At 41.4% G+C, this 1,124,928-nt stretch overlaps 1 protein-coding gene and 2 long non-coding RNA genes across 24 annotated transcripts; 1 reads left to right on the top strand and 2 right to left on the bottom strand.

Moving 5' to 3' along the window:
• Nucleotides 1-302,228: 302,228 nt before the first annotated feature.
• LOC143693824 (uncharacterized) lies at nt 302,229-308,878 on the bottom strand. Its single transcript, XR_013181804.1, has 3 exons — nt 308,758-308,878; nt 304,371-304,483; nt 302,229-302,378 (listed from the first exon to the last, which is right to left on the bottom strand). It is a non-coding gene; the product is annotated as an uncharacterized LOC143693824 (long non-coding RNA).
• Nucleotides 308,879-390,477: 81,599 nt separating this feature from the next.
• ADGRL3 (adhesion G protein-coupled receptor L3) lies at nt 390,478-884,470 on the bottom strand. 22 transcript variants are annotated; one of them, XM_077177033.1, is made up of 30 exons: nt 883,687-884,469; nt 883,298-883,481; nt 794,727-794,793; nt 720,435-720,489; nt 708,593-708,839; nt 656,233-656,253; nt 655,291-655,504; nt 601,712-601,821; nt 567,830-567,844; nt 565,256-566,056; nt 533,659-533,739; nt 495,326-495,631; nt 493,604-493,707; nt 483,617-483,802; nt 480,881-480,919; nt 468,251-468,434; nt 467,306-467,428; nt 464,955-465,163; nt 464,100-464,276; nt 454,540-454,749; nt 453,818-454,038; nt 446,965-447,031; nt 445,455-445,546; nt 432,570-432,596; nt 429,063-429,231; nt 426,182-426,307; nt 423,496-423,592; nt 407,867-407,995; nt 404,425-404,442; nt 399,478-402,364 (listed from the first exon to the last, which is right to left on the bottom strand). In XM_077177033.1, the coding sequence occupies exons 5-30, from the start codon at nt 708,645-708,647 to the stop codon at nt 401,559-401,561; spliced, it is 4,587 nt and encodes a 1,528-aa protein (XP_077033148.1). In that variant the 5' UTR covers nt 708,648-708,839; nt 720,435-720,489; nt 794,727-794,793; nt 883,298-883,481; nt 883,687-884,469; the 3' UTR covers nt 399,478-401,558. The 22 variants fall into 22 exon arrangements, with proteins under 22 accessions (XP_077033165.1, XP_077033168.1, XP_077033148.1 ...); XM_077177036.1 differs by lacking the exon at nt 720,435-720,489 and having other exon boundaries at nt 464,100-464,273; nt 883,687-884,470; XM_077177032.1 differs by lacking the exon at nt 720,435-720,489.
• Nucleotides 884,471-1,035,716: 151,246 nt separating this feature from the next.
• Nucleotides 1,035,717-1,039,056, top strand: LOC143693823 (uncharacterized). The gene is made up of 3 exons (XR_013181803.1): nt 1,035,717-1,035,937; nt 1,036,616-1,036,758; nt 1,038,951-1,039,056. It is a non-coding gene; the product is annotated as an uncharacterized LOC143693823 (long non-coding RNA).
• Nucleotides 1,039,057-1,124,928: the final 85,872 nt, after the last annotated feature.

Raw genomic sequence — 1,124,928 nt, 5'->3', positions numbered from 1 at the left:
CAGTGGTTTTTCTGAATGTATAATGGTTGAATTCTAAAGAGTGAAAAAAAGTGATAATCTTCATCTGGGAGCCTGATCCAAAACTATCAAAAGGAATGGCAGGACGTTTCTGTGTTAAAATCCAGGGCACAGAATCCATTCCAATCTAAACATTGGCCTCAAGAGAAAACAAAGTGAAATACTTTCTTTGGGAGACATAGTGATTTTTGGGGGGCTTTTGGAGATTTTTGGCTTGGGATGCTTACTTTGTTGTGTTTTTTCAGATTTATTTTCCTTGAAGAAGGGCGTTAGAAACCAGATTACAATTGCACGCTTCAAATAAAAATATAAAACAGCAAGGAAGAAAATATTTGAGTTACAGCATGAAAATATCATAAGGGATTGCTTTTCTTCTTTTTCTTTTTTTAATTATATGAGCCTGGAATCCCATTTAATGGTCCCTGAGACTCACACACTCAAAGGCCACTGGCAATCTGCTTACAAGGCATGATGCTGGAGTTCTTTTTCTGCTTGGGAGTGTTGCTTGCTCCTTTGTTCCCACCCAAGTCATGTCTTACTAGCCTTGACTAACCTTCAGCTCTGTAACTCTGATACATCACATTTGCTCTCTGGTGTGCTTTGTAAACCTTGAGACCCAACTATAAATGGGAAAACATGACTCCACTGTAATTTCTTCCATTTGTAGGAAGATGAATGTGTATGGCATCAATGTTTCTTGGCTCTCTGACAGCAGAGCTGTCACCTCCTGATCTGAGGCAAGTTTTAATGGCAAAAATCAGTAGTGCTTTCTGACTTGGTACTCAGAGAGAGGCATTAGTGAGACAGAGCTGCAAGTACTTTTTGATTAGTGCATTTCTCCAGGCAAGAGTCTGATTGAGTAGTAATTTCCAGGCTGGACCACAGGGGCATCCTTTACCCGTCAGAGTAAAGTCAGTGGCAACTAATTTCTTGAATTCACTGGGCTGAGACCTTTCAAAACTCTGCTTCATAGAACAGACACCTACAACAAAGTCAGGTACAACAAACCAAAACCAAGAGCCTAATTTTGACCCCATTTCTTATTAGACCAATACTTTTGCATCTTTACATTTGGCAATACCTGTACTTTGTGGGAAAACAGCATTAGAGAGCCTATTTGTAGAATAATGTTTAACAATATAAATGTTGTTCACAGTGGAGGTAAAGAAGTTCCACTTTTCAGAACATACAATACAGAGACAAATCTACCACTTGAGGTCAATCTTACCAATTTTAAGAGAAAGATAGTGCAGCTCACTTCAGCCTACATTTCTCTCATTTCAGCAGCCATGGTACACAGCTTATGCAGACACGAGCATAGCAAATTATTGCTCTATGTGTCTTACAAAGGTAAAATCCCTATGGACTTCCCTGGGAAAATAACAATCTTTTAAAGAATAGTATACTGGTCCTTTTTAAAAATTAAGTCATTGGAAATTGTAATGTCTGATAAACACATGAGTTTTTCTGATAAAGGACCGTGGTAACAGAGCAGACAAGATGTAAAATCTTTATTCTTCCTAGAGTTTTTTATTGTATTTTTATTTATGCATTTTCTAAGCTCAAATATATACTGTGCAAAATCCTTTACAAGCCTATTTAGCATCTGTTCCATACAGTCTGTAAGAGCCTGTATAATTTTCTTGCTTTGATGTATGTAACAATGCTTCATAGTGTTTACTGGACACATTTCTGAAAACAAAAATCTATGATTCTACTACAAACATTTGTTTCACTTTTCTGTAAATAACAGCAGCTTTATACTTTCCTGTAACTGAATAAATCACTGCTGAAACCCAGAAAAAAAAATGAAACAGAAACAAACCACAAAACTAGATCACACTAAATACTTACTGCTTTCTGTAGAAAATAGAGACCAGGGCCAGGTTTCTTAGTGAGTGGGGTTCTTTTCTTTACATTAAAATAGATAACTTAGAAAAAAAAAAATGCTTTTTGGCTTTGTATTTTTAAAATTCTGACATGAAAATGTAGCCATAAAACCTTCTCTCACAAAGCAATTTGATTTCACTTAAAATTTCATCTTTGAGAGCAGTTGTCAGTATATTGTGAGAGACTGTGTAAGCTAAAACCTGCTGAAAAAAATATTAGGAGAATAAAGCAAAATTTCTTGCTTTTGTGTCCTCCCAGCTTGACTGTATTACAGCCTGGAGGTGCAGGAGCTGTCACATGAGCCTGTGTGTGCTGTGATGTGCTGTACAGATTCCTCCACTAATGAGAAGCCATGAGCACACTCCCATGTCCTGCTGCATTTTACTCAGCCTCATCTCTTTGCAAGCATCTCTTCTCATCATTTCTCAGCAGCAATTTCTTTCTTTCTCAGAGGAGGATGGAGACAGCTTGGTGGGTGTTTGTGGGCGTATGGCTTCTGAAAGCTGTATATTGTAGAGAGTAATACTCAGCTGCTTTTCTTCCCTGTCTCAGTCACCTTTTAAACAATATGAACTATAACTTGGGGAGGTACAAAGATAATTGCATAGAAAAAAACAAAGAAAGCTGCAGCACTGGAAAAAAGAAGATAAATATCACAGACACTGAACATACAATACCTGAAGAAATAACATGCATGCCTGACAACATGGACAAGTTGTGTAAGCCTCCTCGTCTGTCTGAACAGTAACTAAACCCCAGTAACTTCAATCCCAATCTTCTCCTCTCATCACTAAATTTCAGATTTTCTTTAATATCTGATTGCACTAAATGACTTCAAATGACACAGTAATCCCTGTGTGTTTGGGTTTTCTAGAGTGAGAAAGTACTGAGGAAAAGTACAGAAAGGATCCCTTCTGCTTTTCACAGACCTTCAGCTCAAGCACAGGCTACAGGCATAAAACAAGTAAGCCCTCCTCAAACAATTATACAAGACAGGACTTTGAGTTCTTGCAGAGAGAAATGCCTGTTATAGGTCAGTCCTGCTACCACCCCTCTTCTAGGGAGCAGCAAAATCCAGTTTTTCTTCTACAGCCAAGAAGCCACCTGCTAGCACTGCCTTGCCTGTCACCCTCTGCTGCTCCCTGAAGTTTGCAGTTTCAAATGAGAGATGAACAGATCCAAGAAGCTCAGCCTCCCCACACTGCTCTGACCTGAAGAAGGGAGTACCAGCCTAGACCAAGCTCTAGGCTGCTTTGCTGCTAGTTCTGAAAGCAAAAACCTTCCAGGACAGCTCTGGCACCTCATGGCTGGACCGCGACCCCAGCACTCTCCCTTTGAAGAGTGGGAGCTCTGAACTCAGCTCTGAACTTCCATGGTTTTTGGGATGCATTTAGAGCCATTGGTGAATTTCAGGGTTGTGGTTTGTCAGCACCCCTTCTTTGAGCTACTACACAGGATGGCATTTCTCAAATGCTTGCCACACTGCTAGGCAGCTCCCCGACTGTTTCGCCCCAGAGCCTGCTTCCAAACAGGAGGTAGGACAAATATGAATTTTCCCATAGATGGAGCATAAGCAGGTTCAAAAAGACTTAGCAAGAGGCTCCCACAAAGGCTGTCACTGGAGATATGTGGCTGAGTGTATAGTGTTAAAGCTGTGAAAGCTGAAGTCTGTTCCAGCATCAGCTGAGAGGTCTGCCCTACAACTAACTGATGGCACAGGTATATGGGAAAAATGGCTGTGACAATGTTCTCTGGCAGACCTCATCATGCAGTGTAAGATCTCACCTTGAGATCTCTAACACATCACAGCTGAGGTACCTGGTGGCTCATGCAAACACTCCCCATTTGTTTTAGTTCAGAGTAACGCAGATTCATTTAAATCATCCTCAGCACTGAAGCAGATCAGAAATCTTACACAGGTTTGGGAGACATCACGGCTGTGAGGACAGGCATCCCTCCTGAAAGGATGAGAAAGGAAAGGTAAGGAGCAGATAGTGGTACAACTTCTTCAGAACTCCCAGAGGACCCACAGGAGTATCTTGTCTGGACTCTAAAACATCAGGGGCCAATAGTGTTTCAGGGAGCTGGAGTTTGCCCAAAGAAGAGCAAGAAAGCTGGTGAAGGGTTTTGAGCACAAGTGTTATGAGAAGCAGCTGAGGGAACTGGGGTTGTTTAGCCTGAAAGAATCCTGTTTATACCACATTTCAACTAGGAAGTACCTAGCAAAACTCATCTGAGAGAGAAGAGGGAGTAAAGCAATAATCTATTTGGTGGAGACTGGCCACTACTGCCAATGAGTGATCTGTAATTCCCTCAGTCCCAAAGAGGCTCCATTTGGTGCCAAGTTCCATAAGATGGGCTGGGTTTATTTAGCTTGGAAAGAGTCCTTGAGCAGTTTTAACTTCCAACTTCACAGTTCACCTTTTAAGCTTATAATGAAATCATTAAACAAGCAAGCAATTCCAGCCTCCCTGAAAGACAGGAGGCTTCTTTTCTGCCTCCTCAGCCCCTTCTCCAGAGATTGCTCCTTTACTTTCATTTCTTGCCTTGCTGTTTCCTGATGAACCACACAGTGAGAAATAAGTGGTTTGTGATCCCTTGTATTTTTCTTCTCAACTTTTCTTTCAAAGATGCAAGAACCACAGGGAAAAAAACCCCACAACAGCTCCTTCAGAGAAATCAGTTTCACATGTTATGAACTATAGGACGAGGTTTCAAGAGAGAAGGTTCTTCACTAAGCAAAGAAGTTGCTGTCTACCCTGCAAAAAGGAGCTCATGGTCTTTGTCTATGAGACAGCCCTCACACAGATCTTCACAGAGAGAAAAGACCAGTTTAACCATCTCTCCATGATATTGAAAGAGAGAAGAAAAAGTTGTTTTACAGATCTGAGTAAGGATAAAATAAAGGGTTTGCCTGAAATTCAGCTAGCAGATAACAGACTGGAATAACACTCCCTCCCTGCACAAAGCACCTGAAACTCAGGAGACCTCAGATCAAGAAATGTTGACTCTGAACAGTGAACTCTAGTGTTAACTTTTCCAGTAGATTGTTTCGGGGTTTGGTGAGGGTTTTTTTGAATGTTTGTGAACTTCCAGTAGTTAAAACATTCTACATCAAGAGTTTCCATGGCTGAACTATATGTTTGTAAAAAAATACCTCCTGGAATTTCTTCAAGCCTTTGTGTGATAGATTTTCCTCATTCTACTCTAACACTTGAAGTTCTGGAAGAATCATCCAACAGTTTTTCTCTGCCAGAAACTCATTTCACAGTCGTCTAGCCATTGCTTTTCCAACTTGAAGAATCCTCAACTGCTTGATCACTCCCTTTGCTGAGGGTCTTCCATATTTTGATTGTCCTTGATATGTGTAAATATCCCTCTCCTAAAGGGTGGGTCATCAAAAAATGTCCTTTGGAATTTTTTTCCAGTGATGTTACTCAAATGTAATGCTGCCAGAAATACAGTGTTCAAGAGGTGGGAATCATGAATTTATAGTGCAGTAACAATGACTTCCACCTTGTTGTCTATTCCTTCATAATAATTCCTAACCTTATGTCTGCTTTCAGTACTGCTACTGATCATTAAGCCAATGTTGAGGTACCACTGTCTGTTTTAACTCAAATATCTTCCTTTTGAAGGGCTAGAAGAAAGCTGGTGAACCATTGCTGAGTGAGCTGTTAGGATGTGTTTTTTTCCCCAATATCCTCCACTTTGTCTTGTTTTTTCGTTTACACTGGATTTGATTTTTTTACTATCCAGCTACCCAGAATTGTGATGTTAATGACATTGCCCCCCCAGTCACAGGTAAGACACAAAGAATGAAGATTATACAGGGATTTCAACAGAACAGAAGGCAGAAGATGAGTCTGTCACATCCTCAATTTTTCTCAATGTGAGAAAGCCCTATTCTTCTCAAGCTGCCTTCATGTTCCTGTATACCCTCAGTGTTTGAGGGGGGGGGCCACACAATGCAGCCATTTTTCTTTGCTTCCAGCAGTGGGAAGCATATGTACAAAAGGGCAAAAAATCCCCCAAGTAAACACAGGGATGGAAGATGAGATCCAAGAGATTTTAAGGAAGGAGGGACAGCCAAACAAGTCCTTAAAGTGCCAGAAATTGGTTACAAGGAGAGGGGTTTATGTCCTTAATGCCAAGATGTTCAAAAGCATCCATCAAAGCAGTTAGTCAAGCTAAATCTAAAGAACCACTTAAAACCTTGGCATCTTGTAAGCAGCTGGCTGATGAGAATGGAGTAGGGAGTATGGAGTCACTTGAGCCACAGGAAGGAGACATAACTGGAATGGGGAGACCAGGAGAAGGCTCTGAAGGTGAGCATTCGATGTTTCTTCTTTCACCAGGAGAGCAGGTGTGTGTGCACTGCCAGTGTCCCTGGCAAGGCTGCTGTGGGCTGGATGAGATCCCCAGCTATGGAAGGACAGGAAACCTGCTCCTGCTGCCTGGCCATGGAGAGAGCAGCAGCTGTGCTGGTCTGGTGCTGCTGCACACCTTTGTGAAAAATCATCAGCTTTTAATATTGAAATTAATCTTACTGCTGGCCCAGCTTCATGTTCAAAACCCCCTTCAGATACAGCACTAGAAAAGATGTGACGGTATTTGGGGAAGTAATTGAAAACACTGTGGTCTGGACACAGGTTTGGGAAGCATATGGGCAATATCCTGTGAATAATTTCCATTTATAGCTGTTATTTCAGACCAGATCTTGTATATGGAGCTGCAGCTTCTATTATCTCCTTTTCTCTCCTACCTTCTCAAAACTTCCCATCTGTTTGGCTCTCAGATTAACTGGGCATTTTACTACAATGGGCAAGCTACTCCAATCTATTATCTTGAAGGGAAATTTAGTTAGTAATTTTGATTTGCTGGCCAGCATGCCAGAAAACTCTTAGTTTTCTGCTTTGTACTACATTTCCCTAGAAAACAACCCAGACAAGCCACACATGGAGACTGCCATGAGATTTCAGGATGTGCAGGTGCCCGTCTGATACAGATGCCAAGGAGCAATGACCCAGACATCTGCTGGGAGAACAACACAGCTGGTTGTGAGCAGTCCAGGAGACTTCTAGAGGGTGTTGAGGACCTTGTCCAGGTATTGGACAAACCAACCAGAGGAGAAGCATTACTGGACCTGGTGGTCATCAGTGCAGATGAGCTCATTAGCAGGATTAAGACTCTGATGTCATCTACCCAGATTTATAAGGCCTTTTACATGGTCCCACATGATACCCTTATCTCCAAATCGGAGAGTCACAGGTTTGAAGGGTGGGCTGTTCAGTGGATATGGAATTGGCCAGATGGACAAAACCAGAGAGCCGGGGTCAACAGCTTGATGTCCAGGTGGAGGCTGGTGACAACACGTGTGCCAAAGTGCTCTATTGTTGTAGGTGCTGTCTATACCTTTATCAGTGACACAGACAGGGAGATTGAGTGCCACCTTAGCAAATTTGCAGCAGACACAAACACAAAGCTGAGAGGTACAGTTTACACAAGAGAAGGAAGGAGCGCCAGCCAGAGGGACTTGGACAGTCTTGAGAAGTGGACACACGAGAACCCAATGAAGTTCAATACATGTGAGTGCAGAGTGCTGCAGCTGGGTCAGGACAATCCCAGACAGTACAGACTGGGAGAACTCATTGAGAGCAGCTCTGCAGAGAAGGACTTGGGGGGTTTAGTGGATGAAAACCAACATGAGCCAGCAGTGCATGTGTCTGGCCCAGAAAGCAACTGCATCCTGGGTTGCATCAGAAGAGGCAATGCCAGCAGGTTGAGGGAGGTCATTCTGTCCTTCTGCTCCATCATTTTAAGACCCAACCTGAAGTATTGCATCATGTCTGGGAGTCCCCAGCACAAGAGAGACAGGAATATGCTGAAGCAAGCCCAGAGCAGGCCACGGAGAAAATCAGTGAGCTGGAGAGCCTCTCCTATGAAACAAGATGACAGAAAGGGTATTGTTCACCTTGGAGAAGATAAAGCTCTGGAGAAACCTTACAGCAGCCTTCCAGTATCTAAAGGGGTCTTACAGTAAGAGGGAGAGCAACTTTTTATATGGACAGAGAGTGATAAGAAAATGGGAATGTTTTTAAATTAAAGGAGGAGATATTCCACTTAGGTGTTAGAAAGAAATTCTTGCAGTGTGGTGAGGCACTGGAACAGGTTGTCCAGAGAAGCTGTGGATGCCCCATCCCTGGAAGTGTTCAAAGCCAGAATGGATGGGGCCCTGAGGAACCTGATCTGGAGGGTGATATCCATGCCCATGGCAGGGGGGTTGGAACTGTATGATCTTTAAGGTCCCTTCCAACCCAAATCATTATATGATTCAATAAGCTCTGGTACTGTATGGCAGCTGCAGTCCAGAGTAAAACTGAAACTAACATGACGCTGATTCTTATCACAACCATTTTTCAGAGCTGAACTAAGGGGTCTCTTCAGCAGAGAAATTTCTTTCTTGCTTATAGGCATATTTATAAAAATGTTCCTTAGACAAAACCAAGGATGTTGAATATTTTCTAAAGAATATAAGCAAAAACCCAATATAAGCAAAAACCCAATATAAGCAAAAAAATCTCTCATCCATATTGGAAATTCCTATCAAGGACACAATCTAGCCCAGGACAGAAACAAGATTAGTAGCAGATTCTCATATCTAGAGGCAGACAAACACTTGGTTGGAGAAGAGCCCAGGGGCTTAACTAAACTGACTGAAATAAAATAAAAGAGTCTTGGGAGATTCTGTAAGTTGGGCGAGACTCCATTTTGAGCTTCCTGCTCTGATTTTTGTCATGGTGTAAAATTTATGTTGCTCTCATACTCATCATCCTGGGAAAAAAGACTTTCATAACCAGAAGTGCCTTCTGCTACATCTGCCTCCTCTGGTACCACACAGTTGCCCCAAGCCTACAAAATATATTGAAGCCTGTCTTTTTCAGCTTGTGCTGTGGATTTTCTGACTAGGGAATGAGTTTGACAGAGTAAGACTTTGAGATGCTTTCAGCACAAGCTCAAGTGGAGGCTACACCCCAAGACAGGGGCTGCAGCACAGTCCCTTCCAGCCTGTGCACTGGCTGATTTGATTTTCTATGTTACACAGCCTAGAGAAGCCACCTATGGGCTGGAGCTCCAGACAATAATTAAGCTGTTAGTGGGTTGCCCCAGCATTGCAGTAATTGATGATTAAAGTATGTACAGCACACCACTGAGGCCTGGCACGTGGTGAGGCCCATCAGTTGCTCTCTTCCAAAGCCACACCAATTTTGTTACATGCATCATTCCAGGATGTTAACAGCTGCCCTGTTTCCTAATCAGCTGGGGCAATTTACACAGTCTCTGGCTGTGTTTTACATCAAAACTCATTTGGTTTTCTGGTATGTTGCAATACTGCTTGAGACAACCATCCTTCAAATGCGCTTTCTACACACATCATGTTCCTTCTTTACCAGTTTTAGATGAAAAGGGCAACACACAGCTGTGTGGGCTAAATAAGAAAGTCTTTATGTATTACACTCAGCTTTGTTTCCCAACAACTCTCTTATCTAAGCCCAGAGATGATCTAGTAAAAGGTTGATAATGTCAACGGTATCACTGAGCATGGGTTTTGAGATGGAAATGATGAGATTTTGTCCTGTCTAATGCAAGCAGACACACAGGGATCTGAACACCAGCTTAACCCAGCACTAGCTGATCTTTTTACACACACAGAACAGAGGAGGAACTTGTGACATTGCTGTGGGTAAACTTGTATTGCTATTTTATAGCTCACCAGCTCCGAAGGGATGTCTGATAACAATGACCTCGGATGAGAGGGGGAGCTCTCCTTCATTCTGAAATACTGCCTAATTGGGGCTGAAGTGCCTCATGACAGAGCCCAAGCAAATACATTTGTATCAATAAATGCTCACCCATAGGCAGATGGCTGGAATTGCACAGTGGGGTTCCTTCTTGTAATCTGCTGCCACTGAGCCATTTGAGTCAGATCCAAAATCTCTTCAAGGCAATGGGAGTTTTTTCAATTAACTTCAATAGCAGTTGGGTAGGATCCAGGGAATTAAGTGACCCTGGAGATGTATTCTGGGTGCCTGCTGATGCTCTCCAGGGGGGAATTTTCAACTCCTTTGGGTTTTTTTAGGCAGTTCTGAAACAAGAGAAGTTTAGTTTACATTTTCAGAAATTTATACTGCATGAACGTCCTATTCCTGTTGAAATGAGAGGAAATTTTGCCATTTATAGGAATTTATACTTATGACTGCCATTTACTTTGCCCCAGGAATTTTACCAGCTTAGGAAACTGCTCAGATTGTCAAACAGATTCTTTCAGTACCAAACAAGCAAGGCTAAAAATAAGTACTTAATCATTGCTCTTGAAATGCCCCCTAAAACTTCTCTAGTATCTGGAAACGTTCCACCACTCCATTTCTTGGGGGTTTATAGCAACCCTACCTATGAGATCTATTAACAACAGCCTTTCCATTCCTCTCACGCTTGAACTATTTTAAGACATTCTGCAGTTAAGCTCAAGTCTCCATAAGTTTTGTGTTAACCTGGTCTACACTTCTCGGATGTGGAGTGTGGCTATTTCCTGGCTCAGTTTTACTTCTGACAGAACAGAAAGACTTACTAAGTACTGCTAAGAGCTATGTCATGGCCCACTGACAGTAATGCAGCTTTGACAAATTTATGTGAAAAAAAAGCTGGGGAGAAAGCTTGGTCAGTGGTGAGCAGAATTAAAATGGTACTTTAAAGTGACAGCTACAAAAAGAAAAGTAAAGCCTATGCTGAAGCCCAATTCCAAATTTTCCCTTTTTTAAAGTAGAATACTCAGAACACTCAAATTGAGATATTTGGATTTTCAAAGAGAAAATCCTTTAAAAATTCTCTTTCAGAAAGTAAGAATTTGAGGAGGTTTTTTTTTGTTGTTGTTGTCATTGAACCTGAATGCATATACTGTCCATTTTAAATTTATAAACCTCTGGAAAGCCTGCACAGTCCTCTGGCTCTGGCTGGAAATGGTAGGTCATGCACATTTCTTCCTCAAGTCCACCTTTGTTCTGTGCCCTTGAGAGAGGGAGGAGCACTGCCTTGGAAAGAGATATGGGAGATTCTGTGGCCACAGACCTCTGGTAACAAGACCCCTACAGACCTCTACCAATTTGAGATTCTCCATCAGTTCAAGTCCCTTCTGCTTATTCAAGGCTAAAGTATTAGCAGAATGGTACAGAAGTTAATCTTCTGTTTGCTGACATCATCAGCGATCTCATAGTCCTGGCACACAAATATCTCTGCACTGCATAATGCTCCACAGAATCTGAATCTGAACATTTCTAGATGTGTGGTGATAGACAAAGAGGCCCAACTTTGTGAAGAGTACAGCACTAAAAGGAGATCCTTCTGGAAGGCAATTTTGTCTTTCGCTAGCTTGTCCAATCAATCTCACCCAATCTTCCAAACCGCATCTGAGCTATTGAATATATTTCTCTGCTGTAAACACAGGATAAAGTCAGCGTAAAAATCGAGCCATCAAGTTAGCTAGTTCAAAATATTTTTCTGCATTTTGTGTTGCTGGAATGAGAAAAAAATTATTTTTGGAGTACCAGATCACAGAAATAAATTTCTAAAACAAAACTCCTGCAAAACACAATTATTATTCAACTCATTTTAACAATTCGATAAATGCAGTGCAATGACTTCCGTTAGCTATTCCCCAGCCAAGGTCTACTACATCATTAAATATTATTGAGTTGGGTCTGCCATTTTACTTGAAATTATGCGCCTGGCATTTTAGTCTATGGCCATAAATGCTGGAAATGTCAGTTATATAAGCATCCATCTTTTTCACTACTGTCTCCCATCAAACATTAATGGTAGGAGCTTTAATCCATTCTACACAGTCCCAGATATCTACATTTGCTAGGAAAGGAACTGTAACAGAGTGCACTGACAACTCACAGTAAGTAATTACTCTCAGAAATATCTCAGTAAACTCAATTTGCTCCCAGAAGTCTTTTAAATTATATCTCGTTAGAGTGCAATGTTTTTTCAAATGACAAGGTCACACAGAAAAGCAAAACTCTATTTTATCTTTATCAGAGCTTTACTCCCCCCACCATAAAACTGTTATAACACATAATTCCAACCAGATAGAGATATTGTGTTTTACTGTTGGAGCTCAGGAAAGTCATAAAGCAAGCAGAATTGTTGTTTACAGTCACAATAAATTTGGAATATCGTATAGCATTCTAGGTGAGGCAAACACATCTACTGATGTCAGCTGAGTGGGAAGAAGTAATTTTTTATTATTATTTTTTGAGCCTTGCTGATAAAATAAATTTATTTTGGAGTTACACTAAAAAAATTTCATGAATCAGAAAAGATTTATCTGAAGCTATATTAATATAGCAGAACATACACTTTATCTCATCACCCTACTTATCTGCCTTGGTGACTTTACAGCAAGAGGTTATAGAAAAGCAACATGGATTATGCAGTTGACCAACACTTCTAATTTTATTACAAGTCTTGATAGTTAGCATTCTTTCTTATAATCCCAGTATGAAGCCATGTAATTAGGAAAGTAAAAAAAAATTACACCACAAAAGCGGCAATATGATCGCATTTTTTGTGGGTACTAAAGTTGCATCTTGTATTAATAGAGATTTCAATTTAACCAAAGTAGAAGCAGCCAAGCAGACTCTTCATTAAGTACCTCCTTAATTTTGTTCCCATTTGAAAAACTACACCCTTAAGTGAATATGCACTTTTATTCTTAAATCCAAGTTATCTGGAACATTCAAAGAGTGCACCAAATTGAAATCGAGCAGCACTGGTATATCTTAGCAAGCAACTACCTCCAAAGAAATTCTCCAAGGAGAATATCAGAGAATAAGAGTCTGACAACACAGAAAATGCACAGCCTAGTTTGATAGCCACTACACAGGGGATGGGATACACCATTATTCTGCAAGTCTTTCCAGAAATGCACCTAAATGAACACACTTACAGCACAAGTCATAAAAACAGAAATAATTTTGGAAGAATAGATATCCGCATAGTAGGGGATTTTTTAGTCCTTTTTGTTCATGAGTGTATTTTACAGGAGTCATTTGGGAGAGGCTCGCAGGACATTTAATGGGCATAGCAGAAAGACTGTCATAACAGTCAAGAAATATTCTAAGCAGCAGCTCCAATTCTATAAACTTCACCATATTGCATTTTCATTATTTCCATTTTTTTAATATGACAATCACAAGCTGAGAATTGCAAAAGGATACCTTCAATAGACAAGCCCATCCTTCCCAGAAAGTTTACCTTCTCTGAGCTCTGACAATGAAAAGAGGAGCCAGTTTCTGACAAGGAATCTTCTAATGTTATATTTCCTTGCATTGCTAAGTCAGGACAACATGTAAGGGAAATACCTAAATTAATGCCTAAAAGTACGGACCACAAAGCTATAAGTTTAGCTTGATACTGGATTAGAAGGGCTGAAAACTTTCTTCAAAGGTTTTTGAGAGTGATAAAATTAATTATTCAATTAATTTGCACTGATTTGATGGAAAGTGAAATGTGAGCTTTCTAAACACACCACAACTCCACTGTACGGTCAGTAACACAAGCTCAGGCAAAAAAAAAGCACCCAGCATCAGTCCTTCAGGCTCTCAGTGGGTTTTCTGAACCTGGGTTTTGCTGCTCAGTTTCTGACAGCTATAAACCCATACCTACCCAATGGGGGAGGGTGCAAGGACTCAAAATCTTGCTGACATGCCATGGCTGCCTCTTGCTGCTAAGATGGCATCTGTTGATACTTGCTACAGGTAGTAAGATATAAATTATCCTGTTTCCTCAGAGCCAGTAGTGGCTGAAATACAAAGGGAGATGCAGGGGAGGGTGGAAGTAGTCAGCAGAGAATAAAAACTCCATCTTAAGTGTATCCTTTTAGAGGTCTTAAGTAAATATAAGGGTGCCCACTTGGATGACACAGCGCTCTCTGTTGAGATATCTTTTCAGAGGGGTTCCCTGGATATGTTATGCCAGTGAGAATTATGAAATCCTCTTTGAACGGGACAATGAGGGAGTCAGGAGCTGGGGTGAGAAAACAACTTCTCCTCTCCCAATATTTCTTTGATCTTCACTAAGGATTTGTGTCTATGAAGAAACTTGGGGATGCAAAGCCTCAGACGAGTTTTTAAGGGATGTATATCCACACTCTGAAAATATCCTGTGAGGCACCAGAAGGCAGCTGCTTGGGCACAAAGCAGAAATCAGAGTGGAACAAAACATCTTTCCCTTTCTGAGCTATCTCTGTACATCAGGGCACAGAGTCAGACTTGAGACTTTCTGTTCTTCAGTCCCTCACACATGACAGTGTCTATGGATCACTTGGTGCAACAGTTAAAGTCATCCAAGAGAAAAAAATTAGACAGAATAGAAAATTAAAAATTGCCAGCAGAGAACGTATGGATATAAGGTAATTTCCTATATCCTTATATTATTTAGTCTATAATTTGCATTATCAGCAAATACTATTCCAATCTCACCTCTTTTCAGCTCTTCTATGTAGAACTGCATTAACAGAGTAAACACTTCCAAGGATTAATTTTAACAATGTCTGACCAAGCTACCCTGCTCATAGCTTCTCACTTGCTGAACTCTGTGCTGACAACTCAGCAATGATTCAGACTGTTCAATAAAACCTGAAATAGGTCAAATCTGCCATTGATCTGCATCAGGTAACTTCATGAATTGAAGTTTACACCCCTGCAGATGTGGTCCACCTGACTTCATGAAGAGAGCTGTGTCTTTTTATTCCAGACATAAATTTGGCCATCAGCAATAGGGGTGTTTTGATCCATATCAGCTAGGAGTTTGATCCCATGACTGCAAAAGACCTGAGCTAATTTATGTCACTGGAGAAAACTGGGGCAAACACCTATACCTGTAAAACCATAGTCTGAGCTCCCTCTTTCTCTATCATCAAACATTTCAAAACCAACTTATAGTCTGAATTATCTTTTTTTTTATTATTTGGCCTAGTTCTTTAGATAATACACACAAAATGCTGATATATTTTAAGAAGGTTAGAACTAACTGATAAAAAAGTTAAACATAATTGGAAGCCAGATTTATCTCTTTCTCTAGAAATATGTCTTGTGCTTGTGTTTGTTCAAGTTTTTTGCTGAGTTTTGACATTTAGCTCAGACCTTCATTTTTTTCTTGCCCCAAACAAAATCAGAATTTTTCAAAGCCAAATCGAAAACAACACGTTCAAGCTCTGCACAATGACTTTGGCTTGAGGAGAACAAAGGCTTTCATAAAACCCACAGTTTTCAGTGGAAAAGCACTAGGATGGAAAATTTTCAGCCAGCCCTGCCTGGCTGAAAATAATAATTTTATTATAATAAAATATAATAATGATAACTAATAACTGCATCCTTTCCTTCTGACACTTTTACCTGGCTGGTAACACTTCACTCCACAGTGAATCCCATTGATTTTCTGCGAGCAAAGCGATGTCTGTGCAGTCAGCACTGCCAGACAGTGATGCCTGAGCCATGCCACCCTGGGAGCACAGTCAGGTGATGCCAGGCTCTACAGACTCATCAGGTAGGATTTCCTCTTGCTTTCTTCACTGCTTTCTAAAATTGAAGATGAAGGGTTAGTAGCTCACTGCTGCCTTAATTTATCTGAGCACAAAGAGCATTGCTAGTGCTTCTAAGATTCTTCAGCTTATCAGACACATCATTCCTACCTCTGCAGGCTGTAATTTGAACTCAGAATAATGAGAGTAATAATGAAAAAGAGATATATGTGCTTCCATTTGCTTTTTCTTTATACTCTATTAATAATCAGCAGATTATCCAGAGGTCTTGGAGGATCTTCTCTGAGACTATCCAGAGAGTGGTGGTCTCTGTCTCCTTAAATTTTAAAGATTTCTAGATCTTTGTAAATCCTTAAGTGTTCAAAATCAAGACTGAATTCATACTCCAAGAACTTTGAGTTAGCTCAGGCCCAGGTTGTTAGACTTGGAGCAGGACTCAATAGGGTAAAATGTTATGCATTCTGTTCAGTTTAAGAGATCATCCTTGTCCCTTCTGCTTTAACAATATACAAATCTGTGCAGTGAGCAGCAGAATGCTTTGGCTTTGGCTACCCTTCCTCATTCTCCTAGTTGGATATTTTATTGCAATCCTACAGTGATATTAAAAAAAACCCCAAAAACTATCAGAACAGCAAGCCTGAAATCAATATGATTAGATGAAATACAAATGAAACAAACCAAATGACCAAAGCTGCTGCTTTTCCCCCCATTTTTTACCTTTTCATTACTCCTGCTCTTTTTATTGTTTGGATTCCAATTCAGAGCTTTTCAGAACTATCAGAAAACTGAAACTATCCTACTATACAAAAACCTCTGCCACAAAAGTCTAGGTTCTGCTGACTTTGCTATATCCCACTCTCAGACATCCCTGCACAAATAAGTCTTTCAACAGAGCATTTTGTCACCCTTTTGCCATTCTCACTGTGAAAATTCCCTCTAGGCTTTCACCAAACTGAAGGATGATCAGAATTTTTGTGGGGCACTGATAACAACCAAACACAGTGAGTATTTCATGATGCAGTTTGGACTGGGGCTTGTATTTCACAAGTGCATGGAGAAAGATCACAGCCAGCTTGTTGTCCCTTTTCGGCTCTCTGCATTAGTCAGACAAGTCACTATCTTCATGACCATGTGGTGGAGGAAATCTGCCACAGCCTGCAACAGGTTTAGCTGCTGTGAATCAAACTGGTACAGGGAAAAGCTGTAATGGGATTATTTTTCCCCTGATTTTCCACTAACCACCAGTGTCAGAGTCAGAGCAGTGGTCAGGTAAGCGCCCATGTAACCACTTTCAAACAAATCACATAGACTTTTATTAAACTCAGAGAAAAATCTGTTGATTCCTACAAAACTTAATCCAGATAATCCCACCACTGTAACGTGATGCTGACCCATAAACCACTACAAATGAAGCTGAACTTGTGCTACTTTGTGTTGCTCTAGCTAAGAATGGGTTATCATGACTTTAATGACCAATAGGACACACAAACCACCAAAAATTTTAAAGAGAATGATAAAGCCAGTCTTTACCCTTTTAAATAATCTCCATCTTGACTAGCTGTCTGGTCTATTTTCTCCTTGCCAGTAATATTGAGGGGCCATAAACAGAAGGGAATGAGAATAGCCAGTAAATTAAAGTGCAGGCAACTGAAAAGGTCAAAGTAGTATGCTTTATTATTGTCTGCCTCTGAGTTTATGGCATGGCAAAATTCATACAGCAGTCTTTCAAGAAAATAGAAACAATGAGAAATCAATCAACACACATTTGCTGTACTGAAAATTATGGGATTATAACCAGTCTTATCTCAAAATATCTGCAGATATCAAGAAAAAATTGTCTTTTCTCTCTACTGCCTTAACAGATGGGAACTCAGAGGCAAACAATGGAAGCTTGCATCTGTTTCAGCAGTGCTGCTGAAAAAAGTGGGATTGCACCCTCAGCTGCAGGTTGCTCACTTTTCTCATGTATGTCCTGCCATGCATCGGCATCAAGGCACAGATCCACAGCTCTGAGGGAGTCTGCTGTTGGTAATGGCTTTGTTGCATTCAGTTTTAACCAGTGGAGGGAAATACTACATCTCAAGTGGGATCTCTTGGCTTTCTGGCCTGTGCATCTCAGGAGTACCTGGCACAGCCAGCACTGGTCTTTGAAAGCTGCTTCAAGCCAGCTGTCATAACACACAGCACACAGGACACTTTGGTACCATTAACTGGGTAAAAAAATCACTGCTCCCTTAGTGAGAACAGCCTTTCTGCTTTTAGTCCCTCAAAATGCAGCTGCAGAAGGACACTTTCCTTTAATTACACAAGCACATAATTAGAAAAAGGGCTGGCCAGATGAAGTGTATTTCCAGGAATGTGCTAATTTTGAATGTGTCTGTGAGTGTAAGTATAGAAAAAGAATTAGAGGGAGTTGGCAGTTTTGAAACATGTTATTTGTGATCAAGTCCACCAAACACTAATGAGACACAATGTCTTGCCTGCAGCACAGGCTGATTTATTTTTTGTCAGGTAATTATATATTACTGTGGCAGAATATATTTTCTACAATGATTTTCTTTCCACCTATCTATCTACCTATCATGGGGGAGTGGACAAGCAATTTGCAAAAAAACCTGTCTTTAAACAATGATAAAAAATAAGTAGTGTCTGGTCTTACCATTTCTCTTAAAAACCTGACTAAATTTCAAGCTCACTAGTTTTTCCTAAAGTACGATATGGAAGCTGCTTTCACGGCTGCTGGATTCATCACCACCATAATTTTGTTATCTTACAGAATCAAAAACTACTGTATTTTCATGCTGCAACCACAGTGTTGTGGTCACAAAATGGCACCACTATTGTGAGCATTCAAGGGTGTGAAATGGCCAGACACATGGGTGTGTCTGGTGAAGCAAGTAAGTAGTGCTTACATCTCACCAGATTTCAAAGAGGAGGGGAGTGTAAGTCCTCAGACACACCACAGTGTCTCTTCCTTCACTTGGAGGAAAAAAGGCATGTGCAACTTTTATTATGTTGTTAAACACACGGTCTTTTGTCATACTTTGGTCAGATGCAGAGATAATGTCACCAAATTCTAGTCCCTATACAATGTTTCCCCTCAGTTATTGCTGTAACAGATAATGAAAGATCATTCAACAGCACAGTTCTGCACTAAGCCTTGCTGAAAATGAACTAGCAATCTTGTCTCAAGATTAAATACTTTGGGGGTTTAGCTCAGGAGAAAAGCTGTCTGTGGAACACACAATCCAAACCTGAGGGAGACATATCAGAAAGATAAAGCAGCACATAGATTTCTAGGGCTAGGAATATAAATCCTATAAGTATTATGTCAGAGGTCAAACAGACTTTCCTGTAGTGCCATTGCAAAAAGCCTTGACACCAGTCTTCTCCAGCATGGGTCAACTCCCTCTTGGCTCTATTATCCTCAAAAGTACATCCAACAGGGAATACATCTATGAAGTTGCAGTATATTTTCTGGAGACTTTCCTTTGTCCTCAGCTGTTATCTCCACATTACAGGGAATATGACAGTTCCCAGAAAGGAGGCATCCCTTTACATCCAGCACTTGATGTACAGCAGAGATACAAAAACATACCGACAAGCACAGGAGGGATAAGGTGAATAGCAAGCACTGTGTCATTTTTGGGGAAAGGTACCAAAAGGCATTTTTGTACTCTCTTTTATATCTGAACAAAGCTTCTGCACACATTCCATAATAATAAATAAGGATCGTAGAAAAAAATATGAACTCTGGGTAATACATGCTATCTCTTTCTATAACTTATTAGCACATACACTGTGATTATGCTAAAAACACACATATGTAACTTTTGGTGATGAGGAATAACTATTCCTTCATAAAATTCTAGCTAAATTAAGTCCTTGCAACGTCTTATCGGAATCACACCTGAACATAAAACTGTGGTTTTCATCCTATTAGACAAAAGAAAGTCTGGACTGATCATTACTCTAGAATCTGCCACTGGCTCTCCCCAGGTAACAACACTGGCCTTGCCACTCACCCTTGTGAAAGCCAGACCTTTGCCTCTTTGCTCAAAAAGATGCTCTTTCTCAAACATCCCTTCTTATGCCTTCTTCCACCTGAAATTTCAATGCCTTGAAGAGCCAGCCGGGCTTTGCTGGGGCTGCTGGTTACCTGTCCAAACAAATGAAAAGAATTATCATAGCATGGTTTGGATTGGAAAGGACCTTAAAGACCACGCAGTTCCAATCCCCTGCCATGGGCAGGGACACCTTCCACTAGACCAGGGGGTTCAGAGTCCCACTCAACTTGGCCTTGAGCACTTCCATGCACGGGGCATCCACAGCTTCTCTGGGCAACCTGTTCCATTGTCTCAGCACCCTTACCATAAAGAATTTATTCCTCACATCCAATTCAAAACTCCCTTCTTTGAGTCTAGAAATATCCACTGTGTTCTGAATAAGTGGCCATCTCCAGCTTTCCTGTAGACCTCCTTAAATACTATAACACTGCTATAGGGTCTTCCCAGAGCCTTCTCCAGGCTAAATAACCCCAACTCTCAACCTTTCCTCACAGAGTTGTTGCTCCAGCCCCCTGATCATTTTTGTGGCCCTCCTCTGCACCTCTTCTAACAGGTCCCCATGTCACTCTTAGGCTTGGGAACCCCAGAGCTGGATGCAGCACTGCAGGTGGGGTCTCACCAGAGTGAAGCAGAAGGGCAGAACCAGGTCCCTCAACCTGCTGGCCACGCTGCTTTTAATACAGCTCAGAATGCAGATGGCTTTTTAGGCCCTGAGTACACATTGCCAGTTAATATTCAGTCTTTCATCTATAGATTATCATTGTTAATAATTAATCATACATTAATAATTATTGTTATCAATATTTCATGATGCTGCTGAGGAAGGACATAGAGAGTAATATAAAGTCAGGGCCTGTCAGGACTGTTGCATACATTTTCTTTAGTTTGAATTCTAGCAAGGTAATAAGGTGATAGGAGTAAGTGGTATTCCTAAATAAGTGATGAATCAACAGCTTTCCTTGGGTAAACTGTGCCTGGCTCTTTCCCTACCTATATGACCTATAAAATTTGCTTTATTCCCCTGTATGAAAAGGATCAGCTCACAACCTCTCTTCTTTTTGGTTCAGGATTGACAGGAGATCATTGAAGGCTGTGAACCAATAGGTCACAGAAAGAGAAAATCTGATGGGAAATTCTCCCAGCTTTAACAGGGTGGAATACAAATTCAATTCTATCCCAGCAATTAAAGCTTTAATTTTATCCCTTTGAAATCCCTCACTTGGTATTTGTCAGAGATTTGCAGAAAAGTTACCTTCTTTGGCCTGAGCAGATTATCAGAGGCTGCTAGAAAGAGACAGAACTTAGAGCATGGCTTCCAACAGAACTTCCTACTCTTTTCCAATTGAGTTTCTTGTCAGTCTGTGACTTGTATTTATCTTCTTTTCCTGCTCATTAAAGCTGCCATACTTATGACTGAAAATACTAGGAAAGGCTTTGGTCTAATCAAAGTAAATCCCCTTTTCAATCTCCTTTGCATAGGCGGTTGTTCATCAGCAGAGAGCAGAGCTAGGGGAACGCAGCTGGGAAAGAAGCAAAGAAAATGTGTTTCCACTGGCTCCCAGGAAGCTGATTTTTACCAATATATTATATCCCACTACAAGAGGCTGCCCCACTGCTCAAAAGTAGCTTGTCCTCGCTGGTTGTAATCTAAATACCCAGACCTTACTGAAGAGCCATTGCTGCTTATACGTTTTCCATCTGGGGCACCCATGGGGTTCTCTACAAGACAACAGGTGGGAAACAAACATGCTGCAGAATACTTCTGTGGCTGACCAGGGAGGTGCCACTGCTCCCAGTACCAGCTGAATAATGAGGATTGCACGGACACAAAGCAGGCAGGCACCTCCCAGAGCCTGTAAGCTGATGCATTTACAGACACATCCTGAAAAGATATGTCCCTTCATGAATAAAAATTGGGTAAAATAGCCGTAGTTACTCAAAAGAAATGAAAACTACTAATCTTGCTTTTATATTTTTAAGATATTTTTTTTCCGAGAGGTTCTGGTGTTGGTAAGAATCAAGGCTTTCCTACTGTGACTGGTGGCAGGCATTCAGGGGTCTCTTCTGTAGCCCTGAGAAAAGAAGAACCAGTCTCACAAAGGTTTCTGCTTAATTGGAACCAGGTCAAAACTTTCCCTTTCTGGGTCAAACACTACTTTCTAATTCCAGATGTGAAATGCAAACAGTGCAATACCTCTGACAGCCTCAGAAACAGGAGTCTTTGATGTCATGACTTGGCGTCATCTGAATCATTCAGCACAGACTAGTTCAAGTAAAGGACAAAGCAGAGACTTGATCCCATACCCCTACACACACTGTCACTACAGAAGGCACAATGACTCATTGCACAACTATGCAGCAAAAAATTAGCAGTAAAAAACTTTAGCAAATCCAAAACCTGTCCACAAAGCATTTCAGTTTTAATGACAAGAATCTGTTTTGACAAATTCTCTATCACAAAAAAAACCTGTCTGATAGAGCCAAGGCAGCAAAGCTGCTGTGTTTTTCATCATCTGAGATGTTCCCCTTCTGGAAAGCACATCTGCTGAGATAAAGGGATAATTCTGTCCTGTTGGTATCTTACAATAAAGACCTATGTGAAAATTTTCCATCAAAACCGATAAGGCAAACTGGGATTTTGATTAAATAAGAAAAAAGCACAATTTTCCACTTTTTCTAGAAGAAAAATCACCCAAACCAAACACCCCAAACAGAAAACTTCTCAGGGGCTTTGCTACTGCAGTCCTTCAAGATAAAATAAGTTCCTTCTCCTCCCTGGAGTCCCACTCTACCCTGTTGGCCAAGCATCCCAGTTGATCTGTCCATCTCACAGATTAGGTTTATCCCTTGGACCTCTCTCCAAGGGATAATCACTGAAAAAGTACCTCAGAGAAGGTTGACAGCATGGAAGAAGAGGGATGTACAACTTCAGGAAGACAAAAACCAAACATGGGGGTTCATCAGCTTATGTTTACTAGCATCATTCTAGCTCGTTGTTCTGAGCTCATTGGAAAACTAATTCCTCTCTTATCACTTCTCTAGTTTTTTGAAAGTTGTGAGTGGACTAGGTAGCGGAAAAAGTATGTCAAGCATCAGAAAAATGGACTGATAAAGATGCAAAGGGCTAGTGTTAGATTTTTATATGTTCCTGCCTTGAAGCTGGATTCATTTGCTCCTGCCTGACTTGCAAGCAGTTTACTGCACTTTTCTATGCTTGGCCATCTATTCAGGCTGAGCTGAGTGCCAGTTCTCCTCAGTCCTGCATTCCTGCATCACCTACTTCTTGTGTGAGCCAATATCCCCCAAGAAACACTCCCTTGTGAAAAGCAGCTTCATGCTAGCATGCTCCACCTAAATCAGGGATTAACAGGGAATATTATTCCTCACCAGGACCTCACAAAATATTGTAGAAAGACATGGGTTCATCTAAGCTTGTACACAAGGAGCCTGTCTCTGGTGCTGCTGCAAAGAATTATGTCTGTCAGCACTTTCAAGGGGATGAAAATCCACCTGATGATCAATCCAGCATACCAGGCAGGGGACAAGGCACAAACCTGAGGGGAAAAGGTAATGACCCCTCTGCTTCTGCCCCCTGTGCAGGTGATGTTTGTAGTCAGCACCATTCTCTTGCACTCTGCCTTTAGCTCATCGCTTCCCCAAACCAGGAACTGCAGACACTGCATAAAAAAGCTCAGTGAATTATAGTTTTTGCCTTTTTTTATATTTAAATGAGATTCATGTTTAAATCAGACTTTGGAGAGAGGTTCAAGGTTAATTTTTTTTTTTAATCCAAATGTGGCTCTCTCATCCTTCATTTTGACCTGCAAAGATACCTCTGCATTTTCTGGCAGTTCTGGCTTTATCTTCACCAGCTGCTGAGTTGCTTTGGACATACTTAGCCTGTTCTCAGCTAAGAAAGTCAGCCTTAAAAAAAAAAAAAAAAAACAAAACAAAAAAACCATAAAACACCAAACCAAAAACCTCCCAAAAAACAAAAACAAAACAGCAACAAAAAAACTGACAAAAAACAACAAAAAAGGGAAACAGGTGAAACCATGCTGATCTCAGGCCTTTTTCTACCCCAGCCACTGATGCAAGGTCAGCCCATTCTGAGAGAACAGCTGTCCAATACCATGCTGGGGGCAGCTCTGCCATTAACTATTTCCTGAGTGGTTAATTTATCTAAAGTCACCCTGCCCACTGGACCTGCTCTGCTGCATTAACCAAGCCCTCTGCTGCCATCAGCCTCTTGCCCACAGCCACCAGTCCCACACTAGTCTGGGGTGTGACATCACTGCATCCATGTGCCACCAGCAAGGATAGGGAGGTAAAGTCACACAACCCAGCTGTACTTTCCTGCTTGCTGGAAACCCTTTTAATTTGCCCTAATTTCCCTAGCAAGCCTAATGAGAGTATTTTGTTAGAAAAAGACAAAAAGCCAACCATCTATCTCTGAAATGAAGAGGCCAGAAATGGTGAACACAGGATTCCCTCCATGCCCATGGAAACCACCAAGACAAGCTGCACATACAGGAATGCTCTGGCCACAGATTCCCTAACTCCAGGCCCTTACAGCCACCGCTGTGATGAAGGCATGGCACAGCAGGGAAAGTGTGCTCTGAGGTGCTGCATGCACCAAATCCTTTGGATTTGCTACAGCAAGGAATAGACTTGCTTTTGACTGCAAATCAGGATAAATTAGGTTATCTCCTTCATCCTCAGTTTCTCTCCTGTATGAAAAAACCTAATATTCTCAAAAATCAAAGGAGAATTACTTCACAGTCTTGAAAACTCCAACTGCATGGCACTGTCACAGGTCCAGATGGTTGCTGCTATGGCACATGGAGGACAGTGAGGCAGTTCAAGACAGCCAGCACAGCTTCAGCAGGGGCAAGTCCTGCCTGACCAAAGCAGTGGCCTTCTGTGATGGAGTGACTCCATTGGGGCAGGGTAAGAGCTACTGATGTCATCTCTGTGGACTTCTGTGAGGCCTTTGACATGGCTGCCCCACCACATTCTTCTCTGTGAACTGGAGAGAAAGGGATTTGGTGGGTGGACTGTTAGATGGATAAGGAATCGATCGGATGGTGGCATCGAGAGGGCAGAAGTCAACCATCCAATGCGCATCCATGACAAGTTGTGTCCCTCAGGAGTCTGTACTGGGACTGGTGCTTTTCAGGATCTTCATCAGTGACACAGTGAGGTCAAGTGCACCCTCACCAAGTTTGCAGACAACACTGAGCTGAGTGGATGAACAGCTGAAGGATGGAATGCTGTTATAGACAGGAAAAGATATTATAAAAGAAAGGCCTTATAAAATCAGGCCTTGCTCCGCTGAATTACCTACAGGCTTATAAGTTCCCTGGACCTTATAAGGAAAAATTACTGGAATGAAAACCAGTTAACATAAAACTATTCTTGTAGAAACAAGACCAGCAAAAACAAGAACAAAACACCTGCACAAACAAGAAATCTGTCCCATAAGAACCAGCAAAGAAAATATGTAAACGTATCCAGAGAGAGAAAATTTGATAGATGGACATATTCAATAGCCCTTACCCGTCAATGAACTGAGTTTCACTATATTGCTGACCAATGAGGTTTAACACAGAGCCTCTGGATATTTCCTATAAATTTGAATTATGTGAATAAAGAATTAGCTTTTTCTGCATGAAATAATAATAATAATAATAATAATAATAATAATAATAATAATAATAATATTAATAATAATAATAATAATAATAATAATAATAATAATAATAATAGTAAAGAATTAGCTTTAGCTAAAAAAATAATAAAGAATTAGTTTTTTCTGCATGAAAAAAACTATGTCCCAACTGCTTATTAATGAAACAGAATGCCATCCAAAGGGACCTGGACAGGCCTAGGAAGTGGGTCCATGAGAATGTCATGAGGTTTAACAAAGCCAGAATCAAGGTCCTGCAGCTGGGTTAGGGAAATCACAAACATCAACACAGGATGGGGGATGTGCAGATCTAGAGCAGCTCTGCTGAGGAGGACTCTGTGCTGGGGGATGAGAGGCTGGACATGACCCAGCAATGGGCACTCACAGCCCAGAAAGCCAAATGTGTCCTGGGCTTATCCAGAGTAGTGTGGGCAGCAGGGAGGGGAGGGGATTCTGCCCCTCTGATCTGCTCTGGTGGGACCCTACTTGCAGGGCTGCATCAGCTCTGGGGTCCCAGCACAGGAAGGACGTGGACCATGGAAATAGTCCAGAAGAGAGACACCAAGATGATTGGAGTGATGGAGCACCTCTCCTCTGAAGACACTGAGACAATTGGTATTGTTCAGCCTGGAGAAGAGAAGGCCTTGGGATGACCTAATTATGGTCTTCCAGTACCTGATGGGAGCCTACAAGAAAGATGGAGAGGGACTTTTTGTGAGGGCATGCAGTGACAGGACAAGGGGGAACGGATTCCAGCTGAGGAAGGGTAAGTTCAGATGAGATATGAGATTTTTTACAGTGAGGGGGGTGAAACACTGACACAGGTTGCCCAGAGAGACAGTGGACGTCCCATTGCTGGGAACATTCAGGTCAGGTAGGATGGGACTCTGAGCAAAAAGAACCTGTTGAAGATGTCCCTGCTCATTTCAGGGAGGCTGGAACTAGATGACCTTTAAGTGTCCCTTCCAACCCAAACCATTCTGTGGCTCTTCTACAGAGACAGTCCTGGCTCAGCCAGGGGGAGAGGAGGGGAGCTGGTGACCATATGAGTTTGGTGGGTTATGGCAGCAAAAACAATGAGCACCTATGAATTAAACTGCTGTAATAATGGATTCCTTCTTAGGTAGGGCTGAGCTTAGTCCAGCAAAATGAAGTTGCATAAGACTTAAGTATTTAGACTGAAAAATGTGAATATCTGTGCTATAGTAAAGAAGCAATTTGTGTGAAGGGAAATTGCATTATGCTTATTCAAAGTCAAATTTATTTCTTCCCCTTCTTATTAAGGATCTAATTTTAAAAATCCCAGCCTCAGGTCAGGGTTATACTTATAGGGCTGACTTCATATGTGGCAGTGCAGAATTCAAAATTCCTACAAAATTCCTTCCTTCAGTCAATCAACAGCCTAAGCCCCCTACTTGGGCCAACATATTTTTTTTTTTTTTCTTTTAATTAAAAAATAGCCAGAGGGCACGGAAGGCTTAAATTACTTGCATAGAGAAAAATACTTCTCTAAGAAACCTATTAGGAGATATGGCTTGAGAGCAACAGAAGCCCTTCAGACTAAACAGAAGTTTAATTTTTTTAAGGTAATGGAGAGGAGGAGATATAATCTGGAGAGTTTTCTTCAGCTCATTTTGGACTGTCATTTTCTGCCCTGAAGCCATAGTTGAGTTACCTCTCAGGAGATCAAGAGAGAGTGGGTTGGGGGAAGAGTCAGTCACTTAGCAGAACGGAGGGAGGACTTGTCTGTGTGGATCTAGGCCAGGGTGGGTTTGTCCAAAATATGCAAACCTTGGATTCAAGTCAGTTCCAAAAATACAACCCAGTGATAGCTACGGCACTTTGGTTAGCACATCAGCTGGCATTTTTATGGCACACGTATTTTTAGCTGGCATAAAGCACCTGCAAGTTCTAATGCAAACAAGAGTGGCAAACAACTTCTTCTGCCCCCTAAAAGAATAAAAAGGAAAAAAGCAAAATCCCAGAATCACACATGCCTTTTGGATTCCTGGAGCTGCACAGCCCTGAGGACGTGGAGTCCCTGTTGCCTGCAAGCACAGTGACCTCTTCAGCATCCTCTCTGCCTGCCCTAGAGGAAGGTGCAAAAGCCCTGTGCCATCTGAACACAGACAGATTAGAGCCAAAGAGGACTATGATGATAATTTTTAGCTGGTAAAACTGGGAGTCAGCAGCACCAGATTGTGTTGGGTCAGCTGAAGCCAAGGGCACTTCAATCACAGTCTACATTTACAAGGGAGTTGGGTAGTGCATAACTTACCCTGGCTAAGCTGGCATGCATTTCCAGCAAGACAGGCTCTGACAGACAGGCTGTTCTGCAAATTCTGCAATTTCTCTTAGGAAAGCATCAGAATATGGCATACTCTACTCCACCCCTCCCTCTCCTAATTTCCTCCTGATATCCCTCATTTTCATGTAAATGACACAGAATCCTCCTGCACTTCACACAGTAGTAGCAAGTCAGGAAAAAAAGTGCCCAGGAATGGTAGATTAGGCTCAGAATTATCCCTCCTTTGAGAGGCAATGACCACATAATAGTGTTACACTCTAGTTAGGCTTAAAAGCAAAGCAGGAATTAGAGAGCAGATCATTTCAGTGACCAGACACGAGGCTTAAATGACTGTGAATTTCATGCAAAAATATGGATATGCTCATTTAAATACTAACAAGCTGTTGTCTTGGCCTATCTGCAGAATAGCAAAGGGATGGATGAAGTCTCAAACAGCAGCTGTGACTTTTGAACTACTCTTCTGCAAATGAATGAGGGAGACAGTGAGTGGGACAGACCGGCCTGATATGGGTAATACTGAAGGAAAACATAATGTCACACGGAAGGAAGTATTTCTCCCTCATCACCAGGACAGTAATTTCTGTCTTCCCGATTTTCTAAATGAGGACTTCCCTAGCTTTGTGGCAAGAGCCCTCTGCAGCTCTCTGGGCATAGATGAAGACTAAGGAGCACCAAGTCCTGACCCTTGTTTTGCTAAGGAGTATGAAGTAATTCAGCTAAGCTGAACAGAGAGCAGAACAAAGGGAATTAAAATTTTGTGTTGAAACTGTCGCTTATGCCTTACACCTTGTGACACTAATAGATTAGAGCAGACTCTATCTTTGTCAATGTTTGGATCAGCTTTTGGCTTATCTGCTCACATGCGATCGATCCTGAGTCAGCAGCAGGTAAGTTCCCCCAGGCCAGGAGCACAGGCTGCAGTCCCAGACTGGGAACATTTCCTTCCCACTCCAGCATGCTGGAACTGAGCAGTGAGCAAGGATTGAAGACAGCAATGAGCTCACAAGCCAGGGTAAGTACTTACAGGTTGTGACTTTACCAGGATCTCACAGCCCTGCCCTGGACCAGGAACCCGTGTTGCCAGCTCAGAGAAGATGGAGTTGATCCAGACTGCTGTTGACACTTCTATTCCATTCCTTTTGGACTTTTCCAGTTACAGGCAGCAGAATCATGTGGACAGCAGTGATGGATGAAATAATAAAAGAGGCTTGACTTCACTAGGTGTAACATACCTTGGCACAACAAACAAGAGAAAGAAGCCTTCGCTGAGACCCTACCAGGACTTGTGTCCTCTGGCCAGCCTTGCCAGAATGGATACTTTACACTGGAGATAAGCACAAGTAAAGTAGCCCATTAGGAGAAGATGAAAGCTACTACATTCCTTAACTGAGTTCATGTTTTGTGCCACTTGCACACCAGTTGTCTGGGAGATGGCAGCAGAAAGTTGGGTGATGGCAAACTTTAAATCTCTCTTTCAGGTGAAACTGCCACCACAGCAGCAATGGTTTATGCTGGAACATTGAACTTCACACGGAGAGAGAGGAGCTGCACCACAAGCCCTATTCAAAGGCAGTTGTAAGAAGCTGTCACCTCTTTATTGTTAGTTACCAGCTCTGATCTTGCCCAGTTGACCTTAACATTCACCAATGTATCAAAAATAATATAGATCTGACCTGGCAAGTTTGATCCCATGACTGCCAAAGCTGGATTCTCCCTCCACACCTCCTACTGCTAACAACCTCTGGGATATAAAGAGCATTTTCAATGGCTCAAAGAAGCTTTTTCAATACAGAAAAAAAGAAAAAGGATTTCTCAAGCTGCACGCAGAAATCTTGCAATAGGCTGAAATGTCTTTCATTTATATGTATTTTTTAACTATGGCCTTTAGCCATCTAAGAGACCCTGTACAGGTGAGGTGAGTGTTACCCTTTCCAGACAGATACCTTGCCATCTCTCAAGCTCTCTGTGCAGTCTGCAGATCGTGCCTTTTTAAGGCCTTGAACCTGTTATATAGTGGAAATGAAACCAAGCTCATCTCCAAAAGCACAGGGCAGCCCCTTGTACAAGATGAGGCAGAAAATGTGCTGGCAGCAGCCAGTTTAGAGACCCATGGCACATACCTTATCAGTTAGAGAAAAAAATTATATATTCTGCTGGGTTAATTAGGAGATTAAGAGAAGGCAATGCAGTCGTGTTTCCCTGCTTGTTTAAGGGAGTGGAAGCTGGAGAGAGAATTTAATGTGGGGTTTTACTACAAGAGATAAAAAGTGACAGGGACATAATAAATATAACACCTTCTGCCTGAGTTGCCAGGGATACAGCATCTAGGAAAGAGAGACAGAGTGGGTGAAGTACAAACCAGTCCCAATTCTCACAGCAATCATCGCCACCAGAATGCATTCATGTTGTGCCATTTTCCATCTTGTTATAATCTTTGTCACAAGAATGAGGTTATTGGACAAGAAGGGCTTTTCCATATTGGGTTTAGCAGTATTGCTGCCATTTCCTTGATCTTTTCAATATTCTGTAATTGATTGGTTTGCCATCTCAATTTTCCCTTGTTTACAGCCTCTGTACCTTGTAGCTGACCAGACAATTCAAGTAGATAAAGGACCACTGATAAATCCCTGCCTTGTAGCACTCTCTTCTGCCAGAGTAATCAAAGATCAGGGGTCACATACTTCAGCTGGTGTAAATAGGTGTAGCTTTAATTATGCCAGTTGGGTTTATCCCCTGCTGCAGGCCTTGAGCAAGCAAAGTCCATTCTGCAGTCTTTTGAGTAGTGTACAGAAATGCCAAAAAAAAAAAAATCTAAGTTTACATAAAAAAATGCAGAGCTACAATATCTTGTTCTTTGTGTATGGCACTTTTGGTGAAATAAAAAATTCTAAGTAGATTCTACCTAAAAATTTTACAAATAATGAAGAAGAAAATCTTTAAGAGTTAAATTCTTTACAACAGTTCCTGAATTCAGCTTTGTCTATAGTGAAAGCAGAGTTCTGAACCTCTTCTTGGCAGGGCTGAGTGCTTTGCAAAGGCACAGAATCCTAAGCTACTTGTTAAAACCTGCCGCATCTTAATGCTGCCATTCCGTGTACTTCCCCAGGCCTTTAAAGTACTCCTTTGGTCTGCAACTCCACTTTCCTCCTGCAAAAAGGAAATTATGGTATTTTTTCCATCTCGTTTACCTACATGAGGAATTTTTCAGGCAGCGTCTCCAAACTCTAGAATGCCCAACATAGAAGGCAAGTCATTTCAGATTTGCCCCATTGCAGCCTGAAATCACTACCCACTACCAGTGGCAGGAGTTGCTAAAAAAGGCTTCTCCTTTCAGGAGCCAACACTGACAGAGCCCCTCTGGCAGCACAAACTGCATCCTCCCTGCTGTGTGTGCAGCACCACAGGGATATTAGTGTCCTGTGGAAGCACCTCTGCCCAACAAATTTGCACAGGGAAAGCTCTTGGATGTCACATCCTCACCAAAATTGCCACCACAAGCCCCGTGCACCTTTGAGGCAATGAGAATGTCATTTGTGCCCAGAGAGCAAGGGATCCAGAAGCTGCCCTGGAGCTCAAACCTGCCAGCTGATGTTGCAATTATCAGGCAGCTTGCAAAGACTGTATGGAAATTTATAGCAAAATAAGCAGCTGGGGAGAGCAAAGCACTCCCCAAGTGGGTGAGACACTCCTGCATCGATTGCATCCTTCAAGGACCCAGAACAGCAAAGGTCAGCACAGAGCTGCTCTACAGAGGCCTCTTATTTTGTCACTCTGCAGAAATGTGTTTTCTCTTTCTAGTCCTACAACAAAGTATTAAAAGGGTTACACTGTGTAGATGTACAACATCCTTTCCACCACACAGGATAAAGCATAAATGCTCAAAAAATTACAATATCTTTGAACCTTCCAGATCAATCTGATTGAACTACATACATCACTTAAAGTTTACAATACGCTTCCTGACATCAAAGGAGGGGGGGAAAAAAGCATAGCCTGTTATTTTAGTCAGGCTGATCAGAAGTACTGCTATGACATCTCCTCTATGGAGTTTCAATAATTCAGTGATTTTCTTTTAAACTGCAGTATTTTGTATATTTTAATCTCGTTTTATTTGGCTGCCTTTGAATTTGTTTCCAGGGAGCTCTTCTGTTAGATTCCTGCTGCTATTTTTTGGTAGTGGTGGTTTGGCATTTTAGGTTTTTAATGTCTATAACAAACCTGAACTAGGAATGATTTGGTGTCATATTAGTAAAATCAATTGCTTGAAGGAGATTCAAAAACCGAAGAATTACCCCCAAAAATCACCTCGTATCACTTGATCTGAGTTATTATGGACAATTTCTCTCCCTCTAGAGTGAACTTTTAGATAATTTTCTTTATGCCTAACCAGCTCATATCCATTGAATAGAGGCATATAATTTAGGATCAGTGCAAAGACTTGCCAGAAAAAAGCTGCTTTGCTTTCTTCATCTACAATGACCTAGTAAGAGGGGAAGCCCTTGATTTAGAGGGCTTATTTATTACACATATTTACCTCTTGTAGATCAATTTATCTGCCTTGATATCAGCTGGGCTATGCCACTTTTCATAAAATCCTGGAATGGTTGGGTTGGAAGGGACCTTGATGATCATCTGGTACCAACCCCCTGCCATCAGCAGGGACAACTTCCCCTAGACCAGGCTGCTCAGAGTTGTCCTACCCAGCCTTGGACACCTCTAGGGATGGGGCATCCACAACTTCCCTGGCCAACCTGTTCCAGTGCCTGACCATTCTCACAGCAAATAATTTCTTTCCCCTATCCAATGTGAACCTGCTCTCTTTCAGTTTGAATCCATTCCCCTTTGTCCAGTTACTACATACTCCTGTAAAAAGTCCCTCCCTGTCTTTCCTGTAGGCTACTTTCATCAGTTAAAACTCAGTCCCTGGGTTTTCCTTTAATTTCCTAACAATTTCAGTAATGTGCAAATTATGCTAGAATACTAAAGTAGCACAGCTTCTTTTCTAACCCTGTGCAGCAAGCAGAGGTCACTAGGTAAGCTTTTTCTTCTTTGCTCTCTGAATTTTAATTGTGGTTATTTCACAGCCTGGGTCTAATTTCTAACACTAATTTATAATGAAATCTCTGTATTTTGCTTAGCTCCTGGCTTTATATTTCTTGCTTGCTGGGTTGCACTGGATATTGTTAGTGGACTCCCTGCTGAGAAACTCCACATAATTGCAAAAAAAATTTTTCAGCGCCCTTCCCCAAGGGGTTTCCAGGTAGAGTTAGCTAGCATCAGACTTCTACCCCAAAATTCAATGCAATTTCTTCTTTTTGCCTCTTTGTTAAACACAGAGAACAAGCCAAATGCACAGACCTTAAAGAATACCTAAAACTTGAAATAATCAAGAACCTCATTATAAAAAGAGAGTTGGCCAAGTTTGGCATCAGAGCAGCTTGCTGGAATAGTCACTAAAGGCAACAGTGACATTCAGAGGCAATGGTGACATTCAAAAGGACCATAAGCCATTAGAGACAGTCAACAGTCAAGCAAGCTGACTGCATGAGGCACCCAGATACTTCCATGCAATCCCCCACCAACAGTTCCCTGTGTTTTGGTTCATTTGCTAGCACAGAGGCTGGAGCCAAGCCCCTTCCCCAGCTCAGTTCCCTGTGGGTGCTAGGAGCAGCCAAAATGCAGGCAGCAGGGTCCTTTCTGCAAGCTGGGAGCTATTTGCTGCAAGAAGCAGTGACACAAGCTGGCTCCAAACCAAGGACATTTTCAACATCAGCCCTGCAAGATTCACTTAAACACAGCAAGTGCAAGCCCAGCCATCACCAAAAAATGTTTACAACAGAAGCCAGATAGGAGTTGTGGTCACCAATTGTTGCAGTGCTGCTGTGAGGGTCCCCAGGATGAGGTGAGAGATGAGAATTGACTCCAAGTTCTCAGAAGGTTGATTGATTATATTATATTAAAAGAAAATTATATACTAAAACTATACTAAAGAAAGCAAGAAAGGAGACATCAGAAGGCTAGAAGGGAATGATAATAAAAACCTGTGACAGATTCAGAGAGTCTGACACAGCTGGACTGGGATTGGTCATTAATTAAAAACAATTCACATGGAACCAATCAAAGATGTACCTGTTGGTAAGCAACCTCCAAACCACATTCCAAGCAATCAGATAATTTTTGTTTACATTTCTTTTCTGATGCTTCTCAGGAGAAAAATCATGGCTAAGGGATTTTTCATAAAACATGACAGTGACAAGGAGTAGCAATGTCACTGCCTAAGCAGGGATGAGATATCCCCTTCACCAGCCTCTGCAGTGTGACAGGGCTGCAAGGCAACCAGGAACACTCGGCAGAGCACACAGCCACCTCACACGTCACTTTTTCCATCTCCATCATTCTTTCATGGCTTTAAGTTAAATGGATGATTGCTGGAGCTCCAGCCTAGCCATCCTTGCATCTGCTAGCCAATGGAATTATTCCCACAAGCAAGGCTGAGCAGCCTGGCTGCAGGATCCTGCCTTTTGCTCTAGCCCAGCACCACCATTGTGCCGTGTTTGATTTATGGTTAATATTCCTGTCAGCACCACGGGCCTTTGACACTCCAACCACATTACTCAATTCCACCTACCGCTGCCAATAACAAGCACTGAAGTTTCAGTTCCAGCAGTTTGATATGTGAAGCTGAAGAACAGTTAGATTATCACCAGTTATGCAGGCAGCACGTTTGACAGACTTGCAATGATGTTTTCAGCTGTCAGTTATTGCAGCTACAGCGTGGAAACTACAAAAGGGGCATACACTGAACATGCACCGCGAAGACATCGACTTTGGAAGAGGCAGGCTTCTGGATAAATACTTTTTATAACATAATTGTGGCAACTCAAATTCATCACCTCTTTTGTCTTGGCAGAGAGGTGGTTTTCCACATGCAAATTAATTATGGTAAGCTTGTCTCAAATCAACACTAAGAGAACGTTTTCAGCAGTGATTCTGTGCTGGAGCAAACTCTCACATGACAAATGTCTGTAGTACTACAGCTCACCTCTGCAGGCAACACTTGTAACTGAACTGCAATATCTGGTTGATAAAAAGAAATAAATCTTTTCCCATTTAAAAGATTTGCCGATATAAAGGGAAATCAAAGCTATAGAAGTCAACATTTCAACTAATATGGACACATCTGCAATTTCTCAAGACATGCAATCCATATCACTGATCTCTCAAAAATGACGGTTTAAGCTGGTTATTGTTGGGGTGGGGGCAGAGGAGGGGCTCATGCTGCACATAGATTTACTCTGATTATTTTAATGTAATACAGAAGCTTTAAAAGACACACATTGTCCTGATTAAGAAATTCTTCGAAAATAGCATCATTTCTTTGAATACTACCTTAAGATGACACAATCCACAGTTTGTTTGCCCATACTATAAAATAAATAACATTCATTTTCTATTGCTAGCCACTGTCTTTGCATAACACGTTGGTAGGTTTCTATTTCACTGAATTATCAAATGTACCCAACTACTACTTTCATGTAATTTTTCCCACTTGTCTGATAAAACTTGGAACAAACATGCAAACAACAGTAGTTCAGCGGAGTTACCAGCAAGCTTCCCCTGGGTGCTCTGCTCCCATAAAACTATTTTGCAGGTATTTAAAAAACTGGAGTATATTTTATTTGAATACCTACCAGGCTGAGTACGGGAATCTGCGTTTAACTTCTGAGCTTGTTGAAGGCATAAACACAGATATTTGTCTTTGGTCCTGAAGAAACTTGGACCATTTCAGCACAGACAGTAGAAGAGCCAGAGTACTGCAATATCTGATAAGTATTTTTTTCCCCTCTGCTACTAATCCTGCAGCACAGAAGAGTTATCCTGAGTTAGGCATAACCAAACATTAGCACAAGCATCCGCAGTGGCTGTGGGATTTTATTTCTTGGTTTCTAAAGAAACCTGCATTTTATGACCTATTTTGAACGAAGGGTCAGACCAGAGATCTCCAGAGACTACTTTCAAATTATATTATGCCCAAATTTTAGGAAGATTTTGAACTCAAGAGGGCTCTCTGCTACCACTTCCATAAATGCTGGAGAATCACAAATCATCCCCATCCCACAGTGAGCATTCCAAGACAGGTAGATAAACAGCCTGTGCATTACTCTTCCTGAGACATGTTTTCCCCTGTGAGGAAGTGCTCTGATTTGCTTCAGATACTCAGGAACAGAACCTTAGAGAAAAGGCCCACAACCAGCATTATCTCACTTGTGCTATTTGCTCACCACAGTGCGGCTTTTAGATTAGGACACTCCATAAAGGTGAAGTTTCCCATTCTTAGTTTCATCCAAAACTAATAAAGAACAGGTATTTTTAATTTGGGAATGATTGCATGCATTTCTTTAGCTGCTGCAATGAAGATTTTTGCAAGCAAGAAAAAAGAGGCAGGCTGCTTTTTCAGGCAGCATTTCAGGTTTTTTTCCAAGTTTTTTTTTTTTTTTTTTTTTGTGGTCATCAGAAAAAAGACTACTAATTTTATCACAAAAGAAAAAAGGAGCTTGGGGCACAGTAATATAAACCAATGTTTAGGATTTTAGGTTTTGTACTAATGGCTCTGCCACCCACAGCAGTTTGACCAGCAGGCCCGGGCTTGTGGCACTGCTCATGTGACTCCATCCGTAGCATACACAGTTGGAGATTTGCACAGTGGGGACTTACCTCTTAAAAAATAAAACCAAAAACCAAACAGGAGCAGCTGATGCTCCTATTGATATTGAAAACAACATGAAGAGCAAACATGCTAATAGCACAGGCAGACAGGTGTACAGCACAAAGAATAAAATAGTGCAGCCCTCTGTTGAGCAACGTGTATTCAAGATTTATTGATTCTATCTTCCACCAAATGAGAAATAAGTGAAGCAAATCAAAGCATAAGCTAAACGGAGCAGAGCAATGTGAAACCTGTGCGGGATGAGCAGCTCTGTGCCCACTGCCTGAGGCAATCTGCTGCTGAAGGATAACGTGCCAATGCTAATCAGATGATGGGTTCCCCTTCCCATTAGGCATTCTGCTAACTCAACAGATAAGCATTCACTCTCCCATGGTTCCTTTAGGAATGCCAGCTCCACTTGGGAGGCAGCCCTGCTTCCCTTCTACATTTCAATATATTTGTTATTCCTGGGTCTCAAGTGCAGTCCTGGAGATGCTGACACCACCACCACTCCCCAAGCCATGGTACTGAGCAGCAGCCAGCCTGCAGCAATGCACTGCCAGCCTTCCAAATGCTGCCAAATGTCTTGCCCTTTCGAGAAAAAATATGGGATATCTTGCAGAGCATGGGCTGCCAAAAAAAGTGTGTGCTGATCCCTGAATAGGTATTAAGACTAAGGTACAGCAGGGACAGTAGAGTATGCAGTGGTCAGAAAGGTACAATTACTTCTTTAACAGGCTGAGAACCTTTCCTGTGCTCAGAGCCCAAAAAGTCTTCAGGCAGCTTTTGCTGGTCACATGCATTTTTGTTTTATCCAGCACTAAGGCATTAAAAAAACCAAAACCAAACAGCACCAAAAAGACAAAACAACACCACAACAGACGGTGGAAGAAACACAATTGTAGACTGTATCAGTTTCAAGGCCATGAATTTCCCAGCTCATCTTATTCAAAAGTAAATACAGCACGGTTTTCTGGCAAGGAAAAGAGAGGAATGCTCTCTTTGGGACATCTCATGGGACCACAGAGCAGGAAGACACAAAACAGATTTTACCCATGTTTTATGTTGCCTGCTGAATGGCTGGGTTGGCTTAAAGATCCAAAGCTCTTGGAAGTCAGTGGTTTCCCTAAGGCTTTGAATACATCCCAGTAACTGATATGTAAAATAATGGTCCTGAGAGGGGAATAATGTACAGAGTAAAAAAAAAACCCTTCTGCATACTGAATAGGATTGATTCATTCTGGTATGTGCTCGATCATCTGCTAAGAAAAAATATAAATGTGTGCTTGTGTTTATATTCTCTATTGAAGAAGATATATTCCAGAATGAGTAATGTTATTCAACTGCCGAGTCAGACATGCCACTCACCATGTCAGATATATCACATACAAGCTCTGACACATTGCCTGCTAAATGAGACAGATTAGCTCTTCCTCTGAAGACATCAGCCTTTAACTGGCTATATTAACAACTGGGTCAGGCAGGCAGCACGCTCAAAGATTACCACCTGCAGATTCACAGAGATAATTTAGTAAGCTGCATCTTCACAGAGTGCCTTTTCCACCAAAATCTAAAATGAGGTAAGCTGATATAATTTGCCCACCTGGAATCAAGCTCATTGCTGTGCAACAGCCTTTAATGGACAATATACCAGTTTTGAAAATTTGGCTTTCTGGGGACATGCTAAGTGTATGACTGGGTGAAGTCACTGTCAGAAAATGTTATGGTCTACAGTAGTTGCACAGGAATAGTATTTTTAATTTTTTCAGCATTGCTGATTATTACTGTTCAAACAAAGGAGACACCAGCCAAACTGCTCAGGTAACTGGAACCAGGGATTCAGCACTGTAAGAGCAGAAGTGCTCTCTCTAGCATAAGAGACCCAGCATCAGCTTTTTGTATCCAAGACATCTCTGATAATTTATCAAGCAAGCAAACAAAGATTCCCCCCAGGCCAAGCAGAGCTCAGGTAGTTGGTCACTGCTGATGCCTATACTACAGGGTATGGTACTTATTTATCTATGTGTTTAAATACCTATTTCCTTAGAGCTCAGCCTCAGACTTAGATGCTGCTTTAGTTCTTTAGGGAGCACAAAATTACCCACTACATGAGATGACCTCGGGTTGATTTATTGCTGATATTAGCTTTTTGTGAGTGAGATAAGGGGGATTATAGGATATTATTCCCCATTTACCTTTACACCCATTTCCAGCAGAGCCACTGCAAATACACCTTGAGAAGCAGGCAGAATGGAAAGACTAGGGATGAACAGGCTGCCCAGCACTTGCATTTCTCAGTTCTGCATGATTACAGATGTTCATCTCCTTTTTTGTGCCTATCTAATATAAACCACCTAATAAAACATACTTTCTTTGCTTCCCAAGCCACTAGCTGAAATTAACAGTTACTGCCATGCAAACAGGGACTTGTACTTTCCTATACATTACCTTTATCCAGTTCAAACCACCCAAGAATCTGAGCTCTTCATGGAAATACCTGCCAGGTGAAGCCTACCTGATCCATGCCAGCACACTCCCCTTCTCATGGCACCAGGAACTGATGATACCTACCCAAACAGTCCCACATGCTGTGGCTGTTGTTTTGTGAGGAGCAGGAGAGAAAACTGTTCCTCATCATCCCCCCAAGCTGGAGGGAACAGATTTGTAACACCTGGGAATTAAGTCACAGTCCCCAGCACAACCTGGGCATTGTTTTGATCTTGCAAAAAAAATGAAGCATAACTGTATCTGCTGTGCATTAACACAATACTGATCATACTGGAAACCATCAAGGGGCTCAGCTGAAAGGTGCTGAAAGAGAAACTGTATGCTCATTTTAAGGAAAACAATCAAATATATGCTTTTTGAGGAAACTGCAGCCCTTGCTAAAACTTTCAGGGGTAGCACCAGAGATAGGACTATTCAAGATAAGATTGCATCGATGCTGATGGACCCATTTCACTCTCAGCCCTGGTGTATAGAGGGGACCCACTCCAGTCACCCCATCTCATGTCAGCAAAGCTCTCCTAGGGTCATGCCACCTGTGTCTCTTGCCACTGTCTGCATCTCATCAATTAATGATCAGCTGAGTTAATCAAGAGTGAATAAAAAGTTGCAAAATTATCAGATCTAGAAACTATCTATGCCAGTTGCTCCCACAGAAAAGCATGGGAGCACAGAGAGGTTAAGCCCTTCAGCGCCTCTGTTTATACAATTGCTTAATAGAAGTTGAGCTCCATGGAAAATCTAATTCATGGTCTATATTTTAATCTTGTCCATTTATTTCCTTTCAGCAAGTAATATCTCTTTTGTTATTTTAATTTAATCTTTGAGGTTTAGTCTTTTACATTAATTTTAATATTCACTCCATAGAAACAAACTGGTATGTCAGCTGTTAAGCACATGGGGCTCCAGCTAGAGAGGTTCATAGGTGAGGTTTCCCTAAAACACAGAACCCTGAATAGAGGCATAGTAAAAGCCATGCAGGTGAAGTGAGAGAACGGAGAGAATGCAAGAGATGATGACAGCACAGTTTTGTGATGAGGCCAAACATTACTAACACAAAAAGCACTTGCAACTGCAGCAAAAAACCAACTGCACTCGGCTTTTCTTTTCATTGGTTTTGTGATATTTGGTTTCTTCCTCCTAACAGCAGCACAGTTAAAAAACTTCCAAAAAATCATTTTAACACCTCTTCCTTCCCAGAATGGCAGTGCAGAAAACAACCAAGTACTTCCAGCAGCCTTACTCTGAAAGTAAGTGAGTTTCATGGATGCTTGGCATTCAGCCAGTGTCAAACCACAACACCTGGTCACTAGCCCCATTTCTCTTGCCTGCAGTATCATCCAGAACCATCTACCATGTTCCATCCATTTTTGTTACAAAAGTTGGAGAAAGAATCTCTAGAAATGGAGACAGTACAAAAAGGGATGGCCCAGGTGCCATCACCTCTTTTAATACCACTGTTTTTTCAGTCAAACTACTTATCGTGGGTCAATTTTCATGGCTCTAAGGGTAGAAAACTCCATAATCTTCCTCCTGCAGAATTTGGCTATAAATTTTTACACTTTCTCAGGTGCATAAGACTTTATTTGCTTCACCTCTGGAAGAGGCAAGTGATGCTTACAGTTCTGCATCTTCCTAAAGAGTTGCATAGCCTACTGCCAAAATGAGAAAACTCCTTCAATCCCAAATACAAAATTGCTGGCATTCCCACACAGCCCAAGAAGCACTGCCTATGAACATTTTCCTTGGGTTTCACCATATATATTAGGAATGAACTGCAGGTCAAATAATCTAGCAATTCACTTGCTAGCTTAGCAGCTTGAGGCTCTGCCTCAGGGCCTTTCACACCAGCAGCTATTAACTACAAAGAAATGTCACCTGTGCTGGTCATTATTGTTAATTACAGAATTCCTCTATTCGAGCATCCCTGTACTAAAAGCTTTTCCTATCACACTCCTTCCCCCACTAGTCAGGACCAGGTTACTGTGATTATCACACTCATAGTGCACTGTAGATTCTTAGTTTTCAAAAAGTCAGACTGCTACAATTTCATCTGCACTGGCTGCAGTAACGCCGACTAGACAAAGGGCTAAAGCCCTGCCTATTGCTGCATTGCACTCTTATTTTCCAGAGTTACCTGGGATTCAGGCTGCCCACAGTCTTGAGGTCTGTGGATTCAGAACTGGTCACCTGAGCCCATCTAGAGCAGATGAGAACTTAGGATCTGATTAAAACACAGGATAGATGACATTTATGGATTGATGCAAGACTTTTCCTCAAATAGCAAGGGGAGCTTGAAAAGAAAGGAAAAGGGACCATAAATCTTCAATGTTCAGAGCAAGCTATCTACATCTCATGGAGAAAAGTTTTCTATTCCATATGATCTGTGAGCTGCCTCATGTGCTGTGCTTGTGCTTACAACACAAGCAGACAAGGGCTGAAGAAAAAATGGGATGAAGTGCATTTTCCATGAGTAAATAAAAGCTGGAAACAGACACAGGGTAGCACAGAGCCCTGATGCAGACAACTACCACAGTAACTGATACTTGTTTCAATTGTGCAGGTTTCCATTAAATCAGGAAGGCCCAAAAGACATCTTTCCTTACCCAAAGACAATTTTGATTCATAGCTTTCAGCTCACCCAGATGGAAGATTTTTAAGCTCTTCTCACTCCTGAGCCATTTCTCCACAACACTTCTGCAGGAAGGGAACCAAAGTGGCTGCTACTCAGCAACATCTGCATATGCCATAAGCAAAAAATATCCTCCCACTTCCAGCAGGAATTGCTGCAAGCTGCAACTATCCTTACAGATAGTTATCCTTAATTGCCCCTGGAGGATGCACTCACTACCCCTTAGGTATCAGTCAGCAATTTAAATCCAAAGTCCTTATTTCATAAAAACTTGATTTGTTCTGGAATCTGTAGTTTCTTTAGGAAAAACATTCAGGAAACATGTCTCTTCATAAATCCAGTCTAAAAGGTCCCTGGGACCTAATATAATTGCACACTGTAGCAAATAATTTCTAATAATTTATGTCTATTATGACATATGGATATAACAGCCAAGGAGTTATCCTGAAAACTATCTGAAATGTAAGTTCAGCATGCCTTTCACTTCTTGAAAGTTTTATGTGCTCTATTACTGTGGGGTTGGACTCAACAGGCTAAATAAAGCTTCCTCTTGCTTGTCCAAACTGAAACGTAAAATAACACAGGGGAAATAAGCAGTTCTTTTCTACACAGCAGCACACACAAAATTTTTTTACTGAAAAAAAAGAGCTACAGCAGTCAAGCCTCTGGGTCATTCTCCTCTCTGTGAAAAGACTAGTTAAAAGTATATGTTAATGTTCCCTGCCAGTTTTTCTTCTCTTAGCCTCTTCCTTCCAGGGCTTTCATTATGTTCCCCCTTCCATGCAGTTTTAAAAGGTTTCCTTGTTTGACAATTTTGCTGAAGGCAATTATGTTACTTGCTTTCTCCTGAGCTCCATATACAACAGCAGAAGTGGTACACTGTACATATGGTTAGGATCTGTTTTAAAAACACTTGCAGATTGCTATCAAATCTTGCTGTGTGGCTTGTCATTTGTGTTTAGCAGATTCTGTGAAGAAGCTCTAACACTGCTGTGGGATAGTCCCTTGTTTGAAATGGAAGAGATGAAGTTTCTATTGTTCAGCAGAAGAGATGATTCTGCATTAAACTGAAACAAGAAAAACATATTTAGAAACCAGGAAAGAAAATATACATCTTGGAATGACAGCACAGCTTCATGTGCTTCATTAAGTGCTCATGAGTCAGGACTATTCACCTTTCTAATGAGAAAACCTTTCTTGCTTTCAGTTTTTAATTAGAAAAAAAGGCATACTGAAGGTCATAAGGGGCTTCATCTCCAGGGCACTCCCCTCTGTGCATAAGAGTTTGACATTCACCTGCCATTACCAGACTGCAGTACAAATCCTGCTGCAGGATTCAGCTGCTATGGCTAAACCCAGCCATTTTACCTGCTCTGGAGTTATCAAAGCCAACATACAAGTAATTGCACAAACAGAAGAGCTTCTGACATTTCTGAGTTCTTTCATTGAGCACATCTCTCCAGCATGTGGATCCCCTGGTGTACAGTCATACAGCTGAGCTCAAACTTCAGGTTTTCTCGTTAGTGGGGCACTGATAAGGTTTCAATCCTCTACTTGACCTAATGTTTTCAGAAAGCATGGAGAAACTCAGCATGGTCAAGACTCCTCCCCTCCAAAATTAGGTTGAAATCAGCTAATAAGTATTGCCAAGGTGGAGCTGTAATAGGGGATGGATTCACAAGACAGCAGCGCTGTGACTTCGAAATGAGTCACACTTTCCCTCTGCTGCTGTCCTGTGACCATCCCAAATGACACTTCAAGGAGGGATTCTCTTTCTCAGCCACTATCTCAAAATATCCATTCTACTGGGGAAAAAACCCCCCTGTGCTTACAATATAAACACATCTTTGCACCTTTTTGGTAAAATAGAGTCAGTCAGAACTTTGGCATCACCCTGGCCCATTAGAATCTCACAGGTGGGAAGGTGACACAGGCATCCCCACCTCACCTCACTTGAGCCCAATAAAAAACCTGGGTGAATTCAAGAGAATTGAAGGAAATACAAGAACCTGAATTACTTAAATTCAGAGAGTTTGAAATTATAAATTTAAGGGCACATTAGCTTAGTTTTTATGTCGTTTTTTGCTTCTTTTAAACATTTTCCTTGTCAAATTGGCTTTCCCTATCAAGGGAATATAAAATTATATGCAAGTCATTTAGGTACACAATATATATTACCTCAACACAAAGGACATTTTGAAATCTGAAATTGGATGAACTTTGCAAGAAAAAAGCCAGCTTGGGGAAAGTGATTTCTATGCATCACTGCCAAGTTTAAGTAATATAGTAATGACATGGGACTGGGCACATAAAACACCATCTGGATAATTAAAATATACACAAAGGTGGTATGCAGACAAGTAACATCTGAATGGTAACAAAGTAAAATGGTAAAAAAATTTAACCCTTCATGGAGATATTGATGTCAGAGACAGGTGTTACAGAAGAGTAGGGAAGTCAACTTCTCTAAGACTTACACCAGGTGCAGGTCATACCAACATTTTAGCTGCAATTCTGTAGTGCATTTAATGCTCATGTAACTTTAAGCATAGGCTCTGTGCTTGTAAATCCTTAAATTCACATATAATATGCTTAAGTGCTTTTCTTCACTTCAAACAAGTGTGCTGCTGTCTCTCCCATCTCTTGTAAATCACACTGCATTTTCCTCATCTCTTTACATCACCCTATATGTAGTCTCACATACATAGTCTCAGTGGAAGCTGGCCTTGCAAATCAAATGGTGCAACATGGCTCTAACACTATAAAATCAGGAACAGAACTATTACAGTTGATAAAATTTTTTTTTGTCATGTTCCTAATAACTCAGTTCTCCATCCCAGACTGATCAGAAGGTGGCAGTATTTCAAAACATTACTTTTCAGTTTTACCAGCGGGGCATTTATTTTTTAATTGACTACTTGTTCATAATGAATTTTATTATTCCTAACATTTAAAGGTCAAGAGCTGTAACTTCTAGTGGCTGAGGTGCAGTGGAAGCAGTAACATGCATTAGGCTGCAATTTTGAAGAGAATCTGGTGAATCCATTAATATGGGAAGACATAGAGGGCTGCATTTACTTTCTAACTGCTTTTATTTGCCATAAAGTTTTTGTTAGATGCTTTTACAGAAATGACCACTTCTATGAAAGATGAGATAAGCATTTCCAAGGTGTCCAAAGCTTGTTCTTGTTTCCCCCCAAAGCAGTCCCTAAATTCAACAATATTGCTGGGAAATATTTTGCCTGATTTGTACCCTGTAACTTCCACAGATTTATATGAACTATCTCCTTGCACACTTCAAACTGCCACCCTTTGTTTTAACAACAATCACACACATTGTGAACTGCTCTTCCTGAAACTAAAAATGTCCTACTCTTGGGTTTGAGCTGCCACTGCTTTGTCTTCTACCCCTGTACAACACAAAGTGAATTTTAGCAGCCACCACCCTTTAGCACCTCTCACTTTACATGCACAGGAAAATTCACACTCTGCAGAAAGACATTCACTGAACAGCTTCATAGCAAATCTAGCTGTGGCTTGAAGCTCCAAATAACAGCTCTGGATCACCCAGCTAGTGCATTCAGCAAAGGCACTGCAAACAAGGTGTGAGTCTACAGTCTGGCTTTCTCACGTGCCTTCATGTTCCCCCAGTGAAGCTGTCTGATCAAATTCAAAAGAAGGTGAGAGAGAATAGAAAGTCTGCCTCCTCTCAGCAAGTCAATCAGCAAAGGTTCTTATAGACCTGGGAAGGACGACAGAAGAATCTTTGCCTCCAAAAATATTCTTCGGTTATTTTGTTCTGCTCACTTTTAACAGGTTTTGTCCATTAACTCTAAATGGAAAACAGGGTTTTGTCCATTAACTCTAGAAATAACATTTCAGAGTACAAAGGAGAGGGGGTAGAAGTTGCAGACTGAAATACAACTGCTCTGCTTTCCTCCTTATCTTTCTATCTGCACAACTACAGGAATTATCCAGAAAAGAGGAAACATTTTGTTGGTGACTTGTTGAGCCTACTTGCTGTGTCAAATTATCTGTGCCAAGATATTTAAGGAAATTAAATACCATAAAAACCACTCATGACACTAAAACACAGTGAAAATATCCAAGCCAACAAAATAGTTCAGCAAGCTGAAGTAAGAACTAGGAATACTACAGTATTCCTAAATCAGCCTCAGATTGCCATAGACTTGAACTAACATCCCCAATATTCATGGAGGAGTCTGTTTGGATTTACAAAAGCTGTTTAAAATAATAGAAACAACCAATATTATGAGGTGGAAGGGATTCACAAGGATCATCCAAGTCCAGGTCCTGGCCCTGCACAGAACAGCCCCAAGAATCACACCATGTGCCTGAGAGCATTCAATTGCTATGAATACAGATTGTCAGCTTCCCTTGAATAACACTGATCAAACTGACCATATTTAACATTTTGGGCTTACCTGGAAAAACAACTTCAGATACTGGATGTTGGATATAGTTGAAATTTTGCTCACATTAAATCAATGCAAACCAGAGATGTTTAGTGGATTTACTCAATGTGTACAGCAAAAGCAACTAAAAGGAAGCTCCATCCACCTTTATTTTGATAAGGGAAAATTAGGCAGGGAGTAATGGATGTAAAATGCTGAATGATTTACATCCCCAAATAACAAGAGAAGAAAATGAAATTCTGTTTCTATTTCTTCAGAGCAATTAAGACTGCCAGCTGCCTGGGCACAAAAACCCAAGAAAGCCCACTATCTCCTGCTAATGTTTTATTATAGTCACTGCCTGACAATCATTTTTGTCAAAGAGCCACGTTCTGTAAACACTTGTCAGTGGTCTCCACTGCCTTGCTTTGCTCCTGTGGTGAAGCATGAAGTGAAACAGTGATGCAGGAGTATTAGCACAGTTGCTTTCTCTTCTCTGACAATAGCCAGGCTTCTTTGGAAGGACCTCCGTGTTGGCAGGCTTTTCATTACAACAAGGCAGCCAATTTTGGATATCACATGCAGCTGAAAAATTGTGAGTAAACTGCCACTACTTGCAGTAGGAACTGAAAAGGCTTTGACTTGCAGAAGGGAATATCACAGGCCAACAGGAAATTCTCTTTTATTTAGGTGGACCGGAGAGAAAATGAGGGTTCATGCCCTCAAATTGCAGCGATCCTTTGTTCTGTTATCTTCTTCCACAAAAGTGGGAGAGCCAAACACATTTCATTTGTACTCACAGATGAGAGTTACCCCCGTGCTCAGTTATAGTGGACAAAGCTCTATTGAATTGCCCAGGACAAAAGCAGCTTGTATGAAGCACAGATTGCCCTTACAATGCCACCTGCTTTCTGAGGGACAACTTCTGCAAGTACTTAAGCATCACTTTGCTTAGTGCTGCAGTGTTTAACTGGTGGAGGAGCTGACTCTTACTTGCACAGGCAAGTCAGGCACTCAAAAGTCAAAGCCCTGGTTGTTCTGCCATTGCTTACAGATTTTCTGTACGGCCAAGGGCACACAGCAATTCACCACCTCTTTCCATATGCTAAGTCAGCTGGGTCTGCACCCACAGGATTCCCCAGAGCTCTACAGACACACCTTTAGGGACCCAGATTCATTAAAATCCGCCTCTAAATGTCTAAAGAAAACAAACCTTGTTAGGGGTGATGTGATGCCAAAAGCCAGGTGTTTTTGGAAAAGCCTCTTAGTTTCACAAGCATTCTGCTTCATGCCCAGGGAGGAGTTAAAATCCTCTCTGCAGAGTAGTTGATGCTAGAGTGAGTTTTCCTCCTACTGGTTCCCAATACACTTATTTCCCAGAGAGGGATGTTTTTGCACTGGCAGGATGCAGACTGGAAGAAAGCAGCTCTTCAGTGGCTGTGCCAGGCGAGGCGCTGCCACACACAGCTTGACTGTGCTGATACCAAATGCTCTGATTCTCCTCCTCAATAACAGTGCTAAATAAAACAGCAAGGTGAAGTCTCTCATTACACAGGCAAAAGGAGGTAGGGAACATGAGGCATCTTACTGGGTGGGCTTTCCTATTTGCACCCCTTTCTGTTTTTCTGGGTTTGAGTTTTAAAATGGGTTATATTTTGCCTGCAGCAATTTCTTTTAATAACTGCAATTACTCTCTTCCATTGTTCTGACTCTTACAAGCAAATTAGGGAAATTCAAAGGCAATTTTCATGATTGTTTGTTGTCAGGGGGTTATGAATGGCTCTTCTGTTTCACTGGGATGTTTCATTAAATAAATAATGAGTGTGGCACAAGAGTCATAAACAGTCAGATAGGGATCAGTTAGTTTTAGGGACAGATGCCACTTGGTGCTTGGGTGAGCATGCAGGAGACACAGCAGGGCTCCCTCCAGCCACATGTATTTAACAGCTTTCATGTTTCAGAAAGGGCAATTTTGCTCTCCTCACATGAGACTGTTCTTCTTTAAAGATCTCATTTCGCACGTTTCTCACACCCTACCCAGAAATCCATGAAAAGAGGGGGTAGTGTTGGGAGGTTTCACATCCCCTCTTCTCTCAGTGCTTGAATAGCAGGCAGAGAGAAGTTGCAGGCCACAGCAAAGGGCAACCTGAATAAATAACACCAGGACTTTGTGCCATACTGTGTGGGAAATAACATTCACAATGTGAACTTACAACAACAGCAAGACTACATTTTTGGAAAAAGTCCAAAGTCAAAGCCACCAAAAAAGACTCAAGCAACCATTTATCCTGCTCAAAATATCATGCAAATATGTCACTAAGTGGCATTCATCAATGACAGAGGATCAGGAACACATGCCAAATCATTTCATGTTCAATCTGGCTGCAGGAAAGTGAATGTACAAGGCAAACTTAAGCTAATAACTTCCAAATGCTTCCCCATCTCTGAGTTTTTTAGCATAAAACAGGACTAATTCCCACTCCACTAATATGCATATATTCCTCTGATGACTGTGAAGACAAGCCAGGTATAAAAGACAAGCCTCATGTTTTTAGTCTGGTTTAGTTTTTCAAACCTCTGATCAACAGTAATCATATCTAGTGAAGTGGGAGAAATCTCAGTCTAAGTTACATAAAATTAAATTGGATTCAATGCATCCAGCATTGTGCTGCTGTCCTAGTGGACTGTAGAGATTCAACAGCATCAGGTACCTTTATAAATGTTCCCAGTGGGCACTCCTAATTAGCCATGAGTCAGGCATCTGCATGATCCTGAACTTAAAGCAGTTCTTGCTGAATTACTTTACTAGGTACTTTTTAATGTTGATGAAGGCAGAGAAATGAGAAGTCTCAGCAAAATACCTGCTACCTGGCTAACAATTCACATGCAGAATCTTCTCTGCTTATCTAATATCATTTGTGCATCACAGATTTTGTGCAACCCACCTTGGCTACAGACTGAAATCAAACCATTCGCCTCCTGAATGACGCAGCAGGGAGAAAGTCAGAGAGAGTGCCAAAATATCTACCAAACCCTGTGTTCATAAGGTGCTCTAAGAGGTCCTTCTTCACAGACACAGACTGGCAACCCATATAATATAGAGCTTCTTCTCAGAGATCTATGCTTATGAGAATTTCTAAAAGCCCAGAGGCAAAAAACCAGCTCTGACAGAAGGAAATTAGCAAAACTCCCCTCCATCTTCTTATCCCAAGGCAACTTGAGCCTAGGTCTGGAAATATTAATCTATTCTCAGCAGCTCTTGTCACATAAAGACTGTGGACCATAACCTAAATAACCACTTTTTATAACTTTTACTCCAGTATTCTGAATTTTATTTATTTAGTGCCTTTGCAAGAGGCAACCATGTCCAGCTTGGTCTATAAACTTGCTCAGCCTCATGTTCTCCTGACCTCTCCAGGACTAAGAAAAATTTGCTTTTCACCCATTGGGAATAAAGGTAGAAGCTCTGTTCAGCTCACTAAAAATAGTATATAGGTTACTGATATCTCTACAAAAACAAAGAACATTTGTACAAAAAGGAAAACTGATCTTGTGACTCCTGAATTCCAGCTATGAGGGTTTGAATCTCTCCTTGTAGCAGTGTCTCATCACATCTCATACTCCAGAGACCACAGAGACCCTACTGCTCACAGACTGAATAGGTAAAAGAGCCCTTGCAACCTCTCTCTTCTACACAGCCATGCCAAGAGAAAGGTGACTGTTCATCAGGGATCCTTAAACTTTTTGCCATTTAGTTTCTAAACCTATCATTTGCTTTGAGATTATTCTCTATTTCTCTGTGTTATGAAAAAAATTACAGAAGAAAATAAGAAAGGGAACTGGATTTGCATTTATTCAATTTTTTTTTCCCTAAAAACCTAAGCCCACATGAAGCAGAAAACCCTAGACAAAAAAAAGAAAAAAAAGAAAAAAAAGAAAAAATCAGTAAAGCTACCCAGGAACATTTAGACCATTCCATATCTTTGTTTTCTTACTCTCTGATAAACTGAATTTATAAAATGAATGGAAGGCATACAAATAGTCAATGCTTTCTGGAGCCATTATTGGAAACACCTAATGACAAACAACTCTATTAGTAAACAAAACCTGCAAGTCTTAACTCTGTAGCCTTATGCATTCTCATGTTGGCTTTCCTGTCCCTGGTCAATAGAAGCTTAGTTTATGATAATTTAAAAAAATTACAGTGTTTACTGTAAGGAATCATAAACAGATAGAAAAAAATAGGGCTGTGGAGCTAAGGAGAAATAATGATTGTTAGCAGCCTGGGCATAACCCTTCTTTATTCCAAATGAGATTGTTGCCCATTAAGCACAATTTTAAATAGCATATGCTTGCCATCCCAATATGTAAAATCTGAACTACTAAAATGGTGCTTTCAATACAGAGCTTTATCTAGCAAAGGGTCTAATCCAAAGCCACTTTATGCAAGGAAATTTTCCTGCTGACTGGAACAAATGAAGCCATGAAACAAGGACAACCACTACAAGTAGACAGAAATCTAAGAGGAGATATAACAGTGGTAATCGTCTACATAAAAGATTGAAGGAAAAATGAAGGGGGCAATTTATTCTCCACTTCCAAGGCAGACAAGATAAAAATAACAGGCTTAAGTTACAAAAAAACCCCTACATTTCACAAGAAAGAAAAAACCAACAATTTGTTAGCAGTAGAGCACTGGACTTTGCAACAAGTTGAAGCAGTACTCTCTTTCCCTACCTTCAGAACAGCTGCCTGGCAGCTCTGAGGAGTGACTGAGGCACATGTGGTGCTGCTTGGGCACTGAAAGATCCCTACCTGCCTCAGTTCTGGCAATTCTTCAACTATTGCAAATTGCAGCAGCTGGTTGCAGGTTGAGAAACGCAAAATCCTTCCATGGTCACCAGTACCTAAACCTCCTCTGTTTCACAGGGAAAGACATGGGAGATAATGCAGTTATTAGCATTACTCTTATCCTGGATGTAGGAAGAAGATGATCATTATGGAAAGGTGCTGGAATCTGAGACAAGTGGGATCCTTGCCACCCCTGCAGCTCCCCCACTACACCCATTGCTGCTTCTGGTAATGCAGAGACACACACACACATTGTAGGAAAAGCTGTGGGATTAAAATGGACATTTGGCTAACAGTAAATGAAATGGAGAGCAACCTATTCAACACTATTCAGGAGATTTAGAGGCCTAATTCTGACTGGAAATGAGGCAGCCACTGCACAGTGCCACTTCTGAAAACAAGACCCTTACAAATCCTATTGCACATTTAAACTAAAATAAGAGCCAGTAGACTGCCATTCATAAGGAAATTTTACGTCTCTTTTTACAGTCCTACTTGTCATTTGGGTGCCAAACATATATATTTCATAAAGAGTTGATAAAGAGTTAATGTGCATGTTAGTATATAGTAAATCAGTTGTTACAGAGTCCAGCCATTTTGCAGGCTGCTTCCAAGTTTGGCCTGCAGCCATCTATGGCACCTTCAGCTGATGAGCTAATAACCTCTAATACACACCATCCTCTACTTGAGCCACCTATGCTTTCAATCTATCATTTATTACCTTTTCTAAACTATAGATAGACCCTTAATATAAAGAATGACCATTTTATGTTTGCTTGCCTGAATATATATGAGCACTCAGCCACATCATTAAAATAATTTTACTGCTAAGGCATACCTAATATTCCAAACAGATAGAGCAGAATTTAAATTAGGAGGGGAAAAAGAGATGGTGATTCCTTACAGAAAGGTTTGGAGATGTGACAGGAAAGAAGAAAATGGATTTGTACAAAATAACAAGTCCATAAAAATGTGAACTTTATTGGAAAGTTTTCTGAGCTTTGACAGACTCTCAGTTTGCTTTTAGCTTTAATTATGGTTTTGCATTATCCTTGCAATTTCTGTGCTCTCCTGAGCATGGGAGCAAAAGTAATGAAATACCACCACTAACATACCAGGTGTTTTTATGTCAATGCCAAAGCTTAAAAAAAGTCAGGTTTCTGTTCCAGAAGAAAGTACATGCTTCCTACAATTCTAAACTGCATCAGATAGGGAGAAAAGGTAATTAAGGCAACTGACAACAAAAGAAGAAGGTTATGTTAAAAATCCTAACCAAATACACTCGTGTACCTTTAATTTTTGTAAAGGCTCAGGTCTGGAGTCATGGGGTAGGAGAGGGAAAGCTCCTTTGTTTTCTACAAATATATCTCTCATTTCATGATTACAAAGAGAGGTCCAAATACATTACCTAAAGGGAATAAAAACAGTTCAATGCCCTTGGTGCTTTAAAATGGCTTTCCACAAACATGGTGCATAAATGTTTGGGTGGGCAAGCTTTGCAAACAGGCACAGGGACATGAGAACATGGGAGGGTACTACTGCTCAGAGAAACAATGGACCCTTTCTTTGAGTCTCCCTTCACCTACCTCAACATAATTAGTCCTTCATTGCAGCTGGCATATTAACCCTTATTCATGACACTTTTCACTTAAATTCAGCTTTATGCTAAACAAACACTGCATTTGTTCCCAGCATTTACAGAAAGATTTTAATCTTACCTGAAGACCAGCCCATGAAATTGCTTTTGTTGGGTGGCATAGTGGTGGTGGGCATCCAGCTATCCTCTGGTGGGGAAAGTGAAGCTCTTTCTTTTGACCTCTGGTAGTCTTGGTAGGAAACTCAGCAATTTAACTTACTCTCTTCCGTGACCCCCCCACCCTTGCAGCTGGAGAAGTGCCAAGCCTGAAAAAAAGACAAAAGACATTATTCTGAGAAGGTGAGAGACACAGGAGCTGCCTTGGAAGCCCTTGGTGGGGGCTTGCATGCCAAGTATGAGATTTGACAGTATCTCCCCTTTGCCCTTCAGTTTACCACCTGCTCTGCTCTGCTGGAAGGATTCAATTCTTTTGCAAAACACAAAGCTGTGAAACTTCAGAAATTAAATCCATGCAATGAGATCCTCTTGCCTCCTTTTTCACAAAGCTGTCAAAATAATGATGTATTCATGGTGTTTTACTTGATGTGTGAAATTTCCAGCTCACAGATATGAATCAAAGCATTCTGTGCTATTTATCCTCTCAAAAGGATTTTGAGCTGCTTTCTTTTAATAGATAGAAACTATAATTTTAGAAGGTGGGTAGTGAAACTTCTCTTTACACTTGAATGGACAGCTCAAGGTGATAAGGGAAGTGCTTGGGAAGCACAGCAAGCAAAAATGTTTTATGTCCTGTTACACCACAGCCATTCCACATCTTGCCTGATTTAAGGGAGAATTTGAGGAGGAAGAATGCAGAGGATATGTGCATACAGCCACGTATATCCAGCTTTGTTCTCCTCTGGGAGATGCACACTAATCGCAATGTCACAATTCAGAGCAGGGAAGTGGCAAATCTGTGCCATTCTTTTGTGTCTTTGTCTCAGCCAGATGTGGCACCACAAGCTCAGCTGTGCTGCCCAGCTTTACTGCACTGAAGCAGCCACCTTCTTCAAGGCAGTGGCTTTGGGATACCTTTAACTCACAGGTAGGTATTAAGCAAGAAATACTTCAGCAGAATTGGTTCAGCCTGACCATGTTAGTAAAAGATCCGTTTCTGTTCCTCAATGACCTTTAAAACACATCAAAAGCCAATTAAGAGTTACACTGGCTTTGTATGGGAAACATAGTATTTCTTAATTTATTTATGCCAGATTGGAGTAGGAACACATCAGGCCAGGCAAACAAAATTCATGATGAATTGCAAAATTGGGCCAAAGTTCCTGGCCGGGTAAACTGGCACAGCCACTTTGACTTTTTGGACTTGGATGGATTTATAGTCAGCTCAAGACCAGACTGTACTGCCAGAGATTAGAAGGCATGGAAATGCTTTTCCTTTTGCATTTTCTCTTCTGCTCGAGCTCATCACTGCTGTCAACCACATGTGGGACTGCAGGTGTCATTTAAACAGCATTTCCTAACACTCAGATGAAGATGGACTGAACCAGGTTTTGGGTATCACTCCACTGTGGATTTGTATTACAGGACTGAATAATCAAACAAATTAAAATGTACTCATAACCCATAGAAATAAATCAAGAAGCTTCTTTGTTGGGCAGCAGGTTGAACATTTTTTTTAAATGTCTTTCATAGAATTTAGACTTCCTGAGCTTCAATAATGTCAGAAAAGCCTACAACATCAATGATTTTAAAAATACTTGTCATGTGACTTTTCTACAAACTACTCATAAATGTAAATATTTCTGCCAAATGTGAAATTCTTATCAACAATTTTCTATTCCAGAAAAATCTTTTAACACAGCTGTAGAAGAGGCAATGCTTTTTCTTGAGGTTTCAAACCTCCTGAGCAACCAATTATGTTGATTGAAAATTGGTTGTTTCCTTCACCAATTTCCCACCAATCAGGATAACATCACTGCACAGGTTCCTAATCAGGATTCATTCAGGTGGATGCAAAAAGGTTTATGAGATCTTCTCTTGGATTACTTTGTGCTATTCTTTAGGATAAGTGGCTTGACTTTCAAAACAAAATAAATCAGCTCATAAGAGCAAATTATATAGGAGTGATATAGAGAAAAATGTAATTGCACTTACAGGAATAGTTACCTGAGGATAGAATCTTCTACAAAGCATCTCCTTAGTGCAGCCTTTTACAGAACAGTCCTGTAAAACTGAAAACAACAACAACAACAAAATCTTCATAGGATTTCTCAGTCACATTGCATCCTTTGAGAACTAAATTCCACCTATGAAATTTTACACACAACAGAAACATGCCCACTTATTTCCCCTAATTAACTCTGTTGGCTTTGTATTAATTTAAATAGGCTCTTAATGAATGTCATGAAAACGTACGTATTTCCTCCCTGTCTTCAGAGACTCAAGTTTAACAAAAAAACCTAGCATAACATTTAACTTCAGACACAAGGGAAACTACTGAAATGACTGTTCAGCTTCTACCTGAATTTATTGGTGCTCTTTCAAATGCCAATGCTGATGGCTATTTTTCTTTCATAAAAGATGGGGCAAATATCTTGACATGCTTCCGGAGCTGGTAAGCAGCTCCCAGGCATGCCTACGGCAGCAGACCAAGTAAATTCCGTGCCTGTCATCAGACCTTTCAAAATTAGATGTCATGTGCTGAAGCAAGTTATGGCATCTGCAGGGCATATTCCTGCTGAAGATTGTGTCTTGCAGCAACGTGACATGAGGCACACTGGGAATTACCCCCAGTCTGCAGAGGGACTTTCAGTCCCTCTCTTTGTGCAGCTCCTAGTATAGACCCTTTAGCATATTCATAAGCCCATATGACCTTGAATTTTTGGAAGTTCAGTTCTCCAAGTATTCCCTCTCTACCAAGATTAAGGCCCAGGCACTGAGTTTAGCAGTCTGCCATTTTCTGGTGTTATTAACTGCAAAAGACTCTATTGTTTTTCACTCTTTCACCTCTATTTAAGACTACCCAAAACCAGTAGTAAACTTGGACAGAAGGGGAATTACTGACTCCTTGGAAGGCACTGTACCTAAATGGACATGAAGGATATTCCTTATAATGAAGATTTCCTCAGTAGAAAATCTATTTATTTATTAAGCAAACTGTCTATTAAAAAAATTTCCACTGGAATGCTTTAATGATGAACCACTTTGATTCATGCAGTGCATTTTTTTATAAGATATTCTCATATTTGATACTGTTTTTTCTCTCCACTTTCTGTATCTAGTCAGGCTGTCGCATGTTTTGTTTTTTGTTTTTTTTTTTTCTTTTTTCTCAACTTTAATTAACTTGGCAATCCCTTTTTTTTTTTTGTTATGAAATGTGTCCCTCTCCTGTGAAAGCTGATTAACAAAATACAACTTGAGAAGTTAAAGACATAATCTAAGAAGTAGATCACAGGTATGAAAAGTATCCAGACAAGTACACACACACACTGACAGAAAATTAAAAAAAGATTAAAGAAAGTATTTATTATCCCCTGGATGCCAGGTATTATAGTTAAAGTACTGACAGCATAACTGGCCTCTGGTTATCAATGGGAAGGCTGCTCATTCTCCTCATTTTGAGCATATTTATCGACTATTCTTTATTCAGTGCTGAAAAGCAAGGTATGAATAAATGTATGGATGTACATCAGTGTCAACACTAAATCATTTTCAGCATGACAGAAACAGTATAGCCACAGAGCCATCCCCTGCTTTGGTTGGCATGACAAATTTTGAAAGGCAGAATTTCAGGGCTTAATAAGAAAAGAGAAACTGTGAGAGAGCAGAGGATGAAAAAAAGGAAAAAAATCATCTCCAAACCCAGTAATTCTCCCTCTCTGTAGAAGCAGCTTTATAATCATGCATTTTCTAACCACATGAACACCTCCCCAGGAGCAATGAGTACATATGCCTTCTTTTCTTTTTTTCAGCTGGAACATTTTGAGACTCATATTGAGAACATGACCCTAAAGCTGTCAGTTGACTCCTTCCACCCAGCACAGTCCCAATGCTCTGCAGATTTACAGAGGCTATCACTGCAAGCTTACACTGTTGATTAGTAGGGACAATTTAGGCTGATAATCTTACTTCATTGCATTCATAAGGACTGAGTCATGGGGGTCTTTTCATCTGCTTTTCATTTCCAAGAACCTGAGAAATTTTACCACATTCAGCGACTTAATAGATGATGTGGCTCAGAAATACATTCCACAACAGCAGAGCACCCTGGAGATACACTCACTTGTCATAATATATAAAGCTTCTTCCAAATCCATTGTGCGTGGCTTTACACTGTTCACTGCAGACCTTGAAGGAAGAAAAGACTCTTTTCTTGTCTCATTGCTCCCATGATGACGTTTGAAAGCCGGCAAATGAAATATTGGAAAGGAGTCTCAGAGTTCTGTTATATATTTGTTTTTCTCTAAGAAACAGAGTGGAAAATGGCTTCACAGAAAGTTACTTCAGAGCAAAATTATGAATGCTATTTACAGAATACCCTAGGCATTAATATTTGACTTGTACAGGTATGCTTGCTAGGAAAGAAAGGTACACATCTCTTGTACAATGTTAATCAACACAACATCCCAAGATATGAAGTTGCAAAGTGAGACACCTGTGCAGGAATAAAGAGAAGCTCAGCTACCAAGTTCAACAGCAATGAGAAACTCCCTGACAGCCTGGCTGACCAGCTCTTGTGCCTCAGTATCAGGCACTCACATGAGTATCAAATCATCTGTAAGCAGGTATGCAGTACCAGGTATCCATAGCCTCTTTTCAGGGAAAATAAATTAGTGTAGATTTTTCTGCTTGGCCACTTGAGTTTTCATGAGTCTTAGTTTTTTGGCTGTATCATTAGAAAACTCAAAAAGAACATTTTAAAAAAGATAATTTTTTTGGAAGTGAAATGAAAAAAACAGCTCTTTCCCATGTGTTTTCACATATACTAAGCACGCAAAATTGGGGCTGTTGTCTCTGTCTTTTCTGGTTTTATTACTATAAATTTAAAGAAATGAAAATACCCTATCTAGCAGCAGCATAATACTTCTGAGTGCTGTTAACTCTGCAAGAAACCTCCTTCACTTATGATTGAATGATATACATAGATTTAACCTCCATATATGGTAGTGCAGAAGCTGAGTGACATTTCCATTTTATATCTGTGAAATTCGACAAGAGAGGCTCAAGCTAGTCTACATATTTTCTAAATGTACTTAACTTGGGCATTTCAAGAATGCAAAATTCCCCTTATCTTTAGGATTTCAGAGAGCATCTCATCCCCAGTATTAAAGCCTGCTCCTCCTTTCTCTGCGAATGCCACCATTAATATTAAATGACAGTAGTGGTTAGGAACAGACAGGGCGATTAATGTCACTCAGGTGATGTTATTGCCTGAACACTGCTTCACTTTTCAACACTCAATGTGCAATCTCCGCTTTTTCATATTTTCACTTCCATTCATACATGGTGTCTATGTGTCCGTAAGTCTGATACTATAAAAGTATAAACTAAACTCTCCTCCCAACCAAGACCACACTGACATTGATATGCACAGCTGGATGACTGGAATACAGAGTGCCATGAGAATAACATGGAATAGCCAAGCCCACAAGTGATATCCAAGAATTTAGGGTGTCACACCCCTGCTCAGTGGCTGGCAGTATGACAGCCCTCCTCATCTTCTCCCAGTTAGTTAAAACACCAAGATATGGAATAAAGAACACAAGCAGGAAACCAAGAGCTCCAGTTTGTCCTGTTGCACACTCAGCTCAGATCTCAACTGGCAATGTAATGGTGAGGTCTCCAAGAAACCTCCCCATCTTCTGCCTCTGTATGACTCTATAATGTTTCTGAAAAATATGATTTACTCCCTGGTCGTCGGTCAAGGGAAGATACTTTGAAAGCAGCCTGTAGACTTGGAAGGACTAATACTGAAACTACAGATGAGCAGCCTTCTGTTCTCCCCAGCCAAGCCAGAGCCACTTTGGTCAGGGCCTTATATAATGACACCTTCTTTCACACACCCCAAAACTGGTTGCCATGCTTCTACCTCTCAGAGTCACTCCCAATTGTGAACCTAACCAGAAAACATTTTGGTTCTTAGATGCCAGTATTTCCATCCCCATGCATATGTTACACACCATCATCTACCAAGCTAAGGGTCACCATCACTGAGAGTTCGTGAAGCATCCTTACTTAGTTGTAGAACTTGTAATTCAAAAAATGTCATCTAAAATAGTACAACATACATAAAGAGTACTCAATTAAAAAAACCAAACCTATAAATGTAGTAATTTGTCACAAGACTCATATTTTAATTGGATTCATTTGGGGTTTGTAAGTAACCTGAAAAGCAAAACACTTTAAATTTGATGATAACTTTTCCAGAAATCAATTAATTAAGGGAAAAATAAAAAAGCCTGTACAGAAACCTTCAAGCCAGCAGACCAGTGGACTGTACAAAGGCACCACTGTGCTCCATCTCCAGCACACTGTTACAACCTGTGCCACAATTCCACGGGTGCCTTGGTTTCCACTCACGAAAACAGACACATACACCTGACCTAAACACCAACATGCACAACACACAAACTGTACAAAAACACATGAGAACACCCTCACAAACACACAGAAGTTCCCTCTTTTCTATTTTCCTCCTCTAGTATGTATTTTCAGAGAGAGCACTGGTATATGTGTGCAGTGTGTATGACATGGTGACATTTGCTTCTAACAGCATGAGACTTTTGTTCTCATTTTGGTTATCTGTCACTTCCTCTTAATCATGCAACTGATGCAGTTATAACCTAATACAACTAGAAGGCACTGCCAAATGCTTAATAATTTGCAGACTTCCCTCCCTTCACTGCAGTCTTGGAGTGCAAGTGGCGCAGAAGAAGCATGCTTGAACTCTCTTGACCTGGACAGCTGCTTGAATAATGGCTCCAAAATTTACACCAACTAAAAAAAAAAGTGTTGAAGGCAAACTTTTGGCATGTGTCCTTCTTTGTTCCTTTGCAGATTTCAAGTATCTTCTTAAGAAAATTAATATAAATAGAGTAGAATAAAATGTAAAGATGAGAAAAAAAGCACAAAATTGTGTATAAACAATCTCCTTTTGTACAATGTGTTCACAGATGAAAAAGACTTATTTGGTGTTAAGATAATTTTGAGGTTCTAAGTAATGTTCAAACAGGAATAAACACAGGTCAGAGTGGTTACTGTATTGCCTTTAGCTCTGGAGCATCAAATCATTTCCCAAAATGAATGAGAAAAGCAATGACAAACAAAAATTTCTCTGTTATTTCAGACTTACTTGCACTTAATTCAGCCCAGAAAATTATAACCAACTCAGTTGCTTCTGATTAAAATACACCATAATCAAAGCTGTTCCCAAAAATATTAGTTTGAAATTTTCCAAGTCTGAAACTTCCACACAAGCACCCAGTTCTACACCTGAAAAATGTCTGGAAAGCTGTGGCTCCCCAGTGCCAGTGACAGCAGCTGTCTCCCAAAAGCCCCTTGCAGATGGCCTTCCCAGGTGACACACCAAACCTAATACCACAGCAGGGCCACTCTTCTGCTTTGAGCCTGCCAGTGGATGATAAAGCACAGGGACTCTCCCTACCTTTTTCCAAGCTTTTTGTTTCTTTTCCACAGATAATGAGGATACTGGTGACAAATTCAGAACCTGCTTCCTGTAGCAAGGAAATGTTACAGAGAGTCCTTTGAGCAGTATCCTGACAGCATTCTTATACCCCAATCCACTGCCTGTACAATAAGCTTGGGCACACAATGAGAGATGCCTCACAGATATGATCCCATGGGGAAATGAAAGTAAGGCCAGATGTCTAGAAGGGTCAGGACAGATACAATAAAATACATTTCAAAAATGTCTATTCACTTATGAATGCTACTAGTCACATCACTGCATTTAAATACAATCTCAGCCCCCTAGTCAAAGCTGGATGTCAATTTTTCTTCTCCCATGAAGCCAGACCTCTTCAAAGCAAGGAATCAAGCATGTGCCACCATGCAGTCAGGGACCCTGCAGCAATGGAGGCTGCAGGGTGACTCAGGTAACCCAAGCACTTGGTGAAATTTCTCTCTATTTTTTTTTCCCTACATGTCAGTTTGAGTTTCCAGTAGAAGAGTATCAATGGCCACACCTGAAACACCTCCCCAGGTGTGCTAAATGATGGAGAGCTGGAGGGGACACAGCTAACTCCAAAGTAAAAGGTTAAAAGTGCCATTGCACCTATCAGTCATGTCCATATGCAATTGCTGGTATCAACCTCCACTGAAAAGTGGCTGCAGAGGACCACGGGCAACACTTCCAGCTGCAGTTGGTACTGTCAGCCTTGTCTTCCTTGCTGCAAGACCTTTAGGAAGGCACTTAGTACAACTGCATCAACCTGACTGCTTATGTCATTTTATCAGCTTTAAAATGTGTTCTAGGCAACTAATCATGCTAACAGGGAAAGTAAATATATGGAAGATAGATCAGACTTCCACAAGAAATGTATGTGCTTCCTCCACAGACAAGCCATCATCAGGCAGATTGAGAAGGATCAAACACAGCTACTGCCCTTCTGCCATGAGCCTTGGCAAAAATGGGATCAAAATGCTTCTTTCTAAAGCAAAGCTCTTTCCTTTACTTTCCACTGTTGTTTTATCCTCCTTTGTCATGCTCTTTTTTATGGACCTTTACTTTTGAATTAAATAGACTTCCTGTTCCAAGCAGAAGGACGAGACACAAGTCCCACCAGAAGAGACACAAAGCCCAGGGTGTAGCAGCAGGACATGATAAGGGCAGTGCTGGTGACTGGAAGCCAGACATGGGCTCAGACTTGGGCCAGAAATGCAGTGTGCCTCATCCCAGCCAGTGCTGAACTTTCACCTGGCCCTGTATGTTTTGGAGAAATTTTTCTTATGCTGATAGTGGTTATGGGACTCGGAGCAAAACCAAATAAGCAGCTCGATGGTTTCCCTGTTAATAAACCTGACTCTTTTTTTTCTTGCTATTCTGACGCCACCCGAACACAGGCATGGTTATAAATCACAGGGAAATGTGCTATTAATCAAGAAGCAAGGATGTTCTACATGAAGAATGGCCATGCACAGGTAGAGCAGCCTCTTGTTTTATTTGTAGCTTTTTCTTCATAAAGAGGGCAAGTGAAAGGAGAAACTCACAGTGGGTGAGTCCTAAATCCCAGCCCCAGACTTTTCTAGTTTTCTCTCTCTAGCACAGAAATGGAGCACACAGGAGCAATTTTCCACCACTGATAGGTGTCACTGACCAGCAGTTCTTACACCTAATTAAGGGTGGAGGTGTACAGTGATTCCCATCTACCTGGAAGGCCCTTTTACATGGTCCTATTGACATAAAGGACTGTGGTTCATTCAAAAGCAAAGCTGTAAACAAAGTAATCTCTGAAAGACAGAATTCTCTTCAAGTCTTTAAATGTTTTGTATATGTGTGTGTGCATCACATGTGACTTTACATTTAATTGCAGGCACTTTCCTTTTTAAAATATGTTTTTTAAAAAAAACATTAGTGGTAGTTTAGATGAGAACTTTGAAGCTACCAAGGCATTTTAATGGCAAAGTCATCTTCTGCAACTTACTTTATATCACTCTCTAAAGTACACCTTTCTATTTTGTTGTCAATTGTTCTCTTCTGCTTCTTTGAAGATGAGTAAATGGCTTTGGTGATTTATTCCCAAATGCATTTATAAAACCTGTCCTGGCAATAAACAACAAAACAGGTATTTTCTGATGTCAGCAAATGCTTGTACTCAGCAAAGGCCCAGGAATATATTTTCCAATTTTCTATTCAGAAGTATTAAAAACTACACTATTTCTATTATTTTTATTTCATATAATTATTTCTACAATATCTAATGTTTAGATATCTGTCAAACAACTCAAAGTTAATTTTTCATTTCTTGATTGAGAAAGCATTTTGTACTCATTTCAAATATAGTCACATGGATGTGATGTAATTTTTATATTAATCCTTGCAACTGCTTCTGAAATACACTTTTTGTCTCCTCTCTTGACAAAGAAGGCAGAATATGGTTACATGATAAATTTTCTTGGCATTCACCTTTAAATCTTCCTGAGCAAAATCTAATAAAGCTATTTGTTATGAGGTAGTTTACTTTGCAGGAAATTTCATATTTAGTTGTATATCTTTCTGAGACTGGCCAAAAAATCTGAAGCCTCGTATGGATCTTTTAATATAAACTCAGTGATAGTCTAATTCAATAAATATTTAGCCTGTAGTCATCTTCTTCTCAGATTCTCTCTTCCATGGGAAGATTATATTCAGAGAACGGTTAAAATATGACTGACATTTCAAAGAATCCTTAAAAATATATTCATCTATATTAACTGCATCACATTAAGACAAAAACGAGCTCATGGCAAGTGGCAAATTCACCATCCTCTACAACAAACAATTACAGGAGTGTGGAGCATCTACAGAAAATCACATACCCTACAGCAAAGCAGGATATTAGATTTGCCTGGTTATAAGTAAGCCATCAGCTGGCTTATGGCTACATTATTTATGAGTTATGCTGTCTTTTAAGATACAACTCACATTTTGCTTAATGCCAAATGACACATTCAATTTAAATCAAGATATGGCAGAGAAAAAATCTGCCCCTAGTAACTGACTCAAGTATTTAATTTTTTTTTTGGGGGGGGGTTCTTCTTATTCTGAGTATGGGGAATTTAAAAGCAGTTCAGAATCTTTCATTTCATAAATCTGAGATTTCTTTACTTAGGGTGCAGGAAAACCACATCACTGTAAATCTCTCAAGATGAACTATCAGATCTGCAAGCAGCCAGGGGAAGGATTTATTCTTTAAAAAAGGATGATTATTGCTGATATCTGTGCTACAACTGGGGAAAAAATATTTAGGGATGTGCTCACTTGTAGCACTCTCATTACCTCTCTGTCTGTGTTCCTGGTCCACCAGCATCAAGGCTTGTCACCAGCCCATCTAAAGAAGGGCACTAGGCTAGAAAAGAGGGATATCAAAAATAATCAAGACTGCCTGGATTAAGAAGAGACTACAGATACAGACAGCTGAGCTTGGAGGGAAAATGGCAGAGGGGTATTTTAACAGAAGTCTGTAAGATCAAGAAGACAAGTATGAAGCTGCTTTTGTTTGCTCCTCTTCCTATCAGCCAGATGGAGGCATCCAGGGAAATGACAATGCAGCAGGTCCAAAAGAAACAAGAGATACTCCTGGTATACAGGAAAATAGGATATTACAAAAGCTGAAAAACAAGTGAATTAAAAAATGGATTAGCCAAATTTCTGGAGTCCAGGTTGCTTAGGTAAACACGTTGGCCTGGTTGCAATCCCTGGTCTAGGCAGATCCTTCACTAGACACTGCCAGAAGCTGGGAAAATATCCAAGGGATGGGTCATTCTCAACGTGCTCTGCTTGTTAAATTCCCTCCCTGAGCATTTGCAAGGGGACCTTGCTTTTAGGTGTTTCTGTGCTCTGAGTGTGTTCCAGGTGGTCTGCTGGGGCTGGGACATAAACTGAGATATGCATCTGTCCTTCTTGCTTATACCTTTAGTGCTTCCATAACAAAGAATATTTCTGAATCTGCTTTAAGGAAGCAACTGGCCCCTGCTTCTGTGCAAATCATTCTCACAGTTGTGCTTTTAGTTATTAAAGTGAAAAACCCATGGAAATACACTGCCTATATGAGCCCCAGAGTCAGGAAACTGTCCAGTGGCCTATTGCTAAAGTCACAGCTGTGGTAAATCAAACCTGAAAGATGCTGCAAGAAAAGAATCTCTGGCTGAAATTTGATGAAATTCACGTGATCTGATGAAATTACCACAACACTCCCAATGAACTTCAGCATACAAGTTAAAAGGAAAAAAGAAGTAAGGAATACAAAAGAAGACATTTTCAGTGTTTTTGTTGTCACTGAGATTTGTCACAATTACACTTTAAATTCAAAGTAGACAATAGGCAGAAACTTTCCATTTTGTATCAAGACTGAATCAAAAAGCCATCCAGATTTAATTTTTTTATAATGTTACAAATCTCTTTCAAGGTTTTAAGCACCGTGTGCCTATCAGCCATCTGCTAGTGTTGGATACGATGAGTAGGTAAATAAATGTTTTAGTGGAAATTCAATTAGTGGCTTGTTTTACCCAGGCAAAATAAAATATCTTCATAATACCATGAAATACAGCCAGTTACAATGGGCAATGAGCAAATACTTGCACTTAAGGGGCTGTGGATCAATTCCATTATCTGCCAGGACAAATCTCCTGCTACTGCAAAGGAAGGAAACAGACCAAAAAAAAGGAAAAAAAAACCAACAAAAATGTCACTGCCTAAACCCCAAAGAAAGAAAGACAGACAGTTGCAAAGCAACAGTGCAAAGTTGGTTACAGTCCTGGAGTCGACAGCTTGCCTTAGAAGTGAAAGGAGACTCCAAATGTTACCTTGAAGAAATAATACATGATTACAAACACATCAAAAGCACAATCTGCTAAAAAGGAGAGAACAAAGGTAATCAAAATAGTCTGAGAAATGCTTTTTCTAAATCAAACCATGGAATAAGTCCATTGGTAAGCTATTCCAATAGATCTATCAGGCACTTAGGGGAGTACATTAGTGACAGAAACACATTCACAAAAGAATATAGGTAAGAAGGGGTCAAACCTTAAATCAGTGCCAGTACATTGACTTTGGAGGAACATCACTGATATTAATCATGATGAGGGCTGACCCAGAAAAGCTCAGTAATAACTGCGGAATTCCCAGTAATTCCCAGGAATCCTGGCTCCATAAAAATGAAAAAGATCAGGTATCGCCTATAGAAAATATGTGTTCGAGAACACAGGGCACACATGGAAACCACCCATGCCATCAGGCACATGCAGCATGCACAGGGAGCACTGGCTCAGGAAGATGTACAAACACAAAACATCCACTTGTGTGCCTGTAACACACAGAGGGGATGCAGCTCACACCATTGGATTCTGTGTGAAAATTGACAGCTGCACATGTGCTTCCCATATTTTCCAATGCCTGCACTTTGCAGAGACAATACATTCACTTTAAGCCTGCTCATCTAATGCCTTCTACTTTCTGTTGCCCTTTGCAGATCTTCAGACAGGGGGTACAGACCCTCAGAGAGGTGGAGATAACTGGAGGAATATTGCCAATGTTTCATATGGAGAAAATGGATGTGATCAGCTACTTCCACCTCTGTACCCACAATGTCACCCTAGCAGTGTTGTATTCCACCAGAAATCACCTTTTCCTTACATGCACCAAAGCAGCTGGAAAGAACAGGCTTGCTCAGCTAGACACTGTTCTCTCAGCTCTTTCTGTACTTCTTCCATGCAGGTCAGCAAGTCTCAGCCACTAACAATTTCATGTAAGCTGGTAGTTACCATATATTTTTTGTGACAAGAAAACTAAAAAGAAGACAGGATATCCATAACTGTGAGCTGCTCTCACTTGAAAGGTACCCCTCGCTCCTGGTGAAACAGATATCGAGCACATCTTGTGACAAAATTCATCTGTGTCACTTCTCTAATAAAAATACAACGGTTGCACAGTTCATTTTACAGCGCAATTGATAAATTGATTGAAATGTTTCCTGCAGAGCTAATGGCACCACACAAAACTTCTCCAAACTTTTCCAAGAGAAAGTGCTGATGCTACCCTATCTGCTCAAGGAGAGGACTAAACAAGTTTGCCAATAAACCTGGACAACTCAAAGAAAAGTCCAGCAGCAGACAAGATCCTTAAGGAAGCTTTAGCCAAGTGGATGTGCTTGTTGGACCTAGTAGGAATCTGGGTCTAGTTCCTGGCTCTGCTGTAAACTTCTTTTATGACCTTGGCTAAGCTCCCTCAGCAAGCTGTCTTCTCAGTTGGTAATGAGACACTGAAATAGGAGGCTGAATGTCTGTTGTGACATGATCTTGCTTGCAAAATAGGGAAGAAGAATGAGAAAATGTTTTCTGCCTGGAGTATTCAACTGTACCATGAACTATCCCTTGCAATGTGCAGCACAGAACACATGTTGAGGCTTTGATGCTGGTCATGGTCCACTGACTGTATTTTAATACAAACAATAATGAGCAAAAACCATTTTTCAAAGAGTCTTTTTCTGGCTGAGTGTAAAAATTACAAATGCAGTAGACAAACCCTCAGTGTTCTTTAAACATAACTACAAAATTACTTTGAAGTAGGAGAGAATGGTTTATTATTTCAAAGTGGTGCAGTCTTAAACACTGGGAAAATATTCCCCATATTTCCCCTCATTCTCTATACAATGGCAACGAATGTCATAAATCTCATTTTAAATCTAGTGGTATGTACACATAAAAAGCGTTACATTCATTCCGAAACCACAAAAGATTGCTCTGAATGAAGCTCAGGCTAAATATATTTATATGCAGTGATAAAGCCTTATTCTACATTAAAATCACTCTGACAGTTTATGAATTCAAGGTTTCACCAATGTAAATAAAAGAAAGTCCTGTTATGATAAAAATGGAATTGAAAATAGAGCAATGATGGAATAAAACTTTGAGGTAAATTAAAGACTCCATAAAAGTCTTCCATCCTCAATGAAAGGTACAGTGAAAGCAGTGAGATTGTAAGTCACTTCATGTGGCTACATTTCCTGAGAAACTTTTTTAATGAATTATCCTTTGAGAGTCACAGTCAAGCACACACACATAAGAAAAGATTATATTAAAGAGGAAGGTAACACAGTGTTGCTTTTCAGTATCACTGCTCATGATCTTTCCTGTGTGATTCCTCCTAAACAAAAGAGCCACACTGCTCGGATCTCTTTCAGCTCTGAAAGGTGCTGGTGTGATCCTAACAAGCTCAGCTGACTGTGGCAGGCTGCCAAGGATGCTTGGCCAGCAACACAGCCCATGGTGAGCAGGCCTTCGAGATCTCAGCAGGCTGCCTTTCTCCTTTTCCCTTAGCCCATCCCCTAAGCCCTGAAGTGCATAGGATAAAAAATCACAGCAAGCCACACTGACACAGAGCCTGAAGCATTGCCAAGCAGCCCCTGCGTGCAGCCTCAAGTTCCCACCCTTCCCAGGCACAATTCTTTTCTATATTTTTTCCACCCTATATGCCACAGCAACATATTTCCACTCCCAGTGCTCTGATCCAGCCCTTACTCACTTCTCTAGCTGCATCTTCCCTTGTAATGAGTCTTGACTGACCAATTACTGGGTCTCCTCAGACATCCCAGTACTCAGACACTTTCTCTCCCTTCTCTTTTCCCTACAAGTCACATTTCAGCTCAATTTCTTCACTTCTCTCTGCCCTTTCCAGCCTCATGATCTGGGCTGCTGTTCTTGCCCTTTCTTCAACTGTGACCACTGCAAGGGTTTTGACTCCAACTCTCCTTTCTTTCTCTTTCAGCAGAAATCCCCTTTCTACACACTGCTATTCCCACTGGAAAAGCCTAAATCCCCTAGCCTCACATAGGACAGAGAAAAGATCATAGTGTTCCCCAGAGCTTGGGCTAATCCACATCTGGTCCTTCCCAAGAAGCACCTGCGTATACACAGAGGGTAAGGGAAGGGAACTCTCTACTCCCAAATCTGGTATTTGCTTATTCTGCACCTTAGGAAGAGATGGCATGATAGAAAACAGATTTCATTTGGAAAATACAAGAGCTAAAGACTTCAGAGTAGCAGGTAGCCCAGTAAATAATTCATTGATACTCTGTGATGCCCTTGTTCCAGGTGAATTCCCAAGCTATGAATTTTTTGGCCTAGAGTTTTTTGGCCTTCAACTACCCTTTAATAAGCTTTAAAAAATGAAACTCTAACAAGAAATAATGACCAGAATAATAAAAATCAGGTGACCACAACTGGAACCAAGATCTCTTAACCACATGTGCTGGTAGCAACCAAACACTTTTTTTTTTTTTTGGGAGAAAAAAATCCCTTCCTACTGAAAAAGCCAATGAAACCAATATGCTTCTGGGAAAAAAAAAAAAAAAAAAAAAAGACCCAGAACTGTCTGTGACACACAGGCCAGAGCCGGAAAGAGGGAGCTGGATTTTCTTTTCTGTTACCTTTATAGCCACTGCATCATCTCCAGGCTGAGGGATTCAGGCAATGAAGCAGAGCATCAGAAATGTCTGCAAAAGCAGTCTGAAGAGACACATGAAGAACAGAGGAGAAAGAGAGACAAAGTAAGAGCAAGAAGAGTGGGTGGGAGAAAGAAGTCAAAAATGAAGACAAAGAACTGTAAGAACAATGCAAAAGCAGGCAGATAAAGGGAAAGAGGAGAGGAGCAAGACAGAAAATCCATCTTGCCAGAAACAAACATTTCTTATCAGTTATAGGAAAGTGGTACCTCTGCAAAATCCAATTTCAAACGTCAGAAAAGAAGTGATAGAGAAGGAATGAATTACCTACATAAAGGTACAAGTTCCTAAATGATTGAAATTCAACACTGGGAGGTGCAGAGAAGTCTGAAGGACATGGGGTTTTGAAATGAAGATGGGGATAGCATTAGGAATGGGAAACCTTTCATCACTTGGGGTAAGGTAGTGAGTAGACTGAGCAGCTCTGAAGTTCCATTCATACCTCCCCAGGTCATGCAGCTATAGTCTGACTGTCAGTGACACTCTCAGGTATTTTTACATACAAGAAGCAGATTAGTGACCCCAGATGAACACTATGTGAAGTCCCACCTTGCTGGTTTAGAAAAGCCAACACCTATTCCTCCTGTTGATTTAACAGATATATCTACCTGGCAATGTCATATTCCAGGGGATCTGGATATCTGGATTCAGTTCATATCCTGTACCTGGTCTCTGAAAGGAGATAAACTTCATAATGAGGTTCTAATTAAGGCCCTTAAAATATGGTACTTAAGGGCTTCCCTAAGGCTAGGATTCCATTCCAATATTTTCAGGTTCTTGCTTGTGCACAATGAATTGAAGCTGTATAGAAAGTATGCCACTACTTGAAAAGGGATGAATATTAATAGGGAGGAGAGAGAAAGAGAGGCAGCCTAAAAATAGCCACCAGAATTCTTTGTTACATATACCTAAGGCAGGTAAAGCAGACCTTCTCTGGTGAACTCTACATACAAGAAAAACAAATATCATAAAATATCAGCTCAGAGAATCGGTAGCATACAGTAACCGTATGTAGAACCATCAAAAAATAAATAGAACTTAATACACAATTTATCCAACCACAGAGGTTGTTTTTTTTTATTTTTGTGTTTGTTTTTTTTTTTACAAAAATATATAAGACTGCAATTTAATGTCTCATATTTGAATCTAGAGGAGAAAAGGGAGGTATATTGAATGGAAATCCCCCCTTATAGAATCAATCTGCATGAACATTTTGAGACAGCAGGTAACAGTTACTTGGGACACAGCTACACAGCTTCCCAACCAGCTATAAGACCAAAATACATCCCCATATAAGAGAGATGAAGGCTTTACTGCCTACACTTCCAAACTCATAACAGCAACAGTGTGCAGTTTGCTTTTTTTACCCCCTTAAACTAGTTAGTTTTTTTTTTTTTCTTGAAATAAGCAAAACACCAGAAAAAATCTACATGTGGCAAAAATCCATGTCACCACAGCATAGATTGCTGAATGGCAGCAAACTGGCTGCCTGCCGTTCAGAATAAATGCATGCACCATCTGCAAGATGCTGGAATATCTCTTCTGGCCTAAATTTTGGAAGATGCCTAAAAAAAGGGACAGCACAACTTGGAACAAACTCTTTGTCCTGTCCAAGTGGGATTTTGCCTGTGGGGAAATTCTGTGCTCAGCAACACAAAAAACTTCTGGCTGCTCGACAGACACCAGCAAGGCAGTGTTACAAAGATGACAGCCAACTGTGCCCTTTCATTGCTAGGCCATCGTGTAACACACTTTCTCTATGTTATTTAAAGCATGCACAAAACAAAACTAACACAGAGCTTTCTGAGATACTGATGAAATAGCATTTGTTCCTTTCAAAGCTTCTTTGACAAGACAAGAATGCTTCATAATGGGGAGGCTGTCACTATGGGATCATGGCTTTCCAGAAGTGTAAAGCTCCCATTTCTGAAACTGCAGACCTGTCACATACCAGACTTGAAATTTCATGGCAGTTTATGTTGGGGTTTTTTCTTTTTTTTCTAAATTTTTTTTGAAGGAACAGAGTTCTGTTCTTCCTTTGCTAAATCCAACCCAAGATTTAAAAATCTTATGTTTTTCATTTAAGACCCAAGGCTCTGCCTATTGTGAGTTTTAATGAATAAAGCAGAAGTTTTTCTGCCAGGCTGACAGGGGTTCATTATTTTCAGGGCTTTTAAAAAGAAAGAAGAAAGCCACTAAAACAAAACAAGCAATGTTTTAAGTTACCCAAATATGTAAAATGTTAGAGTGAGCTTTTAAAAGTTGTATTTCCTTGGGTCAGACTGGAATAATCAGAGAACTTAAGCTGTGAATTGTCACCAGTTTGGATGAATGTCTCCTACTCAAAATGACCATAGTGCTTGCAATTTTACTTGCAGTGGGACTAAAGCTCTGCGGTGGCACTGGATCAATTTACATCAGTGAGAATGCTCACTCTCACTGTGGGTATGAGCAGCTGCCATTCATAAACCAGGGGAAGTGCCCACACTTGAAAGGAGGCAGAAGGCAGGGGTTTTTCTCAGGAAACACAGCCTCATCTAATACATTTGACGTCCTATTTTTCAGTCTCCAAGCTTGCCAGCAAGTGACAGGAACCATAATAAAGTGTGACAAATTACCAGAATGGAATGTGGGCTTTGCTGAGTGTTATGACACAGTAAACAGGTTACTCTTAAAGCTATAGTTTTAATATTAACTAAACAAACTTATCTAAAACCACTTCCCATCCCTGTCAGTAGCTTCAGATGCCTTCAGTCTCCATACACCTTCTTGACACCTCAGGACACAGTGCAGCTGGTGGTTTACCAAAGCATCAGCTGGGCAATTTATGATTGTATCAAAACTCTGTTTTACAAATAGCTTCCCATGTGACAATTATCAGATTAGGTAAGCCAAAGGAAGCACTGGCAAAGGAATTCCCTTCAAGAGAATGCCAAAACAAAGCATGTGCAATTACCTTCTAACACATGTCCTTCCTACACAATTCCAATAAGAGCTCCAGAGAAATTACTCAAACAAAAGTCAAGGAAGGTCTCAGTGGTTTTGCCCTGACACAGAACTCTGCACATCACAGATGAGGGAATAAGTCCTGCCTTGGCTCAGCCACTGTGGTAGAATTTTCCACTAACACAAAGGCAAGTGAGTAGCATCAAAGCTACTGAGGTGTTTGGTGGAAAAACCACTTTACTGCAGCAAGAGAATGAAGTCCTACGAACTTCTTAGCCCTGATGCTGCCTATAGCCCAAGATTAGTTCTCTAAAGGTGCCTTGAACTTCTTAAAAAGTCAAAGAAACTTGCCCCAAGAGCTGCTACTGCTGCTACTTTGCCAATAACAATAACTATTTTCTGGTATGAGTGCAGTGCTGCAGTTCAGGTTTCCAAATCCCTCAATCAGTGAGTTTCTAAACAATACTATAATCCCCTGAGAGTGCCTGCAGGAACAAATATTTGAATACTTTGAAGCAGAAAATTTCTCTTTATCCACTTTCTAAAGCTTTCTTAAAAAAAAAAAAAGTCTGACAATCTGTGACTGAGGAAAGCATTTTACCTCTGGCTAATCCAGTTTAGAGCAAAGATGGACTCTTTCTGATCCCAACTTCTCCCATGGATTTGTTACACTAGCCTTTTATTTTCTTCCACTTTGGCAGAGTGCAACTCTAGAATCATTCTTCAGGCTACTGATAAAGTAAACTTCTCCCTCTTCTCATTGACTGATCACTGTAGCTAATGCCTCTCTAATCATTCTAAAGACAACCTTGTCATAGTGAATGCTGCCATAAAGAATTGTCCCAGGATTTTTTCCTACTGGGAAGTAAAATTATAACCTAGAAGGATGATGAAATCTTCTCTCTTGCTAGATAGCTTAAGGTAATACCATAAAGAGATACCCTAAGCTAGATGTCTGTTCAACCTTTCAAAGTAACCAAAGCAGCGCTTACTTTACTCAGCAGTTCCAGAAAAGTAACAAATTTATCTTAGGAGGTCTCTGTGGATTTCTTGTTTTCATCACAATACTTGTCTGAAATTATTCCAGGATGCCACAAGTACAGGACTGAGCACACAGAATTCCTGGGGATCAATTCAGAAGCTGTAACACGGGGCAGAATGACTGAGGTAGATTTAGCTCTTGTACAAATTAGCTGGCCTAGACCCCTTCAGTAGGGACTGGATATACAGGCACCTCATCCAGTCCTAGCTTAGGGTGAACTTCCTTCTGGAAGAGTCTTTCTCTGTCTTTCTCTCTTTTATTTTGGCCCACAGAGAGCACACAGGGTTAGACAAAGCACACACCTCACAGAACTAATCTTGAACTAGATAGATCTTCATTTTAAAACCCAGCTAGATTGTAGAGCCAATGATTGGCTTAGCCAAGAAACAGCATTCCCAAGAGATGAAAGCAGAGATGAGCACCATGAACAAGAGCAGCAAGGGCCCTTTGTATTCATTAAAAAGCTATGTGTGTTTCAAAAACAACAATCTTCTTTCTGGAGGGGTGTACTAACAGTACATTAGCTGGAACTGGACTTCAATACTTCTGAAGACTGTTTGAGTCAAGGACACTCTAAATGCCAGGGAGCAAAAATATAATGAACTCATCTTTACAGGGAGAGAAGGAAGTGGAGAGACACAAGATCAAAATCTGAGCCAGTTGGAATGGCAGATATTCAGAAAATATCAACTATTTTTCTCAGGATATATTATGTATATAGACTTTTCCTACTCATGTGGAGGTTGGTGGCTTTAGGGAGAGGAGCTGGGTTTGCTTTCCTCAAATTAGGAGTTTCTTTCATTCTGGAGTAGACAAAAAACTGAAAGAGCTTGCCATTTTTGAAAACTGGAAACCTGAAAGGGTGGCAAGAAAAGCACTTCCATAGATGGACAGTTTTTCTGACTGCTTGGGGGTGGGGAAGCTACTAAAACACCTTTGTCAGAAATACATGGAGCAACTTCAGGAGGGTAGAATTTGGGGGAAATTAACACTTCTGTCCTTGGCAAAAATAAAAACTTGAAAGAAACAATAGTGAAAGACCTTGGATGGACAATAGCAAGAGCCTAGGTAGAGAAGTAACAGTGGGTTTGCAGGTCAAAGTATTTACCTTAATGTCTCATGTCCTTCTCAGTGACACATCTCAAAGGAGACAGAGCTAGAACGTGTTATTAAGGGTTTGTATCTGACACCTGGGAGAAGGCATTCCACTGCCACAAATTTGTGCTGGCTATTAGATACAGACTGGAAGAAAGTCTTCTTATGTATAAAAAAAACCTTCAGCCTTTTTTTCAGGAAAAATGAAATATACTACCCATATATACCCCAAATACTACCCATAAAACCCCAGAAGTTTAAATAAGAAAGAAAGATTTCAGTTGGGGCTGGGGAGGGAGTTAAGGAAGAAACAGAGAAAGAAAAATCAAGATTGAATTTCGATTTGTTGTAATAATTGCAAAGTTTCCTGCAATGGGCTTTATCAAAATACAGGGTTTTAGCAGGAAATTCCCTACCAACTGAAGTGTGATCAAAGATAAGCACCATTTTACAGATAAAGTCCACATTAACAAAACAGTTGGGAGAGACTGTGAAACCAGAGGCTGTGAACATGAGTGATGGGGGGAACTATTTTCGAACTCTCAAAAGGAAATAATAAGGAAAAGCTCTCAGATGAAATTGAGACAACAAATGTAAAAACTAAGTTCCAGGGAAAACATATTGATAGTGAGCTGAGACACTTTTGTTTTCTCCAGCTTGATAGCCCCAGATGAGCACGTCTTGGCAATTTCCCAAAGTCCACATTGAGAACAGGATCTGCTAGCAACTAGCAGGCTCAACTACACCTTTTAATCTGTTAAGAACTGCTTCAAGACCTCCAGTTAAGCTGTGGATGATCCATCACGTGGTGCATGTAACACTGCAAAGAAAAAAGACTTAAGAAGCACTATGGAGAGAACAATCCTACACTAAGAGGGGTGAAGGATGGGGCAGTCAATAAATCCTTTCCCTCTGTAACTTCTGTAATTAAGCAGAACATATTGCTCATTCTTATGATTCAAACATAATCCTGCTGTTGTCTTGACTGTACAGGATTTGCAGATTGTAACTGTTTTAATGACAATGTACCAAAGAAAGCTTTTTCTTTGCTTTCACAGACAAATCCAGAATCCACATCAGGAGGGAAAGAATCCAGTGGTGTGTGAGGGGTTTTTAGCCTTATAATTATCTTTCCAATTCTAGCATATTTCTTTGTTTGAGTTTTAGTTAAACAGCTTTAAAGCCAGAGCTAATGTGGAGGGGAGGAAGGAGGGGGATGGAGGAAAGGAGAGCACACTGCATTTTCTGCTGCAGAGAGAGAAGCAGGAAACTGTCTATTACCATGCAGTTTCAATACTTGCAGAGATGCATGCATCTATAAGAAAGCATGTATAAAGGCAATAGTCTGACTTTTGCCAATGAGTATTTAGTAGTTATAGCCTTTGCTAACACAGGTTTGTAGTATCCAAGGAAAGCCCTGAAAACATACCTACCATCACATCAATGGTTCTCTTGAACTCATTTTGTCTGGCTTTTCAAGACCTGGATGAGTTCTGTCCTTTCCTATTCTCCCCAGCTTTCAAAAGTGCCAAGTAAACCTGGGCTTTTGTTTTTTGAGGATTTTAATAGTCAGGCTTCCTATGTCACATAGCACTGGGATTCCCACAGCAGCAGCTTCCCAGAAGTCTGCCCAGCTCCATGAACTGTTTCCTACTCTAAATCATTGTAGGATCATTGACTGGGGATGGAGAGGAAGAAAAGGTCTTTCTTAAGTCATCCTGAAGCATGAGAAATGCCAGAAGAAGTGTGTTTGTGTGAGATTGACCAAGAAATGGTAAATACCAATGTGCTTTAACACCTTCTGTGGATTCCTGCAGCTGTCTCTCACTACACAGACAGAAATTCTAAGATCTGTTTACTGGGAATTCCACTTATAGGATAACCTGTCTTTGATAGTGCCCATAATCTACAGTCAGAAGAGAAAAAAGCCTTCATGCTTATCTATGCTCGAGCAGAAGTGTAGAAATAAGGACTTGCCCTTTGTATTTTTCCTTCTACACCACAGAGATGGCAAGTCTCCTTAGTGAGAGCCAACAGTTCCTTCTAACACCTTTGGCCAACCACATTTTAATGGCCCTGATTGTATAGACCTGCTGCAGCTTAGAAAACTAAATGGTTATAGGCCATATACAACTGGATGACAGGCTGCTCCTGGGACACAGACCAGGAATTCTCCATCTCTGCTGATTTGTAAGGCAGATGAGGACTTTCTGTAATGGAAAACACTGTTTTGCTTCTAAAAAGCATCAATAGAAAATGAAAGATTTGATACTTTTGAGAACAGAGCACTCCCCACCTGCCACCACCAAGGAGTTTGCTTACTGATGTTCAGTTGTTTAGCAGCTGCACAAACATCTTAAGTAAAATGTATGGCATTATCTTCTCTTTTGAAAGTTCCCTTAATCTGATCAATAAACTATCACAGAAAAAAAGAAAAAAATATTCACAGAAAAAAAAAATCTCTTGAGGCAATATCAGAAAGTGATAGGCTCTTTAAGATCTTATCCCAGATTCTCCCTGTAAATGCAGGCTGAAGGCAAATACTGATACCACTAAAAACGCTTTAGACAGTCAGTGAACCTTCTATTTGAAAGGTAGATGCAAAGAGTTTCTGCTTAGAGAGAGCTAAAGTGCTTAAGTCTTATTAGGGAGCCTCCAACTTTAGGTAACTAACTTGGCTTGAGACAGCTGTAAGCAGTTTTTGGAAGCACTGAGAAAGTGGCTAAGTGTGGAAGGAGAAACGTGTCTCCTGTTGTGATGGCTCTGCAACCAGCAGCCTGTGAGGTAAAAATTCTCATTCCAAGGAGGGTTTCCCATGGGAGCATCAGTGGCCTCAAGCTTGAGAGGAGCAGGACTTTTGCCCCATTTCCACTGCAAGCCAGCACCTGGCAGTACTTCATGTAAAGACTGCTGAAATAGAATGCTGAAATAACATTTGGGAGGCTCTTGAAAAACGCACAGAGTTGAGAAAACACCTGTTTCCTTAGCACAGATGGTACTAAAATAGAAAGGGATCTTGCACTGTTGTTTTTTCCAATGGTTGCACAAAAAGCCTCCAGGTCCACTGCTCTGAGCCTTATTTTTCTGCTCCTCAGTGCAGAGTAAATGGAGTAGTCCCCATGCAATGCCACTGCACAAACTCATGAGTCATCTTCTGAAGACATCAAGACATTTTATATGCTGACTGCAGCCTAAACTTAATTTTCCTTCTCTTGTGCCAGCTGCTGATTCCAAAATCTCCACAGCCACAGAAGGTAACATCTCACTTGAAGCTTCTCCTATGGGAGCGTCACAGACAGCCATGGATCATGGAGGACTAATCCCAGTTTTCCCACCAACACTGCTTTTACCCATTTCCTCCCTCCCAGCTCAAGAAATCTCATCTGGAGGCAAGAGATTACAAACTCTCCATACCTGTAATACTCTTCCTGTGTGTTGGTACAGCACCTAACACCTCAGACCTCAGCTGGTATTCGTTCACTATAACTACTATTCAAAGTTTGGCTGATGGACTGCAGAAAATGGAAAGCTATTTTCTCTTCACCTGAAAATATTCTAAATCTCATGCAAATGAGGGACAGATATATTTGTTTATCTACACAAGCAAGGACTTTAAATTCAAAGAAAGTGACAGTAACTCAGATAATACACGACCACCATCCAAAATTATGTGTTGAGTTACTGCCATTACTCTTTCACTAATCTGTAATATGCAGAAACTGTGAATTTAATGAGCTTCATAATTATTTTGTTCTCAAAATTCCTTCCTTTTTGATAATGACATTACTTCAAATGATATTTTTTACACTATGTCCCTAGTCAATCATGTCAATTCCCTGAAAGATGTACCTCTAGTGAAATAGTAAAATCCAGAGAGAGGATGAGAAGCTGATTTATCTCAAGGACTTTGCACCTTAAATAGTCAGTAAAATATTAAACATCCCTATCAATAACAAGTGGACTGTATTATAAGCTTCCTCATAACTGGAGTTCTTAGGAACAAATTGACATCTTCCTGAAATGGTGTCAAGAATTTCATTTAATCCTTTTTATAGCGGTGACCATCAATCTATCTTAATGTTTATTGGGGAGAAAATAATTGTCTTTTCTTTTTGGCAATGGTATTTCATTATAGGCACTAGGATAAATAACTACAATTCAAAGCAAAATAACATGAAAATGTCCCTGCATTTTTTCCCATTGGTTTCTTTTCTTCTTCTTGTTTAATTTAATGATGAAAAAAATTATAATTAAATTAGGCTTGATTCTTATTTAAATGCGCATCTTAAAGCGAAAGCAGAGAAATTACTTTCTTTTTCAAAGTTGTTATATCCCAATTGATCTTCCACACATTGGCATTATTATCTGATTGTGAAGATATATGCATTTATCAAAAGCTAGAGCCATCTGTCTCAATTCTATGTAATTTCATTACATATTCATCATTTATCTAGTCTGACTATGTGACATGAGACCCTACTGACTAGCAATTCTATACTTATTATCATTTCATACTGTGTTTGGATGGACACAAGGCTGTCGACTTCCATTAATCTACTTTTGATGTAAAAATCATCATCTTGGGATAAGCCTCAGAGCTCCTGCATAATCAGGCCACACTGCTGCCTAAGTGTAGAGGCACTAACATTTTTATAAAAAAGCCTGCAGCATTTATTCCTGCTCGCCTTCCACAACATGCAGATGTCACCCTGCAGATGTGTCGGGGGAATAGAAGCATAAATCCAAGCAGACCAGCACACCTGAGTGTGCAGGAGGCACACATTGCCCAAAGGTGACTGTCACTCTGCCAAGCATGAATGCAGAGGTGGGCAGGAGTTAACGGGTGCAAGGAGAGATTTTCTAACTTCAGTCACAGTTGCTGGAAGGTCCAGCATAATTAAAGAATAGGGGCTGAATCAACCCATTGAGAAGCCAAAGGTGCTTAACTTCAGCCTATCAGTAGCACCAAACTGCTTGGTCATTTTGGAGAGGACTTTGCAGAACCTATTGTCTGTGCAACAATATTTTGGAAGCTTGACAATGTAACCTGCCACCTTCTTAACCTTTCTAGTCATATAATGCAGACCTTCCTTTTGCTCCATGCATCCTTCACGGTGGAGAGATGTGCTGTGAGCCAGGTTCTCCCTGGGCACAAACAGCTGGCACCAGCTGATAGCTGGGGTTGCACATGCTCCCCTGCTCATCTACTGCACTGAAACAAAGAGATGACAGAGAGAACCAAGGCAGTTCATTATTCACATGGATGGACCTGAACTTGGATTGTGAAAATTAGGTAAATTGATGGTAACCACTGCATAGGCAATTATTTGTCTACTCCACATGAATTTACTTTGACTGTATCCAATTCCAGGTTTCCAACTATTTCTGTGAATGTTGTAGAGAGCAAACTACCAGGCAAGAGTATGTGCTTAAACACACAGATATTGCAGAATACTTAGGTGGAATTTGGTTTTGTGAAGATGAATATTCTCTGGAAATCTCATTTTAGAAAGAATCAGACTCATCCTATCTGGAAAAACAAAGATAGGCTATGATTTGTCTGTCAAAAGGATATATATCAAAACATATCTCAAACTGCACATTAGGCTCACTTGAAATTTATGAAGCATCCATAAGAGATGGTAAGAGACAAGATTTTCTTCCCAATGGCTCTCAGCTCTGCTGCTTCTCAGAAATTGGTTTTCATTGCTGTTTTCCCATCAGTTAAATGGGGATGAGAGCACTCACCTTCATCTTCAAATTGCTCTGATCTCTACCAGACAAAAAAGTTCTGTATCACAAGTCAACAGCACTAACAGCCAGCTCAGTTACACCAGTGACAGAGACTGATTAACTCATGAGCAGGACAAAAGGGCTGCAGTTGACAAATGCACCTTGTCACTATCCAGAGGTCTGCTTGAGCAGCTCAGTGCACTGAGAAGGAGCCTAAACTCTGAGGACAGCTGTTGAACCCACTGGCCAAGTACTTGTGCTGGATGCAGGGATTTGCACACCGAAAGAGAGTGCATAAGTTCACATGTGGTAAATTGATGTCCCAGCTGATGTAACCTCACCATCTTCATGGACATGAAGACCTCACACTGCCAGCTTCTTACCCAAGGAATCAGAATATTTTAAGTTAAAAGGGACCCACCGGGATCACCTAAGTCAAACTCTTGGCCCTCCACAGATCAGCCCCAAAAATCACACCATGTGTCTTGGGGCATTATCCACGTACTCCTTGGACTCTATCAGGTTGCTGCTGTGACCACATCTCTGGGGAGCCTGTTCCAGTGACCAACCACCCTCTGGGTGAAGAACCTTCTCCTAATATCCAACCTAAACCTTTCCTGACACAACTTCCTGACCCATTCCCTTGGATCCTGTCACTGGTCACCAGAGGAGCAGTCCCCTCTCCTTCCCCTCCTTCCATGGCAGCACAACACATTTTTATATGTAGAAATCAGGACCAGGAAAATCTAAGTGATGCTGAAAAGAGTGATGGAGCCTGCTCCCAAACCACAATGTGGGAAGCCACATTTCAGCCCCCTGAAAGCATTAGGTCAGCAGTGAAAGCAAAATCCCATCACCACCTATGCTAGATGGATCCAAAAACTAGGACTTGGGTCGCATGGAGAAGAATTACCTGATCATGGACAAGTTGGCTGCATGTTGTGGCATGTGATCTGACTTGATATGAAGCAGAATGAGGTGTCTGATCCCAGAGCTCAGTCAGAGAAGACAGAGCTACAGGGTGCTGGTGAAAACCAGCGCCATGCCCAAAGCAAACGGATTACTCCTGTGGGAAGCAGCGCAAGGCTGTGCACAATCCTCAAGATCTAAGCCTGCTAATACATCTTCACATGTCAAGGGTCTCAGGGCTCTCTAGATCTATAGCAGCACTGCCAGGAGACCTCAGCTTTGCATCAAGCTCTGGCAGCAGAGCAGACTACACCAGCCTGGGGCTTCTGAGCACCACAATGCACTGTGCAGCCTACAAATGCTGTAAATCACTTGGATGATTTGGATGGGTAAGAGTTTTCTCACCCACAATCTTTGTAAAACGAACTTCCTGACCACTGGAAGCCATTAAACACTCCATTACATCTCAAATTAACTGTAACAGTGTGTTCAAGTGCTAGTTTGGATAACTAAAGTACTTTTCCTTTCCTTACTGTGTAGGGAAAATGTTCCTTTCTGTGTTTTCTCAGACTGATGCAGGTCCACTGAATGGCCCTATTCTTCCAAATAATGGTTGCCTTTACCTCAGCTCTTTAGGTAAATTTTCATGACTGAGCAGTTCCTCCTCTGCTCAGGAGGGGCTCTGCTATCTTTTCAAAGTACTTCACAGTTCCGACTGTGAACAAAGCATATTCTAACATTTAAATTATTTAACTCAATGATCTGGTTCACTTCAGTTTATCCCACTTGTGCCTGTGAATACACACTGCATATAAAATGTCCTTCCTGTACCCAAGTCAGAGATTCCGGCAATGAGCCCTCCTGTAACTGTGAGGTTTTGCCACATGTCGGTCAGAAGCAGGAAGGGAACGTGTGCCAAGCACCATCAGAAAGTTGGTAATTTGTAACTGCAAACTGCTACCTCTTGTCTTCAATTTAATTGCAACCCAAAGATTTCTTTTTCTCCTTTGCCAAGTGTCCCTGTTAGTTCTGATAATTATAGTGAATACTTCCTAAAAATTAAGCCACCTACACGAATCTGTCCCCAAAATAAGGGCTGGAAACACATTATAACATTCCCTGTCACTTCATGGGTATCTGGATCATCACTAGATTTATGTTCTAATGCTACATTATTACCTATTACCATAGTTGTTAAAACCTTACTTTTCATGCTAATGAAAATGATGAAAGACAGGGGGTTTGACATAAATACTGTAATAAGAACCATATTAATGTGACAGACGATTGCTCCTCTGTGACAGACTATGAAATCCTGTGCAAGAGTTACAGAAGGTTCATTTACATGTCTGCTCATCTATCTCTCCCTACAGGGAAGCAAGGGACTCATGCTGAACAGAATGAGAATCAGAAGATGGCAAAAAGGCACAAATGGTCATCCTAAAAAGAAATGCATCCCAAGGCATATTTTTCCTTTCTCAGGTGACCATAAGCACAAAATGTAAATTACAGGACCTAAGGTCAGACACCTAAGACCTCTTTTCAGGCATGTAATTACACTCCTCCAGGCAAAACTTCCAAAATTTAGGACAGAAGCAGCACTGCCAGCGAAATGGGATTTGTGCTCCTAATTCTGTTTCCAAGTTGCAGCATTTTTCTTTCACTAATTTGACCCAAGTGCTACCACTCCAATTCTTTCCACAGTTTCAGAGGTTGCATGTATGTTCTCCTTCTGAGGAATATGTTCTTACTATCCTCAGAGAGAGAGAGCTGGGTAACAGGCAGCAAGGGAGCCAAGGTAGTTTTATATTCCCAAGCACAGATGATCAGGAGAACGGCACTGAAAGGCAAAGTGCAACCACCCACTGGCCATCTGCCTCCTGGAGTACTGGCTTTAGTCACAGAACACACACAAAGATCATCATGTCATACACCAGTGACTCCCTTTTTGCTGATCACACTCATATTTTTTGGTCAGTTTGTCCACACACTGATTTCAACCCAACCACTTACTTGGATTAGAAAATTATAGTTTTATTCCATCTCACAGTGTTCCTGGATCTGCTAATGCCACAGTAACTGTGACAATGGTGCTAAATTCACACTACTCCATCAGGAGACACCAATTCTCCCTACCTGTTCAAAAAACCTGCACAAAAATCCAACATCCCATAAATTAAAGACAATAATAATAGAGAGTTCTTTCTATTTGCTGTCCACTAGTGAAACATTTTAGTTACAGAAATACTTATTTTCTTTTTAGAGCCTCTCTCCTTGCAAAGGGAAAGAAAATAGCAATCACATAGATAATTTATTATTAAAACTCTCATTTACTGATAACATGCAGACAAAGATTGCTTTCCCCATTTTTAACAAAGTAAACACAGTATCTGTTAGAGGAACTCTCTGAAGGTTCTTTGTCTTTTCACATCTTTGCTGTCTCTCTATTCCCTCTTGCTTAATTTAGATTTCCTTTCTCCAAACTTGACCATATTAGCATACTTTTCTACACTTCAAATGGTTGTTTGTTTGTTCTTTGGCCCTCCTTGAGGAAGTGGCTAGGACTGATTTCTAATTCATCTTGAAAGGTGAATTTACTATTTTTCTCAGTGAGGAAAGTAACTAGAAAAATAAAAAAAAAAGGTTTTCTTTCATCTGTTTCTTATCCTTGAAAAAACAAATGAAGTGAAATTTCTAAGGCTGATTGTGGCATCACCTTTCACTCTACAGTTTAGCACATTTTGCTTTAGCAGCAGTTCAAAAGATCACTATCCTACATCTGATGCCTTCTGCTCACTACAAATGTCTGCAGTACAGCAAGAAGTTAAAAACATTAAAATATTGCAGCACACAGGAACCCCCAGACACCATAAAATCCACACTAGCATGCTTAAGCTGAAACAGCATCACAGAAAATTCCCACATTCCATTTTCTGTATGTGAGAATTTAACATGATCAGTTAAAGCTGAAATTTAAGCTTTTCTAGTTTTCATCTAGTTCCACCAAATGTGTCTGTATTTTAAAGCTTTCCTCTGCAGGGTGGCAGGTCTAAAATTTCACTGTGAAAAGGGGCAAAGGCAAAATATTTAGCAATAAACTATCAGCCTCTGAGGTTCTAGCAAAACCCTCAAAAATATCACTGCAGTAATGAGATGCCATACATTGGTAAACATTGAGAGACAGAAATTGTCCCCAGAACTGTCAGAAAAAGATGTTTTTTTCTGTATGTCTTACTAGCACAATCTGCATGAAATCAGAGAGGTAGGAAAGCCTAATACCAAGGGCTTGCTCTTTACTCCAAGTGTGCAGCAATTCTGTCATGAAACAAGAATGAAAACTGAGCTATAATGACAGGAATCTGTTTGCTCAAGGTCACAGAGAACACCCTAACACCCTCCCATTTTTCACCCAGCTCATTCTGCAGTGTTTAACCCATCAGGTCACGTGCCCTGCAAAAGGAGTTGCGTTGCTTGTGTTAAATATTGTATTTGTGTGGCACCTTTGTTTCCAGTCTATTTTTTCTGAGTACAGAAGATACTGTCTTTCATGTCATGAGCTTCCCTTCTCTGTGGGATGCTGCAAAGTCAGCAAGCCTTGATAAAGCTGTGAAGTAAGGACCTTTGCATGACTGCAGGGCTAGTTTGGGACTCCTGACTCTTGTGCACTGGGGAACAGAGCCCTGACAATGATTTATTTGTCAGTGCACTACACTGACAGCCAAATCAGCCAGGGAGCAAGAAAGAAATAAAAGGGTAGAGGGAAAATATTTGGGTTTGAAATTGTTCTGAAAATTCCTCACAAAAAAAATCAATTATAACAAAAAAAATGTTGTGTATTGGGTAAGGCTATGTACACTGGCCTACAGCGAGGAGCAAAGTCACTTATCTTCAAGACAGCAATCACAGACAAAAATAAGAGTGCCCTTTCTTTTTCCCCACTTGAAAACCATAAGCAAATTGAGTTGCTAATTTGATTTCACAACTTCCAAGAAAACACTTCAATTATTGGCCCTATAAGTTTGTGATACCAATTTTCAAGCAGCTTCCAAGGCTCCCTTCTCAGACAAATTCTGAGTCACGAGTTAAAAATTGCAACTCAAAAAACCAAAACAAGACCAAACAAAACAAAACAAAACAAAAAAAAACAAAAACAAAAAAAACCAAACAAATAAAAACCCAACCCCCTCAACAAAACCCAACTGAAAAATAACTTTAGAAAATAGCAGAGAGGAAAACTGGGGCCACTGCAGACTAAGGCTCAGCTGCTCTGAAATATTTAACAAAGCACTTTCTCAATTTTCAACCAGTCTGTGAGCCAACAACCCTTTCTGGGAAGGTACTGACTGCCCTTTCAGACACAGATCTGACTCTCTGCTTATACAGATGGGGAAATAGTGGCTGCTTGCACCCTCTGGAAAATTAGCAATAATAAAAAAACCCTTTTCTCTGTGGGAGAAGCAACCCAGGCAACGTGACTGGATGCAGACTTCATCTCTAAATGCCTTTACAGCGTTTACAGCCTTACTGCTGAACCAAGCATGTGAAGGATGTTTCTGCTCCAGTCAGCACATTGCACATCTCTGCCAAACCTCTTAACTCCTGCTAGCTCCCTGCTTACAGTCTGGAGCTCTTTGGAAGGAGAAAGAATTCTGAATAATGATTTTCCGATTTTTAAAGCAAAATATGGGTTCTCAAAAACTAATAATACTTACTAGGAGCTTTACACTATTTAACTTATAAAAAAAGTTGTCTTAATTTTCAAGCAAAAGACTTATAATGTGTAACTCAATGCAGCAGTTACATTTCTCATTAACAGTTCTCCTTAAGCTAAAAGTTCCAACACCAACAGTGTTTATCCTTCCCAAGCACAGGATTTTAAGGAGAAGTGACCCATGAAAGAACCTTAAATGAGGTTTTGCCCTGAAAAGCAGTCACATATAATCAGGATCTTCTTATTGAACAGATTGGCTCACTTCATGTATTCAGACACACCTGCTCATTTCCTTATGAAAAACTGATTTTTAATCAGTATTCTCTGAAAACTATTGGCACAACTCCCTGGGAATGAACTACATAGACTTTCCTGGAATCATACAAATCCTTTGCATTTTTCTATCCATCTTTGTGCTGCTGACTATAAGTATCCTAAAACCGCAAGTTAGGCTGTAAAATTAGGAAACTCGCTTCACAAAAAAAAAACCCCAAAAAACCGATGGAACAAAAAACCCACACAACAGCAACAACCCTAACAAAAACAAATACACAAAGAACAATCCAAATTTTAAAGGTGCTGAGAAAAGAAAGACGCAAACTAAAGCCCTTCTTTCTTACATTTTTTCCTTTTTAAAAATCTTTATGTTCAATATAAGGTGACTTCCAAGGATCTCTTTGAGGGCTACAGTCTTGTTGATGTGATTCAGAAAGACAAGAAAATGGATAATAATTCTTACAGATTTTATGGTGGAAGAACCATGATGAATCCATCAGAGAGGGGAACACCATGCTCAGAGCAGTGCATTCCCAAAGAGGCCTGATCCCCAGAGAGGATCTGCTGATTCTGAAGCTATATGTGAGTGTGGCACTAAACAAGTAACTTTCAAAGCACAGGCACCTTTTGTAAAGGAAACCTGCTCTTTAGATGTGGCCTATGAAAACCCATGAGCTAAGATAACTCTTGGAGGTAAAGGACTTGCTCTGGTATTTCCCACCTACAAAATTTCCAGCCTCAAATGACGCTGCAGAGACAATTGGGTCTGAGCTCAGCATCCCACCAAAATATAGTGCCTAAAATAGTATACCAGGCATTATACACCCAGCAGACCATGGAGAAGAAACAGCATCTCCACAGGGTCTACTGGCTTTCAAGTGGCATGTGAATACTTTCCTTCCTGCTGTGAACAGCAGACCTGGAAAGAAAGCAAGGTGGGATGGCTCCAAGCTTCATTGCCCTATAAATGCCATTTGTAGTAAATTCTACTGAAATAAACGCAGCCAGGAGCTGTGTTACCTTTTGCAGCAGATTTTTCTGTGCATGGAAATACTGTAAAATAAACCCTTTTTTTGATGAGAAAACCGTTTATATAAAATTACTATGTTTACATCCAGGTCATGACAGAATAATGTGTTTGACTAAAATTGTTACAGTAAATTTTTACACTATAAAATGTTCTGCATATCAGAAGAACTGTAAGTTTCTTCCCTTTCATATTTGTGAATGTCAGTGTGGAAGCTAAAAAGCAAGCAATCTTAACAGATGTGGTGTTGATGGGACTCTGCTCATTCTAAAATTTCACATTTTGCTATCATAAGTCAGCTGGGAGCCTAAAGAAACAGCCTTAAAGCTGAAATTCCTTCAGCATGCTGGTGCATGGCATGTGGGATGTACAGTTCTTGTGTCATGTTTCTCTCTTCTTTCTTTTTCTTTAAATAGCAAAGTGTTTGTAATACGTACACACACACACACACACACACAGAGAAAAGCCCAAAGAGATGCAAACCTTTGATGAGCAATATGAAATAATTTCTGTCCAAAGGATCAATGAGCAATTTCAGTCACCCTCAGATGAAAATGGGTAAAAAGTGTAGTCCCACTGAGTACAAATATGGAAATATCCCTGTTACTGGTGAAATAACTGCAGCAGTACTCTTTCCAGGCAGCAACGGAGCTTTCACTTCAGAATTTTAATAAAGATAAGCATAGTTAACCTGCACAATTATTTACATTACATGTACCTAAACTTTCCAACATACAGTCTGATTGCCCAGTGCTGTCACTACTAAAATATAGCACATGAACTTACTCCACTCTGATAAATGTGGCCACAGAACTGGAACATTTGGAGAATTCCAGAAAAGTGATTCCTTGTCAGGATTCTAAGGTTGGCACTGCACTGATGGGAGTTTACAACTACCAGACAAGCAGAGATGGTGTAGACATGGTGCTCACCTCATTTCTAATTATTAGGGCATTTTGGTGACCTGTCTCATTTGCTTCCAATAAGCTGGAGGGAAATACATAGAAACAGACTACAAAAAATCCCAGAATATTAAAATCACTGTTAAATTATTCACTGTATCAAATGAGATGATGTGTCAGAATAAAATCTGTGAAACTGTACTTTGGTTTGCAAAGCCTTACTATTGTAGGGTTAAGGAGGAATTCTCCGTCTTAACATTTAATTAAAATTAATGGGAAATGTTTAATTAAATTAAGAAACGTGAGAGAATTCCCTTAGGCAACAAGAGCTGTGATTACAGTGTTGCAGTAAGCCTAAACAAGGTTTAACAAACTGCAGGGCACGCAGGGCCAAAGCCTCTGGACTATTTTTAACATGTTGTAGAACATTGGTAATTACAAATTGGAAGTGTTAAATATACTCATGCCAGGTTCACATGGGGAATCTCATCCAATAATAATTGAACAGCTTCTGCTACTACGGGGTGATGCTCACTCAGTTTTAGGAAAACACCCACCCACATCATCAGCATCTGGATTCAGACTTGGGAGACTGGAATTTCTGGATACTAAGACCTAGGGAGCAGGCTTGACATTACTATGAACAAAACAGATCCAAAGAGAGAGTCCACCAGCTTCCCAACACTCAGATCCATCTCTTACAACTGTGAAGATTCTATATTTCAACTTTATCATTTCCTAAAGTGAAGACTATATGTGCATTAGAGGCAAAAATGCCTAATATCTGTGAAATGGAAAGGAAATAGTGAAATGTTTGTAAAGCAGTTTAAAATCCAAAATCTAAAGCAGTTATTAAAGTACCCATAAAAAAACATAAGCAAGCACATTATAAACAGATGAATATATAACAAAATCAACAGTAAACAGAAACTTTACAGATCAAAAGGTCTGGCCAAAAATTCCTTGCGTTCCCTTTGGGTCAAGTAGGTAAGTTTCCCTTGATATAAACTGACAAAGCCTCACTAACACTACAGCTTTCTGTCCTTAGGTCCTGGGGATTCCATACAGACCCAATGTCATCTCATCTTCACCCTGGCACATGCTGAAATCACCTGGGAGCCACTAATTTCTGTGATGACCAAAACCACCATGATGTAAAATACCCAACCCAACCAAAAATATATATCTGAAACCTAAGCAAAACATTTACCCAGGAAAATACACATTCAGCACAGAGATGATCAAAGATTTGTATCCCACTGAAACACCGTACAAACGAGTGCTCTACAAACTAGGAAAGTATTGCCAAGCAAAGCTATAGCTATGAATCCCTTGGTCCATTAAGGGCAATCATTCACCTCTCCTTCCACCAGAATTCTGCCTTCTCTGTCATTTCACAAGTACTCATAAATCACCATAACATCAAACAAAACCCCTGCTGCACTAAATGCAAAGATAACAAAAGGAAGAGCATTTTAATGACACCCATAATTATGCTGCAGTGTAAAATTCCTGAAAATTCTTTCAATTATTTTTCATTCGCTCATCTTCCTCCTGTGGTCTGTCTGGGGCTTGGATTTGGTGGTTTTGGCTGCTTCCCCTAAACAGTCTGCTGGAAGGGCCTCCCAACTCTGGGAACTACATCCTTTTGATACAGGAACCTATTTAGCTCCACTTCCTCAGCACAAAGTGCTAAGGTCAGCTGACAGTGCATGAAGGCACCTAACTTGGATGGAAAAAATTATGAGTTCCAGTTAGGTCCTTTTGGATGGATAAATAAAGGTGAAGCAAATGGAATATCTGAAAAAAAAAACTGCAAAGTGTGTTTGATTATCTAGTCCTGTTTTCTTTTTCCACCTCCTTCTCTGATTTTCTACTTATTTGGTTTTTTTCCTTCAGTGCAGTATGTAAATGAAAGATGTTAAAGCAGTAAGGCTACATTCAGCTTTCAAAAGTATTTCACTTAAAAAGTGGTAGATTGTCTTTGCAGGGGAAAAATATCTATCATCTTTAAACAAGAATTTGCAATCATTGTCTCTGGTTAAAACCATACACTGAAGGGTTACTTGTATGTACGATAAGCAGGTACAGTTATTTTGTAACAATAAGAAAAGGGAGAATTAAATTGAATGCCTGCCTCCAGCAAAATGATCCTAATGTAGCACCATTTTCTGCAGAATTACAATAGTTGTAGCACAAAATCTGCTACTCAAAAGAACAGATTTGCTTTTTTAATTTTTAAATAAAAACACAATCATTTGTGTTCTTCGCCTGGACAGAGTCTGTATTTTTCATTCTTTTGTCCTCACTCTTGACCACACTCTAATAGGAGGAAAAGTATAAATGCCTCTTGAACTTGGGACAATATGGTATCAAGATCACAGAATGTCCTGCAAAAGCCTGCTGGATTTGAGCATGCAGTAATACTTGAATGACAAACTCACTTCACCCTCAGAAACTCTTTTTTAGCTATAAGGTCCCAGGAGCAAAAAAAACCAAAACAAAAAATCAAAATAAACCCCCCAAAAAATCAAGCAACCAACCAACACCAAAAAACAAATTAGCAGGTTCATCAAGGCCCATTCATAAGGATGTTTGGTATCTCCAGCTCCTTTGGGTTTGTAGGATCTCATCAAAACACACTGCACAAGGTGGCTTTGTCAAATCATCAAGGGGTGATTGACAAAGGGGGTCACTTACCTAAAGGGGTGATCACTTACCTAAACTGTTAAAACATTACAGTGTAGGCCCCCAAAGCTCTCCTGTCTACATCAGGGGTACCCTGTGTGTTTTTAGGGTGCAGTCAGACCCCACAGACAGTGCAGTGTTACATGACCTGTAAAATAGAACAAGTTCTCCACAGGTTCCCACAGCACAGACCTGAGTTTGCTGCCATCACTTTTGGCAGCCTTCTCTTTGACTCATGCATTCCACCATCCCACTTTGTGACTTGCAAAATACCCTTCCACCAAAACATAAACAGTCATGGGTGCAAGAATTGTATGCAATAAATTTTCAGCCTCCATGTCTGTCCTGCCTTTGGTGCCTACGTGCCCTAGCTAAATGTTAGGTTTGAGACACTGTGCCAAAACTTATGGAACTGATGAATTATTCTACTGAAACAGCATAAGGCAGCCTTAATGGTTCAGGATACCTTTGGGGCACTGTGCTGGCTAGAAAATCATGACCTAGTCTCAGCTTTGAACTAATTTCATATCATCTCCCCTGCATTAGTGAGTTTAAAATGCACTTATTGTTCCAGCCATAACCAAGGAGAACTGCTGCTACTTCTTGTCACACAAACACTAAACTCTAAGTCACGGTAGAGTCTATTCCAAACACACCCCTCATTAAAAATGCTCTTATTTCTATTACCTTTAATAGGGATCAGATTTATAGAAGGGTGGGCTTTTGTCTCATGGCAGTGTGGGGCTCCTGAAAAGAGAGGAGAAAGCAGCAGCATCTTTGGAAGAGGAGAGGTGTGTGCCTTGCCTCATAAAACCTTGGCTTCCTAAAGCATTAACTTTCTTTGACAGCATATTTCCGGTTTGCACAGCTTTAAGCTTAACTGTCTGTCAGAAAATTATATAAATCTGATTGCCCCTGTCACAGCCAGATCTGCTTTAGCTCTCAAGACTTCCCATAAATGATGTTACTTATCCTTTAGAGATGGAAGTGGTGCACTGGCAGTACAACCAGCATCTCATTATGGAGCCTGATGCAGCTCATGGCAGCTTTGCACAGCACGGCATTGCCTTGGGAGCACAGTAACAGTGCAAAAGGCAGGAACAGACACCCAGAACTCAGGGGACTGGACCTGGGTGGGGTCAGGAACCATGCAAAAGCAGGGGGGAGAGATTGCTGAAAGGCCCAATTTGGCCAGACAACTGCCACTGCAAACCCAGAACAGCTCCATCTGCTTAAAAGGGGCAAATTCCTGGAGAGGGATCAGCTGGACCAAAGCACATTCCCATGGCGGCCGTGACACAAACCATGGCCTTTCCAGCTTCTAGGCCTGGAGAAGACCTCCACATGTTGGTTGGCACGATTTCTGCTCTGCAGCAGGATCAGATTGATGGAATATTTGTCTTACCAGGTAAAGTCAAAGCATGCTAGAGCATGTACATACACCACACTAGGAGTGTGCCTCCCCCCTTTTTACAGTGTTCTGGTCTGTATTGATAGCTCTTGGATACAGGAACCACTCTGTACCTGGCTGTTCACTTCCTCCCCCATCCTCTTCACAAAAATAGAGCAAGGCTCCAGGAAGGTCCAGTTAACTCTCCTGCCTCTGAGCCACATGTTCATACATTCTCACAGAAAAGTTCTCCAGCAGAGAACAGCCTCGTTCATGTTATAAAGACAGAGTCAAGAGGGGGAAAATAGCAAGACAAGATCTAGAGTAGATTCATGCAGAATTTTCCATTTGTTTCACCAAAACATACAACAAATGTTTCAATTGACGTTCAAACTATTCATTTTTTTCGCAATGAGATCTTAGGTCCGGTTGCACATATATGTTTTGACAGCCTTTAATGAAAGAACCAGATGTTACATTTCTACAGGGTTTAAATATTACCTTATGTAGGCCCCACAAACTAAAAAATCTTGGTAAAAACCTGATTGAGTGACATACATAGGCAGAATGATTAAATTCAAGACTTTTTGACTGATTAATCTGTTTGAATTTGTTTGAGGTTTGTCTTGTCAGAGAGGCCATCACATAAGAGAAGAGTCCTTTAAACAAACCAGTAAATGATGAGAATTTCCACACTGCTAACCATTCTATGAAAGTTTCTTTCTAGGAATAAAAATAACATTAGTTTTTATCACATGCTGTATTTTTTAGCATAATTTTCCATCTTTGAGCAATGACTTGGGTATAAAATAAAACTGCTAATTTGCTACATTTGAGTTTTTACTCTCACAACTGCTTTAAGCCATATCTGCTGAAACCTGTATTTTGCATATTGGCATACACAAGGTATTACCGTACTGGTTCTGAGGGCTGTAAGTGCTAAAAAATGGTTCAGGTCCCCCAGTGACAAGCAATACCACATGAATTCTCCACATGCTGGCAGAGCATCTGCTAAAACCAATTAGGTCATTACTCAACTTCTCAATTTTTTCTTTAAGATGAGAGAAAAATATATAAACCCTAAAAGTTTCCCATATTATTCCAATAAAGCCAACTCTTTCACCATATAAACCCAGTGAAATTATTGGGATGATGCCTGTCAACAAAACCTTTACATTAAAACAAGGATAAATAACATCAAGATGGCATGTAGTTGAGAAAATATTTCACCTCAAGACTACTCTACTCATTTTGAACAGGTTCTTGGACTCATTTTAGGCTGTATTTAATCCTGTAAGTCCTAGTGCATTTGAGTGTAATAACACTGAAACCTTGATTGTTATCTGCATCTCATTTCCCCACCTTAATTTAGGTCTAAAAATAATAGTTTAGAGCCTTAACAGCTCAAATATTTCCCCATTAGCAAAAAGCTAATTCCTGAGCTCATTCCAGGGGCAATTAAGCTGGAAAAGCAATTAAGGTTTCAGAAATCCCTGACAGTATGAAAGGTTCAACCTAACATGAAAACAAAACATATTTTAAGGTTATTAGAAGAATATGGCCTCAGACTGTGGCCAAGAGCTCACAAAAGCAGATTTATTAATAGCCTTGCTGTGGGAAGTGAGTTTCCACCTCAGGTGTCATGTAGGTCCTGGAAAGCAAACTGTCAGCTCAATGCAGAGTTAGCCCATGCCACAGGGTCAGCTGAGGAAATTTCTTGCTCAAGAGCAGCCCCCTGAAAGGCCTGTGCATTGCCTAGATCATCCACTGAGCTTAAGCTGTGCAGCCTGCCCAAGAGCTCCTATCCTTTTGCAATGCTGTGCAACAGAGGTTCCCTTCTTCAAAAGACCTTCCTAATGGCAGAAGATTTTGGTCCATCATAATCACCAGCTAAGCTACATCATGTGAAAATTTTGGGGTTTTGCCAGTTCCTCCCACTCTTCCTTACCCACGTGCTCCTTCCCCCAGAGCAGGATGAAATAGGAGGGCCTGGGAAGAAGACTGGAACAGAAATGAGTGGGGTTTATGTCAGAAAAGTCAGCTGTGTTCCAATAATCATCTGCATGATCTAAGAGGTGGGGAGCAGAAATATGAGGTTTACAGGAAAGTCCTTGGGCACCTCACACAAAAAGAACTATTTTTTTCCCCCTGAATTTTCCAACACCTACACACAAAGTAATTGACCTCCAACCTCGTGTAAACTTCCTCACCAGTCAGACTGGAGTAAATTTGAAGGCTGGAGTCAGTTAAAGGCTCTTTCCTTGAACCTTGCAGTCAGCCTGAACTTTCAAGGTAAACTGAGATGGCCATGTGAGTGAGCTTTCTTGAAAGAGTGTCAGTATTTCCCATTAGCAGCCAGACTAAGAAACCAGTGAAATATGCTCCACTCAGCACTTCTGCCCTTCTGTAGGAGGTTCTAGCCAGCCCCTGCAAGGGAAGATACAAACACCAACAAATCAAAACCAGAAAGAGGAGAGCAGTTTTGGACTTCAGCTGCAAGTGGTGGAAGTGTTACAAAGCACAGGCTACAGAGGCACGTAGGATCAAGAATTCCTCATAATGAATTCTTGACACGTCACAAAAACAAAGAGAGGAAATTTATCCCAACCCAAATCACTGAGCAGTTCAGAAAAACCAAGTGTGTGTGAGAAAAGAAAAATACTTACAAGAGCAGTGGTTGGTTTTGGCTGTTTGTTTCTTTGGGTTTTTTAATCAACAGCAATAGCCCCAAATCCCCAAACCCTTGCTGTTGGTTCTCTCTGACCAGAACCTGACCCAAGCCACCCAGTATTTTTCCTGGATGCCAAGCTGCAGCAATTTTCACATTGCTGATGCCATATTCCCTTGTTGGCTCCAAGACTGCTAGAGGCCCCTCCAGAACTAGGCAGTTATCATCTAAAAATAATCATTCCCAGCATGCATCCTTGAATTGAGCCATGTTACAGCACGTGGCAGAGAAGGGAGATGCCATCTGTGAACCCAAGCCAGTTCATGCCAGCTCAGCCTCCAATAGAACTGCAACTCTCTGTCCCAAAACATGACACCCTGTACTGCAGGGTTTCCTTTGCAGCACTCATTGTAAACAGTATTTAAAAACAGAAGAGAAAAGCTTATAGCCTAGATGATAGCATATAACAAATTAGTTGTGCTTTTCATCTTCTTGTTATATCTTGGCTAATTCAGGAATCTTTGCTCCTGGCACTGCTGTGCACAGATTTAAAACGTTCAAACACATGCACGTGCCATCTCTCCTCATCTTGTTTGCAGCTAAACTGCAGCTTGCCTTCCCATACCTATTAGCCTAAGAAATACAATCAGCAGGAAAGCACCTCCATGCTCTCCTCACAGGAATAAAGATGTTTGAACAGCTCCTGGGTATGCATGGGTGACCAAAAAGTGCAGATCGTGTTGTCACTTCTTGCTCAAGTCAGGTTCCATAGAAATTACTTGAATGAAGATGCCAGCCTGCTTGGCAAGGATAATAAAATTGATGAATAATGATACATCTTGTGTGATAGCAATTTCATTCACTGAACAGATTTGACAGTACAGTGAGGTTATTATGCATTATTTTTAGTACTAGAAATCAATAGCACTATTGTCCTTTTCAGTTCAATTTGATTTAGATGAAGCTCAGTGTGCAGAGAATAATGAGGAACACTGCCTCACATTAAATGGAAACAGAAATCATGTTCTTAGCAGGGTGTGTTTTATGATAAGGTGATTGTTCTGTGAACAGCTTCTTATTTCAATATTTTAGATGTTTAAATAGTGTGTGCTCAAGACAGATGGAAATCTTCTAGGAAATATATTTCCCCTGCACAAAGATGACAAATTCTTCTGTGAGGAGAGCTACTGTCAATATGGTTCTCAAAGGCTTCCTGTGGAGAAGATGGACACTGAACTCATGAGGGAGGAAGACTCCACTGGAGAATAACTGAGTGATGTGGGCATCTTTCCTAGCTTGAGTCTGAGTTCTTTGTTCTAGCAATGGCTTGGGGAGCCTGGGGCTTCCATCATGGGAATGGGTACCCTAGTCTATCCTAGTGCCTCATTCTCACTGAAGAACTTTGCAAACCTGTCATTTTATCTTACTGAAGAATGGATTTTTTCATATAATCTCTTAAATGTCAAACATTTTTGCAAGGCAGAAAAACTCCTTTCTCCTAATCAAGGGAAGCAGCAGGACAAATTTTCCTTAGAGAGCTCTGTCAGAGGACTTCAGTTTTCATCTGTTGATGCAAGCAGTTAAAAAGGTCACAGTTCCTCCCTTTCACAAAAAATATGCAAGTTGTCTCCTTTTCTCTCATGAACAAAATAAATTCAGTGTCTTTGTACGGTAACGCTGGGTGACAAATTGCCCAATCACACCCAGATTTTCCCAAGTTCTAGAAGATTTGTCTCCTACTCAGCCTTTGGTCCTGCCATCTTTTGAAACTGTACCTGTGCTGTACAAAATTCTGCTCTGCATGAAAATAGATGAATGAGAGGCCTTCTAGTGACGATTACACTGATATGGCTCCTATTACATTAGGTATATTTATTAAATTAATTAAATGACAATAATAGCCCCCTGCCCCGCTGTGAATTCCTTAAGAGCTGATTTCCTAGATAGCTTTCCTGATTTCCTAGGTAGCTTCTGTACCTGAGTTTATAAAGATCCAAGGGAGCCTGCTGACATCTGAGGACACGAGGAAGAGTGGCAGGACATGCAATGCTTCTGTCAGAAGCTAGCTGAATGTGACATACCATGCCACATAAACAGGGTCACTCAACAATATGTATTGACCTGTTCTGTCCATGCAGCCCAGTCAAGTAGCAAGAGATGGTTCTGGTCCATAAGCTCTGCCAAAGACAGCATGAGATGAGGGGATTTCCACAGACACTGAAAAAGCTGCCAAAGGAATAAAAGTTGTGGCCAGAGTTAAAACTAGGCTGGCTCCTTGCATTTGGGGCTCACCTGGAAGCGATTCAGCCTGAGCTGCAGCACTCATTTCTCATGTTACGCAAGCAGACCCTTGTACCAGTAGATGGCACTCAGTTAATGACCTTCACACACTTATCAGGGAATTCTGCAGTATTCTGCACAATTTCTGCAGTAAACACAGAGCCTGCAGCTCCTTCTGTCTGCTCTGTGGAAGAGGCAGGATTTTGTTGACAGAAGACACTCAGCTCCATCCCTAGACCCTTTGCTTCACACACGAGTGAAGTTCAGCTCCTCTCTGAACTGTCCTAACCTGTGCTGGTTGATGCTCATCCCACCCATCTGCTACTCACTCCTAGGCACAGACAGGAGGAGAATTCCCTGCTAACCAGCCAGCCCCCTCCTCACATATCCATCTGCAGCACACAACTGATGCAGAGCCATTTTCTCTTGAAGAAAAACAGAAGGGTGGGTAGGTGGGACTTGAGGAAGTTGTACAATTACTGTTCAAAGGAGAAGGTGGCAACTTGCAGAATAACTCTCTTCTAGACAAAATAAACCAAATCACATCTGAAGAAAATCTTGCTTCTAAGAGCAAAGCAAGGTGCTCTAAGTTTTGAGTTACACATGGCCACCACTCAACACCAGCACACCCTGAAACCTCCATCTCTCTTTTGCAAGAACCCAGGCCCCACACACCAGCAGGGCAACATCTTGGCAGGGCTCTTTCTCACTGGACCAAGCACAACCTACAACTGGATTTCAGTTCTGTCACACAGATTCAGAACAAAATAGCTGATCCTTTTGAAAACATGACACAAAGCCAGAGTCCTTCACTAAAAAAAAAAAAAAAGCTTTGCCACAGACATTCTCTTCAATAAAATTGTCAGTTCTACCAAGGCTTTTCTCAGACACTCAGCACGCTGTTGAAGGACAACTTCATGGCAATTTTAATTTACAGGGATATTGTACCTGCAACATTATTATATTCTTGCTGACATCATCCTAATTAAGACCATTTTTTCCCTCCTAAGAGGCAGCCTTGACTATGGGCACCAGTGGATGCCTTCAAACAGAAGGCATTTCCTCTGAAAGCAGCATTCCTGTGTCACAGAACAGCAGACACCTCACTTGTTTGCTTACAACACCTTTCTCCTTTGGATTAGAAAGTAGCAAAGGATCCTCCTTCACTTTGATCCCATTTTGCCATAGTATCATGCTTTACTTTTGTGTTAAGTATGTAGGACAGGAAAAAAAAAATTAAAAACGGAAGAATGAAAGGAGGCTCTTGAAAAATAGGACACTGTGAGTGCCTCCACTGGAGTGAATATAAACTAGACACCCAGAGGCAAGAGGGGGTGACAGTTTCCACATGCTCATGCTTTCTTGTTGGTTATCCCAATAAATAGCCTCACTTTGATGTCCTTCCCAAGCTGAGGTGCCCAATAGCAGACTGCAAGCTGCATCCCATCAATTTTGACAGTTAAATTCTCCTTTAAGGAATATTCACAGAACTCAACTCAGGGTACACAGAGCTGAAATTCCAGATCTGTCATAAAAGGATGAGACAATTTATTGATCTCTCAGTTTGGAAAAAGCCAGCCCCCAACCAGAAAGCTGATTTTTCCATCAGAGACTGAAAACACTTGCTTCTGGTAGCTATAAAGCTTTCAAGTAATGAGGCTTCAGGCTGCTTTGCCAATCAAAATCCATTAAATGGTATACTTAATATAGCATAAAAAATATATAGGCATTCAAATGAAGTTTAACAAAATCTAACCCACTCAGAGTAACTGAAATTCTGCTAAAGCTTTAATAAAGCTTGAATTTATTCAACCCAAGTCAGTGAAAAGCTGCAAACAATGTTGTTTAGAGCAGGAATGAAGAACTTTTTCCATTAGACAGCAGGTGCCTATTCGAATTTTCCACTGCTGTGAATATATGATTTATTGTTGGAGTGACAGATTCAAAATCTGGCCTGGAGAGTGACTGCTGAACATGAATTCCACTTTGGGGAAGTAACTTCAAATTCTAAGTACTGGCAAAGGCTCTCCCCCTCCCTCAGTCTGCCTTCTGTGCATGTGTAAAATGCCCTCTAATGAGCACAGATTAGATCACAAGCTGAGCATGTCAACAGCAAAATTGTTGTGAAAAGGCAAATGTCTAAGACAGAAAAAGGAGGCAAGTCTCTGTGGTGCAAAACCTTATCCTTCTTCCCTGCTCTGCACTAGTTTTAGCACTGTGTCTACTTTTAGGAGCCATAATGCAAAAAAGCTCATCACCAACATCAAACAATCCCAAATAAGTTATTTAAAAAGAATTAGAAAACTTGCACAGAAATATGCATCTCTGCAGATATTTTAGTAAGAAGCTATTTTTTCATATGCATTTTCCCACAAACATGAGCATAAAAAATGATAAGCCAAAAATTCAGACATTTTATACACAAAAGTGAGCTCATTAAAAAAAAAAATACTAAACCTCTGCAGCAGCCCATAAGAACACAAGTGCTTGACCATACATAAAAAAACCAAATATTAATGGAACACCACTATGAAACGTTGCAGTGGACCATGAGGCAGTTAAAAAAAACAAAGAGCTGGAAAATACAAAGAGAACTGCTTCTGGTGTTCAAATAAGAACTTTGGATTCCAGAGCCCATTTGTGGAGAAGTTACTTCTTTCTCCTGTGTAACTGTGTGGCTTTGTCTTTGAGGTACATGAGGGCAGGGGCTTTGTAAACACAAGAGAGCACAAACCCCAGGTGATTTTACAGCTGCTTCTGCAGCTGTGCAAGCTGCACAGAAGTGGTTGGTCAAACCTCAAATTCTGGAGCAGTTTCAGCCTTATTTGCTCTAAGAGTTGCTTTTCACCTCTTACTTGCTATTGATTTTCAGTGACCTTAGTGTCCATTTGTGAAAGAGCAATGATGCCTCTCATCCCACACCCATTTGAAATGGCTGATATCAGCAGGCTTTATATAACTGTAAAGGAGATACATTGCTGGGAGCTTTTATTTGGGGATTGGTGCAGTCATCCAAGTGGCTTTTCATGGCTTCATAATGCCCCTCTCAAAAATTATTTGGGACTGTTTAGCTGTAAGAACACACATGCTAAACAGCAGAGCAATTTGTATAGACCTCTGGGCAGTGTCAGAGTGATTTAACAGGGCCTGGGCGCAGCACACAGCTGCTACTGAAAAAATGGACCTTGTTGGTGAATCTGACTGCACTCTGGCTTCCCTTAGCCACCCCTATGGTATAACTGGGATAAAGGTACCTCTGTCCTCTCAGCAGCACTGTCTTTGGCCAAGCAGTATCCTCTTTCCCTGCCTTCCCTCCGTTTTCCAAGGAGCACCAAGCTGAGAGGGGCTGCCCTGTCACCCACAGCTGGCCCATGGACCCTGCTGAGGCAGCAGAGGGCAGCTCTAGCCAAGCACCTTCAGCAGAAGGAATCTGGGGCTTGTGGTGGTTTAACAGCAACAGAGTACCATGCAGCTGCTTGCTCACTCTCCCCTCACACACACCAGTGGAGAGGAGAATCAGAAAGAAAAGGTAAATCTTATGGGGTGAGAAGAAAACCTTCACCAGGACTCCAGGCAATGTCTCCCATAAATTCTCCCCTGACACTCTGCCCACAATGGAAGCAACAAATAGGAGGGATAGTCCCTTTAAGTAGCTTGTAGGAGCACAATGAACTAGGGTTTGGTTTATGGAGCCCTTTAAATTATTCACTGAAATGTTTCTGCTCCCTGCCTTCACTGGCTGTAGGACACTGTCCCTAAATCCATAAGAGTTACCTGACATGGGCAGTTCTGAAAATGTTCTGTTTGCTAAACTTTTCTAATGAATGCCTTATTTCCCTTGTCCCACTGCAGAGTTTCTGGTAGAGACACGCTTTTTCTCTTAGTAGGTCAGGCCAGAAGGCTTGGATAGTGAGTTTGTCTCAGAAACCACTGACTTGCAATCTTCTTTGCTGAAGGTTATTTGTACCTACTGAATGCAATGTCCATGCTGCAAAATTTGACAGATGAAACCTGTTATGTTGACTTTTTAAAATTAGTTTTCTAGAAGAGGTTGAGCAAGCAAAGAGGCTCTTAAATTAGCACTTCACTGAGCTAATATACTACAATTTTACTGAGGTAATTAAAGACTGAACAATCTGACAATCACATTAAGGTCATGAGTAAAATCAAATCAATACATCAAGAAGTTCAAGTGATGAAATTATCAACAGATCAGGATGTAAAATCTAACAACACATACTGGCAGTAAGTGTTAACTATTTTGTTCAAACCTTCTTTTGGAAGAAGGCATAAAAAATTTCTTTCTAGTTTGAAGCCTAAACCCCACTTTCAACATGAAGTTCACTGACCTGACTGAGGAAAAGCACAGATGGATGGATGCTTATGTCCTACAACATGACTTCAACATCACTTCTGGTCTAATGTTCTTGCAAGCAGCTTTAAGCAAGCACCATGTTTTACACACTTTTCTGCCTCCTCTCATTCCCTTACCTGATTCCAGGAAGTGTTTTAGAGTGCTGTATCCTTGTGGATGGACTCTTTTATAATTCTAGCAAAGCCATGAGTCCCACTAAACTCATCTAGACAATTGCAAAGAACATCACTGATAAAAGAATGACCATACTCTGATTTCTACTATGTTTATGTCAGAATAATTTCTCTCTATCTTAACAACTGATTTCTTGTCCCGTGGCCTGCCAGACATATGTCCATGACTAAACTATGCTTTGGATAATATCTAAGAGAACGTCTCTTAAATACACCCCTCTGTGCTGGGAAGTTCTGTAACCCCCTACCCAATCTCTCCTCTCTTCTTCCCTAAGGGATCAAGATAATTTTAGGGATACAGGCTACATTCATTTTATCATCTTCTGCTGCGTGGGATAGACTGTCCATTCTTTCCAATAAAAATGAAGGATAATTATTTTCTTCTTCAGTACCATAACAAAGGATTTTAAGCCACACATAATGCAGTTTCAAGCAAAGGGTGTGGTAGCTGATGAGTTACCACAGAAGTAAAAGTAAAACCTTGCTAGAAATGAAAGCTTTGATTTATTAACTTTACTCCTCGCTTGCCTGTGCATCACTGACATGATTTTCATGACATTGCTTCCTTTCTCAGAAGTAACAAAAAGCCTTGCAACCACACTCAGCCCTGCAGTACTGATGCCCTGCACCACTGCAGGCATAAAGGTAGTCCCTGCCTTGCACCAACTTGAGCTGCCAAGTCAGGACACCCAATAAACCTCTCTGAAAATGAAAGGGATGGGCTTTTGCAGCTATTTCCTTGTGAGAAGGAAGAAAGAGGGACCACAGAAGAGCATGTTGATGAAGGGGGTGTTTGTCTGCCCTGGTCATTCTGGTCCTCTTCTTATAACCCATGATTAATAAATAAGGTAGAAAGCTGTTCAAAAGTAGTTCACAGAAGAAACAATAGATTATGTAAGATCAGTGTGCCCTCAAGTCCACCATTTTGTGTCTGATAATGACCAGTCACAAGATACTCAGAGGAAAGTGAAGAAATACTGCTGTAGACAAGTTTGGCTAAATTTATATTCTGTAGAAACCCTCCTTTTTATCCCAACTTATTTTTTTAACCTTGAAGTGCAAGGTCAAGTAAGTCTTCCATGATTAATTCTGCACTGCTCATAAACTTTTCATTTTTAGGACTCAGAAAATCTTTTCCTTTCCCAGAACTCTTTTTAAGTCTACAACAGCTTAGTCTGGTGCAGATCAGAATGTACTCCTTATTCTTAAACCAACTCACCCATTATTTGTAGTAAACCCCTGCATTCACAGTGGAAGCCACTATCTCAGAATACTTATATTCTTAAGTCACTTTCTGAGTGGTGTGCTGTTTCCTGAATGCATTAACACACAGAGAACTGGTAGTTGACTTATATTGTCTGTCATGCAGACATTGCTGTCTGCTACAAATATCTTACAAATTATGAACATGCCTGACTTCTCGATAAAAAATGAGGAATTAATCCGATGAATGGCAAGTTTGGTTCATGTCACGATGCTCTTGGAGTCATGATCCATCGTAAGAAAGATTAAACAGAGGTATGCTATGAATCAGATTCATTTCAGTCAGGGATCACGATGCAAATCTTTTCACTGAATAACTGTCTCCTATCTGCACTACAGTGGCTTGGATGTACTTGCTCTGGTCATGTTTGCTTGTTTCTGATCACATCACAACCAGCTGTGTAGCTATCAGACAAAGCAAATGCTATACACCTCCCATTGACTACAGAAATAACTGTTCCTTTCAGCAAATCAAACACAGGGGCAACAGATATTAACCCTGCAAGTATCCAGCAGAAATATTTTTTAATTTAAGGTGGGACAGGATCATAAATAATTCACAAGGAGTTATGACTTTATATTATCTGAGTAATATATCTGGGGGAAAGGACTAGAATCAGTGGTGTGGGTTATTCCCCTCTGAGATCTGCAATAAATTTCTTACATTAATCTGTTGTGAAAAATATTCTGGTTGTCATGCTCCATACACTGGAGGCATTCTAAGTGGCCTGCCACTGACTCCCCATTGGATGATAACACTGTCCAAATTTCTCATCATTTCACACTTTCACTCCATAGCTGTGTGCTTGTTACAGCCTGCTGCTATAAAAGTGATTTTTAATGGAAAAGATCTGACAGAAACTTTATGCTTTCTTGACAAAATTTTTATTGGGCTGAATACTGGAATATTACTGACGTAGTTTTGGACAGGCAGCTATGAACTGGGGAATTGCTCTGGGAAGAAGGTGTGGAGAAAGCTTTTATTACTATCCTTATATCCCTGAAATGAAATGTCCTCAGAGCAGAGGAAGGAACTTGAATGCTGCTATCAGGGAATGCTATGATCCCCTGGGGCTTATCACCACTTGCATTATCAGGAAGAAGAGAAGTCACATATTTTTTCTCCTGAAGTTTAACACCCCCCAAAATCTCACGACCCTTTATCGCCATAACACATAAATGTCGCCCAGTCTTATAGTGACCCCAGCTGACACTTTCAAAGTGGGAAATGGGCAGCCACTACAAAGTCCTGAATACATGGGCACACTCCTTGCCCTCTCCCCACTGAAAGTGGGATTCAGTTCCTGTTGTACCTCCTTGCCCTCAGTCACTTGGGGTTCCAGTGCAGGGCTAAATCTTATGCTGTAACTATGCAAACTGAAGCCAAGTGTGAGGCCAGGCAGCAAAAACTCCAAATTACTGACAACCAAAATCCCCTCCACATCTTTGTCCTCTCTCCCCACATCCACATACCCTTGCACAGCTCTTTGTTCTGACAGAATTGCTTCAGGAACACCAAAGACCAGAAAAGACCAAAAGGGGGGAAAAAACCCCAGAAGCAGTAGGGTTGTAGCAGTCATTGGTTAACTTGCTCAGCTGCAATGAAATGCTGTAAACAGCAGCACCTCAAAGCAAGCAAGTTTAATTGCAGTCAAACTAAGTAACAAAACCTCAAGTAACAAACCTCAGAGAGTTAAGCACATTCCTAATCATAGTCCAACCTTCAGAAGTTTTGACTAACTCCTGCTGACTTCTGAGAAGTAGGACATTAATTTAGGTTCACCAGGAAAATTTTAATGTTGGAGTCTAACATTCAGATGCAGCCCAAAGATGTTAGGTCTGGATTTGTGGAAGCATTTAAGGGCTTAAAGATGCAGATACAGACAGCAGCAGAATTCTGAAAAATGCCTAAGTACCACATATTATGAAAATCCTCTGAAAATCACACTAGCTAGATATCTCCATCTTGAAGCTTCTGATACTGAAATGACCAAAGGTCACAGTCCCTCAACACTCTCTTACAAATACTGCTGAAAATCTGGCCTTAAGTAGCCCAGGGCTTTTTAAAAGACTTAGAGAGTTTGATTCAGACACTGAGAAGGATTTACATGGCTGTAGGACATGTAGGTACTTTGCTGTCTTAAATCTGGCCCTTGGTGTACATATTGCTCTTTCCCTGTATTTTTAATAAAGTTGTGCTTTTCTGTAGCTACAAGTGGGATGAAAATGCCAATGCCACTTTTGCTGGCATCTTTAAGGTGAAAAAAAAAAAAGATAAACACTTAAAAGAGCTTTTTGATAAAGCCAGATCGACAGTAATTGAAATTATGTGCTTAATCAAAAGTACTGCATAAAGCAGCAGACTATATAGAGGCCTCTCACTGTTCACTAAGTATATGTTGACCTAGTAGAAATCAGTATCTATTGAAATAAAGATTAATTAAAATTTATAAGCAGAATTTACAACAGTGAGCTATCCCTCGAGGGGCTACCCACTTACATGAAAAGTATCTTTCACCAGCAGAAATATTTCAGAAATCTCAGCTAAAAAAATCAAGAGCATGCAAGTCTATCCCTTAATTCAGAATATGACTTTTTGGTCTAAAGTCTTCTAACATATCTCCTGAGACTGGCAAAGGACGGACTCTCCTTGCAGCAGCATTGGCACAGCTTTGCAGGGTAAGGATGACCCATGGCCATTCAATTCCCTCCATGCAGCTCAAATTGCAAGAGGACAGTACAAATTTATTTGAGACATCTTAACACAGCTTCCAAAAGAACAAACCAAAAAAACTGAAACAAAACAAACCACAAAAAAAAAACCAAAAACAAAACCCCCACCATACAAAAAACCCCACGAAAACCAAAAAACGAAACCCCAAAGCCCAAAAAAAAACCAAAAGAAAAAAAACCAAAAAACCCCAAAACAACCCAAACACCCACTTGCTAAATTATTATTTCTCTCTTATGCACTGACACAAGCCTGTTCACCTCACATACTTGCCATACTGTGGGTTACAGCAACATAGAATTTCTGGCAGGTACTAGAGGCACTCCTTTGTCAATAGTCAAGCTACTGATATACTACATTTAATACCTATAAGTAAACAGGGCTGTATTACTGCATTAAGAGAAAATTCTCAACTGCACGCTGCCCACTGAAAGAGCTGAATAGTTAGGGCTGGCTCTTGCTGCCCATAGTGGCCCTAAAAGCTGTGACAGCAACACAGCATTTGCCTTGTCCAGAATAAAGCCCTGCTCACTGGAACAGCAGGGAGAATCAACAAAAGGTGTAGCAGCAGCTGCTCATGTCTGAAAAGCCTTCATTCTGTGTTACAGCACTCCATGGGTGTCAAGCCTCTTTGCAGTGAGTTAGTGGTGTGAGGTTTTATGGATACAAGCAGACCAGTCAGGCAGCAGCCACTTGGACACCTGTCACCAGGAGCCTAAAGTGGTGAAAGCCCAAGGCCCAGATTTACTTTCCTGACAAGCTGTGTCACAACAGTTGCTTCATGCTGCCAGCACTGATGTGTCACAGGCAGGTCTGTCTGGAAAACAAAAATTCCATTTCATCACCAACACTCAGGCTCTGACATTTGGTTCTGTTGCACAAACAAGAGGATATGAAGAAGTTTCATGGAAAAATTCTGAAGCAACATGCAAGCTAAACGTGCTTTTCCAGAATAGCCAAAACAACTTCCTGGGATACAAAAGACAAAAAAAGAAAAACACACAGCACTACAAATGCAGCTGAAAGCAGTCCTGCTGACTGTCCACAAGCCATTGAATCAGTCACTTTGTCCACATTAGTGTAAGTATCCATTGTGTCCATGAAGAAGAAACCCAGCAAGACAGACTGCAATAAAGTTTTAAAAAAATTCAAGTCCCTGTTCCAAATTATAGTAAGCAGATCTTTACATCTGGCAGCTGTGGGTAAGAATGCCAAGTAAATAGCTGTGCAAAGAGACTTTTCTCTTACTGGCTCTGGCCAGACATCATATTGGATCTCGTCTTGAAAAAATTCTGATTCAGAGTCTCATCAACCCCTTGGATTTGAGAGAGGATTTTCTTCTCTTCTAAACACCAACTGGAACCATTAAGAAATGTCACTTAATAGACTCAGAAGTAGTAAGGAAGAGAAACCAAGGCCAGCAAAGATCTCAGCAGCAATATAAAAAGCAAAAGAACAGCAATTCAAGGGAATTTATGTTTTCATTTATTATCATAGTACCTTTCTCTACTCAGAGGGAGATTGAAAATAAATGGCATGCTCAAGTGAAATACAGAATGGATCAGGTTTTTGTGTTGTGAATATAAAATTGTGTCTGCTTTAAAGTACTCTGGGAGAACTAAAGCTTCAGATGAAATTCTGTTTTCATTTTCACATGAAGATCCTGCTACAATGGCAAGAGGATATGCACTTTGGAGATCAGAGAAGACAGCTCTAGGGTGATTTACTTTAAATGAGTTGACTCACCCCTCACCAGTCAGCCTACAGCCAGTCTAGTGGCTGAGAAGTGAGGTACATGGGAGAGTGCTGTCCTGACAGGCTCAAGCTACAAAGCACCAAGCTGTAGAGCCCCATCTTAATTTACAGATGGTTCAAAAACTGCTTAAAAACATGGAAGCAACTGCACAGATTTAGACCAAAAATCCTACTCAGAATCCCACCTCTGACAACAGCTAGTTTGGATGATTAAGACTGTAGATGTGGGCACTTCCTTTCTCCTAGTAATGGCCACGCACAATTTAAAAATCTTCTCATTAGGAGGTTACATGGGGACTACGCTCTTTACTGGTCACATATTGACACAAATTTCTCTAATACCAGTCCCATAGCATCCTGAGGCAACAAGGTGAATGCAGCATAATTATAACCTGGTCTAGAGAAAGCCTTCCTTGTATTTGGTTTCGTCATTTCTCTTCCCCGCTAGTGAGTCGTAGTCAAGTCAGTCTCTTCTGAAGGCATTCGGAATTGCATGGAGCCTTTTACCACCTGGTCAGCCAGGTTAATACACTAATTGAGGTTATTTATGCATGTTTCACAGGCTAAAGTCAACTTCACCAAAACACCAGTTTGGCTGTCAGAGTGAAAGGGCTGAGTGGTGTGGCTGGGTGACATCTGCAGACCTTTAGCTATGGACCAGCTCCTTTGGGACTAAGGAAGAAACTTGACACAGCAGGGCTTGGTGTGAAGGAGCAAAAGGTCTCACGCTGATTTCCCACTGCTTTACAGCTTCTGTTTTTGTGGCCCACACTATGGAAAATGTGATCTCTCTCCTCCTCCACCTCTGCTGGTTGGCTGAGTCACTCGTTACCCTGTTTCTGCCCCAGAATAAAAACCTTTGCCCTTTCATGGCTCGCAAATGCCCTGAAACACCTTCTGCTGTAGAACCAAGAGAGGTGAGTCAGAAAAGCTGTCAAAAACAGGCTGAATTTGATGGCCCCCCAAGGCCTCTGCAAGAGCCATTTGGTGGGAATGTTGACAGGTTTTCAGGGATAATGGCAATTACTGCAATGACAATTTGTGTGCGTGGATCTGAGTCACCGGCTGGCCATTTTCATTTGCTGCTGCTTGACAACCATTTTCTAGAGTTGCTGAGTGTGTTGTGTTCTTGGAAAGTTTAGTACATGTTATCATGCCATGAACTCCTGGGTCAGGCTTTACACTGTGATAAGAAAAGGAGCAGCTCAGAAACAATCAACACAGGCCAACAAATTGAGTCTGTAATGCTCCCAGGAGAAATTAGCCCATACTGAGCTCTGAATTACTGTGATATGACACCTGCTGAGATCCCAAAAGACACCATTTTGGGGGATCTGTGCCCTTCTGCCACAACCTTCTATGTATGAAATCCACAGGAAGGATTAACAATCCCTAAAACACCAACCATTACCAAACAAAAACTATAGACTGCTTGACTCGTGTACAATAACCCTTAAAACCATGCTTAAAGGGATGGACATCCAAAAGACACTGTGCTCCTTAAATCCCTGCAATTTCCAGGACAACTCTTGCCCCAGTAGATATGAAATACCACAAAGATTTTAACTTAATCTTCCCAGGTAAGTTCATACACTTCCTCTCTCCAACTCTTCTCCACACTCTGCTCCTCACCCAAAAAAAGCTCTTTAGAAGTTTCTTTTCTTAATACAAATAACTACTCTTTAAACAGATCACAGTTTTAAGTGCAGAGCCTCACTGTGTGGTCTAAGTAGATGTAGATGGAAAGAGCAGGGCAGCAAGTTGGGGAGGTGGGCCTGCAGTAGGGCTGGCCACCCCCATGCACCACCCCTGAGCTATACAGAATTTACTGAGTTTGGAATAAAGATCTGGTTACTCCACCGCGATACATAGCCAGCTGTGACAGGACACAGGAATACAGGAAAAGGCACCTATCCTCAGGACTGAAGAGAAAACTGTTATTCAGAACCACTTTATTAATAAACCCAGAGTTTCCAGGAACAATGTCTTTTTACTCCTATTCAAAATTCGGGTTCTATTTCACAGAAGAAAGAAGCAGAAAACAGAGTGTGACAGCACAGACTAAGTTTCACCTCTCCAACACTGCAGCAAAGGTTACTTTCCTCAATTTCCATTTCAGAGGGCATCCACAGGACCAGCTGGGCTTACTGCCTCATTGTGACCCTGAGATGCTGTGGCTGATTTAAGAAAATGAGAATGATGTGTCTGTGTGCAGCAGATCAATAGCAGACCAGAGAGCCCAGACCACTGCCTCCCAATCCTAGCAAAAAAACCCCACCAGCATTCTCACTGGCTTTTCCTCCTTCATGTTTTTGCAGAGTTGTAAAGTCCTTGCACTGATTCACATCCATCTGTATTTAGGTATTTTTTGCCAGTGACAACTATTTGTGTTCCCAACCACAATGCTTTGCACTGAAGAAGGTATGTCTGGAGTTTTTAGTATGTTGAATCAAAATCCACCCTCATACCTCTACCAAGTACCACTGACTGGAAAGTAAACCTTGTATTTTGATATGCTTGATGTGTTTGTTTTTATAAAGCCCACACAGACATACATGGTAAATGACAAGAGAAACTATTTTCCCCCTGCTTTCTGCCAGGTAAGCAAGACTTCCCTCTTCCTCAGTAAACAAATTGTGTTATGATCAGCATGGGAAATGCATATATGAGTTTTATAGCTTTGGTGATTTACTTCCAAATCTTTTGTTATTACATTAAAGCATTCACTGCAAGATAGAATGGTTAATATTTGTGTTTGATGTGCTTGCTTTGTCTAAATTAAAGAACAGTTTGTTGATTACAATTTCAAACTCTGCAAATGAAACTTCACACTCCTGCAAATACATCTCCAGTTGTTATGAAAATATGTATGTTTCACACACTATACATAAAATAACCAGACATTGTGTAGGAAAAAATTCAGACAGGTCATAAGTGAGAACACAGTCCAAAGTAAGACTAAATAACTAATACAGTTAAATACACCTATCAATTATATTAAAACTTACTGAACCCACCTGTGCATGAGCAATTCTTGAAATTAGAGTAATTTTAGAAGTATTATAAATTAAGTTGCTTTAAGGGAGCGAGGCAAGTCACTGTCATGACCAGCTGGAAATAGTAGCATGAACTGCCATTCCACTGGCTAGAAACCTGAAAGCAGCAGATCCTACAGGGCAGATCCTATCCTCTGCTGTCCAGAAGGAAAGGTCTACCTCATGCCCTTGTCCTGTCACAACACCCTACAGAGAAGATCTATCCCCTGGCAGATGTCAAAGGAAATTTCATCCCCATGCTCAGGCTCTGACCCTACAATGAACTTTCCTTACCTGTATCGAGTCCTCCATCACCAGATGCTGGCTGGGAATGAGATTTTAATGAGGTCTGAGCCCCTCTGTATGACAAACTGTCTTTCAAACTGTTACATGATAAATGTCATCCTCAGTGCTCTGGATTGCATTCCTTAAATTACATGACAAAACCAGGCAGCATGGAAGGAAGATGGTCATATCTGTCAGTATGTGTGTGTACAATTGATTCAATCCCACTGCTTTTTAAAATTTCTTGTTCTGATGGGAAGGACAGAAACCTGAAACTATAAACATCTGTTTGTCTTGCATGATTACTTGGGGGAAAAACCCAAGAGATATTAGAACCAATTCTTATTTGGGTGGTGGGATAATGTACATAAAAAGGCTTCTGTTTTAAATCCTTTTGTTTCATGGATGGCATCCATTGTTTAGACCATAATTAGACTGGAGTTGCACCTCCTGCTCCCCTGACTATTCGCTCACCAGCATTTGCTGTGGTTGCATTCACATTCATTTTCTACTCCCTCTCTATGGATACTTCTGGCAAGTGAATTTCCTGGCAAGGATATTATGGAAGCAGCAAGTTTTAATTTAACATCAGAGAAACACAGACAGAAAGTGTATTTTAAACTCATAAACACTATGCATAGTTAGAAACTTGCTTTAAAGAACTACTCTCATTATACTTTGGACTTAGTAAAGTGATGAGGAACATACCTGTAAGCATTTTATGAAGTCCCTTTGAGTTCTTTGTTTTAATATTTTCCTGAACTGGAACCTCCATCTGGGGAGAGAAACAATACCTTGCTGTAAGTGATGTGCCTAATAAAAATGAATCAGCACAGCTTGCATTTTGATTGCCAATTACTTGCAATCAACTGCTTAGAAAAACTCACAGGGAAATGTTTAGAAATATTCATTAAAAATATTTGTGAACAATTTCAAGTTTATACCAGAAAGAATATCTATAAATAAGTTCAATTGAATATAGGAAAAAAAAAATAAAATTTTTGCCAAATCAGCCATGAGGTGAAAATTCAGGTACTTTATTAGTTTCTATTCCATCAGTGATTTACTTAGCTCTTACTGTAAGGCTATACAAACTAAAAATTCACCTTGCTGTTTGAATCTCTAACAGTGCAATTAATACCACTGGCTAGTTTTGGAATATGTTACAATAAAATGTTTTATTTGAATGCATCTATAGTCACCATCAAAAAACTTCATTAAGCCTCAGTTACAACTGCTACTCAGAATTGAAGTTAGACAGAATGCATCATAAATACTGAAGGAAAAATTAAGCCTATAAAAAGCATGGCAAGTAATAGAAAGGGAAGCAAGATAAATATTGAAAGCAATTTCCATTTCATGCACACTTCTGAATAACTATGAGAGTGGAAAGCACCAAAAATGCTAAAACAGCCATTAAAAAATAACTCTGACCCTTAAATCTGGCCCTCAATCAAGCTGAAAGAACACTCTTACTCAGCATCTTTGTTATGAGAGGATATTTAAAAGGTTCAAAGACAGAAACATTCAAGTTACAGTGAAAGATGAGAAGCTTTGCAAACCTAATTCTCTTTTGGGTCCTAAAAATCTTCCCCTGCTTCTTGAGAAGCTGGATAAAAGATTAAGCAGAAATTAAAAGTTAAATTGCCCAGTTGTTCCAGACACCTCTTTTTCAAAAAGCATTTTTGAAGAAATCGAAGCTTTTAAGGGAGAATTTCCTATTTCATAAGAATTATTTCAATTCTTTCAATGAAGGATAAGAGGAAATGGAACATCTTCATGGGTTTTCTTAAGTCTGAAAAATAGGGGCCTTTTCTTTCATGGAAAATGAGTACCACTCGGCTCAGGGATACTGGATGATCTATTAAAAACACTGTCTAAGCAAACAGCTGCTAGAAGTGTGTTTTGTTCAGTGCTCATTCCATGTGAAAGTCACCCCATCAGCTACACTGGCAGCCTGGGCTTCCCATCTGCTGTTGCTGATTGAGCAACGCTTACAAAACCACCTCACTTGCATCCAGCTGTGAAGATTTTAGCTGACCTTAAGGGCACATCTCCTTTCTCTCCCAGTTACTAACAGAGATCAGCCCACCACCTATTCACTATTGATGGACAGAGAGGACTAATTTGATAAATGTAGGGATGGGAGCTGTGTCACTGCCTCAGAAAGGATTTTTCCAATGGATGCATAGGAGGGGTTATGTTCAGGTGTCTCTAGTTCAATCACAGAGTAGAAGTGAATAGAAAGATCAACAAAAAGGTTTTATTGCTGACTCTTAATCTTGCCATTGTCTGCTAAATGTAGCAGGTCATAGCACATTACAGTTTCTTGTCATGCCAAAACCGTGGTCAAATTCAAGGCATATTTTACTACAAAAGTCAAAAATACTTTCACTGCTGCTCCTAGTGACTTTCTAATTGTTGTCTTACAGTTTGGCACCATTTATTCTTCTATTATTTCTTTCCTAAGAGTAAAATATCATTTGTATTAAGTAGGTGACAAAAATGTTAACTTCTTTTAAGGAGGAGAATGAAATTAGGAGGAAGGCGAGTTGGATAATGACTGTATTATTCATGGGAATGCATACCTAATTTATATAGTGCTGCTAGTATGCCATCTAAATTTGCTGTAACTCCAATTAAGCCCATTTAAGTAATGAAAAGAACTGCTCTACTGTGTCTAGTTATTAATTTCATGGTGTGTTTTACATATCAGAAAGAAAAACCATATTCCTAACTGGTATGGTCATTTTACAACAATTACTAGCAAAACTTTCCAAGGTGCAGAAGTCCTTCCAAACACTAATAACTTCTAGATCCTGTGATCAGATTTCTAAGTACTGGATGGAAGCTTTGTGCAAAAATATCACAGATAAATTAAATCTGCATGGAAGTGTTTAGCTGTCTGTCTGGAGGAGATGGAATTTTTAGCCACATTAACTAGCCCCCAAGACACAGAATTTTCTGCAAAAAGTCAAGTCTGTAAGCATCCCTATATTGGAAATCCATAAAATCAGGTAACAGCTTTGAAAAACTTAGGCACTTGAAATCCTTTAGAAAATGCAGAATAAGTAAAAAATCATTTCATGTTTTTCTAACAGGATTTTAAATGAGGTTAAGCAATCTCAGTTTAACACAATGAATACAACTCATGCTGGAAACCAGTTTTGGAGAAGAGGTAACCTGTGTGGTTTTGAAAGACAGTATAAGGAGAGTAAAAAGTCATTAAATGACCTATTAAACCAATGTTAAGTTCTGCATTTTAACCAGCTGAAAGCAGGCAACTCCCACACTCATCACCATGTTTCAAGTGGCATAAGCCTGTGCAAGATGGGGTCCAATCTCATCAAGGACAGAGAAGGACTGAAAAAAAAGCTGCAGAAAGAGTGATAAGGAACTCTCCACGAAGCTAATGACTCCAGCCATGTAGGAACTCAAGCAGCTGTTATTTGTATTAGTAGTATTCACTCACACCAGCATTTGCAACTCTATTTTCAATCCATTAGTTCATTGCTAAGTCTTGTGCAATTAATTCTCTTTTACTTTCTCAGCTTCTTGTCCCTAGAACTACCTTTAGCAGGCCATTTCCCCTCTTCCTAGCTACCAGCAGATAAAGTAAATCTATTGAGTACTGTTAACAACAACGTTTTGGAAAGCTTGAAACTTTCTCTACCAAATATTTCACAACAGTAAATGTGACATCTGGCAAGCAGGGGAAGAGAGAAGCTAAAGATAGGATTGATGCAGTGGGAGGTTATGCAAAGAGTTGGGATCTTCCCACCTGCATGTCTTGTCCATTTGACTCTGCTTAGACAGCCCAAGCCCTTCCAGGAGGATGACAGGAAAGGGAGGGGATTTGAGGGTCACTGCTGACACACTGCCTGCCCTTACGTTCTCAGGGAAATGAAGTCATCAAAAGAAGAGAGGCACAGGCATATACAATCCTCATTGCTTGAGACTTGATATTCCTGGGTCAGTACTTTTCCTTGGTGGTAGGGTAATTTCCAGACACTGAAATTGTTAAGTAGCAAGTAAAAGCGACCTTCTTTGAGTTTTGATGGCTCAGAGGATGACCTTGGTTCTTCACATTTTGTTACCAAAAAGAAATGAGGCAGGCCAAGGAAGGGGAATCACCCCCCCCCCCCCCCCCCCAACATACCATATTAGAAAAGACTATACAGGTCCACACTTACATATTAAGAAACTGGGGGGCCAAGAGGGCAGAAATGGATATATGCCATATTTTTCTAGATCTTCTAGTGCACAGAAAGGCTTAAGTTGTCAGGTCAGCTTTCAATCTTACCCACTGTCTTCAGAAAAGAGCGTCCTCACACAAAGCACAGACATGTTTCTCGCTTCCTGATTAAGAGCCCTTTCCTGTACTTCAAACCCTCCCTGTCATGAATCATTTAGCTTCGTTTTTCTCTTGTCCCCTTCAATTAATGCTTGTGTATGCATGCAATTCTCTCATTACTTAGGTAGGGAATTATGAAAAAGGAGCTTTTAAAAATCAGAGCCAGTATTCTCAGGCATGATCTTCCACTGGCCAGGTCCCACAACCTTCAGTTTGTTTTTATTGGAGCAAGGGCCACCTCCAAAGTATTGCAGTTTATTTGTGCCTGGAAGGGGATTGCTCTAGCCCTCCTTTCAGACACCCAGGCTGGCAGACTGATACAGGCAACAACATCAGGCATGCTCCTCTGTTGTAGTGCGTTTCTATACTTTGTAATACCTTGAAGTAGTTTTTTTTTGTATTCCCATATTTTTCCCAAATGGTTTATCCCAAATTGTACCGCCCTCCCTTTACCTGTGTTATCCCTCTCCCGGGATGAGATCATCCCCAAACCCCCACCCTGGCTCTCTGTCAATCACTCAGCCTCCCATCCCTCCATCCAGAAGTTTCGGTCCAAGTCGTCGAGTGATGAGCCAGAGGCCAGGAGTCAGCCCCCCAAACCCTGCCCCATACGCTGTCCTAAATGTCTATCCCCCAGTACCCATCCCTTAGAGTTACTTATTGGTTGGTAAAATGTTATCTACTTTTGGTTTCCACCTCCCTCTAAATGTGACCTTGGCACATCTCCCGGGGCTCTCGGCAGGAGGCCCCCTGAGGTGCAGGATCTCCTTTGGGATCCTAATAAAACCTTGGATTAACCCCTGCTAAGAGTCGGCCCTTTCTCTTCTACCGATGTCTCTGGTGTCTCTTGTGCTGCAAAGGCGCCCAGCCCAGGTGCCCTCAGCACCCTCGGGGCACACACAGAGAGTGTCTCCCTGCCAGCCCAGGTGCCCTCAGCACCCTCGGGGCACAGAGAGTGTCTCCCCCCAGCCCAGGTGCCCTCAGCACCCTCGGGGCACACACAGAGAGTGTCTCCCTGCCAGCCCAGGTGCCCTCAGCACCCTCGGGGCACACACAGAGAGTGTCTCCCTGCTGTCAGCCCAGGTGCCCTCAGTACCCTCGGGGCACACACAGTGAGTGTCTCCCTGCCAGCCCAGGTGCCCTCAGCACCCTCGGGGCACACACAGACAGTGTCTCCCCCCAGCCCAGGTGCCCTCAGTACCCTCGGGGCACACACAGAGAGTGTCTCCCTGCCAGCCCAGGTGCCCTCAGCACCCTCGGGGCACACACAGAGAATGTCTCCCCCCAGCCCAGGTGCCCTCAGTACCCTCGGGGCACACACAGAGAGTGTCTCCCTGCCAGCCCAGGTGCCCTCAGTACCCTCGGGGCACACACAGACAGTGTCTCCCTGCCAGCCCAGGTGCCCTCAGTACCCTCGGGGCACACACAGAGAGTGTCTCCCTGCTGTCAGCCCAGGTGCCCTCAGTACCCTCGGGGCACACACAGTGAGTGTCTCCCCGCTGTCGGCCATGTTGGGGCTGCCCCCCCCCCGGTGTCTGCTGACTCGGGACTGGCCCAGGGTTCCTGAGAGGCTCGCAGAGAGACAGAGACACTCCTCCAAAAAGGGATTCACAGAAAAAATCCAGCTCCTCCTGCACTACCTTCCTCACCCTGCCCACACAGTGCTGCCCAGTAGGTCAGGAAATACAGTACCCAGCAACAGACCATGGGCTTTGTGTCAAGGTTGCCAGGCCACAGGACAGAGCCATCTCTAGCCTGGATTTTTTGGAATGAATCTTCACTTTTTTTATCCAGAGGGTGACAGAATACTAATTTTTATGAAAATTAGAGGACAGCAGAGCCAGCTCAGAAGAGAATGAGATAAAAAATATGGATGCAGCCTGTCAAGAATCTGATCATCTTAGAACAAGGTCAAATCTCCCAGATTCTAAGTGTGAAGCTGGGACATGACAGCTAAGAAGGGTGATCACAGCCAATACATGGGCACAAGACCAAAAATACCTGAAATTTCAGTGCCCAGTGCCACAACCATGTGCCAAGAGTCTAAATGCCACTCCTTGTCCACCCAAGATATTTAACATCTGCTGCTCCTTCAACTGGGCTCCAGGCCTGCCAGCAGCATGGCAATGACTGAGACTGCTTCCATCATCAGCTCTGGGCTAAGCCACTATTAGCAAAAGTGCCACAGCAGGACAGATGAGAGTGCAAGCTTAAAAATATGGTGCTGCAGTCAAGTGGTCGCTGCATTTGCAGCTGCCAGAGGAAACAGGTTTAAAACAACAGTGTCACAACCATGTGGCCATCAGATGCCTTATTTTGTGCACATAGGCATCAAAAAACTGCAGTGAGTACCTTAAAGAATGAATGAACAAAACTCTGCCCATGTTGCCTCCAAGCATCCCCGGTCTTTCCCCAGATATTGCTAGCCAAGAGAAATGAAAGGTAGGGATGACTGAAATGTAAAGGGGAAAAAAAATCCTAGTTATATATTAAATACTGATTAAAACTCACACCCTAGTAGTACAGGAGTGAAAGTTAAGGTCACCCAAGCTGTTAAGAAATGTGATTGTCTCACATTTGTGCCAAGAAAACTTTAAACTAAGCAACACTACTTTGTAGAGTATTAAAGAGAGGTTGAGAATCGGATACACATGTTCATCACAAGATGAATGGATTATAAATAGACTTTTAAGATGGCAATAAAATCATTCATTACACTTTTAAAATGAAAAGATGGAGTGAAAAAAGCAACCAATGTAATAATTGCTATGAATATCCACAGCTGGCAAGCAGCTGGATTTCAAATGGGCTTTCTTTCCCAAATGCCAAGAACACTTAATTCATTGCTGTGACTGCCTGTGTGAATTATAACTTCTGCAAACACTGTCTATTAGGGTGATATACACAGCCCCTGCACATTCTGTGTGCAGCACACTGTATTAATCTGTGGAATAGCAAAACAGAGGGGATGGCTATGACCTACATCATCAGAGCCATCTCTACAAGCAAAACATTGATAAAAACATTTCATCAGAGATAAGCTCACTTCTGGAACAGTTCTGGAAAGGAAGTTGTTTGAAACCAAAGGTGACCTCTGGTAAAATTAAAACCCTGTACCCATGCTTTGGGAAAAAATACCTTATTTGTGGAATCTGTGATCCTGCTGCACACAACAGTCACGCACACAAATCCGAATTCCCACTTGACCAAAGAGAACAGGATTAACTCAAACCAGCAAAGCCTCAACAATTTACAGTGATGTTTTCTCTCTTTGCATTAAATGTCTTTTTATACCACAAGTATTAATCAGTGTCTGCAAATGTGAGTGGTACCCAAAATGTATCATCTTTCTTCCTTAATAGCCTGAAATAAGCTCCATGAATGTGCTGGCAAAGGTCAGTCTTGCAGCAGCAGGTAGAATATCCCCAGGAGCCGAGTTCCACTGAGTGTTCTGGATAAGCAACAGAACAGATTGCTTTGGGCATCTCCAGACCTAAGGGGTCTTCAGAGTCATCTGCCACAAATAACATCACAACAGTGCTGCTGGGGCTGCAGTGCTCTGAGAACACAAGAGCATGATAAACTTTGCAATTACAGATCTCAAGATCTATGTCTACACCTTCCAATAAAGCTCCCCCATTCTTTTTCTGCTGTGAAGGAGAATAGATTTAGCTGGCCCTGCACTGCATCAGCGCAAAGATTAGAGGAACTCTTGTGATTCCTTCCAGTCCTAATTTCTGTGAATCTCTGACTTTGAAACCACAACACAGAATACAGCCTTAACATTCCAGGATGAGGAGTGTTTAATAAGGCCTAGGATTCAGAGATTCTAAGGAAAAAGCAGCCCAGATCAAAGAATTACACCCTCCTACCACACAAAGTCCCTGTGGGCTGATATAAGAAAGTTACTGTGGCTGCTGAGATGATAACTGAAGGGCAGGGCAGGCACAGGCTGTGCCTGTATTATTTCATCAGCCACAGCAGAGCTTGGGCATCTGTGTTCCACTGCAAACACCAGTGAGAGCAGCAGCTGCCTTAAAAGCTCTATTTAAAAATAGAGCACACATTTGTAGTGTGGCAGCACAGTATTTTCAGGAAAGATACCAAATATAAAGCTATCTTTGAGGAATAATAAGTCCCCAAAATAAAAAGGAGTAAACTGAGTGAGGCATCTTCTGAAACCAGAGCAGAAGTTTACATTTATTCAAGGCACCAAAAATATCTCTTTTTTTGATTGCTACAAGCTGCCCTAAACCAAATAATTTGGGGCTTGTCAGTGGAACCTCCTAACTAGTGTAACAGTCCATCTGAATAAAACAGTATTAATTTATCATCACTATGTTCAACTGGGAATCTTTGACCCAAAGCTACGGAGTGAAATTACCATCATTTCAATATAAGAATTCCATCCCTGCAGGTATTGAGCACACAGAGACACACTCAGAAGCAGGCAGTGTACTCTTCATTGTAGAAGCAGAAGAGCCTTGTAGCATTGCCTGTTACTGCCTGTGGTACCTACACATTCATTAGCACTGCTCTAGGGTGCCCTGTGCTCTTCTGCCTTTTCCTTGCAGGACTGTAGTTTGTATCCCCATGCTACTGGTGAAAGAACTACAACACAGGCAGGCTGAGTTGCTCACATTCACACGAGAGCACTGCCTGAGCATGAAGCTAAAGCTGCATCTCCAAACTGTAGACAAGCCTGCTAATGCTGGCTGGCTGCCTTCCTTGGTAACCTGTTTGTGTAAAACTTGGTCACTAAGCTGGTGTGGTGATGGGAATTGCTGCAGTGTTTACACATACCTTGGGCTATCACAGTTTCCCTGTCTGCCCATCAATCCATTCCCCTGGATAAGAAATGGTTTAAAATCTGTTCTGCAGCAGAGATAAAAGCTCCCAAATATAATCAGAATGGAAATGCTTCTGTGAGCACAAGAACTACTCTGAGCTACCCAGAGAAGAAGGAAACACTTTCTGTGGAATGCAAGACTCAAGGACTGAGCATTGAAAGTAAAACAGGAAAGACAAGTGAATTTAAATGTGTTTGGCATCTCAGAGCTAAGGGAGGAAGGCAACAGGTTCCCAGACAGCATGGGCCACTGGAGGCCAGGGGGAGAGCACTAACACCACACTGTTACAGTCACTTCTGGATGCATTGCTTTCCCTCAAGGTCAGCTTGGATATGGCTCACACTCTTCCCAAGCCACCTTCCCCAGGAGGTACTCTCAGTCTCACAGGATTCAGACTTCCTGAGTCAGAGGTGCATATATTAGCTCCATAAATTTCTTCAGTTGTTTCTTTTAAAATCACATAAACTTTCAGCATTTATGTTGAGACAAGAGTCCCATGGGAACCTGGGTAAGATAGTCCATATGATGTATGAGAATCATGGCAAGAGGAAGGAGTTTTATTTTTATGTAACCTAATTTGTAGCCTCTGTGTTCCTAACAAAGCCTTAAAAATGTTACCACAAAGGCTAATTCATGAGCTTTAAAAGAGCTCATCTATTCTCTATGGTAAAATATTATCCTTAGCTGATTTTTATTTTTTTTTTTTTTTTTAGTTTTAGACCCAAATTACTCCAACTTTCCAGTTTCTAGCATGATACCAGGCAGACAGAGAGCCTTTGTTCCTAATACTGCTTCTTAACTCTGCTCATCCCAGTCTATACCCTGTGGTATGTGGTAGTAAGAATGGAGAAACAAATTCAAAGCTAAAAATACATCAAAAGCCATATACAGCCACAGGATAGACAGAAATAAACAGAGTCCAACAAATTGTATTTCTACTGTCAGAATTTTCTTCAAGCTTAACTCTATTTGGAAATCTTACTGAAACCTAAGTATGAAACAGTCTGCAACTCTGTAAGACAGAGTTGTATTTCACAGTAACATTTTTTCCTATTAGTCACTAAGTTCTTTGTAATCTACATAATTTTTACAGCATTCTTTTTTTTTTTAGCCTCAAAAGCTGACCTTAAAAGTGACAAAAACACCTGCTCTGGCACTTAAATTACACAAATTTAGGTATTTTCTCTCCATGAATCGGCATCAAAACGGTTCCCTCTGCTTACATACTACATGTCAGTAAACAGAAAACGAGAAGAAAAACACATATATTTTTATGCCTCTTTTATACTATCTTCACAACTGAATTTCTTAGGGGCTAGGGAAACTAGGAGCCAAGCAAATCAATGTTATGACACAGACCTTTCAACAAAAGACAGTTTGAACTTACCCTTCAGGCTCAGACACATTTTTTAATTTCCCTGCTGGAGAAAACTCAAGACTGACCATTCCTATGTTAGAAAAGACAGATTTTCTGGTCTTCTGATGTACTTTAAACTGACAGTGCACATGCATGGAGCAAGATGCAAAGTACAGGTAAGCAGCTGAGACAGCTGTCTGGTTGCTTACTTGGGTTTGGGTTTTATTTTAAAGAGAAAAAATGCTCCAGCAGCACAATTTTAGTCTCAGGGTCTTGCAACAGCAGCAGCCCAAGTTATGGGTGTGTGAGCTTTCCTCTGCTTGTTTTTTTGCTTGATTGTTTGTTATTTTAAGGAAAACAAGCTCATTAGAACAGCTGATGGAAATTAGCACCATGGCAAGTTCACAGTGGAAAGTGCAGGTCAGTAAAGCAATTTCAGCCTGAAAAAGGAATCAACAAATGATGCAGGGAAAAGTATTTTCTCAGCTACAAGCAGAAATGCAATGCTTTGTTTGGAGCATTGGTAGCGCAGCTATTTTGGTGGTTAACGAGACAGATGAAGTGTGGTGAAGTTTTGCTAGGCTGAAAGTTTTAATTTCTTGATTCCTGCTAATTCAGTACCCATAAACACCATCTTCTGCCTGGAATCTAAACTTACAAAATGCCACTGAGATGGCTGGCTTATTTGAGCAAGCCGCATACAAGGGAACTCTGGCTGAAGACTGACTGTGGTCCTTCTAGAAACTCTTATCCATTCTGTTCTTTTAGAAAGAGCAAAAATGTCCTAAATAAACACCCTGCATGTAAAATTCTGCTCAAGGAAAGGATAAGCTGTGAGTGAGAAATATTGGATCTCTTGCTTAATACAGCATTGGAGAATGGTAATGCATGGGACTTGGGAAGGAACATGCACAGAATACAAAGAGAAGCACAGGACTGTTCAGAACACCTGAGGATATTTTTAAGGGCACTTCAGCACTGCATAGATTATGGAGGCTTTCCTCCCCTGAGCCTTCCACTAATAGATTATTCTATGCCAGAAGGAAGGGGGACACACTATGAACACTGCCAAACATTCCATACCTAAACCAGCATATTTAGAAATTTAGACTCCCTGAGCTTCTTACACAGTCAATGAAGAGAGATTTCTGCAAAAAAACCAAAACAGAGTGTTTGCCAAAGTTCCCTTTACAGTCAAAGGAGAAAAATTAACCTAATTTTTCTCCACAAGAAAACCAAACTAGTTGCATTAAACCAAGAGGTTTAATGCAGTTAAACACTCTGCAGTTCAACACACAAGCAACTGTTTCAGCATACACATCTGGGAAAACAAGAAACAGGCTCAAATATTTCCAAACAGCAGAACAGAACATGGTCCAAGGTAGACATATCAAAATATAGTGGTACCATAACTTCCAACTTTTGCTTGCTTTTTCACTAGTAATATCCCTTCTCTACCTTTCTAGGTGGGATGGAGAAGGCAAAAACGTACAGCTTTGGTCATTTCCAGCTGAAGCACCCAATTCTCTTCTCTGTATCAGTGTCCAGCTCTAATGGCTGGTGTACAATAAGTACTTGCTAGCCAGGGTTGTACTTCCAGGAGAAAGTCCATAGTACCTCCAAGAAAGCTAAACAGGGAAAAATAATCTGTGCATTCTTTAAGATTTATGAGGATTGCCTCTAGCACATGGTGTGAAGACAAAAGTAGAGATGACTGCAGAGAAAACATTTGTCTTTGTTGCAAGCTTGTCCACTCTGAACATTAAATATGGATAGCTGAGCTTTTATTAAGCAACCTGCAGGACATGTGCCTAGTGTTTTTTAGCATATTTAACCTTCCTTAATGCTGCAGATTTGGAAAGCCAAATCACGTTATAACTGTGCTCAACTACAGTCATGTCCTGTCAGAATCAAGATTCAACTATCTTCAACACATACTCAGTTGCTCCACTGCCTGTATCAGTTACATTTCATCAACTCACACTTTTAAATGTCCTTAGGCAGACACTTTAATCTTCAACATGGACACAGTGGTATCCAAATGGGACATGTAGCTCCTCATTTTAAGGGAAATTAATTACCAAATGAAAACAGAAGTGGTTTCCAGACTCAAAAGGCAGTCCATAATTTGTTGGGGCATTGTTCTCAGAGGTGCATAAATAAATTAAAAATACATCACTTTTAAAGAAGAAAGGTTAAATTTAAACCTTTATCCCCCATAGGACCCCTGGAAAGAGACAGGTAGTAACATCTAGCAAGGTCACTCCAGTGCATGGTCACTCTGAGGAGCACTATGTAAGATGCAGAACAGATGAGATCAAGTTCTACATCAGTCTACTGTTTTGTAAGTCCCAAATAGAACATAGAACAAAGTCCCCCAAGTTAACAAGCAAAACAAGAGGAAATAAAACTTAGGAGGTAAAAAAAAAAATCAAAATTCTGCCTTAAACCTTCTCTTAGTTCCAATTTGAAGCCAGTTTTGCAATAGAGGGACTGAAATTACCTAGAAAGATTAGGTAGACCCTGGATTTAACAAAGAAGGAAATGAAATAGAAAAGGGTGCATTGCAGTGAAGAGGTCTCAGCTATTATCAGAACTTCACTAATGGCAGATACGTGATCTCCCCCAGCCATTTCCCTTTCTGGTTTTTGTCTTCTTCAGTTGATTAGTTATTAGTTGATTTTTTTCTCCAAGACTGGGTTTGTGTTTTTTCTAAATAAACAAAGCAATTTGCACTATAGTGCCCTGTTTCCTTGCAGACTACAGACCCTACCTTAATAAACTGATTATATATTCATATAAATGAGAATCTGTTTTATCTGCCTGCGATCTCTGCACAATGGGCCATGGCCCATTCCTAATGTCACCTACACTGAATTAATAAAGCAGATATCCTCAGCTTTCAAAGTAAGAACTTCAAAGGTGAGAAGGAAAAGCATGATTTTGTTAATGTAATCAGGAAACTGCACTGGAAACAAGGGAAACAAAAATTATGTAAATCAGCAACTTTATTCTGCATTATTAAATGAGAAACTGCAGACTGTAGAGGTTTCTGAAATCAGCTGGACTGTTACTCAACTGAATATAAGCAGAACAAAGTCCTAGCAGCTTAAGAAGCTGTGCTTTAGGAATCAAAATAGAACTTTAGAATCAAAGGAGAGGAAAATACTTCCTGCAGTTGGTTTACCTTTTTTTTGTCTGCTAAGAAAAAAAAATAGGAACAAACAGCACAAATTGATAATGACTGACATGTGAAATTAAAAAAAAAACCAAACAGGAACACTCAGAACTGCCAGTGTGTTGTTGATGAGTTCAGTAGGGGCATTTCAAGAGATGAGATCCCTAACCAGAGCAGATGGTTGCTGAAGATCAGTACTACCTGAAAAACTCTATTACAATTCTGCATCATAAATAAAAACAAGACTATTTTCTGCAAAAGAATTTGACCATGAAGAGTTGTTGCTTTATATGCAAGACAATCTTGTCTCCTTATCCTAACTAAGAGTTAAAAGTCTACTTGCAATAGGCAGATACTCATTCCAGTTTGCCAGTTTAAGCAAGAAATCAACATTTGCCTTGTTTTTGGTAACCACTTAAACTTCAAACATTGCACTTCTCCAGAGGTTAGTGTAGCAGCCAACCTGCACCTCAATTTTTTAAGGAAGCCAGGGGAAGTTCAGCAGTCCTACTCTGTCTGTGATTCAGTACTGCAGTTGCAGAGACTTCTTTCCTCAGATGAGTCTTTCTTCACTGCTTTCTTGATGCCTGCAGGGTGCTTCTTCCAACAATCTTCTGACTTCTGTTACTCCTCAAAAGAAATTCATCCAAACACAAAGCCTTCAGTTCTCAGCAATTCCTGCAAAGGGACCCACAAGATTCTCTGAGCATCATATGTAGGTGACCAGCAGCCTGTTTGGTTCATGTATTGGCATTTTGGGGTGTGCTCTCTTTTTTCCTTCGTGGGGCTTTGCCTGGAAGCCACTGAAGACATTGCAAGCTCCTAAGGGAGGGAGGTCTGAGATACCTAATATGAATTCTTAAGCAGTGGCTTTACTGCCAGACAGAAACACACCCTCTTGGTTTCTTGCTGGTTTTCCTTCACTGCTCACTCTTGCTTGCTCACTCAATGTTTAACACCTTGCAAAGTGTGTGGTTCTCAAAACAGCAAATGTTTTTATTGGACTTTTCCTCTTTTGTAGCTTATGGCATTTTCTGTTGTCTGGATTACAAACAGTTCTTGAACCAGGGAAGATCCACAGGGAGAGAGGTTTCTGGCAGTTCTCACACATTTTCTTATTGTTTTATAGTGAGCCATGGGTTTTGGCAGGGCCAGAAGGCACTTGAACTTTTTAAAATGTTGTATTTAAAGGCATCATATTTGAGAATATGATTTATATGCAAGTGTCCTAATAGGAGTCCTCAATGTAGGCAGCTTCTGTCATTCTGTCCTTTCTCTTAACATCTGCCAACTTTTCAAATGCATTCAGAAAATAGAAATAACTATATTGTACACAAAAATCCATTACAGCCTCCTCCTGCCTGTAAGAGTGTGGTAAAGTTAGCAGAATTCAATTAAAGTTTATAGTGCATTTTACCAGGAGGGCAATTTTGATGTAATCATAGACAAAATCAGATAGGAAGGTTGTCATAATAGCATCAAAGACATGCAGAGACAACACAGCTAAAGGAGGATCTTTGCTGTGCATTCCAGATCTAAAATACATTTCAAGCTACTCCTGAAGGCCTCTGCTTTGACCTATTACCCAGATAAAGCCAACCTCGACAGCAGGAGGAAATATTCTACCCAGACTTTGGCATTTTAGATGCTTTGTCATAAACAAAAGGAAATCAAAGACAGAATTTTGTTTTAGATTTTCCCATAAGATTCTCTGAATGAACATTATGATTTTGATGTTAAAGATTTTAATTAAAGTACCATAAATTAAAATCTAAATCCCTACCATTTGTGTTCAACCTCATTAAAAATATAAGGTTGCCCTTTGTCCTCCCTACTACCTGCTGGATCCTGGCTGCCAGAGGTGATAAGAAGTATCCCTGGACATTTTTTTTCCTCTGCATCAACATGTAAAATATCTCTTCAGGTCTTTTCAGGGACTTTGCAGATTCAGGGATAGCAAGATCAGAGCCACATACAAATGATATGCACAATTAAACACAACCTTCAAAGAGAGGCTAAAACACCGTGGTGATTTACTGATTATTTTCAAAAGCAATAGGTCAGAGATAGATGGGATTTTTTTCCAAAAACACAAGGGCAAAACATAGACAGATTTCAAAGAATGCCAGTTGCTAGTGATGTTGCATCCCCTGATAATCTTGCCTGACCACATGAGGACTGTTTGGGACTGAAGGTCCATGGATGAAATACCTTCGTACATATAAAGATGTGTAAGATTTGTGCTCCTGCAGAATGATTTCCCACAGGATTTTTACCTATGCTTTAACTTGATTTCAGCTTCCCAGTGTGACATAAATGCTACCAAGGTCCCCTGCATAAGGAGGAGATCAAACACATGCCTGTTGTGGCAAAGGGAAGATAGCCCTGGAGAAACAGCCAGAGTACCCCAAATGAGCAAGAAGAGCACGGTGGGCTCATGCCCCAGTCTGTGTGCTGTTGGCTATGAGAGCTCTTGGCCAGTTTAGCTGTTATATCAGCATAGCAGAGTTCAGATTTTTCTAGAAACTTTTAAATGGTTCAATTGTTTTGGGGAGGGCAACAGAGGATCAAGAAGATGTTTTGTTGGTTTTTTTTTTTTTTTTTCCATAAAATCATGAAATGGTTTGGAAAGGGATCTTTAAGGTCATCTAGTCCAGACCACCTGCAGTAAGCAGGGACATCTTGAACCAGATCAGTTTCTTCAGAGATCTATCCAGCCCAATCTCAAATACTTCCAGGGATAAGGCATCTGCAACACAGCAACCTGTTCCTGTGTTTTATCACACACATCATAAAAAAATTATTTCCTTACATCTAATCTACATCTACCTTCTTCTAGCCTACAATATTACCCCATGTCTTATTGCAACAGGCCCTAGGAAAAAAATTGTCTCCATTTTTATTGCAAGCTCTCTTTGGGTACTGGAAAGCTGCTGTGAGGTGTCCCCAGAGCCCTCTCTTCTCCAGGCCAAACAACTTCAACTCCCAGCCTATCTGCAGAGGAAAGTGCCCCAGCCCTCTGACCAATTTTGTGTCCCTCCTCTGTTGCCATTATATTGCAAGGGTTCTATTGTCATTACATTGCAAGGGTTCCATATTGCTGGAGTTTTGTACCTCCTTGATGTTTTCGTGTAGACAGCTCCTCCAGGCACTGACTCTTCCTTGTCCTTGCAGCAGCCAACTGACTCCAGTTCCTTCAACCAATCCACTCTTTTATTACACTCTTCTTATTGGCTACAGCTGCAGCCTGTTAACATCAGGCCTGCTCTTAATCTCTAATAATTAACTCAGCTGCAACTCTTCAGGGGATAAGATTACTTTCTATACTACCTTTTTTTACCTATATTCTATTCCCCTACACTCCTCCAAGAGGTTGCATCTTTCTTGTACTGAGCACCCAGGTACTTTCTTGTACTGAGTACTCCAGGTGGGGTAGAGGGGCAGAACCCCTTCCTCACCCTATGGCCACACTGCTTTTGATGCAACCAATGATATGACGTCCACTAAATAGTATATACATCAAATCTCTCCAGTTTAGAGAGAAGGTTGATAAATATTCTATTTCTTGCCCTCAGTTTCTAGAGCAGCACGAATTTATAAGCATTCTTTTAGAAGCATCAGAGACACTCTGCAGCCCATCTGTTTAGAAGATAAATATAACACACTGAGTTGGGCCAAAGGTCTGCCTGAGCCAGTCTCCTCACACTGACCACTACCAAAAGCAGATGTCAAGGTAAAAGGGAAAGAATGGATCAGTCATATGTGGTACTTCCCCCCACTGAGGAAACTCCCCAGAACTCTGGGGAACCACTTGTCTCCTGCATGAATTATTCAGTCTTCCAGAGAAACCGTGACATTTTTAGTACTCATAGCGTCCTTTTACAAAGGCCTCTAAAGCATAATTAAACATCACATCAAAACTATATTTGTGTCTTTAGAACCTGGACCAGAGGTTCTGTCACCTTTCCCATAACACCCAGTGTTGTTCCCCAACATCATACTCCCAACAATATCCATCAGGCCCTGACCATTCTCTGAAACTTTTCCAAGTTGCATCATGTTCTTTTTGAGAGGAAAGGACCAAAACCACAAAGAGATTTCAAAATGAAAGCCACAGTTTTGTACAGTACCATGATTTTCTTTTCCTTTCTATTCTACTTTTAGTAATGCCAATACTGCTGGGCTTTTTGACTTCTGAGCTGGTGTGTTCAGGGAACTCTGCTATGAGCTTAGGTCTGCCTCCCAGGAACTTAATGGCCAGTCCAGAACCCATCATATAATATGTGAAACTAGGATTGTTTTCCCTCCATGCATCACTTAACATTTATCTATGTTTAATTTGATCTGCCCATCTACTGCCCAGCCACCGAGTCTCATAAGGTCCTTCCATAAATTTCAGTAAGCCTTCATCTTTACTATTTTGAATAATGTTTATTGATAGCACTAAATCATATCCTTAATAACAGTTCTCCCCTTTTCCATTTCATTTATGAATATATTGAGAATGAATAGATGAATATGAACGAGTATCAGCGCTGATCCCAGCACAAACCCTTTGGAGCTCCACTGGAAATTTTTTATTACTGTGAAAAAAGACCACAGAGTCCTATTTCCTTTTTATAATTTTTAAAGGTTCTCTTTGTGTTGCTAAATTAATGGTCATATATGTAAGCCTTATATACCATAAGTGCTCTGTTTTCTTACAAGATTTCAGGTTTGAGATCTATTTGAAAGGGCTTGCAAACATAATTTCACCACACCTTCAAATGAGGAAAAATTCAATTATGAATTTTACCTTAGTTGTGCAGCTGGTTTGAGGCTTTTTAGTTTTTTCTGAAACAAATCAATTAGATCTAAGAAAATATTTTCTAACTCATCAAATAGAAATTTTACTTACTTAAACCTCTACAAGGAGTTTTTTAAAAAATAAATCAAATCCATAAAGCCATGAACTGACATCTTGGTCCACACCCAAAATTAACCAAAATAAGGCTGAGGCTGTCTGCACCTTCAGCAAAGACTCATCTTTTGTCTTGTATGCACGGAACTGTTCCTTGCTTCCTGTACTGTGCTTCAAGGTATTTCCAAGTGCAGCATTGAGTTGGATGTTGCACAGTAAAAAAAAAAAAAAAAAAACAAAGCCAGGCTCAATGGAAGCTTTTATCTCAAGAGGAGTTAAAAGAAGATTCCTATATATCAAAACATTTCAGCAAGACAAAAATTTACATTGACCAAGGCAGAAAAGACAAATCAGTCTGACCCTCCTCCTCTTCTCCCACATCAGGATCAATGCCAACAGAGCTAGAGCAGATAGAGCTCCAGCTGTGTAAATGTCTAGGGCTAGGGAGATGTTCCTGACAATCCAGGATTTGCAGTCATTATGCTCAACCTCCTCCTGCAACCTAATTGTTATGTTCAGTTCACACAGAAAACACGTTATCTTCCATGCTTACATGACAACATTCATCTCTACATGACACCAAACAGCTAAACAGAGTGGGAAGGCCGACATCCCCCTCCTCTCCCATGTGTCTGGAGCCATCTCAAACAAGCATCTCGGCCTCAGAACAACAGCACTCAAACTGGTTGGGGTTGGAGGGGGTTTCATGCAACCTGGTCTAGTGGAAGCTGTCCCTGCCCATGGCAGGAGGGTTGGAACTATATGATCTTTAAGGTCCCTTCCATCCCTAACCATCCTGTGTCTGTATGAGATGATAACAAGCACCTATTTAATATCAAATTTGAAGGAAACCCTGAGGGATCTCCACACTGTAAGCAGCAGCAGCAGAAACACAGATAGCTGCAATTAAAACACCATGCCTGGGTGGCAGTGAGGACAGTCCAGTGCAGTGCAGTGTGGCTGTGGCCAGCAGCACCACTGAGAGGGAAGCCAGAGAATGATCAGGGTGATTTTATGGAAAGTGGATGCCAGGAAATGTCCAGCAGTCATCAACAAGATCACAAATTCTCCTGTAACTTCCGTCCTGATGTACATATCAGCTACCAGCACAAGACTGCATTACTATGTTGTGTTTTCGGTTGTGCCAGCCACAGTCTCAAAGGACTGTGTATCAAGTTACAGCCAGTAGAGAAGTGTGCAAACCTTGTCTTTCACCAATTTCAACACAAAACATCTTTCCTTTTTATTGCCCTTCATCACAAAGTCAAAAAGAAATACAAATAAGTTTAAAAAGTTTTGTTTGAGATGGATATGTGCAGCTTCAATTTTGTAACCAAAATCTGAAAAAAAATGCTGATTGAAATTCCCCTGCACTTGTTTACTCTGAGGAAATTGGGTTCGATTGTCCTCTCGCTGACACTACTCTGAAGTGTCAAGTAACTCTGTTAAAGTCAATGGAGCTGTACTTAAATATATCCTCTGGGAACAAATTAGATCTGTGATTTTCATAGCGTGCAAATTTCCAATCTACTTCTACACGATTAATCATACTTTTAACATCTGCAGATGATTTTTTTCTTCCCAAACTAACCATCGTTGCACTGGCCATTGCTAGCCTTTCACAAACACCTTTTAGACAAGTTTCACACCTACAGCTCATCAACGTGGGAGGTGAGATATCACAGGCTCCACAGAACCTAGGTTCCTGAGTCTTTAAACTCTGAAAATCTTATACTGAAAAAATCATGTATTAATTTAATGAAAAGTAACAGCAGTTCTCCTAAGGTTCTTTCCCAACCCGTCACTGTCTGATTTTTAATATAAGGGAAACCAGAAAATTTCAAGGCAAGCATCAAAACTGTAATTAAGAGGAAATGTATTGGTTATTTATAGCTGACTATTCCCATTTAGTAGCCTATACTAATTTACTTTTTATTACATCTATCTCTTTTTTGTTACTAAAGAAAAGAGAAAGTTAATCTTAGCATTAATACGATCAGATACCGGGGAGGGGAATAGTTATAATAACTGCATCTCTGAAGATGGAAATAATATTCAACACAGCCATGCAAATACATTCAGCAAATTAAAGATTACTTGCTACCTTCAGCATGGCAAGTGCCTATATTTAGTTGCCATTATGTGCTTATGTTGTGCCATCTTGGTTAAGCATTGAACAAAGGTTTGTTTTGATTAGAACACTCTTTTAAAATGTGCATAATCTACCACTATATTTTGTACCAGTCCCTTGAAAAATATTCAAGTACAAACCACAAAACTCCATAATTTTTTTCTTTTTTCCCTAAAAGAAATAACTACACTGTAATTCCTTCCCTCTCCATTTATATTCTTTCTCCCACCAGACAGCTAATAGCCACATCTATCCTTTAGAAAAAAAAAAAAAAGCAGGAGACTGTCTCAGAATAGCTTCACACACCTTTCCTCTTATTTCCCCTCTCCAAAGGCAGCAGAAGAAAAATAAATATGCCTGAGATTAATTCTTATCACCAACCCTGCAGGGCTGTCATTTTAGGAGTTCCTGAAGCTATTTCTTCCGGCTCTTCCACCTGCAGCCTCTGGAGGTGGCAATAAGGAAAAAGAAAAAAAGCCAAAGGCTTATTCACCAAACAGCAATTAAATATGAAGTGGCAGTGCCTGCCATTACTTGCAGCACCTGGCAGCAAAAGCTGAGACTGCAGCAGGACAGAGGTTTGCTTTCCAGCTTCTAATTGCTCTCTACAAGCCTTTCAGAGAGTGACAGAAGACTGAACAGTAGCTGGTACCTTAACCCCTTCTTTCTAGCTGTAAAAGCCCTCCTCTTGGCTTTCCCCTCTTTCTCCCCTTCTCTGGTTCTTGCTGCCCACAGCTTTCCCTGCTCATGCAGGAGATCCCCTCCCACAGCCAGGCTAGAGCAGGCACTGATGCCCTTCCATAGACTGCCAGGCTGTACCAGCCCCTCTCCAGGCCTGGCATCATCATTTGTGCTCGGGGAACCTCAGCAGGAGCCTGGAGATCCTTCTGCTGAAGGCAGAAGCCAGCCTGACACATCTGTCACAGCAATGCTTTTCATAGCTGCCCTAATCCTTTGCCCCTGGAGCCCATGTATAGGCCTGTGATCCTGTCCTAGGCTAAGCAGGTAAGAGAGGATACATCTTGCACACCTTTTCCCAAGCATCAGGATATGCAGCTCTGACACTTTAAAAATGCCCAGAAACTGTTAAATCCCTTAGTAACACTGCTTGACTTCAAGAGCAAAAACCAAGAAAAAAATCCATAAGTCAGAACCAAAGGAAGCCAGGCAGGCTTCAACAGAGATCCTGTGAACAGATGTCACAGCATTTCACTCAGTCCCAGACAACTCCCCTCTGTCCTCCCAGCACCACAGGTTCCCAGCACTACTGGGCACAGAAGAGCCTTCCTTCTGGCTGCTGCTGTGAGCCTACATGGGCTAAATGCTCTGCAGAAGTAGTGGTGTGAGGAGGAGAAAGAGGTTCCCACTTCACTCATGAAGCAGGCTAAAAGGGCCCGAGGTTTCACTGAGTCATCAGCAAACTCCTGAGAGTTATATATTGCAGCGGACAAGTAAATGAAATGGCTAATTTTGGGATAAACTCAAAATGAGGAATTGAGTCTATCGGTGCTGGGCACTTGGGTTGACAAGAGAAGATGGGGTGTGGGAGGGCAGAGGGGACGACATGGGTGCCATTTAACAGCATCTGTTGAATGGTCCTACAGATCATCTGCAGGCCTGGATTGTTTGGCTGAATGTAGGCTCTGGCACATCCTGTCTTCTCCACTTGTCTGGTAAGCAGGACTGCCTGCTCTTCCTTGGGAATATTCTGAAACTGCTTTGGGTGCATCCAAGAGGAAGCAGGCAGTAAAGGAAGGCAGGGCTCAAAGCAAGAGTTGGGCATGGGAACAAGGCTAAACCACAACAGGGAAGCTCCAATGGAAATTTTCCTGCAAACAGATCCAGATGTCAGCCCTCCTCAGGTACCAAACATCAGGTTAGGGTCAAGTACATAAACAACAGCCATTCTCCTGAGATTTCTCTCTGCAGCAAGATGAATTTCCAGTTGCTGTCATTACTTTGCTGCTGCATCTGAGCAGGACAGTCAGGTTTTAAACCAACTCTGGCTCCTAATCAGAGAAAAATATCTACCACGTGAAGCAATTATATTTCACTTTGAGAGTACATATTTTCTTCAGCATTACTAGAACTGGAAAATCAAGATTGAAAGTTATCTTAAATCAAGTCTATGCCAAAGTATTTTTATATTTTCCATAGTTTCAAAAACATATGGGTGGCTTATATGCCACTTCAAAAAGGTTAAATGAATAGGGGAGTTTGAAACACCTCAAACTTCTTCCATTTCATCTCATCTCCTTTATCATCATTTCTGCAATGACTCCAAAATCCCCCTGACATTCAGAAAGTGCTCAAAAGGGCAAGAAATGTTTTAAGACATCACTCCTTGAAAATCAATTGAAACCAAGTGAACAAATGCCTTGTTTTAGCTTGGACAGTTGTTCAGAAATGTTCCTGGCCACAACTCTACTTACAGATTTATAATTCAGTGCATTCCCAGGAATGAGCATAAGCAACTGGTGAAATGAGATTAGTCAGGCTCACATCTCTGCTTCTCATTCCAAAGGTATCACTTGACCATGACCCCTAGGATGGATGTGACAGCCTACATTCAGCCAAATAATCCAGGCCTGCAGATGATCTGAAGGACCAGATCCTCTGAAATTCATTAGCCAGAAGACACTATCTTGACACCATCTTTTTTTCCCCATGCAATTTCTGACAACCCTTGTGCTATCACAGGCACTACAGAGAAGCAGAATACCCCAATATCTCCCTTTTGAGACAACTTGAATGCAATTCAGCATCTAAATAAAATCTCCCGTGTCACTCAGTAGAAAAAAAATGTGGTGAAGAGAAAGGAGGAACAAAAAAAAAAAAGAATAAAAGAGCCACTCAAAGCCCACCACAGTGAAAGAATGACAGCAGAGATGCAGTCACTTACAGGAAGGCACAAGCAGCAAAACATATGCAACCACTCCAGATTGCAAAAAATGTGTTCTTGCTTCACATATTAGATTTAAAATTGAAAGTTTAAAAAAATGGACTGAATGCAGCTTATGGAGTTTAACAATCTGAGGTAACAGCTAAACAACTAAAAATCACATGCATCCATCATCAATTCATTAAAATAAGCTATTACAGCCAAACATTTCCTAATCAGATAATTAGTAGCCTCTAATGCAATTAAGTTTACACAGCCGGCTAGCATAATTAAAAGACACCACTGCAACAGAACCATTATCACAGAATAACTGTCTTTTGTATGATTTTTATTTTTCTGTTGAATGCTGTAGCCAAAATTGAATGTCCAAGGGAAACATGTAGATTCCATTTAAATGCTAGATGCATTTCCACGGGAGATCAGAGGTTATTCTCAGAGTGGAAAATGAAAAAATTCATCCAAGTGATACAGGAATATTTTAAAACTTTATTGTAATCAGGCTGTTCTACAGTTTTCTTAGGGTCATTGGCTGAATTTACCATCTAAGTGTCTACTCTCTAAAGAGTTGGCATCTGCTCTTGGGCCCCACACCAGGGAAAGTCTTACAGTGCTAGGAGGCAGCCCAGCGACAATTTATGGAGCAGCTCTTTGAGGTGTGGGACCTGCAGGCATAGGAGCTGTGTGTGCAGCTAGAGAGTGACATTTAGCCCTCACACTGAGGGCTAAAATTTACCAGCAAAAATCTCTCCACAGTGACAGCATACAGGAGAAAGCAGGCGTCCTCTGCTGCTTGGACTCAGGGAGTACCACTTTGCTCAGTTCCTGAACTGAGAAGCTCTACAGTAAAAAGGGAATTCTGTACACAGCCTCTGGGCTGATCAAAGTTTCAGGTGCCCCAATTCTGTGTTCCTGACTTTCTCACATTTCCCCTGCTTCCAGTCTAGCAGGATCCTTGCAAATACAATCCACTGCTGTGCATGGCCCCCCTCAGCCTGGGCTATGGATTCACAAGCACAGCTGGCTCGTGTTCTAGTGATTAGTTCTGGACTATATTTTTTCTTCTGTGCAAGGAGAGCATCTGCATTTTAAGACTTGTGTTCCTCTCAAAGGTTGTTTCATGGTGCATCAGGACAACCTACTTACCTCTGACTGACTAAATGAGGAGAAAAACCCTCAAAAATAAACATGAAAGCCTGCATATTCTACAGGAAGTTTTCTTTGAAAGTCAAATCCTGCAAGGTCCCCAGGCAAACTGAATATTTGTATTCAAGTCTACAACGGCATGTGAACAACCAACTTCTTTCACAGAGTTTTTTGGTTTGTTTTTTTTTTTTTTTTTTCAGGGGAGGGGGGGATCTATTCCTGAACCTGAACTCATTTGCCTGCACCTAGACAGGTAGTAAACCAAACATTTGGGGAGATGGAGCCCATCCTACCTACTAATGTTGTCAGAAAGTAAACTGACCCATCTTGAAAGCCTTCTGCCCAGAATCTCTCTGGAGATGGACCTGTAAGGTGCAATAATCTCTGCTGAATGCAGAAGCCAAGATGCCTAGCCTAGAATAGATGAATAAATGCCACACTTGGTGGCCTGGCTCTTAGGTGACTTGCACACTCTGCTTCAATACAGGACGACGTGAAGACTGAATTAGGGCAGGTGGGCAGAAGCAGCCTTGCTGCAGAAGAACATCCATGAACTTGTACAGGCATCTTTGCACTGTGACAAATAAGCATTATTGTCCTATTGACTATTTGTGAAAAATATCAGTGTAGTTTATACACTGTAGAAACCTCCATATCGAGGTTTATTTACATCCCTCAAGAGCTGAATCAGGCCCAGCTGCCACCCATGACAGTGCAGTTTAAAGCTGTGGAATGCTGTGCAATGCAAAAGGAAATAAGATGGACCTTGGTAAAATGCAGTGTTCAAAAGGTACCACAATAGCTGTGATGTCATTGGAACAAGGGGAACCTGCAAATAATCCTCTTTTTAGCATTTTTAAGTCACTCAAACCCAAATGAGGTAGAGCTGAGCCGGATGGAAAATAATCACCTTTTGTATGTGCTGTCACATGTGTAGCCAAAGCACTAAAAAGAAAAGATTTTCACCAAGGAAACAGCAAGAGATGAGACCAGAGTTAAAGTGACATCAACATCTGCAATTATTTAAATTTAGACCAAAATAAACCAAATTAAGCCACACAACATGGTACTCAATAGCTTCCACATAGCTTTTCTTGTAGGGCACTTGAAAAGCTGAAGGATCAAAAGAACAAGATAGGTCATGTGAACTCTGACACATACAAGGATCTTATTCAAGAAGCTGCCTAGATGGAGGAGCTCTCAAAAGTCAGTCAACTTGCCTGTATTTCCTTCTCTGTAGAAATCTAGCTAGACTTGGGAAATTTCAATAACAACAGAATAATCTTGGTTTTCGCCGGCTTTGGAGGCCATGTGGCTTTCTAAACCTGCTTGGGTGGGGCTGGTACACTTCTGAGAAAAAAATCCAACCAAAAAAAACAAACAAAAGCAACCCAACCCTCCCCCCCCCCCCCAACCTAAAAACCCAGAGCTGCCATAAGTACTGGGTTAGTTAAAAACAGCAGGACCCTAATGAGAGTTAATTTCATTCACTTTGTTCTGGCTTCATTAGCAAGTGTGTAGAAGGATGGCAAAAAGCCAACAACTTTTCAAGCTGTGTACCTGTCTGTAAATCTTCTTCTTCTCTCCAGGAGCAGGCCTCTCCTCCTGAGACAACTTTCTGTCCTTGTGTTCCATTAGAACTGATTTGTTGGCCAACAGTAGCTGTGGGAGCTGTGGGGAGCCTTATCCAGCCTGCTTTGCAGCCCCCTAGCTCTTTTGGAGATTAGCACAACAGGGAGCCAATAGAGCCAGACAGGCAGATCTCTTGCTGACATCCCTTCTACCTGCTTTCTCAGACTAGAGAATCCCCTCACCACCATCTCTCCAGCCAACTTGGTTTTAACTCTTCAAACTGTCTGTTTAGGATCTATCTTGGGGTGTGGAAGGGACAAAACACCACAGCTGTCTTCCTTTAGTCCTGGTGTATGTCAGCTCCATCTTTCCTGCAAGCATGATTTAGGTGGGCATTCCTCCTCTAGAAGAAAATTCCAGTTGTCAGAATTGGCTTCTCAAGAAGCCAACAGTGCTACTTAAAATGAGCAGGGGCCACAATCTGCATTATTTCTTTATCTGTGGAGTTTTTTCATAGGCTTCTTCACCTGAAACTGTGATAATTTGAAAGAATGTGCCCATCACATCTGGCCCAGTGAGTAATAGAGATCTTCTGTGCCTTTACCAAACCCTCGGCTCTACAGGAGCTCACGCACATCTTATGGAAAAGAGCCAACCTCTATTCAGAGATTACATTAAAAGACTCCAGGGGGAAAAAAGCAGCAAAGAGAGGAGGAAAAGCTGTCCCCTACCCAAGAGGAATGTATGCTTGCTTCCTGTTTCCTCCTGCCTGCAAAGGGAATGCAGGCGATCTTTAAGCTGATTTCTCCTTTCACCTATCTTTCCATTGACCTCCTCAGGACCAACAAGAGGTCACAGCAGCCCTTCCATTATCCCTTAACACAGTGATTTTCTGAACCATTATTTCCCAGATGGGTTTCCTCATTTGCAGCCTGATGCACATGGCAATGGTGTTTTACACTTTTCCATGCTGCTGGAGCAGTGGCATTTACTTCTCCTTTCCAATTACCTCTTTCTGCTAAGCAGCATTCTCTAAGCCTTAAATGGTATAACCTTCACCAAATAAAGAGCACTTGGAAGTCCAGCTCCTGATTCCTCCAAAGCATACAACAACTAATGCTGCTACCTGAGTTCTAGTATTGATCTTCTCCCTCTAGCTAAATTTGTAAATAAGAGACTGCAAACTCAAGATTTTAATGGGTGGGAATAATTCCTCTGCATTTTTGTACTTGTTTTCCTATCTTTTCTCCCATCTAGCAAAGCATCTGACAAGGATATTTTTTTAGTATTTCTTGCTTCATCTCAGCATGTGGCAAACTTAGAAGAAACAGCTGAAGTTTCATGTGAGAAAATGTAAGCAATGTTTCAAACACATATTGTGTCAACACCTTCCTCTGTCTCAGTAAACCTGGGCTAAGGCACTCAATGCAAATCATCTCTCAAGCTGCTGAAAGAACTTTAATATGTTGACTGCAGTGCAGGCTTCCTCAGATTTGTAAATACAGATTTGTTATGCTTTGTTTTACTGCGTGCTTCAGAGGGAGCGTGCCCACACGCCTGCCAAATAAATACTACTGCTCCCTCTCATACAAACATTGAGAGATTAAAATTAATTTGTTTCACCCCAAAGGATCACAGATGTCTGAATGATTGATTAGCCTCTTCACATTCAAATCCTTTTTATATTCAAATAAAAATAAAATAAGTAGATCTAAAACCTCACAGAAGCAGGATCTTTACCTATAGGGAGATTTTGCTGCCCTATCTCTCCCCATCAGGTTGGAGATCATAAAGTTCCTGACCATATGTAGCTCTTTTGTTCTGACAAGACAGCTTCACAAATCCAATCATATACACAGGAGTGTGTGTGACCCACAACACTCACAGCAAACAGTTCTCAGGTCAGAGACAGGGAAAAGCTGCAAGAGCAAGCAGGCAAGGCTAGGAGAAAAACAAAGACTCAGCTTTGCTGTGTGTTTTAAGGTTGAACTGGACTCAGCAAAGAGTTAAATTTGATTTCGAAGCCCCATCCAGGCTTCCTTTACAGCAGACTGGAAGAATGTGCTGCATTATAAACAAACTTCGGCAGCAAGCCCTGGGCCCCTGCAGGCTGCCCTCCTAATAACAAGCAGCCTGTGAACTTCCCAGCCTGCTTTCCTGCAGCGTGCTCCCATCCACATCCTCCAGTGCCTAATTAAAGTAGCTGGGCTCCTGCTGCCCTCTTTTCCACTGTGGAGACATCAATTTGGAAGTCATTCTCCTCCACCACATCACGAGCTCTCAGTCATGTTTCAGGAACATTTCATTTTCCAATCCCTGCCCTTCAGATAACTTTGGTTCTAAATGGCAAGCAAACTCAAACGCTGCTGAGGGAGCAGGGAGTCAAACAGCCTGTGCAGCCACATGAGCCCTGTATCTTTGGGAAACTGCTCCTAAGTGTGGCTCAGGGACCTGCTGCCATTCAGAAGGGGGACTTGCCTTCCCTCATCCTGCCTGCACCCTTTGTCAGGCCTGTCACCCCCTGATTTCACAGCAGCCTGTGGCTCTGCTGTGTTTCCAGTATTTCTCCAGGTTTGCTGGAAGGCAGGGAGCAGGCAGGCCCAAGTTTGCTCATGGTACCAGGGTCTGAATGAATCATTGCAGCAAGGATGGTTTTGTATGGTGCAGACCTTACAGAGGCAGACAGACACACACTGCCATGTGGTCAGCAGCTGCTAAGGTATCATGGCTTGCTCCAAGAAACATTTATTTCTTTTTGCAACCAGTCTGGTCTGTTTTAGCACCTTTAGTCTGAGTTGGAGAAACCAGTCAGTGTCACCATGTCCCCTCCACCTCCTGGGTGACAGTACAGCTGGCCAGTTACTAAGGGCTGGGTCCGACAGTGGCAACAAAATGCTACCAGTGCTTTTGGGAAATGGTGTGGTTCATAATTTTCAGAAGGGAATAGAACTTACTTGTCACCTTCCTGCATGAAACTGCATGTGCAGAAGTCACCTTAAGGCATTTTCAAACTAAAGAATTCATAGTTTAGCAGCCTCTTTCTCATAGAGATGCTCCTTCTGGGCCCACAATTTAAGGCCCACAATTTCCAAAAGAGCTTAAACACTATTTTTCAAGTTTTTCCCTGTGTGGCAAATTCTCCTCTCCTCACTAAGCCTGAAAATTTACCTGCAGGTATCTGAATAATCAGAGGAGTGAAACCTACTGCACATACTCAGGTTGAAATCTTACTCCAGACCAGGTGGGGAAATACAGCTGCAAGCCTCAGAGTAGATTCCTCTGGCAGTTTCTGGATGAAAGTTATTAAATTATGACTTAGGGTCTCAGCTTAATGAACTGTGGTGATATATTTAAAAGGCCATTTTGCAATGGCATAACTTCAAAACCCAAAACATGCCAATAAACAGAAAACTGCTATGCGACAGCACAGTGACAGAAGATTATCAACTTGACTTGATTTGTTCCTTCCCCCCAGTGGGGGGGATTCCACATAGCCCCGTGTGGTATCTATTTAATAAGTAAACAAACAGGAGTACAAAGGGGTTTGATTGAGCTACCTGGAATTGGAAGGATGTGCCTCTAACCCTGTGGTTCAGCACTGTCTAGCTGCTTTAATTGCAGCCAGCAGAAAAACTCCCTTTGATTTTAATGGGAACTAGCATGATACTGATGCTGTACAAATCTCTTCCTAGATCTTGTAATATGGTGATTGCAAATCATATGAAATCTGCAGATCCAGTATGAGAGAGACTGCACTACATAAGGCAGCCTTTTATTACATATGTTTACAATACCTAAGTATTAATATCATGTTTTCAGTCCAGGAGTTTCTGTTAACCTAAGTTATATGACACAAAATCATTATTTAGAAATCACACAGCAATTTGACACGGGTAGGAGGGGGCTCAGTGTCCGCCTAATGGTCTCAAGCAGCATGAACAAGAATTGATGAATAGGAATCGTTAGCTTATTAGTTACACAGCATTTCTCAAAACACCAAGGAACTCTACCAACTAAATGAAGACAGCAAACTATAAGACAAGGAAAGGGAAAATAACGAGTTCTAAAAAGAAATTTAAATTATTCAGAGAAATCTCAATCCTGCTGCCTGCAGAGAACACCAATTACTACTGGTTTGCATGCACACAGCACACACATTCTTGTCCTAAAACAAAACATGTCTCCCTCTAACTCTGCCATCTTCCTCAGCTAATGCCTTATTCTGTAATGCCCCAATATGTTCAAAATTATGGGCACACTTAATTGCATTACTACATAGGAATTCAGGCTCCAAAAGAGAGAGATTTGTCTCATACCATGACCTCAATGCTCTGAAGGAAGAAACATTCAGAAGAAGCAAGCAGTGTCAATGATTTTAAGTAAAAATTTAAGAAAACCCAACAAAATACTTTTAGCATAATATATCCCCTGCCCCCCCTCCTCCCCAATTGAAACAGAGATATCTGAAATGAAAAAGAGGCACAACATTATCTTCCTGTTTTGGACTACAGTGTACAGGTTTATAACCCTGGATTGCAGGAAAATGTTTCCAGCTGAATTCAGGACTTGGAGTCTTGGTGTAAAGCTGAAAAACAAGTAAAAAAGCCAGTCTATTCACCAGGTCACAGCAGGGACAAATGCCATTGTCCCAACTCCATTATAAGCAGCACAGGAGCATCCAACCCACCAGGGCTCAGCTGCCTGACTGGATCTCCGTCCTCAGCTACTTGCTACCCAGTGCTCCCCAGGCAGAGAGGCAAGATCTGTTTGGGTCACCTGCCCCAAAGCAGCTGCAATGGCACCTTGCAAGCAGGCCATGTAGGTGTCTTATCCTTGGATGCTTCGTGGCAGGGGAGATGAACGCACAACCTGAGTTTGATGTCAGAGGGAACAACGGGGAGAAGAAAGCCTGATAAGCAATTCAGCAGATGCAGGAGGATGGTCTCCCTGCCAGAAAGAGGAGATACCCAGCAGTGCCTCCCACAACAGGTACCTTGCTCTGAGGTGGAAACCAGAATCTGAGCAAGAAGAGAAAGAAACAAGCAAAGCTGTGAAAGCTGTCCTCACCTCCACTAGTTTGCCTCCTAGCAAGGGCCCAGCTAGTAATTGATTTTTTTGGTTGAATAACTGGACTGGAAACCTCTGAAAATAGTGGTATGTGAGAGCATAATCAGAAAGATGCTGATCCTAAAAAAAAACCCATTAGAGTTTTGCACTAAAAATATTTCTCCTCAAGAGCTAATGTAAAAAGTAAGAAAATACTGAGCTTCATCCCAAAATTGCCTTGTTTATTTTTTAAATTAAAAACTAAACAAATTAAACCTTAAGCTGAAATAAAAATATTTTGAAACTCAATGGCATAATCTTTTGTTCTGAAAATATTCAAATCACATGGGGATTTTTTTTTTCTATTCATATTCGCATTTCTATTTCTGAGAGTCCAGAAATGCCATGATTTTCAAAAATTAAACTGCCTGAAACACTTGTTTTTTAGTTTTAGTTTACTTGATGCAGTGCCAAGTACACCAGGTAGGTTGTGTGAGACACCCCAAAGAGCCTGAGAGGTGAAGGTGCGTGGTCAGAAACCCTCCAGGCTCCCTCCTGCTGAGCCACCTCTCCAGTGCCAAACTCCCAGTGCCTTCACTCATGCTGATTGCAGTAACCAAGGCATCAATGGCAATGACAAAACAAATGGTCAGTACAGGGGAGAATTCTCATTTCAGGCAAAGCTTGGAGCATCTAAATAGAGCTCAGCATGTGCTTTGTGTTTGCAGTCTTAGCACAACTGCCATTCTGATTTCTCATAAATAGTCTAAGCGCTCTCTTTCTCAGAAATGTATCAAAGGCTGTAAAAGAAGGTGCTAGAACACTTAACTGCCAGGGCCCCAGCAAACCAGTATCATTGCAGTGTATATAAAAGTCTCCTGGGGGATAGGCTGGACATAAAAATTCAGTTGGATCATTAGGAGCCGATGATTTAACCGAGAAAGCAGTATAAGTCTCAAAGTTGGCAACAGAAAGGCATAAACTGAGTTGGAGGAATTATTTAATGACTAGTAGACCAATAAGGGAGGTATTTCATTGCACTGTAAGATCCTCCACATCATAAGAAAACTGCAATTTATAAAATATGAATTGTTAGGGTTTTTCTACACTGCAGCTAATTCTGGTCACGTCAGTGGCCTAAAAATCTTAAGAGAAGCAAGCACAAGTCAGAGGAGGCCAAAAGTCCTGAGTATTAAGCCTCTCTGGTACCAGCCAGAGAAGACGACTCTGGGGCCTGTGTAAGTTCTCTCTAATTTTGCACATATGGGAACTTCTTTGCCCCCTGTACAACCTGAGGCTGTAAAGGACACCAGTTTCTGGTGCCTGAAGGCTGCATTCAAGTCCCCAGAGTCACTGGGATGAAAAAGTGTGCCTTGGCTCACCCAGAGTCCTGTATCTCATTAATCTGCATCCCAGGACATCTGCTCCAATTTCTTGCCCAAGCTGTGCTGCATACACACCTCAGCAAGCTGGGCCCTGAGCTGGTGCCATGCAGAAGTGTGGCAGAGCCTGGGCTGCCACACCTCTTGCCCTGAGCTCCAGGAGATAGGAAGTGTCTGAACTACTTTGCCTCAACTTCCCCATTCCTATGCACAGAGAAACCGGCACTGCTGCGAAGCACTGATGAGAAATGTGAATGAGGTACAGGCTATTCCTAGTGCATCACACTTAGCACATTTAATTAAGACAAAATGATAAAAAAATGCCTTTTTCTTAGACAGCTGCAGAAAATATATGCTCGGTCAGCTCCCAGTGGCTTTCAATGTGAATATAAGCCCAAATGTCACTTTAAGCCTTTGAGAATGCCACCCCAGAAAAAATCAAGTATGTAAACACACAAAAAGGCCAAATAAACAAACAAACACCAACCCCTCATTATTTTTTTCTCACACCTATCTATGTACCAAAGATTGGCAAGACATAGTAGCATTTTCAGATCCTGTCCTTTTTTTTCTCTGGTCCAGAGGAGCAAAGAAAAGGACAATGCCAGTGGCAAGAGCTCCTGGGTGGTAAGACAAGAAGGAATTCCCTTGCTGCTAACATCACAGAATTGAAGGATGCCACAAGAAATGGGAGCATGTTTGGTCATGAGAGCCAAGTAGGCCAATTTGGCTACAAAAGAATCATACTGGAGTCCTTGGTTTTGGAGCTCCATGGTGATTTCTTACTGTCTGCGATGCTGTTAGGCTTCTCCATGGCCCTTTTTCAGCCAGGTCACTCTCTGCATGTACATTCTTGACTCACAGCAATGGGAGGCACAGTGAGGTAGCTAAATGTTATCCAATGGTGTGAGGAGGAAGTTTTAAAAATGGCCAGCACTGGTGCACTGCGTCCTCTTGAAGTCACTCTGAATTTCAGAATCAACTTTTAAGGGAGATGAGTGAATGCAAAATGGGAAATGGTAATCTGGGAAGAAACCTCCAATACAAGACTGTCAGAGTGCAGAGAAGCAGAATACAGTCACTTCTGAGCTATTACATTTTCCCCCCTGTCCTCATCAGGGAGGATTCTTGGGAGAGAATAAATTGTCCCTAAGAACCTTAATGGGAAAAACCCAAACAATTCTCTTTGCAGAACATGTTTGGTCCATACTCTTTCAGCCATGCAAACATTTAATGAGTTCTGTGAAGCTTCATTCCTGGCATTTTAAGGCTACCAGATGCAGTCTTGGTAATTGAACCATGACTTAGATTCCCAGAAATCTATATTAAAATGAAAGCATGTGAGCACTAGAGAGACCGGTAATGTGAATAAGCATACAGAGCACAAAATTATCTAAGTACTAACAGCAATATGCATGTGACAAATATAGATCTTGGAAGATTAGATAGGAATATCTCTATTGCTTATAGGAGCATTGATGATGACAAGTCTAAATGGAAAGGTCCATTTTCTACATGGTCCTTTATGCTAAATGTGTCTGTTTTGCTATTTGGTCAGTAGTTGCTCTTCCCAGAACTAAACTTTTTTATTTGGGAGAGCTTAAAGCATCATTAATGACTGTATGGTTTTAATTCTCTGCAGACTGAGATGCTACTTGCTACCATTCAAAACACAAATGAGCTAAAGTCAGAAAAAAAAATTGTGGGTATTTGTTTTTACAATAACAATGAAGATGTCGCCATGTGCCTATCTGAAAAAATATGTTTTTCTGGGATGGACTTACTGGATGTTTACAGCTTCAAAAGTGGGCATGCTTCTGTCCAACATTGATTGAGAGGTGCATTCTGCCAGGGAACTTTGCTGTTTATTGCAATGGAAATTGTTATCAAAAGACTTCCAGTTAAAATAAGTATTGTTAAAAACCTTACTTTTTAACATGAAAATGTTTCTTTTTAATATATTTAAAGAAGGATAGGAGAAAAAGAAGTTTATTAAAAAGAAAGTTTTCTGTAAAACATTTAGAGGTACTCCTGTTAATTCAAAACAGTCTAAACTGCAAAGATTGTTTTAGAGTAAACAAATGCTTAAATTCATTGTTATGACTTTGTTTACTGAAGTGGAAATGTCTTGTACTTCACGGGAACAGCTTATTAACATTTGGAACAATAATTTGTTGCCTTCCTTAAAAATCTTGAAAAAAAATCTTTATAACAAACATTAGGGTTTTTAAGTACATTCAATGACAGTAGAACTCCATCTTCTGCTGGAAAATATATTTAAGAAATGAAATGCACCTGTTCCTTTAGACTATTATTTGATCTCCACGTGGAAAAATTAAAAACGTCACTGCTACCTCAGAAAGGCATGTATTACTATTAGCACACATTAGGATTAAGTTAGTATCCCAAAACTCCCAGTCAGGACCAGACCACACTGTAGAAGATTGTGTTAAAATACAAAATTGTACATAATTCAAGTACAAATTTTATGGTGATTTACTGCTATTTTTTTTCCTGTGCTACAATGTCCACAGGTTTCTTATGTTTGTGTGACCAAGGGAGAACCAAAATTAAGTCAGTACCTAACTGGAGTAAAAATCTCTCAACTCAGCAGTTGTTTCCTGTGTACCTGAGCTACTATATTGTATTGTAATTTTTTCTTAAAACAAAATTAAAAGGGACTTGCTAGCCTTTTCTAAATGATCTAATGGAAATGGTTTCTGGTTTTGGCTGGGCTAGAGGTAATTTTTTCACAGTAGTTGTTGTGGGGCTGTGTTTGGGGTTTGTGCTGGAAACAGTGTCAATAATTCAGGGATATTTTGGTCACTGCTGAGCAGCTCTTGCGCAGCATCGAGGCTGCTTCTGCCTCTCACCCCACCCCACCAGCGGGCAGGCTGGGGGTGCACCAGGAGCTGGGAGGGGAACGCAGCCAGGACAGCTGATCCCAGCTGACCCAAGGGATGTTTCATCCCATGTGGCATCATGCTCAGCACATAAACTGGTAGGAGGAAAGGACATTTGGAGTGATGGTGTTTTCCTTCCCACGTAACTGTTACACGGGATGGAACTGTACTTTCCTGAAGGTGGCTGAACACCTCCCTGCCCATGGGAAGAAGTGAATGAATTCCTTGCTTTGTATATGCAGCTTTTGCTTTACCTACTAAACTGCCTTTATCTCAACCCACAGGTTTTCTCACTTTTACTCTTCTGATTCTCTCCCCCAGCCCACTGGAGCAGGAGGCAATGTGCAAGCAGATGTGTGGAGTTTGGTTGTCAGCTAGGGTTAAACCACAACAAAAAGTCTTCAAAATCATATGAAATCTCACAACTAAAGGACACTTCAGTTGTTAGTTATTAAGATGACACTCCAGGTTCTGGAGCATCAGAGAAAATAGCTAATGATTTAGTTTTTCCTTATCATGGTCTGACTCTGTTCTTAGGGTCTGGTTTTACAATTAATTAGTGAATGCGTTTGAATGAAAGGAAAAACACTTTCCCTTCCACATCTGCTGGATACAGCCAACAAGCATCTGGATGTTCCAGATTTTGAAAGACTTTTTAACCTTATAACAAAGGCATTGAGTTAATTTGGGCTGGATTTTCATAAATATGCATCTACAGCTAGATTGAGAGGTGCCTTGTATAAAACTCCTCCAGCTACTCCAGACAGAGGACATTGCTGCCTGGGCAGGCTGTGGTACAAGAGTAAGCTCCATCACTGTGGTGTCTGGTGTAATCCCTCTCTGGCTGACCTATGACAAGTCAGTCTCAAGACAGGATCAGTTTTGCTGCCTTCCTGCTTTTCTATGCTATATTTTTTAGCATATTATACAGGGAAACTTTCAATTGGCTTTCACCAGTCTCCTTTGGTGTATGTCAGAGTTTCCTAATAAATTATCTTTTCTTTGTTTGCCCTACACTTTTCTTTTCCTCTTTTCTATTTTTTTTTTTTTCATTTTGGAGTGAGGGGAGAGTGGGGTGTGTGTTTGTAGTGCCTGGTATTCTCATTTTCTTTTGCTTTAGAAAAACTGAGCACAAAGAGCAAAACATTATTACTGTAGTCAATTCCTTCAGTATAGCTATTACAGCTATCAAATATTTGCAGTTCTGATAGCAAATTCATTGCTTTTGCTGCAAGGAAAGATCAGGCCTTGCTGGAGTGAGATTGTTGTTGTTCCTGCTGCTACATACTGCTACAGTGTGATTTTTATTTAGTGATTTATATTAACAAGGAAGAAAAATGGGCTTGGAACTTTCCAATGACCAGACTGAAAGGAACACAAGCTGAAATGTATTTCATTGTAATAGTATCGGCCTGGCTCGGCGTTGCTTGCCTACATTGTGTTAATATGCAGGCAGCAGGTGAACTTGAAATGGAAGCACAAACATCTCTCCTTCCTGTAAACTTTTCATACCTTCCACCACAGTTTTAACCCAGGATAACCACTTTGCAACCAAGGAAAAAACCAATCACGCAAAGAACCCCACACGAATAACCAACATATCCACAAAACAAAAACTCAGAGCCTCTGTGTTCTCTGTCGACTCTTGCTGCACTCTCTGCCTTCCTCTACCAATGGCAGAGATCTCTGATCAGATCCAACAGGATTCCATAGCTGCCTGCCATCTGCAAGTACTTCACAATTGCCTGTCTCAGATGCTGTTAGGACCACAGAAGGGTTTTGCTGTGAGACAAGCACAGAATGGAGGGCAGGGGGGCCTGGCCTGAGGCCTGGCTGGCACATCCCAGGCAATGCATCCAGACAAGGGTTCCCATTGTGGAAAACTGTGTGCAGAGGCCATCAGCAGTCAAACAAGGCACCTGAGTTACAGGACAAATGGCATTGTCTACCATCAGAACCCCCCACCTGCCTCCTCTGAATAAGAGTGTTACCCTAGGCCTAGGGGAAGAGGAATGGATCACTGCAAAGAACCCACAAGGAAAGGCACCTCAGTTACTGTGCTGAGGTCAGCTCCAATGGAACTGAAGGCAATTCCAGCAGTGCAAGATTGCTCACAACCCAGCAACTCAAAGAAACCCAGTGACTCAAAAGAACAGAAAGACTGAGCATGGGACTATTTAGTATTAGAAGCAAGAGAATAATTTCACAAATAAAATAAGAGAAACGTTCTTCCTTAACTCTCTTGTTTGCTAAAAAGTATAAATAGTAAAAAGTTCTTAGCAACCTCAGAACCTCCACCACTGAGGAGCCCAGGGTGAAGAAGGACCAACAGGATGCCCCTGGATCTGTGGGCAGTGAATACCTTCTGCTTTATCTCTGTCTCTGTTTCTCTCTCCCCCTCCCGTTTTCTATTTCTTTCTATTTCTCTCCCTCACATTTTATTGTTAAATAAAATCTGTACTGCTGACTTTGGCATATGTTCTCATTTGCACCTTTATTTGGGTAGAGACATCTCTCAACAAATCAAATCACTTTACTTTCAAGTCCAGATATTCCCCTCCATGCTCTAGCAGAAATCATAATCCATTTGCCCTGCTGAAATTTAAACATGCAATGCTGGCAGAATTAAGACAAAAAAATACCTCAAGCTGTGTGACAGAAAGAACCATAACCACAACTGATGTGCAAAGAGAGTATCTCATGTTCTCTCATTCAAATTTGCCACAAGGTGCTCATGCTTGTCAATCTTGTTTTGATTAGAACAGCTTCCAGGGCAGTCCCCAAAGCATTTGTAAATGAATCCTTCAAACAAACAAATATCTCACTGATGCCAGTAGTCCAGTTAAGTCCATTTCTCCTCTGTGGAAATCTCTGTAAGCTCTGAAACAACCAAAAGCCATGGCAACTCCGACAAGACACACATGAAATCGCTTTTTCAAGCTGTTTAGGGGCTGAACAAAGGATCAGATAGATAATAACGTTTTAGAGAGTTAATCAAAAAACAGAATAGGAACTGCCTGATCAGGGAAGATTAATTGGGTTATATCCAGATTATACAGCTGATGCTGGGGAGAAATGAATTGTGCTGACATGTGTTCTGGGAATATTCCTCCTGCCCTTCCTTGAGCAACCAGACATAGACAACTCTTAAAAATATTTCTGCAGCTTTCTACAGAGTTAAATCTACAGGTCTGAGTACAAGGAGGGTGCTACAGAAAAAAATTAAAACTTCATGAAATTCTGTTCTGGAGCAGACCAAAAAAGTAGAAACACTGAGGGTGCGATCCCTGACAGATTAGAGCTGATCACAACATATGAGGAGCAGAAGGTTTGAGACCTCACCTGGAACTACATCAAAGAAAGAACTTTGACACCATGAAAAAGGACTCAGCACAATTACCTAATTCTGTAACTTAGTTTAGAATTAAATTATCTACTTCACCAGGGCCTCCTCCTGAAGACATGCTTCAGGTTGGTTGCTGCCTACCCCTGCTGCCCAAACCCTTTCCCTGGCAGGTGAAGCTGTGCTGTTGCAGACTCTCAGAGTGACCCCAGACAGCGCAGGGAGACACAGGATTATGTTTATCATGCCAAGATAATTGCTTATGCACCAGAACATCACATAAATATCAAAAAACCATGCCACCAAGTTACTTCTCTTCTGGCAACCCAGGAGCTTTGCTCATGGTTCTGAAATCCATTCCAAATGCCAGGCAGACTTATAAGGCACTTATACCCCTCATTGGACATCACTCCTGATACAGATTCAGGACTGATCTTGAAATACAAGCTAAAGCTTATACCAGACGTGAGCCTAGATATTTGTACATCCAGACTGGAAGTTCTGAAACCACAAGATGAACAGAACAAACTGTCCCATTCCGAAGTCTTCTACATATTTTATCTCTGGTACTAGACATTCCATAAATATATTAGAGAGTAGAGCCATATGCATGCAGCTTGTAAACTATAGAGGAAAGAAAGCATTAGAGAAGGACACATCCTGAATCTCTGACCCAGTCCACAATTCACTGCTCTGTTTGTATCCCTAAGTAATTTTGAAAATCCCAGCCTTGGTCTCTACCACAAGTTCACAATTTCCAAGTAACCTGTAAAAACAACACACAGAAAGAACAATGAGATAGAAGCAGTGACAGGACATGAAAAGTATGTGGTGAACAAATCTAAGAAAGGATGGTCTAATGTTCTAATACATTATTCTTCACTGTAAAAACTAAATAGTAAATTTAGCATTTGTGCTAAGTGACTAAGAAACCATGTACTACCCTAACAAAAAGGCCAGCAATGTGGTAGAAATTTAGGCCACCTAGGGAGGAATACATTGTCCTTGTTGTGTTTTAGAAGGTTTAATTAGTTTTCAGATTGGCTGAAAATTTATTTTGCTGGAGGTTGAGGAAAAACATGTTTCAAGCTATCCCCAAAACGTGGGATTTGTATATTTATACAGTATCTTGACTAGAATGGGTAAATGATAGAAAATTGTATACATCAGGTAGGAGAGAAAAGGCCTGTTTGATACACAGAAACTCAGAACACCCTTAAGATTGCAACCCAAAACGTGCCATTGATGCAGACATAGCAAGCACGTAAGTGGCAACAAAACAATCTGTGGGGATATTGTGAAGGAAATCTGGAAATGCCACTTTTTTTTATTATTGTTACTATTCAGTTTCCTAAGCCTTCAAGTTACTGACAAAATTTAATCCCTTAATTAAATTAGATTAGGTGTTACAACTAATTTGGAGAATGCAATCGTATTAGTCTGTCAGAAGCATGGGGTTTATTGCTGGCCAGAGGATTCACAGTGAAGGAACCTTGCTTTGCTGGAATTACACAGGGTCTGCAAAGTGCCAACAGAGACTGTATTTCAGACTTCAACACATCAGAGTAGAACACAGACCCAGCACCCTGTCCAGGGCAAGTCTCTCATCATCACCGTGGGATCTGGTAGTATAACTTGAACTGGCCAAAAACCATGGCTGCTGATTCTTTGGAAACTATTTTCCACAAAATACTGTTTCTTTTTCATTGACTCAAAGCCTAAAACTCAAGAAAACTTGAGGGAAGTAGAATCTCCCTAGGAACTTCAAATTGATTAGCAAAATAGATTTTCTGGTTCCCTCTAATTCCAATCACAAAACAAACACCAGGATTTCTGTTGAGAAACTAAAATAATATTGGACAGGGAGGAAGGTGTCCACAAATTCTTCCAGGTATTGATTATTGTCCAGAAAAATATTCTTTGTCAAAGGCCCCAAATCCTCAATGAATTGCTGTTGATTCACCAACATTTCAGTGACTGCCAGACACTTCAAACTTAAGAAATCAACACTTTCCAGTAAAACTTCACTTTTCTGTGGAGATTCTGGCTCCCAGAATTACAGAGGTTTTTGTGAGAAAACGTTATGAAATGGCTCTTTGATGCCGATCAAAGAAAATCGATTGGTGGATATTTCTTACTGAGACCACTAACAGAAACACTATGAAAATCCATTCCAACAGCTTCAGACACAGCAGAGAGACCAAGAGCTAAATCAAGAGGCCATGAGATTCCCCATTTTCCTTTTGCAGATTGCTGCACGGCACAGCAGCTGTCTTGTCCTCGCTCGCACAGTCCACTTTGCCTCTGTTGTTTGTGTGAAAGCAGGGAGCGAACCTGCAGGTCTGTTGTTCCAGCTTTCTCTGCAAGGAGGAAATTGTTTGACAGTGCCATAAAGTCTGCAGTATTCATTTTATGTCTGCTATCTACGCTCCACACCTCTCAGTTAAAACAATGACTGACCTTGATAACTGAAACACGTTGGTGAGAGTAACACGGCTCAATCAATGACCTCAAACAGAGCCCTGGCAAGAGGTACTTCATATGCACAATGGACTAAAGGGGTAGGAAAAATAATGACATAAACCTCCAAGCTGTGCCTTTTAAGCTCCATTCCAAAATAGCACATTGATGTGCCTCAGAGATGCAGTGATTAGATTATCACTAGAGAATATGGTATTAGTTTGGGGAGTTGTGCAGACATTATTATTTCTTTTATGACAGCAGTTAAGGAGTTCAAATCATGCACTGTGAGACTTGAAATGGTGATTATACAGAAAGAAGGAAGAAGAAAAATCCCCACCCAGGGAGTTTACATTCTAAATGATTCTCAGATACACTAATTATTAGGTTCCCTGACATTTAATCAATCACTGAACAATTTAAATGCTTGACAGAAACAAAATATCTGTCTTTGATTTAGTATGAGCCGATTTCTAGCAGGAAAAACTTAAAACTGAATAAACCAATTATTATTCCCATTACCTCATCCTGAGTGACTCTCTGGGATGATAAAGCCATCTTATTGGACTTATAGCTGAGAAATAGACTTCTAAGGCATAAAGTTCTCCAGATGGATGCTTTTGGGGAATTAGTTGAATAAGAAAGATTTAATCCATCCAAAAGTCAGTATACTTAAATACATGATGAACATAAAAAACTCTCTGCTAATCCAAAGTGACAGGTACTAATAGGGTACTTAGTAGATTAATAGCTAGCAGGCTATGTTTGGGACCATGCTGTTTATTTCTATCGTATGCTTGAACGGATGCAGAAAATAAACCCAGTCCCTTAGGCACATTTAATTCAAGTGGACAAAAATGCATGATTGTACATCTAAGCAGGCAATTGAACCTGTAAGTTCATCTTTAAGATGCCATATTCCTTCCAGCTCTTGGGAGAAAAAGTCATAAACCAACTCTGGAAGAACTTTCTAATCACTGCATGTGGGGGTTTGCGGGTTTTCATTGCACTACCTTTTGTCAAAGAGAATTTTTCAGCTTCAGGGCACTGTCTTTTCAGGTCTTAATTAATACTGTGCACAGGTGCCATGCAGGATAATCACAGTAAATCACACAAAGGGTTATGAGTCTCTGAAGGACTGTTATTAAAGACAGTAACATCACAAAGCTATAGGCTAGAAAGATGAAACTGTCACACACTACCATTGTGGTCGGGGCTTCTCATGTCTTCAGTCTTTCCTTCTACAGAAAGAATCCAATTTATTTAACTAGAAGCCTAACCCATCAAAAAAATGGGGAGATGGGCAAAAGCTGCCAGGAAAGACTCTGTCTCACTAACACTCTTCTATGATGCACACTGCAAGCAGTGCACTTGATGAACAGAAGATATTCCTCATACTCCTGCAGTATTTTTACAATTGCAGTTTGATGAAGATTGTTAGAGTCCAAACAGCAGCCTCTGAAATCCCCCAGGCTGGCACCAGAAGTTGCAGGGGACTGGTGAGTAAAATGTAAAGGCAGTGGTACTCTCTGTGGTTAAGAAAGAACCACCCCTCCTTTTCTCTGACTGCACATTAGGGTTCCAAATCTAAGAACTTGCACCACTTACAGTGCATGCTTTCATATGCTCACACACTACAGAAAATATTCAGTATAGCAATGTCTTCAAAACTGACAGTCTGCTCCCTGCTAGCACTGCAGCTTGACAGACTCCCCCAAAAAGTCTGAGCCAGATATTGCAAGATCTTCCATATTTAAAGAACTAAATCAGGCTTCCCCTGTTGTTGGAAGAAGAGTTAGTAGGAGGATGCTCGGTGCATCTCAGTGTGCTCTTGCAAAACTGCAAGGATCAGTCTCTCTAGGCTGCTCTGCTCCCTGGCAGGCTGCTCTGAACAGCTCTACAAATCCTTGGGAAAAAAAAGGAAACTAACATCTTTTATTTTCTCTAGGTACCATTTCAGGTCTTCTGTTCTCAAAGGATATTTTTCCTCCTGCTAAGAAACTGTGTCCTTGAAATCAAACTAACGGATTTTCCATGCAGTGGGAATTCCTGTTTCAGCACACTCTAAGCAGTACTAATGCAGATGGATGCATTTGCAGAGGATGCAAAGAAGACTAAAGCAAAGAAATGCCAATGATGATAAAAACAACCACTAAAAAATTTCACTCCCAAAATCTGTCATTGTAAGCAGAAGCAACATTTGTAGCAACACACCAAAAGTTTAACTACCCCAATTTTCTGTATCCAGAAGTGGTGAGCAGAAGATATATAAAAGGGAAAATGCATTAATTTGTTAATAATTTAAAATGTTTTAATTTGCACTGAAGAAACTGAAATGGAAGCAGTAAAGATCTTATCTACATTTGAATTCCTTCTATGATTCTCTAACACTGGTGCAACCATTGCATGCTGCCAAGGGTACATTTTAAATAATGGATTAATTTAGGTTTTAAAAGACCTGTAAGATCACTGAGTCTGAATAAATATACCAAGGGGGAGGTCACAAATTTACAAAAATTCTCTATGCAAGATGCTTCCTAAAAGTAGGAAAGGCATAATTGGTTTGCCAAGGGTCATGCTGGAGATACAGGATAGATGAAGGAATTGAGCATTTTTTTCATAGGTACTATTATACTGCATTGACTGCCAAATCATGTCTCCTTTTCAGCCATAATGGAAAAGTGAGGTACAGAACCATAAACAAGAACAGTGGAATGTGATCACACTGTCATGAAAAGGAGCATGAGGATGAGAACCTCCTGACTCCTGTTAACAGAATCAAAACAACAGTAAACTAACAAGGAAACAAGGAAGCATTAACAAGTCAGGTATGCTGTGCTTTCCTGGTCTTGGGTTTTTCAGGTGTTTATAAACTAGATGCTACATAAACTAAAAAAAATCCCAACAAAATAAACCAAAACCAAAGAACTACCTCTGAATATCTGCCAGATTAGTAATATGGAAACAAACAATTCTTTTTGCTTACACTGAGAGAACAGAGGAGGTAAGTAAATAGCAGAAAAGGTTTTAAGACAGGGTCATCAGAGTTCAGGCATGAGCAAGGGGAAAGAAAGCTCAGTTCCTACATCAGAAAAGCAAAATTCTCACTGCACAGAGCCACAGTAGCATAGAAGTATAATAAAACAAAACACAGCTGAGTTTTCATCAGCTAGTATTAACATACCAGAAAAGAAAACAAAGCTACTCAAGAAAGCTTTTCTATTTGCTGGACATACAGCTGAAAGAAAGTAGTAAGAATTGCTAGTTAAAGAAAAATCAAACTGTCAAAAACCTCAAAGAAAACAAAACAAAACTAGGATTGTGAGGGAGAAGTCTATGATCTCCTTTTTTCAGTAGATACCATATTTTAATCATCATTTCAGGACAAACCCAAATTTTGGCAATCTGTATACTTAGTTCATGGAGCAGAAGTAAAGACACATATACTGTTAAGGAGGTTGTAGCAGAACTACCCCAGGTATTTATAATCAACAGACTCAAGACTCTGGAAGCAAACTCTGTCACTGAAGTAGAAGATACAAAATTCCATTTCAGCAACAGATTTCTATCTCCTTGTATCTCAAATATTTGGTCCTACAATAAAGACCGTGATCATTTAATCCAGTGCTCAGTGTCCAAAATCTAAGTTGTTGAAAGGCACCTTTTCTCAACTTGAAAGATTAGAAATTTTTTTTTTTTTAGGAGGTTCTACATTTTCATGAGTGAACTAGAGCCCTCCCAAATAAAAATTACTTACAGAATGTGTTAACAGGGAGTTTCCAGGTAAAACTGTAACAAATTCCAAACACACCCTTTAAAATGTACCATTTTCTGCTGCCCCATGTTCACACCACTAATCACACACAAAAACCTGCTTTTGCAATTTCTGGCTAATAACCATATTCTAGCAATCTACTACCTGTGCAGGTGGGCAAACAGGACAGGGTTGCAGAGATGCCCAGGACAGTCTGACAAACAGAAAGATTTCTATAAACAGGTGTGTGCTGATTTTTTTTTTCTTCTCATGGTGCATAAAATAAGGGAAATTCATGCCAAAATTAAGGCAGCCTGCTTTGTAAATCACACCTCTCAGAGTCCAAAGTGTGATCAGTCCTACTCCACACAGAGGCATTCATCACAAAAGATGTGGAAGGAAAACATTCTGCAGTTAGGAGAGATTTCTATATTTGCAGATCTAATGTTAGTGCAGCTGTTTTGCAAGACTTTCCCTACTTTTTACTCTTGCTTCCTAAATGACCTCATAGAAGAGACTTTCTTTTTCCTGCCTCATTCATACACCATGTTTTATTTATCTAAACACATAGGAAACAAGCACACCACCTTTGCTAGAAGATGAAACTCATCCTGTTCCTTCCAAAAAGCTATTTGGTGAGGAACAAGGTATCAGTTGTACCATCAGATCACCTCAAAGGAAATCAGCAAGTACTGCTCCTCCTCAATGATAATCTACTCAGCCAAGGACTACACACTAATTAGGAAGAATTAAATATGTTCTAAAGAAACTTGGTCCAAACTGCCAATTAAATGCAACTTGATCTTATTACGATTTTCACAAAGCTAGGAAAAATTGGTTTCAATCAGCTTTATTCACCTTCACAGTCCTTTTTCTGTTTTGAGTTCTGGCCAGAGATGAGAAACAAAGCAGCAAAAATGCTATTAAAGGGGCAAAATGCTGTTCTTGCTGAATTTATAATACACAAAGGGTTCATTACCTCAATCACTCTCATTCTCAAAATGACCAATCTCTACCAGGCCATACCAACCTTCTCTCTAATTCTAATTTCTCTTAATTTAGGGAAAGCTTTGGTATAAATCATCAAGCTATAGCTCCAAGGCTCCCTCTAAGAGGTTTTAAATGTGGGAAGACAAAGAAGAAAATTGTTCTAGTACTTCCTGACTGCTTTTTAAAGCAATTTAAAAGCATTGAATGGTCTCTATTACCAATTCCCACAGAAAAGAGTAAAGCACTGGAGCTACAGCTCTACTTTCCTTTCTTTGGGCAGAGAGAAGATGTCAAAAGAGTGACTGGGCATCCCTCACCCTAAGGGTATTAGGCAATGCTAACACCTCTCCTATGGAAATCAGTGTAGCAGCAATCTGCTTAGAAAGCTTAGAGACCAAACACATCTTTGTGATTTAAGTCGATAGAGATCAGGAACTCATAAAAGCTGCCACCCTGAGTAACAGAATTTCACTCACTGAACCAAGAAATGCTATTGCAAAAGAAGAAAACAGAACAAAAAATCCCCAACACCCTGATCTGAGAGGTTTTTCACCTCTCAGAATCTTTTCTTATAGTTCCACCTCACCAGAATCTTTTCTTATAGTTCCATAAATCCTGTTGCTGAGCATCCTCACTCCTCAAACTTGCTCCCTTTACCAACGGGGATTTCTCCAACATGAACTTCTAGTCTCTCCCTGGATAGTGGCAGACCTGTGCCTTGACAGAATTTTTCTGTTTCATCTCCACAGTACAATTCCAGCTGGCAAAGCTTTCAAGTAGCCACAATCACAGCTCTGCCAGCTCAGCATGACACTGTTTTCTCCTCTGTCTGGAAAAGCTGGTAATGGACCAGAAAATGGATTGATGCAAAATAGACCAAATCCCAGCATAAAGAAATAGCAAACATTAATTAGATCAGAACAGCTTAAATGTTCTTTATACCAGACTGTAAATTTGTTCATAATTTGATGTATTACAGTTTGTTGAGGAAAAGTTCAATTGCTGTGTGTTCAATCAACCTTGGATGGTCAATTGTTATTATCTCATATTTCCCTTCATTGTTGTCTGTTACACTATTTGAATTGTCTTCAAAATTAAACACATCTAAAAATGTCTAAAGCCATCCAAACCCAAATACTATCAGAAAAATAAAACAAACAACCCAAAAAGTTTCAGGTTAAAACAGCCTGGGAATCACAGCTGCATGAATCCCATAATGGGATCTGAGGTTTAAAATTACAGGACACATGTTCAGGGACCTAGGTCCCCATCAGATCACTTACATGACAGGATATAAGAATCATGAAGATCAGATTCTGATGCTAAATGCAGCTATCCCAGTTACAGAAAAGAGGAAGGGGTTCTAAGATCTCCATAGGCTTTCCTTAGAGGGATCCACTTATTTAATTGTTTGGAGTTCGAACACTTGTTTCTATCTTTAGATGTTTTTGTGCAGAAGAGATAAAAAGAACTTCCTTCCCAAACAAAACAAACAAACAAAGATGATATCATCATTCTATACACGTGGTAAATTATTGATGTCACAAATACATTTCCTAAGAGTTTTTGCCATTCTTCAGTGCTTAATTTGTGAGGATTTGTCAAAAAATGAAACACTTATAAATCTCTGATGAGTTCTATGTTCATCCCCAGAAAATCAGAAATGTCCTACTGGCTAAAACCCAGGATTTCTTTGTGTTTCACAAAACATTTTACATTCCTAACACCAATCTTATGCAGACACTCTGCAAGCCAAAAAGCAACACTGTGAATTTAAATAGCCCTGGAAGTGATTATTACTTTTTTTTAATTGCTGTTCCACAGCTGGAAATCTTCCCAAGGTCACCTCAGTAAAATTATCCAAGAGACTGACAAGAAAACAGAAAGAGCTAACCACAATAACTCAAAAAAACCCCCCACCCTGAGTAATCTCAATTAAGTATCTCAATCTACTGGAGGTACTTAACATAGCAACAGGCTTCAGGAACTCAGAAGACAGCAAAACAACACAGTCTGAGGGGAGAGACTCAATAGAAACTGGCAGGTGATAGCAGCTTCATTAGAGAAACAGCTAATTTGGATTCAAGTGTCATAGTAAGGAAACTATCCTCCAAAACTTCAGTCAGTAACTCCAGTAAGGTTTGTACAGAACTTTCTAACCTGAAAATTTTGCAGTTTGACTCATTCCAAAGCTCTACATTGACTTTCTAATGATTTCCTTCTGTAGGAGCATGCCATATAGAGACAAAAGCAGAAAAAAAGATACAAAGCAGAATTTAAGTGAACTTTTTTTACCTCAGTGTAACTGCATTGCCTTGGAGTACCGACAACACGATGCTTCCCAGTGCAAAAGGGATTTAAATGTACTAGAGAAAATTAACCTGTTATACCCACACTGAAAGATAACTTACTTTTTCTCAGGAACCATATACTGCTGTCATCTTATTACAAAAGTCCCATACTTTCTCAGTGATTTCTCATGGGCATCTCCTCACAGCACTGACTCCAGCTCCCTCCCTAACCAGCTAACCCACTCTTTTGTAGCACTCATCCTTATTGGACACAGCTGTGGCCTGTTAAGGGCAGGCCTGTTCCTAATCTTTGCTAATTAGTACAGCTGCAGCTCCTCAGAGGTAAGATTACCTTCTGCACGATCTTTATTTTCTTGCATTCTATCCCCCCACAATATACAAAACGACACTGTTCATTAAAAAGCAGTTTTGGAGTGGCAGGTCTGGAGCTGCCAAACATGCACACAGTAAAGTCAGCATTTTTGTTCCAGTGAAGAGACCCACAGTTTGGGCTCTGGATAATCCTGTATCTCACAATAGGGTTGTTCTACACACACTGGATGCATATTGCTCTCCCCTTAAGCACCCCCTGAAGTCAGTGCAAGTCTTTGCTCTTAACTCAATGACAGAGTGGCTAAGGCTGTGGGGCTCATCTCTTTGTAAACAGCTCTAGGACCTGGTAAGAAGAACAGAACTTGAAAGCTCATTGTGGACGGATAAAAGCATTTTAGGCATTTGATAGTACAAAAACTACCCCATAGTTCTATACTGTGTCTCTCCTTCCACTGGGGTTATCATATGATGATTATTATTAGGAAAATAAAGTCCCATCTCTGAAACAGAATATGTCCAAACAGGCTGTTATGTTGAACCTTCCACTGCCAAAAGAATCAGGAAAAAGGTGAATAATTTCTTGGAACTCACATACCATATATCAGTCAGGAACATATGAAAAATACATGTATCATTGCTGTGAAGAACCCTTTGTTGTGTGCCATGGTTTAAAAAAGAGCTAGTTTCATCCAAACTAACTTCTTGCTTTTCCATTCAGTTTCATCACTGACTTGAGCACAATTCAAGAAAGAGCCATGCTTATCTTTGAATTCAGAGCAAAGACTGCTCTGTCTGGAAGTCCTACTGCTCCAGCACAAGTGTGCCTTGTTCACAGCACATATATTCAGTTCATGTATCTTATTTATTCATTTCTTATTCTCTCCTGTTTTGACCCTTATTGCTCTCTGGGGGCACCAAATGTACTTGCAAGAGAAAATAAGTTTCCACAAGAAAGGCAGCAGCAGCTCTGGGTTTCTAGATCCCTGACAGAGAATTTAAACCTACCTGAATCAGATGTCTAGTGAATTTTGTAACAAAGGGAGTGAAACTGTTCCTGTTCATTCCTGCTGAAATACAGGTCTAATTTAAAAATAGGACCAGCCTGATCTTTGGATCATCAGGGTTGTTTAGAAGAAGCCTCCCTTGCACTTCTCACTGCAAATCAAGCATTGATTTCCCTCCTTCTTTAATTTTTTTATCTCCTGTTGAAAGTTACTTACAATCAAAACAATAAACTAGTAAAACTCCATTACTCTGGTCTCACTCAAAAAATCAGAGTGAAGAAAGGCAATGGGAAACCCAAGTCTTTGGTGAGACTGAACTTTCTCAACCATTTGCCAATTTCTCAACAGTAACTGACAGCTAAGAGCAAGTATTCAGTGACATTTGGAAAATAACCTGATTCAACTTCAAAAACCAACCAGCTTTGCAGCCTACTATTTAAAGCCTGTTGAAGCCAATGGGATCTAGTTGGATTAGTGGAAGACATTTAAATCTCACATGAGATTAGCTTTTCTTTATTTTGCAGTTCCATAAACACTCAGGCAGCAACTTCTCTGATCCCTGCAACAGGCATGCCTTATAAAGGGGTGTTGGTCTCTTTTCCCAATTAACAAGTAGCAGGATGAGAGGAAATGGCCTTAAGCTGCACCAGGGAAAGTTTAATTTAGCTATTGAGAAAAATTTCTTCAGTCAGCATCCCTGAAGGTATTTAAAAGACATGTACATGTAACACTTAGGGGCGTGGTTTAGTGATGGACTTGGCACTGTTTTGTTTATGGTTGGACTCAGGGACCTAAAGGATCTTTTCCAACCTGAATGATTCCATGGTAATAGATTGAGCCAGCTGCCTGACACCCCTTTTACACTATTTTTCAAAGAGCTCTTTCACAGCTCCACTCCTTTCTGGAGGGGCTCTTTCCACTGATGGGGAACACCCTGAGAATGACACAGCTCATCATGCTATTCACAGGCATGGCCAGCATGCCATGTCAGGTTGATTTTGCTCTGTGAAGCTCAACTCCAGCCTCCTAAGACCTACTGGGGAGTGCTTTGCTTCAGGATTTGGCACTGTCACAGCTCTGGAAGCCAGGACTCAGCAGCAGTATCTATGCCACCAAAGGAAACAGAGAGCCCTAGCACAGACACAGAACCATCTACACAGTGCAGCTATTGGGATGGCTTGGGCATAGATTTGGCCAGGCCAGTTAGAATTGTGCCAGATATTTTCAGGACACAAGTAGGGCATTATCAGGACATGCTGGTGGGTTTGATGAAGCTGTCCAATATGGTGAGAGAGGAAGATTTAGCAAACTGTGAACTGAGCCATGACCTTCAGCTCTACTTTTATGCCTGGGGAGTATAGCCCAGCCTAGTTTACTTAATAACAGGGACAGAAAACGAGCACAGGCAGCTGTTGCAAATTTTCACCCCAAGACTCTAGGTGTGAGCAAAAGTCCAAGAAAGGGATCTGAAGTCATCACCGCTACAGTTGCTGTTCATAATTCTGCCCCAATAGAGTGCAGAATCCCTTGATGGGATGGAGCTAGCCATCCACAAATGCTGCCATATATAAGTGGGGTTTGTGGCATTTCTCCATGGTCTGCTGCAGTCTGAGCTGACTGCAGTCACCCAGCTTCCTCCTGCCCTGGATCTTTGTGCAGATCTGGGCATCAGCCTGGGGGGAAATTGTGTTCTGCCCTCACTGACAGGTGGTAAGGAGCAGCCAGCTGCAACCCAGAAGCCTCCCAGGCCTGGTGGAGCCAAGGTCTCAGGCATTTTCTAAGGCAGCTGGGAGGTCCATGAACCACACTGAGACATTTTGCTGCCTCTGCCCACAGCCCTGAAGGCTGAGATCACAGCTCTGCAGCCAGCTCTAACTCATCTCTTCATCTTACAGACCCTCCCAGCCAGCGCACTGTGCCGCAGCAATAGCAGGGCCCACGAGCATTCCTGACCAGCGTTCATTTTTCTTCAGAAAGATGCTGGAGCATAAACATCATTCAACATGAGCTGCCTTTTCTTTCCTTTCCACAAAGAGACATTTAGCTAGGCTTGGCAGAGGGAGGTAAGCCTCCGGGAAGACATTATCCTGACAGCAAACACTGGTGACTGGCTTTGTGTGTATGTATGTGTGTGTTTGGCAGACTCTGGATGCTAAATAAATATGGGTTATTAATAAAGTGCTAGCTGGAGATGGAAAATAAGATTGAATGCTTCGTCTTCCAAGAGCTGTTTCAGGATCTTAGGGGGGAAATAAAGAACTAAGACAATGGAAAATGGAGAGCCACAGGGGAAGAAATGGGGTGGAGAAGAGAATTCAATAAAGAGGAAAATAGCAACAAGGAGGAGGCAGTAAATTTGGTTGGTTGTAAAAGAGGCTCAAGCCTCTTTTACAAAAAAAAAAAGGGGTAACAAAATAGCACTGGTATAAACAAAATGTCAGCCACCTCTTGCCCTGCTGTGATTCAAAACACGATATGAAAACATGCTACATTGGCCAAGAACACTTGGAGAAACTGGAGAAGGAGCAAGAGAGAAGCAAATAATCTGAAATGAAAAAAAGAAAATGTGAGAAATTCAGGCAAAATGTGCCCAGAGAAGGAGCCCCCATAACACAGTGGGGCTTTAATGTGCTGCAGGACTACAAAAATGAGATGAGCCCCAGAAGGGTTCTGCTCCTGCCTTCACCCCATTGACATCCCACTCAGCCCAACCATGGGTTTCACCTTCTCTTCTGTGCCCCAAATCAACAAGTGCCAGCAGGTTTTCCTTCTACTGTGCCATTTTTATTACCTAGTTCAACTCAGATACTGCACATCATCCCTCCTAGGAGCTAACCACACCATGGTTAATTCTGTGGCAGCGCTGTACTGTCAAACAGTCACACTACAATAACCCAACTTTGCAAATTTCTAATAAAAGCATTTAGTACTACAACAGTCCTTAAACTCAGACTGCATGGATTTTAGCCTAACAAGTCTTTACATTTTATACTCCTTAATTAACAGCAGGACTACTTTTCTGGATCATCACATGGCAAACTGCTATATCTATCTTTACATAGGTGTAATTTTTTTTTTTTTTTGCCAAGCAACAAAGCACTTCATTAATTAGGTCTCTTGAGCCTAATTCTCTTCTACTTGTGCTACAATAATCCTAAAACTGTCATACAATTAATAAAGACTACAGCTCAGAGTTACTGTCATATTTTTGACCATGGCTATAGAGTGTTTCAAATTTGGCTGCTTAGACTTAATAGTCCCAGTGAGCAGTCTTGATTTTAGAGACAGCATCTACAACTCTCTTGGTTTTAGTGGCAAGTTTGCAGACATAAATAATACAGAATCGGCGTCATTTACATTCTTTTTATGTAGGAGTGGAGACCCTTACCTCCTAGAGCTCCTGAAGCCTAACCTGCAGCTATTTCTTTAGTTCTCACCACCCTAACTCACCAAAAAACCCTTTTTTTTTTTTTTTGAAAAGCTCATCATCACTAGATTTCGACTTAACTCATGCAGGCTTTGAGCTATCACCTTCATTCTTCAACATGAGATAGAGACGAAACTATCTTTCAAGACAATGGCATCAGAAAAAGACCACATAGTAAAATAAACCTATTAATTCCACACCATTCAATGCACACGTGACATAGGTGGGCTCACTGCCTCATTTTGCAGAAATTCACACATGCTGCCTCAAAGATCACTGATCCAATGGGCCATGAAAAACTTATCTGCACATGCACATGGAGGTCAGGATGTGTGGGATGCCATGCTCTTGCTTCATACACTGTGAAAAAACTTCATAAACTGGTCAGCTGTGTTTGTGTGTCAGGGAGCTGCCACAAACCTGTGTCAACCATCAAATTCAAACTACTCACTGCTACCCAGGAAAGATGAAGGGTATAAAAACCTAAAAGGAAACCTTCCTACTGCCAGCCTTACTCTGGAGCACTCTTACCAAACTTTTTTTTAGTGAAAAACTGTTCACACTCCAACAAGTGCTGTTCAGAGAGAGAGAAGTTATTATTCCTTTGCCTTCCCCCTCACAGCAGGAATGCATGATAGCCCTGTAAGGACAACACGAAATAGGGCCCTTCTTCAGTGGTTTTCAGCCTTAGATCTCATTTAAGCATTGATTTCTACCCCCATTACTGATGTTTTCTTCTTCCCAGGTATGGGACCTTTGCATGAAAACACTATGATTTGATATTTCAAGCACTGTATGATGCAGTATGTACTTCATGGCTCTTAATTTAAAACATATTAGTGGGTGCTTATAGCAGCTTTGTGGAGAAATAGGAGCTGATTTTACAGAATTATGTGAATTTGTACATATTTTGATAAATACATCAGCTGAAATAAAATATACTAATAAGGCAAGCATTCATTATCCTGTGCCAGCTAATGAGGTGGTCATTTGTATTTTCAACTAGTTGTGTCTATTTATGACTCAGAAATCAGTCTTATGCATAACAATTCTGTTTGAAATGACATCAAAAGCCTGAAATCAAGGCATTGCTGCACACAGTGTGAAGGCAACAATGACAATTCTGTTTTGTTTTATTATTCAAAGAAAGAATTTCCAAGAAAAATGCCACTGGAGGCTAAAACACTATTAGAGATGTCTAGCATACAAAAAGCTCAATTCTGTGAACGCTAAACAAGGGACTCTGCAAAAATAACTGTTAGCTGCAAAACTGATTTCAATCTTTCAGGCAAAACACTTGAAATACCTTTTGCACAAAAAACCAAAAATCTCATTGACAATGGATCTCTTCTGCAAGCTTTACTTACAGTTCTGTCCTTTGTCCAACACAAAGACAATTTCTCTCTTCAACAGACAAGCAAAGAATAGCTCAAAGCCCATGAAACTGAAAAAGAAAATCTTACCCTCTTCTCAATTAAATATCAGAGTACTTCAGCATCACTACATGTAAATATTTTTGAGCCCATCTTGTAAATAGCATGAAGGATTGCAGCTATTATTTGTGCAACAGCTTTCCCTTACTTGGCCCCTTTTCCCTTCACCCATTAGGAAATACAGAACCTATACACCCATTCTGTGTTTCCTAATGGGTGAAGGAAGTGACCATTGTAGTTCAGAAATCCACATCAGCAGCCTACTCACTTCACCGTGCTCCTGCAGCTGCTTTTCCTTGGTGGCCCCCTCTTGTTTTTTAGGGCAGGAGGAAAAGGACAATACCTCCTGCTTTTCTCTACTTCTGCTGGTTTGCTCTTCAGGGAAAGGGAAAGAAGGCTTTTATGTGTATTTCTTCAACCCAGCATGGGCAGCAGAGCCCTGCTATCCTGCAAAGTCCAGGCCACAGCAACAAGGGTGAATGTGGAGTTCCCTAACCCACCGCCCTGCTGAGCACTCCCTGCTTGCACTCCTGAGTGGAGCTAAGGGCAGACACTCCAAGTGAAGGGCCTGAGCCAGGCAGGCAGCCACTCCTGCTGGCAGGAGAAATTCTGCTGCAGCAAAGGGGTTATTCACATGAGTACAGACTGCTCCTGTGACACAGAGCTTGCAAAGGGAAGAGCTGTGTGAGAGCACTGTGCACGTCACACGCAGCCATTCTCAATTACCCTCACACCTGAGGACATGCTGCTGCCATCACCAAAATCTGTTTTCACTTCAGGCATTTTATGTTACACTCTTCCTGCCAAACAGTTCCTGCAGCCTAGGGATGAGATCCACTTTCTTCTCTTTTGTTTTTTTTTTTTTTTTATTAATCTGGTTACTGGCAAAAGCATGCATATCCCACAGAGTGACATGCAAGGAAAAAATTAAGAAGATTGCTGATGAACCCCAAGACATCCTTCTTCCAGGTATTCCACCTCAAATTTCATCAATTGGAGCAGATGCTACCTGCAGTGGAGAGCAAATCTTCAGATGATTCATGGCTGGGGATTTCTAGCTGCCACTGCTTGTCACCACATTGCTCAGAGGAGCTTATAACCTTGCTGAAGGCAATAAAAAGCTTCCTAAACCCTGCTCATTCATATAGTTTCTACTTTGGTAGCATGAAAGAACCTACAGCCAACACAACACAAACAGAGCAAAATTTTCTCTACACTTTAGCAAAAGAGTTTTCAGTGTTGGAATTCAATATGTATACCAAAGGTGAAAAGGCTTGGTAGTTGCTCAAAAGGATTCCCTGTCTGGGATAGGGTTGGATTTGTTTGTCAAATCCATGCTCCTTAAAGTGCTGGGGCCTAACACTGTTGTTACCCAGCAGTGTTGTTTCCTTGTAATATGTCCTGACTTTAAAAATCTCCACCTATGCCAGTGAAGGAAGCACACTTGCTGGAGAAAAGCTGGTGACAGGCTCATGGAGGAGGGGTCCTGCATGGCACAGAAGGCTCAGCCCAGCTAAATGCTGTGTCCAGGCTTCCCAGAGCACACCTGTCCACAGGGTTTACCCATGCAGACAACACACAGGAGACCAGGAATCAAGGGCAGTGCAGAAGCACAGTCATGCTGAGTGATCCCCCTGGTGGATCCCCGTAGTGGGGGCTCCCCTTGGAGACCCTGTGAGAATGATCATCTGAAAAAAACAAAAAGCCCAAACCAGCTATCAAGCCCATTGCTTTGCACATCTCAGGGATCTGATCCAAAGCAACTAGTGGAGCCAAGTCAACCAGCTGCCTTTGAAAAGAGGTATTATTTCAAATCCCTTGGGGAAAAACATGTTCATCCCCTTCAAACTGATCTCAGTAGGCAGCTGCCAGGGCAACTGTTTCTGCCTATTCCTCCCCATTCCTACAGATATACTGAAGCCTTTACAAGCAAGCAGGTTCTCCCTACTGATGGGAATATTCATGTTATAAAACATATCTCACAAAAGAAGATTGAACACGAGAAGCAGAGGAATAGCAGCACCTCAGAACATTATTCCTGGGAAGAAGAGCATAGGCTGTATATAGGCTCTGCATGAAGCTGTATCTCAGAGTACAGAACATCTTGGGAATACAAATACCATCTGTTTGAACCCAGTCAGAAGTTAGAGCAGACACAAAGGCCAGGCTTTCCTACCACTATAAAAACCTCAGTCTGTGCTCAGGACTCTTTTAAATGCAAAATACCAGCTAAAATATGATAGCAACATTGATCTTCTCTATACCTTCAATCAGCTAACAGAGCTTAATTCTTTTACCCTCAGTCTTCTCTGTACCAAAATGACAGCCTCTCTTCCCTAATCCTGGCTACTGCTACCCTTAAACAACCTCTGAGCCCATCACAACCATCCCACAGCCACATTCTATCTCCATATTCTCCTCTCTGCTGCACGGCTGGGTGCCCTACAGATTCCCAGCCTCTCTGACCCTGGGCCACAGAAGCTTATCAGGACTTGCCCTCTGTACTCCTAAACACAGCAATGCAGTTTGCTGAAGTCTGTACCTGTGTGCCACCTATCCTTCTGCTCTGACTAAAGAATCAGCTTCTCTAAACCTCTGCCTGGCATTCTGACAGAAACATCTCACAAAACCAGGCCAGTGGATCTCTGCCATAGCAGCTTCCCATGAGAATGTGCACCAAAAATGTTGGATGCAAAGTAACAGCAAGCGACCTCTGAGGCAGTGCCTGTGCTGTGTTATCAGAGGGATGGTACCACTGTGCCAACAAATATGTCATTCAACAAAGACTCAGCAGAAGAGTCTGCCAAGTACACCCACTCTCAGAGCAACACCACCAGTACTTTGTACAAGAGATTAGATAAATTGAAAAGAGTGCTTTTACTTCATGTGCTTCCTATCTCAGTCTCTGGGCTTATATCTGCATTATCTGATTAAGTGACTGTTAAATAACCCAAGCTGCCAATATAGGCTCAGGAAAACTCTTTATCTTGATCTGGAAGTGTTGAAGTAATCTCCAAATATGAATTTCAACAATGAAGAGCATTATTCAAGGCATAAATGAAGGTCTGTACTAAATCAAATCTAGTTATATCTGATAACCTAAAAGGGAAAAATACTTCAAAGGAACATCCAGCAAACTCTCTTGCATGTTGTCTCTTCTTAGCAGTACTCAAAGCAGGTAAAAAAACTCAGTCCAGTCCATGTTGCCAATGAGGGAAAACAAATTACAGGAAAAGGTTTGTAAGCAGGAAAAGGAATTAGATCCCCTCAACTACTCTGAATCAGTTGTTTTCTCCACCTAGGGAGAGCAAGTCTCTAAATGTCACATCATCTTCCAATGCAGGCAGGGAGAGGAAAAATCCCCAAACTCTCCTTAAGAATATGAAAAAATGTCTTTAGAACATAAGTTAAAATATTCTTATTACCCATAAAAATGCAACTCCCTTTGAAAGAGCATGAAATGATGAAACACTATTAAAATATTAATGGGGCACTAATCTCAAAAACAGTTTCATTAGGAGAAAACAGCATTCATGGGAAAAAAAGTGTTTCTTCTTATTGCTAATTCTGAAAGGAATTGGAAGCACAGCTGAACAACTGGTTTTGAAAACATTTGCTCCACACCTAGCCCTAAGTCTCTGCCTGCAAAGACATGGGAAAGCATTTGTTCTGTTTGTGAAAGCAGAGTGAGGCTTTTATCCACACATTTTGGCAATGGTCTCTGGTTACATAATCATTTCCATATGCTTATCACATCTGAACAAGAGCAAAACAGCACAGTACCAACTGGTTCTGTTTACATTATGATTTAGCCTTACATTTGGGGTTTTTAGGTGGGGATGCTTGTCAGGGGCGAGTGAATGCTTTCCAAAGTACCTTCCACTCTCTAACACCAAAATCAAGGCCATTGCCAGTGGGAAAGGCAAAAATCTGGATTCATTAATTAAAAAAAAAAAAGGTTAGAGCAGCATGAACAGAATGCTGGATAATACAGAAGGAACTGGCAGTTACACCAATGTCTACAGAGGTCTGACATAGCTCATGGTAAGACTTTGTTTTCACTTACTTAGAGCATTGCCAAATTAACTGGTTGGCCAGCAATTTCCTTTACTAGGTGTCTACCCCAGGCTGGGAATTTTTTGTTTTGTTTTTCTTGATAATGGGGCTTCAAAGAAAAGAAAACCTGCTCCATTGTTTCTAAAAGTTGGAAACATTTTATTACAAATCCCACATTTGTTTCTTTTGAAAATAAATAAGCAAATCAGATTTGAACAACTTTCTGACTGAGCTGCAAGGCTGTAGAACTGGACCTCACAATTCTGTGGTTCAACTTCTGAAGATAAGAAATTTTAATTGATGTCACAGGAAAGAAAGATCCTGTGAAGTAACATACTTGGTTGAGTCTTAGAGAAATTCAGCAACATCTTGTGATTTTCACCCAGCATTCATCACTGCCCTGTGGAATTTTTGTATTTTGTAGTGCTATAAATAATCATAATAAACAAAGCTAAGGAAATTACACATGAACACACTTTTGAGTTAAGCACTCAAAATCTAAACAGTGCAACTTTAAGCTTCTTAATGCAACGCTTGATAAGGCCCTTTTGTCACACTGCCTTTGCTCTACAAGGTACTATTACAGCTAATTTCTGTTCTCTAGGACTTCTGAGAGCACCACAGGCAATATTTGCCACTGTGACAAGCACTGAGGACTGCAGTTAACCCATAAGTCAGGCTTTAGGAAACAGCAGGAGCTTCAAGGACTACAGCTCAATGCCACCACAATAGCTCAGGCCCAGAAATACAGTCTTTTCAAACTACCCCACAACAAATACTTTCCTTTTGATTTTTCCCCAAATAAAATTATAACCTAAAAGGCACTATCTCAGAAAGAAAATACTTTGATTCTCAGCACAAATAAACACAGAGTTATGATTGTCCAGACCCTGAAGAGCTGAGTGTAAAAGTCAAAGCATACCCACCCAGGAGCAGAGAAGTGTTCCTGCACTGTGTAGCTTGGATCTGGCAGGTGACTGCAGAGGGAATGCTCAGGTAATTTGGCTGTGTCAAAGCAGGAAGAGGATAAAAAGGAGTACCTCACTTACTGCAAACATTGGCCTTGCCACTTCACTCAGAAGAGTCCTCAAACATCTTTTTATATAAATCCAAATTATACCACTGACCCGCCATGCTAGGTTAACTTCAGATGCCCTACAAAACAGATAAAAATACACAAAAATGATAAAATATTTTCTATGCAAAGCTGGTGAAACTGGGCATGACAACCATTTGCTAGGGCTAGGCAATGTCAGTAGACTTCTGACATGGAAATGCCCACTTGATTCTATAATCAGCTCAGGCTGACAGAAGCTTCAAGGAACACTTGAAGGACTGGATCAGCTCTAACATGTGGAGGAGTTCAAAGCACTGCCATGTTTTCTCCAGCTCCCATCCAGCTGGGACAGCCACAGCAGCAAGAGGTACTTTCCCCCAACTGAGCACACCTGGATATGGAAATAAGTAGCAACAATCAGATACTGCCACAAATGAATTCCCTTCCTGTCCTCTGCTCCGTTAACATCACTAGCAAAAATTTTTGGAAAGGATTACAAGTGTTTGCAAAATGTTTTACACCTAATGGCATACATCTCCTGCAGCTGTCTTTATAGGAGGAAATAAACATACAATCAAAATCCTCTTCATCAGTCTCTCAGAAAAAGCATCCAGTCTGAAAAGGGAAGATCATGTTGTCACTGGATCACATTTTCTGTTTTCATGTACTCCTAAGACAGTTCTTAACACTGCACATAAAGGAACAGGCTGAATCCAGCATTGCTGGTGCTGTGAACTAAGCAAACATTTTGGAGATTTTCATTTCTACCAAGCAAAACCACTTAATTATGGCAGCAGAGGTAATGAAGAAAAGAAAGCCCATTATCAGAAGGCTGAAATTTACTCAACTGGAGTCCACACCTGCACTGGAAAAATTCCAATGATCTGCAAATTGAGAGGGTTGTAAAGTCAATACTAGAAAAAAGCACAGATGTAGAAAATAAAAGAGAGACAAGCCTCACAGAAGTTACTCACTTATGTGAGAAAACAGCCCTGTTCCAGAAAGCTGACCAGCCAAACAAACCTGGTGATAGAGGGAAGAAGTGCTTTGCTAAAGGTATGAGCTCCAGCCAGTGGCAGAAGAGTGACCCTGGGGCTTTTAGTTCCCAAATCAGCGATGCTGATTTGATTCCATCAATTCATATCCAGAGGAGAGGACCAGAGCAATAGTTTGTACACTGCCTGCTTGTATAATCTGCTGGAAAAGGACTTGTATATTATACATGATTGAAATGCTTCCATGCACAGCAAGTATTGTGTGAGAGGTCCATCAGCACCCATTTGCAGACCCAAAGCACTCCTGGGAGCTGTGCTGCTCACTGGGGCTCATATCAGGGAGGTCACCAAGAAACTGGAGGATTGCAGAGTGGTGGTGAGGGAGTCTGGATCACAGAGAGGGCTTTTTTATCAATCCTCCCAATCAGAGGAAGGGGCTTGAAAGGGCCAGTCAAATCTGGCAAGTAACAAACGGATATAGGACAGATGCCACAGCTAGGGGTTCAGCCATGGGACTTGCTGGGAGAAACCTGTTAGGGGCTGATGAGGCCCCATCTGTCAGAGAAGGGAAAGAGCATCTTCATTCATAGGCTTGCCCAGATTGTGAGGAGGTTTTTAAACGACAGTTTCTCAGGAAACTGAACTTCATCCCATCCTGCTCCTACAAGTGCGATGCCCATGACAGTAAAAGATGCCCAGGGCATGGAAATGGTCCCAGGTCAGCAGGAGAGCACCTGAAGCACAGCACTTTGGAATTTCAGCAGCTCCAGGCAGTGAGTCAGCCTCATCCAAGTCCCATCTTGCATGCCTCTATGCAGCACATTTAGCATGGGGAATAAGCGTGAGGGGTTAGAGATGCGCGCACACCTGCAGGAGCACGGCCTCGTGGAGACATGGTGGGATGCTTCCTATGGCTAGAGTGTTGGAATAAAAGGTTATGGGCTCTTTAGGAAGGACAGGCAGAGGAGACAAGGAGGGCCTGTTGTCCTCTGTGTCAATGACCAGCAGAAGTGCATGGAATTCCACCTGGGAATGGATATGGGGCTGACCGAGGTCTTGTGGTTCAGGACTAAAGGGAAGGCAGGGACAAGTGACATTGTACTGATGAGCTGCTTCAGGCCACCCACTCAGGAAGGCTGAGCAGATGAATCCTTTACAGACAGAGAAGAGTGGCCTCATGTCCACAAGCCCTGGTCCTCCTGGGGTACTTCAGCCACCTGGATATCTGCTGGAGGGATAATGCAGCAATCCATGAGGTTCCTGGATGCACTGAAGATAAATTCTCTGTCCAAGTGACAGAGAAACTAACAAGGTGCAAAGCCTGGGAATAATCATTATCACAATTATACAGTGTTTAAATAAGAGCCAAAACAGCTCAACCAAAGCTGCATGAGTAAACATGGATGGAAGGAATTCAGTGAGAGCTGTGTCCTGTTTGACAATGAATTCCCATACACATCAATGCACATGGTGAATATTTAGTTTCAGAAGAAATCTGCTACAGAGAGAGGAAGAAAATCAAAAAGTATTGACACTCAACAAGTTCAGAACTTTCCTTCCTAACCTTGGTACCACAAGCCAAGGTGGATTTGGGAGCCAAGAAACAGAGACCAGAACCTCTCACGAAGGGTCTCATAATAGGATGAACTAATGCATCCTTAACATCTCAGAATGCTTAAAAGTCTGGCTCTTCAAATAAATACAACAAGAAACTGCACATGTCCTTATTAAAATTAAACACATGCTACACCTTAGGGAAATGAGGGTGCTGGAAGAGGTTAATACACATCCTTCAGCAGTCAGAATGTTGTGACTCCTTAGCTGCAAAGGCAGATGGCAGATATCTGCCTCTTGTACAGTCAGCCCAAAGTGTGTTCACTGTACCTGAAAAGCCTCAAGTTCCTACACAATAAGCCAGCCACAGGTCAAGCCCAGCATGATTAATGAAAAGAAATTCTGCAGCGTTTCCCTGACTATTTAAACATCAGTCTTCAAAGCCCTGTGCTTTCTACCACTGTGTTGGATCCATAAAATAACCACAATTAGGCAACAGAGATGTGAATAGCCAAACAGCACTATTCCAGGTAAAAAGAAACGCACAGGTTTGGGGGAAGAAGTAAAGCCTGAGTCACAGGTACTCAACAACTACTGCTGCACCCTTACAAAGGAGCAAAAACAGCACCTTCCATTTTGTAGTAGGTGGCAGAGATAGACCTCAAATCCCAGAAGTTTATTGGGAACTGGAAGAAACCTCATTCATGTCTATGTATCCTGGAAAAGCCAGGAGCTCTGGCAGGGACTTGTGGTGCTTCTCAAGTCCCTTCCGAGGTGATGCTTTTTCTGCCTGTACTTTAAACAATGTTTATTTAGACATTGGCTGACAGTGGCAAGGGAAGGATCAGCTGGGCCTGCCTTGCTTTGCACAGAAGAACACTATGATTTCCCATGAAGATATTTGAGGGGCTTTCCTGGACTATTCCTTATTCCTACACTTCCAAATTATCCTGTCTCAAAATGTGCCAGGCTCCTAAATTAAACCCTTTAAGGAGATTATGGAGACAGGAACTACATTCAGCCCCTTGCCCTCTTTCAGAAACCTAATTAAATGGATGAAACTTCCTTCCTTCTCATCTGTGATGGCAATAGCAGGGAATTTTACACTATTAGTTCAACATTTCAAAACCTTTTGAAACCTTTTCCTTTTCTCATTTTTTTTCCCCAAGCAGATATTATCACAAAATCATACTCTAAAACATTACTGCATTTTTCTACTATGGTTTAAGGGAGGCAATTTTTAATAAAAATGTGCATTTAAAAAAAATAAAATCTCTGTGCTTTTCATATCCAGAAAACTTCACATTAAAGGGGAAAAGGTGAAAAAGACTATTTCTGCCAGAACATGGAAAGAGTGTTAAGGCTTCCCTCCTTAGCACTGATACATGTGAAAATAGAATCAAAAACCTGAGCTTTCCTGACCTATTTGAACTATATAAATGCCTTTATTTTCTGTTATGGAAACAAGTTACTGTTCTCCCCAGTGTTTGGAGAACATACATGGAGGATTTATTGTTAAATTGTTTTATGAACAATATTCAATATTTTTAGGGCTTCATGTAAGAAATAGTTCCAAGACTTAACATTCCACAGAGACTGCTTTACTTTGAAACTATCTATGAGTTTTAGCTTCATATAATTAATGTTTCTTCATTTCAAGGCAGTTACTAATATGAAAGATAATTTGTGAAATTAGGCACTCCATTAAAAGCACTGTTTTTTTCTTATCTCTCCCAGGATATCAACACTAAATTCACAGTCAAATGTTCTTTCCTTTGTACTTTGATAAAATACTTTATTCACCCTCATAGATTATTCTGGAAGAAGTATGTAGTAGCAGTTCACTTCAATGCTACTTTTTTCTCTAAATATTCATTTTTCCTAAACAAACTTACAGAAATAAATGGACATTGGAAAAAAAAAAACAAAACACCAAACCAAAAAACTCAGCAAAGCACACAATAGAGGATCATTTAAATGTTACTTGAACAAAGACAATTACACCAAAAAAAAAAAAAAAAAAATCAGGGGTTTCCCACTACAGTAAAAAAGAAGTATTTTTCCATAAAACATTCCTTTTGTTACTTGCAGGTTTAATCAGTGTGGGGTGTCTGAGTGACAAGGAGAATACTGCAGAGCTCCAGAGAAACAAATCAATAGTCAATCCCCAGCAGATACAGCTTCCACGTGCCTCAGGTAGGGATACTGAAATCTCCAAATTAGGAGAGAGCTGCAATTTTCTGAAGGAGTTTCACAGGCTTAAAGCACCAGGGCCCTCCATAGTGTTCCTGGAGCAGAACACTCTTTTATAAAAAGACAGGGAATTTCAAACTTCAGCTTCTTCCCAGCCAGGATAAGTCTTTGCATAATGATTTCCGCTTTTCTGCTTTACAGATTAAGTTGTGAACATTATCTTAGCACACTGGGAAAAAAAATGCATTCTTCAAGTAAAGAATTTGACCCTCAGTTACTCATTTTCTTTCAGTAATTTTTAGGTTTAGACAATATAAACATTCTTTAAACTCACATAAGCATATTGAGAGAGGCTATAAAGGCTGTATTCTGAACCCTGCTCTCTGTGAAGTCTGCTGTCCCTGAAGGGATTTTAACTCTTTGGCATCTAATGTCACCAAAACCTGCTAGTTTTCTGTGGACTGCCTTATAAACTGACCAAACCAGGCACAAGAAAGAGCACTTGCTGACACATAATGACTAATTCTTATACTTGGTTATTTACAAACACCTTATTCACTAAAGATTTAAGTAGATTTATGGTTGACTCTATTGGTTGCAATAAGGTGTATTATAGGAATTTCAACAAAATTCAGTAAATAAGTTTGCGTCCAATATTCATCTCCTTTTTTGTTTTGAAGTATTGCATATTGGATCAGCTCTGGCACTAATGGCAAAGCTACCTTTATAAAACCTGACAAGACACACAAATTATTGAGGAAAGTAGATTCCATTTTCAGGAATGACTTCAAATGACTTTCAAGGTAAATTTAAACACAATGTGAGTGAACATCTAATAAGATTTTTTTTTTCAAGGAAGCAAGGAGTTAAGATATAGGAAATTTTTCCAGCCTCAGATGAATGTTTAGACAACCCTGAAATGCTCAAAACTGACTGTTCAGAGTACAGATTTCTCTACAGAAAACTGCTCTAAGTCCTTCAGTGTCATTTTCCACCCAAACTGTCAGGTTATCAAGAAGACTCCCAGGAAGGTCTTTCCTATTCCTGCATTACCCCTGCTATGACTGACAACCTAGGCAACAGAATACAAAGTACTTTTCTGAAATCCTGCAGAATTCAAAAGAAAATACTTATCAGTAACATAAGGTGACTCCCAACTAGCTCTAAATAAGTCAAAACACAGGAACAGATAAGGCAAATTCTGCTCCAGGGGATGCAAAGAGAGAGTACCCAAATAGGTGGGAAGCTCCTGACCTCAGCAGCAGCAAGGCCACAGCAAAAACACTCAGCAGAGTTTAGAAAGGATATGACCACAGCAGGAGAAGGCCTGAGGAGGACAATACAAATTAGGTATGAAACAGGTGAGGAAAGTCTGCAAGGATATACATGTCTAGGTCACTGCTGAGATGTTGCTAAACACACAAAAGGTTGCTGCAAAGGAAGTGACCTACTCACCACAACCATGGGAGAAAGGTCAAAAAACACTGCAGAGATGCATCAAGCCCTAGGGAAAACACAGCATCAATGAGTAAATTAAAACTCTTCAATAGCCAGACTTTGAGCTGGGGAGTTCAGAAGGCTGGTTCAGACATTCATATGTGCACAAAAGCAGAAGGAGTGTTGAAGAGACTGGGAGCAGGAGAGAGAGCATGCATGTGAGAAGGGAGACCCAAAGAGCCAGCAGTGCAAGGATCCAGAAAATCAGGGCCAGACTCCTGTTCTATAACATTGTCTGCATGTAAAAAGCACAGCTTAAACAAGAAAGTTTCACTGGATTGTGTAAGCAAATCCTCCCAAAAATCAAACCATAAAAACATATTAAACCCCTTTTTTACATAGCACTGTCCCCACATTACTACCATTGAGATTTACTGTCCTATTGAGCATCCCTCATTATTACAAAGGGTTTTCCAGTTGTGACCACAGGTTCAGTTTGTTCTATTGTATATTTAACCTTTGACAACAATTAAACTGCCTTTTGAGCATCTCAGGTTCAAAGTGAAACTGAATTGTTCTGGTGGAACACAAAAAATCAGCTCAGGAAAAGATATCACAGAGAATGCACAGTCCTATTTACCATGTCTTCTTTGTATAGCCACCTCATTTAATAACATCAGATTTGGCATTTCCTAGTTTTAAGTACTGTGCATACTGTCATATGCAACATTTCAGTACTGCTCATTCCACCATTGGGCACAGCCCTGTGACCTTCCTGCTTGCCTACTTTATTGCAGTTCTACTGTTCAACAATGCTGCTAGTTTTTTAAACCCATTGCATCAAGGTTTTCCTAGTTAAATCCTGCTATTAACTTGTCATTTTCTACAGCTTCTATACTGTAAATAAAGTAGCAAACTGTCCATTAAATATGTCTGATATTGCTGTTTCCCATCTTTTCTTTGTCAATTTTTCCATGTTTTGCTAACACCATCAGGCTAGGTGGGAAATGAGGTATGAGTTTCAACCTGTAGTCCCTCAGTTGAGGAAGGCTGATTTGTGACAGAGCTCTTAACTGTGACTTGCTAAACTCAAACCAAAGGACCTGCCTGTAAGAGATGGTGACAGCAATCCACTGTCAAACACAATGAAACCAGTGCAATGGGGACAAAAAGCTCCATGGATGCAGGTGCAGATATTTGGACTTTTCCAGGTGAAAAACTGCTTTGTAGTTACAGGCAGTTTATCAAGATACAGCCTTGAATGGAAATAGTGCATCTGAAATATACACATAGAGAAACCAGAATTTATTTTGGACAATATAGTTCAAACATCTAGATGTTAGCTCTGTCAGCCAAAACCCTGAGATTGCCAAGCCACTAAGTATATAAAACCCAAGTTAAAAGCCAGCAGCTCATGCTCAGTGACCATAGTTCTCTTCCCTTCTCATTCCTGCATTCCCGCTGGAGACAGCTTTTGCACCATGGTAACAAACATAAAACTTGCATGTCCCAGTGGCTGAAATGCTTAGGCATGTCCTCTCAAACCATTTAGTATCATAAAGTTAAGGAAGAATCATCAGATGATGTAATATCACCCAGGCCTTTTCAAGGAGTGCAGAATTTTAATATATTGATATACAAATGAGTAGTACATGCATACTGAAAACATTTTGAAGAACATAGGGTCTGAATACTCGTAAGCTAATAAACACACACTGTAATTTAGTTAGATGACACATGGATGTTTCAGAATCTATTTTTCAGCAGTGGTAGAGCTATTCATATTGATATAATGGATGCAATATTTCCCATATACTGAGAAATCCAGAAAGACTAATGAGCAATTCAAGCAATGCTCTGAATCATGTCCAGGACAGACGTACAGATCACTTCATTGTATAGAACCTCCTCCATAAAAAAAAAAAAAAGTTTCCAAGTTTTAGTCTACTGAGAGGCACAAAAAAGTGCATGCAAGCTTTGGGCTCCCCAGCATAGGAAGGACATGGACCTGTTGGAGAGAGGCCAAAGGAGGCCACCAAAATTATAAGAGGAATGGAGCATCTCTCCTATAAGGAAAGGCTGAGACAATTGGGATTGTTTGGCTTAGAAAAGAGAAGGCTTCAGACTGACCTATTTGCAGTATTTTTCAGTACCTGAAGGGAACTTACAAGAAAGATGAAGAGTGACCACTTAAAAGGACATACAGTGACAGGACAAGGGAGAATGGCGTCAAACTGAAAGTATGGGTTTAGATCAGGTATTAAATTCTTTACTGCAAGGATGATGAGGTAAAGGAACAGGTTGCCCAGGAAAGTTGTGGATCCCCCATCCCTGGATGCATTTAAAGCTAGGTTGGATGGGGCTATGAGCAAAGTGGTATAGTGAAAAATGTCCCTGTCCACAGCAGAGGAGTTGGAACTAGCCATTCTGTAAGGTCTTTTCCAACCCAAACCATTCTATGATTCTGTGATTCACTTGCAATGCCAAAGTAGTCACATCACCCAGGTACAGTGCCCAGATTTCCAGCCTTGGTGATGAGAAAAAGTGACAAAGTGAAAACTCAGGAGCTTCATGTAACATTGAATATGATATTTAAAGATAATATTTCTTCTCTGTGCTTTCTCTTAAAATAAGCCTTTCACTAAATTAAGAACTACAGCTACAACCCAGATGTATTTTCTTCATTAACATATTTTTTTTTTTCCATTGAGGGAAAAAACACAGGGCTTTACTTTCAGTTGTTATTTTTTCCTTACATAAAATCATGCCTGGAGAAACATTTCAATCACTGCATCATTTTATAGGGTTGTTACTTTTATTAAGAGATTTCTCAGAAGTCTGGTAACATTTATTGTTTAAGGGTCATTCCTTTACATGCAAGTGCATTAATCGCCTACTCCAACTTCATCATGTTCAGAAAAATCACAGCTGGGTAAATTCCTCAGCTGCTAAAGCTCTTTTATAACAAGATGTTAATTACTTTATTTTGTTGAGGGGTGAAAGCTTAATTAATATGGATTTGTAACCCCCCATTTGGCACTTTGGAACAGAATTTGTAGTATTTCTTTCAATCATCAGGGAGTCAGGCTATGCCATACACTAGGGAGTAGCATAAAACAAAGGCAGAATCCTTTTGGAAGGCATGTAGAAGTAGAAAAATCATACAGAAACAGAGTGGTCTCCAGTGCTCCTTTCCTGCCTCTCACAAAACCCATATAGAATGTGGATGTACACTTTGGATTACACTCTCCACAAACATAAGTAGCTTGTTTTTACTGACTTAAGAGAGTAGTGGCAATTTATGTCCACTCCATGTCTGAGCCAAATATGAGTATTGAATGCTACCTGTATTTACCCATTCTATAATTTTCTCCCTTCACCTCTTTAAGCATCCTCTATATGCAAATACAACAGGAAACTACCTTATTCCCAAGAAGCCACTCCTTTACTTCTTTTTCACTTCTCTTGACAGATCCATTAGTGATCAAGCAGAGTTTACCCATTATTAGCTGGAGGGTCTCAAGGGAATAGTGTTCTGTGTGATCATTCCATATATAAATCCTGACAAATGAACTCTGGATGATGCCATGGCTGCCTTTTTACTGGATTTACTATAATCCTCATGCTGTCTTCTTCATGTGTTTAGAGTAAAATTCACCTTTCAACATAAGGACATTAGAGGTATAAGGAGGGGAAAAAGATTTTAAAAATGAGCACAGTGCATAATGTCCCTGTTGGATTTCAAGTGAAGAATTTACATGCAAGTCACACATGACTGAATAATAATAAAAGAAAATTACTGCTGGCCATACTCTTTGCATTCTTGCTTCATCCTTTTTTTTTTTGCTGCACACCCTCAACAATTTGTTCCCCAATTGACCACAAGACTTAAGATTTGGCCAACAGGGTGAACACTGGTGCCAGTGGAAGTGTCACATCCAGGTAGCCTAGAAATGCCAGAAAAACTTAGTATCACTTTATACACCTGTTAACTTCTTTTGCACAATCTGTAAACATTTTTGTATTCTTCAATTCTAGATTGCCCACGTGTAATCTTACTCTTATTAGCTGTTTTGCTGCCTCCAAGGGGTTCTGTTCCACCACATGGAAAGATATATTATACTTTCACATGGTGACCAGGGACAGAATGCAGATGCCACCCCATGCAAATAGGATAGCATTATTTCCTGTTATCTGCAGCTGTGCAACTTCAACCACCATACTTGGTATGAAGAGTAGGCAGGAGGCTTTTTCTTTACAAACTGAATTAACTGCAGCAAAAGGGGCCAAACTACATAAAACCAGGACTGACTGAATATCTTCCTCATTTTTAGCTGAGAGGATTTAACACAGGTTCCTATCATTCCCTGGAGAGACTAATGAACCTCATTGTTAGGAAATCTTACTTGACATTTTCTTTAATTCTCTTTCAGCCTATTTCTATGAGTTACTTCACCTCAGCACAGCCCAAAAAGCAATTCTTGACCTTTTCTCCACATTAAACTCTTTAATTTCATTTTAGAAACACTTTTTCAGAGGCAAGTTGACCTCTGGCAAACATACACACACACAGAATCAAGCCTAAAAGCCAAACACAAATAATTTCAGTTGAAAGCACAGCCTGTGCCTGACTGTAGGTTCAGGCCATCAAGCCTCCATCCTCACCAAAAGCACAGGTTCTTTGAGGAACCATGACCCTTTCTCACCTGGCAGCACTGTGGGGGGTGTGTGGAGGGTGGATTTGCAGAAGAAAACAAGAGAGTGAGTCACTTGCACAGCACCATCCATTTAATGGATGTATGAATTACTTGTTCAGGACTGCAATAAGGATGCACACACAAATCCTTTGAAAAACAAGATATTTAACAATACCCAATACATTTTGTTTGAGAAAGCCGTTAGATGGAAGAACTCCAAACTGCTATAATGAGCATCATAGCTTGTAGCTCAGAACTGTGCATCTGGGTTATTTAGCTAAAAGGCAGCTGTGTGGAGTCACAAATGGACAGACCTGATCAGAATAGCTGTGTCATCCCAACCAGCACAGAAAGAATTAACATCTGCAAAATGAGAACTGGTCCCTTCCTTTTTATGGGTTCCTTTTCATCGAGTCTTTTGTCCTTTCCTTGCAAGAGAAAATTTATCAGGTTTGTTTCATGTCAAATAGAGCATTATGAGCTATATCATGAGACAGCAAGTGCAGCATAACAACCACTTCTGAACATGATCTTTCTCATACAGGTACAATTTATAATGTATACACAATTTAAGAAACTTTTCTGGAACTCATACTTCAGAAAGCAAAGGTGAAAAGTGTCACCATGGAGAGCAACTCTGCTATTTTTAAAAAATATATTTTCTGTGATAGATCTATTCTACCTTAACTGAACTCTGTGCAAGCTCCAGTTTTACCAAGTCCATGTGTTCATTTCATTAAAAAACATTTTTATTTAAAAATATTCTTCTTTCCCTAGTACTCTCCCTCAAACCATCAATATTTCAGGATGAAGACTGTATTTTTGTTGTATATTTAGATATAGTGCCTGCAAAAAGGCATCCTAGTCACACATTTTCCTTTACAGTACAAAAAAACAAGCAGAGAAAAGCCTCACAGCTTTACATTTGGTGCTATTCTTCAGTCCTCTACCTAGACAAAGCACCTGTTTTGAGACATTATCTGAAAACTCCTTTTTAATCAGCTTTCTCATTCCTATTTAAAAGCTAAACACTAGATTGGTGATTTATTTTTCCCTGTGTTAGCCTGCATGTGTGTGTGGGGAGGGTAGTTTCTGTGGAAAAATGACCACTGAATAATTCTGCCTCCAAATACTGGAAGTTTATAATTTGAAGTGGAATCTGTGCTTTACTTGAGGCTATAGCAAGAATTTTCACCCTTAACACTCAGCAGAGTAGTTGCTTCCCATACTCATTAACCAAGACAAAAAATGCTGTCTTTGCTGTCATTCCCTGTGTATTCCATGCAGCTTCCCATTATCATGGCATTTCTTCCTCCACAGGCTCTGTGATCTGTGTATTTCACAGATACTCTGACTAGCTGCTACAATGGCTTTGCAGGGATTTCTTTCCATTCTCAGGAGAAATTTAATCCATAAAGATACTTCTTGATAGCTCGCTTCCTTCACTGCAAGCTTTCCTTAACATGCAACTTCACTTCCAAAGAATTACCTGCTCTATCTTTTCTATAGACCCTATACCTAAAGATAGCAGTGTCCCATTTTTTAAAATATTCCAGCAACTTTCCAAAAGAGCTGTTACATCAGTTCCTTTAATTATAACAGATACTTCCTGGTCTCCTCAGGAAGGCTACATATATTTGAGGTCCTGTTGGTTGTGTCTCCATGTCCCCATAAATTGAGACTTCACCTTTTTAAACTTTTTGTTATTCTTTCTCTTATTCTTACCAACTTGTGTCCTAGTTTTGTCCAGAAACTTAAACTTCTCCTTAAAAATATGTTTCTCCCCTCAACAAGTCTGCACTTAGCTTTTCCTTGCCTTTGGTTTTAAAACTCTCTTAGAATTTTTTTTTAATTTCAATTTCAAGCACTGCCTGGCTGGCTCTGCATTGGCTCTCTCTCCCCATATGACCTCTATCCATTCCAATTCTTCCTAGTTTTGTAATGGATATGATATTCTTCCCCTAGACTATTTTTCTTTGAGCCATGACCTGAGATTCCCCAGCTCCATCTGTCCCTGCACATGACACAGGCAGCATGTCAGAGAATGCTGTCTCATAGACTCCTGTTTCAAACCTACAACCTAAAATCATACTATTACATGCAAAAATACATCATTTCCTTCCATACAATGGGAACACACAGGAAGCACAAGTCCCAGCTCCACTACAACATGTCCTAAAATCTGTGTCTGCTGTGTTCACACACATATCAAGTGAGTCCTTGCACAGCTTACAGTGGGGCATTAAACACCCTGATGCCTGCATCCCTCATAGATTCCCAGTTCAATAATTTATCTCCTTCCAACAGCTGAGATTTGTCTCTGGGTATGTGTCCACATTACATGGTAATGTCAGACCATCATCCCAAGCTGTGGTTACTTGGGCAGTCTTGTCTCCTGCTCACCTGGCTGCCTTCTTCTCTGGAGAGTTTATTCAATGCCACCAGCACAGGACCTGAAAGCCAAGTCATCTAAGGGCTGGACTGCTCCATGATGCCTTCAGGTCTCCTTCACATGTTTCTCAAATTCTCTGAATTTCTCTTGTTCATCTCAGCTAAATCAGAAATACTCTGAAGGCCATGAGCTGCTGAGCACTGACTTAATGTAAATCCCATCTACCAAGAAGGCAGGTTCCATTCAGGATTGTAGCAGTCACCCCATGCCCTGAATGAACCAAACTCATAAGTATGTCTTCATGAAGTAGCTTTACTGCAACTAGGCAAATGGAAAAGCTCAATTCATCCACTTCATCTTTCAATAACTATCCTTGTGATGCCTTAGGTTTTAGTTTGTATATTTTTCTGATTCTATGCTGCTTTAGTGTGCAGTTCTGAGCTTCATATTAAGGGATGGTGAGCTCTCTTCACAGAGTAGGTAGGCAAAACAATTCCTTCTCTAGCTGGGGATCAAGGACAAATGGATCCAGACTCCACACCCAAGAGCATAAACAATGGTGGACAGAAGACAGAAAAACCAGAAGGATGGGACTTCATGGGCTAAAGCTATAACTGGACAATTAACTCCAATATGCAAATGGAGCAGAACTTATAAAAGTGAGAGACCTCGTGACTGGTTGTCCATTTTTGTGACCATTTTGGCTGTGGCCCTGGCTGGGCTCTTGTGCTGTGCAAGGTGTATCCATTGAGGCCTTTTAATAAATACCTACTTTAACTCTGTCTGGCCTCTCTTTTAGGTCAGCCTTCTCAAGACATCACTTATCAGGTGTAACTTCTAATCTCCTAATGGAGAAGATGTTGCTTCTCCATATGCCATCAGCCCCATTCCCTGCTCACAGGATTTTATTCTTTTAAGGGTGCAGCTGCCCCTTCTGAGACTGTCACTCTGGGAGGATGTCACATGGCCTTAAGAACAGGAATGAAGTGAAAATTTCTCAGATACATATATTTGTGGTCTCCACAGCAACAGAGTAATCAAATCAGTGCCCCCTGTGCTATTTTGAAAGGACACAAATATTGCTTGAATAATATGTGTCTGTAGATTATGTATGTAGAAAACCACGTTTGTTTGGTTTGAAATCAGTGATCCCTTAGCCTCCTTTCTTCAAGGTAATTAGTCTTACCAATAATACCAAAACCTCAACCTCCTTCCTTTGCCTTTTTGGTTTAACTGCTCTATTGAGACTCTCAGCTATGAATGGAGTTCTTCATAAATCATAACATGCACAAGTGATACAAGCCCCTTGTAAATCAGTCAGAATTCTCCAAAGAAGAGAGAATTTTGAGGTCTGGCTCATTTCTGCTAATATTTTCAAACACACAAAAACAGGAGCATTAGAAATTACATCAGAAATCACATAATAAGTAAGGTTAAATTAAAAGAGAAAGTTTTGAGGGAAGTGTGGGCTGGGATTCTTATGACAGACGAATGTCAGTTTCACCAGAGAGGTGTTTGATGAATTTTTTTACCTTATCTGCTAAAAGCATAAAATTAACTGTTCTGCAGAAGACTGAGCATAAAAAATATACATGATTATTAAACCTGAGATATTAGCTGAAGTGAGAAATGGAATCAAAACATAGGGGTCTTAAAAAGGAACTATTTTTTGCCATATTTGAACATATTTTAGATGGATAGATGCAATTGATATAAGTTACCTAAAAGGTGAACTCAGCTTTCAGAAATTCGGAATTCTTGCCATTTTGGTTTCTCTGATTGGCCAATGGGGAAAAAAAACCCACAAAACAAAAAACCCAACAAGACAACAAAACAAAACCAAGGGAATCAAAAATCAATAGTCCTTCTATTAACACTTAACTTAAACACCAAAGCCATGCCAAGAGTAGGAGAGCAAGCATAGTGTGCAAGTAAGCCAGTATATTTAGAAGTTAGTAGACACCAAAAGACTTTGCATGCAAGAAGGAACACTTCTAAAATTACCCCTTCTCAGGCATCAATATCACTGCTGCAGGGCCTTGCTAATCTCTCCTTTTCAAAATCACAGTCACCTACTTTAGATCACTGCAATTAGCACCAGATGTTCATTTACACGTTCAGAGATCCAGGTTTGTAAACTGAATACTTCTGTGCTATGATAATGTCATTTTAACACCCTTAGCAAGCTTCTTGTTTCCTTCACCTCCCTATTTTAAAACCTGCTGATAATTTTAATCCAAAAATATTATACCCAGAGCTCTAGAATAAACTTCAGTGTTTAGTGATAATTGTTGGTGTGACCCAGGTTCCTTAAGGCAGGTGATAATCATCACAACACATCCTAGGTACCAAAAACATCTACTCACAGCTGACAAATATAAGACAGATCTGGGAGACCTGCCCTTTCTGGGTAGCAAAACCTACTCAGATAAAACAAATTCTCTCTGTTACACATGTCAAACACTTCTCTGCAATCTTGCATAATCATAAGGCTGAATCATATTAATTTTTCAAGTTACAAGAAGCTGAAACCTCAGTACAATGCCAGGGGCAGATTTTTTTTTGGCAGAAACATGACTGTTACAATTTCCAGATTTCCTACAGGTTGAGTCCTGGTGTGCTCCAGCACTTCTGAGCATTTTAGGATAAACTATTTCTTTCTGTAGGTTTCTAGGCTGAGTGTTTCAGACACCCTTCAGTGGAAACTTAGGATGTTGTCTCACACTGATTCAGAAGGTGTTTTCATACAATTTAAGAAACCAATTAAGACTCTTCTCAGTTGCTCTGTTGGGGATTTTTAAAGTTTAGTTTTTACCCTTCATTTTTTTAAAAGTCTCTTCCAAAAGCTCATTTCCCCTACCTCTTCAGACATTCTGTGACACAGAAAGCCCCCAGTTACTACAGCTGTCTCATGGGTTAAGTCTGCAGAGGTTAATGCTGGGCAGTACAGAGTAGACACAAGACCCTTTTAGGTCCCTGTCAATCTTAAGATTATGGACAAAAACCAAGGTCCCTTAGTGGGGGCCATGAGGAACAGTTCACAACATACATTTCCCAAATCAACAAATGAAATGACAGGCGTTTGATGAAAGCTTTAGGACATAAGAAGCAACTTTACAAAATCAACAACTTCAAGCTTCACATCACATTCCAAGTACCTCACATACAGAAGAGCAGTTTCTAGAACTGTTTGCACACAGTCATGACAAGAGTCCCTCATACTTTGGATTGAGGGGTGGACATTAAGATGAGCCTGAGTACATCTCAGTACACAAAATGTTCAGCTGTCTTGATTTGATTCAAACTACCTCTGTAAGAATCAAAAGTGAGTTCACTCAAGACTGGATAGGAAATAAAGCTTTTAAAAAAAAAATAAGCAAGTTAAAGGAGCTCTCTAGAGAGCCCCAAGAATTGCCAGCCTGGGAAGGCAGTCACCAAATTAGATGTTTGTAGAACTGGGCACTTCTACCTGAAAAAGAAAAAGGAGACACAAAACATACAAAAGAGGAGAGGGATGATGATCCACTTCTTTCAAAGGTCTGAAACCATTTGGCTAAAGAGTAATGTGGAGACTTTCACTACAAATGAGTCATGCTACAGTAGTGAAAATGTAGGCTTAATATCACTTGAAAACTAATGTTGTGCAATAATTTCATAAAGGAAACAAGAAACAAGTTCCCTGACTGGCACACCAAAAATTAGGCCAGATTAAACTTTACAAAGGATCATCTCCCCCAAACAAGCTCAGCACCCAAGAGCTCCCAGCTGATCTTCTGGAAAGCCACAAAAGCCAAGTCTGAAAATGCTGGCACTGTTTAATTACTCTCAGCAGGGACTGCATTGTGCAGGCTGGCCCCAAACCTAACTATCCAGCCCACACAAAACCCACTTCTCCAGTCAGTGTTGTACCCCTATAAAGAAAAACAAAACACTCAGTGAATTGTGTGATAGTCAACATCTTGATGGGAAAAAGAAACAGCGCTAAGTTTGATTAAGAAGAATCAAAGACAGAGAAAAAACATCTGCTATAGTTTTAGATTGACTTTGCAATAACCTGTTCACTTTGAAGATAATAATGATGAATTAGGTAATTACATTGCACTGAAAGCCTTATTATTACTGAAAGTATCTTCTCTAGAGCAGCCAGCCCTTTGAGTATGTATACCTGTTATTTTAAGCTTTAAACCAATGATGAACACAAAGATGTACCTTCTCAAGGAATGGTTCAGATGCATCAGTAATTGTCTTTGTGGCTCTGCGCACAGAGGCAAAGGAACACAAGATAGAACATGATTGTAACAAACTGTCTCAAAATTTTGATAAAAATAGCAGGAAAGGGTTAAACCATGAGCACTGAGTCCCATGCCCAACCTCTAGCAGCAGCTAATACCAGGCTTCTCAGAACAAACTGCAAGGAAATTTTTTGGATGGACATGTAGGATGGCATCCTCCCAACTTTGAATAGACGGATGATGATACCTGTTGTAGAAGTTCTTTCCCTCTTCCAAAAGTCTTGGTTGCTATTTTATCTTACCAGTACAGAACATTGCTATCCCTACAAAATCCCAGTTTGTCTTTAATGCTGTTTAAAATGTCACCTATCAGCTTTTTGACAAAATGAGTTTCATAAGGGAAATAAAAAGAAATTACTGCCTTTATACAGGGTTCTGCCATGTTTGTTACAATGGCTTCCTGTGTCAAAAATTCTGCTGGCCTATGCACAGCTCTATAACAGAGAAGAAAAGTCTTTCCTGGAGGAGGTAAATCCTCTCTGGGGAGATGCTGGAGGCTTTTCAGCGGTCAGCTCTTAGGCTGCACATATCATCTTCCTGGCACAATGACAAGCCTATGACAAGAAGAAATCAGTCTGTGATACTCATTTTGGGGGCTTTTTAATCTTGGAAAGCAAAAGGCTTAGACTGAGCAGTTTCTGAATTTACTGGACTTTTTTGAGGTAGATATTTCCAAAGATGGGAAAGCGAGGTGTGTTCATGCAGAACCAACCCTGTGATGCTGGACCACAGAAAGGTTGTAACAACCTCCTACTTTGCATTTATTAGGAGCACTTTTATCACACACACACTAATGAAAAAAGGCAGAAGGGCCAGGCACTCTTCAGATAAATAGCTAGTAATTTCAAATAACAAACCAAAGAAACAATTAAAAGGCTTTGGCAATAAAAGCTTAACAGATGATGCACCGACAAACCACTACAATTACAAAACATATTTTCAGCTAATATGGTTAGCATAATGTACTTTGCAAGCATTAATGTAATACCAAGGTGGCTTTAAATCACTTTATCAATTATTGAACCACAATAAAATATTTATAAATGGGCTCTTATTATCAAATGCAACTGTGATACTTCTAAACTGTAGCAAATGTAAGGGAATGTTCTTATCTTTTTCTTAACAGAAACTTAGTGGAGTGTTAATAAATGGCTTTGCTTTAAATCATGCTTTGCTTGCTTTGCATCCTCAGTAGTTCTGCATTAGTGGAATAATACAACTGAACATTGACTCCATTTTTCCACAGTCTGGGCAATAAAACAGCCCATTTATTGATGTGAATTAGAGCCATCATGTATAAAAAGTCTAAATGGTTTAAGAGGTTTCTTCCATAGAGACAACTGGGACTGAGGACATTGCATTAAATTGTCAAATGATTTTCTATGAACTTTTTTTTGTTGTGTTACAGTAAGAACTGGCCTTAAACCATGCATTTTTATTTAATTTTGGGGCAGTCATCAGAACGAAAAGAACATTTTTAATTAAATGTCTGTCTGAAGCTAAATCCAGTTTCCAGAAAAGCCAAATGTTTGGCAAATAGCACCCTGAAAAGCCTTAGTGGGTCCAGGGTGCTTCCCTCAGCCTATCTGACTACCACCTTGTCAAAAAAATTCCCAAAGCAAGGATGCAAAATACACAAGGTAAACCTGGACCTTCATTCCAAAAATGAAACTTTGGCCAGAAGTCTGTCTCCCAAGAAGCCTTTTCAAAGGCTCTACTTAAATTCCAATAAAGAACAAAATCTTTTTTGAAGCCTCGAGAACCAGCACCACTGTCCAGCTACAGTAAAAATGATTGTCAAGAGAAAATGATAATAGTAGCAGTTAATCAGGTGTCTCCTGAGTCCCTGAATGGAAATCACATACTTGCTTTTTAATGTTACAAGGTTAAAATGTTGAGGTTATTCTTTTATAGCACGAGATGAAGAAAGCAGACGGGCTGGTGTTACATCTCCCTTCATGCTGCCAACAGCAGGACAAAACTGAACTACATCACCAAGTTGTCCTCTTCCAGGCAAGAATTACTGTGGGTTTTAGTAGGAATTTGCTGATGTTTTCAGCACAGGGAGTGTGACAGGGCTTTATTTATCCTGCTCTCAAGCCAAGGAAACCATATTTTGGTTCATAAAGAGGGTATGCAAGGAAAGAGAGCTCAGGTGCCCAGTGATGCAGCAGGTAAGGAGCCACTATAGAGATGCAGGTCTGACAGCACCTGCAGTCATTGGCAGACTACCAAGGAACACAGCCACACAAATTCTTCTTGTGAGGGTGAGGCCTTTAGCCAAAGTTCAAATACTAATTGCAAGATGACACTGTCAGAAAAGGTGTTGCTGAGCACTACCTTTGCTGTTGCCACTACAGCCAAAAAATTGCAGCTGTCAGAGTGCTTCTGAGCTATAAGCTACCTAATCACATTCTGATTGCATAGTCCAGTCTAGAAACACTGAAGTGCTGCAGACAGCCTTGTTATACTTCATAGAACAAATTGCTAAATACAGGTCTACTTGATAGGGCCAAATCACTACATTAGAAAAGCCTCTGTTACACTCCTCCTGCCCTCCCAAATGCCAGATGAAAAGCACGGTCCTCTCTCACAGAGGCTCAGGAAGCTCTCTGAAACATGGGGCAGACATTGTCTCTAATTTATGCCCATTTGGCTCATCAAAAAAAGAGAGTAGTGATTTTACTGAGCACTGGTTGTTTTTTTCAATGTTTCCTTCAAAGCATAAAACCTTGGAAAACCACGGTTGATGTAATAAGACATATCTGAGGTTGTCTGTCGCAGAGAAATGCTGCTTTTGAGCTACTGCCACCAAGGTTCCTACAACCCACTGTATCAGCAGCCACTTCTCAGCACCTGCCAGCTGAGCTCAGGGAGGGTCACAACAGGGGACAGAGCAGAGTGCAGCAAAGCTCCCTCTGGAAGAGAACAGGAGGCTGTCAGCAGTCTCAGAGCCAGCCAACAGGAGGGGTTACAGATGTGCATTTGTCCTGCAGCTCCCCACTCAGCACTGGGATAACTGGGAGCCTCTCCCCAGTACAGGTCCATCAAGTGATTCCTTTCTGAAGGCCTTCCCTGGCTCAATTTGCTGTGACCAACCCGAGCAAAAGCCTTGGGCTGGGGAGGTGACAGCACTGTCACTGTAAGCTCTTCCCTGCAGGGAGAGCAGCAGATCACAAAGCCTGCAGGAGAAAAGCCCTTGGATGAAGGGAAGCCTGTCCAAGCACAACCAGAGCAGCCTAGCCCTGCCAGGATTGCTCAGCCCATTCTGCCTGCCAGCTTCTGGAAGGGTTTCACATCTGCTGGGTACACCTCGCATTAGGAATATACAGATCTTATGAGTAAAGTAAACCTCCTGTTATTTTGTCCTTTGGAAAAGCTTCCCTTAGTGTCCTCCATTTCAATCTCCAGCCAAAGAATCACATTTTTAAGGGAGATAAGCAAGGCAAGCACAGAAAATACATTTGTAGCCACTTGATTTGATCTCCTAAACACTGGGGCTAACTCAATAATCCTTCATTTTTGTTGCTAGACAACAACATGTTTTTCAGAACGCCCCTCATCCTGATCAAATCATTTGGGTGGTAGCAAACTAACCATGTTCCTAAGCTAAGTTTTTCCAAGAATTAGGAATCTTTGCATGTAAAAATTTCTAAATGTATTTAGCTTTGGTGTCCAGCCACTGAACTGTCATATTTAGACAGCGCTTTCAAAACACGCAGTAATGAATTAACTTTGTTTCCACTGAAATTCATCCTGAGGCAGTATGGCCACACCTCTATATCAATTACTCCTTCTCCCAGTCTGCACTTACACCTGGGATTGCTCCAACCCAGGTGCAGCACTGTGGAACTTCTTGAGGTCAGGTCCCTCTGAGTGGCATCCCTTCTCTCTGTTGTGTCAGCAATTATGGTCAAACAAATCAGTGCCATTCTGCCTTCATGTACTAAATGGTAAAATCTAAGTTTTCAGGTAATTTCACAAGAGCTGCAGCTTCTCTGCAGTGGCACAGCAACCTCAGGGTGGGAGGCATAATAGCCAGGGACAGCAGGACAAGTGTGATACCTGTACATCACAAGTGCAGATGTGCCCTGCCGCTCTGCATAACAACTTTCACTCAAGCAACCTGACAGCTGAGCAGCTCCCAAAACAGCCCAAATCACCAATGTACAGTGCCTGCCCAGTTACAATAAATGGGCTGGAGACATTGAAGTGTCAGTGTCATTCTGCTTACAGAGGGTCTGCAGCTGACACAGATGCTTCCAAGACGTGTTTTCAGTGACTGCCATCTCCCCTGTTATTGTTTGCCCTTGCCAGCCCAGGGGGTTTGGGAGAAGGGCTGATACCTGTCAGAGAATGGCATGCTGCTCATAAGCCCCAGTCAGAGATTAACTCACCCCATAATCTTTTGATAGCTAACTTGCTGCTGCAGTGTCTTCAGCCTTGTTGTGAAAAAAACCCCAACAAAACAACAGAATGGGCACAGAACATTCTACCTACAACTACAAGGCAAACATCCACACAGCCTTTAGCTTGCATCACTTTTAGAAGCTGAAGACTTAGAAAATTACTACCCTTGCAGTTCATCTCCTTTTTATTTGAGTTTGCTTGTTTGTTTTTTAATTAAACCTGTGGTGTAAAATCCAATTTTTTTTTCTAATACAGTATTGTCATTTCACAAGCATCACAAAAATAACTGTCTGCAATTTCCTAAGTGGAACAAAGAGTCCTTTTATTTTCCTTTAACCACTTCTGCAACCTTTGTTAAAGAACTCATTACAGAAACACTTCTGAATGAATGACAGGACCTAATAACATTCTTCATTTACCACCAATACATGAGTGGGACTAATATTACTTAATTTTTCTGCAATAGTAGAGAACCTCTGCCACAAAGTTATGCTAACTCAGCCTGGTCTCCTCTTCCCTAGTTATTACAGTGACACTTTAAATGCAGATCTTAAATAAACCTAACAATTATCTACTGTTTACCTAACAATGGCTACATGATAGGCACAGTACACAGTAAAGACTTTGCATACTTTTCATTGCAGAACAGCCCCTGCTTCACTAGATAATTATTAAGTCAGAAAAGTGGCTTTGTGTACTTAATGAAAGTACAGGAGGCAAAAAAACTGATTAAGCTTGGTATTAAAATGATCCCAGCCTAGTGGTTTTTCATTTTCTGCTTCTAGTTTTACTTTTTATCCCCTAGCAGCTAAAATCAGAATTTTTTCTTTGTTGGAAACATTTTCTTAAAGAGTCATTGCTTTGCCTCAAACGCCTCAAGTTTAGAGAAAAACACCAACATAAAGCATAAGTTTAAAAATAAATCCTTTGGAAACCACTGGTGCTTCAAACAGGCTTTAACTCACAATCTGGAAAGGTAGGGCCTTGGTCACATTTCCTTTTCACTAAGACCTATGTAAAAATGTTCTGGCATGGACAACTCCTCATGAGGGAGATGTGGAAGTACAAGGGTTCTGCTGCACCCCAACTGATTCTGCAAAGTGTTGCTTAAATCCAGTGTTTCAGCTAAAAAAAATAACATGCCATTGAAAATAAGTCATCCCACTTCCTAAACAATATACATTTCTGAGAGAAAAGATGTGTTATACTTCCCATGCTTCAAATAGCTCAGTAATGTTTTAAGTCCATAAACAAAGCTTTTTAGAATGCCAGTATTGAAGGCACATTTTCCTTGCTCAGAGTAATCCCATTTCTTGTCTGCTCATGTTGTGATAAGTCTAAACTGCTCTAAGTTAGGAACTCACTGTGCCATATTTATAAGCCTTGGGTTGGAAAGTCTATAATAACCCTTTGAAAAAGAAATACATACAAGTTACTACATATTGTGAAAGAACCTTTAATTTCCCCTTTTTTCCCCAGCCTTTCCCAGAATACCATTTTCTCCTCATTAACAAGTTTTTATCCAATTCACCTCACCTCCTACCCTTGACACATTCCTCCTGTTTCACTAGGTATCTGCTACCTTCATGTTTTAAAAGATAAGGACACGAAACAACACTTTACAGAGAGACAGAAAAAGTACTTCCATTAATAAAGAAACCAAAATAACATCTGTAGCAACCCAATGTCCTATACAAATAACAAGAGGCTGACCACTTTGAATGTTAACTAAGAGAAATCTGTCCACCCCAACTGGCCCTTTTTTTTTTTCTTTTTCACTCTCACTCATCTACAGGTAGATATGGCAGGATGTTCATTAAAAACACAGAAACACTGATATTCTGATATTCAGCTACTGATATGGCACAGTCACAGGGTAGATCAAGCATTCAGATATTCAGAGTTTGTGACAGAACACTGTTAAGGAAACTTTGATACATACATTAAAGACCACATTCAAAATAACCACTGTTTCTTGTGGATCACAGTCATGGATGTTATCCATGTCCAAGCCCTCCCACTGTCACTAAGCTGACTGATCCTTAGACCCTTCCATCCAGGTCTCACTGAATCTCTGAAATGCCAAGCAAGTACTTTTATAAACCTGGCTTTATTCCTTCAACTATCATCAGCACCTGGAAATCAGGAAAGCTATAACATAAGTAAATCTACACTAAAACTCTTATTATATTTAAATGCCTTATTCATAAAGCTTCACAGTGCATTCTAAAACCTTCACATCACATAAAAAAAAGACTTTTCAGGTTCCTCAAGCTGTCCTTCAGCCATGCTGCCACTCTGAAGGGTTAGATGTGTTTCAAATATACTGTATGTAATTGTCAACAATCAAAATACTTATTTAATTGGTTTATGAACAAAGGAGCCTTGAGACCATGCAGCTTTACTTTAGAGTTAAAACCAGGTCTGCATGAATACAGAATTCTTCATAGAAAACAGCACATCACTGGAGAGGAAACAAACAGCTAACACACCATAAAGAATGATACTCCATTGTCCCTGCTTGGATTGTGCCTCACAGCTGGAGAGCAGTCTTGTGGAATAAAGATAATTGTCTACCAGCAAAGAAAGAAGAGGCATACAGGCAGCATCCACTAGCCCTCCATGTCTAACTGTTGATTTCCCTTTCTCTCACCGTGTAAAACCAGAATATAATTCATCAATTCACTTTTTTGTTCAAAAAAGGTGACAGAGAAGAAGAGAAAGTGGGACTGTATGGAAAGTCATGTACATATTAAGTGGGTATTACCTTTGAAAACTCGAGCTGCTTTTGTTTTTAAAAAGCTGTGGATTCTGAACACAGGTTGTTGGAAGTAAAGCAGTGCCAGCTCAAGGAGCCATATCTATGCTGTGGTCATTTCAGAGCCATTTTCTCACAACCAAAAACATTCTGTTTCCACAGCTGTTAAACCACAACCTGCCTCTTAAGGGAACCTTCCTGTCTGAGCCCTCAGGATCTACTCTGCCAGTCACCTTCCCTTCACCAGAGACTGTCAACACTGGGGCTGAGGCCCCTTCACCATGGGAGGCTCTAGTGATGGGTGCCCTGCCTGACTCCTGCACTCCTCACACAAACAGTCAGACAGGTTTCCTTAGTCCTTGTTAACAGGTCAGGGACAGGTCTTGGCCCCTTGCCATGGGCTCCAGTCACTTCCTGACATCCTCAGGACAACCTGCAGCTTGCACACTGAGCTACCTGCAAGGATGTGTATTCCACAGCAATGGAATATTCCACAGCAATGCCCCAGCCTAAGGAACTATGCCACTCAGGAATGTAGAGCCCTGGACATATGCAGGTCAGCTTGGGACAGTGGGGACTCTGCATCTTAGGGCTGTGATGCTGTTAGAGGTTACAAAAGGTGAGTCCAAGAAAAGCTGTCCTACAAGAGAAAGCAGGAAAACATGACATTTAAGAATAAAAATACAAACTCCTCTCTTGTAAAAGTGACATACACTATATTTAAGTATTTCAGTAATTCCTCACTGCAATATGGGCCTTGTCACTGTCCTTGTTCTAAGCATTTATCCTGTTCCAATCAGGAATACAAATATAGATAACTGAGAAGGAAGTTAAACATCTGATCTCCCTTTAAGATATTGTCACCCAGGATGCAAAGCAATTTCTAATGCTGAAAGACCTTTGTGATGTGAGATTTAAAACCCTATTTAGCTCTTCTAGCCACATGTTCCTCATCACCAGAGAACCCGAGCACTCTACAGCACTAAGGCAGATATAGTCCCAATATTATTTTGAAGCAGAGACTTGTAAATATCCTTCTAGAGTAACAACCACATTGTACATTTCATTGTGGCACCACCCCACTCAGGATTACCTTCAGAGAGCCTGCCTTGCTAACAGTATGAACAGTACCTCTGCTTTGCAAAACACCTCAGAGCTGCTATTCCCAGGCCTGTGTAAATCTCTAGGTCTTGTTTCCAGAGATGCAGATTTTACCCCACATACCAGGGCCTGATGACTCTAGGGCTGTACTAGCTCCTTTCCAAGAAGGGTTTGAAATGCAAATGGAATGCAACCCTCTGTCCCACACCTTGACCACTGCAGCAGTGTGGGAACTCAGCACATCGTTCCCGATGTCCAGAGATGCCAGGAGAACCCTTGGGGGTCTCGGAAATCCTGGAATGTTGCCAAGAGTGTTTGGTGGCTTGATTTTGATCCATCCACAGAAGTGACAGCAGTTTGAGGACATGAGAATCACTTTAGAGTGAAGGGTGTAAAAGGGACACATTTATAGGGTGAAATATAAACTTTAAGGTTTTTGGTACAGGGGGGTTATGGAGACAAGATGGAAGGATCAGGGCGTGTCTTGTCCTTCTTCTTTCTTCTTCTTGTCTTCCATCTCCTGTGGTGATGTTGGCACTTGGGGATTGGTTTATGGTGAAGGTGCACTTGCTAACATGGGTGAAAAGTATTGGGAAATAAAGGTAAATATAATGTACGTAGATTTTAGTATAAAAGACATGACCGCCCCGTAGGTGGTCAAGAGTGCCCTTGGCTGCCTTGCAGGTCAGACCTCTGTTGGGCAGACAGAAAATTTTGTAGATAAGAAACAATAAACAATCTGAAGACCAAAAAGCTGAAGAGTCCAGACTCGTCCTTTGAAACGTGTGCCACCCAAGAACCACCCTACCCGTGTCGGGGCAGAGACAGACAGCCGGACCCGACACAGCAGTACCTCAGAAGCACTTTTAAATCTATTTAGTGTAAAGGGCTGATGAAATGGTTTAATATCTCCTGGTTTATGGGGCCATGCAGCACAGAATACACACTTAAGAGACATCCTGAGCTCCCATGGAAAGAAATAAGCCCAGACAGTCATTGAATCTGCACCAAGGCACTCAGTGGAACACATTGCCCTAAGTGTCCTGTCCAAAATCACACAAACAGATGCACTAGCCACAAGCACATCTCCAGACCTTCCAAGATGCCACTCCCATTCAGAGATGCTAAAGCATCTCATGGAAGCATTCCCTCCAGGAATCATCCTTCTCTATTGTGCAGCTTTCATCTCCCTGACAGTTGAGAGTGTCTCTGTAACACAGATAAAAGTGACAAGGTCACCCAGACCTTGATGTGAATCCTGTAATGAGGCACAGGGATGCCAGTGTGTTTTCTTAAGGCTGTTTAAGAAATGGAGACTGTAATCAATTATCGTCAGCTCTGGAAATGAGAAGATGAAAGAAAACTGCTAGAGAAGCACAAAGATCCCCACTGCACTGTTTTTCAAAATTCTTTGAAATAGTTTCATTAGAAGTTTTTTTTTCTTTTTTTTTTACTCCTATAATAACACTGAAATTCCAAAGACTACTTCTTTAAAGACAAGATGTCAGATTTGATAGGGATTAGTTTGGACATTCAGAAGTAAGGATACTTGCAAACAACTAAAACCAAACCAGCCACTTTCCACAGCAAAAAAGGAATAAAAGAAAGGGCTGCAGGCAACTGAGCATTGCTAAGATGTAAAGAAAATTTATTGCCATGTTTTCAAGATTTGCACCTTAGTAAAAAAAAAAAAATATGAAACAGTCCCAAGATAAATCTGCTTTAAATTCTTTTGACAAAAAAGAAAAAAAAAAATTAATCAAGGAAGGAAAAATGCCAGGGGTGATTCCACTATGACAAAATCCCAGGTACTCATCCTCTTTGGGGCATTTCCCTTTCTTCTGGCAATGAGTAAGTAAAAATGGAGTTCAATTGAAAGTAAAAAAAAAAAACCAAAAACCAGCTCTCAGAGGTTTTGTTAATTTGCAAAGCTCTCTTTAAACTGGCCTGTGATCTCACAGTAAGTTTATTTTAATGCATTTTCAAAATGCAGAACTTGTGATGATGCAAAAGTATTAATTTCACACTATTTTCCAATACTGCTTAAAAGCGAAAACAAAATAAGAAACAAGAAAAAAAAAATATTCTATAGTTTTGCTACAATCCAAGTTCTTAAGATAAGCAGGCACAAACGCAGCAAGGCAGTGGAGCTGAACCCATTTAAACTGTCTTAAACTCAGCTCCTCATACACATCTTAGCCAGTGCAATTGCAAGGGAATGTTTCCAAGTGGCACTAAAAAGGAAGCACATTTCTGTGGTAAAGCCAGCCTGAACAAGGCAATAGAATTCCTGATTAACACTCCTTTGAAAGAGCTGCTGAGGACTCCCAGACCATATCCAGGATAGAAGGTAACATTTACAAATTAGGCCAACCCTTTTCCCAAAGCATAAACATTTCAGGACATCAAGGAACTCACTGCATTTGGGAGTTTTGGAGCACTAAAATTTACAGATGCTATCGAACAGAAACATTTTTCCTGTATAATTCCTTGTGCAAACACAGAAAACTGAGCATTTTGATCCGCCAAATTTCCATGTACAAGCTGAACTGGGGAAACTGTACCAGGACAATAGGTTGTGGGAAGTGCAAGATAAAATACAGCTTCATTCTCCTTGATAGTAAAGGCTTCGCTTTGCTGTGGTCTAAGCACATAAGTGTCACAGCCCAATGAGTAGCCTGACTTTTTAGTTGTTGAGCCAATCAGCTGCAGCTTGGGGCAAGTTTTTTCCCAGAATATTTTGGCAAGCAGACTGACTGTAAGCAGCTCTGGCCACCCTGCTAGCAAACAAAGCCTTCTGTGATGCTCTTCTCAGAAATGACAGAGTCCACTTTGGAGACTAAACCAGTGCTTATTTTTATCTGCAGTGTCAACACATCTCTCTTGGACTGAGTGGTCCAAACTGAGCACTCTGGACAATAAAGTCTCAGGATGCTCAACAAGGAGAAAATCAGACAGGCGTGCCACATTTAATGAAAAGGCAAACCGCAAACAAAAAATTCTGGGAAGTTCTTGATCACAGGTACCCTATTTTAACTGCTCTCTGATCTCTCAGGCATTTAATTCCTTTAGGTTCCTTGAAAAATTCCAGCAGACATTCCTTGAACCAGATCAATTGGCATACATCACCAGAATGCTGCAGCTCTGCTGAAACCCTCATCCTACTCTTTTATTCCTTCAGAATGTGATAAGCTCCATGGCTGATTGCAGCTGGGCAAAACACAGACCTGCAGGAAGTAACAGCTCCTCCCTGCCAGCAGCAAAACTGTCTGGACTGAAAGTTCTTCAACAAACTGCAAAACCTGTTGGGAACTGAGGGTGGGTCTGTGTATGTTTAGCCCAGACTGATCCTGAGCTCTCATCCCTACTTGGCTGATTAAACACAACTGGATCCTGCACAGCTACTTTATCTGCACCAGGGTAGAGTGAATAAAACCTAGGTAGTCACTGTGTCTTAATGCATGAGGTTTTGAGAACTAAACTATAAGCACAGCACAGAGCTCCTTTATTTTGGGGTGCCCTAGCAAGCAAACAAAATTTCCTTTTATAAAGCCTTTGCAATGGAAGAAGAAAGTTAAAATACATCAGTTGAACTGAAAAAGAAACATTCCTTGTTTACTGTTGGAAGAAACAGGATTAATGTGCTCTAACTTATGATGTCAAAAGGGAGAATTCATAATTCATAAATTCTTATAAAAAATTATCATCCCATGATAGCTGTTAGCTTGCAGATGACAAGCCTTATTGCTCAGAATCCTCCTGAAATAAGACATTAAATTGATATTTAGATCCAAATCTGTCCTGTTTTGCATGCACTGTTTTATACATTAAATAACTAGTTTTGCTGCCAGTCTTCTCCCAGGGATGGTCTTTGCTGTTCACAGAATGTCACACCTTTCTTTTCATATAAATACCATGTAATTTTTATTTATTTTTGTTTTCCCAGACATTCTTTTCTCCATTAGAGCTGCTATGCTACATATACTCAAGCCTTTCTTGTTAGATCAATCAATATTTTATTTACAAGAAAAATGCCTTATTTAAAATGTGGGAGAAGCAAGATGATTGCTGAAACATTGCCACATAAATAAACTGCTGAAGAAGCCACCTGAATAGGAAATTTTTCTCTGTAGAATGCTGTTCCATGAGGAGTGCAAGTGGTGTTGTAACTAAATTCACTGGATGAGCATGACTTCACATAACTGCACCTGCCTTAGGGGCCTCCCAGCCTGTATCATAAGCAGTGAAAATCCATCTGCTCCAACTAAAACCATGCAACAACCAGCATGAAGAGCTACCTTGGCATTTTCCCTACAGCTCTGCAGGAAATAGTCTCTCTACCCTATGGCCCTCTTGAATTTAGATATCTTCTGTCCTGTATCTGAACAGCATGGATGGTTTTGAAAGGGCCTTTTTTGTTTGGAGAAAAGTTGTTTTTGTGAGAAGGTGTTAATGATGGGGAGGGGGAAGATCAATATAGAAAAGAAGGAGGAGAAAATAAAAGAGTAAAAGAAAAGGGTCAAGATATATTTCCCAGACCAGCAGGTAGCTTAGCTGATGACACATTCCCTTTCATAAAGCAGTAGAAAACTCCTATGAATTATGTGCCATGACAGCATGTAACTTTCCTTTCCATACCCCATACAATTACTTTACTTCTTTTGGCACTCCAGAAGACTCATTAGTTTGAGCTTGAAACATTCTTTGGAGCTTGAGAAACTTCTCATCAAAAGAATTTTCAAAGACAGTACCTTCCAGGTGTCAATTCAAAACCATCTCATCAGAAATTTTCCAGTCAGTTTTAATTCTTCTGCCTTATAGTGCTGGGAAGAAATGATGTAGACATTACTGAAATCAATTATGCAAGATTAAAGAGTCCACTTAGTGCCTAGTTTCTCCTTCCCATAAAGGTCCTTTGTCAGAAATCAGGTTACTTCCAACTCATTTTTGTAGGCTGAAAAGATGGAGTTCTTTAAAACTCTCACTAGCAGAACTTTTCTCTAACATTCAGCCCTGTTTTTTTGTGATTGTTTCCTGCATCTTCTCCAATTTTTTTTGCTGATTTTCATGGTACATTTTTGAGTACTTACATGAGAACTTAAAAGGAATCTGTTATTAGGGAAATTGAACAAGGATTATGTTTAGGTAATTTTAATTAGTAAAGAACTTTGCATTATGTGTAGCTTGACTTAAGCCTTCCAATGTACCGCACTGCAGTGCATTTCTCACCCTACAAGTACATCCCTCCACATTTTCCAGTGTTTACTCACTGTGTTTCATTAGCCAGCACAGAAGCTTTTGGCACCTTTTTAGACACAGCTTTGAATAATGTGAATAGTTTACATTGGAGGATCTACTTCCTCCAGATTTTAATGTGTTTGGTTTTTAACTCCTGTTCTACTTTTGTCAAATGTAGCATATCTTCATATTTGTGTTCAGACTGAGTACTGGGAGTCCTTTTCAAGTACTTATCAGAAACTGTGATATAGAAAAAACTATGTTCTGTTTCTTAAACCAGTGTCTGCCTATTCCATAGTCTTAGTTTTCACATCAGGAGCAGACTTTCTAGAACACACACTTTTCCTAAACGTTGGATTCCGTTTGCAAGTAGCTGGATGAACAAGATTGTAATGAAATATTTAAGAAACCATAAAAGTACTGATGAATAGTGCCATTTCCCCCTCTGAACTACTACAGGCAAACACAGTTTTTGATGCACAGGTTCCCCTGCTGGCTGGGGGCAGCAGCAGATGAGGAGAAGGAGCAAGGATGCTTTTCCTACACTTAGCATAACAGGAAAGCTCCCTGGATTGTCTGCTTGTTACACATAATAGCATAAAAATCCTACGTTGCTTTACAATATCTCAGCCTCTCTTAGAAGGGAGCAATTTAACAAGAAGTGATGTTACTTTCTCCTTCATAAAACATTTTCCAATATCAAGGGGCAAGACACAATTGAATAATGAACTGTACTACATAAGATGTGGCACCTGTGCAATTCTGAAGCCTGGTCTCAAGAACTGAGCTCTCTTCTGTTTGAGAATGTAGTGAACAATGAATAAGCAGGAATGAGTGGAAGATTATTTTGTTGATGATATTCTGCAGGAAATTGAGTTAGCAGCATCTGAAAGTACCCAAAAGTGAATCCCACTGCCTCTGCTCCCCAGATTTCAGCCAGAACAGTAAGAAGAGCTTGTAGAGTTAACCTCATTTCCTTGCTAAAAATATTTGTGAAAATAAGAATCTGCAAAAATACTACCTGAAATTTTTCAGGGCTCTATGTTCCTACTTCTACTTCTCTACTACAAGCAATATGTTTCCCTTCTCAGTGATCTGATAAAAGGCTCTAATCCTGGTGGGAGTTTCAAATTTGCCAATGGAATGGAATACTCACACATGCAGTTCTGTTATTCTTGTTGGCTGCCCTGTCTACACTATTCTGTGAACACCATGTGAGATCTCAGGAACTGATCTAACAGTAGCTTGTCTTTGGAAGCAGCAATAATATTAAAAATTTTGATCATTAGGATGCCAAATGCTTTTTAGGTAATTTTGGATGATCCTTGTGCCAACAGGTAAAAGGAGCACTGCTCAGTAGAACATGTATTCAGCTAGGAATATAAGCCTGAGCAAAAACAGAATGTCTAGGGCTTGGGAGGGGGACAAGGCTCTGTAGGATGGTGTTGCAGAGCAACCTGGGTAGATGTCACCTGAAAAGTGAGGACACTGGGATCTGGACTTGTTCTATAAAACATCAGGTACTTAGTTAAAACCACTTAAGTGAGAATCAATGCAGATAAAGAGCAAAAATGTTGTGCTGGATCACCCTCTGAAATGGCCAGAAAGAAAAAGGACACAAAAAGCAGTTCAGCTTTCTCTATGTTAATGGAAGGAAGCCAGCAGTGCTCCCACTGCTAGCTAAAGCACTCCCAGTTAAGAATGCAGCAATGGATGAGATAAGCCTCAGCTCACTGCCCAGTGTCCCAGGGACACCTTGGTGAGAGACAATGCCCTGCTGCAGCCCGGCTACCTCAAGGCATCAATGCCATATTTACCACACAGGCACAGAGGACTTAGGCAGCAGGGTGTATATAGCTCAAGAGCATCAGCCTCAGAGCTCAGGGGAAAAATAAAAGAATCAAGAGATTCATGGAAAGACTTATATTCTTACACTAACCTCAGTATATGATGGAGGTTCAACATATTTTTCTTTTCCACAACTCAGGAACTGAGACTCTGGGAAGGATTCCATTACACAATCCCTTCTAATTTTCTCCACTGCTGCAGTAAATGGCTGTGAGAAAATTAAGCTCAAATGGTAAGTTCTTCTTCAGGGCTTAACTCTGTGGAAGGCCATATCTTCTTATGAAAAGGAAGCCTCTCTGACATCCACAGCCAGAAGTGTTAACATCTTTCTTCCCTCATTCACAAGATAAAGAGCCCTACAACCTCTAAATGCATTGCAAATGGACTTCACTGTTTATGCTTTATCTTTACACCTGGAGGAGGAATGCAGGCCACAGCATCTTGGAGAAATGACCTTTAAAATCTTCTTATGCTGCAGTGGAAAAAGACAAGATGCCCCAAAGCAAAGCTTAGAATCCTCTGGCTCAACCTCTAAAAGTTCACTGTGACAGAGGGAACAGAGGGCAAGAAAGAGTGCAAAAATATGCAGGGGAGCTGGGAAAAATCAACTGCTCTGTCAGGATGTTTGAGATGGGCCCCCCACTACAATATAAAATGCAATGGGGGACATTTTGAGTGGGCTTGGGTTGAGAATATAACTTTCTGCACGGAAGGTGAAGAAACTTCAGACAGAACTGTTTGTTCACCAAAGTATTTTTCAGGCAGCCAAATCCAGGAATTTAAATCCCCCTGAAAGTAGAAAAGACTGACTGTGTCTCCCAGCAGCCTAGCAAGTGCTGTGCACATGAAACCCTGAGGGAAGCTAGGAAGGATCTAAGAGGACTAAGTGTGAAGTGAGGACAGTTTTTTGAACTGGGTCAGTCCTGGACATGAGAGTCACAGCTATACTTCCCTGAAGTCCTTAGGGAAAAAGAAAGCCAATACTTAAAGAGGCAACATCTTTGGTGCTTGCATTCTGCCGGCAGCTTTTTGTAATGACGTTTTTGGGCTCTGATCCCTGAATTACTGTGAAGTTTTGCCTTCAGCACCAAAACATATTAAGAGGCTGTTTCTGTGACACAAGGCAGCTCAAGGCTCCATGAAGGACATCAGGACTTCAGAGTGCTTGGTGCAGAGATCTCTTTTCAAAATAGGACAGAGACTTCTATAAATAGCCCTGGGCAATCAGAAAGCTTTGGCCATTACATATGTTCTCTATACTAAGTCCTCAGCAAAGGTTTCAATCAGCATAAACCAAGGTTCAATAAAGGGTTGAATCAAAGGCCTAGCCCTATAAACAGTCAATTTTGTGCCATGAAAGATGACATTTATTGAACTCCTATTTCTGTCCAAGCAATCCTATGGTGCTTGAATTTTAATCCATTCCTCAACGGATGATTGGAGCAAGCATAAAATAAAATGTCTGAATAAAACAGAAATATCAGTCATCAAATCTGCTGTCAAGGTTTCTTGCAGCCAGTGCAACCACAATAAAGCTGATGGTTATGTCAAAGTACACTGGAAATTTGCTGCAGCCAAGCATTTGTAAGCAGTGTTCTCTAATAATGCCTCAGGTTTCTTTTTCACCTTACAGAGGACAGTTTCAGAGCATTATTGCAGTGGCATAGACTTTGTTCCCTCTGTCACTGTAATGCTCCATTTGTAACAGGCAAGCTTAGAGTCTCTGAGACCATTTTCTACTGAGAGTTGTCTGGCATTTTCAATTTCCTATGGAGATGTGATCAAACCAACAGAAGTTGCCTATAGCATCTATTTCTCCAACTGGCTCTGAGAGGGCTGCAAAAATATGTAATATGTAGCAATCATGGCACAAAAAGATCAGTGACTGAAATATTTGCAGCTCTCAACAACCTGCAGCATTCAACAACCTCTCAACTACGGTGTTACTGCATTATCTGTCGTGCAGAAGCATTGCACACCCACTGCACATGTTCTTTACACTCTACCCAGCTTTAGGGTCAGTTCATGGGTTTTTCATGCAGCCCCATCAAAAGCAGACCTACCAAGCTTTCAGAGTGGGACAGATTTCTAGAGATGTTTCTGCAGGGTCTGTGGAAAATCCTGCTCCAACTGCTGTGACTCTGTAGCTGCTAGGAATTAGCACTTGTGAGCAGGGCTCTGTTTGCAATGGAGGAGGCCAGGAGCAGTCCAAAGATGGGCCCAAATATTGCATCTTGCTTTCTCACCCTGAGCCAAAGACTTTCCTCAGGATGTTCATTGCAGTCTGCTGTAATGGTGCATGCAAATCAAACTCAAGTGATCCATCCCTCTCTCCTGAACCCTACTCCAGACACACAGGTTGCTGGAAAGTGCATCTGATGTGCCTAACAGTGCCAGCTAAACCATGCCCAGGCACATCCTTAGGGAGAGCTGTCACAGAAACTCTTTGCTACTTCATTCTCATGTGCTGTTTCAGGGCCAAACAAAGAGGCCTGGAGAGAGCAGTGGTACAAAAGGCTCTGGTACAAAAAGGATGCCATAGGCCTCCCTCCCCTTCCCCCAAAACTGAAAGGGAACTGACCCAGCAGCATCTACTGGTCTGGACAAGCCCAGCAGAAGTAGCTGCCTGAACAACATGCAAAATGGCACCAACCAATCTCTCTCAGCTGTGCAGCAGGGTAAGAAGGTAATGAACCCATTTCAGGAATACCAACAGCAATTATGCTTTTGACATCAGTAACATATCAGACCCTTGAATTTAAAAGGCAGCAACGATTGCAGACCCCTATCATTAACAACCTGAAAGGTATTAATCTATTTAATTGCAAGCATAGCTTGGTGTCTGAGGACAGGACTTTGATCATTAATATTTGATAAGCACAGACTTTTTCATTATTATGTTTTGGAGTCAAATTGAAGTGTTGGAAATTGATGGGCAACTCTTAAGCCATCTCTTGCATTGCCTAAGGGAGTTTTTTTACCCTCCAATCTTAATGTCCTCTCTCCCAGCTCTTATCCTGGAACAGCATCCCTGTATTAACCTAGTGCAAGATCAATATTCCAGCATTCATTTTCAGAAATATTCTTGCTTATCACCTGACCCTCCAAGCCAGAAAAACCCCAAACTAACCAACCCAAAACAGAAAACCACAAACCACCCACAACAAACCAACAATGGTCAGTTGAACTCAGCCATCAAAAAATACACCTAGGGTAAAAACAATTCAATATTGAAGATCCAGCAGATATGAAAATTCAGCATTGGATATGAACTGAGATTAAGATTCAGTACCACATAAATTTGTATTAATCAAGAATAAGTTAAGAGGAAAATAGCAAAGCAATCAATTGTTAGTGTGTCCTTATGGGAACAGCCTTATATAAACCTTGTGGAAAAGGTTACAACAGACCAGCAATGAGTACCCTGTAGCCTGTGATGTTCATTCAGAAATCCAAAGCAGCAAAGAGGAGCCACAGGCAAGGAAAATCTACAAGTGAACTTTTGAACTCTCCAAGTAGACAGTGTTATCAGGGGAAGAACAAGTTAGGATTTGATTTTTCTGGAAAACAACCAATTTTCATATGGGATTGAGAAATTTTTCATTTCATATAAGAGAAACAAAATTGAGTTCTGAAGCTGTATTGCAAAAGTCAGAGGTGGAACCAGGAACGAAATATTAAAACAGTATTAACAGAAGCCTTCCCTTTTTAAAAAAAAAATATCAAAAGGTGGTACAAATATGATTTTTATCTCCTTTATTTTTAATGTAATGGCCACCTGACTTCCCAGTTGCTTAAAAGAACCATTACTTCCTGCATTTTTTTATCCTTTTATTATTTTACTGCACCACATGGCTGCACACATAATGAAGGATTTAAATAATGAATAGATATTAGCATTATGTAAATCATCATCATCATTTTCCATTAATGGGAACTGGTGGTAACTGCCTGTGAATCACAAGCATTAGAAGTCACACAGACTTATACATTTTTAAATTTGAAACTATATGCCTATTATAAATTACAATCAAAGCAGCTCTTTTGACTACCCTTAGATTGTTCCCAAGTCAATCTGTTGCACATCTGTTAGCTAAACTTTATGTCTAAGGCCCTTAAGAAAATACAGAATATATTAATATCTTGAATTAGGAGAGCACAGAGTGCTCAAACTGTGATTATCCTAACCAAAATTAAAACCTCCAAGTTAACATTATGTATGTCTATTCAAATTACACTTAGCTAAGGTCAGTTATGAAAAACAATTGCCATCTCACCACTTACTGCTTTCATCTGTCTTTTTTAATAAACTCATTACCGAGCTATAATTGGAGCGGTTCACTTAGGCCAGGTCTGGAGAGCATTGCTTTTCTTAACTCTTCTTGCTCTGCCTATTTCCACTGTGGCTTGAGGCTTAATGCACTGACACTCCAAATAATGAATTCAACAACCAGGCAAGACATCAAAGTCTATTCTGAATGGTACACTGCACAGTTTTCTTGTTCTACATAAACACATTTTAATACCAGCGTCAATAAAATATCTAAATCAGCAGCAAAGGCTAATAGGACACCCTTGTACATCCCCCTGGAGCACTCAAGAGTCAGCAGTGAGGTTCACTGTGCAGCCATCCACATGGCTGAGATATTAGTGACGAACTTTCTTAAGCTACATTTCTTGTAACATTATTTCACAGTTCATGCAGAAAGACCAGAAAATCCAGAGCTAAAAACACTGCACTGCTGATGAAAAGAGGATTTGGAGGACACAGTCTACAACTGGAAGCTAGGTACCTCACCTGCTCTGTCTCTTCAGCTTCTCCCAGCACAACAGTGCTCCTGCTCTGTAGGATGAGACTGGCTGTGCAGAAGTCTGCTGGGAGAAGTCCCATGTTCCAGCTGCATGTGTTTACAGACCCTTCAGTGGACACACTAATATTACTCTGCTTAGAGCTCCTTCATGTCTCTCAGAATTTTTTGTCCCTGCTACATTTCCTCCCCACTATGCAGTCTATTTTTCAAACATCAAAATCCAAGATCTGAAATATTTCCAAAAACACCCATTTTCTGAATATCAGACTATGAAATTAATTTATTGTTAAAAGAAATTATATCAGTCAACAAGCAAGTAAGTAGCAAAAGACTTGCCTAACCTGTGTTTCTGCTGAGAAATGAGAGAGAAAGTAAATATTAGTTTGGAGTGCTATGGAAAGGGTAATTTGGCTGTATTGTCCAGGATATGTAATGCCTGGCTGCAGACTGATATGAAAAGAGAATTGAGATAATATTACCTGTTCAATGGCATACATGATATATGTTAGTTCCTCAAATCTTATCTCAGATCTGCTTTGATAAAGCAGAACAACATTTTGAAATCAGAGCCGTGAGAACCATTACAATAGTACTGAACTGCATTACTTGCTGAAACAAAGTCCATGCCCATCACCTCAGCAACCCAGTACTACTACTGGTAGTACTACAGGTTGGCTTTACACCTGTGGCAGATGGACTTGTCTACATGACATCAGAAAAAGAAATAACACCCAGAGAAATTAACAGGTTGAGCTCAGGAAAAGCAGACATTGGATGCTGGCTCCTAATTTAGGCTGCTGCTTCTCCTGACAGAACTCCCATACCTGATGCACAGCAAAACACCAAAGGCAAGTTATGCAATAATGGTCCAAATGTTACACAGGATTGACTGCCAATAATGTGCTAATTCTAATTGGGAATATCAAAACAAACATTTGCAAAATGTCATTCAATAAGCCAGTGTTCCATAAGCCCCTACTGAGAGTTAGGATCTAGATAGTTAAGCCTTTCCAACTTAGTTTAGTTTGTCCTGCTTAGGTGAAATTGCCACATTAGTGATTTTCAGCAGAAAACAAAAGCAGACAGATGGTGATTCATAACTTGAGACTTAAAAAAAACCCAAACAGAGAATTTAGTAGTTTATTCAAAACATAGGTAAGCCACTTGAATTATTAAAACCCAGAAAATATGACTGAAAGACAATCTATAGTGTAGGCTGTCACATTTCCTGATTCCACATGAAGAGGCTTATCCCCTTTCTCCCTTTGGTAAACCTTTCAGGCTTTTGCCCATAAGCATGGTGAGACTGAGCTCTGTGTGTTTAATGTTTCCTTTACCCAGCACATATATATTCAATACTGATGGTACAATGTATCTGCTGTGTAATGACCACCCCATAAAGAGCACTCACAATAACTTCCACCAGTCCAGGCGAAGACCCTGTAGGGATGGAACATCCCTGTCCATTTTATTTTAGAAATGGACTGTTTTGTTTTTTTCTGAACAGAAATTCTGCTAAGAGAACAGCTGCAGTTCTCACTTGTCTGAAAACTTGTAGAGTGAGAAAAAAAGAGGTTTTGGCTTTCACAAGATGCAAGTATCTTAAATGTCACTGAATCCATGCCAGAACACAGCTCCAAGGTGGTCTTTGGCTGCAAGAGGAGCAAGATCAGTAAGTGGCCAGTCCTTTCAGAACAGTCCTCTTGAGATAGGCCATTGCCCTTGGCACTGGTGACAAATGAAAAAGAGAATCAGCCCTCTCCAAAACAAATCCAAAGGTTCCTTCAGTTCCAGAGAAAATCTAATTATCAGCATGGTCAGACACGTGCAGGCACTATGGAAAGTTCCACTTCTCCTGCAAAGGAGAACTAATGGATCTGCCCTGAAGGTCTCCGGAGGAAAGAGCTGTTATGAGAACTGGTAATAGTCACAGCCACATCACCTCATTCAGAGGGTTCCAGTACTTCTGTTTCTGGACCTGGAATTAACCCAGGACAGCAGAAATGGAAAAAGGAATGTTAATAAACCTGTCATCAATATGAGATGCATTACTGAGTCCAGGGAGGCCCACACCAGCAGCAAGGGCCATCCTCTCCAGCATCATACAACTAAATTGACCTTTCCACACATACAAGTTAGGCCTCAAAAACTACAGCACACAGCAGAAAGAGAGCAAAAGAGGTCAAAACTACCCACCAATGTTAAGAACTCTGAAGTAGCAGGGGAGTTGTTAAATGAAAATGCTTGAGCAATCTTGGCAAGCAGACTCAGATACCACTACACAGAGGAAAGAAAGCAAGTTTGGACTGGCATTCAGCTGAGACATTCCCAATATTGCATGGGACTAATAATTTTCTGTATGAATTTTTATTATTCCCTCAGAGTCATGGAAAGAATAAATATGAGGTTTCATTTCACTTTAATGATTTTCAGAATGAGGCTCGGAAGAGAAAGTCAGAAAGCAAAAATTAGTGTTTAGCTATCTCTTGTAGTCTGCTCTGTGATACTGCCTCTAATCCCCAGTCCTGGGTGAGGAGTTCTGTGAGCTAAGTCTTCAGCTTGGAGATGGAAAGGACCTGCCCCACGTGTAATCTGTTAGGTTTGGACAGGCAACAAAATGGACAGGCAACAAAACCCAAGGGAACAAACTTGTCAGCAGCATTTGGTGGATTGAGCACACCATGGGGGTTTACTTACATTGCCTTAAAGTGTTTCATTAAGAGCCCTGGATAAGTAGAATGGGAAAGACAATAGTATTTAGGTGCCTTCAGAGCAATAAAATCAGGATATGGCATAACCAGATTTTTCTTTACACTGCCCAGGTCCTGCAAAACTACTAAGACCAGCTTAAGTCCAGATTGTAAACAGAATATTAAGGTCGTGGTTTTAAATACGCCTATCGTGACTTTTGATGAGATCAGAAGGTTCTTAGTGAAGGATGAATGCTTATCACTGCATCCCTGGACAGTACACAAACAGGCAAACAATTAGGTTCAGTCCTCCCTGTTGAATGTGCACCAGTGGTAAGTGAAGAATTCATAGAAACAAAGTGAAGTCCCTTAAGAGCTGTGAGAAAAACCTCAGCTGGTGACAGAGATTACCACTCAATGTCTTTTACATTTAGGACAGCTCAAACCCAAGGCCTTTGAAGACGAACAAGTAAATTTTAAAAATTAATTAATTTCACACAGAATTACTCAGATTATTTTCACACAGAATTATTCAGATTACTTTTCCTCTAATGCCACCAAGTCCAAAGTCTGAGTAATTCCCCATAGTCCAGGAATCTCTGGGACAATTTTCAGACTCTGAAAGATCACAGAGATTGGAGGATACGGCAGACTAGGAAGGAGGTGAAAACAAGAACACCCCTCTCTTCCCATTTCAGTGCCTTCCCCTCCCCTGCCATTCCCTCTGGAAGGGTATGCAAACAATGAGTGTGGCACATGTAACACTCAAGGAAAGCTCAGTGCACTAATGGCTGCCTTTTCCACAAGCCAGACACACGGATTTTGATCTGAAGGATACAACACATCAATGGAGGGTTTGGGTTTTTTGTGATTGAGTTGACAGAAACAAATGAGCAGGTCATGTATTCAATCTCTCAGATAGCACAGGAACGCTTCATTTGCTATAAAAGTCAAAAACAGTGACCTGGTTAAAGGCTAAGTGTTTTTCTAAAGGTGAAACACTGACAAAAGCAAAACATCATTTATTTTTAATTAACTACCAGAATGGTATTTGATTCTTCTCTAAGCACAGCAGAAACACACTGTACCTGCTTATTTCTAGCAAAAAGCTATCACTGCCTTCAAGTAGAAATCTAGTGATCTGGAAACTGTTCTGCAGGCAACACTGAGCAGAGTCACTGCTGATGGAGGAGCCCCTTGTCACCTTCCCAGCCATCTCAATTCCCCAGGGTGAGCTAGGCACAAGAGTGGCAACACAAAGCATTCCATGTGCTTAACTAAGAGCTTTTCCAGCTTTGATCCAAGGCCATCTCTGTGGCAGCTGTGTGAGAGATGGGGCCAAGTGGCTGAGGCCAGGTCCCATAATGGGAAGAGGGCTGCCAGGCTCTCACATCCCAGCTGGGTGCATGCTCTAGCACTAAGCACAGAGGCAGGACCCATAAGCCAGCAATTTGCATTCGTCCAAGATGAATCAGCTCTGACAAGAGATGCCAAAGGTTCATGTTTAAAATCACCAGCTGCCCAAATCTGCAGGAACACTTGCAGGATGGGTACATCCCACACTCAGTCTCTTGTTAGGGCTGGTTCAGAGTTTGGGTCTCCCTAACCCCAAGCTAGTCTATATCCTAGTGTCTGACATACAACATCTGGCTAAATTTTGTCAGCCCTGAATTTCAGAAGCATTTATCGCTCCAAAACTTAGCCAAAGTAGGTAAACTAATGAAACAAAGTAATATTTTTGGCAAATTGGTATTTTCTATTTCACTAAATATATCCCAGACTGCTCAAACTGTGACACTCTTTTCAAGTGCTGCCTATATCTCCCTGGGAGAAATATCTTTTTATATTCTTGTCATGAGGCAGCAGATTGTGACTTAGACCTTGAAACTCTGCAGCAGGGCTGAAAAACACAGGTATTTAATATGGATGCATAGGCATATGCTCCAAGCTCTACCTGAAATTCAGACTCAACCAGGTGATGCTCAAAATTACTTTTTATAAGTTTAATATTAGGAAATATAAGGGGTAATTCACTGTACTATACTGTATATCGGCCACAATACTGATAAAAATCACACTGCCTTTCAAAAAGGGCCATCTTCCTTCTGTTCTCAGCATTCTTACAAAGAAAATCTTATGTGCAGATTTTGATCTACATCCCACCTAAAACCAGCTGCAGCTTGCTATCCCTTCTTATTAAGAAAATACTGTTCTAAAACTTGGCATTCTTAAGACAGAATAAATTTTTTTTTTTGAGAAGTGCAATGTCTCAAAATCTCACAGAACCTTTCCATCTGTGAGCGTGAAGCAGGGGCCTTTCAAGTCCCACAACACAAGGAGGAATAATCTAATCTGAATAGCTACTCTTTCTGTGACAATTTGCTTGCATTCAGACAAGATTATTTCTCTGATCTTGTCAGGCCACATGAATATGTGAAATAAGCAGAGACAGACAACAGCTTACATAAATATTGTAGCCACAACCTGTGATTAAAGGTGTCCCAGACACATCTTTGTCACTGGCTACATTCAATTTTAAACATTTTTCCCCTAAACAAACCTTGTCTCTTCTTCTCTCTCCTCTTATTTAATTAAAACTTCTCTTTTATATAATCTTCAGATGCACCAAGGAGTATTCCTCTCTGGTATTTTATTGTCAAGCAATGAACTACTCTTGGTGGTTTCCCAGATCTCGTGCCAATGTAACCATGGAGACCTTGCCAGCTGCTGCAACATCTTGAGGAATTTTGTCTCTCTTACTAGCTTCCCCCATGGCAAAATCGTTATCCGAAACTGACTGCAAGATTTTATTTATTTTTGGAACACTCACTAGCTTACATGCTCATTATGCCAACAGCTGGATATGTTGCTCATTATTAAATAGCAGTATTTGCTATTTATGTAATAAGAGCATGTGGAGGAAATGCGCAGATGTTATCAGGGAAATGCCTATATTCTAAAATGTCCAAGGGGTAAGACTCAATTTCATAAGATACCCCATTTTCATAAAATAGTACATAAAGATAGAAATGCTCAGTTAGCTGAAACAAAATGCTGCCTACATCCACTCTCAGATGATGTCACAGCCACTGAATGAGAACAACCCGATCTCTTGAGTCAAAGGATACAGAAGCATTGCCAGACTTACACTTAACTGGTGCACCTACAACCAAAGAAACGTGTTGGTCCTGCTTACCACCACCTCTTTCCAGCATTCTTCATTTGGTGAAGGCCAGAAGGAAAATTCAAGCAGGATGGCAAGAGGAAATAAAGTTGAGGAAAGGAGAAAGAGCACCATTTATTCTCTTAGACCTTAACTCTCGTACTTTTCCTCTCTTTCTGTTACAGACGTCTCACCGAGAGTCTGATCCCATTACAAGGCAAAGAAAGAGAAGAAATGAAGGGGGAGAGTGAAAGGACTAGACAAAGAGAAGTTTCTAACTGCTCACCTACTGTTCCACATTAAGGGCATGGCCTCCCCAAACCAGGTGGATCTTTTGAAACACTTCCATAAACCAATAGCTGAAAGTACAGCAAAGAGCAAAACTTTAAACATCCCAGCAGAAGCTAGTCTGATCTTTGTTTGGAATGATGGACAACAAGTTCTGCCCATTTCCCTGGTGCTGAAGTTACCAGTTACAGCCAACACCAGGTGCAGAAACCAAATTTGTCTCTTTTGTTGCTGTTATCCTAGCCCCTTAAGAGGCATTTATTTCTAATTCCTTTCAAGAAACATGATCGTACTTCAAGAACAAGAACTCCTGCGGTGTTAGCTCATCTCACCTATTTTGTGTTCTTTTTCAATTTTTAATTTGAACAAAGGCTTCAAAAGCATTCTTTCTCTCAAATAGCCCTAAGAAAAAATAAAGCCAAAAAGCAATATTGGTTGATTATGCCTTATTTGACCCCTCACATTTCAAGCACTGCAATGATCTTTTTTTTGACTTTTCCTATTGCAGTTATAAATTAGAGGTAGCAACTCTTTCTAACAGGCATTGGAAAAGAACAGAAAAAAGCACCTGCCCCCAAAACTCACTATAAAACATCCTTACCTACATCTAATAACATCTCTCCCCAGCTTGGTATATTTTCAAATACAATCCAGGTGAACTAATCCCTCTGGCCTGTGGTTTGAGAGCCAAGAGAATACAGATATCTTCAGACCCACTTAACACATCAGAAAGACAGTGACAGGGAAGGGAGAGAGCATTCCAAACACTCTTAACCAATCTGTGGTAAATGGCAAACTTTTCTGGCATTGCTGTGCCCATGGATATTGACAGAAAAGAGGGGAAGAGGAGAGTTGCATGGGGTGTAAAGAAAAGACCTGTTAGGAAGTGTTGGCAGCCTGAGGAGCCTGTCAGGATATCTGAGTGTTTGGAAAAGCTAAAGGCAATTCCATGTAAGTGACACCAAAACCAATCACTTTTCTTCCAAAATTTCCAGTCAGGTATGTCACAGAATCTGCTGGAATTGCAAAACACTGCTGCCAGCTCAAGACACTCCAGCTTTTACATGTTGTTTCTTGCTAGATATTCCCCCATTCCCACATGGTTTTAGGCAGACTATGAAGTGCACAGCTTCTGGGGCCTTTATAGCAAGGAGCAGCTTCTCCTGTACTGTGCTGTCCAGTGAATGGCACTGTCATGCAACAGCCCAAAAATATAGGGCTGGGTATCTTTTACAGGTAGTGGAACATTCTCTGGAGCCCTAGTTTTACTTTCAGAGTACATGAAGATACCTAGTTACTACCAGTTTTATGTGATAAGTTTAGAATCTATTCTAATGCAAGATATAGAGTGTTCACACTGTACTAACATGCTGCAGTGGTGTAGAGCTGTCCAACTTAAAGCAACCCTTGTTCTACTTCAAAGCTCTCAAAAAAAGCTCAAGTACACCTCTTAAGTGCACAGTAGCTTGTTAAGCATGAGCAATCTTTGCTGAAGTAGCTCTCTGCCTGCATTTTATGATGTCCATGTCAGTCAAGAAGGAAGAAGGGGGACACTACACCTATTTTTAAGGGTCACAAGGAGGATGTGCTAAATAACAACAGCTCAGAAAGTTCTACCTCTCCACCAGCCTACCCTATTTCACTAATTCGTTAGTGAAAAGTTTGGATAGTGGTGGTGTGAACAGGCCCCTCATGCAGATTGATTAGTGGACTACAGCAGTAGCCTCAAATTTTGAGTCAGTTCCTCCTTCCCTCATACCATCCCCATTCCTGCCTAAGAGCTGTCATAGGGTCTGGTCAGAAACAGAAACCATAAATGATCCTCACCTACCATAAACATTATGCCAAATGAAGTTGTTTAATTACTTTGATGAGACTCTCTAGGTTTAGGGTAGGGAAAAACCTTCATACAGATGGCTTTACAAGTGGAAGAGAGTAGGCAAACACCTTTCAACAGTTCAGTCCTGTCCTGGATGTGTGTGCATCAGGGCAACCAGGTCACCCTTCCAGGGAGAGGAAAATGTAGTAAGAGAGAAGGGAGGGAGAAGTCAAAAGTGTGTGCTGAGAAAGAATCAATAATCTGGAGCAAAGGATGAGAAATAGAACAAACCCCTTGGAGCATATTTTTCCTGCTTTAGCCAAGCATCTTTACTGAAGAGAGAAAGAGCATCCAGTAGGAGCAAGCTTCCTGCCTTGCATAGCCTGGCATGAGCTCCAAGTTTGCCAAGGTGGACACAGGGAGAGCCAGAGGCTTACCACAAGCACCATTCAAATGTGATCTTGAAGTAAGTGAAATAGCATATTGTTTCTTTTCCTTTTCTTCACTTTTGTCACTATGAACACTATTTACACTGACTGTGCCCTCTTTGCATTTCATTACATAGACACATTTCCTTGAGATTTTAACTTGGCCTGAACTAAAAGTTCTGTGAAGGCAAACATATTTGTCTGTGTTTGGTGACCATTCACGGCAGATACTCAAAGGAGAAACAACTTATGCTGAGATGCATTGGCCATGAAAGCTCTCTGACAGGGAGTGGGGTATCAGATAGCAAACCTAAAAGCTGAGACTCCCAGGAGAGTTTAAAATCATTGACGTGTTTTTAGTGTAAAGGGCAAATGCCATGCTTCCACTGGAAAAGCAAACAAACACACACATGAAAAAGCAAACAAAACCAACAATACAACAAACCAACAGAAACCCAACAGGTCCTCTAAACACTCTCAGCCTGGGACAGTTGATTTTCTACTACAACAGCTTACTTTTAGAAGGAGAGTAAAGCAAGCCACAATTTTCACATTTCAATGACGGTAAATGCTTCATTTTAACTCACCCTGCTAACTTGTGAGAAGATTAAAAACTGCTCTGGCTTTGCTGACATTTTTAGTGGGGTTCACTGGCTTAAATGAAGAACATCCTGCCTTCTCCACAGCACCACCCACCTACCCTACACACACGTGTGTCAGCAATGGGAAGAAGCCATTCTACTTTGAGAGCTGGTGTAAATGGGCTTCTCACAGTGCTCATCTGCAGCCTGCCGGGGCTGCTAATGCCAACAACTTCAGGGAGCACAAAGCAAGCACAAAGCCCACTGCTTGTGAAAACCTTGCCTCACCCAAGTACACACAAAACTGTTCATTGTGATTAGCATAAACCAGCAACTTTCACATAGCCCATGTCTCCTAGGAGCAGCCCCTACCAGTCACTAATGTAGTACAACCTGAGAACTTTTCCACGTCCATTCATATAATCCACAGAGCACAACTTGAGCTCAGATAATTAAACCAGAATTAGGTTAACATGTTAAATCTGGTGGGTGTTTTCATAGTGAAAATATCAATTGGGTAATGTCAAAATGTTTAGAAATGTGTTTGAGCAAAAGATTAAAAAAATATTCAGAAGAATTTGAGAGAAATAACTTAGATTTTCAATGACTTTTTGTTTCAAACCTCTTTTCATTTCATTTTCAAAGATAAAGTAATTTAATTTTAGGTTGTCCTAAGACAAAGTGCAGTTTGTCCTAAAAACAATAACACCTTTCTTTTCAATTCAGTTACTTTTTGAATGGGTGCAGATATGACAACAAAAGAAACTGTTTTTTTTTTTTCCCAGCATGAATAGGAAGAGAATGTATCAAGTATGCCAAGGCCATCTGAGCTTTCTTGAGTTAAAGAGTAGCTATGTAAAACATATTTCCAACGTATAATATTTTTATTTGCAACAGATGATAAAGTATTAATCAGACTTCAGGAAGAAAACACAGAGCTGAGCTCCAGATCGAAATCTATCCTGAAAGAATTAGCACACTCTCCTTCAGCAAACTTCTGATTTTGCATCCCTTTGGAGCACGTATTCTCCAGGTGTTTATTGCTGAATTCACAGCAAATGAACCCCTCATGCGTTCTGTCCAACTTCCAATCTTATTTTCTACCTGCAGGCTTTCCCCAACTGATCACTAGCTCTAAACACTCCAGCGCTTGAGTTTAATGGCACTCCAGCTTAACAAAACTCTTCATGGTCATTAAGACAAAATGACTGAATTAATTCAGAAACTCAAGAGCATTCAGCTGAACTGATATTAAACCTCAAAAATACATGAGCCAAAGTCCATTTAGGAAAAAAGAAGGCAAAAATGAGTAATAAGAAATAGGCACAATTCAGTTTTAATCTAACTAAAGCAGCTTAGGAAGAAAACACACTAATGAAGCACTTAATGACTAGCTAAAATTATTTTAACAATTGATGAGTTCAGAGAGAATTTAAAAGATAATTTCCCACCAAAATCCTTATGTAAAGTCCCACCTCTACCTATTAAGTCCAAGAGTTTGGGTTGAGTTACTCTGCAAAGCCACATTACAGAAAAAAGACAAGCAAGCCGTCTAGGGAAAGATAGCATTCTGCATTTTATGCACACACAATATGCAAAAAGAATTACTTTCATAGAGGCATAAAATTATCAGACCAGATATTAAGCCCAGTTCTTCTCAAGCATCACCACAAGACTTACCAGGTTGAGCATGGCCCAGTGTAGAAATTAGTCCAGACTCCCCCTCCTTCCCATCCAAATCTCACAAGCCAGAAAATTTCTCCCAACATGGTATATAAAAACTTTAAGTACATAAAAATTTTAAGTAGAATGTGACATAGAATTAAAAAGGATCAAGAATGACTAAAATCCTTGTAATATCACAGACTTTGTCAGATGGAAACACTAAAATAATTCTAGAGATGAACCAGGATTCAGGTTACAGAGAAATCTTGCCACCAATTTCAATTCGAACTTATAGCACCCTGTGGCTTTTTGAGCACGCATAAGGTAAATAAGGTGTCTACTCCCACCTCTTTTCCAGGTGAAATGCCAATATGCAAAATCTTTCCAGGAAGGAGGTGGGAACCCCTGCACTTTAATGATACTTCACATATGTGGCTGCAGCATGCTCAAAATAATCCAGTCAATTTCTGCAAGTAAACTCATGCCCTTTCATTCACGTCTGAGCCCTGAGCAAAATATTGACTACCTCCTCCTGTTCACATTTTCTTCTCTCCTGTTCCTCCAGTAGCTTAAAAAAGTGAAATGAAGAGGGGTCAGAGGTCTACCCATACCTACTTGGTGCACTGGGTTAGCAAGTGCAATACCTGTTTCCATAGCAATAGAGAAATCTGACCAGCACTTCAGCTCATCCTTGATGCCCTATCCCCAATGCCTGGTTGTTCACAGCCAGATGAGCTGCAGGTGGTTTTCAGCAGGAGCAGAGGTCACTCACCTGAGATTCTCAGCACGGGGCACTGCCCCATCACAGCCACTGAGAATGCAACTCCTACATGGTGGCTCCAGATTTATTCCCATCAGCCTATAAAAGGAGAACTTGTTCCTCAGGCCCAACATTTGCCTTTTTTGCATGTTGCATGCTAACCTATTTTTGTGTTTCTCCTGAAAGGCAGGCAGTTCCTCCAATCCTCAAGCACAACCCTCCTCCCTCTAACTCCCGTCATGTTAGAAAGAGTTTAAGTCTTCTTCCTAATAACCACAGGGCCTGGAGTTTTGCTGAATGTGGTTAGCTCAGCTCTGCTTAGGCAAGCATCCAAGAATCTGGACTCTAGGTATCATAAAGTAGGCCCTGAGCTCATGTGTTTGCATTAGAAATATGTTCTATTACTTCACAGTATGAGAAACACTGCTCAGCAATTCAGCTTTTCATCTAAGCTGGCTGCACTAAAGCGGCAGCTCTGGTACCTGATTCTCAGCAAGATAATTCCTTTACAGATGTTTTCATGGCAAACTGATTTCCCTCGTGTTTCACTCCAGTTACAGTCAGCATTGTTAATTTATTTTTCCTTCTACAAGGCAATAAACTGTTGCACATTTTCCCTGGAAGGGAGAGATATTACTGATTTATTTTGCATAACAGGAGACTCTGATACCAACCCTTGACACAGATGAGCAAAACCACTGCAGAGTCTTGGAGGAATCAACACAGCAAATTGCAAAATATCACTAGCTTATCACATGACAATAGCTTCCTCTGCCTTAACTTACATCTTTGGTATCTTCAGAGCAATTAACTTGCACTATGTAAGTACTTAACTGTATCTTTAGAGAAACCATGATGTTTAATGTTTCATAATTGCCACCTGTCTGGAATTCAGATTGAAAATATCCAAGTTACAGTAGCTATTCATAGCATAGTTCCATGAAAAGTTGGATTTGCCATGATTGCAGCATGCAGGTGCCAAGGACATGTGAAGTGCTAGCACAGAAGAAATCCTATCCCAAGCATCATTACAGAAAGCCAAGGCTTCCCAGAGTCTTGAAAGACAACAGGAAAAATTACTTTCCAGAGGACCTTTCACTTCAGACAAGGCAAACCACATAGAGGAAAAGCTGTCTTCACTGACTGACCAGAAATGCCTCTATTTAAAGCTCAGACATTTATGATATCCCACAGAATAGTGAAACTCTGCATCCCTTCAAAATCCCCACGTTTACTCCAGATACTGAGCAGATGAGGTAATAAGAGGAATTGGGGAGGAGGGACTGAGTTACATTGTGCTTGCTGCTAAGACAGTGTCCCTTCTCAACAGTAGTCAGGTCCTTCAATTATTTATAATTATGAGGAATTGCTGTTCTAGAACAACACACAGAACTAAAGATGTGGGACCAGTCCATATGCTCTGTGGGTGGAAGTCACTTGAAATGTTTGCAATGTGATGACACAGGGTTAATTCTTTGGACTCACAGAGTCAGCCTAGGCCTGCTAGAAAGCAGCCAAGAAGGAAATAAAGCCGCTGCAGATGAAATATTTCCTTGCAAGTGCATGGTAAAGGGCTTCTCTCCTGTGTGCCTGCACCCAGAGGACAGGCACGCAGCACAGACACAGACTGCTGTGCCCTGCTTTTCAGATAACAAAACACAGGAGATAGGGAGGATTTCATAACTAGACCAGTTAAAAATGTCTAAAGTACTTTGAAAATCTGTCAGAAATCAGAGAGAGGGACAGAGAGGGAGGTTTCTGGTGTTTGAGTATAATACAAGCAAATACAAGCAAGACTATTTCTTCCAAACTTTTCCCTTCTGATTATTTGCAATAAGAACAGAAAATAACGGCAAGAAAACTGAGAGCAAAGACAACAGATGACTGAATCCAAATCATTAATCTGACAACACTTACATTTTTGTCAAACTGTTTTGTTCCAAAAATCTAACAAAAAATTCCAATACCTCACAAATTTAATTTCCCAGAAAAATTATTTTTCAAATAGAGCATCTCACCACTAAACCAAAACATTGTATTCTGCAGAAGATGGCAAAGATGAAATTACTGATCTGTTTAAACAGAGAATGTAGAGTTATAGTGTGGAATTCAGTGTCTGAAAACAGTAAGATGTCTGAATTCATCAGGAAAACTCCTGGCAAAGTCAAGTGATCTTTAGACCATCAATTTGAGAAGTCATGTAGGTTTCATCTGGGCAATTCACCCAAGAGTTCTGACACTCAATCTACTTCTTGTTCCCATAATGCTAGACTCAGTCTCCCATGTATGTTCCCTGGATATTCAGCATAATCAAAAAAAGTTGTAAAATACGTGTCTCTTGGAAATTAAAGTCACTAACACCAGCATGTCACATAAAAGAAGCAGGCAAATTAAAAAAATTGGCTTTTTTCCTTCTCCAGTTTTTTAAAACAAATACTTCAAAAATGCTTACCTTTTTGTAAAGGTACCGGTACAAAGACACTGCTTTCTGTTTACACACAGTGAGCCAAAGAAATTGATTGATCCCATTATAATGTGTTATTTTCCTGCTCCATGCCCTAAGGAACAGAAAAGTATACAATCACACTGTCTGTCCCTGCCACCCTGAATAAGTTCTCAGCCCTTATTAAACAACACCTGAGAGAAGTTTCAGAGAGACACAGATCTGCCAGAGGGCAGGAAGGCCCTGGAGAGGGATCTGCATAGACTGGATCAACGGGACAAGGCCAACTGTCCAAGGTTCAGCAAGGTCAGGTGCTGGATCCTCCACTTGGTCACAGTTTCATTCAATGCTAAAGGCTGGCACATGTGGCTTGAAAGCTGCCAAGAAAAAAAAGAAGACCTGGAGGTGCTTTTTGACAGTCACTGAAGATGAGCCAGCTGTGTGCCCAGGTGGCCAAGAAGGCCAATGGAATCCTGGCCGGTATCAGCAATGGTGTGGCCAGCAGGAGCAGCGATTGTCCCCCCTGTACTCAGCACTGGTGAGGCAACATCTCAGATCCTGTGTTCAGCTCTGGGCCCCTCACTACAAGTATGACATTAAGATGCTGGAGAGAGTCCAGAGAAGGGCAACAGAGCTGGGGAAGTGTCTGAAGCACGAGGTTTAAGAAAATGGCCAAGGGAGCTGGGGTTAGCCTGGAGAAAAGGAGGCTCAGGGGTGGCCTTATCGCTCTCTACAACTGCCTGAGAGCATAGGCAAGTGGGGGTGGGTCACTTCTCCCAAGTAACAAATGACAGGACAAGAGGAAAGGGCCTCAAGTTGCTCATGGGAAGGTTTAAATTGGATATTGGGAAAAACTTCTTCACTGAAAGGATCATCAAGTACTGGAACAGGCTGCCCAGGGAAGTGGTTGATTCACCATCCCTCGAGGTATTTAAAAAGCTGTGTAGGCTTAGGGACACCACTTAGTGGTGAACTGAGCAGTGCTAGGTTAATGATTGGACTTGATGATCTTAGAGGTCATTTTCAACCTAATCAGGAGTATGTTTCTATGATTATCAGGTTTGCAGGCTTGAATTATTTAAGCAATCTGCATGAACCTCTCAAATATGCAACCTCCAGCTTCCACTTAAGATACCTAGAAGACAGATGACATCCTTTGAAGCCGAGTTCTACCCCAAACCAAGGGCACTATGAACATAAAATTCTCTTCCACAGTGTCCCCAGACAGATTAAGGATTCTGTGCTATCAGCACTTCACAAAACAGTACTGAAGGAGAAAAGTAACGTCTAGGTCTATAAATTTCCCTGGTTAAAGAGAGAAATGAGAGTAAAAAAGAGCAAGGTAAGTGAGCAAGCTCAGAGATTTAGCTGTGGTAGAGGGCAGAACTTCTTCCTCAGAGATTTACCATGAAGAACATGGTGCATATCACAACTATGCACCAGAGCCATCACCTCTATGAAAACTTTACCAGAAACAGCTTATCCTCAGGGAATCTTGGAGAAGTAACATTTTCTACAAAAGTAGTAGACCAGGTGTTCCAGATGCCCATGAATTGCATTTAAGGTGACCTTTCACTGCAATTCCCAGGTAATTTCTTTGTGCTGTGGGAATTATGATAACTCAGAGTTCACTGAAATTTTATGATGCCACAGCTGAGTCATGAGAGGAAGACTTACAAGCAGTGGGAACACATTCAAGCAGTTATTAGCTGTCTGGGAGAAAACTTGATCAATAAGAAGATATTAAGAGGATTCCCTGTGTTCTGTTCCACTGCTCCTTGTTCACTTGATCCACCACCATTTTACATTCCCACTTCCCCAGCAGTGCTACTGCTACTCATTCAATGTAGTGTTTAAGCAACATGCAGTACTTCAACACATCTGACCATTTAATGTATTTTCTAGGAGTGCCCTGTAAAAAGCAAACCAAAACCAAGACTACAATGCTCTGCTATCATGGGTTCTGATGAAATCAGAATCGGCTTTAATAAACTCTGTGAAAGGCAACCAGCGGGCTCAATAACTCATAGGCAAATAAAATAAAAAGGACACTTTCTACCAAGTTTTCACATTGTTTCCCTTCTAATAATATTTTTTTTCTGTGAAAAGAAAAAGGGCATGGGCAGGGAGACTAACAGAGTGTGCCTTCTTTTAATTCATCAATGCTTGTCAAACTGTGTGCTATCCTAGTAAACCCTGCTGTGCTTTGTGTACCCAAGGCTTGCAGGATAATCTGGGATGGAACATTCACTATATGAAATATCAACATCTTCTGCCTTGGAGACTGGGGTGTTACACAGGTATCTGGAACATTCTAGAAGAACCAAGTTTATTATTTCTACGTTAAACTCCTTGTGACCGCCTCAAAGACTGCAGCCCTTCCCTCTTCCTCTTAAAAGCTTTTTCTTATGAGTATGACCTGTATGAATGTTTAAAGCCTTACTTCAGGTTTCTCCTAAAGCATTCCCACAAAATTCAGTGTAGCTTAGTCACCTCATAGCCTGGACAAAATGGCCTGTAGTGATGAAGAGAACAAGGTCCATAGCAAGATCTGAAGCCAAGAGCACCAAAAAGCCTCCTCCTCCTGCTTTGCTGACTATAATGCATTTTAAAACCAAACAAACACAAACCAACAGCAGCAGCAAAACCACCCAAAAAGCCACAAAACAACCCCCCACACCACTGAACTCTTGTCTTGCACACATTCAGTTGCACAACACAGTCCCTGAGGAGATGCTAATAGCTGGCTCCATACTACCTTAAAAGCATGGCACGGAGCCAAAGAACATAAATTCTGCCTCCAGGTTTAGTGCTATGCTGACATGGTTGTACTGCATCCAGACTTGGTGATAGGTCTGTCAAATCTAACTCCTTATTTCTGCTTCACAACTTGTGCACAGAGAAGGTGTGTCCAGCATCTGCCAACACACAGTCATACCAGTTTGATTTTACTTCTGGTGAAATATTTCATTGTTCAATCAAGTGGGTGCAAAAAAGAAAGTGTGTGTCTAAGTGCAGTTCACAAATCAGCTCAAGTACATGTCTTCCAAGCTGGAATGAGCCAATTTTGACCAAAATTCATGGGCAGACACTCTCCTCTGAGACATGACTACATTAAAGAGATATGTAGATCCCAGGACTCCTGCATCTCAGCTCTCTCCCCCTTTCCTTTTGCTCCAGTGAGGTTATTATTTCCTGATGGCTTATCGCAGAAACAAATCTCCCCACTGGGTAACTAGAAAAGTACAGTCACAGACCCCATTAATCTTCTTTTCCCACCCTATGCACTTTTCAGCAGAAGCCCTGCATAATCTGCACAGCTCATCCAGAATCTCAAAATCAACAAGGTTGGAAGAAACTCTCAAGATCATCCAGTCAAGCCATCAACCTAAAGCCATCATAATCACCCCTGGAACATATCCCTGAGTGCCACAGCCAGGCACCTGAACACTTCCAGAGACATTGAGTCCACCAGTTGCCTGGGCAATTGATTCTAGTGCCTAAACACTCTTCCAGTGATTTTTTTTTTATAAAACCTAATCCAAACCTCTCCTGACAGAATACATATATGGAATTGAGTTTCTCACCCTGTAACCCAGCTCACAGTGCAGCTCTGGCTGACCTGATGCACTTAACACCAAAGTTTATCAACACTTCTGTGAATCCTAAATAATAGAGCAAAGATCTGCAGGCAGCATATCCCCCCGGCACTACTGAGCACAAAGAACCTCCTTGATTGCAGGGCAGAATATTTTGCTCTCATCTCAACCCCACATTCAGCTACATGCTGAAAGAAAGGGCTGAATGCTGGCTCTGCCCTGACTGTGCACCCACATCACAACAGCTTCTTCAGGCAGCACAGCTTTTGAGTGTCACACAAAGGATAGGAGGGAATGAGGATCTGTGGCTCTGCCACTTATGTGACAGTTCATACCTGCATTTGCCTCCCTGGTAATCTCAGCTCCTCCTGCTCCCTGGGGCTGAGAGCCTCTCTGCCATACACACACACAATCCAGCCTGCAGCAGTCCTCATCTCCACCAATAACTTGGGGAAACTGCAGTTCAAGGAACAGCTTGGGAAAGGCACTCCACAGAAACATGGAGAGTCTTTCACTGGCCGGGGTCTGTGTACAAATCACAAACAGGATGGTACTGCTGTGGAACGTGCCTTGAGCTGTTTTATTTTTCAGCATCAGTCTCATTACATGGTTATGACAATGGGAACATGCCAGCAGCTCACATCCCAGGCAGCAGACCAAGAACTTAATGTTACAACTTACTTTAGAAGTTTTTTATAATCACACAAAGCAAAAGCACATTGACAGTAGTTCTATCCAGCCACTATAGGCACAATGGGTAAAACAATGCTTGCTTATTTCGAATACAATACCTGTTTGTAAGCCTTAAAACACAATGCACAGAGCTCCTTTATTAAGCTTCAAACTTCCTAATATCTTGCTAGATAAACTTTTCTGTAGCTTAGGGAGTTGTGCTAGACAAGTGTTAATACACAGACCATTGTTCTATTTGTCCTTGCTTTTCTTCTTTTTAAATAATTGTTCTGCTGACCTATCTCATGGCTACTGCTTACCTCTAATCACAGTTCTGCTGTCTTGAGGCCTGCCTTTTGCAGCTTTCCCAAAACCCTCTGATTTTATGGATTTCCACAGACCCTTGTGATCTTTAGTGTTTGCACTGAAGACCAAGCTCCTGGAATTCAGTTCCACGGGAATCTGAGCTTATCCCAAAAAGGAAGCTGCTAGTCTGCCTAATTGCAGGGAAATCTTGAAGACATTTTCTGAAGCTTGAAATATCAGAGAAATGATAGATAAATAAATAAATAAATGGTTTGGAGGAGGATGAGTTTTCAGTGGGTTACCGTGTCGTGTCAGTCATCTACTTTGGATTCTGTAAGAGCAGAGAATAAAGAAGTAAGCTGTTTGATTAAACACTGGGAAACTCTGACTAAACAGGTATATTAGAAACAAGAAGTGTCTCCAGAAAAGCAAAATAGGCCACATGCAGCCCAGCCACATCCTGTAAGCTGCAGCAAAGCTCAGGAGCTGGTCTGGGAGCACTGTCACTCAGGCACCATGTAACAGATGAGTGCTGTGTACCAGGGCTCCCAGAAGGCAAAGACAGTGAGACTGGGTATTATTAGCACAAAGAAAAACAGCCTTCTTTGAAAAATGTGCTTCTCCTCTACTCAGTAATCAAGGCATGGGTGTGGAGTGTGTTAATTTGATTTATTTGGCTTGGTTTTTTTCATTTTTTTGGGGATTTTTTGGCAGGGAGTGCTTAGGTATTCGCTTAGATTTGGAGGTGGTTTTTTGGGGGTTTGTTGTTTTTTGGGTTTTTTTTTTAGAGAGATTGTGAACTGCAGTTCAAGATCCAATTACACTTTTGCAAAATTCTGCCTACATTATTGCTACCTTTTCTGCTTCAGTATTCCTTTAACTGTGGAAAAATATCTTGGCAACTCAGTGAGCTGGAGCTCGTGATTTATTGCCCATGTTTGGCAATTATGGGATCCATCCCCAGTTCAAGTGCTTCAGCTCATTTCCAGAGACAACAGGTGCCAGCAGCTGGAATTTCAGAGCCATTTGAGCCATGAGAGTCCATTTATGTTTAGTCTAGCAGTTAAAAGAAGTTCATTCACCAAACTGATAAAAGCCATCCTGAATTTTCAGAAATACCTAGATTATGAATTTCACTGAAGCATGGATTAAGCTGCTGGAAAAAAATTCATTTCCCAGTCTGAAAAAGGTGGTTTCCCCCATTAGAAATTAAAAAAAAAAAAATTATATATATATACACACACACACACACATATATATAAATAATTAATTTATTGCCCTAAGGTAATGTTTTTTAAAGCACAGAAAATCAGGAAAAACAGAATTTTACTGAAAACTAATTCTATCGGGCTCAATTTTCCTTTTTAAGAAGTTCTGGTTTTGATGCAGAACTGACTTTTGAGCTAAAACCTGCTCAAAAAGAACATAGTGCTATATCATCTCCATTCTTCTGTGTCAAAGAAACTGAAAGTTGTACTTGAAAAGGACAATGAAGACAGTGAAGAGTTAAAAATATGCACCATTTCCTGAGAAAAAGTGAAGAATTTCTGTAGAGAATAAAGTATAATTGCCAGGCATTGATAAATTGTGTAAGAAACGCTATTGATGATTCATACCAGTAGAACTTGCTGCTAAATAAACTCTGACCTTGATACTCAAGAGACCCACTTAGAACATCCTGCAAGACAATGATGTATTTCTCCACACTAACCTTTGTTAGTAGTCTGCCTCTTCGGCTCCTTGAAACAAGCTAGTTCCAATTAAAGAGGAGAAGTGGAACTGTTTCATACATTTGTTTTAGTGACAGGACACGCAGGGGTTATGATGTCATAGTGCCAAGAATATTGGGCAAGAAAAGCTGGGTTTGGGTTTTCTTTAAATTTCAGATATTTATTATTGCAACGCTGCAGAAAATATTTCCTTCTTTACGGGGAAAAAAAAAGAAAAAGGTAGAGCTGTTAAAAGGAGGAAGAGAGAGAGAAAACAGCATTAGAAGCTGAAGCTTAGAGATAAAAGGAGGCAGTTGTGGCCACTTTCCCTACCAGTTCTCACCATGCAGAAACAGGGACATTATTTTACTTTCCACAGTTTAGTTTTTGAACTAAAATGTGGAGAGAATACAAAATTTCTCTGAATTCCAGCTTGTTAGGTCCCCATCTGCATGGGAAATTCAGATACCGTATAGTTTGGATCTATCCCACTCAAAGGGCAGCTCCCAGTAGAGTCACCAGAGAAGACCACCACGAGATGGCAGAGTCCTCAAGGACAAGTCAATGAGAAAACTGAAGTCCCCTCCTGATGAAGGCAAGACAGACATTGGGGTAAATGAGGACAGAAAAAGACCAGCACGGTTTGGATGCTGAACTGAACTCTGAAGTGGAGTGAATCAAAATTTCAAAGGAGCATCTATAGCACATAGGAGAAAAGATTCCACACAGCTCCTCAACTGGCTCTTCCTAGTGGCATTATTTTCCCACAGAATATTGAAGATTCATGCCCAAACAGCACCAGCAGCACAAGTAGAAATAATTATTTGCCAGCCTGGGGACTGAGGAGTAAGCAATTTCCTTGACTCATCCATTTCATTCTGTTGAAAACACCACTAAACACATCACAGAACACTTGACAGCACCAAAGCAAACCAAAGCTTTCCCAGCAGTCTTTGTACAGATCTTTAGTACAAAACACCAAAAAGCCACACCACTGACAACAGAACAGGAGAAGTGCAGAGTGGCACCTACAGCCTGTGTCACTTTTCCTTTGCAACTGGAAAATTAATCCATAAAAGCCTTATTAGATATATTTAAGGTCCTCCATTCCTTGTTTGTTTCTGAGACAATCGCAGAAGAGAGACAAGACTTACAGTGGGGGAAAAAAGTGAAGACTTTTAGACACACTTCTTAATCCCTGGATCTGTGTAGCAGGGAGAAAGGTGGAGGTAGTGAATCTGCACTCCAGCATGTAAACTTCATCTCTGATGAACAGAGACTCCATCCTTTGAGGAAGAAGTTCCTGAGGAAGCAAGCTGTGAAACACAGCCTTTTATCCTAGAGCTTCAGGCAATTTAGGATCAGGATGCAAGAACAGCCAGGATGGACTCAGTGTTGAGCAGGGAGCCCACACAGCAAGTAGAGGACAGGCAATCCAATCATGGAAGTGAGCAGCTAGGTAAGTGTGCCATGGTGCAGTTTGCCAAAGGAGATGAAACACAGAGGGAGGCAGGAACAAGGGAAGAAGCAACTGTGATGGAAGCAGATGGGATATAGGGGATGTTTCATAGGGTAGCATGAGAGAGACATTAACATGTTTGAAAGCAAAGAGAAAAGACAATGACTGATGGAGAGAAGCACTGTAGGGATGTAGGAAACAGCATGGCTGGTGAGAAGAGGGAGCAAGCAGAGTCGAGGGATTTGCTTTCATCCTCATATATGCTGAAAGGAAGTCTCAAAACATTTAGTTTTTCCTGTGAGGGAAACTTTGTTCTCTTATCACGTCCAAAAGGGAAAGCAAGCCTGGTGAGGAGTCAGTTCTGAACTTCCCCAGTGTGCAAGGCAATCTGCTTCAGGCTGACTTCCCTTTATTTTTAAAGCCTGAGCAGCATCCTGCTACGCCTATGACTATCAAATAATGATGACAGAATCAAATCACAAATGAAAGAATGAAAAAATCCCTTGTGCTATGGTATTTCCTTTATGAGTAATTGGTGCCTGCAAATGAGGACTACTTGCTGCATTCCCAATACACAGGCAGTCATTAGCATTTCTGGTTCTTGCCTCAGTTGCAGTCAAACTGAAGCAGGAAAAACTCAGCTATGGGAAGAAGTGATGAAGTTAACTGACAACTGTTCTCCTTACCTTGCTATTTATTTTTTGAGATTGGTCCTGCTTGCTATTAAAAATGAATTTCAGGTATTCAGGATGGATTCCACAGTAGCTCTATTTGTTTAAGTGAAATAAATGAAACTCTCTTTCTCCTGCAAACATTCAGTGATGAAAAAGGCCAGAAAACATTGATTGCTTGTTTTACATACAGAGCTGTAGCATGCATAAACAATAATGAGCAGTAAATAAAAAATTCTTCCTAGCTGCATAGAAAAAGTAATTTTAGCCAGTTGAATACTAAATCTCTTTCCTCCACCTCACAAGTTTTGCTTTTGTTAAGGACACTGCAGGAAATTTCATTATGAAATGAAGTTGGTAAATGAAACTTCAGCTACTAGTTTCTGTAGAAGAGAACCACTGACCTCTTTGAACCCAAAGGCTCTTATTACAGACACTAATTGTTGCTCTTTCCTACTTTCCAGCTCTGCTGTGCCATTATCAGAAATTAATTCACCTCATTTGTCACTAGCCCTTCTCAGAACAGACTTTTATACATTGCTGATGGTTCAAAAGCTGCTGCAGTAGGTTTCCACAGTGACTTTTATGTCTTTAAAAGAAAAAGTGCACTTGAGGAGGAGTACATATAATGCACAGAAACCTACTATTAAGCACAGGCTTTTGGGTAATCTTCCACATATTTTAAAGGATTGTGCATTTCCATTTCACTTTATCATAATTTTCAAATCTTACAAGCTTGTGGGTTTTGCACTCATATGTATTAAAGGGAATAGCCTTCCTTATGTTTCAAGTCTAGAAACAAGACAAAGACCAAAAGCATCTCTAGCTCTTAGGAAACCATGTCTTGTTGAAACTCCATGTTCAGTTTAAGATGAAATATTACAAGATTCCCATTTTTCAATACTGCATACAATATGTTCCTATTTCCACAATACTGTTACTTCCAGTATATATAATTCTGTATAATTCACTCATGAAAATTTCCTGAAAAACTGCTGGGAGTAGTTCAAATGAGTGTGGGAGAAAGGTTGAAAATGCATGTTCTTTTGAAGAATTTTAACCAGAATGCAAGAAGACTTTCAAAACCATAGGCCTGACCTGTAATAAAACCAAAACATCTCACCAGCTGCATCACGTTGGTAGTGGTAAAGACAAACACCACCACACATATACAAATATAGTTCAAATAAAATAAATGGCAAAAAATAGTACATTTGGTTTTGGTCTTCATCCTTAACTCCACCCTCAAATTAAAGAATTCTGTAGACCAGAAACTGTGAGATGTGGACTACATTTTTTTTTCAGAAAGGTGTCACAGTATTAGCATTAGCTACATCCAGACCAGCAAGTTCCAAAGCTTCCCAAGTACCTGCTTTATATCCCTAATGCAGTCTGCAATGTCCTTGGCTAAAATACAACATCCCTACAGCAACTTGAACTTATTCCCACAATACTCTATGCACCTCAGCTGCCTAATGTCAGAAATTAGTGTTAAATAAGGGTTGGACATATTCATACCATATAAAGTGGGCAAAAGGTAATAATTTCAGTGTCAAAAAATGGAGACAAAACTAGCTTTCTTGTCACATCCTTGAATGTATATAAAGCAAGCAAGGTTGTTAACATAAACCCAGAAATGAAAACGATTTCTGATAATCAGTAAGACACAAAGGAACTTCTACTTTGAGAATAACATAATTACAGTGTCCTGCCCAAAAGGATCTGCACAAAGCAGCAGATACAGGAGCCATTGTAATCCCAAGGAAATACAATTGGGAGATTTTTCTCATATTATCTATGACTTTGCAATAAAAATGCAACACCTTTGAGGCAGTGCATATCTTAGTACCTTCTATTTTGGGGAAATAATAACAGAGTGCTGGACCTCTTAGAGAGTTAATTTAATACAACGTAAAAATTATTATACTCACAACAAGAAGAATCTACAGAGATGAAATAATGAGGCACAATGCAGTGAATTACAGACATTATATTAATAGTGTTGACATTATTTGTGATAATACTGTAACATGCATTTCACAACATCATGCCCTAGTTTATTACAACAGAGAAGTGAATCTAATAAAAGCAAATCAGCTCTCACTGGACCTGAAAATATTTTTCATTCCCCAAAGGAGCGCTTCAATCCTTCAAATCTTCTCTTTAAGGCTAGATCAAAATTGCTGTTAGGAAAGCTGGCCAAAACAGTGTTGACAGCTGAGGAAATGTTAGGGGCTGGAGTTGGAAAGTAGAGATACTTGGTGGGTTTCTATTTCTTTTTAAACTGGGTTTAAGCCTGAGCTGAAAACAAACTTCTCCCTCACAGAAAAATAAGATGTCCACATGAGCTCCAGCTCCACGCACACACACAGGCAGAGCTGAGGATTTGTGCCCCTGCTGTATCAATTCTACAAAGGTCTGCTGCCATCTCTCAAAGCTGCCTACCCTTCACCCAGGGACCCCAAAAGCCCTGGAAAAAAACCTAAACAGCTCAAGAGAAGCAGGGTAATTTCTTTTCTACATCTACTTTCAGTCTAAGCCATAAAACACAGAGAAGGCAGCATGGCCAGTAACAACAAACAAGAACATTTGTCTGCAATCTCAGAGAGTTTTGAAGTGGCTTTGTAGAAAAAGGTCAGCCCCTAGTGATACTGGTCTTACATCCCTACTAACAAGGCCATTCATATGAATTTGGTAAAGTTTGTCCCAGAAGGACAAGCCAGACTCTCGTGGGGACTGGGCTTCACTGCAGCTGGAGCCTTTTCCTACCAGAGGCAAGGGAGTACTCAAGTAGATAAATGCCCTTCTATTATAAATCTCTTTCCATTTTGGACACAGTCTCAAAAACAGTGACATGAAAGATTTAATCCATATGTAGCTATGGAAACAGAGGTATATTGTTTCTTTCCATAGCAAGAAACAGCACAAGGACAGAGAGGAAGACAGTAACCTGGTCATGAGCAAACCTACATTTGGAGAGAAGGCAGGGTATGGTCCCCCCTGTTGCCCTGCTCCTCTGGAAACATGGTACAAGGCCAACACAACAGAGTGCAATGCATCTACTCCCCTTGCATCTCTGACTAGAACAGAAGTGGGGAGAGGGGGAGGAAAGAAGGAAAAAATACATCTGGAAAAAGAAAATTAAGTTAGAAACAGATGCAGCATGGCCTGGTGGACTTCCTTTGTCAAGCATGCTCACTTGTGTTTTCTGACTAAGCCAATTTATTTTTATTCATTACAGAAAGAATAGAGAAGACTCCACAATTATTCACTAGATACAGATATGGAATAAATTGATCTTTCCACATCATATCACTTCAGACTTAAAATACAGAGAGACATGTGATTAAATCAATATTCTCAAAGGAGACAACACTCTCTAATAGCTGGCTTTAATAATCATAATTTTGCAACCCACTGTGCTTTGAACACAGGAATGAATTAGGCACATCAGAGCCAAGTACTCACAGGAAGAAGGTAGGCATTAGTATATCATAGTCTTTTTTCAGCTGTGGAAACTGAGGCCAAGGGTTTACTGGCAGCATTTACAAAAGGAGGAGGCACTTAAATACCAAGATGCCCCTAACTTTCAGTTTACTCTTACAAGAATAAATGTCTTCTGAAACAAAGGATTTCAGGAAACAAAGCCTAATAACCCAATTTCTGTAAGGATGATTGAAATCACTCAAGATACAGGGAGTCATCTGAAAGGTAACAACTTCTTTAGCTGTCTAGTACTACCAGGTGCACTATTAACATCTGTTACCTTTAACAACACACCTGAGACCAGGTTTGCCCATGCTTTTAAAAGCATTACTTTGTCTCATTTGCAAGACACCTTGCCGGGCAGCCCTGGACACACAGAGTTTAGATATCTGGTGGAGGTTCCTGTTGGTGAGGCTCTCTAGTGTCAACACAAAGAGATAGATACAGCCTGAAATCTCAGTTCCTCTCTTCCACACAAGTTCTTGTCCCTCAGTCTTGACTCTGAATACATCTTAGGTGTTTGAACCAAACAGCTATAGAAAAACATCTACTCCACACTTTGCAACAGGGAAAAATCCCAGCTATGTGCACACGCAAGGTTTGAGAGAGAAGAAGGCAAGGAAGATGCCATCCTGGAGGTTAAAGACCAACTCAAGATAACAGGGGACTGTAACTCTCAGGTGATGATCTCTACACCAGCACACCACACTTCCAAACACCTGCAGAGCAGGAATGACTGCATATTCCTCTTCTCTGGCACTGTCTTGCCCTGTAGTGCTCAAGGACCTTGCTATTCTAATGGTAATATCTACATGATGTACAAGCACTCTTTTTCCCTAAATACTTCATGAGGGAAAAACACACTGTCTGAGCAGCAATCAAATCCTGGAGGCCTGTGGTTGCCAAAGAGGAACATGCCAGAGATGCCTATCCTCACTGTGTCTAGGCAAGATGTCATATTGCTAAGCTCACAGCAGTTGCTGGGAGAGGTCTTGCTATGCATCTTTCTTGATTAACCAACAAAGTCCCTCCTAGAGGCATCTCAAGTAGGAGCACTGCCTGTGAACTGAAACTGGATTTATCTGCCTTGCATTTTTTGTCCCTTATCTCCACTTGAATTATGCATTCCAGTCCAGAGCTGCACTCACAGAGGCTAATCTCCCACTGGTTCCTTTGCTAGGCAGCTCAGACCCTATCTCCAGTTTTAATAACTATCAGCATGTGACATTTGTGGATCAGGATGTAAATAGATTTAATGAAAGTGGCACCAGAGCAGGTAGATTTCAGAATAGAAACAGCATTACCAGAAAATTTATCTGAAACTTTCTATAAAGCTGACAAAAAGAACAATAAAAGTCAGAAAAGCCTGAAAAGATTCTCAACCAGAGCATCTTTACTACACACCACACTGTAAAAAATTTCACTATCTTCCATAGGGAAATGTATTAGTAAGAAACAGGAAGATTACATCTAGGAGGATTTTAACTATAACACAGGAAAGCAAACATTTTTTGTTCTTGCTTTGTCCTTTAATCCTGAGCTCAGAGCTGCATTTTTTTGCAATGCAGTTCATTTGGAAGAATTCTAGGTTAGGATGCACAGAACCCCAGTTCTCTCCTTGCTTTGGGCCCAGTGTATTCCTTGCCTTGGTGTTAAACACTTCCTTGGTCTCTTGTTTCTCTATATGGCCTTTATCTTTTAACAAGCACCACCATAAAAGCTTTAAGGGTTTAAGACAGATTCTTTTGTAAATGCTGATGTTAGGATGATCCTGCTGAGACATGCTGAAATTACAATAAGGAAGACATGGCAGCCAGTTCAGAATTCAGGCACAAATACCAGTGACAGTACTATTGAGCTAATCATATAATTGTATTGTTAGTAGTTAACCCCAGATTTCTGGCTTCAGAAATTCTTGCACAGGGTGCCTGTCTTCCCTAGATATGGAGAATTAGAAGGGAGGCAGGGGCCAGCTGTGCTAAAAAGTGGGGGAGCCATGGGGAATATCTTCAGGGAGTATCTGCCCTGTGCAATTGGTGACAATTTACCTGTATGAGAAGAGGTTGGTGTCTGCAAGCAAGCAGTAGCAGACAAGAACAAGCAATAGAATAACATTTTCAAAATGAAGTATCAATCATAAAACACAATCTCCAAATTACCTATCTTGTAAGTCCCGTTTGATCCTGTATGTGTTCAATTTTTAATAGTGCAGATAAGTTTCTAATACATCCAAAAACTCTATATGTATTCCCTGTCTTTAGAGCTGAAATTGTTTGAGGTGTTCTGGTGCCTGGTAGCAAATGAAAGCAGCAAACGTTCTGTAATCTCTGCAGCAGTGAAAGATCCCACTGAAGGAGCCTGCTGCTATGTCATGGACATTTGCAATAATCACATTTAGGAAGGGAATGTGACACCACTTGTTCAGAGTGATTGAGCTGTTGCAGAGGTCCGTGCTAGCTAATTAATCACCAGGACTGCTGAAGGGGAAGAATCTTTTCCAGACAGATTTCAAAGCATAGCTGGAACGAGCCTGAGAACTTTTTGTGCTTTCCCAGTGTGTGTGCAGAAAGCAGCAAATTGTGAGGCTGGCATTGGTCCTTGGTGATCAGCAGTGGGCTAACAGTGAGGCACTATTCTACTGGGGCTGGAAACCCCACCCCAGCACTGAATAAACAATACTCTGCTGTGAATTTCCTCTGCAAAAAGAAAAATCAAGATGGAAAAATCATAGTAAATATCGCATTATGAAGTATGGTGACAGGTTACCTGTGCAGTATTTAAAATATTTTAAAATTCACTGCTCTTTTTAAAGGTCCTGGGTTTTTTTGTTCTCCTTGAGAAATACATCAATTGATAGCTTCCTTTCATTAATTTAGATACGGTCTTGTTTTGTTATCATTAACAATTAGGTGTGATGAGTACATTCAAAAAATCTCCCAAAATGCTTTTCAGCTCTTAAGGCCCTGATCCTATCAAGCTGTATTCACAGGCATGATGGTAAGCTCACTAACAGTGCTTCTCTGTGCAGCAGAAACAGCAGTAATCCAGTTTTCAATACATTCCTATAGGATAAAAATACTCTTCCTCTCAGATGACTCAAATTCCGCTCAGTAGGGGTTTTGAACTGCAAAAACTGAGGGTGCTTTCATCAATGCAGTAATAACAAAGCAGGGAAAACACAGTATCAAAGAGGAAAAGAGAAAAAATGCTTTCTAGAAAGGATAAACATCCAAGTAACAAGAGTCTGACACACCAGCTCAGCAAGCTGTGTACACACCTACAGCCCTCAAAAGGCTGGACTACTTGCAACCTGCTCCATCATCTTGCAAATCCAAAAGGAAGTTCTCCTACTGAATTAAGTGGACGGCAGATTAGATTTTGCACTTAGCAGACTACTTATTCCATAATCCATGAGACATCTGCTACATTGAGCCACTAAATCAAAACAATTTGCCAAATCTAGTATCAATAGAGATGCAAAAAAGTAGACCAATTGCCAAAGCTTTGGGACTCTGATGGAAATGTCTTTACTGTGATTCCAGGGAGACTTTCCTGATTATTCCCAGTGTACACGTATGTTCTCAGCCTCTCAGTCCTCCTTCCCCCGGCTGTTACTGCATTCATAGACTTCCTCTGAATTTCCCTTCTGGCAGTTCTGCCTTAAGAACACAGATTTTTTTTTTATTTTTTTCTTAGATCAAAATTTCCTATGACATCCCAAAGTGGAACTTTTCTCTTTCCAGATGACCACTGCTGCTTCAAAACAGACTGAACAAATTTTGATTATGGAAACAACATGTCTGATTTTCAAAAAACATGACAGTGTTTTGTCAAAAAGGTTCATCATATCTTGGGGCACAACAATTGTAATTTTTTTATTAAACCACAGCACAAATATCTCAGGGTTTATATTCTATTTTGGATTTAAAATACTCTACCAAATTGGAAATGGGAAGAAGGTGGGGGGGGGGGGGCAGGGAGGAGTCCCTATTCTGTTGTTCTTTCCTCTTTCTTTTCCTTCCCTCACTGTCCTGGGGTGAGGACAATTTGCCCTAAACTAGGAAAAATACCTAACACACAGTATTCTGCACCATCTCCCAATGGTGCAGGAGGACCATGAATACCTGTTTGCTCCTGAAAGCTGAAATTAATATGCCAAAAGATATATTTACCTAAAGACTAATTCCAAGGAAGCATTCTGTCTCAGGGAAGCAGTAAAGATTGTGCCTGCTCCAAAACGCATCATTACACGCTTCAGTAACTTTCTTACACTGAGGTTTGAAGGATATAATCTTTAAAAAATTCTCATGCCCATATCCAAGTCATTTTCCTAAATGGCAAAAGACATTTGCTGTTTCAGTATTTATTGCATTCCATAGAAGGTTAAGCTGGATTCTTTCTGAAGAATTCTTTCTTTTCCCCAAAGAAGCACAGATTTCCTTTATCCAGGCACACTGAAATGGCCACTCAAGTGGAAAGACACTACCCAAGTTATTGATCTAACTCAGATGAAGCAGGATCTCCTCATCCCACATTAATCAATCCCTTCATCAGCTACCAGCGATTGCAGGGAGGAGGAGGGGAGACACTTCTTGATTTCATTCTCAGACTCCTCTCTGGGTACAAGGGGATTATCTTGCACCAGAGTTAGGTACAATGGAAAATACCACACAGGATTCAACCCTTGAACCATCTGTATGAAAGAAGAAAATGCACGGGAAGGGTTTCTGTTCTAGCTCCTTAACCCTACTCCAGCAAAAGGCAATTATTTTAAGTGTAATCCACCTTTTGGGAGGAAGAGGAGGATTATCTGTGTTGCAGTGCACAGACAAGGAGACTGAGGTAATGGAACATTCTATTTGGTTTCCACCAAAAAAGCTGTAGCATAAGAAAGCACCTCTCCCCAAGAGCAATCTGTGAAATGTATTTAAGATGCATTTGAGAATGGTTACAATCACATTTCTGAGCCTCCTGCCAGTGGCAGCTATCAGGATGAAATAGTATCAGTGACACGAACAGCATGACAGCATTATGTAAGAGATTATGAAGCCGTTTCAAACCTGCTTTGATACGGCATTAACAATCAGCGGGAAAAACTTTGTTTAATATTTCAACAACATGTTTAAAAGTTAAACACTTTCATTCCTCTGATGGTGCAAAAGCCTGAGCAGTACAGAGACAGGAAAAGGAGGAAATATTTCACGTCTTTTGCCTACAGTGTAGGACTATGACAGAAATCTTGTACAAAAACATCCTTGCATCCCAACAAGATGGCCAGAATCAGCAGGAGACCTGATTTGCATCCTTTTCCAATGCATTTCCTTATGGGCACACACTGTTTTCCCTTTCATTCTCATGACTTGAAAATAAAGTTTGGGTCTAGGCAAAGAAAGCAATTTTATAGACCCCAAATAGGGACAGGGAACCTGTCTCCAGGCTCTGATATCTTCTGAGTCTGGGGCCCAACCATGGACAAAATTTATTTCCTTGAGAGCCTGCAGTTCTCATATGAGAAGTACTTACTCTTCCACCTCAGGAAAGTCTGCAAGACAGTAAGAGGGCAAGGCATCATATTAAACCCTGGGGAAGATGGGACATGAAAATGTACCCCTTGAAACACATTGGAGACAAATCAGTCAGCTCCCTGCTTAGAGACTGTGAAACCATAAATCAGTCTGGGTGAAAGTGAGAGTACCATCATTCCTTTTAATGATTCCCTCTCTCCACAGACACACTGGCAATTCAGGGCAAATATTTAATTCCCTTATGATGTTAGAAATTCTTCCAAATATCCTCTGCATTCCTTTTCACTCAACGCATGCTTCCTGTTCCAAACAACTCCTTTTCTTTTCCAGCTGTTCCGTGCTTTCAAAATGAAAGCACAGAAATACTCTGAAAACGCAGACAGACTTTTAGAGTAATGATGGAAGTAATGAGGCTTAGAGGGAAGCTATGAGTCATGGCAGTGCTCCACATAATTTCCTACAAATGCCAGATATGATGAGAACAGTTAATTCTGGCCGTCATATCCGCAGCCTCATCCAATGTGTGAGTGATGGTGAAGAGTATCCTCATGGTATCTTTCAATCAACAGGCTTTTTTTCTGCCCCATCATCTCTTTGGACTGATCCCCTCAGTCTAGATGATAAGTACATATTCTCTCAGTATTTTACCCATATGAAAGGCAGTATCTATTTCAAAATGGTGTCAGACATTTTTAAGCACCCTGATAAACTGTATGACATTCTGAAATGATTAGACCTGATTCCCTATCCAGAATTTCATAACAAAATGAAAGTAAATTCATAACAAAATGAGAGTAACATACAGATTAATATGTGGGATTTTTCTGTTATTGTGGGTGAATAACAATAAACCAATGACCCTACTCCATCAGTAAAGTTTACCACAGTCAGGACACGTTATCATCTTGGTATTCAAACAATCTTTCAGATCCTTTTCTGTTCAAAAATTTAGCATATCTGAAAAATTGTTTCTTTCCTTGTCATAAATCTGGCAAAGTAAATTCCTGCTAATAACATGAAGTGGTCTGAATTTGTTTCATTACTGTTACCACTGGAATTGTGATTACTAGAACAGAGATCTACCTCCTGCAGAAAAGGTCACAAGTCTGAAGTCTAGATATTGGTGGGGATTAAGGAACACTACTGCAAATATTTCCCTGTCATTTACTCATGGAAACGCAGCCTCATCTTTTCAAATGTAGCTGTCATACTTTATTCTTGCACTCTATTAATCAAAATCATCAGTCACAAAACCACGATCACATTGTTGTACAATTAACCAAGTTTAGATAATTTGGGTAATGACTGCTGTATTATTTGGTTATTGTTACTGCAAGGAGATATGTGAACAGTCAATTTCCTACTGAATGTTTAATACATTTCTAATAGGCTGTTTATGCAGTTTTTGATGGCACACTAAATCATCCAGTATTTAACTGTGGCACAAAGATTGATTCAGCTTTGCAGTGGGTGTAGAACAACTGAATCCAAGCAAGAGCTGAAAAATGTGTAAGTTAAGATGTAAGGCTGCCATGCTAGACCTTAAAAGAATATGGAATCTTTTCCTATAAAACTAAGATCTAGCAGGGTAAAGCCATGTGCTGGATGTAGATAATGAGTCATGGCCAGGATTCTTGACATGCTCCTGTTTTCTTTCTTTCTCTCCCTTCCCAGTCTGTCCTTTTTGGGATATCTTTTATTTTCCACAAACTGAGTTTCTTTTGACAACATGCCAAGTAAGGCATAGGAAAGTGTTAAAATATTAATTTAAAAATTTTAAAAGTCATTTCTGTGTTATTTGGCGCTTCCTACAAGTCATGCCAGTGCCTTTAGCTACCTCTATCTCAGCTGTGTAGTTGGATGCAGTAAAGATGACACCAGGCCTGTACTCCTCCAGCAGGACAATGCCCACATGGCACCTCACAAAAAGGAGACGTCTCTGTGCAGAAAGGGCATCCCTTGGATACAGTCCCACCCAGCACCCTGCCCCAGCCTGGCTGGCATCCAGGTAGGGACACAGGCTATCCCAGCATGATGCATTGCCCTGGGCTCAGCACACAGTAACTGCCATCACACAGTTTCTACTCAGCTCCAGGTAAAACCTGGGCAGAAATCAATTATGCCTTTCCCATGCCACATCAGCAGGAAAAATGAGTGGTTTCAATCTCCCTCACTGCCCTGCTGGTCAAGATGATTTTGTTGCTTTCCAGCACCTGTGTCTCTCTACACCTTGGCTTGATATCCCAAGACAGGAGCAAGACAGGATCCCAGACAAGATCCCAAGACAGCCCAGACACTCAGCTAGAAGCCTTCAACTTCTTCCATCTTTCCATCCTGATTGTATTAGGAGCTCAATGCCTCAATGATTTCCAGAAAAAAAGTTTCATTTTCCTCTACTTCTCAAGAGCATGTAGTGACAGGAAGGGGTGTAAAGGCTTCAAACTGAAAGACAGTAGGTTTAGATTAGATATTAGGAGGAAATTTTTTACTGTGAGGGTGGTGAGGTAGTGGAACAGGTATCCCAGAGAATTTGTGTTTGACCCATCACTGAAAGTCTTCAAGCTTGGATAGAACTCTAAACAACCTAGTCTATTAAGAGTTGTCCCTGTCCATGAACTAGATGATCTTTAAGATGCCTTCCAACCCAAACCTCTCCAATATCCTATGATCTTAATGAACAAAGTGCAAGCCCTCCATCAGAGTTAAGGAAATCCTGATGCAGCAGTGCATATCACAATGTTTATGTGCTGCAGAAAAACATCACAATTCACTTGTATGAGGGCCACATCCTGAGAGATATTGAGCTACCAAACTGTTGCCTATTTATCAAGTGCCTAAATATGTGGAAGAAGATACCTACCCCTAACTGCCAGGGTATAGACACTAAGCTGTACAGCTAGCATTCCTACTGATTTCACTAGGAGCTCTGTATAGTGAAGCCTTCCCTCCTCCACTGGCACATTTTGTATTTCTCTCCTAGGGAGCTGAATTGAAAATGTCAGTCATCCCCCGCTACAGAAAAACTTTGACACTCTAGGTTTAGAGAATGCACAGAGAGAGTCAGTAATTATTTATTCATTTATATATCTTTTATTTTTCATCCTTTGATTTCTGAGAATCACCAGCTAGATTTCCTGGCACAATAATTATAAATACTTCATGATAGTGTGTGGATGTAAAAATTCTATTTGAAGTTTTGATGAGAGTCTGTGATGAAATGTTGGCACATTGTTTTACTCATCTAGGGACTTCGATGCTACAGTAATTTTCAGAGCATAAAACTTCTGCATTTATACATTACTTCCCACTTCCTCCCTCATTACTTATCATTCACTTTTTTAGCTCAGAGTGTCATCTCCCAGCAGATAATTCCACCAATGTTTTTAATGTGGCACATACTCTTAAAAACTAGAAGGAAGAGAGCCAGATGAGGGGACATATACTTGGCAAGAATGCATGCATATAAAAGCTTATTGCAGCACTAGAAACATCAAGCAAGTGACAAGCTGAAAGTTACCTGTACCCCTGACAAGCAGAGAATGCTGTACAGCACAGGAGGGAAATGTAGCCTGCTCTGTACACAGCTCCACAGAGGAAAAGAAAAGCCATTTCCAAGACTAAACGGCTGTTTAACCCTGAAAGTCACCACAAGGGTCTATACTTTCATTTCCTATATTTTCACCTCTAGTTTCTAGAGACTGGATGACAGGGTTCTTAAATACGTGACGCCAAAAATCCAAAACAAAGTACTTTTTTTTTAAGTTGCAAATGCTTAAGTAGAGCTATAAAGTTATCAGCAATGCAAGGCTGGTTTTCAGTTCTGAAATTCAAGTTGGAGAAGCTCAGGCTGTGGCTGGAACTGGAGTCTATCACCTCCCTTGCACAGCTCTTGCAAAAGGCATGCAAGAATATTGAGAAGAAAACTCATCCTAAAGGAGCACCTTGGACTAGAAAATTACAGCAAAACAGTGCAAACCCAACAGCCTGGCAAATGCAACATGGAGCAAGCTACAGAACGTGAGAGGGAAAAGCATACACAGAATATAAACTCCTAATCTTTTGTCACTGAAAAATGCATGCAGCAATTAACTCTCTGCTGAAAAACCTGTAATTCAAAGATAAAAAAGACTCAGGTTTTAGTCATGAGCCCACTGACACAGCTGAGAAATATATCAGGGACAAGATAGAGCAATGTAGTGCTTAGCAGATGCAGCTCAGGAAGAAAGCAGCAGAGATCAGATGGGCAAGGAGAGCAGGGTCAGAAACTGAGCCAGATCTGGCCCTGCTGCTCTGCAAGTGGAGCTCCAGCTGAACCAGGACCAGAGGTGACTTCCTGCAAAACAGGAAAACCATTCACTGGCCTGCACAGAGTCACCCATCTTGCTTCAGCAGCAGCCTTCTGAAGAGATGGAGCTGAAGCTAGAAGTTCAAAAGCAGCCCCTGTGTGCCTTTTCTTTCCTCTTTCCCATTCCATACTTAACAACCACTCATCAGGCCATTAAAAATTTGCAGATCACACAAGCAAACGGCTTGAAGCAGGGATGCAGAAGGATCAGGAACATGGGCCTCTGAAGTACTTATATCAAAAGCATTGGCAGCAATGAGCTGCAGGAGAGGGACATGTTACCTTAAACAAGGGCAATGACAACATGGATTTCAGGAAAAGGAAGAAAACCTCGGTTTTACTTCATCCCTTCAAAAACCACATCAGTAATTCTGAGGCAGAGACCAAAGTGTATGTGTAATTCACTTTATCTTTTCTCCCCACTGTTAGAGATTTTATTAAAATTATCACCTAAACTTAGTACTTAATTTTTACATTTTATTCAATGCTTATGATTTGTTTACAATGGTGGCACTTCCAAATCCACAGAAAGAGACAGTGTACAACCAATACAGAAACTTTCATCAGAAAGGTACCTAAATTTGCCAGAGTTCAGGAAGAAAGATGGCAAGAAACAGCTTTGCTCACTTCACAAATTATCTCTTTCTGCTTCTTCCCTGAACTGATCTACCTCAAATGTGCTTTTTTGGCTTGACTCAAGAAAACATTTCCATCATTTTTAAATTAAAATAATAAAAACAGTTCCTCCTTTGAAGTCTTCATTAGCATGCATTATATCAATTTCCAGCATGGAAGTGACACTGACACTTTTAGATTTTCATTATGAATGTCACACTCAAAGAGCTAAAAACCACAATGAGTTGATTCAATTTGAAAAACACTCTTTAAAAATAAAAGACAGAGAAATTCTGATAAGAATGGTGAAAAAACCAGCCAAATCTTGATGGGAGAAAGTGCTATGCAGAATGGAAAAGGGGAAAGCCTTCTCTTATTAAAAGACCTTTAAAATCATACAGTTGGTTGCAATTCAGTTGCTTTCTGTCTGAGTCATGAAAAGTAAACACTCAATCCCATATGCATCAAGAGTGGAAAAATCAGAGGCACTTTTCCTTATAAAGCACTTGATTCACTGGACCTTTACATAATTCACTGAAAGTACAGAGGATATCCAGAGAAGTGTCACTCAAGACATTTTCCATTGCCCCATTTGTAAAAAAGCCCTTACATGGGATTATGTAAATTAAGTTAATACGAACACACTCTTATGTATGGACACAAACCTGTGCCATTTCTGAGGCCCACATAATTCCTCATATTTTTTATTTCATGAAGGACACAAAAACACGACTGCCAAGTTTTCAACTTATCAACACTACAAATGAGCTTTTTCCATTTGATCATTAATAAAAAAAAAAGAGAAATGGTAATAAAAAATAGAAATGGTAATGGAGTATATGCTAGTTTCAGCCCATTTAAAAATACCTTTTACTTGATGCATTATGTTTTTATATATCCCAGTCAAATTAAGCAGAGGCTGGCAACTGCATATGGCAATCTGATTAATGCCATAATATGATTTATGTGCTTCATTTTAGTACATTGGGTCACTCTGATTTTTTAAACATATTCCTACAGATGTGAATGAGCACCACATTAAATTCTGTCTCAGACAAAAATCTCCCATTGAGATTGAAATGGCTGAACATTTTCATTTAACGGGGATTGCTTAAGGGACTTGAGTCAGATTTTTTTTTTAAAGGCAGCCCAACTGCCATCTAAAGGAATTTCCAGAAAAGGCAATACTAGCAAATATCAGACATTTTAAAGACACTAAATAGCCATTAAACTGTGCATGTAGCCACATGAAACCTGCAGAGGATACAGATATTTTCAGGCTTGTCAGTCTTCTGGGGTTACACCTATTTGTATCAAAGTCCACTGGCACCAGTTTATCCCAGCTGAGATTTCGATACAGGCCCCAATGCATTTTCACATTTGCATGAGCAACAGAGCCAAAGACCATGCATTCCAGACAAAGGTGAGATTCCAAATCACTCAGCACTGAGGATCAGCTAGAAAAGGCATAGAGGCAGAACCTCATTGTATTTCTTCCCCCTTACAGCAGGTATAACAGCACAAGATGAATCTACTGGATCAAGCATCCCCAACCACTTTCAGCTATTTCTTGTACTAAACACAGGCAGGAACCTGTCAAGATGGAACAAAATACCTCTTTTTATGCTGAGTTCTTGGAATGTTAAGCGAAGTAATAACTTGGAGTAATGGAACTTTTTTTTGCTATGAGATTCTGTCAGGAATATTTCTTAAAATTTGTTAATCGTTAATCTTTTTAACAAGTCCACAGAACTGAATGAGAAGGAATAGTTTTCTAGTCCCTACCTTGGAGTTTTCAGGTGGCCCTAACACTGCTTCTTTTCATGCTGAATGGCAAACAGAATTAAGCCATTACTGAGAGCTGTGAAAATCCAGCTCACTAGTGACTACTTGAATCATCCAAATAACTTTCCCATTACAATAGTTTCAGAACTAACATGGGAAAGTGAGCTAAAAAGAGAGTAGGAATGGATTATCAAAATATTTCTTAGAATTCTGAAAATTTTCAACAAGCCTTTCTAACCAGGGGATGGAGGGCAACAACAAGCTAAAAATGCATCTAGACCACTCTGTTGACATTTTTTTATTTTATAAAGACATGTTTTGTTCAGTTTCAGATATTTCTGTTTTAAAGAATGAGGATGTCACATGATCTTTACACTATCCCTGCAAAAGTTTCCTGTTTTATCTCTTCTCCTTGTAGTTTTATAAATGTTTAGGCCTATCTCATACTAAAGACAACTCAGTTCATTAACCTTAATTATAAGGGATTGGAGTCAGGAATTAATTTATTGCTTAAGTGTACACAATAATTATTACTGATGTTAAAAAGGATATTTAATCACTAAGAGGCTCTTATTGAATTATTGCTGGCAGCATTGGCACCAGATTACCAAAACTGTGTCTTCAAGGTTCATCAAGATCACACAGACATATGGGATTTTTTCATCTCTTTATTTTTACATTTTTCACTTTCCCTTGTTTTGTGAGCCAACAGAAATTTTGGCTCCTTGCTGCTGAGATGCCACTGCCAACCATCAGCAAAACCATGCCTCTCTCCTCTAACTGTTTAAATTGTATCTGAACTGGTTTCCCAATTCATTCCCTATCATAAATAAAATTCTTTATTATTCCTATTTTGCTTTTCAATGCTTTCTCCTCTAAGAAACTCAACACACAAAGTCGTCAAAGCAATACAATTTTCTCTCCAGTACATGTTATTTTGGACTGACTGGTAAAAGTTGTGATCTCTTGCTTATTAGACATATCTGGGTTAATTAAAGGATCGAGAGACTGTGGTATCAGGAGGCACAACAGAAAGTTATTGCAGCTGCAACATGTGCAACATGTCTCAGCAAGACCAAAATTTTGGACTGTTGAGCAAGCAAGAGGTTACTGTGACACTTTGCAGTGAGGATCATCCATCAGGCATCTACAGTTCACCCTTTCGTTCCCCTTCCTCTGTCATAACAGAAGTAGCAACTTGAAATAAGATCATTTCTTCCATGCCTTGGAACTTCCAAAGTGTTTAGAACAAGACCATTATGACGTTGCCTTTTTTTGTTTCATGAGAGTGATGTAATAATATATATGCATTTCAAAAGGCATACAGGAACAGAACTTCACATATCCTATTCTATCTTGTCTAATTTTGCCTAGGAGCTTTCTACCTATTGATAAACAAAGCTGTTAGGTTCTAGAAAGCAGAACCTAACAGAACCTTTCTTTTTGTAAGCTCTTGCTCTAAAAAGAAAACTCAATCAAATCCTGAAATCAGGATGTATCTTAATATTCTAATGCAAAACTAGGAAAGTGCATCGTTCTTTTGAACGAATTTCAAAAGTGTAGAATTAAGGGTGAGGTTATTTAGGGAGTGTGTTCTTACAGCAGGAAATGTTCCAGCTCACTACTCCTCTATTAAGTTACAGAAACAGTTAAAAAACAAGAATGATTATTTTACTCACGAGTTCATCATAAACTTATTTGACTGATAGCAAGCTGTCTAAAATATGTTATAACAAATAATGGTAAGCCACTTTACAGGCATAAGTATTATACAACATTTACAGATTGTTTTCCCTATGAATAAGAGGTCGCTTAGTTGTTTTATTAAAAAAATAAAAAAAAATAGAAGGAAAGGAATTCTCAAAAAATAGTTTTAATATTTATGAACAATCAAAAAATTAATTTGCATATATAGTCTAATGATAAACTAAATCTTGCTTTTCTTATTATTCTTTAACTACTTCTAAAAGCTCTGTTGTATTGAGATAATTTTTAAATGAAAAAAATCCTGATTAATGCAAGCAACTAAGATATTTCTAAACTCTTTCCTTCATTTCATTTCTATCAGTTTAGCTCTCTATCCAGCTCAGAACATATCCCTTCCCTTTTGGGGGAGTAGAAATACTAGAATGTTGCATTCAGAAGCAGAAGATCTAGGAGAAAAGCCCTAAAACCCATGCAGGTTCTCAGTCTCATTTCCCTTTCCCTGGAGACTGAGCACTTGTGTATTTTATCTGGTTTTCTTGCTGATACATGGCACAATTTCTCAGGAGACCATTAAATTGCTTAAGCCATGCCTGTGCCAGCCACAGGAGGAGACTGCTCAGTTCTTATGGGAGTAAAACAAAATGGAAGCCCAGGCCAGCTTATTCCTGCTTCTGCTATCAGAAACATTGTTTGTAGAGGCTTTAACTGCTCTCTTCTCCCACTCAAAACCAGATCCAGTTTGCTTCCACTCAATCCTGGCTTTGTCACAGGCCAGTAGCATGATTTTCCCAAAATTTAGAATAAGCAAGGAAGGCAGTGCAAAGGTTGTGGCAATTCTCTGGCCAGAGCCAGCCCTTCCTCCCTGCACTTTTGCTGAACTTGAACCAATATCAAGCTTAAGTGTCTGGCTATGAACATGATATGTCTTTGGCAGACAAGTTATTTTTCTTCAGTCTTCTGGAAATTCAGCAGGGCTTTTTTATTCAGCCTAATAAAGATATGCCAAATCAGAAACAAAAATATTACTCTGGGGCAAATAAAAAACCCTAATTGCTCATAAAATGGCTTCTTGCAAATAAATAAATAAATCTGAAAAACAGGAAAAAAGAAAAAAGATATTTCACCCAGTGGATTCCTTCTCTCTATGTTTTATGGGAAACTAAGCAAGTCAGTAAATTTCAACAGGAAGCAGAAATCACAGAGAGGAAGAAACTCTGCTGCAGGGAGTTTCTCACAAAGCCTTCCAAGTTTAGGAACCAGCATGTGTATGGTACTCCAGTATTTGCCAACATGCCTCAAAGTCTGCAGAGGTATATTACAAAATTGTGCTTCTCTATACCTGTGTTTTCCACCACAGCAAGTACTAATAGAAGAGAACTATTAATAGAGAAAAAATATGAGATCACCACCAGTCTACTATTATCCTACAATTCTTCTAACTGGTTGTTATCAAGGTGTGTATTTCCTACACACTACACAGTCAGCCTGTAATTTTTGAGAATGCTTTTTGGGAAAACACACACTTGGCAAGGCAGTCCCACTAGATCAGCTTCCAGAGGTGATCTATTCCTACCCATCCATGCTCCCTCCTAGTCAGACTCTGTCTGTGCTAAATTCAGGAGAACAAAGATGCCTTAAAGCTTCACGATGGCACACGTGGAAAAGAGGAGCTGCCGCTCATTAATCGTGTTAATTAAGCATTGAAAGGAGAACCACAAGGGCACGTTATCTATAAATACATAAAAATTCAGGAAATGCACAGTGCCTAAGATAAGGAAGCCAGAAGGTGGTGATCACCACATCTCTTTCATCTGATCTTTTTTCATTCCACCAATCATGGCCCCCACCTCCTAAGTGCCGGACAAGCTCATGACATTTGTCAGACCCTTAGCAGCTCCTTTATAAAGTTTAGAGGCTTCATCCACGTTACAGTTAAGTTGTGCTGGTGCTTAATTACGTTCCCTGCCAAAACAGTGCCTGTCTTATTCCTAGCTTCTGGCTAGCTTGTGTTCTGCAGAAACATGTATACTACAAATTAGGTTTTTTTGTTGTTGCCAAGCTTTTTTGTCTTCCATATGTGAATGAATAAAATGCATCCATTTAACTTGCAAAATGGCTCCTATTGGGATAATAAAATCTCTGTATCAGCTGACATGGTGACCTGTAATTCCAGTGCTGAATTGGACATCCTGGATGAGGACAACACTCAAAAGAAAAAAACAGCCAACTTATGGGGAGGGAAAACAAAATTTAACAAAGTGATTTGATAAAAACTGCAAGTGATATAATTTTTGCACAGGTCCTAGTGACTTGGAAATAAGTTTGATTAATTATCTTCGCTTGCCAATATTCTTAGAGAAAGTGTAAAGTATGTGCAGAAAGTGTGCAGATTTTATATAAATGCACATACTTGGCTGTATAAATGCTGTCTTTGTCCCCCACTTAAGAATGAAGGCGATAGCATCATCCAATCAAAGGAGGAAGCAAGAGCAGTTCAAGGGGAGAATTATTTTTATTGTAAATTTCCAGAGGGAATTAACCAATTTTCTGTATTATGATAGAATCAGCATATTGTAGATTGAACCTGTAGATAATGTCAGAGCAGAAGAGACGCTTTCAGCCTTGTGTGCCTGCTGAATCTCAAACACAAAGGGCTGCCGTGCTTCTGTTTGCTCTGCAGTTTTCTCATCAATGTGCACATTATTGGACCTTACTGTGGTTGCAATGAACACTTCAGCCTGGCTGTTGAAAGAAGTGAAAATACCCCTTGGATCTCATGCGATTCAGAACTTGGCAATGACTGTCCCTCACTTCAGTGCATGTGTGATGGTGAAAGAACAGGAAGGAAATGAGATCATGGTCATATTCAAAGAATTTTTTTGAGCATGGATATATGCCATGCTGTTTAAAATATTCAGAAAGTCTTTTATTATTATTATTATTGCTATCCTACAATCTAATGCTGAATATGATTACTTCATACAGAAAAGAAGTTGGCAGGGAACTGACATGAAAATAAGGGAAATACTGAATATATAGGAAAAGCAAGAGAGAGCTCATAACCTTCAAATCCTGCTTCCCTACATTCAATTAGCATACACATTTTAATATGTCTCCTGCAATGCTCAGGAAAATGACACAGTGCCCTTCTGGATATATTTTATTGAAATTGGTGGCTCCAGTCCTAGATGTAATGAAATAGGCATTAGAGATGATATTTTACTCTTCGGGTTTGAATTAATTTTGAGAAAAGCAGGTGTGAATGAATAGGAAAGAGGATGGTACAGAACTGCTCACATAGCAATCACCTAAACCTAGCATACAGGTAAATTTGGTTTCACTGCAGAAAGGGGATGCCTCCTAGTTTCCTAGTGGAGTTCCTCCTATTTCTACCTGTTATCCTGGTTTCTTAAGAAGCAGATAAGGCAGACCACCACAGCTGCTAGTCTTGAGGGCACTGAGATAGGTCCAGTTTTGTCGGGCTGGAAATGCATGATGCATTTTACATCCAGGAGGCAAAAAAAAAAAAAAAAAAAAAGAAGGAAAATAAAATAAAATTGAGTAGCCCCAGCCTTGGGGGCTACTTGTTAAGTACTGCCCCCAAGACTCAGGTATTACAGCTGTCTAGAACTAATGCTACCTTCTAATTTCAACTCTGGTACAACACACACCAGCAAAGATTCCTTATTTAATCTTCAGTGTGTAGTGAATCTGTAATTACTCTTGAATATTTCAGTCATTAATTATCTTGATCATTCAAAATGAAGCAGTGCTTTCAACTTTTCATTACTGTATGTTGTTGTTCCTTTGCTTGAAGGCTGGACACCTGTTACTGTATTTCTCAAACATTCAAAGACACATTACTAGACTGTGATCAGATTTTCTTTGAGGAAATATAATTCATAACCCAGCATGTTTTTAAATAATAGCTTGGTTTTCAGGTCCTTAGTTATCTTCCTCACAGTTCTCTTCAATTTTCTCACTGATTCTTTTGCTATCAACATGAAAATCAAAGATACATTCCAGCAGTGGTCCTAACAGCAACAAAGCACAGTTTAAACCTTGTACCCCTGTGGTACAATTGATCTTTATACATTTGGAATTCATGTAAGTATCTTGACTCATAAGCACTGTAGGGCATCCATCATTCAATATCCCATTCATAAACCATCAGAGTCCCCAGCTACCTTCTGGAGATCTGATGTCCTAGGACAGAGCCCCCACCCATGCATGTACAGGGAGCATTCTGTGCCTTTTCACAAAATTGTGCTGCACAATGTTTGCAGATCTGGAATAAGCTGCATGCAGACTGCTACGATTTCCACTTTTTTATTTGCTATTCCTTTAGCCTTAATGTCATCTGTAGATTTTATCAGTAAGGATTTTAGCTTTGTTTGATGAAAATGTCATACAGGCAGAGCCAAGGACTAACTCATCCAAGCCCCTACCCAACAATCTTAGATTTACACTTTCATTATAAGTTGTTTAATATCGACCATATTGATATTACTTATTTCTGCTTCTTAAGTAAAATGTCATGCAGTACCATGTCTGTACTCCATCTTTTCTGCAAACTAGATATAGAAACACTTTTCTGCTTTTCAGAGATATGAGAGTCTGTACTGAAGCACTTTGATACTGTGACATTAACAGGCAACAAAGAAATGCAGATATCTGCTTTTAAACCACGACCATTCAACTTTCTCACAGGAAAGTAAGTGCTGAAAAGCATTTACTGCCTTAGCACAAGACTTTATTGGTGGGAAAACAGAGTGAAGATATCACTATTTCTGAAAAAGTCAGCCCCAAGAGTTTCTGTAAAGAAAGAGTCCTGAAATGAGAGAAACCAAGAACTGAAGGTAAGGTTCACTGGTAAAAAAGCAGGCAAAGACCTTGTCATGTCAGAGTGCAAATACTGGGGGAGAAATATAAACACATGGAAGCCTGGGGCTTAAAAATGAAGGTATGAATGCAGCAGGTCTGTACTAAACAGCAGAGATATTTTTTCAGTCTGGAAACAAATTCTTCAGGTCCTGGATTCTTAGAGGAATACTTTCCAGTATGCCCTAGTTTGCCCAACTGAGGAAAAACACGCATCAATTCAAATCCTTTGGTGTTATTGCCTGCTGAAACCAAGTCTTTAAGTCTTTCTACTGTAACCTTCAGAGAGAATCCTTAACAAAATGCACAGTCTAAAGCTGTATGGATGAAGTTTCAAAAGTGCTCAGCACCTCACAGCTGCCTTTGTTCTCGATGGGGGAGCTCTTCTCCCTTGTTCTGAGCAAGAGCAGCTATGAGCACTTCCAAAAGACTAGTCCATAATCTCAAAAGCCCTTCAATTTGCAGGATCAAAAATAACTTCTGCAATGCATGTGAATTATAGTGAAAGGGGTGTAATTCACACCAAAGCTGGGTAAATAATTTATTCATTTATTTATTTAGTGTTGCCTCTTTAACAAAGTAACAAGGCAGTTTTAGTACTGAGAAACAAATTGCAATAAATAGAAGTAATACTGAGACACTACAATAATAGAAACAACTGAAAAAATTTTGAAACCTTTTTTTTCTGAAATACAGTGTATAAGCTTGCAGAATTGCTTCAAGCATAGCAGTTGTTTACTGAAAGAAGTGATGACCATAAAAAGGCAGGGGCATTTCTAACATCTGAGGGATTGTGCAGTGTCCTGTCCCTGTAACAAAGACACAGGAGAAAACTCTTGCAGTCTCCCTGACCAGCAGCATCAAGAAAACATGCAGCATGCTAGCAATATAACTTGCTAGAAAACACAGGTCCTTGTATGCACCCATTAGTGCTCTGTCCACTGATAAATCAATAATTCTGAGAGGGCATCATCTCCTTGAAGACACAGAAAGGCAGAGACACGGGACAACAAAGCACCTTAGGGGAATGTCTAGAGTCATCTTTATCCTCTGCAAAAGCGTGTCCAGGCTTTTCCTACAGTATCTCTGCTGCCTGAGACTCTGCATCATACCCAGGCAGCTAAAGCTCTTACCAGTCCTATTGTTATGGTGCTTCATCTAACACATCTTATCTAAATCATCCTTTTTCAAGTTCAGCCTTATCACTGCTTGTCCAATCAGTGCAGCAGCCTTTCATAAACCTGCAAACAGTTACAGGTCTCCTTGATTTTCCCTCTGCAGGGAAACCCTTTCCCTTCACCAATGGCAGAATAGTCCCTTTCCACAGTGAAACAGAAGAACCTATGAAATGAAACAGCAGAAGATGCAGTAGGCAGGACAAGGGTCTTGCTCCTCTAGGTCCTGTGGTGATTGTGCCTTCTTTGTGTACTCAGATACTAATACTCAGGTGGTGTTTCTAGATGTCATTTTAGCAAAAAAAAAACCCAAAATGAAGGTTGGTGTTTCACCTTAGCTGGAGAATCCTGACTGGCCTCAACTGGCTGAAAATCCTCTTTAGCTTGTGATAGACACAGGTCCCACTCTCACAGAAAGTGAGGCAGAGCCAATATTTACTCAGGAAACTGATTTTGTTTCTGCTTGGTTCCTTCCACAAATTCCAATATAGTCAGTTTCCATCTAAAATTTTCAAGCTAGAAACATTACACAACAATAAAATTGGGAGGTGAGGGATGTGGTGGGGGTGGAGAGGAGACAATTAGTTCAAGAATCCACTGTATAATATGCAAGGTATGTGAATAAGCATGCTAATCCTTTCCTGGATGTGTTTTGCAGGAACTCAGCACCAGCCTATGCAAATGCACTGTAATTATTCTTGTAGTCTACAAAGAGCTCAGGTGTCAGTATCTGGTAGAAAACCTACAGAGCAGGTAGCTGTGATTTTTCTCTCTTGACATGTTCCTTTTTGCTGAGGATTTTTTTTTAATTGGAAATTTCTCTGGTGCAGGAAAAATGTTTTAATCAGGCATCAATCTTCAACTTAAAGATATAAAGTAGAAAAAAAATGAATTGTGAAACTAAAGTACTTTGACATGATAAATTTCCAAATAGGACCATTCAGCGAGAATTTATGAGGAAAGATTTATATATTTAACTACCTTTTTTAAAAATTAAATAATATGTCTTCTGAACATCTTGCTTTTCCTTCTCACCTAGCAAAATAATCTATGGCATATTGTCTGCACATTGTCTCTTATCTTGCTATGTGGGTAAGGAGAGCTATGATTTTAAAGACAGTTTCTAGGTGAATTTCAAAAAAAAAAAAAGGAAAAAAGAAGATATCAGTTACCCTCATAATCAGGTCTGTAAAAGACAGGTACATAGATTGCACTGTATTCCATGAGACAATCTTGCTTTGGGCAAGAAATCACGCTTGACATTCACAGCTCTTCTTCTATACCCAGCCTGTTTTATAAAATCACTTTGCAAATGGGGTTTTCCAAAGTAATTTATGGCAAGAGGCTCACAGTCAATTCTGGATGCTTTGGAAAATTCCTCCAGCACCACCCATTTCTTCAGCAATCATAAAGTGGCTTTCAGAACATCTCCTGCTCTCCTTATTTGTTCTGCAGCAGAGATGCTAACAAATGTCTCACAAATTCAGGTTTTCCTGTGGCTGCCAAGACACAACTTGGCCTTTCCCCACAGTAGTTGGGTTCAGGGAAATCCTTCCACCAACCTGTGTAAGACAGGTGGCCATACAGAGGGAAAGGAAAAACCATGTGATTTTGTTTTCCACCTGAGATACAGCCCAAATGTTTGTTTGACACAGGGAATGGCTAGAATATTAAATACACTCCAACAGCATTTTGGATTCTGGAATGAAAGAATCTGATTACCATAAAAACCAACGGGCTGTGGAGCACCTCAGGCTGTGATCCTGATAAGAGAGCTGCTGCTCTAAGGAAGCCAGACCACTCTCATAAACTGGATTTTATCAATTCAATTTTTTTTTTTTAGAAACTAATTTGATTTTTCTTTTTCATAAAAGATGAGATCATAGGAGTGACCTGAAGCTGAACAACAATGATAAAAGTGTAGTCATCTGTTGACAGAAGCTCAACATGGCTGAGAAAAATGTAGCAGTGCCAAGTACCAGGGCTGCTATCCCCTTGTCATGCTGTTTTAGTGCCATTACACATTTCCTACAGCAGATGACAGAAGCTGGAATTAATCCAAAGAAGCACCAGCCAGGCCAATGGACATGACCTTCACATTCCTGGTTAAACTAAAATAAGGGAGAACAAAGGCGATGAAACCACATCCCTGGGCAGGTCCTTCCAGGTGCTCCTGCCCCTCTGTCCCTACCTTTTATCCCTTTGGACCTCTCCTTCAGCATCAAGCTCAACAAGCAGCCCAAGCACAGCTGGAGTGTGTGAACAGCACTGAGATACAAGGAAGAACACGAGCACAGAAAGCTACAAGGAGCAGCTGAGGGCTGGCAGAAGGAAATGCACCTCAGGAGAAGAGCTCTACTGTTACACACCCAGAGTGGCCCAAGCCAACCAGAGGTTACATGCAGCTCAGGACTAACACAGGGAAGGCACAGGGATCTTCAAAAGAAAATTGTCAATCTAGAAGACACCACAACATTCTACTTGGATAGCAAATCCATGAATTTAAGCAGTAAATATGGAGATGAAATACCAAAGCACACCTCTTTATCTTTGGAGCTCATTTCCACAGTCTGCCTTTGAAGTTCTAGAGCCAGACTTCAAAGATAAACAAATGCAAAAATCCTATTCCTATTTGGGCAATTTTTAGAATTTTACCTTGTGACAATTAAATGAAATCTAGGTTTTGTGATTCTCTGGAGCCCCCTTTTAGAGGCAGTATTTCCAAAGCATTTAAGTAATTTAAGAACTTGGGTAACTTAAGGTAAATAGCTTTTGGCAGAACTAGGAGGCTTACAAAGCTTAGATTCCATTTGAAAAACCCACCATCTCCACATAGCAATCTGTTTTGATCACTATCAACAATTTTCTATTGTTAAATTGCCTTGTCAAAAGTAGCAAAGTAACTAGCTTTGCAGACAAGGCACTGCACATATCAATCATTTCAAATTGCTGTGCTAATGATTCTGCTCAATCTGTGTAACTCATCTCAGCATAAAAGTCTCTCTGTTTGTAAGGACAGGGTAACCAGTGCCAGGAAATCGTAAATGTTTGTGAAGAAAGATACACAGATACCCAGGGGTTGAAGTTAATCCTGATGAGATTTGACACATTGACACAGCAGAGAACTGAGAATATTTTTGCTAACATTTGTCTATTTGTTCATAAGAAATACAGCAGCAGCTCTGTTTGCAGATGTGCTTAATTTATTTAGATTTCTTCACCTGTGATAGAGACGTGCAGAAAGTTCTTATTTGGAATAATGAGCAGATGTAATAAGTAAGCATGGAATAAAGCTGTAAATAGTGCTCAATTCTCAGATAACATGTAAATGCAAAAGGAGAGAGTGATCAAGTTCTTAAGAAGCTAAGCAAATGCATTATTCAGTTATCTGTTACTTAATTCACCCTCTATTTTTCCTCACCTCTTCCCAGCAACTGCTGGAGCCAACAGTTAATTTTGACACACATCCCCACCAGACAGAGGAGCACCTGATGGCTGTCAGATAGATAGGATAGTTCTATCTGGGACATTTAAAAAAACTATCTGGGACATTTAAAACCTTCCAATTTGGAACCAAGGAGGCGTCAACCAAAGCCAGCTGAGTTCATCCACTCTGGATGTGTTTTGCACTAAGAGCAAACTCCTTCAGCCACAGAAGGAGCCCTGCCTGTTGTCCTAGATGATGTGACCAGTACTGGGGGAGATCAGTTTGACTCTTGGTGGCTGAATGTGCTCCCTGGTTCCTGCAGTACCAGCTGGGACCATCTGCTGCCACCACAGCAGCAAACTGATGTGTCAGTTCCTAGGGCAGGGAAGAAAGGAGCATGGCTTTTCCTGTACTACAGCTCTTTTCCAGCTGCTCTTCAACATGCCTCAATGTGGGTCTAGAGTGTACACAGGGAGAAAATGACCTCTGCAGTGCTTCACTTATCCTGAAAATTGTTAAAACTCCCTGCTGCTTTGACTGCATCTAAAAATCAGTGTACCACTTGCATTGTTAATGGAGTTTTTTTGTGTGCTTTCACAGTAGAACTATCACCTCACATCAAGAACAACACTTTTGTTCAGTCTTGTTACAGTGCCATTACCAATTTTCCAATGCATCAGAATATCATCGCCAAACCTAATGACTTAATCTTACTTGCAATCTAACACTAAACTATGCCACATTTCAGAAAACTCAGCTCTTCCACAGTAGTTTCACCCTGTGCCACAAGCCTGGGGTGCAACTCCACAAGGCAGTAAAGGTGCATGCATCTAATCACTCCATGCACCCTCCTCCTCCCACCCACTAATCAGACTAAGAGAAGAGAACCTTTGCAGACCATCTCCTGGAAAATAAAGACACACTTCAATAAGTCTGCCTGTGATGAATGATGCCTTGGGGGATTCCCACATCCTATCAAAACTTCTGTGGTTTATAAGGAAAAAATGTATAAAGGGCAAACATGTATATGATACAAAATTATAGAAGCTATTCAGGCAGGTTTCCCTATATCTGAGTTATTACTACACTTTACTGGTTTTGGGTATTATTGCCCATTTCAAGTTGCAACACAGTACTTGCATTGTAATAATTTGCCTGTAAAATATGCTATGGGACAAATCACCACGTTTGACCAAGATCAGCTGTGCTGTGTTTCAGAGAACAACATGGAATTACAAAGAAAGGCATCAAGGACTCCAAACCTGTCAGGTTGATTTTACAGTGAGCACAGGCAGCTGGTCATGTCAAAGATGCAGGCCTTGTACACTAGGCAAAACAGATGGAACTGAGACACAAAAATATCCTTATCAAACCCTAATTGGAAATTTTTCTGGATCAAGTCAGTTCTCCAAGAAATTTGAATGTGACAGCAGAATCAAAGCCTGATTTTAGTCCCTTCTTTGGTTGTTTTAAGGCAGATAATTCCTAACAGTAGATCATTAACTACTGTACACAGAGGCATATGCTGACCCTCTGGACACAGCAGAAGGGCTGGAAAAGCTGGTTTCAAGGGAAAAGGAGGTAATTGCATCAAGTTCAGCTGGACCAAGATTTTCATCCAATATTGAAGGGGTTGCACTCAGAATTCAAGTCTTGTTACAAACACCTACTACTCAGGTTTGGGTACTTCAGAAACACTCCACTGTACTCAGAATATCTAAAATTAGTAGGAATAAATACAGAATGACTATAAAGCTACTATATAGTGCAGTAATATAAAGCAGGCATGCTTAAGCAACAGTTTAGGAAGATTGGCTTGCTGCCCACTGTTTTTACAGTAAAAAACACATGACTTGCTTCACCCATACAAGTGAGCCAACAAAACTTCAAATTTTGAACTACTCAAACAAAACCATCATGCAGAGAGCTGCAAGAAACATCTTCTTGCTGACCCACACACAATGAAATTAACTCCATTTTGATCTTAAGAAGAATTCAGTTCTACAAAAACACCACATTCCAAGTAGTACAGTCTCTTGTGTCCCCTGTGAGTCCTACTGATAAGCCTAGAGCCTCAAATGTTTCAACTTCTCCTTCTGATCTAGTGACATTTACCCAAAGCTTAGTGATTTTTTTTAATAGGACAGTCAGCTGAGAAAGTCAAACAGCATAATCTTGATTTTCAAGAGGAATGAAAAACATTTTTAAGATAAACTACAGAGAAAAATAATTTTCTATGTACCTAGAGACCTGTGCCTTGCCAGTGGATCCTCCCTGCCAGTGGCACCAAGAGAAAGTGAGGATGCTTGGGTATATCACACTGCAAAAATCACTATGAAGGGCTTTCAAAACATATGAAGAGAGAACAACTGGAAATACTGAAGCAATTAAACATTAAGTACCTGCTGTTAAAATGAGAAAGAGATTGGCAGCAGGACTTTTGGGCTCAGTTGTCAGTCAGGAATCCACAAGTTCATTAGGAGTAAACTTGAAAGAAAACCTAATATTTTCACCCTCTCTGCTCCCTTTCTCATTTGATTATGAACAGTTACAAGTGGTTTTCTTTCCTCATTATCCCTGCAAAACACTTCTGCAGGATGCTTTCTTTGGCATTGTTTGATATTTTAATAGCACTTTTTAGTTTCTCTTCTTCTGTTTAGTCTATATTAGTAGATTAGATGAGCATCTTTATGAAGTGTTCTCCCAATTTGGTTCTTCATCCCTGGCTTTTCTCTGCACTTTTAAGTACAATCTATAAGAAAGGAAAGGGTAAGGGAGCTATTGATTGTAGCACTATAACCACCAATGCCATCTCCATAAAGAAGAGATGTTAACAAGATAACCAAAGGTCAAAATTGATATGAGGGGCTCTGATGTGCCAAAGTGTGCCCACACATGCAAGGGCTAAAGGGCACACACTGTTCACCTGCAGATTTACCAGTTATGCTGCTGTGGAAATCAACACAAAATCCCAAGCAGCAGCCTAAAAAAGGAGAAAGATATAAAATTGAGGCAGAATTAATAGGTTAAAATATCTGGAGTGTTGGTGCTAGGTACCCACACCATTTTCTTCTTTCCTTCTAGGATCCTGTTTCAGGAAGCTGAATGTGCGCTGCCATTATCCACCTGAAAATATTCCTCCCTAAAACCTCAAGTACTATGGATATCTTGGGAGAAGCAGGAAGAAAGAAGTCCAGAAAGAACATGCTGCTTTATTTTACTCCTCAGAGCACATAAGGGGTTATGCAACCCCTGATGCACCAAAAGCACTACTCCTTCCACATCAGCTGTAAAAACTGCTGACCACTCAACACTATAATCCAGGCCACGAGACACACTGAATTGGCAAAAACCTGCTGGAAAATGGTACTTTACAGCTTTTTATTTACTGGGCTAAACCCAAATGCATGCAAAACTTTGCAGCAACACACACACTTTAAACCCAGCAGCTTTACATCAGCCAACTGCTCCTTTTTATGAGGCCAACAGTATTTCCAACTAATAAACGTGGAGTCCTGGTACCAGATGAGGTTAGTGCTTGCACAGCAGGCAGCTCAGGGTACAGGGGCTGTTTCTGTGTGAGGGGTCTGCTCTGGTGGAATTCATTCCGCAGCAAAGCCAGCGCCTGAACCTACCAAGAGGTGGCACTGGAAGGACATTTTATGGCAGGAGCCAGGAAAACTTCTGCTCCACAGAAGGATGCTGAGAATCAGCCGGCACACACAGAAAAACCTCAGGAACAGCCCGCGGTTCATCTCTTTCAACAGGCAGCCTTTCCACCTCATTCTACAACTTCATCACACTAAGCCTACTTGCACAAAACAGCACACATCTCCCCCCAAAAAATATCATCAGGACTGTTTTCCTGTTTTTATATACTGCTGAGAATGAATTGAAAAGTATAAAGCCACTAGCAAAATGTTCACACGTAATTCAAAGCTGCTACCAACTTTATGACTCTCTGCAAATCTGACAATTCCAAAAAACTCCAGGAAGAGCAGATTTGTTTTTAGAGAGCTTAAATCTACTACACATGGGGACCCACATCTGCCATGGAGAAATGCTTGCAATCTACAAATAACAAAAGAAAGAATAAAAAATTGCAAATCATGGTATTAGAAGATTATCTATAATACTACATATGGTACAGCATTCATGCTTGTAGAGTGTATTTTCACACATATCCATGCACAAATCTATAAATACATTATGTAAATTCAATTTTAGACACTTTCCAAGTGAAACACTTTAATACTACCCATAATAATATGGGTAGTAGTCCTGAAATAACATATTAGATATTTGTATTCTGTGGGAAGTTTCAGAGTCAAGTTTTTCTTAGCAGCAGGTAAAGAACAGCTCTCATTTTACTCTCCCTCTCTATCCTTCCTTAGATTCTCTACCAAAGGGAAACAGCAATTTCTGGTTAGCCTGGTTTTGTTTGTTTCACCCATTCCAACAAGCCAATTTATCCATAACCCAACAACATATTTAAGGTTGAGTGGATTTATGCACACTTTAGTTCATTATTAAGTAACAACCTGCTGCAGTTAATATACTCGTAAGTAAACCTAGGTGTGTACATTTATATGACTGGAGTCTAAAATTAGGTTACTAGAAACAAAAATTTGGCTAGGTACAATCTAATTGCTTGTAATATCTTCTGCATATTAAGCATTTGAATTATTTTGGGTAGTTTATTTCTGAATAAAGGTTTTGTGTGCCAACTTGTGTGCAGTGGCCCAAACAGTCCCCAGACATATTATAAGATGGAAGTAAAAAGGACTTATTTTAACTGACATTTCACATAAGCTTGGTCATTCTGTTTCATTGGAAAAAGCTGTAGCAGCATTTACAGAGGTTTATAGAATATTGTACAGCTCTGGAGTCTTTAGGTGCCTGCAGAGGTTTACAATTCATCACAGCCAAGAATTACTAGATATGACATGGTAGTATTTACAAATAAAATAATTGCAATAGCACAGTTTTGAGCTGACATAAGTCCACTATAATCTACATCTAAGTTGCTAAAGTGCATTTAATTCTGGTTTACTGTCATTGGGCACCAACAGCTCTGTTGCTGGATTGATTAGCTGGGGAAATTGAGGTTTATTTGTTTTTTCTTCCAACAGACATCATAGTTTAAAGAAAAAATTAAGACCCAGTGCAAAAAGATTAAAATCCTCATAAGTATCTGTATGTCAAGCAGCTGAAAACTCACATTTCTTTTGCTTTTATGAAGGCAAAAAAATATATCTGTGAAAAAAGTTGAACTCACCAATTTGTTCCAACAAAATGTTATCAGAGTCTGTCACATTTCAATTACCTGTGTAATCAAATCATAAATGAAAATCCCACAGCATTCAAAATACCTCTAATGTTCCAAGTCAAAATATATTCTTCATAGAGAGAGGCAACTCACATCGTTATGCTTCAAATTGATTACCACAAACAGTACCTATAATTAGATATAACTAATGCAATTTAAGGAAAAGAAAACTAATATTTAAAGCTAAACACTGAAAGTAATCTTGTTGCCTTCCAGTCAGTTACTATGCAGAAAATGCACTGTCTCACTAATCTATTATTATTAGAAACATCAGACTCTTAATCTATTCTAAGGACTTAGCAACATATTTAAGGTAGTATTTCCCAGCTGTATTTCAAAAAACAAGCTTGTTTGATTTTTGCTGAAATAAGAAGCACAGAACTCCTCCACAATTACTATAAATGGATGAACCAGAAGAGGTGGAGCAGAAGCCAGCTGAAGACCACTGCAGTATAACTAATCAACAGGATCTCATTTTAGCTGTCTACATAGAAACAAGCAAAAAAAAAAAAAGGAGGATGAATTAAAAAAAATTACAACCTTTGTGAATTTAAACAAAAAAGTATAACCTTTGTGAAGTGACATGTTATAGAACCAAAGCAACATTTGGCATAATTTCAGCTAATGCATCTTAGGATCCCCAACTAATTATTGCATCAGGCAAATGACAGGACTCACAAATGTGCAGGCAGTATTCCATAACAATGCCCCCCTCCAAGTCTTTGGGATTCTTCTCTAGCATTCTCAGATGATCATTTTACACAGTTAGGCCTTTACCCACCCACAGTTTTCCTTCTTACAGCAGGCACTGTAGGTCCCACTACCCTCTTGCTGACCTCATCCTATGTTTTCATCCATCCAATAGGCTTCTACAGATAACAGCACCACATGTTAACTGTGGAGACTCATACCACAGCCTCCTTCCCTCCAAATAACTCCAGGGTGAGCACATGCTTTATGGTCCCCTGAGCTGAAATATCAGGCACAGATATTTCCCAGTAACTACACAAGTGGGAGGATGGGCAGAAGTTCCCCACCACTAGGACAACAGCATCAGCATCTACTAAGTGTGAAGGTTTCCTGCTGCTCTTAGTCACCTCCCAAACCCTGCAGAATTCTCTCCTTGCCCTCTCTCAGCCACACTAGGAATAATAGCAGAACAAGGAATCGCTCTGTTCTCCTCAGAGCAGCAGCTGCTGTTGCTACTCCCTGCTGCCTCCCAAGGGCTTTTCTATCTGGTAACAAAACACAACACATAACCCAAGGCAAGGAGGCAAATAGAACTACCTCAAACTGCAGTTCTCTGAAGCAGCAGTACATGAAATTTCAGCATAACCTGAAGAAGCGAGGGTGCTTGCCCCAGCACACAATTCAGTTTCAATCACACAGAAGAGCCTCACTGATGCTTTGTACACATTTGCATTGTGGTATTTGTCTCATTTATTGCTAGATGATGGTAACAATATATCCCCTCCCACACTCTAGCAATCATCATCCCTGTCGAGTTGCCCAGCGACAGAGAAAGGTCACATAAATATCATGTACCACTAGTTACCATGACAAAAGAAGCCTGAGAGGGAGGCAGAAGGAGGTTGGTCCTGTACTTCAGACCTATCCTGGGAAACTTTAAAAAGGGCCAGAACATAGACTAGATTCAGAAGACTGAAAAAACACTGTACTAGGTTATCAATGCACAACAACAGGGTCTGTTCGTGGTGGCACCATAAGAGGTCTGCTCTCTAGAGCTAGGCTTCTCCAGCTCAGGGACATGGGAAGCCTCCCCTACAATCTCCCAGACTACTTGCTGTGTGTTACATTCATTGCTGGCTGGTGGGCCTGAGATGCTGTGGTTTCCAAGGTGATTTGTGGGCTTTGAAGGCCTTGCACGTACAAGCAGTAATACCAGTCATTTAAGCTTGCCTTATTTGTCTCCATTTCCAAGTCCTGAAATACAAGCCCACGATGCAACAGCACCTCATATCGAGCATGAGTCACCCACCTATAAGGAAATAGTCCAAGATCACTTCTACAGAGGCCATTAAACAGCATCTCCCAGGAAGTAACTCACCAGCATGACTAATTAAAACTTTTGACATCACACTTGATGCCTAGTTTTGTCACTGCTTATAATAGCAACAACATTCTGAGTAGCATGTTCACAATCTTTATTTAATGACCAGTATGGCATGCAGAGCCCTCTTCCTACACAGTAAAAAGTGGAAGAGGAAACCTTATTCCAAAGAGGACTGTCATATGAACAGTAGTGAGCTCTTGTAAAGACACAGAGCTCACTTTTCAGTTCCACGTCACCAAGAGAAAAAACTATTTTTTTCCACACAGAGCCCCACATTCTGTAAAATTTAACAGAAAAGAATACTACTCTGTGGATGTTTAATTACACAAAGTGCCCAAAAGAAGACTGTTTTAAAGAAACAATCTGGATTTGGCAGCAGGACAAACCATTCAGTTAGAAATCCTTCCTATTGCACCTACATGGTCTGATCCAGCATCCAGGCTAAGGTATTTTCTGGAGGTGCTTAGTGCTCCCTTTTTTACTCTGCAAGACTAAACACCTGACAATCCAAAAAGGAAAATAGCTGCAGCGGCAGCAGCAATTCTGCAACCTTTACTGTAATGTGAGCTTCAGCAATTTTCCTCAACTGACCCACAATTTCACATAGTGCCATCAGCAGCTCTGAGTAAACACCACTGCCTGCTGCCAGGCCCAAATCTAAAGCTTGCCAAGCCACAGGGCCACAGAAGCATTTAGGTTGGAAAAGAATTCTATCATCCAGTTCAGCCTTTGACCAATCACCACCTTGTCCCCGGACTTGGTCTGAGTGCTACATTCACCCATTTCTTGAACACCTCCACCACCTCCCTGGGCAGTCTGTTCCAATGCTTAGTAGCCTTTCCATAAAGGAATTCTTCCTGAATTTGAGTGTCAGCCTGTGTCATGCAGAGTTTTAAGAGCGGAGAAGCCAACAAACAAGAGCACGTACATTTGTGTTCGCATGTGCATGCGTGCACATGTTTGAGAACCACAGATGTTGAGAGGTACAGATTCACCCTCTGTGCTGTACCTTCAATGTTAGCCTTGGGCAAAGTGCATATGAAAGTCACACATGTGAAAATCTGTTAGAAAGCTCAAAAAGATACCTTTAGTCCTCTCCTGTTTAAAGGCATCTAAAGGTTGCACATTTAAGTTCTTGTTTCTACTAATGTACCAAAAACATTCAGGAGAGGAGAATACAAGAATGCCTTGTTGAATCAAACTGGGAGTGCATAAGGACCAAGGTACACTAAGAAGCCTCTCAATACCTCAGTTCTACTCTTTCTCTGTGTCCCTGTGGCAGGAGGTAAGACAGATCTAAGCAGGTACTGAGGAAGTCAACTCAGCATCCATCAAAAGCTTTTCTGCTGGGCTGGATTCAATCCCATGGACAGAAACATACGAAACACAAGAACACATAGGTACAGCCCCAAACTGAAAATCCCATTTGTCTTCTACCAGAGAAAAAAACAAAACAGCACAAAAACACAAAGCAGCACTATATACATACATATCATCTAAGAGATGACCACAGAGATATGAAAAAAATTAGGCATCGTGCACTGATATGAGGAATGTAACCAGAACTCTGTTCAATAAGAAAATATCATTTTCTTTTGTATAAATGGAGTGCAGAGGAACAGCCATGGAAATGTCATCTGGGAAAAAAAACATAAATTGGTATGAAAGACAAGAAAGCTACTGAGGATTATTATTGCTCCAATACTTCATTTGATGGTGTTACCACTGAAGTTCTTAGGAACTGCAACTTGTCAAACTCTAATACACTTTGTCAATCTTGTGAACAGACCAACCTTAATCTAACTGAAGGTCACCACTCAAAAAACCAACCCCAAACCAGAGATTGCAATTAGGGACTATAGACAAAGAAGAAAAGCCAGATGTGGAGAAATTAGTGTTATGCTTTTACAGCTCCCATGTTGATACTCAACAGCTGATGTTGAGTTTTAGTGGACACACCATTGGTTTGTTAATAGCAGCAGTCATAAAAGCCCTAATGAAGCCCCATGAGCACCCTGACCACACAAAATCTTGTATTCTTGCATCAGCACCTTGGAAAAAAAATCACATCTTTCCTCTATGATCTGCCTTTTAATTATTATTTTGCTATGGGGGTTGGATTCCCATTTTGTTTTCTTCCACCTGTCACTACCCTTCACTTCCAGTATTCTGACATCTTGAACTGTCAAGAGTCAATGTGTAAAAGCTCTCAGACTTGATTGTCAAAATACTGAAACAATTTTCTTGTGTTTATCTTCTTTGCTCTCTGAGTGTTTGCAATAAGCCTGCTTCCAGATTCAATGTTTGTGTTTAAGAGGCTGCAGTATTAGCTGGAAAGTTTCAGAGTGCAATCCTAGTGGTATTACAAACTATGAAGCAAGCACAAAAGAAATAACAGAGCTTTCTATAGTCATTTTTTTGCCATGTAACTTAGGAACAAATACTTCTTTTTCTCTCACTCTCTCTCTCTGAGACAGTTCATTAAAAAGGCATCAGAAATTGCTTGCTTTTCTTGTGATGGATTTTGTGCTCTCATGAGTAGAGACAGATAATGCTGGTAGCTGCTGTTCAGTCTCAGGGATGTTAGTCTGCCCAAGAGGCCATCCCAATTCCCACTTCAACAGGTAGGTTTGTAAACTGGACAATGGCATTTCTTCTTAAATGGAAACACTCAACACAGACCAGCTCACAGTCACAATGGCCAGGTAACAGCCACACACTCTATGATTTATGTTAATTGCAGCAAAGCCTCAGTGGTGTCAGGCCCTAAACCACAGCATGGGGTTGCAAAATGCACTTAAGATGTTCTTGCCTCCTGAAGAAATCTAATAATTAAATCAGTTCATGTTTATATGTTAGTGTGGAGGTAGAATAGTGTTTGCATTGACCTTCTCAGCTGGTTCATCAAATCCAGCTTTCTGCCACTGTAAACACAGTGGCATTAAGTGATTCACCTCCATTTAGAAGTGGTTTAGCAAGCCTGATGTCCCCTTTACACAAACATACTCACTGGGAAGCTGTTTTAGAAGCTCACTCCCCTCCCTCTGCTATATCAAAATTTCTACCAATTTCCAGTCTAAGCTAAATTTTTAAGCATTTATGGGCTTTTCTCCCACTACCAGCTGCTGTCATAGGACTTGAGTGGTTAATTTCTTTACCCAGCATTTAACTCCTGCTATTTAGATCTTTTTTTTTTTTTTGTCTCCATATCATAATATTGTTCGTTAGAAAGTCACTTTTTCAGTTCCCTAAAATGAGGACATTCTTTCCTTCCAGCCCCCTTGTCCTGGAATCCATCTTCTTTGATCAAGAGACCAGCACAGTGTGGGTGCACACACTTCCCACATCACCCCTTTCTCCTGTGATTATATCATTTCTGGAAGAACAAAATGGTACACTGGTGGAACAGAAACAGCCTTCAATTGTGGAACACACTGTGCAATTCCTTGTGATCACTGATGATCTTTCTCTCCACCAACCCTTCCCATACATAACTAGTGTAAAGAACCTTGGGCTTATCATTTTGGGACAAAAGTGTCTTGGTTAAGGCTTTTGGATTAGAAGTGAGGAAAGAGCTGGGAGTGGATTCCGGAAATAAAGCAAAAGAAGATTTGCATTTTTAAAAAGATAAAAAGAAGCATCTTGAAAAATCTCTTTTGAAACCACTTGCACATGGAATCTCTTGCTGAATCTTGTTCCAGAGCTGTCTCTGCACAAACAAGGCAGTGTACACATGGACTCAACAGTAAAAATGTGCCTTTTCTTTGCATAGCAGAACTGAACTTAAGTAATAGATAAGCACAGATAGGCTGGGTTCTAGCCAGGGAGATAAATCAGAGCATGAATAGAATCTAAGTTGTATAAGTTACATCATTTGTGATCACTTTATTAGAAAAGTATTGTTATCTGCAGTCAGCTTCTCTGGAACCACAGCCCCCAGCACAGGATATAAATGTTAGCTGCTTCAACCCATACCTGAGGAAACCACATAAGAAGGTCTGACTGCTGATTTTTTTTCATCTATCAAAATTAAAGTGGATGTGTGAAATGCTCTTTTTTCTCCATACGAGCACTTTAACTCTAGAATGCTGGAACCCTTAAGGTACTCCTCATTTATCCACTGACACCACAGCAAAATTTTGAACTGGTGTCTCACAGAGACTAGAAACTGAATACTATTTACACTGTACAGGCACAGGTTCACGAGCCCTGCACTTTGTCTTTAAAGCAAGCACTCCATTTATCCAGAACTATGGAGTGTGCAGTTTCACACATCTATCAGCCAGAGTACAGGCTGCACTGAAGTGCTGCATTTTCTGAGATAGGAACATTTTGGTGAACACTGAACGAGTGACTAGTTGGATCACCTATGTGTCCAAACAGGATGTATAGCACTCCAACTCACATCTCATCCAACTCACATCTCATTCTGAAGGGCAATCACAGAGCGTGGAGGGAGCTCAAACAAGTCACTGCTCCCACCTCCTACATGGCAAACGGGACAAGTGCTTAATATGTTTGGTTGCATTTTATTGTAAAGGTGAATACAATATCTTTATTTTTGCCTATTTTCAGAACTCTCCCTTGCATCTAATTTACCTTTTTGGAAAAGAAAGGAATCTTCCTTCCCTAAGGGTGACTGAGCATGTCCTGCAAGAAAGGATGATGAGAGACCAAACAATCAAGAGAGAAAGTCTGACTGTGGCATGCAGTGCAATTTCATGTACATCCTGTAAGGATCGCAGTGCACTATTCTGTCCTTAGGAAAACAAAGCCATAAGGACCAGAAGTCTCCACTTATTATGCCCTTTCTAAAAAAAAGGCCAATCAGAGAATTGCAGGATGTGTCCAATCTAGAGATATGGTGAAATAGGGTGGGCTCTGTCCCTCTTTGTGTGCAGTGTACTCAACTCTTCAGCCAGAGCATGTGGGCAACATACTTTCAGTGCTTAAGGTGAAGAAGTTTTTCCTAATAACAAGCTAAGACCTCTTTTGTTTCTATTTAGATTAATTACTTCTTGGCTTAACCTCAAAGAGGGGTTTAATTTTTCATTGTTCGTTGGCCTTCTCTTGTGAGTTCTTTATGCATGGAAAGCTATTATTTTAGATTGAACAAGCAGTTTCCTCTTTTTAAAGGTAACATTTACAGCTTATAATTCTTGGCAAAAATGATAAGGCATCACCATGGGACTCTAAAGATCAATCTCCATGCTCTCAGGGATACCTAAACCAGTAACACAAACAGGTTCACACTTTTGTCAAGTAGAGAAGAATAACGACAACTGCCTCTCACACCTGACATTAACCACTCCTGTTAACATTCCAGAATATTAACAACTGCATTTCCTGCAGCGGCACGACCTTGTTACCTCTAGTGTGTATGCAAATAAAACAAAGAGATGGTTTTCTCTCCACACCCACAACTGTTTGGGATATGTGTATATCCCACATATATGTGTGTATATATGTGGGATATACACATATCCCAAACAGTTGTGAGATTCCAAGGGATTACATGTGTCTGAACAGAAAACAAATGTCTGAATGCCTTTAAGTTCAGACCCTCTCTGTGGCTTCAGGTAATTGTTTTGTACCACTCATCAATTTACAAAGGCAAAAAACAAAGCAAGAGCTTCTTTATACAAGGAGATCTAGAAAGAGCATGGCAAAAATTGATGGTGTGGCTGCACTTAAATGCAATTTTCAGCAAGGAGTGCTGTAACAACTCCTTCAAAATAACCCATAGCTGACCACTCCTTAATACCTGTCAGACAAGATTCAGAGCTAGCAGATAAGTTCACTTGGCCATTTCTTACATTTACTACGTTTCCACAGAATGCATGCTAGCACATGTCAGGAAAAATATGTTCACCAATAACTAAATGAGTTCTCTAAACCCAGTTCACTTACCTGTCTGAAATCAAAATAAGGCTACACAATCTCCACGTTTGCAAACTAATGAGCTCCCTGCAACTTCAGTCCCTTCTCCTATTGTTGCAATGATTTCTCTGTGGGCTCCATTTAGAGAGCATCAAGGTAGCTGTGTGAAATAGCCAGCCGTCATGCTAGAGAAAAGCTACATGCATTTATTCTGCTGAGAACAAGTAAATTGGCTGGGAAGGTGTCAAGTGTTGAAAAATTGTCCACAGGAGTTTCTCTTTACTTTGAAGAATGCGTTAGTCATTTGATCTAGGTGTTTAAAAACAATGAGATTTTTTAAAATATCAGAAATATACACATTCTTCATTTAGACACAAGACATATAATCCAAGTATTTGAATGAAATGAAATCAGTTCTCAGTGACAAGCCAGATTCACTAAACTGAAAGGCTCTGTCCTGTCACCCTTTAGAGCTAGTTGAACAACCATGGAAAACAACCTTGGAAAACAGCCCTACCCCAATTACAGTCCAAACTTGAATTAACCCACTCACAATTTAGCAGCTGGGGTTGCCTCAGAGCAGGGACCAGAGTGCTCTGAGTTTTACTGCAGTTCAAAAGGCAGGATGTTCTGGCAGCAGGAGCTGTTAGACACTAGAAGATGACCTTTTCCCAGTCATAACCTTTCCAACTTTCCACCTCAACAGCAGAAGCACTACAGAAAGCTGAAGCCCAACTACACAGCAAACTGTGGCCCTGGATTCTGAGAGGCTGAGCAACACCCACATCCAAGCCCACTCCCAATTTGTTGTACCAGGGAAGAGACAACATTCAATCCCCAAAAGTGACAGCTTGCCAAGCTTCTGTCCTTGTGACACTTCTGTGAAACAACTGAGAACTGCTATCCCTTTTTCATATGGGGCAAATGACACCAAAAAACCCCAAAAATTGTCCACATGTTAGGATCAAGAAGATATAGAAACTTAATAGCATGACTGGTACATTTAAAAACCTTTGTGGAACATAAAAAGCAAAAGTTCTCACATGCTGTAGCTTTTCTACAAGATAATTAACACAGTTGTTCACTCCTTGGCTACTCACACATCACTCACTGGCAATTTCCCACACAAAGTCCAAGTAAAGCACCTGCAATCCATAAGAAATCTGTGCCAAAGCAAGGGCAAATGCCAATATCCCAAGGAAAGGCCATAAGTACAGTGCTGTCTTTCCGTGCAGCTCAAGTGTGTGCCAACAGTATGTGGAAGGTTCCTAGCTTGGAGGTCTATTTGTGGATCAGTTCCAAGAACAAGGCTCTCTCTTGACTAGGATAGTCTGTGTGCTGCCCCAGGCAGGTCAATATAGTTCATATGACAGCAGTTTCACCTCCTGAAGCCTCCTATTTTCACTGCAAATAAAATTCACAGATAAAAGGCTTGTAGTTACAGCTTGATTTACAAGGCTTGATTTATACTGATGGCACTAGAAAAATCACACTGCAGGTGTTGTGCAAACTCCTCAAAAGGGAAAGGTAAATTGAGACTTAAATTTGAGGTGTTAGCTATAGAGCAGATTTGGACACATTTCCCCTTTAAAACTGAAGATTGTTAATGTCAAAAGTTAAGCAGCTCATCATTAAAATCAGAATTTTAATCTGGCCTCCTAACCACCGGTGATATAAAAAAAGGCAGGCAAGAAACTCTAAAATGCACTTTGACTCCTCATTATTATAATGCAGAGCATTTAGAGGCTAATTTCTCTCCAAGACCACAAAGGACCCCATCATTGACACAGCAGAGGCCACTCAGGGGGAGGATCCACCTGATCTGTCCAGAGGATCAGATCAGGGAACACAGCAATAGTATCCAACACTTTGGGAAAGTTTACTGTGGACTTCAGCCTGCTCATACTACCCCAAGCAGATGGAAGACCGTTTCTTTGTGGATTAGATATGTGAGATGATGAGCAGATGATGATTAAGTTCAACATATGGGCTCCATAGTCTATAACTTGGTAATGAGTAGCACTGCTAGAAAGGCCAGAGAACTGGATCTGAAGGACTAGACATGAGAGTCCCCATGGCTCTGTTTCTAATCCATTTATATGCTCACACTTGGTGTGAGGTGGTGCCTAAGGACTGCAAAGCTTCCTGCAGGACATCCCAGTGTCAGATGGACTGCATGCAGATCCATCTCCATGTGGACCAGGTATCATTTCCACTGTGGGATCTAAAAGGAGCCAAGTTGGTGTTTCCAATGTTGTCTCAGATCAGACATTGGAACAAGAGTCCAGTTAATTTTAGAGCCTTTACACCACTGAAAAGCATCTAGCTAAGAATGATTTCTTAGATCGCTTCAGCTGTGGTTTGGTTTTAACTAAATTAGGACTGTATTTCAAATACAGAAATTCACTGCCCAATGCCACTGCCAAGCACAAGAGATACTTACTCAGGGAAAAGATAATTATCATCACAACAAATCCTACAGAAGATTTCCTGAGGCATTACCACAGGGTAATAAGGTTATAATCATCAGCAGTGATAATTACGGCTAACACAGGATTCCAAAATGCAAGCATGCCTTCATCTATCCAGCATCACCATTCTCAGGTCATTGCTATTGACAGGACATGATAATCTGGAAGAATTAAGACATTTCAACACTGTTTCATCACAACATGTTTGAATTATTTAGATCAAAACAGTTGCAGCATGTAAATCATTTTTACCATGAGTCTTCTAACAGAAGGAATTTTATTATTGCTAGTTAATACACGGGGCAGTCCCAAGGTAGGAGTGTAGCATACAGCAAGTTGCATCTGTATCCAAGCTATTTCAACCCTTGTTTAGCATGTTTTATTCAAGCCCTAAGTTTCCAGAAGTCTGATAACAGAGAAGCAGTATTTTCCAGTTCTCAGAGAAGGAACACTGAGGTATGTGTTGGTGAGAGGCCCAGGGGGAGGAGGTGGGAATGCAATCTTAAACATCAACAAGTCCTCAACCAGTCATCTGTAACCCATCATTCCTGATCATTGATGCTCCTAAGTTGCATGGCATACAGAGCACTTGATAACAAATTATCCCCTTCATCTCCAAAGAAGAAAGATGGCAGCAAGTCAGTATCAGTACATTTACTGTAGAAAATATATTTGATCCCTTAAAAATAAAGCCTCCTTATCCAAGTTTGGACAGGGTCTGAAAAAAAATCTGCCATTCACCTAGCTCAGTTAAACAAACAAACAAACGCCCCAATAAACCAAAACAAACAAACAAACAAAAAAAACACAATAAAAAAAAACCCACACACTGCGATAACAAACCATTAAAATTTTGTGTTGAAAAACTTACATGGCTGTTGAAGAAATATGATTAGATTCTAATAACTCATGTCTGAGGCATAGATTGAGTAGTATACCCTCCCAAGGAATACATATCAAAAAACATACCATATAAAAAAATTGACGAGATGAGAACGAAGAAACAAAACAAGCCTGTCATTCCCACTCCTGGTATTGGAATGCTCAGCATTTGACCTCAAGAGCTGGGCAAGGGCCAAAGAAAGACTTGCCTTTCTTTCCAATTCCATTGGCTTGGAAATCCCTCTTTTGCTCCTCAGAATTAAGATCACCCTCTGGATAAGGCAAGAGACTGACACTGAGCTATGGGACATGAAAATTTTAGTCCTGTGGCAGGCAGTACTCGAGGGCATATTCAGCCAGAGACTAAGGTACCTCTAAGACAATCAGTGGTCACAGAGGATCTGCCAGCTCTTCGTAAATGTCCCATTTAATACTTCAGACCTGTTGATTTGGTCTGTTTACACTCAGAGGATCCAGAAAATCCAAAAGGAATGTATCAACATCTAGAAAAATATTATACTGACCCTAATGGAGGGGAGATATGCAGACTGTATTGAACATCTTTTTATTGCAAAAGAAAAGAGGCTGATATCAAAGAATGCAAAAGGATAGGCAGAGGTTCTGGGGTCCAAAAGGCCTCCCCCACCTTGAGCCTGAATCAATGAGCTCTTTGTAGGCAGTGAGGGTCAATTAGAGCATGTTAACATTATGATGCTGGAGGATTCTGGTGAGTGAAGGAGACTGGGGGAAAGTATCAATGCCTACCCAGCAGATCCTGTACTTCCAATAAAGCTGGGGAACAAAGCAATAGAGCTTTTAATAGGCAGCAGGGCCTCACATTCAATAATAATGAGCAGTAAAGACCTGTAAGTAGTGTCACAATACTGATGGTTGGAGCAATGGGAAAAAGAACTTTGCAGCCATTCTGGCAACCTACAAAATGTACAATGGAGACATTCAATTGCCTTATGAGTTTATATATATATAGATATAGATATATATATGTGCACCAGGATGGCCTTTCCATTCTCAGGATGCAAGTTAAAAAAAAAAAAAAAGTTTTTTGAGCACTTAAGTCTGTACAAGTTATACTTCCCACAGGAAACAGCACAGAAGGCTTAAATCTGTTTACTAATGGACCAGACCTTGTGTGAACCTGAGACTGACATCCCAGATCCAGTTGTGAATGTGGTAATTCCTCTGGGGGACGGGCTTCAGAGAAACCAGGCAAAGCAGGGAACGTGAACTCCACTTCAAGTAGAGCTCAAGCCAGGAGCCCAAACAGTGAGGGTGGATCAATACCCTATTAGACTGGAAGCGTGTGAGGGATTGGAGCCCTTGATAAATACTGCCATGCAGTATGGACTGCTTGGGGAGTGTCAGTCTGAATTAAATACTCCTACTTTAACAGTAAAGAATCTTCATTCTCAGGAATATGGACTGGTACAGAAGTTAAGAGTCATAAAACAAATAATTATGAATATATACACATACCCCACCATAACATTTCTTAGACTTTGACAGCCACAGTTCCAGAAACAAATGCTTATTTTACTGGTTTTGGATTTAAAAGGTACTTTTTTTTTTAATCCCATTAGACAACAAAGAAAAACAATTTTTGCCTTCAAATCAGAGAATCACATAATGGGAAGAAAGGTGCAGCTGTGCTGTACTTTGCCACTTCATGAATTGAAAACCGCTCTACTCTGATGGGTAACGAATTAGCAAAAACACATTGCCACTGGAACAATGGCAAGGTTACAATAACAATGTAATTTTGTTGGAATATGTTGATGAAAGAAGAAAAATCGATCGGTAGAAATACCAAAATGTTAGAAAACAAAATAAAAAATATCAGAATGGTGGAGAACTCCAAATCAACACATTCTCAGAACTGCTAAAATGATGAGATTTTTTTCAAAAAGTTACATGAATAAATTCATGTGGGAACAGATGTCCAAGGAGTATCAAATTTTCTGCAGTTTAATGGGATTTACATCCCTCTGTAGCCCCAGTCTAGCAATAAGGTAAAGAGCACAAATGAAAATGAAAACAACAACAAAAATTTTCAAAGTTCTGCTTGGAAATTCAGATCAAATGGGTAGATGTCTTGCCGACTGCCTTGATGAGACCCACTTAATGAGTCAGTGAAAGAGTGAGTCCTTTTGAAGTGTTGTAGGGGAAGTCATATCCAGCTAAAACACTGGGCAATTGAAGCAATCAAGTGCATGTTAAAGGGGAAGGAATGATAAAAGGTTATTTGCTGTCTATTTTGCACATTTTATCATCTTTACACGGGTATTTCAGCCATCGAGCCCCCGGCCATGCCAGTACACAACTTTCAAGATGGAAACTTGATATCCACACTTGGAGACAGGAGCCACAGAAAGAAAACTGAAAACAACCTTACATTGCTATGATAGTTATACAGAGAGCTATAGGGCGCTTAAAGACTATACTGATGCACCAAAATCTATCACAAAATCAAAATCTTTATGTTTATTGTGTTCTTTCTGGTTACAGAATTAACTGTGTTTTTTTCAAACATAACGTGTGACTTCTAAGAAACATTCTGTGGATAGGTTCGTAAGTCTCAAAGGGGAGAATTTGATGTCAGCTAAGGTTAAAAATCCACAGAGAAGTTCACAGTAACTCTGGGTTGGTTTCGAAACCATGACAACAGTGTACCAGAGCAATGGAAGAGTGAAGAGTCCCCAGGAACAGAATATTATAAATCCTTATTTCACTGACAATTAATTGTTCAAATAGACTCAAGCAGAAACTGTAATTGAGTATATGATTAAATAATAACTTGGTGTTAGCTGATAGGATGAAAATATAACCTCTCAAGTTACCCCAGATTATTGTAATGCTCGAAAACACACATGCAGGGAAATTTATATATGCAAATGATAGCACAGTGAACCAGACCAAGCCCACCACACGTGCATAAAGAATTTTGTTATATAATTGTGAGTGACCAGACATCTTTCTGTATTATTCATTCTTTATTCCCTTTTTGGATAAAAGGCTGCCTACTTCCTAGAAGGCCTGCTGCAGCATTAGATGCCTGGCACCCTATTCTGCAGAATGGTAATTAAATCAAATATCTCAACTCCTTTTGTAGATTGTCTCTTAAACACTGGGTGAAAGAACCCTGCTTTAGGGACAGCAGCATTAACTGGTTGCCTGTTGCTCTATTCAGTGGCTCCATCAAAGCAAACATCACAGTTGGATACCTCACTTTGGTTCCAAATCAAAGAAATGCACTGAGAAAAGCACCAGTGGCCAGATCAGGTTGGCCAGATTAAAACAGGAGGTCAGAAATAGAGAGGTTCATTTTTCATAAAGCATTGTGTGATGTTCTTGTTCAACAGAAGCCAAAGATGCTATTTTTTGACTGCTACCAGGAGCACTGCATGATTATTTCCATTTCCAGAAAAATTTGGAGGATGCACATTTCCTGTGTCAAAGCCTGCATTTCTGGGTATCCTACTAGCAACAACTGCTGCAAGAGCTCAGAATATGAAAGACTGGCAACAACAAGGTGCCAAGCTTTGCCCTAGTCCTCCTGTGGTCACTTCACAATCAAAAACACAAACCAGATACCAACATTTTTTTTTTGCCTTTGTTTTGCTTCTGGAAAAAAAAATCTGCTAAATCAAGAAATTACTTCTGATTCTGTTTTTATACTGAGCTGTTACAAATGCTAAATAGTTATCATGAAACTTTTGATTTTTCTTGAAATATACAGAAGCACTCTCATATAATTTCCAAATAGCTTGTAATTCCTGAATCACATTCCTCCCACCTATTTCAAAGTTTATTATGTTCTAAGCTTTATACCAAGGTCATCAGTTTGCACACAATGTAGATGTTAGGCTATTTTATTGGCATTTCTGAATGGAAATGTCTCTTGACTATTGATTTGCAAACTCTTGAAAAATCTATACTTTCTTTAGCAGCTGAAAAACAGAGACAATATGGTTGACACAAACACTTTATGGTGCCAGGTACACATAACTATTATTGTGGAGAACTGTGTTTCAGTGGCTTTCAGTCTGGACTTCATTCAGCACAAATCCTCTTGTCTCTGTCTTTCATGTGTTCAGCATTCCCTGAAAACATTTACTTAAGTGCCTTCAGAAATGTAAACAAAGCCGTGAAATACCTCAACAATTACTGTACCTGACCTTTAGAAAGCTATTCTTCTAAATTAAAGTACACTTGAATGAGGACATCTTGTGACAAAACATCCAGTAGGGATTAAAAAATGTCCAGGATCAGAGATTCTACCCAAGTCTTTGCTAAATGATGCAATGTCCCATTGCCCAGCAGTAGGGTTCTCCTTCAGTTTCTCTATTAAATGTCTCACAGAATCCTACAAACAGCACCAGTGCTTGGCCTTTCCAATCCAGCTTGAAATGTGACTGTGCTGGCCACAGTGACCATGCTTCAGCAAAGGGGTGTTTGAAATAAAGGGATGAAGTGAGCTTATGAAACACATGTTAAATTACTGACTCTCCACGTGAATCTCAGAGCAACTGAATGTTCAGCTCTTGTACCTTGCAATGATCAAAGATAACCAGGACACTCCTGAAAAATTTCATATTCACCAAGACAAGGAGACCTTTAAGTGAAACATGCCGCTTCCCAAAATGCAGCTGGCAATTCTAGAAGATAAGAGATGGTTATGGACTGCTGACCCAGGAAAACAGCCTGACTTACTACCTTCATTTCTTGAGGAAACTCCTCCTCCATCTTTTTCTACACTCCAGCCTTCCTTTACCCTTTTCTTTCCTTCCTCTCCCTTGAAGAATTTACCTATCCACTCTGTAATCTTAATTTTTGTGCAGGAAACTTGTGTGTCACAATTTATTTCCCTCTGTGGAATATGCTACTAAGTAGCTAAGGCTAGGGATGAGAACAACAAATAAAAGCTCTGGGAAAAAAATTTATCTCACTGAGAACAAGGTAGAAAACAACTTCCATTCTAGTCCAGAAATCTCTTCCACTACAGAGCTAGGGTAGTTAAAGGGTAGTTAAAGAAATAAATAATAATAATAAATAGTCCCATGCATGTGAATGAATGAAAACACGGGTGAATGCAATGCCACCTTTAATATTAATACCAAAATAAATATTCAAAAAATAAATATTTAAATAAACATACAAATATTTAAAAAACAACCCTCCTGAGAAGTCAGGAAAACACCAGGATCCTTGTGAATAAGTGATCCTCTATGACACCCACAGAAATAAGTAGAACAAATCCCTGGATCTAGCTGCAGGGCACTTGATAGCTGAACAACCTTTCCAAACAGAAAGGGATTCAGTTACCCCTCGGGTTCAGCTGTGAAACACCCATCTGTATCTACAAACTGTCACAGGCAGCAAGCTTCAGTCTCAGCAAACATCCTGATATTTTGGTTGATGCCAGCACTTCAGCTAAACCAGCATGGTAAATAGCAAGGGCTTATGCAAGGAGAAAGGAAAATGTATGTCTAAAAACAGCAAGTGAGCCCAGGACCTGCAAGTCAGTCAGCACAGCACCTCCACTGAAGCCTCCACACACTGAGTGTTACAGATGGACTACCATGGCTCTGTGGTAGAGGGATGGATTTAAGCACATGCATTAAACATTTTGTTAAGCTTCAGCCTGACCTGCTGAGATGTATAAACAGACAGCTTCCACTCTGTTTAATCCATTTAAAACATGTCTGACACTTTCAATGCTGTTAACTCCGGTCTTCAGTTGCATCACTCAGCTCCAGTGGCTGAGCCAGCGCTCAGGGTCCTACACATATAAAATTATCTCTGCTAAGAAAAAGTAAGCACAGGAAAGCCCAGCTGGCCTTGGGAGTGGAGCTGGAGGGAAGTCTGGGGGCCTAGAAACCAACCTGTTTTCCTATTGCTGTGTGCACACAATTCCACCACCACCCCTCTGATTACTACACAAAACCCCTTCTATAATGGGTTTACTTTATATCCTTCTCTTTTCCTGAGAATTCTTGTTAAGGAATCTCCACGCTCTTGTAAAACCAGAGCACAATCTGGTTTCTGTCACAGAAATCACAGTGCAGAGATGGATTTGTTTTCTGTTTTGTCTATGTTACCTCTTAGACTATGCTTTGTATTCCTACAGATACTTTAATTTGGCTTATAATTAGACCCTGCCTCCCTACCTTTGTGCACCTTTTCCCAGCTTCCTTTTCTAACTGCGAGATCCTAACAATATTAACATTCTCCTCTGGAGCCTCTTGAGATCTTAGCAGTAATTTCATGCACCAATAACATTTTACTGAAAATAAACAGACCTAAAACATTGGTAACCTGGGAATCATCAAGAAGTCACACATGTCCTGATCCAGAGCCAGGCTGCCTGGTGACCTCTGTAATTACGTCACTCATTACCATATCCAGCCACTTTCCCTCTGGGTGATGGAGTGAATACCTGTCCAGCTAGGCAGGCTGGAAAGGTGGGACTGACAAATCAATGAAACCTAATGGGATGGAACCCAGGTGCCACAAAGGTTTAGGCTCACCCGTTTTGTTGTAGGACCTGATGGTCAGATTCCAGGTCCTGCAGCAGGAAACTGATTTTTACTCTGGCACAGCTCTAACATTATACATTTCAAAGGATTCAAGGCATCTCTTGCGTTCCTGCCAATCACAGGTCAGCCTCAGTAATACCACTCTGGACACAGGCAGGTGAGTCTCCACTACTGCCTAAAATAAGGCAACTATTCCCCTTAAAAGCACTGATGCTTCCATATCCAAATATCTGCCCACAGGCAGCAAAGAAACCTCGGTCATGTGCCAAGGAATGTGCAAATGTCAAAATAATGTATTTAAGACACAACCAAAATGAAACACCACACACATACACACAACAGCACACCATGCACCTGAATTTTAATCCTGCAAACACCGAGGCAGATGAAGAATGAGACAGTCTTCTGTCTTGGTACATACAGTAAATCTCTTTGCAATAGCAAAACGCTTCCAGGAATCCCTTACAGCATAGATGCCTGGTGGTTCTACAAATTACAAAACTTGGCACAAGTGTACACACACAAAAAAAAAAAAAAAAAAGGCACAAGTTAGTTTTTTAGTTTCAAGACCATCTTCCTAATTGCAACTAGAACTTCAAGGTGCCAGAGATACCTGAAACAGGAAAACTGATTATTCTGTGGTATTTGGAATCTTGGCTGCTGGCAGGTTTTTAAGTTTTCAAACAAATGTGCACCCAAAAAACCCTCACAAATATATCCTCTCTCAGATAGGAGAGAAATAGGAGGAAATGAGTAACTAGCCATTGAGATTAATCCCTGAACAATTTTTCTGAAATTCCATGCAATTGCCAGAAAGAGAAATTTAAAACCCTAGATGTGCAATATTTATTTTCCTGGAAATTATTCCTTGTTCTCCTAAAACTCAAATACAAGACACTTCTGTCTTAAAGTGCTCATGTCCTGAGGATGAACTTTCTACTCTAAGATGGTCTAATAGAGAAAGAAAAGCTACACCAAAGTTCAGTTCACTCATGGCCTTATAAGACAGAGGTTGAATCATCCTCTGGGACTGATCTCTCCTGTTCACTGGCTTACACCAAAATCTACCTGCAAGCACAAAGGGTCTCTGTAGGTCTAAGTCAACAGGAAACTGGGAAAGGTTTGTAATGCTTGGAGGCAGAGAACAATTCCGTACTCTCCATCTTCAAGCAAATTACCTTATCCATAAAATACTTTAATTCAATTTTGTTCCTTTGGTCTTAAACACAACAAAGTCACTTGTCTCAATTTCAGTGAGCAGCTATATTTCTGAATTTGCTGTTAAAACTAAAACAGAGAGAGTAAGTTTGTGGTTTTCAAAGTTGAGTTTTTTTCCCTTGTTTTAATGGCTTGTTGAAATCCACAAAAGAACAATTGTTTGCTCTCATTATGTTTCACTCTTCAATTATAGCATGACAGAGGAGCAATCTTATTTCAAAATTACCTTTTTAATGGGAATAAGTCAATCTCATAATTTATTGAATTCTCAAACTTCAGCTACAATGGCAAACACTGTACATAAGTTAAATCAGTAAACAATATAAAACCACAGAAATGTAATTAGACAATTTCAACAGTTTTCCTTGTCAAGGCAAAGGAAAGAATGCAGATGAATCTGAAATTATACTGAATTTTGTTGTGTTTAACCTACAAACCACCTCATGTGATAGAGTCAGAGAACTCTAGTCTATGCCTTGAGGTCAACCTACGACAGACAAGTGCTTCAGGAAAAGCTGTTAAAATAGCCCTCACATCCAAGCCTTCATGGATTCCTTCCCATTGGCACAAAATGGATTATTATTAATTTCTCCATCTGGACTTCTCAGTTCCTTTAAATACCACCATCTTGGGTATTAAAGAGAAACCTCCAGTCTGTCATTTTGGGATTAAGGATTCCAAAAAGATGAAAACTTGGCTTTGCCAGAGACTTTTCTATAACCCTAAGCAAACTGTTTTATCTTTTCTTCTCTCTTTATCACAGAGACTTAGATTGCAGCTCCTTTAAGAAAGAACTCCATCTTAGCAGAGAGAGTAAGAGACCCTCAACTTAATTTGATCCTCTAGGCACCACTGTAATTACAAAACAACAATAATTGGGGGAAATGATCAAATAATTAATGTGAAAAAAGCCCAGAGATGCATCTTATAAATTATTAAAGTAGCTGCAGTTATTAATAACTTCCTAGATTATTGAAACAAAGCCAACAATAAAAATCAAATTTATTTTTGCTACCACTTCCTTCTGTTACCATCACCCTGTAAGCCTGAAAACTACAATGGCACATTTAACCCAAGTGTGGAAACCACCACTGCCAAGTGCTGCCTTTGCACAGAGAACCTTGCAGGGGAGCTTTTCCATCGCAATGATTTGCAAAGTCATAACAATATTTCTATGTCCATATTAAATTTTATAGAAGCCAATTTTTTATTACCAAATGTAAATCTGGGGCCTCTATTACCTGCCACGCTGCCTTAAAATAGTTCCAAGGTTATGCTGTCATCCCATAACTCTAGAAATTTGTAACCCTAATTCAAGCATTGGAAATCTAACACAGAATGTACAGCAAAAGAAACAATGTAGCACCGAGCACAATTTTCTACTACAATAAGCTGGGGAGTGTCTGAGCAGAAAATTCATCTTTCATATTGTACGCATCAGTAGCCCATAAGTGAAGATCTCACTTCTATCAAATGCTCGAATGGTAATGGCTCTTGTGGAGCCTCTTCTGAAGTGTCAGAAGAGAACAGCAATAGTTTTCTCAAGTCCTGAGGCTCGTTGTTTGGCTATCTGGAAATAAATGTAACAGAGAAACCTGCTTCTGCTCCCATTCACCTGGCTCTCAGTGTACCCAGTCTTGGCTCCAGGTCCTCTACCCTCAGCTTCATGTGTGAGACCAAAGACAAAGCAGCACTCCAAGAAGATGCAACTTTCAATCCAGTACAGAATAATAGGAGAAAGCAGCAATAAAGCTATACATTTCCTTAGTTGTCAGATATTAAGTAGAGCAGGGAACTTTGTTGGGCTTTGTGTACCAAAAATGCTAAAAGGTCAGGAACTGCACAGAAAATAGTCCACAGATGCATTGTCTGGCAAGCAGCTTGTTAAAGCTCGACTTTTGCCAGAGCAGGACAGCCCTTGCACTTAGCATTTCACAGCCCCACAATTCAGGTTGCTGTACAGTAGTGGGGACCAAGGACTCGAGTCTTCTCTTGTACAGCAGCCACCACACAGATGAAAAGCACCATTCACAAAGCATCCTCACCTCTGTACCACACGGAAACGTGACTTCACTTGTTGGGGAGACAGCAAGGCACACCAGAGAACCTGCTGGCAAGCACCTGGTTCAGCCAATAACTCATAAGCAGGATAGCAATGGACTGCAGAGGTCTAAATAGCAATAAAGCAACAGCTTTATTGAATACATTGGCCTCTGGATGCTACCCATCTTTGCACAGTGAAGCAGTGTGATCTGTGCCATGTTAAGAGCTGTCTCTGTGCACAAGTCTGAAAGAGATGGCCCATTTGTACACATTTCTCCAAAACAGAAACAATTTTAAAATACTAAAAAGAAAACCAGGTGAAAATGTCTGATAAGTCTCTGTTTTACAGAAATTACTGAGTCAAAATCATTGGCTGCTACACTGGGGATGGCTCCCATCCCCAGTGTAACTTATTCTTAGCAGCCTAAGTTTCATAGCTGTACATAAAATATGCTCAAAATGGACCTCAGAACAGTGTCTCTGCCTCCATCCCAAGGCAGTAAAAGTGTTATTAGGTTGTTTTTCATTATCATGCAGGAACTCTAACTGCAGGAGTAGGAGGGCCAAACCCTGACCACCCACAAAAACACAGGGAAATCTCAATAAATATACCACAGGAAATGAAGCAAGGGAAAAAAATCTCTGCTCAACAAGACAGCTGAGCAGAACCTAGTCACAGTAGTAAGAGAACCTGCAATCTTACATCAGAAAGGGCACTCTTTCATGAGTTACACATGAGGACAAGCCTCTGTGCTAACACTACTGTTTCCTACAGCATCAAACACCTAAGAGAAGGTAGCTAACAATGAAAAAATCCATGCAGTGAGCTCTGGGCAGAGACTTGTTATCAAGTCTAACATTAGATGTACTGAAAAATAGCAGGGCAATTCCTTGTGTTTTGCTTCAGTCTGTGACTTTGCTTTAATTTGTTGGCTGTGAACATCCACCCATGAAATGGCACACATGGTGATGTCAACCTTTTCCCCAGAGCTGCTTTTCAGGACTAGGAGGAAAATAAAGCGCAGTAGCATCCATGTCATGGCTCTTCTCTTTTTGTCCAGTAAGACCTTAGTGGCGTGAAAAAGAGCATGAAGGTCATGGCTTGGGACACTACATTTTTATATGTATAATGTTTGGCAACCATCAAGTTTTGCACGATCTTCAACAGTATGAACCTCATTTTCTGAGCATTCAGGTTGAGCCACCTTGTCAAAGAGCAGCAACTAACTCAAACTTCTGCGTTGCCTAGAGACTGCTGTTTGACACCACAGCAGAAAATAAGAATTTGCACAATCAAATAACTGAAATGAAACAACAAATTTACATTTTTACTGATTTTAGCATGTCTGTCTCACTGACTGTATCTCATGTGCAGGGTGAAGATGATAACAGGGAGTTGCACTCACTGATGATTTAACTGATTATTCAGTATTTCTGCAGGAAGCAACAATGGAAGCAACTTTTGAAAAATAAAGATGCCTTGTTTCTACAGCAGGATACAGATGGGGTAGAGAATGTACAGGGACTGATTTTGAGCATGAAGAACAACCAACAGTAAGCTGCTACCAGCTCTGCAAGCACTGCTCAGGCTGAGACAGGGGTTCTACAGGAAAAACACTAAAGCTAGATCATTCAGCTAAAGCCCCATGAGAAAATATACATAGAAAAGGACAAAAGATCACCATACACCCATGCAGAATTGAGTTTTATAATTAATTAGCATTTGATTTAGGAATTTATCCACTTTTCCCTTTCTTTTCCTTCTTTCCTTTTTTAATCAGTTTATTAAACATTTAGCTTATTCTCGGTATAGGGAGACAAAAATCACACATATGCAATGAGAAGCAACAGCTGTCAGGAAGATAAGCCCAGAGTGCATGGAACTATCATGCACCCACAGGGATGGAAGGGACCTCTAGAATTTACAGGGCAAACTTTCACCTCAAGGCAAGCTCAGTTTTGCCCGTGTCATTCCTGATCAATGTCTCTGCCTGACTGGCAATTAAAGAGCAGCCACAGAGACTTCAGATCCTGAGCAGAAAGTCTAATCCCCTGTCCTTTTCTGTTGGAATGTTTTTTCTTAATCTTTTCTTCCGGAAATGTAAACAAATTCCCATGTTACCCACTACAAACCTGGGGTATAGTGAATGAGTTTCCTCCTTTCTTTAAAAGGAAGATTATTTCAGATATGTTGAGATTCTGATAATCATCACTACCCTTAAAGTGGAGAAATTTACCTGGGAATTGTAATACATCTCCCCAGAATCCCTGTGTAAGGTTAAGGAGGCAATGAAATAATTTCTGGGGATTTCCACCCTATTTAAAACTACAATATTTTCACTACTGTTAAAAAAGAAATTTGCACATCAGGGTTTTGCCTCATATGAACAATGCCATTTATTTTCTGGTCAGCGTAAGATCAGTTATGAAATCTTTTTCCATAAGACAAAGATATATTTATACCAAGAATAAAACAGAGCATTACATGCTACAAACATAATGCAGCCAGGAGTTTTTGTTCTGCTTTTAGCAACAAATGCCCCAAAAAGACTAAACATCTTTTGCTATTTGAAGAGATCTTTACATCTCTGAAGACAAATTTTTATTGGAGACAAGCAGGACTAGCCAACTTTCTCATCTGAAGAAATAAAAAAGCAACAATGAAAAATCTTGAAGAGAAGCAGATGATAAATAATCCCCCTGCTTGCTTTGCTTGCACTGCATGTCTCCAGGGGGTTCAACCAAACCTCCAAGGCTCTCTGCAAATTCCATGTGAGCCTTGGGGTTCCCACAACGTGTCCACCTGTCACAGCAGAGGCTGAATTCTGCATTTCCTCCCTGCAGTGACCTTCCCTCTTCTCAGCAGCCTGAAGCCTTCTAGATTTCTCTCCAAGGAAGATGAGTGTCAACTCTTTTTAAGGGACTGATTCATGCATGCAAGGAAAGGTAAATTTCTGTATGCATTTGTATATGCAAGCTCTGGGTAAGGGAAAGGGAGAGGGGGATTTTCTGGGAGGCTTACTGCAGATCTGAACAGAAACAGAGCTAAGCCACTGATCTCTACAGCACAAAATCCACCAGTGTTAATTGTAAAACATAGCACCAGTAAAGCCAAGAAAGCTCAGTGAAGATTAAAGGAAACCATTTTTTAAACCACACAGCCAGTTCTCCAAAGGATCTAACAAACCTCAAGGCAAACAAGCAGTCCAAATTCTGTCCCTCTGGAAAAGTTAGAGCAGCAGATTCTGGGAATTTTGTCACATATGTTGTAAAAAGACTAGCAGCATGTCTCAGACTTGACTTATGTCTACACAGAAATGGCAACAGGCCTTGTTAGGCAGAGCTTTTGTTCTTGAATCATCATCAAAACTCTCCAGGTCCAACTGAGTGCTCTAGAGCCAGGAGGCCTTTTCCCTCAAAAGCATTTGCCTGGCTTATTTAGCCAGACCCCATTTCTCTGGGGGATGAAACAAAAGCATCCTTGTAGAAAAGCAAGAAAGAAAGACAAGCATTTCCATCTTGAAGTAACTCTGCTCAGAAATACATTTGCGCGTGAGGATGAGCTACACACATAGCACATGTATAATTATCCTCAAGAAGCAAGAATTCCAGAAGCCTGCTTTTGCAAAACAAATGTGGAATAGCATAATCCAGCATCAAGGACAGCTGTGCTACAGCTGGCCCAGGGCCACAAGGGATGGACACCCAGATCTCCACTTGCACCATCCCAATGGTCTAAGGGCACACATTGCATCCACTGCACCTACAGTAAATCTCACTGGGACAGGAGCACCTATCACTGAGACAATACAGGCCTTTAACAGCCTTAGTCACAGCATTTCAGCATTCCAAGCAACATTCCAACAGTGCTCAACATGAAAACTGTGAGCTCTTGTGAAGTTCTGCATTGGGAGAAATGGCAATATCAGCTAGTCCCCAAAGAGCCAGGCCCAGTCAGCCACTACGGAGGGGAGTATTCCCACTAGAAAGTGCACAGCCTTCTGAATGGAAGAGCTTTAACAATTTACTGGCATAAGAAATGCAATACTTAAGTCAAGGGTACTTATAGCGTACTTGATTCAGAGATCACAGAAAACAGAAACTTCTGTTTCTTTCCTAATATGACCCTTGACCAACCTCCCAACTGCATTTTAAATTTGATAGAACCCTTCTTTCAATTTGACACCAAAATGAGGCTGTGGTGATTCAAGATTACCTTACATTAAGTGGAAATTCCAGATTAGCTTTCAGTCAAAAATACCGTGGGACTGTGGTTCACAGTTCTACACTCAGCTTGCAAACATACTCTGGAAATATAAGACCCTAAACAACAGATGATATGGCAAAGCTAGTGGGTGCCACATGGCGAGACACACAGTCGTCAAGGAAAGAAGATGTCTCATAAAATTTTTTTTTTAAATGTAGTACCAAAAATTGACTATATTTATTTCATACTCCATAGGATTTGGTTCCATTCCCAAATGTTGCTATACCAATAAATCCTCCTTTCCTAGGAAGCTGCAGCAACACAAAGGATAGAGGAAATGACACATAAACAATCTGCGTGTTGACAAGAAGGTAATTTTGTAATATGTTGTTATTTATGGCCAGCACTTCAGCAGATGGAAGATGCATCAAAATGAGAGTTTCATTTAGAACATGCAGGCCAGGGAGAAGTCCCTGCAGGAGATGTGCACCATGGGAAAACATGAGGCACTTCACAGCTAGAACTGCCTTACAGCGTTTGTGGCGACACGCTGCAGACCAGGTAAAGCCGCAACAGAGAGAGTCTTTTAAATAGGTGGCAAAAGGAGAAGTAAGAAGCAAAACCTTATTCGGAAGTGCATATACCCTGAGCAGCCCTCCTGCTTCCTGAAGGAAGTGGCATACCCCATGACCTGTCCTGCTGGAAATCTGCCCTTGTGCTCTTTTTGCCCCAGGACTGGTGACATCCCTCACTTTTATGGGCTGAGCTGCTGAACCACGATGACGAAAAGCAGCTGCACGACTTGGCCCTTGCTCTTTCTGCTGACCAGATTTGCATTTGTCACCCCACCACATTCATTACACTTCCCAGGGGCCTTCTGCCTCAGGCACTGCTGGGAGCACATGATGATACAGTGCAGGAAAGGAATGGACTGGCCAGTGAGTGATTTCCAGCCATAACTCACAGCACAGCACGCAGCTCCCAACAAATGCACTTATTTTAGCTGCATCGCTTTCCATCGCATTAGCTCATGCACAAAAGGGGAAAATAAGTTAACAAGGGAAAAATATTTATGCCTCCTCCTCTCACTCCCCACTATTTCATTTCATTCTAAATCAATTTGGAAGCCCTGCTGGCATCAGGGCCCTGGAGTGCTGACAGCCTCAGGGAGCTTTCACTATCTGAGTCCAACTCTCTGTTTTCCTCTTGAGTGGCAAGGCTCCTTAGTCATACCATGGGACACAAGATGGAACAAAGCAGTTTTAGAACAGCAGTCTTTCTCTAATAACTGATTTAACTTCCCAATCAAAGCTGAAGTTTAGGAGTTTCCCACACACTGAGGCATCCCCGTGCATGCTAGGGTAATAAACCCCTCACCTCCCTCCCACACCCGCTGGCAATTCAACTCCTCACATCACATGACTATGCTCTCCAAGGATTAAGTTTGTGGTTTGGCTTCCAAAGCAGCTAAATGCTCTGTATGTGCCTTTTTGCCTCCCTCTGCTGACTCTGAGCTCATTAGCCAATTTCCGCTGCCTTTGGCAGGGAGGAAGCGCCCTCAGGAACGTTGATGTTTTTTTGCAGGAATTAGCAGGAGAGCAAGTGAAAATAGCATGTAAGACCCTGGCTAGGAGTAGACTGTAGCATGAATGCTCCCTCTGACCAAGCCCCAGCAAACCTACGTGGAGCTGCTCCTCAAAATACAAACACATAGGAAATCAGGGTTCATTAGTTCTGCTTCTCTCTGAGCTATTCCATTTTTTTTTCTAAGCTTCCTACAGCTTCATCCAAACTCCATGAAGCTCACCAGAAATCCTGCCTGCAATTTTTATCAATATTCTCTCTGCCTGGCAAAGTACTGAGGTCTCCTCCCTTCCCAGCACCCCACTGCCTGAAGAATGGGGATATAAGCACAGTGTTCCTGCAAAGATGCATGTAACAGGGAAGAGATCCAGCACAGGGGGTCACATGGACAAAACAAGGGGCAACAGGCAGAGGTTGCAGCAAGAGAGGTTCCATCTTGATGCAAGAAATTTCTTACAGTAAAACTATCAGCCAGTCACTGGAACCACCTCCCCAGGGATGTGGCAGTGTGTCCACCACCGGAGGTTTTCAAGGTGCAATCGGACAGCATGCTGGATGATCTCATCTAGGCTCCCCTTCCCTCAAAGGGTTGGACCAAATAATCTTTCAAGGTCCTTTCCAAACTTTCCTAATTCTCTAATGCCAAAAGAAAAAGTCTGTCCCTTGCATCAATACTCAATCCCTCACACACCCCCAAACAGAACTCATGCTGGGACAGAAACACCATAAAGAGGTTGGGGAAAAAGTCAGGACTTCTTTGCTTCTGGTGATGCAGGTGGCTCAAATGCACAGCAAATTTCAGCTTCAGAGGTTATTTCTGAAGGTCACGTCTCACCTCTGTTATGCTAATAGTTGCCAGACAACAGTCTTCATATGAATATAAAATCAGCTACCAAGCAAAAGAAATCTAAAATATTGTTCTGATTTATCTAGGAATACCCAAAAAATCAAATTAAATTTAGCTAACAGATATGTCCAGGTAAAAGTATAAAGGAAAGTGTTCAAACAAACCCCCTCCAAAATTAAGCATTTTGATATTTCTTTCCAAAATGTTTCTCTCTCCTCCGAGAAGTATTTTCTTTTTGGCTTTGGTAAAGTGCACAGTTTTCCCTTTCCTTCCACTTACTGAAACTATATTTCACCTAATACTTTTTCCAGGTTTTGATTGGCACAAAGGTTGCACTTTCTGCTTCACAAAAAAAATGCAAGAATAAAAATTTCTCCATTCAGATCAATGAGTGACTTAGGCATTTTTTAACAGAAATTAAATCTGCAATTCTGTGAGAGTTTCTGTTTCTTTCCATACAGCTCTTCACAACTTTGCATAGTTAAGCTGCAAATAAGGCTTGGAAAAGTTATGACTTCTGCTTTGCAAAAATGCAAGCAGGACATTTTTAGGTCTGAAACCTCAGCAGGCTCAGCTTCACTTTAACTGGAGTTAGGTCACTGTCAGTATTGAGACTGCAAGGATACAGACACAGCCAAACACACGAGCTACAATAATTGAACTAAAATGAAAAACTTACAATGTTATGATTGTAAGTGGAATCTAGCTAGAGTGGAAAATGCAGACATCACAGCTTATTAAAAGGATTCATTAAAAAGGTTATTTAGAAAGCTTGCCAGAATTGTTTTGGCAGTGAACACACTGATAAGCACCCTTAAGGTGAATTACAGCAACGCTGCTGATGTCAAAAAGACATTCTGCAGAGAGCAGTGCCTGATGGCAGAGCAGGGCACCTCACCTGGGCTGCCTAGAGGAGACAGTAGTAAAATGTGCCTAAGAAGTTGGCATAGACTAGATGGAGCAAAACTAGGTAGTTTTTTGTTGATTTTTTTATTAGAAGTCCCTTTTTCCCTGGAGATGATTATTAAAAGCCTTATTTTGCTAATTATAAAGGTTAACCTAATTTTAAACCCATGGAAATTAATTGGGATTAAATTTTGTAAGCTACCTTGTCTTATTATCCTACACATCTTGATAGCCCTGACTGCTTTGGCTTTTGCAAGGCTCAGGAGCCCAATCACCACCATGCCAGTGCCCTGCTTTCAGCCAGCCCACACAACCCACTTCTTCCTTGGTTTTCCTGCAACAGCTCCAGAGGCACCTGCTTGGAGGAAACTAGGCAAGCCCATGTGGTGCCTGCCCCTCTCAACCTGTGCCTCTGCAGGAACAGGGGCAGCTGGTGGCCCACTCAGCCAGGGTCCCCAAGGTAGTAGGTGCACAGGGCAGAGCAGCCATAGGGGCCTCAGGAGTCAGAAAGCCTCATTCCCACCCCCTGAAAATAGAATGAATAAATAACTAAAACCTTGCACACGTCCCCCCCTAAAATCCTTCTTTTTACACAACTTCTCACCAACTCTCTACAAGCACCTCCATGATTTTTCATAACTTCTCTATCCTGGGAAATCTTAAGCATTGAGATGTGGACAGGGAAAACCACAACCAAAAAAGGCTCTAAATCATGGCTGAAGCCAAACCAATGAGTGAGTTACTCACTTTCAACCTTCAGGCATTGCAGCAGCTTCCATGTGTGTAAAGCAGCACAAGGGGACACTCATCTACATGTTTAAAAGAAATAAAAATACTTCTGCCAGCTAAATAGCTAGAGAAGTAGACAAACCAACGTATTTTAATACAAACAGGAATTTAGCTGGTTTAGCTATTTTCACCTCAAGGATTTATAACATGCCCTGTCCCCCAAGTGCATTTCCTTCTCCAATGTAATTGTTAACCAGAATACTATGGAAAGGTTTACCAAAGCTTTTCAGATGAAAAAATCAGAGAGGAGAGAAGCTCGTGCTCTTCCCATGCACCCAGCATCTCACATCAGGCAGCAAGCTGGGTTGCTTCCTCCCCATCCCCTCTCTTTTGTTCATCATGCCTGCTGTCCCAATTTTTCACATTTAAAATGCACAAGGCAATTTTTGGAGGCTGATACCAAGGGCCAGGATGCAGGGAAAGCAAGCTGGTGTAAATCCAGAGGTGTCATGGAGCCGTGGTGATTTACACGAGCTGTGCCGAAGGCTCGCTTTGCCTCCTCCGAAGCGCAGCACTACTCGTGTGACCATAAAACAATAAATAACAACAATAAAAATGCCCTGCACACATTCTGACTTGAATAATTGCTTTCTGTCTCTTTCCATTCCCCTCAAAGTGGCAGCAGGACACAGCTACTCCCATTACTTGCTTTGCTAACCCAAAGAAAACCAAGCTCTTAAAGTCATACATCCCGAGAAACATTAGGAATGTGTTTGCACAACAAAGCAGAGGCACCTTGGCAGCAAATGCCAAGTCTTTGTGCTGCCTTGAAAGATCCAACAGGGACACAATAGCAGCAAAGTAGGTTTTGGCACATTAGCCAAGTACTAATTTCTGAGGGAAACCAGGAAGGCTTTCAGCACTTGCTCTTAATCTCCACCTCTTTCTCCTCCACTTCCAGTGCAGAACCAGTTTGTTGCCTCAGACACTAGTATGTGCCTTGCTGGCTGGTCACACCAGACTAGCCTCCTAAGTCACCAAAACAGACATCCAGCTCGCTGGAAGCATTTGTGCCTTGGCTGTGGGCATCTTCAGTGGCTGCTTTACCTGTGTCAACGCAGTACCTACACATTTGCTTGGGCTTGCTGTAGTCACACTTATTTTGTTACAAAGAGCCAAAGCAAAATTGCCAAAAAGGTCCAGACAGAGAAACCAATGGCAGCCCTGTCCCACAACAAGTGCCTCATTACACAATGACAAATGGTGACAGAGGAGTCTGCTGGTTTGCTGACCTCCAGCTGTTGCTCAAGCCAGGGTCAGGAGGACAGAATTGGTATCTACAGCTCTAGAGGTCTAACTTTGGCCTAGGACATTGACAGTTCCTCTAATCCTTTCCCTTCTTCTGACACAGCTTCCTGACCCAGCCTCTCCTCTAAGTGCAGACATGAAGACAATGAAAGAAAGAAATCAGTAAGGACCCCTGGGAAGGAGAAAAGGAAAGACAGTCTAAGGACCAGAGATTCATGGATGTAAACATTGCAGAGAAAAAGGAGATGGGTAACAAACGGTGCAAGGAGGGAAAAAAACCTTGAAATCCATGCAGATTTATACAGCTGGGAGATGTAAGGCAGACTGTCAGACAGGTCTGGCCCTTCTGTTTATCTCTGTGATAGTGTTCTTACCAATATCAACCCTTAGGTTAGTGGTAAAGAGCTTAGGAGCTCCTCGCAGAGAATGTGCCACACAGATTAAAATGAGAGTGCAGAACTAGAGGAAGAGGGGCTGGAGAGAAGATAAGAGGAAGAACAGAATCCTGCTGCTTCAACAGGCATGTGTCCCTGCGTGGTTTTACCTGCTCAGTGACATGCTGTTAAATTTCCTCTCTATCTTCCAGAATGGCAAAGTCCATACCTATGCAACCATGACAACAGCACACAAACACAATTATCTGCACAGTAAAACATGAGCCTTAAGAGACTGATGAAGTCTGATAAAATCCTCTACAAGGTTTGCAGCATGAGTCTCTTCAGCCCCTGGATCACCAGTATGAAGTGAACCACTACTGTATGTTTGGAAAAATTTTAGAGGCTCATTCAATATTGTTGGGGACAGCTGAATGTTTTTTGATTTAAGAGAATATCTAAAATAAGCAAGTAAACAGAAAAAAACACCCAGTAATACTAAGCTATCACTTCCCTCCAAACTTGGAAATATACTGACATTTTTGGTATTGTCATTATAGCTTCACACTGGTATAAGCCTCAACATCTGGAATAACTGCATTTATCCATTCACCATCACCTGCTGCCAGAAAAAGTTAAAAAATGTACTAATAGCACTTAGCTTTGTTTGAATACTGTAGGAAAAACAAAAGCCACCTTCCCCAAGGTGGGAAACACCACAACAATTCAGAGAGTGCAGTTTTCCCTCTGGCTACAGGACATCTGGCAGTCGTGGTTTTAAGGACCTGAGCTGATTTACTGATTGCTCAAGCCTGCCAGAAACTGGTGTGAAAGTACAGCTCTGCATTAGGCAGAAGTATGTGGAGCCAGTCAAATACACCTCAGAGACAACCCTTCTAGGACTCTTTGTGGGAATAGCTTTGCTAGGCTGTCTGTAATGAGTTATTCTTGCTAACCTTTATATTGCTTTTGCAATCTAGAAGCTCTGAGCAAGATCAGGGCCCCACTAAATTTTTGCACAGTATTCTCAGGCAGAATCCCTGCTGCAAGCCTCTCTGGCTGAAAGCTTGGCACATTTCAGTGGAGCCAAGATACAACTGTGGCCCAAGCAGAGAGCAGAAAGCCACACAACACCGTAAGCCTCTAGAGGAGCCTGACATAGAGCACAGGACTCCAGACTTTGCACCCTGCTGCACTGCCTGGCAGACCCCCTTCCTTCACAAGGCCCACATGCTGGGTCAATAGGGTGACCCCTGTAACAGCAGCTTTGCAGAAGAGCAGCACTGGGCAATACAGGTAATTCTCAAGGGGTCCACAGAGACATGAAGTCAGGTACCAAACACCATCTGCCCCTGACAACTTCCAATGATAAGTGCCTCCCAGCAGGGCAGCCCCAATGCCAACACACACCTTTTGCATTATCTCACCACAGGGTGCTTTACATTTTAGTGTCTGTGCAGTAAGAGTTACCATGGCTTCCAAGATCCTATATTGCTGTTTTTAAATATCACCATGTCAACTAAAACTCTGGAAGGGGTTGTTGTGTTTCTCAAGGGGATTAGAAGTCCATGCTTTATGACAATAATTATGTATTTTTCCCTGCCATTGGTATATAGTGAAATGCAAATCAGAAATGGCAACATGCACAAAATTGCACTTTTGGGTTTTCAAGTCACCTCGATTATTTTTCATGCCTTGTCATCCTCCTCTGTAAAATTTAGCTACCATATTCTGATAATTTTATACTACACAAAGGAAAGGTTGTTGTTCCTATGACAATAGAGTGAAAAAACTAAATGGTGACTTCCAAGTCCATGTAAACCCTTCTCATTCATCCCCATATCACTTCACATTTGAGGCACAAGCTTACTAAGAAGGTGCACTTCTTTTAAAGCCAGAGAGGGGCTGAAGGAATGTACAGGCTTTACTTGCAGGACCAGGAGATTAAAGCTTGGGAACTCAAGGAGGGATTTTCAAAACAGCTCAGCTTAGCTTTGGAATTGCTCTGCTTTTAACACAGCAGTGATAAGACTCCCATTGTCTACAAAGTGGGAAGTGCCACTATTTCACTTGGAGAAAGAGGATCAGCAGCATGTGATTTAAAAATGCCCAGCAGTTTTGAAGTTCCTGGTACCAGGAAAACACAGCCAGCAGGTTGGGAAATGTGGATTTGGGAGGGCTGCCTTGTTTTAAACATGAAAGCTCAGAGCCTTACTGAAACACCTGCCTTAAGAAGATGGAATACTGAGCTGACCTTCAACTACTGAGACATCATAAAATCCAGAAAGTCAGCAACCATAACAGGGGACTGTGATGGTTCATAGAAGCTTATCCTCTTCTTTTCCTCAGTCTTCTTTAAGCTAATTCCTATTGCTATGCTCCAGGAATAAAAAAAAAAACCTCTGTATGAGAACATTGTGACATTATATTTTGTCCTTTACCTTATCTTGGGTAGAGACAAACTAAATGAAAATACTGGAACCAAATGTCCTTAACCTCTGTGTCTTTCAGGGATAAAGTCTTTCCTCTACTTTTCTAACCCAACAACTTGGGCTGAACCAACTCTATTCATCGCTGAGTGCCAAAAAAAAAAAAAAAAAAATTGCAGAAAAATTGAGAAAGAGCAGCAGAGCACTGTTAGCAGCAAGTGATTTTATACTGTAGCCAACTGCAGGGGTGGGGAAAATCTTTCAATGGCAGTGTGGTGAAGAGAAGATCAAACAGAAATTGGTAGGAACAATCTTCTTCTATTCCCAGCTCTGTGTCCTATTACACAAGGATGGCAAACCTTGATCAGCATAAAAAGGTGTAATAAATGGAGGAGCTTCTGCTCCTGGAAAAGCTCCAGGTTAGCTGACTGGGGGAGAGGTAATAAAAGAAGCCTATTTGTTTTGATATGTTAATCCATCTATCCAGTTTCTGTCGAAGATCAAAGACAGAATTCTGGTCCAGAAAGACTAGTGGACAAGAAGGCTTATCAGAGCACAGGAACTGCCAGACAGAAACAATTCTTTTAAACCACAAACTCAGGGAGCGTGGTGGGAGGAGAGGGAGCAGATCAAAACACGAGACCAATTTGCATCTGGTGAAGGTGCAATTTTGCTCACCACCACAAGCCACCCAGCTGTATCTTCTGCAGTTGCTGTCTGAATGGCAAGGGATCACAGAGGTCACCCCCCCAAGGGGTCCACCAGATGCACATGCTTCCATTTGAGCTCAAAAATGCCTGAGAGACTGAATCCACTGGTTTGGCATCAGTGATGGGAAATCAGTTCACAGCAACAATGAGGGATGTTCTGGCAAATAAGCTTTATTTATCCTTCCTTCTCCAGAAGGGATGAACTTAGGCATACAGTAAAACCACACCAGCAAACAGCCCTAAGAAATGCAGCAGAGATTCTTTACAGGCAACCAGGTTCACCCACAGCAATCAATTTGAAAGAGCAGGGCCTGGAGCAGACAGCTCTGGATACCATGCTCTGGATACCCTCAAAAACACAGAGGCTACCACAGATCGTCCATAACTTGGGTCAAATAATATCCATTCATATGGTAAATGGATCCTGTTGTGGCCATGGTAGTGATTACTGGGTACCTCAATTTCTGAATGAAAGGTTTGCTTTCTTCCCTGTGTCGTTTTCCCCTGCCATATCTTTACTTTTTTTTTTCTTTGTTTGCTTAAAAGGACATGAGCCTAAGGCTGTGCTTGGTTTCTGCATATTTTATTTGATCATACTGTACTTTGAGTATTACATGCCTTCAGTGACATCAGCCCTCAGCAGCTCTGCTGGAGCTCTCTCACACAGAGAGGACAGATTCACTGCCTCCTGTATTTTCAAAGGAATTTTTCCTCTCCTTTCACTGAGAATTATGCAGGAAGCTCAGCAGAACCCTCATATATTCTGCAGAGACCTTTAATTATAAGTTTCTACTAGGTTTCCAGCTAGTACATTGTATCACCCAATGACAGAGTAAGAGAACTTGGTGTCCCTTTGCCCTCCCACTCATACAAAATCACTTTGAGTAGTTAAATTAACACTGTATGTCTGCCCTTAAAGGAGTGCTCCATCTTTAACCTTGAGGTATGTGCATTTCCAGCCTTGTCTGGGCAAGCCTCTTGTTCTCACCCTAAATGCAGCCCTGCTTAGCTTTCCCCAGTAAATTAACTGGGCATTTTTCACATGCAATACAGGATTCTTTTATCTTGTCCCCAATGCCAAGAAAGAGAAGCCTACTGTACCTCATGTTATGTGGATTTAGAGACCAAATTTTTGCCTTGATCCATTACCATAGGAAACCACAGAATTAGAGACCAAATTTTTGCCTTGATCCATTACCATAGAAAATCACAGAATTAGAGACCAAATTTTTGCCTTGATCCATTACCATTGGAGATCAAGACCATTGCAGAACAAGGTCAGTGTGAATTCACTGCTAAGGTTAAATCTTGATCTTGCCTTTTTTTTTATCCCCTTTTTTCTGCCAGACTAGATTCTTTTAGATAGCCCACACATGGCAGATGAAATATTTCATTTCAAATGCATACTTGTTTGACTAGAGTTAGTGTCACATGGGATTTCCGATTTAGTGGAGGAATAGAAAACACAAATACAATACAAAATAATACAAATGTATGCTACACTTAGCAAATTATAGCAATTGCACTACCCAGTCCAACATGACTCCCACTGTTGATCTCTATAATATGCCAGCTGGCATGACAACAGGCATCCCTGATCACCAGGAAGGACAAGGTGGGTTGAAGCCATCTCAAACCCAGTGCACTCCTCAAAATTCTTTTTCTGGTTGTCTAGTTTTTTATTGTATGTTGGGCTGAACTACAGATTAGCTCCACCTCCCCAGCCCCTGCAGGTGATGGCTCCCTGAAGGAAGAAAATCTCTTTTAATGAGGTCAGGGAGAAATTCTGGGAAGATGGACACACAATACCTGTAGCTTTCAAGCAGGCTGATAGGGAGCTCAAAATACAGTGAAAAATAAGCAAAGACATGAAGAACAACTTTGGAGAAGACAGAGGTCTAGGGACAAAGGAAAACAAACACAAAACCTGTCTCTTATCTTTTCCAATTTCCAGCCACAGCAAGAAGCTGCCTCTGCCTTGAAGGCAGAAACAGCCACTCTAACAGCAAACAGCAGAGTGGTTAACACTAAGGAACTCTGAGTTAAATCAAACTTTCAGGAGCTCTTTGCAAGAGCATGCAACTACTTGCACTGTGCACACAATTCCACTGTGACATATATACATTAAATTGACATCTTCAAATTATTTGTGTAGGCCAAAGAGACGAGTTTAAGAGAGACCAAAGAATAAGAAATTATAGTAGACACCTAAAAAGAAAATCGCACTGCAGGATGCAGAAGTCACATTAAAATCCAAAGTATTACTATTAGCAATCAAAACTAACAGCTAAGAGCACTGATACCTAGCTGGCTTTTGAGCAAGCTTGATTCACATGCTAGATTCAGATTTTTTGACCCAATTCAGACACAGCCTCCTTAGCATCAAATAGAAATCTATACCATCATTTCACCTTACCTGGTGGTGCCAAACAAGGAGCAAAGATTAGTCCAATCCTCTGGAAGTCCACAGGAGACACAAAGCTGGTTGGGAAGCAGAATTCCATGTTCCAGAGTCAGAGGAAGTTTTGCTTTATGAGACCTTTGTTCTCAGCATCAGTACTGACCTCACACCATCACACACTGGAGTGAGAGATGGTCAGAGCTTTCTTCTGCTGCTGGGACCATCAGCTGACCACCCTTAAAGTTCAGGTGAAAGCAATCTGCAGGAGCAATGCCCTTGATGCATCTGAATCCTTGTTGGGATCACCAGCTGATCACAATCAAGTTCAGGTGAAAGCAATCTGCAGGAGCAATGCCCTTGATGAATCCCAGCACTTGAGAGGTCTGGAAGGAATCTAGTTTAACTTATTTATAATGCAGGGCAGCCTGAGATGAGGTAAAAATAAGATTTCATCAGTCCTGCTTATCACAAGTTACACATCCACAAATAAGAATTTCACTGGAAGATCTGATGAGCCTTGTTATCTGGATAACTCTAGGCAAAAGAGCTGTGCTAGAAGTAACCAAATCCTCAAGGGCTCCTCTTGTCTGTTTTTGAGTTGAAATGACCTGAAATTGATTTCCTTTTTACATTATTGAAAAACTTAATTCTGTATTCAAAGTGGAAACACTGCTGGTTTAGGAATATCTTCCAGGCATAACAACAGGATGAGCTGTAGCCTTTGGGAACTGAGCACACCTGGAAAAGCAGCATTCCCAGCCTCCATGTCCATCCCCACCCACTTTTGCTTCAGCTCCATGGGGAAGTTTCAGACATGCTCAAAAACTCAGATAAGAGGTGGTTTACTCCCACCTTCAACTTTTAACAAATTGAGTTCATTTGACTAATTTTGTTTCATTTTGTTTAGTCATTTCATTCCCGCTACTCCTCATGGGGTGAATTTCTCCCAAAAGCTATGCATTAGGCAGAGTTTCTTCAGGAAAAGGAAGTTTGATCTGCAATCCACAGACACTACTGCTCAATACCAAGAAGCAGTATTTTCCTAACAAAAACACTGTTCAGCTGAAAAATTGGCCATTCCATTAAGAAAAATTAACACATGATTTTGGTATAACTAGAAGAGAACTATAACTAAAAAGCTGATCTGTATAAAGAGTGGTAATGTTATGGAATTATATTGTTGCCATCACAGAGTTGAATTTCACAGTGTGTTGGCTGCTGCACCCAGAGATTAACTATTTTCTCATTTTGTGTATTTTGCAGAGACTCAAGCTACACCTCTTAGGTGTAGGTTTTACAAGGAAGCAGAAGAAAGTTTTATTTCCAGTTTATTAGGAAATATGAAAAAGTCTAGTTTTAACAATAAATGATGCTAGAAATAATATCACTTGCTGAGAGCAACTAAAATTGGACTAAAATTCTTAATCAAGAACTACAACTGAAATTCTTCTTGATACCCGAGCTAGGCCTAAATATGGCAGGATATGAAAAGAGCAGGTAAAACCATGTAGAAGAAAGAAAAGTGAGAATGACCATGAGATGAAAGGGAGGATAAAAATGGCATCCTAGTAGCAGATGACAGTCACCTACAATACATCACCCTCTTTTTTCCTTCAAGCTGCCCCAATAACACATACAAAAATGACTACAACAGAAACTCAGGATTAGAAACATATATACCATTGACTTTGAGCACTGCAGCATGCAGAGAGCACAACATAAATGTTTTCTCCTGCCCTCTTGTTACAGAGCCTGCACTGAAGTGAGTTCTGTGGGCTTGGCACATGGTGTTGCTGCATCAATCCCTGCATTAACCCTGAGGGTTAATGTGCAGAAACTCCCAGGTTAAGCCCTCCCTGTTTCAGTCCCTGATGTCAATATACAACAGAGCCATCTCATGGCATCTAAACTTGAGTTGCTCCACAGGTGAATGAACAGCATAAAGCCCTGTGCCAGGTCTGAACTCAGCTTCAGACTTCTGAAATTCTTTGGGGCTTCAGAAACTCTCTGATGGATTTAGATCTCCAGCTTTCCTGAATGGTTTCAATAATAGCCATCCAGAGACTGCAGTCAAACTCTAAGGCAGCCTCTGTTATGCAAGGGCAAACATTTTGATTTTAGATTTTAACACCAAAAATTTACATCACATGCATATGCCAGTTCTATTTAAGTGTACATGGCTCAGAGATAATGTGTTAAAACATTATCAGGGTGGGGGGGATAAATAATTATTAATTATCTTTTAAGATTGAATGATTTTTACTTCAAGGAGAAAAACACAGCCACAATAGAAAATCTGTCTCCAAATGCTGCAATGTGACTACAATCTGTGAGGTCAAGTTGGCCCTTCCCAAAATAATTAAATTCTATGCTCATCTGGAGGGAAAAGTTATTGACCTATGGCACAAGACAAAGAGGGCTCTAGCATAAATGTTATTTTATATTGTGAGCACTTAGCAAACCTATATAGCAACTTTGGGCTTAGCAGTGTAACTGTCTCTGTACAGCCAAGCAAAATAACACAATTATCTTTGGAGGTAAAGGCAAACTGTCAGCTACATCAGGAGAGTTACTATTAATTCTCATTATTAAAAAAGCATTTCTCTCCACCAACATATTCGATTTTTCAACTCAAATTGGAAATTCCTCTTTGGAAACCACTGCTGTCAATTATCCTTTTAATTAATAGTATCCATAATACAATAATTTCTATATTCTGTACCTTAAATCAACCCTTACATATTGCATTTCTTCCACAACATATTAACTTTCTAGTCAGGTGCTCTAAAAGAATTTAAAGATGAGGAGCACTACCCTAAGAAAAGCAACAGATAATGCTTTAAGGTCAATCTTCAAGCCACAGTGTGGAATGAATTTGGCATCCAGTGGATGTCAATGGAGTTCTGCATTTTATCTGTATGCAGGAGATGGATGTGTGTTATTTTAAAACTAGATCTCATTACTGATTTTATTAGGATAATTTTGCAGGTTTTTAGAGGAGATGGCTCTTTTCCCAGTATTATTATTCAGTGCCTTCTGGTAGCTGATAGAGGGAGCTGTTATCACAAAATGTCAAATGCTAGGAGTGCAGAGACTATGTCCATTATCTCTCTCACTTCCACTACAGGACAGATTCAACAAGTTTGGTGCTCAGTCAGGACTGGGAAGAGCAGGAAATACTGAAGGTAGACACAGGGATGGCACAGTGAGACCAGCACGATGAGAGAGAGGTTTTGCAGTGAGGTGGAACATGCCAAACTCATGCTTGGAAACCATGAGAAGTATCATGTTTAATTAGTGTGGCTGTGCAAATGATGTAATGAGGCATTTGAAAATGAATTTGAATAGCAGTTGGATAAAAAAAAAATTAGTAATCAGGATGTCTGCCATCCATCAGAGGCCCAGGAGAAGCGTGCATGAGACACGTTGTCATATGCATCAGAAATGTCCTCATACAGAAATACACACTGGCACAGGGTGCTGCACAACTGGTGGAATAGCCAGTTGTAAGGAAAATCTGGGCAGCTGCAAAGTGGAAAGGTGAGAATGGGGCAGGACCCCATAGCACCTAGAAATCCAGTAGTCCCTGATACACCAGTAGTTACCAGTGTGACAGAGCCCAGCTGTGTACAGCAGCTTATGATGGCAAAATTCAAGATTTCACAGAGTGCCTTGTAGCAAATGCACAGTTCAAGGAAGTGAGGGATAAAGGATGAGATTTGCACAGAGGTAGCTCCATGAGGAACTTGCAGATTGCTGCTCTGCAGAAATTTCAAAGTGGTAAAGGTTTCATTATTCATTCACTAGCCAAAAGAATGGCCAGAAGCTGGCAGACAGCACCATCCCACTGCTCTGCAAGGTCTGCAAGTCAAAACAGATAGTGAGTTATTTGGTGAGGGACGGAATATCTTTATTAATATTAAATAAATTACACCACACCTCTGTTAGAATTCAGCCGATGGGCAATGTCCAGACCTAGATACAGTGATTAAAAGACCTCATTCATATCTAATGATCACACACAGTAATAATCTCATTGTAAAAGGCAATCAGACACTTGTTCACTCTTCTTATCTCTGCTCCACATTTGTAGTTACTATGAAAGGATCTGCCTTTGATCATCTTTTCCTGTGCTGCTCTTTAAGCCATTTCATTAAAGGGCCACAGTTTCCTGGATTAATGGCCATTTGTCATTTCCCCAAATCAATCTTGCCTTGAGTCTGTTGAGACCTTACAAACATTTCCTCAAATTTTTTTTTTTTTTTCAGAATTACAGTAGTTACTAATGCTGTGCTCAGATGAGGAGGTTTTATTTTAAAAGACAATAAAAAAAACCAAAAACAAACAAAAAAAAAAAACCTGCCAGAGCAGCTTCTATTTTTTACTGAAGGTAAGGAAATCTTAACTGAACTTTTATTTTAAAAATAAAGAAATATATTAATTGACTCCAGTTTTGTCTGCAAATGTAAGAAGTCTTAATTCTTTCAACTTTTCAATCAGATTATTTTTTTTGAGTTGCCTCCAGAGCCTGGGCTCAGCCCATCTGTCACTGTTGAGCTCTTTACTATTTATATTTCATTTATATCTACCACATCTGCTTTTTAGGCTGAAGCCTGACTGGTAAACTTTTTTTAAAGAGCCAAATATTTTAATAAAATCAGTGCCATGCTCAAACCTCATTTTTTTGGAGGGGGGAAGACTGTCACCTCCCCTGTCTCAGGGAAGCATAGCCATTTGGTTGTTCAGAAAGGAAACTCAGTTGTCCATACCAGTGGGGGGGCTGAATTTCAGTGCCAGAGGTTTTTTTCAGCATTCAGATTCACCTGGGAGCTGTTACTGCCATCCTAGGCTGAGGGGGAATTTTAGTATTTAGCAGGGATATGAATTTTGATTTGGGGTTTGTGGCTTTTTCTTCTGCAGACAGAAAGAATTTGCAGTTCTTCAGTGGCACAAGACTGTGAAGTGCCATTGGTCATCCCCATCCCATGCCAAGATTGCTTCCCATGCAACTCCAGCATGCTTGCTAAAAGGCATAACAAATTTAATACAAACCACACAGAGACCTCTCACCCTGTTCAATCAATCCATGCATTCTTATCCAGCAGCTATAATTTACTCCACTTTTACGGTGGTGGTCTAGAGATGACAAGACACTAAACATTCAGTAGTTGTTTCTCAGCTCTTGGACACTAACACAAAACAGGGCTCTTTAGGCAGGTAATTCCTTTGCACATGGATTTTCAGAGCTGCTAATGTGTTAGTCATTAGGGTGACACCAGAGACCTAACTGAGGCTCTCAAAATGGTAATTCCAGAGCTGCTAGGCTATGACTGGTATCAGCTAAGACTATTAGCAGGCCTTTTTCCTAAGGAAAGAGATCCAGGCAGAAACATTCACCATCCAGCTGAAGCTCCTTCAAGTGACAGGTGTTTCTCACCTCTCTAGATCAAGTGGATGTGTAATTCCTGTGTAGTTTGGACAGTGGGATTGCCAAAGGTGTAGCCTTGGTTCAACCTCTCAGGTCATGGCACATTATTCCTGTCCCCAACTGGGGTAAAAGCACACATGCTGCTGCTAGCAAGCAGTAGTGTGCCATCACAATTTGACTTGCTCCTGGCACCCCTCTTTGGTGAGGGGTGTCACAGAGGAACCCACACACTCATCACATTCAATGTGAACTGGCCCTGTTGAAAAGTGGGCCTGTCAGGAGAGTTCGCTCCGGCTCCACCTCAGCACTGTGCAAGCCACAACACTACATTCTGGTTGTCTAATTAGATTCCTCCATCAAACATAGCTACAGTTTGTAAATGTGATTGCATTGCTTTGATTTTTCCTGTTTTAATAGTAATTCACCTGAGTGACTCCCGTTCAATGGAGAGGGGTACACAGGTCACGCTTCATTCAGCTGGGGCGGCTCAGTTCAATCAGCATTCAATTCTCACAGTGAAACCTTCCACAATTAGGACCTGCAAGATGAAATTGTGATAACAAATGGCATTCTTTTTGAAAGAGGCCTGAAATGCCCAACTGGCAAGGGAGAAGGCAGCAAAGAGTTGAGGAATCAAACCTCACAACAGCCCTTGTTAAACCCACAGTGATGTAGCTACCATGCATCTTATTGAAACAATAAAAGCTGTTTTATATGGATCCAAAAAACCAGGGGGGTTCAAGGAAATGTTTCTCACAGCTGAGTGGGTATTTCCCAGGACTTGTTGGTTTTATTACCTCATCTGTGTCCTTAGCTATGAGCAAAGTAGTGCTGAAAGCTCCCCATTTAAAGCAGGCCATAGCAAACAGAGATTTACCATCACTCTAAAGCTTGTATAAATTTACTGTGGGCACAAGCTCAACAAAAGCTTACAAAAGAGGTACCTGTGGCTCCCAAATTAAGCCCATTTTCTCTAATTAGGCTCCTTCTTCACAATTTTCCTTTTTCCTCTACTCTTAAAACAGGAAAAAAAAAGCAACGGTGATACTGTGAAGGCCATAAAATCCATGTGCTTATACTGTGCAGGGACTTGACATGTTGGAGTTTTGCTGGAAGAGAAGTAAAAATTTCAACTGCAAAATGGACAAGGGAAATTGAGCGTTCTGGTTGACAAGGACATGGTTGTGAGAAACCTTATCCATTTGCCTAACATTAATTTCCTCCTGGTTATATTCTGAAGGAGTTTGTCCTCTCCTTGGAAGTTAATTCCCAGCATAACTGTTCATTGTTTACAAGCCAGTTTCTTTTAACTCCTCCTGCTGACAGAGCAAAACCTCATTTGAGCCTCTAATCTGATGAAAGTCTTACTGAAAGCAACTAGCACAGAAGTAGTTTATGGCAAATGCTGTCCTTGCTAGGTTACCATTGCAAAGAGCAGGGACAGGTAATTTGTTTGTTAATGTTAAGCAACTGCAAATAAAATACTTCTTCTAGGACCATTCTGTAACAGAGGAGCTCTAAGCTAAAAATTTTAACAAGTAGAATAAGAGTGAATGGTTCTAGTAATTAGAAATCATTACAGAGCAAAGAACATGGTTCATGTACCCTGTGCTGGGTTCAGAATTAAATCTTGACTCTCTACAAGCTCAGTTCATCTACCCCTGCTCTAAACTTTCTCTACAGCATTGGGAGAGTGTGTACAGAGAGTGCAAGGTGAAAATCCTCAGTTATCTTTGGCTCCCTGTTTGAATTCTTCAGGACTAAGAGCATCTCATCTTTCCCAGCTCTGTCACACAGGCAAAGGATACCTGCTGCCACTTCCCCAGGGAGCATGAAGCATAAATTGGGCAACCCACAGCCTGTGCCAAGCAGCAGAACTATCCTATGCCTTGTTTTCAGCAACTTAAAATTTCAACCAGTTCTCCTGGAAGACAGTAATATTTAGGGATCAGAGAGCTGTGAGTGGGGGGGAAGAAATGCCATCATAGACATGGACATTCACGGAGTTTGTAGTTTCTAAATCCAGATCAAGGGGCCACAAAAAAAGTGCTTCAGATCTGAACAATGACCCAAACACTGCACTAGGAATTATTTCTGTGTTTTATTTAGCTGAGAAAAAGGCATGTTTCTCTGGAGAAGTATGTCAATGGCTTAGACAGATCCTGCTCCTAAGTAAGGATCTCAAAAAGTTTCTCTTCATCCTCTTGCCTGGCAGATTTATGTACGCTTATATGAAAAATTCCTTTGTGTTGGACGTGCACTGTTGTTTGCCTCAAAAGAAGGGTGAGCATGGCCATGGCACCTGGACCTATTAGTACATCAGTTCTTGGCAGCAGTTCTGCTGTCTGGAGAGGTCAGAGCCCTTCACCTCCCCTCCTCCTCCCCCTGGAGCAATCCTGCAGCTAAGCACAGTGTGAGTGGCCACCCTTTGCTGACCATACTGCTCTTGGCTGGAGCAGGGTGGGAGGTACAGGGATGTCCAGGGGGAGAGGCATCAACCAGGGCAGGCTGGCTTCTCTATCTGCAGCACCTGCAGCCCCAGGGGCTGACCCAAACACATTCTCAGTCAGCCAACAGGCATTTGTCTCCAAAAAGCAGTGAAAAAGCTTTGTGCTTTCAAACAGGCCCCTGTCCTGACTTAATTGCAAGAGGGGAAAAAGAAGTTCTACCACAAGGACAGGTAGCTGAACCACTCACAACTTGCAGCCTGCAGGGATGAGCCTGGATAACCAGGCAGGCTCTTTCTGCTTCTAAATACTCATTGATCTATTCACTGCATGCTGAAAAACTTCAGGCTTTTATTCTGTACCAACAAACCGTGCTGTCATTTAGGTTGCAGCAGATATTTATCCCCTTCCTGCCTCTCCTCAAAGACATGAATAGTGTTATGAATGCAAAGAAAATATCTGTGAAAAATAAAAGGTCTCACCATCAGTGGAGCGAAGCTGAACTAAACAGAGCAGGCCTGGAAAATCTTCACTTCTCCATAAACACATCATATAGAGGCAACACACATGTAACAATACTTGATGGCTTGTTTGTTTTAGCAAAAAAGAATTATTATCAAATTACATTGAAATGTTTACACTGCATGTGAGGTTTTTCTCTATTTATTTGTTCTGGGCAAAATATGGTCATCTTTTATCTTCACACAGAGATCTTGATTTTTACCTTTATCCAAAGTTACCAACACTTACCCAAAAAAGAATTCAGTGAAGGTGCTTAATAGGACAATAGCAATAAATTCCTTCAAAATAGCTGGAGAAAATAAGGACTATTAAGACATGGGAATGATGGCTCAGATAGGGTTTAAGTGATCATCTAGTAGTTGCTAAGCCTAATTTAAATACAAGAAGAATATCACGTTTCATCAGCTTCCATCTTCAGATTTAAGAGCTTCTCAAGTCCTCATTTATACCTGAAGTGTCACTGGCACATACATTAAAGCTGACAAAATCCATTTACTGCAGCAAGCTGTTCAAGTTCATCTCCTTATTTTCTCCAATCATGTTAATTTTCCTTTAGTGTTCTTTGTTTATAAAAAAAGAAACAAACAAGCACTTTGTGTTTATTAGTCTGAAGTTCTTCCACAAACATTTACGTGCATTTAGGAGCTGCACTTGTGAGCATTGCTGGCATTCAGTCCAATTGTTCTTTAAAACTGCCAGCATCTCTGATCCTCTGGACACTGCTGCTCCCCATCTCACAAAAAACCCAAACCACCAACCTTATAAAACAACCTGCCCCAAATAAACACCTTTCCTTGAAGGATGCTCAAAGTCTTAGGAAGCCTGCAGCCATCTGATGCATAAACAGAAAATTAAATGAGAGCTTTATCTGAGGCTCCTAGGTATTACTGTTAGAGCAAAGTCAGGCATCCTTTCTCACCCTCCCTCAGCCATGGGAAGAAACTCTGCAGAAGACAACCCACACCTTTTCCAGCATCCTCATTAAAATCCTAATTTTTTTTTTTCCTAAGAAAAGTGTAACTTTTTCTGCTCCTGTCTGGGAAGCAGAGACAGCAGCAATGTTATGACTTGATTCTTTGGTATCTAGCAAAGCACATGCTCCTAAGAAAGCTCAGCACTGGTTTCCTGCCCCTGCTTGGGCCCCCCACGTCCCATGAAACACATCTGCCACCTCACTTACATGTGTGTGAGTCTGACCAGCTTGGAAATATGTTCTTGGGGAAGGACAGGAGGGAGTCAGACATAGAAAGAAATGTCAAAGCAGCCTCATATCCTCAACACACAGATTAAAAAAAAAAAAAGCCCCTGAAAAAGACTTTTTCTCTTTAGGGCTTTAGGGAAAGAGTATTTTCCCCCAGCATAGGCAGAGCCCTCCAAACCCATTTGTTTTTCAGAGAATCAGAGTGATCACAACAGCCCATCCCAACAGACACATGAAGAAAAACAAGGAAACTTTTTAAATAGGGTCAATTCATCACTGCATCTTAACCCTCTTGCTAGATAGAGCACAGCACCTTACAACAGCTGAAATACTGGGTGGTGTCCCTCACTGGTGTTAATGAGCTGCCCTCTGGTGATTTATGCTGGCTGTCCTTGCTCCATCCAGCCGTATTTTCAGTGCTGTTAAGAACACACTCTTGGCAAAAAGCTTCAGAAATTCCCTGTGGTAACATGACTATTTCTCCTCCAGGTATATCCTATCTGCAGGTATAAATCCCACTGTCTCTGCACCAGCACCCCACAGCCATCCCTGGCATACCACTATCCCCCAGTACCTTTGCAAGAGTCAGTTTTCCTTCTTTTGTTCCTTTTTCCCTGTAGTCTCACCTTTGCCCAAACTCACCTGTCTCTTGAAGGGAGCCCTGCTCATCTCTCCTTTGTCTTTCTTTCCCTCTTCTTCCTTAGGAACTCAGCAATCAGGTGAACTTGAAAATGGTTCATTGCTGGAATTTTTCACCCTCAAAGGCCTGTAGAGTACATTAAACCTTTTCTTTTAATTTGGTGGTAGTAGTTCTATGTGAATGAAAGCCTACAAGGGACCTGAACAGTGGGCATCTCTACCAGCCATACCTCATACCATGCATGGCTTTGAGCAGAGACCTCACTCTAAAACCTTATACTACATCCTAGGTCTTATTATTTGGCTAAAAATAGTGGTGCATTCCTGCTTTCTCTATCACCTCTTTGCTGTGCATCCCTCATAAAAATCTTGGCTCTCCAAAACATTCATTTCTGTCTCAAGCCTGAGCTTGCCCCTTCCTCTCACACCACAAGCCTTGCTGGGATCTCTCTCACTGTCAGACCACATGTGTGAGAACACAGTTTGCTTGCAAAAATGATGCTACTAGGGAGCAGTTCCTCGCACTTACAAGGGGAAAGAAAAATTAAACATAACCCATCAAATGAAGGGATTTTTTGCCCCTTAACTTTTTTCTTTATTTCCCTGACAGTTTCCGTTTTCCTTTACTTTTTTTCCCCCCCTCTGTGTTTATTCAGGGCTCTTCTCTTCCTGCTGTCTTCAAAACTGTTATGCTCAGATCACATGTAGATCTATCTACATGTCTGAAGATAAGCACCAACAGAAGTGCTCATAAAATCAGCACCCTGACGAGATGAGATCATTTCACACATGCTGTTTGTTTCCTGTTATACTCAGGAATTTACAGTGGCTGCTGGCCACTATAAATACTGAACCATCAAGACAGCTTTTTCATATATTTCACTGCAATAGTCATCGCTGCTTTTTTGTCCTTAGAGTAATTTGATTTGTTGTAATCGATTTGGGTGGGTTTTCATTCTTAATTAACTGCTGTTGTGCTGCAATGATGCAATCCTTATTCACAAACCAGAGGCCAGAAATGAAATTCAGAACAGGGTAACAGGAAGAGGATGGAGGAGAGCCTTACCTGCAGGAAGGTGAAGCAGTGAGCTGAGGAGCCAATTAGCCATGCTGTTGATTGGTGTGCTCTCATTAGCAGTGTGAGGGGATAAGCTCAATCTTCTCAAGCTTGTGGCCAGCAGCCTGAAAAACTGATTTCATTGTAAGTCTTAGTAAAAAGGACATATATCAGTAAGAGCTCCCCAGTGATGTTTTGGCAGACCCTTTTGCTTTTTCCTTTGCATTTTCCTTTTGCTGGCAGCTGGGCAAATCTGCCCACCACTCAGTCAAGTAGTGGAAAGCTGAGGCCCTGGGACTTTACAAACACACATTCACTCCCACCTCTGCAAAATCCTCACCTGCAGTCAGAGCCCCCAATTGCTCATGGACACACACAGGGCAGAAGCATCTCCCACCATCAGTCTGCCAGTCAGGCCAATGCACTTACCTTTGTTACCCAGAATTTGTGCTGTTATATCTCTGCTCTTTTTTTCTTGTTGTTGTTTGTTTGTTTTCATAAGACTATTAAGACCGCTTAAGGTTTCTTTTTGCTGGAACCCTTTTCCAATGCCAATCTTGATTTTGGGAGTGGACTAAAACCACACAAATTCTTCCAGCATACATCAATTGTGAGTGTTATGTCAGAGATGCCTTTTGAAAAGATTGTTGTACAAGTCAGAGGGTTCTGTAAGCTCAGACTTGAGATGAAAAGACTTTATTGGCAGCACTCTAAAATTCTCCACCGCTTTTGGAATGCTGTAGCAGCTGCTCCCGTATTGATACAAGGCGTGTTCTGTTAGTCTTTTCCTGGTATTTCTGCTTCCATCAGAAAACAGTAAATGCAAAAACACCTGTGTATACCACTTGAGGAACTAAACTAGGTATTACTGATCACAAACAGCACCTAGTTCCCCTTTTTTTTTTCCCCATGGAGAAACCAGTCTCCATGAAAACTAGGTTTTTAATCGAACCAGAAAAAGGTGTGCATTTGGCAATGATTTTTTGTATGGGTTTTGGCACCCTGTGGTTCAAATGCAGTGGGTTGTCATTCTTTTCTGCAGAAAAAGCTCTGAGCTAGTTTTTATGAGGCACCATGGGCAGGATGTTCATGATACCACTGACCTCCCTCCCTGCTCAGGAGTCAAGGGTGGCTACACAGATCAAGCCAGGTAATTTCTGTATCTGATCTTTCCTGTTTACCCCAGAAATGCAGTTTCCATATGGTTAAAGAGTATTTATAAATTAATTTCTTTCTGGATTTAAGCCACAATATTTCTGTTTCCCACTAGAACATTCTAATACACCATTTTCCACAGGGGAGGAAAATAATCTTGCTGAAAAAAAAAACCACAATACTTTTATAATCAGTCCAAATAAATAGCTCTGGGCACAATCTTCCTTTGCCTAGAATGTATAATATTATGAAAGTTTTTTTTCCTCTAGTTTCAAACAGATAAGCTGAGCTGAGCTAAGATAATGGTAAGTTCTCAAAAAATCACAGCCTCCAGGACATTAGCCATTTTTTATCTTTTTTGAGGCTGTCCAGGTGAGGAGCGGACAGCTGTCCTCATCTGAAACATTAATGGACTTACAAGGAAGAAGTGGTAACATTAACAAACTACTCAAGCCATGTGTTGTGAGGAGCGTAAAAAACGCTTTCCTCTTGGAAAAATATCTTTTGAAACCCGGTTTTCAAAACGTGGCATGTTTGTGAAGGAAGCACAGAACAAATAAATGCAGACACTCTTGCTCTGTTTCAGACATGAAAAGATGCTGCTTAATTAAGAGGAAACCCTTTGCATGTCCAATGAGAAGCTGATCCTCTCTTCTTATTTCCTTTTGCCTCTCCAATTCCTTAATAACAGATGGCCACAGAGGTGTTAATAATCTTCCCAGCATGCCCAATGGCAATCCTGAGGAGATCTATATGCTGCTATTTACATTAATTGGCAACATTGCCCCGATGGACAAGCTATTATCTTCCTAAGCTTTAGTTGTCTCTGTCTGAATACTTATCTTTATCCAGACAGTTAAGTCAAGGTCCCACTCTATTGTTTTCTCCCACAGAGGGTGATTTATTTGATAATGTGGTTTCAAACACAATCTCTTCCTAAATTATCCTATCCATTCCATTATTTCTTTTCTATTATCCTCAAAGTCCAAAAGACTAGGTAAAAAAATTAGGTGCCAAATTCACTGTAAGTTTAGGATCTCAGACTGACATCTCTAAATCCTTTTGATGAGATTTTGTGATGTCATTCTGTCTTTCCAATTAACTTGGAGTGGTGTACTGGTGATAAAAAGATGTGGTCAGTATTTGTCTCCCAGATATTGAGTAAATACAAGTCTCTCTACTTCATCTACACTTAGTCTTTGTTGCAGAAGCAATGAATATTTTTTATTTGATAAAGGTCATGCTTACTTTCTTTCCATGCCACAAGAACACATTCTGTATGTGTGGAAAGTGTCACAACTGAAGAAAAAATAAAATAGTCTGGAAAAGGACTAGTCAAAAATGCTCTTGGGGAAAGCAGTTACATTTATATTATCAGGACAGGCAAGTCTTTTAATGCTGTGATACTGTCATAGCAATTCAAACCTAAGCCACTTTATAAATATTAAATTCCTAAGGAAATGGAAATTCATGGTGTACTAGTTTCAGAACGTTACTTCCACCTGTCACTTAGATACTGAACGTACAGTCTCTGAACAGCAAAGGACTTTTCCAATATTAAGATGTAGGTGTCAGGTATTTCCTTGTAGCTATGTATAAGAACTTCATTTTTTTTGTTGCTCTGCTTTTCTCCTGAAGGATATGTAATCTGCTTTCCTCTCAGCATCATCCTCTGCTCACAAGAAGTGATCTGTGGCCCTGTTCTGCTGTTGCGTATCTTAATCAACATCTAACACCCAAGAATCAGCAGAAATTAATTTAAAAAACTCTCCTGGCTATTCAAGGAACAGCTATTTGAGGCCAACACTCTTTGTTGACCAGTGCTCAAGGCCAAAAAGCAGACCCGTTTTGCCTGGCTAGCATCATAGCAAACAGGCTGGAGTGTGTGGGTCCTGCAACATGGCTCCTTTGGCCTGTTCATGAGACTGTGCTCAAGACAAGTCATTACAGAACAGGCAGAAAGGCTGGCAAAATTGCAGCTTGAGATCTCTGCAAAAATACCTGTGGCACCACCCCAGAAACAGCCATACAGAAATGTCCTTTTGTTGTCATATGTGTAGAGTTACTCCTAAGGGGACCTCTGACTTGCCTGACCAGCATGTGAGCACCTGCCTGAAGAGCAGCTCTTAAAAGTCTCATACAACTCATGTCTTTTACTAACACAGTCTCCAGGTGCACTTAGTTTGCCCCTTTCACATATTCACCCTGAAGGACCTAGTCTATTTATCTGTGTAGTGCTGAGTGAAACTCTTTGTTACTGCCTTAAAAGCTGTGAAATAATGCCTTACTACTTCTTGTCTGGGGTGAGAGTCTTTCTCAACTTTCAGGCAACATTTTGCAGACAGCCAAGGAGAGATCTGTGTGCTCAACATCTTGTAATAACTTGAAATCTTTGCCTCGAACCCACAGCTTTTACAAGAGCAGGGTCACTGTACTGAAGCAGAAGAGAGCAAAGCCCCAAGCTATCAAGCAGAGTACAAGCAGATTAGGAAGAAATGAAATTCATCAATACAGTGCCCTCTTGGTCAAAAGTTCACTAAGAGAGAAGGGAGCTGTACAATGCACCCATCTCCTTTTAATTGGCTTGAAGCTGCTTCCTGGCACGCTCAAGCAGATGTGGTGTCAATGGAAGCCATGCTACGGCAGAAACTTTTAATTATTTTAAAATAGTCTACTTCATCTTTAGGAGCTGTGGTTAGGACTCGACAGGGAGAGAGAAAGAGAAATTAAAAAAAAAAAAGAGAGAATAGGCTAATATTTTCTGGAGTAAATCTCTGAATTTTCTTCCAAATCTCTTGTGTCCAGCGTTTATTAGTGCAAAGGTAAGTTGTTCAGCAGCACATAGGAAGAAATAAAAATGCTGTGAACATTTTTGAAACCACACATATTTGTGGCTGACTCATTGTGTGATTACATGGGATTTATTTATCTCCTTAACTCAAAAAATTGCATCTGTCAAGAGAGAAGGAAACAAGCAACATAGAGCTTATAACAAACCACAAAACAACTGTCTGTGGATTGGATATTTGAACCATTAGTTATAAGGCAGAAGTTAGACTGAAATACTGTCACATGTATATGACAACTATTACTCTTGAGCAGACATAATGTCTCCTAGATAACTGATGGACAAACAAACAGCAGCTAAGGCAATTAAAGCTGTTGCTCACCATGAGTAGCTCTGCAGTGGATAACATGGGTTAAAATTATTTTCATTACCTTCAATCTCCCAAAGTATTATGTGGGGAGGCAGAGAGGGAGGTGCACTTTTGCTGAGGTACAGTTGCTGTTCTCTGAGCCTCTCCTTCCCTCTGAAAAGGGCTGTGCTAAGATAATGGTAAGTTTTCCAAAAATCAGTGGAATGATTGTGAGGGGCTGCTACCACAGGGCAAAGGTGTATTGGCACTCTGAGTCCTGGGTGGCAGGGAGAGCCCAGAAAACACTAAAGTAACTGAAAGAAAAAAATGTTTGAAGACACAGAAAAGAACTTTGCAGTTCTTTTTTCAACCAAGAGGCAACAAAAAAGCTGCTGGCCAGAAAGAAAACCCTCCGCAACAACATCCTATACAGGGCAGAAATGCTTTTATAAACTTTGTCGACTGAATTTTCTCCTACATCTAACAAAGCCTAAAAGCCGAAAATAAAAGTCCCAGGATGTGCCTGGGATCTGTTCCTTTAAACCTACAGTTCTGGAAGACCCATCTTAGAGATGAGATCCTTGTGGAATGGATCACAGGCCCATGATATGTTCACATGGCACATTTGAAACTTTGCTACAGATACCCTATGTAATGATAAACATCATGTAGATGTTAGCATGGACTGTAATGTGTGACAAATGGAGAGTTAATAAGTATTAAAAGGCAAAACCAACTTTCATTCTACTATGCTGTTAAAAGTTTTTTCACATGCTGATTTGTCATTTCTCTCAAATATTTTATTGACCCAACCTTCTTGGCATGGTGAAATTAAGCCACAACTGTTACCCTCTGGTAAAATACAGCTCCATGTCCTACGTTGTTCTGGTACCTATAAGCAATAGACTGTAAAAAAAAATGTGTTTACTGTTGGCATAACTTACCTCCCACTGGTGCTACAGGACTTTATATCCTTGAGTTCAAAAAGAGATTGAGACTAGCCCAGTGAACTTTGACAGATCCCAACCTACCTTTGTTTTCAGTCTTATGAAGCAAGAGTGAGATCAGAGGAAATACTTATTGCTAATCAAATATTGATGTATTGCAATAAAAAAAAATCTGGCCAATTATGACAGCCTGTTTGTTGTGTTTTTGCAGGGCTCCTCTTGGTACCTGTGCCTGCTGGGATTTAGTTTAGCACATCAAAGTGTTTATCAGATCAGCATTTCTTCATAGTCCTAACAGGATCTGTTGAACATTAATTCTCCCTCAGTGCACATGTGTGGAGCATGCTAGAAAAACATTTCTCATTTAAAAAAAAAAAAAAAGTGCTGGAAGTGGAAATAAGACAGAAAAAATAGGAAAAAACCCTGATGGCTAGAACTTAACCAACGTGACAGAATTAATGACCATTTGCTACAAAGTCTCCATAGATTCTCTCAAATGACAAATATCCTCTCTTTAAAGCTCAAAAGTTACCTGTAACATTCTGCTTTCTGGCAGCATGATGCAGCCCTGTACCATCTCAGACAAGTCTCGTATCTGCAAACATCCCCAGAACAGACACCCTCAGGCAAGCCCTTCTGCACTCTGCAGACCATCTTGTCCCTCCAGATGGAGGAGAAGGTGCTCTCCTCCTCATGGGCTCGCCATCCTGACACCACATTGAGTAGCCAGCTGTGCTGAGGCACCCAGATGGGTCTTGGATGGTCCCTAGGTACATCCAGGAATCCCTGAGCCCAGACTCGTAGCTCACACATCTGTTCTGAGCACAAATGTCCTTGCAAAGACAGCCCTGGTGGCATGGGGGAGACTGGGCTAAGAACAGCCCTGGTGTGTCAAGTGCAGGACATCCTAAAGCATTCTCAGAATTAGGGCACTGCTTCCCCCTAAACAGGCTCATATCCATCCTGAAAGCTGAACTGCTCAATGCCATAAATAACTGGTTTCCCTTTTCCCCCGTGACTGTTACTGCATTTCTTCAAGCTTCTGAGTTTAAAGTAAGCACAGACAAAAACAATGTGCTCAAAGGTGCCAAACTGTACATAAGGGAAAGGCATGTGCAAGAATGCAAGCTATTCCTGCAAGTCTGACAGACTCACACAATGTTTTCCTCAGTTCAATAATAAATAATCATAACACTCAAAGCACACGTATTACATTAACAAGCACTGGATGACACAAAAAGAAGATGCTCTTTTTTTTTTTTTTTTTGGTTGCTGAGACTTAGTTACATAAACTACTTGCCAGAGCTGACAGCTAGAAGGAATATGGAATGCATCTTCCTGGATCTTGGGGGCCTTTCATCTAATTTCCAGCTACTGTGTATGCCTCTCATTTCACTGCTCTCTTCTTTTGACCCATTTAAGTTGATAGGGCTTCTGGAGTTATGTGATAAGGATCACTAGGGTAGATGGAGAGATTGCAGCTAAGTGAGGACCTCCTAACCCAGAAGAAAATCCAATAACTTGACCAAGGTGCTAAGGCCAGGAGTCTGAGCAATAGGGATGGCCTGAAGGTGTCCAGTGGTCAGAAATAGTCAGAGATCTTCAAAATCATCAAGCAAGGAGCAAGGCAAACACACACGCTTGGTAAAGGGAAACCACGGAGAACACAATATAACTGATTCCAAAATAACACAGATAAACCAGGTGTGAGGAAGAACAAGCCTTCAGCAGCAGAAAGCAAGAATAAAGACAAAGACAAGAACAAAGACTAATCTACAGAAATGCAGCTGCAACCAAGTAGTGGATTGAGCAGCCCAGAGAAATTGCTCTTGCCAGGGGAAGTTTTGTCAGACTTTTAAAGGACAAGAGAGGTAACATTTTAGGCTCCTAGGTTCTTTGTTCTCTCAGGTTGTGGAGCATTGTAGATCAGGACATAAGCAGATGGCTCCTGGCCCCTTTGGACAGAACATCTGTTATCCATGACAGCAGAAGAACTGACCCGTCTGTGACGAGGCTGTGTCACTGTTGAATTTCAATTTACTTTGAATATTCACTGAAGGCAAACGCATCATAATGCACTCTTGTTCTTGTCCCACCACATCTTCTCACATTCTTTATGGTCTCAGAGATCCTGGCAGCATCCAGTAGTTGCTGCTCCCAATTCACCTTCCTTTCCTTTTCCTTCAGGCTTTTCTTCCAGCTCTGGAAATCAGTGTGGCCATTTTCTTTTGCTCCACACATATGGCTTTGCATTTTAGGCAGAAAACCTTGCTGGCATTAATGCTGAGTTTGTTTTATTCAGCTGTTTTCCACTCCCATATGTACAAAAAGCTGCTTTTAATTCTCACCTCTCATTCTAATGTTTATACATGCCTCTGCTTTTCTGCATTATGCTTGCTTTATGACCTTCTACTCAGTCAGAAAGCTGGCAGGTATTTGCTGCATTCCTATGAGGAATATTTCTCTTATCTTCAGCAAAACTGCCCTGGAGATTTTTATCTGGACTGCAGGAGATTTTTATCTGGATTATACCTATGAACATGCTGTCCCTGTGAAAGAAATGGGAGAAATTTCACTAGTGCTGGACTGCTTTCTGGGTCTGGATTTCTCAGTCAGCTTCAGAAGCTAATGAATAATGAAGACTTGCCTCAAACAACAGAGGCCAACAGGTGTGGAGGAGAACACTTCAGAGAGGGAGTGAGGGAAGCAGGAATAGTTTTGCCTTCAGAAATGAATGCTGAGAGTAATATCATACTCTGACACTTTACTGGCCACAGCTGGAAAACATTCTGCTGTTTTTTAAATATGAAAGTCATTGTATAGTTATATTTCATAATCATGCACACTTTACATTTTTAACATTGCCGGGAAGACTGTTTAAATGTCTCAGCACAGAGGGAGTGTTTGCCATAATAATGTCTCCTGAAGAGACATAGCCCACAAAGCTCAGGATGGTCTTTGCTGCCAACTGTCCTTTTAGCAAATGAATTCCCATCTGTGTGGGGTGAGGGCTGTGCTGAAGAATTTCACAGAAGGATCAGAAGATATTTCTCCATCAGAATTACAGTTGAATAAAATTTGGTGTAAACTCAGTCTGTCCAGCTTAAACACCAGCTCCTCAGTTTTGCTAACTAGTTTGTCATAGTTATCACAGTTACACACACACACACAGTGCTTTGTATAATTTTCTTTAACTTTTTAAATTACTGAGAACAAAAATAGTACATTAAAGTTCAGATTTTGCACACAGAGCTGCTAACAGTAAGGCTTCCCTACTGATTTCATACCATTTATGCTCAGTTGTCCCTTCCATGCTTTCATACAAGAAAGCATGAGCACTATTGTACACTAAATTTAGATAATTCTTTGAATATAAACCTGACCAGACAGGAAGCTTGTACACATTTCATGGTAGGTCTGAAGGTCTTGAGCCATAGTGTGGAGCATGACCACGTTACCCACCAGGTAACTTTTGTAAAAATGGAATCCCATCGTTTCCCTCACCTTCACACTAAACAAAATTTAAGCTCTTCCTGCATGCAGCCTTATAGCTACAGCATTCATCTAAGTCTTCTTTCTATTCTTTAGTCTGAATCAGGGCAATTTTTCTCTTTGGATGACTGCAACGCAAAGGGCAAGGGTATGAACCTGCTTCTTTTTTATCATCCGAAGCTGGTATGCTGAACCCCATGAGTTTAAGAAAACAAGTATGTGGAAACATCACTAAAAGCAATACATAGCTCAAAAAAGTTATGATGTGGCATACATCATATTCTCACAGCAACTAACTCAATCAGGAATGTTCCTACTGGTCCCCATATAGTTTGGCTGAGGGCACCTCCTGCAAGCATCGAGGTGGTTATTGAATTGCAGAGCATTAAACAATTTCTTTGGTACAGCACAGGTGCCACTGCAGTAAATCAGGCTATCTCCATGCAATTTTACCAGCTCTGTATCTAACCCAAGGTGTCCCCCTGTTTCTGTTACTTATTTAGCCAGAGGGTGAAACACAGCTATTTTGAGGGTGGAGTGTATATTATATTAAGTATAAGTAGCCCACATCCCTTGGGTATTCACCTAGTGGCAGATTTGTAGTTTTCATTTGGAGCTGACCCAACTCTGAGAAATTTGCCTGGCCATGACTATCAGCTGGGTTCCTCATTTCAGTCAAAGCAGCTACACTCTAAAAGTCATCCAGGTTTGTTGGGAAAAAGACTCGACTCCACGTTCTGCCTTAAAATAAGTTACACAGATGGAAAAATGCAGCCCAGGTCTTTCATCATTTGTTCACGTTGTACAGACAGGAGTCCTTAGCATGCTGGAGCAGAGCTTGGAGTACCACGGTTTTACAAAGTCAGAGTAAATTAGAAATAAAATGGATAAAATCCCCTCATAGTTCACTGTTAAAGAATAATCATACAGCATCTGCCTTCATGTCTATAGCTGCATTACAATGAAGGACACAATCAGTCTCTCAAACATACATTGCTAGCTTAGCTTATCATCTCCTACCTCTCAAACTGATCCTTCTGCCTCTATTAAGTAGTTTTCCATTGACATTTTCTGTTCTTTTTCAATACACCAGGAGCTTTTGATGACATTGGCTGTTACAGGACTTTCAAAACTCCATCTTTTTTCATATGAGGAAAATCTGACTTTCTGCTATCTTTTCTTCTGCATTTATCCTTACATGGTGCAGGCTTTTTGAAAGGACTGGATTTCTCCTAATAGATTTCTCTGGAGTTCCAGTCTGCTTCTGTAAAGCCCAGAAAGCACCAGTTGAGAGGAAGAGGAAGGTATTGCTGAATATGAGCCTTCTTTGAAATTTACCCTCTCTTAGGGTGGGGAAGTGAGGTGAGCTGATATTGCTGAAATATTTTTAAAACCTCAGGATACAAAACTTTGCATTTAATTATATGTCTTAATGGGACCTTCTACCCATGAAGTACCCATTACCTCTCCTTCTAATTTAACTCTCCTTTTACCTCATGTATTTATTTATTTATTTTATCTAGCTGGTTTCTCTTTAACATCACCTATTCTGAGGAAGATTGTTAACCTGTTATAGATCATTTGAGTCATTATGCCCATCCTCACCTGCTCTTAATAATATTGCAATTCTGAAATTGGTAGTAAGTCATTCTAGACTTCTTTTCCCAGGTATTTTCTTCTGCCATGATGCTGTTACAAAAGTGCTTTCAAGAAGTCAATATTTACACGTTGGATCACAAAAAACAGAAGGCAGAGTTTCCATAAGAAACCACCCCATTCCTCTTTAGGCTTACAATGGCACACAAAGGAAAGTACACAGGGATTTTCCAAGGCTGTAGCTCTTCACCCCCATGTGCAGTGCTCACAAGAACAGAGTCCCTTACTCTTGTTGAGCTCAGGTGTTGGCAGCGAGGGTCAGCTGGCACTAAGGAAGGACAAGCGTGGCCTGCGGCTTGCATGCCGTGATTTTCTGAAGGGCTGTGGCACTACAACTCCCAGCTCATGGCATTTGCTGCAATCTGAAATGCAATACCCCACATGCTGCTTTAAGGTCACAATCAGCAGACGGCAAGAATCACAACTCCTTTAGTGATGATTCCCTCTCTGTGCTCTAGCTAGCTTGGTAATAAGCCTCTGTTCTAGATTGTGACGTGTATCAGGAGGGTTGGACCAGATGACCTCCAGTGGCCCCTTCCAACCTTAAATCACAACATCTCAGAATCAGTAAAGTGTTGATAAGCAGGAATCAAATGACTTTGACTCAGAAATGTGGGATGACCAGTAAAGACATGCCTAAATACAGGTATATATTAAAATACCCTCTGGAAGCTGAGCCCAAACATTTGCAGTTAGAATCTGAGCCGATTAGTACCCATAACCATGTTAGATTTTTACTGAGCCCATAATAAGCTCCTCCTTAATGCTGTGGCAAGGGACTAGCATACATTCACTTCTTATTCAAACACTTTGGAAATTATTTTGATTCCAGAACTAATTAACTGGACTATATCTTAATCGTTCCTACTAGTATCATACAGACATAAGCAAACTACCATATGATTCCCTACTAGCCTGATATATTTTCAATTTCAACGTAACTAAATAATTGCAGTACCAATTAGTTCAAATGTAAGTAGGAAAAAACATTGGATGGAGACATCTTAATTTAAATATAATCCATTAAGTAAAAACTGCTATTCTAATTAGTGATAATGTAGCACAATTAGGAAATAAAATTTGATTGGTACATTGGAATTTAAACTTAATTAGTAACTGCTATCCTAATTAGTAAATGCAATACGGTTCGAGCAGCGTTTTGTTGGGGGAGAAGTGCATGTACAGTAGAGATGATGGTGAGGAAAGAGGTACTGAGAGAGCTGAGGTGGGGACTGTGGAGCACAGGAGTTCAGGCAGTGTCAAGCCCAAAGTCCTGCTTCTGAACCAGCACTGACCTCAGAGCAGAGGAGTTCGATTCCGCTCAAAAAAGCTGATGTGAGGGATGGTTTGCTGTCACCTTTGGGCAATCTCTCCCTGCAGTTAATTACTTCCACTGCCCAGATGGAGTGTCTCACTCTGACATCTACAGCTTTCTGTGTCCAGATCTGGACTGGAAAATTTTGATAAACTAGGGAAAGTAGATGTGGAAGTCAATTAAATTGAAGAGCTCAGCATTTTGAATTAGGAAAACGCAGAGTTGTCCCAGACATAAAGGCACTGCCACACCATGGGTCTGCACTCTTATAACAGGGAGGATATTGGAGGAAGGAGCTTGAGACCTAGCAGGATCTACAGCCTTGCAAAAATATTGTAACATTTCTTTCAGTGGGAGAGGGGAGGTGAAAAAAAGTTTTGGCTGTTGTTTTCATTGAACTCACTATAATTTCAACCTCTTTTTCCTGGAAAATATTTCACCTAAGCCCCTTATTATGTACACATACTTTGCACCATTCTCCATTGTATTATTTTGCATTTATTGACACTGGATTCTGTCTGCTGTTTTATCAGCCAGTCACTTAATGTCTTCAACATTTCAATGGCAAGTTTAGATTTGTGTTTCTGGATTAGCATGAAAATACCAGGAAATTTTATTGTTTCCTAATCACTTCTTTTGCAATCACCTGTGACTATGCAGAACATGCCAGGTTCACGGTTAGGAGCATTGTATAGACTGCCATTGCCTCTTTGTTACTTATTTTTTTAAGAGGAAAAAAAAAAGTATTTGGAGTAAATGAATTGCAAGCAATTAATACATAGGAACAAGATAAACAAATTAACTAACCTTTTTTCTCAACCCCTGATAGCTTTAAAAGACTGGTTGGAGAATCTCTGTCAAAAGGTTTTAAAAAACCTGGTACTTTGTATTGATAGGATTCTTGTTATTAATATACACATTGCAGACAGCTTCAATAGATTTGTATAGTAATGGTTTCTTTTTATAAAAAGAACTGCATAGTTGCTTTTTTCCTTACTGGATTAATTTATCCAAATGCCTACTCATTCCATTCTTAATTACAGTTTACACCAGATGCTCCAAGACTTTACTTCAAAAATATTTGTTATATTTACCACTTTCCATCCCTGTGGTACCAAGAGCTATTTAAAGAGTACATGAAAAGAACAGAGCTGGTAGGTCAACACTTTCATACTTGCATTCCTTGACACCTCTTTTGTGAATATTAGTTAGCTTTTGCAATTGGTTACTATTCTTCCCGCTAATTTACTTGGAAACCTTCTCCATCAGTAATTTAATTAGATTTAGATTGTCAAAAAAGCACCCCAGAAAGAGATGTTTCAATATGAGAAAGCTCCCTCACTTTACTCAAAATGAATTTTTTTAATGCCTTTTTATTACATAGTGTGATCCTCTCTGGTTGCCCCTGACTGTGCCTCAATCATTCATTATCCTTCAGTACTGACAACAATATCCCTTTTTCTGATGTATGTAGGAGGTGGAAAGTGCATTTAGCAGGCTCAGCTCCACACCCAGCCCCCTCTCCCCCCTTTTTTTTCCCCATGGTTCTTCTTCTTAGGGTTTAGCATTTAACTTTCCAGAATTTGGCATGTCTTTTTGTGTGTGTACATTGAGCATTGAAACATCATTTCTAGCTTTCCTTAGTGGGTTTTTTTTACTGAACTGTTTGACTGTAATCCGTTTAATTTTTTTTTCCTCATGGGTAACACAGTTACTCTGAGCTTCTACTTAAAGCATTTATGCTGTAATCCAAGAATTTGACCCTTTTGACTGTTCCTTTTATGTATTTTTTTCCTTTCTGGTTTGCCTGGGTGGCTAGAGAGTAAGCTTTTTCATTCTTCCACATTCTCTTTTAATTCTCCCCTTTGAAGTTAAAAATGAAGCAGTACATTCTCTGTTTCTGAATGCAAAGGTGGAGAAGCAAAACACCAGCATGCATCTGCCACGTACAATGTGGATGTTTTCTCTGCTCAATGTCTTCATAAATTGGTTACACAAATATCAATCAGGAATTTTATCAGGATGACAAGATTGGCTTTGAAGTGAGGGTAAGGACTATTTAACCATGAATGTTTCCCTGCAATGCTGCTTTTCTGTAATTGTACAAAATATGAGGGCAATAAACACCAGGGGAGAAGGAAAAGCCTCTCATGCTGAGGGTTAAGGCTGGTACAAGAGCAAACACATTCACCTAAGTCATGAATAAATTAATATTGACAATTCAGAAGATGGTTCATGTCTGTGAAAACCAGATTTCCAATCAGAAGAGTAGGTTAGGAAAATGCTAACTAGTTTTAAGAGGGGGATTCCTAAATGCTTGGGTAAGATCACAAGAGTCCCTTTCTGTGGCAGCAAGGGCTTAATTCGCTAACAGAAAAAGGTAACTTTCCTAGGTGGTTCAGTACATTTTTGTGCCCTTTTCTGTTAGAGGATCCTCCCCTCTGAAAACTTCAGTTTTTGCTCCCCAACTTGAAAGACAGTTCAAGACCTCAGTCCATTTTGGCAGTGACTTTGGCAACATAATTTACCACTGTCAGAAAAAAAATCCAAAGGTTTCTTTTGTTAGTATCAAGTCTGCTACTCTATAATCTCATTTGATGTTCTGGACTCCTGAGTTATAAAACCAACCAACTTTCCCCTCTCCACCAAACTACTTCTATAATTTTCCCATGTGTCTTCCCCCCAGACACCTTTTCTTTCCCCCCCACACCAAGCAGCCTTGGACCATTTAATCACCTCTTAGAGGAAACTGCTCCATACTACCGATATTCCTCCTTGCCTTGCTTTGGAGGTTGTCCAGATCTGCTAGATCATTTTTGAGCTAGACAAACAAATTTCATGCAGCACTCAAGATGTAAAAACACCATGTATTTAAACAGCAGCCTGGGGGGATTTTCTATTCACTTTTCCTAATAATTTTTACCATAACTACTACCGAGGACTGAGCAGATGTTGAAGCTCTAAAACCTCTTTTCTCACTAGCAGCAGTGACTTTAGAGCCCACAACTACATGTGTTAATCTTTGAAGGTTTTTTTACCCCATGCTGTTATTTCCAATGTGTTTTTAACATCCAGCAGAAAAAAAAGGCTTTGAGTCACCCCAACTGGCAAATAGTCATCTGCAGCATATCAGTCCCTCCCTAATACAGAGCAGAAGCCATTCACAGACAGAGAGCTGCACCCACCCAGTGCTCCAGACAGCTTATCAACCCAGATTTGGGATTTTTTCCTACTGCAGTACCCTCTCAGATTTCCATTCAAGAAAGTCATGCAAGCATCTGTTTAATACCACTCTAGTTAGCTAAATATTTAAGCACAAAGCAATCATTACACACCTAACAAATCCTTTTTGACTTAGCAGGATTTCTGCATTTGCTTGAATTTAAGTATAAACTTTGGCATTTTGCTGAGATGCCTTCTCGAACAAAGCTTTTATCAGGTGACTTAACCAAACAAACCAAGGAGATTTCCTAAATCCTGGTTTCACCTACTGGAAATGGGTTGAGTGTCTGCATAGCTTAAGAAATAAACAGATGTGGGAGTTGTCCATCAGAATTATTTTCTCCCAGCAAACATAAACATTGCTTTGTTTTTCCTATGTGTGAATTGAATTGTATTATTTGTGCTTCACCTGGGTCAAGCTTCACTGAGCAAGAGATGCAGACCAAGGGGAGGTCTGGAAGACAAAGGCAGTAGCAGCAGCCCACCAAGCACACACATTGCCATTACCAAATTTGAATTGAGATAAAACATCAGCATTTCTCTTGAGAATGCCTCTCTGACCTTGGCTTACTGCCACAGGAGTCCCTTGAGGTGCCTGCACATCCTATGAATTGCACTTATGGTTTTTAAAAAAATGTAATTATTGAGCTTTAGATTTCCTCTGATAAGTCAGTAATAAAGCCTGAATGCTGCCTTGCAGTTCTGTCTGCCCTTTGGCTGAGAGAAGCAAGAGCCATTTAATCTGCCAGCTTGTGTTTTAACAGGGAAGTGTTTCCTTCTGGTCTTCTTGTACTGCCCAGGACATGGAAAACTGCACTTTGTTTTGGGACCTAGTTTGTAGCAGGGGCAGAGGGTCTTCCTGCAGGATTTCTGAGTGCTGGCACCATGGTACAACTGCAGAAGACACAGAAAACACAAAAATCTTACCAAAGGGGAAGGTGCTGCTGTGACTGGCAGCTGGAAGCCTGCATTGGGTTACATATGTGTATCTTTGAACAAGCATCAATAGTTTTACCAGTACTGTTATTTCCAAAATCCTCTCCAAAGTCCTTTTTTACTGTGCATTTTTATAGCCTCTAGTGCAATAGGGTTTGAGCCCCTGACCTCAGCTCTTAGGTAAAAACCATGATTCAAAGGCCTAATGGGCAGCCAAGAGGTCCTGCCAAACTGGCAATGCTTTTCTGCAGACTGCCAGGGAGAGCAGGGGCACAGGTAAGTGGGAGTAAGGGGCTCAGTCAGAGTCACATCATGAACTAATGCTCAAGGGAAGAACATTCCTGCCTGCTCTGGGCTGTACAAATTGCATTTCTGCTACATCTCTATGAGCAGAAATTAGAGTTTGCCTCATACAATGGACCTGAAATAAGCAGAGCGTTCATAGTGATGGGCTTTTACCATTAGGCCCTAGTGGGTGAGTAGTATTTGTTCCTAGAAAAATGATGGTCATGCCCTCTAAACACCCTTTACTATAATACATTTTGATTAAGCATCCTGATAAATCCCCTGATGAAGAGGCAGCCTGCCCTCATGCCACACTAAACACTGTGGAACAGCTCAGCTAATTTCAGCTGTCAAAAAATTAACTACTTAGACACAGCAGTCACTGGGGTATGCTGTGCTCAGGAGAGATTCAGGGCTCAGGCAATCTTCATTTCCCTCAGAGCTCCCTGCCTCACCACAGGAGAGGGTGATTCATCCTATCCTAAAATAGGTTCGTAAACCTGGATTTGCATCACGCTCTGGCAATGCTTTTCTCTCCTTCTCAGCGCCTGATGACTCTCTCAGGAGCCCAGATATTCAGCACTGACCAGCCCTGGGGCCAGTAGGCTGATTTCAGATAAGTGCCAAGCAATGAGCTTTTTCCCACCCCAAGTAGCCAACCATCTAAATTAAGGAGTAGATTTTCAGGAGAGAGGTTTGCAGCTGTCAGGTCTGCTCCTCTGTGCAAGACAAGTGCCATCCTTCCTTACAGGCAGGGCTCTGAATTGCATTTCAGACAAGATTTTCTATCCTCATCTCTGCCGAGCCACGGGGGCAGAGATGTTCTGTTCTCATTTCAACATACAATGGAGTGTGGCTTTGGCATGTTCTGTGCAGAGTGTATTTGACATTTTAATTGATGCCATTTGTTAATTAAGAAGGATAAATGATGACAGGGAGAGAGGAGGAGACCTTATAAAGAATGAATAATAACCTTGTTCAAAAGCAGGTAATGAGACACTGGGTTAAAATTATGTAAGCACTTGCAAAAATGTCTAAATGTTTTTCAGAAATTAGGTGCTGCCCATCTTTTCCTTATCGCAGAAATGTCAGGGAGTGAAATTCATCAGCTACTTACAACGTGTGCTCTGTACTGAAGGGTTTTCTAGCAGAAAAAGCTGTGCATCCCTGAGTTAAGCAACAGCTGGTCTCCTGCCACGGTGTGGACTGGAGCTCACCATTCCCTTTGTCTCCACTTGCCATTGCCACAGCTACCCCCAAGGCAGAGGACAAGGTCACACCACTGCCAGGCTCAGTCTGCCCAGGCTGGGCTGGCCCCCAGGTTTGCACAAACAGATCTCAGGCAGCAGCAACTCCCCTCAGCAGTGAGGAAGAAAACAGTGGAGTTGGTGGCATGATGCTCAACACCGACCCCCTTTTCAGCATCAGCAGCTGTGTTTGGGGCTTGTTTTGCCTAAATGCTGTCTGTGTGTTATGCAAAGCCCTTTAATAGAGGAGAACAGAGCAGAGTCTGTTAGCCAGGAGAGCAGTTCTGCAGAAAAGCAGGTCCAAAAAAGCCTCGGGTCTAGCTCCTTTCTGTGCAGATGCACATTTAAGCAGAGACAAAAGGAAAGACTAAGCAGAGGCAGGAGACACAGGAAAAGCAATTTTCATCATCTGATATAGAGAGTAGAGAGAAAAGCTGTCACACCCAAATTTCCAGGGTCAATCTCTGGAAACAGAAAACTCCCAAGCTTGCTGTTTTGGACTGAGAAGGACTTTCGACATCTAGCAGAGACAGATTTCATCTAGACTTTTCTGTCCAGTTTGAAGTGGCATTTCTGTCTCCTGCTCCTCTGCCCACCCCAAGAGAAGCACTGATACCAGTGTCACCATCTGTGCAGAGCATTCCATAAGTCCCTATATCCAACAGACACCAGGAAAACTGTACAGCTGTGGTAGCTATTTACTGTGCCTATAACAAGCACATTGTGTGTGTCTCCTAGGATGGAAGGTGAGAGAATTTACAGAGAGTTTCCATGTCCAGGAGCTCAGCAGCCAAGCTGCAATTTTGGAGGAGCCATCAGAGCACCCAAAAGATGCTGATTCCCTAATGTGACTCTCCTGCAGAATCTGGGTTACACCTTGAGCATGCCTCCTGCCTTCCCCAGCTCTCAGTTTGCTTCAGGGGGTGAGAAGGCAGCAGTGAGCATTACAGCAGCCTTGTCTGGACTCTGAAATGAGCACCAGCACTGGGGCAGTGGCAGGGATTTCCACACTAAGGTATACTGCAAATTTGCTAGAAAAATTCATTTTCAACTTCCATTAAAAAAAAGAAAAATCTGAAAATTTTGGGGAGGTGATTAATACCAGCTCCTGACTGGTGCAGGCTGATTGTTTGTGGGTTTTTTCCTATTTGTTTAAGGTTGTTTACTCAAAGCACTCATTTGTTTACCTTGTTGTTTTCCACTCCTTGCATCTGTTCATTTGTTTAAGTATGAGCCTCTGTGTTTTCCACTTCTATTTCCTCTCATTACAGTGGAGCATCTGCTTAGCACTTAAAAAAATAAATCAAAAATGATCTTATACCATGGAGCAGAAAGTTTTTGTAAATGATGAGTGAAGAATGATTATTGTCTACATAATCCCTTCTATTATTACTATTCATTTAGACTTCAGTTTGACAATAATCTGCGTGACCTTGACAAATTTTTTGGGGGAAAAAAAGGTAGGAATGCAGCCTAAGAGAACATCTGAGAGAATCAGCCTTCCCTAAAAATCAAGGAAAAAAGACTATTGCCTTTCCCTCCCTCTGCCAGTGGTTTTAAATCTAGTCTTGAGATGGGGATAGCCTGCAAAAGTTAACATCTTTCCCTGCTAGCCAGAAATCCCAAGAGAAGATGAACCTGCCTAGATGCGACCCAGCTGCAAAACCTCTGCAGAAATCTCAAATGGGCACATTTGTGCAGTGTGTCACCAGAAATGCAGCGTCACTGTCACCTTCACCAGCCCCCCTAACCTGGCCAAAACTCTCCTCTCTTCCTTCACCAGCAGCTGCTGAGAGCTCTCAGAGTCCTGTGCACTCTTCCTTCCCTGCAGGAGGGGAGCTGGGGAAAGCATCACCACTCCCCCTTGCCTCCCTGCCTGCACAGGCAACCTCAGCCCTCCCTGGTTCTTCACCATGAGGAATGCCATCTGACCAAGTGACATGCAGAGGAAATTGTCTTGCAGGTTAAAGGTAACATGCAGTATCTGTGGAAAAGATATCAAGAGCAAGGGTGATATCAAGATATCAAGGGTGACGTGAGGCTGAGTGTCCCCTCACTGACTAGCAGCTGCAGGCAAGAGTCATTCATTCACGTAATCAGGTCCCACAACATTCCATGACAACGTTGGGGAGTTTTGCACGAGTGATTAAAGCAAGCAGCAGGTAGATGAGCCCCTGTCAGGTTTTCCAGCAACTGCCTGAATTGCCTCTAGGTTCAGTTTTAGGTCTGAGGTGATCCTGGTACCAGCAATCCGTCACAAGTGACTCCGAGTTCCCTTTCCCCATCTCCCCCTGGTGTTACTGCCATCCAATAAATATAAATCTTTAAAAAAGCAAGCAAATAAATTAAAAACCAAAAAAACCTCCCACAAAGCAACATCATTGGGACATCATCACATTAGGAAACCCAGCACCTATGATGAAATATATAGATAAAAAGCAACTGGGTTGAGTTGAGGGTGGACCAAAACCTTGTGAATCAAAAATAAATTCTGTGTGTGCTCCTGCCTGTTTATGCAAACATTTCTTTCTCCCCTCACCAGACACAAGAAAAGGAAGAGTTTCTACAAAACAAGATAATACTTGTTGCATAAAAGCACTCTTCTTCTAATTAGCAGAGATATTCATGGCAGTGAATGGAAGAAAGCTTTTTCCCTTGCCCTATTCCGCTGTAAAGATGTGCTATCATTTAGAACATCACTTAATTAAATACTAGAAACGAGGACACTTTGGAATTGAATAATTCTTTTCTCCAACAAGTTTTTCTAGTGTTCAAATATTGGTCAGAAAAAAAACTCCTAGCCTTGTCACAGTCATCTGGTAGTTAATTGGTTTTTTATTTAGTTCAGTATTAAAGCATGAACTTTGAGGAAAAAATTAATTCATTGCTCTACATTGTGGACAACTGGCAATGAGTGATTGTGGGGAAAGAAAGAAAACAACTCCAAGCCTTTTTAAAGCCCAAGATCTGATCTTGGTATCACCTCTCATCTTTTACAACACTCCAGCTGACACGGGAAATACATCTTTTCTCTGTTAGCATTAAAAAGTAAACTGAAGGTAGGATTCTTCAAAGGCACTTCTTGCTGCTCTCTTGATTCCCATTGAAACCACTGGCAAAATTCTTTACTCCCTGCCCAGAGACCAGAGCATGCCAGGCACATCTGAGCACCCCACACACACAAAAATCAATAAATGCTGGTTTTTATCATCTAGATTGTGTCAGGTCAATGATGTGGAGACCCAAAGGTGACCTTGACCAGCCAAATCCACGGGGGGACTCCTCCCCTCAAGTTGCCTCTTTAGCCCCACCACACAGCTCTCCTCATGGGCCATTTTTTGGGAAGCAGGAGAGATCCTGCTGGTGCTGCCTTTTCCTTTCAGCTTTGCTCCAATTCAGAAAGTTGTGGAAGAGGATAACCAGGATTCCCCATGGCAGGAGAAGGGAGTGGTGGGATTACTTTGGCCTGTCACTGCACAGGGCAACACCAACCTCCATGCCAGGGCTGGGCAGAGCTACCTGGGGCCAAACTGGGAGTCAATTGTAGGAGCTGGCAGGGCATTTGGGGGCTGGTCCCAGGGGCCATCACTGCACTTCTTTTAGACAGTAGGCATAGGCACAAGCCAGATCATTTGGAAAATGATAACAAGACTTGTATTGACACCAGCAAGAAAGGGCTTAATACAGGGGATAAAGGACAAATACCATCTCAGGCATCCAGGGAAGCTTCATTTTATAGAGCAGCTGCTGTCCCCATCCTCCCCTGCAACTGTCTTACACAGCTGTGTCACAGAGATGCTGGTCCCCATCCCACTGATGCTCCTGCATCAGTAATTTCCTGCCAGGCAAGGGTGACTGAAAGAAAGTCTCATATGTAAGACTCTATTAACTGGAAAAAACCCTGACAGCACATGCCTCAACAAATATACTCTTAGGAGAAAGGCAGCTAGATAGGGATTTTGGCCCAGTGCTAAAGCCAGGTTAGCAAAGACAAGGCGAGTCTCAATTTCTGGACACCTGTGGATCACTGTGATCATTAGAAACTACAGCCTACCTTGTTTTATTTGGCTGGTTTTCATACAGTAGCTAGCATGGACTGGGGACAGCACTCTTCCTGGTGAGAGGGAGTAAGGGAGGGAACAGGGATCAAAAAGATGCTGCAGAATCAATGGAGAGTTAACACACAAGGAGACTGCAGTCTCTTCATTAGCACCAAATAAGAGCAGTTTTGAAACACATGAAACGCTTTGCTGCACCATCTGTTTTGTCCAGCTAAATTCTCACATTAATAATCTTTATTCCTTGTGAGTAATTCCCTTGTGGGAAATCTACTGAGCATGTTTAAATTTATTAAAACTATCACAGTTTGTTAAGAGTCCACACCCAGTGTCTTCTGCCTTACACACCTGACAAAGGGGAAAGAAAAACAACTGTAATCACAAAATGGTTTCTCTCACCTCTGTATCTCCCAGTGTCATTCATGGCAGTAGTGAGTATTGGTTGCAGTGACATTTCTTGCGTGCCCACTGCAGTGTGCCAAGCACCATGTTTCTCCAGAAACCATGTGCCAAAACTTTTAGAAGAGATGCAGATGTGGTTAGATCTGGTTTAAAGAGGAAAGCTCTCACCTGCTCTCCTCTAAGCTAAAGTACATAAGCCTGTTCCTAATATTTAACACAGACAGATTCACCAGCCAGCCTAGGTAGGCATCAGCCACTTGATCAGCTCAGGATCACATCTCCCAGGACAGCAAAAAGACTTTTGCCTTCATTACTCTGTGCAGGTAAGCAAAGGGAGGCAAGGAACAAGGCTGGCATCATGAGGAACCAGGGAACATTTGATACACTGCAGGACTTGGTATTCCAGAGGTCTTCAAAAAGTTCATCTCTGATAGGACAAGAAAATACTGAAATGGTTTCCATTAAGTTTGTGTTGCAGCTGCATGAAAAGACAGGGAATTTTTAATGACAGAGGAGTGACTCATTTTTCTGGTGTGAATCATCACACTATCTCAGTTTCCTCACTTACATTAGGAATACCAAAATATTTTTTTCTTATCAGTAACAGAAATTACGTAATGTGTATAAAGGGCTGTCAAGACTGCAAAATCCAAGCCCCTTCTCTTAAGCCTGTCCAACCCACAAGAGCTGTCAGAGGAGAAGCTGTGCTATCCCATCAGCCACACTGGGAACACAAATCCATCCCACAGGGACAGTAACTGCTTCACCACACCCTTGGCTGGAGGAAGGGCACTGCAGGGACATGGCTGCATGGCTCTTTTTGCCCACTTTGCACCAAGACCAGCAAACTCAGAGTGAGCTGCCACGTCCCAGGTCCCCAGCTTTTGTCCTCCCTAGGCTGCTGGCCTCATGCACACTTCACTGAAGCTATCTCAGCTTGGTTTACATGGCACAGAGAAATAGAAAACTTGAGCACAGCCAGTTCTTTCCAGCCAAAAGCAAACACAGAGGCAATTATCCCTGCAAAACTCCCTTTACAAGCTGAACACGCTCCATCCAGGCAACCTCTTTAATCTCTACTGGCTAGTTACTCCCTGCTGAATAAGCTTATTTCTCCTTGAGGGGGTTGCCAGCCTAACTCAACTCATGTGCCTAAACTGGCAAAACCCACTGAAGTGTAAACAGTCCATCCAGGGTGTTCAGAGACCCATTCCTGGGTAATTGGCTTCCATAATGATGCATACACACACCAACAGGAAACACAGGAAAGCTTCCCCTCAGGTTTGCTCAGAGTACATATAGCTTTTCACCTGTGATGAATAATAAAGAGCTTGTCCTTTTATTCTCCTGCCCATGAATTAATCAGGTAAGGAAAAAGGGGGATCTGGATGAGTGCCATGGGCTAAAGGATAAAAATCCCATGCACACACACAAGGAGCAGGGACATGCAGAAGTGCCATATGGAGAGTAAACAAGCTGTAGTGACCTTCTCAGGCTTTATCAAGTATTCATGGGAAGCAGGCTCATGGGGATACAAAACTAATAATAATGAACCCACCAGCATCCTGGCATGTTCTGGTTCTCCCTTCTGGCAGCACTGGCTCCCTGTTTGTGTGCCAGATGCCTGTCAGCCCAGCCTGCCTGGTGGCCTTCAGCCCTGGGCTGTTACTTGGAGCTAAAGCAAAGGAGGCTGCAGCCATGTAGAGGATTTCTTTGTATCCAGGCCTTTTTAAATAGAAAAGGGCAGACAGTGTCAGACCTTCAGGGAGACCTGGTAATCCATGGACTCTTCTAATTTAAAAGGTGAAGACCAGCACCTTGCAGCACCAGTGTCAAGTTTTATACTCTTGTGCCTTCAGCACAGACCCTGGGGTTTTTTTCCAGCCTCTGAGGAGCATGGTCATTAGGCACTTTCTGGAGATCAGGGACAGCATATGTTGCCAAGTTAGTGACCTCAGACATGAAAGGAGTCATCTTATTAGAAACCGGCCATTCAACCACAGCAAATTACATTTCTTGAAGGATTTCAGCCTTGAATTTTCATTTCACAATATATTTCAAAGGAAAAATGGGACCTCCTAAACAGATAGCTGGAAGAATGAACTATGCAAGATGGGATGATTTTTCTAAAGGACAATGATCTATTTAAAAGCAACACAAACACACTGAGTGGAAGCGATCCAAATTATGTTGATGTGACTACTTAAGAAAGCTAAATGCAGGCAAGCCTTGGCATCATCAGTGCTTTCAGTTTTAATCTCTCAGAGGTAAAGAGAAGAAATGGCAATGTTGTCATTTCTTGAAAGACAGTGGCAGTATCTTGATTTTGGTATTCTTTGCTTCTCTTTGAACTGTTTTTTTTTCTCTCCTGCATACTTCAGATCTCAAAAAAGTTACTTTAAAATAACAGATGTAATTGCTCAGAGGTGAGATAGAAAGGAGACAAAGAAGACCTGTATAAAGACTGAGGGCAAGAATGGCTGGACAGCCTCTATAAAAACAACCTGGTCACCGATAAAAACAGAATTGGTAGTTTTTGAGGGCTCATATATTGCAGAAAGCAGCTTAGGTCAGTTGCAGTAACTACCTGAAGGTGAACATTAGAGGCATTTCAAAGAGATTTGGTGAGCTCAGAAAATATTTACAGCTATGCAGGGGTAGAGCCAAAGCCTTCTGGAGCTGCCATCCCCCCAGCCCTGCCCCACTGGGCAGCAGGGATTTTCCAGGGTGAACAAACCACTCTACCACAGAGCTGCTGCTTTGGTTTCCCCCCCATACTTTCAAATTACTCTTGTATCTCTCACTTTCTCAGGCTATAAAGTGTCCCTGTGAGAAGTTAAACAGTGGTGCTGTTTAACATAGAGATCTATAACTTGTGCTTGGGTGGCTGGGGGTAGGGTGAATACGTGTCATGGGATAAACTGCATTTCTCCTGTACTTTTAACCACCTCCCTCATGCTTAGCCCATTAATCCAATATATATGGACACATTTCTTATATTCCAGGCACCTGAACAGGTCCTGCTGCTAATAAAAAAACCCAAACAAAATAAAGAAACAGGGATAAAAGCAGATTGCTTTTTTTTTTTTCTTTGCCCTCATGCAAAACTGCTTCAAGAAAACCACATTCATTTGTGTTTTATTGGTGAATAAATTGGTATTACAGTGCTGGGAAATGCTGAGTGAAGAAGGCCAAAGAGGAAGCAAAACAAAACTCAGCCCTTCAAATACCTGGGAGGGCAAAGCTTGAGGAGAGAGGCAAAGAGAAGGTGGAGGAATGGATGGAGATCTGTGAGGTTCCAGGGATGAATGGGAAGACGAGGGCAAGGAGGCAGCTGTACACAAGAGGCAGTGCCATAACACATTAGTGATTATGATGCAATTTTAACCCTCGAGGTGTTTTGCTCTACTCATTACACACAAGAATTTTTCCTCACGAGCAGGCACAGGCACTCAGGCACATGTCTGCATCCTAACTCAAGACCAGCATCCACCACCTTGCCAGAAGCAGTCTCTGCCTTCGGACTGGCACATCAGATTATAACAACATCATACTACAGTTCCTTATTTTGTCCAAACCAGCTCCCCTGTCCCTGCACCAGAGGCTCCTAAACACAGAGTTGTATCCCACCTGACCCAGGGGAACATGACACGCTTCAGTTTTAATTCAATCAAACCTTTCTGCTTGCTTTGGTGTTCTTTGCTCAATGTCACAGCAAGAGCAGCTTCCTGATTGCCTTGCTACATGTTTATAATTAATTTCTCTCAGGAGGATTACAACCAATATTATTACCAAACGCATTTCCTAAGTATTGAAGCAGGATTGGTTCCAAAAAATACATGTGATTTATTTTCTCCCTAGGGAGCAGACATTTGTAAGTAGCAGATTACTGACATGCCACAACCAGAAAGCAAAACATAATAGCAATTAATACAGCATTGTGAAGGAAAGCCTGCCTGCTGCAGAGACCTCTCAACAGCAGCAAGCTGACAGCACCCGTGTCACAAAATCTGTTGCAGGACTCAAAACACCAAGAAAGATTAGGAATAAGAATGTGGGATTTAAACTCCTTGCAGCAGAGACTATCCTTTTATTCTGTTTTTGAGCAGCACTGGGCAGGCAGAGGTCCTGCTCTACAATGGGTGCTATGAGCATCAGCACTAGGGATGAGGGGTAACGCACACCCGTATTAAACACCGTGGGTGTTTCAGAGGAACCAAGGCCTTTTGATGGGATAAGTTTCAGAATAAATTTCAATTTTCTCCTTTTTAAACCTTCTTTTTTTTTCAGAGAGAAAAAGAAGAGAGGTATTTTTCTTTTTTTTCTTAAAAATTCATGAAGTTGCCCCTCTCCCCCTGCTTTCCATACTCTTGTGCTTAAAATTCCCTCAAATGTCTGACACAGTAACTTCAGCTGAGATTGTCCTTAGGCAAAAGTAGCTTTTCCTAGGAAAATTGGCTTCTGGAGAATATACCTTTGACCAGCCCTGAAGGAATAAAACAAGTGGCCATGGCATGATTTTAAATCACTACTCTCTTAACACAAATCATAGGAAAATGTGTCATGGTCCTACACAGTTCAATGGCCATTTAGCCCTGTGCTTCCCTGATGAGCTGCTCTGTGAAAGGAGTGGAGGGGTCTTGCTTAATCAAAAAACCACTGCCTTGCCTTGCCAACCCTACAGGTGCTTGCCAGAGGCAGCTCTGCACACACACAGAGAACCACAGCATTACAGCAAAGCTTCAGCTCACCTGGCCTCGCAGGCAGGTGTCCCCTTCAGCACAGCTCCAGGTCACATCCCAGGCTCTTCAGCGAGGGCCCTCCAGGAACCAGTTAGTGCACAGCTCATCTTCTCCCCCAGGGCTGCCTTTATGTCCTGGAAGGGGCACTGCAAGGTGCCTGTGGCTGACTTGGTGAACCTAAGCCCTGTAACTCTGCAGCCTCTCTCCCTCATTAGCTCCAAAGACAGCACAAGGACGGTGATGGAGCATGGGGGCAAACCAGCCACCCTGAAACCCAGAGCTGCAAAAAGCCACGCTAACGAGGGCTGATTTGAAAATCAATTCCTAATTGCTCCTGCAGGTATGACCTCAGTTGTTTCCCAGACAAAAAACTTGAGATCTTGTGCAAGACAACTGCTTTCACTGAAAAATTACCAGCGAAGATTTTCAGCTCTTCCCAGAAACACATGGCCAGCAGGATTGAAAAGGAATAAGAGGATCTGCCAGAGGATGGAAAGATCTCTCCATCCCCCTCTAATTTATTCACCCACCTGTATAAACAGCACTTAAAACTTTACTATATGAAGAGGGTAGTCTGCAAACGTTGGTAAAACATTTTTCAAGGCACAGAAAGGAGAAAGAATCAAATTTTTAAGTGTGATTTTCTCTATTCCACTGTAGCTTTTACAATTATTTCTATGAGCAAGCATGGGGCTGATGATAACTGGGGCTGTGCTTGTAGAAATTCTGGACATTGTTGAGATCTTTTCACAGATATCCCAGTTCTTGCAGCACAAAAACTTTCACTTAAAGAAAGTGTTTCTGCCTGTGAAAATAACTTTCTGAATCTTAAAATAACAATGATAATAGATATAGAAACGTTCCACCTATGCTTTCCAGCATAATGACCAACAAGGCTTTTAGAACCTAATTAATAACGTTAAAGTGTCAACAGCCTTAACCTTTTCAGTACCTGACACAGAATATCCCACCCGGCGCTGGCAGCCTGTGGTTGCCACAGTTGCCTTTGATGAGCCATGCATTTGAAAGGATGGCATGCTACAATTAACTCTGTGGGTCTGCACTATGAAAAGAAGTGCTGGGATGGCAGGAAAAAGTGAACTCTTCACCTCCAAATTATACTAGTGGGACTGATTATGGTAATGCCAATTTAATAATACAACAGTAAGCTTGTTCTTCCCCTTTCCTGACTCAAAAGTCCACTTTGCTTCACAGTGTCTTTATTTTGATAGCAATGAACTTGGAGTCTGGCTCTCAGCCAGGTTTGTGAGCTTTTCCTATCTTTTCTTTTTTTTTTTTTTTTAAAGTAAACTTCACTCAGTAATGAAAGTAAATCCTTGATAAAATTATGACAACTACCCAGCTTTTTTTATATAGCACTGGCTACCATCAAATTATGGCTATTTAACTGGAGAACTTTTAGTTTTTGGTCTTAACTCTTAGAGTACTAGCTGGGAAGAGACCACTGTATTCAATCTACTACTTCATCTTCTCCTCCCCTTTCCAATTGGGATAGTGGGTCAGTTGGACCTGTTGTCTCACTCTGTAGGACAGTTCTTCCACTTTTCAAGACAGGACAAAAGCCACTGGACTTTTGATTTGGCTTAAATTTTTTTTCCAAATGCCTCAAACTCTGCCTTGTCTTTTCCTTAGTTTAACTAACGGAGAAGTTTTTCCAGTTTTGATGCCTTGGGTTATTGCACAGGTGTGCATTCATTTTGTAGTACATGGCAGTGGCTACAGCTTATCAGAGGTGTACAAATGTAAATGCTTCCCTGTGTAACCTATAAAGTAGGGGGAACTTAACCTCCTTAAGGACAATTTAAAAAGAAAGAGATTTGTTAATAACACGACTGTTTGTCTGAAAGCCTTAGAAAGATGAATTTCTGTGTTGTTTGTGAAGGCAAAGCAAGAGGGTTTTCCTTGCTTCCTCAGCACTGAATGTCTGAATGTCTCCCAGCAGCAACAGCACAGTTTTATATTGAAATTTGAAGTCATGAATAGCTCATGTTTAAAACAGCAAGTTGGTCCTCCTGGAATCAGGAAAACAGGGCATGATTTCAAAAATAACACATTTTGGGTTGTCTGAATTATCAGTCCTAGACATTTTGGAATCATATATTTGAATTTCCTTCCTACAGTGTAAAAGTAGCCCCCTGGCTAGCAGAACCCCTAAGCTTTGGGTCTTCCTACCTCCTGTCTGCACTTGTAGCATTCCTAAAAGATGCAGAAACATGTGGGAATCCTTAAGGGGGAGGTAGGTTTTTAAAAGGTGCCTCTGGTGGAAACGACTGCTGATCTCTGCTCTCCAAGTGGTAAAGCTATTTTTGCACTGTGTTCCTCTGACTTAGGTTCATAATTCCTGTGGGTTTTTTTGTTTATGTTTTTTGGGGGTTTTCTTTCACCCTCTGGAAAATAGTTACAAGGACAGGAGAACGAGGCATGTTCTGTGGGTATCTCTGACAGACACCTGCACTCTTTTTATCATAGGCTGACTTCATTAATGCTTGTAACCCCCAGTTTATTCTCTCATTCTCATTTGTAAGTGAAGGCCCACTTCCCTACATATTCTCAAGAGAGAATTACTATTTTATGAATTTCTAGTTGATTTTATCTACTGATACCTAAAACTTATTCTAATTAGCCTCAGCTTTAATAAGAAAATGAGGCAAAATTCAGCATGTTAAGACAAACGAAGCTGGATCAGTTGCAATCTATATCAAGCATGTACATTATCCCATATAGACCCATCTCATAACCATAACTGGCTAATCTGATTGCTTCAGTCCAATTATTTTAAATACTCCTGGCAATCAATAGAGATTCATCCCTATAAACCTATTTGACCCCTTTCCTCAGTGAAACATGATTACACACATAACAGTCCTCTATTAACCTTTGACAGAGGCAGGAATTAGTGACCAAGTCTGACATACAAGTGATGGAAAGTTGCCAAGCAGTCCCAAAAACATCCATCTTCAGAATGAACCCAACACTGTGGCCTTCCAAGAGAATAGAAATTCACCTCACAAGGTGGATACTAAAAGATAAGAGAGGCTTCATTGATCTTTCATTTCTCCCTACTGCACCATTGTTAATTGCAAATGGTAAGAGGAAGAGCATTCAACATAAGCAAAGCTTTTCAATATTAACTTCAATAAGTTAATTAGGCAGCAATACTTCACATAAAATTAGAGATCACTAATGGGTCAAGAAATGCAATTCATTCTCGCTCTGGGCAATCAGAACTCTCTGATGATAGACCTCTGTAACTTTCTGGGAGCATGGTAATTGCTGCCCATTACTGCAAGAATCAGAGTCTGACCTCAGGGGTGAGCCAGACCAAAATCTTGGGACGAGCCACACCAAAATTCTGCTGGATTTCAGTGGCATTAGGGCAGCAGCCTCCACCAGCAGTCCCATCCTTTGAAACATCCCAGTCAACAATTCATCCTATGCTCTTGAATAAGACTAAGTCATTTAAACTGCTTCCAGAAAAGCAAGGGGTTAAATCCATCCCGAGGCTATCCTGTTGAAATAATGATAAATCTGGAGCAGTGTTAATTAACAACTGTGAGAGATTCTTTTCCTATTAGCAGTAAAAAACCCATGACTATTCACAGGCAGCTGTATTTCAGCAGTAAAGGTGTAATTGATGTTGAAAATTTCCAGTTAGCTTCTGAATCTCTTAGGCATTGCAAAGCTCAAGGGAGAGAGTAATTCTCTTTCTACAGGGGAAGGCATCAAGAGCAGCTGTGCAGAGGTCAATGAAATAAAGCTAGTGGAGAAAGAGACACACAGCTTAGAGTAGTAAATATAATCTTATTCCCTATCCCAGTGCAACTTGGTTTTGCATCATGGGGGATTTGTCATACCTGATTCAAAGCTCCAGTGATGCCAATAAAATGGCCTTAACAGAAGCCAATGTATCACGCTTTGAAAAAAAACCAGAAACACTCAGAACCAGTGAAAGTACTCAAACAAACCCCACCAACCTCTACTTCTTGAGAAAAAGAGAAAGAACATACCTACAAATGTATATTGCAATGTAGGAAAATTCCATCACAGTCTCCCCACTTCACTGTGCTCACACAGGCTCTCTGAGGGCTCCTACAGAGCTCTGGGTGCAGTGTGAAGAAATGGGTGCATGCCTGGCCTCAGCAGGAGGGAAGCTCTAATCAATGGGTATTGAAAACAGCTGGAGCTACCAAAGCAGTGCTGGCAACAGCTGAAGGCTTCTATTGGTGCCTCTTCTCCATATGGCCATGAAGGAGGCAAAGGAAGATCAGAAGGTTTTTCTAATTAGATTGGTGATGACACCTGTAGAAGGACTTCAGTGACACATATGGGGCAAGCCTACACTGATTTTGTGCTTGGTTTGGCTGTCAGAGGAGAAAACCAGGTGCAATGTACATGTTCATGAGTTTTACATTTTGATGTTACCTGTGAACTGGCATTTTATGGCACTGAGCCAGTAAGGTCAGTCCTGTGAGGGGAAACCATAGGAGTAAAGAATAAAAGAAGAATCTAAGAATAATAAAAAAAAAATAACAGAATATTTCTCACATTTGAGTGCATACTTTAATATTTGGGTTGAGCTGTGAACAGTAAATGAACAGTAACTTGATCCAAATTATTTTCCTCATCTTGCACAGATTAAATCCTTACAGTTCTGCCCTAAAGCCAGCTTGATAGCTCACATACTTGTTGATGTGCAGTGAGCTTGCTCTGTCCTTTCCAGTGCCCTAACCAAGCCTGACAGCTTTTGATATTTAACCTCACATCACCCCATAATGTAAAGGAAAGCTATGACTCCTTCCTTGCACAGGTGAAAAAAAAATTGCACAGAAATTCATGAAAAAAAAAAAAAAGACCAAACCCAAAAAAGAAATTAAATGGTAGACTGTCAAGTATTTTTAAATTGTTGGGAGTTAGACACCTCAACAACTGGGTGAATTCAGACATTAAAGAGTCATTGACTGTCCAGCAGTAATTCCTACTAATTTGCAGATGTGAAGGGCTCCCTCCACACTTGCCCTATTTTTATTTTTTTTCATCCTGTAGTCCTGGATTTGGACTGAGTGGAAACAAAGAGTGGGACACAAAGAGTGCGCTACTGTGTTTTAATAATGTTGAACTCCTGGAGCAATTGTCTGGGACCATGGGAGTTCTGGGATACCCTAGAATAGTTCCTGCCATTTCCATCCAGGAGAGGAAACCATACTAAATCTCTGCAGACTGGGGAAATACCAGATTTTTCCTCTGTGCAAACACAAAGGATTTAGAGGTGCTCCATCTCACTTTTTAATTCTGCAGATATTTTGCATCCTTAAAAACATGCAACACTGTGCTTTAAGTATGAACACTCATGTTGTGCTTGCAGACCCTTGCAATAAAACTGATGATGCCCTCAAAAAAAACCTCATCTAAAACTTTATTTCCAGCAGTAGTTTAAAAAGAAGATAGCAGGGTAACAATTCTAGAATTCTGTTGTGAAATAATTACACATTTTATACCTTTTTAAACCTTACCTGACACTGATCTCGTGGGCTTGGACATAGTGGGGTTCTCTACAATTGAGTGACATGAATATACAAGCATAATTTCTCTCCAGCTCCAGCTATCTAGATCTTATAACCTGCAAGAGTGGCCACTTACATTTGGGATAGTCACAGAGATATCCTTGCTGGTGTTCAGAGAACGTGTTGTTCACCACAGCAAGCTCTGCAGGAAATCAAAGAGCTGTTTTACATCCACCTGTCTGGTGCTGTTTTGTGTATATGACTAAATCCCCTATTAACTTCTTATCTCCAGTGTCCCAGTTTCATCTCCCCCTATTAAATTGTCTCCCTGCAGTCAGTTATGATTTCAGAAAAGTCTTTCAAAATAGGATTTTTTTCTTTGGAAATCAATTCTCTCACAACGGATCAAGTGGGGAAAGCAGGCGCAGGATGGTGCGAAGTCTCAAGGGAAAAAGAACTGAAAGAACATGTTTAAAAAAAGTTGCTTATGAAATTCATTCATTTCATACCTGACTGCTTCTCTTCCAATAAATAATTGCAGTATGCCAGAGACAGGAAAAGGTCTCGTTAGACCTCTTGGCCCTTCAAAACACAAAATCTGCATAGCACAGACATGATTCATAAAGGGCTTTAAGGCAATGCAAACACCTTGGCACAACAGGATGCTCAGCAACATGGTTGGAAGCACGTGTGGAAATCATGACAAAAGCACATAATGAAAGCTTCCCAGAATTGTGTGTGTCCCCACCTCCAAAGTGGATGATAAATCCCTTCTGCAAGATCTGTGTTCCTCCCTCCCTGTTTGCACTCTCTCCCCCAGTGCCTCTCTTGGAAAGAACAGCAATTCATTTGTGTGGGCAAGACCAAAGGTGCCTCAGGAAACTGTTCTTTCACACACACTTGTAGTGTTTTATCTCTCCCAGTCCTGCACATTTGGTTGCATTTTGCAGCTTTCAAGAACTTCAGAGAGAAAGGCCCAATACCTCATCCCTCTAAATAATGTAGTTTTTTTTTTTTTTTTAAGGTAGTTTGCTTTGAAATTGCTTTGCTGTTTCCTTGTGTTGTGTCCCTCATCCTATCACCAAACTGGCAAACTCTTTTCCATCTCATGTAGACAGATTCAAGTACTGGGCAGCAATGTCCTAGGAAGTCCCAGGATGTACACTCATTATTCCATGTTTCTTGCAGCCTGTGGCACTGTACAACTTCAATAGGGTGACCCAAGTTGCCTAGGGCATTTCACATGCAATTAATCTCCCCATCCATCTTTAAGGACTTTCCTCCTCCTCTTAGTCTTCATGTGTCTGCCTATACATGGTCAATGACTGATAGGGATCATTCCTGAATTACATTGGTGAAAGAGAAAAGAAAATCAGGCTCAAAATCCAGTAGGTACTTTGGGCTCTCCTGACAGGTACTAAGTGCACAGCAGTTTTATTAGTGAGTCACACACCTCTAACCAGCTTTCCACTAAGTGGTTGTTTTAGTATGTTTTGACCCACGAAAAAATGTCATATAATTAGGAAAATGATCAACTGAAGTGCAGGCACAGGTGTCTCTGCTTGTTATTCACCCATGCTGCATGATATTTAGATGGGAAACAGCAGATGTGTGTGTGGTGCAGCCTGCAACAGCCCCAGCATCACCCTGCAGGAAAATGCTCTTCTCAGGAACAGCACACAGAGGTGGGTTGGTCCCACCCTCTGCAGAGCCTTTTCTTCTCTCTTAGGGATCCAAAGCCCCAAGAAAGGCACCTTCACTTCCCTCCTTGCATTTCACCTTGGAGATCAACTAGACCAGAATAATCTTCCCTGCACATTGAAAAGCAGTGTCTTGGGTCCTTTCTAGCATGTGCCCTTGACATTTCAGGGACTGCACCTGGGCGATGGGCCTGTGGCATTCTTAAACCATCCTGCCCATGCTGAAATCCATCCTGCAGTTACTCTGAGACTGCTGCCTTGGCCCACCTCTCTTGGGAATAACTGATAACTCTGCTCACAGGACAGAGAAATGCTCCTGGAGCTCCTCCTGCACCCAGAAGGATGGGTTCTCAGAGCTGGGAGCACTGTGTAACAAAAACCAAACTAATTTTAATCAAACTGTATTAACTACACTAGGGAGTTTCTTGGAGCATATGACTTCTGGCCCACACAATCTCACCAGTCCCTTCCTGCTTCCTTCTCAATTGCTTACACCACAAAATCAATTCCTTTCGAAAGAGGAGAGAATTGCCCTTTATACTGTGTTTTAAAGATGACCCTGTGATTAAAAAGCAGATCTTACTTACTTTCAGATCCCAGCAGGATAGAAAGCTATACAGTTTTCTGTGCCTTGTCCCTGTTTAGATACCCAAAGAGATTCTATTTAATCTTGTAAAGTACTAAATAATGGGTGAAGAATGTAAGGTGATGTCACTTTTCAAACCTGCTGCTAAGAGGGGAAATGAAGGTACAAAAGCAATATTCATCAGCAACTCCAGGCTGTCCCTGACATGGCCAGTGCATCCTTCTCCCAGTTCAAGGATTCTCCATTCACTTCAGGATGAGAGCAGCACTCCCAAGTAGCCTTGCTCTGAGGAGACAGCATTTATTTCACAGCTGCTTTTGTCTCCTGCCTGCAGAGCAGAGAGGCAGTGCTCTGTTAGAGGCCACTAAATACAAAGAGGAGGGATGGCTGCACCTTGAACAAAAGACACAAGCCAGGAGGTGGCAGATGCACCAGCTTTCCTTCCTGGACTGTGTCCTTCTAACTGTGGCATCTGCTGTCAGCAGGCATCAGCAGAAGCTGAGAGGAGAAGTAACATGGACGGGACTTCATTTCTACCCACTGTCACATATTTGAAAGGAAAATTGAGTCTGTTTCTCTCATCTCCACTACCAGCAGGATTTCTGTTGGGCTAGCTACAAATTTCAGACTGCTTCTGAATATGTTCCTTGCTAGGAGTCCCTTGCTGTCTCCTTTAGCTTCATCTTCCACTTAGCTCTTTGAAGAAGAAAAAATCAATCATTCAGATGCAGCAGCTTTTACTTTGGACCTACCCTACTTGATTGATATCCTGGGGCTGTAAAGGGTGACATAGTGATCAGACAACAGCAAAGCTGAGGATCAGGTCTGAGATCCATCTTCAGCCATACAAATGATCTTTGATGTCCCACAGATGTTCTCCCCAGAGGCACCTTTTTTCTCCAGAGCACTTCCAAGATGCTTCACCAGCTTCCCTAGAGCCTGCAGTGCTTAGCCCCTTTGGGGAATCTCTCTCTCTGTCAATGACATTCCTCCTCCCTGATTCATTCCTACCCAGAAGCTGGATAAAAGGACAGAAAGAACAGGGCAACAGGCAGCTGGAAGATCTGGCTTCCCTGAATTTGGGAACAGGGAGCTGGAAGATCTGGCTTCCTGGTCTCAAGTCCTGCGGTGTCTGGACATCAAAGGAAGGGCAGGTCAAGCTTTGTACTTGTCTCCTGAGCAGCAGCAGCTCCCATGCGTTCTCCTCCAATATACCTCAGTCAACACCAGCCTTGATTTCTCCATGACTTTCCAAATCTGCCATCACATTAGTGTACTACTCACTGAGCCAGTTTAAATGAGCAATTCAGCATCTTATACCTGCAGAAATCTCTAAAGAAAACTTTTATTCAAATTTAAAGGTCATTTTATTGATATAAATGCAGAAAACTTTCAAAGTAGCACCTGGAATCTTCAGTAATTGTATATAACATTTCTAGTGAGAGCTACATTGGATCCACACAGGTTACACTTCACTACAGCTCAAAACACCTCTGTGAAAAAGAGGACAATCTCAGAAACAAGCTGTTGAGTGGACTTCAGGGAGAACACTTGTTCAGGAAAGAATAGATCAAACTTTTAAAACCCAGACCATGATGCTTTCTGTCAGGAATGCAAATGTGACTGTAATTGGAAGCTGTCAGCTCCCAGGTAACAGTGGCAAATTAGGGTGAGGAAGCAAGGTAAGAAAGTGAGGTTATAAATGGAGACACACTTTGCTGTCGGCAGGCTGACACAGTCATATGTGAAGGCTGCATTGCAGAGCACTATTTATAACAACACTCATTTGGAACAGCGCTTAACGCTATGCCAGGTAGATTTAAGTTTAAGAAAAAAAGAACAAGAAAATGGTAGAGGGTGTATTTTTTCATTGAGTTTCCTTCAAGTCTCATTTCCTCCCTTCCACCCCCACTGTGGAATTTTCCCTGTGCCTCTGTTGTGTCTTATTCCATGGTGTTGGACAGGTGCCTTCGCACCCGATTTCAGTCTTTGCCCTCCATCCCTTGTTTATGCAGTGCATAACACAGGTCCCACATTTTTTCTTTGCAGAAGCAACAAGAATTGAAAATGGAATAATGGCTCATTTTCCTCCAAAAATCTGTTTTAAATACATATTCACACACTCTAGAGGCTTGTGGCTTAAGCTAGAGTATATCTTACCAAGATCCTGGTTTTCTGAAGGAGGATCAGGGTGTTTTCATGAGGTACAAATCTGTAGGAAAAAAAAAATAAATATCTTCTCATGCTGCTTTAAGCATTTTTTCTCAGCACTTGGCCCAAAATTAGTCTGTCCATTGTATGAAAACTACTATGGGTGGACAACCTCTGAATGCTGTTGAAGATAAAGAACAGATCAGCAAACAAGGAAATACAGATTTGAATGGGCCAGTCACAGTAACACTGTGAGTAACACAGTTTGGTGGTGTTACCACCCAAAGCCATCTCTGTGCAGGCCCAAATTGTGCCCCTGTGCATGCACACCATACCTTTGGCTGCACACCAATTGCTCTTAGAGGTGCTTGAACTTTGCATCAATCACATGGGGAGCCTAGAGGCCTATGGGCTACAGTATTATTAGATGGCTGATATTAGGTTAGATGGTTCCCAGTGTTTTGGCCAGGTCCAAGGGCTCCTGAATTTAAATGAAGTATTTTCTCTGGCAGTTTGGGCTCACACACCATTAATGTGGTGCAGTCCTACCAGTTTAGTACCAACTTGGCACTGCAGTGTTTATGTGAGGAATGAAGCACTGGAGATGGGTTTTATTAGGGGAATTGATTGTGGGGGCCAGAATCCTCCTCCTTCTAGGGTGGGACCACTGTCATGTTCAGCCTCCTTGTTTATGGCTGGGAAACATCTCAACATGGTAAGGCTATAATATTTACAGAGAAAAGCTACACAAAAAATTTATTAACACAGTAAAGCACCAATTTCAGGGTACATTTTATTAGCAATAATAATTACTAATCAGTTAACTTGCTATTTCATATTACAAGACCTGCATTTACCATTCCACTGTCATCTGCTCCCTAAGGCTGGCATAGGTCATTGAAGCAACTCTTGTTTTAGATGGTGGCACACATTTCTCCCAATTTCCATTGATTATGACTAATTAAGAGCTTATATCATAGAAAGACCAGATAAAATACACTTAGAAGCCATTCTAAAGCTTATGCCAGCAGTAAAATATTTCAAATTAAAACTGAAGAGTATTTCCCACAATATATTACTGGTTATGTTTTTGGGCTTCCCTGCTTTAAAGAAATTTATTAAGCTGGAAAATGTCCAGCTTTGAGTCAGTTTTATTCCAGATTAGTTATATGTAGATAATTATGCAGCCAGAAGGGCTTGCAGATGCATGTCCCCATGGAATGGCTAAGTCTCTCTGCAGGGTGTCACAGCAGTAGCAAGCTTCATGGAAGGGAGAAAACTCTCAAAAAAGAAGAGGGAAATTTTTGTCTTGCCCTGCAAGTGTGTGCATCTTCTACACCCCAGCTGGCCACAATAAACTGGTCAACACTGGGATTTCACCTTAGCAGCCAGCAGGAGACCCAGTGTGCATTTCTGTCCCCTGCACACTTCATTTCATTCCCCTCTTGCTCTGTGTTAATACCTCAGCCAAAGATTTAAATGAGCTGGGGCTGAGAATGTCCCAGCAATCTCTGTGAGAGGAATAACACAGCTGTGGTTTCAGGGGATTTAGCAGGCAGGTGCTTTGGGGAGCTCACTCTGTCTGGCATGGAGTGTCGGCCCGTGGAGAGGAGCGCGTTGTACCGCTGCTTTGATTTCAGCAGCGTGCTTTTACTGGGGGAGGTCAGGGCCCTGGGGCTGTGCCTTTGCCTCTCTGTGCACTGTTACATCTCAGCCTATCATTCTCTTCAGGTGGGACCTGAGATACTTAAATGCTTCAATGGTTTCTAAAAACCATAAGATATGCTCAACACCAAGGTCTCCACAAGCTCTGTTAGGTTGAAGATCAGACTATGGATGGTGTGTGAGGGTCTCATAGAGCCCTAAATACTCTTCTTGTGCTTATATTCTTACTTTACTTAAAGATAATGTCCAGACTGTTCTTCCTTGCCTCTTTTCTAATTTGGTGATTTCATGTCTTTCTCTCTGGGCTAGGCACATGACATGAATGTTTCAACAAGAAATTTTGCTCACGTGTTGCATGTACACAGTCCCACAGGCTGAAAGTATCTCATCATAAACATCTTCACGTATTGTTTGTTATCACTATATGCCAATTTCCTGTTTAATTTAAAATATCTCTTCCTTCCATATTGCATAAAACTGCAATAACCTCTACCATTACTGTTTTGAACATCAAGTTACATCAATTTCTGACAGCTTTCCTTGGTTTACTGACAACATTTAAACAGTGCATATTCTATAGCACTTGCTGCTGCTGAGCTGAGTTTCAAAGTCACATCCCCCCACATTTGCCTTCTTGGACACAGTGCTAGAGGAGAGCACAGCCAACAGGACCTTGGGTTGTGGTCGCATTTTCTACCACAACTCTCAGCAGGTTCATGATCCATCATATAGACAAGGGTAAGCACAGGTTAATAAAAAAGTCAATCTATCTCTGACCAGGGTCACTCAGAGTGGTTCCACTTTTTTTTTTTGTTGGGCTGACACAAAGCAGGAGGATGTACTTACTTTACCTACTGCATTAGGTGTCCCAGGCAAAAAAGTGAATTATGGGATATTCCTATAGTTCTCACCCCATAAGTGTTCTGTACTCAGGAGTTCTGTTGTGCAGGTTTTGTGAATGGCTATAACCTATGTTATTTTTCCTTTAGAATTGTTTGTTTGTATTTCTGCTGAAGAGATTTTTCTAAGCATCCTTTTCTTAAAAGTCTAAAAAATGCTCAGGCTATATGTACTGGTGTGCCTATTTGGATAGACTGGGAATGCTGCCACAGGACTATCCAGGAAACACTTCATGATCATACGCTTTCCAGTTCCCCCAAATGTACAGTCCATAACATCAGAAAATACACCACCAGCAGCTTCCACAAAAGAGGTATTTTGTGCCTTGCACTGCCATTGTGATACTGAAAATGATGGCCCTATGGCACAGTCCTGAAGGATATTTATCTACCAGACTCCATGAAATTACTAGTTAGAATTGCTAATTGTTATCATGTGGAAGACACTTAGAAGCCATGGATGGCAGTATATTACCAAAAAATAAAATTGAAATTCAAACTCAAAATGGGTACAGCAGAGCCCAAACCCATCCATTTTCTGATGCATTGCAAAACAACTCATTCTCCTTCAGAAAGGCTTCCTCCCCAGGAGACTCCTGCCACCAATACTATAGCAGAGGAGGTCAGACTGGAAGGAAGCATGAAGCAGGCAAGAAAAGATGTGAGAATCCATGCCTGTGTCTATTCACAATGAAAAGGAACCAGATTTTTCTGAACATAATTACAGCACATGCTGGAGCCTGTGCATCCTGACATGGGTGAATGTACCTTTGCAAAAGCAGGTGAGAGCCTTGCCAGCTATCAGGCCTTTCTCACAGCAAAAAATGATTGCTCTGGCCCTCCAGCATCACCTCCTTGGAGCATCCTGCTGGGAAATATCATTAATGCAGCAGCCCCACTGAGAGAAAAACCAGTGTGGATTCACCATACAGGGCCAGTGCCTCAGTGCCAGGCACTTCTATCATTGACTGCAAACATCCCCTTCCAGTCTGATTTTTCCCTGAAAGGAATCATTATGGGATCTCACTGTGCATACCCTTGCCTGTCTACCCAAGGGTTTTTAACCTCTCTGGCAATTTTTAGTTACACACAACAAATGGATCTCTCTCACACATTTAGCTCCTACACGTGTGTGATAGAGTTTGGTTGTAGGTAGGGAAAAATTCCTCTCTCCTTAGCCCCTGAGGAAATGTTTAATGAGTTTTATTAAGCATCAGTATATCTGCACAGGAAAAAGGCAGTGGAAACCAGGCTTCCTAACTCAGCATGTGCAAAGGAGCCTGGTTTAATATACCTATTTGCAATGGTCTGTCTGGGCAGCCTGATCCTGGAGGGACTGCAGTGTCAGTGGATTAACTGTGCAGCAGAGATCCTGTGGATTATAAAGATGCTCAGCCTCAGCAGATGGAGATCCTTAACCTCTGCACACCTCCTCTGGCTTTCTCAACACACAGCTGCAAGGCTGGGGTTTGCACTGTGATCACAACTAAGATGTTTCTAACAAATCCCTAATGTAATGCACAACTTGTGTTTATTTTGCCTGATCTAGCAAAGGGCTTTACCTGGATAAAAGGCTGATTGGTTCTGATGAACTGTCTGCACATACCTAAATAGAAGCAGGGCTCCAAGGCTGTGCTTCTGAACACAAGAAGTTTCTGTGCACTTTAGAAACCCTCATGTTGCTTGTAGCAGCAACATGTCTGTGACTCTGGAGAAAAAGACAGCTAGTTATACACAAAATATCCAAATAGTGGAATATGAAGATGATGGAAATGTAAGGCAGGGTTTATCAAAAGTCTGTTGCAGACAGATGCTGTGCAGTTTTCAGCAAATACTTTGCATTTTGGTTCTCTTCAAATGCAGCTCTGTAAACACTGAATAGTCCCACTGTTAATGACTGGCTTGCTGTATTTATAGAAAGCCAGATGTTATTTAGCCATGGTGGGATTTAACAAGCAGTCTAATAACTGGGGGCTTTTTTTTTTCTAATTCCCAGCTACTAAATCAGTAAAGCTTTGTTGCACCAACAATCTCAAATGAGAGGGCATCTACTCAAGGTTCAGCAATACCAGCATGACACAAGACAAGGAGGTGGTGCTTTTTCTAGAATAAGTTATGCAATTTGGAGAAAGAAGACCCAAGTGTAAATAGAAACAAATGTTCTAATCCTGCAGTGATTCATTGTAAGATAATTAATCCCCTCTCTGACTCTTCCCTGCTTTCTCTGAATAGAGGCAGTGTTCCCACAAGATACACAGGAGCATCAGGCACATTGGGGCTCTACTATTGACAGCATCATTTGACATTTCTAAGACACCGATAATAATCATTTACCTCTTTTCACCAATCCTGCTGGGTGTGGTTTCTCCTCATTTATTTGCTGAGAAAAGGATTTGAGGCCCCAGCAGCTCTGGCCAGCTGTTGTCCATTTCATGCACTCTTCTTCCAAGCAGGTAGTGCCAAGACTCAGGACAGAGACAAGGAACAGACAAGGGGGTAGGAAAGAGTGAACAAATGGACAGCAGAGGAGAAGAGGTCTTACTGTTTCATTTACCCCACACTGCAAGAGAAAAGGAGCAAACAAAAACAAAGGTTTCCTGGTTCTGGTCTAGACTGGTTAGGTATTGCTTTGGTAAATGTTGATGGCAGACTGATGAATATCAGCTATTAATGCTCTAAATCTTAACCCCACAGGACCCTCCACCTTTGCCATCCTTAGGAGAGGTGGCAGCCTCCATGCTGCAGGAGCTGCAGCTGCCCATGGCACCTAAACAGCATTTGCTTCATGACCTCCCTGTCTTCTTAAAGCAGCACCACTGAACTATAGTGGTCTCCTGAGGCCAGGGCCAGCTCAGGCATCTTTCTAAAATGCCACTTCTGCCTGCTACAATTACATGGGAGGCAGCATCACTGCCTTTGATAGGGGGAAGAACATTAGCTCTTGCCATCCTTCTCCCACCCAGAGGGAGCAAGAGGTTGGGGTCCAGTCACTTCTACTTTTGAGAATGCACTGACTGAGCGCTTCCTCCACCTCCTTCAGGACCACAGTAAATTTGCCTTTTCAGGTGCACACCTCAGCCTTTTGCCCATCTCAATGAGCAATCCTGCTCTGGTTGAGAAGGGATTTTTATTTTCAAAGAGTTAAACTTTTTAAGGCAAGGTTCTGTCTCTATTTACTGGCATTAGCAAGGCTCTTTATACCAGCTTGGGCTCTTTCATTTGGTGGGTTTTCTTTTGTCTCCTCTAGAAAGTCCTGCACAAATACATTCATGGCATTTTGTCCCTGCCCTGAGCCTTGCCTGGAAATATTGCTGCTTTTTCTCAGTCAGCTTCTAGCTGGGTATCTGAAGAAATGGAGCTCCCTCTTTCACAACTTGAAGCTGATTCTTTTCCTTTGCACAAGAAATATCCCAGCAGATATTAGCACAAGGCTGACAAGGCTTCCTTTCTTTCTGGGTTTACTTTGAACAAAGCAGAAATCCATACCTCAAATCTGTGATATATGTGGCTCACACTATCAATGTATTAGCCTGGATTTAAAGGAAATACTTGATCACAGCTCCCAGGGGATCTTGAAGCACAAGCTAGGAATGATAGCCCATCTGTCCCCAGATCAGGGAGAAACCTGATGACAGGAGCTGTGTTTGCTCTGCTGCCTTCAATGTCTCATTTTGCATCCTTTCTTTCATTACACTCTTTTCCTCTGTTCCTTCAGACTCCAGCACTCAGGCTTTTTGTTCACTCCTGTGGCAGGTAGGGTACACTACCTGTACCCCATGGGAGAAGGATGTCAAACAGCAGCCAGTCTCTCTGGGCTCAGAAGGTGCTGTACCCCATTAAATAGATTAAATAAATTATGTGCTCAGTCTGCAGGGCAAGGCACTGAAAAACAGTTCAGAAACGAAAAGGAAGCAAAGCAAGGAAATGTAGATGTGGAGCTGAAGAGCCTGCTGCCCTGCCCCACAGAACAGTACTTTCCTTGTCAGGCAGCAAGTCATCTTTGGACAGCTCCATAACAGCAGCTATTAGCTGGATTGTGCTCCTTATTTCTCAGCCTTCTCCCCCTTCAAGCTCAGCTGATTTTGCTACTCAGTGCAGAGGAGTCACAGGCAGATGAACCTGTTGTTGTTAAGAGCCCGATTTCCAATCTTGAAACCCTCTGTTCATGCACCTACATCTGCACTTAGACCTAAAATTGGCACTTGACACCCACTGTAAGAGGTAAGTGCTGACAGGCTTTCTGAATAATCAGTGTGCAGGTGTTTAATTGCTGAATTAAAAACCTGATTTTGAAAATTGAGCTCTAAGTATCTGTATTTCTGTAACCAACTCTACTATCAACTTCAGACATGCATCATGGGAAAATAGTCTGGCTATGAGGGCCTCTCCCATCCCATTTTCCTCAAGTGCCCTCCCCTTTCTGCCTGCTCAGATCCAGGGTTGAAAATGGCAAAGGGAGTAACCAAAAGCAACTTAAAACTCTCATCACTTCTGCTTCTGAAAGTCTTCCCATGGATTCCTGTCCTCTCAGCCTATGTGAGTACTTGGGGGGAGCAGGTAGAACTGGGGTTCATACCTCAGTTACCATTTCAATGTTGCTTTTCAGCTGCTCTAAATGGCCTATTTTTGTTGAAAGACTGCAAATGGCATTTGAGCAACCAAATTCTTTTTTTCTTATTTCAAAGACAAAGCTTTAAGAACTCTCCTGGTTAAAATCAAAGCTGGAGGAGGTCAACTAAGAGTGAAGTACAAGATTTCTAATGCCAAGAAACAGTAAGCAGCAGACATGCCAGACAACACTGTGACTTTTCTTCTTTTGAATTCATATAATCAGGACTATTGATCTTCAGGAAAATTATGTTTTAGGTAAAGAAGCTTTGCCAGGTTCACTGACAGGAACAGCAGAGTGGTTTTTTCCTATGTTTTGAAAAGGGGTCAGCAGATGATACTGGCTCTATTCTGGCTCATTTTGGCACTCCACTGTAAAGAAAAAATTGTTCTGGACCAAAAAATATTTTAAAAGAAACAAAGCCCATTTCACCATTAAACAGCACAAGATTTCCAACAGTTCTCTGGAGGGAAACTTTAGGATCTGCCTATGAATGTTGGTTTGTCCAAAGATAAACCGTCTGGAGACACTTATTATTAAGAGAAAATTTTGAGATTCGTGTTACCCAACAGCTAATATAAATAAAGCGGGGGAAAGGAAGGGATATTTTAGAAAGGAAGTTAGTGATGTAGGTAAGAGTGTGCTACAGCAAAACCAAAACCATCTGTACAGCTGAACGTGATCTCAGGACAGAGAAAAAGCCTGTTTGTTTAATTATCTTTTTCAAGGAAAGGAACCAAAACAGTTTTGCTGGCATTGAGTAAGCACATTTGGGAAAAACTAAAATCCAAGTGCTAGAGATGTGAGTACATAAATTCCTGAGCATCTTTGCTGAACATTCCTACAACAGACTCATATTTTGAATGCTGATGGGTATCATAAGTCTGGTTTTGAAGTTGTGTAGTTGTGAGTGTTTTGGAATTGCTTTTTTTAACCAAGTACTGGCATATTATTGGCCATTGTTGGCTCATAATGCCAATCAGCTGCTGAAAAACAATATTCTCCTGATTCAGAATTTGCCCTTCCACCCACACACACGCACATAAGTTTAACAGCAACCATGGCAGTATCCAATAAGACTTCAAAGGCTGTAGATAATAAACATTCTTGGTGTCATTACACACTGAAAACAAATGGTTTAATTTACATGCTTTGCTTTACACATGCACTTAAACATACCTGAGTGGAGCAAAACCTCAGGTTTCATATTCCAAGGCCCTTGCAGATGGTTTAAGTTGAGGGCAGTATTAGCCAGCTGCCAGGAATATTTCCTCTTGCTGCCACAAAAAACTGTCTCTCCACAGAGAGCAGCTCATCTCCTGCCTCTTCACAACAGCCTTCATACCTGGCCACACAGCACATCTTAAAGACAAGGCTGGAGAGCAAAACATGGGTCCAAACTCTGATTTCAGTCACCTCCTTAAGCAGCATAGCTACTACCTAACACTTCTTCTTACAGTGGAGAGTCTTCCTCCATCAGACCATTGTGTGAGAGTGACCACATTTGACTCTGTATTTTATATTATTCTCTTCTGACCTTCTCCTTTCTTTTCAAACAAGGAATTTTTTTTCTTTTTAAGAAATGCCCTTCCAGTGCCACTTTGTCATGCTTTACTATTTTACACAATTGCCTTTGTAAGGAACAGTCAATAAAACCCATACAGACATTTCTTCCCATCCTGCATAGCTCCTACTCAAGGTCCCAAAGGATTTCCTCATCCCCACATCTTGACTAGTCCTTTCAACAAACCACAGCTCGCTCCTTTACTCTTTTCTTCCTATTTTGAGCCTGAGCTTCATCTCTGAAATGACTCCCCACAGTCTCCCAAATGGAAAAATTCTGAATTTTCTCACCAGAAAGTGGCAGATGTGTTTGAAGGAGAAACCAAAAAACGCATGGCACAGGTCCAAAGATTTGCACTGGTCTTCCTTGACTTCTGAACAACCCTTGGGACAGAATCCTAATTCCAGCTCCCAGCCCCAAGATTTTGCACCTTCTCCCACAAAATAGACTAGATGTATACAGACATCATGACATCTGACACTACTCGTGCCTTCACAGAGGACAGGCAGGGAGCTGTCCCAGAAAGTGACAGCAAAGCCCTGCCCAACCTACTGGTCACTGTCACTGTTGTAATGCAATGGCATGGGACAACATCCAGCTCATTTATCTCTGATTTAGACACACTGAGGTGTGAGGGACACGTGCAGCCTCTTAAAAACAAAACACTCTCAGCCTTGGAGAGGAGGTACAGCTCTCCTACCTGGACAATGAGATCTTGTGCACAAAGTCTTTTGAACCCTAAAGGCTAAATTCACAGTCCTTTTTTTCATCCTTTTTCTTTCTCCCCTTTGTAAACAAACAGTTACCCTCTTTCCCCCAAGCACCACCATCAGGTTTCCTCACTGCTGCATGCTCCGGGCAGCAACTTAGCTCCCTGAGACAGACTCAAAGTGTTTGTCCCTTAGCCCTGAGAAGGTAACTAATAATTGCAATAACCAGAGAGAGTACAGCGTGTTTTTTACAGTGCCTTGTTGCTCCTCCCTCCATTTCTAAAGTTATTTTAATACAAATAGCAAACATATTTCCTTTAGTAGCACAATGCATCCTATTTTGATGAAATATGTACTAAAATTATTCCAAGTTATTCAGGAGCTTTGTTGATGCTTATTTCTTAGTAATTTTCCTATAAGGAATACAAGCCTGCTTTATTGTATATAGCTCACTCTGCATAGTAGTTCTTGTTTAAATTTAGCTTAGTCTTACCTTACACCCATTTAACTTTTCTGAAAGTTTCAGAGCAGAGATATCACTTATTCTCTTTGTTGCTTACACAGATACATGTTTCTAAGAGCAGCTCAGTGAAGACTCAGACAGTGGCTAATTCAATCTTCTGGGTCCTCTGGAGCTTTGATGTGTTGTCAGAGCAATGGGAAAGCCATGGCTAATCTGAATTTGGTAAGGGATTTAATATCAAGCTTAGATGAAATAAATCAGATGGAAAAAATATGGCATCAAACACACATGGTGGGGTGATCATGGGGGTTAATTGGCAACCTTTCCCTTTGATCCTGATCCAAGCATCATTGAGCCTAAAAAACCAGATGTTTGGTTTGCTACCTTAGGAAGAGGCATGGGGTATGTGTAGTCATAAAAAAGAAGTCATGATTTTTTAAATACTAACTACAATGCAAGAACTTTTAAAACTTTCTTTGTACAAGTCTTGTCAAAGACCTTTGAAATCAAGCAGGCCACAGATGAGGTGAATTTAATTGATGGTTTGGGTTATGTGCAACTTTTCTACATCAAAGTTCTCTTTGGATAATAAAACATTGACTACTTTCATTCCCTTTGGTTCATATTTTTTTAATTTTAAAACTTCACTATTCTTGTCAGTAAGAAACTTTTTCAGGCACACATGTGGGATCACATGCCTAATTATATTCTGAGGACAGAAATGCAGGAAGAAATTCTGCATTGTGGCCCACCAGCAGCTCTTCTATGCCACAATCCACACACTGTGGTGGGATTTCCCTTCAATGACTCTCATGCTGTTCAGTTTTATTTTTCATGCCTTCCTACAGCCAACAGTTCAGTCATTAACACAGTGACTTGCATTGCTCTATAGGAAGAATAGATGGTATTATGGTAGGATGGGACTAAAAACACTGCTGTACATACCAAAAACTGGCAGAATAGTTTGAGTTGAAAGGGACCTTAAAGATAATCTAGTTTCAACATAGGGGAAACTACCAGCAGCTTCTCAGAGAAGGCACCCCTGTAGTCCCTTTGCTACCAAAACCTTGTCATACAAACTTAATGCAGTGGGTTTCTCTGATCCATCCAACAGGGCAAGCTCAGTAACTACAATTCCAGAAAAATACATAGACTAATTCTGTCTCCAGACACAGGGGAATCTAAATGCTGCTTTAGATGGCAAATTCCACAAGTAGCCTCACTGCCAACCTCCTCCCCTTTATTTATGCCTTTTCCAGAGACCATGCTTATAAGAATTCATTCATTGTCTTAAAAATGCAAAAATTGAGACAAATAACCTATTGTAAGAAGACCCTGCAGTGTATCTCCAAAACAGAACAATTGTAAGACTTCTTATGGGATATTTACAAAACAGGTCATAATAGATACAAAAGAAATGCTCAGCCTACATAAAAATGTCTCCTAGAACATTTTAGAGGTCTGAACACATGACACACAGGGTGAAAGCCCCAGCCTTTTTCTGGCATGCAGCAAAACACTGGTTATAAGATCCCCTCAGACAACTCCTAGACAATCTGATAACAATCTGAGCTTCTGGTGCTCATGTGAACTGAAGCACCCCAACCCTTTGATGTTTTCTCATCATTAATTAATTCAGCATCAATGTTAATTGCCTACACAACACACAGAATTGACAGTACATCGAGGACTCAGCCTGCCTGTTTTGTAGCTGCCTAACTGGGGATGCAAGTGCTTTGCTGCTCTCATTACTATTCTTGTCAGGCCAGACATGAAATAAAAGCAGTGACACTCTTGTCCCCCCCCCCCTCCAAATACAGTCTGTTGTGGGTGCAAGTCAGATCTGATAGCAACCAACAAGAGAAAATGGACTCCACTGGCATCACGACAGAAATCCACAGACAGTATTTTTTCCCTTTTAATTATTAGCTTCAAAAGATAAACACTGACATTAAGGCAGGCTTAGAAGATGCAGCACAAAACCTTTGTACAGACTCTCACTGTGGGGACCAATTTGCAAAAATTAATACAAACTGGAGACAAAATAATAATATTTGACAGATGTAAAGCAAAACCACCCTGAAACAAGGAAGAAGAAAGGACAAAAGGCTCCTTCCTTCACTGCAAAGAAGGTGCATCATTAACACCATGAATCACACCAAAGTTAGTCCAGGCTCCAGCAGCTCAGCAGCCAGCACAGTGACCCAGTGTGCCATACCCCTGTAATTACAGCCTGCACAGCTCCCACACGCTCCAGATGTGCAGCTCTCTGTGCTCTGCCCAGCGAGGTGATGGCATTCTAACCCACAACATGTGTTGTGGTGTGCTTTTATGTTTTATAATGGTTTTGTCTTTGTATCCCCTTATTTTCCCCAAATTGTTTACCCCAGATTGTATCCCTTCCCTCTACCTGTGTAATCCCTTTCTTTTGCTGAGATCATCCCCAAATCCCCACCCTGGCTCTCTGTCAGTCACTCAGCATCCCATCCCCTCTATCTAGAGCTTTCAGTCCAGGATATCAAGTGATTAGCCAGAGGCTAGGGGTCAACCTTCCAAGTGTTACCCCCTATGCTGTCCTAAATGTCCATTTCCCAGTATTCATACCTTAATTTTTCTTATTGGTCAGTAAAATGTTATCTACTTTAGGTTTCCACCTCCCTTTAAACGTAAGCTTGGCGCCTTTTCTGGCACTGTCAGCAGGAGGCCTCCTGAGCTGTGGGAGCTCCGAATAAAACCTTGGATTAACCCCTGCTCGGAGTCGGCCCTTTTATCCTTTACCAATGTCTCTAGCACCTCTCCTGCTGCAAAGGCAGCCAGCATAGCTGCCCTCAGTACCCTCGGGGCACAGAGAGTGTCCCCCCTCCGTCTGCCGAGTCAGGCAGGGCTGGCCGAGGCTCCTGAGGGCCTCCCAGAGGGACGGAGACAAACATGCACACCCCACGGCCCCCCAGGGCCCTTCCCGTGCCTTCCCCGTGCTGAATTGCTGGGACGTGGGGCTCCACAGCAGCTCCCCATTCCAAACTCCTCTCTGTTTGGACTCTGAAGGGAGTCTCTGCTCCTGTCCACACCTGGCTGATGTTGGGCAACCCCACAGCTCGGCTTCAAGATCCTTTGCTTTTTCCAGCAGTCTCAAATCATCATCCCCCAAACCATTTCAGGGCTGGGCCATCAGAGACTGACCAGGTAAACAGGTTTATCTTGATCTGGATGTTTCACTAAGCCTGACTGGGTGCAATTACACCGTGGTTGGTGGTTGCCTTGGCTGCATGAAAAGAATGAATGCCTGGCAGCAAGAGGTGAAGAGAGGGGAGGGAGCCCAGGATGGGGGAGTGAATGGCTTCATCCATAAAGCTGCAGCTGGAGCAGGATGTGTGAGCACAGCCTGGATCCTGTTTTGCCAGCCCTGTGCTCAGCCATTCCTAACTCAGCATGGCAGATGAATAAAGCAAGCAATACCGAAGCTATTTCCTTCTGCAGAGATTGCAAAAGGTTGGCAGCCTGATTCTCTTCAAATAACCAAGTCAATCTTTTGCCCCGGGAAGCACGGTTTCAATCTTTCTGGAATCTAGGAGTCTAAAATCCCACTAATGTTTGTGTGCCCAGTGGCAGGGGAATGCAAGCTTCACAGGAGATTTTGACATCTTTTATCTGTTTCTTTTAGACTCCAAGGAGAATGGCAGAGATATTTTATGGCATAAACAACTTTCCCCTGCTGTGAGAAAGGCATGGCAGGGCAGGTCCAAGATGCCCAGAGATCATCAGAAAAGCTGGTTTCAACAGCTAGACAAGCCAGCACACTGTACTTCAGGACTCTGCTTGAATATACTCTAAATGCCACAGCAGCTGGCACAGGAGCTGCTCAAAGGCCCCATTTTCCTGCAGAAAGGCAGTGTTTCACACAATCACCTGGTAAGCCAGCAACATTTCTCCCCACTCCGGAGAACTTGAAGACAGGTTTTGTGCCTCCACTCACAGTACAGAGCAGATCTACTCAGCTACCTCTGTGCCAGTCCTGTCCCTCTTTGTCTTTGGGTTTTTCTAAGGCTAAAATTGCAGAATCTCTCTGTTTCTCCCCTGTGTCATCCTTAACACACAGCTAAGAAGCAAACACACACTCATTACCATGCTACCTTCTTCCAACATCACATTTTTTTGAGCCAAATGTTGCTCTTTGCAGGACCATCCCTCTTAACCATGCCAAATGCATGGGGAAGGATATGAGGGGCCACAAAAAGTTCACTAGGCATGGCTCAAACACCTTGACACAATTTTGTTACAGATTAAATCCCTGTAAAACTGGGCTGACTGCTGTAAGCTTCTGGTTTGTGACACTTTTCTCTACACCTTTCCTGCTGTCCCTAAATCAAGTTGCCAGATCATTGTTTCAACTTCTGTTTAGATGCTTAGAAGGCCTTGAAGTTCTATATATTTTAATCTATCCCAGATTTTGGGGGGTTCATCTCATCTGCTCTGGCTCAATAGCAACCCAGAAAACCTTGCAGCCCTGAGGCTGGAGTTTCTTTGACATCCCACTTGTGGATGTTCAGCAAGTAGCCAATAACTAACTGCATTCATTTTCCCCAGCCTAGGAGAAATCCCAGCTTCAGCTTGACAGGGATTATTAGCAGAGGTTTTAGGCATACCTTTTGTCTTGCTTTGGTTTCAGGCTTTTATCATCACAGTGCCACTTTGGTCAACTGGTTTGTATCTTCTGTGCTGCAAACAAAGAAGGTGATAATTTGCAATGTTTGCACTTAATTCATCACCTGTAATTGTTTGTGTCACCTGAAGCCTGTGGCACAGCATGGCATCGGTTTGTCCACTCTTGGTAAATATGAACCACACATACAATGAAACAAATACCTGTGAGCATTTCATTTATTGGCACAGTGTAATTTTCTAAGTGCACTCTGAGCAGGAGATAGGTGATCCTTAACCTTTTCTTGCAGCAGCTGCAAAGCCAACACATGCCAAAGCTGATGAGAGAACTCTGCCCCAAACAACACAACGGCCCAGGCAAATATTGAGTGTTGAGACTTTGTCTGAGTGCTCTCTTCCCCTTTTTCCAACATGTGAGCATCCAGTGAGGAGTCACTGCATTCTTCCAACTCCCTTGTCCCCCATTCCTACACATCCAAGCCAGCCATGGACAGATGAGCACTCAAGGTTCCTGGGCAAGGAAGGAGCAATTAGAGCTACAGTAGTAGGCTGCAAGCCCTCAGAGTTTCAGCTCTAGAAATGAAGCTGCATCCATAGGCAGGATGGGCAACCTCCACATTTGGACATAGAGAGAGCCCCTGGCTTGAGGGCCAGGGGACAGAAAGCCATTCTGGCAGGCAGACTGGGTACAACAAGGGAGGACTTGAGTAACCTCAGAGTAAAGTCACATATAAAATACACAATTTTGAATCTTAAGCAAACAGAGATCCTGTTCACCCACTTACTGTGTTTAGGAGCAGAAAACATACATATGCTGTATCAGCATCTGTTCTGAGAAATACCTGTGTGCCAGACCTGTAGCTCCACAAGAAGGAAAAACTTTATTTACAACTCAGTCAAAAATGGCACTAAACCCAAAGTCATTAACTGCCTGCTTTCTGGTCCATGCTCACAGAACCAAAACAACCCAAGAAAACCTACAAATCCACAGAGGTTAGCTCCAACCCAAGTGACTATTTTCCGGATCAGGTGCTGTCTGTCCTCCTAAAATGAACACAGAGGTGATATCATGCTCCCCAGCTGATTTAAGGGAACTCTAACCTCATGTATGGCAAGGAGATCCTACAGCACTCAGCTTTGGTACAAATGAGTGAAGTCACCACCATACTCACCTGCCAAGGCTTGCTGTAGTCACAGAAATAGATGATTTGGATTTCCAGGAGGATGCACCTGCTTCCCTTTTTTGATTAAATATCTCATATATTACATGCCTGAAGTCTGTGTGCCATGATTACCTTTTGGGAGGTAGAGTTCCTTGCAAATAGGTATCACCATTTGAAAAAAAAAAAACAAACAAACTTGAAAAGCCAAGGTTAAGTGGCACAGAAAGGTAAAATGCCCTCTCCAAAAGCATCCAAGGAACCGGTAACTGTGCCAAGTTATTGCCTGTCTTCTCTTCTGCCTCATGCTGCCTTGCAGCATGAATTAGCCATCTGGCCTTCCCTTTCCTTGTGCTTTGCTATGCCAGCAGAGCTCGGCTCCACCATGTGTGCAGAGTTATATTTAGAGAGGAATTACTTCAGCCCTGTCCGGCCAAACAGGCAGGAGCAGGGGTTTTTGATGCCTTGCTCCTACACAATTGGACAGGGACAGCAGAGCTGGCCCTAGCACTGGGCATGCTCCACTTCCATGGCCTCCAGCCCTGCCAATGCCTGGGCAGTCATGGGATGGGAAAGAGTGTGCTACCTGATGTGAAAGTAGATAAAAAATGGGGGAGGAATGGCAAGAGGGCAGTGGCTGTCGTGTGCTTTTCCAGAGAGCTCTGGGGAGGAGGCATCTGGTCAGCCTCTCGTTGCAGCCCTCAGTGTCTAACAAGCAGACCATCCCACCTGCTCTCTGCAGCTCCACACAGTCAGTGTCTCTCTGAACAGCAGCTACCTGCTTGGACTCTCTCATGGTGTCACTACACACCCCCCTCTGCCCTGGGAGGCCTTTTCCTGTCCCTTACATCCTGCTCCTGGGCCCTGTCACTCTCCACCTCCCTCTTAACCTATGCAGTATGAGCACTTATGCCTGCAGCCTCTCTCAGCTTGCTTTCTTTGCCCTGCTCAAAGCTCTGCACCCCTTGCACTTCACTCTTAACGGGGTTTGCAGCTTTGCTTTGGAGCAGGAGGGGTGGAGAAGGATAACAGAGCAGGCTCCTGCCAAGCCAAGCACAATGTACACAAAAGGAGGCATAGAGATAGCAGAGTGCATTTGCAAGCCTGAGAGACTTCACAATAAAATGCCTTTTCTTCTTTCTTGTTTTGTTTTGTTACAGGGAAATAGCAACTGGAGAGGATTCTCCTGCAGGTTTTGTGTGCTGTGTTTGCTGACAGATGGATGATGTCTTGATTTTGAAACCCAAAGACCACAAGCAGCACCTGAAAGGCCTTTTTCTCCCATTATATCCAGCCATCTCCTGACTTTGAAAAACACATGCAATCAGAGAAGCAGTTGTCAGCAAGCACCAGTTCAGGTGCTGAATTACAGCCAGTGGCCCTTGCAGGCACCTGCCCTTCCTGCTGGTGGAGGGAACATGCAGGGCATGACCTTGGCACACCCTTGGTACCCTGACAGGGCCTTGAGTGTGTCTGCAGAGGGTGAATTGCTTGTTGAAGGGTGCCAGGCTTGCAACAAGGGGAATTTCATGCTCAGGGAAGGACCAGTGTGATATTAAAGACATGGTGACAATTATCCCTGCTTGGGATTCACAAAACTCCCTCATTTGGGTATGGGGCCAGGAGTGACTTCTACTGGGATTCTGCTCCCCATATGCTGCCTCTTCTTCCCTTTTCCTCCTGTCTTTGAAGTGGTCTGTGGATGCTCTGGGGATGGGTATTCTCTGCATTCTCTGCCCAGAGATGTTGATTAGAGAGCCATTTAAATGCAAGATGTGCACCTCAGTGCAAGCAGCACCTGGCCCCTTCCTGGCAGCAAGCAGGAAATGCCATGCTTCAACATAAGTAACAAGAGAATTTTTAAAAGTTATCGCTGGTTTTCACTTTTTGTGCACTCTTTCCATCACACCATACTAATGTAAAGTGTGTGAGCTTTCAAAGTCACAGCAGCCCAGGCTATGCAGATGGGTCTCACTGCACTAATTCAGGCTCATCTCATGTCTGCCAAAGATTTGTCAAGTCCCCTTTTCCTTAATGCTTTAAAAACCTCCAAAATTAAGGAAGTAAAATGCAAAACCACAGCAAAGTAACGAGTACAAAGAAGGATTTATCCTTTTTTTAAGCATATGCACCATCCTTTCTCTTTCCTTTTAATCTCTCAAGCTCATCTGACTGCAAAACTCCAAAGGCTACATTAGCCTAACTTGTTCTGTTGTTTCCCTTCCTCTACTCAATCAGCAGACATAACTTTCCTCTGGAGCAGTGAAGCTTTACAAGCTTTTGAAAAGTAATTCCTAATAAGGATAAATGAACAGGCTGCCTTCTCTTTCTCCTCAGGCAGCTCCCAGGGTATATTCAGAGGAGATTTTGTGGGTCTGAATTTGACACAACACCACACTTTCTGCATTAACCCCTTCCCTCAGGAGCCTGGCACAGCCCAAGTGTGGGCAGAGACCACATGAGATCCCAAGGTCTCAGATCTCAGCACTAAGCCATAAGGACCCAAAGCCATCAGTCCCCCCAAACCTTGCTTCATAAGTTTATCTCCTGTAAACAGAGCATTTGGCTCCTGGGGAACTCTCTCCCAGAACTCTTGCCTGTGAACAGACAATATCAATTTTTTTTATCTCTTTGTTCAATGCTGATGGTCTTTTTCTAAAAGCTCAGAGAACCTTCTTAATTAATTAAAATACATGCAGCAACATTCAGGACTTAAAAGACACCCTCTAACTAATTTGGGTTTTTTCCCTTGAGGTTTCCAGGCAATATAAACACACATTTCTCTTGAAAATCCAGGTGAAGATGAGTTTAATGTGAATGCACCCAGAAGGCACTAAGCCCTTTGCCTGCTGAAGACTGGGCTGGCTCTAAAGCCTCTTCTCCACCATCCCTTGGAGTTTCTGCTGGGGGAGATGCTCACACACCATTCCTCTGATGTGTTACTTGCTCTCAAATGGGAGTATGAGGATCATCACACAACCAATATTAACCAGATGTTCAAGGCATGATGCAGGCACCCTGGCTCATGTCCCCTCTGCTTCCTCAGAGACCAACACAGCTCATCTGGGGAGATGGGCAGCAAATCCTGAGTAACCAACAGGCAAGGGTGCCATGAAACACCCTTCCCGAAGATGCCCGAGACTGAAAGCTGACAGAACATTAATTTAACTTTTTAACCAAAATGAAAGCAGCTTATAGGATTTTTTTTCCTACTCAATTATGCAAGCAAGGTAATTTTTTTTAAAGGATATTAGGTTACTAGTGGGTTTTTATTTTTAAAACATATCTACCTGATATCACAGAACATCATTGCAGAAAGCATATCTGCAGGGTCAAATGGCATTTGAAATCTAAGTAACAAAAGCCCACTTCGACAGTTGTTCTCACTGAGCTGCAAATTGATTGACAAATTATTCATTGCACACTCAGACACATCTATCCTTCAGAAAGGAGAAGCAAGTGTAAAGTATTCTCTGCTGATTTTTATCCCCAAACCATTCTCCTCCCCAAAAGTGTACTGCATTCAAAGAACTCCACGAACAGAAAAGTAATAAAATACCACTTCTGCTGACTTGTATAAAAAAACCCTTTTAAAAGGTTCAAATTGTGATTGTAGAACTGAAATATTGCTAGCCCACAAGCAGTTGGGAAAAATACATATAAATTGCAGTTCAGTGTTTTACAACAATTATATTTTAGCTCTTAAACTGACTTGCAATCCCGACAGATTTACTGCACATTCAAATTAACATACCATAGCTGAATCTTACTATTGCCATAACTTTTATTCAAACAGTCATATTTCTAATGGCAGGAACTATGCTTTTACTGTTGGATAATTTTTGCTAAGTAAAATAAATACCCTGTTAGACTCAGGCTTTTCCCCATAACTCAGCTGGTAACAGTGCCACTCAGCACCAAAAGCTAAATTGCTCCTACAAAGAAGTTGTGGCATCATGTATTTTTTGCTCTTTGGGGGCTGGAGGCAATAGTAATTTAAGAGTGGAAAGAGGTCTGGGAGTTAAAACCATTACCCTGTTCTGGCCTGGGGGCCATTGTCTACTAACATAAAAATGAGTGATGTTTCTGGAGCACCTCAGTGGGACCCCACAGGTTTTTGATCAGTTCAGCACAGTGCCACCAATTTTCCTTTTTGGTCAAATTTTGGGTGTAGACACAATGCTGAATGCAGCTGGGTTATAGCAATACACCTTGTTACCATCAGCCAGATCCAGCCCTATAACCAGCCATTCTCACCGATGCACTTAACCCCAATGGTGAAGGGAAAATGCAGGCTATTGTGTCTGGGAATGGGCAAAAGCACAAGTGTGGAGAGTGACTTCGAGCATAGACTGCTGTGAGTTTATCACATTTAAACATGTGCCCATTTAGTTTTCCTCCGAGCTTTTACACAGCTGATGTAAGCTCTGATCCCTGTTAACCTTTTGCTCTGTCCCTGCTCCTCACAAGCAACTTTGGCTTAAGGATTTGGCTGCTCTCAGCCTACAGACCAATACTCATAGTTGGAGATAATTCCCACTATAAAGACTTTAAAAGGTATTGAGGTGCAGTTTCATGGTAATGCCAACTTATTTTTAAAAGACAAAAAAGCCCAGAAAACTTTGAAAAGTATGTCATACCTATGACAAGCTGAAACCTTCTAAGGCCTCCAGAGAGGTTACCTGGAACAGAGGCTAGACAGAGTTAAAGGAATAAAATGTGTATTTATTTAAAGGCCTTCAAAGGATATATCTTGGGCAGTACAAGAGCCCGGCCACGGCTACACCCAAGATGGACGACCAGTCATGAGCTTTCACACTTTTATAAGTTTTTGTCCATTTACATAATGGGGTTAATTGTCTAATTACAGCTTCAGGTTATGAAATCCCATCCTCCCAGATTGCTCTTCTTGATTTGCTGTTGTTTGTACCTTTTGGACCTGAAGCTGCAATGGTGTCCTTGGTTCTCAGGCTGGAAAATGATTGTTTTGTCTATCTAAACTGTAAAAAAACCTTGCTAATGCTTTATATGAAGCTCAGAGTTACACACTAAAGCAGCACAGAATCCGAAAAATATGAAAGCTAAAACTTAAGGCATCATCTCAACCGCGGGGTTAAAAACTAATATTTACAGTTCACCTGGCCAGAGCTACCACACAGTGATACACATCACACAAAGATTAGTGATTTGACATCTCACACTGAAGTCATGGCTCACAAGGCAGAGTCTGGCTCTCTTCTCCATGAACCAGCTCAGCCACACCCTGTAGCACTTACACTTCAACACAGTGAAAATCAAGGCCAGTATCTGGAAGGATGTATAAAGATCTCCTTTGTCTCTATGTAAGACACAGACTTGAAGTTAACAAATCTAAAATGCAGGTGACTTTCAAATCTTACTGCTTAGGCACTCGAACTAAAATAATCAGTATCATCAGTTGTTTAACATGATTGATATGTTCCAAATGAAAAGAGATAGCTGTGGGGTTTTGGGTCAGGTACAAATGCATCCAGCTTCTCTATAAAAATAAAATAGTACTACCATGATCTGACAGACACTATTTCCATACCTGCAATCAAAATGAGCACTTCCTCAGCTACAAAGCCTTCCTTTGTCTTCACTGCTAAGAAGCATCACTTCATTACCTTGGGCCAATGCTGAGAAAGGGGAATTTATTATTAAATTCAGAAGATGACTTCATTATAACCTTGCTGGTCTGTTGATAGTTCATACATAAGCTACCATACGCATACATCAGCCAATTTTTACCATTTGTCAATTTGGATGTCCCATATATCAGTACAGATGGGAGAAAAAAGTTATTATGTCCAATGTCCCTTGCTTACACAAAAGTTCATACTGAATTTGATGTTTCAAATCACACACTTGACAATTTTATTGTTGTCAGTGATAAAGGAAAAAGCTCAAATGAAACCAGTGTCCTTTGCTGTCAAACACAAGGGTATCTCATGTCTTGAATGCCATCACAGGCAGGAAATTGCTTGCCCTGGTTTCAAAGAGAGATTTCTGGAAGAAGAAGGGAATGACTTCTTGACAAACCGCACTCTTTTTGAAAATTGTCTGTCAATCAAGGAAACCAAATCTCTGATTAGATGTTAACTCTTTCAAGTTGTCCTAATGTTGTCCACACAGCATATTTAGGTTTCTATATGCTTGCTTTAGGACAGCATATTTTTATATATGCTTTCTTTAGGACAACGATATTTGTCAGACAGTAGTTTAGTCTCAAAAACCTTACCAGAGTTTTTCAGCCAATGCCTTCAATTTACCAAAAAATTCCTTGTCTGTTTTAGTCACCATTTATTTATCATCCCTTGTGCCAAATGTGTTCATTCCCCCAATGCCCAAATAGCCCTTTGATTTGATTCAGAAGCCTGTGAAGAGGCCACAACAGTATTCACAGCTCACACCACACTTATGGAAACCTGGGGTACAGGAGCCAACTGGCAAAGGCAAAACTCGATAGCACAAGCCTGGACAACAGGAATGCTCAGCAGGGAGGCTGTGCAATAGAATCTCAGCTTAAAAAAAACCCAAATCATACAGAGAAAGGGGATCCCAGCACTGGGAAATCAGATGATACGTGTTTGCTTTGTGATTGCAAAAGCACACGTCTCCCATGGGCAGCAGCTGGATCAGTTTTGGCAAAGCCCCCCTCTGAAAACCTGTCCCTTCTGTTTAGGAACCCCACAGCTCCTGCTCCCAAAGATATGGGGTTTGTTATTTGTGTTTGTACAGTACCTAGAGGAACATCACTAAGACTTTCACCAGGAACATCTCTGGGCATGACTTCAAAATAAATTTAAGCACTGAATATAGAAACTGTGGAGCTACAGAAGAGAAAACAAGGAAGGTCACAGCAGCCCTTTCCTCTCCTCTCTGGGACTTCAAATAGAGGACTGACCAAATTGTGTTCCAGGGAAGGTAGAAGGGAGATTTTTTTTTCCCAAAATTGCACAAGATATTATTGAGAAATGTAAACTTGAAGGCAGTGCTAAAAAGAGCAGCATGCCATACAGTGAAAAGAGTTAGGATGTTGCCTACAGTAAGATGTTAAAAAAGTCAAAACAAAATCAGGGATCAGACACTTCTGCTATACTTCAAAGCTGCAACAACAAATACTAACAGGGTTATATAACCTTCTGCTTCAGGATTTAAAGTAATCTCTATGATAAAATTAATATAAAGGTCAGATTAACCAGTTTCTGCCCACTTCATGCTCTCCCAAGGCAACTGGATAAAGTATTCAGAAGACTCTCAAACTGCTGGGAGGTAACTCACTAAATCTTTTCACAGCATGCTCTGGGTCTGATTGGAAGTGGGATTTCAGCCCATGCATCATTTAGCTGCTTTTGCAATTTTTATCTTAGTTGCTCTCCACTCTGAGACCACATCTGGCAATATCTACAAACTCTCTCTACTCATGAAAATGTGATGAATACCAGGGTTTGCCAAGGAGATTCATATTAAATCTAACAGCTTTATAATAGTCAATACCCTACCTGTCAGGTCCAAGTATTTTATTAAAGACCATTCTAATGGCTTTTCTCTAATATTGCAATATTGAATTCTGTAGGTGGGCTGCACCATGAAAAGAGAGAATGTCACCTTTTCTATTTTTGTAGCTAAATAAATACATATCTCACAGGGGAAATCTACATTAGTTCACTGCACACTTTTGAAACACCACATCTCTCCTGACACACAGAGTGCCATTTATACCTGGCATTTATACTCCTCCACACACTTTGATTTCTGGGCTGCCTCTCTATGTTTCCCTCCCTGCTGAATCTGGTCTGGGACAATCTCCTACTGAAATTGCTCTGTTTCACTCACTGTCAAAAATATTTTCCTCCACTTCCTTTCCAGTAGGGTAGCATTACTCTTGACTAACACCAACTGCTGACTCCATGCTTCTTTGAAGCATCCTGAAGTGGTGATAGTCAGTGAGACAAGCATGGGATGGGCATAGCTGGAATCTGATCCAGCTGGACTATTCATTTTAGGGACAAAAAGTCAAGTGCCATAATTTAGGCAGCAGCACCTTGCTCTATCTCCTAACTTAGTCTCTCATCACAGCACCTAATCTCACACTACTGCCTGACGCAGTTAATTCCTCCCATCTCTGACCCTTCCTGGTAAAAAACATCTTGTCCTCTCTTGAGATTACGTTGCAGACTTCAGCTTCCCCAAAGGGCTCAGATTTCTCCCCAACAAGCATCCCAGGGAAGCAGCAACCACTTGCAAATGATTCTTGGGTCACAAACACCACAACACATCACGTCATGCCCGTAAAAAGAACAACTGCTCCCTACAAACCCAGGACAAAGACGTTCCTACCTTAATCTCTGCTTGTTTTGCAGGCAGCAGGCCCAAGGCTTGGCCACTGGACTGTAGCATTGACTTGCACTCTCTCACACCACCAGAAGCAAGAGGAAATGCAGCTGCTCTTGAACTCCCCTCACTGCCATAAAGGCTTTCTCAACCTGCTAAATTCCTGTTGGAGACAAGTACACACTCATCTTGCTCCATAAGTTATTCCCCAGCACCCTCAGCCATGGCTAGGGCCAGAGCTTAAGTGGGTGATGTGGTGGACACCACAGGTGGAGACCCAGGTGAAGCTGGAATGGGCAATTAGGTGCCCATTAATTAATGCCATGGTGCCCTGATAACTTTCTACACATGGTGCACAAGCTTGGTACAGCTTGGGCATTTTATTTTAAAGCCTAAATATGGCAGGAGATGCCGCAGAAGCCGAAGTTTCAGGCTGGAGCAGAAAAACAGTGGATGAGATCTAGGAGACCACCTTTGCTGTGGTGGTGGGTGGGTCCTGCCATTGTCCCAAAGCAAATTCCTTGCCACAATCTGGCACCTAGGGCAATATGTGCGGCTCCTCCTGTCAAAATCATACTTTTTTCCATGTAATAAAATCATTACTTCAGTTTTTTTGCTGATGGCCAGAGAGTCCTTACTCATTTCCACCAAAGACAGCATGTAAGGATGAGCAACAGCAGCTAGAGAAATTAGTCTTACATGGAATATGAATAGTAAAAAGAGTAAAAGATGAAATGTCAAGGGTATTTTTTGATGCTACAAAGGTGTAAGTCCTGCCAGCCCCTTCTTTGCTCACTGTGGAGTCAAATTGTTCCACATGCTTTGCAGAAATAGTGTATTTTGAGGGGAGTAAGATGGGGGAAAGAGATGCTTTTTATTGCAAGTTGCAGCTGAATCCTGCTAAATACTGCATGCAATGGTCCCAGATTTTCTCCCTGACTGACCCCAATGTGAATGGCTTGCCTGACATAGGGCTCATTTGGAAATGCAGGTGTTGAAACCAGGCAGGAGCACTAAAGGTTATGGTTCCTGAGCCAACAACAGGAAGAGAAAGTGCCCTGTGACACAGCCCCTCAGGATGCTGCCCAAAAGCTGGCAGAAGGAAGCCTGCATGTTCTTCTGTAGATACAACATGTGCATGCATGTAGGTGAGTGTGTGCACGTGTGTGAGTGTGTGCAGACATCATCCTCTTGGGTTACTGTGAACAGCATGAGAAACAGCAAGGCTTTGAGCCATCAGTCCCAAGGAACAGAGCTGTTCACCCTCTAAGGGCTTGGGAGGGACACATCCCTGTCCATCTCCTAAGCTGTCCTCTCCAGTCAACAGCAAAATGGAGACCCCTCCGCAGGGAGGCTTCAAACAGAAGCAGAGAACACATAAACTAAATGCAGGGCAATGCTCCCTTTCCACTCCTCGCCCTAAATGCAACAACAGAAGGTTTAACTGAGGGCAAGCCTCCTCCTTATGATGCAGCCCTGACCCCAGAAGCAGCTGTGCCTGGATGAAAGGCAGATGTTGCTCCAGCCAGCTGGGGTCAGTGATTCAAAACAGCTGCCCACTGCCAGCAGAGCCCATGGGAGTGAGCAGAGCAAACCTCCACAACAAAAAAATTAGTAAAAACATTCAGTGAGTAGACTTCCCAAGGGTCCCAGCAAGCCTTGGTGCTGTGCTGGGTCTGCCCTCTGCTTTTGGTGGAGCAGCAGTGGGTCCTGCTTCTGTCTTTAATAGGGGGAAGTGGTTGAAGTTGATTTTTTCATTTGCATTCACACTCAGAAGCAAAAAGCAGATCTGTTCTTCTGCATTCACATCAGGTATCCAGCCAAACCACTGTGTGCCCTTTAGATGGATTAATCTACCTGCTCCCAGCATTGCTCTGCAATTCCCTCTCTGCCTGAGCTATGTGGTACTCCTCATCATGCCACAGGAGCTGTGTTCCCACTTCCTCTGCTGTCTGAATGCTCCCATTGGACTGCAGGACACAAGACAACAAAAGCAAAGAGCTGTGCTGCTGCTGGAGGCCTTTTTCCTGATGTAGCCAGCAAGATTAGTTGTCAGCATGCTCCCAGGCCACCCAGCCCCAAGCTGATCAGCATGGCATGCTCCTTCCTTCTCCACTTCCAAAAGCTAATGCCAAATGAGCCATCAAAACTCACAGGAAAATTCTGAATTCATCTTGCAGCAACTAAATCTTTCCTTGTTACAATGCTATATAGAGAGAATAATTATTTCTAAAAGGCCTTTTCATACTCCATGGAGTATTAAATAGGCAACACTGGATTTCCCTTAGTTGAAATTGCTTCCTCTGTCAAGGTAAACCCCATGCTCAGCCCCCCTCCATCTCATTTTCATTTTGCTGGGTTTAGCAGGCTGCTTGTCCCTAAATGAAAGTGTCCACTGTAACTAAATCAATCATCCATCTAGAGGTAGATACCTGCATTTATTTATCTGGATCAGGAATGCTGTAGATAATGGGTCATTAAAAATTACACTTTTCAAGCCACAGGTATCATGAGCCTGACTGGCAAAGAATGAGCTTTTAGATAAGAAAGGAGGCTTAGGCTGGTCAATTAGGTTAAATTGGCTTGGATCATCATCCTCTGATACACAGGCTTTATTAAAGCCTGTAGTTGGAGACAATAGCTTATCTTCCCCTCAGCACAATTATTTTTAAAATGTGGCTGCACAATTTGGGGATGGCCAACACATGATATCCACTACCAACAAATCTGAGATTATCAAACATTTGAGCCCATCAGATTACAAAGGCAAAGGTCATTTTGTAGAAAAGATAGGGAGGACAAAAGCACTGCTCTTCTGTCAAGCTATGCTCAAGCCTCTGCAGAGCATGGCTGGCTTGTGAAATAAAACACTGCAGGTCTGAAAGGAGCCAGTCAGCCGTGAGTTACCTGAGCCCTGCAGCTGAGCCCTTCCCCTCAGCACTCAGATGGGGTTTCCCTAGCCTGAAAGTGTTTCAGTGGCTCCAGCAATACCACAATGCAATCTCCTGTTATGAGCATTTGCTCTGGGGAAGGAGAGAGAAACCCCTCTTAAGTCTTTCTCAAACACATTTTCTCATCTGTCTTTCTAGACATCTGTTTCTAAGTAAAAGGGAAAAATATGCTTGCAATGAAGCTGGCCATTGAGCCCAAAGCCAACGAGCTGCTCACATAGTTCCCTGCTCCCCAGTGCAGTCCCACAGCCCTTTCTTTGACAAGAGCTGCAGGAGAAGGGTTCCTCCTTGTTTTCCTACTGTCCATCATCTGGTTTTGCTGGAGGGTGCCTCACTGCCCCTCCTCTTCCCTGTTGAGCCACACATCCCTGCTCTGTGGGATCTGGCAAGTGCATTGCAGATGATTTGCTGTACCTCTCGGTTTCCAAACACCTGAGGCCAACTCTTTGGTATTTCAGACAAGAGGGAAGCCAGATTGCTTGAAGGGAAGCATCCAGAATCCCACCAGAATGAGTACAGAGCACCTGATGATCATCAGCAGCATTTTTCTTGTTGTGCTGTTGCTCTCACACCTCATCTTTGTGTGACAGGATTTGTAGGAAAGGCATGGGAACTGGGAGCTTTCAAATCCCAGCCTCATTTCTGCTCCCTGCTTGCCATTTGGCTCGGAGCAAGATATCCATAACCTTACACATCCGCTTCTGAAGGCATCACGAGGACTCATCAGACATCTATGTTTATAAATAATGCCTTCCACACACAGTATTGTGTGGTTTGCAGTCAGCACCACAGTGAGCTTGGAAAGGGCAGCACAGCCCTTCTGATGCATCCAAGGAATCCTGAGGACCACTGCAAAGATGCCCTCCAAATAAATCCTGTCCTTGGAAAGAGACTCCAGGATGGGCTTGGAGAGTTTCCTGTGGTTTTGTTTTATTCATGGCATTCCCTCCTCTGCTCCATTTCTTACATGCTTTTTTATTATTGAGGGGGGGAAAAAAGATTGCAAAGATCTATCATTTTTTGTCACTAGAAAGTGCAAAAAATTGTTGAGGTCCGCTCCCTATTTAATTAATCCCAAATATGCACGCATGATATAAAGATCAGAGTGTGAGAAAAACATCCCTTTTTATAGAGAGAGCATGCAGTCATAGGACAAGTTTTCTGTAATAAATGTCTGTGGTTTTAACATATATTTTATAATCTGTCAGATACATCTTACATGTATGTGCAATAGGCACACATTTAAAAAGAGAGAAAATGCATGCATTTTTTACCCACATTTAGCCTGAAGTGGCTTCATTATTTATTACTTCAGTTTACTGCTGCTGTGATTGAGAGCTGGAGAAAGGGAAGCCTCCAAGCAGGGATCATGGGAATATAAAGGGAATTGGCACTCACAAGTTGCTGAGAAAGTCTTGGGCTTGTGGCCTCATTTTGACTCCTATCAATGCCAAGTGTAAAATAATAGTCCGATTCAGAGCTAAATACCATCTAGATTTCCCACTGAGTCCATTAATTCTCTTCTTTTATTGTGGCAGAAAGCATTAAATACCTCAGATTAAAATCAGGGTTTCATGCAGGATCTGTATTCCAATTACACAGCATCCTTTCCCAGTTCAGGACATTGTATTGATTTGTTTGGGGGTAGGGGGGATTTTTTTTTCCTGCCAACTTAAAAGAGCAATTTATTCTTTCTTTCTTTTTAGATCAAAATGCAGATGTTTTTGTCAAGCTGCTTCCTATCAGAACTGGTGCATGAGCAAGGAGAGTGGCTGCTCATGAAGGAATATGTGAGTAATGGATCTGTTTTGTCTGGTCAAATCACCTCTCTGCAATCTTTGAGGATTATCACCACCAAAGAGCTCCAAAGTGACACCTGCTAGGCACTGTCTAGCTAATTATTTGAAGCTCTTCTGTTTCTGCTGAAGTTTTGGCAGCCAGCCTGTAAAGTATGACTCTGAGCTGTGTTTCTACAATATAATGCTTCTAGGAATGAGACAAACTGCTTTTTCTAGCCAGTGCAAGAGACATTTGCCTCTCTACCACCACAAAAACAATATTAAGCAGCTGCTCAGCACTGCTTTCTGAAGGCATTTCTGTCACTGATCAGCAGAATTTAATAACATCCAGATTTAATCCCTCAGACTCAAACTGGGCTCCCAGCAGAGGCACAGGGTGTATCAAGGGGGTATTTTGAAATTCAAGTTCTCCCACAGGCAAGTGAGCAGCTGGAGCTATTCTGGGTTGAAATATTTAGCCAGGGCCAGATGAACAGATTTGACAGGACAGTGGCAATTTCTGCTTTAAAGTTTACTTTTTTTTCACTTGGTGCTTCACTCTTGTAAGAAGCCCAGAAAAGAGTTCCCTCATCAATCCTTTTTTTTTTTTTTCCCTCTCATTTGGCAAACTCAGGGTCTCATTTGAGAAATGCGAGGAAAAGGACTAGTTTGGCTGGAAAAATGAGCAGTCTAGATGATGCTCAGAATATCAAGAAAAAGCATCTTTGGGGTGAACATCACCAGTTTCTGTGAGGGGGCATCATTCTGTAGCATCAATGAATTTCCCAGCAGATGGGAAGTTGCTCTGAATTGTGTAAAAAACCAGAAGACTCACCCTTCCAGGCTCTGTGGTCCTTGCCAGGAGGTGAGCACCTCTGAAGATGGTCAATGCACTCAGTGTTGTCCCAGGCTCCTAAGCTGGGTGCTTCCAGTGATGGTGAGAACCCTCCACGTCTCCTGTTCCACCTCATCCTTCTCTGCCCAGCTACAAAATAAATAAAAAAATAAATAAAGTCATACTGACACCAAAGTAATTCAAAAAGACAAATGGCCATTAGCTACTCTTCATAAAATTGTTTCTGACTTGTGGTGGAGGATGCTTCCTAAGGTGGGTGGGAAAAAATATGGGTTATGCTGAATTATTCATAGAGATTTGCATAAAGCCCAGTATATATGCTACCAAAAGTTGGTCCTACAGGACAGATGGTATCCCTGCTCCTGCTTTATTTTTTGTCACTTTGACCCACAGCACGCTCTTTCCAGCCTTCATTTTGCAGTCTGTGCTTTACTCACTGCTTCCACAGTTATGTTTGCTCTCTCTTCAGCCCTTCCAAATACTGACCACCCAGCATTTGCTGTCAGCTGAACCACTTCACCCAAATCTCTGCTTCTCCAGCCTTTCAGGTGACCCTGTTTTGGGTCATGGTCTTGTTCTTACAGCCAGCTTCTTGCTCAGTACACCTGGACTCCTCCCACCTAAACAAGGAGCATTTGCCAAATTGGGCAGGACCTCACCTCACCTGCAGCATACTGTGAAGAGAACTCTGGAGAATCACCTCTCTTCACCTCAATGAACATATAAATAAACTCAAGTGGTGCTTTTTCAAAGTTTATTTTAACAGTGAAATAGTTTGCAAAACTGACACTCTTAGCCAAGCAATGGTTGTTCCTTTTCACTGCTTACCCTGTAATGAACTCCCTGCTGGAAGGAACCCTCAGTCTCAGGTACAGTGCAGGGTTTTGTACCCTTTTCCCCCTTAGCTGAAGCTCCTTGGCAGAGCAGAGCAGAGCCAGATGTCCTTTTTGGCTTGAAAACAGGCTTCCTGGGGGAGGTAGCCCAGTCCACAGGCTATTTTTATAGGAAGGAGATGTGGAACTAGAGGAGAATAAGACATGAAACACCTCCAAGGTACCACCTGAGGAAGATGTATTTTAACCTGAAAAAAATGATCTGATTTTTTTTTTTAAACCCACTATTTTGGTACTTTTTCCTTATTTTTGGGAATCTTAAAGCCTACCTTAGACACCTCTTCCCTTGCTATCAGTGGTTTGGTAAAGTCATGCCACAATTTTGACATCCTTTGAACAAAAACTAGAGATGCCAAGAACCTACTTCAGCTGTCCTTCACTAGCCATATTTCTTAATAATTATTTTTAGAAGAGTGAAGTGACTTCTCATCACTCAGAAATAAGCAAGGCTTTAGGTTTGGTTGGCAAAAGTAATTTATCCTTGTTTCCAAAACAAATAAGCAAATCTGCATACCTTTTTCTTAACAGTACTGAGACAGAAGTTCAGCTAACAGCAGCTGGTATAACTCCATGGTTTTCACTGGAGCTGAGACAATTCCCACTGGCTGAGTAATGAATTGTCATGAGTGAATGAGGAGTGATCAAAGAAACATTTGGTTTCAGTAACATAAGATTACAAGTGACAGATCCTCGTTTGGGAATTTTTTTTCTCTTTTGGTCTCAGCCCTGCATATGGGTAGGAAGATTTTAGTCAGAGATTTCTGGGCTTTTGCAACCATTTATTTTTTCCCTATGAGCTTGTGTTCCACCTGCAGATAATGGTCCCTGAAAATTTTCCCCCAAAGAAATAATAAATTCAGCATTCAAACTCATCTCAGCAGTAGATGGCACTGCAGGGACTGAAACCTGAAAGGGAAAAACCAAGACTCAAATTTTGCTCTCAGAAAGGACTGTCAGGATTATAATTGCAGTAAAATATCCCATACATGCAGGTTACCCTAATAAGCATGTATTGATTATAAATTGTTTCCATAATTGCAATTCTAATGTGTGGAGTTTCTAAGGGCTTTGCACATGCTCTGTTGTGGAGGAAAAGGTTGCATGACTGAGAGCAAATGGGAAGCCTACTAGCAATTAAATTTTGATTTGTGTATTATTTATCACAATACATACCTTATGGTTAAGCTTTTTTGGAGCATTTATCTGGCTTAAAAGGTAATGAAGGAGCTTTCTATTGTGGGAAGCATTTGATTTATAGCCTGCAAAATATTCTTGCTCTTACATAACAGGATTACACTGAGTTCTTTTCTAGGCATAATCTCTATTAGGTATTGTTATGAAATGCTGTTATACTTTCTTTAAGGCATGAACATGTGTAAAAGTCAGATGGACAGAAGCTGTTAACTGAACGTGCTGTATCTCTTTGAGAAAAGCTGAGAAAAAAAAGGGTTCCCATGAGCTAATCCCACAGAAAACAAGGTGGCTTCCCATTATAAATGTGGGCTCATCCCCATCCTCACAAAAGACCTCCATTTGATTTCAGATTCAAGGGATTCACCATCACCTGGTCTTTAAAAGCAAGCCTTTCTCACAGCTCAGCTCCAAACCTGCAAGGTGCATTTCCAGCAGTGTGGGTAATTTTGGGGTGACCCCAGTCATACTGATGTGCTTGTTGGTGGGCTAACAAACAGCTTCTCTATCCCATGAGAGCATTTCCTGCTTGGATTCTTCAGCAGTGCACCTAGACACCAGGGGCCAGGATGTACATCAGGGAGGGGATGTGCTCACTGCCAGAGAGTCTCTGAAGGGCAAAGCCGGGTTTGGAGCCTGGTGCTGGAGTTACAGGGACCATCACAGCTGAGGGCTCTCTCCATGTGAGGGCAGCTCCTCTGTCAGCACCAAAGGCTAAAAGGTTTGTGCTGGGGCCACATCCACATCCCAGATCAGCACCTTTGTCTCCTTTATCTTCAGTGGCTTTCCAGGGGGAGATTTCATACCACAATGGCCAAACCTGTGAAGACCCAGGGCTGAACTGGCAGATGTTTATAGCTGAGAAAGCTTGGAACCTGCAGCTGTCATTAAGGCAATTGCTCTAGCACATCTCACTCCAAGGATGCTCTTCCATTCTTTTGGTTTCCCTGGGATTTTAGGGTTTGGGACAGAAAACTAACACCTCCATCTGGATCTAAAAACCTCAAGTCCAAGGAGGAGCATGTGCCTCCTTTGTAAAACCATACACAAAAGCAGAAGAAAGGATAAATGCACTTTTCTGTGTCACAATTATCTATGTATGTGTCAGGCTATGCTAGTTCTTAATAAGCAAGCATTTGCTTAGAAGAGGTGGGGTAAAAGATTAAAAAGCTGGAAGTATTTCCTTATATATTAAAATTAAAAAAAAATATCGAGCATGACATTTTTTCAGTGGCACAACCCTGCCTGCATTTGCAGCTGCAACATGTGTGAAAACAAAAAGCACCACTTAGGGCAAACTTTTCCAAAATAAGATAATCTTATAAAATATGCACTGAAACAAAAGGAAATTAAACCAGTGTGCTCGCTAATGATGTGTGTGCCAGCAGCTCGCTCTTCTAGGTGCTGCTTGCAGAAGTCACTGGAAAAATAAACAGAAAGCAGGGATTAGTCCTGCACTGATCAGGGGTTTAGCTGAGCACCCCACATGCATTCACCAGCACCACTAGGCTGAATTTTGGGGTTGCAACCCATTTTGGGGTTGCTCATCTCATGCCCATACCAACATTATCCATCTCTTTGCTGCTCATCCTCGTTTCTGAGGAGTGAAGGGCTGCTCAAGGAGGTGGGACATTTGGTACCAGCTAGGACATCCAAAGTAGGCATTTATTATTTCTCCTTCTATTATTTCTTTGCTTTTCAGTCTGTGAGCTCCTGAAATTGGGAAAGACAGATTTTTGTGTTACAAACATTGTTGATATTTAACAAAAAAACCCCCAAAACAAACAAACAAAAAAGAAAAAAAAACCAACCAAGCAGCAAAACAAATCACCAAACATGATTCTGAGCACACACTGGTAACTTTTGTCACCATGCCAGCACACGATTAAAAACAACACAACAAAAATTACCTCTGAAAATAACTTACCATTTCCTCTTCAATCTTTTCATCTCCTTTCACTTTGTTTTGGTTGAAAAGCAACAATAGAATGTCAGAGGTGGGAGGAAAGACATTTTCATAACAGAATTGTGGAATATGCAGCGGCTTGGGGGAAAAAACACTTCTTGCCATCTCATTTCTATTCAATAACTCAGTAGGCTTTCCTATTTTTATGTACACATATACATGTACAAATGTGCAGGTGGTGCCAGGATAATTTTATCTGCATTTACAGAGCATTTCCTACTTTGCCTTTGTCATCCTTGTTGTTTATAAATAATAATCATTATCCAGAATTTTCATTTGATAAGCAGGTCATGCCAGGAATATAAAGATGCTGGCAACTCGTTTACCTGTGATCTTAAAATAAAAACTGAAATGTTCTGCCCTTGAATTGTGTTGTGTTGCAAGAAGAAAAAGAGTGTAATGTTGTTGCCTTGTTTCAGTTTTGGATTTCCCCTGTTTCCAAAGGAATAAAGGGACTGAAGCATTAAAGGCAGCTGGGTAGCATGCATTACTGTTGTTGTTCTCAAAGAACAAAGCCTTTCTTTTAAAAGATTTTAATGTGTTTTACCTGCTTCCATCCATCTCCCACTCTCTTGTTCCTGTCTGCCCTAAAATTTCACAGTAATATCTTATGCAGAAGGAGCTTCAATGAATATCATTTCAGAGTGGATAAATTCAGCCAAGATCTGGAGCAACACATGGGGTTTCCAGGTGTGGAGATTCAATCACTTCTTTTGCACCCATTTATCAGACCAAAACCAAATGAGGGCCCTCAACTGGCTGCCAAAACATCAACTTGCAAGTTTTCATATCTATATTCAAATGTAAATACATGTGATAGGTATCTTTACATATTAAATGTAATATATTACAATTTTTGTAATATATATTATACATTTTATTTTATAATACTGAACACAGTTTTAAGGTTAGCCATTTAAACCCAAAAATTTTAATTTCATGGGGCCCTGGACAGAAGAAAATGAGTGTGAAACCTTTTCTTTTTTCATTTACAAAATTCTGGCCTGGAGACTTTTTGATTTGGGTGGGGTTATTCCTGATTTACAGGAGGAGAGGGAGGTAGTGGAATGTCCAGGGTGGGTGTCCCTGGTAGGGTTTTCCTTACTGCCCATGGCACATCCTTCCTATGGAGCAATGGGGAGATGGAAGGGAACTATTGGCTGTATGGGGAAATAAACTAAGCTAATGAATTTGGATTTGCTGGCAGATACTTTGGTGATCTGCTTTCCCTTCTGGTGATGCCCTTTACACAATTTTATCCGTGCCTGTTCACATGCATCCACTCCTTCCCCTTGGTAATTGTGATTCAAGGTGACTTCAGCACAAATCAAATCCACTTCCAGCAGCACAATCTGTTGAGTTTAGCAGTGATGGGCCTGATGTTGGTGTAGGTATGACACTAACAGCTGTGAGACACCCAAATCTACCACAACACCTGGAAAAAGCATTGCAATCTCAGCATGGGTGTTGGCAAGCACAGACCAAGAGATATTCTCATAACCCACCACTACTCTGTCCCCATGACTCATCTTGTTCCCCCTTTGGTGGGAACTGTTTGAGAGGAGCCAAGACAAATGAAGAGGATCTAATTCCTTGAGAGAAAAACTAAAATAATGTGCTAAGCAGTGCTTGAACACTTAAAAATACTTTTCCAGATGCATACATGCCCAGCTAAGGAACAAGAAAGAGTACAGCCCAGCCATAGATGCAGCACTAAAAAGTCCAAACATGGGAACTAGCAGACTCAAAAGGAGCTGCACGTGGCACCTGAGCCCACAGCTTCACACACACTGGGCATCCCTGCACTGCCAAGTCCACTTCTGGTGCAGAGTGTAGTCCTCACACTGATAAGGAGCTAGATAACAGCTGAAACCAGTCCACCCCAAATCTGGAAAGGCTACATCTTTAATATATTTTATCCACATAGATATATAGCTAATAATAATAAATATGATAAATGTTTAGATGATAAATGTTAAAATCAGTTTAGGAATCAGCAACAATTCAAGGTGAAGGCACAAGCAAAGCAGGCAGTTATATTTCACAGTGCCCAGCTAATGGTCCTGTCCCACAGACTCCCTTATAAGAGCAGATGGGACTCTCTTCTGCCTTGAATGACTTTGGCTTTTGCTGCCAGTGAGTGACAGTGATTTTACCACTGATAGCAAACAGGAATCCAGCTACATCGGTGTACATCAGTTTTTACTAATCTTGCTCATGCTGGACTCAAGTGCAAGTCCTCTCCATCTTATTTCTACAAGCATTGAAAGGCACTTGATAGAGCCAGAAGGTGAGGGTTCTTTTAGCACTGACCAGCCATTACAGGCCCTAACCACCCCACTCACAGAGGACTGCAGATCCAATTTTACATAAGATGAATAGCAAAACGCTGAGCCTTTGGCTTATCAATTGGCCTCGTTTCCTCATGTCCCTGCATCTGTAACAAAGCAGGGGATAATACACCTTTCCTGCATCCATCACCTGCTGGCTCTCGTGGCTCTTGCCCAACCTATATAACAATCCTGGCACCCAGCCTCCCCTTCTCTACAGTGGCCTCTTTTGTCACTTGTCAACTAATTAGACCTTGCAGACACATTACCAGCGTGGGCAGACAACAAGGCCTAGAACAACTACAGGTTTTTTATTTTTTTTAAAAAAAGCTACCAGATGTTTACTGAGTCTTATCCAAAGGGATTTAATGGCAGCCTCAGCATGCTCCCAATAGAACAGCATCTGCAAGTCTCCAAAGAGTGTGATTTCATTAATTCCTCAACAAGCTCAGGTTTCTACCTGGGGCCCAGATTTTTCTTGATTTCCTCCAAACATTGTGACAGATATAAACAGAGGGGGATTGCCACTCATGCCACTTTGCAGCTAGAACATTTTGCAAAGTTTTAGTGCATCACTGCTCCCCAGCATCATAACCCTAGTGAAGAATGCCATTGAATTTTGGAACTGGCAGGATATTGAGTTTTTATGAGTGCTGAATTGCACCTGCAGGATGAGACTAATTGGAATTATCCATTAAAAAAAAGGCTAGAAACTAATATGAAAAAGGTTACAATCACTAAAGGATGTGGTGGTGAAGGAAGGAAAGGGCACAAGACATATGGCAAGGTTATGGTCTGTACAAATCCTCCAGTCTAGCTCATTAGCAAGACAGTTCATCTCCACTAACAGTGCATTATTGCCCATTCGTGTGGAGCAAGATTAGTCAGCAAATGATCAAAAGAGAAAGATAAATAAAGGCACCTGTCTGTAAAGTATTACTGCTGTACACCAGTCATGTGGCAAAGCTGTGATCCCAGGTCTCCTGACCATTCCCAGTCTCCAGCAGTTTAACATTCTCCATGCTTGGACTGTCCGGTGTTGGCTACTGCAGCACAGATGATTTATGAAGTTAAACTGGCTCAGGAAGCCCCTGTTAGCCCACAACAATATTCACACCTCTGTTCCAGGCCAGGGAGACTGAGACCAGGCAATATCTGCTACAGCAGGGCCTGGAAAGCTGGTACTGCTCATAAATCACTGCATCAAGGGAGAGGCCTTTATCAAGGCAGCCTTTCTGTCTCTGCTATATCTGATGGCCATGATTCTGCAATAAAGGCAGAAATACTGTTGCCTTCCACAGCAATTTACTACAGGGAAAAACCAGGTGGTAGGTTCGATACAAATGTGACAGATGTAACTAGTACTCAGCTGTATGCTGAGGGAGCTTGACCTTCTTACCCCACAGGAAAGGAAGGCAGGGTTGCTTGTGGTGTTTTCCTCCTGTTCCTCACCTGTCACTGCCCTCCTCATTGCCTCCCAGGTTGTCTGAGATTTTACATATATAGCTTTTGGCACTTCTCATTTCTCCAGACCTTTGTCCAAGAGAAGGAATGAAAAAAAAACACCTCCCAAAGGAAGGATTGCCAGACAGATTACCAGAGACAGAGATCTGTGATTTCTGAGACTGGCACGAGACAGAAAGAGAGTGGTGGCATCCTTAATGTGAAATGTGCATGCAGAACAGCAATTCAGGGGGCCAAGAGGACACAGCTAAGTTCAGGCATACCTTCCCAGTGGAGGACTGCTGAATACTTTACTGGGATTTTTAATTAACTTATTACAACTCATGGTGATTAAAAAAAAACTATTCAGTGTCTGAAACTAAATTAAAGCTTACCTGCACATGTCTTTCACCTGATGCAGCCTGATAACAGGTGGGATACCTACAGTAAAGATAAATGTTTTCCTCTCCCTTGATAGGCCCCCATAATTTCCTTCATCTCAGCACCTTCTCTTTGCTTGCCTCTGCTCCCTCAAAGCTTTTTCCATGCAGAGCCTCTGGCAGCACCGAAAAAACTAGAAAAGTAATATCTATAGCCAGAATGCATTTCATACCCTGCTGGCTACTGTGTATAATGTTTTTCCACCACATCTGTAGGACACAGTTTGCAGTATTAAAGAGAGGGAGGTCATCTACAGCCAGAACATTGTGATGGAAATTACACATTTTGATCCACAGGTGCTCCACAGAGACTTATGTGTCTCCATGCAGGTTTTCTTGGAAAAAGGGCAAAAACTAATACATGGGACACTTTTGGGCAGACTGAATGAATCACTTGTTTTACAAGATGATTCAGTGGTAAACATGGATGGAGGCAGGGTCAGCAGAGTGGTTGGGTCTTGACATGGTGCATTTGATGCTTTCTCTGCCAGAGGAGGAGAGACATGATCCATGGGTTCCTGGAGTTCTGTATTACCCAATGTAGAACAGGCCCACACTGTCAAAAAGCCAAAACTGTGCCCACCCCATGCCAGGGGCCAACCTTGGCACAGTAGGAAAAGTGATGACCCAGCTGTGCTTGGCTTCCAGCACAGGACCCTGGACAGCCCTTGGCCTGGCAAAAAGGCATTGCAGGAGGCTCAAGCACTACCAGTGTTTTTCTCCTGTAACTGCTTAGCTGTTGTTTGGGGACCAGCTTCTGGTATCCCATTTCATTTAGAAGTAGAGACACCCTGAAGCACTGCAGGCTCAAGCTCTCTTCTTCAGAAGAGGTTGTGATGGGAACAGCAGCTTTTAGTGTCTGAAACTGTCTAGGAAAGGAAATACAAAGTCTTACTTTTCCTCAATCTGTGCTTTGACATCTTTCCTTTTCCTTTCTTTTCTTCAGAGGCTGAACCCTGGGCTCATTTGCCACACTTGAAATGAAGGGATCTTCAGAAGATCATCACAACCCCTACAAGTCTCTCCTCGGGTCCCAGTGTGATTTCTTCAGCTGATGGACTCAGGGCACATTGCAAACAGTATTACAGTGGCTGGTAACTCTGCACCTACCTCCTTGAAGACACTGAGGTGCTTAAGGAGCACCTCTTCATCTCTTCCACTACTAAAAAGTGCTTGTGTGACAGCTTTGCAAGGAGAGCAGAATGCAGGAAACCAGCAGGCTGGCACTAGCAGTTCATATTCGTCACACAAGATTTACAAAGAGAAGTTAACGGTGGGGAAGCAGAGAACTGGAAACACTTTAACCTTTGAGACCAAAATCCCTCTCAGCTCATCGCTGGCAAATATCTTTCTCTGAATCATGACAAAGGACCATCCATCCTCCTCTTCCTCAAGCACACCAGAACAACATTGGAGCAGGTCTGGTTTCAGATATCTAAGAGCACAGGTGCCCAAGGATCTACAATCAGTGCAGAGAGGGAGCACTTTCAAGGGAAATTGAGCCCAGCTGGCTTCGGACCCATCTCAGGACAGCATTGTAACCCTCAGGAGGGCCTGGTCTCACCACTGGGTGTCACAGCTGGGACATGGTAGTCCCCTCATATGCTCCCTACCTCAATAGGAACTGGAGGGCTCTGCAGTTCTTGTAAGGTCTTGACACTTGATCCACCTGCCAAAGCAAGCAGGCTGAGAGCCTTGCTCTTCAGGTTAAATCAAGGAAAAATGAATGTAAAATTGACAGCAATAGCAATTTCACTGGAATGGTGTATTACTAGCAGTGTTATTGCTTCCACTGCCTTTATTAGAGTGTATACACAGTGTGCAATAATGTAATTAGATTTCACAATGTGTAATAATGATTTTTATGCAAGGCAACAACTGTGCATTAGAGAGGGGAATTGGTTCCCATTACAGAGCCAGCACAAATCTTGGGCCAATACTTCATACCTGACAGTGCATCTGTTGGGTCTCAGGTCTGGGCTATAATCCAGTAAAAGCTGGAGAACAGCCTAGTGCAGGGTTCTTTCCACTGTGACTCCAGAAATGCCTCTGTGCTTCCTCCTGCCCCATGCCTTCCTGCATGGGCAGCATCACCAGAATCCAAGAGAACCCAGTGCACTGCTCCTTCATCACTGGAATGCTCACAGGAGAAGACAACCCCTTTCTGTAGAGTAGGGAACATCTTTATCTACCTTGGAGAAAATTATTTAGGAGCTAAGGTAGAGCCACAACGCATGAGCCTACCCAGGGGGGAAGAAAATCAGCAGCACAGCCCGAGATGAACAAGGGAAGATGAATCACCATGGGACTGGGGACTACATAAGGCCCATTATAGAGATAATAAGGGGACCAAAGGTGTAGAGGGATATTAAAAGTGCTCCTGATCCACAGATATTCACTGCACCCAAGGGCAGCTGCTACTGTGTGAGTGGGCTGACATAGAGCCTGACACAATTTACCCCTTAGCACAGGTGGGGCCAAGTCATTTCCAGCATCACATCTCCCACTTCAGGCCCTGATGACTGGGCTGGAACACTTGTGCCATGTGCTAGAAAGGGCACAGCAGTGGCCATTCAGCATGTCCTGCAACACAGTGGAGAGCAGCAGCAGAAATGCAGCCCTCAGCCCCAGCACATCCAGAGCTTGGCTTAACCCTGCCTGGACAATGGCACCCCAAAGCATTGTGACTTGCTCTTGAAATCCAATTGTGACAACAAACATTTGATGCCTTCAGAATAAATGATTTTCACTTTCCCTCTGAGTGGACTTGTTTCAAATGCCACTTACTCTGTCTCTGCCATTAATGAGCACAAGTTGACCCACTTAGTCTCTGCTGCATTTTCCACAGCAAATCATGACTTTACCACAAAGGTACAGAATATTAGAGACACAATTTCATTGGCAAGATTTTTTCCACTTGTGAACCCGTTAGTATTTTCCCTGAACATTTTTTTCTCCCTCATCTTGCTAGAATAGAGAATTGCTCTTTTGCAGGTCTATTCTCACTGCTATTCCCTTGGCTTGAGTGAAATATATATGAGATGACTCAGAGTCTGAACTCTCAGTATATGTTTCTAATACAAAGTCTCTGTGTGTCTGGGGACTTAAAACAGATATTTAATTTTAGATAAGAAATACTGGTGACATCATGCCTTTGATTTCTTTGCTGGATATCCGTGCAGCCTGCACATGGTGAAGCTGCTCAGCCATAACAGCCTCATTGCTTTTAGGGGGCTGCTTAATATTCAACAGAGGTGCAGAGCAGCAGGCAGCCACTGGTCTTCAGAGGTGGGGCTTAGGGGGAGCATACCATATAATAATGAGTATGTAAGGGTAAATAAAGGATATTGCAAAGAAAACCAGGGTTTCCAAGTCTCATTTTTGTGCAGCTGCTGTGCTCCAAGGACAACAAAGTTCTAAGCAGGGCACATTAGATTGAGGGTCAGCTACTCATACCCCAAAGCCACCTTGCAGATGTTGGTTTATGCCCCCTCAACACACACACTGGAGAGGTTTTAATTTAGCCTCACCATCAGTGACTTCAGCTTCCCACAGCACCAGATGCTGGCAAGTGCATCCAAGCAGAAGGAAGCATGCACGTAACAGCTTCATTTTTAGCTTTACAGATGAAAAAAAAAAAAGAAAAAGGCATGTCTTCATCTTATTTTGAAACATGACTAAAAGCCCATATGCATGGAGGGAAGCTTGAGAAAAAAACAGACTCCTGCAGCAACACCTTTTAGTCGAGACCATTTTGATGACATTACGGTGACAAATATTCAGCCCTTCCTACAATTTTATACCTTCCTACACAGCAGGTGTTATCCAAGAAGATCTAGGAGACCTGTTAGCATGGATAAACAGGGTGTAAGACAGGAAATAAAATTTAATTGCTGAGACACGAGTCAAACTGCTGTATACTTGCACATCAGCAGAAGCACTTAGCATGTGGGGTGTCTTACCAAGGGGTCCAACAGAGTCATCATTCCTCAGAACTCCAGTCACTCTTGAAACATCTCCCTTAATTTGATCTCTAGTTCAGCCAGGAGTTATAAAACTGCTGCAAACAGTATCAGCTCCATCACTTGACCTGCATGAAGGAAATCCTCCTCAGCACACCCCCCCTGAGCTTGTTAAGGTGCCTTTATGCAACATCCACAGGTGTTGCTGTTACTTCTCCAATTAGGGACCAGAGTTACATCCAGGTGGGCACAGAGCTGATTAAAGCAGCTCCTAGCCTTCATACAACATACTGATGTCGTGTTTACTTTTTTCCCCCCTAGCCTTTGTCAGGTGCTTCTCCTAATTGCTCTAAAAGAATAATGAACAAACCTGTAGAGTGAGAGAATTTGGTTTGTCTGGCCTGTAAAAGGGAAAGCTTAGGAGTAATGTAATAGCAGCCTCTTGTACCTGACAGAGCCAAAAAGACATGTGGAGAAGGACTATTTGCTGATACTAGTTCTGCAGTGATGGGTTCAATGGTTGTGAGGCACAGTAACCCCTCAGCATCACTCTCTTATGATCCCATACTCTTGAAGGTACAGCCCAGGGTGCTGACATGCAAAGTTCACTCCCCTTTTCACACTGCTAGCTGGCAAGTAATTTTCCAGGCCTACCTAATACTATTGTAATTTATGTTAATAAAATATGGTTTAAAAAGAAAAATCACAAGTGTAAAGTATGGCTGAAGACTCAGCAGGGGTGTTTCTGCAGTTCCTCAGGGAGCCAGCAGTTCCTTCTGACCCTGAAATAAGAGCCTGTAGGTGACAGGCTTCTCTTTTTTTTACTTTTTTCCCCCCTTTCATTCTTTAAACTGTGAAAGAGCATAATATCTTACTAAAGCTCATTGTACATCACCTTACTGGTGTATTGGGTCAGGGAGTCCGTGGGTTAATCCCATGATGGGTAATGAAACATTACTTATAACTACATTTAAAACTTCACCTCTTCATTGCTCCACATAGTGCCACTTGCTGTATAACCTATGGTGAACTGCAGCACTCAATTCACCTTCTCTGGACACTACTCATTATTTTATAGGTCTCTAACATGTCACTTCTTTTGTGCCTTTGCACTAAAAATATTTCTAAATGGCTCCTAACAGGAAAGCCTCTGCTTTCATTTAATAAATCCTTTATGTCTCCTTATTCCTTGGTCCCCGGGAGAAGCAGCGTGGTCCAAAGAAAACACATGCAATCGATTGGGAACCTGGGATTAAACCTCCTTGGAACGTTATACCTTTAAACACTCATGGTAGCCTAGCCACTTTCCCAGCTGCAATGCACACTGAGCAGATGTTTTCCTTGCCCCCTTTGACCAGGCTTTCCTCAAGCAGGGGATATGGCCCAAGTGATTGAAACACAATTTACCTGGAACTGGGATTTTCTTGTAAAATAAGGCAGCAGAAATCACCACACATGTCCATGAGCTCCTGCCTCTACACTGGCAGGTGGCTCCTTGTTGCTTTGTTAAACCTCCAGCATTTGTAAGCATTGGGGTTTTTATGTTGACTGTGACACACTACCACTCAGATCTCCTGTATTAGGGTTGCATTGTTTTTTATGTGAAATATTGCAGCAGCTAATTGCAATTACCAGAAAGCATATACAAGAGAGCTTGTTGATTGCCAGTAGACAAAGACACTTTGGAAATCTTGGATTTTGCTATAGATGAAAGCCTGTAAATTTTAAAATAGAAACCACGTTATCATTTACAATTTCCGTTTGCGAACAAATTCTGCTAAACAAAATTGGCGGCTGATTAAGTAAACATTTATACATAAATAAAACAGTGAAGATCTCTTCAGTTGTTGAGATGCAGCCAGTTCAGTCTCGTAAATAATACAGTGATGAATTCTGGCGTTACAGTGCATGATAAAGCTACCTAGCCTCAAAGTCTTAGGCAAACTAATCCATACGCATGAATCAATCAGTTCATTTCAGTCATACCAGCGTTATATAAATGTCACCAAAATCAATGCCTGAAAGATATAACAGATTAATAAGTCCTCATGCGGTACATCTAACTGGGATGCAAACCTACAGCAGATAACTTCACGCTGAACACAGCTATACAACTAGTTTGAATAAGTCATTTTAATAGAAAACTCAAGGGCACGCCTGTAATGAGCAGGCGTAGATGAGAAAAATCTGGTGCATTATTAATTTCAGACAATGCCGAGTTCTTTTTCATAATGTACATTTTATTAATGCTTTCTGTGATAGCTTTTCATACCGGTTCACCACCAGGAGTACAGTAATTACAATGTATTAAGATTCATTCCATGCCTGAGGAGTAAGGAAGTCCAGTTACGATATGGAAAGCGAGTGAAATGTCAATCAGTATTGACTCAGGGTTGGATTAAATCAAAACTCTGCCAGGTGGGTTTGGTAACAGCACCTCCCACACGCAATTTTCACTGATTATCTGCCTCCCCCTCCTCACTGCTCATCTCCACGTGTGACCTGTGTGCCATCAATATGGATGCAGTGGATGGGATTCATCATTTTTATGAAGACTTGGGGTTGGTCTGGCTCATCTTCACAACTGTCAGTTGTGGGGTGTCAGCCTCTTTTAGGGTTGGAGAGAGAGAGAAACTTTGAAAGTTGTTGTAAATGCCTCCTAACTTCTAGATATAAAGGCAAGGGTTTAAGGTACAGGATGATGGGATTGTCTGGGAAGAGGAACTAGTAGTAAGTGCTCCAATGAAAAAAAAATCCCCCACTCAACCCAACTAGGGGAGTTCTGCTTTCCTGCAATCTAATAAAACCAGGGAATGTCTTCTTTCCTGTAATTGCTGCCCCTAAGTTTTCCCCATGCTGCACCTCAAACCTCCCCAGGGTCAGGAACCATGGGTTCAGGATTTAGCATTGCCCTTTGGGGCCCTAGAAACCATAAGAATGGTTTCTGTATTTCCTCATATCTGTGAAAGATTGTGAACTTTCAAACATTTTGGAGTTACTTGTTTTGCTTAATACACTGGCTGACTTTCAGCACATTTCCAGCACAAAGTCAGGGTGTGTTACTCATATCTTTCACTATTTTTCTCCCTGGAAAAAAGATTAACAGCCTTCACTGGGGAGGAAACCACATCCCCAAGATGATGGTCACCTTGCCTGGGGACACTATACAAGGCTGGAGAAGTGGGCAAAGGAAGAGGTGTCCACATGTGGCAGATGAAAGCACAGTGCCTCCCATGCACTGGTTTGATAAATTAAAAAATGTCCTGATAAATATATAAATCACTTGGCTCTGGCAGTTGTTAGGTGTTAATGGTAACACACACAGCTGGATTGACAGGAGGTATTCAAGTATTCAAGTGGAAAAGACTCCCTGCACCTCACCTTGGACCACTGCAAGCAAATTACCACTCTAGATGCCCACACCCCTCAGGAATTTGAGGCAGCTTCCAATTTCTGTTGATTGCCCACTTCCCATTCCTTGCAAAGCTAAAGGGGCTTTGGCCCCAGTGCTCTGCTAAATAGTGCAACAGTTGTTTCAAGCTATCTGGCTTTTCCATGGGGAAGACACTTCACCTTGGCGCTGCTTTCCTGCAAAATGCTAAGCTGAAGAGAGACTTCTGTGTCCAGAGAAAGTTATTGGGGGTAACTTTCAAAAATATAATGTATGGGCTTTTTCCTAATTTCAATTTCTAATTTCATTCTCTTTTCCTAATTTCCCTGCACTGCATGAATCTAGTTAGACTCAGAGTAAATAAGGCATAAGTAAGCTTTGGGTGGTGAATGATGAAAGGGAAACCCCAAAGCTCCTGTCCAACTTCCAGGAGGAACCATCCTGCCAGCGCCACAGCAGGGGACAGTGGATGACAACTCAATGCAGAGCAGAGGTTCATCAGCTCTCACTCAGCTAACACCATCCCCCTGCCTGCCAAGCCTCATTCCCTGGAGAGGTGTGGACACTACTCTGCACTCCTGCTACTGAGGCTGGACCTAGCAGCGTTACTTACGACTCCTGGAATGCGTTTGGGTGGATAAAGGGCAGTACAACACACACATCCATTTTCTCTCCTCTCTCATGGACACAGCTACACAGACACAGGGACCTGCAGTGGCTGGCAGCCCCCCGAACCAGACACAGCCTTGCACACGCGTTTGCACAGACAGAGAACTGCACAGACAGGCACTGGCTGACATGAACACAGAACATGTCTAGGCATGCCTCCATTTACCCAGCCGAACAGTTGGCACAAAGCCATTAATAAGCCTTCAGGGTTTGTTTTTTTTCCTTTTTTCCTTTTTTTTTTTTTAACTAATGCTAAAAGCCTGGGGATCACCACGCTGATGGGGTTTGCATCCCTCTGATGAATTCTGCCCATCCCACCCTCCCCCCTCCCACAACTGCACCAAGCAGTCCAAGTCCTCTGTGGGCTGTAGCTGATTATTTACATCAGCGGAGACCATGGGACCGATGAGTTCACCCTGGTGACAGGGACTAGGGAGAAATGTCTGCTGAACAGGTCCATCCTCCTTCAGGTGTCTCCTGCAGTGATGGCAGAGCTTGGCAGCGAGAGCCTGTGCCAGCCTCCAGCAGGCAGATCCCGTGGGTTCCCATATATCCATCCCCAGCTGAGCTGATTGAGAAACGCTATCTTCAAGATACTAAGGCTCTTTTTTTTTTTTTTCCTCAAAAAAATATTTCTATTTACACAAGACAATAAAATCTGAGCAGCTTTCCCCCGAGAAGCTTTGGCCAAGTGGAGCTGCTGCTGGACACATGCGTCGGCCCCTATTTACAAGCAACAGCTTCGCTTGACAGTACTCTGCTGGCACGTTCAGCTTCTCCTGATGTAAGGACTACTTCTCTGTCCCTCTGGTCCATCCCTTGTTGGCTCTTCGCACTGACAGGTCTGTATTTACAACAGCAACCTGGATTTGGCAGGTTCCCCTTTATACAGCCCAGCCTGAGGGCATGGAGAGAGGCTCAGGATGGTGGATCAAGCACGCTCGGCCATTTTTAAAGTGTTATCAAGTCGCAAAGTCAATGTTCGGAGCAGGTGAAACTAATTTCTTATTACAAAAGACAATTTTCACCTGCTCTGCTCATCTTCAAAAAAGAGACGAGCGGCCAAACACCGAGGGCCCATCCCAGGGTGCTGCCATGCAGTGGGAATCTCAGCCGGGCTGCTCTCTCCTTGGGGATGCGAGGGTTTGCTGAGGGTTTGGTCGAGGCCAGCTTCTCCAGCCTCTCCTGTCGCGTGATCCCAAGTGAGGGACGGGTGGGCTGAGGCACAGAGGAGCTGAGGTGGTGCACTGGCACGGGCTGGCCGGGGCAGGCTCAGGGTCCCCAGGTGCTAGATGACACTGTCCTCCATGGTGACTCGCCTGAAGACCGGCTCCTGCTTGGGCGTCCTTACGCCTTCTGTGAAAAACAAGGGGAGAGCAGGTAAATCCCTAGAGCAGGACCCTGCAACCAATAACAACTATTTTCAAGATCATTTCCATCCCCAGACAAAGCAGAGGATGCCTTGCTTGCCTTGAAAAGGAAGGCTTGCTCAGGGAAGTGAGTGCATTTATGGGTGAGCATCCCATTGCAAACCTCCTCCCACCCTTTTTGCTGAATTTGTATGAGCCAGTAGTTTGTTGTACAGCAGCATCAGCCACTGCTGCCCATTGCTCTGCAGAAGAAGAGTGACACTGAGGTGCCTCTTTGCTCCTCTGTGTTTTGCACATCACTGAGCTGCAGCCACCAGTTTGTGTAAACACAACAGGGCTTGTTTGAGCAAACTGCATTTTTTCTTCTGTACCCCTCACCCCTTAATAATAAATATTCAGTATAAATGACTGCAGAGTAAACAGATTTGTTTTGATATCAGACATTATCTGAAGGGCACTTTGCATCCTGAGTGCTCTGCTTTACAGCTGCCTTTATAATCACTGCAGCCCAAGGGGGGAAAGCACCTCCTTTCACAAGCTCACATCGGGAGGACACAGCCACATGCACTTTGGGGTGAGCTCATGCAGGCTTTTTTATAAATAATATTTCAGGGAGATGTTAAGGTAGGCTAATCACATTCAAGAAGAATCAAGAGTTATTCTGGAGACATTTTCTAAGCATAAATAATTTCACTCTCCCAAATATAAGTTGCTCTCTATGGCATCAAAGGCAAAGAGGTGGGGGCAGAACCAGCAACTTTTCAGGCATCTCCCAGCTTGGCCATTTTGGCTGATCTTTTAGGGTTTTTCTGAGGAGGAGGAGGGACTTTCATCCTTTCCTTGTTGCTCATCTATTTTTTCTTCTTTTTTTCCTAAAAAAGCATTTTCCTAAAAAAGCCATTTTCTCCCTCCATTTCCACTGCTGTTAGCTCAGTGGGCTGCTTTGCACTGCAGTACAAACTGCCAGCAGTGGAAAATGCCTGGGTGCACAGTGTGTAAAGAAAATCAAAAATCCCACCTATTTAATATGTAGCACTCTTCCTGGCTGATATCAACAGCAGCTTAAGCAATGAGGCCTTTTATCTCTAAGTTTGAATAAGCAAGCAAGGAAGTGGGTGAGGGGAAGGTGACCAAAGGGCAGAGCTGAGGTGTTTGCACTGGAAAAAATAATCCTCTTCTATTTATCAGGAAGGGACCCCCTCAAAAAAAAACCCAAAACAAACCCAAACCAAAAGGCTGCTTTGTGGCAAACCATTTAAACTTATATTTTTTTAAGGTGAGGAAACCAAGGACTGGCCAGAGTAGGCACCCGATAGCCACAGCAAAGATTTTAGCTTGCCTCAAATATGCCTTCCAATCACACACGGTTCTAATTCCCCATGACCTTGCACTTCTCTCCAGCTGCCTACAGAAAGCACATGAGAAACTCTTTTTGGCATATTTCAGCCAGAGGACAAAGCCTTGCCAGAAATCTGGGGCTTTTTCTTTTAATACCCCTCCCACCCAAAGTCCCTTTTTCCACACCCCCTTTGCAGCTTTTGTGCAACCAAATCCTCAGAGATGCTTGGGGCACTGTGCTTCTGCTTCCCAAGTGGAATACCCAGACATCCTCCACCCAGTTTGTTGACTGCTTGGTTGTCACCATTCATCCCCAAAGCCATTTTTCAGTGGATATTGCCACAGACTCGTTCCCACTGAAAGGCAAAGCCTTTGCTGCTGGTGGGACACAAAGGCTGCAGGGCCACTGTCTGGAGTGAGGTTTTCTGCCACAGGGACCCAAATTTAACTCTGCCTGAGATGCCTCCAGGAGAAGTGGGAGAAGATAGGCTGAAAAGAGTTTTATTATTGCTGTAATTTAGCCACCAAACACCCTTCTGCTGGAAATAACCTTTCCAAAGCTGTAACACAAGATGCAGTCCATTGTAAGTGGCAGTCTAAGATATTTGGTCATCTGTACAAATATTGCCAACACACCAGCTGAGGAGGTTGTGCAGCAGCTATGTTTGTGTCTTCAAAGTTGCTGTTTGGGGTTTTAATCAGCACTGCTAAAATACCAAGCATTTGCTTCCAACACATAAGAATTGCTCTGCATACCACTATTTTTTGTTTATTTATTGAGGCTTTAGCTTGGGTTTTTACATGTGTACAGTGTATTTAAGGAGTAGAAATATAAGAAAAGAAAATATGTGGAGGGTAAAGCAATGAAAAGACAGAAAATAGTTAGGATTATTTTTTTTTGTTCTTGGCATTTTCCTGAAGAGGACTATCACCATCTGTCTGGCATACCGAATACAATAAACAGTAAGCACCTGTAAAAAGCTATTTTGATGTGAAAAAGGAAGATTTCCAAGCTATCCTGGCAAGTCTTGATATTTCAGCTTTAAATAGACTGCCTCTTCTGAACTGGGATGATAAATGATCTGGTGTATGATCCATGCATCCCAAAGCCTTTGGAAGAGCAATAGTGGCCCTAAGCCAGCTACCTGTGCTGAAGGAAATGTCCCTCAGTCTGGAACGGAGAGTGTTGCTGCCTCCCAGGGGTACTGCAGTGCCCTCCCCTGACTGTACTGCTAGTGTCCCCACCCAGGACAGTCACTGAACAACCCATGGCTGCCTTCCCTGGGAGCACTAATCACAGATTTTATCTGGCTTCAGCTTCGCACTGCAGGATGTCCTCCACGCCGTTACCAGAGAGCCTGCAACAACATGACATTTATATAATGTTCATGAGCCCAGACTATTTAAACCCTAAAATATTCATTAGATGAAATTTGCATAGAGTGTAGCCGAATGCAGCAGATAGCTAAAAATAAAGTACTTTTCTTTCTAAAGGTAAGGAGGAGATCAGGGTGTGACAGATGACCAAGCTTGTGCTCTTAGGCTTTCCTGAGACAGGTTTTTAATAAGATGAGCTATCTTTCAATCCCTGTTGACTAGGCAATTCTGCAGGTATTACATTCTTCATAACCTAGTGAGATCAAGGGCACATGGGGGTGTGACAGAGAGGCCAGCTGGTCAGGGAAGGGGGATGCAGGCAATAGGGACACACGGACACAAAAGGACCCCCAGGAGCTCAGTGCCTCCCTCCATCACCCCTGTTTCCCCTGGCCCTCTGAGGTATCCCACTGCTTATTACCTGGGGCGAGGGAGGAAGGAAAAAGATTGGTAAACAATTACAGATGTCAAGGAATTAAAAGCAATCAACAGGCAGAAATCAACAGGACCAAGGTAAGCACTATTGCCTACACAGTGCCTCCAAAGCTGTGATGAATTGCCCCCATTCCAAGCAACCCTCCAGCCTACGTGGTCCTTCTTGACACGTCTTTTGCTTTGTATTTCTCCTTCATGTTTCAGGGAGATCTTACAGTCTCTTCTGGCTCTTGCAGAAAATGGGTGGGAATTGCCTGCTGTAGTCAAGGTGTCCTTAAGCAGTAAATCAATGTGTCAGCTCTCTATGGGGTGGCCTGCAATGGGATTACACAGGAAAAATAACCCAGTCCTGCACAAATTAGCAGTGAGTGAAAAAAGGGATTCATAACTCATAAAGCATCCTAAGATGGCTTTCAGGAAAATGCAAAGCATGGAGCCTTGCACTTCTCCATCCCACTCTTCCCACCTGCAAGAAAGTCTTTCTAAAGGGGAACTCAATCAATGGATTGAGTTCCAAACATGCCTGGCAGCTCACGCTTCCCAAAGGTGGCCCTGTGCTTCGGAAAATGGTCTGTGTATCAGCTGATGTTCAGATCAAGCACTACCTATTTGCCTCTATATTGTCTGTTTTCAGCTGAAAGTGGGATGCTTGTTGCACTTGAATGATGAAGCTTTAATCTTCTCCCTATAAGCCAAATCTGGTTTGGTTTTCTTTCCTTTGTTTTGTTAAATGGAGCCCTAGAAAAGATCCCTTGAGTACATGGCTGATTATCCCCTTCAACCCAGTCTACACAGTTATGTGCCCCAAGCATGAGTATGGATTTAACATCATAATCACTACTGCATTTTCATCAAGCTTTTTTCTCACACTCTTGCCTTGGCTCAGCATTAAGAAATGCCTTAGAAGTTTTCCAGCTCTCCCTCATACCCCAGGAGCATTGCAGGCACCGAGGACTTAACAGTGAGTTGATTTTCACATGCTGCAGTCTGCACAGAAGACACTGCTGCCAGTCACATAAGAATTGTACATAGTGAGCTACTTATCAACAAGCACCAACCCTCACCATGCCCAAAATCAACTATCTGACACAACAAAATCTGCTCTCAAGGGGAAGAAAATGCCAAAAATAATCTGCGTCCTGCTCCCCTTCATAAAACATCCTCACTATATTACAGTCTTAAACCATTTTTGGCTTAATAAAATTAATAATATATATTTCCCTCTATTTTGTGATTCAGCTGTTTACTAAGCCATAAGAAGCACCAGCCATGAATCCTGTGATGTCAGAGCAGCCTGGGAGCAGAAATAATCAGCTTGAAAATAAACAGCATTTTTTTGCAATCAAAGTGCTAATAGGCATGGATAGGCTGGCAAAGAGAAGGGATGGAGAAGAGGGGAAAAACAGCCTGCACGCTGATAAACCTGAAATACATAAAAGGGTTGGGGAAGAATGACCACTTGTAGTAAAAGAAGCTAAAGATTTTTCAGTAGGACAAAACCATCCCATAGCAAATCCACCACTGGTTTGTTCTTGCAGTTTGAGAAACACTGGTAAATGCCGTGTTCATCGCCTGCCTTCCACTTTATCATGATGGTATTTCCTAGGGTGTATCTCACCCTCTGCATGTACTCAATTCCACCGTACCCCTGAAAAACTATTTTTTGAGTCTAATACAGTAAAAGAGCTTTTACTTTCCCCAAAATAAGAGGTACCTCAGTTATTTAAAGCCTCAGCAGCCTCTCTTGGGCTGCTAGATGAATTGCTGTGACCACACGGGTGTGAATAACCTGCCATACCTGCAACAGTGGATCCACCATGCACTATCCCCTTCCATTGCTGCTGGTATGGATAATAAAATGTAACAGGGAGGAGCAAGAGCATAACCTGGCTGGCCAGTGGCTACTCTGCTATGAAGTCAGGTGATTCTCCAATATTCCAAATGGAAATGCTCCCTTGCCAAAACCTAGACCCAGCAAGAGGCATTGCTGCGATTAGTGCATGGTCCCACATGGAGTTTCTTCCCCAAGATGTTTTGGCCAGAATGGCTGCAGGAAGGATTCAGGTGGCTTGAACCAGAAGGCCATGAATATCACCAAATACCACCACCCCTGGTTCTCTTGCCCAACCAGACTCTGCTGAGAAGCACGGAGCAGCACAGCCCCAGTGCGAGGACAGTCCCAGGATGGGGTGGAACTGCTCCACTGATCTGCTGCTTGCTGCCGCATTAATCCTCCAGCACTGGGAATATCTTCTTCAACAGGTGCCTCACCCACCTGCTCCAAGCCTTTTGGCTTTTACCCACCATGACAGGACTTGGATAGGCACAGTTTAGATGGAGGCAGCACCAAGCCCCTAAGCCCAGGTCGTGGGAGGGCTTTGTAATAAGTCACTGAAAATTCATTACCAATCATATCCAGAGGTGGTTACTTCCCCTGCCAACCTTTCCAGTCTATTTTATGGCTTCCCATATTCCTGATTGCACTCAAGGGATTTGAAGGGGGAGGCTGGAGGAGAGCAGTGAAGTGCCAGTGGGCCATTGGCAGAGGTGGGGCGGGAAGGACCGTGTGGCCAAGGATGGTGAGGGCGCTTGGCATATGCCCGGAGCAAGAAAATAAAGAGACAGCAAACAACGACCGAGAAGGCCTAACGGGGACTTGTTTTACTCTTTGACATGCTACCAGCAGTTTTTAATCTCAGAAAACCCAAATTAAAAAAAAAGAAAAGAAGAAAATTAATAAAAGAAAAAAATTACAATGATTAAAGATATGACATGTGAAACACTATACTCAAATCATCCATGTGTCGTCGGCTACTTTATACAGTAGGCACAAAACAGACCTAGAATCACCTGCAACAAATGTCAACCAGTGCTGTTCTTGCCCCTAAACAAGTACCACCAGCCTGATTTTTCTAGTCAGCCACAGCTGCATAACCTTTGTGCTTAAATTTCTCAGCTTAGGCCTCCTTTCTTCGGCATTGCTCACCCATGCTGTAAAGGAGTGGAGACTCATACTGAAGACATTAATGGAGAGAGGAACAACAACGACAAAAAAAGAGAGATTAATTGTACAGTACATACATACAGTATCTTCTAAATCGTGATCAGTTGTTTATTGGTTGGCAAACAAGCTTCACTTTTACAACAAATATTAGTAATGAGGTCATTCAACTGCTGAGACCGTACAAAATGGATCATAAATTAAAAAAAAAAAAAAAAAAAAAAAGAGAAAAAGAAGAAGAATTCATATTCCGTGCTGCTAATTTACCTCCAGAAAGCCTATGTTACTTAAAAATCCGGTCAAATAAATAAATTTCCTGTTAGGAAAAATAATGAACAGAGGACTTTTTTTTTCTTTTTTTTAATTAAAAATCACCGCAAAGTACTTTTTAGCTCACTACGCGTCAATCTATTTTCTTCTTAACCACTGCAGTACAAGTGCCTAAACCGGGGACCAGACTGAGCCGAGAAGGCCCTTTGCTCCTCCAGGGAAATGGCAGTCTCCTGTAGAACCCCCACTACAACTACAAAACCTCTCCTCAGTCCCTGGATGCGACCCGAGGGCCTGGCTGAGGGGCTGTCGGCCAGAGATGCTCCACAGGATTATCGTCACCATCGGGTTGTGCACTGACAATGAGGAAGTTTGCCCTGCTCTAGTCTGCCAAAAGGTCTGCTGGCAACATGCCGGCTGAAAAAGGTTATACAGCGAGGAAATTAAAAGACTGCCTTGGCTGAAAAGAAATGGTGATGGTGTTACTAAAAATGGTCCTTAGAAAGTGATGTTTGGGGTTTTGTTTTTTTGCCCAGTGAGTTTTTTTTATTGGGATGGGAAGGGGACAGAGGGAAGGAGCAGTGGACGAGGCAAAACAAAATTTAAAAAAAAAAAAAAAAAAGGAAGGAGTTATGAAAACCCTTGCTCCTACTGGTAGACAAACTTACAAGACCAGCACAACAGAAAAAAGTTCTTATTTTTTTTTCCACTACATTAACAGGGACGCAAGTTCTGGAGGAACAGAAAGCAGACTATATGTGCAATGCTAGTATCTGTACATTACATAGAAATTGTTCGCTTCTCTTTTTCTGCCATTAGTTTTTATCATCCGTTAATACAGCAAAATGTAAAATATGCCTTTAGCACAGGATTCTAGGATTCCCTTCCGTCTCATTAAATTTGTTTACGTTTTGTTTGCTCCCGCAGCAAAGGGCGCTGCAGTGAAACCAAGTTGTGAGTGACCATAACCCATGGTGTGATCTGGATTGGTAAGAAAGAGTTTTGCTAGCTTGTTTTACGCAGCGCTCCCACCTAGATGCGTCATCGCTACTAGTTTCAAATGCACATTTTTGGCCTTTTATTATTTTTTTTTTCCCTCTTAAATCAGGTCCTTGGTATTAAGAGCAACACAGCATCAAGGATTGTTTAAACAAACACGGCATAACTTGAGAAGGCCACGAAGTGTGCCGTTATCTATCTCTTTCATTAACATAATGAAGTCTGTCTGGAGGGAAGAAGGATGGGAAGATAAGGGGGGCACAGCAGTTACTGTCCTCTCCAGGCCGGCCTAAAAATTCCAGTAAAAAAAGTCTGAGAATTTCCTTTTGAACAGCATGAAGATTTAGGAGTACACACAATATTACCACTGTTTGGATTAACTCAGAACAGTAAACCGAGTGTTACGGAGAGGCTTTTAGTTGTCTCTTTGCTTAATTTTTGCTGAATCTTCTATAGACTAGTGACCAAGTGAGCGGGTCCTTTTGCATTGCCGTCCGGAGAGGTTCCCTCTTTGTTTGGCGGGACTATAAAACCATCGCTGCTGCCTCGACCTAGCTGGTAGTAAGTGTGTAGCTGATGGACGTGGTTCCTGGAGCCGAGATTGGGCATGCTTTTGTAGTAAACGTCGTCAGCATCGCCACCGCCGCTTTTCGCTGGTGGAGGATCGGTCTGGGTGCTGGCGGTGACGCTTTCCGTCATGGGCATGCCAGCCAGCGCAGGCATGCTGGTGTAGAGAGAATCCCTGTTGGGTGACTGCAGGTCGTCCGTGTGCTCGTTGGTCAGCAAAGGGAAAAAGCTCTCGCTGTTGTCTTGCGGGATGCGACGCCGACTGTAGAGGTGGGGCTGGTGGTTGTCCGCCGAGTACACCCGGGGAGGCAGCAGCGGGGCGTCCGACTCCTCGTGGATGAGCTCCAGGCCCAGGCTCTCCTCGTGGGTGAAGGAGGTGGCGTCATCCAGCACGATGGCATCGTCCTCGCTCCCGCCGCCCACGCTGTTGACGAGTTTGTTCATCAAGTTGCGGCTCTGCTCGCTGGAGCGCTCATGGTTGTTCAGGTAGGAAGGGATGTAGTTGGAGGTGAGTTCCTTCAGGATCTTTTTCTCGAGGGCGTTCTCCGTGTGGTTGTACCCACGGTCAAGGATTTGCACGCAGTTGCTGAGGTACTCGCCGCTGGCGATGCTGTAGCTGTTGCCGTGATTACCATTCAGTGGTAGAGTATCCGTGACACTTGTATCCCTGGCATTGTTCAGAAGCCCCTCTGAAAAACATCACACAAGAGAGGGTGACTTGTACAAACAGGACACTCATGCGGGATGTGCACATTCAAACCCCCTTCCTAGGCTGCCGCAGCTGCCGGGGCTGGGCAGCAAGGAGAGCGTTGCGGCCAAAATGGGAGGGCGCAGCTCCATCTAACCAGCTGGTGGTCCAGGGCTTCCCAACAAAAAAAAATGGAAAGCACTGTCAAGTGTGTGACTTGATGTGGCAACATCCAGCTGGAAGGATAACCTCTCCTGGCCAGCATTCTCCTACAGCTCTTGCACTCTATGTATTCCTGAGGGAGCTGAAAAATTCATGACCCTGGGCTGGTCACAACTGCCCTGGCCCTAGGAACTTTGGAGGAAGGGGGCAATTCCTCCCAGCTGAGGAAAAAATATTTGCAGGCTAATCACTACCAAAACTTTGTTTGGGAGTGTATCCTTTCTAGGGGAAAAAAAGTCTGCTCTCCCCTTTTGCTGGGCGGGTTGTCAGGATAAAGACATAAGGACTGAATGGCAGGATTCAGGGAGTTGCAAGGGGGAGGCACAAAGTGCTTCTTGGCTCAGGATTTTCTGGAACAAGGCTAAATGCCCTACCTCTTCTGGCTTAAGGGCACAACCAAAATTATTTACTCCACACTGGCCAGGTGGAGATTTTCTAAACAATTGATGTTGGAGGCAGCTGTTCTGGGGTCTTGTGAAGGCTTTAAAATTGCTCCTATTCCACCTGCAAAGTTAAAGCAGTGGGTTCAGCAGAGGGTACAGCAAGTACCATTACTGCCATGGTAAAGGTGGGGTCATGGGAACCTGAGAGGAGTAGCAGGGTCTCGGGGTGTCCCCGCTCTGCCTATTGCATCTCTACAGGTGTCTCAGTGCTGACAGCATGAGGCTGAAGCTCAGCTCTTTCCCAAAGCACTACGGGAGATGGCAGGGAAATGCTTTGAGAGCAATGCCAGCATGGGTGGGCAAGGGAGAAGAAAATCAGCCCCAGCAGTTAAGCCACCATGCTTTCTTTTTTGGGATCACTGGTCTCCTTGGAAGGAGAACAGGCATGGGGATGCATGAAATAACTTATTGACCTCTCAGCTAAGGGCTTCAGGCATTGCCAAAAACTGGCAAGCAACTCCCGGCAAGGCACAGTGGATCAGAGAAGCCATTAAACTGACAATTTCAGATGAACAGTTGCTCATACCATGCTTAGTACATGGCATGTGTACCTTCTGAAAATACAGGATTCAGTCTATATCTGCGATGGAGTAGTTGCTGTATGTCAAGGGCTGGATAGCGCTACTGAAGGCTTCTTCTTGCTTTTGAATGAAATGCCCCAAATGTGTCAGTCGCCTTTTGGGTTTCTGAAGCTTAGAGGGTGCTGCTGTATCCTGGGTTCCCCAGCAAATGAGGGAGCTATGCCAAAAAATCAACTAGCCATCACAGACATAGAGCAAAGCCGTTGATTTTCACGGTGAAAGCTCTCCAACCGAGTCACGATGCTTGGGGAGAAATGAAAAGTGAGCATTTTTGGGGGAGGGCTGTATGCAATGGGTGACAGGTACAACAGCATCTGTTTGATGGTTATGCTGAGTAAGGTATGCATTGAGGCACTGAGCACTGTGCTCCTGCTGCCAATGCATAGATCTGGGGTTTGGTGCAGAAATAAAATGGGAGGCATTGCAGGTGAGAACAGAGTGGGGGCTGCAATGAAACACACCATATAAAAATGCCATGACCTCGCAAATAAAAACATGAAATTGGAAGAAAAAAAAAAAAAAGCATACACAACTAAACGAGAAACTATGCTGGGTAAACGATACCACAAAAATGAGGACTAAACAAAGGAAGCATCATCTAATCTCATCTATATATATATATGTACACATACATATATATATACATACATACATTCACACGCATACACATATATATACATGTCTATTCATAGTCTTTTGATTTCAAAACTGTGAGATTAATTTCCTTTATTAACTACATCATCTATATGTGATGCAATAAAAGTGAACTAAAAAAAATTACATTTGATATGCAATGTTTAGCTTTACTCCCATACTTGTCTCTCTGTAGGGCTCTAAACGACAGCATGAAGAAAAGGAAAGAAAAAACAACAAGTAAGCTTACAGCGACAGTAGGAGAAACATGAGTAAAAAGCAAATTGATGATATGCAGAAAAGAGAGTTAACGGAAATAATTTCCACTGCCCAGAATACATGAATTTGTTACAAGGTTTATTTCAGGTTAAAAATATTGACATTTTAGACAGAAAAAAAAAATATTTTACGCGCAATAGTCAATAGTCTACATTTTTATTTAAAAAAATTATCACATTTAAACTGTTTTCCAAAGCCATTATAAAATGTTCAGCGTGCAACACAAATGAAGAAATAATGCCAGGAAATTTAAGAAAAGTCTAAAGCTGGTAACGGTCATGCTTGAAAAGACAGGCACTGTCAATGTTACTTCCAAAGTCTTAAAATGAATGGCTTTACTTACTGTTAGGTATAATAACCCCTGGTAGCTGAAACTGAATTCTGTTTCCTTGCTAAAAATGTTTTGCCGTCCATCTTTTGCAACAGTGCTTTGTAAGAGTATGACTTTGCTCATCATGGGGCTGCTGGCATTTTACAAACTTTGGCCAGTCTGATTTTTACTTTAACCAAACATATGGCAAACTACATGGACTTGGCAAAAAAAGAAACAAACAAAAAAAAAGAGGAATAGTAGTTTGAATAATGGCACTGCTAAAGGAAACTATTAAGAAAGGCTTAAAACAAGAAAAGTCAGAGAGTAAGATGAAGAGGCAGTGATAATGCTCAGCTTCCCACTCCTCAGCTGTCTGTTGGATTTTTAGTACAGCTTGCTAATGGTCATTAATGCTTGTGGACACCTTCTCTCAAAATTAATTCTGACCAAAGGTGTTGGGATGTTTCCTGCTTTGGAGAGACTGAGTCAGCGTATGTACCACAGCTTCCAATGACAGTGAGCACTTGGCCCCTCACCTACCTCCTCCTCCCTCTACACTCTGTGTCCTATCAAGGAATTGCTAAAGTCACTGGAATTTGGCCTTTTATGGTCTGATTCCCCACCTCTTTTCAAGGGTAATTTTTAGAACTTCCTGTCCCTGGTGATTGCCTGCCACAGATGTGGCAGCTTTGGCTTAAGCAGAGACAGTATTTTAAAAGATGTATCTGGGGAGGGGAAAAGAAACAGGTGGACCAGATCAGTCCCTTGTTCCTTAGGGTGTCCTGCCCCATCCATGGCCAGCACCAGAAGTGGTAAATGAATGTGCAAAAAAAAAAGTCACGGCCTTAGTGATGTGGAATGAGTTAGTTGGATGCTGTTAGCTTACAATGCCTCACTGCACACCAGCCACAGCCAAGGCACACCCAGAGATGATGACAGCATCTACTTTTACAATGCACTCTCCTGGCTTTAGCATTCCTGCTGGTGCAGCATCCCCAGAGGGTCACCAAGACCACTAGGCCTGGTTGGTTTTTCTACCCTTCATTTCTGCCACAGGATCTCCTAATATTTACAGTTTGTAATTGTCCAGGGACCTAATCAGTTTGAAAACTAATAGCTATAGCAGTTGTGTGGTCATTAATTAACTCACAGCCTCCTGAAAACAATGGGTTAGGTTCTGCTCCTTCTGAAGTCAATGGCAAAGCTCCAGAAGCTTAAATGGGACCAGGGTGGTCCCATTCTCTTTCTTCACCTCCCATGGATGAAGCCTGGACAGGTTTCTCTGTTACTTATCTAACTGTGTTGAACAGAATAGCACTTGCAAAAAAATTATGCTGTTTTTGTGTAATAACATTCTGTTAGCTCAGGTAACTGTATCAGATTCTAGTATTAAAAATTTGAAGACCATAAAATTATTAAAATAAATGTAACACACATTTATGCCCATATTGCCTGGGCAGAAGCACCCAGACCTGAACATCAGGATTCCTCTTAAGGTGAATGCTGACCCAGCATTACCTGTTGCCATTTGATTTAAAAGACTCCCATACCTCAAGGTTATCATGCAAGAAACTAGTCAGAACATCAAAGCTCATTTCCACATTTGCAGTACACTGAAAATCTTAAAATTCAGAGCATTTCATGTTTAACAGCAGCCCCTTTTCAAAAAAGCATTCTTGGAAACAAATTTATTGCACAAAGTTAGCATAGTTTAGGGAATTAATAAACAGGAAAAAGGTCAAACACATGTGCTTTCCTTGTGCTTTGAATGCAAATACCCTACTGATACAGTTCAACATCTATTTTCTGTCATAAACAACATGCTGCCATAGAGTACAAAGGGGGCTTTCCTGCTTGCATTATAACCATCTGTCCTGGGTTGACTACTCTGAACCAGGACACCATCATTATTTTCCCTCTCTTAGATATCCTTTACTGGGAAGTGATGCCTTCATTGAGAGCGGAGAGCTGACAGAGTGCTGGCACACTTGCACTGGAATGCAGTGCTACTCTGCAGTGATTCAGCCACCTTACAAGGAAGACCAAAAAAAACTCCCATGGAAAGGGCAGAGCAGGATGGAGCCACAAAGAGACAGGAGCTGTCAGAGCTCCACACTCCCCATCTCCTCCTCAAGCCCTACTTAAACACATCTGCCTCTCCCTCACAGAAGCACCAGGACATCAGCTTACAAACATTGTCCCTTCCCACAGAAGCCAGAGCAAACATGTAGGTAACAAGAGAGTGATTTCCATAGCAGAAACCTCCATTAGGTACAACTGACTCTGCCTGTCTCTTTTCTGTTGCCAAAAGGAGGATATCAAATATTATCTAGATTCACTACACCTTCTTTCGATTATTTTTTCCCCCTAACAACACAGATAAAATGTATAAATGCAAACGGCAAAACATTTCTTATCTCAGCTCTGCTCTTTGGAGCTGGCCTACAATTCTTGCTTCAAGTGTCATTTTTCTTAAGAGATCAAGGGCAGTTTTGTTTTATTTTGCATTTTACTCCCTGTGCAAACCAGCACACTGCTGGCCACATTTCTGCAGGCCATTTCAAATGAGAGCAGCTTTGGTGGCAAAGGCCAGTTTAGCTTCACTTACCTTCAGTGGTGTTCCTGTTTCTGAAATGAATGGTTTAACAAGGAAATGCGCTGACAACAAAGAGAGGAATGGATGTGTCTGACAAAACACACACACACACACAAGTCCAAAACAATACAAAAGCAAGGAGACTGAAAAAAAAAATCAAAATCAAAATACTGTGAATGCTTTGAGTAAAACTGACAAAAATCTTTCAAAGTGAATTGGATTGCTCATGGAAAAATAGCATCTGGAAGATGGAAAGATGCATTGAAATGAAAGGGAGGGGAGAGGATCTTTTTTTTGTGCCCAGTTCCAAAAAAAAAAGTGTGTGTGCGTGGGGAGAGAAAAAGTAAAAGGAAGAAAAAAAAGAAAGAAATGGGCCAAAATAAGCCACAGAAAATGGAATTCTCACTAGAAAAATTAGAGAGAAACTCCAGCACACCTTGTGCGTTGTACATGCTGACAGAAGGGTTGTTATAGACCGCCGATTCCCCGAGCAATGTATTATAAGGGTTGTTAGTGCCATGAGGACGAAGCAGAGCATTGGTTATAAGATGATTAGCCATGGCTCCTGGAGCAGCCCGATAGAAAGACAGAGAAAAAAAACAACAAAAAAGGTCAATCAGGCAAATGTGGTATTAAAAAAAAGGGAAAAAGAACATTCAGAATGACAACAGTTGAAATAGTCCTGATTACAAGCAGCCAGCTAATTAGACTCGGAAAACTGTATGCCACTAAAGCAGAACAGATGTTACTGACGATGCACAAATCCAAACCAACGCAAAAGAAAATGTATCAGAAAGCGGATAAGCTACATTTATGGTGGTTCCCCAGTTGCTCGGAGTGTAAGCAAGGCTGCGCCCACATGCTTGCTACAAAGAAAGAAAGGAAGATGGCAGCCTACACAATGTGGGGGGAAAAACTCTCCGGAAAGTGCCAAATGAATAAAAAAAATATATATATAATGACTAACAGACAACAGCACATTCAACTCCCACTATGTGCTAGGATCTCTTTTGCCAGACCTTCGCAACACATCTAAATCAAAAAAGCAGAATTGAAGAGAAAGGATGGAGAATGCAGCCTCTCCAAAGGCTCTCAGCATTTCTCAGACAGCAGCTGTTTCTCATGTCTAAGAGGGCAAGTTTCACTTCAGCTACTTCTCTGATATCACCATCAAGAGCATCCACAACCACCTGAATCCATCCTGGAAGGTGAGAGCACTACAGCTCTGCCAGGCATTTCTATCAGGAACGAGAGTGGCCATGAAGTGCATGTCTCAAGGCTTTCTGTGTGCCCCACAAACACCTTGTTTCACCACTCCAGCACCTCTTTGCTGCTGTTTCCAAGCACTCAGCCAACAGTTGTCCTTTGATCTTTGGTTTATCCCTTGGAGATGCAGCCTCTGGACCTCTGCTTTTTGGGATCATCATGGCTTGGCAGGTGGCTGCAATTCCTATTGCAGGCATCAATCCAGCAAGCAAAGTCTCCCCCTACTTTTCAGCTAACCTACAGGATGAAAAACCCTTAAGCCCTTGCTCTGAACCTCGTCTAATCTCCAGAGACATGACAGAATAAAAAAAACATGCCCTTCAGGGCCATTCCTACTAAGTTCTAGAGCAGGAAGGATGTCCATGGTTTTTAACCTCCAGGACTAAACTGTAAAGACAAAACCTTCCCACCAGGAAAGTAAGTCATCAGGGGGGCAACTAGAGCTAGTTAGCACAGGACTGTCAGAGGGCTCAGATGACCTGGCTGTCACCAACATTTGATAGCCTCAACCCAAAGAAGTAACTGAAAAGCCAATCCTCAAAACCAGGAACCCTTTCAGGAATGCTTTTACCAGTGTCTGAGGCATGGAGACCCCATTTGCCTCTTTTAGGTGTGGAGGTGGCCCTGTGCTGAGCTGAAGGCTGTCTTTGTGGGGCATGTAGGGCACTGGGTACAATCACTTTGGATGGAGTTGCTGAGGATATATAAGCCCTGAGGACCTCTGGCTAGTAGAAATCCCCTTAGCAGGGAGTTCTCTGAAAGCTCACACCTACTTATTATTTACAGAAAGGCAAAAACTGGCCAAACCTCAGGCTAGGTGGAGGCTGCTGTGCTTGTATGCAGGCCTGGGATGACATTTCCCCATGTCTCTGCAGGTAGAGGAGGGAGCAGACAGTTTCTTGCCTCTCCCCCATCATCCCCCAGCACTTCCCAGCCCCAGGCATATGGCATTAGCAGGTCACTGAATCGGTCTTTTGAGCACAGGACAAAGTAGAAGGCAGTGTTTTATGGGGGCTGCATGCCAGGGAGGCTCCTCGACACATGCAGCTGGAAAAAAACAACTTGTTTTCTCTCACCTGATATTTTTGTCTATGCTGATGGAAAGCAAGATGAGCTGCTGTGTTTGAAAATAAGGAAACAAAGCTGTCTCCTGTAAGAAAACATTATATGAACGCTTAACTAAGTAACCTTGAATGTAACTAATAGGTAAACGAGTCAATTCTTTCTTTCTGGTAATGTGTTTTCTCTCAATCTCACATTCATCTGGCATGAGGGACTGTAGGAACAATTTCTCTTCTTGTGCTAGTTTTATACCAGTAAGCACTAAGGCCATTAAAATTGTTTCTGATTTCATCCCACTCTTAATCAAGCCAGGCCATAAAAGATTCAAAAAGGGGCTCACTTTTATACAAGTAATGAGAAAGTCCAGAGTTAATGTCAGCCATAAACTCAGAAGTGATATAAACCTCCCATCTGAGATTTAACCCAATCTCCAACTCAGTCCCTATGAGAATTGATATGAAAAATATATCCATGGTGGGCTTTTGAGCAGTTTAGCTCGAGGTGTCTTTAAATGCCAACTGCTAGAAATATATCCATGGCCTGATCTTGTCTAGTGAGCCCCAGCAGGCAGGAACAAGCTGATCCCACCATGGCTGGGCAGGAGAAGCTGTTTTGCATGGGGGGTGCTTCGGATTGGGACAAGAAAGAAGGGATCTGTGTAAGCACTTAAATGTAGGTAGGTTTTGCTGGCTGACATTTGCCAACGTGGTGGGCTCTGGAATGAGCTGAATTCACACAAATATGGCTCTTTCAGACAACTTTTAATACATATCCATGATTCTGACTACAAACTTGGCAAAAAAAAAGTTGAAAATACAGAATAAGTAAGTAATTTTTGCTCTCATGTGTGTAAAAGATAGGGCTTGGTACTACAGCCACCCATTCCTGTATGCAGCAACTGAGCAAAAATACTCCATCTTCTGCTTTCCTCTCCCTTGATTTCTTAAAGATTTTAATTTACTGTTCAAAGATTTAATTTACTGTTCAAAATGCCACTTTCAGGGGCAGTGCTGAGTAAGTCTCCTGGTGCAAATCCAAAACAAACCCTCTAGCTAACATGTTCAGATATCTTTCAATACTTTCAGAGTATTGAAAGTATTGAAGAAAGTATTTCAGAACCTAATAAGCACTCTGCAGCTTAGGTTCCTACCATGATGAACTGTCAAACTTCTTACTCTGTGCAGGACATGATAAAAGTAACTTTGGCATCTTAAATACAAAATTCCATGTACCCTGTATTCATAAATTTGGGTTCTTGTTTCTTACTATCTGCTCCTGAGTTGCAAAATTCCCAGCCTAAAAGGGTGCTGAGAGAAGATTGCATCCAGGGTCCAAAAAGGCCACAGTTAAAGCTTTTCATAAAACAGTAATACACCAAAAAAAACCCCAAAACAAAAAAAACAAAACAAAACAAAACAAAACAAAAAAAAAAGCCCAGCAAACCTCTCATTATTTGGTTTCTCTTTCCCAGGAGAAAAAATGAAAAATGTAATACCAGACATACATTTAAGTATCATCCTGGCTTTTTCATACCACTTTATCATTGCTATAGCAACCAACGGGACTATTAGGAAGAGCGGATTAGGGCTGCAGATGAGGCAGGAGCAGAAGGAGCAGGTAGACTATGGAACTATGACCTCATTTGCATGAAAATAGCCTTGGTAATAGAAAGCCAACAAAACCCCAATAAAGTAGGCATGGGATCATAGCAGGATGCTCTCCCAAAACACCATGGGGGACAGCAAGGAGGGTTATTCTGCAGTCCTGTGCGTGGGTGTGCATCACTGGGGCTGCAATTACAAAGGTCACTGCATGTCCAGGGGCCCAAAAACCAGAAAGATCAGGGCTGCAAGTGCCTGTTGACCACCTGGAATCTCCTCCCTGTCAGAGCACTCTTGGGAAGGGATCCCTGGCAGCTGTCAGGCCCAGCATTGGTGATGTGCCTAATGTCTTCAGCAGGCACCAGTAATCATCACTTACTTTTATTTGTTCACTTACTGCTGGATCCTCAGCTCTCAGCATCTGTGGTGCAACACAGACCCCTCCCAGCAAACCCCATGGCTCTGTGTCATCCTTGCTTTCCTACATTCCAGCAATAGCAGCCCCTATATGAATCCCTCCTTTGCCATCTGCTGCACCACCTAAGCCCAGCCCACAGCCACCACTCTTTATTTAGTTAGGGAAACTGCCTCCTATCCAGCTGTGCTGAATCGCCTCCAGTTCTGCTAGTCAAAGGCACCCCACTGAAAGCAAATGCATTCTGTCTCCAAACCCCTATCATGCTGTATACGTGTGGGGGCATGGAAAAAAGATGGGTTCAAACCCATAGGTTCACCTTTTTTTACAGCATGATGATATCATCAGAACCAGCAAACATTTAACAGCAGAACTCACACCTCTACAAAAATGGTCCCTGCAATCACATTGGTCCAACTACAGTCCCAAGTCTCCTTGTTTCCACTGGTATTCAACCAGAGTTCAGAGCAAAACACAGCTACCAGGTCAGCTCTAATATCCAAAATTACATTTAAATTTGGGTTTCTGGAAAGGCCAGTGCTCAGTTCAAGGCTTCCTGAGGCTAGATTTCCTCAAGTGAAGGATTTGCAGGCTGTGATCACAAGTAGAAAGAAATGATGGTCTTTCAGAAGGCAAGTATTTGCTGGTTAACATACAGATGCTCCTGCTCCTCTCACAGCACCAGTGATCCTCATGATCCAAGCACCACAGGTCCAGCTGTACTGGATTTAAAAGGCCAGGAGAAGCCATGGCCTGTGCTCAGGGTGCAGGGGGAGATCTGGGGGGTTGCACTTTTGACTTGCAAACTAAGAAAAACTGTTAGGAAAACCAACCAGGACAAAGAAGATAAAAATCCCACAAGTTTTAACATCACTGTAATCAGACACAAAGGATTCAGATAGCGACACTTAGCTGCTTTCTGTGGCTATGAAAGTAGGTATTATTTTAATGACAGTATGCAACCAAATGGAACCTTTTTCTTTCCTTTCTAAGGCAGAAATTGATGTCTTTGATGCAGGACAACACTGAATGCAGAGATAATTTTTTGGAAGAGACTTGTGTAATGACTGTATGGGAAAACTGCACCTTGTTAAACACAAGTGTGGTTTATTCACTCACTGAAAGCAAAGGATGAAAATTATGATGAGAAGCACATGTTGCCAGACTCTAGACTGCATCACTCAGGAATAAAATTCAAAAAATTTCTTGTGGGCAGCTGGCTGACAAAGCCACACAGGTTACCTTGAATCATCTGCATAGTCTACCCAGCTGGAAGGGAAATGGATTCAACTGCTCCTCCAGATTTTCTGAATAATACTGTTACTCACCACAGCTCTGCCTGGCTGAAAGGGTTTGAGCAGCACTGCAGGGATCATCTGTCTGCATAGGCAACACCACCACCATGTATCTTCCTTGACTTCTGGTCTTTTCAATTTCATACCGAAATATTTTTGGTATGTGCATTTTAGCAGGGGATTGGAGAGACTCCCCCACTGCTGAGCAGATGTGACAGAAGAGCAGTTTTGCTGAGAAAGGAGAATGGACTAGCTTACAAATTTAATTGGGTGAACTATTCAATGCTTTAAAAATGTCCATACAAAATCAGTATTTTCCAAATTAAATGTTTTCACTTTTTGTTCCAGAAGAGTGGCTGGTATAAAAGCTGACTTTGACTTTTTGTATTATTTCAACTTTTTATTAGAGTAGAAACAGAAATAATTTAGAAAAAGCACATCTGCGTCATAACAAAATGTTTCATTGCCTCTGACCCAGCAATTCCAAAATGTAGATTTTCTTGGGCTTTTTTTGTTTGTTTCAGGAGGAATTACATGTACTGCTGTGTTTTCAATCAATCTCAGTCCTGTTTCCTCCCAGTTTTGCCAGCAATATGGCTCCCTTTCCACTAGGTAAGGGCACAGTGCTGTACTCCTGGCTGTTCTGACCCCTGGAACACCCAACTTATCTTGTGGTTCACATCCACCATAAACCAGGTCCCTCAGCTTCTTGCATGTCATGTCTTTGACTTCAGACTGCCCTGCAGAGAACATGGACCATTCCCTGAAGGTAGAACAGTTCCTGAGCTATCAGGGGACATGATTTAGCTTGGACACAAATGATGTGGTAAGAGCTCAGTCTTCCTCTAAGTGTCCACTAAAACAACCCCATAACACACTCTGCCTTACCCAAAGTGCAGTGAACAGCTCAGACTTGAGTGTCACTGGAATGGCCTCTCTGCAGTGATTTCAGTTTGTAAATTCTGGCTGGTTTTATACTTCACTCACTATTACCTTATTCCATTTTGCTCCCAGGGAAACAAAAGTAGGTTTTTAGGAGTCAAAGCTCTAGTTTTCTTTGAGACTTTCCTCACCAGCACTGTGTTCTTTTCTACAGGTAGAGCTTTCAAGTATTTAATGAATCCCGGTCTTCCATGTGTTCAAAATCTGTTCTAACAATAAATGCAATTATGACAAGCAAATTCACACATATTTGCTGGAGGACAACAGGTATTTTCAGTATTTTTCCAACTTCCTTCCAACAAATGCTCTGACATTTAGATTTATCAAGCTCTGTTCTTATCATAGCCAACAGGATTCAGTTAATAAACTTCAATAAACTTCCCTATTAAATTTCTCTCAAATAGGTTTGTTGTCACTTGCAGCATCTAATCTATTCATTGTGAAGCTATTAATACTGACTGCAGTGAAATGGAGTTTCAGCAAATGAGGTTGTTAAGCTCTGGGCCATCTTCTGCCACATGAAACATCCCATGCTTTTATGCAGAGACAGGGGAGTGAAAGTATTTCTTTGTCTCTTTTTTCCCCTTCCTTTCTTTGGCAATGATTTCAGATGACAAACCTTTGCTGGATTATAATCTGCAGGCCATGTTCAAAACACACAGCTAGTCCACATCCATTTATAAGTAGTTGCTCGCTTGTTAATAACTTTTTCACTGCTTGGAGCAGAAACATTGTTCCAGGATGGGACATTTCTTTATACCACCACTACCCTTCACAAGGGTTTACACCACATTGTATCTCAACTATACAAACATGCATTATCCCTCATTGTTCCTGTTCATGATTACTTCTCACTAAACCTGAGGCCTCACCCAAGATGTGCAGAGAGCCCTGCCTGTGGTGAAAACTGGACCATGCTTCCAGGAATCTATAAAAGCAGCTATGCCTTCTTCCTGCCTCCTTCACAGTCACCATATTAAGCCTGCTCTGCAGCAATACTCTGCCAGATCTAATACTCCCCAAAGCCTGCTCTGATTTCAGAAATTGCCTTGCCCTTACTTTTCCTCTTTAAAGCTGATCCACCTAATGACTGAACTTCCAATTATATGGCTGTCAATCCTAAAATCAAAGCCAGTTCATAATATCTCCCAGAGGAAGAATGTCATGTCACTCACTGAAATCACTGCGACAAATCTCAGCTAACTCAGTCCCAGGCAGCAGAGAGGCAAAATAAACCAGGAGAATATCAACAATGGGATTAATTTTGCACATAGGCAGAAATAAGAGTTAAACTCCCTAAGTTTTGATCCTTGATGCAGAAAATCATAATTTTTCTAGCATAAAATGTACAGCTGATTGAGAAGGGGGGGGGAGGGAGATAAAAAACACCAGAACCAATTTGCTAGTCCAAAAGGCTGATGACTTTCCCTTACAATGAGAAAATATTCCTCTGCTGTCACCTACTTGGAACTTCTCTTTACTTCATATGTGATTATCAGGATGGGTCATTTTGAGGCCAGTTGCTGACATTTAGCCAAACCAACAGTTGCTTAACAGGGTTGCAGACATTTTTGGCTTACAAACAGCAATCCCTTGTGACAGAACTGGTGCAATGGCACGTGGATTACCCCCTCCAAATACACCCTCCATCTGGGCAGTGGGTCCCAGGAAGGGGTATCCATGGGGTCAAGGGAGGGTAAGTGTCTATGTAGGGAACAAGAGGGAACAGAAGCAGCAGAAGGGCAGGGAGGGAGGGGTGAAACCAAAGAGCTTCATTAGGAAAATGCCTAACGGTGGTGGGGAGATGGAGAGGTAAAGGAACAGCCTCCTGCAGTGGGTAGACTGGAAGTTTTGAAGTTGTGATATAAATGGACTATGCTATTTCTTTTGCAGGCTGTCCCTGGAGGTGTGAGCACTAGCACAAGCATCCTGGGTGCTGGGACAGTGAGCACCCTTGAACACCAATCTGCCCAGTGAAGAGTAGGATTTGAGCAGCTGTGGATGGATGAGATGCTGGAAAACAGGCCACAGGCTGCCTTTGGATTAGCAGGGAAGTGCTGTCATGGTGCTTCTTACCCCCTGATTTCCACCAAACAACCAGCAACCATGGTGCTTCTTACCCCCTGATTTCCACCAAACAACCACCACCTCCAAAAACCCCTTTTTCAAGTAGCAGCCTTGACTTAAAAAAAAAATTAGAAACTGAGCATCTAATCATATTCCCGGGGGGGAAGAGACTGGCACTGCTGCTGCTGTTTGTGGCTAAACCAGAGACCTTCAGGCTGCAAGACTGATGGACCCCTTGAAACACAGAATAAATTTCCCAGGACTAAGGGCTTTGCAATGTGAAGGGTGATGCTCAAGGGCAAGGACTGCTGCATCCCTCAGGTTCATGCAGCAGGTTGCCCCTGCCAACTCAGCAATGGTCAGCACAGACAACATTAGGCACTGACACCTCTCAGCACTCTGCACAAAGGGACAGGTTGGGGGGAGAGTGCCTTGTTTTAGAGTTGAAGCAATGACAGTGAGGAAGTGAGATTTGCACATTGACAGATGATGGTCTCTGAATGGCCACTGAGGCTGGTGTCCCTGCCAAAGGTCACCACAGGTTCAGCTTTGAGAATTCCTCTGCATTTACATCCATCAAACCCTGAGCATGACTGAAAACCCAGCTGTGCAGTGATGGTACTCACAAAACCAGAGTGTCTGCAGAAGATGGACACTTTTCTTTAGCCCAATTGTTTTTGAGTTGTTAAGTGCTCAGAAACCAAGAATAATGTGCATTTTTATATCCATGAATATTTTGGTGAGTTCCCTTCAAGTATCTACAGATGCATTCATGAACAAGGAGAGCAACTGCAGGCACCTTGGACATCCTGTGAGTTGTCTGCACTAAAACTGCTTACCCAAGAACCACAACTGGAACAAGAAATAATGGGGAGAAAAGTGACCATTAACACTGCTGCCAACATGCATGTTCATATCGCCCAGAACTCATTAATTTAAAATGTCTAAGTCCCCACACCCTAAAATGATCTCTCTGAAAGAAATTACAAGAGTAACAGGAAAAACTGGGGCACTGTTTGCTGCCAACTGTAAAAGAATATAACAAATGCAAAGAAAATTGAGGAAGTATCTATTCTCTAATATCTTCAAGCCACAAGAAAAGCCATAGGTGTTGAAGTACGTAAAAAGTGTGTAGACAGACTGTGATGGATGGTGGTGTCCTCTGAATATCCTATCAAGATGAGCAGAGGCACTTCCACCTCTCCTAGAACTTGGCTATTTGTTTTACATGCAACATAAATTTAGCAGAAATCTCTGTCACACTGGTCACATGAATCCATCAAGGAGCAAACAAGCATCTTGAGAAAGGCTGATGCATGACAACAGTAGCACTTCCAATGTCCAAATTTCCACCTTCTCTCTGCTTTATCTAGGCAGCAAAGGGTCAGCACTGGCAAATGGGTTATAATGAGCAGCAATCACACTTTGAAGTGTACCAAGCATGGGGTTTGAGATCCCTGGGGAATCCAAATTCTGCTCCTTTCTTTTCTTTTCTTTTTTCTTTCTTTTTTCTTTTCCTTCCTCCCCTGCTTGCCTGTGCTTTTTACCAAACCAAATTCCACCCTGTTTTCACCACTGTATTGGCCAGTTATGTCCACACCATGGCACCCACCACCCCTGCACACAGCTGAACTGAAACTTCTTGATCTTGCAGCACTGAGACACATTCAGCAGCCCTCATCTCTCAGCAGAAAGGGCAGATTTGGTGACCAAAACCTGACTTATTGCACTGTCTCAGGGCTAACCTATACCTCCTGTCTTCCAGAGTGACAGTCTCCTACCAAAGGAAGAATTTAACCTCCTACCTGTGTTTTCTAAATAACTGCTTCTGAAAAATGCAGGAAAGTAAATCCACCTGAAAACAATTCTGCAACACACACAGCTGTCCCTGCTGAATTCATAGTGCAGATACAATTTCAGCCTGGAAGTCACAGCTTAATTATATTTTTGGGTGGGTGGAAGGAATTTGATGGGAGATTTCATTTAGGAAACAATCAGGTCTCGGTTGGGCTAGAAATCAGGATATTAATGTTCTTCATTTTAATTTTCCTCTCTGACTCAGATTCCCACTGTTTGAATTTGAGCTCAATTTGTTCTGTTCATTATGAAGAAATCCACATGAATTTGACATTAAACTGCTTACCTCTGAAAACAGTAGCAATAATTTCCCTTTTTCCTGTGTGTGTTTCAGATTAAGTCTTTGTGGTTGACATAAAAACACAGAGGAGAAATAATAAAGCAAAGGGAAATCAAGTATTTATTCTGGAACGCTACCCAGAAGAGGAAACATGCAACAGCACTTATGCATTGGGAAGAAAAGCAAGGGGGAGTGACAAACAGTACCCTCATTTCCATATCCCATTTCAGCCCATTTGCATGGCAGCAAACAGGGAATGAACACAGCTTTCCTAGGCTGTTGTGCAAATACTGGGGATCCGAGGGCTTTGTGATGACCCTGATGAGGTTTGCTGGCAAGGGCCTTCTCCCTCATGAATGGACCCTTAGGGCCACAAGGATGAATTTGTGTTCAAGACTTACCATCCTTCAGGAAGAGCTGCCAGGGGTCCTGAGCTCCCATCTGCAACAGCTTTTGAGGTCCTTACGGCCCCCACCATAGGCCTTGGTGATCTCAATGAGATCCACCAGGAGGCCACAGCCCTGTTGGCTCTGGGCACCCAGCCCTTGCCTTGTGTCTGCCACCTGCCTGGATCTTGGACCTGCCTTGTAGCTCACCTTCCAGCCCTTTCTCTGCCAGTATCTCCTGGTGGTCTGGACCAGGTTCATCCTCTCACCTTGTCCAGGGCTCCTGCCTTAATGCCCTGTGGCACAATGGACCATCACTGAGGGTTTGGGCTGTGCTTGACTCTCCCTCAGCTCCCAGGTGCTGTCCCTCATGACACAACTCTGCTCTTACAGCTCCCTGCTGTTTCTTTTCTTTCACACGACTGGAGCAGCAGGAAGTGCCTCCAGGGCACCTCCACGGATGAGGGTGGTGGGGATGGTGAGCAGTACTTTGGGGGTGGACAGACATAAAGCATACATAATCTCCAAAAGACAAGAGTGTACATACTCCTGTTTCTATACCAGGACTGCTACTGGGATAAACTATTAGATTTGCTGTCTAGTTTATAAACTAAGAGTCAGTGCATTACAGCAGGAGAACAGCACTTGACCCAACAAAACACACTTCTGGAGCAGTTTCTATTCTCTGTGAAATCTGGTGGCTTTACCCCCAGCCCAGTTATTTCTCTGAAGAGGAAAAAACTATGTGCTAACTTGAGTTGATATACACAACTCTATCTGAGCATTTTCCTTTTACAAAACACTGCCTTGCACCAGTGACACAGTCCTTTGTCTCTGCTGCTCTTGAGCCTCACCAAAACAAGGAACAGGCCCTTCTTGAACAGATAACTTCCACTTTTCCTCTGAAAAAAAACAATCACAGCTTGAAAACCTGAAGAGTAACAAAGTACCGCATAGTTCATAAAGATTTTTTCCTCACCCAGTTGTCTCATATCCAAAGGGAGACAGTAATTACTGTATTGCCTCTCACCTAAGACATGGATAAAAATAGGCTGGTGTCACATTGCTGTTTCGTGCTATGACTGCTTGTTTGCAAGGCTGGCTGAGCTATCCCAGAGCTTTCTGACATGAACACTCCAAAGGTGCCCACAGACCCATCCCTCACTATCCTGAGGTGGTCAGCTGGATGCACCCAAAGCTCAGGCAAGCTCTGTTGCTTCTCCTTCATACATTCCACTTTTGAGCCTGCAAAGCACTCAACTCCAGCAAACAGTCCATCCTACAGGCACTCTTTTTGCACTACTTTTCCAGCACTGCATCCAAATGCCTGCATTAAGATCACACACCAAACACTCTGCAGGCAAAGGGAAACTTCTTTTTCCTACTTATGAGGTAATCAGCTTGGTTCAGCTTTTACACCTCTGAAGTTTTCAGCACTAGGAAAATAAATGTAGAGCACAGGTTGGATGTGAAATACACAGAAAAAGTATGCAGCCAGACCCAGGGTGTGAAAAATTGGACAGAGTTGCAGAGTGGGAATGCAAGAAGCAGGATTCCCCCTGGATCCTGAAACTGAGACCATGATCATGGGCTGGACAGGCATGCTCTTCATTCAACAGTAAAAAAGGAAACCCAAAGCCAGTTTCTCTTCCCTTCCTCCTGATTTCAGTGGTAAAACAACCCCAAATTCACATCACTACAAAGCTATAATGAGCAGCAAGGGGAAACAAAGGCAGACATACTTTTTATTAATCAATAATTAGATGCTACCTTCAGGAAATAATCTGAAATAGTCTTATATGCCTTAGGACAGAATAAAGTTTTCATGACAGACCACATTACATCAGGCATATTTGGGGTTATGCCTGAAATTCCTGGTGTGATAAATTCGAATAAGTAACATTATGGTCAATTACCTTGGCAGGGAGAGGGGGGGAATCGAAGATAAAAGAGAATATGAAGTTGAAAGAGCCATAAGCAGTGTGTTACCTGCTAAATCAGAAAAGGACATAGCTGTATGTCTAAAGGAGGCATGCACTAACTCAGATACCATATTCCAGATTGATGCCCAGGAGGTTCATGAAAGAAGAAGGGAGGAGATTTCATACAGAAATGCAGGTCATCATAGAGGAAATATGGATAGCTAGAGCACTCTTTCCTGGGATGTTACCAAGTGGCAGGAGGCTGTGAATATGATGAATGGTATCAGGGAAAAAACAGCTTTCAATGAGATAGTACCCCAGTTAGAGGGCTAGTTTCTGCTTCCCCAGCAGCAATGTGAAAACTCAGTGCTAGCCCAGGACATGGAGAAGTGGAGTTAAGCTCCAAGACCTGGATGCTAGGACAATTCTGGAGACAAAGGATCATTTTCTTCCTGTTTTAGAACACAGACTGATCTCTGAAGGCTCTGGGGAAAATGCCAGCACACATAGAATGTTTAACTTGGGATATTACAGATAATTTTGTGCAAGAGGTGTCTAGGCTGGGAGGGCTGGAGTGGGAGTTTTGAACAGGAACAGGACCCTGTTGTGTCAACCTCAGGCAAGGAAAGTTACTGACCATACAGTTCAAGGCTCACATTTGAATCCTCTGAGTCTTAATAGCATGCTTGTAAATAAAACAGTAATGAAACAGCTCCTTTAAAAATGAATATATATGTAAACATTAAGAGTAAGACAAGAACTGTGAAAAACACAGAGCCCCACTGCTCTGTTCTGGCTGCCGTTCTCTGGAGAGTTTTCTCTGTGGAAAGCCCTAAGACCACAAATGTTGCTTTTCAGCTGAAATAAACAGGATAAAGGGAGAAATACCTGGAGAGAATACTATTGATGTCAGGTGTTTTTCCATGTGGAACTGACCACCTGCTGCTTTGGAGATACCATCTCCCATAGACATATTTTTAACCTCCATTTCACAAATACTTCTGTTTACCAGACAAAATCCCCCAAAACCCAACAACAACAAACATTGTGTCTGCCTGTGTAAAAAAGAGGGAGGATGACTGTAGAACTGTAAAACTTACTCAAGTCACTTCAGTGTTCCACCTAAAAGGCTTCCCTTCTAAGACACTTATCAGGCCGTTTCTGTAGCCAGTAGACAGATTCAGGCCCTTCAGGTGATCCACCTCATCCAGTGTTACACAAGGAAAATATCTGGAGGAAACCAGCTTTGAAGATGCTTCCCCTGCCAGTTCATTTCCCAACTGACCTTTAAATAACAGGCACATATTGGAACAGGCTCTCACCACACTGGGATGAATATTGTCCACTTGAAACCTCTTCACTTGTCCCAGTTGACAGACATACTCACCTCTTGGCACAGAAAAAAGTGCACAACCAAAAAAGGAGAGATACCTTTCTTTTGGTAACAAGGCGAGGAGATCCCGTTTGCTAAAACACACCCCGTGGTAACCTCAGCTGCATCAGTGAGCAAATTCAACTTCTGTGCTAACTAGAGGAGCAAACATTTCACGCATAACACATTTTGGTTTGCCACTGACAGGGAGCAGTGGGATGGATGGTTGAGGAAAACAGTGGAACCTTTTTGTGACAACCAATTCCCCCCTCCATTAGACCCCAACTGCTGCTCTGCAGTCTTTAATGCAGAGACAGAGAGAGATATGAGGGCAATGTAGGTGGATAAATCAGGCATTTGCAGTAATGGAATGTTATAGTCAACTTTATTTATGAATCTTCAGTGCAAAGGGAAAATATCCTAGCACAAAAAAGACCAGTGAGTTGAAGAACACTACAGCTCCATGTTACACTGCCTTCCCCTTTTGCACTGATTTGGGCAGTGTGTATAATGCTCAGAGAACAGAATCATGTACCCCTAGTTCCCCCACCACTCAGCACTCAATACTACTCAGCACAGTCAAAATCCTTGAAGCCTATCCTCAGGCAAAACTCATCCCAAAATCAGTGGGAATTCTGTGAGAATAAAGACTGAATAGGAACCCAAGTCCCAACTCAATTCTCAGTAGAGCTTTGCAGACCAACCATCAGGACTGGAAATACGTTTGATTTTCATCATCATGAGAGAAAAGCTAGGCCCAGTAATCCCAATTCTACCCTCTCTTAATTTCAACATCAACTGGACAGATAACATAAAACAGAGTTTGGCATCTGGTTGCTCAGGGTTAATTCATAAAGTAGCTGTATTGAAGAGAAAGGAAACAACCTCTGAGGCTCTTTTTCTGGTATTCTGTTACCGCCGCTTTCCTACAACTCCCTGGAAAACACTTGGTTTAAAAAAGCTGTTCATATTTCTCCTTGTGCCAGACACCACATTTTGTTTGGCATATACATTTCTGATAGCCTTTCCTCCACAGATGTCTATAAAGTTCACATCAGTCAGTTCTTCAAACTAGGTATATTAACACCAACACAGACAATTTTGTTCCAAGCACAGTTTTTCCTTACGCCTATGTTCTGCTGTTCACTTTTGCTTCTGTAAAGATGACAGTATTGCTACATATGCAGGACAATCAGGACTCCTGTGATGCTTAACAGAGGCTGTACAGTGCTGTAATGGCCCATTTTCACTGTCAGCAACGAGGCCTGACACATCAGCAGCTTCTGGCACTAGCAGCTTTCTGAGGGAAAGGGGAGATTTCAACTTAATTTCATGTCTCTCTTTCACTTTTTCTAACTTCCTTCCAGAAATAACAATTCTTGAAAATGCACGTGTAGAAATAAAGAAAGAAAAGAAATAGAAGGCAACAACCACCATAACATCTCCTCCCATTTATCACTGTAACATTTCTTGGGTGGTAGAACAGGGTCCAGTGATGTTTGGGGTGAGGAGGAAAAGGCAGGGGGCAAAGAGGCAACATATTTCAGACTCCTTAAAGCCATCAGAAGAGTTAGAGATATGAAAAACCATTTATAATTACCTCTGTTGAGTGAAGCTGAACTGTTTATATCTCCAGTAATAAAGGAAGACTCGGACTGCTTTCGAACTGTGTCATTCCACATCCTACGAATCCGGCTCTGAAGAGGGATTGAAGCACAGCAGGCAATGAATTTTTAGCAGCTGTAGAGAGGTTTCTTTCTGCCTCACTAAGGATGGCTACTGGCATGTCTAGCTCAGGATGAGACTTGCTTCTAGCCAGCTGTAAGCAAGCAGTTGCTGTTTTGTTGTAACCTGCCTCATGCATGCCAGACCCTGCCAGACTTACTTCACAACACAAATGCCTAGCTCAAAGAAAAAGTGTATAATTGAATTGCTTACATCTTAATTAAAAAAAAAAAATCATGCTTGAGAGAAACTCAGACCCCATGCCAGCTGCAGGGGCACCAAATAATGGAAAAATAACCCACACACAGAAGCACGTGTGCTTCTCATACTCAGACAACTTGTTTCTTATTTTTTATGAAGAGCAACAGAAGACTTGATTTGTATCTTGGTGTCCCTGCATGAACAGAAGTTTTCTATAGCTATTTTCCATCTTGGGGATTTTAGGGGGGCAAAAAAATTCCCACAAATGAATGACTTCTGTTCCCATACTGAAAAATCTGTGATGCTTTTGCCATCTGTGGTATAGCTTCTGCTACTGGCAAAAGTGTCCTGAATATGTTGGCCTTCTGTTTTATTCCTCAAATATGCTGTGAAGTATCTGCCTCTGTGGCATTTACATCACTGTCTCACTCCTCCCCAACCAGACCTTGCAAAATATAAAAAAAATCAGGCAAAAAGCATCTTGTGAGCAGCTCAATCCCAATCCCTGCATGAAGGTGACTGGAGAAACTTCCCAGGTGTCCCAGGGAAACTCTCCCTCACCTCACATCTGTGACTCTGATGGACATTTTCCCTGGCTGTGTGAAAGTGATGGTAGGTGGTCTGGGGGACTAGGATGCCTTTTTCCCCATTGTGACAGACGAAATTTTTCTTAAGTGCCAAAAATCCAGTGGTTTCCATAGTGAGATTTTAGCCATGAGAAATTTACCAAGGCCTAATCATATGGTCCCAGACTGAAAAGTCCTAGATTACTCATTAACCATGGAATAACAACATCTCCTAATAATGCATTAGCCCTCTATAAATGGAAGTACCATGTGACATGAGGCCCATGATCTTTTACAGTAATTATTTTTACCTGGACATTTAATTTATTGTATTTCTCTGACATGATCCATTGTAGATTAATTATACTGCTTTCTAAGTGCTTCTCAGAGAATAAAGGGATCTTTGAAGCTTTTCCTACTCATGGTCTTCTCTATTTAAAGTTAGGAGCCAATGCTTTCAACAACTCAGGCTGATCTCCATCAGCTGTATGAGGTTTCTCCTGGCTACAATAGGCCTTTAGAACTTCTGCAGGCAAAATAATCTTCCTTGGTGCCTCAGACCTCACCTGCTACAAGGGGATTGCTGCCAGAAGGGTCAGCTCACCCTCAAAAGGTTCTCTTGTGCTGGGACTGGTGAGATGGGGGGGACCATTGAAGTCAACCCTTCTTGGAGAGGAGGGCACCAGCACAGCAGCTAAATTTTGTAACACCAGAGGCTTTCAAATCAGCCACCTAAATGCTGCTGGATATTTTGAATTTTGGACATTACTGGGGTTTGATGGCCTGCTGGAGAGAGGTTCTATATTCTATTGCTTTTATTTGCTCTGCATAGCTACCAGTCCTTTGAAAACACCAAAGCAGAGCTTTTGGATGACATCTTGGAAACCACTGAAAATAAATAATGATTTGCTCCAAGACATAAATTGCAAATTAGGTTTTCCTGGAAAGTTATAAGCTGCTATTCACTGCATGTCTTTTATAATTTAATAGTGGAACTGTCATGTATAATTACTTCCATTACTAATACTGAATAAATTTGTGTTTGGTTTCTATTGATTAAGAAATAAGCTTCTTCATTTTATATGAACTCTTCATCCATAAATCTGCATCTCTACACACAAGTTAGCTTCAAAACTGCTAAGTGTGCAAACTACACAAAACCTGAATTTTCAGGTGAACAAAGGCAACAAATCTAGTACCTATCTAGTGAGATAGTCTGACCCCAATGGCTTGCCCTAAGAGGTCTATAAGCTAAGACAAATTGTGTGAGGCACAGAACAGACCAAACCACTGCATGTCAGACAGCCAGCTCTTTCACTGGGAAGTCTGCTACAAGACACTTGTAGCCTTTCAATTCTTTTCACAAGAAAAACACTTGGGGCTTATAGCATCATTCTTGTACATGTTAATAGTTAATAGTGACAACCTTCATCTCATGCTAAAAGGATGTACTGGAACGCAGCACAGCTGACAAAATGCTCCCACCTCCTGCTTCCCATGGAGAGCAGGCAGGACACCTCAGGTGATAACTACCCACCTGCCTCTGGAAGGCAAGTCTGCACATTTATTCCCAACAGAACTATTCAGAAGGTTTTTGGAGAGGCATTTAATTGCCATCACATCTCAGGGGAAACCACTGTGTCAAGTTCAGGTCTGGAAGTGAGGGAAATCTCTGCAGGTGCACTGGGGAGTGGCCTAGGGCAGCTCCTTTGGTGCCAAGAGGAGCTTTCCTTCCAGAATAGCTGGGAAGGGTCTTGGCGTGGCACTGGGACACAGACAAAAAGCGTGGGTTACCTGTGAGCCTGTGGAATATCTTCCAGGTGTCCTTGACCCCGAGGTTTTTCCTGAGCCGATGGAACTGTCTGTACTTTTCCCACTACAGCAATGTGTGCGCAGGCATTTCCCGTACTCCTTACGGACCTGGCCAAGGAAAGAGCGGTGGTGGTAAGCAGGCAGCCCCTCCTCCAGCCCACTGCTTTCTGGTTTTCAACACAGCCCCTGATTCTTCCTCGGTGTTTTGCTGAAACAAAACCTGCTGCAGGGTGTGGGAAAGCAGGCTAGTGCCCCTTGCAGCTGAGCTCCTGGCTGAGGATGCCACAAGGGACTTCAAAGCTGCTTATGGGCACCAGCTGGCTACAGCATCTTCTGAGGCACATCAAAGGAGCATGGGAGAGAGTGCAGGTACACTATTTATGACTGAAAATTAATATTGTTGTAGATTTGATATAAACTAGCATATTGGCTCATCAAGGCACTAAAAGTTACTGCTTCTGGCAGGGGACTAAGAAAGAAGAATTCCAAGAGAAACATATGAAAGCTATTGATTTTTTTATAAAAAAAAAGTTTCTTGCAGTCAAATTGAAATTTGAGGAAACAGTAGAACCAGCAGCATTAGAGATTATATTCCCAATGCTCAGGGATGGCTGGAGCCTGCTTTTCCACAGCACTGTGCAAGCCAATCATGCTTTAAATGGGCATTGCAGTCAAACCCCTGCCACCTCCTTTGCTTCAGAGGAGCTACACTGACTTGTGCCACCACAGGATCTAACCTTCCACCAAGCTTCAGGTGTGACTTTTTATGGGCAGCAATACCCAGAAACCTGATGGGACAGGGCTGAAGGTGAGCAGACTGTACTGAAGAGCCAAAACAGGGTCATGTTACCCACTGACACAAAAAAGCCCCCAAACCATCATGCATGTCCAAAACACCAGTTGAAATTCCTTGAAGCACACGGTTAGCTGTACAATTTTGCCAAACTCTCCACGAGCATTTCACAACTCTGTGAAGCAACTGTTTAAATAGCAAATTACAGCTTTTTTCATTAGGCTCTTCCTTAAGCGCTTGAGACAAACACATACCACAAAGTGCCCAAAGTGCTCGAGTGCCTAATCAATCCTTTGCTGAGAGAAAATAATTCAATTGCTTTAATTAGCCACCCACTGCTTGCCTCTCTGCAGCGCTTTGCCGATTTTCTAGGCCATGATAGATAGGAAAGGAAATTTTTTTTTCTCCTTTTAAATAATACCTCCCTCAGCTCTTAGGTCAGAGAGGTGCATCCACCCTACATCAAGGTACCAGCTGCATTCTCCTTCCCTCTGTGCAGCCGTAAATCAGGAACAATTCCACCGTCATCAGTGGTGATTTAAGGGTGTAAATTGGCCTAAGACAGAAAAGAGAATGGTTCTGTCGTGCTGACTGAGAACCCCATGAGCCAAGGAGGCCGTGGAGCAGTACAGGGAGGCTGGGTTAGGAACTGACCCTTTGCAGGGTGCATTGGAGCTGAGAGGATATACCAGTCAGAAGGGTGCAGAAAAAAAATTCAAACTCCTCACAGAGAAGCACCTGCAGGTTTAATAAGCAATGGTGATGCTTCCTACACTCTTATTATCATCTTGCCTGGAAACTCTCCTGCTGAAAGGTTTGGGATCATCAGCAGGAAGTTGCATCTAGATAAAGCTTTAAAGCTTCTTAAGATGGACAAATTTGAGATGCAACAGCAAGGACAAAACTCTTAACTCCAAAAGTCTTCCTTTGGTTTCAAGAATGCCATTTGCACACAGCTCTGTAGATCCTTACAAAGGCATCACTTGCAGAGCTCACTTTTTATAATTTTGATTATGTTCTCATGGGTCAGATCTCCCTTGCCTGTATAGGAAAATGTGAGTAACAGAGAAGCAGACCTGTGGCTCTCAGATGGAGGACAGAGCTCAACAAGGACCTGACTTTACTCAATAAGCTATTTCACCAGAAGTTACTGGTTACCCTGAGAAACTGGCACCAGTGTATCCACATAAAGTCTTCCCTACTGGTTCAGTAAACTTTTGAAACTAAAATGCAAATTATCAGCAGACATGCACAGAATTGGAGAGCTCTGTATAACAAAATTTAAGTAGAGAACAAAAAGGTTCTTAAAAATACTTATTACTGATTGTCAGAGGCTGTAAATTTGATCTACATAAACACAGAAATTGTATTCTGTTGTGTTTACTTTTTCCCCCTGGAGTTTATCTAAGTTACTCTACTGTTATCTTGCAAATGTTAATTGGGGCATACTTCAATTTCCACCAAGAAGAAGCACTTGCTGTGCTTGCTTTGAGGAAGATTTCCAAAACACCGCATCAGACTCAAGCAATACAAAGGCTAATGAACCACTGCAGAACACAGGTCCTTCACTTCTTAAAAAAGCAGGGGAAGCAGCCCCTATTACATCCCATCAACCCACATATGCTGCCATGGAAAGGGCCAATTTCCTGCAGGGGCTGCAAATGAGGGATGTAAAGCTCCACTTTGCTGTGAGCACTCAGCCCCATGAGCACTTTCTGGATGCTTGTGGATGCTCTCCCCTCTCACACTGGCATGCAAGGAAGGAGAATCTGGCTGACAGCAGGAAAAGCTCTGACAGCAAGACCCTGCAAACTGACAGCTGCCTTCTCCCTTGTCTCTGACACATCTGCCAGGGCCTTGGCTGCTGAAATGCCACTGCCACTGTCCTTGTTAGAACCTCATTCCCCAGCACCTTGCTGGTTTTCCAGTCTAAATACCACCCTTATGAGGTGCACGGAGATAAATCTGTGTGATAGGAATTCAGGGCACACAGACGATACTACGCTGTGGTTGTTAGGCAACAAAACACCTCGTTACCACCTCTCTTGCTGCTGGGAACCATCATCTTACCTTTTTCTGGAGGACACAATGGAAAATGAATATAAACATTCCCTGCAGAGAATTGAATATGGTGAAGAGATACGCCATGATGACTGTGCTTTCATTAATATACATGAGTCCGAATGCCCAGGTCAGTCCTAATAGGCAGAGTAGGGCTATTGCACCTATAACCCAGGACCTGTCAGGAGAAACAAAAAAAAAAAAAAGAAGAAAAAAAGAATGGGATTGGTTTTTCATCTACACAAAAGAAGGCATGTGTCTACAGGCAGGAAGATTTTGCCCCTGCCTGTAGCAAGAAGAAAATAGCATTTCAAAATAAATCATAAGGAGCTTTTGTCTTCAAGCTGAATGCAGTTTACAAATCTTCAAGCTTGAGGAAATACAAGGAAATGGAAGTGTTATGAGCATAGAAATTTATCATAACCAAAGCACATTTGTAACCACAATGTCTCTTTTTTAAATATGTAAAAGCAGTGTGCATGTAAATGACATGTAGATGTTATTTCTGCAAATGGAAGGAAAGAAAATAAACCAAATGAAATGACAACTCTGACTGTCACTTTTTTTAGTGTCCACTGGTTTCACAGGACTGCCAGCTGGATTAGCTTCTTTATTTACACTTAACACCAAGACACATGTATTGCTGCATTTTAGCTAGTCTCCCATATGCCTGTAAGCCAGATAAACAGCTACAGGCAGGTGGGCAAGCTTTTCCTGCTTGCCAGATCCACTCCACACAAGGATGTTCTTTGCAATGCTGCTTCACACTTCTTCCACCCTGCGATGAGGGGAAGTGTGTGTACTCGTACAGGCACTCACACACTACATTTGCTAACGTGGGAGCTGCTGCCACACTTCTGCCTGGAGAAAAGGAGGGGCAATCCTTCTTCACATGGGCTGTAAAACTAAGATTATCACTTGCTCCACCTCAGGAGGGCAGTGGGAGTAGAGGTGTAGTAGAGGTGTGCTTGGCCCCAAATGTGGTTCCAACAAATAGGGGGAGTAGGATGTTTTTGCCTGCTTTCTCCCACTGACTTTCTACCTGGACAACAGAGCTGGGGACATGGGATGGCTGCTGCATCTTAGGGCTTTTGGGTGTTTTCAGGAAAGCTGGAAGCTCTGCTGGGATGGCAGGAGGAGTATTCCATGTTACCCTGCTAAATAACATTTAGTCATCTCCTAAATTACCCTCTCAAAGACTGATCTTCAAACACCAGGACAAAAGAAGAAGTGTGAGAAGCAGTGTAGGGACTCTGTCCTGCTCCTAGCCTAGTTTTCACATGATGTATTACCTACAACTTTAAAGGAAGTGCTGCTGCACAGGGGAGGGAGTCAACTTCTAGCTGGGAAGCAAGCAGCACCTTGAATACCTGTTTGCCTTTTACCTGAAGGCTTTGGTCTTCTTCTGCCATCCCCTGTTACCATTAGGGGCAACATCATGAAAATAAATGCATTGATATTCAATCTTTGCACCCCTGCCTCCCTGTTTAGCCCTTCTATATCCCAAATCAGGCAAGACTGCAGTGAGCCAGCACCTCTGTTTCCTTGTGTGCCCTAAGGCCCCCTGAGGTGCTCCAGGAGGGCTCACAGGGACAAAGACCTGCCTATGTTTCCAAGCCCCTTCAGCCTTGTGGGAATGTGGTCTGGGTTTGGGCATGTTTGGGCTCCCATCTGCTAAGCAGAGCATGGGGCAAGGGGGAGAAAGATGAAGCAACAGCAATTTGGGGGGACAAAGCAGCCCTGCAGAGGTCAGACAGACAATCTCAGCTACAGAGATGCCATGGCAGCTACAGCCTTGAATCCTTTTCCTTTTAGCAGGCCTTGTCACAAACAAAAGCATACGAATGTTGTATTCAAGTCTTTTGTTGTTTGTTTTTTCCCCCTTTAGTTATTAGAATGAAAACACAGCATTAAGTCTTCCACTGAAGTTTATAAAATATGTATTATTTAACCACATGACCAGAAGAGCTCCCTAAGGTAACCACTTATTAAGACAGTTCTTTAAAAATCACTATTATGGACCTAGCAGACCAGAACAGCTCCTTTGAAGCATTTCCAGTCAATCCCACTAATAAATATTTAGCGTGATGCAAATTGAAAATACACTCTCACAATCCTTCAGAAAGGTAGTCACTAGATAAAGTTTACAGCTTTAGTCACTTGGGATATTTTTCTCCCCAAGATTCCACCATCAGTGAGAGCATGCTATTGTCCTAGTTGCATACCAATTAATAAAATACAAATAATTTTCTTTTTCACCAAAAAAAAAAAAAAGAAGAACAAATTAAGTGGAAAACCCCCCATTTTTTCCCCCCCAATTTCCTCTTTTCTCATCCCCAGATAAAAACTTCCTGCATTTCCAGAGTCTTTTCAAAATTATTCCCTGGAAATCAGAAAAGTATCTGCTTTAAAGCACAGCCCATTCTTGAATCTGATTAAAGAGCCTTTGGCTGCAGATGTGTGCAGGAATGAAACAGTTATTTAGTGAAGATATGCTGCCTTCAGTGATGGAAAGGAATCTGTGGGTTAGAAGACCCCCAACAGTGCAAACTGCACGCATTAACAGTGTTGTGCCTCAGAAAACAAGACCTGGTGATAAGAGGATGTGGAGATTACTGCGAATAGCTCCATCCCGAACCCGCAGAAAAAAACAGAGCCAAGCGATGAAAGACAACATGGGAATGATGCTGAAAGGACGAATACAAAGGACTCTTCACCAGAAGAACAAACTGAAAGTCTACTGCAAAGTTGATTTGCTTCTATTTTGTGCTACTGCACATTAATTTTTTGGTTGCAGGAGAAAGAGTGTGGATGCTCTAAGGTAAATAATTCCTAGGCATTTTTGGCTTTCTTCACAGGTTTTTTTTTGTTTTTGTTTTTTTTTTGGTGCAGCTAGAGGTTTTTATCTTGCTCTTTGTACAGACTTGCTGCTGCTTTTCCATAGCTTTTCTTTCCTGTAGTGAAATTTTATTGCAATAAAGAAACAAAAATATCCATTTTTTGGTGCCTTTGAAAATCAGTGGTTTACAATTAGGGACAATTAGGAGGTACTCCAATGAGTAAGGAGCTACCAATGCACACAGATTTGCTTGCACTACTCCCATTAACTAGAAAGGGAATAATGGGGAATAGCAGCCATGCACCTTTTTGAAAATTTGCTTCTGTATTTATGCTGCCATAAAGCAATCCCTGTGACAGAGCACAGTGGACCAGAGGCTACTATTGGTAGAACAAGTCTGTACTACGCAGGATTAAATTGGGAGCTTTCACCCTGAATTTAAGTAACATCCAGTTAAAGAATATAAAGCAAATAAGGTGACAATTGGTTGGCAATACACATGCAGCACATTTACTCTGCACCTTAGCTGTATGCCTGACCACATTCCTGCACAGTTTGCTCTTCTGCCTCAAAAGCGAATGACAGAAGCTTTAATGATTTTTCAATATTGATCTGACAGCTGGTTCATGAGACCACACTGATAAATGAAATTTATCAGCCATTCAGGTCATTCTTACTTGATGAAGGGTCTGTTATCCTCATAGCTAAAGAATGCATAGACATAAAGACAAGAACACCAACATTAGAAATATAATGACATAGAGAATAGAGTTTACTGCTAGTTCCCCTCCCTTCTCCCACCAGCCATCACCAAAACCAAAGGTGGACTGGCACCAGGTGTGCCTGGAACACACCAGCCAGCCTGGCTTGCTGCCCCAGGGAATTGAAACATGACTGGGAATGCTGGCTTAATGCACAGAAGCAGGCATTGCCAGCTGTGTGCTGCAGCTACCCCTCCTGGCCACCACCCCGCAGCTATCAATGGACTTTGAAATATCTTCCAAATGTCATGGCTGTCACTGGAGAAGACAAGTTTTGAAACCCCAGCATAGCCAACACAGGCAGCTTTCATGTGTTCAAGTGGCAAAACTGAAGCCTGTGGGGCTGGAGCGTGTTACAGGAGTATCTTGATTGCCATTTACTTTTCCAAAGTGGAACTTCCAAGTTGCCACACTATGAGTCAGACTGCAGCATTCTTGAGGTACTGGGATCAGGAACTTCTAAAGCCCTGCGTGACACAACATGGACCTATTTACTACCATTTCATGGGGCAGAGCAAAGAAAGGCCTCAGCCAGGCAAGAGTGAAAAACAGCTCAGTGCAGTGATGAAGAAACCAAGCTGGATCACTCAGCTCCCGTCACTGTGGGGACACAAGATTAGTTGCAGCCATTTTCCATGGGGACTCTCCCTGACCTTCTAGGACAGGCTGTGTGCCTAACCCTGCCTGTGTGGCAGGCAAAGTGCAACAACTCCCAGGCCTCCTCTTTCCACTGACACGGAGCCTTTGAACCTGAGATCCCTCACAGAAACCCCATGGGTGCCTGAGATGGAGGATGGCTCAGCATGTTCATCTCATTACCCCTGGCAACACAGCCAGGGCCAGTTCATCCTTCTGAGACCTCCTTTGGTCAATACTGGCAACCTGCAGCTCCCCTACAATGCAAGTAAATGAAATGAAGATATGACACAATCTGGAGTTGTCAGCCCAGCAGTGTGGGGAGGAGCAGGGCCTGGATTTCTATTACTGTGTTCATAAGCATGCAGGTGTTATGGTAAAGACTTTATACTGAAAAGCAACCAGCACTAGATTATAAAAGTACAGAATTAGAAGTATTTTTATGTTGCTGTTACTATCCAGACCCTCACAAAGTTTTTCAGCAACCCATAATAGCATTTCTTCAAGGCAGCTGAAGGTTCCATTTCATCTTTTGTATAGACAAAATGCAAAACTGGTAAACTTGGATTCCCTTTGAGCTTGAGGCTAACACTTCCAAGCAGGCAGGAGAAAACCACCAAAAAGACCTCAGCAGTTCTTCCCCTATTACCAACATGGATGTGTCTAGGCAAACAGGTGACTAAAGAAGTGAGATTTTCAAAGATGCCTAACTCCCAGTTTAATTCTCTACACACAGGGGCCGTAGAATTTAGTGTATTGTAGCTCTCATGAAATACAATCCTTTTCATTTTACCAACTCAAGTGCTGTAAGAAGCTTAACACTTGTGTTAGCAACAATTTCTGACAAAAATTACTTCAGAATGTTTTGGGTTTTTTTACCCCTGTTGAAGTCTGTGAAACCTATCAATGCTGCAGTAATACTGTGTCATTATCTGCAATACATAAACCCCATCACTTAGACAAGAGAAAAGCCTTGGAAGAGCCTCAGTTCCCAGAAGAATGGAGGTGCTGACTGGAAAACTGAGATTATATTCACTAGTAGTAAAAGCAAGTAATTGTTGAAGCAGAAACTGTTGGAAAATCTAGTCTAGCACAGCCTGAGATGCTGCATCTGAAATGCTATCTCCAGATTTGGTTAAATTCATCCAATACCTGGCATTAAGGGATATAGCCCACTGCATTTAAATTATGTGACCCTGCTCCCCCCACAGATAAGGTCAGACTAGTACCCCCAAAGAGGAATTTATCCCTTAAAAGAACAGGTATTTAATGTGGGCGGGGCATCACCATACCCTGAAGAAATGCATTTCTCTACAGACTGCAGAGGAAACCTGAATGATGGCTTAGGTGGAGGCTTCACTTTCAAATACCTGAAGGTAAAAAGCTGATCTTGAGTGGCTGCATTATTCATTGAACCTGTGAAATCTTACCTCACCTCCCTTGTGTTTCTTTGCAGCCCAGATGATGGATAGCGGATGGTCTACCAAGCTGTATAAATACCTAATTCATTTTCTAATCTTAAAAAAGCCCTGACTTTACCTTGGGGCAAAGACTTCTTAAGGTTAATTACACATCATGTAAAACTCTTTCAAAATCTTATTTAAGTTAGATGTCTTTCAATTTCCCAGAGTACCTTCTCCTTCAGTGATGAGAAAGGATTGCTCACATTACTTTCTACATTCCTATATTTGGTCTACATTTCCAGAACAGTACTTTTTTAAAAAAGTTGTTAAAATTAGCTACTTATATCCTTGTTTAGATGCTTAAGGAATTTCAAAATCAATTCATCCTAAGCTCAGAAACCCCTTTTGCACTGCCTATCCTTTTAAAAACCAAAGAAATACCTTTTTGTCTCCAGGAGACTGAATTGCTGGGATACACATGGACAGCCCAAAACAGTGACAATCTGCAACTTATATTACATGAAGCAAATTACAAAATACTAGATTAACAATATCATGAAATGTTAAAGCTTTCACTTTTTCTGCAGCAGGAAGAGTAAGTCAAGAATTTACCTTCACATGAAGATTGACTCTAAAATGCTGCTGAACAGAGAAAGTCTGTTTTCAGAAAGCAGCTATTCAGCTCTCATTTAAAAATAATAATGGCTGGTCTTCTTATGCTTTGAAGAGCTTTTTTTTTTGGTTTGTTTTTTAATTTAACAAGCTGAAGTTTTGAGCCACATTTAGAATAAACCTAGGCCTTTAATAAGACCCTACATAACTAATTGATTTTACATACTATAATTTTTTACAGCCCTTTGCAGCTTAACTTTACTTAACTTGAATTTATCACTCTTTTGACAATTTAAAGTATTTCCCTATGTCTATGATAGTAGGAAAAGGCTCAGTAAGCACATGGACTGATGCCTTGGGCCCCAGAATAACTGTTTGGATAGCAAGGAAAAACACCAAAGTGAGTACACAGAACCTTTAGTAGCTGTTAGGGGTGATGAAACCCAAATAAAAACAGATGGATGATGTGCCCCCACAAAAGCATCCAGAAAGACCCATGGAATTAATTTTAACATGGTGCAAATAAAGCAGAGAGGCAGATGTTTCCTGCAGGCAAGCAGGAGGGAAACACAAAATAAAGTGTGCTATTGTGTCTCCCCACTGCCTGCCAATATGAAGTAGTAAGGATGTTTTGCTTTCTTTTTCCCTTTTTTTTTTTTTCTTTTTTGAAATTTCAAGGATTAGAAAAGATTGATTTATTGAAGGAGCTGGAAAGTCCAGCACTCCCCTCATAAAGCAAACGGGTTCATCGTTAATTAGTGAAGGAGCATCTTCATGGCAAGAAAAATCAATAGCAAGCAATAAAAGAGTGCTTAAAGGATTTTGCCTTTGCATTTCGTGACAAAGTTACCACCTTGATGGCATGAAGCCAAATGACTTCCTAATCTCCTTCCTTAGGCTGCTGGTGTTCATCACACAGCCTTCCAAGTCATCGTTTACCAGTCTCACCTTCCGGCTCCCACACTGTCTTTGACAGTAGGTAGCCAGTCCCCTCAAGACATCTGTAACCATCTCAGGGCTCAGTGAGCCTGCCACAGCTTCATTTGCAGGACAAACTCCTGTCTTCACATGCCTTGAAGACCTGGCATAAGGGTAATTTTATATATATTGAAAGGCATAGCCACTTTTGATTTCCCACCAGCAGATCTGCAAATGTTAATCACGCAAATGAGGCCAAACCTTCCTTGGCCCTATGCGATGCCTAAGCCTATGATTGCAACTGGTGGCTAGACTTTTCTGCCACAGGCAGAGCATCATCCCTTTCTTCTCAACTCACCCAGGGAAGTCATGTCCTGCTTTCTCAGACTTGTCCTTAATTACTGCAATTGGAAAGAGCAATTCTGTTAAGTTCATCTCATTTTCTGTAAGTAATTAATTACCCTCAGAATTGCTTACCCTGTTTATTTCCTTCCTCCTCACTTTGCAAAGGCATGGCACAATTATTCAAGCCACACTGATGTATAACCACATATCTAATTGTTTCCACACTATATGGATTCAGCAAAGCCTTTAGACACATTTGTATTATCCAAATAGCACCAGCAGGGCTTGCTGACAAAGTGCTTAAAATGCATGGCCTTTTAAAACAATAATCATGATTTATGGGTTCACAGAAAGATTGTAGGTATTAAATATCTTCCAGGACACTCTCTCAAATCAATAACCACTGATTGATTTTTTTTTTTTTTTTTGTATTCAGAAAGGACAACACCTGTCAGTGGGAAGATTAGTGCTTTACAATCACCATTCAACATTAACACAACCATCACAAAAACACAGGTAAACAACCAAACCCCCAAACCAAAACAATCAGATATCAACCAAACCCTCCTGTGAAAAACTCAAACAGCAGCAGATTGCAACAAATGAAATCAGATGCTGCCATCAACATCTCTGTGGGAAAAAGGCATGCAGACAAAAGTGCAGTCTCAGATGTTTTTCCAGCACTGGCAGAGTTTCTGCCTCTGAGGTGCTCATAAACTCGGCCCTTGGGCAAAATATAAATGTGCCATACCTTTTCTTGGTAGGAAGCTTGTACATAATTTGTTTTGTGCCAACTCCCAGTGGTTTTTCGGGGTTTGCTTTAGGCTGCCTGCTCAAGTTTGCTCATGCAGAGATGCAGATGAAGGTTACATAGGAACAGCACTGAGTTAGCCAGGAGACTAAAAAGGCAGGGTGCTTTCTTACACAGGATCCAGGGAGATCTGAGACAATTCTTGGCTTCTTCAGCCTGATACAGAGGAGGCTGAGGGGAGACCTCACAACTGCAGCTGCAACTTTTTCATGATGGCAAGAGGAGAGGCAGACACTGATCTCTTCTCTGTGGTGACCAGTGACAGGACCCAAGGGAATGGCCAGAAATCCAGGTTTAGATTGGATATCAGAAAAAGATTCTCCATCCATAGGGGGTTTGGACATTGGAACAGGCTCCCCAGGGGAAGTGATCACAGCACTGACAGAGCTCAAGAAGCCTTTGGAAAATGCCTTTTGGGTGTTCTCCTGTGTAGAATCACAAGCTAGGCTTAATGATCCTCAAGACATTCTATCAATTTATGATTCTATGACCATCAGGCTGTGATGACATGGTGCTCTCTCTAAAGGCCGTATGAAACACAAAGATCATGGCCTGAGCTCTGGAACAATGAAAACGAGGGAAGACATTTCTAATGCCCAGCTCAGTACTCCATGGCTGGTATCTAAACTTTGCAGGGGGGGAGGTTCTCCAAGGAGGAAAAAGCTATTCCTCATAGTGTCCAGATCATTTAGTTATCCTTGCAAAACACTCCTCTTAAGATTTTTGGTGACAGAGAATGTGCTGTCTGCATGTCCCAAGAACTCTTTAAACGCACTTGCTTCTCATGCAAGCTAATCCAGACTAAACATTGGCTCAGGAGTCCTCTTGGTTCCCTAGGATCAGATTATCCTCTCCATGGATGATTCCTTTCCAGAAGCCATCCATGGAGCTGCTGTGCTCTGAGCCTGCTGTCCCCAAAAGTCACAAGAATCCAAAAATGCTGCATATAGCACAGCTGGGTGGGAAGGAGAGATTTTTCAAAGCCCTCTTCCTGAACAGCCCACTCAGTTAATCTTTCTATTTTGTTAGTAGGGCTGTATGAAAATCTTTTTAAAGAGAGCTCACTCTGTACAGGCACTGTTGTTTTATTTAAGTTACAGGTGATATCCAGTCAGGACATGGGTGCATGAAAAATTCCTCTCCACACCTGCTGCTCCTAATAGGGAGTGTTCATGTTGCCAGACTCTCAGCCCTTACTCCATGAATCTGAGAACTCTGAAGATAAAGGAATGGACCTTTTGCACTTAGATGCTGTACTGGGCAAGCTCCCAGGAACTGGGCCCTCTTATTGTACTGAGTCCTCCCTCTGCACTCCCAAGCAACCACAAACCCACAGGTAATGAAGTAGATTAAAGTGTTGCTGTTCTGCAAGTCCAGTCCTCTGGGTGAACACAATGCAATATTCAGTTCCAGACCCTTTGTCATCACAAACTATTTCCAAGTTGGAGCATTTTATGATTAAACAAGGAAGATCTGGAAACCAATAGAGGATCTTAAATCTCCATAGAAAAAGCTGGAATAATCCTTATTGTCTCCTACTTTGTTTTGTTTCTAAAATGGCTAGAACAAAGCACAAATTAATCTGCCATTAGTAAAAGCATACCTGCTACAAATTATTGTTCTTCATTGGTAGTGTAAGCTCTTCATATCAAAGGAGGAAAAAAAAATCTTGCATTTTCAAAAGTCTAACTCATTCCCCACTGCACCAAACCCAGGATGTTTACTTTTTTCTGCATTTCAATCAGCTGAGTAAATAAAACTAGACTGGTAAACCTCTGTTCCTGCCAGCACAATACCGCTGTGTTGAATCAAGGATTTAATTTAAACATTTCTGCAGATGATTTTTGGAAGTTCTATTTAACCTTTGTTTTCAATTTTCTACCTAACTCAGGATTTTTTTTATGGCTTAAGCAAACCCACAGGACTGAAACAACAAGCTAATCTGGGGGCTGGGATTAGTCATGTCTCTTTAAATAAAATACATATGTTGAAGCACGAAAATGAGCAGATAATCACTTACACCCATACAACATATGGGGAGAGCGGGCTATGGCAACAGTTTTAAAAGAGGCATATCTTCAAAAGGGGCTTCTCAGTTTTGTGCCTGGTGCTCCCCATCCTTCACCTCCCACAACCTGGGCCAGACTCCCTGAAAGAGCCCAGACTGAGCTTTGCAAGGTTTTATATAGTAAAAATCAAGGTTAAATCTTTACGTTTGGCTCCTACTTTTGGCTGTTAAGTTGTGCATTCTGAGATTTATTTCTTGCAAGCCTTTGAGCAAGACTTCTATGGAAAAACCCCACAAAATAAAGGAGTACGGTGTGAGTTTTGTTTCCACTCAGAAACTTGAGAGAACATACACGATTTTGTTTAGTCTTTAATTCAGGGCTGTGTGCCTTTAGCCGTGGCCATTTGAAACTTCCATGGCAGCCAGCAAGCAGAGGAGGGCTCAATTTGGTCATTTGAGGATTGATTTTTGAAGGCTGCAATGCAGGACATTTCTGCTTTGTCCCTATTAATGGGATCTGAGCATGTGCTCTTGTGAATGCAGTCACAACACCTAAAAACAGTATCTCCTGTGTGCTCAGAATAAACACGCGTTTTTCTAGGGAAGTTCATGTTTTTCATCTTCAATTTCATTTCATTTTTAATCTTCCATTGTGGAAGATGGGATGGGAGCAGGTTTCCACAACAGGAAGAAAACTGCAGCACAACTACAGTGATTAATGCCAGGATTAAACTATCTCAAGGTCCCTAATTAATAGTGCCTCTTTAGCAACAAAAGGTGCTCCCAGCTAAGACCCCGGGCCTCCCTGTCTGAGGGAAAGAAAATTAAATTTCCAGGATGACTTTCAGGTGAGTTTCTACTGCACTAAATGAGTTTTTCCAAGAAACCCAGGACTACAGACTCACACGCTCCCCTTTGAAGGAGTCCCCACATGTTGTGCTTTCTGAAGAGCACGCAGGTGGTCTATGGCACAACCCAAGCTACACCCTGACTGAAACAATAACACAATAAAATGGGACAAAAAGGGAAACAAACTGGCAAAGCCCTTTGCCTCTTGCCTTCTTTCTCATGGGTCTGCAACTGCTCTTGGCAGCTACAGCTGATGTGTTGCTCTTCCAAAGTAAACAAAATAAAATTCAGTTGCCACATACTACAGCATAGAAGAATGTCAGGAAGTCTGGTCTGGCCTGGGGAAACACTAACAGACTCAACCACAGCCAGACAGCACCAGGGAGAGAAGGGATGGATGCCTGTGGGAACATCCAAGGAAAGGTTATGTCTGTAAGGAAGAGAAAATGATGGCTTCTGGTCTCTGCTGAGAGGGATCCTCTCCCCTCCAGCCATTTGGAAAAGTCCACTGTAACTTCAGGTGCAGCAGCTGCTTGGCCTCCATTGATGAACCCTCTTAATTTGCTTGTAGGACTTGCATTTTGTTAGTTGAATGACTTCTCTCCCCTCCCAATTTTCCAGCAGTTTTCCATGTCATTAACTAATGAGCCCCACACAGTGCACAACAAGAGTTTGCAGCAAAGACAAGAGCTCAGATTTCAGTGGATACCCTCAAGAGTGCATCTGGATTATCATCAGTGTAGCTCTTCTTTTTTTCCCTTCACTATAACCAGGATGATTTGAATGAGCATTATTTAAATGGCTGCAGAACAAGCACTGCACTGCCACGCAATGCAAAGGCTTTGCCTGAAACCCTGTTTTGCACAGAGAATGGTGGTTAAGCATCTGGAAATGGGGATGGTTTGTTGTGCTGCAGCATCTGGCATGGGTTGGATGGAAACCTGGTGTGCAAGCTGCCACAGTGCACACCTGACCACCTGGAAAGGAGTTGATGGATGGAAAACGGAAGAGCCGTGCTGGACTATTCAAATATAATGTATGTTCCGTTGTCACATATGGCTTCCCACAGGAATGTGAATATGAAAAAGACTCAGTGCAGTCTTGTCTGTGACAATCTGAGACGTTCTGCACATCCAGCATCTTCCCAGCACAATGGAAAAGCACAAAGGAGAGCCTCTGAGTCGCTTGGCTCCAGAAATCACTCCACACAGCAGCAACCTCCAGTGAAACAGCCTCACAGCTGCTCCAAAGAATTCCAGCTGCTAACACATCCTCATGAGGAGCCATCTGCTAGCAAGAGTGCATCAATACTGTGCTGATATGCCTACAGCCTCCACCTCACAGGCTACAGGTGCAAGCAGCACAGCAGGCCTTCGCTATCCAAAAAGTTTACGTAGTCCCTGGCTTGAAAGATGTGCCTTCTCTGCAAGCTTGTAAAGGCTGGGGGAATCAATCTTCCAAAACAACACCTTCCTGGGTACGTTTGTTGACAGTAAATTAGTTTTGTGCTCAAGAGCCTTTTTGTGCACCCTTTGCATCCCACTTTTAGCCTCAGATGGGCCAGGACTGAGGTACACGTGATGTGGGCAGAGCTGCCAAGGACTAAACAATGCTCCTCTCTATCTCTGCTCACCTGTGTTTGCCAACAAGCCACACACAGATGAAAGAGCAGTGGCCACAGTGGATTTCAAGCACCCAGAAAAAGCCATTGTAAAAGGCTGGGAAGGAAAATCCCCTCCCAGTGCATGTTTGGGGAGGCACGGTGAGAAGCTACACACACCACCCAAGAGGCAGCTGTTTGGCCATTCTTGTCTGTGTCACTTCATACTAAAAAGATCTTTAAAGGGCAGAAGATAGATTTGTAGGCACTGTGGATTCACCCCATTCTGGATGAATCCTTAAAAATTCTGTGTAAATATACTAAGAAAGACATCAAACAGAACTCTTTGATAAGGGCCTAGGTAAAAGCATGCAACTTTTAGGGATGGTATCTCTTATGAAATGGAAGCCAATATCTTCCTGCAATTAGTGGCAGGCACAGAAACTCTTGCAGCTCTGAACAACATATCCCACATACACAGGCTCACATCTTTTCCTGGCTACATGCCTCAAAATCAGGACTAGAGCACAAATATTGCTGTCTCAGTGGGCACAACCCACTGAATAGGCTCAGTACCAACCTATCATATAGGGAGGATGCCACTGGCACAGGGTGAAGGACCCACATATGTGGTTAACCTCCTCCTCTCTTGAAATGCTGGGCTAAGCCAGAAAAGTTAACAAGGACAAAAATAAACCAGCTCTGTACTCATCAAATCTCTTGCTGGGTAACCCCTGGGTAACCAGTGCCCCACCGCAGGAATGTCACAATCTCTCATGCTGGCACAATAATCCAGGGACTGTTCCTGAAGGTTAGGGAAGTTTATTTTTACAACTTTGCACAGTGCCTACAAATCTATCAGCCACACAACATCTGGTTCAGGCACTGCCCTTTGAATGGTTTTTCTGTTGGTGCAGTAATTAAAGGTATCCCAGGTGACACCTGATCCCTTATCAAGTTCATTAATTTAAGTGGAGTTATTTGGCTCTTTATTTTCTATACTTCATAATGTATTTCTAACCTTTAAAGTGACATAGGCAAGGACCAGATTGCAGGGGCGCTTATTAACAGCCTATTAAAATATTTTATGGCCTTTATTTTTACGTTGCCATAGGGAATCAAGTATTTTGCTGTTGTTAAACAGGCTCAGGATTTATGTTGCGAGAGCTTCTCCACAGCCTAACACAGAGTAATGCTAGGAAATGAGCTAGGAGAACAAGCTCTCATTCAGCTCTCCATGTGCTGTAAAGCTGTCACATGCAGATGGCAGCAAGGGGCCCTCCAATGCAGGCCCTTGGTTTGGTTTGTTTTATTAAATATAAACTGATACAACAAGACACAAGGCTCTGGGACCTGGGTGCCTTTTTACTAACCCTGTAGACCCATGGAGGGTTGCTCAGATAGGATCTTTGTGGTCCCCTGTAAAATAAATATTCTGAGTCTTTTTATTCCAGAGCTGCTGTTAACACATCCATGTTTTGCAACTGACTTAGAGCCAATGATTGTGCAGGAAGACCACGATCTTACCTGCAGCAAGACTATGATTGTATCTAGAAGACAACTATGGTCTTTACTGAAAACTCTTCTCGAGATTGCAAGCCCTTTCTTCCCTAGGAAACCTCCCTCCAAAGTGAATTCCCCTCTCTGTTACAAATCTGCACTTCCTCCTAACTCAAGCACATCCAACACTGAGACAACACATGTCTTGAATTTAGAGAGTTAATGATGTCCTGCTTAGGTATTCAGAAATTACAATCAAGTCTGTTCTGAAATGCTTGGTTTGATAAACTTCCTGGGGTGAGACTGGGGTCTTCCCGAGTTTATATTATGTTGCTCTTATTTTCTCAAGCATAAAAAGTAATTTGTAATGAAGCAATGCATTTGGAAGAGTATCAGCAACATACTTAAAAGTATTTTAATTGCTTGTGTTTTCAAAACGTTTTAATGAAGTCAAATCAGGAATAGACACTCATCTGCCAACGAACCTATAAAATATTTTACAATGACATTATAATTGATGCAACTGGTTGTATAAATTCCTGGCATTTTAAACAAAGATACTAGAGATTAGCTCAAGAAGATTATTCAGTAGGCATTTATTATTTCTGCTTTAATTATAAGGGTTTTGTTGTTTTCCTTCTTCCCGGTTTTTAATTTAAATGTCATACTGTAAGATGATTTTGTGTGGGTAACCTTAAAGAGACTGTTCTCAGCGAGCAATCCCATAGCACTAATGCATGACAAGTAGCCATATTAATAAATGTTATTAAATGTACCATGCCTTTAATGCCTCATCCAAGACCAAATGACAGACTATCTTTCTGGGATCAATCCTGGACATCCAGGAGGGATTTCTCCTCTAATTTCATTTTACAGCAGAGCAATGGCAGGAAGAATTGAGGCTCCCTGCAGAGCAGACTCCCTGTAACCTGGGTGAATGAGGGCTCTGAGGGTTTCTGAGCTCACTGGGTCTCCTGCATTTGTGCAAACTCCAATTCCCTTTCCTCCCAACCCTTGAGGGAGAAGCTGCATGTAAGACACTAAAACTTCGCCCAAAGGACCATGCCAGGTTGTGACACACCAATGGCACTGCAAGCCCTGCCTGCTGAGAAAGTTTCTGGGGGGGCTCTGATCTGGTTCAAATTAAAGCTGCATCTGCAAGAGCAGCTCAGCAGTAAGAACAACAGCCTTGCTGAGAGCTGCTTTAAAAGTGTGCAATTCAGACATCTTCTAACGAGCTCCCCTTACGCCTCTTCTCCCTCTCCTACCACGAATGAGAGAGGAGAACCCACTTCAAGCCGTGCTGCACCACGCTCTCCTTTCCTGGGTGAGCAGTAAAGCACTGACTCCCAACAATTTCCTCCTCCTGAAGCTCATTAGATGGTTTTATTAATTAGCAGGCTCCCAATCTTATCATGCGCTGCACCTGAAATCTGGCTTGTGTTTTTGAAGAGCGTAATTAAAGCCAGAGGTAGTTGAATAAACAGGCACTGACAGAGACTAATACTCTACCAATATAATGAAGCAGCTTGCTAGACAGTAAGATGCCCAGGCTCAGATGTTAACCCAGTGCAAGGGCAAAACATGCTTTGGCTGGCAAGCACATCCACCTGCTGATGTGGGCACCCCCAGGAAAATCCTGGATAACTTTGCTGAAAGCAATATCAGACTCCAGGGGAGAATATGGGTTATGGAATCTGTCAGGGGCCAAAACAAACAGAAAACAAGTAAGGCAGCCGCCCTCAGAGCACACAGAAGTAGTAATAATCAACTGTTTCAACACCTTCCCTGTAGAGACTGCAATAATTAGCTGGTAATTATTGGGCACAATTTCCTTTACCTAGACTAGAAGGTTACCTGCTTCAAGGACAGAAAATGTAGCTTTGCCTCCTTCATGCAAAATTGAATGGGAAATGCCAACAATTGCAGCCAAATCCCAGTATAGTGCTTCATCATCAGCCACTTGGTGTCTTTTAGAAACCATTCTGCAGTGCCATAGCCCAAGGTATTATCCCTGCTTAGCACTGCTGCTGCCAGAGCTGGTTCCCCTGTTTCGCACATCAGAGGAATGAGGGAATAAACAGCAAAAGACAGAAATAGGCAGAGAAAAACCACTTACTTGATATTGTCAAGACATCCAGATTCAGGTTTCAGTATGGCAGTATGATGAAACATTTTATAGAGAGCAATCCCAAGGAAGATGACATTAAGCTGTAATGGAGGGGGAAGAAAAAAAAAAGGATTATGTGACACAGCACAACAGGATGGGGAGAAAGTCAGCTCCTTCTCTGTAACAGATGGGTTACTGTAGGAAATTAGCTCATGGTACAGCTTTATAGTGACTGAGTCATAGAGAATTTCTAAGCACTTTACAAAGTGACCTGGCCCGTAGATTACAGGACTGATGATGCCATAGCCTTAGCACAGCTGTGGTACTGCTGATACAAGGCTGGTTCTAATCTCAACTGCAGTGCCTCAAAGAGCATTATGGAAAATTAAAAATATTGCTGTAAGGGCTTCTCTCTGTCTGAGATGTGTACAGTCATGAAAAGTCATTCCCAGCATATTACTTAGCCAGCCCCATGGTAATGAAGCATAAAAGCATCTTTTTTTGGTGAATACACCTTTTAAACACATTGTAATGGGACAGGTTGGCAGGGAAATCACAGCTGATTGTGCTTTGCACAATGCAAAGTTAATAAACAAAAATAAAAAAATGGTTTGATTAGTTCTGTAAAAGATGCAATGGTGTTTCCATGCCTCAGTGTTCACAAGGCAGTCAATTCCTGGAAAGGAGTTTCCCAAAAAGCCCAGTCTAGGATTTGAGACATAATCAAAAAGGGAAGATATCTTTTTATGAATGAATTGCTTAAGGGGGAAAAAAAAACCCAAGAGTTGTAGTTGGTGGCATGGCCCCCTTCCTGATGTGGAAGGCTGCTGAAATGGCTCCCAAGTTGCAGGAGAAGCAGAAGAAGAGACAATGTCTGCATTGAAGTGGGAGTGCCTGGCTTTCTGTGCTAGCCAAACTGTAGCCTAGTCAAAACAAAGGATGGTTTATTTAAGCCATATTGTAGCGATTAAAGTATAAGAAAACTCCAGCTGTCTCTGAAGTTAGGCTCTCTACCTTGTTGCTGTGTTAGCTGATATGCTGGCAATATGCTAAACATGAAGTCACACAAGTTCACAAGTTTCAACTTCTGCTGGTTAGGAAAAACCCTCATCAAACTTTTCCACTTTTGGACTTTTCTTCATTCCCCCCATCCCTGGTCCCAAATTTCCTTTTTTTTTTTTTTTTTTTTTTTTTATTATCAATGCAAAACTTCACTCTGGAATTCAAAAAGGGTGTGAGCAGTGAGTGGCATCAAAACAGTTTGGCACTTCTAAATGTCCAGTGGTAAAAACCAAACTCTGCAAGTGCCTGTTCTGAAGCTCCCTGGTCCATTTTGATCAAGTATTTTGCAATGCCAAGAGCCTCTCATAATGAGGGTCTAATTGCTATGCCAGGTAGGGTCAAAGAAGAACATGCCTTCCTCAAATTAATCTGTGTAAATTAAAGATAAAGAGAAAAGGGACAGCAAAAGTTTTATTTCTTGACCTGAGAGATGGAGTAGTTAATTAGGAGTTCTTACCATAATTATCAAGGTCGCTGGTCCTATAAAGCTCCAAATGAAGTAGGTGTCAAGTCGGAGCCAACATCTGTAATGAAACACAGGGGAAAGAAGGCATTCAAGGACTGCACCCAGGACATACATCAAGAGTGAGAGAGTGACAGAGAAGAATGTGAGCTGCAAAACACGCCGGTGGGAGACAGGAAATATTACATTGCTTGTTCATTTAAATGCTGAATTATGTGCCCAATTTCTGACAGCGCTATTGATGGAGTAAGATAATTACCTCTAGAGGAAGCAGGGAGAAAATGGCACAAGGCCTATTTGCTAAGGCTTTCTGCATCTGTTGGAAAAACTCCTTAAACTGTGGGTTTTTTCAAGGAAGGGGTCTGAGGAACATCCACAGAGCTTTTTCTTTGCTTTGTGCTCCTCTTTGCTCTCCAGCTCTGATGCAGTGCAAGCTGTCTGTCAGCTGTCAAGCGAGATGACATTTCTCTAGCAAGTACATCAGAGAAACTTTGGTGCAAATAGGAAGCATGAATTGGATAACAGAAGGCTGAGGTTTAATTAAGTTCAGCAACTTCCCCTTTAAAGTGTTTTATTTCCCTGAACCTCCTGAGTATTTTGTTTCCACTAATGTTTCCAGGGTTGCATATGGTCTGCGCTATCACAAGAAGTTGATTCATGGCCTAAAACTAAATTATTAATCGCTTAATTTCAACCGCATTTAATACTCCCCACATTTTTTAAAGCCCCTGGGAAATTACATTTCCATTCCTAGTTCATTCCAGGCGACAGGAAGATAAAATGGAAGTGACTCGTTACAAGACAGACAAATGTAAATTCCAAGAAAGTTCCACATGATGTTTAAAATAATAATATCTTGTCGTCTTTGCAATGCTGCAAATCACAGTTCCGTTTATACACAAAGGACTGAGAAAGCATAAAACCACTCTTCTACTAAACATCCGACAGAATTTCATGATTAGGCAAGTGACAGGAACTGTATATATGAATTTATCATGGTGGTGGAGATAGCAGTTCTCACAAATGACAGCTCTAGTGTATGTGCCTAATGCTTTTTCCCTTCTAATGGACTTTGCAACAGACAGAAAGGTCTGTGCCAGCAGCCCCATGGGAGATGATCAGCAGGAGATGCCTGACGAGAGAATAAAGCATGCCCTGAACTTCTGTGGCTGGGAGAAGCCAAAATAGGAGTAAATTCAAATATGCAGAGAAGACTTCTCACTTCCCTTCCTGACCATATACATTTCAGGTCTCATCAGCGTTGGAGATGTATTGATATATATACACACACTCATAAGGCTATTTGTCACAAATTAAAATACTGTCCCTTCCCTAACTGTCGCTCCTGAACTGCCTCTGCAGTTGCTCATCCAGAATCCTCACGTGATAGCAGCAAAATCTTAATGCAAGAGGCAAACAGAGGCTTTCAGAGCAATTTCTGGGAAATCTTGTTTCCTCCGTGGCTGCTGAAGTTCAAGGTGATTTAGATGCAGCTGGTAATGGAACAACATGAATGACTTGAAACTACTTGAGTCTGATTCCCTATAGGAAAAGGTTTATGCCATCATGACATCTGTGTATCACCCATAATACTGTCTGAAATGTCACCCAATTGCAACTAGATTTGACAAAGGAATAGAGGTTTCAAGGATAATGAAGTCCCTGTAAAAAGTGCCCCCCCATTCCCCCTTTCCTAAACAAGGATGTCCGCATAGCAGCAGCTCACATATTTACACGGCGTTTCAGACTTTATACTTACCCCACCCGCCTCAGGAAAAATGAGTAACTGGTGCTTATGCCTCAGCTGCTGCATATAAATCACAGAATACACAGCCCCATCACTTTTTTTCTACTGATAATGAATGTTGGTGTGTGGGAGAGGACTCAGAGGGTTGTGGGGGTTTTATTTTTTTTTTAATGAAAATATTTTGAACTTTTTTTTTTTGACAGTTTAACATTCAAAACAGCCTCCAACCCCTGCTGCCCAGAAGTTGGGAACACTGTATTTTAGTCACCATCAACTTAGTTTTCCTTCAGCATTAAGAATGACCTGGATCTTGGAAAGTCTGGGGAAGGGGAAAAACATAAACCCTCTCTTTACTTCTTGAAGTATGGTGATCACCCTTCAGTCACATCTGGTGCAGCTGGCTTTGAATGCCTATAGATTGGGACATGAGGAAAACCAGGGAAAGCTGAAATACTGAATGAGCAAAAAGCTGTGCCAGGCTCAGCAAAGAAGAGCAAAGCAACTGGTATCTTTTCCAGACAGCAAAAAGAATGAAATTTTCCACCCCACTCCCCTAAAATATCTCTCTCTTCATTTGTAGAAAACAACTGAGATGCTGTGGATGAGAAACAGCAGAGGAACCAGGTCCTGCCATCAGGATAAGTGGGGCATGGGGCAAAAGGCATGGAGCAAAAGGAGCTCTAGGAGAGATGGCTTAATGTAAGCTGGAGCACAGCTTATGAAAAACAGAGAAGGCTTTTTTTAGGCCTCTCTGCACACTTCAAAGAATGCAATGTAATTTTTTATTTGTTTGAATGGAAAATTTGCCTTTCTATGAAACAGTGTACAATACTCAGTCTTGGGGGACTTAAAAAAAATATGGGGTTTTTGGTGGTCATCAGGAAGAGATGAAACTCTGAACCTGTTTAAGTCATACCTCATTAAAAATGCAAATTAAGACCAAAACATCAAAACACAGGCATCCCGCCAATTGCGTTGTGGAGCTGTAAATTGCTAATCAGACAAGTACCACACTGAGCTTTTCTTGCCTTAGAAGACAAAAACCCACACGCACAATGAGCTGCATAAATGAGCTCCTCCAAACAAGGAAGCAATCAGGCAACTCACTTCCCAGAGTTGCTAATCTTGGGCTGCTGAGTTACTTGTGACCCTCCACGAGCAGCTGCACTGTGAGCACGGACTTGCCACATTACGAGTTTAGACTGTGCTGCCATTTGAGCAAACAAGCTCCTTCAGGGCTCAGTGCAAGGCAAGGGATTATCAGGAAATGTGTGTATGTAGGGAATACTGCTCAAAACCCCATTGCTTCTTCTAGGAGTCACCCCAATGCATTCAGTTCTCGTGACAAGCTCTGTGGCACTGCTCTCCTTTACTTTTTAATTTCCTCCTTTTCCACAGTGGCAACTCAAAATATTCACCTAAAGCTTTGCCCAAGTAATAAAGACTACAAAGAGTTTACTCTATTTTCTGCATGAAGAGAAATCAAATACTAAACTATCCCCGGTGTGCATTAAATATAACCAATAAACAATCATTAGCTGCCATTGGACCATAAAATTTGAAGAGCCCTAAACATATCATGTTGTTCATGGGAGCTCAGTGGTTTGTTTCATGTGGCTGTACAGCCTCCTTGTCAGGGTGCAGCAATGGGATATGTATGCACCAGACATGCCTTTCAAGGGTGCAATATAGGTTCTGCTTAATGGAGTTCAGCATCCACATAGCTCACGCTTCCTCCTCAAAATACTGGCAGCAGCACTGCAAATAAAACAAGTTCAGTGGAGCCACCCAAGACAGACCACATTGTTAGATGCTATTTTCTGAGCAGCATTTACATGCATGAAATGTCGGCGCCTGGCTGATGGACTTGGGAGGCTGTGTACATACACAGGGCTTTCATTTTGCTTTCTGACAGCTGGATTACTTACTGTGTATATCCTGCTTTATAGCATTCCAAAAGGGGGGAAGAAGGGGGGAGAAACAAAAGAGATCCCTGCCATGATGGATTTGATCACCAGTGAATGAATATACCTACAAGTTTCTAAAATATATTGAACCACTCAAAGCGTAGCTGCTTTCCTCTGCAATTCGTAAGAGGCTTTGATATGAAAACTGGGGAAGTATGGAAATATGGAATAGCATCTTGCTGCTGATTTGGGATGGCTTGCTTCTAGCATGAGTCTTCTCAAAGGCTGCTAAAGCCATAATTGAGCTTTTACTGAGTTTTAGATGCAAGTTCTTTTCAAAACTAACTACAAATGCAAATACTATTTTTTATACTATTTTCTTTGCATTTTGCAGCATTGCCCACCATGACCCTTGACATCATATCCATCGAGGAGATGTATGGACTTGGTTAACACATGGGATAAGGCAAATGATTTATCTTTTAAATTCTTTTTTTGAGTACAATCCCAGTATCTTCTTTTTTGCAGCCTAACTTGAGCTGTGGCCATTTAAGACCCAGCAGCAGAAGATAGTGCCTGTAAGAAATGGTAACTCAGAAGTTCATGAGAGCACTGCCAGAGTCTCCTTGGCAATGTGAGGGAACCACACTGTCTGCAGTGGGGTTTCCTGCTTTTCATCTTCATTTGAGAGCTTAGAATCAGAATAAGGTGAGATGCAACATTTCTGATTTATCTCAAAACTAGTTGAGCTGGCCTGAATGGGATGATCTTTAAAGGGAATCACTATGCTGCTCCTTAGTCACAAAAGCAAATTAATCTCCTAATATAAGGGGCTTGAAGTGTTCTAAAACAAACAAACAAAAAGAACTAGGAAAAGGATCAATCCCTATCCTTGAATTAATTAAGTGTATAAGAGTACTTTTGTGGAGCAGCTACTCCAAAATGCCAATATGAGTAATAGGACACGGGACACTTCAGGACAATCACAAGCACCAAGTGATGAGTAAAGCAACAGAGGGAGGAACAACTGCCTGTTCCTGGCTATGTAATCTGGGCATGTGTTACAGGAGGGTTGGATTTAGAAAGGAAAATGAAATCAAGAAAACCCTACACTGCGTGTTTAAGCAAATCATTCTGAGATGTATGAATGGTGGCACCAAATGCCAGGCAAAAAACAAATAACACTAACAGCTCCATATGTCCTGCTTAAACAAATGCAGTAAATAATGGAGGGAGGCAAGTAATATATTCCAGAGGATGTTTTACAAAACCTGGCGAAACCAAGCAACTTCTTGCAATCAAATTATGTATGCCTGGCATATAGTTCACTACAAATTCTAATCAGTTCTACCCTTCTAATAACATTATACTGAAAAATACATCATCATCCATCAACCAGATGGAGCATGATAGTTATACAAAACATATTGTATGGTTTTTATTTTCCTCTGTGAGAACGTGATAAAATTGTACATTCTGGAATTAAAAATTATAAATAAATATTTTAGATTTGCAAATCTCTGTAAATATTTATTTGCAAAATATTATATATACATGTTTAATCATTTAAAATACCACTTCGTGCTTTGGTGAGGGAGACATATTTTATTGGCACACACACAGGACTGCTGCCTCTTCAATGCCAAGATAGCGAAGTGTTTGCCTTCAGGGAATTTCAGCCAAACTTTCTGCCTGTACCTTCCATGCCATGGAAACATTTTGGCAACCAAGGTCTATTTGCAAAAGCCAAAGGGTGAACAGTGTGGAAAGTAGCCACAAAATGCTACACTGCAAACTGGACAGGTTAGGACAGTGCTCCAGCAATGGCAGATGTGCTGTCCATTCCAGACTGATGGAATATGTTTGAGGCTCAATGTGCCCCTTGTAGGCCACTGTGAAGAGCTATGTCCTCCACAGGAACACCACAGTTAAGAATAAATTTGTCTAAAAGGACAAGGCAAACTGTTTCCGTACCTGATTTAATAGGTGCTTATATAATGCTCAAGAGGGGGAGTGAATAGAAGAGTTTGTTGGGGCAGGAAGCAGGTGGCAACTGATGAAAATCTCCTTCAGAAATGGCAATCAGCTGTTGTGTTACCTATTCTTTGCCCTCTAGGCCTGTAAAAGTCAGTCAAACTACTTTGGATAAATTGGTAGAGATCCTAAAAAACTTACACCCTCCTACCCTTATCTGTAGGAGATTTCCTTTCCTTTCCACGAAGTGTGACATTTATACAAATTCAGGTCACTGCTCTCCTACTCATGGGAGGAACACAACACAAATATCCATCTGGGATCCAAGCTTGCCTGCTGGCATGGTAATGGATCATGAACAGTTCCACTGCTCTACAGATCTACTTTTTCAAAAAATAAAGGTTCATATATACAAATAAGGTTTCAGGCAAAAAATCTGCAGTTCAACCTAACAGAAAATCAAATGCTGCCATGGCCTGACCTGATCTATGCCAAAAAAGAGCTTCAGAACCACCAATGGCTCTTTACTACATATGCCTTCATATTGAGCCCTTAACTCAGTTAAAGTGAGACTGGAAAGGCAGACTGACTTAAAGGGAAGAAAAAAAAAAAAGGTCACTAAAAACACACTGTTAATTCTATTGTAGCAAAGATAGCAAAGAGAATCAAAGGCTCAATCTTCCCCTTGTTTTCCATTCAATGGTGTTGCATGATGACCTAACTTGTGCTTTCATACCAGCTTCAGCAATGTTGAAAACACTTAAGAATATTCATAATGATAAATGATATAGCTGTTCTGATTTGCAAAGAGCCTCATGCATTCCCTAGTCACCACCTATTTTGCCTGCAGGCTCTGTTAATTTGATAGAACAGTTTTAAAAAAAGAGGAAGAAAGCAGCATCTTCATCCAAATAAGAAATTCTCTTTGGTTAGAGAAGGAGGATCTTGCTGATATAGTACCAAACTGAGACTAGGGACAGTCACCTCTGCTGATGTTATGCAACGATGTGACAAAATTTTCCTCGACTGACTTCCCTAGAAAATACTTTGCAAATCATTTCATAGTGGGGAATTTGTCCTGCAAGAAACACAGAGATAAGGCAAGGCATGCCTCCTAGCTGAGCTCTGCCTGAACAACTCCTCTGGGCTCCTCATGTCCATTTGTTGCCCCCACTCCCACCTCTCCTGAGCAGGTCCAAGCAAAGCCAGGGTCACTCACACTTTGTCCGTGCCGTAGCTCCGGTAGTCCACTGCTGCCGACACAGCCACAATCAGCGCAGGCATGCCGTACCCCACCAAGTAGAAATACTTCCTCCGGGAGTGCTCGCTCTCAAAAACCTCCACCAGCATGATGTACAGCTGCACACCCTCCAGGAACATCCAGGTGAAAGCTGCCAGGAAGAAGAAGTGCAGGAGGGCAGCAAAGACGGCACAGGCAATCTGCGTGAGGATTGAAAAGAGCAAGGGAAGGTGTTTGTAGCATGATTAATTAATGCAACAGTCAGGAGTACTCTTACTTGGAGGCTTAATAAAAATGAGGGTGTTCTTATCTTCCCTCTCCAAAGGAAGAACTTTTTTTCGCTTGGGAAATATGTGTGAATTGTTTTAAAATAGTACAAGCATATATAAGTGATACTAAAAGATACAAAGGCAGGCACGTACACAATCATGCAAATAAGCAGATGAAGATGTACACAGTATAAGCTCATTTTTACAACCTGCTTATTAAACTCACACACATATTGACAAGCAACACACGTACAGCCCCCGAAATCACAGCAGGCATGAGCGTGTGAGTCCCAGTTATCAGCTGGGGGCCCAGCCCTGTGAGGACTCGTGCATGGAATGAAGACAGTGCTGGAATGTTTCTCACTGGTCAAACACAGCAGATGCACTGAGAGAAGAGCCCGTGACAGAAGCAGAAAGTGCTTTGTCTCTTACCGGCTGGTCAGTCCGGTTGATGCCGATGAGGAAGAGGAGCTCTGCCACGAAGAGGCTGATGCACAAGTTCTTGTGAATCGTGTTGCGGTCGCTCTGCAGCCCACGGAAGAAGCAGAAGGTGAAGATGCAGATCAGGAGGCAGACCAGGGAAAGAAGGATGCCGACCCATGTGATGAAGTCCAGGAGCAGGTCGTGGACTGCATCGCTGTGCTGAAGGTAAAACAAAAATATCTCATCAGGTGCATGATGCATGACTTCTACTGCACACAGAGTGAGGTCCTCTGTGGCACAAGGCACGAGTAGCAAAAAGATTAAGTGCACCTAAACTTGAACCCTGCAGCAAGAAAGCTGCAACCTGAAACACAGACTCCAAAGCATGCAGGTGCCCTGAACAGATTCAGACCCCGAAACCTTGCAGAAGCATAATGCTGTTGATGAAAATACTGAGATATCAGGGCTAGTCTTGCGTGTGGCTCAATCTTGCACAAGCATGGCAAAGGAGTGCCTGGACACCCAGTATACAGAACCATTGAACAGAGTGATTCAAGTGTAAAAAAAGCATTTCATGCTAACAACATCATGTCCAACAAGTGCAAGCCCATTACAACCATTTGCCAACAGTGAAAAAAAGACTCTCTTTAAATGTTCAGAGAGGTATGAGCTTGGAGGCTTTGGAAAGAAAGAGATTGCTTACTTTTTTTTTTTTCCTTTTTCCACAGGGGAAGGAGAAAGGAAGTTTGATTTTTCTTTTTCAAACCCTGGAGTTATATTTTAGAACTCCTGGGAAGTCAGATTGATCCTGAGAACATTACCCAGAAAAAAAGACAGACCTTTTAACACGAATTTGCTTTTAAACTGTAACAGAACAGTGATTTTAAGACAGCCTGGAAAGTGACTGATTCCCTGTGATGAACTTTTAACATGGATGTACTTGAAAGCCATGCAAACAAAGCCAGTGTAAAACTAGGAAACAAAGTTTTCTGAGAGTCAGGATAGGTGAGCCTTGGCTCTGCTGACAAAACACTGCTGCATTGCTCCTGAGCTCACATTGCATGACCCTCATGGAAAGAGGAGGCACGTGATGAGACCCTCCTGGTGAGAGCATTGCACTTCCCTATTCAGGCTGTAAAACTTGTCCATAATTCCCCAAGCTTCCACTAGATATGAGCCACCAGATGACTGCTTGGGTGTAAGCTGTTAGAGTCAATGACCTGGGGAAAAGACGGGCTGGAAATCTCTGGGGGCATTTCACAAAGACCAGAGCAGCTCAAAGCCCAGCTTTGTGATCCACCAGGTTGTGTTATAAATGGTAATCACATTCTCCACCATTTCTGGCATTTTGATGACTTGGGCATTATGCAGGTTGGCAAAGACAATAGTGTCACACTCCAAAAAGCCAGGGCAAAGTAGAAACATTTTTCTCTCCATGGGATAAAAGCTTATGACAGATGGAGGGAAAAGGTGATTAATTTATCCACTTTCTTTGCCTGCTTGCCAATGATAAAGCCACATCAAATGTCAGGCCTTTCCTGATATACACTCTCCTATGTCGGCACTGCAAGAAACATCCCAAACCTTTCAGCTCTTTGGCTTTACCAGCATGAGTGAAAGGCATCAAATTATAATGAAAGATGGGGAGTGATTCTCTGCTCCATCCCTTCCATGCTGGAAGTTTTGTCTCCAGGAAGACTTGGAGGTGGAGAGATGGAGGGGTCCTTTTCCCAAACCCCCTTGCACCTCTTTCCAACTATTTCCAATACCTAAGGAACTAGAGGTCACAAGTCCAACGGGGAGACAAGAAATCATTGTGTGCTTTCTGTGGCTCATGACAGAAATGCCTATTCCAGCCAGCTCATCCAGCAGCGCCCAGAAAGCTGACAAGATGAAGCACATCATTTCCCTGGCAGCTGCGCATTGCTTTATCTCAGTGTCATTCCAGATCATCCATCCCTCTTAACTCTGCGGAAAAATGTTAATGCAAACCTTGCACCTTGCAAATCATTCTTTCTTTTGTCTGAGGCTGCAGGGGGATGGCAGGAGAACATCTCCCTGAACAAGGCCTCATCTGATTAGATTGGCCTGCCAGGCTGAATGGACCAAGAGCTCTTGGGCTGGGCTACAGGAGAAGGCAGCTAATGCAGGTGGATGCAGGGAGAAAGAAACCAGGCAGACTTTGGCCAGATGCACACACCCCACCCAGATGGGGCCAGATTCATCCATCCCAAGACAAATTTAGCATGGTGCAGGGAAAATTCTCCACAGGCTTCTTCTCTCACAGGTCCCAGCTCCTGCACCTCTTATCACAATACCACAACTCTGCTGAATTTAAGACATGATGCAGGAATTACAGGTGGTTTTGCTCTTGGAGAGGGATCCTACCATCTAGGTTCTTTGCCTTCTTCAGGGAAGGGCTGCTTGCCCAAGAAGCTCACCATGCTTAGCAGTAAATATGCTTCATTGCTGTATCATTATTATTATTACTATTATCACTCTTACCGCTTTTCTTTTTAATATTAATCGTAAAGATAATACTGATTTTATGTACTTAACACTCATCCCTGGAGTGCTGGGAAACAACCATAAAAACAACTTCTCCATAATTACAAACTCCCTCCCCAAACTCAACAAACTCAAAGAAGAACAAACAGAAAGGAATGATAACAATGAACTGGGAACAAGAGCAATTTAAAAACACCTCAGGGGGAAAAAATATGAATTTGTAGCTTTTCTAGTAAAGTCCAAGAGAAGAAGTGAGCTGAATTTTAAAGGCTGGGTATACTCCAGCCTGTTTGAGATGCCCAGTTTCAGGTGCTGCTGCAGAGCTAATGGATCAGGGAAGACTTGATAAGCACTGGCATCCTTCCCATGGCAGTGCCAACTGCTCCCTCAGGGCAGGCACATCCGGAGCTTGTACACCAGCAAGTACAACAAAAGGCAACTTGCCTTTTGTTGGAGACTAAATCCTGCAAATTACTGCACTGTTACATCAATCAGAATAATATGGGAAAGGGAACAACAGTGGTAACCTCTCCCAATGCCATGAGGTTTTCCTTGCCATCGCCTGACTGCTGTGTGACAAGCAAGGAGCAGCATAACCTGGCTTACACAGGTGGTGTATAGAGTTGCAGGGCACACATATATGATACAGGGCACACCAAGATTTTGGATGTAGGTGTCAGCCTTCAAGCCTGGTCTCAAGCACAGAAAAATGCAACAGCAAATTTTCTCTTTACCTGTCCAGCACAGTTCAAAACTCCTTGACTGAGGATAAAACAGCTCAGATGTGCATGCTAACCACTGAATCACAGCATGGTGAGGGTTGGAAGGGACCACTAGTGGAGTTGTCTGGTCCGACCTCCCTGCTCAGGTTCAACTGGACTCTGTGCCACTGATCATGACCCTCTGGGATCTGCCATTCCCAGAAGATCCCTAGGAATATCTTTCCAGCACAATGAAAGCACTAGGGTCTCTAAAGCATCCAACATACATCTGAGACCACCAGTGTATTGACTACAGTCACCTCTTGCTTCTCAATGATCCTCCCAAATACTTGGGCAACCAGAAGAGCCCACGAGAAATACCAGACATCAGTCCAAGAGACAATTCCTGACAGCATCAACCAAACAACTCCTTGCCCAAATGCACCATGGCTCTCCAGACTGGTGCTACATGGCATAGCATGCAAGACACTGAGGTTTGTTACCACTGAGCTACACTCACTTCACAGAATAAGCTGACACACATTATTTTTAGCACAGGAACAACTTACTAAGTTGTTCTTTACAAAAACAACACACTTCAGTGACAGGGTTTCTATAGTAAGTATGTTTTACATTTATGATTTAGAAAATGTAAAGCCTAGTGAAAAGAGATGTCTTTGGCTTTGGGATAAAGACTTGTTTTTTTTTTTTCCAGTGGGGCCAAGAGCAGTAGGAGGAGAGTGCTGACAGGGATTTGTGCAGGAGGAGTTACAGGAACACTGGTAGCAACCACAGCAGGGTGAGCAGGCAGCCCCAATATTATCCAGGCTGGGAAAATCAATGAGCAGCTCTGGCAGTGTCTGTACACCACAGCTGAGCTAATAAAAACAAATCCCAGGGAATGTCAGCTTATGACAGAATGGCTCTCCCTGAGATGAACAGCCTTTTCCTCCCTTATTAAAAACATCAGCAGAAGAAAACAGCAGCCAAACCAAGCTGCCAGCAGCAAAGGACACATTCCTTTGCCTAATCTGTCCTTCCAGGAATGGGAGAAGTAATATCTTTGGGGATGGAAGAATAAGTAAGCAGTAAATAAAAACACAATGTCATCAAAATAGCTCAAATATGACCGCTCTGTGCCTGGTGGGAGCTGGCAGAGAGCTGGGCTGGGCAGAAACCCAAGTGGGACAGGTTTGAACTTCTGTGCATTGCTGATGCTGCTTCTTGGATTTGTAGGTCTTTGGAGGTATGCAGGGTCTCTCTGCCCTTTTTCCCCCATCTCTGGTGGTGAGAGGATTTACTGCTATGACCTGGCTGTAATGCTTTGTTGGCTATGTGCAAAGGGTTACTGAAGAGGCAGATGGTTCTGTAGATGTGTCAAAAGCACCAGCTGGGGTACAAGGACTGGGAGGAAACCCCAAGGATTCCTGAAGTGCAGGCGAGCTGGCTAAAGGCATCACCTGCTGTGGCTATGAAAGCATGAGAGCCTTCAAGGGAGATTTTCCCCTTCTGTGGCCAAGAGGACTATGAGCTGGAGGGATCCCTTTGCTTTAGCACCCATCCTCTCCATCTTCCCCAAAGATGCACCCAGGGAGGTAGGCAGCTGTGCTGCACAGTGACTACAGCACCCATGGACCTGGTACGCATTTCCTCTGGGCTCTGCAAACGTGATGTGATCATTGGCACCATCAGGTCCTAACCCAGGAATAAAGAGAGCAAAATTCCCACCTGAAGCTTCTGTGCAATATTAATGTCTTCTGACTTTGGCCATTCACAACAAGGCTCAGATCCCTGAGTGTTCCTACAAGGTGGTTTAGTCATCTTTTCTCTCCTTGCCTTAGTCCATGAAGCTGCCTTTTGCATATTCTGCATGGGCAACACAGATGAGCTTCTTTCTCTTCTACCCTCCTCAGCAAGATGAAGCCCTCCTAACAGAACTCTCTCCCACAAACTTCTCCCCAAAAATGGAACAGCCTTTCAGCAACTGCCAGAAGCAGCAGCCAGTCTAAGGCCTAGAAATCCCTGTGGCCAGAACAAAGCTGTATGGGGACAGGTGTGCATAGAGAAATGGGTACAGACCTCACCTTACCATGTGTCACAGACACTACTGCAGATAGAACATGTGGCAAGAGCCCACTATTTCCCCTGTACTCACCAACCCCACTGCAACTGAGAGGCAGCTAAGGTCAGATTCAGTTGTGGAGAGGAGGTGAGGCTTAGGAATAATAATTGCATCCATCCACTGCTCTCCCATGATGGCTGTATTTAGGCAGCTCTGATTACTCACATGGCATCTCCAACCCAAGAAATGAGCTACAGAACTTGTGCCAAACATGGTGCAGACATCCACCTAGCCAAGCTGAATGTGGGTTTCTGGAAAAAGCCTGGTCATAACGTCATCTGTCACAGCTTCTGCTGTCACAGCAATGGTCCTACTCAGCCCAGTGCCGAGATACAGCTGGGACATGGTTCCACCACAGCATGGCCACTACCTTTCCTTTGGCCCTCACATTCACCCTGCTCTTGGCCAGAAAGGAAGGGTGCAGCAAGACACACATCAAGGCTTAGCACTTGCCAGTGTGAGCTACACTAAGTTTAGAACACAGGATCAGCTTGCAGTAACTCCAGCCTGCTCCTCTACTGCTTTAGGCAATGGACCTCTACATTCCACTCAGACTTCATATATTTCTATTCCTTTCTCTCCTTAGCTTGCCTTATGCTTCCACTCCCCAAATAATTAGCACAGTGTAACCTTTGTGTGGTAAAGAAAAACACCCGAAACTTTCCTATTAATTGCAACAGCAAAACACCTTTCTTTTTTTCCACCTTTCCATTTGTATTTAAAAAAGAAGAGTAAGATCTGGCACTCACTACCTACTGATAAGCAACATTTATCTACCCTGGGGGTACCTTTGCTTATTCTGGTTTGGGTGGTTTTTTTAATTGCATTTTCCCACCAGCTCTGAACTTGTTTTCTGGCTGCATAATTTTCCCATGATACATTTAAGATGCATCTGCTATAATTAGCATGATGCAAAGCACAAGCTTATGAAAAACAACTTGTAAATTTTGAATAATTCTACAGCAATTACATAGGTAGAATGGCTTATTTAACGATGGGATTTGTTCCACAGCATGGGAGCCTCCACATTTTTTTCAGTGGCTGGAGGGGGACCTGCAGGTGAGGGTCCACTGCTGTTCCCAGCAGTTATGCATCCTGCTTGTGTACATAGCCAGCTCTTGGTCTTGGGTGCTGTTATTTTACCCCAGTGGGCTAATAAGAAACTCTGAGCCCAACTTATTTTAACAGGCAGAAAGCATCTTCAAATTAAATTCTCCTCTTAATCAGGTACTGTCCTAGTCAGACCAGAATTGATTCCAGCAACTTCTCCTCTTCAAGCACAACAATAAATCCCTGCTGCCATGGTCAGCTGGTGGCATTTTCTGTCCCTCTGTACAAAGACATATTGCTTTTTCACACTGGAGAGCCAGATGGCCATCAATCACCTCTCCTCAGCCACGCTACCTTCCAGCTCCACCTTGCCACACACACTCTGCTAATAATTGCACCTCAGCCCAGAACTCCCAAGTGGCCACCGAGACCCCCTCGGTGAACACGCTCTTGTGCCATGTTACCAGGCAGGGAGATCACTCATGAGCAGATGTGACACTTGTCAAACTGGTGCTGGTTTTTGACTAGCAGGATGATGATGCCTGCTCCCCATGATGCCCAGTTTTCAGTCTCATCAGGCAGGGTGCTGTGAATACTCTTTAAGGCAAAGGATCTTCCCTATGGATCCAAAAATTCAAACAACTGAAGTCAGGAAACTGCAAATATCAATCACGGGAGAAAATTGTTTCTGTTGCAAAACTCCCAGAATATTATTCATTATTGTGAGAGATCCTGGTCATTGCCAGAACACTGGTCTAAGAGGTCTTGCAGAAACACACTATGTAATTTCCCCAAGGATCATTCCACCTCCAAGAAGACTAACAGGTCATGGAATGACTGAGGAATGCCTTTTTGAACCAGCCACAAGATAAAAAATGGTTCAAAAGCATATCTATGAGCAGTGAGCATGAGTCAATGAATGACAACAACCCCCATTTGTTTTTAAACCTCCACTACTCCAAACCAGCAGGTATTGTGCTGCCAAGACTTTAAAATCAACTCATTACAATGGCATAAGAAATGTCACATAAGCCACCTTCTATGCCAAGAGCCACATGGTCACCTCCACCATGGAGCGAGACCGTGCCACCAGGAAGAGCAAGGTGACAAGCAGCTGGCAGGACAAGTTGCAAATGTCTGCATATTTATATCTGAAATATGTGCCTGTGTTATGTGGGAGGAAACCCTGCCCTGCTTTTGCCCTCAGGCCAGGATGATCACTGAGGTGGACATGCCAGGAAGCTGTCCTGTTGTATAAAAGTCAACAAAGTGGAGCCAATTTGGCTCTTACAGCAATGGTACTTTGGTTGCAGCCAAATGATAAAACATGACCTGAAAGTCTTGAGGGCAGTTGTTAACACCCAGGAACAGCCACTAGCTAATAGCAGACTGGCTTGGCACTCAGGAAGCTTCCAGCTGGAGCTCTTTCCAACCTGCAGGATGAACATGGGCGAGGAAGGGTCTTACATACTTTTCTTGCAAACTGAGATAACAGCAGCTCTACTTGTCTCAGGAGGTTTGGATGGAAGTGCAGACAAGGCTGACCTATTTGCAGTCTGTGAGGAGGCTTGTTGAGCACTGGGCTGTATCTGCACCATGCAGCAGGGATCACCCCCATTCACTCCAGTGGAGCAGATCACTATCGGCACTTCCCAGCTGCAACCCCTGACTTCAGTGACTCAGGCATATCTGTTGATTCCAGGTGGGTGATAACGAGCCAAACACACATTTCTTATGAAAATTCAAGCAGTTGTAGGGAATTGGCAAAACCAGACCTGGACTGCAGAATGCCACCAAGCTATAAATATGTGCTCTGAATAGGCCTTTTCTTCAGGCATCTCCCAGGACAATGGCACAAACATTTAATGGCACGTTTCCTGGACTAGGAGTGACTGACTCCAACAGAATGAAGTACTTACCACAACTTGCAGGAGCAACAGATATATCCTGCCCCTCTCAGCTGGACCCAGCTGCTGTGTGAAATGTACCCCCAGGCTCCCATTTCTTTTTTTGCAGAACTTTTGTCATACGTGATGCTTATTTAATACATATTTTATTGCAGCTCTTCACATTCCTCTTCAGATTATTAAGTGGAACAGAAATACACAAAGCAGTGACTACATGAGAAAAAGCAGTTTTAAAACCATAACAGCTTTTGTGGTTATACTGGTTATGGAGGTGAATCTGGAAAGTTCTGCCTGCATGGAAGATGCCAGTTCCATATCTAGCTCAGAGCTGTGGATTTTGCGCCTGTGCCAGGCACATGAAATGGAGACACCACAATAAAGAAAATGACTAGGCCAAAATCTTTTGGGCATCAGGGCCTTCTTTCTTCAGCACATTAGACTGTTCTTAACCAAAGACAGCCAAGGCAGTTCAGGAAATGGAGGATCTCAGTCATTCTCCTATTCTTGAGTAAAATCCCAAATGTGTGCTTCGCTCCCAAAACCACTGCTACCATGAGGAACATAGATTAACTTCAGGATTAAATTCTTTAGCTCCTGTGGGGTTAGTCATGTAAAAAGCCAGATTTCCACCACAGACATAAATGCAGGCAAGGGAACCAGCTGGTCATGTACTGGCCTCAAGTAGATGCCCAGTCTACACAGGATGGTATCAGAAGCTTCCCTCTCATGTGTCACACTCTGCATCTCTCTGTCACACAGTGAGATGCAGACAGTGTATTTTCCCCTTAGCTGGAAGGAGGAAAACACTGTTGGCTCCACACATGCACCTCACACAAACACATGTGGCAGTGTATCTGCAGCTACTGCCAGCAGGACACCCAACCTTGCACCTCATGAGATGAACTGCACACTTCCGTCCCTCACCTTGCTACTCCCTGGTGACACAGGGAGGACCCTATGATAAAGAACCCAGCCAGGAGATGTTCTATACTAGTTAACAAAGGACATAGCAACAGCTAAACCTGCTCACTCACTATCCCCAGCTCAGAGCTGCCCATGCCAAGAGCCCAAGACAGGCTTTGCATTGGTGTGACTATTTCCTGTTTCACCACAGAGCAGAAGGAAGACTTACACCAGATGGTTTCTACTTTCAGAGTTACTGTCACACACAGTAACACACAACTTCCCTGCTCAGCTCCATTAGCAGTAACAGAATAGTGCCACACATTGAACACTTTTCCTGCCCAGTGCACTGGCAGCTTGGGAATCTGCAATGCCTACCTTAACTTCCACATGTGCCATCAGGACTGCAAAGTTGGTGAGGTGGTTGCAGGAGCACGTGGTGTGTGTCTTGTTAGTTGTCAGGAGGCGACAGCCCTGGGTGGACCAATACCCTGTCATCGTACGCTTCGTGTAGCTCCAGAATGAACAGTTTGGGTTAAAATTTTCTTCTGACTGCTGCAGGGAAGAAATTAATAAATGCAGTAACAATGATAGGCTCTCAGAGATTTCTAAATGCACTACTGAGGCTCTCTGTAACTCTCACCCTTTAATTTTAGATAAACAATTAGCAGTGGTTTATACGTCAAGTATTACTTGCCAATACCGGAGAAAGTTAGATTGTTGCTGCACTCTTTGCTAATACAAACTTACTTCTTTGTTCTTGATTAATTTCAGACATTGACTAAATCCAGCTCTTCAAAACCAGACTGCTTCATTTGCATTGCAGAGCAGAGGAATTAATTGCTTTAAGCAATCAACTTTTGCAACGACCGAGCTTGGCTAGCAGGAGGACTAGCTGTCCTCTTTCACTGTAATTCCACTTCCCTCTAACATCCCCTGCCACCATGATAAAATAACATTATGGTCAATTCTAATTTATTGGTAGTTTTTAATTACAGAATGATGCGTGTCAGCAACCGAGCAATGGGCATCAGCTCAAAGGAGACACTTTCTTTACTTCTATTAATGCAATGTAAGCGACACCTTCTCCATAAATAACACAAAGTGCAAAGGAACAAAAGTATAATTCAAAATCTAATCAAGAACTGCTGGGGGCCTCACAGCAGCCAACTTTTGCATCATTTCATTTCAGAAACCAAAAAAAAAAGAGAAGTGCTTTCTGAACTCACACACCTTAATGTGCTTGACAGTAAACACCACAGGATCCGCCAGGTAAACCTTATTGCTGAACTCTTTATTTATTGCTGCTGTGATGACGGGGGAGTTGACAATGACGGAGTGATTGGTCGACATCGCTTCTGTTCCCAACTTCATGCTGGCATTCTCCGTGGAGAGATAGGTGCCCAGGTTGTTGTACAGCACAAAAGCCACCCTGATCTCACCTAGAAGAGAGGTAAGAGGTTAAACAGCCATGTTGAGTCACTGGGGTGGCTTTTTATTTTTTAGATTGCAAATCTTTTCTCTTAATCAACTTCAAAACTGTGCTGAGAAAATGTGAAAGGACCAGGATGTGGCATATGAAAACCCACCTTTTGCCAATTCCAGTGAGCACCAAGAAGTGCAACAACCAGTCCTTGGATAAGAAGGGCAGAGCTCCTTCTTCCAAAAGAAACTTTTATAAGCAAATAGATGAGCAGAAGACAGGCAGGGAAGGTGGGCTTATTTTTGGCATCAGGAGGTGTAACTGGCTTCAGAAAAAAAGAGGCCAGGTGGTCCATTTCCCACCTGACATCACTTTACTCTCCTGGATATACCTGGGAAACATGTTTCAAGCTGACATGTTGCACAGATGCAGTATAAAACTATAATTTAGTCTGGTAATAAATTAAGACTATGTCAGAAAAATGTCGGGACAAATCTGGAAGAAGAAATCAAAATCTTTCCGACAGAATTCCAATCTCACTCGACAGATAAAACAAAATTACAGAAATTTCATTTAAAAATACATTTATTCTCTTAATTTGCCAACCAGATAATCAGAAAAACACCATTAGAGAGCCTGTAGAAATCTGAGTCTATCAGCCAACTGTTTTTAACTGAAACCATCCAGTTTGCCTTCTGTTTTGCACATTATTTCACAGCCTATAAATAAGAATGGAATGTGATTAGTTCGCCTTCATATGTATTAGTTGTGGAGAGGTATGTTTTTGTTTCTATATGAATCACCACAGCATCTCAGGAAGGTGAGGCACTGATAACTCCAAAGATTCCTCCCAACTAAATCCTTTGATGATAATTCCATTTGCAGTTCTTTAGTGACCTCTGGGCATGTGTCAAGCTGGTGAAAATTGATGCTTTGAACAGAACTCCAGTGATACTGTGTCTCAAAATACAAAACTTTCTTTTCATTGCTGCCAACAGATAGCAGAGTAAAAGTCCTGCCCTGTTGGAGTTTTGCTACAAATCTTGAGTTTTAAACTGTCTCTAAAAGAGATACTTGTCCTCAAATCCTATGTGCAAGCAAGACAATGGCAAGAATTTCTTTAACCATCAGACTGAACTTTGTCTAAAATTTTTAGAAATTTTAACACATCTGGTCTGGTTGTAATGCTGCCCTATCATTCCATGTTTTTTTCCTTTACACAGAGGAGGGTTAAGCACTGGCACAGATTGATTGCCCAGAGAGGCTGGGGATGCTCCATCCCTGGAAATATTCAAGGCCAGGTTGGATGGGGCTTGAGCAACTTAATCTACTGGAAAGTGTCCCTGCTCATGGCAAGGGGGTTGGAATCGCATGATCTTAAAGGTCTCTTCCAACCCAAGCCACTCTGTGATTCTGTGTTTTGCCTGCAGTGACCAAAGCCCATATATGTGTTGTCCCCTGCATAGATTAAATTTTAAAGGAACTCAGAAATAGGAGCATGTTGGGCTCACCAACAGAAGCCTATGAGTTTAAGGTTGGTCTGCACTGAGGCTGTAGAGATCAACAAATGTGTTTGCTCAAACTCCTGATCTGGAAATAAATGGCTTGGGAGGATGAAGACTGTTCACATATAACAGCATCTAAAATTTATGCTGTACCAGGAGGTTCATTAGATACAGAAAGGCACTAAAGATTTAGACTCATAACAGTTAATCAACCTTTTCTGCCATGTTGGCTCATTATGAATATTTCCTACCATTGTTTCTTCCCTGTACTTTTTCAGATATTTGTATGGTGCCCTGCTGTGAAGCAGTTTACTCAAATGAGCCTCTTCTCCCATCTGAAGCCTCCTACTGCAGAAATCAGCAGTTAAAAGCACTTCTCTGGATTCAGCACTGTGCCCCAGAAGCCCCATAATTTGAGGATCTGATGCATTTTTACCATCACAAAATATTTTTGAAGGCTGTGAATCACTTAGCAATAGAATACATTCCCAGTCAGCCAATGCAGCCTGCAGTCAAGGGCATGAGCAAATGACACCACTGTTAATCTAAATATTAACACAGCAATTAATACTTTACTTATAATGGTTAAACACAAAACAATGCCTAAAGGCATGACTGCCTCATGAGGCTGGTGTGGCCTGAGGTGCCAGACCTACCATTTCGACCATTTTGCTTCAAGGTATTTGCTGACAGCTGAATGGCACTTCCATGGCCCATGTTCTGGGGAAACTTCAGATCCTCCAGATTCCCATCTGTGCTCAGTCTCGCAACTTCCAGCTCTGTGTGCAGGAGAGACAGACACTAAGAAAAAAATCTCGGCTGAAATGATCTTGAACACGGTATTTCAAAGCTACAAAATGGTGTTCCAGACCAGCTGAGAGGAGTGGAATTAACTTACAATGCTGCATGCTAGAATGTGTTTGGGCTCCTATTTCTTTTTAAATCTTTGCCCCGAAGAAGTTTTAAATTTAATTAAAAAAAAAAAAAAGCGCGCAAATAAATTCTACTCTCTGTGGAAGACAAAAGACAACTGGTTCTTGTAAACAAGAACCTCAGGATATTAAGGACAACGGTTAAAATGAAAATCTGAGAATACTAGTTCTTTGCCACTGGCGATTGGTACTTTCTGTAAATGTTATCAGTGCTCAGGATCTGTATTCATGGAAATAGAAAGAAGAGTTGTTCTCATTTTACATATGCACAGTGGGAGTGCTGGTGCTTTCCATCATGCTTGTTTTTTAATTAAAATCAACAATCAGCTGAATAAAGACACAAATTTGTATGAAATGAAATACAATAGCCTTACGATGAACAATCCCCCTGTGAAGCTCTGCTCTCGTTGCTCTAACACAGATTATACCCTCAAAGCCAGCAGTAATAAAGACAGGTCAGGCGCTCATTTTCCATGGGATTTCAAAGGTAGAGAGCTGCCTTATTCCTTCAGGCTCTTTTGGAAAGACTTTGAAGTCCTTCAGACAAAGGCCCAAGACATATCTAACAAATCACCCTCCAATTAATCTAGGGACCAAGAGCAAAGCCGGGCTTCGCAGCCTTTACTCTTCCACTGGCTGCTCCCGGTACTTATGGGATCTGCCCCTTACGGATGTTGTCGGTGTTCTCCCGGACGATGTCTGTCTTCAGCAGGTTGTCAGCCAGCACGAAGGCACTGTCCTCCACCGTGTCCAGCAGCTTGGTGGCCGCGCGCTGCTGCTCGCTCGCGTTCAGGTCCCTCCACGCGTTCAGGGCCTGAGGCTGCAGGAGGTTGTTCACCGTCTCCACCATGGCCTGCAAGGCGGAGGGATGGAGTGAGAAAAGGCTCCAGCAAATCCAAAGCACCACAGACCTCTGACATATGCTTAGTCCCATCCTCCACACACATCAGTTTACAGGGGGACAACAGCATCTCCTTCCTCCACCCATTAGGGAAGCCTGCAATGGAGCAGGACAACTTTTATACCGTCAGATGGGACAGGGAGGAAATACTGATATTATTATAAATGCAGGCTGGGAATGGTGCTTTTCTGCCACCATAATCATCAGCTCTGGGCTTGGAAAAAGGAGGAATTAGGGCAGGTGGGGAAGGAGGGGTAGGAGGAAGATGGTTAAGGAAACATGCAGGAGAAACCCATCTCAGCACCAGAACTCAAGAGCAGGGCTGGGGCACTCGAGGAAGGTGTTTGGTATCTGCAAAGGCTACGCTCCCTCAAATATTTCCCAGCACATAACCTCTGGCAGGCAGCCATGAAGACACAGAGATAGCTGAGTTACACCACTTCATCCAGAGCAGCAGCAGCAGGTGCCCGTAGAGATTTAGATAAGACACTACATTTCAAATCACTGCATTCAGGAAGGAGTCAGCCCTGCGGAAACTGCTCCAGTCCCTCCTACAGTGCACCTTCTGCCCTGGGCTACCACGCACAAAGAGCTCTCCCACAGATAACTTCCCACAGGTTAATCTGGATGCACACACAGGATCACACAAAACTGCACTGGTCTCATGACTGCAAAATTACTGCAGTAGAATTTACCCAAACTGAAGGCTTTTCTCCACCTAAGTCCTCTGCTTCGTTACTAACCAGAGCTGACTCAACCACTTTTCAGTGAACATTTTTTTAATGACACCAGCTGTACCAGTTGATAGAAATGATTGTGCAGAGGAAAAGGATAAAAAAAATAAGCTACTTTGATCATGCTTTCTTCAGCTGGTTAGGGTCTAGTCACCAGGCAGGCCTACCCCACAGAGAAACACCTCCACTGCCAGCTAAGGCTGACTGCAGAAACCAACCTCCCATTCAAGATGAAACTGCTGTTTGTAATGATTTTCTTTATGCTGAGCACATAGGCATCAAACTCACTCCTCTGCTCCTCAAGCTGATGACAGTCCCATGGGATTTCAACATTTTCCAAGCCTAAAGTGTGCTCCATAGGCTCACTGTCATGGGAATACTTCAGTATTTATTCTTGCTACTGTTGCTAAACCCATGGGTGGAAAGAAGCTGTGGCATAGTCCATTCTCCAGCAGAGCCCTCAGGAGGAGGGCTACAATGGCAACACGTGGCACAGGGAATCCTGACTCACTCACCAGTCATGGTCAGGTGCAAATGAGCAACTGGAGGATACAATCACATCAAACTAGAATTTATTCTATATCCACATGACCTTAACAAGCATTTCAATTACAGCAAGGTTCGAGGAGAAAAAAGGCAGCTAGAACTGCCACTGTTGGTGCTTTTAATCCCAGCAAAGATACCTTCTTTGAGTATGGAAGGTTTCTCACACCATCAGGTTTCCTGTTGGGAGATTCCACCATAATTGGGCTCCTCTGACAGCACAAAGCTCCTACTTTCACAGTTACATTTATTCGTGGTCAATTAACTAATTTGTTCTTATGCCAAACCTCTCCTATACCATAAACAGAATAACTCACTCATTTGGTCTTAAGTAGAACTTGATAAGCATAAAGCAATTTTTTTAACTGATTATTAAACTGATTTTCCCGAATAGTCTAAAATTATCTTAACACATTTGCTATGCACTTGCAACAAGCTGGTTAAAATTAGTAGTCAAGGAGAAATAGAAAAATCCATAGCATTTAAATCTGATACTTTTCTGTGTTTTAGAGTTTGGAAGCCTGATCTCTGCAGCTCTTAATAAAATTCTGTAGTATACTTTGGTAGCTTATCTCTTCACAGGCAAAAAAATAGGTGGTGTTCTTTTCCAGTGACCAAAAAGCTTGATTATTTTGTGCTCCAGCTTCCACACAGCATGGTGTAAAGACCTTTCATGCCTGGAAAGCAGAAAATGAGGATTTTTCTCCCCTTTCAATGTTATCACACAATTTGCTTTACCTCCATTTAGCTCAGCTCCTACCATTGTCTTAAATTCTCTGCTAAAACAACATCCTGCATACTTTTATCAATCTCTGAATGGTGGAAAATGTCTTTGCAGCAGATCCAGCTCCTGGCTCTGGACAGAAAGGTAATGTCTATTCATCAGAATATGAAACAGATGCTGAAATATTTGCATTACAGTGGAACATCTGCTTCAAAGACCTTCCCCCAGAAAAAAAAAATATTTTGTCTAATGCATTAGGTTTTGGTTTTTTTTTGTTTTACATGTGCACATATGTGTGCATACAAGTTTGAGAAAGAACAATTAAGCCTAATGTACCACTTCCTGCACCATGTGCACTCCTCACCCAATGCTGAGCATCCATCCTCTCAAAGTGATAACCTGAAACCAGCCACTTCACATCACTTTGGGCCTGGGGTCAAACACAAAAGCTCCAGGAAGATTTCCAAGGGCTTTGGGTCACGTCCTTGCCATGCATCTGAACAAAGCTGGTAGACTGTCTTTGCTGGCATTACATATGAGATTAATTTAGTCCCCAGCTTTTCCCAGAGGGTCATTCCCCTCACCTGTCTCAGTGCATTAATCAAGTGTTCCCCACATTATATTTCTGAGTGCAGCACTTCATTATGGCCGAGTGCTGTGGGCTGAAGCCAAGGAGATGAGGTGCTAATGAAATGTTTGCATTTTGGACAGGAGCTGAGGTAGGTGTTTAAATGAAACAAAACAGCTGTTATAGCAACAGTGCCTTGTGAGACAGAGATGCCAACTGGGAAAAGTTGGGCAGGGGAGTGGGAGTTGTGGGAAAGCAGGCACACAAGACAAGGATGGGCCTGTGTCTTTTTATTTAAGCTGAGCCTTTGTGATTTACGAGGGTTTGGCACCTGGTCCATTGACTCTGTGGTCTGATGAAGCTCCAGCATAGAAGAAACAGCTGTGCCAAACCTCCAGGAAAGCCTCTCAGTGACCAGCTGGAGGAGGTTTAGCCCTGAGAGAGAACCTTCAAAATGCAGACGGCATGGGATAGGTGTGCTTGGGAGCTGATGGCTTGAGATCCCTGGGGATCCTGATAGAGGTGGGGACTTTCAGAGGGAGACAGGAAAGTTCTGACTAGTTTCATCTCACCCCACTTCTAGCATTTAACATGCAGCCACGTAGGGAGCCCAGATACTCTCTAGTTTCTCTCTCCCCACTGAAAGTAGAAGAAACTACCCCAAGGATTATCCCCATTTCACCCAAAACCACATGAGATTAAACCCATCCATAAAGAACCAAACATCTGTTACAGGATGCTGCATGACCTCCACTGAAGACCCTGTCCTTGCTTACCAAGCTAAAGAACTACCTCTCCTGTGGTTTTCTTTTCTTCCTCTGCCTGATCCTCCTTCCAAATGCTGAGGTTCTTGCAAAATAAAAATGTGGGGCTTGGAGCTCAAACATACCTCAACGCCATGCACAGCATGGCACCAAACCAATGCTGTGATTGCTTGGACTTAAAGAGTAGACAGCACAAGCACACAGATGCACCAGGAGAAGGACAAAAGTAACTCAAATTAGATCAAGAGAAAGCTTTCATAAAGCACATCTCGCTTGTTTGTAGGCTACGATCAAATGACGGAAGAAGAGCATGGCAGAAGGGAGCCAAGAGGCCAGACTTTCCATTTCTCTGTGCTGAGATACACAGCACAGCTTTATGCTCTCTGTGATGTCAGGATATCTGTACATGCAAAGCCAAACCCTCTAATTACCAGCCTGTAAGGAGCAACCATCCTGGGTCACAGAATTTTAGACACAGTGGACCTTTCATGTCCCCAGCAGTGACTGCAACTGGACATCGAGAGAAGAGCAAGACCCTGCTGAGCACAAAAGACAAATCCCATGATGGTGATGCCTTTCATTATGCGGTTATATAGAACCAGAGATTGTATGTACAATGCAAATAAATGTTAATAAATTGCAGACGGAGGCTTTTCCCAAATAAGGGCATGTGCTCATGGTTTCTTGGTTCTATCCTGAGCTTACAAAGAATCAAAATGTAAACCTTCCTTCTTAGACTCTTACAAATTGGTACTAAAAGATGCATTGTAAAAAGGAAATTAATTAGAAGCCTTACAGTAATTATGCATTACTAAAAGGCCAGTTGTACGTATCCCCATTGATTTCCTTTGTGACAGCTGCTACATTTCATTAAACTGAATTTTGCTTGTTCATTTATTCTTTTCTTCTTATGTCTGGTAAGAGTACCTGGCTATGTGGCACACAGTTAAAACCTAGGAGGTTTGAACTCTGCATATATCCAATGATACCATATCTATTTAATTTTCTCTCACTGTACCAACATCCAAGACACCACTCTTTGATTAAAAAGAATTTTGCAATGTAAAATCTCTCTTTAACTGGGACTCAACACTGAAAATCACTCAGAGATGTTAGAGGTACTCAGCTCATTACCAAATTTGGCACCAGACTGCAATGTGCCATGGTGCTTAAGTACAGCAGCCCTAACCTTAGAAAACCAGCAGCTTTCCTAGAGTTAGGATCTCTTTAAACCTTTATTGTTCATTTTCACCTCTTGCTGAGCAGCTGATGGAAGATCAAAAATCTCAACAAACCTACAGCTGGAGAAAATACTGCTTTATGGCAAGTGAATACCAGCAGGTCCTACAGGGAATATTGGTTGAATCCTTCTGTTGAGTAATTTTCAAATATGCTGTTTGTCCCTCCTTACAAAGGAGCATCTCCTTAAGAAGAGACTGAAGACACTTTATTTAGCATGAAACTTACATCAAGGACTTACCTCCTATAGCAGCTTTGGGAGAATAAGACAGTGGCACAGGGCAATAAAGTACCACTTTTGCAATGACATCTCTAATTAAAACATCTGAATTTTATAACCTGTAAAGCCCTGCCTCATACTGCTGACGCCTCCTTGATCTCACAGGAATATCTCATGCAGCACACTTTCAAAAATTAGGATATAATGAGCTACAGCCACGTGGCTTTGCATAGGCAGGCTAAAATCATGGCTGGTGCATGAAGCAAGCAGCACTTTGGTACCCCTGTGCCAAAGGTGTCTGCCAGCACAGACTCATATAAAGAGATTTGTTCACTCTTCCAGAAAACAGCAGTGCTCAGCCTGCAGAATGCAATTACACAGGCACAGCCTCAGGCCATGCTTAAGGCCTGAGTTTCTGGTCCTGCCTGAGGTCTCCCCACAGAACTCCAAAACAAATGCATTGTCTTTATCTGAAAAATGCAAACACGTAACTCACCCACTTTTTATAACAGCTTGAGGTTTTGTGGCAAATCAGCAGAGAAAAAAAGCACAAAACTCCTTTCAGGCCCACACTTCACAGTGCAAATGAAAAACCCATCAGAGAGTAGATACACTGAAATGTTGATATGGTACAATGATCACAACATTATGCTCTTTTTTCCTTTTTTCTGACTGGAAAGCAGTGGTACTTGAAAAAAGCTTACTTGTCTCCTTGCTCAAGAATAGCTGGTTTTGCTCTGTATTCGTATTAAACACCCAGTGCTAAAACAAACCCTTTCCTCAAGCTATCAATATTTGCAAGCCTCCAAACTAATTGAGTTAAAGGCACAATCAATGCCATTGACGACAAATTCTGCTGGCAAGTTCTGCTGGAAGTTGGTTCATTCTTGCCTCTGGCCAGAAAAAGCACCAGTACAAGAGAAACTCCCTTTAACTCTGAATGTACCTGGTACAGTAGGAGGGGAGGACCAGCATGAAAGTATGGATGTGAGGACACAAATACTTCTGGAAAGGTTATTGCACTGAGAGGGACCAGTTGAGGAAATGACATGTCTTTTTGGAGTGGCAAATGAACAGCTCCTCAATCCCACTACACAGGGTTAATCAATCAAATGATTACACTCATCCACTGTGTGGGACTTCAGGACAAAAAGAGATGCACATGTCATTTCTTCAGCTTCCTAAACAAGGAAAATGTCATTTGGCTACATGATGGCTTTAAATCCTACATCTTAGCTGAAAAGTGCCTTCAAATCTGTCTGACAAGGCTCTTCACTCTTGGATGAGTTTTTTCCTTCACATTTATTCTTTTAATTCAAAATCAAAATTTGTCTCTGGTCAAAGCATCAATAAGCACAATGGAGCCAATTTCTTACTGGGAAGCCCAGCCACTGTCAAATGTTTTTTAAAAATCAACACTGTCATCACAAAACTGTTGTAACATTCAGTGGAATTGACAAACATATTTAGACTGAAAGCAGCTCAGCCACAGTGAGTGCTTGAAAATAAATAAATCATTAGAATATCTACTGCTAATCTTTGCTTCTGCCTTCAAAACTAAGCCAGAAGCACTAGCCTACATCTGGTACCAGAGTGGTGATTGGCAACAGATGGTATCAGTTTTGGTGAACTGAGACAAAACCTAGTAATACTCATGGCAAAGGCAGGAAGAGAACTTCCCATGACCATGCAGAAGAATTTCTAAAATTGCTGCACAGATTGAGAACAAAGGCTCCCAAGAGAGAGCATGCAACCCTCTCTCTTCAACTACACAGAAAATGTTTATGCTGTGGCTACAGGAACTGTACTGACTCAGAAATGGCCTGAATTCCAGCAGTGCTGAGAACTCACTGTAGTGAGAAGAAAGGCACTGACCTTTATTAAAATTAGGCCATCTACAAAATGCTTAACTATGGAATTAATGGTCTATTACTAGGTATGCAAGGTTTGCAATCTTGGCCTTGAACTACCAATAATCTCCTAATGGGAGCATGCAAAAAATAATAGGCAATATGAGAAACAGGACAAGGTTACAAATTACAGGTTATGGTTTTGCTTTACTTACTATACGAGAAAGAATATTTTAAGGTCAGAAGGCATCCGTAGAACTGACATAAAAGGAATTGATTGGGAAGAAGGAAATAACATACGATCTATTTCATCTAATGAGATCTTCCCTGCAGAATAAGCTGAGAACTGCATTTATGAATCATCTGTATTTGCTGCCCTACTGTTTGGGATTTGAAACCATACAGGCAACTGCTGGAGTAATTACACTAGGGAAGCAAGCAAGGCTGTTGCAAGAAAGGAAAATGCCTCAGACAGGATATCCACAGCCTTCAAGAAAACTCCTGGGGAGTCTGTGAGGCTCATCCTTTCCTCCAGAGGTTCAAATCAAAGGGACATCTCCTGCTGCTCCGTATGCCAATTTACATTCAGACTTTTTACCAGGGACACCAGATACCAGGAATGACTCAGACTCAAGCAGAGAGTAAGCACAGAGCAACACAGAAAACACTAGATTTTTTTTTCTCAGTTTTGCCATGTGAGAACCTAACCATAGGTGTAGCTGAGTTGTAGGTGGATGAACATGGGGTCACCTTCCTTTTTAACATTTATGCAATGAGTTTTGGAGTCTGGTCACAAACTCAAGGCTGCTGCTTTGATCCTCCTCTCCCTTAACAACAGGCTCACTGCAGCAGAAACATGCAGGGTGAGGATTTCTAGTTTCACTCTTGCTGACACAAATCAAGTGCAGGTTTCTCAAGCTGTGAAGTATATTAAGTTCACAGAGTTTTAACAAAGGACTACCAAACCACTGAACCTCACTGCAAGTCACACTTCTTTCAGATGTCCTTTTAATTATATTAAATGAAAGTTTTAGGCACTTTGATGCTGATGGGCAAACATCTCGATCTCTTGAAAAAGCAGCTAAAAGTACTCCCTGTAGCTATAGTTAATATACAACATTGTATGCTCACTGCTAGCCAATTTATTCCAGCCACTTTAACAACGATACCTCGCCTGACAGGCTGTGCAGAATAGCATCAGGAGTCAAGCAATGCACAAATCATCAGAGAACTCTCAGAGTTGTTTGACACACACTGCAGAGCTCTTTGTCATACAGCCAATTAAGTGACCAAACAAGGAACTTGAAAACCTTCATTAATTTGCCTCTTTTTTATACAAATGGAGGTTAGAGTCTTTCTTGTCAGAGGGGCAACAAGAACACAAGCAAACGTGGCATAATTCAATTTGTGCTCCCTCTCAGAGCTGCAAGTTTATTTCGTTTAGTCTTCATGGAAGCTGCAACCAATCATGCAAGCAAGAGAGAAGTAGGACAAACAGAATTAATCCACTTTAAATAGTACTGGTTAAGTCCCAGATGCACCTTTTATCTGATGAGAACTACTAGGTTAGCAAAGAAAAAAAAAAGTCTCTTCTGCTCAGGTCTAAACTTAATGCCTTGAATCCTCTGAGGAAAGCCTTTCAATTTTTGCTTAGTGCAGCAATTCAAACAGCACATGTTTCAAACAAAAAGGTGTTCAGAAAACTTCCAGGAGAACCAGAAGGACAACTTTGTAACCTCCTGCCACTGTCTGCTACCAGGAGCCTGCCATCCTCTGATGACACCGGCTTCATGTGTGGCTCTGATGACACCTGCACCCAGAAGCTCTTGTAATTACCAAGGGGCAGGTGGCACCTCCATCATCTTTGCCATTTGCTATCCAGACCAGCGCAGAGCTACAAAAGAGGGCAAGCTGACTTACAGGGCAGCTCAGAGGATGGCAGGAACCAAGAGCAGCGAACTCCATTAGATGAGGAAGATGATGCAAAAGCAACCCTCTGCTGCCTCCTTCCACTGTTTCCACAAAGCTGACATTCACACCAGCTGTTGTATTCACCAGCCTCTGGCTTTAAAACCGCTCATACTGAGTTTATAAAATAAACTGAAAGAATGGGAACCCTGTGAAGTTTTTGTCTTCCAAGATCCTCATCCCAAACACAGCATGCAATTTCACATGGGAAGAGGCCTCTGGTTTGGCACTGCAGGGAAATTCATTGGCCTCCTGATGCCCCAGAACTGCAGCCCACAAATCCAAGTGAAGCAAGCAGGTGAGCTCAGACTTTGCAATCAGATGCATGAACATGATAAAGAGACTGCAAGCACGGGTGTGGTATGAGCCTTTAATAAAACCTGTGTTTCCAACTACTAAATCAGCAAAATTCTCTAACTTTTTCCCCATGTTTAAGTTTTCTGTTTTAATACAGCCTCACTTACTACATTATGTGAGTACCTAGCCTTTTTTTTTTTTGCCTTTTACTACCCCACCTCCATTCCTAGAGGACAGGAGAATTGCATCCATGGCACTTTATGTTGGGGAGCTGAGAAATACTGAGCACATGACACTTGCTGAGGGGCATGAAAGAAATCTGTGACACCAAATCCAGTTTCACAATCCCCAAAAGTCAAGTGATTTATGTTTTCTACAACTCCAGTGCTTCAGTTTAAGGACAACAACTTTTGGAAAATGAACAAACATCAATTCTGAAAAAACTGAAGAAAATTCATACCAGCTTATATCACAGACCAGCCACGAAACCAAGCTATGCTAATCAAATGTGTCACTCATTGTGACTCATTCTCCCACATGATGACTTTTCCATCCCCTTCCCAAAATAGAGTGCAAGAACTTCAGAAAGGTGGGCATAGGAGATGTGGATGTCTGCTCTCTAAAAGGCCAATCTCTTTGCCAATGGAGCACCTTTCTGAGGCGACTCTACCACCTTTTTTTACACCTTGGTCAGCTCAGTCTCAGCTGACTATTAATTAGTATCACCAATTAAAACCCACTTAGCAGTTTCCTGCTCTCACTATGACTGAAAAATCTTACAGCAACTGTCCAGTCATTGTATTAATATGTATTCATCAAGTCACCTGCTGAGTTAGTTCTTGCTGGATTTTTGAGACTAAAAAAGATCATTTACCACATCTGAAACTAAAGAAGCAGCATTTGTAACCTCTATCTGCAGTCAATAAAATCCCTGAGCTTTTAACTCAACAAATGCTGTGAAAGTGAACAAACTAAATCCATGTTTGTTTTAAAGGCACCCAAAGAGATGAGGTGATAACCTGATAATGCATTCCCAATTTTATGTTTGAATAACTTGCAAAATTTCTCCATCCACTTTGCATATTTATTTATAGTAATTTATTTTGGGCTTAAGAGGACTTTACACACCAATCACTACAGGGGCTCTGTCCTGTCTACTTAAATTGGTTAGCCCAAAGAAAACAGTAAGACTGATTTCAGCAATTATTATCTTCTCAGGTCACCCTCCTCCTTCCAAAAAATCATCTTTTCTCAATGGCACTTTTGATATTCACAGTTCCTGGACCTCTCCTGCATAAACTTCATACTGCACCTTCCTTTGTCTAGGGAGCACAGAATTGAAGGTACACTTCCAGCCCTCTGAGCCAAATTCAGCCAGGGATGCTCTTCACAAGAATGGGATGAGCATGAGGAGATCATGTCAGCAAAGTTGAACACTCTATTTCTCTCCATCAATGCCACATGTCCCAGTGACTTTCCATGTTCCACTGACTTTATAAAGCCCAAGGGGTCACCACCTAAGATCTGTTGAAAAATCTCTGCTAAATTCCTTCAGTGAGCCCAGACATTTCACTTCCTGGTAAAGGATGAGTAGCCTGTAACAGGACTATCTGCAGTCACCTAATTGCTATTACAGACAACCTCTCCCTCACTGGATTTTTTTATGACTTTAGCCACACAATTTTCCACATGAAAGCATACTGTATGAAAATATGTCGAGATACGTTACTTTACCTCCATATAGTACAAAGCAGAGTTGGAAAGATTCAATTAGGTCATCTAATTCATTCTTCAAGCCCTCTTTTACAGGACTGTCCTCTTCAATATATATAGCAGATTTGTCCATACCCATACTTAACAGTTCAAGCAATGAGCTTTCATCAGTTTTATCTACTGAAGAAGTAGATGCATGATTAATGCTTAAACATGCAAACAACCTTTCCAAGTGAAAGGAAAGGAGTCCTTGAACTTAAGGGTAAGCTGAAGTTTTTGCAGAGTATTCAGGCTTTATTCTATCAAGGCCAAGCTTTCTGTAGGGCGTATTAAACTCGTCAATTGCTACTGTTTGAAAAAAGAAAGAAGAGCAGGAGTGTGCATTGGCTCTGTGAAGAATGCCTGTGCAGCCAGGGGAAAGGACAGCTATGGATCAGGTAGCACACAATGTCCCAAACAGGACTGTGCAGAGTCAAAGTAGTCTCACCATGTTTGCAGTGGTAGCAGTACACAAGGTAGCTAGCTTGGGAGTGAGCACTGCGCTGCAAACTTTCCTAAATTCCATCAAATGCCTGCTAGTTGCTTTCTCTGGGATCCCAGACTAGGGATAGGTATCTCCATAACTCATCTTTATCCATTAATATATATAGAAAGGAACATGTGACTTTATCTTGTGACATTTTCCAAAGGGAAGAAAGCCTACCAGCACAAAGGGGTACTGTTTCATTTCTAACAACCTAGAAAATCCAGACCATCTAATCCCATTTGCTAAACGAAATTTGTGCTCACAAAATAAAGTCAGTACAGACTGTAGGAAGCGGAATTTTGCATGAAAATGCAGGTACAGACAGCCCCCTCCAGAAACACAGAATTCATTTATGCACGTTTCACATATGCATATAATGATCAACCACCCATAAGAACAATATCAACATTCACAAGCACAAGACAGAGATTAGAAAGTAAAACATTCACATTTCTTAGAGCAGCATTAACTGTCCTACAGTGTACAAACAGGTTTATATAAAAAAAACACTTGAGCAAATGCTATAAGGCAAGGTGACAGGATTAATAAAAAAACCTGAGGTCCCACTCCTGAAAAGCCCACAAGTGTGAACTTTCCAGAATGCTGAGGCTTGACTTTGTTCACATCAAACACAACATGAGCCTGTGAAAGTCAGGCCAGACCTGGGTAAATTTTATGGGATGTTATGTTCATCACCCTATGCATTATTTGAGCACTCTCCTCCTTCCAACATCTCTCTGTGAGACATTCTGCATTTCATTACAATCCTACCTCCTCCCTCCTGCTTAGTGCTGCCACTTTGAATTGTTCTTAATTTAGAAGTGTAAAAGGGGAAGAACTAAGGAAAGAAAAGGGAGAACTAAGGAAATGCAGGTGGCAGTAGCATGAATGGCATGCTGTAAGCAAAATCCAGTTGGTCTGGAGACACTTCTGTGAACAGCAGTTTTGCATTCTTTACTTGCACATCTCCATACTGTCCTGCTCATTCAGTTGGCCAGATGAAACTTGTCAGATCTCTCTTGTGTTTTTTCCCACTTTCTGGTTCAGAGATTTTGTCCTAAATTTTTGTCAGGTCTGAGAGAAATGGTGTAGGTCAGTGAGGTAAAAAAAATTACATTATTATCCTGTAACCTTAACCTTAGAACTTGCTGCCACAAAGGTGGTAATAATCAGATAATTCACAGAGACAAGACCCACTTCACAGTCATTCAGTCAAACAACTGGACACATGTATTAAAAACACAAGAAATACCTGGACATAGGCCCTGCAAGAGCGCTCCCTTTTCTGAAGCTGAGTCCATAAAGAGAGCAGATTAAAGACGGAATAGAAAAAACAAGTTAGTGACAGAACAAGGGAAAAAAAAAGAAGAAAATGCCTGTGAAAACCCCCATTTCTCTCTTAAACAGCTCCTGAAAAACCAACCAAACTAAAGGAGTGAGCGTGAGTTAGTCAGCAGTGGAAAACTGGAAGGACTGGCTCCAGAAATGTGGGTTAGTTCTTTTTCAGTGAAGTGAAGCACAGACTGGCAACTTTGCAAGAGCAGCTGTTAGATGGTAGAAGACTGAAGTCTAGTAGAGATAGTCAAACCATGATGTTTTCCTTACAGCTTGGAGATCACACATGACATTTCCATGTCAAACAAGGTTGAAAAGGATGAGGCTGATGATTATTTGCATAAGAGGAGCATGGGCTCTGCAGTCAGACAGTGAAATATAACCAAGCTTCAGATGAGCAGGACCAACCCCAGGGAGCAAGACTTGGGCAGGACTGCACACTGATACAGCCTGGACCTGCATAGACCCATCCTGACAGACCTGGGGCTTGGCAGGCAGCCTGCAGCAGTGAGCTGGAATTGGTGAGATCTGCATCACTGCAATGAGAGCTCAGAAAACCAGGCTGTTCAGAGCCACTGGCTTGGCTGGGTTTGTTTTTGCTGATGTGCCTGGTTGGAAATTGCACATCAATAGAGATTCAGGACAACTTGTGCTCTCAACACACAGCAGTGCCATCCCATTAGTGCAGCTGAGAGCCAAATTTGTCTTCGAGAGTTTTGAGGCTCTGAAATAAACAAAATACACCCAGGTATCATTCAATGCCTAATTTCAATTTCTAATTCATCAATTTGGAACAGTAGAAATCTTCCTCTGGATAAATCTGGCCAGTATGAAGACTTTACAGAAACAAATGGAGATCAAAGAAAGCCTTGCTGAAAATTACAGAGCTATCCACTCGGGGGTCTTCCCAGTCTGAAATGGAACAATTATCACCTTAATTAAGCCTGATCCAGTGGAAAGCATAAAGCTTTTAGTGACAGAAAAGTGGTTCCTGAAAGATGATGGCTTTTAAAAATTCTGATTATGCCAGTTTATTTCAATTCATTGTACATCAGCTTGTAAAAAAACCCACCAGTACAAAACAGCACAGGTGATTACTCTCAGATCCCCAGCACATTTCCTTTAATGATTAAAAGGATATTTAATAGCTAGTGCTTACTTTATTTCTTCTTTCTGACTAAACAGCACTAAACAAAATTCTTTGCAAATTACTTTTTTCCTATTTTTTTTTAAATACTCTTGATCAGTGAAGGGGAAAATGGAGCAGTAACTCTGCTGCCTTTTGTTTGCCCAATACTACTTCCAAGTTGAATTCATGCATTCTTAAATGAACACAGAGCAGTTGCTCTTCTAAAGAATTAAGTGGGGAATGAGAGCAAGTAAATTACTGAGCCTGTCATTTGGATCACTGAGTCGCATCGCTGTTTTGCAGGACTTCACGTGGTCCAGAATTTTAATGTGGAATGCAATTGATTTGTATGTGTTGCTTGTGCAAAGCTGATGGCAGGGGGAAGAAACCTGCAGTGGGGACCCCAGAAGTGACAGCTGAGCCGAGGAGCTCTGCCTTGCCCAGTCTTCCCCTCCCCTCCCCTCAGTAACTCATTCCTGCCCCCATGATACAGCCCCACTTCATGTAACTGAACCAAATATCATAAGGTGAGATAAAAACAAAGATGAAAAATATGTGCTTGCAAAGCTGAATTAACAAAATGTTGTGTGTGGCTGGGATGCACCCAGAAGAACAAGCAGACTAAAACCATGAAACCTGTTAGTACGTGACATTAATTGCTGGCTTTACCTAATACTGTCAGACATCACCATCATTTCAACAAAGAACCATGGTATGATTATAACAAATAATGTTATGCTGATGTAACAGTTAATACAATTATCACCTAGGTTGTTATAAAATGGCTAGAAGCAGCACTAATTAAAAGCATCAGGATAACCCAATTCACAGCACATGCAAAGCCCATGAGATGCAGGAGTTCAGCTCCCATGCGACTGAAATCTCAAACAACCCTGAAGCCCTTTGTATTTAAAACAGCATCAGCCTACAATAATAACTTACAAGAAAAAAGAGCATGTTACATCTCTGAAAAGCATTTTTCTTCATAAAACACCCAAAAAATTTCAGGTTTAGCTGGGATCACTTATTCCTCATTTTATCTCGGGACCAAGTTCTGCTCATGCTTACATGAATGCCAGAACTGTCAGAGCCTGATATGCAGGTGAGAACAAAATTCTGTGGTTTTTTTTAACTGGGTGGCCAATATAACCATGTGCTCATAGACACCAGGGTCCAGCTGCTCTTTGTCCTGACAACCAGGCCCACACAATTCATTGTGATAATCCTAGGTAAGTCTTATTCCATGTGTTTACATGAGATTCAGTGATGAAGAGGGCCTTTCACTAAGGAACCCTTCAGCTTTAAATGCATTCTTACAGAGCCCACAGCTCATGTTTTCTCCCACAACTGGAAACTCCTGGCACCTTTAGTGCTATATAGCAATTCCACTCACTTCTGGAAATGACAAAAGGACTAATAACTCTTCTTAAACCGCGGGCACAGAAACCACCCTGCTGCAATGCAGTTGAGGCGCTCCTGGGGCTAAGTGACAGGCTGTGACTAGAAAGGCCCCGTGGCGCTCACCTTGTTTAAGCTGCGCGCGGCGCTGTCCTTCCCGCCGGGAGTCAGGTTCCGGAGCTGCACGTCCAGCAGGTTGACGAGCTGCACCATGGCGGACACGGAGTAGGCGATGTCCCCGGCGTACAGGTGGTTCCTGGTGTGCTCCGCCAGCTCCCGCGCGATGTTGGCGGCCATCTCCCCCGACCGCATCTGCGGGGCACAAAGCAGAGGGAAAGGTTGTTCCTGGGATTTATTTTAAAAATATGGATATTGATCTAGTACCGATATCCAACTGTGATGGACAAAGACTCTCTAACAGTCAAAGTTAGAAAGTGTATGTTTGCTGCGACGCTGGGCAGCGTGTGGGATAGCTCCCAAATACACACCACAATTTACAGCTGATTACAGAGTCCTTTTATCTATACAAGTATTGAATACCCAAAATGCAAATACATATTCATAACTTTGGTACCTCCCATTCCCTGCTTTGTATCCTAATTAGTTCAAAAGCTATTAACCATGTGTAGTTTGTTCCTTGAAATGGGTTGGTGGTCCCTTTCATGGGGAAGGGTCCCAAAAATGAGGAAGTAAATGAAGTCTTTCTTGTTCTGACCTTTCTACCTTTTCAATGCAACTATGACAAATGAACCCTTGGTAGAACTCCCATTCCTCATCTTCAATTGGTTTCAGAACAGAGGAGGTCTACAATTGTCTTATGTTCCTAAAAGTTATTTCTCAGTTTCTATATTCTTCATTATAAACCCAGCTAACCAAACACTCCGTTAACAAGCAATCAATTATTAGTCAACTACTAACTCTTAACCTCATCAAGGCCTACCCATTTATTTTAATTAACTCCAATAAAGCTTATCTCTAACTAAAATCTTAGCTCCTCTAAAATCCCTAAATTCCTTAGAGTTTATGTCTCACCTGGCTGCCGGTGACAAGTCACCCCAGTGCCTTCCAACCCCACAGCATTAACCAGCTCAACTCTCAAGAAAAAGGAGAAGGAGAAGAGGAAGGAGAAGAGGAAGGAGAAGGAGAAGCAGGAGAAGCAGAAGAAGAAGCAGAAGAAGAAGAAGCAGAAGAAACAGAAGCAGAAGAAGCAGAAGCAGAAGAAGCGGAAACAGAAGCGGAAGCAGAGGAGGAAGAGGAAGAGGAAGAGGAAGAGGAAGAGGAAGAGGAAGAGGAAGAGGAAGAGGAAGAGGAAGAGGAAGAGGAAGAGGAAGAGGAAGAGGAAGAGGAAGAGGAAGGAAGAAGAAGGAAGAGGAAGGAAGAGGAAGGAAGAAGGAATCCAGTCAACTACAGTGGCTTCAACAATTTCTTCTCACTGGGCACTGTTTTCCATGGGTTTTCCATGCTAAGGAAGGCTTTAATTAACTTGTGTCATTGGCTTACTGTGCCACTTGAAAAAAACAATGTGAGTAGCCTCTCCTATCAAGAAAAAGCAGTTTCTGATTCCAGAATTTTATGCAATGGCAAAGAGATGATTTTTGTTACAGCTTCTGCAGAGAAGAGTTCCTTGTAAAAGGAGCAAAAAATAGATGACGTAACCCAGAGAAACCAGAGCAAAAAGTTCACTATTTCCATCTTATTGATTTAATAATCAGGAGCTAATTTATCACTTGGCATCACTTGCCACACTAGCCACTGATAATGAGGCTAGTGACTCTCAGCACATGCAAAAGCATCCTAACTCTACGGCAAAGGGCTCAAGCAGAGGTCCACTAGAAGGGAAAAGCCAGCAGGTCAGTTGGCTGAATCTTCTACTGAAAGACTTGTATCATCTTGTTGAGCCACAAAACTCACAAAAAACCTGCAGGGCAGTTCACTGTGTAATTATTTGGGAAACTCTCACTTTTTCTCTGCTTTTCCTCCTTTTCTGCTCTTTTGCTCTCCCTATCTGACACCCCTTTCCTCTACTGTGCCATGGGGATTTGGGACAGGGCAGCGGGCCCCATCTCCGTTTCATGAGCAGCCCACTACAAAAATACCACTGCAGGTTGCTGGTCTTTTATTCATTATCTACCAGTCTGTGATCTGGAATGCAAAACCATGTGGAATATGCCTGGGACAAGGAGAAATTATACAGGATGACACATAAATGAAGTTCCCACTTCTCTGTCAGATTCAATGCAAACTCTGCTTTGCTTTTCATATGAATTTTCAATTGTCTTATCTACCAACAGCTAGAAATCAGATATTTCTCTTGTTCCCTCACTTTCTGGTGCTTATTATAAAAGCAAGATTCTAGGGAAAGATTATAGGCTGAGCTTCTACCTCTCTGTAAATCAATTAGCTGAGTTATAAATGAATAACTTACTTCCATCAATTTGACAGCAAAAGCCAATCTGATTTAATGAAATCTAACTCAAGATGTTCATGTGCTCGTCTTCAGGGAATTAACGCATATGATGATACAGAGAAGATAAATAAAGAAGATAATGTGTTGTTCTTCCCATTAGAGCAATGATAAGATATATTCAAAAACTGAATTATTTCTTTCTTGTTACACTGAAGACTAATGCCATAGAAACCAGATCTATTCTTACAGCTGCTTGCTCTCCTAAGCAGCTGAAGGAAGCCACACATCAGCACAGAGGCTGAATTTTGACCTCTGCTGTTGGCTCTCAGAACTTCAAAGAACGACTGCATCAAATCCCTTTACATAAAGAAATCAATGTCAGCATTTTCCTGCAGTTCATTGCTGAAGCTTAGCATGTATCATGATACATTGTTTGTGTAAGCTCTGCAGTAAACTGTGGGAATTCAAGATATTTTTTACAGATACACCACAGTAAAACCAAAAACCCCACTACCCAATATTTGATGGTTCACATTTTCCCTCGGACCACACACCTATGCAAACTGGCACACTCAGAGAAAATGCAGCTCAGCTGCTACAAAGGCAAACAGAAGAGTTTTCTTTCCCTGCAGGCTGCTGCTGTTCCTATCTGTCTGCAAAAGTGACTAAAAGCTGGTCACTAATTAACCCTTTTCCTTTTCTCTTGGACTCACCCTAAAAGCTGTAAATTTGAGGAATTATACTGCGGCCAAATAAACACAAAAAATAGGCAGCAATGGAAGAAACACCTGAGAAAAAGGCAGGCTAAAGCTCAGAGTCTGTGAACTCCTGGGACATAGAAGTATTTACCCAAAGTTATCTTACAGACCCAGGTTTCCTGAGAGCACATATGGGCCATTCTTCTGGGAAAATGCTTTTGGCTGGCGGGTAATGAAACTACATCCTAGCGCTGACGATTCCGCACCTACACATGGTCACACAGAACGTGCAGCTACAAGTCACTACAGCAGTGCTGAGACACACTCTGGCATGAGAGGGACGTCTAGAATGATGGCTGTGTGACACATTAATCCTGATTTCCCCAGTTCTTTTGAGCTTTTTTCACTGAAATTGGAGTGTCTCCTATGCAGTGCTGTCAAATCCAACTTCTCTTATGAGTCCCAAATGGACTGAATATTCCAGATAAGTATCTGGTCTCTTACAACAACAGGACAGAATCCTTTTCCTTTTTTTCTTGGTTAATTCTATGTAATGCTCAGAAAGCTTACTGCTACCCAAGAGGATGCATTACTAACTTACTTCCTTCCTATAAATTACTTTCTCCACATCTTTCTTTTAATTATTGCCGCATGAAAGATGAGCTCTTTATGTTATTTCTTCCAAAACATGTAATACTCTTTAACCCAAACACTGACATAGTTACATATGAATACAGGAACAACCCCTGGAGGATGTCCATGGCTCAAACCAATATTGAGAGGCAAGTAAGAAGTAGAGAAAATGTGTAAGTATCTGACCTTTCTACTGTGTGGCTTGAGAACAATAAAGGGAATTAAAAATAATACATCTCTCCCTGATATGAGACTACTTTTTGACATTTTCTACCCTGATTAGGAAAAAATTAAATGTAAAATCTAAATAGGATTCTGGGATAAAAGAAAACATTCTGCTCAAACCAACTTTGAAACCAAATTTTTTGTTTCTGTGGTTTTTTGGCCTATTTCTTCTTACCTTTTACTAACAGATTGAAAGCAGTCTCGGAATGCTAATTTAAAGGTGTGAAAACATGTTTCTTGCCAATAATGCCAACATACAAAACACAGTTATACAGGTCTGCCAAAAAAATTGCTCCCCTCTTCCATTTGGGAAGACAGGATTCAGGCCAGATTTACAAATGATCATTGGCACACCTGAAATCCCTCTGTTTAACACTCTGATAACATTTTCCAAGTTTGTGCCACTAACTTGCACCTTTTTATGAGTGAAAGGACTCTGAAATAATAGTTTTTGGAGAAGACATATTCTCCTGCCTGTTTCATATATGCCAACAAACAGAAGTGGAGAGTTTTGTCTGGAAAGACAAAGAATGACTCTCTTGCAGCAGTGCTTGCTGTTTCAGCCCTACTTTTCTCAGAAGAAATTCAATTGCAGAAGAGGACAACAGAATAAAAATGAGAGAAATTGCAAGAAGATAAGTATTTAGGGAGGAAAATTCAGATGAAATAAGAAATATGCTGAGAAGTGAGCAAATTAACTAAAACACCAATAGTCATAAAGGCAAAAGTATTTTCCTGCAGACTTCTGAAGAGGCAAACTGATATAAAAAATAAAAAGATGGTATAAAGGACTGAACTAGAATTTTTAAAAACAGTAACGTACAGATGGACTGGTCAGCTGGAAAGACCATGAAGCTGATGTTGTTTTCTGGAGGAACAAACATCTGACAGGTTTCCCCAGGCACCATTGGCTCCCAGCAGTCAGGTAGCAAGCCTGTAAGAGGGGCTGTGGGCTAACTTCTGACACTGCAGAGCGTGGCATTTCATGGCATTTTTCCTTCCCTAGCAGGAATTTCAATATATGTGTGTGCATTCACAGAAAAGAGTCAGAGCATATCTACCATCCTTTCTTTTTTTATTTCTGAATCACAAAATCACTTAGTTCGGAAAAAAACCTCTAAAATTACCAAGTCCAACCTAAGACCAAACACCAAAATGTCAGCTAGACCATGGCACTGAGTACCACATCCAGCCTTTCCTTAAACACCTCCAGACACAGTGACTCCACCAACTCCCTGGGCAGCCCAGTCCAGAGCCTAATCACCCTATCTATGAAGAAATGCCTCCTGATGCAAAAACCTAAACCTCCCCTGGCACAGTTTGCGTCCTCTTTTCCTTTTGCCAGCTGTCTGGGAGAAGAGACAATGCTCTCCAGAGAGAACAGCAGACCTAGAGAACACTGAAAAAGTGGCTATGAAACCATGGTATTCAACCAACTTAAACTGCATTTAATGACCCTTTAATAAGCCACCCTCTGTGGCATCTGCTCCATCCAATTCGTGGTGGTGCTCTGAAAACAGACTGCCAAAAGCAACTTGGATGGAGGATTTCACTGTGCTGTCATCAGGACTGCAACTGCACCCTCAGACCTGGACACGACAATGTGGGGATGTCGTCCACAAAACCTCACTCTCTCTGTAACACACACCCAAGCAAATCTACAAGACCTCAGGAAGGTGCTACAAATCCTAAGGTTCACCTGCTCTTTGGGAGAACATGATCCAGGCCACTCAGGAGGGCATGGGTGGCATGTGCTTTAGATTTACAGATTGAGGCTTTCTGCGCATTCATGAAGGGCACAAATTTTTCTGTTCTGCTACAAAAGAAGCCTCCTCTCTTCCAGAGGTTTGAAGCTGAGCATAGCAGTGCCTGTCCTCCCAGGCAGCACCCACAGCTGAGAGCTGCAGCAAGGAAGAGACATCTCCAGGCAAGTCACACGCTACACTAAGGATGGCACTGATAAAAGCAAGAAGAAAAACAAACAGGCTGAGACTGAACGTGTGACCTCATGATCAGGATGATGCAATGTATCCAAAGCTGACCTTTTTGCTTCCTGTTGCTGCTTGACTCTAGAAATAAGCCGGGTAGCAGTGCATAATTCAATCGCACTGGCAAGTTCATTCTCCCGCTCCGTTACGAGGGCATGGTAGGCACCAACAATAAAGTTAAAGTAAATGTCAGGAGGCCAATGAATTGCTGAGGAGAACATTTGTTCTGATCTTCCATCAAGCACAATAACTCTAATGGAAGCTAGGAAACGGCTGTAAAACCTAATACCATGATGCAAGCAGGCAAACACCCAATCTACAGTCTGAGCACAGCAGGAGAAGGAGAAGAAGTAAGTAATCTTTCTTACTTCACTACACAGATATGAAAGCAAGCACAGCATTTCCCTACCATCCTTTCTGGCTTGGCTGAAATCCCTCCAGGGGACCCATCCCATTCTTCCTGAGCAGTTTGGATCCTGCAGATGTCAGATTTTTGGGAGACAAAGCAGACTAGGAATGAAGACACGCTGAGCAGGTATGAACCCTGGCTGATATAGAAGTATTTTTACCCATTTTGTCAGCTATGCTGCAGCTGCAGTGGGCTGAGACCAGGAGAGCTGGGGATGCAGGAGAGCTGAGCTGCAGGGTGTAACCAGCCCTGTCCTCACAGCACAGCTGGCTTACTGCTCCCTCTAGCTGTCCCCAGAGCAGAAGGAAGAGAAGCTGGTTTGACTTAAAGGCAGAAGGCTCCATTTTCATCTTCAGAGAGGTGCTGGAGCAAATCTGCAAGCTTTGGGAAGCATCCCATTCACAGCAGGGATGTTAGAAACCAGTGCTTGATTTATGGATGAATCAAGTCTCCACCTTTAAGTGCAGTGATGATTTTCAAGCCTCTTGCTTGGGCAGGGAAACCAAATGGCTATTGGTTATTTCATATGTAATTTAAAACTGTATTTACTGTCAGGATCCTACTGAATCTTAAAGGCAGGACGTACCCATGTGCCAAAAGTTGAGCTGGTGGGGAATAAGACCGACTGGCTGAACAGAGAGCTTTGGCTAGAATGAGAAAAATAAATAAGGAGAGCTTATGGCCTCTGGAGAAAGGACGGGTAACAAAGAAGGACTACAAGCACGTTATGATTAGGTTATACAGGAAGGTTATACAGGAAGAAAATTAGCAGGGCTAAAGCTAAACTAGAACTTTGCCTATCTGCTGCCATAAAAGACAATAAAAAAGTGGATATGAGGGAAATATAGTGACAAAGAATGAGGAAATGGTTGAGGTGGTAGTTAATGCCTTCTTTGGCTCAGTCTTTAACAGCAAGACCAGGGTACCCAGGTTGTCCTCAGGGTACCCAGCACCCAGAGCTGGAAGACAGAGATGGGGAGCAGAAGAAAACCCTCACAATCCAGGAAAAAAATGGTCAGTGACCTGATAAACCATTTACACATCCACAGGTCTATGGGGCTGGATGAGATCCACCCAAGGGTACTGAGAGAACTGGCAGAAGAGCTTACTGAGCCACTTTCCATCATTTATCAGCACCCCTGGCTAACTGGGGGTACCCTAGCGGACTGGAAATTGAAAATGTGATGCAATATCATGGAGCAGATCATGCTGAGTGCCCTCACAGGACAGGCTGGATCGATGGGCCAAGGCCAATGGTATGAGGTTCAATAAGGCCAAGTGCAGGTCCTGCCCTTGGGTCACAACAACCCCATGTAGCACTACAGGCTGGGGAAGGGTAACTGGAAAGCTGCCCGGCAGAAAACAAGAGCCAGCTGTGTGCCCAAGTGGCCAAGAAGGCCAATGGCATCCTGGCCTGTTTCAGAAACAGTGTGGCCAGCAGGAGCAGTGATTGTACCCCTGTACTGGGCACTGGTGAGGCCACAGCCAGAGTGCTGTGTTCAGTTCTGGGCCTCTCACTACAAGTAGGACATTGAGGTGCTGGAGGAAGTCCAGAGAAGGGCAACAGAGCTGGGGAAAGGTCTGGAGCACAAAGCTTATGAGAAGCTGCTCAGGCAGCTGAGGTGAGGGTATTTAGCCTGGAGAAAAGGAGGCTCAGGGGACCTTATCCCTCTTTACAACTGCTTGAAAGGAGGTTGCAGCAAGGTGGGTGCCAGTCTCTTCTATTGGTAAGAAATGATAGGACAAGACGAAACCACCTGAGGCTGCACCAGGGAAGGTTTATATTGGATATTAGGAAAAATTTCTTCACAGAGAGTGGTCAAGCATTGGAACAGACTTCTTAGGGAAGAAGCTGAGTCACTCTTCCTGGAGGGATTTAAAAGATGTGTGAATAGACATGGCACTTAGGGACATGGATTAGTGGTGGATGTGGCAGTGCTGGGTGAATGGTTGGACCCAATAACCTTAGAGGTCCTTTCCAATATAAATGCTTCAATGATTGCAACCCCAACACAAACCCCTAGGCGAGCCTTGCAAGGCTTTCCCCTCAAAAGTCACTCCTGAAAAGTCTTGATGTTTTGTAACAGCTGTCATTGAGGCTGGGTCACATATCTCAAGATCCCAATGAACTCCCACTCAGGCAAAAAACTTAGATCCAGGGTCATCTCATAGATTCCCCAAGTCCTTTCTACTGACTGGAAGAATGTTTTTAATGCTGAACATAACTAAATTTCTTCAGGGAAAAAAAAAAAAAAAAAAAAAAAAAAAAAAAAAAAAAAAAAAAAAAAAAAAAAATCTAGTCCCAGTTGTAACCTGCTGGGCATTTCTCAAAACTTGCCTTGTTCAATTTTAGCCTGCTTTGAAAGCACGTAACAAATTAAATGGGGCCCATTTGTTACGTAAATGATAGCTAGGGTTTCAAATAAAATAAGTCTAACCTTGATGGAGATTTCATCAGTGCAGGCTATTATTTCCCTCTGCTAATGGCTAACGGCCTAGTCATCTTCACCAAGCAGCAAGAAGTCTCCCAGCTGCCTGGGTGAATTATGGCTGGAGTAAGTAATATTAACCCCTCCAGGGTAAGTACATAGGTCATAAAACAAGAGCTGCACACAGCTGCTAATGCCAGCAAAGGCAGCCTGTGCTCATCAGCTCGCTGGGTGTACGGCAAGAGAGGGACAGAAGGACCATGGGCTTTGTAGTGGCTGTGCCATATCACAGCAGCCCCACATTAATTGATGTTTTCCTTTGTGGAGGGATGGGTGTAAGCACAGATGAAGCAGGATAGGGATGACCAGTGATAGCAATTCACAGATTATTAGGTCTCAGTTTAGATGGGGGGCAGAGAGGAGAATGTCCAAGAGTCTCCTCTGGGGGTGACCCCATCCCACTGACCAGTGGCTCTTTGGGAGTTCTGTGTCACTACTGTGCAGCAAGTAGTGACACAGAACTTACAAGGCCAAGACTTGCTCACTCTGGCTAAAGGAGTGAATAAATCCCCACGAATTGCCATAATAAAGATTCAGCCCACAGACTCCGTGGCGTAAACACACATCTGGTCTCTGTTTGTAATGAAATCAGCTGAAAGCACCATTGTGCATTAATAACAAAAATGCTCAACATATTGCTACCAAATAAGCTCTGCTTGTCTTGAACTTCTATTGTCACATGTTAATGCACTTTTAACACTGATAAATGATGAAGTGCTAGAAAACATTCATCAAGGGACTTAAAAGTCAAAAGATAAGCATTACTGCAGCATTGTTTTCTATTCCACCAGTTCTTTTATAATTTGGGCAGAAGTTAAAAACAGAAAGTCAGGGGCACAAAACAAACATTTCACATTGAGCCTGCCTTTCTTTGGTAAAGATTTCTTAACTATGGGGTTTATCCTGTGTTTGCGTGACATGAAAAAATCCTTGAGGATGCATGAAAGGGCGCTTCCTTTTTCAACAACTCAGTACTTTCCATACGTCCACCCACCTCCTCCTCCCTCTTCTTGCCACGAACAAGAAATGTCATTCATTCTAGTTTAATTCCACTCTTTAGTCCTTCTTCTTTGCCTTCCCTTACCCTCTCTGCTTTAATTTCCATGAGACACTTGCTTTCTCCTTGAAATTCTTGGCTACTCTGCATGGTTCGTGCTTTATGTGTGACTGTTGATCCTTTTGGGTTCTTTGTATGAGAAAACCAGAGAGCTGAGCAAACTCACTGTGCAGACTCAGAGTGGTCAACACATGGGAAGGGTTTTACCTTTTGAGTGATGTGGTTGATCCAGGGTGAAGAGCAGTTGCTAAGATCAGGTCCTTGGGGTTCCCAGATACCGTCAGGCGCGAGACACCGGAAAGTTGCAACACCTGTAATAGGAAAGTTGCTGTGCTCAGTGTGACTCATTGCATTTTTCCCCCTAGAACCCCATGTCAAAGGCTTCTGGGAGCTTATTAGTGCTCAGGTCTTGACTAGCCGACTTCTGAGTCATTTCAGTGTCCCTAGTCTCTCCTCTCCTCCTTAAAGGACCAACTTGGTCCTTTAAGGGCCCTAAGACATAAAAGACCCACGATGTTGTGCAGGAATATTATTTCTAATTTGGCAAACAGCAGTTACAGACAGAGGACGTGCAGGAGAGCTGCCAGCTACTAAGAAATCAGAAGTAGATCTCAAACACCGAGCCAGCACCTTGAGTGGTCTGCCCCACCACTGGTGATTTGGGATCAGACCCTGTGCCTCATCTTCCTTGCTGCTTTATGAAGATTTTATGGCTCTGAATCATCATTACAACATTTGGGTGGAAACACGCAAAAGTTTGAATGCTACAGACGCCAAGATATAATTGCTGGGGTTTACTGTCAGCCCCCAGCTGTCAAGAAGGACTTTGGAGGAGAGTTTTGTTTGGGAAGTGCTGCCCAATCCCTGCTGGAAAAGACAGCAAAATGTCTCAGACCCTTTCAGACAAAGAGAAGTGCATCACTGCTAATGTATCACAGCTTTTAACAAGTTGCATGAACCACTGAAACGGGAGATGGGAAAGGCTTATTGGCCATCCCCTATGCATAAGTTGGGCTATTATCTTTTCCTTAGTTATTTTCATCCTGTCCTCAGCTCTTGTGCTTAGGAAAGGACTCCCTGCATCCAGCCTTCATTTTCCATCTTCTTTTCCTTTTTACAGTTTTGGTTCAGAATATCCTTTTCCCTCTCTGGGAATCACATCATACTTTTGGCATTAATTTTACCAAGCAGGGCTGGGAAAGACAGCAAAAATGTTCTTTACCTATTCTCACCTGTGATGCCTTTCCATACTCCTCATACTTTAACATGTATTTTATCAGTCTGTCCTCACCAAATTCCAGACTGAGTCAGTACTCATATACACAGGTGTGAATGACTCTCCAGGAGAAGAGAACTTTTGGGGCTGGACACCAAGGCTAGCATGAAAAATAACTATTTTTAGAAAACTGCATTTGTTAAACCACAGCAAACTGAACTGTATGCCAAAACCCATTCTTAATGCGATTATGTTTCAAATTGAACAGAAAATTTCCAAAAGCAATATTTTTCAAGAAAACAATTGTGGGAAAAGCAAAAAAAAGGAGCAAAATCCAATAAGTAATAAACCATTTTGAAAGATTTGGCTTTGTTTCCCCGCCCCCACTTTCCCAGCTGATCATACTGGATGTTGGCTGCAGTTTAAAAAAATCACTCACACTCATTCAGGAGCTTCAAAGTACAAGTTTTGTTGATTTCCTCCCCTGTCCCCTTTCTCAGCAAAACAAGCAAAGAATTAGCTACCAACACATCAGTCAGTGAGCCCAGGGGCTACAAATACAGGCAAAACCAGGTAAAGCGCATCATATACAACTTCTGGAAGCAGAGGCTCTTCCAGCACATTCCCAAAGGGTTTTTAGTACTGGTTGCACACTGACAAAGTGTTATGGAAAGTGAAGACAGCCTGCTGTGCTCTCCCATCCCCTGACTCACCTATGGAGCCCAAGGGACAGGGCTGCTTTGCCAGCTGGCCCTGCCGAGTCCGGGACCACATGATGTCGCGGGCTTCCATGGGGTCGCAGCTCTCTGCCCCGGATGGTGGCAGCTGGGAGGAGGCAGGTGGCAGGTGTGTGGTCATTTCATCAGGGACATCAGCCATGGGGGACGGCGTGCTGGTGCTCCTGTTCCTCCTGCCCGAGGCTGACGTGGTGGTGGTGCGGCCCGTGGTGCTGGTGGCCACGCGCGGCGTGGTGCTGGCAGTGGTGCTCCCTGGGCCCAGAGCCCCCGATGTGGATACTCCTGAAACCAAGGCAGAGCTATTAGAAAGAGGAAGGGATCCTCAAGCCTAGGTCCTGAGGATGTCCCCTCTGATGACTGCAGGGTGTAACTGGAGCTACGACTAAGGCAAGGCTTTCTGCACAAGCCGCCTTAGAGAGAGAAGCTGGAGCAAACAGTGAGAGAAGCACACAGGGGGGTAATGATCACTGGAGCACAACTGATTTTCCAAAAGCACCAGCATCGATGAAAATAAAGCAGCACTTTATGCCCTCACCATTTTTCTTCTTGGCATTTTAATGCAAAAATCTTATTTCCCATCTTTTAGGGAACACCTAGCAGAGAAATGCTTTCAATTGTTAAGTGTTGCTGAAGACGCGGCTGGTTTGGACAGAAAAACGTTTTCCATAGTGCAATTAAAAGGAAAAAAAAAAGGCAACAAAAACCAACAAAACCCAAAACCAAACCACAAATCTATTCCCAAAATCAAAAGTGCACAGAGGGATGAACACAAGGCTGCACTCTGGAGCAAGCCATCAATTTTCTCTGAGGTTTGTGCTTTGCTGCACCATCCCAAGAGCAATGCCTGGCCCCTTGATCTGGAAGCCACGTGACACAAGCAAAAAGCACGTCAGCCCAGCCAGATCCTTGAGACTTTAATGCTCAGTGGGCTAATTCATTGAAAACCTGCAATGAGCAGTCAAGCAGCAAGAGGTGGGGAGCCTGCTTTAGAAGTGCATTAACCCACTGTACATCCTGCAATAGCTGCACCAAGTACTGAGTGTGTAGGGAATACTGAGGGATGCCCACCTTACAATTACCTTATTTAACCTCCTGTTTAGACCAAGGTGCTTGCACAGACTGGAGCTTCACAGGGATCTGTCTATGGCTTGGCCTGAAATATCAGGTGGGGGAACTGAAGCAGGCTGCCCCCAACTGCTCCCCCATCACGCCTGTCATGTCACACACAGCTCATGGAAAAGTTTGCTTCTCCCATCTCCTTTACCTCTCTCAAAGATAAGCACCCTCCAGCTTCTCTCAGCATAAAACTTTTACTCCAGTTCAGTGCCAGATATTCACAACTGCCCCCTCAATCCCTGCCTGAGAAAATTTTGGGGCTGACTGTGAAATGCAGGTAAGGAAGCAATATAAAAAGGCTTGTTTTGATCCATTCTCACTCTAATTTCCATGCTGTAACACCTCACTACCATCCCACCTCTTTCAGGATCCAAAAAGCCTTCAGTCACTGCTGCTCCATGTCCAGCAACATGAAATGGAGTTTCTACACTAATTCACCTGAGCACCAGGACACTAATCTGAAAACAGGTATCCAACACTCAATGATCAGATTTTCCAGCCTTCTCCTGCCACCTCCCTTTCACCATGAACCCTGAGTTCAAATGAATTCTGAAAAATACAATACAAAAAACATGCAGATCCTGCATGTTTCTGCAAGATCTTTTCTCTCAGATTTCTTCCAGTTTCTGCTCAAAGCTGCACTAGGTCACCAAGAAATGATTTCCCTCTGATGTTACAGGGAGGACTAAAATTTGTAGAGAACTTCAGCAAACATTACACTTTTACTGCAGCAGGACTTAATACAAGTATGTTTTATTTCTTCATAATATAGATTAGCCTGGTAGATAGCAACCTGTAAAATTTTTCCCATTTACTCTTACAATAACAAGTTATTTTCCTTCTGCAAAATTACCTATGCCACGCACAAAGGAACTGAGTAGATACAGTGGATGCAGTTTCAAAGTCAAAGCTAGCAAACCCTGTTTAAAATTATTCTTACAGTCATGTGTGAGCATATAGAAACATACACTGAGCACCCTGGAGCTCCCCTTGATCCACACGCAGGAGATCTGCATTTTTAAGCCTAGTTTTCATTGAAAATCATTGAATATCCCACAGCATGCTGTTTTTGGAATAGCTCTGGCAAGTTTACTGTAGCAGATAGGCACAAGGGATTTAATGGCATTTTCTTTCAGCCATAAAAAAATGAGCTGTTTTATCTTTCATAAACCCCCTGGCACCAGTGTCAAAATCTCTTTGAGGGCTTGTTCTTCCAACTTTTTTCTTGTTCCACTGGGCTTTCTTGCTGCTTTTGAAAATAAACACATCCGCCATTTACATAGGACAAGTTGTAAGACGACATGAAAGAGCTGCCTCCGAGCTGCCTAACGGAGTGAGACTGCCTCCGAGCTGCCTAACGGAGTGAGACGGATGGGATACCACTGAGCTGAGTTCAAAGGTTTGATTATTCAAAGAGTCAATTTGGTAATGAGCTCCAGCAATCATGATCACCATGCTAACACCACCCAGTTTTTCACCAGGAAGCACCACTTGCCAATTTTGCTCACACAACCGTCTGCTTCAAAAAGCAAGTTAATTGGTAAGGAGGTAAAGAACAGGGGATCGGGATCATTTACATATAAATGATTCTCAAATCCAAGCAAAACCATGAAGAGACTGCAACCTGTGTAAAAGCACCTAAATCCTGCAGCACAGAACAGAGATCAAACCTCCAGATTAACTCAGGCTGCCAATAAACTGTGAATTTTTAACCTGGGGGAAAGCAACACTGCAGCACTGCTTCAGCAGAGGGATTCTTCAGACAATGTTTCACAACACAATTTTTGCTCCAGGACAAGCACCTTTAAAAACCACCAATACTACTACTAGAATGTAGTATAATTAGTTTATATATTTTTAGTATATATATAGTTTATATAATATAGTTTATATATTTCTAGTAAAACTAGAAATGTATAAACTTAATTACTTTATTTCACTGTTTGTTTTTACCATGCATTGCCATATCAAGACCCTAAAGTTTTTGGATAAGACTCAGTTTTTATTCCTTACAAATCCAAGACTGCTGACTTTGATTCCATGAAGCAGAGCACTGGGATAGGAATTTTCAGTGCTCCCAAGAAAGCAATTTATGGCTGTGGAAACATTTCTTCCCCAGAAACACCCCAAAGTGATACTTCACTTTTTTCTTCCCTGCTCTATCTAGAGAGCTGGCAGTAATAGCAGAGGACTAAGTTTTGCCATCATTCAGATTAAAGCTGCAGTCATAAAAAAAACAAACCCCAAAACATTTCCAGCGTCCACAAGGGAGCAATTGCAACTCCCAGAGGAGCCTCTCTCTACTCAGGGCACATTTCACTAGAAAGAAAATAGAAATTTTTAGGTTTTTCCCTTCTCTCTTTTATTTCCCAACCTCCACATAGAGCTCAGGCTTGTGGAGGCAGATTTTTACTTGGTGGAAGGAAAATCATGATAGGGATTTGCTCATAGGGAAAAAATCTCACATAAATAATGGACTGTCTTTTCCCCCATTTCTCTCTGTTCCCCTCTCCTGAAGTAGTGACATGACAAGTGACCAGCACTTTGTATTTGTCATGAAGAAAATCCACCACATGTCATATAACCACAATGTGGTTAGGTGCTCTGCTCACCTCTTCCTAGCTCTCCCAGACATAGGACACTGCTTTCCCTAATGACTCTGACTAGTGTTTTCCTACCACAAAAACAGCTCTGATTGCAAAAAAGGCTATTTGCTACCTTTTCTCTCATTTTTCTTAAATTTTGGCACCTAAGTCTCCAGCCAATAACCCGGTGTACTCAATAATACTTAATAAGAGACATCATGCACTTTCTGTCCCATGGATGAAGATAACTAGGTGCCCCTTGAGCAGAAATTGCTGAGAGGATTTCCTGGGTGAGGCTCACTGGCTTTGGCGGGGTAAGGGATGACAGGAGACATCCATCAAGCTGTCCCCGTGGGGTCACAATCCACAGGTTCAGCCTGCAGGCTGCGTGCTACGAGCCAGCACTTGCTCACGTAATTGGAAGGAGAGGCTGCACTCCAAGTTCCACGCTCAAGGTCCAAGCAAACCGCGATGACTTCACTCTCTGGCGAGTCCTGCATTCCTGAGCCTGACGCTCAAGGAGGAGGGATGGGATGCTGGCAGCCAGGAGGCCCTGCCTGCTCCCTGTGCTGCACCTAAAGCAGGGCTGGACCAAGTGAGGTACAACTAATCCATCCTAATGCCAGTGCTCTCTTGAGCATGTCCAGACTCCATTATTTACACATGTTGCTGCTGCATGAAGGCAAATGAAGCACTGAAGGAGTCGGGAAGGCTGCAAGAAGCACAAAACCTGGAGGTCCCTCCCTTTCCTCCCTCCCTGTAGTTTTGCCTTTTTCATATTTGGCAACAACATCCTTTGCTTACAGCATCCCTTTTATCATTTCTTCTACCTAAAGATGGTGCAAGTTGTATTTACATAGCAAATAAGAAGGTTTAGGCATGCGTTGAAAGAAGCATCCCAAAACCCCACAAACCTAATACAATTGGAGGATTATATCACAGCTGTTTTTCTCTTTCCTGTCACATAAATGCATCTCATGGGAATTAATTTTCTACAGGCATTTTCAAACACATTTCAGAACATCTTCTGAAACTCCCTAGAAAAACAGTAATATTTGAAAGTAAATATATTCCCACTTTCTTTCGCCTTTTTTTTTTGTTTTCATGTGTTTTTTTTCAAAGAACTCCACGTGAGGTAACAGAAGAGAATGATGAAAAGAAGCACCTACACAGACAGCACCAACTCATTAACACGCTGTTGGACTGCAAAGTTACACTGAGTCTATGTTAAAGACGTCGCCCTGCAAAACCTTCTCATGGTAAATGTCTGCTGGAAGACCAAAAGCCACATGCTGGTGCCACTCAAGAGCTGCGAGCCAGGGAATCGACAAGGTGAGATTAGCCCATAAATTATGTACAGCTCCTTCCACGTGTTTGAGAGCAACTATGATTTATTTTTACTGCAGGCGAAGGCCAAGTCGGCCTCACATCAAACATCTGAACAGTTCTCCCCTCTGCTCACACATGCCATTATTTTGGGAAGCTGAGCCAGAATCCTGTGTGTGAACATAAGTTCACACGCTGCTTTTGGGGAAGTTGGGATTGTGGAGCTTTATTTACTGACACTGACAAAAGGTTGCAAAACCCATTGATGGAAAGATTACATATGCAGTGGCCCCAGAGTGCTCAACGTGGCACATTGTCATCAACAGCACAACTGCACACAGCCCTGCACTGTGAAAAAGGCACATCAAGTATGATACACAGCTCTTCCTTTTCCTGCCTCTTAACTAACACAAGGGAACAAGGGAAAGCAGAGGAGGAGGATGCTGCATCTGAGAGATCTGAGAGAAGGAAGAGCCATTCCCTTGTGCACAGCTGACAAATGGAAAAATCACTTTCTGGATTTTCTTTTTTTTCCTATTTCTTCTAGCAGGGGATCAGCTTTTGTGCCCAAGGCTACTCTGCTCACATATGACTGCTCTGCTGGGCTTGTGCAGATGCTGCAATGGATATGGGCCATATGCTGAGTTCCTGTGCTGAGAGGAAACCTACAGCAGCAGTCCAAGACATGGTGCAGACTCGGTTGTTTCTAGGCACTTCAAGCTGGAATCACTTAACACACTGGGACTTTCCTCTGAGTCTCAGTCTCAGCATTTAACATAAACAACAAAGAATGAGAGCTAAAGTGGGAGAAATCAGCACAACAGGCTCAAGCTCACTCAAACTGCCCCAGCTCGGACTTTTCACTGCAGCACCACTCTCAGCAAGACAGTTAATACACCCAAAAAGCCACTGAATGCACCCATTTTCAACAGGCAAAAGGTATGCAGACCTTTTGACACAAAACTCTGCATTTCTGACAATGATCAACAGTTCATTCCACATGCTGGATTGCTGCAGATTGCTACAGAAAGGCTGTTCTGTCAAAAACATTGTCAGTATTATTGAAAATTTCTAGGTTTTGCCTGAAAAAATATGAACCCAAACAGCAGTCTGACTGCATTTTCGTGAAATATCAGCTTTTATGCTTCTGTGGGACTTCTGTGGGAGTGTGCATGTGTCAGCACTTAATACTTTTTCTGTCTCCAAACAGCTCTTAATGTCAGGTCCCCAGTTTAGTTGTCATTTGAATAAAAGAAGATACTTCTTTATTTTCTTCTTTTTTTTCCTCTCTGACCCATTCTTCTCCAAGAAACTACTGGATCCTGCTAAAAATATGTAACTTCAGAGACATCAGACAGAATTTTAACTGTTATTTTACAGCACATATCTAGCAACACCAGGAGATGAATGGGTACAGCACAGGAGCATCACCTGTTGTCTTCACCATGGTCCTCTTCTATCAGAAGACAGTTCCTAAAGTCTTATCTCTGGTTTCCTGCCCAGGAGCTCTGCCAAATCCACCTTTGTGAACCTCTTGTACCCTCTGGAAACCATTCACTGAGGGTATTAAAGCCTTATTGCTTGTTCCAGACTTTGCAACTGATTCTGAATGCAGAAATTTACCTGGACCATTGTGCGCAAGACACAAAAAAATTGAGCATTTCTTTCAACATCATGCTGTAATGCTTTTAGAAATACACATGAACTATGCCCATAGGAAAAGATTACAGAAGAGATGATCTAATAGACAGTAGATCAGGATTTATTATAAATGGACAAATCTAATAGTTTTTAGAGTTCAGTTCAAGGGCTATTTTTAGGCACTCTAGCTTCAATTCACTCTGGTTCTCAAAAATACTGTCAGATGTGGTTGCAGTTACTTTGTATTTCTGGATTTGAATGTATAAAATCTGATTTTCTTTTTTTTTTTTTTTTCAATCCACATGTGGCTTCACACAGGGGGAAAAAAGAAGCATACAATCTTTTTTTTTTTTAAGGACATACCAGCTGTGTGTTCTTGTTATTACTGGATGTATGGAGTGAACTTCTAACCTCCTAAACAATCACTGTCCCTTGGCATGATTCACATCCATCAGAGCCAGTGGTGCAGATCTTATGCACTGTCTTCCAACCTGAATCCTTCAAACTCTATTAAAGAGAAGACTGGAAGGAATTCCCCAGTATCCCATTGTTAGAGAAATCACTTTTGATTTGAGTAACAGGTGCTGTCAGTTTTTCATTCAGAGCACATTAGAGTGCAGGCACGTGAGCACTGCATATTCACAGCTATAAGAGATTTACTGGTGGCTCAGACTGCCAGCTTTTTGGGTTTTTTTATCTTTTAATTAATTAAACCATGTATGCTTCATCTATGCAGGCTGAAACCTACCTTTTAGTTTCTAGGCAGAACAAGCAAATGTGTAGCTGGTAAGAGGGAAACCAAATTTTTTCCATCTGTATGGCAACGGATGCAGCTTCATCTAATGTGTGTTTCCCACTTTTTGCCTGCACTTCTCCATCTTTAATTGAACAAGTTGTGTGCACTGTGCAGAGGCAGTGCCAGATGGAGCCAGTCTCTCTCCAGCAGTTCTCCACCTCTGCATTTGCAAAGAATGGAATCGAGTGCAGGAATCATAAAGTGACTGTTCACGCCCCAGCATTTTCTCATCTACCCAATCAATGTGACGAGTCCTTTGCAGTCAGGCAGTCAGCTTATACCACTGTCCAAAACATTTCTTCAGTTGCACGCTACAAACACAACTTAATAAAAGAAAACCATCATCTTCAAATAGTCTCTGTTCAACTGTGTGTGTAATATCTCCAATCTAGATGTTAGCCAGCAAGATGGCCAATTGCATTCAGACAAATGCCTTGGACTTTCTTAAACATATCATAATCTGCCTGTGAAATGGCTGGTTAGTTGCTTTCCAATTTGTGAAATGGTTCAAATGCTGTAAATAAAAAAGAAATTGGACAGCTTTCAAAAAGGACAGATTAGACTTTTCAATTCTCAGTGTTCTGTGCTTCCAGGCTACACTCCTGTGATCTCTGTATTAATATTCAGAACCTGATTGTGTTATGCTGCTACCTTGAGGAAGAGGGCACAGTACAGTTGAGCCCAAGGAGGCAATCCACTGGAACTACAAGAAATCAGCTCCCTGGCCCCACAGCACACATGTGTGCAAGGGGTGTTGGGGAGAGATGGATGAAAATTTGCCTGGTCCCACTTCCTCCTGTCCAGCTTGGCAGATTAAAAGCAAAAAGGCTGCTTTTTGCATCACAATTCACCTCCCTTTGCACCACTACCCCTTGAGCCCAGCTTCTCTGGGGCTCAGGATTTGAGGTGCCTCCTGCATTCCTGTACTGGGCTTCCAAATCAGCCCCAATGCCCAGTGTCTCAGGTGTAAACACACTCTGAAGGTGGGCTGGTCAGCTGAAATCAAAGACAGGAAAAGGAATAAACCATAACATATCAAAGGTGGAGTTACAGCTTTTCACAGCCTTCTTCCTCTAGCCCATGTCAGGATTGGCTTCATTGGCATGCAGATCATATTGCACTCCCAGACATGAACTGGAGACCTGAGAGCAGGCCCTGCTGGCTGTACAGTACATGTTACATCCATAGTCTAGAGCAACAGGAATTATGAACCTGCCAGCACAACCTCACCTTTTGCCTTTCACCAAACCCATCTATTTCCTCCTCTTGCTACCCACTACCTATTTCAAACCTGTTTTAAAATCCAAAATCCTTCTCCAAAGCCACCAAAGGTCCTTCCTCTCTACAGGGCATTTGCTCCACTCAATATCTGACTGCACTGGCTTCTATTTCATTTATTTTTTCCATTTACTCTTGTTCCTGTGAGGAAACCAGCCTGAACTGGGGAGAGAACTGACCACTGAAACCACCAGAAATACAGAAATGGTGAGAAAGGATGCCTTTCCTCATCCTTTGAGCATGTCCTGGTGCACCTTGATATGGATGTGCTGTCAAGACCCCTCCTAAAAATCAGAGGGCAGGCACAGCTTCAGGCCTCTTGGTCACATCTTGGTTTGGAGGTCAGGTTAGTTCAATCCTGTCCCCAAACTTACCAGTGGTTCTACCCCTGGAGACACAGATGGAAAGGAGGGAGAGAAGAAAGAAGCCTATGCTAAAAAAAATACTTCACATCAACCAACCCTAGGAAGCTGACAAAACTCCCTTGTAAGAATGTCAATATTCAGCTACTTTCAGAAATAAAGCAGTTTCCCTAAAAAAAAAAACATAAAATGCTGCTCAGCTCCCTTTCTAAACTCTTTATTACTCATGTAGAAACGTCAATATATTGTAAAGCTCAATTCTAATAGCTAGATTCATCCTGGCTCAGGGATCTGCCTAAACAATGCTTAACTACAGCACTGGTGTCTAAATTTGTTTTATAGATATCTGACTTATGCAGAGGGCTCCAACAATGAGAGCACCATTAATATTATGAAAAACACATTTACTTCAGCAAAGCAGATTTATAACAAATAAACAAACTGTGCCATATGCAGGGTGTTTTAAGGTGAAATGAACTGGGTAGCACTTTCAGGGATCTCCAGTTTTCCTAACAGACTTGAGTACTGGACACAGGCAGCTTGGTGCACTATCAAGTCCATGCTGATATCCTAAAAAGCCTGGCAACTCTCACCTATGTCCCAGAGGCTAATTTTTCATTTGAGAGAGGCCACTGGGGTGCTGGTAGCAATGGTGAATATTCATTCATATGCTCAGCACCTCAGATCTCCACCCTGAAGGCTCCAGGGCCAGAGGCATTGCCATGGCCAGTCATCTCAGTTGAAATGTCACAGCAGAAACCCAAGAAGCAGGAAGAAGCAAGCTCCAAAACATCAGAAAAGGAGGTTTTACCTAGGAAATTTTTCTCAGAGACATTAAGGGCTACCAGCTCTCATGAAGTCAGCTTTTGGCTGAGCTGTAGTTTCAGACTCTTAGCCGAGGGGCTGATGACAAGATGACAATACATAATCCCAGGATGGAAAAACTTTCAGCATTGATTTGTAGCTTTACATATGTCACCCTTCAGGTTATTCTTATTAATGGATAGCTCAGACCAGCACATTGCAAGGTCAGCATGTTTTCCTGTGTGAAGCCAAAGAATATACCCATTGACCTTTTAAGACTCAGAATTGGGCCCAGAAAAGAAAAAAGACATTAAAAACTTACAAGAAAGTGAATAGGAGTAGTGAAAAGCAAGAACTTTAGGTCAAAGTTGTATTCCTGCTTCCCCAGGTTTGGCATGTGGTTTTTACATGCAGTCAAGTGCTGAAGTTTACATGCCCAGGGGAATTTCTGGTCCAAACCAGAGGCACCAAATGCACAGAAGAATGTCCAGGTGCTGCTGTGCCAGACTAGGGATTTTCCATAATGTACTCTTGGACTGGAAGCCTAAACTGCACCTGGTCCACTTAGGCTACCAACAAAAGCATTGCAGATCCTCACAAGCAACAGGAGAATCTCAGGAAGTTGGGAACTGGCAGAAAAAAAATGAAATAGGATGACACAAAAATGAAAAAAGCAAATTGTATCCTTTAGAGATTTTTAAGCTGTGTAATCTCCCTGCCTTTTTATAATATATACATCCATAAAATGAAGTACCTGATGTCACTGCAAAAGCATAAATTTCATACTTTGAACAAAAGAATGATGTCTCTCATAAGGAAAAAAAAAAAAACAAAAACATATTCAACATGTGACAAAAGAGGAGAGAGAGGAGAGACAGAGAAAATCTGACCTGGTCCAATTCACATGCCTTAAAAACATAACTGCTAAATAGCTACAATTGTCTTATAGACAAACACAGACATACAGGCTTAACTAAATGTGAGTGCATTTCCATAGGACAGCACAATTCAAAAGCATAACAGAAAAACAGGAGGGAAAAAAAAATAGTCAAGCAGTATGTATTCAATTCTGAAATACAGCAGAGATGCAAATATACTTACAGATGTTTTCTTACTTTCAATCTAGGATAAAACTACTGCTACAGTGCATGGCCAAAGAGCTCCTATATGCTTCTAGCACACAGTCTAAACCTCATTTTACAGCTCTCACAGGTAACATAAAATAAATGCACCAGTCTACAGTGATTATTAGTTTTCCCTTTCTTCAATATCAAATATGTTCAAATGTTTTTGTTTTGTAAATTTTTTACAGCAGACCACTTAGAACACATGTTGTGACCTGTAATGTTATTAGCCCTGAGCCTTTCAAATTCCATGCATGCATCAAGAAGCTTCATGAATTTGTAGGGAAGAAATATATTCGTTTTTCTAGTCATTGCAGTGTTTCACAGCTACTAAAAAACTCAAAAGCCCTAATATTTTACATTATCCAGCCAGAACTCTCATTTTGTAATAATACCAACCAAAAATCTAGCTCACTTATGTCATCAAAAGCAACTCTTCTTCCATTATCTTAAATATAAATGAGAAAAACCATACAGCTGAAGCGGACAGAATAATTTATAATGAGAGGAGATCTGTCATGCCAGTAATACTAGAAAAAAAATTGAGCATAACCTTGAACTCGTTTGGAATTGAAGGAAAAAAACATACTTTCTAGTGTAGTGGTCAGGCTCAAGATGAAAAGGGAGGAAGAAGGTGACCTGTGATAGACCTTCGTGCACTAAGCAAGTCAAGAAATGCTTAAACCTTCAAATAAATATTAGACACATTTTGTTGCTTTTTCTTCTTTAGAGGCTAGAGCCTAAATGACCATGGGTCACAGACATGGCATTGACTGGCATGGCATTCAACCTGGAGATGGCTCAGCAAAATACAAATTCCAAGTGTAGGCACTACAGTGGCAAGCAGCTCATGCACTGTGTTTAGCTGCCACAGAGATTGTTCCAAGGCAGAAAGAAATGTGGTTTTACTTGAAGAAAAAGGGAGAGACTTGATTTAGGAAGCTGAGTCAGCCAGTTTATAGACAATAAAAGGTAGCATCAAAAGCCATTCAATTTGTCCAAGACCCCGGGTGCTCTTTGGAGGTGCAGGAGCCTACAGGTTGGTGCAGTGCCACTGCCTTCACTGTATCAACATCTCCATTCCTGAGCCTCGGCTGAAAACTGTGCCATCCATCAGCAAGCAGCTTCTGGCTTTGCAACCCTGAAAAGCTCAGTGTCTGTTACAGCAAATCTCCAGGCTACAAAAGAAACTGCAAGCATCTCAACTATTTGCTTGCCTGTCCTTGGGGCGTTTAGTTGGTGCTGGGGAAGGCTTAAGCCTTTCCACGGACAACCAGAAAATCCGGAACTATGGCACAGATGCTAAGAACAGAGTAGTGGGAAGAGGCAGGGGAAAACTCTACCTTAAACGGCCAACCTGATGTCCTTATTTCCTTCTCCTCCTGCAGAGGACATTATTCATCACAGTCCACAACACACTCCTGGGAAGTGCTGAGACGTGCCAAGGATTACAGTAAAGGAGAGGTGGACAGGGAAGGCTTTGATCCTCCCGTGTTGTTGCATGAGGAAATTATTTGCTAATGCAGAAGAATGAGCCCTTCTTTTGATCCAGGTTATTCCATGAGGAATCTCTTTCTGCAAAGCCTGAAACTCAGACAAGGTATTGGGCTTGAGGGACCAGTCTTCCCATCTTCTGTGCCAAGCTCAGCATGTCCACGGTACACTTCTGAGCACAACACGCAACTCCCTAATCCTCTTGGCAGCAGTCACTCCTACAAGGTCAGTCCCCCTGGCCTACAAGATGCCTTTCCAAATTAAGCTGTTATTTTCCCTTATTAAACATCAGATTTGAGCTAAAACAGCATCACTGATTCAGTTAAACCCTCACTGTCTGCAGCTCTTGTTCGGAGCAGAGCGCACAGAAATCTCATAGAGACTGAGATGCCTGGTCAAACAGACTCCAGTGAGTTGTAACTAAGGGAGATGCAACTTTATTTTAGCAACATGAATCATTTCAGGCCCAGGGACAGCAATGTGAATCGTGCTTCCTGGCTGAGCTTTTGTCTTCAGTAATAGCAAAGTGCATACTGCACTGAAGACTCAAGAGCATCTCCAAGAGTGGCCAATAGACATTGCTCCCTACCAGGGCACCCTGACCTGACACTTATTAGCCACAGATAGCTTTCATCCACTGGCAGCTGCTGATTTATGTGAGGATAGGGATGTTTAGCTCCAAGAGGAGGTACTATCCACTGCCATTTACCACCTCTGAAGGAAATGGGTAGAAATTAGGAGGACAGTCAGCCCTAGATCCAGCCAGCTTTTAAACAAAACCAAGCAGTCACTGGATTTAAAATCTTCTAAGCAAAACAGGATGAGTACGTTCTAACAGAAAAGAAACTTTAAGTGTGTGCAAAGAAAACCAAATAAAATGCATAAGGAAGGGACTGAATTTAAAAGCAGATATAGATTTCTTTTCTCTCTTGCACGCAAAGCAAAGACTGTTCAAGAGTGTTTAGCAATCTGTTTGGCACCTGAGGACTCCACTAGCAACATAACAGAATATTATCTGTCCATTTCTGTCAAGCTGAAGCAAGCTCACCTTCTGGTGTCTGCCTAAATGAAAAACAAAACCATGACAGAACTGACCCAGGCCAGCCCAAGAGTATGCTGGATGGGATGGGGCAGAGATGAAGAAAAAGGGAAAGCAGATGCAAAGGGTGTAAAATGAGAAAGAAGCCAAATGCAGGGACCAAGATGACTTAAAAAATTCCTTCCCCTACAATCAAATTTTGGGCCTTTCTAGGTTGCTTTTTCCTTTTTGATAGTATCTAAATCTTAAAACCAGCCTGACTGGATGAAAGCAGTACGAGTTAAGTCAGCGTTACTGAATATTTTTCCTTTGGAGACAAATTTCTTCGCAGGGATCCTCCAAGTGGTGAATGCAGTGTTATATTTCCTTCATCAGCCAACAGAAACATTGCAGTGGTGAGGCCAAGCCCTTGCAGGTGAGAGGATCACTGCTGGAAATTCAGGCTAACATTCAGAAAACCTCCAGTCTTTCCCTCTTATCCAGATTTCGCTCCCTGCACATCGAATAAAATCTCATTCATGCGGAACCTGCCTTACAGCTCTCTGGGCACAGCGCTGGCTCACCTCCACTAAAAGGGATCTTAAATCTCTATTTTTAGCTCTTTTCCTCATCCCAGGTCAGTTCCAAAACTAACCCCTGCCTGTCCCACTTGTCATTGCCTACAAACCACTTCTACATCTGCCCCTTGGGTAATGAGCTGCTCCTTCCAGTTTGGTTTCTCCATTGTCTTCCATTTGCTCTCCTTTCCCAGAAAAGGCAAGGGAACACATCCTCACATGGAGCTTTCCTCAGCCTCATGCCTGCTTCTCAGCTCTCTGTTCCCTTAACTCCAAAATGAAGGATTCTCTCAAGGTAAACAATTTTGGGTATCTCCTTTACTTGACATCTGACACTACCCCACAACCCCCCTCAAAGTCCAGTGGGCACGACTTGCAGCGTGGGGTGGCATCTTTCTGGCTGATGTGCCACATCCCAGTGGTAATATTTGCTAAATTACCACTTTCTCCGCCTTTGGAGAACCATAACCAGCAGGGAAGTGTTAAAGTCCGGTTGCAGGTTGGAAACTTCATTTATTTCCCCACACCCAGAACTGCCAGATAAACTACTTATGTTTGTGTGGACCTGTTTGTATATACTCTTCTTCCTTCTCCACAAAACAAATTACAATTAAAGTTAGCTGCATCTGATCAAACAGCACATGAAAAAGGACATCATAGTAGATTTGCACTCAAAACACCTGTCTCACTATAACTGGCATTCTTTTTAAGGTTTGGGTTTTTTTAAATAGACAAATTGAACCAAAATTGATACCCATAAAAACATTTGTGATTTGACCTTCTACAAGTTATCTCTGCTCAATCAGAACTGCAGGCAAAAATCTGGTTTTTTCCAATGATAAGCAAGCATACTAGAAAAAAAAAAGAAGTATCTTATGAGACACTCAGTTCTCTAATAACCCAACTTGAAGTCAAGGGCATCCTTCCTAGGCCAGAATACATTTTATTGAACAAAACTTTCTAATTAATTGCTGACAATATAACAGCTATGCCAGCAAAATTTTCCACACTGCCTGTCTCTCCTTGCCACTCTGCCATGCAGCAAGATGGAAGCACAACAAAGCCCTGATTAAACCTTCCTTGTTGCAGGGCATCCTCAGTTTTCTCAGTGAAATATGTGTTCAGTCCCTGCTGTCCTTGGTGGCTGAGGTTAGGCCATCTGCAGCAGGCGTGGAAATGGCATGAATGATGACAGGCAATGATTTAGCCAACATGACCCATCATTTGGGCAGCCAGTCAGAGACACAGATAATGATTATTCTTACTGCATTCATGCACAGAAGCTTTAGGATGCAGCAGGAGCAGCTGGATATTTATTCCAGGCCTACAGTCTTGGAGATAGCATGAGGTATTGGGGAAGAAAACATCACCCCACACCTGGCAATATCACAGCATCCTCCAAAAGCTCTCAGGTAAAGAAAGGCTCATTTTATTATCAGGCTTGCAGGCCAAGGATGGAAAGAGCCATGGAGAGCTGAAGAAGTATTTGACCTCTCTAAAGTGAGACAGCTACCCAAATGCTGTCCCTGAGAACATCAATAAGTTGAGGCAGAGATGTGCCAAGGGAGGGAAAGTCAAGTGTGTGCTCCCTGTTGGAGCTTCTGCTCCATGGGTCAGTGAAGGAGCTTGTGAAGCAGAGACAAGTTTAGCTGCTTTTGTTGTTTGCAATTAGTCCCTTTGAAGTGTTACAGTCCTAACCAAATAAAGAAAACTGCCTAGGCACTGAATATTTAGGAAACTACTGTCCCACTGAGAGCAAAACAGCAAGGGGGATGCAAGGGGAATGGGCTGAGCTCAGTAGGACTCAGGATTGAGTCCTGTGCAGCCTGTGCCATTATGAGTGGGTCAGGCAGGACTTTGCAGACTTCCCTTTCTCTTCATTTTTGCACTTCATTATTTTCCCCATAGGAAAAAACAATGCAAACACAGTGGGTAAAACATTTAGGTCAGGACTTTCATAAACAGGATCCTGATGTTGGTCTCTGAACAAGTGACCTGATTTTTAAAAACACTAAGAAAGCAGTATCTCCCACTGCCTTAAACAAACACTGGCCTTTTGAGTATCAGGTTATTTAGGGGTCTCAGCCTTTCAAATCAGGCATCATCTTCTCATATCATAGACTCAGTACCAACTCAAGAGTCCAATCTAATGAAGCTGCACATAGGAGATCAGATCTAAGATGAAGCCTAAAAAAAATAAGACTCCCAATTTACTCAAGCCAGCTGGGAAATCCTGAGTGCAAATTAGCAAGCAGTGACTGATGTATTTACATCACACCTCAAATACCTATAATATCCAGTAAACCACAAACATCCTCCTCATACACCTCCAGGAATGCTCGATTTTGCAAGGTGCTTTTCCTAATCTCTGTCTGAGGGTGTTCCTCCTCCTTGGTGGCAGAGGGAGCGCAGTGGATGGTTTAGCCCATCAAATTTTAAATAGCTCAAGATGGCTTAAATCCCTCCCATGGCTTGCTACCTCTGTATGTGTCTCTTTGTATTTGCTGGACAGAATTAGAAGCAGGGATAGCCTTTATTACGGTCAAGTTAGATTAGTGCTTGTGGTTAGAACAGTGTCTCAGGGCTAAGGAACATCTGCTCCAGATTTGCTTTGAAACACCCAAAGAGAGCCCGTGCTGCCCTATTTCTCCCCACTCTCTGGCAGAGAGCCCTGCACCAGCCTACATGTACCTTCTGCCTCCCACGTCACTGTTCAAGTTCCAAACTGACTGTCTTTGGTGCTTGGGGGGAAAAAAAAATTTAAAAAATCATCTCCTTTCTTATCAGCTTTTGAACAAGTTTCACTGCTGGAAAAAAAATTCTATCCATGTATTTCTGAATATAGAGGACATACTCCATAAATCTCTAAAAAAATACTATGTGAAATGGAGCATTGATGGGTTTTGCATCTGAACTGAGACTGACACTCTGAAGCATTTTGCTTTGCCTTTTTACAATAAAAACTGTATCAATCATTAGCAATAGTACAACACATAACTTAGGGACATGGAGTACCACGTACTAAACTTGTTAACCTGGTAGTGCAGAGCATGGCAGCACATAGTCCCCAGTTCAGTACAGCTTTTATATCTAGACTTACACTTAGGAGCCTGGCATGGATTTAACTCATTTCAGCCAGACACACAAACTTTTACATCCTCATTTGCTCAACTTCCCAGGAGAAAGAAGAAAAAAAAATCCACATGAACACCAGAAGATGAGGCAGGACCAACAAAGGGATCCAGCATTTCTCCCAGGCAGTGCTTACCTAACAACAGAGATCTGTCAACCTCAGGCCACATTACAGAGGACAAGAGCATGTGAAATGCATTTTGCTACACACCAGAGAACAAATGAAATAGTAAATTAGGGATGAAATGCTGCAATAGCACAAGAGTGATCCTGGTCTATCTCTGTGCCCCATCAGCTCAGCCCCAACAAGGGCTGAATCTGACTTAATCTTTCACACAAACACTGCCAAACATTGTTTCAATTGAAAAAGGCTTAAGGTGAGATTTACTTTTTTTTTCCAGAGAAGTTCCTGCCACAACCACTGTCAAGACTCTTGCATGCACTAAAAGATGACAGATACTAAATTATGAAGTGTGTTATATTTCTTTTCAAACACAACTAACTAGTTTCTTTGAAAAAGACTTGCATCATTCTAAATTTTAATTCAGCTCTTGTTTGTCTAAAACAGGCATCTTGTTTCTCTGCTGCCTCACTGTGCTGTAGTTGCTGAAGTTTTCCTAATGCTACACACAGACAAGTTGATATTTTTATATACTTAGGAAAAATAGATCAAGCTCTCTCAAACCCTGTTAGTGTTTGTCCCCTCCTTGCATCAGGAGCACATCCTGGTGACAAAAAGCTAAGCAGAGCTGAAGGTACAATGCTACAGATAAAGAGCAATAGGAAAGAAATATGTAACAGAAACAAATTAGTCTCTTAATGAAAAAGGACCCTGTTTCTGAATAAATGTCCTCAAGAGGAAGGAAAATCTGCAATGAAAACATAAGTTTTATAAAACATAGCTAATTTGCTAAATTGCCTCAGAACAGACTGGTATTTTTTTCATGAAGATTTCCATGGTGATACCACAGTTCCTCACATAAAGCACTCCAAAAGCCAATAATATAATATCTGCTGCTTTTACACCTCACTGAGACACCTGGCAGACAGCACTTCATGACCTATGCTTGTCTTCCAGGTGCTGGAGGTGATGATCCAACTTTTTGGCTGTTGGATGAGAAGAGATCCGTGTCCAGTTCTAGCTATTTCCAGTTTTGTGATTTTTTCTTTCAGCTGCCAACAAATTTTCAAACATATGATATGCCACAGATCTTGTGGTTTGGACTTCCTCCAGCACTTCACTAACATCTGCCAAATTCCTGTTAAATCCAACACTGGTTGATGAGCACTTTCCAATGGTGTGAAACTTAATGCAAGTAACTAGTGGAAGCTTGGGAGCAATTAAATTTTAATCAGAGGTAAGTTCAGTTTTCAGCACTGTGAGTTATCTCTAGTGTCTAAATAGCTAATATCTATAATAACCCTCTTCTCCTCTTGTGATCAGCAGCACGGAGCCAGAGAAAGGGAGAAAAATAACACCTTAAGAAGTGCCCTCCCCAAGAAAGCCACTCACCATATTAATAACCTATGCAGTCTTTCTCTCTGACATGCCATCTGTATCCCATACTCAGGCATGTTTTCCAGACAGGTCCAAGTATCTGCCCCTCTCCTGGCTGCCTCTCCTCAGCCTCCTGCCCAGGATGAGCTCTCATGCCCAGCTCTGTGAGCAGGCCTTTTGTCTCTCTGCTCTTCAGCATGTGTCAGGCCAAAGGAGCAGGGCTAATATTCCTTTTGAAATCCCAGAGAGCTTCCTTTCACCCTCCTTCCAGCACACACCAGGTCCTTGATTGTGAGGGAACCTGGCCTCTTCTTCCAGCTGTGCCTGGAGCAGTGGGACACCCCCAACACTGTTCCAAATCCCTTCTCCCTGTGGGCTGTGAATTTACAGACCTCCTGCCAAAGTGTGCCTAATCCGCAGCCTTCCCCATCCTTGTAAACATGCAGGACAGCACAATGCTTTCTCATAAAAGAAATCAAGCCTTACTACTGCTTGGTAAGTGACACATGCAAGTTACAGTCCTTTTACTATACTGCCACAGTAGGCTCAAAGCTTTCCCACTGCTCTTCCAAGTTCAAAAATCCCCTGTTGCCAACCTAGAGCTATTCCTTTATGCATTCCAGCAGGACCAACATAGCAAGCAGAGCTCGGCACCTCCCAGGCTGTTCTTAATGGAAAACGTAAGCCCCAAAACAGAGGCTGGTGGCTGAGGTCTGGGAAGCATTCAGAGAAGTAGAAGGATCCCTGCAAAAGCCACTCTTTGGTATGAAATCTTTGTTAGAAGGTGGCCACGCCATCAGAGCCAAGCTTCAGGGAAGCACAAAACACAGCAGTGGGCTCCCTGGCCTCAGATGGCTCCATAGAAAGCAGAAGAGATAACAGAAGCTGGTGAATCTTTAAAATTTCTTTGTAAGTGAAAATATCCTAAACACCCTCAGCATGTGCAGCCTGGGGAAATTAGATGAACAGCTGCCTGGAACTGAGCACTAATTCATCCATTTTGCTCTCTGTTAATGAATACAGACAATGGAAAATCAGTAGATGCAAAAACCCCACAATTTTTATGGATTTACAGACTGATTTTCTGTACCTCATCTAGTCATTTTTATGCCTGTGCTAAGTGATGGCACAGTTGGTGTAAAGTACTACCAAATTATCATGGGGATATTTTTACCTTCCATTTCCACTGCTACGGCAAATGGCTACAGGTGTCAAAGGCAAAAGCAAATGTGCTTTTTAGCAGAGAAAAGGAATATTCAGAACAAAAAATGAAATGAATTTGCTATCCCCACTGCTGTCTACAGATAACATGTGTGGATATGCACTGCTTTGTCTACAGAAAACCATATTTACCTCTCTACCTCTGCCTCAAATGTTTCACATTTAAAGTAGTGTGTGACCACCAGGAGCTATTTAGAGAAAAGCAGGAGGAGCATCAGTCCCAGCTGCAACCCTGTGTTGGAACAGCCTCTTTCACATTTCTTACCTGATAGGACATGCACCCTGCTGTGCATTTCTCTTCCTACATTACAGCCTGCAGCTCAAATCCACCTGGATTAGTGACAAACTGCACTGGGCTCAAGGAGGGATTGAGCACAGAGTGAACAAACCATGCTCTGACTTGCAGAGCTTTTCCTGGATTCTGGTTGTAAATTTTTTTAACCAAAAACACTGTGTAGGGTAAGAGAAACATCTTCATAAAGTGTGTGTGCAGCTATGAGACAATTTTCTTCTTTCAGTTAATGGCAAATTTTGAGGCCATGGTTATTATGACAAGACAAATATTCCCATGTGCAAATGCAAAATCCCTTTGAAGCTGAATATATACACCAAATCCCAAGTACTGCTAGCAAGAGGGAAGGGGAAAATGTCATTTCCTGCCAGCCAGTGAGGATAATGCAGCCCAGCACAAAGCTATTACACTATGCACAGTTGAATAAACTATCCCTCTTCAAAAAATATACACAGAAACTGCTCGCAATGCTTTGCAGACTTTTAAAGCAAGAAGGCACCGGGAGTCATCTGCTCTGACCTCTGTGGGAACCAACTGGTACTGTTCCAGCCCCTGTGCCAAAAACTCAGGCTCTGGGGCTTGCATCACTGTCAGATTGGTCCAACTGCTGAATCTGCCTGCTGAGAAAGCAGTGACTCTCAGCCAGAAATTGGCTTGCCACCCTTTATCTTCGATAGGGGCACTCAGTGCACTGAGTTACTGCACACCTACGCCAGCTAAACCTCAGCATTATTAAGCAGAGCCCAACAGACTCACTATCGATCTTCTTTGGCGACATTTCTGCACGCACACACACAAAATCCATAGACAAACAAGCAGCCCCACAGAAACTGTAGGTCAAGAAGAAACAGACAAAATCCTCCCTTTAAAAAGAAGAGAAAATCCCACCACTCTTCCAGGTGAAATTAGCTGTGTCTATATTCGATATCTGGAATGCAGTGAATACCACCGTCTCCAAAAACCATGGCAACCTGAAAATCTGAGCAATTTTTTTTTTTTTTTGATTCTCCTTTTCTTTTTTTTTTTTTTTTTAATAGTTCTTCACACTGCTGAAATTCCTGCGTTGTTTTTTAAGATAACAGTGTAGTGCCTCGGAGGCGCCAACATGGAACGTGGCTGCTGGATGAGCCATTAATAATTTCAGGGCTTTGGGAGATCTTGCACCATGTTTCTTTGGTTTTTTTCACTCAACTGCATTTAATCAAAGACTGCAGCTATTCCTCACTCACAGCCAGTATATCCATCTGTGTGCATTCACCTTTGGAAGTTTTTTCCATCTAAGAAATAGTCACATCCAGCACTATGAGGTGTTTGGATAGCCCTTTTTTAGTTTTGTTTTGCTTTTTTCCCTAGTGCTATATAACTTTCTTTTCCCAATATTTTTTTTTTACCTTTGTCCACTTAAAGGTGAAATACCATCAAACAAAAGCCAAGCAACAACCTGCATTAGGGCAAGAGCCAGGACAGAGTAGCAATTTACAGCTCTCTGCCTGAAGCAAGGGTAGAGATTACTGCCATTTAAACCCACTTCCACCTTGCAATTTCCACCATTTCCTGCTACTTTGCAGCCTGGTGTATTAAAAACCAAGACACCAGAGCCGAGGTCTGACTTGAAGAGAAGCCCATCTCGTTCTGCTTGGGAATTACATCATATTTCAAGGCAATGTACATCTTGCTGTGGACAAAATTAAGTCCAATAAAACCAATTTCCGCTCTGACATTATTTAAACATGGCCACAATCAAATTGAGTAGAAAGCCAAATGAAAAACCCAAACACTAAAGTGATTTCATAGATGAAGTCTGAAAAGCTCCACTGATTTGAGCCCCTCCTGCTAAAGACGGATGCCCTGCAGTATATTATGGTCTGTGCACTGTAAAATTCTGTGGATTTTTAGCTACACTCTTAATTTTAAGTGGATCATGTACTCTACACTCCCTTCTGCAACAGCTTAAATCCCACCATCCGATTATCTTTTCCTGTAATACCACACTTTTCAGAATAGCAGCACACCAGCACTGTGAATAACCCCCAACAAAAGAAATTTAAGGACAAAAGAAGCATTGAGGGATGCAGCCTCAATAACTACGCAGTGGTTCATTCTTGCTTGCGGCTGCTGCTGGAACTGTGTGAAGTTCCTTTGCCTTTTGAAAAGTGCTGCATGAAAAACTCTCAGTTATCCAGTCAGTAATAGCAGCTTCTTCATAGATTTCTGACAAACTGCACTGGTTTTTATTGGACACAGAGGAGGAAAAAAAAAAAAATCTTTGTATCTTTGGACCTAGTAAAAGTTGCCTATATATTTGTTTCTTTATTCTTCACCCACCTAGTTGCCCACAGAAACTGCCCATCCCCTGAGGTTGCAATAGAGTGGCAGAAGAAATTTTTGCTAAACCCTTTCTGATCTCACAGTGATTTGCAGTCCCCAACTCCAAACCCTCTCATCTAGCATGGTCTCAACCCCACCCCCTTTGCTACTCACCCCGGCAACCCTGACAGAGCTTAAGGAAACAAAGCTTAAGGAAACAAAGCTCACCAGCAGATGCATCCATGTCATTTGCATACAGGGATGTAGGTACAACAAAGCTTTGAACAGCAAATTAAACGTTAGGATGTGCTTCCTCCTCCCTGCCAGCCGGGCAAGGCAGTGCATGGGGAAGCAGGATCTGCACTACCACCCTGAGGACACAAAGAGCAGAGCCAAGGCTGCATCTCAGCCCTGCCTGCAGATTGCAGGGAGTGTGTTCAATCTTGCTCCTTTTTTTCTTTTTCCCTTCTATTTCTGCCTCCCTCCCTTTTTTTTTTTTTGGGGGGGGGGGGGGGGGGGGGATGTGAACAAATGGTAGCTCTGTGAAAAAAGAGAACAAAGGGAAGATCAAAGAAGCAGGTAGCTAGATCATTATGTATCCCAGCTGGGACAAGAGTTTAAGCCTCCGGAGCTTACTTGCCAAGTTATTTTAGAGTTATGCCAAGAGAGCTGTGCCCTCTGAAGCTTTCTGGCATAGGAAGTGTTGTGAGGCAAAGCAATGAGGTTTCCAGTGCTGCAGGAGGGATGTCAGGCTGCAGGAGCCATCAACTACACAGGCATCTAGTTAATTCAAGTGCAATTACGGTCAATAAAAGTTGCTGTTACTTACATTTCTTTCTCATCCGAGTCCAAGAGATGCAGGTTTATGTACTGAGGCCCTCTGGGGCATGTGGAGAGGGGGAGGTGTGTATGAGGATTTTGGGGCAGAAACTGGGTTTGCTGAAGATCCAGCTAACAACTCTGAGGTGCTCACAGAGCACTCTCTCCCTGTGCTGCACCACTCCAGGTGTCTCTGGGAAGAGGCTGTTTGTAGACCATATGTTGGAGATTAGGCTGGAAATGGGGGTCAAGAAAACACCCTAGAAATACCACCACATCCCTGATGGGATCTGGCTGTGGAAAAACCCCAGGACTGTAAGTGTAGCTTGGGTTCTTCACTAGGAGCCCCGTCTGCTCTGCTTTTTCTACCTCTGTGTTTGGAAATGCTCAAAGGCACAATTTTGATGGATGGGAGAATCTTGAGGATGGAGTTCCTCCATTCTCACTGCTTATACACTGTGCTCTGTATTTTCCCAGCACCTCTTGCACAACTGAATGCAACAGACCCTTGTTTTGTCCTGTGCTGCTTTTCCACACACATTTTTCTTCTTTTCCTCTTCTACTAATTTAAATCTTTTTTTTAAGGCTTGTAGCTTTGAGCCACCTACAAATGAGGGTAAAATGCTCTGTGCTAAGATGTTTTCCCTCCTTCCCATGTCAGTGTTCTCTTAAAACCCAAACCCACGCCTCTGGGAACATGTTTTCTGAATCTAATTTATAATTGTCTGCGCAAAGAGAACAGAAGGAAGATGTTGATTTCACTAGCTACTGATTGCAAAAGTCAATACTCCTTGAGCCATTTGTGCCATTTCTCATCTTGACAATTCTTCTGAAAAAAATAAAATGTCAAAAAAGTGCAAAATATTTTACCCGTGTGTGCATATTATCCACAATGGTGCCTACAGAGCAAAACAAACAAAAAGCATTTTGAAGTATAAATCTAGTTCTTTTCTGCATGAAAAGGACAGGACACGTATTTCTGTCATTAACTGCTGGTTTTGGAAATATTTGTACATTAATTATGCTGTGACAGCAATAATTGCCCAGCTCTGCGATTGCCTTTTCTCTTTCCCTTCAAACCTAGAGGTTCTACAGAACCAAAAAACCATTTCCAATTACTCAGAATAGTACATGAAAATAAACAGCCACAAGGTTAGGGCGTGCCACAGTTAAAAAATCACTTTCTACAGAAACTAGATATATGTGTGAGTGCATGAAATGACTAATCACACAACCAGCACAAGGAAATGTAAAAATAAAATCTGGTCTCCCAACAGCAAGCAATGGCTCCTAGGCCATGCCCAGCTTTCCCCACTGTTTGGAAGGAGCAGTCCTTTATTAAAACCATGCCACAGGAAGGTGGAGGACTTTGTGGGCAGAGGAATGCCTGGAGATGGGACTGACCACATTACTCCTAACAGGACTACCCAAGCTAGAGGGATCCTGCTTTAACTATTGGGGCATTCTGTCATTCCTTTAGGAATCAGTCTTTATTCCTCTAAAAGCTGTTTTAGCTCTTGCTCTTGTGTTCAATTCCATTTGCCTGGGCAAGCACAACAAGCAAGAGAGACAGACTGACAGCCCTGTGGTGGGCTGGCCCCTACTCCATCACTGTTGCCTGCTCCCCAGCACTTCAGCTCAGCAGCAAAATTTAGTGTTGCTCCACCAGTTTCTTGCAATATAAACACTTTTACATGATTAATGTGTGCTCTACAAACACTGCAGCAAAACCAGAAACTTCAGGTACTCTGACCACTGTGATGCCAGCAAGCAGGAGAGCCTATCCTGAGCAATGAGGACAGGCTGTGACTGTGTGTGCAGAACTCACTGCTCCATGGAGACTCAAGAAGATGGCACTGGATCTCCTTAAATGTTTAGGATCCTAATTTTTTTGTGATTTCAATGGGCAGGTAAGCATCAAAAAGAAACCAGTGGTCATTATGTATAAGTCAGGTAAGAGTTTGAGGGTCTGCCTCAGCACAAAGATCTCTTAATTAAGTGCATTAAGTGAGCAGCCAGGACAGCACAGCCCTGGTGCTGCAGCAGAACCTTCAGCTGTCCCCAGGAACCATTTCACTGGAAGCAGCAAGCAGAGGAGAATTGATACAGGAGTCCTGCAGATGAAAGCAGGGCCTTGAGATTTCGCTGTGAGCAAAAAAAAAAATCTCTTCCCACTTCCCTGCCACTCTCCTGTCTGCAGCCTTTGTTCGCTCCAGTAATGAACACCTTTGTACAAATAGCTGTAGATTAGAAAAGGAATTAACCTCCAAACAAAGGAGAAGCTTAATTAAGCATTGCACTAAAAGAAAACAGAGAGGAAGTGCAGGTTTAAAAAAAAAAAGACAGCTGCACAGACTTAATTCCATTTTTTCCTCTTGTAGGTCATTTTACTCAATCCAATTTCCTTTCTGTATTTGCACGATTTTGTTGCTGAGGCACTGCCCATCAACAGAAGGGTTTTTCTTGCTTTGCATTCACTTGTACCTTTTTGAATGCTTTGCATTACAAGCCCTCCATAAAAAAAAATTAAAAAAAGCAAAACAGATTTAAATTAGACTTTGGGAGCATGCCATTTCATATCTTTCTCCCCAGAGAGTTTCAGCTAATTAAACAAATGATTGCAAAATACTCACAATGTCAACCCTGTCAGCTTATATGCAAAATATCTACACCAAGGAGTGGTTATTTAACCAAACACAATGTGAGGAACAATGTCCTGTGAAGATAAGCACAAACCTTAGGCTGTAAGGGGACACTTTTTAAAACCATGGGTGGATTATGGGGAGAACATGGACTTTTAATGTCCCAGCCCATGGCCTCAGGAGCCAGCAGGCACAGCCACACCAATCTGAAAGGGACAGGAGCTGAAGATTTGGGTAGCCAGGATAAGGAGACTTCAACACATTCCAAAAATGGATGAGCACATTGAGCTGCTACTGACATTTAGGCTGAGCTCTATATTACTGCTAGGAGGACAGGGTAGGAGTAGTTAATGATAATGAAGGAAATATCTGGATTTTTGCTGTTAAATTGCAGCAGCTCAGAGCAAAAGCTGGAAAGAAGCAAGCAGATAGAAATAGGTGCCTGGAGTAGGAAAGCAGGAATATAAATGTTATGGTGATTAGTCTGTGCATAGTTGCTGGAGGCAGTGAAAGTCTCAATTGTCTAAAGCAAAAGGATTTTAAATTTCTCTATACATAAAAACCTTCTTAAAATCCCTCCCCCCATTTTTTCCATCCCATCTTGCCTTCCTCTACTCTAAGCCATGCAGCTTGCCCAACAAGCTCTCTATGTCCATCCTTTGTGCACAGAACCTGCTGTCTGTTTCTACTCTTTATTCCTGCTGCTACTCTTTATTCCTCCCATTTTCTTCTTTACAACACACAATGAAGCACGACCTGACTCTCAGGACTGAGTTCTCCATTCCCTCTCACCCCTCCATCCTGCTCTTGTCTCAGACTATCTTTAATTTGCCCAAGAGACACTTCCCAGGCCAGGCACCTTAGTTTCCAGAAGGATTTTATCATCAGGTGCATGCAAAAATGTCTAACATAAATTATTGCAGCCTTAGCTAGGAAAAGGTAATATTAACTTTCCTAAAGCCTTGTTGAGGGTCACAAAATCACACTGCACAAGGTTTGAGCAAAAAGGACAGTGAGGATAAGGGAGGAAAGGCTGCTGTGCTCATCATAGCAGGGTCAGAGCCTGAAGCTGATGTTAAAAAGCACTAACACAGTTGGGATGCTGGCAAGCCTCCAATGGGTTTTTCCCTGCCCTACTTGAGGACCACTCCTTGCTGTAGCTCTGGCAAACAGGACTGATCGCAGCTGGGTGGACCTGCATGCTCAGCACCCCTGGATTTAGGAGAAGAGATTAGCAGGGGATAAGCCTCACCCACGTGATCCAGGTGCAAACCCAGCTCTGTTGCACTGAATGTTTGAAAGTGTGAGGCAGCAGAACAAGGCAGGTATTATGTATTTTCAGGTGTCATGACCATGATAACCCTGAGAATGCTCCTGAGGGCATTGTCCTGGCTGAATCAGAGAGGTACAAGGCACAGCAGAATTGAGGCAAGCTCCTACCCATCCAATCCTCCTCTGTGGCTGCTTCATGGCTTGGCAGCAGTATTAATGAGAAAACAGTTTTGAAAGGGGAAACTCAGTTCAGAACGTTCCTTTAGGAGAAATGCCAAGATCCTTCCTTGTTTATTTTACTTGTTGTGTAAACATTTTCATAATGCTTATCAATACAGTCTGTAGAGTGTATTTGTTAAAATAACCAGCATGGACATCAGTATCTTGCCCAGGACTCTGGCCTTTTCTCTGACTCCATACACTGGAGCTGATGGATCATTTGCCATTTTAACTTGGTGTGTGGTGCTGGCCACACTGCAGGCTCTTAGTGAATCAAGCTAAATGAATGAGAAAGTACCAAAATCACATAATAGACACCAGCACTGGAAATGGTCGGGAAATAGGAATTAAGGATGAATGCTCTGTTTACATGATCCAAACACATTAAGGCGTGAGGAAGCTGTGAAATTCTTCACTGTGCGTGTTTGGTTATAGCATTCAGCTTGCTTCTGCCAGATTCCCTCTTAGCAGCACTGACTCCAGATTCCAACTGCTGAGCAATTTTAAAGTTCAGTGAACAAATTGTTTCAATTGTTTGGTTTTCTCCCATTTTCTCTGTGAATTATTCTCAAATTCAAGCTTAGTTTTCGCTTCTAAATGTGAGCAACAATCTGAGGAGGGTCTAATCAAAATGGTGCATTAACTTCTCCCCTCATCCCAACTTCTTCAATGTACATAACCCAGCCTGCATAGTTATGGTCACAAAATATTAACATAATGTACCCCTTCCTTAGCAACAGCTATAATGTCAGGGGAATGCAGCCCATAATAATACAGCTTGATCTAGAAGCACAATAAAATATAAATAAGCTTGTTCCACTTCAGTGGCACACAGGATTCCATTGTGAAGGGCCTTCATGAATTTAGAAACCTCATCTTCTTTTTACTCTCCAACACAGATTATTTAGAAGAAGATTTATGGGCACACATTCCCTTTTATTCCTGAAAATGAAATGTAATTGTTTACTCAGTAACAGTGTTATTTTGCAGCATGTCTGCTAGTAAATTTGTGGGCATAATACAGTCACACACACACTCATCTGTGGAAAGCAGTGCCCATAATGAGATAAACATGAACCCAGGACTTTGAGAAAATCTAAAGGGGAGACTGCCATGAGAGCATCCATAGTTGTGGTTATTTTCTAAAGAATAAAGCCCAAATAATTTTCTCCAAACAAAAAAAAAATCAAAAAACCAACAACAAAACAAACAGCTGCAGTGAATTACTACTAATTAGCATGATTAATCTCTAAGCCTTTCCCTGTACCTATCTGCAAAACCCCAGCATCCCTGGCTGGGTAAGGGCAAAGTCTTCTTCTTGCCCCAAGTGCAGCTGTTTTTCTCCATCCCTGAAAGCTCCTTGGCCAACAGCCCCAGGGCTGCTGCACCCTCATGCATGCTGGCCCTCTGACCCTTATCATTACAGCTAATCAACCTTCTATCTGTTCTTACAAGCAGTAAGGTCTTTCAAATACAGCTTCTTGTGAGCTTTCAAGGAGAGCAAACTACATCAAGCCACTCTGAAGGCAGCAACAAACCATTTGGAACTAGAGGATAGCAGTCCTCTTCTGAGCAAACAGTGCAGTTTTCAAGCCAAATTTACTTGGCTGAAAATCATAAAATATGAGGACTCTTATGAGGGAGCCAAGTTACAATCTTAGCATGGTGTTCCATAATCAGTAAATCAGTATTTAGTAAGCATTTATTAAGGCTGGGTTTTCTAAAAGCACTTTTTAAGAGTGAGATACACAAGTCACAGGTACAACTTTCCCTCTGAATGGATTATACCACATCACTAGGATTCCTTGTAACAAGCAAGACACAAAGAAAAGAATGAAAATTCAACAATTCACTTTGAGGAAATCCAGGGGCCAAGAAAGCCTCAAAATCCAAACATTTTATAAAACATCAGATCACTGTCTCTGGTGGAAATCTCTCCTTTCCAATAATACCTTATTCAGCCAAAGATGATTCCAAGAGCCAAGTGCTCTAAAAAAAACCAGCTTACCTACAGAAAATCCCACTGCACAGCTGAAGAGCCATCAGATAAACACAAAACTCTGTGACTCAATGCTGTCAAGAGTAGTATGTCTGAGCCTAACATGATTTGCTTGTATGGGAAATCATCTGCCTGCCTTTCTACAGCACTGATGATTAACTTCTATAAGAACATGGTAAAGCTGTATTTCTACATTTTACTGGAAGACATACAGACTACACCACTGGATAGCCCAGGTCTTTAGAAGTTGCTTTTCCTAACTTGTCATTAATTAAAACATTTTTTATATTTTTAACGTTTCTTTTGTAAGGGTGATTTGCTTTCTGTGCATACATCATCCACATAGTGAAAAATAACACCAACAGAAAATCACAGACTCATAGAGTAGTTTGGGTCAGAAGGGACCTTAAGGACCATTTGGTTCCAAACCTTCTGCCATGGGCAGGGACACCTTCCACTCGACCAGGCTGCTCAGAGCCCCATCCAACCTGGCCTTGAACAGTTCCAGGGATGGGGCATTCACAGCTTCTCTGGGCAACCTGTGCCAGTGCCCCACCACACTCACAAGAAAGAATTTGTTTCTCATATCTCTTTCAGTTTAAAGCCATAATCCCTTGTCCTGTTGCAACAAGCCATGATAAAATTTGTCCCCATCTTTCTTGTAGGCCCTCTGAAGGTGCTGGAAGGTCTCCTGGGAGCCTTCCCTTCTCCATGCTGAACAAATAACACCAACTCTCGGCCTGCTTTCATAGGAGAGCAGCTTCAGACCCCTGATCATTATACACTATAACACATTGTTACAGTATCACATATTATAACAATAATAAAAATGTATAGAAGGCAATTTTGCCAACCTGATCCTTTGAATTTGTACTTATTTGTGAATATACACAAGCTCTCCACTGAACTTCAACTGGGAACCTATGTCCCACTCCAACACACCCATATGTTTCCAGAAGAATCTTCTAGAAAAACAGGGTTTTCATACCCTCCATCCTTCCAAGTGACAATGACACAATTTAGTTATGTCGTGGAGCCCTTCTCTAGACAGGCCCCCCATGACACAGTGCAAGAGATGACACAACACACAGCAAAGGATGCCAGCAGCACGGCTGCAGTGGCAAATCCTGGCTTTCCAGGGGCTGAGCTCCTTGTGGCAGGGGGCTCCCACAGGAAGGGCTACCTCACTTCATGTGCCTTTTTAACATCTCTGGATGTGTAAAATGAAGGCCAGTTATGCCTCTCAATCAAATTAAACTACAGGCCAATCCTAGTCTCTTTCACACAGGCATGTGGCTTAGGAAATCAGTGAACCTGAAATTTGATCTCTCCTATGATTTATTTGCCATCTTCTCCCATTACACAAATACAAATATAACAGGCATTTTTCTGCAGCCCTGAAATGATTCAGAATTAATACCAGATGACAAAATGGACCATGTACCAGGAGGGGAAAAGTTACAGTAAAAGCTCCTTCCCATTAATGGGACCATTCATTCATATGCCCATTATTCCACAGGGGAGCTGGACATAAATTATGTATTTGACATCTAGTTATAGATGATTATATCTGACATAATGAAGTTATAATGGAAGGAGTTTGCACATTGTTTGGTTATTAAGTGCCCATTTCTTGTCCCTGCACCAGGTGCAATGGTGATAGGCCATACAAATCATCCAGAAGAAATGCCAAAATGGGCTCCCTTACTGATAAAGCACCACACATGTTTATTAATTTAACAGCTTGTCTTATGTCTCCCCCATCTGCTCATTTAAAACAGTTATTTGCCCTATAAATATTTCAGGAAGAGAAGTGTAGCCAAAAATTAGTCTGGCAGAAAAGGAAAAAAAAAAAGTTTGAGAAAGGGTCTGATGCTGTATGCAGCACTACACTCTTCTTTTCACATTGAACTGGTTCAACAGCTTTTTTTCAAGCTGGTAATAGGACATTCACTTTAGATTAGTGATGCTTGAGGGTGCAGCACCATAGCTGACTCTACTTTCCAGCTGTTGCCACTGTCAGGTGGGTGAAAACTTCCACCACTGATGGTGAGTGGCAAAACCCAGTGCAGCAGAAAACAAAAGCCACTGTCAAAAGAATCTCCTGGGTGCGTGTCCATGTCCATTGTTATAAATGACAATATAGCACTGGCCTTTGCATTTATGTATTAGCTTTTGCATATCATTATTAATAACAAAGAGTTTGATATGGTACAATTTATATTTCCTTTTTCTGCTTTTTGGTACAGTGCAATCTGTCAGTTTATGTATGCAACATATAGCTTATATGAATAGTAGTAGAATAAATATATTATATCTCAGGACACAGCATAATATTAAAATAGAGACTATGTGATGTTAAAATGCTTTTATTCATGTAACTAACTCAGAGAATGGTGTAAGATAATTAGGTGGTTCCACATTTGAGGACTATCTTATGATAAGATAACAGTGACAAAAACCAGACCACTGTGAGAAGAATTTACCGACTCTTCAGGGAGTGTAAAAACAACAGGATGGAGCCATGAGAAGAAATAAAATACATTGATTTAATCTGAAGGATGTCATGCAAACAAGTCAAAGGTTAAAACCAAGCAAAAGAATTCATGGAACACCTAGACTCACAGGAATATCTGAATATGCATATACTCTTATGAATATGCATGTACCCCTGTAATGTAACAGTGTCTAGAGAACACTGTTTTAAGCTAATGGTGTGGTTTTTTGCCCATCACCAAAAACACCTCAGTACTGGTGTTTGTTCCTTTTTATCCCTTATTAAACTTTTAAAAAATCTCAAAGAGTGAGCTCTGTTTCTCACATCCATTTTGAGCTTAATCAGGTCATAAAGTGGCTTCAAATGGCCTCCAAAGGTTTGAAAAAGATGCCTTGAAATCCAAACATTTCAAGGCATCTTTAAATCACAGTTCAGGCTGATCTCCATAGCAATACTCCTTTACAAGACAGTGGCTAGCTGGTAAAAAGAAGCTTCTTAAAAAGTGCCCTTTTATAAATTTTTTTTCAGATAACTAAGAATAATGGAAAAGGTGTTAAATATCACTCAGAGTGTTCTTCCCTCCCTCCCCAAAATCCTTAAATATTTTCAAGTGTAAATACTTTGAACAGTTTCCACCAGCACGCAGGAGTTGGCACGCCTCTTTGAGAGACTTTCCTAGCTCCAGCTTTCTGCTAGAGCAAATGCTGTTATCTTATGAATAAACAGCAGTGCCCCAAGGTGCTCCTGTGCAGTGAAAGCACACATTCCAGAGAAATCAGAGCAACAGTTCAGCACCGCAGTGAAAACCCAAACGGTGAGCAGCATGCAATTAACTCTTTCTGACTGTGGAGAGCTACAGGATGCAAGCTGGGACCTCACTGATGGCAACAAGCAAACTGGAGAAGTACAGGCTGGCTGCAAGGAGCTCTGGTTGTGATACTTGCTAGCCCCACACATGATACCTAATGATAAATTAATAAATATGGAGCACAGCTCATGTCCAAAGCAGCTGCCTGCCCTAGGAACATCAGTGTAGTCCAGAAGGTGGACATCACAGTACAGACCTGAGCCCCAATGGGAGATTTTTGGAGAGCTCTGCATAAAACAGAGAAAAGCATTGTATCAGAGCTCATCCATCCCTCCACCATTTTCAGGACCAAAACAAGATCCATATCTGGCAGTAGATTCCTGTATCCTCCTGCATCCACGTCTACCACTCTGCCCAAAACCCACCACATTGCAATGTTGAACTGTTTGAAGATGGATATCCAGCCTTGAATGAGGCTGCTTATCACAGGGGGAAAAAAAAAACAAACCAAAAAACCAAAAACCAGAACTCAAATGAAAAGTAAACAAATAGCAAAGGAACACAACAAACAAATCTCTGCAGACAGATTCAAGAGCAGACTTTGAAACAAGGTGGCTGCAAATTCACAGTACACATGAGGCTTGTAGTCATTGCAAAACCTTTCCACAGAAGGGGCAGATGTCGTGACAGTCACCTCCCTTCCACCCAACTGGTGCAACACCAGTTTCCTGCATGCCTCTTACATACTGCTTTCCTAAAAGCCACGTGGAATAACAGGATGGTGCTGGCTTCCTGCAATGAGCACTCACACCCCATGCTGGAAGGAGGGGGATGCTCTAGTGGGCTCAGGGCAGCCACAAAGGGGAAGCCCTGAGAGATGTCATCCTTGAAAAAAAGGCTGAGCAAAACCAAAGTACATGACCAAGAAAGAGCAGGACACAACACGGCACCCCAGAATTGCATCGGGAAAAGGGAACGAGGGTTCTGAGCACAGGAGACCCCAAATAGCATCCCTGCATGATCCTTTCTTGGCTTAAAGGCATCAAATTAGCCTCTCCCTTGGACTCTTCCACCTGAATGATGTGAGGAAAATAATATTGCCTTAAGAAGCTGGAAACATACAGCTAACCCAGAAGGAGCAGGATGAGTAAAGCAGAGGGACACAGTAAAGGACTCCTGAGCTGAGAGAACGCCTTCCCCAGGGGCACTCCAGCAGAAAAGGAAAAAGCCTGGAAACAGAGGGTGCCTGGCCAGCATTGGCTCACAGCAGGCAGTCCTGGCCAGCACTTCTCTCACAGTGCTGGACCAGGGGAGGGAGAGGCAGGCAAGCTGGTGTCTCAGGGCCTGGTGAGCACAGGATACGTGACCCCACGTGTCAGCTTGAATTAAGGCAAGGAGTGCCACTGGGCCTCGCTGCCCAGCACTCCCCTTCCTCTGGACCTGGCAAGGAGGACTGGGGCTGTGCAATAAGCCCAGCTGTCAGATCCTCCTACATCATCTGCAAAGCCATCGACCCTCTCGGGACCTTTGGGAGGGAAAAAACAAATAAGACCCAGAATGCACACTTACAAAAAGCCTACTCTGTTTTTGGTTATAGGATTTCACTGAGCTTCTGCTGTGTTCAGGAAAGGTTCTCCCACAAAAAACTGCAAAAAGGGGAAAAAATGGCAGAATGGATCCAGGTTTTGAAGAAAGAAAGCGCAAAGGGACATCTCCCACTAAGATGGAAAAGAAAGGTGCAAACCCAGCAAAACCTCTGGCTCCCTGTTTGCTATCTAAGGACTAGGGCCAGATTCTGTGTTTATGGAATTTGAACCTGATAACTGAGGTTTACAGGAAAACCTCCCACAGTGCCTTAACACGGTGCCATAACAACCTCCCTGGCTAGAGAAATCTGTACAGAAGGGTAAGAACTTCCTGTGCCTCCTTTATTTGCTATTTATTTCTAGAACTGGGGACCAGTCCAAAGTTTTGCTTATCAGTTAGTGTTTAGGAAATATACTGACTTCAGGCATATCAATCTCCAACATAACTACTCTCTGAACTTCAGCTTAGAAGGAAACAATTCCTTAGAAGGAAACCTTTACAAAGCATTAGCTCAACAGGGCAGGTGAGTTTCTCAGGCTGCGTATGTATGTAAATGCCAGGCATACATTTCAAGTTCAATATGATTCCACATATAGGTTAAGATCTGCTTCTACACAGCTTTATAAATTGTTTTAGTGCACATATTTGGTGTGTTTAGTTCACTTCTTTACTGTGTTTTAGTACCTGGCAAAATTTGAGAATTTAATTTTAAATTAAATAAACATTTAATTTAATTTATTGCTATATATGATAATTCTATAAAATCCCTTTATAAGCCAGAGTATCAGTGTGACTCTCATCTATGAAACTCCTTGCTATTGTCATTAACCATTATTAAACACAGGTTTAATCTTCAGTCTGTGATATCACAACCTAAGGTCTCAGCTGTGCCTGGAATTATTCTGTACAAAGAAGGCGTAAACACTTGCATGAAAATCATGTCGTCACATCCAAATTGTTGGATTGAAAGGAGGTGTAAAAATGGTAGTAACAGTGCTTCATACACAGAACTAAATTTACAACAGCCTCAAATTAAAAAGCGGGTGGGGACTAAGAGGTGTCTTGATGAAAAATGCTGATTCAAGGCTTCATTTCTATTCAGTGAAGTACAGTGTCATTACTGGGTGGCTGCACAGAGCAGTGGCTCAGAGTAATTACCCTGTAATGCACAGTGACACTAATGTACTAGTAAACTACTGCAGTTTATACTCTATTCACCACCAGCGTCAGGACTCTGAAAGGCAGGTAAAAATCCCCTGCATGCATAAACAATGTGTGTAAATGTCACCAGTGATAAAATTTTTAAAAAGGAAAAGGAAGAGGCAGTTACAAATAAATCTGTCAGCTGAGAATTGCAACTGCATAGACCCACAGGAGCACTAAAGCTGTATCTTTTTTTGACAATACAGGAAAGAAAGATGCTTCTCTTAAAGCATCCTACCCAGGTTCTACTTCCATTTACTACAATTAAAACTGTATGGTGGCTGCTTCTTTTTGCCACTCTGAGTGCAAAGTTGGCCTGCACCTGGTGCTCAGCTTAGTGCAAGGGTAAGCATGGAGGGGAAACAAAGAGCATGAAAGGAGTAGCCAGAAGCATTAATGGTTTATGCTGACTGTCATAATGCTGCTCTGGTTTTAGAGATACAGCTACAAGAATTGTGGAGGAACACAAGCTTAAGGACAGGTGTTTTTCACTCCTTTGTTTAAAACAGCTCTTGTAGATGAAGCCTGGAACATGACCCAAGCATGTCGTAAGGTGTCAGAAAAAGCAGACAAACAAAAAGGAATTATGAGCCTAATATACTTAGGAGGAAAAAAAAAATATTACAATACTCTAATGGATTTTGGATGCTGAGACTAGAAATGAGGCATCAGAGCTATACATCCCATATCCCAGGGCCAGAGGAAAGCCTTGCTCTTCCCCCAGGAGACAGTGCCAATTACCATGTTTTTAACAGCCCCTAGCCACCAGCTAATAGATTGATGCCTCCAGAGCTGGCTTTCTCTCTGGCCCTTTCCTATTAAGCTACACAAGAGTATTCAAGTCCTTTTACCAGCACATAGCAGCAGTAATATCAGTTCTTCCACCATGAGCAGCTCCTTCTTTAAGATCTCTCAACCAGGAGGCCCTGGTGAAAGCTGTCAGTGTAGCAGTTTGTGTTGGATAAACTCCATTTTACTCTCTCTGCAAGCACTGCAACTGTTCTGCCTGACCCACTTTGCCCTGCTCCCGGTGGCACTGCCATTTATCTTGTGGAGGTAGCTCTGCCCTCATGAACAGCAGATCACTGAAGAGTTTTGTTAGTCCTTAGCTCTTTCAGCTTGGAGAAAGCAAGACACAGGTTCTCTGTCCTGCTGCTGTTCCAGCATCCTTCAATATTCTACAGTCTGTTCAGATGCCAAGGCAAGGATTTACATTGACCTATTCTAAGTAAGCTCTGATTCATCACCTCAATGACAGACTAGAGCAAGAAGGTCCTGCAAGTCATAACTGTCTCTGCCTCACTAGAGTGCTCTGCCATAAAAGCAAGGCAGTAAATTTTACCACAGAACTGGAGGTTTTCAAATGACTTAGAAGAAGCTGATGATCTCAAATGCACATGTCAAATCCTAGGGTACTTAACTTAAAGCTGAACGGAGGTTGTGGAACTGCCAGGAGATCGTGCACAACCAGCCTGACTCATGGCAAGACCAGATTTGGAGAGAGAACTGTGAATCTGGCATCCTCACACCACCCAGGACATGGTTCCACCTCTCATTTTTCAATTAAGAGCAGTTAGGGAAACATGTGCAGACACAAACACATACCAGCAGCCTTACGGTGTTGTGGCAGAATGGTGACAATCACCACACAGGTGGATTTGGTACTCTTTCTGTCACTGTAGCAGCCTTTGAAGAGTGGGAAAAAGAGAAAAAAACCCAAACCTAAGGTATAGACTCTCCATGCTATTACACTTTGGCTGTTCTCTTCCTCCCCCTCTCTTCTTCCACAACATTCCCTAGGTTTGATGTTAATATCCAGTTGCAGAATTGACAAAAAAATTCCTTCATAATCCTGTATGATTTTTGCTTTGCTATCATTTATTCCAAGAAGAACAAGCTATTATCTTTGATATCATACCTGAATATTGGCCAGCCTAACCAAAAGGAGCAAAGGGAGGGGTAAGAAGTCTGCACCAGCACATATGCTTGCTTTGGGGACAACCTCCTTTCCCCAGGCCTCAGGGGCAAACACTGGGGGCACAGCACTAGGGAATGATCTTCCAAATGGGGCAGAGGAATCAAGGGCTTGCATTCATATTGCTTTATTTGCACCATTCAAGCCAGGTACCTGTCTTAGCAGGGCTATTCTGGACTTACTCTGTACATATTGGCTACTAGCACCACTCTCAAGGGCAATCAGTCCACCTAAAATTTAATTCATTCTCTGTAATGAACATTTCCTCACCAAGTCCGGAAAAAAACCCCTCAAGCAACAGTCATGCGGACTCATTCTAGGCTTGAACCACTGTACAACCTTTACTCACCTGAAGGGCAGTGGAAATCTGGCCTTTTCCATTCTGCCAGCAGCTCCCTGTGCCTTTGCACTGCCATTAGGAAGGAGAGGTGCAAGACAGAGGGCAGGACCTAAGGTGTACCTGTCCCTGCAGTAGTGAACTAGTGGGGAGAGCAAACCACCCTGTGAAGTGATGGGATGTTCAAAGCTATGTAATGGGACACATGGGACACGGTCATCCTACACACATCTCTCCTGCAGGAATTAATTTGCTCCCCAGTGTCCTTGGATGGAGGGTGACAGCTTGGCCATGGAGGCTCAGTGAACAAGTGAGTGATATCCACCCATGGCTGTGGCTGGTTTGGTATGCAAGAATGGAGACTGTCCCACTGACTCACCCTTGGATGGCGGTCTCTCCAGATCCGAATCCAGGTGGATCGGTGGGGCAATGTAGGAAACCTGCCCGTGGTGAGCCTGCCCTGTGGACAAATAAGTGGTTTAGTTCTGCTGTTTCCTACACAGATCTATCAGGGCTACAGTCAAATACACAGCATTTGGATTAAAAGCAGGTTTGCAAGTATTTTGTTCTGTGTGTCTCCACAATGAACTTCCATTTGTGGAGGCACCTGGTGACAAGCTGAAACCACTTCCATCTCTCACTTCTTTCTTGCAGACAGGGGTACTCTGGTGAACTTAGGTTACATTTGCTTTACCACTACTACATATACTTTACACCACGTTCTCCTGAAACATTTTCTCTCTCTCTCTATATATATATGCTATGGAAGAGAACCCAATTTCACACAAGCCCATTCAATCTGTTAATCTCACTTTAGGAGGGAAACAAGTGCTCCTATGTCACAGCCATTTTAGAAGGAAGCATGTTATGAAGAACAATCCCACCTGTTTGTCCCACCTGCAGGGGACACACATATCATTTTTCAGAGCTCAGCATTGCTTTCACATGAATGGAAAATTTTTTTGGTTCCCAACACCATCATGCAGTTTCTCAGTTGCTAAAGACTCAATCCTTCTCCAGCAATTTGAAGGTAACTATATCAAGAAACTTCTATTTATAATAAAAACATTTTTTTATAATTCATCTATTTACTGTACCAATTTACAGGGTTGTTAATCTCTTCTTCTAAACATGGAAAGTTAATGACACATAGATTATGATAACAGTTAGAGTAACCTTCCCATTTCAAGTAATATTCGTTCTGCAATAAAAGCAGTTGATTCCTCTTAAGAGACACATTCCAAATAATTAATACAGCTCCCTGTTGACACTTGCTGTTGTTGCTCCAAGCAATTTCCAAGCTAGCGTCACAGGCAGAGGAGCAGCAGTACAGTCTTCAGGCTTCTTTGTAATGACATCCAGGAATACCACAAGCACAGTATGCTGGTGCACATAATATGTTGAAAACATCTCTTCAGGGAGATAAAATATTAATGAGAAAGGGGAGAGAAAAAAAAAAAAAAGAAATGTGTCTAAATGTGCAGGTTATATTTACTGCTTTACACTGAGGATGACTCAGATAATTTGCATTATTAGCCATTACAACAACTGGACGTAATTCAGGTTTAAAATCTACCAACACATCATAAATTCTGTATTTGCTTTTAAGTGCTTTAACATGGGAAATTTGCTTCAGGCGAACCCATAGCAAACAACAAGTCAGTCTTCTTTCCTCTCCTCGTTTACATGTTAAAAACCCATTTGATGCCATTAGTGAGCAAAAGTCATCATTTAATAGCTGCTTGGTTCGGCAGCAGAAACACGCAGACGGTCTTCTCTCACTCCAAGCTGCTCAGTGTGCAGGATGATCAGTGCCCTTATAACACAGAACAGTCTCCTCATTTGCTGCATCAAAGATGCCACTGAAATGTAAAACAGCTGAGCTTGGCAGGAAACTCTGGAAATCACCTAGCCCAGCTCAAGGGCAGCAAGAGCCCATAGCAAGTGTCCAATCTGATTTCCAATATCTCTAAGGACAGAGACTCCACAATCTCTCTGGGCAATCTGTACCAGTGCCTTGCCACCCTCATAGGAAAAGAAAAAACAGAAAGGCTTTTCCATTATCTGCCTGTAAGAAGAGCCTGGCTCCATCTTTTTTATTCCCTGTCATCATGTACTTATACACATCAGTAAGATCCCTTGGATGATCTGGTCCAGGCTGGATACTCACAGCTTTTCATCCCATCCCCACAAAGAGATGCTTCAATCCCTTTATCATCATTATGGCCCTTTGCTGGACTTGCTCTGGGCACACTGCTGACACATGGGTTTTGGGATTTGTTTTTGTTTGGTTGGGTTTTTCTTAATCACCTGGTCTTCCTGGGAGCAAACCAAAAAAATTAACTGTTGTTTTTCTGGAGGCTTAAAGGGCTAGGCTGGAGTAAATAAGATAAACCCACATTACATGAAAGACTAAATAACATCTGTGAGTTTGTTTAGACATTCATTACAATTGAGTAATAACTATGGAAGTTTATTATTGCTTTATTAAGGCTTTTACTTGATATGGAGGAAGCAGTAGCATCAAATGCTCTCTAGTGATGAATGAAACAAGTTGCAGAAAGCTTTTATCTATTTGCTGCTGATGCAAAACAGTACTTCAAAAAAAAAATAAAATCAGACTTCTGTTACTACTACTACTACGTACTACTAAAAAAAAACCCAGACTTCTGTTACACTGCACACTTCTCACAATGCTAATAAATCAAACTTTGGGTTTTAATGTTCCTTCTCCAAAAAAAAACTATGCAAACAATTGTTGTGATTCATTTTCTGGGCATGAATGCCAGCTCACTTGTTCTTCAGATTCATCAGAGTGTTCAAACTGGAGAAACAAAGGGTCTCCACTGTTACCTTATAAATCTTTTTAATCAACAGAATCACATTTTTGCTTTGGTTTTACCATTATTGCCAGTGGTGACCTTTGAGACAGTTGAGGGAAGGGAGGCAAGGGGGAGTGTCTGAAGCAAGACGTGGCAATGGGGCTGGTGCACAAGCACGTGGTCTTCTTGGCTTTAATGGCATTAAAAGTGCTGCCACTCACTCAGTTAAAAACCAAAATTTTACCCAATGGACCAATGAAAGGTTTTGAGACTGATATCACTGGTACAGCTCAAGCTGATCTCAAAGGCTGACAGAATGAGCTTTCCCAAGTGAGGCCAACTCCCAGTCCCTGTGGAGTGAGTTTTGCAGTTTCAGATGCTTACTGCAAGCCCCAGCCCTAGGAATGAGGGACTCCCTCTCTTCAATTCCAGCTGCTGTAGAAAAGCACTTTAAAAAATGGATGTGAGAGCCTTAACAAAAAAAATAAAAAATAATAATAATAAAAGGTAGAAACACTCCAAACACTCCACACCCATCTCTCCAGTCCTGCAGCTGTTTTCTCTGCACATTGAGTCTGAGCTGACAGTGGTGCAGGAAAAAGAAAGAGACTTCTGACAAAATACCAAAGGTCAAGATGTCTCTGTTGATGATAGGAAGTTAAGCATGCCTTGTATCAAAACATCTTGCATGGCCTTCTCCCAATCCCATCCTGCCTATACCCATCTGCTCTTTCTGCAGCCAGCTCCCAGGTAAAAGAGTAAACAGCAATCAAATGTAATCATCAAAGTAATGTTTGATGAAGTTGCCAATTTTGCACCTAACAGCTCAGGTTGTGTTCTATTTCCTTCATCCCTCTTGCCTGGAGAGGCCTGTGCCCATGGCTCCCTGTGACTGATGCTGGAAGACAGCTGTGGATCGTCCCTGACCTGTTTTTCTTGCACCACAACACAGGGATGCAGGGCTGGCCAACACTGCCTAAATATCAACCCCCTCTCAGGTGAGACAGGGCAAACACAGGTGTGGCACAGGTAGCCCCAAACCAGCAGTCTTCATAGCAGCCAGGCCACCTGCATGTGCTGTGACAATGTGAAAAAAACTCCCATGTTTGGTAGAAACCATTTTGGGAGCAACAATATGGATGTGACCTTGAAAGTCTACCTGGTGACATGCCCTCCCCTCAGGTAGAGGAAATGAGAAAAATGTTGGTGAATTAGAAAAAGTGCTTGACTGGCCATTATTTTCAGGTCTGACACATGAGAGATACAACGCATTTTAAAAAGCCAATAACTTAGAAGAACAAAGATAATGTTTTGTGAAGGCTGAAGGAAACATAATAGCTTGGCCTAAGGGATTTTTTTTTCTTTACTGTTTTTTTTTAAAAAGGGATCTGGATGCTCATAGACAGAAAATAAACATCCACACATCTTCAAAAATCTGCCCCTGAGTGATTTAGTCATCTACAGATGCAATGATATAAAACTACAGAAAAAATCTGCAAATGCATGGGCTAACCAAGAAAAGTAGCAACAAAGAAGTCTCATATGTGTATCTATTAAAACCACTTCCTCTTGATCCTTTTTGGAAGCATACCCACTGTTTGTAGCACCTAAGAGGGAAGGCCTTCCTCCTGATCTTGAGGAGGAAATTTCCAGTGCTGGTAACATTTGATTTTTCTAGAGTACAATGCATACTGTCATGTGTGCACTTGGGAAACTTTTCTGCCTGGCCCCTGCTCATTTTCTACCTGAGATTTTCCAGTGCACAATCAAAGAGAAAAACCTGAATAGAAAACATAAGACTGAAAGATTCCAACCCCCAAAAGCACAGGAAAAAACCACCAACATTTACCAGGCTAAAAGGCCGTTTAAAACATTTGATGGCTTGTCTCCTAAAGCCCTGGTGATGCCATGGAGACAACCACAGTCACTTGTATGAATGGCTCTTCCTTTTCCCTGCTGCTCCTTTGCTAAGTGCCCATGGTGGCTATGGACAGTCGTGCACTTGAATTGCAGTTCTGCCCCACACATGACTCAGATCCAGCAGCAGCAGTGAGAAGCCACCAGGAGATAGATATATATATTTTTTTTAAAAAACAAACATCCTTCAGACTCTTTGTTCTCAAGGGATGAGAGTCCCTTTTCTTTGCTGTCCTTATCCAGAGGCGATCACTACAACACATTTTTTTGCTGTCATGTCAGATTACTCAGATTTCCACCCATTTTCCAGCCTATTTTAGCATTCTTTTGTCTTCCACAGGTTCACCAGTTCCCAAGATCCTTTTTTTAGACAACCTAGTCAGCACTTCATGCAGAGGATTTAATTTAATTTTGTGCTGGTAGCTCTGATGACCTGTGTTCCCAGGTACTGCCTCTCCTATACCCCCTCTTGTCTGCACCGCTGAATGCAGGCACCTCCATGGATTTAATCCCTCATCTGTTAGTCCATTTGCTTGGATCATTAATTAGGTAATTCCCATGAAACCACACATCCATTCCTGAGCCTTTGATGTCAGTTCTTCACTTTTTTTTTTTTTTTTTTTTAATAACACTAGGATGGACACATACTAGGTATGCAATATATATTCTGAGGAAAATGCTTGAAAAACATAATGACATTTTTACTAATATCTCTACAGATAAAATATTCTTTACATGCTGTGACTTTTTTTTCCCCCATGTAACTGAAAATAGTAATTTTTAAAAGCAGTCTAGTTTGTCTGTGATGATCTGATCTATAAAATACAACATTATTTTTTGGGAACATTTATGTAATTCTGTAAATTCTAACACGTTTTTTTAAAAATCCACATTATTATCTAGCAAAAGACAACATACACTTTGTTGGAGTGCAGCTTCTAGGATCATCACTCTCATCCTCTTTCATTTTCAAAACTAGTTAATTTTTTCTTGTCCTTTTTTCTCCCCTCTTTTTGAATCCCGTAATATGTAGGCATATATAAAAACATATGAAAAGAGAAATTAAGAAGCTGGTGGGCTTGTTAACAAACTCTTTTGACGTGCCATTAAACAAATTTAATTCAGACCTATTACTCTGCATATATTCAGACTTCTCCTGGCAGCCTTTTTGTCTGCCTTTCATTTACAAAACACCATTCCCTCACTGCCCACCCTTTTCCATTTTGCATTAAAAGCCTTCTTTTTAAATAAAGCTTTTATAAAGCCATTCCCTTCCTCAGACGTGTCAGAGTTAGCACAGATTCTGTCCACTGCTTCATTTATTCATGGCCTTTTATGGAGTCTCTCTCTTTCATCTGTACATCTCGCTTTCATCTCTCAATGCCCTTTTAACTCCTTAGGGTAGCAGCAACTCACGCTTTCCCTCTTCTTGCCTCGCTCCCACGGTCATTTCCCTGTGCTTCCCTCGAAGCTGTGGATGCTTCTGAGTACAAGAAAACCCTCTTTTCCAGGAGGAGCTCTCTGGCTACATTATCTCTGCTCCCTTGTGTCATGGTTTGAGGCTGGCACAATGCCAGTGCCCCCATGAAAATACCTTCTCCCTGGTGTCTGCTGTGAGATGTGACCAGGAATAAGCAAAGCAGGCCCCCAGTTAGAAATAAAGAAAAGAAAACTTTATTAACTGAACTACAACTCTAAGTAAAAAGAGACACACAGGGAAAATGAAAACCTTCCAAAAACATTTCCTCCTCCCCCCACCAAATTCCAGTTCATCCATCCCCCAAATTTCAACTCTCAGTCCATCACCACCCTTCAGACAATCACTTTTCAGTTCATCAAGAGGAGAGGAGTCCTTCTTGTGCCATGGGCTTCCCCTGGAAACACCCTTGAAACCTCGTGTGTTTCCATGTCACTCGTGGCACTGCCCGGAGAACATCTGCCATTGTAACATCTTCCTTCCATGTCCAGTGCTCTCACCACTGCACATGGACCAGAGCTGCTTCCAGGGTCATCCTTTTAAGGATGCTTTGTCCCGTTCCAAAAAGAGCACAGTCTCACCTTTGGGACACCTGTCCCCCCAAAAATTTCACCCCCTGGGGCCGAGGGGTCTCAACACTGAACCCTCTTGGCTCTGAGCCATTGCCTCCCCCTGGATGCAGTCTCTGTGTCACAAGGAACATGGTTCTGTCCATGGCTATAACAAGAAGAGTCCAGCTAAGGCATCTGCTCTGGATGCAGTCTCTGTATCACAAGGAATATGGTTCTGTCCATGGCTATAACAAGAAGAGTCCAGCTAAGGCATCTGCTCTGGATGCAGTCTCTGTATCACAAGGAACATGGTTCTGTCCATGGCTATAACAAGAAGAGTCCAGCTAAGGCATCTGCTCTGGATGCAGTCTCTGTGTCACAAGGAACGTGGTTCTGTCCATGGCTATAACAAGAAGAGTCCAGCTAAGGCCACTCCATCATCTCTTCCCACCTAAGATTCTTCTCTACTCCTCCAAAATCTTTCACTTGCCCAGACCTTCATCACACTTGCCCATTTCTTCTTCCATTTCATCTCTATCTCTCTTCTAGGAAAGGTTAATGTTCTGCACAGTTTTCATTGTCCAAAAAAGGGTTAAAAGCTCGGGCTCTGTCCCCCGCCCAGAGCTCCCACAGCGGCCGGACACCTTCTTGCTGCACCCCCCCTTCTTGTCCTTCTCGGCCGTGCTGCCGGCACATGTTAACAAGTTTCAAGGTAGCAGTCACAGGCACAGGCTGTACTCTCTCTCTCTCTCTCTCCCCTAGGGGGCTGCCCGATGCCTCCTGGTGCTTCTCCCACCCTTCCATCCTCGGGGGCCTCTTCACCTCCCCTCTCGGTCCAAGGCCCGGCCTACCTCACCCGGCCGCATGGCTGCCCCTCCCCGGCCCAGCAGCCGCAGCTGGACGGGAGAGATCCGAACTCTTTCCCTGCCGAAACCCGAGAGAGCTTCCCCCGGGAGTGCTCTGCTTTTAACCCCTGTGTTCTCAGAGGCGTATCCATTGTCCCCAGTGCCCACACCAGGGGCCAATATTAAAACCTGAACACCTATTGGTGACCACAGCATATCCCAGAACACCTACTTCCTCTCAAACCACGACACCTTGCCATTTTGCCTCTTGTATTTCATACCATGAACTATTGCAAGCTTAAAGGTGCTGCAGCAGGACAGAGCAGGGTACCTGTAAGTGTGGCTTCCATGAGGGACAGCTGGCTCCTGTCACATCTGCCTGCTGAAAAGAGAGGGTACCAACACCAGCAGCCTCAACGGGCTATGGCTGAGTTTCCCAGTACTAAAGCCAACTCCAGGCTCAGTCAAGGCAGCTGGCAAGTGCAAAGAAGACCTTGGATGTGAGAAGAATGTGGGGAAAGGGGTAAACTGGGGAGATGTTTGGCTAAGTCCCTGTCACGCATGCATCTCATGCTTTAGAGAAAATGCAAATCCAAAAGCAGCATCTGGCAGCACGCCTGCATCAGCAGAGGTTGGCCTAGACTTCTGAGATGTTACTATTCCTGTTTTTAATTTGTCACAACAAACAGCTCTAACCATGAGAGGAGGGACATCAAAGTGACCCTTTTTGATGACCAAGCTGTCCCTCATGTGACAGCCATTACCTGAGAGCACCAAGACTATGTTTGAGCTACAGGAGAAAATAAGGACAAAAATAATGCCAAAGAAATGGGCTAAAACCTGAGTATTATAGCAGGTAAAACAACCTGAAGCTTTTCACTAATGGCAGATATGTATTTTCTAAGGAGTATTTAGGACTCAGAAACTCATATTCCAGCTGAAGTCAGAGGTGAATGAGCTTCTTAAAGTCACACCAAGATTCCTCATTTTGATGTGCAATCATCATAATTTATTTTTGGGTGAACCTCATCCTTCTATTACGGACTTCAAAACATTTGAATTTAGCGGCACTTTGGCTCCAGTGATGCTCTGCATCCTGCAGTGCACATCCCAAAATCTACACTGTGCTACAAGAGCCTGGTAGAAAGGCTGGGAAGGAAGGAAGAAGAACTAAAAAACCCGGGAAATATTTCACACGTGCCATGATAATTAAACTGTGTTAAAGATCTCCTGTCTTCCCTGTCCTCCCACCATATGGCAGCAAGGCTGCATCCAGGCCTGGCCTTCCCCAGTGCCCAAAGCAGGGACCTGACCTCCAGGGCTGCACATTTTTTGAGCTCATCTCCCCACAGGCTTGCCCAGCAGGCTAAAGAAACATGACGTGGTGAATTTTTCCTCCCCTCCCAGATGTGCTCACTGTGCTATGAAATACGATTTATCAGCCACCTGTACTGAAAAACATGGGAGAGGAGGAGGAGGATTTTGGTGCAGAGGGAACAGAGGGATTTGGAGCAATGCAGTCCTCAGATCCTTGGAGCAGATGACAAATATTGGTCACAAACCACCCAGAGCAGGTTTAGCAATGGCAAATACAGAAAAACCCAGAAAGAATCTTTTTAGCCATCTCTCGGAGATGGCTGAATCTGATATGAAGAGCTCTGTGCCAGCTCCTGCTGTCCTTACTCTGTTCTTGCCCCAAAAGTCAAACAGGATGTTCCCATCCTCCTTAGTGGGTCAAGGCCAGCCTGCTCTGCCTCAGGTGTTCCTGAAATGACTTGGGATGGAGAAGATTAGGGAAAACCCAGCCAAAGCCATCCAGTCTATCTCCTGCAGAGGCAAAATCATTCCTTATATTGCTTTGAAAGGATCTCCTTGGGGCTGTCCACTTCACACTATCAGATGCTGAGCAGCAGATCTCATAATCAGGAGATTTTGCTTTAGTTTTCCCTTTCTTTCAGGGGAAGGAATTTTGCTGACTCTTTCTTTCTTTCCCCATCTCTTTTAGCTGGGTGCAGCTCTTAATCAAGGCTGCAGCCCTGTGTTAGAGTGAACCATTTCACAGCACTCTCCTCTCCCCTGTGACATGGCCAGGCATTCCCATCCCCTCTCTTGGAGCAGATCTGGCAATTAAGGCAAGCACAGAGCGAGGTAGAGCTGATCTGATGGAAAATGCCCCACTGAAAACAATAATTACTAGTTTTCCACTTGCTCAATGAGCAGAACCAATTCAGGCTGCTGTGGCAGCAGTGCCAGATCTGAGGCAAAGGAAAGGGCAAGAATACAAGAGCCAGGGGTGGGATGGGGACAGATATCAGTTTAACCATAACATAAAGCCACACCTGGGAACAGTAGTGGCATTGTATCTGGACAGCCCCACCACTCCCACACCAGACTCTCTCCTTGCCCCAGGGAAACTCCTACCAATTGCAACCTTCCTTCACTGCCTTTCAGACAGCTTTAAATTCACCTGCCAGCATAATTTAAAGAGCAACTCCAGGTCAAGGGGTTTAATGAAAGCCAAATGCATTACAGCACACAGCTCCTCACAGGCAGAGCTTGGGACACAGCCCTGTCATTCTCTTACTTATGCCACTCTTGTTCATGCAGAAAGGGGAGCAGTGGGGGAGAAGAAGAAATCAGGCAGTAGCTCTTGCCATGCTGAGCTTAAAAAAGTGGCAAAGCATCCAGGGGGTTTGTCAGAGAAATCAGCTGAGATGCTGGATTATGAGGTAGGAGATGTGTCCAGAGCAGACAGGTAGATCTGTGAGTCACCAGCCTGGAGACAGTAATTGAAGTGTCTTGTGGTTTCAGATACTGCGTGATGTGGTCCAAGAATTTGTCACTCTCACCTGCCTCCATTTGTGATAGCCTACAGCAGATGTCCCCTCCAATTTTGCCTTTATTTTCCAAGCTTTATATCTCTCCATTTCCACATGGTACCTCCCCAGTACTGCCTGTACTTCTGCTGTGAACCCCCATTCCATCACAGCCTGATTCCCTGCCTCTCAACCTGCATCCTCCTGTCCAGCTTCATCAGCTCCATCTTCCATTGCTATGTGGCCAATACACCATGCAAACCTTAAATCTTATCTCCCATGGGTCTCTGTGACTATTCCTGTCTGAGACTGCAGTCCAGAAAGGGCTGTCAGACAATAAAGCATAAAAGCATCTTCTTCATTACAGGTATTTTTAATCAACTGCTCTCATTAAGGAAGTGCAAAGATGAGTAATCTGCTTTCCCTGTGGGTCAGCGCACCCTAACTGCATTAATCACTTCTTTTGATCTGCATCAGGAGCCCTGGGACAGGCAGTGCTGCCTGCCTGGCTCTGCATTCCTGCCTGCTGCCAAGCCTCAGCAGTGATGCAGTGGGACACTGCAAGAGAGGACAGATTCCATCTCAAAGGGAGTGATCAAGCAGCAAACGAGATTAACACGACATGATTTGATGAAGAAATGAAACAAGAGTGGGTATTATGCTCCGTGACCTAAAAGAACAGGAATCTAAGCCATCTTGTCTTTCCTTTTTTATTTTTTTCTCCTTTCTTCTTTCTTATCTTTCAAGATAATATAAGGTATTTCTCAGCATGAAGGACATGACTGCCTGTAGAGAGATTTTGACAACTCCCCTCTGAGTGCTAAAATGCTGTCAGCTGAAAAACTGAGCTGTTTGGGCAAATTGATCCAGCTCTGACAGACTTCCTCTCTGTTTTCATGTTTTCTCTCTCAATCAAAAGCCTCCTCAAGAATCCATGTTTTCAGTTCAATGTCAGGGAAAGGGGAAGAAGAGGGGAGATCGTCTGCTTTTGCTGCACTGTTCATCATTAACCTAGCTGGATGAAGAAACCTGTGAGAGGAAGAGGAAGGTCTCAGAAGTCTCTTGCACCTCCCCATTGCACACAGATACGGGGTCTGAACACAACTGCTTCTCTAATTCACATGTATAGTGACTGCATATGGACTTTCTGACTGCCACTGAAGACAGAGTCAATACAGTCTGGGTGCAGACATGAGCAGCACAGGAAGCTGAGCTTATAGGCCTGAGTTTATCTCCAATGCCAATAACAGGAAACTGCTGCATCAGCCATCTGAAGAAAACCTTACTGGATTTTTTTTTTTAATAATCATTAGGAATCATTTTCCCCTTCCTCAGCCCAAAGAAAATGAAATCAAAGCATTTTTAAACCTTGTCCCTAGGTGTGAATATATCTGTAACCTTTCTGCATCAGTGACAATTCCGAATACAATTTTTGATGGCCAAATCCTGGGAGCACTCTTACCACTTTACAACAAAGATTAAGCATGCTCCTGTCACAGTCAGTAAAAGAGCATCTCTTCCTATCACCTCGGTTGGGAGCTCCAGAAATCTCCAGTCCTCTAAAGTGAAGCAAGGCCAAGCAGCCCAAAGCGCATAGCAAAGACAATTCGGTGCTTCGTTGTTTCTGCACTCTTTTCACCTTTGCATATAACACAGTTTTATAACTTGGTGACTGCTGTTGTGCTTATAGGGTCTCCCCCCAGTTTTTTGAGCTAAGTATCAAAACATTGTGATGTTCATTTCTCCCCTTTACCCATCTGAGGAAACCCATGCTCAATGTGGCCTATTTTCCTTTTTTTTTTTTTTTAAGACTTCTGAAGCAGAATTACTGGTTTATAGATTCAAAGAGATTTGAAGTCTGTAGCTTATGAATTTTACTTCTAGTAAAGTCAACTATGGACTTTATAAATTTCATTGTGTCCCTTTTCAATGCTTGACAAAGTCAGGAATGACAGAAGATTTTACTGTCTGTTCCCTTCATGCTGTCATTCTACACTTATTTATTTCTTCATGGCCAGGGATTAAGAAGTTTGAAATGGGTCAGAAACTGCACCAGCTCACAGACTTCTGAATAACTATGCACAGAACACAGGTTCATACAGCCAACATCTACAGACCAGATGTTTCATACAAGGTCAAATATAATTTTTTAGCATCAGATATTCTGTACTTGGGACCTGCATTCCTTAAGGCCCTTCAAGTATGTCTTGGGATTATTCTTATCTTAGTTCCCATGATGTTACTGTAGGCCTTTGGATGACAGTTTTGATTATAAGTTTGCACACTGCCTAGAACAATAACCTCCTGATTGGTACTCCTTGAATAATACAAATTAATTCTCTCCTGAGCCTCCCTCACCCTGGATGAATCATGCTGGATGTCTGCCTTCTGCAAGGGCAGCAGACAGGTCTGCTGGGGCACTGCTCTGTCTGCCAGCACTGGGGCAAGGGTCCCGAGGCACTGCCAGGTTCCCTGATCCCAAGGACCTAGCTGCATACGTGCAGGGGAAGAGGCTGCTACACTACATCACTTCTGATGTGCCTGTCAGACCCCCCAAAAACTACAGGAAACATTCAGCATGACTGAAAATGAGACCACAGAGTCTGAAAAGTACACCCAGAGGGTTGTGTGTTTCAGCCCAGCTGAAAACTCTTTCAGCTGGTTCTGCTTCAGGCTCCTGTTCTTTTAAGTAAAATATGCTGCTATAAACTTAATAGCCAGCTTTAGTTTATTTTCCTTTACAACAGACAGCATTCAAATTGTCCTGAGTCATAGATTCCATCACCTCTGAAACACAATCACCCAAAATCTCCATGCAAGAGAAATATTTTCTTCCCTTTAGACCACAACCCTTTAGTTACTTTAATGAATGTACAGATTTACATATTCATATATACTGGCCCTGACCACCACTTCAAGCTAAACTTCCTCTAACAGGCTAACCCTTAACTTTGCATTTGAGTTTCTTAAATAATCTCTTGACTGAAGAACTGACAAACTCAAACTTCAATTATGTGGACAACCTGACCTCTTATCAGGGACAAGAAGCTCTTTCTTCACCCTCTTGCGACCTAAGCAAGAAAGGAAGAACACTCACATTTCTGGTTAGGTATTTAACCTATGTGGGATTCAAAGTTCTACAGAATTAGCCTCACACTGAACCCCAGTAATGACCACCTCATTGTTTAGGAGCCCAGGATGGATACATGTTTGTTTTTTTGTTTTTAACCTTGACCAGAGAAAGGATAGAGCAACCCTGTATAATCCTTCTTTTGGATTATAGAGTTACAGCTAACAGCACTCAGTGGCTTTGGGGAACACTCAGAGGGAGGTATGATTTCTGGATTGGCACCTTGGGATTGAGTGCAGTCTCAGTAATATCAGCCATTCCAGCTCTGATTGACATGACAGTTTCAAGTAACATTGGTCAAATGGCTTGGTGACTGCTACAGCAAGAATTGTGTATACACAAGCATCTGATAAAAGAATATTTTGCTTTCAGTAACTTGCATTACAAACTAGCCCACTTGCTGCAGAGGGATTCTAATACAGCATAATCTGCTTAAAGAAAAGAAATAGAAGAAATAAAGACAGAAAATTTCCAGTGTGGAAGTACTTCTGACCCCACCATGGCATAATCTGCTTAAAGAAAAGAAATAGAAGAAATAAAGACAGAAAATTTCCAGTGTGGAAGTACTTCTGACCCCACCATGGCAGTGACACCTTCAGAACAGTATAAATTCAGCTTTCTAAATCTAGCTGTAAGCCCTCAAGCAAGGCAGCTGAATACTGGTCAAGCCTCAGCCAAAGGTTCATCTCCCTTTCACAGCCCCTATGGATGAAAGAAACACCACTGATGAAGGTGGCTGTACTGCTCCCTATGCCAGCCTGCCTTTCCAGAGGGTGTTAAAGCTCCTTGGCACAGGTGACTTCTTTGTGCAGGAGTTCAAGCTTTCATTGTCCTTTACCTCCAGGGGTGTCCTAATTAGAGTGGGGTTTCCTTCTCAAGTTACTGAATTTGAAGAATCATGCTGCTGTTATTTACAGGCAAATTAAACAGGAGCAAAGATGGACAGAGGGGAGGAATAGAGTGAGGAAAAATGTCCTGGGGTGGGGGGAGGAGAAAGGGACCCATACCCTGATGCACAAAAAGGACAAGAACACCTTCACAGCAGGTTGGAGACCATGGCATCCAATCCTGTATCCCTGTGGTGAGGGAGCAAGTCCTCTGAAAGCTTTTCCTTTGCAAGACGCCAGACAAAAATCTCCAATTAGTTTCATAAAGATGAGGAGCCAGATTGAAAGCTGCCTGTTATTTGCCACAAAGGTGGCTTTCTGCTCAGGATAAGCAGAGGTTTAGAAAACACTGAAAGATTTTCATTAAGGTGTGGGAACAAAAGAAGAAAGAAAAAGTGGAGGGCAACAAAGTATCTGTGCAGTGGATTGAGGGCAAATGCCTACACTATCTGCTTCATAAGATGGATGAGCAGGGCTGCAGGTTGTCCCCAGGTACCCAGTCAAGCTGATTACAAAGGTTACAAATGACTGGAACAAGCTTAGAGCACCCAGGACAGCTAAGAAAAAAAAAAACACCTGTGAAAAAGCCTCATTTTTCAGATGTTTGAAATGACATTCTTCAAAAGTCAGTGCTGGGAAGACATGTCACGTTCACAGTCTCAGGCATGTACAAGTCAGGAGCGGCAGCCCTAAATACTGCAATTACATCCTAGGACTTTTAAACCAAAGGAAAATAAAACCCACAAGAAATAATAAATATTATAGATTTAGGCCTTTTTTTTTTTGCTGTGCCTCAAAGTCTTCAGGACCCATACTTTAAAGCTTCTCTTTCCACTTAAAAATGCAATATGACTTTTATACTTTTCAACAGAACTGAAAATCCTGTGATCACAGAGACTCTGGATAAACCATATCTGAGCTCAACAATGCAATCACTAGCGCTGGCAGCCCTGAAGTCACACTTCATAGGGCAAATTGTAGAGCTGTCTTTGTGAAAATTTGTGTATTCTGGAGGGCATTTAGAAAATGGAAGCAGAACACATTCCCAAAAGCTCAAACTCCTGGGGGTGATCTGGTAACAAAGTCAGATTGGATTGGATTTGGCACTGGAGCAGTGAGCACCCATGTGCTCTGTCCTACCAGCTATGCTGGAATAACCTCTCAAGGAGGTTAGGGATGAGTTGAGCCTGGGAACATCACTGCACAGCCACAGCACCTGGGCAGCTGCAGTGTGCTGGGATTCATGGCACCCTGAACCAGAGCCAGACGTTTCAGCTGCTCGTGGTGTGCACAGGACACACACACAGATCTGCTGAGACAGCTTGAGGTGTTCAGCAGGAGAAATCATATTTGAAACAGCGAGTCAGGTTTTGATTAAACTGGCAATTAAGCAAGCAAGGAGCAGCGTGCCCTGCGGCTGCAGGGATGACAAGACAAAAGAGCAATTCCTTTGGCGGAGCAAATGGCTGCAACTTTGCTGCCTTCAGCAGGGCTGCGCTTTTCCATGTGAGCTGTGGAGCCAGCCCTCTCCAGCCTCAGACAGGACTGTGATATAAATAGTACTGAACTGCATTCAGCTGGGAAGCAGCCATGGCGCAGGGAGGCAAAAACTGACACTCTACAGGGATTTGCAAGGCAGCCATGGGCCAGCAGCAGCACCCTTCTTCTGTGTTGGCTTCCTCTCTCAAGCTGTTGGTGGATTCTTCTACTAGGGGCAGCTGGGCAAAAAGACAGCCAAGCAAATACCTGGTGCTACCCTCTGCCCACCAGAAGCTGGCAAGGGTCTTCAAGCCTGTTTATAAAGTTTAGCCCATTTGTGATCAGAAGCTTTTCTGAACTAATATAATACTTTTCAGTGAAGTCATGCATCTTACATTTTCAACTGGCACGAGACAAAGGAGAACTTCACAATTCTGTTATAATCTCCTCAAGCTGATGATCATCTACCAAGATTTCATTGAATATCAGGAGGTCTCCAAGATGAAGAACTTAGGGTCATTTTAGGTCAGCAGTCCTGCTGCTCAACTTTTAGCTAAGAAAATTGTCAGAAACAAATTAATGCATTGGAAACATCAGAACTGATCAGTATGTTTAACCAAAGGATAAGGTGCAGTCAGTGATTGTGTAGACAAACTTTGATACCAGCAAAACCTTTGTGTCCAGGTCCACATCTAGTTTCAGATCAAAGGTCCAGAATTCAATTTAAAATACCATGAATACAGCACTAACATGCACGGAGAAAAGCAGGTGATAACCTTACTGGTGGGGGTGCAGTGAAATAAGAAAATATCATGACTGTCTGAAGATTACTTAGATCACTGGATGACAGTGAGCATCCAAGCACTCGGGTGAGCCTCTGGTTGGAGGAGGAGGACCCCACAATATGAAGTGGAAAAGCAAGCTCTTAGAATGGCAGAAAATTCAGACAGAAATTCAGCCCCACTCAAGAAGATGCAGGACCTGGATCCATTCCCTGGAAAGATACCCTGGAAAGGCACCAAGGCTGATTTTTAACTGAAGTCCTCTGTGCTTAGCTCTCACAAAAAAGGCCATACTGATAGTTAACTCCACTGGTCACCTCTCTCTCATGCCTCTACCCCTGGCATGTGACATTTTCCTGCGTGTTTCAGCTCCCTTTGCTGGTTTGTTCTTAGCGCGATGCACCCGACCATCAGAAAACCTGGCACACGATGCACTCCCTGCTAAATGCCAACCCCTCCATTCCAGCCAGGAGCTGAATCTCAGCCCATGCATCTAGCAACACAGATGAAACACAGAGCTTCATCTCAGCAGACAAATAAACACTGGGCAATCCTAGTTAACTCTGGATATCAATCCCAGCCAGGGTGAAGCACAGAGATCTGCTCCCTGTGCACAGCTAAGGCACTGATTTTTATATAGACAAATATATCACCACTGGGCACAGTTACAAAATGTATCCTAACATAAGATTTATGAAGATAAAGACTCCCTCCCAGAATTTCAAATAAGTAAATCACCCAGTAATTTGCTTGGCATGATTGCTCCTTTTTCTCCCAAGGCAAAATGCAGGATGTGTGATTCATCTTATTACCCAGTGGTCAGCAAACCTGAAACTCCTTGGACAGCTCAGCAAGCACTGCCCAGTCTTTCCAAAATTTCCCACTTGCAGATGAAAGTTATCAGCTATGAGAAAGGGCAGAGTATGAAACAGACATGATAGAGCCATAGGGATAGCTAGAAAAGCAGGTAATATTCCTTGTTACATGCCCTCTAGGTAGATAATCTACAGTTTCCCTGCTCTACCTAAAAATGCAATGAGTCAAGGATACAAAGCTCAAATCAACAGCACATTCTTCTGGAAAGGCTGAAGGGCCCATAATGTCAGTCCATTCCAGAAAAAGAACAGGTCAGAATAACCTGCTCACCAAAGGAAATTATGATGTGCATGGATCTATTTTTATTATAACCTGGAAGAAAAGACTGAAATTTATAAAGGATTCTGATTTGCACACAATATTGACTCAAGGGACATCAAACCTTTCATTTCCATAGAACTGCTTTTTTTTTTTCTTTTTTCCCTTGGGCAATACTAAAATGTTCTATGTTTAAATGTACAGTTTTCTACATCTAATCCCCAGGGTGGTATAAAAAACTTTCAACCTTAAAAGAGAAGGAGGAGGTTGAGAACAGCAATGCCCCAACTATTGTCACCTGGCCAACTCCTCTCCAGCCTGCAAAAACCTGTCTCTGAATTTCCATCAGGCTGATGCTCTTTCCTCTTCAAAACCAGGTCTGTACTGGGAAACATCAGAGGCTGCAAACTACTGCCCAACAAATCCACTCTAACCCTGTCAGTTAGAACTGAGTCTTTGCTTTACTAAAACCTACAGGAATTTTCACCTAATTCTGGAACCTCTCAATTGCCTCACAATCTTGCTGCCTTTCTTTGGTCTGATCTAGGCCTTTTTCCTCTCCTGCTAAGCTTGGTATTGACCAGCTGATGCTGTCTGACAGAGCCAAGGACCTTCACTGCTCTGCCAAAGCCCAAGTAGTCTTGCCTAGAAAAGAGGATCCCATCCGACAGAAAATAGATAAAGGGATAGAAATATATCAATTCCCTATATTGCATTTGGAGTGATGTGCAAAATCAAATTAATTAGGTCTGCATAATATCTTGATGTCTTGGCTCAGGGAAGCTTATCAAATGTTGATATCTATGTGAATTGCTTGGGACAGCTTCATCCAAGTAGAAAAAACCCTTTTATGTCCCTGTCTTCCGTGAGAACAAATGTGTATTTAGTGTGAAAATCCTACTTTTTCAAATACATCTCATCAACACACAAGTATCTATCCATCTATGCATCTACAGTGTGCACAGCACTACTGTCAATAGTGCTCCCTGCAGCAGTAGCTCCAGCCAAGTCTGCACTCAATGTTTGATTTCAGATACAAGAAGATGAACAGCAAATAGAACTAAATAAACATCTCAGAGATGCAGGCATAACTTTTAGCAAGCCAGCAGGCCCTCCAGATACCTGAGAACCTCCCCATAAAAGTGAGGCAATGTTTTTTCTGGGGAAGAGCTGCTTCCTGGGGACATGGCCACTGACTTCAAGTTTGGCTTTTAATCTGCTAAAATTGACCTTGACGTGGAAGCCCATGCAAAAAGCACCAGTGTTTTGTTAATAAGTAATGAAACCAGGCATATAAAAATCCGAGTAGACAAGACCAACTTTTTCTTTGATGCTCTGGAATTGCCTAAAATATTTTCCTTTTTAATAATGGGATCAAGTTTTCAGGCATTCAGTACAACAAATTTTATGTCGTTAATAAACACATTTGTCTAATGAATATCTCTTGGTAAGCTTGCCTGTAATTCAGGAAACCCAAGTGTAGCCAAGATAAAAATATGCACATACTAAAAGCTCAAATTGAAGGGAAAAAAAAAATCAATTCAAAGTTAAATTACCCATCTTAAATTTCAGTATAAAGGCTACTAGAAATACTGAGCTCTTGAACTTCAATTAATCTCTAGCAATTAAGCCGGAAGGGAAAAAGATTCTTCAGAGTATCAGGAAGAGGGGGAAAAAAAAAAAAAAAAAGGGAAAAAAAGGCTTCAAAGAGCTCATATCAGCTTTGGTAGGGACGTCACCATTGCTTAAACTCCCATTCATGGCTCTGTTGGGCTGATTAACTCATGCTTGTCTTAGACTCCTCCGGGTTTCTTTTTTCCAGGCATCCGTGTGTGACTGCCTGCCTGTGTGTGGCATACACTTTCCAGCTTCACTTCTCAGGGATTAATCAGCAGAAGTGCTTGTCATGGTTAAATAGTTTTATTTAATTTGCACTCTGTGAAGATATTTGGGCAAAAGGGAAAAATAATCAAAATTTAATTACTTTCCCCCCCTTTATAATGAGAAACAGTTGCAGTCTTTGGAGACTCAGCTGGGAATAGAACATTACTTAGTTTTATTGTTAAATATGCAATAATAAGAAAAAATAATAATTGAAAATATCAATAATCAATCTCTTGCAGTAGGAGAGTGACAAGCCCAGCAGAGGTAAAACAGATTTCTATTATCAACAACTGAAGTTTATAAAAATACTGGGGGGACAAGAAAACATCGACACCATGTCAGGAAAATTCCAAAGGACTTTGTTACAGGTTTCTAAACAAACAAAAACTTTTACTAAATGCCTCAAAGATGTCACTCCAATCAGTCATGCCAGCTATGGGAAGTACCACTTTTAGTGGCTGGCCAGAGTCTGTGCCTTGCAAGTTAAAGATTTCCTAAAACTTGACTACCTCTCTTTTCTTCTAATTTCAGGCAAAAATATTAATTTTGTTTTCTGTGGATTCCAAGTGGAAAGAAAGGCTGCCTTAGCCCTCCTCTTCCCTTCATATCATCTTTCCTTTCATATTACCTATCAGAAAAGGGTCCAAAGGTTTTGAGGGAAGATGGATTAGAGAAATGCACTGATGCATGCCATATTTTTTATGATTATTCCTTTGGCATATTAAAATCAGCTTTCAAATTGGAGTAGGGAGAGGACAGCCAGGCCACTGTAACAAGACCTTCATCTGGAGAGGACCTGCTTTTACAGCTGTGGCTTTACTCACTAAAGAAAAGACATTCCTCACTGCTAAGTGTTAACCAACTGTAGAAGGAAACTTCACATCACTTCCCCCTGCCCTAGAAGACATCACAAGGAGGAGATTTAATGAAACACGTAGGGGCCATGGTTCAGCAAGGTGATGCCTGCCATGTTCAATTATAAATCAGGTTGTCTGGAAACCCACAGACCAAAACTCCCACTGGCACTGCCCTCATACCAGCTAGCCCCAACGAGATTTTGCAGTAATTTTGGCTAGTTCCAATAATTTTTCTTTGGTTACAGTTGATGTTTACTCTGCCAAGAACATTGTGACAATGACTTCCAAACATGCACAGGACCATTTTGGTCACAAATTCTGCTGTGAAGGGGAAGAGAGGACTTCCCTAGCCTCCCTTGATACATGCCTACCCTCACACTGCTCAATCTAACAAAGCCACAACCTTGATAAAGCCTCTCTCAGGTGGTTACTAACCATATAGAAAAGCCTGAAGGTGAAGTTTATCCAAAGTATTGTACAACACAGTGTTTGAAGGAAAAATCATATTTCAATTTGAATTAAGGCACTGATGAGTGCAGGAAATTTATGTCTGTATATTAAGAAAATTACAACCCCTTTCCACCAGAATTTGCCAGTATATTTTGCCATGATAAAACTAGTGTTAAAAAGCCTCTTAACACAATTAATTAATTACTCAATTACTTCTTGTATCGTCTACAGTTCATTTCCTTGTATGATCAACATAATTTATTTTTTTCCAGAACACTCCTTTAAAAAGAGTATGGGAAACAAAAGTGGGGGAAAAAGACAAGTCATCAATCAGAACACCCATTTGGAATTAAATCATTCAATACTTTATACAAAAACTGCTGTAACAAGGTTTTGCCCTTTCCCATAGACAGATGTTCTCATCAAGAAGAAAATTAGAACTTGATGACAAACTCCAAGGTTTAAATGTCACTCCCTAGCACTCAGGTTCAAACAAAAATGGAAGTGGCCTTAAGAGAGCAGTATGCAAGCTCTGCAGACTGGTAATTTCTTTTACTTAGAAAGCAGGGTTTACACACACGTTTAGTGGCACTCATCATAAAGTACACATCTGAAAGTAAAGGCTTTCTTGATTTTAGTGCCCAGAAAGCTATTTTCTCATTGCTAGTGAATTATTTGCTATTTTGGTCTATTCAGGAATTTCCCACTGCAGTAACAAGTTTCTAAAATCTTTAAAAAAACAAAATAAAAAATCAGACCTACCATCAGCTCCCATAGAAGGCAATCTCCAGAGCACTGTCTGAGCAAGGTCCAAAGAGTATGACCCAAGAAACACATTTTTACCTTTTTATGGATAATGCAAATAGGCACAATCAAAACATTTATAATGCGAATGTTATTTTGCCTCTTAACTGAGGGAGAGAATGTCCAACCAAGAAAAGCACAAAAGTGAAGTGAGGCACTGATTGTCTGGGTGCCTTTCTGAAGGTACACTTCAGTTAAAGTCAAGTCATTAGGCTCAGCAGAAGAGGAAGCAGATGAAATCCAATCAAATGCATTACAGAGGTCAGACTAAATGAGCTAATGGTCCCTTCTGGTCTTAAAAAATCTATTAATCTAATTTAATTCTCTGTTCTACTCCTCATACCAGAGTCAATTTGAACTCATTTATATGAAAAAAACACATTACAGCAGCCTTACACAACACTGTGTTCTTACCATGCAGTTTTAGGCTACCCAAAAGCTTCATTTACTCCCCACCGAGCTCAGGAGGAGGCTTGATTTACCCATAAAGAGAACTTACATTTACAAGCAAGGCACCAGCCACAGGCACCTCTCCCAACAGAATGTTGCATGAATGTTCACCTTGAACTGTACAAATCAACCAGAAACTTGCCAGAGCACTCTCCACCTTGGCTTTACTTTTTGGGTGATGGCATCCTTCGCTCAGCCTGATACTTGCCACAGAGAAGAGCCCGACGCTTTCATCAAGAAAATCTGTTCCAGTCATTCCAAGGATATTTCTCATGAATAACTTGTAACACACTCAATATTGCATCAAGAAAATACTTGGCAGTTACTGTCCAGTGAGAAAAGCAAGCACTTACGAGGAGAAGGCCAGAAATATTCACTGCTGTTAAGGCTACCAAGGTACTCAATATGCTCCTATCAAGCAAATATATTTTATTATCCCTCAAAAAAAAAAAAAAAAAAAAAAAAAAAAAAAAAAAAAAAAAAAAAAAAAAAAAAAGAGAGAAGAAAAATTTCCCTAATTTCTTTTCTTTCTTCGTCATACAGGTTTCCCTCCTCCTGGAGCCTTCACGCTCACATTAACATCACCAGTCATTTGCTTAATTTGGCAGTACAAGAGTGCAAAGCATCACATGAATCCAGGCTGATCGACCTTAGTGAGCCACAGCATCCTCCAAGCACGCCTTGGATAGAGGTAATAATTTAACACAGAGGAGCAGCTGAAGGCCAGTACATGGGGGCTCAAAAAGCTTTTCTTCACATGGTAGGTTGGAAAGATCTTAGGAGTGGGGTAGGGACTTCATCTCTGCTGGCATGTCTATACTTGATGTTGCCTTTACTTTTTGTCTCTGCCTGCAGCTTAGACAGCCCTTTCGCTGTCTCTGTCCCAAACATCAACAGATGAAAAAGAACTGCAGAGCTGCCTAACGCCTCATCTCTCCAGTGGTTGTCTTAATTTATTCCAGCTATTTGAGGGAAGCATGAATGGCACCCCAGTAAGCCAGCTCAAACTGGTATAAAGGCAGCTGATTTTCCCATCTTCTGTCATGACCAGTGTATAACTTCTATACTTTTTAGCTCTGATGTTTCTTTGGGTTTTTTTCCCCCTCCCCTTTGAGTCTCAAGCAGGTGGTACTTTGTGAAAACAGACCCGAGGGGCTACATAACATAAAACAGCCGGTTTGCCTCTTCAGTGCCAGTCTCTTCAAACTGAATCCTGTATTTCAGTGAAACTTCCCTTAAGTCCTGTTTCCTCTCAGCACATTTTAATCAAGCAAAAATCCTATTTACAGTGAAGAAATCCCGTTACAGTGAACAATCATGACATTGTTTTCTTGGACACATCTCGTTCACCCAAGCCTTTATTGCCTCCTTTACCCTCCAATCATGAGCACACCCTTAAAAAATAACCTTTTCAACATTAAAATGTAAGGCAGATATTGCAACTTAAATTCATATGGATATTCACCATTTGTTCCAGCTTACAATTTATATATTCTTTTTGGATGCTTCAGACACAAATCAGGATGTCAAAGGGCCTCTCACTGGCAAAATGCAATTCCTTCCAGAGCAAACAGCAATCCACTGCAGACTCACTCCTGAAGCCTCTAGCCCAAACACCCACCAGCTTCAGAGGATTTATCTGAATAAAAGCTGTGCTGAAACTCTTCTGGGATTTTGTCCCAGAAAGTTTTTCATTATATCAACCTTTACGTTTGCACACCTAGTGGACTCCCCTGAAAGAAATCAACACTTCTATTCTTGATTTTTTCACAATTCGACTCTCTTGCTTTAGCGTAGTTACTAATAACAAAATGCACTTTGAGGAGGAGTGCTTTAAAGTGCTTACTACTTATTTCTTTCCTTAATTTGTGTTCCCCTTTCAGGGCCATTTCACAGCCCTTCATGGCTGGTCCCTCCCTGAACATGGAGGTCTTCAGACTAGCTACCAAGGTTCTTTTTGCTCCTTCAACCTAAATTCCCTTCCTATCAGTAATCGATCCAATCCAACCCTACCACGAGAGTTCAACTGGATTTATGAGGATAATTCTGACCCTTCCATTCCTTATACATGCCTTGGGGTACTTCTTATCAGCACTAATATACCTCTGGAAAGCTGACTTGCTGCTGGACCTGAAGGATGGGGACCTGCCAAGGACAGCACCACAACTGCCTGAAGTCAAGGGAAAGTTCTTTAAAGACCTCCCTTAAAGGTTCAGTAATTTCGTAGCTGACTCCTAAAGAGCTTCTTACTCTTCTTTAACCTGAGTATGAAGGCAGAAAGAAGGACATCCAATGCCTCCCCTAATTGCCTTGACTCTAAAGCAGAATATGGCAGGGCATCCATAACTGCTCTCTCAGTTAAAAAAAAAAAAAGAAAAAAAAAGAAAAAAAAAAAAAAGAAAAAAAAAAAAGAAAACCTGGCATAGCAGCACTGCAGAGTGCTGGTGGCATTGAAGAAGTTAATTAGCAACACTGAACTAGACTTTAGGAGAGGAGTCTTAATAAGTGTTGCTAAAAATACTGCACTAGTCATTTCCAGAACAAACACAATCAGTGGCAGACGAGGGAGGAGAGCAATCCAGACCCGTGAACTACCGTGGTGGAGGTATTTTCAGTGGGGAACAGGAATAAAGGCTGCTCATTTCAAAAATGCAGTAGCAAAAAACCAAATCCAGGATAACCATGTCCCAAGCCAGGCCACACCAGAACTGCAAGGAGCAAAAGGTGTTTGCCCCACACAGGGTGTCAAGGTGCACAAATACAACCTGCATGGAGAGGGCAATGCCTTGAGAAAAAGCCTAGCAAATTATAATCTCAGTTTGGGCTGGGAGGAAGGGACCTGGCAGAGGCAACAGCTCAAAAATGGAACATCCAGGAGCCTCTTCTTGGGCTAAAGCCCCAATCCCATGCAGACCCCCATCACTGTACACAAGCCAGCTAAATCTGCTGGCCAAGGGATAAATGATGGACTAATCACTAAAATCATGTTTAAAAACTCAACACTCAAAGGCTGTCTCTAGTACACAATGCAGCCCCTTCCTCCTGCAAAAAGCAGCCTTGGACATTTGCTACATGTCACCTCTTGCTCCCTGCTGCTGGCAAACTGCTCTAACCCTAAGTGCTGGCACATTCACAGCTGGGTTTGGCGCTAAGTGGACTGATAAACCATGGTTGATGTCAGCATGACTCAGTGGTCTCGAACTCAATGAAAAAACAATTAATCACTACTGAGGCTGATTCCCTCACGTTTAGAAGCTCGCTGCACAAGAGGAGAAGCCACCATCCTTCACTGGCAGTTAATGCTTTTTTTCCTAAGCAATCACCCCCCTATCTGCATCCCATGCTTGCTGCCAGAAACAGCTGTCTCAGCTTTTCAGACACGTTCTTGGCAAGGTCCTTTCCCCCTCACGGTGTTTGACAGGATTATGAAGTGCCGAAGCCTCAGGCCTCCTTTTGTTTTGAAGCTTGAAAGTGAAGTTTTAGCTTAATCATTTTGTCTCTTCCTGCCCTTCCTCCCTTACTTCAACCATCCTGGCTGCCCACCAGCCCAGTCCCCAGGCACTCCCATGGGAACAGGATCCCAGCCCGTGGATATAGGCAATGGCAACAACTGACCTCCCATGAGGATACTGCAGTACCCCAGTTTAGCTCATGGATGGGTTAGGTCTGCTGTTCCATTTTCTCAGGGTGGTCTAAACAGGTGCCTCAGAGCAGGAGCAGTTAATTGAGGAAGAGGAAGGCTGCTCCAATTCTGGTAAAGTTATCTGCTCTTCCATGGTAGTTTTATTTAGGAAAAAGGAGCAACCACATACTTATTCGTACTGAAGAGACACCGAAGTTCATCCCACTGTGCTAACCAAACAGTATTAATATTTATGACAGGCTCTGCAAAGGCAGAATTTTGAAGCTGAGGAATACTGCACTTTTTAAGGGTTATTTGTGAAAAGGTAGACAAAAGAGCTCGAACTCCAGCTTTCCAGACAGAAAGCAGAAACCCCTAATTTCAGAAGTCTAGCGTGGTATGATGCTTTTTTATAATTTTCTACTCAAACACTGCTTTAAAAACAGGGCAAATTTAAAACAGGATAAAAATTAGGAGAGAGACCAGGCCTCAAAATGGAGTATGAAAGCAATACTGTCCTCCTGTCCCTTTGAGCTTAAGGTACTGTCTGCCCAACAGATATAGGCAGAAAGGCCTGCTTTGTTGTAAAAGATGTTCTGCTTTTTTCACCTCCAAACTCAGACATCCCTTTCTGCCCGAGACAGCAAAAAGGGACTGAAATATTCATTGCCTAAATGGAACATGAATATGTGGGCAGATATTGGCGGTTGGAAGTCAGGGCTGCAGTCATACAGAAGCTCCTGAAAGCAAGAGCTTATCTCTCTGAAAGCCTCCAGCAACACTGTGCAACCAGCAGCTGTCACTGTAAGCAATGAGCAGGAACAGGAGTGAGAGAGGCAGGGATGCTCCTACATGGGAGGAGAGCAACTGGAAAGTAAAAACACTGAAGAAGCAGCAATTAAAAACTCAGCAGCTTCCTAAAAAATGGCCTTTGTCCACCAGGAGAACTGCTCATCACAAGGGCTCAGCCGGCCTTTTAAAATGCAGCCTGGATTCAACTTCAGAGATAGCAAACGTGGTTTATCACGAGGGGTTCTTGAAGCCATAGCAGTTCATATCCTGTGCACAATGGGATTTGAGATCCTGCAGCCCTTTTGGGGCATTCCTGGGCAAGGAAGTCGGGTGTTGGAGGCGAGCAGCGCAGGAAGCAGCTCCCAGCCACGTGTGAGCACATGGCAGCCTTGAAATGTTCAAGTTCCTCTGCCCACTGCCCACATTACTCAGCTGTCAAAGGAAAGGCCTCAGATTTATGATGTGAAAATTACATTTTAACGAGGTGTCATATGTGTTTAAAGTCCTTACTCATCACCATACTGCCACATCTTTTACCCAAGACACAAATGCACTTAATTAGCATATTATAAGGACAGACTGTTCACCTTATCTGCATTGTGAAACTGCTTTAGGAAGAAAAAGCACAAAACAACCCAAACATTCTGACTGAAAAAAATACTTGCAATCCCACGTCAAAAGAGCGTCCCACAATACTCGACAAAATGTGGAAGATAAAAGTTTGACATACACCCTCTGGGATTCTTAAAATATCAGAGATATCCATGTAATGTCTGTATCACATTTGATTATCAGAATGGCAGTCTACAGTGTTAATATGAAATGTGCAGAAGACACTTAAGCACATTTAGGCTTTATTCAAAGTCCTACAGATCATATCACTATCTTCCTTATGTACTGGGCATATTTGTTTATTAACTTCATACATCCATGGAACAGCCCATATGGTAATGCTTGGGTCTCCTGGACATAATTTAAAATATCTTCTCAAAATAGATGGTCTGTGTCCCCCAGGTCACTAGGAATGGCTACCAGGACATCCAAGGCCAAAATAAGCACAAAGAGATCTTTAACTTGGTTCAAGTTCTTCCCTGGACTTCTCTACTATGGGGGATGCTCCAGTCCCCACCTAAGCACCCAAATGCTCAGGCAGCATATCCTGAGCCCTGGCAAGAGCTGCCAGCACTTGGGTACCTAATAAATTTAAAAGACAGAACTTGTGGTCTGTGTGATGCCCAGGACCCCCTGGCTGGTGTCCAGACAAGAGCTGTGCCTGCTCAGGGAGGTGCTGAGGCACAGCACCGGGAGATGTGTGCTTGCATGCAGCACAGCACTGGGAAGCAGGATGGGAGCACTTCACCCTCTTGGAGAGGAAGGTTTGTTGACATTTTCTTGAGTTTATTTGCACAGAATGTATCATAAGTGAGAGATGATTAAAACAGGTAACTCTGGTGAATGTCAACTGATTAGGCTGACATTAGAAAAAATTTTAGAAACATTAGAAAAATTTTAGACATTGGAAAAATTAAAAAAATTTCACCCTGTCACTACAGCCTTCTGTTTCCCTCTCTGCATATGTCTAGTAGGACACATAAAAAATAACCTGAATACTGTTCTGGGTTTAACTTCTTGAAGAATGAGAAGAAATTCAGAGCTATCCTTACTAACACTTAAAATTCACAAACTCAATAGAAGCTACAAAGAAATAACCCAAAACCTCAGGAGCATTTATGAAGAAGCATTCTCCAAGAAGCTCATTTTAAGGCCAAACAGCTCAAAGAAAATACACTTCAAAGGCTTTTGGTATCTTCAAGTTCACTTCTTGAGGGCAGACATTAATGATAGGTTTCTTGGGACTTGCAGGCACTGAGGAGTGTTTGCTTTCAAAACCACTTTTGGGATAAATGAAAACAACCCCAGACAAAAGGGGAACAAAAAGGAGCGGGGTAAAACCTTAAAATGCAGCTTTTCTCATTTCTGAGAAAAAGGAATAGTTGGGTTTAATTCCATCAAGAGCCTTGAATTGCTTCAAGATCAGCTAAACTCTGCTTTTAGCACTTCAAAATATTTTGTTTTCTCCAGTAACTTCAACTGCTGCAGAAGTTGAGCACAGAAACTCCACCATTTGACATTCACTCTCTCCAAGGAGTAAAAGCCCCTTTTTTAAAATAGTAAGTAAGAGAGGCACTGCAACAGTGAAGGTCTCAAGTATGCTCCAAACCTACATGCACAGATCTTTAATTAAAGATAGCAGAAAATGCTTAGACACTGTGAACAGCAAGAGGATGTGAGCTCCGCCTTTCCTATAAATGAAGCAACTCCTGTCAACTCCCAATTTCTCAGAACAGTTTGGGAAAAGACTGAAAATGCTTGATTCTAGGTGAACTGCAGTCCCAAAACCTGTATTTTATTTTAGATACTCCTGAAATGCATGATGAAATGCAAGTGATTTCCAATAGGCTGCTGGCTATTTAAGTAGTTAAGTATTTCACTTTTCTTGTTATGATCAATTTTTGGTTTTAAGAGCTCTTCTAAAACTTCACCCTTAATTGTTTTTTAACAACCCATATGTTCAACCCATCAATTTTACAATCCTTCTTTTATTTTCTAATTAAGCTGATATTGTTTACAAATTTTGCTACTCAAATTGTAACACTATGGAAAATGCCTGCATTGAACATGGCTCTAATACAAAGAAACACTGATGATTTTTGAAGAGACACATACCAACAGTCCACTCCATTAAAAATAAAAATCTAAAAAAGCCCAAATAAAAATATCCTGGTTCTTCACTTCTTTCCCAGGGTTGTATCAGCTTCAGTTCTTCCTCTTTGGTGGAGGAGCTGGGTTTATACCAACCAGATATTTAGTGTTACATGTAAAGCAAGGCAGCATGAATTTGGTGCTAACCCAAAAATGGGTTGCACTGAACTTTCAGGGAAAGCACCATGCAGACCTGGTCTCCTTGCTCCTCTCTGCAAAATAGCCTGATGTCAAGCAACTATTTGCCCACCTGTCCAACTCAAAATCAGTGCTTCTATCTCACTGATTCATCAAAACTTGTTCCCACTGATTGGGCTATGTGGGTAATGGAGCAGTAAACTCCCTTAGTGAAGTTTTTTCTCTTCTCTTTGAAATGTCTTGGCCCATTCGAGTTTTCTCATCAAAAAATTCAGCTGCTGTCAGAGCAGACGTCTCAAAAGTCCTCTAAACTTGTAAAATAGTGAGGTAATGGGATCCTTATGCAGTTTTGCCAAAAAGGAAATCCTGATAATTCTCAGAGAAGAAAACCATAGGTAAAATTCAGCCTTTCATCCATATTACAAAGCTTTGTACAAAATTTGCACACAGGGAATGTCAGAGAAGGCTCACAAGATTCCCTGACACCAGATTAACTCTCTCATGCCCACCATCCAAAGCTTAGAACTGCTTCACCTTCCTATCTGAGCACTGGGGGATTCTAAATTCTCATCCAGAGTGAGTGGCTTCAAACCAGAGTTACACAAAGATAAACCTAATTCTCACAGATAAACCAAGACCTCACACACTTTCAGCCCCCTGCAAGGTTTTCACTTACTCTCCCATTTCACCATCTTATACTGTGAAAAAAGGGAGAACAATTTCCTTTTTTTCCCCCTATTTTAGGTTTTTCACTGATTAAAGCTTTTTTTTTTTTTTTTTTTTTTTTTTTTTTTTTTTTTTTTTTAATTAAGGATGCTATTACTGACAATGGTCACCACATGAACAAGCACCAGCAAAGAGTCTGTTATAATACCTGGAAATAATTCACCAAAAATGAGAGAAACTCTGTGAAATGGAAGGGATGCAATTGATTTCCACTCCTTGGGAATAACCAATAGCTCACAAATTGCTCTGCTTCACTCCACCACCCAGAAAGTACATGCCTGTCATTAAGTCAGGAGAAGGAGAATTATTACTTTATTTTTCACTCATCTGAGATCTTACAGAGGTCAACGTCATTGAAAATATCTCTACTCCTTAACAGTCATTCAGTTCTTGTTCATCTGCTCTTCAAGTTTTTCTTCTCCCCTTCATTACATTTTTATAAAAAAATCACAATTTCACTGCCAGTTTACTACTTTTATTCCAGCCCTCCCCAGATTTTCATACCCACAATTTCTTTCAGCATCTCTTGATCCACTTTCATTTTATATGGGTAAGAAGCTGCACACAGGAAAAGAAAATCTCATCAACAGAAATCTTTTCATTTCTCTTTTGCAATCTAAAGCTCTGAATACCCTCATGCACTTTCAAGTTTCTTACTTACAAAAGGAAATGTTTCAGAAAAAGCCACATTACTGGTTGAATACTTTACTGTCCAAATTATATTAATTCTGCATTTTTTCTTACTTTTCCAGCCTTTCAAAGCACACAATCAACCACAAGAAATACCTGATACTATGACTTCATCAGTACAGTAACAATCATTTAAAACCACTGAGCAAATCCTGTTTGGAAACTTTCAAATCATGCAAGCTTGACCGCAGTGCAGGCTAAGTTTGTTATTAGTAAAGTAGCAACTTTATGAATGCAAAATGATGATGGAATTCCCTTATATATAAGGGAATATACCTAAAGTAACTACCAGCACATTTCTAACGGGAAAAAAGGTGGAGAAGCTGGGAAACCTCTGGGGGCCCGATGATCCCCTAAGATAAAGTATAGTAAGTCACAATAAGTCCTGAAATGCTTTAAAAAAGAAACTTTACAGAAAATAAAGCAAGAATTTAGAGGATTTTGTTGATTCTCCTCCTGACTCCACACTTGTGGGTGCATGCTCACAAATTCAATTAGTCTGAGCTTCTCTAAAAAGACAAAACTCCCCCAGCTTAATGAAACAAAGTAATTTAAACTGGCAGGCAGTTTTCCTCCAGCTGTTTGCAACAACAACATCTTCTATGCTTTGTTTTGTCAAAATTCCTACAGAAGGGAAAATGATCTGATCATGTACGAAAGAAATTAGATTCTGAATAAAAGACTGCTACCCCTGTGAACAAAAGCATGGGCATTTGGAAACTGTTTCAGGCTACTATGTGTAGATACTCCTTCATTCATTTCATTTCAACTAAGACCAAAAAAAAAAAAATCTGCACATATTAATGTCTTAATAGCCATTATACATCTGTGGAGGGGCTTTTTATGCAGAAACTCAGCCAGATCAGTAAGACAGGAGTGTACTTCAGCTTTTCACAAAAATAAATATTAAAAAAAAAAAAAAAACCAGAAAGATTTTTGGCTTGGTATTAAACCCCTTACCTGCTCTGCTGTCCAGTGGGCCAAAATCCAATGAGTATTTTACAACGTGATAGTTGTTCCATACATAGAGGAGGTTGTCCCGGGGATTATAATCCACAGCAGCAATGTACTGGTAGGAGTTTGGAAAGGGCACATCCACCATGCTATCCTTGCTTTGGTCAGTGTTATATATGTAGTCTATTTTATTCCCTGTGGCTTCATTGTCGTCATCTTCGTACACAGACTTCACCACATATAAAATCCCACAGATCATGAAGGCATTGGAAGCTGACCTCTTGTCATAGGCAGTATCCCACGTCCCTTCGATCCTTAGCGTGTAAGGGTTCAACTGGCTAATGACAATTTTGCCATTATTCTGTTCTGTTGCATAGATTACCCAGAGCCCGTTCTCGTCCACGGCCAGGTCTATGTCGGACTTGCCTCCCCAGCGGTAGGGAGAGGTGTCGTGGTAGTTGGCGTTGGCGATGATTGCCTCCCCGCTCTTTATCCTGGTCCGCAGGTCGAACTTGACGATGTTCCTGGTCCGCTCCTTGTTGAAGAACAAAGCCCCGTCGTACACCACGAACCCCGTGCCGTCCACCCGGTGCGGGAGCTTGTAGGTGGTGGTGGGCCTGCCGGCGATGAAGTCGTCCTTGGAGGAGTATTCCGTCAGCGTGTCCGTCCGGTACGGCGTCCAGGGCATGTAGTAGATCTTGTCAGAGGCCTGCAGAGGGTCCTTGCACCAGGCGCCCGACTGGTGGTCAGACTCGAATAAGTGTTCGCTCTGGTAAACTCCCTTCAGCAGTCCAGGGCAAAGAAAAACTGTCGTAGGGGAAAAGAATTTGAAAGAAAAACAAAAGTTAATGACAGTTCAGGGGTGGCTGGCCAAAGCATCTCAACAGCTTCTAGTCCTGGAGCAGAGGACACTCGTGATGAGAGGAAACCCAAGAGCAATGCCTTGGAGCTGGAGACTATCCTTCCTGCCCACCATATCTCTGGAACAAAAACTGCTCCATCAAACTGGGTTTTTCCCCCCCGCCCCCCCTGCTTTTTTTATCGGCTGTGGCTTGTTTTCTTATTGCTTTTCAAATCTATTCTTACAGGTATACTTACTTGGACCACTCGCTTTTGTAAACTCTGAAATGAATATGTGCCCCCAAAGGATTTCTGGGTTTGTGTTTCCAAATTATATTCTGCAGTGAATCTGTACCTACTAGGTGAAGGGCTAAACTCCGAGGGAATTGATCCACATATTTATTTGAACAGCCCACAGAAGAGTGGCCTAGAAATGGAAATAAGAGAAAGAAATTCCCATCCTTACAGCCCAAGTGATATTAAATATTTAAAGGATACCAATAGCAAAGCAGAGGTGAATCCCTTAGCAACTCAGAGGAGCATTTAAAGCAAAGGGAGTGTGGGGGGGGAACACCCATCTGGAGTATAACTAGGAATGAGACTTTCCAAGCTGCTACAGGACACATGAAACATGCAGTCCACACAATTAAAAACGAATGACATATGGATGCTGAAAGGAAAAGACAAGGAAGAAAGGAAGAAAGGAAAGAAGGAAGGAAAGGAATAAAGTTTGCTGGAGAGGAACCCAATGTCTAGATTTTAATCAGTTAAAAAATGTCCTGTTAAATATAGTAGTAATTCAAACTTAAAAACATATACCTTCTATTGTTACATGAGAGGAGCACAGAGGAGCAGTTTGACTAACTGGGATGCTTTGCTGCTCAGACTTCAGGAGGGGGGGGGTGTTAGGGGCCAGGGCACACCCAAGACCCGGGAAGAGGCTCAGCCACTGCCCGGCTGACCTGGGCCCCACGGGAACACCACCAGCCAGGGGCCAGCCGGCTGGATGGGGAGGCAAGAGGAGGGATGCTGCGGAGCAAATCTGGCCCTGGCCATCCCCACCAGCACCCTCCTGGCCTGGAGGCACTGCACACCCTTCAGGGGGAGAATACTGGTTGGTTATTTGGAACGCTGATCTCCGCACAGTGACCATGACGATGGGATGGGCGGCAGGGAGGCATGAAGAAGTATCCCACCGCGCGCTTCCGGCAGCACGGGGCTGGCAGGATGGGATCCCACATTCACACTTCCTGCTCGGAGCATAATTGATTATTTTTTGTAAATGCAGAAATTGGTAATGTTGTCTGGAGAGCAAGACAGGAGGAAAATCAGATTTAATAACCAGTATAAAATTATATAGATCCATTGGAGTCTAAGTAACCACGCAGAGTTGCTGAAAAAGGGGTGCCATTTCCAAGAGGCTTTTATGCCATAATTAGATATACTTATGCACATACATATGTATGCACACCTTCCAAATTCTTTGGGGCAGGAAAATGAGTTCTCTAAGCCTTTGAATATAAATTTAATGGAAGAAAAAAAAAAAGGTGGCACCGGTTAAAAACTTTTCAGCAAACGTGAGTTATCTGGTGAAGTTGAGCAGCAGAGATACTAAATAAACTTTAACAAAAAGGTAGTGAGAATTAATGACAAAGTATTTCAACTAAAACGTTAAACTGTTAAATAACTTAGCCTATACATAAGTAATATATATATATAATTTGAAAGGTATTTAATTACCTTTTTGTTCCACTTCTATTGTAGAGAGAGAGGTAAAGAGAGAAAGGAGAAAAGAGAATAGATTAATGGTACTGTATTGGCCAGGTACTTTTCTTTACCTCTTTCATAAGAAAAGGAAGATTTATTAATTTACTTTGGTATGTGAACATTTATATATATATATATAAACCTTTCCTCTGATATATACACTGGATAATATGCAGACAAGCTGAACAAAATACAGATAAATTTTAACTTGAGAAAAATCTGGCAGAAGAAAAAAAAAAGCCCAACACTTGGGATGTAATGAGCCCCCTGGACTCTACCTTGTCAGCAGCAACCTTGGACTAGTTTCATAGAACAAAATGAAATATCCATTAAGTGAAATATGACTGATACAGCTTTATGTACAGAATAAAAATTCCAGGGAGAAACTTTATATAATATACATCTTCATACGTTTTGCCAAAATCCTGTAAAACAGAGATCCCTCCCTAAAATAGGAAAATATTAACTTATAACATGGAAAAAAAAAAACTTAGGAGAATCAAATGAGGCATGTCCATGGATGCTTGTAGAGTCCTGTCCTTTGTCTTGGAGAAACACTTCAGTAAGAATTGGAAAAAAGCACTGGAAACATTGTAGCACTTATAAATAAGATCCCAAAGATTCACAGTGTTAATGAGACAAAAATATGTAAGCACATTTTTCAAAGCCCAACCCCAGAACTTGCTGGATATTTTAGTGTGAATTATTCACCTTGCATCATAATGCTGCTGAAGAGACCGTGTCCCTTTGGACAAAGCCCCTTTCAGGTGGAATAAATAAATAAATAAATGAAGTGCACTTATTAATTCCTGAATACTTGGTACTAGTTTCTGCAGCTAACAACCTCCGGCAACAAAGTTTGTGGGTCCTCATCCAAAAGCCTCCTGCAGTTGTGGCACAGGCCCTGACTTCTTCCAGCTTGGTGGGGACCCAGCAGCCTCCACACCCCAGCCCTGCAGTTTGCTGGTTCCATGGGGCCTCTTCCCCGAAGGTGTAAGAGAAGACAGGCCCCATGAAATAACAGAGGGAGAACTGAGAACTTGCCAGCAAACCAGGATGGCTTTGACAGCTGAGATCTCTGTTTGGAGAAGTGAGACAGGAATGCAAAGGTGTGCATGTGTGCTTTGGTTTTGTTGCCCAGAGCTCACTCTAGCCCTTTCCAGGCCGAGACATCTGGCAAGTGTCCTCTGTTGCTGGCTTTGCAGAACTCTTTGCATTCAAAAGTCTCGTTCATTTGGATGGGAAATTGCAGGCTTGGAGGAAGAACAATTTCAGGGCAGGGCTGCAAATGCTCTGGCTAGACATGTGGATCTACACGTCCCTGTCCAGAGAGGCATACAGCTGGAGCCAACTGCAGCTCCCACAACGAGTGTTTACAAACTCCAACAGCCTTTTTTACCTGGGCTTTGATTCAGGCTCCTTTCTACCTCCTAACAGGTTAAGGTTAAAGGCAAATGTTTCCAACATGTGGCTGTCAGGGCTCTAGGGAGCAGAGACAATGCATTTGAGTGCAATCTGGTTTTGCAAGGGAAGGAGCCAGCAAGATTAAAAGGCTCCAGACACAGCAGTCAGAGAAACCCACACACCACTTGTTCTCCCCATCCTGGGCTGTGGCTGGTCACAGTTAAGTAAGGTATTCAGAAAAGCATTAAATGTCCCTGGCAAAAGCAAGAAGGCAATGTGACAGATCCCCAGATATATGGCTTCACAGTGATTCCCCTGGCTGATGGTATACAGTACCTCTGGCAGTATAGAAGGCAGTAATTTACATTTCCAAACGCGCAAAAGCTTTTGTAATGCATTCAAACAACAGCATGATATTGTAAAGCAGGGAGAGAGAAGCTTCTAGAGGACATAATATATTTGTGACCAGCTGATCTGAGTGACCTGAAGTGTTGATTACCCTTATCCTGAATAGCTCATATGTGTTATTAACACTCAGTGCTGTATCCAGCTCTCTTATAATTCCAAACACGGATGGGTTTTGGTGACCTTCTGAATGGTGCTTCCATTGTATGTGTCACAAACACCTATTTTCCCTCTGCTAATTTAAGACTTAATGCTTTTGAATTTCAACAATTATTCAGCTTACATTGGGGTGCCATATTCTTCAGACAGGTTCCATGAGAAGCTTGGAGGATTTAGATCATTGAACAACATTAAAAGAAAGGATCTAATTAGAGTCTGATTATCCCTTCAGTTACAGAACATACCACTGCAAAACTGTCTTCCTAAAGTGCTGGTATAATTTTTTTTTAATTTTTCCCAGTTACAGACAATTTTATATCTGTTATGCCTGTACCAGTCTACAGAATTTAAGTACTGATGACAGCACAGGGTTTACCTTACCTACACAGTTCTACAGAAAAAAACCAGGCATACACAACTTTTATTCTTATAGTGAGGTCTTCCATTCCTGATGTCACTGCATGGGTGGAGAACAACATCACCTTGATCACCTTGATTCCCTACAGTGGTTGCCAGTGCCATTGACTTCAACAGTGTCAGGGGCCAAAAGGAAATCAAGGACCACTTGCTGTGTCTGAGGAGAGTTATTAACAAGACTTTCCACATACACTGATTTTCTCATGATTTTTCAGATGGAAGGAAAACTGAGGACAACACACAATCATGAGCCACTACAGCCTGTCCCCAAGCAGACTCCTGCCACCCGTTCAAAGAAATCGCACAAAAGCATTAATTAACTGTTCTTACTAGTGCTGGGTTGAGGCACTGAAAACACACTCTGGCACAATTAACACTTGAACAACATTAACTGCTCATTTTCTTACCGCCACACTGAATTGCACTCAACTATTTAAGGCACAAGCACACAGTGGCAGAGACATACAGAGAGCTGTCTCCCTGGCACTGCTTCAAACCCACACAACAGCAGCATAAAACTCCTGGAAAAAAATATGTGAGTAGGGGAATGTGAAAAGGCAATTGCAAAGGCAGTGCAAAAATGCGTGCCCTGTACTTTGCTAGTTGTTTAATTTTTCTTTTTTAAAAGATGTTTAATAGTGGCCATAAGTGATATCCACTCCCAGCCCCTGTCCTTCACAGATGTGATTGATTTAACATACTCAGACTAATAATTAAAACACTCAGCACTAAACACATAGTTAATGACAAAAGAGGACTAAAAAACCCATGTTTTTGAGGCTGAACTTAGAAGCACAAGCTGCAGCTTCTCAGTCATGCTAGAGTGTGTTTCATGCCAGACATGGCTGCATCTCATATCCACAACCAACTTGACCCCATGCATAGGGAGGTAAAGCTGAAAAGCAGTTTATGTGTTTCTCCCTAACACACAGCCCCATCTGTGGGTCCTAGGTTGAACAGGGATATGTCTGAGAAGCTGCAAATCTAACAAGGCGCCCCAAAGCACGCCCACGTAGAGCCTGCTCACAGGTGAAAGTGTTCTTCTTTTTTGAAGGCATGGTTGAGTCCTGGAGTCACAGGAGAAAAAAAAAAGGAAAAAAAGCCCACAAACCAAAAAACCCCAAAAAACTAGGAACGTTTAAAATTCAGGGCAGCAGCAGACCTAAAATAAATATACCTAAATCAAGGGAATGAAAATCACAGAATCACAAAATGGTTTTGGTTGGAAGGGACTTTAAAGATCATCCAATTCCAACCACCCAGCAATAGGCAGGGACACATTCAGCTATGCCAGGTTGCTCCAAGCCTCATTAAAACATGAAAATACTTTAAAAAAAAATTACATTTCAAACCCACTCAACCCCCATATATGGCTTTCCAGAAGAAAAGCTAAGAGAGCGAGCTTGGCATTTATATGACATGCTCTGGCAACCTGAAGTTCAACATGCTGCAGAAGTACCCATCTCTGCTTCTTTTTCTTCTCCCCACACATAATTAAAGTGACAAAAGAGACCACACAGCCAAGTTCAGTGCTCACTCTGTGCAGCACAGACACAAAACAAAGTACATGGCACCATTTCTCCCATCCACCCACTCCTTCTAGGAAAGCCTGGAGTCCCACTGCAGTGCAGGTAGGCGGTCACCAGACCCCAAACGCCTTGATAATGGGAACACAGCCACATGCACTGCAGCAAGCCCCACCAGCACAAAGTCAGATGATATTTTGCCTCTAGGCAAAGGAATTCAAACTATGGTCTTTGGGTTCACTCCCTCCAATGCAACTATCCTCTCTAGACAAGACACAATGGCCTTTGTCTTCCACATCAAGCCCTCCCCACGTCACAGCTAAACTCCAGTCCTGTCAGTCCCAGTGAAACACTCATTTTCTGAGCTTTTAATGTGAAAAGTTTGAACTTGCAAACAGGGGAAAACCCCTTGAGTCTTGGCTCAGGAGCAAGCACAAAGAATGGAAGAATTAGGTTTTCTGAGACTATTTTACAAATACATACGAGTAATGCTATTTTTCCATTTTTTGCCGCCAAGTCTTCCTTTACTTTGATTTTTCTTTTTTTCCTCAACATGACGGGTTTTCTAGAACACATTTAAATGGAGAACAGACCCCATTAACATTACTGGAATTTTCAGTCCAAGAGCAACCTGACACTTGAATGTAAAGCACTCAGACTTTCATTCTCCAGCCAGAGGAATGAAGAAATTATTCTTATCAAGTATATCACTATGAATTATTTTCCCTGTGGCTGACAATTTCTCTTATGAAAGAACATTCAACCTCAAGCCTCTCCAATGGAGCTCTCCGCCAGACAAAAATTATTCTACAACCTAAGCTTTAAAGTTTCCTTAGGTTTAAACTATTACAGTGGTGGGAGAAACTTAGTTTGTAACATTATTTTAAGGTCTCAGCAAACAGAGTACTTCCTTCTTCTTGGCTGTATGTAACTATGTGTGCACATTAGACTCCCTCCTGTAAAAGCTGGGGGAAAAATAATGGATTTATTGCCCAGGAGATGTGCCTGCATTTTACAGCAGATGAAGAGTTAATCCTTTATTTAATAAAAGAGAGGAATAATCTCACTTGCTTAACTTCCAGATTACATTTTTCATGTAATATGCAAGCACCAGTAAACAATGTGCTCTATGAGTACTTTGAGCTACAATGGCTTCATGTAACACATTCCTGAAATTATCACCTCCTAATTAATTCTGCTGTGAAGCACAGAGATTGGAAATGTCAATAATCTATGCTTTCATGAACCACAACCTAAATTAGATCCTTAAATATGGTATCTATAGATCTGCAGAAATCAAAGCTGTCATTTCTCATAAGTGGATTTTTTTTCCCTCCTTAGATTTCCATTTATCTGATAAATTTGTGAAACCTTTCAAACCATTAATTTGGGCTTCCTTAAAATGTCAGTGCTTTCAGTCTGCTTTTTAATACATAATAACTAAGTTTAATAGATGTTCACTAAAATAAAACTAAGGATTATTAATGTTAAAACACCTGTCAGTGTAACTTAAAGTCATCAGTACCCAGGAAACCACTAATATACATTAAGTCTTGTCCACTAGAGGTTTCTGTGAGATGAAAAAAAGTGATGGCTTCCTACAAAATTGCCTTGTGTATTCCAGATCAAACTTCAGGCTATTTTGGGAGAAAGCCATCATTTTCTTAAGACATTCACATAATGGATGACAGGCATCAGAGGCTCAGGCTCTCACATGGACTCTCCCACAAAACCCAAGTAGTAACAATTGCTTTTCCATGGCACTGTCCCCCTTGAGGCAAATTTTTCTATAAGCTTAAATGTTATTACCTCATTTCCTAATTTTAGTTACAAAAGCACACAAAAAAAAAATTATGCCTTTAAATATTTTGTAAAGGGAGAACCAAAAATCTCTCCAGCAGAAAGCAAATGAAACTCAGGGAATTCTGACTTTTGGGATTAAACAGATCCATGCTGTGTGCCTGGCCCTGCAAGAGGAGCAAACAGCGAGCTGGTTCTCAACGATTTTGCAAACATTTGGATTTCCTGAAATTCTGTGAATAATTTCTATTCTTTCTTTGCCTCTCTCCTCTCATTATTATTCCAGGTGGCAGTCACAGTGACTGGCTTCTCTGAAGAAGCAGACATTTAATCAGCTTCAGCAGATACTGAATGTGATTGTCTGCACTTCTAAATGTATTATTCCAAGAGATAAATATTTTTTTCTCAAGTAAAGATAATTCACTTAAGATATAATGAATCCTGAAATATACTGCACTGGAAAGAAAAGAAGAAGCAGGAATTGTTATATTCAAAGCTCATCTTCAGAAGGAATATCTGATTTCTTAATGTGTATAAATCTCTTTTGTAGATGAGATTTTATGTTTAGAGCACCATTTCAAAGATAAAGCGACCTGAAAAACAAATTCATCCCTGAATTTGGAAAACAAAAAAGTTGTTTATGCTATTCAAAGTGTTTGCTGGAGCACTGGCCACCACTCACTACCCTCACAAAGAGAAAAGTTGCTCTCAACTTGTTGTACACCAGAATTTTCCTTTGAAATTCACCAATTAAAAAAGAAGCAGCAAGATGAGCCAGCACAAGAAGGGAAAAAAAAAAAAAAGGATACAGTACAAGTACTGTGCAAAATTCAATTAAGGCTACAGGTCATTCAGCCAAACTTTCCCTGGCAGTTGGCCTGGTATTGTTTCCAGCACAACAGCAGATGAGTGAGCCACCATTAAATTACAGCAGAATCAGCCACCTGGACATCATTCTCCCATAACAAAAAAAAAAAAAAAAAGAAAAATTGCAAAAGAAGTGAAAGCACAGCTCCAGAGAGGGAGGTAAGCACTGCAGGGCTGACCCTCTGCAGCATTCATTCTGTGGCTGTCTCCTGCTGCCAGTGAAGAGCCTGATGCTGAGCACCCATCAGCCTTTTGCAGCCAAGGACACATGAGATGCAGAGATCCAGTCTCCCCAACAGGGACATGAATTAGACCTCATCCAGGCTCTAAGCTTCTTTATAAAATGGGAAAGAGTCACATGCATCTGTGCATTACTTACAGCACCAAAAAAAAGATAGCTGAGCTTTTCCACAGAACATCTATTTAATAGTACCCTTCTGAAAATGGTCTGGGGGCAAACTGAGTATCAAGATACTGCTCCCCTCCATCAAGAAAGGCTTCTGTGCACATAGAGGTGGTGCAAGAGGTGCTAGCAGCAGGGTTTGATGCTCCAGGAATGCTAAGTGTGGTTTTTCAGGGCAGGAATGTACATCTAATTCCTAATTAATGAGTGCTACCATCTCAGCCCAGGAGTGCTCAGAGAGAGGGTATGGAGAGACGAAGTGACAGAATGGTTAAAGACCCACAACAAAACAGCTGTTTGGGAAACAAAAAAACCTTGTCTGGTAAAATCTAACCCCAGAGAGCTCTTGTAATCAAGTCTGAGTCTAGGTCTTACTCCCTTTTGCTCATTCAGCCATTGTAACTGGGTCAGGTAAATAGACCTGGATAACCATCCCACTTGTTCCTCCTCTTGGGACTTGAAATGCACAGGAATATCACATGGCAAATGCAGCTAAGTAGGAGTAATTATTATTTGCATGGCTTTTTAAGATCTATTTCTTGCCTCCTTACCTGACTTTAAAATGAAAGAAATCCTGAAGTCTCTTAAAGGTTTGTCCTCATCCAGATGAGAGCTAAATCTGGGATGTCAAAAACCTGACAGAGCCATCAAGGCAAACATTAGATGTCTTGCCTTAAGCAATAGGTGGGAAAGGAAAAATATCTTAGGTGGGAGAGCACTGAATTAAAGCTCCATGTCTTTCAGTCCAATCTCTCTCCAAAGAGGAATAAACTGTTTGTCACCCTGCCAGCTATGAGACTAGCTATAAAATAATAGATTCCACAGGCCCAAATGAGGCTAATCATGATTGCCAAGGCATGTCTGAGCTGTGAGAAGTGAGTGAAATCTGATGCTCTTCAGAGAAAACATTTATTGAAAAGCTCTTTGCTCTGCAATAAGCCTTGGCAGTTCTCTCATGTCTTGGAGTATCTACCATATTTCTCATTTGATTGCAAGGCATATTGCTGACAGCAGCTGCTATGGCTGAGTTTCCTTTAATAACGCTTTGGTAGGTAAAACACCACTTTTTAGCTATTGAGGGAACGGTCAGGAAGGATTTTTTATCAATTGCCTCTGTCAATAGTACTTATTCTTAAGTGTCTCCAACTGGATACTGTAGTAAACTGCCCATCAAAATCAGAAAAGGATTTCCACAAAAACAAACAAAGTGACACGTTTGTTTTCCCCTCAATGAATTGGCAAACACCTACGAAGTAACTGGAGAGGTGGGATTTCACTGCAGCCACTTTGGAGGGCAAGTGAAGAGCAGGGGAAGGAGATGTTAAGACTTCAGACCGGTCTTTGGAACAGATTTTACAATCTGGTGTAAATTTTAACAACATCTGCTATTTAAAAAGAGAAGATGAAAAAAGGAACCAAGGCGTGCTTTCTAGAATTTTTAGGCTGAAGTAATTAACACAAGTGCGCTGTACGTGTGTGTGTGAGCACATATGTGCACATATGCAGAGGAGTGGCTTCCAACATTTTGGGATTTAAATAATTAACCCAAGCGTGTGTCACACGCACATACGCTCACATGTGCAACGCAAAGATGCTGGCACAGCTCACACTTCGAGGCACATTCCTAAAACACTCTGAGGGAAACTATTCTGACACAGCCCATCAACAGATTGCTAAAGCAAGTATTGCAGAAAACTGCCTGGGAGCCTTCACTTCATCTTCTCTTTTGCTTCAGCCTTCAATAGTCAGAGTCAACCAAACCTCAGCTGAGAGGCAGATGTTTCAGAGGAGATCATGTGCTGGTGATGAATTGTGAAAGGCTCCCATGCCTTTTCCCCAGCTCATGCTCCAGATGTGCTGGGGGATGGGAGGGATAGTGTGCACGCCTTTGCCGTGTCAGACACACAGGCACAGCCACCTCCTCACAGAGCAGAAAGTGACACTGAATGTCGGGGTGTCCCCCCTCAACAGCCCTCTGTGCTGTGGACCAGCATCCTCCTCCTCCTCCTCACTGGCTTCCCTCCTCTCCAAGCACTCATTAATCCCCACCTATCCTCCCGTATTTGGGGAGTGACCAAGCAGCAGAAGCGATGCCGGGAGCCCCTGCAGTGCTCTGGGGACAGCTGTGACAAGCCAGCCAGCCTGGCACCAGCCGGGGCTGCTGCACTCGGGCACCGACACAGGCTGCGCTGGGGCATTCACTGAAGGAAGCACGCAGGTAAACCCATCAAGGGAGTACCCTGCAGCTAATGTGTGCTCTGAGCCCAGGTGTGAATAGGAAACCCTTTATGGGTTTCGGGATTTGGCTCCCCACTGCCTGAATACAGAACTAAGAAGGATGACATTGTGTTTTATGCTTATTTTTAATGAATAAAGTACTGATATAAAGCAGGAACGTAGCTGGAATGAACTATCACTTTAAATGAATACATCTGAGACCTTTAACTTGCACAGGTATATTCAGTGAAGTAAAAATATTATTCTGCTTGGGAGAACCACAAATTACAGCAATAAAATATATGCAGTGAATATGTAGAAATTTCATACTATTTGCAATGAACTGAATATCAAGCACTGCTAAGACCTATCATTTCACAAAAAAAGAGACTACTTTATTTCTAATTTAAAGCATAAGAATTTATGAAGGTTGAGGGAAGGCTTTTGTGTGCTTTTGCAACAGTTTAACTTCTAATGTATTACCTGTTCAAAAATTAGGATCCTTGAGGTTCTTGCACATTATTTACCATGCACATGACTGGAGTGGTCAGCGTGTGGTGCCCTCCCTACTTCATAGCCAATGCAGCTATTTCCCCATGGCATCAATAGATATTTTTAAAAAGTAAAAAAAATCTTGCTAAATGGAAAAAAAAAACAAGTGAAATGAAACATGCTCATTTTGGTATGAGATAATTCAATAAAACTGTCTACTTTGCTAAGGCTTAGTTTTTATGTAAAACAACACTTACTTATCTTGCTAGATTCAAAATGGCAAAAGAATTAAGGGTGAGGTTCAGTTTTCAGTCCAGCTTTTAGTAATCTGAAAATAGGAAACAGTGTTAAAAGGAACACTTAACAGATCTAGGGGACAGAGCCAGATGCCCAGGCTACGCCTGCTTCACATAAAAATGCCCTTTCTCTCTTGAAATCTCTTTTGGATAATTTAGATGACGCAAAACCTCAAAAATCAAATTATCACATTGCCAGAAGTTCCCAGAGGGGCATCAATGGGGCCATGCTTTTATGGTGACACAGAGGACTTGGCCCTCTCCTTTCACTGCATCCTGTTCTCTTCTGCATTCAGGAGGACTCATCCAACAGCTCTGATGGGATTGTGCCATGGCCTGAACCCACGCACAGCACAAGCACAGCTTACAGCAATTCCTGGGAGAAGAGATTCAGCTTCCCACCAAATTCCTAAATAACTTTGGGGATGAGAGGGAAGGGCTTTTGAGAAGAGTTGGACCAAGCAGACATGCAAGAAAGGCTGGTGAAAAGGGGCTGAAATTCCAAGTGAAACAGCTAAGGAGTATCACCATTAAGACCAGTATGGAAACACAACTTAAAGAGCATCTGTTGACACCCATCTCAAACCATCAGCCCTCACAGTTCACTGCTAACCAGGTCTGCTTTTCCCATGTTCACCTCCCAGACAGAGGACACCAGCAGGATAACAACCCATGTGTTCCTGGCAGTGACAGCACAGCACAAAGTCAGATCATACTCAGGCACAACCCAACAAAGGTTTAGTCAACTGTTTAGCCTCAGCAGGCTTGTGAAAGCCTGGGATGTTGTGCATCTCCCTCACAACCTGTGGGCAAGAGCAGTGCCTTTGGTGAGGAGCTGTGTAGCCTACCCCACTGCCAGGAGCTCGTGTGGAATCTTTCACAAATGCATACTTCTATAAAAATTTAAACAACTTTCAGTGCATTACTATGTTCTCTTAGAGCTAATGCACAAAATAGAAGAAATAAGAAGAAAGTCCCCATGACGGCTCTACCTGCCTTGACTGAGGTAGAAGACCTCATCTTTAGCTCCACAGATGTTAGCCTAAATTAGCAGAAGACCAACCCATTTTTTAAAAAGGGTTCTCTGAGTTAAAGAAGCAGGTACTCAAACAGCAGTTTCACAAAAATCATGGCACATATCTCAGTGCAACAGCAATGTTTGTGAAAATTGCAGATTTTATGTGTGACCTGAGACACAGAGACAGGATGGAAGTGTAGGTATTACTCTGTCTGAGAGACTGCCCCTCTCTGAAAGCTCCAGGGGGAGCTGCTGGGGACTCTTGGCTGCTGGTGCTGTCTCTTCTGGTGCCACACTCATATACAGAAACAAAAAAAGATGGATGGGACAGCTCTGATGCTGCATGTGTTGTCAAGCCATGGGGAACCTTCCAGGAAAGGCTACAGCGTTGGTCTGGTCATGGCCAACAGGTAAGAAATGCAAGCAGGAAGCAGCCAGCTTTGCTGGCCTCTGGATCTTTTAGTAGACCTGCCAGTTATGAAAAATACCCCTTTGACTGATGGCTTCTGGACCCCCTGTTCCATGCAAAGAGTAGGTGTCACACAGCTCCTCCCTTCAAACTCAAGCAAGTGGTATTTCCATTTTACACATCAGGAAACCAACACAAATGCCAATACCTTGAAACTCTGACAGAGCAAGGAGCAGTGCCCTGGGACAGCTGGCCAGGAGTTTAATTCACTGTCCATTAGCTTAAAGCAATTCTTAGTTCACAAACTCTCTAAGAGTATTATCACTCAAGTTTTCAGGATGACAAAAAGGGAAAAATCAGGGATTTCTGCAGTTTTTCCCAAGTCATGCCACAAAGCCAGAGGAAAACCAGACCAGGTGTTTGTGGCACAATTTGTAGTGAATTAAGCAAAATCAAACTGTGTTTGACATATGCACAGCTGTGTGTGAACACAAGGACAGGAAAAATATGTTCGATGAAAAACTAAGATGACAAGTCTGGTACATCAGAGCTCTTCAGAGATCTGCCTGTCCCACAATAAACCTCCATTTGCTAAACATGTCTCATTTCTTCCTGAAGCACAAGTGGAGCCAGAAGAAAACATCCACAGTATTATCAGCATGGGCACATTTAAATCTCTTTCTCTTCTCTTTATGTTTTGAGGGGGAGGGCATGGGGGTGGTGAGGAGAAAACTAAGGGTAAGTTTAAAAAAAAAAAATTAAAAAAACAAACCCAAAAGACCCAGTAAAACCATAAACCACTACCAGAATAGGTGTTTTAAAACCATCCACGATTTCCATCCAAAGCCACATGCTCCTTTGGATCAGAACTGTGATTCTGTCTCAGAAAACTCATCTCACTGCTTACAATTCTGGTCATCTCTGACTGCATCACAACCAAATATAGAGGGAAAATAACAGCCAAAAGGAACAGGCTTCATTTTCCTAAAGAAAGGCATGAAACAATCACTTCATTACTTACATTCACAGGAAAAAAACTGCTAATTTAAAAACTCCATACATATTCTCAACTTGTCATGTGGATTCCCTTAAGCAAAGGCCTTGAGAAATGAAAAGCATTTTGTTCATACTTGCCTGAAGTGATAAAACTAATGAAAAGACTATATGTAATGTAAAAAATTTCTAAAGGACTGGGGAAGAAAGCTGACTTTTTCATGGATATACCTCGTGTTTTGTTCCTCTTAATCCTATTTTAAACATAAGTAACACAGATGCTGCCAAACTGCATATCTGAATGATCATGGTTTGCATGCTGGGATTCATAATTTAGTCAAAATCGTGGATGAAAAAGCCAGTGATAATATTTCCACTGTGGGTGACACTGCCACAATGGCAAATATACCAGATGAGGAAATGTCCTGTTCCTTTTGATGGTGTTTATCCCAGCAACATCCCAGGGCCAGGGCAGAAATAGACAGCAGCCCACTAAGCGAGAAAAGACTGTTCTCCAAATAGCTCGCAAGCTAAACAAACAATATAGTCAAGGTTAATTAAAGATTGATTAATATTTCCATTTGGGAACAGTGGCAGGAAAATATTACACACTTTGTCCAAGGAAGCTGCGGCAGAGCTGGGAAATGGTGCCAAAATTGGCTTCCTGTGCTTTAACCATAGTCCAACATCAAGTGTGAAAACCTGCAAGCATAAGGATGCTTTCCTCAAGGGATGATCACTGCAAATGCAGCTGTCAGCATCCTTCCAGTGTGCTGTGTGCAGCCTGGCAAGGTCACCTTGCCCAGGTCTTTTTAAGGATGGCTGGCAGAATACAGCATGGTGGCCTCCCTTTAGGCAGACAGTAAACAGGTATAAGAGAGAATTTTTTCTTTTCCTCTAGTCCCACAGGTTCAGTGTTGTGAACTCCTGTGGATCACATTTGCTCAGGAGAGAGGATGCAGGCTTTGAACACTGATGTCTGGTCAATGAACTCCGAGCTACCTTCTCAGCCGTGCCACCTGTCTGGGTGCCTGCCTGCCATCAGCAGAGTCTGCTGGAGAATGTCTGGGCACAGGGAGATAGATCTGCTCTCAGGAACTGAGGTGGTTTGTTACTTTACAGCACTGTTTTCAGGTGTAGGCTTGCAAACTGGCCAAGCCCTTCCTGGTGACAGCCTCCCCATGGATCTGACTCTGTGACTGAATTCATCAAGCAGCAGGAGGGAGTAAAGTGTAAGAAATGCCCCTCTGTGTCCCGCAGAGGAAGCAACATCAAAAGCTGTTTATCTTCCTTTGAGAGCTGTGCCTGGCCTCAGTCTTCCCAAAGTTAAACTCCCAAAACAGGCTGCACTTTGGAAAGCCATCATTTTAAAACTGGTGCACAACACAGCTGCTCCTCTTTTACACAAGTCAGATCCCAAGAGGAGTGTCTACAGCACAGACCATGGCCTAAGGCCCCATTGCCTTCTGATCACACTTCAACCCTCCCTGATGCTGGCAAAGGCTCAGAAGCTGCTCACCCCAGCACCCTGTGGTCAGGGCAGCTGTCTTTGCATGAACCTGCTGCTGGTGCCCATCCCACGAGCAGGGATAGCCAAGGAGATGACAGCTTCATCTCCACCAGCATTGTTACCACCAGTGAACCACTGTCAATGAGGTCTGAGGCAGCTGGGGATGGGAACATGGACACTGCTCATTGGGCACCAAATACAGGCAAACAACGGGGGGTTGGAGCCACAGCCCCCTACAAATGGTCCACGGCTGTCACCATCCTTTCTGTCTCTAACAGCAGTGCACCAGGGCATTTGGTGTTCCTAATGATGATCTTTCTCCCCCATTTCTGATGTCTGCACAGCAGAAGGCAAGGTAAAACAAAACTGGAAGCAGATTTGCATGTTCACACTTGCTGTAGAGCTACACCAGACTGGCAGATGCCATACTGGGAGAGGAAACATGCCTCATAGCCACTATCAGAGCTGCACCAGTTTGCAGTGGCTCTGAATAAAGGCCTTACTGTTTCCTCTCCTAGCAATGCCAGCAGAGGCCAAGGATCTCAAAGATGTCACCTTTAAAAACACACAGACCAGAACCACAAGAAAGTGGAAAGCACAACAGCAAGAGCTGGAGTTCAGGATCACTGAGAGACCACACTGGGGTGGCATTCACTGCAGGGAAGAGCAAAATGAGATGTTTAGGTGCTTAAGGAAAATAAATGCCAAGATAGGCAGGCACCAGTGGGGCACAGTTATGCCCTTTGTTGTGTTCTCAGCTTTCCCTGAGCACGACTGCAAGGGCAGCCTAATGCGGTGAGGCGTGTGACACGCACACAATGGCTTCAGAGTCACAAGACCCTCCACTCTGAATTTCCCTACTTATAACAGCAGGAATCTACCCATTAGATGATACAAAAAGTCATGTAGTGTAAGCATGCTGTGGGGACGGAGATAAAAATTAACACCCAACTGCCTCCCCATCCTCCTTGCCACCCCCGCTTCTCCCAAGAGACAGTGAGATGCAGTTCCTTCCAGGAAAGGGTTAAGCAGCTCTGCAAAGCACATCTTGCCTCCCCTGTTGGTATTTGGTGTGCAGAGAGGACTCCAGCTCTCAGCAGTGCAGTCCTTGGGGAGGAGCCCCAGGTGTGGCTCCACACTCCAGTTTTTGTTGCTTTCTTTGTTAATAAATCTAAAGGGGACTTTGGGTTTTTGTATGCAACATGGGCTCTACAGAGCAGGTCAGGGAAAGCTCCTGCTCACGAAGTCGAGAGTGGAAAACGGCACTGCTGCACACAGCATCATCACACCTGGGACCTGAGTGTGGAGAATGCTGAGCTTGTTGACTGTAATCGCAATTTTGCTTTGTTTTCCAACCTTTAGCCACAAAACAGCTACGCTTCACAGAAGGAAAACTGAGATGGAAAAGAGAGGCCATCAGGTTAGGGCATAACTGGGCCTCCTCCTGGACCATCAGTATTCATCTAGGTCACACCCAGTCAACACAGAGTTTGCAATCATGACCTTCTCTGGAAATTATAGCTTTGCTTCCCTGCTAAAATGTTTTATCCAGCAATGATTTTGCAGCTCCATGAAGCATTCCTGATTAGATTTTCAACACTGTTACACATGAGGTCTCTTGTACAGAACAGTATCCACACAGAAAATGGGAGGATCGCCATTCAGCAGTTTTCACTGCACATTTCAAAGGAAAACAGAAAGAGAAAAAATCAAATTTATATATAAAAAATATTTTGAAGTGCTTGGAAACTCTTTAAAAACCTTCCCACAAGTGCATTTAAGCAAACACATTACAAATGAAGCTTTTTTAAGAGGAAAAGTATCTCCTAGCACCACACACACTCAGTAACTATAACCACAATTAAAATCATCTTTAGCACCATCATACGGTATTGCTCTGCAGTTTTAGGGCAAACAAAGAAGGAACAGAAAGTTTTCAACTATTCCAATATTAGAATTGGAGATGGGAAAGATGCAAACCAAAAATTAGTTCATGTAAAGTAAAGTCCTCTACTGGACATTTTAAAGACAACAGGGGAAGAGAGGAGAAAAGAGATACATTATTACTAAACTAATCTAAACAGGAATAATGTGGAGTCTATTTATTAGGTTTTCTAAAAGTCATATCCAGCAGACAGAGGAATGTAAAGTGAGATCTCATATCCGGGGAACAGAAATGCAGTCTGGAGCACCAACATCACACTGTAAAGCAAAGACAATGTTTCCTTCCAAAATCCAACACAAGGGAGTCGGGTCATCAGCAAGAAGAAAACAGGACTGATGAATAGCCCTGCAGGTCTTGCCTTTTGCTCCCTACACCTCATATTGCAACACTCCCACACTAAGAATGAAACATCTACATGTCACTGGTCCATATGTCCCACAGAATTACAGAGAGCTTGCCCTTCCTTAGAAGGCTATATGGCAAGTATTCCTCATTGGTATCAATGAGTTCCATTTTTTGCAGGGAGGATTAGGATCAAGGATTAGGTCTTATGGATAAAGGAGACAGTGTGTTCAAAAATTCTAAATAATTACAACTGAACCTTAAACTGAATTTTTTTTTTTTTTTTTTTTTTGTAATCATCAGTTCCCTTTGCAAAGCTTACATGCCAAGCTTGCTATTTTTCTCACTCATCTTTTTGCAATTATGCAGTTGCCTGAGCAGCCAGGAATAGTGCAGGCAGCAGGCAGTGTCCACTGCAAAGCACCTCGAGCAGGATAAGCATCAGACATGGCTGCATTAATCCACTCCTGCAGACTAAGCCTTGCAGAGACATCACCAGGTTTTTAAAAACACTTAACTCCTTCTGTGTGCCCAGCCCTAAATATTCCCAGCTTTTAGACCAATTGCATGTTGCAGGGACACACAACAGAGTATGTGGATTTCCAGCAATTCCTTGGTATCAATTTTTAAGTCCAGGCCAGTTAGGTTTGGGGTCTGGCAGCCATGATGTTGGAAAAGCTCTGCCATCAGGTACTGGGCTGCTAAGAAAACTTCATCTCTGAACAAACTGATTGGGCAACTCCCTGAGAAACTAAACCAAATTTTGTTTGGATTTAAGCTAAAAATATGGCTACAAGTAGTGCCAAAATTCTGTTTTCTGCTCCATCCCCACTTCAAAAACCTGCCCAAATGGCCCAATGGGAGCATCCACTGGTCCAAAATTCAGGACCACATAATGGATTCTGATTCTTTCTCAACTAGAAAGATAAGTGAGTGAAGCCAAGTTTCTCTGTGTGACGTCCAGAGCATCACCCAGTTTGCCATGCTTTCGTAGAGCTGCCACACACCACCACAGAACCGTCTCCACTGCAGCACTGGGTGAAGAGAGACATCAGCCTGCTGCTACATTTTAATTAATTCACAGAAGAATTTATGGACTTTTTTTCAAATAAAGTCTTAGTCTCTTGTTTTAGAGCAAGAGATATTTGCGTTTTTCATTTCTTTAAATGGAACAAGGCATGTACATAATAAAACCTAAAATCAAAGGGAAAAAAAAAAAAACAGAACCCTGCAACATTAATTTTCTGTTAGCCACCTCCAATTCAACATTATTGTAGCACATTGTCTTTGGAGCTTTAATGCCTGCAACTTTTATAGACCAAACCAAATCACTCTTATTTTGCTTGAAAGAAAACCTGCAGTCTGTGAAAAGAAGGCTCTAATTGACTTATTTTGCCTTATGAAAAACTATGTCCCCAAATTCTTTATGCAGTAAATTGAATTTTTAAACTGATGTTTATCATATGTGCAATTGTTTCCACAAATGAATTTTTAAACAATGATACTGGACAGACCATGCAGGCAGAGAGCTTGCCTGATGTTTTTAAAAGTAATGGTTGCAGTAAAAATGTCAGTTTGAAAAGGAAGTAACAATTTTGTCTTCCCCTGCTAATTACATAGGTTGGAAAATTGTGTTAGGACATTCATTTATGGCCAGCGTTAATCAGGAGTCATACAGCTGTAGGTCAGAGCAATTATGTGCATTTAGAAGCAAGTCCATCATTTGTGCATATGATTTTTCTTTGTTAGTTAAGAACAGTTTTGCAGTGAATATATACTGTTAGTCTCCAATAAAAGCATATTTCTCCTTATTTTTAGATCCATTACACACACACACACAATTCATTCTGGGAATGTCTGAAATTCAGCACGGCAGGCTGTATTTAGAAACAGAAGTTGTTCTCAGTTTGATGCTTTCTTACTGATCGTTAACTACCCCACAGCTGGCAATGAAATCAAGCCCCCAGTTGTCTTTTAAATGCAATAAACATATAACTGGGTCAAATTATTGCTGTGAATCATCTTTAGCCACTTTTGCATCGTGTAATTTAATAGGCATTTGTAGAAGAGCTGACACTACCACTCTCTTCTCATTCAATATTGAAAAATTTAATTGGCTACCTATTTGACTTCAGGCAAACACTGACATAAACCAGACAAACTCGCGCCTCTTGACCCTATTGATTGACCAAAGACAAACACACCATTGGTACCACAAAAGCCATGTGAGCACTAAGTTAGGCTAATTCTGCATTCCTGAGAGGGGTCACATTTTGGGACTCTCTACTGGTGTGATTAGAAAAAGGTGGTTAAAAAAAAAAAGTTTAAGTTGACTGATTAATTGTAAATCCTATGCTCTACAAGCCAATATCCTCCTGGCATGTTCCAGGAGAGCCTCTGCTCCTGAAATGTGAGGTCACCTGCAAAGAACAGCATTTGGGTTTAAAAGGCTGAAGCTTGTAAAGCTACAGTCACAGCTGTGTAGGTATATTTATGATAGAGTAAGCGGGAATGTGAGAAATGAAGTGGAAAGAATAAAAGAGGAGATGAGAGGTGAATTTTCAATAAAAACCTCCCTGAATTCAGGCAGAGGGAAAGGATAGTGATAAATAATCTCTCTGGAGATAGCACTCATCTTGACACTACTTAATGGTATCCATGCACCTAATTTCCATGGACTGTGATATCATGAGAAAGACTGCAAACCTTGAGTACCTGGGGCTCCTTCCCACACATCCTGAGTTCCAATGAGACTGTCATCCTGCTCAGATTTATGCAGCCCACAAACTGCATGGCAAAGAGAGCCAATGCCACATTAAATGCAGTAATTCAGCGCTGGGCCAAAAGGATCACAGGAAGGATGATCACAAGTTGGAGTGAAGAAGGGGAAGGTTGCACCTCTTGTGCATCTTCAAGCAGCACAATTTGGGTAGCAGGAGGTGCAACTCTTGCCAAGGTGGCCCTCAGTACCTAAGTCTGTCTTTTCTTATCCTGAGCTCCAGAGGGGGGAAAAAAAAAATAATCCCTTAGGCCTTGCATAACTGTCACCACACTCCCACACAGGACCCACAAGGCATCAAATTCTACTTTAAAAAAGGCTGTTGCATTGGCAACTTTTTACATACAGATCTGGGCACAATACAAGGAGTTTGTCCCATATCAGCAAAGAGCACTGCAGAATTCCTCTAGTTTAGTTTGATAAAAGTGACATAAAGTTGATTTCTTCCCATTAAAATAAATATCAAGAGTACGGCTTAAAAAAAACTTTTTGGTTTACTTTAGAGCTTTGTTTTGATTTATTTATTTTCTTTGCCTGAAGAGAAGGTTGTGCAAATGCTGCACTGTTAAGGAAAAGAAGTCCAAACTTTACATAAGGGCTTTTTGCCCAGTGTCTCTTGGCATGCTTCCTTGAGTCTGAGATTGCTTTGTATGGTGAAGTATTACAGAGTAAGATAACACTGTGTTATCAAGGCACTAAGGAAGGGCTTTGCACTAAAGAAATTCAGCCAAAATTCCTTTTCAAGGAGAGCAGAGACCGCTTTTGAATAAGCACTAAATTCAGCAGGGGAATAACTAATATGATTGGTTTTAAAGACACAGAAATGAGTATTTTGCTGTGTTATGAATTTTAAGCGAGAATTTTAAAACACCAGAGCAAGAAAATACACGCTTTCTACCCGCAGTTTCAGCCAAGATGATGTAGCAATTTTATAAATCAGAAAATAAACAAATTATTGTGATTCTATTTTTGAATGGCTACTATCACAAAATACCTCTGGCTCATTTGTTCTGGCAATGTGTCTAGATTCTGCATCATAAACAGCAAATGTTTTTGTAGCAAATTGTGTAAGAGCAATGAAGATTTTTAAATGGACTTTTCTCCACCAAATTAGGCACCAATCCTGCAGATGCTTACACAGTTTGTTTCCAGATAAGGCATGCACATAGAATTTTATATCTATAGCAAAAATAGACACAAGCTGAAGGGAATATAGTTTCCAAGACTTTTGGTCCAGTTTCTGAGGAGTGCTACAGTTCATCCGGACTGCTCTTCAAGAGCCAGGCTTTTAGCCCCAAAAGCCTTTCACCTGCTGTATTTAGAGCAATTATTTCAGTCTCTAAAACAAGGCAATGCAACAAATGGAGATTAAAAGAAAAACTGAAGGAATACACAGCATTTTCTGCAAAGCCAGGTATCTGACAAAGCACTCATCAACATCATCATGATATACCTTGATCTCAGGCTACAGCCAGTTCTTTGCAGCAACATTGCACAAACTTCTTGAAACTTCAAGTAAGAAATTTTGCAGAAATTCCCTGTCCCAAGGACCCTTAGGAAAGGCAGATAGATAGTTGTGCTGCAAACACAAATTTCACCCTTGCCCAGACAGGTGCAGCTCCCAGCAAGCTGAGAAAGAGTAGGATCCTCTTACACCGGAATTGGTGTTTGCACACAGTTTTCCATCGTGCAATATTTCACGGTCTTCGTTTTTTGGTTATTAAAATAGGATGTTATCCAACAAGTGGAGGGGAAGACAAGGTCAGGGATTTGGTTCCCATCTCAGAAGTGGCAGCTAAAGCTGCTGAGCAGCATGTGTTTCTTGTTTGAAACGTATCACTTATTCTTATAAACAATAATATATACCATCTGTTGCAGCCATTCATAATTGATAAGATTTGGGCTGTGTTTGACTGCAAAAACCCATTTCCACATGAGTGTAGATGTTCAGATGAAAAAGTGTTGCAAAGCAATTTGTTTGAGCTTTCTTACCACACATTACACCAACAATGCCCAACTGTCTCCAGGCACTCACATGGGGCTCTGGAAACCCCATTTATCATTTCACTGGGAAGCATCACCATCTTCCCATGGCAAAAGTGGTTTATCTTCAGTTGGAATGGCCATCTAGAGTTCAACTGTTCAACCACTTCAGGGCTGACCAAAAACCAAAGCATAATATTAAGGGCATTATCCAAATGCTTCTTAAACATTGACAGGCTCGGGGTATCAAGCACCCCTCCAGGAAGCCTCCTCCAGTGCTGGACCTTCTCGGTAAAGAAATGTTTCCTAATGCCAAGACTAAGCTTTCTCAACCATTCCAATGTGTCCTATCACTGGATGCCAGGGAGCAGAGCTCAGCACCTCCCTCTACCACATCCTTTCCTCAGGAATCTATAGAGAGCAACGAGGCTGTCACTTGAACTCTTTTTCTCCAAACTGGACAAATCCAAAGTTCTCAGCGGCTCCTCACAGGAGCAATCTTCCATCCCTTTCACTGCTCCTTTGGAAGCATTAGAGCACCTTAACATCCTTTTTATACTGTGGGGTCCCGAACTGCACACAGGACTCAAGGTTAGTACAGTGGAATAATCACCTTTTTTGTTCGGCTGGTTATGCTGTGTTTGATGCACCCCAGGATGGGGACTGTCCTCTGGGATACCAGGGCACTCTGCTGGCTCACACTGAGCTGTTGTCAACCCTCATTCCCAGATCCCCTTCTGCAGAGCTGCCACTCCTCCACACCAGGCGAAGAACCGAGCAATTGTTCTTGTCCCAAATTTTGCCCCATTTCCTGATGCTCCAATCTATCTGTACTCCTTATGCAATGCCTCTCATCACTCAAGAGAGTTAAAAGCAACTCCCAGTCTGGGGTCATCAGCAAACTTGCTAATAGTGCATTCCCATCCTATATCCAGATCTTTGATCCACTAGGTAAATGACCTTGCCATAGAAGAATACCAAATTATTTAAACAGGGATCTGCCTATGTGAACCCAGGCTGACTGTGCCTGGCAACTAGCCTATTCTTTAAATGCCTGTCAATAGTACCCCACTATCATCTACTTCATAACTCTCCAGGAACTGGGGTTAGACTAACAGTCCTTCTTACAAATTGGAATAACACTGGCTACCTTCAAGTCAGCAGGGACCTCCCCAGGTATTTGGTAAATGATCAAGAGGGGTCTTGCCATAACATCTGCTAGTTCCATCAGCACTCTGGGATGATTTCCACCAGGCACTGTAGACTTGTCAACATTTGGCTGATGCAGCTGGTCCCTCACAGTTTCACAAAAGGAAAGTCACTGCTCCCACACATTTATGGTCCTCCACCTGAAAGGACAGGCAGCCCAAGGCCTACCAGAATTATTAAAGAATTAGGGAACAAAACCCAAATAACATTGAATGCCTCCACTTTTTCTTTATCTCCATTAGAGGGGTGATCACCTTAAACAAGTATCACTCCCAGTGTTTTCTTTAGACCTTCTCTTGCTATTAAAGTACTTTTTAAAAAGCTTTGTGTTACCTGCCACAACACTGGCTAGTTTCAACTCTGATTGAGACTTGGCCTTTCCTGTCTTTTCCCTGCATGCCCAAACCACAGCTCTGTGACCTTCCTTTTACCAAGGAAAAATGTGAAGGACTGTTTTTGTGTACTCTAGAACTGGTTTGAGACTTTGTTAGCCACTTAATTTCATTTCTGAGACAAGATGGCAGAACAGACCACTCCTCTTTGAGAAAGAAACACTTTTCCTTTTCTCTGGAAATCTCTCCATATTATCATCACTGCACCACAAATTTCTCCCAAATGTGAAGGCTCAGATTCATGCTGTTTAATAAGCAAGACTGCACTGATTTAAATACTGTCCAGTTTCCTCTCTGCATCCAAATTCCCTCCAACTCAACAAGAAAACTCCCAAGTGTTTCCTTGGGCTCTCATCAAAGGCGTGTGCTGAAAGACAACTACTTTGCCTCTATTAAGACTGTTAAAAAAAAAAATCAGAAAATACAGTCCAAAACTTAAGACATTAGTTTAACTTAAACATGACAATTGAATCAGGTCATATTTTTAATGGATTCTATTAGAAACACTGACTTTTTGTTTTCAAAGTACCAGCCACAGAATGTAGATTTGTCACTTTCTGGTAATTACTAATATCCTCCCCCACCAGAGTCATCTGGAACATATTTAATTATTGACTTCATTGGAAATGTACATGGCACATGCTCACTCTTCTGAGTAAGTCTTTAAATGGACAAAGGCCTATTTGTTTCTCCTCTGAAACCCTAGCCCAAGCACATAAAGGACCCCCCAAATTAGGCTTCTGTTAGTTGCATGCACCACATATAAGATGCAAACACACACAAGCTGACATCCATCAAAGCTTTAAGCACATGCCTGGCTGGGAGTGTCCCGGTGGTGCCAATGGGAAAGGCTGAGTGAAACCAGGGGTACAACTGTGCCTTGTACAAAACACCCCTGTGGCAAGTTTATCCCTGCTTTACAGCCTGTGCCTCTGCATCTCATGCCATGGTCAGCATCAGAGCTGGCTCAGGTGTGCCCGGGGGATAGGAGCATCTTTTTTCTCTGCTGCATTTTAGTAGCTGCTGCCTCCACACCTTCAGCTCCATACTGATTACTGACTGAAAGCCTTTCCTGTTTCAGGCACTGCCAAACCCGAGTGTAAATACCCAAAGCAGCAGCAGGATACAAATGTGATTATATCGAAGCAGGACTCATTTCAGCCTGTGATAAGGAAAAGACCACCAGTAGAGATACAGTGTAATTTCATACCAAAGAGAGCCACTAGCCACTCCATTCTGCTCTCCCACATGAGGCTAGACTATGAAACTCATTTATCTTACAATTTCAATGTTTTGAGCCACGTCTTACTAATAAAAAAATATCTCCAACACCATCTATTTATTGTTTCCTGATTTTTCTTCTCAAAGTCAAATACTCAAGCTCAAGTCTGCATTTGCTCCATGGACTTTACATTCCTTCCACCCCTTCAGTTTTGCTGCAGAAATGTGGAACATCTTTTAGGGCTGCATTCAGAATAGCACTTAAATGCACAATTTGCTGCTTTAAATAGTAACATAGGTGGAATGATGCCAGAGTGTTTCCTATACAGACATTAAAGGTAGATTTCCAGGGAAGCTCAGCTTTCATTAGGGCACCTAAATATAATAGACTCATTTTCAAAATCCCAAGAGCACAATAGTTCCTGTTCTGTTTAGTAGAACCATTATTTTGCAGATCTGAACATCTGAGGTTTTTGGAAGCTTTCAGGTGCGTGAGTGTGCATCTGTGTGGTCCTGCAAGCCATTGTAAGGGATGAAATGGAAAAATGTGAGATTATTAATTTTTAAAGAAATAAAAAGGACAAGGCCCCGACGCTGCCTCTCCTGGGATAAAAAGAAAGGACTCAGCTGGATTACGTGGTGACATGCCAGCCCCAGCTGCACCAGCATGTGCACTCCAGCAAAGGACAAGACAATAGTTCCACTCACAGACACTGTTCAAGACACACAAGAGAGAAGAGAAAAATACCCAAAAACCCAAAAAAACAAACCAGAGTTAATGAGGTGCAGCTGAATAATACCTTCATAAAAGCAGAGAGAGAAACCAGGTAGACGTCATCTGCAAGGTAAATTAAAATTATACATCTCTGAGGATTATCAGTGAAAATTGAGATCTGGAAGGGAATTTGCTTTTGATATTGGAAGGGATAAATACCCACTGTAAATCTTTTTATGTGGGCTTGCAGAGCGGAACAGAGAAATTAAAGATAAATGAGATTAAGGCATTTTTTAAAACTACATTAGACATTTTTAAGTTACCCATGGAGTGAAAAAGGACTTTGGAGGAGGAGATTAGTTTAGGCCCTCAGCAATACATTCATCTGTGAAATCAATTGGAATAAATCTTTTTTAATCTGAATTGGTCATCATTCCACTCCCCACCCCCTCACCCCGCCCACCTCCCCCCCCAAAAAAAAAAAGAAAAAAAGAAATAAAAAGACACACCTTGAAAGCCTTTTAGAACATTTCTGCATAGTCTGGCAATCAGCCCAGGTAAATGACATGCCATGACTACTTTTAGATAAGAAACCTCTGGAAATAAGTTGCAGGATTTTGTTTGGTGTTTTGTTTTTTAAAAGGATACCCTGGGGAAGGCCCTTTTGCCTTAGTCTTGACAATTCCTCCAATTTTACTCCTTCTGGAAACAGAAGCTAAAAAAATCAAATGCTATGCAAGTCTATGTTTGTCTCCTTTGCCAGAGTTGAGGTGCATACAACCACAGTGGTTTCATGCAGGCTGATATTGTTAAGAGTTGACTGGAAATGTTGTTAGGAAGAAAAGTGGAGGAAATGAGGGAAAGAAGTAATACATTCAGATGTATTTGGCTCTCTTCCTGGGAGCCCTTTTAATATAAAGAAACTCAACGAAGTTGTATTTTTAGATCTGGAAAGATGCGTTTTCGTCTTTCACACACTAAAGGGATTTGCCTTAATATACTCAAATTTCCCCCCTCCCTCCTCCTCCCTCATGTGCTAGAAGAAATGAACTTCAATCCTCAACTTAGCCACTGGATACACATATTCTGTTCTCCCTGTTGGCCAGAATAAAACCCAATAAATGTATTTCATTTCTTTTGTGGATTTATAATAGCACCTGGCAAGGATGGTCTTAATCTCCTTACACTGCTTGCACCAATGAAAGAAACCTTTGCAATACTTCTTGTAAGAGAAATTAAAGGAAAATAGGAATAAAACCTGGAAATATAAATATTATTTCCATGAAGATCTGTTATAAAATATATGAAATCCATATCAGTATCTCCAGAGGGTGCTTGGCATAATACCACAATTTCGGCAATGGCTTATTAAAAATAGAAAGAAATATATATTTCCCTAAATGATGACAGAGTTGTTCAGAGACAATTGGGAAGTGTGGGTTCATGCTTAGGCAGCAAATTGGTGGCAAATATCCACAAGTGTCACGTCAGAAAGAATTGAGAAACACAGCTTGGTATAGATGACTTAAAGCCAGTGGGGTTCTTCCCACTGGTGCTCCAGAAAAGGGTTTGCAGGGGTCAGGCTGCTATGTTTTGTCAGCATCTTTATTAAGGTACAAATCTATTTCAAGCACAGATCTATTTCAGACACTACAAAGATGCTTCACTATTTAGATAAGGAACCATCAGCTGAGAAGGTGGGAGGACTGCAGCCTATTACTTTATTGAAGAATATCCCACATTTTCCTTCTTCTTTCTATGCAGTATTGACTACAGTTCCCCTTTTGGCTGAGACAATATCACTTATTTACTATGCTAGAAATGGGTGTGACAAAGATGAGTTTCTTGAAAAAAAGCTAATGAATTCAGCCAGCCTCAGGCTATCAGGAACCTGACCCAAAGTTTGCTGACACTCAAAGAAAGTTTCCCTGCAGCTGAATGACCTCTGATTCAGACTCAAAGGCCAAAGGCAGTCGGGCAACAGATTTAAAGATTTCAAGCACCTTTTAGTTTAAATGATTATATCAAACCAAACCCATACCCATACACTTTCTCACTAAAAATTCAGCTGCTATGGGTCAGTATTGAAAAGGAATAAATAGTGCATAGAAGTCACACAAGGGATTAAATTACCCTCTTACATTCATAATCTTCATAAAACAACTTATACTACGCATCACAGTTTTCCACCTTCGACTTCCATAATAAACCAATTATAGAGGCCCTCAGGAGAACTGACAGGGCTCTATATCAAGAAAAACAGCCTATGTGAGAAACACATAACAGACCTACACTAAATTCTTTGACTTATTTAAAGTCTGGGTCTCCACACTGCAAATTTTCTGTGAGTGAGGTGATGGTGGGGAGAGATGTGAATTTTGCCTCTTGTGCTCTACCACAGAAACCTTTTTATATTCTTAAAAAAAAAGAACCAAAACAATTTCTCCCAGCTGTACAAGCTTCAAAATATAATAAAAATATCAACAAATGTGCAATCAAGCATCATCTGAGAAGTTCATAGGTTGCCCAGGATGTACCACACTCCAGCTCTCATCCACTGCAGCATCTCAGACCTAAAGGAGATGAGCACAGCACTGTGGTGACTTTCCTGATAAAGAGAGCTTGTGCAACTCCCAAGACATATGGGAGCAAAACCTGCTGTTCATGGAGATTTCCAGAACCACTGCATGTTTTAAGGACAGAATGCATCAGAGCATGGAGGCATTTCAAAACTTCATGCCTAGAACTAGGGAGCGGCAAGCTGGTTCAGGAGGCAATCAGCTAAACACTCAGGAGAGAGCAAGGGAAAAAAATTACTTTTCACACAAAGGCTCATGCTGGCATGGGTGGAAGACGTGAAGAAGTGTCCCACTACCTAGAGGAAAGGACAGAGATGACAGGAGCCAGCAGGAGCTGGCTTTTCATGGAAGCATGCTGGAACTCAGAGATGCACCAGGTAGTGATGGCCTTCCTACTATGGAGATTACCTAACATGTATCTAACTTATTCCCACAAGAAAATCCATTATGTTCCTGCTGACAGCACACCTTCAAACCAGTCTGTATTACAGACACACTGGAAACCATCCAACTTCCTTATTTTAAGCCAAACTCATCTCATATTTAAAAATTAACCACGTTGCCATTTATTTCAGTGTGCCTTACAAAAATGCTCATTTCCCTTTGTATTAGGCTACTTTGAGTTTTCAAATACCTTTATTTCCCCAGCTCATAGCTTTCCTTCCCTTCTTGAACATTGTGCATGCAACTATTCAGATAGGTCAGCCTGCAGGTTTGCAAAGGCCCATAATATCAGGTTATTTTAACTAAGAGTGCTTTTCAGCGGGCTGTTGTGCAGGTGCACTCTCCCCACAAACACCCAGTAAAAGAAGACTGATAAGGGAAGCAACATATTTTTTATTTCTGCCTCTCTAGATTAAAATAATAATAATAATAATAAACAAGCTAGCAAGCAAAGCTGGGAATTTCAGTGAGTACAAAAAAAAATAGGGTTTTTTGACTGCAATGCCAGGAAACTGTAAGCATTGGAAGAAAGGCAATTTGTCAGCAGGAGACAAAGATTCACTGCTCAGAAATAATCATAATGGATAGTTATGTCTGCTATTGGGTTTTTGGTTTGGGGCTTTTCTTGTTTGTTTTTTCTTTGGTTTTACTTATTCTTCCCGACCCATGCACAATAATAATATATTTAACAAATAAAACAAAGGAGGCCTGGCTTCAGGAGGGAATTCACTCATTACTGGCCAAAATGCCAACAGTCAGGCTTAATCCCTTGGGAACATTTGCCATTTTCCCTGCTGGGCCTTGAGGGACCAAATTCTCTTGGGAGAAAACAGAAACAAAGCAAACATAAAAACCCAGGGCAAAAGAAAACAGAAGCTGCAAGTCCATTTGTTTAACAAAACACAGCACTGCTCTCAGTGGGCAAACACTGCTTCTCTACCGATGGAGAAGGCAGCAAGAAAGCACAGAGGGAAAGCCTGGAGGCCACATAATGGCCTTACAGCACTCCAGAAATAATTAAGAACTGTATTCTTGGGAAAAGTGGTCTCATTAAACTGTTTTCAGATTGCAATTTTGTCCCATCTTCCCCCTTCTCTCTCCCTTTCTACCAACAATCTTAGAGCAACGAAAATAACAGTTTGCTTTCCAGTGCTTGTATTCTCTTAAAAATGTCATTATTCAATTATCTGTCTATTCACTGGCCCTAAGGTCCAGCAGAGCAGATATTGTGTGCCTTCATTTAATGTTTTTAAATGCACTTCAGTCCACTTGTGATACAATAAAACTTTATTGAATTCTGTTCCCACATCACACTTACCATCCCTCACTTTTATTGATACGTGAGCCCATCTACTCTTCTATCAGCAATAAAAGGAATATTTCTAGCAAGGCTATGACCTTTTCTTCCATCACTACAGCAACTGGGAAATGTGATTTCAGGTTCCATATTTAAAAAGAAAAAAAGTCCTAAGAAAAGAAAGGATAAAATATGCTCATGTGCTGTGGTTTTTTTTGGTTTTTTTTTTTCTCTCCCTTCCTCTTGTTAGTATTAAAGAAGAAGGAAATTCTCTGTAAGCACCAGAGATGTGTGGTGCCTTCACATTAGCTCACAGAGAAAGAAACAGAATGGAAAGAAAGAACAATTCATCCTTCCCTCGAAGCCATGAGCATTTTCCCCTGGCAAGAAACATCCCTTTGAACAGATCTCCCCAATGTTAAAAGCTGATGGAAGGCTGGTGGCCTGGGTGTGAGGCAGGTTATCCTCACAGTGGGATATGCCATGCCTGAGGCACCCTCCTGCTGCTGCCATCCTTTCCATCAATGCAGCAATGGGCTTGTCCTCATTGAGTCACCACCCTTTTGGTACTTTGCCCTATCCTATAGCTTAAATTTTCCAGTTCCCTGTTTAAGAAACAGGCTGCTTCTGAAGGACAACAGTGCACAAGTTGTGCTGTGACCTCCAAAACCTGGAGCCTAAAGGTACTGGGAGCTCAGGATAAACTGAAGGTAAATCTGACTCAGATACACCTAAATCCTCTTTTCAACACTGTGCTGGATCCTTGGGAGCTGGGCAAGGTTGTCTCTACAGAGAAATGAACAGAAGAAAGCATTCCAAAATACTTCTGGTGCTTTCAACTCATATCATTTTCAAAACCCAAATAAAAACTAAATGCAGACAATCCCTAAATTTCAGTCTAAGCCAGTGGGCAATAGCTGCTTGCATGCTGGAATTTCCCCCTCTTCAGATCTGGACATGCTACCCATGAAGGGCAGTGCCATTGCCATGTCCTACAGAGCACATGTGCTTGAGAGAGAAAAGGGAGCCTCAACTGGGCTGTTAACTCCATTCCTCCTTCTCCAAAATATCTCCAGAACTGCTAAAACATGGATGGCTTGAGTGTCACGTACATACAGAGGCAGCATTAGCAAAACCAAAGGGTGGGTTTGGGTTTCTTGTGTTATTGATAGAAAATGTGTCTGATGAGAGTGACAACCAGCTGGGCAGCTCTCCCAGCATCACTGCTCCTGCAAAATGGGGCTCTCTTGCTGGCCACTGGTCTCATGTACAGCTTTGGATAAACCACTCCTCTGCTTTCTGTGCTGGCTCATGGGTAAAACAGGAAGGCCTTTAGCACATTACAAAGGTGAAATAAGAAAAATTTTACTCCTAGATGTACTGGCACCATGACAACAGGATTGTACAAGCACCAGAAGATGATAGTGAAGTGTTTCTGCAATGAGAGTGTTGACCTAGCTTTACAAAACCACCTCCGCCACTGCTGTTCCCATTACCCATTTAACTCAGCTCTGTAAAGGGAGAAGGGCAGAGGGAAGGAATGCAGCAGGAAACAATAGAGAGCTGGATCAAGGGGACCCTCACCATGTCAGGTTTCTCATACTCACACACAGCACAAAAAGCTCAGTCACCTCTCCACAATGAAACATGTCCACAGCTCTGGCAATGGCAGACTGCAGGTTTGCAGTAGTATACATTCAGTTGAAAACCATGGAAAATCTCTCTTGGTCAGTAATTACTAAAAGCAAATTCAATTTAAGAAAACTGGAGTAGTAAATTAAGTATTTCAGAAGAAAAGGGGCAGTACCTAAAGCAAGTCTTAAGAGAAATACCACATGCTAAGGCCTGCTTTGAGAAAGACAAAATTACTTGGATGATTTTTTTCTGATACCAAAAAAACAGGATAACTGATACCACTGAAGCTTAACAAATTAGGTCTGCTATCTTTTTACCTGCAGATATCACCTACTTTTCACTGTCAGAGGGCAACCTAAGAAGCCCAGGTGCCCTGGAATGACTGTCCATTCTAGTGGAAGGCTGCTGCTACCCAATAAAGCAACTACAGGATCAGGGATATATGAGGAGAGGACTGGGCTATCTGCATAATCATCTCTCATCTTGTCCACATGGTGAGAGTAAACTGCAGGCTCATAAAACTCTCCTTGTCAGGGGTACCTAGTGAACACACAGGAATGCAGCGTGTGGGGTAATGTAAAGGAGATTTTACAATGTATGAGCTACCTCATAGAGGACACTTGCATTTCCCCCATCTGAGAGGTAAGGGGGATGCTTTCCTCCAGAAAATGATATGAGCTAGTGGTGAAAGAGTTAATAAATAAATAATAAAATCTCAAGAGAAACAGACTAATGAATGGAGTTTTTAATCTTCCATATTTTTTTCTGTGGGGGGAGCATACACACTAGCACTATACTGAGCACAAGTGCCTAAGGTCAGTCCTAACAACATCTGATAAGGATGACTCCCAAACCCTCTCCTCTTGAGATGCACACCCTCCCTTCTGCTGCTCAGCCAACACTTGGGTAAACCCACTCTCTGTCCATAAAGAATAATTTGAAACTGTGAGAAATAACCCACCCAACCAGACAAAGGCAAGCTGGGATTGCACACAAGTACAACTGCCTGCTGAAATATTAATTCCTTCATGATGCAACTGAGGTGCTCCTTTAGCAGATGGCCATATGGCAGAGCCCACCACTCCCCAAAGGCTGGCTGCACAGGGGCTGAGGCATGTGGGCTCAGTGACAAGAACTGACCTCTGACAGTCAGGGCAGAAAAGAAGGAACAGATTTCATCCACCAGGCGTGGCTTTGGTCCAGATATGCCTTTGCTGACCTACTTGCCCAGATCTGACACCTTCCCCATCAATTGGGTGACTTCTATTTATGGGACACCTGTGGGGCTCAGGTGGGGAACATCTATCTACAAAGTTCATCTGACCATTCTGAAGGAAGAAATAGAGGCAGCAACAAAGCCAGGCAGAGACTGAGGCAGGAAAATAATAAAATGGAGCTCTAGGTTTCCCACTCCATGTCAGCACATGAAGGGACACAGTTTGCCTAAACAACCTAGCCCACTGGTGCTACACTGAATAACAAGACATGAGGATTTGACCCAAAATTTCCTAGGTAACACACAACAACAACCTCAGAAGACTGGACCATGTGCCTGCCCTTTGTCTTCCCCCCCTAACTCTACTTGCAGAGGCCCCATATTTGATTCAAAAAGAAGTGGAGGAAGCAGCCATCAAAGCTCCTACCTTAATTGCAAAAGCAGCATGTCAGTTGTCATCCTTCTCCTCCCTACATTCAGATCATTAAAAAACACTCAATCCCTACTGTACATTTATTACTGAGCAACCTCTCACAAGAGTTATTCTACTTCTTATACACAGGGCCAATTAACACTTTGGGGTATAATACTGACATATTGCCTTTCTCACAAGGCACCACTATTCCTCTTTGTTTTATGTGCAACAAAGGCTGTGGAGGGGTACCAGGTAATGACTACTGCTTTACCAGCCCAGTCTCTGGAGGGAACAGCATACCCTCATGAAAATCATAAATCACAGGGAAATACAACCTGCTGTGATAAGTTGAAACCAATCTTCCCTAACCCCTTCCATGCACAGCGTTGCTTCTGAAATGAAAAGCCTCATTTAGAGTGGAATAACTCTAAACTATAATTTGGAGTATATTCTGCTTCATAGGGTAGATCCTAAGCCCTGATGTCAATCTTTCCATGAGTTTAATAGCTCACCCCATAAAAAGTATTCCATCGCCGCATTTAGAAGCTTCACAGTTTTGTTTAGAAAAATCAAATATGGACACACTGAGACTGCTGCCAGCAGAGTATCTGAGTCCCTCGACAGAGAGGTCCCCTCTACTCAGAGAGGTGGTCCTGGAGTTTCACAGAAACCAAAGACCACACAGTCATTCCAGGCTGTGGCAGCAGGCAGGTGGCCACCTCCTGCCTGGGGGATGGGGACCACCCCAGGGGCTGTAAGCTCTGGTTTCCCCTCTGGACAGGGTGCCTGCCATTGCTCAGCCACGGCTGCTCTCCTGCAGCCCATGCCTGAGGCAACAAAGATGGTCTCAGTCCTCGAGCCAAACTCTGATGCCTCCTGCTGCTCTCTCAGTACAACACTGTGGGTTGAAAGCATACACTGCCATACCTGCTTTATTATTTTGAGAGGTGTGCTACAATAAGCTTTGGCCTGCTCAAACAGAAAACCTGGAAATGGTGCTGTTATTCATCACTCAGCTCTCTAACACTGCTAATAAAAAGTGCACTTCTCGTATTATCATTGCCATTTCCTTCTTCAGGTACGCCCTTTTTGGCAGTAGGGCCTTACCTGCATGTAACAAATTTGGTTTCTACAGAAAGCAAATTCTGAGGTACACAACTTTTTGTAGCTCTGAATTTCCCACTTGGCACATATTGCTGTCATCTCAGGTGACTGGCTTTCTACCCTCAAAAATTCAGTCTAAATGGCTTGCCTGTAATTTGCCTTTGTAACTTTGGAAGCTTATAAATTAGTATTTTTCTATCATGAAACATCAAATTACCCAAAACAATAGCTTCCTACCTCCTTGGTGACACAATACTGTATTTAAGGCACTTATCAAATGCCACCAATTACATGGACATAGGTCAGTCAAAGCACACTGCTGTATGAGTACAAGCATAAACCTCTGCAAAGAGAAGCTGTAAGCCAGCAAGAGTGCTTCAGTCCTCTGGTCTGCTTTCTCTAATGGGATTTCCCAAGTGTTTTCCAAAAGATGATATGTCACTGTTATGCTGTACAACACGGGAGACATTATTAGGATATTTTTAACCTAAGCACAAACCTGACACAGAGAACCATTTTTCATATCTTATCAGTTCAGTCTCATATGATGCACATGGGCTGCTTTACTCTCCCTTGAGCAACAAGGGACAAGCTCAAGGCTGTCCCAATCTCCACAATAAATCTCTACTGAAATAACAAGTGCAAATACATCAGGATACATACTGTAAGGGACACACTCATACTGCACTTCCAGGTACTTGTAAGTCCCAGGGCACGGGTCTGGAAACACATCGGGGCCGGCAACAACCGCACACTGGGTCCGATTACTGCATCTGGAAAGCAACAGAGATGAGAGTCAGAAAACACACCAGACAGAAGGACAGGTCAAGAAGCTGAGTGGCCCCTGAAGTGTCAAAAAGATGCAGGAGCCGGGACTCCAGCATCCCCTGGGGAAGCTCAGCAGTGAGCACGCAGAGGCTGATGGCAAACACCGACATCTTCATCAGCTTATTATCAAAAGAGAAGAGGCATGGTGGCACAACCCTTCCCCTCCAGGAGGTATTTCTTTAATACCAGCATCCTCACAAATAAAATGCAAGGACTAAACCAACAACAGCAGCAAAAATAATCATTGCATGTTTTATAGCAGACATAACAATATGTTTTGCAACATTTTTATAAAGTGTTCTCACAAAACCAGTTATCTTGTATAACACTCCTTAAGCCAAAGCAAAGACTAGAAACAGCAACACTTGAGTGGGAGGGGAAAAAGATCACCAAATAAGCTGTCTAAAAACCAAAACAATGTTTTCATACAAGTCCTGTTAGAGAAACTTCCCAGACTGATCATTCACAAGACAACACCCTTGCATTAGGCACAAATGGCTAAGCTTTATTCCATCATTCTGCCCAGCATGGATGCACCCCCCGAAATGCGGTACTTTTTCCAAAAAGCTTGTTCTCCATGAAGAAGACACAGAAGGAACTGACCCTGCCTGCTGCAGTGAGTATCTTTCAGCTTAAGAGCACACACACAGAGGTTGGGTTCTGCAAGATGCTATTCTTGAGGCATATACAGGTCCATGGGTGACTGACTTGTGCATGTGTAGAAATCCACATTCGCCTCTGATTTCATGGGATGGGACAAACACCTCTAATGTACAATTGGTGATGCAAACAGTGATTCTACAGAGAAAAATAATCTGCTTCTTTATTTGTTTAAATAAAAAAATATTAAAGAAAAGAGAGAGATATTATTAGTCTTTGATTTTTCTGCTTTTGCATGCCAGAAAGAGACCTCCTAAGGGCTAGACCACTGCATCTATTTTCTTAAGGATTCTGCCTCCTCTGACATGAAATGGGACCCCCGACCCTGCTGCTCTCCTGGCAGAAACTGTAACATCCAGCACAGAATTCATTTCGGTCTGCAGTGGAAATGCTTTGCGTTTACCTGAAGCTAAAGTTTGTCAGCCTTAATGCGGATTTTATTTGAGCCTGTAAATTAAAATTGATTCATTAGCAATTGCCTTAAGCTCCATAACTTCTTTAATTTTATGGAAAGAATAATAAGAGCGGATACGCTTGCTCATCAGGCTGTTTTGCTGGATACCAGATAATCCAGAGGGCTGGGACATTCTCCTGCTTTCTAGCTGAAAGACAACAGTTATCACAGCAAGTGACTAGTTTTGTTATATAGACAGAAAAATAATTTCCTTAACAAAAAAGGTAACTGTCCTCACCCATGCTGGGCTATCACAGGTAGCTCAGACCATGCAAGTGGGCAGTTTTCCAGGAGAGGCTTTGAACATCATCCAGAATTTCACTTTCAACAAAAATCCTTTACTGGGCTCAATGTGCCTTTCAAAAAGCAATTTCACTGGTCTAATCAATAGTCTTCCTGGCTGAAGGGACAGCACTGGCCACATTACACAGAATAACAGCAATGGATCAAGGATACCTTTCAAAATCATGAGTAAAGATCCAGAATGAGGAGGAATTGGAGGTGGAGGGAGGAACAAGCACATTTAGGGCTCATCTATGTTGTGTTTTCTTTGTGTTTGCAAGGAAGCATTTGCTATGAGTGGTCAAGCATTTCCTTGTGGTCCTTTCTTTTTAATGCAAGAACTTGGATACATAAAACAGAAGTGAAAACACAGCCTGGAAAGTTGTATGTGAACAGCACAGTTTTTAACCTCCTCAAATGCATGCTACCTTCTGCAATATCACCAAAGAGACTAAAAGCTTCATGATACAAGGGTTTGAATGGGGAATGCAGGATGCACAGAAATGCAGAAGCTTTTCCCCCCAACTCTATGACATCCTGAAGCCCCCCTACACTTTCCTGGAATGGGGGATGGCAAAGCCTACCAAGCACAGGAACTTTCAAAGAAGGTGAGATCAAATGATCAGTGCCACCTTGGGGAGGAAACACAGAAAACCAAATGAAAAACTCTCAAATAAAATCACAAATACTATGTGGTGTCAGTAACTCACAAAATTAACTAAAAAAGGTTTCATAGTAAAAATAAACAAACAAAAAAACAAACCAAGAAAAAAGCAGAACAAAAAACCTCACCCAAACCAAAAAATAAACCCCAAAATGAAGACCAGGAGAACTCAACCTCCTCTCTTTTTCACAGTCCTTTCCTATGGGCAGCAAAACTGAACCTGGCACTTGGCATTTTGAGCTTCTTTTTATCATCCCAGGGTGAAACACACAGGTTTCTCATTCCAGCACATTTAAGGGATGATGACAATTTACACTAAAAACCATAGGAAAAAACCTAATGCCTGTTCAATGAACTATTACTGTCAGACATCAGGCTATGGAAATTTTAAGGGGAGAAAGACGTAAAAACCACTCATCATTAAAGCTCTGGTTGCTCTGCTTTTGCTCATGTATTTTATCCCTTTTACAACAGCTTCTTGGTCCCTTCAGCTTTGTCATATTTCTTTCCAGACAGATTAAAGGCCCAGGTGACACTAAGTGACATGCAAAAAGTGACACAGGAAAGGAGATGTGTAAAAGATGATGAATCTGTAGCCTTGAAAATGACAGGGAGAAAACCCATAATGTATTCCTGCTGTACTCCATTTCCAGCAAACCAGGCCATGAGCTCTTCCTTGTAAATCACAGGATTTTACGTGGAATCTTGGGATTTCCTGGCACCTGGGTCTTGGCAATACTTGCGCCAAACTCCTGCAAGTTGTGAGGCTTAGCTCTGGGTACTGTCTGGCACTGCCCACCCCACTCCATTCCCCCTCCCTTCAGTTTTATTTTTTCTCTCCTTTCTTGAAGGAAGATCTTTGCCAGCTCCTGGAGGTACAGTTTGCAATGAGAACCAGCACTGCAGCAGCTGGAATGAAGCTGCTAAGTATGAATCTGTCTCCACTACTGGGCAATCACAGAAACACCTCCCCTAGCTATACAGGAGCTCTGCATCACACTGGATTTATCTCCAAGAGTGCAGGAACAGCTTACATTGCTGGCTTTAGAATAACTTTAGCATAACCCCAGAAAACTACAGTCACCTTTTTCACACCCATCCACATCTCTTACTACTGCCTTTACACAAGCACCTCTTATTTCTAGCACTGATTCAACAACTCCTTCAAAGAAAACCACTTTCCTTTCCCCATCATTGCCCTCAAGCTACAACTTTTCCACACAATTCTTGGCCTCTTGGGGTATTTCCTCATTCTCCATATGTTCTCATGCCAGGCAAACAAGAGAACTGTGAGAGGACTCTGTGAATTTAGGGGACCAGATAGACAATTTTATGCTCTTAAAAAAACAGCTTCCATTATATTAGTTTGTCCAGCATTTTAAAGACAAATGTTCTGAAGACACAAGAGAACTGAAGTAGCCCCTCAAGTGGTTTAAGTTCACCTTGTTGTTTGTTATTATGAAATCTGACAAGAAATTTATAGTCATCTTTTTGTGTGTGTGTTGGTTTGTTTTATGCATCATTCCTCTTTCCCTGTTATGTCCTGAAGTGCAAGGTGGCACATGAATAAAGACACTGCTTCTCAAAGACCCTCTCCACATCTTGGGCCACCTCCATAATTGCTGCTGGGATTTGTAGACACTTGCCCTGAACCAAGAGTGTCCACTCAGCTCAGCAAGATCAACCAAGAGACCAGAAACCAAAGCAAAACCCAAGATTAGCATTTTCAGCCCAACTTGAGACACCAATTCCTGCCTGTTCCCCTATGTTCAGGAAAAGAGAATACTCCAAACTCTCCTAGAAGTCAGTCCAAGGTACTTGGCAGCCTTCAACCATCCATCATCTCATAAACATAAGTTCATGTTATTCATATCTATGTTTTGGAGAGGAAAAAATCACCCTACTGGGAAAATGCAAATTGTTGCAGTTGCAAGATTATTTTAAAAAAGAGACAAAAAAAAAAAAAAAAACCCATAAAACAAAAACAAACAAATAAAACAAAAAACCACAACAGAAACAAAGCAAAAAAAAAATGGAGAGGGGATTCTCTATGCATTCCTTCCAGCTGTATTTATTCCTACTTGTTAAGATCCCCATTTTCTCTTTCTATCTGGATATGTGGAAAAGTATTTAATCTAGAAGCGAGGTGTCAATCCACTGTAACAAATACACCATAACAGAAAACATGGATTATTTTTGCAGAACTTCTCCCAGTTCCAGTGGAAAACGACTTTCAGGAGTTTTAATGTGAAACAGGAATAGTATTTCATTTGTCATTTGTTTTGCATTTATAGCAGTGGGACTGAAGGAAACATTAGAGTTCAGGACCAGCTGCAGGGCTCAACTCTGCTTGCAACTCTCTGTTCAGACTTTAACTAAAAACAACACCAAAACTTCATTCCCCTTCAGCAAACTTCCATTTCTTCTCCCTGGAAATATTTTTATGATTTGTAAGTGACAAGGTCATCTTGTGACAATGAAACAGAAACACTTGAGATGTAAACAGCTGCTTATTCCTGCTGTGATATCTTTAATTTTTTTTTTTTTTCCAATGCTGACATTGTTAATATGTTTAGCAAGAGATCAAGAAAGGGGAAAAAAAAAGTTTGGCAGTTTATTTTCAGGCTTTCCAGAAACCTTGAAAGCATAGAGATGTCAACAACATCAGGGTAGACGTGTCTGGGGCAATATGTTTGTCAGAACAAAAATGCAAAGGCAGCATAAAATAAAAGATCAATTCCAAACAAAAGCCTTTCAGCGTTAATCATGGCAGGTGCAATACCAGCAAGTCTCCTAACTCCCCACCTAGGAGGGACCAGACAATAAAAGCAGGTGCCTAAACCCTGGAGGCAGGCACCTGCTGTGCTGGGGACATCAGCAGAAGAGCAATGAGAATCCATGCCCAGCTCCACCACAAGCCTAGATGCTCAAATATTGATTTCATCCCAACACACCCTCCTTCTCCTTATCCTCCAGAGACAAGCCCTTCAGAGATGAAACAACCATTTCTGCAACACAGAAGCTCCTGTGAACCTGGCACCGTGGAAGCTACTACCTGGGGAAGCCACCTGCCTCCTCTGAATCCACAGATTGTCAGAGTCCAAACTGGGTGTTAAACACCCCGAGGATGGCAAAACTTCACATCCACAAACTTGGATGTACAGGGCATGTACTGAGCTGCCACATCCAGCCCATGCTCTGCTAACACACCCTGCTCATAGCTGTGCTACCCTCCACCTAGAGCAGCTTCCAACAAGGAAGCTTAATGCCCATGCGTGCCAACCAAACCACTCACCTGTGTTTCGTGAGCAGTGGCTGCCAAAAAAACAAGGCACTCTTTCTCCCTGCCCTCAGCTGAAACACCTACTTTACACAAACTTTATTTTTTTTCTGCAATGACAAGGCAGCCATCGTGTGCCCAGGCACGCTAATATAGCCAAGACATCAATATCTAAGCCTCTTCCTCAAGGTCTATTATGCTTTTCTAATGGTTTTACAGTAACAGACAGACTTAATTCGTTATCCTTCATGGCAATGCTGCAAGACATTCTTTTCCTTCCCTGGAACACAAAAATCTCCTCTCTGGATGAGTGCTTTAAGAAAGAGGCTGTCACAGCAAATAAGTCAGCCAGGAGTGTGTTCTCCCCTGTCAATATATGATATTTCCAAATTAGCCCTTTAGGAAGAGCCTAGAAAAAAAAAGAAAAGAAAAAAAAAAGCCCTGGAGAAAGTAAACAGGAAGCAAAGAGAAATATCACTAAAAAGTGGAGCTCACATGATGGGTTGGAAATAAGGGGTAAAGGAAAAAAAAAAAGGCAAGCAGAAAAGGGAGGCAGTTGAGAACAGAACTGTAAGCCCCTAGAAAAGACTTGGGTTCAGCACATTTGCTTTTGGTAACATGCTGCACAAAAGCAAAGCTAAATCCCCCACCTGTTTAGCTTCCCGAAACAAAGAATTCCTCAACAGAATCTTTTTCTGCCTCTGCAAAACCTTAAAAGCAAAGCATCTAATGACAGGGAGATGAAAATCCAGTTTCTCTAGCATTTTTTTCATTATGAATGGGCCTTTTTATTGATCTTTCAGAGCACTGAGAGGCTGGCTTTCCAACCTCTGCTGCGATATAATTATCTGCGGTGTTTAATGCTAGCACAGACGAGTCCCACTACACAGTGCATTTTGTTGTTTTATTGACAGGTTTTAATTATCCAGGTGCTAGAGCTGTCAGATAGGCTGCTTCTTATGTGATCAAACTAATACAGGATGAGGCAGAGCACTCTAATTGCAGCCTCACCTAGTGCCTCCGTGCAGAAATGCCAACAAGATACATTTAAACTGCTATGATTATTGTAAAATCTTATAAAGTTTGATGGGAAAAGGAGTTCTCTTTCTATAGCTCCAACCTATTTAATTCCCCTTGTTATTATAGTATATTGAACAAAGGAAAATTGAAGGAAAACAAGCCTCCAAAACCACCCCAAAACCCCAGCCAGCAAAACACCAGAATAATCTTGCAGAGCCAAACCAAATATGAGCTGCAAAGGTCACCAAAGGGACTACCTTGATATGTTATAGAGAGCCTGGGAGCAAGAAGGAAAACAGGTCCTGGAAATAAATTAAATAGCAGTTTTACAGACTAAAAACCAAAAAAGTAATTGCAGTGTTTCAACTCATTGATAAGGCCCTTAAAATTTAACAAGAAGCATTTAATAGCAAATTCACAAGATTTAAGACTTTTTAATAAAAATTTGGGGCACCCCTGGACATGGTTTATCTGCTGAGCTGCCAGGGACACCTCAGGCCAGTAATCTGAGGTCTAGGGCAGGACCTGCCAGCAGGGATGATGTGATTCATCATCAACCTCCAAATGAGAGTTCTCCCAAGCAACAAAAGCTTTTCCTCTGTGCTTCGTCATGTAATGTCTTCTACATTCTATAGTTTCCTTGGATTTCTTTTGCCCATCTCCTTGCAATTAGCACAGTGAGGGGAGGAGGTGGAGTCCCCAAAGGCAATGAATGTGCAGGGCAGCAGGTGAGCTTGGCCAAGCGCCCTGTGCCCATGTGCAGCAGCCCTGCAGCTACAGGAAACAGGGCCGGTGAGAGAGACTCTCATCCTTAAAGCAAGAACAGCAAAACAGCAATGTGCCCCAGCCATTGGGTGTATTTGGACAAACAGTTTGGGTCAGCATGGAAAACAGATCTGCACTGAGCACATCTCAAGCAGTCACGGTGCTGCTCCAGCTGCGGGGAGATGAGGACACAAGCATGGCCAGGTTTGCAATGCAGGTTAACGTTACTGGATGGTCCTCAGGGCTAATCACCACACCAGCCAGGCCTTAAGACTGTAAAGCTCATCTTTTAAAGAACTACATCTGCCCTTTTACAGGTACTCTAGTTTTTCCAACTCCATAAACTTCTGTAGCAGCCTAATAAAAACCCACTTTACAAAACACTGTCGGGGTATCTGGAGAGGAGAGCTAACACCTAAAACAAACCAACCAATAAAAGGCTCATCAGTTTAGCCAGACTTAACACTAGTTAAAATAACTGTGAACAGAAAACAATCTGGTTTTTAATTTGGGCTAGGAGGTCAAATTAAAGGCTAAGGGAGATCTGGGCTGAATTTCAGCTGGCACTCCACATTACTTTGTCTTCATTGCCATTTTAACACAAGTCAATGTGAGTTAAAGCCCATTTTTTTCTTCTTTAGTGCAGCTACCCAGAGCTAGGATAGCCAGAGCAAGCTGAAATAGGTCATTTTTCTCTACAACAGCTCTAAAGTGTGTTGAGACCCTCAGTCTACCATTACCTGCCTGTCCACTGAGCCTACAGCCCAGGGAGCAATGCCCTGCCTGACACCAAGGTGCAGCTCTGTAGCACTGTGAGGTACAAACCTGCTGCTCAGCACTGGCTGAGCAGGAAGCAAATTTTAACATGAACACTAAAAAATGTTTTAAATATATTAAGAAAAAAAATCATAAATAAATATTCCACCCTATTTTCAAAGGAAAATCTGGTATTACTTTCACCATATCCCTCTTTGCTAATTGTCACACTACTGCTGCCATTTACTGTCACCACCCAGTGCCCCCATCCCAGGCACTCAACAGTTGCTGCAAAAGATAAAACTGAAATCAGAGAATATTGTCTCTAAAGGGGCTGAAGTAATCAGTATGCATGGGCTGGAAGGTTTAACGTATTAGCCTTTCACCTCTGCAAATAGGGTTAAAGAAAGGTTTGGGGCCAAAATAATTTGTACTGCACTCCATCTCCAATTTGACATAATAACTGAATGAAACAAAAATGAACACGTCCAAACAGCACAGAAGGTCAAGGCTGGGCAACTCCCTGATGAACTAAAGAGTGAACCAAAGGCACACAGGCAGTTCTGCTTCTGTAACTCAGAGCAGCATCCCTCCTCACTGCTCTTGCCAACAGCATGGTACTGAGGTGATTTTTAAGAAAAGGTCGATAGATTTTAGTTTAGGTGGCAATTGGCCCTCAGCCTCTTGGTGTGGGGGGAGGGAGGCAGCAGAGTACAGTAAGCTTCCTGACCAAATGAAACACAGGATCAACATGTGACAGGTTGCGATTTTAGCACCATGGCTAAAGCAGTTCAGGCAAAAAGATAATATTAGTGAGTAAAGAAACAGTTTCCAACAGCCTGCCACATCGTGTGCTATTAATTCAGCATCTGTTCATGGTCCCTGATTTTGTACAGCACCTCGTGCAAAGGAGACTTGGCCCTCTCTATGCCTCAGGCATTAAAGCAAGACAAATAATAATCAGAAACAAAACGAATTTTCTCAAAAAATAATCCTGAAATGAACTAAGCATGTTATTCAATATTCAAAAGTGATTTCTTTTTTTATTTTATTCCAACACAACCAATGTTGCCTCTTTGATCTCCAGCCCAAAGCTTGAATAAAGGCAGTCTGCACTTTGATTCTAAGCTCCAGAGAAATCACAGTGTCACAAAACCTTCATACGCTTCCCAGCTCTGCATCGCCCAACCAAAGCATATTCAGAAGCAAACTGTAAGGGGGGAAAAAAAGCCAAATATCAAATGCATTGAAACCACAGTTGGGAAGTTGCTCAAAATGTCTAAACATAGCACTGAACACTTTTTGGCTGCATGCAGCAACATAGGAAGGGATGGAAGGAAGCATTTTTAAAAACATATGTCCAGCAGCTCCAGAGAGGGTTTCTTACACTGTGCTGTGTAAGAAAGGCTGGGTGAAATCTAATCACACACCTCTAGCCTCTCACACCCCCATTCCTTCCACACTTGTCCTTCCCAAGGCAATTTTCAGCACATCCATCCATCCATCCATCCATCTATCTATCTATCTATCTGTCTGTCTATCATAAGCTACTTATACCCACCAGCTCTTCTCCTTCCTCACCCTCTGGTCACCATCCCGAAAGGGACACGACTTGTTCATTACATACTTTATCCAATTTTAAAACATCTGTTTAAAAAACAGAGATTTGGCTAAAAAAACTCCTTGGAGAAAAAGTCTGATAGGAAAAAGGCCTCTGGACATCTGCAGAACAACAGCTGGTAGGAACAGAGGAACAGGGCTTCTGCAAAACCTCAAGTCTTCTTTGTGACTATGTGGAAAATACTTTGTTAGTAGAGGATTCACTATTTCATAATACAGACCCCGCCTGAGAATTGAAGAATTAAACTCGCTGTACGTAAGATAGCTTCCTTTGAGGAAGCTAAACACAAAAGCCAAGTTTTCCAGAAAGCCTCTGCCTCCCATCAGGGCTGGATTCTTCCAAAGAGCTCAGTTCTTCCTAGAGGAGCTACAGAAAGGCCCAGCTGTTCAAGCATGGCTGGGACTCCTCAATTCTCATGAGGAGCAGTTGAAGCTGACAGCTATTGAGAGTTTTTCAGGCAGCAGGCTGTGTCACAGAGTGCCTACTTTGGTAATCTAACCCAGAGAGTTCCACAGGGGGAAAAAAATTTAAAAAAAATTAAGCCTACACAGGATTGTATTGGAGCCTTAGGTGGGGCAAAAACTGGGAAATCCATATTCCAGAGCATGGAGCATGTCTCTGGCAAGTCAGCTTTAAAATAGGTGACTGATGCTGCTCAGACACACTAGCTGAAGTCCAGGGAGATGGATGAAAGGGTGAAGATGCAGGATAAATTCATCAGATGTCTCCATAAATCATTTCTATAGTTAACATTTGTTCTCTGCTTTTCATTACTTACATTTCTAAAGCCACTGGGTGCCTTGCTGCAGTGGATCTAATAAAAAGGAAGATAAATTTTAACATCCCTTTTTGAAACATGTTAAAATGATCTAGCTTTCTTTTGAATGTTAATGGCAAGCATTACAAGAAATACAATGTCTCAAAACAATTCACTGGGGCTGGAAGAGAAAGCAGAGTTTCACTGTAGCCTGGAAATTCACAGCCCTGGTCACCACCCCAACTGGTTTAAAAGATTTTATTTCTGACCCTAATGTTTTGGGCAGCTTTGTCACCAAAACCTGCGATTGCTTTGCACAGACGCTCTGACTCAAGGGCGAAATTCCATACTTGAGAAGAGAAGGAAATATTTTTGGAGACTGGCAGTTTGGAAAAGAATCTGAGCTGCCTGACAGCTGTTCAGAGACATGGGATGCCAGAGGGATCCCAGTGGAGCATACAGGATTACACCCATGCACACACACAGAAAATCATTAAAGTTTCTGTCTCTAAAGTTTCACACTTAATGAAAGAAAGTGAGGGAGATATCTGGAGAATTCCTGGGTTATATTGACAGCTAATAATCCTCCTTTTGCCAAGAGCACATCCTGGGAAACTCACTGGCACTGATGGGGGACCCACAAAAATGCCAGTGTGTCCAGGCAGTGGGGAGAGGGGGAGCAGGGAGAGATGTCCCTCCAGTTCTCCCTGCTCCATCCCCTGGGGAGGGTCGGGAATCAAGCAGAGAGCCTGCTGCTGGATGGCTGGAGTTGCTCTACAACAGAAGCAAGGACCTTTATAACAGAGCTTAATCCCTCGCAGGTTAAACAAAACAAATGACTGCACGAGTGAGCAATTAAAGAGCATTCCACAGCCAGCCCTGGAAGAGTCTCCCATTGATTAATTAGGTTCAAAGGGCCAAGGCTAACCTCACGGTCCCCTGAGAAAGAGACCACTTAGCCCCTTCTAAAACAGAAAAAAAAAAAAAGGAAATAAAATATCAGCATCAGCATTCCTATTTAACACTGGAGCATTAGTTAAACAGCTGCTAAAGCAGTGAAACAATTACTTGGGACTGATCTACATTCAGCTGTATTGTTTTATTACATTCAGGAGAAACTTAATTAAGCTTCTGTTACTTAATAAAAGCACTGTTTCTGCCACGCAAAGCCCTCAAATTTGTCAGAGGGGTTTTCCCAAGAGAGCATAGCTCCCACTGTCACATTCCTCCTGCCTGCATTTGAAGGCTAAGAGGATGGGGGATATTTTCATGCATTAATGCTCCTTGGGGAGCTCTAGCTCTCTCTGCCAGCTGTCACCAGAGTGGAGGACCATTCATACCTGTCTGAGACCTACTGGACACCCGAGCAGCATGGTCTATTCCCAAACACATCATGGGCTAGGTCTTGAGTTCTTCAGCATTGCCAGGAGGAAGGCATCAACTATTCACTTTAATGCAACAAGCCAAAAAAGCAACCTGTTCCTGGAAAAAACAAATGAACCCAAACATGCTGCTGGCCTTACAGCTGGCAACAGGCATGATCCACATCCTAGGAAATTCAGAGGGTGAACAGTCCTTTACAGGCCCCACATACCATTAACAGGGTCTGAGCTGGGTAGCAGGAGTGCACAATCAAGGGTACACCTGTACTAAGAAAACATGTGAAGAGTTTCACCAGTTCATGCCACCAGAAAGACTCCCCAAACCATCCACCCAAAGTCTGCGTGGAATATTAAGGTTTTAAAAGATTGAAAAAGATTTGTTGAAAGGACCATGCCATACATGCGACACACACTCATCATCTGTAATTCTATCCAATTTCTCTACAGGAGCATCAGCCACATGCTACATCCTAACCATCCTCTCCCTAAAATGCTTGTCCTGCCCTCACACAAACAGCTCTTCTGCTCTGACTTACCAAAAAGATCCAGTTTTGAGGAGAAAAATCTGTCCCCAGCTTTGTAAAAGTAATGAAAGCAAGCACTTGAACTGCAAAGAGACAAAAACACTAACCAGCTGCTCAGACTCTCTGGACTTTCACTGTGGATGCACAGACAAACTTTGGTGAGGTAATGGGAAAACTTCTCCCTGGTGAGGGAGAAAACCCATGAAGTGTCACTTGCTGAGCAGAGGCCATGGCTCGAGCAGCTTTTCAGCACTGGCACCATGACCAGAAAATGACTTCTGAACACACCGACTCACGCCACGCTTCCCAGCCAAGAGCAACTCGCCAATTGGCTTTTGGCCCCACTGAATTCTGTGCTGGGTTCTTGTGACCCTGGAGCTGCTCCTGGATGTTCTGACACATCCAATTCCCCATGTGCCCTATTGACATTTATATTTCTAAAGCTCCCTTTTCTTTCCAGGAGACAAAGGCACAGGTACAGAGGTGACAGCCCTGCACCAAGAAGTAATTCCCCCAGCCATGTGACACTGGGGCCCCTGCATCAGCTCAGCAACTCACAGCAAGTAGCTGTTAATAATGCCATGACACCTCCCAGACTTTAAAATCACATGAGGCTCTGAAGTCTGCACTGTCAGGACCATTAGTGCCAAGCACACTGGTCTGATGATGCTTGCAGCTACTCTGTCTCTGCTCTCTGAAGGAATTCACTGCCACAGATTCCATTCAGTGGATCTGAAAAAACTGGATTTAATTCCATGGACAGCTGTAAAGACTTAGTTTCCAGTCTGTAGCAGAGCATCCTTATGTTGGTGAAGTCCAAACCTTTTCTCCTTGCAAGGGGCTCTGCTTTTCCTGAATGGTGACTTAAAATCCTGCAGTACACTTAGGTAGTTTACATTGCAGTTTGGTTGTAATAAGGGACAAGTGGGGAACAGATCTCAGGTGCTGAAGAATGTGCAGTCAGGGGTGAGGACATCTCAACTCACCTTTGGGGTAACAGAACCTTCCATATATTCACTACTGCTAACCCTGACTGCAATAAAATAATAGGTGAGTGACCACATTTTATTCTCTTTGTTAGTGTAAGTTAAGATGCAGGTGGCATCCAAATTCTTCCTTCTTTTTTTCAGTGCATCTATCAAAAGTTAAAAACATCTTCCAAATGTTGAGAAGATGAGGCTTTCCCTCACCTGTGCTTTTGGCAGACCTCATCTCACTCCAGGCTTTTTGAAGTGCCATGTATGAATAGCCAATGTCCCTCCTTGTACTGAATCAGCCAGTAGAGACATGTGGACAGGGCTGAGAAAGTCCAGTGTGAACAGACTGACAGACAAACCCTAAAATACTGACCAACTAGAAATCTCCTCTGTCCCAACCAGTCTCATCCTATGTGTCACTCCCTGTAACTATGCAGCCTGGGAAAAAAAACACTTTGGTTTTCCATCTAATGGTTATCCACCTGCTACTGCCAGGGGCTGGGGCTTGATCCTGCAGCCTCTGCCTTTACAAATACTCTGACAACTCTCTCAAAACAGCAGCGAGCCTCACCTCACTCACTCCAACACAACTGAGCAAATAAATAATGCTATTTATGCACTGCACACCATTTGTCAACCCATTTGTCATTTCTGATTTTCATTGCTCATGCAGTAAAACTATGTGGGATTTTATTCAAACCTCCCATGCAGGTGTGATGAATGCTTTATTTATACAGTAGCATTTCATCTCGTGGAACTGTTACTATGCACATACAAGCCTCAAAAGTCCCTGTGTGGTGCAAGTGGAAGGTGTAAAGACAGATGACAACTAGAGGCAGCGCCGTAATTAAAGCCACAGGGGGAATCATGGATGGCTCAGCTAAAACTGTGACGTGCTTGCCAGGGAAAACACACCACTTCAGATGAAGCATTCACTCTCTATCATCAGGGAAGGGGAAGAACATGGATCAGTTCCCAAAGACCTTCTTAAAGGTCAGCGTGACAATGTCTATCCATGCCCAGCTTATCAGAGCACCCATGACATCAGCAACTGCTCTGCCTGGGGAGCACGTTATCTCCAAGCAAATCACCTCCCACTGACTCCCCCTGCCAGAATTCTGGTCCAGGACCAAAAAACCTGGAAGAAGATACTCCTTCAAATAACCAGTTATCAGCCATGAATAAATTCCCTTGGGTGGTGTCTTCCGGTGGGCAAAAGCCCAGGCAGAAGTGACAAAGGAGCCTTTATTGAGATTTCTGTTGTGAGGCACAGCGACCTTATGGGGGACTCGTCTGCTCTTCCACACCACTAGAAGCATGACACTGACCTCCCTGCAAAGCCTTTTAAGAGCCACAGAAGAAAAACTTTTATATATATACACATATACATATATATGCATATATATGTATACATGTATGTATATAAAAGTTTTTATATATATACACATATGTCTATGTGTATATATATATAAAAGTTTATATATAACTTATATATATATGCACACATTACACACATATATATATAGACATTTATACACATATATGCATATATATATGTGTGTGTGTGTGCATATATATATATATATATATATACACACACACACACATATATATACACACACACAACTTCTAAACTATTTACTGGCCTGGGAAATCTGCTGCCCAAACCTGCTGAGATCTAGAGTGTCTCTTCTGCAAGCAAAGCTCTGTTACAATAAAGGACATCAGAACCTCTGCCTGGTTTCTACTCTGCATCACAGCCACCACAGTAAGGCTTGACCTGAGCTCACTCGTGCCATGGAGCACACCAAATGTGTCCCTGGCCCTTCATAACTATTTGACACAAGCGAGGCTGCAGTAAAAAGAGTAAAGGATCAGCCCTGGCCTGATCCCTTTGTCTTCAGGGAGGAACTTCCTTGGCAGTTTTTACTGTGTGAGCAGAATCTAATCAGTTCCAGAATGATCTTCCTGGCAGCTTCTGGCTGCTTCAGATAAATCTTCAACATCTATTATCAATCCTTGTATTTTTGTGGGTGGGGGTAAAGTAAAGGTGAGAGAAACAGCTATGGACCAATTTCAGGTACCTTGATATCAAACCACTCCTTCCACTTTATTTTTAAATTTCAAGGGGCGGGGGATTCATACAAAACTGTGTAAATAGGCATCAGACTCATGTTTATTGCCTAAGCAATAGAAGATTAGAATTGACAAATGGAGAGGTTTTTGGAGACACAGATGCTACAATCATTTTAATATAATTTGGATTTCCAAATCAGTAATTACTCTATCACATATTTATAATTTTGTAGATGCTACTAGAAATGCTGATGTCTTTTTCTATGCATAGTAATGAGCAACAACAAGGGCTGTTAATATAAAGCCTGTAATGTTTGTATTCATATGTAAATAGGTTATGTAAACGTTTTAGACATTGCTCACTAAAACACTGAGTTCTAATCTAAGTGGCTCCATTCCTAAACTAGAAAATCGCACTCTGCATAGAAATTGTTTACTAGTCTGTCAGCAAAGCCGCCAAAGCAGTGAGCTGAATTTATAGGGGGATTTTCATCTCCCCATTAGACACAACATCAGAGTAATTGACAAGGTATAAATGCCCAGACAGATATGCAGGTTGCTATTCAGGAATTTGCTTGCATGTGATGTCATACATATTCAGCACACATGCACAGGCACTGTTTTTGAGCACTAAGGAATGTGGTAGTGCTTGATTTAATTAAACTAATTTAGTTAAGCTGATACAAACCCTGGTTAAGTGAGACAGAATCAGTTTAGTTTCTACCTGCTCCTAATTGACTTATGATCAAACTGAGTAAGGCACATTAAAACACCAACGTGTGTCTCCAAGCAAGAGTAAATTACACAAATTTAAACCCACAACTTCAGTTAATTCCAAGTGATACTAGGGATGGAAGAGAAAAAGAAAAAAAAAAAAAAAAGGAAGTGGTCTAAAACACTTCAGGGCAACCACAGGATGGTTTTCACCATAGGATGTTACCATTTTTCTCCCCTCACCTTCCCCTCAAGCTGCAGTCTGCATTTGTCCCAGCTGGTGTGTGGGGAGCGGCCCTTGGGGCTTACACAGGCCATTTGTAACTCAGCTGGAGCATGGATACACCACCACAGCATTGTCCTTTGGAGGACCTGCTGGGCCTAGCAAAGCAACCCCTGTCCCTCTCTCCTCTTTGAGCACCATAATATTAACTTGCATTAACTTCAGTGATACCTGCTCTCAACTTCATAAATGCAGAGGGGAATCGCATCTTGAGCCTTTTTCCTTGGGGTCTCTAACAAACTATATCCAGCCTCATCCTTTTCTCTTCTTGATTGTATATATTTGCAAAGATGATTCAGTGCCAGTAAAGGCTTTGGAAGGTCAGTTCAGAGATTCTCAGGGCTCCAAGTACAGCACATGAGTAACTCCTATTTGTAGAGGAGACAATAGATGTCTTCTCTTCATCAGCAAAAATAAAATGGAAATGACAACAAGGATGCAAACATCCTGCTGTTGCTGCAGCAAATCTCAGCATCTTCTACCATCTAGGGATAGTATTTTCAAGATCAGTTTAGTCCTTTGCTTTTGATAAGGCTGTCAAACATTGCCAGGGGCAGCAAGTGGTGTTTTGACCTTGCTCTTTTTTGCCTTCCCTGCTCCTCCTTCATCCCCACTTTCCCTTTGTTCCACTTTGAAGCACTCTTACACTCACTGCTCATGGAATGGTATTAACAATGAACTAGCCAAAGTATATTTACATCTCATGCAATCACAGCTTTGCTCATCCTGCCCTCTTAACTACTGCCTTCAAGCAAGGCAAAGTAACATCAGTCATGCCAGGAAACAACAGGGAGAGAAAAGCTCGACATCCATAGCCAAGCACTTGAATTATTGTCATTTCCCTGGTGAGCCACAGTGATGTGGGATGACCTGTGACAAACAAGGCAGTTTCCAGTGGAAATTGGGGGCAGGGAAAGGCAGATAGCTCTACAGGAAAAGCATAATAATTTCTGCAGGCCACAAGCATAGACTCTATTATGCCCCTTCCAAGAACAGTTACTCACATGAGTAAAATTAAGAGCACTACAGACTAGGTGAGTAAATCCATGCCCACTTTGTTTCCAAGGGCAGAATTTCATCCTGTAAGGCTCTGTTTGTACAGTGGAATAGCAATATCGATTCTAGCAGTTATTGCAGTCCCCCAGTGCAGGAACACTGAAGTGAATCAAACCCCCTGTGGTTTTGCCCCTGTGATCACCTTTGTGCTAAGGGGTATTGGGATGCCCAGGGCTAAGAAACTGGGTCATAGGCTGCTTTAGATTTTTATTCCCATTCCTCTTGGATGTGACAAATGGTGAGCACTTTCTAGTAATGATGTAAGTGCTAAAACATGGCTGCACCTAACAAAAGCATGGGAGCAAAAGACATTTTCCTGCTCACCTGGAACTTGTTCCATCAAGTGAAATTTGCAGACAAACAAGAGGAAAATGAAAGCTCTTTGTTCCTGTTGGGGAACCTTCATCTGTAAATTTAGGAAGTGAAAAATGGGCCACATGGCACATTTGCTCAGCAGCACTGGTGGTCTGACATCACTGTGTCACTTAAATATAGCTGTACACTGATCAAATCTGATCAAATTTCTCATTACATAACCTGTCCCAACAAGGACAATTATTTTCACTAAATCAGTCCAGTGATCCCACTGGGGGACCAAACTTCTCCCTTGGTTTTAAAACATCATCCCTGACCTGATGAGTTTGCTGTCTAGCTGGCAGACTCTGCAATAGCCTTGATGCTCAAAATGACACTCTGAAATCAGGGAAGCATCCAGGACCTTTGTGCCATCTGAGAGTGAGAACCTTGTCTGAAGGAGTCAGCCTCTGTCCAAGGTCTGCACAGGGAACAAAGCCAGAAAATCACTTTAACTGTCTCTGTTAGAAGTACCACAAATTATGATAAATCTGGTTTAGTATCTGTGTTTAATAAAAACAATTCTTGCTTCATCAAAACCTCTTTTTGGCATAGCCATTATCAAACTAAACCTATGCAACAACCTCATTAAGTAAACGAGGCTGGTAAGAGAGGGCTTGCTGCTGGCAGAGCTTTCTTCATCCTCTCTGTAAAGCCAGTTACCCAGGAAAAATAAATTATTTACTGATAGGTCTGTGCTGAAATTAGGAGTCCTACTGGTATGGCACAACTTCTTCCTATGCTGTTAACCAACTGCACTGGCAAAACATCTAGTGCAGAGCAGCCTGCAGATCTGTGTCCACTGGTGTTTTCTAAGGATTCTGCCTCATGTCAGGAAAATCCTGTTCAGACTTAGATTCCTGTGGTGCCAATATATCCTTAAACATCTGCTCCTAAGACTATCCCTCCACATTACTTCACAGCATAATTACAAAGGCACAAAGCTGGAGTATCCCTCACCACCCACTCCAAATCCTCCCTCACACTGCCTGCCTCTTCCCATATTTCACTCCATTTCAGGCAAATCCTGATTACAGCGACACAAAGGGAATTGGACAACTTTGTTCAGATGCAGCCTGAGCAGATTGAGCATTTGTATTCATCAAGGCCTCTGCTTGACTTTTTAATTTTATTTTTTTTATATTAAACAAGGAACTAGGAAGTTTGTAATTATTTCACCAATTAAAAAAAAATTATAGCGCACAAGAAACTAAGAAACTCCATTCTCTCCCTTTTACAGATATTGCTGCTACACTTTCTTGCCTAAGTGGTTCTCCTCCAATATATGATTAGGTCCCTACTGAGTGATCCTAAATCCACCTGGCTGTGGGTGGAAGAGAAAACATGAACAAAAACTGAACAAGGAAAAGGTTCCTAATTTCATGCCATAATTCAGAGGGCTGCAAGGAACATTTGTCTTGTCAACTCATCTGTTTAATCAAATAACTTTAATCAAACTGCAGTTCCAGAAACCACAGGTTAATGTGGACAAACAATAAGAATAATTAAAGCACTCAAATAACCTGTAGCTCATCTGTCATCAGCTCCTATATACACTGGAGCTTTGAGATACTTTTATCTTGCATATTTAGTGAGCTGGATCCTTAGCAGGACTCAGTAAATAATGATCCCATGGAACTACTGCTGATCCCTGATGAATGCAGAGCTATTACCTCCAAAAGCTGAGCTGTTCCAGTCTCCATGTTTCTTCAGACACACATGCATCCACGGGAACAACCACTGTATTGTTTCTTATCAATGCAGTTAAATACAAAGAGTTGTCACAGCCAAATATTTCTGAGGCACTGTTTTCCCTTGGAAAATGATGAACTGTCGAATCAAAACGCTGTGTGGGAATATGTTGATTTACATTGCCATTTAGGAAAAAACTTTCCAGTTTAAAATGTGTTTTATGTGCTCTTATTAAAATTAATTACATAGCTTTGAAAAGCAAAATATTCTGATTCAACAAACATTTCTTTCAGCAGAAAGTCAGTCTTCTGGACAATTTACAAATGTTTGATCTTGTGTTGATTCAGAATTGTTTACACTGTCACTGCAATGGCAGAAATTCCTGCAGCAGTTGAGAGTGTTCTCAGCAAAAGCCAAGTAATACAGTCCTCTTTCACCATCTTCCAGGCTATCTCAAATTGATGTGAGATCACTGTATGGTTCCTCAGAATATGTGTCTGCATACTTTTGAGAGCTACTACACAGCCACTGATCCTCACCAACTCACTGGCCAGCCAGAGCCCTTCCTTGGTCCACAATTCCGGATACTTAAGAGAATTTCAGAAAACTGGCTGAGTAGATTCATGGGCATTAAAATGCATAAACAAACACGCATAAGACACTGATTGAACTGCAGCCTAGGAGTTAAAAAGCCAGAGACAGTCCAAGCCTTTTGCAGGCTGATGAGAAAAGAAAAATATTTCAGGTTGGCCCAACTGCATTGTAATGCCTTCTAAGATCAGCGGTTTGCACACCATTTCTGAGGCACACCCTGCTCCTGCTGGCTGCTTTTTGAGGGAAGCCCCATGACTAGGACACAGCACTTGAATTCCACAGGGCTGAGGGGAATTAAATATTTGTCTGACAGCGGAGAGGGAAAAAGGAAAATAAGGAAAAAGTGAGCCAAAGGAGTTCCTCCTCTGCAAAGAACTTGAACTCGTACGTGCTTACCAGGATGAGGGAGGATGGAGAGGTTCAAGTTCCAGGGCATTGTTTAAGGTGTAAGAGAGGTCCCTTGTGAAGGAACCTGCAGGAAAATCTGTGTGGAAGGGTAAAACAGAGCTGCTAAGCATGAAATCCTAGATGATGTTACCACAAACAAAATGTAAGTCTAAGTGTTGTTACCCAAGAGGTATTTCCCAAGATGTCAAAGGAGGTTTGGAAAATGGAGAAGTAGCCACTGGAAAGGTGAGAAAATTATCAAGGTCATTTTTTCTAAAGTGTTAAAAGCAAGAATTGTACTGGCAGAGGATTAAAGTCAACATTTCCCAGTAACTCAGAAAATCCAGAGGGACTAAAAAATCAAATCAATGAGATGCCCCTTTAGGGATGTTGGAGGGCTGCAGCAGGCATAAGAAGACGAGGAAATCTTTCTCAATTTGCCCAAAACTGCACTCATAATCAGCAGGACAGACATTTTAGCTTATGCCTCCAAACATCAAAACTATGAATTGGTGGTGAAACCAAAGCATAAGTATAGACAGACTGCAAACTTTTTAAGAATAAGGGTTACAACTGTTTGGTTACAAAGGTAGTAATTTTACGTTTTTCTCTGAAGTTTATCCTTCAGTCATTCTTGTGAAATGGAAATGTGCTGCCAGGACCAATTTATTATCTAACACATTGCAACAGCTATTGCTGTTCATTAGGAGATGCTACAGCAGTATTTACTCAAACGTTCAATAAGAGCAATTTCACTTCCCACCTTAGATTGTTTATTCAGGTACGCACTGATATTGATGCTAGCAGGCATCAAGTTAAAAATCACACATTAGAAACATAAGCATCCACCTGTTTTACCCTTGTGTTTTATCACTGCAGATCAGATAAATCAAAGCAGTAATTTTTTTCCCCTTTCTTCTGCTTTTAAGCATATTCTACTGTATGTTGTTTTTACTTAGGTCAGGAGATGGCTATATAATACATTAGACATTTGCTTTTGCAGACTTGGGAAGGAATTTAATCAGTACATGAATGAGGCTTAAAGAAACAGAAAGCTTCCTAATGCAAATGCAGCTGTGACTGATAAGAAGGACAATGGACAGAAATCCTTGACTTGATTAACTTAGTGACCTAGAAAGAGGGATGTGTCTCATTCCAGCAGGGCAGAACAGAGAAACACTCATTAACTGTTCCTTTTGGCTGAAAGGATCCGCAGCACTCACTTCCGCACCCAAAGGAGCCATTCACCAGAAACTTGGACACACTAGGGAAGCCTTTCTTTTAGTTTCTGGCTGTACAAAGTCGAACAGAGGTACAGACTTCACATAAATAAGTGTCTTTCTCTCTACCCCTCACCCTCTCTCGCTCCCTGCTTTGGCTTTTCAGATGGTTCAGCTGGTCCTAAACCACATACAGTAAGAAAGATTATTTCAAAAGGACTTGATTCACTTTGATGTGTTGTTTTGTTTTAATGGGATGACTTTTCAGAAGACATGCAGAAACTCTTAACTATTTCATATCTGCACACATACTATGTACATCTGCCTGGTAATTGTACGGGAAAAAGCAGAACTCAGCAAGGCTAATCTTAGTAGGACCTTTAATAATACTCCAGATATATCTTACACCTTTCAAAACCCTGTGGACAGCAGCTAATTAAATCTCTCAACACTGTTCTGGTACAGATGGGTTAAGAGTAGTTATCTCTGTTTTGCAGGTGGAAGGAGAGAAACAACATGACATGCTGCAGAATTTAGAAGCTACAGTCATTTCCTCCTCCAGCTCATGGCTCTAAGTGCACACCCCAAAACCCCACAGAGCAGCCCAATTGCGTGAGAAAAAGGGGTCACAGACTGCCCTGGGGGAGTTTAGGCACTGAGAGAGAGAGAGGACACGAACCCAAAATCTGCCTCCTGACCCCAAGGACTCCTGCCACAGAGCAACAATGCTGAACAGCACTGACATTTTTCCACAGAAAAGAAATGGAGCACAAAGGTCTCATAAAGAATCAATTAGATACTGCAAGAGAATGCAAAATAAAGGTGGGGGACACACAGAGAATACCAAATGGAGAGGAGAAAGGCAGGAGAATGTTCTCCTAGGGCTGGCTCATGTCCCCACTCCAGCTATCAATGGCCTGATTGGCATGCAGGAGGATGGGAATCCAGAAGTATAACAGAGCTGGAAAGGAAGGCAGGTCTTCCTTATCTTGCCACGGTGGTCCCATTCCTCCAAATAACAGAGGTTTGGAAAATTAATTAACATGCTGAAAGAAAGTCTGACCACAAGAGCAGATTTCTAATTAGCCACTGATAGTGCTGGCAGGCTGCTTCAGAGTCAAGGCTGACTCCACTGGCTGCACACAGGGCATGGGGCATGACTGAGTAAAAAGTAAACAAACCTGGATACACTTACTCCAGTGATTCATGGATAAGAGGGCAAAAAGAGCACATTAATACTGGCTGGTGGCATGGTGGACTTGCAGCATATCACCAAGAGTCCCAACAGTGCTTCCTAAATAAAACATTTATGTCTTACTGCCTGTATCGGCCACACATCTTTCCTTCACTCATCTCCAAACAACAATTTAAAAATAGCACACAGAGTCATAAGAGCTCACCTAAGCCTCAGCCCTGCTTGGATAATATCAGTAAGCAGAGCTCACACTTGGCTAAGGATTGAAGGCAGATGTATTGGGGAAGGCAGTGGCAATGCCAGGACTCTTCAATGGATGGAGCTCTTCCACAATCCTGGACTGGCAGTATGAGAGTTAAATATTTCTGATGATCAAAAGGGCAACAGAGATCTTCAGGAGTGTCACTGGTGTGTCTGATCCCAGAGAGCCAGCTCAGATTTTTACTTGAACCTCACCACTCCCACCAGCACTACCACCCTCTCCCCTCCAAATTTTCCTCCTCAGAATGGAAGTCTTCTCTTTTGGGGAGCCCAACTTCAGGGGTGTCCCCTGAAGCTTAAACATGTTTTTCCAACCATGTCTGAATCAGATTGATAGGAACTGAGGGCACAGCAGGCCACAGCAAGCGCCAGCCCTGAGCACAGAGAAGCTGAAGGCCACCTCAGCAGAGCAGAGCTCAGCGCAGTTTGCAGGGCAGGAACATCTCGAGGGCAGAACAAGGTGTGCGAGGGAGCAGGGCCAGCTCGGCACAAAGCACACAGAAAAAGCCAAGAAGCCACGGGTCCTTCCGGCAGGGATAAAGGAAGGGGCCAGAAGGGGATCCCCGGCTGCAGGGGGGAAGCGGGAGGTGCCAGCTGCTCCTGCCAGGCTCTGGCACACGGTGATTGATGGGGGACATGCGAGATGCACAAAGGAAAGGAACTGCGAGGACAAGGAAGAACCTGCTAATTTAGCCACAAGAGACTAACGCAGCCAAAGTTGTGCTAGGGTCAGGAGCCAGACAAAAATTAGGAGCTTTGACTTGACAGGAAGATGCTTGGCAAAGAGAAAAGACAACCCAGTTTCTTCACAAAAAGTCCGTGGAAGTGAAGGCTGCTAGGAAGAACAAAAGGAGCATTTTTTTTTTTAGGGGAAAAAAAAAAACCAATCCACCACAAGGTGTAGGGAGAAAGGAGGCAATGAAGGAAATCTGATCTAGAAAGGGAACAGGGAGTGGAGTGCCTGACATGAAGCTGGAAGGATGAGTTAGTTAGTGGCAAAACAAAGAGCCAAGAGAGATTTATGAGTTTGGAACAAATCACTTAATTACAGATGGAACAAATAAAGCTTTCACCTAAAATGTACTTCTTAATGCATCTCCCAGATAGTTCAGTGTGTGCCCTGCTGATAAGGAGATAGTTTAAAATAAAAGCACAAATCTCTGAGAATCTAAAAACAGCAATTTGTGGGTCTTATCCTGCTGGGAAGACTCTTGTGACTACAGCCAGCCACATCCAAGCCATTGGTGTTTAGGGGGCAGGAGAGGCAGGTCAGACCCTGGGAGGAGCAAAGCTCTAATTCCAGGGAAGCAGCTGGCAAGGGCACATGGAGGCAAACACAAACACACTACCAGAAATAGAACCTAGAAAAAAGTAGCCTCTACATAGTCACAATTAGGGGCACAGGCTGGAAAGGGGCCTTTTTTTGAGAGGGGAAAAAAAAAAAAAAAAAAAAAAGCCTACAAATATAGTGTGAAACTTAGGGCACGGAGGGGGAAGCATTAGTGCCCCAAGGAAAATTCAAATTATGTTTAATTCAAAGCAAATCACTGCAAAATTGCAGGAACCTCTCTAATCCCATCACTGACACCTTATTTTTCAGCCACGTTATCTATTTTTTTTTAATTTCTTTTTCAGTAGGATGAGAAAAAATATTTTATTAATTGAATTAATAAAATCCCTTGTTGACTTCAGTCCATCCTGGGTGATAACAAATCCTTTCAAGATGGATTGCCATTTCCATTTAATCTTTTATTCCTCTGCCAACCAGCAACCCACAGGGCATGAGAACTCATTTCTAGGCATCCCTGGCTTGGTGCTATAGCACCAGGGGTGATGATAACAGCCCTTTAAGTGGCTTTTCTCCATTTTGAGACCACTTTCAAAGTCAGCTTCCTTTAGTATCCACACATAAACAGTGAATCATGCCCCAGCCTTCAGTCCCATTTGTTAAAATCTCTCTTTCCAAAACTTATCCAAAGATGTGAAGAATCTGCTTACATTAAGTCTGATTGAAAAGCTGAAGGCTTAGATTTGGATAAGCAGTCTGTATGGTACTGTGTTGTATTTACCAACACAAATCATGCTTTTGGGGATGCTCAGTGTAGTCATGAATGTATGTCTGCATGGCTAAACCACTGACTGAGGCTGCTTTGTCACATATTTTAGAAAACTGTACTAATATTATGATCAAAACTCTCAGGAAGTGAGTGAGAAGTGCCATTCTTATAATAATAATAATTTTAAAAAACTGGACAATCAAGAGCAGAAAATCCCATTTTAGTGCAGATCATTAACTAACCTCTTTGTACATCACAGGATTCCCAACCTGCAACTGAGCCAGGCTCCAAAATGATGATAGCAGCTTTCTCCCCTCTTTTCTCTCTCTCTCCCCCTGTCCCACACAATGAAGACCTCCATGGGTCAAAGACTGAGTGAAGGCTCCTCCTAAGCCCAGCATGGATAAGGAAGGTGGAAAGAGCAATACAGACAGCAGCTTTTCTCAGCTGTTTTAAACAATATATCCTTTTATCACCACTAATGCTGTCCTGCATCAACTTGAAAGAACGAACTCCTTCTCTGTTCAATGATAGTTAAGGGATTAAAACAGAATTCCCTTGCTATAAGTGACAGCCACACACAATACAAATTCCTCAACCTGAAGTAAACCCAAAGAAAACATTTCTTTAAAAAGAAAGGATGGATGGGAGGTGGAGACGCTGAAAATCTCTGTCAAAAAGGAATGTTAAAGCCATTCAGCTGTTGAAAACAAAGGAATAACAGTTTATTAATTTACAGGAGAGAACATGCATTTAAACTTCAGCCTATTTTTCTAGGAGCTGTGAAGGGCCTTGGGAGTGCTAATGGCATAGCCCAGAGAGATGACCCCACATCAGTGCAAGGGCTTGCTCAGGCTGCCCATTTTGGGCTCCCCAGCACCCCCAAAGGGGAATATTCAGCAAAATAACAGTGAGGGGACTCTCAAAGGCTGGTGCAAATAGCTAGGAGAGAGGCACGAAGGCTATCCTGACCTTTCATTTTGCACAAGCTGGCACTTTATCAGTACCTTGTGCAGCTGGGTCAGTAGATCTCAGGGGGCTGCAGAATGGAAAGGAACATCCTGAACCACAAGCCCATATTAAGGCACACTTCATTAGGTCTAGGTTTCAATGCAAAAAGAGAAAAAAAACTCCTGTTCAGACAAGTCAGAAAAGAAGCCATCTCTTTCCACTTGGCATAACTATTCCAAAACAACTCCAGTTCCATTCATTTGCCTATGTTTAACTGCTGTGTGCACGAAAAGCAAGTAACAGCAGCACTGAAAGCCACAACTAACTGCTAGGTTAAATGAATTTTGACTCCTCTCTTTAGTGGTCACCCAACCCTGCAGTGAGCCAATTAAAATGTGTTTATCTTAAGGACTAATAAAGAATAGCCTTGATAAATTCAATCAGGTTTATATTCCCTAATTATTTTTGTCTTTCTTCAAATGGCTTACCTGTGCTTATTAAAATACCATTCCTGAGTACCTACAGGTAGACAGCTAATGATTTTAACAGGAAAAATATTTCAACCACTACTGTTCAAATGTTGACCACATCTGTACAAAATCACATTCCTAATGATAGAATTTAATTTTACTGAGCAATATGTACACGGATATGCTAACACCAAGTTCCTAGTGTCCAGAATAACTTCACTTATCATATGTATATAAATGCAAACATCTTTTTCAAAAAAAACACTTAAAAATACACACACATAAAACCACATAGATAACACAGAAACACACAGGTGAAACTGCACAGTACAGGCACAAAGGATCCAGTAATTTACACAAATGTTGGGTTTAAGGTGCAGGCAATGAGGTAACTCCCTTTGACAGAGCATCCAGCTGATTTTCTGAGCAGGAAAGAAATGAGCAGACAGTCACGGACATGAAGCTGGAAGCTCCCTACACTCTCATTGAAACACAGCTTCAAAGATGTCTTGGACAGAGATACCTTAGTATTCAAGGCAAGGAAATTGTCAGTGCTACACAGACTGACATTTGTCTCCTTTTTTATTCAACCACAAAAACAGCTCTTCGGTTAAAAAATGAAAACAAAATTCAATACACTATCCACTTAAAAAAAAGTTTAAAAAAGAAACAACAGCTATACTAAGTTATGTTAGAATCAAAAACAATACTAGGACATTTCTGATGCTAGGCATCTGAAGAGAGTGCACCCCAACCAAAACCTAGCATGGATTTCTTAACTCTGGAAAAAGCTAAAAAAACTTTGACACACCCCCCATACTGTACATTCTTTGCAAAGTAGCTCTCAATTCCCTCTCCTCTTTTGGCTGTCAAAATGAAGAACTGGGAAGCATTTACCCAAAGATTGGCAGAATCTGTCAAAGATTTAGTGGTGTAATTGATGGGAAATCTAGTGTGTTTAGACAGCAGTGACTGACATCAGCCTCTACAACACAGCATGCCAAAATTCTTATGCCATTACAAAATATGTCCAAAAGAAAAGAGTCCAAGTTCTGGCAGCTTGCTTGGATACGACCAAAAGTAACTTCATCCAAAAGATACAGAACATGGATCTACTCTGTGACATATTAAAAATGAGTGTGTGACCAGTAATATGTGAAAGACACTGAAACAGAGACTGGTAAACAGTGGAGCTACACTGGGACAGTGGCATCACTCTCACAAAAGGAAGTGGAGAATATGATGTTCTTCAGATGGAAAAAACCCCGAGGAGCTGGATTTAATAACAGTATAACTACCTACAAAGCTTTCCAACTCCAGTGAGTGCCAGATCATTAGTATTCTTGACTCAGACTGATAGTGAAGAGAAAACTGGAAGCTGTGAGCAGAGCAACAAGAAATAGAATGAGATCAGGCTCAAACCACAAGGTGAATTTCCATATGCAGTCCTCGCTCAATGGGAGTTTAGTCAAGAAACACAAAATACAGCTGAAATATTTAACAAAGTATAGCTCTCCACAAAGGCATCTGCACACTGCTGTCTTGCACAATATATTGACAATTGGCATCACTCAAAATCTGCTTACCAAGTCTCCTGACAGGCCCTCAGTGTTTAGCAGCTCAAACTTACTAGATAAAGCAGTTTTCTAACAAATATGAATTAATATCATCATCAAAAAGTTGGAAGGCTTCAAAATAAAGACTGTATTCACTAACACTAGTATGTGCAATAGATGCAGTATCAAAACATGCTTACAACTTAACTTTCTAAAAATTTTTAGATTTAACTTCCTTCAAGACTCATTTCCTGTGATATATATACAGGTCTAGCATGAATGTTCAGCTTTTGTATGCAAAGCTATGTTTCATTTCTGCTGTTTTTTTGCTGTATGATTTTTTCAAGATGTCTCTAGGCAGACAAAAGTTTACAACTCCAAGCTCCCCAAAAGGCATCTGAGAATATCTATTGGGAGACAGGTTTTCAAAGATAAAAGAAAAAAAAACTTCCTATCCCACAACCCAAAAATATTAATGTTGAACTGAATTATCTCTCTCGGTTTTTGGCTGGCATACTTAAAAAGTGCAGTTGTAAACAAATTTCTCTCTGCCTCTGTTGTCACCCAGAAATTCGGTAATGCCAATGCAAGTTTGTAGTAGCAATGATATAATAAACTTTAATGGTGTAAATGATGTATACAAATTCAGGCAAATTCCTTTACTACATTTCTTGAGCAACTGTTTGATGTAACTTTTCAACAGGCTGAAAGAGGTGGGGCTGTTCATCTTGGAGTAGGCTCCAGGGAAACCACCCAGCAACCTTCCACAGTACCTAAAGGGGGCTGCAAGAGACCTGAAGAGGGACTTTTTACAATGGCATGTAGAGATAGGAAAACAGAGAATTGCTTTAGGATGAAGATTATTAGATTTTGATTAGATGTTAGGAAAAAATTCTTTAGTGCGAAAGTGCTGAGGCACTGGCACAGTTTGCTCAGAGAAGCTGTGAATAGTCCATGCCTGGATGAGTCTTATACATAAGAGCATACATCCACTAAGATTAGTACTGTGATGATAAAGAAACTCAAATTAATTATCAGTGAAAATTTAAAATTGTTTTTTTCCAATATCTGTCATACCTTAAGGAGGATTTTACCAAAAAACCCCACCTCTGCATTGCAAAATGCAGTGTAAAAATATTATTGTAAAAATCAAAATGGTCAAATACTAAACACTTTCATCAGTTTGAGATTAAAGAGAAGAAAATGGCCAGTTTGATAAAGGTGGAAACAAAATCACCAACTGGAAACTTTAGAAAGCTGCTCCAGGGTTCCTCTCCTCTCTGCAAAACCAGGATATCATTAAAGCTGGTACAGACCAGCTGCTCTCACAGAAGCAAATGATGGCCCTGATCCTGCAAATAGCTTGCGAGTGCTTCCAGGACTAGAGTGGATGAATTGAAATAACTTACTTTTTTTCTGGCTTGTGACTGCAGGATCATCTATATTCTGCACAGAAGACAATCCATTGCAGGCAGGCAAACAAATTAGATACTCTTGGGCTTTGCAAGCTGAGGCTGTTATTTATCAGTAACAACTGCAGTAATTACGCTGCAAATGGCCACCTGTTTAAATTACTCAGGTATTTGTGTTCCAGGCAGACTACTGGGAACTCTGGGGCGCACAGAGTTTTAAGGAAGGAAGTCCATAGTTCAATAATTGAGTTTGATCTTATTAAATAGAGAGAAATCCTTGGGACGAAAACATAAACACATGCAGATTGAGGGGGAACCCAGCACATGAACTGCTTAAAATGAGTGGGCACATCCTATGCGCTCCTCTGTGAAGCAACAACTTGACTAAGTGGTTAAACTGCTCATCTTCCTTCTGCCTCCCATCCCTGTTTGCTCCCCTCTGTGCCCAGCACATCTGCCTTAACTCAGAGCTGCTCCTTGCTGTGTTCTGGCTTCCTGGCCTAAATTTAAGTTATACCATTGTGTTCCACATTTCCTTGTCGCAATGCATACAGGATTTACCGTCCCACTACTGCTCCCAAAAAGACGCTGTCAGATTTTGTGCAGAAGAAATCTGCACACTAGTTATTTAGACCACGTCTCAGATCTGCCCTGAGAGCAGCCTTTTGGGAAGGGATTCTAGGACAAACTTCTGGGAAGTGATTTAAAAGGATTTCAATGCATGCTTGTTGAGTACCTACGTCAGAAACTTCAACAAAAGCCACTGGATACAGAAATTAAGTTAGTAACTTATGCTACAGGACACATTTACCATCTTAGCAGTGCACATATTCCTCCAAAGGGTGAAGCAGGGTGATTCCCAGCACACTGACAGGTGATAATGGAAACATGCTGCATTTTCCCTTGGGTTTGAGGGTCGGTGGATTTTTCAGGATCAGTGTAGATTGATGGTTCTACTAGGTATGTTATCATCAAAATACTGTGGAGATTTCAAAGGCTTCCTGTGCTAGCCCATTTGACAGTGTTGGCAGTCTGCAAAGTTGTGGTCCTTAAATGAACTACATTACATTTACTACATAACTCAGGGAAACAGGAAAACAAACTGATTCACAAAAAGAGGGACATGAAGAGTTTTTTGCTCCAATGGCAGCCTGATAGGATATCAATTGAGGATGGAGCCTTAAATAAATAGTTAAGAATTCCAAATAAGATGTGACGACTTCCTTACTGCATTAACAACTTCCATTTTCTTAAGGCAACGCTGTGATGTGCCCCAAGAAGTTCTTGGATACAAAAGTGCTAAGCCTTTGCTTTTACTATTACTAGTTAGTTTTCTTAGACAAAAGCTTCAGGGCAAACTACTTTCCACTGCTGGTACCCACACTTTACTCAAAGGGTTAGTGATCATGAATTTGTTGCCAACTCTCTGTCAATTTACTTTCCAACTAATTTAATACATCTTGATTCTGAGGTGTATTTTATTTTCTCCCCCGCTGATATCACAATGTCAGAGATCAAAAGCTCATTCCCATCTTCCAGCTTGTGCTACATTCAAGTAAATTACCAGATATATTACAGTAAATTTGCAGCACTCATCCAAACACTGTCACAAGCAACCCAACAAAGCTCTGAACACTTTGCAGAGTGGGGGGCACTGACAAGGCAGGGCTGGAAAGCCAAGCTAACGAACCATGAAAATGTGTCTCCTGTACCTAGCAGGCACTTACAGATGTGTGGGCTGGAAAGAAAAATCAAAATCCTATGGGGTAAGGGGGAGGAGGGCTGGGGGATGGAGGGCGGTGTTAAGGGAATAAAAGGGAAAAAAAGATACAGAGGTTTTCTTTTAGCTTGGTTTAATAAAGCTAGTAAAGAGATTTGTAAAGCTTTGGCAGGTCTACATGGTTTTTAACCTGTTCTTGCCCACACGTGTGAAGAAGGCCTTTCAGAATGCTCAAAAGAAAATAATGAGCAAATGTCTAGTAAAGACTAGGTCAAGCATTTCTGGCTCACCTCTCTAACCCTTTCAGCACAAGCTAATCCTCCTTTGGCACTGAAATAAAGAAATACAAACAGAAATCCCTTCTGCATTGGCTGCCTGCCTAAACTATAGTGTCTGTAAACTTTCATTGAAAACCCTGTTGGAGTGAAAATTAATTCACTGAAGACAATTCATTGCTCCAACAAGTGACTCTCTCATAACAAGACATACCTGACAGCTCAGCTTGATGACCTACGTCAGAGGAAAAGACACATGTATATACAACACATGGAAACACACACAGAAAATGGGGCATGCTGGGGTCCTGACTTGAAGTTTGCAAGAATACATCAAAGTATGAGACCCATGATAGGGGTGATATTATCCAGAGAAAACGTTACAGGAGAGAATTTATTTCAATTCCATCTTAAGTGCTCTCTAGTGCACACCAAAACCATCCCTCTCTCCAGCATTCTAGCAGAATTATTTCCATGCCTCCGGGTAATTAGCTCTGATATCTTAAAAACAGTGAGAGAAATTAGCTGTGTGAAGGGATTAAAAGCCAGCACCATGGGCTGGATCAGACCTTGGATCCCAGGATATTCTGAAGAGAGCACAGCTGCAACTTAAACAGTTAGCAAGAAATACTTAAAAACTGACACAAACGAAGCAACTTTAATGCAGAATGTACATGCTGCCTGTTATCACCATCAGAAAACAAAACAGGGTGAAAGCACTAACAGAAAAAGTATCAATATCTGTTTATTTTAATTTAAAACATTACAGAAATAAAAAGGTTGCTAGTTTAAATTGCTGTCATATTAATGACAGCATCTGGAAGACTATTCAAGATATCTAGGCTTCCCTGTCCCCCAGCTTAAATGCAATTGGTATCTCAAAACAATTTCAGGAATACTTTTGAATAAGTCAAAACTCACTAACAAGAAGGAAATCAAATGCTACAAAATCACCATGGCAAACCCAAATGGACTAAAGCAAATAATCCCAGCTGGGAAACCACCAAATGCAATTTCTGACCATTTCCCAATAATTTCCATACCATACATCTTCAAGCTATTCAACTGTACTAGCTATCAGATGAAATATCTGGATGGGTGGACAGTGATTAGTGTCAGAGGAGTTCCTCTCTAGGGGCTGAAATACCCAATGCACTTAAGAGAGAAAAAAAAAATAGTAAAGAGTAGGACAAAAATAGAGTCAATCATATAGAGTGATGGATAATTTATTACAAGGAGTTTCTCCTGCTTTTCTGGGAGGACTGCAATGCCAAGCACCCAGGATGAGAAAAACATCTCAAGGGAGAGATCTTCACTGTTACTGGGATTACAAAGACAACAGCTTCCACAGAGTGAAAGCTGTCAGGTTACAGTGGGCAAGCAAGGGATAACCAGTGGTATTTAAATTAGACGGTGAAAAACTTATTTTTTTCCTTTCATCCCTCTTACTTTTCCCCTCTTTTACTACCATGACTATTGACATCAGTTACCATCTCACCCTCTCCCATTGTGCACTACAGTGGCAATACAGCAGGTAGACCTGCCAGTTGCACTGAAACTGAAATGGTGACCAGCAGACTGCTCTCCATTAAGTTTATATGCTTTTTCCCCCCCAGTCCTCTTCCCAATAATCAGTAATTTCGTGCATATTGCTTGTGTAAAATTGAAATATCCAGCACCAGGTTATAAATAATGACTATTGCATTTCCTCGGCCAAACTTTCCAAAGGGCTCAGCTCCTGTTGAGAGCTGTTAGGTGAACCAGCCCATCTTTAAAGGGTCAGGCAAAATCAAGTCTCACTGCTATTCCCCAACTGGGCTACTTTTGAAAATTACATGCCACCTTCTCTTCAGTTGTCAAAACACAACTCAAACCAATGCTACCAATCTTCATCCAGAATCAAGGTTGTACAAACTGTAATTGCCAAATCCCTCAAAACACCTAAGAGTCACACATTTTGTCACTGTAAGCACATAGCAAAAACAGGTTAGGTCTAGTTGGATTATTCCTCTATCAGCCCCATTTAAGAAAGAACAACATCAAAAAAGCCTTAGAAACACTTCCTGAACACACAGTAAAATTATGCATGGGTCCATTCCACAGCTAACTGCATCCTTAACTACTCCTGTGTTTTCCTACATCTGCTGAACCCATTTCTGAGTCTCCATAAACAGGGGACTAATACCACGTGTATTATGCAATAGCAAAAAGCTAGAATTAATCTTAAAAGCATTAACAAAATATGGTAAGTAGTAGTGGTGAAAGCAGCCTGACCACAAAGAGCCAGAAAACTCAGGCTACAAAGCCCACCTGAGATTCTGCCCTCTGTAAAGCAGGAGGTTATTTGAACTCGTGTTGATGCAGCCTGACCAGTTTTAATTGCCTGTTTTCTTTCATCTACCAACTCCCTTGATATTCCTTATTCTTTTAAATCCACACACAGTCCTTCTGCATCTCCCAGGTCAGGTATTTCAAAGCCTCCTCCCCGGGCAGTTTACCACACGCCAGAGATGAGGCCGTGTGTTTCAGCAGCGAACACTGATGCAATGAGAAAGGTTATTTTACCCACGGCTCCTTGAGCATGTGAGGGAGCCTTCTTTTACTGGGAATGCTCTGTTGTCACCTTGGCTGCAATCCTCCATTAACGTGACATGGGAGACAGTGATAAGCTACAGCTCCCACTTCTCTTTAGCTTTTCTTCAGAGAATTAGGAGCTCTGCATCTTGATAAAATGACACAGAATATGTTGCTCGAGAATGAAAGCGATTTTCTAGCCTTTGATTGCTGAAAGCATGCTTGATAAATTGAATGGGAAGGCATAAAAAAAAAAAAAGGGGAGGTAGCTGAGAACAAGAGATGTTAACAATGAAGCTCTTATGTGAGGAGGATTCAGGTCATCAATTTTCCTTCAGTATGAATCAAATGCTGTTAGCAACATGGAATCGGCTCCACGATAAGACGCGCAGACACGCTTGAGAAATTTAATGCTTTGCCCCTCGTTGCAGAATTTACAGCATTTAATCGACCAAATGGAAAGGCAGAGGCTCTTATCAACTGGAAAGCAGGAGGCGTGACAGGAGAGCAGCCTGGGATAACGAATGCACAGTGAAGTCATAGGGATGCCTGCGAAGCCACTCCAGTGTCTCGGCGATGCTGAGGTTCTCGGAGTTAATTAAATTACATCTCCCTCATGGGCACAATCTAATTTGGGATGTGATGGAAGTAAGGGTCACCCTCCATTTTCTTCCATGCCCCAGAGGACACAGAGTATCACCGAGTTAGATGCCTGATGATCCACATCAAGGTTTGCATCCTTACCAGTGAGTGCTTCTGCCTTCACCCACGAGATTTCCTCCTCTTCTTACTCAGATCACCTCTCCAAGCTCCTTTCTAAAATACCTTCTTAGAAATCTCTCTCAGCCATGCTGTGGCCTTCCATCCTTGCTATCCCCCCACTTTTATAGTGAGCAAACCTGCCTGCTTCCAAGCAGTGCTTGCTACATGCCTTGGCTCTCTCACTGCCCTCTAAATTCAGTTTGCTAGTACACAACACATAGCAGGTGGCCCCTGCAGCAATTCCCTCACCTCCAAAAAGACCTTCTAAAACAACAAAACCAAACCATGCATCAGTGTACAAGATGATCCAGTCGTTCATCAGGCTTTCATGCACCTTTCTTCTCTCTCAAAGGTGCTTATAGTATCTTTTTTGAATCAAAATTTCTCTAAGAGGCAAAAGTATTTGTCAGACCAAAGAGCTATGTAACACAGATGCAAGACTTTATGTGCAGAAAAATCACAACAATTAATTAAAATTAAGATTCTGCTAATAGAGACAGTGTCATTCTTCCCCATTACCCCATTGTTGGTAAAAAAGGATATCTTGTGAACTTTACAGATTATCCAATACGTTTCTTTGGCATCTATTGATGTAACCATGCATTTTAATACACAAGAATGTCACAAACATCCAATTTTCTAGTATTTCTTCGGAAACAGAATTTTATTTACTGTTCACAAGTAACCTCTCCCATATAAATTAATCCTAAAATAAATCTATAGCACCCATTTCCACATCAAGCAGCATCTAAGCAGAAAATAGAGCAGAAAAAGAAGCTATCAGCAGTAATAGTTTCAAACAGCTATCCAGGGGACTTCTCCCTGCTCACAACAGTGATTCAGCACACAAAAGGCATCTTCAGTAATCTGAAAGGAACCTGCTAGTACTTTTTATTTTTTAATTTTGTTTATTGAGTCACAGTGTCTTTTGGCTTCTGGAGAGCCAGGAGGCAAATTTATTCCTCTAGTATCTATGGTGTCAGTCCTCCCAACACATTCTTCCCAGAATTTCTGCACTGACAGGCATTTCATTCTTTCTATTGATCCAAAGCACACATTAAAATGGCTTGCAGAGGAGGGATTGCCCTGTCCTTACTTTCTTCAATGCTTGCCATACCAGAAGGGCAAAAGCCTTGTGTGTGGAAATGATAGAGGAAAGGGACGAGTTACAACTTCACACACAGTGCAGCAGATTGCTGTCACTCCCAGCTTCCCTGTCCAGTTTGGGCTCAGTAACCCTCCTTCCACGAGGATGCCCAAACTCTCCTGCTGCCTTGATGAAGCCACTGGGCCCAGCCAAAGATCTCCAGTGCAAGGGGGAGGATCTCCCTTGCCCTGTGCTACTTGTGAGCAACTTCTGCCAGTGCCACTGATTGTGATCACTTTGTACTAAGTCATCATCTCTGGCATGGGAAGGATCCATGACTCTCCCAAATGAACTCATTGACTTGTGGAAAAAGGGCACCAGGGGAAAAAAATCTCTGGAAACACTGTCTGCCATTTTAGGACTAGAAACCCAGTCTTCCCTTGAGCCCTGTGGGAATTGCCCACAGGGCTGTGATCTCAAGGTGGCATTTATCTCCTGACAAGCTGAAAGAACAGTTTTCATCAAAGAATAACGTAATCAGGAAAACAATGATTAAAGAATAATTCTCATGCTGTATTCGCATGTCAATCAATCCTCCAAAGCTAGATATAGATCCAGACACACAAAGAGGTAATCAACTTTTTTATCATAGGAACGACTTTTTGAATGGCATTGCTTCTTGTTTCAGAAAACAGACTCTACTGCACTCCTCAACTGAGACAAAATTTGTTTTCTTCAGTTTTTTTCTAAGAAAGCGCACAAGAAAAAAACTGTAGGAACATCAGAAATGCCAGAGGCTTTGACCATACAATTCTGCTCCTGCTGCCCCGCTGAAATTCTCATTTGTTCAGTCACCCAGTGCAGGCAACTGAGGTACACAAGTACATAACAATGAATTACCCTTTCTGCTACATAATTCTTGACCTGAGTAGGTCTCTAGTTTTCATTTTAAGGCAACAAAGAATGAGAATTATTCAATGACCCACACACTGCACGTTTCTGGGCAGAACTGGGATGAGGAGCGGAGGGTGTGGGAAGCTGCCCTCCCTACCCTGTTGAATTTCCAAATGGCATGTTTGCATGGGAGAGGGCATCAGAGATTTTGGTCATGCCACCCACTGTCCCTCAGAACTGCTGCCTGTGTGCCTCCCAAACTTCAAACTAGCTCCACTTCACCATGCAAGAGAGCAATTTTGGGAGTCTATACAAAAAACAGAAAAGAAAGAGGCTCAATTTTGAGTTCTCTGTAAGTGCCACAAAACACCTGTGAGCAAACTGCACATTGTATGATTTTCATGACCAAAGTGACAAATTCCAGACCATATTACTGGGGGTGTCATAGAGGCAATTAAGCAACCACCCAGAGATACCGATTATCAGAGAATCCTGCTGTCAGCAGCAATCAAAGGCATCAAATACACCTGCAACAAACAGGAGCAGCAGAAGCAGAAAGATCAGTGACATCAATTGATTCCAAAAAACCTACAGGAAAAGCAAATGCCATGGACAGGCAGGAAGAGATCTCTTTCTACACATAACAGATACATAAACCCTAAAAACCCCAGGTGGTGCTTACACTGAGAAAAGCAAATGCACAGAGCTGGCAAGGCAGCTGGTTAGGAGAAAAGAAACCTCTGCTATTTTCCCCAAGGGTGCCCAAAAGCTCTAAGACAATATCAGGATGCCAAAAAAAAAAAAAAAAAAAAAAAACCAAAAACCACACACACACAAAAAAAAAAAAAAAAAAAGGAGAAAAACATGCATAATGCATAATTTTATATATGGTGAAACAGGACAGAAGTAATCAGAGGAGAGGAGGCAAGAATTTCCTCTGAAGGCAAGTTTTACTATCATTGCCTGCTTCAGGACTACCGAGTCCTAAGCACTCCTTCAGCCTAATCTCCATAAAATAAGTATGGCCTACTGAACACTCAATTTTGAATAAAAAGTTCTTGACAAAAATTAAAATTTATAGTAATAGCATATATTTGCATATAATATAAGTGGAAAAGTCATGGGCAAATAGCAAATGAGTACCTATGTGACCTGGTCTAATGAATCCAGAAGAAATAATTCCTCCTATTCCTCTATAAATCCTTGGTCAGCAGTGTTGCTGGACACATCAATAAAGCATTATACCATCCTAAGCAGAGGATCAGTTCTACCCCAGCCAACCATCTGAAAGCTTTTCTGGGGGGAAAACAGCCTTTCCCCCCTACCCTTATGTCCACACACACTCACACCCCCAATTATAGCACCATTAAGTACTTCTTTGTAGATGTTCCAACTTCACAGCTGAAGTTCCTACAGCTTAGAGTAGAAAGCCTTCCCACACCTACAGCTTCAGCCTTCTTACAGGTATGAGTAATAAAACACAATCTGAGAAACAGCCATTCAGGATAAATTCTCTCTTGGAAAAGATGAAAAATTCATTCTCTCCCCAGAGCCAAGCTGAAGCAGTCAGGAGCATTCATGTCTTTTTGCTATCAACTCAATTAAGCACGCAGTAAGGATTGCAGGGTAAAATGTAGCATGTATTTGCATGCATGTAAAATGCAGACTCAAAGAGTCTTAAAATGCCCTTATAAATACAGCAAAAATAGACCAATAAAATATTTTGTAATGACTATTTATGTTTGTATAACAACTCATTATTTCAATTCTCCGCATCAGGGATTTCTTGTTTCTTTCCTCTACCCCTTAAATAAATCTAAATAAATTATACATTTAAAAACAGGCTATGCATCTATAACAACAGAAACAAATTTCATTTAACATCCAGCTGTCAAAGCCAGCCCTTCTGTCACTCTTTATTCAAGTCTGTTCTACATAATTCATGTCATCTTAATTATTTCCTTCTCTTTCTGGGTAGGATGGCACTTAAGGACGAGCCACTTCCAGCACAGTCATTTCCTTTGGAGATGATATGACTGCATGCCATGATCACTCACCAAAAAAAAACACCTACACTGATATTTTAAGGTCTCCAGGTGGGGAATGAGGTATGTGCAGATGCTATCATGATGGGACCTCACCTAATCCACATACTACACAATAAAAATAGCAGTGTATATACATAATACTGAGTTTCAACACAGACATACCATGCTATTAATAGCCTCCCTTTTTTCTCCTTTAACTCCTGTATGAACAGATGTTGACAGAGTTCATGGGAAGCAGAAGACAGAAGAAGAGAGCATTAGCTCAAACCAGACTGGTATCCTTTTTATCTTTTTTTTTTTTTTTAATTAAATTCCCAAAATTAAAAATTATTAAGTCTCAGCCAAGGTCCTTGCTTTCCTCCACCACTCTGTGCCAACAGTCAATTAGCAGGATTTACAAACAGACCTTTAATCACAAGTACACTAAAATATGTCTAAAGCAGTACAGGCATCACTCTAGAAATATCCTATCCCATTTGCACAGGATAAATAATTAAATTGTTTTAAGCAGTCTAATCTGTTAATGCCTGCGAGGCCTTAATTTTGGCTACTAAATTTCAAGAAGCTACTTTTGTCAATTCAATATAGTTAATAGCCATAAATCAATTTCCTCACTCTACATGACTAATGAATTTACTACATGATGGAGAAAGCCAATTCCTCGAATTAACCAGGTTTCACTCTATAATGCTCCTCATCCTCCCTACAGCCCAGCACATTTCTCTGCCCTTTCTGTGGCCTCCTGAAAGCTGCAGCAGGGGACTTGCAAAAGTGATAGCCAGCATCCTGCTAACATTTGCTTGCAGAGATGACCACCACGATTCAGGAAATGTTCTCAGTTGAACTGAGCTACTAAATCTCAACAGCGCTTTGCATTACCCCAGACCCTCCAGAATCAGGTTCTCCATGCTCCAAAAACACTGTTAGAAACATCATTGATCACACCCAGGCTCCAAACAAACCTGGGGTTGCTTCCAGTGCACGCAGCCCTGTACTTTTCACCCTGCTCTGCTGCTCACGTTGCCTTGCACACCATCTCAGGTTACTCAGAGCCTCAGCAAAGCACGATCGTTTGCTCAAAGCTGAGCTGAAATGGCAGCAAAAGTCTCCACAGTCAGGGCTGTTGCCATTTCAGAGCACAGCTCAAGGCCAGGAATACAAACGCAGATTGATCTGCTAGCACTGGCAGAGCCACATGCACAGACCAGCAAAAGCCAGGGGACTCACCTCATTAGGAGCTGGGAAGATTGAAGGGGCTGGACACAGTCACAGAACAAAAGCACTGTAAAACATTAACTTAATTCCACACCAGCTAACTGCGCAGCATCAAAGAAATCCCAGCTATATGATGCTGCCCAGCAAAATACGGATTGCCTCTTCAGTGCCAAAAGAGGACAAGCAAAGGGGATTTTACCTACCCACCTGCTTTCCCACATAATGCTGGAAGTAGGGAGACACTGCCAATAGGAATGCTCTCCCTGGGAGTGCTGTCCCCATGGGAGGCACCTCCCGGTCCAGCCACACAAAGGCTGTTTGGAACACAGCAGATCCTGAGCACCTCCAAATCAGGGCACTCTGACTTCACTCCAGGGCAGTACAGGACCTACACCTCCCACACAGCCTAATAACAGTCCCTGAAATTATATTTTTAAAAAAGGACATAAGGATTACTTAGAAATAAGCAATAATAGCACAGAGAGAACACAGAGATCACCTGGGAGCAAAAGAAGCACCTAAGAAGAAAGAAAAAGTCCAGCAGAAAGTAAAGCCAGGAGAAAATGGAGAGTATTAAAGCAAGAGTTACAGCTATCTCTGATGCCGAATAATGAGATGATAATAACATGATAATCAAACGAAAAGCTTGGGCAAGAAGGAAAAATTTAAGCAGCTGGAAGTCAAAAGCTAAATTCTTGGGCATGTTACAAAGCCAGCTCCCTTGGACCCCATTTGCCTACTGTGGTCTTACACACAGGGGGCACAAGTGGGATATACAGCCACAGTGTGAGTTCATTGATCAGCAGTCATAAAAGTTTGGAGGTGCCAAGCTAGAAGTCATGACACCTGTGTGGGATATTAAGACAGCAATTTTTCAGCATTATATGTGACATAGAAGCATGGGCTTAACAGATATCCAGGGCAGCATAACTTTCTTGTTTTCCTTTCAATTTTGAAGGAACCCAAATGACCAACATCTACATCATAATACAATTTGGATTTGCTAGTCTGCTGCAATACCTTTGGGATCTTGTGGGTGTTACCAGCTCCTGGTATCAGCTCTGAAAAGACTGTGTGCTGCTTCTGCTTCCTTCTTGATATCAAACCAGTTCTGTACTTTGTGCAAGTGCAAGAATTGTGCTGTTTTCTCTTTTAAAAAGTCTGTCATTTGCTATTTTTCTGTGCACATGTTGCTGTACTTTCTCATATGCACATCCTCCTCTACATATATGCAGTCACTCTAGATGTATATACAAACATGCCAAATGTTGCACATTAAAGAAATGCATATACTTAAAACATCATACTGCATCCTGTCTATTTTGCCAATAGCCATCTGGGAGAGGGAAGGAAGCACAGAGAAATACTTCATGTAACCAAACTAGACTTTGTCCACTTCTCCAGAAAGAAAACGTTCCGGCTACTCTTTCTTTTGCAAGTTAACCATTTCTGCAATAGCTTTACCCAGATAAAGACAACCAAGCTATGCCAAATAGCAACCAACTCCAGGAGTCCACTACCTTTATTTTCAGTGTATTTTTAAATGCCACAGAAGAGAGGACAGACACGTTTTCATAACCCTTGCAAAAGACATACCCCTGCAAATGCCAGTGTCTCACTTTTTTTTTTTTTTTTTTTAATTAATTTTCCTGTGTGGTCAATGTGTTTTTGTATGATTTTGCTCTAGTTAAGCCCTCCCATGGACCACCAGCAGCTGATGATGGCTCCTCTCACAGCACAGAGATTTCAAAATTACCCAGTGTTTACTTCAGGGCCTCATACTCACAGCTAAAGCCCTTCAGCCATTCCTGTAGCCAATGCTAAACACAACTTTAAATTAGCACCACAGGCACTGCAGCTTTGTTTATCTCTTCTTACTGAGCAACACTGGACTGTGACCAATCTGTCCTACAAATTTCCTCCTTCCTCTAATGCCCCTAATAAAATTTGTGATATTCAAAAAGTGGTATGCTCTTGGATTTCACATTGCTCTTTCACAGCTGCATTATTCCTGCTGAAACAGTGGAATGAAATTATGCATGGAAACTCTGCTGAGAGTTTTCCTCTTCATGGAAGAAGAAAAAATATTAAACATGCTCAGAATTCAAATCAGAACCAGAAGGGCCCCGATTCCATATACATGTTATCAATAGGGTGCACATTTGGAAATCACAGAGTATTTGCCAAACTTGAGGGTGTCCCCCTGGGAGGAAGGGGATTAATAAGTAACCTTGGGTTAAAAGAGGTTACACAATCAGGACTTCCCGTCCCAACACTGAGGAAAGTAAATTCATGGTGGAGATTCTCTGCTGCTGAAATGCAAGCAAACACTGGAAGAAACTAACATGATTAAAATACATGAATTAATTATTTTATGCAGAAGAGCCCCAAAACACAGATTTGGCAGGTACACTCTTCAAACTCACTTATTTATTCATTAATTTTAGTGGCCCTGCTGTACTTGGTGAATTATTCTCCATAATTCAAGCAGACGTGTAAGAGAGTTCCCACATATTTTAATACATATTCTGGAGTCTCAAAAAAAAACCAAACTGAACTATGTATCCATTTCTATGGGTGCATATTTGTGTACATCTCCAAAGATGACAGCTGAAAAAGGGAATATTGGGTTTTAATCTCTTAATTATGCTTTTTTCCCCCTCCCCTCTTAGAGCATTAATTTGGCAGTAAAGGTTTCTGCTCTTAGCAAAGTCTGAGACAACAAAGCTTCTCGGAGCCCTGATTTTTGGCACCACCTCACTCCTACTTTATGCTTGAGGCCACTTCCCCTCTGACTGATTCTTAATTTGAATAAGCTTTCACTGAAGACTGTATCAGAACTGCAGCAAGTTAATCTTATTAAACCATATGAGTTTAAAAACTCATAGCTTGATGTCAGGCAGGCTGTTTCCAAATTGGTATACTTAAGATCCAAATTAGATCATGAGCAAAATATTAAAAGGCACTAGAGCCATTTAAGAGTGAACTTCCATTTTGAAAAGAAATTTCTGGACATTGAGACCTCAGGACTTGTGCCAGTTCAGTGGGAGTCAGGCTCCTGGCTGCAATGGGTGCTTTTAAGTGCTTTTAAACCTTTAAAATTTAAGCTATGGAGAAAGAAATAAAGGAATTTATTTCATCTATTGTCAGTACAGGCACAAATACCTGGGTCATTCTGAAGGATACCTTATGTATAGAAGGTTTCTACAGCAAACCAAAGTTTCCTGATAAAAAACATCTTTGGGGCACACTGTGTCAGCTGGCATTGAATCTGTTCGCTGATGCAACAAAGTGCCTTTTAAGCACTATACAACAAAACCTCCATCCTCTTTCTCTCCCTTTATTTTATGGAGTACTTTTGGTTTTTAAGTGTTTACAACTTCAGTATCCCTTCAGCCACCTCTGGGCATTGAAGGCTTCCCTCCCACAATCAATAGACACTGGGGAAGCAGCGATTATGATGCTTGGCTCACCAACCCATGTGGTTTGCAGCAAAGTAGGTGGTGGGTGAGCTGCCCCTTGACTTGATTTGGTGAGGTGAACCACTGGGCGCTTTTACCACCTGGATGCCATCCAGGCCACAAAAATGAGGAGAGACCTCTCTCTCTGTGCAGAGATTTCCTGGAAGGCTTCTACCTCCATGCTGACTTCAAGCAGCTCCTGTCACATGCACGGCTACACAGGCTCCAAAGTGTTCTCTGGACTGCAGCCCACCACAACAGGCACTACCCTGCATTGTTTGGTGCCTGCCTGTAACTCCTTCCATCTAGCTCCAAGTGCAGCTAATCAAACAAAATTGATTTTCCAAAGCTCCAGCTAATCCACTGCATTGAAGGTGACCTATATTCTTTGTGTGTTTGTATCATTTAGGGGTTCAGGGTCTTTTTAAGGTGTCTTGGATATTAGATGCCTGTCCTCAGCTCTCAGCAACCTTGCCAATAATTAAAAAGGGTGTTGAGGTGCATTTCTGACACTGGCAGGCTTGGGTTTTTTTAAAAATGTCTTCTTTGCTCCCTGAAATATCAATAATGACAATGATTCATCTGCATTTGTACATGAAATTTTCCATGACCCATGGGAAAATCACTTGGGATACCAACTTGAGCATACTTCCAGTCCACCAACATCTGTGACAAGGTTATAGCGCTCCACTATGTGTGACTAAGCCCTGAATGCCTGTAACAAGTACTATCCTTTTTCCAGAACTAACCTTGCTCCCTCCAACCTAATGGACACTGATATTTTACTCCACATATTTGCTAGTATCAAGGACCAGACTTTCCTTTTCACTAGCTGGCACCACTGTAATCGTTCAAGTGGAACAATCTGTTCCAAGCAACCAAGAGAACTAATAATTTATTAGGAGCAGAGCAGGCCTTTTAGGGAAGGATGCAATTGTATTTGTGTGGGTGTAATACTCGAGTCAAAAGGGACATTCTGTGTAATTCAAAGCCACTTGGGAAAAGGAAGAGCAGAAGCAGGCTTTACAGAGAGAAATGACCTCAAACTCTCAAATTTATCACGCATTTTTTTCTCCCTCTTCTGTCCTTTTGGGTTTGCTTAAAAATGAAGGGTATTCAGGGAGAACAACAAGAACCTTCACACACTTGTAACAAAAATCCATACCAGCTCCCATAAGAAGAAATATTTGAAAGATCATCACGTTCTCCCTTGGAGAACAGAAAGGTTAGAAGCCATTTGACAAATGAATACAAGCTAAGGAACAGAAATGGCAAAGGTAGCTTGGATGCCTCTGTCTCCACAATGAGGAAAGATGGCAAAGAAATTAAGACCTAACATTAATTTTTGACATAGGAAGCTATTATCCTGCTGGACTTAGAGCTCCTCTAAGTCACCATGACCAGGGACTTTTAACGAGACTCAGAAAGGATTTGATCATTTATACAGACAGAAAAAAATACACAATTACAATTATGGCTGAAAATCTAGAAAAGATACTAAAAATCTTGGGCATTGGGGTGAAAGGCCATCTCTAACTATGAGGGATCCAGAAAAAAAAAGGCATGGGAGTGGCAGAAATAGTCCCTGCCCACTATGGGATGCCACATCCTGCCCTGAGGGAAGCAGGAGAGCAGGCACGGGGGCAAACCAGTGACTGCATGGGGAAACTCTATTCCCATTCTGGCATCTTTCCTTCTGGCCAGCTCAAAATCCTCCCTCCATCTCTTGCATTAGTTTTATAGTTCTCTATTGTTGTCTTGCCCATAACTCAGTCTTCCATTTCTCACAGTGTCTCTGTGATAAAGTTTTTCCCTTCCTTGTCACCAGCCCTACTCTGGGTAAAAGCATGTAATATACTGCCTGCTACCAGCTGCAACTCTCGGTAACAGACTGAATGCTGAGGCCATAATTCAGTCTGGAGACTCCACTACTGGCCATAAACCACTCCCTGTCTCCCAGTTTACAATGTCAGCAGGACTCAAGCTGAATTAAGGCTTCTACTCAATATAACTGACACCAATGTATTATCTTATACATAATGCATAGAAGATGGCTCTAATCAAATTCCATATCCTGCCCTTTCTTTACATCACAAATGTGGCCTGGCATTTCTTATGCACTCCCACTTACGGATACATAAAATCCTTCTCCTGAATTACAATGGGCAGCAAAACCTGTTCTTGGGTCGCCGCTTCCAGTAACTGTCATTCCTTCCCTCTTTTTCCCAAAGAGGTTGAAATAAACTTCAGTTTATCCCTCTAACAAAACTCATACCTAAATTTAAGGACCACATTGAACTGATCATCCAGGAACATTGCCTGCATCAGTCCGTATTTTTTTCCTGCTAGCAAGCAAATGGTTGTGTCTAATGGACACCTTCTGCCGGTTTGCATTTGGTATCAGCAGAGTGATCACACAAAATGCACAGCCACGCTGTGGATACCAAATTGCAAGCGTGCAAAGGTGAGGGAGGTCTGCAGGGAGCACTTCCAGCCCTGCAGAGAGGCACAGAAATCCCAGGCACACACGCAGAGGGTGTGGTATAAGCCAGTGCTGGTTTTACACGTCTTGGAATGGAACATGGAGCTCAAGCTCCAAAGATTCCACAAACGATGCAGTCAAAAGTGTGCTGAATGAAAGCTTTGAAATGTCCTAGAGAATAGACAATCCCCTGTGTATAAACCCAATTTCGACCTCAGGCACAGACTAACTGAGCTCTTTTGTACATGAAGAAAGAAAGAAGCAAAAGAAAGTGATATAGATGCATTACTTCAAAGCCATCTTACCTCACAGCCCTTCAGACATTATTCCTAACCAGAAAACCAACCAGAGAAGAAGTGTGCATACATCTTTCTAATCAAAGGAAACTTTTGCTTTGTTATCTTAAGATAGTATAAGTCCACTTAGCCTGAACAAACCTTACAGACTATCTTGCAATGCTTTGCACAGATTTAAGCCTTGTGACAAGAAGACCAAGCATCTGAAGGCCAATTCCTGTGACAGCCTCATATGAATGTCACATTCAGGTGAATGGAAACTGAGCAAGAGCATCTTTAATGTTTATCACTTCAGCTACTTGGGTAATGGACAAGAGGTGCCACAGGAAGCATGCAGATGTCACCATCATATTTTCTGAAAAATCCCTTTGCCAGGATTTCTTCTCCTGGGAAGCTGAGATGCCTCAGAGAAAAAAGAAAATAATAGTATCTCATTTGCTTCTCCCTGTTTTGCTGCTTTGGAATGTGGTTGGAGATTGTTTACCCAACATGTGAATTGCTTTCACTTAACGACCAGTCACTGTCCAGCTGTGTCCAGACTCTGGAAAAGGTCACACATTCTTAATTAGTATCTTGTTAAGCCTTCTGTAAGTATTCTTTCTCTATTCTTTAGTATAGCATAGCATAGTATGGTGTTCTTTAATACAAAATAATATCATAAAATAATAAATTAGCCTTCTAAGAACATGGAGTCAGATTCATCATTTCCTTCCGGCCACAGGGGACCCTGAAAATACCACATGCAGATGCCTGGCTTTAAACTTTGCTCCTTGGGCACTTTGGATAATGCTTGCATAGTACAAAATCTGTTTCAGCCAAAGCAGAGAACAACACCCAAGAGCCTAAAGCTGCATCTTCCCTGAGCACCCTTCTTGTGGATCCAGGACTCTGCTGCCAGCCACACATCCATCCCTGCCCAACCCTTCCTCCCACATTAACAATTGAGCTGATGCTCTCAACAAGCCTCAAACACTCAGAAGAAAAACAGAAGACAGGAGTATGTTTCACATAGGTCTTCTCCCAATGGAAAATGCTACATATGAAAGGCTGCCAAGGGCTGGCTGGTTCCTTCCCTCTGACAGGCTGGAGGTGGCCACTTTCATACTAGTTAAGTAATAAACCTGGATTTTTCCTGCATGGTTTTCAGCACATCATGTGTTCAGAGATTCTGAGGCCACTTTAAGGTATGATTTACCCAAGAGATTATCCTGTGTCTTCTCTTTGTCAGTTAAGGCCAGGGTTGGGGGGAAACTGGAAAGAAACAAAATGAAATATCTGGAAAAACTGAAACTTAAAGAACAGCAAAGAATAATTTCTTCAGCATGCCCACATCAAGGAGGCCTTTCCCTCTGGCCACAAGAGCTGCTGGTTGCACGTTGCTTTCTCAGTTCCAGTCTGGATTTTCCCAAATAGCAATGTGCTGGAGTCACATGCTAACAGCAACCAAAACCCGAGAGCCACAGCACAATACAACCATCTATTTATTTATTGTAAGTGTGGTGTTTTATAGCTGGCCACAGCTACCAATTGGTACCCAGGGAGGCCTAAAGCACTATTTTTGATCTACAGAGCCTTCCATGGTTTGGAACCTAATTACCTTCAGAAGCTACTGCCTCCTCCTCATCTGTTACCATGGCAGCTGCAATGATCTGAGAGGTTTGAGCTGGCAAACCCTGATTTCCTAGGGTACCAGGGCAATTCCAAGGGGCTGTCACTTTAAGAATTTACTCCGACATCATTTTCAGGAAAGGAAGAGGTAGGATAAATTAAGACTGTGTAGGCTGGGAAGTAGCAACCTATTTTAGAGTGATTCAACAGCACAAAACCCCACTAGGACTTACTGTTGTTGTTTGGCTACTTTTGATTTTTTCCCTCTTAGTAATATAGTATGGACCCTTGTCCCAGGGTCAAGGTTCAGGTGAGATTAAGACAATTCCCTTAATTTTAAAATCTTTCCACATGGTGAGAAAATAGATGATTTAACCAAGTGGTGAGGCTTATTTTCTAACATTTAAAATCAGAATCCAGGGAGCATGAGTTTCACTACTCCCCACTGATTTCTGTTGGTTACAAAAAGTGTTTAACTGCAACATTAGTATTTTTCCATATTGATGCTTTTCACGCGGAGATCTCAAAGCGCCAGACTCAGGCTTCCCAGAAAGCCTAGCTTCCCATTGCAGCATCTCAGTCCTTCAGAAATGTACTTCTCATGCCATCTGTGTGGTAACAAATTTAGAAAAATGAGTAGTATCTTGGCAGTCTTAGCAAAATGTGCTCAGGATGCAGAGGAGGGTGGTGGGGGGTTCCTACCAAATAGGGCATTCAGTATCTGAGTCAGAGGTGATGACAGCATCTAAGCAGGGGGCTGTTTTCTAAGAAATATGCCATTAATTTTGTAGAGCCTGACACAACTGTGCTGCAGTTCAGCTGAAGCCATCCCCTTGAGTCCTGCTGATGGCCTTGGCAGCACAGAGCTTCCAGGTCTGCAGCTCTCCTGTCCTCTGCACCTTCCCACATGCACTGCAACAAGCTACTTAATATACGTGACTCTACAAGAAAATCCCCAAAGTAGTCTGTTCAAAACCAGCAGCCATTTTATGAATGACCAACGTGAATGATCCTATCTGTAACATACAGGTAATCCTGCCTCTTTATTTCCCAATGCAAGTGCAGATCACTGACATTTGAGAAGTGTCTTGAAAATCATGGGAGATGATAACATCAATAACAGTCTGCCATGAGATGCAATATTATTACAATAATAATGGCACTCATTTCAGACTCCTGCATTTTTCAGGTCATCAACCAAAAACATTAGCAAAATAGCCCTTCAGGAGATGAAAAATCTTTGCAGTGTAATGCAAGCTGCTTCATTCAATTTATTTATTCTCCCCTACACTGTGCAAAGTGCCTGCTACCATCCCTCCAACTACCAAGAGAATTGTGAGTGCCCTTCTCACATAAAAAGATTAGACCCTCTGATGAAACTAAAGGGAAATCTAAGAGCAGCTGACCACAGTCTTACATTCCTGCAGTCTTGCACTTTTTCTATTTTTTTTTTTCCTCTTTAAGTCTTGACCTGCAATCTTCATCAATGATGTCAACACCGAAACCACAGGGACAAGCCATGCAGATCAGACCGAAACCTAAAGGAAATTAGCCCAGCTAAGCTACTGCAGGCCCAGCAGGACATCTAGTACCTCCCAGCTGTGCTTCCCTTCAGGGCAAAAGTGAGGAGATAGCTGAGCAGCTTTCAGCAGCCCTCATCCCCAAGCCAGAAGTGGTAAGAGCAGCATGCAAGAGCTCTGCATGGCACTGCTGTGGCAAAAGGCAAACGCTACCTACTTTGCAAACTGAGCTCTCTGGCTGTTGAGAGAGATGAGAGTTCCCCAGCAAGAGCCTTCCCCATCTTCCAGGGCAGAAAGAATTTTGCTTTGATCCTGAGAAAAACTGCTGAGACCTGTGAACATTTCTCCTGTCTCTTCTGCTCTGCCTGCTGGTTTTGTCATTTTGCCTCATTATTCCATCCCTCCTTTCCTTCCTCCAGAATAAGAGTAGCAGATGATGGTTGGGGTAGACAAGGATCCAAAAAGCAAAAGGAAAGCCTTGCTCTTGCCTTTAGAGCAAAAAATCAAAGTGCTCCGTGTGTGTGCACCTACATGTCAGGTACTTCCTACTGTTCCTATTGGGACTTCCCTCTCCCCAGCCTTTTCAACATTTGAGGTTAAAGTCTATGGAAAAGAATGTTTCAAACTTCAAAGTTAAATGCAAAGGTGGTACTGACAGCACAAAGTTCTGTGAACATACATGCAAAAACCTGATCCCCTCTTCTTCCTTCCCTTGCTTTCAACCCAAGATGCTTCCTTGGTGGGAAGCATCAACAGGAAATTCTAGAGAGTACATCAAAAGCTATTTTTTTCCCTTTTCCCTTTAGGGTGCTTTTAATATACTAAACTGTGTTAACACTAAAAAAATAAAGGTAACTCTTGCAGGAATGGTAGGCCACTTTCCCCTATTGCTCACAGAAAACCCTGGCAGTTGGAATGGATGATATGTTAATTTTGTGGCACAGTCACTCAAGAGAGGGCATAGAAGTCTCCCATGGTACAGTGCACACAATTTACAATGAGCAGGGTTAAAATTTAATTAGTTGTTTCAGGCCTTGCAAAGATGTTTCTCCAAAGCAAACATGCTACGAAATACATTTTTTTCTAATCACATCAGAAAAACTTCAGTTCATAAAGCACACTTTTTGAGCTGTTATGGACAACAGCTGCTTGGATGTTTGAAGGAGGAGCTGGCAAAATTTAAAAAAATAAATAAAAAATAAAAACCTAAAATAGGTCTCAGAGATTTAATGTCGTATAAAATAGCTCCCTACAAGCTCTTTAAATGTCCTTTACTTCAAGCAACATTCCCAGATTGTAGAGAGTTTCAGGGCAATACTTGCAGCAAGAACTCCTTGTGTTCCCTCTGCTTAGGGGGCTCCACAAACACACCGTAAGATTTATGCCTTTCCCTTTCAAAATAACCTCATGTAATCGTCGGCAAAAATTAATTTATGTAAGTGTATAGAAGAAAGGAACATGTTAGCTCAGGCTGTTGGGATTTTGGGGTTTTTTTCAGTTTTTTTTTGGTGGGGGTGGGCTGGGGGAGCAGTCACTAATACCTACCATAAATCTGCTCACTCACAGCCTCAGCTCACACACTAACACCACCTCTGTCTCACACACTTTCCTTCCCATCTTTCCCTCTCTCCCTGCCTACAGCCACGCCAGAATAAGTCTGAGCTGGCTGCACAGTGTTGCTGATTAAAATTTGCCAGTAGTGAGACAACTGACTATAGAGCCTACAAGGGGACTGTGTATTTATGAATGCAATAATTAATCAATGCATAATAAGCACACACTGTGCATACCACTCTTCTTTGCATGCATAGACAGCTTCAATCACCATGCAGGTTTCACTGTCACGACAATCTTCAGTTCCCAGCAGCTGCTCCCCCACCCTGCAGCATTAGCAAAGACAAGCTCACTGTGTCAGAGCCTGCATTCATCTGCAAACCCACCCAAATACTGCTAGATTGATTAATTTTGAAGGTAGAGGTTTTCAGAAGAAAATGCCATAGTTAGTGCCACAGCTACTAGGCTGTCACAATTTTCCTTTTAAACTACTTTTTTCAGAGGCTCAGCTGTAAAGCGTACTCAAAGCTGTGAGCTGACAGACTGGTTTGCATCTTAAGAACATATTTCATTTTAATGGCTTTATTTTTAAATTGTTTCAACTCTTTGAATTAATGGAGACTTAAAAAAAGAAATGAGACTGACAAAAATGCAAAGTAGAATATTTTATCCTTTTTTACCTGTCTTTTAACACCAGAATTATATTTATTTTCAAGAAACTCAATAGTACCCAGTAATAGGACTGCACATTTTTCCCCCTTCAGTGTCCATCCCCTTCAGCACCACTTTCTGCTGCCAACATGGAAGAACAGAGATATTTTGCCACAGAGATGAGCTTCCCTGCTAACTCTCTGCTAAGCCCTTTGAGCCTGCAGTGATGATACCTGGAGGTGAGTAATCACCAGAAGTTTTCATTGCAGTACCATGGGCACAGAAGACAATTGTGTGCCCTCCCTGACCCAAGGGCCAATGTTTATTGCAGATTTGCTACACGTAGGGACTGACCAGAAGGTTGCAGAGCTCTGCATTTGGCTCGAGAGCTGTGGCCTAAAGGACACTAATAAATATATATATAAAAAAATATTAATACTTTGTAACAGGCCACAAAGGGGATGACATGGCTTTATTCTGCCAATATGCAGAGGATTAAGGGTTTCTGCTTGAAGCCACTAACAACCTGAACAGGAGAATTACAGTAATTCCACTAAAACCACACGGAATCCAAGGCACTGGCTGATGGCATGATGTTACCCTTCCCACTTTTCTCAAAAATGCAGCTGGCACAAACCCTCTACACAAGAATTCAACCAGCTACTCAAGGAGGTCCAGCTTAAAGAATGGTCTTAGAGGAGCCACATGCAGCAGTGGGGATATTTGTCACAAGACTCCTCAACATTTTGAGACCTAAATACTCAACATGGGGCAGTTTGTAAAGGGAAGTCAAAAATAGCAGTTAGCATGTGAAACACAGCTGAAACTCATGTTGCTCACACCAGTCCATTTTAGTGCAAAGCATTTCACAGCAAACAACAGCAAGATGCTCCATTAAAACCCTGCACTGCTTTAAGCCATGAGGTCACTGTTAGGACCCAAACACATGTTGTCATGACATCAATTAGCAACACTTTGCCTATGCCAATGCCATTATTAATACCTTGAAATACTAATCTCTATTACTAATTAACAGTCAAATGCACTAAATAATTTTTCATGCATTAGGAATGTATTACTGAATTCAATTACATGTCAAGAGCTGTGACTTATGAATCCTTCCCACAACACCATTTGTACCAGAAAATATCCTTAACAATTCAGCAACATTTAAAAGGCTTTTCATAACCAAGATACCTCTATATTGGAATAAGCTGTTAGGCCCTGGCTCTGCAAGCAAGACAGGAGTCTGTCTATATGTCTGACTGTATCTCAGTTACCACTTCCAAATGCAGCAGCCACACTTAACAGCTACAGTTATTATACAGAAATTCAGCAATTCATCAATGAGAATACCAATGCTTGACTAGAAATTCAGATCTCACCTAAAACAAAGCCTGGCAACACAAGGAAGGATGCAGATGACTCTTTGTGTCTTGACAACTGTAAATGTTATTCTGAACACAAAATATTGATTGTTTCAAGGAGATTACTGGCCTTCTGTTTGAACACAGTACAAGAACTAGTGAATATGCATTTTGAGAAAGATTTCACTTCTACATTCATTAAGAGCCTTGTTGATATTTAGGTATTTCAGAGGGAAAACTGGGACACAGAGAGAATCAGGATGACTGATGAGCAATACTTACAGGAAATGTTATTTATATTGCGTGATGCTAAACCAGCTTGGTTAACCCCACAGTTTAGCAATGATAGCTGTAATTCTGTGCACACACTCCACACTAAGCACCTGCATTTTCTTATGCACACACACACACACAAACCGGTGTGTACACTCCGGATTAAAAAATCGACAGTCGGCAAACAAAGAATATTAAGCACTATACCTTTGAGTCATAATCTTATAGGCATCTGGCAGATAACAGCGGATATTCTCCATCTGAGCAGGATCAGAGTCACAGATTTTATCATCAGTCCTGCCGTAGTTGGCACTTTCGATCATGATCACATCTGTTCCCGGGCAGCGCAGCTCGATGGGGTAACTCTCGCAGGACAGCTCCCTTCGGACCACAGCCATGGGCACTGGGGCACGGCTGAAAGCTGCAAGGATTAACACAGAAACACAGTCAACACTGGCTCTCCACGCTGAGGCTAAAATTAAAAGCGGAATCACGTTCAGCAGAAGGCTTTACCCATATGCTGTGCTGAGATAGTTTCGGTACCACTCAGATAAGAGCTGCAGGAACGGGGTCTGGTCGCTGGCTACCCAGAGAAATCGCTCCTCCAACTCAGTGACTTCATTTTCTCATTTTAAAAACAAGCTACAGATCCCTTTTATATTGGGCTTTAGACATCCCTTATTGAAACAGGTAAATAGCAACTATGGCATTGTTATTATTTCTACTTACCAGGTGAAAAACTAGTTGGCTTTGATATATAACATTACAGTCCTCTGTTGAACTTGAACAAGCAAAGAAAATTTTATGACAACAAGCAATCCAAGAACCAGGATCCCACCTGCTCAGTAAGATTGCACCTGTCCCACAGCAGATGTAATAACATCTGTATTGCTCCTGGTCCTTTTCTTAGCCCTTAGAAAAAGTGATCCTAATGGCTTTTGCTGTAGCCTGCAGCGTGCCAGGGGATGGCCTGCAGGTTCTGGCAACCATCCCAAAGTTTAGGCCCTGCAGGGTCCTACTTTCCATGGAAAGGCCAATTTATGGGACACCAGATGATTTAAGTTCAGTCTTAGCTTTGCATTGGATCTGCTTAGATAGTCAAATAGCTGGCAAATACTTGTGAAATTAAAGAGCTCTCAGAAATCTTACCTGTTTTAAAAGAAATCCAGGCTACAGTTTGCACAAGAAAAAAAAAAAAAGAAACACACTTTGAGATGCCTTGAAAACAAAGCCCTAAAGTATTAGTAAACAATGCCACTTGACAACAAGCAATTGTATTTCCCATCTTTACAGCCTCTTTGATCCAAAGATCTTAAACAGCTTGATGAACGTGAATATATTAATCCCCAAATATCCACATGAAGTAGCTACACATTGTCTTTCTCAACTCAGCCACAGAAGGGCTTTGCAGCTTCCAGAAGATCTCATGGGAAATCCATGGTGATGCTAGGAACCAAATACTTGTTTCCCAGCCTAGCACACCAGTCACAAGCTGAAATAAAAGCCAACTCCTTTCTTCCTTTATTCCACAAGAATGAAAGGAACCATAAAGGTTTCCAGATACAGGGATGATGTGCCCTCCGAGCTACATTTGTGCACTTCCAACCACAAAACTCAACACACAACCCAAGGCTGTCTCTATGTGATGGTGAGAGGTTTAAGCCTCCAGTAGATCCATGGTCCATCTGATACCAGGCATCTTTTAACAACTCTTTCCTCCTGCCCCATTATAAAAACACCAAAATACCCTCCCCATAAACCAAAAAACCCCATCCAATCTTCTGCTGGTTTGTTCCATAAAACTTCCCCATGGTACATGCACACCAAGTTTGCTTATGGAAAATAAGATTATATTGCTGTTTCTCAGAACACCATTTGACTATATCAAGGCTGCCCTGTCTGTCAGGCAGCAATCCAACCCATTGACTTCCATGAATCCTTCCATTATTGTCAGTTGTCCCATTTATGTACCACTGGACAGATTCTCAGATCCCGATTTCTCTAAATCTGCAGGGATTACTTTGATATCAGACCCTCCCTGGTGTGCCAGAGTTGTGGACTAATTGCCAAACTCCCAAGACAGACGTGTGCTTATTCTTGAATAATAGCTTGCACAATTAGCACAGCTTTAGGGTTTGGATCACTTGAGATCTCCTCCTTCCCTGAGACTGGAGAAACCGTTCTGCCCTGGGCTCATATTGCACCATACATTTGTTAATGCAATAAATTCTCACTGCCACCAGTTTCTCCTGTTACAGGAAGAGGAAAATGAAGAGGACAAGCATGAACCTTTAAGGTGCACTGCCTCATTCTTGCCCTTGGCTTGACACCACTAGGCAAAAAGGTGAATGGAAGAAGGATGGGACAATGTTAGAGACAACATTTGATAGAAGCGATAAGCCAGCCAGAAAGGCGGAGTCAGCAAAGCTCAGCAATTTTAGCCTGCCCTAAAAACAACTTCAAGAGGTATTAAGTTTGCTTACAGGGGTCTGTCCACAGAAGCCTGCAGCAGGCTCTGCTCTGTCAAACACTGGACTCTGTGGCAGAAGGCCAGTGCTGACCAAAAAACTTCTGATGCCAGGATTCTGATTTTGGAAAAGAGCTGTGGTGAGCTCTCCTCGCAAGCCTGTTCTGTGCTAAACCTGAGCAGATTGGTGACATGGGAGGCAGAAGGTTTCTAGCAGCTTTTGGCAGAATGCTGAGGCCAAGGGCCCTCCCTCCTCCTGCCATGTGCTTAGATGACTCCTGTTAACTGCCAAAAAAATGACAAAATGAGGTTTATAGGCAATATTAGCTGTTTGGAGCAATGGTTTTGCCCAGTCCTTGGGCAATTTGGATCATTTTTCTGGAAGGTTAACACAGGCTATACAAAGGGCAAAGAGAGTTGGTAACACTACTTTTTACAGTTCCCACTACAGAAAACAAAACTTCTGAGCTGCACGATTCAGAAAGTATATTTTTGCTCTTAATTCCTATATTTTGGGGTGCTTTTTTAGTAAGTATTCTATATCAATTGAACACATAAGGGCTGAGGAAAACCCTGCTTAAAATCACAAAAAAATAAATGCCTGAGAATTCACTCATAAAAACCTGGTGTATTTGTCAAACAGCAATACTGCACAAATGCAGCTAACCTTAACTCTTGTGTTATGCTGGAAATAAGACATTGAGAATGACTAACAGCAGTTTACAAAACCATTAAAAAGATACTTCTCTCCCTCAAATGAAAACACATTTCTAGTATCATGGGTGTGTCTCCTGTACACGAGACTTTACAGCATTGATCTACTAAAACTGGATGCATATCAGTTCCAAGGATGCCCCCTGAACACCCCAAATTAAAGCTGAACACCCCTTCCCCAAAATAACAGTTCATGTTCTACTCTCCATTACAGAACCTCTGGACAGATGCAAACATTTCTAGATGCAGCTTTAAACTTCCTGGAATTCACCTTTTTGTCTTTCACATAATCACTTGACTGCTTGCTCTAAGAAGGACAGCTTTCACTCACAGACACCTCCCTGTGGCATCATGGAGTCAACATTTACATTTATTTTCTGGATAAAAAGCATAAAAAATTTAACACCCGGGAAAAACTAGAAGCAGCTGAATATTGTAATAGAGCATGATCTCCTATCATGCTTTCTCCTAAAGCAATAGGAATGTTTTCCATCCTGCCATTGACCACCAAATCATTCACTTTGCATGGTGTTTTTTTCTACTTCAGTATCTGCAATAAATACTCCAAAAGGAGATTAGAGCCTGGCTGTTTATCTCCTTGTAAACACATTTTTTTGTTGTTGTGCCCCTATATGATAATCTTACTTAATCATTTTTACTGGTTTTCCTGTAAGGAGCAAAGATGTTTTGCTTTTTGCTGTGAAACAAGATACATCAAAGCCCATCTGTGAAATACACAGCACGATTGTATTAATTCATTAATACACTTCTCTCTTCTTTGAGCAGCTCCCTATCTCCACAGTCTCTCACTGAGCTCCTTATTTAATCTCCTAAATAAGTGACCTAATTGTTGGCTTGAAGTCAAGAGGAGCTGATGGCTGCTCACTACTTTGAAAAACAGGTGTCTTTTTCCAGGATCCTATGTGCAGACAGCCATCTAAATACACAACTTAAAAAGAGTGTTTTTCAAATTCTTTAACGTTTAAATGTGTGCCAACTCGAGTTTTTTAAGTGCAGCCATTCGGTGGAAAATAATCCTCCTGAGCTTCTGCGGGGCAAAGTGAGAGCAGAGGGTGAAAAGGCAACAGATAATGACAGGATTTTATCTGGGCGATTTAGAACTCCTTTGTCTCTGCTAATTTCAGGAGCCGGAAAATTAAGTAAGTCATCAAAATCTTGTGCTTTTTCTCCCCCTCGCTTTTGACCTCAGAACATAATTGCCTCTTGTCATGCCTGCAGGGCACGGGCTTGTAGTTATCACTGTGTGCTTAATCAAATGCCGAAATAGCCTTTAAATTATGTGTTTCCTTGGCTGCTAGAGACTCGTTGAGCTCTGTTACATTTAGAGGCATGATGGTAGTAGATGTACTTTTAAAAGAAAAGTGTGGGTTGATGCTTTTAATTAGGTTTTATATGCAATTTTCCCAGCAAAATCATGTTCTGGCTCAGAATTTTCAGAGCAAAAATTCAGTGCATATTTAAGGGCCGTGAAACAAAAGCTGGAATTGTAGAGATAATTATTTTCACAAGCTCTGTATATGATTTGGTCTGCCCAGCTAAGTATATGACTTACTGTTCCCAAGTGCAAACAGAGCATGCTGTGGGTAGAGGTTTCCTAGTAATTTGGAAGAATGCTTCTGTGTTTGTAATTTTGCAGTATTTAATACTCCCACAGTTCACCTTGGCTCTGTGGGGGGAAAAAATCCTACAGTAACAATAAAAAAGTGCCCCTCCTCTTATTCTCAAGCCTACTCAGGTGTGGGTAGGAGCGGAAATCCCTTTCAGTCAATGAGTCAATGGGCTTTGTAGGGCTCACTCCACTTTCTGAAGTGCTTTTCTAAACCAGGGCCCTACTTCTCCCTATTAGGATATAAAGTCTCCTTTGTGCATAAATTGTTTGCATGCAGACATTGCTCACTATTTCTTCTCTGTCTCTCCTTTCCTTAATCCAAATTATGCCTGGCCTCTGATCTCAAGAGCAATATTAGTAGAAAGCAAAACCTTCAGTTAAAGATGGTGACCACAAAAATTTCTCAAGCATCCAATATTCCCACTTCCCTGTATTTTCAAAAATTTCAACAACGTTCTGACAAACTTAAAATAGCTTGGCTGGTCCAAAGTTCGCTAAAATCTTATGATTAATATACAAATATGGAAATACCATTCCTTCTCCCCCACTTTCTCTATAGATGCTGAACATTTAAAAAAAAAAAAAAAAGAAAAAAGCACAAACAATGTCTTTTCTAGAGAGACAGGGTGGAAAAGCCTTTCTTCTACTCTCAGCCTGCAGTGGGGTTAAAGAAAGGTGCATCCTGCAGACAAAGGCTGGTGCCAAGATATTGCAGCAAATGCTTGCAACATCCATATCCAGCTTCCCCGGGGAAGAATGGAAGACTGAAGGCAGCCAGTGTGGCTGAAGAGCTGAAGCCATCAGCAGTGCAAGGCTGGACAGTCCTGGTCCCCATTCCCAGCTCTCCCCTGTGTGCCTCAGCTGATTGCTGTCTCATCTATCAAAATGGGAACATGATCTTATCTCCCCCATTAAGCACTCTAAAATCTGCCATGGAAAGGAAGAAGAGAATTAGATGCATCCTCAGAAAGTGATGCATGTGGCTTCAGCTTTGGTTTCCCCACACAAATCAAATACCCACATCCTCCTAGATTGTCTCGGGTTTTCTTATATTATAGATTATATCAAAAGCAATTTGCAACTTTCCTTTGGTCACCTTCACCTTGATTCCCCCTTAGCCAGCAAACAGCCAGACTGCAAAAACTCAAAGAGCATCTTTTTACATGGTGGGATGGAGTATTCAAAAAAAAAACCCCAAAAACCAGAAGAGAGACTATGCAATACCCCAGCCAAAGCAACCAAAGAAAAGCTAAAAAACATAAAATCCTCAAAAACTTCTTCCCTGTGCTGTTTATGTGGAGGTTGAGGTCAACTATCTTATGGTTCCATAAATTGCTTACTCTATCTTCATTACAGCACGCAAGGGGCACCTGCTAGGGATTTGCTCCCAGCTTCTATGAGTGAAAATAGAAGAGATGTTCATCTGTAAGTTTATATCTGATGCCCTCCCCCACAATTAAAAGGATTCACAGAAGGTTGTAGCAGACAGAGAGTGGACTTTCTATAGGGACAGGCAAAATTCACACACAATCAGTGAATTTTCCAAGGTGACACAACTATGGATACAAACAGGACCATAAAAAACTCTAAAAGCTAGACAAGTCCTAAATTGAATGTCTCTGAAGCAAGCCTCTGTCTCCATGCATAAGCCTCATGGAAAGCACCTATTTCCAGGCACCCAAGATCTCAAAGCAGGGATGGACAAACAACTAGCTCTTTCCACCACCCTCTGGATGCCCAAAAAGCCCAGGGCCAGCAGCCAGAGGATTAAGCACCAGACAGCTACATCCTGGGGTAATTCTATTGCTCCCTCTTCATAGCATCATTACTCCTCATCTCTTTGCCATGCTCAGCTGATAAATATCCTTATTCTCTCCCCTTACATTCCCAAACCCTTATCCAAGTATGGAGAATCTTTCCTTATGAGTAAGAAGCATTAGATTATCTTAGAATCTTTCAGTATGTTCCTAGAGAAGAGAAAAGAAACTCACAAAGAGTACTGTGGGAGATCACCAGAAAACAACAAGAAGAGTGAAGTGGATTTGCATTTGCACCCAGGGGCAAGTGTGCACAAGGGAAATCGGTCATTGAAAAGCCCTGGGAGAGAAGAAAACAAAGCGATAAAAGAACAAAACCACAGAATCAAGATGGTAGCTGTGAGTGGAGGAGTTTGACAGGAGGAGGTGACTGAGGCCCTGTGTGAGGCCAGCCTGAGCCAGGGAGACCCAAAGCAGGCCTGTGGGAGGAAGCAGAGCACCAGCAATGCTGCGCTTCCTTTCTCCTCCTCCATTCCCCCCTCCTGGGACTCGGGGCCTGCTGCCTCCTTAGGGAGTGATGGGAAACTCTGACAACTGCAGCAAAATTGCCTTTCAACAAGGCCCCATCCTCACCTATCTCCCCCTGTCGTGGAGAGGTGAACACCTCTGCAGTTGATCTCCACACCAGAGCAAGGTGTCACCAAGGGTCACCACCCTCCAAGCTGCTGAACAGGCAGTGCTCTGGGCTAAGAGCACCTGCCAGCAGAGTGTTGTGGGAAGGAAAAGGGATCCTGCTTCCTCCCCAAGACAAACCCTCCTATCCCCTGCCATGGCTGTGCTGCTGGACGTGCATCCAGCTCTGTGCTTGCTGCACCCCTTCATGAGGCAGGGCAAGTCAATAATTCACCAAGAAACTACACCAGTGTGGGGGGAGAAGGGAAAGGGGGGATTTCTGCTGGGCTGATAAGAGTTGAATCAGCTCAGAAAAGGTTAGCTCAGGTCATAGGGAGAAAGCAAAAGATTTTTAGAAGGAAGGATGGCTGAATTTAGAGTGCTTTTCAAAAAAAAAAAAAAGCACCTACCTACCTTCAAATCAGAGGTCAGAAGCACAGTCCCAGCCTGAGCTAAATGTCACTTTAATGAATTTAATTAAAGCAGAAGCAACAAGTTGAGAACAACAGACAAATAAAATGTGGCCTCCAAGGGGATGTTGAATGCAAGTACATTAATATTTAGGCCCCATCACAGGAAAAAACCTATTCCCAAATATCTTTTCCTTTGCAGTGGATCATCTAATTTGTAATGAAAGTCACACATTAAATAAAAATGTTCTTTAAATTTACAGGCTTCTTTCATGTGAATTACCTTTCAAGTGTAGGAAAGCTGTGCACAGACAGGGAAAGTGTCAGAGTTTAAGCCTTGTACTGTGGTGCTTAATTTCTATAAGCAATCCTTATGGTAAACTTGCCCTCCAGCCTAACAGTGACATTATTAAATATCTGGCTTTTATATCCTGGTCCATAACATTGAGACAATTGTATTCTCAATAAAAGAAGCATTAGGTTCTGAGCCACAGGGACCGGTCCTTTTTACAAATCCATACACCACAAATTTCACTGGGGTCCTTAGTAATGAAAAACATGCCATGTAGTTCTTACCCAACTCAAAGTTACTGTTGTTACAACAGGCACTCAACTGTCTCCAACAAAATCCCAAAAAAACCCTCAAAATCCGAGAAGCTTTGACTTTGACATTGCTGAACAACCTTGGTATCTCACATTTAATACAGCACAAATTAATGTGGTGAAGCGAGAAGATTTGAGTAATAACTGAATTTGCTCCATTTCAAATTACTCCAGTGTAGGTTTTAATTGTAGCCATTAGTAAGGTTAATCTTTAATCTCATATAAAAACTTTTATAAACCCCCGTAACAGGTATAATCATAGAGCCAGTTAGATAAATGAGCATCAAGGGTTTAGTCTAAGAACATTAAGTAAAAAGAATCTGATCATAATTTTCAGATTTCATATTATATAATAAGTTCATTTAAAATTACAGTTTGTTTTTGTTCCAATTTAAAACACTAGCTTAAATTCCTACCCTTTCTAAAATAACACAAAGCTAGAATAGCTTTCCTGCTACCAGCAGAGCTATTTTAGGTTTGCCATTAGAATGGGCATCAGCAGGATTTAGTGGTGGCCTAGGTAGATATTTCCCAGGTGTTCTTCTGCCTCTTGTACCACTGTGAACTGGGAGGTGGCAGCCCTGGGCTACAGGAAGCAAGACAAGGATAACTGGAGGAGGCCAAGACACAAATGCATTCTCAAAAGTTGGAAATTATACAGAGCCCAGGTTTGACTTTTATCTCACCATAGCAGAAAAAAAATGGGGATGGGCAAAAAGAGAAGTGGGGAAACCCCCAAACATAAAACAGCACCAAAGTAACTAACCAACCCCAAAAAACAAAAGTCAGGAAGAGACCTGGTGAACTCAGCAGGTTCAGCAATTCTTTTAAGGCTGTAGAAAATTAGACAGGTTGGATGTATCTGGAGCTTTGCTGAAGAGCTGCAAATAATAGACTCCTACCAAGAAATACCTTCACAAAGTTAAAGTTTAATTTTGATTTACAGCTCCCTGAAAAGCCTCTGAAGGGGAACATTAAAGCTCTTGTAGAAATATCTGCATTATTACAGAAATGATGAACAGCAGAGTGGAGATTACTTTGTGCTGTTTACAGACTTGTTTATCAGAGCAGTAAATCTATTTTTAAGTTTGTACTGCCTAGAAAGGAGAACTATGTGAAATGTCGAGAACTGTCCAGAGAAAAAGACAGGCAGGCAAAAAAGAATTTCTACCAAAGTATTAGAGCCTGCCACTCAAATATCTGCAGAAAAATCTGGAGCCCCGAATATTTACCATTTAAACCAACTGCTTTACATCAAAGGCCAAAAATGATACCTTTAGCGTTCATTTTACAAGAAGTTTCCCAGACCTCAAAGACCAGCCATCTCAGAGAAGTAAAATGGCTAAATCATAGATCACTAATAACTGATTTTTCTTTGTGTTTTAGCCATTACCGCTCCTTTGAGTCTCTGCCATAAATAGCAATAGGGAATTTGTTCTTTCCACTAGCCATAACTGTGAAAGTTTTATAAAGAAGTCTGAGACTACCGTAAGATCCTGACTTCTCAGAATTGCATCCCATTTTTTTTTAATATATATGCACTTCTTAAACTTTTAGAAAAGCATGGTGCATATGAAGCAGGCAAAATGGCAAGTGTAGTTTTTCTACATGGCAAAGTGACATTTGGGGTCCCCTACTGAATTTTTAGAAACCAATGGGTGCTTCTTAGTGTAGATAACTTGTGAGTAATCTACAAAGAAAACCTGGTCCCCGGCTGCTGGATGAGGTTTTCCATAGCATGCCATATATGAGCTCCATGCCAGGAACACTGGCATGGGATCCAAGATCCTATTTTTGCTGATCCACTAACAAGAATTACAAGTATTTCCATAGCATGCCATATGAGCTCCATGCCAGGAACACTGGCATGAGATCCGAGATCCTTTTTTTGCTGATACACTAACAAGAAGTACAAGTAGGCTGTGCCAAGCCATTCTTTGTAGTCCTCTGAATCATGACTCCCCAAACTCTATGACGTTTACTCCCCCTCCTCCTTTGACCTCAAAATATCAAGGATTTCACCTTGAAGTTACTAGCAGCTTCAAAGAGCTTTTCAGAAGCATTCACATTCATCTGAACAGTGGCCAACTTTATTTACTTCCCCTCAATCTTAAAAATAAAGAACAGTAGGAGAATTAGATTTGGGGAATGAACTGAAACATGCACACTTGCTCCAGGTAGAAATATACCTGAAGTAAAAGCAGATTTTCAAGGAATTCACATTTTTGTCCATAGAATCCCTTTCTCCTCAGTAGAAACTAGCAAAACATTAAACTAATTAATTACCTCCAGAAAATGGTTCACCTTCTAGGAAACACAACTATAATCTTGAGTGATGAAGCTTCCTATTGTGCCCACCTGCTCACAGCAAGCACTGTCCTTAATTATTTTCCCCTAACAGAACCTGTGCAAATATTGCTCCAGAAAGACTATACAGCTAGATATGGGTGTGTGCTGATATAATACTTACATGCACACAATACTGCCCCCATCTCAAGGTGAGTCACAAAAAAATAATAAAAAAAAAAAAAATTCTGAAATTATGTTCAGCTGTAGGCTCCCAGAAATGCCCTGAACATATCAACTGCTCCCAGAAAAGTCATGTGAACAGCTGAGAGCTTCTGGGCTTTGTAGTAGGGAGGGGATGCAAGCCTGTGGTACCACCAGGACTCTCACTGCAGATTGGGGCAGCCAGGACACAACAGTGTGGCCAAACTCACCATACTACATTTTAATCTGCAATAAACCACTCTGAATCCTGCCCTCGCACACCCCACCAGCTGCAGAGCTGTCCCAGGATACAAGTTTCTATTAATTTTCCACTCCAGCCCTCAAAGTAGTAACAGCAGCCTAATAAGCATTTTAAAAAGCAGCAATAACAAGTGTGAGTAGTCACAGAGACATTGTGCTCAGTTTAAAAACAAAACAAAAAAAAAACCAGAAAAGCAAAACCCCAGCCTTGTACTGGTTGAAAGCCAGCCCTGCTTTATGGAAGTCCCTAAAGCACTGGATATCATGATTCATTATTTGTTCTATGGGAAACTCTAGGGCTCCTGCAGACACCCATGTGCACGACTGAACAAAATGAGGGTCTGTGCCCCAAAGGACACTTTAAAGAGAAGAAGAAATGTGTGCAGGTTAGGAACAGGAGCTACAGTGACACACAAAAGGATAGTCATGCAGCATGAGTAACAAACAGGTGCAGATGCTACACTTGAGGGCACAATGCTCAGTAGTTCAATGAAAATATGGCTGAAAAAAAATTATCTAAGTTCAGGAGAAAACCACTGCAAACAACCGTGATGGATGGAAGACTCCTTCTTTTTTAGCCTTTTTTTTTTTAACACAATCACTAGACTTGTTTCAAATTGTCCTCCTTCAAGAGGTAGATGAAAGAAGTAAATCTTTTGCTGATCTCTCTGGCAGGAAAAACCAGGATATATTTGCCCAGTCTAACCAGAGAGAGATAGTGGGCCCAAAGGCAAAGAAATATTTTTGACAAAATAACCTGATGAAAGAGTCCATTCCTCCTTCCCCTATAAATAAGGTGTCAGAGAGAGCAGGACTTTTTTCAAGCACCAGCACTGCTGTGACACCAGAGGATGCTCATCAGAAGGGCACAGAAAGGGGTCTTGGAAAAACCAAGGCGCTTGCTTAGCACTTGGTAAATCCCCCGTGCAGTTTGTCCCTAAAGGGTTTTGAAGGATTCTTTCAAGTGGGGAAAAAAAAAAGGCATCAGAGAAAGGTTTCCAGAAAACTTTCTGGGAGATAATTAATTAAATTTCTAATGAAATTATGTTGCAGTACATTTAAGTGCACTTTCTAAATAGAAACTGACTTATAGCTAACAAAGGATCCATTTCAAGCACTTTTTCTTCCATCTTTAATATCCATTTCCTTTTGTACCTGTTTCAAGCATTGTTCTTCTAGAGTTATTTATACTTCACATCAAAAATTTTCTGCTTTTTCTAAGAATAAAATTGTTACCTATTTCCATTATCTTGTGCTCCCTTTTCATATTTGAGGAAAGAATTCTGCTGCCACTGTCCCTCCAAGGGAATTTTTGGAGCACAAGGAAAAGCCTTCATAAAATAAATCAGATTTTGCTACTTAAAATTCTTCTAATGCTCCCCATTATTATATAATAAAGGTCCCCAAACTGTGCAGAGTAAAAAAAAAAAAAAAACAAAAAAAAAAACCAAAAAAACCCCCCAGTTTTTCAAGGGGGGTAACAACTTAAGCAAAATACAAAAGGTCACTGAACAAGTTTATTGTTGAGCCAATCTTTTTGATGCACGGTAATATTAGCCCTTATTGATTGTGTTGATCACAGACAAACAAAACCCAAACAAACAAAAACCCAACCAAAACCACAAACAAACCAAAATTGACTCCCTAAAAAACCAACAACAAACAAAACCAAAACCACCAGCATCAACAAACACACAGATGTCTATGAGCAAATAACCACAAACCAGTTTTATTTGGTAAGAAAAAAAGATCACAGTCCTGACTGGTAACACAAATATTTGAGGGTTTTAGCCGGGACAGCTCCACATAGGTTAAAATATTTCACACAAAATTAAACACAAAGGAAGGTTTAAGATTAAAAATGCAGACAGTAAACTGAGAAGTCTGTTTCCACACGACAAAATCCCCAACCCTGCAATCTTGAGAAATGGTTTCTTTTGTTAAATAGTCTATTCTCACTTACAAAAAATAAATTTAAAAAAAAAAAACACCACAGCAGTGTAGTTAACAAGTACAAATTACAGTTTGGAAACACAAACATGCAGTGCTAAAAGCTCAAAATACAAACTAAATAACTGTAGACCATCTAACTAAAAAAAAAAAAAAAGCTTGCAGAATTTTTAAAGAAGCATCAGTATTTTTAAACTAGTAAGGTTTGTGGGTCAAAGACAACCAGCTATCAAGCACAAACTGAACTCCCTACAAATATTCACTAACTCTCTCCAATCTGTATTTAGAAAGAGGCAAACAGAATTATTCATCATTCACAGTGATAAAGAGATGCTTTCAGTTTTAGCAGATATTTGGAAAGATATTAATAATAAAAACCCCAATATATTCAATCTGAAGAATGGGAGTTTATAAGAAACCCACAACCCCTTTAAGAATCCCCCTGCTGTTTTTCAGCCTGATTTTGGGCACTGGCATTTGGCATTTAACAAGTTTAAAAAAAAAAAAAAAGGCATGAAAACAGAACATAAGTCCACTTGCATACAGGAAAAACGCATTAGCTGCTGCCTCTCAAAAACTAATGTAAATGTGGAACTGTCATCTCAACCACAGCATTTCTGGAAGTTCAGCAAGAACCTCATCAGTCCAAAATCATTCAACATACTTCTTGATGATCTGAGAGAAAATAAACTCAGAGCTTGCCAAATTTGCAGTCAGTGCAAAAACTGATGAAATGTTAAGTAACGACACAGACCTTGTCAGTTTTGCAGATTGATCTACACACAGTACCTGAGCAGACCATGCTCGAACACAGACAAATCCAAGTCCACGTAGGCATACAAGAAGTGCTCATTATGTGAGACCACAGACCTGCAAGCAGTCACTCTGAAAGAAGACTGTTTCCATAACTGATAACAACTTGAACAACATGCAGCAGCTCAAAGGGCAGACACGATCTCTGCAAGGATGAGGAGGTGAATAATAAGTAGAAGTGGGAAGGTGAAATTGCCCCGCATATGGTGTTAATGAGGCCATTCCTTCTTGGAAAATGTACACATTGCGGTACCCTACACTTCAGAGGGTTTGTCAGAAACTTTGAAAGGGTTTGCAAAAGAACTTTTAAAAAAAATAAATAAAAAATCAAATAGAGCCTGGAAAGCCAGTCTAACAAGTGAGCCACCAAAATTACTTAGTCTAACTGGTCTAAAAGACTCTAAAGGACTATTATGGTCTGCAGGTAGCTACCAAGGGAAGATATTTCTCCTTAAACTAGCAGAAAAAGGCAAGCAAGATCCAAGATCTGGAAGCTGAAGCCTGATACATGGAGATAGAAATAAGGTAATATTTTTAACCATGTGAGCAATTTACCGTGGAACAGTTTACTTATATAGATATATATCAGCTGAAGTACCTAAACAACAACTGAGTGTTTTTCTGAAACACACAGATGCCTGATTCACAAATTACTGGGTGAGATCTCTACTGTGCAAACAGTCTGGCTTGTTGAGTTCCTTTGTATTTTAAGGATCTATGTAGATTTAGGAGCAAGAGAACAGGAAGAGGAAGGGGGCATTTAGCTGCATGGAACTCAGTGAATTTATTAATTTAGAGTAAAAAAATATAAAAGAAAACCCAAAAAAAGACCCCACACTAAAGAAATCAACAACAAACCCCCCCCAAAAAAAAACCCAACAAGCAACACAAAACCTCCAGTAAGCTCTCATACAGAGCTGCTGAGCTTATACTACCTTTAGTGGTTGTAAACAGAAAAAAAAATATTTCAGGATGGCTTCTTTGAATGCCCAGAAATAATAAATGGCAAGGAGGAGGAAGGGAATTGCTTAATGCAAACCAACAGATGGGATTTTCAGTCAGAGGCTTGCTTTGTTTTCATAATGAACCATAATCTGTGAAATCTAAAACATTTTTTATTTGCTGCAGTGAGACAAAGACTGCAGTAATGGCATGTGAATTATTTTCTCCACCCTTCGTCCTTACAGAAGGTAACAATGCAGATGCACAGGACCTGGAATAAGCAGCCAAAGTTTAGAAGGATGGATGAAATTGTAGGTATGGTACTATGTGTTTAGCAGGTTTGTCTGTCTTGGGTTTTTTTGGTTTTTTTTTTCCTTTAATTCAGCCTTCCACTATGGCTATCTAATAAGTAAGTGTAATTCTGTAAAGGATATTAACTGGCCTCCCAGTGTTATTAGCTAGCGTACACCCTACAATACTAAATCAACATCAGAGACATGTAAGGGCCTGCTATGATGTTACTGCGATGGGTCAGGGGCATTATTCCCTAAATCTTACTTCCCAGTCATGGTGCTGCAGGTGCTCCCTACCCTGGCATAGTTCTGTGAGTTGTCTCTGGCTGTGCAGCCCCTGGTGCCAGCTGTGGGAGCTGCAGAGAGCCAGCAGCACTGCAGAGAAGCAAGGGCTGTGTTCTGCTGGCAGATCTGTCCCTGACAGTCAGGCAAATCAGCATATATATAATATATATATATATATCAGCATATATATATACACACACACACACATTCATCATTCCTATATTACATCCGGTTACATTATACACTCTACCACAAAATGGACAGGTAAGCAATTCAATGTTAAGGCACCAAGCCAAGAAAAACTTAAGCTACCTGGAAGCCTGGAGCTGCAAATAGTGGCTGCCGCATATACTGCTTATTATTTTGCTGAAATTCAAGATTTAGGTTTCAGAAACATCAGACATCTACTTGTGGCTTCTCAGCACACTTATATTCCCATAACATTTTGCAATATAAAATACTGACTTCTATTCATACACATTTCCCCATGTTATCAAGTCCATCTTCATATTAAAAAAAAATGAATTTAAAATGTAAGCAGCTACATATATAAGCACTCTGCTTCAAAGCCATACTTCATCTTTAAATAGCAGCAATCAATACATACACTATATAACCTAAACAAATTTCTATTATGAATTCCCAATGGATGCATGCTTTGGTCATTTTTATTACTAATATATTATTGATTTACAGAATACATTACCACCTTAGGCATTTGGATTTGCTGAAGTCCTTACATTGTATTTGTAGTTTTAGTCAAAATACGAGCCAGAAGTCAATACCCCATTTACCACCAGCACAGCCACACTACAGAGTTAGATATTTAATTATGGTCTGACTCTCACAGTGGAATCATAGGTCTTACACTGGCACACATAAGTCATAGTTATTAATGTAAAATTATCCATGAGGCCTGCCTGCTTGTCTTTCACTCTATTGCCAAAACACTTTGGGAGTCACAATTTGGACAAAATTTGCGAAAACACTGGCAGCCTAACCTTGCAGATCCCTTGCAGGGCAGAGTTTCTGTGAAATCAAAGCACCCACTTGGGCTCTTTTGCTCTGAATCAATGAACAGTTTCTCTTTGTTGCCATTCACATCAGGGAGCAGTGATTGACTCCTGCAGTTGCCCAGGAGAAAGGAACCAAACAGCTTTCTTTGATATGAATACTAATAGCAGCAGACAGGGAGAAGACAGCATGCCAATCAGCCCCGCCACTACCTCCGAACACAGGCTGCGGAGAACACGTCAGCTGCTACTCCGGGAGGCTTCAGAAGAAGCCTGGAATGAGATGGGCACATCATAATATTGTTACAGAAATCAAACCCAAAGTGTTTGTTTACTGCTACAGGCAGAAATGAGGAGGAAAAAAAGGCTTTTGGGTTATGGTTTCTTTGGTGAAACCATGCCACGTTGCTGGTTTGCAGATCTACGTCACACAGGTGCAACACCACACGTGTGTCTTGCCAGAATATTATCACACCTTGGGCAAGTCAGGCTTTCTGTCAAAAGCCAAGCACAGAAATGGCAGAGATGCAGTATCACAAGCATCGCTGTTTTTTCAGCTGCTCAATGACACAACTCTCCTTTAATCTCTAAATAAGTTACTTCCAGGGAAAATCCAAAGTAACATATTGCTTTTCTGGTTTTAATATCTTTTAAGAGATGGATGAGAATCCATCCCTTGAGGAGAACAGTCTACAAGGAGCTTCTCTCCGTTTCCTCTTTGTCTTTATTGTGTTTTGTTTTCAAACTGATGCATGTGAGGACAAAGGAATAAAATACATACAGAGTATGAGTGCTTTACACCCTTTTTGCAGAAGAACAAACAACTGCAACAGAGACAACAGTAATCAAAAACACGCCTGAGAAAATAACAGCCGCAAAAAAGCAAAAGTCATATCAATTGCTTAGGCCTCTCTGCACACAGAAGTTAAGTGAGGTGAAGCGAAAAAGTTTAATTCACTGAGCTGACTAGAATTAAACAAATGAGCCATCTAAAAAGTGGAAGATCAGCTCCTAAAAACCTGCCTATAATGCACCTTGTCACACCAACTTTAAACTGCTTTTTCACCCACTGTCTCATTCCTTACCTAAAGGCAAGGTGCTCACCCCCTCCTCTTTCATTTCTTTCTCACACAGGGATTCCAGCACATGCCTTGAAGGGGACACCCAACAGGAGCCAAATTTAGAAACTATCTCAGTCTTGGTCTTCATTCCAAAACCAAAGGGGACAGGAAAGCTTCAGCAGTGTGTTGAGAGGTCCCTGAACACAACACATCCATGAGAGAAAAACATCACCTCAGTCTTCCCTGCCTTGTCACCACCCAGCCATATCTATCACTGCAGTGATAACTTTGAAGACCAGCCACAGAACTACGCAAGAGGCCATCCTAGCAGACACAAAGCCTGACAGATTCAGAACACACCCAGCAGAGGCTCTTCCAGACTAGGGTAGGACTCTTGAGAGGTAGGACATTTTGCAAAAAAATCCCATCTTTAGAGCAGTACAGGAAAAAGCTTCCAAAGGCTCTGCTGACAGACATGAGACATTTTATGAGCAGCCTTTTCTGTTTCCACCCTTATTCACCAGTGGCAACAAGAAAACAGGATCAAATATAAAATTATTCTGATGCCTGGACATGAATCTGTCACACATAGAGACAGTTCTGGAAATTATCCTTGCCTCACCTCCCCCTAGAATGGCTTGTGTCCAGGACCCCTAGGTTATAGAGCAATTGCCATTTTGTGAATGTTTACTGCATCACCATCCCTTTCAACACATGCATGCAAAGCATAGTGAAGCTGGTAAATACTGAGAGCTTATTTTATTTCTGTGTCTTGTCCCAGGCAAGGACATGACAAAACATCATGTTTCTAAAATTAAACCATATTTATTAGCAGAATTCAACAAAGAGGTGCTGCAATTTTACTGAACTTCAAAGCCACAGGCAGGAGTTTGTGGCAGTTGTTTAAATCAAATGTGTTATTTATCCAGATTCACACTGAACAAAGCAATATGTAAGGCACACCAGAACTGGGAAGAAACTTAAACAATATCTCTCCTTCTCTTTTTTTAACACACAGCCAACACTGTCTCCATTGAAATATCTTCCAAACAAAACAAATTCCTTACAAAGATTTTTTTTTTTAATTTCTTTAAATGCAATTTAAAACAGCTATGCAAAATAAATAAACAAAGAGAACCTACAGGAAACCTTTCATTCCAGCCCAACGAAAAAGCTTAGTTGAATCCCACACAGTGGTTTGGGAGGGCTTTGGGGTTTTGTTTTGTTTCCTTTCCCCCACTTTAATTGTTTCAGGAAGGGTACCAGAGCAGAGAGACAGGAGGCAGGAAATGAGGAGGCTGGAGGCTATCAGTAGTGGAGAGTTGGCTTTGTTGGCTGCATGGTCCCACCCCTAGAAATGCACGGACCTTGGTACAGCCCTTCCCAGTGATCCTTTTTGGTAGCATCTCTGTGCTCCTGCTGTATGAATGCCATCATCTGAAAGCCCTTCCACCATAGGTGAGGACATTCAGGTACATCACAGTACTCCTGAAGTCAGGAAGCTGAGGGACTCATGCAGGTTGGCTTGGCATAACCCAGGCTGTCACAAGTTAAGCAGCTGTATTTTCTACTTAGCAACAATAACAGCTCCTTTTCTGCATCTTCCTTAATGGCCTTGGACTGGATTATCTCCTCAGTTTGCTAAAAGGCTCTCTTGATGCTGTCAGCCACACACCAAGGATGGGGCAGTTTCAAGGGATGTGCTGATTTTTCCACCAGCAGTGCTTTATCCTTCAGAAGCCACACAGAAGCATGGATGGAGGGAGTAGGAGACAAGAGGTTTCTTTTTATTTTTATCCTTACATTGCCCTGTAGACACTCAAATCCTTCAGTTGCATTCTCACATTACATTCAAATACTGGACAGGGCCCAGATATCTGCTCTGCCCCCCTGCTCCAGGGTTATCCTAGGATTACACCCATGCCCTGCCACAAGTGGCATTGCTGCGTGTCAGCTGCAAGAACCTCCTGGCAAAAACCTCTCCACTTGCATGGGCTGGGTACCACAACACTCTTGCATTTGCCTGCAAGGCACAGAATGATTGCACTGTATCTCACCAAGCCTTGGTCAGGTTTCCCTAGGCTTGTATTTTCCACTTATCAGCGTGGCTGGGATTATACAGCAGCTGGCCTGGCAATCCAGAGCAAACTGAACAGGCTGTTGACTCAGGGCATAGCTGTAAAATATGGCAGTGAAATGTCTGGCAACCTCCTCTAGCACCACACACACAGGGAAGCAGGTCCCTACCTCCTGCACTCTGGGTTCCTGCAGCCCAGCTCTGCTTCTGCATGAGGTTTTCAGCCCTTCACTGGGTGTTTGAGTCAGCTTTCTCTCCACCCTCCCTCCTGCTAACCTGCATGCATGATGTGGATTCAGTGCTAGGGAGGTTTTAATGTCCCCAGAAATTATGTACTGGAGTGAAAATTGTTACCTCTCTGAAGGAGTCAACGCAGCCTTCTCACCAACTTTGGCTCTGGGCAACAGGAGCAGGGCATGGGTATAATCCTAGGACAAAAATACAAACCCTAGGCAGCCTTGGGCACTGTTTCCAGCAACAGCTTCCCAGTCCTACCCTTCAGTGTCACTGTTCTCCCAAAAACTGGGAAGGAAATTTTACATTTGTTTTCTTATCTTTATCCCCCACGTTGGTCTGTGCACAATCTCACATCTACCCTTTCTCCATCATCCTGCTCTTGCAAGGGAATTTTGTTTAAAATTAAAGGAGTTTTGTGCTTTTGAGATCTTGCATTCAGCTCTTTAATTTAGTTTGATGGTGAGAGTGGTGTTCTTTTTCTTCTCCTTTTTATCACACTCTCACTTGATGTACAACAATTCTGCTTTGAGCAGGAAGTGGGACTAGAGATTCCAGAGGTCTCTTCAAACCAGCATGGATGTAATTCCTGTCCCTTGTGCATCTCCCTGGCACCACCACACCTCATGCTTATTTTTCTCAATCACAGCCCAAACCCAACAGCTACTTCACGAACAGATTTAGTAAAGGTAAAGCTACAACTCCATCACACACCCAGGCTATTTTCACAGGCTGCCTTTCTCTTGCTTCTCTGAGTCTGGCTTCTTTCCTCCTCCTAGCAGGGAGGTTGCTATGGAGATTTCTTAAGAAACAAAGAGAAAAAGGGATACAAGAAACAGAAAGCATGGAGAAGGGCATGGAAGAGAAAACAGATGTATCTTTTGTGTTAATAAATCTATTTCCCCCAAATCTTAACCTGGGAAGCCACTGATGAAGAGACCAGACCCTAAAACATTCGTGCTCTGCAGCACTTCCCCCATCACATGGCATAGGGACTTTGCAGTGGTGGCAGCCCCTGTGAATGGCATCCCAGCAACAGAGGATGCTGAAGCAGAGTTATACTCATGTGTGTCACAATACAAAGCAGTTACAACAAGCAGCCAGAAAGGACCTTAAGACCTTTCCCCTCCCTTTTAGAGCTGTTGAGAATTCTTTAAGTGATCGCGACAGGCTTTCAACACTTTCTCCAAGACGCGCATGTGGCTCTCAAACCAAAAGGGATGGGTAGGCAAGACAGAGGAGAGCAGACAAGTCAAGGAAAGTGAAGAAAGTATAAAGAAAAAAAAATTCTGAAAATACACTGGCAAATAACATCCACTCCATTCATAGCAGTACTCAGGGTTGTTCAATGATCCTGCCATCATTTATCACCAACATGCTAAGAGGATGAAGAGAAGCAAGGCCTAAAAGAGATCAGAAAACAGCTATTTGTAACTATACCAATTGCTTCAGTTTTTCCAGATTATGCCTTGCTTTAGTTTCCTCAAAGCAAATGCCAGAGCATGGTTGTTGTTGGGTGTTTCCTGAACAGGCTGGTTCAGAAATTCTGAACTGCTCTGGTTATTGACGTTGTTATCTTATTTCCATCATATATGCTGATAGGGCTATGTAAGGATCTTATCTAGAGCCTGAAGATAAATGCAGTCCCCAGTCAAGGCTATGTTACACACTTATGCAGGCTCAGTTCCCACAGTGTTGGGGCACATCTCAGGTTGTTCTGCCTGCCATGCAGTGAAAGACAGCTCAGTGCTCCTGTCCTCACCCTATAAACCATGGTCTGAAGGGATTATGGGCCAGCTCCACAAGGAGTAGTGAGAAAAACCAGCATGACCTTTGGTTCAAGGACTGACCTGGGACTTCAGCCAAAACCCAATACTCACTCTGGCACTGCATCTTCCCTACAAGCCTCAGTTCAGCAGTGCTGTCAGCATCTCTGGTTGCTTCACTGCTGCCCTAGCAGTACACTGGCACTTTGGTCCCACTCATCTGCCATCTCAGGGGGATTCTTGACACACAGAAAAGAGCCCAAGCATTTCATCACTGGTCATATAGCAAGTCAGTGCAAAAGCAGGATCCCCAGCTTAGCTGTTTTCACCAGCTGAGAGAGCTGGAAATGTTGGGGGAAGAAAAGTGACTGCTCTGTCTCTCCCCTTGCCTCCCTGACAGCCCTCAGGAGTGGTCAGAGTGCATAGAGGCAGCATCCTGCTGCAAGGCATGCAGGTAAAGGAGACCACAGGCACAAAGCCCCATTATTAAGCAGCAAGTTCAACTTGGAAAAGACACCAGAGAGAAAGAGAGAGCTTTCACATGTCTAGCATTGGTAATAGTATGAAAAAGGTCAGCAAGTAACAGGAAATAATTATTCAGTACTCCTAATACCACAAATGAGGGAAGTCAATGAACTACTTGCAGATCCAAGGGTCAAAAATGAGCATAGTGATGTATTCTTGCACACAACTTATAGTTTGGGAACTCACTGTAGCAGGATGGTGTAGAAGCCAGAGACATTCAAAAAGAACTAGAAAAATTCCCATGGCACAAGGTCCATCAGTAGCTTTAACCTGCCTGTCCAGATGTTATCTCCAGATTAGAGAGTCTTTACATCACAAGATCACAAATATGCAATTGTTCTCATACTACTTTTCTCTCCACCACATCTGTTGCTAATTACTGCTGGAGACAAGACACAGGGTAAGCAAGTCTTCAGCCTGACCCAATAATTTCCCTAAGGATGTTCTCACTGCTTGGAATAGAAGAAAGAGTAAGGTGTGCCCTATCATCTCCTGAACAAAAATGAATGATTTTGAGAAAGAAGGGGAAATTAGAGCTAATTAACCTAAGCTGACTTTTACCCATCTATTGTGCAGAGAAAAAAAAAAAAAGGAAAAGGGAGAAGAATATGTGCTGTTGTTTTCTCCCCTGTACCCTATTGCTCCATTAAGATAGATATCATTACAGCAGTGTAAAAAGTTATTTCCTGAAAAAAACAGATTTGCACTGGCCTACCACACTTTCCCTGAACTCTGTGCTAAAACTCCTGTTGAGTTCAATGATAGCCCTGAAGGGAGGTAGTAATGACAGCAGAGGACAACACATCCCACATGCCAACCCCTCAACTAAAGCTAAAAATCACTAAGGGAAATATTCAGCAGGAACCCTACACACACTCTCTGCCTCTATCACTAATACCTAATGATTCAAGCAGAACAAACAGCTCTGGTTGCTGTTTGCTCACACCAGAGCCAAGTACAATCACAGGAGCACAGCATGGCTTGTCATCCACCCAAAATCACTGGGAAGAGGGGCAGGCTGAAGACCTCAGCTCCAGAATACCCCCAGACTCTGCTGTGGCATAGCTAGTCTTGTTATATAAAGGAGTGTGAATTTTGTAATATTGTTACACACAGGTCTGTATTTCTTCATCCCACCAAGTCACCGCCCTTCAAGTCAAGGAAAAGAGACTTGGCAAGCAACTTCCTAACTGTTTAGTAAGAATAGTAACAGAGCAAAAGAAAGAAACCCTATCATACAGAAGAAGCTGCAGTTTCAGCTCAGCCCAGACTAGACACCAGTATAGGAATATATATATAGGATATATATATATTTTTTCCCTTATATATAGAATATATATAGGAATCCAGCATACTCAGTACATTACACTTTGCCAAGCTACCATCTTCCAGCTCCCACAGGTGGGTGCACATGGCAATGGGCAATGCCCAGTTAATCCAAAGTCTGTATTCAGATCTCAAGATATCCCACCACAACAGAAGAAGAGCCAATCCCTATGAAAGTGGGCTCTTGCTCTGCTTCCCACTCACCAAAATATCTTTCCCAATCCATACTCTGCTTCCAACACTGGAGTAACCAACAACCTCTACACTACTTCCTCCTGTATGTTGACCAGCACTGTAGGGGTTAATTATAAAATAAATATTGATAAAATCCCATCTATCCCACACCCAGGCAGATGGTGCAGCTGTCAAGCAGCTCTGTCACTGCATAAGAAGAATTAATTGTGCTACAGGCCCTACCGTAAGCTCTCAGCAAAGTTACACTGTAACAGTCAAATTAATTTCCAGACTTCATTTTCTTCTTGCCATTTCAAATTACCATTTAAAAAAAATACAATATTTCTGGAATATAATAAAACACTTTCCCATGATCTTCAGCACAGTTCTATTAATACACATCACTTAGCTTTAACAGCTTCTCCCAGCAAGCCTCATGTGAGATCCACACAATGATTCAGGAAAGGTTTGCCCTCACTTCCTCGTATGTACCATAGGCACTTTTCCACCACATTTTAATCAAATCTGCAGGTTGCATAAAACTAACAAGATGTTACTTTACACTGCCATTCAAGACTTCTGTACTAGAAAAGGGGAAAGAAGCTTACAGAATGGCACAGATGTGTAATGCGATTTTATGTGTTTCAAATATTTATAAATATATATATACACACAATGAAAATAATGACCTGTAGTGAAATGCAAGGGCAGCCTAGACAGTCACAATAACAATCAATTTCATAAAGCAGTTAAAAAAGTCCTCAAATAACAAAGTCAATTCAGAACCATCAGAGGAAGAAAATCACTGAAACAATTATTTTCACTCACAATAAACGAGTCAGCCAAAGAAACCTCAGAAGAGTCACTCTACTTAGCAGAAGCTGCTGAAATCAAGTGATGTACATCAGCATCCAGCTGAAAATAATATCTAGGCCTAAATAACTGGTTACTTCATTAATCTTTCTTCCTATATCCTACCATAAAGAAAATTGGGAATTGCAGGTTTCAGGCTGCTTAAAGTTTCTGAATAATTGTATTTTAGGGCACTGAAAGATATGTACTTTCTAAAAAATAATAAATATTATCTCTGAAATTTAGTGCAGGGAATGGAAATGCAGATACTAGAAAATCACAAAAGATAAAACAAAAAGCAAGAGAACTGCTACCTTCCAGCCTGGTCCAGGACAGCATTAGCTAGTCCAGGCATCCCAAATGATCAGATCACTTCTCCCCCTATCTTCTTTCAGGCAGTGAAGATTAGATGAACAACACCTCACTGCTCGTCTGCAGGACAAGCACTGAGAAGCAGGGTGAGGACAAAGTGGCTCACTCAGGGGCTAAAATTGTATCCAAAAAGAAGCCAACCAAAGCTTTAGCAGCTATCCCACTGATGTTTCAGGCCAGTGAGCTGCTGATCCACTGCTGAGACCAACAAGATTTGAGGGGTGCTCAGGAAACGCGTAACAAAACTGCACAAATTTACAGAACAGGGTTATTGTGCGCCAAGGCAAAGAGAAGTAACAAGTGCTCTAAAAAAACCAGAGGTTTCTTCCTCCTGTCACTGTATGCTCACCATTTTACAGTGAGACTTGGAAGAGGTAGAAAAGACGATAAAAGGCTGTCACATTTCTGCTGAAGTGAGAAGTGAACACCTGTACGTGTGCTGCTGCTCCCCAGGCCCGGTGGCACACCGGGGTAGCCCCAAGGCTGACAAGAAGTCACAGGCGGCTGTCAGAGACCACCTCCAACAGCTGGAGAGCCCAGCACGGGCTGAAAGCCCCATCAGCTGCAGGAGCAACACTTTCTTTGGGATAGCCACTGCTACCTGGCTTTGAAGTCCCCAGCCAGAAGAGGACCCAGTGGCCAAGGGCTGGAGGAAATCAGCCTTCCATTGTATTTTTACCTGCAAACGAGAGACCACGGCTGAGCCATGGTTCCAGCAGCCAACCAGAGACCTGTGGGTTATTGCAACTGGGTATATTTCTGCTATGCTCACCTGTTAGAGCTCTAGACACACCTAACAAATGGTGTCCTCTTTATAATGTGTTATACCTCTTTCTGGGCATAAGAAAGAAGGTAGGAAAAAAAGGCAGCTTTTTCTGAAAGAAGCATGAGTGTGCATCCTCCAATGTCTGCCATGTGCACAAATGCTTCCCCCACAAAATAATTTGTTAATTATGCATATTGCATGTGCCTTCCATGCCAAGCAACACAATACACTAACAAAAAAAAAGTGTGCTACCGTTTAACCAGATTTCATTATTTGTCTCTCTCCAGAAAAAGCACAAAACACTACCTGCATTACATTTAGTTTAAACTGGTTTAAGTCACACTGTTACTTAGTAATACCAAAAAACTATAAAACCCCCATAGAAGCTACAATTTTATTCTAACATAACATGCACCTGTTTTTATGCTTTACTTGACACACAGGTGGATTAAGAAATTATGCTTGTCAGGTTGGTGTTGTTCACTATGTACAGCTCCCAGAAGCACTGGCTGAGAATGTTCTGAAAAAAACTTGTTCTTTCATCAGAAAATGGTGATCTGTCAAAACTAAATCTGTTCATGAGAAGAAGGGAAATTCTGAGAAGTCTTTTTGGAAGAAGGAAAATGCATGCAAAACAAAAACTTCAAATTGTCAGAATACCCAATTTAAACATCTTTTCAATAAAGAGATTAAACTAATTCTAAATGCTTTTACATTTTCAAGTGCTTATTTTTTATCAACTTTGAAAAAAGTTCAAATTAAAATACAGTGCTTCCAAATGTTGGAAATCCAGTATTTTCATCACTGAGGAGTTCTCATGCCCTTTTCCCCACTCCCAAATTATGCACTGATTATACTGGAGACAATAACATTCCAGTCAGGATGGGAAAATTTTCCTCTGTTTTCCCCTCAAAATTATTTTGGCATGATCAAAAAAGCCCCTGGCTTTTCTTAGCAGATAGGGAATCTGTACTGTCACAGTGATGCACACAGCCACACTCTACTGAGTTCCTTTAGGATTAGGATTTTATGGAACAAACCATCTCTAATGAATGTTAAAGATGAGAAATAGGAGATGGTGTAAGAGAAACAGCCATGTTTGTCATAAATTTCAATTTCTTTGAGAACATCAGGAAAAAAAAATCCCACTGCCTATAGCAAAATCTTGCCACAAATCATACATTTTAGAACTCAGCTGAGGCATAGGAAGACAGAATCCAATTTCTGTTTCTGGTGAGCGTAACCTCTGACAACAACTGCAACAAAACAAAAATCCAGTCTCAGGTGAAGCCATTACAGCTACAGAACCATCAAAACCTTTTTCCTGTGAGCTAAAATTACCACTGCCATTTTTACCCATGCTCCTGACGTTCAAGACATCTGAAAAAAACCATCTTCCTTTCCAGCTCCTGTCAAACACTGACTCAACAGGGAAAATCTGAAATGCAAGCACCTACCTGATCATTCTCCATCAAAACCATATGGAGAAAAGACAGCACTACCAGGAGATCTTGCAGAACTTTGTTCCCTTACTTGAATGTTTGGGGTTTTTTTCCATGTCAAATAGTTTAAATATTATTTTGGGGCCTTGCCTAGTTGGATAGTTGTGAGATAGGGTACACCATAAAAATCACCATTCAAAAAAGGCTGCCAGTTTGGGGAGCACGAATTTTATCAGAACCATGGTGATCATCACATACTTTAAAGCCTGGCCACAGCTGGATTTATGACAGCCATAGTAACAACCCACTGTGTTGTTTTTAAAATAAAAAGGTGAGAGGCAGCAAAAGCAGAGCTGATGGGGAGTACCTGATGACCAGTTTCTGCAGGTCACCTTTGGGGTCACAGTGGGTTGTGACATGGGAGCCCATGAGCCCATGAGAGTGACAGCAGTGGGCAACTTCACCCAATTGTGCCTTGAAAACCTGAGTCCTGGGTTACTGTTGTTACCACTGATAAACTGCCCCCACAGCCATTACTGCTTTTATGATGGTTTTGAAGACAGAGTCAGTGCTACTCATGTGATGAGCATCGTGTTAAAGATGTTTTTAATAAATGCATAGCTTGATATTCCTGCTGCTGACCTCCCTTTTGGCTCAGCCACATCCCCTCCAGTTCTGAGACTGGTGTGAATCTCCAATGCCAGCTGTGCTGAAGCATTCAGTTTGAGCTGACTCCCCTGCAGAGTCTCCCACCTTCCACAGGGAGAAAGTTTCAATCTCATCTGGGAAATGAGATCACCCACTACTGCAAGCTTTGCCTCATGTTTTTGCAATGCCCTCACTGCTTTGCACTTTGCCTGGGGCTAAGGCCAGACTGTCAGCTGAGCATAGAGCAGAAAACTGAAAACTCCTGTTTTTATTAACAGCAACCTGTTAACTAATCAACACCATGAAATAAAAAAAAGCAAAGGGATTTTAAACTTTATTCAAGACCTACTTGGCATGTAAAATTACCTGAAGCACAAATGTCAGTTAATATAAGTATATCCTGGCTGCCACTTGTGGAAAGGTAGATAAGCCATAAAGGTCCTCTTAATGTCATTATCCCCAAAACCTGCATGTCTCCAGAGCCACCTGCAATTTCAATTCTTTAACCAACATCATGCAATGGCTGCAGCAAAAGCCTGCAAGTGTGATTCAACTCTGACAAGCAGCTTGGGTTTGTTTGTTTGTTAAAAAAATGAAGTAAAGAAAAAGAAAAGGCATGTCAGGGCTCCAATTTTATTGTCTCTGTAATTTCCTTATTAAATGTGCATGGCATATATACACAAAGTCTGCAGGTTTTCAGGGTTCTTTCACAAAACAAAAACAGAAAACAATGCCTCACTGCCAGTCTCCCGAAAAAAAATGAGCCTGTAATGTGAAATTCAGCAGAGGCTATATCTCTCTGGGTTTTTTTGCATGTTATTGTAAGTAATAGTTCTTTGGGCAAATAAAGCAGTTGTTGCTGCACAATTTGATGGCATTTACTTGAGCTGCACAAGTGTAACTGTCCACACACAAAAAAATTTAATAAGCCATGTTTTCTACAATAGAGAAGATAAACAACCACCTTTCTTCATTCTCATTTATTAACAGGAATTTTTGAGGTATAAATATAGCAATAAATTTGTTATCAGAAAGGTAATGTTACAGCAGGTAAACCATCAAAAAGAGCATTTCTGTTCCACAGATTCCTGAGCAACGAAATTCTGCAGGTCTGTTTAAAGCTGGGCAATGGATGAGAAGGATACATTTTCTTCCTTGCTACCTCTGGAGGCAGAGCCCACCACCTCTGTCACTGATTGACTACTGAGCTGGAAGAAAACGTTTGCATGTACCTCTGCTGTAACACTGGCATCACAGCAAAACCCAAACCCACGCACAGTTTAGAGACAGTATTTTTTTTAAAGTTTATGCTCTGTTGAACAACAAACACAGATATCTACAAAATTACCAAAGTTCTAACATGATACTTCTCTTCCCACAGATTTCAGTGTCAGCTGAAGTGCCTAATTCCTTTTCTGGATCTAGCTGTAGCTCCCTAGAAACGCCTGCCCGAGCAGGAGCTGTGTGCCTGATCAGTAGGCAGCGCGTATTGCCTGTGCACAGCTCCCCTTGTGCTAAGGGACTGCAGCTGAAAAAACCTGATATATGCAGAGAGTCTCCCTCCTTCCAGGCAATGTGCCCAGCATCCCTAAACACCCTCTCCAGCAGTGCAAGCTCCAGACAGAGCAATGCTGGCACTCACATTAACATACCCAGCAGTAAATATCTGAGCCCAGGAACTTTTCAACACGCTACCCCCTCCTGTTGCCCCAAGCACACCTATAAAATGTTACATTCCCAAGTTGAGCCCAAATGCCTACCCAATTAATGGAGCTGTCATTTATCTCAATGTTTTTGACATTAGTATGGCACTTCAGCATCCTGCCAATGATATAATGCCAATAGGATCAGATCTTGTTAGGCAGGGATGCAAGGAACACCGTTTCATGACTTTTTAAATGACCTTCAGTATTCCCCCATATCCTGGCTGTGTCATCAAACTATAAAAAAGACAAAGTTTCAGCAAAGGCAGAGCTGTTCTTTTCACATTACTATCACTACAGCTGCATTGCCATAAACATCCACGGCACCCTTCCCAAGCAAACAGAGGTGACACAGATGGATGTCCCAGAGAACTTAATTCCTGACATATCTTGAGACAAAGAGCCACAGTTCAAGCATTCGAGGGCAAGGGGTCACCCCGGAGACAAGGAAAGAAACCGACAGAAAAGGTAGAGAGAAAAAAAGGAGCTATCCAAGGGGTTTTTGCACAAAAGGCAGCTGGAAAGAGGAAGGGAGTAGGTAAGGAAGAAGAAAGAAATGTTTCAGTGACATATAAAGCAGGAGAAAATAAGAATCTCTACCAAAATGCAGGAAGAAAGAGAAAGCCAGAGAAGAGACTGACGAGAAGAAGCAACGGTTGTGGAGAGCATCCTCGTGTGTCTTGCTCAAAATGTCAAGAAAATCTCAGTGAATCCACGGCACATTTAACTCCTGGCACAGAGGGTTTGCAGCGACCTTGAGTGGGGAGATCTGCTTAAAGGACCATGAGCTTCTTACATTTAGAAAAGTCTTTTGGAAACAATACAGACCAAGTCCACGACATTCCCCTTCTGGTTGTTAACTCCAAGCCTCATTCCTGCAGCTCTTTCTTTATCAAATTATTTACTAAGTGCATTAACATAAATGGAAGGGGAAGATTTATTTTTAATTAAAAAAAGAGGGAAAGAGACCTAAGCACACTGTTAATATTGCCAATGCTTTTCATGACTCCATTAAAAAATAAATTTTAAGATTCACCTTTAGTAGCTATTGTAATAGAGCTATTTTTCATTGACTCAGTGAAATTCCTTTCACATTCCTTTTACTAGGAAAATTAAATGTAAAAGCACATGTGATTTTTTTCTAAAGCAGATACTTCCTCCAATAAGGAAGCAAAACAACTAAATTATTTATCTGCCATGTATAGGAAGAGTGAAAAGAAAATTAAATCATTAGCTTTCTTCAAAACAGGAAAAGAAAGAAAACTCTCATGCAATAGCTGTTTCTTCAGTTATGAATGTTGTATCCATTGTAGTCCAAAGTACACAGCAAGTTTCTGGAATAGGAGGCATTTTCTGCACTTTTAGAATTCAGCTTCTCTGCCTCCCAGGTCTTCTTGCCCTGCCTAAGACATCCCAACAACTAACATCTCTCGAGCTCTTGGAGAGCATCAAATCTCCAGGATCCTTAGTCCTGAGGGATGAGGTCAGAGCCAACCTACTGGTGAGCTGCCTCCATGGATCTGACCAAGGTATGAAAGTCAAAAGATCCACACAGCATGTTAAGGAAGCTAAGCCAGAGAGTACCAAAGAGATGCATTTTAACTCCCATTATCTCCCTTCATTCCTTGGGACCAAGAGTCAAGAGAGGAGCAGCCAAAGTGGGTGAACCGCAAAGCTAAAATAAACTACAAGTTTCTCAGTAATCCAGGTTTCCCAACATTCACCATGCATATAAACTGCTATTTACACCTATTCAGAGTGCCTCCATGTCCCAAAGTGCCAAACAATGAAGCCTGGGCTTTGAGCTAATCCAACACTTGCTGTACAAAGGAGTACTAAACTGTAAGCAACTGCAAAAACCTAGGCAGAATAAACACCTATTTTCCCCCTGAAGGAAGACTTGAGTAGCAGAAACAAAAGGCTATTACATTTTCAGATAAATGTACAAGGGATTACGTTTTTCTTATAAATATAAAACAGAGTGAAAACATAATTTGTTTCAAGGACAATAATTCAAATAAGCAAATTTAGAAATTGTTTCATTTGATACCCACGTCTACATTTCATTGTAACCTATTAAACATAGAAGGATAAAACCTTCTATTTTTCAAGGAAGTGAAGTGTGAAAACATTCAGGTTATTCTTTTTACTCTTAAAAAAAAACCACTCTCACATTAGTGCCTTCATTCATTTGGTGGTATCACCTACTCTGTCCTCCTCACACAACAGCACCAGCAATTCAAACAATGACCCAAGGCTTGGTAAGAGCCCATCAGCAGGTGTGCCAACACAGGAGACAACAAGAGCTGTGCCCCAGGGACAGAGACAGAGAGATGATTCTGCTGGCAAACCCAAAGGGTGACAGGCCCCCCCCTTGTCAGAGAGTGTCCCTTGGCTGGAGGGCTGCCAGCCCAGCCCAAGAGACACGACCCAGGCGACCAGTTGCTCTCCAGATCATCTTTCCTGATCTCCTTTGGGGATTTTGGTTCAGTGCCACTCGATGTAGTGTCAATTGTCACACCGAGGTCCCAGAACAGCTGTCAATCAACAGCTGCAGGGCACAGCTCACCCAGGCAGAGCAGGGCTGCTCTGGATACTGCTGCTCATGCACCAGGTTAGAGTAAAACCCAAGGATTCCCAGCCTGAAATTACACTTCTGCTAGAAAACTGAACAAGGCCAGGACACTGCCACAAAGACCAGCACGTGATCATCCACACACAAACTGATATCCACACATGGGTTTCAGCAACAACTTCCTGCCAACACGTAGGTAAGGCAAAGGGCTTAGGACAAAGCAAGGACCATGTTCTGTAAGTTAACTGGGGACAGCCAGCCTCTTCTTCCTAAGAACAGCCTGGCCACACCATCCACCTGAGAGCTAGAGAAAGTACTAGTACAGTCTACCAGGAGTAACAGTTTGTCACCACAGTTCATTTCCTGAACAAAGTGTGCATCTGACTCCCACTACAGTCCCTGAAATGTTGCCAAATATTTGGACACTACCATGGCAAAGGCAATGTTAGGACCCTGAAGTACACAGAATTTTGCTGTTCTTAAAAGAGGGATGATCTGATCACTCCTGCCCAAGAATGAAAAAGTAAGCAATTTCTACAAGTAAAGGATATAAGACACTGAAGATTGTTCTCAGAGAAGGCAGGCAACCTAAGCAGCCTTAAAGACTAGACCAGCCATGCACTCAGAGCATTTATATTCTGTTTATACAAGGGAACTATTTTCAGCAGGACTCATTATTTAAAATCCTTCACACACCCCCATGCAATGCAGCAAGAAAGGTTAAGGTTTCATTCCCCTGGTGAATTCTCAACGTAATTTGACAAGGGTAAAGCACTGTTCTTGTTCATCAGGTTAAATACAGACCCTGTCACATCACTGGAGGTGCTGTGGACACCAGGCTCTCCTACAGTCCACCACATGTTTTTGACATTATGTCTCTGTGCGCTCATGTTTCTTGCAAGTGATGGTTTGCAACAGCTTTTATAAAATGGCAACAGAGCTGATATTTGTGTCTGCTTCCCCAAGCACAAACTATACCCACTTCCCTCATCACATGTAGATAATGCAACCCAGCGCAATACCTCGAAAATTTGGAATAATGGCTGTAATCCTCAGAGTTTGAGGAGGACTGTGAGATTTGAGCTGCCCAGAGCTCCCATAAAAGTAATCTAGCAATGAGACTACTCTGCTTCTGGCAAAGGATGCTTTATAGCACCTCAAAGCACTGAGGTGTACCAGGTTTCTTGTATCCGTAAGTCATGTGATCTGTCTTGTCTAAATCAGTAAGCAAAATCAGATCAGACCAAATCATGCACTGTAAGTGTAAGAGCCAAACAGAGCCCATCTCACATAATGCAAGAGCAGTGCATAAAAAGCAGGAGTGCTAGTGCAGCCTTTTAAAACACATTTGCACCCTGCACAGAAGCCACAGGTTGGGAACACATCACCAAGGGCTCATTTGTGCAGATTTCTGCAGCATGTCATGGGAAAAGCATGTATGATGGCCTGCTTGCTTCCTGCCACCCTAAGCACATGTCTCCATGGGTAAGCCTCCTGTACAGCCCCAAAAAGTGCTGGAAAAAACATCATCAAGGAGATCAGCACACAGTCAGATCCTCAACTCAAAATTTCAGCTTCCCCTGACTGCCCTTGGCTCTTCTGAGTAGTCTGGTTACACAGCAAAGCCCTTGGGGGTGTGCAGAAGAGGAGGTGAGCCCTGCTCAGGCAGGGTAAACTGCTCTGTGCTTGAAGCAGGAGCAGCAAAAACAATAAAATAAGACAGACATAAACAAGGCTGCATCTTCATACAGCAGCTGCAAATTTGAGATTTCCAAAATGAGAAGTAAAAAAAAAATTCTCATCAAGAATACATCAAGACCTCAATCAGTGTGTAAGGGCAGCTTCAGTCTGGCAATTACCCTGGAAGAGCACAATGTCCAGTCCCCAAAACCACAAGATGTCACATCAGCTGTCTGCTGTCACAGTTCCTTTGTTCCCATCACTAGCTGACCCAACAGAGATAAAGCTCAGTGGGGCCCTCCTACACACACAGTGACTGCACCTCCCCAAAACTGCAGGCACACAATCCAGTCTGATGAAGTCCTGGGAAAACACACAGTGAGTCAAGGGCTGCCACCCTGTTCCTTGGTATTGGGAGACACAGGCCATGTGTGTTTCTGAACAGTCAATCACATGTGATTTTAGTAACTGTGTATGACCTTCCACAATAATAACCACAATCTGTGGTGGCGTTGATGTTAATTACTCAAGTTTAAATACAAAACATAATGAGATGATGTGATTCTATTTTCAGACAGTTTTACCCTGAACATTAAACATTATTCAGCTTATTAAAAAAAAATCAGTTTAGCACAGTCATCTTAAGGGACTTGCATGTTTTAATCATCAGTTTTAATTAGGCTAAAAAGTAAAGTATAAATCAAGGTCCTTTTTGAGGCACTCTCAAAAGGCACCAAAAAGGTTCCATTCTTTATTTGACTGAAGTGCACATTATGTTAAAGTGTTAATGAGAACAAACAAGAGTAACTGAAATCAGTCTCCTGCTAATTTTCATAATTTCCAGCAGAACACTTTTCTAATTAATAATAGACTTCTAGAGGCATCTATGTTGACAAATACACACAGGCTGCACTCCTTTACCTTTCTGACATCTTTCCTTTGATGCTGACGTACAAGGTGCTTCCACACCTTTTTTTCAAATAAGCTGGTTAGCATTAAAAACCTGCATTTTTCCATGAGTCTTCTGATAGCATCAGACTGTCCCACTGTTTGTGAGCTACAGATATTTCAAGACAGAGGAGGCTAGTAACACCAACACAATTCTACATTCAGATGTATGCTGAAACAAATGCACTTTGCAGCCAGCTGTACAACAGAAATGGGGGGAAATAATACATTAAAAGAAAAAGAATATTGTTACTCAGATGTGAATTTTTTTCTGTCTCTGAAGTCTACAGCTTAGATGTGCTACTTACATGTCAAAGGCTGTCATCTGACACAACAGTCCGAGTCACCCAAAACTACATCTCATGTATCATGTGGAAGAATGCATTTGGTGCCCAGGGTCAGTGGAGAATATTGATCATACACTGCAGACCATGAAAGCCTTTGGGGCCTTCTCCTGCACGCCATACATTCTTCTGGCTAAGTCACTCTGGCCAAGCTTGCCTTACAATAGGTGTAGAAGAACATTTAGAAGTGAGATCTGGACAAATCACTTCATAAAATGTGAAACTCATAAAGATGATGGGCCTGCATGCTTGGTGCCTCTTTGTAAGATAGAGCTGTTCTTGTGCTTGTAAAACCTGTCTTCCTGCACACACAAGCCTAAGCAGTCAAGACTGAAAAATCATCTGCCTAGTAAGAAAAAAAAAAACCAAAAACAAAACCCCACAAAAAACCCCCAAACATTCCTGTCTGCTCCTCAGGTATATTTGATTCTAGCTACTGCCCAGTTATAATCTATCTATTGTCTTCTAGTGTGTAACTAGAGCTGATGAAAGAGTTGCCCTACAATTGCTACAATCACATATTCTGCTTGCCTTTGCTCTAGCTCCCCAAAACCTGCTATACACTGACAACAACAAATGGCATCAAACACTAGTAGGTGGAGGTGTTCCTTTACTAAACTCTATATCATGATGTCAAATCAACTGAATGTATTCCTCAAGAATTCCTTTAATTTCTTTCAAAATCTTGTCATCTCCTTCAAAACTCATCATTTTTCCTGTTTGTTTCAGCCTATTGAACCAGCTCACGTTTCTGCCAGCAGCTCCTCAAGGAGCAGCAAGAGGGAAAGGAGCTCACTGAAGAAGAGGGAGAAGACAGCAATGCAGGAAAAGTCAAGGAGCATGAAAAGTGACTGAAGACTTAAGAATTTTGCACACAACAGCCCAGTCAAACCAGCTCTTCCTACTACTTAACTGCATTCACTATCAACCTCACTTGTCCTTTACAGCCTAAATCATTCCTCAATAAAACTCAGGTTAAAAAGATGCAGGCAGTGCCTCCTAGGAAATCTCTCTTAGGAGACCACAACCCTTCCCACGTAACCCTCACTGTTATTCAGTTAATGAGCAGCGTGAATCTCACAAGAAGCAAACAGGAAACCAAAACAACTGTGTGAGAGAGAACTTCATACAACACCCATGTTTGTAGTCACCAAAGTCAAATTCTTATTTGTTTTAGAGAGGCAGCAACTTTAAATCACAATATCAAGAGGCTCCCTGCACTAAACTTGAGGGCAAGACAGATTTTATTTTTTATTTTTAAACACAAGTTGACAGTCTAAGGTAATCACTTATTTCTACAAAGTGGATCTTTTAAGAAAAACACTACATATCACAAGGCATGCCAAAAAATATCTCAAGATATAATTCAATGATGCCAAATTCAGTGATGCAAGAGATGATTTTTTTCTGCCTAACACAGTAATTTATTGTTTCTTTTTTTTTTTGTTTTTTTCATTTAAATACTCTAGTCACCTAAAAGCAGTTCTGAAGTCATTGAGTACCTTCTGGAAGCTTATTTTGAAGTAATCCAGAAAAAAATATGCTAAAACATTAAAAAAAATAAAACATATACACATTAAAAAAAAAAAAAGGCCAACAACAACAAAATTCCAACAACACAAAAACTAAACAAACAAACTAAACAAAAAACCTACCAAAAAAAAAACCACCAAAAACCACCCTAACCCTAAAAGGCAAAAATTAAACATTTCATTTCATTTGGACTCACAATGAAATACAATTTAATCCAAGCTAGTTTTACTCAAGAGTTCTCCTCTGGTGAGAAGTGTCCCTTTAGTTAGAAAATTGATCTCCCATCCCAAAATGATTGAGAAGAAATCACATTTTCTTCTTATATTGCTCAAAATCTGGCCTGGCCATCAAATACTAAAACTCCATTTTTCATGTGCATTTTCTTTTTTCCATCCACCGAGGGCAAATGAAAGGTAAGAGGTTTCCAGGAGCCCTCACAATGACAAAGAGATTTCTTAACAAGCACATATTGAATGTCTCCACCAAAACTCAGACAACAGCTGGCTCTGATGGGAAAAATCACACTGCAGTAGAAAAAATGTCAAACCTCAAAACAGAGGGGTTTTTTAATTACGTTTTTTTATTAAAATAATGAGTATAGTGAATCATACCTTGTATGGATGGTTCCAGTGTTTTTATAGTGTCTCTAACATCAAGAGTTGCAGTAACTACTTGCATCTTAACAGGGATCTGTGAGTGTACGCTATTGCTGACAGCAAACCTACCTACTGAATTAGCTGATCCAAAACTAGGGAAATACTACTTAAGAAAAGTCTTTAAGAGAAGGATTTATTTAAATATTCTTCCTGGATTATTTTTCTGGATATACCCAAAGAACATTCTCCATGGAGGTCGAAAAAGAGCAAGGAATAGCTTAGACCTTAGCAAGCTCTAGGATGCTGTGAACAAGGTCATGCTTAGCAGATTTTATCTCAGTTCCTTGGGAAAGGGTATCTCCTGTACCATATGCCTCTCCCATCTCTAGTGATGCACACAGAGACCAGCTGTTGCTCTTATTTAGACACCATTCTATTCACCAGGCAAAAAAAGCATCACCTAGAGCAAGGAATGATGCCAGCAGAATGTTATTTTGAAAATGACTGCCTCCTCAATTTATCATCATCCAAGAGCAGCCAGAACAAGTAGGCAGCCCATTCTGAAAATAAATGGATTAATCAACGAAAAAATAAATCCTCTGAGGCCAGGTGAAAAGGGAGAGAAATTGCCAGGGTGTCAAGGGTTTTACAGTTGCTGTTCTTTGCCTTCTCCACGACCTGGAGACTGACACAGGAGAAAGCACCTGGTGACCAAAAGGGTCCCACATGAAGCACACCCTGATGTGTTCAGAAATCCATCCTCATCCAGAGGACAGGGAAATGCCCATTCCTGCTGAAGCTGTGCAGCATTCCCAGGGGTAGGTTTACAGCATCAGCATTCTTTGTTTCAACAAACATTCTTTGTTTCCATCCTGCAGCTAAGCAACCTTTGGGAGGCACTGTAGCTGTAACCACAATTCTGAAAGTTGATCGTATCACCACCACCACAAGGCAAATGGAATAGCAACACCTGACTGACAGGTACAGACATTGGCACTAGGAAGATTAACTGAAATGAAAAATGAAACATACTAGAAACTACCCAGCCTGCCAAGACGTTGTGCTAGATATTCCACAATTATCCAGCAAGCTGTCCCTGGCTCTTAAGACTTTAGAGTACAACTGTGATAAAGTTAGAGCACCTCAGCACTGTGGGATAGCTAGTCAGATTCACCATGCCAAAGACACTTTGGCAAGACAATTTCCCTTTTTTTCATTATAGCCTTTGTAGATTTAACCTTGTACCAGCAGCAGAATTAAAGGTCGAAGAAAATAAAAATAGCACAGGATGCAAACACTCATAGTACCTAGCATATCCATAAGGTACTCTGCAGACCACATGTCTGCATTGCAAATTGATTGATACATTCTACATATGTGAAATTTAAGGCACTCAAGTTATGATCCAAAAGAATACAAAGGCAGTCTCAAAGAAAACACAAGAACTAAAGTATCGGCTTACTGCTAATTCACTGTGCTGCAAACTCCTGCCTAAATGCAAATAAATGCTGTGTCCTTTAGGTCAGGTAGATGAAAAGTCTTCGACCAATAAAAGGCATCTGTCAAATTTGCAGTATAGAGATTAAAAGCATTTGAAAGGTAAATCTGAAACCCCAGACTGAAACAACACTGTGCTTTCATTTAAACACATTACTCTGCATGGTTACTATAAAGCTTTTCACTCACAGTGTAATTTAAGGACCATTTGGATATTCTGTTTGGAAAAAAGGTGTCAAATTAAGGAAAGCGGTGTCGAGTCCAGAAAGTTTGTGAAAATGAAGCCCCATCTGTAATAGCACCCTATAGGCTTTTATTTCAACAGCATTATTATATAATTGTACTGGTGCCATAGCTATTGCCTCAGAGACCCCCACGTCCATGAAAAGACTCCCCCAGCATCCCTGCTCCTGTCAGCCCCAAATGCTGGTGACAGATGACAGGCAGTCAGCAGCTAACAGTGTGACACAGCCCAGGCTGCGATGGCCACATGAAGCACACGGCTGTATGAGGTCCCCAGACAGAACCTGCCTGCTTGCACTGGTTCTTTGACTACAAACTCCCAAAAATCTCACTTTCTTTCCAAACCAGGACACATGGACAGCCCACATTTCCCTCACTGCTGGCTTCTGACATTCAAGGCCAGAGAGGGCTCTGGCTGTTGAGGACAGCTCTCAACCTCACTAATGCAGAGAAAGTTGGGCCAGCAGATGCCATCCACACAAGCAAGCAGCAGGCAGTGACAAACCAACTGAGTACCAGAAAGGATGATTTTTGGTTTTGTTTTGTTCTCCAAGGGTACTGGACCTAATATGAGATCATGTAGATCAATCTTGTAGATCATGTCTGCTGCACAGTATTTCCCTAACCACCTTTAGCCTGTTCTTCTATTTGGAATCCCATGTGGCAATAAAGGACAGAGAGAATAATTCAATTTATGCAAGTTTCATCAAAGTGAGCTTGCCATTGGAGCAAACACCCCCCACTACCTTCTACAATGAAGGAAAGAATCCAAAATACAAATCTGTCTCTCTTACTTCTTTTGCCCATGAAACAAGCTGTCTTTTCGGAATGATAAAGTTTATTTAACCGGTAACTTACTCAAAGGCCACAACAGAAATCTCTACTATTTTCTGCAGGTATGGATACTGATAAATTTTTTGACATAACAGGTCTTTCTGCCTTGGACACAGATATGCCAGACATCCTGATGTCAATGTGTGATGTGCACTAAAGTTGCAGGAAAAGAGTTAAGATCCTTTCCTATGCCCCTTTCTTCCGGCTAAAGGGATAGATTAAAAGTGCCACACCAACAACCCCAGCCATCACATAACCTCCAAGTCAAGTAATAAATTATTTACTACTGTCCCCTACTTGAAAGGGAGTCAATTAGTTAACATCCCATCAATTAATACTCAGCAAGGAACAATACCAAGAGAGGAACTGGTCTGAACAGCACAGCTCTCGAAACAAAGAGCGCTTTTAAACCGGATATCTCTGTGTTCAAGCCACTATCTTGCTTCACTGAACATCTATTCCAATACATAAGCAGCTACATTTGCTAGCAAGACATCCTGTTGACACCTATTCAGTCCTGCCCTACTTTGGCACGGCAGCCCTGTGCGTTCTGCAGGGTTCAATCAAGTGCTCAGATACATTCAAAGGATTATAATGTGATGCATTTGAGGGCATCAGGCAAAAGCTTTGTTTCCCAGAACAACATCTGAAGGGCAGCAGCCCCTCGAGAGAGGACGCTGCAAACAAAGTTACCCTGGAGACAGTCTCTGAGGAACTGTGACAATTCTCCCCAGACAAGATGATCTGTGGGGTTGGTATTTTAGAGGGGGGGGATGGGATGGTGAGTTCTCCACTCCTTGTTTGGGAAGCAGGAAGGGAAATGAAGGTGAGGGAAGGAAAAATAATGCTAGGAACTTATTCCAGGATCTTTATAATAAGAAAAGCCCATCACTCCCTCTACTATACAATAGCATCATTTTACTGTCAGGACATAAATAGCTTTCTCAGCTTCTTGGCATGACTTTCTCTTAGACTTTGCCTTCAGCCCTGCAATCCAATAAAAGCAGAGCTCAGTCAACCTCTCTGCTCAAGAACTGAGCACCCTGAATTCAGGGTCTTCATTTTGCCAAGCCTTCAGACACCTTTCTTCTTCAGACAGGGAGCCCAACCAGGAGGAAGCACCACATACATGAAGCAATGAGAACTCAGCAGAGGGACCACAGCAAACTGTCAAAACAGATTTTTGTTTAATATTGTCAAAGCCAGGTATTCTGCTTTATGAACAAACATTCACCCAGGCTTCCCCAGGAAAAATACCTTTTCTTACTATTATTTTTCAGCTCTACTTAGCTCTTTCCCACAGCTTTAGCTGCTATTGCTCTTACTTTCTAGGTAGTGTAGCTATGGTACTAACCATTTCACATGTGTATTTGGCTTCACACATAATGCTCTAGAGGTGTAAGCATTATTAGTACATAACCACCAATAAAGGTATCTCTAAAAACTAAGGAACATTTGACAGCTCTGCAGCTACCACTTCCACAAGATACTCAGATTGCCATATCCCACTGCAAACTACCCAAAAAACCCAAAACCAAACCTATAAATAAATAAAACAAAAATAAAAATCACACACTGCAGTGAAACATTAAAATGGACTTGGCCCCTAAAATGGTTCTGAGTTTAACTCTCAGAGAGGTTCACAACCCACAGCTCCTTTTGACTTCAAGTTTATCCTTTCCAACTCAATGCATTTTCATGAGTACTAGAGAGACTGATCTCACCTCCTTCTATCAACTTTTCTGTGCCCTAAGCTTCTCACCATAATAGCGTTCCAGAGTGATATTGGATACACCAGCCCTCCACAAAAGTTATTCTTGACTGCATTTTGCCAACTGGCCAACAAGGGATAATGAAATTCAACATGTAAGCACTCCCCCAAGAGCTGGAGAATTTCACATCTGTCATATATTTACTATCCAAAAAAGAAAGGCACTGTATTTGTGCAAGGGCTAGGGCTCTGAGAAACAGGGCTGTCACCAGATGTTCCACAGCTGAGAGTCTGTGTAGCCTCAAGATGTGAGGCTAATCAGTGCAGGCCCTAAATAATTAAGTTACTATGCTTTGCAAGAACTGCTGGCTGTTTAGAGGAGAAAGACCACAATTCAACATCCTAGTGGGAGAAAGGCAGAAACAGCTCATATATTATATAGGTGAATGGGGGACAGCCACCATTACCAGGGCAGAATGCACAGGACAAAGTGGGAATCCACATCAAGCCAGACATAAAAATAGAGCATTCCCACCTTCCGGGGCCCGCTAGGAAGATTTTGGCACCAGTGCCACAAATCAGAGCAGAGAGCAAATAGTCTAAGCCATTTGGGTTTCTACTAAACAGCATTCCCAATCCTGTTTTCAATTAAGATCCTCAAGGACACTGCACAGACACTATAGGTTCATCCATTTTGTGCCTCGTCTCCTCCATCTTACTGTCTTCCAGCTCTTTAATCTTAGGCTCCTGTGAATTCAGGTATGCAATCTGAAACAAGGGCTGTAGCTGTCAGGATGCAAGGACGTGCTCGCAGTGCCTCACGACAACTGCTCTGTGTCTGGAGGGCTGGCAGGGCTGAAGGCACACCAAACAGCTTCTTACAAACAAGAGCTCTCAAAATTTAGGCCCAGACTTATTTTTTCTTTTTTAAAGGTTAGCAAGTTGGAGCTTTTTTGCAATTATTTCTTTTATGTCTGATACTGTAACACAGGGCTTCCAAGCACTTTCATGACCAGGGCTCAGAAATGCTAAGGGTGTCTGCTGGTGGTAGGAATTCATTATGTATTTGGCATTTGGCCATGAGGCCATTTTTTCCCCCCCAAATCAAATTAAGGAAAACAACTAAACATTATTACATTTTTTAGTCCTCAGAATTCCCCCAGAGCAATATCTAATGGTAAGATTTTTAATTGCACATGCCTATAAGATTACAAATTGTGATGACAGGTTGGATTTCAAGTCACGACAAAGACATGAACCCATGTCAAATGTTCCTAGCATTATTCCAAGTTTAGGAAGACCAGCTCACTATGGGTTTATTTATATATACAGTATGAAAATTACATTTAAAGGACATAGACATCCTCATATGTACACAAACACACACAGAAAAATAAAATCAAGTGATCTGGATTTTCCTACAACTCTTACAAGTAAGCATTCTTGCTTGAAAACATACTACCAATTACAAGTCCACAGAATTGAGCAGCAGTGCTGGTAAAACAGTCTGAGGTGATCAACAGGACTTGGCCCTGAGTCTGTCTTTCAGAGTGGAGGAATAAAGGGGATACCTGTTCCCAGGACCACCTGCCAGCCCTGGTGCTGAGTGCCCTGCCCCAGCAGAGGAGCGGACACGGTAGAGGGAGGAAGAGGGTGCCTCTGGAGAAACCCACAGCAAGCAGCACTTGGCAGGGTTAGTACCAGCCCCTGGCTTTGTGGAACACCACCATGGCTTCCCCTGCCTGCAGAGACACTGCCACATGGATTTGCTCATCCACACCCTTGGCTGGAAGGGCGCTGAGCTCCCAGCTCTGCTCCAACCTGACAAAAATAGCCCAGCCAGCCACACTGCCTTGCTCATAAGCCAACAGGCACATCTCCCCCCCAGTGCAGAGAGAAGTGCTGCACGAGACTGACATACCAAAGCCAGCTTCCTTTTTGTCATCTACTCCCCTGATACTAAATCAGCCCTTACTGCAGACTCCAGCATTTCAGTAATAGAAACAAGACGCTGTGAATTAAAAGTTGGAGACAGATCTTCAGCAACAAGAGCTGCAGAGGGGAAAAAAAACCTAAAATTCTCATTTAAATCAGCAGCACTGATGGACTTCTGATTGTTCCTAGAAAAGCATGAAGGGGATCAGCCTACCAAGAGAATAAGGACCAGACACAATGCTGTAAATCTCAGGGCAGGGGAGCAGCCCACAATCTAGTGAACTCACTGCAAGCACTAAGTTTGAGAGATTAGCCCAGGGTACCTTCTCCTCCATGTTACACTCCAGCTTTCCCCAAAGTAACTCCTCTGGGCTGAGCAAACCAGATTCAGAGTGCATTTACATGGAATCACCAACTTGCCATGGGATTTGGATCAGACCCCAAAAACATTTAGGGCATGGGTTGGACTTCAGGACATGGGTTGGACTCAATGATCTTGAAAGTCTCTTCCAACCCATTGATTCTGTGATTAAAGGAACTCAGTATTAAAATGCTATATTTTATTTATGGCTCTACATTCTGGAGACTTAAGAACAGGTGACAATTTGACTGAGCTTCTAAAATCCATCAGGCATCTCAGTTTTCATAGATTATGGTAAAGGAGGGAGTGACAGTAGCAAAATTACACATTCCTAGTCCTTACCTCTGCCTATTCTAATGCACAGGCTGTCTTTTTTAGCACCTGTGAGTCTTACAGGAAACAAACTTACATTTCAGGATGTGTTACAAGGCACCCACCACTATCAAGCACTGCAGAAAGCAGCCTGACACAGCAAAGCACAAGGGAATATACAGAAGTATGCGCTGCTGTGATTACAATTCCTTGAGTTTATGGATGCATTCAGTACTGCACTGTAACTAAAAACCCACCAGCCCAGGACCACACTTGCCACAAAGGGCAGATTGCAGCATCTGTGTGGTGTTCCCAAAAAACCATTGCACATCCCACAGCTTGGAGCAGAACCATGACAGAACAGGGATCATCCTGCCAGGCCCTGGGAGGAATATTCCAGGGAGGCTGCCCAGCACAAAACTGTTTGATGAAATCGGGGAAATTCCAAGTGAGGAAAATCTACTGAAGTCTCTGACATGCTTTTAATTTTTCCCACACCACAGCATCTTTCTCAGATGAGTTGCTCATTGAGCAGCAGGAAATGTCTTCCCAATTCAAAAAAAACCACATCACCAGACATATCCAGTGCAAAAAAATAATGATCAATAAAGGAAACAACTGAACAACAGTAAATATGCCATGGGGTAATAAACATCAGATGGCTCTAAGATTCATTTAACATGGTGGAGTTGATAAAATGGATGTTAAAGATATCTTCTGGGGAATCAGCAGTTTCATTTGCAATAAAGAGCTGCTTCTTGCTGTTTTTATCTGGGCAAAGGGTGCTCTCCCTAACAGGAAAACAGCAGGCATGCCCACAACTCACAGGAGCAGGTTAGCAGCAGCTGAGGAGGAGCTGCAAGAATACAGGTGGCCATAATTCATTCCCTCACTGTCATTCTTTTCTCATTTTGGCTTGGAGTACTTCAACATGCCCAGCTTCAATGTATAAGAGAACTAGGGCCAGAAAATTCTAAGAAGTTTTTTTTTTTTTTTTCTATCCAACTCCAACAGTTTAAGCTTAGCTGACATTATTAGAAAGAAGAAATAACAACCCATTTGTGAGCAATCCCACAGATTTTCACATCCAGAAAAGAGGTGTTCCATCTGCATGGAAAGGATGGGCACAGCAAGCTTTTCAACTTAGAAAAGCTGGCCATGGCTTTCACCTGCACTGCTGGAAAGGGTTGTCTCTGCCCTAGCACTACACAGCTGCTTTGTCTGTAAAGCTGTCCTTCAGTCCTGCACTTCTCCATTCACCGGGGGAATGGATGCATGGCCTCACCCACCAAACACCTTCAATCAGACCAGAATGTCACGATCTCTCCAACCCCTGGCAGCTTCCCACCATTTTCACTAAAACGAGCTTTATCTGGAAGCTTAGCCTTAACAAAGTAGACAGGAATCGGCAATTAGCCAAATTAAACTAACGATGCAATAGGTGAAAACAAATAGGCAATGAGTGGGCAGTTATCTCCCCTATTCATGAGGATAAGGAAAGGGAAGCTGCTCACTTCTGCTGCTCTTTCTTTACTGCACCAGCCTCATTCGACCTCAGTTTGTCCCAAAAACCAGTCCTCCTTGTGGAGTATCTTGCATGTCCAGGAAGACCCAGGACAAAGTGAATTATTCCTGGTGCTCCATGGCACCTCTGGGTATTGGCTAAGGGATGCCTGTACCCATATTAGTCAGCTCTGAGACACTACATTTTTTCAGCCTTGTTTCCTTAAGGACTATTAACTCCAAAAGGATGTATAGAGAGATCTTTCTCATGAATAATTGGAAAAGTCAGGCAAGATTTTTTGCTTGGTTGTTGGGGTTTTTTTTTTGTTTGGTTTTTTGATTTGGTTTGGTTTTTTTCAAACATTTGCATCTAATGCCAAACCACAGTAATTGCATCACTTACATGGAAAACCACTGTGGTTTTTCATTGGAATGCTAATCTTAATACCCATATCCATCAGAAGTGAAACAGCTTTGGCCCCATCAATATCCTGATGAGTTGTAAGTTGCTGAGAACGTAAGTAAAATTTATTTAGAGAGTAACTGCCTTGAAAGTACCCACTTTTAATAGCAATCCCATATTTATTCTGTGCTTAGCTATGACAAGGACTAGTGAGGAATAGGGCTATCAAACAGTACTTGCTAGCCAGAAGCTACTACAAAATAGACAGACCTGGATCAGCATGGTTGGATAATTTCAACATCTTCCTGAATTCCAAGAGCAAGCCAGGCAATACCCCAGAGATCCTGTCATTTCAAGCATATGGCTTCTCTTAATTCTTTCAAAACAATTCACTGGGAAGAAGGTTTTAGCCTGGTAACCTTTAAGCCCCCTTAACTGCATGAGCTTTGACTTTTCAATTTTTTAAAAAAAGAATGCTAAAGGTTTGTAGAAAGACAAAGGAAAAGGAAAATTAAGCAAGACTTTTAAGGCAATCATGGCCCTTTTGTTTTTCCTCTCCAGTACCACCCAAGCTGTTTTCAGGTTGGCTTATTTTTTCCCCAACACATCAGCCTGATTCCTTTCTGAAGCTCCTCCAAAGTGCTGCCACCAAACCACCTCGTGTATTTGCTCAGCACTTGCTCAAAATGACCCAAACCCAAATGCACCAGACATCACATCTGCATAGCCTGAACTGGGAGAAGATTGGAAGGCTCAAGAGACTGGCTGCAAGCTAAGGTTTCCAGATCAAATCAAGACTAGGTCAGAAAAAAAGAAACCTAATCATTCCACATAGCAACTGCCTGGCAGCTGATACAAAATGAATACTTAGAGTTAGGTCAGCTTTTTTAGACAGCAGATGTCTGCACCATGACACCTATTCATTACCTAGGGTTATTAACTACACAAATATAATTTTTCAGGATTTAACAAAACTCCTTATTGCATAAAGCTATTTACACCTCTTTGTGAAAAGCTCAGCATTGCACTTTTCAGTTCTGTTTTTTAAAAACTGACTTTTCTTAAAGAAGTTCACTAATAAAAACATTTTTACAGTCACAGTAAAATATAATAGGAATTAAATTATGGTGCAATAATTCACACTTGACTGCACAGAGGCCATTTGGCCTTCATCTTTGTGTCTGAATGTGCTGGGTGGGAATTACTGCACTGTAATTCACATGCTGTCACATCTTATGGCTTGGCTAACACTTGAAAAAATCAGAGCTCAGAGTTGGTCACTAGAGAACAGAAATCAGTCTTGTCAGGAAATTGTTACAAATGACAGAAGCATCAGATATTTCAGGTCTGAACGGTAACACAGCTTACCCCCTCCTGATGCTGTGAGCACATTTTCTGTTGCTGCAGATCAGAAAGAAACCCACATGCACTGCTGCCATACACCAGAGATGTTAAAAACCACCAAATGTTTAGGATGGGAAAGGACTAAATATCATCCAGTTCCAACCCCCTGCCATGGGCAGGGACACCTCCCACTAGACCAGGTTGCTCAGAGTCCCACCCAACCTGGATTTCAACACTTCCAAGGATGGGATGTACAGCTTCCCTGGGCATCCTGTTCCAGAGCCTCACCACCCTCACAGTGGAACTCTTTTTAGCTTTGTGGAACATCACAACCTTCCTGTGGCCCCTTCTCTTGGGTTTGTTCAGATCCCTCTGGATGGCATTCCATCCTTCAGGCATGGCAATGCATCACACAGCTTGGTGTCAACAAAAAACTTGCTGAGGATGCAGCGAGTTGATCCCTTTGTCCGTGCCACTGATGAAGACATTAAATAGCCCTAGTCCTGATTTGGAACCCTGGGAGGAAAAGGTCTTGTTTCCTCCCTATAGGAGGAAGATTCTTTGAGCAGACACACTTGCCAAAAACTGAAGAAAAACCTCCACATTATGAGAAAACCTGCTTACAATCTCCCTCCTTATTTACTGTGAAATTTAGACATGAAAGAAGTGGGTCTGCACATAGACCTCTAGATTGTGTAATGGCTTAAACGAGAATTAAATACTGGATAGTCTTAAAAAGGTTGAATTTCACCCTCTATCAGTTTATAGATTGATCTGTCATCAGATGGGGAACTTAATACTCTCATTTTTAGTGTAATGCTGCTAATGAAAGCACTGTAGTTTATACAGAGAACAGCCACCTCCTTTTATCAGGAAAAGCCTTCCTCGATCTCTTGTTCCTCTATGGAAAAGGTGGCACGGCTGCAGGTAATACAAATTGCCAAGAATAGCAAACATTATAAATATTTCAAGGATGATTAATCTTTAAAACACTGAAGTTAGGCAGAAGCCTGGAAGTCAACTTGGCTATTTCACAACTAATAAAACATGTATCTTGTATTTCATTGTGACTGTATAAAGAGTATCGTAGTAAAAGGCAATTATCCACCATTCACTAGCTAACATAACACTTGTACAAGTATAAAAGAAACACAGTATGTATTTTAAGCAGTGACAGTATTTTCACCGTATTAAAATAGTAGTGAGGCGAATGTTCAGCTCACATTAAACAGCACTCTGTCACCAAAGCCCAGCCTGCTAGCATCATATATTCCCCCAAGATAGATAATGCAGCTTGCTTTAACAGAATCATTGTCACCAGGCAACTACCAGTGCTGTTCAGTAATAAATATTTCCACTGTTCCCACAGAAACTGGCTCGGCATCTGGACCTGCTAATGCCTGGAGAGATCAGCCTGACCTTGGAGTGCCATCTTTTCACAAGGATGCAGCCCTCGCCACGGCTGTCTCCCAGAAGCATTGCAGAGATGGAGCAGAAGCTCAGAGGGCAGGAACAGGACAGCAGACGAGGCTCTCTCTCTTCCTTGCAGCTGCAGTGACTTGAAAGGACTTCAAATTTCATTTCCTCCTCGGCGAAGGATAAATTAGCTCAGCCCCATCTCAAACTAATTCTCACATGGAGAGACAAAATGGCATCTGTCCCTAAATGCAGGAAGGTCACTTCACAGCTATGCCACAAGACTGCATAAATGAATTCTTGGAGGCAACCAGTTTTAAGTTTAGAACTGGGCCAGCAGCATCTGCAGTCCTGCCAGTTTGGTGCTGTCAAGTATCAGTATTAGGCCTTAAGCTTCATAACAACACCAGGCTCCAGGACTTGACAGGCTTTGTCTGAACTACAACCTATTTTAGCTTAAACTTCGCTCTAATCTCCAAAGTTATTTGAGAAACTTTGCTGCACTTGCAACTTCCCCTGGGATCAAATAACTTTTGTCTAGTCTGTCCTAGCTGCAATGTCAGATTGTCCTGGTTTTGGCTGGGATAGAGTTCATTTTTTCTTAGTAGCTGGTAGAGTGCTGTGTTTTGGATTCAGTATGAAAATACAGAATCACATTCATATACAAGGCTGAAAGGAAGTGGGCAAGCATCTGTGAGGTGCTTAGATACTAGCTGGGCTTAAGTCAGGTCACAGATGTCTATTGTTTGTCCTGTAATTTCAGCCAGGTTTTGGTTACATTGTTGTTTAACTTGTTCTGACTTCAGTTTTGCTTAGTTTTGGCCAAGTGTGTGTTTCTAACCCAAAAATCACATTGGATATCAAGGAAAATATTAAGGAATTTAAGCAATCACAGCAATGACTAACCTACCCCATAGATCATCAGGAGAGAACAGTGTGCAACCCATTAATAAATACAGGGTTAAAATATATATAAAACAATCCCAAGCAGCTGCAAGACCAGGAGGAACCAAACCCCAGAACTTTGCCCAAGCAGGATCCAGGATGCTGACAGCTTGCTCTCATGTCACAAGCACAAGACAAGAGCTTAGCAGCAGAAGAAACAGGCAGATAGTCACACCTGTTGATTTTATTGCATTTGTAACAATCTCCCACAGAAACTGGGCAATTTGGATTATTACTTAATTGGAAAAAGAAGTGGTTGTCCCTTTTTGAATTATTAAAAGAAGCAGAATAACAACAATTAACTCACTCTTTGTTGCCCATCATATACCTAGACACGCAGTACAATCCTTAAAAAGTAATTTGCAAATAAATAATAATAAGCCAATCTGATAGGATGATAAAGATCTTTCCATAGAACAGGCCTTCAGCTCTCTTCCAGAGCCTAAAATAAGTTACTTGTTTGGAGACGTGCAAAATTTCACCCCACAGCGATCACTGTGCTATCCTTCCCATCCTGCTCCTAACAGCATGCAGCTCTGAATCCCTTTATTTCTATTATTATTTTTGTCCAGCAGTCTGGAAGTCTTAAATCTCAGCTCTGAGCCACACAGGAGCACGACAGCAATGTGACAGAGCAGGTGCACATCTCTCCAGGCTCGCAAACTGAGCTGCTGCCTGTCATGTCCATCTCATTTCAAGTGAACTTTTGACACGTTCATTTGTGGGTGAAGAGAAATCTGCTCTGTTTGGGGTCAAGGGGAGGAAGGCTGAGGAAGAGAACAGCTGCTCATTCCAGAAAATGCCTCTTGGAAATCCACCTGCCACAGGGAAAGAGGATCCGTTTGCTCAGGTGTACGTGGGGGGAAACACAAACCGAGCAGCCCTTTCCCAGGGTCCAGACCTTCAGATGCTTTGGGAAAAGCTTCCAAAGGGGGGCAAAAGTCCTGTCCCCTTAGCAGAGCCCTTGCAAAGGACAAAAAAGGCTTTGCTTTTATTGTTATTGCTGATGGCTTTATTTTATTCCTTGGCATTATTTCAGTCTATCTTGTGTAATTCTCTGATTTTGTATAACAGGTTTAGTTTTAGGCTACAAATGGATCTACAGGCTTTGCTGTAGCTTAGGAGTAGGGATAGCTTTTTTTGGGGGGGGGGGCTTCTACACTGCTCCAGGTTGTGGCATAAATTGGGAGCTATTTCCCATTCAAGTCAAGGGTAACAGTAAAGATAGCAGCCACTAAACAGATCTATTATTACCTTAAGTATTTCACATGGTTCAGGTTTTTTGGTGAGCTATGATTCAAAGCAGTCTGAGCAAAACTAGACAGTACTGTGCCTGTGTATTTTGGATGCAGCAGATTAACATCATCACTGAGGAAATGCAAGGACTCATGACCTTTTCCCCTTTTATGATTTCTACAGCTTATCAACAAGATGACATTGTACCAGGGCACTATTCTGGAAGATTACTTTTCATCTTCCAGATCACTGAAGTATACACCCTTTGACTCCATACCTGTCATCACAGCCCAAGATACACAATCTACTCCAAGAAATGATACACTAAAGCAAAAAAAAACCAAAAAAAAACCAAAAAAAACCAAACCAAGCCCCCTCAAAAAAACCCCAAAACACCATCACCACCTCTCCAATTTATGAGATCACTGGTCTAAGAAATCTGTCTGTAATGCAGCTACCACTATGGATGAAGAGGCTGTGTCAGGGAACTCAAAAAGGGAATGAGATGTAGCAAGCTCAGCCTGAAAAAGTAGCTCATATCATCTCCAGCAATCACTACAGTACAGGAGCCATTCCAGATCATGAAAGAGGAACTCAAATGCTTGATTCCTGTTAAGCATAAATTCTGAATGCCTTCTGCATGCAGTGAAAAGGGATTACTAAAAAAGAACATTAAAAAAAAAAAAAAAAAAAAAACCACAAAAGGGAAAAAAAACCCAAAACAGGGCTTAACTAGGCTATTTTTATAAGGAAGGTGAGGTTGTGGCATGTGTTTAAACAGCATGCCACAGTGCTGAGATGGAAGCTGCATCCTGGCCACTCAGAGATCAGAACAGGGAAAGCCAAATGAAGTTCTCTGGCTCAGACCAAGGGTGCTCTCCCCTCCCTTGTTCAAAGACAGCTATCACACCTCCACCAGCAGCTGATCAGATAATGTGGGTGTTGGGTAGGTGGGTGATGGTCAAATTTACCACCACAGCAAACACCCTATACATTTAGTCTGGAGAGGAGCATAAAGGGTAGAAATATTTCCAGACATAGTTTCTGCACCTCTGGCATTTGCTCATCTGTACTATAATATGACTCCTAGGATACTTGGGACATTTTCATTAACTGGGACTACCAGGCAGGACTTTCCAGCTACAGTGGCACTGAGAATCTTAAACAAAACTGCCAGAGGCATATTTAAACTAATAATTGCTTTCACTGTTAATACTACTTAATTATAAAGATTTACAAAACATTTAGCATTTAACTTTCCTGGAGAGGATTGGGGAGCACCTTTCTGAACAGCTCTTTCTTTCCACCCTAATTGGTCAACTCAGTTTAAACACTCATTCTAATTTTCAAGTCAGTGAGGAAGAGTCTTGCTTAAAGAACAATAGTACAGATAGCCTTTGTCCCCAAAGGTTATGTAAGACAGGTTGTGCTCTATAGACACGTTCAGCCAATCATATTTTTTCTTTTTTTTATCACCTTTTCTATAAAATTTCCTCCAGTGTTTTAGCACATACACAAAGGATCAGTTGGTAAAGCTCAAAAAGCCTGATGAATATTTTAAAAGTAGAGGCCCACAGCTTACATACAGGGAGTCATGTCATTTACAGACGTGCTTCCACTGGCCTTTAATTAAAATGAGATCCCTGGCAGAGTTCACCTTCCATTTAAGCATCAGAAGAATCAGGCAGACAGATTTTCCAAAGTTCTGCCCTGAGCATTTAGTAACCATCACTGCTAATAGGAGCTCCTCAGCCCTTCAGCACTTGGGAAACCTGGCAGCTTACTTCTAGAGCACACTCTTGGGTTTCTCATATCAAAAGAACCCAATAGGCCTCAAAATCTTATTTCAAAGAATTACAGGTGTCACATTTCACTTAAGAGTTTCCTGGCTAATAAAACAGATCAAATTTTTCTGCTACAGCTCTGTGTTAGATTTGCATGGCCAGGTTTTGGGGAGGGAGGGGCTGGTTACAGGGGTGGCTTCTGTGAGAAGCTGCTTGAAGCTTTCCCAATGTGTGACAGAGCCAATGCCAGCTGGCTCCAGCACAGACCCATCACTGGCCAAGGCTGAGTCCATCAGGGACTGTGGTAGAGCCTCTGGGATAACATAGCCAAAAAAGGGGACAAAGCTGCTGCTTTGTGAGAGAAAAAGCTCTGGAGACAGGGGTCGGTGAAGGAAGAGGGGCAGGAGGTGCTCCACGTGCCAGAGCTGGGATTTCCCTGCAGCCCTTGGAGGTGAAGCAGCTGTGCCCCTGCAGCCTTGCTGTGGCTGTGTGGAGAGAGAAGCCCAGGCTGGAGCAGGTTTGCTGGCAGGACGAGTGACCCCCTGGGAGGAACCTATGCTGGAGCAGGGGAAGAGTGTGAGGGCTCCTCCCTCTGAGGAGAAGGGAGCAGTAGAAACAAGATGTGATGAATTGAACACAGCTCCCATTCCCTGGGCCCCTGTACTGGTGCAGGGCAGGAGGTAGAAACAACTGGGGATAAGTTCACTTCAGGAAGAAGGGAGGTGGGGTGGATGGCGTTTTTACAATTTGTCTTTATTTCTCATTGCCCTACTCTGATTTGTTTGGTAATAAATCCATTTTTCCCCAAGAAAAAGGAAGAAAAAGTCTGTCTAATGTAGCAGCTAAACTCAGAAAAAGAAGCCTTTATGTGTCACCAGAGTTCTTTGTTTCAGTAGTTAAGTCATAATGCAACCTGGGAATCTCAAAGACATGAGGTGCAAGCAGGGAGAGAAATCAACATCCTGTAAAAAAACCCACACCATTAGGAAAAGACAGACAAAATCCTTGCTATTTTCTCTTCTCTTCCCTTCCCCCAGGCACATTTACACCATCTCTCACTCACCATGGGCAAACGGTGTTAAGAGCATTGTGAAGAACAGCAGCTGTGATGACCACATGACTGTGAAGGAGAGCTTGAAAGTATCCCAGCAAACAAGGGTTCAAATAAAAAGGTGAGTGTCCTCCTGCACTTGCTTCCAACACTTCAACTGTTGTTGGCCTTCAATTCACATCCAAAAAGGGGGAAAAAAACCAAACAAAAATAATAATAATAAAAAAAAATCCCACAGCCAGTATCCAGAGTCTGAGACCTACAAACGAGAAAGGGAAAAAAAAAAACTGCAGTTAGTAAAACAGTAAGATAGATGTTTTCAATCAAGTCTTGCTGCATTTCTTTGCTGCCAGCAGCTGTAAAGGCAAATGTGTCTTCCCCACTCCCTGGCCCTTCAGACGCATGCACATTCCTACATAAAACAGGAATTAAAACTTAGGCCTGTGCAGAGAACCAGTTGGTGGATAACCAGTGCTCTGCCTCCTCTCTCAAAAGAGGGCCCCAGACAGCAGTTTTGAACAAAAAAGCTGAGACTTCTCCCTTCCTTTTGCATTTCTGATGTGCCTCCGAGGTGGATGCTAATGGCAAGATAGCAGGCCAGGCAGTGGGATTAGTACCAAGGCTCGGGAGCATTTCCACTGATGATATTCCAGAAAGCCTCTCTTTGTTTGGGGCGACCTGTATGGCTTTTAATCACTGCATCTGGACCAGGCTTTGAACCCAAGCAGAGCCCAAAGTCACCCTTATCCTGCAAGCAGCTACTGTCTACTCACTGCTAGTCGAGCTCTGCAGTTATTTACTGTATAACTCGATTCCTCAATTTATTGAGGAATTAAACGCAATGGTCTCGTCCATCCCACGCGCTCACAGGAAAGCGCGGGGAAATCTGAATCCGCGCTTGAATAGAAACATTCGCTCATTTAACTGGAGAACGTATTCCAGCTTTCCATCATTTTAATCTCTCCAGAAGGGGCTGGATGGCCACGGTGACTCAAACTTGGCAGGAAAAAAACAACTACACAGAGTTAAACTGCGGCAGCAGTTTGAGACTTAGCTCCCCACTGACTCTGAAATGATGAGGAAATATGAGGAATTGAAAAGTACTTTACATATCTGTTTTGAACTCCTTAGACTCTGCAGTCTTCACAGTACTGGTCTAATTAAAAATCTCTCCAAAAATCTCTGATCAACAGAAGTTATTCTTCTCTGAGCACAGAAGCTGTTTTTGCCAACTTTTGTTCTTACCCAAAACCAAGTCTGAGCCAAAAAGCTGTATGAAAAAACTGTGCTGCATGCCATTGTGATGCGGGTATATTTCTGAAAGTCTGGCATGACAAAGTGGCCTTTGTTTTGCTTCCTATCTTTACTGATCAAGTAAATAAAACCCCATTTTGTTCAGAACCAAAGTCTATAAAGAAGCTGCATTTTTTTTTTTAATAAATATATCTTGCACTGCCAAGATTTTATTTTCTCACTTGACTCTCCTCCCCAGTCTGTCCCTGCTATTTGTTCACTCAAATGTAGCATTTAGTTTCCATAGCTTTTTTTCTCATCTCTGTATGTGGGGTTACTAAAAATCCAAGGTCAATCTGAAGTCAAGTGGTTTCTTTATAGACATCCTTGAAATTAAAACTTTGCTCTAGCTGGGACTAATCAAAATGGTCATTGATAATAATAAAAGTCTGCTTTTCAAATAGGGAAGAGCCTCATGAATATTTTAAATTGTACATTGTAAACAGTGGTCAAGTTTTCCATCTATTTTTTAGTAGGCTACCAGTACACATCAAACTACAGCACTGCCATTATTTATGCATGCTTTTTCTATGGCATCCTCTGTAAAGTTTTAAAAGTGAGAAGCTTTTTGTGCTACAAAATTTTAAAAGGCATACAGAGATGGGTGAAAGCTATCTAAGCACAGGTACACTTCCCTGAAGCAAAAGCTCAGTCAGGCAGTGAAGGAGCGAAGGTTTGTTTTCAATTTTTATTTGTTTAAACTGAATCAGTTCTGAATAATCTAAGCCTGTTAGAAAGAGATAACATTATGGTGCAGTAAAAGGGTTTTGGGTATAACTGAAGCAGCCACAAATTAATTAGGTTCTCTAGCCCAGAGAAGGGATAATTGTCAGCAAAATACTTACACAGAGCCCTTTAAATTTTTTTTATCTGTCTATACATTCCTGTATGATAGGATTCGAGAATTTTTTTTTCCTATCATCTCACGGGCTGAGGCTGAATGAGCAAAGCATTCACACTCTACAAAGTCCAAACACTAATTTTTGAGAACTAATGTCTTGGAACCACCAGAGCCACAAACAAACATTTTATCCTCCTGGAAAGTACATTATTGAGTCACAAAGCTCCTGTGCAAAAGAGACGACAGGACTAGCTCATCATTACACACCATTTACTCCAGTTGTAAATCTGACCAAATACTCTCTCTGCCCTGCCATCCTTCCTGCCAGAGGAGAACACACCAGAGATGTGACCTGTCAGGTGGTGTCTGCACACCCTGGCTGGCACAACCTTGCCCTTAAACTTCTGCAAAGCCTTCAACTCAAGCTCACACACAAATATTACCAAATACACAATGTGTCTGGAGACATGCCAGCTGTGTTTAACAACACAGGGCACCACTAGATTAACCAAGAACATTGGAATGCTGCAAAGTTCTGGGTGGGTTTGTGTTTCATCTAATCAAATAATCACAGTGTGTTTGAGAAATGGGTATCTGCAGGGAAACAGCTACATAGGAAATGAGTGGAACAAGCCTTTTTCTTAATGGTCACTCAAATCCCACGAGCAGCAGAAAGAGGCCTGCAAAACAAAATTCACTTCATCGTTGGATTACCTCCAGGTAAAGTACAGCCAAGGAGAAAAACTAGAGAAAACACTTCACTATCTGTGAACCGTAATGCAGAGTGTTACATTTATTAATGCAAGAAAGGGATACACTATCACAGTGAAAAATTTAAGAGCCTGACTTAAGGGGTTTAGACTTTAACCACAAAGATGATGCAGCCTGCATTGATTTAAGAGAAAGTTCTTCTGCTCACTGACCTTTATGCCCAAAGGGCTGCCCCTGACACCTTCACAGTCTGATCTGCTGCATCACCCAAACCAGAACTGCATGCTGGCAGCTCCCAAAAATCCAGCTCAAAGTGCTACTGACAGAATAGGAGAAAGCTAAATAAAGGAAACTAAGGCCTCGTAGAGAAGAGATGAGCAGTGAAGTATTCATCAAGGCGTTGCTCATAAAAGAGCATTATAGATACACTGACAATCTCAACATCTACCCAAGTCTGTTCTTCAGCAGTTGATGTCAAGCAGCACATGGAGCATTTTCTGAGCTCATCTGTCGGCAGTCTACAGGGAGGGTGAAAAAGAAAAGGAAACCAGTTCATGTGGTGAGCGAACAGATAGGCTGAATTCAAAGCAGAATTCAGAGCAGCGCAAGCCAAACCTGTCAGAACTCCATTTAATTACTGCCTTCTTCCAAACACAAGCATTTGCACCTGCACAAAGCTGTTCCCTACCCTTCTCACACGGCAAAAGCTGCTCCAGGTATCCAGCATTTTCTAGGCAGCCAGGGGAGGGAAGAGAGTCTCTTACAAAGGGGCCCATGAGCAAAAGCCAGATAAGAATGCTGGGGTTTTCTTATCCAGTTTTACCTGCAGCAATTTCCTTCCCATCCCTGAAAATATGCAGAGCAAAACTAACTTAAACAAATCAAGGATACAAGGATTGGTTTATATTTCTTTACAGAATAAAGATTCCAGCACTTATTCTCCTCCTCTGACAAAAGTCACCGACTAAGTAGGAAATAAGTGTGATGTTTCAAACAAATATCATTTAAATTCTCTATTTACGAGGGGAAAATTTTGGAAGTAATTAAACTCCTTGAAGCTGATGGTCCAAGCTGGAACCATGGGTGTAATTCCCCATTCTCAGCATCTGCTACTTGAGATTATTTCAGGCAACATATTCAGAATTTTGTTAAGAGAGGGAAGAGAAATAACCCAGCAAGAAAAAAATAAAACATGCAATATCTGCAAAATTAAATTAACTGCAATTTAATGTTAGAAAATTTCCATAAGTAAGAGAATGAGCTCTATTTCCACTCCCATTATGAAGGACTAAACAAAAAAATTTCTTCAATACATTTGGCCGTAAGTTGTTTGCAACTTATTTTTGTTTATTTTTTGCAACATTGCTAAAAAGGAAAAATTCTGCTCCTCCAGTCTCTTTCCACCTTTATCCTATTTCAATACATTTTCCCTGTCAGGTATTCAGGATGTGTCTCCCTGGGTCACGTTGTGGTGGCAGCAACCCAGCCTGCTATGTAAAAGGTTACACAGACATTAACAACTGTAAAACACAGGGGGAGCAGGGCAGGAGCAAGCTGCATTCCTGGCATTTCCACATGCATTCTCACTCATAGCCACTCACTGAAGCTACTGCTACATAGTCATTGATGGACAGATTTTTCTGTGTGCATTTTTAAGAAGTCAGGAACACGTTTCTGAGACAAACTGAATTGTCTGTAAACTTTTATCTCTGTCTGCATTCAGCCCAGGAGAATGTTCATCCTATACCACAAATACTTATCAAGTCAGAGCTCTCACTGAGTTCAGAAAAAAACACTTTTGTTTCTCAAAATAATGAGAGTTGTCCACAGCTTTTAGCTCTTCATCTTTCAAGTTTGCCAGATGTGAGGAAGCACTGTGAGAGAGCCAGGGAGCCTTCTTAGGGTGACAGGACACACCAGCTGGTGGTTCAAACTGCTCACATCTACACGTCCTCTTTCTGTACTGCATGTACCTGCTTCTGCTCTCACACCTCTGCTGCGCTTGTGGACCCTGAAGGAAATGACTCAACCCTCTCCCCCAGTATGTGCAAAATGACACAGTATTTCTAAGTCACTTCTTCCAAGAAAGATTTGAAATGAGCACTTGCACCTCTATTGCACTGAATTGCCATTCCTGTACATTAAAATTCATTTCATCCATCTTGTTTGATAACCAACCCAAGACCATTCTGCTTGTTATTTCCACCCTTATACCTGATGTAGCACTCTGGAAACTAATTTCAAAAACTTTAAAAACACGCAACAATAGCAACAAGATCTAATAAGTTAGTGTTTATCCTGGATTCTCGGGTATCACTGCAGTGCTACTTACGCTTCCCTGAGGAGAGAGGCCAGTGCAGCAAGGAGCCACTCTCAGCTCAAACCAGGCTCATCAACCACCTGTTTAGGCTATAATTCAAAGTGACAAAGAGCTCTTTAGATGTTCTGCGGGATTTGATGCAAAATAACTCTCAAGTGTTAACTGAGTTAATTCATTTCAGATTAATCAAGCCTTTGATGAAAGCACACCCAAATACAGATCAGCTGAATATAGTAGTTCTTGGGGTTTTTTCCTGTGTAGGTGAAATAGAGGCTTTTGTGCTGTTCCAGAGGTCGAAAGGGGAACTTCAGCTATCAGCTGCTTTTTGGTTTTCCCATTCAATCCAGAATCAAAGCAATTTCAGCAGAAAAATATAATTATACTAACAGTGAGGCCGTTCACACATCTTGTGACTACACATGGAAGGATGGGGGGAAGTAACAGAGAAAAGTTAAGAGTCTTGAAAATATGGTCTAGAAGCTGAGAAAGAATGTACTGAATTGTACATCTGAATATCACAGCTACTGAATGTTCCAGACTTTCTTTAAGTGCCTGCTGGTTATCCTTGGCAATGTAATTCATCACAGATTTAAGAGTAAAGTACACCATTCACAAGGTCCCTGCGTGTGTGCAAATATATGATAACACATGCAAAATTTCAAAAGGTGCAGAGTATCATGTGAGGATGTGGTAAAATATGCAAATGTTTGTATTGCATTACCACCCCAGATCAACGGGCTTTCTGAAAGCTGATTACAAAAAACTTGGTACTCTCGCTGGTTAAGCACCACCTGCTAAAGCACATCACAGCTGGCAAGAAGCATGTCAGTCCCTCCACTCCAAAGCCATCAGGGCAAAATAACCCCTGCAAATACTGGGAAAAAGCCATGCAGCTCTTCACACAAGCTGCACAGCACCATAAACTTCTGACCACCTGGAACAATCCTATGTCATCAGCAATCATTGCAACAATCTTCTGAAAAATTCTGGGGAGGTGTTAGATCTTTCTCAGAAATTTATTATACCTACATAATACACCCATCTTCCTCAAATGTTTTAGTTGATAGCACATCTTTATAGAGGGAAAAATAATGCATAAGCAAGCACTCTTCACAGTATTGCCAACAGTTATGATTTCATTGCAAAACTCAATATGTGGCAGCTCCTTGCAATAATAAAAATTTCAGCTTTCTTTTCAAGTAAATTTCTCCTTGCAGAAAGAAGCTTAAAAATAGGACCCAGGCACAGCTCAGAGGCTCAGTAAACCGGTGGTAAATAAACATAATTCAACATATTTGATTTGAAATTCACATGACTTTTAATCAAATCTCGTTTTTTTGTGGTTTTTTTTTTTTTCCCCTGTGAATGTTAGAGGATGTTGAAAGTCTGGGTCTGACAATACTCTCACAATGCTTATTTGCATTCCACAGAGCCTTCGGCAATTCTTCTGTGACAAATAAAACACGTGTGGTGCGTGCACTGAAAATGCAAACTTATCACCGAGGTCAGCATAATTTTAATTTCCCTTTGCTACCATAAACTCAGCTTATGTTTTGAGGCATCACCTCTCCCACACATCCTGGCCCCATTTCTTCAAGAGCCTTACTATGACTGTAATTGTGATGGCACAGATCCTGCACAGGGTCTTGCTTTAACGTGAGGAAGCGACAGCCTCCAAGGAGAAAATCAGCCAACTGAAGGGACAGAAAATTCCATGAGAGTTCAAAGAGGGGAAGTAAAGTCAGATATTGGGACCAGAGAAGAACTACTCCTAAATGCCTCTGGATGCAGCCTTTAAAATACTTTTCAATATTCTTTTATCCTCCCTAGCACTCTCTCCCTGCTGTCTGCTTCATACCACCTTTAATTTTCTTCCTTTCCTCTTCCTGGCAGGAAAGGATCTCTTTAACTTGCATTGCTCCAGACTGACAAGCAGCTGCAGATATACATAGAGAAAGTTTAGTGACATTTACCTTCACCACATCGATGGGATTTTTTTTGCTGAGGTGTGCAGGGAGAAGCCATTTCCCTTTTGCCTGAATCCATCAGGAGGCAGCCCAGAGCTCATATTAGCAGCCTCTTCCCCTCTATACATCAGCCAGGAACAGCTGTTTGCTCACCCAAAAGCAGCATTATGTCAGAGAAGTTTCTTACTCAGAAAGATGACAGTGGACCACTTTTTGTGAGCCCTGCATTTCAGAAAAGGAGGAAAAGGCTGACTTGTGCCCACCCTGGGGCACTCTCCTTCACAGCCCAGCTGGCCCCACAGTTCTTTGGCTACCAAGGTTAAAGACATCAACAGCCACAGAGAATTGAGCAATGCTGAGCTGAAGCACAGAGTCTTGCCCCCTCTCTTTGATGGCTTGTTTCATGGGACCTGGCAGATAGCAACACATGAACCAAAAATACCAGGATCGTGACTGCATTTCTCGTAGGAAGCAATACTTTTGACAGTGCTGGGTTTCCTCAGCCTCAGACTTGCTCTAGCTCCACTCACTACGTGCAAAGAGGACTATATGCAGGAATAACACAGGGAAAAAGTACCTCTTGATTGAGGAATTGCAATGAGAACAGCCAGAAAACTGTAATGTATTTCCTGTGTGCAAATGTGCATCCACCACATTTTTTATCCTGCTCTTGGCTTAGTATTCTCTTCTCAAATGGATGGTAGCAGATATGACTTGTTTTACTCCAAGAAATTGTAAATTTCCTTCACTTTTTGTGCTGATTAGGAAGTTAACAGGCAGTATAAGGAGGGATAACAACTTTTTCCATTGAAAATGTACTGCTCCTGAAAGACATCAACAACAAGAAACCACCTTACACACAACACTATGCATACATGCACAATATCAAGAGGAACAAAAATGGCTAGTAAATGAGATTAATGGCAAAAGCCAGGTGGATAACACATTTTTAAAGGAGAGTTATCTAGGAAAAAGATAAGTTTAATTGTCTTTCAGATCTGTTATGATGTAATAAATGTCTATTAATGTTTAGCAGCAAATTGGCTTTTAATGATCATTGCTATTTTTAGCTGGTGGGTGACACGTAGTTTAAATATAAAACAGATTTATGTTTTGCACACCAGGACGACTTTCTCAGATGACTCTCCTTGATTTAACCTCTTCACACCCCACAAGACATTTAATATAATTTTATTTCTAATAGACTGTGAGCCAATAGGATTGTATTTGCTACTACTGATGTTTTCAATGAGAAATAAAATCAATGAGGTTTATGCTGAAGATAAGTGTAAGTGATTAGTTAAGTGTAAGTGGCTTGGAAAATATTAGGAGGGCTACATTATTCAAGCAAATAATGCAAATTAAAAAAGACTCTGGATTGAAGTAAAATCTATTAAAAACCCCTGACCTTGCTGTGTTGGAAAAAAATCTTAGCTAAATTTGTTCTGTTGGGACTATCTCAAAAATGAGCATTAGTAGGTGAGAAATTTTGTCACATTTTTCAACACAAAGCAGTCAACCTTAAACATTCATACGTACAAGAAAAAAAAAAAAAGAAAGAAAAAAAGCTTCTTTTTAGACCTAGAGACAAAGAGCAGCCCAGTAGGTTGCTAGGAGAAAAATAAACAGCACTTGGTGTCATATAAAAAGAGCGGGCAAGCGAAGCAAAGCCCTGCATACACTGCCTGGGAAAGCCAGGCAGGAACACAGAAACAGCATTCTGCACCACTTTCAAAAAAAAAAAAAGAAAAAGATATGCATACAGAAGAATAAAGGTTGCATCTAAATTTCTAGGTGTGGTATTCTCCAGTGAGTTGCATACACAGAAACAATAGCAAAAGCAATAGGGCCAATTAGTGAACAAAAAGTATTTATAGTTCCCTAAAGCAAATGTCTGTGTACTAATAACCAATAGCCTGTTTTTCCACATTTTACTATGTTAATGAATTCTGTTGCACATTAATCAAGAGTCGATCCTCTTTGATCTTTGGAGGAGGAAATAAAAAGAAAGAGATTTAATTACTGCACTCATTTTCTGCACAGATACTTTTGTTATTACTTATATTCTACTAACAGAGGTCACCATCACCCAAAGCCTAGTTATGAAAGGTCTTGGGCATTCTCACAGTAAAAAACAGCTTTCTTCCTCCTTACCCCTTCCTCCCTCATATTATCCAAACAACAAAGAATGGCATGAAAACACTCTTTTGCAGAGAACAGAGCTGTAGAGAGAGAGGGGCAGGGGATTTCTATGTGTGCCCTTCAACTCTGAAATCAGGCTTCAGCCAGTTAGTGGACCATTTCCAGCCAACTTTGAAAACCAGTCATAAATACTCAACATCTCTTTAACCCCTGCAGAAGCAGCCCTTCAGAACTGCACCCAATCCAACCCCTAAGGAAAATACCCCTCAAAGACAAGCTGAAAGACTGCAACGTTTCTCTGATCTCCTTCCTAATGAGGAGCATCGCATCACTACGCACAGCAGTGACTTCAAAACTGAAAGGGCCACTGCATTACGGCTGAGAGTCAACACTTCTCCTGGTACTACAAAAAAAACATTTTATATGAGAAGCTCTGCATGGATAAAATATTTATATAATACAGATCACACACACTCTCTTCCCTTCTGAAGTGAAACAAAGGCCAGATATTTCCAGCTGAAACTACAAGAGGGACCTTAACTAAACAAAGCATTTAAACCTGGATGGAATTTCACCAGGAGGTTCCAGCTGAAGCCTCCGCTCTCACATCCCAACTTGGCATCATCACAACATATATATGGTAACCAGCTCTTCTTCAAAGTGACTAGCACCTTAACTCTTGCAAAAAGTATTTTTAAAAGCCAAATACTTGCTTTTTGCGAAAGAAAAGCAAGTTTTGCAGAAGAAAATCTTACTCCAGCAAGCATGTGTGCTTTTTTAATGGGTACTATCAAGTTTTTAAACAGTAAAATACTTGGATGAGTGAAAGGCTAAAATTAATTAATTCCTTGAGTGCTTTCTAGCAGAAATTAATTGTGAGGACAATCAGGACAAACGTGCTTTTTAAGAGAATTGTCTTGGGCGCTGAGTAAGGACTATGAGACTCTTGTCCTCTTTTCACGCCTCATAGCTGATGATCAGTAGCAACCACCTAAAGAGAAAATGCACCTGTTGTGAAATTTGCCAGTATAACATGGGCCTGCTTCTGTAAGGCTCAAACATATTTCTTAATGACCTATTACATAGTAACACCCACTAAGAGGGCCAGCAGAAAACTGAAAGCAGGCTTTACCTGAAAGCAGGCTTTACTACAGAAAGCTATCTTAAGTCCCAGAAAATGATAAGTCCCAGAAAATTCTTATGTAAAGAATGGGAAGGGGAAAACCCCAAATTAAACTCAGGAAATTCTTCAGTGGCTTTTCCCCCCCAGTTAAACTTGGGAGTCCTACTTGACTCCCTCTGAAGTCATGGGATTGCAACTTATCTCTTAACTAAACTAGACGAGAGTGACTGCATTCAGTAACAATGCTCTCATTTGTAGCTTGTCCAACTGAAGCAACAATCTTCCATAACATTTTACATTTTTAAGTAGGCATTGAATTTAGAATAATCAAGAAAGGATTCTAAACATTTAACTCAGTCACAGCTATCTGGCAAAATCAAACACCATCTAATACAGTCAGACTGGCTGTACCACTAGAAACTCTGCAATGAACTTAATTATTCAGCTTCCATTATCTATAAGGAAACAGCAAATAACCTCATTTCCATGTATCTGAGTATAACAGCTGTAAAATTTGCAGTAACACCTTTATTTGTGGTATCAAAGGCCACTGCTGATTTTGCTCTTAATACCTTGCTTCCACCGAGATAAAAAAGTGAGACATCTCAGTAGTCGAGGAGTAACATTTAATTGCAGGAGTCATATTCAATTCCAAAGAAGAAATTAAGCACCTCTGGCAACTAGAAGGCAAGATAATTAATCTGGTGTATGGGCCTGTCTCTTGTGATATTTTGCAGGGGACTCTGTAAACACCAAAATGTAGCTATGCTTGATAGACAATATGAATCTGGGGGGAAGGGGGAAAATTTTGGTAACTCCTGAAATGTTCCCTGTTAAAGAAAAACGCCATTTCTTGTTCCTCTGCAGGAGAATGTTTCAAAAGCCAGCTCATCTGAGGTCACTGGCAAAGTCCTGCTGATTGTAAAGGAAGATGTACAATCAAGAGAGAGCTTTTGAAAACATCACCCTAAGCCTAGTAAGCAGCAAGTAAAACCTTGGTTATTTAAGGTCATAGCTGGAAGTGAAACTGCAATAAAGTACTTCATTTGATTATCTGAAAGGCAATTCACTGTAAACAACAAACAACAACTCTTTACTACATCTTTACTTTGACTTATTTTACTGTAAGTGGACTAAGCACTGCAGTTTATAAAAGAAGGGAATAAATGACAGAGAGACATCAATCCTAAATATTTTGCTAAAGAAATCACTCTTCTGTTCATTTTGTTCTCCCTATAAGGGAGATTCACAAGGCTAAAGCAGAAACACTGGGCTTCAAAAGTAACCAAAATTGGCAAATTGTGCAGAAAGATAGAGTCATTGTTTAGTACTTGGCATCAGCATGGATCTGAGCAAGCAAGAACACAGATTGCCTGTGATGGGAAAATCTATCAAATGTAAAAGAGCCAACTGATGGCTAAAATTCTAACATTAAGGTCCTTTCATTCACTGCTTACCTTCCATTTACACCAGTTTCATTTCCAAAGCAAAGGGACCCCAAAGAGGCAGTGCCTGAATTGAAAGAGAACTGTATTTCAGCTAAGAGCAAGATCAAGACCTCCTTACCAAGATCCAAATTTACAATCAAGGAAAAAGCTCAATATACCTGAAGTTCATTTTCCCCAAAATAGCATTTTTTCCATTTGAGTTTTCCCTATACTGGTTACAGAAATATGGAGAGAAGACTCAAATTTGTTTTCTGAGAGCAAGAAGGGGTAGATTGCTCCCTGGCATCAGTGTCCCTTCTGACCACACAATCCAACGTGCCTTTGCCCAAAGCTCACTTGCAGTGCAAACACAGCCAGTACAGTTCATACACAAGCCCACAGACCCAGGGCCCAGCCAGGGCTGTCTCATTATGGAACAAAACAGAAATAGCATTCCTAAATTGGATGCGATCACCAGGAACAATTTAGCATCAAATGCTTCAAAATCTGCATGTGAAAAGCCAAAGCACTGCATGCCAGATTTCAGGCTGTAGATAGCCTTAGGGTGAGAGAGCAGGCCAGTCCAAACAGGACAGTTTGCTATCAGAAATTTATCAGTGTTCATGCATTATTTCTTCCTCCTGCATTGGGAATTAAACCCACTGATGTGGGGCTCAGATTGGCAGAGTGAAGGGAGGGACAGATGACCCAAACAAGCACTTTGTCACAGCTAGAGGGAGAAAGCAATGTTTGGCAGAGAGCTCCACTCATGTCAGAGGTTGACATCCTCTTCATCCATGAGGGGCTTGTTGAGTGCCACAGCCACATATTGACAGCAGAAAACAAAAATGCCTTTTCATGTTAATCAGGTTGGGAAAATTCCAAGAGTTTTCCCCTCCCTTCTACCTTGTTTTTAAAAAACTCCAATATTGAGAATAACACAGTCCACTCCCAAACACAAGAAAATCAGGTGGTTTTACAAGCCTGAGTCTTTACAAGACCCATCACCTGAAGAGGAAGGAGCTAATCAACTCAGAGACAAGGAAATCATGCTGGGTTATCCAGCAGCAGAACTGAATTTCTCTCTGAAGCAGAAGTTTGTGGCTCACATGACTGGGTATGCCAGGACTTCTCAACCAACCTGCACATATATCAGGGAAATCCTGACAAAGTTACCTTTATCTCCTCCTTGAGAATTAAAATTATGTAACCTCTCCCTTCAGAACACAAAAGATAGAGATTTACTCCTACCCAAGCATTTCTGATCCAAATTACTTTTTCTGAATTTTACATTTTCCTAAAAATAATTATCAATTTCAATATTTTATAAAAATTAGGTTTTCCTATTAACCAGGTTAGAAATTACTTTCTCTGATAATGTTTCAATCCATGGCACTTCATTCTAAGAAACTAAGGTGCTAAGGTGCTCTTAACAGAAGATTTCAGTTGTGTTGAAACATTCTGGCTGATACATGCTTTTGATTAAGAGAGCCAATTTGCTGGAGAAAATAGTATCCCTAGATTTTTTTCCATCTCCTCAAAATTGCCAATAACTTAAAGCAATTTTCCCTCTACTCAGAGAAGATACGTGCAATGTGATGACTCAGATCACTGTTGCATAAAATGGTCAGACCACTGGACAGAGTTCTATGAGCTGAGAGAACCAGTTGGAACCACCATGCTGCTGAAAATGAGGGCTGCTGCTGGAGAGCTCTCCATGTCCCTGGTTCCCCCACCATTTCTGCTGTGCTTCCCTCTGAAAGAGGACAAATCCCTTCTCCCCCATCCTCCTCCAGTGCAAATCCACACACATCTTCAGGTTACTTTTTCCTGCCACCAAAGCTACTTCAGCCTGCATATGTTCCACCTTTTAAACACCTAGAGACTGCACCCCACAGGGCTTAGCCCCAAACTCACTGACTTTTCCCTCAGAAGCACTGCTGTGAGTTCAAGCCTTTTATTACTGTAAGGCAAGACTGAGAGGAACCCAAAGGTGGAGAACAGCTGAGGACACAGACCTCCCTAGAATTCCCTTTATAATTAAGTAGAAGATAGCCACAATTAAACCAAAACAGCTAAGTCAGAGAGTGGGGCTGCTTCCTGCTGACAAACTCACAGGTACCAGCAGTAATGATGAATGCAACATCCCCTTTGGTCTTCCCCACCAACTTCAGCAATCCTTGTGCAAAAAGGCACAAGAGAATCTTGGGAGTGGAGCATGTTGCAGCACTGCCATCCTCCATTGCCACACAATTAGCTCCAAGCACTGTTCTCTACAAGACTCTCTTGTGTTTCAGCTCCCCCTACATACTTCAGTTTCCTACCTGCCAGGAAATATGCTCACCAGCATTTAGCTTTCACACAAGTAAGGTGCCTCACTGGAGTCTTCTTTCTCTGACCTCATCTGGGCCTTGCTATTCTCATCCACAAATGACAGAACTAGAGAGGAGAGGCAAAGTCTTCCCTACCACACATGGCACCCCTGGCCAAGCAAACACTATAGCTACAAAGCTCATGTCAGGAATAAATTGGGAGTAAAGCTCAGGGCTGTCTTTCAAAAAGAACAAAAATTGAATCCTGAAATGGTTAGCACAGTACTTTGGATCCACAGGACTTCCTTGTGCCTCCCTCTCCCACAGCATTTATGCTACCTTTCCTTGCAAAAACAGCCAGCACCTCTGATTCATTTTTGACTACTAATCTTCCAGTGAGCAGCAGGCTTTTATCCAGTTTAAGAGAAAATGTCAGTCAGGCTGGTTCACCCTACCTAATGAAATCATTGTCACGTACATAGTTTCAGAGAATACCTGCAGACCACACTTAAGACTAAACCAGGACTTTGCAGTCCTCATAGCCCTTCACTGCCTCTACATTTTCTCCCTGTAATTTAAACCAGCAAAGTTCTTGTGAAATGGAGCAAGCTGCAACCCTTAAAACACATTCCTTTATCTTCTTAACCATTAAGTGTCTGAAAAGGTTTTCCCCATGCTAAGGAAAGGGACAAAGAGGAATGCTCAGGAACACCACCACATGGCTATCCGAGGCAGGACAGATACAATTGTAGGGATAAGCAGCAAAGCCAGAGCTCATCTTCACAAAGCCAGTAATTGTGTCCGTAAGGCCAGCAATTTCAAAGGCAGCCTGCATGAAAATCACTATGAAATGAAAACATCAAACTCGTGTCTCTGTGGTGTAAAGCAAAGCCATGCTGCATTCACAGTGAGAAAATTAAATCAATACTGCCTAGGGGCAATATTGGGAAGCCACTAACCAAAGGAGCAGCAATGTGAACCTATTGATCCTGTACAGCTACACTTCCATGCGTCTTTCTTCCCCTTCTGAAACATTTGCATCACCTTGCATTATGTAAAACTGGATACTGTAACTACTAATTAATATTTCCCAAAAACCTGAAGTCAAAATCAGACAATTACAAGGACCCTTGGTAGCATTAAACATTTGTCAAAACACATTAAGAACAAAAACTTATTTTTAAATTATTCTGCTTTCTTTAAATTATCAGGCTGAACCCTTAGTTAGAACAACCTCAGGCAACTCAGCAAGGCTACCTGGATGGACTTGTGACATGCACTGCCTGCCTGAAAGCTGCTCCTGCTGAGCACACAGGAGAGCAGACAAAGCACACTGCTAAGTGGGGACAAAACCAGGCAAAATTAATGCCTGGGCTTATTTTATTGTGCATCCAGAGATGGATAAGCTTGTCAGCCACTGGAGACTTGCATGTCCCTGTCTTCCTTCCCAGCCAGGTGAAAGGCTTCTGGGGACATATTTACCTTCCTCTCCCTCCCCCCATTGCTCCCCTGGTCTCAGGGTGAAAACCAGGGCAGGATTAGAAAAGAACTGGAGGATAAACACATCGGTAAAACAATAAATACCAGCTAGACAGCTTGGAGGGTCAGGAGATGTTTAGGAAGATTACAAGTTCAAAGACCACAGCAGCAGCAAGTACTGACAGATAAAATGCACTGCTCTTTCTGAAAAGTATATGCAAGTTGCACACACATATGATGTGCATAGATACAGGTTTTCATACAAAACTTTACATTTTAGCCTTTTTTAATGACTTCTTTTTTTCAAAAGTCCTGGAACATGAAAGCACCTTACTGCTGCTTTCCTATGGCAGAGTGCATCCCCACAGGGTGCTGAGGAGGAGACCTGGTGTCACAGGCCTCCAAAGGCATTTCCTTAGCGAGTCAGAAATTCAGGGGTAATGGCAGAAGCAGCCAGGGGCTGCACAGGAACCCTCCCAGCTTCCCAGCAGCATCTCAGGAGAAGCCCTGCATGGTAACTGTGGCCCCTACCTGGTCTTGCTCCCTCCCCTCCTGGTGGAGAGCAGCAGCACCTCTGGAATCCAGGACCTTTTCTTTGGGGCTGCACACCATGCCCAGGTGGTGTCAGACCCTCCACCACCAGGGTCCCTTGCCCTTTCAGCCACTCCTGACACCAAGGCTTTTCCTCTGATGACCCTGAAGGAGCCATTCTCCTCCCCAAAATGAGCACATTGTGCTCAGCCCCCATGGTGAACTCAGTGCTGAGGCTCTCACAGACCCAGCAGAGCACACATCAGTCCCCCATGTTGCTTTCAGACCCCAGTCCAGGGCCTATTACCTTGACCAAAGAGGCCATTAAATTGCTAACACAGCTTTTGGGCCAGGCAGACAGGAATAATGGTTTGCAGAAGATGCTTTATCTGAGATTGAATGCCTTGAAGCCATCACAGAGCCCCCAAGTGCCCCAGCAGGCCAAAAAGTGTGGGGAGAACAGGGCTGCTGTCCTTCAGCAAGTGAAGGGGACAGACTGCATTTAAATAGTCAAGCAGCACCTACAGAGGTACTCTAAAAACAACACAGCCTTAGCAAAAGCTGGCCCAAGGTCTACAAGGCTTCCCCTTCTCCTCCAGAATAATCAGATTTTAAACATACCCTTCAGAGAAATGGTCCAGTCATTAACAGTAACTGTTTCTTATGTGCATCAGTAAAAGATGTAGTGCTACAGAGACTAAATGGGACTTACAGAAAAGAAGCCATAAATCTTTGTCAGTCTCTCAGAAATGAACACTTAATACAACTAGCTTGGAGTACTTCACTTCTCACTCAGCCGAGGTACCAATTATGGCACCACTATGATATATTTTAATCACTGTTGTGTTAATGGCTCCCACGATTTATTTTATCCCCTCTCTGCACTAATGACCTGTGCTCAAAGTCTCATGATTCAAATACTTCCCCCTTCCAGCTGAATAAAGCAATCTCTTGGATTTTGACCTGTGATACTGCTGACCTATTCAAAGACATATGAAAGGACTTCAGACACTTACAGGACCTACAGAAAGTTTGGGTCAAAATACAGTTACAACGCAGCCAGCAGTCACTTGTTTCCCTTTTCTTGCCCCTAATTCAAATCCTGTCTTCCCTTGCTTTTCCTCCATCCCAGCACCCAGGGCATTAATTTCCTTATCAGCCTTTCAAGCCTTTCTTTTCATGTTGTAAAAGTCAGTGTAAAACCAACACACTGCTTAGGGCCACAAATAGAGAACTGCCCACTGTGTCTCCCTCAGCACCCCTTGAGTTACTAGTTGGGATTAATTTAACAAGCAGTTTTACAACCTCAAAGGGGGTTCCTATCACATTCCATGGTAGCAAGAAGCCTCCTCACTCCTACAAAACTTGGCTCACCAAAACCAGACCAACTTGAGATATCCTGCATCCCTCCATCCTGCATGTGACAGAAACACATCACTTGGGTAACTCATAAAGCAAGGGGATCAGTCACAGTGTGCAAAGTAATTTGGCTAGCCTGGGTTCCTCCACATGGGATCAAGGGTCACCCAGCAGTGTTAAAAAGCAGTAAATCAAAACATCTTGAAGAAATTTCCCCTGTCCTACCTAAGCCAGAGAACTTGCTACCACAAGAGGGTGACGAAGCCAATTCACAAAAGCAGCAGATGTTTATATCCCAGTCTCTAATCCTCGGGAGCTCACAAAATCCCTCTGACCAGGTTCTCCTGGAACTATTTATCAGACAATCTGGCAATCTCTTTGCTGCTCGGGATCTAAGGAAATGAGAGAAGAAAGTCACACACACAAGAACTCTCACATTTGTTGCAATAGCAAGTTGGCAATATGGAAGCAAATGGATTCTAACTAGTTTTTGCCCCTGAGAAACTTATGACAGAAGTCATCCAAGCAAGAGCACATCAGAGATGACTTCTGTGTTAACAACGAAAAATAAACAATCTTTTATTTATCTCTTCTCCCTCAATTTCCATCCCATCACATACCTACATTCTTTCTTAATAAGTTCTAGATTTTTTTTTTTGCTAAACATTCTTCCTGCTATCTAAAGCAAAAGTGACTTTCAAAACCTTTTTACTTCACAAAGATGCAGTGGGTTAAAGGCACACACAGCACATCCTGAATCTGCCTTTGGAACACCAGACTAAACTCAAAAGCCTCATGGAAAATTCCTTAATAAACACCCCCAGTGCCCCCTCTGCATGAGATCAGGTGTCTTCTAGTGTCATGGTTTTATATCCCAGACAACAACCAAGCCCCACATAGCTGCTCATGCACTTTCTCCCAAGTGGGAAGGGGAAGAGAATTGGAAAGGTAAAAGTGAGACAACTCATGAGTTGAGATAAAGACACTCTAATAGGCAAAACAAAAGCTATGCACATAATCAAAGCAAAACAAGGAATTCATTCTCAGTTTCCCATGGGCAGACAATTGTTCAGCCATACCCAGGTAAGCGGGACACCATCATGCACAATGGTTACCTGGGAAGAGAAACACTGTCACTCTCTAAGTGTCTCCCTCTTCCTTCTCCCCCCAGCTCTATATGCTGGGTAAGATGCCATATGGGATAAAATGTCACTTGGCATCAGCTGTTCTGGCTGTGTCCCCTCTCAGCTCCTCATGCACCCACAGCCTCCTCATTGGGTGGAGGTGGGGTGAGAGGCAGAAGAGGCTTTGGTGCTGTGCAAGAGCTGCTCAGCAGTGGCCAAAATACCCCTGAATTAATTATTAACACTGTCTCAGCACAAATCCATACCAGCTACTGTGAAGAAAACTAACTCTACCCTAGTCAAAACCAGCACACATACCCACAAGACCCTAATTGGCCTCCACAAGTTGCAAAATCGCCCTCAGAACCGATTTTATTTTTGGCAGAGCACTGGACACTGCTGTGACAGCAGGTACCTCCTGGATTCTGAAGCCCTGCAGTGCTTTGTTTATGAAGCACCACCGTATTCTACATGATCAGGAGCCAGTTCCAGGGCTGGATCATGGCAGTGGCTGAGCAGGGAATGGTCCCATGAAACACAGCAACAATTTTCATGGGGAATTGCCTTTTTACTCTCTGCCTACAAAGTCTGTGCCATATGGAGAGCTGGCAAAAGGGAGCGGACAGATGTCTGCAGATATTATAGTTACTATGTTAACTGCCTGAGAGTTTATTCATCAGAAGGTGATCACCCTTTGTTCTGGTAAGAATTTCACTTTCTTTGCAGCTTTGAGAGGTTGACAGCAAATCACTATTACATAGTTCTCAAAAAGTACCAGGTGATTTGCAGCCTTGATTAAAAGGCATGGTTCTTGACCTCAAATACCAAATATCAGGCAAAACCCACAAAAGCAGAAGAACTAAGAGGTTACAGCAGCAGAAAAGGAGATAAATTGAAGGCCCTCTCATCAGCCATGCAGGCTCTGTGCATGTTTGCACACTCAGGGAGAAGAGCTGGATGTTACAGTGGTGCACGGCTACATGAGCATAAAATGTGCTGCTACACCATGAGAAGCTTCCTTTTCTGCATTCAAACAAAGGGGAAGTTCGGAGCACTTAGACACCAAAAAAACCTTCCCTCTTTTTAAAACAGGGATTTGCATGTGCATTCCATAGTAAGAAGAAAAATCCCACCAAAAAAACTGTTTACTTTTCATCAGTGTTTCACAGAGACTGAGCTCCCATGAGATGTCCTTTGAGCCAACCTGGAGTTCATTTCCTGTGGACTAAGAGGAGCATTAAATGCCCATGTGGTTCTCAGAAGGAAGAGAACAAAATTATTCAGAAAATCCTTTCCAACATTAAATCTTCTTCTGGAGTTTGCATCCTGTAAGCAACACTTCCTGTGAGGGAGTAGCCATAGGCAGTACAAATCTGCAGTCTCACAAGCTGAAGATGGAAGTTCAAGTGAGAATTCAGCTCACAGATGGGCACAAAGCCCAAAACTTATCACACTGTTTGGAGGCACATAGAGAGAAAAAATAAAGTCACCTTCACCCATCATGAAGCTGAGGAGAAGCTACCCCAGCATCATCTTCACCTGAGCACTGGATGGACTGCAATACTGAAATCACAGACATTTGGTCTATGGGAGGAGGGAGAAGGCAACTATTCTTTTTGCCTGGAAGGCAGGCTCCAGACAGAACTTTGCAACAGCACTTACCAACAGAGAAATCTCAGAAAATAGATGATAGAGTATGTTGGCAAAAGGGGAGGGAGCTGGTAGCATTTCTCTCAGATTGGCTAGCAACATGCCTACAATTTAGACAAGCTGAATTGATGGGACAAGGCCAGCTGTATGGCGTTCAACAAGAGCAAGTGCCAGGTACTGCACTTGAGTCACAACAACCCATTGCAGCACTGCTGGCTGGGGGAGGGAGGCTGCAAAGCCACTCAGTGGAAAAGAACCCACAGGATATTGGTCAACAGCAGCTGAACATGAGCCAGCTGTGCCCAGGTGGCCAAGAAGGCCAGCAGCATCCTGGCCTGGATCAGCAATAGTGCAGCCAGCAGGAGCAGGGCAGGGATTGTCCTTCTGTACTGGGCACTGGTGAGGCCACACTTCAAATTCTCTATTCAATTCTGGGCCCCTCAGTACCAGAAACATATCAAGATGCTGGAGCAAGTCCAGAGAAGGGCAAGACAGCTGATGAAGGGTCTAGAGGGTAAAGTCCTATGAGAAGCAGCTGAGGTTGTTTAGCCTAGGGACAAGAAAGCTGAGGAAAGACCTTACTACTCCCTACCACTCCCTGAAAGGAGGTTGTAGCCAGGTGGGGATTCTTCTCTCCTCCCAGGTAAGAAATGACAGGATGACAGCAAGTGGCCTCAGGTTGCATCAGGGGAGTTTTGGAAAAAAATTCTTCACTGAAATGGTTGTTGAGCATTAGCACAGACTGCCCAGGGAAGTGAAGGATTCCTTGAGGTGTTTAACAAGATGTGTAGGTGTGGCTCTTCAGGACATGGCTTAGTGGTGGACTTGGAAGTGCTAGGCTTATAGCTGACTCCATCTTATATTGTATTTTCCAACCTGATTCCATGACTCTGTGCAAAGAGGCTTCTCTTCAGCACAGGACACCTACCCACTAATTTTCCCCAGCTGCTTATAGACTTCTACCCAGTCCATGGCTGTAGAACACAGTGCAATAAAAAGACTGCCTCTGTAGAAACAGCCTTCATTAAGTCAGACAGGTAGGAGGATGCCAAGAAAAGATATGTCAGACAGGTAGGAAGACATACACACACAAAAAAAAAAGGAAAAAAAGATGAAACAATCGTTCTTTATGTAAGCACCAATGTGTCCTGGCACTTAGTACAATGTAGAAATGATTGCTCCCCTCCTTGGAAGAGTTTATCATTTACAGTGGAAGGGGAAAACAACTTTAAACCACATTCAGGGAAATGAGAGCTGTACAGTTTAAAAGATAAAAAAAAATAATTTGCCAGTCTATCATCTATTTCTTCAGGCACTTGATGAAATCTCACCTGCCTGCCTGTTTTGTTTGGGCTTTTTTACCAAAATTCAGGTCAGTCACTGTCTTTTATACACAGTCCCACAGCCATTCTGAATACACACATCAAAGCATCACCTGAAAAATTGAGCTGCCAGACACCCCAGCAATGCAGGTCAGGCACACAAACATTTTTCTTCCTTTTTTTGCCTGTGTGAAAGGCCATGCTTATTCCCCCAGAACACAAATCCCAGCCACCTGCGAGGTGGCAGAGAAAGCAGACAACCAAAAGGTGCCATCCCGTGGTGTCACCAGCACTGTTCCTGACACAGAGGTGGGGAACAACAGGTCACCTCCTGCAGGAGCTCCCTTCAACAGGTGCCAAGGATGGCCAACAGCACTGGCACACAGCCTGCCCTCCCCACTGCCAGCCCAAACCACGCCTCATCTTCCCAAGGCCCTTCACAAGGGGTTTGTTAAATGGGTGATTCTCTGAAGGAAAGAACCTGGGAGCAAAACAGAGACTATGATAATGAACTAAGTGCTCACAAGGGCTTTATCTCCACAGGGGAGGGATGTGTTGGTTTTAAATTCTCAGCCAGCAGATGATGAAACACCTCTCCCTGGGGTTTGCCGACCCACAGTAAACAGCGTGCATGTACACCTGCATCTTTTTTTTAAGCTCCTCTTACTTTAACACAGTTTTAAAGGGAGCCAACATGGACTGCCATTAATGCAGAAACACCAGAGTAACAAATGCAAGGCCAAACTTAATGACTTTTCTTGCTTGCTGCAATGCCTCCACTCACCTGCTTATAATATATGCACAGAGAAGCATGAACATGGGACAGAACACAAAAAAATCTGCAATATCAGAAGACAGGTTTCCAAGAGCTGGAACCTCCATGCTTGACACTGAGCCAAGATGAAAAAAAAAAAAAAAAAAAAAAAAAAAAAAAGTAGAGCAAATGCTGCCTATGTTACCTTGATCCTCTGTGCTTTCTCCACAGTGCTGTCATCCCCTAATGCACTTGAATTGCTTGTTTTACATACCATTGCTCTCTAATATTACTGTTTGCCTGAAAAATTGGGATTTATATTTTTTGGGGGAGAAAAAATACACACACTCACGCCCCTTAAGGACTGACTGGATAATTTTTTTTATTCTTTAGGTTTTTCAAGTGTGGAGATGCCTCCTCTTAACCAGAATGCTGGTTTGTTTTTTTTTCTCATTAAGCTGTGCTTAAGGCCAAAACAGTCAGTACACCCAAGTACCACAAAACTGCCTTAGACAGACAAGGATTTAGCCTTAGCAGACATTCTTTCATAATTGTCAAGTGCTGTGTTATGGTCTCATCCAAACTGCACTCAGCCACAACAGAGAAGTACTCACAGATATTAATAAATGAGGAACTGAGCTGCAAACACAAAACATTATCTTGGACATCATAGGCTTCCTTAATTAGAATAATAAATTTTAACATAAAAAGCCCTATTTGCAGAGACCAAATTGCTTCTACTGTGATTGAAGGAGTAGAAAATTATGGAAATCAGGCCGAAACAGAAATGGTCTGCAAGCAGAAGAGCAATGCTGCCTGTGATAGCAACTTGCTCATAAACCCAGCGTTAGAGCTTCACCTGTCCCAAATACCCTGCTCTGAAAGAAGACATCATGCTCCTTGGTGAATCTGCACACACCCCTAATTCCATGGTCACCAGGACCTCATTTGCTCCCTTGTGAGGTCTATCTCAACCTGCTCCTTCCTGCAGGACCACAGCAAACGTGTGCCACAAACCAAGGTGTACCAGCACAGGGTCTCACAGCAACCTGCCCGTGAATGAGGCACCTGCCTAGCTGCAGGTACAGCCTGTGGGAGAAAGCACACCTTAAATTCCTCAGTCAAGAACTGCAACCAGCAAGGGTGGTGCAAAAGCCTAAACCAGTCCCCTTCCCTAGCTTATTTTAGTTACATAAAAGAAAAACAGACAGCTCTTGTTTATCTGGCCATCAATCAGTTTCAGTCTACGTATATTACTACTAACAGAAGTTTTGTAAAAATATTATCATTTCACAAACATAAAAAGCCCCACAGATCTAAATAACAACCACACAACTTTATTCTTTGTTTAAAAAAACCACATAAAAAACCACCTAAAAACAAACAGTATAATATCACATTTCAAAGTTATTTGGTAGAGATGAGGGGAGGAAAAAAAAACGAGCAAACCCCAAGAAACAAGCAGCCAACTAATGAACCTCCAGAAAATACAAGATTATCTGTAGGAAGTACAGGGATAAGAGTCAGAGAAGGAAAACCCAGCACTGCCCACCCTCAGACATGCTCCTGGCACAGGGACTACTGTAAGCCTAATGATAATGGGAGAAGGAGGAAAGGATTCCTTGGCAGGGTTCTGCCCAAATATATGTAAGGGTTATAACAACATATTCTTGAGTACAAGGAAGGGTAGGAATAACAGCAATGCTTATGGACTGCCTAAAACCCAGGCTACAGGAATCCAGAGAGAAGCAGCTTGGAAAAATAAAAGAATTGTGATGTGCTAGAAGCTAAAACAAAAAAACTAGTCTGTCCTAGCTGTAAAAAACAGTAATAGCTAAATCCAAAGTGCCAGGCAAATAATTCTCCATTTATTACATTTTATAAAACAAGGCATCAAGGCACAAAATGGTTTTAAAGGTAGAAACATGGGAAAAGTTAAGGGACTGGTGGCAGCCAACAGAGGAATTCACTGACTATCAATTAATCCACTAGATTATAGCTCCTCTTACTCCACAGACATCTTGCTTTGAATTTATTCCTTGTTCAGATTACTTTCCAATATTTCTGCTCCATTTTTAAGCCCCTCACAACACACACACTGCCAAGAGCCTATTGATTTCAGCAAAATGGTATGTAGAGCAAGAGGGAAGGTCAGTGCTGCCAGAGCCTCAGCTTTGGGAACTGTCCAGGTGGAAGCACAACTATACCAAATTTCTTCCTGCTTGCGCTGGTCAGGTTGTTAAAAGCCCTGTGTTTGTACCATGTCATAAGGTCCCTCTGAAAGGGGGAAAGACAGGTCAACAGGATTGTTTAATGTGGACTCAATAGCTACAGAAGAGAGCAACCCTGCTGGAAATGGGCCATTGCTGGGAGCTGAGTTACAGCCACCATTATTTCAGCCCCCAGAGAGCTCAGCAGGCCAGAATACAAATTAAAAGATTATAAAAAGCACCAAGCAAGGGGTTTTGTTACCATGTCTGAGGCAGCACTCTGCTGACCTGCATTCAGGTTCCACCACAAATCTGAAATTCGGCTCAAGCCCCCAAGAAAAGTTCAGGGAAGTGTCAGCACCACCCTAATAATGGCTGTGACTTGGGATAATCTGCTTGCTTTTCTCTCACAGTGCCAGCAGAGTATTTATAACTTCATCTTGAAGCCAGACGTAAATGGGTGATTTTGAACAGTCTTAACTCAAGCCCTGATGTTCACAGAAAGCATTCAGAGCAGCAAATCAGAGTTCTCCAAGGGAAGACAGGGGGCACAAAATCTCAAATCCATAAGCATGTTCAAGCTCTCTAAGTTAAGCATCACATCCAATTTAAGTGCTTGACATATCCCACCAAAAGTAGAGCTTTCCTCCTACCCTGCTGGGTGATGAGAAGTACCGTGGAATGGGAGGGGCAAGGCAGGAAGCAGGGATTTGGGAGCCTCTGTCCTGTTTATGCCTCTCTAACTCATCTGTGATATGTCCTTGTCCAGCCTCCCTGACGTACTTGTGCTAAAGCTTGTCTTTTGTTTAATGTCACATTTCCAAAGAAGAAATGTTCTACTTTACTGATAAGCCTCAAATTGACTTCCTGATCTTTCAGGAAAGTTCTTGGGACCATCAGGAGAGACATTGGCGACTATGACTCAAAGAATTTACTTTTATTTTTGGGTTTTCCAGTTGCAAACCAAAATGTTTTCTCTGGAATAATTTTAGCTGAGTGAAGATTTCAATCCTGGCTCTGCGCCCCACTGCCCTAGGTGGTGTAACATCAAGTAGCCAGAATCTTCAACCTCAATGAGCTCACAATTTCCATATAAAACAGCTGATGGCAGGACACCAAATAATTTCTAGTGACTAATCCTGCCTTCACACCAGCACAGGTCATCAGAATAATGGATCATTTTCATGACTGGGCTCTTCACAGTCCTGACTCATTTCAAGTATGACAAGCATCAGTATAACAGCTTTGAATTCGTGGTCATGAACCCACCAGTCTCCAGCAAGAGCAAGATGTCTAAAGCCTTATCAGTTTTAAGGTAAGACAAATGCTAAAAACAGACCTCTTAATGCAGTGCTTTCCAGATCAGAGTGGAAAGTTTCTGCTTTTGATATTCGCCTCCAGAGTTTTTTCAGAGGATCTGTGAAAAGTGACTGGTCTGAACAAAAGAATCCTTCACAATTATCTAGGAGCCTTTAGAAAAGGCTCATGTTAAATGTCACATTTTATGCTGCTATCTCACAGGCCTCAAGAAAGAACAGAGCTTATGTCAGAATCGGTATTTGTTTTTCCTTCTGCAGAGATGCACACTTCAGTGGGAAAGCTTCTGCCAGAAAGATACATTTCTTAGGCAAGATAGCAACATGAAAAGCAGGATGCTTTGAAGATCCCTCTCCCCCTTTTAATTAGAGTTTCAATATATCACTTAGGGTAATAAAACCAGATTATTTCACCAACATTCAAACTGATCTGGGTTTAGAACTCAATAGCTCTCCTCAAAACCAACAGAAAATCAAGCGGCTGAATGCAAGGAAAGGCTGCAGAATCTGACTCAAAGGGAATCAGTAGAAACAGCAGCCTCTCACTTGTACAGAATTCATTTGATGATAACACCACCATCACTGTCCTGCTCAAAAAGACCAGATCTCTGCTTAATGACAGCAATGCTCTGGGAGACACCTCTACTGAGCAAGGATTCAAAACTTCCCAGTTCTCTGGTGCTTCCATCTGTCCTTCCCCACCACCTCAGAGGAATCTGCATTACTCCACACACCTGGCTCTGTAGCTGCCCTCTCTGACTGCTGCCTCTCCACCCAGGCTGCTGCTGTCTGTCTAACCTTGCTGACAGGACGTGTGACTAATCTACTGGTTTGCAAACACAACCAGACTTGCAGCTCTTCCCACAGGCATTTACCAGCGTATTTTGGGAAATGGTTCGCACAGATGGCAGCAGGTTGCTGGAAAACCGTTTAATGCTCCTCCATGTGCTCTGGAGACAGCATTATTCTTAGAGCTGGCAGCACTGCCTTGATCTGTTGTACCAAACTACAGATGTATCAGCCTTGGTATTATTAGACAGTGGCAGTTTGCTCCAAGGGGGGAAAAAAAAAACCATCCAAAACCAAAAATCGTACAACAAACCAGTGCCAAGGCACTTTTACTAAGCATTGGTCAGTACAAGCATGCACCTGCCAGCAGGAATGCCAGAAAAGCCCTGGGATGAGCAGAGATGGGATTACACCACAGTGACAAGGGCTGGTCTGCAGTGATTCCTTCCAGACACACTTGCACAGACAGCAAGGAACAGAAATGATGCTTAAGGAACAGGGGTCATATGGCTGCAGCCCATGACTGCTCTGCAGCAAACTGCTATTGCTGATCTAGGGACAAACCCCCTTCTGCCATCAACCCCAGCTGGCTTGGGGACAAGGTAAGCTTCCTCTGCTCCCCAAATCACCAAAATCCACATGAAGGCCATCAGCTGGACATCTGTGAGGGCCTGGACCCCACCCTGAAGCATGAGCACACACCGATTTCCAAAGCCCAATTATTTTCTTTGGCTAGACAACATGCCACAACATAGCTTGTGATATTTTTCCTCCCTAGGGATGTGTTTCAGCAGTCCAAACCAGGAGAAGCAAATAGCAAAGCGTTGATGCCCATTCAAAACTATACTGCAGCTCCTTCTCCCCTGTGGATTCACTGCCATTGTCCTAATCTAGGGAATGTCCCATACCCCAAACCAAAAAAAATAATAAATCTCCTTGCAAGGAGGACATTCACCTGTAAAGCCTCCATCAACATCTTGAATTCAGAGACACAGAGTAAGTGTTGGAGATATTTCAAATTCCCTTAACCCACTTTAAAGAAGTACAGCCTGTTCAACAGTGCAAAGAACATTTCTTTCAAGAGGATCCTCAAGTCATCTGTCTGAGATGCTACACCTGGGCCAAGCCACCTGCAGCAGTGTGCCATCAAAAGATGAGAGGATCAGAAAGCAACAGCATAAGGAAGCAGTTATGACAGAACAAAATGTCATGGCACAGATGCTGGACATGTCTTAATTGCCATCTGGAAACAGCAAATTTTTTTTTGGTTTTTTTTTGATTTAACCAAACAGCCTTCCTGCCCTAAAAGCCCAGCCTAGACAAAGGCATGCACTGGGCACTCAGATGACTCACACCCTTATAGCTAGAGAAGTACCTGTGTCTGAGAGCACATCTGGCTGAGCCTCTTTCTTATGAATTGCAGCCACAAAAATGTCGCAAATTTCAACAAAATTACAGGGAAAAAAATTCCAATCAAGAGAATGGGGGGGGGAAATGGAGCAAAGGCTACATTGAAAGCATCATATCAGAAGACAGGCTTTTTGTCTCCAGTCAGACCTGTCCTATTCACTACTCATGTCTGGTGGAGCGTGCAGTGATGGAGAGGATTTAGAATAGGGCCTATATATTGGAGTGATTTTGTCAGTTATGTGCATTTTTTAAAGTGAAAAAAATGCACATAACTTGTTTCAATTTCTAGGCTTTAAATAAGATAAACCCCATACTTTCAGAAATGCAGGAGCCTCAAGGCACAGACATATTTCTGTCAGAGGTGCAACTAACATGTCTGCATACCTGCAGGATGCTTAATCAACCTGACTCAAGTGCCAGAAATTGTGACAAGGGGGTCTTGTCCCGCCACAGCTTCACTGCTATTGCTGCCATGATAGACTTGATGAAAAGTAGGTCTCACACTACAATTATAATTACAATTCACAGCACTAGCATGTTTGTACTTCACAGACTTTCAATATGCTTTAAACTGATACAGAATAAATTTTCCTAACTTATCCCACCTTTAAAGGTGTTTAAGTGATGGAGAAACCTCATTTTCAACTACTTTGAGTGGAGCTACCAGTCCTGAGAGGCATGCAGCCACAAACTGAAGGTGTGAGGGCCTTTGTCTGCTCTGAACGCAAAGATTTCAGATTCTCTCCTCAAGTGCCTGCAGCCACTGCCATTTTCTGCTCGGAGCTCACCTTCACGTGCTGGTCCAAGAGCTATAATGCCCCTAGGACTGGCTTGCTGGCAGAGCTGGCAGCCCCAGCCAGTGCCAGCAAACAGATAAAAAGAGAGGAGATCACCTCTATAATCCATACAGCAAACCCACAAAAACTCATGTTAAAAAATGAGAAGAAATAAAAAAAACCCTCAAACTAGTTCCTACATTACGTAGGCAGCATCCAGCAAGCTGCTTCAGGTACCTTAGTGGTACATCATAGGGAGCTAATTATCTTCTGCAATTTCCTGCCTTCTTAGCATCAAAAAGCATTCCACTTTGGGCTAAAAATGTGACATTGCACTGTAGATGTCAATCTCCTTGCTATATAGTTAGTGGTGACAAATCTTAAGAGTAACACCTTGTACCCCTGCTCTCACACAGTACCTCAGGCTCATTTCCTCTGCTGAACCACCTATTTTTTTATGGAAGATTCTTGCATTTTTCTGTTGTCAGTATTTGATACACAGCCAGGTCACAAAGATTAATCTGGTAATTTTATTTTCATGATTAATTATCTCCTGATAAGCAGTTTTTTCCTCCACCTGTCATGAGAGCAGATATTGCCCAGCCCTGCCCTTAACTCATCACATTAAATTTGATCTCTTTTGTCAAACTCTGACAAGTTGAGAGTAAAGTCAGAAATGAGCACTGCCTTGCTGCACATCAGCAAAGCTTAGAGACAGCAGAGATGGAGAACTAACAGTCTGTCTTGAAATCAGCTCCAGAGTCAGCCCATGGCCACAGGAAACATCTCGTGCTACAAGGAGAGAAGCTCACATTAACTGGTTGTCCTGAACCCCTTCCTGTGGCACTGGTGAAAGGGTGATGAGAAGAAACAAATGCAACCACCTGCTCTATAAGAAGACAAACTCCTCTTCTTTCTCTTCCTACTTCCCTGCTTCAGAGCCTAAAGGGATGCTGCTTCCAATATCACCTTGCTGTGCCATGCCTTCAAAGTGCCACTGAACCCTCGCTCCGGTGACAAAAGAAGAAATTGCCAGCAGGGATTATAGCACAGACAGCAGTGGCCACAAACAACCTAATTTTCCCCAGAGGCAGGCTGTGTATGCTTTTTGTTGTTCAGAGCCATCTGCAAGAAACTGGATATTTGCAAATAAAAGGAGATTAGGGCAAGACATTAATCCAGCATCTGCTGCTCATTCATGCAGTCCCCTGAAAGAGAGCCCAGATAAAACATTTAAGTCATAACACTCAGTTCTGAGCGGCTGGTAAATGAAAAATAAAAAAGAAGATAGAAATTAATAGGCATACAAAGTTGTGGTATTACTTCTTATACCAACTGAGTCCTAGGAGGGCAGAAACACTATCTGTGGAGCTGTTAAGAAAACAGGGTGAGATTCCCTTTGGGGAAGGACAGAGTTCCCTTGGCTGTGCCCACCCGTGCACCAAGCTCAAGCAGAGAAAACAATTGTCCAGCAACAGGGTGGAAGCAGAAATGGCAACAGCTTGTCCAGAAACCCCTGTTCTGAGAAAGGCCTCATTTCTTGAAGCCTACCAAAACAGCACAACAGGGCTATTGTTCCCAGAGTTAGATGGCAAAGACTCCTGCTACCCTTGGGAATTGTTGCCACTGTTGGATGGAAGGGTGCAGCAGAAAATCATCCACAGCCTTTACAAAAAGATCTGCTCTGTGCACCACTACACAAGAGAGCAAGGGCATCAACCAGCAAGCTCACTTCTACTTTTTATTTGTTTTCTTCATATTCACAGTAACTATTCAACTGTCAGTGCTGCTTTTCTAAGGAAAAAAAAAATTAAGCTTGGGGGAAAACATCCAGTTCAGAAACACAGATGAAAAGCATTTCATCTCTGCATATTGTCTGTTTTTCTACCAGCAGCCACTTTTCACAGAGGATTTTGCCTGACAGAGCTGATAACCACTCACTGCTGCTCAGATTTTGGGTTTGATACCTTTCAGATGTAGCTGGCGCATTTGGCGTTCAAAGGTATCGCACACGTGGCACCACCTGCATCCTATGCCTTGGGAATCCAGAGCACTTTTCACATTACAAACACTGACTGTCTACCACTGCCATCTGATGCTTTCTATTCAGCTTTTTTTTTTCAGCTTAATTTCATTTGCTTTAAGATGGAAAAGAGATGGTTCATTAGAGGCACTTCCCACAGCCTGCTTAAAAGCGCTGATGAGCTGACACACATTTTCATAGGTTCAGGTTTCATCACTTCACCTCAAGTTGAAGCTTTTTAGCAGATATCAACAAGCCAGCCCAGTAAGAGCTGCCTTACAATGCCTATTCCCATCACCCTATCCCTACCCACAGCACCTCTGTAACCTGGAGAATTTCTACCTTACTAGTTCAGGAGCACCCTGTGCTCCACAAGCCAAACCTTCCTGACACCAGCATTCATTTCAGTTACATCTGGAAAAAAAAAATTTTGTTTTCAAGAGAAAAATTTGAGTCAAATTTCAGACAAGAGACCTGGACAGTTAAGACACTCAGGCAGTATCCTCAGAGGAAACACTCCTTAGTAATTTCTGGAAGAGACCTGAAGGGGTTTTTAAGAACATGAGTTTCAAATACATGGAAGAGCGGATAGCTGGTCTTAGTCAGTCTCACCAGTGCACACATCAATTAGGGGAAGGGCACAGTGACACAGCCTAGTGGGACAGCCAGCTGGTGGCACACAGTGGGCAAACATGCAGGACTGTCATGGGAGCAGCTTGGGAGCAGGAGGTAGCTTTCTCCAGCCTCACACTGCCACCTCCTCTGAGATGACCACTAAGTGAGTTGGCTGCAATTCCTGGAAGAACTGGCCTCCATAGCACACCATCATTTCCCACCTTCCTCTTCCAGTTCTGTGAAAGCAGCCTAAGCATCACTCCCCACCCAAGCAACCTTTTGGCATCCGAGTGGCATTAAAGCCACCCTTGCATTGTCATGCCATTAGTTTAAATCAGTGCTACAGCCAGTTCCCCGATCAATGAAATGCAGAAACATGACTGCAGGAAGGAATTAGCTGCTGTAATCCCATGATTACATAAATCCCTTTGGTCAATCAGTTATTAATGGCTGTTATATTTATTGGGGTTTATAGCAGACCTACAAACCTGAGCCATTAGAAGTAGACACCAAAAAGGACACTGTAAAAAAGCTGTTTGATTACTGACTCCTCACAGCAAGTGCTGACAGAATACAAATTTGGCTCGCTCTCCCTCCTGTTAGTGAGCCTGCTAATGAGCTTGCCAATTAAGAGCCAATCTGAAGACCTTGGAGGGGAAGCTGTCAAGAACATGAACTCCCAAGCCTCCGAGGAGCAGCTGCAGGACTTGTGTTGAGGGCCACCTTCAGCGCTTCTTGCTGACGCCTTTATCTCCCACAACTCATCCCCCTCACCCAGGAAATACAAACACTTGTCACACACACATATTATGTCTTCTAAGGCATGGACATTGAAAACAAATACATGCTGAAGAGGAAAAAAATCCTCCCTTGCTCCTGGTCATTGCAGAGGTTTTACTAGGCCAAATGCCAGAACTGCTGTGAAAGTACAAAAGCTTTAAAATAATAATAACAATAATAATAATAACGAAAAGAGTCACTAATTATACATCGTAATGTCTATCTAATTATATTGGGATGCATTTTGTATTTTTGCACATGTGTATTTCTATTTAAGGAACCAAAGACAGCTTGAGCAAGAATTTGGGCTCTTAGCTCCATTTGGATATTTCTGTGTATGTTCTCTCATAAGCAATTAATTTAATACAGTTAATGAAAGGAAAGGCAAAAGCATAAATCCTACACCAGTCCACAATCTCTGGAAACAAAACTTTAGGACTTTCAGTGGCAGGGACACATATGATCCACTTCAGTCGCAGCAACACAAAAGGACAGGGTGCAAGCATGAGAGGGCTGCAAGCATCTCACACATGAGTTAAATCTTTATTTCCAGTACACTCATTTGACTACCTCAGCCTGCCATTTAAGCAGACAATCCCATTTCAGAACTACTCAGTGCTGCATTTCTTTCTACTTTTCTTCCTGCCCAGTCCTTGAGTGGGTAACTAACAGTGGCACTTTCAACAGAGAGCTGTGGCCCTCTCAAGTAAGCCCTGGTGACTGCTCATAGATGGTAAATTTTATTGCAATGCTCATGTTCAAGAAACTGTCAGGAAGCAAACAGGACCAGGACTCCTGGCCCAGGTTTTCTTCTGGATTTTTCCATCCCCCATTTAATTCATCACACCACATGAGGAGTAACCCTTTGGAAATAACCTTTAGCAGAAAGCTCTGTTACCTATATAAAGAAATGCCATAGTTCCTCTGAAACTGTATCATTCCACTCAAACTAATTATGAGAAAGCTGGTGCTTAATGAAAGTTTGCTTTAATATGACTTATACTATTCATAAGTTTGCTTTGGACAGCATCCAGGTTTTTTAAATTAAATATTAGCAGTCTGTTAGCCTATCAAACAAACCTAAGCATGTCAAGTTAGTATTTTAATAGTGTTTTTTTCTTCTCCTCCCGGCCTAGGTTTGGCTTCCTAATTGACTTGCTGCTTTAAAGTCAGTAAACTCAAAAGTCTGGGAAGAAGATGTCACACTTTAATGGTTTAGGAGTGCACGCTTTGTCTGGGTGATTGATGGATCAAATGTGTGCTGAGGAATGCCGCAATGTTTCTTTCATCATTTCTGCTTCTCATGAGGCTGAAAACTGGACTGTCACTAAAACTTCTTTGCTGCTAGCACAACAACAACAACAATAAAATCCTCATTCATTATAAATGTAAAATCCACCTTGGCATCCTGAAGGGCTGTTACTGAGCTGACATGACTGTGTGAGCACCGACCAAGGCGTACGTGAGAATTCATCACCCAGGATGCGGCTGAATCTACGCACCAGGCATGCTGGGCTCTCCCTGGCTCATTACATCCTTTCCTGGCTATTGCCAGCCCCAGCCTGTTTGGTGAATGAGATAGGGAAGAGCTGCAGAGACACGGCAGCAAAAGGTCCTTCAGAAGCACAGGCGATAAATGGGGTAACGTTCACAGGTGTCTGGTAAAGAAAGACCGAGGCGTTAATCGAGGGCTGCGCACCTGACAAAAGGCACAAATGTAGATGGAGAGCCCTTATTAAAGCAATATTAAGTAATTTTCAGAGTGCTTTTCAACTGCAATCATTTACTTTCAGTCCTGCCTAATCAAGTAAAGGACTGTAACATTTCTGATCTCAAGATGAGGGGTGAAAGGTAGAGAAGGCTTCCAAATAATGTGTGTGCTCTCCAAAGTGACTAATACAGACTACACACATATTTGCACACATCTATCAAATTTCCCAGTGCAAGAACAAGTTATTTCTGACTGCAGGCCCTGCCAGTGGGATGTGAAAGTCAGGCAGGTTCTCTAAAGCACTGACATCACACTTATTAAACATTTTACATGTAAAGCTTAGTTAACAAATCCGCTGACGACACACAAGCTGGAATAAAAGCCTGCTCCCTCTCCAGAGCAGGGCAGCTCTCCCACATTAAAGGGGAACAGAAAGGTATTGAAACTCACTGAGGTCAGTAAGGGGGCTGATACAAATGTGGGTACCATCAGAGCCAATCTGCCCAGAGTGTCCCAGAAAGAGAGCACTGCAAGAAATCTCTCGGGACGCAGAGTCCAATGCACTCAAGCATAAGCAGTCAGAGGAAGAATGGGGCAGGAGGGATCAAGAGCGCTGCCAATACCCTCAAGCCCTGAAATAGTAGAGGATTTGTTAAATCCCAGAGAGCAGCCCTGGCTGTATTTGGCAAAGGAGGATAAAGCAAAGCCCTGGCAGCACTGGCAAGTCTGGAGAGGGTCGTAGTCCCCTTCCTCTCCCCACATCTGGGGAACACAACTCAAGATGAGAAGCAAGGCTGAGCAGTCAGGTACCCCAACTTTTTTGTGCTCTCTCAAGGAGCCACAGGCCTACCCACAGCTGAGGCACCAGGGGTTTCAGCAGGACGCAACTTGCAATCAGTTCAAAGTCCCTTGCAAACTTAAATGGGGTTGCTGGGTACTTCATCCAATAAAATCCTTCATACCCTGCCTCAAATGAACCTATTTCATTGCAGTAGCTGTATCTTTTTCCTTATTTTTTTTTCTCAGCATACTATCCATGAAGAAAGAAAAATGTGCTGTGTTTTATCCAGTCTTGTGCTGACTGCATTACATACCAGCAGTGAGGTGCACTCTCAGGCAGCAGCTGTGATTTCTCCTCTGCTCTCCACACTTCCAACTTGCACCAACACTCTTGTGTATCTTTGCATTTTAGGCATACCTCTGAGACTGCTCATTTATCTAGAAATCATCCTCACCATAATGACAAGCCAGGAATGCCATTTTTCCTCCCTTTCTCTATAGAGAGGCAAAGAAAATGAGGCTCTGAATAGGCAGGGACATGCCTCAGCTTTGCCTTAGGAAGACTCAAGGCTGGGGCCACCCAAAAGCACAGTCCCCCTCTCCTCTGGGGGCTGGGCACATCAATCCCACCTGTGTCCACACTGCAGTGCTGATGGTATTTCACTCAGCAACCTGCAAGTACAGCAGGGATTCGGCCATATCCAGGGAGAGCTTTGCTGCCTGGCCACAGTCAGGGCCATTTGCAGGCCAGTTGTGCTTTCCTTTGTTCCCCATCTCTTTTCTTCAAACCTTCCTGGCCTTGCCTTGCTTCCCCCTCCCTTGCTCTGGCAGGGATGCTGAATGCTGATGAGACAATACTTGATACATCTTCAAGCACTTATTTTCGGGCAATTAACTTGGCATCATAGAAGCACTTAAGAAACCTGGCTTTGCAGAGTGGGAGACAACTGACTAAAAAGCTAAGCAAAGTAGTAAATTATTGTCAAATGACTTCAAATTACTAAAAAAGAATGGGGGGAAGGGGGGAGGGGGAGGAAACCAACACTTTGATAGAAAACGCTTGCTGCTGTCAGGGCAAATCTGAGATCTGACAAAAAAAGCCACTCTAACAGTTTCAGCAACCATTAGGGTGAGTCCAATAACTGGCCACTATCAGTCGTGTCTCAAACAATTGAGTTTTGCCATTCAAGGCTTGATGCTTTCTTTTCTGACATCTCCTGATTGAATGCCATCAATGCATCCTTGGAAAAATTAGCCCAGGCAAAGCATCTATCTATCTATTTAGAGCACATTACCCTAATGTTCCAAAGGCTTACCAATCACCATGTGGTCTTTCATCACTAACTCTGCCTGCTATAATAATGCTTTTCTAAATTCAAAACCTATTATCAACATTTTACTTATTTACCTGGTCTTGAATTCAATTCGGAGGGGGAGGGGGGGGGCAGCACCACAAACTATTAATTCAATTTTTCTTAAACCAGCAATTTTGAAGTTTTCCTTTGTGGTGTTATTTTCCTGTCCCCAAAATGACACTTCAAAGATGTATTTGCCTTTCATCCCTTAGATGCCAACAATAGGAATGGGGCATGAAAAAAGCCAGTCTGGCACATGCCTGAGCATTCCCTCTGCTGGGCACCTGAATGTTCCCTCACATTCCCTAGCTGGCTTTGGGAACAGTGGGGATTTTTTGTAGATCAGAAGCATGTCGATTTTGCAGACATAGCTTCAGGTTTAAAGTGAATAAATAAATATCAGTCTTCCCGTGCATAGTTTACAGTTACCTTCTAACATTTTAAAAACTTTTTCCACTTTGTACTTTATCCTAGTGGCTATTCCAGCTAGTATACTCCCCCCCAGTATGTGTAGTGCTGCTGCCTGTGAGCAACATCCTGGAGCTGGAACTCCAGTGGAACACTCTGCTCCCGCAGGTACAAAGGCTGGGGCTGCTTTCAGGAGCTAATGGGAAGAACTGGACACAGGCAAATAGGGCAGTAAATTCCTCTTCCCCATGCTTTCAAAACCCAAATTAAAAATGTTTTCTTTCGCCTCACTAAATCAACATAATGATGTAAAACACCATCATATGAAAATCCACAAGGTGCATACAGAAAAACCTGACCTGCCACCTTCCTATCAGCCAGCTCACACAAAGAGGCAGAGATCTCAGACACCCAGACTTATTCCCATTAAATATTCAGTGTTATAAATCAAGCCCTCCCACCTTATATAAACACATCACAGCTCTTGCACAATAACATCCTGCTTGCATACATTTACATTATTTCCTCAAATGAAAAAAAAAAATTATTCCATGAAACATAATCTGTGCAATTCTCTTAGAAGAGTTTAAAGGAAACGGAACCTAAAATAAAGGCAGACAATATCCTTAAGAGGAAATATCTTTAAAGCAGATGATTCAGGCGGGACATACAACACTTCCAGGGCTCAGGGGCAAATATGAAGTCACAACCCTCTGTGTAACATACACCAAACCTAAAGTCTGGACATGCAAGAGATGGAGAGCAAGCCAAGCAGCTCTTCTTTCCCAACCTGGTTGTTTCTTTCTACAAATAAACACTCTACTACCACCTGGTATGAGCTGATGTCACTGCAGAGACACAACAGGGGAAGGAAAAAAAAAAACGCACCTGTCTTTCTGTTTTCAGTAAGAAACTAATTTTATGGGTAAACATGAACACTTAGATCAAGGCTGAATTATCAGCTGCACACTAAGCAGATGAACAGCATTCAGGAGACACTGTTACACCCTTCACCTTCCTCTTGCAGCTCCAGCCCTATCATATACACCTGGGCTTCAAGAGCACCAAACCATGACATGGACCACTGCAGTCCTGCTTCTCAGGGTGTCCAACACACCAATTCTGCTGCTGTGAAACACTTTGTACCTACAACAGGTTGGTTAGGTTTTATCCATCAGTTTTAAATGCTGCAAAATACAAATTACTTGCTCTCCTGGACTTCCCTCACACTTGTGGGCATGTTCTTATCTTTTTATTCAACTGGGAACACCACACATTTCAGCCCCAAGAGCATCAAGGGGAAACACCAAGCTACTTTTAGGCATCTGTGATTCACAGAGCCATCCTAGGCTTGACATGCCATTGTCTTTAAGCACCACCTACAGTGGGTGTCCAGCCCAGAGCACCAGGATGGGACAACCATTTCGCCATAGCCCTCCACATGCTTTCCCACACTCAAGCAATCCAGGGACTTGAAATTAGGCAACACAGAGTTCTGCATGGAGGTCTTTCCAAAACAAACTGTCTTCATTAGCACCAATCCAGCTGCAAAAATATTAGTCAGGGCTGCATTAATGCCAAACGGGCCCTGCGAGCACACAGGTTTTGTTAAGAGAACCAGAGACACTTGAAAGGTAGGGTAGGCTTTTCCTTCTGCTGTTCTGGTTTTCTTGGCCTTTCCATCCTCCCCTCTAAATTCAAAAGCTGGCAGCAATTTAGAACAAATTACTGCATAGAAGGTATGCACATGCAGATGTGTGTGTGCACGCACATAAGCCAGGCAACTCAGTACGTTTGTCTTAGGGAAAGAATCCCCCAGCCAAGGGGCTGGACTCAGTCCTTGATGGTCAAAATGGGGCATTTGCTAATTACAGTCTCAGGCAAAAGATTGCAATCAGGCAGATGTTTCTCCAGAAAGAACACAGGAACCATTCTATTCCAAAAGACAATCAAAGTTTGGAGATGCTCTGATCTCCCTGTCCTGGCAGCCCAGCCTGCAGCCTGGAGCCCTTGTGTGTAAGAACCTGCCTTGTCATTGCCCCAGGCACGGGAAGAGGGATTGTAGGCCTGGTCTTTAGCACTTCAGGCCTTTAAAAAAAGCACCCTTCAGGAAAGGCAGGCAAGAGAGCTTCCCTTTTGATATTTACATCTCTCAGGTCTGTAATCACCCTACAAACTGCCAGCCTACAAGTTCAAATAGGACAGCTGCTCTCAACTTTTTGTCACAGATTTGCCACAGGACTAAGCAAGCAAATCCTTCTTTTCTGCCTCTCTTCAAGGCAATACTAAGCCATACATTTCTCTCTTCTCTGCTCACATGTATGCCATGAAGCTGGATGAACCAGCAGTATGTGCTGACACATGTGATGCTCAAACTTGTTACACAGATAAGAGACACACACACTCCATCTCATTAATTCAGGGTTTCTACCTGCTCAGAGAGATGCATTTTGTCAAAACCCAAGCTTAAATCACTCAATCTGCAGTACAAAAGACTACTGAGAATAAAAAACTTTACTGGCAAAACCAAACGAAATGGAGCAGAGAAGGACATAAATCCACAGAGCATCAGAGCAGGATTAAAAACACCACTTGCCATGCCCACAGGCTTTGTAACCCTCATGAGCCTGAGAGGGATGGATTTCAGCATGTTAAGATCCTAAGAGAATACTGCAAGAAATGGCATGCTGTGGGTGGTTATATGATCATCTGGTTTACCAGAGAATTCTGTCAACTCCCCCAGGCCTTTCATGGCAGATCAGTAAAAATTATTATGGACATCCACACTTTGCTGGGGATTTTCAAGTCTCTCAACCAGCAAAGACAAGTTCATGGGCTTTACAAGTACTGCTGACTGGCCTGTCCACCTGTTATATTTCATGAACCTTGAAATGAACAAGTAACTCATGGAGAACATAAAACATAATTTTGTCAGAGCAGTTTGTCAGCTCAGAAAACTCAGAACACAATGGGCTCAAGGTGTATTTTAATTTCACTGGAGGTGTCACCCATGGGGTTTACAAGGTTCACCAACCAACTCAGACCCACACACATCTTGTAGTATCAAATTTGCTCATGTTTGGAAAACCCCACCATAATCAGAACAGAGGTTCCAATCTGCAAAAACTTACATCAGCAACAGGAAAAAAAAAAGGAAAATTATTACATATATTCTTTCTGTAATGCCAAGGAACGTCAAACTCACGGAAGTACGTACTGAGAGAATCCAGAGCCAAAAGATAAGGCCTCTGACTTCTCCTTAGATGCTGATACAAAAAGGGAAAAAATTGCAACCCAGCACTTTGGAAACTGGCACTCAACCCTGAAAGGAGTCTCCACGTACTTCTGCTCAATGAGAAAAACAGAAGCAGATTGATGTACACTTAAACAGGGCCTTTGTGAATATTAAAAGTCCTTTAACACAGCTAAAAGTCTTTTCTGAAAATGCTTCAAGTCCTTCATCAGCACAGCATTCTCCTTTTCCCAAGCTATTTCTTGATCAAGAGAGAAACAGGTCATACCCCCACAGGAAAAAAAGCCCTTTAATTCCCACCTCCTTCCTCCAGGAATTGGTCTGGAGAGGAAAACAAAATTGAAAAAAAAATATTATATTCCAATTGCTTCATGGTTTTCCTGCAAAGTTTTAATAACTTCCTCCAGCTTGTCCATTCAGTATATCTTATTCACAGTATCCAAATGAAATTTCAAAAAGTTCAGCAGGACTTCTAATTGCATTGTTTAAAAAGGTTCCCTGTCAAGGGCCCATGCCATAAGCAGGTTAGAGACATTCAGATCAAGGACATTTCATGGGTACATAGAGATTTAGACACAAAAAGCCAAAGCAAGAGAGCACACAGAACTTTCATACACTGTGGCTACTCGGTGTCTATTAAATAAACACTTGGGTGCAATACAGCACATAGTTTTTAATATCCTCACTGACTTGCTTCTCAGAAGTGTTCAAAACATTGCTCATTATACATTTTTGTGGAACAGGCAGACTGGAGTTCTTCACATCTTTGTGAGCACGCACATTTCAACAGACCACGAGTCTGCACAGCACAGAGGTGTCAAACGAAGAAAGAAATAGACTGCCTCCCAATGAAGTTCAAATAAGGAAAGCATTTAATTATGCATACTTCTCCAATGCTTTGGAAACTGCTTTTAAAGGAGAGAAAGTGTCATAACTCAAAGGTATTTACTCTAATGAAAACCTACGATTGTTCAGGCTGTTTCCAATATATTCAAATAAAAGAAGATGGGTTGAGATTTTTCCCCCCTCCCCTTCAAGAAAAACACTCAGGAAATTACATCCCATCCAACCCTTCCCCCTCATCTTTTTGTCAGCAAATCCTATAAAGCCACAAAATGCCCGGAATTAAACGCTAAGGTTGGCAATCTGTCATTGACATATGTTCCTGCTTTTTTTTTCCCCACCAAGTCATGAGATATAAGCTGCAGTTTCAGCTTTAGCAGGGAATTTCTTAGCACCAGTTAGTATTTGGTGGCTTCAGTTCTCCCCCTTCCTCTCCTCTCATCAGTGTGATTTACTTTGCTATCCCACAAGCCAATTTTTCAAGAGTCACAACCCAGCATCCAGATACTTGGAGGCACTGTGCACAAGAAACAGCCTGCTCCAAAAGAACACCATCAGCTTCCAAGCATGACACTGGGCAGCCCCACGATACACTGCCCCAACAAAATCATTCCTTCCCTTTGGGAAGCCCTCAGCACAAGCTGTCCAAACATTATTTACGATTTCAAGTGTTGCCTTATTTATGGCTGAAATTCTCCCTGTTCAGAAGAGAGACTGAGTAACTTATTAGGAATGTTCCTAGGGAATGGGGGAAAGGGGGAAATGAGATCAGTCATAACTCCAGAAATATTTACAGCTTTTATGCAAAATTTAAAATTGGAGCATTATCAAAAAAGAGGAAAAAAAAAAACCTAACCCAACCCAAACAACCTTAATCTGGTAGTTTGCCAAGCTACAGGTGGGTTTTGTAAGGAGGGAGAGGATTCCAGCATTCTTGTTTGGAGAAGAAAGACAAGCATAACTTCTGGGAAGATTAAATACTTGAAGTGGATATATTTACACAATATGTGGGAAGTGTGAACAGATGCTACATAGGAGGCCTTTCTCGTGACAGCATCTCCAGAACACAAGACAGTTTTTCATTTGGATTCTGTTTGTGTGGTATGGTGATTTCTTCGCAAGACACAAAAATAATTTTTTACAGAGTGTTTTGCAATTGGAAATACTGGCTTCTAAGGCTTTTCAAATTAATCTATTAATAGCTTTTTTGGTAGTTAATAGAAATAATTATTGTTGTCTTCCTACTTGCAGATTCTGTAACAGACTGACTGTGTGAATACTGAACTTAAAACCAACACGTGCCATTTTCAGCAGTGGTAAATACAACTGTTCCTACTGACATCTCTCATGGTTACAGATGCTCCATGCAGCTGCAAAGTCAGCCCACACCCTCATGTTCCCAAAACTCTGGCCCACAATTTTGCTTGCAGGAGAGGTTTTCAAATCAATGGCACAGAGATTGTTTCTGGCCAAGTTGCCTTGGAATCGGAAAGGAATAACAGAGCTCACCTGAGACCAGATGGGGAAAGAAATCAATGGGCGTAATTAGGAAGAGCAAACAGGACACACACCACCAGAACTTTTTGTGTTTTAGCTGGTGTTTATAAAGCAGGACCTGCATCAGTAATGACAAAAGAATGATATCATGATTTGTTTGGGTACAGCTACAGACAGGCTCACTTTGTGAAGAGCTGGCAGCTCCCAAATAGCTGACTTCCAGAGAGTTCAGTTAAATATAACCCTGCTGCCCGAGCCACAAATAAAATCTATTCAATTTAATGTGATTTCAGCTAAATCTGAAGAGTTAACAGCCAAAGAGCTACATATTGATTATGCCACTTCCATTCTGATGAAAACGACTTTGAAACAGCACCCAGAATCCAATATTTTCCTTAATTCCATTAAGTTCTGCTACCAAAGGCTTTCTATTTATTTTCACTATAAAGTACCCTATTCACAGGTATTCCTTCAAGTTCGGGGTAAACCCAGGCATTTACTGGCCCATACAAAAAATACACACATACAAACATATCCCCATGCACACAAACACTTATTCTTCCACATACGCTCCCCTTTCAATAGCTTCAGGGTAGAAAAAATATAAAGGAGACTGAATTTGTTTCAGTGTCTCAAACCTGCAAGGAAATTGTGCCTACTACAATGTTTTCAGGCTGTCCCTTAGAAAAGAGTTCATAAAGGCTTCTGATGGAAGCACAGTCATTCAATGCTGCTTTATAAGAAAATAGAGAAATTGAAAAGAAAAAAGTGATATGCATATGCATTAATACCATTTACACCAGAGAAAATGCCTAGCTAGATAACCTCTTCTAATGCTTCACAGTGATTTAGCTCTCTACCCTGAGGATTCGTAGGTAGATAGGCAGGCAGTTTTAACACTCTCCCCTAGCTCATTAAAAATATCAGTCAGGGGGGTCTCTCTCTTCTGAGGCTGACTGGAACATGATCCACATTTAAGAAATCAAAACTACTTCCCACTGAGGTCCACGTGGTGCCTGTCCTTGTGCACAGTTGTAACTAACTCTTAAAATTGGAAAGATATTTTCTTCCATCTGTCACTGCAGAAAAGCTGAGAAGGGGAGGGGATATCCCAAGATGGTCATAAATCAGACCGTGTTATTTGCTATACTTGTAACTTTAAGTAATCTTATTTTTAAAAAACACATCTCATAAATAACATGCTCTTCTTCTAGATACCATAAACTATGGGTATCACAGTCATATGCATATAAGGTTGAGCTATGGAAAGGGTAAAAAAGAGAAACACTGAAGAAAACCACACACCAAATTGACAACTGAGGTCCATGGTTTAACTTCTCAGCTGTAGAAGCAGATTTTGATAAGTGATTTTTTTTTTTTTGTACTTGATGGGGCTCCTTAACGTAACAAGCAGCAAAGGCAAAAACAAAAAATCAAAGAAACCTTTTATTACACTCATGAAAATAGCTAAGGTGAAATAGCTCATAAATACAGTCCTGCCCACTTCTTTCATCAAACTGTCGGCCAGGAGATGCCCTGAATGTTTGCTCCTTGTTTGCCCTGTCAGTGGATTTCGGCTCCACCAAATTCAGACTGAGAACCACACTCCTGACAGAATAATATAACTGCAAGAAAAAACAACCCAGCAACTCCCCTTAGGTATGAGACAGTACCTAGACAGCTGCAGATGAGAAAGCCAATGATCCCGCCTCCATACAAAGATGAACAACCTTCTCCCTGGAGAAGGCTTGAGCCCAAGAGACAGCTAAAACCTCCTCTAGCTCTGATGCTGTCCTCTGCACTGCCTGATCATCTTCCAAAGACAAAGGGAGAAAGCAAGTGTGGTAACATTTATTACCTTTTTTATCCAGTTTCAGTATCAAGACAAATCCAACTGCAATATAACTCTTCACAATCACCTTTGCCAGGAGAGCACTACTTCACTTCTTGTAAGGAGATGCAGAGCTTCTCATGTAAACTTTAGCAGCATATTTGAAATTTTTCAGATTTCCTCCTATAGAAAGCTACTTGCTCCAGTAACAATATGAAGCCAATTTGCATTTTCTGTTCACTTGGCTGTATTTTCCAGTCCTCCTACCACATTTGGAGAATAGGCATATGTGGAAGGGAGAAGCTGTGCAGTGCCATCATTTTTGACTGTTTCATCAGCCTGACTGCAAGTTGCACAAGTAGAGTTGCCTAAAATGGTGGCATCTAGTTGAAAAAGAAGTCATGATTTAGTGCCAAATTAGTATGCAAGCAGCTAAGCATGACTAACGCCGGGCTCAAGCATAATACTCCTGTCTTCACAAACCCACGAGCTGCCTTAACCTTTCTATACAAAGAACTGTCAGGAGAGACACTATCAACACAAACCAAGTGTGTAAATCCTGCAAATCACACGAGAGGGGGAAAAATGAGCTGCAAGAAAAACAAGGTATAGACATATCATATGTTAACCATTCAAAGGAGGAACAAAACCCCAGTAATTATGTGTTAGCTAGAAAGGCTGATCTCAAGATGGACCTAATCACCAGCAAGAGCTTCACAGGGGCCAGATGTCCCAGAATTATGCCTGCCCCCATCATCCTCTCTCTTTCTTTGCATAGAAGGTAAGTTGGGGTCTTGGAAATATAAAAATAAAAGCACAGCCCTCTTCCACACCCAGCACCTCCTTCCTCTGCTCCACATGGAAAGCCTTCCCCTTCCATGCTCTACCACCTATCAGGTAAAAAAAACTTCAAAACAATTTTTCCTTCATTTCCTAATTTTTCTCAGTACAAGCTACAGACATGGAACAGCACCTACCTAGAGTTGAGAACCAAAATGCTTAAAGCAACATTCAAAGCTACCCCAGACAGACTCCCAAGTAAAACTTGGAAAAAGTCAGGGGGAACAACAGCTATGAGAAAAATCCCTCCTCCCTCTTAGTCTGATCCAACAAAGCAGAGCAGCACTACTTCCTCCAGAAATATCCCTCAATTCAGCACTCCAAGACATGAATATTTTGGCCAAATTTTCAGCCCTCTGTTATGCATACTGCACTCCCTATATTGCAAGGCCTCAGGTGTACGGCATAAGTCAAAGCTGAGAGTACAAATAGCTGGGCAAGAGCAACAAGCAATCAATCACTGAATGCAGCTCATTCTTAACAAGGGTTTTCTTAAAAAAAGAAAGTTCTGAAACCCACATGGCTTTTAACTTTGGTTTGGCACACAGACAGCAGCTTAGTTTCTGGTCACTTAAGCAATGTGTTCCTAAGATCCAGGCTCGCTCCCAACATCACGTTGTCTCCGTTTCTCAGTTCACACGACTTTGACTCAATAAGCAGCTCCAACCCTCAGCAAACAGATGCCACAGGCTGAGGATTGATCTCAGCTTGCATCCAACCCCAGGATCCTCTGTGGGGAGATGCCACAAGGAAAGCTGAGTGGGTGTGAGGGAATGGCATACCTGAGTTACCAGGATCAACATCTGGCTCATAATTCTGCACCACACTTTTGCTTCTTAATGCTTTGTTTTCAAAAGTGCCTACTTAGGGGTCCTTAAAGATTTTAAAGCATGGGAGGAGGGGAGGGATAGGATGAAACACTACTTGTAGCATTTTAAGAACTAGAATGTTTCTTCCATAATCATCCTCTTAACTTCAGGGGGACCAGGCTTTAAAGACAAACACAGGTTCCTTATAATTCACTGGGAAAGCCCCTAAGAGAAACAATATTAAAGATACTCATTAACTTAGAAATAAAACATTAACCCGTTCTGCATGGGCACACCAGACACAAACAGCAAGAGAGGGTCCAGCAAGAAGGGGGCACCTTCAGTGGCCACAGTTCAGTGAAGATAAATGAAGGTAAGGCAAGGAACAGCATAAGCTATACAGAACTGTACACAGCACCACCAAAAGGACAGCAATATCTGTCCTGTGGTGCATTAAGCTTCCCCTAGCCTTTAAAACAACTGATCTTTCATTTTGTGAATTAACACTACCACTGTTAGAGCTCCTGCCCATGGTGATAAACCAGATTTTGTCTGATCTCAGAAGCTGAGCTGACCTAGGTTTGGCTCCTGCTTGGGTGGAAGAATAGACTGGGATCCTGAGCACCAAAGGCAGAAACTGCTGTTGGTCAACTGATGTGTGCTCAACTGTGAAAAGGGTGAGCAGAATCAAACAGGGAGCTTTTAGCAGCAGACAAAGACTGGATGAGAAATGGTATTGCAAACACCATTAGTCTCCAGGTCTTTATTACAGCAGTGTCACTCCTTAAGTGCCTGATGTCACTAGAGTTATGCCAGCACCAAACCATCACAAAAAGAAAAGAGACAGGCACATAAACTTTGAGTTTTGTCTGTGCAATTCTGAGTTTTATAACTTCTGAGTTTGCCTCACCATGAAGCTGCCATTTGAGAGAGATAATGCCACAGTGCATGAATGCTGGGCACCAGCTCAACTCCAAGCATGACTTCAGAGTCCCTAAGCTGGTCTCTTGTTAAATAAATCACACACAGACTCATGCTGAGTTGCCTCCCTGCTTCAGAGTCTAAAACAAGATACCAATTTGCTTAATGTGCAAAAATTAAGCCACTCTGAAATTAATTATAAACATTTGCATCACTTAGCTGAAATTTATTGACGCAGCAATTTCAGGAGTCAGATTAAAACTCCAGCCTGTCCACTTAAATTTCTCTGACTTAAGAAGTTAATACCTTGTCATATTACAGGTGACATGCTTGCCTCATTCCACTTTGCATAGCATTAACTACTGATTTTCTTCAGTGCTTTGGTTGGAAACAAAATGACCTACATACATGTTTGGTATGAACAGTACCATGCAGAAACCAAACCCAAACACCCTCATATAGAAGAGATGTGATGAGACTTTTCTTATTTTAATATATATGTGTGTATGAATATATACACACACACAGGGTGGTTTGCTGGCAGAATGTTTTTGGATTTTTTTTTTTGGAAATAGTTGGCCTGGCCTCTTATGTACCAGGAACATAAGCTAAAAAATGTTCTTGGAGCTTTCCCCTAGAGAAATAAGATAAGTTTCACTCCTGTATTCCACTGTGTTTTTCCAAATGGGATTACACTGTATACTTGTAAGTCTACAAAACTAGGGATCTTTGTTTTCCCTTTCTGCCTCAGTAGACCTGTCAAATTCAGATAATTCTTTTCTCCCACCTTTTATCCATCTTACCTACCTACAGCTGTAATTTTTTCAAGATGGAAACAGTTTATAACTAAGAGGCTCTCACCTTCAACCACATAGTTAAATAAGCACTAGGTGCTCTGCTTACATTTTAAACTACAAAAAAAAAAAAAACTTTTAATGAAAATTTACAAAGAATTAAAATATTCCACTAAAAATATTGCATGGTGGGTTTGGGGAAAGGAATGGGAGAGTTCATTGAGGGCTCATCTACACTGGAAAATAGCATTGTGTTAAAGCATGATGCTTAATGAGTGCCATTAACAGCTGGTGTCATCTGGCACTGTTCCTATAATTTTTTTTCAATAATACTTGCACAGATTTGCACCAGGCCTCCTTCTCAGTCTGTAAGGGAACAGCTGGCTGAAATCACAAATGGCCTCTAAAGGAGGATAAAATACTTTAGGACAGTTCAAACAGAACTGACCTAAACATATTCCCTCAGGGGAAAAAAAAAAAAAAAATTTAAAAAAAAATTAAATATTTTCTAAATGCTTTTCCAGACCTAAAGTTTAGGCAATCTAAAGCAACACCAAGCTAGGAAGAACCCTATCCTGTGTCTGCAGAAGCACTGGATTTTCAAAAGAGAAGCACTACAGAGAAAAACCATCAAGCCAACCCAGGGTTTACACTCAGTGGCTTATATAAAAAGAGCACACATAAGGTGGCAGCACCTGAAGAGTGACCCATTCTGCCATGTGCTGGCTTTGGGTATAGGATTTCTGTCTGTGTGCAACCCATAACCATGTATTTCTCACCTTACCTACTTCCCAACACATCTCCAGTTCAAGATAGAGCAAGTGTGGGGAGAAGGGCAAAGCACAGTCACCACCTTTGCAACTCTTGTAACATTAAACAAAATGTTGTTCCCATGCTACTCTGTGAGAAGTTGTTGAAGACGAATGAAAATAGCACAATGTTTCTTGGCTGGGCTGCCCCCTCCCCCTCCAATTTTATCTCTAATAAATTAGATTAGGAGCTTGAATGCAAGCAGTTTTGTTGGAGAAAAACAAGTCAGTACTCTTACTTTGTAAAACATGTTTATCCAGTCCTAGCAAGTGGTGCAGACAGGTCATGACATAAAAGTTCAGCTTGGAGCCCAAAAAAAAAGGTCAGGGAAGGTCTGATACGTGCTGTTCACAAGTACCAGAGCTACAGGATTTCCCTCCTCCTCCACTGAAACCCTGCCTACATTTTCCCATACCTTGTGAGTAAAAATCACTTTCTCCACATAACAGAAAAAAATTCTCCCTGAGCAAGGAAAGCCCTGCTACGTGCAGAAGAACAACCACGGTGGATGTTTAGGTTACTTAAGACAGGCATGTTTTTCTTTTCCCTGTGGCAAAATTGTTTAAATGCGTATGAAACAGTAGATTGATTGTCGTAGGTAAAAAATGACTGCTCCTTTTTCTTTCCTTGCACTAACTTACAAGTCATAAAAAATAATAAATTCAGACTTATGTCCTGATAAACAAAACCGCAGCAGAGCATGGCATAATTTCTCCTCTTTTGCTGCTGCCTAACTCAGCTTTCTTAATTCAGGCCATATTTAATCTACGTGTAGGAAATCCACATTTGTTTCTAATAAGAGAAGGAAAGTAATGAGATGTCAAGGAACAGTTTCCTTAGGCCAGAGAGACTTCAAAGGTGAGTCTGGCAGCTTGTCCTGCATTTATTGTTTGCGTCAAGCTTAAGATTTTCTAAAGAGCAACTGCCCATTTAAAATAATTATAAGCTGCAACTTAAACCCGAACAGCACATGAATGTATGATAAAACACTTACACCATCATCCAAATTGCGACATCAGCCCTATATCAGAGAACACATAGCTCCAGATGCTGGATTAAAACAATAAGTACAAGCTGAAAATGAGCATATAATTCTTTCAGCTAATGCAGAAGGGTCATGCTGCTTAATGCAAAAGCAACATTAAATGAAACTATGGACTACAATGCCTCAACATATGAGCTACAACCACAGACACTTCTGGTGTGCCTATCAAGTATGCCTGTCCTGCAGCAAGAGGCAGAGCCCCCAATAAAAAAGTATTTCCACGGAGAGATTTTTCTTTTTTTCCTCCTGATTATTATTTTTGCCAAACTTCTGAGTTATAGTAGAGCTGAGAAAAAACAGGAATATAAAGAATATACATTAAAAAAAAAAAAAAAGACACTCTGCCTATTCGTTATGCCATAGAACTGTACTGCTCATTCATGCTGAGTCTTGCTGCTCCCAAAGGCAGGGCAGAGACCTGTCCAGGAAGGGGAAGCCCTTAAAAATGAGGGCTGCAGCAGCACAGAATAAGCATTAGAATACAAGTTTAATACTAAAAATCAAAATTAGAAGGACTTATCTCTGCCCCAATAAATACAAAACAACAAAAAAAAACCCTGTAAGGTCCACAATACACAAGCATCAAGGCAGACGAAACTATAAAATAGGCAGCTGATCTGTGTATCACAGGCTGCACTGCTAAACACAAAGCATACCTTCTAATTGATTCCATTTTCTAATGTGTGTCTGTGTGCATGTATTTATGAACACAGACACACTTTACTGTTTATCATCTCTCAGCACACACTCTGAGTCAGCAGATAGAAGGAAATATGTTTGAGCGGTGTTTAAAATGACACCCTTTACAAATGAAACCATCTAAATCCGGTGTTAGAGAATTAATGAGCTTCTCATGTAAATCACACATAATTTACAGTGGAATTTGTTCTTGTGCCAGCAGCCACTTGCACTGCATAATAATGAAGGCAGGGCTTCAGAGACACACGGAGCTCCCCACAGCCTGTTCGTGTCCTGCCTCTGCTTTTCCCTGAGCAGCCAGAACACCATAAACCATTTCAAAGTGCAATAATATGAGGCTTCAAATAACACAGCCTTCATCTTTCACTTCTCCTTTTCACTTCTGGCTGAGAAGCGTTGCCACCACCAGGAACACTCCTTTTAAGAGCTATTAATTCACATTTAAAAACATTTTAAGTTTGAGCATGGCCTCATTTTGGGTTGAATATCTGAGACAAACACTAAGCCTTTGAAACACTGTGTAAGGCATTACCTGTGTTTTAGGCAAAAGGAGGAGCAGCAGCAGCATGAAGGAGTGAGAAGGATCAGAGAGAACCACTGCACACAACTCAAGAGATGCAGCCAGTGGTCAAGGACTCAGTGCCTTACTGCAAACACATCAATTTAATTTGACCTAAATTCCATTTCTGTTGATTGAGAAAGCCTCAAAAACCTCACAAAACCAGCCCTGAAAAACCCATTCCTCTTTTTACTGATAAGAATTATCAATCACTAAACCCTTAACTCACTCACCATCACCTCCAGCAGCCTCCTCTCGCTGTGACCAAGCAGGAGCACTCCAACAAGCTGCTGCAGAACAGGATCCCCTCCAGCACCCAAGATAGGAAGCACCTGAGAGGAGAAGACCTAAATACCTCCTCCCCAGGCACAGCTGATTCCACAGCTGAGAGCCATAAGGCCTCATTCCCGACTAACAAGGCAGGGCTGGGAGCCCAAATTCAGCACTGATGAGTAGTGAAACTTCCCCACTGTCTCCCTGAAGCTATGACACCAAAGCAAAGCAACTTCTTGGTCACTGTCATTTTCTTTGGTTTTTGAGGACTTATGTGCTGTGTATGTTCAAGGGGTGCTTGGAGACCCAGCAAGCTCCCAGGATGCAGGAATGAAAGCAGCAGTGAAGGGCATGCATGGAAACACCTAATTGTCCTTCCCTCCCAAAGCCACAGATATAAACCTGCACCACCTCCACAGCCTCTTCTAAATGTATTTACAAGGGCTCCCCTGTCTGTCTCTTTCTGTTATTACAAACCATTCATATTTGATGTCTGAGCAATACAAAAGGACATTCCCCTATTCTTTCCTACCCCTCTGCCCAGCAGCCACACAGAAGAGCTCATTAATAACACCACTCTCCCCCTAAGCCCTAGCAGAGGGAGATCATATTATAAAACCTGGAGGGATCACACTGTCACATTGTGTGACACCGTGCAGGATGAAGCAATAAAAGCAGGATTTTCTTTTCTTCCTTTTTCTTTTCTTTTTTTTTTTTTTTCTCAAAACAAAGGACACATTCTGCTTGAGGATGCTGAAGGCTCCCAGTGGCAGCAACCACTGCTGTCAACAGAAGCAAAACAGCAGCAGGTCAGGAAATATGCAAGTTCTGTGAAGTCCAGCCAGAAGAGCATTCTCAGGTACTGCATATTGCCCTTCACTTGTGTTTTTGCTGCTGAAGGTCCCATGCACAAAGGCTGGTTGGGACATTTCTTACTATTGGACACTGATTTTAGTGGAGTTCTCCACCCTTCTGCCCTCACTGCTAATGGCATTACCTCTCCAATCCCATCCAGTTGTCTTCACTCTTTTGAGGTTTTTCTGCCTCCTTTGCTCATTCCAAGCCTTCTCTGCCGTCCTGATTGTCTGTAACTTTTATTAGTACCAGTCATTAAACATCCAGCTTTGAGACAAGACCAGGTACCCAGTGAAACCAATCAAACTGAATGCAGGGAGCACAAAGTATGTCTTATTGACACATAAATGATGAAGTACCCCCACCTTCAAGTAGAGCCAAGATTTTACCTCAAGTCCCTGCTTCTCAGCTTAATTATTGAAATAAATGAGCATTTCTTATTTCACTATTGGTTTAAAAATCTGATGTCCAACAGACATGGGGGTACACCTCTTTTGTCACCACCTTGTCTATTTCTTTGGTTTTTTTCCCCTTATTTGGCCCAGCAAAACCTCTGGAGGTTAACAGTGGTAAACTCCACTCTGTGAGAGTGCATACGTGATGTTCTGTGGCTCATTTTGCACAGCAAATTTGGCACAAGTACACCTGAAATTTCACTTCCACTGACCTAAAGTGCATCGACATCAAAGCTTGTGCCAAGTCCTCCTGGAAATCCTACAAGCCTATCCCAGCTGAGCACCAACTGAACAAAATTCTTCCAGCCACCACACAGATCTGGGATTTTCTTCCAGTTATGTGATTTCATAAAGGTGTCACACAGGCTGGAAGCAAAACATCCAGGCAGCCCCCCTGCCAGAAGTGAATCCCATCCCATAAGGCTCCTCTGAAATACTCATTAAATAAAACTATACCAATACTGGCCTTTTTGCCCATGGGTGGTCAGGAAATAATGAGTTAAAGCTCTAAGTAGCCCTGACTTCTCATTTGCTTATCTCAGTGGTCATTAATTGGTCATTACTGGTGGAGACAGAGACCCCATGTGCATCCCTGTAATGCAACATGGGCTGCACACTTCCACATCGCCCTACCCTTACAAGGGATTCATGGCAGACAATACAAGTGTAATCTCATGCCATATATTCACAGATTTCCCCCCACCCCCATAAAATAAAAATATAAATAGGAAGCTAATCCCTGTGCAATTGCACTTCATGAACAGAGCTGCTAAAGGGGGAACAAGCACATCCCTTTCCCTCCTCCTTTTTGCAGCCTTTCCTCAGGTCCCATCCGCTCTTCATTACACATAAGTAAAATTAATTCCTGCTCTTGTATTCCTACTAATGAAGCTTCTCGTAGCAGCCCAGAATTACAAACATTTACATAATGGCCTAATTTTTAGAATCAATTAGGAATTTTTAAGGAGTCTTTCCACCGCCGCCGAAGCTCTGCACCAAGCCAGGTGCTTTGCACGCCTCCCTTGCAACTGCAAGTGAACTTTCTTTGACTTGCAGAAGACAGGCAGCACTCCCTTGGCTTTAAAATCCATCAAATTACAAATATTGATTGTAATCGAGGCATAAGTAAATTCATTGCCTTGAAGGTTCAGCAGACGTTTCACCAGATTTATATCAAAATGGGGGGAGGAAAAAAAAACAAGCATCCCAAAAGAAAACCCACAAAAAACAGCCCACCCCACAGCAACAGTGAAGTTTGTTTAAAATAAAAAGCACTTTTTCTCTAGCTGTCACAGATTTTGGAGTCCAACTTTTTCGGCATGTTTCCTAAGGAAGCAAGAGCAATGCAACCACTCTTTTTTAGGTCTCTTTTAATTAGCTTCACTCCCTCTCTTGCGTCTCTGAATCCAGGGGCTCTTTTCAATCATATTTGAAAGAAGGGTAGAAAGATAAATTGGATTTTTTTATGATTTGTGGACACTGGCAGCTGGACAGAAGAAGAGGTGCCAATCAAACTGCTGCCTAGGGAAAGCCAGGTAAAATTCAGCTGTTGGACACAACTTGAAAGTGGATGGGTGACTAATTAATAGAAGCAAGTAAAAAAAAACCTTAAAAGCTAATGCTTACCAGAAAATGAAAACAGGATTAAACAGAACAGGAACTATGACACACTGCACACGAAGTCTCATGTAGGAATCAGCTTGAGTTCCGTAACCCAACTCATAAAACCAGGCTCCCTGCAGCTCCAAGTGATGCTGTTCTGTGCTGGGAAGCCTGGCCATGCAGCTCTCCCTCCTTCCAGGAAGGTTTTAGTACAAAAACATTTATCAGTATGCAAGAAGCAGCCGAGACGACATTTTCTTCCTCTCCCTGCTTCTTCCTGCTCCCATTTTATCTTCCCCCTTCTACTCCCCAGGGACACCGCTGGCCTCCTCACTGTGGTCCTGCTTACACTCTGCTGTAATTCTGCTTTGAGCATGGTCCCAGCAGGCTATCTAAGCTCACCAAAAGCCAGGGTGCACCTGGATTCCTAAGGCTGTGCTTTACATACACAGGTTTTCCTTGCTGTACCCAAGAAGGGGCTTGTTACAGAGCTCACAGCTCCACAGAATGTTTTATCCCTTCCTTTCCAAGCACTCACGTTTTGGTTACTGCAACATCCTCTCCTGTGGCCTTGCAGAAAATCATCCTGACACATTTGTTTTCGTTCAAAACGCTGCCATGAAGATCCTTTCTGCACCTTGTTGCTCTGACCACATCCCACTTCCATGTTTTTCTTTTGCGGTTACCTCTGTTTCACACATCCAGAATAAATGCTGTGCTTTTAGCTCCAGGTTTTTTTCATGGCTTACCTCCAACTGGAACATCACCTCTACTGCTACCAAGATGTACTTCTAAACTGCTATGGCACCTTTTCCCCTGAACTTTCATATTTGAAAACCAAACATGTTTTCTCTTATGTTGGCATGCAGAGAAGAGACACTCATTGCTGGAAAACTCCCTCTGGTCCTTCCCTAAACCCCTCTCCTTGCTGCAATACTAAAGATAGACCCCACATCTGTTTTTACAGTGTCAAAAAACCCACTCCTGGCCTTGTGAGTGTCACTAAAATCAGCACATGCATCTTCACTTGCATTTATTTGGTGGATTTTTAAATAGACTCTGCTTTCTGGCACGCTGAGGCTGACATGTAGATCACTGACGTGGATCCCTGGCCCACAGCCTCCCTACACCCCATCTATGCTGCCTTACAATGAGGGGGCTCCGGGGCAGGCATCCCTCTCTGCTCTGCAGCCATGAAGCACAGAGCACATCTGGTCCTGATCCATGTCTGGGCTTCCCAGATGTTACAGGAACCAGATTATATTTGAATAATAACAATAACATGCCCTGCTGTTTGTTTTACGGCACCTTTGTGGTCATCAGCATCCCTTATGTGTTACTTCAATTTGCTCCTTGCTATCTCTACATTGCAGTCTTGCAAGAGTCCTAGAAAGCCTGATTTCCCTTAAAATCATTGAGAATCCAGGGAAAAAACCTGAGGAAAGCTGGTTGGCATTCCTAGCAGCTCTCCTCCAACACAGTTTTATATCCTTGCTCTCTCCCAGCTGGCTCACCTCCTGCCCTGTTTATTTTCAGCAGAAGGCAGTGAGGAGCCCAGATTAATGGAAAACAGGGAGGTTTCTGGCTTTCATCAGAACACACAGAGTTGTGACCAGCATGGACAGAAGAAACCACTTGACAAGGGGTTTGCAGGACAGCAAAGCAAAGTCACAGGGATGTTTGTAGGAGTGAGCCCAGGAGACCAAAGGGCTGCTTCAGCAAAGGAATCATCCCTGCATCCTCAGGGAGCAAGCATCCCAGGGAGAGGAAAACTGGCTTTATGTACCCCTGAGTTCCTCAGGCTCCCTTCAAAGCAATGTAAGAAAGTAATTTTGGGAAAGGAAAAAAAAAACCAACCCACAGACAGTTAGACATTAGAATTATTTTCTCTCTGCACACTGTATATCTTGATGAGCTATTTGGCATTCCAAGCCTTGTGTCTGCAAAGAGAATAAAGGAAGACAAAATGTTCTGCAAATGCAAATATACAACTCTACATTAAGCTGAGTATCTCCTGATATCTCTATATAAAATGAAAGCAGTGCTTAAATTCTAGTTCTGGAGTACCTGAACTACACCGAGAAAAAGCAGTTCTTAAAAAGATCTATTATTGAGCATTCTGCAGGATGACACATCTGCTTATTAATATACAGTAGGCTGGGAAGGCTGTGGCTGTGAGTGATGGATTCTCAAGTACTGCCTGTGTACATCAAATCAGATCGCTTTTTGTCACAGGAAAAACACAGGTCTGGGAAACTGAGAGCGGGAGAGAGTTTTCACAACAAAAATATAAGAGTAATAATTATTAACTTCCACTGTTTCTGCAGACAAAAGGGCAATCACTTTAATTCTTCTGCATCTTGGCAAGCCTCTTATTTCTGAACTCTAACAATTAGCGTGCCGAATTAATGTGAACCAGGATGCAATTACTGAAGAGCCCGGGGGGGTGGGGGGAGAGACAGGGGCAGAATGACTGCATGCTCAAATTATTTCAGTGTAAGGAACATCTCAGTGAAACCAGCTCAGGCACACTACCAACAGAAGTAAAACACCATGGAAGAAGGTATGTCAATCTAGGCCCTCCACTCCCTGTCCTTTTTGTGCTTTGTGTGAAACAGAATTCTTCCTACATCCCTACCATGGATTTTATGTTTGCCACTGCACTGCTGATAGGAACCAATATAAAACCAAATGTTTCTTCTTTGTTTCCAGCTCATGTCCATTTAAGACATACATACATCTCATGTCACCAACATCCTCAAATCTTAACAAATAGGTCTTCCACAGCTTTTCTTTTTTAAATAAAATATTAGACATGTGTGAGTTCTACATTATCTTGCAGTTGCATAAGCTTCCAGCCATGAGAAAATTACCATCTTCACTGAAATAAGTAAGTTCTGCTAGCAGGTTAACATTCCTATAATTTTAAAAATGTTTCACAGGAGGGAAAATAAAATCTAAAATCAATTTTCAGAAATTAAGACAAAAATCCATATACTTAGTGGTTTTGTTCCCAACTACCTTTTCACAATATTAATGTTTCTCATACAGACTCTTACAAATGGACCCTGTTAGCCTCTGAAGGGGAGGGATGGTGGCAGGACATTCACAGCAGCATAAGGCAGTCAGAAACAGAGGACAGCCTAGAAAGAGGGAGGACTTCAGGATTAATACATTTGGGACTCTATATGTGCACAGGTCAGATGGTGATTTTTAACCTTCTTCAGCCTGCAAAACAATTTTTTTAAAATACTTCAGTATAGCTCTATATATACTTTAGAAGAGGTCCTCAATGCCCTTATGGCCATAGAGCTCACCCAGGTCAGAGTGGTGGGGGTGTGTAATTTGCAGTTGGGTCAGGTTTGCTCACAGAGGGGACAGGGGTTTGTTGGCAGCTGCTCAGGGTGGACAAACCTTTGGCCTGGGGTGTAAGGGTAATTTTGCACTTACTTCCCTTCTCCAGCACAGCACATACATATACATTACCCACATAAGCATGTGCATGGTTATGTAAACCTTCACAACCAAAACACTCGACTCCACATCCGTCTTTCCCTGGGGAGCAGATAAAAGAGCCTGTACAGATGTGCACCGCTGGAAGCTATTTGGGAACCGCAGCAGTAAGGGTGATACCAAGAAATAACCGAGGAGAGAAAAACAAAACCACACGAAACCAAGGCCAAGCGGTGCATCCACCTGAACCAGTCAGATTGACCAAACAGGTTTGCTTTGAGTTAAAAATGACCTTAACTGGGGCACTATCAGTCCATATATGGAGACACATAACACTTTTTTTTTTTTTTGTAGTGAAAGCATGTTAAGGAAGAAAAAGCATGAGAGAGTTCCTCCAGAAACCCTAACTGTGAACTTCCCGGCACAGCAGCAGCTAAGCCCCTGCCTTAATCATGCATGTGTTTTGCATTATTTTTTATTGACTTTTCAAACTCATAAAATGAGAAAATAAAAGAAAATCTCGGTGACTAGCCACACAACCAATCTTTCTGGTCCTATAATCCCACAGACCTCTACAACACAGTTTTATTTTAAACACCTGGGTAATCCTGTTGAAGTCAGGGAGATTACTCATGGTTGTGGAGTCAAAGACGTGACTCACCCGGGTGTCCCCACTGACAGACAATGAATGATTCCCACGGAGACCCTCTTGAAACACACAGCCATAATGATAAAATTTTTTTCCACACTTTTTTTAAGGGAAAAGCTAAAATAAGAAGCAATGCAAGCATGAGACACATCAGCTGCTCATCTCAAGTCTGTGGAAAATCAGAAATATCTCAAAAGCGACTGGGGAGCCAGGGATGAGATGAAATGTTAATGCAACCCTTGCCTGACCCACAGTCACAGTGTAGCAGCTAAAGCCATAGTGGATTCTAGCAAAAATGAATATAACCTGCAGCATCTTTACAGAGACTCTGCAAAATACAGGAAGGTCACTGACTAAGTAAACATCAAATGAAGGATTATCTTAATTTATAAAGAAGCGGGACCAGGAGGAAACCAGGCCAGGCAATTTCCATCTCCATTGAGGTAGGATCATATCTACCTGTTTGAGCTGAAGGGGAACAACTCCTTCAATAATACTTCCACTTAAGGTCAGTAACTATCAGTCTGATGCCCTGGAAGAGACATATTTCACAGATAGCTTTTTTCTTACTGCTTATCTACAATTCAAGTGCAGACTTCTTCCAGCCGTGATTATTGTTTAAAGTCACACAAACCCCGGTCTAATATTTCAAGCATCCAGGTTTGGCTTCTTTAATTGCAACTTTCTGTGACTTCATGATTTATTCATCCTAGGATGCACTCAAAAGTCTAGTGTATCGCTGACATCCCCACGCAGCATACTGTTAGCTTTAAAATTTCATAAACCACCATGTACTTGACAAGTTGAAAAGTTAAAAAGGGTTATAAGGCAAGGGGAAAAAAGCATGCTGAGCTCTGATCAGCTCAGCCCCCAGAAATCCAGGCTTTTCAGAAGTGCAGCACACAGTTCAGTATTAAAAAGGGAGACCCTATTACAATATTGTCTTTTTGGCCCACATTTCCCCATTCCTCAGCTGAGCTAAAATACATGTCTCCTCTTTAATGAAAGCCATACTTACTTCATACACACTGGCTGTAAACTATCAAACAGGGTCTCTGTCTAATACATAAATTAAGTCTTGCTCACAGATTTTTTTAAAGACCTTCGAAAAGAAAATGGCTTGTGAGGCCACTCACTCCTGCGTGGCCACATGAGCAGCTAGGAGACACCAAAACCTGCCCTTCACCCCCACACAAATCAGTGGCCACATGCACACTGGGTTCAGAGTGCTCTGGGAAAGAGAGGAGAAAAAACCTGCACATTTGGAAATGAGGGGTCTCTTAGTCCAAATGACTATGCAAGATGTCTTCTTTAAAAGAAGAAGCCCCTTTGCGGAAAAGAAGTGCCAGCAAGTTCTTCCTGAGAAGGTTTCTATGAGGGTAAATAAAGTTCTCAGCCTACAGCAGCAGGAAAACATTAAAGGCAGACAGAGACAACTTCAGATAGAACAGAAATAAATGCATAAATATGACTTATATCTGATATATAACACCTTAGCACCATCATAGTCATCAAGTTGTGCCCTGTAAGGACCAAGAGACCTTTTTTTTAAGTCTACTGAATTATCCCACCAGCTTTTGTATGTTCCCCCTGATGCCTGGAACTTTTGCTATTCACAAAGCAGGTCTGCTCTGAGGAGCAGGCAGTAAAATGACAAATACAAAGTAAATATCTTTTCATCTCACCAGTGATGGTGCAGCTCTCTCACACTTGCCTGGACTCCCTCGGAGATGAAGGGGCTTAGGCCATATACATGGACCACTATGTGAAGGTTTAGAGGAAGACAAAACTGCCTTTCAACCAGTTTTCAAGTCTATAAACAGCACTTTGAGAGCTGCTTACATTTCTGTTGTCCTGTGAATGGATTTCTTCAATGGGAAAGCAACAACAGTCATTCACTTTCATCCCAAACAAAACAAAAGGACCACAGCTAAACCAGAAACCGTTTGTGTACGGCACCAGAATATTTGATTACCACTTCTGAAAATATACCTGCATAGCATGAAAAATCTCCCAGCGGACCACACTGCGCTGTGTTTTTATTTTACAAATGCAAATTGAATTTAAGCAGCTTTTGCAAAGCCTGGTTTGTTAAGAAAATCAGCCAGCAGTGTGATGTAGCCCTGCCTCTGTTTTGCCTATATTACCAAGGACAGGCTCCAAGCTGCAGGATGGGGCAGGGGGCAACAAACAGGCAGGCAGTGATTTGGTTTCTGCACCAAAACTCAGAAATTAGGCAGGCCAGGGAGAAATTTCAAGCTCAGTTAGTGAACACTAAACTTAGAAGAAAACACGTATTATTACAAAATGGTCTGCAGTGGGCTGTCCTTGAAAAGCGATGCAGCAAACTCAAACAGAAATATAATCTAATAAAATGTAGTGAGATTCAAGCAAATAATAAAACCTGCTGTGATGAGAAGACTAAATGAAATTGCTTCTTCTTGTCCATTATACCTTTATTTTTGATTAGGGAAACAAGAGCTGGGAATCAAAATGTCAGACTTTTTCATCCCCAATGGGTTCCTATGGATACTGAAAAGGGAGAAAGTGCCTTGATCCTGGCAAAGATAATTAGCATAACTCCAGTGTGAAAAATCGGTAGCTGCAGTCACACAGCTCACACATGGAAGCAGACTTCTGCAAAGACCCTTTAACAAAAAGGCAAATATTATCCCTAACTTGATTTCTAAAATGAGTACATAAAAACACATTCATTTCATGCACTTTCCATGACACTTCATTACCTCCCAGAAAATTATATGCACTGGCTGTCTTCTCTTCCATGCTAAAATATACACCACACCCCATGCTGGCTCTTGTTTCTTACACACTGCATTTTGAAATATGGAGTAGAAACCTCCTCAGGCAGAGAGGGTAAAGGAAATGTATGATTCAATAAAGCTAACTGGCATTACATGCAAAACTCTCCCTGTGCTACGCTCCCCAAACTCTTACCCTCTTTCTGCTGAGGCCATTAAAGCTGTTAAGTTGTGTTTCTTGTAATTTCTGTCCCCATGCTTCTCTACCAAAAAAGAAAAGGCTGATTGAAAATCTCTGATCCTTCCTGAAACAACACTCACTTGCATCTGCCCAGCAGCAAGCCTGCTGTCATGAGCACTCTCTCCATAAATCTGTCATCCCTGGTCCACTCCCTCCATGCAAGTGCCACTTGCATGGAGAAACAAAGCCATGTCACTGGATTACTCTTTTAATTACTCTGATTTGGATGTCAGTGACACCCAGAAGGCCAGCCCCAGCTTTGTCAAGTATTTCTTCAGTCATGCCCATGTGAAGTTCACTAAAGTAGGAGAGTCTGTTTTCTCCTCTTTCATGCCAAAAGGTGACTGTGTTGGTGGTGGTGTTTAAGGACAAAACACGCCATTAGATCACTCTCTAAACTGCCAATACAACTCTCTTTCACTAGGACTACTACAGCCTATATGGATAAGATGATTAATCACTTCAACTCTACCAGCCATTATTTCTAATTAAAAACCAACCCATAAATACCTATTTTATCGCTGGGTCTGTATGGTAAATAAATTCAAGTGGTCAGTAAAACACTCACAAAGGAAATTACATTTAAAAAATGACTTTTCATTTCCAAGTGTATCTTCCTAATTAAAATGGCTGTTTCCCATACATATCCCAGCAGCACAGTCTGCAATAATTTAAAGAGTCTTTGAAAGCACAATTCTCAACAAACCCATTAAAGAAACTTCTTACCATCATCTGTTCAATGGAAACTAGAGCATTTTAATATTATACCACACTTCTCAATGCTGACACTTTACTGCTTCTCTGTCTCCCAGCCAGGCAGTGAAGAATTGAAGCACGAGCAAAAGGAGAAACATGCAAAATGTGCAACTTCCTAAACAGGCAACTTCATACATTCAGATTAATTACCCTCCTGATGACAGACACAAATCTGTACGGGTAATTATACCAAATCTTCTTTCCAGGAACATCTCAAACCTAAAGGATTCTTGGGGCACCTTAGGGCTTTCCTGGTAAGGAAGAAAAGCCTTTTTTTTGACAAGTGCAAAGAAGCTGCTTAGAAGGAATCCCCCAGGGAGGGACTGCCAGGCCAACACACAGTGTGTGGTCGGCACAAAAATGCAGATGCTAATACCCTTCTAATCATCACTTCACATCTAGCACAGTCTTAACTTATTCTATATACACAGAGCTGTTACACAAACTCCTCTGCCTTAGGAGCCCCAAAAGGACCCACTCCACGGAAAGCAGAGAAAGTCCTCCATTCCTAATGGAGCATGTGACAAAGAAATGCAGCCCTGCTCCTTGGTACAGCTCCAGCAACCAGGGCAGAACATGGGACACAGAATCCAAGGGGTGTTTTTCATGTTTGAGCTTCCAGAGGAAGAAGCAGAAGGACCGTGCTGGGCACCGGCAATGTTTACATTGCAAAGGAAGGAAGGAAGAACGGTTCAACTGAGACATGAAAAAAGGCAAATGCTGCAAGCAAAGCACAAGCTGAACTGCCATCTATAAATATTTGAATTATTCTATGCAATATTTCAGAACATAACAAACAGCACTGGGATTTATATTAAAATGATCCCTCTGTGTTGTTCCTGTATGTGCGTATGAATCATACATATTCTTCTTTAGTTGCACTGCGTATAAAATTATAGATCATATAAAAAGCTAAGGACCAGAGTTCCAGAAGCGCTCAGCACTCATTTAGATACTAGCTGTCAGCAGGGACTGCTGGAGAAATCAGCTGACTTTTTTTTGAGGACAGCAAGGGGATGGCAGAAACCACCATCACACTCTTGAATTTTGCTGATACACAGCCTGGATGTGAAAACTTTTCCAAAACAAGGCCACTGTACTTATGCTCTTAAGTGTGTGCTAAATGCACTTGAGAAAACCTGACCCTAAACGGCCAATTTTACCAATGCTGATTCTGCTAAAAACCACAACAAAGCCATAACTTAACATCTAGCCCAACTACAGCACACTTAAAACACTCATAATGTGCCATATGTACTACTAGTTATTTATTCTTTAATATAAACACTTAAAAAATTAATTACACGCTCTGTCAGAGCTGTCTAATACATAGGTAATCTCAACTGTAAAATGCTGCTGTGCTCTTTTCTGTAATCACCCCCACCTTTTGAAATTACCTTCAGATGTTTGTTAAGGGACATTAATGTCTCTGAAATGCAGCAAGAGGTAAAATGTTGCACTCAGCTCAGTGCCATGTATATAATTCCTGCATCATTAACTGGCAGCCACTAATTTTATCCTTAAATGACAACACAATTTTATGGGACTTTTCCAGAGACCAATTATTGTAACTCTTACTACTTTGGGAGGACACAAAAAACCCTCAACTGCATCAAACCAGTCTATCCTGAACTGCAATTCTTCAGCTCACATGGTTTTTATAAGGCTTTAAGTGCACTGCTGTGGGGTTTTACAACATGATTCTCCAGCTGCCTGGATGGGCACACAGCGAGAACAACTCTGGCAAGCTCGCCTTCAGCACCACTTCCACTGAGATGCAAGGATCTCCTTGGGACAAACAAGAAGCCAAAGGCTGGAGTGTGCTGCACAAAGCTGCACTGGACAACAGGGCATGGGAAAACTGGCTTGGATATATAGTCATGTGCACTGAAAAAAGAAGATACAAATGTGATTTTAAGCAAAACTTAACAGATGACCTTTCTAGCTTGGGTTTTGTCGAAAATTATCTCTACACCTTGGAAATTATGCAGGAGGAAATGAAGACAATGAATTTAGCGAGAGGTGTTTTCCCTATTTCATTAACTGCAGGGTGATTACCAATCAGTTGTGAAAGTTATTAAAGCAATTTGTAACTTTAGGCATCTAATGGCATTTATGCAGGAGGGAACTGGCAATCAACACTACCTAATTCAGCTTGAGGTGTTTCTGGTTTTTAATATATCATAAGCAAATTATGGCTGTGACTCTAAAAATATGCCATATTTGAATCTGGCTCTTAGGTGGCACTGTTAATTTCCACATTGTAATTTGCACTGACAACCAAGGATGGCGTAAGACTGTTTCTCACCCTCCTTGCCTCCCCTTCTCAACATACAGTCAAGAAGCTGCTCAACACCCTCTTTTTCTCTAGAATAAATAAAATCCCTCCTGAATATGCAAAATTCCTCCTAAAGAAATAGAGACCTGTTAACTAAAATACGTTGCTCCTACTCAACTGGGACTCCTTAATTCCCTCACTTGGAACAAGATGCAATAGAAACAAATCTGGATCAAAGCCAGGTGAGGGGCTGCTGTAACAAATGCATGTGCTTTATTCCACAAACAAGTCGAGGAGACTTCATCACCCAGATCGTCCTCCACACACTTTTTACCCTGTCCAGACAGACTCTTCCTCATCATCAAGCTGAGGAGTTACTGAAGTTAATTGAAAATTAAAGCACAACCAGCCAAACAGTCACCTTTTACAAAATCTCAACTAATTATTGCACCAAACAAAAAATGTATATGACAATCAGTTAGCCATTAATGGATTTTCTTGTTATTGTTTCTGAAATGTGGAATAATTCTAAAAAAACCCAAATAAAATAAATACCACATAGCTCTGGTATTTGATTCATAATTGTCTATTACAGGCTATTTCCACCTACAAGACTATGGGCTGGTATGTTCTCAGTTGGCACCCTTTTGCTAAGAAATAACTGAAATCTCAACCGTCTGACATTTAAATATAATATTGACTTTTGAATTGCTATTTTAATGGCATGTCTAAGCAGCATGAATAAAAATGTGCTGTGCAGTAATAGATCTATTTCCACCATGGGAAAAAAACCCCAAAGAACTCAACAAAAACCCCTACTCCATAGGACTATTTTGACTGCAGTAATCCTATAATTGTCTTCTCCACTTTCTAAGATTTTTTTTTTTTATTCTTCCAGGTGTGACAGTAAATCTGTCTTTCTCTCATCATTTTTACAGACCCCAGCCTATGGGCATTTGCTGAGGTATGTGTCTTAATTTCTGACACCAAGTACTGCTGCATTTTTGAGGAAGGTTTTGTGAAATAGTCAAGCAATTCTACATGTTTCTGCATCCTCACAGACATGATACACATACTGAAATCAAAATGAAAACATCATAAACTTTTTTTTGTTTGTTTTATTGACTTGCCACCAAGTAGCTCTTGGTGCAAACAGGGAGATCTGCTGGCTCCTGATACCTCTGCAAAAAGGTATCCCCCTTTGAAGAATGGTCTCTATGATTTAAAACACCTGAGACCTTCAACTCTTCCCTCTCTATAGTCAGCAGGTTTAGGTATCCAATCTAAAAGCAAGGGGAAATCAGTGCCTGCAAGATGTTAGTTAGGGATGGAACTCACAGGAGCATTTCTCCACATAGGAGAGACTGAAAAATCATCCTTGTGTTCTGGCATTTTCCAGGCTCTGCCACCTACCTCTCCATGCTGAGGAAGGATGAACACGATTTTTCCCTTAAAGGATTTTCATTCTACATTCACCAAAAAAATGCAGTGCTACTGCAGGAGAGGAAGGTATGGTGGGGTAGATAGTAGGTTGATTTGAAAATGACTGAGAAAGGTTTTTTCTCCCTACTTATAACTCTCCCTACTTTAAACTTACTGAAGTTTAAAATTTGAAATGTTCAGGTTGGTTAATCCCCTCTGGGGCTTTGCATTACTAGTTAAAGTTATGACAGCAAAAAGACCTGGATTAGAAGTGGTTACAAACTTCAGCTTTCTGGGAGATAAAATGGATGGGACAGCACACAGGGGAAAGAAGTTTCAGAAAAATTCCAGTTTTAATACCGTGACACAGGTAATACTGCAAATCCACTCTGCTGTTTTGACTTTTTTTTGGGGGGAGTTATATCTGCACTTTAATGAGCAGTGAATGAGTATCTGCATAGGTAAAAAATACCCACAGGGTAGCTCAGTCCTGTGGGTGGGCACAGAAAGGAGTTATATTGGGATTTTAAAGAAAATCAGTGGATGTCCCTGTTGCAGGCATGAGGGAACACTGCACTGCAGGAGAGAGAATAAGGGAAGCATCCTTCCAGCTGTAACACCAATCAATGAGGACATGACTGAAGGGGGGGAAAACAAATGTGTAGGGGTTTTTCAGCTGTTGTGACACACAGCAGTCCTGATCTGTAACCCAGCAATCCACGCAGTCTCTCTCCTCCCTGCCATTGCATCGCATCATGAAAACCACTGAACCAAGCTCACAACCTAACATGGGCAGTTCCAGTTATCTAGCAATCCTGTTCTCAGGGAGGGAAGAAAAGAAAAAAAGGAAAAAAAAAAAGGAGAGAAAAGCCAAACAAAACCAAGAGACACAAGTGAAAAAATATTGGGGAAAACTCAAGAAATAATTAGTCTGTTTTCAAATAGTTATGCATGCAGCATTTATGTATGTATTCCAGGGGGGGGGAAAAAAAGAGGCACAAGTTGTAGGACATTCATTTTGGACATTTTCTAAAGTGCCTCTTACTGCCTTATACAGCAGTAGTTTTATTCGTACATTGTGTTGATTTACAGCCGTCCTTTCTAAAAACAAAAAAAAACCCAACCCTGCCTATCCTCTGCAAGAAGGTTTAAGTGTTTAAACCTGTCACTTCTTCAGAAGAATTATAAATTGGTCTATGAAGCCAGCAAGAAATAAAAAGGGAAAAAAAAAAGAAGTCTTAAATGGATAAGTCGTTTCAGCAAGCTCTCTACTATCTCTTTTTTACATTACATGAAAAATCTAATTAAATGCTTCAAGGGGGAAAGGCAAAGTAGTTCTCAGGCTGGCTATATTTGACCTTTCTTCCTTCAAGGTGACAAACAAACAGGATGCTAATTATTGTCTCAGCTTGAATTTGCACTTGGGAAGAAAAATCAAGTTTTGCTTAGCTAAGACTATGGGGAAAGCTGTATAAAGGAACTTTATAGTTCTTGTCATGGCTTTTGATGTCCCAAAAAGCATTCACTCGGGACACCTTCCCCAAGCTTAGAGCTGGAGCAGAGCTCTGAGCACAAGCATCCAAGTCCTGCCAGCTCTACTCTGACCAGCACAACTGGAATCCACTTGGTGCAAAACTCAGTACGATCAGCACTGGGTATATATATGGAAGAACAGCGCTGCCAAACATGCCTCTGACCAGAGGGGAAAACACTGGACTTGTCTCAGCACCAAGGGAATGGAATAATTCAGCCTGGGTTTTGGAAGAGCCCATCAGAAGACAAGCCTTTTGGTTTGGCAGTGTTCCCACCACACAGCCCTTGATGCAAACCACAGACTGTGGTCACCTAAATGACTGCTTACACCACGCCCTCTGGTTAGAAACCCCCTCTGAGGCTGACCCAGCCATGTCTCCTGCACCTTTCTATGCAGCCATGTGGGCAGCAGAAATTAGAGCTTAAGGCTGCTTATGTGCAAGAAAAATGGCATTTTCTCTCCCTCTCTGACCTTGAACTCTATCAGGGCACACATCCCCTTCAATCCTCTTCAGGGAAATCCTCAGCCTGTTGAAGATGATGGCAAACCTCCCATCATCAGCTTCAGAGTGGGCCAAGACAGTACTTCCATTACTTAAGACTTTCAGAAAATTAAAGCCACCACAGGGAACTCTGAAAACCCGTAGGAATGAGAAGCCCAGCCCCCAGGCTCTTTCCTTGTATAGGTGTGCTACAACACTTCTCACAGTCAATCCAATAGATACATTAACCAATTAAATGGTATTAATGGTATATTAATGGTATTGGGAGTTGCTAGGATGTTCTACTTGCAAAGCTCTTGGATTGTGACTATCCTGATTTCCACACAAAAGCCAGATCCCTGCCACACATACAGGTGAGTTTTTTGGTGCAAAGTAGCACAAATACTTGCTGTGACAGGAAACTCCAAGCAAAGAAAGGAAAATGTTCCCTTCAATAGCTCTTGATGTCTATACAGTAGAGGTATTTGGTCACTGTCATGAAGATTTTCTAATTTAGGCTGCAGCACCAGGAGGTTTGTTTAATACAAACACCATGGATATATCCACCTGTTCACCCTACAGCTGAGATGGATATGCAGCTTCTAGGAGCCATGTCATGGGTTTTGAAGAAGAACATCTCACTGGAAAGAGCGAAGAAGTCCTGTTCAGGAAAACACTTGCACAATATGACCCAAGCCTGGGCTACTTGAGTATTGACTGAAAAATGAATCAAAAGCAACAGGTCAAGGCACAGCGAGAAACATGTGGAAGGAAATACAAACAAAAAGCCTTTAAGAGAAATCAATGCCACAAACAGAGGTGAAATTACCAATGGTTCTCCCAGTGCCACTGGTTTTTTGCTCACCTTACAAAAGCTCGTGAGCCATATTTTGCCCAGGAAGGCAGGGTTCAGCAGTGAGTTTAAAAAAAGTCAAGTCGAGGGTCAGGAAATAGCTCCTCAAAATGTAATCTGTTAGATGCAGCACAGAAAGTGCTTTTAGAGACATAAAAAAGAGTTATGAAGCAGCCTCTTTACAACATGTTGGGAAAGAACTTTTGTTTGGTGAGACTGCACCAAGTACTTCTTTTCCTCCTTGTTCTGTGCAGTGGCACTTAAGCTACAATGAAAAACAATCCCATGCACCTTTAAATATTTCATTGTTTGAATCAAAAATGGCTCTACTATGCCTTAAATGGACAGAGGTCGGTTTTTATCAGGAGATACTGCAGCAAATCTTTAGGAAATCTTTTATCAGTGTTCCACTTTGCAACATCCCCGCTGTAAATTTTACCGTGAGGAATTCATTACATAATTGGATGTGGCTCTACCCAATTTATTTTTGCTTCCTGAGAATCCAAACATAATTCATGATTCATGTATAAATTATATCAGGGGCAAGTGATCTGAGTGCAAACTGCATATTGCATTAAAGAAGACTGAGCTGCTAACTTCAGGGTGTAATATTTTCATTTAAAATGGAGAACAAGTATGGGAAAGACTTTCGAGCTTCCCTCAATATGTCAGAGAGTGAAACACAGCAAGCCCAGAGGGTGAAGCCTCTGTCAGGCAAAGACAATGGAAAATAAAAATGTACATTAGTAAGCATGTAATTTAAATGCAAACTTCAGTTATACCAATCCAGAAAATGTTAATCAAGACAACCAGCCAGCAGGAGCTGGCACTGCAGAGAGTTATACACTGGGGTGTTGACAAAGATATTCTCTAATTTCTTTTCCCCTCTCTCTCAGCAGGTGAGTGTATTACCCAAGATAGCAAGAATATCAGGAGTTTCTGAATGCTAAATTCTTATAAAACGGTTTTACACCCTTAAATCTGACTAGAAATCATGATTCCCATTTTCAAAAAAGCAAGATGAGGCTTCCAACTTTGCTTTTCTCTCTACCTTGGTTTTTTTTCCAGAAGGGCAAAGCTGAGCTAGCTGGAAAAGATCCACATGTTTTGACATTTAATCAAAACTCCAAGATAAAGCCTTACACAAAAACAAAATTCCCCTCAGGATACCTACGTTATTTCAGAGACTGTGAAAACAAGTCAAAGCTATCTTGGAAAGAGTTTTGCATCAGTTGGTCCACTACAGTCCTTCTGAAAGGACCGAAACATTCTGTTTTCTCCTCTAGTCCGTTTTCCCTTGATAGAAAACCTCTTTGCTCATCTACCAGTGGAAGTCACGTGGCTGGAAAGCACCCAGAGGAAGTGTTCAGGCAGGGAGCTCAGCCGGCTGTGGAAAAGTCATGTACCACTTGGGAAGGACCACCCAGCTCAGGATGAGTGAGCCAAACTTGCAGGTTTTAACAGTGTTAGATTCTTCTGCATGATCTGCACTAGAAGTGGCCTTCCTTTTTTGATGTTTCCAATTCGCCCCTGAAAAAAATTGACATTTTTTGCAGCAGCCAAATCCTCTTCCCTTTCTACCTTTCACTCCTGGAAAACGGGTTCAGCTCACACGCCTTACAGCAGCCCTAACAGGACAGGGCTGGAGCTGTGGCAGAAATGGGTATCTCCCACCAGAGATATCACAGCCCATCAACAGGAAGCACCTCCCTTACTGGGGCTAGAGAATCCTCCCATTGGAACACGGTGCCTACAGGCTCCTTGGGATGGCACAGTGTCCTCAGGCATGACTGAAATAGACCCAGACTGGAAAGAGAAAGAGGAAGCCAGAAGAAGATTATAATGACTGCATATTTGCTGAAGCACTGAAAAACACCTAAGCATTTTAAAAGAGGCAAGCAATATCAGCAACACTTTTACTCAAACTGAACCTTCCTTTTTTCACAGAGCTGCCATCACTTACACCTGGGAACAAGGAGATTTGAAGAGAAGGAAACCACGGATGTGAGATGAGAGGAAATAATGACCCAAATATCAATGCTGATGGAGAACAAGAGACTGGGAATACAGGCAAGTCTCACTACAGGGAAGCCCATGGAGGATACAAAGAATTAATGCTCTATCCATCTGTAGCTGATGAAAAATAGGTTTTAGTACTTTAGGAATTCACTCCTAAGCCTTCTTTGAGGGCCTGATTCAGCATCCACTGCACTCGATTTAGCCATGTAAGTGCAATACCGCACACTAGAAAAGAAGTTACTTGTGCCTTTGTAAGACTGAAAGAAAGCATCAGGCTTCTTTTACCTACAGGAAGTTCAACCTAGCCTTCCTGGAGAAACCCACCAACAAAAATACTGACCAATCTTTCCAGAAGAAGAAAAGACATTTTATGCACTTACAGTCCTAGCCTATTCAGCTCCCAGCATTCAGTACTAAAATACTGCAAGGTTTTGAGTCAGAAAGCCACCTAATGGTACTAGGCATCTCTTCACAGCAGATTATTTCCAACATGGACGTGAAAAGATCTTTGTCATGTTGTTCTCTAGATTCATCTGGAGCAGAACTGAGGTTGCAGCGTCATTAAAATGCTAAAATGCCACCATAGCTAACAGGGGCATAACTTGCTGCTATTTTTAAGTGAATACCGAAGTGCTTTGAGAAAGCAGTTGGAGGCTACTGAAATACCACGTCCAGTAATGGGAAAAAAAACATCCACAGCATCATGGCCATGGGCTGACTGTGAGGTTCTCTGCTTGCTGCAAACCTAATCAGAAATGTGCAGCAATAAAGGAGAAGAATGGAGCTCACATCCCATGTTCCAGAGTGACTTTCAGAAAGCAATGACCGTTGCTATGAGCCACATCTTCCTACATCGCAAGTGGAAAATTATCCACACTTCAACACACAGACACACATACACACATGTAAGAAATACTCCAATTTCTTATTTAGAAACAGTGGAAATAATTTCTATTCTAAATTAGAGCTTTGTAAATAAATGTAGAATTACAGAGGTCTGCTAGGAACACCAGTGAACAGCTTGACTTACAGTGTTTCAAATAAACCAAATCATGGCACTCAGATCATATGAAAGCAATTTTTCTGCGGAAAATTGGTTTTGCAATTCTCAAGCTCTCTGTAATAAAACTCCCTATAGTGTATTTGTGTGTCCACTGATTCCAGGGACTGATTTAGGCTATATGTTTGCAATTATTTGGTAAGGATATACCAGTGACATAACTCTTATGACTACACAGGCTAAGCTCACCTCTTAAAGAACAATGCTTGGAAGTGGAGTTTTTTTCATATTAATCCTCCACGCACTTTAAGTAATTTATGGTTACTTAAAGTTTTACAATTCTAAAAATTCTTTGTAGACTAAACCAGATGTTAATCTTAATTTCTAAAAAGTGTTCTTGAACCCAACAGAGAGATAGCACCACTGATTAGTAACCAAATTTTCTGTCATGTCACCTTTGAAGGATAGTTAAGGAAAACTCCCTTGTGAAATGGAGTACTGCTGAAACATTACTGATGTCTGGATTTCTGGATTTCTTCGATTTTCCTTGCTCTCCTTTCACTGCTTCCACTCCATAAAAGCTTCTTTGCATCCTTCAGAAATTGTCTTATTAAAAAAAAAAAAACAACTAAATGAATTTCCTAAATAAGTCTGGCTTTTTGACTAAAATTACAATTAACAAGCTATGGGACTGAAATCCATCCCCAAGGCAGATACATGAACCCAGAAAAGTAAACTGGAATAGCTACTGTTGACCTCAAAAGCCCTAGAGTTTGTCCCACTGCAAACTTTACAAGAATTATTTAAGAAGTAAGTCACTAGACACCCATCCAGAAATCAAGCAAGCTATTCAAGGTTTACTCTTGCTATATCTTTTAGGTAATATGAGAACCAACCTTAGCTATCATTAGATTGGGAATTTTAATGGCCTCAATAGTATCACCTAATATAAAGCAAAACATGTGATGGCCAGCTATTAACGAAAGAGCATTAAATATTTAGATTGCTTTGCTGGCTTGTAAAATCAGCCAAAATTAGTGCCTCACAGCATTCCACTCCAGCAGGATATTATTTTAACGGTGGCTATAAGCAGCAGCAACCTCTGCAGCTGGGACACAGGCAAGTATTCTGTTTGGTGGAAGACCTAGGAGTGTTGGCCGCTGACATACAAATTTAGATTCTGGAATCTGACATCCTATCTCGAGTCACTCAACTGTTCACCCTCCTCTTCGTCATCTTCCCTAAATCCAGGCAGACAGAAAGCATCTGCCAGGAGGTCATGCTGAAATCAGCAGGCAGGTACCATGGAAGAGCTGCTCTGATCCTGTGATGGCTCCAGCCACACAATGGAACTGGCACCTTCCTCGGCTTGCTTGGTGCTTGTCAGCCAAACGGGAAAATGCAGTCTGATTAGAGGCTGCTTTTTCAGCGAGTGCCAAAATAAAACTTTCGCCTTCCAGAGGGACGCAGATTATTTATTAGCAATTATTTCTCTCGAAAACCCTCTTTTCCAGGAAATCGTCTTTTCTCTCTTCACTTCAGAAAGTTTACACACAGCTTTCCAGGATGTCACTAAAGTGCGAGCAAACTATTTACATTCCTGCCATATGTCTATTGATACCCTGCAGCTGTCTATCTAATTTACAATTAGATACCAAACTCCTGCTTGCATAACCATTTGCATGCTTCCCCATTACATGTTTTTAACACAGTTAAGCAGATGTCATTTTTTATTTTTTAAATCTAGCTTATTTTTTCTTACCTAAAATTTGTTCATGTCCACACATTTTTCCCAGTAAAAGACAAGATGGATTAAAAAGTAAGCATTCAATGCCCTGGGTACTGGTAGGTCATCAGAGAGACAGCACTACCTCCAGCCTTGTAGGTTTTTAAGGTAACAGCTGTATGAAGCCATCATCAAGCTGGTCTCATGCAGACAATTGTCTTGCCCTGAATGGCAGACTGGACCAGTAACTCCATAGATCCCTTCCCATGAGCTCTCCTGTATCTTCCACATCCTGCCCTACTAGCACAGGGAGGGAAACAGCACACCCTACTTCTTTCTGAACTAAGAGGTAAAACCCAAGCCATACACCAAGAAACACAGCCCTCCTCCCTAAGAGACTTAGTTCTGCTTTCAGAGCTCTACAGACACTATAGACATTAAAACTTGAATTCAGTATGCATCCATATACCTGCTTTTAAATTCAAGCATGTGCTGTGACTGACTTCATGAGCTGAGCAATGAGAATGCAACAGCAACACTCCTTAGAGCCACGCTGCAGTACCAGGCATGAAATAACCCACCCATGGGAACAGGGCCTGCACCTCCACTGCCTCCATGGCATTTCTTGGGTATAGATTCAATACTCAACCTCCAAATGCCCCCCAAAAACACCTTTTGCAGCTCAAAGGGAAGATACAGCTGAGATAATAACTCCATGTGCAGGAGGAAAGCTGGAGCACAGAAAAACCTCTTGGGAAACTGTGGATAAGCACTGGTCTCATGTGTCTGTGTGCACACAGCTCCTATAAAGGATAAGCAAGTTTGGAATTCTCACTCATTTGGTATCCCCCAGCATCCCTCCATAATTGTCATGCAAAGGAGGATGCAACCTCAGCAAGGCCTAGGGAAAACCTCAGCATATTTGTCTCTGCAATGAAAGGCTGACAGGTATTTTTCTAGGGCTCCAGGGGGAAGCAGGGAAAAAAATTAATTTCCTAATCCAAATAAAAGACTTGGAGATTTTAATTCTTTCTTCCATACCTGAACTAGTATTAAAATTATATACACATACCAGAAAAAAGCTAATCAAGTTTTCCTTTCTGGTGAAACAGCATTCTAGACAGAAAGTTATTTTAGATTAATTAAAATAAGTTACATTTGATGAAAAGAAAAAGTCTAACTTTCCTCTTTTCCTATTAAAACAGAATAAGAGTTACAATTCTAAATGCAAGACATTGAACAGAAAAAAAAAATTATCAATTCTGCAACTATTAAGAAGACATCCTGACATTTTCCAAATTATTTTCGTCTTACTTCCACTCAAAAGAAAACCCCATTAAAATTAACGAGCTTTAACAAGCAATTTTGTTTTGAAGAAACAGCTTTTTCTAAGAGAAAATTGTTTCAATGGATTTTTTTTTTCTGTTTTGATCACCAACTAATTATTCGAAGACACTGGAGTTCTCTGATCCTGGACATATGACACGGATTATAGTGAAACCAGCTGGAGATTAAATTTCTAACTCACATATGGAGCTCATGACCCTCTTTATGAATCATCACACCGTTTGTTTAATATTTAATGCAACTCTTAGTTACTCTGAAGAAAATGTTGAACAACAGGGGCCCATAAAATTAAAATCACACAGCAAAATCACAGCTACTTGCAAGCCCTCTCTCTTCTTTGGGACTTTATCACAAATCTGTCTGATCTAGGTTCATTAAGTTTGTTTTTTCACTCCCAAGACGGTAAGATATGATGGAACACTAAAATTTCATATAAACATCTTTGATTATAGCTTTCAAGCCTCAAGACATCCAGCCTTGCCTTTCATGCAGACCTAAGCATAGTAATATATTGAGATTAAAAAGAAATATTTCTGAGCATGCTAATCTATTGAAATCTTAGGAAGAGCGGGAAATTAAAACGGTGCAGTTCTAGATATAATTTCACTATCTTAAATGCATAGACCATGCACACTGGAAAAGCAACTGTCTCAGTCATGGTGATCTCTATTTTCTTGGCTCCTTAACTCACCATCATGAACAATAAATTCAGAAAACTATCAGTAGGATCTCAAAGAATGCAAACCTGCCAAAAGGAAAACTTTATCTACCTATTTTGGCAAAGCTAAAAGAAACACACTTTTTCTAAATATATCTGCACAACTTCCAGAAATTGCCATGGTGATAAGTGCTATTAAATGGGAAGTGTGAGAAGTTGAAAGCTTGACCACCACCTGCCCACCTGAGCAAGGTCAGCCAAGACAAGCCAAAACCCAGCTCCCCACCTATCAACCTCAATCTGTCTATTGCTCAAAGATCTGTTTCCACTCAATATGAAGGCACCTCTGGTCTTCAGCTTTCTGGGCTTTGGTGCCCAGATTCACATCCATTGAGCAGAATGTCTTTCCAGACGTGTTATTTTCTGGCATCAAGCATCCCTCTGCCTCCCCTGTTCCATCAGTGCTCCCACTCTGACTTATCCCCACCATACCAAAAAATTACACACATTCTCACACCTAGATGCCTGCTGGATTGATACAGCATGAATCAAGTCATATAAGGCTCACGTGGTTCTCTGCTAATAATTCAGCATCAGTAGGCACAATCTTTTAGAAGCTCCTTTTAATGTAATGCCTGGTTGAGTGGACTCAGTGTCTGGAGTTCTGTTTCCCCTCACAAGTGGAGCTCCAGGCAAGTCTCAAGGCACAGGCAGTGTTGATTGCCTCATGCCAGAGCATGTTAGGTATGCAGCTGGGAGATGCTGGAGACTGTGCCAGCTTTAAATGCTGCTGCTGCTCCGTAGTTGCTGCTGTCCTCACCCACTGCAGGGCAGGTTACTGCAGCCCATGCCAAAGGCTGCTGATGCTGCCCTGAAGAGAAGATGGAAGGCTTTCCCACAGTTGTTTCTGCAGCTCTGCTGAGCATCTTCACTCCTACCCAAGACAACACCCGCATGGGCAAAATGGTTTTTCACGTGCAAAGAGCCACCACTGTAGAGCAGAGCACTGTGCACCTCCAAATCTGCATGTGCTGCAAGTGGTTTATTCATTTCCCAAGTGAAAAGCATGCAGCTGGAGCCCTGACTTCTGCACAACCTCTGTGCCTCAGCACTAAGCATCCCCACAGCATCTGCCTGGCTGCTCAGTTCCTGTCTCTGCAAGCTTGAACCCATCTGCAGGAGTAGATGTGGAAACAGAAGTCCCAGGCTGCCCATCTACCCAAGTAGGGCACCAGCAACATTCTTCCACTGAAAACACCAAGCACCCATTCAATGGAAAAAACAGGTAACTAAAAGAGATTTTTCTGCCATGAAAGCACCTGTTGTGCTGTGCTCTGCTGAATTATGTATGTAAGCATAGACCTCCCAAGCCCAGCAACACTGTCCTTGCCATCTCTTGTGGCTCTGCAGTTTGCATAACTATTCCAGCAGCACCTTCTTGTATGCTCCCCAGCAGAATTAATTAATGTTTGCACAGTACTTTGAAGATGAAAGTACTAAGTGACTGCTAAATATCAGGCCAGATTCTCAGCTGGTTTAAAAAATAGCATTTGCAGTGCAGCATCTGGGCCAACAACCACCCTGGCTCATTAGAGAGACTCTGTAGCAAATGTAGAGGAAAAAAAAGAATTGAAAAAAAAAAAGAAAAAGAAAGCAGAAAAAGAAGAACATATGCAGAAATACAGCACTGAAGTAATAACCTTCATGCCTTTCAGAGAGTCCCTTTTTCTGCAGGAGAAGAGTACAAATCTGCAGAGCCACGGCACCGTTCTCCTTCAAACCTCCTTAAAACTCACCTCTGCTGAGATGCCCACAAATCATTCAGCACTGATTAGCCAGCTGATGTACTGTGACTTCTGCACATTACACTTACCATAACCACCCTGCTCTTAATGCTGGCCCACCCCATCTGTTTACTCAACCTGCTGCTTCTTTCCTATCCTCTTCCTTGAGCATTTGCAGGTTTTTCTTTCTTTTATTTGGTGTCATGCCTAGCCTAGGGATACACTGACAAAATGTCTTCAGTCTTTTGCAGGCTCCGTGTAATAAGGACATGCAAAAGTCATTCTCAAAGGATTAGCCTCAACAGGTTTAGACCCACTTACTCAGTGTGTTCCTGTATAAAATGGTAGATCATGGAAAGCAACCCATGACATTTAAGTCACACACGAGTTATACATAAGCAGTTGTGTGCTTTTACAAAAGGCATTGTGTTGCTGCAGTTCAAAGGCTAAACTTCCTGCTTATGCTATCGGGTTTTTTTTAAGAGCAGAAATTTCTCTTAAAATTGTAGATATGTGGTCCTAGAAAAAAGAGAAAGAGAGGAAAGGAGGCACCTGCAGACTGCACTTGATGTCGGGACACCATGGCTGATGGGAGAAGCACTTCCACCAGCTGGACACGTGCAGGATGAAGCACCAGCAATGAGTAATCTCTGAGGATGAGGTATCAGAGTGAGTCATCTCATCAATCACAAAGGGACCAATACTGCATCACTTGGACCTGGTCACACCTCTCATCATGGCTCCCACATGATCTGGGGGCCAAATCAGGCTCACTTCAAAAAACACAAATCCACTTATTTCAGTGGGAAGTCATGCATACAAAGGGTGCAGATACTCCTTCCGTGGCCTCAGTAGACCTTATATTTTTGACTTGTTCACTAAATCAGTCACATGCACCATTCCCAGAGATACAAGAGGAGAGCGCTCAAGCTTTTTCCCACATGCAACTCACTCAAATGCCTAAAAAGCACTTAACTGTTAGGTATTTAAATTAAAATATTACACCGAACATAAGCTTCCATGCTGTGAGATTCCAGCAAGTGCTACAAATCCCAAGGACACTACTTTTGTAAGAATGTAGTTTAAAAAAAAAACGGTAAAACCAAGGAGAAAACTGGGGCCAGCAGCCTCCAGCTTTTCTTCTGTACTCCCTTGGTGCAGCAGTACTGATCAAAACCTAAAAGGAGAGGAGAGGATGCCCCTACCCACCCGAAAACAGGGAGGCTGCCCATGTACACACTTGGCCAGTAGCAGAGACTCAAAGATGCATCCACGTGAGTTAACTTCCAAGCCTTGTGCCTTGGGCAAAGCTGGATATTATTCCATCTGGTTGCAGATCTCTCTTTCCCAAGTCTGCTTCATGCTTCTGCTGTCTAAATGAAGCCTCTCTCCACTGAGAAACATTCCTTCTTGCCTCTTCAGCATGACTTAGGCTGAGGCTCTGCACTCATAGCCCTAATCTCCAGAGAGCCAGGATGAGATTTTCAAAAGCACTTAGTGTTGACCTACCTCTGCTCCAAATCAGTCTGATCATATTAGGTTAACTATATTTAAGTTTGGCCATGTATATTTTGTAATAATAAACTTACCCCAAAGAAATGCTGCTGTTTTAATACAAGATTACAAGACCTGCAACTATATTTATGCATCTCAATAAGGAATCTGATTTTCAGTTTCAGATCTGTGGAATTATTTTGGAGCACGTTGAATATTTATCACTGGCAGATCAGAGGTCAATGCAATTATGTCCCCTCTAAATTGAGTGCTAAAGAAGTACTGCACTGGAGACCTTAAAGCTCAAAACTCCAAAACTAATGCTTAAAATTTATAAAGATCTCAAACCAGCCAGAATGCACTTTTTTTTTAGCATACACGAGTGGCTCTGAACAAGGAAGATCTAAATATCTAAATACCAATACAGGACTTTATCTTTCACCTCCTCCTTTTTATTTTTTTTTCCCCCCAAAGAACTGCCAGGCAGTGAGTGTTTCTAAATGGTACAAGAAGTGACTGTCAGCTGTCACCAGCTTCTTTCCAACACACAAACACTGGAGAGCCATTTCTCAACTCAGTCCATATGGCACCTTCAGAAAGACCAGAGTAATAGTTGAGGAGTTTTGGCCATGAAGCTCATACAGTGTAGGACTAAATGTACTCTTACAGATGAGATGTTTTTGGGCTTTTTTTAATTAGTATGTTGAACTATCTTCTGCTGCATTTTCTCTTTTGATATATATATTTTTTAACCGAATCCATAATTGGTCTATCTAAATGATTGACAGCAAAGGTGAAGGAACAGTCTGTTAGTCTTGACTGCTAGAGTAATGAATAGAGAAACTGACATGTTAAATTTCTTCACCTCCAACTGGAATTATAAATTATAGACTTCTTTTACATTATCATAATACCAAGTTCATCTTAAAAATAGAATGATTCCTTGGGGGTGTATTTATAGTGAAAAAAATACATATCTAATGCTGTACTTAGCATATCGTCATATTTTAATAAAATTGGATTGATTGTTCCAATTTTGTTCTTATTTTTGGAAATTAAAAAGCAGAATCAGATCATCTTACATTTTTTTACAAGATCTATCGTTTTGCTCCTGCAGGACATTCTAAAATTTTCAAAAGCTCTCTTTAATTTAACATATCCTTCTGCTCTCCCTACAGCTACTTGGCACATTGCATCTCCCTAGTTTGGCCAAGGGCCACTTTATCTGAGTCTGTACAAACTTTGCAGGGAGTGGAACCGAGATCTGAAGAAGTCTGTGGAAATAAAGTTTCTACCCCATAAAACCCCCTTAATTCAGCCTTCATCCCTAAGCAAACAACTTCTGCGAAACAAATCATTGTGTCCAAATGAATCAGTTTGTGTGAAAGCAAACACAGCCCATCAATAAAAGCAAAGCAATAAACCACAGGGAAATGTCTCTGAGCCAGACACAGCACATGTAGACTCTCCAGTGTACTTTGCATGAGAGGCAGGGGAGACAGCTCTTTAAACTTCTGTCTAAATTAGACCCAAGTTCAAATCATGCTGGTACAAAATCTCAATGCCCAGCTCCTGATGCTTTAGCTGCCTGTGGAATGCAGAGAAGACAAAGAGGATCTGCACTGTGGGATGGCAAGAGGAGGGGGTTTCTGGGGAGGGAGTAGATGCAGTCACCCAGGCCCCAAGTCCTGTCCTCCACCCCATAGGAGTCCCAGGCAATAAAACTCTCAATCTGCCCCAGATTCTTGACAGCATCTATGGTAGAGCTAAAGTCACATCACAGCAGGGGCAGAGGGAGACACCTTGGCCACAGTTCTTTCTGCTCACCTGAGTTTTCTATCCTTTAATGTATACAGCCCTGTTGGTAATGCTGCTTCCTACTGACATTTCTTCCTTCCACAGGAAAAAATCAGCCTCAAGTCATCTGCATGATGAATTCCCCTTCAGCTCTCCTAAGTGCTGCTTGCCGTCAATTATATTGGCGTGCCTTGAACTTATAAAATATTTTCAATTTGCAGAACAGTTTTGACACGGGGAGAGAGGAAGGGACAGTGAAGAACAATACGCTTCAAATAAAATTTGGCACCATTCAGGATTTCTTCCACCTCAGAAAAAAAATCCTCTAAGACACAAATAAATGGATCTTATAAAGTTAGCAGGATATCTTCTCCTAATAGTGCAATTAGCTTTCATAGGAGATAGGCCCATGTACTGTCTTGAGAATAGACTCTCAGGCACATATAACCATGTAATATCAGGCACACTTCTCTCAAATTAAGGGAAGCATTTGTCATTTCCAGTGCTGACACTGAAAAGCAGTGTCTTAAATGCTGTATTAGCATAGACTCCCAAGGGACCTTTGCTCCTTTTCAAGGAGCAAGGCCCAGCACTGACTCCTGCAATTCCCTTTTCCCTGCCTGAAGGAGAAGCACTGCTGGGGAGCATCCTTTGCACAGGAGGAGGCAGCAAGACCCACAACACTGCAATGAGCTTGTTAACAAGTCACAGCTAAGACATCTGAAAGAATCTGACACTTTACCTCGTGCAACCATGTCAGGAGCCTCTGCAGCAGTCCTATCCCATCCTGAACTCCCACAGATATCCAGAGCTCATTCCCTCCCTCTATTGCTGTGCTCAGTACAACGTGCACAGACATACCACGTGCATCACCTACCCCTCTGCACATCAGGTAAAAACAACTTTGTTTTACTTCAATTACTGCAGGCTTGGTAAATTGTAGTCCTTAACCACCAATAGGATGGCCCTCATTAGTCTGTTCCCCATCATTTAACATGACAATACACCATCTCCAAACAGATTACACTGACTATTGTATTAATATCCTGTATTCAGCAAGTAGGGAAGAAAAGGTACTATTTTGGTAAGTGTTCCATGTTTGCCACCAGGTACATGATGGAAATATGTCCAGGAAATGCTTACTTGCCCAATATCACCCATGGGTAAGTGCAGACACTCTTCAGTTGCAAAGAAGCCACTAGAAAAAAAAACTGCAACAAAACCCAAGTCATTCTATGGACTGAAAAAAAAAAAAGTGAACAAATACTGCCACACCATATCCAAGGATGCAGTGCAATGTTCTATTGCATGCTTACAATTAGTAGGAAGCTGTTTTGGTGGTATCAGCACAGGCTCAAATGCCCGATCCTTCCCACTCCACAAACACTACACAGTGACAAAATATGCTCTAATAGCAGGATGGCAGCAGATATGTTTGCCATTGGCCATTTCTGTAACCCAAAGAGAAGCAGCATTTCCAGAGCATGATTTGCATTGCAGATGGCCAAAATCACCTTCTGAGGGTGTTCATGTTTGTCAACCAACCAGGACAAGGCTCTTCATGCAGTTATCCTGGCAGAGATGCATCCTCACCCAGCTGGAACCCATCGGTGATTCCCCTGGGCTAGGCTCCAGGTGGGGGACAGGAGGACAGCAGTAACAGCACTTGGAGCTGCTTTACAGCTTCTCTTCAGCCTACACTGTTTAATATCTGGAACATCTAATAATTATTATTAATTGCGCTTAACAGCAAACTGTAAAATAAATGTGAGGAATGCACAAATAAACTCTGGCACACCTGCAGCTTAGCCCCTGCTCTTCACTTGGTTTCAGCTTTACCATGCAAAGTTTGAAATATCTGTTAGAGACGTACTACAACCAAGCTTTGCAAAATCCGTCAACCTGCAAGCCTTGGTAACAAAACCAGCCCAAGAGATGTAAGCAGCAATCTGAGAAGATACTCCCCAGGAATTAGATTTTGTAAACAAACATTTCAGCTAATTGCTTTCTTGTTCTCAGTGCAATGAAGGCCCCATTTAGCCAAAGCATTTGTCTACAGAGCTTAGTTTCTTCCATCTAATGAACGTTGATCTTGTCTTAGCTTCGGCTGGTATATCATCAGAATCAACATGAAATGCTAATGGAAAGAGATGCTTAATATCATTTCAAGTGTTTAAGTTACAACTGCAGCTATTAAGGCAAATCCATTTTACCTGTTCCTCCTCAGGCTCCCCAGTGAGACAGATTTAAAAGTTTCCATGGGGAGAAGTGATTCATAATGGCTACACAGATGAGAGAAAAAGCCTTTCACCATTAATTACAGCCAGCGTTTTCCAAACCCAAGCTGGTCATTTTGCCGGCACAACACATAATTAGCAAGGCTCATTTTATTTCGTTGCCTTCTCAAATTAGTTCACTTTTTAAAAAGCAAGGTGGGTGCCTCCAGCAGCAACAATAATCACACCAACCAGACAGAAAAATAAGGCTTGTCATCCACTTATAGTCCATGGTGGAAAAATCCAACAGGTCCCCCGGTTTTCATTCCCCTTACTGGCTCAATGCAGGAATCAGTGTTGTTCCCTGTGGCATCCCAAACAGGAGACTTTGAGGTGCACCCATTTATGAGAATCACAGCCAGTCACATGGATGTAGTTCTTGGCAGTAAGAGAACCTTCCTCTATTTCAACTTTCCTGCTGCTCACTCAAAGTGCAGGACCTGCAATAGCCAGAGCAGTGAGAAGGAGAAGGATGCTTCCTGCTCCTCCACCTGAAGAGGAACTGCACTGGGTCAAGCCCCAGTGGCATCCAAGGCATCTTCACAGAGTGTGCTCTGGAGACATCGCAGTAATAGAAGCAGGGGATGATGATATGTAAGAGATGCTGGACTCACCAACACAGAGAATGTTCTCAGATACCACCTGCATTTTAAAGCAGGACTGTTTCCTTCTTTGCTCAGGCTGCCCCCCTCAATCTCTTTAAGGAGCCAACTTCTCCACAGCAGAGGCTTCTGAAGATGCACCTGCCAAGATCCCAGTTTTGAACAAGGCACCCAAAATAGTGGTTGGAGCCCCTGGTGCCTGCTAGACAGAGCATGCTGCTGGAAGCTATTGTTGAAAATACTACAGTTATCCTCATGCAGATTTTAAAAGGCCACTATTTATGCATGTAAATTCTGAAGGGCATTAGCAGCATCACTGACACACGATGACAGCCAGCCCAGCTTTGGGAAGGGAATAAGCAGCAGCAACTGCCTGAATAATTGATGTGCTTTTACTCTGCCCCATGGCCCAGTTATTACATTGCTCACTCTCTTCAACTGCCTGTGGTTTCTAAATTAATTAGAAATCTTAATGTCATGGCCAGCCAGTTTAAAAAAAAAAAAAAAAGACACAGAACAAAAGAAGAGAGCGCTTCTCATGCCCTTGAGCCTTGGGATTTCTTCCTTGTTCTGACCACGCAGGAAGCTAAAGCACAGTCTCCATTTCTGCACCTTTGGACCCCACTCACTGATGCTAACAGCAGCACAGCATTAAATCCACTCCATCTGCAAAAAGCCCCACTGCCCAGGGGTGAACATCCCCATCAAGGTCACTGCCTCTGTAAGATGGGGCAGAGCCTTTCCTAGGGGCTGACTCATGCACAGAGCAGCTCCTGTGTCTTCTGCAATGAAACATATCTGATCCATCCCTGCCCAGCCATCACAACCAAGTGCCGTGCAGCACCAAATGAAAAGACACTACTGCAGTCTGGAGGAATAAAAGAGCTCATGGCTGTTCTGCTCACACAGCTGACAGAGCTAAATGACTCTGTGGGATCCCGTTCATGGGATGAAAAAAGAATTGTGTGTGACTACCTGTCCTCACAAAAGAGGAGGGCCACAATGTGAGTGGCCATTTTTTTTGCTGGCTATATACCCTTATCTACTTACAATATTGCCTATGTGAAACTTTAAAACAACACCTATAGCTTTCTAGAAACCCAGTGGGAATAATTCCCACGTTTGAGCCACGTTGCAATAGTGTTGTAGCTGTGTTTCAAGGCCTTGGAAAGCACACAGCCATGATGAGTGTTGGCATGTTTTTAATCTCTTATTTGCAAAACAGAAATACTGCTTTTTTCAAAAATCTCTTTACAACTGTCTCAAAAGCGTAAATAAACATAAATGACTGAATTTGTAGAGATAATTTTAAATTGCATGGATAACTTAGACTAATATTTCACTGTCTTATAAAAGAGTAGTGAAATACCAGTGAGACTCAACAGTATGGTGGAGTCTTCCTCTTTGCCAACACATTGTGGCATACTGTAATCTGCACTACTTTTTCCATTATTCCTCTTGGAAAACTCAGTATTTTAAAGAAATCTGATTTTTCGACCTTTCTTTTTGACATGGATAAACAGACTTATACTCAGAGCATTGAACAGTCTGACTCCCAGCAAAGTTATCCTACATCTCCTATAAATGTCAAGCACCCAAACAGGACAGTCCCACAGGAGAGAAATGAGCTGGTGATGGTGACAGAAAGCACTAAACAGGTTTAAATGACACTATAAATCCAAATGGAAGTATCCAACAAAATTAATCCCATTTGTTAGCATGTGGAAGCTAATTTTAAACAATTTGACCTCAAATACAGGACAATGTGGTTCTCTAAAAGTTTAATGCACTTTGACCAAGCATTTATTTGCTCCGAGAGCTTCCTCTTCTGTCTGCTCTTTTTCCTCTGCTGTCATAATTTTGCACTAAATTGATGCATGCAGAGACCACCACAAGAAAAACACACAAGGTTCCACACAAGTTGCAAATTTAGGCCCTTGAAGTCTTTATTTCAACATGCTTCTTGAAAACACTTCCATTTGTAGGGTGGAAAGATGGACTTTCAGAAAATAGTAATGCTGATACATGGAGAAAGCAGAACTGTTCCACCCTATGATTTGTCTGTGTTTCTCATCTTGGCTTCATACTGCCTCTAAAAGGCACGTGCTAATTATCAGCAGCATGGCACTGCAGATGTAGTGAACACAAGATGTCACTCACATGCATTTTTCAAATCCAAGCAATGAAATTAAGTGTCTTGTAAAAGCATGTCATGTGTTCATACAGAAAGTTTCCTGACCTCAGCAACATCTGCTGTGTCCCTCTCTTCATATGCATGTTTTTAAGTCTCGCTAGGCTTGCTTTGCTATACTCAGATTTACAGAACTTCACACTATGTATTAATTTTATTCTTCATACTGATATCTACCAATACATTTTCTTACTTTAAAGTCATTATAAGAATTACAACAAAAACTTACTGAAAGGCTCAGCTCATGTAGATTCCCCAGCTCAACCCCAGTAAGAATCATGCCTGGCACAGACTTTAAGGCAGAGGTGAGCTCCTGGTTCCTCTTCTGGATCACCAGACAGCTGAAGGAATGTACCAGCTGAACCAGGACCACCACTCTGCAGCATGGCCATGCCTGCCTTGCCCAAGTTTTCCTCCAAGGAGGAAAGAGTGCAAAACCTCTCAGGGCCCTGTAGGGGTGCTCACCTCTCAGCCTTGGAAAGAAGGTAGAAGAAAATACAGGAGATGGCAGCAGTACGGAGCAGCACAGCTCTGCTCACTGCTTTTTGGAGCCTACTCTTTCAAGATGCAGCCCCTGGCAAAGTGTCTCATGAAAGTTTGATGAACAGCATTTTGTTTAACACCAGCAACGGAGCCACAGCCCCGCCGAGCTGCGTTGCACCAACAAAATGTCACGACCCAGGAGGATGAAGAAACTGGATTGCAAGAGGCAGGCTTGCAGGCAGCAGAGGAGCTCACAACCTCTGGAGCAGGGTGCACCACCTCACAAGCTACTCTTGGGCACTGAAATACGAGGAGGCTGCTGTAAGGCTGATCATCACTGAGCCTCCTCTGACACTTGCCCAGCAGGCTGCAAGGCCCCACCAGGCAGTCCTGCAAACACAGCCAAGTCTGCAGCCCTTTTCCCATTGGCACATATATGCCTTGATATCTCTTTCTCCCCCTTTCACCCTTTCCACTTCTATATGTGCTGAAAATATTCACAGTATGCTCTTCCCTACCATTTGCTTCAGCATTTTCATGCTCTGCTGCTTTTGTTCCCCCGTTCCCTTTACGTAAAGGAATATTCTCAGGAAACAACTGCGCCTGCATAACTGAAAATACACAAAACCCATATGCAGACACAGTGCTGGAGGCTCATGCAACGTGATCAGGTCTAAATATTTTAGCATAGCAAACAAATGAGGCTCAACAGTATGGTCCAGTAATTACCTTTTCTTGTTCTTCAGGTTTGAGAAATCCACACGTTATTTTTTGCAGAGTACTGTATTCAACATTTCTGGAAAAAAAAGAGAAAAAGAAAACAATTAAAAAATGTTTATACTGGCCTCTGAGGACATATCAGGCACTCAGGAACTTTCTGCTATGCATTTACCAGAGGACAGAGCAATGAACAACTGATTTTGGTCAACAGAACTGATTTTTGAAAAGCAAGAATTTTTAATGTCTATGAAGTAGATCTCTGCATGGGAAAACAGTAGTAACACATACAAAACAATGGTCAGAGGAAAAATTGGTGGACAATATCACTGCCAATAATTAAAAAACCTTAGAGATGCAAGTAGATACCTAACACACATGCAGGTATGTGAGCATCTCTTCCCACAAGAGGCTCCAATGTGATCTGGAGAAACTATTGTTAAACCAGACAATTTCTCAAAGGTTTTTAGAGGTCACAGCACCAGAATAAAAATCATCTAGTTTGAAAAGAAGTTAAAATAAATTGATTGCATGGATAGTAATTCCTTTTCCTTGGCAGCTACAACTTAAAATTTCTCTGTCCCTTTACACCTTCAGTATTTTCTTCTAATTACAGTGTTAGATGCTAAATATAACATTAATTGACAAAACAATGAAATGGATGGATCCAGGTCAGCCTCCTGGAAGTGCTGGTTTTATAAGGATTAATTACACATGAAAAATTGCTCCTCACAGTTGGGATTGCCACAAATGAAACTTCAGTGAGAATCAGTCTTGTCAGAGTCAAGCTGGATGGCACAGGACCCCAGGACCTCATCCCAACCCAGTCAAACAACTGGAAAATATAATTAAAAACCCATGCAAGGGAAACTGCAATGAGTCCTGCCTGAATTTTGCTTCCAACATCATCTACAAACCCAGCTCATTTTCTGCAACCTGTAGAGGAGAACACAGGTCATGTTATTTGAAAGAAGTGTATTGAAATGAAAAGAACTTTAAAGGCTGATTAAAAAAAAAGACCCAGTATTAAATTGGGGCCAGCTGTTCCAGTTACAGCAGTGAGTCCCCAAGCCTCTCCCAGCCAGGGCTCTAGCACAGCTTTCACTCTGCTGCCATGGTTCCACACCCTGGACCACCCTACGCCTTCAAAAATTTCAGACCAAAACAAATGGTCCTGAGGCTCCAGTTTCACATTGAGCCAATCCAGAATGGTCTTGCTTTAATTTTCAATGACAGAAAAAGAAAGCTGCACCCCAGCTCTAAGCACTCCTCAGCAGATCCTCTCCTGAGAGCATGAGAAGAACGAGGCCAAGGCATTGGTCCCTAACGCATAATTCATCTTATTTATGTACTGAAGGAGCAATTGCTTGCATTCAGTAACCTTGGAAGTCAGACAAGTAAATTAAAACTTAAAACAAGGCTTGAGAGTCCAGCATGCATGCTGCTTTTTGAGTGATTTCTCTATAATAGGCAAGTATGGATGCTCTGGAAGAAAAAGAGACCTATTCCAGCTTGACTATCAGCAAAATTGCCTCTGTAAGCAATAAACAGGCTTTGGATCACCTAGGAAATTCACAGGCAAACTCAGGGTAAGGCCAGTTATTATTCCTCACTGAACAAATGAAAGAGTCTCTAGATGTACAGACTATACCCATTTTTAGCCTTGGATTTTGACCAAATATATATAGTTTCAGTAGTGTAGAGCAGACCAGGCAACACCTCATAAGGACATCCATATACTTTATTTCCAGGAAAAATGCAATTTGTTTAGACTACTCTACTTGTGCTTTATAGCAAAACCTTTACCTGGTTCCAAGAGGCTTTTGGAGAATAATTCTCATTTGATGGCAGTAGTACAGAGCAGACAAACTTGCCTGGTTTGAAGAAGTTAATGTTTGTTACCCCATTGCCTTGCAATGGCTTTTAAAATAAAATTAAAACAAGATCTTTGTTTCATTTATGATACCCCACATTTCACTTCTGCTTGAAGCATAAAGGACTAGAGATAGCACAACATACTGTGGTTTATGGCTCCTCTGTGTCATTTTAGGATTCAGCACATGCTCTTCTCCCAGCTCACCTTTATCATAATGTGAGTGTACTAACTGGTAAATTTTTCTTGCCTTCCCTTCCCAAATGCCAAATGTGTAACCTTGAGTTGGCCTCTGCCACATGCATATTTCTATGCAGATTTCAAGTGCAGACTGGGGAATTCTTGTTCGTATTAAAACAGGAAGGGATCCATACAGGGATTCCTGCAAGAGCAAAGATCTTGCAAAATACTTGTTAGAGAGTCGACGCTCACTGGCAGTGGTGCTCTGCAGGAACTACAGGGATTTGGCATTAGCCCTTAAACAGAGAATAAACACACTAAAGAAAGGCATTGCTCTACCTCTGACTCCTACTAATACTCAGAGCAGTGGAGCTCCTGTCCTTTATGCAAGGGAACCTTGTTTTGATCCTCTTTTACTGCTGCTCTCCAGATCACTTGACTAATCAGCTTGCCCTCAAACCTACAGTGCTTCTCAGAAAGCATTTGCTGCTTCTTCCCCAGCTCTCCCCTGGTCATACTCTGCCTGGACAATTGGGAAAGTGGTCTCTCTCAGGCTGCTAAGGAGAGGGGAAATCACCTCCCTCCCTTGCTTCAACCTATATTACTCTGGAGCTCTACCTGCCAAGTTTACTGCTAAAGGAATAATAGAGATGCTTCAACGTAGCCCACTTTTACTACCTTGATGCTGTTGTTGATGTGGCTAAATATTTCTAAATCCTCTGCTATGGTGAATAATGCATCCACCCAAAGAGGATAAGGACACATTGCTCTTCTGCATCACAAGATGACACAAGAAGGGCAATTAATCTGCAAACTGGCATGCTGTTGCACCTCCATCCCAAACCAGAAGCTGCTAATAAGGAGAGCAATGATAAACACTTTATTTTGGCAACAGCAAAGGCTAGGAGGAGAATCCATCAAGATGGGATGGCTCACTCTCAAGGATCTGTCTTCACTGCAAAAAGCCAAGCAGCCCAATTTCTGTTGTAAGTGCTTACAACAGAGGGACCCACAAAAAATAACATGAAGTTTTAGGCAACCAGTAGGAGGCTTCTGAAGAAGCCTTGTTTGCTAAAATGTACCAAGCACCTCGCTCCTGGCTGTACAGAAGCAGAGGAGTGAGCAGCCAGCACCAGCGTCATGATTTTGGGGATGAAAATCCGCACGGAGCAGCACTGCCTTGCCCCCGGGCATCAGCATCTCTGCATCAGCCCAAGGAAACCCAATCAGCAGCTTTCACCCACGGTGACTTAATTAACAGGCACCCTACAGATTTCTCCAAATCCTCCACACTGACACCCTCCATTACCAAGCTCTTTTGATGAAAGTGATTAAAGCTAACAATTATAATTTCTTTTAGAGATGCCCCTAGAGGCTTTGGCGAGGCTCAGGCTTCATTGCTCACAGAACACAGTGCAAAGAAATCTCTCTCCTGAAGAGCTCATCCTCCACAAAGACAAGGCAATCAAGGAATAGCAGAAAGAAAGGCAAGGAGACAAAAAATTTTTGCTCAAGGTCAAAAAGCAGGCCCCTGACAGAGCTAGAACAAAACCCACCTCCTCTGGAGTACTCATAAGGCCATGCTGACTCTCAAATACTAAGCTGATCAACTAATACTCTTTATTTATCAAGTGTCAAGAGCAGGTGAAGTAGTTCAGTGTTACTTGCTGTTCTGGTTTTGATCATGTCTTTTTGAGGTGGCTCTCCAAGCAAAGCTAACCATGACAGTGAAAGGGTTACCTCCCGTTCACATTCCAAAGAAATGCTTCCAATACTTTTTCATGCAAATTACTGACAAATCAATCCCCCTCAAATTTTTTATTCTTCCATCAATGCTCTCAAAACCAAGAGTGATTGCTCAAGCACCCTTCTCAACCTTGCACTTCCCATTTTTTTAAAGAATGGTCAATCTCAATATGCATAATTATAATTGCAAATGCATCGTTTCATCTTGCACTCTTCTGTTTTAATGGGATTATGTACCGTCAAATCTCTACAGTAACATTTAAAGTAAAAATGTCCTACGTCATTCATGTGTGGTTTAGATATTTAAAACATTAATATGCAGCGTGTGGTATTACGAAAGGTTAGATTTCTAACTACCTGGCTCAGTTATGACACCATAAATCTGATGTAATCTTCACTGATTACTAGAAAAATCTTTCCAATGCAGTATAACTGTAATTTGATGGAACTTCTTGACATACAATTAATCAGCAAGAGAGTGGTTCTGTTGTGCTTTGTACAGGGACAGAACAAAGCACAAGTGTGCAAAGTGAGTGGAGCTTTTAGTCTTTGCAAACAACTTCAGTGCATAAAATATTAAAAGCAATGCTAAACTAATCTCTGGCAAGAAGTGCAGGCAATTCACTACAACTCGTATTACAAATGCCTTTGGTTTACCATTTAAAAAACATTAGAGTCTACCATTATGGTTGTGTATCATAGTGCTGTACATTAACCTCTGTAATTTTCCAACATGGTATATTGCAGAAACACAAATTAGGCTATCTGGCAAAAAAAGCTTAAAAAGACGCAATATTTAAAGAGAGCAGACAGGAAAGCTCCTTGCTCCTTCCTGCCAAAGACAGCAGGAGAAAGTCCAGTCCTCTTTTCCTCAAAGCAAATGGTAAAATCCCATTAATTTCCCCTGGAACCGACAGATCCGCAGCATCTGGGAAAGGATTCAGTCTAAATACATCGCAGACATAACAGATGAATGATTTGGGGGAAAGGGGTCGCCTGCTCTCATTTTAACACTTCTGTGTAACAGGAACAGAGCAGGTCATTTCTGTAAGCTCGAAAATGCTTTGTGAGCTTTCAGTAGGATTTTCCCTTCAGCGCTTTTTGCCTTCTGTCTCCATTTTCTTCTTGTTCATACACTTAACAGCTTTAAAATCTGTTGAGTGTACAAGATGCTTTAAAGCCTACACTTCATTTTTACTGTTGTAAGACCCACATGGATGAAATATTGTTCTCTTTAGGATTAATAGGAAAACATTTACATTTTATGTTTTTTGGAACAATTATGTCTTCTCCACTAAAGAAACAAACTGGAAGCTAAATTTTCACTTTCACATAATATGGAAGTTTTCATAGCAAGATATCTATTTCTGGTACTGAAAAATACTAATAATAAACTGCTCCTCGCATTTGCAAATTATTCTAATTTCCATTATGAAATTCATCCACTCAGAAATACATATAATAACTAACCCAGAAAGATTTCATTTGGTTTTGTTACCATTTTCAAAGACTCATTTTTTTTTTTCCCTTGGTGCGATAAGAGACTTCTAAAAATATGAAAAAGAAGAAAGAGAACACAGCCCAACACCAAGACAGCAACGCTCACCCAGGGCATGTTGGAGTCCTGCTTCTTCTGCGCAGGATGCAGAACACACACTCAAACCTTGCTGCTTCCCCTACGAGGCCACTGACTTGCTGCTCTCCTTCCTGTAGAACTACTTGGCTCCTTTCCCTCACTCCCCACTTCTAATGTGTCTGAAGCTCCATCCAAACCCAAATGCTTCTGTTAAATATATTGAGTTTGAGGAGAGAACGGTCAGCTTCATTTTGTCCCAGCTGGCTCTAGCTCCCAGCTGTCAGGACCCATGGGTGCAGGGGTTAAGGGAGACTTTTTGAGCCTGTCTTTGAAGCAGAGAGCAGCCATTATTTTAAGCTGGTATCCCAGAGATTTTTTTTTTCCCCAAGAAATATACTGGTTCCAAGTGGTTTTTGAAGCAAGCAACTAGGCAGCTATGTGAAACCAAGGACTTGATATTGGAAGATCCAGAGAGCTCCCTGCAACAGCAAGGCATTTAATGAGAGAGGAGAGGGGAGCCTGGAGCCCTGCCAAATCTAATCCTGGTTATACGTGCCACAGCTGGATTTCTTCAAGTAGGGGCTATTACACTGGCACACTGCTGACCAAAATCTTCTGTTTCGTGTAAATTCTCTGCAAAGACCTTAGGAGATAAAACTGATTAATCCTAATTAAAATGAAAATCAAGGAAATGACACAGTCTGTTGAATCTACTTGATGAATCAAAAGCTTCCCTCATTTCTATGTTAATTGTCTTTTTACAAATGTGCAGCCCTCTCATACGCACAGAATAACGTTTTCATATTTTTCTTCACTTGGAACATTGCAGGACAGATGTTACAAAGCAACCAGAGAGCCTGTCTGCATTATCAGGCCCCTGCAGAAGTGCCTAGCTGGGTGCTGACTCCTTTCTCAGACTTCTCATGGCTTTAATTTTAAAAAAAAATAATGCCAGCCTGCAGCAGTGCTGCAGCCCAGACACTGAAGGTAGGAAAGGACCAGCACCAGGCAGGACACAGTGCCTTCCAGGATGCTGAAAGGTGTGCGAGAGGCCCCATTAGCATTGAGAAGGGAATGTACCATAAGTTAAATTCAACCAACACAAACACACAAAATAATCCCTGCTCTCCATTTGCATGAGTCCGATAACACTTCCACGAAATGTCGCCACTGGAGTTTTTTATCAAAAGCCTGCTTGCACATAACACCGTATCAAAGAGAGGACATTTGGGAAAGCAATCAACCTGCAAAGACATTCTTGAAGTGCAGAAATGCAGAACAGACCCTTTCAAGGACAGTTCAACTTAGGATGGGAGTGATTTAAAGAGGAATGAACCGGGCACACTGTTAACAGCAGCCAATTAAGAGGTGGAATGCATAGAAAGGTCTCTATAGATACAGATATGTATGTAACACATTAAAGAGATCCACACTCTCTTTGTATCCAGTCAAAACCCCATCTTGCCTAAACTTGTAGGGGGGCAAAACTAACCTAAGTGGTAAAGGCACACTGGACAAAATCCAGAATCAGCTGCATTACTTGCTTAGACACCATTTATTGTGGTTACATTTTATTATACAGTAGTAAAAAATTACAAGGCAACATCCTGTGTTATTTCCCGCTGGGATAAATGATACAGATGTACTATTAAACCTCAAAACCAGCACCAGTCTGCCAGGCTACATTCCATTTGTGTCTTTATAATGTGTCAATAGGCTGACATTTATGCCTTCTGATGGTAAAGCGAATTATGTTATAGACATTTAAATATGCCATAAAATGCACTGCACAAACTTATAACTCTCCCAGTCTTTACCAAAACAACACACACAAATCAAAAATCTCACCAGACACCAGCATCTAAACTTAGGACATATTGGTTTCCTTTTTTTCCATGCTAAATTGATTTTTGTATTGCTGTCAGCCCCAGCTGACACTGGGAAGGCATTTATGAAGGTCTGCCACAATTTGCAGCCCAAGGGCATCCTTAACCATGGAAATGCATCAGAAAGGGATGGTCCTATAGAGATCTCACTGCAGGTCACACATTTTATGCCAACTAAGACATTATCTAAGCATGGTCAGTGGTGCTGAGGGTTTGAGGGACATCAAGTTCAATAATTCCGATTTAAAATGAGCTCTCTCTCTGCTTAGCCACCACCAGCTCCTATGAAAAAGCCAGCCTGGTGAGAAATCAAGACAAAACACTCATAGATTGGCTTTTGAGAATTGTCAGGATAAAAATATGGACACTAGCACACAATGGATATTTTAGGCCCATCATATTCCTGCATTAATGCCATTCATCTAAGATTTTTAACTTGAAATGAGGCTCTAAGATATGCAGGTGGCAAAACCAGACTGGGGAACAAAAAAATTCATCCTTGGGGCTAGATGGTCAAAATTTAAAAGCCCATCTATGGCCGAATTACACGGGCTGTCTGGGCTAGAAGTAGACTGGAGTAACTGGAAGTGGTGAATGGGGATGCATAAACAGCACAACACTATGGGTTTGGTCTAAAACCAAAGAAGCCCCAAGGCTGTGGTTGAAGCTTTTTTTGCACACATCAAATTCCTCGGTAATATAAAAGATAAGTAGGCAAAAGCAAAAGAGGAGTTTGGAAATATGAAGCCTGGAAAGGCAAGCTGGAAGGAGGGCTGCACGCTCCAGTTACTATCCCTCTAGCAACTGGCATGTGAAGATAAGGAAAAGCTGCAAACATACCAACTCCATAGTATTCTGCAGGGATCACATCTTGAAATGATTGTAATTGGAATAAGGGGTACTGATGCTTCAGGGACTTGCTTAAAAAAACACCCTTAAAAGAAAATTATCATAGAAAACAAGTCTGGGGTATTTTGCCTCTGAGAACATTTAGAGCTTAATGCATTAGAAATGCAGCTGCATCAGATACTGCACTAGGATTGTCCATGATCAAGCTGCAGGCAGGAAAATGCCAGGCTGAGCCACTTCATTACAGTGCTTACCATCAAAATGAGATAGAAAGTGGCTGCTTCTCTACTCTGACAAGTTTTTAATTGCATCTAGAAATTACCTTCTACTTTAAATTTAATTTCGAAATTGTGTCTAATAGAGGCTGCTCAAGATGAGTTTGTCACACTTCTAAATAATTATTATTAATGTGACACTAACGTCTTTCCCTGGAGTTTACACCACCTAAAGTGTCATTAAAAAAATGTCCTTATCATTAAACTTAGCACCAAATGTGACTAAAATGCAGAATTATCCTGACCTTTTTTAATTGCAAGTAGCTCAGCAGTCACAGTCCTCCTCCAAAAGGAGGCCCACCACCTTTTCTGTTTTGGTGACATTATTGAACTTCTTTTGAAGGACAGAAGAATACCTTCCCACATCAGAGCACAGTGAACACACAGGCTCAAGCCCAGCTGACACTCATAACCAATTCTAAAAAATATTAACAAGCTGCACCGTCTCAAGACAACACAGTCCAATCTAAAAGTCCCAATACGACCAGATTTTCAAACTCATTCTATGAGCTTTGCATCCTGTCAGGGAAAATACCATGTGTGAACAAAACAGTGAATATCACCAACTTTGCAGCACTGACAAAGCATGAGCCTTGCAAATTCTGCACCACCAGGACCTGAAGCCACCAGAAAAGCAGAGGGTCTCTATGCAGACACCCTCATGACATCAACTATCCAACAATCTGCTGCACAAATTCAATGAGAAACCTTCCAGCTCATAATGAAGATCTTAAAAAGGAAGGAAATAAAGGCTCCTGCACCTTTGAAAGCAGAGAATGAAATTTTCCCAAAAAGAGAGGCTCCAAGGAAACTACATAGTCACGCCTTGAAAAAGTTTTCTTTTGATTTTCTACAGGGCAAAACATCCCACAAGTTTTAAAGACCGGTAAATGCAGCTAATTTGGACATTAAAGAATCTCTGTAAATGCAACATAAATAAATGAAAAGTAGCATGAACAAACTCATGAGAGGAAAAATCTTAACCAGTGTCTCCTCACACAGTTATTACATAATATTAGGATTCAACCACCTTTTTCCTGAGACATGAAAGATATGTAAAGACTGGCATATAAAGACATCTCTGGCTACAGTTGCTTTGGAACTGACTTCAACCATCTTTGTTTTATTACCTCAGACAGCATGATGTCATCAGAAGCTTTTTAATGTCTTTTAAGACCTTCACCAGTTTTCTTAAATTATTAGGTGTGAATATGTGCATGTGTGTGGCATTTCTTTATTCCTGCAACCATGTGATAAACTGCAGTGCCACAAGATAAATTGCATTCAGTTTACAAATCTGACCTCCTCACTTGAACTCTGCCTGCTAATCCATTTCAGCTGGGACTATTTCTAATATGCCATACTTCCGAACAGCTTTCAAACAGCTGTAGGGGCTTTTTTTTTTTTGCCTTTTTTTTTTTTTTAATGTGTGTTTCAAAATGGATTTCACATTAGAAGTGTTTTCTTCTTTGCACCAGAAAGTGGAACAGATTACAAGCAGACGGACCCTGGCTCCTGGCAGCTCCAGGATCAAGTGTCAGACACATCCCAAGCCAAAGGGGAACAAGAGCTGCTGTAGGTGTACAGGAACCCTTTGTGGCATGGGGTGCTCATACCTTTAACCGTGTGCCTCCTACAATATCTGCCACACACCTGCAATCCTATTAAAATCCTCAGGAGCTGTCCTCCTGCATCACCCTGCAACAGCTTTAATGAAGGTTTAGACACTCAAGCCTGGCTTTCACATGTGTCACCCCATGTCATGCAGGTGAAGCATCTCCCTGCCATACAGGGCTCTCAGTTAAAGCAGGTGTTGTGCCACTACCTGCTCAACTCCAGGCAAGCAATTGGGTAATCCTCTGTTTCCATGAAAACTTCTGGAATTCAGAACAAATGCCTCAGGTTATGTGCCATTATGCAGAAGGGGTAATTAATAAACAAACCAATTTTGGGTTTCCCTTTGAAATAGATGAATGTATTTTAATTGTTGTTAGTTTTCCAGAGGTAGCACAGAACCAGCTCTCACGAACATATGTTTTCTCTGTATGTTTGAGAAGCTAACTGCTTTTCAACAGCCTAATTTATTTAGTTTTTTTAACTTTCTAAATGTCCTTTCCTGGTTCCACCCTTATTTTTTTTAAAAGGTAAATGATAAAGTCTTGTTTGCAGTTAGCCAGCATAAACAAATCATCTCTCAGCTACTCCGCATAATTTTTCACAGAAAGGACAAGAATAAGTTTTTTAATAACTTGCTTAAATATCCGTGACAGAGGAGTCCCACTGCTGCCAGGCTGCCACTGGCACGTGCCACGCCTGACCAAACAGCGAGACCGCCGCTTTCCTGGCCTCTCCTTGGATCTCAGACAAGATGGATGCTCTCAGTAGCACTTCTCTTTCAGCTGAAGGGTGCATTTCACTAAGCCAAGCAACCAAATGCACAGTTTAAGTATGAGCTTAACTCTACATATGCTCTGAGATACCAGGACCCACCAGCTCATGCTGACACACCATCCCTCATTCAGGGTGTAAACCTCAGCATTACTCCTGCATGAGGAAAACAAGCCAGCCCCCTTCTCAGCTTCAAACAACTGAGAAGTCCTAGCAGCCTCCATAAAACTTGTGTGGATGAAAATTAAGGATGTGGTTAAGGGCCCTTGCCAGACTGGGGTCTTGCTGTATTTTTCCAAAAGAAGTTTGATGGCATCAGATGTATAAACATAACTGGCTTAAGCAATTAGACCTGCATTTGCTATAAACTCTGCAATCAAATATTCATTTCATTTTGCAATGTCATCAGTAGTCTGACATGAGCAAAAGCAAATTAAAAATGCAGGAAAGCATTCCAGGTAATCATATGCTTTTTTAAGGAGCCAAATTACTTATTTAAATTACAGAGACACACTGAATGGGATGGCTGTGAAAAAAACCTATTGCAGGACCTGGCAGAGACACTGGTTTCGAGTACATCAAAACTTCTGTGTGATGATACTTGATAACAAAAGCACCAATTAACAGGGTGGGGTTTTTTACCCATTCCAAGCCCACATTATAGATACTTTCTACTTCTAGAAAACTGCACTCAGTTGAAGCCAATAGTAAAAACTTGACTACCTTCTAGGCATATTGGTTTTGGCTGATATGTTTTCCACAAGCGACATAAATTATTAACCCTTTTTCAAATTAAAAAAAAAAATAAATAAAGACATTAAGAAAAAGTGCACTTTTCCTGGGTGAGCCTATAAGGGCATTCTGCACATGGAGGTCTCAAAGGAGAGCACAGTTTTATTCACAATTGGCTTGTGTTTAGATATATGAAAGGAACAATCGACTCTTAATATGATGAGCTGAGCACTGCTCAGGATTTCCTTAACATGGAAGAGAAGATCTTACTAATGGTTTGACCTGAAATGAAGAAGGCAGACCTCCAGTAATCAGAACAAAGAAGTGCTTTAAATTTCCCTATTTTTTGCATTAACCATTACAGAGGTCATTTGGTCAAAAAGCCTCAGTAGCTGAACACCACAGAGAAATGCATCTTCTGAATCTGCTCTCTGCTCAACCTCACAGAGGAACCCCATTCCTGCTGGTGCTTCTTCATTTATATGGAGGAGTATAAACAGAGACACAGCACCCAAAGCATTTCACCAGAGCAAGAATACTGGTTGAAAAAGCATCAAGTGAATGACAACAGGAGACTAGAATTGTTTAAACAGTATGAGGAACAAAAAAGTGCTAGTCAGTTTTCAGAATATTTAGAGGCAGCATGCTTTCATCCAGTATTAGATTTATCAGTAAAAACCCTGAACAGAAAAATTAAAAAACACTTGGTAGAGTTAGGACTGAGAACCACTCTTGATTGACTGGAAGTGCTGGTGAGACACTAACGACCTAAAAGGAAAGAAGGATGGACAAACCCATGGCAAGTCCCAGATGTCAGTGGCTGCTTCACACCAGATTGCTGAGGGGGACCATGAAAGCTGAGGGAGAACCACCTAGAAAGGCAGTCTGTACACACACCTGACCAGTATCACAACTCATGTTTAACATCCTCAAATTTATTTGCTAGTTTATTAGCTCATCAGACACATTCACACCTACTCCTACATCTGGAACAAGTGACTCCACTAAAGCACATTACATTAGGGTGATAAAAATGATAGCAATTGGTCTGAACTGGGACACCAGGAACCCCTGATGGCTGATGTACATTTTTCACGTTCATTCTGAACTGCTCTAAGATGCCCCAGTGCCCACAGTGCTAAGCAAATCCTGAGGAGTAGATGGTCCCCCAAGGTAAATGCAAGAAGCTGCTTGCAGAAGCCCATCTCACACCCTTGCTTAGTGCCACCAGCACCAAGGACTTCTTTGTAAGACATACCTTCACAACTTCTGGACTGTACTTCAGTCCTTCAGCACCAGCAGAAAGAACACAGCAAAAAATCTGGGCTTGCAGCATTGAACAGAATGTAGTATATAAAGGAAGCTGACAGGAAGGTGCATTTTTGCTGAGCAGTATCCGATAAATAAATTATAAAGAACTGTAACTGCTAACTATTAAGAGACAGATTTATATGATTGCTAAAGCTTTCATAGTTGAGGAAGGAATGTCTAATAAAACAGCACAGCTGTGATTTAGCACGGTGTTTAAATTCATCGTTACATATATTTTGTATTTCCGACTGGTCTTTGCTACCAAGTCATATATTGGCTTGGCCTGATATACATATCCTTTTCTGCATATGTAATGAGCTTATCAGCTTCCAGTAGAAAAGGCAATTTTAGAGCTATCTTCTCCCAAGGTTTGCACTTAACTATGCCAGATGACTCATCCGCTGTACTAATAGACACAGCGAATCCAACAAGGTGAAAAATGTTAAAGGCTGAGATTCTGCACGGCACAGTAGGAGGATGAGGAGCACAAAGACATTAAACTGAGAGGGACTGTCTTACCCAGTAAGCAAGGCTTACTGGGGAGTAGGGGAAAAAATCTCTACAAACCTCCTCATATATTTTTATCATTTGCTAAGACCTTATAGGTCCTTGGATGTCAGGCCTTGATCATCCCAGAAATACAGAGTGAAGTTCCCCAAACTTGTCCTAAAGCCTTCAGGCACCTGGATAAAGTGGCCAAGACTCCCAATACAGCTTTGAACATCCACAGGAGCCACTGGGGTTTTAGCACATCGGAGATTTGCAAGGCTGTGTTTTAAAGCCTAGCTTTGGGCAGCGTTCCCCAGAATCCTGTCCCAGCTTCTCCCATTTCCAGGCTGGAAGGGACTTAAGGCTCACCTGCTCTGGATTTCTGTGTAACACCAGCCAAAGGATTTCAGCCCAGTGCTCCAACCACAGTGAGTGCAGCCACTGCTGGTCAGTCTGTGCCCCGCTACAGAAAGGGGGAAATTAGTGGTAACTCCTGTTGCAAAATTTGAAGGGTCAGGGGAGAGCTACATCTCACTGTTTGCACTCCTCAGTGGATTTGCTGCTGCAGTTACACCACAGAACTACATATGAAGACATCTCAGTTGAATACTGCAAGATCTCTTTCTCAATTAAATCTTTTCCCCATACGTTTCATAAATATTTAAATAAACAAAACCATAAAACCACTATGAAAACTCTTTGTCCAGTTGCAATGTTTTAAAAATAATACCCAAACCATGTTTTTATTGGATTTAATTCATGCTGAAGCCAAAGTGAACATTTAGGCAGCATTCATCATCTTCAGAGCACTGTGCAAATTCAAGTTAATGCATGATTTGTGGTCCTGCTCAGCAGGCCTGCAGCCCTCTAATTCCTGAATATCTACATCCTTCAGCCTAACTTGAGTCCTGCACCCTGGTGATCCAACAGCCACCTGAGCACTGGCAAGCTGCAAGTGTTTCACATCAGCAGCAGCTCTGGACACAATGCAATAAAATACTGCTGCTGTTCATCTCTGTTTCATAGCAGACCCCACCTTGGTGTCACATCTCAGCTAAGATTTAGTCAACACAGCTCATAAAATACTATTCTATCCACCTAAACAGCAAAGAAAAGGCAGGGATAAAGCCAAATAAATAAAACATTTTACAGAGAATATCTTTTGGAGCATTTTAGCAGCTCCTCTTTTTTCCCCCAAATAACAGAGGACTTATCCTCCAAGACGCTTCCGAGTTAGCTTTCCCTTTTAATCACAGCACTGTGGAGAGTAAATAATCCTAATTGTCTTGCACATTGCTGACTACACCAAGAGGAATACAGCAAGGGATATGGCCCAGAAAGGAGCTGGTACATCTCACATCATCATGAATGAGTAAAACATTAAAGGTAGAGAAAGGTATATGATTTAGTATCACTGTATATTAAAGGTAGAGAAAGGTACAGAAAGGTATATCATTTAGTATCACTGCAACATGGGAAACACAGTTTCTGACATCGGTCAAATATTTCTATTTCCTATACTGTAGCATATAAACCTATGTCCAAGTGGGTTCCCAATCCAGAGGGTTAAGATAGGAGGCTGGATCACAAAATCAAGCATTTGTTAGAAAAACAAGAATATAGAAAAGCCAACATAGTAAAGACTACTGCATTCCCTTGAACTCTGACAAGCCAAAGGACACTCCTGCTTTTCTGAAAGTACTAATGCTGCTGGTATTTCCCATGGGACTTGAACCAGACTGGATGGAGGACAGGCAAGGCACAGGCCCCTGTTTCCAGAAAAAGGGCAAAATTAATCAAAGGGTTAGAGAAACCATTTGATAGTCTTGTACTGCAATCAGAGCCATACTGCTTTGAAGTTGTCTTTGGGATATTTCTTACTCAGAATTTCCTTCAACAGCAGCAAAGTCTGAAAGTGCTTCAAGGCTTCCAGGTCTTTGAGGGCAACCAAGAATTTTGGCATTTTTGACAGCAGGCAGAAAACCTCCCAAATAATGCCCTGTGTTCATTAGAGTTGTCACAGTAGGATTTTGCATGCTTCCTGCAAGTACCAAGCTTCAGCAAGGAGTAGCAGCACAGACAACTTCCCAGGAACTCTGGCTATCTACAGGCAATTGTGAGGCACAAGGGACAATGTGGCTGGGTGCACCTGGTGCTCCTCCCAAAGCTATGTTCCTCCTGGCTAGCTTAGTGGTTTCACCTTTATATTTTGTTGGGAATAGAAGCTGAAGGGTTCAAAAATTTGGCTGAATCCTCAAAAGGGAAAACAGAATTGATTTGCAGATATTACATAGCAATGATCCTTTTTCTCCTATTTCCTCTCCTGACCTGCACCATACCTATACATTCTCACTTAGCAATGTTGCTCAGGACCCTCTGAAGTCAAGAGCAGATGTCCTCACATAAAAGCCAAATTAGGATGGGGATCTGTATTTATCAGTCAGCACTTGTCCTGCTATCAAAACTAAAGAAACCCAGAAACTATGCACACACAAGTAGTGAGGAGAAAAATGCCATCTCTCACCATTAGAAGAAATGGGCATTTAACATTTTGCTTCACAAGGACACGTGGAGGCAGGACTCTACATTGATCATTCCCCCTGCAGAGCAACTTCCTAGGATGCTGCAGTGCCTTGAAAAGAAGCAGCTGGCACAGGGCACAGAACAATGAAAGGTGAGGTGTCTGCAGCAGGTTCATACCCACAGCAGCAGGGATTGCTGGCCCCACTCTGGCACTTTCAACACAAGGATAACTAGGCTTCAGCTTATCATCTGTTCCTCTTGCTTAAGGCCAAAAATATGCTTGGTGAGCCCAAGGGGGAGGCTTTTATAACTACATTATGCCTTAGCCTGGAAATGAGACAACACTGGGAACACATACTTAAGAGGGAGAACCGAGCGGACTTTCCAATTCCTTCACAACGAAAAAATCTCCATAAATACCAGTAAGGCATAAAAGAGAGAAAGCAATGGGACCCCAAAACACAGGCTTGCTTCCAGAGTCCACACGAAGTTTTTATACCTTTTAGCTATTCCATTTCCCAGGGAGGAAGAACTGGCACAGGGAGGCAGCAGCACTGCACTCCTCTGCGGGGAACTTGGACTCACATAACTTCTCAACTCGACTGGGAGGCAGCCACAGAGCCCCAGCAAGCTGTGCGGAGCCAGTTTGCATCTGGAACCAAAGATGCCTTCCCTCCCCAAGAGAGTCACCATGGCAAGGTCAGCAGGCACTGCTCAGCCAGGCTTCCCTTCCTTCCTCTGCTGTGCATGGAAGTCAGCCAAAGGCAGCTTAAGGCCTTGGAGAAATCAAGAACCCCAAGTGCCAGTTACTTTTTTTTCACAGGTAAATAAGAGCAAAGTGCCCAGAGGAGATGCTTGGCCACTGAAGTGTGTGGAGTCATGGCACAGGGCTTTGTTTACTCCAGCCAGGGAGTCCCTGCAGAAGGTTGGATGCTATTTTTGAATCCTGCAGGCTGATGAACGAATTCCTGAGGCAGGGAGCCTCACAAGGGACTCCACTGCAGGAAAATGAACGCAGCTGTGCAAGGAAAAAGCATATTCAGCAAAATATGGCAGGGCTGGGAGGCACTCAGAGCCCAGCAGGCAGAGCTGGCAGCACCCAGAGAGGTGAGAGCAGGCAAGCGCTGGGAGGCACAGGGCACTCAGCAGCACTTTAAAGAATCACAGCATCATGGAAAATCCTGAGTAGGAAGGGACCCACAAGCATCATCCAAGTCCAACTCCTGGGCCTGCACAGGACTGCTTAAGTGGAAACCTACCAATTTCTCTGCTGCAGCCCCTGGCAAAGGGAACTGATCCATGACTCTGGCCTTCCTAAACTGGATGCTCCCATCCAAATGATGCTGGCTATTTCTCATGCTGCCACATGCCTTTTCTCCTTTCTCCTGAATGGCAGTCTGCATTGCTCCTTTCCACTCAATGCACACATTGCCAAGAGCTTTCTGTGAACACCTGAGTTGTCTTGAGGAAGAAGGTGCTCAAAGTGTTTGTGCCTTCCCAGTCACCAGCAGCATCTTTTTCTCTTTTGGGCACCCCCCATCCAACAGGACTAAATCTGAGAAGCTGAAGTAAGAGTTGAACTTCCAGAAAGATAAAGGAAAGCTGAAGTGAGAACTGACAATTTCCACTGCAAAAGTTTAGTGCACATAAACCCACAACTGCAGTCAGGGGAGCTTGTGCTTCAAATAAACAGAGCACAACACTCTCTGTGAGGGCAAGTCTGACCCCAAACCTGAAGCCAGCAGGTAGAGTTCTCCAACCCTGACTTCCCCATCTGCACAGTCACACAAGCAAATACACAGATAGATAGTTAGACAGATTTTGCAATAGTCAGGAGAAAATAAACTCATCACTGCTTCTGGAGCACAGCAATACATCTGAAACAAACAGTACAAAGGAGTCAAAATTACACTAACTGCATCTTCAGCATTTCAATACTTTTCTGGTATTAAATATGAGGCCAACAGCCAAGGGAAGACAAAATACTCTAAAAGGGCTCACTATATATCCATTTTCCCTTCTTACACCAGTGGGACAGGGTTCAAGATGTGAAGTTACAGCAGTGTGGAATTACTAGGGGACAGGGTTGAGATCCCCACAGTGCACTGATTTCAGGCTTTCTTCAAGTACTTGAACACTTGGCTCTCAGGAAGTGTTTCAGAAAGGATTTACCCTCTGCTACTGAGCAGGTTAGCCTTGCTGAGGAGGAATAGTTCCAGGGAAGAGGAGACATGATTACTTACCTGATTTATTTAAATTTCCTACTTTATATATATATATACATATTTAGATGCATATATATACATATATATATATGTGTATGCATGTATACTCAGAACAACTGACACACCATGGTCTTAGGACTAGGAAACAAGGCTTTCTTAAAAGGATGAACTGTTGACTTGACAGGTACCGTTCTAAAAAATTAAATCAGAAAATATTTTAAATATTCTACTACCAACTCTGCAATTAGACACTGAGGTTCTCAAACCCCTGATAAAACTATTTGGTTTGGTTGGAGGAAAACACAGAGCCACAAACAGCAAATCTTTGAAGGACAGAGGAGAAAGCAAGCCATGCAAAACCAGATACCAACCCTTCCAGTCCATATTTAGGTGGTATTTACAACTGCAGCTGGTTGGAGAAAAAATAATAATTAGGCAATCAGGTCACTTTAAGGATAAAGCATGGCCTTTTGACTATACAATACACACATCCTCCTTCTTGCCAGACACTTAACCTATCTTTGAAGGCTGCAGAGAGCTGACTAAAGAGAAACAGAGCATTTCACTACTCACTCCAAATTATGCTTGCTTGCTGGATTATTTTCAAGGGCTGCAATAAAGGCACAGACTGCCTAAAGGTTTACACTGGATTTCTTCACCATCTTGCTGCGTTTAAAGCCAGAACAAAATAAAGAGGGTTTTTTTTTTTCCCCTTTCTTTTTCATGTTTGGTACAACTCCACTCTGACAATCCAACAGCATGTTGTATTGCCTTAGGCAAGGATACACTCTAGTAGGTTAGGAGAAATAAACTGCACAGTAACATCTTATAACCATCTAAGTTGGTTTTTGTATTCAGATCTTAATAAAAAGAAGTTACAGTAAGAATTGCGATCAGGACAATGATGTTCATCTGCTACAGCAGGTGATTCCAGACAATTTTCCACCAAGGGTAGAAATTCCACCTGTTTTCCTACAGGATTTCTAACAGATCTGGAAGGGGTGTGGTATAGAAACATTTATAATTGTTTCCAGGGGGCAGGGTGAAAAGAAGAAAGAAAGCATGAATTGGAACAATTTTTAAAATTCATGTGATTTTTTTTCTTATTGGAATTACCTTGATCATTAATGACAAAGACATTGTTAATTCCAAGAGAAGGCAGAATAGAAATATCTACTTTAAAAATAAAATTAAGGAAAGGTACGTGGCAAAGTACCATTTGAAGAATGAAACATGAAGGTTTTAAGCTTAAGCTCACAGGATCTTATGGTTACACTTATCCTTCACAGGCATACCACACGGATTTTCAAATTATTTGCAAGGAGTTAAAGAAAAATTTGTAATTCAAAATAGGGAGTGGGGGGAGACACCAAATTTTCTTGATGTTTGGAAAGGTTCATGTGTTTACTACCCTGCTTTCCACCCACAACAAACACACGTTTTAGCAACCAACAGTTGGAGAAACAGAAGCTGCCAGTGAAAGTCAAATATGACATGCAGAAGGCATCTCATTTTTTTTTTCCTTTTATGCTAATTCAGAAAAGAAAAGCTTCATCCTTTAGACTCTGGGATTAAACAGGTATCTCTGAGTCCCTCATTATCAGATAAGCTGCCACCCAGGGAAACCACAAAAGATAAGGATAAAATTTTTGGCTTTCTCTTAAAAGGGACCATGACCCTTCCTCCTGTCCTGAGTGGAAAGTCCCTGATGCCCCAGGCAATACCCAGCCATGCCCTGCTCTTGCCTCACCATCAAAGTCATGAAGAGCTGAGGAATTTGCCCAAGTGACAAGAAAGGGCAATGTGCTGCCTCCCCAATGCACAGCAGCACCTCTGGCCACTGGAAACATGTATCTCCCTTTCACTGCCAACTTCCCACAAAGCAAGTGTGTGTTTTAGCTATTATACCAGATGATAAAACACTGTTTATTAATCTCCAATCACTTTTACAAATGATACATTCCTGAGAGTCACTGGAGCCCTGTTGGTCATAGTAACTGGCAATTTTAGAGAAAGCAAAGAACCAGATGAATTTGCTTTTAAGAAGATTATTTAAGAGCCACTCAGTATAATATGTTCTATAACCACTCCCCAGCAAGGCTAATTGCAGACTTTCAAGCAAACATTTTGGCATTTTGTTCCAGTGTAAGTGTTCAAGCCAGGATGCAACAAAGTTTGTGGAAGGCTCCTGATGGTGGAATAACACCTCAAACTTCTCAAGGGTACGCCAGGTTAGGATTTTTGCTACTCCAATAAATTTTTAACATAGCTTCAGCAAATAATGAGTTTACAGACTGGGACTGCTCCCAAACCAAGGCACCTGCAGACAGTAATGAAGTAAAAATGCAAAATGCATATTGGTGGGGTAAGTTACACATTACCCATCAATTGTTCCAGAGACTGACAACCACAGGAGACCATTTCAAAGCCAATATGGGAACTGTACAGGCAGGAAAGGGTCAGGATGGCAATAGTGATAAAGTGAGAGGAAAGTAGCACATGAGCTATCATTCATTATTTTACTACCATCAGAGTACCCCAAAATCCCAGTGGAGTCCTAAGCTCCAGCCCGCTAAGTACTGCACACAGGTAAAGTAAAACCCCTTCTGCCCTGAACAATATATATTAAACAAGTCTGAGGACAAAGACCAGGAAAGAGGCAGTGGTGCTGTCCCTGCAGTGCAGATGGCCAAGCAGGGCAGGAGGAGGTTATGCCCCTTTTGCAAGGTCAGATGAAAAATCAATGGCGTGCAAGCACAGGTCACCTGAATTGCAGTCTGGAGTCCACTGCAAGGCCAGCACTCCCCACTCTGATGTCTGGGCCAGCACTGCTAAATGCTGTGCTTAGGTACTTTGTGCATCCTCCTGGCATGCTACCATGAGTTGGGAATTCAGCAGGGAAATCCATCTGAACACCCTGTGAAAAAATGAATGTTTCAGAGCTGTGCTCTGAGCCTCTCTCAGGATCTTCAGGCTCAATTGATAAGAGACATAGTGAAACAGAAACCAAGTGTGGAGGAATACACATCCCTTGAGGGACGCAAAATCTTCTGACAACTAATCAAGATCTCTCCAGTTACAAAACTCTGTGCCACACGTGAGACTCACTCATTTGTAGCAAAATTACCTAAAAGTAGGAAGGGCTCCATTTGTAGAGAAAAAGGTGGCACAAGCCACTAAAAGCACAGTGATCCACAACAGAAGGAGAAAGAAACTCAGCATTGTAGTGCTCCCTGGAAAAGCTCATCCTGGCTCAGCAGGATGGCTGGCTAGGGGAGGAGCAGAATGAAGCCCAGCAGCATTGTTACCCCTGGCCCCTAAATGCAAGAGCATGCTATGTTCTCTATTCCCATTAACTTGCACAACTATTAATATCCCATTCCTCTCTGGAACAGTGGAGGCTGGCGAGTCCTGATATTTCAGGGATTTGAAAACTGACCCAAAATCAGTAAAGTTAAAGCCTTACCTGCTGCAAAAATGCTTTACAGTAAATGGTAGGATTTGAGTGGCATCTCTGTAGCTGTTCCCTGCACTAACTGTAGATCAACTGGGTGTTTTATACACTTTGGTGAAAGGATTTTTCCTTGCTTCTTAGGATCATCATAGCAAAGAGAATATACCTCATCATTTTCCTTCTCTGTCAATCCCAGCTATTTATCACAGAGGCTAAGAGTTGACCCATTAAATGGGATAAGGATTCCTAATCTATCAAGAATATATGCCAACAACTAATCATTAGATCCTCTGTAAGCCTATACATTATTTACTTTTGACACAAGACATCATATAGCTTTTTCTTTTACTCAAAAATCATTTCTAGACTCACATTGCTCTTGAATGGAAGAAGATGGCTACAGAGGGAAAGCTGTTTAACACTGGAAGAACCAGAGAGTCTGTATCAGCTCCTCAGACAACTTAAATCAACATAGGCAGTGACCTGATTTTGGTGGCACTAAGCTAATTTGCATCAGCTGAACACCGAGCCCATTATCAATAGATTTGGAAATGAGCAAGCAGATGCAAAAAACTCATTTGGCATTGAAAGAGTGCCTGTAAGAGGCTTTTACAAAGGTTTCTTACTGAAGGTTTGCTTTTTATGGCCCCACTAAAGAGTACCTAGCTTCCCACAGATTCTGTGTATTGAGTGCTTGTGGATACTATAGGGGTCTTCTTCATGGTTACAAGTATTGGAAAGGGTTTGTCACATAGATGATTTTTGTGCAAGGAACAAGGAACCAAGCTGTTTGAGAGAAGGACAGAAAGTGCTTAAAGCAATGATGCACTTTCCCCCTTCACTCACATTACCCATTCTCCACCCTAGCACCCATCCTGCAGAGCTTCAGCTCAAAAAGGAGCTTGGTCATCCAGAATTGTCTGTTTTTATTGTTCTGGAGGAGATGATAATCCAGACTCAAATAAGATAACTTCCTTATTTAAACAGCTACACATATTCTCAGTCTATTTCAGGAGCACAGGGAAGATAACACACAGCTCTACTTTCCAGGCTTACCATGCTAAGAGGATAGAGAACAAACTCTTGTTAATACTTATGCCTAGACAGTAGTGCATTATGGCTTGGATTCACAAAGGGATTTAGAACTCTAAGTCCCACTGAAATCAGGAAATGAATGGGACTCAGGGTCCTAAGGGCCTTTGAGAGTCCCAGTCTAAGTGCCTCCTCCTTTTGAAGCCAATGGGAACAATGCCATGGCATTAAACAAGGGCAGAGCCTGCCCACGAAGCTTTAACTCTATTAAAAGACACAGGGTTATCTGGTGACAAACAGGCACAATGCCCCTGGTGAAGAGACTTTGGCCCGAATGCTTTTAAAGCTTCCACTGCGCTCCATCAAATGGAGCTGAAGCAAAGTCCATACACGTCAATGAGAGCTTTGCAGTGAGATTAAGATTTCAGTCCAGGTCCTCGAGTCAGAGGCAGAGGAGTTGTCACTGGGAAGACAAACTGTGCTATTAGCAAGCCTGGACCATGCACTGTTACTGCATAAAGCTCTTTGAGTAGGCAGGGAACAGTGCACAGTGGTGTGGTTTCACCCTTTGGTTTTCCATGATTTAAGCTTGGCATGCCCTCTTTCACACTACCTTTAAAAACATTCCACGAAGTAAATGCAGCCATGGTATTTGCACTTCATTCATTATTGCTATTTTGAATACATTTTTAATAAAGATCAGTGGCATGTGCTCCTGTAGAATGAAACGGGTTTTCCCAATACAGGTCACACCAGCACTACTGACATTTTCTACACTGCTAAGGGGAGAAAAAAATCCAACCCACCTTCTGTACTCCTGAACACAGCATAGGAGAAATACACAGCATTCTCTGAGCTGTTTATAAGTACCAAATGCTTAAATATGACTAGCTGCTATTACACTCATTGTGCTAGTATAGTATATCTCTTTTGCTGATACAGCACCAGAAAGATTCATAATATAAGACAAAGGTACACCATGAAATGACCTAATAGAAATCACTGGCATGGTGAATCACTTTAACTGGCACTTAGTTGAAGGCTGCAGTTCCTCTTTCCTGTTCCAGCAGATCAAGAACTTCTGTATTGAGGCTCATACACAAACTGCTAAGTGCTCAGCCTCATCTGTGGCAATTTTTTGTTCTACCTGGTCCACAGCATATACCACGAGGACCACGAGGCTCTTTTACACAACTCAGTATTTTTGACAAAAGGTCTTTCCTTAAAAAGCATCCCTGGAATCTTCCAGTGTGTGCTGTAGACAATTTGACATGGGGTCAAAAAAGAAACATAATCACTGCAGCAATGCTATCTCAACAGCTAGAACATGTAGCTAAAGCTGCCTCTGTTCTACCTAGTCAGGAGAAGTGAAAGAAAAAAGTATTTTTTTTTTTTAAAAAAGGAAATCAATAAACACCAGCACTTCATCTCTGCTCAATTTAGCCCTTTCTGGAAGCACAGATAACTCCTGATGGCAGTTGTCCAAAGTGTCCAAATTCAGACAGTCTGATAGCCCTTTCAGTAGGGTTAGTCTTGGTGGAGACAATAATCAGGCCTCCCACGACGAATTTCATTCAACGAGCGGTGCTGATTACGGGAGTGGTTCGAATCATCACACCGTATTGACCAGAGATCAATTTTCAGCTTGAGGTATTGTGGAGAACATATAGTACACAGCTAAGCTAAAGGCAGGGAGTAAGGATTCAATAGCCTACCCAACCATGTCAAATAAAAGCCTGAACAGATAGATGCTACAAGCTCTGCCCCCTGAAGCCTGTGGTTTTAAAGATACAGGCTATGATGAAACAAAGCCCAAGGAACTATGCTTCATCATTAACTTTTTGCTGCATCATTAAAATTACCAATTGGTCCCTCCACCCCAAATTTATTTTAGTCAATATGATCTCACACTAAAAAAAAACAAGACAGCTCTTCCTTTGATCCCTTCTCTCCTTAATCAAAATTCTCTGAGCCAGGTAATAACAACCCTTCTTGCTGCAGGTGCCTCAGCCCCCAGTGGTACAATGTTTCCCACCTGTACCCATAGGAAGAGGAACCACAGTGCCAGGTAACACAATTCTCAGCTCAGACCCCCACCACCACAATCTTTGTAAACAGGGAACACCTAGTGATGCTCTGTTCCCTGAAAACCCCCATGCTGCCAAGCATTGCTGGACAATTCTGGCCTTTCATGCCTTTAAGAAAAAAAAAATTACCAAGGAGGTAAGGAAATACAATATATCCTAAAAATAGTCAAAGAAAGAAAAAGGTGCTTGAGAAGGGATTCCTTTCCCAGTTATGCTCACTGCCATGTATATTACAAGATCACCAGTTGTGTAGAGCATTCAAAGAGGAACCAGGGCTTGATCCAGCTCTGTGGCAAAAAAAAAGAAGGTCAGGGCCCATTTTAGGACATACAGCTGCATTGGTCTCTCTGCCAAGTACCAGTTCTCAGGAAAACAGCTTTCACTTAGGGAAAACCTGCAGTAAAAGTTGTTTTCTCCCTTGCTCCTCCAGGCCCCAGTGCCTGGTTACATTCCTCAGGAGGATGCTGGGATTCAGCATCACTGACACTGGGAAGGGAGAGAGGCAGTGGGGCAAAAACAGACTTGGAGCCTTGCACAGGTGCTCCCAAATCTCCACAGGCACCTTCCGGATGGGAGAATTTGCAATGCCTGTGCAAATGCAGGAATTGACAGGCCAGTTAGGAAGCAGGGGGCTTTGAGCTGGACAAAACATGTGTTTTGCTTGCAGGGGGAGAAACTGAGAATCAGGAACAAGTGTGGGACTTGGTCTATTTGCACTGAAAAGTTACAGCATCTTAGGGTGTTTTGTTTTTTTTTCAAGTGTGCAAGGGAAGAGAGCTTAATCTTGTAGAGATCAGGAACTCTTGACTTTTTTTAACAAAGATTTTTTTTTTACTCATCTATTATTTATGGAACCTATTTTAATATTTCCACAGGGCTCAAAGAGCAGTAATACAGTGTGTCTTTTAAAAAGGAAGAGAAATTTGAAGATGGATAATCTAAAAATCACATCAAATCACAGGAAAAGTGAATTTAGCAGATACAAAACTGCTTACAAAGTCATTGAATACCACTGTGTTGTAACAAGCTGTGATTTAGCAAAGAAGGACAAATTTTCAAACTTCACCACCAGTCTATACTCAAGCCTTACACAGAAAATTAAAAACCAAGAGAAACTCACAGCTAGAGCAGGTTAAATTCCAATCCTTCACAAGTCAACAGCTCTACTGAGTGGACTTCCCACATCCACACACAAAAAGCAGGAGCTTATGCACATGAAGCATTTCAATGTTCTACATAAGATCCAATTGTTTCCCTTTACTCTCTCATTTTATGTTTTCTTCTTATGTTCTTTAAGCCAATTAAGTCCTCCTATTTGCAAAACTTACTTTTTTTTTTTTACCTTTAACAGTTCTGGAGTCTTTTTTTCTGTTTTCTACAGTCTTATTCCCCTTAGTCTTAATAAGTTAAACACAAAATCAAACCTAATTTGGTCATGAATGGGTAAAGAAATATAACAGTGGTCTAAGTAAAACTATATTAAATGATCCCATGCCAACCTAGCTGTAAGACAAAAACAGTAATATTAACTTAATACCAACAGGAATTAAAAATAGGGAGATGTCAGAGGATGGTTTTGGGTTTTTGTTCCTTTTGCCTATTCTTCAACCTGTCAAAAAGCAAATGTAAGTCAAGGACCAAAATGAAGTAACTAGGGTAAAAAATAGTGCTGAATGCTTAAAACAAGACAGTGAGTTCAGTTTTAAGAGATTCAGCTTACAGATCCCTCATCTACATAAGCCCTCAAACAATGATGTGTTCTAACAGGGTGAAGTGCTAAAATGCATCTGAGCTGCAAACGGGATTGGTATCCTGCAGTGACAGAAAATTACTGTTGGATGACAGGGCCTGCAAAGTTAAATTGTGTTGCCTTAAAGGAGAAGAAGATAAGAGCACTGCTAGGAAATGCAGGCTGCTATACAGTATAATGTGCACACACCAGGATCAGAGGTCTCTCTTATTATTCTGCTGTTGTAGTGGCGAAGGCATGCCAAATGAATTAAGGAATTTCACAGTGACTTACAAGAAAAAATAATTTCAATTTAATAAATATATATATAATATATATACACACATATAAACATGGCCTAGGGCTTTACAAATCACAGAATTCATTAAAATATTAAATGAGAAATTTACCTGCTATTTTTACAAGTTGCCCTTTGCCCTCACAAATAACAGAGGGTGTGTTTGTACTTTTCTAACCTCAGACAACTACACCAGCTTTTTCAGAAGGTATTCCTGTGCCTTTATTTTCAGCTCCTCCATTCTGCAGTGCTTTGTGTTATGGTGTAGCACTTTTCCCAGGGCTTCCCCCTTGTACTGTAATGGATCAAATATTTGGATTTTTCTACTTCTTACTATGACAAGCATCTTTAGTCACCTACTTGCTTGTTTCAAAAACGACTACTTTCAGTGCGCACAATAATTTGCCATCAGAAGATGTTTTTTTAATGCTCCACACTTGTCCTTTAAAACTAAAATCTTATATTTAAAAAAGTAAGCTGAACATCTAACAAGTGTGACTCACAAGAGTCTGCTGGAAAATCACTGAGCCATGCCACTCAACTTGAATTGTTTCGTATCTCCTGAAAAGTTCATCCACAATTGGCCATTTTAGCTAACCAGAGATACATTTTAAAAATAAGAATTTTCGTTTCTGTAACATGAAAGTTTCTGTTAGTTGAACAAATTCAATCAGCAATCCTACAGACTGGCCAAAGCTTGCCTGAAAATGAAAAGGACTGAGATAAGACAATCCAACACAACTCCTGCTTCTACATGAAGAATTTACTGCCAGTCAAGATGTCAGCACTCGGGGGCACATGGAGATTGCGAAAAAGCTGTGATTGCTCCACACACACAATTTAAGCAGATTCTTCTTATGGCTGTTACCTCTGCACCTTCCCTGTGACATGATTTACATCTAGCCTGATGAAGCTCAGCCAGCTAGGGCTGAGATACAGAAACAATCTGGTCCATCGCTGAGGAGCACTGAGCACCTCCAAAACCTGTTCTGCGTTAACCTCTGTGCCTACTGATGGATTTCAGTGCCCCGGGCTTCAACTGATCAAGGGTCTGTCAATACTTCCCTGGAAACAGCCTCCCGTCCTGCAGCACAAGGGTTCATTTGAAAGACCTCATGTTGATTGCTAACATGTGTCCTCACTTACAATATTTTATTTCATGGTGAAATTCAGATGCAGTTATGATTTTAAAACACTGTAGCTAGCGGTGGATTTGAATGGATAAGCAGACTAAGCATAGTTAAAAGTCCCACTGGGAAGTCTTAAAAAGACTAATTTTTGAATATGCAAACACTTTCGTGTCACTCAATCCTGATAAACTCCAGTTGCAGGAGCCCACAAGATGAAGGCAATCCGATATTAAACAAAGCCACTAACTGCAAGAATAGTAACTTAGAAAGGATTTATACTGAGGAATTTATCCTGTGCAGGTTTCCTTTCAAATACACTGCTGCTTGGGCTCTCCTTCTTTTCCAAAGACCTCGTATATTGTTCTTTTGTGACCACTTTACTCCCCTATAGTAGTTTTTGACATCTGCATTAAACTACCCTGCGTATTCCCATCTTTTCTGCACAAAGTGGCGTAAGTAGAAAAAAAGGAAACTATTTCTCCTGACATACGCAAAGTCACACAAATAAAAATACTGTTACAGCTGAAAGGAAGAATTTGCTGCTTGCTTTGTTTGCATTTAGAAAGCTTATCACAACTGAAAATACACCAATACACCTTTCCTGGTAATACTAAAGACGTGTTAGTGGCGATGCACAGGATTTGCAAAATTATTTCACTCTAGCTCAATGCTGCAATCAGAAGTAAAAGGACTATCAGTAGCTTGAAAGGGTAGGGGGTGATTCCAGACATAGCCTGCACCAGGAATGCAGGCCAACAGGGAGCATTTGGAGCAACCACCCCTCAGAGAGATTTATTATTAAAGTCAGGACACGAAACCAGTTTGGTTATTGACAGCCAGGGTGTGTGTCCTACATACTGCTGTGCACAGTGGGGGTCACACCCTGACCCAGCTGCACACTCGGATTGAGCAGCTCTTCCAGCGCTCTCATCCTCGCCCTTGCTGTCACATTATTCTAAGTATTATGGATGATAAACCAGGGGCTGCTAAGCTCTGACTGAGCCTTCCACTAGCATTAAACTGCCTTCACTGAGATTGGGGGAGAAAAACAATCAGACCTACACCATCAGGCAATGTGGCAAGAGGCAGGGGATGGCACACATATGGCCAAACATGGCATCTTCTCCTCAGCATGAGAGATGCCAGAAAGCCCCACAACCCAAGAGAGGGGATGTGCCTCCAGCATCTCCTTAGGGCAGGAAACAGGACTACTGATTGCAAAGCTTAAGATCACAGAGTCCCTGTCAGTACATCTGTCCCTGGATGTCAGCAGATTAAATAAATATGGCCACAAAGGTCTGCAGGTTAAATGGAAAGATGTTAAGTGCCCCGGACTGCAAGAGTGGGGTGGGTTTGCTCCTTTGAAATCTATATGTTTAAATTTTACTTCCTCTCTCGTTAGCCTGATTTGAGACCACCACCACAGCGCTATTTTCTCATTTGGCCAAATGCACATAGACCATTTTCAGAAATGGTTTTTGTCCTTGACAACAGACACACAGCATCTTTTCATGGTACCTGCAGCTCACAAAGATCACACACAGCTTTAGAAGCAACTCAAACCAACAGGTTAAGAGCAGTCTAAGGAGCCAGGTCTCAGCAAAGGGTCATCCAGCAGTGACTGAGGAAATGCTGAGCTCACTGGTGACCATCAACAAATCAGCAGGAATGTGGTCAAACCAAGAGTACTGACAAAACTAAAATCTCCACTATTTTGTTCTGCTGAGGAAAACTGAGACAGAAAGTTGAACTAAAATGCCTTCCTGGTGATTTATGGTCAAAGCTTAACACTCTGGTCAAAAAAAAAAAATCTGCTCAAGGTTTTAGCTCAGTTTTGTCCTTTGCTAAAAAAAAATTAGTAAGTGTTTGAATGCAAATAGTTGACAGTAAAAGAAGAAGGTTGATCTCTTCAGCCTCTTAAACTTGCACAGGAGTCCAACAGAGCTACAGGATGCAAAAAGGCAAACCTGTTTTTTTAGTGTTTAAAATACATTAACCCAGATAATGTCTCATTTACTCCTTGATTACTGAAAGATGATTATGCACATTAAAGTATTTTGTGAATCTGCAACAATAAAAGACTATGATGACATTTTAGAGAAAGCAAACTATTGTCCTTCCTCCAAACTTCTTATTTAAAAAATAAGGACTTTTTCTCCAGAAAATTACTTCCTGTCTGAAAAAAAAAAAATCTTCCACCTGGAAAGATAACCTGATGGTCAGCAAAAGGATGTGTGAAGGATACTGGAGCAAGGAACAGTACCTCTAAAAACATGGATAAAAAGAGTGAGCTCAAGTACTTGAATGTGAACACAGCAAAAGTGCAGGCCCCACAAAAGTAGAGGGTTGCCACCTGAAAGCACAATTCCTGCCAGGCAGTTTCTAGACCATGGTACAGGAGGTGGTATCTCAAAATAATGCTCAGTCAAAAGAAAATTATATCCAAGATGCCCGATTAGGAAAGACACTAATAGAGAGGTGTGCCTTTCCTTCCTGAATGAAACAAGCTAGCCAAAACCACTAGTTGTGCTAAAGAAAAAGGATTTCCTAAGAGCAAAGAAGCAGGAATATGGGAAAACTCAATCCACACCTACACTATGGTGAAGTTTCTCAGCCCTGGCTGAGGCATGGAAGGCACACAGAAATCCAGTGTAAAAGCAGATGTAGGAAAGCAAAAAGAGGATCAAAGTTCATATGAAGAAATTGCAAAAGTCAGTAAGTCAAAGTGGTACTTCTTAATTCTGCTGGTATCTAGATGCAAGGCATGTAACAGGAAAAACAAGTGATTTGGGCAAGTAAAGTGCAAAACACAAGACTGAAAGGAATTCTCTCTGAATAACATGAAAACTCATGGACTAAACTAATCAAAATGCATCAGATATAGGAGATGTAGAGACATCAGACTTTGAGTCTGGAGGGGCTGTTCAGAGGAGGATACCTGGTTACATGGGTCACCAAGCACACTACAGCCAAATTAATCTGGATACACAGCAGAGAGGCTTCCAAAAATAGAAGCAAGGCCTTCAGCTCTTACCTCATCAAAAGGAGAAAAAAAGTATAAATGCCTCCCTGACATGCAAGAAGTACTCTGAGAGCTGGAAGAGGCAGGCACCATATGAGGAGATATCACTGAGACTCAGAGCTGGGGGAAATCATAGAGGAAAATAACCATTTAAGAGCAGCTGCTCCTAAGACAGAGTGGCAGCTCTCCTCTTCCTGGAGGACTTTGCCACATCTGTGTACAGCAGCAACAGCTGCTGCCTTTGTCAGGGAAAAGGGATGCTGGAGTGCAGGAAACCCAGAGAATATGCTGCCAACCCTGCCCCATGTTCAACCATTTCTCCAGCAGCTCCCAGCTTGCTGGAATTGAAAGCATAGCTGTTGCATCACACTGTAACTGAACAGATATGGATTTTTACACAGTCTTCTTTATATATCTTTAAAGAGTGTATTTCTGGAATGCTTATGGCATATCCATTCTAGAAATGAGACTGCAAGATAAGCTATTTGCTCCCACACTCATAGTAAGTTGAATTCATGGGAAAGTTGTTGCAACTTGATACTTTGCCAGTCTGACACAATACATCTTTGTAGCCCCAGACCCCCTCAGGGACCAAGAGGTGCTCAGAACACCACAGCAGGGACCCTTACAGAATCCTACTTAACTGAACTGCAGGCATAGACCTGATGGACAGGTAGGTTTGCCCAAGGGAAACCAAATTTTGTGGGGGTACAGCCTTCAGGAGGAGCTTCCCACCGGGCACAGTGAAATGCTGGAGAGAAGGGAGAGGCTGCAGCCCCCATGCCTACCTGCCTGTCCCCCTCCTGGGGTGGCACAGCTGCAGGGGTTCCCGGCATCCAGACCATCATTTCCCAGCACTTTCCAGGCTAATGAGTCTTAAACAAAAGATTCAGCTGCTCAAAGGCTGGTGGCTAAAATGGAGCCATCAGCAGCCTAAATACTCACCAGGCTCCTTTTATAGGCAGCAGAGATTGAGTAAATAGAGTCAGGGGAATTCAGAGAGTGATTCATCTTGACCCAGACAGAAGTGTCCAAAAAGCATGTACAAAAAGCAAAGTGCTTGCCAAGAGGGCAGGCCAGCAGAAATGATGCTTGTCCTCACAGCCTCTGCATAACTTGTGTAGCTATTGCATAAAGATGTAATTATGTTTCTTCTCAGACTTCTGTTGAATTTTGCAAAGAGGGCCCCAGAAGCTAAACTGAGTAAAGCAGACGAAGGGGATCAGGCCTCACCCTTCATTCACGTCCAGGCTGCATTCCCCACTTTGAAAAGGGAGATGGAACACACCTCAGCATGCAGACTCTGCAGACAGTGTTCACACAAGGCTCTGCTCTGCTGACAGAGCTCTGAAACTGCACCAGGGTGCTAAGTAAGGTCTAGGAAGCATGGCATAGACAGGCACCACTTCAGATTTTTAGGAAGCTCAAAGTAACCCCAGGAAAAAAAAAAAAAAGTGGGAAATCATAGAATCGTTAAGGATGGAAAAGTTCTCTAAGATGTACAGAACAGTCCAATTATTAACCCAGAACCACCAGTCACCACTAAACCATGTCCCCCAGTCCCACATAAACACAGTTTTTAAACTTTTTACAGTGATAGAGATTCCACTGCTTCCCTGGGCAGCCCATTCCAATGAATCACCATCCTCTCAGCCAACAAATGTTTCCTGATGTGCAATCTAAACCTCCACTGGCCATTTCCTCTTGTCCTGTCACATGTTACCTGGGAGAAAAGACAGACCCCCACCTTTATACAACCTCCTTTCAGGTAATTTTAGAGAGCAATAAGATCCCCCTTGGTCTCCTCCAGACTAAACACTCCCAGCTCCCTCAGCTGCTCCACATTAGACTCATGCTCCAGACCCTTTCCCAGTTCTGCCACCCTTCTCTGGACATGCTCCAGCACCTCAGTGTCTTTCTTGTAGGGAAGGCCCCAGAGCTGGATGCAGCAGTCGAGATGCAGCCTCACCATTGCCAAGTACAGACAGAAAATCCCTGCCTGCTCCTGCTGGCCACTATGCTGCTGAGCCAGGCCAGGATGCCCATGGCCTTCTTGGCCACCTGGGTACACACACTGGCTCGTGTTCAGCTGCTGTCTCCCAGCATCTCGGGTTCTTTTCTCCCAGGCAGCTTTCCAGCCACTCAAATTCTGCAAAGGAACTTTCCCCATCAGAACCTATTGCCTCTGCTTTTTTTTAATGTCTTTCTTTACTGAGCATATTTAGCTCTACTGCAAGACACGTTTAGATTTGGCCATGAAGACCACAGCCCATTTCACTTTACAATGTGCCTTGGGTATTCTGGGGAAGATAGGAGGGGATTTTTCATGCAGGTTCACAAATGCTGCCTCAAAGATCTGCTAGAAGAGCCCTTTGCCTCTCTCCACTGGTGAAGCCCAGCATTGACCTCACCCAAGAGGAGCCATTACTCACAGCACCCCTCTGACTCTCCTCCTGGCAAGCATAAGAGGAAAAAAAAAGTGCATTTCCAACCTCTTTGTACGAGCACAAAGAAAGTAGATAAAGCTTCTAAAAGTTAAGATCGGGTAGAGAAATGAGGAAGAGGTGGAGCAGCCAGGGAGTGACTAAGAACTACTTTACAAATAATCAGGCTAAAGCTGCTGGACATGGAGGCTGGGGCCCAGGCCACCTGAAAGTCATCAAAACCGTGCCCTTTTGAGATGCTTCAGCTATGTGAAAGCGTAGGCTGAGCATCCTCTAAAGAGAATGAAGCAGGGAGGTGTAGAAATAGAAGGAATAAGGCTGGGAGCCAAATTGGGGCGTAGGGGGTGTGGAAGGAGGGAGGATAAGGCACTTTGCTACATGTCAAGTTAGGAATGTGGCTCACAAGGCCTGTTGTTTGGGTTTAGAGTTGCACAAGAGGTTAGGAAGCTCAGATCAACACCACCTCCAAAAAAAGGCCAACAAAACATGTAATATGTAAATAACTGCCAGCTGTGTTGCCACAGAACACCCAGCTAAGAGGGGGTTCACTTGAGCTAGCAGCTCTTCAAGGAGAAAAGAAAACACAGTCTCTTCACCAAAGGTGCAACAGTTGAGGACATTTTCCATTACTCAAAAGAAAAAAAACCCAAACCAAAAACCACCAAAGAAACAGGAAAAAATAGAAGAAAAAGAAATAGACAAAAAAAGTGCTTGACCATAAATATGGAGTGGCCACAGCACAGTCGAGGTGAGCTACAGTGGAAACTGCGCAGATCAAAGCTCAGCTCCACGTTGGAAAAGTAACACCCCCATCTCCAAGGCACAGAGGAGGCTGCAGGGTACAAGGAGCTCCTGTTGCTGGACTAATATTTGAAAACAAATTATGTCATTTGGAAATACAAGCTCTGTATCCTTCACCAGGAAGAACAACAGCTACAAATACAAATTTAAACGCTTTTCTTCTCCCCTTCTATTTTTTGTTGCCCAGCGTATGTAGGAAAAGGAGCGAGGCCAGCTGGACAGGACAAAAAACCTGTGTCCAGAAAGTGTATTCATGCTCACAGAGAAAACCTTCACCAAACCTTTCCAGACCTAGTCTTACAAGTGGCTAACACCAGTCTTTGGGAACATTTGTTCACTTCCATATAGTTCTCACGCTCACTTAAAAAAAGGAAAAAAAAAAGTAATAAAAATGAACTAGTTTATTTTTTTCTACCTATCTCCCACAAATATCCAAATGACTTCCTCTAACAGACAGAACTGCTTCCACAATCAATAGTGGGTTTCAGTTGCATGTGGCACTATCTGTGTAGGCGGGAAGAGTTCAGCAAAAGGTGGCAACATCATGCACAGCCTGTCTGATGTATGGAAAGCTATATATCCTTGAAAAGCCATAAGGCGGCTTCCCTTTGCTCAGCTGAATCAGCATGCAAATTTCACTTAGATGAATGAGGCAATGGCACAGGCAGGGTGTATCACTTCAGATTTCAGGACAGAATGACATCTGGATAAAGCCATCCTGGATTAGTGTGCTACCAGGCAGATTGCAGCACAGATACCTTGCACGATGGGATGCTGATGTTTGCATACTGCATGGGAAGCCAGCTAGCGCCCTGTTTGCACAGGAGATGGAAGGAATAATCCTGCCTCACTCTGGAAATTACATTCCTTATCCTAACTAAAGAGAAAGAATGAAGCCTCACACTAATATTATTATTAGGTTCTTTGAAGCACTCACTTGAAAAAACAAAACAGTTGCACTAAAAGATACACGTTTGCTCTGCTGGTCACTCATTTGCAGTCCTGCTCCCACACCACAAATAACCACTTTGTGCTTACTGGGCTGTGTTATCTCCACAGCTACACACATATATGCTAATACACCTGCAAAGGCATGGCAGATGAGCATCCCAAATCCACCTGTCAATATGAATGGAATACAGAAGAGGTACCTGAGAAACAAAACATATTTTAAAAGCACAAAAAATTGGAGAACTGAAATGTTGGGTCACACCAAAAACATAATTTCCCGAATGGTCAGGTTCGTTCCAAAACAGACACTGAGCAAAACCAATCACTGACTTCAACATAGCCATGTGTCAAAAAGCAGAAGTTAGCAACATTGTTCTTCATATGCAAGAACCTCTATTTATTATTTTATTATTATTTTAATGCAGAAGCAGTTGTCCCAGTGCTTATTATTTGGCTGAATGAGCTGAAGTGAGACTCCCCGGGCAGCTGCTGACATAATGAATGATTGTGTGGTGAAGCCCAGAATGTGAATGATGAAGAATTTTGAAAGGCTCTGGAATTTGTGAATAACAAAAGTAGCTACAGTCCCCAAAATCTCACCATTTGTTCTCAGCAACAAAGGAGGACTCAAAGGCCTTTGTTTAACAAAATGATTCAAAAACAGGATACGAAAGGAATTAGGGGTTATCTCTACTGGCATAATACAGCAAGCAAATTGTGTCCCCAAGTAGGAAGAGTTATGAATGCATTCTGTGAACATATTGTTAACTGAATTACTACGGTACTGTTTCTTTTATCCCTTTTCCAGTACTGCTACCATGTTTCCTGTGTCAGTAATTCTCAAGGTCTTAGGGCTTTTCAACCCAGACTCTGCAAAAGGGGAGCTGCTTATTCCACAGGAGACTTTGGTCCTCCAGTGTGCAAAGGGGAAACATCTGACCATACAACCCCGTTCCTCTCAGGGCTTCCAGCATGATGCCTTGGCATATCTCTTCACCAGTATTAAAAATACTGAATTTCTTCACCAGTATTAAAAATAAGTGCAGTTACAAGTACCTTAAATAAATATTCAATCCAAATAATAATAAAAAAATAAATTAAAAAAAAAAACAAACAACCAAAAAAATAAAAAAACAAGCATCACAACCTTATTAATGGCCTCCAGCACGGGACAAGAGCTTGATGGTGTAAGGCACTGGATGGGCAGTGGAAAAAGACAGCCTGCTCCTCAAGGGGGAAGAAGCATTCCAGTTTTGGAGCACTTACTGTGGGGATTACATAGGAGCTCGGTGAAAGACAATTGAACCTGATGAAGATTCATGCCACACTGACAAGTGCTATCCAAACAAATATAAATTCAATTAAAAGACTCTGTTGTGTGAGCAATAAACTGAGAAGTGTTCTGGATCAAGGAGTGGAAAGCCAGCTCACCCATGAAGGTTGTCAGGCATGAGAAATTAAGACAGCAGACGCGAGCAATGCTGATGCTGAAACCAAAGGCGGGCACCATAAATCAGAAGGACGGCACTCCTGGGCAAGGGGAGGAGGGACCAACGCCCACTGAGGGACACATCCAGCTCTTTTCTCTCTCTCTCATGCTTGGGTCCATCAGCTGAGGGGCTGGCAAGGGTCTGACCTCCTGCAGGCTCCACTGCCCGCTGGAGGAGCTCCACCAAAGGCCTGCCATGACACACACATAGGGATAACATCAAGGACTCCTGCACAGCATGATTACACTGGTTATCTTTCCTTGCATTTAGGCATTCATTTTATTAAACCATGCACTTCCTACTGCAGCAGCCAAAGTCAATAGTACCTGGGGTGTCTCTTTTGCCAATTGCTATAATGCTGTAGCTGCAAGCAGTGCAATAAAACCTGCTTGTGCTACACTGACTGCCTCCAGTTGATGTCAATTTGGCAATCCTTTCAAAGGAACCAGGCTTTCACCTTGGGATGCTACTCAGATCTGGAAGAAAAAGTCGCCCTGACATTAATTTTTACAGGTGCCTCATCAGCTCATCCTGTCTCTCCAAGGAAACACTGATTAGACAACAATAAAAATGGAGCAGAAACCCATGGCTAAAGAGCATCTTCAACTCCTGGCCTCCTTCAGTCCCCTGGGCAGTACTCAGAGAACAAGAGGGATTCATCAGCATATCTTTCTAAAGAATTCAGTGCACCTTTGCTGACACTGGGTGCTAAATATAATTGCTGAAAATTATTTTTTTAATGAATGGTGAAATCAGTACTAAATATTCCAATTCTAGGAGCTGCACCAGAAATAAAAAAAAAAAAAAACACAACAAAAAAAACCACCTAAACCACGTGATTCATGGTAAAAAAGATAACAAGATATAACAACCACATTGAGAAGTTGCCTAGAGAACATAAGGTGAAGAAAATCTGCTATCGAATTGTCATGCCCAGCATGAAATAAAGCCCCTACAAAACAATGCAGGGCTGAAGAGGCTGGAGACGTATGTTTTCTGAGTAGTGACATCTCCTGAAATACTGTTTAACACCTGTTATTAATCCTGCTGCCTTGGCACATTTACACCATTACTTCTTCCATCTCAGCTACAAATTCAAAGGATCACACCTGAGCCTGGCATTAGCCCATGGAAGCAGCACAGCCAGAGTTAACCCATCCTGTAAGTTCAGAGGGAAGCCTGCTATCTAATTCCATTCTTGTGAGGACTGACTGACATGGACTCTGCTTGACAAAGCAAAGCCAGTTTATTACAGTTTCAGTTTACCAGTATTTATAGGTCATTACTTTCGTACAGAATTTTCCACTCTGACCCCCTTGTCCCGGTCCCCTTTAGAAATACAATCTTCTGATTACTCTTCTTGCACTAGTAATGCCTTTTGTTATCTCTTTTGACAGTAAAGTCCTTGGTGCACCTTCCTTTGTCAAAGCAGTGAGCGTCAGAGGGTCAGAGTGACCAGACATGATGTCTTCACTTCTGCTCTTGCCTTAAGTTTATCTCTCCCTTGACTTTCACTGTACCAGGGCCAAAAGATCTGCAGTGCTACCCAGTTCAGCTTCTGCAGCAGTCTTGATATCCAAATACACTAATTAGGAGTTTAAGAAAACTCCTAATTCCAGTCCCAGACATACCATCCTTCCCTGTCCACCCTACTTTTGCCTTCACAAATGGCAATTTATGGACAAAGATATATGGCATGGCAGTGACTGTATTTTAGCTGCTGATTTGCATTCTCTTAATATATTAAGCCTCCAAAAAGGCAGTGAAGAAACAAAGTTTTTACTACTGCTTTCTAAAATTCCCAGAATAGTAAAAAAGCACATCAGAAGTACTGAAAATACAAGAACCTGACTGAAATTAAACCATTAAAACATGGGAGAAGATTCCCCCAAAGAGAACTGATCCTCCCAGCTCAACAGTCTCCATTTCTTACTGATTTTTTTGCACTGGGCATCACTTGTTCCACACCACCCTTTTAAGCTCTTACCAAAATCCAACAGAGATTTCATCATGCTGAAGCAAAAACATGTTGTCTTATATATCAAGAGTTCTATTATCATTATAGTGCAAGGATTCCATATTGCCAGAGTTTCGTACCGCCTCGATGTTTCTTGTAGGCAGCTCCTCTAAGCCCTGACTCTTCCTGGTCCTTGCAGCAACCATCTGACTCCAGACCCCACCAATCCACTCTTTTATAACACTGTTCTTATTTGCTACAGGTGTGGCCTGTAAACATCAGGCCTGCTCCTAATCTTTAGTAATTGGTCCAGCTGCAACTCTTTAGGGGATAAGATTACATTCTATACCACCTTCATTTACCCATACTGGATCCCCCTACAAAAACATCTCTCCACTTGGTTCTGCCACATCAAAAACAGAGACCCTAACAGGCCATCCAACAAGAGTGTCACAAGGTTCAAACCATGACTGCCTTCAAAGCCCTGACATCCTCCAAAGAAATGCTGCATAGGAAGAAAGCAGTGGAGCCATACGCTCTTGGGAAGTAGGTCTGCTCTTACCATGTCAGCACCTCCAGCATCCCATCTGCATAGTGACACCAACAAGAAGCTTGAGTGCCTGTCCCAAAGAGACACAGAGGAAGGTAACAGAGCCAGCAGCAGCTTGGGGAAAAATCAAGCAGAGTTGGGTGCTGGTGACAGCAGTGCATCCTTGGGGAGGAATGCTCATGTGCCTCTTTTCCCAGCATCACCCTGCCAACATACAAAAAAACTGGGTTTAGTCCCCGAATTTTTCAGCTGCTTCAGATCTCAGTGAACATTAATGTGTGGACAATAGGCTTAGCCCCTATGTCCCCACTGCTGTGCCCTGTGCATGACCTTTAATTGGCAAAGGACACAATGGGAGACAAGGGCCAATTCAGAGCCGCTCCTGCCGACCATGTCACTTCTTATTTACTCTTGCCAAAGCACAAGCACCACTTGTCTGGGGACAAAAAAAAAGGAAAAAAAAAAGGAAAAAAACTTATGAATTTACTTCGTTGGAGCTCCATAGGAAGATGTGAAACATTTGGGCAAAATGAAGCTCCAGTTGATCTTGTTACTGCAATGCAAAAGCAGTACCCACAGGGCAGAGAGGGAAAGAGATGCTCAGCATGAAGGAATGCTCTGGCATATACTTTATTTCTCCAAGATATCTAAGGATGGTATTTTTACCTTATGCAATAGGAGTCTATTAAATTTTATGCTGTAAATTTGAACTCTCCCAGTAGTCTTCAGGAGTACTGAAAAAGGAATATCTCACTGGTTTTCCACTCTCTTTTCTCAAATTTTACAGCAAAATAAAAAACAAGAACAAAATGAGCTCTGCTCCCTGATGAAAACAGTAGATTCTACTGCACTTCTTTGTGTTGGGAGTCCTATTCCCCAAGCCCCCTAGTCCTTTCTAGCTCTACTCCCCTGGCATCTCTAGACGCTTTCCCTCTCCTCCCTCCATATTTCATGTAGCAGATATTCCATTCAATTTAATAAAAATGGAGAGTCCCCTAAGTGGGAGCTGTGCATAATTCAACTTCAGTACTCGGTGACTGCATCTCCTTTAGAACAGCCATAGGCTAAATGAGTAAGAAGGAGCAATTTTCCCTCTGGGAGACACAGCACCTTTCCTATGGCCCAATCATCATTTTATTATGCTGGTTGCGCAACGCATTTTGAGGTTTGGAGCACTCTCTGAAAAACTGCAACATTTGTTCACATATAAATAAAACTTTCCCAGAAGTAATACAATACTAAACGAGCTATCATTTCTTCAAGTGGGTTGTTTTTCTTTTCTGCTGATGATTTTTATGCTCGTGGTGCACATTAAAGGTAGCCTCACCAGACAGGTATAGTGCATTAGAATGGAAATGTCAATATGGTGAAACAGTATGTGTCACGTTAAACAACATTATTATGTGTATTTATACTCCAGGAAGCAATGACCACAAGATGCAATGCAACAGCAACTTTATCTGCCCATTAATAAAAACTTGTACTTCTAGCAAGTCAGGTGTCACAGCAATGCACTGCATAAGACCTATTACTGGCAACAGGAATGGTCATTTATAAAAATGTTCTATTTAGAACTATGTGTTATAGTTACACAGCAGGTCAAGAAGATAAATTCTGGAAATAATTTTGCCTTAAAAAGTGAATGTTTAAAGTTGCTCATCTCGTACAAATACATTGCTTAGTGCTTCTTAAATTTTCAAGATTCTTATCGTAATCATGCCTCAGCTATGCACACTTGGGACTCTAAAACTTCAAAATGATCAAGTGAACATTCCTTCTCTGCATGTCATCTCAAGCACCCACCAAAGAGGTCAGCCTGGAGGCCACAGGGGTGTCAGTCCATGAACAGCTCCAAGGTAAAAAGCATTTAGATAAATTGCCCAACACAGCACAATCATTATTTCACTTGTATCTCACCTAAATACCTGCATTTCTAGACTATTTATCTTCTGGATACAAATTATTTCTACTTAAGACATTGAAAAGCAGACTTCTATAACTCAGCCTTGGTTATCTGAGCTTAAAATTTAGAGAATTACAATTATGTCCAACAGACAAAAACTCCCTTCCAACCACAAGTTAGAGTAATCGAGTCAAATGAGAAATGCCACAACCCTTCTGATCTCCAAAGCAGCAAAGGGTTTATTTAAGCCACTACCAGTACCCACTAGCTCTGCCACTACTAGGATGGGAAAACAATACAGTGCTATTTCCCAGGTGGCCCTGAAAACAGACGACCTCACTCAGTGCCAAGGCTGTTGCTTGGAGCTGGTACAGCAGCAATGACCTTAAAATCTTGTTCCTTTGATCCTCCTTTACCAAGACTGCTCACCCACACAGCACCATGAGCCAGCTACTAAGCTGACTGGCCCAGGGAACAAGCTTTCTCTGCCCCTCACCTCCTCCCTATCCTCTTGGATCATGGGATAGAGTTGTGTGCATACCCTAAATATCAACAAAGCTGTTTTCCCAGCAAATGGAGGAGGTTATCAACCAGCTTCTCAGGGAGGTTCTGCTCAACAGTTCAGCGTGATTCAGATCATAGCGTCTCCCTCCAAGATCTCCATAATTTCCTCCTTTTCTCAAGGTCTGTGAGAGCTGCTGAAATCTTAATGACCTATTCATCTTGCCCACATGTAGGAATAAAAATATCTAAAGGAAAACATAAAATTATTTTACTGCAAGGCTGCATGAAGAGATGGCAACAGGACCTCTATTCTACAAGGGGACTTGAGTCCTGCTTAAGTGGCTTTTTGTTTACATTCATGAGCAATGCAAACAAAAACCATCATGCTACTAGGAAACCCCTGTCTTACATTTTTTTTTTCGTATTAGTAAACAAATCAAATTTAAAAAAAAAATTAAAATCATCAGATCCACCAGGTAGAGCATTTAACTGGTAGATAAAATTCTCCAAGAACTATTTCACACATGAACAACTATGACTACATGTCTTGAAGGGGAGAGGCTCAGGGATATGAGCATTACTTTCTGGTACCAGCAAAAAGTTTCCTAGAAAGCCAAGGAGACTGAGCCACTGACAAGAAGGTGGCAGCTTTTTTAAGTGTATTATTAGCCATTGAGGAAGGGCAGACCAAGAGACTCTTTCAGTCATGTTTTTTCTCATGATACCCCAAGCCTTGGGAGGGGAGCGAGCCCTCAGTTTCTGTTCACCCAGCTCAAGTAATTATGCTATAAATTGTGGAGGGCTCTTGTATCATTTAGCAAGCACACTTTCCACCACCAGCACCACATTACACTAATGTTACAACCACAGACACAATTTCCATGGCTCAGGGGGAGCCAAATGGGAAGGGAGCCAGGGCACCTACATGATTCAACATATCACCATGCCCCAGCTCCACACCTGTAAGACAACAGAACGGGAAAATTCCATGTCAAAAATTCATGAAGTGATCAGCTGTGACAGCAAAGAGGGTCAAAATATACAAGCAGACAATAAAAGGCTCCTCCTGTATCCAGGGATACTCAAATTTCTGTTTCACAGTAATAGTACTTCCTCATCAGTTGCAAGTTGTTCTGTTGACACTTCATGAGCAATGTTAGGCCATTTAGAAACATGAATTAAACACTGAAGCAGAATTAATAAATTATTATTATAAATTATAAATAATCAGACATTTTGACAGCTATCATACAACTGCTACTAAATGAGAACCCATCCCTAAAAATTAGCCAAGACACAGTCAAGCAATGAGCAGCTGTTCCTGTTTCCATTTTGAGCAATGAACAAGTTTTAACAGGGTTTGTCTGACAGAACCATCATCATCTACTATGTGAAAGTGAAGCAGCTTCAAACCTGACACATGCCAAAATTCAGATGCCCAGCTCTCTTCACAGTAAACTAAACAGTAATAAGAACAGGACCAACTGGTCCACAAATTACTCACAAAAGGGGACTGTATTTAAAATGAAGAGCTGTATTACTTCTTAGTAAGGAAAACTACAAGTTGAATTGCATCACTTATGCACCAAGATAGCTGGATAAATGCAAAATATATTAAAATATTGCACTTCATTTGATAGTGGAGACAAATAAGAAATGCTTACCTGCACAGCAAGCATCTTTTTACAGATTGCTTTAGCACCATCCTGATGATACATCACACATAAGTCTAGAAAACTACAGACCTAAGCAAAGATTTACTGTATCAGCACTCGGGGAGTAGAGAGCCACGAAAGTTGAACAGAAAAAATGAAAAGCCACTTTGGTGCACGCACCTCTGTCTCCAAATGGAGCAGGAAGCACAGGTGGGGATCTGCCAAGGCCACCAACTCCTCCGTTCACCCAGACAGACTAATGACAACCAGAACGATCTTAGGAAAGGTCAAAAGCAACCTCGCCCAGTAAAGCTCTTGCTGCTACAGGCAAGGTACATCAGAACTAACAGATTGATTCAAAATTCTCCCTGCTGTAGAAAGCTGGCCAATACTTTTGGAGACAAGATACTGAACTCAGCTAAAACCACATCTATCCCAACTCAGGACAGATCTTGAGTCCATGCTCAGATGGAGAGCTTTACATTAGGAAAATAAGAATGAAAGCCAGCTCCCGAGGGACACATTATCCTTGGCTCCCAGGGCAAAAGAGATGACATGAACTCATCACCCACCTTAGCAATAAATGCAATAACCACCCTTAGGAATTCACACCAGCTTGGGATCAATTCACACTCTGTTTTCTAAATCCAGCATGTAATTTAGCCTCTGCCAATATGACTTCATTTTCATATTAAACTCAATGGCATTTTGCTACTTAAAAACACATTTATACTATCAATTGATATTTCACAGGAAATCAAGATTGATCAGACAGTCTGGAATATAAACCAGAAGTGCTATAAAAATCACTCATCAAACGATTACTTGAGACTTAGGAATAGTTAGGAGGGAAATCAGGAATCTCAGAGCAGCAGAAAACAGCCTCTTAGCAGAGATGTTTGCAGCGTCCCACAGCGAAACATCAAGCCAGCAAATCCTTCCTGAACTAATTGTGGCTGCTTCCAACTTCAGAGCCCCCTTCTTTGGGGCTGGCAAGACTCCTTTCCTAAACTTCAAAGCTGCAAGACCTCAAAGATGCTTTATTGGGTTTACACTGGCCCGCAGACCTGATGTATGGGGTTGATACTGGCCAGCAGCCCACGGATTGTCACACCTGGCCAACAGACTCCTGCAAAAGCTAGGCTTTGCTCCAGAAGCTGCAATCCTTACAACCGTTTCAAAGTAAGTATTTAACTCTCTCAAAGTTTTCCCCTTTGAAGAAACCTCGTGCAGGGACTTGGAGAGGTCTGGAGGATCTCTGTAAATAAAGCTGGTGAGAGGGGGGATAAGTGTGTATGTTTGTTTAGGAGGGTTATGTTACATCTTCTACACCACCCTGTAGTTTAAGGCAGGAAAATCTGCTCAGAAATGCTTTCAGAAAGAAGCAAAAAAAAGATTTTTGAGTGGAGAAGAGCTAAATTTAGCAGGTGAATCCCTCAGCTTTTCTACAGCATCCCAAAGCATGCTAGCTGGCAGCAGTATTCAGAAAACAAACCCTTAATTCCAATATTTAAGGTCTAACGATTGTTAAATACTCCTAGAACCAAAACAGGCTCCCTAGGTTGATTTTTTTTTTCACTTTTTATTTCAGCTTGTTCCAGCATTTATTATTATAGATTACTTTTAATCGCAAACCAGTAGGAAATTTCAGACCCCCTCTGGATAGAACACATGAAGCCAAGGGCAGTATCTCATCTGTACACCTCTATCCCAGGAAAGCAATGCTTCAGAAGGACTTTTACAGGCACTCAGAACCGTCTAGTAAGTTTAAAATTGTTGCCACACTGAGGCTGTGATTCCAGGTTAAGAATCCAGGGTAGGAACATGTCTAGCTTTAACCCTGGCTTAAGCTAGACCAATGAACTCCCATGGAAGATTAATGGAAATGGAAAATGGTAGTCATGCTCTGTACCACTACTTACTTACAGCAAGTACTCAGCCGTATTTTTTTGACTGCTCTAACATTAGAGGCAGATTTCAAAAGACCCATCTCCCATCCAGCCTATCTTTAATGGTTTTTCTGGCTGGACCCCATCAGCAGCAATGGAAGCTGGCAGAAAGCAGACAGCAAAGGATAGATGAGGATTGTTTTAGGGAAGAGTTATTTTCACCCAATGTAACTCTTCAGCAGACAACATTCCTGCCATGAGGCACCGTCCTGCCTTTTGAAAGTTCATCCAGCATTTCTCCAAGGAAACCCTTCTAAAACCCACTGCTATGAGATTTACTGCTGCTCCTGCCCCAAATGTATGGGTTAGTGCAAACAAAACACTTCAAAAGAAAAAATTTAAAAACACCCAACCAAACAAAAAACCAAAACCACATGACAAACCAAAAATATTTTTAAAAAGAGATGGAAAAAATGTGTGCCAAGATCACAGCTTCACCTGAAACTGAAATCAGATTTTTCTGCATGCAAAGCATTACAGACATGTACCTTGGCACAGATAGTCAGCAGTAGCCAAGCTGGAGGCAGGTTTAGCCCTTCCCAGCAAGCAGGATGCAACCAGCCCCTGCAGAAGAGCCTTGGATCCCTCTCAGTGTGAATTTATTTTGATAGTCAGATAAGAATTGATCTGCCTGCTTGCATAAGGAGTGATAATGCATGCTGTATTAACTGCAGAATGCTTTTCTTCTCCTCACTCTTTGTAATTAAGATTTCTGTATCACTTCAGGGAAGCACACCTTCTTGTGGGCTGCCTTACTTTCAGAAAAATGAAGGGCCTCCATGGTTTCTACTATGAAACAGAAAAGGCAGTGGAAAATGATCCTGGGCCAAAGGAAGTGAACTTTAAGTTATACATAGGAAACCTGCAATCATTTCAGATTATCTGCAGCACCTAAGCAACTTAAAAAAACAAATTCCCACAACTTCCACTGGTGGGTCTGCCTCTAAAACTGCTAAATATGATTTCTCTAAGTCCTTCATTGACATAAGCACACAAATCCCACTGAGTTTTAAAGTGCCCTAAGTGCTACCAGAAAGAATTTTAAAAGGTGTTTAGGCTCCTATTTCATCCTGAAATCAACAAGAATTAGCCACAGACCTTCAAGAATACTCCCCAAGGGCAATGAACAATTAAACTTTCATGTTATTTAAAGGAAATTTTTTAAACCTCATGAATTACTGATCATTCAGTTCCTAGCTTGTAATGAATGATAAAAAAAAAAAAAAGGAGAGATGGGGAAAAAAACCCCCAAAAATAACAAAAAAAAAAAAAAAAAAAAAGAAAAACCCACATTTTCTCTTTTTCTAGCAATGCTTTTCTTTGCATTACTGATTTTGAGAAACTTAAGGGAAGAGCAAAACTCGGAAGCAGAAAGTAAATCAGTAGAAAGGTTTAAAAAGTTCACTAAGACACTAAGCAAAATATCTAAATTTATAATTTCTGCTAACTTTTTCACCGACATATTTCAGGGTTTCTTCAATCGGTTTCATCAACACAGAAACCAGCAACTCAAGTCTCCCATTGAAACATCTTCTTTCATAGAAGGAAAGGAAACACTGATTTCAGAAGAGGCTGGGGGGGGTGGTTTTTGAGATAAAAAGAAAGATACCTATGCAAGAATTCGCCATAACAGGTAGTGTTTAAATGGGGGATTTTGTCTTTGACTAAGAGGATTTAAATACCTGGCTGGGCAGCACAACCTACATGGCTCAGTCTGTGATTGCACAGGGAGGGCTGGAAATCAGCTCATGGCATCTATGAGTGTTTCCCAACCTCCAGGACTGTCTGCAAACCCTGCCTAACAACTGGCTGCAGCACAAACAAATACCTCAATAACTCCTAAGATAAAGTCTTTCAGCGCCTGGAGAACTGGTTGGGTGATTGTGATGCAAACCATCACCGACCGAGGCAGTAAATACGGTGGGGAAGGGGTGGGCGGTGGAGGCCTTTGTCCATCTCTAAAACGGGACATTTAGCATTCCTGGCTAAATGTTTGCCCTGTGGATATGCAGGGAGATGAATGCAGGGAGATGAATAAAGTCAACAGCCCAGAAAGGCTCAGCTGGCTCAGAGCAGCACCCAGGAGCATCACCCTTGAGTAAACTTGGGAATGGCACAGGCAGATTTGTGCTCATCCTCCTTAGGCTTGGAGCAATGCGGAAGATGGAAAACTACCTCCCCCAAGGACTGACTGTGAATTTTCAAGTCTACCATTTAAAAATGCAGTGATATCACTAGCGAAAGCATGAAATAATTCACTGAAACAGTTATAAACTTTTCTCCACAGAAAACATAAAATAGGAAGATTTTCCATAAATATTCTGCGTAAAAAACAACAACCGAAGCTATTTTGGAGAAAATGAAAACTGTGCTTTACTGCCAACATTTCTGATTAAACAATTTACTCAAAAAGCCTATTTTATGATAAAACAAAACTTAAAAACACTGACATTATTGCAAAACATATGTCTTCTGCAAAGATATTAAAAGCTAGGTAGTAAACTTGTGCTCCATTTTATTCCTTTTAAGGTTAAACAACCTTTTTCTTTTAAGAGTAAATTGAGACTCAAAGTCCAAAATTACTGCTTTTAGAATGCAAGAGTACAGTAGTTTCAGATCACAGTCCCTGTACCAATTTGTTCAGAATATTCTCTTTGATTCTGTTTGCAAAACTACCAACACACAACATTTTTATGTATTTATGCTCTGTGCTCAGCAAGTTCAGGGCTCATGCAGGAGGACCAATTTGGGAAGAGGGAAAGGCAGCATGGCTGTGTGAAAGTGAAGAGGAGAATTTGCCTCAGTCAGGATTTGCTGCAAGAGCCCAGCTCCCAGTTAACAAGGGATATTGCTTTTTTTCTTGTGTCCCTTCCACTACATGAAGCTGATTTTTAAAAGGGTATGTACTGCTAGGCTAAGGTGGAATGCCTTTAACCTGAAAGAAGGCAGATTTAGATTAGATATTAGGAAAAAATTATTTCCTGTGAGGGTAGTGAGGCAGTGGCACAGGCTGCCCAGAGAAGTGATAGATACTCGTCCCTGGATATGTTCAAGGCCAGGTTGGATGGGGCTCTGAGCAGTCTGGTCTGCTGGAAGGTGTCCCTGTCCATGGCAGGGGGAGTGGAACTAGATGATCTTTACTGTCCTTTTAAAACCAAACCATTCTGTGATTCTGTGATACTCAACTTTTCTTGCTTTTTGTGTGCACACACTCTCGGTATATTTTTTTCTTTATAAAGACAAAGACGAGTGACTTTCTCCCCATTCTTCTCTGCTTTCAGACTTTTTTCTGAAGGAAACAGTAAACTTCAAACAGCTGGACCACCACCCAAGAGCACACAAATGCTACTCAGGGCAAGACCCTGTGCATTAATTACAGGATGGCAAGCAAGCCATCCATTTGCCAACATTTATATGCAAAACACCGAACTGTGAGGTGTACAAAATGTTTGGGCCAAGAGCTCCACATCAGCTTTTCTGCTGGCCCATGCAAAGCACTGCTGGTGTATAGAATGCAATGATTTTCCACCATGCAACAGGGCCAGTAGATATGGCTAGCCCAAGTGGTTTACTGGTTAATGCCTGACTTTCACCCAGGGGCATTTAAATGCAGGGAAAGCACTTGTGCTGTGCTTGTCGGCTGGGAACAGGAAGATGAGGACATTTTTGGCAGGGCAAGGAGGGATCAGCCCCACAACTACTCGAGGAGGTCTCTGAGGCATTGCCCCTACTGCAGGCCAGTTGAAAGCACATTTAGAGAGTCAATGCCCTACTACAGGCACTGCAGTGCCAGCCTGAGTGGCAGACACCAGGAATTCCTCTCTTTGGAGGAACCCTCCATCTGTGCATCCCTGCTAGGAAAGCAACCCCGGCTCGTGGCCACACCAGCAAGCAGGCAACTCAGCAGCATTCACCTCTCACAAACAAAGAAATCTCATCATCCCCAGTAATTTCCTTAGGATAGATTGCAGCAGAAGCCCAGAGCAAAATTAACTGGATGTTCTGTCAAAGCCATTAGACCAGGACTGAACTCAAAGAAAATTATGTTCACTGATGCCTTCATATTTACTTTAGAATGCAGTCATTTTGACGGGTTCATGAGGTAGAAGATCTCATTTTATGAAGGTCTTAAGGGACAAAAGGAGCAGAAATATAACACGCTGCTGTCTCAGTCAGCAAAATGATCACAAAATTACTTTACAACTGACTTTCAAAACTACAAATCCAGTTATTCTGAGTAATTTCAGCCTTTTAAAAAAGATACATGGTGCTTCAGGTTGACCAAAAAAAGCAACAAACTCAATAAGTATGATTGGGACAATTTTCCTTCCTTGTAAAATGATGTTTCTGCACATAACCACCTTCATCTCCTTCAGTTCAAGAGCAACTTAAGGAGCACAGCCTACCAACCACACAACAAAGAACAGACTTCATTTGCAACTGAGCCACCAATTACCCCAAAACCTTGTTAAGATTCACTGGGTACCAACCTAGGGTCTCCTTCACTTCTTTATTAACACCTTCTATCCAGAATTAGCAAAACACCTAAATTTCCAAGAATTTTAATCCCTCACATGTAACTACTTGCCTGCTTACCATCAAAGGCATGCACCAACCTCACTTTCAGGGCAACATCAGCACCAGTGAGCAGCACAAGTGATTTTCTGTGCTCTTTTGTCCAAGAACCCTGCCAGTAATACCAGGATGGAGCTTTGGAAAGGCTCCTCCTCCCTGTGGCACCTATGCTACCCTAAAAGGTGGCCAAAAACACAAGCAGGGGTTTACAGAAAGCTCGTAGGAGGAACTGCCTTGGAGATAATCTCTCCTCTGCAAGTTCAGTACAGTACAATTAGAAAAAAATTTCCTAGCTGCAATTACTTGGCTCCCCAGCCCTGGAATTACTACAGAGCTCTAAGTCTTGTTTGTATGCAGGAGGTGTGCTGGGGAACAACAAAAACAGTGCTGTCCCGTGTTGAGACTTTCCACACTGCAGGAAAACTTGCTGTGAGCATCCAGGTAAAAAGGAGAGAGTTGAGTTTTTTAAAAAAAAAACTTTTTGCCTATTTCCAGTTGCAATACTTAGAAGGTGAAGCCCTTAAAATAATAATCATTAAAAAAAATAGAAGTCCACTTTTTTCCTTCATTTAAACTGATTAATTTCTTAATTTCTGCCTCCATCACATTTTAATTTCATTTTCTATTCTTTGCTTTTTTTGCAGGCATTTTAAATAAAACCCTTTGCTCTAATTTAAAATACAAATAATACATACTAAATAAATAAATAAAAACAACAACAAAGCCCCAAGAATTTAAGGAAACTGAAATTGAGGAATTTAATTAATTTTAACCCCACTGTGCTTGCTAGAATAAGAAAAACCCAACTAAATGCAATAAAAGCAGCATTGCCTGATGGCTGACTGCAGTTAATGCATTACATCTCTATGAAGAGCCACTTTTTTTTGGTCTGTCCACAATATTTCCCCTTTCTCAAGCCCTTTCAAGGGAAATCCTCCAGCATTACAAGCTGAAGAGTGACCTCAGGAGTGTAGGGAGGGGCTGGAGCAGCATTGCCTGGGGTACCCATGGCTTTCAGGGAAAGCCAGAGCCACCACCCAGGCAAGGCCAGGAGGAGCTGAGGTGGAGCAGAAGCCAAGGACCCCTGACCTGGCTGAGGCAGGGACAGCAGAGATGCTGCTGGTTGATGTCTGAGGCAAGAAGGAGCTATTTCTGCAAGCCCCAGCAAGCCCAGGAATTTAAATCTCTTCCCAGGAATCCATGTCACATGTGCTTGGCCCTGCCCTGACGTCAAGGACAACCTGAATTAAACGGGGATGAAATAATTAGGCAAAACACATCTTGTAAAATTATCAAAGTACATCTGATATCTGAAGCACACCACGTTACAATAACTGCAACATCTGCATAACCTGTCAGAAGCAATAGATATAAATGAACATTGCTGTTATTAGTGCTGAAGTTGTCTTTAAACCCACTAAAATCACCATAGCCTCAGACCCAAGGAACAGAAAGGTGCTTTATGACATCTGTGGTGATTACATGAGGAATCTGATCAAGCTGGTAGATACAGCCTTTCAAGCAGGCAGAGGGCTCTGAAAAAGTTATTATTTCTGGACAAAAAGAAGGGGGAGGAAGGAGAGGAAGGAGAGGAAGGAGAGGAAGGAGAGGAAGGAGAGGAAGGAGAGGAAGGAGAGGAAGGAGAGGAAGGAGAGGAAGGAGAGGAAGGAGAGGAAGGAGAGGAAGGAGAGGAAGGAGAGGAAGGAGAGGAAGGAGAGGAAGGAGAGGAAGGAGAGGAAGGAGAGGAAGGAGAGGAAGGAGAGGAAGGAGAGGAAGGAGAGGAAGGAGAGGAAGGAGAGGAAGGAGAGGAAGGAGAGGAAGGAGAGGAAGGAGAGGAAGGAGAGGAAGGAGAGGAAGGAGAGGAAGGAGAAAATTATTAATTCTGCATTTCCACTTTGAACAAAATTAAATCCCTCCCCCTGAGGAAAAAAAAATCAGAAATCAGTTTTTTTCAAAAAAATTAAGTATGAATGTGGCTCACTAGAAATACATAAACTGGAAAAAATAAATAATAAAAAGGAAACTCAAAGCAAATCTTGTGGTCAGATCAGAATACTTAGGTCTGTTGTAATTAAGATTGATTTTAATGGATAAATGTTGGTTTTGGCATCCTGTCTCCCGCCCAGAAGCATACACTTCAAATTTCTGACTAATATTTGCATTTCAAATTGCTCAGAAAGTGATATCATCTTAAGTCAGCTCTCTGGGACCTACAAAGCAAATAGGTAAACTTGGGGCTCCTAGAGGAAGGACAGAACTCCCTGGAAGAGAGGACTGTGTCCTGCTCTTGTTAGTTTTGCAAACATGTATAAGCAATGCACATATCCAGGTGTGTAAAGTGAGGAAGTGGAAGGTATATATATGTACTCCTGAGTATATGTGTGTACATATGTATGTGTACATACAAGTATACAAGTACACAATACTCATGTGTGTGTATATATATATATATACACACACACTTTTTTTTTTTAAATCTGCATCAAGTATAGGCACCAAGGTGTCAAGTAAGGTCCACCCACCCTCCCACCCAGACATATCCAGCCCAAGCATCCTCCCATGCTGAGCCAGAGGGACACTGCTGCTCTTCCATGTTTAAGTGAGCACTGCAAGAGGCTCCTGCAGAGCACAGCAAATCCCTTCTCCAAGCACCGTGTTCTGATGAATGCCAAACAACAGGAGGAAAGACGTGGCCAGCCAGGAGCACAGGGAGGCAGAGGATGATTTCAATAGCCCCCCTCTCGTGCCTTGAAGCCAAGCACCAGCTTCAGTGTCCCACACTGGGATCTGAGCTGACTCTCCAGTGCAGCAAAGCAGTAAATGCTGCTAATCACAAAACCTTCCCCTCTACCAGTGGAGTCAAACACAGGTAATTGGTCTCGCCAGTAAAATCACCCAAAAATAAACTAGGACTGGCTGCAGTCCCATGAGACTGCCAGAGCTGCACCTGTCTCTAAAGCAGACACACCCAGAGCTCCATAAAGGATACACCTAAAGCTCTATTTAGGACATACCTAAAGCTGAGCTCTTGCACGGCTGTTTATAAAACTGTGAAGGGCTAAAGAAGTCCAGCAGACCAGGGGTGAACCAAGAAGTGTGCTTTCATTACTGTGAATCTTCTCTCCTCCACAGGCAGGAGTCTTGTTTGATAGAAAATAAAATAGGGAGAGAGAGGATGGGGCAAAAGAAGCTCTGTAGTGCCAAAAGCAACCCAAGCAATACAAGTAACCCAGATAACACAAGTAACCCAGCTTTGAATTGTAAAAACATAATTTTTTTTCAGGGTTCGACTCTTTGCAGTGATGCACAGCACTGCTCCTTTCACAGCCAGCAGCAGGCAGCTTGCTCACCAGCTCTCTCAAGCAAATTGGTTTGCTCCTAGGGGCAAAAGCAAGTTCTCTTCTGAAGAAATCCCCAGGACTCAGCTTTTAAGGATTATTTTCTGTACTGGAACTGTTTATTATCTAAATAAATTTTAGGGATGACTACACATCCATCCCTCCCTCTGATGACCTAACTATATTTCCACCTGCAGCTAGGACAGTTTGGGGTGCACGTGAGGCACACAAGCTTTGCAAAACCAAGTCATCATCCAGCACTTTACAGTGAGAACTCCTGAATGCAGCTTGTGCCATTGCCAAGCTCTTCCTTTTAATAATGTATCTACCGTTGGATGCTGAGAAGATTTTCCAGCATGTAATTAAAGTCCAGGGAAGTCCTGCAGGCAGCAGTTAAGATGAAACTGATACAGTGCTATGTAAAGTCTAGCATGTAGGTTATACAGTTGGTGGGTATATATAAATATATATATGCATATAATATCTTCATTCCTTTACACACCCATGCCTTCTCAACATATTATTAATAGCAGCAGAGCTCGGAGTGCTGCATACGTAGGAACTCTGTTGATGTAACATTTTGCATGTTTATTCTCAATGGATATTTGTGATTAACTCTGCAGGGCATTTCTTTTGTATCTCTGTTGAGAAAATATTATTAAATGGTAATGGCCCCCCTTCTTGCAGGTGGCCTGCAGATTTTGTGTGCTGTTAAAAGATTAGTTACAAATCAATCTGGAAAACAGGGTAAGGACAAGGTTCAGTAATTTAATGAGAGCTCTGATACAGCACAGTCCTCCTTTTGAAGTTCTCCTCTTTTCTAAGGAACCTGGTGACATCAGAGGCCAGAGACTGCAAAATCACTCATAAAAATCTTACTGAATTCTTCTGTGAGGTCAGTCACTCATCTACAACCTGGGTGGCAAAAGTATTTGATTCCTGTCAATTGCAGCCGTGACCCTGGGCTCATGTGAATGTGTCTCTGTATAACTCTTGAAAGAATTCTTGAGAAATTAGTTTGCTGTGTCAAAATTTAATGTTCAAAATTTCATGTTACAAAGAATAAAATCACAATCCTCATTACCATTCAATGAGACCAGTGAAGTTGATTTACCTGTGTTTATGTAAGTTGAGCGCTAGCTTCTGATTAAAACTAAAATGATAAGAAATGAGCTGAAATGTCAGCCACCATCCCACAGCTCATCTACAGCATCACAGATTAGAATTTTAAAATGGGGTATAAAGAAATATCTGCCTGCACACAGCATGAATATGGAAAGCATTCAGATACCAAATATGTGTTCTCAGCCCTTCCTCCAAAATTCTGTAGCTTTTTCATTAGCAAGTAAATAAATATGTGCAAGAGCCACACTGTGCTCCAGCAATGAATAAATGACCCACAGCAACCCAGATAAACAAATCTACATACACATCTCTTCCTCCCTCCCTGAGACAGTTATTATACCCTCTTTCACTGACTCAATGAGAATAAATTCAAACTCCTACAACTTATTGAAGGTAAACTATTGCAGGGCTAGAAATGCCAGTTTTTGGCTGTGTGCCATGATCCTGAGTGCCCAGCCCTGCCTACTGGGGCACCTGCACCTAGCACAGCAGCCCCCCTTTTCTTCCCCAAAGCTTAGCTAAGACATGACAAAGTATGCTCCTTCCAAAGACAGCAAACCAGTCTCAAGAGGTTCTAAAAAGCACTGGTAATGAAGGTCAGAACTTTTCAGCCAAAATCTGTTTCTCATGCATTTTTATTTATTTTTGGTATCCACCATTTCCTGGAAGTTTAATGGTCCCAGTACTGGGCTGCATTTACTTCTCCTCTAAAACCAATGGCAGCACATTTAATGATTTACTGTAATTTGAACTAAGCATGGCTCACAAACCGTGCTGTAAATCTAATCCCTATTTCACCTAAGAGACAAAATAAAGTTTGAAAGAGACTGCTCAGAACAAGGCAGACCTTTAAGCAGCTCTGCAGTTCACTGAATTTGGTTACTAAAAGAAGATTAAAGAGAGAACCAAGAGGACAAATAACTAAGTTAATCCCTATGAGCTTTCTGTGCAGTCAGTCCTGACTTTCTTCCACCCCAATGGCATTTCAGGTGTTCAGTGCTTGAAAGCCACGAAGCAGCCCCCAGGAAGACCAGGTGAGTGATTCACAAAGTAATAAATGCCTAAACACAAGAAGTTTGGGAGTCTTTTCACTTGTATTTGGATGGCATCATTTTTAAGATCCATAATTAAAAGTTTCCCAGGCAGTTACAAGGTGAAGCAGCCAATGTGCTGAGATTCCCCTGGGACCACACAAATTTAAGTGACAGGGCTGACGAAAAAGAGTGTACACTGGAAGATACATGATAAAAATGATGATAAATTGGAAACAAGAGGGTTTTCACCTGGTGCAACAGCATAGTATGAAATTTTCAATTTCCTTCATTCAAGCTCTATCCCAGAACAGCAAGTAATAGAAGTATAAAGAGAGGCTGTAAAACAGGCTTCCTCAGTATAACAGAGACCTCCTTTCTCATGGTGAGTCTGTAAAGAATCAACATTAATAGGGTCCCAACTGGAGTTCTGGGAATTAACATGCTATCAATGAATAATAAAAGCCAGCACGAGAGAAGGAGAAATTTATGGCTTTGTCACTGCATGGAAGGAAGCAAAAAAATAATAATCAAGAGAAAATTGGACACTGCTTGCAGTACTATCTTTAAGAATTAAAGCACTCCTGCTGATAGAGCTGATATCTGCTGGCTGTCAGACAAAGATGGGGACATTCACTCTTTTATTTGTATCATTGCTCCTTGCACCAAGGTGCTTCGGAGCAGGGTTTTGGTCAACATCCTAACACATCCTAAATGAACACAGAGTGCAACAAATCTCCACCCACGGTACTCTGGCATGGCCAGACCTCAGCTATGCTGCACCACACACTGGCAAGCCCTGGCTGCCCAGACAGGCAGTGCACAATACTCACTGCTGTCTTCAGGGAAGCTCTCAGTGAAGCAAGTGTGACTCAGAGCCCACTGTTGCCAAACTGGGACACCTCCTGTGAAACTGCTGCTTTCCGTACATTATTTTTAGCTTTCTAATTATACAGTTACCAAACATACCAGGAAGGCTGAGTGGGTCCCTCCTTAAGTGGGGGAAAAATAAAAAGGAAAAAAAAAAAAAAAGTGGCAGCAATATGAACTAATTGAGATGGTTTCAATAAAGAAAAAAGTGACTACCAGCATAGGAGGTGATAACACACCAAAACCCACAAGTCTGACAGAACAATGAGATCTGCAAAAGCACTTTTCAGGTAACACACTAAAAACACAAGCTGGATGCAAGACTCCCGGGGCCAGCTCTGTGCTACTCTCCACCCACAGAAAGCATGGGCGACCTGAATATTAAACCATAACCTCTCCATATATCCCGGGGCAGGGGCTGACATTTCCAAGCACCTGGTGAGCTGTCAGCAGCCAGAAGAATTGGTATAATAGACTGTCTATCAGCAGTTAAGTTGTATCATAAGCTAGTAGTAATATCTTATGATGGTGCCTTTTAATTTATTTTTAGTGCTGTAACACCCAACAGCACAGGAAGAATACATTTCCAAATGGGTCTGCTGGCTCACAACCTCATTGCATTTCTTCTCTAAAAGGGTTATAGGCTGCTGGCTTCAGGGTAAGGAGGACTGAATATTTACAGCATGGCAATTGCTGGGGATAGCCTGAGCCTCTAATCACTCTGACAGTGGATCCACCCTTTGTCATCACAACATGAAGTCTGATTGCTCTTTTCTTGCAAAGTTTAGCCACAAATATTAAAAATATGGATTTAATGCAGTTCAGATGCCTCATGTGAAGTCAAATCTAAGAGAAAGGTCCTCTCTGATTTTCAGATTTCCACTGCAATGACTTATTTCAACTTCTACATGGCAAGGCATGCCTCCACGAAGCCTAACAAACCAAATGCTGGGATTAATCACCACAGTTTGCAATATATTCCTTTCTCCACTGCTGCATGGGTTCACAGACCATGACAGCCTTGAGTTCACACTACATAAAGTTATCTTTGTATCACCCAAAATCACAGAAAATCATTAAGTGCCATCCAGTTTTTTCCTCAAAGCTCTATCATATGAGAGAATTAAAAACTCACACACAATGCTGCTATCCTCTCTCCCTCAGAAAGCTCCTTCCAAAAACATGTGATTTTTACTGAAAACAAAAGCAAATTTTAAAAAAGGCAGTGCAGGCTGCCTCTGGTCTGAGCTCCCTCCTCTCCCCACCAAGGCCCAATAGCCTATCTTCTCACCTGGCTGTGATGTCCAAGGAACCTTCTTTCTATCAGCTTTAAGACAGCTGGATTCACACATACCTATTTCCCCCCAGGATTTTGTCAACAGGAAAGAATTAAAAACAAAAAAAAAACAAAAACAAACAAACAAACAAAAAAAAACAACAAAAAACCAAAAAAACCACCCCAAAAACAAAACAAAAAAAAAAAAAACAAAAACAAAAAAAAAACCAAACAAAACAAAAAAAACCCCAGCAGTTGTAGAAGGACTTGTCTTTGGAGTACAGGGCTGAAATGCACGGCACATCAGAGCATCCAGACAAACACAGCAGCTCCTCCACATGTGCTCTCATCTTGCTCACCTGAAGCTCTTATTTCTTTTCTTTCTTTTTTCCCCTCTCCACTTGAAGGTTACTATTTCTGCAGGCCATTGATGTGCAGTCAGAGAAAAGGACTTTACAACACCAAAAGAGAAAACCAGAGCTGGAAAAAGGTCACACTATTACATGTCAGGAAGCTTGTTTGGTCCAGTTAGGTCCTTCTCTGACTGCAGGTGGTAATTTTACCTTTCCAGACAGCAGTTTACCTTAAAATAAAGTAAAATGTAGCAGATGTCACCAGAAATTGCAAACTGTCAGAGTTCCCATTCACACAGCCTCTGAAAGTAAAGGCTTATCACACCACATGGCCACCTGAATTTCTTGATGCAATGACATCACTGGCAGCATCCCTAACTAAAATGCCAGTTTGCATTCATCCCACTGTCACACTAAAGTTATGGGCCATCTATTTCCAATGGCCAATTCAATGAAATAAGAACAATCTCTAGAGTAAACATGCATTCTATTTCCAAATCTAACCTCATTTAGTACTAGCTGGCTTCAAATGGGATGAAAAAGACATAGGTGCCATTCCTAAAAGCCATAAACCAGTTGGACTGGGGCCACTGGGAAGCTGGTAGGATTTCATCCTTCTACCTACTTTGCTGAACCACCTTTGAAGGCACTGGGTACACACTAACAACCAAATGTTTTGTGTCAGTCCTGATCTTTCAGGACCAGCACAGGTATTAGAACTGTAATAGGAACCAAAGAACCACCAGACTGCATCTCCATCCACATCTTCCACAGGCCCATGTCTTCTCCCAAGGAGTCAATGTTCAAAGACAACACCAGTCAGTGCTTGGCCCCCATCACCACCATCTGGGCAAAGGAAGCCAAAACATTATTAACAGGTTAGCAGAGATAAGCAGGATAGGAAAGCTGGCAGGAACTCTCAGGGTAAAAAACAGAAATAGTGAATGCACTTTAACGGCAGTAAGAAGCATCTCAAGAGGACTGGCACAGGAAATCTGCTAAGCTTCTCTGTAGAGAGATTTCATCTTATTTCTTGAGCAGTCTATTTTCAGACAATTTCAGTGACCTTACTTAACAGAGATTATGCTGTGTTTCAATTAATTTTTACAGCATTATAATTAATATTTTGGTGTCTGCTGGAAAGCACGCTGAGCTGTGTAAAAGCCACATGTGCGGCGAGATGACAAGTGCTGTTATCGAGGCGGAAGGAAGGAGATAAGAGCCCTCCAGCCTTGCCTGGCAGGGCAGAGCAGCAGCACCCCTCCAGCTGACTGCTCCTGCAAGGGCTCAGCACACAGAAATGCAGCAAAGGGCAGAGCTCCTCCTCAAATACCCCAGCCAGTAGCACAACGGTGGGGATATTTTCCCAAGCCAATGGATTTCCACACGCACCCACACCACAAGCAGAGCTTCTCCTCGCCACCTGCTCAAACAACTGAGCCCCAGAAGGTGAAAGCAGCCAAATCAACACAACTTATACACATGCAGTTTATGTAAGCACAGCCCTTTTTTTCCACTCAGAGAGCCAAGCTTTAGCTCATCTGGTCAGATACACTAATTCCTCTGTATGCTGATCACCTCTCAAGTAAACCATTCTCACACCCCTACACAGGTTTCATTTTTGCAGGGCTCATTTCTGCTTCTGTTTCATCCTTGGGTTTGCAGGAGGACAGAAGACTTTGCATGATAGCACTCCTCCAGATCTCTGCTCCTAACACATTGCACCTCCAAACCAACTTCACCACCCTCATTCACTCAAGGAAAACTGACTTCTGTACACCCACACATTAATAAACAAGACTGAATGGATGGGACACTGAAATAACTGGAAGTTTCTGGGTATGCTGTTACTTCAGGAGCAGTGTTTCCCCTCAATGCAATACCAAATGCTCCATTTTGATTTCTGCAGTTACTGTTTCAATGAGTCCCAGCTGTCGATGCTTGTACCAAGCAGGATCATGGCACAACCAGGCAAAAAGATTCACATCAGCTCCACTTTTTAAAATCTCAGATTCAGAACAATGTGACAACAACTGAACTGTACTTCATGAAATTCAGCAACTGTGCAACATCTGAGCACAGCCATGAACGTACATTCAATAATATAAATCTTTGTAAGAGATTTTGGTAGGATGCTGCATGGGTGAAGTACCACCGGCAGCGTTGCTAGAGGCTGTTCAAAATCTTCTTCCTGAATTTGTCACAAATCAGGAGTGAGAGGGAGACACGCAGGGAGAATTTTAACTGTGACAACTCGGCAGTGGTGATTTGTGACTGGGAAATGATCTGGCACAGAGGGCAGGAAGTCCAACTGCAGGAAGGGGTGAAACTCTCTGGAAGGAGGAGTGCCAGGGACAGAAGGACTTCTGACAAGGGAGAGAAGTTTCCCTGGGTGGTAAGAGACAGTCTCAGCAGGTTTTTGTAGCCATCCTGGAACTGAAGCCTCAAGGGCTGAGCTCAGGGACACCTTTGGGCTGAGGGTGGCCTATGCAAATACTCTTGGGAATGCAGCTGGAGGCAGTTTTGGCATTTGCTTGTGATTTCAGTAGGACCCTGCACATATCCTTAAACACAAATGTGTGCTTAATTTGTCTCAACAGGCACCACAAAAATTTCCTACTAATTTTTTTAACAGTACTCAAGTGGAAAAAAAATAACTTCTAATACCATGTATTAAATTGGAAATTCTGTCCTTACCAAAAATACTTTTACACAACAAACTCAAGCTTAAATTCCTAACTGCATGTTACATGTATTTGTTTGCAGATGAGTTATGAATATTGACTCTGGGCTTGAACCTCTTCAAATCACCAGCCAAGATCCACTTCCAGGACAACCCTTTATCTCATTGTTGCAGTTGTTCTCCCCCAAACCACTTCCAGTACTACCTGACCTATACAGAGCAAAGGAGGTGAGGCAGCAGCTGTGTGGGTGCAGGTGGGGAACCATCAACCCAAGCAATGACAGGTGAAAGAAAATTAGGTGTAGCCTAATGAACAACAAGAGCAAGTGCAGACACTGTCCATTTCTTTGTTTACACACACAACCTTCCTTTTAATTGGAATGGTCTAAAAATGGAAGTATTCAGGACATTGCAAGCAGGAGTAACATTCACTGTGAGCTCCAGCTTTACTTTTTTCCTCACTCTGAAATAAATTAGATGTGCTGCTGATAGAAGAAACTGGTTTGCATCTCTATGAACATGCTAAACAGGAAAAGTTAGTGAAATGCAAGGACTCCAACTAAAATGTTGTAAAGGTTTTGTCACGTGCTTTCAGCTATCAATGACTTCCTTGCCATCCCATTTAGAAGCAACATGAAACATGTCTTGCATCTCAGGTTCAGAGTGACAAAGCAGTCAGACAAAACAAGGACCTGAGGTCAGCTCAGCAGGTTGCATACAGCTGGCTTGCTCCTACCATACAAGGTTTTGTAAAACACTTGCCACAAACCAGGGAGATGCGTGCAAGCACAGAACTGTACTGTAGTTTGAGCCAAGTAGGCACGAAAGGAGCATATACAAGTCAATAGTTTTTGGCAGAAGTTACATATAAAATGGAAAGAGTTGAACACAGCTCTTGAAAGCCAGGGGGGAGAAAGAATCTTATAGATTTTTTTTGTAATACTCTCTTGCTGCTATAGGAAAAAAAGCGATATCATACAGTTGGATAGCTATTCTGACCGTAAAGCCAGAGACAACTAACAAACTAGTACACTTACTGCAAGACCTAAATTCTCAAAGTATTAACCATTCTTAAGGCCCTCTTAAAAGTGGATTTAAAACAGGAAGGAACAGAAGAAGAGAACAGGAAGAAAAAAGAAGAGCGATGTCGGCCTTAGGATTGAAGTACTGATCCTGCCACAAGCAAGAAGCAAATGCCAATCCTATATATTTTCATCTCCCCTCCCGTGAAATCATCTATGCTCTTGCATCCTTATATTTCAGTAACCTTTTAGAACCACAGAATTATTTATGTTGGAAAAGATCTCTGAGATCAAATTCAACCCAGCACTTCTAAGTCCACTACCAAGCCATGTTCCAAAGCACAACTACACATCTTTTAAATACTTCCAAGAATGGTAGAATGGTGATTCCATTACTTCTCAGGGCAGTGTATTCCAGTGCTTTATAATCCTTTTGATGAAGATTTTTTTTTTCCCCTGATATCCAATCTAAACCTCCACTGCTGCAAATTGAGGCCATTTTCTTTTGTCTTGTCACTTGTTACTGATGAGAAAAGACCTGAACCCTACCTGGCTACGCCCTCCCATCAGGTAGTGGTAGAGAGTGATAAGGTCAAACTACCTTATTTATGTATAGATATATACATATATATATATATAGATATATACACCTTATAATGCAGGTCAAACTGACCTGCATTGGTCAAACTACCACCTCCAAAGGAATTTACATCCACAAGGCAGAATTCAAGAGAATTTAGGATTCCTGACTGTGTCTGCATCTATCCTGTTTACCAAATGATACACACTCAATGGGGACTTGAATTCCAGTGGATATTTCAACAGATTTCTCTAAATAAACAAAAATACTATTGTTCCTACATCTGTTCAACCATGAGTCTACTAACTCCTATTGTGTTTTATCTGAAGGATTTCTCTTCTATGACTGGTGAAGAGTGGAGTGGAAACTTCAAGCCAAAAACATGCTGAAGGCTGATCTCCATCTTCATATTTATACCTTAATATAAGAATCTTTCATTATTGGCTTCACTGTCTGTTTAGATTTAATTGGAATGTCTCCTCTGAGCCTCCTTTTGTCCACATTGAACCCCAGCTCCCTCAGACACTCCTGTGCTCCAGACCCTTCCCCAGCTCCATTGCTCCTCTTTGGAAACAGCAGAAAGATCCATGAACAAATAGCTGTGAAAGCCAGTATCTGCAAAAGGCTTTCCTGCAATACCACTTAAAAAAGGGTGGCATTGCTTTACAATTCACTAAACAACATATTTACTCACAGGCTGACTACATATGTTGTACTTAGATGTCACAGCAGATTACTCACTAATTACACTAGGAAAAACCCTAGTAATTACTGCAGACTCTTTCCTCTGGTGCAGAAGAGGTCGGAGACATTCATTTACATGACAAATGATCATGCCTACGACTAGCAGTGGCTGCTTCCAGCACAGAAGGACCCCTCCTCCGAAAAAGTGCCATTAAATAATCTTTCTTTTTTTTTTTTTTTTTTGTTAGCACACTAAAAGCTGAGGATGTATCAGAAATGCAGAGACTGAAAAAAAATTAGGAGCCCTTGCTGTTAAGGAGTCAGTTTGTTTCGGCCAATGGTGCAAAAATCAAATTGTTTCTTAATATTTTATCTGATATTTCAGGCTGATAAAAACTTCTGCTACTGAATGAAGGAAATCATATTACCAGGGCTGATATTCATCAGAAATATTTTGAACTGAATATGTGAACTGCTTTTAACTGAGTTTAAATCGATAACACCACTACTGTGGTTAGTTTTATTGAATTGTACATTGGAATAATATAATCTCAATTATATTATGATGACAGTATTACCCTCTCCTATGAGCTGTATTTATTCAGCAGGAAGGTGAGATGTGCCACCTCCTCCTCTGACAAATCAGACACACCACTGCTCTTAATGCTATTTTATGGAATGATCATTGCAGGTTTACACTGCCACATATGCACCAGGCTCTTCCCTCAAAAAGCTAACACCTCGAAAAACCTTCATTTTTGATGGCATTTCTTTTTCCTTTCAGAAATAAAGCACTGGAGGGAAGTTGAAATGCAACCATTCAAACCAACACAAACCAGCATATGTTAAGTGCCTAGGATCCTCCATGGCTGTTTCCAGAGATCCAAGCAGGGGCTTGGAAGCAAGAGAAGGTTTGTTTGCAGGGGGTGGTTATGCCTATAAGCATTATTTATACATGCAAGATGACAGCTAAATCCTTCTTGCTTCTCCCCGGTGGAAATGCAAGAAGGGAGCAGCCCAACATCTGCTTTAAGCATTTGAATTTTTTGTTACCCGTAAATATTCAGCTGTAAAGTGGGAGAGAAAAAAATACTAATATGGATTCAAGGCTCATTTCTATGTTTCCTCTCAAAAGATTTTTATTTTTTAAGCATAATTTCATAGTTTAACTTGCATAACATTTGTCTTTTCCTTTGTCTTTTCAAACTCCAATAGAGTTTAAAACCACAAGGAATAGGCAAGCAAAAATAACTCATCATCCTAAAACAGCACTTGTCAGGGCTGAATTTCAGAGCACCTTGACAAAGGTCATCAGAATCATTAAATGCATTTTACTGAGGTTTAGATGCAATAAGAAGACCAAAACCAGGAAGAGTGATGCATGCACACAGGGCAGGAATAGAATCCTGTTCTCCTACCCAGCCATGGGAGCACAGCAAACTCATTCTATATCATGACATTATGACCATTACCACAGATGGGCTTTATACAGAAGGCTCCCTTTTCTCCCCCAAGCACCATTGACCAGAGAACTCTCAACCTCCATTCCTGTAATACCTATAATTAAGTACTTTTTACTTTCCTTTGATGTACCAAAAAGCAGAACTACTGCTTTTGTTTATTTGTTTGACTAACAGTCACAGAAATCACCATTGTCTTCAATTACCTTAGCAGGATTAAAAGGATTTTTTTTTCCCCTTTGCATGGATACAATGCTACTGAATAGATTTCCCCACAATAATCAACAACCAGGTTTTAAGTCCCTTATTAGCCAGTGATGTTCTCTTTTCACTAACTTGGAGTCATGCTTTTCTTTCACCAGCAGGAAGGGAAAGGTCTCATTCCTAGGATTACATTACTTCCTGTACCTGGGTCCTTCTGACCTGTGATACACTCACTGTCTTGCTTCCTCCTACATTCACACACAACTCCTCCAACATAAACCCTCACTTCTGCAAACAGGCATTAAGGCAAGGCACCTTTGTTCTTTAAGCTGAAGTGGGACTCTAAGAGCCCCAAATGGCACCTGCTTCAGATAGGTCTCTTCTACTCCAAATATTATTCCCAGAGACATCCATGTCCACACACATTGCTGCTGCAGTGTAGCCAAGAAACTATTAGCACTTTGCAGCCTTCAATTTAAGAGCATCAGTGTGTGACAATTAGATATATTAAATTCTGTTAGGCCAACAAAACTTATGATTTAGCTAACAGAACGATACCAATAATTTATATGTATTTTTTTAATCAGTGATTAATCCGCTAGACTTCATGCTTTGATCATGGTACTTGTGGGTTTCATTTTTCCAAAAAACCCCATTACAGATATGCAGGCAAGTGCCAAGTTACACCACTACCTATAATTTCATTCTCCTTGCTGCCAAACTGAGCCTGGGTCTTTTACTATGCGTACAAATGCTAATTACAGCTCAACACTAATGCTAATCCTGACATCTGCTAATTAAAAGATCACATCTTCTGCAGAGTCAGCAGTGCTATTCAAATGAAAACATTAATCAGTTTAAAATTTAAAAAAAAAAAATCAATCAACAAAGCAGGAATTTTAGTCCTTGGTTCAATTAATACCAAAGTGCAAACTGGGAGTACTCAAGAGCAAGTGTCAGTACATTCTTTGGGAATATCTAATGTTCGGTGAAAAGAAAAACTTTCATCGCTGTGCGATTTTTCTGTTCTCAGTAACTGTCCACTTCCTCTCTTACACCTTCTTTAATCCTCCCTTCTCTGCAACCAGAGCACCTCAGAAACCCAAGACCAGCCCAGACCAAAGTCCCACAGTCAAACCAAGTCAAGCACAAATATCTAATTGTGTACATTCCAATACCTAAGAAGTCCCACTTCAGCCTCATGGGACCACTATCCTCTACACCTAGCACGTGGACCTACAGGATCAGGGCTGCTGTCTTGGACAGCTACAACCCATCTACACACTCACTAACAACATCTTGGACAGGACAGTCCAGACTTGCTTCCCATTTCAGCACACACAGTAGGCAGGGAAAAAGGATAAAAGGCAGAATGCATCCATCCTCTGAAATAGACACTGAGATCATAAAACCCCACCAAAAAGTCTACACAGGACTCCTCGATTCCCCCATTCCTACCTCAAACCCTGCTGCCTGACATCTTGTCCCCAGTCCTTTTTTTTCCTGTCAGGGATGTCCATCCATTTCTCCTGGAAGAGCCCTCCTGCATGGTATCTTCCCCCTCTCCATGAACTCAGCTGCTGCTTTCCAGACCCGGCTTGCTGGCTGCTTCTTTGATTCTTTTCTTTAGTGCTTGGAAACCATGCTCCAGGCGCTCCACAGACCAAGTGGCTCTGCTCAGAGTTCAGATTATGGGGACATTAGAACCAGGCAGACTACCCCAATTTCCAAGGAAATCAGAAGAAAATGGAGCTTTTGAAGAGATGAAGAGAAGGTGCAACCCAATGGCATCCCAACAGCAGTGTCCTACAGAGCAATCTTTTAAAAACCATGTTATTAAGTGCCAAAAGGACACCTATTGGTAAAGAGGAATGGGAAGCCACCTGAAAACAAACAAAAAAAAATTACCTTGCCTTAGTGGGGCAATCCTCCTGCAACCCTCCAAAAGAAAGAAATTCCAGAAAAGGAAAAAGCCCATAGAACAACAGCAGCTTCCAAGGCAGCACTAGGCAAGAAGAAAAATAAGGTTTTTCATTCATTTAGCATGCTGCTGCTCAAAATTTATTTAAAATAGGCTGCATTTATTTTGCTGGAGCTCAATAGAAAAAGAAAAAAGCTCTTTAAATTTTTTATACAAGTTAATATTTGTATTTATAAGGAAACCAGAAATCAGGTTTACTGCCTTTTTAACAATGTTAGTATGAAAATGCTTTTTTGTAAGATGCCAAGGTTTCCTCCCTTCTCAGCTACATGCCCTGCAATTGCCATCTTATCTGCACTTTAAAATTTCCACTCTGGTGAAGTCTTACACTATAATATATCTTTAGCTAATAATACACTGCAGCCAGTCATAAATTAATCACATTGATAAAAGGTCTAACAAAGTTACCAATATCACTCTGTAATGCACATGCAATATTACCAAGTCTTATTTGAATAGAATAGGCAATTCAATCAAGAAAAAATGTGACAGAGACTTCCGACTGCAAAAGAATCTTAAATCATTAATGAAACTAAGAATTTAATGTATGCAAATTAAATTATATATGCATATTTCAATGGGCTAAAAGTTTATGTGCATACTTTACTCAAGAATCTGCCTTGTGATACGATTAGAAAGAAATGGTGACAATTCAGATTTTTTATTACTTTGGACTGTAAAGTGTTCATATAATTTATGTTCACCTGAAAAGGTACAAAACCCCATCAATTAAAGCCAGGCTGCAGAAGGTATAAATAGACTGCAGCCCTACTGAAGGTGCTATAAGCACTGTCTCAATACATCATTTGAGGTTCAGGTCTCACTACTCTCCACTTGTAAAAAGCAAACAAAACCTGAGGTTATGAAAAACCTGGCACCAGCCTGCACAGAATTCAAAGAAAATAATTTCAGACCTCTCCTCCTCTGGTAATCAAATTCAGCAGCAGGTTCAAAAGTTACCAGGGCATGGCATAGAGGACACTGACCTGTACAACCATTAAATAAGCTTTCTCTCTTGGCAAATCACTTTTTAAAGGCAGGAAGGGAATATGTGATAAAATATTAATCTTATTGATTGTGCTCTAAGGAAAAAAAGGTTAGAATCTGATTGCAGAGGATATGACAGCTTGTGGCTACTAAACATCTCTTCAAAATTACTATGTTGGATTTTTTCCCCCTATTAATAAAGCAGGCAAAAAAACCACTCCCCTAATTAAATGTCAAATATTTTTGACTTCTGAAACCAACCTAGTATTTCCTGCTATAAGCCATTTACTGGGAAGACAAAAGTCCAGGCAGGCAATGGGCCCTTCAGGAAACATTTTTACCCCCAGGCACAAAAAATTGTATTGATAAAAATACACACATTTATGTTGCCACAGTGAAAAGCATCCCTTGGAGCTCAAGGCAGCAACAAGAAACAAGATGTCATTTTCCAGTTGGAGGTAAATGTACTAATTTAATACTGACTCCTTTTTTTATTCTGCTTTTTCTTTTTTTTTTTTTTTCCTCACAACAGATTAACAACACTCCCAAAGGAGAAATCACAGCAGAGGGGAGGTTCTGAGGCAGATGTTCCCAATGTGTGGCAGCACATCCAGCTAACACAGAAATGGTACCCACGGAGCCAAAACTGAGCAACTTCACCAGGGGCACAGCAGCAGCAACTTCTGCCAAGATGCTGAGCCCTCCCCATCTGAGGTGAAAATCTGGTTTTAGGCTCAAACCCCAGAAAAGCAATGCTCAGCTACAAGGCAGGATTTAAGCCCTATTAGTGCATCTGTATAAAAGCTTTGTTGAATTAAGGCTCTGCCCGTTTACACCTCTTCCTGTTATCATTTCTCCCTGGGCTATTACTAAATCACATAGGATCTAATGACCTAATTAAAACACTTCTTAACACTCACAGCATTTTTGATGCCAGCTTTCAACACAACTAATGGCAAATGAAGGTTAATAACTGGCAATTATCATACCCCTTTTAAAGATTTTGTTTTTAAACAAAGGAGTGAAAATATAAAAATAAATTACTGCAAGGAAAGAGCAAACATGCATGCAATTCCTGAACACCGCTAAAAACCATTCACAAGAACAGCAGTTGTGGCTATAAAAGCCAAATATTAAAAACATTCAATGCATTCAAGCAGGATGAATCTTAAAGACACTGCACATTCTCAGAATTTCAGCTTTAAAAAAGCCACCTGTAGAAAAAGCTATCTAAATACTAGTTTACTGATATAGAAATCAAAACTGATATCTTGCCAAGATACAGCTATTGAAGTGCAGATACAGCTACTGAAGTGCTTCCTGTAACTTTTCATTGTTCTGTAAACAAGCTGCTGCTTTGCCACACTGCCTTTCATATACATCATGCCAACCAATCCCCATGGCCCATTTTTACTCATAGAGCTTCAAACTTACATGCTTTAAAAAACAAACAAACAAAAGACAATCTTTAAAGACATAATAACAAAAGCCTCTCACCTAACACGACACTACAGAAGCCTGAGCAGCTTCATGAGCAGTTAGTATTAACAGCTGCTGTAAAACCAGTGGGAACACAAGCCTACATTAAAATAATAATATTTGAGCTTTTCACAACAAGAGACAAGCAGATTTGCAGAAATACAAAATAGTATTCAGAAAGGAGCCCGTGCTTGGACTTGCCTATTCAAGTGTGTCCTTCAGTAGGAAAGGCTGCACATAATGCAACACCTCAATGCCATTCAGGCTCAATCAGTTCTTACAGAGGCAGATGCTAAGTTGCACTGAGCAGAGCCTCTAGTGTATGACAAGCTCTAACCAGAAATGCAGCTTTCTCCAGTGAAAAGATTTGTTCAAATTCACAAATATTAGGAAAATCACTGAAAAGAAAATTCAACTGAGATAAAATTAAATATCATGTTTAAATCCCTTGAACCCCGGCTCTGTCAGCAAGTGTTGCCTAGGAGAATAACAGAGATTTTGAATTCACACTTAGGAGCTTTACAGATCTATAGCCTTCAAACTGCTCCAAGTTGTTTTTTAATGCTAATTGATTTTATTCAAGATGAACACACATGTCTTTGTGACCCCTCAAGAAAATTTTGGGAAGAGGTCTGTGCAAAAGCACTTTGCTTAGCCACTGGAGTTAGGGGATAATGCTGACTTGAAAGTTGACTTGAGACAAAGGGACCAAGATCAAGGGCTACCAAGTAACCCCGAACAGAACATTTTCAATCCCCTTAATCAGAATTGTTCATTTCCAGCTAAAGTGGCTAAAACTTTCATGCAATATTATTCATTTATTTTTCTTTTTGTTTTATTTTTTGAGGTAATGAGTCATACAAAATCATTCATTGGATCTAACTCCATATTGCTTTCCTCCAATTTTTTAATTAAATCTGACAATTATTACCATAAAGCATAAATTATTTTTAAGCTACACTGAAGTAAACACTCAGCAACATCTGTTTTGCTATCATTGTTTATTAAAACTTATTCAGAACAACACAAGTTTTAAATGCTCCATCACTAGTTGTTACTCTGCATTTAAATACTTCGATCAGCTCTCCTCAGAAAAAGCAGCATACACCATTTTCCATCAAGACTAAAGAACAAACAAATCTTCCCTTGGTCCTCTAATGGGGCAAAATCATCCAATGGCACCACACAACTTTACCAGCTGCTAAAAAAAAAATGCAAAAAACTCATCCACCAGTGTGAGACTGCTACTGTATGCTCCTAAAATCCCCATCTCCACCCAGTTCAAAAGTCAGGGCTGCTCAAGGATTCAGTCACCTGCTTAAAAAATTAAAACCAACAGTGTGGAGAAGAAACCACCACCACGTAATTAGTAACGGGGGAGTGAATTTAGTGCTATGTAGCTGCAATATTGATGGATTCAGGCATGTGCCATGCATATATAGCTCTGCTTTGGAGATGCAAGATGCAGTTTGCTCTCTCACCTCTCTTTCTCCAAAGTTCTGTGCAAGTTTCAAAATGAATTTGCATGATGATGAGGTTCGATTCTGTTAGTTTTCACTGGACTATATTAGAAACAGCAGGAAGAAAGAGAATAGAACACACCTTGCCAAGCAAATTACCATACACACACACACACATCTAGAGAATCACAGTATCATCAAGGTTGGAAGAGACCTTTAAGATCATCAAGTCCAACCATCCAGCCAGCACTGCCACTGTAATCCCTAAACCACTAAATCATCACCCAGCAGCAGATCCAGACACCTCCTGAACACCTGACAGTGGATCCCATCAGGGCCCACAGACCTGTGAGTGCCTAACTGGCAGAGCAGACCACTAATCATTTCCTTGTGGATTATGGGGACTTCACTCATCTCCCCATCACCAACTTGTAGCTCTAAGAGCTGGGTATCCTGAGGACAACTGGCCCTGACATTGAAGACTGGGGCAAAGAAACCATTAAGTCCACATGCATCCATATATATGTACACATTCCTACTCACACATTCTCCTGTGTAATACACATCTGTGCAATGCTCAGTGTTCCCTAGGGCAGGAGACTAAACCAACACAGGGACTGACCTTCAGATCACCTGAGACTGGAAACAGGAAGGCTGAGAGAGATTCCAGCACCACAGAGAAAACATCATACACATCTTTGAGCAGCTCTGCCCTGTCCCACAGCTTGTGCTACTCTATGCAGCCACACAAAAATTAGCAGTAAACCAGTCAGGAAGCTGATCCCAGGTGAAAACAGCCCAGCAAGATTACAAATTCAACAGAGATTTTAAAATTAGAGCTTCATTTCCCAGCTTGGTTGCCCATACAGCCACAGAAACAGATGGGAAATGAAGAAGGTTGATTTGGGGGTGGAGGGGAAGCAGTCAAAACTTGCACTGGAACATCTGTCCAAACTGCAGTTTTCAGGGAATCAAGAAAGGAAGGTAGAAAAAAATTATTTTTTTCCTGAGTTTTTGAAGAGACAAGAAGGACCTACATATACCTTATTCATAGGACATAGCTTTGTTAGGTAAATCATTAACTTGCCAGAAATCAGGAGCTTAGGGCTGCATTCTGTTAAGCTCCTCTCCCACCCACTAGCTCAGCATCCAGGGCACCTACCCAAGGGATGCCTTCCCACACAAGTCAAGGCAGACACATCTCCCAGCATCTGCCTTTTCAGACTTTTATGTTTGCAGTCCTTGAAAGAAAAAGGGAGAGCAGAGGTGCAATTGCTCAGGTTTGCAGGTTACTCCATGTTCTTGAGGAAAAAAAAGCCATGGAGGTACAAGAGCCCCTGCTGGGAGTCCCACTCATAACATCCAGGACTGCACAGGCTCTAACAGGAGGAATCACTTGTGTGCCACCACGCTTGCATTTATTTTTGTGATATTTAAGGTACATGTCTTATAGCAGCTGAAGTGAGAGCTCCTCCTGGGCACAAGCTCTGTGAAGATCAGGGACCATTTCAATTCCTCTCCATGAGCTTCCTGATGGATCAGCTTTGCTGTGCCAGGTACCAGCTTATCACACAGATTCACATTTGAATTGGAGATGCACTGCAAGCCAAGGAGAGTAATTTCCTGGGGTGGGATTCACCTTCTCCATCTTAAGGTATCTGCAATGTAAATGTCTCTATCTGAGTTTGGCACCTTAGGCTCCCTTTACAGTCAGTGAAGAGAAATAATCTTTTTAGGATGCGATTCATCTGACATATTTTAAAGGTCTACATGAGAAGGAAAGGAATCATGTCTCAAAAGCGCCTGCCTCTTTCCATTAGACAGAAGGTCAGTTTAAATGATTAGCTTTCATACAGACATCTCAGAGCAGATAAACAAAACTTACCTCATCTTTCCACTTCTAAAAAACAAAACAACCAAAAAATCACAAAAACAATCACAAACAAACAAACAAACCCACACAAAAGCCCATCCCAAAAAAAAAAAAAAAAACAAAATCAAAACAAAAGACCACAAAAGCCAGACTCACTGATCCCATGACAAAAGTGGGATGCAGAATAAAAGAACAAAGTTATAAAAATACCAATTAGTTATTCAAACAAGGCAGAACAATGCCCGCTTCCTGCCCACCACACTTCAGCACTGCAGTAAAAGCTCACTAATGAGCCAGTTAACCACACCAGGCTTATTCACTGCCTACAGCAGTGACCAGCTGATCGACCACCAAACTTGTCCCAGTGGATGCTCCCCAGCTGCAGCTCAGCCCAACTCAGTGTCTGGGCAGATACCACGAGAGCAAGGCAGGCTGCTCACTGGGACCTTTCCCTAGATATTTGACCAGCTCAAATAATTTTGTTCAGGAAGAGAAAAAGGCAAAGTTGCAAGAGTGCCATACTCATCAAAAAGCAGCCAGCAGAAGCTCAAGAAATTTGGAGCCAAGGTTAGTTGTAAGGAAAATCTAAGCATTTGTCACTAGAAAAATAAACACAGGCAGGATCCAAGCACCAACCACTATTTCTGAATAAAGCAATTTAAAAAAGGAAAAAGTTTGTATCTTTATTCCTTTCATATCTTAACTATAACAGGTATTATTTATGGAACAGCAACAACATCTACGGTATCTCCAAAATTCACAGGCTTTGGCACCTTGTGATTTTGGTGAAGTTGCTGTATACTTGCGACTTCCCACTGGAGTGTTCAAATATAATTTTTAATCAGTGGCATACTTAGAGCTGTCCTAAGTGAAAAGACATGAAATGATAAAGGTCAGCATGTGCACTGAAGGAAGTTCAGCAGATGAATCACAGGGCACAAGGGGATTATACCCTGTCACACTCATACAACTGAACTCAATTCTTCTGCTGCCTGGTCCTGCAGGCAACAGTCCTGTTAATCATTACATTATAATATAAACACAATACATAAGAGGTGCATAATAACCTCTAAGTTATCAGGTATCAGTAAAATAAAGTGACGAGACATCGTACTTTTAAATGAAACTTTAATTTCCCCAATATTTTAGCAATATTACGAGTCAGCACTAGATTACTTTTCAAATGTGTCTCCACATTGAATGAAGCAGATATTTTCAAGCCTCTTTAAGCTGATTCACCCTTTACTTTTTCAGGCAACCTCTTACATGACTAATGTGCAGGAAAATTCAAGTCCACAACATTCAGCTCTCAATTAGAGGCTATTTTTAATTAGCTACAAACACTATATCCAAAGACTGTATCAGCAGCAACTGGCCTGAATCAACACAGAGTTTTTGAGGAAAACAAACAAAGCAAGCCCACACAAGAAAACCTCATCTGGCCTTCATCCAAGCATGCAAACTAAGGGACATTTCCATATCACTCTGAAGATTTCAGTGCACTGGCCAAAGCCAAATTAATAAGGGAAAGACAGCTTCTTCTCAGTTTAACGACAGAAACTGCTTCTTTGCCATACCCTTACCTGACAAGAACAGTATAGAGACAAGCACAACAAAATCATACCAATACGAAAAAACAGGAAACACATTTTTCATTGGTCTGATATCCTAAAATGTAAATAAGATGAGAACCGATCAGCAAGGTGGTGGGAAAACTCAAAAGAGAAGGAGGAAAAAAAAAAGGCCCCATCCACCCCTTCATAATCTCTTCACTGCACCCAGAAAACGGAGGCAGCCACAACGCTGTCTGCTCATCCTCCTCCATCGGCACACGCCGACACCGCTTTTGCCATGATGTGACACCAGCACCTAGAGCTGAACACCAAAGGGCAAACATTGCAAGGCTACATCAAGATTTCACAACGTGATTTATGTGTGGCTCCCAGCAGGTCTTCCCAGATGATGAAGTGTCTTGCCAGCAGCTGAAATCTCGATACTGAGACCACAGATCTGCACTGAACAAAGCACTGCTCCTGCTATTATTTTATCTCATCCTGCTCATGAAAGATGTCCTGATTAATTTAAATAATTGCTCCTTGTTTCAATAGCACCAGTAGATACACATTGATCATCTTTACATACCCTGGATGCTGGACATATGACATATGGACATATTTCTGGAAATGAAAGTGGAGAAACTAAAGAAAATGGAGTCTGCATCCAGCTAGGAAAAAGCTGGAGTAGCCAGGAATCAGCCCCTGTTTTGCTGGAAGACACTTTGTCAAGACACAAAAGGATCCTCTTTTCTCCCTCAATCAACAGAAAATTAGCAAGGAGGCTGGAAACTTAACATAATTACACAGCAACCTTTGAACCTTATTACTGCATACACACAGAAGTTTAACTGTATGGCTGTCATTAGTCCCTCACTCCCTAACACAAATTAGCCGTGTTAGGCAAAATTAGGCAAAAACTCAACAGGAGTAGAAAGCAAGAAATGTTACCAAGTGCAATAATTAGGATGCACTGCAGCTGGACACCTTGTGCTGCCTCCAACATGAGCACTATCCCCTTCCTAAAGGTTTTGTAGCATCTAGGAAAGGGGGTTCCCTTGAGCTCTAAGGTGGAACTTTCCATATCCTGTGGGATTTGCCACCAAGGGTGCTGGTACATCTGTAATCTTCAGCCTCAAAGTCCACACAACTGTACAAAGTCCTCAAGTGCTGCACAGGTGACTTCCAGATAGGAAAAAGGGACTATAAAATACCTCCTGCTCCCATGCACCTTTGCCAGGGACCACCACATTTCTCAGGGGAAGCAAAACTGGTGCTTTCACAATGTGCACCAACCCAACCAGCAAACCCAGCACATGTGGCAAGCAATTTTTATTTTAATTTAAAAAAAATAGCTCAGCTATTTTTTTAAAGGAGCAACAAAATGTTAGTAAAGAATGCCACCTCCCTTTTTTAAACAACCACCAGAGAAATTTATCAGTGGTGGATTTTTTGGCTCATTTTCAAGTCCCACTGAAAGTTCAAAGTTAGGGGAAAAGCTATGCAGCACCTACATAAAAAAGTACAAAAATTTTAAACATTACAACAAGATGTTATTCTCAATTCAGAAATAAATTATCAGACTCAGTTCAGGAACAGATACATATGGAGTTACTTGGACCAAGCTAGCTCTATAGAAGAGCAGATGTCAAGTAGACTTCAGTCCAGTGAATTTTCCATCTTCCTTTTCCTGTCTGACTTCTAGCTTAAGGAGAACATAATGGGACCATTACTTTTCCAGCAGGCTGTGCTTTCATATGTAAATTTCATCTCCATAAAGGACCATTTAAAAATGTTTGGGGTTTTTTTAAGGCTGGATTATAACCTAGCTTCCACACAGGGACCCAGATGAAACAAAGCCTGTCTGAGCACCTCACTGAGTTCTGACCAGAGCCAAGAACACCTGCCATCCTTGTGCAACCAGTAAAATGGTTAAAAACCCAGCTCTCCGTGCCCTTACCCTTCCTCTTTGTCTGCCAACATCCCAGGATGATGATTTCATGGCAGGCAGTTTCACCACCCTCAGCACCAAGCCAGCCCTGGGCACAATATCTAGGATGCTCAAAAAGAATCAAGTTTGCTGGTCTTTGACTCATGGCTCTGGGCTTGCAGTCTCTGCTAAAAAGACAGCTCATATCCAGCTGCAGATGTATGGAAGGGCCCTTTAAAATATAATGGTCATATCATGCTTACGGGCCATACTCCTCCTCAGTGTACCATATACACAAATCACCTTGCAAGGAGAAATTATCCCTGAAGCTCAGGCGAACATGCAGGGCTCACACACACATGAATTCCTGTACTTCACACCCAGCCTCACAAATCTGCATTGGGCATCTGGTGGGATTAGCTGTGCACTAGGAGAGAAAAAATAGATGCGTAATTCTAAGTTATTAGAAAGTGCTGAGAGCTGTCCAGCTCCTAGGAAAAACAATCCCCTTAACCCAAGGCCAAGAAAGGTGAGCAGCTGGAGCATCAAACAATGGAGGCTCCTAAGTTGGCACCTCAAGACACCATTAAGGCATGGAAGTCACATCTCCTCTCAACTCCTATACGGAAAGGTTTACCTCTAGAAGGAGGAATCACTTCATCACCATCTAACCTGATGTAAAGACAGCAGCTCTACAATGCAGGGAAGCAGAAGGGCAGATCGGGATTGATCAAAACCCAGTTTTGCAGCAGAGGCACTCTGGGGCTCCTTTCCTTTAAAAGTGGAATTCCTCCTTTTGCAGGGGAAAGCTAAGTCACTCAGAAAACTCACACATCCAGCCTTCAAAGATCACCACAGCCCACTACTGAAAAAGAAAGTTTAAAATAATATACTTTCAGGTACTCATGTTCTCAGCTTCATATTGGGAAAAGCAAGTCATGTAGCTGTGTGTCAGCACCTGAAAAACCTGTGCAGTTCACACATTCAATGAATTTTTATCCCAGTGAGTTGTAAGGAAAACAACAATAACTCAACTATTTTGTTGGAAAAACAGATATATACCATTGTATGTACAATAATGTTTCAAAACTGAAAGCTCCCGTGGAATATTTTTCCCCGATGAAGGGAAAAAGGGGTTCCACAGTAGCTGTGCCCAATAAAAAAGCATTGTGCTTTCAATTGTCATGGTTTAACCCCAGCTGCTCACTTGCTCCGCACAACCAAATGGTTCATACTAAAAGTGAGAACACTCATGGGTGGAGATAAGGGCAGTTTAATAGGTAAAGCAAAAGCTGTGCAGGCAAGCAGAGCAAAACAAGGAATTTATCCATCACTTCCCATGGGAAGCTATACTCCAGGTAAGCAGGGCTCCATTGCACACAGTGGTTATTTGGGAAAACAAAAAGTCACCACTCCAAATGTCTTCCACTTCCTTCATCTTCCCCAGCTCTAAATGCTGAGCATGATGCCATATGGGATGAAACATCCCTTGGGTCAGCTGGGATCAGCTGTCCTGGCTGTGCTCCCCTCCCAGCTCCTGGTGCACCCCCAGCCTGCCCGCTGGTGGGCTGGGGTGAGAGGCAGAAGCAGCCTCGATGCTGCGCAAGAGCTGCTCAGCAGTGACCAAAATATCCCTGAATTATTGACACTGTTTCCAGCACAAACCCCAAACACAGCCCCACAACAACTACTGTGAAAAAATTACCTCTAGCCCAGCCAAAACCAGTGCACTGATGATAAAAACATCTAAGACGAGAATATTTACCCACATTTCACATCTTCTCCTTGTTGGGCACAAGAGGTTAAACACCTGGTGGTGAAGTCTCCCTTCATCTCATTGACTTGGAATTATCATAAAACACAGGACTGCTTAAGGGCATCAGCAGTGATGACAGGAGCCAGCTACCATCAACTACATCAGCACTGACCACAGGAGTTAAATCCCTGCTTGGGGATTTGTGTGTTTTGATTTCTTTTACTTCTACAAAATTTAAGCATCTTAAAGTTCTAGCTAAAGGATAAGATTATTGATACAGAGCTAGATATATACATGCATCACTTGATATGCCAAACCATATGCCAACAGGGAAGTCCTGAAGTGTGTAAATCTTGATCTGAAAATAATTCTCGGCAGAATCAGGGCCTGAAACTGCAACATATGATAATTTCCCTAATTCTATTCTTACACCTGTGCACTTGTGCTATCATCTCCCCCCAATCACACTGCAAAACTCTACACAAAAAAAAATAAAAAGTCCAACCCCTAGAACACGTTGCACAGCTGTCTCACTGTCACATCTATTATTCAAGAAAGGTCTCATTGAATAAATGTCTGTTCAGAGGCTCTAAACAAATTTCATTTCTGAACACCACTGTCTGCAGCCCAGCAAGCCATTTCACCAAGATAAGATCACACATTTAATCAAACGCTTCAAAAAAGAAATACACACCGAGTTTGCTTAATAACGTCAAATAATAAAAGTGCAGCACTGGCAGCATACTAATTTTTAGTGCTCTTTCTTCTTTGAGGTTGTCTCAATAGTCAAGGTCAACCGTACATGGGATTTCTTCTAATTAGGGCTTCTGGTAATGGAAGACCTGCTTACTCTCACCACTTAGCCATGGTTTTCCCTACAATGAAGACATCTCTCTTTCATTTTAAATTAAATCACTGCAGCATCCCACCCAAGTACAGAAGACAAAACTGCATAACTCTGCTAATTCAATAGAGGACGTAAATGAAAGAAACAAAAACCACAACTTTGTGGTCAACAAGCAATCATCCACACAAATATCTATGGTATAAAAGTAAAAGTGATTTACAGGAGAAAAAAACCCCAAAATGTGATTATCTGATTGATGTTTAACTATAGCTCCTACTGCAGTACAGCACAGACCTATTTTGAGTTAGAAATTGGGAGTGGACTCAGCATACCTAGGCCAAAATACACTTTGCCCTTTTTATTGTAGTTGTAAGAGGAACCAGATCAAACATCCAGCATTATGTTACTACTACTGCAAAATACATCTGTATTACTACAGACCAGACTGAAATGGTACTCTTCACTAACTTGTCTATTACTCTGTTTATTACTAATTACTTATTTATTCATTTAAGTAATCAGCTTTACCACAATGACGACTGCTGAAACAGGCTTCACCCCCAAATTACGTGAACTTGGGATAACTGTGGACTCTTGCTGTGCTCAAGCCTGCAGCTTGAAAAGGGTCAAACAAAAGCTGGCATCCTCACCCTTACAGCCTGGCTCACAGGTTATGCTGGGCTGCCCTTTGCTTCCTCGGGATGAGGGAGCAACCAAGCATAAAGGCATTGGAGAAGACAACCCCCCATCTGCTGCTGCCAAATCTTAAGACAAACAGCGAGGCAGCTCTGAGATATATTCCACACCATATCACATTTTCTCTGTCAAAAACATCCCTGCAGACACTGTGGAGGTCCAGATTCTCCCCTTGAACAGCAAAATTGCAGCTTAGCTTAGGCTGGCATAAACAATTGCTTGAGTCTATTGGTAAACATCTTTCTACATGTTTCAAACATTTTGAGTTTCACCCAGGGTCTCAGCTCCACTGCAAACACAGGGCTGCTCAGTTGGGAATATCCTCATGTGCTCAGTGATGTGTGCCTGTATTTATCACCAAAACAAGGTTACTTACATAGGTATCGTTCCCTTGTTGCAGTGGATATTGTCTACCTCGATTTCAGCAAGGCTTTAGACACTATCTCTCACAACGACCTCACAGGCAAGCTCAGCAAGCGTGGAAAGGATGAGGGTACAGTGGGGTGGATTGAGAAGTGGCTCAATCCCAGAGGGTGACAGTCACTACACAGGGTTCATCTGGAGGCCTGTCACTGTGCTGTCCCCACGAGTCAATACTGGGCCTGGTTAATCAGTGACTTGGACAAAGGGACAGATGCCCCCTCAGCAAGTTCAGGGATGACACAAGGCAGGGAGGAGTGGCCAATTCCCCAGAGATGTGCAGCCCTTCAGCAGAAATCTGAAAATCAGCAAAGGCAATGCAGGGTCCCACACCTGTGGCGGAATAACCCACACACCAGCACAGGCAGGGGCTGACCTGCCAGGAGGCAGCTCCATGGAGAAGGACTTGGAGGTCCTGGTGGACAACAAGCTGTCCATGAGCCAGCCAGGTGTCCATGTCTTGTGGCCAAGCAGGCCCATGATATCCTGGGGTTCATTAGAACAGCATTGCCAGCAGGTGAAGGAAGTGATCCTGCCCCTCTACTCAGCCTTTGTGAGGCCTCACCTGGAATGCCGTGTCCAGTTCTGGGCTCCTCAGGACAAGAGGCATGAAGCTCCTGGAGTGAGTCCAGTGGAGGCCAAGAGAGATGATGAGGAGCCTAGAGCATTAAGGGACTGGAGCATTTATGAAAGAACTTCTTCACTGCAAGGGCGGTGAGGCACAGGCACAGATGCCCAGAGAGGCTGTAAATGCCCAGGCAATGAGTGTCCAAGGCCAGGTTGGATGAGGCATTGACAAAGGTGGTCCAGCTGGGAGGTATCCCTGCCCATGGAAGGGATTTGGAATTAGAAGATCTTTAAGGTCCCTTCCAACCCAAACGATTCTACAATTCCATGATCCTGCTTCTCTTACCAAGATATAAGTAACAGGCTAAGAGAGCTGGGCCTGTTCAGTCTTAAAGAGATGACTGAGAAGGGATCTCATCAATGTCTGTGAATATCCAAAGGGAGGTGTCAAGGGGATGTTTCCAGGCTCTTCTTGGCAGTGCCAAGCAGTAGGACAAGAGGCAACAGGCAGAAACTGAGGCACAGGAAGTTCCACCTGAATATGAAGAAGAACTTTGTTTACCATGTGGGTGACCGAGCACTGGAACAGACTGCCCAAAAACAATTCTGATCTCCCTGACTGAGGATATTCAAGGACAGTCTGGATGCAAACCTGTGCAATGTGCTCTAGGATGATCCTGCATCAGTAGGGAGGTTGGATCAAATGACCCAGTGTGGTCACTTCCAACCTTATCCATCCTGTGATTCAGTGATTTCAGCCTCCCTTTGGAATATCAGTGATGTCGTACAGAACAAGGCTCCCCACTCCTGCAACTGAAAGGCCTCACACAGACTTTAGAAAGACTCATTGCAAATTGGTGACCTACTTAAGGAGATCTATAAAGTGCATTATGATTGTAATTGTGGGTCCCTTGTCAGAAGGTCACAAGTTACCCCTCTATGCAGCATAATTGCTATATTTTAAGTACCTATCAGGAAGAATTTTACTCAAGGAAGTATATGTCATTTTGGAGTTGTACCAAATAAAGCAGCAATTGTAACATTACATTCTTCTTAAAAAAAAAAAAAAAAAAAAAAAAAGACAGACATTCCACACACCTGCATCCATTAAAGATAATCCAAAATGACATTTTCTTGAAGAAGTCTGTGCTGTGGGAATTGCAAGTGCAGTAGTCACATCATAATTTCCCTCGGAAGGAAGTGGGATAGATACATCAAATTTTCCAACTATTACAGCTTGTGATTGCAATATCCAAAATCCAAAGGAATGATATTTTAGATTACATACACAGTTCCAACAAGCTTTAGCTGAGAAACAATATCCAATATAGAAATCTGTGGTCTGCTGGAAACAGGAACGGCTGTTCTCTGGATACTCCAGATAAGCCATCTACTCCAGGATTACAGACCAGCACTGTGTACCTCCAGATAGACTTCACATTAAAAAAACATTCAGGATAGAATCCCAAAATCTTTTGTAAATGCAGGGAAAGAAAGGAGGGAGACAAAACAAACAAACAATCAAACCCAAACCAAAAATGCAAAAGAACACAGCAACAGAAGTGGTAAGAAAGGATTCACATTACACAGCACATATGGGTAAAAAAAACCACAACATACATCTTGCTGAAACAAAAAACACCCAAACAACAAAAACCTGTGCCCTTTGAAGAGAGTGGTGGGAATTTGCACCATTTTGAAATCACAATGTTTCAGTCAGTAACACACACATGCAAGGGCAAAGCAAAAGGAGTTAACATGATCCCTGAAATTCTCAACTGTCTCCATCAGTGAGATGTATTCAAAAAGACAGCTACAAAGGGTGCTTTTTTTCTTTCCTTCAGCAGTCTTTGGAACAGAAAAAAATAAAAATAAAATTTAAAAAAAAATTGTGGGGGAGAAGGAAGGGGGAAAAAAAGAGAAAAAATCCAAAGAGCTACTGAAAATGTCCTTACAGGGTCAGCTGTCACAGGAATGCATTTGAGTATTCAAGGTACCCACCCATGCAGAACATCAAAAACTGGGCTTGGGTCCCTCCCCTATTCTCACAGGCTTGAGCCAAGGCTTGGTTTGTGACACTGAAGAGCAAGGCAGGGCAGTGCCTCTGCAGGGCTCCTAAACAGAGACCTATGGATCAAACAGAACAGGGGCACTGCTTCTGCTTAGGGCCTCCCTTGTCTCCTGGAGTCCTCCAACACAACACACTGGCTTTAGCACTAAAAAAAACAGTAAACAGCTCAGCAGCTCCCAGTGCTGGGCTCTTCTGAGCTAAACTCCCCATCTAACCTAGGCCTGCCCAAAATTAGTATTAGCAGCATACTTGCAGCTAACATGCCCCTTACTCCTTGCTCAAAGGAAGATGTTGACTTTCCCAAGTATGCTGCAAACAGCACTTCTGCAACACATTGGAGCTTCTCTTCCTCACTCTGAGGGCAATGAAAAAAAAATCTCAATAAGGCAGGCTTGGGATCAGCAACTTCAGAATGGAAAAAGCCTGCTACAACAAATAAGCAAGGACCAGAACTGACTCTGATAAAACATGTGGTTGCTCAACACATCTGAAAATGTGGTTGTTCTATTTCGGTGTTGGACTATTAACCAAGCAACTCAGTTAAAATTTTACAACTGCAGGCCCATACACAAGTTATTGTCCATTACTAAACCTACCAAAAAAACAACCAGAAAATAAACAGGGAGAGTTTCCAGCAAGACAATTAAAACAAAACAAAAAAAAAAAAACCAAATCAAAAAACAAAACAACTCTATGCATCAGTGCCATCATTTCACAAACAAAACCTGTGTATACACACACACGGACATCACGGACATACACACGTGGGTACATAGGTTTTGGGTATAGGTGCAATTCTCAGATTTCACCTAAAGCCAAAATTCTGTTTCATTTCCCCAAGTTTGACAAAAAAAAATCAGAACTGGGTCTGTTCCCCAAATCATGGTATTTATATGTCTATATATGTGCCTGCCCATGATAAACAGATGTTCTAAGACTGCATTAGTCAGAACGTTCCTATTCCCCGAACTTTAAACAGTGCTCATTGATGCAGTGGCCTCACCTCTGTAAGTGGATTCATGGTTTCTAGGGAGTGGCAAAGGGACTTACTGTAAAAACTCATATATATGGTGTGCAGTGACTCTCACAAATTAATTACTTGCCCTTGGTATAAAACCACTAAGAGTCCTACCCAAAGGGGCCAGGTTTAGACTAGAGCTCCTTTCAGAACAGTGCTGTGCAATGCTGGCACCTTTGAGCAGGACTTTGCAGTAGGGCAATTCACGGCTAAATTTTAAGCATCACTTCTACAAAAGCACAGAGAGTCCTATTTAATTTCATTTTAACTTTGTATTGCTGTAAGAAAACACTCATTTTGGTCCTTTGTATTTATGACACCCTGTTCTAAGTTTTAGAAATGCATAGCCCCGTTCCAAAGTTCAAAATCAATGACTCTACCTGATATAAATCAATGCAACTGCAATCAAATCAGTAAAGCTCTCACAATTAATAGTAGCAAAGCTATAATCCAAACTACTCAAAACACTGTGCATAATATTTCAAAGCTGTTCTCTGACAGGTACCCACTGTAATGAATCAGAGTTGTGCTACAGGCCTCTGAAGCATCAGGTTTGTAGCCACTGAAATAATTCCTGTATAATTACTCACATGTTGACTAACGTGCTTTAAAAAAATAATTTTCAAAAATCCTGGCAGAGTGAGCACCAATGGATGCTCTGTAAAGGTTTATTACTCTTAAGCATTTAAAAAAAAAAAAATTAAATAAAATCTACAACTTCATATTGCCTAACTGGGACAGCTGCCAAACTCCTCTTTGCTTTCTTCAGAATGGTGCCTATTTCATGACCCTTGAAACTGAAAGCTGTCAAGCCTCAAACAAAAGCGTCTTGATTTTAATTTCGGACTGTTTTCACAAACACATTTTAGAAGTGTACACAGATTTCTACTCTTTCTCTGTGTTCATTGCTTTGTTTGGCCTGAAATGCCACCCCTGGTAAAAGATGTTACAAAACAATAACTAGAAACTTGATGCTGAATGTTTTTGAAAAGATACCTCATCTGAGATTCTGCAGCTTCTCTTCAGAAGATACCACATGTGAGATTCTTGAGCATCTTCCCCTCAGAGGGAAGCCAACAGAAGTGCTCCACTGACTACAGTGGGAGCTCCCATCACAGATGCAGCAGTACCTCCCTCGGATGGGAGTGGGCCTGAAGAAGTAAAGATTAAAAGCTCAAAAATGGAGAGGAAAAAGGACTCAGATAGAGGAAAACAAGGGTTTCAGGCAGGCTGAAAAAATCCCTCACTGAGCACCACTTAGTAAGTAAAACTGTGGTCCACAACAGTTTAAAATGACGTTTCCACTGCCTGAAAAGACTAGCTACCTTGCTGTAGTTACAGATGCTTGGTGCAATGACTGGTAAAAACATCTGCCTTACAGGCAAAATCAGAAGGCTCCCTGAAAAGACTGCTGAAGTAAAAGCAGTAGTGCCAAGGTGTCTTTAGAGAAGTTGTCTTAAAAATGAACACTTAGCTTGCAGACAGGAATTTCAGACTGCACTGTGGAGATTATCTAGTGAGCAATGTAAAGCAAGCATTACACTGCAAACCTGGAGGCCAAAACCAGGCAATGAGATAACGTCCTAGATAGGATCACATCACAGATTTGAGTAGGAGGTGGTTTCCTTGCCATTAAAGTAGGCAAGAATTAAAAGTAGATGCTTAAAAGCAAAGTTCTCCTACTTCATCAGACTGTTCTGGGAGCTTCCACTGCCACTAAGTACTAGGATGAGATCAGGGAGTGATGGAGCATCTCAACACCTCCAGCAACAGGACATACTCACATGCATCCCCAAGCAGGGATTAAAGAGCCTCACATTAACTGCTGCTGAGGATTGTGACAAACATTTGGCAAGGCAGGCATGACCCCAGGAGATGAGGCAGAGGCTAGCATGTCACACCCCTTTGCTGGGACAGGTACATTCCTACAAATACACCGTGCATACTGAACTCCTGCAAATGACAATTTCTAGCTCTCCATCCTGCAACTGAAAGCACTGCCTGAAGACATAGCAGAGACTGAAGTGTGGATGTACACTCAGAATTTGGCATCATGGTGCATTTTTCATATTCCCAGCCCAGCAGGAGGGCATCTATTGAATGAGAAAAGGACCAGCAGGGAAGAAATGGGCGTCCATAAACATCTCTCCAGAATGTCGATGCTCACCAGTACATCCTATCCCAATAAGGAGCCTTTTAGAAGGGGCAGACAAAACCTTTATTTTGCAGGGCTGTCTTGATGTTTCAGTACTGTCCTCAGCAACTCATCAATATTGTGATGTCTATCTCTCAGATGATCATCACTCCAAAAAAAATTAATTTTTGAGTTGTTCTTACAAACCTCTTGTGATATGCAAGAAGTCTCTAGGGAATGAAAAGCTTTATCAAAATCACTCCAACTGCAGCATTCAGCTGTTTCCACAATCACCAAGTAATATAATTACAACAGAAAAAAAAAGGAACTTATTTAAAGCATAGAAATCCTTATGCCTATGCTCCATACTTTAGCTTTTCCCTGATCCATTCTTGCTCCCTGAATTCCATCTCTTTCATCAATCTTTAACCCATCCTTTATACTGTGTCACACATTAAATTGCTTCCTAGTCAATCTACACCAGTCCCAACACTATTAGTATTAAAATTATTAATAAATCACCCATTCCTAGGATTTCTTCATTTACAAGACTTCCCTCCCCCGTGTGCATGAATAAATGTGTTGATGATGCATCCACTCATGCTCTGAATGTGAAAACCCTGACGGCAGCATCAGGCCCTCCAGCTGAGTGCTGCCCAAAGCTAAAGGTCATGCACATTCCCGTTCAGTCCTGGCTGATCATTCGCTCTACCTGCCTCTAAATATCTATTTATTTATTTATTTATTTATTTTTCTAGCAGCCCTACAACGCTGAGCTGAGACGCCCAGCTCATCAGTCAGCTGGCTGGATTTTCACCTACAAACCTGCTTGCACTTCCCTCCCAGCCAGCAAGGAGCACCAGCTTCATGTTTGCACCAGCAGGCACTGGGCAATTTGCTTTCTGTTTCAGGAGGAAAAAAGCCTTTCCTGCAATCAGTGCTTGGACAGGCAAGCTGAGCACCTCTACCACATCGCCCCCGACTAGGAGGAAGGACGTGGTCCCCATGGCATCCCAACCTGGGGGATGCACAGCCAAGCAAACAAAGGAGGAGGGTGGAGGGCTGGATCCAGCAGGGCACAGGGACAAATTCAAATATTCTAGGCTAAGACATAAACTACTTCATCTCTGGAGGGCACCAAGAAACTGAAACACCAGCTCCCACTCTTGTCACAAAAACACATCTCCATGAGGACTCGGTAGCTTCAACTTAATAAATACCATTAAAATCTCACTGCCTGCAAAGCAGCACTCAATGTTTTCATTATCATCAATCTACACTGTCATTTGTCTTGTTCTGGAATTCACTGCAAAACTAAACATACCTTCTCCTAACCATCCCAAGAAGAAAAGGGAAAATGCATACTTATTCAATAATAGAAATTATTTGGAACTCACAGGTGAATTCTAGCTTTACAGAAACTTCAATCCTTTTGGAAATAAGAGAAAAAAATAAATAAAATAAAACCAGAGATTTCTATCCACTTTATTTTTTGCTAGCAGGTAACAAGACAGCAGTCACTTTACAGTAAATCAAGCCTAAATAAGGAAAAAGTACTCTTTAAAGTACTCTTAAAGAGCAGGAACCAGAGCAGCCTCGACCATAACAAGGGGGTCTGACTCCTGTTCTCTCAGAGCAGTTTAATCTTGAGGAAAAAAATACAGCTTTACCATGGAGCCCTAACCTGAACTTTGTCACCCAACATTGGCATGGATCTAAAGTGACGACTGCAGACTTTTTGACAGCAGCCCATTTTAACCTGTAACACCTGGTTTACTCCCATGAAAAGCTCCATGGAAGAATTCTTCCTAATGAATGCACAGTAGAAGCCTGTTCGTATTGCAAACCCCTGGAAATGATGATAAATGAGCTCTACAAAGCACATGCTACTACTCAATACCAAGCAGGCAGCACTAGCTGCACTCTTAAGAGGCAGCATTCCACAATGAAAATGGAATTTACTTCTTTTCAGCTCCAGGGAAGATTTCTTTTTGGTCAGCTTCGAAAATTTTGATCCTACACTCTGGAATAATGAGTGCTATAATACAGAGAGAAATTGCAGCCGGCAGACTACCTCTCTGCCTTATATCAAGAAACAGATGGCATTTTCGCCTTTTCTCTTGCATCTCAGCCTCCCTCTAAGCAGCTGGCTGCCTGGAACCACAAGTGTGAGAGTGGAAATGGCAATAACTCCTAAGGAGCGATCTAAACAGGAAAGTAAATACAATAGACATGGGTTGTTTTGGTTAAAACGCTAATAAACTCCACAGTTGACAAGCAGAAACAATACATTGCTGTTGGCCAAAATACGAGTTGTTTTAACTACCGCAGAGAAGAATCTCATGCCTATCAGGAAAGGGAGAGAAAGAGAGGCTCCTTTCCTACCTCACCACCCCTCAAGCAAAACCACACATCTGCCTGTCTATAGGGGAAAGGGTAAGAACTAAATGTATTGGAGGTCAGCGTTACTTCCCTGGACAACTCCGCATGCAAGTCTGCTGATCAAACTCAGTCCTTGAAGACAATCCCCCAAATACCCAGGGCACATCTCTGGGGTAGTGTAGCTACATCTTCATTAGCACTAACGGGCACCAGCTGGAGGTAGGCTCCTTAAACTGGGAAACAGGGTTGCTCTCCGGCTGATGGTTCCTCCCTGCCATCAGCCTTACAACCGGTACCTCCAAGTTACGCGGTCAAAAGATGATTGCAAGGGGAACGCAAATAAATAATTAAGGGCGCAAATAAAACAAAGGGTTAAAAGGAAAGAGGCATTAAAAATGCAATTCCAGCTATACATATCGGCCCTTGCTCAAAACAAACGCCAGCCCTGTACTGATAAGAGGCAGCAAACGCTGCAAACCTCACGGGCAGGAGGTGGGAGCTCCGCACATCCCTACCTACACCGAACGCTTCGCTCTCCGGCTGCACGGCAAGGCGAAGCTCCCCGCGTCTACCTGTAAGCCGGGGCTGCTGGGTTCACACCTCTACCCCAGCCCCTCACATCCACGCACAGGCAGCCCCCAACACACACCCCCAATTCGGCAACATCCACCCCTACTCATGCCCCCTGATATCCAAGAAAGCAATCGCTTCTCGAGGCACCCTTCAGCGATTAAACAGCAACGCAGATCCACGAAGGAGTGGGGCATGAAGACGGGGGAAGGGGGGGAGATTGAGGAAACAGAATGAAACTCACGAATTCCTCAGTGTAACACCAGCAAAACCCCCGGTCCAACGTGGTGTCTTTCATAGAAAAAGACCAAGAGAGAGCAAGAACAAAACCTACCAGGTCCCCTCCATCTCCTCACTGTCTTTGCCACCCTAGCTGCCCACAGCCAAACCAGGCTGGAGCCTACAAGGCATTTCCAAACAAGACGCACAGCCCTCGTCTCCACGGTCGCCCAGCATGCAGACCCAGAGAGATGCTCTCCCGTTACCTGGAGGATCCAGCCCCCCTGAAGACAAACTACCCTTATTAGAGCATAATTCAGTCCAAGCGCGCGCCCAGGGCGGCCGGCACCCTTCAGCCCAGCGCAAGCGGGCAAGGGAGCAACCGAGGGCCAGGCAAGGGCTTCTGAGCATCCATCCGCTCCTTAGTTACCTTTAGTCACCTCCGGCTCCTGAGATGCGAGTCCCCATCAGATCCTCAACAACCTGCAGCAGGGAGCTGCTGCCACAATCCAGCCATTAAAACCAGAGGTGGGAGTAGGAAGCAGACCTGGCCACAGTACCAAAGCCCCCAGCCAGGAGCAAAAGGGGGCCGGACGAGAAGCACGGACGTCCCCCTCAAGCAAGGAAAATTTAGAAAAAAAAAAAAATTAAAAAAAAAAAAAAAAAAGAAGAAGTAAAAGTCTTTCCTTTTTTGCCGTGTTCTTCTGCTACACAAGCTTCCTCCCGGAGGACGAGTGTGTGAGGATGGGGGAGGCGATCACTCCCTCCTCTTCCCCGCCGTCGCCGACCCCTCTGGACGAAAGCCCCGCTCCGATTTACCTCCTCCAGGTGGGCAACTTCAGAGCAAGGTGATGTCTCCGGAGCCGGCGCCACCGGCCAGGCGATTCGGATGCGGCAGAGTCATTGCCTGTGCTGCTGCTGCCGGTGCTGCTGCTGCCGCTGCTGCCGGTGCTGCTGCTGCCGCTGCTGCCGCCGCCGCTGCTGCTGCTGCTGGGGAAGAACAGCCGCTGCCGAAGAGACCACCAAAAAAAAAAAAAATAAAAAAGGAGAGAAATCTTCCACCATCCCCCTTTCTCTCTCTCTCCCCTCCAGCACCAGCCGCTCTTCGCATCCGCTCCCCTGCCCGCGGCCCCTCGCTCCGCCGGGGCTGGGGGACACAAAGGCGCCCGCGCAGAGGGAGGCGGGTGGTCCTCAGCCCCCCGCGCTCCGCAGACACCCTGGATCCTTCCTCCTCTTCCTCCTCCTCCTCCTCCCGCTGCGGAGACCGGCAGCCCCGGCGCGGCGCGGCTCGGCGCGGGCGGGCGGGCGGAGGGGGCGGCTCCGCGGGCGCGGAGGGGGCGGCTGGGCGGGCGCGCCCCGCGCGGTGCTCAGCGGGCGCGGGGGGGCCGCATGGCCGCCCCGCCGGCTCGGCACGGCTCGGCTCGACACAGCGCACACGCTCCGCACACGGGCAGCGCGCTCCGGGGCGGCGGGACCCGCGGCATCCGCGTCCCCCGCAGGGCCGGGCCGGGAGCGGGGAACGGGGCCCGGGGAGGAGGCGGCGGCGGGCGGCGCGGCGCTGCTGCCCTGCCCGGCGGCGGCCGCACGGAGCCGGGCGGGCGGCGAGCCGAGGGGCGGGGGAGCGCCGAGGGCCCGGATCTGGGTTGCGCGGACGCGGGCTCCACCTAGCAGCCGGCCGGCACCGCACCGCACCGCACCGCCGCGCCCGCACTGCCCCGCACTGCCCGCACCCGCTGCGGTCCCAGCCCCACGGCCGCCACCACCTGTCCCGCAGCCCTCTCCCGAAGGATCCCGCACCGCCCGGTTGGACGCTCTGCCCGTGGCTCCCCTGCCAGGTAACCAATGGCAGCCTCCACACAGGGCACAGACCCCCGCTGCACACTGGATCTCCCACGTCCCGATTGGCCGCTTGGAATTTTGTGCGCATCCGAGCGGCCAATTGCAGCCTGCCTTTGCGGCAGCGATCCATCACCTGTGTGGGTCCCTCAGCCCCGGCTGGGTGCTCTGCCCGCTGCTGCCCTCCCAGAAAGCCAATGGCAGCTTGTGTTTCCAGCACAGACCCATTCCCCGCTAGATTCCCCAGCTCACCATTGGCCTCTCAGCCTGTTGTCCGCAGCCAAGCAGCCCATCAGACCCTACCTGCTAGTCAAGGATGCTCTCCCTGCTGCCCGGCACAGGGATGGGGCTCAGGGCAGCCTGGCATCAGCTGGGGCAGCAAGACACACTCTGTCCTTGCCCTGGCACCCCCAGCAGGTAGGAAACACGAATCCCCTCATCTCCTGAGAGTCAGGAACCTCCAGGAAAGAGGACAAGAAGCCTGCCTTTGTGTTAACATTTGTAATCTTACATGCTTATGTGGGACCTCCAGAAATAATGGTGCTTGGCTGGAACATGCTGAACATTTCCCTCCCAAACCAAATTGTTTGTTTGGTTTTGGTTTGGGAGGGAAGTACCTAAACAAATGAAGCTCTTTTAACAACAAAACAAACAAAAAAGTAGATTTCAGAAAATCATAGTTTTCTTATTGCCTGAGTGCTAACACATGCAACACACCACACTTTATCCCAGTGACCAGACCTACATGAGGAGTTGCTGCTGCACTCCCAGCTTTGATTGTAGCCAAGAGAGCTGGAAGGACCCAAATGAGGCCTCCTGGTCCAACCCAATGGAAGATCCACTTAGTTAATTATCGTGCTCATCTTTTTCCTTAACAAGCTCCTAAGTATCCTTGATGATGAAGACCTTGCAAGGCCATTCTTTTAAATGGGATAAGGGAATTAAGTAACCTTGTTTGTTAACTCAGACCATAAGTCAGGAAGATGCTCACACATGTTCTTAGCTGAATTGCTAGTTAGGCAGGCACAGAAATGTGTATTTAAGGTTAAGAACTGCTATTCTGAATGCAGTGATGTGCAGTGGAAAATTAGTACCAATAAACAGAAGTGCTGTTCTCCCAATAATGAAATCAGGGCCCATTCACTGACACTGCAAAAATAAAGAATATCAACTGTGGTCAGGGAAGGGAAATCTACAATTTTTAACAGATCTAACTCAACCACTTCCAATAGATCTCTGCAAAGTCTTGTTAGAGAGCACCTGTCCTTTTCCCACCTGGCTGCAGAATAGCCACATGTCCAAGTGAATTATGCTTAGTCTTCTACAATAATTTGATTTAAGAAAAAGTAGATTTCAAAGCAATTAAAAAGCTGTTGTTCTTTAGACCTTGCATTTGACTCACCAAAATTATTATTCCCAGTGGAAAAAGCCCTTAGAGAATCTACTGCTTCATCTTTGGGAAAATCCTTTTTGTAACAGCCTTTCTTCCAGGGTCTGCACAGAGGGGAAAAACAAAAAATGAAACAAACAAGCAAAACAACAACCAAAACTCCCCACAACACCAACTAACCAAACAATCCCACCCCTCACAAAAACCCAAATCAAACTAGCAAAACCCCCAAATCTTTAATACTGCTTCTGCTGGGATGCTCAAAGAAATGAGATATGAGATATGAGATTCTTCAAGATACAATTACCTCTCTGATGATATTCACCATTCACCATACATGCTCTGGGAATGAAACAAAGCCCTACAAGTTGAAATTAGATTTCCTCTATATCTTTAAGCGCTGTTTTAATGCAGAGATGAGAATGAAATCAATGTTCAGAGGGTGAGTAACAAAAAGACAAAAAAACACTAAGCTAAAGTGTGGTGGTGTGGGGTTTTTTTCCCCTCTCATAGCATTGCATGTAATGAAGATGGAAAAAAACCAATACATTGTGGGGGGAGGCAAGGAAGAGCTTCAAAATGCCACCAGCCTGTTGCGCTGTTGGTGCTTTTTAAAATCATGTCTCAGACTTAATGCTGTGAGTCAGCCCAGAAAAACTTAGACACAGAATAGTTGCAGTAGGTTGTGCAGTTGTCTCCAGAGGCAACAGCAAGATTATTCCCCAAAGGATATTTTCCCAGTACTTTGTCCAGCAAAACTTGAAATGTGTCCAGGGATAAGGTTTCCACCAATTCCCTTGAGTGATTACTCCCTAGTCTCATATATCTCACCATTTGGAAGATTTTCCTGCTGTTCAGCCTACATTTTTGCATTTCCTAATTTCATACTATTACTTGTGGTTATGGCCCAAATTAATCAAAGTACTTCAACGCATGCTTAAATTTAGGTATGTGCTGAAGCTCCACTGAAATCATGGACATTGGTGTTTTGCAGGGCTAATGGATCTGCACATGTTTTAGCACCGTGCTGAATTGGGACCATGCATCATGCAAAATAATTATCTTTCTCTTACATATTTTTAAGCCATTATCCTTCCCCTGCTTAATTATTGATTAGATAAGCTATATATTTAAGCTACTTAATCTCTCCTTGTGTATCACTCCTTCCAAGAGTCTGATCATTTTTCTTTTTCAGATCTGAATTCCCTGAAACTCTTCCGTGTTTTTTGAGGACGGATAATGAGGTATTGCAATTTAATGACATATCCCAGGTGTGATTACATAAAGAGCAGTTATTCTGTGCAGTCTGAGGATATAACTTACCTTCACCAGCAACCCCAGAGCGCATTGATTTGTTGTGCTGCTCTATCATTTTGTAAGACTCTATAATCTACTCCTATTCTTTTCCATATCCATCACCCCAGCATTCAGATATTTTTTACTTGCATAGGCAGACAGCCTTGAGGCCTTGAAATTCAGTGTGGTATTTTACACTGGGAAACCTCTAACAGAACCAAATTGCAACCTTAGAGAGGTTTCCAGAACACTTTCTTTCCAAAAAAAAAAAACCACAAAAATACTCCATTTCAAGTTGTATTGTTTGAATCTGTTCACCCAGAATTTTGAGTTCCCAATCAATTTACTTCAGGAGGATTTGTCACACATACCACCCTGGCACCGTGGTGTCTGCATCGTTTGTTGCTCATTATTCCATTATTCCCCAGGTAGATGTGGGGCTTTAATGATAATTTCATTACTTTGAGATGGTTTAAAAGTGGGTTTACTGAGTTGTAATTGCCTGTGATTTTGATTATTTTCTCTTTTTTTCTTTCTTTTTCTGAAGGTATGTCCTATTTGCTTTCTCTCTTTCATATTTCCATTAACTTCCATAAACAACTGTCACTGAGCCATTACATTCTGTAATGAATTACCTTATTCTCAAAGATGCATGTCATCTGGACCAATTCATGGATACACATTTTGTTTTCAGCACTGTTACCAGTTGTCCTACACAAAACATACAATGTTTTCTTTACTTCAGGATCAAGTATTATGGTTGGTTTTCACCTTTTTTTTTTCCAATCTGAAGTATTGTCATGACAAAACTACATGAATTTTTAAAAACAAATGCTGTGGAGTGATACAAATAGACATTACTGACTACTGACTTCTGCTATAGATGCAGTAAAACTCAGCTTATCTCTGATAAACCCACATTTCCATCATAAAATCACAACAATTCAAGTAGATAGATAGATAGATAGATAGATAGATAGATAGATAGATAGATGGTAACACTGAATTAGACCTCGACAGACTCCACATCCTGTGTTTTCTTCTCCCCCATCATCATCTCCTCTGTGGTCCTGGTTTAGGAAAGCATTGTAAGATCCCTCCCTGCAAGGGAAGCACCTCATGTTTTTGCATGCTGAATTTTCCCACACTCATTTTTAGGTATGAAATTCAGTGGGATTGATTGCACTGGACTCAAGCAAAATTCCAAAATAAGGAGCAATTCAAAAGCAGAAATCAGCAACAAGGCTCACATTTAGTCTGACTTTTTAGTCTCTTCCTCCTAATACGTACCTTAATTTTTCTATGTGCAAGAATAACCTCAAAAAATAACAGAAGACCCCCTCCCATATTATATAGAAAATGCAAATGATAATGATTTAATTTTGAAAACATGGTCTGTCAAAAAAATGCTTTGCATTTAAGGGATTGTTTAAGCCATAGCATACTGGCTAGCCATAGTAGATTTGCAGTACCATGGCACCAACAGAAAAGCCTAAAGGAGAGAAAATGCCATGGGATGTCTGGTTCCTAACTTTTAGCTAACATATTTCCTTGCAGCCTGTTAATGTCCAATGCCTTGTGCAGCAGAAGATGGGTTCTCAATCTCTCAATAACAGTATGCTGTTTCAGCTGGGGTAGAGTTAATTTTGTGCACAGAGGCTATTATTGGGCTGTGTTTTGGATTTGTGCTGAACACAGCGATGATAATCTAAAGATGTTTCTGTTATTGCTGAGCAGGGCTTGCACAGAGCCAAGGCCTCTTCTATTGTTTGTACTGCCACGCTGGCAGGGAGCCTGGGGATACACAGGGGGTTGGGAGGAGACACAGCCAGGCCAGGTGACCCAACCTGACCAAAGTGATATTCCAGACCATGTGGCATCATGCTCAGTGTATAAAGTGGGGAGAAGAAGGAGGAAGGGGGGACATTTGGAGTGATGGTGTTTTTCTTCCCAAGTCAGGTATGCTGGGGGGCCCTGCTCACTTGGAGATGGCTGAACACATTCCTACCCATGGGAAACACGGAATTAATTCCTTGTTTTGCTTTGCCTGAGTGTGCTGCTTTTGCTTTCCCTATTAAACTGTCTTTATCTCAACCCACGGGTTTTCTAGCTTTTGCTGTTCCAATTCTCTCACCAGTCTTACTGGTGGGGGAGTGAGTGAGCTTTTGCATGGGCCTTTGTTGATGGCTGAGGTAAATGATGACAAATAGAAATATGCCTGATTTTCTTTTGGTATTCCTACTCTTTTGGTGGGTGTCAGTACTGTTTCAGTGTTTCCTGAAGCGGAGGCAGTGGGGACATGGAAAGACTTCCTGGCATAGATAGGGTGTTGCCCTGAAAAGTGTAGTATTTAGTCCAACTGGGAAGGCTGTGCAAACCCACTGTGGAACACTGGTGGTGACTGGTGGCTTAGACATGGATTGCAAAATGGCCATGCATAAAAGCCATCTGAACTGTTGACTTGAATCTGTCTGTAGTCAAGGTAATAAGGCAATTAGACACAAAAATCATTAATAATTTAGCTTAATTGAAACCTAACAATATAGACTTCCTCTGCAATTCAAGGGTATTTCAACTGTTTGTAAAGCATGACCTGTCTCTGTTGTTCTAGTACATATGTAATGTGGGAGAAAATAAAAATTGTCACTAGAATTTCACTTAAAAGAACTTGTGTTGCTTTTTTTTCCCCGTTAATTTGAACCCATGAATTCTCAGAGTTAGCTGTGATTCTATTTTCAAATAAAGGCTCTTTTTGTGCGTGGATAAATTAGGCTGGAAGATGTAACTGGCTGTTGTAGAGCGGGGGTGGGACTTTGATGCAGAAGTCATGTTGAAGCAGATGGGTGTGCTGAGCATGCTTCAGCCAGGCTAAATGGGAAGAGCAATTAAATGCTCTTCCACACAGTTATTGCTGAAACAACAGGAAGCAGAAATAGCAGAGTAAATAAGCTGTGCCATCAGAGAGGTTTCCCTGGAACTGACAGCAAATTTGGAAGCAAAGGGGTTTGTTGCTTGCAGCTGCTGATGAAAGTCACAAAAGTTCAGGGAAACCAGGAAAAACCCCAATAAATAGCAAAAGCAATGGCTTGGTTGAGAAGGAGAAGAAGCAGAATGGTTTTTAGGACCAAAAAGGTGGACAGTAATTTCTGGGCTGCTTGTTGATTTACTCTTGCAGTATTCAGGAAAATCGGATGTTCTTTGAAACAAACAACCCAACAACACACAGATATCGGTGCCCATACTCCTTAGGAAACCAATGGACTGACCTTAAATGATCTATAGGGCACTTGAAAACATTCATTGCATGCTGCAACTTAGCATAACTCCACCAGCCAGGATCATGGAGCCTTGAGGCACTGCAAGAAACCAACCTGTCCCAGCCATGAGAAAGAGGGGCAAATCCACCACTAGCACCCCTCACAGAGTTACCATGAAGGATGAACTGTACTGATGTCCAGAAGGTAAGGTGCCAGTTCACATTGCTTGCTGGGCTGGAGAGAACTTTGAGCTACTGGGAGAAATGTTGTGTTGGCCCTGGGGACTGCTGGGCACAGTGTTTTTGCAGTTACTATTAACTGTCTATCCTCTAATGCTGATATCATCTGTAAACACTCATCATACCTATCTCCTGGCAAGCAGGATAAGAGAGAAAAAAAAAAAAAAAAACAAGGGAAAATACCACTCTTTTTGCAATTCTGTGGGAGGATTTAGAGCCATTTAGGAACCAAAAGTAGGAAATTATCACAGCTGAGAAATTGGTGTTTTAAAGGTACTCTTAGAGGACTTTGACTGCCATAGTATAAATTTAGTATTCATGGTATTAATGGAAAAATTCTAAACCGAACAGGAAATTAACTTTCTTACTTGAGGTTATGCTGCAGTGGTAAAGTGATCCTAATTATTTTTAAGACTAAATGCTATTGCTAAGGGTAAATCAGGTTTCAAAAAGAAAGAAATCAATAATGCAAAGATAGATTTTGAAGATTTCAAATAAAAAAACTAGGTAAAGTGGTTTGTATCAAATATAACAGAAAATCCCTTCAGTAAAACATGCATAAGGCTCAGTCTTGAGCTGATACCTCATGCATACAATTTAATGAATAAAAAACATAAATTAAATAAGATTGGGTCAAAACATAGACAAAGGGATTATACCGAAAATCAGAGCTTTAAGAAATGGGTGGTTGTGCAGACACATGCAATTGATCTTTTTGGTCTTCTACATGACCTTTTTGCCTCCTGGACTCCGTTTCAGAAATCAGTAGAATGATTTTTTATTAAGTTCAGCTTTCTTTTAACGCATAGCAGCAGTCACTGAAATAATGGCTTTTTTTACCCCCTACGGTGCAGTTGATTGGCACGTCCTTGTTTCACACATTCATTTCATAAATCTTTTAATGCTTCCTCTGATTGAGTCACAGGAAAATGATCCAAGACAAATGGGCAATCTGATCCTCAGATAGTTAGCACAGTGCCTCGCAGCCCAAGATAAAGCAAACAAAACACCAAAGTGTACCAGCAGAGGCAACCAACAGGAAGAGATGACTGAAATGCAGAAAAGGCCAGTGGACTCCCACCTGAGGGCTGTGTGAAATGCTGAGTAGTCCACTACCAAGGTACTGATACCATAACAGTGCAAAAAGGATGACAATGCCAGGTAGTCTTGAACATTCCTAAGCTTGGCTACAGATGTACCCAGTTAGTTTTGTGCTCATTAGAGCTGTAGAAGAAAGGTCTTGCTGAGACAAATGCTGAAAGAGGAGCAAGCAAGATGTACCTAATGTCTTTCATGAAGGATAACAGGATGGACTATCAAATGTTATCAACCAGCACACAAGAAAAGGGGGTCAGGGACCTCACCTATTCAGCCAAATGGAAATCAGACAGCAATCAATATCTGGAGCAGATTTCAAAAGAGGTTTTCAGGTGCATAATCTCAGCAAGATGAGCGGGAATTGTGTTCTAAAATCCCTTACACGATAATCCCTACTTTTGCATGGCTACAAAGAAAAATAACAAACATATGGTGAGGTCTGTAGGTAGCCTGGCACTAGCATGTGTAAAATGTGTAATGGTGGCATCTCTTAAAGCTTGAACTCATCACTTGGTAGCTTTGGCTGAGCAGGAGTTTATTATTCATAACTCTAAAATCCACCCCATCTCATTTCATCGTCCAAGCTGTACAATCAATAATTCAAGTATGAATTTTAAGAAGATTTCCAAATTAAGCCAGACACCCTGATGTATAGGACATACCACACCAATTAGTATACACAACAGCTTCTCAGTGAGCCAAGATGAGAGAGCAGCATAGTGATTTGGAAAATATGAATATCATTACGCTGAAGAGATGCTTAGAGCAGTAGGTAGGGAATAAGGTTCAAGCATTGGAATTGCTTTTCAGATGTGACCCTCAATATATTTTGGAGATTTGTATCCAATGCCAGGCCCCTGTAAATTGACTGACAAATTGATGTATCCTGGATCACAAGGCTCTTTCACGGAACACAGCTAAACACTTAAATATCATTAACATTATTAGAATATGAGAGCTCCCAGTTACCTGTGTTATCCAGGACATCCTTTTCCTCAGGTACATCTTACTCAGTTTTAGCTTGTTCAATGATCTGTGCAAGGAGGGAACTGCAGTACAAGTGTTTTTTGCAGTGTTGCTTACCTGGTGCCACATGCTTGTTTGTGACATTTTCTGGGCACTAGATGGCCTGGATGTGGCAGTGGAGAACATCATCAAATATAATGCAAACAGCAAAATTCCTGCTTTGTGGTGGTCAATCCAGGATGCCTATCATAAATTTCAATCTAGGTTACAAGTTACCTGCCTTCTGCTTTTTGGAGCACTGACATAGAATAGCCTTTTTTAACAGGGCCCATAAAACCCTTGTAGTTTACATGTAGTTACACGTTGAAGATTGCAAGCTTTTGTGTGCAAAGGAGGGAGGACTCATCTCTCCCTGTGAAATTCATGGTCAATCTAAGGGCAGTGTAACATCACTGGCCCCACATTGCTCTCTTTCAAGTCAAAATATGACAGCACTGTGATGTACCCATTTTTTGTTGTTTTGTTTTTATTGATGGTGAATTTTTTTTGGTTGGGTTTTTCATTATTTTATTTTGTATGTTTCATTGTTTGGTTTTGTTTTGGTTCACCCTGTTTTTTTTCTTTTATTTATATAGTTTTATTTACTTTTAATTAGTTTCACTCATTGCCTTGTTGGCTTTGTTAAATACTAGCTGTCCACCAGTATTTTTCATGTTTTTCTGTATTTCAGGTCTTGGACTAAGGATTCCTGCTAGGACTGCTGACCTTATAGATCAGCTAGTTGAGGTGTTATTTTTTTTTTTCTTTAGTGTGGCTGTCCTCTAGCTTGGAGGGTTCAAGACAGTGGGGTTGCATGCTCCTTGGTGTCCCTCCAAGGACTGACATACAGGTGGAGATTCTGTTGCTTGGCTCTGTGACCAAACACCTGCAGACTGCTGGCTTTTCCTTTGCTGACCTTGAGCATCCCCCTCTTACAAATTCCTGGCTGTCTTTTACACCTTTGAAGACAAGCATATTTACTTTAACATATGTGTTGAAAGGGAAGTACCATCCCTAAAGAAATAAAGCTGTTCTTTTATTCAGGAAGGGCAGTAAGATACAGCCCTTCCAGTGGGGATCCCCATTTTCCTCTTTGCCTGTGTATCCCAGCCCCTGGGCTAAACAGAGGCTGAAGCAGAATAGTCCATTCAGGCTGCAAAGCTGATCCTGCACATAAAAGCTGAAGGGAATGGAATGGCCAAGGCAGAAACCTGTGTTTCACCTCTTCAGACCATGTCTGTACCTACCTGACCTTGATGCCTAATTTTCCTGTACAAAGAATATTGGGCAAGGAGAGACCACCCACTTCATCAAGCTGGATCTCATTGTGTGGCAGACACCAACACCTCAATGTTCATCAAAACCAGCCAGGTTTTTATCTGTAGTACATAAAGGCTAATCAGGAGTACATATTTCTATATATGTGTTAGCAATATCTAGAGGGCACTGTTAGTGCTGCTGTTGTCTCTCTTTTTCTGTCATACCATCCAGGTTTTCAGGGGATCCAATGCAAATCCAGCTATCAGTGAGTTTTGGATGCTATTATTGTGTTTTATAAAACCAAATGGTTTTGGGAAGGTACACTGTTTATGTTTGTGGTGTGCACAGTATTGGTTTATATTTGGTTTATATTTATTTTTATTTATTTATTTCTATTATATTTATATTGGTTTTCCCAATAATTTTTTAAGTAATTGTAATTATGCTTTCTGTGTAATTGCTAGTCATGTGTGTTTGTATTATGCTGCATTCTCAGTCTGGTATTTTCAAGAAGTGGACAAGCAGTGTCCACAATGATACAGTCTCCTTCCTTCGTTTCTAAGCCCACCATGCTTGATCTCCTAGCATATACCTTATGGCCATTAGCAGCCAAAAAAAAGTCTCAAGGGGATTTTTATGCATCAGTATTTCTTACTTGGACTAAGATTGCAACAAATCCCCTATTACTCTCCTATTGTGATGGAGCCACTTGTATTTTGTAGCACTTGCAGAATTCCTGGTGCACAATTTGACAGCCTTTTAGGTTGCACCTTTTAAAAATCTCCAGCTGTATTGTTATGATCATAAACTGAACTGCTAATAGTCTCCAAAAGCCGACTGTAGTTCTTATGCTCTGTACTTCCTTCCCTCTATCTTCATTTTATCATCGCCCTTACAAAGAGCCCATTCCTTTGCAGCCATAATTAAGCTCTCAGTTTCTCTTTCCAGTCCTTCTCTGACAGCGATTATCATGTCTTATTTTTTGTAGTTGCTGAAGCTGTCAATCCACAATGCTTCCCAAGAGCCATGTTCAGGTTCACAGAAGAAGGACGCAAGCACGGAAGCAAGTCCCAGAAGTCGGTCATCATTTTAGAGATAAGGTCTGATCAGGGAGACACGGCTGCTTAGTTGGGGAAGATTTAAAAGCAGCATATGGTTGATGTTCAGGATATAAACAGCTTACACACACACCCTGCCACCACACACGTGCTCCAGCTGTCCCCCTAAGCACACATTGCAACAACAGCACAAACACTTGTGGTATTTTTCCCCAAGTACTCTTTCACCCATTTCAATTTCAAGAACTTTCTCAACATGTGGAGAGTTTTGGGTTTTTTTCACAGTTAGTAATGCTTTCTGGATTTCTTCTGCACAGTCTGATGATGTTTCTCCCTTGAGGCTATTTAGATGTTGAACACCCATAAAAACAGCCCTAGTACAGCCAGGTGAAGCTGCAGCCCACCACCCCATGGAGGTCTGGCTTCTTCTGTGTCTGGCTCCATCTAGCACTGTGACTCTGACTCTCAAAAGCTACCATCTCCTCTCAAGTCATGTCTGTCCATAACAAGAGTCCTAAACCACTTGCTCATTTATCAACGGGAAGCTGTCCATAGCTTTCGTCACCTTTGTCATTTTCCTCTGAATTTTCATCATATTTTGTTTGCAGGTGAAGGAGCCAGAGTGTTCAAAATGCGGATGAACTTTGTGGTTGTACTGGGGTTTAACAATGTTTTCTGTTCTCCATCTGCTCTGTAAATCCTCCTATGATTTTACTCAGCATTTTCCAGAATTAAGCTGGTGTTTTCATGGTCTTGCTCCTGGAAGTTACAGCCAGCCTAGAGCTCACATTGTTCACTTGAGTCTTGGATTGCTTTTTTCAAGGTGCATCACCTTAAATCTGTTTCCAATGGCTTGCACCTGTCATTTTATTACCTAGATTCTCCACCTTCAAAAATAACCTGGTAAATCTTTAGTCAGCCCTTATTTACATTAGCTTGACCAACTATTTTGTTTTATTGGGATCTTTTTATTTTAACAATTGGCTCTTTTTTAGACTGTTTATAAACATGGGGAACAGCACAGCTCCTAACACACAGTTTTTTGGGACTCCATCAGTGAGCTCCATTCTCCTCAAGAACAGCCATTAACTCCTACAACTTGCATTCTGTCTTCAGCTACTAACATATGCAGGCACCTCCCCTTACTGGAGCAAGTTTTTCCAGCTAAATTGATCCATCATTTCCATTTGTCCCCAATCTACTTTTAAAGAATCAGAGCACGTGTTTTTCCCTCTATGCTAGCCCTAATAGGGCATTTAAGGCACCAAAAGGTAGAAATAGCAAAACCAAGAGTGTGATATGAATTTTGTACTCAAAATAAACACAAAACTTAGTCACATAAATGATTGCCCTGCTATCAAGAAATATTCCCCTATTCTCTAAGAACAATTAACTACATAAGGTTTACAGTACTGGAAGGCATTTACTTACAGACAATGTAGAATAATTTGCAGACAAGGTTGATTGCACTGGCAGGGTTTAACTGAAAAATAAAACAGAGATACACATTGATTGAAGCTATCTAAATAAAACATGAATGGCTTCTAATGAAAACAGCAGGCAAAATAGCACTTTGAGGCCTCAGCAACAACATTTTTCTCAGTACGGGTTGTGACGTATCCAGAGCAAATAAGGTTCCTTGAATCATTTATTTATTTATCACCTTAAGGCACATATTTTCAAATTTATGGATTTATGAAATTACCTTTGGTATTATTCACCCCCCCTCACCTCTAAACATTTGGAGTAACAATTTCACAGATTAAAAAAAAAAAATACTGCTAGCATAATCAGTGGGGTGCTGTAGGTTATGTCAGAAGAGCTACTGTCTCTCTGTAACACAAGCAATGCACCTCACTATGCAGCACCAAAAATCACCTTTTGCTCTCCCTGCCACTCTCCCTAGGAAGAAGCTCATCAGCTGGGGAAAACAGGCCCATGCTTCCTTCAATCTTCACTGCTGTTTCCACTGACTTTTGTGGAACTACTCTGATTGTCTGGCTACCAGTGCCTGGTGATGGATGGAAAACTAATCTGAGACATGCCTGTGGTTCTTCTCAAGTATGAATGGAATATTTTTATTCATTTGATGTAGTGGGTTTTTATTTGACACCCAGGCATTTCACTTCTCCTGTAGTATTCCACTTTCTTTGACACTGGCATGCAGCTCCCTCCAGCTACCAACTGATTTCATTATGCTTCTGTTTGCTTATGCTTTAGTGTCATTAATGAGGATGTTGCCTAAGTCAAGACCTACCAGTAATCTCTGTGTATGCTACCTGACAGGGCCTCTCTGTTTTATGTGCAGTTATTTAGCACTACCCTTAGCCATGGACATCTTGTCAGCTCTCAATACACTTGAGAGCAAAGCTGGTGAATAATTTATTAACTAATTTGTGTCTTATGTTCCTGCATGAAATACCTATCAACAGGCTTATTGTTACTGATTCGTTTCTTACTTGAAAAAGTTCAAGAAATACTTAATGCAAACATGTTTTAGTGTGTGGGTTGTTGGCAAAGTTCATTAGTACAATCAAGCCTAATACTTTCTCTGATGTGATTCTGTTTATATATATATATATTCATATATATATATATATATATATAGATAATCTAAAAAATGTCCATGGAGATTTATTCTTTATTAGATGTGTCAGAGGTGTGACATTTCTTTTACTTTATGTGTTCAGAGATAACTCTGTTGGTACTGGCTCTTTCATTTTTTTTAAGGATTTATTTCTGTGCAAAGAAGTCCTATCTCTTACTTTGGTTTTCCTTCTGAAAATGAATCCATATTCACCTTTCACTAATATATTGATCAGTCCCTGGTTGGTTTTCAGTTTTCACTAGTAATTGCTATAGTAGAAAATCAGACTGTTTTTTTTTTCTTGAAACACCTCTTATCGGGAAATTGATTTTTTATTATGTTTTTTAAAAGAAACTATCTACTCAATCATTAACTGTTTTGTCCTTGTTAGAAAGCTGATTTTAGTTTATCAAAGAAAATGTATTTTCCAAGGATTCTTCAGAAAAAATTACAACGTTAGGTGGTTTTTTCCCTCTTGTGTTACTTGGGTGGGAAGGTGGGAGGCAAATCATCGTAATACCTTGAGTTATCCAGAACCAGTGATTTGCATATATGTGTATATTACTCTAATATTAATACATGCATTTCTTAGTTCCCAGGACTCTTCCTTAAAATGTTTTTTCTCCTTTGTGTTCTTTTCAGTAAATTCATGCCCTACCATAAAAAGCAAAAATTTGCTGAAGCCTCTATAATATAAACTGATAAAATGCACACTGGGAAAAATACATCTCAGTTTGAACTCTGTTACACTCAGCCCATTTGGAGTTGCCCTGCACTTTCAGGTGGATGCAGTATTTTTATTTTATCACCTTAGAGTCACAAGCTCCTAGGAAGTGGGTATGTCATGTCACAGAAAGAGCTGCCTCTCACAGGCAGGTGGAACAATTCCTGTACATCAGCCAGTAGCCACAGCCCAGCCTTCTGCTGAGAAAAGGACATTTTATTTCAAGTGCGTAAGAGCAGCAATGTTGATGAAAAACGTTGCTCTAAAGTGATAGATGCCTCACCACCAGATTGTTCAAACAGGATGAAAAATAGCAGGGGAAGAAAACCCCAACAAAACACACCAAAAAAAAAAACCCAAAAAAAACCCCAAAAAACAAACAAAAAACAAAAACTCAACCTAAAATCCAAACAAACCCCAGATTTGAAGCACAATGTTGCACTACTTCAGTGTATGTTCTATTTTCAGATGGCACTAAGGAAGCACAATAGGCAATGATTTTTACATTATTCACAACAAAAAGTATTTGTAGAATAATGCAAATACACAGTGGCAGCCTGCAGGCTGTTGTAGGGTAAATGTTTACAGGAATGCTGGGTGTGAGCTGCGCTGGGTTGGCATGGCACAGTTCCCAAAGCAGAGGGGGTACAGGGGTGGCTTCTCTGAGAAGCTGCCAGAAACTTCCTCTTTGTCTGCAGGAGGGAGGGGTGGGGGGAAGGTGTTTTTAAGATTTCACAGAATAATAGAATAATAGAGCAACCTAAGTTAGAAAGGACCTGTGATGATCACCAAAGTCCAGCTCCTGGGCCTGCACAGCACACCCTCCCAAGGGTCACACCATGTGCCTGAGAATGTTGTCCAAATATTTTTGGAACTCTGTCAGGCTTGTTGCTGTGAGCAGTTCCCTGGGGTGCCTATTCCAGTGTCCAAACACCCTCTGGGTGAAGGACCTTTTCCTAATATCAAACCTGAACCTCCCCTAACATGTCATTCCCTCAGGTTTTGTCACCAGAGAACAGATCAGTGCTGGGCCCTCCACTTCCCCTGTGAGGAATTTGTCTTATTTCTCATTATCTTCTTCTGATTTTGGTTGGTGAATGCCAAATTCTTGGTATTTGATCGGGCACTTGAAGAAACTGGGAGGCAGCTGTGCTTTGAGAAATGTGGGATGTAGGAACAGAAAATCCAGGAGAACCCACTTTTTCATGACTAGGGAAAAAAATTTCCAAGACAATCCTATTTTCCATTGATAACTTACTTGCTTAAATGTAGAGTTCAAACCTGACACTTAGAAAAACCAGCTAAAGCAGCTGTAGTGGTGGAAAAAAGACAAAAAATAAACACCTACCTCCATAGGGGATCTGACTCCAGTCACCAGTCATCCACACAGGAGCCTTAGGAAAGGCTTGTGGAAAGGGGCACGTGCTAATGTACACAAGCTTGTTTCTAACCTCACTGCCATACCCAACTGGTAACAACTTGTCAGAGCACTAATCTTGCTATTGCTCCAATGTGTTAAATTATTTATTGAAATTTAAACTATGTTTAAAATACATGTATTATGAGCTATACATATATTTAAACTATAATGAAGTTTAAAAATATAAAAAAAAGTTGCATGATTTGTTTCTTTGATAGCCTTTTAACTGCCAAACTCCTCCCTTCCAACCCACAACAGCATGGGATAGTCAACCTTCCCACTTACTGAAAGCAGTGATATTTTTTTTGTTTGATCTTTTTGCAAGCTAAGGCAAAGCTGCTTTTCCTGGCATGGGGTGGAGGTCCAGGAAAAGAGAGGCTCCCTCACATTTGCTTTCAGGTTCTTGGAGAACTTATAAATACTTTGTGACTGCTCTTAGAAAAATATGAATTTAGCAACCACCTTCTTTGGGGATGGATCCTTGGCTTGTGCAAACTGTCAGAGCTGAGTAGAAATCAGTCATGCAGTGTGGCATTTTGCTTCAGCTCCATGCTGTAAGTCATTAAATCCCAAACTGGGAATGGCTGTGTCAAAACCCTTGAACCACCTGCTCAGCTAGAAAAGCAGCAAAGTGTAAGGATTTAGCTATACTAGATGCACACATGAAGATAATTCTGGGAAATTAAAATCCTGCTTGAGTGAACTTATGCATTTTGATTCTGGAAGGAAAAGAGGGCATATAAGCGACTTGTGTGCAAGACCCATTGCCTTTCAGTTCAGCTGGGATCACCACATATCATCCTTAGCCATGAAAATCCTCCCAGCTGCCATAAACTGCTCTGTATGTGCAGGCCTTATAGTGTAGCTGCAAGTAACAAAAGGCATCCTAGAAAGGGTCACATTTTTATTTTTCTGGTTTGCTTTTGGACCATAAAGTCACCAGAAGGCATGGACAGCAGGAAGAGGGATTGATGTTCCCTGTCTCTTCCAATCTGAGAACTAGAAGGCATCAAATGAAGGCTAGGCTAGTTTTGAAGCAGAGAAAGGAAATCCTTTTTCACAGCACTTGGCATTAGAGTGGGGGACTCAGGGCCATGGAGCAGTGGAGCTGCTGGTGACTCATGCACATGTGAAATAGCAGTGGGGCACATTCGAAGAGAAGAACTGCTTTAGGAGTTGTCAAAAGCCAAGCCTCCCACACCAGGTGTAGCAATGCCCCCTGCAGCACCTGTGAGCCCTCTGCAGAAACACCATTCTGGGCTTGCCATACCCATACTTCATTGGGGAGGATGCTGGAGTGATCAGCTGATCCACTACCCATTTTCTTATATTCTGGCTGTTCTATGCTGTAGTTCTGCAGTATGACTCTTACACTGTTGCCTGTTGGCAAATTGTTTTTATGGTGGATGGACAAAACCGCCGGATTCTCTGGAGAACTGAACTACAAATTAACCATCTTCTGCTTGTTCTTTAGCTTGCACTTGAGTTTTGCCTCTGCATTCAGTTGTGTCTCTTCATGGAATTTCCCCAGACTTATGAGTAGCCTTGTGTTAATGGAAGCTTCAGTTTTCTGTGGATAAATTATTTAGGGGGAGGAGGAATGGAAGGCTGTTCTATATTGAGGACTAGGACTTTTAAAAATAAATAAAAAGAAAAATAAGTCAAGAGTTATCCTGGCAACAAAAGATTACTTCATCAAAAGAAACACACCTAAAGGAACATTGTTGAAGCATCCATAAGCACACCTATATTAGCAAATTGAGACAATACATTTCTGTGGGAGGCTAATGTAAAGAAGTATGTTTCCCTTGTGCAAAAAAATCTGTGATAATATCTGCTTCTTTTACCATTTTTCAATCAATCACTTTTTAAAATGTGTCATTCCCTATCTATATGGTTTATTTAGGCTGAAGTGTATATGTAGTCCTAATTCTAGCTCCATTCCCATGGCAGTCAAAAAATCATTATCTGATTGTACCCTAAGTTGGTAATTCAGGTTTCAACTTGTTTTGTTGTTTGAGGGATTCCTTTTGTTTTTCTTCTTTTTTTTTTTTTTTTCCTGTGGAGAGATCTTGCTGCCACAGCCATGCAACAAGAGATGATTCATTCTGGATGGGAGAAATCAGCTTTGTCATGATGGCAAGGGGAAGAGCTTAGGTTAGTATAGGAATTATATCTTGCTGGATTTATATTTTATTATATATTTGTATATAATTTTATTCTATCCTATCCTACCCTATCCTATGTAAATGTATTATGTACTTATGTAATCCAGCAGGAATTCAATTATTCTAATTTTCCTGATGGTAACTGGATCTCCCCCAATATTACAGAGCAGAACTTTACCTGGTGTGGGAAACCATTGTATAGGTGGTAGCAGAGACTTTGACAAGTTCTGGTTCAGCCTCAAAGATTTGAAGACACTCTGGCTTGTTTTATGCAGCACAGCTTCTGCTTTACAACATTTTTCCTTGGGGCAAATAGATTCTCATCCTCAGGTAATCCTGTAAATTTTCCCACTCCTCTGAACTTGCCCAAAAGTGGCACAGCATTTAGAAGGAGGCACAATTTCTCAGTAAGGGAAATTAATTATCCATGCCACCCATTCCTGAGCTTTCTAAAAAGAAAGAGATTAAAGTACAGTTGCTTTCTGCAATGTCAGTACCTGCACTTTAAGAATTAGAGGGATTGCAAGTTATTTGACTTAGACCACCAATGGTAATGACATTTGGTTACCACAGAGAAAATTCATGCTGCATTTAGTAATTCATAGTCCTGATTGTAAAAACCTATTCCTTTGTGTTGTGATGAACTAGCCTGGGAAACCAGACATGGGAGTCATAAAATGGGCCTGGCATGAAAAAAAATGTGGCCAAGTTGGGGTCATCCTATTTAGTTTGTTCTCTTCAAATGAAGCAAGCATTTACCTGGTAGGAATGATCAGGCTGACATGTAGTAGACTATAAGAATGCTAAATAGAAAAATTAATGAGAGATTATCACTATGACCTCGGATTTGTAAGAATTATAAGGGGGCACCTTTGTGACACCAACTTTTGGCCTGTTTCCCTTCCTGAAGGCAGGCTGGCTTAAATGGGAATTGAGAAAATCCAACTCTGAGTATTTTTCAAAAATCTGAAGAGCAATACACACAAGCACAATTTCATGGCACCAGCTCTACAGCTAAAACAATGCATTTCATCATGCCAAGCTCCCCTCTTGAGGCAAACTTTGGAAAGTGATTGCATCCAGCAGATTAAAATCTCAAGGATACATGGGAACTAGATTGGAACTAGATGTTCTTTATGGTCCCTTCCAACCCAAATCAATCTATGATTGCCCATGTTTTGCAACCTATCTGAAGCCTGTGATCTTCCTTGCTCTTCAGGCTGTTCCTTGAAATGAACATCAAAGGATTTTTGAGGTCTTGACACTTGGATTCAGACCCACAGTCTGTCTTAGCCCTTTATTTCAAATTCTATCATAACATGGCTTTTAACATCTACACCATCTACTACACAAGAATAGGGGGTTTTGCCTAATTTCCTGGGTTTTATAATACCTCTCTGCTCAACTGGCCAAAAGACACATATTTTATTTAGAGTGAAAGTTTTCCTGTTCCTGTTCTTGCCTTCAACTAATACTTAGACTAACACCACTTCACAGTGACCATGGGGAGCCTGTATTATGGTCCATGTATTTTTTAAGAGGCTGACAAGGAACATCTGTCCAGGCAGGAAAAAAGCTGTGGAAAAAGTTATGGGGATTAAGTTTTCTGCATTTTACATTATAATGACATTTCCAATCACTTGAGAACCGCATGATTGCTTTTCATAGCTCCTGGGAATCTTGACTCAGTGAGTGAGAAATGTACTCTTAAATAATGGCACTCGTTCTAGATTTTCTCCTTAAGAATGCACCGGACCTTAATGAATCAGCTTTTTCATGCAATCCCAATCACTGTGTAAGTCTGCCCTCTGACACTGCCTGCATGCAAATCCTTCATGCATAATTCCCAGCACACTGAATTCTTTTGGTGAAAAGTCTGCAGGTTGCTGTCATTGTCAGCAGCTCTCCAGGTCTGCAACTTCACTGCCATTTTGGCTGGGCTTTTTATTTGGTTTATTTTTCCTGTTGATCCTGGGTTTTTGGCTTTCTGATACTATATCATTCATAACCAACAGCAACCATATTTCTCCCAACATTGAGAAAAGCAGCTCTTGAAACTGGAGCAAGGAGAGGAAACATGGCACTGGACATTCAAACAGTCTTTTGTCTTGTACTTTAAAAACATTAATTTACATTAACATATGCAATTCCACAGGCAGCTCTGAGCCTTATCAGCCTTTTGAATCTTATGATTGACCATGGCTCCTACAAGAGTTTGGGCTATGCAGCTGAAGCACAAGGTGAGCCTGACTTTTTTAGGATACCTGGAACAAAAGGCCTCCTTCTTCCTTTCCTTCCCTTCCTGTTGGAGGAAACTGCCAGGAATAAGCTGCTTTGAAAATGTGGTTGTCTAAAGGCTGAACCAGGGAGATAGCATTTTTTGGATAATCTAACTCCAGTTGTTACATCATGCTGGTACAAGAGGGGAGCTACAAGCTAGCAACGAGCTGGCATTTAAACCAGCTATAAAACCATAGAAATGCAAGGTATAGTCTTTGAAGTTTAACAATGAAAAACATCCGATTCCTACTTTTATTTCCTGCTTTTATACAGAAGACTTAAATTTTATATGAGATTGTTTTCCCATTGCACATTACTGCTCCTGCACATTTCCCCAAGCAGTACTGGTGCCTCTGCACTGCTAAACCCATCAGACTACTGAGAACATAGGTCTGGAACAAAGAATGATCTACTCTAATTACTTTAGAAGCAGTTGTACTTAAGAAGCACATGTATTTATTATGAATAGTTATGTTTTCCTTTATCCATACATAATGAATTTATTACAGTTGGGCAATTTAGTACACCCTTATTTTCAATTTAATTGGATTCCTTTTAATGCCCACATTTAACCTTCAAGCTGAAAGGTTTGATATTCCTTTGAGAGTTGTATTTTCCTTTTTCCATAGTCCACATTTATATCTCTCTCTCTGTTGTGAAAGTTTTGTATGTTCCAGGTGGTTATGAGGCTAAAAAACAACTAATTTATGCATGCAATAAAATAGCTTATTATAAAAGCTTGTCAAAAACATAGAACTGGAGTAAATGTATTTTTGAACTTTGAAAGCTGCTTTCATGTGGAAAAGCGTTTTTAAATTTTAGCTGAATGCAAAGTCATTTTCTGAAAAAAAGTCAGTTTTAAAGATGGGACATTCTACTAATTCTTTTTTTCTATTTTCTACTTGCTAAAGACAAAATGACAGCAGTTTGAGATAAAGCCAGAAATGTTTAGACCAAAAAATTGAGGGGAAGCAAAATTCCTAACATTGTACTGAAGTAATTGTTTTCAAAAACAATTACAATCAGATATCAAATCATGATTATATATTATTAAAATGACTATTTTTTCTTTCAGCTAAATATTTTTAAATCATTCGAAATTTGGAATTGCTAGATTTAAAACACACTGAATGAAACAATAAATTATTCCATTGTTTCAATGCCTCCATAGAGGTCAGAATATATGTGCATACTGACAGTTCCAGGAACTTATTCCCACATCCTCAACCAACTTTGTTGTTGCTGCTGAAATCATTGGGAGCTGATTATCAAAGTACCTTGACAAATGTGCTTCTTGCTGCTCTTGTTGATGCAAGACTACTTTGGATATTTCTGACATCTTCCTTCAGATTTGTCTACATAATTTGGTTGATGCATTAAAAAATTCACAAACACTTAAAGCATCTGGAATAAAAATTATATTCATCTCATCTCTTTGGTGATTCTGTAATACATCTTTCTATAATTATGTTTCAATATGAATATTAAATAATTAACTTTATTTAAGTTTTATTAGCCTCCAGATGCAAGGGAGGAGATACATTAAGACAATGGTCATAAAACTGTGTCAAAAGATTCATGAGATCTTATTGATGCTGTATTTCTTCTCTTCATGATCAAGACTAGAGCATTTCAGTCAGGCAATCTACCAGCTGTTGTTCATATTTCCAGCAAGAGGTTTCCACAGAACTGAAACTTTTAAGAGTTTAGGTGGTGGCAGGCCTGTTCAGCTTCACTGATATATCATTAAATGCAAATGTCTACATTAGTACAGCTTTAAAGTTCAAAATTCAAACACATAATTCATGAAGACTGAAAGCTAAAGTTCCCACACTGATGTCAAATCAATCGTACTGCTCAGATTATGCACATTCAATTGTACATTGAATTGCAGAAACCAGGCAGTTGAATTAATATCTGCACTCTGGCCAACTTCAGCACAGAGCCTTAGCAGCTGAATTAACCAGCCCTAGCTCTTTGAAAAGTGAGCCTGGACCAAGGGGAAGAGACACGTGCACACATGAAGATAATTCTGGGAAACTGAAATCCTGCTTGGGTGAATTTGCACAAATGTGTGAGACTACAGTTCACATCTGACTTTGGGGATCTACCTGCTCTGAAAACTCAAAGAAATGTCCCTAATACATTTCTCCACATCTTTGCCGAAAGGTTTTGTCCTCCCTTCTGCTTAGACACAAAGCAGTTCAGACAAACAAACAAACAAGTTTGTAGCAACAAAATGCCTGAGAGATGGGTTTTGAGACAGGAATTTTATTTCCTTGGTCTTGAGCCGGCAACCTGAGCCTGTCTAAGCATTTCAATACATGACCTGTACTAGGGCCTGAGGGCACTGGCCATGCTCCTTGAATCTAAAGGACAAACTGACTTCTGCTGGTAATTTAAATCACCACAAAAAGCAGCTAAAGTGTTAGGGAGGGTCCTGTCATCATAGGGAGTCATGCTATTTTGAACACCCCAATTTTATACCACCCTTTCATGTCTATTTATTATTGCTGCTTTCTTTGTCCTCCAGTCCTGCAGCCTACACAAAAATTCACATACAATGAGTTCTAGATATAAAGAGTAGTTTATTTCCTTACCAGAAATTGGCACTTTTGGTGGGAAGACTAATAAAGCTTCAGTCAAGTGTCAACCAGAAGACTCAGTCTATTGCTTAAATACTGTGCAATAGTCTTGTAGGCTTTTGATTTGCACCAAGAATTTATTAGTGGGTGTATCAGACACCGCACACACTCACCCTTCCCCACCCACTTACAGCTTCAAAGAATTGAGTGCCACATCAACAAGGGTATTCACAAAGCATTTAGTGCTTGCAGGACTTGAGCTGTAGGATAAGGAGGAAAAAAAAAAACCAACAACCCAACCAAAACCAACAAAAACCCAAACCAGACAAACCTGTAGTGTAATATTACCCAAGAGATGGTGATGTCAGCCTGTTAAGCTTCTTGCACAATTTTATAAGTGAACATTTTTGTTCTTGTAAAACTGAGTGAATTGTTTTCTGGATTGCATGTGGCCCATTCATTTTTTATAAAGCCAGCGTTTCATTTTTTGCTTCTGATTTCTGATTATTCAGGCTTTGCTTTAAGCTGCATAAATCCAAGTATCATTCTGGTTTGACAAATTCCTATTTTGCTTCACCTTCACTGGAATGGAGCCTTTCTGCAAAAGTATTTTACATTATGGAACATTAAACAAATGTAAAAATGATAATTGATTCACATGTTACCAAAGCAAAATATAATTTTTTTAATACACCAAAGCAGCTCTAAGTTTTGGTTTGCAAAGTATTTCTTATTTTTAGGTGAAATCCCTCCCCCCAAACCGCTATAAATTCCTGCAGAAAAGACATGTAGAAACACTATGTTTTTCAACTGACTGACTTACAATACTTGCAAAACAGTGAATTGTGTAAATAAGGCTGCTGGTTGGCAACTTAAATTTAAATGTAATATATTTAAGTTGCAATTTTCTGCTGAAGTTTAGGAATTTTATGTTTGGTTACCCAAGCAAATTTAAGTATGCTACACTACTGCTATCAAAATTGTGGCCAGTGTTAATATTTCCAGTGTCAAATGAGGCCCAGTGTAGGCTGCAGTTTTCTTCTCTTGAATGTTTTGGGGTTTTTTTTTTAACTTAAAAGGAAATTTGTTTTGCTTTTGGCCTATTTAGAGTTTGTTTTTCACTATTTCAAAGCCCCTGGGAAAAGCACATACATTTGCATGGGTGTAAATATAATTTTGCACTTTTACATGCATTTTCAAAGGAAATATCTGGTATTTGCCCCAGGGCTTGGTCAAATACTCTCTGTAATTTGGCTGTTAAGCTATGATGAGGACAGTCCTTCCAGTCCTGGGTGTCCAGGGGGAGCTGCAAGAGGTGACATCCCCAGGGTTGCTGGTGGCTGGTGAGGGCAGCCACCCAAAAAATGGCCACAATCCCATCACAAGATAGAGGAGTGTTCACTAATGTCATAAAACCATAACCACAAGGAGGAGAAAATTGTAAAGCAATTATAATGCTCTGTGCAGCTTGGATTGAACTGTGCAGGATGTCTTGTTACTCTATCCTTGCCCCTTTCTTCTTCAAGCCATAGGGAAGGATACCACGAGAAGTCAAAGTGCTTAATTTTATAGAGGAGAGCACTCCTTCCTACCTCCAGTTCAAGCTCCAAAGAGTTTCAAAGAGTTAGAAAAACAAGTAAATCAAACCTCCTAAAAGAAATCACATGTTGATTGAGGGGCCATCATATACAATCTGTTTCCAAGTGATCCCCCAGCAAGAAAAGGCTGATATTGTTACAGAGAGTGGCAAACAAACAAACAAAAAAAAAAAACCAAAACCAAAAAAGCCTAACCAACCAACTAAACAAAAAAAACCCACCAAGACAAACCTAGAGCTTGGGATTTGAAAAATACTTGAAAGCTTTCTGCCTGAGGGCATGAATCTGTGCCTAATTAATGAGGAAAATTTTTCTAGGTACAAATTATCCTCTAACACTTTTGCTCTGCATTTTCTTCTTTTGTCATCATTTGCATCCTATTCTGGATGCCCCATGGGCATACGGGACCAGGAAACAGTAATCTAAAATGGTAGATTACAGCATTATTTCTGCTAAAATACTTTCCTTTGTTAGTTTCCTAAATAATCTGTGTGTTTATCTGTATCTTGGTGCATCCAAAATGGCAATTTTCACGCACAGGTTTCTGTATATTTCTGTCTCACGGAGGCCCATACAACCTCAGTGTTCTCAGGGTTATATAAAAATAGCAGCCTCGTACAGACGTGGGGTATACATTTCAGGAGGTCACTTTTTGAAGACAGACAATGAATGTTGAATGAGGAATAAACAAATACTTGACCAAAGAAGCACACTGAGGGCTTCACAAAAATATGGACAGTAAAAGCCCCTAAGCTCCTCCAGGAGGTATTTATAGACAATTTAGGCAGGAACGCTCTTCTGGTTTGCATTCAAGTTCAACAGCAGCATTCCATAAATAGGCTATACAGACAAAAAAAAAAAAAGCATAGCTGAATCCTAAAGATAGAAAGCTGTTCTTTCAGAGTTGCAGATTTTTTATCATTAGCTCAGTTACAGTAAACCTTATTTGGGTGACTTGCAGTGGCAGAGAGGTGACAAAGGCAAACTCCTTGATGTTCAGCGTCTTCAGAGCACTCATATAGCTAACACACTTTAATTCTCTACTTTCTGCCTTGTATATTGGATTCTTTTAAAACTAGATGCTGTTAAAGATAAAATGACTTCTTTTGCTAGGAAATATCATAAAAACAAGTGTTCTGCATTAATTCACAAACCAGCCCCACATTAAGACACAAATCACACAAGCTCAACAGGGCACATCCTCCCTTCAGTTCCTGCAGCATTAATGTGGCATACAAGAGTTAATTCAATTAACTTTATCTTTGCAAATAAAAGAACATGTGTTGGCCCAGATACCCACAGAACCTCTGTGGGGTAATGTCAGTGCTCTCATCAAGGCAGGTTGCAATGATAATTATATTGTGGTGGGTTGACCTTGGGTGGCTGCCAGGTGTCTACCAAGCTGCTCTATCACTCAGCTTCCTCAGTTAGAGGGGACAAAATACAACAAAAATCTTTGAGTTGAGTTGAGTTGGGTTGAGTTAAGGAGGGGGAGAGCACTTGCCAATCACTGTCTTGGTAGAACAGATTCTGGCAAAATTAATTTCTCTAAGCTCACTGATGAGCTCTGCTTTGGCCAGCTTTGGGGCCTCCTTAGAGTTATCTGGAATTTTCTGACATGGGGACAGCTCCTGATAACTTCTCACAGAAACCACCCCTGCAGCTCCCCTGCTACCAAAATCTTGTCATATAAACCTAATAAATACATGAAAATCCAGCAGGTCCCAGCTGAAACAAAATCTCCAATCTTGCACCAGAAATAATAATCTGAATTTCTTATGCTCCCTGGCTAAATGGCCAGTATGTTTAGTGAGGAGAGTAGGGGGACCCCAGCCATTGAATCATGCATTTTCCAGAAGATGTCCTGGACACAGGCTGTTTAAGTGTCAGGCAGGGCCTGCACAGCAGCAAATTGAGCTGTGAGATGGGTCTGGTGCTGGAGGTAGTTCTCTGGTGTGTGAAGGACTTGGAGTTAAGTCCTTAATCTTCTACAAGCAGTCCAGTGTGACCTTAGCAGGCCTTAGCTGCCCATCTGGAATACAGGACGCATAACACTTCTGTGCTTGATGATGGTGCACTGAGAATTGTTGCATTAAAGGTCAGACACATGGCGCTAAGGTAAAAGGAAACCTAATTATAGAAAGCTGAAAATACTAAAGGTAAGAAAGAGTTTGCCTGTACTATATTTCCCCACTAATGCAGGAGTTAGAGCAAGATTTGATCAAAGATCTATTCTAGAAGATAGTACACAGCAATGATGAGGATTTGCCTTGCAGAGGTGACGCAGCAGATGGTGGCATGAGCCAAAAAGGTATTATTGTCTCAGTGGTTTTTCTTCAGATTCATACTCTTGAAAAAAAGCTTTATCTGTGCATATATCAGAGTGTTAGAAAAGAAATAGAAAAGAATGGAGAATACTGCAAAACAAATGTGTTTAACCAAATGTTACCAACTTGTTAATAGAACATAGGATAACCATATCTGTGTTTTATTAAAGTAGATTGCCAGCTGAACAGTAGCCTTTGTTACTAAGATGTTGTCAAAAGGTCAATAAAATAGCTTCCACCTGAGAATCCTGAGTGTGCACACTGAAACCAGTGTACCTTTGTACAAAAATCAGTGCTGAAAAACACATTAAAATCTGAGATGTGTGGAAAAGTGGGAGTCAATGTGCCTAAACTTTACTCCCTGATATTCCTTAGAGCACTTACATCCATTTCTCTCCATCATACTCTATAGAGCTGTAAAACAGCTGCAGTGCATGTCTCTCACAAGAAAGGTTGAGACTCCAAGTCAAATAGCCATGGACTTTTGTGGAAAGGCACTTTGTTCATACCAGAATACATGTTCTTCTAGAGCCCTCCTAATTAAGGGCTTCCTACTTTTTTTTCCTGAAGGTGAAAGTTTGCCTTTCTTTGAGTCAATGGGAGTCTTGCCATGAATTTTAGCAACGCCAGGATTGTGCCTTCCACGTACCTGCACTATTATTCTTCACTGCTCTTTCAGATACCACTGAGCACAAAACTTGGTATCATAAGCTTCAGAAATGAAAGTCAAATTTAAAAGCCCCAGAAGATACTGTAACCCAGTCATATAGATCAGCCACTGGCCCTCAGATGGGACACAGTACCTGAGGGGAAAACCAGATGCAGGCATCAGCAGCTGTCCCTGAGGTGCCCTTACTTAGGTGGGCTGGAAGAGGGCTGAGCTGCAAACATCCTGACTCTTACCCACAGCTGCCTTCAATCCTGATACTCCCCCTTCTGCTGCAGTCTTGATCTAATTAGACTGTCATCACACTGTTAAAGTTATGCTTCCTGGGCATTTTATGGAGCTTGGATGAAGTGGAAAAGGGGAAAATGAAGGATTCATTGAGTCTATGACACAAGGAATCAACACAAGGCGTGTTGGTATCTAATCCCACCATAAAGTTAAAATAGATTTAGCAGAGATAAGGGAGGGAGAGAAAAAAAAGGAATGTTTTTCATGATGAGTTAATTGCCTGACCTGTTTTCATAGTGGGTCACGGTCAAGCTTGAAATCATGGCTTTGAACGTTTTTGTGCTTAACAAGGAAGAATTGTATCAGCTCACCGAGTGAGGAGCTGTGAGCTTTGGTCCCAGCAGTGCTGCAGGAGCTGTTTGCCTTGTGGGGCACCACAAGGACTGAGAGGTTTTCCCTGGGAGAGATGAGTGCACAGAGGAGCCATGGCAGTGCTCACTTTCCAGGCTCTCCTGTACCTCTGCCACTACTAAAGATATACAATACGACTGCCTGCTTCCATGATTCCAGAAGGAATCCATAAGGAAACTGAGATTTTACATATTTTCCCCTTGACTCCACTGCTTTTGCCCCTGGCACCTGTAATTTCCTTATTTTTTCCTGGCCTTGTGCAAAGAATTTGTGTGCAAACACATCAGAGTCAGCCAAAACCTAAACTACATGATTTGCATTTTTCTTACCCCACTGGCTTCTTTTACATTTTTAGGGTTTTTGTTTGCCTGTTTGTTTGTTTTTTGGTTTGTTCTCTGTGTGTGTGTGGGTGGTGGTTTTTTGGATGTTGTTTTTTGGTTTGAAGGTTTTTAAGATTTCAAGCTGTTTTCAGTGCTTAGTATGTAGGTTCCAAGAACCAGTTCTCAGCACTTGGTAACTCCACATCTTTTATTTTCAGTTGTGGCCTCCAGTTCATTTCAGCACACCACATATATTTGTGCTGTGTGTTAGTATGGTAGGAAGGACCCAGCAGTCAAATGGAAAAAAAAAAAAAAAGGCTTGAAACTGCATTTTCACAAAGCTGTTTTCAGGATCCCCAGGACTTTCTAATTGTGCAGGTACCAAATATCTGCCATTACTCTCCATGTAACAGTGCTTATTTCTGCTAAAGGCCCAACATCTCCTGAAGGAAGAATGGAGCCTGATGGTTTAATTAGGACTCTAGCTTGTGTTTTGCATGTAGTAAAACTCCCTGTTGCAAAACTGGCTTTCCTCTGCTACATCACTGGTACCGGACACAACTGGAACCCCATGGCAGCAAAACATGTGCAGCACAGGAGAAATGGCCAACTCCTGTGAAGGGTAGGGATTGGGCTCCACTGTGCATGTGATGTGTGATGTGACCTGAATAACACCTTGTGCATATGCCATGGATGAAGAGAGGTTTCTGAAGGATCATCACACATCTTGAGACCCTGGGTTGAGCTAATGGCTGCTGCTCTGATTACTGTCATGATATTGGGGTTTTTTTTACATCTCAGAGAGTTATTAATAACTGTTTATTTTCTAGGTGGTAGCTCCATGGAGGTTTTAAACATGCAAAACAGCAGAGCTGCAGGAGTCAAGGGTGCTCGCACGAGAGTCTCACCCAATATCACACTTGCGACAGCTCAGGCTTGAAATGGCTGCAGATAAAAGCACCAGGGGAGAAGGAAAGCAGAAAAGCAGACCCACTGCCATTCATGGCAACAAAGGTATTTTCTGCCAGGTACTTTTGTGAGAGCTGAAGAGATCCCTTGCGGATCAAACGGAGCACGTCTTTAGGGAATTCTAAATGCACTGGTGTGTTGGCGGTGGTGGCGGCCGAGCCGTCACAATAAGGTACCCGTTGTTAGCCTGCCCTCAATCATCAGAGCCACCTGAGGTGCCTGTGTGTAGCCTTTTGGTTCTCACTGCTGTGATGTCTTGTTACTTAAAAGAAAGCCACTGAAGGGAATGTGACTGCCAGAAGAATAGCACGCTCTTGCTTCTATTCCAATTACCACAGCGCACACAAAAAAATAACATTGTATTAAGAAAAGCAAGAATTAAAAACCTAATAACGTGAAGAACAAGCTGGAACATATCCAACAGAATATTTCTCTGTCAGAAGATAAGGCTTAGCTAAAAATCAGAATACACTTTGGAAACATGTCAATCCTGATAACATTTTTCTCAGAGGCCAGTTAACTCTCCAGTAATTGCTGGAATTGAAATAGCATGGATTTTTTCTATGATCTGTCCTATTGATTTTGAAAGTTGATTCAGCCTGTTTAACTTGTTTTTATAAGCATGCCTCTCATATGAAATGCTCCTGGATTACTGCTGCTGGACACAAATATAAACATAGCCTAGCTTCCCTACATGCCCTTCCATTAATTATTCTGGTCCACTGCTTTGCACCTTGTATACGTATTTAGGCTGAAATAAAACAAATGAGTAACAAACAGATCACTCTGAAATTAGTGAGGAACAAATCAGAACTTGCTCCCTGGAAACTGATCCAAAGATACGTTAACCTAATAGTAAGTTTTAAAATTTTGTTCTCTATTTGTTATGGGTGTGATTTTTAATTGCACTTTTTCTCCTTTTCTGTCACTCAGATTAAAAGGGGCTATTTGAAAAACTTGAAAAAAATATTCCTTCCTTGCTCCTTCAAATAAATGAAAGTCTAAACTTTTGGCACGAATGTTCTTTATGGTAATTAAAAAAAAATTAAAGCCATTAAAATGATGCAGAGACAAAATATATTTGGCTCATTGAATGTCTTTGAATAAGATGTGGTATAGTTTTTCAGTTCACTGTGACATGCAAATTTTATGGAGAAGTATGGTCTTTATTTAGCCAAAAGTCTCAAAAAAAGGCAAAAATAATTATGTTGAAGTCAGACATTTACCTAAATACAAGACCACAAATGTTTTTGGTATTACTGTAACAGGAGGGGATTTGTGTTGATGTTGCCAGAATGCTCTACAGGAAAATCCGATCCTATCTTTAACGTTCCTATTTAGTAAACACATCAAGTAATATTCTGAATATGCATCTAATGGCTTTCATAACCTTTTACAAACTAATTAGAAAATAAGCACTACCTGGAATTAGGCAGTCATAACTAAGCTGGGGAAATGCAGATATGCACTAGCTCTAAGCAGAAAATTGATGTGCTGTCTTCCAACACTGAGATTTTTCCTTCTGTTGCACTTTGGGCTTATCTATTTTAGCCTAAGAACCAGTTATCAGCACCAATCCCACCTCCAGTGAGGAAACCCAACCTCCAAGAAGAAAAGCTCCCAGTTTCCAAGCCACACTGGGGCCTTGGTACAGCACATCCCTGGGCCAATTCACAGGATTGAGTACAAGAGAGTGGAAATGGTCCTTAGCAGCAGAATTAAGCATGTTCTAGCTGCTCAAGAAGCCTTGCACACTGCTTGCTATTGAGGTAAAATTGGATGCCATCCATGGGAATCACCCCAAATTTGTCAAAGGGTAATTATTACTAGATTCTATTTATATTAATGATTATATTAATTAATTACATATTATTAATTGCCACACACTAATTGCCTGATAATTAATCTAAATAATAGATGTGAAGTGTTCGATATTATTTAAATAAATTATTATATAGAATTTAAAGACGCAAGCGTCGAGATAATATTTTAAAAGCCTGGACACCAGCAGCTGATGCTCTGTCTGGCTTCATTGGCAGGACCTGGCCATCCAAAGGCTTTTTTCTTCCTGAGGATTGCTTGTGCATGGCTCAGTGTCACACTGAGATGGACTGGGGAGAAGCACTTGAGGATTGCCTGTGCTGGGGAAGCCTCTGCAAGTGCGGTGTCCACAGTGCTCCCTTTGCTCCCTCTACTGGACAATGCCTTGGAGCGTCTGGAAATCATCAGAGGCCAAGCTTGGCCTCACTGCCAAGAGTGAAAGCACCCGTTTAAAACACCTTCCTGTACATTCAAAGGGAAGTTTGCCGAAACAATTTTGGTAAGGAGAGAGAAAACTGCCTGCTACCAGCAGACACACGGATAAAGGAACTATTCTGGAGTTTTCAGCTAGCAGGAAAAGGTGAGCCTCCAGGAACAGCTGCTGCTCAGATTCTGTTTCCAGGGCTCTGGGGGTAGCTTTAGGTATTCCTGCTATCCTCATTAGCAGGAATATGCAAAATGCTGCCTACTCTTTCTTTGCAGGGGATGTAATAGAATTTAGGCAGGAAAAAATACCTGGGAAACTTGGAAAAAAAGGGTGGATGGGGAAGTGTTTCCTGTCAAATTCGCTCCCAAGCTGTAGCTGACAACAGGACTCAGACATTTGCTTTTGAAAAGCACAGCTGTGACCTGCCTGTTAACATTAGGGACAAGGATAAGATGATAAAGGTGATTTACCTTAAAAGTGAATGCAAGTATAAGTTAGGGAGCCACTTTAGCCCTTCCCAGGTTGTTATGATATAAACAGTGCTACTTTGAATAAAAATAATGCTTTAAATTGCCTCATAATCTGGTGTATAATTAATCTTTGCAGCACCCCTGCTAGACAGGAAGCTGTTACCAGTCCAGGTCTACAGAAGATAAAAGTGAGGCTGGTGCTGTGATTTGTGATTTCAGACATCCTCATCTGCTGTGACCTTTCAATAAAACCAGGTGATGGCTCATTGTGTCTCTATTTATGAGGGCTGCAGTGTTTTCCAAAGTGCTAAGACCACATGGTAGTGAGTGCCCTTTGTCCAGCAGTTTAGGACATGGCATTATTACAAAGACTCACTGCCCTTTAAAACAAGACAGCTAAGAGGTAGCACTAAAACAATGCCAACAGTTTCAAGTGGAAGTCAGTGTCTCACAGCCTCCCTGTAACCCATGTCCCTGCTCAAGCATTGCAGCCCATCTGTTCCATCAACCACATGTTAATGGGAGACATACTGTGCCTGGGAAAACCAGGACACATTAAGGACAAGTTGACATTTCCAATTCAGAATTTCCTCTCTGATCTTTAAGATGTCTTTGGTGCCCCGGTAATTTTGAAATTAGGCAGGGACTATCACAAATTCTTTCCTCATTTTCCAATCTAATTTCACCACAAATATTGCAGTATTTCATTTTTGGGTCTGTAACCAGTGGTATGTACAAAACTTAAACTGAGTGGTTTTTGACTCAAAAGCTTGTCCTCACAAATACTTTCTGTGGGACAGCAGACCAGAAGTCTCATAGTAATCTGTGTATTCAAGCCTCACTTTCAGAGGAAGGGACACAGAAGAACCAAGAGCTCACTGGGGGCCACTGGGACTTCCATAAGACCCAGTGGTTGTGGCCCTGCAGCTGTGTCCCTTCACACCCACCCTTGTTCTCTTTATAAAGTCAGAGTCAGTCCCACATCCTACTTTAATAACTATAGACAGAAGATACACAGAGGCTATTATTGTCTCTACTACAACCACAGAGGAGACTCAAACGATGCAATCCAAACACTGCCTGAAGTGAAGTGGACACACTGAAGAGGAGAACCGGTGCAGGGGTAGAAATAGGAACAGCAAAAAAATAATGCTTTGAGTGTCGACTGCAAAATGAGAGTATCACTGAGGTGGAAGGGGCAGAGATGGCTGATAGGTGCAAGGGGATGGAGAGAGGTGTGTTCTCCTGGAGCCTCCCACCAGGGCACGTTCCCCATCCTGCTGTAGGGCACAGCCACTGCCCCTCCCAGAGCCACCATCAGATTTGTCCCATGTCACCTCGTGGCTGTGTCTAGCCTGCCTGGCGGGTTATGTAGTCTTGCCGCAGGCTTTTTTGCAGGACAAAATCTGCTTCTAAAGCAGGATGCACTCCCAAGCTGTCCCAGAAGGGGGGTGGGAGGCAGATGCCCACTCTCCCTTGAGTCCTCAGGGGCACAGGGAGGCTTCCTCTAAAGGCCTCTCCCTGGAACTGATCATGATATAGAACTGTGCTCCTTCATTGCTCTTCTCCCATTTAACTGAACTTCCCTAATCTCACCACACAAGGGAAAAAAAAAGTAATCTCTTTAATCATTGTGATGGTTGTGGCACAGTGTGATTATAAGGCAGGATATGGATGTCACAGATATTGTAGGAGACTTACATATATCTTGCGGACAAGATGACACCAATAAAATTTATAAGCATGAAAATCCTGTCTCTGAAAGCCTCACTCTCACCTTCCAATAATTCAGTGGAACTCCAGGCTGTGTGTGTAGTAGCGATTATGGAGTAAAGGCTTTGTACCACAGGAGTGGATGAAGACAGAAGCTGTACAGACACTTAAATGTGCCTGGACAATCTCCTTGAGAGATCCAGTTTGAGATTTACTTGATTTACAAGAAACTGGAGACAGCCCCAGGCAGTGATTTACAAGATTTTTAGAAGATTGATAAAGCTACAGTATCCTGGGCTATTGAACACAGCAGCAGTTTTTGTCCCAGGCAGAGGATTACGAGTAGGTTTTAATGAGTTGTTTAAACATTTCAGTATTTTATTCTTTTTATGCACATAATTAAATGAGGAAATAAAAGACAAATACAAAGTGATCTTAAAAATAAAGAAACAATATGAAAGGGAAAGGAAATTATAGAGAAAGAAATTATACAGCAAAAAATAATGGCTAGAACAAAGCGATTCCCATACACAGATAAATTATCTGGTGTATTTCATCTCTTTGTACTTGCAGACTGTCTGTGCATAGATCATGACTTCTTCAGAGCTAATAACACTTAGAGCTCCACTAATGAATTACTGATCACTTTCTAAGGTTCATAACTTGAACTCTTTTTTTTTTTCCTTTTTTTTTCTCTGGGCATGGAAAGTGTTTGCTCTTTCAACTGCAACCCAAGAGAGCCCCAAAACTCTCTGCAACACAGTTTCCTGCATCCTGTAAACATCTGCTCTAATGTCTGTGGGCATGAAGTTGCCAAAGCCTTATTTAATGCTTCTGCATCTGAGAGCACTCTGGCTTTGATACCCAAGAAAACATAAGTTGTAACTGGGGCTTTTCACACATCCAGGTTGTTTTTGGTGGCTCCCTCCTGTGCCGTGGCTGTGGTGACTGACAAAGTGTCAGCTCATCCCCAAATCACCTTTACAAAGACATTTCCAGGGAGACCAGTTCCCTCCTTCCACAGGCCCTGTTGAAAATTAAAATTCTGCCTCCTGTCAGATTTGCTTAAGAGCAGACAAAAAGGTCCAGAAATTTTGGAGAGAAAGAGAACACAGACAAGCTGCATGACTGCCTAGCCTTTCTTTCTACAGGAAAGTATAGTCATAAAGAAATTATCAAATTATCATCATCATCATTAACCACTTGCAAAGGAATACTTAAAAGGAAGAGGCTGAAACACAGGCATTGCATGAAAATGTTCTCCTCTATCTGGCATGATAATCAAATAAAACTTCCCATAACTTCAGTGGAAGTGAGTTGGCAAGGCAGGCTGAATGTGTCCCTTGGTACGGCACAAGATGCAATTACAGTATGCAGTAAAACTGGTAGAGATGAAAACCAAATATTTCCCTCACCCCAATATTAACTTGAGTACAAAAAGCTGTGGCGTATTTCTGTTCTCCAGATATAATAATTTAGGAAACTACTGCAAAACATTGTCAAAAGACATTTTTTTTTTCCCAGCTGACCCACTACAATATTGTAGAACTCTTATTTGGTGCCTTTCTACAAAGCCATGTGGATTTGTTTTCAGTGATTTATCTCTGTTACCTAAGAAGTCAGTGCTTTAGCTCCCACTATCATAACAGTCTTGAGCTGTCTTTTTGCCTAATTGGCCACTGATCTTATAACCATTCTTGCTGCCTATCGTGCTCTGCACTCCATTGATTTCAGTACAGCTTTGCTAGGGTACAGAAGCATGGGTTAATAGCCCCAGCTGCAGGATTAGAGTTTATAGGGCTCTCATATGGAGGCAGTTGAAAAACACCAATTATTTTTCATAGGAAAGTTTTTCATCTTAAAAAATGCCATTGAAAACAGCCTTTTTTGTTACCAATGAAAAATGAAACTGAAAACAGAAAATACTGACCAAAGCAACAAAAAAGTGCATTTTCCCCTATCTTGTTTTTCTGTAAGATCTGTTTCCAAAAAACAGGGAAACTAGAATGATGCCTTTCCAATGAAAGCCCATTTCTCACAGAAAGTCTTGTTTTGAGTGAAAAGTTACCAGATAGCTTCTCTAAATAAGGCCACAGGACAGCTATAGGGCACAAAGGATCTGGACCAGAGTCACATTCAGCAGTGCAACCAGTAATCCCTTTAGCTCTGCTCTTACTAAACCACACTGCAGTGCTACAACTATGGAAAGCCCTTGAGGAAAGCAATAGCTTCTAAAATACCTCTCTCATGTCATGTGAGCCTTTTTTCGGCAGCCTCTCATTAAGACCTGCCCAGGCCCTTTCTTGCTTGAGTTGCAGGTTTGGGAGAGATCATAGTCAATACTTGCTGCAATTTGATTGGAAGACTGTCAGGCTCAAAGTAATTCTTTCAGTGACACTCTCAAACCTCTGAGATCAAAGGTGCTGACTGAAGTTGGTTTTCACATCGAGATTACAGCATTATTTGATTTCATAGCAGTGTAGTCCCCAGAGAAGACATGAGTTGATTATGCAGTAGTTCCAGGAGTGCCTCAAATCTCCCAGGGAGAGATGAATTCCATAAAACCAATTTTAAAGAAAGGACAATTGACCCTAGTGGCATTTTTTTTTTTTTTGTTAGTGGTGGCGTGGTTTGCTTTTTTTTTTAGGAAAACTGCAAGTCCTATTAAGATGTTGTGCAAATAATTGAGCCTGACAGCCCGTGTCTTCAATGAGCTCTCTGCTGGGGGTGGGGGGAAGTCTAGAAGCCAGCTGAGGGCAAGGTTTTGGATCACAGACCCCACACTCTCATTTGAAAGGTACACTGCTAAAACACAGGCAGCTTATGACACTCCAGGGAGCATCCTACAGAATTCTGCTGCAAGTCCACAGACAAGTTCGTGTCCCTTATACAATATGGGATAGAGGTGCAAGTTTATGAATGGAGACAGCAAAGAGCGGGACTTGGAGCTGTTTAATAACCACATCACAACTTAGAAAGCCATGTACAGACAGTGTTAGGTCAAGTTAAAGACCAGTGAAGGATACAGTCTAGCAATGAAGGCTTCCAACTGCTGTATGGCAAAAATTACAGATACATACTTCCTACTGTAAGATTTTGCTTACCAGAAGAATGAAAATAACATTTCCCCAACCTATTGTTGTGCCATCCTGTGGGCACAACTTTCTCTGCAGAAAAAGGTGGGTAAGACAGAAAGAACATTTAGCCCACACTAGAACTTGTTTATGAGTCTGTAGATCTCCTCTTGGGCAGGCAGTCATGGAACAATACTTCACATTAGCAGAGGCATTGCTGCTTAGAAATCTTTATTCTAGGTTCTATTTCTAAATTGCATTTAGAAATTCTTGTTTAAAAGCAAGTATGTAATAAACTTCTGCATTATTTCTGAAATTGCTTTGATCATATATTGTTTTCAGAACATGAGGACAGACATCTGGCCTGGGGGAGTAAAATGGCACAAGCAACTTCTTGAAGTTAAAAAAGGCACAGTAAAATATTTAAGGAGGAAAAAAGTACTCAATTCATTGGTCATTATTATTCAAGGGTTAAGTGTTGTGTAACTATTCACAGTAATTGAATTGAAAAAGGAACAAACTTTAAATCTTTCTTAGATGCTGGGTCTAAAATTGAGCCATCAGCAGAGACTGCATGGCAGAATCCCAGGGCAGCTGGGCTGTGTGTGCAAAGAAATGACCAGCTTTCCTATCCCAGCTCAGAAACAGGAAAGAGATCTGTTTTCTCAAAGGATGGCCACCAAAATGCTTCTTTCCCTAAGCAACACATGAGAAACTAACATCTGAATATTAGTAGGGATGCTAACTGAATGCTCCTCAGTACATCCACATATCCAGCATCTCGGGCTTTTGTAGAAATAATTACAAAATGTGAATTTGTGAATCACACAAATGACACATTATACTGTGTTTAAATTTCTTTTAAGAAACAAATACTTTGAAAGAAAGGAAGTGAAGCCTCTGAAGGAGTATAAAAAGCATCAGGTGCTTTTGCACTTTAGCGTGCTAAGAGCTTATCAAGTCTTTTTTTCAAAGAACAAGATCACTTGAAATCTCACTGGTCAGTGAGCTATTAAAACCCAAAGGAGTTTGTGGAGCCCAGTGACAAGGTGGCATTACTCTCAGGTACAGGCAGCCAATATTCAGCTGGACTCAGACTCAGACCTTCATTGTACCATCCAATTTGCAGAATTAACTGTGCACATAAAAGCTGGAAAATAACTAATTTTTTTTTCCGCCAAAGACAAAATGCAAAACAGATATGAACTTTTTCTTTGGTAGCAGTTGCCAGCAGGATAATCTTATATGTGAGACCCAAGGCAGGAGAGGATAGCAGACAGATAGTTTCTTTGGAAAACAGGACAGCAATGAAGCAGCAGAAGAAATAGAAAGAAATAGAAAGTATTTTCTTACTGTATATTTCTGAGAAGGTTGTCTCTTGCACATAGCATTGGAAAATTTAAGAATTCCCTAATGAAAATGTACTTAAACTGGGTAAGCCTACAGACATGTGAAATCACCACTAAAGACACTGTTCCCACCATGTCATTAAAGGAAAGATGTGGTCTCCAACAAACATCTTGGCTAAAGCAGCACTGGCTACACAACAGTTTGGAGAAGGCACTAAGTGATGAGTCTGGGAGCACAGAGCTTAAACATAGTTGCATAAATTGCTTTTTTCATAGCCAAAAGGGATTTTTTTTTGGTCCATTTATTTGTTTTCAAAAACAATTGAGTCCTCCCCTGTTATCACCCAGCATGTGGCATGTGAAACAATCATTAAATAGAGTATATAAAAATAAGCATTTTGAACAATACATGTACTTTATTTAAAGTCAAAAGTGGCATTCTGTCAATGTGTTGATTTTAAGCCAGCAATGGGCAGCACCAAAGCACTCAGGATGTGTTTTCAGAAGCAACTTGACCAAAAAGAATCAAGGTTTCTAGTTGTTATTTTACTTCTGCCCCACAGCCTACCACTGCTTATATTTACTATCTTCAGTCTTTAGATGAGCTCCCCTTTAGATGAGTAATAAAGGCCTACCTTTCTCCTCAAAATAATTCAAAACTGTGGACATATTATTTCCTTGGTACTTTTTTTTCCAGTGCTGCAGAAATCTATTGGGGTGAATATTAAGAAATTCCAATTTCCTTTCAGAAAAAAAGGACAAAATTTGACCTTTTCTGTCTTATTAAGTTGTACTCTGGTATCTCACCTCTTCCTAACCTTGTTTCTCCCTGGCTGCTCACCTTCATGTGGCTTTTCCCTGGAGATGGTATTGTGGAACCAAAGCTCTGGATAGTTCACTACCTCAGAAATTTCTGCAGCCAAGTTTTGAGAAAGGCTGGTTTGGTGACATATACAGTGGAATGAAAATCACATATTACAGATGAGGATCTTTTTTTTAACCTGGTGGCACCAGGAGATGTTTGCAGAGACTGACAGTGTCTGAATACTTATCTTTTACTGCAGGTATGCCTTGAAAAGTCTTGATTTTGTGTCAGCTTTGATTAAGCATGGCTTGTCTCTCTTACATGAGACTTTGTGACAGGTTTTCTGTCTTCCAAGCATGCTTGTTGTAGGTGTTCTCAAAAGTTGGTGGCTCTGATCATCTCTTCCTTTATTCTTACTGGTAACATGGATGAAAACATCCCTCTTTTATTTTGTAAGGCACTAAGGAAAATGCTCATTTTCTGCTTAATGATTACCAGTGGAAACATCATATCCTACAGTGAAGAAATCTCAGTCCCTTGCTTCCAACATGCTTTATTGGTATATTCCTGTATCACTCTTTTCTCCTGTCCAGGAAAGAGAAATGCTCAGGACAAGATGTCCAATCAGCTTGTTTATACCAGTGCCCACAAAGTTGAACTCAACAAAGCAATTTCCCAGAAAAGTGCTAACAAAATGGAATCATGACCTACACGTTGGATCATGACAGCAACAGCCACAATTCAGTCGTTTACTGTACATTAACATTTTCATATTTTCCCTTCCCTAAAATAAAACTTTAGGAAAGAGAATGAGTAGAAGCAATAAAAGTTCAGCCAGTCTTCAGTTTAGTATCAAAAAAAGCTGTATAATTCCGATGAGCCTCTGTGACAATCTCAGCAAGGAGATGCAACCCTGAGGGGCATTTTGCCTGACAGCTTGGGGGAAGGCAATATTATGTTGTCTCTTCAGTAATGCCTTCCTGAACAGCAGCTTTTCCCAGCTCCACAACCCCAGGGCATGGTGGATTGAACAAATGTGCCCCTCTTGGACTCCATGCCATGTCTGGCTTACCCAGACATGATGAGAAATGTTTGCATGGGTGACCTCTGTGCTGCCTACAAGGCTGCCAGGGTCTGCATGAGCTACAGCTGTCCTGTGCTCAGACATCCAGGAGGGCAATCCTTGCTGGAGCTGCACACACACTGAGCAAGAGCATTGCTCCAGCAGCTTCAGATGGCACCCTTGTTTCTCCCCATTTTTGGCAGACTCTTTTCCTGCTTTCCAGACTGGGAACTACTGGGAGGATGGTAAGCAGCCCACCCTTCAAGAATTCAAAGAGCTGCCAGAACTGCTCCCCAGTGATGCCTTAGAGATGTGAGTTGAGCAAGGATGCAAGACCAAGAAACCCAACCTTTCCCTCCTATATTTCAGGTTGTGCACAGTTTAAGTTGTAGGCATCAGCTCCCCACTCAACAGCAATCTGCATTTACTGACTGCACTGGAGCTCAGGAACAGACCCAGGATTTAGCCCTAGCTTTTCCATCACTCTATCAGCTGACTCAGAACATTGACTTTAGTAGCTGAAGAACAGATTTATACATGTCTGTCTCCCCATTACAAATCAAAAGAGCAAACTGGTTTTGCACCCTGCAAAAACACAGCCCTCTCCTGCTGAAGCCAATTCACAGAAAGCACTGCATCAAATACATTAAGGAGGCTGACAAAAACTATTTTGTACAGATGAAAGGTGGGTCTAGCAGTCTGTCTTTGATTTTGACTCAAAGCATGCATTTAAACTGAAAAAAAAAATCACATTTTCCTTTGAGCTTACACTTTAATATTTCCTGCCTTACAAAAAATGAATGGAATTAATAAACATGGCAATATGGGGAATTCAGATTTTGATGCTTTTCTCTGCAAGAAATATAGACATGTGAGAAAGCACAAATAGAGGCACAAGTTAAACCTTGGAGAGGTGATACCAGCCTGCTTCCTGCTCCTGATAACTGGAATGCAGGAAGGAATTGCTTCCTTACACGGCTTGCACTTTTCAGGGACTTTCACCCTGGACTCTGGTAGCCTGCTGGGAATAGACTTGCCAGCATTTTGCATCACTTTGTGGTGGATATGGACTGATGACTTTCAGGACATGATGCAAAATGCAGTTGCTATTTCCTCAGGCTACAGGAGATCAGGAAAGATAGAGTGATGACTTGAATGTGATTAGACATCTCCTGTTTATCTTTCTGGCTACTTTTTTTCTGATTATGAAGATAGCAGAAAATTTGTTAATTTAATGTGCATCTGGAGCAGCTAGAGGCAAGGGCTTTCCCCAGTGGTGTGTCAATACCGGTAAAGAAATGAAAAATATCAGGACTATGATGCATCACACAAAAATCAAAACCATTTGACGTGCTGCAGGTCTGATCATTCAATCCAGACTTTCAGCTTTACCTACAGACATCCTTTTTTGTCTAAGTCACCATTCCAGAAATTAAATGGGTGAGAGGGCTGATAATTGACTTTAACTCTCTCTCTCCATGAGCTGCCTAGAGTGGCCTGGTAGCCAAATTGCTTGTGAGCTTGTGTAGCTGTGAGAGCTGTCCCAGTAGGTTGCAAGACTTTAATTTAATCTCAGTCCTAGCCAGATAACTAATGGGAAGTGATCAACCAGTTAAAGATGTTTAATCATATGGAATACTCTGAAGTTATTTACAGCTATGTGGCACTGAACTTCCTACCCTGGCACTTAGCTCTCCAAACATGTTCACTGTCCAAATCACCCAAATGCAGCAGATGGGTAAAACTGCCCACTGCCCACCAATGGCTCTGAAAAGCAACTTAGTCAAAGCCATCTGCTTTTGATCATTTTGGGTAGGGCTGGGTTACTCAAATCCTCTTGCTACATTGCCCAGTTTCAGAATTATGTGAGGCAGAATATATGTGTGGTGGCACTTACTCCATAATAAAAAATGTTCTGTTCTAACCCTCTAAACAGCTCCAGGGGTGCAAGCAAATGTACATGTATATACAAATACATCATATGGAGCTGCTCTGCAAGAGATACATGGTCACCTGCCCCTTCCTCTTTCCACTGCCCTCATTTTGGTAGATATTTAGCTGCTGAACATTACCTTGAGACTTTGCTTCTGAAACAGAAACACCTTCCCTCTAATATTGCTGTTCCAGTCCACGTCCAGCATGAAACAATGCAGATACAGCAGTTCCTTAAATTGTTACCCCCTACCTCCCTAAAAGATGAAGAGAAGGTTTATTTTGTTCAGAGAGACATTACTACTATTTTCTTGCATCACACAGCACAAGCCCTACACCAAATCTGTACAATGGTGGGCACAATTTTAAATAATCTCTTGTTTCTTTACCTGCTGTCATTCAGCTGTTCAGCAGCACAGATTTGCACCAGGCTCAGAGGTGTTAGCTCTCCCCAGTCTAATTGTGGTGACTTGGCACCCTTTTCTGCTTTCTCCAAATCAATTCTTCAGAAGAAAACACAAGAATGACTCAATGAGAACACCAAACCACATCCTGAGACTATTTGACCTGGCAATTAGTAAGCACCTCTGTGAGGAGTGATGGAAATACTTGTTTTCAAGAGTAAGGGATAAACCTTCATGCTGGTTAGTGAATAAAAAGGAAGTTGACAAATAAGATGCTATTAAGAAAAGGTTGAGGTAAGGTCTTCCTACAGAGAATTAATCTAGGAGCAAGCTTGAGATTTGAACAAAAAGTGATGTGGGAAATGAGAAAGTCATCTACAGAGAAGACTTATTTTAGTTTTCATACTTTAAATTCCTTCCATGCATGGAAAAAGGTGGAGAATTCTTCCCAAGGAAAAAATGGCTACACCCAGGAACAATCAATGAAGAACAACAGAAAAATGCATAAGGAATTATCAGTGTATAAAAGGCCAAGTCAAAAGGAAAAAACAAACTTAGCATGTGAAGTCCTTATGGATTTTAAAATACAAGATTGCAGAAAGCATGTCCTTGCAACTTAAGGACTCTTATCTTCATATTCAAATGCCCTCCTTCCCCATCCACAAATTTCACAAATTACATGCCTGCATTTTTTGCTAAATCCTTTTAAAATGTACAGCACAGCCTTTCCAAGTCCCACAGAAAAATTCCACATGTTGTACAGCAGCTGAATGCAGAGCTTCCATTTAACTCTGCATTGTGGACTCATCATCCCCCATGGGGAGTTTAATATATGGTTTCAATTCCAAACCAGCATCACTTTAGGGACATCTTCTGCCTTTATTAATGCAGCCCAAGAGATGATACCCCTATCTATTGAAAGCAGCTTTAATAAAAAAGAGAGTATTTTCAATAAAAAACTAAACAATTAATTGGACACTTTTGAACACAGGTATATTGTACCTCATCACAGGGTGTTAGCTCCTTGATTTTGAAACTGATAAATAGGGTGTCCTCGTATTCTTTAACCATCCTCCAGGGAAAGCAGTTTGTAAAGTGTAAAATTGCTCAGGCACAAATATTTATCACAGATCCAATAAGATTTTATGTGCCTTGTAACTACAATATTACATGTTTTATGCTCCTTCAATCTTTGCTTTAGACCACATCCAGTTTATTCAGTAGAGATAATTTCACAACCAGTGGAGATCTGTAAACAATATTTTGTTACAGCCCCATGAATGCTAGCTGACATTATTTCCCCTGTAGCTTCAGTGAATCTTTATTCTTCCTGAACACACATTGTTCATGTTCAAAAAATGCCTGATACAGAAGGCATAATTATCTTCATTTTTATGGGATTTGTCATGTTTACACAGTTTTCAGTCCATTAGAGGCTAGCCACCATTATAATTTTAAGTACCTGGCTAGTTCATATCGTTCAGTAGGTGCTGCTTGTGGAACAGAACATCTTGTCCTTCTTTAAAAATATGGCACAGAGTCACAAAACCAAGGTATGCATAAAGATAGGCTCCATCCTGCCCCTTTGATATAAAGGCAGTTAATGGAGGTATTAAATATTGCAGCTTTATGTGTACAGCTGATTTACTCCATGCAAATCAGTGCAAATCACCCATTGTCTGGGAAGCATGGCTTGAGTACTTCTGTAGCTGTTGGAGTTAGGATTCCCAGATCCAGGCTCCAGTCCTGGAGTTTTACATTCACCACACAGGATGTGGGTATCTGAAAAGAGCAGTGTGGCACTAAGCCACCACTACTGGACCACTCCTTTCTCTCTGCTGTGCCAGCATGAAGAAGGAGCTGGAAATGGGAATTAATTTGACTGCAAAATGAAATCAGTGCAGTCAGGGCAGTGGGATGAGACACGTGCTGAAGTGGCCATGCTTCTGGCTGTTCAGCACAGGCTAACGTGGACACATTCACCACCCCAGCAGGGAAACTGCTACAGCCCTTCCAGCATGCTGGCTAGGGAAACGGTGGTCTGTGTTGCTGCATGAGAGAAGGCTGATGCTTGACATTGCCCAACTGCCATTTTCTTCCATGCATTTTCCTTAGAATTGTATGCCTCTGTCAAGGCTGTATTTCTCCTTTTGAATCCTTGGACCTGCTGTCTCTTTCTCTCATCTTACATATCATTTAACTCATGGACTTCATCGTATCTTAATGGCAACTAGTGAAATCAGGCAAGGTCACACAGCTGCACTGCTCCACATGGAGCCTTGGATAAGCCAGCTGAAACCTGGACCGAGGGTTGGAGAGGCTGCTTGTTTTATCCATGCAAACTCAGTCAACATCATCTGTGCTCTGGCAGTAACTGTGTTAGCTTCCAGCTTCTGCTCCCTTCCCCACTCTCATGGCTCCTGTGCTGCTTCAGCAGCCAGCCTAACAGAGCTCTCCCCCACTCTGGTCAGGAACAGAGGTATTTTCAGTTCAAACGACCTTTGTTTTGTAACAAGGCGATAGCAAGTAGCATTTGCTTAGGTGAAGGTATCTTAACTGCCTCTGACAGGCTGTGCTGAGCAGATCATAAATAGGCCTGCCACAGCCTGTAGGCAAAGGCACCATCTCTGTCTGACAAAGAGGCAGGGCACAAACCAAGCCAAGGCTGAGGCAGGCGAGGTATTACCCTGCTGCTGCTGCTGCTGGGAGCAAAGCATGAGCAGGGCCTTGATGTGTGTGCAGGGCTTGCTGCAGAGCATCCCTGCTCTGGTAGTGCACACAGCAGCTTCAGGGTCCTGCTCCCAGCCCCATGGCAAGAGATTTTTCCTTAATGTGTGTTTGACTTTCTGAGGAGCAAGTGTGGCTTTGGAATGGTGGTCAGCATGTCTGGGTAGCAGGGTGCCCTGACACAGCAATCTGCAACTTATTTAAGCATCCTACAGAGACATTCTGCATTATTATTTATAAAGATGGCATATTCAGGGTATTTCTAAAATAATTTGGAGACATTAATTCCCTTGCAAAGCATCCATTAACTGCAGGCTATTATAATAAATAAGTGGCGTAATTATCGGACTAATTGTCCAAAAAGCTAAAACAGTAATTTTAATGAATATTTCTGCTGCTGTCTTAGCCATCCCACATGATGCTGTCTGGAAGCCCAGCAGCATCACAGCTCCCTGGCAGAGGAGACCACCCACAGTTCCTTTTGCTTTGGGCTTTTTCCCCAGGCCTACCTTCTCAGCACACCTTTCCCCTTTCCACATGCCTGTCCCATGTGCTTCAACAGTGCTTGTCCACTGTCAATAACTCAGCAGCAGCAGCAGTAAGTGCATTTTATTCCCATGGCCTTCTGCTGCTTCCCACATGCCACAGTCTGTTCTCCCTGGCTCTGTCTTCCTCAGCAGAAGGAAGAGGAGGCATTTCAAGCCAAAGAAAACTCATGGTGTGGCTGTCCTGTAATCTGAGGTGGGTAGAAAGAACAAGTAGTATTTCTCACCCTCTTTTTATGGCCATGGTCACCAGGCACTTCAGTTGCTATCTTGGTGTATGTTACTCAGAGAAGAGGTACTGAGTGACTCAGGGGATAATGATTTTTTATTGTCAAGTGATCCAGCACTATGACAAACAAAGCACTTCCATCTTCTGTGGTACTTGATTATTGGCATCTACCAAGTGTGCCCAACAGGGCCATATTAACTTGTAAAGAAAAGATGGCAAGACTTTCAAATTTACAGGGAGTTGGACAACTCAGTGGGAGGGGAAAGGAACACAGGGAAAAACAAAATGTAGAAGTGTCCTGCTGAAAGGCTTGGCAGCCTGCCATAGCCACAGGAAAGTAGAGGAGATGAGGAAGAGGAACAGGTTTTAAATTGGAAGGGTCACAAAGCTGCAGATAGCCTGGATTTTTCATAAGATGCTGTCACTTGGTAAAGAAGATTGATGCTCCTAAGGTTCTTAGATAAATGTTGTTTGAGAAGAAAGTGAGTGAGAGGTTAGACTGGATAACCTCGAGAGGTGCCTTCCACTCAGCACTTCTGTGGTTTAAAGAGCTGGATCACAAAGGACCAAAGCCCTTTAGTCATACACAGGTATGTGAGAGAAGGATGAGGACAGACATGCAGAGGATGGAGAACAAACAAGAAAGCGATGGATCGCTCTTCCAAGCAAAAAACTGAAAAGTAAAAACAGAGCAGCCATGGAAACTTTTTCCAACTTTCCTCTTTCCTCCTGTTTTCAGGACAAGTCTACAGGTGACCTTTTATGTTATTTATTTAAAGATAGCAAAATACTCTTGAATTGTCAGCAGATGAGCAATTGTGGATGTATTCAGCTTCCTGTCTGATGTCAGGTGGCAAGGATTGCTCACCTTCCTCCTCCCTACTAAAATTAGTCATAAAGCTCCTGGTGACTTCACTGAAAAGTAGTCTCAGCTTTCAAACACCTGAAAATCTCCATCCTTCAATACTCCGGTAAACTTAAGGTATAAGGAGGCTAAAAAACTACAGAAAGGAACTTTTTGAATTTGGAAAGCATGAGGTGTTTTTCAAAGAAAATGTAACCAAAGAAAGACTATTTCTTTCCTGTTGGGAAAAAAAAAAGTCTTAAAGCTCTGCCTTTCCACTGCTTTTTCTTCTTGTCTTAAAAGCAGCATTCCCTACCATCCACACACACATAGAATGAGCATTTAATATGAATATTGTCACAGGATCCAACTGATAAATCCACATGAAAATATCTGTTTTCTATTGGATAGATTCTGTGGGAAATTTTGGTGTTTTCCAAACACTTTAGTGAGACAGGAAGACAACACCAAAAGACTGCCCCAGCAGCCTTCATCCATGCCATCTAGTCCATCTATCCCAGCTACAGAGGTGACTCCACTGTTGACAGGTCAGGGACATTTTAGTTCATTGAGGCTTCTAATGGGGCGAAAGCAAATGGGATTGAAAAACCAGATGAGATTACTGATCCATCAAATACAATTCCCTGCAGATCTGAGGAGATGAGCCTTGATAGCTCCTGTGTATGACACCTTCTTCAGACCTGAAGCAGGCTAGACACATCCTACACACACTGACTGGCACGACAGCAAATGGAGATCATACTATGGCATATTATGGTTTTGAAGGGAAGGAGAAATGCAATGCTGATTTCCATTTCTCTTCATCTCTGATGTTCCAGAACATACACATTCATATAGCCAAGTCCCCCAGTGTATCACTGGGCAAAAAACCAAGACTGAGAGGTTTTGCAAAGCCTGTTTTCACAATTATGTTCCTCCCTCAACACAGACATGAAGATGGCCAAATTGAAACTGAAGGCTTCAGAGGTATTGCCAGGTCTAAAGAGTTGAATATATATATTAAAACAAAACCCAATAATGAGTATTATTCAAATAAGCCTCCTCAAAGCAAAAAAAAAAAAAAAAAACCAAAACCCTCAAATCATATTAACCCTTAAAATAATTTGTTTCTGTTACTCAGAGAGCAGGAACATATTTTTACATTTCCAACTTAAAAAAAAAAAAAATCTTGCTAAAATGCAGTAAAAAACTTTAGGTAACACATTCACTGTTGTCACTGGTGCTATCTGCAGCTTGGTGTAGAAATCTTCCCTTTGTGCTATCTCAACTAAGGTTTCTTAACATTTCTCAATATAATAACTGGCTTTCTTTTTGACCATGTTCTCCTCTACAGGATTGGGTTCTGTTTATATTTTTGAAAAAAACCCATATTTTCAATGAGATAAAGGGTTTCAGCAGCAGCAGAGGCACTGAACCAGCGGGCAGGATCACTGCCCGCCCTGCTTGTATTTTTAGCAGGTCAGATTTGGTCTGACAGCACATAATGTTGTTGTTCCCAGCTCCTTGGCTGATTGCTTGACCTGGTTTCTAACCCAAGTAACCTTCCTGTGTCTCCCTCCAGCTGAGCAGCAAGGACAGTATGCTCTGTGCCATCTATGCACACCACATGATCCATTTTGTCAGGCTAATAAATAAATATTTAGGGCAAAGATTTAACAAGAGGCTGCTCATATTTTTTCCATATTGACCAGTCTCAGGACTACTTACTCAGAGATGTTATGAATACTATATCCATAATTTTTGTGCCATTGGGGATAAACTATCTGCTGTCACTTTTGCTAGAGGCTTGTGATACTGGTGGATTACACTGGTGATTCATCAAGTGGTATTTGGCTGCATTTGCCTTCCATTTTGCATTGAATTTTTCATCATCTTTGTTCTTCAGAGGCAGAGACTTAAATCGATGTTCTTCCTGGACTGGACATGTGAGCATCTTTGAACAGCCTGTACATAAAACCCTAAGCAACCTCCCGTCTCTTCAGGTTGGGAGCACAGGGAACTCTAATATTTTCCCCAGACTTTGGGGATTTTTTAGGCTGGTTTTGATTTTTTTTTTCTCCTTTTTCCCTTCCCCCATTTTACTGGAAGTCAGGAGGTTGTGGGAAAGGCTGAAGATAGAGACCAAAGCCAAGAGGACAAATAGCAGTGAGTTGGGGTAGATGAGAAGAGCAACTGGCAAGGCAGAGGATTGCTGTATCTTTCATAGATAAGGCAAACAGAAGCAGCATCAAAACTGTTAAGCTGCACATTTTTCATTTTTATATGCTGCTAGTAGTTACACTGAGCCCTTCTCATCACCTTCCATATTTTTAATACCTTCTGGTAATGTGATAGCTTCTGAAGACTCCCTTAACCTCTGCAGACCAGAAAAAACAATATTCAGAATATGAATCCATTGCAGTTTTCAAGAGGTAAAATGGATGAAATTTCAATAGGTAAATTTGATAAGATCAATTGATAAAAATAAGGTACTTACAAAAAAAAAAAAAGATTAAAAAAAGGCACTAAGGTGTTCCCTCCATTTTTTCCAAAGAAGGCAGAATTCCTTTAACAGGAGGAGGAATTTCCACTTTACAAAAACTCTGAGTCTGCAAGAACCTCACTGCAACATTAGATACTGTAAGCTCAGATGTCTCAGCCTAAACAAATAAATGGCAATATTGAATAGACAGTCAAAGAATCATAGCTCTCAGGGAAACATCCTGTGTCTCAGATAATAAATCACAGGGAAAATATTAAAAATAAATAAGGACAATATTGAACTTTTACTCTTCTGCTTCCTTGCTATCCCAAGAAAACCAGGAGGAAGTTATCCCTCATACAGTGCTGAAAACTAATTTGAGGTAGGAGGCAGCAATGGCACCCATAGTTTAATCAGCCATGTACTCCATGGAGCATTGCAGAAGTGGATGCTACAAACCCCAAGTTTTTGCTGAGATGATTCACTCCTGCATTACTGCATTTTTATCCTGTGTATCCAACTGATTTCAGCATGAAACTGGAATACTTCGAGGATGACTCAGACCCACTACTTTAGTTTCAGTGGAGATGGCATGGAGACATCTAGGAAAGGAAATTCACAATTTAAACTCCTCCTGTCCTTGGAGCAAAACATTGATTAAAAAATAAGGCTCTTTCTGGAGAGTTCTGATCAGAGAGTAGAGGTTAATGGCTAAAAAACATACCTTTAGAAAGCAGATTAAACGCAGCCTTTAGAAGGAAGTGTGCCATCTCCTCCAGACATGATGGCAGGGTACAAACGCAGCAAGATGATGGCAGGAACCTGACATTTTAAGTGTCAAAATAGGGGTGGTTTTGAAGCTGAAGTTGGTGTTAAGAGGCTCTGGAGCTTCAGCATTTTATGATCTCCAAGAAGTTGATGAAAGGGGATTTGAGAATGTGTTAAACTTCACTCTTGCCCTTCATTACATAGCATTAAATCATTCCACTAGTCATTTTCTGAAGTATCAAGAGAAAGATATTTTCTATTTTGTGCATAGAAAATAATTCTTCCCTGAGAACAGCTCAGAAAATCCCATTTCTTACCTCTGTCCCTCTCTAGTGCCCTGTTTACACTAGTTCACAGGGCAGCAGAGCAACTTCTCTTAATTCCTGCCATCTCATGAACCCAAAGAACTAATGATTTCTCTTATCTTGTCTTGTAAGAATTGTTTTGAACAGAATTAAGCCAGAGTAACTGAGGGTCGTCTATTTCTTAGAGAGTTTTGCCCTGTGTGGAATGAGCTATTGCAGACTGCCTGAAATAAGCATTAATGTATAAACCCTAAAAACACAGGCATCAAACTGCATGAAAGCACAGGCAGCAAGAAACTGCTTTGAAGCTCCAGCAGCTTGACAGCTGAAAAAACCATTTTTGAAGTGACATTCCTGTTCCCTGGTATGGCTTGCAGAGGAGAGCCATTGAAGAATTCTTGGCATTAGCACCACCTGTGTGGTCTTACTGATAGGAGGAGTTTTATCCTGATTTGGGGAAGGAAGAATTGGAATAGAGCTGCATCCAGCAGGAGTAGGTGCCTCCCAGTCTTGGCTGAAAAGTCAGCATAGATGTTTCAGCAGAATCACGACCTGCCTGTTTCACTGAACACCACTTTGCCATGTTTGGCAAAAATATATCATCTTTTCAACGGGGGATAAAAAGGGGAAGAGGAGGAAGAAGCTACAGTAGGAGTCATACCATGAGCTGACTCATGGTATCTTCATCAGCTGCATTGTCTGGATCCTGCCATCCTGTTATCTGCTGAGCCCCAACACAGCAGGCACACAGTGAGCTCTGCTGGGAAGCCACACACCTCTGCAAGAGCACGGTGAGATTAAGCAGGATGGTTATGCCCATGGAATCACTTGAGGCTTGTTGCAAAACCAGTTTATTCTCCTGACTATTCCCAGCCAGTTTCTCCCTGGGGAAAAAGCACTTAAAGAGTGTATTTTATGCACCAGAGCCATTACAAAGTTGCAAGGGATGCAGGATACCCTCCATAAAAATCCTGGACGGTTTGTCAAAAGCCTGAATTGGGGAGCCAGCCTCTATTTCTTGAAGTAGGACAAAGCAGCTTTTTGCTCCCACAGTTACCAAAGTAACACAATCAAAACCCTAGAGCTGAAATGAACCCTCATTTGTCAGTGACCTAAGAGACCAGGTATCATAAACAACTCAAATCCCTCAGATAATTGTTTCTCTAACAGCAAGCAACAAGTGACAAGAAACTGGCAATAAATGCACACATTTCCACTTCTACTTGGAAAATAGCTCAGCAAAGAAAGACCAACACCAAATCCTATGTGAAACCTGTGCTCTGAGCACGGCAGGAACCCACGAAGGTGAAGGATGACTGGAAAAGGAATAAATGGCACAAACAGCCCTCTCCATCACTGTATCTTCTTATCAGACCTGCTGGGATAATTCAGGGGCCTGTGGGACTTGCTGTAGGGGCTTCATGGCAGACTTCTCTGAGCTGACAGCTTAGTCTATGCATAGACTGTGCTGAAGGAAATCAATTACAGGGCTAATGATTATTGGCAAGAACAAATATGAGCTAATGTCTTATCTGTGTGGGCTGCTGATTCATTACTAGCTCATACACCAAATATTTTAGGCCCAAGGAAAAGGTTGATAGAAACATCTCTGATAGAGCTGAGTTTGATTTTGCTGTATGCAGTGCCCTCCATGCTGGACATGGTCATTCAGAAAGATTAAGACATCCCATAGTAAGGGTTTAACATACAATATGTACTCAGCTCTAGGACACCCTGATCAGACAGAGCAAACACAGGAGACTGCACACCTGCTCTTTAAAGAAATTGAGGCCTTTATACTGTAACTCAATATGTGTGGCCCTGTCCTCTGGTGATTGACCAGCTTGAGACTTTCCCTTCAGAGGTAAGCAGCCTGGGGGCTTGGTAAAGGCCTTGCAGTCCCGAGATGTGGTCCAAAACAAGTCAGAAAATATTTCAGCCAGCTACCAACATAACCAATGTAAAATAGAGATTGTTTTAGGGTACCAAAAATCAAACTTTTGTCTTTAATTATCCATCAGCACCATTCCTTGCCCTCTTTTCCTGTAGCTCTGAAACAAATGCTATTTAACTTCATTAATACTGGAATGATGGACATTTACTGCATTTACACCTACCTCCACTGCAAACAAAGGAAGTCAGAGATTTAAAAGCATTCCTGCCAGATCAGTTGCGGGGTCTCTTGTCCCTGTTGCAACTCATACATTTTAAAAGGGACAGTTCTCATCTCAGAAAGCCCCACAGTTAAAAAAAAGAAAAAGAAAAAACTCCAGTACTCTGAAGATGCAATTAAGAATGCAGCAACACAATTGTGTTATGCAGTTAATGCTCCAAAGCGTACAGTGCTTCGATTCTGACCTTTTAAAACTCCATTAAGCTATGTAAATACAGTATGAAGGAATGTGCACTGCTCACAAGCAGTCTGTAGCATGGCTTGGATGCCATACTGCCAGTGGGCTGACACTGATGAAGCCTCTTTATCGATCTGCACGGAACAGACCCACCGTGGAAATTGTGTTATGGCCCCCCTCCCCCTTTATTGAAATATCTCTTGGGCTTCAGCCTGTGGGTCAGCCACACAACAGTGCAAAACCTCTTCCCAAATAGCTAACTTAGGAACTGAATTAACACATTTGCTATTAAAGCTTGGCTTGTTCCCACAGCCAGGAGAAGGACAAAGGAACAAAGGGATGCTTATGTACATCTCCCAGGACATCGCAGCTTTTCCATGTTTAAATTATCTGCCTTCTGCTCTACTGTAGCAGCTCTTTATTTTGTTTCTTCACATACACATTTATCTGATGCATTAGGAAGAATGAATAGTTTGGCAATCAAAGGACCAGATGCAAAAGTGGTCTTACGAAGCAGCTGAATTATTTCCTGCAGATAAATCACCTGGGCCATGACCTTTTCTACCCTCATTCACCCACCTAACTTCTATTGAAAATGCTCACTGTTCCCAAATATTTACCAGATAATTGATGGCAAGGAAATAAACCAACACTTCTCCCAGATTACCATCCTACCCTTGATGCAACACAACAGTCTCAGAGTGATCAATTTATGTCTGCGGATTTTTAAAAGGGGAACAAAAATTCTCTTCAAACTTAGCTATACAAAAACACTCTCAGGAAGCCAAAGGGCCCAGGCTACACAGACTTCTTCACTCATCATATGCTACAATTGGTTTCTTCTCAAGTCTTTAAGTTTCAGCATCCTTCCTGGGACAATGAACAAGTGAGTAATCTAAGCATCAAATTTTTTATATTTGATTTCCAGGACAATAGTTGTATGGCAAAATTGGACCCACAAGACTAAAAAGAGAATCTTTAATTAAGGAAAAAAACCCCATAAAAACCCCCAAACCAACCCTCTCTGAAAGTCTCCTCACAAACACAGGAGGTTGACAAGATTTTTAAACAAAAAATTTTAAGCAACTTTTTTTTTTGCTTTAGGCAACATGCTTTGATGAGCTGGAGGGGACACGAATCATATTTAGGCAGAGCCATGTAGAAATACACTTAGTGTGCAACGAGTGCACAATTGGACAAACTAAAGCTCCAACATGAATATGCTTGCACATAGGGTGAACTCAGCCTTTTATCAACCCTTCCCTGAGAGTTCAGAACCAAGAAGTGTGAGATCTGAACTGCTTTCTGTGGCCTTACATGCAGCTCAGAGCTGGCAGCATAGGTGAAGCACAAACGATGCTGAATAGATGCTATCAGACCCTATCTGGCTGGGAGGAAATTGGTAAGGACACGATCTGCATTCATCCGGGTCTATATATTAGGTGTGATTTTGGCTGATCTCTTCAGGATAGCAAATGTGGAATGCAGCCTTTGCACCAGTAACAGACCCAAGAGTCCCCCAGCACAGCATCCCCCACACTCTCTTTCTCTCTCTGACACGTAGGAAAACATTGGCAGTGCCATCCTAGAAGGGACCTCTGTTGGAGCAGTAAGGCAGTGGAAGAAATAAAAGCCAAATACACACAGAAAGCAGTGGCCAAAACAAGGTGGCATCAAAAAGTTGCTCCTGTCAGGAATAGCACAACCTGCCTGCAGTGAACACAGCTGGGAGGACGCGTGAGTGGAAGGAGAGGGAAGCATTTCCAGTTTGGATGTGCTCCCAGGATTTTGAGTCATGACACATGCACCTTGCCAAAAGTGCTCCTGCAAAGGCTAAAGAAGGGGAAGGTGAATAATTTTAGACATTTTCTCACATTATTTAAGCTCACAGCTGAATTTGGTTCAAGCTCTTATGACTGAGAGGTAGAAGCCCCACTGCTGCTGCTGTAGCCATAAAAATCATTAAGCCCACCCAAGGTCCATCCAACCCTAGCTCAGTCATGTGGGGTCATTTACACAAGGCTTTGCTTTCCAACACTGCCAAAATACAACCAAAGCTACACCAGAGAGGCAAGAGCTGAGAAATGCTTTACACAACTTTTCCTCACCTCCACAACTCATCTCTGTTAAAACATTTCCACCAGCATTAGATCCCGTGCTAGGGGCTTTGCAGAGCTCTTTGCTGACTACAAATGCCAATGTGGCCTTAGGCACATCTTTAACACATTTCACAGTCACCCTATACCAACAGAAGCACTTCATCCAGTCCATGCAAACTCCTATAGCAAAGAGCTAGCAGCTCTTCCTCACCCTCCCACCCAGACTGAGATGCAACACATTCCTTTACTACCACAGAGCAGATACCACCTAACTTTTCTAGCCATCCTTCTTCCAGCTGCATAATCCTGAAGAGCCAACTCCAGAAACTGTCCTTGATTTAAGGGCTGCATTTCTTCATCCTGCTAAAACCACTGCTTCACCTGTGGTAATGCCCTGCTGCACCTCCCTAGTAATCTTCTTGGGCAAGTTTCTTCACTGATGCAAACCAGTGGGACCACATTGATTTCAAGAGGGCTCTGCTGGTTTTCAGTGTCAACTGAAGACACATTTCCTCTGGCTGCACATTGCTCAGTGGCTTTCCCCTTTTATAGTAGCGAATTACAAAGCCCTGTTTGCAATTATGCATTTCTATCACAACGTACAGATAGGATATTAGTCTTCTGAGGCTTTCCCCCAGTCCCCCTGCACTCCCTGCTCAGTCCTTGAAAAGGCCATTTGAGCATGCAGTATTAATCATCTGCTGTGCAATAATCTTGGAAAAATGTAATATATTCTGGCAAATCACAGGGCCTCCAGAGGAGCTGCCTGTCTGCGAACAAGCAGCTCCCATCCATTACCGGGCAGTGACAAACGCAGCTCCCCACTTATTTGCCCCATCAACATGCAAACAGCGACTCAATTCAATTGTGAGAAATGGGAGGAAATGATCTGTATTAATAAATGGTGAGAGCATGAGATCATTCCATTTCAGAAAATAAGATCAAAACCACTGAACTCCCTTCGTTGTCTCATTTGATACCTTCCCCTTGCTGTTAATGCAGCACTGGGAGTAATTAAGCCTGTGACGAAGTTCCATAATGAACTCACATCACTCAAAACAATTAAGACAGAAATTTTGTGCACATTGTCATCTGCCTTCACTAGTGTTTAAAGGTCAAAGAAACATTTCATTAGGAAAAAAAAGAGAAAGTAAAAAAGATAGATAAACTGCAGTACACTCTGTGGGCATGTCTGAGAACAACAAGTGCAAAGAATAAGGGTTCAAACAAACAAATGTGCAGAATCCCACCCACCTAGATGGCAAAGACTGTGGAAATGACCTACCATGCTCCAATTGTGTCTGGAAACCTTAATCAGAGGTAGAACCTTCATATCCTACCTGCTATGAGGAGATGTGCTGCCCTGATCCCAAACTGCTTATGGTCTGGTCACACCTGTAGACAATAAAAAGAGAGGTCAAAGAAGACTTCAGGAGTAGTAACCAGGTGAGGATTAGCAAGAAATGAACACAGATAGCCCCACTGTTACTGAAATGAGAAAGCTCTTCCAGTAGGAAAAAAGTCACCAAAATGTAAACTCAATTGTACACAAAATGCGCCTAAAATTCTGCCAACTTCTCTGCCCCTCCTTCTCATTACATTTCTTACTGGGAAGAGTGGTAAAAATAATATAATGTGAAACTTGTTCTCACCAGAATTTTGTTTATTTGGTGACAGGTTTCAGCACGGATAAAAGAACCAACGGTGGAATCCAGCTTTAAAACAATTCCTCATCTACCTTTATCAGCATACTTTAAAGAATGTAATTAGACTTCAGCAATAATACCCTCTTAATTATAGCTACAAGCCCCCTCAGATGGGGAGGAAAGCACATTCATCTTTACTGTTCCTGAAGTGCACTAAGTGATGGGAAATAAGTGAATTTATGGAGCTCTTACAAGTAGCTGTCAGATGCACTCCTACTTATTTTTATTCAGTTGATTTTGTTTCTCTGGATGAATTTGGGAGAAATTTACTCTCAGGAGGAACAAAGTAGCTTTTTCTCTCAGACAGTCAGCCTGGATGTTTGATTAGATATAGTTATCACCTGGTGTTGATGAGCCAAGGGGAGGGGGAAATCAGGCTGGTGTAGGACACAGCTGGGGAAGATTGTTTTCACATGTGTAGCAGGCTGAACAAGCATGACATAAAAACATACGTGTCTTTATCACTTTTTCTTAGGGTGCAAAGTGCTTTCAAGTCAGGAAGCAGAAAATGACCTTTCCATGAGTTGGAAGTGACATGTTTAGGAGTGGATGTGACTCTGCTCACTAGTGCCAGGTAGTTTCTGAGCAGTGAAAATGCTATCACCTGCATTATAGTTATTGTAATTTACCATTGCTTTTTGCTGAGATCCCCTCTTGGGCTGTTTGCAAAGGGCCTGCTGGCTGCACAGCCTGACCAGTCCATATGTGCCATTTTAGGAGTCATTTCTCACAAGGACATCGCTGCCATCTCAGCCTGCACCTCCAAACTGGAGAGGAGAGGCTGGGAACAAGTCACTGCCATCAGGGCTGATCTCCATTTTCAAAGACAGTGTAATCAATGCTCCATTGCTTGTATCTGGCAGCGAGAGCAGCAGACATTTTTTTGCAGAACACTTTTTCCTCAGCAGAGAATAACAGTTTTTAAAATAAAAACATTTCATGGGAGGATGTCAATTTTAGGAGTTTTTTTTGTTTTGTTTTTTGACAGGAAAATGTTTAAATGAGCCATTTCTATTTTCTTGTTTGGTTTTGAAAAGGCATGAATGTTTCATTTCAATAATGTGAATGCATTTTGTTTCTACTTTTCCAGTTCTGTTTGTTTCAGCTTGCATGGCATCATTAAATATGAATGATAATATTGAATTTACACACCTCCTTCATTACATGTATCCAGCATATAATTTTGCTAATGAATGATACAATTCAACCATTATCAAAATGAAATATTTTTTTATTATTAATGGGATGTTTCCAAACTACTTGAGGGAACAGAGTAGGAGCCATCTAGATGAATAATTTCAGAAAGTTCAGAATTCATTCTTACCAGCATTTTTGGTTTGTGACCTTTCTGTGAAAGCCACTACTTCTGCCAGTGGAGGGTGGACTGTCTCTCTCAGGCCAGTTTGAACCCAATAGAATGTACAACTGCCTGGATTTTTCCCATCATGGATTGGTTTCTAGGACTCCCTCAGCAGAGGATTTGCCTTCTCCTCCTCCTCAGTGTGTACATATGATCTGTGAGATGCCAGCTGAAATTTAGGGTACACGAACACAAATACAGAAAAGGGGTTGAAGAAGGATCCATCCAATATGTTGCTGCTCCTCCTGCTGTGTCCCTGAAAATCAGAGCTGCTCTGATTGAGGTACCTATTGAGTGGATTTGTAACATGGGAAAACTTCCAATTTGGGGGAATTAATTATTCAAAATTAATAAAGTGCAGACAAATGCATTCATCAGCTGACTGTTCAGTCCAAATGTGATGAAACACAATTTCTCTCCTCCCTAATAAAATGAAATCAGAAAAATACTTAAGATAGTAACATGAAATTCCACAGTTATATCAGCAGAAATGTACACAGAAGGGGAAGAGGTACTGCTCCTGGTGGTTTGAGTAAATTCTCTTATTCAAATTGAGGGAGCATAGTAGCCCATGCTTTCGAAATGCTGCTTAGTTTTATTGTTTTCAGTCTTCTTCACTAACTACTGCAACAATAAAAGACCATTTCTCAGTAATATCCTGACCTTTTTGTTTATGACTGCATTTTGATTATGCACAATATTGGCATGTAAAATTGCATTTCCTAATCAATAAGAACCACTAAAATAATTTCAAAGTATCATTTAAATCCAGCCCTAATTTGATTTAACCCAGCATCTGCTTAAGCATGCCACTTAGCATGCAATTTCATTCCAAAAATTTGATCTGTCAAAACAGCATTCTGGAGGACTATTTTTGCTGGCTGTACCTCAGTAATCCTGCGTCACCCGTACTCCCTTTACAAGTGAAAGGATTCCTCTCCCTCAGCTGCTTCCCTTGATAGCAGTCTGGTCCTGGTGAATAATTTGTTTGTTCCTTTTCACACATCAGAGTGAGTAATGAATTTCCACCAAGTCTCACGACTGCTTCTAATTGCCTTGTGAATGCAATCACTGGCATGTTCTAGGATGCTGGTTCCCTCCACGTAAGATCAGGAATACCCTCTGCTTTCCTCCACAATCCTGCTTTTAACTTCTTGATCTGACATCCAGGGCTGGAAAGGGAGGCTATTGCCATCCACATCTCCCTAGGGATGGGAGCAGCTGGTCTCATGGTTAAAGTCTGGCCTTCAGGGAGTTAATGTCATTGTCACCTCCGCTGAGGTACCAGCCATGAGTTCAACAAATCTGCTGGTGATGTGTGATTCCTGGTGTGTTGGTTGATAGGACAGGGTCAGGAGCCTCCACAGTCAAAATCAGAAGTGCTTCAGCTGTTTTGCAGTGTGCTCAATCAGTAATGTATACAGCAGAAGCATCCACTGCACTCTCCCATTGCTTTGTTCATGCTCTGGAGCTAATGGGAGCAGCAAAACACGTGTCAAGGTCTGAAATAAGCCTCTGGCTTTAAATGATTTTGCACCAAGGACAGATAACCTGACCCAGCTTCTCTTTCCTTGGTGTTTCAGGGGAAGCTAATGATTCTGAGCACCTCAATTTTTGGACATCAGACTTGATGCCATCCTTAAAGGGAATGGAAAAGAGAAAGAGCAGAGCACACATCTCCAAACATTAGACCTCTTTGAGGCATTTTGTTTTCTGTTTCAACAACCACTTCTCACTTTCAAAAGACTCAGCTACGTTTTTTGACAAAGTCATTTTTCAGTGTAGCACTGCATTAAAAAAGCAAAAGAAAAATATGAACATCTAGGATGTTCAGAAATCTTTTATCATGTCTAATAATAAACCAAGTATTAGTTTTCTTGTCATTCAGCTAAATATTTTGAATTGCAAAAGTTTCTAGCTGAGGTTTTTTTTCTTGTAGCTTTAAAAATACAACCCAGATACTTCTTTGGAATGCACAGGTGAGCAACTGACATTTTCTAACCTGATTGCAATTATTTTGGAACACATTTTATACTGTAATTAATTCTAGCATGGGTCAAAACCAGAGAGACTCTAGAGAACCATCACTCCTCTAAATTCTCCACTATGCAAATGTAATTTATTTTGCATTTCACTTTTTGTTTTGGGTTTGGTTTGGTTGGTTTGGTTACTCTCTTCCTGCATTAAGCAACTTGGAAGAATGGCTGAATGCAAAAAAAGCTTTTAAAAGGGAAATATTCTTTCCAAATCTACAGAAAACCCTGTGCAGGTGAGGTGCCCATGTGGGTATGTAACAGCAATCTCATTAAAGAGAATTAGGAGTTAAAAATCCCTCTCCTACTGTTCCATGTAGGTGCAGCATCAGTGTGGGTGCTCCTCATTTGTTTATGTGCAAAGTAAAACAGGTTAGCTTTTTTTAGTTTTGCTGCTGTAATACCTCTTCCTGAGGTGTCCTGTTTCCAAAATGGATCTTTACATGACCTGGCTTTTGCTGTTGTAATTCTTGACCCTGCTTCCCCTCACCTGCTGCATCAGCTTGCTCTGGGAATTCAGCAGCACTCACATCCCAAAGTCACATCCACAACTTTGTGTATGGGTTATTATTGCTGCCAGGCTTTGACAGAGGGGGTAAAAATCAATAAACCACAAACTCACACTCACCAGGAATCCTGCACCATCCTAGGGCTGTATTCCTTGACTCATGATGGCAGAACCTTTTTTCTCTGGGCAACATGGTCCAATGCTTCACTGTCCTTTGATTAGTACCTTTCCTCTTGGAAAGCCTCCAGAAGTTGGATACATTTTTCCCTGTTTTAGTCAGTCTTTTTTTGATCCATTTGGTCTCCTGGACTGCTTCTTAAGCATTTGGTTCATAATCTTTCAGTGTCATGGTGAAAATATGACAATTCTTTATCCATCAATGATCTTCTGCCCTGACCAGATATCTTTTTTAAAGTCTACCTTTGCACAGCTGGAAAATGTGAGCTTTGGGCAGAATTGGTTAGTTTGACCTACCTGATATAAAGGTGAGCCTAGAAAAATATGAGTAGCACCTTTCTTCATGGGAAAATTTACTATCAAACTCCCCTTAATGCTGTGCAAATAAGCTCACTTCACACATGTTTGCTGAGAGGGAAAAAACTCATAATTGTAAATTTTATAATTATAATGTTATCAAATCCAAATGTTGGTTTTCATTCTGAAAAGCATTTCATGCTGCATTCTATAATACTGTCTTTATTTTTTAATAATATTGGTGAAGCAGACAAAATTTCCTCTATTTTGTTATTTTCTTTCTTTGGTTTTGTCCATTTTCCTGAGCTCGGACAAGGCTTTTCAGCGTTTTCTCTACTGGAGAATTTTCAGATACTCAGCTTTAGGTCTTGACTAAAAAAAGGTGGATGTCAATAATCTCAGAATCCTGTCCTCCTCAAGGAGGAGCTCACTATAGCAGCACATCACATTAGATGATTATTTGGTCTCCCTTGCCTTTAGAAGATACTAGTCTATTAATTTTAGGTCAGCTCATCATTTCTCCTTTAGACTTTAGCTTCAGTTTAATTTACCTTCCTTTTTTCTTGTTGTTTAGGTCATCCCTCTAAAATGGACTAAAGCTACATCTATTTACTTTCATCTTCCTTCTTTGCAAATATTTTTCCTCCTAATTTTTTTCTGTGACAGCACTCTATCCACTTTGAGTGTTAGTTGTTTTTCAGGAGAAATCAGGGGCTACCCTATGTTTTTCTTGTTGGACATTTATTTCAGGCAGACTTCAGGCAAGCCCTTCTTTGCCTTGTTAGCTGCACTTTGTAGCATTATCATGATCACCCTGGCAGACAGTTGTTTGTTACTTTTACTGCATAAGGTAGGATGGAGAAGTCCCACAAGGCAGCCATTGTAGGTGTTTCTCCTAGAGCAGTCCTCTGAAATTATCAAAATATCTGTCAAAAGGTTATTCATATTTTCTATGTCTCTTTTGCCCAGTGTTTTATGTACGCTTTAAGTCATGAACAGCCTCTGTTTGCATTCACAGGAGCCAGGTCTCAGTCCTGTACCAAAGCCAGTTGCAAGAGAGCTCATATCACAGCCATAAGCAGAGTGTTACTCTTGATACCTCCTCACAACTTATAGTGCTCTCAATAAATCAGGCAAAAAAAAAAAAAAAAGTCCATTCAAGATCTGAAAAGATTTCATTGCACTGGTTTGCAAGTCTGCAGCTCTCATCTGTCTGATCCTGCAAGCTTGTCATACCACAGCAAAGTATTGGTCATGAGAACTTTAAAACATTTGTGCAAGCCAGCTGGTTTGCATATGGGAAGTTATGTTATTATTCAGCAACACTGCCATTTTACAGTGCCTGGGAGGACAGCAGTGTGCTTAAACATTTCTGGTTGCACTGGTGGATCACTTAACTGTTGTATAATCTTTACATAGCTCCACATAATCTGTTAGAACTAAATAATTCCATGTCTTCCTGCTCATATTATTTTACTGCTAGTAATATGTCATTCCCATGCATTTAGAATCTCTAGAGTTTGCAGCTGAGAGTTCTAATTAGGTGTGTCTACAACTCTGGAAAATAGGTCCTCCATCTTATTTTCATGTTTGGATTCAATTTACTATGTTGAAACAATTGCTTTGCTCTGGGATCTATCAATGTTTTCTCTTTCAGGGTAAGAGAGGAACTTGGATCAGTCACAAAAAGTAAATGACTGTGAGTATCTTGCATGAAACCTACAGTTTGCTTGGAGATTCTCGTGTTTGTTCAATGCACATGAACTCACACAGAGCAATGCCATCACATATCTTTTATGGGCCTATTTTTATACATGGTTTTGTTCAGGATGTGAAGTATTTTGCACAGGAATTTAAGAGCTCCTGCAGCACACACTGTAATTTCAAGGCCACCTAGGATTTCTTTTTTGTCTCTCTTTTTGGCACAATGCACACAAATGTCTAGATACCATCCTGCCTGTGCTAATATGAACTAGTAACATTAGGAATTTTAGTGGGTTGGTGGGTTTTTTTTGTTGTTTTTTTTTTTTTTTTTTTAAAGAATAATAATACAGTGCTTTTTTGCAGACACTAGGTTAATTTCCTTTTCCTTTCCCTGCCCTGTCCTTGTTATGACTGGACATGTGAAAGCAGAGCTGAGCCTGAGGGAGCTCAAGGTTTAGAGCTCAAAAAACCATCCCTGGCAGTGCTGAGCAAGACAGGCTGATGCTTCCCTGCACCCCAAAGTAACTTTAAATGTGGCAGCCAGGTTCATTTTTTTTCTTTTTTTTTTTTTTTTTTCTTTTTTTTTTTTTTTTTGCTGTACTGTCTGTGGTCAGTGTCAGGGAGAGCTGTTTGTTATGGAGGTGTCCAAATGAAGGATGACTCCTGCCATGCCTTTGACAGAGGCAAAAAAAGCTTCATTTCCTGGCTAACCAGGAAAGATAGAGGCTCTGAATACATTTATTGTCAAAACATGCTGTTACTTGGGTTTTGAGCTCATTTGTGCATGAACTGTCATTTAGTTTTGTAACTGGGCACTGACTATGGAACTGACCTAAGAATGGGTTTTCATTGAAGGTGATACAATATGCAAACAAATAGTAATAACAACCACCAGTGCTGTTGGACTGCACATTTAGCCTCTGAGTGCCCCAGAATTACACCCTTAGCCAAATGAAGAGAATGCTTGAACATTTATGGAGAGTTCCTGGAAATGTATGAAAGTGTGTTTCCACAAGCAGCTTGCTTGGTCAGGAAATGTGTGAAAGCCTGGAGTAATTTATGAAAAGAACCTCCAAATATCCTGATTCTCCATGCCTTTCTGAGCCCAAGCACTGCCAGGTGCTGTCACATGCTGGACAGAAGATGGGATCAGTTCCTTTGTCTTTCTGGCCTTCACTGTTAGAAGAAAAGGATGCAATACTGAACATATAAATATATCTAATCAGGGGTGTTGGTGCCCAGAGCATCATGAGGAACAACAAAACCCCAACAGCCTGAAGTGGTCACACACAGAGCATTCAGCACCTACAACAACCTCCTTCCTAGTCCACCTCCCATGGGAATCATCCCTCCTTTCCTCTTTCCCCACACAGATTACCTGCAGCTTGGACATTGCAATCCAATCAGCTGCAAAAAACTGCCTGGGACACTTCCAGCTGGGCCCAAAAACGGCTGCCTTGGACACTTCAAACTGGTCCAAAATGGAAGTATCACTTTTTTTGTTGTTGTTGCCTTCAGCTGATACAAAATAGGTGCATGCATTGGGAATGTGGCTGCTAAACTCTGACGTGAGAATCTCTACTGAGCACCTGCTTCTCCTTAAGTAGTACATCTTGACAAATTACATAATCAAGAGCATCGCGATCCAGAATGAATCTCACAAAGATTAAGTCATGTTCTAGTACATCCAGCACAGAAGTGGGAAAAAGAGAAAGTCTTTTAAGCACAAAGACTATGGCAAGCTGAAGTCCTGTACACTTGGCAATCTCAGTTATCCACAAGAAGTTAAATAATGACAGGGTGCATGCTTGAATCTTGCAGTTTGTGGTCTTGAGGCCACACATTGGGCATTCCTGGTATTTTCTGCTTTTAAAGAGGATGAAGATTCTCACCTCCTGCTGCCTTAATAGGGGTGACTGCAGGCCTGCACTTTAGCAGATCCAGAGAGAAAAAAGCAGGGTCTTCTGAGATTTCTGGGCCTGTAACAACCTCTAAATCATCACAGTGCTCCCCCAAACTTGCTTAACCAGATTTTTCAATCATTGCAGGAGTCCAAGTGGAGCACTTTATGTGCATTTTATTAAGCAGTGAATAAAGGAAGAATATGGCTCACTCAGTATGTACCTCAGAAGGTGTGAGTGCTTGGCCTGCCTGCCAGTTAGCTGCTTGTGCATGCAGAGAGCAGCTTATATTCACTCTGAATGCTTTTGTTAGATAATAAGAAAAAACATTGCCACATGTATGCAAAATGCTGTTCTCAAAGGCTCCTCACTTGGCCAAATCTGAGCTCATTTTCACCAGGATCCCCACAGGGCTTTCTCAGCTAGGCTGCCTCCCTTGCCAAGCTGGGGCTGCTGGCAACCAGCTCTTGCAAACTTCCTATAAAACCTCTTACAAACTGAAGATTAGTCTAAACACCAGGAGAAGTGCACTCTTTCCCCCTCTAACACAGCATGTATTTACGTTTGCAATAGGAATTATACTTGCTCTGTGTTTGCTCCAGCTCTGCAGAAAAGTTCCAATGCAGGAGGAAATAACAAAAGTGCTAATACAAAATGTATCATTCAAACACACTGGTGATCTTCACTCCAGGTGCCAGTAGCATTGAAACTGTGATAAATACAGTTGCATCTCTCTCTATCCATTGGATAAAATTGTTAAGGCAAGTGATCCAGCTGATTTGCAGTGACTAATACACCTTTCAAGCATGTTTCCCTGTCCTGAATCACAAGGATGGTACAAAACCATACTGCTAGTGCTGCATACCTTTTACAATAACAGCTTAATTCCCCACCCTCCATGGGCCTAGGACACTGGGATGCACATATCCCTTCACCATCCCAAATGTGTTACATGGCTTGTCCTCAGCTGGGGACCCCAATTCCTCTGCTCCAGGGAGCCAGCCAGATTCCACAAGAGGATATTTCACCTCACCAGCTTCATGTTAAAGATGGCACATAGTCAGGTAAGCACTCACATGCTTTCTTTGTCCAGGTTTCAGATGAGCTGTTTCCATGGAAATAGGTTGTTTCTGCTTATTGATGCCTGTATTCTGCTGGAAACCCTTGTTTCAACATCTTTTTTTTTTTTTTTTTTTTTTTTTTTTTTTTTTTTTTTTTTTTTTTTCTGAGAATGGCTGCAGTACACATCTTGAGGGCTCCTTGTCCTTAACTTTTACTTTTCCTCCCGATTTTATATACAAAAAGTTTAGAAGATCAACCACTGAATGACAGAAATTATTTGCAATGCATGTCTGGGTTTAATGAAAAATAGCACACAGCATTAAAAACACATGCTGCTGATTTTAATAGCAGCACATTAGCAAAGCAGGTTAAACATTTTTGTCTGCTTCTTCAATTTATCTGTTGCTTTTAAGAGTCCTCTTCAGAGAAAATCCTTTTTAAGAAAAAGAATATTAAGTTAATAGGAAAAAAGCACTTTGTCAGAAATTATTCAGGAATGTCTTAACATCCTTTCAAAAGGTAACCATTTCTCTAGAAAAAAAAAAGAAAGAAAGAAAAAGAAAAAGGGAAGGATTTGCTTTTTCTTTCTTATTTCCCCCAAGGGGAACAAGAGCAATCTTTAGCAAGTTGCTATAAGAGAGAGGGAAGAAATTCCATTGAAAAATATGGCAAGAAACAAGGTTTTTTCAACCACATCTCTTCACTAGTAATATAACATGTCACAGGACTGCAGCAGCAGGTGTGTTGCTTCACAGAGGCAGGACCAGTTACAGAACATATACCAAAGAAAAGAAAAAGATACCAAAGAAAACTGTATGGCTTCTTCCTATGACTTTTTTTGCTATCTGTCTTATGACTGCATGTAATGTCTTGATAGTGGTGAAGAAATAATAGCAATGATAATAATAATAATAATAATAATAATAATAATAATAATAATAATAATAATAATAATTATTATTATTATTATTATTACTATTTGTTTTTCTACTGTAATCTGGGGAATCTCTTAGAGGAAACTAGTGAGCTGGGTCTAATGATGCCTTTGGGAAGAAGACTAGTATTGTTTTCGTTTTACACATGATGAAAACGATAGATGAAGTGTTTAAATGATGCGAAGGGAAAAATCAGTTTCCCTCTTCACTGAGGAGGTTTGGCATCAAATATCTGAAATAAGATAGTTTTGTTATACATGAGGAGGCTGCATTTGGGGAAGAAGTGTTATATCCTTGCAGGACAGCCCCCATAGTTCTCTCTGGAGCAGTTAAGTTAACAATCTAACTAAATTCATGAGTTTGGCTGCGCAGAGGCACAGATATGAAATGGATCCCAAGACAAGCACTGTGCTGCAACCACAGGTATCCAAAACTGCAGCTCCTTGACAGGGGAGACGCTGTGCAGGTTTTGTCATGAAACAAAGGGATTTGGGGATCTAAGTGCTTCTATTCATATGAATGTATTTGTTCCAGAGGAACAGAGGTGGTGTGATGATACATTGTAGCAAAAAGTACATTGCAATTACATTGTGATGCTCCCGTCATAGTCATTAAGTACTCAGATTAGCTTCACTGTCTCTCTCAATTGCATCAATTAGAGCTCTACATTCAATTTTCTGGGGTAATTTTGTTGGTGTGGCATGATGAAATGGTGCTTTTACCTTCCATATGCTAATTTTCTTATTTGTATTTGTACTGCTCCCTTTTATTAGCTATCGTCATCTTCATTACTGTTGTCCAGACCTTGTCCATGTTATAGCCATATTCATTTGCCTCCTTCCACTGTGCAATGAACAAGCCCTCCATATCTGATGCAGCTGAAAAATCAAGCACAATTCAGCTATGATTTCTCTTCAATCTGTACTTCCTGGCCCCGTCTCCTCTTTCACTTTGTGGAGATTTCTTCAGCCACATCTGAGCATCCCCAGAATAAAAGTGGAAATGTTTTGCTGAAAGCAGCTTTTGAATACATGCTGTGAATTTATCAGCTCTTCTGTGCCAAACCTCTTGAGGTAAAACTGATCCTGCATGTGCAGGATAAACATTCCCTGTTGACATGTTAAGTTAGCAAGCCTGCTGAGTTATCCTGGGTTATTATCTTCCCCAGCACTGGAGGTGGAGATTTGAGGTAGATGCATAGCTCCACATCATCAGCCTTCACAAATTTGCCATTGGTCTGTGAAATATTCTGTTATTAAAACATGAAAAGCAAAAGGAAAAATACCCCAGAAAGTCTACCTGGACAACTGTGTTTGGAGAACAGAGGATGTGAAGTTTTGAATTTTTCTGTGGCAAGCAAACAAATAGTTTTCTACATTTATAAATCAAAACAGCAATATTTGTAGCATCTGCTTGGCTGTTCTAGCCATCATTTTAACAAATGACCATTCAATCAATACTAAAGAGCAAGAATTGTCAGCTTGGCTGCAGAACCTCTTTCTATACCACAGATTAAAATTATTTGCTTTTCAATGACTCCTTTGTACTAAGGATTTGAGCTCTGCTAGGGAAGCTGTTTTGGAGTGTGTGGTTGCTGCAAAGCAGATGCTGGGAAGCTGATCCCCAGCTCTGCTTTTAATTACATGGGGACAGACTTTGGAGGTTACACAGCTCCTCCTGTCTTGGGTTGCTGCAGCTTGGCAGCACCCAGGAGCTGTACACAGAACCTGTCCTTGTCACTGCTGAAATGGAGCCACTGTCTGATGCTATGTGACATCTCCTTATGGAAACCTGAGTCCAGTGCAGGTATGAAAATCCAGCATAGACACTCCCTGTGCTTAACCCAGTTGGCCACTGGACCCAAAAGGAAGGGGACACGTTCTGAGGACACATGCAGCCTTTTAAAATGCTGCCATTTGCAGAATTTTGTCTGTCCTTGCTGCATTTTGTGCTCTGATGAACTCCAAGCATGTTGAAGACAGAAAAGTGTGTAACAAGCTGGCTTTGTTATAGGTGGCACTGATTTCCCTGTGGGAAGCTGTCTGCAGATCATTACTTGAAGTTCATGTTATGTACCTGAACTGCAACTTGTACTTCCAAACCTTAGTGAAAACACACTGCCTTCTTTCTAAAAAGTGTTTCTATTTCATTCGTTCATTAATATTCCCAACAACTTTTAAAGTTAGAATATAAAAGGAAAAAATGAAAAGGTTTTTCAATACTTTTCTGGTTTTTTTTTTTCATTGTGATATTCAGATTTAGTCAACAATAAAAGATTAAAGGTGTGAATGCTGTGAAAGAACAATTTTGTGAAGCTGCCTGACAAGATTTGTAAAGCAAGAGCCTTTTTTCCTTTCTCTGCTCTCTGATTTATCTTCAGCACTGATGTATCAAAGTTGCCCAAGTCACCTTTTTTTATTTTTTTGTAAACTGAGAGAAGGCTGTGTGCATTTTATTCTCTCCCTTAGCTAAAACCAAAGACCCACTAAGTCTTCATGGTAGTTAAGGACCATCTTGCCCTTGGTTTCAGTGAATTAATGCTATCAGTGTTAGATGATCCTGCTCCTAAATGTCAGTGAAGAGATGTAGGGGAGATCAGCCACTGGTCTGGTTCTTTCCCTCCATAGGGCCTGTCCAACTTGTGCAGAGATGAACAGGGTCATCCTGAACAGAGAGACCTGCTTGGCCTTTGCAGATGCTGGCTCAGGTTCTTGCCAGCACCCAACATCCCATTTGCAACGATTTTTTTTAGCTTTCCTAGATGGTGGGCCAGGACAAAGCAGAGTTTGAGTCTGATGCTTGAGATGACTTACTGTGGGCTTCTCAGCAATCTGAGCAAACTGAAAATGGACCAGGTAAAATGTTGCTCTAAGCAGATATTATTTACAGCCGGTCTGACAAGATGAATCCAAAGTATAAATCAAACTTTGGAGCACAAATCTCGTTAGTTGCCATGTTAGTAAATCAGCTCACCTAAATAATCTTGAGCTTCTGACAATGATGCAGCCTTCTGGATTGAAAATTCAGCTCCTGCTTGTGCAGTGAACTTGATCTGCTGACATTTCAAAGGATTGAGATCCTATTTCTGATGGTTCAGTTTATTCTCAACTATAAACTATTTTGAGCAGCAGTGAGCTGAATACAAACAGTTGATGTTCAGGTCTGTCTCCTCTGACTAAGCAGAGTAGGTTAGGGAAACTGTGTAATTTGTACATGTTTCCCAGAAAAAAATCAAGAAGCAAACATGGTAATGTGGGGAGACAAATAACACAGCACACATAAAGAATGTTCCAGGAAACTGCTTTTATGTTTGTTTTAACTTTTCCATTTGGAAAGAAAAGCTGATGTTTTCAATCCATACTTCCAAGCTTATTCCCAGAATGAAAAGCCTGTGCTAGAGAGAAGTGATTTCTGCTTTTCACTGAAGGTCTGGTATTGTTTGACAATAAATTGTGTTCTATACAGCTTCAATTACTAACCCACTCAGATCTGACAGCCCTTAATTATCTGAGACATGATCTACTAAAATCTACATCTGGAAACCATGTCAATTTTTGCTTTTGGCATTGGAAACTCTGACTTAATGTTAAACACATACTCTTAAATGCAAAGCTTTGGGAGAAATTAGTACAGCTGAATACCCTTCTGCAGATTAAATGTTAAAATAGATTGCACAGGCCTTTTATTTAATAGTTACAATGTTTCACCACATTTCCATGTGCTGTACTCTCTCCATATATCTATTGGTTGATTTTGTGTCTCCCACAGATCTGACGCTTGCTCTTCTGGGATCCTGTCAGCACAGCTGTAATGCAGAAATACTCCCCAGGACTCAGAGCCTGGCTGTTTTGTCACTTCTGACTAGGCAGATTCGAGTTTCTGGTAGATTTTCCTCTTTTCCAAAGCTTCTCAAGTTGCTTAGTCTTCAAGTAGCCATGGAAGAAAAAAATATGTACTTTATGCATATAGCTAGGGATGTTGAAACACTAGTACCCATTTGGGTAAGTGAATTAAGACTTGACCTCAGCACATCTAAGCACATGCTAGCTAAACCATCAATTAATAGATTTTCTCATCAATACATTGAAATATCTCAAAGGTGGGTGCCAAGAGGATGGTGCCAAACTCTTTCCAGTGCTGCCCAGTGACAGAACAAGGAGTAATGGCCATAAACTAAAACACAAGTTCCACATCAATATGAGGAAGATTTGCTTTACATTGGGGGTGGCAGAGCACTGGAATGGCAGGCCAGGGAGGTCATGGATTCTTCTTCTCTGCAGACATTTAAAACCCACCTGGATGAATTCCTGTGTCACCTGCTTTAGGTTACTCCCCTCTTGGCAAGGGGGTATGAGTAGATGATCTCCAGAGGTCCCTTCCAAACCTAATGATTCTGTGATTCTCTGATTTGAGGGCTATCGGTAAAAAACAACAAAAACCCCCTAAACTTTCAGAAAAGCACATGGAATAAAGTTTTCCAGTCTGTGTGCAGCTAAAATGCATTCCTGGACTATTCACCAATGGCCTGGTTGGTGAAACTGGCAACTGCAGAATGTGCCTTCAGATTGAGGGGTTTTTACCCCTTACTTAAACTTGTAAAGAATTCCAACAATTTCAGAAAATAAAATTTTTCTCAGCTTAATTAGACTAACATTTTTAACAGCTTCTCAGTTTATGTTGATAATTATAATAATGATAAACATGATGATGATGGTATCATCATAATAATTGTAATAATAATAATAATAACAACAAGCTACAATAATGATAATAACTTGTTGTTTTGCTATGGACATGCCTGCCATGCTGATTAGTCCATTTACTGATAAGTTCAAACCCAAGTGGCCAATAGTGTCTGGCAGTGCAGATACTACTGCAGTGTGGAGAACAGCTGTCATACAAATGAAAACCATCAAAGCCTGGCACTGGATGCTCTGTCCAGCCTGTTGAAACCCAGTGAGCTTTACTGCTGAAATCCTTGAAAGACTGGTTGGAAAACAAGGCAGAAGAGGGAAAGGACGGGGCTCTGAGTGTGACGTAGCTACAGCAAACAACTTTTTTATTGCTCACCACATCCTTACTGAAACTCCTAAAAGCCTTTAAATATTTAAACAGAAGCCAAAGAGTTGAGAAACTGTTTTTCTCAGGGACCTACTTATGGCAACAAGGTGTTTCTGAAGGTAAATCTATACAGTCTCTTCCATCATTATGAAGCGGTTGAAGGATATCCTGGGAGTGGTAGGTACATCAGTATTGAAAATTGAACATTCACAGTGTCTTTCTAGCTCCACAACAAATCTGCTATGAAACAATGATTTGTTTCACTCCAAAATTCCTTAAAGTTTGCAGGGAAAGTTCCTCAACCTGCCCCAGTTCCTGGGCAAAAGTGCTGTTTTGGTGGGATGTAGCTCTATACCACCCTGTTTCTGACCATTCTGTGGTCAATCAGAGCAGACATCGCACTGCTTACTGCTCCAAATGTCTGCCCAAATGCTTTTTTTCCTTCTTTGGGATTTTTACATCAGGTTTTACACATCACATCAACCCACCAAGGTTAAAGAAGTCACACAGAAGGACAGAACCAAGCCACAAGGTTTTGTGCAGCAATTAAAGCAACTTGATTGAAAAATGTCAGTTGCTATCTTTGGTGACTGAAAGACCACAGAGCCATGTTATTTGCAGTGTTCAAATTCTATTTTTGCATTAATTCATACAGGCAGTTTTGCTAGTAGCAAGCAAAAAAGACAGAAGTCAGTCCTAGTGAAAACATTATTTAACTAAAAGGCAAGAGAGATATTTGGAAAAAAAAATAAAGCTTGTGACTGTCCTTATTTTCCATCAGGGTGTGCTTGGTTCATATTTTCAAATTGGTCCTCATAGATTAATTTTATGCAAAATATGTGATATTAATATAAAGCCATATGTTGGCAGGAAGTAAATTTTAAGGTAAAATCTCAAATATTGCAATGTAAGTGCAAAAAAAAAATGTCATCAGAGTGTCAGAGAAAATATCTACCTAAGATCCAACATGCAAAGTACAATTCTTTCGTAGCACTCAAGCACAAGTTTGATGGTATTTATGTTCCCCCACAAAAAGACAAACCAGGGCTGTGTCATGTTTCATGGCAGTTAATGCATTTTAGTGGGGCCTCAAGATTAAAATATCCAAGTGTCTTGAATTAACAGTGACAGTGTTATCTTCTACTATTTCATATACTTGTTTATGAAGGACATGATTTCAAGTAAGATTTGACACTCCCACAGACTTTCTTGCCCTCTTCTGAATCTTGGAAAACTGCTGATATTGAATCTGTGTCATGGCTTTTGTTTTTGTAGCAACAATTTGATGTCCTCGTTGTAGATTTGACTTCATTGCAGTCTCCAGCTGAATGAAGGGTTGGTTGTTAAAGATGAGGTTTCTGAAAAAACAGCAGGCAAACAGTTGAGGGGAAAACACCTGAACTTCATTTGGACAAGAAAATCTCACTAAATCTTCTAAAGTTTATTTTTATGAGATATTATTATTTACTTATTAAAGAAACAGAATCGTTAATTTGTATCTCATTAATAGAGAGCAAAATCAGCTAATGATTTCACTTGAATCCATCTGTGAACCTTTTTGTAAAGGCTGTATTTTCATGGTTCCTCCCTTGTTGACATCTTAAAACAGGGGAGGTCGGGTTAATAGCTCTTTATCTCTTTATCTCCAGATAACATCAATGAAAATATTGAAAATGTCCTGTTTTTTCAATTCCAGAAGCTATCTGGAGTTTTTTTGATGGATCTAATTCCCTTCTGATTCTTCCAGTACCTTCCTCACTTGCTAGTTATTTTTCTCCTCCCCCTGTTTACATGCAGCAAAATTATTCCTGCTTCCTCCCATCTCCCTGGTGAGCATAGATGTAAGGAAGTCACTGAGATTTCTGGTTCTGTATGCTTGCCCTGTCTTTCAAAGCCCACAGTGTTCGCTCAGCAAGATTACTGCTTTCTATGACAGCAGAAGCTTTTATTTGTCTTCACAGCTTGTGCTGGCCTGGTTTCATTTTCACTGGTGGTTGGCTAAGGCTGTACCTTGTATTCCCTGGCTGACACGAGGTTAGTGTTTCATCTACAAGGTTATTGTCTTCATACACACTTCTTTTCTCTATCAGTCCCTGCATTTCCCTGATCACCCGTGTTTGTTGTTTACTATTGATACTAAAAGCTTTTCCTTAATTTTTTTTTTTCTTTTTGGCTATGCTGGATACCTGAAAAACTGCTGCTGAGGGCTCAGCTCTCCTTTCCTCTGCCTTATTCCTCTTTTCTCTAGCAGCTGATTTTACCAGTACAAACTTTTCTGCCACATATTAATGGCTGAACTGGACACTGTTTTTTTTGGAGATTATCCTGCTCTTTGTTTCTGGCAAACACAGACTGACATGTGAGAACCTCACAGAGTTATGTAAGTGCTCAGTTCTACTGGTGCCTGATCTGTAGAATATGATTCTGATTCCCTGTTGCTCTTAGCTGTGTATCCATATTGAATTAGGTGGTTTCTGCAGACAAAAGGGAACAAAATATGGTGACAATCAATTAGAGAAGGCAGAGTGCTGTTTCCTGTCCTCCTCCCAGCTCTTTCCTCCCAGCCAATGGCGCTTCATGCTCAAAAGTGCCTGAGGCATTGCTCACTCCAGCAAACATCCCGGGGTTAATCACCACAGTGAGTGGACAGGATTTTCCCTGTGTGTTTTGATACAGCTCAGCTTGAACCCTGTGAGGTGATCTGCAGGGTGCCCTGGCTGCTGCACACATGCACTAAGGAAAGCCATGGCTTGGCTGGGACTCTGCAGCACAGACAAAGAATGCTTGGACCATCTAATACCAAACACTGCAGACACGGGATTGACAGGAAAACACTTTTTTATCAGGTGCATCTGCAAAGGTAGAAAGAAGGAAAACAATCTCATGCTCAGGATAAGGTTAACAATCTCATGTCCAGCCTTTTTCCTTCAAAAGCTGGACATTTAGTTGGACATTTCTGTAACAGTGTAGAGGTTAGAGCTGTTGACCAAGCAGCTCTACGGCAGAGAGTGGAGAAGGAGAGCTGAAAGTTTTCCCTTTGGACACTTCCCTAATCACTTGGCAAGAGGCTGTTTGAGCTGGAGTAGCTGAACAGCTGAAAATTTTCTTCTAGCAGAGGGAATTCAAGTCCCAGGGACTGGCTGTAGCAGGAGAGGAAGCAGAGAGAGTGGCATAGCAGGCAGAGCACTCAGGTGGCATAGATTCGAGTATTGTCTGTCCTCATGGAAATAATTCTAAGTTTTATATGAAAGGATTTCTGAAACAAACCCAGTACACTCTTTCCAAAAACTGATTCTTAACAGCAAAGTTGTAAAGATTTTCTTCTGCTTTCAGTTTTACCCCTTTCTTCCTGCACTATTTAGGCAGACTAAGTATAGCTGCCTGGGAACCCTAATTCTTCCTAGGGTGAATAGGGAAAGCAATTGGAAAACAAGATCCACCTTTGCATCTCCTGGATTTCATTTATCACGTTCACACATAAAGAAAGCCATTGCGCAAGAAGGGTGAAAGAAGATTGAATATTTGTGATCAGCTTAGAGGTTAAAGGACTCTTTATTGCAGATTGCCCCTTTTTTCCCAACAGAAAGTAAGGCAATATTTCCAAGGTCTTCATCTGTAAAACCAACAAGAAAAAAAATCAGCCACAGTAACTTGTAACTTGGGAGTACAGCAAATGTCCACATCCAGCTCATTTCTTATGTGATGGCTCATTTCCACAGCTTTGCCAAGTACCCACTTTTGGTAGGAAAGAGTGTTTAAAATGGTGACTCCAATCTGCAGCTGCAGGTATAAGCAAGCCATACACTAACTCTGTGTGAATAATCTGACCTAGCAACTGGAATATTTTTTAAATTAGATGGACTCAATGTTTAGCTTCTGGGCAGTTCATTTTTGATTTACTCTGAATCCACAAATTGATCTGTGAACAGCCATTGCTTTCACAGAGGGATTTGATTTGTGGAATTATGGGCTAGATTCATCATACTGATGACAGATAGATTTTCATACTTTGGATTTTATTAATGGCATGTTCTTTGCTTGTTAACATTCACAGGAGATCAATCACAAGGCATTCTGGTGCTATTGAGTTTCTATGGAAAAAGGACACCATATGTTGAGGCAGGAGTAGAGGTCAGTGTGTATCAGTCTCAGAGAAATACAATACCTTACTAACAGGAAATAATTGGAAATGGGTCCAAATTTCAGCCAATTCAAGAACATCACTCTGCTCTTGGAAAAATCTATGTGGACTGAAGTGCATTACTCTCAATGCTTTTTTGTTCACAATGCCTTTGTTATCTCCCACCCCCATCTAAGAGAAAAAATGTAAAATTTGTGCAAATATACCTTTACCAAGCACTCCTGGTGACCAGTCCTGTGCTCAGGTTACTAACCCCCGGTGCTTTTCTCCAGTTATGGACTTACACAAGTGAACTCTCCAGTCTCAAAAGCCTAGTATCCAACTTATTCTCTGGCAAAATCAGCTGCCACTTCTTCGAGCATGCATCATTTAACTCATTGAACCTGTGCCACAGTAATCAGTACTATTAGGGGAAATGGTATTACCTTTCAGTAAACTTTTTATACAGCCCAGGATATGCATTTTCATTATTTCTGGAATTCAATACTGTGGTTTAAAAAGTTACATTCTCTATAAAAATAGGTAAGTGAATGAACTGCAAGGAGCTCTGTCCAGCTACAGAGCAAAGAACTCTGAAGTTCAGCAGGACTGTTTAGTGCAAGATCCCTGAAATAACTACAGAGCAATTTTCAGTACTGTTCACTCTGGGTGAACTCCTTATTACAAGAAGCCAAAGTTTCTCCTCACTGACCCAGCCAGCCCTGTTTTTGGGAGCTTGTGATGAGGTGAAATGTTTACTTTGCTGTTTGCAAACTCTTCAGAGCATGGAATCAGTTTATTAACTTCAACCTCCAGCCAATTCACGAGAGCACAGAAGGCACAGGACCCTGGGAGGTTGCCTTAACGAATGCAGGAGGCTGATTAATACATTGTCCTGGCTTTAATGTTAGCAAGTTTCTTAGCAACAGAACTGCTTCAGATGATCACATCCCTCATTTGGGAAGACTGGAGTATTTAGTTGTCCAAAGGACCCTTAAAATAGATTATGGGGTTTTTTTCTGGAGGGTGGGGGGAACGAGATGGCAAAAAATAAGTTGTCAAAGACTGGTCTAGTTCCTCTGCACAGTGCTCTTTTAACCGTGCCATTGATTTCCCTTTTGGCCTTTTTGAGAAACAGAGCCATCATTTTTTCCCATCAGACCTTTTGCTCCTATTGAGACTGATGTCTTTTCCCTGCTCATTGATTCCCATTGAGCCGACAGAATTCTGTCACATTATTTGGGAATTGCATGCATAATTTTGAAGGGAAAGCTGGAAGCAAAGAATAGCCTGGCACACAGAGAAGGTGGAAATACATAATAGGTATTTTGTGCTTGATCAGAGGCAAAGGAGCAGATTTTATTCCTCACAAGTTTTTCTGTACCTCAAAATTTATACTGCAATAAATTCTATCGGACGTTATACAAAGAACTACCTTAGCAAGTGCTGTGAAAAAATGATGGAATCTTTGTTTTCAAAGATGTTAGGCTGTCAATTTGAAGGCATTAGTCATGGAAAATAGAAGTGCATTGGGCCCTGTTTGAGAGTCACCTTCCCTGGAATCAGGAAAAGCCTTGAGCTCCTTGAGCAAGGACCCTGAAAAGCTGGCTTGATGGGATTTATCTGTGCAGACACATGCAAATGAGTGTTTGACTTTGTAAGCCTGACCATCTATCAACTGAATACCCAGACAAAGAGAAATTTGAAATATCATTTAATTTAGACATACTGTATTTTAGAAAGTTTCTTTCCCATTTTAGAAAATGCAAGTCAGGTAAATTCCTGATCATTTGACAAAGGCTGTGAAACAAGATGTAGAACATAAAATATAGGTGATAATTTTGTAAAGGCGTGATTGCAAACAGCAGGACAGTGTTTTCTAAACCCTCCAGTGCAGAGGCAGCTCTGATTCTTTCCAGAAATCTGATGTAAGAATTCTGTTTGCCTCGGCAGGATCAGACCAGACCCTTGCTGGCTGTTTTCAAAATCTTAGCCTGGGAAGTCTCTATTTCTTTTTCTCTATGGGAAAGAAAACATAAAGGTGCAACAAGAAGCCAGTCACACTTTCCACAGAAAACACAATTTTTCATGGATATATAGTAACTGTAAAGAATGCACCTTCCAGGGGCCAGGGGTTAAACTTGGAGTGCTGCAACATTTCAGGCTCAGTGAACTTCCCTGAACTGCCATTTATATGGTGGCATCCATAATTTCTCCAACCTTTTTTGTGCTAAACAATACCTTTACTGTTCATATTTCTCCTTAGAGATGTACATTTTTATTAAAATGTGAACCTGATTTTTTACATATGGCTTCAATAGAAGATGCCATGTGTATTATTCTTATCTACTACTATCGACACAAAATAAATTTACACTTCCTTTGATGGGAGCCGTGTGACTGCAGCCTCAGGAGTGCATCAGGTGGCAATGAAAATGCAGATCATCACAATTCAGACTGAGGCCATCTCCCAGGCTCATATCAGTGTCTGCAGTCTGGAGTTCTGTGGGTGTATTGCAGGATTTGGGATGTGCTGAACACGACACGTACCTTACCTCATAAGTTCTCATTTGGCTTTTGGCCAAATGATACTGTAAGTGGAAAAACACTCAATTAGATGAAGATACATCTTAATGAACTGCCTGCTGCACATCACCACTTGGAAAAATCTTATGCTAGACACTTGTTAAAAAATACAGCTTCACATATGGCAACTTAAAAGACGGTCTTTTTGCTCTGTAGTGAGGAAGGGCTGGGCTCTTACAGGCACTTGCTTTCTCCAGCATTAGTCACATTGCAAAGGACACATGTAAACAACCCGAGGATGGGATGAGCCCTCTGCAGTTTCCCAGGTTAGCCCTTGCCCTCCCTGTTGGTGCAGATCAGGAGGGGTGCACACCAGGCTGTGGCAGACTTGTTTGCTCCCAACTGCAAGAGGTTCAAAGGAGGGGAGAGTCTCATGATGCTCCCAACCCCTTCCAAGTTCCTGAGCACTTCCTGGAATCTGCAGAGGTGGATTGCATCACCCACCTCTCTGTAAATAGCAGTGCCTCTGTCAGTGTAGTCTGCAAGCACTGTGGGATAAACAAATGTTTTATCTTTTTATCAAGTGTCCTCTAAGTTCAAATTACGTCAGCATGTGATTCATACAAAAGCAGACAGAAGAGAGAAATCCAGTAATAGAAATCCATCCCTCCTCCTCTGCTAAGGCACAGTGACCTTTATGAATATCATGTTTTACTACCTTTATTATGTGGGAGAAAGCTGCAGTCTTCTTTCATATCTTATTTTGGAAATTCTTAAAGAAAGGGAAGATTAAGGATAAGCAACGACCTCTAGAATTTACAGATCACAGGTTAGCTGTCCTCTTCTCCCTCAACAGAGATCATTAGTCCTCAACAAATGAGGACTATTGTTTTCATTTCTTGAATGATTTGCATTCTTATTTGTTCCCTTCACTTCTTGGGATTCATTTTCCCACTGCTATCTTGGACCTTCTTGTTACAGTTCAGGGGCTGCCTTGCCTGTTCCTGATCTCCCTTCCCTTCTCTGGAGGGAAGGGCGGGTCTGATTCTCCCATAAGTAAGAGGAGGAAGAAGAGTGAGGAATAGGAAGGACACTGAAGTTTTCAACTGAGACTACCAATAGCTCTTTCAGTGTTTTTGACACTGCTCAACTCTAGCAGTAGTTGAGTCACAGCAGAGCCTGTGCCAGGTCTGCCAGGGCAGCATATTCCTGATTTGTAACAGCCAAAAATCTCTGTGGCCTTCATGTCCTTCATCTTCAAGCGCTATTCCCCCATCCATGTTTTCTCAGAAAAAAAAAAATAGACTTTGTGGGCATTTGGGTCATTTCTTCCTTCAGCAGACTGAGTGGTGCATATGTTTGTTAAGTTAAATGGTATAGGCCATCAATTCTCCTCCCTAAAAGGAGGTATTAGAGAGGGAACCATTAAATAAGGGAGTTACAGTGATCGTCTCACTTTAAATGCTTTAAGTGGTTGCTCTCATACACTTCTGAGCACATTTTAATTCCAGTTTCTACCACTAGACTGAAAAATTCTTGCTTGAAACCTGAAGGGATCTTGAATTTGTCCTTAGGACTTGCAACTAAGACACAGGCTCCTTTTATTTTCACTGTTTATTTGGTTTGCTTGATAAGTTTTTTGCAGTGGTGGGGCAGGGTTTCAGGGATAGGTTCTCTGGGAAGCTGCCAGCAGCTTTCCCCCAAGTCCAACAGATCTCCTTTTCCTGACCCACCAGATTTTTTAAAAATTCCTCTTCATCTATTTGAAGAGGGAGAGTGAAAGAGCAGCTTTGGTGGGCACCTGGCATCCAGCCAGGGCCAAACCACCATGCAGCTCTAGAAGTGACAAGTCGAGATTAAACTTGTTTTTTCAACTTTACACAGCTTAAGTGTCTCAGCTCTTGATTTTGTGCCTTGGTCTGACTGCCCAGATCCTCATGACTCCTCATGCCAACCCATTTCATCTGGGGACAGAAGAATCCACGGCAGCAAAGGATTAACAATGCCCTTATCTTGTACTGTTACAACCCACAGCAAAGCTTCCCTTCAGCATTGCCAAACTTCTGCAGACATGAGCAGAAAATGCAGGCACACATGGGAATATGTAGGTATAATATTAAGTGTCTGAATTGTAGATTATTCAAATAATTAACTCAACCAGCTACTTGGTGATCTACCTTGAATTATTAAATCTCTGGAGATGCATGCAGAATCAGATTTAAAATGACAGGTATGCCTAATTATAATAATTGCCAGGAGAGCATTTTATTACAGACTTTTGTGGTCTATTAAGTGATAAACTAGTTAATCAGCAGAAGAAGCCTTTGGTGAAGTTGTGTAAATGACACTAGACTGGAAATGTTTTATGGTTTAAAGCCTGTGGCTTTGCCTTTGGGACTTTGTGAGGGTATTGATGAAATTTACTCTATACAGTGTCAAAGGAAATTGAAAGCAAGAAGGCAGAAAGGGGGTCTCTATGTATTCATGGGCCATTGGTTGCAGTGATATTCAGAGTTTCTGATATCTGGTATCTCTGAACATCTGCACAAGTAAGTTTTTGCTAATAAAGATGTTTTCCAAATAAGATGCATACAAGAATAAGCCTGCTGTGACCATGTGGCTGTTGAGACTCAAGAGACTTCTCGTGTGGTGAAGTAGAGAAAGTGTGGTCAATTTGGGGCTTAGGGATTTCCAGAATCACTTAATATTGTGGTAGAACCTCTGAGGATCTTCTGCAAAGTGCCTCATGAAACCCCTTTCTATGGTTTGGAGGTCCAATAGATGCTCCTGGAAATTTGAGTCATGTCAGACAATGAAAGCATTGAAATGAATGTGTGCCACTAGATAAGTACCACAACACAAGTATCAATTCATTACAGAAAAAAAGTATTCTGGTGATAGGAGAAAAAATACATTTGCATCAGGAACATGAGTACTTTCCATGGCATTGCTTCCTATGCAGGACATTGATCCTGCACAAATCTCATAAGGAGAAAATCTTCTCATTAAAACACAAATAAGGAGAGTTGTATGAAAGGTCTGAAAGACCTGGAAAGAGATACTAGTGTTTCTTATTGTCTAGCACATCTCCCCTTTATCCTTATGCAGTTTATTTAGTAGGATTTAATAAGCTCAGTACATTTTGGTTCTGAGATTTAAATAATAGAAATAAATATACCCTGGAACACAACAGAGATTGTAAGGGATTTCACACCCTTAACCTTGTAATCCTTGATTATTATAATGTGGGTAATAAATTGGCTAATTTTGTCTACAATACGGTTTGTCAACATCTGCAGGAGTAATATCTTTCGAATTAGAGTATTCCAATTAATGCAGTCTTCATTTCTTTTTATTCTCTTTTTTTTTGAAGAGTCCTAAAATGTATTTATTTAAATATTTTTTTAATTACTTCATTAAGCTCTCAAACATCATCATCTGATTTTTTTTTCCTGTTTGGAAGGGGGAAAAAAGGTATTTCCTACATCAGAGCTACAATGATAGGTCAAAGAGAATTCTCCTACAAAACAAAATCAACAGCATGCAGAACTAGTAAATAATATGAGATAAATAATCCAGATTTTGAAGGTCAACAGCATGCCTGTGGGAGAGAAAAATGTAGGCAAGGATTACCGTTCAAGTACCATGCCTGTTCTGGAAGGTCTGGTTACGGATGTTATTTTCCAGTGAATTCCCGGAACAGGGAGCAGTGATGAGTTGTGCCTCCCCAGATGACTCTAATTAATAACTCAGTAGTTGTAGATAACTCTAATTAATAACTCAGTTGTGACTACAGAAGCGAGTCCAGTAGGCGGGCAGTGAGTGACAAACGTGGCCCTACAAGAGCGCGGCCGCTGCAGCCAGACAGGAGCTGTGATGTGAGCTGGGAGGAAGCTGGGGGAGGAAAGGGACAGAGAGGAAATCAGTGCTAGGAATGTCTCCAGCCTGCCTGTGCAAGAGAATATTGCTGAGTAAAATCCCCTAAAAGAAGCTCATGGTCTAAGCTTGGCTGCGGGGATTGATCAGCCTTTTTTTCCTCTGTCAAAGAAATTGCTGAATTTTAATCCTGCCTGCAAATGTCTTAAAATTATTAATGTTAGCATTAGCATATTTGACTTTCATATGTGACTTGACAGGCTTTGAAACCCTACTATGTCCTGGCTGCAACATGAAGACAGTGGAAATGAATGAAAAAAGAGAATAGAGAGTGAAATAATGTGGTGGTGGTGATGATGAAATAGAAAAGAAAGTGTTGGTTTGAGCAGATAGAAAACAAACTTTTATTAAACCAAAAATCCAAAAGGAAAGAGTAGAGTGTATTCATAACATGTTGGCAAGCTTTAAAGTAAATGAGTTCTCCTAGGGCTTCAGATTGTTGATTTTTTCCCCATTTTGAATTATGAACAGCTCTCCCAAGTAAAAAGTGGAAAACTCTACTTAAGAAAACATTGAAGTACTTTGATGTTACAGCCTACAATTTTTTCCTCAAAACATTTTGTCAACTTCAGCCCAAAAATTCATGAAATCACATTTTTGAGCTTTTTATCTTCTGAAAAGAATTTGCCCAGCTGTATTTTCAGACTTCAGTGATGAAGAATACATCTACATCCTTCAAGTCTCAATGCACGTTTGCTGAATTGATATCCTAAACTTTATTAATGCACTGCAGTTGCAGGAAGTTTCAGGCATCCACCACACTGTTGTATTCCAGAAGCACTTCTGGTTATAACAGTTTCTAGGGATAGAAATTCTCAAAGAGGCCCATCTAGAATTGGTTTTCCTCTATCTCTGAGTTTCATTACATCTAGATTTTCCACTGGAGATGTGGGTCACTGTCATTTGAATTTAGTTTACTGAAAACCAGCTTATTTTAAACTGCCTTCTGCAAGGATGGCAAAGAGACCATGGACTCCGCTATGGCTGCAGTACAGAGGACAAGTGAGCTAAGCAGAACAAGTCTGTGCTCCACTTTGACCAGCTGGGCTAAGCTGCAATTGTATTTAAGCACAACATGTAGGAACTATAGGAATGGAGACATCATCACCTCTAGCATAAAGAGAGAAGATCAATTTTTGCATTCCCAGCTTTACCATGCCTGGTGAGTGTGACCATGCAGTTGCAAGCTGTCCACACTGCTGAGGTAGCAACAAACACACAGCCACTTTGATGGACAGGGCTATTGAAGCCTGAGACCTCTCCTGAAGCTGGCTGGAGCAGATTGAGATAGAACCAGAAAAACACTGCAGAGAATCCCACCTACTGTGGTCCCTCACTGAAACAAGAGCAGAGTATCTCCATTTCACACATCTTCATAGGAATTTGAGAAATGGAGTGGGTGCCAACACATTGTACTTCTGAACAGTTGCCTTGCTGTGATTTAAAAAAAACAAAACCATCGAAATGCGCTTTGCTTTGCCTCCATCTTTGTGCTCTAAGATAACATTAGAGCCTGCCAATTTCTTCTAAACCCTGTTCATACCCTTTCATTACCTTCAGAAACATCTTTATTCGCAAATTTTTAGAATACATGAAATTATACACACTTGATTTCTGCTAATACTCTATACCTGTATTTTATCTGCCAATTACAGCAAATAGAAAATCTAGACAAGCTTGAATGCAATAAGATAATGTCTTTTAGCAGTAACTAATTAAACCATAAAACAAAACATGTTCTATTTAAGGGATAATGTTCATGGCACTTGAACACATCAAGCAATAAGCTGCGTTTGTAGTTGATTAAATGTCAGAGTGAATCTGAAACATCTGATAATTGCAAAAATAATTTCATGCAATATACTAATAAGATGAAAAGATACAGTTTTACATTTTGTGAAGTACAGATGAGAACACCCTGGACTTACAAAAAAGAAGGAAATGTTTGCTCCATAGGTCTGTTGGTGAACTGTGTGGATGAGGACAAGCATCAGCTGAGCAAGGGGTATTATATATACCTGTGACAGCATTCTTCTGTTCCTGTTCTGTGCCAGGGCTTTCACGGGGCGAAAAGACTAATTTCAGCATGGATGGCTTTGATTTTGAGAAATAAGAGGTTATATTAAACACTCCTGTCAGTTACTGAAGGGAGGGCATGAAGCACATTATGACAGTATGTATGGACAGGTCTAGCTAACAGCTCTCTGCATCTTAAATTTCTTCTCATGATCACAGTCTGATAAATTAGGCTTTGAGTCTTCCCCTGTCTCAGTCTCAAGTGCTGCTGAGAAGGTTCACCACAGAAAGCTGACTCTTAATCCCAACATGAAACAGATAAGTCCTTACTGCATGGCATTAGTTTACAAAGGCTCCTAGGATGTTCATTCTTAAGTATAATCATTGTCAAAGATCGTGCGTGGAAAGGAGACGTTTCATTTACTTTTCTGTTGCAGAACTATAAACAGCGTAGTGATTTATTATAAACTTGCTGTCCTTTCTTGAGTCCCAGATCTCAAGTTTCCCTGTATAAATATTAATGGCAGCAATCTGTTTGGTGTAACGTGTAAGCTGTTGGATCACACAGGCCCACATTTTCTGGACCCGACCTCATTTGCTCACACTCGAGATTCCGCACCCTGTTGCGTTGCCGACAATGTCAGACTCCTTGGAGAGGGAATGCTGTGCACTCTGGGGCTCACGATTGGCTCTTGTCCTTCTCCTGTCATCAAGCAACTCTATAAAGCGTCTTGAAATGGGAGAAATCTGGCTAACAACATCTCAATGCCAGATAATTATCAGATGGTGACTACCCACGCTGATTACCACTCAAATTAGAGAGGGAGTTTAAAGATGAATTTGTGTGTTTATGTGGGGGTTGAGCTTGGGGCTCATCTCTGCCCAGACTCCTCAGCAGTAGGAAGTGCAGGTATTAGATTTCCTCTAGCAGGAATGCTAACTGAGAATTCCTAGCTAGAGCATGGAAAAAGAAAATGGGCCTCAGTCCAAACTGTTTTAAGAGGAAGGAAAAAAAAAAACCCAGTGTGTTTCCTAACTTGGCTTTGGTTCATGTTTAACATCAAGGGAAGCTACTGCTGCAGGAGGCTCTGTACTGAAAGTTGTTGCATTCATGCAAGTTGCACTGTCCCCCTTCTGTTGCCTCTTGGCCAAGTGGTGTTTCATTTCTGGGCTTGTGGCAGTTCAACATACATTACTGGAGGGGAGGTCAGGTCACAGAACCCAGCCTGATGCTTTTTGCTGACTTAATGGGTAAATGCTCTTACTACAGACTGGAGGAAAGAAATGGGAGATACAGTCAGAGTCAGGTAGGAAAAAACCCAGCCAAGTCACCATTTAGCCCTTTAAGGATTTCCAGCTGCTCAGTGCTTTACTTTATAGAGGAAACATCAAAGAACATTGACTGTCTTTGTAGCTGAACTCCTCACAAGTATGGATGACTGTTTTTAAGTTATCCTTCTGATACAGGGCACAAATTTTTAACTGAGACGTCTACTGATGTTTTACCAAGCTGCTGCATCTATCAAAGGAAATCAGAATATTACTGACAAAGGTATTAATTCTATACCTCAGATTTTTAACTAGATGAACCTCTATTCAAGCTGGATTCTTCCAATCAAAGCAACAAGGGGATCTGTGGATAGATGCAGAGGGTAAGTGCCTTGGCCCTATTACAAGGGAGTTATTTCACAGCTTCTACTATTATAAGAGCATCCAAGCCTCATTCCAAAACATACCTGCAGTAGATGTATCCATTTCCAGACTTCAGAGGTGACGTGGGTCCCAAGGTCATTGTAAACGTCACAATTTTTATATTAGCACACAGAGGAATTAATCCTCATTGGCTGCTTAATCTATCGTTTGAATGATTCCCTTGCTTCTAATGTTAGCTAATCCTGTGCTCAGTCATTTTCTTCTTTTGTGTCAGTGGGTTACTCTTGTTGTGTTCTCCTCCTGCTGGAATTAGCTGATTTCAGCACAGTTGCTGAGCTGTCTTTCCCTGAGGATTCTTTGTATCCATTATTAGTGTACACCCAGCTTTGTTTACCTCCTCCTAGGTCTGAGATAACACTCGGACAATAGTACCACCTTTATCTTATCTCTTATCTCAAGCTCCCATCAGATGGCCAGTAAGAGTTCTAGGAATCCATGGAGGCATATTTGGGTCAGGGGAAAGAAGGGGGAAGAGGGGAGGCAGCTTTGGTGGTCTCAGATATATATCCACCGCATCTGTCCCATAACTCCAGGTGATCTTTGCTTGACACACTTGGCCACAGCAGGAATTTGTGATCTTGAGAGTGTTTGAGACAGGCAATTGTGAACTCCTTACACTGGGGAGAGTAGAAAAAAGCACGAAAAATAGTTTTGTGGTGGATCAAGATGACTGTCCAAATAATCACAATAATAATGATCATTTTAGTTGGAAATAGGAGACTGGGGATTCCCAGCCCAATTTGCCTCAGTGCAGTTGAAACAGGGATGCAGTACATGCTACTGTTCTTGTGATTTCTGTATCGACATTCAAGAAAGCCAGCTGACACTGTGCAATTAAATACCATGTTGGCAAAACTGGATCAGGACCATTTTTATTACCGTTACATGTGGTTATCTGCATGTTAAGATTGTTAAAGCCACTATATCTCATTTCAAGGTGTATGATGGTCAAGACACAGGTCAGGTTTCTCAGCTGACTTCAGATGACATTCCCATCTCTGCTGATTATAAGCTTGCAACATTTCCCCTTACATAGCAGTCAAAAACTTGGGAGTATTCTTTCAGTTTATGAATTTAAGATTTTAAAATCTAATTTATTAGGAACTTCTGGTGGCTTCACTTAGTTTATAGCCCTACTAGCTTGGGTTGCTTAAGTGTTACACAAAATAACAGTAGCATTCAGACAGATTTCTGGGGTGCAGAGCCATAAATTTTGACAGCATTTTATTTGATGAAAGTAAATAGTGTCATTTTCCACTTTATGAACTCCATTTGACATACACTCTGATCTTAAAAAATTTATTGCATTTGAGAATAGAGAAGATGGGCTGCTCAAATTCTCCATGACCAATAATTTATCAAATCTGTCTCCCGTTTTTTCTACACATACAAAAGCCCATTCTGCTAATGTCCTCCAGTGTTTAAAGTTAATGGGCTATATTTGGGGTATTCTATTATCTAAGATGTGTGATAAATATTAAGAATTAAAGATGCCTTCTAAAAGGGCAACAGAATTTATTATTAATCAAAAGAATAAATCAGTTTTTCCTCTGCTGTGTCAATCCTTGTCTATTTAAAGAGGTTGCCAATGTTGCAGTTCTCTCATCTTGTTATTAGTGGAGTTCCAGATGTTTCTGTTCCTGAGGGGTTTTAGAGAGTTTCAGCACTTCTACATCTAACTCCCTGGAAAAGGGAGAGATGTGTTCTCTGCTTCAGGGCTCAATGCCCCATGTTGATAGCATAATAATGCTAACCTAGAACACAGCCTCATCTGCAGTTCCCACTGCTCCAGCCACTAATTTTATCCTCTTAACATGATGATAGCATGCAGATTCCTCTGTGCCCATGGTAAGCAGAGGCAGCCCTAATTCCACAAATTCACCCTCTCCTGATGGGCAGAACACGAGGCTCATTAGTTACATGAGGCTCATTATTTAGGTGGGTCTTGCAAATCACACCAAAAAACTTTGGAGGAAGAATGATGTGGTCCATATAAATGGAACTGCTGGGAAACACTACTGATTTCCATCTAGAAAGACTTAGTGCCTGCTGTTTCTGGAAAGCAAGCTGAAAATACAACTGCTCCACACAATGTGCTTCTCCCTAAGCATCCAGGTAGAGGATGCAAGACCTTATGAACCTTTTATAGAGGCAACACCTCTATAGGATGTAGAAGAAACACTGCTATGTGTTGATGATACTTTTGAAAATCAACAGCAGTGTTAGATGAGGGGGACAGCTGTGAAAGTCAGGTTTCTAGCTGGTACTTCATTTTTCCTTCCCTCAAAATATAACTGTGCTCAGTGCTCCCACCTGGCTTTTCTCCCTCAGGGGAGAACACCCTCACATTGCAACATTCTCCCCCAGCCAGGGTTAAATAGGTCTCAAATAGGAGGAAAACAAATTTCCCTCTTTAACACTGGTCTGTTCACAGATCAGCACTCAAAGAGATATTGTCCCATCATCCACTTTCAACACCAAGCTGAAGGAGGTGACTAATTTTTTAACACCTGAAATTCTCACTTGGGTAGATTTAGATATTCTACTCTAGCTGAAGCCACTGATGTCATACAGAGATTTTAATCCTCATTGCTACCCATGGTTTGAAGTCTATTTACACCTGTATTGCTGAACTAAAATAGCAGGAGGAAGGGTAGAAAATTAGAGGAAGAAAACAATGAGAGAATATTAAATATAGCCTCAAGTCTGATGCAAAGACCTTGTTGTGGAGATAAAACACTTTTGTTGTTTTGCTGTATATTTTAGGAGAGAATAATATCTTAATTCTGGGCCTGTAAACATTTGCCTTTGAGATGTTTAGAAGCCTTGGTCTCTGCCACAACATAATTATACAGCACAGAATAATTATTTTACAGTCAATTAAGTACACTAAATGTGCATATTTAGGAAACCTGATTTAAACGTCAACTATACCATGCTGCATCCCGACCATACCACAATTCTTCCGTCTGAACCAGAGACCAATTACTTTGCTAATTAAGCTCGGGGGTTCAGCCAACTTCTGAGGGAGTGCTTGAAACTTTTGTTTTGTCATAGAAATTATGCCAGCCACCATAACAGGGCTTGGCTCTTGGTTTCTGCTGATTCCATAAAGCCAAAAAGGAAATTCTTCTCTAAAGTTCTCTTTTATTAGCACTACAGCTCCAGCTCCAAATCGGAACCCCGAACACTAAAGTTTTCTTATGCAAAGAATTACATTTTTCAATCATATAGTCAATAAAACCCAACAGTTTTGCAGCAGACCAAATTCATAGCATGCACAGGTATTCAGTTTTTGATAATGGCTGAATGATGGTTTATGAAAGCTCTTATTAAGAAAAATAACATATTCATTTACAAGTCATCCAGTGTTATGGGAATTTCTCCAAATCTTATTATAATATTAGAAGGATGATTAATATTATGGCACACATAAAATTCTTTCATCTTTTCTGGGACACAAGTTCTTTTCAGTCTATGACTGACTGTGAAGACGAGAAGGATATCACTGCAGGAAGGAAAGTGGGTTTTGCTGATTTCCCTCCAAGCATTTTGACTGAACTTACTTACATAGAGAATGTCTGATTTGGTATTGGACTAAGAAAGGGATACAACTGACTTCAAACCAAAGCAGAACAAGAACAAACCAAAAGACTGAAATGCTATTAGTGCTATGACTACTATTACTACTACTACTACTACTAGAAAAAAAAATGAAATAGGCTGAATCTTTTAAATAAACGTCAGATGTTACGTGAACCAAGTCCCAAACTGTCTTGTCACATGGAGATCTAGTTCTTCAGCACTTCCACTAAAAATACTTCATTTAAAAAAAAAAGATCTTTTAATGAAACACCTTTCCCCCTCCCTCCCCCTCTTCACCTTATATGCTAAATATTTCCTAGGTTTTTACCCTTATCACTTACAGTAGGCAAGCACAGCCATGAGCAGTACAATACAAAAGGCCATCAACCACTTGGGGCTGTTATATTTAGCAAGGCAGATGCTCCCTTAGTAGCACTTGGCTCCACTTAACATTGAAAATACAGCTGTATTATGGGAAAGGAGAAGGAAAATTTGTAATAGTACAAATCTCTTACCCTGTTCTGTGATCAGTCACAGTAAATCTCTCTCTGAAAATCTCTGTCACATTAGATGTTTGTGAAAATATAGGTATCACTTTGTCAGGCATGTCAACAACAGATGACAAGGATGATCTTTTTTTGATTTCACTGGGATGCTCTCAGCTTGCATAACCAAAGACTGGTGACTCCTTTCAGAGTGTCTGGAATGTTCCCTCACTTGTTGGCTCCTCAAACAAAACAAACTTTTCTTCATTCAAGTAACAAATGGATTTAAGACATTTTCCTGAAGCAACCTGGGCTGTCCCTGTTTTTCATCAGGGGCTTAGCAGTGCAGCAGAATGAGTATTCAGGGTGATGAATTGGGTGTGGGGTGAAGGAAAAGATGAATGAGCACAGACACTGTCAAGGCTTCTCTGGTAGAAAATGTTAACGATGTGCTTGGAGTTTCCTGATAAGTCTGTCAGATGGCCCATTACTGGAAAAAATCTTCCCTTCTGACACCATGCTGATGTGATTGTGGAGGCAGAAATGGGAAGAAGTGGCACTTACAAAATACAAATTGCAGGTGGTTTTTCTGTCTGGGGTTCAGATAAGGCACTGAAACAAAAGTTTCTCTGCTTTCACTCTCAGAAATGCAGCCTAGGCATGAACAAGGTGGAAGGGATTGAGCAGCAAATGAGACTGATTTTTTGCAGGAGTACAAAATCAGAGTTGTGGTCCTGCCTGTAGAAATAGAGCTTTATGAAGCTACTGTATGAGGGAAATTAGATCATGAGCCAACTCATTGGGCTTGTTGAAAACACTTCATAATTAATTGCAAAGTTTTAAATGTAAGTTAAATATTAAGAGAAGCTTTGAATCCAGTTGCTCAGAGCAAACATCTCCCAAAGCTGAGCAAAAAAAAAGGAGAGAGGGGCCAACCCCATTTGTTGATTTAGGTGTGAAATTATTTCTACATTCTTTTAATTTTAGGCAAAAGATTAGCAATATGTGTCACAGATTGCTGAGGACTCTCCATTAACTCCAGAGGCCAAAGCACTTTTGCTTTGAGTGGATATGCTATTTCTGCTCTGTAACATTAATTCTCTACTCAAAAGCAATAAAATTCCTCTAGTTAACCTTGAAATAAAACCAGATTGATTATTTCTGACATGTGGTATTGAAATCAACACCCTGCTGTGGAAGAGGTGTTGAAGAAGGGCCTCTATCTTAAATGAAATACTGTTTCCCTTGTGTAAGGAAGAGATTAAAATCCCAGAAATGCAAACTCTGGCAATTTGATAATCAAGAAAAAGAGATAGCAGGGGCTTGACCTTTCAGCCAAGCACAACATCTTTTCTAGCAGTTGTATTTGTTGAAATGCTGCCAATTACTAAAGACTAGCCATTGCTTTCATCCAGCTGCCTGCCTGCCATCCTTCAGCAGAGGCAGTGTAAATACTGCCTGCAGAGGGAGGAGCTGAAGTGAAGATGTATGACTGCTCCAACCCCCAGTCCAGGCTAGAGGAGAATGATTCCTGGTGTGGAGGAGCCCTTTTGCCTTTGCATGAACACAGCCCAGCTCCAGCTCTTGGGTGGAGCTGGCCTGCAGGCAGGAGCCTCACAGCACTGACCTTACAGGATGTAAATAGGTGCTGTATCCATTCAGATACAGGAGCACAGCATTCCCATTCCATCTCAAGAGCAAGTAGCAGCAGAAGGAAACCCCAGACACCTGCCTGTGTATGTGTAGGAGCAGTTCTGGAGGGCCTAGTACCTCCAGAGCATGGTAGAATTTTCTCTCTCAAAGTTGTTTTGGTAGCATATGAAAATCTTTGCAATGGTGACTACATAATAAGACTTTGTCTTATAGAAGACTATAAAAGAGTATAAAAGACTTTGTCCTGGGAAAGGAGTCAGAATAGTCCACATGTGAGCTGCTCAGAGGCAATTTTTAAAGTGTAAGGCCTTAAAGTCAGTGGACATTTTGTAGAGTCAATGCATCTTTTCCAACTGCTAGAGCACGGTCCAAGCTGCATCAAAATGATGCTTTTTCTCATGGCCATGAGAAATAAACTCTGTCAAAGAAGGACTTTGCATGTAAACGTCCCAGTTCCAAATCTGAACAGTTGATATTCACCCAAAAACTCACAGAATGAAACTTTGCAAAGCAAGTGCACTACAGAAAATCAAATCTGAAATAAAACTTGGAGAGTATTTGGCAATTACAGTTTCACACAGACATAAAACATGCAAAAGATTGAGAAGTTTTCAGAATCAAAAAAAGGGAGCTGATAAGCTGATAAACCTGATAAAAATGGAGCTAGAAACACAAGGATCTGTGGCATTTATTCTTGTCCTCAGTAAGCATGATTTTTAACAAAACAATTTTATGCTGTGGTGTTTTTTCCCCCACAGGACACCAGACTCCTCCAAAGCACAGGAGGGATAATGTCTGTGGATGGATCAGGCTTGTGGAGTGAAGGAGTCTGTTGTTTGTGGGCTTGCCTTCTTCAATTTGATTAAAACCTTGCCAAAAAAATTCTGGCATCTCTGTACTTTACAAAAATTGCTCCACCAGATGGTTATTATTCAGCTTGTGGGGGAGGCACTGGGGGAGTTGTTTAGGAATCCGGAACTTTTATGTGCACATGTCACCAAATTAATAAGGACTGCTTCTCTCAGAGAGGAGCTGGATTGCCACAGTGTAGGGCTGGAAATAGCAGTGCAGGGCTGGTGTCTGCTGCAGTCACCTTGCTCTGGCTCTGCTCCATCAGCACTGTGGGATGTGCCACACGGGCAGCTGGGAAGAGGCCAGGGTGTGGGACATAGAAACTGCACTAAGGATGCATCCTTCAAACCAAACAAGCTGCACTGGGGATCCAGCTAGACCAGGACACTGTAGGTGTTGACTGGGGACTCTTGCAGGGATCCCTGAGGTTCCCTCACTTCTTGACAATCCCCTGTTACTGGGTGAAAGCGAAAATGGAAATATTTCCAAACTTGCTTTGACAAAAGGAGAGCTCAAACGCGTTTCTGGAGTTGGGCCAAAGGTCCAACTGTTCCACAGAGCCCAGTGAGGAACATGAAAGTGCAAGCGTGTTATTCTGCACATGGGGGATATAGCCAGGAACTGGTTTCTCTAAGCTTAGATTTACATAACCAACCTTTCTGCTGAGAAATTCCCCAGTGTCAGATTCTGTCTTTCTTTTTTTTTCTTTTCTAACACACTCTAACACATTTTAGCATCTTTCTTACTCAGATTTTTTTTCTTTTTTAAATTGCAGGAGGACAGGGAAAAGAAATTAAAGATTAGAATTTTCATACTAAGATTTGAAAAGACTCATCATCTCTGCACGTAGAGGAGAATTTGTAGGTATTTTCTTACTCTGAGACTGTTATTTAGGTGGAGTTTCTAGTGAATGAGTTTCTAATGAGCCAGACTAGTTTAAGAAGTTCAAATACTGCATGGTCTGTATGTGATCTCTGATGAAGAAAATTTTCTTAGCTAAAATTAAAAAAAAAAATTAAAAAAAAATCAAGAAATAAAAGCATTCTAATACAAGTGGTCAATGCTATCTTGGGAATAAGCAGACTATTATTTTTACTGGTTTATGATGAGTGCAGAGTTGTTCCCTTGTATTCCTGTGGCAAAGACATGCAATCATTCTGTACCTCTGCACACAAAAGCAGTGACCAAAGATTCATATGGATACACTGCCATGTGCTTACATCTTTATTCATTTCCTCAGGTAGTTGCACTAGAGCCCTGTTATAGCTTGGCTCAGTGAACAGGAGCCAGCAGGTGTTGAGTTTGACAGATTTGTTTCCAGCCAGGCTTTGTCTGTTTTGGAGTCATGCACTGTCTTTTTTCTGGGTCCAATTCTGAGCCACTGAAGACAGGAATTATATCTTATCTTTAACCATGGCTCAGGCAGAATCTGTAGGATGTTATGTCAGAAAGGGATCTAAGTACTCCAGTAGCAGGAACAGTTATTATTTAAGATAATTGATTTCTGTAAAGAGGCTGGTCCCAATTGTGGGTGTTGAGTGCTTCTGCTACGTGCACACTCAGTTTAACTTTGCACAATAATTTGAATAAATGTGTGTGTGTTTGGTGGGGATGGAGTCTTTCAAAGTGTTCACCACTGTCATGAGTCTGCTGGCACTGATGTCAGGAGCAGACTCCCTCTGGAATTCAGATAGCTGATGCAGGCCAATGCTAAGTGCTTCTGAAAATCCCAGCCTTACAACCCATTTATTTGCATAAATCCATTTCCTTGGAAAATGGAAAACCTAACAGGAATTTTAGAGGCATGATGCTACTGTCATCACAAATCTTGCACACTCACCTAACATCTTTCAACCTAAAGAGTATAAATATGCTCAGGCTATACATGGAGTGCTTGGATATCCTGATTAACAAGTGAATGCATCAGGGCATTCTGCTTGGCAGAAATCTGTTGGCATCTCTGACATGCATCAGTTGCTGAGTTACTGGACAGTGTCTGCAAGCTGAGCCTCTGAGCAAGAACATTAAGATGAATCTCCATTCCTCACTATTATCTCATTAGAAGTTTAATATTCACACAAATAAACTAGGGTATCACTTTTTGGACTGGCAGATCCCAAATCACTGTTTACCTACTTTTGCAGAATAAAGGCCCAAAGACCCTGCCAGAATAGGTAGGGCAGGTAGTTATGGATCTTAGGTACTGGTAAGCATTTGTCCCCAAACCTCATAGGCTGCACATTTTCCTCTCTGAACAGTGGAAGAAAATTGAGACTTTAAATGCATGGAAGGAAGGAGAACTGTTATCATTATGCCCTCATAAACTTTTATTTTATAGCAGAAGACAACAGACCAATGTAGACAGGAATGAAAGCACACACTAAAGGAGCAAGAACCACAGTAGCACTGTGTAAAAACATGTGATTCTTCCATATTATGTGTCCCAGACATTGCCCTATTACAGGGCATTGCATAGGCTCCTGAGCTCAAGCAGTACCTGAGAATAAAAGGCTGACAAAGCAACAGTTACCCACCAGAGGAAAGGGAAGGAAAGTTGCCAGTTGATAGCTGCAGGTGTTTGTCGAAAACTGGAGGAGAAGCAGGAGGAAAAAGTCAGGAAATGAGAGGAGAGAGAATCATATGCTATGACCTACCAGAGTAGAGAGGGGAAGCAAAAAGTTACCTAAAATGTGGAAAAAGGAAATACATTTGGTGAGTGGAAAATAGCTGCCAGCTGCAGACTTTCAGAGTGAGTTTTAAATATTGCTGAGAGTACATTGCTCAGAAGTTAACTGAATCTTCTGGGCATAAAATTTCATTTAGCACGTTGCATTAAAGTGCTGCAGCTTTCTGCAAGAGTGGCAAAGTTTCTTACACAGGCTTGTGTACTACACCCCTTGTGATATTTGGCAAATTTGTGCATAAAGGAATCTGACATGCATCTCCCAGCTTATTCCTTCTTCCAGTCAGGCAACTGCATGTGCATAATCAATGGCTAAACTTTATATTCTCTTGGCTTTTATTTATTTTGTACTTTCCTTATTTGATCAGGAACAAATTTTGAAATAGCTAGAAAGTAATGTTTTTCCTCTGCAAAAGTCTCAACCAAAAGCAATTTATTTGGTTTTCATAGCCCATTGTAATTGATATATATATATATATATATGATATATATATATCTTTTGCCATTAAACCTGATATGCTTTGATTAAAAATATAATTGGTGTAAGTTTCCATTTAACTTAAAAGCTATTTTAAATAGGAAAAAAGTTTTCTCACACAATTTCTTAACCAAATTGAAGAAAAATTAGGTTCTTACAGTAATACAGATTTGCCACAGCACTGGTCACCCTGATGGACTTCAGACTTGGAAGTCAGACCTTACAGGGAAGTGGCTGGGGAAATATTTAACAGCTTACCAAAGGCAGTGGATGGATTCAGGTCAGAAATATAATCTTTCAAGTGATATAAAAGAAGACATTTAAATTTAAAGATATGACTTTAGTTGGAACCTCAGCCTTGGCACAATCTTACCTGAAGATGGTTTCTAATTGTTTAACATGCCACAATTCTTTTCTGAGGATTCAGCAAGTAGGTACAAACACAAACATTTTATGAGGGCTATTTCCTTGGTATTCATAAATGTTCCAATTCTTGTTAACTTTCCCTTTAAATGTGTATCAAAGAGTTAAATATCAATGAAATGCCGTTGAGAAAGTCAGAATGGATTAAAAAAGACCTGCTTGGATCTGAATTTTAAATGCATGATAAAGTACTGATGGATGTTTTATTAGGGTTTTGGAGATTTTCTTACCTTTTTTTTTTTTTTTTTTTTTTTGGTAACTAAGAAAATCTGACAAGAATTTTAGCTGGGAAGTTTTCAGAGGCCTGTTAATTTACTGCTCTGTTTATCCGTGCCTTCTGTGTGCAGCTGCAGAGCATTATTGTGTCAAATGTATTAAAATGAGGCACTGATTTAGTTAGAGAAACTCTGCAGGAACTGATGAAAGCAATCTCTTGAAAAACCAGGGAAATATGCTTCTCCAGAGCTCTTAAAAGGGACATTTTGACAATGCATCAAACAATTTGGAAACAGAAATGAAAACCCACCAAGCTGCTGGTTGGTACTGCCTAGGTCATTATCCCTCTGTAATGTCATAACATCATAACTCAATAATCTCATCTCATTCAGAATCCATTCACATGTGTTTAACCTGAGGTCTGAGTTTAGGCCTTGCTGATTTCACTGGGAGTTAAATCCACACCTAAGTTCACAGCAATATGAGAAATACAAACATTAATTTGAGATGCATCAGATGTGGAAGAGGGTGTATGCTGTGAATATGCCTGTTGGGCTCGACAATATTATCCTTGCACTGTAGGGAACCTGGCACCTTTGATCCTAACAGTTTCACTGGGAATTAGACATTTAAATAACTCTGGAGAACCAAAACAACACAGTGCTAAGGTGTTTAGGCAGCTAATGGTGCAACCCACACTGCCTGCTAGGGTTTCTAAGCTTGGTAATGTACTTAGTTTCAGCTGGTTTAAAAAAATACCCAAACATTGAAATTCAATAAGTCACATACCTTCCAGCAGCAACAACGTTGTTTCCTTATAAATGCTTCCTTATTAAAATGCCCCATTCAAATAAGTATCATATGATTTGTGTAATAATGTGTTGCACATCGGCTCATTGTAGCTCCATTTGGATTAAGGGAATGTGAGACACTGTGCAATACTTGCATTATCTTTTCCAATTGTTTTCTGGTCAGAAAAAAGCTGCAAAACATTTGAAAAGAAGATAATCTAGGTGTCTAGTCTTCATAGTGTGTAGTAGAGGGCTGTAGCAGTGCTTTAGCTGAGCACACATGGTCACTGCTTGAGGAAAGGGAGGGACTGCACTAAAATGAGCAGCTGTCCAGCTTCTGCAAGCAAGCAGCCAATGTCCAGTGCATTCTGGTGCCTGTGTATTAAATATTGCTGGAGGTTTGGTGTTTTAGGAAGAACTCACATGGATCTTACATGTTATCCTGACCACAACCAAAATCTGCACAAATGCCTGAGTGCCCTCTTCTCTCCTCTTCCTTTCTCAGCAAATGCTGTAAATGTGAAGGTTGCTCTGACAGGCACTCTGCCATCTCTGAAGTTCCAAGGAAGGAGAACTCCCCTTGGCTTTGTGCATCCTGATGGCTCTCTGCAAGCCCCTGCCCACAGCTTCCTGCTGTCTGAAGGGTTAAAGTCCCTTACACTCTTGACTTAACTTCATGTAGGCATAAAAGTTTTACTTGTCAATATAAATAACTCAACCCTCTTAAAATCCTGTTAAATTCTTTTCCTCAACAATTTCCTGTGACATTGAATTCCATGGACTGATAATGTGCTACTTTAAAACACTTTCCCTTCTGTTCATTTCACATTTTCTGCCTGTCAATGTAATCAACTTGTCTCTTGTAATTGTGTTATGGGGCTGGGACTGGCTATGGAGGAATACCAGATCTCTTTCCCCTGAACTATTCATTATTTTGGGTGGTCATTTTTATACTCTTCCTTCCTAAACTAAATAGCCTTGGTTATTTTCATTGTTCTCAAAATTTAATCTCTCTTCCACTCTCTTATCCCCTGTCCATGCAAAACTTTACCATCTGTGGCACACAGGAGTTTGGATTTGAGACAGACTACCCTGTGCACAGTATTAAGGGGGGAAAAATACCACCAAATCATAAAATCCTAGTCTGTTGCAATATTTCTTTTAGCAATCCTTGCAATTTTTTATAATTTTGCCCAATCACTTCCTTGTTCTGAAATCTCAGCAGCACGCCAGCCGGCAAATGATAAGTGCTAGATCTGTTCCTGAAACACTCTGGGTAATTTAGATCTCTAGGTAATTTAGATCCCAGCAGTGTGTGAAAAATAATTAGGCTTTTTCTTGCACTCCATATCACTTCACATTTATCTAATTTAAATTGTAGCTGCTACCCAACCTCATTGCTGATATGTTTTTTCAGTCCTGTTTGAGTGTAGATAGCAGCTATCCTAGTTGCTCTTGTTTTATTAACAGAGCCTTTCTTTAGTCCCCAGAGGCAGAGCTAAAGGGATGAGGGGGTTAGTTTCAGACACTAGAGGTGAGGTGTTAGGTAATTGTTTGACCTGTAATTTGCCTCATATAGAAAATCTGGGATATGTGCAATCCTTGCTTGTCACAAAAGTGTTACTATCAATATACCTAGGGAAAAATGTGTGAAGTTTTATTGTTTGGTTTTTTTTTTTCTTTAACTTTTCCAATTTATTTATTATTTTTTGCTAGTAGAACAGTGACAGGACAGTTCTTAGGTCTCTGTGAACTGTTTGACCTAATCTTGGAACCATGCCTTCGTTCACACTCACTTATCAAAACTTCTGGTGAGGTTTCTTTGAAGCTATAAAAAAGCTGTGTTTGGGTTAGAGGAAAGGGGAATGAGAGTGACTAGGAGATAATGCACAGACTGGCAGTGTATGCTTCATTTCTCTATTAACTGAGTGAAACATGGATGTTTTAACTAAGCTTTTTTTCAGATTTTGAATTCATTGGAGCTTCAACCTAAAGCATCCACAGCTAGGTGGATGGCATATGAATTTAAAGTAAATGTAATGGTCAAATGAAGTAAAGAGTTGTAAAACTACCTCAGTGTTTTTCATATGGTCTGTTACCATAGCATCTAAACAATTATGGCATAGCAGCAGTGGCAGCTGGTGCTAGCTTTGAGAATACTTCTAAATTCTTTAATAAGAAACTTCTGGATTTTATATTAACAGGCTTTCAAGCCATTCTTAGTAGCACCCACCTACCTTTTTTGGTTGTGTTCAGCAGATTTTTGCACCGACCTGACAGAATTCTGTTGTCAAAAAAGAAAGAGAAGCACCAAAGATATGGCTGGTTTTCAATCTGGGATCATTGGCACTGCTGCATGGACTGCATGAAATACATATTCACCAGGCTGTCCAAAGTGCAGCAAGTACCCTAATACAATGCAGTGCTTGGTTTAATGCCTGAGGTACTTATTAGTATCATATTCAGCATTAATGAACTCAGGTGCCTTGCTATGTTAGCAGTTTGATCACTGATAGTGAGACAAACTGGCAAAATTTGTTTGTGGTTGGCAGTATTTAGTAAGCATTTGATGCACATTAGGTTGAATGAGGTACTTTGACATTGTTACCTTCAGAGCATCTCAGGTTTTTAAAGAAATGGTCATTGGAAAGAAATTATGATCTGCTGAGATAGATTGATGTAAACTGTAGTCCTTCAGAAGCCTTACAGTTCCTAAGGTTGCATCTCTTTCTTCAACTCACCTTCCCTTGAAAGCAAAAGAGTCAGGTTTTTGTCTTATTTTATCCAGAAAATCTAAAACATGTCATTTAAGCATATTAGGTGCTGTCTGAACCTGCAGAAAGCCTGAAATGGCCAGAATGGGCTGCTGGGCAATGCTTCAGTCAGTCAGATTGTACAGACAGGACAACAGGGACAGCTCTGTATGGTGCCAGTGCTTTGTAGGGATAACACTGCCATAATCTGTCATGGATAACTGTGGTGACTGAGCTGCTTGTGCTTAGCTGCCCATTCCCTTCACTCTGTCCCAAGAGACCACCCGAAGAGGAAGCTCTTGGCTGGGAAGCTGCTGAAGCAGGAATAGTTGAGCCAAGGCTGCAAGAACAAGAATAGAGAGCCTGGATGTAAAAATGAGCAGGAAACTTTTATTGTCCTATTTTGACTGTAGCTGCTGTAAACTAAGAGAAATTCAACAGTCCTGGTCCAGTGATTAAAGCAAGACCATCTGGATAGAAACTGACTCCCAAACACCAGTGCCAGCTCACACATCTTTAGTAAATATTTGTGGATGGATTGCCCAACTCATCCAAGATCTGTATTGGAAACATTCACTTCTCTGGAACTATAGGAACTGCTGAGCTGAAGGAATTTACTCCTGCATTTTCTTTTTTTGTGTCAATTTTTCACTCAGTCGTCCTTCTGGTGGACTTTTGAGAGTTGAGAGCTTTTTTTTTTAATTATCAGAAATTATTGAAGAATTGCCTTTTCTTGTGAAATTCCTTGGAGTTTGTAGCCATACCACCATTAAACATTTTCATGCCAATGGATTGGAAAAAGAAACCTGTAAATCTCACCCTGTGAAGCAACAACAGTTCATTTATTTTGTGAAAAAGCTGACTGGAAAGGGAATGTTTGATAAAAAAAAAAGCAACAAGTCCTTGTATTAACTACAGGCAGCTAGGGGAGTACCATGGATATCTTCAAATGGTACATCCCACCTGCCTTACACAAAATGGCATGGTCTGCCTCTGCAGGGAAATGTCTCCATAGTCTAAAGAAGGAGCCTGGTGACAAGCTTAGCCAAAATTTCATGTGGGACTGCTAGAATAGCTACTTTAGGATAAGCATGACCATTTAAATATTCAGCATAAAAATGTGGTATCACGGTGTCTTTCTGAAAACGTCCCTTAGCAGTGCTTAAAACACAGTCCTTACATTGTGATTAGGCCTACAGACAAAGATCTAGAATGTCTTCATCCACAAAGACTACATTGAACAGGGTGATGGGACTTGAAGGAGATGCTGCTTCTCCTGCCTGCAGGACAGAGACTTCCTTCATAAACCACGCAACCTAGGCCAACTTCACCAGGAGCAGCCTGGTTTTGACATGTGTTACCTGTTCACATACCAACACTACACGTCATGGAAGCCTCCAAGACTACGCTGAGTATGTACAACTCAGAGAGTAATCCTCAGAAATGCAAACCAGTCAACTCCTTTTCATTTTCCCCACATAACTTCACGTTCTGTATCTGACAGTGAGGGCACAGCTGCCTCATGCAGAGGATTTTGCAGAATGTTGGTCTTGCAATGAGCCACCTTGAAAAAGATATTTTAATGTCTATTCCATCATGCTCCTGCTTACACTTAGGCTGTACCTCAGATTATAGAAATGACACCTTTATCATCTGGAATCCTTCCCTGAAGTCCACCACAAATGCAGTTTGAGTCCCTATCGCCTCCAACAGCCCTCCAGCCCTCAGTGTGGATCTTTACTGAGCACTACAGCAGCACTCTGAGGGACAAACACACATAAGCAGATTCAAAACACATGAACATCACCTGTAAGCACTGCCCACACATCTCCACTCTTACAATGCCTTGTCCTCCACTGGATCATTACAAGACCTGGAGCTTACATATCCCATGTATAATACACTTTAGCAAGCACATGGAACATCCACAAGAAAATTGCATGTGTGAAACCAACCAACACACAAACACCAGCATGAGTGAATAATTGATGGAAAATGCTCAAAGATCTGAGAAAGAATATTTCTTACAAACCCTTCATTTACAATTTTTGAAGGGAAGCCTGGGAAATGCTTCAGAATAAATATATGGGAACTAGAACTCATAATACTATTGGAAATAAGGAATTGATTAGAGAAAATAATATATTACTAGAGAAAATAAATATTACTTTTATAGCACATTTTGTAGCACTTCTTGTTTCCATGACTGCTAATTCTCCCAAGTTCAATTGATGATCAATCACCCCTCTTCTTTTCTCACAGGAGATACATCTCTTATAATCTGTTTTGTTGCAGATGTTTCTGAGGTACCTGCTGCATTTTCTGTCAAATGATCTAACTGATTAACAAACTCAAAGTGGTTGTTCTCAGCCTCCATGAAACTGCAAAGACCTCTGCTTTTCTTTCAAGCTTGAAGAAGAGCCTGTACACTTGAAAGCTTGTCTGTTTTGGCTATGCCAGTAATTAAAAAAACCACCAAAACACAAACCTCCTTCTGGTTCAAATCTTGCCTGGCTTAGGAATGCTCTTTTAGAGTCAGTTATATAAGATGCAGTTTAATACATGCAAGTCACAGGATCACAGATTAGTTAAGGTTGGAAGGGACCTCTGAAGATCATCTAATCCAAACCCCAACCTTTTAAACACTCAAATTTATGTAAAAAGTATTGTGTAAGTGTTACGCAGTGTTTATTCATCACACCATTCAAACTGATTTTAATCACCAGAAATTAGACTTCTTTCCTTTGCAAATATTTCTGAACATGAAAACAATTTGTTAAATTGGATAAAGCTGCCTGTGGCCTATGCTTTTAAATAGAGTGAAAATACTTTTTTTTTCCAGTGGTTGCACTTATTTGCTTGGTTCTCATCCATCTTCTCTGTGGTTTGTTTCATGACCAAGAAAAAGCCCAATATAGTCAAGTTGATGTTGTTGTAATGGGTTGGGTAAAATGTATTTTGATTTTTTGTGTATTTTGTGGCTGGCAGATGTGCTCAACATTTATCTGAAGCAGCTGTGGGTACAAAGGTGGGTCTAGCTGTTAGTTACTGTTTACTTGAGGATGTTGGTGATGGCCTTGGTGGTAGCACTGATTCTGGGCTTTGAGATATGAGGCTTGGCAGACAAGTATCTTCTTGTCTCTGGGGAATAGAGAAACTGTGGGTGTAGGCTCCATAGTGGGAATGCCCTGTCTTGTGCCTTCATAAAAATGCTTTTCCTGCCTGTGTTTCCCTCAGTAGAGCTATTTGTTTGAGTGATTTGTTGGTACTTAAAGAGCAGGCCAGTGTATAATGCTGTCTAATGTCATCAATTTTCTACATTTCAAACACACTTGGATAAACCTTTCAGGGAATAAATATAACACCAAAGCCCAGCAGTTGCAGCTTAAATCACTTGTACACAATGTGGTCAATTTTTTTCTTAATGTATCTGCACTTGCTGTGAGGGAATTGGGCTAAATTTGCAACAGAGAAAGTACACTGCATTACATTTACAGGTTTCACAGCCTTGGGCATGGGAGAATTGGAATTGAAATACTTATTCCCCTTCCCGTCTCCTGCATTGACTGAAAGTTTGGTTGTCTGAAAGAAAAAAGAATATCATTAATTCAGACAGTGATGAGTGTTGTTAGTTGGCACATCCAAGTCCGGAATATCAAAAAGATGAGCAACATATAAGTCCTCCTGCCCTTAAATATGGTAAAACTTAAAACATCCCTGAACTGTGCACTGTACCAGCTGATGGCTGGGATGAATCAGAGCAACCATATGGCAGGGAGGGAGTTGAATAATGAAGCACGAGGCTTAATTTTCTAAGCTAAAGGAGGAATGTCAAATAGCCACCAAAATAAATAAATAAATAAATAAATAGATAAATTGATATTGGAAACTGTCTGAGTTCAAGAGAACAGTGCTTTGAGTTGGCTACATACACAGGCATATCACACAAACACACCCAGCGTTTTTGAATGCTGCGCTCATCTGCTCTTTTGAGCAGCCTGTCGAACACATTGGGTATATAAATATCCTGCTCTGTGAAACAGTCTGTCTGCTGCTTATGATTCCAGCAACGACAGCATGAGCTGGTTTGTTGTGGCAGGGTCACCTCAGCTGCAGTGGTAAAGCAAGGGGATTTCGTGGCACATTTGGGATTTTTGTGCATAGGGAGGAATCGCTGATGTTATTTCATTGAGACACTAGAGTAGAATATTTCTGTGCCCCTTCATTTAGACACAGCCTTCGTTGGTTTAAGATGACAGTGTCTCTTTCAGAGCACTTTACTGATGCAGCAATTTCTGGGCTGCTCTGTGCCCAGCTATCTATTAAAAACCTTAGGTAAGGTAAGGCCTGTGACATTTTGTTGGCAAATAAGAGACAGACATTTCCAGCACGTGAGAGTAAGCAGGAAGATTAGTCTTTTGATCGTTTAGAGCTCCCTGATTTGAGCTTTAAAAGAGTCCTGTCTGTTCAATATCTCTTTAAAGAAATAGCACTGGATTTATCTATAATTTCATGAGGATCTATAGTCCTTCCTATTAGCTATTTCACTTTATAGAAAAAGCCTAGATGTACCTCATTGCAATTTCTCTGAGTCCTTTTAATATACCTTGTGCCCCACTGAATCAATCACACTGATGTTGCTGAAAGGGAGTGGGGTGGCTTGTTTTGCTGATTTTCACAATCAGGGGACATACTCCCTGAGCCTGCCGAGCATCTCCAAAAGCACTCCTCTTCCTGCTAGTCTCACAAGTCACAATGAGGAAAAAACACACTTCCCACTTTCTCCCTGAAACTAAGAAGAGCATGTGGTGTGATGTAAAAATATTTCCAGACATCTATAACATCGTACTCTCAGATCTTTACTTCTTTTCTCAAACCAAAAGCAAAATCCTAATGTTTGGGGTTTTTCCCCCAAAGTTGTTGTATCAGCCAAAAATTCTGTATTAGAAGAAGTATACTCAAAGAAAACTTGATTTCTGACACGTTTTAATTGTCAAAATATCCCCTGTTAATGTGGGGTTATGTATACTGTGGACCTCTTGAGCTGCAGGAAACAATATATTGGAATGAATTTGGGGGCTTTGAGGCATTTTGAGGAACTCTTGCGATCCAAAGACTCATCTTTTAATTTCTGCACAGCATGTGCATGGCGTTTGCTACCATAAAGAGGTCAAATGAAGTCAGTGACTGTGTGGGGGAGACTTGCTGACAGCAGCAGTCACCAAACAACTTCCCCTGCTCTTGGTCCGCTGCCCTGACAGAACAAACCCGTACAAAGAAGAGGCAGACGGGTTTGTTCTCCTCTCAGAGAGCCATTGAACATGAAACGAACTCCCAGTGCCATGCAAAAGTCACAGACAGCACAACTGTTCTGAGGGGATAATGGGGTTTTTGTAGTCAGCTCCGGGCTCGGTGCTGTTTCTGCTGACGGGAGCCCCGCAGCGAGAGGCGCGGTAAGCCCATAGCGCTATCCATAGCCCAAAACCAGAGCAGTGAACCCATGACCCTCCCTCCCTTCGCTGCTGCACAAAAACCACCTTTCTCATGCAAATGGGCCTCTTTTGTTTCCTGGTCTTAGCAGCAATGATGTCATATATTCATCCATCTCTTATTTTCCAAAGTGTATAAAGCGCTGGTGAATGAAAGATAGGCAGGGGTTTGAAAAGGAAATCTCGACAGCCAGTCAGAATTAGAGTCCAGCATTATTAAATATCGTGTGTCCTGCTCACACTACCTTCAAATGCACCCCTTTGGGGAATTATTAGAATGTGTGAAGGTAGAAAAATTGTCACCTCCAGAGCACTGGGATCTCTAAAATTATTTTTTTTATTTTTAATTTTTTGGATGTGTGATTCAATATTAACTAAATTTTCTCAACCAAGATATAATGTACTGCTTGTCAATTCCGGTTAAAATCATGTGGTTTCAGTAGGAGAGACTCATTGCAAGTGTTCTCTTTTGGCACCCAGCTGTACTTTTTGATTTATTGAGACAGGATTGCTTGCCAGTTACCACTGTAAGTAAGACCATATCCAAGAAAAAAAAATTAAAAAATTACAAGAACCTGGAAAGCAAAACCTATGGTGTTCAATTAAATAACCTTCCTTTCTTTTAAAGGAAAAATTCATCCAGGAAATTCAGGAAATATACAAAAGTATTTTGAAAAGCAATTTAGTTTTAAATTGAGGCTGAATGGCTAATTAACCACTGGTTAAAATTCTGCTGTGGTAGGTTGACTTTGTTGTCTTGCTCTTCAAGAGGGAATAAGAATCTGAAAGTTAAGCAAGAAGAAAAAAAACCTGCAACATTTCTGTAACATTTCTGTAATACAACAGGGGATTTTACAAAGCATTCCCTTGTTCTATATGCCAGGATCCAACCAGAATTAGCATGTTCTAAAAATAATAAGAAAATCTGTTAATTATTTATGTCTGCTTACTTGACTATTCATTAGGATGTGTTTGTTGTCACTGCAAAGACAAAACTCAAAAAATCGCTGCAACCAAACCTGTTCTGGTATTTCAGTTTGTTACAGCAAAAAATGGACCAGAGCAGGCACAAGCTGTAGGGGAACATCTTTTTCAGCATGCAGGGGAGAGTATGGAAAACAAATAGAGGGCAGCCAAAGATGTAATAAACAGAATTTATGAACCAATACATGTACATCAGTTGTATTTGTTAGGGCTCTGAGCCTTCAAAGATTTATGTCAGGGGACTACTTGGAGTACATAAAGCCTTTCAGTATCACTGCCTGTGTTATCTCTGGGTGTTGAATTCGGATGTTTAGGTGTCAGTTGCAAAAATGAAAGAACTTATCAGTGTACAGATAGGTAACAAACAATTTTATTATTTTTTTTGTTAAAAGAGTGCCTCCTGTCAACTTACACTCTTAGAGGTAGGTCAGGTCCTCAGCTGGCACAAAGCAGTACAGCTCAGCTGAGGTAAATGAGTCTTTCAGTGTGTGCAGAGTGAGCTTTTACTGCTCAACGAAGGCCTTCAAGGCAATAGACAATACAGCAAATGAAATTCCTGTGCCAGGAAATACCAATCACCATGGAAAAAAAAAAAGTAAGAAACCCAGGACTCTGGAGGGGACTAAATCAGAAGGGGATAATAATATGTGGGAAGTGAAGATGGATTTGTTTGAATAGGGCACCTATCTTGTCACAACTAAACATGGTAATGAAATCAGTACTCACTGTGTGAGTTCCCCAAAGATTCACATGGGGAAGTATACCAGGTAGCTCCCTAAAACATGAGAGAATCAAGTGCCTGTGAAGTGTGTACAGGATGCCACAGAGTGCAGAAGATGCAGATGAATATTAAATTTTTATTGCCCAACAGAGCTGCATACCCATCAGGCTATCTGCTTTTCAGAAAGGTGCTGCTCTACATTAAAGGATATTTTCCATTTATTTTTTGTTGTTGTTGTTTTGGGTATGTTTTGGGTTTTTTTTTTCACTTTATGAAGCAAAGCCTGTAAGATTCTTTGGACCAGATAAAAGAACCTGAAATCAGATGTGACCTTCTCTTGTAATGGTTCGGGCAGTTATCCTGGGTAGGTAATACTGAGTGATGCACAGCAGCTGGGGAATGGGTGCAGGCTTTCTAAGTGAGGATGTTCTCTTTTTTAAAGAAGACAATCACTGCATAATACCATGAAAGTGAAATTTTAAGAGCTTATGAAGTGCACTAGCTTGCATGATTTCATGTAATGATTCATTCAGGAAGTGGAGCAGTTTGTTAAGTGTAATGTTTAATCTGTTGATTACTAGAAAGTATTCGGTTAGATTACAGAAAATATTAATGAATTAATGTTCTTTCAAAAATCTTGCTTAATGTTTACTCTTCAAGTGGTGACACTCTGAATGTTTTACATGATGCTGAGCTTTAGACTTGGGGTTGTGTTTTTCAATTGCATTTTTTTATCCACTCCAGTAGATCCACTTGGAGAATAGGGTCTTAATGGAGGGCAGGTGACAGTTTGAGCTCTAGGTCCAATTTAAATTCATCTAGTTGTTGAAAATAAAAATTAAAAAACCCAAAACCAAAGCAAATCCCAACTCATGTAACGTGCCTTTTCCTTCCAATCTGTTTGTCACCATTTCTGATGGTTGCTGTAAAAAAAATCATGTTAGAAAACAATCAAAAGACGCCCTTGCAAATGCTGAATACCCTCCTGAAATACTCTGTTCTATTTATCCAGTCATGATCACTGGTATCAAAAGCAATGGTGTCCTCTTAGAACTTATCTTTCTGATAAAGATATGTTCTGAGGATGACTATGCTAAGGTGTTTGCCACTGGAAGGAATGAATTCAAAAACTTCTGGTGTCTTCTGACCAAATGGACAATGCCTGTGATTTACTGTGATTTACTGTGATGCCTGTGCTTTGTTGATGTCAGAAATCCTTTATTTATCATGTTCAGTGTAAAATAAAAGGCTACAGCTCAGAAACCAGAGGGTGAAAACCAGAGTAGATGGAGGAGAGGCTGTCAGCAGGACCTCTAAAATGCTAAGTTCTAAGAGCTGACTGCTGCAAAGCCTCCTGTCTGTAAGCTAGACCTACAAATTTAGATCCCAGTGAGGTCCAGTACCAAAACAAGCGAACAGCATCTGCCCTTTGTCTTGTAGTTCACTAGAATCTATTTTTCCTCATTTTTGGGTTGTAATTTTAATTCAATTGTATGTAGTTGTTTCAAAACCATGTATATTTTGTTACATATCCTCTGTTATCTAAAGCTATAGTGTAGGGGAAACAAAGGGAAAATAAATGACACCTAATATCTTCCCAAGAAAACAGTCAGTGTTTTTACAAGAAGGAAAGGGAAGACAGAGACATAAAACAGAAAACAAAGATTTTTATGATGGGCTTTAAAATAAGAATCATAAAAGTGATGATGGGAGCAAAGAAGTCAAAAAAGTTGAACCTGAAAGAGAAAACAATATTTAGGAATGACAACAGAGAAGAAAATATGCCAAGGTCATATGAAAAGGATAAACAGAGAAAGACAAGGAGACAGGAAGGTTTTGTTTGAGCACAGCAATTTCTATCAGAATTCAGGCAGATATGCAAAGAATAAGAAAGAAATGCAAGAACAAAACAAATAAATACAGTAACTAGAAAAGCACAGATGTGCACAGTTGTTTTATCTCCACTGAAACTACAAAGCAAAAAGAGGGCTTTTGAAGAACAGCTTCTTTAAAAAAGAACAACAGAAACCTGCCTGGCAATTCATCTGACTTGCAGAAAGTTTAGAAAGGATAATAAAATAAACTGTGAGTGTGTTTCTGACCAATCTTGATCTCTGGCAAGAATGTATGCCTGCTTTTGCTTAAAAATGTTGCCTGGTTAAATCCTTATGCAGTAATAATTTTCTGTACATGAACATAGAAGACTGAAAATCCTGATATACAAATGGAAGCTTGGTATTTTTTATCAGTTGCTCTAGCAAACCAGAAATATTTCATGTTATACTCAGTTCAAGCAAGGATGCTACATAAATCTCTATGTACTTCCAGAGTAAAGGAAGTAGGTTCCAAAACCTCAAGGATACACTGCCATGTATTGGGAGCTTGTGATCACATTATAAGGATGCAATTTCCAGGCTACTTCTTATATTATGACACAAAGAGCAAGCTTTTCCCTTTTCTTTAAGAGTGCAATTTATGACAATCCCCCAGATAACTTCGGACAATTGCCTTTGAATAATCTCTAATGTAATGCCTGGCACAATGCTGATTTTACATCTATTGGAATAACACAAGGAATACATAATAGGCTTTCTATGAAACTATGAACGATAGCTTCAGTCATCTGGAAATTGTTGTAAGGCTTATATTTGCACTTCTGATTTTCCTAAAGTATTCCTATCAAGCAAAACTTCAGAGTACAAGAATAATCTGTGTACCTTGCTAGTCTGTGTGACATGTCCAGAAACTTACACTTTTTTGTTTCTTTGGTTTGGTTTGGTTTGGTTTTCTTTTTTTTTCCCAAAGGGAAAACATTTTGAGTCCTGTAGCAGCAACAGGCATACTAAATCCTCTGTCTCTGCTACTGCCCATCTCTTTAGCACTTCACATGAAAAGTTTCATCCAAGTCCCTGGGTGCTGTGTCATATCCTGAAACATCACTCAGCAGCCACTGCCTCTACCTGAACAATTCCCCAGACTTGTTTCAGCAAAGATTTTATTTTCAGGTATTGAATTCCCATTTAAACAATGCACAATGCTTATTTCTGTTTCAGCAAGATAATTTCACTTTGGGCAAAAAACTGGCCATATGCGTGGGCCCTAAATTATTAATTATCTTCTGTCCAAGCAGTACTGATCTTCCTTCTTCCAAAACTATTGGTGAGATTATTGTTTGCTCCTGAACAGTCTAAAGTCCAGTGTAGACAGGAAGTAGAAGTGTAGTCTAGGAAGAAGAAGACAGGAATGAGAGGGCCCCATCCCAGGCAGGAGTAGAAAACAGCAGTCATTTCCTGGCTAGAGCCATGATGGTTGTGTTCATTGAACAAAGCCACTCTGTGGCTGAGAATTTTTCAAAATTCCAAAATTTTGTTTGCAACGTCTCATTGTTTCTCAGCTTAGTGGCAAAGCTCACACTGATGTTTCTTCTGTTGGACAGTTTGTCCCTTGAGAATGCTTCTGGGGTGCTGAACTTTTGATCATCTGCTTCAGTCTTCAGTTGACCTGAATAAATCACCAACACCTATTTTGAACAAAGGTTATTTTGTAAAGGATGAGTAAGCAATGGCAACCTAGCCTCAGACATGGAATCCATGTGCTTCTGTTTTCAGCACAGTTGTTTATTTCCCTTGGAGCACACCTCCCTGGAAGTCAGATGTGGATCACATTTGCTGGGCTACACTGTACAGTATCGAATCTGAATTTCCTGTACCCTTTCTCTTTGAATCAGCAACCCTGATTTACAATGAAGTTACCCAGGGCACCCGAGGGGACAGGCAGAGATGAGAGAAAAAGCCTCATTGAGAAGGAGCTATCAATTAGCGGACACACATTTACTATTCAAGCTGCATTAGAAAGTAATTAAATGTAAACGGTCCTTCATTCAAAGCTTCAGGGGCAAGTAAATAAACTTAGTGGAAGCCACAGCTATTAAATGAAGACATGGCATGGGCAGTCAACAGCAGCAAAAGACTTACAGAAAATAAACTCTTTCACATTAGGCTTGGGGAGGGGGCATTGCAGTGGACTCTGAGCACAGAAACCTTGCCCTGGATTTTGGAGGCTCTCGCTCACGGCATCGTGCAGTTGAGTTTTGTTCTCAACAAAGGGCTGGGGTTGTAAAACCACAGTGAAACCTCTGCAAGCTGACAAGACTTATTCTCTGGGCACAGGGTGAATTTTTCAAGGCATTACAAGTAAATTATTAGTTTATGTGTTCCAATGAATTAAACTAGACTACTTAAAAGACAGGGAAGTTTCATGGTGTGGGCATGCATAATTAGAGCAGCCATGCAAGATAATTTCTCTTTGCTGATGCCAGTGGAAGACAGGGAAATAAACCATGCTATCTTTACCAAAGTGATTTGGTTCAATCTGGGCCAAAGGTATTCAAGAGTTCTTGTTGAAATGACAGTGGTATTGCATGATATTCCAAAGGGACAAGTTAAAATTTCATTTGTGCCAAGAGGATGCACTGCCAAGTCTTGGTGTGTTTGAGCTTTCTCATGTTTAACGCTGAATTTGCTGGGCTTGTTCATTGTGGATGATAACTAAGGAGATTCATGTGTTGTTTCACTTATTCTAGAGCACATAAAATAAGTTGGAGCTTTAACAGCTACTGGCTCAAATCAAAATATTTTAAGCCCTAATGGGGGAATCATTTTATACTTACTCCTTGCAGTGAAAGCTAGTAGAGAAATATTTTTCGTGCAATAATCACTCTTAGGTACATCTGAAGAAACTTGTGGGGTTCAGTCCCATAGTGCTCTGGTCAGCAGCCTCTGCCAGTGCTGTTTGATACTTTGGCTCCTTAAAAGAGATTTGAACATTCAAAACTCTTCATGGGATTGATCCTAGATTATGTTTCTCATCTTCATATTATATGCACAATCTAAGATGTCCTCTAGGTTCCCTTTGTTGTCAAGGAAGTTTGGTGAGTGCCTCTCTTCACAGATTAATTTATGCATTTCCCTAGGACTGACTGTGAATGAATCCATTTTGTTTCAGCCTGGACAATTTATTTTTTGGGCAAGTAGTGACTGGGAAGAAGAAACACTCCCTTGTTCTCCATCTCCCTTGTGAAAGGAGCACAAGGCATTTCTCTTTCTTCCTGAAGTCTTTCCCTTCTTCTGAGTGCTGCTTCTACAAAGAAGGCAAATCTCCAGGAGAAGCACCTGTATTCACACTCAGGTGTCACTCCAGCTTGCAGGATCCTTACACAACATTACACATCTGACAATATTGGGTCATGGGTCCTATATTCTCTTCAGCACAGTTATATGTACATAATCTTATTGTGCTCCTTATTCTCCTTTTTATCCTGATTCCAAAACTTTATTCATGCTGGAAACATTTATTTTAGGACTTCTCCCTATGGTATTTGCATATATACTGGAAAATTGCCATATCTTTATTATTTTCAGATTTACAATTAGTTTTGCTTTTGTCCGGTTTTTATTTAATGTGGATTCCTGTCCTTCTACAGTACATTTTATCTCTAAGAAGCCTGATTTCAGGCATATTTTCACCCTCCTCCATATTCTACAGAAGCAACAACCTTTGCTTTTTTTAAGATGTGTTTTCAGCTCTGTCTCAAGATTGGATGCTACTTTGTGATCAGTGCAAGAAGCAAAAAAAACCCTCTCACGCTCCTTACTCTAGTCCAGTTTTGGCTGAATTTTTAAGGTTTTTCCTGCCCTCACAGCTTTCACTGTGTGATTTGTGATCTGATAATCTAGTCCACTGAGCACTGAGCTTTGTTTCCTACATGTTGAGATTGACCTATCTCTTTTCTGCAAACTGACACCACTTTTTTTTCTTCTAAGCTTCAGTCACTGACATCTTGTAATATTTTCTGTATGCCTCCTCAAAAGTCCTTGGGAAACTAATGTTAAATTATGAGTGCTGCAAAATCTCAATCTTTATGGTAACGTCTTGTGTAAATGTAAAGTCCCTGGACTTTTGTAAAGGCTTTGGTTTCATGTACAAGACTTGTCTCTCAAAGCTGGTGTTCTTTCTGGTCATGCAGGAAATTTTGGGACCCACATCTGATAAACAGAATTGTTCTTTCTTACTTCAGCTAGGCTGTTAAACAAATCCAGTGGAAGTGCCTTAATAATGCTAAATTGAACAAATCCTCTTTTCTCTCAAACATCAATTAATTTTCATACCCAACCAAACAGTGGATTTCTACAGCTGCACTGGAGCTTCTCCTCACCTCCTGCTCCCTGGTAGTTCTCTTTCTCATGATTAGGCAGTGTCTTTGTGGCAAGATTTAGGGTTTTACCACACAGTAAAAATGAGTCTTCCTCAGAGCAGCAGATTCACTAATATAAAAACCAACAACAACAACAACAACAACAACAACAACAACAACAAAAAAGTAAAGGGTAAGAATGTGGCTTTGTCTCCTAGTTACTCTAATTAAAACTGGTGCTGTTGTTAGTGGATTCTGGAATAAATTTCCTGGCAAAAAGAAAGAGGAAGATATTGTGGGAGTTTTCTGGCCAATCCATGTAACTTACTGGCACACCATAAGGCCTTTGACCTTCAAACTTCTACATGAATTTGGGTTAAAAACCTCTAGGTGGTTCAGCCTTCCAGAGCCCCAGTGTACAGCAGCCCCCAGCACTGAGTGTGTTCAGCAGCCACAGAGCACCACAACACAATCAGGGAGCTCACAAAGCTAAAGCAAAGAAAGTCCTCCTTCACTGTCACTTGGTAGAGGTGATTACCAGCAGTTACTGATTCCTTTTGGCTCAACCCTGCTGCTGTCATCAATGTCCATAGGAAAAAAAATAGTGAAAAAACCCCCAAAGCATAAAATGTTGCGTCTGGCATTTCAAAACAGTGCTGCTAAAAAGCTGATGGCAATTACAATCTTAACATTACAGCCACAACTGTGCACATACCTCCACCTTAAACAGAAATCACAGACACTATGAAGGCTCAGGTATAAGCATCAAATTCCCTGTGGTTTTTTAAAACATTTTTTTTAGGATTCAAACAATTGTTTCTTTTTATCTGAAATCCTCCAGGTCTGTGATGCCTTAAAATGCTTAATATCTTTGACATGACACATTATTCTATGTCACTCTCTATTGCACAGGCTGCTTCTTCAACTAGTACGACAAATTGTCACTGGGGGAGAGGCATCAAGAGGAAAGGAAATATGCATTTTAATTTCACCAGGGTAGTCAGGATGTGAAGCAAAGGCAGGTGCATTGTATGTGTGGCAGTCTGCAAAAGTAAAATCTTTTTACTAGATAGGGAAATGGAAAATTTGGGGGTGGTTTTTCCACAGTCTGGGATATCTGGGGTTTAACTGTATAGGACCAGAATATCTGAAATTAATATTCTCCCCAATAAGGTCCCAATTTTTTAGGTGTGCTTAGTGCAGATAAGTGGAAATTTTTAAGAGGCGAGCTGCCTGAAAATGCAGACATGCAGAGTGCCTTTGAAAGTGGAGCACCTTTTTTCTTTTCTTTTTTTTTTTTCAATTGAAATAATGCATGCGTAGTAAGGCAAGGCAGGTAGATGGGGTGACAGGGGTGCCTTGTAATGAGGTATAAGTCAGGAGTCCAGTGCATCTGGATGGGCTGTGGTATCTCTTTCACGAATTCACTGGCAACAGGGTGGCATATAGGGAGTGAGAAACAGGAAATCATCAGCAGGTTTTGTTCTGTGGTTTGCCTCAGCGATAGCACGACAATATTGGCTGCGTTCCCACAGGGCACAAATAAAGCAGCAGTTCAGGAAGCCTGATGTTAGTTCACAGAAATCTGATGATACCCAACGAATTTCCCACTGCTGTGATAATGCAGCTCCAGCCAGCTGCTAAATTTCCTTCTTGTAAATCCTTTCCAAAGTATAAGGGAAAAATATTCACAGTGAGAAGAGTCCAAACCAGTCTCTTCCATTCTTCAACCTGTAACATATCCAGCTGGGCTTTGGAGGTGGGATTGAAGAAATTATGATTTGTCCAAAGTTTAATATTCCCTTGTCAACCACTTTTAAACACCTTTTATGCCTTTTTACTTCCAGTAGCTCTCAGAGGCAGGTGTAGACTGAAGCAAGGGTGGTGCTGCCTCTATTAGAGAGAGCATTTGGATAAGCTCTGCCATATCAGCCAGCAGTAAACCTCACATTCCTTGCCAAGAGTTTGAGGGAAACTTAGGAAGAAATCAAACAGTTATGAAGAAATCAGACAGTTATTTGCTGCCTCAGTACCTCAAGCCCCACACTTTGACCGTGTGTATTCATTGGCACCATGAACATATGACCATGACCTACAACTGAGTGGGTTAAGCTTGAGATCAGAATGTCATAAAAATGAAAAGGAGCACTCTTGTGTAGTCTGAATGGAGTTGGATTTTCTTTCTGGTCTCTGGACTAGATTTTCTCCTTCTGTTTTTTCATTCAGTTACATCTGTTTGATTTCCCCCCTCACTTTACCATATATATTTTCATGACTTGATTCAAAGCTTTCAAGAATGATGGTGACTTAGAAGAAGAGTTGTTAAATAATACAAACTCATGAATTTTGGAAATGGAGCATTCAGATATTTCTAAGTGACATTAGGTTTTATTTCCAGCTGAAATTTTTGGCCGTTTGGAAGGAGAAATGCCAGTTCAGGCACACTGACTGGCATTGCTGGCATCCCATCCACTTGCCAGATCAGCAGAGCTCTGACTTGACTATGGTCATGCAGAAATGCCAGTCAAATGGTAACTGCATTGTAATCCATTTTTGGGATTTCCCGTGAATGTAGTACTCTCAACACAGCAAATCAGATATTTCACAAAGCACTGAACTTGAAAGGACAAAACACAAGAACATATTTCTAGACAGAAAACATTGGAAGAATATGTGTGTCTGCTCTACAACTTCACTGAACTCTAGGATCACTATCAGCATGCATTGGAAATGCAGCAATTCTGCTATCTTTGGAAATGCACAGGAATATTCCAGGCAAGTTACTGAAAGAGAAGGATTATAAAATTGTTGTGCTTTTTAGCAGGTCTGAGTGCAGGACTGTGTTTGCAGATGGCAGGATCACTGTTCAGAGTGAGCTGTTACCAACCATATGTCTAAAAAGAGCCCTAAATCCCTTATCAGGCCTTAGATTATTCACTATTTTTGCCCTAAAATTTATATTTTCTCTTTGTTAAGAGCACATACTCAGTGCATGCACATTTGCTACCTTTTCTCACTGCTATAGCAAGCTAATATCAAGCTTTGTAAAATAATGATTTATGAAAGGTAATGAGTGCTACTTCAGCTTTAAAGTAAAATTATTGCAGCAAGAATGATATTTTTTTCAAGTTGTCTCTTAAATCTGGGATAAAACTCCATATTCTCACTTGAAATGGGCATGCAAAATTCCCAGGCAAAATGAAAACAATCAAAAGTCAAAAGAAATGACTTTTCACTTTGAATGATGGAACTAAAAACAGAACAAGTGTGCCAGTGTCAGGCTTCATTGTGAAAAACAGAAAATATAATTTGACAAGGGAGTGGCCCGTCATATTGCTTTATTAGTTGTTTTTGGTTGAGGTTATTTTTTTTTAATTTGGAAAGTTACCTTTTCATTTTTAACATTCAGAAAGCTATTTCTGAGAGAGCACAGTAATGTCATAAAGATTGTTTTGTAGGACTACTCTCACCAAAATGTATAGCCAGAAAGCACTACTTCATACTGCTGGTTCAAACACTGTTTACAAAATTCTCTCCATCTGTCAAATGAAAACAACTCAGAACAAAATAGATTAGAAAGTAAATAGTTCTAAATATGCACATGCCTACATTCTTCCATACTCATGTAACTCTGCTGATTATCCACAGGAAATCTCCTTGTGTTGTAAAGTGTTGATTTTTTTATCAGCTTACTATCTCATGTTTTCCAGGTGGGACACTGTGAGATGGACTTTGAATTAATTATAGAATGACAGAGGTGCAGAAGACAGGCTCTAGATTAGATGTGGAGACCAGGAGTTGATTGTGTTTCAAATCAACTTAGATTGTCACATGACAGTAGCGTACCCTGTGTCTTGACAAACTTAAAAACAAGCTGGGCATCATACACACAGCTGGACATTTCACCCCCAAAATCAACCCCCTCAAAAGACCCCAAACTATTCCAATTCAAATCCTTAATTAATTTAAATATAAACTCTGTGTTCCGAATACAGCCACTTCATCCCAAGGTGGTGGTACTGAAAATGTGAAGTAACTGAAGTTAAAATGTGAAGTAACAGATGGTTAAAATCCAGGCAAAAGTTATTACCATAAATCCAGAATAATCCTGACTATCCTTTCTCAGACTTTACAGAAGTGTCCTTATTCATTTTCAGCAGGATTGGTACAATTTCCAGTCTAAGATTTTCCAATACAAATGGAAGAAAATTATTGGATAAAGTTAAAATAGGCTTTAATGACCATGAAAGCAGCCTACAACTACACTGTGGAAGAACAATTTGCTATTTCTTCAAAATACATACCAGTCTGTCTATCTGTCAACGCCCTTAACATAGAGTATATATAAATTTGTGTATCAAAAAGAAGTACCTAAGAGTTTGCTTCTGACAGGTGCTGAATGCCTGACAGAAGAAGCTCAGAAACTGTCAGGATCCTACTCAAAATAGATGATTTTCACAGACAGCAGAATAACTGTGAAAGAACATTCCTAACCTCAAATAAATACCAGTTTACCAACTTCACTTTCTGATCTGAATTGAAACAACACAGCATTGTTTATACATAAGACATGTCCTATAGTTTTTCTATTTTTTTTGTATTTAATCTTTGAATTTATAGACAAAAAATTGTTAAAGATTAAGTAAAATTGTTGTTTGTTTGTTTGCTTTTTTGTGCAGTTTCCCATAACTGAAACTGAAAAATTCTCATGAAATGCTTATTAATTTGCATCTAGTCCCAGAGTTAGGATTTGACTGAGATGCAATGAGAACATTTCTTTTGACATCAAAGTGGTTCAGAGGAAGTCTCTGCCTAACCAGGTAGGGAAATGTCTCCAGACTTCTGCTGACCCTCTGTCGTCTGAACTATAATCTGATATTAAGTTAACATTAATTATCGTAACAGATATTAAGATATTAAACAGTACAGATACCTTTGCAGACCCCTGAAGGACAACCTTCATTACTGATCCCCCTCTGGACACTGAGGTGTTGACTGCTCTCCAGATGCAAACCAATTCCTTATCCATCATAAAGCCCACCCATCAAAACCATATATTCACAGTTTAGAGAGGAGGATGTCATGCAGGACAGTGTCAAAGAAGTCCAAAGGGATGACATCCATCAGTTTTCCCTTGCCCACTGATGGAGTCACTCCATCACAGAAGGCCACAGGGTTGGTCAGGCAGGACTTGCCCTTGGTGAAGCTGTGCTGGGTGTCTCAAATCACCTTCCAATCCTCCATGTGCCTTAGCACAGCTTCCAGGAGGATCTGTTCCATTTAATTGCTTTAAAGTTGCCTTTGCAGTCATTTTACATGTTTAGCAAGTCAATTCTGAAATTCAAAATAGCTTTGTGTGTGCATGTATACTTGTTTTTTGTTTGACTATTTTTGCAAACTGTTGGAAATAAACTTCAGATTGCACTGACATATCATGCAATTTATGCAGAGGAAAGTATTCAAACATTCTTTCTTTTCTTCAGATGAGATAGTGTTTATTACAAAATATTGAACTCTCTGTGTGTGAGACAAGGTAAAAAAGAAAATTCAAGTAGCTTAACACATTCTCCACCAGACCTTAGTGCTTAATTTTATGGAGATTTGCATATAAACACAGATAAATGTAACAAGACACATCATTGCTGAAGGCTACTAACATTTCTGCATACATGAGAAAATTAACTGGCACCACAATAACTTTGTTGGGGAGCTATGCCCAAGGAACTCCCTGCATATTTGATTCTGAAATAAAAGTGACTTTATTCTAGAATGATTATTCCCTCCTGGAAGCAGAGTAATTATTCTGGAGTAAAATTGCTTTTATTCTGGAGCTGAATGTCTGCACTGGGGAGGTATTCCCGAATAGTTAAATTATACCAAAATAGCAATAATAGAAGTTATTACAGAACAGCTCTGCTGGTTAATTTCCCCCGTGTAGAGCAGACCAAAGGTTGAGTTGCACCAGAATGTACCGTACATAATTATGTGAGTGATTGCTGTAGAGTAAAACAGATTTTAAAGGGAATTACTCCCTTTTAAGACAACTCCTCATACTCCTCCTTTATCTCCCTCTTCCCCCCTGCCCCAAATAAAATCCCAGTTAATTAAGCCCTGCAGCTAAGAAAGTTGAAAATAAAAAAAAAAAAAAAAAAAGGAGTAAGTTCCAGGGCAGGACAGCAAATTATTGTAGCCAATCCCATCCAAACTAGAAGAAACATCTACAGCTGGCACTACGCTGTTTACTGTCTCATACATGTGTCACTCACACTGGGTTGTCCTCCTTTCCATTCACAGTGACAGCTTTCATCATCCAGAAACAAAACCCTCTTGTGTCTGTTCTTCCTAAGCTGTGGCTGTTTCAATGGATTTCACTTTGTGTCCTGGAAGTGCCAAACCCCAGAGTACACACTGTGAATCTGCCTTTCTGAAGCAAGTCTTGGTGCCCCATTCTTTGCTAATGAGAAATGGGGGAGGGAGGAAAGGGGGAACTTCTAGCTCTTAAAAACAGGTGCTTCAAGGTAATATAGTGAAATAAACTAAAGGTCTGTAGATATGAAAAACCTCAGCTTTGTAGGAAGGCAACATGATAATGATAAACTTGTGGGTTTTGTCAAGCCTCTACCTCCTGTCAAGCTTTTCTTTGCCTTTCATTCCCGTGACTGGATAGTTGGATGAAGTCCAGGATTTGGACTTCATTAAAACTAAGACTGTTCCACATAGTTAGGGCTGTGCACCAGTTCTTGAAGTAAGAAACATCCACTTGCACTCTGTTCTGCTGTGGTGTACACTGGGTGTAGATCAGGCCCCCCTGACTCCTCAGGGGTGCTAAATGAGCAGCACTCTCAGGAGCACAGTCTCACTCTGTGGAGGTCTGGCATGGCTCTGGAAGCCTCTGAAAGATTTATATTATCTACAGAGAAAAACAGGTCAGAGTAAAGGTCTGTGAGGGGAGAGGTGAAGGGGAGCTGGGTGGTGTCTGTGGATATCACAGTGTGAAATAATCTCGCTGCAGCAGGCTGCTCCTGGGTCTGAGATCTAAGTGTTTTGACGGGTGTGTCTAAGTGTCTTCCCTGCTTGTACTCTGACATGGAAGCTCCACTTCCCATGCCAAGCAGTCTAATGCTTGCAGACTGCCCAGCCTTAAGCCCTTATTTTATGTGCTGGCAACCTGCTTGCAGTATGTTAATGTTTTGTTGATGCTGAATCTTTGCTGGCTCTCATTAGTTTTAGTAGGATGAAATCTCACTTGTGAGAGATAGACAGTGCATAACCGCAAAGATGATACAGGTTTTATTTTAGAAGTCACATTCTCATCTGCTCCCAGCTGCTTTTCAAGTAATTGGATTAATCCTGCAAGACCCAAGACCCCAGGACTTTCATGATGTCCCCAGTCTGTTGTATGTTTAAAACATGGACCCTGAAAGGTGCTTTGTGGCTTGGGGGCCTCTGATTTTCAGTGGTGATTTGAGTGCCCCTGTGTGCTGCATTCTAAAACTTCAGAATAGCCAAGAAACAAAGTAGAAAAAGCTAGTTATGCTTGAGAACTACAGTAATGTATGACAACTACAGTTCTTTTGCCCTGTAAAGAGGTTATATGACTTTCTAGGTTTCAGATGCCTGACTTCAACTCTGTAGCCTGTCAGCCTGTGAAAGCAAGACTTGGGTGATCGTGCTGTCAGTCCATATATCTATTTGTCTGTTGTCCTCTGATAGCTTTTGTACGTGTTGATTGATGTCAGTGAAGGGTGACTGAGGAAGCCAAAGTCTTACAAATGCACAACAGCACCCAGGATGGGCTGGTCTGTCAATTTATGGTGCCACTAAAAAAAAAAAAAAAAAAAAAAAAAAGAAAAAGAATAAAAGAGCAAAGTTTTACTTGGTGTATTCAGGAAATTTTCAAAGGTTTGTGATCAAATGAATCAAGTGAGACCTTCAAGAAAGGAAGCACATTATCTGACCCATTCATTTATTCTAAATGAGAGAGCCATTGATCCCTTTGGAAGTCCTGTCCAGTTAGAAGCCTGATAAATGCACAAATCTGCTCCATAGTTCATGCTGAATTTCACTTCAAGTTTTGTCCTCTTTATATTTGTCTCACCAGCTCTCTGGGTTTAAAATGTTGTGTGTGCACATTCCTTTCCCAATTCTCCTCCCAGAAAGTCAGGCAAATTGCACATGGGTGTTACCAGCAATGTTCTAACATAATATTTATCAAAAATAGATGACCTGTGTTACAACTTTGTCCATTATTTCTCACATAATTGTTCATCACTGTGATAGTAACAGAGGGTGCTACTGTAGAAAATGCTCACTGTTTGGCTCTCCCAGTAATCTGAGCTCAGGGAATTTCATTGTACCTTTATGTTCTGAACAAAGACTGTATTTCATCATCAGAATACTGCTTCTTCATTTTAAGACTTTGACACAATTGTATTCAAGTTTACAATTCTAGTCTTGTCTTAAGAGGTTGTAAATTTAGTGTGGTAACAACGACTTCAACTTATTAAGTGTCCTTGCTATATATACATAGTACTTTTGGGTGGTGAGGCAGAGATAATAGGTAGGAACTCATAGCACTGCAATCATACATTAAAGTGATCACCAGATTAAAAGCTGACACACCAGTAAGTTGTAACAGCGTAAAAAGCCAGATGAAGTAAGTGGCTCCCAGCTCATGACTTTGCCTTAGCCTTCACAAGAGAAAGGGGATTCCTGGAACTCTCACAGTGGTTCTCCAGCCTCTACTCCTCACTGCCCTTGTGACACTTTTTCTACTGCATTTTTCTGCTTTCAAATTACAAACTTTTTAATGCTTAAGAAACGCTGTTTTTATGAAATAATTATTAAACTTTAAATCAATTAAACAATAGCTATACCGTCTACATTAAAACTCCTTGTCATGGAAAAGCTCAGGTGAATATTTTCTGTTTCACTTGTAGTGTCTCTTCTGAGAAAGTCCAAGTCTGTGATGTCCTATCCTTTCTTTGTCAAAATGTAATGCATACCTTTGTTTAACGTGGTTTTACATCTCTAGTTTTACCTTATCCCATTCTCAGTAATTGAGGGTCTGAGCAGCCACTTCTCTGTACTGGCACAGAAGGGTTAACAAAGAGAAAATGCTGAATGTGGTCTGCTGGTTTAAGCCAAGTGATGGCTATGTACACAGTATGGTGCTACTGGTGGTATAGTCAGGCTGAAAAAAATCAGTGTTTCACTACCTGGCACCTCGTTTTGGGCTCCTTTAAGCTCTAGGGTAACACTGAAGTTTCTTTACCCTTTTATACTGACGTGACACACTGATGCCAAATCAAGAGAACTTGAATTACCATTGTATGCCTAAACCTCCCATTGACAAGTGACCCAGCAGTTCTCATAAATTCAAAGACTTAGATTACTCGGTCTGTGATGACCTTTTACTATTGTCCTGGGGTGCTTTATGATGCTTGCATCCCCATTTGTCTGTTTAGCCCAGAAATAAGTTTTGCACCTTTAAGACTGATTCCAAGATCAAAAGTGAGGAGAGGAGAAGCACAGAGTTTGTTATCAGAAACTGCACTTGCTCCCCCACATCCTTCTCCTGGACTGTGTTGTCTGCAGCACAGACAGTGAGAGGAGCTCTCCTTTGCTTTTAGTTAGTTTTTAGCTAGCTGAAGCAGAGAAGTTCCCTCGACTGTAGTTTTTATTTTTCTTAGAACTGTTTGAAACTGCTGTAAACTGAACACCCAGAAGAGCACCAGGAGCTCTCACCTGTAGCCCACCGAGGCCGGGCCTGGACCACGGCATTTCCAGCACTGGAGGGACTGATAACAGATTGTGTGAGCCGAGCTGCAGCCCATGAACAAAACTTCCTGAATTAGTCATCTCTTCAGAGCAGAGAGAGGTTTTATTGTTTAATATTGTTCATTTTTTGTGCTGGTAAATGCTTTGCCTGTTCAATAAGCAGGTTTTTTCCATTTGTCTCCAAGAAAATCTTTCCCCAAACCAGTTGAAAGAAGGGCCACTTAGATTTACTTTCTAGAAGAACCCCATTAGAAGTTTTCTCCCAAATTTGCCCTAAACCAAGACAACCATGACCTCCAGTACAAAACAAAACATTCTGTTCATACTCTACTCACTGGACTATGCCTTTGGAAAGACCAAGCAACAGCCAGGACAGCAAGGCAAGAGGCTTCCTGCTAGGCATACTTCCCCAGCTACTACCCTTCTATCTATAAGCCACAGGTCTGAGGACTTTTGGGTTCTGCCCTTTAATAGCTTCTCAGTTAGCAAAACCAGATTTAAGTAGGACAGCTCTCTTCCCAGGACAGATTTTGACGGATACTTGCGCATTAAATGTCAAACAGAAGAGAAATTTTCTTGCTGGGGTCATTTGATATTGTACTGTATTGCTCAATGCAACTGCTTATCTGGGGTTGCAGAGGTTATTTGCTGCAGGGAAGGCTGAGAATGTCATTAGAGCACGTGCCCTGAGATAACCTGCAGCATATCATTAAACCATCTAATGACTCTATGGCCCATTGACCTCCATCACTCATTTGTTAACAATGTTTGTTATTTACAGGCACTGGGGAAATTACTGTTGAGTTATTACTCAACCTTCCCTTGCTGCTGCCATCACAATACCTGGCGATATCCAACAGGAAAAGTGTAGAAAGCCAGTAAATTTGCTTTAAAGATATGATCTGGTGTGTATATGAATGAACTCTGTAGAGGCACTTACTGAGTCCCCCTGTTGTCATCACCCCCACCCCACCAAATCTAGTATCTCACACTGGGCCTTGCCATCTAGATTTAGGTTCCACTGGATGACATTTTCTCTTAAAAGCATGTTATGCAACAATCTGGAATGGAGATAAATCCAGTGATGGAAGAATATATAGAAGTTGAATATATAGATAATTGGTACTTGTACTGAAAATGTCACTTAGCCCCCAGATTCTTAAAGTAAAGCAATTGGGAATCTTAAATTGCTATCTTTTTCTGCAGATGTAAAGTATTTGTAACCTCTCATATTACATTTCTTCCATTAAACAGGGTATTTTCAAAGGCACTAAAAGCTATTAAACAGCAAAACCTTACTGGAACTGAAAGGTACCAGCTCGGTTTTTTGTTTAGTTGTGAGATTTTGGAAGATAAGTGAAGAAAAGATAGTTGTTTATTTAAAGTATTTTGCAGTTAATATGCAATAAACAAAACTGGTGGTGTTTTCAGAAAATATTAAGCTTTCCTAGTGGTGAAAAGTCTATTCAGCAAGTTAAATTAACCTGCTGTTTTTCCCAAGTATGAGCAATTGAACTTTCTTTTGCAGTAAATGAGGGCTAATGAAGAACGTGAAATACAGATGGAATAATATTCCAATCACGTGCTTGCTTGCAACCTCACAGAGAGGGGTATAGCTTTCACTGCCTTCAGTGAATTATGACAGTACAGAACAAGGCATTGTGTACTGCTAGAATTAATTAGCATTACTGGCTCCGTTTGAGGGTGACCAGATGTCCACAGCCAAAGCGGGACACCTATCTCTTTGTTGCCAGCATTTCAAAAGGGCAACGTGCAAATCAAGCCAAATTATGTTTGTACTGCAAAAATTACTTCAGCTTTTGGGATTTTCCTTTGCAAAAGGGAGCAATAACATAAACAAGTGGTGTTTGTGTTTGAGAGAGTCTGATTTTGTTACCATACTTACTGCAGTTTTCCTTTTTAACGCAGGAGTGAGTTTGCAGGGTTCTTCAAAGTCTCACTTATTATTGCTTCTTCAATTTCACTTCTTCACCATCAGCAAAATAGGGTTAATAAATAATAATATTGTAAGTGTAACAGTGCTAAACACAAAGGAATATGTCTGGGGTACAGATCCAGCAAGAATAAATAATCGGACCAGCTAAGGACATTCAGGGCATCAGCTCAAATCAGTCTATAGACTACCACAGTTTAAGGATAGTATTAACAAGGCATGGTATTAAGTGGCCAAATAGCATTTTACAAAGCTGAATAAAGGTGCAACCAAACAGAAGGTCAGTTTTTGCCATCCAATAGTACAAAACTGTTCATAATCCAGGATACACCAGCAGCCGGGAAAAGCTTAGCATGATGATAGACAAACGAATTACCGCAGCTTAATGACATCAGCAGAGCTGCAGGAACTGGCTGGAGCAGCGTCCTTTGCCACCAGCAAATGCTATCTAAAATGCATTAAACTAATGCGTTAATCTAAACCACAATGATCCTGCTACACTGCACTAATTCCATTCAATTTTGTGTCACAACCCCTCCAACTTCTCGCTAGGTTTTATTTAAGCCAATGCAGGTTTAGTCACTGACTTCAAAACTCCAGATGCCCAACACTGGGATTCAGTGGATACACTCAATTCAATGTTGCCTTCATCAGATTCCAGAATGAAGACCCTCATATTCAAATCCATCTTGAAGAAATAGTGGCTCAAAACCACTCCCTTCACTCTCTTTCACTCTGGTCAGTCATTTAGTAAGAAAGCTCTCTATGGGTGTCTCTATTTTATTGTTGATCTTGAAGATGTACCATGATATGCAAGAACCAAGTTCCTCTGAAATATTTTTTGCAGTGAAACTGCCACCATACCCCTCCATAAAGTAAAGGTACTGTTTTTAAGCTAGGAAATATTCTGATAATCAATCCCTTCTACTTTTGAGTACAAGTGTGAGAAGAGGACCCAACAGAGATATTTTATTTGCAAGTTTATCATGAAGATTTCAAAAGGCACATGGTCCCTGATAAGTCATTTAAAGGGTTAAGTTTTCTTAGTGTATAAAATGTTCCTTTTAATCTGGGATAGTCTTGCTTCATCTCTCAGCCATAGGAGCTCATTAAGACTCCTCCTGATCTGTTAATAAGCCACCTATTCAGATCTCTTTATGCTTCCAAGTGTGAAACTGCAAACTCATTTTGAATGGAACACTGGCTACTTTCTCTGTTATCTTTTACATCTGCAGTCAGTGAAATCTTATCAAGAGAGGACATGTAATTAACATGAAGAATAATGGAGTAAATGACTTTCATCCAAGCAGAAGCCCTGTGAAGTAGTGAGATGGTAGCAGTACAGACCTTCCCTGCAAAGGACCAGCACAAGGATTTCTTTGTAAACACGTACTTGGTGTAGCACCTTAAAAATAAAATGGCAAAGATGTGATAAGGGACCTGTCACTGTCACATTTTCTGAAAAATCCCCTTGCCCAGGATTCTTCTCCTGGGAAGCTGAGAAGCCTCAGAGAAAAAGGAAAACAATATTATCTCATTTGCTTCTCCTGTGTATTGATGCTTTGGAATGTAGTTGGAGATTGTTTATCCAACATGTGAATTATTTTGATTTCATGACCAATCACGGTCCAGCTGTGTTGGACTCTGAGGAGAGAGTAACGGTTTTTTATTATTATGTTTTAGCCTTCTGTCTGATTCCATTCTCGATTCTTTAGTATAGTTTAGTATAGTATTCTTTCATATAATATCATAAAATAATAAATTAGCCTTTAAGAACATAGATTCATAATTTCCTTCTGACAACGAGGCACCCAAAAAATACCACAGGGACCATTTTCTGGGAAGGCAAGTGAGGCATAATTTTGGGTCTAACTCAGCTAGTGAGCAAGACAGAAGTGGGCTTCTTGGGAAAGAGAGCTCACATGGTGCAAAGGAGATGTGTCAAAGCTAATGATCTGAGGCTACTTCTGTCTTCAGAAAGTAGACAGGCATGATGAAGAAACAGCAGCAGGGAAATAGGACATCACAGTATAGATGTTATGGATGGATTTCATATCAACCATGTATAGAATCACTTCTGTGGGCTCTGTGGCTGTTTTTAACTATCAGATGTCCTTTGAGGGTCAATTTATAAATCTGGAGAACCTGCAAGATATGGGAGATATGGGAGGTGAAAAGGTGTGCTTAAATTGCTAGACTGTGAGGGTGTGAGAGCCCTAGACTTTACTGGTGGGTCAATATTGCAATATAATCTTGTGTCCACCAGGAAATAATCGGGTGGAATGGCCATAAGGACTTTGGAAGGGAAAGATGGCACTCTGGCGTTCTCAAATCAAAGCAAGGCCTGGGACTGGCTTCTTGGAATTCAAACACAACAGTCGGGTAAGCTTGTAAGTAGGAAAGGCTTACCAAAAACTGTATGTCAGAAATCTCCTATTTAATAATTACCTGCAGACTGTGACAAAACCACTTGTCTTTGTCTCAGCTTCACCAAGGAGGCTAACAAGTGTGAGGCTGACCAGTCAGGAGCCCAGTGAGGGGTGCAAATCCAAACCACAGCAACCTGACAACAAATGATCATCTTTTAGCTGGGATTTTATCTGTTTTGGACGTTAGCTCCTCTGGATCACATCATTAAATGCACAACAATCTGCTTTTCAACAGTACACTTAATAATTGGAGAGTGCTGATGCTAACTGTGCTACCAAACTTCTCTTTGGTATCGTTCAGTACTTTACTGTTTCCTTGGTAGTCCACAGAGGTGATAATTGTGTGTAGAGTGGGTTTTCTGAGGGTTTTATTTTTAAAAATCTTAGTAGTTATTGTCTATTTCTGTCACAGCTTTTACGGTGTTTCAGTGATGGCTTGACAATTTTTATTTTCAAATTGACAGTTCCGATAATGATGTACTACTCAGGAAATCTGTAAATCTTCTGGTGAATAAATCCTCTGTATATTTTTGTTTAATGTATTTGGCAACATTTTAATGGATTTAAAATTACATTTATTGTTCGTGATACTGTGTGACAAGGGATGGATTCCAACCACTCCTTTCCCAGGAAACATTGCCTTATTACTTGATGCAGAAATACTGCTTTTACATATAGGCTACTTATCACAATTTAAACTTGCCCTCTGACAGTGATTCACATAAACCTTGTGTGCTCTGTGGCCAAACTGGGAAGCTCAGCAAGCACTGAGTATTATCAGATTCTCATGTTTCAAAGGAAAATATATGGATTATGATTAAATTAAAGCTGCTGTTCCTGTTTCCTGCTGTATCACCTTAATATTGCCCAGTCCAAGAGTATCTCCCACTGTGACCCACATGGAGCCTCTCTGTCTGACCATATCTACTTTTCACATACATCTGGCTGCAGCAGGGGAGGAGGGAAGTGGGAGGAGAAGGACAGGACATCCAGCATCTCTCTGCTCTTAGGCATGCCAGGGCAAGATTTTTTTGATGAGTCCTAATCATTCTAATTTGTTATTCAGATCTGGTTTTGTGTCTGCAAGAATATCCTAACCTGCTCAAGCAGACTCACCAAGCAAGCCAACATCATAGGCATATGTCATGGGAAAGGCAACGATATTGCCAACCACAGGATTGCACAGGAGCCCATTCCATCAAATTCTCATTCAGGTCTCCTAAAAATCATTCTCCATCTTTATGTAATACCCTTCTTCATACTGAGAGACTGCTGTGAGAGGCTTTGAAGACAGTAGGGGTCCGGGGGTTGCCCACAGGATTTTTGATTAGCTCCCATAAGTTAATCATGAATCATGATTGCTTCTACCCACACTTACCTATTCCTGTCAGAGCTACTCTTAGCAGCAGTTTTGTGCTTTTCTAGCTTCCCACAGAACTGAACTGTCATCAGGGAGACATGCAGTCCTTAACAGACCCTCTTATCAAATGAGTGACCATAATTTCGGTACCACAGCAAATGCATTCACTGCACAGCTTCTTTGTACGCCGTGTTCCATGAGAATGCTGGCCTGTTAGTTAGCCAGCATGGACCAGCCAGCATATATTAAATGGGCTTCCATGCATTTCTCTCTCCTCTCCTCTCCCTCCTCACTGACTGTACATCCAAAGGGTACTGCCTGTGTATAACCATGGGTGTCCATGTGGTGGCACGTTGAACTCGGGACACAGCTTCCTCTCTTTTCTCTACCTGTGGTTGCCCCGTCACCCCCACTGGCCCAGGGCCACCAAGGGAAGAATATTCCCTCCAGATTCCTGTCAGTTTTGTTCACCACCAAAAAAAACCCTCAAATCAAAACAAAAATCCCCAACAAAACCCCCAAACAAGTGAATGAAACATTTTCATTCCAAAGTCTTCCAGAAAGGGCATGGGAAGTGGCAATACTGCAATTCAGTCAGAAGATTTTATTTTACATTTGATGCTTTTCTCTTGTGATTTAGAATTGTCAGTCCTCAGTATTCTTTTATTTTAGTGTGTGGGTGCAAGGGCAAGAACCCAAACAAAATCCATTTTTCTCTCCTTCTTTTATTTCTCTTGGTGAAGTTGCAGAACCATTTTTTTGTTTGTTTCTTTTTTCAAAAAGAGAAAAATAACAAAAGTGACAAGGAAAGCCCTTCACCCTCTAATTTGAGCAAAACAGGTGTTGGCCTGTTTTTACTCCAGTGAGGTAAAGTGTTGTTACTGCTGAACAGAGTGACTTTTTGTGTAAAATAGAACTCTCTGATGTGGACATATACCAGCATAACTAAAATAGAATCAGCTTTGTTTTCTCCTCACTCGCAGTAGCTACAACTGCCAACTTTTCTGTGCAAACAAGCCATCCTAGTGTCATACCTGGATCGTGCTCTTGCAGAACCCTTTGAGACAGCTGTCCTTGCCCATTAGTTTCAAAGCATTTCTGTGGTTGCCTAGACAAACATACAGTGGGGTGGCAAATGTAGTCTAATCTGGCTGTAGTGCTCCACTGTCACTAAATTCAGGAGGTTACACAGCGTGGAAAACCTCTGGCTTGCAAATGCTCAAGAGACCCTGGTGAATGTGAAGCCAGAGGGTTAATTTCAATTTACTAGAGAAATTTCTGTTTATAATGCCAGAAAAGCTGATGGTAGTATTGGCCTGGATGTTCCCATTTTTATCTATTCTTTCTCTTTCAGAGCATTATTTGCTCTCTTTTCTAGGTCAGATGACGATAACTTACCAGGGAGCTGTTAATGTGGAAGTATTATACCATAGAAGCATAGAATCATAGAATCATCATAGAATCATCACAGAATCGTCTTAGATTCATATTATGGCTTAGGTTGGAAGGGGCCTTAAGTATCCCTTAGTTCCAACCCCACTGCTGTGGCAGGAGCACCTTTCACCAGACCATTTCACTGTATCATAGTTCCCCTAGATATACATCCTCACTGGGCTTTTTCCAAGGACTGGGGCTCATCATGAACTGCCTAGTTTCAGTGTATTTTTGGTCTTTTTATTTTGCCTAAAGCTCATGTACTCTTTTTTTTTTTTTTTTTAAATAATCTGTTAATATTTCAGGATTTGCACTATCAATCCTATTTTCCCAGACAGAAGTTAGCAGAGGATATGGTATAAACCATATCAAAACTCAAATAGAAGCATCATGCGTGGTAAAATTTGCTAGAATACAATCATCATTAAATCATCCATGAAGTTATATTGAAATTATTTAAGAAATTATAACTTTGATGTTATTAATTTTGACTTGAGAGAGACTAATTAGAACTTGTTCTCTTTGTCACTATGATTGATACTCTATTGTCTTGGCTGAAAATCTTCTGTTGGAAACACTACAAAATATTTTGGAGAAATAATAATAATAAGTGAAATAGGGGATGAGTAATATCAACTATGCTAAGTTTAGTGATATAATTTCTCTCTCCCATCAACAGCTGCTCATACAAGTCATGTCTAAGGAGGTCACAATCATGTGATTTGTTTCACTGAACACAAATCTTTGATTTTCTGCTGCTATCCATAAATTCCTTAGCCCTGTATTTAGAATACTGCTGTGAGCACTTCTTCTCTTCTAGAACAGATTGTGAGGGCTGAAGAGATTCATATTTCTTGCAAACAGCCACCCATTGTTGGAGGTTAGTTTCCTTCCTCGTATCCTGGTATGGATGGAAAGAGAAGTTTATTCTTGGCAGGACTCTCCACATGGTCAATTTTTTCCACTTTCCCAATAAAGGCTTTTGTCTCTGTGTCTAGAAATGGGAATAGTCTCAAAATTGAGACAGGCCATTATGTAATGAGATCAGAAGGAAACTCTTTCCCCTGTGCTTATAAGCTTCAATTCTGTCTCTCACTAGTTATTTTTAAGGTGTGTATCCTCATGACCCAAGGCAATCCATAAATTGTACATTACTAAAAGCCTTGAAATGGCTTGAGATAACAGACTTTCCTGTAACAAGAACAGACTGAAAAAAGATTTCCAAGAACTTTTATAAGTTCCTGTATTATTATTTAATTATTCCATTTCATCTATAATGGCACAACCATAAGACAGGAGTTCAATTGTAGCTGTTTGGCACCTTCAAGCAGGCCTTTCCCTCTGCATGGAGAACTGGGTTCTTTTTGCTTAACATGATTTTTCTATGTTAATGTTAATGTTAGCCCTTTTATCCCAACTATTCCTTTCTCCTGTTAATTTTATGGTCTGTAGACAAAGCAACCCACCATGCCTCAGCAGGCTGAATTACCTCTGTAATTTTCAAAATTCCTTGAACAAGTGTCCAAAGAGTGTCTAGCTGAGGCAAAACACCAGATCTCAGATGACAAAACTTAAATTGACAACATGATTCCTGTCATAAAGGAACACAAATTGCATTAAGAGTTTTCCAGAGTACTTTTAAACTCTTATTATTAAATTGTGTTATTTACTTTTGTGAAGTAAACTTACTCGTCAGTGTTTTATATGTGAATTTATATGAAGAGTGTCTTCAAACATGTGAGGTATTTTTGTAAAACTGGTTGGATCATTGAAAAAGCTCTTGTTTGCCTTCCTAATTCTCCCTTTGCTGCCATTTAAGAGTGGTGAAAAATGTGCTCCCTCTAGCTTGGACAGAGATAGTCCAAACTAATTCTATGCTTTCTTTCCAAGTAGTCTGATCCAAAAATCCATTGAGGTCATTGATGTTTAAATTGGTTTTGGCCTCCAATGGAAACATATAAGAGCTCATTTTGTAGCTTCAGGCCTTGTGCTAGTACCAGGCATAAGTGCTATTTATCCTTTCCATGCATAAAAATCCAGCTAAAAGAAGCAGCCAATTATTTTGGTCCAATTTTTCATGGTCTTCATGGAAATGAAAGAAGGGAACAAAATCCACTTATTAAAACTGGCGCATCTCCATTTTACTCAAATGGGTCACAGTTCACTTCATACATTCCTAAAAAAAAATATACTTCTGTTGGGAGAATAAGCAGGAATAAGATTTATCATTATCTACATTGACGTACTTGTGGATGGACACCAGTTTTCAACGTACTTTTAGAATATTTTTCTTCTAAAATATTAAAAAGTATGTTAAAATGGAACTTTTTAAGTTTTATCCTCTTCCTGGACTACCACAGTATATTCAAGATGACTAAACCATTCCTAATTCAGTTCTGCATAATTCAATCAAACACATCCAGTTAGAATATTAGATGACAAAACATAAGTTAAAAGATTTAAAGAAATCACACTTCCTCCTCTAAGATTAGCCATTTGAGAAAAAGCTTATTAAATAAAACCCAATTAGTGACACAGTAAAACATTCCAAATAAAATCCCTAACGGTACCAAGTTCAATGTTCAGACCTTGCTACAGATGAGTAGACATACTGCTCTGGCATGGGTTTCAAAATGTAATTATAGATGTCAATCAGGGAGTCTTTATGTTTTAATACTTAAATTTTTCATTGTCTCCCTCTATCCCTCCCTCTCTTTTTTTTTTTCTTTAAATCTTCAGTGATCTTATTAAGTAAAGGGTTTAAGTTTTTGGACCCATCACCGATCATAATGGCCTCTGCTTCTCATCCAAGCAGACTTCTTGCAGCCTCTACCTGGATGTGGAAGAAGAAACAGCTCCTTCCTTACACTGCTTTTTCTATAGTTCTTGCATAGCTGAGTGTCTTGATTACCTTTATTTTTTCCCCTAAACCCTCCATTTCTCTGTTATAGTGAGAGCTGTGTGTTGTTTCTTTCATAGAACAAATATTCAGAGGTCTGAAATCCAAAACTTTATAAAACATTTCTTGAAAACCATGGCCTTGTAAGTGCACTTATAAATGTCTTTAGCCAGTCTGTGTGCTGTCATACCTTTGAGACAAATTCCTTTCTTTCTTGGATTTGATTTTAAGCTGAATTTGTTTTACAAGAAAAGCCGGCCAGAAAATAAGAACTACATTTTTGTGTTACTGTTGGGGATTTCCAGTGCAACATGCTGCAGCTGGGCCAGGGCAACCCCTGGTTTCAACACAGGCTGGGGGATGCACTTGGGGTGCTGGTGGAGGAGAGGCTGGACATGACCCAGCCATGGGCACTTACAGCCCAGAAAGACAAACACATCCAGGAAGGACAGGCACCTGTTGGAGTGAGTCCCAAGGAGACCACCAAGATGACCACCAAGATGACCAGAGGGATGGAACACCTCTCCCATGAGGAAAGGCTCAGAAGAACTGGGTTTATTCGGGATGGAAAAGAGATGACTTCTGGGTGATCTAATGATGGCCTTCCAGCACCTGAAGGTAGCCTGCAAGAAAGATGCAGAGTGACTCTGAGGGTATGCAGTGACAGGACAAGGGGAAAGGGCTTTAAAATGAAAGAGAGTAGGTTTAGACTAGATAGTGGGAAGTTGGGAAGAAATTATTTTCCAGCCACAGAAACAGATTGCCCAGATAAATTGTAGATGACCCATCCCTGGAAGTGTTCAAGGCCAAGTTGGATGAAGCTCTGAGCAAGCTGGACTGCTGAAAGGTGTCCCAGCCCATGACAGGGCTGTTGGAACTAGATGATCTTTAAGGTCCCTTCCAAGCCAAGTCCTTTCCATGCCATAATTCTATGAAATTTGTCCTTGTTCTTCATTAGAACAAACAGTTAAAGAGAGAGTCCAAAGTGTGTGGGAATGAGGAAATTCAGTCTACACTCCAAGGGCCCGTACTCTAAAGATAAGATGAAATAATTTCTCTCAAGAAGAGAAATTAAAGAACAGGGATATATCTGAAGGAATCACAACAGTTGGAGCAAAACATTCCCTGAAGTATTATCTTTTTCTTCATTTTTTCTTCAAATCACCAAGATTTATATGTGAGAGCTGGAACTGTGACTTTTATAAAGCTTTGAAAAGTGTTTCAAGTATTCTTTTATGAATCTTTTTGTTTATTTTTAATTTCACTGCATAAATAGACAACATTTTCTAGCATTGTCACAAAGCCATTTAGGCAGGATATTATTTTAGTGCTCTGTTTCTAAACTCAGCTATATGTCAGAGACTGTTCAGACCTTCTGAATGCTGACTGTAATTGCCATGATGAAATTTGTGGCTATGTCCTTTGAAATAGGATGGCTTCCAGAAGAGGAGCAATGATTCCCTCCTGACATAGGAAACCACAAGCAAATATTGCCGTGATATACACCCATTATTGCTGACTATTTGTGTCAGTGTTCTCTCCCTCACTGCTATCTGTACAATAAATTTCCCTCTTTTAGGTCACAAAAATCTGCTCTGGTGAAATGTTACAGCTGCATATTTGTCTAGAATTGTCAGAGATTAAATCTGGTTAGATTTAACTTAACATCTTTAGAGCCACAACAGCAACCTCAAAATAGATATTGTATTTGGACTGCATTTTTGTTACTCTTGGATACAGCTGCAAGGATCTTGGTGAAGGGCTACAACTAGGTTGGATTGTTTAACCTTTCAGCCCCCTGCTCATCTGTCAGTGGTGAGTTAGAAAACTCATGAACTGATAAACATGTCCACAGCATTAAGGAACTGAAGATTAGAAGATTATTTCATACATGTTCTCATTCTACCTTTGAATTGAAGTGAAACCTTTCAATGCTTTCCATCTAGCCCCCAGTAAAAGAGGCACATCCACTTCTCTTTCCTCAGGAACTAGAAGGTTAGATCTGCTCTCTCTTTTCTCTTCTGATGGAAAGTATCCAGTTTTGCCTCTCAGTCTGTCCTCCATGTAAGATATCTATTAGGGATCTTCTGGGTGTTTTTTTTTGTTTTTTTTTTTTTTAATGAAAACAGGTTTTCCAGAAGTTGTTGTTGGGTTTGTTTTGTTTTTAATTTTGGGTTTTTTATACATTTGTGTGATTAATCCTAGTTTCAATGTGCCACGGAGGCAGGCAGCCTTCTCTTGCCTTAGGTGATAATACACAGCCTACTTTTCTTCTTTTCTTGTGTTCTCTCCACACACAAATACCAACAGAGCTAAGCCATTGTAAACAAGAGTGTAGGAGCAAGAGCCTTGAATAACCGCTGAAGAGGAAAGATTTACTGCTGAATAGATGTGCTGGCTGCCAGCACTGAGACTCATTTTTCAGCTGTTCTCCAGGCTGTTAAATTATCAACAGGTGTTCCTAATAGGAGAAGGGGTAGGTTGTTGATGCTGCAGTGCTGATTCATTCTCACCCTGGGTGCACCAACACACCTTCAGAGGGAGGTGCTGTGGCAACAAGGTTGTGGCAGGCAGCCTGCAGTGTCTCTTCTTCCAGACACCATAGCTGTGCTCTCTGAATTTGCTTCTCCCAGAGGTCCCACTTTTACACTTCTATTGGCATCAAAATAAGGCACTGGTAGAAGCCTATCACTGAGAGGCTGATTATTTGTCTTGGAGTCAGTCTAAAAATTTCAGGGAATCCCTGCTTGGAGGCCAACTTCTTGGGGATTAGATGTACAGATTAGCATAACTCTGAGTTTAAGTTAAGAAATCTTCTATCACTTAAAGCAGGGAACTGAACCTAAGTTTCCAATTTTACAGACAAGTGTCTATTCTTATGGTCATTTAAGTTTCTTTCACATATAACATTGAAGGCTCTATTAAATTTCTCCTAATAAACAATCTTCAAATATGGATGTCATAGAATCATAGAATGAGAGCAGAGCAGAGGGGCAGAATTCCTTCCCTTGCCCTGCTGACCATGGTGCTCTGGATGTATTTGTCTTTCTGGGCTCTAAGTGCCCATTTGGTTGAAAGGAACCTTAAAAATCATCCAGTTCCAATACCCCTGATGTGGGCAGGGACACCTCCCACTAGACCAGGTTGCTTAATGCCCCATCCCCTTGAACATTGCCAGGGATGAGGCATCCACAGCTTCTCTGGGCAGCCTGTTCCAGCATCTCACTACCCCCACAGTAAAGAATTTCTTCCACATATCTAACCTGTATTTTTCCTCTTTCAATGTGAAATATATTTTGTTAAGCAAGATTATTACTTTGAGGATAGCCTTGGGCCATACACATATCAAAGGAAAAGAAACTGTCCAAATGTGCTTGTAACTAACACAAGCCAGTATCCAAATATGCTAAACCCTTCTATGAACATGAAAGAGTTGTCTGAACAAAAAAAGGCAGCTGGACTGCAAAACAGGCTCCTACTGATGCTATCTACCTGTACAATAAATCAAGTAACACTACATTATCTAATGGTGTCTTCTTGTTTAAGAAGCAGATCTGTGATTGTGATACACTTTAGGAAAACCATGGCATCACCCCATTACACTCAGGCTTTAGATGACAAATGATTAAAAATAGGCTCCATGCATGTCCAAAATTCAAGATATCAGTATGAGAAATTGGTCTCATATGTAAGCTATATGTGAATATGTGAATGGTGAGAATGTTACTGTGCTTTAAAAAAAATGTTTTTTAAGGAAGGCCAGTGGTGGCAGGGAAGCAGTGGCAGTGTGGGCACTGTCTTGTAGAGCTGCATCTGATGATTTCTCCATTCAGTCCTGTATTTGCCCTCAACAGCAGCTTTTACTTTCTATTTCACAGGGAGATAAGGCTAATGAACAGACAGTCAGACCTATATCCCTTCTAAAACACTTTGTTGTTGATATGATATAAAACCCTGAGCATTTTCCATATCCATATCTTTGAATGCTTCTGAATTACTGATTCTAACAACACTTTGTAGCAAGGAGTTTCATAAGGGAATGTGTAGGATGGGAATGCTTTTCTCATGATCAGCTTTCAATTTTCCATATTTAGATTTCAAGTCTTGTTTGTGAAGAAGATTTTCGTCCCTTTACGGCACATTTGGATACTGTGGGTACCTTTTTCATAGCAGATTTTGCATTTTTATTTTCTAAAATTAATAACATGAATGTTTGACTCTCCTTAAAGAGACATTTCTTTACACTTAGTTAATTCCCAGAGGCAATTTCTATCTTTGGTATATAGTTCTTTGTGAAGAACCACCTCTGAAGTAGCATTTTTAGTATAGGCTTTCTTAATTATCTTTAAATTATTGTAGCTGTGCTTATCTTGGGTTGGGGGAACAGTCTAGCTTTTTTTTTTAAAGGATTAAATAGCAAATTTAAAGCCTATTAAAACCACAAATTATTCCTACTGCATATGTTATTTTGTCAATCTTGAATTTCCCTCCCCATTGCTGTTCCCACTTTTTTAGTTTGCTTATGTGTCTTGGAAACTGATAAAGTCTGATATATAGACAAGGGAAGGTGAACCTTTTTTATATGATGGTTTATTCACTTTTTCAAATTTTAAAAACTTTTGGTTCTTCTTTAAGATGAGATGAGTTTGTGTGGTTAACAGTAATTTGGTCTTTTCACTAATGAAGAGGACTATATCTTGCTTCTTTGGAATTACAACAAAGATTGAGCAAAGAATGACTTTTACATTAAATTCTAAACAAATATATGAACATGTTTATCTGATGAAGCTAGTTTAAAATTGGATGCAGCATTCTAGATGTGTCATTAAGCATCAGTACCTTTTTAGCCAGAAAAAAAAATACTGTCATGCATCTTCTTCAAATGTTCTTTGTATTCAACTCCATTGAAAGCTCTAGTGTCAAAATGGGGCAAAATTATGATTTTATTTTAATCTAATGTATCATTTACAGTAACTGTATTCAGATCTCAGAAGTCACAGTATTTATTGTACATTAATCATCACCTCATTTCTATGGCATACTTTCAGTAAAAGCAGTCAGTTTCTATGCTGTTGGGGAGGGCATTCCCACAACTCAGCTTACTTATTTTAAATTAAAAATTACTTATTAATTTCCCAGATTTATAATACCTAGGTTGAAAAAATTACAGTGAATCTCTGATGTTTGCTTGGTCTCTTCCTCAATTTGTCTCAACACACTTTAAATTTTCCTGTCACTTTCAGGAATTTTAGCTGTTAAAAATGCATTTTCAGGGGTCAGATTTCTACTTCAGTGGGAATCCAAATGTTTTCAAGGTGGCTGCATGGCTGATACCAGGAGGATTGTCACTTTCTGGAAATTTTTGAACAGCCTTCTACTTTCAAAAACATATTTGCTCCATGGGAACTGTTGTTAAGAGATTTCAGGACTGGAAAGGCTTCAGGCCTCCAAAAACTGAGATTGTGGTGGGCACAGAGCAAACAGTTCCCTAAAATGTCTGTGATGCACAGAACAGTGTATGGCAGTGGTGCCATAAACAGACACAAGTGCAGCTGCCAATACTCAGCTCTGAGCAATTTTGCCACATTTTGAGGCCTCCAGCCAACACTTTTGACAGCAGTTTGTCTCAACCTGATGTTTTTATTACATTTGCCTTATATTTAAGTCGCAGCTAAAATGATTAATTAAATTAGGGAGGAATTGATTCTATGGCCTTTTTTTTCCCCTCTTTTTTTTCTGTAAAGTCTTAGCTGTTCCCAGAAAAACTGCACTTTGTGTCTCTGAAGAGAACTTACAGCATGGCTGGCTGGTCTCAGAGAGATGTGTTTCAGGCAAATTTTGTGCCCAAGTTTAAAGTGTCTGACAAATCTGCCTTGGAGTGAGCTTGATAGAGGTTTCCTTGTGTGCTGCACTGCAATTCCCTGAGGAGTCTCCCTGTTCTGGGCACTCACAGGGGCAGTGCCCCAGGAGCAGCCAAAGGAGGGGTGGGCATATGAATTCTGCATCTGCCCTCCAAGTGGCCCAAAAGAGGCACTTTGACATGCAGGGTTGAACAAAACTTTCCTGGCTACTCCTCCACAGGGCTGCCAGAGAATCTCTGGCAACTGACATGGAAAGCAGAGAGACTTTAATCCTTACTTTCCTGATTTGATTGTGGAGAGGGACAACTGGGAGATGCAGAACTAGAGGAGTGGGTTGTACCCCTCTCTGTTAATGGCTGCAGTGATGAGCTGCAAGGTGAAGAATTGCATAATTGCATTTAACATTTCTAATTAAAATCTACCCAGACTATTACCCTCACAGTGACTTCAGCTGCAGTTTCTTTCTAATCCCTTTTCTCTCCCTCCAAATCTCACTGAGGCTCAGGACAGGCAAAATCTGCTCCTTGCCTAGTAACAGAACAAAAGTGCAAAATGCTAAGGGCAGGGATTTCTGACAGGTAGGGGAAGTGCACACCACACACCAGTACACTGCATATGATGTTGACTCTGTCAGCATCAAAGATATTGGTTTGTTATGTTCACACTGTTACCTATTAGCCAGATGTCAAAAATTCAGAGATGTCTAAAACATATTGGACTGATATTTTTTTGCCTGGCTGGAGTATCTGAACTGATAGTAACAAAGGCAGTTGATGATTAGGCAGAGGGACAGATAATAGCTATAACTGCTTGAAATTCTTTAAAATAGATGAACTGTAAAAAGATGGCATATGCAGAACTCATAATGAGACTTATATAGAATAAGGAATCTGTGTGCATGTGTTTGGAATGTTATGGCCACTTTGCTGGTGTCTGCCACGTGGGAGTAGCATATGAATTCAAGATTTTCTATCACACCACTTCATCACATATTTTCTCTGTGAGTTTCTATGTGTAAGTACATTTATGCATCTGTATCTCTCCCTGTGTACCTCTATCTGCAATGAACATCTGAAGAAAAGAAGCATTCCTATTTTTCTAGGTTTTGAGGGAATTGTCCTAGCTATCCTGCTTATCAGGAAAGACTGAAATGATAATATACAAAACAATGCCTGGATCAACTTTATCCTATTTAGAGTCTATGCATAAAATCCATCCACATGCCCCCTCTCTCCTGTCTACCTGGATATCAGTTAGCTGATGACTAGTTAAATATTTGTCACCTTGGCTAGTTTAATTTAGAAATCATTTCTCCTTAAACCTCACACAATATCTATGCTTCCAACCCCAATGATTCCTGTATTCTGTCACTACCAATCAAGCTCACTGAAAAATCATATTTTTATTGCTTCCAAAGCTGACAGTAAGATCTATGTTCACCAAAGAGAAAGGTTAAACACTTTTTCATCTTATTATTCTTTTCAGATACAATGAAGCATCATGAAAACCCTAGCAGTCCTCAATGCTGTCATGCTAAATTAACATATATTTTTTTTAAGGAAAAGCAGAAGATATTTGAGTAATACCTATTGCAGTATTTTCATTTTGTCCTTAATTGTAACAGACAGTTGCTACTTCCTGTTTCACTTTTCAAGGATGTTGTGTTTGGTTTGGGGATGCACTGGAAGTACAAGGTTACAGGGTCTGGAAAAGAAAAGAAATGAAAAACCTTTCAGTCTGGGAATTCACCTGTCCAGTTAGAAACCCTTCTTTTAAATCTATTTCATGAAATGAGTAGAGAATGTCAAAAGAAATGGAAGTTTGTTTCAGCTATTGGTATGAGAAAGTAGGCGTGAACGGCAGTAAGAGAGTGTACAGAAATACTTTATTTAAAGATAATAATTACTCACAGATGTTTAATACCTTGTTTTAAGTTCCAAGAAGTCAATAGGTTGCTTATAATTGTGTGTAACATTTCCCACTGACATTTTCATGGACACATACTATGTATGCTGCTCTTGTTGGTAGCATGCCCTGAAATATCTGCTAACCAACTATTAACCCTTCAAAAGCATTTATGATTCTCTTTGCAACATGTAGTGAAAGCAAGGAGAGCACAGTTGCCATGTAAAAATATATATGAACTAAAAATTCCAGTGACCTCTGGGGGTAGGTATTTAGTGTCAGTTCTTTCATCCATTCTGAACATGTTCTTTTGTCTCTGTTTTCAGTACTAAGGAGTCTAAAGGCAATCTGTGTTAAGTAACATCCTGCTTAAAGATACAAAGAAGGATTTTCTGAGAACATTACTGTTTTTTCTGTAAAATGAAAGTTATTCACTGATTCATTATTGTAAAAGTGAATCACAGAATGGTTGGGGCTGAAAGGAACCATTGGAGGGCATCTTGGTCCAGCCCCCCTGCCTCAGCAGATGATTCAGGATCTTTTCTAGACAGGAATATCAGGAATATCTCTGAAGTGGGACACTCCAGAGAGCTTCTCTGGGATACCTGTGCCACTGCTGTCACAATCACAGTGAAAAGAGTTTTCTTGTTTTCAGAGGGTAAAAACCTCCCTGTTTCAGTTTGTGTCTCCTGCCTCTGGTCCTGTCACTGAGTACCCCTGAAAAGAGCCTAGCTCCATCTAACTTGCCCCATTCCTTCAGATATTTGTGCATATTGATATTGATTAGGTCCCCATGAAAATAAAATACAGTCTTTTGGCTTTTTAATGGTGATTTTAACTTGAAACAGATAAATTTTAAAAGATGCCTATCAATGGCCTTTGTCAGTAGCATGGCCTTCAGCAATGACATCTGAATGCCAAGCCTGACTTAATTTTTGCAGAGAGTTTATTTATCTCTTTATGCCTTCTATTTTCTTTTGTTCTAGCTACTGCATTTGTTACTGCTGTAGAAGCTGACCTACAGCTTTTTTCTCTCTTTCTGCCCTCAGCAGTACAGGGGCCTGGTGGCACACTGGATGTTTTATTCTTTGAAAACTCCCCCTGTAGTACAGCTCCCCAGTTATTCTCATTTTCCTCTAACCCATCCTATGCTTGGCTGTGTTTCTCACAACGTCCTGATTTTCTTGCCCACTGGCGTTTGCAGGATGCAATCTGGGGCTCTGTCTGAGCTTCTCAGGGAGCAGCAGTCAGCACTCAGCTAAAACAAGACCCAAGTTTGTTCTAGATTTTGTTTCAGACTTTTAGAGAATCAGTCCATGCTATACTAAACATTTCTGCTCCTGGGCTCTTACAGGCTGAGCCCGTGTCCTCGTCATGGTTGGCTGAGCCTGTGAAGGGTGAAAGAGTTTCACCCTGGCAGCACCAGTGATGAATTTTACAAGGAAAAATCACCTGTTCTGCTGTTTCTACTTCCTCTCCTTTCCACTAAAAGGTTTAATCTATTTTGTCCTTGTTTCTGGAGCTTCTGCTTCAGTTTGTCCTGTTCCTCCGAATTGCTTCTCTCATTTAACTATAATTTGTGGGGCAGACTCACAGATGCCACAAATCCACTCCATACCTTTGTTTCTATTTCTGTACTATTTTGGTAAGGACAGAGTACTGAAAAATAATAAGAACAAGGTTTAAAACTCACTAACATTCCAATTATTCTTCCATAAATTTTTATTTTCTTTTGCATTACTTTTCCTATTCCATCCATCAATTGCTTGATATTCTCTGGTGCTCCCTTTTTGTTTTGGCTGCATCATATGGAGCCCCAAGCTAAGGATCTCTAAAACTTATTTGGAACTTGTGAATTCTATTATAATATGTAAATATTTAAACATTAAGATATTTTGCATAGCTCTGAGAAAATATTTTGATATTCAACATATCCTAATTTCTCCAAAGTAAGAAAAGTACATCTTTCTTGTTGTTTTTTTCAGATGTACATTTCTTAGCGGAGGTAAAGGACCTCAGAAAAAGGCAAATGTATAAGCCAGTGCTTTATTTCTTTTAAGCCCTGGGCAGCCAGAAGAGTGCAGACTGTGTGGAAAGTGATGGATGATGGAAAAGGATTGCTGATTCATAGGAAGGGTGGGAAACCATAGCAATTCAACTAAAGCCAAATGATGTTGGGAAAAACAGTTTTCTAATCGGGTCTGGACATGCTTATTGTAAAGAGGCATTTCTGAGTGGAAAAACAGCCCTCTTCTTTTAATACAGGAAGTGGAGAAAAGAAAAAATGAAAAGAAAGAAGATTTTCATTTTATTTTATCCTGTAACATATTTGTCTTTGGTCTATTCATTACTTGTTTGTTTATTTGTTTGTTTTGGTTTTTTTTTTACAGCTTATAACATGATTTTCATTCTTTCTTCTCATATTTATTCCCCTCAGCCCAACAGAGTTAATGGAGATTCTCAGTATTTCCAGTTTCATTTCAATGGGTAGGCTCGGTGGAACAAAGGATTATTCAAAATAATCAGGGTGGACAGATTCTGCCCTGGCACTTTTCAAAGGATTCTTTCTCAGGGTTAAAGAAAGAGAAATATTTTGGCTGACTGTCTTCTTTAACTTCTGCCTACTTTGTATTTGATATTTGGGAATTATCCCAAATGCTGTCCAGTTCTCTAAGGGGCTGCCTGAATAGGAAATGTCTCCTACACAAAGCAGTGTGGCTTTAGGGGAAGAATTGCTGCTTGGTGTGTTGATGTGCTTTCTGCTGATGTAGTGGGGTTCAGTACTTTATAACTGTCACTTTGAAATTTTTCTGTGGACTACTAATAAAAATAGGGATTAGGGAATACTGCTGATCCCACTCCAAAACAAATATTCCTACAGAGAGAACTAACATGCAGTTTGTTTGTATCTGCTTGGAATTCAAAGAAGGTGCACTGCAAATAAAATGGCAGTGGATTTACTACTAGAGGGTTTTTTCACTTCTGTTTTGCCTCAGCCCTACAGGTGGTGGTACAAGATTTGCAGTTGTTCCAAATCTTTCACATACTGATGCTAACTAGACTGACCTCCTTGACATGCAGTGAGAATGTTTTTCATCACACAAGCAAGAATAATTTCCATTTCTGCATTTTAATTCTTCCCTTTTCACTTTGAAATTCTCTCTCTTCCATCTATCAGAAGTAAATATTAGTTCTATAGGGTTAAGATAGTCAAACATATACATATAAATGGGTTGGTTTCTTTGAGATTTTATTAATCTCTTCCAGTTCTGTAAATTTTGTTCAAAAATATTGATAAAATTAGGCTCAGGGTTTACTGGCAGTCATTGCCTCTGTAGCCAAAGGTGTGGAAGAGTCAAATTGCAAGCACACTTTCTTTATCCAAGATAAAGTAGGTAAGACCTGTAGGTGCACATCAGTCTCAAAAATTAGGATTTGCCATTGACTTTCCAAATGAAATGACTGTCCATCATCTCAGACACAAACATTTAGACCTGGGTTTCCAAAGGGTTTCAACAGTATTTCAGATTAGCTCCGTATATTAACATTGGAATTTCTGGGACTGCTGTATGTTTTTTAAAATCTATCTTCCACTTAACTTTTACAGAAGCATTAGGTTTATTCTCCTTTTTCTTCTTCCTCCCATACATAGTAAAATACTTGCTGTTCTATATTAACATATTTGCTGTTGCTCCCGAGCCAGAGAAGGTTTGTTGTGTGTTGTTTTTAAGAAATGTTGTTGCTTCGAGATTTATAATGTGACTTTCAATCTGGCTTACTTGTTGTACTTCCAAGTAAGAAAGAGTTCTTTCTATTCCCTTGGGGAACTGCTTAATTGGGATGTATTAGAAAATGTATTGTGTAATAATAAGAACTGTTTATATAATATGAAATACTCACAAGGATTAACCAAACATACCACAGTCCCAATAGAAATAATATCAAATATCTTCAGTTCAAGGACATATGTCAGGCTAGGGGGTTTTGGTTTGGGGTTTTTTTAATAGTGAGGATGTTCTTCTTTTGTTGTAGGGTTTTGTGGTTTGTTTTTTTTTTCTTTTGAAGGAATCATCTTCTTCCTTTCTACTGTATAAAATGTCCTCCAGATAGGCAGAACTGTACATAAATTATTCTTTCAGGTAACTGTTACAACATCAAGGCTGTCCAGGAAATTGCACTGTCATCTGAAATGTTCACCTGGTAATGGGCAGCCATTTTCTCAGAGAAAAAGGTCATAAAGAGATGAAATAATGATAATTAATAACAATTACTGTGTCAGGCCTCTCTTGGGAGTTTTAACATTATGATCAAGAGCTAAAAGGAGCTGCTTGGAAGGAAAGATTTGTGGCTGGAGTCTGTAAACCCCACAGGTATTGCTTCCAAGAAGGTGGATTTCATGCCCTTCTGAGGCACAAAACACTTGACATTGTTTTACGTTGTCAATAATGAAATATTTCCCAGCTAATCAGACACCCCATATGCAAAGCTTTTTTCTGATTTAGACAACTCTCTTCAGTCTTCCTTGGCCAAATGCACCAAACATGGAAAACAGTGGCTTTCCAACACAGAGCTTTTGAAACACAGGCATTTAAATACAACCTCTGCTGGCCTTGTCAGTGAGCTTTCATTTCAAGGATGGAGATTTCCATGTGCATCCTTCTGAGCTCCATTTGCTCTTCCTAGAAAGCAGGAAACAAGCCTGAAGGGTCCTGCTGGTCAGCACGGATAGAAGGGGAGCTGGGCAGTGCAGAGATGTTGGGGAGAGAGGTGAAGGAGAGGTGCCCTGGAAGAGGAAGAAGCATGGATGCATGTGTTTAGCGCTTCCTGGCACCTGGTACCTGCCCAAAGTGATGCCAGGGCTGCAGAGGAGGAGTGGAAGCGTGGGCAGCTGGGACAGAGCAGACAGCAGGGTCAGGGGACAACTGTGGTGGAAATCTTGCTGCATTCTGTTCCCACCCTGTCTGATAATGAATGCCAAGCATGTGTGTTAACATTGCTGAGCTAATTATCTCTTGGCACTATGATAGCAACAGTTTCCAACCTCATGCTGAACTGTGTGGGTTTGCCACAGCCATGAAATTGTATCAGACAAAGAGAAATTCAAATTTCTAGGAAAATCAAGTGTGCATACAAAAGTAAATCCCAGCAGGGCTGAGCAAAGCACTGGGCTTCTCTAAAGCTAGCCAGGGGTACAAAACTGTGTACATCACTTTGATTTATTCAGATCCAAAATGAACGAATAGAAAGGAGGACAGTGTTGGAAGTTATACTTGAAGAATATCCATGCCTGGAGAAGCCAAATAAATTGAATACTCAGTTTGCTTTTCCTTTCCAAAGTACTCAAGTGACATGAGACAAGAATTCACATTAATGGAAAACTGTGAGATGGGAGAAAGCCCTTGGTGTTGACCAGTAATATCTGTCAAATTCTTGGTGAAGAAGACTTCCTTATCTTTTCAGAAAACAGCATCCTTCAGTATCGTCCCTTGAGAAAGCACTAGTTAGGTTTGAATTTTGAAAATTCCCTGACCTTAACACAGCTATTTCCTGAAAGAGGAAAGAACTCAAGAAACAAAATTCTGTCTTTCCAGCAGCAGGTTTGTTCAGCGAGTCTTTGGAAGCATGCAGTAAACATGGAGAACCTTTCACTTATAAGAGCTTCCCACTGGGTATTATGGATTTCAGTCTAAAGTTAACAGCTTTTGAAGATCCTCCTCCTACACTCTGTTCTTGCTTGGCAGCCTCTCCTCTAGTCATATGGAACAAGGGATGGTATTTCAAAATGTTGTGGTTAGCTTGTACAACTCTATTGTCCATCTTCTGCACGAATGTTGCAGCAACATTACATATGGCTGCTGTCTAGGGGGCTTTTAGGAATTCAGAGTCAAAAAGATTCTGCCTTAGGCTAGGAGGTAAAGTTAGAACAATGAAATCTTGAAACAATTTAACCAAAGAATTTTTGGCATAGCCATACAGCCTTTTGTTTGATCTGCAGCTTTGGTAAGAGAAGACAAAAAATAGGAGGATGCAGGAGGGTAAATAATAATATAGAAACCATTATAAGTGCTGGTTTTTATTTATATTAGTAGCTCTACTTTACTTTAAAATCTATGTTCAGTTCTAGGTACTTAATCATAAAAAGGATAATGCAGAATTAATTGAGGTTCAACAAGAATGAAGAGGGGTATGGGAAAATGCTAATAAAAAGGGTGGTTGAATAAATTTAAACTTACAGAGAAGGTGTGTGACTGCTGCAATTCATTATAATGCTGAAACTGCCATTGATCTTAATTGAGCAAAATTAATGGCCAAACCAATCAAATGTGACACAATAAAATCATAGAAAATAAGAAAAGGATATCATGCAACTGCTGTGCAGAGGAGCAACTAGGAACTCTAGACAGGAGTAAATAAGCTTGAACCCTCTGATGGAATGAATGTTTCTGCATAAGATGCACATTAAATTATGCTTCTCACAACCATCAGAAGCTTGAAGGCCTTCAGCCTTTTCAGGGACTAGGACAAGAATGGCCTCCTTATTAAAAAGCCAAGAACCTGAGCTGCAGTGGCACTTCTAAAGCAGCATCAGATTGTGGAGGCTTCAGGCCTCTTCCAAACACTCAGACCTTGAGTCATTTGACATCTTCTTCATGGCAGATGAGGATAAATACTATTAAGGTTCAAACTGTATCTCTTTCTTTGTGGCTTCTTACATGTAAGGTGACAGTCCCTCTCAGAGGAGCAGGAGCTCATGCTGGATGTTTTGGATCTGCCAGGAGCTCTTGAGTTTCTACAGCCTGATAGAAGGAAAACTCCCCTGTCCCATTCAGTAACTTTTTCTTTGCAGGGCTGATTGGTGTTTTTGTTCTTTGTGCAGTCACACGGGGCCATTCTCAAAAGCTCCCCGTCAAAGCCAAACAACACAAGCTCCCGTTTGTGTTTCCAGTTCCACATGTGCTTTAAATCACCCCTGGCAGTCACAGAGCTGACCCCTGTCTGCACCTTTCAGACACGGGTGAGGCATTGTTTGATGTCAGCTTTGCAGGCTCCTGCTCACTCATGCACGGGGGCTCTCTCTGCCCACGGCCAAGATTGGAGACAAATGCCTATTTCCTATCCAGTGATCCTAAGACAACCTAGAGTAGCAGGTATGTTTAAACCAGATTGGGGTTTTCCAGGGCTTTGGTGCTTTTGGACTCTTGCCTTGACACTGTTTCTGCCTTTGGTAACCGCTTTGTCCACTTCTCAAATGTGGGTTTTAATTGCGAATTTTTTTGCCTTTAGTAAGTAGGATATGGAAAAAGGAGGCAGAAACAGTAAAAATTAGGATGGAGTTAAAAATAGGATAAAGATGATTGTTTTGAAAGCATTATCTGGAAGAAAAGGAACTGTGAGGAATGAAAAATATGACTCAATCTGTATAACATTGTGTCCCATGTCAGGCTGGGCAGCTTCCAGAAATCCCTTCCAAAGTAACTTTTTAGTTGATGCTGTGTTTCATCATGTCATAGAGTTGTTGCATGGGCTTTATGGCAGCATGGATAGTACCCAGGCAAGATGACAAGGATTTCTTTTGCACAGTGTCTTTATATTCCACTCAATTGAAAAAAATAATTTTTTTTTCAACTTAACATTACTCATGAATTCTGTGAGTCTTCACAGAATTACAGGAGCAGTATCATATCACTGATGTGAAGGAGCTTCAGTTTCATGTTGAATGTCTGTTGCCCCATTTCCAGCATTTCTGAAAATAAATTATATCAATAAATTTTGAGGAACTAAGGCTTGGTATCAGATGTGGTAAGTTATAATCACTCAGCTTATTTTGATCATAATGAGAAAATTCACTGCTCCTCCTGTCACTGCTGCAAGGGATCAATTGTTCTGACAGATGTACACACTTAGGAAGTAGGAGGAATGAAAATGTTACTAACATTAATTAGTGATGACTGCATTTCACCATAGGTGGATCTAAAACAAGCAAATTCCTGAGCGGCTTATGCTGGACTGTCTTTTGCCTTAAAAAAAAAAAAAAAAAAGTCTTTTTTAGTCCCATGAAACACAGGATGATGCATTTGATTTATTATAGGAGAGCATTAAGTTTGTGACTGCTACTTGTATCAGAAACATTGTTTTGCTTTGGTATTCTTTTTAAATAATATTCCGTGTTAGGATCAGGTGATTGATGTGATTCCAGTTTAGTTTAACTTGTCAGATTCTGTAATGTAACCATAGGATAAGTGTAGGAGATGCATGACTGGCTCTGGCTGACTCAAAGCTGATGGTGCCAAGGGAATTTTATAATTGTCTACTAGAAAAAAGTGAATTTTCAAAAACATTACCCAAATTTTAGCTTGGCTCTTAAGCAAACCCATTTTACCTCTAAGCCAGTTACACGAATACACTCATTTCATTCCACCTCTACTATAATTGTTTAGGAGACATCCACAAATATACCAAATCTGTTTTACTGTTGTTTCACGCTAAAAATACCAAGTCTTCTGACAGAGAATTCCAAGTGTTAGGAAAGAATTTTATAGCATTTCTTCCAGCATTTTCTACCCCCAGTCTGGGATATGTGAGCAATAAGGCCTCTTGATTTTATCATTTATAGATTTGGCTCAGTCTTCTATGCAACTTCCGAGTTCATCTCTAAATTAAACAGTTGCAGTCTTTTTCTGCACAATAATCTATTGAGCATCTCTCACTTTGTCGATGGTTTCTCTTTTTTTTTTTATTTTTTCCTTTTTCCCTGCACTGTGGCAGGATGTGTCCCGTTTCTTTCCCCCACGGCAGCCTGCTTTATCTGCAGTCAATGGAGTGAAGTGTAGGGTTTTTCTGCCACCATTAGGGTGGGAGGCGTACCTGCAGCCGCTCACAAGCAAGGCTGGAGGGGGACTTAAAAAGGCAGAAGGACAGGGACTGAGGAAGCATTGTCTTCTTTGTGAATAGCTTTCACAATTTCGGAGCCAAAATAAAAGAGGCTACAGCCCTTTGCTCTTGCCCTGCAGTGCAGGATCAGGGCAAAAAAGCATCATTGCAGGTAAAGTAGCAGTGGGGAGGGTGAGTGAAAACTAAGATACCCACTTAAAATGAGTGAAAAAAATTACTAAGAGCACTATGTTTGCTCCTGTCTGAAACCAGAAAGTAGCACGAGGGCAGATTATCAGCTGAGATTCCTGATAAAGAAAGCACTTTGCTGGTACTATTTAGGAAGCACTGTATAGCTAATGTAAGTGTAATATCATATCTAATCCTGAACACAAACTGAGCTTCCCATCCTTGTAAATTACCTGCCAGAAATGGCCTACATTGCTCTCTGACATCTGAGTTCTTGGTTATTTCTGACATATAAGTAAGGCTTGATGCAAACTGAGAGACTCCTTTTTGTCACCCAAAATCTGTGCCATAATGAAACCATGAGATGTATTTCCAGGCTCCTGTTTTCACCACAGACCAAATCAGCACTCTTCAGAGTAAACCCATGCCTTCACAACTACCCTTACTATTTTGAGATGGTTTTAAAAAATTACCTTTTCTTTTATACAGATTACAACCAAACAGAGGGAGAAATGTCACTTTGTTGGAATTTATTTTTGTTAAATCTTTTTATATTTGTTTTCATTGCAATGAGGAATCTGTTTTCATTTTTTTTCCTTTTAGGCTTTAAATGCTACTAGCATTTTCCCAGAAATCAGTATAGATGGGTCTCAAGATTCAGAGATTTGTGATTATTAAAATATGAAGTAGTCAAACATTGTCAAATTTAAACTGTAAAAAAGGTATGTCTAAGAGTGCAGTGTCCATCCAGCCCTGTGTCCTGTTTTTTTCTAGGAGCAAAAAGAAATATTCTGTGAAAGAAAACACTGAGGTAGAGAATTAACATTAGGGTTGAGTCGTATGCCAGGCATATTTCTCCCACTGCTACTCTTGAAGAGGACTTGTAGCTCCCCTGTAATCTCCCTCCCTGGCAGTAGAAGGATCAGGCAGAGAAACCTGTGTCTTACTCATCTGCTTATTGATTATTGACAAGACACCTAACATAGCTCTGCCTCAGTTTGCCCACCTGAAAAATGGCAGTGATGATGCTTTGCCTTTGAAAAAACATTCTGGGGTCTGCAGTTAAGGGAAAAAAACCTATGGATACTTATGGCTGGAGCATTCTCCTTTGTTCCTTTGTCTCTTTGGCCACCTCTAGGAGTCTTGTGTCTGTATATTGCTACACATATGTCCTTGCCCAGAAGTGCTAAGTTTTTATGACAGGAAGAATGTTGGAGAATGTTACTGTCCTTTTGTAAGGGTTGTTTCCTTGCCCAAATATATCAATAATTGGCCATTTCTTGCAACCATTGTGATAAAACCCTTCTTAGACAATATATAGTGAACTAGGCCTATATGAAAACATAAGGATAATGGAAAATGTCTTTAAAGGCTTATCTTTCTTAGGTAATGGCAGGAAACTGATGCCAGTGAGAAATTTCTATAGTACTGCTTTATTCACTGAAATGAATCAAAATTCTCAGAATTATGCCTCTTTCAACAAAAAACAAAATAGCAGACATGATCAATTCCCTGTTGTGTTTTGGTTTGGTTTTTACTGATTTTGTGCATTTGTTTGGTTTTTTTTTGTTCGGTTTGTTCAGGGTTTTTTTTTTTTTTTTTCTTTTTCATTTTTAGGACTGAATTGTAAGGACAATATGGGAATACAGGCAAATCCTTATCATATCCAATAGTGTTGCACCTGCCAGCTAAACTGTACAGTCCCTTCCAACCCAAACCATTCTTTGGTTGCCAAATTTGACTCTAAAGCAATGCATGTGATGACATGGATGCTCAGGAGGCCTGGCTGTCTGGAAGGTTTCTCAGAGTGCAGAAAGGAAGCTGGGTAACCTCACTTGTAAAGATTTGTCATTGATTCAGAAGGCAACTTTTCGTTTTTTTCAATGGGATGATAAGGTAAGACCGCCTTGAGGTATGTAGAATTATTGGACTAGAAGTGGCTTAAAACTGCACAGTGAAAACATTTCCTTGAAACATTTATGAATTTGTTTTGTTCTTGTTCTGATGCTGAGGTTCTATGAGATCTTTAGAAGATGTTAGTGAAATTACAAGTAGTATTAATATGGAAGTGAGATGAACAGACAAGAACTAATATTTCTCCAGTGTGATAAATACTCCTATGTACCTGTATATAGTAGTACACAAATGACAATAGAGTGTTTTAATTTAGTATGAAGCTGAAAAGGTACCAGAGAGTGTCTCTGAGGGGATATAACCATTATCAAATTGATACCTTTAAAATGTGTGTATATTGTCTGCCAAGGACAGGATGCTGTGAATAAAGAAGGGATAACAAGCTGTTAGACCAGCTTTGTGAAACTGGGTCTTTGATCCCAGTAGTAAAGGACACCAATTTTACCTCTTCATCCTCTTCATGTTGCCCTTTGATTTTATTGAAAAATTTTAATAGAGCTAGTCAGAAACACTTAAGAAAAGAATCCTTGTGAATGGGGCCCTTCCAAAGAAGATGGTTAGCAGCTTGTGTTATGGGCTGCTTGTCTCCCACACTGCTCAGGAGAGATGGTTTGTTTCTGTAGCTCCCTCTTATGCCCATTTGTGTTGTGTACACAACAGGTGCAGCTGTGCCAACAAGGAGAACCTTATATTGTGATCAGAACCTGAAGTAGAAGATTTAATGAATTGAAGATTTTTAAGAAACTTTTTTCCTCCAGAAAAACAATTTTCATTGAACACCTTATTCTAGCTCTATCCACCAGGTAAGTAGCAGAACAGGGAGAAGCTGTTCTAAGCAAGGGAAAAAAAAAAAAAAGAAAGATGAAAGCTCCTAGCTGTCTCATCATAATTACTTCCCCATAAAATAGTAATAGACTACAGTATATAGAGTCTGCTTTCAAATTTCTTTCTTAGAGATACATATATTCTACTGTAGGAGCTATCCAGTTTTCGGGAATTGTTTCACTAAAAGGGAAGCATTTGGGACAGAATTTACCTTGTATGACATTTATCTTAGGACTTTCTGTGTTGCAGCTGTATTTAAAAATTGCTTAGAGTATGCATGAGTATCAGGATTAGAAAAATGCCAAAAAATATTTCTTCTTGTGACTAAATTAAAAAGTTTAAGATTGGTTTATAACTGAAGGAGAAACTCCGCAATAAATGAGGGGTGGAGCCACAATTTAAGAACAGAAATTTGAGATATTTCAAAATAAAATCTGATTTCTCAGATCCAGAGGAAACCATCCAATCAAAAACTCATTTACTTTACCTCATGTGTACTAGATGACTCCACATAGATTCCTGTCCTTTTGAGCCAGCAATGTCAGTAGCACATCTCAATCAACTTTAGGGTCACACTGTCACAGCTTCAAATTTTGCACGGAGCAGTATGGAGTGAAAAAGCAAATAAAAAAGTAAGAAAATGGGAATGCTTTTTTTCTTTTTTAACAGCCTCATGGATTTGTACAGTTTTGAGCAACTCTTCTAAAATCATCAGGCAAAATCATTAGCATTGCTTTGCCTCTCAAGTAACTGCAAAGTCTATCATCAAGCACATATGTGGAGTTTAGGCTGAATATAGTGAATAACATAACCTTATGTAATTTATGATTCTGTGAACACTCACTGCATGGAGGGACTTGTCTAGTTTTTGGGTTTAAAGGGAGATAGCCTACCAAACTATATAGATCATACTCTCCAGACCACATTAACAGTGTCATTCATAAACTGCAGCCATCTATCTGAAAGAATAATGAATTCCTAGGGGCCAAATTCAATACTGCAGAAACTCTGGGGTAGTAATGGCATTACATCAAGGTGAATTTTTCCCCATTGAGCTAAATATAGCTAATTGAAAAAGTTGTGAAATATTCATGAAAAACATGCATATTTAAATTTAAAAAAGCTTTCAAACAATTTCTGTTTACAACTTACTGCCTTTTCACTCTTCAACAGAAAATAAAAATCCATGAGACTAAAAATTCCATGAGACTGAATGCTGACTCTCATGGCTTTGTGTGCCTTTTTCCACCTTCTCCTGGAAACTACAATGAAGAAAGATAGAGAATGATGCACAGTCTGTCCATAGATAAGAAAATAGAAACAATCAAGCTTGCAGATAGCAACCTGCCAGATTCCAATATCCTTGGAAAAAAAACTTTGTCCAGCACAACTGCAGTTTTCCAGTGAGAACATTTTAGGCTTGTTAGATAGAAACTTTTAATTTTGAACTGCACATGCAGATACATCAGAGGGACTGTAATAGCTATACTCAACAACCAGGGGAATTTAAGAAAAAAAAAACCAACCCAAGACAAAAGAGAAAAAAAACACCAAAAAACCCTGAAAAAGCCCTCCAAACAAAAGCCCCAAGTACTAAAGAGAATTTTACTTCCTTAAATGTTGTTCCCACATTCTTGCAGCCATATTCCACATGTGTAAGGCACCATACCTCATTGCAAGTTCAAAATTGTTCAAGGAGAAGAATCCAAGGAGGTAGGGGCAGAGGGAGAGAGAAGCAACTGCCTGTGTTCTCCTTACCTTGTAAATATACAAACTCTCATGGTATTGCTTAACAATAGCTGTCTCTATATGTGGCCTAATTCAATCCTCTTAAAGGCCATGTGAATTGTGGAAGATGCAGCTTTTGCAGTGTAACTTGAGCTTTGGAACTGGAGGCAAGGCTTTTTTTTCTAAGTAGTTACTTGTCAAGAAGTCTCACAGAATAAAAACTATATAAGAGATTTTAATGGAGGACTTTTTTGGAGGAATGCCTATTTTGCAGAACCAGTTTCAGAGATGATGAATCTATTCTGTACAAACCACTAAATAATGGAGCAGGAGACCTGCCTTTTGTAAAGAAATTAGAGAGGGAGCCTAAAGGTGAGATAGCAGGAAGCTCAATATATTGTGTTTCATTTTCTCACTGTTCTGTTTCAAATTTCCATTGCAGTAGGTGCAGCTGAAGTGGAAAACTAAGTTAGAAGAAAAGAAGAGAAAATAAATGTCATCCATTTTGAGGAGATGCATCCTAAACTCCAGGAGAAAAATGGAAATAACTAAAAGCAAGTACTTGAGTATGTTCACAATAGAGAGATGATTTTTTATATAGAGTGTATGATAAAAATCAGCAATGCTTTAAACCATGAGAAAACAATCATGCTCTTCTCAGTATAACTAGTTTATCTACCATAAATCTCGATAAAATAACACTTGATTGAATAAATATGGAAAATATTGAGATAGGAACTATTCAGAGCAGAAGAATAGACAAAAATTGGAAAAGGACTTTCCAATAGTTGCTGCTTAGGTAAAGAAGTTTGCTTTTTTCAAAGCCACACATTTCCTTCTAATTGCAGTGAGCAATGAAGGTGACTTGCTGGGATCACGCTTGCCAGCCTTCTACAGGAGATATTCCTACTGAACTCCTATTTCAACTCTTAATTTGAAAGGGGTAGAAAAAGGAAAGTCAAGTGACCATGGCTACTAATGAAGCACCTTTCAAGATACCCAAACTCGCTGTGGGGATGAAGCACTATTGAATTTATGTACTTCTGCAGTCAGTGATCCTATGCAAGAAATTTTAACTATTTATGCCACTGGAGATGAAGTCACCATGATGCTTTCAAAAGGCTTTTTGTTTCTGACTGTTTGTTTTCAAAAGGCTTTTTGTTTCTGACTTTTGTTGGCCAGAGTAAATTTTGTAGAATGATAGAGGAGCAGAGACAATGTTTGATTCCCTATTTTTATTGCCTCATTATTTGCTGTTTAAGGCATACATTTATTGTCCTAAAGGGTTCTGTACAGCACAATGTAGATAACATTAGGAGTATTTTTCCATAATGAAAAAAAATGTTGGATGAACTGTATGGTGTCTGGAAGACAGAATGGATGGATTAACTGTGCTCAAAAGAGTGGTAAGTATAAGCTTATCATCTCAGCTCTTCTTGTAATCAACAGAGAAAGCACTAAAACCAGAGGTTGATTCATTCCCTTTCAACAGAGATGGGATGAATCACCATCTGGAGGGTTAATGCCTTTTTCTGTCTAAAGTTCTAAAGTTAAAGTTCAGGGAGGTAAATCCCAGCCTATCCAGATTATTTTAAATTACATAATAAATCTCTTAGATTTGTCCCTCAAAACATGGATTGAAATGACCTTGCACGCTGTGGTAAAAAGTTAGCCTTTACGTTTTGGTGAGCACTCTTTTGTAACTTCCACAGTCTGTGCAGGAGACCTTCCCCAACACATGTACACTCATTGCCTCCACAGGAGTTTCATCTGTTAAGTTTGGAATGACTGTAGGTGCCAGCAGTCCCAGTCTGCTGATGATTCAGAGCCTTTTTGGCAACAATCACCCAGCCACAGCTTGTTAGACAGAGCATCCCTCCTCGATGACTTGCATGCCACATGTGTGGTATGTGCTAGAATCTGCTGCAGCGTTTGCAAGGTGGAAGCTGCTCAGAGCCAAGCTCCTCATCCTTGCTTGCAGAATTGATAATGTCATTCAGTGACACCAGCTGGTGTTCTGGAAGGGGATTACAGAATGCAAGTGAATTCCTACAAGGTGGGAAAGAGTTCCTGTAAGAGCTTTCATTCTTTTCCCAGTTTGGTCTAGATCTTGTAAGTGTGATTTCTTTTAATGAGTTCTAGAGGTGCCACCTTTCTCTTGTCTTCAAAACTGGTATTTTGTATCCCAAAAAGTTATGGCAGTCATACAGCATGCATGTTCTATACATTTATCCCAAAGAAAGGAGCAACTAATGATTTTTAGTGAACCTTTTCCAAGTACTGTGATTGTGTTGGGAAAATACAATCCAGCTAAAGCTGTAACAGAAACAAGGGAAGTTGTGCCTTCTGCAGTGATTATGACTTTTCTATGGCCGTTTTAGAAGCATGGAATGGAAACCCAGTGAAATGTCCTTTTAATGAGATAATTTAGGAAGATAACTTTCCTCACAGTGGTCTTGATAAAATATCAGTCAGGGAATTTGAATGTGGCCAAATGCCTTCTTATCACCATTTATTCTTTGGACTAGACTCATTAATCAATAATGCAGATCATGTGTCTTGGTATGGTAAGATTCCATCTTACTCTTTATCTAAAGTTTCAATGTTTGAGTTTTCTTATAGCACTTCATCTGATGTCACCATACAGTTTGAATGTGGCTGTGGAGTTTGGTGGTTCTTCTCTGGTCTCCAACTTCCTGCTTCAAGCAATTGTTAGCATGCTTCTAAGTAGCATATCATCTTCCTTATTTGATTATTCTCATCTTAATTATTTGACATTATATTTACAAAATCTTCCTTTCTGTATGTATCTGAGAAAAACAAAAAAGATAAAAAGGTATTTCCATTTAGTCATCTGAAGATGAGATTTCCATTGAAGAGTTTAACCCTCAGAACCATAATATGTAAACACTGTACATCCACTTGCCCCTCCTATTCTCTGTGCTCTGAAGTATATAAATAATAATAACTGATTGATCCAGCCGCCCACCTCTTCTACAGCATTTCCAATAAAGCTGCAGAGTCTCAGTCTTAACATTAAGGATCTTCATGACTTTAAGTTGTACGGCTGCCTTGTATTGCTCTTGTCTCAGAGGAGAGCTCTGCTACTCAAGTTAGATGGTTCCTCACAGTTCCTTGTTTGAAATTCTTCCAAAGGAGCTTGAAGACTCAAGGGGGAAATTATTTCCAAGCTGCTCTAAGAAAACTCTTCATATATGACATTATGATTGGGTTATAATGACAACGCACTTCAGAGCTGCAGTTTGATTGCAAATCTGAGATGCACTCAGAGGCATATTCTATACATTAATATCCCAAGTTTACAGTAGATTTGCCTTAGATTACTTAGAAGTTGCATGATTTTTTTTTTTTTTTTGAGGTTGCTTATTTGGCAGAGAGCTTCTTGGCTTTTCTCCTGCTGCTTAATGCCAGGGATGGTGTGCTTCGGCTTCAAACTCTCAGCAGAATTGCAGATATTGTGAAAATCACAGAAATTTCACAGAATTGTGCATGTAGGATCAGAAATTTACCTAGTACTCTATTACTTCAGAAAGCCTCTTGGACCAACTCCTGCAGTGGAAGAGTTTTTTACTATAAAAGACCAACAACCTAATGACTAAGTGGACATAATTCAAATCTTGACTCAGATGACAGCCCACTGTCTTTTCTCACAGGCACATGAGTGTTCATCAAGTTCAATGGAGATACAACAATTGTAAACATTAAAAGATTTAAATAATCTGGGACTTGTGGTTTGGTTTCATTTCTTTATATACCATTCTTTCTTCTCTAGATATGTGAGTCTGCCTGGGTTAGTCAATTTTGGATAACTGTTTTTTCTTTAGAACCATGGTTGAGGTCATTCAACCCAAGACCTTCATGATCCCGTATGTTTTAATTGATCCTGAATAGTTTCTGTCAAATCCAATAATGAGACACAAATACCATCTTGTGCTTGTAGACAGGAAAAAACCCCATTCAGATGAAACATTTGGTGTTGGAAATGCCTTGTAGTGAATGTGTGCATGACATTGCAAGTCATCACCTGCCTTCAGCAAAGAAAGAATTTTCTTGGGCAAATTTACTAAGTTGATCAGTAACTCCACGGTCTCAATTCCTGTGACTTCATGACTCTTACAACTGTATTTCCTTTCACTAATTTTTGTAAATTAATATTTTTATTTCTTTTATACTAATATGACTTGAGGTAAGCATTATGTCCATGTGATTGTTTACCCTTTATGGCAACCCACGATTATAAATGTAAGTTTAACAGTAGTACCAGGACACAGGATTTACTGGATCAATATACTTTTAACTAGAGTGCTCCAAAATAACAAAATCAGCTTCCTCTCCATGGAATTTTTATCACTTTTGTCTTCTTGGCATTGCTAATATTCTTTTAGTTGATCGAGTGTTCACCTCTGTTCTGTTTGAGTAAGTAATTAGCAAACTGTGCATTCCTAAAGGCAAATAGGCTTTCTCATCTTCAGCACAGGCTGGCTTGAAGATAAATGCAGAGAATAGCTTTACTATTGATAGGAGTGAGCCAGGCAAGTTCCCAGTATGTAGGATGTTAGTGGGCTAAGTGCCTCAAAACCCAGGATCCCCCAGTATTTTCAATGCTTTATTGGTCTAATATTTTGGCAGCAGACTCTGTGGAGCAGCACACCTTTAGTGGATCTGGATTCTGCATCTTAGACTGCCTGTCCTGTTATTTTCACAAGAGTTTCTGTTGCTCAGGGGGAAATGATTCAATGTTCCACTCATTTCTGCTGATACCCTGAGGACTTTAGTAGAGCAGGAGTGGAAAAACCTTTGAGTTGCAAAAAGATATAAAAAATGGTAGAGAAACCAATGTTTCTAAGCAATCCATTCCAGGTACATACAAAACAGTTTGTCTAGTGTCCTAGATGGATGTTATATCTTTAAATAATGAATAAAGCAGTACTTAAGCCCCAGTTTCCATAGTGAATAGAGAACTTTCCTTGATAATTCCTTGAATTCCTTGATAAAGATGCTTTTGAGGAAATGGCAACTGAAAAGACAGTTCAGAAAACCAATGGCCATTGTCCCAACAGAGGAGAACAACATGTAGAGAGTCTTCTTAATTTTTTTCTTATTTATTTCTTTTCCTTTACCATTTTAAAGAATGTCAAAGAGTAGATCTTAAAACGCCCAGAAGATGGGATCAGTGCTTTACAACCTGCCACATGCACTTATCAAGGGCTGAGTGTTTTAGAAATCCACTTGCTCAGGACACAGGGTTAGAGAGGTTTTAGCACTATTCCCATTTTTGTGTTGGGAAGAATTAGCAGCTGAATTACTATAGACATTTTGTCACTTTTCAGTGCACTCACAATATGCCCATTAATACTAATGGGAATCTCCCACATGCATAAGAGATGGAGGCTCTTCTCCATATGTTCAAATAAGCAATTCCTTGGTCATTCATTATTCTGTTTCCACTGAAACAGGAAATTCCTATTCAGTAAATGCTTACCTCAGTGATAGTTTTGAAAGGATTTATTTGATAACTGGAAGGGGTGAGGTGGAGGGAAGGAAGGGTGAAAGAAATATTGGCAAAGGAGGACAGGGGCAAATAAAACCAGGGTGCAGGTTTGGGTTTTTTTAGCTAGCTATTTCCTATGATCTACTATTTTTGCCATTTTTCACTAAACTCAGAAGGTTTGCAATAACCTCCTCACAACAGTTTTATCAAAAAGGGAAAGCATGCTTCCAGCTCTAATGTCTGATGGACAGCAGCATCCCTCAAACAACTCAGCTTTACTCTTTGTGGGGAAAGAATAAAAGGAAGACAGGGAGTAAAATGGAAATTTCATTTCACAGCAGTATTTGCTTGCCCAAATCCATACTGCTATAGCTTATGCACTCAGTAAACACCTCTTAAAATACAAATGCATCTACAATAATGGTATGAAATTTACTCCCACTGGAAATGTTCAATTTATAGTCAATATTTTTCCCTAAATCTGGGAAGTGGTAGCATAATTTAGATGAATCTGGGGAAAACCTCAGCAGCAGAAGGATCCACTTGTTCAGCAGACTTGAGGGATTTTGGCCCTACATTTTCTCTTCACCAGGACTTGGTGTGCTTTAGAGCCCACTGACTAGGCTAGGTAGAGACAGTCTTTTCAAGAACAGACCTGTCCATCTCTTTAGGGCCTGATGTGACCAGTCTGCCTCTGCATTTCATGCCATGGCACTGAAGATACCTTGTCTGGCCAGATAATTTCATAGAACTGCCACTCAGTGTTGCCTCTGCTAACACCAGTCTGGCCACGTAAGGTTGGCACTCTCTGTGAGGTTGTTTCTGCTTTCCTGTGACTACTATTTACTTATGTTCAAATATATGCCATTGCTCCTTAGTGGTACCTCATCAGTGCTTTGCATGAGGACATCTCACAAATGCAAGTTGTGAGACTAAGGAAATCCATGTGTCCTGCCTGTTTAACAGATCCCTTAGCTTCACATGGGAAGACTCAGGGGGGATTTGAATATGTGGTCTCTGGGTAATATTTCTGAACAGCTGGTGGCCATAGAACCACAGCAAATGATTTGTGGAAGGTGTTACCTGTTAGATATCATGGTAGAAATGCCAGGAATCAAAGCCCTCTTCCCAAAAACCTGTGTATTGCTCAGGAAAAGGGCTTTCTTCTTCACTTCATGGTCAGATACTACCTTCTCCTCCTTGTCACAGCAGTGGGGAAGCAAGAGTGACCACCTTCATCCTCCACTGTGCTGACAAACAGTAGTGGAGGCAAGGCTCAGTGCCTAGAAATTAACAATGCCTTGGAAGAAAAAGTGGACAGCAGCTTGGGCAGGTGGAATAGGATGTTTCTGTATCTCGGACTCCTGTCTCTCCAAATGCTGAGTATTTGGATAATGCAAAGAGAGGCCTGAGAGACCTCATTAGATGACACCAAACCAAAAATTCCCATGGGGAATTTTTTCATACCATGTTCCTCAGGAGGATCTGATGGGCTGTGGATTAAGGCCAAGGAGGAAATGGCAGACCCACCTGAAAACTCTGAGGGCACAAACCTCCCTGGAGGTGTTGAACTGTTGGACTGCTGACTGGTGTAGGATGAGATTTTCTGTCTCTCTGTTGCAGCTGTGCCTTATTTCATAAATAATTAATAATAATTTAGACAAGAAGAGGCGCAGTGATTAGAATGCCTGGTATATTCATCTGGGGTGAAGGACAGTGTCAACTTCTACCTCTGCCTGATTCATTACAGAGATCTCAGAGTGGATTTCCTACATTCCTAGGTAGTTGTTTCTCTACTGATTTTGCTTGATAGTTTTGAGCAAATGTAACTGGTTTGTTCCTTGGTATAAAATCTGGAAGTCTTGCCTCCCAGACGGATATTGATGCTCATGAAAAAAATTGAGAACATGACATTAAGTAGTATTACTCAAAATCCAGTGTATAATATCTATAAAAATATAAACTTTCTCATAAAATGTCTGAGCTTACAAGTTTAAAGGGGATTTTTAACTTCATTTTTATCTGCTTGCACATAACTTGAAAGTCAAACATTACAAATGAAAAGTTGTATCAAATTGAATTGGATGGTCAAATGAAACAGAAGAAAGTTTTCTCAAAAAATGAGTTCTGGTCGAGGAGAAAGTAGTAGAGAAAGTACATAAACACTAAGAACAGTGGTCCAAACCCTCTGAAACAAAAATGAAAGCTGGTGTGTATAAATGTTTTATGGAAGGGTCTGTGTGTGTGTGTTCTCAAAGATGATCTGTTCCTTGGAATAGTAGTAGTGTTTGGTAAAATGCTTATGGAGTTGGAATCTGAGCATTTCCCCAATAATCCTGTTGCAGAGGACATCTTTATCTATACTTATGTGTGACTCAAGGGACACTGCTAATACTCTACTCTTTTGTGATGTTTATGAGCATTTTATTAATATTTTAGTTGCAGTTAATGGATGTTCCACCAATTTTCCTCACATGTTAATAAGCATTTGCTAAATTTTTAATTTCCATGGCTGCAAACTGATAAATTGTTTCTAATAAAACCCTTCAAAACCATCCCTTTTTATCTTTCACAAGCTTCAAATATATTTTTAGAGAGAGTAAGGGAACAGAACTTTGCAAAGTTTCTGTATTTTTCCAGTGGAACATTTTCAAGATGTTCATCTTTTATAGCTCTCCTTTTAGGGGTGAAGTAATAATTTTTGCTTATAGAACTCCCATAGGAATTTTTTCACTGGCTGAGATTGATGGTCCATGTAGCCCAGAGATGCTCTTTAAAGTGGACGCTTGAGCCTGGCTGCTGCTGGTGTGGGCACAACTAAGTTCACTCTCACAGATGAGGCTTTCTGGAGATATTTAATTTTTCAGACACCACTTTGTATTCTCCTGGTCTGCTTCTCTCTGCCCTACCAGATGCTCCACTGATGGCCACAAACCCCCATGTATTTGCTGATTTTATGTTGTAAACTCAGTAAGTTGAAAGAAAAGTAGGAAGGGTCACACTGTCATCCAATTTAGAGACCTAAAAAATGTTTTCTGGAAGTCTCCTCAGACCACCTCAATGAATACTAACCCAGAAATTCAGTCTTGGGAAGATAGATGCATTCATAGTCATGGTAAATACATGGTATTTACTATGACTATGAATACATGGTAAACTTTCTGCTGATCTAAGAGAATTCACTTTGGGAGTGAAAACTTTGATGTCCTTTTCAAATCTAGGAGAAAATGTCCGCAATGCTCTGTGAAGGGCTGACAAAGAAGGAAAAACAGTGGATCATTTGCTATTCAAACTAAAGAATTCTTTATCATATTGCACTGAGATGAGGTGAATAAAGGTCAGTGTACAGTTGGCTTTAATTTTGCTCTTGTCTTGGCTTAGTCTAGAAAGACTCTGTGAGGTGTTAGAAGAAAGAGCCCAAGGCTAATACACTGCTGAAAGGCACTGCTATTCTTACTGGTCAAATGTGTTTCAAATTAATTTTTTTCAATGTATTGATGCTTGTATATTTAATACTACTTAAAAATATCTATGGTTTGTCCACGCCAGACACGCTAGACTTTTTCTCTTCATACTGAATTTGAACACCACAATGTAAAATTGGTGGTGATTACTCACATATGGGACCTCAACAGAAAATCTATGACAGAAATTATTTTAACCTTAACATAGCTGCATTGACAAAATCTATGACTGATGCAAAAACCTGTCTGAGAATAAAATTATATCCAATAATTTCACTGTGGTTATTTGTACCTGTTCAACTTTCCCCTCCTTCTCTCTCCATTTTCAATGCTATTGTTCTATTCCCAAACAGGCTGAAGATAACCTAAAAGAAGAATCCTGCAACTGAACCACCTTTGCAGTTTACTGTGGGCTTACTCTCCCCATAGCAAAGACCTTTTCCACACAAGAGGTATAGAATCCAGCAATTCTGAAGAGGTTTGTAAAATACTTGCTGTGATTTTTAAAAGTTTTAATGCCTGAAGGGGCTTTGTTCTGCTTTGGCTAGATACTACTACTTAAGGAAGGAAAAGAGTCCAAAACCACACAGGGTAATCTTTTCCTCCAGGAATTTAAACTCCATTCTAACAGTAGCTTCTCAGGAGTAAGTCAGCCTTGAGTATTAACTAAGAGTTTGGAGAAAAATCCACTGATAGTGTTGCCTCACTCTTCTGAAAGTTTTGTCTGAGCTCAAAAATGCAATGTAGCAAGTCTGGTGAAAAATCAAAACTTGTCTGCAAGCTACGAATTGGAATCAAGAAATGTTTTTGTAATACTTTCTGCTGGTAGCTCCTGTAACAACCACAATTGAAAACCTCCCATATAAATAAAGGCATTTAAATATATGTAGTGAGTGCTGGCCAGATAATCTGTGTTTGAGGTGTGTGAGACAAACGTGCCTCAAATGTGTGTGCATACACAGTTAATATGTTTTCTTTTCTTTCCTGGAACAAAGCTCTTTCAGCACACTGAGTTCCTTGTGTCAAAGTGAATTTTCAAATACTAGTGGTTTAGAAAGCACCGACCATATCAAATAGTGTTGTTTGATCCTGTCCATTCTGAAATCTTTAACATCTAACACCAAAGTCAGCTTTCTTTCTTCCCGTGTGTCCATCCTTGTAATGAACTTCTTTGGCTGAACTTCAGCACTTCAAATCAAGTTTAAGAAAAAGAAAGAAAGAAAAAGAAGCATCCAAAGACAGGCAACAAATCTGGTGAAGGATCCAGAGAACATACTTTTGAGGAGCAGAAAAGGGAACTGAGATTGCTCAGCCTGGCAGAAAGGAGGCTCAGAGGAGACCCTATCACTGTCTATGACTACCTGAAAGGAGGTTGTAGCAAGGTCAGGACTGGTCTCTTTTCCCAGGTAGCAAGCAATAGGACAAGAGGAAAAGGCCTCAAGTTGTGCCAGGTGAGACTTAAAATGGATATTAAGAAAAATTTTTTCACAAAAAAAGTTAGGAAGCATTAGAATGGGTGGTCCAGAAAAGTGGTTGAGTCACCACCCCTGAAGATGTGTAGGTGTGGCACTTAGGGACATGGTTTACTGGTGAACTTGGCAGTGTTAGGTTGGACTCTGTGATCTTGAAGGTGTTTTCCAACCGAAATGATTCTATGATGATTCTTTTCAAATCAGTCTCATTTCCTGAGTTAAGAGAGAAAGCTACAGCTGGTCTGAGCTACAGCAGATTCAATTCCTCACCTATACAGGTTACATCAAGCTGCCTTTGCCTTCATCCCATGTTCCCTTGTCTTGCAGGCGTGGCAGAAGACATTAATTTTGCTCCTGTAGCAACCAGCAATTTACAAACTCTTACTTCTGCTGAGACTCTTGGGTTTGGCCCAGTCGAATTGAGGGGACTCAAACTGGTAAGTTTGCAGCACAGATTGTTCGGAATCATGTCAATGGAACCTTTAAAATATAACTCAGAGGGTTCAACTTTTACAGGCAAAATAGAGCATTTTGGTGAATACTTTCATGATCTCCATGGCATTTTTCCTCAGGAACTGCAGTGGGTGGTTTCTAATATTGCTGTGGATGAAGGCACACACTACACATAACTGAAGGTAATAAGACATGCTTTAGCATGATTAGTCTCCCTTACATCCCCCACAGACCTTCAAGCTGTTCTTTGGAAGAACTAAGCTACGTATCCTATCTCTTGCTGCTGTTGCTCATAATCCCTGCTATGGCATAAGTACCACCACAGAGGCCAAAATGTTCAGGTACTCCAAGTGCATCGGCTCAGCTTCCCACAAGGATAACAGCTGGTCACTGCTAGTGAGCAAAATCAGGTGACTAAAAATCATGTGCCAAATGAAAATTGTTTTGTTCGTGGAACACAAAGACACCCAGAGCATGCCCTGCTAGTTCCTGTGGCCTTTTGGTCATGACAAAAGTACATGAATAATTTACTCAAATTTTCAGGGGACCAGTGTTTATTTAGAGCAGCATCTGGTAGATTCCTATTTTCTCTATTTTTCTATCTGTTTAATCTGCTGCTATTTCAATTAGATGGTCAAGCATGGGAGAAAAATGGATTTCCTTCCCCATGATGACATACTTCTTTAGATATGCTAGCAGCTTATAGTAGCTTCCTTTCCATGTGCTAGAGATGTTTATTAATTTGTTTCATCTGGGCTCCTTCCTCTGTTCCTGCTTCCTTTTTACCCATGGGAAAAGTGACTACCTTCTTGTCACTTCTGTAATATTAATGCTTGTACTACTGGTAGAAAAAAAAAATCAGTGTTTTCCTGGTCTTTCTTTTCTGCTGGAAATAAAAAAAAAAAAAAAATCTAATTTCTTTTTATTTTGCCCCTTATATTTCTTTCCATGGCATATTTCAAGAACTTACTTTTGATTCTAGAAATGGATGTTTGAAATCCAGCTGGAAATTTTGTCATAGCCTAACAAGTTGATTCGGGTATCACTTTAAAATCTATGAACACAAATGTGTAAAAGTCAAGCTCCTTTCATAGGAATCCTAATTTGTATCTTAAAACATTCTGTGACACATTAATAGCTAAGATTGTATTTGCCAGGTAACAGAATTTCTTTTAGTGAAATCCTAATTTCATTACATATATGAAAAAATATATTCGTCTGTAATTATATTAAATTTCTTATGCAGTTAAAATTCTTTCCCAAAAGATTTATTGGATCTGTAGGCTATATTCTGCCTTTCAGTCATGGACCCTGCAGAATGATAAATGGTATTTAAGATTCAGGCAGAATCTTATGAGTGGAAGAATAAATGTTCATATTGAAACATATGGGCAAACAGGATCTCCTTGAGTGTGCAGCAGCAGCAGTTTGGATTTCTGGTACCTCAATGCCCATGCTGGGAGACAAATTCTGTTGTATGAGCTACCTCTGTTATGGATCTTTTTTCCCTGCTTTTGACCTGAGGAAGGACATTTGAGAATCTTATAGAAAAATAAAAGGAAGTGAAAGGAAGTTCTAAAATGTAGGAAAAAAGTGTGCAAATTTGTGTGATGTGATTTGGTTTTATTCTTGATTTGCTCTACCAAAAGGACTGAAAACATCAAGGGATTTTCTCCCTGCAATCAAATACAACTCAAATTGTCACAAAAGGTTTCAGTTGGTGTCCACATAAGGATCTGGTCCAACATAAAGTCTGAATTTTCAGCTAGTAAAGATTGAGAGCAGCCAACTTCTGTACCACTCTACAATGACCTGTATCTTAAGAGGAATGTGGGGTAAATATGAGCAAATTGTGATTATGCTTTGCTTTCTTCTGAGCACTGTATGTTCTGCTCAGTGTGCTGCTCATCCACCTTGTGAAGATTAGTCTGTGACTTTCTGCTAAGCTCTGAAAGTACACAACAGGCCTTAAATCTAGGGTGAACTACACAGGTCTCCTCTCTCCCCTCTGACACACACAGAGGCTATGAGAGAACATTTAACAATCTAGTTTCACCAGAGCTAATCACTCCTCTCTGCAGGGAAAGTCAGGCAAGTTTCTGTAGCTGTAAGTCAGCGTCGACACCAGCCATCTGGCTCCTCAATCTTTTCTCGTTTAATGGCACTTGCCTTCCATTAATTGTTCCAAGGCCATTTCTGTTTTCCATTAGCCCCTGCTCTTAAGCAGATGGTTTGAAACAAATATGTTCAACAATATGAGTAAATTTACAGGCAAGCAAGGGCTGTAGGGATGGCTGAAACTACCAAAGAAAATGGTTGCCTTCACTCTGACGTGGACATTAATATTCTTGTTCCTTTGGACAGGACAGTTTTTCTCAATCTCTTTAGGCTTCTTGTGGCTGTGCTGTACCTCCCTGTCATGAGAGCTCTACTTGTGTGCTAGTCTGAATTCTGCCCTTGTTTTTGAATATTATCAGAAGCCAACAAATTCCTTATACAGTGTCTGAACTTGCTTAATTTTTACAGAAACCTCAAGTACCCCTTTCCAAGTAATGATGTCTACATGAGCAGAGATAATAGGAAGTGTTCACCTTTAAATGTATTGTCATTTTCAGAGAGCAGAAAACAGGGAAATGTTTGCATTTGCATTTTTTGTTTCCTGCTACAGTTATCACTGTTTTTACCAGCTTTATAAACCACTAGTGCTTTTGCTGCAGTTGTTCCTTCATAAACCCAAATGCAGATCAGCTGAAAACATGACATGGTTAAACTGAAGGTAACAAAATTCTTGATGCAGTAGCAGATGGCTAATCAGGCGATATCACTGCGGGAGCAAATTATGTGCCACTGGCATCAGCACCTGTAGCTTTGTACCCAGGCTTTGAATAAGAAATGCCAAGCAGTGTGGCTTTAAGTTTATGTTCTCACTGTAATCACAAGATAGACATCTGCAAGTACAGGTTCTGCTTTGAAAATGCAATTCAGTACTCAGGTAAAAGGGTTCGGGTGCAAATTTTGCCAGTATAGGTGTGATTTCTTTTTTTTTTTTTATTTTGGGAAACAGAAGTTGGACTGTAGAACTGGTGAAGGGAAGGGAGCAGGAAGATTTTTGTGAATATGTCTGTTATGGTAGCTCATGATTCAAAGAGAACTGAACTATTCATATGGCCATGACTCCGCACCTAAGGATGAACATGGTCTTGCTAAATATGAGAGTGGCTCACAGTAGAAGGCCCATCTAGGCCAGTATTCTCCTCTTCATCCTGGGAGCTACTGATCAGCAGCAGATACTTACATAGGAATATGAAAAGTGACAGGAAAGGAGATATTCTTGCAGGGATCAGATGAAAAGCTGCACCACTTCTGTTATTTACTTGCAATGCACTGTCCCATGTCGCATGAATATAATAATTATTTTTTCTCATTACTATTTCAATTTCTTTGTCTTCCAAGTTTTGCTTGTATTGTGTTTAACACAATAGGGAAATACACATCAGGATCTGATGAAAATATAATTGTCTTTTGGAAGAGCTCTGTATCCTATTTCTTCATCTAGGTGTGCTGTTGCTTCTTTCTCTTCTGTTGCTAGTCCAGCTGGGATACAGGAATATGCATTGAGTTATTTTCAACAGAGAAGAGACAAATTAATTTTCTGCTACAGAAATCCAAATTATTGATGCAGAAAAGTCATTTAAATACTGTCCCCATCTCATCTGTGGAGGAGGATTGGTTACTGCAAACACAAATATGTCACATTTACTCTCCTCATTAAAAATCCTGTTCTTGAGAATACACGTGGGTAAACAGAAGGTAGGAGTTTTCCCAAAGGAAATCAACCAAAATGTGGGCCAGATCAAACTTGTGCATGTAGAATCATGGAATGGGTTGGAATGGAAGGGACGTTGAAATATCATCTATTCCTGAGCCCCTGAAAAGGCCAGGAACACATTCCACTACCCCAGCTTGCTCATAGCCCCATCCAACCTGGCCTTGCACTTGGCCTTGTTGAACTTCATGAGGTTCACACAGGCCCAACTCAGGCCTTTTAAAGTCCCTCTGAATGCCCCTTCTCTGTATGGAATCAACTTCACCACCACACATATTGTTGTCACCTGCAAGCTTGCTGAGGACATCCTGAGTCTCATTACCTGTGTTGGAGATGAACATATCAAAGAGCACTGGTCCCAGTACGGACCCTTGAGGAACCCTGTCTATATCTGGTTTCCACCAGTACATTGAGCAGCTGTACTGGTGGAATGTGTGAATGAATGGAACTCTTAGGATGAAGCCTTCCAGCTAAGTCCTTATCCATCTAACAGTCCATCCATCAAACCATATTGCTCCAATTCAGAGGTAAGATTGCTGTGGATTGCCACGTCAAAGGTCTTACAGAAGTGCAGATAGATGGCATTCAGAGTTCCTCTTCCCCTGCCCACTGGTGCTGCCATTCCATTGTCAGGCACCATTCACTCTTTGTGAAGCCCTGTTGGCTTTTTCCAATCACCTTCCTGTCTTCAGTGTTTCTGTTCCATAGTCTCACAGAGGGGAGGCTGACAGGCTGGTAGTTCTTTTTCGCTTTTTCTAGAAAATGAATGTGGGTTTTTTTGCTTCTGCATTCACCAGGGACTTTGCCTGACTGCTGTGACTTTTCAAATACAGGGGAGAGTGTTTTGGCAACTATATGATCCTATTCCCTCAGGGCCCTGGCACCCAGGATCTCATGAACTTCAGGTTCCTCAGGTGGTCTCAAACTGATATTCTCCTATGATGGGAGACAATGGGATCAATCTTTCCTCTTCACAGCCAGGGTGAAAGAGAAAAAATATATTACTTGGACAAGCAGTATTTCATTTTGACACTCTCTGCAAGGTCCTTTCCAGCTCATTACATGCAAATCAGAGCATTCCTTCTTTATCCTGTTCCTGGGAAACTCACTCTCTGTGTATCTTGCAAGGTTGTACTATAAAAACTGCAGTGCATGATGATAAAGATGATACAAAGACACAATCATGATGGCATTAAAAAGGACCTGAAGAGGCAAATTTGTGGATCAAGATGAGAAAGGTGAAATTATTTTCAATGGGACACAGAAAACTGTTCTTGGAGTCACTTTCATGCCTACGGAGAGGATCACTTGTGTTATAGCTGTTGTTCCTCCATTTATTCAGAACTGGGCTAGAAAACAGGCTTGAGTTAGATGGGCCTGAGAATTAAAAAAAAAAAAAAAGAAAAGGAAAAAAAAAGGTATTTATATATTCTCCATGTATGCATGTACCCAACCACAGACAAGTTGTCAAGTTGTTCTTATGCATGTGGTCTCATCTTCATGTGTCATTGCAGAAGGGCTTGAAGTTTCCTCATCAGAATCTTAGAAAACCACCAACCAAGCAAGGCAGTGCCCACTCCAGCTCTGATCTTTTTAACCAGTGATATCCACAATGACTTTTTGCACGTACTCGGAGTCTTGCAAAATGTGTGGCATAGTTTGTATTGCTGGGCACTCTGCTGCTGATCTGCCTAGTTTACCTAGGAATTGGTGAACTGGGCTTATAATGAACATATTTTTTCCTTCAGCAAGGATGAAGACGTCTGTGATGGTTAACCTGTGTTTCTGCACTGACTGAGATGCATCTCGTTATAACATTCTGAGGGATGAGAGATTGCTCATCTTAAAAAGAAGTGATTCATGGTGCTTTAGAAGCAACTTCTACTCAAATTCCATGCATTTTCAGAAAACTGACACCCTCCTCATCATGTAGAAGTGTGAAAGTACGGGTGCATGGTGATATCATAGCTCTTTCATGAGCCAGAGCAACAGGTGATTGCTCATTTTTGAAGGCTCTCCATCTTTGCTCTATTAGCAGCACACATCTGGTGCTACACGAAGGGATTTCACATGGAGAGTATTCTCAATAAATCTTGCATTCTTGTTGGTAGCAGCAAGGTCCTAGTTTAAATCCCATTCTAGTTTTGGGCTTTGCTGTTCAAAAAAGGGACAGCATGTGGTAAGGGATGACAGGTGTATAAACACCTGATAGAGAAGGCTAAGGAAGACGGAGCAAGAGACTTAGAGGCATCCAGTGGCAGGACAAGAGGCAATGGGCACAAACTGAAATATAGAAAATTCTGTGTAAAGAAGAAAGTCTGTCATCCTAAGGTTGATTGAACATGGGCTCAAGCTGTATAGAGAGATAGTGCAGTCTCCATCCTTGGAGATCCTAAAAAAAGTAATGGATGGAGTCTTAGCCAACTTTCTTTAGCTGACCCTGCTTTGTGTACGGGAGGTTGACTAGATGACTCAGAGGTCCCTTCCCACCTCAGTTATCCTTTGATTCTGCAGATGGTTTTGGGCACTGTTTTTTTGCAAATGCAGGCATTAGGCCTGCATTTAATTCTCTCTGCCAGTCCTATATATATTTCTGTTTTTATTAGATTTGTGTGGCCATGCAGATATTGTAGATGGATATGTCTATTCTGCTGAATTTTCCAACTCTTTGTACCCACAAGTTACTTTTTGATGTTCCATTGTTGTGATGATAATAGAGTCGTTTAAGGTCCTGAAATACCTAACATGAGTGCTTTTACTTGCCTGCTTCACCACAAGGCCATTGTAAAGTAGGAACAAATATTGTGTGTTTGGCAAATTAGAAATTGTTAAAAGGGTGAACATGGTGGCCATGCCCTGTGCTTGCTCTCTCTTTGTGAGTAATACTGATTGAAAGTGATAAATGGCATATGCAGCTGGAGGAAACTCGTTGTGAATAATGACATTTCTCTCTTCCATGAATCAGTGTGCATTGTCCTGGTGCTCAGCAGGAACAAATATCAGTCTCCACAGTCTCAAATGCAATTCTAGGTTGGACGCTTGTAATAATTCCCTTCCAGATGACAGCCTTTAGGACAGAGAATAATATCAATACACTGAAGAACTGAAACTTTTGTTATCTTCCAATCCTTCAAAGGCATTGAATCAGTTGGTGTCAGCCCAGCCAGATGACCAGAATGGTGTGTCTGCTCATCAGAGATGGTTTCCAGCTTCATCTGGTGCTACAGGAACAGTTTGGAAGCAGTGTTTGCTTGTCATTTGCATTTCAAGTTAAGGAGGCACCATGCTGGCTTGAAGCCAGCACACTTGTGAGGTTCTAAGGGCATGAGAAAGGAGGGCTCCAGTTAATTCCAGGATGGAACTGCAGCACGTGGTGTTGTTGAGTCCTTGAATATCCATATTTCCACTCCTCTGCTTTGCTCTATTTAAGAAGTTTGCTGGGCTCAGCATTATTTGCAAGTACTCTGAAGGGTGCCTTTTATCTGGCATTGCTTTTAGCATGGGAGTGGAGATAAACTGAGGTCCTTGTGCCATTTGATCTGCACAACACTGCTCACTACCAGAGACAACTACCTTCCAAAGAGGGTCTGTGAAGTGCTTACATCTCTTTCTTGACTTTCATCTTCTGTTATAAATGCCTTGTAGTCACGGTTTCATTATAAATGATATATAAATCTTTCAAGAAATGCAAAATGAAATTGTCAGCTCACAGTTTCCCCATTAGGGAAATTAATCTGTAGTATCAAATTGACAGTAAGTGCAACTAATTTGTTGGATGTGTAAATTCAGTCCAAAATTTCATTTTGATCAATTGAAAGATTTCTATTGATTTCAGTACACTTTGGTTCACACCCTTTAAACTGTAGCACACTGATCTAAACATCAGGGCATTCAGGTGTCTATCTAGTGAAAGTAAAATAGAACAAACCACACAGTGTCATTATACATCACATAGTTATTTGTTGCTGATCTTAGAGGAACTGACCTGCATTTGCTCAAGATCTGTGTGTAAGAGAGAAAATACACCCCCCAGAAGATGCTGGCCTGAAAAAAGCTAATGAAAAATGATAACTTCTAATGAATGAAAAATAATGAAAATGTAATGAAGATTACATGTATACTGCATCGTAAACAACCTCTTCTAAATTATTTTGGAGGGCCTAAGTGCATAAAAAGAGGAAGTTAGATGTTCTTGCTAACACCCACATCTTACTACACAAAAGACAAAAGAGAGATAAGGTGGAAGACTGTGAATCCTGTACTTTAATTTAGAAGAAGGGAAGAAAAAGACAGGGGACTGTACATCCAAAAGGCCTCAAACAAAGGTGGAGTCACTGTGAAATATAAAATTTATAAAATTCAGTCATGATACACAGGAGTTGGAGCAGGTCCACAGAAACATATTCCAAAATCTTTGTCATAGGCAATAAGGTTAATAGGGGCAGTGATTTCTATGAATTGCAAAAATTTGTTTCCTTCTGAAATTATCAGCAGTTTGATTTTTATGGCTAGCATTTTATTTGGCATCCATTGAAAACTCATTAATCGAAGTATGGTTTGAAGAAGATAAACCTCGAATTCAAATCCAAGTGAAACCTGCAGGAAAAAGAGCCTAAAATACTGAGTAAATATTTTACTGAAAATTTAAAATATTTCCATCTTCACAAAATTAATTTTTTATTTCCAAAATATTTGAATTTGACACTCTTGAAGTGCAACTTTCAATTTTTTGCTTTTAAAATGTTATTCTTCATTAAAAATAATCCTTGTAGAAAACAAAAGAATGTCCAGATAAGAAGTAACCTATATCATAGAAAATAACACCCAGGGTGAGCACGAAGGGGAGAGAGGAGGCACAAATTTTGCCATATCAGATATTATCAAGTACAAAAGCCCTGAAACGAAAATACTCTGGGCCTAATAGAGAGTCCTTTGAAGTCAGTGGGAGCCTTTTCATTTACTTCAAAGGGCTTTAGATCAGGCCTTATTACAACAGTATAAATAATGCAGCATGAGCACAGAGAATTGGGACTTGGCACATGGGTGTTATGAAATCTGGAATATTGACTCGTTCTACATAAAATTGGTCATAATAACAATGGTTTGGAAAAAGAAATCTCAGACACAATTAATCTAAGTAACAAAATTATTAAAGTTGTTAACTTTAGAGTTAATAATCTTGATTGGGCTGTTAACTTTGGTGGTAGCAGTTTAGAAGGCAAAGAAAAGATTTCATTTTTGACTACTCATAGTTTCCATTCTGCTGCACATATTCTTAGGGGAAAAATAAGTTTATTTTAAAAAATGGCAGTTTAGTCCAGGTTTTTCAATGCTTATTTTTTCTTATGCATTCTACTTGTAGATTAATTTAGCCCTGATTCTCAGATTATTTAGTGGGACGTTTGTGGAAAAAATTGAACTTTTACATAAGAATGAATTGTAGTGTCATACATACCATAGAACTGAACACTTTGTCTATTCTTTTACATCGGTCTTTTTGATGAAATCTTTCAAATATCTGTGTTTTCAATCATTACTTCATATTTCTCTTCTGTGTTTCTCCTACTTTTAATAGTAACTTCATTTACTTTTAGCTTTGTTTTCACTATTACATTTCAGTGCTGTGCTATTTTGCCTTCGTATCAACACAAATTCCGTCAGCTCATAAAGGAGCTGTGATTAAATAATAACTGAGTGTCTCATGAAGTATTCATTAGTTCTCTGTATGTCAGAGTCACACTGTGGTACTCCCACAGATGATAATTTGAGAGGCATGGAAGGGGTATAACCTGCACATCGCTATCAAATTTAGCAAGTGCAGAGAGAGCAGAATTACAGTTCCTTGATACTAAATTGTGCCCTGATTCAGCAAAGCATTTGAACCCATGTTTAATCTTGTATGTACACCTTGATTCTTTTGAATCACTGAGTAATGCAGATTTAAATTCCCTGATGAATATGGAATAAATATATACTTTAAAGTAAAGCATGTGTGTTAAGTTCATTTGTTAAATCAGTTTTCCATGGTGAGCTATCTCCTGGAAAAGCCTTTCTCCAATTTTCTTTTTGGAAGCCCTTTTTTATGTGTGGCTTTTTTTTTGTGTTGAATTTTTTGGTTTTTGGGGGTTTTTGTTTGTTTGTTTGTATGTTTAACCTTCTTACTTTAATATCAGAATATAAATTATAATAGAGCTAAATGCTGTCTAGTTGATTTGTAAATGTCTCAAGGGTTTGGTAAAGAAAGTGTGACCTTTATTCTAATTTATGCAGGGAGAATGTCTCAGCTTAGACTGTAATAAAGTTTTCAACCCCTTATGACTCTTTTTATTACCTTTCAAACTCCTTTAGGAATCAAGTCCATGTGCTTCACAAACCCTTCCTCACTCCAGATGCCTCACTGGAAATTGGTTTGGCTTTCTGCTGAGGATGTTTTTGACCACTGTTCCTCAGCATATCCCACTTTGTCTGGGTGGACTTTGATTTCCCCTGAATCTACCCATTTCCCAGGATGAATCTACACATTTCCCAGGGGAAGCACATCCTCCCTTGCAGTGAACTTCAGTACATGTCCATGGCCACTGGCCCTGAGACAGATGGTGAGAACCAGCAGCCACGCTTGCCAGTGGTACTTCATGAGCCAATGCTGGCTTGCTAGAGAGAGAGCTCAGAGTAACACATATTTCATATCCCAGTTGCAATTCTGATGCTGCTCCTTCAAATAAGTAACTGGACCCCCATTTATCAGTGGGTGATTTAATTTCACTGGGCATATTACTGCTTAAAATCCCAGAGCTGGGTTGAGTTGCTTGAAAGATGGAAGCACCTGGATGGATACAGCCCTAATTTAGAGCCCGACTGAACACATGCATGTGAATTTGTTTGTTTTGAGAGTTTGTAATTAAGGATAATTAATGTATCTTTACCTTTTTGCTCTGAGAAAAACCAAGCTTATTTGAAGCTTATTTGTATTATGAAATAGATGTGATTAAATAACTTGTGTACTCCTACTTTGTTTTTGTTATTTTCTCTCTGGTCTTTTCTTGTATCCTTTTGAACAAACACTGTCTGTCCTGTCCTTCCTTCTCTTTTCCCACTCATCCCCTCCTTTTTTTAACTTCCCTGATTTTATTGCTCTTCCCTTCCACCTCATCTCCTCTAACTCCACAATCTCATTTCAGTAATGGCTGGTATTGCTGCTTTCACTCTCTGCCCACGTATCACAGTGGAATCAATTCATCAGGTTTCCTGATTGAAGACTCTTCCATCTCTACAAAAACTTTGGCTTGAAAGTGATACTATGCTGTATCAGCTGTAGTTGTCAGATCCTGGCACCATGACAACTGGTGGCACACAGGTTTTATTCTAAATTTCTCTTCACAGAAAGGAATCTTCATTGTAAATACAGTGTGTAGGTTTCAGGGAAAAAAAATCTCTTCAATTGTTCCTGCAAAAACCTTAAGTGCAGCTTCATTCATGTGATATGTTTAGGAAATAATAGATTAAGTACTTCAATATGTAAGAGTATATAAATATGGGGGACATTTTACAAAAGATGGCTCCCGTGCTTCCTGGTTTTGGATAGTAGTGCCCAGCAATTCAATTGTCTCTTTATGCCAATTTTCAAAGTGTAGTGGGTTTTTCTTTGGTGGCATAGATTTGTTGGGTTTTTTTTAATCTTGTCACCAGATTACAAAACAAACTCTATTGATAACAAAAAAAAAATCTTCAGCTAATACATGAATCCAGGAGCTCAGGGTAAACAGTCAAGGATGAGCACCTTGATAAAATGAGGAGTTATCATGGCTGTTAATTTTTTCCCCAGAATGAATTCTGAAGGTATGAGTGGCAAGTTAAGAAATAACAAAGAAAACTATAAAGCAACACAATAAAAGATTCCACACATTTGTCAGTAGAGCTTAACAGCATTAACACTTATGTCAGCAAAGGTCTCTGTCCTACAGCAGTTTAATCACAATTGTCATAATGAAAACCTCATCTTGTGTTCCACATGTGACTTCTGTGTTCCACAAGATGATTTCATAGATCACTCAAACTTCCCATAAAACACAGGATCCTGCTAATAGTCCTTTCAGCTGCTATACTGCTCCTTTTTCTGTTCATCAGAGGATGAATAGGAGAACACGTGTTTATTGTGTCCCATTACCATTACCCTCTGTAGCCCCTTTACACCTGGTAACCACTGCACATTGGAAGGGGGGGTGTTCTGTCCAACACATGGTTTAGAGCCCTTTCTGTCCATGGTTTTTTTTTCCCTGCTATCTCCTGCTTGAACAGGAGTAACTCAGTTTTGAGCAAGGAACCTGTGTCTGACAGTAATGGCACAGGTGCTATTTTAAACTCTCTTTATTCTTCAAAACATGTAGAGGTTAATTAGCCTTTACAGCTGATTAAAACTGGGTATGTTAAGAGAGGGCCATGATCAAAGAGCATGCAAAGAAATTTATGACTGACAGGACAACCTTCTATGACAACATTTATTCTCACACATCTAGTTGCCCTCCTGACACCGTGTTTAGAATTCAGGTTAAGCATTACATATCTCATTAGGAACTGGATGCTGGGCATGTTGTGCAAGAACATTGAACTTTAGGAGCTAATGGCATCCATCTACTCCATTTTCCCTCACTTTTACATGAACAAAAGATTCTCCCACTGTGTTCTTGCACCAACTCAAGCTTCTAGATCTGGAAAAACTGAACTGCTGTAGAGTTCTACTAATTGTGCTTTGTTAGCCTTGCAAAATGTGACAGAAACGAGTCTCTGAAAAGTGCCTGAGGTAAAATCTGAGCATACTTGATAATAATAATAGTAGTAATAACTGATTAATATAGTATAACTTTTATTTGTTCCATCCTCTAGTAAGTATAAAAAATTATTTTCTTGTATCTCCTCAAACAGGATTATTCCCCCACTCTGCTTCAGCAGAAGGGAATGATCTCCAACAAGCAAAGTGCTTAGGGGATCAACATCATAAATAAAAATAATGTATTTATTTTGTTCAGGGTTTTAGAACATGTTTTTAACACATGTTCAGGAGGTCTTAGGACACAGGAATCTCCTTGCTGTGGCACTCTTCCTGGGTAAGCAAGGGGTAAGCAAGAGGAGGGGTAAGCAAGAACACTGTGGCAAAACAGTTTAAATTGAAACCTGGGAAAGATTATTGCCTGTAGCTTTTTTGAGGGAGGTGCTCTTTGAGCTCTCCAAAAATCATGGAGAGTCACTATATGGACAGAAATATATACAGAGATATGGAACATGGAAAGCATTGATAAACACAGCTGTACTCGTTCTGCTCCCAGGTCCATTTTAGTCCATTTTGCCACCAGCAAAGCATATATGACACTTCCCTGCTCTTGGACCACATTCAGACCATGGCTTTTCTTGACATAGTTTGTCTGTCTGTTTAGAAAGGTCTTCATGGTTCTTTCTTCCAAGCCTTTCATTCCATCTATCCTTAAAATGCTGATAACCTCTTTCAGAAACAAGGTGCTTTGGAAGGATGTTGAGTAGGTAAGTCTACCACCCGTGTCCTGAAGAAACACCTCCTTTAATTTGTGGCTTTGCTGTCCTCATTTGATATTCTTGATGCTTATACTGGAAAAGTGAATAATCAACCCCACTCTATCCTCTTTACGTTATTCACAGTTTTTTATCCAACATATCTTCAGCTGTCTCTTGCCAAGAGTGGAGAAATTCAGTCTACTCTGTTGGTCATTCCTTGCTTGAGAGCTGCTCCAGAGTTTCAATATCCCTTGCTACCTTTGTTAGGCTTTGTCCAATTTCCAAATTTTATTAAAAGGGTGTGAGAACTGTGGATACATATGGGGACATAATTATCTTTCCTGGTTCAATAAACAATAGTCAGGAAGATTATCATAATTTAAGTATTTCTGAAAATTATCAGATTTTTCACTTCAGAACAAACTCCCAATTCCTTCACAAAGAACATCAGATGTCAGGCATTGTGTCTATTGTGACCCAGTTATATGAAAGGTACAATCAGAGCTCCATCCTTGGAAGAAGTGTGGGAGATGTGTAGTGATGGTAATGAAAAATGGAAGGATAAATGTCCTCAGAGAAGAGACTCCATTTCAGATGCTGCTGCACAATAAAGCAGTCTTCATGCAAAGGTGATCTTTGGTCCTCAAAGTTGCATAACACTTCTTAGACAAATACAAATATCACATTCTCATCAGAAACTAACAGTGATGGATGTCAAATGGGTCTGATGGTAGACTTGAAGTACTTATAACTAGCTCTCAAAGTACTTCTTTAATATCTGTATGGTTTGAACCTGTTTGGAGTAGCCAGGTAGTCCCTGACTGACTTCCAGTTCCATTTTTCATCTTTTTCCTTCAGATCTCCAAAGCACACGTATTAATTAATGACTTCCAGTAAATAAACTGGGGACTACAATTTCCATGAACACTACTAACCTGACAATATCTTTTCAGTGGCAGCTGATCATGGACCAAATTTTTATCCATATCCTAACAGAAGAGGATTTTTTAGACTATTAATATTTCTCTCTCTCCAATTATCTTTCCAATACACCTTTCCCTAGAGCATAAATTTTTGCCAGGTCATTGATACTGTTCTGCAGAAAGTAATACAGAAAAAAGATTGTACTTTGTATGCTGATAATTGGTTAGCACAAGAATTTACAGTGATTTGTCGTAATCTTTCTAATTTACACCTCCTACCTGGCTCTGATTGCTTGTAAAATCTCCAGTTATATTTTTCAGCCACTTTAAATAACTTTAATTTCAGCCTGCAGACACAAAGGTGGCATATCTATAACAGAAGTTCCAGATTTTAAATGAAAATGCTTTTGACATGAAGACAATGTCTGATTTTGAGTAAGTAGCAGGCATATGAAGATCAAAAATTTTGGGTAGGGTCAGAAATGCACAAAGAATATATGTGTAATGTAATCTTTCCTAACTTAGACTTCAATCAGGTTATTTGCATGTTAAGTGGCTTGAAGATGAAACACCTTTGGACTTTGATTTGCCCCTGGGCTGAAAGATGCAATCACACTTTGTTACCATGTAGAAACTCATTATATGGTGGAAGATACTTAAAAAACTAGGAAAATGAAAAAGTGGATATGGAAGTCAAGCTTATTTTTTCTTATTTTTTTATAGGTAGAAATGCTACTTTTAGATTAAAGATTTAAATTTCTTCATGGTAACTTGTGTGGGGCTATATTTGGGATTTGTGCTGAAAATTGAGCCCTGGTCTCTTAGGGATGGCTAAGCACTTGGGAAACACTGAAGGAATTTGTTATATATTGCTTGCTTGCACAGCTTTTGCTTTACCAATTAAAGTATCTTTATCTCAATCTACAAGTTTTCTCAGTTTTGCCCTTCTCATCCTTTCCCCCGTCACATCTGGTGGGGAATGAAGTAGCAGCTGTGTGGTGATTAGTTGCCAAAGGACACCTTACTCTTTACCTTTTTGAAGAGGGAAAGGAGCTAGAGCTTTCTTTACATTTTGATTCTTATTAGGAGTATTTTATTAATCCATCTATTTTTAGCCAGAGTCCAACAAAGTATGATGCAGTCATTAGCCAGTGATAGGAATTTTCTGCATTTTTTCTGCACTTCAGCAGTGAAGTGAACTTGACACAAATGTTCCTTCCCTTAATGCTTGATTTTCCTCACAAGAGAACTGGAAGATGATCCTTGTGACCTTTTTGAACAGAAGAAACATTAAATAACATCAAGTAGCTATTTGCAGTCTGACAATTTTATTAACTTTATCCTCTCTGTCTCCTGCAATCTTCAAATCAAATTGGCCTCTATGGGGCACTGCTAGAATTTCTATTTGAAATCAGAGGATTGGAAGAGGTCAGGCAGACATCTACCAAGAAGTAAAGCAGAGAGAAAGATAGAACCAAGTAACCTAAAGCAATTCACATTATTGAGATGGTTTGACTTTTGGTCACATCTGTATAGTTCTGTGGGCAAGGAAAAAAAATTGTTCCCATGAAACATTTTTGAACTGAGAGGAAATAACTGCTTGTTTTATTTTGATGAAACAATGTTTTTTAAGAAAATCATGAGACTCTGACTTGTGACTGAAGGCTTAGTCTTGGCCCTACCCTCAGCCTTTAACTGGCCTTAAATAAGTTCAGCCTCTGAAACTCAGTTTTTCCCCTGTAGAACTAATTTCTTACTTTCAAATACATCCTAAGGATTTGGTGTCCTCTTATGTGAAATATTGTTGGGTGACTGTGTATTCAAGTGTCCCTCCTGCCAGCCTTGACAATTCCAAAGCAAAAAGGATTCCAATATCCTCTGCATTTCTGGTGTGCTGGAACTCAGTGACTTGGAGAAAAATTTCCCTATTCCACAAGAGTACAAGGATGTCTTTACAGTGCCCTCCTCAGGGACTGTAGATAAAACTCATCCTGAGATAAATTCAATTGTTTACTCATGAGAAAATATTGTGCTTTCTTGCTTTTATTAGGGGTCCTACAAAAACATTTCATCTGAAAGGCTGAACTGTAACATTTAAATGACTGGGAAGCAAGAGAATGTGGTGGGAGAGAGAGAAGGTGAGTTTGCTAAGCCTCCTCTCCATGAAGCACATCTCAGCAGAGCTGTCCAAGGAAGCAGGCTGGGCTGACTCTAGAGCTGAAAAAGGAGTGACTCAAAACCTCCCTGACAGCCTCCCTGACAAAATTTGCTCTGCAGTGTAGTCCAACATGGACCAGACTGGAGCCACTGGAGCTGGTGTGGGTGATAGTGGAGAAGTAGGTTGGTGTTTTTTCTGCCCCAAGCTGTCATGGGGATGAGGAGACATGAAACTCCAGAGAGATGCTCTAAGCTACTGAAACAGATGAAATGGGGATGAAGGAGAGAAGTTTCATCTGTCTGAGTTGCTTGGGCTTATCTTTAACAGCCTGAATTACTTTTACTGTCATTGTATGGAATGGCAGTACGTGAGTACAAACTGAGAAATGGTTATCATCTTTTTCTAGTCTCACAGTTCATTACAATACTGCAAAAAACCCCAAGAAATGTGCTTACATGTGTTATTAGTTTTCTATCATGATGGCACATTACAATTACCTGGAATGTGATAGTTTCCCAAATATAGAGAAATGACACTCAATAAAACAATTAAGTTGCAACTTATTAATGCAGTTGTGCTGATAATTGCTGACTTAACTACTCAAATTTGCCTATGTACACAATGATTTGCAAGAAATTCCTTAATAATTAGTAATTAAATTGTGGCAAACTGATCAAGGTGAGCTTTATAACCTGGGGATATTTGTTTGTAGAAAACTATTTTGCTGTTTTTTCTCTTATCTTTGACCATTTCTTCCCAAGATGAATAATATCAAGGTGAAATCTGCCATACATCGTGTACCTGATTTTGGGTTTTTTTTGCAATCAACTTGTCTGCAGTTCACTTAGCAGCAACTACAGGCTCTTTCCTGGTATTAAAGTGTCTCTGATTCAGGAATAAGTTTAGCCTAGCAGTTATCCATGTTCCATGTTGTGCAAGGAGATAAATGAGAAGGGAGAGCTGGTGACAATTGATATGTAGAAGACTGAGGTTCCTTGCCCCAGTGTTCACTGGCAGTCAGGCTTCCCAAATCTCTGAGTCCCTGAGCTCCTAGGTGGGAGAAGTCCCTCCCACAGTAAGCAAAGAGCAGATTTGAGACCACCTGATGAACCTGAATAGCCACAAGTCTATGGGGTCTGATGGGCACTCTTAACAACTGGGCCAGCAAGAGCTTAATGAAATTTAACAAGTCCAAATGCAAAGTACAACACCTGGGCTTTTATCTTCTAACCAATATATTCCTGGAGGTTTTTTCCAATTTTTTTTTTCCCTAGATGAGCATCTATTGCCCTGGACAATTCGGTCTGTAAAAGGCCAAGTAGTATGAATTTAACTTATTTTCTTGGTTTAATGTGCAGTAACTTCAAATCTGTGATAACCCAGCAGACAAGAATCTTGCTCTTTATTTCAGACTGTGGAGTTCTGCTGGAGATACATGCCTTGAAACCTTTGCAATAACCAAGTACACAGTCAGAAAGGGCTACCACACTTTGCTGAATACAGATGATTTCCTGAATATGTGTTACAGTGGCTAGAAAGCATGAGGAACTCTAAAGAAGATCCTTTGAGAGCTCAATCAGCAAGAGGGAAGCTGACCCCAAATTTTATGAGGAGTAATCCTGAGACACATTACTCAGAGAATCCTGGAAGTGAAAGGGAGCCAGTATTGACATCAGTATTTACTTATCTAGCAACAGCTCCTACCCATCCTTTAGTGATATTGACACTGTAGCTGGATTTTAGGAGAGCCTTTTCTAGGCACAGGTTCAGGTGCAGCTTTCCTGCAGATCCCTGTGTCTGGAGATGTTTTGGAAGGTAAAACAATAGGAAACTTATAACTGACAGAAGGTGTACTGACACAAAATCATCTTGGAAGCTCAGTAGCTTCTTTCATTAGGCAAATGTCCTCCAAAAGCTAGTATGACCTTAATAAACTGCTACATCCATTTAGCACCTTTTTTGAAGGAGTTTAAACAATTTTTAGTCTCTAAAAGAGGTGCTTTTGTCCAAATGCTTCTTCTGACAGTCACACAGCACTATTGCTTGGACAAAAATGGCTGCTACAGAATATCCTATTTGTTTTTCGATTCCTACTTCTTTTCCATTTCCAGTGAAGTCTGCTTGTGTCTAAATTACTTTTAAAACAGCTTACAGCACACCTGCTCTGTGGAATTATTCCCACCCCTTGCTGAGAAGGGCATTGAGATGCCTGAAGCCAGAGCAGAGTCCATGCACTCAACAAAGACAGAAAAACAGAAAAAAGGACAAATTGTAACCAGTCACTAATGCTTCTCTCCCTCTCCCCCTGCATTTTACCCATTACCTACAAGCTCTGGTTTCTCCTAATTTGTTTTCTACATGTATTTCTCTCAGTTGTGCATCTGCCTGGTTCACTTCTGCTGAGGTAGCATCCACAAAATCTCACGCTGCAATTTGCTTCTTCCTTGCACTCATTCTGTTTTTCTGAATGTCTTTGGCAGACTTCTGCTACTATTACAAAATATATATTTAGTTTTCCTTTGATGTTTACAGGCCTATCTGCTAGTTAGGTGGATGGTTTGCTTCTGTTTTGAATGGGCCATCTCTTGCCTTTTGCTGTCAACACAGAGTTGACCACAGCAGTGAGACAAAAGACAAGGTGCTCTGGACAGCCAGGGGTCGGAGCTGCAAGTCAGCTCTGGCAGACTTATACAGGCTAGGTGAGAAAGAATGAAGCCAAAGTTTCTGAATGGACAGCCCCATGGTTATTTGTTGTGTTTTCAGCATTCTCACTGCCCTTAACAGCCTCTAGGCCACCACTGCATGGCACACACTGAGAAGGGTTTAGGGGGGAAATCTCTGTCACCCAGATCAGCTGCCAGGCTGCAATCAAGAACTCAACAAGACTTGAATTAATGCACTTGATGTCTGTACTGTTTAACTTAAATAGACAAGAGACCAAGAGCTTTGGACCTTTAGAGGAAAAAGGACAACTATTTCCTTTGGTTTACATTAAAAAGAGACAGGGGCACTATTTTTTCTCTTTTCTTTTTTTTTTTTTTTTTTTCCTCTTTCAAAAGGGATATAACATTTCAGGAAATTCAGTCATAAAAGACTAAAATGAACTCACAGAAGAGCTATGTCTGGAATTTGTAAAGTACAAAGGAAAAGGCAATTAGCTACCCAAATCCTATTGAAAGTCAATAGCCTCAAGCCACTTTGAAAATCCCAGCGCATAAAACTCACTAAAAGCAAACTGTGCAGTAAATGTGAGTGAAGTAGGGAAGCAAAGAAAGGAACAGAGAACAGAAGATATCTGTTAGGCAAAAACAGGTGTGGAAGTACATGCCGTTGATACAGCTATGATGGAAGCTGCGCATGCACTCAGGTTTTTCTTCACTATCTCATAATACGTTATTGCAACTAAAATTTATCACTCTTTCTTCTGTAAGTCTACTCCAACCACTAGGGGTGTGTATCTATGGGCAGCTTGCAAACTGCTTCAATGATTGTTAGTGGAAACACTGGCAAAAAGCTTTTTTGTAAGGAAACAACACTCCTGAGAGGGAGTGGCTGTGCGGCTGGACTGCAACAAAGCACAGAAATTTGTGTACCTGATGGTTCTTACCAGAAATATACATGTTCCAGCACCTGGATGGGGGTTTTGGGTTTTGTTTGGGTTTTGTCTTTTTTATTGGGGTCCATCTCCTCCTGTGCTTCAAGATGTGGCGGTGTCTGATGCTACTTCTAACCATCTGTGATGCCAGAGGAGTTCCCTTGTTCCCTCAGTTGAAAATTGTGGATTTTGCTGTGGTAGATGGCAGCTGATATGGTTTTGAGGAATGCAGGTTTTGACAGTAGAGCCTAAATCCTCCATAATCCCTGCTCGAAGCACATATGACTTTTGGTGGAGCTGAGCACAGAGGCTTTATTGCTGAATGATGTGTAACCCTCTATTAATTAAATAAGCAAACGTCCACAATCACTTGCCAACACATCATATTATCACGAGGAGTGTAGGATGTCACTTTTGTGCAGACCATCTGGAAATGTGAGCCGCTGCTTCAGCAGTTATCAAAATCTTTTCTCATGAATTTTAATTTCACTAATAAGTGTTACCGAGTAATCGCTAAGAAAGGTTTTGGTGTGATTTGTTTCGGCTGATTCCTTCGGAGTGGGACACAATCATTTCCTAATAGGATGCCTTTCCACAAAATAAATAGCAATTCAGTCATAAATCAGCAGAATGGCAGTGCAGAAAATGTTTGAATTAGGATACAGTCATAAAACCAAATCCCAGTATAAAAATGAGTGGTTGTTTCAGACTTTAAAGAGCTACATTCACCTGATATTTGATGGGAAGGGAGTTTTATTATGGGTCACAGCAAAAAGGGTGCACCTAAATCTTTTTGCAGTGACTTAGGTGATTTGCCTCCTGCCTTTCCTCTTTACTTCATTCCTTCCATGGCTATTCAGTGAAGACACATCGTATTTCAACTAATCTGCTTTCTATTAGACTAGGTAGATATGATTTTGTAATTAACCAGAACGTAATAAAATCTGGCTTATCATTCATCATGATTAGCTTAATATTCTATTAAATGAATTTTAAAATGCTGCCAGAAAGCAGAACGCACATCCAGTGAATGGTAGAGATGCCTGTGAAACCCAGTTAGTAATATCTGGTATAATAACTTTGCCTTGTGTTGATGGACCATTTTGGATGCTATTATACTCCACATGTGGCATCCAGAAACCACTTCTCTGATGTTAGCACTTGTTCTTTATTCATGCACCCTGTCTCAGCACTACAGAAATGGCTGTTTCCTTCCTTAATCTTAATGGAAGGCCTGATCCAAGACTTGCTGAGGCCAATGAAAAGCCTCTCATTTATATTCCTGCATTTTGGACCAGGTCCACAACTTACAGCCGGCAAGATAACAAGCATTCCTAGATCACTGAACCATCATTTTGACAATTATGATAACATTTTTGTTTTTTTCAAAGCAAGTGACTTTCATGAATTATGACAGTGATTACAGCATTCAGCTCCTAGCTGGGAAATTCTTCTTGCAAAGGAAAAAATGTTAGAGCATATCTGATAAGCAACAAAAGAGCATCCTGATACACAGCCAGTTTGTTTTTCACAGATCTGTTGAGGAGCTTTGTCACCTGTAGGAGTGTTTAAAGATGTGGTGCTAATTCTTAGCAGTGGTAAACACCTGCAGGATGTGATGCTTTCCCCACCACTAAGGAATCCATTGAGCTGTGCAATTTTATTGAATCATAGGATGGTTAGGATTGGAAGGGACTTTAAATGTCATCTAATTCCAATCCATTATCAAGGACGGGGACATGAATAGTAATAATGGATCACAAAAAGAGGAGCCTTGGTTTGGAAACAAAGCATGGCTGTCAACTGCTTGATACCCGTGTTACCATGTTTGGTGATTTTGCCAACAACAATACCACTTTTATTCATCATTTGTTGCGGGAAGAACAAAGAAATATGAGGCTGTGTCCTGACAAGAGACAAGCCTTACAGTTCACCACACATTATTTTTCTCAATTCCTGTTACCATCCCATGTCACTCTGAAGGACTAGCAGTCCTTTCCTCAACTTTGGACTCCCAAGTAATTAAAGACCAAGGTATTATTACAGTGTGGAAAAAAGTTTCATAGTAAAACCGATTTGGGGACCCTGGGCATTCATCCCATGGATAGTGATGAAGCTTTGTTTTTGGAATATGATCTGAAACATTCTAAGTCATTAGGAAGTAACATTTTGTAGCTTTCATTGATTTTCACAGTTATGAATTAGGAATTATGAAGCATTTCCATTTTATTATTTTTGACGCTTGAGATAGCTTTATATGATACATATAATAACAATATAAATGATGATATAAATATATCAGTAATAAATTAATTCATGCATCTGTACTGTGGTAATTGACGGCATCCTGTTGTACTAAATACTGGACTGACATCATTAAGAAGATTGGTTTTCTCCTGAGGCTTCCACTCTTCAGATAAGCTAGTTGATGTCAGAACCTCAGCAATTCTGTGTAGTCCTCATCAGAAATGACACTAAGGTTTGCTTGTTTCTCTAAACCTTATATTTTCTGAATTTATAAAAATTAATTCCCAATTAGCGATATTGATATTTCATTCAAAATGTTTACCTGGCAAGAACCGTTTTTCCTGGAATATTTGGCAATATATTCTGGTGTTCTTCCTTCTGTCCTTCTGGCCTAAGAGATCCTGAGATATTAACAATATAATTTGTTGGAAAGATGAAAATTGATATTTAAAAAATGGTATTTGGGTTTGATTTTATGGCTGTGGGGCAGAGATTTGTTTCCTTATTTTCCCATAGCTAGGTTTCATGACATCAAAGGTCATGTTAGAGAAATAGTGTCTAGAAATAGATGGGCAGTAATGGTTCAAATGTTTAAGGAGAGAAATGGATGCTGACAATGAATGCTGCATGTAAAATATGAAGGACACAAGTTCATAAGAGTCAAAGTGAGAAGGAGTATAAGAATTTTCAAAATTTTATTAAGCTTATCTTGCTCAAATTCCAGCTTATGAAGAAAAATTTTTCCCACAGTGGCTTTGTGTTTTCAAAATGGCTTATCTTTAGCTGAAGCAATCAACACTTGTGGCTCTGCTGACACGTTTTGTGATGAGGAACAGAGGTTTGTTGACAGGGAGATCTTGCAGCACGGTTGTGTCCGCAAACTCGGAGAACACGGAGATTTCTGGAATGAGAGAGTCAGACAGGGCCATCTTGGAGCTGCAGGTTGTGGAGCATGTGGAGCTTCCTAGGGAGGAAGCCATCCAGTCTCCTGCTTAGCTGTTGGCTCACAAGGAATGTCACCCAACATTCCCAGCTGCAAGCTCTGTCTCACAGATGGTGCCACCCCCATATTACAGAGAGGCCCAGGAGTGTGACAATAACTCTGCTACATTGCCTGCTGTGGATTAGCTGGTGCTGCCACTTTGCTCAGTACCTTCCATATGGTGCCATGGAATAATCCCTTACCTAACAAACCCCACCAAGTCCAGCCTGAATTGACCAGAATAAGATCTACCTGGGTCACTATCGCACAAGCTACTGTTACACACTTTTCCATGCACCACTTATTCTCTAAATTTTCCCATGGAGCAGGCAGAATGGCATGATGGAGGTCAGATTAAAGATGAAGCAGTACTTGTTGAACATCTCTCAAAACCTCCAGCCTGGATGGACCCATTTCACCAGCCCCTTGTTTTGGCTAGCTCTACAGTAGCCACAGTTTCCAACATTCCCACTGTCTGGTCACTTGAGGCTCTGCACTTAACAGAGAAGCAAACAGAGCATTGTTTGCTCAGAATTACAGGAACAACTGCATTTTTGATAGACCAAATTATAATGGCTGTTGTGCTGGGAGACTGTGCCATTAGCATCCTGTCAGTCAAAGTAAAACACCTTTTTATCAGACTTCACAGACTGAAAGAGAATTGTGGCCTCACCTCTCCCAAGTGGCAAACATAAAACTGAAGCAGCCTTGGCATGTTACATATGTGGGAGATTGAACCATGATAAAGGAGGAGGACAGTTTCCAGCTTGGCAGGCCCTGGAGGCATGCATCTGTTCTCAGCCTGAGCCATCCAGTACCATCTCAAGCTCTGAATACTCCTTCTCCCCTGGCACCACAGGAGAAGCTCATTATGCAGTACTATCCCTTTCCTCAATATGTCCCCCAAGGTATGGAATGAAATGGCCAAGTTACTTTCATTGCAGAGGTAATTATCTGCATTTCATCCAGCAATGAGGCTTTAGGAGAAATACAAATGGAGCAGATTTGGTCTATTGAGCAGAAAAGGGAAAATGATGAAATGTAACAGCTCAATTTTGTTTGATATCCTGCTGCTGTTCCTCCATCTCAGTTTAATTCCAGCCTCAGTATTCCAATATAAACAGCTCTGTGGCTTTTGCTAAAAACCAAGCCCTTACTGGGGTACTCAAGCAGCCTGGAGCTAAGGGGTCTGAGGCTTTTCTAAGACCCTACAGCTGATGTAGGGCACAGCTTAAGGGCTGTTATATAACTTCACAAGTGCTGACCCTCATTAACACAATTGTCATTGCACTCAAGACTGCAGCAAAGGCATAATTAGAGCCTAGATTTTAGGCATTGGTTCATAACTGTTGTTGCTGATTGCTCTGTGTGCATATTCTGCCTCTTGTGCTCTGCCTCCTCCATGCATCACTCTTCAGTGGGAAATGTTTCCAGTTACATGAGCAACTGACATCCAGGCACAGCCACATCACATCCTGGGGATGATTTTAAATCTGTTGTAAAGACCAGACTTAATCTCTGTGCAAACTGTAGCTCTCCGGGTGTGGATGGCAGGTGGAATTGGAAATATATTTTTCATTTTTGTGCCTAGGTTCAGCACTGGTCAGGCCCAGAGAGGCCTCCATGTACAGGCTGGGAGAGCATCAAGTGGACAGGGCTTTTGGAACATGTGAGCCACAGTAGACACACTACAGACAGAGGTTCCTTTGCAACAGCCATGTGCCAAGAACATGCCAACAACCCTCTTCCATTTCCCATCTGTAGAGGCATGCTTCTTAAGCAGAAAAGTTAGAAGATTGTATAATTTTTATGCCCTGTATTTATTTTAAACTACTTTCTTTTGCAGAGCAGGTGAAAAAATGCCAGTTCAGAAAGCTGTCTTTGTAGTCATGAATCATTCCTTTGAGTATTTAAGGAAAGATGTGCTTATCAAAATTGAAATAAAAGTTTAATAGCAAGTAACATTTAACTTTAAAATTACATTTTATAATTAAATTTTATTTTGGCTCTGCTGCGTGCCAGAAAGCATGATGGAGTGTTTGTTATGGTCTCAGTAGAACTTCCCTGAGGATGATTGTCCTGTGCTGATGGGAATGAGGGTGGGAGACACAAAGACTGCAATCCCAAACAGGTTGGGCAGTGATTGACAGCAGCCCTGTGGAGAAAGGCTTTGGAATATTGGTGGCTAAAAGAAGCATTAACATGAGCTGGCACTATGCACTCCCAGCCCTGAAAGCCAAGTGTTTTCTGTGGTCATCAGGTCCACAGAGGTGATTCGTTCCCTTGGCTCTGCCCTCCTGGGACCCCAGCTGGAGTCCTGTGAACAGCTCTGGGGTTCCAGTGCAGGACGTTCATGGATCTGTTAGAGCAGGTTCCCAGGAGGGCCATGAGCACGATCGGGGGCCTGCAGCACCTCCTCCATGAGGACACTCTGAGAGCTGGGATTGTTTAGCCTGGAGAAGAAAAGGCTCTGTGAAGCCTTACATCAGCCTTTCTGTACCTAGTGAGGGGTCTACAAGAAAGGTGGGGAGGATTTCCTAGGGTAGCAATAGGATGATTGGTAATGCTTTAAACCAAAATAGCGTGGGTCTAAACCTTAGACTTAGGGAAGAAATTCTTCCCTATGAAACTAGTGAGACCCTGGAACACACCTTCTCCACAGCAGAGAAGTTGTGCAAGACCCATTCCTGGCAGTGTTCATGGTCTTGTTGGATGGGGCTTTGAGAAACCCTCTCTAATGTCCCTGTCCATGACCATGTGTGTATGAATTAGGTGGTCTTTGAAGGTGCCTTCTCACCCAAACCACTCGCTGTGATGGTTCGATGATGATAGTAATTCTTCCTGGATCTCAGTTAGAAAGGTCCAACAGCAAGTGGCTTAATAAAACAGCTGTTTTAATAAACTAAATAGATTGAATGAATGAATGAATGAATGATAGATAGATAGATAGATAGATACATACATACATACATACATACATGGATGAGCATATATAGCAAGAAAGCTTTACATCCTTTCAGATGTTGGGAACTCTGCTTTTGTGCATCATTGGGCAGACCCTGAATGGACTTTCTCACACTGAATTGCAGAGCAATTGGTTCATCTTGTTGGTTCATGGAGAGAGAAGGTTTTTCTTTTTTGTCCATCAAGCAATTGTATAAAATTTCTTACCAGAAAACAACTTTATTTCTAAAAGATGTTCAAATGAGAGCTTCTTGCTAGGCTGTGAAATAAAGCCCCAGTTTCAAGCACTCATATTAGGAGGATTAGTAGCAAGTGTATAACTCCCTCAAAGAACCAGGTAATCAGAAACATAGCAGTGAAGTAGTTTTCCTGACAGAGTCTCCTCTTTTCCTGAGTCTTAACACTTTAGTATTGAGCTACAGCATTGAAGTTTTGCTCAGCTGCAGTACTTGATGTCCTGTTTTCCTGACTGCTTTCCAGTGTAGATTCATGTTTCATTGAATAAAGAATGTCATTGAAATACACTCCTCAAATCGTTATCCAGACAGGCTACCCAGTGTCAGATAAGCACATAACTATGTACTAAAAGTTATCACCTTAAAGCTGATCTGTGCTGACATCTGTGCATATATATTTCCCTACATAGGGACACAAAGGACAAATCCAGCTCTAAGTGGTGATGCTGAACAATTTTCAATGACCACACTGGGCAACAAGAGCCATTGGTCAACCCAAAGGAATAAGTCCAAGGGAATAAGCCAAAAGATTATAGGAAAGTTTAAAACAACTTCTTGGGGAGAAAAAGGATAAACACTAAGTCCCCCATCAGTAATAATTATTTCCTGAAATTTTAATATTTTGATACAGTCACTGTAGGTAAAATATTTAATGAATTTTAAATGTATTTTACAATGAGCAAGGTGTAAATTTGGTCTGTTGTTCTTATTTCTACTCCCTTTTCCTACATATTATTTCACAAGCAAAATTCACAGTTTGTCTTTCAAACTGAGTATATTTCTCCTTTTGGTGAAAAAGAAAGAGAAAAAGTCAGGTCAGATGGCTTGGAACCCCAGTTAGTAGAGTGCAACCTTTTTTTTTTACAGAGATTTGGGAAACCACACACACAAACAAAAACAGGAGGAGAGAAAGAGTAAATAGTGCTCTTCACATGCAAGCCTTATTTGCAAAATCATACTGAGCTATCTGACAGACACAACTACAAAATCGAGGGGATGGTGGTGTTAAAAAGCACTAAATTGAAAAAGTTGTTTTATCTGCACACCTTTTCTAGTATATCTTTCTGGAAATCTCCTTTCAGAATTTATAGTCACAGCTGTGAAGACAGAAAGTGCTAAAGAAAATGCAGCTCTCCCTGATGGTTGTCACAGGGCAGGCTGTGACAGTTTTAAATCACAACAGTGTAGGATGTAGTCATGGAAAAAAAAATACAAATCTGATTAGATGCATGCAACAGCTTTGTCTACTTAATATCCAGACTGAGAAATTAGTGTTCATTCAGCAAACTGGTTTTATTCCAGCAGTGGGAGTTTTCAATTACTAAAGCTAGATCAGATCCAGGGATAATTTAGTATCAGCACATTTCTGATTGAAGGCTTTGTGCCACAAAGCATCTGACGAGGCTAAGAGGTTCTTTTCTTATGCTGTTTCCTTACAATTGATTTCTCTCCCTGCTTTGCATTTTCACAAAATTAATATTTTATCTTTGCTAATTTAATGCCATTCTTACTTCTGCTTATGTGTAATTTCTTTCCTCTTGGCAAGAAAAAAAAAAAGTCCTCACTGGTACAATTCGCATACAAGAAGACTGATATTGAAAAGGAGGATGGCAGAAAGAGCGAATCTTTTCTTACAATTTGCGATTCTTCTCAAACTGCTCACATTTCAATAACATCTATTTTGAGTGTTACCAATCTTCCTAATCCTCTGACTGTAGTTAAAATCTTCATGAGTTCAAAGACAAAAACAAAGTATCTAAACCAGCAAAAGGGAGCTAAGACCCGTTAATATTTCTTATGTTTCCACGGCTCTGTCAGAGTGTGGAGTTGTAATTACAGAGCCTTATTGGCAGCACAGACTGAAAGTGATGTGCCTCTTAACAGGAGCTGCACCAGAACTGAGCCTCCATACCCATAGGTTGGTCCCTGATAGTTGCTCAAAGAACTGTGATCCTTTTAAAAGTCTTGTGCAGTTGCTCCCAGTCCTACTGCCTGACAAGAAGACATCCTGCCCAAACTTGCCAAGTGCATTTACTGAAAAAGGAAAAATAATGACAAGAGAAGCAAGGAACATGCCAATCAATCACCAATCCGATTTTGGTAGTTTCCTGTTTTCATGCTGTTAGATTAGGGCAGCACTTAGCTAGGGGCTTGTGCATAGGAGGTGTCCAAATGCAGACTTGCCCTGCACTCTGAGCTGTTCCCCATTATCCTACATAGCCAGTGCAAGGACAAGTTGGACAGTGGTGGCGACCTGTGCCTGCCCAGCTTTGACCATGCTTGATTTTCCAGCTGCTCTCCTGGCAGCACAGCCCAATCTGCTGCGGAGCTCTGCAGCAGGATTAACTATCAAACAGTCTTTGAAAACAGCAGCATTTTACTATGCTGCCAACCTCTGCCAGGGTTGTAGCTCTGCCACAGAGAGATAGGGGAGGTTAACAGCTAATTGCAGATAATTTTTAATATAAATATGTGTATATGTGTACGCACATATTTTCTGCCAGTTTTCCAGATGCTGTTTTCTATTTTATTTCCACTTAACCCTTGTCATACAGAAACTGCCATGAGGAAGAAGGGCTGAGGGCTAGGTGTTTAACCTTGGGAGCACCTGAGAGGAAGGAAGTGAATGCTGAAGGGAAGAATGTAATGGGGAATGCACAGAGGGAAGTAAAATACTTAGGCAAGCAAATGATTGAATCAGTGACTGGAACAACCAGGTCTCTGCTGGAGATTAATATGAATGAGATGCTATGCTTCATTGACTGTTTACCTAATTTCTTTAAACATCAGTATTGCTTTTATGTTGCTCTTGCCTAACTTAGCTGCAACTTGGTATTTAATCTATAAAGTCATTATTAGCTGAATGGTGATTGAAAAGCAGCAGGAAGATACTCTGATTATGCCTTAATTATTGCCCTGCACCTGATCTTCACAGAGAACATGTATAGTCCCACCCTCCCCTGTTGCTCTCAGCATCTCCTATCTGAGTCATAACTAATGTTATTGCATGTGTCTAAGAAAAGAACTAAATGTGTTCCCACTGATTTCCAGAATAAGCTGTAAACCTACAAAGCTTTGTTTGCCTTCCCCTCCTTTCTGGTCCTAGGCATCAAAAGGAGATATTTGGTTAATGGCTAATTAAACACTTCCATTGAGTAAGCCAGAGCTTTGTAAATCCGCATCTTCCTCCCTGCATACTGTTTGGAATCAGCTGAAAGTTTTGAATTTGCATTTTGCCAAGTTGCCAAGTTTGCATTGACACAACTGGAAAGTTTGAAGTAACTGAGATAAAGCAATCCAGCAAGTTCTTAAACCAAGGAATATGAAGCATAAAAATTCCTCAACTGTCCCTTTATGTAGAGACTTGATAATGAGGTGCCATGCTGGTTTATTAGACCAGGTATCATTTAAAATGTAAATCCTAATAAAGCCACAAAGAGCTATAGAAAGTAGGAGTCAGTGGTTTTTTATTAAATGAATATGCCATCTGCCTTTCTTATCTCCCAATGAATTTAACATTACCATCTTTGTAATTAGCACTGAAGAATAGCACAATCCCAGGAAACCAGACAGCAAGACATAGTGGATTAGTTTTGCATCCCTTCCTGAGCTAGCATGGAGCCACAACTTGGGCCATGTAGCTTTCTGGCAGGGTTATTTTTAACCAATATCAGTTCCTACCCATGAAAACACACAAATATGGAGACCACAGTCATAGAATCAAAGAATCATCAAGGCTGAAAAAGACCTCTAGGATCACCAGGTCCAACTATTAAGCCAACACTGCCATGCTGTCCTGGTTTCAGGCAGGGTTGAGTTAATTTCTTCTCAGGAGCTGTTGCAGAGCTGTGTTTCGGATCTGGAATGAGAATGGTGTTCATAACACACTGATGGTTTGGATTTTTGCTAAGTCATGTTTATCCTAAGTCAAGGACTTTTATTCTCCCTTGTCTCATGTTCTGCCAGTGAGAAGGTTTGCAAAAGAAACTGGGAGAAGGCACAGCTGGGACTGGTGACCCCAACGGACCAAAGGGATATTCCACACCATGGAATGTCATGTCCAGTACATAAACTGGAGGAGTTACCCAGAAGAGTGGCTGATCTAAGCTGGGGAATGGTGGTCTGGCATCAGCCAGTGGGTGGTGAGCAATTGCATTGTGGATCTCTTGTTTTTCCCTTTTATTATTATTATTTACCATTATTACTGTCTTTTACTTTATTTTCAACTATTAAATTGTTCTTGTCTCAACCTACAAGTTTTACTTTGAATCTCCTCACACTAGAGCATGGACAGAAAGAGTGAGTTGCTGTGTGGTGCTTAATTTCCAGCTGAGCTTAAACATGGCATGTGTCCACTGCTCATGTCTCCAAGTGCCCCATTTATGTGTCTTTTAAATACTTCCAGGTATGGTGACTCAGCCATTTCCCTTAGCAGCCTATTTCAGTGCTTGATCTCCTTTTTCTGTGAAGAAGTTTTTCATAGTATCCAGTCTATACCTCCCTTGCTGCAATCTGGGGCCGTTTCTTCCCGTCCTATCACTTGTTTCTGGGGAAAAGAGAATGACATCCAGATCTTCACAACCTCCTTTTGGATAGCTGTAGAGAGCAATAAGGTCTCCCCTGAGCCCCCTTCCCTTTAGACTCATTCACCCCAGTTCTTTCATCTGCTTTTCATAACACTTGTGCTCCATACATTTCACCTGCTTTGTTGCTCTTCTTTGAACATGCTCCACTCCTCAATGCCTTTGTTGTAATAAGTGTCACCCAGGTGTATGCACATTACCACAAAAACCTGGGAACATCTTCCTCAGCCTGTAGCTACACCACACTCATGCCAACATTTAAATCACTGGAGGGGGAATCCATGTCTGTATAGGAAGGGGAACCCTTTCCTGCTCCTTTATTCCAGCTCCTTTATTTCTTTCCTACACTCTCAGCAAGGAGCACAACAGATGCAGAGTAAATGCCCCTTTCATGAGACCCTCATAAATGTAATGATGCTTCATAAATAGTCATGATACCCTTGTAAAAATTCATCAGTGGGAAATATTTGGCCTGAAAATTTGGAAGGGGGAGATAGTTGTCTTTTAAAAGACAAGCTTGTCGGCATTGTTGAGAGTCCTCATCAACTGTTTCTTTGCGAAGGAAATTGCTGGAAGATGAATAGTCAGTTTCAGCTCCTTCTACAGTGAGCCATTAGAGAAGCACTGATATGTTGTTAAAAGTGGACAATTTTTAGTGTTTGCAGACTGGAACAAATGGAATTAGCATTGTACCTCTGCTTAAGAAGAGAGGAAATGCCAAGCTATTTCTCTACATTACAGAGAACTTCACCTTGCTGCAGTTGTGCTGATCTGCACAGGATGGAGACACAATTTACCATTCAAGGCAGTCACCAAAACTTCCCTTGTTGCTTACATCTCTAGGAGATACCACTTGGGATACTTGCAAATATTTAGAGATTCTGTGGTGGAAAAAGAAAACAACCCACAAGGCTGCCCAGAAAATTGAAAAATACAAGTGTTTTTATATATATATATATATAAATTTTAAAAGAAATAATTTCAATTTGGTAACTTCAGTTCTGCAGCTCCATACAGATTTCAAACTATTTCATCTGGTGACAGGTATACATTAAAATTTGGAGGGCAGAATTTCTGAAAAATCTGTTAAGTCAGGTAAATACTGAAAACATGATTTTTCTTCATTCAACTTATAAGAAATGAGAAAGATATTGATATGTGTTCACTGACTCAAAAAAGTTCAAGAAGGGTAGTTTAAAAAGATAATTAAATTTTATATAGAAAATTAATAGTTCAAATATGATTTGTAGTTTTGGAAGTTTTTAATTCATAAAGGGTTCTTTAAATATGGCTCCCTTTGTTTTAATGGGCAAGACCTACTCCTTTTTCTTTAAATACCTTTCCATTGTTAGGCTGTCTTTCTCCAAGAAAAGAAACGAAAAGCTGTGATAAAATGAGCTATTTTGGTTTAATTTTTAAGCAAAAACATTCATAAAGGGCAAAAGATGACTGTTGAAATTATTTCATTTTGAATGCTCTGGCGAATCAGTAGCATTCAAAGGAACATTAGTTCTTTTGCAATAAAGGTAATTAGAAGCAATATCATTGCCACAGGCCTCTTTTTGATCAAAATTCCCGCAAAAGAACCAAACCATACAAATTTCCACCTGCTCTACCAAGATATTTTTCAACTTTGTTCAAGGGTCAGCAGTCTGTCATAGTGGCAGAATAAGATGGACACAGTTTTGTCTATCAGATTAGTTTTTTGTGTGACCCAAATGATCAGTTTACATGATTGCTTGGCAATAACATCACCTCACTGGAACAGACCAGGTTTCACTACTAAGAACCTCAGCCAAAAGCACACTTCTCACTGGCTATGCCAAGCTTTGACACAATTCTCTGTTCAGAAAAGGAGCATCCTTCCCAACAGCTCGTTTAGTGAAACTTCCAGCCAAGCACTTCAGCACTTGCAAAGAACATAGATTAGAAAAGCAAAGCAAAGCAAAGAAACACTTCCAGACTGGCTATGAAAGGAACTTTTACTAAGTCAGTGTAAGCTTGGAAAGAGTCATGAAGCAAGAGTGTTGTAAAGCAGGGAGAGACATGACGAGGTGAACTGGAAGATTAAAGAATGCTACAGAGCTGGTCTAGCCTTTCCAAAGGATCTCTTGAATCTTTTCCTGGGGGGTCAACCACTTTTCATTGTTTGCCTTTTTTTTTTTTTTCTGCACAGATACACAGATAATTAGGTCAGTAGGGGAATCTTATCTGCAGAGCTCTGTGCTGGCATGAAAGGGACAGGCAAGGTTTTACTTGTAATAATTTTCTGTTCCTTGCTATGGAAAGGAGCCAAAATGCTTTTGCCTTCTAAAGCCTGGACCCTCAGAGTCCAAGGAGAAAACATAATTTTCTACTCTGCCTGACTAGGTGTTACTATACAAGCATGGCTCTCTTCTCTCTCAAAAATGCAGCCCCGTTCAAGTACAGTTGTTTTTCTCAAAGTTAACTGCTCTCTTTGTCTCTCACAATGAAATGAAGGATCACAGAATCACAGAATCACACAGAATCACAAGGTTGAAAGAGACCTTCAAGATCATCAAGTCCAACCCACGCCCCAACACCTCAACTAAACCACGGCACCAAGTGCCACATCCAGTCTTTTTTTAAACACATCCAGGGATTGTGACTCTACCACCTCCCCAGGCAGACAATTCTGGGGCTTTATCACTCTTTCCATAAAATACTTTTTCCTAGTATCCAACCTGTATTTCCCCTGATGCAGCTTAAGACTTTGTCCTCTTGTCCTGTCATTTGCTGCCTGAGTCTCCTTTTCTCCAGGCTAAACACCCCCAGCTCCCTCAGTCATCCCTCACAGGGTTTGTGTTCCAAGCCCCTCACCAGCCTCGTTGCCTCCTCTGGATGTGCTCAAGCATCTCAACGTCCTTCCCAAACTGAGGGCCCAGAACTGGACACAGCACTCAAGGTGTGGCCTCACCAGTGCCAAGTTTAGGGGGAGAATGACCTCCCTGCTCCTGCTGGCCACACTGTTCCTGATACAGGCCAGGATGCCTTTGGCCTTCTTGGCCCTCAGGGCACACTGCTGGCTCATGTTCAGCTGACTGTCAACCAGCACACCCAGGTCCCTTTCCTCCTGAGCACTGTCCAGCCACACCGTCCCCAGCCTATAATGCTGCAGGGGGTTATTGTGGCCAAAATGCAGGACTCAGCACTTGGACTTACTGAACTTCATCTTATTGTACTCTGCCCATACATCCAACCATTCCAGGTCTACCTGCAGAGCCCTCCTGCCTTCCAACAGATCAACACACGCTCCCAGCTTAGTGTCATCTGCAAATTTACTAATGAAAGACTGAATCTCCTCATCCATGTTGTCAATAAAGACATTGAACAGAACGTGCCCCAGCACAGAGCCCTGAGGGACACCACTGGTGATTGGCCCCAGCCGGATGGAGCACTGCTCACTACCACTCTTTGGGCCCGGCCATTCAGCCAGTTCCTAACCCAGCAAAGAGTGCTCCTGTCCAAGCCATGGGCTGCCAGCTTGTCTAGGAGTGTGCTGTGGGAGACAGTGTCAAAGGCCTTGCTGAAATCCAAATAAACATCATCTACAGCCTTCCCTGCATCCACCAGGCAGGTCATCTGGTCATAAAAGGAGACCAGGTTGGTCCAACACGACCTACCCCTCCTAAAGCCCTGCTGGCTGGGTCTGATGCCCTGGCCACCCTGTAAGTGCTGTGTGATGACACTCAGTATAAACTGCTCCATAACCTTACTGGGTACTGAGGTCAGGCTAACTGGTCTATAATTACCAGGATCCTCTTTCCCACAATTTTTGTGAATGGGCATCACATTGGGCAGCTTCCAGTCCTCTGGAACCTCCCCAGTGAGCCAGGACTGCTGGTAAATGATGGAGAGTGGCTTCACAAGCTCACCTGCCAGCTCCCTCATCACCCTGGGCTGGATCCCATGTGTGCCATGGATTTATGAACATCCAAGCTGCTCAGCAGTTTTCTGACTGCCTCCTCCTGGATAACAGGGGGACCATTCTGCTCCCTGACACCATCTACCCGCCAGGAGGACAGCTGTCCTGAACACAAGACATCTTCTCACTAAAGACTGAGGCAAAGAAAGCATTAAGCACTTCTGCCTTCTCCTCATCCGCAGTTACTGGGATCCCTCCCATATCCAGTAGAGAGAGAACAAAGGTTGGTCTTCTTACCCTTCCTTTTGCTGTTAATATATTTGTAAAAACATTTTTATCATCCTTTACAAAAGTTGCCAAATTAAGTTCAAACTGAGCTTTAGCCTCCCTATTTTCTTCCTATGTGCCCTAGCAAACCCCTTTAATACTTCCTGAGAGACCTGACCCTCCTTCCAAAGATGATACATCCTCTTTTTATTCCTAAGTTTCTCCAAAACCTTGTTGCCCGTCCAGGCTGGACATCTGCCTCATTGACCCATTTTTTGGCACACAGGGACAGTCTGTTCCTGTGCCCTCGAGATCTCTGTTTTGAAGCACGCCCACCTTTCCTGGACTCCTTTGTTTTTAAGGGCTGCTTCCTGAGGAGCTCTCTGAATAAGTCTCCTAAATAGGCCAAAGTCTGCCCTCTGTAATTCCAGTGTACAAATCTTAGTGATGTTCCTCCTGATTTCACCAAATATCAAGAACTCTATAATTTCATGGTCACTGTGCCCCAAGTGGCCTCCAACCACCTCATCTCCCACCAGCCCATCTCTATTTGCAAACAGCAGGTGTAACACAGTCCCTCCTCCCCTGGTGGGCTCACTCACCAGCTGTGACAGAAGTTGTCCTCCACACACTCTAAGAACTTCCTGGACTGCCTCTTTTCTGCTGTTTTAAGTTCCCAGCAGATGTCTGGTAGGTTAAAGTCACCTACAAGAACAAGGGCTGGTGATCCTGAAACAGTCTCCAGCTGCTTACAGAATACATTGTCCACCTCTTCTTCCTGGAACCCAGACCTTTAATAGCTTGCCAGATCATTTCATTCTGGGGCAAATCAATGAAGTGCCCCTTCTTTGAGGTACTGAGGTTTCTTAGAAGTCTAATGAAGCCCTGATTTACCCAAAGGTGGAGGAGGAATCAGTGGATTCTCCTGACCCTTCCCTCACTGTCTGTCACAACAGGAGATCCAGCTCTTTCCACACCCATCAGCTGGCAGCTAGGAGCCATCTCATAGATGGCACTCCAAACAAATGGGACTTCCAGTGGTTTAATTGGACATTATTTTGGCTTGCAAATGAGTTTATCTGCAACAAAATTTGATGTTTCAGAATTGTAAATGTACCAGAATATTCATCAGATGGATACAGAATATTTCAGTTTGCTTAAAAAATCCTCAGTATTCCACAAATTTTATCCACAAAGAGGAACATGTCTTGTGATAGGGACATCCAGTCAAAATTGCTCTATTTTCTGAAATCGGTGATTTGCAAGAAAGTGTTTATGAATATATTAAAGACTAAGGATTATTTGCAGACATTACTCAGTGAATAATTTTGAGTACCTTTGAGAAAATTGTCTTCACATTGTGAACACTTCACTAATGGAAAACAGCCAACATTTATAAATTAATTATAAATTATTTACTCAGCTTTAGTCACAGTCTTCTTGTGGAGGAAGAGGAAAATACTCTTTGAAGTACTGTTTGATTTCTCATCTTTTGTAGTATTGGTGTTTTATTGCAGAGGTGGTTGTGTAATGATCATGGGACTTCTTAGATTTATTTCTTTGGAGGATTCTCTTAGAAAACCTTTGGGCAAATCAATTAGGGTAAGCCCCACACAAGACCTCCTCCCAAATTATTGGCTGGCTGTACAAACCCCCTTCTTTTCCCAGCATTGAATTAGGGTCTCTGAATTGAGGGCCAAAGATCCCTGCTCCATGCACCACATCAAGCTGCCTTGTCTGGTTAGGCAGGACAAGAGATGTCCTTTGAGATTTTTGGCCTCCACAAAGACAGATGACAAAATACTGCCTGAGAAGAGTCTATCCTCTGCTCTAAATCTATCTCTGCCCACCTGAAAATAGCATGGAAGTTGTGCTATTTACTGTTTATTATTTACTGTTGTCCAGCTAAAGGCAAAAGTGCTGTCCTTGGACTGCACTCAAAGACCTGTACCCCGTGAAAATTGACAGAAGTGGTTCCTGTGGGCCTTAGAAGGGCACTTTGCAGCACTGCTTCCACTGCTTGCACCACTTCCACCACTTCCACTTGCACTGCTTCCACTGCTTGGATCATGACCTTCATGTCTTTCCCACTGGTCCCTTGCAAAGGCAGCACATGTTGTATGGTCATGATCCATGGCACTGCCATGGCAGGCACCATCAGAATATAGAATAAAAGAAATGCACCAACATCAGGATAAAGGTTTGAGTTTTACAGCCAAGTGATACCAAAGATGCGATCAATAAATAAAATTATGAAGAAAATGAGGGATTTCCTGAAGGGTGCTTCATAATTAAAACAGACATATGTGATGAGAAAAAACAACAGCAAAACTAATTGGCCTGTTTTGGGGCAGGATAGGAATGCTCATATTTATGCAGGGAACAATAACTGTGTATATGTCTACCTACTCATTAGAGGATATGAAACTTTCATTGACAGAAAATTGTAATTACAGTATAACCACCTTTGGTCTGGAAACAATTATCTGCTAGGGGTAGGGAAGCAGCTTACTGGTTTTTTGCATTCTTCTGGGAATGCAATTTGAAGCATTAAAAAAAAAAATCAGAAAGTTTTGGAAAGATGTGCCTTAGTCTTTGCATATGCTAAGCAGGAAGAAGATATTCCATTTTTTCCTCTACCTACATGTCATGTTACAGCTATACAAAAGAGATGATAAAATGCCTGATCCCTCAGCCACAGTAACAAACCATCAGCCACAGGAGTGAAGCTACACTCTCAGGGGCTCTGGATTAGTGTCACAATTTACCTGGTAAAATGTGAGTGTCCTGAAGAGTACAGAAGAGGATGAGATTCCAGCAGGTTTTCCTGTCAGCAGAAGGCAGAATTTTTCTGCCTTGACTCTGTGCTCTATAGAGCATCCTGCCTAATACCTTCCAAGCTGTGTGCCAGCTCTCTGGCCTTTTGATTCAATGTCAGTCCCAAGGGGTGCAAGTGCTTTTGTAAAGAGCCTTTCAACTCACAGGAAGCTGAGCGGATGATGTGAGCTTTTGAAAAAGTCTGGAGGCCTGGCCATGCATACTTATGTCTGCCTAATTTAGGGAACTCAGTGCACCAGATTTTGTAGGTAAGCTGATTTGTTTCTTGTCTAGAAACAGGTGCTTGGTTAGAACAAAACCACTGACATAAAATGACTCATTTTTTAGTACTGTGAGTAATGTGACAACACCACTTGCCTGTGTGTTACTAATAGAGGTTGAAAATCAATAGGAATAAAAGCCTAAACTCAATTAAATCTAGGTGTGATGCCTTGAAACATTAGGGAAGAATGCTCAGATCTTATTCTTAAACCTTAAATAGAAATGAGAAGCTTATTTCAAGTTTATTTTTTTCCCTGATGTATATTTACATATATATAAGTGTTTCCACACTCTTGTATAGCACAACATTCTGCAACAGTAATTTCCACTGTGGCATTACTAAACACAGAAGGGCTGAGCAGCCATGTATATGGATACAAAGACACACACACACACACACACACGCACACATATATGTAAAGACACACAGGTATAACAGAACCCAAAGATCTACAGGACCATCCACAGATATTCACCTGAGTAACTGAAATTACCACAGAAAACCAGGTAGCAGGAATTTGTTCTGCCCCAGAGGAGCTCAAAAGTGCTTCTCTGTCCTTGAGAGCTTGGCATTTTCAGTGGTGCTGTTGGGTGGATTTTGTGGCATGTCACAGAAGGCCAATCTTCCAGCCAGGGGAAGGGGGACAATTCCATGTGTCCCTACCCATTTCCTAATCTCCCTTGTCCCAAGCACCAATTGCTAATTCCTGGGCAACTGTGTGGAAAGCTGACAGCCCTGTTGTGCCCTGTGTCTAACAAGAAATTCAGAAAGGTGAGATTTAGGTGAAGTGGTTCTAGGTCATGTCCTTAGCTCACTCACATGATGCTGGAATGTGTTGTTATGAGCACAGAGAAGAAAGAATAACAAGGAAAATGGGAGGTACCATTTAGGGCAATGTAAACACTGTTGCCTGTGCATTATTCTAGTGAAACATCATACAGCAATGTTCCACCAGCAAACAAAATATCTCTTATGTTTAATTTTGCATCTTCTGGGGTGAAGGGCACACTAATCTGCTTGGAGCATTCTTCACTTGATTGATTTCATAGATTGCATCAGGTAAATGTAGATTTATTTTCCGACTTATATGTAAATTTTAAAGAAAGTTGTGTTGTTTATGAGCTTGGAGACATGGGGTACCATTTTGTCAGTATCTGTAAGTCACTGCCTTGTTTTTCATACTTCAGTAAAGCATCCTGGCATAGCTTCTACATATTGTGTTCCCTTGCAACTGAACAGAGAAATGTTTAAAGAAATATAGAATGTTAGTAAACTCAATGCAAAAAAAAGCAAAGCTTTCAGATTTCCTTATTTCTGAGAGAAAACATATCTTATTTTTACATTTTGGTTTTGACATGTAGGACAATATAAAAGCCTTTGGAAACTCAGAGTTCAAAGGAAAAGTAAAAAATGAAACAAAAGCAAAATGTTTTTAACAGTTATTTAAACACTTTCCTAGCACTATCCTCCACATGTTGGGGAAAGATAAAAAACTGAAAAACAGCTTTATAGTAGTGACCTGCAATGTTACTTAGGGGCTACTGAGTGGAAGGAACTTGTCTTTTTCTCTCATATTACAGGTATTAGATGCTACAAAGCACTGAAAATGATACCAAGCTCTATGGATACCAAAAGAAGGATGCAAAAGCCCTGCATTATTTTTTCCTCAGAACTATAAATGAATTATTTTTTTACTAGACCTACCATGTCCAAAAGCACATATTTGCTACTTTACATCAACTGCTGTTTACACACAAAATGTAGAGTAAGAAATCCCATTGTTCCTAAAACCAATGATTTGTCCTGCTCCCACGCTATCCTTTGGCAATTTGCACATTAAAAATGCTTTGTGGGAGGTTCACAATGCTGCATGACATATGTTTATGTGTTTAACTCTTTTTCTCTAAGCTGCCCATCCCGAAAATTGCCCTGTTGTTGTCCCTCTTCTCCTTTTGTTTTTATAGCATTTTTTAAAATATTTTTTTACCCTCTCCCACAGTTAGATTTGAGTGGCATGATATATTTCATTATTGTTGCATTAAAGCTCAAAAAGTTAATAAATGTACACAGGGACAAAACTGACTAAGGAAATGTGGTTACTATGGGAACATACATTACAATTTAATCTGCTGTAACATCTAAAGAACCTCTAGGAAATGCAAGGAGACATCCTTAACAGTCAGAATTGCTTCAGCTGCTCTTTACTTCCCTTTTTGGGGTCAGATTCTGAATCAGTAAATTCTTCTCCCAGTTTCAGCAAGAATACTCAATGAGGACATTGGTAAGATCTGTCACAAAGGGTTTAGTTTGGGTGGGAGTGTGGTTTTTTTCCTGATCCACACCATCTCACCTTCTTTGCAATTCAGAAGTTAAGTGAAAGACTTTTTGGGTTTGGATTTGAACTGGATTAATTCTTTCATTTTTTTCTCTGGTTAGAAAATTAGAAGTAACTAATTTAAAAAAAACTTCAGAAGCTCATTGAAAAATTAGAGACATGAGAATCAGTGCAACTCAAGAAAAATACCTCACTAGAAGACTTATGCATGATAAAAACTCTCCACACAGGAAAACAGAGATCTGCAAAATACATTAAAGCAGTAAGAAGGACTCCCCAATACACCAGAGAGAGAATCCAGTATCTGGGTGTGGGTTTTTCTGTTTCTTTGGTTGGGTTTTTTCCTGAACTGCTGAACTACTTCTGATTGATCTCTCTCTTAGATACAGCTTGAAAGTTCACTGCCACCTAAACTTATGAGATAAAGTTTCTCTCTTCACCCCTTATGCCTGAAAGAAGCCATGAAAGAATAAAGAGGGATTATAATTTAGGAGAAGGGGATTATTTTACACAGAGCTAGGCTGTGAACCAATGTTCACTAAGGTATAATTTTAACAAAGGGTGGGTACATTCAAAAGCCACCAAGACTTTGAAATATGAATACTTGTTCAGTGTTACAAACAGAGCCGTGACTATAACTTCTTTTAAAGGGACTTTTCTTTTCTAAAAAAAGCAAAGGGAAAACAGCCTGCATTCCTCACATATCTTGTATTGCTGATATTTTCAATCATTTCAATATTTTCAGTCTTTCAAAGAGGAAAGAAGACACTTGAGAGTTTTTGAAATTCCTTAACCAAAATTTCTTCAGATTGCTTTCTTCACAAAAAGAGAAAAAAATCTTTTCAATTTGAGATAAAAATTAGAGATTATTTATGAGAAGAATTAATTACTAAGGATTTGCAAATTGACTTGTCAAAATATTTGAAATGTCTAAACTTCCATCCCATTTTAGGCATAAGGATGATTGTACTTTATAGAAGAAGAATTGATTCGTTGTGGCTTTTAATTTTTTGGTTTGTACCCTGAAAACAATGACCATTTAAGAACAAAAAAAATAGTAACATGAAATCCTTACTCTGTAATTACAATCATTGGAAGAAGTATTTGACCTTCCAAGTATAAGAGAGAGCCACATTCTCAAGCTTTTGAAAATTTATTCAATTACTAAATGATACATGTCTACTTTTTCTTACAGTCTTGGTTTCCTCAAGTACATATAGTCATAGTTTTGCTGCTGGAACCAGTGTTAACTACAGTTTCAAAAGAAATTAATGACCATGAAGATTTTCCTTTATTTCACAGAGTCCTTTTCCATTAAGATGTCCTGTACGTACATGGTCTTTGTCTTCATATAGGTAAATCTTGAAATGCCAGCAAAAGAAAAATGTATGCAGGTTCTCTGGCAGTCTGGAGGGAAGTATTCAAAATCCCACCACTAGGGTGTATCCCAGATGGTCTTTTCTCTCCTCAGAGCTCAGTCCTAGCTAAACACAGCACAATTTAATCCCTTGAGCAGCGTGTTCCTGGGCTCGGTCTGCCTGCTACCTCACTTCCAGCTGCCTTCAGTCTGCTGAAACCCCACTTCAGCGATTTAATTTTGATTTTTTAATTTTGTCAGCCCAAAATTTCGTGCCCAACTGAGGTTTTCTTCTGTTTCCATTTCCTAAAGGCTTCACAAGTTTCTTGTCCTTAGAGAGAGAGGAAACATAGTTTTGAGAGAAAATCAACAAGGAAAAGGCTGTTTCCAATCTGGCTGCCCATCACAGAAGGTTTGCTTCTCCCAGCAGCTGGGTTCTGCCACAAGGAGAAAAGTCTCCAATGTGCTTGGACTTCCATAATGGGGAAAACATCTCCAAGTGCTTTTCCCCTCCACTCTCCCAGCTACAGGGGTATAACTGATCCATTGTCTCAACAATCTCCCTGAGCACCAGCCCAGGCTCTCAGTGGTGTTTTCAGATGCAGACTGCACCTATTCTCTGTTACTGTTAGGTTTAGAAACACTCATTCACTTACAGACTCCAGACAGGGTGAATATCAATGTGTATGTAAGGGGCAATTTTCATCTGCAGGATACTTAGAGTGTTCCCAGTCTGCCCAAGCAGGAAGATGACCTGGCTTACCTCTCCAATTACCAGATTAAAAAAATCAATAATAAAAAAAAAAAAGCCCTGAAAACATGTTCTTAACTATTTTCCTAAGGATGCCACTAGCAACTGATGGAAGTTTTTGTATAGCTGTATAGTTATATAATACCTGATCACAGTAACACAAAACCCACTGTTTCAGGCAAAATGCTATGAAATTGCAGGACAAGAAAGAAAGTTCCCAATTTTTTTTGTTATTGCCTCTCTCCATTTCAGTTGTAACATATATATCTAAAAAACCTGTCATCTATTGACCTACGGAAAATATATGCATGTCTTACATCATCTTTTGGATCAAATCACACTTTTCTTCTCCTACTCCTCCAGGCCTGCATTTTTAGAAGGACTGAAGGACAAAGAAGTTAAGATAACATCTAACATCTCCACTCCTGTGATGTTACTCCTCCATAACCTTGACTGTGCAGCAGTGAAGGCAAGATAAAAACTTCATAGCATGAAAGGAGTAAGTAGAAATCTGCTACCCCTTTACACAGACTGAAACACAAAAAATCAGCTGTGGTGTAGACATGCTGAGTGTGCTATATCCAGGACAAATAACAGCACACCACCACATATTTCCTGAATCCTCACTGGAAAGTTGTGTGGCTGTAAAGTTATGGGAAGCAAGGTTTCTTAAACCCTCCAGCAGGAGCTGATGGAACATGCATGTAACATGAATTGTGACTGTCATAGCCCAGTCTGGTCCTATACCCTACCTGTCTGCACAGCATTCTTGGCTTTCACACACACCAGACAGCAGATATGTAGCCATGGACTTTAATATGGATAACCTTAGTTGCTTCTGTGTTATTCCCAAGGTTCCCCTGGATTTATCAGGCTGATTGTCTAGCCTTCCCATAGAAAAAATGTAATTAATTTCTTCCCATTCTTCTTATTCCTTCTTCATATTCTCCTTGCACTGATTTAATCAAATCAGTCATGGAATATCCTTGAAAGACAAACCAGAATGAGACAATGTGCAAAAGACCAATTGCATGATTGAAAGACCCAAGCCCCAACCTCTGCTTATCTCTGCCATCACCCCATTTAGGACATGGACTTTCCTGGGCTTGTGCCCTCAGTATGTGCATGCTTTCCTTTAATGTTCCAGCTTAAGAAAAATTGTGACAGTCTTTCAAAGGAATACCCTGGATTTTTTCAGTAGAAAGCTTATTGTCCCAACAGTGGCCTGAGACCTGAAATCACCAACTGAACAACTGTGGACAAGTCATCTCATTTTCACTTTGCCTCAGTTTCCTCATTTTGAAAAGGCTTTGAAACAAGACACTGGTGTCACAAAATATTTAAGTGTATGAAGTGACATGTTATCATACATTAATATAAAAGCAGGTTGTGTATTTTTATCTCCATTTAATTTAATACACGGTGTTATTTTCTTCACACATTATTAATTCACTGTCATGTGGAAGTTTTGTGTAGCTCACAATAAGTTGGATTCTGTCCCTTGTGAAGGTGGTATTGATGACTCCTGACAATCCTTTGACATTATTTCAGCCTAACTATAAACCATATGAGTTATTTCAGTCTTCTCATCCTCTGTCAGCATAAAGAGAATTTTCATTCACTACCTGGACTTCTTTCCCTGACATGCCTATGAAAGCAATCCTTACTCAGTACATTACTCAATAAGTTCTTCCCCCACCCCAAACCTACAGTCATTTCTAATGCTTGTCTCAACAATCTTTCACTGCTACATTTTTATGGAAGGGTTTAGAATGTTTATTCTTATCAAGAATGTAAGAGCTGGTATCTGTTTGTGTCTGGAGAAGCATTTTTTCTGGGCCTGTGCCAAGCTATCTTCAACAGCAGTGAAAAATATTACCATCACAATTGCATGATTGTGGTCCATTATAATGGAATTAACATAAACCATGTAGAGAAGCATTTCAAAGCACTACATATTTGTATAATAATCTGATTTGGAGCTATCACTAGCTGAGGAAAGACTACATGAGGATTTACATGATACCCTCTGTTAATACACACTCTCATGGTCTGACCGGGAACAGTCAAATAAATGCATTTGTCTCAACCAATTCCTAGAGATCTGAGGGAAGCCAAGAAAGCAAGGCTGAGCTCAGGGGAACACTGTGCTTTGTGACTGAAGTCAGCAAAAGTTAATCTGTTATCACATATCTGATGACAATTTCTTCTGAAATGGTATAGAACATTTTTGGAGATGAAATCATCTTCAAATCAAAATGAAATATTTTTTTGAAGATGAGATGTTTCAAGGAACCATTTTTTTTTGCAAGCCTTCAGTCTTTGTGCTTTCTCTCGTGCTAGATTTGGATTTCACAGCCTATTAGAATGTAAAATATAATTTTCCCTGTATTCTTCAGCTCATTCATGTACCACATCTAGAGTGTATAAAGGCAATCTGATACAGAGTCTACAAACCTCAGGCTCAGCACGACAACTAACAGCTTCAGAGCATTCAGGAAGCCAGGGCACAACATGGTCTAACTACCTGAAACAGCACAGAGACACCTTCTACAGTATTGCAAATTTGCCCAAGAATCACAGCCCAGGAAAATCAAAATAATCGGAAGATAGTAAGGAAGCTCAAGATTTTAAAAACCAGGAACAACATTTCTACAACTACTGATTTGTTTGCCTCTAATACTCACCTAGTCCCTACATACATCACCTAGTGACCAGCATCAAATTCCAGACTTCTCTCTAGCTGTCAGTAGCTTCCCCTCACCCACCTCGTGCTCAGTCCTGTTGGCTTCTGTCTGTGTGCAGAATTTGGGCCTCCCCCAGGGTGATGCTGCACTAGAGAATATTATCTGGAGCCATTCTAAAAGAGACCCTGAAATTAAAGAGAGAAGGATCCTTCCTGTTCTGCATTTGACTCAAAGTCTTTTATTTAAATTGCAAATAAAATTTTCCTGGAACAAGGACTGAATCTAGGCTTCATCCCCCCTAGGCTAACATCCTAACCTTGTGTTGATGCTTGCTTGATCTTTTCTCACTTGTTCACCAAAATTATTGCCATGCAGGACAAATGTTTCTCAAAAAAAAAAAAAGGTCTGTGGGCCATTGCAGTTAACAGCTACTTTGAAGGCAAGGAACTTCCCTCCAAAAACTTTTTGTGGCCCCAGAAAACTGTCATATGGTAAAACTACAGAACTGGAATCCCTTCATTGATATATCGTGGTGCAAGACCAATAATTTTCAAACAGACACTCCATGAAGAGGAGAGCACCAAGAGTCAGAGTCACTTGAAGTGACAGACTTCAACTTCAACACACTCCTGATTTAATGCAAACATGTTCCCTGTTCCTGGCTGTCATCAATGCTTGTGGGAACAGGCTGGCATTATAGACACAGCACATAAAATCACGTGAGATGCCACAGTGACTAGAAAGATAACACATCATCAGCATATCAGAAAAATTCATCAACACACAGGAGTGAAGGAGCTTTATTTACATTCAGGGTAACTCAGCACTGAGTCACTGTGATTGTGGTGAGTGAGGGTGAAGATGAGCAGCACCAGGAGTTGATGGATTTGCCTCAACAGGCAAAATATGTGTTGCACAGTGACAAGGAGGAGAAATGAGATAATGAGAAGAGATGCAATTTAAATTGAAAATAAATATTTTATCAAACCTAAGAAGTCTTGGTAAGGTTGTTACTCATGATTTCAAAATAGCAAATGATTAATTTAGTGTTCTTTTGCTGTGTACAAGTAGCTCTGATATTGGCTGAATGGTTAGCTCTTTCTTTTAGGGCTGAAGGAGAGATCTTCAAAAGAATACTTTTACATGTGCCTTAGAAAACAGCCAGATGTAAAAAAGTTTTTGTCAGATACACTTGGAAGAAACTGCTTTGAAAAAATTGAACTGTGATATTTTTCAGGACTTTTCAATATTCTGCCAGATGATAGGGTGACAGGCTCTTGTATATCATCATGGAAAAAAAAGCTGCAAAAATGTCATTTTGGGGCAGTCTCAGGCTTGCTAGACAGGCTTGCCTTCCTCCTTGTCTGGGGACAACTACCTCCTAATGCTCCATGCAGGACATTCCACTAGACTTTTTCCTCTTGTTCTAGCGGACAAAATTCTTCTAAACAGAAAAATAAGAACACTACACTTAAAAATGACAAAACAGATATTGGTTTAAATGTTTTTTCTACTTTATTTTTACAGGAACAATTCAGAAAACCTGAGAAAATTTTTGGAAATTTTTCTGTATTGCCAAATAGATTTTTGGGTTTTTTTTAAAAATGGATTTTAAGATATACCAGGGTGCATCTGGTAGCCTGTGCTCCAGGGGCTGTGTGGTGCTCTGTGAGGAAAGGTTTGAGGCTGGCTGCACACCAGGAGCAAATGTAGCCACACATATCCACAGAGAGAAACCTGGACATCTGTTTTCACCAGTCTGGCCAATTAGGCAAAAAAGGTGACCTCTCTGGGTATCTTGCTGGTGTTATCAAGGATGAGCCAGGTGATGTCCCACAATTTGATATATTCAGAACCCTTTAAGCTTTGGAAGTTGAACCAGATATGGCTCTTCTCATTGTAGCGCTCTGCTCCAGTTCCTGTTTTTATCAGCTGTGCATCAACTACCTCTTCCTTTGCAGTTTAAATAGATGCTAGCATCTATATTCAGCTAGCCCTGGGACATGAAGTGTTTATGCTTTTTCAACTGGAGAGAGCTTCCCAATTGGGTGTCTAACGTAGACAAGATGGGAGGTAGGGTTAGAGGAAATGTGGTTTATTGGAGTATCCCACAGTTGCCATGGTAGTGCACAGGGTGCCTACCCTCCTTGGTGCTGGCTTACCCCTGTGACAGTGGCTCCCATTGCCCAGGAGCTGTCACCACTAGAGTTGGAGCTGAGGTTTAGGAGTTATCACACAAAATGTGGAGCCAGTCTGCTTGTGACAGAAACTGGGGGAGAAACCTAAGAAGGCAACCATGTAGAACTCATACAAAACTGATGAGAATTACTAATTTTTTCTGGTGTACATAGGGGCTACAGCTATGCTTGAAAAGAAGTTGATGGCTTGCAAGGCAAACATCCCTAGTGTCCATGTTATCTTTTTATGCAGTCCTGAGTCAGTTCAAGCTCAGGATGTTCTTCTGGCAAATCTTACTCGAGTCCCTCCAGGGCTTCCCAGCTGCTCAAATGTTGGAATATGTCGTCGTTGCTGGACTAAACACAGAGCCCCAGTATTAAGAAAAAATGAGAGATGTGGCTTTGAACACACACATGGCTCCCCCTTCAGTAAAACCAATCCATTTTTGGACAGGGTGTTTGAATCCTAACCTGTGCAGTGCTGGGATTAGATCTCCAGAGAAGTTAGTTCCCATCCAGGCTCTCATCCTGACTTCAAAGCAGCTCTGCTGCTCTCTGCTACCTGGCATGTCCACTTGAATGAGCAGATTTTCAGATTCAAGAACCTGTCTGCAGGGTTGAGGCCATGGCTATTTCATCCAGGTTATTTAATACAGTTTTGTTAGGAATCTGACCATTCAGCTGTTCAAGGGAGCAAGAGGATGGACTGCCGTAAGAAAGAGAAAATAAAAGGAGGAAAGTTTGCTCACAATAAAACACAGGTGGGGATGTGTCTGGGAATTGGATGGTTTGTCTCCTCTCTGGATAAGGCTACCATCCTTTCCTGGAGCACACACTGATTTTTGTTGTCAAACAGCCTTCAGCAAGTGATATCCGGGAGCTGGTGAATTCTATTAAGAATTCTCACATTTTTATTTCCAAAAACTACTGACAGTTCCTTTCAGGTGCCAGAGTACATCAAATCCCATCCCTAGGATCATTAGCTTACACTGGCAGGACTGAGAGATTGGCATAAGGCAGGATTAGCAATTATGTTAAAGATTTTTGGCATGCCATTCCTTCACATTCCACTTGCAATTAATTATGTCCAAGCCTACCCGATGTGATGTTGAGGCCGCTTCAGAAGGGTAGCATCAGCTTTTCTCTTGACATATTTGCATTAAATATAAGGACTTTCCTTTTTAAAACAGGAAAAGAAAGGAATGTTTGGGCCAAAAATGATGCAAATAGTCTTTTTCAAAATGTGATACTCCCAAGTGTGTAGTCAAACACAGAACAGTTACCATGGTAACACAGTTCAGCTTCTGTTTCCCCAACTGGATGATGCAATACTGATTAGTTATGCTCATGTTGGGATGGTTTATTTGATGGATTTAGTTAAAAACCAGCTTTTAATGGACACTTGTGTAGATTTGGTCTATGACTAAATAGATCAAAAGGTATTTGAATAAGGTAAGAGCAAAGTTTTGTTCTCAGTTTTTGAAAATACTCCCAGTATTTTTCTACATTAATTCACCAGTAGTAATTGATCTCAAAAGAGAAGCTTCAAGTGAGATTCATAAAATTATTTCCTACCATTACTAAACATCTTACAGTTTATGGTAAAACTTTTTTTGGGCCACTCCTAAAAGCATTTCAGAATGATCCTGGGAAACACCTCTGTAAGTGGTGAAAGTTTGCTCTAGACTCATCCTTAGGACCTCTTTTAGTTGTGTGTGACCTCATGTTGGAGAACCAAAGTCAGCAATCTTGAGTTTACTTCTACACTTCAAGTTGTGCTTTACCAGTACCCGAGTCTAAGGTAGATTCCAGCATTATTCCCCAAATGAATAAGGAGTCCCAAATACATATAAAGACATTTGAAAGACCCAGAGGCAGAGGGGCCCTTTGGCATGAATCCCAGCAAAGGACATCTAAGTACTTCAGAAAATCCCACCTGGCACACACCGCACAGTTTCAGGAGCCCAAAGTCTTCACAAAGGGGATAATTTCAGGTATCTCATGCTCTTCTCAATAATGAAGTCTATGGCCATCAATCCACCCCCTTCACGGCAACTCATGCTTGACTTTACTCACTCCTGATTGTCTTACATCCTTTCACTTGGTTCTCTTTTACTTGCTTGATGTTAACATCTCAATCACCGAATAACTCACATTGGAAAGGGCTCTCTGGAGTCCTTGGGTTCAAATTTTTTCAAAGCACAGCTCCATCAAATGAAATTTTGCAGAGTCTTGTCTTCTCTGGCAGAGATTAGTTACAAAATTATCCAAGGATAGAGACTCCACAGCTTGCTCCAGTTCTCAGCAGCTCCCACTGCAAGGACCCTTTTTTGTTACATCTCATAATTATTAGCCCGTGCTGCAGTCTGTAAAGCATTGTTTCTTATCCTTGTGTTGCATACCTCCAAAAAGTATTTGGCTTAAAATTCTGTGTAAAGTGAAAACTGAGTGTTCATCTGACCAGATTTTTCCTCCCACATGTCTTCACTATGATGCTTTCACAGACATTTTGAAAATTAAGGTGATTACATGGTATTTTTAACATTCAATGTAGTAGTGATATTGCAGGAAGACAGTTTCCTGCCTTAGCAGCAAATCTAAACACATGGGGGGTTTACCACTTTTATCACTTGGAGAACTTTTATTTCTTCATGGGATCACAATTTACTTAAAAGAACTTCTTGAAGTTTTCTGTTCCACAGTGAATATATTTTTAAATGTAAATATATGCATAATATAAGCATTCATGCTGACACAAGTGGGTTTTTCAAGGTATCCCATTAAATCTAAGCATATGCTTAACTTTTATCTAACTAGAAGCAGCCGCCTAAATTTCGATTTTTTTTTTCCTGGCTAATTACTACTTGCAATTCAGTTCATAACTACCAAATGGAAATCTTTCAGAAGTGTCCTGATTTTGCTTAGGTGGAATATCCTGCACCACAAACTGTCTCTGCCTTTCTGAAAAACTTGTGTCATGAATGTGTATGAACAAGAAAGCACAGCTAAGGCTTGTGGCCTTATTCTTCATGTTTTCATGCTTCTCTTTTTCCTAATGTTTAAAGGAATTAAAAGATAGTCTTCAATATGATCTCACTGCTGGGAAGGGAGAATAGTTGCATGAGTTTAAGAGCAAAGTTCTCATCAAATCCCCTCGGCAAAACTGTTCATTTGAAATGTGCTTATGATGAGAAAATTGGGGTGTTTTTTTTCACTCCTCTTCACTGTTTTCTAGGAAGCTGTTTCCATACTGAATGTGCAGTGAGGTCAGGCATGGCAGCTGTGGATGACAAGCTTTAGAGGTGCAGCCCAAAATGTGTCAAGGTAAAGGTGGGTGATCTTGGGATCAGCCTGTGCTTTGAAAATCCAGCTGGCAAACAGCTGAACTTCACATCCTGAGGGGGCTCCTACTTTATTCCCCTTTGCTAACAGAGTGGCCATCTGGAGAGATTACATGTAAAGCCTACTGGAAAAAGAGTCTTTCACACTGCAATCATCAGAACAAACTATTTTTTCCTCTACTAAAGGAGAGTGAATGAAAAGGTGCTGCAGAACCAACTCTTTCAATTTACATATAGGGAAAATAATCTAGCTTGACATGAAAGTGGTTATCAATATGAATTTTATGGACCATATTTACATTGAATCAGTCTGTGTCTCCACTCATACAAATTAAGAATAGGTGACTCTCTCTATAGGGATTGCATAGGGTTGTAGTAGACCTGAACTTCTTCTTTGGTCTGATTATCCCAGTTCATTCCAGATGATGTGATGTGCAGACAACTGCAAGTCTGGCCTGTTCTGCACAGATGTAAGGAAAGATTTATCCTCTTTCCAAATGGGAAACCCAGCAAAGTAAGGTGCAACCACCAGGTTGACTAAAATATTATGTCTTGGAAAAATACAAAAAATTGGCAGCCCCAAATCCAGTAGAAAGTTTCTCTCTGTTTTAAAACAAAAATTCCCTTTAAAAAAAGTTTTTCTTAGTGTACAAAAAAAGCTTACCTTTGTTTCCTAGTGGGGTGGTATTCAAGGTTTTGAGTTAAAACATTTTCAATCCTGACCTCTAATGCCACCCAGGCTCCTTTGGGAAATGCTTGTCTCTTCTTTTAGAATCTATATACTGCTCTTAAACTAAAAACTTGTGGATACAGTCACAGCATTGTCTGTTTCAATTTGGTTCTCAGTTTTTCTGGGTGGAAGCTCCAATAAAACAAGGCAAGGTCCCTGTCCTGCACAGGCACTCTCATTTTCCCCCAGTGTGTTTTGGGCTGGATTAGAAAACTTTTTATGGACATCACATTTGTGCAGGATCTGTACACTGAGAATGGTCCCAGAAACTGCACCAATTGCTCCTCTTTCCCCTCAGTGCCAGTGGCAGCACTGATTTGTCAGTGCCTTATCTGAAGTGCTGTGATCAAGGCATCAATTCATGTAATCACTTAGAGCTACAACACCATTACCTTATCTTTGGAAGATGCATATTCCCATGAGAATCCCTTGTTTTGTACTGTTAATTATTGTTAACAGTGATCTGCAGATCACTCTCCCCTCATACAATTTCCTTCTTTGTATTCCTTTTATTGGAAGCTGCCAGAAGCATTTGGTTTAGGATTGATACATACTCCAATACTGATCAAACACAGCTTTGATTTTCCTGTTTCCTTCTTCTCTCTATCATTGGTTCAGTTACATTTCAGGAATGATGAAAAAGGCCGGCTGGGAACTAATTATAAAAAAGCAAGTTGGAAGAAATATGATTTGTACCATTGTCCTTTATCTTTCAAACAGCTAAAATGATCACTAATATTTCATAAATGAAAGGGAAAAATTAAGATGCAACTGTTAGAATTGGGCTGTATTATAAATAATGGTTACTAGGGAGATTTCCAGAGAGCTTAATTTGGGAGCATAAGAGTCTTTGAGAGGAACTGAGCTGTGTACTCCTAAATACCCCCCATCATCCTTGAAAAATATTCCCTTAAGTCATTAGATCACTTTATAAAGTACAAAGGTCAGTATCTTGCTGAACCACAGGTCTGACCTGGTTCCTAAGTGACCAGGGCTTGCAAACTGTGGCCTTTCTATTCCAGCACAATGCAACAGGCTACAGACTCATCTGCATCTTCTCTTGTACAGCTACTTTTCCTGGATATATTCTTTTTCTGAACAAGCACATTTCTGTAGACCTTTCTGTTTCTCTGTAAATTTCTAGGCAGCTGATCCTCTTGCTTCCTTATCTTCCATCCAGGGTCCTGACGCTGTTTCCTAACTTCCCTTCATCCATCCTCGACTGCCTCAGTGCCCTCCTCACATTCTGCTTTGGTCCTGCCTCTTGTTCCAGCTGTACCAGCAGGTAGTCCTACATAAGAGGTATGGCAAAATTAATTAAATTGAGACCTACTTTGAGGTTTTTCCCCCAATGCTGGAGTGGTTTAAATGGTGAGCCACTATTTCAGCTAAAAACTAGCTCCATTACAAAACAGAGTTCCTACAGATTTTGGCTCTTATGATGCATCATTATTGATTTCTCTGTTGCTTCATGTTGATTCATCTCAACTGAAATGTGTATTTTTGATATAAAGGAATTCACTGGTGTCTCCATTTTAGATCTGTAATTTGAGAAAATGGCCTGAAGTAATGAAAGGCACTTTTGAAAACCAAGACTGCTTTCAGTCTAAGGAGGCTTGGACAGTATTTCTTTGTCCCATGGCAGTCACTCTCAGTTCATCAGAAGAAAAACTTTCTTCCCCCGATGATAGCAAAGGTATAACACAGTCCATGTTTCCAGCAGCCCACCCCTTGCCTCTAGTTTGTGCTAGTGCTGACCAAAGACATCTGGGTCCTGAGAGTGGCCAGAAGAGATATTCTAAGGAGGAATATCAGCAGTCAAACACACAACAACATTTCTGTCATGTGCTTCCCAGCCTCCATCTTCCTGAGATGGATGCTGTTTTTACATCTAACAAAGCCTCACAGTGCAGCTCTCTTCATTAACTTCTCCTGCCTCCACTTGAATCCCCTAAACTATTTGCAGCCAAGCTTTGGCCAGGAGTGCCACACACAAGAACTACCTCTTGTTTTTAATCCATCTCCTGCTATTTTCACCTGACATCCTCATTTCCCTCATAAGAGGCATAATGAGCAGTCATTTCCCTCTCCACTCACACCAGGGGCACTTAAGGAACATTCAGGAGCACAAAGCACAAACATATTAGAGACTCATAAACTAAGAAAAGTTAGAATCCTTTCAAACAAGAAAACAAAGTTTTCTCACAGTTTCACACATATTTTAGATGAAGAGTGGTGATGATGAAAGAACAGTCTCTTGAGCTGAAGAGGAGTCATAATCCTGCACATCTAGGAGATGGCTGCACTTAGCCTTGAATGAGGCTCTGTGGAAGGATCTATGGATGGTGAACATTAACAAAGCCCCTGCATACTGTTGAACATTAACAAAGCCCCTGTTTGTGAGTTTTCATGTACATTAAAAAGTGATAAGCTGGCCACCTACTGTTCATATTTTCGTATCAGATGGTTTTGTCTCACATCAAGAGAAACTAAATGATTTTAGTTTAAAACAGATGGCAAACTGTTGGCAGGAGCTTTAGAGGCATCAACAATTGTAAAGTAAAGTAGGACTCATAGGACAGATGAGAAATTAAATACCCAGTGCTAGAAAGTGACCTGAAATTAAATCCAAGGTATAGGCCATCACACAGCAGGATATTGAAAACTTTCCTACAGATCTGCATTCTGCAACTAGCTCCTGTCTCCTTCAAGGACAGAGCTAAAGCCCCAGTTTGAAAGAAGATTGCCTTTTTGAGAAATGAAAATTCACATCCAAGTCTGGCTGAGGTTATTTGCATGTTTGTCACAGACTGTTTCAAACAGAGTTCCCGTTGCTCCTGAGCCAGGTGAGAAAAACTTCCTGGTATGACAGAACAGCTGAAACAAAACACCATAAAAGCAATTTGTAGTAATAAAAGACAGTCTGCCAGCCTACCAAACAGGAGTGTATGAAAGGTATTTCTGAAAAACACACACATCTAGGTTATGACCTGCAGGTCACCCACCTGAAATCCTGAGTTAACACCTGGTTTAGGAAATTCTGCTGTTGGAACGCACTGGCAGGTCAATAGGCACAAACATGCTGAGTGGCAAGACTGAAGCTCTTGCATTTCACCTTGCCTCACTGCAGTGTCCTCCTGAGCATGGGGGCTGTTCTCCCTCTGGTGCAGGAGCTGCTGCTGAGATGAAGAGCACTCCTCCATGACAGTGAGCCTGCCTACAGGCTATCCCTGCTGCAGGAGAGGAGTCTGAAAGCTGCCACATAAATATTTGTGCTGCTTAGAAATGGAAGCATAGGCCAAGGGCTGTTTAATTCAGTCTTGAGAAAGCCAGTCAGGCAGACATGCAGAGTGACAGCTGTTATGTGGCTCTCAGTTGAGGCTGGCCCCACCAGTTTTTGTCACAGCACAGAACACTCCTTCCATGTGCCAGCTAAGACATCCCCTACCATTATTTTCACTGCCAATAAACCACCATTCCTAAACACACTTGTAGCATCCCTATTCATCCCTTCATGGCACTCTGAAATTTTGATCATCCTGACCTTTTGTTCTCATCCTTTTGAGAGTTCTGAATAACTGCAAGAATATACTAATTTAGAGGAAATCCAAAATAAGTGCTCAGGCTTTATTCCTTCCATAGGCACTGTCAAGTTAAAAATTGCTTTGTGTCACATTAAGGTTGTTTAACACTTTCAAGAATTCCCAGGATTCCAAGGCTCCTCTTATTCAGGGAGATAAAAGTTTTCTTCTGCATAGATGTATTTTAATTATCACCTAGATAGTAAGAGAGAGGAGAAAGACAGTCCTTCCTGAAAGGATAGATGCACATTCAGTTTCTCACAGGATCACTCAGTCCCTTTTCCTCACACTTTCTCGTAACTCTCTAGAGAGCCAAAAGTCTTCTGCAGATGAGCTTAAGCTGAACCAAATGCTTTTCAACCAGGCAAGTTTTTCTTAAACTGTTTGTCTCTCCACACATAGCTCTATTCACAGCCCTCCTGGACTCCTTTTATGGTATCCAGATTTCCCAATTTCTCCAAAGAAGAGACATGGTTAAGTGGAATCAGCAGCTGGGTTCCCATTTTCATGTCAATGGTTGTGTGCCACTGGTTTAACTGATCTGGCTGGTTTTTTCTGCATCACTGAAAAATTCTATTTCTATTGGGTTGAAGTTCTATTTCAACTCAACAAAGTTGTACTAAATGTTGACGTAATATTTTGACTTTTCATATTCTTTTGGGCACCCTCAGAGAGTTTGTTGACAATACCAAACAGAGAGGTAGAGATGACACGTTTGAAGGAAGGGGTGCCATTGTCATTGTCTTGTTTTTATATCTGAGCTGATGTCATATATTATGAAGTATTCCTTTTGTTTCAATTTGTGTCATCTGTCCTAGTCCTAAAATTTGGTCCCTTTATGTTATTGCTCTACCTTTTCCACATGCAGTCATGCCTAAAATACAACACCGCTTATATCTGCATCTCTAGTGTCCTATTGCTGGAAGCAATTTCATGTAGTAAAAAATCATCTTTTTTTTTTCCTTGAGCAGAATTGTGATCACAGTGCACACACAATAAAGCATCTTCATCTGGCCTGGGCTATGAATGTATTTCAAACAGTTCCCAAACTCTCTGGAAACAGCAAAACTGAAAGCAAACCCTCTAACCCAACATCAGGCTGATACTCCACAAGAATGCGGATCCTGCTCTGTTTCCAAACCAACATAGCTTAAACCTGGGATTCCTTAAAGCACTTTGGAACTTCAGTGATTTTGACCTGAGCCTCCAGGATAGAGAAGAAACTGAGGACAAATCCAGTTTGCAGGATGACTTTAGATGAGATGATGACTTTGCCAAATTCTGCTCATCACATTCAGGGTGCAACCCGGGCTGCAAACCCCTTCTGTGAGTGCCTGACCTGGGGACAAAGCCAGTGTAGGATAAATCACAGTGAAATAGAAGAGAGGATTTTGGGGCAGAGGAATACCAGTAGGATTAGTACGCTGTCCCTGCAATGGTGGATGCAAAGAAAAGCAGTCATCCTCCTCCAGAATACACAACCAGTTTGTCTGGGCACTGGCTCAATCTTCTGAAGAGTTTCCCTCCTCTTTTTATCACCCTCCTCTTTCCAGAACGAGCACTGACATCAGCATGTCCCAGGTCCATACAGCAGGCACCTGATTCAGAGGGGTGTAAACAATACTAAAGCCTTACAAAAATTCAGAAAAAGATCAATTTTCTTTCTAAAGTTGTACAGCACTCCCATCACAACACCCTCAAACAGACTGCAAGTACACAGCAAAAACCGCCCTCTTTAACGACCATCAAATTTTTCCTTTTACTTTTGATTTGTTATCTGCAAGATTCTGGTATATGGATTGCCTCTACACAAGTGAGTTTGGATTTAACTGAATTTTGTGTTTTTCCCTAAATACCTGGAGGCAACCTGGCATGCACACCCTGTGGTATGAATTAATATCTATTACCTCTATCACTCTATTTAATTCAGCTAGCAGAACATCTAAGTAAAAAGACTTCTTTGGAGCTTTGAGCTTGTCTAAATGCCTCAGGTGTTTTCAATTTTTTTTTATTCTCCATGAAAAATGCATCCCTAAATGATAAATCATTGTGAAAAGTGAACAAACAGCATATCCAGCTTTGTTCATTAACAAACAACGTTGTCTGTGAACACAGGATATGTCAGGCTGCATTTATCTAGCTCATCCCTTCTTTTTAAGGGCAGTCAACATCCAACAAGATCCTTCAGACAGAGGTGGGAAGAACCAGTGCAGGGAAAATTTGCCCACCCATTGATCTTGCCCTGATCCCACAGATCCACTATGGTGCCTCATGCTGTAGGGGCTGAACAGCACACCCTGGCCTGTGAAGTGGGAACAATGGGATGGGATGCATGGCACAAAGGCAAGTATCATAGATTCAGAGAATCATTATGGTTGGAAAAGATTTTCAAGACCATTGGGGCCAATCTTCAACCAAACACCACCATATCAACCAAACCACAGCACTAAGTACCTCATCAAATAATTTCTTCAATAATTCCAGGGATTGTGACTCCACCACTTTCCCAATGCTTGATGCTGTTTTCAGTGAAGAAATTCTTCCTGGTGTCTAACCTGACCCTCCACTGGTGCAGCCTGAGGCTGTGTTCTCTTGTCCTGGGAGAAGACACCAACCCCCACCTTGTCACTGTCATATTTTCTGAAAAATCCTTTTGTCAGGATTTCTTCTCCTAGGAAGCTGAGAAGCCTCAGAGAAAAATGAAAACGATAATTATCTGATTCGCTTCCCCTGTGTTTTGCTGCTTTGGAATGAGGTTTAGAGATTGTTTGCCAACAGGTCATTGTTTTATTGGTTTCACATGAATTGTTTTGACTTAATGACCAATCACAGTCAGGCTATATCAGGACTCTGGAAGGAGTCACAAGTTTTTCTTTAGTATCTTATTAAGCCTTCTTTAAGTATCCTTTCTCTATTCTTAAGAATAGTTTAGTATATCATATCATATCATCATATCATATCATAATAAATTAACCTTCTAAAAACATAAAGTCAAATTAATCATTTCCTCCCTGCGACGAGGGACCCAGAAAATACCACACCACCTGGCTACAGTCTCCTTTCAGGAAGATGTAGAGAGGGAAAAGGTCTCCCTGGAGCAGTCCCAGGCAGGAGGACAAGACATACCATGAGGGAAGAGGGAGCACAGCATATTAAGCCTGCAAGCCAACCTGCCAAAGATCTGCCAGAGAGTGTGGCGATGAGATTTCAGACGCACAACTGGAACTTTGTCTTCTGCTGCAGGATGATTTGAGGAGTTCCTTGATTGAAGTCATACTGTTCTGCTCCTGAGCCAGGGTGAGCTGAGCACCATCTTGTACTGTGCACCATTTCTGCTTCAGCAGGAGAGACAAAAGGACTGTGTGGCTTCCTTGTTGGCAGACAGAGCAGGAATGATTTGCAGTGAAACATTTCAGGTCTTGGTGATTAGTACAGAAGCTTATATAGTAATTGTAGGGTGCCCCCGAGGCAGGAAATGATTAGCATTTGACTCCAAGGCTTCAGAATGCTGAATGTTTGTTTTATTAAAACCATATTATATTACAGTATAACTATATTAAAGATATTTATGTTACACTATACTACATCATATTTACTTCTAACTACTATTGAAAAACTCATGATTGTCTGCTGACAGTCAAGACACAGTTTTGTGTGATTGGCTAAGGAAACAAAACAATCTTCAGCAGAATCTAATTACTAAATTCTTTCAGGTAAATAATTTTCCAACACATTCCACATATGCAAAACAACAGGAGCAGAGAATAGAGATAAGAATTGTTTTTCTCTTCTCTGAGGCTTCTCTCTGCCTTTTCCAGAAAATCCTTGGGAAAAATTGTGCTTTGCTTTTCTCTGTGAAGAGAAATGCAGCCACAAGCTTATGTGTTCATCACATATTAAATTAGTAGTTCCACAGAAGAATAATTATGGCATGAAGAAAATTACTAGATGGAAGAGAGAGAGATCAAAAGCCAGGCTATCACAAATCCCAAGGTTGAGAAATGAGGCCATCTTGAATTAGGAAAAAAATTAAAAGGACAAAAGAATCCCCCCAGGATCTTCCTTTATTTCATGGTTTTAGAGGTTCAGGTTGTCAAGTTATTTGGAATCATACTTAAACATTACAACTTTCCAAACTACCTCTTTATCCAGAAATTCAAACATAAGACAGAAAGGCTTTGAGCATCACATTTCTGGGAAAAAAAAGTGCAGAGTAAAAAAAAATTCTCTTTGATGAGAGAAAATATTCTGAAAATTAGTTCATTGCAACATTGATTTTTCAATCTGAAGAAGTGCGACGGTGGTCACAGGGGTTTGCAGGTGAAGAGAGAGACGAGAATGTTGACTCTATGATCAGAAGGCTTGATTTATTATTTTATGATATATATATTACATTATAACTATACTAAAAAAGAAAAGGAAGGAAAAGGTTCTTTCAGAAGGTAGTTAAGCTAAGAATAGAATAGAAAAGAATGATGACAAAGGTAGCTCTCTCGGACTCTGTCCGAGATAGCTCTGTCTTGATTGGCCATTAATGGCCATTAATTATAAACATCTAAGAGGGGCTAATCACAGGTGGACCTGTTGCTTTCTACAGCAGCAGATAATAATTGTTTACATTTGTTGCTGAAACTTCTCAGCTTCAGCAGGAAAATCCTAAAGAAAAGATTTTCACAAAAAGATGTCTGCGACAAAGAAGTCTCTCATTTGAATTCCTTGCCATCTTTGAGATGCTTGCTTCACTGTATCTTTAACTACAGTAAAACAGTAAAGAAAGACGCAACGAAAGCAATATCAGGAGACGCTCTTTCTGCTGTGTGGTTCACACTTTGCTGGAGAAGAGAACACATCTCATGTCAGGAAAGGGTATGCAATCAGCTCCAGCAGCACTTAAGAAGCCAGGGAACAGAAATATCTGGGGGGTCTGACAGCCTGTAGGCCCCATCAGCATTTATTATCCATAAAGGAGATGTGATCATATAAGAGGCTGCACTGTGCAAACCACCTATATTTTCTTGATTATAGTATTTGTTAAAACACTTGGTTAGAAAGAAGAGCAATGGAAGCTGAGCTAGGACTCTGAAAAGATTATTCAGCCCTCTAATTTTTTTGTGGAAAGAAAATTTAAAGAAAAATGATAAGACACAGAAAACTGTAATTTGTCTCTAGCTCATCAACTGAACAGCAATTGCTTAAGAGGCACATTACAAATACCATCATAAGTGAGATTATAATGCTGGAACATGAACTTTACTGCAAAAAAAAAATTATTTATCTATACGATGTGCCAAAGAAACAATATTAACCAAGTGCTCAAGACTGCAGGTTTTACTTGATTGCACAGTCAGAGAAAATTCACATAAATTCCCTGTGGTGAAAAAGCGTAGTAATGGGAAATTGCCAGCAACTGTTATTTACCTGGGAATTGGTCTTGAGCTTTCTATGGTGTGTATGAGCTCACCTTCCCCATTCAGCTGTTCTCACAGGGCAATGCCCTCAAGACCTGACGATTTGGTAAAGCCAAGGATGTGAAAAAAGCAATTGATCTACAACAAAACCTTTTCATGGCTGGGAAAAATCACTTTTGAATGGTTTCAGAAAAATCAGAATGGAATAAATATGAGCAGAAACATTCTACAGCTGACCTGAATTTTTTTTTTCTTTCCTTTTTTTTAAAGTGATTTCTCTACTTATTTTGCATTTAAAATAATATCTGAACCATGCAGCCAGCAACAGATTTGGAATCACAGTCTTATTCCTGACACAAAGTCCTTGGAATAAGGACAGGATCTTGCTGGGTCATACAGCAGCACCACACTTCCCTTCAGCTGATGGGACCTGATCTGACATTACAGCTGTGCTCTCAGGGCCAAACTATTGCCACTGGATTAGTGCATTTTTGTCATGTGGCTGCTGTATTTCTTGCTCTATTTCCTGGCCTGCACTTTAGTCCTTAGCTAAACCTTTCACAAGCTTTCCTTCAGACTCAGGGAAGTATCCTGTTCACAAGGCACAGCTGAAGCTGAAACATCATGTTTGCCCACAGCAATAAGCCTTGGCAAAACACGAACATAAGGGATAAGATCATCAGCTACTGTGGACAAGCTGTTGAGGATCTCCTCCTGTCTTCACAGAGAGCTGGGAGCCAGGCAGTCCCTTGTGGACACTTCAGCTGCTTAACACAGCACTGCTGCACCAATTAAATTCCCTGTCACAGATGCTAAAACCACCAGAGTTGCTTAAAAACTCTAATCAGCACCACAGTAGTGATATCAAAATGGTAATGGTGGTGTGTGTGTTTGACAGAATGAGTCCCTCGGGAGCCGGAGTCGCTTCTGCTCTCTGAGCCCTAAAAAGTTCTGTGTGTAATAGGGGGGGGTTCCTTTCCCTTTGCTGAGTGGCTTGAAAGGCACAAACTGAACCTGCAAAAGCCTTGGCAGAGCAAATGTTGTAGGATATGATATTCTCAGAGCACTTCAGCAACTGCTCAGTAGTGATGCCGGTGGCTAATGGTGCATTAGCTGAGTGCATTGGAGGAGGTGTGTGCTACCACCTCTAAGTGGGCTGAAAGTAGCAAAATGTTTTGCAGGACTGGATGTGACAAGTACAGGGCAAAACACAAATGGTGCCACTCCCCCGCCCCCCCCCCCCCCCAAAACTGCAAACCTTCTTTTAGTGAGGCCAAGTAAAAAAGAGAGTAATTCAACACTGGAAACTCCTGGATTTTGAGGATTGGTTTGTCTGTTTAGAGTTTGGCAAAAATATTCTCAAGGGAGCACATTGGGTCTCTCCCATGGTTTGGGACTGAAAATAAGTCCACTTTACCATAAAATGGTTCAAACATTTTTGAATCCAGTAACAATTCTTGAAAAAATTAAATAACCTTTTAATATGACTGAGAGCTATTTCAATGCAGCAAAAAATCTGTCTAAAAGCAAGCTGAGTGAAGCATTGAAAGTCTGGAAATTTCCTATTAAGTAATTTAGATAGCAAATTGGCATTGCTGGATATGGTTTTATTTCTGTTACTTTGTTCATACAATAAATATTACTTTTTAGAAAGCTGTTTCCAGAACAGAGGTGCCAATTTTACTCTCTCTGTTTGGGCATTTCTGCATCCCTCATAAGAGTTTTCAAGTGAAAACTCCTGGGTCAGATCTTGATGCATTGGGCTTGCTCTCCACACACCTAAAGCTGGTCAGCTTTCATGGGAAGAAAGGCAGGTCTGTTGCATCCAACTCAAGGCCACCAGATTAACGACAACATAAAAAGGATTTGCATCCACCTGGTAAAATAAAGCTGCAAGGGCACTAGCCAATCTATCTTGGGAATCCCTGGGAACCAGAGCTGGGAGCCTAAACTTCAGATGAACATGGTGTTCTTCACATCCTGTCCTGGTGGCGTGGCTTTATGTGCCACTAAATTAATCCCATTTCATTTTTATAGAACTGTTGTGGGGCTGAATGGACCTTCCCAAAGCTGAACATACCTTCCCATATATTTGTTCATGGCCCATTTCAAAATCAAAACGGGGTTTAAATAGTTTATGCACCCATTACTTTTTATTATGAACTGCTGCTCATACGGACAGCACTGAGTTTTATGACAACACATCATTTGATGGAAACACTCTTTTGCTGTAATATCACCCCCTTGGATAAGAGCTTCTCTGCAGCACTACACAGCACCAATCCACTGCAAACACAGTTTTTCAACCACAGTTAAGTTGTTGGCAAGAAGATCAGGCTTTTTCCTATGGTCTTCTCAATCATTGAAAAAAACCCTGTTATGTTTGCTTAAAAATCATTCTCCCCTTTTTCTTTTATTTTCTTCAATTAAGAGGGATTTTTTTTATTTTTACACAGAAAAAAAGAAATCCAAATTGACAAAAAGTATCAAGAATGAGTAACAGACAAATATGAAAGCAGAAAATATTGAGCAAAATCGACATTTTGACACAAATTCTGTTTACTTGGTCTTCATGAGACAAGGTTGGACATGGAAGTATTCCTATGAGAGAGAATATTCGGAAAACCTGGTTCAGAGGAGAGGAGGAGATGGCAGCAGTAGCAATGCAGCTCATTGGGAATGCTGAAGCAGAACTGTCCTTTCTAGGTTGGTACCAACCAGCAGGAAAGCTAACTCTGTCGTTGCCAAAACACCATTTCCAGTACTCTAACATCTGCTGTCCCTGTCTCTTAACAAGCACTGAGCACTTGTTCATGGAACGGAAATCCTGTCATTCCAGTCAGCCCCTGCCTCTGCCTTCTCTGATGCTTTCACAGCAAGGACACATATTTTCTGATTCAACATTTATATGCAAGAATCCTTTACAAGATCCTTTTGTTTCCCTGCCTATGCAAACACACAGGCAGCAATGCTGTGACATTTTTCAACAGTTTAATTATCTTTTTTCCATCATGTTGGGCTAAGACAGGAAGGATTAATCTTACTGAATGTTTCTATTAGTGTAGAGACTTTGAAGAATATTTCTACTAACAATTTTGAATAATTTCTTCTGTTTTTCAAGGATGAGGCAAATTTTATTGCCCTATGTTCACTTTCTTGTGTTTTTTCACACAAAAAAAATTCACCAAATGAAAAAGAAGGGATTTCATCTGGTACATTTTTTTCAAGTATAAACCACACATTCTTCACAGATATACACAAAACTAACAAATAATTAACATCTTTTGGAGCCAGCATTACTGAACACAAAAATTTTAGCATTCCACTGCACAGTTATAGAAAGAGAAAACAGAAACAGAACAAAACCTCCAACATCCTATTGAAGTCTTTCCATATTTACTCATCTCAGTAGAGTAGTTGGATTTTTCAGACAAACACAGCACACAGCAGTCAAGGTACAAAACCCAAAGAGCACTTAAGGACACAGAAGAGGTGTCAGTCACATTTCACGCGTGTATTTCTCCCCTGGAAGTGTTATATTTCTTCTGTGGGGGGTTTGTTACAACAATTTTTTCTCTGTTCAGCTCTTTATTCAGTAGAAGAAATAAGGTTCCATGATCAACGTGATCTGATTCTCTCTGTGATGTATTCACAGCTTCAAGCAGAGAAAACAATAATAATTGCAGACACATTACCCGTAGAAAATTAATTCTCATTTATTCAGACTGATAAATGGACCACACGAATGTGAGCTTCTCCCCTGCCAGTAACAACTGAATGAAGAACAAAAACTTACTGGATTAAGCAGTTGTAGGAAGCTGAATAACTTTTAAAAGTGCAAAAAATTCCAAACTGGTTGAAAGAAAATTGGCTAGGAAAGGTTCAACAAAATGCCTTCAAGAAAAAATAGATAAAGAAGAAGCACTACTGTGTAAGACCTGTGGGAAAGCAATTAAGATATTTGTGTTGATAGCCACAATGCCCAGATGCCTGCAAATTATCTAAATCTGCAGTCTACTTTAAAAAAATTGTACTTGTACCTCATTGTGTTTATCTTGCTTTCTTGCTCTGTCATTGCCTTATTGCCAATCTTTCTTTCCTATTTTTTTTTCTTTTCTTTTTTTTTTTTTTGTAGAGCTGGGAAGTGTAACTTTAGACTCCAATCACAAACACTAATATAGATGCTGTTATTAACTCTATTTCTCACCAACATTTTTTTTTTTCTTCCTCCCTGTCTTAATCCCTGTGAAAGCATGTTTCCTCTTAATTTAAATTCCCTCCACATTATATTCCTGGCTGACAGCAGTCTAAAAAGAAACCCCCACAAACAATAGAATAATACTCTTTTTGGAGTAAAAACTCTTATCACATCAAGTTTCAATTAAGTTGGCCTGAAATCATAATTTGATAACAGCAGCAGAAATATTAAATCTGTAGACATTTAGAATTTAATTTCTCATAAAGCTGTTCAGTTTATTTACCAGCTGCCAAGAAGGTAAACACCCATAAAAGCCTTTCTGGCCAGAGACAGCTAGAAGCTTAGAAAATTTGCTTTTGTTTTGGCCATAAAACATGTTTTCATTCAACATTTCTCTCCCTCTCCCCCAAGAAAGGGATCATTCTTTGCACAAGCTTTTTGCAAAAGCTCTTTTTCCTTGAGGGAAATACTTTAATATCTCGGGGGAAAGCATTCAGGTTTATTTCAAATGAATTTAAACTCTCCTGGCTGCAGATGCTGGTAAGCCTCAGCTCTGAGATGTCCCAGGGAGAGGAAGAGCACACAGCATCACTGTAACCCTCTGGCACATTCAGAACTTCTCGTGTGCTCAGACTAGGACTGGCTGAGCTGTCTGGGCTGTAGATGTTGACCACAGCCTCTAAGCTTTTAAACTTGGTAGATATTTCCGCGCTGAAGGGAAAGTTTGCAACAATCTCTCAGGACACTGAAAATCCCTGCCTTGACAACCATACTCCACTTTTCTCTTGCTGCAGCTGGTTTACGCACACCCTTCCAGCATGTTTTCATTCAAAGTACCAATGGTAAAGAAAATTGTATCAAAACAGGAAACTTCCACTGCTCTTCTTCAGAAAGCCCTGTCTCCCAAGCTCCTAAAAGCACTGTCAGATAGCCAATCTCCATCTTGATGGTCTCTTTTCATTCTTCTTCTTACCTTTGGAAATTTTCTCTGCGTTTTTATCCTTAAGGATGCTTCTGCTTTAAAATTAGTATTACTGCTTCAGATCAGCATCACAGAGGCAAAAGAATGACAGAAAACATCAAGTATTCTGAGATATTACTATCCTAAAGCCTCTAACTGCCATTAGATACTAAAACCCTGTTTAGTAAATTCTCCCATGACAATTAGATACCTTGTTTTTTGTGAGGTGCTCAATTTTTGTACACTTAGTTTAAGTCCCCTCTACATATTTTGTTGGGTCAGAAGTTGTTGGGGAGTCTGTGCCTATGCTCAGTGCTGCTGCTCTCTTTTTGATAACTGCATTTCAAAGTCTCCACTTGCAAAACAAGGATGACAGCAACTCCTTGAACTGCTATGTAGAATGTGACCAAGAAAGGAAAAAAAATGGTGAAAGTGAGGTCAAGTGTTAGAAAAAAAGCCCTGAACATGCAAGGCATTAAAGCCATCATGAATCAGAGGATAAGCCCTTTCCCAGCTTTTAGAGACTATAATGAAACATTAATGACTGGCCATGCCAAAATTTGTTGGGCTCAGGAGATGACCCGTGAAAACCACACTGACACTCTTGAGTCAAGCAAAATGTTTGACTGGCCTTGATGGATTTTTATTTATCAAGTCCCCTATAAGCTTTATGTTCTTTACTGGACCTGAAAAAAGCTGGTTTAAAATTACCAAAAATTTTACATACCATTTTACTTCTGACTTAATTACAGTTCAGCAGGGGCAGGTAAATCGAGTGTTGGAAAATGTCAAAAGGATTGATAATAACGAGTAGTGTCAGAGTTGAGAGGGGACCTGGAGTGGTTTTGAAGTAAGATATTTCTGTCTAATAAACTTCAAGTGAAAAATAAAATTTGCAAGTCTGTCCTTTGTATAATGGAACTTCCCCTTGGCAATGGATAGATGGCCATATGTTATGCTAGACTGTACTAGATCAGGTACACCTGGATTAAATTGGGCTGGGCACAGACTCTGTCTCCAGAGACACTGAGAATTAATGACCCTGGCAAGGTCGGTGTCAGAACTCCCCATGGTGTCAGTGGGGCCAAGAAAAAGTTACCAGCAACTCATTTTTAAAAAACTCTGGTCCATGTTTTGTGTTTTTTCATCTTTTTCTTCCCTGGTAGTGTAAGATAGGATTACTTTGAGGTCCACTAAAGCCTACAGACAACAACAATGACTTTCAAGACAGAATGAGTTTAGTATGTGGAAGTTGTGCTGCTTTGTGTGATATGTGTAAAAGTTAGATATGTAGGGTTTAGATGTAGATATATTAGTTGTCAGTGAGGAAGGACATTCGCTTTTAGCCTTTCATTCATCTGGCCTATTTCAAATGTCTCATTTCTATTTCTATAATGGGCTTGTTGGCTTAGCCAGCAGCAAAGCCCCACAGCCACTCTCTCACTGTCCTGACCCCAGCAGGATGGGGGAGAGAATTGGAAAAGTGAGAAAACTCATGGGTTGAGACAAAGGCAGTTTAATGGGATGGAAAAGGAAGAAAATTACAATACTGCTAATGACAGTGATGAAAGAAGTGAAAGATATGCAAAACAAGTGATGAACCACGCAATTGTTCACCGCTCACTGACCAATGCCCAAGCAGTTCCCAAGCAGTGGTCTCCAACCAGTTTCCCCCAAGTTTGTGCACTGAGAGGGATGTCATAGAGCATGGAATATCCCTTTGACCAGTCTGGGTCAGCTCTCCTGACTGTGTCCCCTCCCAACTTCTGGTGCCCCTGCAGCCTCCTCACTGGCAGGGCATGAGAAGCTGACAGTCCTTGACTCTGGCTGAAACACAGCTTAGTAATAATGAAAAACATCAGTGTGTTATCAACAGTATTCTCATACTAAATCCAAACCACGCTATTTTATCATCTACTAGGAAGAAAATTAACTATATTCCAGCCAGAACCAGCATAGCACAGGAAGCTCATTTCTCCAGTACAAAGTCTGGGTAATCAGCTCATACACACAAATCTCCATCTGGTCAAATGAGACAAAAAACCCCTCTGTCCTATCAGAGTGTGTTACTCCTTTAAATTAATATCCATAGTACCTTCTGACAATATGCCCTCCTCTAGTGTCCTTACAACATGGCAGGAGAGAAGGGATGGATACAGAGAAGTTTGGGGAGAAAGTTATTTTTATCTCAGTTTCCTTCTCTTGAAGCTAGTAAAATTCTTAAGCAGCACAGAGGCTGTTACTAGACTTAATTATTGATTGCCAAGGATCCTTGAGACCCTCCTAGGGAAGCCTCATGATGAGTACAAACTACTGTTCATCATTATTGTCACTGAAATATTTACAAGATGAACGTTTTCTATATGCATCAGTTACTAACCCAGCTCTTGCACTTAGAGCTTTGAACCAAATTTAACATCTCCAAAAAATAGTAACACTCCTACTGGTGTTGTTTATAAGTTAAGTCTGAAACTTGCATCTCACAGCTCAGAAAGGAAAAATATTTACTTCAAGTATCTAATTTTATTCTTTTCATCACCAGCCCCAATGGCTTAGAATTATATTTTTGCATGTACTTATTACAGTTTGCATTACTGTGAAGCCACTTGGTGTAGTAGAACCACCCTTCCAGAACCAACTTTATGCATAAAACTGACACTGAGTTAAATATCTATCTGTATTTAGAAAAATTTCCCTCACTATATATTGATGTTTCTTTTGCCAGCTGCAGATTGTTACAGAAAACCACAGATCCAGCAAGAGGAAGAGATGTTGTTTCATTGGTAAGGCTCAGGTCTACAGTAATGTGAAAAGGAAGTTGCCATCTTCTTTTTATTTCTTCAGGAGTTATTATTTTTTGTTGAGTTTTCTGAGAATTTTTTAAGCCATCTTCTGCCCCTCCTATCCAAAGCAGTGATCAGAAATATTTTTTGGCCAGAAGCATGGCTAAGGCATGATACAAACATCTCTAGATTACTTGAAGACACCAAACTGAACATCAGCTATTGGTGATAACTGGCTGCCATTCTTTGTTGGCATAAGAGTACATTTAGTTTTGCAGCACATACTCCCTCATTTCCATATAATCAAATGTTTACACTCCAGCATAAACAGAAAGATTTATGTCCTGTTATGAAGAATCACAGGACCCTTTTTTGCCTCTGCATGTAATAATGTAGTTTGGGCATCCAGACTGATTTATTCCAGATGAGAAAACAGCCTGATACATATGAAAACCCCTACACACAGCTAAGAAAGATATCTCCCAAGTTTTTGCTAGGAATATCCTATATATGTTAGAAAGGATAGGAAAGATGAACTGTCTGTTTCTAACACCAGAATTTATTTTGCCTTCACGTTGTTTTTGCAATATTGATAATGGAGGATGTTTAGGGTCTGCTGGCCTTTGTAAGCTGTTATCAGATTTAGCTGGGTAAAACCAGAACTGAGTCTATTTAGCTTTGTACCAAACTGTGAGGTCTCAGGGCAAGTGAAATGTGAGTTCATCCGGACTGACAACCTCGTGGGCAACCCCCTTTGCTTTTGGCCTTGTTCTTCTAATGTTGTTTTTACCACCTCCCTGAAGTAGCTTTAGATCAAGACATCTAGCTCTAAACTGATTCACATTCAAGGGTTAGATGGTGGGCTTTCATAGCATGGCCTTTTTGTGGCAAAAAATGCCATGTGTCAGATGGAACAGGTGCCAAGGACATTGGGTATCATACCACCAAAAGCGAACTCAACCAGTGTTGTTAACTATCACAGTTCAGTTGCAGGCCTAGCAATATTTATAGTTTTTCTGAACACTCTAAAAGGCTCTCAGACAGCCTTTCAGATTTCTTTCTTTTTCAGGCTTCTTTATTTATTTCAAATGTATAATTTTAGCCTTCTTGCAAATAGGAATCATTAGTGTTAACACAGAAGACATATAAAAATACAACACAATGACCAAATATCTTTCACTGGCTAAAAGTGGTGCTTTTTATCCAATGTCATAAGTTCAAATGACATTGAACTTATTTTTGGATCAAGGATATAGCATGAAATTATACGGTTCTAAGCAAACAGCCTGTCAGAGGTTTTTCATAGGATTCATTAGAAATTGTTTTTGCTCACTGAAAAGTAATTCAGATTTTGGGGAGATAGGACTGCATCAACCAAGATCAATTTCAGAGCACTTTGACAATTTTTCACTAAAGTTGAAGTCCTAATTTTAGAATTCATTTTATAAATCACTTTCAACTGGCTTGTATCTTCACCATTTTGGCATGGGCACTTATTTCTTAAACCAGACTATTTTAATGGTTTGATATAAATGGAAACTCTACAAAATGCCTTCCTTAGCACTGGATATGCATAAGGAAGCTGCAAGCTGACAGCATACTTGCAGTTTTTAAGCTATCAATTACAGCCTTCTTCAAGTACTGTGCTCACAGGTGTGACAGAAATCTAGATAAGACACTGTACGATATACTCGATGCAACCATCCATCCTACATTTAGTCTCAAGCGAGTTTCTCCACTAATCTGTTATTCTCTGTATATCTCATGTCAGCACACCACAGATTAACTCCCTAAATTCAGAGTCTGTCACATTTTGTCTGGAGATGCATTACTTTGCTTTATGTTGTGCCATTGAAAGTCACAAGTCACAGCACAGCTCAGTTTAAGGACAAATTGGAGTCCTTCCCCTGTGCACTGCCCCTGCAGTGTTGGCCACAAACAGGTGTTCAGAACTGTGTATAAAAAAATAAGGGAATGCTTAAATAAGGGAATGCTATAAAAAAATAAGGAATGATTCCTCTACCTCTGCTAACACTGCAGGCCAGCCATCTCCAAGGGGTGGTGAGGAAATAGCAAAATTAGAGTCAGAATTGGGTTGTATTTCACTGGTGTTGTCTCAGTCTGCCTCAGGAGACCTTCAACTCCTGAGAGCTGCAGGTATGAGCAGTGGAGGAGAAGTGTGTGGTGTGAGATGGTGAACACCTGAGCACCCCCTACAATCATTGAAACTTTAGTGCTTCCTATACATTCTGAATATAGCAGATTTCTATTAGCAAATATTTCTATTTCCCTGGTCTTTGTGGTCTCCTTTTCCTCTTATAATGAGCTTTCATCACTGTCTTTAGAGAGAACTGAGGCAAAATTTCTTGGTCTGCATGTCATAATTAAACTACCTTTAATCTTTGGCCCACCCTCACAGATTAACCACTCCACTTGTTACCATTGTTATATTTTACTGGAAAGAAGAGCACTTTCTGACTTGGGACAAGTCTTCCCTTAGCCCAAAACCTTCCAATCCAAAGTTGTGTTCTCACAGAGAAAGGTTCAGCTCTACTGTAAATCTCCCAAATGTGTTATTTTCACTGGCACAGCATTTTGAGGAAAAGATACAAATTATCTCCATTTTCAGCGGTCTATCATTCAGTGCTCCATCCTCATGGGTGCAATGATCCATGAAAGCTTAGGACATGCTTTGCACAGTGGCTTCTTAAGTACTCCACTGCAATAAGGATAATGCATCTAACAGTCAGAGAGGCTGTATTTGACATTTTGTGACACAAAGCAAAGCTGCAAGGTGGCGTGGGTCTTGTAAAACATGTCTGTGCTGAGAACAACATGGGCCTTGGCTTTTATTCACCTTTAACAGGCAGGTAAGCTGTTCTGTCTGGGGCAGCTCCTCCATGGTTACCCTTGAAAGATCACCCTCATTTCAGCATGACAGGCTGAAAAGTCCTGGCTTGCACCGTGTGCCAGGAGGCCAAATGGACTCAGCCTCCTGAGGGGCTTGGCTGTGTGACAGTCACATGCTTTAAGGCACAGAACCTTGAGTGCAAGCTCAGTGTCAAGTTCTGAACCCTTTATGCAGCAAACCCAAGGTTGTAGGGCAGGACAAGGGAGAATTCTCAGCACACTGAGTATGGACCCTATCATAGAAGCAATCCACCCAAGCTTATGCTTGCAAAGGAGCAGAATATTTTGTTGTTAAGCTACTTGAAATAAATTCAGTCTGTGTTTCCTTCTAGCAGGACCTGGTGCTTTGCATCCCGGAGCTGCTTAGGGGAAGAAAGGACAGGAGGGAGTACTATGCAGATGAGTCCACCTTTACTCCAAACCCCAAAATAAGTACTGTGATCATTTCTGGGAGAGAGAGAAGGACCTGGAGCAAATCCAACTGAATGATGCACTTCAAATTCCCCTGCAGTGCCAATTACCACACAAATACAGCTGATAGTTTTAAGGATGAGACTAACTTAAGGGTAAAAAATAAAACATTACTGAGACATTATGTATGTCCTAAAACCCATCATTACACAGTCAAGAAATTATCATCAATAATTTCACTTAATTGCAAGCTAGTTTCCTCCTTAAATATAACTTCCACACACACTTTCAATTATTTTTAATGGTGTGAATAGCTTGAAGAAATTTGGTTACTCTCTAGGAGAACTAAGAACCTTCAGGACAAAAAACCTGGTAGCACAGATGCTAAATTTCTTAAAAGACATAACTTAAAATCAATTTTCAGTCCTAAACTAATTAATGGCCTACTTGTAAATTCTAAAAGAAGTTAATTCCACCCTGAGAAGGGCTGTAAATTGAGGAGGATGCAAGTTTTTCCAGTGTAATGTGAAAGGTTGAGCTTAATTTTAAATGTAACATAAAATTCAGACTGTCCTAATGGAGGGGGGAAATGATATCTCTTAATAGGGAAAATCTGTATTATTTAAGCTGCAGCTTAATGTCTGAGATGTGGGTTTGAATTTTTGCCCTTTCTCCCTGCTATCACTCTACATTAATCTTAGGTATATTGCTCAGCTTGTTTCTTCCAAACTGTACAGCAATTATTTATCACAATCCAGCTTCATAAATATTAAGAAAATTATTTAGATATGTCTGGACTCAAGACCCAAGTAGACACAGAAGTATTCAGAACAAAGTTCCATGTTAGGTGCAGCAACCATTGACATTTAACAGCACTTATAGCTACTTCTAGCAGAGCTTTCTTCTGTTTGTTTGTTTGTTTGTTTGTTTGTTTATGAGCTACACTGTGTGGCAGAGTTTAGTGGCTTTAGGCAGGGCAGGCAGCTCCATTCAGACTTAGAGCTTCTTACAGTGAACCAGATTCTTCTGGGCCCAAAAAGTTGTTTTCCTGGCTCATGCCATGATGTGTGGTCTACCAGAGCCTAGAGCTCTCAGTGGGCACATTTCTAGCTCCTGCAATTCACCTTTAACCTATCTATTGGAATACTTTCACACAGACCACAGAAGAGCACCTGGACAGATGTTAGCCAGAAAATCAGGAGAGAAAAAGCCTGCCCATAAAACCAGGGTCTTCATGATAACATAGGAAAAGGATTTTATTTTATTTAATCATACAATACAGAATTGTGAAGCATGAGCTAAGTCATGGCAGAATCAAGGTGTGTATGATGATCATGCCCATGTAGCATGAAAAATAAAAAATAAATAGTCATTGAATTCTAAATATGACACCATGAACAGCAGCAGAGATTCTACCTCATCTATTCAGGCTCCATGGTTAAGTTTCAAGAGCAGTTTAGATATCTGCTGATGGACAATACACTTGTCCATATGCCAGAATGCCTCCTTTATTACCTTCACCAATAAAAAGGTTTCTATTAAGAAAATGGAATATAATATTTTTATTTTTTGTTGAATACATTTATTGGGTAGAGGGCACCCCTATTGTTCCTTCCCACATTTTGCACTTGAAAATCCCTAACTCCTCTCTATTTCATATCTCTGGTATATTATAATTGTACAGCTTTATAGCTTTAGGAAAGAATAGGTTGCATTTATTTAGGCACACAGACAGTAATAGTTACTTGTATGATAGTCATTGTTATCCCATTCTATCCCTATGGTTACAATAAACTATTAGTTTACATTAAATAATGTAACTAGATTCACTGTCACTCTAAGAATTAAATTATAGGTCTACCTAGATTAATTTCCAGCAGTTACAATGATTTCCCCAATGAAATTATTCATTTCAGCATCCATCTAAATTGATTTCTTTGGGGAAGAAGATAGGAAGAAATATGCATGTGCTAAAACTTTCCTTGGCATAAAGTGATACAGTCAGTTGGGTATTGTCTATAGGCTAGCAGAATTTAGGACAGCACTTCTTATATGAAAACTCTGTTCAGCCTGTCTCCTTCAGAGAATGTTCATATCTGAAAGTACAATCCTTATAGCAATGCAAAAAAGTTCTGTATCATGTAAAGATATTTTCTGTTATCTTTATGTTAATGCAAAGCTCTTCCACAGTCAGAAGCATGTTTACAGATCTCAGGACGGGTGGCACATCCTAAGCAATCTGTAAAGCTACAAATTTGATGGCATCTTTATGACTCAGAGGATTCTCTACAACATTATGCGCAAGGCAGGAAATAAGTTGTGAGCTTACACATCTAATTCTCGTGGCTCTTTTTTTGTTTGTTTTGTGCAGCAGTGGATAGCTGTCTGCACTGCCTTTGTGCCCACAGCTCAGCTGCAAGATTTTAAGGGAATCTTCATGGCATCATTCCTCCATTTTAAAGACAGTGGCCAAAGTACAGAAAAATAATACAAATGTCCATGTTCAGGAGGAGAAAACACAAGAATACCTCTGATTGTTGAAATCAAAGATTGGTCCAAGCTGGTGTTGTGTCTTAAGATAAGCAAAGCTGAACCTTCCTCACCTGTGCTATCTCATGTCCTAAAACCAGCTTATATTGTCATCCTGGGACAAAGACTCAGGTCATCCTGCTCATGGACACTGGATATGGCCTACATCTCCCTGAACTGATTTATTCTTGAGCTGTTCTTTAAGGAGCTCTACAGGTTAACTCTATTGTGCAGAGAAAGCTGTTCCCTTTCCTTCATCTTAAACTTACTGTATGTAGCAATTTCATAGAAGACTTTTAGCCTTTCCCTTTTTTTTCAAAGAATGAATGACTTCTCTCAGTTTTCTGTCTCCCCATCATAGAATCATGGAATGGCATGGGTTGGAAGGGACCTTTAATACCATCCAAGTCCAACCTCTTTTTCATAAATTTCCCTTGCAGCACTGGAAAAGCACAAAGAGGTCCCTCAGAGCCTCCTCGTCTCTGTGCTGAACAACCCCAAGTCTCTCAGCCTGTCTTTGTAAGAGGCATGCTCCAGGATTCTGATCATCTCCATGGCCTCTTCTCGACCTGCTCTAACAGAACCAATCCTTCTTGTGCTGGAGGCTCCAGGGCTGGATGCAGTACTCCAGGTGGGATCTCACAAGGGCAGTGAGAGGGGAGAATCACCTCCCTCAATCTGCTGGCCCCTGTAGCCTCACATCAGCTGTCATGTCATCCAGTAGCATTAGATCACTTCTTCTGAAAGGAAATAAACACCAAAAGAGTGTATAGAAATGTTATTGCTTATCATAGTCATGTCACAGAAACAGATGGGAGCAGTATATTCAGATTAGTCACCAGAAAAAGTTGTGATGAATTCTAGAAGCAGCTGGCAAAATTAGGTGGAGGTGGGATGAACTGGCAGAACAGTTCAATAAAGGACTGTTGAAGGGAGAAGAGAACAGAAGGAATAAACACAGTGAGGGCATATTTTTCAAAATATATTCTCACTCTATATCCCAAGACTGTGAAACAGAAATGGTACAGAAAATGATAGTGAAATTATTTAATGCATTGAGATAATATGAAG

Source organism: Agelaius phoeniceus, chromosome 4, assembly GCF_051311805.1.
Source record: "Agelaius phoeniceus isolate bAgePho1 chromosome 4, bAgePho1.hap1, whole genome shotgun sequence".
NCBI classification, from domain to species: Eukaryota; Metazoa; Chordata; class Aves; order Passeriformes; family Icteridae; genus Agelaius; species Agelaius phoeniceus.
This window is presented reverse-complemented; position numbering and strand designations above follow the sequence as displayed.

Excerpts from the sequence above, each read along its gene's own strand:
- ADGRL3 (XM_077177033.1), bottom strand. The coding sequence starts at position 708,647 with ATGTGGTCATCACAGCTGCTGTTCTTCACAATGCTCTTAACACCGTTT. Across the intron at positions 465,164-467,305 it reads GAAGCAAAATGGTCGAAATG|GTGAGATCAGGGTGGCTTTT; the intron begins GTAGGTCTGGCA and ends CCTCTCTTCTAG. Across the intron at positions 429,232-432,569 it reads GATAACAGACCCTTCATCAA|GTCCTGGGTTATAGGTGCAA; the intron begins GTAAGAATGACC and ends TTCTCCTGACAG.